The sequence below is a fragment of the Triturus cristatus genome, chromosome 4_1 (assembly GCF_964204655.1).
Source record: "Triturus cristatus chromosome 4_1, aTriCri1.1, whole genome shotgun sequence".
Taxonomy (NCBI): Eukaryota; Metazoa; Chordata; class Amphibia; order Caudata; family Salamandridae; genus Triturus; species Triturus cristatus.
The window spans coordinates 1,193,804,445-1,194,957,877 of record NC_140585.1 but is presented as its reverse complement, the minus strand read 5'-3'; the positions used below and the strand labels follow the sequence as shown (position 1 = coordinate 1,194,957,877).

At 46.0% G+C, this 1,153,433-nt stretch overlaps 2 protein-coding genes and 1 pseudogene across 3 annotated transcripts; 2 read left to right on the top strand and 1 right to left on the bottom strand.

The window, feature by feature from the left end:
* Window positions 1-215,085: 215,085 nt before the first annotated feature.
* On the bottom strand, window positions 215,086-707,756 carry MAST1 (microtubule associated serine/threonine kinase 1). 2 transcript variants are annotated; one of them, XM_085654477.1, is made up of 27 exons: window positions 707,689-707,756; window positions 679,413-679,444; window positions 499,440-499,528; window positions 490,878-490,953; window positions 486,187-486,265; window positions 485,078-485,238; window positions 482,986-483,061; window positions 451,494-451,703; window positions 448,726-448,827; window positions 447,900-448,032; window positions 433,113-433,180; window positions 426,090-426,175; window positions 410,320-410,528; window positions 407,788-407,926; window positions 373,139-373,271; window positions 372,449-372,614; window positions 359,473-359,574; window positions 286,811-286,933; window positions 282,325-282,434; window positions 280,640-280,803; window positions 268,990-269,258; window positions 258,885-259,085; window positions 248,986-249,215; window positions 235,605-235,727; window positions 233,825-233,961; window positions 230,510-230,700; window positions 215,086-219,439 (listed from the first exon to the last, which is right to left on the bottom strand). In XM_085654477.1, the coding sequence occupies exons 1-27, from the start codon at window positions 707,725-707,727 to the stop codon at window positions 217,542-217,544; spliced, it is 5,346 nt and encodes a 1,781-aa protein (XP_085510603.1). In that variant the 5' UTR covers window positions 707,728-707,756; the 3' UTR covers window positions 215,086-217,541. The 2 variants fall into 2 exon arrangements, with proteins under 2 accessions (XP_085510603.1, XP_085510604.1); XM_085654478.1 differs by lacking the exons at window positions 679,413-679,444; window positions 707,689-707,756 and adding an exon at window positions 599,676-599,895.
* A 232,418-nt stretch (window positions 707,757-940,174) lies between these two features.
* LOC146856362 (uncharacterized) lies at window positions 940,175-941,335 on the top strand (annotated as a pseudogene).
* Window positions 941,336-942,605: 1,270 nt separating this feature from the next.
* On the top strand, window positions 942,606-1,076,566 carry RTBDN (retbindin). Its single transcript, XM_085654476.1, has 6 exons — window positions 942,606-943,369; window positions 1,004,964-1,005,123; window positions 1,026,849-1,026,948; window positions 1,034,063-1,034,191; window positions 1,048,785-1,048,893; window positions 1,074,225-1,076,566. The coding sequence occupies exons 2-6, from the start codon at window positions 1,004,970-1,004,972 to the stop codon at window positions 1,074,513-1,074,515; spliced, it is 783 nt and encodes a 260-aa protein (XP_085510602.1). The 5' UTR covers window positions 942,606-943,369; window positions 1,004,964-1,004,969; the 3' UTR covers window positions 1,074,516-1,076,566.
* The last annotated feature ends 76,867 nt before the right edge of the window (window positions 1,076,567-1,153,433 follow it).

Below are 1,153,433 nucleotides of genomic sequence, written 5' to 3'. Positions count from 1 at the left end.
ACAAATGTTCTGTATAGGAATATCAATGAAAGCAGAAGCTATTAATACTGCCCTGCTCATACCCTGGTAGAATGTACAATAATCATTCAATTCTAAGGATTACCTGTTATATCTAAAGTTCTTTTATACAAGTGCAATCTAACAGGATACTGTGTGTTTGTATATAAGCACCCATTTAGAATGTTACCTGTACCTATGTGGCAATATCTATATGTAGTAAATAAGTGTCTCTGTCTTTTCATTCAGTGTAAATATGTTCATACAATACAATGACTTAGTTCACTAATAGGGTATAGTGTATGAAACCCTTGAGTAAAGTGGTAGAAAAATAGTAGAAACTGAATCATTTGATTTAAGTGAAATGCTGAAATCACTTTAGGCAAAACATTTAACTTTAATCTAACCTTAATTTACCTTAAACAAAAACAGTACTAGGCAAAACTGATGATGAAGCTTTTATTGTACTTCTCCTCCTAGCTGAAGTGACTGCTACAAAAGGACTACTCGAAGTAAATAATGTGCAAGAACACCGGCTCGAATGGTGGGCTCCTCAGATGAGGCCTAGGCATGTTCATCTGGCAGTCAAGGCACATGAGCATATATAATCTATAAATCCTTACGTAACTGAGAGTTCCTCGAAACCTCTGTAAAAATGGAAAAGCCACCAAATAGTCACAAAGTTTTGAAACTGGAACCCATCCTTTAGAATAAAGAATAAATACAGTCACACAAGCAACTTAGGTTCTGACACTTACCTCCCACCACAATATCTAGAACTTCATTTGACAGGCCATGTCTCTGAAATCACACATGCTCAGGAATCAAGACTGCAACGGAAGAGGGTTGGGTCTCTCTGAGATTCTTAGACCCTTCACATGATAAAGAACTGCAAATATCAGAATTTGCCATGAACTCTGCTGACGGAAAATTTCTGAATTCCACACTCGCCATTGGTCAACCAGGGGTAATCAGAACCACGAGGACTTGAATTTCAAGAACCTGATTAACAATCTCTGATTAACTAAATAACCCCAGGAGAGCCTTTGGATGACCCTGGTGATGCTGTTAGTTGAACAAAGCAAAAACCATCTGTAGGAGAGTAGGGTCTGCTTTCTATGTTCACCCCCACTTTTTGCTTTTGCTTTACTGGTTTTTGACTTAGATGTGGCTGTGGGCCTGCTAATCAGACCCACAGCCCTGCTGTTCTCTCTCTAAATTAATACTATGTACTTTAGGTGCATAACCCATTTGGATAGGATCACCTTATTGGCCCCTGTACAGTGTACCCTAGGTACCCAGGGCATAGGTGTACCCTAGGCCTACCAGGGGCTGCAGCATGTATTATGCCACCCCTGGCCTGGCCTTCCATTTTGACACAACTGGCTGATCACTCAGCTGGGGCAAGGTCGTGTAATCACCCCTTGCTTAGGTGTAGTATACCTATACCTAACTTACATATAGACACATGTGTACCTATCAGTCACTCCTATGGCAGGCCTTAACAATCCTGGAGGCAGAGTGCTTGGTAACATGTGAGATGGTGCTCTAGCATGAGCTGAGCCTGTCTGCAGCTTTCGGAACCAAGTCCTTATAGCTGTTCTATGATATAGCCTACCATATACTCTTAAAGTGCCTTATAATCTTAGACGGTTATGGTAACTATGGTTTGGCTTTATCGAAACATGTCGTGTAAGGTGTCTAACACTGTGGAATAATACCCCCATGCCATTTCTGGACATGAGGATATTATTCCCCCCTTCTAGAGGGAAAGACATGTTAAAATCATACTTCACTGTTAGCCTCTGACCAAAGCCTCAGCATCACAAAATGGATGCTGCTGCCACGACACAAGTCTGACCTCCTGCAGCTGGGAGTGATCCCAGCCAGGGAGGCCTGGACAATAGGTTTCCTGCTTGGGGAGGTGCTAGCACCTCCCCAGACAGCCTTTAGTGTATTGGGGCAGGGTGGGCTGAAAGGAATGAGACATGCCTGGGGCACACAAGGTGTTCCTTGCATAGTCCAGTTCAAACTGGCGCTGGGGCACTCCAGCCCCAGCTCTGGCGCGAAACTGGACAAAGGGAAGTGGGTGTAACCACCCCCTCCCAGGTCCCACCCATAAGGCGTGACCTAGCAGGTATCCCAGCCCCCCAGATTAGTATAAGAGTGGGAGTTGGGCCTCAAGAGATTAGATTATCCTGAACCTGCAACTTGAACAGAAACTCTGGACCTTCGACATTCGACGAAAGAAGAAGACTGAAGAATCTCCCTTGTGGCCAAGGAGTGGCTACCCTGTGCAAACAGGCACCATCAAGAGACTACCCTTTGCTTTGCCCACGTTCTACGAGGAACCGACTGCAGAGCCCGACCAGAGCCTTGACTTCCAGACTTCTCCGACCCTGATCCACATCCACAGCAGAGCTGAGATCCGTGGAGGCGACGAGCGACGTGGGACCGGCTACCTGGGAAAAGTGGCTAGTAACTTCAAGCGCAGCTTCTGAGGCACCCTTGAAGTTGTGCACCGGGGATTGAGAAGCCCCAACCCCAAGCACCATCTGCACCGAAGATCAGCCCCCCACACTCCACGAGTCCTGCGTGGGGCCCTTCTGCATTTTCCTGCTTGCCGCGTCTGTCCGGTTGCTTGCCCGCTGGCTAGTGGCCTTTGTGACGACGCACCCTGAAATCTTCTGTGCTGGTTTGGCTCCTCCAGACTGGCTCCCGCTTCTCTGCAAAGAAGAAGCACCCCAGACCTTCCTGGTCTGCACCAGAAGCAAGTCCTCCGTTCTTCGTGGGTTCCGCTTGCCAAGGCTTGGTGAGTCCTAGTCCAACTTCGACGCCGCCGACAGCAAGAGCCTTTGTGGGACAGCTCGCCTCCTGGTCCTGGTTGTCCTCGACGCTTCCTGGTCCTCCTGGTTGCAGCGACAAGCTTCACCTTCACCTGCAATCTTCACGACATCGCCTGGTTCCTTCCTGGTTCCACGTGGTCACTGGCTAGTGACCTTGACTCTGTCCCTTCTGCTTGCAGGTCTCCTCTCTTCTTGATCCCAGCCTTGGGATCCACCGGACACTCTTCACTGACTGCCTGTCAGCATCTTTCTTCAGGCATCCATAGGAGTCGACGACGAAAACCGACGCATCTTCACCCCTATGCACCCACAGCCTGTGGGCTAGGTAACTTGGGTACTCCGGTGCTCATCAGGATAGTGACTATCCTAGTGTCTAGTTTTCCAGTCTCGACTTCCTAGCTACTCCGGAAGTGTCCTAAATCTATCGTTTTCTAAACTGTACTATTGCTAGTGACTTTTACGCATTACGCATGAGTGTTTCCACTCTGCACACGAATCCCGTGGGCCTCCCACTTCCTAACTAACGCTAGTGTAGTGTAGCCCCAGCGATTCCCTAGGCCTAGGCCTATTCTATTTCCGTGACAGTGGTCCTTATACCACTTACTTAGTATATGGTTTGCGTGGCCCCTAGGGCCTAACTGTATTACTTACCTGTGTGACTTAATGTATGCTTAAATAAGACTGTGTTGTACTTACCTCTAATCTCATAAAGAGTGCTGAGGGTTTGACTAGAATAAATACACTTTATTTTATATATATATCTGTTGTGGTGTCCTTTCATTTGGTATTCAAGGGATTATATATGGTATCACAGCTGGCTTCACATGCCATTCAGAGTTTAGCCTAAGACTGCTCTTGTCCATGCTACCACTAGAATAGCTGGTCTATAAGGTTGACTTTACAACCAATCACCATAAGGGTATTTGGACTGATATAAGGTGTACACTAGAACTAGTGACATCATACATCAGGCCAACTTCTCACACCATCTACCTGGAGACAAACACAAAGATCTCAGTTTGCTCTGGAATGCCAGGCAAAGTGCCACAGAACTTGAGCTCCTCATTGTTCTTTAACTCCAAAGTGGAAGATGCCCAACTGAAGCCATCTCTGGCGGCTCAGCCAAACCACTTGCAAGTCTTAAATTGTTTATCCAATTTTCTTTTTTTGTTGTTGCTGGATTGTGTTTAACTTGATATTGTTTTTTTTATTAGATTTCACACCCCTAACCACAGTAACAGTCTATTCTGAGAGACCCTCAACTGAGGTGAATACAATTAGATCCAAAGGATACGTGTGGTAGGACCGTTTCTTGTCACCCTTTGCTTTGTGTCATGCGCAGTACCTTCCTCTGTTTTACCCACCAATGGCACTAAACTCAACCTCCTTGAGATCGCTGTCGACCTTCAGGGCTTCAAAATGAGCATCTGGAGTCCACATGCGCGTAACACCATTTATGTGTAAAGAAGGCTTTGCTGTGGAATAGCTGCTGTACTATTCACATACAGCTTGGCCAGCATAGTGTTAAAGTACATATCAGAAGACTTAGATATCAAACTGTGGGTGAACATGGTAGAATGCCTAGATGACGGCTCCAAGATGGCCGGTCCATGAAAACATCTGGTGAACCAGCTACTTTAGGGCAATACTTCTCATGACTGCAGAACTTAATGCAGAACTTAGTGGTCCACATTTGACATTTGCGTCATTCTTAAGCATGTACTGACGTGAAGTATAGGTGGGTACAGAATCAGCTACAAAACGGAGGAAACAGCCCTAATCCTACTGAGTCCCCCATTGAGAAGCTAATCACCTGAGTTTTGCTATACGGACAATGATGACATGGTATGCCAATACAGCCAACATGTCTAGCCCATCAGGCAGTTGACCTCGTAAAGAACATCAATCAAACGCCTCTCAGCGGCAGGGACAGGAGATATCGTCAGCACTGCTGATGGCACCCATGATTTCCATCTCCGCCGCAACCTGCAGATGACGCTAGTGTCAGGTGAAAGAGCACACCGACGCATCTGCACAACACAGGCCAAGTCCCCAGAAAACAGGCACCACAGTACCTGTACTTACTCTCAATCACAGAAATGATAATACCCCTCTCCACCACTGCATGGTTTCTTACCCGTCTCTCCAATGCCTCACTCATTCGCCATAATTGGCTTCATTCACTTCAGAGAAGTCTCATTCTTTCAGTTAAGTGTATCTTTCCCTGTTGTTGGCCTCACTTGCTTCAGTTGAGTATCACTCATTCCTATTAGTGGGACCAGAGGAGTGTTGGAAGTTGAATTACAGCTCAATAGGGTTGACTGGGACAGAAAATAGGCCAAAATAAAAGCGGCCTCCAATTAGCAAATCAGAAAGCTAATAAAGTGGTCCACGTTTGAAATTTGGGGCATTCTTAAGCATGTAAAGACGTGAAGTATAGGTATTTTGCAATATATGGTACTCTGCATGCTTTAGTGCTTGCTGCTGTTTGTGGTAATATCAAGAAAATCAACTGTATAACCCGGTCAACCAGATCATAAAACAGTCAAAAAACAATCCCACACACTGACCTCTCAGATCAGCCATTCTGGAAATGCCAAATTGCCCTATAGGCCCGTCCAACCCTCTGGCTGAAGCTTTGCTATGCACACAAGACAGCTGTCAGAACAATGGATTCTGACGTTCTTGTGGCGGTACAAAGTACTTGCTGGTGCAAGCCTCCAGTCTGCAAAAATCAGTTTTGAGTGATTGTTGCTGCCTTAAAATGTCCTTCAGTGTTGTCAGTGGCCTAGTAAGGGAGGGTTGGGGGGCTTTGGTCCGCCCTGGACGGCACGAGGATTGGGGGCTGCACCCACTCCCCCCCCCCAGCACTTACATTTAGCCACAGTGGGCGTCAAATGCAGGGGCCACCACAGGCGTCATAAGGCCTAGCTACACCACTGAAAGTTGTAAATGGTGTAGCTCAGGCACAATATCATTAAGTAATGTATTTAGCATGTAAAAATCATACAATGTGTCACTGAAGGCCAGGCAGACTGCGGTGGCATGTGGATGGAGGAAGAGCATGGAAGATGAGTTCAGGGACTGACACATTGTCCCCCGGTGCAGTCACAAAATCCCCATTGAATTATAAGGTGGTAGTACTAGGTTAGCCTACCTCCTATATAGCACACACTACATCACATACCTGCCAACTTGAAGAACAATCTCACTGTGTGAGGAGGGGGCGGGGATTTGAAGGGGTGGGGCCTTGTCCCGAGGTGTACCTATAAGACACTTTTTAAAAAAAACAAGCCCCTTACCCCCATCCCTCCAAGAAATAACTTGCAGAGGCTGGTGCCAATGTCCTGGATTATTTTCACACCGCTTAATGGACGTCGGCAGTTCAAAGCCTCAGGAAACTACCTGAAAAAAAGACTATTTACAGTGGTTTTTAGCTGCCACTGTGTGATATCGGCTCCTCACTGGGAGACCGTGTGATGGGAGCCAATATTGTGTGTCACACGGTGGCACCGTGTGAGTTGACAGGTATACATAACCACATCTCTATGCGCTGTTCACTATGTGGCCTGCAATCAGTATAAACAATGATGATGATGAAACAGATTTATAAAGCACAGAGATACTCCTAGGAGTGTCCCGGTGCTAATCCTGGAGGAAGCCAGATTACATAGTGAATAACTAACTGGCACATGCATCAACGTAGGCTTTTGCGATTCCTTAATTGCGATTATTAAGGAATCGCATTTAAGGAATTGCAAAAGCCTATGCATGAAGGAATCGCTATAAAAATAACGATTCCTACACATTCCTTAATTGCGACTCGCAAATTGCGAGTCGCAATTACCACTCATTCCTATGGGCCTCCAGGCCCATAGGAATGAATTGGAGATTGCATGAGCAATTTGCGAGTACCAGTAGGTACTCGTAAATTGCTCATGCAATTTCAAGGGTGCAAGGGTGTCAAAATGACACCCTATTGCACCCCTGAAATTGATCTGTGCACATATGTTGCACACACACATGCCCTAAGGGCATGTGTGTGCGCAACATGAAAGTTTGAAAAATGCACAAAAGTGCATTTTTCAAAATTTTTGCAAATTACCATGAAGTTCAACTTCATGGTAATTTGCTCCCCCTATTAGCAAAATCGCAATTTTTTTTATTTTAATGCATTGCATTTAAGGAATCTCAATTTGGGATTCCTTAAATGCAATTGCAATTTAAGTAATCGCAATTTAGAGATTCCTTAAATTGCGAATTTTGCATTTGGGATGATGCATCCCAAATGCAAAAATACCGGTCGCAAAGGGGCAGATTCTGAGAATCTGCCCGTTTGCGACCGGTTTTTCCTTTGCTGCATGTGCCTGTATGTTTTTAATCTATTCCTAAAGCAAGTTCTGCAGTTTCCTGTCTCAGATGCATCGGGTGAGAGTTCCATGCAGAAGGCCCTAGCATGGAAAAGGAGCGACCTCCGATCCTTGACAGTCTCACTATCGGCACTTTGACCAAGACCAGATGAAAAGACTGTAGGCTTCTCGCAAGATTATAAAACAGAATACGGGAAGCCAGATATCCCAGGTCAATGTGACAGAGAGCGCGAAAAATCTGTATCACGGCTTTAAACATGGATTCTCTTCTTTACTGGGAGCCAGTGCAAAGTGGAGAGATGAGTTGAGATCCTCGCTCTCTTCGATAGATTCAGTAGGAGGCGCGCCGCAGTGTTTTATGCCACCTGTAATCTATGGATGGCATATTCTGGCAGGTAAGATATAAGGCATTAGCATAATCAAGGCTAGGTGAAATGAGAGCCTGGATAACTGTTTTTCTGTCAGAGGAGGACAGAAGAGGCGGACATGTTTTCAACGCCCTTAATGTACCAAAGCACATGCCAGTCACTGCACTGATCTGGGGTAAGGCAGACAGGCACCTGTCGAACTTAACTCCCAGGTTCCTGGCTGTGTCTGTATGAGACGCAGGTGAGATGGAGCACTTGGGCCAGCAAACAGGCAAACAGACCAGTCGGAGGGCGCTGAGGTGCCAAAAAAATAATTTCAGTATTCATCAGTATTGCACATCAGCTGATTCTGATGTAGCCAGGCAAAAACTGCCGTAAGGCAAGACTTGATAGAGTCAAGAGCCAGGTCCTCCTCCTCCTTAAAGGAGAAGAGAATCTGTGTGTTTGTCAGCATAAGGCACAATCTTAGCACCAAATAACTCAACAATTAAAGCAAGTGGGGTAAGATACACATAAAACCATGTAGGGCTAAGGGACGAGCCCTGCGGAACCCCGACTGAAATAGACCTGTTGCCAGAGGCAAATGGAGGCAGCCAAACCTCCTGTTCTCTATTCTCTAGAAAAGGAGGAAAGCCAGCTAAGGGCAAGATTCTTCACTCCAATCCTTGCGAGACGGTCTAGGAGGAAAGAATGGGTGACCGTATCAAAGGCGGCAGACAGATCCAGCAATATCAGCACCGCCCTGCCCTTGACATCCACTGTACCTTTAAGTTCCTCAGTCACCTTCTCTAATAAGGCCATCTCAGTGCTTAAGTTCCCACTTAGTGACAAGTACATTTAAGGTAGATTGCTGGACCTCAGCATCAATATTAAAAACCAGATACATATGATTCCCAAATAACACCAACACCTGATTTAATTTTCCACATAAGGCCCCAAACAACCATTCTTAATTTTAACAGCCTCAATAACAGACAAGACATGCCAAATACAACAAATAAAGAGACCACAAGAAGATAGGGGAGAAGAACATATCCCATTTGGCCATAGTTCGTACACAAACATTTCTAACTTTAAACCATTTTGAAAAGTAAAAATCCTTAACTGTTTCCCACAATGAATCAACACATTTCACTTGTGCTGATCCCTTGCGGTCATTTCAAGATTTTACCTAAATTCCATGGTGTTTATTTGGCATAGTAAACACATTTTATTTGAGGTTTTTTGTGTGCGTTTCGTGTAGATTATTTGGGCACTATTATGGGAATTACCTTTGCAGTTTATTGCAATTACTTGGAGTGATTCTGGACTTTCATAGCGGCTGTTTGGACGTCATGCTGATAATATGTGGCACTTCAAACTGATTATCTTGGGCACATGATACTGATTATTTTGAGGCATATCAGTTCTGTTTGGGGCCATCCAGACTAATTTTTTGGATTCATATCTTTATTGTATGAGCGGTTCTTGCTTCTGATAGGTGATTTTATTTTGTTATTATGTGGTGTTTCGTGCTAATTTTTATCGTGTACTTCACACCAATTATAGGTATTTCATGAGAATTATTTTGCATTCATTACCTGATGATTACTTTCAGTGTATTACACTGATTGGGACATTTCTCTCTGATTGTCTGGATTACTTCGTGCTGATTGTAGAAACCACAAGCTGACTAGGCCGAGGTATTCCATGCTGATTAATGTGTGCCTCGATGGATGGAATTTAGGGGCATATTAGCAAGGCGAGGCGATAAAATTATCGCCGCTTTTGCGGCCGTTTTCGGCCGAAAAGCGGCTATAATTTTATCGCCTAATTAGCAAGCTCACTCTATCGCGTGAAAACTTGCGTTAGCGTAGGAATTCCTAAGGCCCAGCTTTGCATCTCTAATGAGATGCAAAGTGGGCGTTCCTGACCTGACATGACAGGAGAAATGTCGCTAAGCGACATTTCTCCTATCATCAAGCCCCACGCTATGAAGCATAGCGGCAAGAAAAGTAGCGATAAACCCTGTTATCGCTACTTTCCTTACGCCTGCTTCAGGACTGATTTAGCCATGATATCCTATGGAAGGAGGATATCATGGCTAAGTTTGTGAGTCCCTATCATCAAGCTAACGCCACATTGCGTGAGATTATCGCTGGGTTTCCAGCGATAATCTCACGTTAGGCAGTTAGCGTGAGGATTTTTATCGCTTTTGAGATAAGCGTTGCTAATAGCATGCTATCTCAGCGATAAAAATCCATGCTAGCGTGCGATAATTATCCTAGTGCTAAATGCACTTAGCGATAATTATCGCCGGTTGTTGCTGATATGCCCCTTACTTGGGTCAAATCATACTGATTATTTTGACCAGTTACGGTTGAATATTAAGGGAGAGATTCTGGCAGGTATTTGAGATTGCATGATGACTATATAGGAAAAGTTAATGCTATTAATACATTGGAAGCATTCGCACTGATTATTTGGGGACATTCCCTTCGGATTATCTGAGGGCATTTTGTAAGGATAATCTAGGAGCATTTACTGATACTTTACTTGAGGGCATTTCTTGCTGGATATGTTCTTGAATGTTATCAATATATTATCAAGGATGCTTTGCACTGATTATTTGGGACTCAGGATGCCTGTTTGTATCATTATGTGTTGGTTGTTGGAGGTATATCCCGTCAATACATTTCATACTGCTTATATGGGATATTTCATGCTCATTATTTTGGGTCTCATTTGCTGATTATCTCAGTCACTTTATTATTTAGGGTGTTACATTTTGATTTTGCGGTAATTCCTGCAGATGCTCTTCATGCTGGGTTTCTGAGGCCGTTTATACAGATTAGTTTTTGGGAATTTCATCGTCATCGATTGGCACTTTCGCATTTTCGGTTGCACTTGTGGAGTTACATGAAAGCAAATCCATGCTGCATTGTTGTAATTTCATGGCTGGCATGTGGTATCTCATGTGAGTATCAAGGACCCCCTGTGGAATGGTCTGATTCCTGGGACAGGGTATAGACACAATGGAAAATATAGTTCCCAGGCAAACATACACAATAATGGTACAAATTGATGAGCACAGAAGTAGTAAGACAAACAAATGATGTTGTTCACAAATTTAATTAAAAAAGGGGATAAAAAATCACAAAAAGTGAATAGACAATATACAATAAGATTAAAAAATTACAATAGTACAATTCAATAATATCAATTACGGGTAGTGGCAGAACATGAAATATCTTCACGACGCGCGTTCCGACACAGAGTGCCTTCGTCAGGAGTAGCCACAATAGATTTGTGTGTTTAAATGACGGAGGATAAATTACATATGTTTATGGGGGCAAAATCGACCAGAATAATGGATTCTTCCTGTTCCTTATGTGGTTCTTTTTGTTTTTCTTTGTGCGATGATTCTTTAATAAGGAAGGGGATGATATTATTCGATTTCAATCCCGTAGAGTGGACAAGTGATGTTCTAAAGTCACATCATAATGTTTCTTCCAGCAATGTAATCAAGGAGTGGAAAATAAAACCTGTAATACTTAAATTACTGATTGTTGCAGCGGATATTCTGACAACTACTCGAATACGGCAAAACGTATAGGTAGTGGATATACAATTAGGATAGCGGCGGAAAATAGAGACACACATATAATGATGCGGGATACGTCTCATTAATCGGATAGTTAAGTTTCTCGATTTTAAAGTTGATTCCGCTTGTCAAAATGTTGTGGATAAGATCACATCTTATCCACAACATTTTGACAAGTAGTTGTCAGAATATCCGCTGCAACAATCAGTAATTTAAGTATTACAGGTTTTATTTTCCACTCCTTGATTACATTGCTGGAAGAAACATTATGATGTGACTTTAGAACATCACTTGTCCACTCTACAGGATTGAAATCGAATAATATCATCCCCTTCCTTATTAAAGAATCATCGCACAAAGAAAAACAAAAAGAACCACATAAGGAACAGGAAGAATCCATTATTCTGGTCGATTTTGCCCCCATAAACATATGTAATTTATCCTCCGTCATTTAAACACACAAATCTATTGTGGCTACTCCTGACGAAGGCACTCTGTGTCGAAACGCGCGTCGTGAAGATATTTCATGTTCTGCCACTACCCGTAATTGATATTATTGAATTGTACTATTGTAATTTTTTAATCTTATTGTATATTGTCTATTCACTTTTTGTGATTTTTTATCCCCTTTTTTAATTAAATTTGTGAACAACATCATTTGTTTGTCTTACTACTTCTGTGCTCATCAATTTGTACCATTATTGTGTATGTTTGCCTGGGAACTATATTTTCCATTGTGGCATGTGGTATCTACCTTTCCACTGGCACTTGTCATGGCCCTATTCTAATAAATTGTCTCCCCCAAAAGTGTACTGAATGCCCTCTTTTACGCCCCTGAGCAGACCTGCGTCCACATAAGAAAGGAAACAAACGGTGCATCCTATGTTGATTGAATGTAAGCTCTTTTCCGTAGGTCACTTTTCCCATGTTAAAAATGACACAAAAGTGGCGCAAGTGGCTTGTAAATAAGCCCCTAAGGGGCTAAGCCCCTTGCGCAGCCGGTAGGTCACTTTTTCCCACATTAAAAGTGCCGTACCGCGGCGCAAAGCCCCTAAATCTTTTAAAATAAATAATCCCATGAATTATGTTATGTTATGTGGCCTCTTGTGAACTGTTAACTCGATTTCTTGCAGTCTCGCGTTTGCCCTGCTGTTTCCGCGAGCGAGGCGAGGTGCCTGCGAGGTGAAGGTGAGGTGAGGTCGGGCGGAAGTGTTTTGCCAAGCACTCATCGGCGTGCGTTGCCCAACCCATAACGTCATGTTGTGCTCCAACAGCCCGGAGTTTTAGTTTTCTTTCCGGGCTTGCTCGCAAGATCTGAGCCGAGGCCATCTCTCCCAGCAGGTGAGGAGGAAGTCACGTGAGGAAGGCCTACCGGCTTGGAACACTGCTAGTGCCACTCGCTGGGACATGACCTGAGACCTGCTAAACGTTCACGTGCCCCAGGGCACATACCTCAACCATGACCAGGCCGTAACACCGAGTGCATGATACATAATCCGTTTTTGTGTTCATTTAAGAGGCATTTCATTATTGATCAAGAACCCAGTGAAGTGAACATCAACGCTGTGCAATGTAATATCTGATTTTTCATGATGCAGCGCAGGTGGGCTAGGGCAGGTGCTGAGGGGCTGGCTGAAAACCTCCAGCGAGAGGGTGGTTTTGAATTGTAGTACAGAAATGGATCAGGGACTTGCAGTAGTGCAGATATGGAGGCTAGTAAATTCCAGGTCAGTTGCCATTGAGTAACCACGTCAGTGTCCATTTTGTCAGACAGCCTTGTAGGTGAGGCAAAGGGGCTATAACCTTATCCTCTCTTTGATCCGCAGAGGCCAAAGAAGATTTTATCCACAATGTTTATAGTGCCTGAGCACATGTTTGTGATGGAAACCAGGGTGAAACGAATTCCAATGGGCGAGCTTGGCGAGGCATTGGGTAACAACCTCTGGGACTCTCAGAAGTGAAGGTGAGGTGTCGGCCAGAGCTGTGCCCCAGTCGCAGACCTCTGGGGGTAGAAGGTTCTTCTAGCTGGGCCGCACTGTCTACAGAGGGCCAGGCCCTGCTTCTCAATCCATTTTAGTTCCTTGGCATAGCTAAATCTGATTCATATAATATATAGTTGCACATTTTTGAGCAATGGATAATTGTATACCTGAGCTCTATTTAGGGTGAAATAGATTTGGCTATCATCATGTCAAATGTGCCCAGAAGTTGATGCAGCCATGGCGATAGGGGCACTACCCTTTAGAGAGGTTGGTATAGCCACGAGGAGCCGATGCCAGCTCATCTGCTCCTCGTATGGAAAAAGGAGATGATCCAAGTGGCTTGTCAACGCCTGCTATATTGAGTCATGTTGACCTTGTCAAAGGCTGGTAATATGCCCAGATGGCTCGCGCCCTAGTGGTCTTTTCCAGATCCCTTTATTGGCGATCTGATGTAGATATTCTCCCATGTTTCTCAGGGCAGAGCCTGGGTGAAAACCTGACTGAAGCCGGTGTAACGGGATGTGTGTCTCCAAGTTTTTCCAAATCTGACTGGTCTTCACTCTTCAAGCATTTTGGCAATGGAAGAGATGCTGGTTATGGCAACGAAATGTATGTTCTTAAAATAGGTTTTCTTCCGCTGACACTAGCACCTTTAAGGGGTCACGTCCTGTTTCTGTAGCATATAGACCGCCGGAATGATGGCAGAAATCTACTAGAAGCCCACATTGCTGATGATATTATTGCAACTAGGTGTTATGTGCTTCCTTACATTCAATAGTGCACAAGAGAATGTTAGTGAATCATCCTGAAAGAGCGTTGAGGCAGTAGTGGATCCCAGGATGATTACCGAGAGCTGAGGGGCAGGTATGAGGCGGACTGCTCCTTCTGTAATTTCAGCGACCTTACTAGAGTCTGACTTCTACATGACAAATTAGCAACAAGTTTCGCTAGAGGAGGAACAGATCATGCTTTGTGTTTTTTAACTGTACCACTTTCCCAGAAACCATGCTGAATGCCAGGAACAACAACCATTGGATCTTTGTTTGAGATTTTGCAGGAGAAATAGCCTCTCGTTTTAGACAACAGACCGACTCAATATGTGGGTAGTAAAATACATGACAATGTATATGTAGGACGTGCCGAGCTAGATGAAAATGGTGCGAAAGCATTGACCTTTATACATACCATTGTATGGTGCTGATGTTTAAATGTGCTCGGCATTCAGAAACTCGGCATGGCCTTCTTGCAGTGAACACATGCAGGTACTGAGAGTGTACGTATAGCGTTGGCTGCCGGAAGATATCTTTGGAGGTGACGGCACAAAGACAGGCAGCATAAGCGAATAGGCCACGTTACAATGTATGCGATACATCGCATGCTTTTACAACGCGGTCATTACAACGACCGCAGCGTTACATCGCATATCATTACAACACAATTCGTTACAACGACTTGCTGCAAGGGAAGTGCTGGATTTTGGAATAGTATAATTTACTATTCCAACTCCAGACTGTGCAACAGTAGGGAAGGTGTTGGATTTTAAATCCAACACCTTCTGCCCCCTACAGCAAGGCATTGTACTGACTTGCGTTGTAATGGCATGAGATGTATGGCATGCGTTGTAAACGATGTTTCCCGCATAAGCTTAAACTATGTGACTTTTAGTGGCGGCCATTTTGAATTAATCTATTTTAACTGTCTGTGTATGCAGCAGATCCGTATTTGAATGTCAACACCCACAGAGGTTATGTAGGAAGTTAATGAAATAATTTACACTCTTGCTTGTGTGTCCTCCGGATATTCCAGTCATCGTGGATATTGGGAGGTATTTCTTTTCAAATTCATTTTTAATTCTTCACTTATTATTGTGATAGTCATGGAGCACTATTAGTACTTGTGGCATCATTTGTATAAAAATGCTTTATTCAAAGTATAAGCAGCAGATGAATTAAATAATTATTTGAGCACTTTATGTTGTGGGAAGTTCCTCTACACTACTTTATTTCTGAGAATTAGGAGCTTTTGGATCTACAGAACAGTGCAGTGTTCCTGGTATGGTGAAGTGTGGACTGCGACCTATTCCAGTAGTCTGCTGGTGAAGTGTGAACATTCGACAGTTCCGCCCAATTTATCATGAGTCGACTAACCTCTTCTCCTAGTCCTACTCAAGTGTTTTGGCCGTCAGTATCAGAACATTCTCTACAGTGGTGTGAATGGAAGGAATATTTCTTAAACTATATCGCGACCATTGATATTGATGGCAAAATGACTCCGAACCAAAAGAAAAGAATAGTTTTGCATTCTTTAGGTGTATAGGGTTAAAGAATTGTGGGTCGAATGCATAAAGCAGTTCATGAGGGTGGTGATGTAAATGTTTGTAGTGCATCCATTGCAAATTTACACTTATTTTGCCTCGAAGGTTTGCATTGGAATTACATGGTATACATTCCTTCAGAGGAAACAGTATAAAAGTGACTATATTGACGAGTATGTTCGCGAATTGAAAAAATATTAAAACTTGCAACAGATTGTACATTTGGCACAATGCAGGTGGATTTGAAATCAGAGTATAAATGCACACATTTAATGTGCTAATTCTAGAATGGTTGTGGGTGAATGGAGATGCAGCTCTTGAAGGGGTCTTCAGCATTGTACGGATGGCAGAAACCTCCAGCAGATGCGCTAGTAACTTGAAGTGTGATGAGAATTAAGCAGACATTGTTTCCAAGATATAAAACAGTCTTAAGAGCAAAGGTTAATTAAGCTACTCAGGTAGTAAGAGTAAAGTGAAAGAAATGCCTAAGGGTTAGAGGTGTGGTATTTTTAAGCATTTAGCTTTTGCTGAAACATGCTCTCCAAAGAAAATTAAATGTAGCAATTGAGCCATAATAGGACACTATTCTAAAGTTTGTTAAAACGACACAAAAAAGTTCAATGTGTGGGTGTTGCTGACATTGATATTAATAAGACTTTATAGTGAGGATGGATTAAGAGAGAGCATTATGAAACTGAAAGAGAATCTCATTTTGAGTATTAACCCTTTCACTCCTAGGCCTTTTCTTTCTAGAATGCCCTTTTTTGTCTATTTGGGAGAATTTGTGCTTCATATTTTCTTTCCACAGAACAAATTTGTGTCCTTTTTTCAACATCGTGGGCGATTCAAAGGTACCCAGGGTTTGTGGATTCCCCTTGAGGGGACTGAGAAAATAGGCAAAGTATAGCTACATTTTGAGTTGAGAAATAGGAAAAAAGTGTTCTGCAAAAAAGCATCTGTTTTTTCCTTAAAAATGGCATCAACAAAAGTTTTCTGTGCTAAAGTCACAATTTTCCAGCTGTCAGTAGCATGTAGAGCAGAATAAAAAATTCAATGATTTTTGCCACAGTTATGGCATTTTTCAAAGAGGTAGCCCATTTTTCCTAATTTTTGTGCTTTCAACCTACTTTCAGTTTGTGGTGAAAACTACCGTGGAACCCATGGGTGATCCTGGAGAGCTATAGATTTCTGAAAAGTAGACAATATTCCAAAGTCAGCAAGGGGTCATTTGTGTAGATGCCTCGAGGTTTTCTCAAAGAAACTAACTTTTGAAAAAAATAGAAAATTAATAGAAACAAAACATCAATTTGTGGCAATTGTTTAATTTGTAACTTCTCATCACGATGGGCGAATTATAAAAGCAATATACCATGACATCAGCTAGACCCTTCTGGTTGTGGGAATATCTAGAGTTTGCGAGTTTTCTAAGAACTCAAGGTACCCAGAGCCGTTAACTGAGCTGCACCTTGCAATGGTTTTTCATTGTGTACCAGGTATAGAGCAATTCATATAGTAAAATACAAAGAGTGGAAAATAGGTATCAAGGAAGCCTGTGTATTTCCAAAATGGACACAAGATTCGGAGTTTAGAAGTTGTGGTTATTTGCACATCTCCGAATTTGTGGGTACCCATACTTGCATGTGAATTAGAGGCCATTTCTCAAAATGTCTTCTGTCTTACACACTGGCTTACATTTAGAAGGCACAAAATGCAAAGCAATACAATTGGTAATAAGACTTGTTCTACTATTCTGTGTTCCCCTAAGTCTCTTGATAAAAATGGTATGACACTTGTGTGGGTAGGCTTAGTGCCCACAGCAAGAAAGGGCCCAAAACACAACAGGGGCACATTACATTTTCCAATTGAAAACAACCTTTTTTTGCAATGTGCCTAGCTGTGGATTTTGGGCCCTAGGTCAGCCAGCACCGAGGGAAACCTAGCAATCCTGCACATTTTTTAAAACTAGACACCAAGGAGAATACAAGGCGGGATGACTTGTGTGGCTTCCACCAGATTTTCCTACCCGGGAGCCCTTGCAAATCTCAAAATTTGACTAACAAAACACATTTTTCTCACATTTCTGTGGTGGAAAGTTCTGGAATCTGCATGGAGCAACTGATTTCCTACCAGCTGCCTTTCCCCAAGTCTCTCAATAAAAATGGTACCTCACTTGTGTGGGTAGGGCAAGTGCCCGTGACAGGGAAGACTACAAAACTCAACATGGACACATCCCATTTTTCCACTGAAAAACGGACCCTTTTTATTTACAATGTGCGCAGCTGTGGATTTTGGGTCCTAGCTCTGCCAGCACCTAGGTAAACCTAACAAACCTGCCTATTTTTGAAAACTAGACACCAGGGGGAATGCAGGGTGGGATAACTTGTGCGGTTCTCACCAGGTTTTCTTACGCAGAAGCCCTTGCAGACCCCAAACTTTGTCTAGAAAAACACATTTTCCTCACATTCCTGTAATGGAAAGTTCTGGAACCTCAAGGGAGCCACACATTTCCTACCACCCAGCATGTCCCCAAGTCTCCCGATTTAAATTATACCTCACTTGTGTGGGTGTGCATAGTGCCTGTATCACGAAAGTGCCTAAACACAATGTGGAGACCTCAACAACTCCTCACCTGATTTAGCCATTGGGGTAGCTGCAGTATTTGGGCCCGGGCTCGGCAGCCACCCAGGGAAACTTACCAGACCCAGACATTTGTGAAAACTAGACACAAAGGGGAGTTCAGTGTGGCATGCCGTGCATGGATTATACAAGGTTTTCTAACCTACAATGCCCCACAGACCTCAAACCTTAACTAGAATCATCGTACAATTTTGTTGCATTTCTGTGATGCAAATATCCGTAAACCACTGGGATCCACAAAATTCCAGCCTAGCGTTGTCCTGATAAACATGCTACTCCACTTGTGTGGCTGAGTCTAGTGCCCATGAGAGGCATGCATCAAACCAAAGTCAGTGGGAATCGCGATGACCCTGACTCTCTTTGACCCTGGTTTGATATGTGCCTGTTGGGGGCACCAGGCACAGACACACAAACGGGGTAGCATTTTTTGGGGGCAAATGGGGAAATGCTGGGTGGTAGCAATCTGTGGTTTCCGGAAGTTTACATCACAGAATGGAAGGAAAATGTGCAAATTTTGTCAAAGATTGAGATTTTCAGGGCATTGTGTGAAATAAAATGCAATGGGATCCACACAAGACTCACCATCTTGGAGTGCCCCAGGTGCCTAGTTTTCAGAAATGCCTTGATATGGTAAGTTTCCCCTAGGTGGCAGTTGATCGGAGCCCAAATAGTGCAGCCATTCAGCATAGAAGTAGAACAATATTGGGACTTTGTCAGGTCACCTTAGCGTTTTGTTTGTTTTGATGCCATATAGAAATTGCTGGTATCTTATGGCTTTCTGTCCCCTGGAGGCAGATTTTAGGTAAACACCCTCAATCCACCCAGATGGGGCAGAAAGTCTAATGCACCTATTCTGGGGACTCAACATGGTGTAATGCCTAGGTGAGTCATGCCCACACCCTTTTTGTTGTTCCAAATAAAAGGGTGCGGGAGGCAGCCCCCCAAGGCATCACACGGTGCTCCCACCCCACAATAGGTGCATCAGTCTATCTGCTCCACTGGGGGTGGATTGAGAGTGCTTAGCCCCAATCTGCCCCGGGGGGGACAGGAAGGCCGTAAGACACCAGGGAAAAGAAGTCCTCCCCCACCAAAAAGGGGTTGGTGGTTTACCCAGGTATTACGTCATACGTCTCTAGTCCAGAATGGGCCCAACAGTTTTCTGACCCCGCTAGGGGCAGATTGTGGCTAAACACCCTCAACCAACTTTTTATGTCGCAGATTAAAACTCCCTGATGTCTAGTGGGCTTTCTGCCCCATCAGGGGGACAGATTGGAGGTAAAGATCCTTCTGCCCCTGGAAGGGGGAGAAATATTGTTGTGCATTTTGGAGTTAGGATGGGGGCTCTGCCCCATGCCGGGGCAGGCTGCCCCACCACTGACAGGAATTTAAAAAAACACAACTCCCTGGTGTCTAGTGGGCTTTCCGCTCCCCTAGGGGGCAAACTAGAGGTGAAGACCTTCTATCTGCCTCCAAGGAGGTGCAGACAGGCTGTTGCATCTGATCTGGGTAACAGTCATGATGACAGGATGACAGGACAGGCCTTTTCCCCCGTTTCTGTACACAAAGACATCCCTGGTGTCTAGTGGAATTTCTGCCCCTCCATAGGGGCAGATTGGAGGTAATTACTTGCAATCTACCTCCAGGGAGGGGCAGCTAGACTTTAGTAGATGGAGGGGAGTACTAGCCCATTGTCAAGGGGACCGCTCCTCCCTCCAAAACTACTCCCTGTGATCCAGTGGGCTTTCTGCCCCCTACCAGGGCAGATTGGAGGAAAATGCCTTTTATCTGACCCTGGGTGGGTGGTGCAGAAAGACTGCTTATTTGGGGGGTGGGGTCTCAAACCTACGGCTGAGGTGACCACCCCCCACCCGCTTTTGCCCCCTAAACCAATCCCTGATGTCTAGTGGGCTTTCTGCCCTTCCCTGGGGGCATATTGTAGGTAATTACTTCTTGTCTGCCCCTGAGGGGGCAGAAATACTGCTGATGGTAATCTGGAGGTGTGGTTGAAGGCCCTATACCTGAGTGGGCGGTCCTCCACCCATTCCCTAGTGTCTAGTGGGCTTTCTGTCCCTCTCTAGGGGCAGATTAGAGGTAATAGCTCCAATCTGATTCCATGGAGGGGCAGACAGACTTTGCTGGTTGAGGGGACGGGGGAGTAATATCCCATTGGGAAGGGGTTGCTACCCCCTCAAAAATAATCCCTGGTGGCTAGTGGATGGATCCCTGCTTGGTGTTTTCCATCTAGCGGCAATCTCCTAGCAGGAATCCACTGGGGAAGGATTCCATTGGAAAGGGGAGATTCTCCCCTTTCCAATGATACGTCCCCCATCTGGATTGGTGCCTGGGGTGATGAGATATGCCCCTGAGCATTGATGCTGTGAAAATGAAATGAGCTGATTGACTCATTTCACTTCAATGTAATCACGTCAGCGCGCCATGCTCGCCGATTGTCATTACATACTGAAAATAAAATGCTCTTCCCCCAGCTGTTGAGGCTGAAATGAAATAAGAAAATCCCTCTGGTTTTCACACCAGAGGGATTCCTTCCCTCATGTGCTAGGACCGCCGAGATCCGTCCTCAGCACACACAGCACACGAGCACTGGTGCCGAGGATGGCTCTAGGCCATCCTCAACACCAAAGAGGTAAAAGATGGTTGATTTCTTGTGAGTGACAACAAACTAGAGTGATTAATGAAAATTGGTGGTGTAATGTGATTTTTTTTTGCAGATTCAGAGTTCTCACATACTATTATTAAAGAAGAGTTATGGAAAGATAAATTTGTTGGGAAGGTTGGAGAGAAATAATTTTTGTATGGATATTCAATCTACGAGGCAGAGTGGATGGTGGAAGGTGACCTTGGACACATCCATTCTGCTGGACATGGTGTGTGTTCTGTGGGAGTGCTGTTCCTGTGGATGCAGTGGGCAATACCTTCTGAACCAGGTATTGAATGAGTCACAAACATAGACTGATTATACTAATGACTGCTGCAATGTGTTTATCTATTGCAGGGGTCTCCAACCTTTTCTGGAATGAGAGAAACTTCTGATCAGTGAAAATCATCATGAACCACTGAAGGCCAAGTAACTCACACATTGTTACCAGACGCCCCCTCACCCAACTTCATTAACTTTAAACCTAATGTCCATGAGCCCGATACTATGGTTTGAACAAAATACTGTGAGTAAAGATACTATGATAGGACTGCCATGTGCATCAGTGAGTGCATGGTCTGTGGGGGATGTATGAACAAGTGTGTGAATGAATGGAATATATGGGTATGGGTGACTGTGAGCCTGTGTTGTATGTGCTTGTGGTACAGGACATACCTTTCTCCATATGTGGCACCGTTACATGTACAACACAAACATACAACCATTTTATTTTTAAATGGGAGAAATTTAAAGTACAGAACAATGTTCATAATAAGGAAAACACTTCTGCATTTGATGGAAAAGTTTTCAGTAAATAAAAGAAGACTGTGTCTATCATCCACTAGGAGCTGCCTGCTGTTTGTAAATGCAACACTTTGAAAAAGAAGAAAATTAAAAAGAAGAGTTAACTTAATCATTAAGTTTACTATTTAATTTTTTCCAAGATGCTATATTGATTTTTTTTTTTTTAACGAATGCTAATTTAGTTCCCGTTATGGACAACAAAAGGAAAAGTAGTAATGGACACCTGTAATGGGGCCAACCACACCAGCCAGTCAGCGCTGTAATTACTGACGCATATCGAAACTGTTTAAATAATTTTTTTTAAAACTGAAACCAAACATGTACTGCTGGAGCAAACCTAGATAACTATGTTTAGCTACTGAGCTAATAATGAGGGCATGGGGGTCCTGGTATAGCAGTAAGCTTAAGTTAACACAAGGGGGGCAACCACATCATGCAAAAGGTGGCTCATTCAGTCCTCGCTCTCCTTGGAGGAGCTAATCCTGACCAAATTCTCCAATTTGTGGGCAATCCTGCAGTATGGTGCGCCACGCCTGTGAATGTTCAGGGCTCGAAAGCTCCAATGCCCCTTACTCACCAGGGCTGCCTTCCAAGCAGTCAGCCCATTTTAATAAGTCGGAGCGCCAGCGCTTGACATTAAGGCTGTGGGGGTCTTTCTATGTGATCGCTATCTGACGGCATGGCAGCCCCAGCGCTAAGTCAATAAACCCAAGATGAGATAGCTCTCTCTCTGGGGCTATGCAAAAGTCCCAGTAGACAATACGGAGATGTTTTCAGCATGTGTCAGTCTGTGACCATTATAATGTATTTGGTAACCAGTTCCCAATACTGGGATAGGGAGGGGCAAGCCCAGAAAATGTGCTGAAAGTCAGTCACCACCTCCGTGCATTTAGGGCATGCTGTTTTCGCAGTAGGGAGCATTAGGTTTATGCGCTTTGAGGTGATATATGATCTTTGCAAGAAATAGTATTTTTTTTTGTCCTCATATCATGCAAAGGTGAGATATTGTAAGACCAGGATCCCATTCAGGCAAATTTACCAACCCGGATCATTCTCCCCTCTCCTGGAACTGTGAAGACCTTCTTGGTCTGAGGTGGAATACTGTCTTGAATCTTCAAATTCTTTGAGAAAGTCACTAGTGGTACCACCACTGTGCCAGATCCAGAATTCATTATTGCAGAGTGAGTAATCATTGGACTTCCCTTCCTGCCTTATCCGATTCTCTTTACCTACTCTAAGAGTCATTCTTATCCCATACCTCCCAGAACTTCATCCGCTTTCTTCCCTCTCTGCTCAGATCCAACCTCTTAATCTTGCACACTGATGTCAACCAATCATTTACTGTAGAAATAGTATTGTATGAGTTTAAATCTGGCTACCTCGAGGTGCATGAAAAGCGTTCTAAGACAGAGCTCCAATCAGAGATTGGGATCCCATGTCTGCAGCCCAGTGGTCCAGGAGGTCTCCCAAATCCCGAGCGTATGAGTGCATTATATAGTTGGGTGATGGCTTTGACCCTGCTTGTTGTGGTACAAATTATCTGAAGTGCATCATGAACCAATATTTCCATCTTCCCTGTGCACCAATGCGCTAGAATCATGGCTTTTGCTGCCCCCTTCAAGAGGAAATGATGGGGGGAATCCACAGGTATGAATATGGTCTTGGGGTGATCCTAAAGTCGCGTTTTCAAATAAGTTACCTATTGTTTCCAGTCCAGCCTCTTCCCAGTCTCTCAACCTTCTCTAGTCGCCCCCTGGGTGAAGGATAGTCAAGGCTGTCGGAGGAAGGCCACAAGCGTAAGGCCGTCCCAGCCACATTCTCTGTAGTGCTTTGGACTAGTCATATTAAAGTGTGTCACCTAGTAGGGGAGCACTGGTAGCTCAGATCTTTTGGGGAGGACGAAGCATCAAGCATAGCCACTCCACACGAGTAGGGACACTCCCATGTAATGCCTTTTGATGGCCCAAGCAAGAATTTCCGAATGGGTACGGACACTCCCATTTAATGCCTGTTGTTGGCCTCAGCAAACATTTCCCCACTTGGTTGCTCAGGTCAGTTGTGTGGTCAAATAATATATTTCAAAATCGGGGACCGCACTCACTCGCAGTCAGGCGGAGTTTGGCCAGGGAGATCCTGCACCGTTGTGAGTCTCATAGTAAAGTCAAAACTAAATTGTCTATTTCCCAGAATATGGCACAGGGTACTTGTCCAGGGAGTGTGGACAAGAAGTACAGCAGACACAGCAATATCACCATGTTCACCAGGGTTGCACGACCCATAGCAGACAGAGGTAGTGTATGCCAAAAAGCTATTGTTAGGCGTAGTGAAGCCAAAGTTAGCTCATATGTTTCCCTCATTCAATTGAGGGATAGATTGATAGATCCTCACTCCCAAGTAACAGAAAGTATGTGATTCTCATGCAGTTGCACCCTTACGTCTGGAGGCCCTGTATTGGTCTCTGGACAGAGTACCCAATGGATTTGTTCCTGTTCATGGTTACCCCGGAAACCCTGCTAAATTCACTGAGCACCACAACTGTGCCCTCCACATCCATGCGCTCCCTGCAGAGATAGCACAGTAAATCATCTGTGTACAGGGAAATGTAAAGTGTGGAAGTATCTAATGGTAAACCCTGGTGCGCCTGGGTTGCCGAAGCGTATGTGCCAGGGGTTCAACCACCATGGCAAATAACCCTGGGGATGGTGGGAACCCTGCCAGCTGCCCCTTTCAATGTGACATGGTGCTGAGAGGTGGCCCCCGGTCTTGACATTGGCTTTTGGATCTGTATATAGGAGTTTGGTCCATGTGAGGTATCCCCTGCCCAGACCCATAACAGACATTACCAGGTACCCATCAGGGAGAGTCAAAAGCTTTCTCCATGTCCACCGTCATTACTATCACCTTAGGGCAAGTTGTTGGTGGGGAGTGTAAGACATGCTCCAATTGTCTGATGTTGGGACAGTGGTGCGAGTCGGGACAAACCTAGACCGGTTTGGATGCACCAGTTCTTGTAGATGAGGTAAAGGTCTGGTGACCAGGATTTTACTAAGGATTTTATAATCCACACTTAGAATGGAAAGGGATCTATTAGATGATATTTCCATAGTTACAAGGAGAGGCACCAACAAGGTCTTTCACATAGTAGGGGGTGGTATACCCTTGTCCCTTGCAGTGTTGTTAAGCAAGTCAGCTTAGGGGCTAGGTTATTTCTAAAGGTTGGGTAGAACTTGATGGGTAGTCCATCCATTCCCAGGACTTGCCACGTGCCAGGTACCGAATGGCCCCCGAACTTCCTGAATCTTGATATCCCCTCCCAGCACCAGTTTGCGCCTACTCTAGAGGTACAGTCTTTCAACATGTGCCTATGCATAGCCTGTGGTCCAGGGTCAAGAGAAGCTCTGTAAAGCTTAGCGTAGAACTATCGGAAGTCAGAGTTAATATCAGCTTGGGTTTACACCCTCTCACCGGAAGTTGTGGCGATGGATAGTATTTGCTTGTGGTCTGCGGAGGGCTGGGGAAGCGAAGCTAGTAAGTGGCCGGTTTTGTCTAATTCGCTATGTGCTTTGTTGAGGAATAGGCAGCAGTCATAACATTTCAGCCTTTACAACATCCCCAATAGTTTCTCCCTTGCCTCCGTAACTTTCCATCGAGCAGCTGTGTCATGGAGACTCTCTTTGTCCACTGCATCAAGTAACCACTCCCACTGGGAGACCTCTTTGAGCAATTATGTGCTTACTCCCACCACTGTCCACTCACCACCTTGAAGGCCTCCTATTTGGGCAGTTCCAAAGCTGTAGTCCCCTTATTGTCTGAGAAATAATCCCGTATGGCCATTGACAGGGAGTCCTGAAACTCTGGGTCCTCAAAGGTGTCTGAGTTTAATTTTCAAGTTGGAATTGGTGGTCGAAGAGATTCAACGCATCAACGCCAATGCACACAACAGCAAATAACTCTTGGATGGGGTCAAAGAATTCACCAAATCTAGCACAGAGGGAAAAGACATCCCTCTGTCCCAAGATCTCTGTGACAACCTCACCACTTTCTTCCACCGCAAGATCAAGAAGATCTACAACCCAAGACTCACCTCCCACTCCCGCCACCAATGGCTCCAGCCTCCCGCAGACCTTGATCAACTGGACTATCCTCACCGCTGACAACACCTTCAGGATCATGAAGAGCATCCACTCCGGAGCCCCCTCGGATCCCTGCCCTCACCACTTTAACAGAGCTAGCACCTCCATCGCACCCGAACTCTGCCACACCATCAGCTGCTCCATCGAATTTGCAACCCTCCCGGAAGACTGGAAGCACGCATAGATCAACCCCCTGCTGAAGAACCCTTCTGCCGACCCAACGGATCTCGAGAACTACAGACCCATCTCTCTTCTCCCCTTCTCAGCCAACTCTCCAAGTTCATCGAAACAAACATCATCCTGGACCTCTCCCAATCAGGCTTCAGAAGCAACCACAGCACAAGACTGCTCTCCTTGCTGCTACAGATGACATTCGCACCCTCCTCGACCAAGGGGAGACTGCAACCCTCATCCTCCTGGACCTCTCAGCTGCCTTTGACACCATCTCCCCCCACATCCTCTGCGCAAAATTCCATGACGCCGGTGTACGCAACAAAGTCCAAGAATGTATTCCTCGCCGGCCGAACATAGAGAGTCAGACTTTCCCTGTGCAACTCAGAACCCCCACAGAGATCAGCTGCAGAGTGCCTCAGGGATCCTACCTGAGCCCCACCCTCTTCAACAGCTACATGGCCCCGCTTGAAGCCATAGTCAGAAGCCACAAACTCAACATCGTCTCCTATGCCGCCAACACCCAGCTGATTCTCTCCCTCACAGATGAACCCACAGCTGCCAAGAGCAACTTCCACGACTGGATGAAGGCAGTCTCCACCTGGATGAAGGACAACTGCCTCAAGCTTAACTCAGACAAGACCGAAGTCCTCATTCTTGGCTCCTCCCCCTCCACCTGGGATGACTCTTGGTGGCCCGCAGCACTTTGAATCCCCCCAAACCCACGGACCAGGCACAATCTTGGACTGCTCGCTCTCAATGAACTGCCAAATCAACGCCGTCTCGTCCTTGCTGCTTCCACACACTCCGCCTCCTTTGTATGATCTTCAATTGGATCCCCACTGAGTCCAGGAAAACGGTCACTCATGCGCTCGTCAGCAGCAGACTCAACTGCGGCAATCCACTCTAAACCGGCAGCACCCAGAAACTCCCCCAAAAAACTGCAGACCATCTAGAATGGCTCTGCCAGACTCATTCTGAACATCCCACACCATAACCACATCACCGGCCATGAGAGAGACCTCCACTGGCTTCCTGTCAACAAGAGAATCACCTTCAAGCTTCTCATGCACGCCTACAAAGACCTCCACAAAGCTGGACCTACATACCTTAATCACCGCCTCTCCTTCTACACTCCCACCAGACATCTCCTCTCCTCCCAACTGGCCATGGCCACCATCCCACGGATCTGCAAGAACACGGTTGGTGGAAGATCCTTCTCCGAAGACCTGGAACTCCTTGTCTCTGCACCTAAGGCAATCATCATCCCTGCTGCAATTCAGTAAGGGCCTCAAGACCTGGCTCCACGACTGAACCACAGACCCCTCCCCCCATCCAGTGCATTTGAGACCTTTATAAGAAGATTGATTGATTGAGATTCCTAGCTAGGAGTCAGTAGGAATGGATTGTGGTCTGAGTGCGTTTTAGCCAGATACTCTGTGCTCATCACCTTGTGACTTTGTCACAGCAAAGCAGTGTATCTATTGTGCACCAGATCATGCATGCCTGAGTAATATGAATATTCCCTATGCTGGGGGTGGTGTGCTATCCACACATCGATGAGACTGCACTCGCGCTGCCATAACTGAAATGTCCTGGATATAGCATGTATTGTGAGTATGGTGGGGGGTGAGACCTATCTAGGTCTTAAACAGTTGTACAATTAAAGTCATCACCAACTATCAACAAGTAATGCAGGAGCGCTGGGAGGTGAGGGGACAGCGGTTACAGGAAAGCCAGTTGTTCAGTTTTGGGAGCATAAAGGTTCACTAACATCGCATCTTTCCTATTTAGTTTGCCCACTATCACTATGAACCAGCCCTCTGTGTAAATCACCTTGAATTTTGGCACTCTAGATAGAACTCATATGAGTACCTGTCAGGCAAGGCATAGTAGGTTGTAAAATAGACTCAGCCACGCCATATTTTTTGTAAGGCTATACCCACTGCCTAAATGAGGTGTGTTTCTTTTAGTATGGCAGCCTGAACCATATGTCTTCTAATGTAGGTCTGGATTATCTATCTCTTGTTGGGAAAATTGAGACCCCATACTAACTGTGGGCGTTCAACTCCGCTCAGCGGATGGAGTTTGCGGATTTTAAGGGACTCCGCACTCCGCTCAGAGTGCGGTGTTCAGCAAAACACCCAGGCTCCGTGGCGTAGCGGAGTTTGCCCTGCCTCAGTGCCAACCTCCCAAGGGCCACCGCAGGATTACCTGGTCATGGCGCTTCTCCGCTTCCATGCCCTGTCCCAGCTGTCCTCCTCTTCTCTCCACTCCAGGCTCGCTCCCAGGCAAAACGAAACCCCTACGTCACTCTCAGGACGACTGCGCATGCACAAAACAAAATCCCTACGTCACTCTTGGGACGACTGCACATGTACAGTTCTCCCAAGACGTAGAACATAGGAGTTTCGTTTTGCCTTGGAGTGAGCCTGGAGTGGAAACGGAGACAGCCAGGAGGAGGAGGACAGTCGGGGCAGGGCAAGGAAGCGGAGAAGCACAGTGACCAGGTAAGCCTGCGGCAGCCTCCGGGTCAGGTGGCAGGGGCGGGGGCGGGGCGGAGTTTTTAGCCAACTCCATGGAATTCCGCTAAGTGGCACTCCGCCAACTCCACCCATCCTTACCCCATACATTCCAGGTGAGGATTTTTATGGTAGAGCGTGTCGTAGCTATTATCCTGTATTACATTCCCCTAGTGTCTGATCCAGTGGCGGCCGCTTCTTTAGAGCGGAGGAGCAACGCCCCGCCACCACCAGCAAATGAAACGATAATAAACAAACTGGTTTTAAACCTAGATACGCCCTCAGGACTCTGACAAGTCTTAGGGGCGGGTCGAGGGTTTGACACTGCTGGTGGGGGAGTGGTGGGCACTCCCTTCACTGCGCATGAGGTGTTTGGCCGGCCGTCTCAGGCTGGCCAAACCCCTCATGCGCAGTAAAGCTCTCTCCAGCCCCAGCTGCGATGCTGGGGCTGGATAGATCAGGCACAGGCTCCCAGTCTGCCTGGGAGCACAATTTGCCGGCGCTCAGGCCAATCCTGATGCTGCTTTCATGCAACATCAGGACTGGCCGCAGTGCATTCTGGGAGCATGTGCCCAGAATCAGGAAGAGCACAATCCTATGGGAGACGTTGACAGCGTTAATCTGAGTTTTTTTTAAATTTCTATATTTTTGTGTCCCACAACTCGCCCCGGCCCTCCCCACCCCCCTCCCCCAGCCCGCCACTATGGCAGGGGATGGGCTGCTACTGGTCTCACCCCATAACCAAAATTTCTATCTAAGATCCAGCAACACCCATGCATCCAACATTACAGCAGGTGGTAAAGATAATGAAAAAAATAAAACAAACCATATATAAACAAACCCCAACTGTACTTGCCCAGGATGATTGAGCCATAGCACCTTGTCCAAACTGTATAATTCTTGATACAATGCGGTGATCCTTTAGTAGTTGGCTCCCCATCGATCTCCTCACTGATGTCCGGAGGCACCATTAGGTAGGGCGAACAGAAATATAGCAAAGCCAATTTATGGTCTGGTGCAGCATTATCATGAGAGAGGGAGGAAGCACACACTATAGCGAGAGCGCAGACAGGCCATTTGGCACCCATGACCTGTGCAGTCTAATAAGCTCATCTGCTGTGTGTGGTGTGACTATGGGCAACAGGACACTGCCATTGGATGCCGAGGGCTGCCCACGCTGAATTGAGTATCATCTGAGCTTGGTTGCCCGCCAGATCCACCATTTGCATACGACTGCCACAGCTCCTCACCTTACCTCCTGGGCCTGTTGCTGTGCAAGTCGTCCCCTGCCTCTTTTCACTCAGCGGGACTCTCAATGTCTATGCTCTCCATCTGCCCAGGCGACCACGGTCCCTCGAGTCATATGTGTCCAGCCATTGTCACATCTCCTCCGGTGTGGTGAAGAATTTAGAAGCCCCATCCAGATGAATTTGTAGCTTGGCAGGAAATAGCAAGACATAGCTGATCCCAAGCTCTTACGGTCTCTTTTTTGCCACCAGGAAGGAGGCCCACTGGCGCTGCACTGTTTTTGTAAAATCTGGAAAAATGGAGAACCGTTTGTTGCCTAATGTGAAGTGGTCCTTAGATTGTGCCTGTCGAAGTACATAATCCTGGTCCTGAAAGTGTAATAGTCGAGCAATTACAGGCCGAGGTCGTGCCCCAGGTGTGAGAGGTTTGGAGGGCACCCTATGTGCCCACTCCAGGTTGTAGTGGGTTGAGAGACCCTCAGGCACGACACCTCCTGCAACCAATACTCAAGTTAAGTAAGCATGGAAGACCCCTCTATACGAAGACCTATGAGCCTTATATTGTTTCGCCAGGCTTGACCTTCCTGGTCTTCGATTCATGTCTTTAATATTTTGAGCTTACTCCTTAGGGACTCCTTAGGGACTCTAGTTTAGTTGAGTGGGCCGGGACCCAAGGCTCCCATGTCTGCTTCCACCACCCGGAGCGGTCAGCCATCTTGCGGTGATCATCTTGCAAAAGGCTCATATCTACCACTAGTAGCCAGCGTGTTCTCTTTCTGGCGCTGAGATTTCCCCATGCTGAAGCCAATGTGAAGACCATGGGGCACAAGGAGATGCTCAATCGCGCCCTCTACAAGTATGTGGAGTGAGAGCCTCCTTTGCCTGCACCCAGATGCCCCCTCTGTTGTGATTGTGATGTTGATCTAAGAGCGGCCCATTCCCTGCCAACGTGGGGGTGTAGACCAGTCCCTGCAGCCTCAGGCAGCCCCTGGTTCAGTCCGTACAATCAAGACACCAGCTGATAAGTCTTTGCTCAACCCTGAAACATTTGCGGCAACTCTAGCCATGTGCACCTTGGTTAGCCAGCACTGCTCTAGACCTCCCCTCCCTCGGCCATATCCCACAACACCACTCACCCGATGCAGGGGAGCCCCAGGGGAGACATCAAGGAGAACAGGTAGTCTCCTCCTGACTTGGATGGGCTGTGTTACTCCAAGAACACTGTTCAATAAGGAAGCTAGTCCCCCCCAACCTAAACAATCCTTAGTTTACGCCATTCAAAATGCACCAGCTCCTAGTTGCAAGGACGAGGTTAGATCGTTCATTGGTCAAGCAGAATTTTGTAAAAATTATATACCTAATTTTGCAGCAAAAACATTCCGTATTAGATAAGTAAGAGTAAGTTTAATTGGACAAGGGTCTGTGATGTGGATTTTCATAGTATAATAAACTCTATTGTCAATGCTGCAGCTCTTAAAGGATTAGATCCCATTGCTTGTAGCAGATTTACTACAGATGCCAGTAACAAAGAATTAGGAGTTGCTCTCACACAAATTGAAGAGAATGGAAATGAATGTGTGATTGCTTGTGCCTCAAGATCTTTATCCCCCACAGAATAAAGGTTTTCTGTAATTTAAAGAGAAACCTTGGCTTGTGCATGGGCTACTGGCCATTTTAGGTTTTTTTTGTTGGGTGAACCTTTCACTTTGACATGTGATCAACAACCATTTGTAAAGATTCTTACTACCGAATAGACTGTAAATGCTTCAGCAAGAGTGGCTACATTGGCTATACATTTGCAAGATTATAATAACAAAATCTTGTATGTATGAACAAGTTATTTACCTTCAGTAAAGCTTTATGTCGTAGAGATCCTATCTGACTGCAGATTACTTACCTTAGAATATTCCACAGGTGTCAGCCTGGATCCAGACGTTTTGGAGCAGTATCCATGTGTGCTGGTAGGTGGCGTCGTGAGGCTCCGCATCAGCGTCATTGTCCATGCCGGAAATGACGTACCAGTACCTATATAGGCGCCACCCAGGCATGCTGATGTCACTTACTTTTGCAACTTTCCACAATGAGAACTGACTACTGGTGTGAAATACCTGAGATAGTTGTTCCTTACCATGTAATCGGTTTGCAGAGCAGGGAGGATGGGAGGATCAGTAAGGAATCTGCGGCTAAATAGAGTGTCTACCAATAAGGCGTTACCAAAGGTAAGTAACTTGTTCATCTGACAGAGACTTCTAGCTGCAGATTTCTTAACTTATAATAGATACCCAAGCAATGCCTACCTGGAGGTGGGCCGGCAAGGCCAATTTAAATGAGAACATCCTGCAGACTCGAAAAGGCGAAGTGCCTGTCGCATCGGACCTGATTGTCTACACGGTATCGTTTGATACACGTGTGTAAAGATGCCCATGTTGCTGCCTGACAGATGTCCAGGAAAGGGACTCTGTGGGGTAACACAGTGGTCGCAGCCTTAGCTCTGGTGGAATGAGCAGGCAGATCCACAGGGGGCTGCTTCTAGGCCAGTGCATAGTAGATATTGATGCAGAGCACTAATCACCTTGATATGCTCCATTTCAGCACAGCCTTCCCTTTAATGGCTCCTACGTACATACCTCACGAAGAGTTGATTGTCCACCCAGAACTCTTTTGTGCGATCAAGGTAGACCGGCAATGCTCTTTTTGGGTCCAGACAGGGCGGTCTCTCCTTTTCTTTAGAGTGATAAGGCTACCTCCACCAAGGAATGAAGGCTGTCACCGACTGGATGGAGGACAGCCGCCTCAAACTGAACACAGACAAGACGGAAATCCTCATCCTCGGATCCAACCCCTCCGCATGGGACGACTCTTGGTGGCCCACTTCACTGGGGTCCCCCCCGGCCCCCACCGACCACGCACGCAACCTGGGAGTCATCCTCGACTCGAAACTCTCCATGACCAAACAAGTCAACGCAGTCTCCTCCACCTGCTTCAACATCCTCCGCATGCTCTGCAAGATCTACAGATGGATTCCGACCAGCACGAGGAAAACAGTCACCCAGGCCCTAGTCAGCAGCAGACTCGACTACGGAAACGCCCTCTACACCAGAGCCCCGTCCAAGCTCATCAGCAGACTACAGAGAATCCAGAATGCCTCCGCACGCCTGATCCTCAACGTCCCACGCCGCAACCACATCACTCCCCACCTGAGGAACCTGCACTGGCTCCCCGTCGACAAAAGAATCTCCTTCAAACTCCTGATCCACGCTCACAAAGCACTCCACAAAACCGGCCCAGCCTATCTCAACAGTCGACTCTCCTTCTACGTACCCAACAGGAACCTCCGCTCCGCTGACCACGCCCTGTCCACGGTCCCACGCATCCGGAGAACCACCTCCGGAGGCAGGTCCTTCTCCCATCACGCCGCCAAGACCTGGAACCCCCTCCCCCTCGACCTGCGACAAACCGAAGACCTGCTGTCTTTCAGGAGACAACTCAAGACCTGGCTCTTCGACCAGTAACAGCACCACCCCCCACCCCCTCCCAGCGCCTTGAAACCCTACCGGGTATGTAGTGCGCTCTACAAATTATGTGATTGATTGATTGATTGATTGATGAGGCAGAGCAAAGAAGGCAGGAAAGGTGATGTTCTAGCCTACATGGAAAGGAGTCACTACCTTCGGAAGGAAGGAAGCACGTGTCCGGAGTATCAGCTTCTCCCAACAGGTGGGGTAGGGAGGGTGCGCCCAGAGGGCCTGCAATTCGCTGACATGCCTGGCTGATGTAATAACCACTGAAAGGCAGATTGGATGGTCAATAGCTGAAGAGGGAAATTGTACAGAGGTTCAAAAGGTGCACATCTTAGGAAGGTCAGAACAAGGTTTACAACCCACTGGGCCCTGTTGAATGTCCTGGGGGGAACATGTGCTCCAAACCTTTGAGAAACCTAGCCACAACTGGTGACTTGAATAAAAAAAAAACGCTGAAATGGCCGATAAATAACCTTTAACAGTGCCCAGAGCACAATCCTGCAGTGCCATAGGTAGAGCAAACAGAAGAATTCTAGAAAGAGGTGCAAAAAGAGGTTGATGTCTTTGGAATCACACCATGCCAAAAATATATCCCAGTGACAGGCACATACCAACTTGGTGGTGGGTTGCCTGGATGCCAGAATAACATCACAGACTTTGGGAGAAAAGTCGACAGCTGTCAACTGTTGCCACTCAATCTCCATGCATGAGGGTGAAGGGTGCGCAGGTTTGGGTGCCAAACCGTCCCCTGTTGCTGTGACAGCTCTGGATACCAGACTCTCTGTGCCCAATCTGGAGCCAGAATAACTTGGACCCAGTCATTCCTGATCTTCTTGAGAACTCTGGGCAGCAGTGGTATAGGCGAGAGGCATACAGGAGGCCGGAGCTCCACTCAGGATGAAAAGCATCTCAGAGCAAAAGCAGCCTTGTAAACTCCAGCTCACAAAACTGCTGACATTGCACATTCTCGGCAGTGGTGAACAAATCTAACCAAGGCTGTCACCACTGCTGAAAGATGTTGGGATTTGCCATTCATGATCTGCTAGGAATCTTTGGCTGATTTTGTCCGCCCTGATGTTTCTTAGAGCCTGCCAGGTGTTGAACCACCAGGGAAATTCCCTGGCGTTCCAGCCATGTCTAGATAACCGAAGTCTCTTAACAAAGGGTCCACGACTCCACCCGAACTGTTTGTTGCAGTATCACATGGCAATGGTATTGCACATGAACACCTGCAAAACCTTGACTGAAGGAAGAAATGCTTTTAATGCCAAGCAAATCGCCCGAAACTCCAACAGGTCAATGTGGAGCTTGGACTCTACCGTAGACCAGAGTCCTCTGATGTTCACCTCACAGAGATGGCGCCCCATTCCAGAAGTGATACATCTATCACTACAGTCAGATCTGGTTGGCGAAGGGAGAGCTGTCTGCCACTGACCCAATTGCGGTTCGTCATCCACCACTGCAGATCTTTTGCAGTTCCCCTGATGTTGCATCCACTGGGACTTCAGGTTTCACTGCAGAGCCTGCATATGTCAAAGGGCATGGGTTACAAGCAGGATGCAGAAGGCCATGAGACCCAACAACCTTAGGGTCATTCCCATCAAAAGCCAGGAGAGAGGCTGAAACATCTGTAACAGAGGCTGAATATTCTGGACTCACCGCTTGACTGTGTCCAGTACAGCTCATATGAAAGGGAGCATCTGAGAAGGAGTCAGGTGTGACTTTTTGGCACGTAGATAGTGAACCCAGCAAGTGTAGAAGGTTTGGCGTAGCTTGGTGGTGTGAGATGACTGCCTGTGGCTAGCCTGCCTTCAACAGCCAATCGTCGAGGGAGGGAAAGACTTGAACTCCTGGCTTCTGCAGATGAATTACAATTGCCGCTATCACTTTTTCATTAACACCTGAAGGGTGCTGGAACATGGCAAACTGAAAGTGCTCTTGGCCCACCGTGAACGGCGGGTAATGTCTGTGGGCATGCAGGATGGGGATGTGGAAACATGCATCCTGCAAGTCCAACGCTACCATCCAGTCTTCCAGATCCAGGGCAGACAGAACTTGCATGAGCATTAGCATTTTGAATTTCTCCTTTTTCAGGAATTGAGATTTTGAAGGCGCAGATCTAGTACAGGACAAAGGCCTCCATCCTTCTTGGGCACCCGAAAGTAGGGGGAATAGCAACCACAACCTATTTTTTATGACAGCACCACCTCAATGGCTCCCTTGGCCAAGAGACCCAGCACTCCCTGACAGAGCACGGAGAGTCGGTTCTGCGTCAGCCAGTCGTAAGTTGGTGGCATGTGTGGAGGGGTGGTCACAAAAGAGAGGGATTAGCCCCTTTGAATGATTTGCAACACCCAACGGTCCAATGTTTCTGACCGCCAGTACTGCAGGTGATGGCGTGTCCTGCCTCCCACTGTATGCCCATGAAGGTCAGAGGGCCAACTAAAGGAGTTTGGATAGGAGGCTGCCGGAGGGTTGATACTGGTTTGACCTCTTCATACCTGTCCAACGTGGTCGATGGGACCTGTGTCCTCGGCCAACAAAAGGCTGGGAAGACTCTTGGCCGTAGTGGCTGGGAGGATGTGAACACAATTGGAACCCCCATCCGTAGCAATGAAAGGGGCAGAAGAAAGACTGGGGTTGACAAGGGGCCATAGACCAGGCCAAGGACTTGGCCATAGCTCTACTGTCCTTAAAGCGCCCCAGCGCTGAATCCACCTTCTCTCCAAAAAGACGAGAGCCATCGAAGGGCATTTCAATACGCAAGGCATTGACATCCCCTGAAAAGCCAGTGGTTCTCAGCCAGGCGTGGCGTTGCAGGGCAACCAACGATAAAATTGCTCTACCCAGTGAGTTGCGTCGTATTTAGTCCACATCGTATGGTGAACTTTGCTGCGTCTCTCCCGCCAATGATAGCTTGGGAGAGTATGGCTCAGGCCCTTTTCTGAGACCATGGGCACAACCAAATCCCAGATCATATGGGAATATTGGCCCAAAAGTCACATGGTGTTCACTGACTGCAGTGCAAAGATGGTGGAAGAGAACATTCTCTTGCCAAAGGTATCCAACCTCTTGGTTTCCCTATCGAGTGGAGTGGTATGTAATGCTCCAGGGTTGCTTCTAAAGGTGGAGGCTTGGGCCACCAAGCTCTCAAGGGTAGGAGGTCTGGGTAAGGAAACTAGGGTCCCCGGGAGCAGGGTGAATCTGGGCCGGGCAATTGTCCTCCTATGCACAGGAGCCCCTGAGCAGGGCTTGGACCAGGCCCGAAGTAGGATGTCTGTGAGGGCTTCATTAAAAGGGAGGAAAGGTTCTGATGGGGCGACTCCCGGCTGAAGCACCTCTGTTAAGACATTGATCTTGACTGTCACTGAGGGTAGCTGAAGGTCCAAGTCCACAGCCGCTCTACTTTCCACCATAGCGAAAAGTATCCCGCCTCCGTAGCCATGGTAGGAGGGGAGACCAATCCAGTGTCAAGTGAGGCAGCTAACCCACTGGCTTCTGCCAGTTCTTCATACCAGTTATCCTCACTGTCATCAATGGGATGCTGGTGTCCATGAGCATCCTCAAACCCCTCTCATGTGTCTCCCTTTTCAGGCCTGTCAAAGGCAAAAGTTGCTGGCTTTGATCCAGACAACATGATTCCGGTGGACGCCGGAAGCAGTGTCGGATGACACCCGTTCGAATTTGTGTCGGAGTTGAGACTTAAGGTGGCCCCGCTCTGGTTCAGCACGGGAGGGTCCAGTCGGGCCCTCATGAGCTAGTGGGGCCTGAAGAAACTCCAGAGAGGCCGAGCCACTCAAGTATGAAGTTCATGGCCTCATAAAATTCTTTAAGCTGGGCAGGGTTCGCTCCAGGAAAGTCAGTCAGTGGACCCTGACTCAAGCTAGGCCTAAGCGTGATGCCTGCAATGCTGATGCTTCCGCACCTCATCAGAAGACTTCAATGTGTGGAGCAAAGTCGAAGACTTCTTGAACCTCTTACCCAACAGCTTTGTATGTAACGATGAATGCCGAGTGCAGCTCCCCATACGGTCCTGGGACCTTCCCCACCCAGGCCCCTACCTAAAAGATAGTGAGGGTTAAAGAAAAATACCTAGTAGGTTCTGGTGAGATTCAGCAAGCAATTAACATTTTAAAGTGTGTAAATCCATCCCAATTGCACCAGCCTTTACCTTGATGCAGTATGTGCCACTCTTAATGTGCAGTTAAGATTGATATTGTGTGCTCCCTCTGTGAATGCATCATCTTTTTGGAGCTATTGCCAGACAGATGCGATCACAGCTTGTAACCACCGGACTCTGAATACCAGTCCCTCACAGTAGAGGCATTGCAGTTAACAAAAGCACTCATCAACACTGTAATCCGGAATGGTGCTGACAAACTACACCACACATTGTGGGTATAAAGCTTGGAAGGACCACTAGCCTTTCTCCTTTTCTGGTGCAGTCCAGCTACACACTGCTTTCATTTAGGTAGGGCCCATGGGTAGGCCACAAGTGTAGGCCCCATGTCCATGTCAATGTAGAGCAACATTATGTGCTGCTGCTTGGCCGGTGCAATCACAGCATAGTGCCAGTGCCAACACTGTTCCACACTCAGCAGGGACTGGAGTGCATTGATTAAAAATGGCCAACCCCCCCCCCCATAGGTACAGGCTAAATAAATGAGACACTCACCCACTGCTCCATATGCAGCAGGCTTGTTCACACCACTAGTCTTTCTACTTCACTGGTGCTGGACAGCCAGAGAGAAACTGTTTGTTTCAGGGTTGTGCCCAGATGTTGGCTGGCCAATGAAGAGTGTTGTCAGTGATTGCACAGTAGTTGTCAGTTCACTGAGAAAAAATCGACACCCAAAACATCCCCATACCACAATATCGAGTCATAAACATTGATGTCCAAAATATTGACATCCTATATTTATAAAGGTAAGTACAAAAAATATTGACAAAATATCTATATAATTCTGGTTCAGGGCTAGTGTGAAACATTGGTCTGTAGATGAAGTGCATGACAAAATTGTGTCTACTGAGTACAAAAACAAGTTACAGTAGGATAAGAAACATGGCACTAAGAATTGTGAAATCAATGTAGGACAATGATTTCCTTCTAAGTAGGGCTGGACATAACTCGAGGAATTCCCTGTAGCACAATCATGCAGAATTACCTAAGAACTTCGTAAAATTATGCAGACCTACGCTAGAACAGCAATTTTGTGTTTTTTGTTTCCCAAACTTACTCCTGGCATTTAGCGGTATTTTATTAGTGCAAAATGCATCCTCACATCCATAATGTATGCAAGGATACATTTTGTGCTAAAAAGTAGAACTAAATACAGCAGAACACTATTAGCGACCGGCTGCTCACGTTAGCTATATGTGATAGGATTCCCCCTCACCCAAATTACATAAGCAGGACCGTGACCCCGGTCACAGGCCTGCACTCTCCCCGGCAGCTCCTAGGCTCCCAACGTCGCCGCTGAGCCCCTAGCCTGGGGTTCTAGGCTGCTGTCGGCCCTCCATGCCACATCGCGGTAATCGTTACCTCCTTGGTGTATTTTTTTTTGTACTTGCTCTTCTTTGCTTTTGTGCATTTCACTGTGTTATTATTTTCTGTCAAAAAGGAACAAAGTGGGGAGTAGAGAGGTACCACTCGCACGAGTGGTGGAGGTGGATACTTCCTCCCAGTCATACGCTCATAAACATAGGGATCCACCCGTGAGTACAGTATGTCAAGAAACTCCCGCAGAAAGAATATGTATCCCACAGTCGTGGAGAATACATATCAGTTGTTTAAATAGCCCTCACACACCAAAAGGGCCCTTGGTGTCATGCTTCATCATAGGGGTCTTCCCGCCCCTCTACGGGACGGGGCGTGCTACGACCTACGTCTGCGTGGGAGCACTGTTATTACTGAGACGACTATGTGTGATGCGAGGGTGTGAGAGGAAGGGTCAGGAGTGGATGGAAACGTGAATTAAAAAATACCTGGCTGTAGGAGAGTAGGGTCTGCTATCCTATGGTCACCCCAAATGTTTGCTTTTTGCTTCACTGGTTTTTGACATATTGAGGCTGTGGGCCTGCCAATCAGACCCCCAGCCTGCTGTTCTCTCTACTAAATTAAAACTATGCACCCTAGGTGCATAACCAATTGGAAGCGGATCACCCTGTCAGCCCCTGTACCAGTGTACACTAGGTACCCAGGGCATTGGTGTACCCAAGGCCTGCCAAGGGCTGCAGCATGTATTATGCCACCCCAAGCTTGGCCTAACAATTTGACACAACTGGCTGATCACTCAGCTGGGGTAAGTTGGTGTAATCACCTCTTACTTAGGTGTAGTATACCTATACCTAACCTTAAATGGGACACCTGGTAACCTATAAGTCACTCCTATGGCAGGCCTTAACAATCCTGAAGGCAGAGTGCTGGGTTCCATGTGAGATGGTGCTCTGGCATGAGCTGAGCCTGTCTGCAGTGGTCGGAACAACTTCCTTCTACTGTTTCCAGATATCGTCATACCATATACTCTTAAGTGCATTATGAACCTCGCGGTTAAATGCTATCTTTGGTTTGGCTTTATCAAAACATGTCGAGTAAGGTGTCATACGAATTGGAATACTAACCCCTCGCCAATTCTGGCGACGGGGTTAGCATTCCACCCTTCTAGAGGGACACGACATGTACAGTACTTATCAGACGCCCTAGTACTTGTGTTTTTGGTATTTAACTATACGATCTGTGTCCCGTTGCTCTAACACTTTGACCCGACCGGCCCACTTCCGGTTCCGGGTCTTCGTACGCAGAGCTAGCGGGTCAACGTGCAGCGGTGTAATCACCGACTTTCACGCGCTTACCTTGATTGAAGTGGGTATTTAAACCCACTCCCTCCCGCTCAGTTTCATCGATGGAGCCGACCGGGGTGGTTCATTTGGCAGGACATTGTTCCAGGGAGATGTAAGTACGGCACAGCCGGCACCTGTAGGGATTGCCTACCTCGGACCATTTCAACGTCACTCTCGTGACCGATTGGCAATATTCTTTCTCCCGTTTTTTCCTACCATATAGATAGCCGATTTGGCACTTCCACCACTCGGTCCACGAGCTCATGAGGTTATTTTCTCTCTTTACAGCAAGTATGTTGTTTTTTTGACATGTTGCTATTGGCATGGATAACCTTTGTTTTTGGGTATTTTAGGATCATAGGAACTCAGTTCCTTTCTGAATAGAGCGTGTGTTTTATGTTACATGTATGTTCTGTCTAATGTTGATGTCCATTTGTCACACAGTATCTTCACCACAGACCACGTGATAACGTTATGGTTAGCGTTAAGAGGAGATTATTATATCACTTCCTTTTCAGATCACTATTTACACACGATGGATTGTTCATCTACCTACGTGAAATATGTCTTTTTATCTCCCCTTTTATGTTTGTTCCTCTAGGTCAATGGACCATGTAAGACCTATCTAGGCATTACTAACCTGAGGAGGTTATTTGCTTCCTTTGTCATTTATTCATTCATTATTCTTTATCTTTACACATCACAGTGAGTTTTAGGAAGGGATCCTTAAGGTCCTGAAGAAGAAGCATGGGGAAGCTTCGAAACATGTCGGCACCACTAGGAGGCACAGCTCATTGAGGCACACTCCCTCCTCCCCCTCACCTTTTTACTAATACCAGCTCAAACGGTATAATAAATTTCTTTTGACCAAAGAGCCAGGTATTTTTTAATTCACGTTTCCATCCACTCCTGACCCTTCCTCTCACACCCTCGCATCACACATAGTCGTCTTAGTAATAACAGTGCTCCCACGCAGACGTAGGTCGTAGCACGCCCCGTCCCGTAGAGGGGCGGGAAGACCCCTATGATGAAGCATGACACCAAGGGCCCTTTTGGTGTGTGAGGGGTATTTAAACAACTGATGTGTATTCTCCACGACTGTGGGATACATATTCTTTCTGCGGGAGTTTCTTGACATACTGTACCCACGGGTGGATCCCTATGTTTATGAGCGTATGACTGGGAGGAAGTATCCACCTCCACCACTCGTGCGAGTGGTACCTCTCTACTCCCCACTTTGTTCCTTTTTGTATGATAGACAGCGTGCAGCTGTGGGAGTTTTCTTTCTCTCTTATTTCCAGTATTTCTGGCGCCAGTACTTTATTTGATAGTACTGATGATTCCCTTACCAGAGGCTATTTACCCCTGAGACACAAACAGATTTTCCTTTAGACACTGTTTCACCGACATTAGGCACGTAACGTTTGTGAGCTGACACACCATCTCTATTCAGTCACACTACCATTTCATCTCACAAGCTATCGAAATGGCAGACAACATGGGATTGACCTTCGCAGAAGACGAAGTGGAAAGGATTTTGGCTGCAATCAACCCTTTCGAAGGGTTAAGTAATACCGACCCGGGTCCTAACAATGCGGATTGGGATGAACTAGCAAATCTGAGGAGAAACCAGATCAGAACTGCTCTACATGGGTTATTGATGACTGAGTACCTACAGGCCAATGCGGCCCCCCAGGGCTTGATAGTCCGTAACGAACCCTATATTTTTCAACAGGATAAAACTTTCAAACGCGACTGATCATTGATTTCATGGCATTGCACTCGGGACTGGTTAGTCCTGATTATAAAAACAGCCACCAGACTAACACAAGAAATAAAGATCGATATTCTGAACCTAGAAGTTCGTCTTAAGGCCTATATATCCCCGAGTGTCCTCAAAAAACGCCTGGAGGAATTCAACCAGGAAATAACTGAGTTTGAAATGACATTAAATCAAAGCAAGTATAACAAACTTAAGAAGGACACGGCACGATTCAGTCATGAACGAGTGTACCCCTACACACGAGACGACTATGTCCCCAAGAATCAAGATCAGAACTATGATAGAAACTCCTCCGATACTGGCTCGGATTACTCCAATTCTAGCAGAGGCAGTGGCAAACGGTACAATAGAGGGAGGGACAATCACAATCAGCGTCCTTTTTACCCAAGGGGTGGTAGATGGAATGGCTACCAAGGACCTCCCGTGTATCCCCCCTATGCATATGGTCCACCCATGATGGGGGGACATTTTCCACAGTGGATACCACCTCCACAAGAATTTGATTACAACTACCAAACCCCACCACCTTTTTTAGGGGCACGCCAGGGACCACGAAGGGGTCGGAACAGAGGTGGATACAACGTCCATTGGTCCGCACCAGAGACCGAGACCCCTCGAGTGTCAACCAGGAGCATGACCAACAACATGCCCCCCCCAACCATCAACGAGTCGGAAGTAAACCTAGTGGTTAATCTTACCGACCTGACTCTTACACCGATACAGAGCAAGGTCCTTGAGAGAGGACTAGGCTTTGTACCTACAAATCGGTTTGACAAATTTAAGATTCTCACTGAAATTACTGAGTTCATTCGCAAACTGAAATTGAAAGTGTTCTTCAGTAACCAACCCACCACAGAGGTGAATAGAAGGGACACAGGACTTCGCAATAAATCCACCTTTGTACCCCCTGACTCCACACTTCCTGTGGAAATCCTTGCTTTTGAGAAATCTGTGATGGGAGAAATACAGGATATCTCGACAGTGAACGACAACATCTTTCAGAATACGTCAAGGGAGGAGAAGGAGGCAATACGCCAATTATCTATGAATCAGGGTATCACAATCAAACCCGCAGACAAGGGGGGAGCTATTGTGTTACAAAAAACAGACAATTATGACAACGAATGTAGGAAACTCCTAGATGATCGTAGAAACTATGGTATCCTACAGGAAGATCCAACTGAATCAATCAGGATCAGAATCGTCACTATGGTGGAAGAAGCACTAGCTAATGATTGGATCTCTAAGAAAGAGGCTGAATTTCTGGTCAATACTAGCCCCAGGATCCCTTATTTTTATACTATACCTAAGATCCATAAGAACCTGGCCTCCCCCCCTGGTAGACCCATTGTTTCCGGGGTCAATTCCATTTTGGAACCACTGTCCAGGTTCGCGGATGCCTTTCTTCTCCCCTTGGTTCAAGGCACCAGCACCTATTTACGAGACACGAAGAATGTCTTGCAAGTGCTGCAGGATACTGATTTTGACCCTACCAAGAATCTCCTCATGGGACTTCATGTGGAGAGTCTTTATACTAGCCTCCCACATGACGAGACGCTGCTCATTATAGAGGAGATATTGTTTTCCGCACCTTGGGAATATCAGACACCACGCAATCTAGTGATGGAATGTGTATCTTTGGCACTCACCCGAAACTTTTTCATGTATGCAAAAGACATATATGAACAACGACACGGTACCAGCATGGGGAGTACCTTCGCTCCGAGCCTGGCAGGCCTCTATGTACACCATCTATTGACCAACAGAATTTTGCACACCACGAACCCCTTCCTCTCACACATCAAAGTCTGGAAAAGATACATAGACGATGTTCTGGTCATATGGGAAGGTGACGCAGACTCAACTGAGGCCTTTATGCTGTGGCTCAACCAACAAAATGCATTTCTGAAATTCACCATACAGTTTCAGTTCACAATTTGGTTTCCCTGGACCTTAATATCTATCCGAAACAGGGCAGACTGAAAACCACCACACACTTCAAAGCAACGGCAAAAAACTGCTTACTCCTGTTCGATAGCTTCCAACCCCGTCACTTGAGGGAGAACCTACCGTATGGACAATTCCTCCGTTTACGGAGAAATTGTACTGAAACAAATGAGTTCAAGAAACAAGCATCTGAACTACGCCAAAAACTGATTAGGCGGAATTACCCCGAAAAAATCATTGATAAAGCCCTCAAGAGAGCAAGGAATAACAACAGAGAAGCCCTTTTGGAAGACAAAGTGGTCACTCAGGCTGAAGAGAGACCTATCTGTGTAACCACTTATAACACACATTCCAACAAAATCACGAAGATAGTGAATAGACACTGGCGACTTCTCAATAGTTGCGGTTTGAATATCACTAAACCGATGTTTGCACACAAAAGAGGTAGGAACCTCAGAGACATGCTTGTCCATACCAGACCCAAGAGCACACCCCGGCCTAGAATTGAAGGTTTATTACCACCATTACCACCATTACAGGGACATCACCCATGTGGTAACTGTAGCACATGCTACCTCACGAAAAAAAGCAAACACATTAAATTCCGGAATGGTGATGAGTGGGACCAGAGAAGCTTTACTAATTGTAATAGCGAAAATGTGGTCTATCTAATCACCTGCCCATGTGGTCTTGAATATGTGGGGATGACCACTAGACCAATCAAGATACGTGTAGGTGAACATCGCAGCAATGTCAGATGTGGGAGAAGTACTACTAAGATGTCCAGCCACTACATATCCAGTGGACATGGCATTGATGATTTGCAGTGGACAGTGATTGAGCACTTGGGCGGAGAACATGGCCTCCTTGAAAAAGAACAGCGCTGGGTTTTCCGTCTTGGGACCCACATCTGTGGACTAAATGACGAAATACCATGGAATCAATTCCATTTATGATTTTTGACTACCAACTCTGCACGTATCAGCAATGAATTCCTGATCTATGCAGTCTTCTCCTTTCTCTCCCCTGTCCTGGAGAGTTGTGCCTGTGTCATGATCCGCTCCCTTGTTGTTTGTACCAGTACTCAACTCTAGGTGTCACTGTGCCCAATACCTGGTTCCCTATTAACTGAGGCTGATGTTGAGCGTGTATTATTTTCTTTGCAGCTTCAGATCATGCGTATTGCCAGTTGATTTGAACATGCGTTTATGCATTTCGAATTTCCTTCGGCGTTATATTATTATTTGTCTCGCCGTAGCGGAATCCGTCTTTTTAGATACCACCTTCTGGGTATTTGTCCTGCTGACGATTGCGCGCAGGCTTTTGTATCAGACGCCCTAGTACTTGTGTTTTTGGTATTTAACTATACGATCTGTGTCCCGTTGCTCTAACACTTTGACCCGACCGGCCCACTTCCGGTTCCGGGTCTTCGTACGCAGAGCTAGCGGGTCAATGTGCAGCGGTGTAATCACCGACTTTCGCGCGCTTACCTTGATTGAAGTCGGTATTTAAACCCGCTCCCTCCCGCTCAGTTTCATCGATGGAGCCGACCGGGGTGGTTCATTTGGCAGGACATTGTTCCAGGGAGTTGTAAGTACGGCACAGCCGGGACCTGTAGGGATTGCCTACCTCGGACCATTTCAACGTCACTCTCGTGACCGATTGGCAATATTCTTTCTCCCGTTTTTTCCTACCATATAGATAGCCGATTTGGCACTTCCACCACTCGGTCCACGAGCTCATGAGGTTATTTTCTCTCTTTACAGCAAGTATGTTGTTTTTTTGACATGTTCCTACTGGCATGGATAACCTTTGTTTTTGGGTATTTTAGGATCATAGGAACTCAGTTCCTTTCTGAATAAAGCGTGTGTTTTATGTTACATGTATGTTCTGTCTAATGTGGATGTCCATTTGTCACACAGTATCTTCACCATAGACCACGTGATAACGTTATGGTTAGCGTTAAGAGGAGATTATTATATCACTTCCTTTTCAGATCACTATTTACACACGATGGATTGTTCATCTACCTACGTGAAATATGTCTTTTTATCTCCCCTTTTATGTTTGTTCCTCTAGGTCAATGGACCATGTAAGACCTATCTAGGCATTACTAACCTGAGGAGGTTATTTGCTTCCTTTTTCATTTATTCATTCATTATTCTTTATCTTTACACATCACAATGAGTTTTAGGAAGGGATCCTTAAGGTCCTGAAGAAGAAGCATGGGGAAGCTTCGAAACATGTCGGCACCACTAGGAGGCACAGCTCATTGAGGCACACTCCCTCCTCCCCCTCACCTTTTTACTAATACCAGCTCAAACGGTATAATAAATTTCTTTTGACCAAAGAGCCAGGTATTTTTTAATTCACGTTACCATCCACTTCTGACCCTTCCTCTCACACCCTCGCATCACACATAGTCGTCTCAGTAATAACAGTGCTCCCACGCAGACGTAGGTCGTAGCACACCCCGTCCCGTAGAGGGGCGGGAAGACCCCTATGATGAAGCATGACACCAAGGGCCCTTTTGGTGTGTGAGGGGTATTTAAACAACTGATGTGTATTCTCCACGACTGTGGGATACATATTCTTTCTGCAGGAGTTTTTTGACATACTGTACCCACGGTTATTATTGTCTGTGCCATTCACTGTGTTTTTTAATTCTGTATTCACTGTTCACAGCCCCTCGCCGTTCCCTTCTCCCTGTCCCGCCGCTGCTGACCTGCAGCCTGCCCCCCTGCCCTCACCCGTTTCCTGCCTCCCAGCTCAGCGTCCCTCCCCTCCCCTACATATGCCGACCACTGCGGGGAGTGCTAGCCAGACCTTGACCCCGGTCACATGCCTGCACTCTCCCCGGCAGCTCCTCCGCTCCCGACATCCCCGCTGAGGCCCTAACCTGGGGTTCTAGGCTGCTGTCGGCCCTCCGTGCTGCATCGCGATAATCGTTACCTCCTTGGTGTATTTTTTTTGTGCTTGCTCTTCTTTGCTACTGTGCATTTCACTGTATTATTATTTTCTGTGCCATTCACTGTGTTTTTTAATTCTGTATTCACTGTTCATGGCCCCTCGCCGTTCCCTTCTCCCTGTCCTGCCGCTACTGACCCACGGCCCCACCCCCCTGCCCTCGCCCGTTTCCTGCCTCCCAGCTTAGCGTCCCTTCCCTCCCCTACATATGCCGACCGCTGCGGGGGAGCGCTAGCAAGACCTTGACCCCGGTCACAGGCCTGCACTCTCCCTGGCAGCTCCTCCGCTCCCGACATCGCCGCTGAGCCCCTAGCCTGGGGTTCTAGGCTGCTGTCGGCCCTCCGTGCCACATCGTGGTAATCGTTACCTCCTTGGTGTATTTTTTTTTTTTGTACTTGCTCTTCTTTGCTATTGTGCATTTCACTGTGTTATTATTTTCTGTGCCATTCACTGTGTTTTTTAATGCTGTATTCACTGTTCACGGCCCCTCGCCGTTCCCTTCTCCCTGTCCCGCCGCTGCTGGCCCGCGGACTCGGCCCCTGCCCTCGCCCGTTTCCCGCCTCCCAGCTCAGTGTCTTCCCCTCCCTTTCAGATGCCGCCCGCTGCACTGTCGAGCAGCGGGCGCGCCAAAGGCACGCCTAAGGCAAGCCCGTCTGGACCAGCGCCAGGAACCCTAGCTCTCCAGGACCCTGCCGATATGACGCCACCACCCTCCACGCTCTCAACTCCGGAAGACACCCAGACTGCCAGAGCTCCTCACCGAACACCACCCATATATCTTTCTCCTGCAGACTCTGCCAATATTCCTTCACCATCTACAGCACCCCCACATCCGCCGCAGGCTCAGGGGATGCCCAGGACACCAAAGGCCTGACGTGCATCCTCCTCAACATGCGCTCCCTCCACAGACACGCCATACAGATCTGGGACCTGATCAACACCCTCACGCCCGACGTCACTTTCTTCACGTAAACCTGGACCAACGCCACCTCCGGTCCCGACATCGCCACCGTAATCCCTGACGGTTACAAGATCCAGAGGAAGGACCGCCCACACCACCAAGGAGGAGGACTCACCATCGCACACAAGACCTCCCTCCGACTCTCCACCTCCAGCACGAGTGACCCCCACTCCAGCACAGAACACCTCCACTTCCAGATCCAGACCTCCCCGAGGACCACGCTCCATGGCACCATCGCCTACAGACCCCCGGGACCCCGCTCAGCAGCCACAACAGCAATCACCAACCTCGTTGAACCCCATGCCATCCCCTCCATGGACTATATCCTACTCGGAGACCTAAATTTCCACCTCGCCAACCACAGCAACCCTGACTCCACCGCCGTCTTCGACAACCTCTCCAACCTTGGACTGAAGCAGCTCGTCAACACCTCCACACACAGATCAGGACACACCCGTGACCCCATCTTCGCAGGAGGATCAAACATCCACTTCAGCCACACCACGCAGCCCCCCTGGACCGACCACCACTGTGTGCACTTCACCTTCAACACCACCACCACACCCAAACCGGCCCCCCGCCTGCCATGAAGGAACTGCAGCAAAATCACAGAGGAACACCTCAATTCCACCCTCCTCCTAGACCCCGCCACAACCACGACCAACGCCAACTCCGCAGCCAAAGAACTCCATCGATGGATCTCCAGATGTGCCCACAAGATCGCCCCCCTCCGCCACCCTGCCAAACAATGCCCCCTGAAGGCCACCTGATTCACCACTGAACTCCAAGTCACCAGACGTACCCACAGACGCTTCGAGAAAATATGGCATAGCCGGAAAACCACAGAAGACCTAAACAACCATAGGAGCGCCCTGAAGGACTACCACCAGCTCATAAGGGACACCAAACTGACCTTCATCAAGAACAAAATTGACACCAATGCAACGAACGTCAAAGAACTCTTCAACATCATACAGCAATTCACCAAACCCCCCAGGGAGGCCACGGACGTCACACCATCCCAGGAACTCTGCAACAAGCTCAGCGCCTACTTCCATCAGAAGATCAAGACCCTCTACAACCACTTCAGTGATCAGATGCCGTTCACCACCCCTTCCCCCTCCGCTGGCCACCAGCCGACCAGCACCAGCTGAACCCCCGCCATGGTGGAACTCATCACCACGACCATGATGAAAACAGGTCTGGAGCCCCTACGGACCCCTGCTCACCACACATCTACCAGAAGGCCGTCACCGCCATCGCCCCCGAACTAGGACGGACCAACAATGCCTCCCTCCAATCTGGCACCTTCCCTGATGACTGGAACCAGGCAGAAGTCAAGCCCCTCCTGAAGAAGCCCACAGCCGACCCTACGGACCTGAAGAACTACCCGCCCATCTCTCTGCTCCCGTTCACTGCCAAAATTGCCGAAAGAGTCATAAATGCCCAGCTGACCGCATTCATCAAAGAGCACTCCATCCTAGACGCCTCCCAGTCTGGATTCCGCAGCAACCACAGCACCGAGACTGCCCTCCTCGCCGCCACTGACGACATCCGCATGCTACTTGACCAGGGACACACCACAGCCCTCATCCTATTAGACCTCTCTGCGGCTTTCGACACCGTCTCTCACCACACCCTCGCAGCCAGACTGCACGACGCCGGGATACAAGGAACTGCCCTCAACTGGATCCGTTCCTTTCTCTTCGGCAGAACACAGAGGATCAGACTCCCCCCCTTCATCTCCCCACCCACAGAGATCAACTGCGGAGTACCTCAGGGATCATCGCTCAGCCTCACGCTCTTCAACATCTACATGGCCCCCCCTCGCCGTCATCGCCAGACAGCATGGCTCAACATAGTATCTTACGCCGACGACACACAACTCAGCCTCTCCCTCACGAAGGATCCCGAAGACACCAGGCTCAGCTTCCAGGAACGAATGAGGGATGTCGCGGCCTGGATGAAAGACAGCTGCCTGAAGCTCAACACTGAGAAAACAGATGTCCTCATCCTGGGTCCCTCGGCCTCCGCCTGGAATGACACATGGTGGCCCTCTGCCCTCTGGAGTCATCCCACCCCGACAGACCACGCTCAGAACCTCGGCATCATCCTGGACTCCTCTCTCACCATGACCCGCCAGATCAACACAGTCGCCTCCACCAGCTTCAACTGCCTCTGCATACTCCGAAAGACCTTCAAATGGATCTCCCTTGAACACAGAAAAACAGTCACCCACGCACTCATAACCAGCAGACTGGACTATGGAAATGCCCTCTACGCCGGCATCAACAAGACCCTTCTACACAAGCTCCAAACCATCCAAAACGCAGCGGCCAGACTCGTCCTCTGGACCCCACGGCATGAACGTATGACGCAACACCTTCGAGACCTACACTGGCTCCCGGTCAAGAAGAGAATAACCTACAAGCTTCTCACCCACACCTACAAATCCCTCCACAACATCAGACCCAAATACCTCAACGATAGAGTCTGTTTTCACGCACCCAATAGACCTCTCCGATACGCCGACCTCGCCCTAGCGGAGACTCCCCGCATCCGCAGAAGCAGAGCAGGAGGAAGGGCCTTCTCCTACATCGCAGCCAAAACCTGGAACGATCTCCCGGTCAGCATCAGACGGTCCCCTAACCTGCACATCTTCAGGAAGGACCTCAAGACCTTGCTCTTCGACTGAGTCGGAGCTGCCTACCACCCCCCCCCCCCCCCGAGCCTTGTGACCCTCACGGGTGAGTAGCGCTTTATAAACCCCTGATTGATTGATTGATTGATTGATTGATTGATTGATTGATTGGAGTAATCATGTAATTATCTGTAATTCTGCGTTAAAGAGTAGCCAGGAATTATCAAAATTACTCCGGCATAATTGAAATTCTGCCCCTGCCTATTGTTAAGAAACCAGGTTAAGTCTCAAAAGTCAATTTTGTGAACCTGAGGAAGTGATGGAAGTGTTAAGGAATGCCGTACTTCTATCGGATGGTAACGTTTAGAATCGCAAGAGAATTACCATATGTCGAACACCTTGTATATATCATTTTAGTTCCTCTGGTTGTTGATTATTAAATGCATTGGAGGACCTGGATGGGATGAATCGAAGAACTATTGATGACAACATGATTTCGCCACAGAGTGAACCAGCAAGTTATGGTTACGTGTTCTGTTGTTATGTTGCTACCGTTTAGTTATTTCAAGAGGAGAGCTATGTTATGTGCTCATTCATTTGCTTTTTTACATTTAATTTTACAGGGGAATGTTGGTGTATCATCCTGGGAGAGCATTGTTAACGTGATGGAATCACAGGAGGATTACCGAGAGAGCTGACCTGAGGACACACATGACGCGTACTGCTCCTGCTAGTTTGAGAATAAATCCTTTTCAGCAAACTTACTAGCGTACTTACACCCTTACGGGTGAGTAGTAGCGCTTAACAAACACCTGATTGATTGCGTCCGACTGTTCAGTGACATCTGTAAAGACGATGTAGGAGATATAATTTCTATAAGTTTTGTAATATGTATTAAAAAAATACGATGGGTAAACCTGACATGTACGTTACCTTTAGCATGAGGACACATTGTGATGCATACATCAATTATATTATGACTATGACCTTTGCTACTCACATTGCCAGTACGGTGCCTGCGCTGAATGCACAGATGATACCATGGATTATACGCCTGCTGATGTAAACAAGAATGATGTCATGGCTCCGTCAGCTAATGTGTACATCGAAAAGATGATGTTTGCAAATTGTGCTTAGCTGTTCGGATGGTTATAGTCTTTGGATGTGAACATCCGCGGATCTGGTATGAAGTCCAAGTCCTCCTTGTGCACTGATGATATGGTAACTGAAGCTGCACTTTGATTGGTCAGCCTCCTAAGGTACACATACATCGACAGTATGATGTCAAAGGCTCCTGACGCGTACATGCACGGTATGTTATCTAAGTCTTCCTATGTTATGATGGCTAAGCCTTCTGATGAACATTCGTGGTATGATGTCTGAGCTTTCTGACGTGGACAGCCCCAAGATGATGATGTCTACACCTTCTGAGGTACATCCACGGTACCAGGTCTACTCCTTCTGACATTTATAGTCAGAACATAATGTGCAAGGGTTCTGACATGTATGTATATTCATGGTATGATGTTTATGTTTCTCAAGTTTAGATTCACAGTATGATGTTTTTGACGAGTATATCCACTGTATATCTATGTCAAATGACATGTATATTCAAAGCATTATGTCTAAGCCTTCTGTATTTTTTTCTTCAACAATTCTTTATAGAAAGAGGCACACAGCGCATGCAGTATATATCAGTAAGGTGTACAATAGGACGAAGAGAAGCCGCAACTAAGCAGTGTAATACCAAATGGGCAATAGCAAACAATTCTACCCAACAATTTGTCTTGTATAGGACTACATGATAGGCATAACAATTTGGGACACAGGGATGTGACATAGACATAAAACAAATGCCAAACAGTTAGGCAAGATGTCAGCAAGTGGAGTTTAGGAGAAGTATTGGGGCATGGGTTGTGCGGACCAGATCTGAAGTGCGGCACATTCCTGTTAGACGCAACCGTGTACAACGCACTAAAAGCAAGACATGGCTGCTTTCAAAGCAGTAGTTTATCGCTGACAGGTCATGAAGTATACTTTTGTATTGTCCTGTAGAAGAAGTTGTCCACTGAAGTGTACAATGTCACTGATGGGGAATCAGCCAAACATTTCTCAAGTGTCTGAGGCCAGGGATGGGATGGATCCTATTACTCAATCAATCAATCAATCAATCATGACATTTGTAAAGCGCGCTACATACCCGTGAGGGTCTCAAGGCGCTGGGGGAAGGGTGGGGCTGCTACTGTTCGAAGAGCCAGGTCTTGAGAAGTCTTCTGAAGGCAATCAGGTCCTGCGTCTGTCGTAGGTTGGTGGGGAGAGTGTTCCAGGTCTTGGCGGCGAGGTGGGAGAAGGATCTGCTGCCGCCGGTGGATTTCCGGATGCGCGGGACTGTGGCGAGGGCGAGGTTGGCAGAGCGGAGGCTGCGGGTGGGAGTGTAGAAGTTGAGTCGGTCGTTGAGGTATTCTGGTCCGGCGTTGTGTAGGGCTTTGTGCGTGTGGATGAGGAGTTTGAAGGTGATCCTCTTATTGACGGGGAGCCAGTGCAGGTCTCTCAGGTGGGGTGTGATGTGGCTGCGTCAGGGGATGTCAAGGATCAGTCGTGCTGAGGCGTTCTGGATGCGTTGCAGCCGTCTCACGAGCTTGGTTGTTGTTCCTGCGTAGAGGGCGTTTACGTAGTCCAGTCTGCTGGTGACGAGGGCCTGGGTGACAGTTCTTCTCGTGTCCGAGGGGATCCATTTGTAGATCCTGCGGAGCATTCGGAGGGTGTTGAAGCAGGATGCGGAGACCGCGTTGACTTGCTTGGCCATGCTTGCTGGTATTCTTCATTTATCCGAGTGGCCGTACTCCTCGCCCTAGTGCTCGCTCTTGAGGTGGCCCTACACAGCGCCTTCCTCAAGCTTTAGACATGGATTGCATAGATAGCCTAGAATAAGCCCCTCCTCCCTCTCAGAGGCTTCATGTAAGTAACAAGGAACTGGTATTGGAGGTGCCTGATCCAAACTTGGAGGGAGGGATGAGGACTGAGACGAGGAGCACAATGACTCGAGTAATAAAGATTGCCGGCAAGTAATAGGATCATTTCTTCCTTGTCTGTGCGCTGCATCATTAACCTAACTCATGAGATTATACCCAAATGGTAGGACACTGACAGTACCAGTACAACACACACCATCACTGTTTAGAAAGAAGTATGTGAATTCTGTCAGGACCGGAGGCGAGGATTATGCTTACGCTTTCTTCATTTTTATTTCAGCAGCCATTTAATTGTATCGCCAACAAAGCACATTTCCAAAGAAATACCGGAAACTGGTAAAACAAACAATAGACACTGCAGTCCAACAGTTCACAACTGGCCAATACCGAGGCAGCATCCCCATCATGATCCTTCGTCTCTGTCCTTCGTGCCTCTTTCTTCACTGCTCACAGCCTAATACGCTGCATTGTTTTTTGCTCCTGTTACTCTGCATAGTGTTGTACTATTTACTCTATGTGAGTGTTTTTGTGCCAAGGTTGCGGGTCTGCGTTTGACATCAATATGGTGATCAATCTTTTGCTGTCATGGAAACCCAATAGGTTCCTGTCGAGAAAGGAGCTCTCGGCGAAGCTAACAATGCTGCTCTGCATGGTATCATGCAGGAAGGTCCCAGACGTCTGGCTTTGGACATTACTGGAAGAAACTTCTCCCCTTCTGGAATATCTTTAGGCAAACAAAAATTAATACTAGGGTCATAGAATACCCAGCTGTTCCGGACTCCCCCAAGTTGTGTGTAGTTCAAAGCCAGAAAGCCCATGAGGAGATGTGTGCAGAATTGAGGCCTCCGGGTGAGAGGCAACTTTTAATTGCCCTCAGGAAGTCGCGTAAGGCAGTTATCCCTGTCCATAGCCCGCTCTGTGTGGTGGGTCATGCAGGGGGCTGGAGTGGATCTCAAAAGCTTTGGTGCACTTTCCACTCGAGGAGCAATGACCTCTAAGACATTCAGTTTAGGTGCCCACTTGGAGGATATTATGAATGGGACTGACTGGTCCTCGGATTCTATCTTCAGGAGATTTTATTTTAAGCCAGAGTTAGGTATGGCTCATTTGGCGGTAAGTAAGGCTTAAACTACCATAATCCTTGCCTTCGGTCATGACACAGAATAAAACATTTCTTAGGTATCGTAAAGAAAAGTTTCAATTCTATTAAGGACTCGGAGGAGAGGATTATCTAACCAGCACATTGCTCGTCTGGGAGACCCTCCCCATAAGTAGTAAGTAGCTAAGTTATGCTTTTACTGGCATGATGATTGTGAATTGTTACTGATTCAGAAAATGTATATGATATCTTCTGCTTTGTATAGCATTCTCTGTGGGTTTCTATTGGTAATTCTATTTATTTTTCCAGGAATGGAGACTGTGAAACAGGTCCCATGAGAAAAGGGCATGGCGTCACTCGCACAACGGAAGAAGCCCTAAGGACAGAGACTAAGGAATATGACGGGGATGCCGCCTCTGGATTGGTCAGTTGTGAACTATAGGACTGCAATGTCTTTGTTTTTACTGATTCCCAGTGCTTCATGGGGAATGTGGTTTGTTGGAGATACAATTAAATGGCTGCTGAAATAAAAGTGAAGTCAGCATAATGCTCGCCTCCGAGTCCTTAATAGGATCGAAACTTCTATGGAATTCCAAAATCTGAAGAGGTTCACAGTCTCTTGGAAGTAGCCTTTTCTCTTTAAACCAACTCTCAAAATTCCTCCAATGTTTGTTATATGACACTAACGTTGTGTGTTTTCTGGATGTCTGTATAAGCGAGCCCACTGCCAGTAGCGGTCCGTGGAAGGAGTTCGGTGGGGCAGTGAGGCGGGGCGGGGGAGGGGCAGAGTGGGGAAATGTAAACACCGGAATATGGATGAACCGAGGTAAGTATACATTTAAATAAATAAAACAAATTCCTTTGCGCGAGCCGCATTGCAAAATGCGATGCAGCGCGCGCAACGAAATTGGTTTTATTTATTTATGTACTTACCTCGGTTCATCCAAATTCCGGTGTTTACATTTCCCCACCCTGCCCTTCCCCCGCCCCACCTCACTCCTCACCGAACTCCCTTCCACGGACCGCTACTGCCCACTGCTAAGGAACAACTTATTCTTTGGCGAGCAAGGCTCTCAACTTTCAATCCTTCAGTTGTAACATCAGTAGTTGATCCTTCGAGAGTTTAGAGGAGATGGACTGCATGGGAGATGAAATGTTTGTGTAAGTGCTCATTGCGTCAGAAGTGATAAAATGGGGTGCCGTGGTCAAAAGGCTGCCACCAGAACATCAATTGCCTTCTCTTTCTGCCCTGGCTCCTGACAGCTCTTTTCCAAGCAAAGACTGTGGTGAAGAACATTGTGCAAGGATGCAAAAAGATTCAACCCTGCCATCTCATACCTCAAGATTATTTCCTGAAATTCTTCTTGCTTCAAAAGGAAGCTGATGGATGAGGAAAGAATGTGGCTGAGTCTGTCTGCTAGAACATTCTCTCTCCCTGGAATTTACATCGCTCTCGGAGACAGCACATTTTCCTCCACCTTGTTAGAAATAGAAATAGTCATTTTGTCGTGCTCCCACCATTCTGTCCACACAGTTAGGATTTTTGTGACTGTTGAGCATTGCTTGACTGGGTCAGAATTTATCAGACAGTGTAGCCCCCTGACACGGGGCACTACCTCAAAATGGATGACGCATTCCCTGGGATGACTAGTTCTACTGGGTGCAAGAAAGGAGATACTGGGGAGATGGGGAAGCCTGTTGCACATGATGGTTCTTTTTACCCCATGTGTGCTGCTCAGCAGTGCCTTGATCCAACCTACAAAGTTTACACATAGCACTGGGCTCTGAAGGGATGTTGACGAATTCTGAGTTAGCCAGATGACCTCATTCATGTTCCCAACCCAGCCGCAGCCTTGTTTCACCTCTGTGGGTATCAGCAAGCGGCAGGTGAGTGCTTCCTCACGTGGGAAATTGTCTTGGCAGGTTACCGTACCTGCTCACCTGGAGTGCCCCGGAGGTTACATCAGGAGACGGCTGAGGAAGCAGTTAAACTGCAGGTTTCACTGAAATGAATTTCCTGCCCATTGGAGCTCTGAATAGTTGGAGCATTTTCCTTTCCTCTGCCAACTTCTGAACTAAGTCATTCTGCTCTGAGCTGAATAATCTGGGCCCTAGAAAGGGAAGATGATGAACAAGGGATCTTTGTGAAGGATCCAATTTTCACAATTTCAGCCATAGAAGTCTTCTCCCAGTTATCGTTCACCCTTCCACTGTAGTGGAAGACAACAGAGAATCAAATGTAGTGTTTGAGAGAAACTGTGCCAATAACTCATTCAGGAATGCATCTGCCCCACTCACAGCATATTTGCCAGCCCTAAAGGGAACGTTTGAGGAACATATTGGAATGCATTGTATTGCAGCATTTTTTTATAGCGCTTACTACCCCTAGGTGGGGCACTGCAGCGCTTGCCTGCATGAGAAGCACGCTACATCACATAGGGTTTGTGGTTAAAAGGATGTTATTTTTGTTTTGATGCTATGTGGGAAGTGTTTCCATGCCGTGCGTGATGACCACCGAGAAACGGTTATCACGTTATGGGATGCAGTGCATAGCATTGGGTTGGATAATAAATTGTAAGAGACAGATGTGCAATTGTATGGTTTTCAGCATGCTGGTAGCTTTGAAAAGCTCTGCAAATCTCTCTACAGTAATTTATGTGATATAGTCTGTGTCAGAACCCCTTTCGCAGGGCCTCTGGGCCACCTTTTTACTCCTACTCCTGGAATTCCTCCACCATCTGTCCTTACATAATCCTTCATCTGATCTATCGACATGGTGCTGAGGTCCTGTCTTGGGTCCTTTATCTGGATGATGGTTTGCAGGTGCACGTTTGGCATCCTCACTTCTCCAGCAGGTGCAGAACAGGTCACAGTCCTTAGTGCTTCAGGTGACCCCTTCTGACATACAGGTTCACCACAACTCACAGATCATGAGCTCCTGACCGATTGGCACCATGAAATTCTTCACGGCTGTCCATCTTGGCAATTCGAGGTTACCACCCGCTATCGCACAAGGCAACAGTCCTTAAAGTACTGTAGTCTTTTCCACAGTGGCCCCTCCTGGCATACGGGGTTGCCATCCACTACAGCACAAGATTACAGCTCTTACCGCATGACATGCAGTCTTCTTCGCGGCGGCCCCTCCAGACAAACGGAGTCACCGCCTCGGTACTAGGCAGGGTTTCAGCACAATTGGGGCAGCACTGTATATGGCTATATTAACGGCGACCCTCTCCTGACATACAGAGGTCACCAACTTTGTCCTGCACATGGACAACGATCTAATCAGTGCAGAAGCCACACCCTCACATCTCGCACAGGGGGTCAACTCGAAAGGGCTTTCCACTGGCCCTTGCTCCCTTCAGTGCTTTCCTCTTCCTTACAGGGCGCACTGGTCTTGGCAAGCAGGCAGGCACTGGTGCTCCAGGGCGGGTGGTCTTGGATTCCCTGAGGGATGTCCCTTACCCAGCATGGAGATTAACAGGCTTTGGCCCCCAATCCTGGTCCTCCTTACACCCGCCTTGCTCCATGGCAGATGACAATTTTGGGGGTCTCAAACTCCACTTCTTATAGTGCACTTCAAGACATCCAATTTGATTTAGGGTTTGAGTCTTTGAAGTTTTATTTTGGGATTCTGCTTCTTTTGATGTGCCCTCTTCTCTGCTCCCTCTTGCTCTTGACAAGCAGTCTGTCACAGCAGGAGTGTATCTAAAGCTATTTGCTGATCTGTGCATAAAAAAGGTCAGCTCAGGGCCCCCAGCCCTACTCTTTATGATTCTCTTACCAGCCCCATCTCCTTTCTGAGGTGTGCCCAGGTCCCTTCCATGTGACCCCACACTAATCGAAAGAGCACCCTTTGAAGTGTACAGGGGAAGGATCACTCTCCACTCCCCACTGTGTGTTCCACCCAGCTTACTAGAATGCAGTAATATACAAATCTTTCTGGAGGAATTTCTCTACCTCCTCTCCATGTTTCACCATGCAGGCCTGGGTCTACCAAAATGGAACCCAGGGTACTTTATGTAATGTACCATCCACAGGCGCACATACACCCAGTGCATATATTCGGCATACACTCACTGCACAGTACTGTATCCTTCCTGTTCTGTACCACTCATAAGCACACATACATCCATCACTTGCATTTAACATGCATGAGCTGTCCAACACCGTATCCTTCATGTACTGTATCACTCATGGGCACACATACATCCATCACTTGCATTTAACATGCACGCACTGCATCCTTCATTTATTTGTAGCACTCACAGGTATACACACACCCAGCACATGCATTTATCATGCATGCACTGCTGAGCACTGCATTATGCCTGTTTTGTACCCTTCCCAGGCCCACATACACAGAGCGCAATTACACCATCTCTGTGCTGTGCCGCACTTTACACCAAACCGATGTATGCCAAGGATGAGTTAAGCACAAATGAGCCTGAATGGCTCACTCTTGTGACACAGGTTAGGGGGCACCTGTTCTCTCTTATTGATGACTACACGGTATACTGCCACCACCGCTTTCATGCTGCTTAACTCACCTTCCACCACTCTGAGGGTATCACTGTGGCACCCTTCCCGGTTCAACAAGACTTCAATCTGTGAGACAGGGCTATGTCAAGTCATACAAGCATGGTCTCTGTTTGAATATGACAAACATCAGTATTAGGGATCATGAGTCAATAAATTTGGGCACTGGGCAAGTGTGCAAACATATTACCATGTATAGGACTTTTCCTTCGCAACAGTCTGCTTAGGAGGTTACTGCACTGGATTGTCCAGTCTGAGATTTTGTGTATAATTGTGGTCCTGAGCTGGCATGGTTGGAGGGATAGAGTAGTGAAGAGACGTGTTTGGATGGACATTTTTATTGTCATCTGATATCTGAGTGTCTATCTAAGATGTGAAGAAGCGGTCAAATTGTATAGATATTTGTGACCTGCAGTGAATGGACTATACTAAAGTCCTTCAAAATTCTCTAGTAATATGTGACAGATGTCTCATTTATTCCATGCCTATTCATTCGGTGGTTTTTTTTGGTGTGGGGGGCTGTACAGTGCTGGTGATGGACAACTCTCTTAGAAGACATGACTTGTAAAATTGGTATGAGTTACAATTTGTTGCTGACCGCTGTGTATTATTTTGGTATTCTTGTGAGCCATGTCTATTATATATGGAAGTACATAACTATATAATGCCACTGGCGAACCGTAGGGCATCCATATTTGCTTAAAACCTGCATAATGAAAGCAGTTTGCCGGCTGAGTTGTTTGCAAGTCGTGGGTCGTAAGCTGAGGATTGTTCTTGAGGATTCAACTGTTTTGTGTGCTCTGTAGCCTGTATGTAGGTGTTGCAGTTAGCTAAAATATAGTCATGTTTACAACTGTCTTCAGGAGTTTAGATGCTCCTGGGTGCTTCTAATGCTGGCTGGTAGTGATTTCAGAGCTTGGCGGCTTGTACTGAGAAAGTAGTGCTTCCTACGCATTTCTTATCATAACGTGGCATGATGATAGGTGGTGCAAGCCTGGAGTGCAATGCTCTGTTTAGTTTGTATTGCTTGATTTTAACTTGGAAAACGTCTCCGAGAAAAAATAGGGTTCCTCACAAACAACATGCATGTCCACTTTGTGAAAGGTGGCCGCTTATTGGATCACCTTGTCATAGGCTGTGGTATAGTTGGGGACAATGCCCTTACAGGATAATGATCCAAGTCTATATCCTTGATAGGGGTGGAGAAAGGGTGGAGGGTCGATCCCACTGGTCACATATGGGCCCTAGTTTAAACGGTGCCTGATAAGGGTCTGTAGGGCTGAAAGGGTTGCCTTACCCATAAGGGAGTCCGGGGAAGCCTCTGCTGAGTGTAGAGGCAATGGGGGTTGTGATGCAGGATGTGGTGGTGGCGGCAGAGGAAGCAAATGCGGTGGAGGACAAATAGGAGGAAGTGGAGCAAAAGGGAGAAGGTTTGTGCCCCTGTCCTTGGGCTTTTTAAGAATTATGAGCTGGAGGGGGATCCAAGGCCAACTGTTCCTCAAAGGTTAGCTTCCTCTTCCGAGACAAAGTCTCTGAAGGTGTTGGAGAAAACTTTGAGAGTTTCCACTTTGGGGATGGATCAAGTGCCATTTTTGCCTTGCACCCAACTCCTCCCGCAGTCTCTGTAGGACAGAGTGCTCCTACATCGAGTCGTCGCAACCTAGCTTCGATGGTGGCTTTGGAGATCGATAGAGGCCTCAGGATGAAGGGTGCATCAGTGCAAGCATCCAAGATATCTTTGACTTTGAGGATCCTCCAGTTTTTTGGAAGATTTTAGGGTCGACTGCTGAACACAATAAATGGACTGAGTCAGCAGCAGCATCGGCTTTAAAGCATTTGCATGGTGCCCAAATGCGGTGGAGTCCTCGAGGGCTGTGCAGTAGTCAGGTGGCTTGATGCCCGACTCCCCCAGGGGCCTCTACGTGAGGCATCCTAGGGTGGGACTTGTCTACATTGTGGTCCTCAATATACTTTCAGTCCTTGGGGAAGTATTTGTCCGAGGGGTGAAGGTGGCCGAGTTTAGGAGAAACTGTTTTTGCTTTTTGTCCTCCTGGTCTGATTTGGAGGAAATAACTTCCTCTAGACTGGGTAATAGTTGGTTGGGATGGCATCCTCACCTTCCTCAACATAGAGTGGGGTCTGCTCACCAAAGAGGCACTAACTGTTTCCTTCTGTGGCAGCTGCTCGTTTAAAAAATGCTCCTATTTTCCCATCTGCTGCATTGGATAAGGAGGCCTCTACAGACGCCAATGAAGATGAAGATGCCATGAGTGTCAGCAAGGAATTCATTTTTGGGGTCTGTGGGAACTCATCTCTAAAGCCCTCCACGAGGTACCTCTGGGATAAAAGAAGGAAAACTTGTTGATATCCTTCCATATTTTTTGTGATTATATTCATTATCCCATCATGGAGAGGCAAATTATCAAACTATGTAAAGGTATAATGTGAATTAAAAAAAATCTCTTCTTGTTGAGGCTAGCATTGGAAAACAAGAATTTCCTGGTATGCTTTAGGAGCCCTTGGAACTGTTAGGTATGAATATATTTTCCCTTTACATGTCTGAGAGTGATGAGGGATTTATGCTAAAAGGGTAGAGAGGGAAGAGAGACTATTTTCTTCAAGTCTAAAGATTGAGGAAGAGGCTGCCTGAGGGTGGTAGGGCCACGTCATGAGTTAGGATGGGAGGAGGAGAACAGTGGAGGGTATGAGGAGCCAATGGATTAAAAGTCGTGATAACTACTGAGGAAGATGGACGATTGTTGAGAGTCTCTAAGTACCTTTCTCATGGTCGCCCACCTTCATTTAATGTCACAAACGCACGATCTGCTGAGACAGGGCGAGTGCCGATGCCATACAAGCCAACATTTTGAAAGTACAAAGAGTGAGATTTCGAACACCTTCATTTTTCCTATGGACATAAAAATGAAAAAAGCAATTTAAGCAGGAGACCGCTTATATAAAATGCTCAAGGGCACTGAATTACGTCTCCACTGAAGGAAAGATTTCCAGGCCAATGAAGCAGATTCCAGGTGAGAGAGGGAAACGCCAGTCAAGGGAAAGACGCTGGTGGTACAAGAGGGATGAGTGAGGGAGATTCATGGTAGACTCGGAGTGAGGGAGGCTCCCTGTTACACGTGATGGTTCTCTTCACCCCACTCGGCAGTGCCCTGACCCGGGCCACGAAGTATACACACTGACACAGGGCTCTGTAGGGAAGTTGACGCATCCTTGGTTACCCAGGTGACCTCATCCTTGTTCCCAGCCTCGTTTCACCTCAGCCTGCGTCAGCGCGCGGCAGGTGAGCGCTTCCTCACGTGCCGGGGAAACGGTCTTGGCAGGTTACGGTAACACCTCACCTGGAGTGCCCTGGAGGTTACATCAGGAGACGGCCGAGGAGCCAGTCAAGCTGCAGGCTCCATGGCCACGTCTAGGCCTGAGCAGCGGGGCAGTGGCCCCTACTCTAGGGTCAGAGGCAGCACTAGCAGCAGAGCCGCGGCCTTTACTCTGGCTGTAGGCTCCAGCACTGCTGTATGAACCAGCTGTCAAATAGGGCGCCATGACCTATGCATGGATCACGGCAGGGCGCCCTGCTGTAGTTGTATCTGCTCTCGAGTTTCCCTTGGCCTATGCTCGCATATGTCATCTGGTCCAGTGATGTGCTCCCCTTTGTGCAACCCGTAGTCCTTTTATCTCCTTATAAAATCAAGATTCCAGGTCGCAGAATAAACTGGCTGTTGAACTGCTCACATAGAGCCCGATTCACCCAAGTAATCTAAGACAAAATCCTAACTTTACGACTTTTGGTATTCACGAAGCGCATTTAGGAGTAGTAAAGTTAGGATTCCTAACTTTACTACGCCTAAATGCCCTTTGTGAATACCGAAAGTCGTAAAGTTAGTATTTTGTCTCAGATCACTTTTGTGAACAGGGGTTCATAAAGACCCGGGACTCTTGGAAAACTCATTGAGGGCGCTAGTCTGAAGCTAGGGTGGTTGTCCCTACCCAATCTGCTGACGTCAGTGCCCATACCTACTGCTCAAAAGCTAAGCTGTGGATCTACTGTAGATTTAGGGGCATTACTCAGCCTCGGCTGTCCTCAGATCCCCTCTCTGGAACAGCGCCCTGAGAGGTTGTACCAGATCCGGTTCTTGTGAAAGCTGTACAGGTTTGTCGAGTGATGAGGTGAACATCAACATAAAATCAAAATAAACACTTCAAGAGACTACAAGCCCGCACTCCATCCCGGCACGAGACTGGCCGCTCACGTGTGTCCCACAAAGGGGAAGTGATAACGAATTTAGAAAGTATCTCCTCCTAAGGTCTTGAAAGCACCCGTTACCATGTGTGGGAGTCTGACACAGGTTACGTCACCGCGACGATTACATCTCAGATCACACAGTAATCTGGGAGAGTTACGAGATTAACAAATACACTGTGTTAAAAATAAAAATGACGCAGTTCCAGCGTATTGTATGTAGCCATCAAAAGGAAGGTGCAAGAATGCTTGGCGTTCCAGGTAAAATGTTAATTTGCTGCCGGAGCACAGCCCATTTATTAAAAAAGTACTTTGGAGGCGGGTAATGGTTGTGCCCTAAGGGTGCTTGCGGACCATGCTTTGTTTAATGAAAGCGCGGGGCCCGGCCATCACGGGTAAATACATCAAAGCCAAAAAGTTCAAAAAACAAGATCATGCTTTGTTCTTAAAGTTTCTATGAGCGGAAGAAGTACAGCTTGTCTCAAAAATGCTCAGCAGAAAAAAAACACGGGGCCCTTCATAATACATTTTGTGGAAATGTCAGGGGCTAACGCAGGCCCCTGCAGCACAAGGTGGGAGAGGGGGGCCCTCTCCGGGGCACAGGACCTTCAAGGGGGGCCACATTCAGCCCAAGGCAAATGACTATCTGTGAGATATGGAAGACTCAGGAGTAGCCCTCTCATCAGATTCTACATGGGGGCCCCTGGGGGATGCACAACTTTTATACCTTGTAAGTGACCTCTGCTAAGTTTGCTAACTAGTCCACTAAATATTCCATCCAGCCCCTCTAACCTTGCTCTGGGCTCAGGCCAGAACTGATTCAAATTCACTTTATTTCCGTTACAAAAGTAGCCATAAAAGCACATAAAATCACATCAGACGTGTACACACAACAGTCCATTGCATTAAAATTAGAACAAACATCAGCCTGTACACATCACTGTTAAAGACAGACAGCAAACAGTGCCACAAAGTGCTATGGTCATAACTGTCAGGATTGATTCAGTCCTCAATGAGTCCTTCCTTCTTCAATACGAGGTACAAGCCAATGAAGTACAGGTATCCTTCCATCTTCCATATCAGGTAGTGGCAAATAAGGTGCAGAGATCAAATTAGATACAATCTCGCAAGGCCTAAAGTGCTTTGGCAATGACTATAAAAAATTAAAAGAGAGATAAAAACCATATGGTTGGTCCAACATCTTTTCACAAATAATCAAAAGTCACAGCAAGTCACTAAAAGAGTTAGATATTACGACCCATCCAAAAGGTACCAACCCATTAAAAAACCAATGATTTCCTTCTACCAATCGCACATTTAAAACAGGAGCAAATGTTAATGCAGTGAGATGGGGAATCGAGTTGCTGCAACAAACCACAGCTAAACCAGAGTTTCAGATTCCCAGCTCATCTGAAAATTGGGATTAGAAACCTTTTGGCATGATCAAGTAAACTGGACTATAGAAGGTGAAATGCAGCAGGCTCTGTGGGAAGGATTCATCGCATGGACATATCAAAACTTTAGATGAGTCAAGTTGGCTGAGGAGGAAGCCAAGGTGCCATCTCATGTACCCTACCCTAAACATAGTTTATAATCTTTTCCAGGAACTATCAATCCATGCAAAATATGGATCCAGGGTTAGTGAGCTGTGCAGCTCCACATACTCCCTATTGGACGGTTTAGTGAGTTCATGTGCCTCCCTGAGGGCTCTCATCCTTAACTTAAATGAAGATTTCACCCAAGCCATGTCAGATTTTGGTACAAAAGTTGGGTTAGAAAAGAGAGTCGGCCTTCCCAACTTCATCAATTCTGACTTAGGGGCTGATTTAGAGTTTGGTGGATGGGTTACTCCGTCATAAACATGACGTATGTCCCGTTCGCCATATTACAAGTGCCATAGGCTATAATGGAATATCCGTCACATTTATGATGGAGTAACCTGATTGATCAAACTCTAAATAAAGCCGTTAATGTAATTGAACCGGGGAGAGATTGATAGCCATCATTTGGGAAGCCGCAGTACTGGCTTCAAGTGAATCATAAATGGGCACCAGCTGAACCGAACACCATGGTGTCTGTTCAGCTCCGACGGAGTGGCAAAGGTGTGGCCACTCTTTGGGAAGTCCTCAAATTGTTTGATAAAGTAAATCCACCTTCCCTTAATTCGTTTTCTAAAAATGGGATGGCCTTGTCGATGGCCTCACTACTTGGTCATGATAGACACACTAGGGTACCATGGGACCATCTGACTTTGAAATTACACTTACAGACCCATCGTAATTTATACTTATGGCTCCCAACCTCTCCCCTGCCTCGCTCCATGTGGGACATAGATATTGCATCATATGTTCCCTTTCCACACCTGCCCTCCCTCCACACTCCATCCAGCCAGAAGGTTCTATAAATGTTTGCACTTTTTTTTGTTGTTAACACATTGGTGATTATTCTTTGGTCGAACTGTACGCGAAACTATATGGGACATTGTGACCTGACTTTTCAGTTGGGTTATGTTGTCCTATATGATGAGCCTCCTATCTCACTTCTCCAAATCGATTATCAACAATACAGTTATAATTGTTATTTCTGGTATTGTTTTGATATGGAACCTGGGGATATATGTACATTTAACTGTCCAATTTCTTTGCTATGTTTATGTTTAAAAATGCCAATAAAGATATTAAAAAATAAAATGTAATTGAACCAGGAGATTTTCAGGCCTCACTCACACACGAAACAGTCATTAATGATCTCCTTATTTGGCGAGGCATGTGGGTTTGCCCAAATTGAAAACCACAAGAGCAAGGGGTCAGCTTAATAATATCATCGCATAATCCACCCCAAGCTCCTGGTGCATTATAAAAGTAAAGCATGCAGGTGGAACACTCAGGAGTCACCTGTACACCCTATTTTGTTCGCCCTGGAGGGGACTAGTATTGGAATAACCCCAGATTCCCAAGCCATATGTTAAGGTTGGGAGGCATTTACTTCTATAAACCTCCAGGAGAGGGGCTACGTGTTTTTTCCCTGTGTGGCTGGCCAAATTAAAAATATGCCCCACAGAGCTTACAAATTTCTGGTGCACTTCTGCAATACATGGTCCCCTTTTATCCCTTGAAACCATAAGTACGCCCAAATATGAAAAGTTCTGGGTATGGGCCACAGGATGACCTTGTAAAATTGCCCCTCATCTTATTGTTGTCTAGGATTGCAAACCACGCTGAAGATGTTCGTTTGATTAGTGACTAAAACTAGTGTCTCCGTAAGGGAAACAAATCCTGGGAATAAAATATTAAGGCCATTAGGAGTTCTAAAGAGTAAAACTGCATCATTTGCATATGATACAACTGGGACCTTTTTCCTGCCAATTGAGGGGGCATCTGAGACTTTGTTTGACAGGGCTATGCCTTGGCCATTCATATTTCAAAGAAATGATATAGGAGCCAGGACACAACCCTGACGCACCCCTCTTCCTAGCTTAAACCTATCTGACCACTCACCTGAAGGGCCAAACCTAACTAAAGCTGGCAGACCATAGTGAAATGCTCTCAGGAACTGTACCAAGTCATCCTCAACCCCTTGATTGGTTAGAAAATCCCAGAATTTGGACCTAACCACCCTGTTGATGGCACAGGAGAAAGGTCCATGAAGGCCAGGAAGATGAAGCCCTGCATTGCAACAGTATACTTGCTGATGAACAGACACAAGTTTAGGCACTGCTCTATTGTACAGAGCCCCTCACGAAAGCCATACCGCACCCTGAAAGCGTGTCTGTCTCCCTAACCCAGGTCAGAAGATGTTCCAGGACAACTCTCCCCATCAACTTCACAGCTAAGTCCACACTCTGGTGAATGACAGTTACCCTTCTTAGAAATCGGAACAATAACAGCAGTGTGTCACGACTGACAAAGTCCTGTCTTACAAATGGCATTAAAACAATTACACAGAAATGGGGCCCACAATTCTGCAGATAGTTTATACAAGTAAATGGGCAAAATCATCTGAACCCTGGGCCTTATTTGAGGGTCTCTTCCATAACCTAATCAAAAGTAATGTCCAGGGCTAATGGAAAGGCCACCTCCTCCTCAACCTAGCCATTAAAAACACTAGACCCATAGACTTTTTTAAAGTGGTTAACCCAGGCTTCTGGACTAATAGTGGTAATAACAGTGTTAGACTTAACACTCACAGGGGTATATTCTCAAGAAAATGTGATAACCATCGCAAAAGTTACTTAACGCAACCCTCATCATCGCAGTCTATCGAGGGAAAATTACACCGCGTTAACTAAGCATTCTCCAACACGGCGGTACCATGCGATAGTCTCCAGATAATGCGACAAATGTCCACGTTAAAATCAACGCCACGCCGCAAAAATGCGAAACGCGAATGCAAAAATTCATGCGATGAGGCCAAGTGCTGTACAAAAAGCAGCGAAAACCAGCCAAAGGCCTGCAAATCCAACGCGTCTGGTGGGAAAAAGTACCATAAAAACCACAGAAACAACACACCAGAAACAATCCAAAGCACGTAGCAACATGGGTGCACCCTGACGGAGCGGAGAGGCCAATGCGAACCCCACAACCCCCACAGACCACCAGCAAGGAACAACGGGGACGGCCGAGGAGAAGAGGGAGAGGAAGACGGGGTGCAGTCCGCAGCAAAACCAGATCAGCGTCACGGGGGTGACAGAACACTCGCATCAACTGACCCGCAAGTAGACCACCTGGAATGCAGTCAGAGTGCCGAGGAGGCCAAGAGGTGCTGGCATGATGCGACAACCTAAATCAGGCACAAACCCGCTGCCAACAGGAAGGCTGCAACGGCAACAGGAGGTGGCAGTCCTGCACCACAGGAGGAGCTGGAGGAAGCCTAGGCCACAGTCATCAGTGTGGAGATGGTGCAAGGAGTAGGGAGTACGGACACAGCTCGAGAGGACCTGACACAACATCAACACAGTGAATAATGACCAGGGACTGAGGGGACGGGGGGAGATGGGCACAATGGCACAATGCACAACAAGGTGTAGCACACTTCACACCCACAATTACCCTGGATCATGTCCCTGATCCCCTTGGCACACTGCAGCACACACACATAGCAAGAACAGCACACCCACATTGACGACAACGTGGTACAATGCGCAAAGCCGACACTGCAGAACAGAGGAAACATCTGGCTCCACACACGCACAGAAACATGCCCACTACATCTGACAGAGCAGGAAACTGTGAAATGGAAATGTACGCGTACAACCTCACATCCGTCATGAAGTCAAAATGTACACTGTCCCGCATAAGTATTCAGCACCTCCAAACAGTCACAATGTACATTGTCATACAGTCTGCATGTAAACCAGAACAATGCGCCAACATACATGTCAACACAATGTCAACATGCATCTCCCCTTCACATTGCAGAGGGGCACACAACACCTCCGGCAGAGCACAGAAGACAACACATATGTGATGCCAGAGAGGACCACCACACCTTCGACACCGACACCCTACAATAGCCCATGGACATCCCACGCAACCCACCACCAAGACCCGGGCAGCCAAGCTACTTAGAGGAGAACACAGAGCCTGCAACAGACCACACAGCAGGAAGCACCCGCAAGCACAGCTGGATCACGACACTTCACCCACCCACGGCACCCCAATGCCATGTGTCAGCATACCAAAACGAGGTGGCCAAACATGTGTGGGTGGGGTCCGAACCCATGGAATGCGAACTAGATCACATACGTTTGTGTCTATTACCCTTCAGGGACCAATTACACCCCACAAAGGAGACCCACACTGCCATAGACACATGCAGATGCCAATTCACAGTACAGAACCATGCCTAGGGGCACGCAAATAGCAGTCACACACCCACGTTGGCTCTGCGTACGATGGCCCAGGCCACTCCCCTTATGAATTGAGTGGGTGACGACAAAGCTACATGTCCAAGCTCTAACCCGCTGCCTGCGGTGACATGTCTGCATCCACTGTACACAGCACAATGTAATGTTGTAGGGCCCAGGGCCCTCATGCATACAACAAGTCCACAGGGACACACGCAGATATTATGTTGAACTGGTTACGGGCTTGTGCGCCCGGCCCCTTTATTGGCAAGGCCACATGTACAGTGACGCCTGTGCTGGATGTGTGTGGGGTGAGTGTAAGCCAGCCCGCACGGAATGCTTGGTGCTGGCAACCACTTGAACAGTGGACACCAGCGCAACGGAAACTGAAAACACCTGCATAACAGAGTCAACTGCTGAGCAACATGGAGGGAGCCGGAGAAAGTCCAGAGGACACCCAATATGCAAACAGTGTCCGTGAGTTGCAGTGCACTGAGGTTGGGGAACTAGAGATGAGCACGCTCATGTGAAGAAAAAGTCTCGGATTGTGTCCCTTCGAGATATTCCTGATGCAGATGCAGTGGGGTGTGTTAGACCTGCATCATCTTCCTCATCAATGTCCTAGGTCTCCAACACTGCTTGAGGTGACATTGCTGCGCAACCTCTCCACAGCACAAAACTCAATCAGTAACGAACGATGGCTTGCGGTGCACTGAGTTAGTGGCACGTGGAGTGCTGAGCAGGGTATCAGGCCGACGATGGCATCCACGACAGGTGTGAGCAACTCCGTAAGTCTGTCAGGACTACTGTTTCAAATCTGGCAGATGGCGGTTGGAGGTGGTCCTTGCGGTGGTGGCGTGTGCCTCCTGCGGTGATGCGACGACCGGCCCGGTCAGGACTCGATTTGATGTGTGAGCCCTAGTGGGCCACAGTTGAGGCCGGAGGCAGCGGACAGCGCAGGGCCACAGACACATGGCGTTGATGACCCCAAGGCCATCGCCTTAGAGGCCATCCAGTATCTCAGAAGAAGGGGTCCTGGACCAGCACAGAGTTAGTGGCCTTGGATGCACAGCGGCCGGCACAGGCACCCTGCCATGGGACGGTGACTTGCGGTGCACTGAGGTAGGGCCAGGCGCAGTGAGCGGGTCCTCATCGATGTCGAAGGTGAATGTGGTGGGAGGCTTGCGGGGGACAGAGGAAGGTGTCCTCCAGGGCATGATGCGGAAGGTCTGATGTTACCCGGAAGTGGAGTGGAAAGCGACAGCCTCGTTTTCACCACCAATTCGGTATCTGCTACATGAGGATGAAAACTACCCCCTAATCCATAGATGCCACCAATGTACCACCAGTGAGTGTCCATGAATGTCGGGGAACAGACTTAGTGGCACCGGGGCTGAGAGGGGATGCAGTCTGCGATGAGGCCGGTACACTGATATGAAGTCCGCCATCGCTAAATCATGACTCTGTGACCTACTGGACCGCAGTGTAGGCCGGAGGCAGCAGTCAGCAGTGGCCCACAGCCACGAGTCGTTGGCTCGCGATGCACAGAGTTAGTGACACCAGGGCAGTTGTCGGTAGTGTTCGATCACCTCCGTAACGATGATCCTATTCCCTCCGGACCGCAACGCATCATCCTCTCACGCCTCTCCTTGCGTGCGATGATATGTATTCTGCCTTTGAATAATCGATGTTCAGTTCCAATTCCATGACCTACTCTTGCGCAGCGTAGGCCGAGGGCAGTAGTCCGCGTAGGCCCACATACATGTGTGGTTGTAATGTTATGCACAGACATGGTGGCACCACATCGAAGTGAAAATAGTGACATAAACTCTGCCTTAAATAATGTTCACTGCCATGGTGTAATCAAGACTCAGTTCCAAATGTGTGACCTACTTGTCCGTAGTGTAGGCCGAAGGCGGTAGTCAGCAGGGGACAATAGATATGTGTCGTAATAATACCATGCACAGAGCTGGTGGCACCACATCGAAGGAAGTACACTGATATAAAATCTGCAATGAACATATGTACTCTGCCATCATGTAATCAAGACTCTGTTCCAAATGTGTGACCGTAGTGTAGGCCGGACGCAGCAGTAGAGTACGTCAACGAGAAAGTAGTAAAGCGGGCCTGTGTCGTGGAGGCCGTGATGGTCTGAGGAGGCTGCCAGTGTCGCGGGCATCGGGCTTGGAGTTTGCGCCGGCACGTGGTGGGCCCTCCGTGACACAAGCCGGTGTCGGCAGGTGATCAGTGTGGCCTGGCTGCGCTGGGGCGGGCCTGATGGGTTCTGGTCCCAGCGGGTTGGGGTAGGGCAGGCGCACAGGATCGCAAGCAATTCAGCTCCGGAGGACGGCGTCGGCCTCTTGGCAGGGTGAGAGGTGCCGCCCTGGCAGAGACGTTGGGCATTTCAGAAGAGGACCATGCCCAGGGCTACGTGCTTTTTATTCACACCCCTACGCTGGCCTGGCTTACGCCGGGCCATCCCACTCCGCTCACGCACATGGGGGACATAACAGGCAACATTTCCGCGAACTCCCCCACTAGCTGGGGTGACATGGTTGCGTCCACTGTCCAGTACACTCCATACACCAGCGGTGTATGACGACATGGATATGGGTGTGTTATGCATACTGCGGTCTGTCCCGCACATCACCGCCACTCTTGGCATTGTGTACTTTACCAATCATGGTTCTCCTGCCTCCTTCACACATGCCTGGTTCCCACCTCTCCCCACATTCCGCTTTTGTGTGGCTGAGATGCCATGCCGTTGATGGCTCATGTTCACGGCTTGCCCAGGTTACCATTGTAAGTTGTTCTGTCGTGTCTGGTGGGTGGGCATGTTGTTTTGAACGTTGTATGTGATTTTGTGATGTGTGCATTGCCAGAGTTGTGAGTTGCATGGTTGTGGAGTTGAGGTGTGTAGGGTGTTCATTTGGTACTTGACAACGGGCAGTGCATTCCCTTTGGTGCCATCCTGGAAGCGCTGATTGATGATGGACTGTCGGAGGATGATGGAATCATGCACACTGGCTGGGTATTTGGCGACGACGTTGGTGGAGATTCCATGGTGTTCGGATGTTGCCTGCACATTGATGTGAGACGTGTGCTTTCTGTTGCAGTGATTGTGTGCTGTGTCACCAGGGGGCACAAGTAGGACATGTGTGCTGTGGATTGCCCCCAACACGTGCGTGCATCCAGCTATGGTGTATGGTCCTTGCTTGGTCTCCAGCGGATCCTGCACATTGTGGTGGATGTATAGATACCGGGATACCAGGCTGATGATGGCATCCAGGACAGGTGTGAGGGACTTGGATGCGGCTGGCGATGAGATTCCTCCGACTCTGGCGGGTGTTGGTTGGGGGTACCAGAGGCCAACAGGTGCAGCACAGCCAGCAGCTTGGTGTGGGGTGGGATGCTGGTTGTCCGCTGTGTTGGTGCCGTCGGCCAGTTGGGCGATGATGGTCAGGATGCGTAGGATGGTTGCCCTTTGGAGCCTGTAGTGGGCAATGGCATCCTCTGGTGTTAAGTCTGTGAGGCTGGTGCGTTTCCTGTGGGTCCGCTGTCTTAGTCCGTGCTGCCTCTGTGGTGGTCCGGGGGGGTTTATGGGGGGGGGGTTGTGGTCCTGGGTGTGGTGGCGGTGGGTGTTGTTTCCCTATTGGGGCCCCGGGCTGCATGTTCAGTTGCTAGGGGGCATCTGTTGTACTTCATGTTTGGCTGTGGGCTGTGCTCCCTTGGCTGGTGCTGGTTGTCATCCGACTTTACACCAGGTCAGAACAGGTGTTAATTTCCTGCTGTTAACGCGCATTATCGCATGTTTCGTGGTCTTTTCGCTGATGTGGCTGGTAGTTGAGAATGTTGAGGAGTGGTGTTGTCGCGGCTTTTTGCACGGGAACGCATACTCTGCATCTCATTGGCGATAGTTGCCGGGGCCATCTGTGGCGATGTTTTTTGCGGGTGCTATTGCCAATAAACTGGTGTTATGGGCTGTTGACACCAGCTTGTGAATGGGGTGATAAATTTATCGCAACTTTGGCTGCGCTAAAGTGCCGTTACCTCGGCGATATCTCCTTGAGAATATGGCCCACAGTTTTGGTATTTTTAGCCTCCAGCCAAAAGGCCCATGTTTCTTTCAGCCTACATGCCATTTTATAAATCATTCCACATCAGCTGTATACTCCTTTCTACATTGTTGGATTTTACATGAGTCCCTGGGTGTCTCCTTCAATGCCTTATGTAATAACACAAGGCCTTCCTACAGTGCTGATCAAACCGTTTAGTCTCATGGACCCCTGATCTACTTGGTTTCATAAGCAAGCCACTCACGGCTGAATTCAGTTGAACAAATATTGCCCACAACTTGGTGATCATCAGAAAGAGCAAGACAATTAGACACTAAGGGAAGATGAAGTTAAGACATGAGAATATTCAGGTCAGTGTTTCTACAAGCCAAGCACAAACCTTGGGTCTTTTCTCTCATATCTGTCTGATTATTTCAGCAAACCTTGGGTCTTAACTGTTAATGACTTGATGGCCACACATTTTGCACACCCTCCTCCCTGTTAGACATAAATCAAGGCTTAGGGGGTAATGATCATTGTAGGCACTGTTACCTGTTGCTACCCTAGAAACCCTAGCTAGCAGATCACGGGTTGAAAAAATGTAATCAATGAGGAGTACTGTCCTCTTTCAAAAGTGGCCTTAACAGAGTAGCTCAGATCAGTTTGGTCACACTGTTGAGATCATATGATTTAAAAATTGAAAAAAAGTGCATACCCTCTTTGATACCTGGGGTGATAATCATGACCTATACCATTGTTATCAAACACGATCCAATCATTTTCCATCTGTGTTGACCTGAAATTAGCATTACATTTTCCCCCTAAAATAATTTGGTAAACTTTGTGCAAATAGGCAAATTGGGATTCCAGGCCAAAAAATAAATCGTATAAATTGTTAATATTGGAGGTGTTATCAATCTCAAAATATCCATTATTAAAATTAATAAAGACAACATTTAAACCATTGGTTTACGTGGATAAAAATGCTTGAAATAAAGTACAACCATAGGGGACCAACCTGATTTTGCAACCCAGAGTGGCTTTAAACCATGCCGTTAATCCTGCCCTGGCTGTACCCGACAAGGATGGTACCGCAGAGACTGGGAACAATAGCCATGCAAGTGAATGGATTTAATGGCGGAAGTCTCTTGAAATAAAGATATTATGATTACATGTAAAATTAACCAACTCCTCACAGTCCACTTTGCTTGCCAGACCGGCAATATTCCAAAATAGGATCTTGATCTCTGGGGCATGATTTTCTGGAATAACTAGATTTCCTTTACTAGTCATCAAGGGACATTCTGTGGCATTGGCACCTGACAGACCTCTAGAATTAGACACATCTTGAAATGGGCTAGGCCATACCCGAGAAGGGCCATCTCCACTGTGAGCTCCCTCAATATAGGTTTTCTTAATTTCATTATGAGTACTCAGACAGTCATTTTCTGACAAATCTCCCAGGGAGCTATAGTGATTTTGAGTGGGGATGTTATAGGGAATTGACTGGGCAGGCATAGATCGAGAAGAACTCTCCCTTACCTCGAGGTTTTTAAGGAAGATTCTATTGAAGTAACCTAAGGGCAAGATCTTTATGTTACCAAGTTTATTGTGCCTTGGTTTGGAGGCCCAAATGAGTTCCCCTGCGACCTTGGTACTTCTAATGGTAACAATAACAGAGTCTCCAATAAATTCTTTATGCATCCTCCCAATCCAACCAACTCTTCTTGCCATAAGTACCTCTGAGAAAATGTTATCCTTTCACCTGATGTTCCTGTAAATCCAATGGTTAGTCTTGTTAATTACCTCCATAGCAAACTCATTTGCTTCTGGGCGCAACATCAGAACAATAATACAAGGTCATGCAGCAATCCCAATGAGAGACATTTTTCAGCACCAAATCCGCTTGAATGGGAGATAAACGAGCGAAAATCAAGGTATTAGGGCCCCCAAAAGGTAAACCGGCCATCGTAGGTTCCATCAGGTGGCTATCATCAGCTGTATGGTGGGCAGGAGCTCTGATTGTCACACTGGTGTGCCACTGCCGCCTCCTCTCAGCCAGCTTCTGGAACCGTGGGTCCATACCAGAACCTGCACGACCATTAACAAACCACCCCCTCCCACATGGCCTTTAGCCAGCTTAAGATCCAATTCGCAAGTTTCACTAAAATGTGCCCCAAGCAATCATACAACCCTGATAGCTTAGAGTCAAGGATTTGGAAACCTCTTTGCTAACCTGAGCAAAGATAACATATCCTTCTGTACCTTCTTTGTGTAGCTGGTTTGAGCAGGAAATTTCCAGTTTGGGGGTGTCATCATTGGTTTTGAACTGTACAAAATGTATCTCCATGCTCACTGAAGTCAGTCCTTCTGCAGCAATCCCAGGAGTCTGGTCAGACTGGACTCCGCTCGAGTGTATCTGAAATAAATATACTTGGTTTGTATTCTCTACTGTCTGACCGACTTTTCATTTGTTTGGAAGTCTGAGAGGTGGTTGCGAGTGACCCGGGTAGCCTTAATCGGGTCGCTTCCTTCAGTTGGCGCCCGAACAGGGACTCCGTTGGGTGACCCATCCTTGCCCGTGGACGGGTGGGGAGGTCGGGGCCATCATCGGGTCGGACGGGCGGATTAGGAATCCCGTTTGACCTGTGTGCACCAAGTGAGTTTGCTTTGGTTCTTTGTGATTATGGTACCATTTTGGTTTGTATTTGGTGTGGTTTGAGGACCGCCTTTGGATTTGGTGTGGTTTTTAGGACCACCTTGGGATTTGGCGTGGTTTTGAGGACGGCTTTTGGCACAAAGGGTCTGTGAACACTTTGCCGGGCAACCTTACGTATTTGGTATATTTTTGAAAATGCCCAGGTGTAGTTCATTTTGTATTTCTTATTGTTGTACTGCTGATGCTCGATTGGAAGAAAGTCAGCCTGTGCCTCCGGAAGGCACCCCAAACTTTGATATGTATGTGAAGCATGACCTTGACCCTATTATGTTTAGTACGCTATGGCACAAATATACGAGGAACAATGCCGAGTTGCAGTAACCTTTGATGGGAACTTTTGATGAACAAAAAAAATTGCTTTCTTACAGGAGAAGTAGACAGTCTATGTTTGATTCCCTCAGAACATGGCAAAAGGAAGTTAAACAGAAAAAAATGAAAGCAGAGAAAGAGGCCCGGAAGGGGAGAATGCAAGCATTGGCTCAGAAGGCTGTAGCGACTGATGCGAAGAAGAAAGAGATAGGAATTGAACCTGAGGACAGGAGATTCCGCTTGCAGATTGATAAGTCTTATGTATCCCAAGAAGAGAAAGATACATTTGTGGAATAATTGTTAGATACTCGACCCCCACCCCCTTATACCCAGCAGAGGGAGCAGCATTTCAAGGGCGCTGTGCCGCATACCATATATGATATTAGGGATCATGTGTATGTTACCGATATGGAGCCCGCTCATGTTTTTGGTAATGTTGCGGCATTAATTGCTTATCAGGAAAGGCTGTTTGAGAAGAGCCCCACTCAGGTAACTCAGTTTCCGATGCGGGAAGTTCATCCTATCTATCATCCTGAAATACTGGGGCTCAGGGATCTGCATGATGTTGTTGTTAGACAAGGGGAAGTGGCCCATTTCCAAGAACAATGGGTCTATACTCCTTAGAAGAGGAGTGAGGTTTTGTCTCTTAAAAACACAGACACAGTACATCTGGAAAGGGCAAAGTCAAGAGGGGGGCCCAGCCAGCTTCCTCTGCGCACACTTCAGCACATCCCACGCCGTGGGAAGAACAGAGTGCTTTTAACCGCTTAAAACAGTATTCTGCAGGCAGCGTGCCCCTCCTCGTCTGAGGGTGACTGCTGTGGAACTAAGTACCACCACAGCAGAGGAATACCTTAGTGTTCTGTGACCTGCGCTGCAGGAAGAACAGATCACTTTTAAGTACTTGAAACAGCGTCCCATCTTCTCTGAGGTAAGGCAACTGCTTGAGGACGAAGTCCCACCCCAATAGAGAAATACCACAATGGTCAGGCTCCTTCAAGAACTAGCTTCAATACCGTGAATTTGTCTACCCTTTTCTACTGTCAGTGTTTTGGCCCATTCTTTTACTGTACTTAGCCAATTATGCAGTACTGGTTTTGGATCCAATGTCCCTCTGGCCCAATGTGCTCTCTACCTTCATTTTGTTATTTTTAACTCAATGTGTGTTTTTCCTGCTAAGGCCACTCACATGATGAGCCACCTGAATAATCTAGGCTGCTAGAGGCAGGGTGCGTCCAATCCACATTATGGGGTGAGTACTGTAACCCTCAAACTGAACTATGAGGGAGACTGGTGGTTGGTGGCCATGATTAAACAATTTAAGACTACTGACTTTTCAAACAATGCTCTACTCAGGACCCCTCTCTTCCCCTTCAGTAGTATTGGATATTGGAAGGTGCTCAAAGTAGCCATGACAGACCTAGGAGGGGTTCACTTAAAGGAGACCAAAATGGTGAGTCTCATTGCGAGAGAACCTGTAAGAACTCAGTCTCCTTTTTCTGTGTCCCTGCTTTGCACAGTCTTTATCCTATGCTTTAAGGACTTTCTTTCCTAATCATGCTTATCCCTTTTAGTCTGGACTCTTGCAGAATTACACAGTGAGTGACTCTGCAGGGGAGCACCCTTTCTAACAAGAAGAAAGAACTGGTTAAGATGGACTTTAGCAAGATAGCCAACCCCGTGCCTCAGTTATATCTTGTGCTGAAGCAACCCTCGCCATTCCATCCACTTCCCTGTGGTTTGATTGGACGGATACAGTTTCTGCCCAGCAAGTTGACCAGTAGACTAAAGTACATTCAGGTAAAACCCAAATTTGACCAGTTGCTGCTGCCGTCAACTTTCGTTGTATCTTACTTGTGAGGAAAGGCCTGGAAAAAAGATGCCATTCGAAATGACCGGAGGGCTAAAATGCCCCTGGTTGTGCTGCCCTTTGAGTCAGGTACTCTAGGAGGGTCATAAAGTGGAACACTATTGCTACTTCAGAAGATGTAATTGGAAACATTTATGATATCCTATTTTCTACATTAAATCCAGCAGTTGACAAGCTAGATAATAGTGAACTTCTTTCAGCTAGTCATAATGATTGCTTTACAAAGCGTAAGAAGGTTTTTGAGAAGGATTTCAAGACTTCAAGGAAATCAGTTAAAACCAATTCTTGGTTTAATATTGCTTGTAGGAAAGCGAAGCGTGCCCTGCTGAACGCTATCAAAGAAGGGACTAGAAGTGCGATCCTATTAGTCGCAGCGCAATATAAAACTGCACTCTGGGAAGCCCAAGTAAACTGGAACTGTGAATTATGGGCCGACCTTTAAAGTGCGACAACTAGTAAAGATGTTAATACATTTTGGCACATCGTCAAACATGGCACTTTCCATGTGACAGTGAATCCAGAATTCATATTCAGAGTGAAATCTGGGAGAATCGTTTTAAACTTTTTACGTAAATAGTGCTCCTCTGACCTACGAGCCATGTGTAGATGCAGCTTCCCCCTAGTCCAGTGGTTCCCAAACTGTGCGCCGTGGCTCCCATGGGAGCCGTCAAACCTAGCCAGGGGAGCCGCGCATCAAGCACTTTAATGCATTTATTGTTGAAGGGTCTGTTGGCTTCAGTTAAACGAATTAGACTCAAACGCATGATGTTAATAATTTCAAAGTGACATACCTAAAGCTGGGAACGTAGTGCTTAATTTATGGCATGTCGAGGGAGATGACCTCCATATTTCACTGGATCTCCACATTCCACCACTCCCAAAGTAAGTGGAAGATGCCTTATTTATTTTGTTACACTCATTAATAGTTTTGTTTTTGTCAAATGCATTTTACACCAATGCAAGTTATCAGGAAAGTATAGTTGTCCTGTCTATTAAACACACAAAGTATTATTAAGTATTGACATTTGTACTTGAATCATAGGTACTTCCAGTACACATTTCTTTCAGTACACACACATTTCCAGACAAGCCTGCGCTCTCCTTGAGAACAGGGAAGTAAAACACCATATACGGCTCAATGCCAACATTTGGAAGCAAGAAATAGGGACGTTTAAAAAAAAATCAGAGCAATTTGTTTTACTTGCATTGATTTGGATGCAATTTTAGGGAGGAGACAGCAAAAATAAAGCTGTAGGTGGTTTAAAAAATCGTGAGTCACCCTGAGGCAGGTGTGTTGGCACGTATGGCATGGGTAGAAATTAAAGTGCATGCAAATATTCTTCACGCGCAGAAACACTTTGGCAATGGAGCCTACATGCATAGGGGTGCTATCTAGCACTGTAAGTGGGATAAAAGTGTTTGAGAGGGTACTCTAAAGAAGGCATGGGCAAAGAAGTGTAACTAGGAATATATTTTATTAGAGGTGCCACCTTAGTAATACGAAACACCCTGCGTAAGTGATCAGAATACCATCATCAGCTTCATCCAAATTATTTTCAGGAAGAAAAATGCAAGTACTCCCGAGGCCAAGCTTACATCCCACCCCACCCTCCCTAAAAAGTAACAGTGGAGAGCCGCAGGCAATGGCCAATAGGTCAAGGGAGCCGCAGGTTGAAAACGTTTGGGAACCACTGCCCTAGTCCTTTGGTAGAGTTTGGCGCTTACCACCCTGAATAGCTCCTACATTTTTCTTTAATAGATACTGAGAGGGCTGTGACTGCGCAAAAGAAGGGAAAGGCTGTCTGCCTAGATAAGATCCCCGTGGATCTCTTCTGATCATATTTGGATATCTGGGTCCCATATATCAATACAATCTTGAAAGCCATTCTTGCAGGTACTCCTATACCTCAATCCTAGAAAGGTGTGGAGATTGTTCCCAAAAATAAAAAGGGTTCCAGGGATATGCCCCAGAACTATCACCCTATTAGTTTCATAGACTCCCCTCAAAAAATGTTTTGGATACAAATCCTCAATAAACTCAGTGGGTGGTTAGCCGACGGGCAAGTGATAACCCATTTTCAAGCTGACTTCCAAGATAATGTGGGCACTTTTGACCAAACCTTTAGATTTTTGGCAACCAAGTGGAAGACAGTGGATATCAGTGGTGGCCACTTGTGTGTTGCTTTTGTTGACCTCTGTTCTAATTTCGACCTGGTTCTGAGGGATAATTTGTGGGAAACACTGAGTGAGCAGGAGATGATCCATGAACTTTTAGAAATTCTAATTCGACCGCATGAGGGCACTTTCACCCAAGTTAGATGGGGCCCTAATGGGCCACTGAAGAGGCGTATTCTTATAGAAAGGGCTGTGTCCTGGTCCCCACCATGTTTTTGTATTTGTTAATAGGTGTGTGGATTTCCTAACTGATTGCTAGAATGACTTCCCTACATTAGCAGGAATCAAAGTCCTTGGCTTGTTGCTCCCTGATAGCACCCTCTTGCTGTCAAAGACCGCTAGGGGATATCAGTTTTGTTGCAGTGATTCTCTCTCTTTTGTGACCAGCTTGGCTTTGACCTGAATACACTCAAGACCAAGTATATGTTCTTTAACCCACATAAAAACTACCGGGGGAGATTATTGTTGCAAGGTGTCATACCTTGATAGAGTGAAGGACTTTGATTATCTTGATATTAGGATATCAGATTCCAGTTCATGGGAGGCCCAGATGCAAAAGAGTGTTGCTACATTAAAACACAAGGTGAGGGCCTTACTTAAATATGTGAAAACAGCCATGTCCCACCCTTCAAATATATAGTGCACAGGTTTTAACTGTGGTGCTATATGAAAGTGAATCATGGGCCCATTCAGAATTGATTCATCTGGGTTTCAAGGAAAACAAATTTGTGAGGTCATTATTAATACTCCGCCAGAGTTGCCTGTTGCTACATGTACGATTTGATCTTGGACTGAGGCCTTTGGTACTGGTGGCCAAATTGTGCCCATTAGTTTACTGGGTGTGTATCTGAAAGTCAGACTTGCTGTAGCCATCTAGGGATTGATTTGCAGACATTCTTGAAAGGTCAGGAGCTTCGAGGAAGATTCCTTGCTTAAGATCGATCAAGGCAAACTTTATAGAGCTTGACCTGAAGTTTTTTAAAATTCTGCTGAACTCATTGGCCAGGGCTCCTTGGAAATGTTAAAGCGAGGTTCTGGGAAAGGCACTATGCTAAATTAACCACCTCAGACGCTGCGGGCATGTTAACTCATTTTTTGTTTACTTTTAATGTGCTCCGTTTTTTAATAATTTTTTTAAAGATATCATTTTCCCTGCCTCTGCGAGATCTGTTTACTTAAAATTACGCTACGGCATTCTTCCCCTTGCAGCATTTTCAAGCACCTGGGGGCATATCAGCAACACCCGGCGATAATTATCGCTCAGCGCTCTTAGCGTGAGGATAATTATCGCCGGCTAGCATGGATTTTTATCACTGAGATAGCGTGCTATTAGCAACGCTTATCTCCTCAGCGATAAAAATCCTCACGCTAACTGCCTAACGTGAGATTAGCGCTGGAAACCCAGCGATAATCTCACGCAATGTGGCGTTAGCTAGTTGATAGGGACTCACAAACTTAGCCATGATATCCACCTTCCATAGGATATCATGGCTAAGTCAGTCCTGAAGCAGGCATAAGGAAAGTAGCGATAACAGGGGTTATCGCTACTTTTTCTGACGCTATGCTTCATAGCGTGGGGCTTGATGATAGGAGAAATGTCGCTTAGCGACATTTCTCCTGTCATGTTAGGTCAGGAACGCCCACTTTGCATCTCATTAGAGATGCAAAGCTGGGCGTTAGGAATTCCCACGCTAAAGCAAGGTTTCACGCGTTAGCGTGGCCTTGCTAATTATGCGATAAAATTATCGACGCTTTTCGGCCGAAAACGGCCGCAAAAGCGGCGATAATTTATTATCGCCAGCTTGAAAATTTGCCCCTTGGTTAGCTAATGCCAGGAGTTCTACGGCACGCCATGTCTTTTCCTATTACAATACCAAGGAACATTTCCTTTACTTTTTCCAGGATATTCAGCAAGTCGCTCTAAATTGATAATCCCAGTATGTTGCTTGTTGGGTTTACTCGATCGGACATCTGCCCTGTTGGATTTTAAGAAAGGACAAGACCCACTTACTGTCTGTGCTGTAGTGAAGTACTTGCAGGGTGCATGGTATAGGCATACAAGTCTCCTAGTGTAACCTTTAAATGCATCTTGGTTGCACTTTCCTGTTCTTTTGCACATGTATTTGTATTTTTGCTCCCATGCATAGTTGCACAGCTGTTAGTCTTATGTGGTACCTGAGTATCATGCGGATTCATTATTTTGGTTTTCTGATGTTTTAGCTTTGTACTGTATTTTTAATATGTTTTAAAATTGGATCTTCAAGTCGAGAAGGGCTTCTTCGTGTTGGATGCCATCCTGGTGGACAAGAAGAGGTTTTGCAATGACCTCCACGCATGACTGGACTATAGTTTGCCCATCTCCCTTGGTTGAGTGGTCCATTTAAGATGTGTCTTTTGTTTTCTACTTCTGTTTTTGTTGAATTGTGCTTGTTATGTTATACTGTTTTATCATGTTTTATGCACTTTGATGGTTTGTAATAACAAATAAAGTTATGATGGTGATGACTGGAGAGATGATCTGACCTATAGACTGTAGCCCTCCTGACTGGGCAGTGGAATTCCCATAACCCTTCCAAAATCTCGGTTAGCAGTTGGCCTGTTTTTGAGTCATTTTATCTTCAACAAGCAGCTCTCAGCACCCGCTGCAGGAAGGAGTTAGTTCGTCTTTAGGACCAATAGATAGGAGGAGTTTCACAAAAGTAGGAATCGGCTGGGACTGTGAAGAAGGCCCCTAGAGCATGCAACTGATGGAGGGCACTAGGGTGACCACCTAGCATTGAGGCAAATTTGGGACAGTTAGTGTAGAAATTCTAATGTTACTATAGTTGGACCGCAGCACAGCCTTTTGTTTTTGTGCAGCACACACCCTGATCTGATGTATTTAAATGTGCTCTCATGCGATGGAGAAGAAAGAGGAGGCACTGTGAAAAAAATAATATCCTAGGATCATACAATGTGGACAATTGGAAGCCAGGACTGATGCATGCTTTCCTAGTCCCACGTTGTGCAATCTGACCACTATATGTTTATTGTGAGAAAATATGTTGTATTATAAGGTGTGGTTGGGCAATCTCACCATGTAATTCACTTACCAACCCCTTCAGAACCTTTAGGTTTTGTCTGTCAAACCCTCAGCTCAACCCTGGGTAGCTGTGGCACTGATCAGCAAGGCTTACACAGAGGAACAAGTGTAAACTATTAATACAGCACTGAAACAATTGAAGAAGAAATCGACATGACACTCAAAAAATCTGACACCAATTTATAAAAATAAAAATAGACTGTACTTTTTACAAGATTTTAGACATTAGTATGAAAAAGATCCACCAGAGGTTCCGGAGATATGGATTTTACAAGTAACAATACATCAAATCATTTTCACTCTACTGCGAACAAGCTTTGGCAAATCCAACCAATTTGACCCTAAGAAACCATTTCAAAGAAAACTTGAGTAAGTGTCAATGCCGTTAGGTAGAAATACTTGGAGCGATCAACTCCAGGAGGGAGTTAGTCAGGTGAACCGGTCAAGTCCTCAGAAATAGTTACATCCACAGAAGAGCAGTCCTCAAACAGTTCCAGGCACTATATCCATGTTGCAATGGATGCCTATGGAGTGGTCCTGATGCAAGGGACGAAGAATGCTGAAGATGATCAAAGGATGCAGAGGGTGCAATGCAGTCAGTGGGGGTCTTCCTGCAGGTGCTCCTCAGTCCACGAAGATGATGTGCGGCTCCTGGTTGCAGGGTTGAAGTCCCTCGAGGTCCTCTTTAGTCTGACTGAAGTCCAGTCGATAGTGGACTACCAGTCGCCCAATGCCCCGTCACAGGCCAATCCTTCCTAGGTCGATAAACTCATCTTCTGAGGGTCCCAGCAGCCCTTTGACAGCACTCCTGGGCTCAGCAAACTTAAGTGCATCTCTGTGCATTGGGTCTTGGTCCCTGGTGCTGCAGGGCGGTGGTGGTAGCACTTGAAGTCTTTGGGTTACCAACTTGTCCCAGAAGGCTTCTTCAGCTGTTGTGTCCCTGTGCTGCAAACAGCAGGTCAGCCAGCTGGCCCTTGGAATCTCATGGCTTTGCTGGGCCCTGGAGACAGCTTCTCCTTGAGCAGCACATGGCAGACACAGTCCCTTTCCTTCACTAGCCACCAAGTGGCCTTGGTGCAGCAGGGCAGTCTTCCTTTGGTCCTTCTTCCAGTCGGTAGAGATCTTAGGTCTGGGTGCCAGGGGTGCCTCTCTTATGCTCAGAAAATGCTGATGGGGCAGGATGCGGTTGCCAATGAGCTACCTAGGTCCCCATCCACATGGTGAGCACTTCCTGTGGAGTGTGGCATCTGGCTATCCCAGGATGCATCTTCCGCCCACTCCCAAGATGGTGAGACCCCATTCTTGGCGTTCAGACCTTCCTAGCCCACCCCTGGGTTGTGGCTACCTCAGGGCTACAGGTCCCTGGGGAACACCATTTGGCAACTGGTTTCCCTTCTCTGTTCCCCCTGCCACCCTGCCTAAACAACAGGGCAGCCCTCCTCCCTAGTGTGACATATCTGCCCTTCAAAGGCGGATTCTCCTTTAAAGACTGCCTTTTGGGGCTAACACTTAAGTGGCTTCCTGCAGGAGGGAGGTGACACCTCCCTGACCAGCAGTACCTCATTGTTCTTCTTCCTGAGAGTCATTGGCATTTCTCTCCAGGAAGGCAGAGAGCTATATGGTGGAACAGCCTTCATTTGTGCCCGGGAAGGCACAGGAGTTTTAAAGGCAACAATGTAGCCGCTTTGTAAAAGCTGCACAGTGCAATATGTGACATTAATTTTGACTTGAGAAACAAGTCAAGCTTAATGTAACAAGGTGTTTGATAGCTTGGAGTGCCAACTTCGGTCACACCGTTCAGGAGTTAGCACAGCTGAGGGGTCAGCGTGTAATTGTGCACTCGCCAACTGTGCGACCAAGTCTTTGCACAGTGAAAACTGTGGTTTGCATGCTTACTGTCAGGACATGTGAAATACATGTCCTGCTCATGGCATATGTTGCACACTGCCTTAGGACTCGTTAGGGCTACCAGAAAGAGGACTGACACAGATGGGCATTGGGAGTAGTAGTGCTTTGCTATTGCTTTCAATGGCAAAGTCCGGATAGCCGTGTACAACCACTCTACCAGTCTGCTATGGGGATTGGGGCACTTGTTTTACATGAGGGACCTCCAGCGTGGCACAACCAGTGCTGCAAGTCCTGGGGTATTCCTCTAACTTACATACCCTGGCTACAGGGACTTACAGGTGTGTTAGCCCTTTCCAATTGGATTCAGACAATTCAACTTACATTTTAGGATCATGGCACTGGCACTGAGGTCTGGTTAGCAGGCCCCAGTGCACTCTCAGAGACAAAAAACAAGCAGCATCTGTCAAAAATCTTGGGGGTGATCATACACAAATGACACAGTTCTCTTTTTCTCTCTCCCATTTTTGAATAAAGCTTAATGCTTTGTGTTTAATTCTTTAAGGCACTAAATCAGTGCACTGTGTTAAATACATCCAGGCTATGCATGTTTCATAAGGGAAGGTGGTGGTAGTGTTTGGCGATGGTGAGTTTTCAATATAGCTGCTGAAGTGAAAACCAGAGCACCCATCCTTAGTCAGTGTATTGAGACCAGTTTATCTATGTAAATGAAAGTCTTTATCAACTGTCATCCAGTCTTGAATTAATTTCAACCATCCAGTCCTCATTCATTCTTCCATCTATTCATTCATTCATTTAGTTCTGCATCTATGTCTCCAAGCTCTACATATCCATTCAACGATTGGACGAGGTTCTATAATGAAAAATGTGTTGCACCATATTTGCAATGTGTTATTTTTTTAAAAAGAATTCTCAGACCCTGTTACAGGGGTCAGTCTCGCTTACTGTGCTCGCTGTCTATGTGCAGCATGAGGACTAGTCTGATAACATGTGCCAAGGCTGCTTTTGGTTCCCAGTCCAGCTCTTCTCTGACATGAAGGATGCACTATACAAAGATGCAAAATAATTCATTTTTAGTGAAAATTAGCGTTTAAGCACATACCCTTGCCTCTCCTTAACCTTTTCTCATTTCAGAATTTCCAATTACACTGCTCTCTTTTTGTTCTTTAAATGAGTTGAACCCAAAATATTGATTGTGGCCAGTCTAGCACTGACTAAACACAATTTCATCCTAGCAGCAGGTAAGAAAGCTTAAAGAAAACAAACAAAGGACACATTGCGGAAGTGCTACTTGATATGCATTTGGTTTCTTTGTTAATGAGACTGTGTCTTAATATAGGACCATCACAGTACAGGTAAATCAGTGGTGGGGAAAGATACAGTCAATTTATGCAATAGGAAGTTAACAGCAATTGTTCATGATAGAGTATACAAGTTTGAAAGGGTCTGGCTCCCATTTGTCGCTTACATGAAAATTTCTCGGACACTGATGGGGAACCAGTCTGAACGAACAATTTGCTTGCCTTTGGTAATGCCATTTCTGGTGGAGACTCTATCAAGCCACAGATTCCTTACCTTAGTATAATCCCCTGGTGTCAGACTGGATCCAAAAACCTTTTGAGCAATACCTCTGCGTGACGGTAGGTGGTACTGTTTAGCTCTGCGTCGGTGTCATCCGGAGCGGAACTAGCTACTTACCTTTGGTAGTGCTTTATCTGGCAGAGACTCTATCTAGATGTGGATTTCTTACCTTAGAATATTGTCCAAGCATCAGACTGCATACGGAGCAGTGCCTCTGTACAACAGTTGTGACGTGCGCAATGCCTATATAGGCTCCACTGCAGCGTGCTGACATCGGTTTCTTTTTGTGATCTTTCTGCCCAAGAAAATCAGAGCCCCAAATAATGCTGATGTAGTGGTGTGCAAGCACAAAGGGCCTCAGAAGGGTTGCATTACACAGAAAAATCAATTTGCAGAGAGGATGGGAGGGTTGGTAAGGAATCTGCTGCTAGATAGAGTCTCTACCAGATAAGGCATTACTGAAGGTAAGTATCTTGTTCATCTGATAGAGACTTCTAGCGCAGATTCCTTACCTTACAATAGACACCCAAGCAATGCCTCCCTTAAAGTGGGTGTGGAGTAGACTAGACCAAGTATTCCTGCAGGACCGAGTGGGCAAAAAGGCCCATCACAACTGATCCGACTGTCCAAGCAGCAGTGCATAGTAAACGTACGTAGAGAGGCCCATGTTGTAGCCTGGTTGATGTACGGGACCAGAATGCTAATGTAAGTATGGGGGTTCTCCTGTTATTGGATGAGTTCCTAAGTCAGGGATATAGCAACAATTGTATGAAAAAACACTTAGGCAATAGCATGGAATGGGGGCATTAAAGTATAAATACAAAAACCCAGATCATGAATAACAACAGAATCTTTGGATTCCCACATTCCATCCAGCTATCGTCCTATCTCTTTGCTTCCGGGCGTGGCCAAAGTTTGTGAGAAACTGGTGAATAAACAACTGACCTCCTACATTGAACAGCAGGGTTTGCTGCACCCAGCTCAATCTGGTTTCCGTGCTTCTTATAGCACTGATTCTGCCTTGGTTGAAATTTCGGAGGCCATCCGGGAGACGTTAGATGCTGGGGGCAGGGCAGTTCTGGTCCTATTGGACCTACCTGCCGCCTTTGATACTGTTCCCCATGCTCTCCTCCTGGCTCAATTACAGACACTTGGTATCACTGGTGCCGCATGGGAATGGTTAAAGTCCTTCCTTGGCGGCAGAACCCAGCAAGTTTGGATCCCCCCTTTTGCATCGCCTATCCAAGCTGTGCAAACAGGGGTCCCTCAGGGATCCATACTGAACCCTTTGTTATTTAACCTGTATATGACCCCTCTAATCCAGCTAGGCGAGGATCTTGGCGCTAAAGTAGTAGCATATGCGGATGATACCCAGCTTTTATTCACCTGGAAAAAGCACGAATCTGCTACGGCCCACGTCAGAACCTGTCTATCTGCTGTGTTCAACTGGTTCACTTCGGCCCAGTTGAAATGCAATGAAGATAAAACAGAGATACGGTTTTTTGGTGAATTTCCTTTGTTGTTTTGGCATGACTGCTGGCCTGCTGATGCCCCTCGACCATCCCATTCGGGTCTACCAGTGACAAATCTGGGGATCTGGTTTGACGAAAAACGTAGCTTTGTCAATCAGATCAGTAAATTGACAGGCACATGTTTCGGCATTTTGAAGATGCTTAGAAAATTTCTGCCCCTGTTGCCTCTCTCCGCCAAAGAAACTGTAGTCCGGGCCTTAGTCACCTCCTGTCTTGACTATGCCAATGCATTGTATGTGGGTCTCCCCGGCTACCTAATGGATAAGTTGCAGGTGGTGCAGAACGCCGCTGCGCGGATGCTGCTGGACCTACCCAAACACATTAGCGTGAGGCAACATCTCTGCAATTTGCACTGGCTGCCGTTAAAAGCTAGGGTCTTGTTCAAGGCTTTAGTTACGGCCCAGGCAGCAGTCTATGATTACAGCCCAGCGTATCTGAGGAAGCGTTTTTCATTTTTTGTTTTTCGTTCCGGGGAGACTCCTACGCTCTTCTAACACGTGCCTGGCCTCTGTACCCAAAATTCATCTGAAAAGAAAGGGGGGCCGCTCCTTGACCTATTTGGCAGCTAAGTAATGGAACTCTTTTTCCTTGGAGCTCCGTAGCCTTCAAAACCCTACTCAGTTTAGGAAAAAACTCAAAACTTTCCTATTCAATTAAGCCTGCTTTCCCATCTGCCTCTATCTCAGTTCACTGTTCTCGTTTGCAGGGCTCGCGCCGGGACACTCTTCTGAGTAGCCGTGCGCTTTACAAATCATCACTAACATAACATAACATTTTTATTTATATCAAAAAGGGAGTAAAAACTCATCGTAAATATGCATTTCAATCATTGTATCAAACAAATTCATTAAAGAGTGACTTTCATGTTGAATATGGCGTAACAAACCTGTCATTCAGTCATACTTGTTCATTCAACCTTCGATATTGTTAAACTGTCCATAGGATTCAGTATTCCATGCACATAACAATGAAGTATCAGGTCTATTAAATGTTCTCATTTATATCTCATCTGGAGGATATTTTCATCTATATATTTATATATTAGTGACCACAATGTTTTCGTATAGGATAGCAGGTATTCTTATGAACGTATTTGCAATGAAAAAATCTTGGTTGTTTTGTCAATTGTCAAAATTGTGGACAGCTAAGTTTTCATCTTCATAATGGCTTATTTGTTCCCATCACTCTACGCGCATTTCGGCTTAGCAGCCTTCATCAGGGAGCCATGTATACTGGGGACCTATAAAAATGTATATATTAAAAAAAGATCTGGGTTAGGCTCTGTGAGCCCTCCTAAATGTTTATCTTTTAGTCTAGTGAGTGTGTCACAAATCAATTGTGCCACCTAATTGTCCCATCATTGTGAACAGATGATCAGTAATATGATCAGATAAAACTTCTACTATATATATGTCACCTTATATCCCAAATATGCAGTGGAACTTCTTCATAGTTATGGATAGATCCAACCCCATGTAGGAAAGCAGTGAAGGTAAAAAACTAGATACCAGATAGATAGTTATGACATTTCTAAACACGAAATTAGAACTATGAAAAAATAAGGCCCTCAGCATGAAAAGAAATGAAGCCATATGTGTAAAGAGCTGCCCAGCTCATGTAGCAGCCATGGATTGCAGCTAGTGAAAGGTATTTTTCCATTTTATATAATGACAAGGCTTAAAGGGGGTGAGCTAACAAATGACAGAGCCTTATGTGTATCATATTATAGACTTCAGCTGCAACTTGGGACTTTAGAAGTTAGATTTACCTGGCAATTCGCAGTGTTTCCAGGTGAGGGATAATCTTAAATGGAGCGTCTGTGGCACACGGCCAATATTCTGATGGAAACAGAAAAAGAATCCATTAAATGATTCCTTCACTAAAAATGTAGAAACATATAAAGAGGGAGAAGAGAATATCCCCTTTGTGTGAGTACCATCATGTGCCCACTATGGTATATACTTACCCTATGTTGTGTCAAGCAGGGTCTGTTAGGAGTGGAGCTCACTGTATTATGCTCCTGATTACTGAAAAGGACAAAAAAGACATAATATACTTGGGATCTCATTTGATGAAAAAGAAGGCAAAGTTTGTTTCAGTCACTTCCTAATAAATTGGAAGTGTATGGGACTCTTACCTACAAGTCATTAGATGATTCTGCGGGGAGCTCGTACTGAGCCTCTCAAAAGGCAGGATTCTTAGATATTTCAACAAGGAAGCGTGCACAACGTATCGGGATACCGAGCCGATTTGCGGGTATCGTTGCGCAACCGGTAAAGTCTCCCTATTGGTACCGCCACTTCGAAATCCAACCAAATTACAAGGCACCTAGCTGCAGTGCATGTTAGCGTATCGGCAACATGTTGTCCTAAGGTGGCTGAAATCTGCGGGGCTTAAATAAGCGAGAGAACATGTTTGCGCGGTCTTAATTAGAAATAAGGATTTAAAGTGTCAGTGTTGGCTAGATGTTATTGTACTGTGCATACGATCAGGTGGAACCCATATTCCTCAAGATAGTAAATGGTAAACGAATGCATACACACTCCAGATATATAGGTATGGATCTACTGGGGTTAAAGTTTAAGTTTATATTTGGGGCTTTTTAATAGCAATATATAACAATGCTATCATGCTATGTAATAAGCAACGTTTTCTTAGGGATCCCCCTAGATCAGTGAGTCAAGTCAAATAAGCTTTAATTTGGTTTGTATGAATACAACCATATAAGCTGAACAAAGTAATATACAATAAAACATCATGACACATAATTCAACAAAATCAAAGACAGATAATTATTCCTATACCAGCCCTAACTTGCACTGAACGGTGAGACATAAATAAAAATACATCCATATATATACATGTTAGTGATATATTAAGTGATATATTAATGTCCCATAACTAGAGAATACCTACAGGTGGAAAAACAGATCTTCAAAATAAGTTTATAAGTAGAGTGAAGTATTGTGGGATCATTTAATGTTGTACCTGATTGCCTCTTCCCACGGGATTTCGCTGTTCAAGCCTCTTTTGTAGGTATCCAATGAAAAGATCCATTAAACTGCTCTTCGTTTTCTGATCTCTGTGCTTAGACATCCAGTATTCGCATGGATTTTTTCCAGGATTAACCATTGTATATCATTGGGGGGGTGTTGTGCCTCTATGTAATGTTTAACCAGTGGTGCCACAGATTTTTTGGTACGTATGGCTGACCGATGTTCCGTCAACCTCGTAGCCATAGTACGTGAGGTTTCCCCCACGTACCCTAATTTGCAAGGGCACAGTAACAAATATACTATGTTATTAGTTTTGCAATTTGTTAGACTTTTCAATGAGACATTCACATCATTGATGTTCCATGTGGTTGTTTCAATGGCAATATTTGCATGCTTTGCTTGACGTACATTTGAATTTTCCTATAAGGACTGTGCTATTATCTATGGTGGTGTGGATAGCAGGCTTTCTTTGTGTCATGCGTGATCTAACAACATAGTCCTTGAGATTTTTATTCCGCCTATGGGCAAACAGATGTCTAGGTATATGGTACTCTGTCTCTCTTTCCGCATTTAAGGTATGCCAATGGGATTTGATCATTTGGCGTACCTTCTCATTCATGGTGGAATGGCGTTTGACAAAGACCAAATTGGACAGCTGTTTGGGGTCCCATTACTAAGCAGGTGCTGTCTGTCATAATACCGTGCTCTTTTAAAAGAATTACGTATTAACCGCTTCGGGTACCCTCTTGTAATGAATTTCTCTTTCATCTCTATCGCCCACTGATCAAAGTCTGCTAAATTGATACAATTCCTGAGTGGACGCAGGAATTGGCCAAAAGGGATGCTATTTTTTTGTGATTTAGGGTGAAAACTCTCAAAGTGTAGTAGAGTATTTCTAGATGTAGGTTTGGCGTATAAGTCAACCTCTAGGTGTTGATTAGGTTTAATACTTATATCGAGGAATTCTACTTGGTTATTATTGACGGATTCAGTGAAATGCATATTAATATCACATAAATTGAGCCACATCACAAATTCTTATAGATCTTCTTGGTTTCCTGTCCATATAAAGAAAATATTGTCTATGTACTTAGACCAGTTGGTGATAGACTCATAGAAGGGGGCAATTTCACTGTAGATGTATTTAAACTCAAATTTGCCCATATATATATTTGCTACTGTGGGGGCACAAGATGCCCCCATACTTACACCCCTTGGTTTGTTTATATAATGAGCCATTGAATTTGAATGTATTTTCCTGTAGGATGATACGTAGAAAGTCTATGATGAATGCCTTGGGGCAGTCTAACTGGAATTCCTGAATAAACCATTCCACTGCATCTATGGCATCTTCTTGGGGTCCACCAATAGATCAGGGCTGAATCCCACCTCTATCTTTTTGCCCACTCTGGATCAAGTGGGCCCTGAGGTTGCAATCTTTGAGCATTTTTTATATAAAAAATGAAGGCAGCAATGAAGTTCATCCCAACCGCGACTTACAACTTAAACCGGTCGGAACAAACAGTGTTAAAAGAGTTAAGACATAATACATTTCTTACGATAAAAAACTGTGCTAAAGGTCGAGAGATAGTAATATTGGACCCTCCCCAATATGTTACAAAAATGCATGAAATGTTACATAATTTAGATCATTATGTACCAATGGACATTGATCCTGCCGCACACATTAAGAAAACCATTTCAGACATTACCACTAGAGCATTGAGACTAAACCACATATGTTATAAGGAATGGGAATTCCTGAATGTCACCAAGCCCAGAATGGCGGCTATTTATGGGGATCCTAAAATCCACAAGAATAGTGCAGATCCACCCTACAGACCCATAGTTACTACTATAGGGTCTGTCACGGAACATCTATCTAAATATGTGGAGTCAATACTCCATCCACATGTCTCAAAGACCAAGTCCTATGTTAAAGACACAAAGGACATCATAAATAAAGTAGAACATTTGACATTCAATGCCGTGAGAGACACTATGCTTACCACGGACATAGAGGCTTTATATAGCAACATCCCTCAAGAGGATGCCATAGATGCAGTGGAATGGTTCATTCAGGAATTCCAGATAGAATGCCCCACTGCATTCCTCATAGACTGCCTATGGATCATCCTACAGGAAAATACATTCAAATGCAATGGCTCATTAAATAAACAAACCAAGGGTGTAAGTATAGGGGCATCTTGTGCCCCCATAGTAGCCAAACTATAAATGGACAAATTTGAGTTTAATTACATCTACAATGACATTGCCCCCTTCTGGGCTTTTGTATTTATACTTTAATGCCCCCATTACATGCAGTTGCCTAAGTATTTTATCAGGACCAGAATGCTGTAAGCTAACACAGTGGTCATAACCTGGCTCTGGTGGAATGAGCATGCAAGCCCACAGGGGGTTGCTTCTTGGCCAATGCATAGCAGGCTTTCAAGCGCAGCACAATCCACTGTAAGATGATTGGTTTCTGCATGGCTTTTCCTTTTCATGCCCCAGGTACCCAATGAAGTGCTGATCGTCTACCCAGAACTCTCTGGTACTATCAATGTAAAACTACTATGCTCTCTAGACACTGGAGTCTCTCCTCTTCTCTGGAAGGGTGAAGTGGGGCAAAGGAGGCAGGGAAGGTTATGTTCTGGCCCACATGAAAAGGTGTTACAACTTTTGGAAGAAAGGAAGCACTTGTTCCCAGTGCCAGTTTGTCTGGTTAGTATATCTTGTAGGGAGGGTGCACAGAAAGTACTTGAAGCTCACTGACCCTCCTGTTGAATGTTATAGCTACTGGAAAAGTAATTTTGATGTTGAGTAAATAAAGGAACAGTTGTGTAGGGGCTGGAAGGACGCACACATCAGATAGGTCAGGACCAGACTGAAGTCCATTGGGCCATGATGAACGGCCATGGGTGGAACAAGTGTTGAAATCCCTTTAAAAATGAGTCAAAACGGGTGACTTGAACAGAGAAGGTTGGTCTGGCAACCAGAAGAAAGCCAAAATGGCTGAAAGGTAATCTTTTATAGTGCCCAAAGCAAAGCCTTGCTGGACCAGGGAAAGAACAAGCAACAACACCTGGGATAAGGGTGCAGAAAGGGGGGTCAATATCTTTGGAAGCACACCAAGCCACAAATTTCTCACAATAGCATGCATGTACTGTCAAGTTCTCTAGGACATTATGTTACTCTGCCTCCAGCATATGTATTACAGAGCTAGTGTTCTTTCTGCACTCAGACTTGTCCCACTTGACAATGACATAATTTTGGAAGACCTTCTTCCATTTTGCCCACCATAAAAGAGGGTCATCAGGATGTACCAGGAAATATGGGGAGGTGTACAAATTTGCATACTGACCACCTAAGTACCCAGCATACTTAGATGATGATAAAGATTGGAGCAGTGGGCACGGAGAGTCACATCAAGATTAACGAAAAACAAGATTACTCCATAACACAGGTGGCCCACCACAGTGATGAAAGTCCTGCAGATGCTTCAAATTGATCAAAGATAGATCTACTCCTAGTGCCCAGGCCTTGCAGACCGAGAAGAATTGTAGCACCTGTAATGTTTAGGAACACGTTTCTTTGCCAAGGATACACAGACCTCAATGTGACCAAGAATGTCTTTAACCTCCAATGGTGTGTCTCTCAAATATGGTCAGTGAGTAATGATGCCCACAAAACAGGAATGGTAAATAGCTTACGCTTATACCATAGTGTGATTCCAAACTAACCACTTCCTTTCTAGATTCTGTGTAAGGGTTTTTCCCTTACTGTCATTGCGGTGTGCTCGAGGCGTGCTTGCCAGCGGCCTTTGACCCCTCTGCGGATCACATTCTCGCCTCTCTTCTTCCACTCACTGAGACGCAGCAGAGTCCTTAAAGCTATTTTCCTTGCCTTTATGCATCTTGACTGAGACGTTCTAGGCATTCTGGAGTGACGTCAGCCCTGTATGCTGGCCTCTCAGGAATGCAGCATGCTGGGGGTCTCTGTATATTCTGAGTGATTAGTACACCATTAAACATTTTAAAATGTATTTCCTAGATCTATGTACTCCTGGAAGTTTATATGTGCAAAATTAGGAACATTACAGAGCAAGTTTCTTACATTTGGTAATGCCTTATCTGGTAGAGACTATCTAGCTGCAGATTAATTACCTTAGAATATTCCTCAGGCATCAGACTGGACCCGGAAACCCTTTGGTGAGCAGTACCCCTGCCACCTGTAGGTCACATTGTTCGGCTCCATGTGCCGTCATCCGTGCCGGAAGTGAGGTGCGCTGTGTTATGTATAGGCACCACCCCAGCACTGACATCAGTTTCTTTTCACGGTTTTCCACGCCAGAAGCACGAAACCACAAGGAGCACTGACAACTGGTGCGCCAAGCTAGGGCCCTTAAAAAAGGGGACAACCCTTTATTCTAAAATCCAGAGCGGGGAGGTTGGGAGGGTCGGTAAGGAATCTGCAGCTAGATAGAGTATCCACCAGATATGGGGTTACAGATGATAAGCAGCTTGATCATTTGATAGAGACTTCTAGCTGCAGATTCCTTACCTTAGAATAGATACCCAAACAACTCCCCCTAGAGGTGGGCCTGCAAATACAGATTAGACTAAAAAGTCCTATAAGACTGAACAGGCAAAGTGACCATCCTGCCGGGCCTGACTGTCCGGCTAGTAGTGCTTCGTAAATGTGTGCAAGGAAGCCCACTTTGCTATCTGACAGATATCCAGGGCAGGGACTCTGCAATCTAACGCAGTTGCAGCCTTGGCTCTGATAGAATGAGCTTGCAAGCCTTCAGTAGGTTGCTTTTCGGCCAGTGCTTAACACATCTTGATGCCAGGCAGTGTCTATCTAAGAATGGTCAGTTTCTGCACCTCCTTCCCTTGCTTTGCTTCGACGTACCCTACGAAGAGCTGATCGCCCTCCCAGAACTTTATTGTGTGGTCAAGGTAGAATGACAATGCCGTTTTTGCGTACAGCCGATGGAGTTTCTCCTCTTCTTTAGAGAGGGTGAGGTGGTATAGAAGGTAGGCAGAGTGATGTATTGGCCTATATATATGTATTGGCCAAACCTATATAGAATCTGCATGTTTATATAACCTATACTGTAGGATTGGAGTCAGACTGATTCTGGACAACCCTACCGGATATGTCAGCCTGTATACCAGCCAGCTCACAGTGCCACTAGAAACCCTGCTTACCAAGGAGAGAATAGTTCTTGGCAACTATTGAACGGGACAAATCTGTCCCATAAGGGATCGTGGAAACAGTGTACTACTTTTCGCTCAGTTATTTGTACTCACTTTGTCTCCGAGACATACATAGAATAAACGGTGGGGACGTTTTCAATAAGCATTTATTGAACCAGCGTCTATCTAGTGTAAAATAGGTGTGCTGAAACAACCATCAGAAAGTAACAGATATAAATGATAATAACCACTAACAGAGTAAAAGGATGGTAGATTTCTACCATTGTGCTAAAACAATGAATACAGGCAAGTATATAAAATACATGACAGTAATAAATGCGCACTCCTATGATGCGTCCCTAACTAGATGTACCTAAATGTACGTAGCATGTATGTGGGTGTAAAGCCAAGAATCCCTCTAGGATAAAGTCAACCCCATTACCTGAAGTGAGAGACTGTGGGACTCCGTATTGGTCTCGAGGTGGACACCCCGCAAGCGATGTCAGACCACTGCGAGCTGGAGTGTCTGCTTGCAGGAGCCTCAGCGTCTCGCGTCAGTGCGTTGGCATGGAAGTCCTTTTCTCCTCTGACTATCTCAGCAAGAGATGATGCAGGGCTCGAAAAATCTGAAAAATGGTACTAGTCCTGCAGGTCTAGTGCCTTGGAAAATCCCCTCGACCTCACTTCAACCTACTTGACCTCCGTTTCCGAAAACAGAGCAAAAGTGACAAGATAACAAGATTTAAAGGCATCTTTATTGTTCATTCCCTTTGTGAGCAATAAAAATGCCTTTAAATCTTGTTATCTTGTCACTTTTGCTTCGTTTTCACAGACAGAGGACAAAAGTTAGTTTTTCTTACTACTCGCCAGAAAGGGCGAGTAGTACCTAAAAATAGCTCGTCCTCATCAATTCTCCCTCGCAAATGCGAGCAGGCGAGTGGATTTGTCGAGCCCTGTGATGTATATATACCCAAAGTGGTACCCCCTAGGGATATACCTTGCTGTGTCATGTTGGACTGGGACGACGGAAGGAATTACCCTTATACATAGTTATTATGCAGGAGATGATAGACCTGCTGTCCTGCTGTGATTCCAAGAATCCTCATGCATAATGAATGAGGCTTAAGCTTTTCGGAGAAAACCCCATGTCATCTCTGTACCGTACTAGGTAACTAGGTAAAAGGTGAGTACTAAGAACCATTATGTAGTGTAATGGTAGGGAGAATATAGGTGAAGGGTTAGGTACACATATAGAACATAACAGGCTTGGACATCCCCTAAAAGCTGGTGGTGCTCAGCCATGCTTGATGCCTAAGGGCCACTGATGATGAAATTGCTCTGGTCAGCAAGTTGATTGTATCCAGTCCATATCAGGTGGTGAACTTGGCTGTGTCCCTCCATCAGAAATTACTTGAGAGAGTATAGCTCTGGCCTCCTCCAAGACTATAGGCAGCACTTGCGCAACTGAGTCCCAGATGGTAGGGGAGTATTGGCAAAAGAGGCACACAGTGTTCACCAAATGCAGTACCAGGCTGGTGGAAGAGAACATCCTCTTCACAAAGGTATCCAGCCTTTTGGATTCCCTGTCCGGTGAAGTGGTAGGACATGTAGCAGGGTTATTATTGGAGGAGAAGGTCTGGACCACCAAGCTCTCTGGGGTGAGGTGCTGAGTGAGGATATTGGGGTCTCCTGAGGCAGGGTGATGGCAGTGGGAAATTGTCCGTCAAAAAGACTGGGGGTAGCTCTTTCCAGATCTACATTGACTGGTGTGGAAAGAAAAGAACTGATGTCAGCACGTGGGAGTGGATCCTATATAGGCACCGCACACGCCACTCCCAGTGCAGACGGCTCCAACAACGCCCCGCAGAGCTGAACAATGTGACCTATTGGTGCACAGGGGTGCTGCTCAAGAAAAAGTTTCCAAGTTTACCAAAACAAAAAAAATGCAACCTCATTTGGGTTTGCCTGCTTTAGCTGCAAAATAAAAAACATTTCTCATGGTTCCTAAAATGAGTTTCCATAAATTCTATATTTTGAATGAAGTGGGCTGAATGTCTGTAAATCGCATGCACTGCGTTATCTAAATAATAGTAAAAAAATTCTTACTGTAAGGTGGATACATATAAATAATCTGTCTTTCCAAATGAGGCAGAATCCGGAAAATAAAGGCATTGAGCGAGACCTGGAGAGTGTGTTTGTCTTTAAAATTTGCTGGTTAAATTAAGAAAATTGAATCTACATTTTTAACGCCCATACCACTTTCTCTGGAAATTCCCTGCAGATGGATGGCAGCAGACAGGAGAGAAAATGTCATAGGTGTCACCTTGAGAGGGTTTTGGCCTTCCAGTAAGTAAGCACTTTGCCTGTTGCAATTTTTAAGCCAATACTTGCAATGTTAAAATCAAAACTAGAAGTCCCAACATGTTCCGGGGTGGTTTACAGCATCACACGTGGCCACTTACCAGCTACATGTCTGGAAATAGTGTTGGCCATGATTTCCCCAGCAGACTTCTGAAATCAGCTACCCCCGCCTCATAACAATATCCCTCCGACCTGTTCTGCTTGGGTCTTCGGATCAGATGGAACCCGCTCAGCAGAGCCTCTCTAACCCAAACCAGAACGTTACCCCCCTCCCTAGGGCCTATTTACACCTATCTAACCACATATATGTACCACCTAAGGACAGGGAATTCCTACTATATATACCAAGACCTACAAGTCACAGCCTCGCGGTCCCAAACGGACCCAGGACTTCCTGCCCAGACGGCAGCCACAGACTTCCTGCCCAGACGGCAGTCACAGCCTCGCGGTCCCAAATGGACCCAGGACTTCCTGCCCAGACGGCAGCCACAGCCTCGCGGTCCCAAACGGACCCAGGACTTCCTGCCCAGACGGCAGCCACAGCCTCGCGGTCCCAAACGGACCCAGGACTTCCTGCCCAGACGGCAGCCACAGCCTCGCGGTCCCAAACGGACCCAGGACTTCCTGCCCAGACGGCAGCCTTAGCACAGCCTCGCGGTCCCAAACGGACCCAGGACTTCCTGCCCAGACGGCAGCCACAGACTTCCTGCCCAGACGGCAGTCACAGCCTCGCGGTCCCAAACGGACCCAGGACTTCCTGCCCAGACGGCAGCCTTAGCACGAGTTCATCCTATAATTACCACGACATCAGTGTTACTATATATCAGATCACACAGAGACAGCTAGTTGAGCACAACTGATTCCCTAGTTCGAAGGGCTCCTTTCTCCCTTACTCAGTTACCACCTACCTGATCAGGATTAACATCTGTTCATGTCAAGTCACAGCTGACTAGAAGAATAGGTTACCCTCTTACACAAGAACACGTAGCACATATTGCTTTACTACAAACTGAATACTTTATTTAGTTATTACATGCACACTCACGGAACATAATACATATCACATAACCTGCAAAGAAAAGTGAAAGATTAAGTTGTACACTCTAATAGTAAGGGGTTGACATCACCTTGGTCGTATGTAGCCTGCACTCAATGGTCATCTAGGTTCCCTTCTCGTCTGCGCCTCGGCTTCGCCTGGAAGTCACACCTCCGCAATCACGGGTTTACTCCCGTCTCCCTCTCCGAGTCACTGGGACCTCTTCCTCATCGGCTACTCTCTTCTCTTTGGAATATCTATTTCTCGGTTTTTCTCCACCTCCAAGTTTGTCATCTGTCTTCCCTGGAATAAGTAGCAGCTTTACTACTAACGGCCAGGTGCCGCCTATGGACTAGAAGCAAGTGCCAGTATCTGCCTCAAACTTTCACTAATATAGACGTGTATTTCCTCATGGAAAATTCCAGCCCGTAACCTGCCGCCCACCAAATTCTTGTACCTCCCCGTGCCAAGGACACGTTCCCAGCCGGCCGGCCTGATGTAGTGTCTTCGGCATGAAGAAAAATACAATCCTTCGATAAGGGCCGGCCTGAACCGGTTCTCTCCAAGCGAATAACACCTCCTAACTAAAACACTGCCTATGACCTAGAAACATTCCAAGCTGCCAGAGCAGGAGGAAAGATGGAGTCTCTCCCGTTTAAGGCCTACCAGGCCTGAATTCAGCACGGCTCCATGAAATACCCTCACTACAGAACAGATTACCCCTAATGCTAACGAATCTATCCCCTAGGATATGTATGCAAACCCTGATCTATGGGGAAGAACACAGGATCATGTCGAAGTGCCTAATAGATAGGCTCTATACACTACTCTATCCCTTAGACTTGAATGGAAAGAGACTGAAGTCACCTAAATCACCCTTCAACACAATAAGACCGGAAAAATCGAGCAGTACATTTCACCCTTGACTTCAGTCTATTATACATTCATTAAATGGAGCTAACATCTGTGGAAGAATAATATGAAACAAAGCTAACTGATCTATGTCTAGTACCAAGTGTGCAGAATTGAAGTAATGAAGGAATACACTGAATAAAGCAACAGATAGAAATCAAAACAGCAACAGCAATCAAAATACCACCTAATATTTGGCGTAGCAAGTGTATATCAGGTAACCAATTAAAGAGCCAGTCAAACCAGCCCTGGTCAATGTGTTTTCTAACTTCTTCTGTTAAGTCACGCAACTTGTCGATGTGAGCACGAATGGATTGTGTATGGTCAGACAAGTTAAAACAACAGAGACCTTCAAAGTCCGAGCAATCATGTCCATGTTTAAGCAAAAGATAATCAATGGCTGCTCTATTTTGCAAAATGGCCCTACGTTCACCCTGGGCGTCTAATAGCATGTCAGACAAAATTGTAGAAGTATGATTAATAGATTTCACCATCCAGCAGGCCATTTTCCCAATAGATTTGGCATTATAAACCGCCAAAGCAGGAACACCAATAATTGAAACAGCTAAGCTAAGGTATTCAGACTTGGAATATAAATGCAAAGATGGGTCACAATCCTCCTATAACATTACAGTATCTCGAAGCACACGAGAGTTGGCATTCGGATGCGAACATCAACAAACTGAGTCTCGTAATGGCACAAGGGCCTCCGGAAATGTTTGCAGGGACAAATGGCCAGGAAGTATTACCACATGAGAAAAGCCATCCGGCAGGTAGTAACATCGTGCGATAGTGACTGGGGGTAACTACCAAACTATTACAAGTCATATTGTTCTGAACTGAAACACATGTGGTCGGTGTCCTTTGAAAGCACAAAGTCCGTTCGTGGGTTGTAAACGAAGTGGCGCCTTTTAGTTTTAGGCGCAGACATTCAGAGATCGCACTAGGATTACACGTAAGAAAGAAGCACAAATCCCCTTGTGTGATATTATAAGTAAGTATTTGGGACTGGATGGGGGTTTGCTCGTCCGGCAATTCAATACATAGGGGGCAATATACATGGGTAGCAAAATCACCCAGGAGAATATTGGGACGGGCCTTCGAGACATTAAAAATATGAGTTAAAGTTTCCAATGAGGCGGGGACAGCAACCAGGCAGGTCGCCAGAATGTCATGAACAGATCTCATCGGTGTCAAACAGAAGTGAGGGGCGTCAGTCACCCTCTTAGCCAGTGCGGTCCAAAAGTTCGATGATGAATCCCATGCAGCGAAGGAACGCAACACTCGGGTTCCCAGTTCATCCCGGGTTGATAGGATCCCTCCTTTCTCGTCGTACCAGTCCGAAAACAGTCCGGCTCCGACACATCCTGCAGCAACAATCCAAAGAATGATCTGAAAGAAAACCAAATACAGGCATTAATCATTCTCGTAAATAACATTTATCAGCCGGGACCGCTTCCCAGCTATCTTTCCCTGGTCTCATAACCAAAATGGTATTATCCTGACCGGTGGCAATGACCTCTGCTTGTTCAGGGGGATTCTTAGGCGACTGCACCCAAACTCTGGCCCCAGGATTATCCGTGGAGCCAAAACCTTTCTGGCCACGTACAGTTAGCAACGTTGGAGCAGTGCCTTTCATTAATACACCACTGAAAACAGGCATTATGAGTAATTGAGCCACTCGGTCAGTGCGATGTATCAGTAAGTCAACCTCACTGCTATTCAGCAGGAGCACCTTAATCTCTCCCTGATAATCACTGTCGATGATTCCTCCAAGCACCTGAATGCCTTTTACAGCCAGCCCCGATCTAGGGGCGATCAATCCGAAATTTCCAGGTGGTATCTGAACACCAACACCTGTCTCTATGATGACTCGATCTCTACTTTTTATAACAATGTCATCCATAGCATGCAAGTCTAAACCTGCCGACCCTGGGGTCGCTCTACATGGAGCCAAAGCTCCGGGAGTAATTTCCCAATACATCACAGTTTCTCTGATTTCATTAGGCATAGCCTCAGCATTCGGGGGAAACAAACGCATAAGTGGAGATTCAGCATTTAAAAAAGGACGATTATTCAAAATCAATAGTGCTTGGGGCAAAAAGTCTCGCCAATTTTTATACTTGTCATCCGTTAACTTACGCAGCTGGTCCTTTAGCAGGCCATTCAATCTCTCCACCAGGCCCGAGGCCTGTGGGTAGTAGGGGATATGGAATATCCATTCAATATTGTTTTCCGCACAGAATTCCTGTACCAATCTTCCACGAAAATGGGATGCATTGTCAGATTGAATTTGGAATGGCACACCATAGTACATCATAATTAATTCTAATGTTTTAATGGTATTCAATTGGGTAGCTTGCTTACAGGGAAGGGCTACCAGCAGGCCACTGTATGTATCAACAATAGTGCAAACATATTGACAATTCCTACTCATGGGAAGTGGACCAATGTAATCGATCTGCCAAATTTGAGCGGGCAGTTTGCCGCGATGTAAATGACCTTTAACAATTTGGGGCACCTTACGTCGTCTGATATGCTGACAAACGGGGCAGTGTAAAATAACATTTTTGATTAAATCTAAGGGAATATAAATTCCTCGATCAGCAGCCCACCTGCTAGTGGCCTTCTCTCCAAAATGTCCTGCCTTCTGGTGTGCCCATTTCGCCAATCCCGCAATATCAGAATCTTGCCTGTCCACCACTGCCTCAGCAATTTTAGACTTCTCATCTGCAATGTTATGAAAAAATTTGTCAAGAGAATCTATCGGGGTGTGAGCGTCCACATGGAAGATTGTAACAGTACTCTGTGGGAGCATCTCCCAAATTTCTTGCCATAACTCTTTTCCCCATAATTCTTTGGAATGTAACTTCCAATTATGGGAATGCCAAGTTGGCAACCAAACAGCCAGCCCATTGGCAGTAGACCAAGAATCAGTGAAAATATGACATGTACCAGGTAACTCTTGTTTCAAAACTTGGTAAACAGCGTAAAGCTCGGCAAATTGGCTGCTTTTACCTTCACCAGTTGTGCTCAACAATTTCTGTGTGACCGGATTATAGGACACCGCCTTCCAGTGCCGTGTCATCCCTATAAACCTCGCTGAACCTTCAGTGAACCAAACATGGTTTCTTTCCGCTGCAGACAAATCATCAAAAGGCTTACCCCACTTGACAGGAGACTCCTGTGCTAAAGGTACGGAACATTCACTCTTAGTCTCAGTCGATGGCGCTCGCGCCACCTGCTCATGTAAAGAAGCAACTCCTTTCGGGCCCACACGTGCCCTGTCTTGTATGTACCATTTCCATTTAATCACACTCGCCTCTTGAGCGTGTCCAATTCGGTGAGTTTTCGGCGAACTCAGGACCCACTGCATGATAGGAATTTCCGGACGCAGAACTATATCATGTTTCAAAGTCAATTGCTCGGTATCCACCAGAGCCCAATAACAAGCAAGTAACTGTTTCTCAAAGGGTGTGTAACGCTCACCAGCATCAGGTAACTTTTTGGTCCAAAAACCTAACGGTACTTTACTCCTGCCTTGTTTCTGCCACAAACTCCAATTTGCATAAAGGCCCTGTACAGACACATTCAAATCCACGTCACCATCACGTACAGGCCATAAATCCAGAGCATGTTGAATTGCCTCTTTTGCCAGACTAAACGCATCTTGCTGTGGTTTATCCCATTCAAATGCATTCTTTTTACGCGTGACCCGGTACAAGGGGGCCAATATTTGACTCAAATGAGGAATATGCTGGCGCCAAAAGCCAAACAGACCAATGAAGCTCTGGGCTTCTTTCCTATTTCTAGGAACTGCAAAATCAAGAATCTTCTGTTTAACCTGAGGGATCACTTCACGGTGCCCTTCATGCCAATTAATACCCAAAAATTTTACAGCCTGGGACGGACCTTTCAATTTATCTGGGTTGATTTCCCAACCTTTCTCACGCAGGCACTCAATGATTCTGTCTAATTGGGTCTGAACTTCCTCTTGTGTTTCGCCTTGGATCAAAACATCATCAATATAATGACATATCTGAATTTGGGGATGAACCGGTACCTCAGCCAAATGCTCTGCCACCAGCCGGTGACATATCGTAGGACTATGCACATAGCCCTGGGGAAGACTTCTAAACGTCATCTGACGCCCGTTCCACGTAAAACTGAATTGTTCCTGACACTCTGGGGCAATCGGAATTGAAAAGAAAGCATTAGCAATATCAATGGACGCGTACCATGTACCTGGATGCTTTTGGATTCTCTCAATTAGTGTAATAACATCCGGTACTGCAACAGTCAAAGAGGGTGTGTGCTTGTTCAATTCTCGATAATCAACGGTCATGCGCCAAGAGTTATCACTCTTACGCACCGGCCAAACAGGATTATTCCAAGCAGAAGTAACTGGGGTTATGACTTCTGCATCCACTAACTCCTGAATAGTGGTACTAATCTCCTCATGACCACCTGGAATACGATACTGCTTCTGACAGACCACTTTTGTCGCATGGGGAACTTGTATGGGGGGCATTCTTAAACGACCAACCCGTATAGGTCTGGACGATATATAATGCGTTGTTCCAAATTGGTAACATCCGTCATCTAGATGCAAAGTCATTCCTCTCAAAATATCAATCCCAATTATGAATTCTAGAAGTGGCACTACTAGTACAGAATACTCTTTTCTAGGAATTCTACCTATTCTCATTTCAAGCAAAGTTTGAACTGCAGGGGTTTCTTTTCCACCTAATCCGGTAATAGTAAAAGGCTGACCTGTAAACTTCTTCGGTTTTCCATGAATAAGAGTGGCCTCCGCTCCTGTATCTACCAATGCTCGGGCCCTTTGGATATTACGATGTCTCCAATAAATGTCAATATCTACATAGGGTCTATTATCTCTGTGAGCCCATCTGTGTACCGGAGCTTGACCTCTTTCCTAATCATTCTTACTGCATTCTGTATACCAGGATAAATCAGGATAAAGACTCTCACGCTTCTTAGGTATCGGTACCTCCTGTTCATATCCATTCCCAGTACGGAACGGATTCGTATCTTCTGCATTGTACTGCGGGTTACGATCGACCAAACTGTGACGATCCTCTCTCCTCCTCAACTCAGGGGATTGATCCCTATCATCTCTACGTCTGCTGTAAACATAGTCAGTTCTCCCCCTTTCTCTTTCCCCCTCTCTCTCCCCGTCTCTCTCTCGACGGGGGGACACATCACGTGCAGAACGTCGATCATCACGACGAACAGAGCGCCCACGGCGGTCGTCATCACCGCTACCGTCAGAACCACCACGATCACACTCAGTGGTCCGAACACGCCGGGCACCCTCCTTTCGATCCAAGCCACGTTTGCGAAACAACTCCCACAAACGAGCGGTAGTCTCACCATCAATGTCCTCCCTCCGCACACCATCAGCCAGAAGACCAGAAAAAATATCACGTCTAGTAAGTTTATTTTCACCAGGAGTACGAGTGTCAGGCCGGGACTGACGTTCAGGTTTAAACCACTCACCCAACTCACCGAGTTGGCGCACCGATTCCAAAACCGTAGATAACACGTTACCAGTCTGATTAATCAATAAAGTCATCATGACCTGCTTATAGGCAACAGGGGAAGATCGAATGATACGGTTCCGCACAGAAGATGTCAACGAACCATCAAGCAACCTGTCAGCAGTACCCAGAAAAATTGCCGTTTTCATCACCTCCTCTTTGAGACGTTGAGCAGCATCACGCAAAGTATACCACGGCTTGTCATTCACAGGTCAGTCAGATTCAGTAGGATATTTTACATTACAACCCTCAGTCGCCAATTGGAGTAAAGAAATCTGACCAACACCATTATAGTTACGAAAATGATCCTGCACAGTAGAATCCAAACTCAAGGAACAGAACTTTAAACAATCGCCAGTATCCAACATAATACCAGCAGCGCCCAGTTCATAAAGGCGCACCATCCATGTGAGCAAGGACTCACCAGCTCGCTGCCGAAATCGCTGCAAAATGTCACTAATTTCCTGCTGAGTAAAGTCTTCTAAACAGTCCAAAGAAATACCCTGCGGAGCATTGGGAGACTGCTGCAACTTCCGACGGAAAACTGGATGCGCAGAAACCGCGGGACGAGCATCACAAGGAGCCCGATCAGTACTCGTAGAGGGACAATCAGTGTAAGAAGCATTGATCCCACTCGAAGAACGAGCGTAATCACGGGGTGCACCATCAAAGGTGGGAGAAGCAGACTTACAATCATGGCGGGAGCGAGAAGACTCGCGCTTGGCAGACTCCTCACCCGAGGAACAAGAATCAGTCGAGTTCCAGATATTACCATCCCATTCATCAGGATTCCAATCCAGCCCGGCTGTCGCCATGACCAGACGCACCTTTCGCGTCGAAACCCGACCGCGCCTGTTCTTGTATTTATAACGAGCAATTCGCACAGCCGCCCGTTCGGCAATAGTTTGGTAAGTCTCAAGTTTATCAGCAAGCAACTTATTTTGACACCGCAACAAAGTATGAGAATTCTGAATCTCAACAAAGTGCGCTTCCACATCTTTAAGAGATATCTGTAACTTCAACAATCTCTCATGCAGAATCCTGTATGCAGACAAAAGAATCCAACCTCTGCGCCCCAAAATGGGAATCTCCTCACCCTTCGATACGGGTGCCTTCTGCAAACAAGCAATCACATTAGCCGGCTCTGCCAGCTCCAAAGAAGAATTCCAATTCTCACTCAAACCAGTAGAATCAGCCCACTCACGGGCCAAGGCTTCATAAGGCGTTGAATCCCATCCGGGAATATCAACGGGCAACTTAAAAGTAGATTTAGACCTTCTAGAAAACATCGTGAAAAAGAGAAAGAAAAAAAAAGAAGAAAAGAAGAAAAAGAAAAGAAGGAAGAAAAATAAAAACTATACACAGAAATATACAAAAAATAAAATGCAAACAAAACCACGCACGCGCCGAAAGCAAACACAAGACAACGGTTCGTGACGCCAAATGTTCTGCTTGGGTCTTCGGATCAGATGGAACCCGCTCAGCAGAGCCTCTCTAACCCAAACCAGAACGTTACCCCCCTCCCTAGGGCCTATTTACACCTATCTAACCACATATATGTACCACCTAAGGACAGGGAATTCCTACTATATATACCAAGACCTACAAGTCACAGCCTCGCGGTCCCAAACGGACCCAGGACTTCCTGCCCAGACGGCAGCCACAGACTTCCTGCCCAGACGGCAGCCACAGCCTCGCGGTCCCAAACGGACCCAGGACTTCCTGCCCAGACGGCAGCCACAGCCTCGCGGTCCCAAACGGACCCAGGACTTCCTGCCCAGACGGCAGCCTTAGCACAGCCTCGCGGTCCCAAACGGACCCAGGACTTCCTGCCCAGACGGCAGCCACAGACTTCCTGCCCAGACGGCAGTCACAGCCTCGCGGTCCCAAACGGACCCAGGACTTCCTGCCCAGACGGCAGCCTTAGCACGAGTTCATCCTATAATTACCACGACATCAGTGTTACTATATATCAGATCACACAGAGACAGCTAGTTGAGCACAACTGATTCCCTAGTTCGAAGGGCTCCTTTCTCCCTTACTCAGTTACCACCTACCTGATCAGGATTAACATCTGTTCATGTCAAGTCACAGCTGACTAGAAGAATAGGTTACCCTCTTACACAAGAACACGTAGCACATATTGCTTTACTACAAACTGAATACTTTATTTAGTTATTACATGCACACTCACGGAACATAATACATATCACATAACCTGCATAGAAAAGTGAAAGATTAAGTTGTACACTCTAATAGTAAGGGGTTGACATCACCTTGGTCGTATGTAGCCTGCACTCAATGGTCATCTAGGTTCCCTTCTCGTCTGCGCCTCGGCTTCGCCTGGAAGTCACACCTCCGCAATCACGGGTTTACTCCCGTCTCCCTCTCCGAGTCACTGGGACCTCTTCCTCATCGGCTACTCTCTTCTCTTTGGAATATCTATTTCTCGGTTTTTCTCCACCTCCAAGTTTGTCATCTGTCTTCCCTGGAATAAGTAGCAGCTTTACTACTAACGGGCAGGTGCCGCCTATGGACTAGAAGCAAGTGCCAGTATCTGCCTCAAACTTTCACTAATATAGACGTGTATTTCCTCATGGAAAATTCCAGCCCGTAACCTGCCGCCCACCAAATTCTTGTACCTCCCCGTGCCAAGGACACGTTCCCAGCCGGCCGGCCTGATGTAGTGTCTTCGGCATGAAGAAAAATACAATCCTTCGATAAGGGCCGGCCTGAACCGGTTCTCTCCAAGCGAATAACACCTCCTAACTAAAACACTGCCTATGACCTAGAAACATTCCAAGCTGCCAGAGCAGGAGGAAAGATGGAGTCTCTCCCGTTTAAGGCCTACCAGGCCTGAATTCAGCACGGCTCCATGAAATACCCTCACTACAGAACAGATTACCCCTAATGCTAACGAATCTATCCCCTAGGATATGTATGCAAACCCTGATCTATGGGGAAGAACACAGGATCATGTCGAAGTGCCTAATAGATAGGCTCTATACACTACTCTATCCCTTAGACTTGAATGGAAAGAGACTGAAGTCACCTAAATCACCCTTCAACACAATAAGACCGGAAAAATCGAGCAGTACACGACCACATGTTGAAAAAGAGACCCTTGGCCATCCAAGAATCCAAACTCTGGAACAACCATTCTACTCATCGGAATCACGGGTGTGCAAACTTTTATTATGCAAAGAAGTCCTGCAGTTCCCAATCAGCAGCCTACTCTGGAGCAACCATTCTACTTATCAGAACCACAGGTGTGCAAACTTTTTTATGCAAAGAAGTCCTGCAGTTCCCAATCAGCAGCCTACTCTGGAACAACCATTCTACTCATCAGAATGACAAGTGTGCAAGCTTTTATTATGCAAAGAAGTCCTGCAGTTCCCAATCAGCAGCCTACTCTGGAGCAACCATTCTACTCATCAGAATCACAGGTGTGCAAACTTGTATTATGCAAAGAAGTCCCGCAGTTCCCAATCAGCAGCCTACTCTGGAACAACCATTCTACTCATCAGAATCACAGGTGTGCAAACTTTTATTATGCAAAGAAGTCCCACAGTTCCCAATCAGCAGCCTACTCTGGAGCAACCATTCTACTAATCAGAATCACAGGTGTGCAAACTTTTATTATGCAAAGAAGTCCTGCAGTTCACAATCAGCAGCCTACTCTGGAGCAACCATTCTACTCATCAGAATCACAGGTGTGCAAACTTTTATTATGCAAAGAAGTCCTGCAGTTCCTAATCAGCAGCCTACTCTGGAACAACCATTCTACTCATCAGAATCACAGGTGTGCAAACTTTTATTATGCAAAGAAGTCCTGCAGTTCCCAATCAGCAGCCTACTCTGGAGCAACCATTCTACTCATCAGAATCACAGGTGTGCAAACTTTTATTATGCAAAGAAGTCCTGCAGTTCCCAATCAGCAGCCTACTCTGGAACAACCATTCTACTCATCAGAATCACAGGTGTGCAAACTTTTATCATGCAAAGAAGTCCTGCAGTTCTCAATCAGCAGCCTACTCTGGAGCAACCATTCTACTCATCAGAATCACAGGTGTGCAAACTTTTATTATGCAAAGAAGTCCTGCAGGTCTCAATCAGCAGCCTACACTGGAGCAACCATTCTAATAATCAACATCACAGGTGGGCAAACTTTTATTATGCAAAGAAGTCCTGCAGTTCCCAATCAGCAGCCTACTCTGGAGCAACCATTCTACTAATCAGAATCACAGGTGTGCAAACTTTTATTATGCAAAGAAGTCCTGCAGTTCCCAATCAGCAGCCTACTCTGGAACAACCATTCTACTCATCAGAATCACAGGTGTGCAAACTTTTATTATGCAAAGAAGTCCTGCAGTTCCCAATCAGCAGCCTACTCTGGAGCAACCATTCTACTAATCAGAATCACAGGTGTGCAAACTTTTATTATGCAAAGAAGTCCTGCAGTTCCCAATCAGCAGCCTACTCTGGAGCAACCATTCTACTAATCAGAATCACAGGTGGGCAAACTTTTATTATGCAAAAACCAAAGGAAATGATGGACGGAGTGTTGAACATTGCAAGCACTCACCCCCAGTCAACTGATCTGGGTTTAATCCATCACCGTTCTTTAGCCCACTCTGCCACCCCAGTTCAGATATGGCCATATGCAAATCAGTCTGACCCTGTGCCTCATGGGAACAGTCCAGCCCGAACTGCCAAGCCATGTCTTCCCTGGACCGGAAACAAGCTTCCTAGGACCGGTTTCTGGCATTTCAGCCGTCTTCAGCCAGGCTTGCTTGAATCCAGTGGCAAAGTGAGCAAGGGACTCACGTCTGAGCATACCCTGCCAACTTATGGCGAACAAAGCAAAAACCAAAGGAAATGATGGACGGAGTGTTGAACATTGCAAGCACTCACCCCCAGTCAACTGATCTGGGTTCAATCCATCACCGTTCTTTAGCCCACTCTGCCACCCCAGTTCAGACATGGCCATATGCAAATCAGTCTGACCCTGTGCCTCATGGGAACAGTCCAGCCCGAACTGCCAAGCCATGTCTTTTGTACCGCTTTGTTCGCCATAAGTTGGCAGGGTATGCTCAGACGTGAGTCCCTTGCTCACTTTGCCACTGGATTCAAGCAAGCCTGGCTGAAGACGGCTGAAATGCCAGAAACCGGTCCTAGGAAGCTTGTTTCCGGTCCAGGGAAGGCATGGCTTAGCAGTTCGGGCTGGACTGTTCCCATGAGGCACAGGGTCAGACTGATTTGCATATGGCCATGTCTGAACTGGGGTGGCAGAGTGGGCTAAAGAACGGTGATGGATCAAACCCAGATCTGTTGACTGGGTGTGAGTGTTTGATTTGTTCTGATGCTCCGTCCATCACCACCCCCTTTTGTACCGCTTTGTTCGCCATAAGTTGGCAGGGTATGCTCAGACGTGAGTCCCTTGCTCACTTTGCCACTGGATTCAAGCAAGCCTGGCTGAAGACGGCTGAAATGCCAGAAACCGGTCCTAGGAAGCTTGTTTCCGGTCCAGGGAAGGCATGGCTTAGCAGTTCGGGCTGGACTGTTCCCATGAGGCACAGGGTCAGACTGATTTGCATATGGCCATGTCTGAACTGGGGTGGCAGAGTGGGCTAAAGAACGGTGATGGATCAAACCCAGATCTGTTGACTGGGTGTGAGTGTTTGATTTGTTCTGATGCTCCGTCCATCACCACCCCCTTTTGTACCGCTTTGTTCGCCATAAGTTGGCAGGGTATGCTCAGACGTGAGTCCCTTGCTCACTTTGCCACTGGATTCAAGCAAGCCTGGCTGAAGACGGCTGAAATGCCAGAAACCGGTCCTAGGAAGCTTGTTTCCGGTCCAGGGAAGGCATGGCTTAGCAGTTCGGGCTGGACTGTTCCCATGAGGCACAGGGTCAGACTGATTTGCATATGGCCATGTCTGAACTGGGGTGGCAGAGTGGGCTAAAGAACGGTGATGGATCAAACCCAGATCTGTTGACTGGGTGTGAGTGTTTGATTTGTTCTGATGCTCCGTCCATCACCACCCCCTTTTGTACCGCTTTGTTCGCCATAAGTTGGCAGGGTATGCTCAGACGTGAGTCCCTTGCTCACTTTGCCACTGGATTCAAGCAAGCCTGGCTGAAGACGGCTGAAATGCCAGAAACCGGTCCTAGGAAGCTTGTTTCCGGTCCAGGGAAGGCATGGCTTAGCAGTTCGGGCTGGACTGTTCCCATAAGGCACAGGGTCAGACTGATTTGCATATGGCCATGTCTGAACTGGGGTGGCAGAGTGGGCTAAAGAACGGTGATGGATCAAACCCAGATCTGTTGACTGGGTGTGAGTGTTTGATTTGTTCTGATGCTCCGTCCATCACCACCCCCTTTTGTACCGCTTCAAACTTTTATTATGCACAGAAGTCCTGCAGTTCCTAATCAGCAGCCTACTCTGGAACAACCATTCTACTCATCAGAATCACATGTGTGCAAACTTTTATTATGCAAAGAAGTCCTGCAGTTCTCAATCAGCAGCCTACTCTGGAGCAACCATTCTACTCATCAGAATCACAGGTGTGCAAACTTTTATTATGCAAAGAAGTCCTGCAGTTCCCAATCAGCAGCCTACTAGTTTGCTAATGTTCCTGCTTATCCTATATTAACATCCAGGAGTAAATTTCCCACATGCAATATTTCCTTGGGAGTGCTGGTTGGTGCCGAATATAAAAGTGTCGTTCCTTTAAGAGATTGGGAGATTTACTTTGGAGCATAGTGTCCGGAGACGTAGCACTATGATCCGAGTAGGTATACTCCCTCTAAAGTACTACACAAGAACATTGAATGACCTAGAAGATTATAGTCGTGTTTGTGACAAATGTAATAATGGAATTCAGGATTTAATACATATTTTATATTCATGTTCTAATAATGAGATAGTAGAGGCTAGAAATCGTTTAGGTCAACTGCATATATCAAGGAAGAAACCTGCTAGTCAGCATTAATCTGTGAAATCAAATTCCCAAAGAGAGAAAAATTCTCTTGTTGAAAGGACTCGCACCCGCACATGTCTTGTTCTTGGTAATAGAGACCCCAGTTATGCTGTTTTTAACCTGCTTAGGGTAACCAAAGATTATAAAAAAATAAATAAAAAGAAGGGAATTACCTGCAGACATTTTAACCTTTACAAAGATCCCCACAAGTCTATGCTTTAAACGTCATAAAAGTGCTCTCTCCAAAAGAGGGGTTGAGCCTCCCTCCCTCCCGGCCCCCTTGGGATAATATATCTACTAGGCGAGGACTATATGGAGCCTGTCACACAGAACTGTGTGGGCGAGAGTCCTTTAAAACAAGCATTGGCATAGCCAATAGGTCTCGCCTTTGGGACCTTATAAGTGTTTAGCCATGCAACAGTTGCATAACTAAATACTTATAAGGTCCCAAAAGCGAGACCTATTGGCAATGCAAGCGGCCCTGCGGCCGCGAAAGTGATCGCGATCGTGATCAAACATCAAAGTGGCCGCGAAAGTGAAAGTAATCGCGGCGCGCGCGCCCGCGCACATGCACTGTAGCTCTAGGCTGGCCTGGTAGCACTTTTTGGAGCCCTCTCAATACGTCTCGCCAGACCAGCGCATGCGCTGGGTCAGGCGAGACCTAAAAAGGGATAATTGTTCTCTCTTTGGGAATAAGATTTCACCTATTAGAGCTGGCTGGTAGATTTCATCCTTGACATATGTAATCTTTTTGTCTGCAAAACTACTTAAAGGACGAGTACCATTTCCAATTTTGAAGTGAAAACTCACATGCAGAAAACTGTGCAAAGAATAGCTATTATTAATTGTATTTACAAACATTCTAAGAAGTTTGCAAGAGAAAATGTTTGCAGCTTCACACACCTCTAACGAGAACCCAAGCCACTTTTTAAAGATTCACATATTTCTAGAAAATTGTCTTGTACTTCAAACCTGGTTTCCTGCCAGTGACTTCCGGAACAAATTTACTCCATGTCACAGGAACACCTCGTTTCCAAGCCTGGCTGTTGATTTAACAAATCTGTGCATGCTGGGGTTTGCAGTCTTGGTTCAGTTGAATTGATTTATTTCATTTAACCCGCCTACAAACAAAGATTTGTGAAACAAAGTCCCAGAAGGTAAATGTTGGCATCCCAGTGGCATGGAGTCAATGCACAGCAGGCACGTAACGCCCATAGATCTCAAAGAGTGCCGAAACTTGAAACCTGTTCACCAACTCTAAGCCAGCAGCTCTGGCAGTTATGACACATCCTTTCCAACATCAAGTCATATCAGTATATCACTCAATAGTCTGAAAGTTTGTTGCAGGACCCACCAAAAATGTATTTCCTCCACCCTCCATCCTTGATCGATGCCATAATAGAAATGATATCTGAGCCCCATTGGCTACCATGGATAACAAACATGTTGAGTGTCTGGCCTGCATTCAGATAACTAACCCATCACTTTCAATGCACACCTTCCACTCACAGAGATAACACTGCATTTATAACGATCAACATGCATTCACGCCATTCACCCTCCGCTTACCCTGAACCTACAGGAGCACACCGCTCAGCCTGCACTGACATAACATTCCACTCACCTGTCACTCTCACCCTGCAGTCTCACCACTCACCCTGCACTCACAGTGATCACATTGTACATCCACCGCTTACCATGCATGCACTCCGTTACCCTGCTCACATGTCCTTTACCCTACACTCACATGACACTACACTGACCTGTCCCTCTTACTGCTCATTGGGCAGTCTCACCACTAACCCGGGGTCAGTCTAAAAAAAAGCATATCAGTCACCATGCCTTCATTCTTTTCCCTCTGCACTTTCACCCGTACCCAAACTCATGGGCACACCCCTCACCCTGCACTCACATCACTCACCCTACTTTCACACGGGTGCATCACTCATCCTGCACTTATATAGCGACTCCGGTCACTCACACAGCTCACCCTTCACTCACATGGGCACACCACTCACCCTGCACTCACACCACACAAACAGACACAGCACTCAGCTTGGGCTCACACCACTAACCCTGCACTCCCTTCTCTCATCCTGCACTCACACAGGCACAATGCTCAGCCTGCACTCACAGGCACTGCATTCACCCATCACTTATGCAGCTCACGCTTCTTGCACACAGGCACAATAGTATGCCAGAACTCACAAGGACACACCACTCACCCTGCATTAACTTCTCTCAACATGCAATTATTAGTCACTGCCACAGCTTATCCTTCACTCTTGCCATTCACCCTTCACTCACCCAGCACGCACACAGGCACATCACTCACTCTGCATTTACAACGCTCACACCACCCACTCTGCACTCATTCCTCTCACTCTGTGTGTGTGTGCACTCCTCACCTGGCATTCACATGGGTCCTTCTCTCACCTTGCACTCATGTAGCTTGCCCTGCACTCACATCGGCATACCTTTTACCCTACACTCTCAAAACTCACGCTGCATTCACTCCCTCTATTCACAATCACCCAGCACTTACATGAGTACATCTCTTAAGCTGCACAGATAGCAAGCATTGGCAAAGCCTCTTGTTCTTTAAAATATGTCTTGCAAGCGAGCATGCTCTGTCACAGGTGAGACCCAAAAATCACCCGACTGTCATGAATATACATATTTCTACAAAGGCACCTGCAGAATACCTGTTGTTTCCGCAGAACTAGATACCTAGTCAGTTCCATCTGTAATTACGTGGCCGGTGCAGGAGAGGAGAGTGATGGCAAAAGGATGGAGACCAGGGCTGAGGCTTTGGGGAATGGTGAGGGACTGAGGAGAAGTCTGAGGCTGTGGAGATAAGCTGGGAGCAAGTGTTTATTTGGTACACAAGGAGAAAGCAGGCAAAGGCTGCAGAAGGGGGAAGCAGGCACAAGAGGTTGAGGATGAAGCACTACGACAGCGGCTGTGAGCTGGTGATGGCATAGAGTGGGGACTTATGCCAATGGTTCCTTGCAGGTGGAGAAGTAGCATTGGCTCCAGATTTCCTTTTTAATCCTTCAATCTTGGCCTGCATAGGGGGCTAGTGTTTTTGCTGCTGCTGCATCCACGACGTAGATCAGTGTTTGGACCCGTTGGCCTGCAGGATGGCAGTGCTCTGTGGAGGGAGGTGCTGCAGTGGAGAACTGTGTGAGGCTGTGAGCACCGGCAACAGCATCTGTACGACACTTGGGCTAAAGCCCCAACACTATTTCAGCTGAGAGGCTGGGGCTCATGAAAGCACACCAAAGCTTCGGCTCTGCATGGGAACGCAGGCGCCAGCATTGAGGTTTTTTGTTCCTCTTCTCATTTGAGACACATTCCGTTGCTGCTACTACACAGCGGGACCAAGGGGTTGTAGGTGATGCTATATCATTGGTCTTATAGCCCTGTGTACCTGTCGCTGTGGTAGGCAGTCCATAATTAGCAAGCTTCAGTGTTTTAGAGGAGTCTGAATATTTAACAGTTATCACTTGAATTCTAACATCTGCACATGACATGGAAAAGTAGGTGTCTTGCTAGCGCCTATCAGATAATACAGCTCCCACACTATGGCTCAATAACCGGCAAAGCAAAGACTTTAACACAGCACCTTTAGAAAAGGGTTTTATTTAACAAAGTGCAAGGACTCACTCTCTTTTAGAATAAGGCTTGGGGTTTTATTTTACACAATGCTCTCTACCAGAAACAGCTGCTTATCGCCTTCGCAGAATTTTCAATCAGCAAAGCAGACACAGACCCGTAATTGTGTGCTTAAGTTCGCATTTTAATGACGGCCATTACGCGTTTCAGTCCCGAACAGACCTTGATCACATGACAACGCTGTGAATGTCAGCAGACCATTTAAAGTGCTGCATTTTACCACGTGATGGGTGAGATACAATAGAATAAGAAAAAATACTCCTCAGCCCAAAAAGCATACGTCATAGTCTCACTTGGTCACATTAGAAGAAATTCTTTTTTGTTTAGTAAACGGTAAGACATTGAATACCATCTCTCTTAATTAAAAAAACAATCTAAAATCCTTAAATAATTCATTCATAATAGATAATTTTGGTTAAAAAAAATAGCCTGTAGAAACATTTCTAATTAAATAAATAATTAATATATTCAATCTTGATAAGAAAAGTGAAAATACTCACCAAATTTTTAAAGGTTTCCTAAAAAAAGGCATATTTTCCTGAGAGACTTAATGTAAAGGTGTTAACATGTAAACAATTCTGGGATCAATCCCCAACTTGACATAATGCAGTGTTAGCATAAATGCATTATATATATGTCTTGGACTGAATTAGAATAGTGCAAAATTTTGTTCTATTGAGAAAAGTGCTGTGTGCTACCTGAAATGTATTAAAATACCCCCATCTTTCTACTCATCGTAGATGAATAAAAACAAGTGTTGATTAATAAAGTGCAATAAGTGTAGCTTGTTAAAAAACAGAAAATTGACTGGTTAAAGTGGTTTGGCAGCCTTCAATAAAGTCATAAGAATTTTTCCCAAATATTGCCATTCTATTTTTAAGTGCATATCTGTTAACTTAGAAAGCAATTAGTTTAAAAATAGATATGGGATGACTAGAGAAAGTAAAATGACATGGTACTGATCTAAAAAATCATAAAGATAATAGCTTTATGTAATTGCGAGAAAAAAGGTTGCGCGATGTCTGGGGATGGGCAGGACATGTTTACAAACAGGTGTACAAATCTTCTGTATTGTTTAATCCTCCTGGTGATTTACTATCTAAGGTGAGAATGTAACGAGTCTCAAGTTTTCTAAGCTGATCGTCCCTCTCGCCCCCACTTTTGGTTTTAGGTATGGCATCGATTACAAAATACGAAAAATCTTTTAAATCGTTTTTGTGAACTTCTCGAAAATGCCTGGCGACTGGGTAGGTAGGGTCACAGTTATTTATAGCCCTAATATGTTGCAAAATTATTTTGCTAACCGGCAGCTTCGTGCTTCCTATGTACCTTAGTTGGCATGTACATTCTAGCACGTGTACTGCATATTCGGTTGTGCAATGGAGGGGTTTGTTGATTTTGATCTCCTTGTTGCAAAATGCAGTGTAATAGCTATTTCTGTTTGTGCCATATTGACATGCCTTACGTGTCTTACATTTAGTAAAACCATCTGGAACGGTCAACCAATTACTAGTATTGGATGATTCTGGTCTGCTGGAGACTAGACTGTTATACATAGAGGGCGCTCTTTTGTAAGTAATGCTGGGTTTGGTTGGAAGCTCGTGTCCTATCACGGGGTCATTTTTAACAGTGACCCATTTTCTATGTATGATCTTTTTTTATACCTTTCTCTTGAGCATTGTAGGTGATAATAAGTCTCAACTCATCAAGGTTTTCATTTTTTGTTTGCGGCACTGTTTTGGCTTTTTTGGGAATTAATAGATCATTTCTTTCCAGATTTTGTGTTTTATTGATGGCCCCTTGTATGATATTAATAGGGTACCCCCTTTATAAGAATCTCATCTTGCTTTTGTGTTGAGCTATAGCTAGGTCCTCTGGGTTGCTGCAAATTCTTTTGAGACGCAGCATTTACCCATAAGGGATGCTGCGTACTAGGTGTCGAGGGTGAAAACTGGAAAAATGTAGTACAGCATTACCTGCAGTCTCCTTTCTGTATAGCCTAGTTTCAAGATTGTTTCCCTTGGCGTATACTTCCACATCTAAAAAGTTGATGCTGCTATTACTAATAGTAGATGTGAAGCCAAGGTTGACATCATTCTTATTGATCTCAGACACAGAGTTTAAGGCTTGCTCCTTGGTTCCCTCCCACACAATGAATAAATCATCAATGTATCGATAATACAGTTTGACATGATCATCCATATTTATGTTGAACTTGTTCATGAGATATATATATGTATATATACATCAGATGATTACTTTGGATGTGCACCTAAACTCACTCCTACATCACAAAGAAAACACCTCAAATGATCAAAGCCACTGGCCAAACATCACAATGGCAATAACCAAAACTCAATACATCACCTGGTGCAAACACTGCATCTCAGACTGGGAAAGTCAAACAGCCGTGATTGAGAGCCTCAGTAACCAGAGTTCCACTCTCTGAGGTAGATGCATCCGCCCCCACTCAGATTCCAATCACCCGGTTTCTGAGTCAGCAACCCTCAGCTTTAAACACACTAGAAGGTTCGGGAAAGACCTCCCCCCGGGCCAGAGGAATCTTACCAGAACTGGCCAGGTTCCAAGCAAGCATTCCCATGGCAGGAAGGAGTTCTCACGTCCCCTTCTCCAAATCTCGCATGTTCCAGCCTTTATCTTGACGAAGCTCACAAAGCCTTTCGGGCACGAAAACAATCCCTCACAAAAAAAAAGACCTTGAACGTGAATAACCCAAGCAACTTGCAAACACTGCTGTGCACGCAGAAAAGCTGAAGCAAGGCAAAGTCAGGAAAAAGGATGACATGAGGCCATGTCAAAGCCAATAGTAAGAACTTCATAATTCTCATCAATGTACAATACAATGCATAATTGTGCACAGCTGCTTATAGATTCACAAAGGAAAAGGTGTGGTGCCGCGGCAAGGGCGACTGACTCCGGAATCTGTGGATCTTGGTTCGATCCCCGGCGCCGGTGGCAGATTAGCCCAGCACCATGTGACTCTGGGCAATAGCTTGCTTAATCTTCCCGACGGCCCCCAGCACCTAGAGACCCTTACGGGTGATTGTTCGCACTTTACAAATGTGGATTATTATTATTATTACTTCATCTCTCAATGTACAACACCGAGCACATGTGTGCAACACTGCCCACAACACTGCACTTCGAGACCAAAAAGTACATTCCGCAACTCTCTCTCCCTTTCACGCTTTCAAATGCACATACCACACGTTTCATTCTTGGCAAGGCTGTCCTACTCCGTGACAGCTCTCACTGAAAGACTGCAAGATTACAAGAAAGAAACTTGTAAGAGAAGCAAGGCATATGCAGGACATCGTACATCCAGGCTAGGATAAAATAACACACTAAAGTTAGTTAAAGTAATGGTAGTCAAAGGTCATTACAGGGTGTCAAACCACAAGAGTGCCTCTAGCACTACAGTAGGCTGAAAATCACAAAGAGAAACGTGTTTTTAAACTTTTTACAAAGTTGCCCATTGTACTGTGTGACACCTTCAGCCATTACTGGGTTTCCATTCACCACAATGGCTCATTATGGACCGTGTGTTTTTTTTGTTTGTTTATTATTTTATGTTGCGTCTGAAAATTCCAACATGCAAAGTGTTACTTGATAAACAACCTGTTCACCCATGGAGTCAAGCAGTTCATAAGATCAACTGGATGCTGTAATATTACTTTTTTTTAAAAAGTGGATTCATTTGTTTCCAATAGTGTTACTACGTATATAATGGTGGGATGGTGCTTTAAAAAAAAGCACAACACAGCACTATACAAGTATCTTAACTTCTCTAGACTATTGCATGGAGTTATGTCATGGGTTGCCATGACATAACTCATTATCCAGAAGCAGTGCAGTGGTTTTTTAACCCTTTCAGTTTTACTCAAAATCGTAGTTTCCATTTCTTTCCTTTCATGCAATTTTTGCTAATAATCTTACACAGTTCCTATATGCACCCATTGTGCCTTGGACTCTCATCGAAATCTTAGTAAGTGAATGACACTGACTCTATAGAGCTAGGTAGTGCACAGTGCACAGATGTCCTGTCGGAATATGTATTCGAATAACGAGTAGATAGCAGGGAAAGCTGACTGGAGCCAAGATACATGATTCCTGCTTTGATTCAGAGGAACCTGCCTTATGTCCTGTAGAGATGACCTATGGCCTGAAGAGTAGACCGTGGTCATGAGACCTAAACATGAGACAGGAGATTTGACCAGGAAGAAGTGACGATTGCCCTCTAGATGACAGACCCACTGGAAGAGTTCACAGGTAAAAGGGCCCTCTAACCACAGTAACTGAAGTAGCAGTACCGTGGGATAGCCTGATGCCTTGGCAGCACAACCAAAGACCTCTGGACTGTCCCTTGCTATATGCCGGGCACACCTGTATAACTTCAAACACCCAAATGATGTTAGACCCCCTCTTTCCCTCTCCGATGATCAATCACAATTCCAGCAGTGCTGCACAGTTCACTAGAAAACAAATTGTGAAAACAGCCACCAGTTACTCACCTTTAACCTCCTGACCACACAAGACTCGATTAAGGCTGCAAAAGCTTGTAGACCGGCGCAATCACTGGTAGACCCATGTCCTGCTCATATATACAAGAATATCCTCATTAATAGCTATTTAACTAATCTAGCAAGAACTATCAACAACTCCTTGGATAAAGGTCTCTTCTCAAAAGAACTCCCTAAAACAAAGAGGGCTTCAAACAAGGTCTCCTTCTAAGTTTCAGACAATAACAAACTGTTTTTAGGCAAAAAGATCGAAAGCTCAGCGCCAAGACAAATAGCTATGTTCATCGAAGAAAGTAACCTTCTCTTAGATTACCAAAACCGATTCTGGTATGGCTGTGGAACACAAGCAGCACTGACTTCCACACTGGTTGATTTAAACACTGGAATCAATTCAAATAGAGTACTGGCATGCCTAATACTTGACCGCTCCCTTGCCTTTGATTCTGTCCATCCCTACAGGGACTTGGAATTAGACAAATCTTCTTAAAAAATTACTTTGTATCTGTAGTTAGCTAGGCCTCTGCCATTGAGAAGGGCACATCTACCCGTTATACTCCCTACAAGTCAACTTGTTTGCTAGCTCATCAATAGTAGCCTGGTGCATTCACGTTGAATGTAGCTCAATATGCTTACATATATGGGAACTGCTTAATGTGGCATGCTAACAATAACCATTGGATTTTTTTTAAGGTAGCACATGTGTGTGGCAGTGCATTTACATGCTGTAATATTACCAACTCATTGGCACATAATTAACTGCGGAAGAAGGAATGGTATTTGAGGAATTAAACTGTGATTTACCAACCAGCTACCTACCCCAACTTCACGTGTGGTAACCCACAAAGCAGTCCTAAATTCATAAAATATTAAAGGCTGGCCTGAAAGTCAGGATCCTGTGCCAGGCAATTTTTAAATGTTGGGAGAGCTGAATAGCAAGACTGCCTAGACGTGATTCTAGTGTGTGCCACTTTCATCCACCACCATCCTGCCCGCTTATCTCACTCCTGCAGGTTCTCTTTCATTTTTGCTTACTCGCTTTGTCATAACTTTTCCATCTTTCTCTTTCACCTTTCCCCCTTTTGCATATTTCACTCTCTTGTTCTGGAACAAAGTCTGATGAGGAAAAATGAGTGCAGCACCCCACAAATGAGTGCACGTGGGCTCCACCTGCAACCACCAGCTCAAATTAGGCACTGCCACTAAGCATAATATTTTGAGACCTGTTGTAACAAACAGCAGCCTCGCCCATGAATATTTTGCAACATCCAATTGGGTAAACTAAATTGTGCCTGCAGTCATTAATGGGGCAGGAGCATATTTCTGGACTTGCAATTAATAAATATTTCACAAGCAAATTAACCTGCACAGAAGGAATCAGGGATGTGGCAAAAAGGGTGTTGCCTTGAAATAACTTTGTGAAAACAGGTCTTATCTGCTTTGGATTCAAATTTATAGACGCTGTTTTTTTAGTTGTCAGTGCACTCAATCTGTTTTTCAAAGATCACCGTGAGCAGCCTAGGAACAGTGTAAAATCTGCAAACACATGCTCGTTCGTTATAATATCAAGTTTGTGCAATATGTTTAAATTGCACAATTTTTTATCTTGTTTTTCTCATATTGGCTTTGAGGATGGCTGCGACCTCACTTCTGGAAATGCGACTCCTGCCCCTCTGCTGGAAATGATTTGGTTATCAATGCTAGCAGTGCACTGAGCACAGACACCGGCGTCTGACTTAATCGAACTATTTTTAAATAGCCAACAGGGCGAACTTTCTTCAGTCTCTTCTCCCCCATGCAACGAGTGCTTTAAAAACGAAGACAGGCGGGTTGTAAGACGTTGCTGGAGTCGGACACGGTGAAATCTGACCCTACATCTTCCTTGCTGGGGACACCTGTCTGATCACCTCCATGTATTCGGCAGCTCCATGGAGACATCGCGACCTCTAGTGGCAGCTATAGGTCCTACGTCGGCAGGAAAGAATTCTAGGAGGCTGGACTCCTTTGCACGGAAGTTGAGACAGGGGCATGACTGCTTAAGTGCAGTTACTCTGCCCATCTCACTGCCCGCACGACCCTGACCACTGCTTAAACTTCAGATGGGCCTTAGCGCCTTTACCATGATAATTACTTCCCTGAGCCTGCCCCAAATCTGTTTGAATTCTGGGAAGGATTTTTCCTCCCAGGGCAGTTCTATGCGTTATCTACACAACAGCAAACCTTAGCTCATCATTTCATGATGCGGAGCCACAGCGCGGCTGCAATATGCTACCCTTGTCCACGGTAGTCACACCTCTAGGGTATGCTAATATGTGATCGAGGCGGCCTCGTCCTTCCTCGGTTTCAGTTTAATGACACACCTTCAACTATGCATGTGTGAGCTGGGCCCAGGACCAGGGCGCCAGTTCTCTGAGTGGTGCACAGAACTCTCTCCATTAGGGTTCTGCAAACAGCAGCGCCGCTCCCCACTGGCTCCAGGGATTTGGTACAAATGGTTTTAATCCGTAATCTTTGAGTCGTCAACCCCTAGAAGCGAGACTGCCGGTGCGATGAAATAATGCAATCTGGGTTGTGTTGCGCATTTATGAATAATAGGTGTATTTTTTATCTTGAGGGTGCATGCCTCGCCAGACATCACTCAGAACCATTCGCTGTGCTCATTTCCCGAGTGCCAACCCCTGGCATAAGCGGAGGAGCCAGTGGACCACATGTCACATTCAAAATCCTACCCCACCACAGTATCAGTTGTCTTGTTGAACCTCCCCCAATAATTTAGACAGTCTTTGCAATGTTTCCTCTATTAATGTGGGCGGGGCGTACAGACTATCAGTAGAGCAGGACCTACCCTCTAGAGATTCGGAAATGATTGCCCGCCTGGCAGAGCTCATTTCCAAGGGGGGGGGGGGGGGCACTTATGAAGCTGAATAACAGCTCCTTTGGGACCCATAGTAAACCCAGAGTGGAACACCCTGAATGCCCATGACTTTCCAAGAACTGATAGTACGAACCCAGTAGATGTATTTTCTGCAATGGAAGGATCACTGGAGCCTATTTAATGGCCCGCTGTGAGTTTGTCCCTTTTTTGCATTCATTTAATTGAGCCCATTCACATTCTAGGCTAACTTCAAGTGGTTCAGGTGTATGCATACTCTGACAAAAGACACTATGAGTAGAGATGGAGTGAGCTGCAGATTAACAGAAAAACAAAACACAACAACACACCTAACTGCCCCCACTCCACACTTTGATCAATGAAGTATATGTCACCCATAAAACAAAACTGATACACCTACTTAGAGGACTTGCTTTCCCTAACTCAGTGCCACTATATAGAAGTGTTGAGTGCCAGGTATTATATCAATGGTACTGAGTTTGGAGCATTTCCTTGGGGTGTCAACTGATGGAGCTTTGGCCCCAACAATTTTCACAGCCGCAAATGCTATCAAAAATAAAGTTTCCAAGTCAGATCACCAACAACAAGTTGTAGGTCTGATCACGTCAGCATCACACTAGGGCTTGGAGAATACTTGGCCCATCTGTTGTTTGCTTCTTTGCATTCATGCGGCATCGCCTCCCTCGCTTTCAGCTGGTACCAACTGACTGGGAACAAGCCCCTCTTGTCTTTCGCCCTCCTCCACTTGTTGTGCCTATAAGGTCTTTCTTTCTTTCACCCATTCCCTAGCTTACTCTGGCATCTCGAAGAAGAATGATTTCCCCCTAACATTTTCAACTTAGTCAGGAATACCAGAATGCATTGAGTTCAGCTTTTGCTTTACACCTACAAAAGACGCACGCTGCTGTTGTACTCTGGCAGTGTGGCCAGGGAAGATAAAAACTTTGGCTGAGTCACATAACATATGCTGTTTTTGTCAGGCCAAAGGGAGAATAGTCACTCTGTCACCATAGTCTCATGATAACAGGACACAAAGGAGTCCCGGGTGGATGCCTGGGTGCTAGTGATCCGTGGGTGCAGATCACAAAGAATTGTTTGGATTTATTTCCTTCCATTCCTTCTGAAACCCCAACCAGACAGAGATTGTTCCACCTGAAACGGTCCTCCACATCTTCTGCTCTTTGCTCCAGTGCATCTGCTATGTCTTGCATCGCCCATCGTGGAGACCTAGGTCTCAACTTCCATGGTAAGCTCTGCCAGCATTCAAAGGTTCTGGCGCAGCAGTGATGCCCCTAGACCAACTCTGTAGTCCCTCTGGCTGCTACGCTGCTGGTAGGTTCAGCCTCATTTCATGAGCTCTCAAGGTTCTGTGTACCAAATCTAAGCAGTAATTCATGCTGGAGGATTACATTGTGTGATGTCCGTACCGCCAGGTCACTCCACGAAATCTATCCGTTAACTGTTATAACTTTGCGCTATGCAGAACTTACAATTTCAGGCCACAGACAGCTTTAATTATTGTAATGAGTACGTCTAAAGTGCTATGCGAATAACCCAAAATGTTGGAAGTCACTGCTGAATTAAAAGTTGTGCTGCATTGCTTCGTGCAGGGTCTGCTTCCATTTGATTTTTACTTCCTTTGGTACGATCAAAAGAGTGAAGGGCTCTGTTTTCTTATATCCATGGTTATGCCATATTAGTGGGCCACTCAATGGTCTGCTTTGAGACAAGCTTTGTGAACTGGACAGAGGCAGCGCTGACAAAACTACCCACTGTTACTGCAGATGAATGGATTAGTGATTCATCATGGTTCACAAAAGGGTGTGCAGATTACAAAAAATGGGAAAAGGCTTGTCCTCACGGGCACTTATTCCAAAGTCAAGAGAGGGAGGTTGTGGGAAAACAGCCTGGTGAGTAGAAGGGGGTGAAATCTAACATGCAACATAAATAGGCATCTCGACTGGAAGGCAGGTTCCTGGTCCACTTCTGTTTTGTTGACGCCCTCTGGACACAATGGGTTCGGCCTCTTTTTGGAAGTGAGAAAAAATGGTCCAATGGAATGCTTGTTTTTATCTCAGCTACTGATAATTAACGATGAGAACATACAGTCCATCGTATTTTTTCTCACTCTTCCACTAAAGCCATTACAAACCCATTTGTAAATTAGCAATGGCTATGTCCGGAAACTATCACTTCAGCCCAAGCCGCGAGGACACATTGCCTCAGTGCAGGGCCACAAGAAACCCCAGGCCGCTTTCAGCTTCGTGAGGCCTCACCAGTGAGGTGCATGTTGAGCCCTGTGGCAGAACCTGGACTGAGAAAAATGGATCCACCCTCAACAAGCAGCTGGGACAAGGGGAACTGAAGGTGGAGCAAAACTGTACTTTAACACAGTGACTTTTCTACCCAGATTCTTAGCAGGGTGGGGGCTTTGTGAGTCCACTTCAGCTCTCACCTAATAGATTCTTGGCAAATCCCATAATCTTCCCGTAAATGAATGTGTCCTAAACTACTGTTGATAAAAAGCGCCGGTGTTGATGATTAAGTGCCAGTGCCAAGCACCCAAAACCACTGGCTCAAATTAAGCACTCACAGGACATCTTTTGCATGCATTTGAAACAATCATTTAGTGCAAGTTACTAGAGATGTGCTCATGTCCTATCCGAACTACTGCATCAGTATCAACAATACCAGCTCACATCTGAGAATCATTAACACGGCCCTCCTGCTCCTCCAATCGATCTCCAAGTTGAAGTCACTAAAACACTGGTTTCTTCCTGGTGGGTATAAAGCAAATACCTGTACACAGGCAGCCCAAAAAAAGAAGCTCAGAAACTGCAGGTGATTAAAAACCATCCAGTCAGGATCAGAACCCAAACAGCATTGTTTAGGAGGATGTTTTCCCCTTTTTACGAATGGGGGCCTCCACTGAACGTCCTACCAGGGTCAACCCACCCCGCATGAGGGATCGGACTCATTTTTCTAGGCATTACTACTCTGCCACCAGAAACAGGCGGATCAAGCTCTGCAAAATGTTAGTAAGGTAAACAATATTGTGCAGTTCTTGATCATCATTTATAAAGTATTACAGACCCAAAGTAGCCAAGCAGCAAACAAAGATTCAAAGTGGAAAAAAGAATATTCTAGTAGAAAACATTACTTACCTGTGGTAACAATCTTTCTGGTGGATACTCTATGTACCTGCAGATTCCTAACTCATAGAACAATCCCAGACGTCAGACTGGATTCAGAAAACTTCAAAGCTCTCAAGTTGCTGGTAGAGGGTGCCAGTCTCGGTTGAAGCCAGAAGTGATGTCAGGCAGTGTCGCCAAGACCATAAAGCGCCCACACTGGCGCAATGACATGAGTTTCCATCCATTTTTCCAATCTTTGTGGCGAGAGGTCAGAATGACATCAATCTAGTAGTGCAGTACCAAAAGTTATCATCAGGGATCTTTTTGACTTTCCCTATTACCCATACATCAAACGTGGTTTTAGTAGGGTCAGTGAGGAATCTGCAGGTAGATAGAATATCCACCAGAAAAATCATTAAAGCAGGCAAGTATTTATTTCTCCTGATGAATACTTCTATCTGCAGATTCCTCACCTGTAGAATAGGTATCGTAGGAATACCCTACCCAGGAGGAGGATTGATGGATGGTTGGATGAGGAAATCTTGAAGAACAGACCTGGCAATGTGTCCATTCCTGCGCACCTCAGAGTTCAGGCTATAGTGCTCGGCGAAAATGTGCAAGGATGCTCAAGTCACTGCCTTACTGATTTCTCCAATACAAACCCCGCCTAGGAAAGGCAGAAGTGGTAGACCTAGCCGTGGTGGAATGGGCCCTTATCCCTTCTTGGGGTTCTTTCTTGGCTAAGGCATAGCAGGTCTTGATACTGTGAAAGATCCGTTGGGGAAGAGTCCTCTTTTGCACCACATTACATATTTTGGCACCACAATACCTGACAAAGAGCTGGTAATCCAGTCGAAAGTCCGTGGTGCAGTTCAGGTAGTAATTCATCGCTCGTCTTGAACCCATTCATCCGATGCAACCGTTCCTCCTCTTTGGGGTGGAGGGTAAAAGATTGAAAGGGTTATGGATCGACTGAGATGGAAAGGGGTCAATTCCTTTGAAAGGAAAGCAGCCCGACTTGTCAGGATAGAACAAGGTTGAGGGAAGCTGGGTTTTTATGTGGTAGTACCAATGTAAGGGCAAACCATGCAAAAAAGTACAGACGACCCTTATTGGTTTACAGGGTTTAAATTAATAATCCCAAGTACTCTATTTTTGTTACTGTTGTTGAGCACCTTAGGCTTATCAGAGGGTAGTGTTAAGCATTTGTTGTGCACACAGGGTCAATAAATGAGATACACACTCAAGAAGAAACTTGAGACCAATTTGGAAAAATAGCACACATTTAAATGTAATTTTAGACATTAAGGTCATCGGAATCAGGTAAGTAATTTCGGAGTTATAGATTTTTGTAGTGTTAGAAAAAATACAGTCAAATAACAGTTTTGAGGTATGAGCCTCGAACGTGGTAATGTTATCCTATAGGAGAGAAATTCACTGCATCGAAACATTTGCAAATGGTTTTAGAGGATACCTTTAGGGTCTTGGTCCAAGAAACCACTAGCAGTTTGGTTTTACCTGCCCTGGTGAGTCCGGGTGAAGAGGTGCTGGTTCTGTTGGTAGTCTTGAGCACAATGTAGTCAAGTCAATGGCAAAGGTACCTGCAAAAGAAAGGCTGAAAGTGGGGACTTGGGGACAAGTCTGGTAGAACCCAAAGGGGGGCTCAGCTCTAGAGGCTCTCTGGAGCACAGCAGGCTTACGTGAACCTGGGCTGGGGAGCTCGGGTGTAGAGGTGTTTTTTCTGGAGGGTCACGGAAGTTAGAGGCTCTCACTTGGCTTTTGTGACCTGCAGAGGGAAGAAAAATAAGACTGCAGGGACACTCTCAGTGCTGACCTTGGAGATCCTGATGTCCCTCTTCTGCAGCTCGGTGTTAGTATCTGGGGTGTCTGGGCTGGACACACAACAACACTTGGTGCTTTCAAGGGCCCCGGTATGCAGGACACCGGTGCAGTGACGTTTCAGGAGGGCTCAGTGACTCGAGACGTGGTGAAGCGACAGGGCTGACCTTGGGGACTCTCAATGACCTTCTCCTGGTGGGTTGCTCCTGCGCCAGACCTAATAGTAAAAAAAACGGTGAACAGATCAGATGCAATTGTTCCCTGCATGATGCAGGAAGATGGCTCTTCCACCTCAAGGGACATGCTGCTTGGTTGGCGAAGTACTGGATAGTCCTCCAAGGGTTTAGGGAGGCTGTTCAGTGGCAGGACGAGTCGTTTCATGCAATTGTCGGGAGAGCAGCAACCAGGCAGGGTTTGGCACTAATTTCGGTGCTGGTCCGCGTTGTTGGCTCTTCTTTATCTTTCTTCTGTTCCCAGGCAGACAAATCTGAGTTCCTGGTGTCAGGGGGCCCCCACATACTGACCCAGAGTTCCTAGTTTTGCCAATAACAAGATGATGAAACACTTCTTCAATTGTCCACTACGGTTGACCGAATTTAGGGGTGTGCCTAGCCTGATAGTGAAACAAGCCTACTGACTAGCTAATTTTTCTGCCTGCTCTGATGCTAAATGGGCCCCAGGGCAAGGGGTGGCATTTTCCAGGTCTGGAGGAAGCCAGGATCGTATATCAAAGGTAGTGGAGGCTTTGAAGCATCTGGCCTTGATATGCTAAATCCCTAGCCATCTTGCTGGAGGAGGTGTAAACACCTCTTGCCAGAGCAGGCGTTGTTCCTGACCTCTGAGAGAATTAGCTCTCCCAAGCAGGGGTCAGAAACTGGTCTGTGGTGGCAAGCTGAAAGAGTCCAGTTAGTCAGCACACTTAATGACTGGTAGATTTCCGGGGGTACCTGTAAGGTGCCCTCTAGGTGCATGTCATAATAAAACCGCCAGAGTCAGATAGGCGGACCCGGTCGGATATTTAGAAACCGACAGAGGTGAGTGACTCTGTCGACGGTTGAGTGGGAACACGAATATTGACGTTTAGAGCCTTCTGACCAACAACCAACGATGACTTATACTATTGGTCAAGTATAGAGGCTTTAGTAATTGAAATGATCCACTTATTATTATTTTTGCACCTTTATTAGCAGAGTGACATAGGTCTACAGGTCCTGACGAATGCCCAGAACTTAATTCTCCCTATGGCAGAAACATGTTGACCTAATTTGAACGAGGGTATATATATTTAACTCTTCTTCACTTGCTTTTTAATCACTACCACTTTCTGGGAGAAATAATAAAGTTGTTGCCCCTAAGTAGGTAGTTTTTATTCACCTTTCACTATTGCACTCTGCACTCCTTACCATTTTGAGTTGGTAGATCCAACACGTGCTTTGCACTCCTGCCCCTTCCCCCTGGGGTTAAGTCGTAGCCAACATGGGGTACCTTGCGATCCCCATGTGTTGGAGGAACCCAAAGATGAAGCATGTCACCCTCGGGTGAGTGAGGTTTTTCGTCCACAACCTTGTTGTGCCCATATTTTCTTTAACACTTTGCTACCCTATACATAGTGTGAGTTGTGATTATACGGTAGTGGTATAGGATCTTGTAGCAATATTCTACCCTTGACCCTCTTGTGTGTGATAAATAATAAAGCTGGTATCAGTGTGAATTTATTAAGACAAGGTGTTTGATACTAAACACCATTATTTTCAGTGAAGCCATTACGTAGCTGGGTAACTTGTAATTACGAGTTTCCAGTGCATATGCTTAACATGGCTTCCTGATCACTTGCAATTGTTGTATTCCGCTTTAGGTGTCCGTATATAGGTTTTCCTGATACATGTCCTTATATAGGCACAATTCGCATTCCCCTTATATAAGCATAAGATCCCAGTCCTTATTTAGGCATTAGCCATGCTATCCAAATACAGGCATGGTCACCTACATCTGTCCACCCCAACGTCACAACGAGTTCTTAGAAACCAGACCCTTAAGCTGTTGGGAGTTCCCCTAGCACAGGATTATTGATTTCTCCAAGAACTCATTTATTATGCATGATCCGCTATTCCTTAAGGGTTCATTCCTGACGTCTTCCTCTGCCCGACTTTACATCAATGCTAACATTCCAAGGCACCTACCAGGTATAAATATACCTTCCCTTGGCCAAGCAAGTAGGAGGAGACCTCGACTTTAGAGGAGCTCGTGTCCCGGCCTGACGCACTGACAAGAGATGCTGTCATCCCTGCTCGCAGAGAATCCAGCTTCCAGTGTTCTGACTCCCTTCGCGGGGTGTTAGAGTTCGAGACCCAGAAAGAGATTCCCACCTCTCTCATTCTAAAGGTATGGAGCTAACTAGAACCTAGAGGGACTCTTGGCATACTAGACTATAGAATACATCACCTACTTCTTACCTTGTATTACACTTAGGTTAGGTACACTGGGGTAGAACTAGCTAGAGAACCATCTCATGAGTACTCTCATTTTTAGCCTATGTTATCCATGTATATGAATATATGTGTCATAGCTAAAAGATAATGCTAGCGCAGTATTATTTCTTTCTACTGCTTACGCTGTACATAATATATCTCGCATACTGTCTGATTGTAACAGCTCATATCTCTTACACGAGAAACAAGACTGTTCAATAAATCCTTTGATTGAAACGCCCGTCTATTCTTTCTGTTTAACTCTGAAGAAACTAAGCATGCACGATTAGCGGAGTGCGACTGTTATCTGTTGTTTACACGATTCTGCGAGTGCTCTGATTCTAAAGGGAAACAAAGTTGTTATGTTTATGCAGTTGCCAGAAATTGATCCCTTCTTGTTTACAAGGAGTTTCTAGTGGCCTCTGAGTTAGCTGGTATAAATTGATTAAGTTTAATATACTTGATAGGGGCATACTGACCTCAGTCCTAAAGCCAAATCTATAGGGTATATTATTCCAATGCGCAGAGCCTATTAGGGAAATAGGAACTACAATGTCACGCCATTGGAATCCGACGTCACAGGGACATATATGCTCATGGAGATTTGTCCTCACATATAACATAATACACCCTGCCTTAGGGCTCGAAGGCCTGCTGTATGGGTGACTTACATTTAGTATATGCAGTGGGCATGGCACACAGGTAGTGCGCCATGTCATGTTTTCGAAATGGTTTGCTCTATTTCACACAGCCTGCAATGGCAGTCTGCATGCAATTTGTGTGGGGTCCCTTCGGATGGCATAATATATGCTGCAATCTATAGGGATCCTCTTTGGTACCCATAACCTGGGTACCTGAGGTACTATTTACTAGGGGCCTACAGGGGTCACTTGGGTTACAATTAGACATTTACCTGTTTTAAACAAGGACCCAGTGCACGTTTAGTCAAAAAGCGTCAGAACTAGTGGAAAAAAAGTGGGGGTGACAATGTAAAAAGAGGAACTTTCCTACAAAGGTGCAGGGCAGCTAAGGGCTTGCAGAGCTGTGTATTTAGAACAACAAAAAACGTCATAATACAGAGACTAGGTCTTCTTGTATAATCAGTAAATGTTGGTCTATTCGGCTAGCTCACAGTACAGCATCTAAACTCCTAAGCCTACAGAGTTGCAGATGTTGTCAGTAACCTAGAACATGACTCTTAGAGTCCCAAGGAAATCATGAAAACAGATATAATCCTTTTGTTTGTCACTTTTGCATGCCCAAAGTGCTCACAAAGAAAAGATACAATATTGCATTTCCAAATGTTTATTGAAAGCCTCCAAACTTTGTAATAAAACATGAACTGCATCTGTAAGAAAGATGAGACACATTATTGTAATAAGCATTATGAAAAACACAAACAATTAAATCGTGGTATTTATCCATAGCGTTGCTAAAGTTACTCCTATCTGTTGCTAGCCTTTACCCTAAAGAGAGCATATCGGGAGTACCCATCTGCCAGGCATGTTGGAATGACTAACCCCATACCGTGGTACTGTATGTCAGGAAGCCAAGTTTACTGCACCCATGGATGCACCCCGAGTGTACAGCTATCTTCCTTCTCAGGGTTAAGGTCGGGATCAGCAGGACTGCACCTAACAGCTGCGTTCTGTGATGACTATGGCAGAAGTGCACCTCTCACTGACTTCATCACGGACTTGGTTTAAATAACAAAACAACAAGCTAATCAAACTGTGTCAAAGATGCAGGACAGCGTTTTAATTACACTGAAGCACAAGAGTTGTCTCCTTGTCAACACAGAAAAGAAAACAGGGCCTCATGTTTTGATTATGTTGGACCCTGGAACTAACTTTGCAGACTATAGAGCTACGATGCCTATCAAGAATAAATGTGTGCACAGGCCATTCTATCAATAGGAAAGCCCATGCAAAGCACCATTAGAAAATTAGGCTAAGTTAAAATGAGTACTAAAATATAAACTAAATGCATGCCGCATAGCAGTACCGACCTTATGAACTGGAGTCTTTGGGAGGGCCCAGGTGCATTTTGGTCTCGTTGAGAGAAAAACCCAGTTTGTACAAGAGAGATGCTGTTGTCTGCAGATGGTGCACTACCACCTCAGGCGAGCTGCTTTGATAAACCAGTCGTCCTGGTATGGGAGAATAGGGATGCCTGAGCTTGTGAGATGGTCTGCAGCAACTGCCATCACCTTCGTGAAGACTTTAGGTGCCAATGTTAAGCCAAAAAGAAGTACTGCATCACAAATCTCAAGTACTTCTGGTGTGACCACAGGATAGGGATGTGGAAATACGCATCCTGCAGGTCAGGAGACCCAAAATCCAATGCCATTAGAACTTGAGCTAGGATCAGCATTTTGTACTTTTCCTTTTTGAGGAAGAAATTCAGGTCCCTGAGGTCTAGGATAGATGTAGACAAATACCCTTTTGCAAACAAACATTGGCACTAACAGCAGTTAGCGGTTACTTTAGAAATGTTTGAAAACTCATATAAAGTTGTATTCGGGTACTCCAGCCCCAATTTGGGCGCCCAACTCTGGCATGGAGCAAGTCATATCTTCAGTAAGAAGTATGCTGTCGTTCAATGAACCAGTTTGTCAGGGTAAAATGTGAGGTATGGAGGATGAAACGAGAGTGCCTGTATCTCACTGATCCTCCGCCAGATGTTATCGCCACTAGGAAGGCCGTTTTAATGGTCAGAAGCTTGAGTGGACAGTTGTGGAATGGAACAAAGGCACTTCACATCAAGAACGTGAGAACCAGGTTGAGGTCCCGCTGGGGCATAATTAAAGGCGCTGGTGGGAATATGTGCTGGAGACCTTTCAAGAAGATATGTACAAAAGGGCCTTTCAAAAGGAGTCGGTGCTCCTCTTCTCTTCTGATGTTGTCACAGCAGTCCCTGGGGCACTAGCACAGGCTTCCCACCCAATCCCGGCACTGCTATTAACAGCATGAGAGCAGCACCAGGAATGGTCTGAGTGGCTTGGCTTGTTGCTCAGACAGTGCCTGGTAGTCTGGGCTGTTTCTCCAACCCGGCTGTGCAACACAGCTGGGTTGGTGAAACCTAAGGGCGCATGACGGTTTGGGCAGATTGAGACTGCTGGCCAAACCATCATGCGCACTTTACAGTGCACACTACCACTCCTCCTCCCTACCATGCCCAGCCCGGCCCCGCCCAAGACTCCCTGGCACAGTCAGTCAGCAGAAACAAATGCTAATATTGTTATATTATCATTTTATTTTTTGCTGACTGAGTCAGAGGGGCGACACTCCTCAGCCATCGTCGTCTCATTACAATTTGCCGCTGGACAAGTACAGGAATATGACCCCTCAGCTATGCTAAACCCCAAACGGTGTAACCGAAGTGGGCATTTCCAAGGTATCAACTCATTACATTAAGCTCAACTTGGATCTCAAGTCAAAATGGATGTAACTTGTTGCAGTGTGCAGCTTTCACCAAGCTGCCTCTTTGTTGCTCTTGAAACTCCTTTGACTTCCCCGGCACACATGGAGCCTGTTCCACGAGGCGACATTCTGCCCTCCTGGGGAGACCTGCCACCGACTCTCAGGAAGGAGATCAATGAGTGGTTTCGGGCCAGGGAGGGATTACCTCCCTTCTGCAGGAAGTCACTTAGGTGTTAGCTCCAAAAGGGAAAGCCACCAACCCAGGCACACATAGAGCCTGTTCCACGAGGCAGCTTCCTGCCCTCCTGGGGAGACCTGGCAAAGCAAGGGACTGTGACCCTCAGACGGTGAGTTACTGCTCAGGTAGGATTGGTCTGTGACCGCTACACCAAGCAACTGGTAGTCCAGTCTGCGTGACCAAAGAGGATCTAGTAGGATGCCAACCCTGCAACCAGGACCCCTTCATCATCTTTGTGGACCAAGGGATCCCTGCAGGATGCTTGGAACAACTTCGGCAGCCATCATCCGTCGTATCGGGATCACTCCATAGGAATCTATTGCAACACAGATAAAGTGCCTGGAACTGCTGCAGGACTACTTCTGTGAAGCTAACTGTTCTTGAGGACCTTGCTGGTCCCCCTGACTACTCCCTGGTAGAGTTGATAGCCCCAAGTACTTCTAACTGAGCACATTGACACTTACCCAAGTGTCTTTGAAAAGGTTTTTTAGTGTCAAATTTGTTGACTTTGCCAAGGCTTGTTCACGGTTGAGTGAAATTGATTTGATGTATTATTGCTTGTAAAATAATTATCTCCATAACCCTCCAGTGGATCTTTTTCATTCCAGTGTCTAAGATATAAAAATTGTCTATTGTTATAAATTGGTGTCAGATTTCTTGAGTGGCGTGTTGATTTATTCTTCAATTGTTTTGGTGCTGTCTAAACAGTGGCGGCCGGCATGGCTGGTGAGTGGCGGGGTGGATGGCTCGATTGTGGGGGGGTTTGCACATATTAAAAAAATACATATATTAACTTACCTTCCTGCCGGGACCCGCGTCTCCGCTCCTGCTCTTCTCCGGAAGCACAGCCAGGCCCACTAACCAATCACAACGCTGCAATGCAGTGTTGTGATTGGTGCCCACCCAGGCTCCCCTGAGCAATCATAATGCAGCATTGTGATTGGTTTTCAGCGCCCTGGTTGGACACTCAACCAGGGAATAGGAGCCTGGGCTTGTTCTCCATGCAGGCTGTAATGCAGCCTGCATGGAGAAGGGGAAACTGCAAATGACTGGTTTGGGTGGCCCGAGAGGGCCGACCAAACAGTCATTGCGCACTTGAGTGGGTAAACCACTCAGCCCCTGCCCTGCGCCGTGAGTAGAGCAGCCCCGCCCTCCCACAAAGAAATAATAATATGATAATAGGAGAAAGTTATTATCATGTTATGTTTCGTCTTCTCAAACTGCTTGAAAGCAGTGGGGGCTATGCTCCTCCGACATAGCGGAGGAGCCGCCACTGTGTCTAAATGCTTTATACTTGTTTATCTCTGTAAGCTTTTCTGCATAGTACCACAGCTACCCCGGATGGAGCTGAGGGTTTGACAGATGAAACCTACCAGTCCTAAAGGGTTTGGTAAATGTATTACGCAGTGAGGTTGCACAACCACACCATGTAATACTCCCCATTTCCTCACACCTACCATCAGCAATTAGTTGAGAGAAGATGGCTCAGGCCTCCTCGGAGACCATGGACAGCACCTGCACAACGAGTCCCAGATTGTGTGAGAGTATCGGCCCAAGAGGCACACCGTGTTCCCTGACTGAAGTCCAAGGCTGGAAGAAGAGAATATCCTCTTCCCAAATGGATACAGCCTTTTAGATTCCCTATCTGCTGGAGTGGTAGGGAATGCGCTGGAGTTAATTTTGGAAGTGAAGGCCTGGGCCACCAAGGTTTCCAGGGTAGGGTGCTCATTGAGGAAACCGGGGTTCCCTGGGGATGGGTGCTGGCTGCAGGCAATTTTCCTATGCACAAGGGCCCCTGTGTAGGGCTTGGACTAGACCCTGAGTAGGACGTTGGTAGGGGCTTCATTATATGGGAGAAATGCTTTGGTGGTGGCTACTCTCAGCTGAAGTTCCCCTATCAAGACCTTTGTCTTGACAGCCACTGAGTGTAGTGTAAGGTCCAGGACTTAAGCCACCCTTTGCACCGCCACTGCAAATGAGGCACCCGCCTCCTTAGGCATGGTGGGGGAGAGACCAGGCAATTGTCTGCTGAGGTGTCCAGTCCACTGGCATACACCAGATACTCATACCAGGTGTCCTCTGGATCGTCTAATGTTTGAAAACCATAAGGGTCTGCACACCCCTCCTATTCATCGCCCAGTCCAGGCCTATCATAATCATAAGGCCCTGGCTCCGATATGGGGAGCTGGTGTCAGTCGATGCCCATCTGGTTCTGTATTTGAATCGGGATCAATGATGTGGACAGTGCCATCACTGGGCGTCATTAGAGTCTGGGGCGTCAGCACAGGAGCAGGTGCATGGGAAGATCGAGGTTGCTCGACCTGCACTGCTCTGGATCTGTCAATGGATCCCTGGGGCCCGACTGGTGCAGAGGGCGAGCCTGCCAGCCGAAGTCCAGTAGGGGCCCCTCCCAGACCCGTGGGGACCAAGGGTGCTTCATAAGGGTCCATCCACCCAAAGATGAGGTGCATTAGCTAGTAGAACTCATTAAGTTGGTCAGGGGTTTCTCGACTACCCGAAATTTAGGGAGGTGTGGAGATGGCCCAGGCACAGGTTCCACAAACAGAGCTAGGCCTCGACTGCTGTTGGCCCCGTGACTCATTGGAAGACTTGTGTGGTGAAGTTGAAGACCTCTTCGAAGACTTCTTTTTGTGGGACTTACCGGACTTCCCTACGACTTGGAATGGGATAACGATCACCAGGTGTGACTTTGCAAGCGATCTTGGGACCTTCGTCTAACATCATCTAAGTTAGTGAGGAAATTGTCTGGACCTTGATCATTGGTTCGCAGCTATATTTAAGTTCCTTGTAGTACTCAGCATAAGGGCTTCATTGACTGGGAGGAGGGGTACTGAAGGGTGAATTCCGGCTGAATCACTTCTGTCAAGATGTTAGTCTTGACTGCCATTGTGGGTAGGTTAAAGTTCAGGACCTAAGCCGCCCTGCGCGCCACAATTGCAAAAGAGGCTGCCTCCTCCTGGCCACAGGTGAGGGGGGGATACCAGGACAGTGTCAGATGAGGTATCCAACCCACTGGCCTAACCCAGCTCCTCATACCAGCTATCCTCTTCTGGTGATCTCAGAAGGGTCCATAAGTTCCTTCCAAAAGTCTCCCTCACCTGGTCTATCCATCAAATAAGGCACTGGTTGTGCTCTGGGAAGGATTTCCTCATGCGGTGTCAGACAATGCTCAATGCTAATCTGTCTGCCAAGATAATGGAGTATCCCCTCTCCCAAGTGTTGCCCAATTGCCCTTCAAAGGTGGCTTCTCCTTTGAAGCTCGCCTTTTTTGGCCATTACCTGTGGCTTCCTGCAGGAAGGAGGGTTCTATTGTCTCCTTTCCTGGGAGTCATTAGTCATTCATGCCATGTCTCCCCAGGAGGGCAGTATGCTGCCTCAGAGACAGGGTCCTTGTGCAACTGTTAAGGGCAGAGGAGATTTTAACTCGAAAATGAAGTCGGGCATAATTTAATGGGCTGTTTGATACCTTGGAGTATCAACTTGGGTCGCACCATACAGGAGTTATCACAGGTGAGGGCTCAGCATGTAACCCTGTACTCACCAAAGGGGCGACAAAGTCCTTCCACAGTAAAAACAATAGTTTCAGGTTTCTACGGTCAGAACATGTAAAATACATGTTCAGCCCGTGGAATTTGCTGCAGCCTGTCTTAGGCTCGCTAGGCATGCCATAAGGGTGTCTCACACATGCTGCAGGGGAAGTCTTTACTATGTCACTGCTTTAAATGGAAAAGTCAGGCTAGCAGTTCAAAACTGCTCCTCCAGTCTGTAATGGAGGACTGGAGAGCTTGTTTTGCCTATGGAACAGCCAGGGTTTCACAACCAGTGCAGCTGTCCCTGGGGTAACCGTCTAACTTACATGTCCTGGGTACCATTGGCACCATATATTAGAGACTTATAGGTAAGTTAGCTTATTACAGTTGGGTATAAGTCAATTCAACAAGCATGCAAGGTGTTCTTAAACCTGATTTAGAGATTCAAAAAAGTATATTTGAAATCTTTCAAGAGTATCAACTGATGGGAAGATATAAGATAAATACATTGAAAACAGAGATTCTGTAGTGTAATACTGCACTGGACACTTTAACAATAGAACTCGGTCTGCAACTAATACCAGACCCAAGAGCTATCTAAGAATATATGTATCACAAGGAAAAGAAAATGGAACAGCATACAGTGTAACGATGTAAATGTATGGAATGTGCTTGTTGACTAATATGCTGCTAGGTTTGTTAATTTAATAAACAGATTTAAAAAAAGAAAAGAATATACATATTGGAAAATATTGACAATTTATACATTTTAAATGTTGTTCCTCTATTGGATAACATTAAAAGCCTGTTCCTAAAATGAAATAATTTCCACTGTCAGTAATTGGCTGAGCTGCATTGATTCACATGACAATTTTGCCACTATGCAATTTTTTATTTGCAGCTATTCCAAATACACTTACAATACAAATCCTCCTCCATCGCCCTAGCCCACACCCCCGACATCTGCTGGAGCCACTGCATAGGCTGTTCCTTCTCCTACCTCGCTGCCATGTCCTGGAACAACCTCCCCCTTTACCTGCACACCAGCCCCTTCACTTCAGGAATTCAGGAAAAAGCTCAGGACATGGCTCTTCAATCAAGGACATTAGGACCTAGCACCTGCAACCCCCCCCCCCCCCCCCTTCAGGGTGACAAGTTGCGCTTTACAAGAACCCTCTGATTGATTGATTGATTTACATTCCATCCCCTCCTACGTTTTTCAGGTAAAAGCAAGATCATGCCCTCCATTATCTTGTTGAACCTGGCAACTGAACCATTATCTTGGGGGTGGTAGGGAGTGGTTAACTAGTAAGCCACACCACACTCATCCCACATAGCCTTCAGATAAGCAGACATAACATTTGAATTGCTATCTGAGATCATCTCCTTAGGGAACCCAGCCCTGATGAAGATTTCAAGCAGTGCTCTAGTCACTGCAGGGGCAGTAACGGTCCCAAGGGGAATGGACTCTGCGTACTTGGTGGCCTGGCACACTACCACCAGGATAAATCTATTCCCTGAGGCTGTTGGGGGTCTAGAGGACCAACAATGTCAATCCCCACCCTCTAAAATGGAAACACCACCCCTGTCTTGCCATTGTCCTGGCAGGTGACACAGGAGCAACAAAACTTGTTGACCTTCTTAGACATCTGGGGCCAGTAGAAGTGAGTGAGCAGCCTCTTCCAGGTCTTGGTCCACCCCAGGTGTCCAGGTAAGGCGATATCACGGGCCAGGTTAAGGAGGGATGGGACATGTCCTTTGTCCTTTACTGAGGACCTCCCTAGAGGGACCTCTTACTGTCTCAAGCTCTGCCAAGCCTGGCAACTCTTAGGGCAGCAGCGTACTCTTCAGGACTTCCCCCTAAGGGTTGGGCTCTTTCTGGCCCTGTGGACCTTTGGAAGGTTGAATCCCAGCATTCCTGCCCTTTCTCTTTGCTCTAGGGGCCTGGGCCATTGTTTCAGACTCCAGGGCCCCTTGACTCTCCCTGTGGGCCCTCTGTGCTCTGGTAGTGACACAAACCCACTCGGAAAGACCCAGCATTGCTGCATGGCTCTTCTTTCCACTTCTGCCCAAGCAGATTATTGTCCAACAGACACTGTACTGGGATGGCAGGGGACACAGCTACTTTCTTTGGGCCCAAACTCCTCCCCACTCAAAGTCAACCACAGCAGATGGTATGACTTTGTGGCATTGTCAGCATTGACAATATTATGCACTTCTTCTGGTAGGATTTGTTCTGGGGGAATTAGTTTGCCCTTTACCATGGTTCTACTGGCCCCTGTGTCCTTCAATCCTTCAGATCCTTCATTTCCAGCCCATTAATTATCGGCCACTGTTGGTATTCCTCTATTCAAGAAGGCCAGTGAACTTAAGGTTCAATACTCTCCCCACTCATGAACACTACGGTGGACTCTGTGCTCCATTTGGGATCTCTAGAGCCAATCATCTCCCACCCTATCCCCACACTGGCCAACACCTTGGACTGGTCACTGGAGGGTGCCTTCTTTGTGCACACTGAATCTCCTCTCTGTGCTCTGGCAAACTGCAGTAAAAACACAGCCCAGCCTTTAAGGGGTTAAACTTCTTTCAAAAGTACCCCCTCCCCTTGGAATGGGAGGTGGCTCTGGGCTACCCCCATTTGGCCTATTTTAGAGACTCTTTGGAGCTATCCTTCTTTTTATCTTTGCCCCGTCTTTCCCCTGAAGGGGGGGTCTGACAACTTTTCTTTTGGCACCTCCCAGGCAGCTGTGGCCACTGCAGGTAAGCAGAGAAATTGGGACCCCCTCAAATAATAAATTAAGGTCAAGGAGGATAGGGGCAAAGAAAAACAATCATACTATAGAAACTTCCTCGTGACCTAAATTTCTTTTTTTGTTTGATTCAATTGAATGCAAAAAAGGGCCATATGAAATTATAATGTACTACAAATACATCATTATTTTTAATATAATATTTTTATTTATTCCTTCTTTTTAAGTATAAACACTTTTCTTTAAATATCAAAATTAATTATCAATTTATAATTTCTATTTCATAGACATACAATAAATATACTCAACACATTTATCTATAACATTTCACATATTGCCATGATGCGATCCCTATGTAAAGCTAAACACAAACAGAAAGTTCACACACTCTCTCATACACTCATACTGATTCAATCAACATTCATGCTGGGGAGGATTTCGAGAGATGACCTCAAGGTTACATTAATTGTTTATTTAATTTTCCCTCGTGGTCGTCTCTCGAAATCCCCCCCCCCCCAGCAGGCCCCACCGCTCTTACCTACAGCGGCCGCTGCTGCTCCCAGGGACTTCTTGGGGACTCTGCTACAAACTCATTCATCAGCTGTCTTGCCCAGCTCCCTGGGGCTGTACAGCTTAAGAGTCCACCAGTTGCTGGTGCAACTTATCTGAGTAACAATTTGTTAAGATGTGCTCCTTGACAATTAATTTGTAGAGTCATTCAAATGTGTCTACTTTGTTGACTTTAATTCAACCATCTAGCTCCTTAACTGGAGTGTCAACAAAGTCAACCCATGTCTGCGAAGCTCCCTTCTGTGTTGTCCTAACCTTCTGCTTATACTCTTCGGGGTTAACCCAAAGTGCTCAATCATTGCTGCCCTCATATGTGAGTAGGAATCTGCTATCTCATACTCTAGTGTGAGTAGTATGCCCCTACCAGGTACTGGTACTAACTCCTGTAGTAGTGTTCCCTAGTGTTGTGAACCCACCTTACTCATTTTGAGAGCTCTCTCATATGAGGCCAGCCACATATCTATCATCCCCCTGGACATAACTAGGGACAAACCCCGTGGGTAATCTGACACCAGGGCCGCCCCTGTTAAGACCTCCAGTTACAACTCGTGCCCCCAGCTTCGTATGTTCCACTCTAAAGATCGAGTTGCTGGCTGGGGATTCTTTTAGTGACTTTATGCGTAAAGTAAAGCCAGGCTCCCCTGATGATTTGATGAAGCCACATCTGGCACTAAAAGCTGATGAGATTTTATTCCTATTTTTGTAAGTTTAGCCAACCTTTTGATCTCCACTGAAGTGGTTCCTATTGCATAAAAACATGCAAAAGCCATCTCACGTCTAAAAACAATATACCCTAGACCCTGCCATGTCCGAAAATTATCGACCCATATCTCTTTTACCTTTCTTGGCTTAAGTGGTGGAGAAACATGTGAATAATCTCTTGGTGGACTTTTTAGACACAGTGTCCCATGATGTGCTCCTGAGACAGATGTATGAGATTGGGATCCAGGCCAATGTGTGGACCTGATTCACCTCTTTTCTAAATGATCGGTCCTTCCAGGCTATATCTGCACCCTTTGCATCTACCAAGTGGACCCTAGAATATAGTGTCTCACAAGGTTCGGTCCGAAGTCTAACCCTCTTTAGTATTTACTTAAGGCTAGTGGCAGAAGTGGCGAAATCATTTGGGATATCATTCGTATCATATGCAGATGATACCCAGCTTGTTATATCATAGTCTGTGGGGAATAAAAAGGGCTCTGTCGATTTCAAGAACTATATGACGGCTGTTGCTGACTGGATGTGTTCTAACTGTCTGAAGTTGAATACTAACAAAACTTAAATTCTTCTGCTTGGAAAACACTCCCATGAGTGGGCTGATCATTGGTGACCTAGTTTGCTGGGGTCACCCCCTAAGCGCAGCTCTACTGTCAAAAACTTGGGCATATGTTTGGACTATTTCTTATCAGTCGAGAAACAAGTTCAAGCATTGACTTCTGGCTGTTTTGGCACCCTAAGAAGCCTTAGAAGCCACAGTGCGGAAGATAACCATTCAGTCTCTAATGTTCTCTTGCCTTGATGAAGAAGTCACTTACCCTCGGTAATGCCTTATCTGGTAGAGACTCTATGTAGCTCCAGATTCCTTACTTTACAATTATCCCCAGGGATAAGATAGGATCTGGCAAAATTTTGTGAGCAGTACCCCTGTGCACCAGCAGGTGGTGTCGTTCGGCTCTGGTGGCATCGCATGCAGGGTTTACGCTGGATGTGACATGCACCATGCATTTATATGCACCACCCTAGCATACTGATGCAAATTTCTTTTCGCGACTTTCCACACCAGGAGCACGTTGCCACGAAGGAGTATGGAAAACTAGGGCCCTGAAAGGGGGAAAACCCGGTCCCTAAAAATCTGTTCAGAGAGCGGGAAGGATGGGTGGGTCACTAAGGAATCTGCAGCTAGATAGAATCTCTATCAGATAAGGCATTCCCGTTCATCTGATAGAGGCTTCTTGCCACAGATTCTTTACCTTAAAATAGATACCTAAGAAATACCTCCCCAGAGGTGGGTCTGTGAAACAATTTCACACTAAAAAGTCCTGCAGGACTGAGCGGGTAGCTTATGCAGAGAGGCCCACATTGCTGCCTGGCAGATATGCAGGACCAGGACTCCACATGCTAAGGCAGTGGCTGCAGCCTTGGATTTGGAAGAATGAGCAAGGAAGCTGTCATGGGGTTGCTTCTTGGCCAATTCGTAGCAGATGTTAATGCAGAGCACGATGCATTGGGAGATGGTCCACTTCTGCACAGCCTTTCCCTTCTTTGTTCTGACATACCCCACGAAGAGTTGGTCATCCCTGTGGAACTTTCCTGTGCAGTCCAGGTAGAATCACAATCTTCTTTTTACTTCCAGTAGGTGGAGTCGATCTTCTTTAGGGGGATGGACTGGTCTACATGAAAAGGAGTATCCACTTTCAGCCGAAAGGAAACTCTAGTGTGAAGAATCATCTTGTCTGGGTAGATGTTCAGGTGTGGAGGCCTGGATGACAAAGCCTGAAGTTCACTGACCCTCCAGGCATATCTTATTATCACCAGGAAGGCGGTTTGGATAGTAAGGAGCCTGAGAGGACAGTTGTGCAAGGGCTTAAAAGGAGAGCACATCAAGAATGTCACAACTAGATTAAGGTCCCACTGAGGCAGGATGAAGGAAGAAGGAGGAAACAAATGTTGCAGACTGTTCGAGAACCTATGTACCATAGGGGATTTAAAGAGTGATGGCTGGTCAAGCAACTGCAGAATGGCTGCGATAGCAGAAAGTTAGCCCTTTAAGATGCCCAGAGCAGAGCCCTGCTGGGCAAGCAAAAGGATAAAGAGAAGGACCTGAGAGAGGAGAGCAGAAAGAGGGTCAACCTGTTTCTCTACACACCATGCCACAAACTTGCCTCAACAGAAGGTGTACACCGTCTTGGTAGATGGAAGCCTGGCTGCCAATATAACATTGCAGACTTTGGGCGGAAGGCTGAAAGCTATCAACTGCCGCCACTCATATCCATGCAAGAAGTCAGAGCATTGACAGGTTCGGGTGGCGAACCCTCCACTACTGCTGTGACAGAAGATCCTCCCAAAGGGGCAGTCTGATTGTAGGGCAGATGGCCATGCTCAACAGCTCAGGATGCAAAACTATCTGAGCCAGCCCAGAGCCACAAGGATGACTTGGGCATAGTGATTCCTGATCTTTTAGAGATCTCTGGGCAGGAGTGGTGTGGGCGGAAAGGTGTACAGGAGGCTTGGTGAACACCCTAGGCGTGGTGATAAAGCCAAAGGGGAGCACGGCAAACTGAAAGTGCTCATGGCCCACTGGAACCACAGGTACGCCTGTTGACAGGCAGGACAGAAATGTAGAATTATGCATTCTGCAAGTCCTCTGCTACCATCCAGTCTTCCGGGTCCAGGGCAAAAATGTCTTGGGCGAGTATGAGCAGTTTGAACTACTCCTTCTTGAGGAAGAAATTGAGAGGGTGCAGGTCTAGGATAAGACAAAGGCCTCTCTCTTTGTTGGCACCAGAAAGTAGCGGGAACAGTAACCATTACGTACTTCTGGCGTCAATGCCTGCTCTTTGAGGTGACTTGAGTAGAAGTGTAGTCAGAAAGGGGAGGGAGTAGACACCTTCTGACAATTTGAAGAACCCATTTGTCTGATGTTATAGACCTGCAGTGAGGCAGGTAATGGCATATCCTGCCTCCTACTGGCTGCCCATGATGGTAAAGAGCAAACTATAAGGGATTGGAGGCTGCAGCTGCCACAAGGGTAGTGGACTAGCCTGACCTCTGGCTACCTGACCCACGAGGCCTGACGGTGCTCTTTCCTTGGCCACGCAGAGGTTGGGAAGCCTGTGTGCCTTGTTGGCTGGGAGGGTATAAAAGCGGCTAGAAGCCCTTTCCAGTGTCACAAAGGGAGCTGGAGGCACTGAGTCTGCCTTCTCTCCAAAGGGACAGGAGCCATCAAAGGGCATGTCTATTAGCAATGCTTGGACATCCCTTGAAAACTCAGTCGCTCTCAGCTAGGCATGGCACCATAAGGCCACAGTCGAGAAAAGCACTCTGCCCAGCGAGTTGGTGCTATCCAGTCCACATCTGATCATGAACTTAGCTGCATCTCTCTCATCAGGAACAGCTTGGGAAAGTATGGTCAAGGCCTCATCCGGAACCATGGGCAGAGCCTGCGCAACCAAATCCTATAGATCATGGGAGTAATGGCCCAAAAGCCATGCGATGTTCACAGATGGCTGTGCCAGGCTGGTAGAAGAAAGCATCTTCTAGCCTAAGGTATCCAGCCTCTTGAATTCCCTATCTGGTGGGGCAGTAGGGGATTTAAGCAGTACAAAAGGGGGTGGTGATGGACGGAGCATCAGAACCAATCAAACACTCACACCCAGTCAACAGATCTGGGTTTGATCCATCACCGTTCTTTAGCCCACTCTGCCACCCCAGTTCAGACATGGCCATATGCAAATCAGTCTGACCCTGTTCCTCATGGGAACAGTCCAGCCCGAACTGCCAAGCCATGCCTTCCCTGGACCGGAAACAAGCTTCCTAGGACCGGTTTCTGGCATCCCCCACAGTAGGGGATGTGCCAGGATTTACACAGGAAGTGAAGGCTTGGCAACCAAACTCTCCAGGGTAGGGTGTTGCGTAAGAAAATTGGGGTCCCCGGGGTGGGGCGGTGATGGCCGGCAATCGTCCTGATCACATGTACTGAAGTTGGACCAAGTCCCAAGCAGAATGTCTGTAAGGAATTCATTAAATGGGAGAAGTGGTTCTGAGGGGACATTCCTGGCTGAAGCACCTATTTTAAGACGTTTGTCTTGACTGTCACTAAGGGAATGCTAAAGTCCAGGAGCTCGGCTGCCCTTCTCACCACCAATGCAAACGACACTCCCTCCTCCGTAGCCATGGTAGGGAGAGAAATCATGAAAGTATCTGGAGAAGTATCCAGTACACTTGCTTCCACCAAGTCCTCACACCAGTTGTAGGAAAATGAAGTTCTGTTGCAGTACCCCCCACCACTTTTTGCCTGACTCTGAATGCAACTTTGACTGAGTGCCTGTTTTTTTCTCAAAAATATACCTTTGTTTTCCCAATTGGCCCACATATAAGTCCATTGTAAAAGGTACCAGTGGTACCAAGGGCATTGTGACCAGAGATGGTCTCTAAAGGCTGCAGCATATATTATGTCACCCTAAGAGACCACTTATCAAAACATGCACACTGGCACTGCAGCCTGCGTGTTTTGGTGCAGCTAAAAGTGATGAGTCGATGTGTGCCAGGCCTGCCAGCAATCTAGGAAGTCACCCCTATAGCAGGCCTACAGCCCTAGGGCAGGGTGCACTAAACCTCTTCTGAGAGCATAATTGTATGAGCAGATATGGCCCTATAGTGTCTAAGTCCATTCTTAGACCTTATAAGTGTGTAGTGAAGCCATACTGAGTACATGTGCTGGGAGCTAGTCAATACAAGTTCAACAGCTTCATGATGGTTTCACCGAATCCCAAGATGTTTAGTACCAAACATCTCAGACTATTGAGCCCACACTGATGCCAGTATTGGATTCATTAATAAATGCACTCAGAGGGCACCTCAGAGGTGCCCCCATAAAACCTACCAAACCACTAGTGTTTGTTTGACTGGTCTGCACCAGCCTGCCACCTATAGACCTGTAGCTGACCCCCTGAGGTGTGAGCCTTTTGCTTTGGTGTGCCAAAACAAAGCCTGGGTGGAGGGGCTTCACAGCTACCACAAAGCAGGAACAGCATTGAAGGACAGTGAGCCTCAAAGGCTTCCTACCCTGTGTAATGCTAGCCAGGGCTTCTTCATCCAGTGGAGATGTTCGTCCCCCTGACCAAGACACACAGGAAAATTAGTAAGCAGGAGAGGTGTGTCCCCTCTCAGGCAGGAACATCGCTAAGGTGTCCTGAGCTGAAGTGACTCCCTCCTTTGAAAATACTCCATATTGCTTTGGAGGATTTTTGCCAATAGGGATTGGGGTATGATCCCTCCCCAGAGGGAGTGCACATACAAAGGGTGCAGTCACTCTAAAGGTAGGTAGCCCATTGGCTACTACCTTCCAGTCCTTTGAAAGCCCCTAAATGAAGTATTTAGGGGCACTCCTGAACCTTGATCCTCAGATTCCTGGCTACCTAAAGAAGAAGGACCGAAGAGCTGTACCAGCAGTGAAGACTAAGCCTGGGAGGAGCTTGAGGTGTGCCTGAAAAACTCCGCCGAATTCCACGGAGTTCCGTGAGGGGGCGGAGTATTGCATGTGGTTGGTATAATGACGTTATGTATATTGTACAGAAATAAATGTAAGTGGTTTTACGGTAAAATTATTTAATCCTGTTCCAGTAGGTGGCGTCAGAGCCTGCGACATACTCTCTGTGTGGCTAGTGTGGTCCTCCTCATCTGTTTGTATGTTTTTTAATTTTAAAGCAGAAGCGTCAGTGCAGAGTCAGACTCCAACTACCCCTTGCAGAGACAGACACGTCCCCTTTTCCTACGTAAGTGGAGGAGGGCAGGGGTGCACCTCTGCGCTGACAAGGAGCAGAGAAGTTCTTTTTAGTCCACAGCTGTTTAAGTCTTGAAAATCAGCTAGGACCCATAATTTTTAACACCTGCTTTCCCCGCCCACAAGAATCCCAAGCCTAATCTTGGTGATGTTATCGACCTTGAAAGGATGAAGGTGAAGTCAGGGCCGGCTTTAGCGCTGGTGGCGCCCTGTGCGACAATGTCTGTTGGTGCCCCCCCAATGACCACCTCTACCACGGATTCCCTCTCTACCACCCTTTAACAGTGCCATTTAGTTTTATAGCACCACTAATACCAGTGTAAGGTGTCAGAGCACTTTACACCACACACACATTGCACAGAGACAATCATATGTGTATAAATCAGTGTATAGGAAATGTTACATCAGATAGGACTACAAGGTGTAGTGTAGGATTAACTTGTCAAAACGTAACATCATTGTTAGGGATTCTCTTTTGTAATAAGAATTGTTTTCTACCCAAATGAACCCTTTTCACAAGATTAGGATGATGAAAGACTGGGCAAAAAACCTATAGCTCTAACATACTTTGCAGTTTGCATGCAGCTCTAGGATGACAGTTAATAGCTCAATGTTCTATATTCCGATTTTGACTTAGAAACGACAAGTAACAAAAGAAGCTCTTTTACAGAAGTAGTAACCTACTGACCTCTTTACATTATATGCACCTCGTTATCTGCATGATATACTTTCTTAGCAGCAGGTATCTTAACCCTCTGCACTACCTTAGGATGAGTCAAAACTTCCACTAGACAAACCTCTCTTTCCAGGAAGATGATTAATCACCGGAGTTATCTTGACGTTTTAATTGATGTCTGAAAATTGCTGGAGGCCAGGAATGCGGCAACGGGTGCTTTTAAAATGATAGTATACATTTTCAAAAATTACGCCCCCACCACAAGTCTACGCCCGGTGCGGTCGCACTGTTCGCACCGCCCTAGAGCCGGCCCTGGGTGAAGTTGCATGTTCCACTGTATTTACAACATGTAGGAGGCTAGTAGAGACAAAGATCTTCAAAGCAGGTGCTCACGACCAGACTGTTGTTGTGACTCGGTCGTGACACATCTCGGCGCCCAGTTCCATGTGCTGCTCTCCAGTCCCATTATGAATGGGCACAGTGCCACTGTAAAGTGGTGATAATCGCCCACATATCCCGGCCAGCACCCCGTTACTAGTGGATTTCTTTCCTGCCTACACTGCGCTTAAAAAGACCATCTTTCAAGATAATAGACATTCCTCTCTTTAAACTGAAAGCCACCTTTCGGAGGGTTCTGAGGGACTAATTAATTGTTTACGAGCCCCACCGCCTCTGTCCGTGATCAAGGAGTCTGGTGTCCTACGAGCAAACTAACACCACGGACTCATGCATTTTTAACCGGATAACCGAGTCAACCATGAAAATAAAATGTAACTATTTCAAGTGCTTTTAACTTAATTACACTTTGCACCCTAACAGAAGGCATCTCTCTCGCAAGAGCAGAAATGAAAAGTATTGTGTTCGCGAAAGTGAAAATCACATGTAAGGTAGGGTGTCGCTAAACACCATAATAATTATATTCATGACCTTTGAGGTCAGGACACTCGCCTTGTTGCATCCAGCCGGACGCATTCTAGTGTTCCACTGCTGATGTAAGACACTGTACACCCACCCACCACAGGCGTCACCAGTCAGGTGACCTTGTTAATAAAAGGGGCCGGGCGCACGTGCCCTGGGCCAGTTCCAGTATCACATATCCGGAGTCCGTGTGGTCATTCATACAGCATGTGGGCCTAGGGCCCGGAACGCAACAATGGCGACGAGGCGGGTCTGACCCCGCATGCCTGCCGTTTGCGCAACATCGTCCCTCAGGGGGGAGGCATGAGCCCGACCGGCGACAGCGACGCCTTATAGCCCCTGAAGAGTCAGTGCAGCCCGCCGGAAGGTCTCTCCAAACATACTGCTGGCTTGACGGCTGAGGCCGTGCTGGAGCAGACAAGAGTCCCCGCAGCCGCACTGCCATCGCTGCAGCCCTATCACCAGCCAGCCCTGGTGTGAGAGGTCAGTGAGGGATACAAAGCAGGCGCGAGAGGAAGCGCCTCTGCTAGCGTCGCGCCGAAGCAGCCGTGCTTCTGGCCCGCGAAGCACGCAGCCCTGAAGCCTCCATGGGCCGCCCCGCCGGCCTGCTCTGCACCGCAAAAGGAAAGGAAGCATCCTGGTGCCCCCTCGAAGGGAGGAGGAAAAGAGCCGCCACCCGTGACCGCTGGGAAGTTTGGGCTCCTCATCGCCACGCGTCCCCCCTGCCTGTGAAAAGAGACACGGAGACTGGCTGTTTTCTACCCACATCGGTTCCGGCAAGAAAGGGCAGTGGAGGGGCACCCCGTAGTAGCCTTGGGAACGCCAGAGAAAGTGTGAGTCCCCTCACCATACTGGCGATGGAGGCGCCGCCACACTCAGGCAATCGCTGCCGCAATAGAAGGCACCTGCGACCCTCACCGCGCAGCGCCCAAGAGTGCCCACGCCACCCGTGAGCGAAGCGCTGCTCCCCGGACCGCACTCCCTGCGGCTGCAGAAGTACAGAGAGGCGCCGCGACAACACCGCCCCATTAATACTGCCGAAGGAGTTAGGATGATGTCCGGCGCTGTCAGTGCGGTAAGGCCCAAAGCGAGAGCACGGTGTTACCGTTACAGTAGCCTAACCACATCTCGCTGACCTCGAAGCTGCCTGCCGCAACCACCGCCAACCCGCAGAGGGTCGTGGAAGAAGGTCAGCAAGACGACGCTGACTGCGCCAGAGCCGACAAAGAAACTACCGGCGGAGCGACCCCTGTCTCGGAAGAACGAATTACAGGCCGGCCCCGTTCCCCGCATCAAGAGACAGCCGCAGTGGCCTCAAAGGGAGCGAGGATAAGCAGAAAGAACCCCTGCCGCCTCAGTAGGCAGCTCCACATTACTCGGGAGCAGTAGTCATGCCCCTGCAACCTCTCCACAATGCCAGCCCTGTCTGGAGCAGCACGCATATTACAGCAACGGGACTCTAAAGAGTAAAACAAACACTCACCAAGGCCAACCCGTCAGACCGCCCAGACAAGGGCTGAAGGGACCAGCCGTCCAGCACCGCATGCCCCCACCTGCATCGACAGTTCGCATCGAGCGTGACACCAGCAAAGAGAGCCCCGGCCTGTGAGGTGCCTGCAGCGCCACCTGGCTGACACGAGCGGCGTCACATCTGCCGCGTAAGGCAGAAACAAGCAACTACCGGAGTGAAATCTGCCACAGCCTAGAAAGCAGCAGCAGCGCCACCTGGTGGTCAAGGTGCCACACCGCATAGGCTGCACACAAGCAAGAAAGCCAACAGGACACTGAATGCACCCCGTGACCCCAGAAAAGAACCCTGATCCTAATCAAAGCCCAATGCTGCCAGAGCGGACCTAGGACAGGAGAGTCAAGACAGTTACGAAACATGCCCTGAGACACATAACGGCCGCCTGCTAACACAGCAACACCCAATAAGCAGTAAGGCATACTGCAGAAGCCGTCACGTCTCCAGGAACCCTCGGCACCCAGACTCTGTTTAAGCCTGCAAGAATGCACTACAAGCGGGGCCAAACCCAGGTTTGCCTGCTCAGTGCCAGAAGTAGCAGCGTGTCTGCACCAAGGAGGAGCACGGAACGCGACCGCTAGGGAAGAGGTCGCATCACCTTCCCCTTTCTGGTGAACAGGTACAACCGCCAACCACACCACAGGCACCCCAGTGCCGGAAGAGAGCGCCCAAGGCGAAGGCGGAGCAAACGTGGTCCGAAGCACGTAGAAGACCACGCCAGTGAATCCGACTGCACGGGCAGGCGCCCGGGAGAAAGAGACATCTCTACAAAGAAACACAGCTGAACGCAGCACAGAGAGCGACCACGTCCCCACTGCACCAGCGAAGCCCCGCAGTGGGCTGAAAGCAACACAGGGTCCTCCTCAACACTGCCTCAAGATGGAGTCGGCGGTGACCCACGACAGGCAAGGAAGGAGTCGCACCCGCAGCAGCCCGAAAGCGACACAGTGTCCTCCTCAACACAGCCCCAGGATGGAGTCGGCGGTGACCCATGACAGGCAAGAGAGGAGTCGCACACCACACGTGGCAGGCCGCCACGGCAACGGACACTCCTACAGCACAGCGACACGTGACCGGACGTCACAGCGCACAGCAAGTAAGGAGCCCTTCACGCAGAGTGAACAGTCCGGACGAGCACACCGGAAAACCGGAAGGAGCAGCCGCCAAGACGGCACCAGCACGAAGCTTCAAGAGAAGGAGAAGAGAGGTGCACGACGCCACTCCGCAAAGGAGGCAGAATATTGTCATGACACCACAGGGCAGACAACCACCACAGGCACGCAAGATGGAACAGAGAAGGGCAACAAGACCAAGGACTCGCACCAGCACTGAGGAAGGTTCTCATCCACACAAGCCAGCCACCGGGGTGCAGAGACGTCACTGGAGACAGCTTCGCGGGAGGACCCAACGTAAGCCGCTAGCAAGCGCGATCTGCGTCCTGGCCCCACGCTTCGCAGTTCGACCGTCCTCTCACCTGTCACCGACTGCTTGGTATCGATAGCACCACACCTCGCAATGCACCTGCCTGAAGTGAACGGAGAGGTGCCACGAAGTCCATCAAGTCCTTCTCACTCCCTAAGGTCACCCCGACGGAAAACCACCGCCTGTCTGCCCACTGAAGAAAACTAACATCCTGTTACCACCTCCCAGGTGCATCATCAACAAGGAGCATCGCACCACCCGTGTGAATCCACACACGCCCCGAACAACCGGAGCGCAACAAGGCGAATCATCCAGGAACAGTCTGTGCACCCCAGTCAACCTACAGCCGGCCGAAGTCGAGCACACCCGGCCATTGGAAGATCCGCCCTTGTGGACTACACAAGACCTGGCCGTGGCCCTGTTGGGAGTTCTGCAGCGACCCCTAAGTGTGGCCTACGCAACGGCCCACACAGCCCACGCGGTCAAGTGGCAGTCCAGGGGACAAGGGCCTCGACGGAGTTCCCGTGCGAAGGGAGTCCGAGTAGGAGAGATGTGTCGGCCATAGCTCCACGTCACGTGCAGGAAACACGAATGTCACGGCTGAAGACTGGTCACCCACAAGATCGCCAGAGGAGGGCGCAGAACCCTAGTCCAGACTGCGAGGATGCCCAGACAACGACACCAACCTCGGAGGCTACATGAGCGACTTGGCTGTGAATCCGTCGGCAGTTCCTCAGCGACGCCTTTGCGCGGCTCACACGAAGCCCCGCACGGTCCACACGGTCCCGTGACAGCCAGCAAGAAAAGCCATCCAAAAGGCTCCAGTGGCAGAGGAGTCCAGGCGAGGGAGGCAAGTCGAGCGTCGCTCAGCAGTCAGGAGTAAGGAGGGTCACCGAGCACGTAATCCCCACAGGAAGGCCTCACTCACAGAGATCTTCTCCGACTCCAAAGTGGTTTTCACCACAGCTCCAGATGCATCAACACTGAACTTTTATATATAGACTTCAACACCGCGAGTTGGGAAAAAGGGGGTGGTGATGGACAGAGTTTCTGAATGATGCAGAGTACTCTTACCAAGTCAAGAGATCATGGTTTTAATCCATCACCGTTTTTTAGCTCACTGCACCATCCCAGCTGAGAACCTGGCTACATGCAAATTAGTCTGTACCTGTCCCAGTGCATGATGGGAACAGGGCAAACCAAACTACCAAGCCAATTCTTATACTGGGAAGGAAACAAGCTTCCGGGGACCGGTTTCTGGCATCACAGCCTTCGTCGGCCCGGCTTGCCTGAATCCTGATGGTGCAATGAGCAAGGGACTCACGTCTGAGCATACCCTCCCACACTGAGTGTGGATAAAATCGATTTGGGAAAAAGGGGGTGGTGATGGACAGAGTTTCTGAATGATGCAGAGTACTCTTACCAAGTCAAGAGATCATGGTTTTAATCCATCACCGTTTTTTAGCTCACTGCACCATCCCAGCTGAGAACCTGGCTACATGCAAATTAGTCTGTACCTGTCCCAGTGCATGATGGGAACAGGGCAAACCAAACTACCAAGCCAATTCTTATACTGGGAAGGAAACAAGCTTCCGGGGACCGGTTTCTGGCATCACAGCCTTCGTCGGCCCGGCTTGCCTGAATCCTGATGGTGCAATGAGCAAGGGACTCACGTCTGAGCATACCCTCCCACACTGAGTGTGGATAAAATCGATTTGGGAAAAAGGGGGTGGTGATGGACAGAGTTTCTGAATGATGCAGAGTACTCTTACCAAGTCAAGAGATCATGGTTTTAATCCATCACCGTTTTTTAGCTCACTGCACCATCCCAGCTGAGAACCTGGCTACATGCAAATTAGTCTGTACCTGTCCCAGTGCATGATGGGAACAGGGCAAACCAAACTACCAAGCCAATTCTTATACTGGGAAGGAAACAAGCTTCCGGGGACCGGTTTCTGGCATCACAGCCTTCGTCGGCCCGGCTTGCCTGAATCCTGATGGTGCAATGAGCAAGGGACTCATGTCTGAGCATACCCTCCCACACTGAGTGTGGATAAAATCGATTTGGGAAAAAGGGGGTGGTGATGGACAGAGTTTCTGAATGATGCAGAGTACTCTTACCAAGTCAAGAGATCATGGTTTTAATCCATCACCGTTTTTTAGCTCACTGCACCATCCCAGCTGAGAACCTGGCTACATGCAAATTAGTCTGTACCTGTCCCAGTGCATGATGGGAACAGGGCAAACCAAACTACCAAGCCAATTCTTATACTGGGAAGGAAACAAGCTTCCGGGGACCGGTTTCTGGCATCACAGCCTTCGTCGGCCCGGCTTGCCTGAATCCTGATGGTGCAATGAGCAAGGGACTCACGTCTGAGCATACCCTCCCACACTGAGTGTGGATACAATCGATTTGGGAAAAAGGGGGTGGTGATGGACAGAGTTTCTGAATGATGCAGAGTACTCTTACCAAGTCAAGAGATCATGGTTTTAACCCATCACCGTTTTTTAGCTCACTGCACCATCCCAGCTGAGAACCTGGCTACATGCAAATTAGTCTGTACCTGTCCCAGTGCATGATGGGAACAGGGCAAACCAAACTACCAAGCCAATTCTTATACTGGGAAGGAAACAAGCTTCCGGGGACCGGTTTCTGGCATCACAGCCTTCGTCGGCCCGGCTTGCCTGAATCCTGATGGTGCAATGAGCAAGGGACTCACGTCTGAGCATACCCTCCCACACTGAGTGTGGATAAAATCGATTTGGGAAAAAGGGGGTGGTGATGGACAGAGTTTCTGAATGATGCAGAGTACTCTTACCAAGTCAAGAGATCATGGTTTTAATCCATCACCGTTTTTTAGCTCACTGCACCATCCCAGCTGAGAACCTGGCTACATGCAAATTAGTCTGTACCTGTCCCAGTGCATGATGGGAACAGGGCAAACCAAACTACCAAGCCAATTCTTATACTGGGAAGTAAACAAGCTTCCGGGGACCGGTTTCTGGCATCACAGCCTTCGTCGGCCCGGCTTGCCTGAATCCTGATGGTGCAATGAGCAAGGGACTCACGTCTGAGCATACCCTCCCACACTGAGTGTGGATAAAATCGATTTGGGAAAAAGGGGGTGGTGATGGACAGAGTTTCTGAATGATGCAGAGTACTCTTACCAAGTCAAGAGATCATGGTTTTAATCCATCACCGTTTTTTAGCTCACTGCACCATCCCAGCTGAGAACCTGGCTACATGCAAATTAGTCTGTACCTGTCCCAGTGCATGATGGGAACAGGGCAAACCAAACTACCAAGCCAATTCTTATACTGGGAAGGAAACAAGCTTCCGGGGACCGGTTTCTGGCATCACAGCCTTCGTCGGCCCGGCTTGCCTGAATCCTGATGGTGCAATGAGCAAGGGACTCACGTCTGAGCATACCCTCCCACACTGAGACGTGGGACCCGTGCTCACTAAGCCACTGGAGTCAAGCTATCCTGGCTGATGACGGCTGATAGCCAGAAACCGGTCCTAGGATGCTTGATTCCGGTCCAGGGAAGACATGGCTTGGCAGTTCGGGCTGGACTGTTCCCATGAGGCACAGGGTCAAGACTGATTTGCATATGGCCATGTCTAAACTGGGGTGGTGTAGTGGGCAAAAGAACGATGGATTTAACCCAGATCTCTTTACTGGGGGAGAATGTCTGCATTGTCAGCATTCCGTCCATCAATTGTTTGTTGTAACGCTTTTCGCCCTAAATGGGATGGGTATTCCCAGACGTGGGACCCGTGCTCACTAAGCCACTGGAGTCAAGCTATCCTGGCTGATGACGGCTGATAGCCAGAAACCGGTCCTAGGATGCTTGATTCCGGTCCAGGGAAGACATGGCTTGGCAGTTCGGGCTGGACTGTTCCCATGAGGCACAGGGTCAAGACTGATTTGCATATGGCCATGTCTAAACTGGGGTGGTGTAGTGGGCAAAAGAACGATGGATTTAACCCAGATCTCTTTACTGGGGGAGAATGTCTGCATTGTCAGCATTCCGTCCATCAATTGTTTGTTGTAACGTTCAACACCGCGAGACCAGGCCGGTCTACAGAACATCGCCAAAGCGACGAAAGGCATCCCGACCGTGCGGTCTGAGGCTCAAGCGCTGACTGGCTGACGGCCTGTATAGACTCACTTGGTGCGTTTGTGTTATTTCTGTGTTTTATTACAGGTTGGACTCCTGTTTGTTTTTTCATTAAAGTTTGGGAGGGATGTTGCATCCAGCCGGACGCATTCTAGTGTTCCACTGCTGATGTAAGACACTGTACACCCACCCACCACAGGCGTCACCAGTAAGGTGACCCTGTTAATAAAAGGGGCCGTGCGCACGTGCCTTGGGCCAGTTCCAGTATCACATATCCGGAGTCCGTGTGGTCATTCATACAGCATGTGGGCCTTGGGCCCGGAACGCAACACGCCTGTGAAAAGAAAAATCTTTTAACCTCCACATTGCTTACAGTATCCGACAACAGCATTCTGCATATGTCAGGCCGGAACTACCGGCACAAAACTGAGCTCCCTACCGGTATCCACACTGGGCTTCAGTTTCAGGCAATCTCGTAACTAGTGACTAATTTACAGCGTAATGCAAGAAATCAAACAAAACACTGGTCTTCGAGACATGCCCAAAGGTGCTGCCTCTTCACGCATGCGTAGAGAAAATGCAGGCCTGCCCCGGCCCACGCAGGGGGCCCTCCTAAGAGGTCGGCCCCCCCTTAGTGCCACAGGATGGCACAAGACAAGTCAGCCTCCTAGCGTCTGGGACCCTCGAGGGTCCCCCATGCCCACGTCACTTCCGGGCAGGAGGGGGTGGGGGGAGAGTGAAGTAAGGCGCAAGATGGTTGTAGTTCAAAGAAGAGATTTATTGAGACTCACAGAGAGCCGTCCCAAGCACCGCGAAAGCACTGAAGGCAACTGTCGCTCTCACATTCAAAGTCAGCCAAAGATAACATTCTTAATGACATCATAAGATATAGACATTCTATTAATTAGAACACATCACCACACCTCCCCCCTTTAACAAGATAAAGGAAACAAAGAAGAAGAGGTGAAAAGAGTAAAAGAGAGAAAAAGAACAAAAAGAACATAAGATTCAATATAAACGCAAGTTGAATGAATTTACACATAAACTTGCAACTTTCGTGGTTTTGCACAAATCCTAGAACTTTTCCTAACACTATCTTCCCCCACAGTTTTAGGTTTGATTTTAATGACCTCATGGAGAATACAAGGATCTCTTGCAACACGCGAAGTGCTCCACCAATTCCCATTGGACAATTTCACTGCATTCTTTCGCATGTCAACAATCTGTAGCGAATCAAGGAATTTTGATTCTAACCCAGTCTCCTACATTGAGCTTGTGTGTGCTACTTGTGGAGGGGATTTTACAAAATTTTGAAGAAACTTAATTCGAGGTTTTCCTCGCAGAGTCCCACATACACCTCATGTCGCAACCAAGATGAAATGATTTAACCATCCAAAAGGGGTAAACTTGAGAAGAGGCTTTTCTACCTCTCATCATTTCAAAGGGTGAAAAGTTGGTAGCGACATGGGGTGAAGTGCGATAAGACCATACCAGATCCTTAACAGCTTGAAAGACACAGGACCTTGATCTAAAAGCTGCTTGTACACATTCCACTACTATGTTGAACCTTTCAGTCTTCCCATTACTCTGAGGATGGTAAAGTGGGGTCCTTGTGTGTTTGATGTTACAAGAATGCAAAAATGACGTCATTTCGTGAGAGACAAATTGAACACCGTTATCGGTGAGGATTTCCTCTGGGTAACCTTCCTTACGAAAAATATTATCTAAACAGTTGATGACACTTTTTGAATCCGGCACTGAAATAGGTTCAACCTCTACCCACCTTGATAAATGGTCAAGAAGTACTAAAAAATATTTCGAGTTTGAAGGAAGAATATGAAAAGGCCCAAGAAAGTCCATGCCCAGTTTTTGCCAGGCTCTGCTAGGAGAAGGTACATGAAAATCAACGGTACCCTCAAGTACCAGAACTTTGTCACTGGAGTTGAATCGTGAACACTGCTTCACAAATTCATCAATTTGTGTGTCCATTCTGGGCCACCAGAAATCATTCCTGACTTTCCTCTTAGTAATGGTTGCACCAAGATGACCTGAATGCGCAGCAAGAATGATCTTCTCTCGATAACAACAGGGAGGAATGAGTTTATCCCCTCTGACAACTTTTCCATCTTCCACTGAGAGTTCATCATTAACCTTCCAGTACATCTGAAGATCATATGAAAGACACTTCTCCCTCGGCCAACCTTTCTCGATCAAAAGAATGACTTCCTTGAGAATGGGATCTTTGTTGATCTGTGCGATCCAGTTAACCTCTGCAAACGACAACTTGTCCTGATTAATTACGGCAATGAAGCATTCTTCTACCTCAGTTTCCCATTCCTGCCTATCTGTGTCTTGAACAGGAAGTCTCGACAGGCATTCTGCCCTGCAGTTCTTTCCTCCAGGGATATACTCTACAGTGAAGCTAAACTCCAATAGCTTTGTAGACAAGCGTGCCAGACGAGCTGTGGTGCGTTTGATTTTCTTCCCTGAAAGAATGTCAACCAAACGGCGATGATCCGTTCTGAGGATGAAAGATCTGCCCCACACATATTGCTTACATTTTTCAATACTCCATACGCAAGCCAGAAGTTCTTTTTCAATTACCGAATATTTCCTTTCAACAGGACGGAGCGTTCTGGATGCAAATCCAGCAGTATCCTCTTTTCCGTTGAAGCGTTGTGAAAGGACGGCACCCAAACCATACTCAGAAGCATCCACCGTGACAATCGTTGGTTTCCCTTCAACAAAAGCTTGTAGAGCAGGAGCTTGCACTATATGGTTCTTGATGGTTTGAAAACCTTTTTCACACTCGTCAGACCATACAAAAGACAACCCTTTCTTTAGCAACGCCCTACAACACTCTGTTGTCTTGGCAAAATCCTTCATAAATTTAGAATAAAATTTGCATAGTCCAAGAAAGGACAGAAGTTGTTCTTTATTTTGAGGAGGAGGCGCATCAATTATACTTTTTATGAGACCCGGTCTGGGTCTGATACCATGTTCTGAAATAATATGTCCAAGATACTCAATTTCTTTGACTTTTAAAGTACATTTGTTTTTTTGTAGGATAACTCCTCTATTTGCTAGAACACTAAACACTTGGTCAAGAACAGAATCGTGTTCTGCTTCGCTTTTACTGAAAATTAGTATGTCATCCTGAAAAACAACAACGTTAGGGTTATTTTGAAACATTTTAGTCATCAACCTTTGGAATATGGCGGCAGCCGAAGCAAGCCCAAAGGGAAGACGACAAAATTGAAACACCCCGTCTGGAGTGACAAAAGCTGTGAAGTGTCGGGACTGAGGATGTAGTTCGACTTGATGATAGGCTGCCTTAAGATCAAGTTTGGTGTACCATGAAGATGAACCCACTTTACAGATAAGATCTTCAATACGTGGTAGGGGAAACCCGTCAACCCAAATGGCTTCATTGAGGCTCCTCAAGTCCACACACATCCTCAAATCCCCAGACCTCTTCTTGGCTAAAACAATGGGCGAAAGCCAAAGGGTAGATTCAACTTTTTCAATTATGCCCTGGTTGCACAATGATTCTAGATGTTTTGATAGATCACCTCTAATTGACAAAGGGACGTTCCTGAGTTTATGTTTGATGGGAGTAACATTCTCTTTTATTTTAATAAAATGTTGGAAATCCGTAATTTTCCCTAGACGATCTTCAAAAATTTTACTATATTTTTGTTCCCAGTGCGTGACAGATCGTGAGACAGATAGAGCATTGACACCCTTATCAGAATCAGACTGATTATTGTAAACTTGAGGGTCAATGAAAACTGGATTAGCTAACCCTGGTTTAATGATGAGACCAAACTCGGCTTGGTGAATAAGACTGAGAACATTTATCCCACGCCTGGCTACATATACTTTTCCATTGACTACTTTTCCAAAAATACTTAAATCTGCCCAAAAGTACCCAATTAAATCTATTTTACTTCCTTCAAAGGCTACCGTAAGAATGTCAGGAGGAAGTAGACCCTTAGTGGACCTCAATTTCAAGTACTTCTCATGAGAAATGATCGTTATACGTGCTCCAGTGTCTACCAGAAGTTGTATGTGGTTACCATCAATTGTTACATCAACATCAGGGTCAGGAACATGTTGTGTGGTGCCTTTCTCCGAGCAACTTCTGACAACGACAACATACTCTTTATTAGTAATGTCATCAGAACATTCTTCTACTGTTTGTTCACCTGAATCATTAAGAACACAACCCACACCTCTTCTGTTTCCACTCATACAAACTTTCGCAAAAGTGGCCCATTTTACCACATTGCCCACATTGTTGATTCACGGCGGGACAATTTCTAAAGGATGAAATATGCGTATTAGACCCACATCTATAACAATTTACTCTGTAGTTGTACTGCCTATTGGGCATAAAAGTTCTCCCGCCTCTAAACGGTCTAAAATTTCTCCCCCCCTAGATGTAGTAAACCCTCTAGAAGAGCTAGAAGAAAAAGGGGTAGCAGGAGAAGGTTTAGCAGAAAAAGGGGTAGCAGGAGAAGGTTTAGCAGACACAGCACCAGAAACAGTGACATTAGATAGAGCAGATTCAAGTTGTTTGGCATCATCCATTGATCTTCGATGCTCTTTGCAATGTCAACAGCTTCATCCAAAGTTGGATCTTTACAGGTAAGTAATCTTTGTTGTATTTTTTTGCAATGACATCGTGCAACCAGTTGATCTCGGACAAGTTGAGGTGTGAAATTTTCGAATTCACACTTTGCAGCTAAAACTTGTAACGCAGTAATGAAAGTGTTTATACTTTCATTGGGCTTTTGTGTTCTTGTGAAGAAATTGTATCTGTGTACCACAACGTTTTTAGTTTTTGTAAAATACTTGTCTAACTGTAGAACCGCTGTTTCAAATTCATCTGGATCTTGATCTTCCGGTGGTTCATAAGGAGGAAGATGATCAAAAACGTTCTGTCCTTCAACACCCAAATGATAGTACATTAGATTTTTTTTCCTTTCTGGTCTGTATCTTTGAGCATCGATAGCACCCAAATATGCTTTGAATGACCTAATCCACAACTTCCATTCAAGTTGTGGTTCCCCAGGGTCTTGCAAGAAAGGTGCTGGCGGTGTGACACTTTGCATTTCTGCAACTAAAGATGAATTACGTTGAAGAAATGAAAAAGAGTATGAAAGAGAAAAGAAAAATAAATAAGTAAGCAAGAAGAAAAAAAAACTTAATGAAAATGAATATAGGAACTAGAATCAACTAAGCCACCAGATGGCAGTGTTGGTTTAATTCGCATCAACTCTGCATGAAATACGAAGCAATGCTGTGCATATCAGCGAAGAAAACTGAACAAAACTGACGTGCAACCTTGTAAATGTCACAAGAATGATCATTGAAAATTTGTGCCTTCACCACCTGTAAGTGTAACCTACAACTTATTCTTCTTTAAGTTCCTAAATATGTATATTTTTTTTTACGTCTGCGGCAACTGTGTGTGCCAGTGCAGAAGTTGCCAGATTTCGCTTTCAAATTGAGTGACACACAACAGCTGTGCGTGTCAGCGCAAAACGAGTTCTCAAACAAATTTCCAAACGATTAGCAGTGCGTTTCTGCTCCGTCGTATCCTGTTGCTATGGAAACTTTAGAAATGCTGCCTGCGTGTGACGTACGAAAACTATGCATGTCAGCGCCGCGTTCCAGCTGACTTCACGTAGCTTGAAGAATGATTTCCACTTGCGCCTCGAGATAAGGTAAATCTTTCGCTAGAGCGCGTGCTGAAATATCTGTTTAAAATGACGCCTGTGACCCCCAAATCTGTCAGCTTTGATTAACGGAGTCTTTTCTTAGTTCAAGGTGGCTCGGGGTAAATAAAGAAAACACGGGCACGGCTCTCTGTCTCTGCGAAGTCTCGCTAATAAAAATATGCCCCAGAACGAGAAAAAAAATACTCACAGTTGGCTGAAGGGCAGGGACTCAAAGACACTTCTATTTCGCTAAAGAAGCAAGAAACAAAACGATACTGGAACCTTTGAAATCTTGCAAGGGATTCAGCTCATGTCTTAAAGCTTCGCGGTAGAGTCCAATATAAAACGTGTAGTCACGCATCCCATCTCCTGTCGCCAAATGAAGTAAGGCGCAAGCTGGTTGTAGTTCAAAGAAGAGATTTATTGAGACTTACAGAGAGCCGTCCCAAGCACCGCGAAAGCACTGAAGGCAACTGTCGCTCTCACATTCAAAGTCAGCCAAAGATAACATTCTTAATGACATCATAAGATATAGACATTCTATTAACTAGAACACATCACCACAGAGAGGTAATTATACCTCTCCCGCCCACTGATCGCCCTCTTTCTTCTTCTGCCTGGACGCTGTTTTGTTCGTCCTGGTGACTCCGTCGTATCTTGGTCTGGCGTTGGTTTTGTCTGTGAGTGATTGGGCGGCGTGGTAATGCTCCGGAGATAAGTCGCAAATAGCAAAGGAGGCAGCCGGACGAGCACTTCGTGAGGTGTGGCTGGGTATCGACTGGGCCACAGGTTTGTCCCTTACAGACCGAACTGCCTGGACACGCTGTCCAGCCTCAAGGGGGTCGTCATCGCGAGGGCGTCGAATGTTGGTATGGGCCGGGAGGGGCCTTTGCCCAGGCAGACAAGCCTCCTTGTAGTTGGATGACTGGGGGCAGAGGGATCTCTTATACAATTATGTATAAGAGTTGAGGCCGGTCCGGCGGCTGCTGCTGCCTGATTGAGGCAGGTTTCCTGGCTTGCGAGGGGGTTAGAGAGCTACTTTGTGGGGGCCCGCGGCATGGTCAGGCCAGGGTCTGACGTGTTTGTTGGACACCTGGGCGGCCTGCCGAGGGTCAACTGGGGCTGAAGGTAGTCTGTGAGGCCCCTAGTCGGCCTGCCCTTATGCTTTTCACTGGCCCTCCCTGACACACAAAGGCATTCTACACAGGTGGCCTCTCTGCCTGGCAGTCCCACGCGCCCAAGGTAGCTCATCTAACTTTATAAAGAAGTGTCACATCTTCATAGATGAAGAGGTGTCTGTGTGGCGTCACCATGCGTCATCTTAGGCGGCCCTTACCTGTTCTTGTAAACCGGATTCTTGTGTATGAAACTGTTCGGTCTTCGCAACGGAAGCTTTTGTCAATGAAACGTGTCAGTAGTGAATAAAAGGGCTTATTGGAGCAAACAATCTTTCAAAATCATATCTAACCATATACATCTTCAATTCCTTCAGAACGCTCGATGTAGGGATAGACGCTATGTTCGTTGGGCCTACTTTTTTGCATAATATGATTTTTATGATGTTCACCGATTTCAGATCTGACGTGGGTGCATAGATTGTCGAGGTGCAGAATGGCTCATCACTGGTGTCGGGCGTCTGTGCTTGTGGTGTTCAGGACGCGGTGGTGCCCGTTGCTCCCAGTGTTTTATATGTAGGGTGTTGTTGTCCTAGCAGATGGTGGAATGAGGTGGTGCAGCGGGAATCTCCTTGCTGCTACTCTCTGGGTTGGATTTCCCACGCAGAGGTTTTCTCGAGGCTCACGAGGCCGAGAGGGACGGGCGCATGCTGGGCCATGTGCAGCCTCCCGCTCCATGTATCGGAGTGTTTACTGTTTGGTTTGAAGTGGAAGGCAGTGCAGATGCGTGGTTTAAATACCAGCTGTCGGTGAATTTTGCTGGGTTCCGGACGGGACATTGAAGTGCCGGTGGCACCCGTTTTTCTTCCATTTTCGGTTCTGGCTGGGGTGCTGCTCGGGGAATTGTAGTAGTGAAAGAGAGCAGAGATGGCTGGACATCGTTGTAGTTGCTTGGCTCCTTGGCGGCACAGCGGATTCGGAGTCAGTTAAGGTTGTGTGCTTTTCCCGGTGAACATTTCTCGGGTAGCTGGGCTGTGCGCTGTAGTCCCTACAGTGAAGTCGCAGTCTAGGACGGGTCCTTGAAAGGGAATTCAGAGGTGGCCATAGAGCTTGTCTCGCAATGATGCAGTGTCTTCTTTACCTACCATTTGTTCACCCTAGTCTCCAGTCCAAGGTATGAGAGAGTAAGTACATGAGGACTCCACGTGACCGGTAATGTGTTGTCTCGCCCACGCGACTGCCTCCTAGAATAGGTGGTTTTTGAGGAAACCGGATGCCCCCACGAGCGGTTGGTTGTCTCAGTTGGCGGGACTAGCTCAAATGCTCAGTTAAGTCCCGCTGATTGCCGAGTGAGGGGCCTTGCTTGACTGTCCTGGTCAGTCTTTCTGTTCAGTTTTTGAGCGCATTAATAACTTTTGGTATTTCTTGCCCTGCGCAAATGATTTCATTTGTCTTCAGTTCCCTGGGAAAGATTTGGGGGGGCCATGGTGAGCTATGATGAGTCTGTACTCATTACGGTTTATGGTACGCGTTTGAGAAACATATGGCTAACCAGGGCTGCAGGCAGACAGCATTCCTTCGTCCCTAGAACATTTCCAATGTGCATCTCCTGTGCAATTCTTCCTTATGGGGTGGGCAGGAATATTCAGACAATGTGGTGGGGCTCTCGCATAATTAAATGGTGCCTGGTGGCCGATTTCTAACCTCTGCTGCTGCAAACTAGGCATGACAAGCATTGGGAAACACTATGGGTCTAGTTTTTAATAGGTTTAGCTATTGGCCAGTGGTAGTTTTCGTTAGCCAGATTCGGAATAGCTGCTATTGCAGGACAATATAGGCGGTTGTGTGTATGTCCAAGTTGGGAAGGGTTTTTTTGTGATACAGGCAAGGTTGCATTGTGGTGCACCAGTGCCATTTTGCCTTTGTTAATTCTCTGTAACTAACCGAGGAAACAAAGCTGCATGTTAGCAGTTTACATTTAAATATTATATTTATATAAAATAGAAAATCGGGCTAGTTTCTCAGGGCCCTAGCAGTGACTTGTGGGCTGGCTGCCCCTGCCTCTGTGTGCCCGGGGCATGCATGGCTGGGCGAGATGCAGCGGGGGAACAAACGAAGTGGCATACTTTTTGGACATGAGCGGCAAGTGTGAGGCATCATTTGTTTTGCAGTATCAAAGGGGTATCACACTGTTCGGCACAGTGTTTACAGGGGCTAGCTCAATGTCCTCTGGTGACTCTTTGGTTATATTGGGAGCATCGGTGGTGCACAGCGAGGGGCGGGTTGAGTCCCTCTACCTCGGGGGGCGCCATTTGTGCCCCTTTGTCCTCTGCTGGATACGCGGTTGTGTCCTTGGTTTTGCGTCGGTCTTGTCTGGAGTGCAGGGGCATATCTCTCACCCCTACCCCCAATAGTCCCCCCTCCTTCAGTCTGGCGGTGTGGGGAGTGGCGGGGGTTTTGAGTGGGAGGTACAATTGAGCAACGGGGTGGGTGGCCCAATGCACCGCCGGCAGTTGTATTACAGCGGACCGCTCGATCGGCTCGTTGATTTTTGGTTTGGTCTGAGGGTCCTGGTGTCTGGCTTCTGGCGACACTGGCTTGACAAACCTACGGTAGAGAGGGCATTTTGTTTAACAGATATGTCTTGGGCTCAGACCGACTCTGGGCATCTCAGCGTTACGCTGCCGGAGCTCTATTGGTCAATCCGGGGCCTTTCGCAGCACCCTTCAGGAGTCTTCTGATGGCATAAGCTTTGGACTCCCTCCTCCTCAGAGGGATTTGGCAGTGGGTTTTGTGGTCCCAGTCACCCTGGGTGAGGTAAAGGCACGTAGCCAATGGGAGTGTCTCCGCATCCTACCATTGCTCGGAGCACACTGGGCAAGATTGCTGGTGACGCATGTGGGAATTTTGAGAGTGTGTTCCCCTGATGCCGGTATGTGTGCCGGTGAGCATGCAGTCGATGTGCTTACTTTGCCGCGATGCAGCAGTGGGTGGGGGAGAAGGGAGCGAGGCAGGTTGGCCCCGCTGACATCATGTCATCTTGTTGTATTCTGATCAGGAAATTAATATGAGTTTTAGGAAGGCACGACATAAAACAATGACCTGCAATATGCATACAGGCTAGTGGGCCACATTTATTTTCACTGTTGGAGCACCAATAAGGATGCTAGGAACACTCCAATATCCTTGAATATAACTCATGCGGTCCCTGCGTAACCCCAACTTAGAATGCTCTAGTGTGCAGACACAATAGAATTCTTGATTATGTCTACACCACATAGGTCATTTAGTGATAGATGGTTGGTTAACTTGTGGGGCTGTCAGAAATCCAGACCTTCTCACTCAGGGGGATGTCCGTACTAGGTATGTGGGGAAGAAAAACACGAAGGAAAGCCCCAACAATCCATAGGTAGGTAAAGGGATAAATGCAACCTTGATCTCCTGCACCTGATTTGATTTACATGGGAAGGTACAAGGAGATACAAGGATGACTATTTCATTCATTTAGCTAAAGTTCAGTATAAGTAATATACTATTGGTTGGGGGAGGGACTCAATCATTTTAACCCCTGTCAATATAAAGCATAGTGATACTCACTTTCCAGATTTGGCATTCTGTCATAACCCTAGGCAGCTCTTTGGCCTAGGCATGCATAGTGTGAGATATAGGGTCACAGCAAAGCTGACGCAGAGCTTTCAACTTAACCCAGTAAAGGAATCCAGCAACTTGGGATGCTGCAAGAGTTCCCCGTTGACCAGGGAAATGACGCTATTTTCCCGTACATCGCTTACCTCATCTCCTTTACATACAGAAAGAACATCCATCATTGCCACGCCAAGTCTGGTAATAAGACACAGTGACAGCATGGAGGTGTTTATAGGCTGGGGCATACCCACACCTCCCAAAAGACTACATGGCAAAGGAAATTTATCTTTTATTTCCATTACAGGGAGCCAAAATTTACCTTAAAATTCAGGACTGTTGGGCATGGTAGGGTGTGAATTGGAAAGATGCGAGGAGTGTGTTTGAAGTGCAACAAGCATATAAAACAGAGCAGTTTTACTAAGCATTGATGTGGCTTTCACGCAGTAGAAGGGGTTCGCTTCCCTTAAAACAGGATGCATATAGTTCTCCGCACACACAATCTACTTACTACTCAATCAAGGCATTATATCTTTGCGACACGAATGCAGTCATAGCCATGCTCCCATCTCAGACATTTTGAAGCCCATCACAGCCAGTAGCACAGTCTTTCAATAGTAATCCTTTTGGCAGTAAACCACAAGGGTTGCAACGCTGGGCAGATGCATCCGATGGCTCTGGTAATTTTACCAGATGGCATAGGGGCATCCATACTTTAGGCCTTTCCATCGGAATGGTGCGCCATGCACATTTGTGGGATCAGGCACCTAGAAACATCGGCCTTGGGGGGGTCATGTTGGGATGTTACTATGACCGACAGGAGCAGGGTGTGGTGCAAACTGGAGAGGCCGCCTGACGCCGCCTGGCATCCAGTTCACCACAAGCTATGCACTTGTTGTTTGCTATGGGTGGGCAGGTACTGGGCAGAGCTCCCTGCTGGCTAGCCACGGATACCACTAGGGAACATGACAGACTTAGGTATAGGCACAGGTACTCTGACCATAGGTTTACCCCAGGTCCTCCAATCCACAGCGGCATGATACAGGTTGCTTCTGTTAAGCAATATTTCCTGGGAGTGGTCAGCCAACTAGGGGACTAATGTCCCAATTTTGGCTTAGGAGGACGGGCGGGTGTAGTGCCCCCCTTACAAGGAGTAAGGAGAAGGGCACATGCAAACCAGGTTTGGCTGAAGGGAATTCTGCTACACCCGGCTGGAAGATAGCTATATGGCCCAGTGGGTCGGGTCGCCGCTTACCTGGCCCTTCGGGAGAGGGGTACTCTCTGGTTCATGTGGACAGCATGCCCCCTACTAGTTTCAGGCTGAACGGGTATTCCTGGCATGATTTTAGGGCAGGCAATGCGGGCCCTGACAGGTGCTTTTGCAGTCTTTTCTTTAGCAGGGGCAGCAGACACAGTATTCTGGGCGGGCTTGGCAGCAGAGAGCACCACGCAGGTGGGATGTAGGGGATCCCAAGGTTTTATAAGAACAGCTGTCAGTGGCCACCCAGGGGAGTGGCCGGAGTGACAGTTCAAAGGAATGAGGTGATGGGGTGCAGTGTTTTTGTGCAGCTAGGTGCAAGCTGGATTAGTTGTACAATATGGTGTGCAGTGCTCATTATAGAATGCTAGCAACTAAGCATTTCTTTATTTTGCCAGGATCTATGGTCTGGGCTAGGGCCGGCCATGCGTCCAGTGTGTGACGCAACAGGCGGAATCCAATAAATGGAGGCATGGGTTTTTCCACAACTTACTTACCTGGGTTGGGGGGCCCAGGCATGCGCGAGCACAGCTGGGGGTAGAAGCTGCAACACACTGTTGAGATAACTTGGCGGGGGCCCCAGGCATGCGCTGGAACATCTTGCTGTAGAAGCTGCGACAGTCTGGGGGGGGGTGATCTCCCCTCCCATCAGTTGGTCATACAATAGGGGAGGCATGAGTTGACTTTCCTGGGTAGGTAGGCAGTGCTCCAAGATGTAAGTCCTCCATGCGTAAGATGAGCAGCTAATTGGGGAGCGTATGAGTTTTAGGGGTCAGGGATAAACCCTCGTTTAGTATGGCAAGGAGCCCAGCCAGGGGAGGCCAGGAATCCTTGTGCATGTAGTTAACAGTGCTGTGCGTAAAATGCACTGAACAGAGGTGTGTTAGCTTTATCAGGCATGGATTTTAGCAGGCCAGGTACACAGGGCATTTTGATTATGAGGGGTTCACCTGTCCAGGGACCTTGTACCGGGAAGAGGCCTGGGAATCAGGAGGATAGAGGTAATAGATGCCTACCTTGGTGGGGGACCCAGAGGTGACGGTGGCCACACCCAGTGCTGTGGCAGAGTTACAGGGTGATCCAGAGGCTGTAAGGTACAGAAGCGTACCCTCTGCAGGAGCACAGTAAGGGTGCTAAAGCCAAATATCCCCAGGGAGGTCCTCGTGTTGGACCCTGGAGGACAGACGGCGCCCCGTTAGTCCTACGGGCGGTTGTGGACCTGAGCAACCGGGGTTGCCTGCAATGCTCCGTCCCTCTTAGCTGGGTTGGCGTGAGTAAGGGGGTGGACTGGTTGTCCACCGGTGGGAGGGGCTATCCCCTCCCCCAAATCTAACAAACACCGGTTGGCTAGGGCCACGGTGTATTTTGGCTCATCAGGTGAGCAGGCAGCGAGGGGCTGCCTGCCCTGGGATCGCCCGTAAGATAACCCACCATGTTGGCATATCTGTTATGCAAATAATCCTGCAGCAATTTTCTCCACTAAAAATGTGTCTTGTCTGATTATTTCTCTAAGTGATTGCTGTGGGAGGGATGGAGAGTGTTGCCGATATTGGCACTAAGGGACTGGTGCAAGCCGAAAACAGGCCACAAGCAACAGGGGCAAAGTCAGAAATTGGACGCAATTCAAAACGAGCAGCCACAGTGAGTAGTGCCTTTCCCCTGAGCATCATCACCCATAATAATTTACAACCTACCAACAACAATATGCCAGGTTTGAATGAATCGGTGGGTGGTAAACTCCACGGAGCGCGTAGTGGGTCAAACTCCGCAAATTCTGCCCGTGGAGCGGAGTTCACTGCCCACACTTAGTGAAGACTCCTGACGACAACTGACAGATTGTATCTCCTGAGGCGGAAAGCCGGGAGCGTGATTCGTGCTATTTTAAAAATTTGAGTGTCACTATTCTCTGTGTTTTTACTACTCACTCTGCTCCCTCCCAGCTCCTCTTCTGTAACTTAATCTCCCGATCACGCCGCGCAGCGGATCCATCGCTGCTGCTGTAGTCGACCCGGGATACTCTTGGCGCCATCACCGGCGCTCGCAGAGGCCACGCCCCTCAGTGAGGCCACGCCCCCTTCGAGCCCTTTAAAGGCGTTGATTACAAACGCCGGGCAGACAGATTGTATCTCGTGAGGCGGAAAGCCGGGAGCGTGATTCGTGCTATTTTAAAAATTTGAGTGTCACTATTCTCTGTGTTTTTACTACTCACTCTGCTCCCTCCCGGCTCCTCTTCGGTAACTTAATCTCCCGATCACGCCACGCAGCGAATCCAGCGTTGCTGCGGTAGTCGACCCGGGATACTCTTGGCGCCATCACCGGCGCTCGCCGAGGCCACGCACCTCAGTGAGGCCACGCCCCCTTCGAGCCCTTTAAAGGCGTTGATTACAAACGCCGGGCAGACAGATTGTATCTCCTGAGGTGGAAAGCCGGGAGCGTGATTCGTGCTATTTTAAAAATTTGAGTGTCACTATTCTCTGTGTTTTTACTACTCACTCTGCTCCCTCCCAGCTCCTCTTCGGGAACTTAATCTCCCGATCACGCCGCGCAGCGGATCCAGCGCTGCTGCGGTAGTCGACCCAGGATACTCTTGGCGCCATCACCGGCGCTCGCCGAGGCCACGCCCCTCAGTGAGGCCACGCCCTCTTCTTTCCCCGCCCTCCCTTCTATAAATCATGTGCTGTTTCAGGACGCGCAGCGGACGAGCGCAGCGGGAGCGCCTAAGGCAAGCCCGTCTGCGCCCGTCTGCGCCCGTCTGCGCCAGGACGGGCCCTAGGGCACGCCACGCTGACCATCTTATCACATATTCACCCCAATTACTCAGAGATCTACAACATACTACACCATGCCATCCCCAACGGCCATTCGCCGCATAGTCACTGTTGGCCTTATGCGCCCTGACCAACTCCATTTATGCGGACGCACACCTTCAGCTATGCCGATTAGGAATACCACGTCCATCAGGGTGTTATATTTGAACACTCGTTCGTTAGTGAAACACTCCGAGGACATTTTCATCTTGTTATCCAACACCAATCCTAACATGCTCCTGCTTACGGAAACTTGGTTAACATCAGAGTCCCTCCCAGATATCCTGGCTGCCCTCCCCCCTGATTATTACATCCTCCACGCCGATCGCCCCGGTGATCGGCCCGGGGGTGAGGTGGCAGCCATCATATCTAAACGCCTGAACTCTATCTCCTCTCACTCTCTTCCCCTCCCGGAGGTGGAGAACTTACTCATCAGTGTGCAAACGGACATCGGCACCCTTACTTTTCTCCTCTTATACCGGCCTCCTCATTCCATGCCATCCTTCTCCTCCATTATGAGTGAACAACTGGCCACACTCTTAACGCTGCACTCCAGTTTCGCCATCTTTGGTGACCTAAACTATTGGTTTAACGACACCAATGCCGGCCCCCATGCCACAGAGCTCTTTGAGACTCTTAAAAGTCTGAATCTCACTCAACAGGTCACCCAACCCACCCATATCAAGGGACACATCCTGGACCAGATCTGGACTTGCAATCTGGCCCTGTCCCCACCAGACATACTCCCCTGCATCTGGTCCGACCATTACCTAGTTGACACCACCATCACAGTCGCCGGTCAGATTTCTGCCCTTCTGATGGCTGGTGGCCTCTCACGGAAATGGAGCACATACGACTCTCAGGGTTTCCTCACTGCCCTGGCCGACACCCGCCCAGCCTCTCCCCCTTCTAACGACATCGATGAACTAGAACAAGACATCGGCTCCTGGTTAGAATCGGCCAGCGACCTGTTTGCTCCCCTAGTTAAATTCCCCCGCACCAGGCATCGGAACTCCCATAGGTGGTTCTCTGACGACCTCAAGGCTCAGAAATTAAAAACGCGCCAGTTAGAACGCACCTGGAGACGCGATTATTCCGATTCAGCCAGACAGTCCTATCTGGTCGTGCGTAAAGATTATAAAGCAGCCATCAGTTTAGCTAAGATGGAACACTTTTCCAACAGGATCTCTTCGGCGGCCGACAAATCTAAGGAGGTGTTCAGAGTCTTGAATGAGCTAACTACAGATGAAAGAACCCTCCCAGCCCAGACCCCCACTCAGAAGGCTTGCGACACCCTCAACTCTTTCTTCTTGGAAAAGATCACAAAAATCAAAAAATCTATTCCCCCCCTTCCCCAGTCACATTCACTGGATATCTCCTCTAATAACTCCTCGACTTTTACCACTTTCCCCGCTTTAGACCCTACTTCCCTGGCGGAACTTGCCACCCGCGTGAAATCTGCCTCCCCGAACTACTGCTGTCCACCGTCCGTTCTGCGGAGTATATGCCTCAACTTGCCAGATTGTATCCTACATTTACTTAACAGGTCTCTTAGTAGTGACATCTTTCCTACTTCATTCAAGGAGGCCATCCTAGTGCCTCTCCTCAAAAAACCCGGGGCCGACCCTGCGGAGCCGTCGAATTATCGTCCCATCTCCCTCCTCCCATACTTCTCTAAACTAATGGAGGCCCACGTAATCCGGTGCCTGTCAAACTTTATTGAATCTTCCTGTCATCTCGAGCCTAATCAGGCTGGCTTCAGACCTGCCCACTCTACAGAGGCCGTCATCCTGGCAGTCCTTGACACACTCAGGAGCAAAGCGGACGCGGGGCTCCCCCAAGCCTTCTTTCTTCTGGACTTGTCGGCCGCATTCGACGCGGTGGATCATAACATCCTTCTCCACCGTGTCGAGCAGGCAGGCATCCAGGGTACTGCTCTTGAGTGGGTCAGGTCCTTCCTCACTGGAAGAACACAGGCGGTCCGCCTGGGTCCCTCCACTGCCAAAAAAAACCCCACGTCTTGCGGAGTCCCCCAAGGCTCCTCCCTTTCCCCGCTTCTATTCAATCTATATCTCCGGCCACTGATTCAATCTCTTTTGAAATGGGACATTATCGTCTATAATTACGCCGACGATCTACAAATCATCCTATCACTCAACTCACCACATGCCATCAATACGTTCCACGCAGCCATGATTCACATCCAACTCTGGATGAACTAGAACCAATTGAAGTTGAACCCCGGTAAAACTGAGCTCCTTCTCCCTGGACTCAGTCACGCCCACTGGGGCCCGCAGTTCTGGCCTCCGGAGCTTGGCTCTCCCCCTGTCCCGGCAAAAACAGTAAAGAGCTTGGGTGTAATCATTGACGCTGAACTCTCCCTTAGAGCCCAAGTTGGAGCTGTAGTCTCATCCTGCATGTACCAACTTCGGAGGATCCGCAAAGTCCGCCACCTTCTTCCCCCTGCGGCACTTACCCAAACTGTCATCTCACTTGTGCTCTCCCGTCTGGACTTCTCCAATTCCATTTACCATGGTCTCCCACAATTCTTGCTACATCGCCTCCAAGTTGTCCAGAATCAAGCGGCCCGCTTAATTCATGGAACCCCCAGATGGCAATCAGCCAAGCCTTTGCTCCATAGCCTTCATTGGCTCCCAATAGACCAAAGGGCAGCCTTCAAGGTGGCTTGCCTCACTTTCAAAGCCCTTCACTGCTCTGGCCCCGCGTTCCTCAAATCTCTCATTCGTCCTCATTGTCCAATACGCAACCTCCGGACAGCTCACCGTCATCTGCTAGTCACTCCTAAAAATAAAACCAAGAAATTCGGCGGTCGCCGTTTCTCCCACCTGGCTCCCGTGCTTTGGAATCTCCTTCCTCTCTCAATCAAATCCTTCTCTTCCCTTCTGAACTTCAGGAAATTGCTAAAAACTCACCTCTTCCCTCCCCCTAGCTAGAGTCCCGCCATTCATGCTCCCTCCTCTCTCATTCTGTCTATCAGCGCCAGGAAGCTTCGGCGTCAGTGCGCTTTACAAATTGCACCTAAGATAAGATAAGATAAGACTTGGCCCCAGCCCTTCCGGCCTGTCTGCAGCCCTAGAAGACACCTGCTTCAAAGAGCAATTCGTCCTGCGGGCCCAGCGACCTCCAAAACCTTGGGAGGGTGGTCTGCCTTCCGCAAAGACCAAGTACTCCCCAGGACAACGGGAAACAAAGAAACCAGCAACAAGAGCTCCAGTGCCCTGCTGAACCACACAACCAGACCCTTCGGACCCACCTCTGCACCCATTGCATATGGCCTGAGTCGAAGTGGTCCACCAGTCCCAAGAAGGTTCCCGAGCATTCCTGAGCTCAAGTCCACCCCAAAGTGACCTCTCCTGGACTCCACAACAACGCCTGCAGCCTCAATAGGAAGGGTGCTCCAACCGCGACTGGCTCCAGTAAGGTTTTTCCAACGTCCAAAGACACCCCTGCACACACAGACCCCAGGCCTTGGGGAGCTCAACCGATGGTGTCCCTGAGTTTTTCAGCATCTTAACTTAACCCCAGAGCCATCGGTTCCCTTTGTCCAGCTTCCTAGTCCAAGCCTGCAGCCTTTATTTAAAACAGTTGTTCTCCATTGATTTGTGTTGGGGCCTGACACTGTGTTGGCACTCTGCACCTGGCCGCCTCCGTGCCGCTGCGGGTGTGTGTTTGGGGCTGCCTCATGGCCCTCCCAGTGCTGGTCTAACCCCCCCAAAGATTGACCCCCAACTCTGATTTTACCTACCTTGAACCTGCACCTCTCTGAGAGCTCCCAGTCTCAATTGACTAACATTGGGCCCCAGTGACCCAATTTGACCTCTGCACCCAGCTGCTCCACTGCCGCTGGTGGTGCAGTCTCTATACTTACCTGACCCTTGCCCAATGTTGATCCTAAAACCCGAAGACTGGAATTGTAAGTCATGTACTTACCTGTAAAATTGTGTTATTGATTTCTTCCATGGGTTAACATTGAACTGCTTGAAAAATGCAGTGTCCACTTTTTATACTGAAAACTGTGATATTGCAAAACGTATTTTACTGCAACAAAGTATCTTTGATTCTAAGAAATAAACATACAAAAAGTAATATTTTTACAAACAATTGGTCTCGGATTTAGTAATTGAGTGTGTGTAACATTTCTTGCCTGTGTATGCACAACAAATGCTTAACACAGCCCTCTGATAAGTCTACCAGCTGGCCCACACTACCACAAAAGAGAGCATTAGCATCATCCACTTGAGCCTCCGTAAAGCCACTGAGGATCCACTGGACTCTGTGCACACTATACCTTACTGTGGTATAGTATATACAGATAAACACACAAACGGAAGGTGGGAAAGGCAAATTCCCTCTACTCCGGCCTCCCCAATCACACAATTGTAACACAAACGGAGGAGTAGCAAGTGGTATAAATAGGGTGGCATGTGCTCAGTGTGAAAATACTGTCCTCACTCTCAAAATTGTGACATGCTTCGTCATTGGACTTGCTTCAATACACCCCGCGCAGACCAACGCCTGGGGTGGAGCAAAAGGGAGGGGGAGACAATGCAAAAAAAAATTCGCACACAAATATTGTACAGATATATTTGGGATCACCGAAAGAAAAGTGCAGTGAAGGTTAAAACTAGTACGGTGGTGTCTCTGCTCAACAATTTATTCCAGGACCCGCCAGCTAGATCTAAAAACGTGAAGGATGGTGGTGATAGGAAATTATTACGAGTTCCTTCACCCCTCCTTACTGCCAAAGCATCAACATGTTTCTGCTGTGTTGCAAGTGCCCACAGTGTTGGGTCACACCAGCATTCCTCAGGACTTTCCTGACCCCAATAGCGTATTACCCTCTGTACCTGGAATATGTTATCCTTGGAACCAGTGGTTTCCAGAATGAGAGTACCCCAAAGTAACTTACATCAGTTAATCTGTGGGGGAAGACACAAGGAGAGTGAAATTAATAAGCCACGTGTCGGTGCCTGCCATAAGTACAATATCAGAATACTTGCAGTACCCATTCATACCTCTCAACACCTTTCGGTATGTATGAACCACCTCTATATGTATCTAGACCCAATTGGTCTATCATCTTAGGCAAGGGATAATTTTCCTCTAAATATTGGCAGGAAACTGCTGGAACAGGAAGAAGACAGCCGCCCTCCCCTCCCCAAAGCAATGGCAGCGTTGTGATTGGTGTGGACGGCGCCCAGTCGGGTGCCTGTAGGGAGGCCATTTTCTCTATGTAGGCTGCATGCAGCCTACATAGAAAAAATCCAGAGTGCGCATTACTGGTTTGGTGGGCCCCAGAGGGCCGACCAAACAGTCAAGGCACTCAGATTGGGCAAGCCACTCCTCCCCGACCCCCCCGCCCCCAACCAGGCATACCAATCTGCTTTCTCGCAGCGCGAGAAGCAGAAACATAAAATGATATTTAAAATACCATTTTATGTTTCTGCTTCTCGCACTGCGAGAAAGCAGTGGTGCGATGCTCCTCTGCCCTAATGGAGGAGCTGTCCCTGTCTGGAACCCAAAGAGGATTAGTGGTGAATTAGTATAGGGTGATATGAAATTAATTTGAACAGTGTATATGTGAGTTTGTTATTTGGATTGAAAAAGGGTAGCTGAGGGATAGAAGAGGGAAGGGTTTGTATTTATATAGCGCTTGCTACCCATTATGAGGTGTTGGAGCGCTTTTTGGCAGGTAGCACGCTACTCTGGAACCCAAACAGGTTTTTTTTGTTTAAATTTGTTTATTGGGATTTAGCATTTCATTTTACAAACTGACATAATATCATTATAATATATTAACATGCATCCGTAGGTAGTTGAGAGATAGCTGTGGAGAACAGAATGCACAACCTTATTGCATACCCAACACATTAGACAAGATACAGTAAAATATTCTGGGAGGAACCCTCTTGCTTAACTTTGGTTCTTTGGTAGTGTTCTTGCTAAAACCTGGCGGGGTGAGTTTCCCATGATCGTGGAGTGATGTGTTGCCCCCACATTTACCTTTAGGTGTCATCTCATAGAATATTTAGTGAATGCGTTCCCATTTACTAGACATCGGTTTCGGAACAGCCGATGTAGATGTAGAACTACTAACCTTGGGGGTGAACTGGGGAGGCTTTTGGGGAGCAGCTGGAATGTGTAAATGCAACAAACAATTGTGTGGTAGGTTATATGTCCAGTACATGGTGCGGAGTTGTGTGCGTGGAAGGGACCGCGACGGACCGTCCCAATGTGGTGGGTGGGATCATCTGGTGTGGCCCCAACACATCGCCAGTCCTAGGCATCAGGAATCGGCCCTGTACCGTCTACTCCCTATCCAGTGGGGGATAGGGGTGGAGTTTGAGATTGAGAGGCCACCGGCGATTCCCCTTGCATTGGTTCGGGTGTGAATTGGTATAGTAATTGTGCCCACTCCAGAGATATGGGATGTTTACGTATTCCTTTCACTTCCTCCTCCCTCAGTACCTCTTCTTCCGCTGCACACCACTTTTTCATGGCGCCTATCCAGGCTGCTTCAGGGGTCCCGCCGGGGCCCGCCACTGCATGGCTATACATCTTTTTGCTAAGAGAAGGGCTAGGGAGGCAAAGCGGCATTGCACCTTTTCAGTCTTCCACCTGCGGAAGATTCTGAGGGCACAGGCTTCCCATGTGGATATGGTCATAATGTTAGTCGTCACTCTTTGTGTCCGGTGTATGCTGTCCCAGTACTGTTGGATAGTGGGGCAGTCCCAAAACATGTGCTTGAAGTCTGCCTCAGGGGTCTGGCAGTGGGGGCAGGCGAAGTTTGTGTCAGGATAAAAATGATGGAGGCGATGTAGGGTTAGGTATGCCCTGTGTAGAATATTGAATAGGATGTTCCTGAAACGCGCATTCCTGGAGACCTTTTTGGGATATTCTAGGGCCGCCTCCCACTCTTTATCATTAAAAACCCATCCTACTTCGTTTTCCCATGTCTGCCGTAACGAGTGTAGAGGGCGGAGGATCAGCTCCCGGACAGCTTTGTATAGCCAGGTAACTAAATGTCTACCCGCTCCCATATGCATAATTGTGTGTAGCACCGGGTGTGTTGGTGGTTCCCCCTCATTTAGATTCTAGTAGGGACGACTGCTGTCTAATAGCTGCCTATGCAGCAGGAACTGGCCCGGCAGAAGGTCAAAGTGATCAGCTAGTTGGGCATACGTCCAAAGCTGACCATCTTTGAACAGTGATTCTACCTCCGTGACTGAGTGTTCGGTACATACCTGAAGGGCGCCGGTGGTATAGTATTTATCCTTTCGGGGGAACCCTACTAGTGGGAGCAGAGGCGAGTATAGAGGTCTCCCTCTGGACATGCGATACATTTTCACCATGCACGTGCGGGCTATGGATACCTGAAGGGGGTAGGTGCGCAGTGGTTTAGTACCTGGCACGAGTATTCTCCGGATTGCTGGGAGGGGTACGCGACCCTCAGCAGTAATTGTTTCTCATATATGACGCTACGCCGTCCAGTCTGATAACCACTGGAGTTGAGCAGCCAGGAAGTATGCTTCGAAGGATGGCGCTCCCAGCCCTCCCTGATTCGTGGGCAAGTACAGTGTGGTTAAGGCTACCCTGTGTCGACCTCCCTATATCAGCGCGGTTAGCAGCGCATCCAGCTCCCGGACGAAGGGTCGCGGTGGTATTAATGGGAGATTGGTGAAGTGGTAAAGTAGTCTGGGAACCATGATCATTTTGGCGAGAGCTACTCATCCAATGGGGGCTAGGGGCAGTGTTTTCCAGAAGCCCACCGCCGCTCGTATCCCCGCCAGAGCCTTGCGGTGGTTCCCTTCATACAGGTCCTGGGGAGAGTGAAATAGCCTCACCCCCAGATACCTAGACGCCACAGCACTCCAGGTGAGTGTATGAGCTCCGACAGGTATATCAAACGGGGCTAAATGAGGGCTCAATGGATAAATCGTGTATTTGTCCCAAATGACTTTAAGGCCAGAGGCCTCCGCAAAGTCCCATAGGGTCGTCCAGATTGGGGTGAGGTCACTTTTGATGTCTCAGACATATATCAGGAGATCGTCTGCGTAGAGTGATACGCAATGCACCGTGTCTGCTATCGGAATACCCCATGTCTCGCCCTCTCGGCATAATCGTACTGCTAGGGGCTCTACCGCTAGGGCAAACAGGGGGGGGGGACAAGGGGCACCCCTGCCTAGTTCCTCGTTCTATCGGGAATGGAGCGGAAATGTATTTACCTATTCTCACCCGTGAGGTAAGGCCTTTATAGAGGAGTTGTGTATACGCCATCAGCGTAGGTCCTATGTTAATTCTGCGGAGGACTGCAAATAAATATGCTATAGCAAAGTATCAAAGGCCTTTTCAAGGTCCAGAATCAGACACGCCGCTTTAGGGAATTACATTTTCGCCCTGCCTTGGATATGGAACAACCTGCGCAGGTTCTGCAATGTGTTTCGCCTCGGGACAAATCCACATTGGTCTGGGTGGACCAAAGGTGCGAGAATCAGTGTATAACGGTCCGCTAGTATCTTACCTAATATTTTACAGTCTGCATTTAGTAGTGTTATTGGTCTGTATGAGGCGGGGAGTGTTGGGTCTCTGTGTGGTTTTGGGAAGGTAACTAAAATAGATTCCCTGAGCAAGCCTGGGAGTTCACCCCTTTCCAGCATGTCCTCGTACATGGCCACCACCCGGGGGATCAGTGGGCTGAGAAGGTGCTATAATATTCAAGCGGGAAACCGTCCATTCCCAGAGCTTTGTTATGCGCCAATGCTCTAATTTCATGGGTGACGTCCGGGGATTTGATCTTTGTCTCTAATGCTTTTTTGTCTGCGGATGGGATGCGGGGTATAGGCAGTGGGCTGAGGAACTGGGTAATCACGTGTTGGTCTCTCTGTGCTGAGGCCCGATAGACACCCGAGCAAAAGTCGTGAAAAGTGTGTAAGATACTTATCTGTGAATGTCGAGGGGTCCCAGTATTTTTTTAATTTTTTTTAATTTTTTTATTATAGACCTTCAAGAAGTGTACATCTCTGCATCCTGCCTACAACCCCAACCGGGCCGGCAATGCGACATTGCAAGTGTGCAGATAACGTATTAGGAGGGGGTAGGGGAATACACAGCAAGCCGCCTACAACCCTATCAGGCCGGCCGCGTTAGAAGGGGGCATTTAGCTGTACAGGCAGGATTAGCATTGTACGCATGTAGTATCAACCACTAACAAACAACAAAAGCATGGACAGTAATCGGCTCCACTGATGCACCGTATTGTAGCAAAGTGTGACTATTCTGTTGGAATATTGTGACCTATAAAACTTGCGACAGTGTCCCGTAGTGACCCTTGCCTTCCAATGTGCGATGTGTACGGGCCCGGATAAAAGGCTTCGTCTGGGAACGTTCGCTACTCGTCATGGGGCAACCGTGGCAATGTCCGTGTCAGTGGCATGTTCTAGTAAATAAGCCTGCAGAGGGCCCCATATGTCTTTGAGACGGGATGAGGGGGGCTGAAGATCTGCATATATGTGTGATTGTTCTTGACAATAAGTAAGGTCCCGGATCCAGTCCTTAAATTTCGGCACTCTCCCGCTACCCCATTTACAATTTATTCTTCTTTTAGCGAGCAGTAACGTCAAGGATGTGTATTTGCGCATTTTGGCAGCAAGGGGTTCTGTGTACCCTAGCAGGGCAGTAAGGGGTCTGCAGGGATATGTAGACCTGTCATGAGGTCTAGCGCAGCAAGTTCCTCTGCCCAATAATGCTGTATAGAAGGGCAATCCCAGGCCAAGTGCCTAAAGTCGGCCCCTTCCCCTCTGCATCGGGCACAGTGACCGTTGTCGCGAATCTTCAGTCTGTACATCCGCGCTGGCGTATAATATACGCGATGGATATATTTGTAGTGTATAATTCTAAGCCTGCTGCTGGCGGAGATCTCTCCTGTCTGTTTGCAGCAGTACATCCACTGTTTTTCAGTTATAGGGTGACCCAGTTCATCTTCCCATCTGCTTCGGGCCAATGGTGGGTCATATTATCTGTTGGCTTGTACAGTGCGGTATAAGAGTGAGAGCACATGTGCGGGGGCATCCTGTTGCAGTAAGGCATGTAGCGCAGGCATCACAGGTGGTTCGTGGGGGAAGGCGGGTGTGGCAGCCCTCACATTCTGTCGGAGTCTAATATAATAGAAGCGGTCTAAGGGGGTGGGGCTCACATCTTTGAAGAATCCGTCACTAGTGCAGAACTTCCCGTTGGTATACAGGTGCCCCCAGGCATGAAGAGAGAGTTTCCTGAAAAGCCGCCGGCAGCTGCCCTCCTGTGTAACCGGGAGATCCTGCCGGGGAGGGGCAGGAGCGGGGAGTACAGTACAGTGCATTGGGTTGCCTTGGCCAGATCGTGCCATGCACTTACAGTGCACTGGACGATGGTAGCTGCGAGATGTCTGGGAACCCCAGGGGCACTAAGATAAGAGGTACTGGGGGTGGGAGTCATGTATCCGTCGTCTATCGTGAGGCATGAAGCGGGGGGGGGGGGTTTCATCCAGTATGCAGCGTAATGTGCCTGAGCGCAACTATAATATAACTCAACATCCGGTACAGAGAATCCTCCCGCCCAGAAGGGGCGCATGAGTATTTCCCATTTTATCCTGACCTGTTTCCCTCCCCACAAGAGACGTATAAGTTGGGTCTTAATAGCCGAGAAAAAGTGACGACTGGGGGCATAGGGGATATTGACAAATAAATAAAGGAGTTTAGGTAGTATGACCATCTTGATTATTGTTGTTCTGCCAGCCATGGACAGGGGCATCGCAATCCAGCCCGTAATTTTATCGGTGATGGAGTCTAACACCCGCCCATAGTTTGCTCTCATGAGCTCCTCGCAATTGCGAGAGACAGTGACTCCAAGATATGTGAGAGTGTCATCACACCATTTGAGGGGATAATCTGGTGCAAAACGCTTAGTAGAATCAGTGAGGGGAAATATATGCAACTTATTTCAGTTTAAGTTGACCCCTGATAGTTGCCCATACAGATTGAATAATCGTAAAATGGGGTTTAAGCTGATGCCCAGATGACGCAGATAGAGCATGAGGTCATCAGCATATAATGAGATGAGTATCTGCCTCTCCGGATAGATGACGGCGTGTTCTCGATAATGTTGTCTTATTTTCGCAGCGAGGGGTTCTACGGCCAGAGCGAATAGCAGGGGGGAAAGGAGACAGCCCTGTCTGGTGCCCCTTGCCAGTGGGAAGGAGGAAGAGCGTAGGCCATTGATCATCACAGAACGGAGGCTCGGAGTCCTGTGTATAACAAATTAATCCAGGTCAGAAAGGGGGGGGGGAATTCCCATACGCACCAAGACAAAGGACAGGTAATACCACTCCAGGCAGTCAAATGCCTTGGTGGCATCCAGGAATATGTCAGCCGCGTCTTCTTCGGGATCTATGTCTTGAAGCAGCGTGAAAAAAGTTCGCAAGTTATGAGCAGTACTCCTGTTTGGGATAAACCCAGATTGCTCGGGAAGAACCAGCACTGGCATAAGGGGGCTGATACGATTTGCAACTAATTTGGCAAGGATTTTCGCATCCACATTTATAAGGGAAAGGGGCCTGTATGAATCTACGTGCGTGGGTTCTTGCCAGGCTTAGGTAAGATAATAATGAGTGCCTCGCGCATTGTACGGGGTAGAATGCCAGTTTCTCTGGCTTCTTCGAACACGTGCCTCAGTATGAGGATGATTAAGTGTCGATATAATTTATAAAATCTGCCGGTAGGCTGTCTGGCCCCGGAGCTTTGCCAGAATGTAATTGCATAATGGCGGAGATGATCTCCTCGTCCTCGTGGTATGCTAGGAGGAACTCTATTTGGCCATTACCCAGCCAGGCTATGGTGGTGTCCTCGAAAAATGATTCAATGTCTACCGGGGTCTGGTGGTGGGTAGTGTATAATGTTTTGTAAAATCGCTTAAATGCGGCAAGTATTGCCGATGAGCTCCTGTGCGTTAGGCCGTCCTCATCTTCTATTTCTAAGACAGTGTTGGTGAAGCGTGGAGGTCGAATAGAGGAGGCCAATGCCCGCCCCCGTCTCTCTCCCTCTCCGTACTGGCGAGCTTTATGATATTTCCCCCTGAATTTGCATTCACGCTCAGCAGTTTCTTGATAATCTGTGAGCAGTGTGCGTAAATGCGCCTGTAATGTCGGAGAGGGTGTGGTTTGGATCTCTGACTCAGTTCGTTTTATATCTAACTCTAACTTGTGGAGCGTGTTGCGAATATCTTTTAACACCCCCCTGCTCTTCGCTATGCAAATGCCACGTATGGTAACTTTGAAAGCTTCCCAGATTGTAGAGTACTGAGGGACAGAGCCATTGTTGCGGAGGAAGAAGTCCGATCTCTCTTGCTCAATCTCATCTTTAAAAACCGGGTCTAGTAGTGACTGTGGATTGAGACGCCATGATAGGTATGTGGACCCCTCTTGTGGCAAGAGACAACAACACAGGAGAGTGGTCAGAGTATGTGCGGGGTAGATAAGATATATGCGATGTCCAAGTTGCAAGACCCCTGTCCACCAACCAATAGTCTATGCGCGACCAGGAAGCATGAGCAGAAGAGTAGCAAGAGCCCTGACGTGTCAATGGGTGGCGAGTACTCCAAGGGTCCGTGAGGTCGCCCTCTTCAACCATATTTTTAAGGACCAGTTGCGCAGCTGTGTAATGGTGTGGTTGCGGATGCGATCTGTCCAGGTTAGGGTTAATTGCAACGTTACAATCGCCTCCTCATAGCAAGTGTGTGGTGCCCACATCCTGTATCCTCCCCCGCAGTACCCGAAAAAACTCCGGGTCATCCGAGTTGGGACCATAGCACAACACCATAGTAATGGACTGCGCAGATAACCTCCCCCACATTATATTGTATCTGCCTTGTGGATCTGCATAAAATCCAATGGGGGTGTATGGGAGTGTACGTTTCACCAAAATGGAGGTGCCTCGTGCATAAGAGGAGTAGCATGAGAATCCTCTATGATTGGCCCAGCATGCGGCAAACGCGGGAGGTACACTAGGAGACAGGTGTGTTTCCTGCAGCATTGCACAATGGACATTATGACGATCTAAGTATGCAAGGATATGTCGCCGTTTTCGGGGGTTGCCTAAGACTCGCACATTCCACGTTAAAAAGTTATATTGGAGGGTTTTGGGGCAGGACTCTGTCATACAGATAATAGAGGGTCATGTTGTAGGTCATAGTGAGTGTGGCTGTGTAGTAATGTAACAACGAGTGGAGCTGTGACAGTGCTGTAACAATAAAGGACATAATTCCACAACCCCGGTCCCTCCCCCCACCCACAACAGCAATCCCAACCTGCTGTGCTCCTTCCCTCCCCCCTCCCTAACTGTCCCGCAATTCCCGGTCCCAACGGGGGACGATGGGATAACATTACTATCATGTTACTCAAGTTCAAGCAATAGGTGTTCGGGCGTAGTATCTTAGGTCCATTTTGGCATTTTGATTGATGCATCTCGTAGGCCTGGTCATGTCAGTTCAATAGGGGAGGTCAATGTGCAAGAGGCAATGCAGGCACGCAGGGCCAGGCCCAGGGCACCAGACGTCTGCGCTGAGTAGAGGATATCAAGTCTGAAACCTGCATATCGTGCTCTTACGGGAGTTTGCTGAGTTCTTTTTTTTTGGTTTTGAGGGGGTGTCCCGCCAGGACGGGAGACATAAGTGCTGCCTTCATAAGAAATGTGGTCTCGGCGGGCTCAGCGAGGAATCCGGAAATCTGTCAGATGGATACGGCTCTCCGCTCTAAAGGTCTAGTAGCACAGGACTGTGAGGCCCGTTCTTCAATGTCTGACGCGCCCCTGCTGTTCTCTTCCCGCCACGCTGGGGATCGGCGGCCTTCGGGTAGCTTGGGCAGAGCCTTGATGAAGTCCTGAGCATGCTGTGGGTTAGTGAAAAAGTGCTGTTTCCCCTGGGAGCTCATTTTCAGGCGGGCCGGGAATAGCATGGCGTAGGGGATGTTAAGCTGTTGAAGCTTCTTCTTAACCTGGAAAAACTTGCGTCTCTGTTCTTGTACAGCCATGGTGAAGTCCGGATATATGGAGATCACTGTTCCCTCATGCGTGAGGCGCCCTTTCTCCCTGAATAGTCGGAGTGCAGTGTCCCGATCGTGGTAGTTCAGTACTTTGGCTATGGTGGGACGCGTGGGAGCTCCAGGGGGAGGGCGGCTCACCAGTGACCGGTGCGCCCTCTTGACCACAAAAACCGCCGAGAACTCCTCTCTGCCAAAGAGCGCAATGAGCAAGCGCTCCACATACCCCTCCATCCTTCCAGTATCCGTGGATTCCGGTACGCCCAGAATGCGGAGGTTATTCCTCCTGGAACGCGATTCCAACTCGTCGTTTTTAGCGGCTATCACCTTCAACACTTTGTCCATTTCGAGAGTGTGGGCGGAGGTTGCATTGGAAGTATCCTCCAAGTTAGATATTCGCCTCTCTGCCTCGGCCAGGCGGTCATCATGCTTATCCACCCTGCACTTCAAGCCGTCCATCCTGGCCGACATGGAGTCAATTTTAGATACGATCGACGTCAGACTCGCTTGCATGCCGATTAGCAGTTCCTTTAATTCCGCCGTGGACGGGGCTGGGGTTTCAGGATGGTCCTCGTCCGTGCCCGTCTGGGAGCGAGGAGTCTTTCGGGTATCGAAAGTGAGTTTCGGCTGTTTGCTGTCCGGTTTCCCCATTGTAACCCGACGGAGGGAGCTACTATTCAGCAAGGCACTGGGGGGACCGTGTCTTCCACCCGACTAGCACAGTCCTGCAGGCCTCTCAAGGGGAGAGCGGGGGGCCGCTCATGGCTTAGCGATCCTTTTCACATGCAACTGCAACCAGCCCGTGAGCGAAGCGCACCTCAATGCGTCAGCCAAGCGATGGTGAGCAATGTATTGGATGCGTCCCGCGCCCCTAAGACCGCCACATGAAAGTCTGTGCAGTTGCGAGATCCCACCGTGTGCCGCCAACGGGCCCTGGTTTCCCCATCCACGTTTGGGTATCCCAACCCTGTCAGGGATTTCTCAGTATATAGCTGGGATGAAAATGGACACAGGTCTCTGTCTACAGTTGGGCACGAGATTATGATCTGCTCTACTTATAGGGCGGTAGTGTGGGCTACATGCGCTAATGTATCTGAAGGTGAATGCCATTATTCAGACCAAGCTGGGTGCGGGCCCGTAGCCGCGTCAGGAGGCACGGTTACAGTCCGAGCCCAGCGTCGGGGTGTTGGATGAACTAGGCCTGAGATCCGTTAATAATGGGGCATGGAGTGGCGGCGGCACGGTTGCCACTGGATTCAAGCAAGCCTGGTTGAAGACGGCTGAAATGCCAGAAACCGGTCCTAGGAAGCTTGTTTCCGGTCCAGGGAAGGCATGGCTTGGCAGTTCGGGCTGGACTGTTCCCATGAGGCACAGGGTCAGACTGATTTGCATATGGCCATGTCTGAACTGGGGTGGCAGAGTGGGCTAAAGAACATTGATGGATCAAACACAGATCTGTTGACTGGGTGTGAGTGTTTGATTGGTTCTGATGCTCCGTCCATCACCACCCCCCTTTTGTACCGCTTTGTTAGCCATAAGTTGGCAGGGTATGCTCAGACGTGAGTCCCTTGCTCACTTTGCCACTGGATTCAAGCAATCCTGGCTGAAGACGGCTGAAATGCCAGAAACGGGTCCTAGGAAGCTTGTTTCCGGTCCAGGGAAGGAATGGCTTGGCAGTTCGGGCTGGACTGTTCCCATGAGGCACAGGGTCAGACTGATTTGCATATGGCCATGTCTGAACTGGGGTGGCAGAGTGGGCTAAAGAACGGTGATGGGTCAAACCCAGATCTGTTGACTGGGTGTGAGTGTTTGATTTGTTCTGATGCGCCGTCCATCACCACCCCCTTTTGTACCGCTTTGTTCACCATAAGTTGGCAGGGTATGCTCAGACGTGAGTCCCTTGCTCACTTTGCCACTGGATTCAAGCAAGCCTGGCTGAAGACGGCTGAAACGCCAGAAACTGGTCCTAGGAAGCTTGTTTCCGGTCCAGTGAAGGCATGGCTTGGCAGTTCGGGCTGGACTGTTCCCATGAGGCACAGGGTCAGACTGATTTGCATATGGCCATGTCTGAACTGGGGTGGCAGAGTGGGCTAAAGAACGGTGATGGATCAAACCCAGATCTGTTGACTGGGTGTGAGTGTTTGATTGGTTCTGATGCTCCGTCCATCACCACCCCCTTTTGTACCGCTTTGTTAGCCATAAGTTGGCAGGGTATGCTCAGACAGGAGTCCCTTGCTCACTTTGCCACTGGATTCAAGCAATCCTGGCTGAAGACGGCTGAAATGCCAGAAACCGGTCCTAGGAAGCTTGTTTCCGGTCCAGGGAAGGTATGGCTTGGCAGTTCGGGCTGGACTGTTCCCATGAGGCACAGGGTCAGACTGATTTGCATATGGCCATGTCTGAACTGGGGTGGCAGAGTGGGCTAAAGAACGGTGATGGCTCAAACCCAGATCTGTTGACTGGGTGTGAGTGTTTGATTTGTTCTGATGCTCCGTCCATCACCACCCCCTTTTGTACCGCTTTGTTAGCCATAAGTTGGCAGGGTATGCTCAGACGTGAGTCCCTTGCTCACTTTTCCACTGGATTCAAGCAAGCCTGGCTGAAGACGGCTGAAATGCCAGAAACCAGTCCTAGGAAGCTTGTTTCCGGTCCAGGGAAGGCATGGCTTGGCAGTTCGGGCTGGACTGTTCCCATGAGGCACAGGGTCAGACTGATTTGCATATGGCCATGTCTGAACTGGGGTGGCAGAGTGGGCTAAAGAACGGTGATGGATCAAACCCAGATCTGTTGACTGGGTGTGAGTGTTTGATTGGTTCTGATGCTCCGTCCATCACCACACCCTTTTGTACCGCTTTGTTAGCCATAAGTTGGCAGGGTATGCTCAGACGTGAGTCCCTTGTTCACTTTGCCACTGGATTCAAGCAAGCCTGGTTGAAGACGGCTGAAATGCCAGAAACCGGTCCTAGGAAGCTTGTTTCCGGTCCAGGGAAGGCATGGCTTGGCAGTTCGGGGTGGGCTGTTCCCATGAGGCACAGGGTCAGACTGATTTGCAAATGGCCATATCTGAACTGGGGTGGCAGAGTGGGCTAAAGAACGGTGATGGATCAAACCCAGATCTGTTGACTGGGTGTGAGTGTTTGATTGGTTCTGATGCTCCGTCCATCACCACCCCCTTTTGTAAGGCCTTAGTCTTGGGCCATGTGCTAGGTTCCCCACTCCGGCCCGGCGGCCGACCGCAACCTTCACCGCTCACCTCTCCGGTCAGCCCGGTCGCGGCGCAGGCACTGATGCGAAGGACTCCCAAGGCCCCAGCGAGGAGCGGCAGCCAGACAGGACGGCGGGCAGCAGGGCCGGGGCGCCGCACACCAGCCTACGCCGTCAGCGTCCGCCCGCCCAGCACGGCTTCAGCAGCGACGGACCCACCCGGACAGCGCTTTTACCCTAGGTCCAGCGGCAGCGTTTTCTTCTCCGCAGATCTCGCACGACCGACGCGCTCCAGCGTGCGCTCTCCACAGCCGCCAGCCGCTACCGCATCCAGTGGTCCGTGGGAGCACCGCGCGGCAGACCAGGGCCCCGCAGATTCAGCTCCAGGGCAGCAAGGGGGGCGACTCTCCACTGTATTCCTCCAGAGTCCGGCATGCCCACCGTCACGGTACCTCCACCGGTGACTCCGCAGCGGGCAGCCGAGTCACCCGCTCTGCCGAGTTTGAGTCAGGCAGTCTGCCCAGCCACGATTTTGACAAGCGCAGTCACGGGAGTCAGCCGCTTCAGAAATAGCATTTACAGGTAGGAGAACCCCTTGTGTCTGTCCACAGTTCGTCGCCAATCACCTCCTACGCAGGAATGGCCACTTTTGATGTATCAGGGTGCCAGGATGGAAAGGATTATAGCAGGATTCCTGCCCGAACTGCAAGAGCCTCACGCGGGTGCGGCCATCTTGCTTGGCGCCCTCTAGCGCCCCCTGAGGGGTCCCAGTCTTATCAATTATTTCCGTGATCGGTTTCACATCTGTGTCTTGCTTGGCTAGCCAGGCAGGAGTGTCCTAACTCTATTACCTTCTTTATGCACCCTGGAAGCAAACACTCTAAAATTATATTTGCATAAGTCCCTCATTGCCTATGCGTGGGATGTCTTAGCGGCTGCTACCTGGGGCTTCACCAGTAGCAGTTTGTTTCGTGAAAGCCGCTAGTGCTATCTCCGCACTTTGCAGTGATCTTTCAAGTGTTCAACAGATATCGCACCCCATCAGCGTCCTGCAACTGAAAGAGCTTTATATCAGCGTGCCTGCCATTTGAGGACTCACTATAGGAGGTGTGAGGGAGCTGTCCCGGGAGGTATTTGCCTCGCTGACTTCCTCCTCTGAGGTGAATAGATGTGGACCCTTCTCCCCATCCGAGCTGTCCCCCGTCGATCTCATCATCGCTGCCGCTTGCAGCGTCTTTCTGCACTCCGCTATAATTTGCTCGAGGTCAGGGGAGCAATTCATGAAGGAATCAGAGCGCGGGCTCAATTCTGTGAGGGTGATTCTTTTGTGTTACAGCCATTGGCGGCCAGAGGGCTGATGACTTTGCGTTTTCTTGTGACCGTCCAGGCCCGCTAATTGCTGCTCCACCCAGTCACTTGCCTCCGCTGGGTCCGTAAAAAAATGTGCAGTTCCTTCATGCAAGATTTTGAGACGGGCAGGAAATAGAAGAGCATATTGTACGTTCTTTTGATGCAGGGTATGTTTGACTGCCATAAAGGTGGCTCTTTGTTGCTGGACCGCGCAGGAGTAATCCGGGAATAGCATGACTTTTTTATCTTCCACTCAAAGTGGCCCCTGCTGCCTAGCAGCCAGGAGAATAGCATCTCTGTCTTGGTAATGAAGCAGTTTCAGTAAGAACGGTCGGGGCGGTGATTCTGGAGGTGGTCTGCGGGCCGGGACCCTTTGTCCAATTTGTCAGACATGGACTCAGTATGGGAGGGGTCTCCATCCGACTGGGTGGCCTTGGGGTCTGGGGAGGCCTGTCTCAGGTTCGCCGGTGCCTCCGCTGCTCCTGTGATACGTTGACATCCCATTGTGTAATCTTGGTACCCTGTGGCTGCCTGCAGGGCGGCCCCTGAGCTGCACCTAGTTGCTTCGCGGCTGAATGGCGGTGTACCCTTATATTCCGCCCCTCCGAGGCTTGTTGTCGTCTGGACTTATCTATTGAGGCTCACTTGTCGTGGGCGCTGGTATTGGCGAAGGGTGCCCACTTGGAGTAGTTGCCGCCCCACGGGTGCTATGGGCATAGGTTATGCTGGCGGTGGTATAAGGCCCACTGTTGTGGCGCAGTCACCAGGGGACGGGGAGGGGACGTCGGGGACTGCCATGTATCCCTTTCAGCATAACCGGTCGAGGTCCCACAACCCCGATGTCAATGCGATATCTGTCGTGTTGCTCCGTCACCTTTATTCCCAACTCTGCATCACTTGACGGGACAATGCGGGCCACTACTGTCACCTGAGTCGCCGTCTACTGGTAGGCCTGCTCAATTGTGGAGTACCTGCCTCAGCCCACCCACTGCGCGCCTCGCGTTCTGGCGCTGTGCAGTCCGGGCCGGTCGAGGGGTTCCAGGGTATCCGGGAGGGTCTCCTCCGATCTGCGATGATGCACCCGGGAGATGTGTAGCCACTACCTCTTCTATAGCTGCCAAACCAGGCCGGGACCGATCAGAGCGCCCCGGCACCCCAGGGTAGCCCTCCACCGCCCGGGCACACTCTGGTCCCTCTAGCCTTCCGCCACGCGCCTTGAGTCCCGGTGCCGTGTGGAGGCCGCTGTGTGGCAGAGTAAAAGGTGTGTCCCAACAGGGGGCCTCCCGCCTCGGCCCACCCGTCGCACACCTCGCGGCCTGGTGCCGTGCAGACGGGGCCCAGGGGTCTACGGAGAGGAGATGGGGCTGCCAGGCTCAGATGGGGCAGGAGACGGTGTCTGGGAGGGCTCTCATTAGCCCCAAACCGTCCAGCCATAGTGCATGCATCCGCAAAGTGCCCCGCAGTTCTGGAGATGTGCCAGGCCTAGGCCGGAGTTTTCAGTGGGCTAATGCGGCTTATCGCATCCAGAACACCGCTAGTCCGTCCCAACCTCCCGCCGCACGCCTCGAGTCCCAGCGCCGTGCGGGGGGAGGTCACTGCAGTCAAGTGTGATGGGGCGCAGGGTGAAGCGCTGTGCACTGGAGGCAAGCGAGGGACCCTCGGGCCGAGCCCACAGCACGGCCTCCGCTCAGGTTCCGCAAGCGATCGCTGCCGTCTCCCTGCGCACTGTCATCTGCAAGCCACGCTCTCACCTGCTGCGCCAAGAACCACTGGGGCGTCCGGAGAAGCCGTGTCCGTATTCCTCCCCGCCGCGACACTGGGGGACAGGAGACCTCCCGACTGGCCTCGGGATCCACCCATATCCACCACAAGCAGTTAGTGTTGGATAGGCGACGCCATATTGGCCTCGTTGTTGGGCCTGCTTGCGGACCTCCCCCGGCGCCGGGACCGCCGCCCGATCCTCAATTCAGGTGTCTGCGTGAACTCATGCGGCTGTCGCTGGCCCTGGTGTTGGCTGCAGCAGGTCTTGAGGGAATTATGGCATTGATTTCAGCCGATTGCACGGGCCATCGGACAGAGCCCTAGAGAGGTACGTCCGCCCTCTTAGCCGGCGCGGCCACGCCCCCTGGAACCCAGCAGGATTAGTGGGGAATTAGTATAGGAAAATATTAAACTAATTATATCAGTCTAGAAAGTGTTTTTTGTTTTGGGAATCATAGCAGTAGGAGGAGGTATGGGGTGAATAAAGGGGAGGTGCAGGGGAAGAGTCAGAGGGAAGGGTTTAAAAAGGCCTGTTTGGGAGATCTGAATAGTAAAGGCGGTCTGAGATGATGAAAGGAGGGGTAGAGGAGGGATGAGTCTAGAAAGGGTTTATTTTGGGGGTCATAGTAGTAGAATTGGGTTTGGAATCAGTCAGAGAGTGGAGGTAGAGGATATATTGAGAGAGGTATAGGTTGAGAAATAGGGTAGTGCATTGGAGAGGGTAGTAGAATGAGGTTTGGGATGAGTCAGAGAGTGGAGCTAGAAGATAGATTTGGAGAGGTATGGGGTAGTGCATTGGAGATCCTGAATTAGAAACAAAGTGATAAATATAAAGATACATATGTACATGGAAGGTATATATATATATAAGGAAGGTAATATATGTAGATTTAAGTTGTATTTAATAAACTGACTTTCAAGTGTTGCTGTACTTCAAACCAATTTGTTTTTATATAATATTTTTTTTTTATAATTCAATAATGTAGCAATTGTAAATAAAAAAAGTTATGATAAAAATGTACTTATTTATGCAGCGACCTATATACATGTTAAACATAGAATAATATAAAAATAAGTAATATGTACAGCAAGCAGACCCAACGAATATCTATATATTTACAAACCCAACTATTATACATGTTTATAGAAAGGAATACACATAGGTAGGTACACACATATAGTCCAAAGAGATGCTCAAATACACAGGGACCCGCTGCACATCTATGTTTGAGCATGGTGGTTATGTGGGGAAAATCCAACTCTCGAGTAGTCTTCTGAAGATAAGGTAGTTATCCGTGGATCTAATGTTTGGGGGTAAAGAGTTCCATAGTTTGGCTGCTTGAAAAGAGAATGTTGTGCCATTTTTTTCTTGTATGGTGGGATTTTGAGGTGAGGTTCCAATCTAGAGCGGAGGTTTCTTTGTTGAATGTAGTTGGTTATTTTATTCCGGAAGGCGGATAGGAATGGAAGATAGACTATGTAGAATTGACTGAATTGAATATCTCGAAAATGCGATGGTGAAAATAAAAGTGTCCATTAATGAATCTAATATACAAAAATGCCACCAAAGGTAAAATTGAACAAGGGGAAGAAATTATGAAAGTGTACACCGACTCATAAGTGGTACAAAAGGAACCTTAACGCCATCACTCCATGCTGCTGCTGCCTGCCGTGATAGGGGACTACAGCCCCTAACTAGCAACGCAGCTGACGCCACCAACGTGACACGCCACCAGGCGCAAGGGCTACTTAGACGCTGCCGGTCTCCCGCAGCGCGGGACCCTTAACGCCATCACTCCCTGCTGCTGGTGCCTGCAGTGACCGGGGACTAGAGCTCCCAGCTAGCAACGCAGCTGACGGCCGCTAACGTGATGCTACTTAGACGCTGCCAGTCCCCCGCAGCGCAGGACCCTTAACGCCATCACTCCCTGCTGCTGCTGCCTGTCGTGACCGGGAACTACAGCCCCCAGCTAGCAACTCGGCTAACACGCCAACATGACATGCCAGGAGGCGCGAGGGCTACTTAGACGCTGCCGGTCTCCCGCAGTGGAACGCGCACTGGCGTGCCCAGGCCACGCCTGGGCTAAGCCCAGGCCTATTTCGGGCCCGTCTGCGCCCGTCAGTGCCAGGAAGGGGCTGGGCCACCCCCCTTTCTATTTGCTAACAGTTAATAATTAAGCGACTGAGGTGAGTTTTTCTCTACTTCGAAACGGTCTCTTAGTATTAATCATGAGAAAGTGCACAGGGATACTGACACTGCGCCCTGCTACCACCAGTATAGATAGCATGTTGGAAAAGGTTGTTAGTATTGTTGCTAGTGAAATTGAACTCACCGAACGACGCTTATCCCTGGGAAGTGAGACATTATTGAATGGCCCAACAGCAGGAGTGTTGCCAGTAGATTCAGCTACCTATCAGCTGCCAGTTTTATGCCTATAACTGCACCCGGCTCCACGATATACCCCAGGGAACTAGTGCTAACAATACAACCCTCCCTAGTGGCAGCTCTAAGGGTGCTGATATCCCTGAACTACAGTCAAACATGGACACATTAGCCTCTGCCGCAGTCCCAGTGGCCAAGCGCAAAAGGAAGCCTGGAAAACCCACCTGTTCTAAAAGAAAGCAATCTATTCGCTCAAGCTCATCGTGCACTGCCTTAAGCTCATGGACACAGCCTCTATCAATTGTTCACAATCCCGAGGTGGCACAAAGTAGTTCTATTAGTACACAGACTGATGCTGCATCTTCTACATCAACACATAATGTCCTTGGGGATGTACTTTTTGATACTGTTGTTGAAACTGTCTTTGCACGAATTAAAGAGTTGATAGACAAGAACTTCACTTCGCTCTGGGCACGATTAGACCATTTGGACACCATATTGAATAAAATGAGTGGACAACTAGAGATTACTCAGACTGTTGCTACTGCAGGGGAGGGTTTGCCTTCATTAATTAATGCTGGGTCGAGACCTGATCCATTGATCTCAGTCCCAACTTTGCCTAAAGACCCTTCGCCTGACAATCCATGTGTAACATGTAGTAAAGTTAAGGAATTTTATCTACCCAAGCCTAATGATGAGCATGAAAATCGACCTTTTTTAAAAAAATACACAGAACACATCTAAGATTGCTCAAAACCTGCCCTCTACTAGCCAGTCTGAACCAGCTATAGCCCATCTTGGGAGAGCTCAAACTCAGGCAGTCTGAATAGTAGCTTATTAAACATCAAGAGAAAGGGATCCTACGAGTCTAATATGGAGGATCCTGGACTGCTGCCAGAATCATGCCCCTATGTTTTAGTGCTGGCAGGGGTGCCAACCCTTAAGAAAGAACAGGGGGAGACTTGGCTTCAACTACGCAACAAATGTGTGGACTGGCTATCCAAAAATAGGAGGTTTATGGTGTCAGATATGAATAACATCATTATGGTAAGAAGATAGGATGGGTGGGGGTGTCACTGATCGACATCGAAGGGGCGTGCATAGTGATTAACTTTCGCAGGCCGTCCATGGTTAGATCATTATTGAGGGCACATGAAGATCTCACTACCAACCCCACGCATATTTACTCATTAACGTTGGGCTATTTTGATAAGCCGCTGCCTGGGCCATTGATAAATGATGCCCCCCACCCATCTACACACAATAGGTATCTACCATTGTCTGATCTGGATAGCCAGGATTGACTAATGTCATCTCATGCAACCAATGAACCCAGTTCCACATCGAATATAGATGTGCATCCCCTAGAGCCGTCGACGATGCGGTCCTCATGGGCATAACACCTAATGCCTTACGCATTTTAGTGCGGGGCTTTGTGGATTTTATGGGTAACTTAGATCTTTGTACCAATTTTTTAAAAATCTTTTATTATGTCTTGTGGGGCCAAAAAGTATCTTTCAAATACCATTACTGTAGACAATCAAAAATTACAATGCACCAGCACTTTTCCCTATTTGGGGCTAGTTTTTTCTCCAGTAGTTCCTGGGTTGATCATGTGGTATATAGCAGGAATAAGCTCTCTAAAGCTATTAACTCAATTCTTGGTCTAATGCAGCCTAAAAGGATAGGGATATTGTTAGCCCTCTTGAAAATGTATAAAACACAGTGCATTCCACAGCGACATATGGCACAGATGTATGGGGCTACACAAAGAGTAATAGCATCCAGCTAGAAGAAAATAGATTCTGTCGAAAGATTTTGGGAACACCAATCGCCACTTCACAATATATCTGCCATGCTGAATTAAAACTGTACTATGTTGAAGATTACATAAAGGCCTGCCCTGCCCTTTTTTGGCTTGCTATCTGGAAAAATCCTGCAGCATCCCTGACTAGAGATATAATAAGTGATTGCCTCAAGTGTGATAAGGGAAAAGAAATACCATGGCTTGCCGCAGTGAGGGAGAGCTTAAGTAGCATTAACCATGTATCGTTTTTTTACAAATCCCACCGAAATGGACAGTATGAATAAAAAAGTCCTCCCCGGTGCCCTTTATGATCATTACAGAACTTTAAAACACGAAAGGGTGGCCCTGAAAACATCTGTAGCAATCTATATGCCCATTGCGGATGTATAAAATATACCATCTAGCTATGTTTTAAAACCAATGGTTCGTTGGGAGAGAGGACTCATCTTTCGTTTAAGGGCTGGTACAGTAAAGTTTTTATTGTTTCCCTCTCGGGTACACTGCTTAGTTAGACCAATTACCATGCCCATTTGATGATAGGAGTAGGCAAACAACACTCCATTTCCTATTTTTCTGTAAGTTCTACAAAGATTATACAAAACAGTTCCTGCTCCCATTTTTTTAAACAACCTCACCTATCCATTTAGATGCAGCCTATATGGAAATTCACAGGTTCAAAGATGATGAATTAACTGTTCGTGTAGGCACTTTTCTAAAAATTGCATTTTGTGCCCGAAACGCAATGTGCAGTTTATGGAGCTGGTTTTATTTAATTAATTTGATATATTGCAGTCATGTCTTACATGAATTTAATGAATATTGTCTATGGTTTCGTTTTTAACCACCTCACAGTATTTCAAATGATTTATGGGGCTTTTATTGTTAATAATTTGTATCTGTCTTAACATGTTTTGGTATGTACGATTTTATCCTATTGTTTTTATGGCTATTGGATTTGCGTACCCCCTTCTGTTATCATGCATTGTGCTTTTATGGATATACCTATATCCGAATAAAGATTTATTGATTGATTGATTTATTCCTGATGAGGAGTGGTCCTGTTCCATGTATTGCTTTGTAGGTGATACAAAGCAACTTGAATGTGGATCTCTGGCGACCAGTAACCAATGAAGGGCCTTCAAGGCAGGGGAGATGTGGGCTTGAGGTTTTATATGTAAGAGCAGTCTGGCATCAAAGTTCTGAATCCGTTGTAGTCTTTTCATAGTTGTTAAAGACAATCCGTGGTAGAGACTATTGGGGTAATCGAGTTGAGACAGAACACATGAGATGGTAGCCTTGCCCTTGTGTGGAAATCCCAAATGGGGGAAGATTCGCCACAGAGTTTTTATAGTAACGAAGTTTGATCTTGCTAGTTTGTCCACTTGAGAATTCATTGATAGCTTAGAGTACATGGAAATTCCAAGGTTTCCTACTTCCTTAAATACTTTAGGTGGCGTTCCCAGATTGTCAGGCCAGATTGTGAGTGGGTCATAATTTTTCCAATTGCCACAAGCATTTCCATTTTGGAAGCATTCAATTTGAGATGGCTACATGCCAACAGCTCTGAGACAACAGAAAATTTGTGATTTTCCAATGTCTTTGGGGCATTCCAGTTTAAGGAATAATTTGTGTGTCTCATGCATGTGAGGGGAGATTCATTGATCAGTGCCGGTAATTACTTCATGTAGATGTTGAAATGCATGGGTGACATGATAGAGCCTTGAGTGACCCCTGCTTTTTCGAAGTTCAATTTGGACGAGAAAAGGGGGTATGGATGACATTAGTTCTGTTTTTAAGGTAGGATGTGATCCAGTCAAGAACAGCTCCCTCTATGCCCACTTCGTGGAGTCTTTGTATTAGAGCGTCATGGTCAACTGTGTCAAACGCAGCTGAGAGGTCCAAGAGAAGTAGTGCAGCATACCCGTTCCAGTCAGCTGTGTTCTTAAGGTCATCCCAGATGGCAACAAGGACGGAATCCTGTTTGGAAGTCTGAACGGAGGGAATTATCTTCAATGAACTGTGATATCTTGGCGAATGCTGCTGTTTCTATCAGTTTGCCCAGGAAAGGTCCATTTGTAATCAGTCTGTAGTTGTCGGGATTAGGCGGGTCCAGGTTTGTTTTCTTTAGCAGTGGGCGTATGGGTCACTTTTTGAGATGTTCTGGAACTATTCCCGTATTTAAGCAATTGATGATGATTTTCTTACTATTGTAGTAGCAGAGGTAGTTAAAAGAATTTCTTGCAGGTTTGTAGTGGACATGGGTAAGAAGGGCTGCCGGCAGGCCTGCCTGCTTTAACCAGGTCCATAAATTAATTGTGTGATATTTGTTAAAAGGAATGCAGAGGGTGGGTTAGCCTGCTCTCTCCGGATCTGCGCTGACTGGCGTGGAAAGAAAACCAACGGATGTCAACGCACTGGGGTGGCGCTTATATAGGCACCGCTCACATCACTTCCAGCGTAAATGATGCCATGAGGAGCCAAACACCGCCACCTACTGGCATGTAGAGGTACTGCGCATGAATATTTTCCGGATCCAGTCTGACGCCTGGGGATAATTCTAAGGTGAGGAATCTGCAGCTAAAAGTATCTATCAGATTACTGCAATATCTTGAACTTAGGTACTATCAGACACATGGTAAACAGACTGCAGATCATTCAGAATGCGGCAGCAAGATTATTATATCATCTGCCAAAATTCTGTCACATTTCCTACCAATTTAACACTCTGCACTGGCTTCCAGTGTAGAAGCACATCCACTTCAAAGCAGTGTTCATGGATCATTGGATCATGTATGTAGGAAGCTGGCTCTCTATATAGTGCACTAAAAAGAAGTACACTGTGTAGAGAGTCCAGTGGGTCCCCAATTGGCTTACAGAGGCTAAAGTAAACAATACTAGCGCTCTCTTTTGTGGTAGTGTGGGCAAGCAGTTAGGCTTATCAGAGGGTAGTGCTAAGCATTTGTTGAACTCACAGAGGCAATAAATGAGACAAACACTCAAAGAATAAATCTGAGACCATATCCCAAAAAATAGCACTCCTTTTTATATATTTTATGAAACCAAGTACTTCGTCCAAAAGTAAGTACTGTTTTTGTAAGCAATTTTTACAGGTAAGTAAATCTTTCAAACCTGTGCGCTTTTATACACAATGCAATCCTACGGAAGGAAAAGTCATAAATGCATAACGGTAAGTTTCAGGGACTCATGCTGTGGTGAGCCAAGGTGCAAAGTACTACCAGCATTATGGGAACTGCCCGGGTTTCGCCGGGAGCAGAGTGCTGGTTACGTTGGTGGCTATGTGCACAACGGAGAAGGGAGGGCCACAAAAACAAGCTGCGCAGGGGGACAAATTTGAGAACTCTGAAACGGGGGCTTGGGTCGCAAGGGGCCTTGGAGCAGGAGGGGACCACCAGTTCTTTGGTACCCGGGCTGGGCGACTCAGGTGCAGAGTGGTTAAGTTGACTGGGCTGGATGCGCAAAGGTGCTGCACGCAGTTAGGTACAAAAAGCTGTCAGGGGCAAAATCAGGTAGCTGGGCCACTCACAAAGTGGGTCTCAGTGATGCTGATGTCCCTCGATGGCTTCTCGGTCGTGGTGCAGTGAGATTCTGGATCGGACTCTCGCTATTGGTGTTTTGTGCAGGGTGTCCGATACCCTGGGGATTGGTGCTGCACGGTTTCGGTTGGTTCTGGTGTCTTCACACTCAGCGAGGAGACAGATCTGACCCTCCAGAGAATGGGAACCTCTTCCTTATCGTCTATGTCATCGTTCCAGCTGGGGAGCTGCAAGGCTGTGGACTGGACTCTGCTTTTGGGTGCCTGCAGCTGCAAGGGAGTGGCTCCTCTACTCCAAGGGAGACTGAAGGCATTTTTCGAAGTGCTGGCAGGCTACCTAAGGCTGTGGTTGGTATCCAGCTTGCAGGACAACTCACTCTGTCACGACTGCCTTGAGAGTTGCGAGCAGGCAGGGCTTTGCACCAAAAGATCACAGTTCTTCTGCAGTTCTCCCCAGGTAGTCACTCTTCTTTGTCCTTCTTCTCTTGATCCATCGAATCTGAGTTCTTGTGTTCAGGAATGCCACCTAAATACTCAATTTAGGGGTGTTGCAGGGAGTGAAAGGTAGTAGCCAATGGGCTATCTACCTTTAGGGTGTCTACACCCTCTATATGACCACTTCCTGTGAGAAGTGGGCATAACCCTGACCCTAGAAGGCTAATTCAGTCCAAAACAAGATGGTAGAATTTAAAACAGTGTTGTCCATATCAGCTAGTCCACCTTAGGGTTGGTGCTGGCTTGGTGTGAGCACACCTCCTGATCTTACAAATGTTCCCGCCTGTCTTGGCATCAAAAAGTGGGCCCTGGACAGGGGGGTTGGCATCTTCACAATCTGGAAAGTCCTGGGTTGCATAACAAAGGTGGCAGGCCTACCCTGGAATGCAGTTCCTGCCTGAAGGAGGTGGAAATACCTCCCCCAGATCAGGCTTTGTTCCCGTTCTCGGAGAGCGATGACTCTCTCAGGAGGCCAGAAACATATCTAGAGTGGCTAGCAGGTCGAGGCTAGTCAGTCAACACACTAATGGTCGGTAGGTTTTCGGTGCCCATCTGGGGGCATTTCTTGATAAATTCAACACTGGTATCAGTGTGGGTTTATTAGGACAAGATATTTGGTAACAAACATCTGAGGAAACAGTGAAGTCATCATGTAGCTGGGGGACTCGTGATCATGAATGTCCAGCCCATGTATTCAGTATGGCTCCCCTGTGCACTTCTGGTATCTAAGAGTGCACGTAGATAACTCAGGGACACATATTTATTTATTTATTTATTTTTCACATTTATAAAGCGCACTGTTACCCAAAGGTGTCCTGGCGCTGATTGACAGTGAGTGTATGAAACAAGTGATTAGTGTGAGAAGAGCCACGTCTTTAAGGCCCTCCTGAAGGACAAGAGGTCCGGCAGTTGTCTAAGGTGCAGTGGCAGGGAATTCCATGCCTTAGCTGCACCTAGGGAGAAACTCCTCCCACCCCAGCGAGCTTTCCTGACTCTGGGGATGACTACCAGACCCTGCTCTGCTGACCTCAGCAGTCTTTTAGGTCTGTGCCATTGAAAAAGTTGAGAAATGCAGTGGGGTCCCAGGCCATGCAGGGCCTTGAATGCTATGCAAAGAGATTTGAAGATAATTCTCTTGCGAACTGGTAGCCAGTGTAGTTTTACCAGATCCTGTGACACTGAGGCAAATTTAGGTGTGCCTGTGATCAGTCGGGCTGCCGCATTCTGCAAAGTTTGGAGTTTGTTGAGAAGCCCCTGTTGGGCATTCAACAGTAAGCTGTTGCAGTAGTCTAGTCGTGACATCACTAGACCTATGACCACCGTCTTCTTGTATTCGTCAGCAAGAAAAGGCAAAACTTTCCGAATAGTTTTTAGGACGAAGTGAGTAGCTGAGGAGAGTGCATTGATTTGAGGTCTGAAGGACAGCAAATCGTCCATCAGAACGCCCAGATTTTTAACCTTCCAGACCGGGGCTGGGGGGGTGCCCATTTCCTCCGGCCACCAGCACGGGGACCAGAAGTTGTCTCTGGACCCAAAAAGCAACACTTCGGTTTTAGCTGAATTAAGTTTAAGGCAGTTTTGCGTCATCCAATTACTGACTTCCCGCATACAGCCTCTGAACCTTTCCGCGGTGCTGTCTGTTTCCCCCGGTAGTACTGAAACTACTATCTGAGTGTCATCCGCGTATGATGTTAACTTGAAGCCAAAAGATCTGATGACCGGTGCCAGGGTGGAGACGTATACATTAAAAAGGGTAGGGCTCAAGGAGGACCCCTGAGGGACTCCGCAGGGAAGCACGAAAGGGGTAGATTCATAGTCCCCCAGCGCCACCTTTTGAGTCCTGCTGGACAAAAAGGCATTCAAGATTTTGAGCGCATATCCTTGAATGCCACTAGCCCTGAGCCGGTCCACAAGTATCTTGTGGTGGACCGTATCAAAGGCTGCGGACAGGTCCAGCAGGATCAGGGCGGCTCTGCCTCCTGCATCCATCACTGTTCTTACGTCCTCTGCTGATTTGATCAATGCAGATTCGGTGCTATGGCCCGCCCGAAATCCATGTTGAGATGGATCCAGGCTCTGACCTGTCTTCAAGAAGGCGCTCAGCTGCGAGTTTAGGATACCCTCTAGGATTTTTGCTGGAAGTGGCAACCTGGCAATAGGCCGGTAGTTGTTCAAATCGGTCAGCTCCAGATTCGGTTTCTTCAACAAGGGAAGGATGGAAGCTTGTTTCCAACGTGAAGGGAACTCCCCCGTGTCCAGCATAGCATTGAACAGTGGAGTGAGGGCTGCTGCCACCGTCGATGAGGCAAGTTTGGCCACACTGGCTGGGCAGGGGTCATTAGGGGAGCCAGATTTTATCCGTTGAAGACGGTTTTTCACCTCCTCCTCCCTAATGGGGGAGAAGTTCAATAGCCTAGGTGAATTGCTATCTGCCTCTAAGTTGGTTTCTGGAGCGGCCATCTTGGCACGAGTGTCTAATGGAAGGAAGATGTTTTCTACCTTATTCTGAAAGAATTTCGCCAAGTCTTCACATAGTTTGCGACTGGGAGGTATCTCCACTGGTTTGGGGGCCGCCAGGGACGATACTGTGCGGAACAGTTCCCTGGAGGAATTACCGGCCTCCCTAATGCGTTTTGAAAAAAACTCATGTTTAGCTTCTTGTATCGCGAGTTTATACCTTTTCAACTCTGCGTTGAGAAGCTTCCTATCCTCCTCTTTATAATTCTTCCGCCAGAGTCTTTCCTGTTTTTTGCAAAGCATTTTATGGTCCCTGATATGTTCAGAGTACCACGGTGCCGAGGGGTTAGAGCGTGTGGAGTGATACGTTTTAGGAGGGGCTAGGTTAAGGCAGGCAGCCTCCAACCAGCTCGTATAGGCAGTGGCAGCATCTTCCAGGTTGACTGGGAGGGGCTCCATGGAGATTTTAAGCAAGTTTTCTAAGGCCTCTCCATCTATGGTTTTCCACCTCCTGATCACTCTGGGGGGGTTCAGGACTTTACTACATCTGGGAGGCGTGGCTAAGGTAATTTCAAATTGCACCACCGAATGATCAGACCAGGAAACCGGTTGAACTGCAATGAGTTCTAGGTTGGGAAGATTAGAAAAGATCCCATCTAAGGTGTGTCCTGCCCTGTGGGTCGAGCCGGTGACCCTTTGGTTCAGCTCCATACCGTGCATCAGTTCTATTAGGTCTCTTGTGTCCGAGTCAGAATCACACTCCAGATGAAAGTTAAAGTCTCCTAGCAGAGTAAAAGTCTTAGCGCACAGCGCTTCTTCTAACAGACCACTGAGTGCAGGGAGGAACGGGGCTTTGGGTCCTGGGGGCCTGTAGATCAAGCCACCCTTGAGAGTTTGATGGTTGGACAGAGTAAAGTTGTAAATAAGTGATTCGAATAAATCCGTAGTGGCCGACTGGAAGGATCCTCTGATCGAGTTGTGATAAATAATAACAAGACCTCCTCCCCTTTTACTTTCTCTGTTTTGGACAAAGCACTGGTACTCAGGGGGGGTGGCCTTAACAACATCTGGGCCTGAGGCAGCGTCAGTCCAGGACTCAGTGATAAATGCTATCAGAGATTTGGTTTCGATAATAAGCTCCGCTAACTCTAAACTATGTTTCACCAGGGATCTGGCATTCAATAGCATGCATGTAATTGCTGCGTGTTCTTTCCTCATCCTAGGAATAGGTAGGGCAGTGAGAGAGTTACTAAGTTGCCAACCTAACAAGGGAAGAGCCTGTCCACAGCTGATGCAGCACAGAGGGTGAAGTATCTCCTCCTGCATTTCCAGGATCACGCAACCCGGGCTTCTGCATTTGCGCCGCAGAGCCAGGAGAGTGTCACGACTGTAAATGTGACCGCTCGAGTTGTTCCTTGACCCAGGCCCGGGGGTTCCGGCACTAGGCACGGGACCGGCGCGGACGGGCGCAGACGGGCTTGCCTTTGGCGAGCCGCCGGCGCGCCCGCTGCGCTCGTCCGCTGCGCTTCCTGAACCAGGTGGCCATTTAATCCTGAACAGGTGGGGAGGGGCGGAGCACTGGTCTGAACGCCCAGCTCGTCTGGAGGAGGGCGGGACGAGGGCTACAGGACAGGGGTTCGAGCGCCAAAAGTGCAAATAGTGCAGTTAATACGATAATTTTAAAACAAAGCAATCAGCAATCAGCAATGTAAAAAGCATGATAACAAACAGGCAATTTACGGAGCATAGAGTCCCGGCTTCCGCCTCAGGACCATAACATACCCACACTGACAATATACTCATGCAGATATGCTCACACATATGTACATTGCACCCTGCCTTAGGGCAGTAAGGCCTGCTGTAGGGGTGACTTACCCATACCATATGCAGTACTTTGCAGGCATGACACACAGGGAGTTGTGCCATATTGACTCTTCACTTTTTCTCTGCACCGAGATATGCAGGCTGCAATGGCAGTTTGCATGAGCCAGGTGAGAGGTCCCTTAAGGTGGCACAATTTGTGCTGCAGCCCTTAGGGGCCCTCTTTAGGCCCAAAGCCCTAGGTACCAGGGGTACCGTTTACTAGGAACATACATGGAGGCTTAAGTGGTGCCAATTGTAGAACGATCGTACAGTTTCGGGAAATAAAACTGATAATGGGGACCTGGTTAGCAGGAACCCAGTACACTGTCAGTCAAAGTTGTATCAGATACCAGGCAAAAAGTGGGGGTAACCATGTCAAAAAGGGACAAGATCCGACAATTAATAAGCTGAGTGCACACAGTTTGCTGTCTTTGCTCCAGTCCTCTTACTCCACTAGGACGTTAAGATCAGCTGACAATAATCTGGCCATGGAACCCCACTTTAAGTTGGCTACAAAAGGAGGACTCACCTTTTGAGCTATAGCTCCGGTGCTATGGAATAATCGCCCTATACACTTAAGAAAAGTATTGATCACCTCAGCACTAGAAAACAGTTGAAGACTTGGCTATTCTCAGGCTAGGTTTTGATTTGGTTGTGTGAAGTTACAGTTCTAGCAGGTAAGAACTGGGAAGTCATGCATGGTATACATCTTCGTAACATAACACCTCTGCTGCCACCATATTCACTGGGCTCGCAGGCTCTTTCTTCAAGGGTCAATCTTCTCCCAGCCAGAGCTATGGCCCTCTTCCCCATGTCCAAAGCTTACATGTCCACCTGAAGAGACCTCTGGCTAGTGCTAGAGAGGGGAGAGGTGTGGGGCATGACAGTGAGGTGAGAGGTGTGGTGCAACAGCCAGTGCGGCTGACTCTGGAGCGTGGGGCTCACGTTTTGATCCCTGGCGCCGGCGGCAGCTCAGCTCAGCATCATGTGACCCTGGGAAATAGCTCACTTAATCTCCCCCATGACCCCCAGTGCCAGGATACCCTTAGGTGGAATTATTGAGCCTGTACAATAGAAAGCTATGCAGTTCCTAAGAAAGGAGGGAGAGGACAAGCTAGGTCAGGTAAACTGAGCCAACAGATCAGGGGATCTGATTGCTCAGAAGCAAGAGCCCTCACACACCCGAGTGGGTGTCATGCTTCATCTTCGGGCAGCTGATCATTGGGCCGGTGCTGCAATGCCCAATGGGCCCCTTGAGGGAGCTCTTTGCTGGAGGTCTTTTTGAGCACGCCATGGCAATGTGAAGTGTAGGGTGGAGGTGGTGTAGATTGGTGTAATGTGAATTTGTGATTTAAAAATAGCTAAGAGATGCCCAATTAATTTTAATATGTGGGTTCTCTTGTTATGATTAAAAAGCAATGGTTGGCTGAGGGGAACAACCTTTACAACGCAACTTTTACAACGCACTACCTTTACAACACATTTTTTACAACACATAATCCATTACAACGCATGACATTACAACGCATGACACTACAACGCATTTTTAAAAACTACCTTTACAACGCATTCCATTACAACGCATACTACCATTACAACGCATACCATTACAACGCATAATATTACACTACACTATCCAACACTTACCCTACTGTTGCACCCCCTGGAGTTAGAATAGTAATTTTTACCCCTATACTATCCAACACTTACCCTACTGATGCACCCCCTGGAGTTAGAATAGTAATTTTTACCCCTATACTATCCAACACTTACCCTACTGATGCACCCCCTGGAGTTAGAATAGTAATTTTTACCCCTATACTATCCAACACTTACCCTACTGTTGCACCCCCTGGAGTTAGAATAGTAATTTTTACCCCTATACTATCCAACACTTACCCTACTGTTGCACCCCCTGGAGTTAGAATAGTAATTTTTACCCCTATACTATCTAATACTTACCTTAAATGTAATTTAATATTATGCGTTGTATTGGTATGCGTTGTAAAGGTAGTATGCGTTGTAATGGAAATGCGTTGTAAAGGTATTTTTTAAAAATGCGTTGTAGTGTCATGCGTTGTAATGTCATGCGTTGTAATGGATTATGCGTTGTAAAAATGCGTTGTAAGTGCATGCGTTGTAAAAGTGTGCGTTGTAACGTCATACATCCGTTGGCTGAATGTGGAAGTAATGGTCCTATTCAGCTCATAAAATAGTGAGTGCCTAGGTCGACATGTTTCTTGCCTTAAATGTTGCTATTGATCTGGGCAATTCTTCATGACCAAAAAAAGTAAACCTAATCTACTTGCAATGGGGGAGATTATGTGTAGCCTTAGCAAAAAAGTGCCTCAATCACATAACCAAATCCTCACAGTAAAATACCTGGGGATGTCTAAAATCCGACCTAGGTTTCCGTAAGCTACTGACTACATAGGTGATGGCAGAGAACACGCTAGCTGTGGAACAAACCTACTCCTCCTCTCAGCCAGAGCTATGGCCCTCTCCTCCAGGTCCAAAGCTTACATGTCCTCCTGAACAGACATCTGGCTAGTGATAGAGCCTGCTCTGGAAGCCACACTTGGCCTTGTGTAGTGTGGTAGGATTCCATCTACTCAATTGGCTCCACCAATGTCACTGTTGTTGTCTTCCTCCACAACATGTGTTTTCCCACTGCCTTGGGGTAGTTCCTTTTTCAGGTGTTGAGGTACTCAGTGTGCCTCTTCCCAAGCTTTGATGTCCCAAGTCAACAAATGTTTCCTGGCCTTGGCCCCCATGTTATACTTCCTGTCTCTGTAAAGTGCCCTCAGCTTATCACTCTTGGGGGAGAACAGGTTTTCCAGGTCGAGCTCCATGCTTCCTTGCTGAAAAAGTGGCTCCTGAAACCTTCTCAAACTTTTTGAAAACTTTTCCAAACTTTTTGAATTTTAAGGAAACATTGCCTCAATGTTTTCGAACGTTTCTTAGCTCCTTAAAACGTTTTAAACAAACCTTTGGGAAACTATCCTTTGAAATCAATACAATATCGAGAAATGCTTGGGAGGCACACTTTGGTGGATTCTTAATGGTCCCAAGACAATAATTGTATGGTACTGCTAAACACAAGCTCTGGGTCCTTTACTAGGCACTAATGTGATAAACTGGGGTGTATTATATGGTGTGGTTGTGCAACCTCACCGGGTAATACCCTTAGTAACCCCTTTAGGACCAGTAGTACAACCCTGGGTAGCTGTGGTTCTGAGCAGCAAGGCTTACACAAAGGAATAACCGTAAAGCATTTAAACAGCACCAAAACAATTGTTGAAATATCTGAGATATATGAGACACTCAAGAAATAAGACATCAATTTATAAAAAAGAGACTGTATTTTGATGTCTTTTTAGGCACCACAAAGAAAAAGATCTACTGGAGGGTTCCGGGGGTCACAGATTTTAGAGGTTACAGTAAATATGCACTTTTTACTCAACTGTGAACAAGCAATGGCAAATACAATGAACCTGACACAAAGAAACATTTTGAGCAACATTGTTTGGCTATTTGTATTGTGGTCAGTGAGAATTACTTTGGACAACCAACTCCGACAGGGAGCCACTCAGGGGGACCAGTAAGGTCCTCAGAAACAGTTACCTCTGCAAGTGAAGCAGTCTTCAGGCACTTTTATCCTTTGCTGTAGATTTCTATGCAAGTGGTCCTGATGCAAGAAATTCAAGAGGCTGAAGATGCTCAACTATGCTGTAGATGCAAGGCAGTCAATGGGGATCTTCCTGTGGCTACTCCTCAGTCCACGGAGAGGGTGAAGTGGTCCTGGCCATGGGGTCGACGTTCCTCAAAGTCTTCACAGTCCTGGCAGAAGTGCAGTTGCCACTGGACAATCAGTCACCTTGTATCACAGTCAAAGCCAAATCCATCTCTAGGCGATAGCTTGTCTCCTGGATGACAAGCTGCACTACGATGACACTCCTGGGTCCAGTGTACTCAGGTGTAAATTCAAGCATCGGGTCCTAGTCTCTGGTGCTCCCCAGTAGTGGCTGGTGGGATGCGGAGATTCTGGGCTACCAACTAGCCCCCCTAGGCTTCTTCAGCTGTTGTGGCCCTGTGCTACGAACAGAAGGTTAGCCAACTTAACCTTGGAGTCTCTTGCTTTGGCTGGGCTCTAGAGACAACCTCTACACAAGCAGGACACAGAAGGCACAGCTCCTTCTCCTTTGCTAGGCACCAGGATCAGCAGGTGCAGCCTACACAGGTGTAGCCTCTCTTTTCCGGTTTCTCAGTGCATCAGGTCAGTCCTTCTTTGGTCCTTCTCCCACTCCAGTAGAGATCTGTGTACCAGAGGTACAATATTTATGCCCAGAAAATGCCCTCAGGGTAGGATGTGGTTGGTAGCCAGTGGGGTACCAAGTTCCATCCCTCCTGAGGAGCACTTCCTGTGAAGTGTGGTCCCAGCATCCTTCTGCTTCTGCAATTTGCCCTGGCTGCTCCTTTGCAGCCAAAACCATTAGTCATATATTCTTTGCCTGCCCTAGGTACCACCAAATGAGATCTAGGTGGATAGCCCCTATCTTTAAACAGTTAGGCACCCGCTGTCAGAGCGTGGCGTTACGTATCTTAAAATCAGACTCCAGTACACCAATCGTCTGTGCAGTTGCAAAATGTTTAGGCAAAATGTGGATTAAGCAGAAAGCATGCACTGAACATGCTACCTACCCAACTCTTTTGTATTTTATTACTTCTTAACTGATCTTATTTCCAACGATTAAGAATTGCACCAAACATGGAACTGCAGCGCATGACTGGTTATGCCGTTAATTTTAACGGAATAGACGTTTGCTGATACACCTCCCGGTTTGGATTTTAAATATTTTTTATGCTCATTTAATCCATTTTAATGTATTAGTTAGTCAGATTGAACTTCTGAATTTTTGTAATAAGTTTTCTGTCCTATTTGCACTCTAGGCACTGGCACTTTTGCGGTCTCCATCTATTAACGGGGGGTAGGGTAGTCTCTACCATTCTGTAATATGGCTATGATTTTATCATATTTCTCTCACATGCACTTTTGAGGATTTTTATACCTTGGCGCTTCAGGTAAGTCATGTCTTCAAAATGAAAAAGCCTAGTCATTAAGGAGTGTCTTTTTAAAATTGATTGCTTAGTATGTCTGTATTGTATTGTATGAATGTGATACTTTTATGGCCATAAAGGCCGAAATAAAGTTATTGACTGGACTGGTGTGGTATCAGGCTATCCCCAAATGCACCGTTCTGCCCATTTCAACATGACATAACTCCTCTATAAGCATCCAAAGCTACCTAGCCCAACCCAGATGTGTGGCTACCAAAGGGGCTACACGCCCCTGAAAAATTTGTTTGAAAACTGGTTTCCCCTTCCTTGTGCCTAGTGCGTACCTGTTACCTAGAAAATGGGCAGCCCCTCTCCCAAGTCTTACCCATTTGCCATTCAAACACAGCTTCTCCTTTGAAGCTCACCTTTTGAGCCATCACCTGTATGGCTTCCTGCAGGAGGCAGGTAACGCGTCTCTCCAGTGTTGGCTTCTATTGTCTTCTTTCCTGAGAGTCATTAACAGGTCTCCCCAGCAGGACAGAAAGCTGTCTAAGGGACAGGTTCCTTGTACAACAGTTAAGGGCAACAAAGTTGCTCAGTGCCACAATACATTAATTTAGACTTGAAAATCAAATCAGGCATAATGTAACGAGTTGTTTTGCACCTTGGAGGTTCAACTTTGGTTGCACCATTCAAAAGTTAGCACAGCTAAGGGGTCAGCGGGTAGCCCTGTACTCACCAATAGGACGGCCATGCCCTTCCATGCTAAAAACAACAGAATTGGGTTTTTACTGTCAGAACATGTGAAATATATATTCTGCCGGTGAAATATGCTGCACCCTGCATTAGGCCCTGTAGTCTGTAATAGGGGTGAACTACGCATATTGCAGGAGGAGGCTTGGCTTTGCCAAAGCTCTAAATAGCAAAGTAGGGCTAGCAGTTCAATACTGCTCTTCAAGTCTGCAATGGCAGACTGGGAGGCTTGTTTTAGCTGTGTCACACCTAGCATGGCACAACCAGTGCTGCAATCCTTGGGGTCGACCTTCTAAATTACATGCCTTGGGTAGCCTTAGTATCATATACTAAGTGCTTATAGGTAAGTGAGCTCATGCCAATTGGGTGTAAGCCGATTCAACAAGCAAGTTTAGGGTCAGAGCACTGCTCTGAGGTAGGTTAGCAGGCCGAACTGCACTCTCAAGAGTAAAACAGCAGTATCTGTCTAAAACCTTGGAGGTGACCATACAACAAAATAGAGGCATTTCCTTACAGGGGGTGACAAGTAGAAGCAGGACACATCTGAAGAAAGACTGTCTGAGTAAAGCAATGAAAACAACTCCCTTCCACTTGACGTGCAGTTAAAAATCTGAGGCCTCTGTTCAAGTGGAGATCAATATGCTTGCACCTCTCTGGCTTGAGTGTGGGTACATGAGGTAAAAAGAGTATAGCAAATGTTTTTTGTTGTGTTTCAATGGTGATTTGAAATTACTGCTATTGTAATGTTATTGTGCGACTCCCAGCATAATCACGGGGAATGAATCAAGCATGTGAATCTATGAAGGGTTCAATGGCAGAGAATAGTACATTTAGGCGTTTGTCCTGCACTGTTGGGGCAATAACGCCACTATCCCGAAAACATAGAATGTGACAGACACCACCCTCCAGAGCCCATCCCCCATCTAGCCAAAGGCCTTCTAACCAGCACCCCAATCTTGCCTACTTGTGACCTTCAGTCTCCTCCCACAGACCATCTACGGACCACATGAGTGTATCGACTCACCCAAGGATCACTCACATGAGGGCTCTGGCTCCTCCAAAGATCAGGCCAGCTGAAGGTACCGGCTCTTTCGTGGACTGGGTGAGGGGTTTGACCACCACATCAGTCCCCCCTTCATCAGGTTAATGAGCACCCATGCAGTACAGACACACAGGAGCAGCCCGGCTCGAAGTCTTGGTGCAGTCTTTTATTGTTTATATTTGATAATATTTTCCACCCAATCTCTCTCACACCCATGAGACTGTCGGACATAGCACAGAACAACACACACAAACTGACATCTTCACCATTTCGCTGCCCTTCCCCAGCCAAGGCATATTATACTCACACTCCCACCAAAACAGCGATATCCCACTGTTTCTTCGCAGAAGAGACTTGTCAAGGTGTTCAATTGACCCTGCCAGGGATGGGTGAAGGGCGCCTCTGTACAGGACGGCAAAGGCTAGGCAGGTCTGAAAGATCTTGGTAGTGTAGTGCCAATCTCACTCTGCGATATAAGAGCAATAACTCACCCCAAAAGCAAGTGGCGCTCATTGGCATGTCATGCTGCAAAGGGTTGAGAAAGGGTTGCTGGTATTTTAGAGGCTTGACTTCAAATGTATTTGTACGTGCCAGTGATAAAGTTGGATAATGCAGTGAAATCCAGCCATTTTTTGCCTTTTGAAATATAACCCTACCTCAAGGAACACAAGAAGTATTTAGAAAGTATTTGAGAGCTGTCTAAATTATTTCCAAATGACTATTAAAACAAATAGAGGGGTAACTGCCATGTTGCAAGAGAATACTGAGAATTTAACACTCTTTGTTTTTTACCAACCAGTTTTTGGTTACTTGAGAACAGCAAAAATTAAACAAATGGCCGATATATGTGTCTGAGAAAGGTGGCAACAATAGGCTGAAATTAAACATGTGACCTATTTTGGGGAGTGGAGGGAAGAGATTGCTGTCAACTTGTGGGCTAATCTGGCATCAGAGTTCAATGTTATGTGACCCTGTACAGTCCAGACGTCAACTATCAAGTGATCTGCTCATGTGACCTTCCTGGACCAGTGGGAGGAAGCACTTACTGTCACATGATACTGCAAGCATGACATCACGCCCTATTTAGGCAGAAGTACTTTTTTTTAGCCATATCACCTTTAAACTACTTCACTTCATTGCAAATGAATGTGATTAATTGGTTCCTCCATGATCTGTTTCTAAATGATGGCATGTATGAAACTATAAGTGATGGGCGGGAGAGGACAGAATTCACTATCATGTGATGCTGTGAGGGGCTTGGCTTAGAGACATATGAACCTGCTGCTTTTCCTTTTTATTCACAAATATGTCAGGTGATCTATTCCAGAAGGGGTGCTCAATGTCATTTGATACTGTAATAGATGGATCTTAGTCAAGTGATCCTGTCTGGGGGATCTCACTGCCTCATGACCCTGTTAAGTGCAGAGCTTTCTGTAATGTTATCATGACAGAGCAGGGCTCACTGTACTGTACTCCATCCCAGTGCAAAGCTTACTTTCATGTGATTGGGGTAGAGTTCCTTTCCATGAGACCCTGTTAGAGGTAGAGCTCATCGTCATGTGACCCTAACATGGCGGCTCTTGCTGTAATGTGATTTTGTATAAGGCAGAGCTTCCTGTCATGAAATACTGTCAAGGCCACAGCGCACTGTTGTGTGATCCAGTGAGACAGAGCTCACTGTTGATCATGTGGTTAGTCAGGAAATGTTCATTTCTAAAGTGCTTCATAACTCAAGTTAGTTTTATGAACCTGCCTGGGGAGGCAGATCTCATTTAGGGTCATCCTTTTGACTGGTTCAAGACAGCGCTAAGAGACAGAACTCAAAACTATAGGAAACTGACCGGGGGCGAAGCTCGGTAAACATGCTTGGGTGATTCAATCAGAACTGTGCTTTGTGTGTTGGGTGGATCTCGCCGTTATAGGGTGCTGCCGGGGCAGAGAGCTGTCATGATGCGCATGCGATCTGCGTGGACGGCTCTCAGTGGCGGATTTGCTGTCACAGAAAGGCTGCGGGGGGTACATTTTATTAATCATGCTGCTGCGATTCACCCAAGACTGTATACGCAATCAGCAGGGATGGAGTTTGCTGTTAGAACAAGTTGCCAATGGGTGGAGCTCATTAATGGCCAAGAGCCCATCGCCATTTGCAGGTGAGCGTCATTAGTCACCTTGGAGGGGTGGGGGGCCAAGGAAGTAGGTTATGAGCGGAAGTGGTCATGAGTTATGGAACAGAGGGGGTGGGACAGAGTATTCCCCTTTAAGAGTGGGCTACCTCCTGGTGACAGCCTCCTTGTCTACTGATGTGCTGTGGGAGTTGCAGACTGAATGTGTGTTTGCTGTCCAGGTTACTGAACAGCAGAGGGGGCGTGGATTGGCAATGGGATTGTGCTGTTATGAAGAGTTTCACAAGTGTGGTTGGTCAGGTCTTGGATATTAGCTCTCCTCTTTGCCCAGCAGTACTGTTGAGCTGCTTGAGGGCACTAAGTTGCCCAGTTGGCCGCCTCCTTCGGGAGAAGCCTTTCAGGGGTGAGGCTGGTTGGAAGGAGGGCTGGCCTGCTGGTGGCCCTTCACTTCTAGCCCTACCTCAGCTACTCCAGAGTTTATGTGGGGCATGACCAAGAGTCATGGGATGCTCCGGCAGGGACCAATGCCCTATGCGGTCTCTGGAGCTCTCAGAAATGTTTAAAATGACAAAAGATTACACAGCCGACTAATGGTGCGCACCTCAGTATCAAAGTCCCATATTCGTATAAATCCTGTGCCAATCAACTCCGAGACCTGCTGTGCTTCGATCTCACTGGAAAACCAGAGACGACAATTGAAGAAAAATGGAGGTGGCACCAGGTATGAATTCACAACTTCGTGAGAACGAATTAGTTCACAGTAATATTTTATTCTTTTTTTATACGAAATGTAAAAGCAACAGCCAACGCGTTTCGTTCCCTTTAAAGGAACTTCCTCAGGGCAAGAAGTGTTCAGAAAAAGAGCTTCTTCCCTGGACCGTGGGTGTGGAATCTCTTCTTGAGAAGCGTCAATTGTAACGCTGCCAGCATATATACCTCACTACATTTTGATGATTGTCTTTTTGGATACCTACAGAGAAAATTCTCATAAAACGCTCTTTTTCTGAACACTTCTTGCCCTGATGAAGTTCCTTTAAAGGGAATGAAATGCGTTTGCTGTTGCTTTTACATTTCGTATAAAGAAGAATAAAATATTACTGTGAACTAATTCGTTCTCACGAAGTTGTGACTTCATACCTGGTGCCACCTCCATTTTTGTTCAGCTCTCAGAAATGTTTGATGTGTCAGTTTATCTCACCTGGTCTTTCTATACTATTTTGCCCCCAAATGGGGATGTAAATAGGATATGTGCACTGCTGTGTTCGGGTTTGCTGTGTATTTTGCGATATTTTCTATTGTGTAATGTTATTGGTTTGCAGTGTTTACTATACAACACATTGTTTCATGTGAAGTAAATTTGCTGCACCTTAATCTAAGAAGTTGAGTCCGGTGCCTTTGTGGGGAAGAGGGAACCGCGTAGTTCGTAAGGGTGGTTGACCCCATCTCCATTGCACTCCTATGATCATGTGATTTGGTGTGCAGTGTTAAGTTGTTTCGGAGCTTGCTGTTAGAGAAGGCTGCCAGTAGGCAATGATAATTTATGATTATAGAGTAATCAAGTTGGGAGAGAGCTCCTGGTGGCAGGTACCATCATTATATTGAGGATGAGTTTGCAGGACGTCATGCCTAATAAACTGCTATTACTTATTTGGACTAGCAAGACAGAGAAGAGAGCATGTTTATTTCAAAGACGTTGTATACTGCAGAACTATGTCCCCAAGGCTCCCGTGTAAACCTGTAAGGGGTGGGGCTTCCTCTGTGAGCCTATCATCTGCAGAGATTACCATCATATGACTCCAACTCCTACAACTGTGTTAAATGCGGTCTATTCAGCGACTGCACAAGGAAGATCCTAAGCCTGGGCCTCCAGCATCCAGTTGTAAGAGGATAAAAACTTCATCAACCATTGACACAATGACAAGTCTCTATCAGGAAGAGGAAATACAGCCATTTCTCTACAAAATCAAATTAACCGCGGCAAGAAATCAAAGTCAAACATTGCATAGAAAGAGCTGCACTATACAGATGTGGGTCTAGCTCTATATCCTGGAGATATATTTATACATACATATATATACACACACACATATATATATATACATATATATATATATATATATTAGGCATACGTTAAGACATCATAGACATTTGAACCAAATGATCATAAAAAATAACAGCATGACTGCTCCCCATTGCCTTCTAGTAGTAGAAGAAGACAGGCCTGGGACCTGAGCTCTGGTGGACCAACAAGCACAGCTTTCGAGCCACTTTCCGGATTGTTGGTAATTGACCAAAACATATTTTCAGTGATAACAGCTTCAGTTTGGGGTCAAAAAGTGACGTTGCACCTACTCCCCTATTACCTCACTTCCAAACTCCCTACATTGTTTGCACCCTAGTGTCCATTTAGGTCATCGTTCATGTACCTAAAAAAACAGCTTCTAGGTGGGACCTACTATCACGATTACACTTCAGCCTCCATTAAGCTTAAAGCTCTGTCATATTATCTTAAATAATTTTTTTGTTCATACTGATTATTACAGTTTTACGAATCCTACCAACGCAGTGTTTGCCAACTGGAATAGCAACCTACAAAAAGGATTTGTAGCCCTAGAATATGTATCCCACAAGGACTAGGAAAGCAGGTCTCACCCCCACAACAATAATGATAAGTGCATTCGCGGTGTGCCAGTGGGTCGTCGGTCTCCTGGTGCGATGGCTGCTCTCTTTGTATTGTGGGAATTGCACGGGGTTCCATTGTGCGAGAGTCATAATCTGTGTCTCTGGTACATATTGTCTTGGAGAAAAAGCAGGTGTGATCACCACTGAGGTCTCGGCTGGCAGCTGAGGCATTTGGAGGGTCACTGGGGATCACACATTAAATCACACTTGCACACACAGACATACCCCTCTCTAGGGGTGGCGATCACAACCTTCATTTTGATGCTCTGGGCCATCACAGGCTTCCTGAGGCGGTCATCATGTGATCCAGAAAATGAACCGGACTTGCCCCAACACCAAATGACTTGGATGGGACAAGACCAAGCGCATGGTTAGCACGGACTTACGGAGTAGTTCTCTGGCAAGACTTTGCTTAAACATATGTTTACAGACACAGAGGAGGTGGTATGCACAGAAAAAGGTTTGCACAGAAATAGGGCATGCGCTGCCACAGAAACAGGAAGGGACGTGTGCAGGTAGGGCCAGCCAGAGCAGCAGGGAGTTGTTCAATTAGAGGTGGGACCATCAGAAGTCCCTCAGTACTCTACAGTTTGGAGGGCTCAACAAGTGCACCGCAGCAGGTCAAGTACTAAAGGCTGGCAATGGGAGGTGGGAACAGACGCTCTTAATGAAAAATCAAAATGGCGGTGTTTTTATGTTACACTCGCCTTCAGAGCTGTAAACTGACTATTGTAGCCCCACACCTCCCCCTCCCCCAACAATCCGCTCTACTAATTGTGCCATGAACAATGTGTTCAAACCGTCCTCTACAAGGCACGTCTGCCAATACCACTTTCACTCACACTGTTCTGTTGGGGGCAGGGCCTCTTTCGAAGCCATCATATTTTTTCGTTAGTGCGTTGTGCCCTTTTTCTCCCCAATTGCCCCCTGGGCCAAGTCTGTCAGAACCCCGGTTGCAGGGGTTCTTGCAGCGGGCTCCACTTCTAACCTGGTCTGGCCAGTAGTGGACCCCAGTGCCGTTTTGTCTACGGACTTGCGATCTTCTTTGTTTTTCTGCTCCGGGGCTCTTATGAGTTTTTCTTCGATGATGCCCTTTCTCACTGCCGTCACCAGCCCCCCTTTTGTGGTAGTGCCTAGGCACAAGGAATCAAACTGTTCTATGCCAGAGGGTGATAGCTTTGGGGAGGCAGATTTGCATTTGGCAGGAGCTGATGTCACCGTGGTGTGTTCTTCAACCACTTCCAAGAACCACCGTTCCTTATGACAGCCATTATGAACCTTCATAACATCACTGGCAGAGCCATCTTGGTCCACAGTGTTGGATCGATTTGGCATGAGACCAGGTGGCACATCTCGAGTCACGTCTGGACCGGCAGACTGAGGATTCTCCTTTGAAGGCAAAGTTTCTTTCTCAACTTTTTTTATGGTCTCTGGCCAGGCAAGAGGTTTCTCGGGGCAATCTTTGGCCAACAGAGGGACCTGGACAGGGTCTGCTGTCCAGCACCCCCTAGTTTTCATATTAGTGCAAAATTCAGCCAAAGAAGATACTTCATCTGTGGCTTCTTTAATTCCGAGGGGACTTCGCTTGATGACCTCATACTCCTGGACTGGGCTTAAGGCCTTCTGTTGACAGCGAGAGGCCAAATAGGTGTCTTCAGTCTGTACCCCTTGGTGTTTCTTGCACAGCAGATCTCCCAAGCCCACCTTCCGATCGTCAGAGTGGCCTCTCTCAAGAGTTTTGACTCCCCCACTACTACAGATCAAATCCACTTTGGATGAACTCGCTGTGGATGGACTTGAAGGCAGGGAACTGGTCAATGTGTGCATGTCATTGGTCTTGGTGCCATCCTTTGCTAGCACTGCCCGCCCATTTCCTGAACTCATGGAGCTATTACATAGCGCTTGCCCCCTACTCAGCTCCTCGTTCTGACTACTTGGATGTGTTTCGTTTGCTGCACTGATTCTTGGGGGCTCCACTGAAGACAGATTTATTTCCAGAGTTTTAGAGTCACCCTTCATGTGAGTTGGATACCTGTGTCTCTCCCATTCTTTCTCACCATGTCGATTGGATTCCCCCTTCATGGTCGAAGTCGGCCTTCTCATCTTGACTTCATCTGTCTTTACTTCTGTGGATTTGCCCTTCAAGTCTAGGGGGATGCTTATCTCTGGCTCCGTAAGCTCTTTGCTCTTTTCTGCCCGGTTAGCAATTAACGCCTCACCACTGAGGCTTAGTGGGGACTCTTGGCGCCCTAGTCTGCGCATGGCCACTTGTTTCACCGCTCCTGCCTCTCCGAGGGCCAATGTTTCACCGTCCGTCTCCACCAGGCTCTGCAGGCCCAGTTCCCCGTGGAATTCTTTCCTGTAGTCGGAGTGTGAAGCCTCCAGGCTGTGCTTGCGCATCACCACCTTCTTTTCTGAAGTAAGTGGGGAGCCCAGTTTCTCCGCTGACTGGACCCGCTTCAGCAAGGGTGATCGTGGTGGTTCAGCACTCTTCGGTCTCGGCCGTACCACAGGTGGTGAGGAGTGCAGCTTGACTGGAAAGCTCTGTGTTGTGTTGGAGCTGCCTACGGTGTGTCCGGGCAGTGGAGGCGGGGAGGACTGGGTGGGTGAAGGCGTGTGGGCCAGCGGTGAAAGTGGTATGTTGCCAGCAGACTTGCAGCGAGCTGAACGGTACTGGCGGTGCAGTTTTGGAGACAGACCATGAAGAGTACTGGGACGGATGTGGTGTGAGGAACTGGCTGGGGAGTTGGGTGTGCTGGAGGCTGGAGAACTGCTCTGGGAAGAAGTCCCTGTGAGAAAAAGAGACAAGTGGATCACTTTAGAAGCATGCGTATACAAGGATGAAACCAAGAAGTAGCCCATGATCTCCCAAAAACTGTAACTCTCGTTGTCCAGTATTGGTATCTTTCATAGATTTACATGCTTAAATCTTCCCCGTTGTCAAGGTGAGAATCCCACTGTACATTCTAAAGCAGCAGGAATAGTATAGATAGCTTTCAACAGTAAAAAGGCATTGACCTTTGTAGATTATTGGTATCATTTAAGAAAAACAACCAAACTCCAGGCAATAGCACCTTTAGAACAATCCCAGCAGATGCATCTTCCCACAGATTTTCAAGCACTAGTGGAAATAGTCACCACTTACAAAGAAGGAGAGCCTCCAAGGGGAGGAGGGTGGGTCGCATGTGAATCTATGAAATATACCAATACTGGATAGTAAGGGTTACAGGTAAATAACAATTTATTTCCCCAGTACTGGATCTTTAATAGATTCAAATGCTTGAATCAGAATAGTTAGCAGTCAAATAACATATACTGTAAAATCATGTTATGTAACCCAATAGCGGATGGTGGGTAGAAATATACACGTTATGATAGAAGGCTCACCTTATTGGAAAAGATGCCAAAGCATTCCTTGCCCCACAGATGAATCTCGAGTGCCGAGTCCAGGCAATAGCGTTGGGTGAACGTATGCCTATTTTTCCTTTAGACAGGCACTCCAGGACCGCAGTTGTACAGACTGCCCTGGTCAAGTGTGTCTTAGCCTTTCCTCTTAAAGGCCGACTGGCCTTAGAATGACAGAATTGAATGGCTGCTGAAATCCATCTTGTTATGATGGCCTTATAAACCAGACCTGCCTTGTTATGGTTTCAGTATGCCAGGAACATTTGATCTGTAGTACGTAGATGCTCTGTGCAATGCAGATAGAACTTAAAGCATCTTTTTACATCAAGGGTATGCAAAATTCGTTCAGCAGGTGTGTATGGATCTGGAAAGAAAGTCTTGAGCACAACAGGTTCATTGAGATGGAAATCTGTTGGAACTTTAGTTATGAACTTGGGATTAGAGAATCACAGTATTATTTTTAAATTGTAAAAAAACGTTCCTTTATTGCGAAAGCCTGAAGATCGGATACTTTCCTTGCTGAAGTAGGAGCTAAAAGCAAAGCAATCTTCCAAGTTAGAAATTTGAGTTCCGCTCTGAGAATAGGTTTGAAAGGGCATTTCATCAGTTTTGACAATATTATGTGTTAGTTGCCAATTTGGTGGAGGCTTTTTTATTGGAGGGAAAACTCTGAATAAACCTTTAAGGAACTGTGCGATTTGTCTGTTTAACCACAGAGAAGGAGAACCTAATGTTTGTTGGTGCCTAGAGATGGCTGCTCAATGCACTTTAATGGAATAATGCACCAGGCCTTTTTCTGGCCAGAGAGAGTAGCTATGGCAAAACCTGTTCTGGAGGTGATGAAATTGGGAGGACATTGGATTGCTAGCAAATGTATGTTGGGTATGCAGTTCCTGAAGAAGGATGAGTGTCTATATGGTTCAACGACTATTCTGTATGGTACACAGTTGTATGGTACACAGTGGACGGAACCCTGCAAGAATCAAATGCCCTCACACACCTGGATAGGTGTCATGCTTCATCCTAGGGCGTTTGCTCCTCGTAGAGCCGGCACTGCAATGCCCAACAGGCACCCTCAATGGGGGCTCTTTGCCAGAGATCTTCCTCAGTAGGAAGACTTGAAGGGCAAGGGAAATTGCCTTGAGTTCCAGTAAGTTAATATGCATCTTGGACTGCAAGATATTCCGTTTGCTACTTATTTGGAGATCCTGCAGATTAGCTCCCCAGCCCTTATAGAGGCAACTGTTGTGAGTATGTACTTGGGATCTGGCGATAGAAACATTAGGTCTGATGAGAGATTAGTTACTAAGAGAATGGCAGATCTCATCATGCCAGGAAGAGATTTGAGAAGACGAACAGAAACAAACGTCGTTTTTTAGAGGATATGAGCCAGTGTAATGAGTTTTGTTTGCTTTTTGTGGACAAGAATGCTTTGTCCTGTAATGTATCTAGATTTTCTCCTAGGAAATGTAACCTTATTGAGAGAGAGAGGATAGACTTTGGCAAATTTACTGTGAGCCTCAAGGATTGAAACATTCGTAGACACATTGCTGTGGCCTTCGGTGCTTATTGGGCAGATGGAGCTTTTATGAGCTAGTCATTTAGGTATGGAAATACCTGAAGGCCTTTCTGCCTCAGATAGGCTGCCACTGGGGCAAGACATTTTGTGAATATCCAAGGGCCGACTTTAGACCAAAGGGGAGGACTTTGAACTGGTAGTGAGTGTTGGCTACTGTGAATCTGAGAAACTTGCGATGCTTGGGATGGATAGGGATATGGAAATAAGAAACTTGGAAAGCCAGACACACCATGAAATCTCAGTGATTGAGGAGATGTAGGATCTCTTAGAGAGTGACCATCCAAAAGGATTTCTTTTTGAGGTACTTGAGGAGCTTTCTGAGATCGAGAATGGGACGCCGTTCTCTCGATTTCTTCTTTACCAGGAAAAAGCAGGAATAGAATCCCATTCCTTTGTGAGAATGTGGGACCTTCTCAATTAGACCCTTGTTCAGCATCACTAACACCTCTTTGCTGAGAAGATGGAGGTGTGGAGTAGGTACTCGTTTTGGTTGAGTGATGGGTGGAATTTGTGTGAACTCTAGGGTATGGCCATATGTGTTAAGATTCAGGATCCATTTGTCTATTTTAATCTTTTGCCATTGATGGTGGCATTGGGAACTTCGTTCAATGACAGAATAGCATGTTGAAGGAGATGTAACTGGTACTAGGATATCATCAGTGTTTCCTGTCAGTGTCTCTTCCTGGTATTGTTTTTTTTCTCAGTGGCTGTTGCTTGGAAAGGCGGCTGCAGGCGGTGCACGGTATGGCTGATGCTGCTAAGCAGGCCAAAAGGGACTGCTGATAGGGTTGGTACAGCTGGTATCGCTGATATCCCCGTGGTAGGAATATGAACCTCTTCCACGGGCACCTCTGAAAGGTTTTTTTCAGAACTGTAAGGTAACCAATAATCTTGCAGTGTCTTTCTCCACCTTTATTGTCAGTAAGGGGCTGTCAATTTACTAGCCAAACAAGGCGTCACCATCAAATGGCATGGCTAGTATTTTTGTTTGGACTTCAGGAAGATATGTTGTAGCCTTTAGTCAACCTTGGCGTCTAATGACCGCTGACCTGGCGAGCTGCTGGAAACCTAGGAAAGCTATGTTATTAGCACAATCTATAAATTGCGACACAGATCTTTCTCCCTCCAGCAGAATCTTTTGCTTCCGCTTTTTTATCTTCTGGCAGAAAATCCAGATATGTGGCGATGTCCGACCACATCTGGCGGTCATTACTGCCCAGAATATCCAGAGCTGCACATACAGTTGTGCCTGAGATGGTGGAGAACTGCTTCTCTATATTATCAAGGCGTCTGCCTTCCTTGTCAGGCGGTGTTGAGATTGGTGCAGAGGGTTCTTCAAACAATGCTGAGCAGCCTGTGTAATAACGGAGTCTGGTTTTGAATATCCTACAAGACATGTCAGAGAGTCCTTAGGGGCCTTATACTTTTTGTCTATTCTCAGAACAACCACTGTCACTGTGGCTCTAATTTTCATTATTTTAATCCCTTCCCCCCAAATGTAATCTACTGTAGGGGTTGCTTCAACAGTTTTTCTGGACTGCTTTATAAAATCATACAGGAAGCAATTGGATTGCTTCACTGTCATTGGGAGCTGAAAACATGTAGCAGAACGTTCCATTATAGTATGAAAACCACCAATATCACCTGGTGGAGAATCTATTTGTTGAGGCACCAGAGGAGAAGGCTTGGGGATGAGATAGGCATCCTACTCATTGGCCACTGACTGGGTGTCCTGAATTTCACCTTCCTCAATATTATTAACCAAAGAGGATGGATCATCTGTAGGAGGCATGGCAATGTTTGACTTTGGTGTCATTTTAGGTGTCACAGGTGGCAGTAAAGGAACTGACAATCTAGGTGCTGGAGGCAGTAGACACATATGAGATTGTCCCTACAGGTGTAGGGAAATGTTTGTAGTAGTCTTTCAACATGCCCTCTAGGTCTGGCGCCAAGGCTATGGGGACTTGGACCATCCCTTCAGGTGGAGCAAAATGATGGGACTGCTCCATATATTGATATTGCTGGTCAACATATTATTGCCTTTGATATACTGGCGGACAGTATTAATACGTTTTATCATCATCCTCCTCCTGATACATAACATGGAGCTATGATGGGCTATATTCCGCTCCAAAAGGGTTGGCATTGTTGTCATCAGACTCCGTTAAGTGCAACAAGTGGCTTGGTGGTAAGGGAGACACTTTTCTAAGGAAGGTATACTCTGGGCGCAGATCATCTTGAGCAGATTGCTGTGCCATCGACAAGGTCATATCCGGTGACAGAACCAGCATTGGAGGCTTCTTTTTCACTGCGAACAATGGAGAAATCTTCTCTCCTGCGTGCGTCGTCGACGGTGTTCTCGTTGATGGTGGTGACACGGCCGCCAACGGTGTCGGCTTCGTCTTTGTCAATCAGGTGGTGGTCGTCGACGTGGATGTCATCGCCGGGGTAGTAGAAATCGATGAGGTAGTCGTCGTAGATGGGGCAGTAGTAGACGACAGGTTGTAGATGTCTTGACTTTATCACCATCAACGATGATGAGTTTGATGGCATTACTGTCGTCAATGAGGTATTCATAGTCAGTTTATACTTGACTAAAACTGGGTCTGAGGAGGGTTTTGCGAGCTTCAAAGCCAAGGCCGTATATGGAGTAGATGGTTCAGATTTTGTCTCAGAGGAAGTAGTTTCTCGCCTTTCTCTATGTGAAGAGCCTTTTAAAGACCCATGATGTACCTTTTTTAAGGCTTTCTTGTGTCCCTCTGGTGACCCTTGTGACCTTTCTCTTTTCTTAGGCTTTGCATATGAGGTGACAGAATCCTCATTGTTTTCTTCCTCAGAAACAACAGCAGTTTTGTCTTTATTTTCTGAAGCCACAAAAAAAGCTTCCTCTCTCTCTCTCCTTGAAAGTTTTTGAGGAAAACATTCTACAATATTTGCAGTCTTTTACCTAGGTAGGATGAAGGCAATATATACATTCCTTATGGGGATCTTCTGAATGCAGCCTTTTCTTTCCACAGGTCCCACAAGGTCTTAAGAGGTCTTTCTTGAAATATTCTGACATCCTGATGCAGTATTTAGTAGTTTGGAAATACCATATCTGAGTTAAGCTGAAGAAAACGGAGGAGAGCTCAGGGAGACTCCCTGTCACACAGCGTGCGGTAGAAAATTTGAGTGAAGATGCTTCTGCTGGGAGTGCTCTAAGGGTGCTATTGCTGGAGCGAGGTTTTCCCTATGAACCGTATACCTCCTCCATTTCATCATTTTGAACTAACATGAATAATTGATTAACATTAATAGTAATAATTGTTTGCTGTGTTTAATTAATCAACATTACTAATTAGAAAATACACGTGGGAAACGCATTTGCATGGCTCGATTGATACGTAAACTAATTTTGTACGCATACTAATGTCAGATATTTAGAATCGGCATGTTATATGTTGCTTTTGTGATGTGATTTGTGAATCGTGCTTTAAATTGTGAGGATAAACTGCAATGCGTGTTGCTTTTGCTAGATAAATACACACACATAGAGGGGTTAGTGAGGGAATAACATTTTAATAGTCATTTCCATGTATTAATTACGTTTTATGTTTCTTTGCTTAAGTTGACCTATCTGGAGTGGCCACAAAATGGCTGCCATCCCTATTCTGACGCCCCGACAAGACAGAGAAGTCACTGAGTGAAGTGCGCCTGCACTAAAAGATGAGCAACAATAACCTCGTCCTGACCCCAGGCAGACTGTATCCGTGAAGGACATCCTGGGAGAAGTGCCAAGCATCAAACAATGGACTTTCTTAAACTATGAACTGTTATAATTGATGACACTAAGGACACAACCCCGCATGGGAATCAACTTGCCCTGAATGGACTAGAAACTGTTGCTAATTTACTCACAAATTGAGAAGCTGCATCTAATGCAACATTTAATGCATGAGAATCAGGAAGAATGATCCTGGTTTAACCAATTAAATTTGTTCTGAAACATGTATTGAAACATTTGTTGATAAAATGTACTATAAAAGTAGACTAGAGAGGGTAGGGCATTATTCCTTTTGCACACCATCTCTTTACCAGATTGCCCGACGTTATGCTGACGGAGAGGACGGTGACACTGCTGGACAGCTGCTTACCAGAGACTCTGATGGACTGATCAAATGCCCTATTAACTTACGAATTGATTCTTTGATTTATGGGCATAGAGACGAAAGATCTGAATTTGACATACAGGACGCCATTTAGCCAGATTAGGTAAATATGCAAACCAAATATTGAATGCTATATGATTTCCTTATGCTTTAATTAGATAAACATATTATTCATTTAAAGAACTGTGTCGGGTTCTTATTTGAAGTATTTCAATGTATATTGTTTAGAAGAATTAAGGGTTGCTATTCCCAGCAACTAGCTGATCCATGGCCAATAATATGGGAGGAACTGCTAGGTTATAACGTATTGAGATCCTGGTGAGGTAGGGAGGTATAGGTAAACTTGTCGTTACTCATCAGGTGATTGGTGCACTCTTCCTCCCATTTCCAGCGCATGGAATAAAGAAAGAAACTCCCCTCTCTCTCTCTCTCTCTCTCTCTCGAGGACCATTAATACTGAAAGTAGAATGAATGATTGGTGTTATGGGCCCCATCAGTGAATGAGTGAATGAAATGTGGTCCAGTCTGTAGCGAGGGGATTTGTGGTATTCAGCGCTGGAGCACTATCACCTGATTGGCTGGAGTTTGGTTCTTTTTCTTAAATGATATACATAAGCTACAAAAGTTGATGTCTTTTTACGGTTGCAAGCTATCGATACTACTTCTACTGCTTTAGAATGTACCGTGGGACTCACACCATGATGATGGGGAAGATTCACGCATGTGAATCTATGAAAGATTCAATACTAAAGAATGATAACTTATAACAAGGAGAGAGGTCATCACCTCCTTTCAACACTACCCCTCACCCAAGTATACTTTTGAAAAGTGCTCTGGGGGCTGGTTTCCTGAATACACAAAGTAGAGTCAGTAGTCCTTGCTGCCTTTGCAGGTGGGGGAATCGTGCCCATGTAACAGATCATGAAGACAGGCCATTTGAGTAGAAAGAAAAAGTTACTTACCTTCTGTAACAATCTTTCTGTCTACCTGCAGATTTCTCACTGGTAGAACGAAGGCCAGGTGTCAGCTAAGTAACTATTTCTTATGAGGGATACCTCTTTCTGCAGATTCCTCTTTTGGAGAACAAAGCCCAGGCATCAGAGTGGATCTGGAAACTTCAATGCAATGGGGTTGCCGGTAGAGGGTGCTGGACTTAGTCATCACCACCGAGTCCATAAAACGCCTGCCCCAGCTCATCAACACCAGTTTCCTTCCAAATTTCTTCCCCAGCCTATGAGGTGAAATTTGGATAGATTGATGTTGATGAAGGATTGCAGTACCAAAATATTATAAGATGGAATCTTAACAACTTTACCTATAACTCATACATCGAACGGGGAGGCAGACGGGACAGTGAGGAATCTACAGGCAGAAAGAGTATCCACCAGAAAGATTGTTAGTGAAGGTAAGTAATTATTTCTTCCGATGGATACTTCTACCTGCAGATTCCTCACCTGTAGAACAGATTTCACAGGAATAGCCTGCCCAGGAGGAGAGTTAATAGGTGAGTAAACAAGCAAACCCTGCATGATAGACCTGGTAAAGTGTCCATCCCTATGCACCTTCACATCCAGGCAGTAATGATTGGCAAAAGTGTGCAAAGAAGCCCATGTTGCTACCTTAAAGACTGAGCAAGTGCAGAAGTGGTTGACCTAGCCCTGGTTCAATGAGCTTGAATCCCTTAAGAAGGTTACTTCTTGGCCAAGCCATAACAGATCTTGATGCAGAGGATGATCCAATGAGACAGAGTCCTCTTCTGTACTGCTTGCTTGCAGAGTTTTATATAGCGTGGACTTGACCCGAATCCAATCAGATATCAGAGCGCTTTACCTAGCACCAGTTACGTTACATGAGGATACACTTAAATTTTTTTTTTGTTAGGCACGGGGAGATTAAGTGATTTGCCCAGAATCACAGTATGTTCAGCGTCATTACCAAGACTCAAACCTAGTTCCCCAGGTCCCAGGTCGAGTGCCCTAGCCGTTAGGCCAACTCCTCTCCCCAACTGCCTTAACCTTCTTGGCGTTGCAGTAGTCGACAAAGAGATGGTCATCCAACCTGAAGTCCTTGGTGCGGTCCAGGTAGTAGTTAACCGCCAGCTGAAGATCCAGCCGATGTAACTGTTCCTCCTCTTTTGTTGGATGAGGTGGAGGTTAGACGGTCAAATGAGTGACTGGGCAAGACGGACCAACTTAGGAAGGAAATCAGCCCTGGTTCGCAACACCAACCTGTCTGGAAAGAAGGCAGTGTAAGGAGGACGGCAGCTAAGAGATTAAGAGGCCGGAGGCCTAAGATATACCTTAGACAATCATCCTTTTTTGGCACACAGAAGTATCAGGAATAACAAGATCTGCTTTTCTTCGAATCTGGAGTTCTCTCAGTGGCACAATTAATGAGCAGCAGGCATACCTCCGGTAGCAGAATGGACAGATGCTTTTCTGACATTTGTTCTGGTGTGGGAAGGATGCTGGGTGGAGAGGAAGGAAAATGTAGGACATAGCCTTTTTCAACATTTTACAAGACCCCTATGTCAGATGTGATGGATCACCAATCCGTGAGTAAGTGTTGGATCTTGTCCCTAACTGTTTGGGCATGTGCGGCTGAGAGGAAATTAAAGCAGTTTGTTGGATGCAGCAGTAGGGGTAGAGGAGTTAGTGGACTGATGCCACTGATGACCGCTGGTTTCGAGTCTGCAGCACCGAAAGGACTGGGCTGTCTACTGTCTGGGAATGTCTCTGTCTGTATGCTAGGCCTCTGGAATATCCCTTGAAGTTTCAGAACTGAACAGGAAACACCTTTGCAGGGGTAAACAGACCCATGGAATGAGCTGTAGCTCTGCTATCTTTAAAGTGTTACACCTTCTCCCAAAAGAGGCGAGACCCATCAATGGGCATATCCATGAGTGACGCCTGGACATATCTGGGAAATCAAATTGATCCTATCCAGGCATATCTTCCATGCCAATGCAGCCCGTGATATCCAGGCCTGCGAAGATGATGTACTTTGTTGCATCCTGCCCATCATGGATTGTCTTGGGCCAAAAAGGTCTCAGGATCACAGGGAAAATCTCACCGGTCAGGTCCCAAAGAGCATGTGTATAGAGCACAACAGACAGACTGCATTTACAGACCTCAATGCCAGGCTGGCAGAATAAAACATGATTGCTAAGAGCTTACTCTTTTGGACTCTCTATCGAAGAGGTTGTTTGGAAATAAATTTGGATTACTTTACTGGTTGAGGCCTTCACAATAATCTGCCCTCTGTACCACCACTGCAAATGTGTAAATTTCTTCCTTTGGTGGTCCCATGTGGCAAGTCAAGCTCAGTCTCAGGGGAGGTACCAAACCAATTGGTGTTTAGGAAATCAAGGAATGAGGCAGCATCAGTATATTGAGGGGGGAGTAAGCTATCTGCCTCATCATCATCAGTATTCTGAGGAGCACCCCATTCTGGCAGAACCAGAGTCAGAACCCCCCAAAAAATGGAGCCTCTGATGATAGCTGTGATGTGAAAGAGGCATTTGGTTAGAGTTAGGCTGTAAGACAACTGCTTGTGCTTCTAAATTTTCTTAGTGTGACAAATGTCGAAATCGAGCTGACGTTGATTTGGGGTCCGCAATAAGCATTCACCAGGTCATCAACCAGCAGCTGTGTCAGTGATGGGATGGCATGGACCTCAGCGCCAGAGTAGAAGTCTGTACTGGTGTGAGTATGGACCTAGTCACAGGTCCCAAGGGAACAGGAGGCATCAGGGCAGGACCAACCAGCGGTAATTTGACTGGAGGCACCTGTGTTACTGTGGGGACCAAAGGCGCATAAGAGGGAGCCAGAAGCACATTTAAAATTTGCATCAGGGCCTTTATGAGGGCTTTGATCTGCTGAGGAGTCGACAATGGTTCAGGAAACTTGAGATGCATTGGGACCAACCAAGGAATTGGTTCCATGGCCTGTGACCTCGAGGTAATGTGTCTTAAATCTTGATACCCTCCTGATTTCTCTTTGGAGTCAGAGTAGCGGGATGGGGTCAAATCACACTTCGCTTTCTTATGTTTGTGCAAAGGTTGTGACCTACCTGAGGATTTCAAGCAGGAAGTGGAGCGATTCTGGGGACAGCCTGAGACCGGGACTGGGACCAAGCCCATGACTTGGAATGGTAGCAGGAAGTGCACGAAAACCACAGCTTCTTTTTGTGTTCAGAAACATGACATTTCTCTTCTCGACATTAAATCACCTTCGGGTTCATTTGATCATACTTAGCACACAACTTCGAGTTGTGCCCGGAGCTAAGGCACCAGAGTAAGATGGCACAGTCACTTAAAGCTCCCAGGGGAATAGCAAAATTGGAAGAGCAGGACCAGTAGAAAGGAAAAGAGGGAGGCACAATTGAGAGAATGAGGAAGGTGCAATGTGGGTGCTATTATCTCATTGAAGATAAGATTGACAGACCACAAGCACTTTGTGAGTTGAAGAGCAGGGATGTGTCGATGTGCTTATCTTTTTGATAGGGAAGAAACATGACACATTTTGCCACAAACATTTCCTGTAGCAAATGTGTGTTGTCCTCCACCCTTCACAAACCACCTAGGCAATATGTATTAAAAAGTTCAGTTACTCAGTTGACAAAGGTGAGCCAGTTTTTTACTCTCCAAATTTACTAATGGGGGACTATTATTTTGGTGTCCGTGCTTTTTTTTTGTCCCAGTTACACCATGGTCCCACCCTGCTTACCAAGGTAGGTGGACTCCGGTGTGGAGCGGTAGCTCTGCGTGGGCGAGCGGGCTGTGAGGTTGTGGGTCGGGGAGCCAGGCAGGCTGTCGCTGGAAGACAGGGATCGGTTCAGGGAGGAGAGGCTGCGACTCGTGTGCAGAAGGTTAGACTGCTTGGTGATCTTCCGGAATAAGGAGCTCCTCTTTTTACTGCTGTGAAAGAAATTGGAATGTGGTGAAAATCCATGTCTCACTCGCTTCTACATGACTCGCGTAAGAACTTCAATCGACTCATTCGGTATCACTGATCTACACACTTGAAGGGACTCTCACTCAGTCCCCATCACTCACATTAAACACTTCAAAGGAATGGCACTCATTCACTGTTACTGACCTCATACCCTTGAGTGCCACCATAATTATTCCCATCAATGGCATCACACTACAGTTGACTATCACTCATTCACTATCATTGGCTTCATGTATGTCAGGTGAGTCTTTTCTCCATCACTGGCCTCAAACAGGTCAATGGAGTGTCACTCATTCCGCATCACTGCCATTAAACAGTGAGCAGGTTTTATGTACAGAAACACCAGGCAGCGGAAATTCCATTATGGGGCAGAATCACCACATACAATTCCTTGTATTACCAGAAACACCACAGAGAACAAGGAATTATTGTGGACATCCAGATTTACTAGGTAGGATTTGCCCGTGAATACCCAATTCCATGGGGTTTAACGCAGACAGAGCAGATGGTAAATGTCTGTGAGGTGCCAGTGCAGGAGAGCGGGAAGATTGGAGGTTTACAGAAGGGACTTGGGTTCATTAAACAGAGAAAGCTTCCCCTGTGTCATGATGGATGGTCGAGAGGAAGATGTGGACCAGAGCCGGGACAGCCCTTTCCCAGAGCAATTTCATAGCTTGAATTTCCAGCCAGGTGTATTTTCTGTCAGAGTCCATACCCGGTCCCTGCCCACCTACCTAAGTAGGTGGAATCTGAAGTGGAGCAGTAGCTTGGTGTGTGAGAGGGCTGTGAGGTTGTGGGTGGGGGTGCCCGGCGTGGTGTTTCGGCACCTGGAAGATCCAGGGATAGAAACAACTTCCCACTTATAGTTGTGTGGAGCAGATTTCTGTATGAGAATTCCACACCGCACAACTAATAATCGGGGCTGAGAGCGTAGGGATACATTAAGCTTCTGTCCTTTTTAAGGCACCTACGGCAGACAGATCGGCCCTCCTGAGCTCCACTTAAGCTAGGGGTGGCCTACTATTAAACAAAAAAAAATAACAGAGGGGTCACTATTCTCCAAAGAGCTCACACTAAGCTGCTTTGACATTGCCTCTGGGTGCAAGCCATGCTGGCCACCCTTGGGATATCTTTATTACTATAAGACAACCCATGTGGGCCACAGACCAGCCCTTCAGACAAGTGGTAAAGCTCTTCAATCGAAAAATAGGACTAAGAAACTATCTTATTCTGCTATTGCAAATCTCAGTCATGAGTACAGGAAGAGAAGGCAAGGATCCACATAGACTGCTTTTCGGCAGCATATTAATCCTTTTACAAAGAGAGGCAATGTGTCTAGCCTTAATATTGCATGGACGAGGTGTCAGTGCCAGAATTTCAAGGTTCACACATAAGATAAATATACGATAAACCTAAACAGTTTTCAGTTAGACGAAATAAGTTATTCTGAAAATGTGGCATTAAGACTATCTCCTTGCGAGACCCTGCAGCTCTAGAACTGTGCTACTGGCGTGATGCGGATCACAGAAACCGTCTGTAGCTTTGTTTTTAATTTAATCACTGTTTCCGGTCGAAAGGTGAACTGCCCTGCTGTAGCACACTAGAAATGTGGGCAAAATTATTACTTTAGCACAGAAAGTGAGCATTTGTTCTTCACCTGTTGGCTTGGTGAGGTGACAGAGTCTCACACATCTGGGGCAAACGTTTGCCATTGAGTCCAAACCATTATCACTTTTCTGTCCCTGGAGCATTTGGCCTTTGAGGTCCTCCCCAGACTGGCATAACAAGTTTGGCTGCCATACCAACTTTTAAACATCAAATTCAGGGGTTCTGAAAGCCCATTTGGGGACATTACCTTATTGAAACAGAGCAAATCACCCCCCGCCCCACACATTCAGTTATTTTTGTCATATTCAGAGCAGTAAATAAAAAGTATGACAAAATAATTTTAAACTTGCATTACCATTCAAAACATCTCTCAGCTCTGATGCAAGTTTTAAACTCCCAAAACCTGTGGCTCAGAAAACGGATGGTAGAAAAACAGGCATAGCAGCACCATTTTTGTTTGTCATTTAATGGTGGCAAATATTTAGAATGTATCCTTATGGATTTATATAAATAGCACAGATCAAGTCAGACAGCCAAACAGTGTTGTGTGTGTTTACAATAAAGAGCAGCATCACAGTAAGCCAGTCTCAATAGCCCAGATGGCAGAAAGATCAGAATCTGTGCAGCCACAGACAGGGAGGAATGTGGGTCCCATGGGAGAGGTGCTGCTCTCTGCAGCTCTACAGAAGTGCTATAGAAATGCAATTCCACAGTGACACAACTGCATGTGGGTTTACAAACATCACATATGCAATACACCATTCTCTATAATTCAGTTGTTGCTTAATCACCCCTCAATAAACAACCGTTATACGCCCTGATTGCAAGTTCAGGGCTGAATTCCGATCCCTGTGCAAACTTATCAAAATAACCAGTTTCGTGATACATTGACCTGCCGAAATTTATCAGAGAAAAGGGCCCGGGAAAATACTAAACAACTAGGGGGCATATTATCAAGGACGGCGTTATAAATTATCACCAGTTTAGTGGCAGAAAACTGCTGCTAAAGCGGCAATAATGGGCTTGATAATATGCCGCAGAGAATTCCAATAGAAGTCCATGTTCTGGTATGAACATGGGCTTCTATTGGAATTCTCCAGGGCATTATATCAAGCCCAATATCGCCGTTTTAGCTGCAGTTTTCTGCCGCTAAACCGGCGATAATTTTAACGCCGTCCTTGATAATATGCCCCTAAATGTGGCTTGTTGAATGCATGATTCTGCATGTTATGCTTCATTTCCAAGATGAAACTCGGAACATGAGGTATTACCCGGTTCAGTAAATACCTGACCCTAGGGTATTTACCAGGTCTGGTAGATACCCTACCCTGTTCTACACAACTTTAAGTTCATAGAGTGATGGGACAATTACACAGTACCCAGGCTCTCTATCTACACACACTTACCCATGTCCTTTTCTAAGGCTCTGAGATCCTACCTCCACCCACGCCCCTGAGCACCCTCCCTCCTGAGTCTTACCTCTCCTGACCCTCCTTTGTAATGGTTCGTTTATTCCTTCGGGCCATTTTGGACTTGTAGCTGGATTTGCGCGCAGGTCCAATTTTGATGGAAGTATTTTCAAACGGCGTGGTGGTCACCATGACTTTGTTTCCACTCTGGGCACGGATGCCAAGCACAGTAGAAGAGGTATATGGGTTAATGAGTAAAAATAAATGCACAAGCCACAGAACACAGAAAGCAGACACTCTCTAAATTCAGCACCAAGAAATAGGATGGGGTGTAAAAAAGGGATCCAATGTGAGTTGGGCAACAACCACCAATGATGCCCACTTCTCACTGCTTTATAATGTGAGTGAATGTAGCACTGGAGCAGGACAAGCACCAGGGTTGCAGTGTGCACCTCAGGGTTGTGGTATAATTCGAGAGGGGACGAGGGATTATTGAGGGAGTATGAGGATCCTCAATGCTGTGTGCTCCTCAATGCATCACCATCAAAGAAGCAGGGATTAAGAGGAACAAGGAGAACCATCTATGCTGGGTGCCCATTTGGCCTGTAGTGTGAGAGAATGGATTACCGTGGCATGAAGAGGACCAATGATACTATGTGATAAGGTAGGAGTGAATATTATTAGCTAGAGGATCACTGAGGCTGTGGTTGTCCATTGGTGAGCAAGAACTTTGACCCTCCTTTCTTCGGCACACCGGACAGAGATGCGCCCACATTTTATGTGGACATTTTTCCCGAAAGAAGCTTTTTGCTCTATGGCTTCAGGGACAACAATAAAAGCAGGTCTGCCATCTCCTTCATGCATGGTGAACCTGCCAGCACTTAAGTTTTTACCCAAAGAGCCCCACGCTATCTTTGGGGAAAACATTACTAATGTGTCACACAAGATTGGAGTTTCCTTTCATCCCATGGGGTATATTTGTTGACCTTTTCTGACCTGGACTTCCATGGTTGAAATGAGGATCCTTGTCAGAAGTGCCACCACTGGGAATGACGTCGGAGGGGATACCCTTTTATAGGGCAGTTCCAATAGTACTATTTATTCCATTGCTGCGTCTGCCACAAGTTTTCCCAGCAGAGCCAGCTACAGCTCTGCCATCAGGGCCAGATTGTCCTTTTATCTCGTCAGGCATTTCCCCGGTGTATACATGCCAATAACCCAATTCAGGTGGGAGACTCTTGAGTTTTGAAGCCAAAATGGCTTTATTTTGGCTGTTTCCCAACTGAACTTGCCTCTCAGTCAATAGAAGTCAATGGAGGAAATATAGTCTCACGATACATTTTTTTAAAACTCCCACTTTCTCCATATAAAATTTTGCAATGTATGCCATGGGGGTTGGAGGCAGTTTTCTAAGTATTCCCAGGACTGCTGGTGGCCCTGTGTCACTTCATTGCTGCTTGCCCAGTGGGAGGCATAAGCAAAAAGAAAGAGACGAAGGACAGTGAGTGGATGTGGAGAGTAATAGAAGAAGGGAGACAGAATATGGATAGATGGAAGAGAGAGAGTGGGGAATACTTGAGGGGGCCAGTTTGAACATTTTTGAGGGCTACTTTTTGTTCCTACTGGGGCCCTGCCTGCCTGCCTTTGGGAAAACACATTTGCCCGCCCTGTAAATGATGTGAGAGAACCGATGGGGTAGGGGTGGTAGCGGTTGGGAGATTCAGCAATATTTGGCGGATGTCCCATTTCTGCCCTCCTTGATGAATAGGAGTGCTGATGATTATTGATGCTGGTTGTTTCCCTCCGCTGGCGCGTTACATTGTAGGGGGGTACTTGCAGCTCTAACTCACCTTCAGAATGAGCTCTACCACTTCAGTGTGCACAAGACCATGGACTGGCTCCCCATTCACATGAGTGATAAGGTCCCCGGCACAGAGCCCTGCTTCGTGGGCAGGGCCACCCTCTTCCACGTGCTGCAAAGACAGGACAGAACAAGAGAATCATAAGCAGCATATTATGGTCCAACTCAGAATCTAATTATGCCCGGCCTCCAAGCTTCTTGAATTATTCCAGACTCTGGGAAGAGACGTTACATACACATTTATACTGGTAATGATGCAAGAACCAAAGCTTGACCCAAGCAAGATGAAGAGAAAGGTGGAGTGACATGGGGAAGATGAAGTTGTGGCACAGTAGACTAACAAGATAACTCATTTCTCACAGTGGTTGCAAATGAAGTTGGGCACTGGCAAAATAATCAACAATGTAGGAAAATGCAAATGATTGGATTCAATCACTGAAAACACTGGAATGTAAAGGGTATACTTTGGGAAGTCATGGAAGAAATGCTGACTTACTTGTAACTGCATTTTCTCCACTATTGATATATTTCATAGATTCACAGGTTTCAATATTCGCTGCTGTCAGGCTAGGATCTCAGGTTGACAGCATGAAACAATTAAAGCATGTGAACCTTTGGAAAATTCGGTACTGAACGAAAGAAAAAGTTGTTTGCCTGTAACTACAATTCTCAAAGGCTACTATCTTTCATGGGTCCCATGAACCAATTATTCCCCATTGTAATGCTGGGATCCCGACACGATGATGGGAATATTAAAAAATAAATGAATATGTGGGGTTTATATTTTCCTTCCTCTACAGCCCTTATGTAATCTTCCCCTATTGTTGATTAAGTATTCCATAGGACTTAAAATACAAATGAAATCTAAATCCACTTTTCCGATTCCCTTGGTTTTTCGTCTCCCTGGAAAATACTGCTAGATGGAATTTCTGTAGAGCAATCTTAGAAGGTCTCTAAAGACTTACATAACCTTGAAGAAGACTGCTATGGTCAAATTCTAGCATTTCTTAATGATGCACAAAGTTTTTTTCTAAGCCCAGGTCCCATTTGTTTTTTAAATCTATGTGTTAGGGCCTGATTTATAGTTCGACGGATGGGTTACTCAGTCACACGCATGATGGATCTCGCTACCACGGTATTTCAAGTGCACTGTATCCTATGGCACTTGTAATACAGCAGATGGAATATCTGTCACATTTGTGATGGAGTAAACCATCCGCCGAACTCTAACTCAGCCCCTTAGTGTCCACTGTCAATAATATTTGATGTTTCAGTGACCACTATACTAAACTTAAGGCTTCCAATGGAAGTATCTGTGTCTGCAGATGTCTCACTTTACAAAAGTAAAACATCCCTTAAATGCTCTCCTGCATTTCAGTCCAAACAACTTCAGAGATAACTCTACCAAGTTGAAGAGTAGAGCTTCCTCCTGATCTAGTCGGTGTTTTGTATACTCATATTCTCTAGCTGTGCTTCACAGACAGAAATGGAAGCATCTGTCACAACTGTGGCCCGATATCCCACTCGTCAATAACAGAACCTGCCTCAGTTTAGCTCAGACAGTCAGAAAAGCCTAGGATCTATTTAGATAGTGAGTACCAAAATGTACTGGCTCATGCTGCTCCGTGAATTGCCAAGGTGCTCATCAGAAGCTGAAAAGAAGTACTTTGAATTGGTAATTTTGGGCCTAGTCTAAAGTATGGAGTACCAGTCGCGGACAGTGCAGGTAGAAGCGGTAGAGCGGTGGGAAGGGGCATGGGGTAAGTCGATAGATAACGACGAGGGAAAATAAAATAAAAGAAAACCACTTACCTTGCGTTCGCCGCATCGCCTACTCTGCAATGCTGCGAGCGCAAGGTAAGTGGCTTTCTGTTTTTTTAAATTTTATTTTCCCTCGTTGTAGTCTGTCGATGCCCCACCGCTCTTACCTGCATCAGCCATGACTAAGGAGTACACTATATACTCTGCCAGTGAATTGGAGTGGAATACTCCATCGCCCTGATGGAGCACCAGTATTACGCATTTAGAGATGCCTGCCAGCACTACGGACATCTCTTAACATTGACAGGAACCGCTGCACAGCAGATCCTGTCAATGTGTTAAGAATGTGACAGCTGGCTCGGTCAAACACTATGGCCATCTGTCAAACCTTTAACAAGTTTTTGCTTTTCTAAAAACAAAATCCTAAAGGAGGATTTTGGTTTTAAAAAAGCAAAAACTAATGACTCCAACACCATAGCAGTTGCCTCCTATGGTGTGAGGGTCATTTAATTTTTACTGTCCCTTACCGCCATGTTTTTCTTGGCGGTAACGAACAGGAAAAAAAAATATATAACACCATCTGCTATAAATCGGCGAATGGTGTTATATGAGAACCTCCGAAAGTCCATACTCTGTCTGGTCATTGGACAAATATGTTGACGACGGAGCTGGAGTAGACTTCGACGATGACATACTTAAGGTCTGACCACTTATAAATCAAGTGGGCGGACCAAGGGTTTGATAGAGAGGGTACTCCTTAGCAGCTGCAACAGAGTACCTCCTCTGCCAAACTCTAAACCAGACCCTTTTTCTCTATCAAATAAATCTGAAAAACATTCTGCAATTGACACAAACCTGTGTATAAAAGTTTGCACACTGCAGTTTGAAATGTGCACACAATTTAGCAGCTGTGATATTTGTATCTGTTTTGATGAATGTAAGGCCTTGCCCAAACATTGCCTTATCAAAGTGAATGCCCATAATTTCTGCCTGCAGTTCAAGACGCCGTTAGTCACTTTAGTTACTTCTTCTCAGGCGATGATGTTAACCTAGTGTGCACAGAAGCAGGCCAGCAAGTCTATGTACCCTGCCCCCCCACATTCTTTTAAGATATTTTTTGACAACTTGTGCCCGGTAAGTAGCTAGATGGCTTGCTAAGTAAAATATTCCTACAAGGATTGTTTCCATACGAGTTGAAAACCTCCTAAATAAGATCACTTCTCAAAAAAAGAAGAATCTTGACCCACCCAACCAAGCAAATTATGAACCAATTTTCAATGATCCATTCCTGGGTTAATTAACTGAAAGAGAGGTGTTTACCCAACTCTCCATCTTCACTAAGAAAAGCCACCTATTTTCCTCAACCTGCCTGTATTGAGACATAGATTCCGCCCTCACATTCATATGAGAAAACCTAAAACTTACTGCTGACGAGAACAGGATAGCTACACAGCTACCACTGGACTTATCAGTAGCATTCGATATAATTAACCACTACACACTTCCAGTCAAACTACAATATCTTGGCATATACTTGATAATGCTCTAAAATGCATCGCCTCCTACCTCAAAGACAGACAAAACCTGACATTCTTGCCACCTTTTACATCAGCACCTAACATCCTGCACTGTTTTCTCTTATAAGTGTCCACCACTTCTCCTCTTCTATTCAATATCCACCTAAACCCCTTCCCGGATTTGACTAAATGCTTCTAAGTGAAATGCTACAATCATGCAGACAGCACACAAGTCATTCTGAAAATGGACAATCAGTAGATCTATATGCATTGAGGTCTGATGAGTGCCTGCGTGCCACAGATGTATCGATGACAAATAGTCACTTAAAACTCAACACCTTAAAAGAAATTTGTTACGTACCTGTAACTCCAGTTTTTCAACATTGGCATCTTTTATATATTCACATGCTTGAATCATTTACCTTCGTCATGCTGGGAACCCCCAGTACATTAAAAATAGCAGTATACATAATGTAAAATGACCATAGACCTAAAACAACATAGTATATTTTGTAACACATCTACCTCATATGAAAGAAGCCAAATTTCGGCCAATGGGGTTACACGCGTATGCACTCCTGCTCACCCTAGAGGCCACCATAGCTCAGATTTCAAACCATAAGTGTGAGAATAGAATAAAATGAGCCTCTGACTGAGGACGAGGGAGGGTCTCATGTGAATATATAAAAGATACCAATTTTGGAGAACTGGTTTTACAGGTAAGTAACTAAATCCTTCTCCAACATTGGATCTTTTATATATTCACATGTTTGAATCAGAACAGCAAGCAGTGCACATTATAGAGAAGAACAAAGCGGTAAGAAGGCTCACCTTCACTGACACAGTTGTCTCAGGACTGCCTGTCCCACTGCTGCATCACTTTCTGTGTCCACGCCTAGGCAGTAATGCTTTGTGAACGTATTCCTACTTCTCCAGGTGGCTGCACAGCAGATGTCTTTCAAGGGCACAGAGTGCTGCAGTTGAAGCCATGCTCCTGGAGGAATGCATCCTCATGCTTTCCTGAAGAGAACGCTTGGCTTTGGCATGACAGAAAGCAAAACAGGCAGAGATTCAATGACCTATCCTCTGTTTGGATAGGGCTTGACCTTTTTGTGGTTGAGCAAATGATACCAATGTCTGGTCTGATTTGATATGTCTTTTGTCTTGTCTATATAGAATTCGAGACATCTAGGCAGGTCTGAAAAATGTAATGATCTTTCTTCTGGTGAGAATGGATTGGGAAGAAGGATCTAAGAATGACAGGCTCATTCAAATGGAAGTCAGTAGGCACCTTAGGAACGCATTTAGGGCTGGTTTTGAGTGACACTTTGTCCTTAGTGAACTAGAGAAAGGGTTCTCTGATGGTGAATGCCTGTATCTCTCCCACTCTCCTAGAGGATGTCAGAGCCAAGAGTAGTGCTGTCTTCCATTAAACAAATTTTAAGTCCGCTCTATGTATCGGCTCAAAAGGAGAGAACATCAGGTGTCTGAGGACTGTATTAGGCTCCCATGGAACCAGAGGATGTCGAAGAGGTGGAAAAGTTCTGAAGAGACCTTTCATAAACTATTAAATGATCCTTTGAGAAAATAGAGAAGACATCGAACTGTCACTCCTTCTAAGTCTGGAGATTGCAGCCAGGCAAAGCCTGCCTAAAGACTACTTTTGGCCAAACATAACAAATATGACAGGATCTGCAACGGCTTTATTTGAAGCAGATGATGACTATAATTACTATACCAGACACTGAAACACCTTCACTTAGATGTTTAAGTCTTATCGCTCGCAGGAGAACAAGCCTGCGCCAGGAATTGTTTTCACTCTCGTGGGAGATCCAGCTGGCCAAATTCTAAATGGTAAGGTACCATGCTGTCAAATTCAGGGACTTGGGATTATGGTGAAGAATCTCTCCTTCATATCTGGAAAATATCCTCGGATGCACCTTCAAAGGAATGGAGCAGCAGCTCCCTGTACCAGTATTGGGAAGGCCATGCCAAGCAATGAGGATCAAAGCGCGATGATCTACCTTAACCTTCTTCAACACCCTGGGGATCAGGGGAAAAGGAGGAAAGGCATAGGCAAATAACTTGGACCAACTGATTGAATGAGCATTGCCCATTGTCCCTTGGTGCCAAAATCTGCTTGCAAAGCACCAGCTTTTTTTGTTTTTCAAAGTGGCAAACAGATCGATTGTGGGATTCCCCAACTGATTGAAAATGCAATCCACCTGTTTCTGTTCTAATTAGCTTCTCATGACAATACATCATTTGCCAGCTGAGTGCATTCGCCTGATCATTCTGGCAGCCTGGCAGATGTTCCACAGCAATGTCTAACCTATAAGAAATGTCCCAGTTCTACAGCAGCTGAGATTCTTCTGAAATCTTCTTGGACCATGCCCCTCGCTGCTTGGCTATGTAGAATAGGGATATATGTGCTGTCTGTTGTGATTAGAACCTGCTGACCTGTCAATCTGGGGAGGAACGCTTGTAAGCCTAGTCTTATGGCACAGAGTTCCAACACATTGATATGGAGCTTTATTTCTGTGTCTGACCAAAGGTATCTGGTAGAAATATCTTTCAGGTGGGCCCCCCCATCCATTCATAGACGCATCCGGGATAAGTAATAAACTTTCCGTTATTGGTAGAAAAGAAAGATCTGCATTTAGGTTTTCTATCATTTTACAACACATCAGAACTTGTTTCAAGCACCTTATGACACGGACCATATCTTCCCATGAGCCTTCCACCTGTTTCCATTGTAAATCCAGCTCTTGCTGAGCAGGTCTCATACGGAGCCTGCAAAGGGGAAACATTCCAGTACATGATGCCATCATACCTATGAGAGGTTTGTATTGCCTTACTTTGTTTGACTGCTTTCCAGCAACAATCTTTGACATTGCTTGTAACTTTTTCACTCTTTTTGTCGATGGAGTGTTGATTATTGCTACCAGAAATTGGATCTTTGTTTGCGGTACCAACGATGATTTCTCCCTGTTCAAAGTGAGACCTAATCTACAGAAGAGATTGATACAAGCATTCGTGGAAGCTCTTGCTTTTTTTCCGGATGGAGTTTTGACTAACTAGTCGCCCAGGTATGGGAAAACCTGATGACCTTCTCTCCTGAGAAAGGCGGCAACTGAAGTGAGACATCTGGTGGGAGTGCCTTGAACTAGTATTGCTGACCAGCTACTGAGAATCAAAAGTACTTCCTGTATTCTCAATGAATGGGTATTTGGAAGCAGTGCTTAATTTGAGCTGGTGGTTTCCAGTGCTCGGCCCTAGCACTTAATTGTCAACACCAGCGCTTATGATAGTCTGCCATAAGGTGGTGCTGGCTGGCTAATTTAGAGATGACCACAACAACAGTTAATTATTAATTCAACATTCATTAACAATGACTATTACCTGTCACCCAAGCCATTCGTATAGTTTTGGAAGCCTAAACAAGTCCAAATTGTCACACGTGTAGGATTGTGATGGTTAGTAGTCGTGTTGTTACTATCATTGGCAGCATAGCAGGGGTAATGTGTAGTGCAAGCTACAGTGGGCTCCTGATGAGAGCCCGTGCACTTATTATTTATTACAAATTAAGCACTGTGTGGAAGTCAGCATCCTGAAGGACCAGGGAGGTTATCTTGCAGATTAAGCATCTGAAATGGCTATTTCTTGAGAAACTTGTTCAGCTCTAGGAGATCCAATATTGACCTCCACTGACCGCCCTTCTTTTTATTAGGAAGAACCTAGAAAAGAAACCTTGATTCCTTTTTAGATTTGGGGACAACTTCTATGGCTCCTTTGGAAAGAAGCATGAGAATTTCCATTTGCAGCTCCTTTAAATGTAGATGATGCTTCTATTTTGATGGGCAAACTGGGGGTCTCTGAATGGACTCCATCATATGGCCTGACTGGACAAGTTGTAACACCCACTTGTCTGACGTTATTTTCTTCCATGATGGAGTTATAAGGGAAATCCACCCCCCCTTCCCAAATTCTGAGGACCAGAAGAAAAAAGGGGAAACAAACTGGGTGTTAGTCTCTCTTCTGATTATAATTGGTTCATGCTTGTGATAGAGCGTCACGTTATTCTGAAATTTGTAGGGGTGCATCATATTCACCGTTAGTCAGCACCCACATATTAATCGATGTAGGTTAAGTGTGCCATAGAAATGTATTACTAGAATTGTTTAACATAGGAGTGATTAGAAATGTAACCATGCTTTTCATGATAAGTAATGCTGCAGACTATTGTGAATGTGTTTTAGTAAACGCATAATGTTTGATTTTTACGTAATGCAATGTGTTAGTTAAACGTTCGCCATGTTAAAGTTGCACGTGTAAGTTGCTTATTTACGTATAAAGAGAATGAACTAATGCTTAGAGTGTGATTTAGTAATGTGTTTAACAGTGTAAAGACCTGATCGCATATACGTTTAAAGAGAAGGCCTGTTCATTTCTTATGTTAGCTAAACGTTGTAGGACAAAAATGATTTCCCTTGGTAAAGACTTTGGGTTACAGGATGATGGAAAATCTTAGAGAAGAGAAAAGCTTTTCGTTCCCATGTTTCTGTTGCAGGTGCAAGGACATTTAGCTCGTTAGAGAGACTAGGTCTTTGTTTTAGGAGTTAGGATGGTACGAGAAGACAACAGGAGAGTACATTGGAATGTGCGGATGATACTTTCAGCGGAGAAGGTGCCTGGGACCCAAGGTCAAGCTAACCGTCGTTGGATGGAGTACAAGTTTCACTGGAAAAGTACTGGAAGAAGACCTGGCTGAAGAGGTGTGCAGAAGGGCGTGTTCTACGTTTTTGGGATTTTGTATTAGGGACAATGCCCGTGGGTTGAGCAGTTGAGGTTTAGATGGGACGCTAGAAGGAGCATCTTAGAACGAGCTCTGGCTAAGTGAATGTACTTCCAAGGAAGTCTTCACTTCTGACACCTTTTCATTCTCTTGCCTGGGAAGGGAAATGCTAAGTAGGGATGTCACCTTAGAGTAGGGAAAGGTTAACTGTTTTTCTTTTAGGCTAATGGTTTCAGATATAGAGATTGGACTAACCATTGTTTTATTAATGCTTTTAGAATTGATTATCCTTTTTATTCTGAGTCGTATGAGACTCTTGCGTGGAATTTCCTTTGTATTAGTGACCATTTATTTCCTTCACCTTGTATTGAGGTGTTTGTATGTGCATTTATTCCTGGTTGTAATAAAATCATAAAAATTTAGATTCGGAGTCAGTGATCCTTTGGGATGGAAATTTGATTTGGTTAATTATGTATTGAGATTTGAATTTTCTCCCCTCTACACTATTTAGCAGATAAAAAGATCCTGGCGACCTGAAAGAATTCTTGGAGATAACCAGGTAGGCAAGAATCCGGTCCTATCACTTGTGAGGAACCTCTCTTACTTCATGCAGACCTCCCATAAGTATAGCTTTGATTTTGATTAAAGGAGTATCCTTGGACATATCCAGATTGTCTTTGAGGATACTAAGGGCGCCCTTGACCTTCATACTGATTGAATTCTGCTATGACATTTTGCGATCTTTGTGAGCCACAAAAAGTAGATGTCTCAAATCTGAGATACTGCAACATCCCTTACGCCTTTGCTGTATCAGAGCAGGTTTTAAGGCTTTGCAAAGCTTTATCAACAAGTTTACCAAAAGAGTTATGAAAATTAAAGTTGTGCTGTTCCTGAATGATCTAAAATTCAGCAATATACAAAGGACAGTAGGCTACAGAGTCAAAGAGATGGGAATCCATTTATTTGGAATGTAATGCCCTCACACAACCAGTTGGGCAGCAGTGGGTAGGTCCTTGGACACATAGCGTACTACGCAAACTATATGGGGAAGTTCCTCATATCTTGACCTGCCGGGGATTGATGAAGCAGTAGTATATCCCAATTTGGGTAGAACCAGTACTACCAGCCATTAGACACAGTAAGTCATGGTGGCTTAAATCCTAAACATTAATTCATTATTGTTTTCCATTCCACCTTAGTGTAGATAGTTTTTTAACTTTAGGTCCTGACGAATCGCCTCTAGACTTGTAGTAATGCGAAGAAACATGTTGACCAACCACACGGAAGAGCGCCATACCGAAGACATTACTTAGCATTGCGCCTTTCCTATTTATTTTAATCAGGGTAGGAGACCCCACAATTAAAGTTATTTTTGCTGGTACTCCCAACCCTGTTTTAACTCACATAAACATCACACACCACTTATTCATCTACACTCACTAAATCTCTCACCCCCACGGCACCAAACGGCTATCTCCGCCAAAGTGCCCCTCATCAGGAGCCCGTCAGGCATTGCAGCCCGATGATGAAGCATTACACCCAACTGGGTGTGTGAGGGCATTACATTCCAAAGAAATGGATTCCCATCTCGTGACTCTGTAGCCTACTGTCCTTTGTATATTGCTGAATTCTAGATCATTCAGGAACAGCACAACTTTAATTTTCATATTGCATTTGGGCGACTGTGCTGGACCTCATGTATAAAAGCCCTTCGTCCCTCTATTTGTGAATACCAAAAGAGTTATCCCGTCAAAAGGCATCCACTCTAGGTTTTGTGGTTTAGTAGGAGTGCATGCTAATCGCCAGTGGTGCAGGAGGGAGACATACCACAAAACGCCTCTTAAAATGCAAAACACCTTTCCTCTCCATCTCGAGAAAATCCACACTCAAATCATAGGGTTAATTAATTTATTCACAAGCAGTACTTCGTAGAAAACTGGAACGCGTTTTGGCTGTAAAACAGCCTTTGTTAACCATACAATTCAATATTTGTTTTCCCCATTAAACCCTCTCTACAGGTGTTGCCACTTAAATGAACATAGACGAGTTACTCTTGTATTCATAGATCGTTCGTGTCTAGATATTCCAATAATATTGTCTAGGTAGTCACTTGTAGAAAAGTAAAGTAAAAAATAAATCATGTCTTTCACAGTTCTAGCAATGTAGAAGTTTTGTGACATAAAGAGCATTCATTTCAGCTCATTGCTAAGTTTGTGTGTGCGCTGTGTTTTATTTCCTGGAATCCTTACAAGCATTAATGTTCTTGTTTGAACTGTCAGTTTCCAAGTGTTTGGCAGTCTTTTATAACAAGTTTTCAATTTTGCCGGTAAGTAAAAAAGTTCCCGTTCATTCAATTGCTGCCAACCCAAAAAATAAATCACACTCAAGCGGAGTAAAGGGCATGTCCTGGTTTCCACAATTTAAATGTCACACAGCAGTCCTCACCTTATTTTGTTTATGCTTGTAGAACTTGCATTGACTGTTACGAGCACTGGAAGTCAATGTTGAGGTCCCCATGATTCACTGCATCAAAAGGCATTTCTAATATTTTAGATTGAACATCCGTACGGAAGGCGGTGGATTTTAACCAGCCTTGTTCCTTAGCACCGTCCCTCCTGCCACATAGCAAAAACCTGTATTTGAAGCATTCATTGATGCGTCAATAATATATGCAGAGGTTACTTCTTCTTCCTTTAGGATAGCTCTCGCCATGTCCCTCTTTTCCTCAGGAATAAGATCCAGTAATGGAGCTATGTCATGACATATCTGGCAACCATAACGACTTAGAATTGCGAGGGCATTGGCAGTCTTAATTGATGTTGCTGCCATAGAGGAAATTATCTGGGCCAGATTGTCAACACATTTGGTATTCTTGTCTGGTGTACTATATGACAGCATTATTGTGGTCATGATTCTTCTTTGAGCCACTGAAGTAATTACTGAACCTGGTCTAGTATGACCAGTAAGGCAAGCTGAAGCTGAATCCGGGGCTTCGTATGGTTTTTAACCACATCTGTCTCTCTATAATGTCTAGATGATTTCTGCCTTAAATCCATTTCAGTACTTTCAGGCTTGTACTCCTGTTGACACACATATTCAGTGTGGGACTCCTCATCGTCCATTGCATCCTCTTCAAAATCTGGGAGGTATAATCACTAGTCTCTTCTTCTTGGTCTTACTGCAATAATTGCACTGGAGGCACATCCGTGACCCTCAAAGATGAAAAAACATTTCCTTCCATGCTTTCTGTTGGCTTTGTGATTCCAAGCAGTGATGCTGTAGATGGCATGGTCATCGTTGTAGACGGTATGGTCAACGCCGTCGAGCTTGCCATCGACAACGGGGTCATTATCGATGACGGTATCTTCGTCATCGACAATGGAGTTAAAATCTTTAACATCGACGGTCTCGTCGGTGCTTAAATAAGCTACTGGCAGCGATTGAGGCCACTGGAGTTTGGCTGGAGGGTGAGTTTGACTCTACTGTGGTCGAACTGGGCCTCATCCGAGAGAACTCTAAGAAAATGCCTTACGGAACTGGAGGCACACACCTGGAAACTAGCTGTCAGGCTGATCAGGAAGGGAGGACCCACTGTAATAACATTAGGGTTGTTGGGCAACCGGAAAGAGTGGAGGGCATCTCCAGGCTTGGTTTTCTAGAGGACTGACTTTAGGAGGTTGGGGCCTCAGAAGGCCTGTCAAAGTTTTATGCCCTGAAACGGGTGCATAGTGTTCCTGCCCACCCGCCTATGCCAGGGGCCCTTCCACACCAAGCAGTGGCCAGCCTCCTGCATTTCGCAGCAGGGATTTCCTGCTCTAGCAGGACCACAACAACTGCCCCTTCGTGGTGAAGAATGCTAAGGTCTATCTTTATCCTAGCTTTACCCTCCAGGTTCAAACTCAGAAGGCCTCGTTCAGTGCTGTCAAGAAGAGGCTTTGCAAGCTGGGGCTGCTTTATTCCTTGCTTTTCCCGACTCATCTGAGAATACAGGCAGAGGACAAGTTAAATTTTTCATGGATCCTGCTGCAGCATGGGATTGGCTGAAATTCTACGATAAAGGAAAGGTGTGGGTGGAGCATGGGGCCCAGGCACCAGCACTCTTGACGAAGAGGAATGAACCAGCCTACTAAACAGCAGGCAGCTGAGGAGTGGACAAGGGTGGTAGAGACGGCAGCCTACCTAAGATCTGGGCAGAGCTCACCTCATCCTGAGGCACTTTCAAGCAGGGGGTCCGGTTCAGGCTCAGCGGGTTCAATGGTGCGGGGACTGGAGGACCCCCACCTGGAGGGTGGGGGGGTCATCCCAGTCTCTGCAGAAGTCATTATCTGAGCCCTGTCTGCATGGCAGCTATGACTGGACAGGCAAACGTTTCGTTTGTGGTGCTGCGGTGTGGTGGCTGCATTACCTCCTCGTGTGTTTCATTGTGCTTATTTCTTTTGGCTTGGCAGGAGCTCGGCAAGTACGGGGACCTGTGCTACGTGTGACCTTTTCACTGTTTTGTACTCTGTTTGATTATTAGGCTGACTGATCTCTTTCCCCCACTGAGCTTTACGATACGGATCTATTTGGCACTGGTTGACGGACCCTAGTTTTTAGGCAGCTTGCCTTATTTTGTTTGGACAAGATGCATCCATATTATAGTATGGGGGCAGGGGGTTTAGGGAGTATTACTGTTCCTTGTTTCTTTTGTTCTTGTCATCGGTAGTGGGTGTGCGGCAAATGTGACTGCATTGTGTGACTGGCAGTTGGCGCTTTGACTGTGTGGCTGGCGTAGAGTGCTGTGGCACACTGTTTGCCCTCCCACTGAAGCTTTTCTAAAGCCTACCGGCTCCTTGCACTTTGCATTAAGGCTGTGCATTTTATTTGTTCTTACCTTATTCTTCTCGTATGTTCACTTTCCTTATGCCCAACACTCAGTTGCTAAAAAACAGATACACACAATCACTGGCCCACCTCCCCATCCTCACTCTGTGTTTCTCATTACAGTTTCTAGCATATAGGACACTAGAGTAAGAAAAATGACTATAACCAAACCCTGAGTGTCTCACCTGAGCTATCTCCACATGAAGACTTTAAAGTTAGGCTTAATGACCATCTGGCTATTTTTTTTAAACATAAGATTTTTTGTTTCGAGTTAGCATTGGTAAAATATTACAAAATGATGTGCGTTTTGTCACCAAGAAATCAAAGAGGCGAGCACCCTTTTACGTCACACAGCATCTGCAGCTCATGTCATGTCCATGGGACAAATGGCTCAAGTCTTCCTGGTCAGCGTCCAACAGTGATGTCCTCCTTACCCAGACGATGTGGTGGACGCTGTAGACATCACTGTCCCCCATGTACACCCGGATGGCTCTCAGCGTGAAGCCGTATTTTTTCCCTGAGCGAAGGATGGTGATGGGAGAGCGCAGGCTGGTGACCGCAGGGGAGTAGTCCCGACTAGGCGAGGAATCCCGTGATGAGGGATTAGAGGAGAGAGATCTCGGGGACATTGGGCTGGCCAAAGGAGAGCTGCCATGTTGCTCCACTGCAAAGGGAAAAGAGAGAACCATGCGGGCAGAGAAAAGAGTAACAGATAGATATGGGGTGAAAAGAAGAAATAAGGCACACAGGGATAGGTAGGAGAGGTAATAGACAAGTAAAGGAAAAGACGTCACAAGACACGCGGAGTTGAAAAGCGGCGTAAAAAGCAAGAAAATAGGTCCGGGCAACAGAAAAAGATAACATGAAACAGAAATGATCAGCGCAGAAAGAGGAAAAAGTGGATGCAGACGGAAAAAGTTAGTGCAAAGACATTTATGTATAAGAAGAGAAAGGTAAGTGATAAATGGAAAAACAGATTGGAGGATGAGAGAGAAAAAAGGTGAAAAGAGGCAGAGAGGCAAGATGAAGTGTAAGGGAACACCAAAATGAGACATGATGAGACAAAGTGCAGGAAAAAGAAAGGCAATGACAGGAGTATTAGAAAGTGGAAGAGGAGAACGGTCACACACGTATACAGAGTGAAGGGAGAGATAGGAAGACACAACAAAGATATCAAGTTTGCGGGGAGGAAGAGGGACAAGAAATGGAAGAAAGCATCATGCAAGAGGAGGACACAAGGAAAAATAGGGAAGAAAATATTTTTTAGTAAAGCTGAAAGCAGTGAGCTGTTAGCACATACAGAAATTTAACAACACAAGGTAACAGTTAGGAAAGCAAGGTTTATTGCCAAATAGGCTTTAAGACGGGATCTGAGAGAGACACTACTGACTAAGTTACATCAATTGGCTGAGAGACAGAGGGCAACCCGGGGAAAATAACAAAAGAAAACATACTTTCCCACTGAGGGTCTTGAGGGAGATTATAGTGTGTGTATACTTCGAAAGTACAGGGTAGAAAAACTGAATTATAAATATAGAGCGCCTAAGGTACAAAAAAATCAGAAATTAACAATACTTAACATCACTTTGACTAAATGAATAATTATATATTAAATTAGCATGATAGAAATATTCAAAAACATAAGGTTCAAGTTGCAGGTATCTCCCTGTATACCCGAGGCAGAAAATGTCAAAACAAATGGGAACATAATTTTGTGTCCTACAGTATGTAAGAGTCTAAAAGTAAAGGCTGAAAAGGCAATCATAGTTGTATGGGATTCAACAGTAATGCATGAATTATATAGAAGCTCATTCAGAAAACAAATATTATGAACTTAATAGTAGGGAAAAGTTATGTAAAGCAAAACTTATGTAATTTCTAGTTCTGTCCTATAGTAATAAACTTAATTGAAATCATAAATACCTGAACGTTATTGTCTTTGTGCAGGACCCCAGAACACTTTTACAATATACAAACACTGCATTTAAATGACAACATTTAGTAGGCTCCTCACATTTGACTGTTGTGGACTAAGGCAAGGGCTGAGGGGTGTTGACCTAGCTAGCTGGAATTGTTCTAACTCTTTTTGGGGTGATCACTCTCAGGTTCTTCTGTGTCTCATGTTTAGATTAGACAAGACTACAGGGATGTGGTGTGCCAGAGAACTTTGTCCCTATCACCTATTCTATTCAACATTTATGTTTGCCCACTGCATGGTCTCCTAGGATCTGTTGGATGTAGAGTTGTATCCGGTGCTAATAGGACACGTTACAATGCAAACTTTTACAACGCATGCCTTTACAACGGGGTTTTTACATCGCAACATCCATTACAACGCATGATTTTACAACACATGTCATCATAACGCATTTTTATAAACCACACTTACAACGCATTCCATTACAACGCTTACCATTACAATGCATACCATTACAACGCATAATACTTTTAGGACAACAGTAGTGAAGGTGTTGGCTAGTGTAGGGGTAAAAATTACTATTCCCACTCCCGTAAGTGCAAAGTAGGGTCGGTGTTGGATAGTGTAGTGGTAAAAAATGCTATTCCCACTCCACTGAGTGCATCAGTTGGGTAAGTGTTGGATAGTGTAGGGGTAAAAATTACTATTCCCACTCCAGTGAGTGCAACAGTAGGGTAAGTGTTGGATAGTGAAGGGGTAAAAATGACTGTTTCCCATTACTTACCTTATAATGCGTTGTAATGGCATGCGTTGTAGTGGCATGCGTTGTAATGACTGCGTGGTAAAGGCAGTGCATTGTAAAGGCAGTGCATTGTAATGACTGCGTTGTAATGGTTGTTTCCCATCCTGTGCCAGTGACATGATCCAGCTGATCATTAAGCTGGATCAGCATGCCTCATGATCTAGGCTGAAGCACAGCTGCCTAGCGCTGTCCATGGCTTAACAAGCCACAACTATTAGCAACTCATGACCAGCAAAACAGAGCTCTAGCTCCTTGCAAATGAAACCTCTCACCGCGATGGCATACTATGGCCTGGTTCCATGGGTCCACCACCTAAACCAATAGGGGATGCCAAGTCCCTGATAGTGATTCTGGATGCCATATTAACTGCTCAGGTCATGACAGTGGGCAACGCCTGTGTTTACGCTCACTAGCTCCTAACAAACGTTCTTCCATTCCACAGGAAGAAAATATGCACACGTGATAGGTGCTTCTCTTCTACCCAAACTTGAGTATTGCAATTGTCTATATATGGGTGGGCCCACTCATTCTCTAGCCATACTTCAACATACTTAGAATTTAACTGTGTGAGTAGTGCCCACTCCAAAAGTTCGATCATGTCTCCGAGCCATGAATACCACTACATTGGCTACAGGTCATCACAGAATTAATTTCAAAGGCTTACGTATTGGCTACTGGTTATGCTATAGTCTGAAAAATTCAGAGTTGACATTGCTACTACGAAAGTAACCTCCCAGCTATCTGATGCACTCGCGGAATCATCTTATGTTTGCATACCTCACATAAAGAAGGAACGCACAGATGGACGGTCCTCTCCGTATCTGGTTCCAAAACTGTGAAACAATCTTCTACTTAGTCTCTGAGAAACCAGTGATTGACTGGGGTTCCACAAGGTCTTTAAATCCGTTTGGCTTTCAATATAGGCTGAAGAGAATGCCTACTTCTTTCTTAGGGTCTCTCTTTTTTAGCCTTTCAAGAAACTTTATGTTTTATAAAGAATAATAATAATGATACAAACACTGCAGCCCATCTTAGGCAACATTTCCCAACATTTCTTATGGTTTTCTTTTAAATAATATGCCCAAATAAACATTGAAATAATACTGAAAAAAAGATGGCAGTAGAAAACTCTCTACGCTTCCTGCTAAGTGAAAGGACAAATATATAGGGAATGAAGTGAATACAGTCAGATAGACAAAAGCTAAGGAAAGCTGTAATTAGACACTGCTGCTTTAACCCCTTCCCCGCTCATGACGGAACCGCTCCGTCATGAGCCACGGTTGCCGTGTGCTCATGACGGAGCGGTTCCGTCATGCCACGACCGTTGGCGGCCGCTCCACCCACGCGGCGCTGTTTCCCCGCCTGTGAGGGGGGACAACGCAACTGGGCGGAGTCATGACGGAACCGCTCCGTCATGAGCACAGCTCAACCGTGGCTCATGACGGAGTGGCTCCGTCATGAGCACAGCGCCACCGCGCTGCCCCCCCGCACCCCCCAGCGCTGCGGCGGAATTCCCGCCGCAGCGAAGGGGTTAAGGAGCCAGCAGCTCCACTATCCCATCGTGCCTGGTCCTGGCAGGACTCCAGAGGGGAAGCGGCGTTTACTTCGCATGCGTTTCTTCGCATGCCGTTTCTACGCGGTCGTTAGTACGACCGCGTTGTTAGTTAGCATACCTTTACTACGCAATTCGGAAATAGGAATTGCAGTAAGGGGGAGAAGGTGTTGGATTTAAAATCCAACACCTTCCCTAGTGTCCGCATAGACTGGAGTTGGAATAGTAGATTATACTATTCCAACATCCAGCACCCCCTTACTGCAATTCGTAGTTCCGAATTGCGAAGTAAAGGTATGCTAAATAACAACGCGGTCGCACTAACGACCGCGTAGAAACGGCATGCGAAGTAAACACATGCGAAGAAAAGTTATATATTCCTCCAGAGCCTCCGTTCATTTTGATGGAACTCCATGGATCACGACAATTTGTTGTTTTACCACACCAAGATCAAAGCCGGGGACGGTTGTTTATGCTGTCAATGAGTGAAGATCACAAGTGACTTTTCCTTCTACATTGTAGGATCTTCACTGATAACCATAAGCACCAGATGAAAATAGCAAGCATATCCTATGACCATGAGGCACAGAGTCCACTGACTGGTATAAAGTAATTGAAATAACAGCAGGAAGGATTTAACCAAATAAATGGGGTCATTTAGAGTTTTGCAGATGGAAAGGACCAATGTAAATCCACAGTGATTCCACCACAGCAAACTTGTGGTTCCCTTGCTCTTCCTAGGGTTGGAGGGAGCGCTTTCTTCCCAGCAGTGAAGCCCCAGCTGGACCCATATCAGAAAGGCAACCCGTCATACAAAGGGCCACTAGATCACAGTGACCATCGTCACTCCCTATTTAGGGTGGGCTGACGTCACTCATTTTATCTGCCCCTTTGCACCAAGAGATGAATGTTGGATACAGGTAGGGAAAATGCACACTTAAAAGTGCATCAACCACTCCTCCCCCCTCCAATGGCCCAACCCCTGCCTACACACACTGGCTCAGAGCCAGCAGCTGAAAAATAAAATTACATTAAAATATTGTTTTATTTTTCGGCTGCTGGCTCTGAGCCAGTGGGGAGGAGCTCCTCCGTCTTTGTGGAGGAGCCGCCGCTGGTTGTGGTCCTGTTCCAGACACCACAGGCACACTAAGTAGGGGTCTGTCACAGACATTTGCCTGTGACAAGCACTTCAAAGCTTGAAACTGGTCGGTTTCTCTGGAACATAGTCCAAAAACAGAGGGAAAAAGGCACAATGGTCGAATTTGAGAAAACTGTTTAAATGCTCAGTCAAACATTGACGAGAGGAGCTTATCAGGAACCGTGCTGATGGCACAGAAAATAACTAATTGAGGCCAGCACACTGGAATGGCGCCTATATAGGCACCGCACATGTCACTTCCGGCACAGATGACACACAGATGACGCCACATTTAAAAAAAATGTTGCTCCTTTAAAATAATTAATCTTCAACTCTCTAACCATAAGTGCTCTCCTTAGGATCACTTTATTATTGGACCTTTTGGCCACACCCGAACCATTGTTTTTTTACCGCATATTTCACCCCAGGTTCACGTATTGGGGTACCCTTGTTTTTCTTAAAACATGTAGCCGAACGACACCACCTAATGGCGTTCAACGAGAGTACTCAGAATATTTCCGGATCCAGCCTGATGCCTGGGGAATATTCTATGGTACGGAATCTGCAGCTAGAAGTCTCTATCAGATAAATCCCTTGCATGGTGATGGACGTGCACCCCTTACCTGAGTGCCCCAGCTGCAGCGATGTCTGAAGTCTCAGTGCTGATTTTTGCTGTGATGGTCAAACATGCATCATGCATGTGCACCATGACATAGGCCTGTCTCGCACATTGCAGTCTTGTCGCACTGGGAGGGGCATCCAAATCACTCCTTCAGAGTTTTGAAAGGCTACTGTGTTTGCTAGAGGTTAAGTAGCCCAAGCGCTGTGGTGGCAGCATAACGTATAGTGATCAGTAGAAGTGAACAGGCCTTTTTACCTTTTCATCAGGCTCACTCATGTAAAGTTCTGCAGCTGTGTGCTTAACTCACCCTTGGCCTACATCAAGTTAGTATGTAGCACTGGGCAGCACTTGTGTGGTTGCATGTGTGTGCAGTGTGTGTGCGTGCCTGCGAGTGGTACAATACCTGGAAGACTCTGGGTGCCATTTGGGAGACCCAGGACTGACTGGAGGAGAATGAGGAGGTCGAGGAACCCCCTTAGGCAGATTTGTGGATTGCTGCATTCCTGTTAGCTGGTGGGACACACACACTGGAGGAAGGAGAGCCAGACTCTTCAGTACACTTCAAAGGGGGCTCTTTGATTCAGGGACAGGACAATGTAAAGTGGCCTGGGCATGTCTCAGAAACGATGGGCTGGTAAGAGAATCATATAGATTATGACTGGGGTCCTGGAGAAACCTTTTGGTGCACATATCACTGTGGCTGACATGCCGGTGTGAACCTCTAGTCACTTCTATGGCCTGTGTTGGAATTGCTCCTGCTGTGATAGACTGCTTTCTGGAGGAAGGGTAGGACAGAGCAGTGGGCACTTCTAAAGAAAGCAGACCCCTGACACAAACTTTGAAGACTCGGACCCTAAATCACATTTGGTGTCTGGAAATGTAATATAAGAAGGGGAGATCAAGGCGTCCAAAATTGTCACCTGTCAAGTTGCTAGTCAGACTGTGCGAGGAGGAGAAGCTCTGCAAGACTTCTGCCTGTAACCAGGGCTGGGGGCTAAGGTTTGCCACTCTCACAGCTGGCTGAGGAGATATCACTCAGGGAAATCCTGCCCCTGGAGTCTGGAGCACCACTGCCTGCCTGCTTGCCAAGACCAATATGCCTCTGAGGAATAGGAGAGTGCTTTGATGGAGCAAGGTCCACTGGAGGATCCTGGTGAATGGATCCCTGTATCGAGGAGTGAGGAGACGGCTGTGGAACTGATCTGACTGTCACCAGTGTGCAGACTACAATCCATGACCCTGTATGACAGAGGGGGCTGTTGTGAAGTAAGCTATGTTTGCACTGATCTGGCCATAGCACTTGTGCTGAGTGAATTTGGTGACCTTGTAGGCCAGAGGCGGGCCACTGTGATGATTACTACAATGCCCATCGGGCTGTAGCTGATGTGTGGAGTGAAGTTGGTAGCCCCATATGCCCATATGCCAGAGGGGACATCGTGAACAGAAGATTAATCCTGAGCCGATCGGGCCGTTGCCTTGTGCCGAGTAGGGTGGTTAACCCTGTATGTCAGATGAGGTCACTGTAAAGAACAATGGACATTGCCTGGTTCAGCCGTTGTTGTGAGGAGAGGATGTTGTGGTGAGCTCTGTGTGCCCAAGACCCAACTGAGGATCTGAACCCAAGCGATTGTCCCCCCACCTGTGAGAGGGATCATAGGAATTTATCAACTTACAGGAGGAAGTGTGGTGTACGCACAGCCACTGCCCTGGCAGAGCCACAAGTGCATTCACCATCAGCAGCCACTGCAGCCCTCAACGGCGTCTGAGAGTAAAAAGATCCCAGGGATTCTGATAGCGCAATCCCCTGTAGAAGTGGGTAAGACTCATCACAGGGTCAGAAAGTGCTGAGGGATCTTGTTCTGCCACATAGCTCTTCAGGCGCTGGAACACTTTTGACTAGTGGAAGACTTGGAGTGGGACTCGTGAGACTCGGACTACTAGTGGAATGTCACCTAAGGTGAATGGGGAATAATCACTACAGTTAGTGAGAGGTAAGTGGGACTCCGAGACCTGGTTATTTAACACTAGAGCCCCCACCTCGGGGGACCATGTGTATTGTTTGCATATTCGGTGTTTTACTTTGTGTTTGTATATAAATACTCCTTTTTTAATAAAAACAGTCATTTGACTTGACAATTGTTTATTGCTGCTATTGAATATATTTTGAGTTGTGAGCCTTGATTCACCCCTCCAGCATCTACCTCCCTTCAAGAAGCCTTGGGCTGCTCAACCCACGCTACTTTTGAGAGTCAAGGCCTGAAGGGGTACTTGGCCCAGTTGCTCAGGAAGTCGGGCCCTGAGACATTATGATTAAAATGCCTAACCCACCACAGTTGAGCACAGTAGCTCCGCTTGTCCCGTGGCCCTCTGAAAGGGGTTCTGACATACCCGTATGGAAAAAACACCAACAATCCTATCCCTCCTCAATATACCAAGTATCTAGCTCACATTTTTCTCCACAATAGTGGAGTGTCAAGTTTTCAACTGACGTCTGGCAACATACTCAACCCCCTCCAATCGTCTTCTGTGCCCTTCAGACAATTGCCTCTCCCATGTAGCCAACTTTCTCTCCTCAGCTCATCAAAATCGCCTGTCAACTATCTTCGGACACCTGGATCTGATCTGCAGCTTTTGACAATGTAGGTCATTCACTTTACTTTGGTGTATCAACACCCTTGGCATCACCAGCCCTGCCCTAAATTGGTTCTCATCTTACCTCTCAGGCTACGCTTTCTCTGTTGAGCAAATTTCTGAATTATCTCTACTTCGACAATCTACCACTTGGTGTCCCTCGAGGATCAGTCTAAGTCCACCCCTTTTTTTGCTCTACATCACCTTTTTGGTGACATCACCTCCTCTTCTAGTGTCTCAACTTCTCCCCCTTCTAAAATCAGTTATCTTTGGCTGCCTTTCTTCCATATGTCATGGCTTTATGGTATGTTATGTTAACCTTTTCTAAAACTGAGTTCCTGTACTTTCCTTTTTATTTGCCCCCATCCATCCACCTAAACTAATTGAATTCTCGACCCGCATCTTGTCTTTATCCTCCTTGTCTAGAAATCTAGAAACTCTATGCAGCACATCGAAGCAGAAGGAATCGTTTATTGCTTTGGTTTCCACTGCTGCACGGTACAGTGAGACTAAAACATAGTGAGTGAGTGAGAGAGAGCTACATAGAAACAAAGTGATTTAGACACAGAATGACTGAAAGTCTGAGCACCTAAAGTGACAAAGTACAAGTGAGAGATAACAACAGACAAAAAAAGCATTGGCGACAAAGGTAAACATAGAGGCAGAGTGTATGAGGGAGTGATTCATCAACTGGAAATGAATGCTTATTGACAGCAATTGAGCGATATAGAGGCACACTGAGACCAAGAGGAATGGAACAAAGAGTTACAAACTCAGTGTTAGAGATAAGCTAATGTCATATGTGGGGCACAGAAGAGCGCAGAATAAATAGGCAGGCGGACACCAGCCTCAAAGATAGGTAATGAACAGTGATGCAGTAGTTTCAGCCACTCCATTGGCTCTGCCATTCTCTGCAGGCACTACCTTGCTTGTCTCTGCCACATGTACTCCCTCTTCCCCTTCTCACTGAAACACTGCAAAAAACATACCCAAAAAGACAGCGGCACACACCCAGTGTAGGAAGTCCATGTTGGGATACTTGAAGCATTGCAGAGATAGCACATGCCAAACTATTTGAACCAGAAGACAGGCAGTGCCCAATGGGATAATGGCACGTTGGTAGAAAGAGGATGCCATACCGTGATGCCAACCTGTATCATGACTGGGGCAAAAGGTGCAGTGATACCTGTGCCATGCTAGAGACAGTAAATGTTGACATATCTGGCAGACAGGACGTTCCAAGCTAATATACCTATACTGAAGTACACTGGGCAGTTTGGGATTGGGGCTGATGGCTCTGTGGTGATCTGTTGATACTGTGATGGACACTGCAGCGATACACCTAGCTGCAGGTATAATCAAACATAGAATGGTGTTCTCTAGGTTATAATGAAGTACTGAACTGGAGTATCATATGGGTGCCATGACAGAGAAAGAAGAGAAACAGGGGCAATGTCAATGGCCACAGCATTACTGGAGCAACCTGTATCAATGCTGGCATTGAAACCTGAGGTGACCTTCAAAGGCAAGATGGTGAAAGAGTTACCACTAGATACTATGATGGGCTGGCAGTCATAATGTTACCTGAGGGTGTCATGACAGAAATAGCAGTGATGAAGTTGGCACTGAGTATTATGTTATTCTGTACGGCAACAAGGCAGTAGAGTTACCTGCAGGTATCATAACAGACAGGGCGGTGGTTGATGCAGACTTGATGACTTTGCCACTGGGCCGCGACGTGCGTTTCTCTGGTGAGTCTCCAGAAATCTGCTGGTGCCTTGCTCGACGCAGAACCAGGTCATTGGTTGCTTTGGGAGCTGATGGGTCGGACTCTTTCACAGAAGGAGTATCTGTAGCCGTGGTTTTGTCAACTGCCAAAAACACATTGGGATACAGAGGATTGGCAAAGAGGAGGATAAGCAAGAAAACGTGAGAAAGGGAAAATGTGTAAGGAAAGGTCATTACCAAAGTGAACTAAACAGTCCTTATCAAAATGTGAATGTATGTGATTGAGAAAGAGCATACAATATTGAGAACATGTTTCAGAGTGTGTGTATGTGTGAGAGAGAGAGAGTGAAGGTGGGAGGACCAGAGGGAGAGAAATAGAGCTAGAGAGAGAGAGAGAGAGAGAGAGAGCGAGAGAGAGAGAGAGAGAGTGTGAGCGAGACTGCCTAGATTATAATAAATTTTTATTTTAAATAAAATTGACTCTTCATGAAGGGAAGTACCCTCTAGGTGTATATTCAGATGTACTGGAGAAAACATAGAATCATGGAAGCAGAGGACTCTGGCAGGAAGTGACAAATCAATATTGTGTATAAATGGGATGCAAAGTTATTTACTAGAGATCCTGGGTCTCCTTCATGAGTAACTTCTTTCAATTCATAAACACTGGATCTTCCCCTAAATGTGGGATCCAGGATCACACTTCCATATTAAGTACCGTTTTGAAATGTGTGACATTTAGGATCTGCTAATTACAATTGATTGTGGCCTTGTAAGATACATTTGGCTGGAAAGCCACGTTATTCAACCCCCTGTCGTTCCCCCAAAAAACAAAGCAATGCATGAAATGGTGCACATCAGAATCCAAGTTTACATTTTGACCCTGCACCTTAAAGAACCCCAAAAGTTCAGGGGTTAGAAATGCACAGCAGTGTCAGTAAGGTAGCTCATTTTGATAGGAATGTCCGAATAAAGAGGTACACATGATGAAGGAGTACAAGTAAGTAACCTTGCATTCTCCATCTTTTGAATCTCAGAAACAGAATAGATAAACACGTTATCTGCTGTTTGGGATCCACAGGAGATTAAATTCTAAGTATCGTAGAGGATGAAAGTGATAATACTGCCATGTAAACAATTTTGCAGAGAGACTGTAAGTAAATGCCTCTTTTTGTATGGTCACCCCCAACTTTTTGGACTGAGGCTGCTGGTTTTACCACTGTAAGAGTGCACAGGGGCTAGCTAACTAGACCCCAGTGCCTTTGCCATTACCCTTAAACTGGTATGACAAATTGGCTTTTACCCATTTGGCCAAGCTAACTTACATGTAGGACCCTAGTGAATGGTACCCACTGCATGTAAGTTAGAGAGTCCTCCCAGGGACTGCAGCACTGGTTCTATTACCCTGGGTGGGACATGAGTAAAATGAGACTCTTAGCCCGTCATTTACAGTCTGGAAGAGCAGTTTTAACTGCTGGCCCGTCTTTACCATTTAAAGCAATGGCATAGCCAGACTGTGTATGTGCAAGTCACCCCTATTGCAGACCTACTAGGTACTAAGGCAGGGAGCAACATATCCCACGGATAGAACATGTAATTTTGCATGTTCTGATAGTAAAAATGCAAAACTGTCATTTTTACTGTGGAAGAGCTAGGGCCCACTTGGCAAGTGCAAAGTTACACGCTGATCCCCCTTAGCTGTGCTAACTCTGAATGGTGCGAGCAAAGATACCTTTATCAAACAACTTGTTACGTTAAGCCTGATTTGCTTCTCGGGTCGAATTTAATGTAACAAGTTGCAGTGTGCAACTTTAGCAAAGTTGCCACTTTTAGTCCCCTGTACCCAAACTGGTTGCACACGGGGTCCTGTGGTCGAGACAGCTTTATGCCCTCCTGGGGAGACGTGCTAACGACTTACAGGAAAAGAGACAACAGGGGCCTGTTCTGGAAGGAGGTGTAACCTCCCTCCTGCAAGAAGCCACACAGGTGTTTGCCCAAAAGGTGAACTTCAAAGGAGAAGATGACTTTGAGGGGCTAAATGGTTAACCCTTGGGAGAGGGACTGCTCCATTGTTCATGCAGACAGGCTGGCACTTGGGACAGGAGTGGGGAAAGAAGTCGCCAAACTATTTTCCACGGTTGTGTAGCCCCCTTGGCAGCCACACCTCTAGGTTGGGCCAGGGAGTTCCACATGCCAAGAGAGGGGTTCTGCCATATTGGAAGTGAGCAGAAAGGTGCATCCTGGAATGCACAGATGCCACACTTTACGGGAAGAGGTTACCAGGTGGGAAGGAACATGGTAGTCTATTGGCTACCAACCGAATCCTGCCCTGAGGGCATTTTCTGAGCATAAGTAGGGTACCCCTAGCACCCTGAACTCAGATCTCAACAGGACTGGAGGAAGGACCAAAGAATGACTGCCCTGCTACACCATGGAACTGGAAAAGAGAGGCTGCAACGGCGTGGACTGCACCTGCTGATCCTGGTGGCTAGCAAAGGAGTGGGACTATGCCTGCTGTGTCCTGTTCAAGGAGAAGTTGTCTCCAGAGCCCAGTCAAAACCAAGAGGCTTCAAGCATCAGTGAGCTGGCTGACTATTCAGAGCACAAGCACGAAACATCTGCGAAGTCTGCTGCAGCAATTTGGTAACCCAGAATCTTTAAACTGTCGCCAGCTGCCACGGTGCAGCACTAGGGACCAGGACCAGATGCACAAAGTTGCACCTGAGTTCGCTGAGCCCAGGAGTGTCATTAGAGAGCAGCTGGGTCCCCCAGAGGATGAGTTCTAGATCCAGGAAAGATTGGCCTGTGAGGGGGATTCTGGTCGACTGGTAATCCAGTGGCACTTGACCTTCTGCCAGTACCGAGCAATCTTCGAGGGATGTCGACCCTGTGACCAAGACCACCTCAACCCCCTTGTGGACCAAGGAGTAGGAGCAGCCATATCCCCATCGACCACATCGCATCTGCGGCATCCTTTGAGCAGCTTCCGCATCCTTCATCCCATGCATCAAGACTCCTTCTATAAGAAAGCCCAGCACAGGACAAAAGTGCCTTGAACGAATTGACGAAAGCTTCAGCTGCAGAAGTAACTGTTTCTGAGGAACTTGCTGGTCCCCATGACCGGCTCCCTATAATAGTTGGTCACCGAAAGTGACTCTAAGTGACCACATTACAACTTTTTGTGAAAAAGTTTCCAAGTGTCAAATTTGTGGAAATTGGCAATGCTTGTTTGTGGTTGAGTACAATGCTTTGATTAACTATACTTTGCAAATTCTGGTGGAATTCATAATTCTGGTGGAACTTTATTGTTGTGGTGTCTAAAAATTCCTAACAAAGATAGCCTTTTTTTATAAGTTGTGCCGAATTTCTTCGGTGTGCTGTCCGTGAACGCCTCCACTAGCCTTGCCCTGATGGAGGGTAGAAAGGTTTTCAATGTCAGTCGGATCGCACGGATGTTCAGCACGGTTGATCTGGAGTCCGGATTCAGCCAGATACCAGAGTCCTCTGATTTCCACCTCTCCCAAATGGCGACCCCACCCAGGAGTGACACATCTGTCACCATTGTGAGTTCTGGGTGGGGAAGAGAGAGTGGTCTGCCATTGACCCAATCGTGGTCCATGAGACCACATTTGCCAATGGGCATATTTTGCCAACAGGATGGAAAAGGCATTGAGACAAAGCAGCCTCAGAGTGAGTCTCACCAAAATCCAAAATAGAGGCTGAAACATCATAGCCTGAATATCCTGGACTCCCTGTTCCAGAGGACAAGCCCAAAACTGCAATGTATCCAGAATAGCTACGATGAAAGGGAGCATCTGGTGTCAGTCAGGTGTGACTTTGGCATGTTGATAGTGAACATCAGGAGATGCAGGAGGCCCCCCATAGTCTGGAGTTGGGAGACGACTTCCTGGGGTGAGCTAGCCTTCAACAGGCAATCGTCAAGGGAGGAAAAGACTGGAACCCTAGACCTCGCAGATGTGCTGTAACCATCGCGATCATCTCGGTGAACACCTGAGAGACACTGGTAAGGCCAAAGTGGAGCACACCAAACTGAAGAGGCTCCATGCCACTGTGAACAGCAGGTAGCATCTGTAAGCAGGCAGGACAGGAATGTGGAAATAGGCGTCCTGCAAGTCCAAAGCTACTTTCCAGGGTCCAGGCTAGATAAGACCTGAGCCAGGGTGAGCATATTAAGCTTTTACTTTTTCCAGAAGTAATTGAGAGGGCGCAGATCTAAGAAAGGACAGACGTCTCCATCCTTCTTTGGCACTAGAAAGTAACAGGAATAGCAACCATAACCTACTTCTGGTGCTGGCACTTCCTTGATGTCTTCTCTGGCCAGAAGGGCTAGTACTTCCTGTTGCAACAGCACAAGGTGGTCCTGTATCAGCTAATCTGGGGATGGAGGGAGTGGCAGTACGGATTGTTGGAACGGGAGTACATAACCCTGTTGTACAATTTGGAGCACCTATTTGTCTACTGTAATCTCCCTTCATTGGGGTAGATGGTATTGTATTCTACCCCCAACTGGATGCCCATGCTGTATTGAGGGCAAACGAAAGAGGCTTTAACTGTGCAGCTGCCAGGGGGTGGAATTGGGCAAACCTCTGGCACTGGGCCCTACAAGGCTTCTGGGACCCACGACTGTGGCCACGAAAGGACTGAGCCTGCTGGCCAGGATGGCCAGGGGGAAAGGATGTGGCTAATAGCCTCTAACAGCCATGGAGCATAAGGCGGAATACAGCTGTCGTGGGGACACAGAGAGCCCTAATGTCCTAGCAGTGGCCCTACTGTCCTTGAATCTCTCCAAGGCTGAATCTGACCTGTCTCCAGAAAGAGAGGCTCCATTGAAGGGCATGTCCATGAGTGAGGCTTTGACATCCCCAAAAAGCCAGTATTCCTCAACCAGATGTGATGTTGAAGTGCCACTGAAGAAGCAATGGCTTTGCCCAGAGAGTCGGCCGTATCCAATACGGGGTGACACGGAGAAGTAGAAGAGCACTTGGACTTATAGGACTTCTTCTCGTGAGACTTATTAGAAGAAGTCCTGGAGTGGGACGAGGACCAATGCGAGTGACTTAGAGATCGGTCCCAAGACTTCCCATGCAAATGGGACCTGCAGCGGCGCAGAGTCACATGATGAGCGCCCAAGAGCTTCATGGCCCACTTCATGGCCCACTGGCAGATGGCCTTGGGGTTCATAGACGTGCACTCTGCACATGACACAAAGTAGTGGTCACTCTCCAGACACCACAAACGTACCAAGTGGGAGTCCGTCACTGGCATCTGTCGATGACAGGTGCCAAAAGGTTAAAACCCGGTGGGTTTCTTTGGTGACATGTCCAGAAAAAGTTGAAAAAAGAGACGGCAGACTAGACTTTGACAGAAGGTCAAAACAAGTCAGTCAAAAAATGACTGAGGGGAGTTCAGTCCAGAATCACGCTGATAGCGCGGAAGGAAAAGAAGGAACTGAGGTCAGCATACTGGGATGGTGCCTACATGCCCTGACCATGTCATTTCTGGCATGGACAACAACAACTGTGCGATACCGAGCCGAATGACACCACCTACTGGCGCCCAAGGTGGAATGCTCAAAAATGTATGGATCCAGTGTGATGTATGGGAATATTCTAAGGTAAGGAATTTGTGGCTAGGAGTCTCTATCAGATAGCCTATCTGGATGTTGCCACCATAGAACTAATCGTAGTGCACAAATTATCTAACCTTGGTCTGTCTCTGTCCAGAGGCGCAGAGGATGGCATGATCGTGTTCTTTGATCTGCGCTGGGCCGCTGATGTTCTGATAGAGTGCCCGATTTATATTACGGCAGGTGGCCCGCTGTTCTGCCATGAGAATGGAGTAAATTACTCTGTTCCCATGACTGACAGACCACCTGCCAAATTTATAAATGAGTGCCAAGAAGGAGGTCATTTATATAGGTATTGGCAGAAAATACAGTCATGGCAGTTACTGTCAATGCATTTTAGTCTTTGCTACAAGTCTGCGTCGGAAGCCATGTAGCAAACAGTATTTTTTTATTTTCAAAAATAAAATTCCAAAACGAGATTTTCTTTTTAAAAATAAAAAATATAATGCTCTTGCCACCATGGGTAGAGCTTCTTTCTTTGCGGGGCGCATTATAACGATTTTACTGTTTCGTACTGCCATGTTTTACCTGGCGCTATGGATGAGTAAAAAAAAGACTAACAGTCTGCCTATTTAAATTGGGCGGGTGGACATGTTGCCATTTCTCCGATGGCCCTTACTCCCCAGAGTAGTTGGAGAAGTTTGGCCACTGCCAATCTAAACTGGTCTGCCTATCTAAATTGGACAGGTGGACATGTGGCCATTTCTCTGATGGCCCTTACTCCCCAGAGTAGTTGGAGAAGTTTGGCCACTGCCAATCTAAACTGGTCTGCCTATCTAAATTGGACAGGTGGACATGTGGCCATTTCTCTGATGGCCCTTACTCCCCAGGGCATTTGGAGAAGTTTGGCCATGGTGGCGAAAGAGCAGTATCTGCCGTGGCCAGTGCCTAATGTGAGCCGGTGGTTTCCGGTGCTCAGCACCAGCGCTTAATAGGTTTCTGGTGCTCGGTTGTGACTCTTAATTGTCAACATCGCACTTATGACAGTCTGCCACATTATTGCGCAACTCATCAAATTTAGAGATAGGCTGAATGAAGGTTGTTTATGAATACAATTTACATTCAAAATTACCACTACCTGCCTCCCCAGCCATTCCTTTGCCAGCTTTGGGGACATGGAATAATCTGAACTGTCGCACTTGATATGGTTAGTAGTTGTTTTGGTACAGCCATTGGCAGCGATGACAGAGGCAATTGGGGATGCAAGCTGCAGTGGCCTCCTGTTCAGGGCCCTGGCACATATTATTTTACAAATTAAGCACTGGTCATGACCAAACTTAACTTCCAACCGCATTTAAATTTGGCTGGTGGACCAGTATATCAATGGGGAGGGAGTGCCGTCACCGTTGCGATGGAGTACCCATTCTGCCAATATATAAATAAGGCCCAGAGTCTGGTTTTGGGTGTCCAGTACGAAAGGCAGGGGCTGATTTCAGGACTCTTCACTTTTTCTTCAGGTGTGCCACCATCGCTGGAGCCATAGGTGTTGTTTTAATTAATTTTAGGACTTCTGACCAGATGAAGTATAGTAATGAATTAGTTTAGATGTTCTTGCATGGTTGTTCTTTAAAGTCATAAAGGAAGCATTGCTGCTCCACTGAAATCAATGTAAAATTGACCTTCTTTGCCGGCTGGCTCTCTCCATTAGAGTATGAGACCGGGCTATGTAATCTGGGGCGAATGTGGTTGGCTGGATTATCTCCGTCCTTGGCTATGAAGTAGTCAACCCATTCCTCATTACCTTCGTTATCTCCCTGTGGAAGTTCTCCTTTCTGTTCCTCCAAATCTGAATACACAGAATCAAATGAGATTTCCACTTCGTGTCCTCGGGCCTGAGCAGAACAAGGGACACGTTAACAACTCTGGGAGGTGTATCTTTTGGTGGTGAAGGTGGTAGTGGGAGGTGTATATGGTAGAGGGGGGAGTGAAGGTGTAGGTACAGTAGGCACAGCAGGTGCCAGAGGTGGTGGAGTTGTAGGTTGTCCCATAGGTTGCTTGGGATTACTCTTTGGAGGAAGTTGTCCATCTTCTGCTGCAGATCCTACCTGTTATGGAGCATTTGTTAATACTATAAAAATGCAACAGGCACCTGTAAGACCTCTGACTCTCTACTATAAGGAGGAGAACCATAAGAGCGAGGACTGTCAGCCATATAGGTCTGTGGCTGATACTCCTGGTAACTGTTCTTTTCATATAAGGGCTCTTTAAAGTCAGAGACGTAATGACAGCCAGTTGGGTAGGACTGTAGGCAAATGCCAAGGCATCTTGATCGCCAAATTCAGCCTCTAGTTCTGAATCCAGAATCTGGGTGGGCAAAGTAGTCCTCAGTTTGATGGGTGAAAAGGTAGTTGTAGGAAAGCCCATTGTCAATGGTGTCATAGTTGATGATTTCGGAGTTCACAATGCTGAAGGTGTTGATGTTGGTGGTGTCGTCGATTGTTGGCGGTGGGAGGAATCATCATCGATGGCATCACCATCGACAGCCCTGTTGTCATCGATTATGTCATTGTCATCAATGATCTCCTCACAGCTGTCATCGAAGCTTGGGACACTGAGAATTCCATTGATGATGAAGGTGTTTTTTTCTTCATTGATGAGGATAATAGAAGAGCCAACAGTTAGGATCCAGACAAGGCATCACAAGAATTAGACTTTCTGGAATTTTTTACAGAGGAAATCCAAGTATTTCTCTGTGAGGAGGTGGCTGCAGATGCTTTAGATAACATGTCTCCTTTTATGCACTGCCTTTGTGGAAGTGCTTGGTGGGGTACTTTTCACTGAATCATTCCTAGATGGGGGAGCACCCCCTTAGGAGGTTAGACCAGAACGTGTAATAACATAAGATCACTGAGAGGTTAGAGCAGAGTTCTCCTTGTTGACTCTCTCACACACAATCTGTAGTAGAAATCTGAGCTAAGGTACGGGGAGTAGCAGAGCTAGCACTTCAACCTCACTGTTTGTCATTCAGATTGTTTCAAATAAAGTGAATGTGTAACTAAACAAACACTGTTTTTGAAGCCTAGAGCCATTTGTAGCACTATTTAAGGCTATCTAAGGATACCAGGAATTCCCAGCCTGATGATGGGGAATGATTTAAGCATGCGAGGATACGAAAGATCCAGTGCTGGAGAATATGTGGATTTAGAGTCTGCTGTTCAAGCTAATTGTTCTCTATAAGAGCCATACACAATAAATTTATTTTCTCATAAATAGAGGGTGCACAAACCTTCCATGGCAAGTCTCAATTGCGTTGCCTAGGAGTGGACAGCAATGACTGGTCATGTATTTGTGTTGCCAAATTTTCCATAACAGTTAGGATATGATGTGGCATGGAGTTTGAGAATTGTTCCCCTAATTTGTTATTAGTCAAGTTGTGGTTTCAATAAAGGCTTGATTTCAGCTGACTACCCTGCTTTCATTCCAGCATGAGCCCACCTCACCATTTGTCTTCCATTTTCCTTCTTCCCTACCAACCTTTTCTGCCCCCCTCTCCTATTCTTTCCTTTGGATGTATTGGGATGTAGTGGAACTGCTTTACAGTTAGAAAGTTATAGGTGTGAGTACAGAATGAGTGAGTAATGGGTGGCAAATGCTTAGCACACAAAACAGCATGGACTTATCTTTGTGTGGCTTGTTATGGAGCCTTGATGTCAAGAACAGGGGAAAAAACTCACAGGCAAGGGTAGCAGAGGCGGAACTGAAAAGAATTACTTTAGGGGCAACTGGTTTGCAGCACTGACAAGACTGTTGAGGAACCCCTCACAAAAAAGGACCCTGCAACCCATAAGACAATGCCTATCAACATCTTCCCATCATGAGCCAAAGCTTTGCTGAGCAAAAAAAAAATCCTTGAAGAGAAAACAGTCAGTGGAGAAAACATAAAAATCGACCACTGAGATACACTCTGAGTGAATACATAACAAAGAAAGTCTTCTGGTGGTGTACGAAGATAAAGATGGGATATAACCTAATTTAAAATATTACCTTTGTACTTGTTTAATAGTACCCTTTTACATATTTTTTTTTAAAAGGACAATAAAAAAAAGGGTGTGAGTGGAATGCCGCTTTTTGTGGTTTTAAACCCATTTTAACTTCTTTTCAAATTTATATGATGTATGCATTTTTATTTTAAAAAAATGTAATTGAAAATGAAAATGTTACCCTCAGATTGATATTACTTCAAGGTTAGAAAGTGTTGTTCTCTCTTTAAAAACTGTCCACAGACCCCACACATACGAGGAAATATCCAGTACGTGTATATTAATGAAGGTCCCATGATGACAGCCTGAATATTTCTGTGCTAGGCACATATACTGACTCACTCATTTTATATTCTTTGATGTTGTTCTATGTTGATGTTAATTATTAATAAAAGGGCAGTTAATGTAGTTCACATTCTTTACCTGGTTCATGGTCTACTCCCACGAGTCCTGCTGGGCTAGGAGCTGGCTGCTGCTCTGAGGAAGATTTGGATGCAGAATCTTGCGGTTGGGGGCCCATCTCATCAGGCAGGGTCTTGTCCTGCTTCTGGGACTGGCGTTCAGGCTCGTCCTGTAGAGGTGTAGTGAAGCGGCTGGTGTCCATCAATGCTGAGAACCTGCGACGAGCACCCAGTGGTGGGCTGGAATCACTCTCCGTGGTGAAGGAAGACTCGGAGGCTGAGAATCTCTTCCTACATCATATATCACAAAAGAGGAGGGCCTAAAGCAAAAGTATCACAGGAGGTGCTTCCCCATGGCAAATCAACCCAGGCAGTTCCATAAGAACAAAGGACACTTGCGGAGGCACATCTACCCAAGCAGCTCAGTGTAAGCAGACATCTCTCTCAGAACTACTGCCGCCCACAAAAAGGAAATACCCATGATACATGCCCTTCTAAGTTAAATTTACCTAGGGATTAGTAAGGAAGTGTTGGAAACAGCCCACTCCCACTCCGCAGGGTGGTGGTGGACTCCCCGAACACACTGTGGTAGCTTGGCTCGAGTGGTCAGGAAACAGGCGCAGTGCTAAGCATACAATATACCCATACAATAACCATGCGTGCATCCGTTCCAAAAACGACTCTACACCGTAAAAATTATGAAAATATTCTTTCTTTATCTTTTTCTCTTAGTTGTTGATTGGAAAAATAAATAAGACAATCACAATATACAAGTTTCAATTAGTGCAGGTCAAATAAATACTGGCTGTTTGATGAAATAAATAGGGGTGATCATAAATAACAGGGCATAAATACAAGTGCAATATATACAGACAATTAAATACTTTGAGGCAATAAATACTGTACCAATAAATATTGTACACCATCAAGTCCTGTGGACCTATAAATATAGTGCAGCAATAAATAGGTAAAAATCCAATAAATACAGTACCCCCAATAAATAATTAAAAGTATACCGCAACCCTCATATAATCAGATGACACTTCAATTCTTAAGGGCTGATATGGCCCAGGCACAGCTTGTAGGGTTGTGGAAGGCTTGAGGGGGGCTACTCCCTGGCTGGGACAAGGCTGAGGCCTAATCTGAGGTAGATCAAAGGGGGGAATACCAGTGCCCTGGCTTTCTCTCTCCACACAACCTCTCTAGGTTAGTCCCAGTTCACCCCAGGCACAGTCAGGTTGGTTTCAGCACCTCCCTAGCCCCTTAGAGCAGTCTCTCAGGTCTCCACAGGGCCTTAGGCGCCCTCTACTCCACTTACTGCCCTTTTTCTGATGTTCCGACGCCGCTGGAGTCGTGTCGACGCCGTGAGGCGGTTCCGGTTCGGTCTCGGCGGCCTCGGCACAATGTCAGTTCTTTGACGACGCCGGTAGGCGGTTCCGGTCCGATGTCGGCAGCCTCGGTTCGATCTCTACCTCCGATTCGACGGCGTCGGGCAGTCTCTTCACGATGTCGACTTCGGGCGGCTCCGGTCCGATGGCGCTCTCGGCTCCGATGACGTCGGCCGGCCTGGCCTCGATGTCGACTTCCGGCGACTCCGGGGTGCGATCCTCACCCCCGACCTCCGGTGCTCCTCCTCTCAGGTTCCGGGCGACTCCGGAGTGCGATCCTCACTCCCGACCTCCGGTGCTCCTCTACCTCGGTCTCCGACGACTCCGGAGGGCGGACTTCACTCCTCCGATGACGCCGCTCACTCGACCTCGGTTCACTTCCTCCTCGACCTCTGGTATTCCTCACGACCTCCGTCGGCGCCCTCTCACGACCTCGGGCGGCTCCGGGTACGACGTCTGCTACTTCAGTCAGCGCCGCTTCTCCACCTCGGGCTCCAGGTCTCAGGCTACTCGACGCCGGACTCCAGGGAAACCAGTTTCCAGGTCAGGATCTTGCTGCTTTCTGCTTCTAAGGCCTGTTCCTGCTGTTCAGGTCCTTAGGATGAGTTTTTCTGTCTTCTTCCCACACAGGGCTATAGGCTGGGATCCATCAGTAGGGACAAGTATCAAGGGTGGGTTTATGGACCCCACTCCAGGCACAAGTTTCCACCCCTGCTGCTTCACTCCTTCCTCCTTCACTGTTGTGCTCCTCTCTCTTCACCAGTCAGGTGCCAACTGCCAGCTCCAACTGCCAACTGCCTCTCTTATCCTCCCAACATTCTAAACGGTCTCCAACTGTCACAGAGTCCTGGAATCTCCTGGAATGTTCTGGAAGGTGCTGGTAGGTTCCAGTGGATGCTGGTGATGTCACAGGTGGCCACCATTTTGTGCTCCAGGCCCTCAGACAGAAGTTTCAGGGGTAGCTAAAATGGCTCCCTGAATCTGCAGCAACACGAAAAAGTCTGGTGGTTCCCAAAAAGGAAAAATTCAAACAGGGTTTGAGGCAAAAGTGGGACAAAATAAATAATGATGAGGAGGGACCACCCAAAGGGCTGACAGGTCTAACACGCGTCCCCCCCAGCTGAAAGTGGGGAGAGCTACCCAACCCCTTGGGAGTTCTCATCACTAAGGCGGAAATACCTTGAGAGACCGTCTGCATTGGCGTGGTCCACTCCAGGCCGATGTTCCACCTGAAAGTCCATCCCCTGTAGGGAAATAGACCACCTCAACAACTTGGGATTCTCCCCCTTCATTTGCATCAGCCAACGAAGGGGTCTGTGGTCGGTCTGAACTAGGAAGTGCGAGCCAAACAGGTATGGCCGCAACTTCTTCAGAGCCCATACCACTGCAAAGGCTTCACGCTCTATTGCACTCCACTTCTGTTCCCTGGGAAGTAGTCTCCGGGATAGGAAGACCACGGGTTGATCCAGACCCTCTTCGTTGAGTTGCGATAACACTGCCCCAATGCCATGTTCTGATGCATCTGTCTGGACAATGAACTTCTTGGAAAAGTCTGGGGCCCTTAAGACCGGGGCCTCGCACATGGCTTTCTTCAATTTCTCAAAGGCTTGCTGACAAGCCTCCGTCCAGACTACCCGTCGAGGTTGTTTCTTGGACGTGAGCTCCGTGAGAGGGGCTACGATGGTACCGTACCCCTTCACGAAGCGGCGATAGTATCCCGTGAGGCCCAAAAATGCTCGGACCTCAGTCTGTGTCTTGGGGGGTTCCCAGGCCATGATGGCCTCGATCTTCGCCTGGAGGGGTTGCACCGTTCCCCTACCCACCAAGTGTCCAAGGTACACTACCGACCCCTGCCCGATCTGGCACTTGCTGGCCTTGATCGTCAATCCAGCTTGTCTCAGGGCCTGGAGAACAGCTTGCAGGTGACGCAAGTGATCCTCCCAGCTGTTACTGAAGACGGCTATGTCATCCAGATAAGCAGCAGAGAAACTCTCCATTCCGGTGAGGATCTGGTTTACCAGGCGCTGAAACGTGGCAGGTGCGTTCTTGAGCCCAAAGGGCATCACACAGAACTGGTAGTGGCCATTGGGCGTGGAGAAGGCTGACCTTTCCCTTGCTCCATCAGTCAAAGAGATCTGCCAGTACCCAGAAGTAAGGTCAAAGGTACTTAGATATTGGGCAGCTCCCAGCCGGTCAATCAATTCATCCGCCCTAGGGATCGGATGAGCATCAGTTTTTGTCACTGAATTCAGTCCCCGGTAGTCCACACAGAACCTCAGTTCTGGTTGGGCACCCGGTGGTGCAGCTTTCGGTACTAACACCACCGGACTAGACCAGGGGCTGCTAGAAGGTTCAATCACTCCTAGCTCCAGCATCTTAGTGACTTCACTATGAATGCTGGCCTTCACCTTGTCTGACATCCGGTAGATCTTGGACTTCACAGGGGGGCTGTCTCCTGTGTCCACGTCATGGACGCACAGGTGAGTCCTACCCGGGACAAGGGAGAACAACGAAGAGTACTGCCCCAGGACCTGGCGACAGTCCTCCTGCTGTTCAGGAGTTAGAGATGGGGAGAGAATCACTCCCTCCACCGACCCATCCTTCTCTTGAGACGCAAACAGATCAGGGAGAGGCTCGCTTTCCACGTCCTCTCCTCCGTCAGTCACCATCATCAAGATGACTTCGGGCCTCTCGTGGTGGGGTTTGAGGCGGTTGGCATGCAGCACCCGCAGGGGCTGACGAGGGGTCTTCAGGTCCACCAAGTAGGTAGCCTTACCCTTCTTCTCCAACACCTCAAAGGGTCCTGACCAGCGATCCTGGAGGGCACTAAGCTCTCCGGGTTCGATCACCCACACCTTCTGGCCAGGCTCCAACTCCACCGGGTGAGCGTTGTGGTCATACCACGCCTTCATCACTGCTTGGCTGGCTTCCAGGTTGTCAGAAGCTTGCTTCCACAACTTAGCCATTTGGCTCCGGAAGGCCAGCATGTAGCTCACCACATCCTGGGGGAGCTTTCTGGGAGTTCTTTCCCATCCGTCTCTCACCAGGTTAAGAGGTCCACGTACAGGGTGCCCATACAGAAGCTCGAAGGGGCTGAAGCCCACTCCCTTCTGTGGCACTTCCCTGTAGGAGAAAAGTAAACAGGGTAGGAGGACGTCCCATTTCCTCCGCAGGCTTTCAGGCAGACTTCTGATCATGCCTTTTAAGGTTTTGTTAAACCTTTCCACCAGACCATTGGTCTGGGGGTGGTAAGGAGTTGTGAACCGGTAGGTCACTCCACACTCCTTCCACATTGCCCGCATATATGCTGACATGAAGTTGGTCCCCCTGTCGGACACAACTTCCTTGGGAAAACCCACTCGGGTAAAGATTCCCATCAGGGCCCTAGCCACAACAGGTGCTGTTATGGTCCTCAGAGGTATTGCCTCTGGGTACCGTGTGGCATGATCCACCAGGACCAGGATAAACCTGTGACCAGCTGATGTTGGTGGATCTAACGGACCCACAATGTCGATGCCCACCCTTTCAAAGGGGGTGCTAACGACAGGAAGTGGTTCCAGGGGAGCTTTCAGCTTCACCCCTGTTTTCCCACTGGCTTGGCAAGACACACATGTCCGGCAGTAGGTATCGGACGACACTTTCATCTGAGGCCAATAAAAGTGTGGGACAAGACGGGCGAAGGTCTTGTCTTGCCCCAGGTGTCCTGCCAAGGGGATCTCGTGAGCCAACTCTAAAAGGAAGGCTCGATAACGTTGAGGAACTACCAAGGCTCGTGACGATCCATGTAGGGGTGCCTTGGGTTCACTGTAGAGGAGGCCATCCTCCCAGTAAACACTGTAGTTCCCTTCAACGTTCCCTGCTGCCTGGGCTTCGGCCTGTCGCCTCAGCCCCTCAAGGGTAGGGCACTCCCTCTGGCCCTGGCAGAATTCCTCCCTGGACGGGCCTCCCTCCACGTGCCACTCGGCCGGGATGGGTAGGTCCTCCAGGTTGGTAACGTCCCCCTCCGCAGACTCCTGGTCCACCACCTCCGGTGGCCTATCCGTCCTACGGGGTGGAGACGCCGAGGCAGGCTCCTCCTGTCCTCGGTTCTTCCCTTGACTGGCAGCTGGCTGGGCCTTTGTTCCAGGCTCCAGCCGGAATGAACTCCCTCTTCGGGTAGTCTCGGACCTTGTGCTAACACAGGCCCAGTCAGGTGTACCCAGCATCTCGGTGTGAGTCCGGTATTCCACCTCCTTCCAAGCGTTGTGCTCCATGTCATTGCCCAGCAGACAATCGACTGGCACGGCAGGGCTTACGGCAACTCGAAGTGAACCTGCAACCCCCCCCCATTCAAAGGGAACCTCGGCCACTGGATAGTGACCTGTTCTGCCGTCAGCCATCGCGGCTGGGTGGAGTACATCGGGAATTACCTGCTCTGGAGACACCAGTTGACTACGCACCATAGTCATACTGGCTCCTGTGTCTCTCAGAGCCTCCCCTCTTTGGCCGTTGATGGTGATCCACTGCCCATACTTTGCGGTATTTGCGGGCACCTGGATCTTAGGAACCATCTCCCGTTCTCCCAGGGACACTAAAGTGACACCCGCCCACTCCCTTCCCTTAGTTAAGGGCATCTCCTCCCCGAGCACTACACTAGCTACTCCGGGGGTCTTTCCTCCAGTGGGAGGGGGTGATCGTTTCTGACACTTCGGATCTCCTTTATAGTGTCCAACGCCACCGCACTCGTAGTAATGGACAACCCTTGGCTGCTGACTCTGGCCAGGATTAGGGTTTCTGGGTGGGTTAGCCTTAGAGGTGAATCCTGTTCCCTTCCCTTGGAAGTTATTTTGGGGGCCTTTGGAGAACTCCTTTTTCTTTTCCCCTCCCTCTTTCTTCTGGGGGGCGCCCTGTCCGGTCTTTTGAGTATCCCCTCCAGTCCCCCTTGTGGACACCCGGGTACTAGCCCAAATGTCCGCCTCCTCAGCAAGCTTCCGGGGGCTGGTCAGCTTGCTATCCACCAGGTGTTGCCGCAGTTCAGGGAAACATTTCTCGAGTAGGTGTTCCTTCAGTACTAGGTCAAACAGCTCCTCGTAGTTCCTTACTTCACTGCCCTGAATCCAACCTTCCAGTGCCTTCTTTGCATAGTCCAGGAAGTCCACCCAATTCTGTGTGCCCAGCTTGTGACTACCCCTGAACTTCTGTCTGTACTTTTCAGGTGTTAGTCCAAACTTTCTGATGAGCGCCAGTTTCATGGTGGGGTAGTGGGTCTGCTCATCCTCTTCGAGGGCCAATAAAGCATCCCTACCAGCTGGAGGCATGTACTTATACAATCCCCCTCCCCAGTACTTCACTGGAACCCCATGGGCCCTCAACGAGACCTCATAGGCTGCTAGCCACTTGGCGATGTCGTCACCCGCCCCATAGCTAGCTACTATGTCCTTTGGCAGGTAAGGTTTGGGTTCCCTGGTGGACTCTTGGATTTGGCTGCCACCATTAGGAACAGTTGGTGCTCCAATTCTTAGGATCTGAAGCTCTATCTCTTTCAGTCTTATCTCATGAGCCATCCTCTCTTTCTCCGTCTCATGAGCCAACCTCTGTTCCTCCTTCTCCTTCTCCAGCTTTGCTAAATCCCATGTGAGCTGTCTTTTCTCTCTCCGATCTGCTAACTCCACGCTGGATAAGCCCCCGCTAGAGACAGTGCTGCCCTTCCTAGAAAGTGTCCTGGGCCCTGCTGACAGGTTCCCCACCTCAGGTTGGTACATCTCAGCCCCCTCGGGGTCAGGCTCTCCATCCCTGTCTTCCTCCTCAGCCTTGCTTTCTCGGCGTGCCTCCCCCCAAGCCCTTAAGCTGGTTTGGAGTGCACCCTTCTTTGCTCCTGGGGGACAGTACACCCCCTCCCGCTGGCAAAACTCCCTGAGTTGGGCCACAGTGTACGTTTCTAGATTCTCTAGTACAAACTCCATCTTGCCCACTCAGGTTAGAGGACAGGTTTTGTGCAGTAACAATGTAGGGTGGTACCTTTAGTAATACCTCCTCCCACCACCAGAGTAAATTTGGAAAAAACAAAAACCCACAATTAGGAAGGCCGCTGTGAGAAAACTCCCGGTGTAGGCCTATGGACTACCCACAGTTATTGTTGAGTATATGTAGGCACAGCTCTATCCCACCGCTGAACACCAATTTATGTTGGAAACAGCCCACTCCCACTCCGCAGGGTGGTGGTGGACTCCCCGAACACACTGTGGTAGCTTGGCTCGAGTGGTCAGGAAACAGGCGCAGTGCTAAGCATACAATATACCCATACAATAACCATGCGTGCATCCGTTCCAAAAACGACTCTACACCGTAAAAATTATGAAAATATTCTTTCTTTATCTTTTTCTCTTAGTTGTTGATTGGAAAAATAAATAAGACAATCACAATATACAAGTTTCAATTAGTGCAGGTCAAATAAATACTGGCTGTTTGATGAAATAAATAGGGGTGATCATAAATAACAGGGCATAAATACAAGTGCAATATATACAGACAATTAAATACTTTGAGGCAATAAATACTGTACCAATAAATATTGTACACCATCAAGTCCTGTGGACCTATAAATATAGTGCAGCAATAAATAGGTAAAAATCCAATAAATACAGTACCCCCAATAAATAATTAAAAGTATACCGCAACCCTCATATAATCAGATGACACTTCAATTCTTAAGGGCTGATATGGCCCAGGCACAGCTTGTAGGGTTGTGGAAGGCTTGAGGGGGGCTACTCCCTGGCTGGGACAAGGCTGAGGCCTAATCTGAGGTAGATCAAAGGGGGGAATACCAGTGCCCTGGCTTTCTCTCTCCACACAACCTCTCTAGGTTAGTCCCAGTTCACCCCAGGCACAGTCAGGTTGGTTTCAGCACCTCCCTAGCCCCTTAGAGCAGTCTCTCAGGTCTCCACAGGGCCTTAGGCGCCCTCTACTCCACTTACTGCCCTTTTTCTGATGTTCCGACGCCGCTGGAGTCGTGACGACGCCGTGAGGCGGTTCCGGTTCGGTCTCGGCGGCCTCGGCACAATGTCAGTTCTTTGACGACGCCGGTAGGCGGTTCCGGTCCGATGTCGGCGGCCTCGGTTCGATCTCTACCTCCGATTCGACGGCGTCGGGCAGTCTCTTCACGATGTCGACTTCGGGCGGCTCCGGTCCGATGGCGCTCTCGGCTCCGATGACGTCGGCCGGCCTGGCCTCGATGTCGACTTCCGGCGACTCCGGGGTGCGATCCTCACCCCCGACCTCCGGTGCTCCTCCTCTCAGGTTCCGGGCGACTCCGGAGTGCGATCCTCACTCCCGACCTCCGGTGCTCCTCTACCTCGGTCTCCGACGACTCCGGAGGGCGGACTTCACTCCTCCGATGACGCCGCTCACTCGACCTCGGTTCACTTCCTCCTCGACCTCTGGTATTCCTCACGACCTCCGTCGGCGCCCTCTCACGACCTCGGGCGGCTCCGGGTACGACGTCTGCTACTTCAGTCAGCGCCGCTTCTCCACCTCGGGCTCCAGGTCTCAGGCTACTCGACGCCGGACTCCAGGGAAACCAGTTTCCAGGTCAGGATCTTGCTGCTTTCTGCTTCTAAGGCCTGTTCCTGCTGTTCAGGTCCTTAGGATGAGTTTTTCTGTCTTCTTCCCACACAGGGCTATAGGCTGGGATCCATCAGTAGGGACAAGTATCAAGGGTGGGTTTATGGACCCCACTCCAGGCACAAGTTTCCACCCCTGCTGCTTCACTCCTTCCTCCTTCACTGTTGTGCTCCTCTCTCTTCACCAGTCAGGTGCCAACTGCCAGCTCCAACTGCCAACTGCCTCTCTTATCCTCCCAACATTCTAAACGGTCTCCAACTGTCACAGAGTCCTGGAATCTCCTGGAATGTTCTGGAAGGTGCTGGTAGGTTCCAGTGGATGCTGGTGATGTCACAGGTGGCCACCATTTTGTGCTCCAGGCCCTCAGACAGAAGTTTCAGGGGTAGCTAAAATGGCTCCCTGAATCTGCAGCAACACGAAAAAGTCTGGTGGTTCCCAAAAAGGAAAAATTCAAACAGGGTTTGAGGCAAAAGTGGGACAAAATAAATAATGATGAGGAGGGACCACCCAAAGGGCTGACAGGTCTAACAGGAAGGGTCTGTCTACAAGGGCCACAATAAACAAAGTCATCTAAGTGGTTCTCCTCAAATCCCATAAAAAAAACTCTCACTTCAAAAAAAACAAAAAGAATTTGAGAGAAATGTAAATCTCTGATCTTCATTAAACACCTAAAAGTTTAAAAGGAAAATGTAAGGCTACCATTCTAAACACCGGTCTGGCTCAACATGGAAATGAACTGCAACACAACCTGAATTCAAAAGCTACTTAATTGATCAACAAAATATTCACTGTCCTTCTCCAGGGTCTAATGATTCCTGGTATAATGAATCTGCTTTTTTCTTCTTGTGCAAAATAAACAAGATCAGAGATTAACTTACTGACTCCTTTATTCCTGAAACAATACTTCAGTACCTCAGTAACTGAGCATAGAACATTTTTCCCATCTTCAAGGAAGAAAAAAACGCTGCTGCTTCCAATACCAAATTTTTGTCCTGTTATAAAAATCACCTAACCCATTAACGGGATGAGGACTTCTGACAAGCCTACCCGCAAATTCCTACCCTCAGAACGGTAAAGTATCACAACACCTCAAAGATGAACATGCTAAGCCTACTTTGAGAAATATATATCATATTATCCTCGATTGCGGATAATTATTGCCTCATCTTGGTTGCCCCCTATATAAGATTATTAAAAAAATGTGTGGCCTTAAAATTAAAAAACTCAGCCAGGTTAACAACCTACTTGGTACACGCCAATCTGGTTTCAGACCATGCCTCTGCACGAAATCTACTACACCAATTGATGACATTCTCTATACTTTTAATGACAGTCACATCTAACTTACTCATTTTAACATCAGCTTTTGATACTGCAGCTTACAAAAAGCTCCCAAACACATTAACAAACAGAATGTACAGGACTGACTGTTCTGAAATGGTTGTTCTCCAAATGGTCCCCGTCTAAGTAAAATATGAACAGGCTTTATTAAGGTAAGGAATGCTATTAAAGTCAACTTTATCCAGGCATCTATGAGGAAGGATCACCCTCAAAATGTAAGCTACTCAGACATCAGTGAATAGGTCACTATTAAAATCTAATCAACCAAGAGTCATTAGTGGGTAAGCATCTTCCCACACAGCAAATTTACCCAGGAAGCTTTGACGGAAGGTCACTGTCAAAATCAAATCTACTCAGGCAACAGTGAGGAAGAGTCATTGTCCATGTCAAACCTACCCAGGCAGCAGAGGAAAAGTTGCTCTCCAAGTAAAATCTACCAAGGCAGCAGTAAGGAACGGAGTCCTCCATATTAAATCTATGCATTCAGCTGTGTGGAAGGATTGCCCGCCCTATAAGTTAAATCTACCTAGGCAGCAGGGAACAGGGATCACTTTCTAAGTACAAACGACCATGGTAGCTTTCAGCACAGGCTTTCTTGCAGGATAAATCTACCCATCGGCTCTTGGGGGGCAGTAGAGCACAACAACAGGTATGCAAATGTTAGGATCAAGCATAGTCATTCTACACATAAGAATGTTTAGATTTTTTGGTAGGACCATCTTCCCTGGATTTACAATGTTTCACAATGACTTAACATACTACATGAGCAGGTGCTGTGCCGTGGTAGCCCTTTCAGAGCTATGGAGGCACCCTACAGCAGAGATCACATCCTGGATAGTTTTATGGTTGAGGAATACAATGGATGATCAGGTCTATACCAAGACACTATGCCCAGTTATTTGGCAAAAAATGTGCCCATTTTATGTCTTGCTTTTGCAAGATACTAGTATTCATGTCACTGCAAAATAGATTGGTGGTAAAATGGGCAGAACAGCCTTTCTTTCGGCTCCTATACATTATGTTGACAGAGGCCAAAATCCCCATTTGAATTGGGCACCCTAACAGGCCAGTACTCACCATTGCTATCAAGAAATATAGATTGTGACCCAAAAGTGAGATAACTTGTAAATTCACCACATGACTATTTAAGCGCTAACAGGCCTGGTCAATTACATGTCTGAAGGGCATGACGATTCTGTGTCCACCTCTTGTAGCCACCTCTCATGGAGGGTAACGAAGTCTGGTAATGGAAGAATGAGAACTATGGGGTCTGAAGCGAAGGATAAGACAAGAAAATGGTGCTACACAAGCTACCCCAGTTAAAGCCATCAGCTATGTACTTACATCTCAGGGGAGCCAGTTCTCCAGGTTTTGTCTCTCATGGTGAAGCTCCCCAGACTGTCTCTCTTGCTGACACGATCATCTTTGTGCTTGCTACTGTGGTCTCTCTTAACTACTGTAGGTGGCTTCTGCTCCATTTGACAGAGGTGTTCCATGCTACTGTACACCTGAGCAAAGAAATAAAACAGAGGTAACGTACAGCACAGAAAGCTGTGTACACACTGGAATACAATCAAGAGAAAGACAGATATGGAAGCAGACAGGGTGCGGTCAGGAGTTTCTCAATCTTGACAGAGTTCAGCCAGAGTAGAAGGCTCAATTGACAGTAGTAGCCTGTTCAATGGGGAATGGGAGAATCGTAAAGATGTGAAGTGCCTTTTGGAAGTTCTGAAGAGAAGGTGATTTGGGAGGTTTACAAGGGTTAGGGTGGGAGACCGAGTAGCCCACAATGAGTTCTCATTAGAGATATATGAATAAACACGTTAGGCAGCTATTGTTACTTTGTGTAAATTGCAATCTGGCTGGATGTGGTTGACTCACGAAGAGCGATGCAAGTACACCATAATCCAGGCCTGCAGCACCTGCTGTTATTTAACACTAGAAGGCACAGGCAGCTATGCAGACTCTGTTAAATCCTACCCCACTTCTATTTCAAAACTGGAATCCACACACATCTCAACCTATGCATCTTGTGCATTGACCTGCAACACCCCTGTTATTCAGAACTGGGACTCAGATGACCCTATCCCTGAACATGACTCCTCAGCAGCAACTACACTTACTATTCCAGTGCTTGTACTCGCACAAAGCTCTGTGGATGCATCTCAGTTGTAAACTCTAGTCCACCCCGCCATACTGTTCTGGAACCCATACACAGCTCTGCCAGAGCATCTCAATTCTGAAATAATTCATCCCCTGACAATCCACAACTGGGAGCCCTGCTATTCAGGAACGATGCTACACAGAGCTCTATAAATGCTTCCCATCTTAAACTGCAGCGCCTTATGGGTTCAAAATCCTGTAGGATAACAACATAAGGCTTCAGAGGATTCTGTGAGTGAATTACAGTATTCAAAGTGAGGGACCTATAAACAATGAGCACTTGCTCCCATGAAATCAGCTGTAGGAGCAGGCTCTAGGCAGCGAGAAGCACATTCATGGAAGCCGGAAGCATGTTAGTTCAGTCAGAAACCTGCTCAAATGGATAACTGGAGTAAGGGAAGTATGCACAGGGCAAAAGAGGTCAGGGTCATGCCAACAGGCAGTATTGAAATGGCAGGTAGGAGCATACTCAGCACCAGGGAGCATACCTAAAGCAATATGGGCAGGTGTCCAGCAGACAAAAGCATGGTTTTGTCAGAAGGAGTCAGATTTCAGCAGAGGAGACAGATGGTGGCAGCAGGAGCATGGTCATATCAGCAGAGAAGATGGTTTCAGCAGGCCAGAGCATGCGTATGACAACAGAAAGCATGATCATGGAAGAAAGAGTGATACTCCTGCAGAAGAGAGGATGTCCATGACAGCAGAGAGCATGCTGTTGGCAGGTGGGAGAACAGTCATGGATGGCACCAAGGGGCATGCAAATGTCAGAATAAATCATACTCCGATCCCATGAGGCAAGCATTTGACAACAGAGAGTCTGCTTATGGTAGCATGGAGCAAGTTTGCTGAGAGAGGAACCAGCCTACCTTGCTAAACCTTGGAGAGCAAGAAGAGAATTGCCTTATCTCCACTGGTTCATCATCATTGGTGTCATCTTCGTCGTAGGAATTGACGTGGTGGTACCGGTCGGACCGAGCTGAAAAGAGAGAAGGGTAATGCTCAGATAAACACACAATGCAAAATGTTTCAACAGCAACCTCACAGCTGGTTCAAATGACGGTCTCAAGAGGGTCTTCCTTGAACACAAGAAGTCCTGTACCTCAGGGATACATTCTGAATGACTAATAATCTGCCGTATTTCAAAACCACATCTTTCAGATATACAAAATGATACCGTGAATACACATGGTAATGAGACTATGTTATTGCCAGGTGACCTTTCAATGTTTTATAGAAGGTACAGCCCTCCGTCTATCAGGATCGCCCTGAATTCAGTTTCTCAAGTTGGGTGGACCTGCAGACTTGTGTGTAAAAACATGAATATTAAGAGAGAAACCCATTTTGGAATTGGAGGTTTAAACTATTTAAATTATTCATGGACACTACTTGCTTTGACTACATATACCCTTGTATGGTAGTATCATCTCGTAAGTGAGCCCCTGTCTCCAAATTCACTGAAAAAACAGTCCTGTCCAGTGTCCCTCAATAATATAGCAGTCATTCCCATTGATTCGATTTGGACTACTTCTGTGAGAATAACTAGGCTAAAATAATTTAGAATTTCTTTTGTTTTTTTCTTAGGGCACACAGCTGGCACTGCTGAATGCTGGAGGTACTGAATACCAAGAAAGCATAGTGCTGTTTCTACCTCAATGTTTTTTCCCCGCACCATATAATTTCTGTCTCATTATCTCACTCTTACATGTTCTTTCTCATATCTCCTTTCTCCTTATGTCAATGTTTTCCTGTATGATCTTCCTTCTTTCTACCTTTTCTGCCTGTCCTTAGCTTTCTCTTCCTCTAATCATGTAATATAAGCTATAGTCCCTAACAATGAGTGCCGGTGTCTAGAACCTTTAAAATTAGTCACACATGGCTTACATGGTATATAAAAATTAGCCAATATTGTTAAATGGCAAGCCGAAACCTCCTCCCCTGCACCCTAGCCAGTATTTCACACAAACGCCAAAGCATAAAGGTACGTCCAACTCCAACTCTTTAAAATGTACAACCCAACCCGCAATCCTAAACAAACTTCCAACCCCAAACACTACGACTAAATCAAAACCGAGAGGATTAACTTCAACTTCTAAGAAAACATTTCAAATAGTAAATACCTAGATTTAATATTATACTTGAGCATAAATGCTTAAACTACTTTCAACTCATCAAACTCTTAGCCTAAACCTGTGTCTTAAACCACTAAACTTAAACTTCTCAAATTAAGCCTACACACTAGGCCCAAACCTAGTCTAAACACCGCATTCTTGGCCTATATCCTCAACCCCAACATATTAATGTCAGAATTCTCAAGCCTAATCTAAAACCATCAACCCCCTTAATAAAATCCTATGGTTAAGTCTAAATACTGAGGTATGATATTAGGGCCAAACTTAGAGTTTGGTGGACTGGGTATTCCATCACAACCCTTGCAGAGTATCCTGCCTGCAAAACTCAAGGTTCACCCACTCTATTTAGAGTCAAACAGGCCACTGTCTTTCAGACAGTGGTTCCCCTAGTGGTAAAGCTTACTCCAAGAGGCCGACAGAGTAAGGCCTCTTGTAGTAAGAATATCAGACAAGCCGCATTATTTAGAGCGGACAATCTTTTTTTTTTTACTGTCCATCACTGCCATGGCAGTATCGGACAGAAAGGAAGAAAATAACCCCCAACATCCCAAACTCTTAGTCACCCTGCCCGATTTTTAGTCATGTAGACTTCCAGGTTTACGGCGGCATTGAAAAATATACTACATTGGGGTAAACTGTCATCATACAGCCCACTGGAGATTGCAGCCGTCAAAGGAAGCACAAAATACTATCCACCCAGTTTAGGATGGACGGTGTTATGTGTTTTTTTTCTGTATGTCACTGCCAGGCATCTGGCGTTGAGGGACAGCAAAAAAAAGAAATGATCCCTAAACCATAGAAGAAAACTTCCATAGTCTGGGCCATTTGTTTTATATTTTTCTTGAACAAACTCTCCCTTTTGGAGTTTATTTTTGGAAAAAAAACCTCTGGAAAGGTTTGATGGCCAGTTGTCATGTCTGACTGTGCCATGGATCAAACGTTCCCAACTTTGAAGGAAACCGATATGACAGTGTTTCCAGACAATGTATAGAGATGTCTGGAAGGCCTCCAGACATTTCTCAATTTGTTGTGTGGAGTAAAGGCAGTGTGGCGGACGTAAAGTACCCTGCCAGCCTGTATGCCTTCATTCCATCTGCCAAACCCTAAATAATTCCAACAGGATCCTATTTAGAGTTGGGTGGATGCGGGACATCTGCCACCAAGTGCCACTGATGTCAATGGCATTCTGAACACACCAGATGTGACACCCAAAGCTTTTTAGTTAATGACTAACCAAGGTTCTTAGCTCCTAAGCTTAAGTAATTAAGCATAATGTCTACAGCCAAAGAACAGAAGTAAACTCCTCAACCTAATGATCCATTCGCATAAAGCTCCTAGGCAAAATCTAAGCCACTCTCAGCTATGGAAGATTTTGATGCTGAGCCCAACGAATGCACTGAGGATGAACCTGACAATGAAGGTTTAAGTGAAAGAGTCAAAGACCTGCTAAAGTGTGACATCACAATGCCTGAGTCAAAATGGTGTACTCTATAGACAAGGGTGTAGCCATTGCTACGTTTCTGCATAATCAACTTCGGGACATTTGTGCCTGGTGGCAGATGCCTATTCTTTGGAGTCAACATCTTTGCAGGCCTGTAGGGCTAGATGAATATCTTTACCTCCGTATCCTCAAGTAGAGCTGGACCATAGGATTTCCATTTTTAGGGTAATGATAAAATGTCGCTTTCTTTCAGAGTGGTCTAACCTTCGGTGTAACTAAAGCATGACAATGCACAGCAAGGCTCTCTAAACTATACTGCTTGCTCTGGTAGAAAATATATGAAAAATATCTTGAGACATCATGCAGATAGAAGCAATAGATATTCCTGAATAATAGTTTTCTGTTTTCATTTCTTGCATCCTCTGAAGAAAGTCTTCTATTTCCTTTAGATGGTTTGTACATATTTGAAAAAAATGAGTGAGAATGTTCTGAGAAGCCAACCCTACTATAAACTGAAATAGAGAACTGTAATCTTGTTTCAAATCAACACATAACAAATGTTGATGTGTGGGTCTTGGGAATTTGTTTTAATTTGATCAACAGTATGCCTGAAATAGATTTAAATAGAAAATATGAAGCAAGTGTTCTATCAACAAAAGGCTTCAGCACGGGTGGAAAAAAATCTAAAACGGCCTCTTGATGCATACCGAAGGCCAACATACTCTGAGAGGCTCACACACTAATTACATGAATGAGGTAGAGGGGCTGCATAATAAAGATCAGAATAGATGCCCGTAGGCTGCTTGTTGTCACTACTAAACTAATAAAAATCATAGATCCCTGAGATTCCCAAGACGGTTGCAGAGATTTTTAAGTAGAGCATTTTAATCTATTAAAGATTCCAAGCCAGAGAATACGTTAACTTTGTTATTTCTTTTTCTATTCACCATTTGTCTTATTTACAAAATAACTTCATTGTTATTTTTAATAAACAAAAATAAATTAGCCTCATTGTTGTTCTCAGAGAATAAAGATTTTGTTCGGGACATAAATTGTCTTAATTCACCTAAGTAAGTCACATTGAGGAGAGCTGTTTTACGGTAATGTAGTTTTTTTTGAGTTTTTGACTTTTACCGACAGTTTTTGATATTTAATTTCAAATTACTAATTTCTAATCTCACATTTTCTAATTTAATCTTATTATTTTATACTTAATCTCAAGGCCTTAACATTTACCTGCAGGCTTTTTGATTTTAAATCTCAGTTTTTTTATGTTTGATTTCAGATCTTTCGCCTTTCAGCCTCAGGAATTTTCACTCTCAACTCCTATATTTATTATTTGGCAATCTCTGCTATTATACTGTTAGCATTTGAAGGGTTGTTCATCTTTATTGCCATTGTTTTTGTTTTTACTTAAAAACTGTATCTGGGCTTTTATTCTAACAGGGTATGCCTATTGAGGCCAGTGGATAGTTGCTTGCTTTTAATCTGAGTTAAAGCTTCAATTTCAGGATTTTTACTTTTCAACTCTGGCATTTTTAACTTTCAGCACAGGTAAGCATTAGTACAATGCACAAAGTATGTTGTTAGGTAAGTTTGCATGAACAAAGGGTTGGCTTTACACACTCTGTCTAAACTGACCCCCAAGACAAACTGTTTGTCTCTGGGAGCTCAGTTAAAGTTCCTAGCACAAACAGCAAAGGAAAAAGGTCAGATTTACCAGAAACAATTATGCTACTAGCTGAATATACTATAATAGATAATAAAATAAATGATACTTGCTGTCAAAGTAACTTGTGTCCTCCTCTGACTCCAGGTGAGGAATGAACTCTGCCTTCTGCCGCAGCAGGCTGTTCCAGTCCAACTCCTTGAAAAAACTGTGAGTCTTCACCTCATATGCACCACCTGAATGATTAAAAAGCAAATTGTAAGAGAGTTTTGAGGGGGAAACATTTGGAAAAGTAAGAGAGATGAGTGATATGGTATGGGGGACTCAAAAGGGCAGTGATTGGAGGAAAAACAATAAAACACAGTTTGTGGTGAAGAGATACAGGGTGAGACTACTGAGAGGTGTGAAACAAGGTGAGAAAAGTGAGGGAGAGAAAAGATTAGATAAACACATACAGTACGTGTTAAAGGGGCAGGAGAGCTGAGAGACAAAAGGTGCAGCAAAGAGAACTTGAAGGGCTGGACAGAGAAGGGTGACTATTAAAAAGCCCCTTGTGGACGTCAATTGCAACATCTTGACTCATTTTGATGCATTCTAGTCTGTCTCAGTTTATTTCTGATCTCTAGCTTTGACTTTGGAGCAAGCTGTGACTGAACAGAATATCTAAAAACCAGAGGTTCAAGTATGTGTGTGCAGTAGCAGTTCAAGAATTACAAACTATCCTTTGTGTAAGCCCATGTATCCCTATTTCCAGACTATCAAGCTGATCATCCTATTGCAGCCCCATTCCTGTATGACTCATAATCAGGGCCACTAGGAAAACAAAATTGTGAGTTTGCTGCATTTGGCCTGTAAATATGATCTTGCTGCACCCACCACATAAGAAAAAAGGATTTACCTGTAACTAGGGTTCTCCAGCATTGGCATCTTTCAGAGATTCAAATGCTTGAATTATTCTGTTGCCCTCTTATGCACGGTTGGTTGTGGCTTCCCCATGAGGTAGGAGTTGTTCAAGGTTTGAACCAGAGCCGAGTTGTCTAGTGATCTTAAGTCTTGTTCCTTTGAGGATTCCCTCATTTGCCGGTGTATTACTTTTTCCAAGTTGTATATGATACATCCTCCATCCGTAGAGCTGATTCCTCTGTTTGGAGTGTTGCAATAGCGTCCTTTAAGTTGTTAGACCACGGATTATCTGGAGTCTCGAAGATAAATTTCAAGTGTGCCTTTAGTGAGTTAGTGGGGGCCTTTGCTGTACGGATGTAATATTTTAATAGGGAGGCTTTACAGCCTAGAGTTTGATTCACAAGAACAAATTCCAGTCTTAGTCTTGACCGGTGAGTGAATCGAGGCTGCTGGAATATTTTCCTATAGACGGTGCAGTGGATTTGCTCCAAGACAGAATCTAAGACTCCTGGATAGGCATGATGACCACACCACACTGCAAGGCTGGAAGAAGAGATGCATTTATAACACTAAGTATGTGGGGTGCCAAAGGAACTGAGGAGTATCAAATTGAATGGATTGATACAGTGAATAACTGCAACTCCTTTCGTTTTCATAGACTTCACATGTGCCGTGGGTTTGGTATTTTCACCAACCCAAACTCCCAGATAGTTGTATTTCCTGGCTGTGTTAATGGCTGTGCTACCCAGGTGCCAGGTTAGGTGCTTTTTATTTCGGTGCCTTCCAAAGAAACACATAAGGGGTAGGCCTGATGTCAGATGCCGCAGATGCGCTGCTGCTGCTCCACACTGCAGGGTAGAGTGAAGGGCTGTAGAAACAGGGTGCCGCATCCATCTCTTTTGAGACCGCTCCTGTCGGCAGCAAGGTGGCTGTTCTCACCCGCAGCAGAGGGGCTGCGTCCTTGCGGAATCTTGGCAAAACCAGGCTGATCCAGTATGACACCTAGACTATACACCAGAAGACAGTGGTGGTAAGAGCGGCAAGCATGGCAGTGTATAGGCACTATGTGGTGCCAGTTGAGGGGAATTGGCCATCCTTTCAATGGAAGGCACCCTCACACCACTCTACATCCCCCCATGCACCCTGCCAAGTCATGCTCATTTACAGTTGCTCTGCTGTCTATGACCTGCCTGCCCTCTAGCATTCCTAGTTTGGGAGGGCAGTGCTTATTTCAGCAGTGCCATTCAGTGCGCCTATACCATTTGGTCCAGGGGGCCGGCCTCCACAAAACAAAAGCGCAGAGGATCTCAGCATGCTCGTGCCCCTTCCCTGACAGCCCCAGACTGCTACAAGAAGCAGGGAAGGTGAGGTGGCGCTCATACAAAGTCTAATAGAGTTGTCTGGGTATTTTCATTTTATCGATCACCTGGCTGTTTACGGACCGTAGCCTATTACCGTCCAAGGAATACCAACATCACCAGACCCGCGCTGAAAGCCAAGTCACAGGGTGGCTCTGATTTGACCAGGCTGCCCTTTTATAGCTGCAAGTCAAAAGACAAGACAAGTCAACAGCGACAATGCCTCGGAGGAAGCAGGTGACCGAGAAAACATAATTGGTTGAGGAATCATCTCTTCTCTTTTCAATTTCCACACGCCCCACATCCCTACTTCTGAGTCTGATCAACTGGAGGTTAAAAGGAGGACCTTAAGTAGCTCCATAGTGATGAAAATATATCTTCAAAGGGCACAATAAGGCAGTTTTTTTACAAAGCCATTGACATTGCTCCATTTGCACAGCTAACAATAAATCAATGATCAATGAGTTCCATCAGTCCGCACTTTAGCCCTTACACTAGTCCTTTTAATTCTAAATGCGAAGCACCACTAACAATTGGCCTAAAAGTCCACAGTCCACAAGCATGTCAGAGAATCAGTGTAGAGCAGTGGATAATTGAGCAACTGTCCCAGTCATATACTTCACCAACAGCAGATGCAAATCATAGGAGTGAAAGCGTATTGGATAAGCAATCTCAAGCAGGCTCGGCAAAGATCGAAGTACCAAGGGGTGCACCCACAAACCAGGAAGTAATCTCTAATACTTTTGAGTCACCTACCCCATTTAAGAGTACACCTAGCCCCGTTGGGGCAACAGCATCTACTGACCACCCCGCAGTGAAAGAGTCTTCACAAAACCAGGGCACCTCAGCATTGTTAGGAAATACAGAACAACAGGAGGCTTCGGTACACATGCACGTTACCCGTCCCCAGGACAGTCACTGCCCTATCAAGGAGAGCGAAAAAAAGACTGAAGAAGTAGACAAAGAAACAACACTTATTAATACGGAAATCATGGTTGCTCATGACATCCAAAAACACCACAGCACAGGTGGGACTCATCCAACAAACTTTTCCCCAATATTTGTCAACTGCCAAAGATAACCAATTTCCCTCTAGCGAGACTGGCCCAAAAGGTAAATGAAGGATCGCCCAACCCAATACAACATAACGGGTCCACAGAGAAGCGTTCCATCGTAGAGGGTCCACAGTCTGACGCATTAAGGGCCAAGGACTAAAAGGGGCAAGAAGCAGCAGGCCGTGGTCTGACCCAGCTATTCCAGGAGTGCTGGTGGCAAGCCTAATGCCGCCTACAGGAGCTGGGAGATGCATTGTTGACACAGGCACTCAATCAGACAGCAATTGTCTAGCCGTAACATCCAGGCTTTAACATGGGGGAGAGAATAGGAGACCTACATCAAACCCAAATACTGTTGCTTCTCCATTTAACGGGAGAGGGCAAGCACCAGCACATTTTAGACACCAAGTGCCTTCTAACAGACCAGAGCAAGAGTCAACACTGACTCCATCAGGCAGAACCATCAAGGAGGAATGTTGAGATGGCTCTGAGTTGGGCTTCATCCTCTGCTATTGCGCTAAAGGCCCCAATGATATTCTCAATAAAGGACATTTTCTGTGGTTGTCTGGACACATTTACTCACTGAAGCACCTCACCTTGGAAGACCTAGTATGGGTAAGGTTTGATCCCCCAACCTCAGGCACAAACAGAGAAATCACGACTACAGTCCAAAAGAGGGAGGGCCACAGAGACGCCGTTTTGGCTGAAAAAAACACATTCGCCGAATAGAGGATTGAACTTCAAAAGCCTCTGCCATTTAAACACCCATACGTTCTACTAGAGCAGCCCCCAAGACAAACAGCTACAATTATACTGAGGGGCACGACAGAAGGAATATGCGGTATGGGTACTGCAGTAGACAAGGAAGCATCCTCCCTAACATTATTATGTACACACAACCAGAGGTAGGTGCACTACGACAAAACAACCAGTGTACACTGCGTGTGGGGGTGCAAGGGAATCTCATAAATGCGAGACCGGGGTATCATCCCTAGCTCCAAGACAGACCATCGACACCAACCCCTAAGAACAAACGTTACATCAAGCATTACAATAGCATCATGGAATGTGGCCGGCCTCAAAAGCATCAGAGCAAGCAACAGCCTATCTGGAGAATAATATCTTGTGCCTTGAAGAGACCCAGGCCCTCTCCTTGTCGGTATTGTCCGGTTTCTATGAAATCTTTAAGCCAGCGCTTCCACTCAGCCTCTTTGGACATCCTTCAGGAGGCCTATCTATGTTTATCAAACACACAAGTACGTTGGAGGCTACTTCAAACAATTCCATCTCACCAGGGGTACAGGCAGTCTCCATCAAAGGTATGAAAATTAACCAAAAAACAATTGGCTTGATACTCGTCAGTTGCTACCTCAACGTTCCGAAAAAAACCAAGGCGACTATGGTAGAAAACCTGGGGAATACAACTGAAACTTTCTCTCAGTCTAAAGAGGGGGGATACTATGCAAGACTTCTTCGCAACATGCAAATTTACTTCGGCTCAACAGCAGATAAAGGCACAAAGAATTCATCGTCCATTTCCACCAACTTGTAAAAGGAATCTTAACAATTGATTATATTTTTATCAGAGTGTTTAGAAGGCCAGCTCACATATTTTGGGATCGATAATAGAGCTGAAAGCAACCATAACCCACTAAGGTTCACATTAGGCTTAACATCTCACATGATGGACAGAAGAAATCATGTGGGTTCCTCAACTGGGAAGGAACTTTCAAACCTTGTGAGGAGAATTTAATGGAGGACAGAATAGACTCCAATTGTCACTGCCTGGCTAGCAACGCAGGATTCCAAGGTAATCTCAAAACACTCAGAACCCGTGCATCAGGAGTGGGACTCCCTCATAGAAGACCTCAGAGCTCATCAGACAGGCCACTGGAGCCAGTTGATCTGCCCAAGGAGTGGCAGGCATTAGAAGCCGCAAATTCACTATAGTAAAGCTATTGATCTACCCAAGGAGTGGCAGGCATTAGAGGCCACAAATTCACTATAATAAAGCTATTGTCTCCACAATAAGAGCTTTGCGCAAAGACCACCGAGCACAAAAAACAAAAGCCTAATGTAAGGTCAGCCACGGCAGTAAAAAACGAAATTAACAAAAAAAAATGGTTGATCATCTTTCAGATGCTTAAAGATCAAAACCAGGCATGCTTCTGGGATCACATTCACAAACTAAAAAACAGCAAAGCAACAAGAGAGAATAGAGTGCCGGAGGTGGCATGGGTAAGGCAATTGATGTAGACTCGGGCCAGTCCTCTGCTCCCCCATCACACTGAAACCCCTGCAGCACCAGATTCGATTCAAAACCCTACTCAGAAATTAACAAACATTGACACAGTCATGATCAGGCACATGAAAAAGGCCGGAGCACCTGGTCCAAATGGCCTCCCAGCCAGTTTATTTATGTGCGCTCCAGAAAAATAGACCAGGCTGCTAACAACACTCTTCAATTCTGCCTTATTTTTTCCAGAACACATTTTATTGGGTTTTAGCACAACATCAAGGCTGATGTGGCTCACATATTTAGGAGATTGTAATAAGAACCCCAATGAACAGTGATAAAATAGAAACTTGCACAGTCGGTCCTAACTAACCCGCCCCAGTACCACATGACACTTTGAATGCCCTTAAACGGATTAAGCATTAGACATGTATATCAGTCCCCTGCTACCTGATGCCATATCTCCGTATTTTCTCATCTATCTAGCAGAGAGTTGGTAGAGTGGACTGGGGCCAGTAATATGCCCCTATAGTCGGCCCACCTCTGCCAAATTGTGGGTTGTTTTGGGGGAATCCTCTTGCCCGATACATAGCCACCTCAACAGCCATACAATAGTCCATCCCCTTTTTCCACACCCCAAGGGATGGAGGTGTGTCCACCTTCCACATTCTGGTAATATCCTTTTACACCAAGGTTAGCCCCAGGAACCGCAGCAGTCATTTATATCTGTTCCCCTCCAATGCCCTCCGTGCTATGAAGAAGACTCAATTTTGGATCCCACGAAATAACTCAGGAGAGGACTTCCCTTAGGCAGGATGTGACTCCCTGCCAGAAACGAGTCAACACAACGCAGCTCCACACTGTCTGGAGAAATGTACCATCATCTGCTCTGCAGCAAAGGCATATGTTGGAGTCGATCAAACCCATGCGCCATGTACTAAGCTCTGTGCAGATATTTTAATTGTATCAATTGGAGGCGGGCTGAGATCACAGCCGCTCGGGGAGCCCCCAGAGCCTCTGACCAATCATCATCATCAAGTGTGTCAAGGTCTGCTTCCCACACCGCCCTAACTGCAGGTAATGTGTTTGAAATATTCGTGACTAGGGACTGGTATATTTTTGTGATTTTGTGAGCACCCAGGACTTCCAAGAGAAGTTTACCCCCCAATGAACTAAACTCTGGAAGGCCGGTGAGGTCTCGAAGATATGGGGATAGAGTGTGGCGAACTGTAAGTATTAATAGAATTAGCTGCAGTGTAATTGATATTTGCTGTGCATCTCCTGAAATGATTTCAACACAGTGCCCCGCATTACATCTCCAAGAGTGGAGATTCAAATGATATTCCATTTCTGAAAGCCTTCCAGTCTAGCCACCTGTTTCAGTACACTGCCCTGCCACAATGGAGCTCACTCAGTCAATTTCCCCCACCACCCAATCCTCTGGAGGGAGCGTCTCCATACATCTATGATCACTTGTGTTGCCGGTGGAAGAAACCCTACATTCCTCCCACTATAAAGGTAATCCAGCAAGGAGGCAGTACCCATCACCAATTTCTCAACTGCATATGCCAGGTCTACCTGTGGGGCATACCACCAATCATTTATAATTAGGAGAGGAGAGGCGGATTAGTAGGAGAATGTGTCTGCAGTGGCAATGCCTCCACAATACATGGACTGGATGTATGTTCGAAGGGTGATGCATGTAGCCCCCCCACATACAAGCACCCACAGAGGACAGCATTGATCTGTCGAAACTACTACTGGGGATAGCATATGGATAGTTATCTAACTGGTTCAGCAATGGTGGTAGGAAGACCATTTTGAAGATTACTGATTCTCTTGCGCGAAAAAACAAAGACTAGGTTTAAGGTCCATGACAATGACACGTCTGGGAAGACATATACCCCCAAATATTTAAACACCCCCCCCGTTCTGCTAGTGTCAGCCCCAACGCCCACTACATGGCGCCTGCACGGACACAAATGGGGAACACTATGGATTTTGTGGCGTCCATCTGAATGCCAGATCGGTGAAGAAGAATAGCACATTGTCCGCATAAAGGGCAATCCTGAAGGATAGCTCCACCTTCCACTCTAAGCATCTTACTCGGGCATCTATCCTGACCAATGTGCCAATGGCTCCATGGCCAGTGCAAATATTAGTGTGGATACTGGACACCCCAGCCTTGTACCTTAGTGGATGGAGAATGGATCTGAGACAGCACCTGCAACTCTAACTGCCGTGGGAATAGGAAAAGAATCTTGGACCTAAGTTTAATCTCTTAAGAAGGACAAACAGGTACTCCCAGCTGACTGAGTCTAACGCTTTATCTATGTTCGCTAGAACCACTGCTGCAGGCCTCCCCAATCATTCTGCCAAGGACAGGGCATTAAAAACTCGTCTGATATTCTGGCGCTTAGTCCAATTGGGCATGAAGTCTGCCTGGTTGGGATGGACCAGGTCTAGCATGTGTTTCATCAGCCTACTGGCCAACGTTTTGGCAAGGAGTTTCACATCCATGTTTAGTAGGGAAATTGGGTGATACGAGGAATGTTCCTCCGGCGGGTGACCCAGCTGAAGAAAGACTACAATTTTGGCATGTCTCCAGTCCGGCATGAGCAATGATCCCTCGAGTGCGGTGTGGATCATCTCCAGAAGGTGTCTCCCCAACTGCGACATGAACGCTTTGAAGAATTCACTAGGGAATTCCTTAGGCCCCAGAGCATTCCCTGTCTGCAGCCCAGCTAGCTCAGCACCAACGGTGCACCCGACCCGCCAGGTCCCCTATAGGTAAGGGGCGGCACGAGCAGTCGGCGGTGGGTGGCCTGCTTCGTAATCCACCGCAAAAGAGAAGGGAGACAGTCTGAAGTGTGGGGGGGCGCAAGGGGTGCACCTCCCAGACTCAGCTGGCACCCTGCAGCAAGCCTCACCAAGACCTAGCCTGACCACTTCTGCAACAGGGGTGTCGGCTCCGAGCGAGGCCCTCCCATGCCGGGTGCTAATGACACAGGCTACACTTCTGGGCTCTGGGAGGATGAGCAGACAGAAGGAGTCACTAAGGGCAGACGATGCCATCTCAGTAGGTTAGTCCGGCAGTTTGTATCTCTCTGGGCCCTAGCTGCACTCCTCCATATATCTTCCTTCAATTCCGGGTGGCACCATGTGGGCAGCAGAAGAAGCCTCTTGCCTCCCCCCATGGCAAGGCCCTGCGTCAAGCCACTGCAGCCAGACAGGACCGCAGGGGTATCACATCCACCCCTCCGCAATTTGAGCATGGCCCCCAAAAATCTATATGCGGCCACCCCAGCAAAGGCTAGGTCCTCAGTCTCCGGTCGGCACCCCAATGTCGTTCAGCACATTAGATCTAACATGCCCTCCTCAACTTGTTTGTGTGCGGGCGGGGGAGGGGCCAGCTTCGCAAGTCCTCGTGCTGTCCACTACACCCCACACTGCTTGTGGAGGGTCTAACGAGGGCGAGGCCCAGAGAATGTTCGCCACAGGGGCGGTCGGGACCAAACAATAACAAACAGTAACCAATAACACTGAACTAACCTTTAACCTTGGGTTCCAAAGCAGCGTGCTCTCCGGCGTAAAGCACTTCACTGTCTCGTCAGGGGTAACAAGCGCTATATAAATACAATTACAATACAATACCATGTGGCTGCCAGCAGTGGCACTTCCTCTGGGAGTGGGCCCAAACATGCATTGGTCCACCCCGCAGTCCACTGTACCCCAGAGCACCGCAGCTGCACTTGGCCCAAGTCCCGGGCGAGATCCTCAGCTTCAGGCCCGCCAACCCCTGCAGTCCGCTGACTCACTTGCTGGACCTCACAGGAGCACAGCGTCTTTCCCTTGATGCACCCAGGGCAGGTCAACGGCAACCAGGCCCGCAGCCCTCGCCGCACCTATGTGGGGGTGTCCCACATTCTGCGGTGCCAGAGCCCGGAGCCCAGGGCCCGGACACAGGAAGTGACCATTCCCGATCCCAACAGTAGGCTTCACAGCGAATCTCGCCTTGCACTGCGGGTCTCCTTGTCCCATCTGGGGCATCACTGTACGCACCACATGGCCTCCCAATGGCGTCTCCGGCCACTACCGTCCGTTACATGTGATAACAGAAATTCTAGTCTCTCCTGGGTACTTCCCCATTCGGTGACAGTCACTGATGCGACTGGCTGTAGTATTATGATTTCAACTGGGCAGGATTATGGCAGATGATGGGTCGACTGCTGGGAGCTCACTGACAGTGTGGCCACAATGTTCACCCTTCAGGCCATGTCTCTCTCAATTCTTCCTTTTTAACAGCAACAGCCTCTGACGCATGAAAGGGGTCTATTCTGTGCTGTATATAAGAAAGTGGACCAAACCAAAGTCTCAAACTACCTCCTAATAGTGCTCTTGGATTTGGAGGCCAACCTTTTATGTTACCCTGGAACAACTGGAGGCTTGTGTGCTAGATAATGAAGTCTTGCCATTTTGCAATCAGGCTTCTGGGCTGCAGCATCCACAGTGGATAACATTACAGCACTATCCTTCTTGAGACACCATGCCGCACTAAGAAATCAGCTACCGCTCTTCTTCTGTTTCATAGACTATAGCACAACATTTGATAAGGTCGAACAGATAACCTTATGGAGGAAACTCGAAACTTGGGGTGTATGCCCAAAACTGTTATGAGCAATTACCTCACTATATACAGGAACATGGCTCTGCGTAAAAACTGGAGTAAGCACTGTCACACCCAAAATTTACACCAACCGCGACCTAAAGCAGGGTTACGTTCTGGCTTCCCTTCTCTTTAATTTATATACTATTGATTTGGGGAAGTTCATGTAGGCCAGCTGCCTATTAGCCCTCAAGCTAGGGATTACCAAACTGAATGTTATCCAATATGCGGATTACATCGTGATAATGGATCACACCAAAGAAGGTATCCACCGGGCACTGAACACCCTGAACACCTATAGTGCGGATAATCATCTCCTGCTAAATCAAGACAAAGGTTCTTATCTTTGGAAGACACAGAAATAAAAAGCACCTAACCTGGCACCTGGGTAGCACGACCATTCACACTGCCAGGAAATACAACTATCTGGGAGTTTGCTTGGTGACAATACCAAACCCACAGCACGTGTGAAGTCCATAAAAAAGAAAGGAGTTGCAAATATTCATGGTATCAATCAATTGAATTTGGTACTCAGAAGTTGATCTGCTGCCCCCATACTCAGGGTTATGAATCCAACTCTTCTTTCAGCCTTGCAGTATGGTCATCATGCCTATCCAGGAGCCTTAGCTTCTGTCTTGGAGCAAATCCACTGCACCCCCGACAGGAAAATAATCTAACAGTCGTGATACGTTCGCTGGTCAAGACTAAGGGCCTGACTACAATGGCGATGAAATGGTAGCATTATCCCCACCACTTTCAACAAATTCACCGCCCGCCACATTTGGATGGTGGACAGCTGTGTGGAGGTCAGAAAGACCAACCGCTACTGATCCGACGGGCTTAAGGAGCCCATCTCTCTATCGGAGGCAAAGTAACGCCTACAATGGTGGCAGTGCCTACAAGGCACTGCCGTAGGCATTACGATGTGCCTTTCCGCCGGACCTTTCATAGCGGTGACCCTGCCCTGAAAAGGCTGGCAGAAAGGGACATTGGGGGCCCCTAGTGGGCCCCCCTTGCCCCCTGGCCCACAGATACAGGACCTGGAGGGCAACTATGGTGCCCCTTTGCATATCCCTGCACCATGTGGCAGGCACAGCATGGCTGCTGCCACGTAGGGCAGGGATATGTGTGGGGTGTCTGTTTTGTATTGCGAAGGGTGCTGCAGAGCGCAGCTCCGGATGCAATACAAAACATGGGCAAAGCGACCCATCATAATTAGCCCTGTGGGACCACTGCCTTGTAGGCAGGTGGTCCCAAATGCGAAACAATGGTGGACAGACTGAAGTCTATCCCCCATCGTAATCAGGCCCTAAGACTGGAATTTGGTCTTGTGACTTAATTTCTAGACTATAAAGCCTTCCTATTGAAATATTTCACCAGTACAATGAAGGCCCCCACTAACTCAGTAAAGGCACACTTGAAATATATCTTTGAGACTCCAGATAATCTGCGGTCTAACAACTTAAAGGGCGCTGTCGCATCGCTCCAAATATAGGAATCAGCTCTGTGGATGGAGGATGTATCATATACAACTTGGAAAAAAGTGATAAACGGGCAACTGAGAGGATCCTCAAGGGAGCAAGACCTAAACCACGAATCAATTCAGCTCTGGTTCAGACCTTGAATAACTCCTACCTGGTAAAGAAGCCTCAACAATACCTCATGGAACTTATAAACATGCATAGGAAGATCCTGGCCATGCGACTTTTAGTGCTACCAGTAAGAGACTTCAACCCAGCTTGGGCTGGCCAAGGTGGAAAGGGGGACTGTAGGTTGTGCAGTTACAGACACAAATTGTGGCTTCACCTGCTATGTTGATGCCCCAAACTAGACACTCAACTGAGATCTCTGATAACGCCAATTTTCCGTGCACAAGGAGTATGCACATGCCAGGAAGCATCTTTGTTATGTTTCAGGCACTCTGCACTATGGGCCCTGGTGAGATGTGCGAAATTCGTTAATGAATTTATGTCCCAGTTGGACCTGCCAACTGTAGCTGCACCCTGCCACACAAAGTCCAAACACTGAAAACGTAGTATTTCACCTGTGCCGGATTGACCTACAGCCCCGGGGATGACAAAGCGATCTAAGCAGGGAATGGGACCAGTATTTTTAATCCAGGTCTGGGGGAGCAAAGGCGGGTTGCACATATTAAATCAATTTAGGGATCTAATCCGTTGATAAGGATACTTGTAGTGTGGACTACTAATCTAACATTTTAAGCTTGGTTTTTAATATCTCCTTGAATGTTATTAAAGTTTTTGATATTAAGTCTTGCTAGAGCATACAGAGGGAAATGTACCTGCCTTTCAAACAAACAAAGCTTCCCTTTTATTGAACAATAAACATACGCACTTTAATGTTGTGGAGACATATATCAGTAAAATGAGGCTGCCTCACACGAAAGGAAAATGGGACTACTGCAATTTTATTTTTATTCATTTTATATTTAATTGTTTCTTGTACACAGTTGTTATGATTTTTGTTGACCAAACAATAAAATCTACCACTACTACTACCGCTATTCTGTCTCCTGGCTGTTAACCCACAGTAAAAATGTTAACACAGCAATATGCCATTACACTCAGTAACACTGAACTTGTGAAAGGCTCGTTGCCTTCTATTCACATCGTTATACTTGACCCAAACTCCAGCCAAATATAGACCAGCACCCTCAGCAATTTCACTGATAGAGGCTTCCAATGGGCAGACTTTCTAGTTTGTTAAGGGTAATGCTCAATAAATGGAGCCTCATGAAAGGAGAGGTGGTTGAGTTGCATATGAATCTAGGAAAGACTCCAATGCAGGAGAAGAACAAGTTACTTACCTTAGAATATTCCCCAGATGTCAAACTGGATCTGGAAATTCTTGATCAGTACATGCCGGTAGATATCGTTGATTGGTGAGTGTTGAGTATGGTGCCTATATAGGCGCCACACCAGCGCACTGACAACAGTTTCTTTCATGACATTTCTGCGCCAGAAGCATGAAGCCACATCAGAAAACTGATGGTCCAGGGTGCAGATACTAAGGACCTACAGGGACCTTCTAGGTAGGAGAAACCCATTCCCAGAAACGGGGAGGTTGGGTAGGTGGTAAGGAATCTAGATAGATAGATCGATAGATTCTGCACCAGATAAGGCATAATCAAAGGTAAGTAACTTGTTCATCTTATAGAGACTTCTACCCACAGATTTCTTGCCTTAGAATCGATAACAAAGCAATACCTCTATGTAACTGGTTCAGACTAGGCCTGGGTGGTGAACTCTACTCCGTTCGTGGAGTTTGCAAAGTTTTCTGCACCTTCTTTGCATTGTGCATGGTGCATTTTGTGTTGATTTTCCAGCGTGAGAACAAACACCCGGCGTTAAACATCAACAGGAACCCATGCAACCTAACAAACGCCACGTCTTGCGAAACTGCACATAGTGCGGTGGAGATTTTAGGTCACTACAGGGAACTCCGTGAACTTCACTCAGGCCTGGCTCAAACCAAAAGGTTCTGGAGGACTGAAAGGGCAAAATGTCCATAACAAGAGACTTGACTGTCAAGGCAGAAGCGTTTTGTAAATGTGTGCAGAGAAGCCCATGTAGCAGCCCGACAGATGTCCAGAACAGGGGCTCAGTGATCTAAAGCAGTGGTTGCAGCTTTGGCTCTGGTGAATGAGCCCACAAGCTTTCATGCGGTTGCTTCTTGGCCAGTGTGTAGCTGATCTTAATGCAGAGCACAGTCTAGTCTATCTGGAGATGGTCCATTTTTGCACTGTTTTTTCTTTTTCGTTCTGGTGAATCCAACAAAGAGTTGCTCTTCCGCCCGGTGGTCTCTGGTGTGATCAATGTAGAATTGCTTAGCTCTTTTTAAGTCCAGGTCTTAGAGGCTCTCGCCCTCTTTAGAGGGGTGAGACAGAGCAATGAAGGTTGGCAGCATGATGCTTTGGCTGACGTGAAAAGGTGTCAACATCTTTGGCAAAAAAGAGTCACGAGTGTAGAGAACCAGTATGACTGGAATGAAGCTGGTATAGGGAGGGTGTACAGAAAGCGCCTGTAGCTTTCTAACCCTTCTGGCCACCAAGAAGTCTGTTTTGATCATCAAGAGGCACAAAGGGCAGATATGCATGGGGTTGAAGGGGGAGCCCATCAAAAAGGTTAAGACCAAGTTAAGGTCCCATTAGGGCATAATAAAGAGTTTAGGTGGAAACCTGTGTTCGAGTCCTTTTAGGAAACGAGCCACAACAAATGACTTGAAGAGGGAGGACTGTTCTGGAAACCGTAATAAAGCCAAAATTACCAAAAGATACCCTTTAACTGTGCCCTAAGCAAAGCCTTGCCAGGCTAAAGATAAAACAAACAACAAAACTCGGACAAAGGTGCAGAAAGCAAATCCACATACTTTTCAGCACACCAAGCAACAAACGTCTCCTAACAGTAAGCGTATACAGTCTTTGTTGATGGACACCTGGCTGCCAATATAAATTCACAGACTTACGAGGGAAAATCAAAAACTGTCAACTGCTGCCACCCAATCTCCCGGGATGAAGGCGGAGAGCGCGCAGGTTCGGTTGCAGAACCCTACCCTGTTGTTGCGACAGGAGAACATCCTGCAGCCTGACTGAAGGACCGATGCTCATGCTCAAGAGTTCGGGATACCATACTCTCCATTCCAAATCTGGAGTGACAAGGACTACCTGGGTCCGGTCCATCCTGATCTTTTTTAGAACTTGAGACAGGAGTGGCATTGGCAGGAAGGCGCACAGGAGTCCTGAGCCCCACTCAAGACAAAATGCTTCTTAGAGCGAGAGCTGCCTTGGAAACTCCAACACACAGAAGTGCAGTGGTGAATAGATCTAACCAAGGTTCTTCCCAGTCACAGAAGAGACCTTGCACCACCTCCAGATGGAAAAGCCATTGATGATCCGGTAGGCATCAGTGACTGAATTCATCCACCCTGGCATTCAAAGAACCAACTAGGTGGCAAAACTAGTTAAATGTCCTGACCTTCCAGACATGTCCAGAGATGCAGGGCCTCTTGACACAGGGTCCACAACCCCATCCCACAATGTTTGTTGCTATACCACATGGGGTGGTATTGTCTACGAACACCTGCACCAACCTTCCCTTGATGGAGGGTAGGAAGGCTTTCAGTGCCAGGTGGATTACTCTCAGCTCCAACAAGTTGATGTATAGGTGTACCCGCCGCTGTCACTACATTCTCCAGAATCCTATGGGGCTATTTGCTAGTATGACGAGCGGTGTGCGACCCACTTCGCATTTTGTATTTAAAGCTCCCTGAGCTATTGGGTTGACGAGCCCGGATCCCGCACCCGCGCGCCTTGAGAGGTACTATACCTGATTTTATTTTTTGGCAGTCTACTTGGCACCCCGCATACGGTCCTGCTCCCTGCTGACGAGAGGCAATTACCTCGAAACACGTGTCCAGGGATGGCATTTTAAACTTTACACTCGTGGCATAGGTGTACCCGCCGCTGTCACTACATTCTCCAGAATCCTATGGGGCTATTTGCTAGTATGACGAGCGGTGTGCGACCCACTTCGCATTTTGTATTTAAAGCTCCCTGAGCTATTGGGTTGACGAGCCCGGATCCCGCACCCGCGCGCCTTGAGAGGTACTATACCTGATTTTATTTTTTGGCAGTCTACTTGGCACCCCGCATACGGTCCTGCTCCCTGCTGACGAGAGGCAATTACCTCGAAACACGTGTCCAGGGATGGCATTTTAAACTTTACACTCGTGGCATAGGTGTACCCGCCGCTGTCACTACATTCTCCAGAATCCTATGGGGCTATTTGCTAGTATGACGAGCGGTGTGCGACCCACTTCGCATTTTGTATTTAAAGCTCCCTGAGCTATTGGGTTGACGAGCCCGGATCCCGCACCCGCGCGCCTTGAGAGGTACTATACCTGATTTTATTTTTTGGCAGTCTACTTGGCACCCCGCATACGGTCCTGCTCCCTGCTGACGAGAGGCAATTACCTCGAAACACGTGTCCAGGGATGGCATTTTAAACTTTACACTCGTGGCATAGGTGTACCCGCCGCTGTCACTACATTCTCCAGAATCCTATGGGGCTATTTGCTAGTATGACGAGCGGTGTGCGACCCACTTCGCATTGTGTAGTCGAGACTCCGCTAGAGACCAGAGTCCTCTGATCTTCACCTCTCCCAGATGGCTGGCCAAGTTCAGAAATTACACTGTGACATCTGGATGGGGAAGGGAGAGGGGTCTTCCTGTGACCCAATCATGGTTCATCTGCCACCACTGCAAGTCTTTTGCAGTTCTTTCTGAAATCTGAACCAGGTCGGGGAGATTCCACTGCTGTTGCACCCACTGGGATGGCAGGTCCCACCAAAGAGCCTGCACATGCCAGTGACCACGCTTTACCAGCAAGAGTCCATGAGACCCAGCAGCCTCAGAGTGAGTCTCACCAAATGAAGGACAGAGACTGGAACATTGCATGAATAACCTGGACTCGTTGCTCTGGAGGGTAGACGTTTAACTGCACTGTGTCCAGAATGGCTCTGATGAAAGGGAGCGTCTGAGAGGGAATCAGGTGTGACTTTGCCATGTTCATAGTAAACTTCAGCGAGTCTGCAGGTGGGCGACGACAGCCTTCTGTAAACAGGCAGTCGTTGAGGAAGGGTAAGACTGGAATCCCTGACCTCCACATATGAGCTTAAACCACTGCCTACGTGAACACTCAAGGGGTACTGGTAAGGCCAAAAGCAAGCACAGCGGAATGAAAGTGCTCTTGCCCCACCGAGAACCGCAGGTAGCGCCTGTGGGCCGGCAAGACAGATATATGGAAATATGCATCCTGCACTCCAGCACTACAATCCAGTCTCCAGGTTCCAGGACAGAGCATTTTGAATTTACCCTTTTTCAGGTAGTTGAGAGGGACCAGTTCTAGATTAGGGCCGAGACCGCTGTCCTTCTTTAGCATTAAAAAGAAGTCGGAATAGCAACCACGACCTACCTCTGTTGTCGGATCCCTCTCAATAGCTACTATGGCTAGAAGAGTTTGTACTTTCCCTTCAGATCCTGCTTCAGCTGATCTGAAGATGGTGACAATGTCAGCAGAGTTCTGTGACTGGAAGGGCGTAAGCAGAGTGGAACAATTTGAATCACCCAGTTGTCTGAGGTCACAGATTACCTTTGGGGCACGTAGTGCTGGATCCTGCTGCCGACCAGCTGTCCTTGGTAGAGAGATGGCATATTAAAGGGTTTTGGAGTCTGCCAGGGATGGCAGAATGGGCAGATCTCTGGTCTTGTGTCCCACGAGGATTGTGAGAACCACGAAAGGCAGAGTGGGTCAAGCGTGGGACTGTGGAGAGTCCCAACAACCTGAAAGTGGCCCTGCTTTCCTTAAAGCACTCATGCATAACATTTGCCTTATTGTCACATAATCAGGATTAAGTTTGGAGATGGAGGCCTGGACGACCAGGCTCTTGGGTATGGGGTGCTGGGTGAGGAAAGCTGGTTCACAGGAGTGGGGCGATAGCAGCAGGCAATGGTCATGTGTACAGGAGCGCCTTTGCAGGGCTTGGCCCAGCCCCCAAGCAGGACATCAGTGAAGGGTCCATTAAAGGGAAGAAGAGGTTCTGTGGGAGCAACCCTGGGTTGAAGCACCATTGTCAAGATGTTAGTCTTGACTGCCACTGAGGGCAGCATAAGGTCCAGAACTTGAGCCGCCCTCCTCACTACCATGGCAAATGAAGTCACTTCCTCTGTAGCCACACAAGAAGATATTAGGTAGGGTCAGAGAAGGTGACCAGACCACTGGCATCCACCAGTTTCTCATACCATTTATCCTCAGCAATGGCTCTTTCAGGGGGTCAGAATAACCATAGGGATCCTGACATCCACCCCAACTGTATTCCCAAAAGGGCTTCTCAGAAAAGGGAGGAGTTGTCTCTGACCCCAATAGATTTGGTCTGGTCGGCGGAGGAGTCGACGTCGGATGGTGCATGTCTGGCTCCACATCAGAATCGGGTATAACAATGGGGTCAGGGGTGCTGGGAATGGCGCCACTGGAACGGACTCTGGGGAAGGCCTCAGTCTCGTGGCCAGAGATGATACAGATCCAGGACGGATCCAGAGGGTTCAACTAGCGCTGTCATTGAACCTGCCAGCAGAAATCCAGTTGGAGCACCTGCTGAACCCGTGGGACCTGAAGGCACTCCAGAGGGATCGGTCCATCCTAATATACGGTGCATGGCCTCATAAAATTTCATTTAGCTGGGTGGAGGTCGCTCAGGCTGTGGGAAACTCTCTGAGGCACAAAGCAGCCTCAGACTCCAGCTCCGTGGCTGATGTGTGGTGGCAGAGCCTAGATTTGTAGCATTGTTCCTGAGCCTTATCTGATGACTTGGAGTGACAAAATCAAAGAGCGCATTGACTTCTTACACTTCTTTTTCATGTGGAACTTACATGACGGTGATTTGGAGCATGATGATGACTGCAGGAAGGACTCTGAGAGCGGACCTGTGACTTTCCTCGTGACACGATCCTGAAGCGGTGCGGAGTCATCTGGAGTGGGGGGACCAGGAGCTTCAGAGCATGCTCCCGGACCACCTTTGGATTCATCGCTCAAAAGCCTGGGCAGTCCTTCGAGTCATGGGATCAGGTATCACAAGCAAACTGGGTGGAGGTCTGTCACAGACCTCTACCTGTGACAGGATCCACATGGTTTAAATCCCACAAGTTTTTTAGGGGACAAAATAAATTTCGACAAAAAGTCAAAAAAGGTAGTCCAAAAAAAGGACCGAGGAAGCTATCTTCAAGATCTGTACTGATGACTCGCAAAGAAAAGAACTGATGTCAGTGCACTGAAGTAGCGCCGATACAAGCACTGTGCATGTGACTTCCAACACGGACGACGACGCTGGAGCTGATCAATGCCATCTACTGGCACATAGAGGGACTGCTCAACATTTTCTGAATCCTGTCTGATGCCTGAGGAATATTGTAAGGTAAGGAATCTGCCACTAGAAGTCTATCAGATAATAAAGCTAATGAACCTTGATAATGATCTTTATGGTGGATACTCTTTCTTCCTGCAGATTACTCACCTTTTGAATATCAAAGGCACCAGTCTGGATCCAGAAGCTCTTCCACACCAGTAGAAGGACTTGGTTCATTGTTACGTAACCAAGCCATAAAGTGGCCACTCAGGCGAGCCAATGTCAGTTCCCCATTCATTTATGTCATGAAAGTGAGGCAGAAGGATGAGAATCATGTATGTAGAGTGGCAGTGCAACAACCTATTTGGAATCTTATTCAAATATCTCATGACTATCCTTCAAGACGGGGAGAAGGGCATGATTGTTGAGGAATCTGCAGGTAGAGTATCCACTGAGAGATACTTCCTGTCAAGCAGTACACCACTTGAAGGAATTGTCAGACAAGGAAGTCCTAGAGGTCAAAATTGACAAAATGGCTATCCTGTCATTCTTCCGCATTTAAGAAGTAGTGCTTAGCAAAAGGGTGCACGGACGTCCAAGCTGTCACTGTATATATAGCCGACTATTCGTTCCACGCCGACCATACTGGGGGCAGTACTACAATAAACCCTAATAATAAAAAAGGGAAACACTACAGCGACATCTCTACAAAGAAGTTTAATTAAGTCCATGAGAAGAAGACAAAGAAGCATGTAGGTGGCGCGGCAACTACAGTGTGTACATTTTTAAGGTGGGTCAAGACATTCCATAAGGGACCCTACCATCCTATGGGTGAATGAATAGCGATCTCCAACAAACAAGGACGTTACCATAATAGAAAGAATAATTCAAAGACAACAGTCTAAATACTATAATGGAAGAATAAACTAAAGACTTGGCAGACCATCGACAGAATATTCTCATATTAGAAAATTGGAAACTACTGATCGAATGTATTGATGCTAGCCTGCCTTAATTAGAAGAGGTACAGATCAACTACTGTGCCAGTTCTAGATGTTTTTTTAAAATTACTACATGAGAGTCATGAATTTGGTCTTGATAAAGATGGAGATATAATCAAGCCATCGAAACGCGTCGACGCCTATTTTTTCTACACTAATCTGTTCACATGGGCGACTAATGACGAGTAATAAGTACGAAAGTACCAGGTTTTCGTCCCATATAATGCTACTATGGATGTGTAATATCTTTGATGACACATTGTTTTTGTCTATATTAGTGACTCTCATTTTTTATGGTTTTTAAGTTATTGGGATAAACTTAGGTCGCTCATTTTTTATTGTTAGCTATTATTGTTTGATGGTAAATTATCATCTCTATGTAATATTTCATTTGCCTTCAATATATGTTGAACAATTAATAAATGTATCTATTAAGTCTGATTTATAGCAGTGTATAGTCCTGTTTTATGCATTCTTGCTTGAATGTATTACAATCCTCCCTGGTTTTGGATGAATGAATTATATCACTGGGTTTGAATCAGGACACGTGTGTGATAATTTCTACATATACTTAATTATTTAGTCCAAAGGATATTTCTTTGATTCACTGTATATATCAGCCAAAAGAACTCCACTTGCCAAGGCCGAGGTATAAATCTTGGCTATGGTGGAATGGACTCTTATCCCGTCAGGTAGTTTTTTTTTATGCTAAAGCATAACACTTTTCGATGCATAAGATGATCCACTTCTATATGGTTCTCCTTTGGGACAGCTTTGCCTTTCCTGTCGCTTGTGTCTTATAAAGAGCTGGTCTTTGCTCTGGAAATCCTTGGTGTAGTCAAAATAGAAACTGACTGCAGTTTTTAGATCCAACCTGTTTAGCCTCTACTCCTAATAAGTGGGATGTGGAGGAGGATAGAAAGAAAAAAGGGTGTTGGATTGACAAAATGGGAACACAACCTTGGGAAGGAAAACAGCTTTGGTTAGAGCAACCAACTTATCATGGAAAAGGGTATTAAATAGCTGCAGTACGCTCAGTGCTTGCAAATCACTGGCACATCTCGACAAAGTGATAGTAATAAGGAAAAAATCAACAGCCATCACTGGCAACTATTAAGAGCTTGAAGGGAGACCCCATCTGGAATGTCAGACCCAAATTAAGGTCCCACTACAGCATAACAAATGGCGTAGGGGGACACATATTTGTCAAGCTCTTGAGGAAACTTAAAACGATGGGCGATTTGAAAAGGGATGCTTGGTCCGGAACACAGAGGAACGCCAACAAGGCTGATAGGTATCCCTTGATAGTCCACACAGCCCAACCATGCTGTGCAAGAGAAAGTGCATTCATCAGGATATCCAACAAATGGGCCTTCCAGGGATTCAGTCTGTTCTCTGCACACCAAGCAACAAACTTGTTCCACCTTCCTGAGAACACCATCTTGGTGGAATGACGGTGAGTAGACAGAATTACATCTACCTCCACCACTGGCAATTAGAATCTAGCTGAATTGCCCCGCTCAATCTCCAAGTACGAAAGTGAAGGTTCTGGAAGTTAAGGTGTAGAATGTGCCCTTCCACCCTCCAACAGGAGAGGTGATCTGCCTTGAAAGCAAGATGAAGGATAGGGCACAGGTGGAGGTGCAGGAGGTCTGCATACCACACTGTTCTTGGCCAATTCAGCCGATGAAGATAAGTTTGGCCCGGTCCTGGAGAATCTACTTCAGAACCCCAGGAATTAAGGGATTGGGAGAAAAAGCATAGTGAAGGAGAAAACTCCACTTCAACGAAAACATGTCACCCAAGGCTATTACCAATGGGTACTGGAGTGTACCAAACTTAGAGCAATACATGTTGCCATGAATGACAAACAAATCCATTTGAGAAGTGCTATCCTGGGTAAAGATATTCTGAACTACCTCCTGGTGGAGATGCCACTCGTTGTCGGTAAGATGACGCTGACTGAGGCTGTTGGATCTGGTATTAAGAGAACCTGGCAGATTGGTCGTTACTAGCCCAACTCCCAACTTTGTGCTGGTGAACAAAAGACCAGAGTCGGGGTTCACAACAGAGTAGCTGAGACCCCACACTTCCCTGTTTATTGATATACTACATCACAGTTGTGTTGTCTATCAAGATGTGGACTGATCATCTGTGAAGGGCAGGAAAGAAGGCCCTGAGAGGCAGCCTAATTACCCTCTGTTCACACAGACTAATATGCAGAAGCAGCTCTTCTGAAGACCAGAGGCCTTTGATCTCTAATTCCTCCAACTTAGGTGGAGGCATTCGTCAGCACTGTGGCCAAAGTTGGCGGAGCTAGAAAGACATCCCTGCTCCCAGGTTCTCCTCCACATTCCACCAGGGCTCATCCACTGCAGTTTCAGGGGAGATCGTAATGATGTATTAAAATTCTCCTCCATGCTGAAACCATTTCCTGCAGAGTCACCACTGGAGGATCCTCATGTGTCAGTATGTATTTGTGGCCAGGTTCATGCAAGAAACCAGCAGATCAGCAGGCGTAAAACCTTCTGCTCAGGAATCTGAGCCATTTCCTGAAAACACAATCTTGGATTAAATGTCTTGTATTCTCTTGAGTAGGTGAAAAGGCTTGAACCCATGTTGCATCCAGTGCTGTCCCTATACACAGGAGGTGTTTAGAGGGGCAAGCAACCAGCCATCCAGATATTGAAATACCAGTGCTCCTGATCTCCTCAGATGTGCTACTGCCATCACCTTTGTTAAGACTTGAGGTGCTGATGTTAGTTCAGAAGGAAGGACCACAAACTGGTAGCAAGTTGGCCCTATCACAAAACTCAAGTACTGTCTTTGTGACTGCAGGATAGTTATGTGGAAATATATTTCCTGCAAGTCTAAGGACTCCATTCAGTCCCCTGCTTCCAGTGCCAAAAGAATCTGTGCCACGGTCAGCATCATGAATTTTTCTTTGCAAGGAAAACGATTTAAGACCCTGATGTTTAGGATTGGACAAGCACTGCTGTGCTCCTTGGGGAGCTGGAAGTAAAGAGCGTAGCGCACCTGCCCATTCTCCTGCTGGGCACAAACTCCACTGCTCTGTGGGATGGAAGTTGGTGGTGAAATCAAGGGAGGCGAAGGAGCCTGTGGAAGTGAATCCCCTTTCTATAATTTGGAGGATCTACTGCTCCATAGTTATGGTGTTCCATGCCTGTAGAAAGGACACCTGATCCCCTACAGGTCTCAAATGGTCTAAGGGCAAATAAAGTTGCTTCTTGGGTGGGGACAGGGCAAAGGAGGAAAAAGAGGAGGCTAGTTGTCACGTGGCTCAGCCTCTGCCCCTTCCATGGCCCCTAGTCTGCCTAAGTAGCAGTGTCTGAGGCTTCTGTTGCTGAAGTTGCTGTGGCTGGCATTGGTGGAAATTAAATCAGTGAGCAAACCTTCTCCAAAGTTTACAAAACTGCCTGTAGTCTTGTTGAAGGGGTTGTAGGCCAAGTGAGCGTATATTTGCCCTGCTAGATTTGAACTACTCCAAAGCCAAATTGGCCTTTTCACCAAATAACTTGAAGTTGTCGAAAGGCAGTCCACAATGATGGATTGCACGTCTACTGAGAATCCAGAGGTTCTGAGCCAGGCACTATGTTGGAGGACCACCGAAGATCCCGTGGCCCATGCCACAGAGTCACCTAGTCCAAACCAGACTGCATAATATGTGGAGATGCCACCCAGCCATTCCTCCTCAGCTCAGATAAATGCCCCCTGCAGGTGTTTGAGCAAGTTTGGTGTTACCAGATGATGTTACAAGACAGCTGGTCATTCAAGCAATGATCATCTCGCGGTTGGATTATGCCAGTTCCCTCCTATTAGGAGTAAACCAAGCCGAGATTCTTCGTCTACAACGAGTTCAGAATGCGGCGGCTAGGGCGGTGGTTGGTCTGCCTCGATCCTGTCCTACTTCTAACACCCTGCGGTCCTTGCACTGGCTCCCGATAGGTAAGCGTATTCAATTTAAGGCTCTCTGCTTGGTTTTTAAAATTCTGAGAGAGTTGGCACCCGGAATACTCAATTCATTGATCTCTCCTTATGTGCCTACCCGTTCGTTACGATCCCTTGGACAGTCCTTGGTGGTCGTCCCCCGTTTCAGACTTAGTCGGATGGGGGGTCGCTCCTTCCGTGTGAAAGCCGCATCCCTCTGGAACGCTCTCCCCTTGGAAATCCGTCTTTCGAACGACCTAATGTCTTTTCGCAGAGCTTTGAAAACCTTCTTGTTTTAATTACTTCCAGTTTCTATTTTGTTTGCTTTTTGTCACCGGTTCCAGTGTTGTGTTGTGTTTTCCTTTCCCTGCGCCAGGACGCTCCTTCGCTGGAGCAGCTGTGCGCATTAAAATGTAACTAACATAACATAACATAACATGATCCATGAGACAATGGGTAGGGTGTATCATCTGAGGAACAATAAAACATTTAGGAACTTCAGAGCCAGATTGTCTCCTGAAAACACTTTCTTGCCCACATCCTCAAGCTTCTATGATTCTTTATCCATTGGGGCTGCAGGAAATGCCCAAGGGTTGAACTTAGGGCAGCAGGAGTCCTGAATAAATAGACTTTCCAGCAAAGAGTGCATGGATAGGAAGGCAGGATCCCCAAGTGCAGACTGGTATTTTCTGGCTGGAGAAGTAGTTGGTCTCTGTCAAGCAGCTACGACTGCCTCTAAAAGGGCATCATCGAATAGTAAAAGAGGTGCTGCTTTCTGGGCACATGGCAGGAGCACTTTGGTAAGAATGTTGGATCTAGCCTCCACAGAGGGAAAATGAAGTTCCAGTACATCTGCTGCCATTCTGACCACTGCATGGTAGGAAGCCACCTCAGGAGGTTGTGGCCCTGAAGGGCCCATTTCCAAATCGGGGGAAATTTCTATTCCTTTCGCATCACCCAGTTCTTGGTAAACATCTGTTCTCGCTGACAGTAATTGTGGTGGCACACCTCCATCATCTGTCCTTTGAGTATCAGAAGGATTGGAAGAACTATCAAAAGGTCATGTATGGTAACTCTGTAGGATGACTTTTGAACATATTCCTCCCTGTACTTCTGTTCTTTGTGGAGGCACTGAGCTTTTCCTGGATCTGTGAGGCATAGTTCGGCCACGAAGAAGGTGTTGCTCAGTGTCAAGCAGCAGCGGTTTTGTGGTCAGTGCCCCTAGTGGTGCTGCCAGTGCTGAGGGAGGGGCAGGCGCCAGCGCCAGTGGAGCCACAGGCAACACCCTGGACCGATCACAGTGCTGTCTTTTTCGAGGTCCCCATTAAAGGACTCCAAGACAGAACTGTAGGGTCAAAGAAAACAGGGTTTGAGTATGCCTGGAATCAAATAAATGGCCCAGTTCTTGAAGCTAGTTTGCTCTTACAGAAACCCAAAATGCTCTTTGGAACTGACACTGATATAGATAGAGAAGTAACTCTCTATCATACATGGATCAAACAAGCGATTCAAAACCTAGGCCTGGAAACTCGGACGCGGACTAATATTAAACAGATCTCAGCCCCCTGGTATAATCCTGATCTAAAAAATCTAAAGAGAATATGCCGAGCCAAAGAACGACTCTGGAGAAAGGAATACTCAGAAACAGATAAAACATATTATAGAGAAGCACTGACAACATACAAGGAGGCCGTATTCGAGGCTAAATCCAAATATTTTGCTGAGAAAATCATGGCTGCTAAAAATATCTCCGGTGAGCTGTTTAAGACAGTTACTAAATTGGCCACATTTGGAAATGCAAAGGTAGTAAAGACAACAAAGCAATTTTGCGACAAACTTGCTAATTTCTTTCACGAAAAAGTGACCAAAGTCTATGATGAATTCTCTATAGGTGGAGAGGATGTCAGGCAAGCCATGTTCATGATGGAGGAATCTGACAATAAAGTTTCTTTAAGAAACTTTTCCTCCTTTACACAGGATAGAGTTGAGAAAGCTATTCTTGAGATTAAATCAGGCTCTTCTCTGGATCCATGTCCCGTAAAGATTCTTCACATGGTCCCAAACATAGTAGCACAAATTTTAACACCTCTTTTGAATAATATTCTCATATCTGGGTATTTTCCAGTAGAGTGGAAAAACTCTCTGATTAGGCCCATTATCAAAAAACCCACCCTTGATCCTCTTGAAGTGGCCAACTATCGTCCCATTGCCAGCCTACAATTTCCTTCAAAAGTATTTGAAAAAGTGCTAAATGAGGAACTTCGGTCCTTTGTAGAAGATAATAATAAACTAGATATAGCTCAACACGGTTTCAGGCCACACCACAGCACTGAGTCTGCATTAATTGCTGCGACTGAAAGCTTACGACTACACCTAGATCAAGGTGGAAAGGCTATATTGGTAATGCTTGATTTATCCGCCGCGTTTGATACGGTGGATCACCATATTCTCCTTCAGCGTCTGGCGGAGATAGGGATAAAGGACAAAGCAGCAGATGTTCTTCATTCCTATCTGAAAAATAGAAAGCAAGCTGTGGTATTGGATGAGCACACATCCTCTCACTTTGTAATGCCATGTGGAGTACCTCAGGGATCGGCACTTTCACCTACCCTGTTCAACATATACGTTTCTCCTCTGGCTAAACTAATTCGCTCACATGGCTTTAAGGCCGTTTGATATGCTGATGACACACAGATTATTATCTCTTTAGCCACAAATCCAGAGACTGTGGCTGAGCGTTTTAAGTTCTGTATGAGCCAGATCATTTGCTGGATGCAAAATAACTGCCTGAAATTGAATACCGGGAAGACGGAGGTAGTTACGTTTGGAGGAGACATGTCTCTTTGGAATTCAAATTGGTGGCCGGAAGCAGCAGGACTCTGCCCCCAGCCAGTAAAGAAGGTAAAAAACCTTGGAATTCTCATTGACGACCAACTCTCCCTTATTGACCAGGTAAATAGTATAACCTCCTCCTGCTTTTACACAATTAAAATCCTTAGAAAAGTCCTTCCGTTTATTCCCATGCCATTGAGGAAAATGGTTGTAACAGCACTGATCCTGTCAAAAATTGACTATTGTAACTCACTCTACATTGGAGCCAAGAAAAATGTAATCCAAAAGCTCCAGACCCTGCAGAATGTTGCTGCCAGACTGTTACTGGATTTACCTAAATTCAGCCCTATTAGTCAAATTACGCGTGAACAGCTACATTGGCTGCCCATAACCGCGAGGATTCAGTTTAAATCAATGTGCATGATACATAAGAGCCTGCACAGGCTAGGACCGTCACAGATAGGTCAATACTGTAAACGGTATACCCCTTTGAGACGTTTACGCTCTGCGTCAGCCCACCGGCTTGTGGTGCCAAAAGTAAGGACTCTGAAGTGGGGGGGCAGAAGTTTTCGGCACCTGGCTCCTAAAGTTTGGAATACGATGCCGCTGCATCTTAGAATGCAAAACGATTTACTACAATTTAGAAAGGGACTAAAAACATGGCTTTTCACAGGTATCCCTACAAAATCGTAAGTTTATCTGATCCAGATGTAATGGCAGTAAGCGCTAAGACGCCACGGCAAACATGCGCTATATAAAAACCAATTTTCATTTCAATTTTCAGGAGTGAAGTCGGTGTCAGAGCTGCCCTATTATTCATGATGGTTGTATTGTCTGTTCGAATCCTGACATTGGTGTCTTATACTGCAAGAAAAAAAAGCTTTTGATTGTCAACCTGACAACCTTGAGGTCCAAAAGACTGACTTGTAACTTTGATTCTGTTAAAGATCCTAGGCCGTTGACATTCATACCCATTATTTGTGTTCCTACCCCGATAAGGTAGAATCTGTAGCCGGAAACACCTGAGGCTTGACTGGGACTAGGGATTGATCTTAAAGATTTTTTCTTTCCATATTCTCCATCCTAAGGCTTATTTAATTTGAAGGGTTATTTTTATAATGTCGTCCCAGTCTCCCCTGATTTTTTGCTATTTGATATTCAACTGTTCTTGGATTACTCTCATACGGAAAAGACATTGAGGCAGTGGTAGGATGGACATCGTCCCCGGCATTGCCTTGAGCAATCTTTCTTTGGTGATGTTCTTTGATATTTTAAATGGTGCTTGGAGTATTAACTTGCTCCCCCTCTCTTCTTATGTTATGTTAAGTGGATTTGTAAAGTGCAGCTTATATTCTGTGAGGGTATCCAGGCGCTGTAGCAGGCATGAAGGCGTGGGACTAAGGTGTGTGTCTGGCCCCACAGAGTTAGTCGAAGAGGCAGGTCTTCAGATTCTTGCGGATTTCAAGAAGTGGGGAGGAAGCTCTGATGTGTTGTGGAAGGTCGTTCCAGGTCTTGGGTGCAAAATAGGAGAAAGCCAAACCTACCATTCTGCTTTTGTGGATGAGTAGGGTGTGTGCGAGTAAGAGTGTGGTTGACGCAGGTGTTTGGTGGGCAGCTTGAAGTGCGGATGGTTGTTAAGTTAAGCAGGTCTAATGTTATGCAGTGCTTTTATGCATGCATGAGGAGTTTGAATTGGCATCGTTTGTGGATGGGAAGCCAGTGGAGCTCTCTTTGGTGCAGTAAGATGTGGGTGTGGAGATGGAGGTCAGTGATGAGTCTAACTGCGGAACTGGAATGGCTGGAGATGGAGTAGGAGGGGGTTGGAGATCCTGGCTTATAGTGTGTTGCTGTAGTACAGTCTGCTCGTGATGAGGGCTTCTGTGATAGTCCATCTTATGTTCTGGTGTAGCCATTTGAAAATCTTGTGGAGCATGTGAAACATGAGGAAGCAGGAGGAGCTAACTGCATTGACATGCACTGTCATGTTGACTTGTCTTCCAAGATGATTCCCAGATTCGTGGCGTGGTTGGTTGGAGTGGGTGTAGATCCGAGCTCAGAAGGCTACCAACTGGAGTCCCATGTGGAGTTCTTGTTTCCAAAGATCAGCACTTCTGACTTGTCGGAGTTCAGTTTCAGGCAATTACCTCTTGTCCATGCAGCTACGTTGACCATGCATTTGGAGAAGTTGGCTCTGGTGTTGGAGGATTAGTCAGTCAGGAAGGGGATGAGTTGGGTATCATTGGCATAGGAAATGAAGGTGATGCCATGGGATCTGATGATGCTGGCAAATGGGGTCATTTTGAACAGGGTTGAGCTTAGCGATGAACCCTGGGGAAGGCTTCAAATCAGGTTCTTGGGTTCCGATGTGTATGGTGGTATTCTGACTCGCTGTGTTCTTCTTGTGATAAGCATCCTATCCCGTTAAGGGATGATCCTTGGATTCCTATTTCGTACAGTCTTCTGACAAGGGTGTGGTGGGAGACTATATCGATAGCTGCAGAGATGTTGAGTAGAATGAGGGTTGCGGTCTCTTCAAGGTCCAATAAGATGCAAATGTTGTCTGTGGCTGGGATGAGTGCAGTTTCAGTGCTGTGACTGCTTCTGATTCCAGAATGGGTGTGGTCCAGTAGGTTGTGGTGTTCATGGTAACCAGATGAGTTGTCTGTAGATGACCTTCTTCACCACTTTGGCTGGGTAAAGAGGCAGGGAGATGGGCAATTCACTGGGGTCAGCCAAAGGCTTTTTAAGGAGGGGACCGACTGCTGTGTTTTTCCAGTCTTCTGGGACGGTGGCAGATTTGATGGAGGAGTTGCTGATGAGGATCAGGGCGCTCAGATTGGGGGTCCTCAAATGTTGTAGATGTGGTGGGGGCAAAGGTTCTTCGGTGCCCTGGAGTAAACTGTTTTCATGACTGTTGCAGTGTCTTCTTCTGTGAGTGTTTTCCATTCCATCAGGTGTTGGTCTTGGATGGTGTTGGTGATGGTCAGGTTGTTGATAATATCTTGGGGTCTGACTGTTGTTCGAAGTTGCTGTAGGTCTTCTATATTTTGCTGTGGAAGGAATGGGACAAGTTGTCACAGAGTTCCTGTGATGGGGTGATGGTGTTGGCTGTAGCTTTGGGGGTAGTGAATTATTTTATGATTGAGAAGATCTCCTTGCAGCTGTTGGAGCTTGCCTCAATTCTCTCGGTTAGCACTCTGCTTTTGGTGTATCTCAGAAGTTGGTAGTTGTTTCTCAGTGTGGCCTTGTTGGTGGTTCTGGTGTCATGGTTCGTTCTTCATTTCTTCTCTAGCTGCTTGAGGGGTTTGGATATTCTGAAGTCCTCTGTGTACCAGCTGGATTGTTTTGGGGTCCTCTTTGTTTGTTGTGATTGATGGGCGTGAGGTAGTCTGCGCACTTCTTAACCCAGTCAATTAAGTTTATGATGTCCTTGTCGTGGTTGTTGGTAGCATTAGGTTGGTTCTCTTTGAGGGCGTTGAGCGTGACTGCCTCTGTTACTTTGTTCTAGCTCCTGCTAGGTGGGTTTATAGCTGTGAGTGTGTTGGTTTGTGGTGCCGTGATTTGGAAGTTTATGCTGGAGTGGTCGGTCCATGTGAATGGTGATGTGGAGTAGTATTTGACCCTGTTGTTGGTGGCGAAGATTGGATCAAAGATGTGTCTAGCAATGTGCTTTCGATGGGGGCTGTGGAGTAGGGGTCTGTTGTGTCTTTGAAGTGAAAGTTGAGGCCGCCGAGCAGCATGAAGTCCTTGGAGTTGATGGTGAAGGGGGCAAGTTGGCTCATGGTCCTGGTGGTCAGTATGTGAGGGTGCCTTTGATGGTAAAGCTGCCATCTGTTTGGATTCTGATGTGCGTAAGTTCTATAAAGGAAGTATTCCTGTACATGGACGAAGGGCATTTAATGGTGTCCTTGTGGAATATTGCGAATCCTCCTCCTGGCTTGTGAAGGCGGACTTCTCATGTGATCTTGTAGCCGTTAGGGATGGTGACGGCGATGTTGGGAGCTGATGCGGGGTTCAACCAGGTTTTAGTGAGGAAGATAATGTCTGGTGTGCTGTTGCTGGGCAGATTTCCAGATCTCAGTGGCGTGTTTGCGGAGTGATTAAGTGTTGAGATGGTAATAGTATCCCCTCCTTCATGAAAATTCTGGTTTGTAGGAACAAAAAATGTGTGGTTGAGATTAGATTTGATGTCTTTGCTTTGATAGCCAAATCAAGGTTTGAGAGCACTTTCATTGTGTTTCTGGTCATAACCTGGGTGTCCCGCTGCAATTTGCGCTTATCAGTCAGTCTTCTAAATAAGGGTATACCACACAGCCTTCTCTTCTTATAAAGGCTGCTACTGGGGTCATAATTTTTGTAAAGATTCAAAGGGATGAATGGTAGTGCCCTGATTGGATAATATTGACCAGCAATAATGAATCAAAGGAACCTCCTATGTTTCACATGGATTGGGATGTTGAAATAGGCATCCTCTAAATCTAGAAATGTTAAGAAGTTAAGAAGTCTCCTTTTTTAAGAAAGTGTAAACATTATAGTAGTGTGATTATGCATAAACTCTGATTATTGATTAGCTTGCTCAGATTACTTTGGTCCAAAACTGGTTGCAATTCCTCTGATATTTTCAGTATATGAAAGAATCCCTAGTAAAAGCCTAGATTGTTCTCTGTTGCTGGTACTTATTTTATAGCTTCTTTGCGTAAGAACTTGGCCACCCCTAATGTAGCTCCTTTAGGCATTTGTGTTTCGCTTTTCTTGGCAGAAGCGATGTCGGCTTCTTCAGGATTGCCAAGGTATGACAGTGATCGACAATGTCTAACACCCATATGTCTGTAGTCATTTTCTGCCAGTTTCTTAGAAATTCACTCATCCTGCTTTGCACCGACAGATTTAGGAGGGAGCACAAGTCCATGGGGAAGTCAGGCACTAGTTCCCTTTTTACCATACCCTGATGATTAGTTGCCTCTTATGCGCTTGTTCTTGCTTGTTTGATTGGCCATGTTGTAGCCTTTGTTGTCTTGTCTGTTGTCCATAGGATCCATACAATTTCTATGGATGAAAAAAGGTATATGACTGAAAAGATCTTTGTTTTTTTCACTTATTCACCCTCCCCCTCCAATCAGAAGGTTTTCTGGTCTGCAACAATGATCTTGCTGTTTCAGAGGCCGTTTTTATGGACTACAATGCTTCATCCAAGTTTTTTCCAAAAGCATTCTGTCTTAAAATTGCATGCCTATGGCCCTTGATTATACTTTAGGCCTGTAGGAGGTTCTTTTTTAACTACCCATAACACCTCATAACTAGCATTTCCTATCTGACAAAATGTGCACAATGAGGCATCCATTGCTGCATCCATTATTGTTGCTGAAGCTTGCTCTCTGACTTCTAATATTAGCCTTATCTCAACTTTTCGAGCAGCAGAGGTATGTCACTCTAGCTGCCATTCGAACCGTGCAACTACTGCAGATGGATTTGCTATTTTGACAGCATCTGCTTCCAAAACATTCACTCTCTTTTGCATGTAATCCCACTCACATCCTTCCTTATACCTGAGTACTGTGCAAGCCGTTGATGGGTTTCTTGACCTGCGCTGTGCAGCTGCAGGGACAAAAGATGCTGTCTTTACGTGGTTAAAGAGAGATGTGGGGGCTGTATTCATTGTCTTTTGCCGTTTCTCAATTTGTGAGAGATTTATTGCTGCAGGGTTTAGCATCCTTTGAAAGCATTACTCCAATAAATGGTCTAAAATAGGAATAGGCTTTGCACGCCTATGCAATTTCTCTCAGAACTCAAATAAGAACCACATTTTTTTATCCGCAGTAGTCCAGAGGCTGAAACGCTGAGGGACCTTCTCATTGAAGGCATGAAATTTACCTATATCAACTGGCGGTTGATATAGGTAAATTTGTATTCTTCTTCATCATCCACATATTGGATGTTTAGGTCTCCCGGCTTTGTAGCCCTTTGTCATTCTTCGCTGTACTCATTATCACTGAAGAAGGCCTCTATCTGGTCTAGTTCTGGTTCATCTTTTTTCTCCTGCCATTGTCCTGAAGAAGCATACTATAAGAGTCTTTGGTGGCTCCAGAGGTTTTAGATGATACCATTAATTACTGATGAGGCTTAATTGTGGAAAATTGAGTAATAGCTGACACAGATGACACCATTGGACGCCCTGATTAACAAATTACCTACCTTTGGTAATGTTCTTTCTGGTGGATACTCTATTTAACTGCCGATTCCTCACCCTATGAATTTCCATAGCCACCAGACTAGATTTGGAAAACTCAAAAACAGTGCTCCTGCTGCCGGTAGGTGGAACTGTGTAACCCCGCGCCAACACTGTTCTGCTCTGGAAGTGACCAATGGAGCAGCATAAAAGCGCCACTCGTGTGTGCTGATATCTGTTTCTCGCTGTGTACTCAACAGCTCCCTCAGGTGCAGAGCTCCTCAGCGAATTGAACAAACCAATGTTTAGATTCCTAAACAGGGATATTTTTAGATGTAAATCCATACCACAGAATAGGAAGGTGAGGAATAGACAGGTTTTCACCAGAAAGAGCGTTTGTAACTTGTTCATTTGATATAGACTTATAACTGCAGATCCTCACCTTTTGAATTAATACCAGAGCGGTACTTATTCGAGTTTAGTCTGTGAATTGGACTAAACAAATAATTCTTGAAGGACCATGCAGGAGAAATGGCCCTCTCAGCGATCCTAGCTGTCCAAACAGTAGTGCTTCATGAATGCATGGAGCGATGCCCGCATACCCACCTGGCAGATGTCCAGGACAGGAACTTTGCATGCCAATGTAGTGGTAGTAGCTTTGACCCTGGTGGAATGAGCTTCTAGTACTTCTGAAGGCTGCATTTTGGCCAATGCATAGCAGATCTTGATGCAGAGTTCACTTTATGGGGGAACTGGAATTGAAGGTCAACAATTCAAAGTCCTACATCATGCAAGTGGGGGCTCGTAGTAGCAGACCTTACACCTTTAAGGTAGGGTCGTCACCGATCCTAAAGTTGAGTGTCTTTTCCTACCTGGGGGTTTTGATAGATGCTAAACTGAAATGGGGGCCCCAACTCATTTATAAGAAAAATGACCTGGCACGGGATACTGCAGCCACATTTAACTTTTCCTTTAGATTAGGGAAAAGACCAGTAGGGTGTAACGCCCTGAATGTCTCAGGATCGTTTAACAGACACGACAATGAGGACGCAACCACTAGTGAAGGGTTAGTTGTTTTAATGAAGGCAAATATAATACAAAGAATAAACAAAAGTTATAGTCACTGGAATCCTCCAGGCTAAGTACGTTACCAGCCCACAGCACGGATGGTCCTAACCGTCCTCTGCATATACGCCGGTCCCGGCGTATGCCAACAGAGGGCAGAAATGAAATGGCCGACAATGCCAATCGGTAGGCTGTGAGGGGCACGAAGAGTGTTGGGGAGAATCGAGGAGTCAGGGAAACACCCAGCCGGGGTCTCTTCCTGAAGGGAGCAGCCGCTCAACCTCTTCCTCAGACTGCACCGGGACGCGGAGTCATCTCCTGGTGATGCGTCACCGATACCCCAATCACAAGCAAGAAGACTGAACCGAGAGCAGCCGCTCGATCGATCCTGTGGACTTCCGAGTCTGTAACGCGGCAAACACCTCCTGGTGTGCGTTACAGCTGGCAGTCCCTGTGTCTCTGGTCGGGCTGGGAGTTACGACTCAAACCAGCAAAAGCGCCACTGCGCTTGGACTCAGCCGAGTCAAAAAGCGAAGCTCAATGGTTGACCGGTAGAGCTTCCGGGTCCTTCACAGGTGACGATGGGGCAAGACACGGCCCAGGGAGTAACGACTCGACCTACCTCCGTTCTTGCCTTACTGGAGCACCACTCCGGAACACTGCTCTTCACGAAGCAGGTACGTCGGTGTGAACACAATATCCGACAGCGTTGTACCTCCCGGTTCCTCCCTTTATAGGGCGTGTTTTCCTTGAGTTATGTAACAGCTCTCCTGTTTACATAAGGGCGTGTTTCCTTGAGTTATGTAACAGCTCTCCTGTTTACATAAGGGCGTGTTTCCCTTGAGTTATGTAACAGCTCTCCTGTTTACATAAGGGCGTGTTTCCCTTGAGTTATGTAACAGCTCTCCTGTTTACATAAGGGCGTGTTTTCCTTGAGTTATGTAACAGCTCTCCTGTTTACATAAGGGCGTGTTTCCCTTGTATGACAGGAATTCTTGACAGTACATCCTCCCTCTCAGCGGCTCCCCACGGGTCCAGCGCTGGCAGGAAAACGCCGATGGAACAAGGAGACCAAGCGCGGAGCATGAACCCCTTCAGCCGGTTCCCATGAATGCTCCTCCGGGCCATAGCCTTTCCACGCAACCAGGTACCACAGCTTCCCCCTGCGCCATTTGGACGCCCGTATGCCCGACACTTCATACTCCACCTCCGACTCCACGCATACCGGCCGAGGTGTCCCAGACGGCTTGGAGGGTGCTGGTTTGAGCAATGATACATGAAAGACAGGGTGTATCCGCAATGACTGGGGCAAGCACACCTTCACGTTCACGGGACCCATACACTTGGTAATTCGATAGGGGCCCATGTACTTGGGATGGAACACACTGTTCTTTCGAAACCTCATGTTTCTTGTGGATATCCAGACGTAGTCTCCAGTGCGGTACAGTGGCCCGGGCCTTCTCTTCCTATCTGCCGCAGCCTTGTATCTTCTCTTGGCCTCTATTAGGACAGCCCTTGAGCGCATCAATGTGTCTTTTATGTGTGCCACCCTGTCCGCTGTGGCGGGAATCCTGTCCTCTCTGAACGGATGTAGAAATGGCAAGAACCTGGGATGTTGGCCATAGTTGCTATAGAACGGAGATGACTGTGTGGAGCTGTGAGTGGCGTTGTTATAGGCTATCTCTGCAACCCATAGCAAGTCGACCCATTCTTCCCTGCCCTGGTCCACAAAACATCGCAGATACTGTTTGAGCGTTTGGTTCAGGCGCTCGGTTTGGCCGTCCGTTTGAGGGTGGTAGCTGGTGGACAGGGCGGTCTTAACATGCAGCGCAGTGCACCAAGTCTTCCAGAATTGCGCAGTAAACTGCGACCCCCGGTCCGACACGATCACCCCAGGTAATCCATGCAGTCGTACCACATTCTTTAGGAGTAGTGACGCCAATTCCCCGGCCGTAGGGACTCTCTTGCAGGGGATGAAGTGCCCCATTTTCGTCAAGTAATCCACCACCACCAGTATTGCCGTCATCCCCTGGTCTACCGGTAGGCCCACCACGAAGTCCAGTGATATGCTATCCCATGGTCTATCCGGGGTTGGAAGTGGATGTAAGAGCCCTTGGGTTCGGCCATGGTCGGCCTTCATGGTAGCACACGTAGGACACTCCTGTCCCCACCTCCTGACATCCACTCTCATGGTTGGCCACCAGAAATGCCGTCCCATGCTAGCCACCGTTTTTTCAAAGCCCAAATGACCTGCGCATGGAGAGTCATGGCACCAGATGAATGCTTGTTTCCTTAGCCTAGGCGTGGGTATCAATAGGCACCTGCCCTTCAGGGGTATCCCGTCCTTCAGCTGCCATTCTCTGTGACTGAGGAGCCACCTCCGCCATGCGAATGACCTGATCCCTCTCTTTATTCCCCTCAGGAAAGTATCCGGTTGGATAACCCCCAATACCATCCTCGGGGAAATGATGGAACGCTCGGTCGCAGGCAATGGTTCCTTAACTGCAGATTGACGGGACAGGGCGTCCGCCTTTCGGTTTTCCGTCCCCGGCCGATATGTGATGCGGAAGTTGAACCCCGCAAAGAAGATCATCCACCGCAGCTGCCTGGGAGAAAGGTGTCTAGTGGCCGTCATGAACTGTAGGTTCCGATGGTCCGTGTACACCGATACCACATGTCTTGCCCCCATCAACCAATGCCTCCATTCGGTGAAGGCGTCCTTGATTGCGAGAAGCTCCTTCTCCGCAATATGGTAGTTGCGTTCGGCGTCGTTGAGTTTGCGGGACATGTACGCAACGGGATGAAGCACCCCTGTGTCGTGGTTGCGTTGGGACAAGATAGCCCCCAGCGCCACATCCGACGCGTCCGCTTCCACCACGTAGGGGAGATCCGGATCGGGGTGAGCCAACACCGGCGCCTTACCAAAGGCGCTTTTCAGGGCCTCAAAGGCTTTGTTCGCTTCAGGCGACCAGACAAACTCCTTGGACTTCCTCAGTAGCTGTGTGATTGGGGCCACCACTCCTGAAAATCCATCTATGAACCGCCTGTAAAAGTTGGCGAAGCCAATGAAACTTTGGACGTCCTTCACGCTTTGGGGCACCGGCCATTCTTTCACCGCCTTGATCTTTCGTTCTGCCATCTCCTGTCCCTCTGGACTCAGCATCACTCCGAGGAATTCCACGGATGTGACGTGGAAGTCACACTTGCTGAGTTTACAAAACAGCATGTTTTCCCTCAGCTTTTGGAGCACAGCTTTGACGTGGTGTACGTGCTCCTCCACACTGGACGAATAGATGAGGATGTCGTCGATATATACGACCACGTAGATATCCAACTCCTCTCTGAATACCTCATTCAAAAAGTACTGAAAGGCTGCCGGGGCGTTGCACAGACCGAACGGCATGACGAGGTACTCAAAAAGGCCGAACCTGGTCTTAAAGGCGGTCTTCCACTCGTCTCCGTCCCTCATGCGCACCAGATGGTATGCCCCTTTCAAATCCAACTTGGTGTAGATACGAGCTTTCTTGACCTGTTCCAGAAGTACACTGATGAGAGGCAAGGGGTACCGATTTTTTATGGTTATCGCATTCAATGCCCTAAAGTCCACACAGGCTCTCAGCTCCCCATTAGCCTTCGGGATGAAGAAGAGTGGCGAGGCGGCCGGAGACTTGGACGGGCGGATGAATCCTAGCTTGAGGAGTTTATCCAGGTACCCCCGGAGATGCACGTTTTCAGGCTCCGTCAGGGCATACAGCCTGCCGCTGGGAACGCTGGCCCCTGGCACCAGGTCGATCTGGCAGTCAAACTGTCTATGTGGTGGTAGCACTTCCGCCTTCACCTCATCAAATACATCCTCAAAACTGTGATAAGCCTGGGGGAGAGCCACATCTTTTTCTGCCGCTGTAGCCACCGTCTGACTCCCGCTCTCATCTGCGTCAAGGGATTCCGTTCTTATTCCACAATGCAGGATGCAATACGGTGACGTCATTTCGATGCGATGTGTTGGCCAATCCACAAAGGGGTTGTGTTTCTGTAGCCACGGCAATCCCAATATGACGCCATATTGGGGCGCTCGGATGATGTTAAAATCGATTTGTTCCAAATGGTTCCACCCATATCTCATCGGAAGGACCCCCGTGTGCTGCCCGATGGGCCCCGTCACCAATCGCCTTCCGTCTACAGCATAGACGTCTTCGGGTACAGCTTTGGGAAGAAGCACTAGCCCTAGCCTGCATGCCTCGTTGTGGTCCATAAACATGCCAGTGGCCCCTGAATCCACCATGGCCACAACGGGTATCCACTGGTCATGCACTCCCACGTGCACCGTGATAAACAGGTGTCGTTGTCCCTTAGTGACCGAGTTGGAAAGTGAAGGGATGGATGAGTGACTCCGAGATGCCCCTTCTCTGGTCTTGGAGTCCTCCAGTTTTCCGCCGGTATGTCCACCACGGCTGTTACCGACCGGTTGGCCCGATAACGTGACGTCTTCGGTTTGGCAGGGCATTCACGTACGTAGTGGCCTTTTTTGCCACAATATAGGCACAATCCTTGTTTACGGCGTGACTCTTTCTCCGTGGCTGTGAGGCTCGCTCGTATTGCGCCGATGTCCATGGGTTCTCCCTTGGATGCGGTGGAAGTTTCAGGACTTCCCACCGTCACATAGGATGGAAGGGATTTTCCTTTTCTCCCATGATCCCCCTTTCTTTCACTTAGCCTATGTTCCAGCCGTAATACCAGGTTGATAAGGCCCTCACATGTCTTGGGTTGAGGGTCAATATGAGCCACGGCGTCCTTGAGCTCATCGCACAGCCCTTGATGGAAGAGCGCCGTCTGTTTAGCAACAGGCCACTTGGTTTCCGCAACCAGCCTTCGGAACGCGTTGAGATACTGCACCAGGTCGTTGGATCCCTGTCTCAACTCAAGCATTTCACGGTCCGCTGTGTACGAGTCAGCCCTTCTGTCGAATACCTTCAGGAATTCCTCGCGAAAAGCACCCCAATCACATAAGATGGGGTCGTCCCTGCTCACCAGAGGTACGGCCCATTGTGCCGCGTTTCCAGCCAAATAGGATATAAGGAAAGCCACACGAGCCTGACTCGTGGGGAACGCCTTTGGTTTGCACGATAAATGTAGCGCCACTTGTGTGAGGAATACCTGCACTGTGTTAGGATCCCCACTGTACCTCTCTGGTGTCGCCAAGGGGATGGCTACCGGCATTTCCACAACTACCGCAGGGGTCTGATTCGTGAGGGAGGTGCTGGGCGTGAGCGGGTCCAATTGGATAGCATCCAGTCTGGCTTTTACATCGGCTGTTTCTTGCCTAGAGGCAGCCACTTCACCTTGCATGGCCGCTAAAGCAGCCAGCACATCATCAAGTGTTGCCATGTCTGTTATCGACCGGGAGACAGTTAGTGTTATTAAGGTCGGATATTTTGTAACGCCCTGAACGTCTCAGGATCGTTTAACAGACACGACAATGAGGACGCAACCACTAGTGAAGGGTTAGTTGTTTTAATGAAGGCAAATATAATACAAAGAATAAACAAAAGTTATAGTCACTGGAATCCTCCAGGCTAAGTACGTTACCAGCCCACAGCACGGATGGTCCTAACCGTCCTCTGCATATACGCCGGTCCCGGCGTATGCCAACAGAGGGCAGAAATGAAATGGCCGACAATGTCAATCGGTAGGCTGTGAGGGGCACGAAGAGTGTTGGGGAGAATCGAGGAGTCAGGGAAACACCCAGCCGGGGTCTCTTCCTGAAGGGAGCAGCCGCTCAACCTCTTCCTCAGACTGCACCGGGACGCGGAGTCACCTCCTGGTGATGCGTCACCGATACCCCAATCACAAGCAAGAAGACTGAACCGAGAGCAGCCGCTCGATCGATCCTGTGGACTTCCGAGTCTGTAACGCGGCAAACACCTCCTGGTGTGCGTTACAGCTGGCAGTCCCTGTGTCTCTGGTCGGGCTGGGAGTTACGACTCAAACCAGCAAAAGCGCCACTGCGCTTGGACTCAGCCGAGTCAAAAAGCGAAGCTCAATGGTTGACCGGTAGAGCTTCCGGGTCCTTCACAGGTGACGATGGGGCAAGACACGGCCCAGGGAGTAACGACTCGACCTACCTCCGTTCTTGCCTTACTGGAGCACCACTCCGGAACACTGCTCTTCACGAAGCAGGTACGTCGGTGTGAACACAATATCCGACAGCGTTGTACCTCCCGGTTCCTCCCTTTATAGGGCGTGTTTTCCTTGAGTTATGTAACAGCTCTCCTGTTTACATAAGGGCGTGTTTCCTTGAGTTATGTAACAGCTCTCCTGTTTACATAAGGGCGTGTTTCCCTTGAGTTATGTAACAGCTCTCCTGTTTACATAAGGGCGTGTTTCCCTTGAGTTATGTAACAGCTCTCCTGTTTACATAAGGGCGTGTTTTCCTTGAGTTATGTAACAGCTCTCCTGTTTACATAAGGGCGTGTTTCCCTTGTATGACAGGAATTCTTGACATAGGGTCCCTTTATGGCAGTGAAATTTGGCGGTATACCAAGTGAGACGATCTCCAAACTGTGGAAAATAAGCTCTTGAGACGGCTTATATCTGTCCCCCAGGGTATTCCCTTCTTCACTGTGTACACGAAGAGCTTGGCATGACCTACATCTCTGATTTAATAGCATTTCGCCCGGTGGCCCTATGGTTAAAAATTTGGGCAGTAATGTATCAAAAGGCGGAGGGAAAAAGAAGCGGTGGTCCATTCAGCTTCCAGAGGTTAGTACAACAATATCAAGGTGGGGGGAATGGACCACTTGTCCTGTGTACCAGGGTCTTTCAGTTTACGTGGTTGGGCATCCTTAAAAAACCCTCATATACGTACACTGGCGTAAGGCGGTATATCTTGATTCTCCGCCGTAGTGTATCGTGATAGCATGATCATTGGGCTTTTTATTGTCCAAATGCTAACCTCCCCATGGAGGAAGACCAACTGGTTGTGCAGTAGTGGTCAGAAATAACAACAACACAAATGAGTAAACACTACATTGAAGCCAAACATACCGCAGAAGACCTACACTGGGTTATCATAGAGACCCAACTGTTTAAAGGCCACAATGTCGAGCGCGTACTTTTTGAAAAGGAACAACGCTGGGTCCATCGCCTTAAGACAGACAAAGAAGGTCTGAACGATACCATACCTTGGCACGCCCTTAACAAATGACCTATCCATCAAGAATACTCTTATGTGATCAGAATCATCGTATACAGAAGACCCAACGAAAAGGTCCTTGACATCCTCGAGACTCCTAATACAACGAAACACATGATATCATAATCTTTTTTGAAGAACCATAAGTATGGTAAACAAGATGTAGAAATGCCAGTTTCATCAACCGCACATACTGTTCGATGTATACCGTCGACGCGAAAACGGACTACTACCATACGAAATTGCCAACAATACTTTACCATCATTGCCACTAACCCTGACTGAGAAAAATCTATTTAGTTGGCGCCACTAAAGATGACAATAAGATAAAGTAAATGTAATTATTCGATTCTTCACACGCGCATATCACTCATATATTTAACCCCAACATACAACCATGCCAACCATGAGTGCCATCACGAAGGCCAACCAAGACCGACTAGTCCTACTTTGATCTCAATAGAACCGGTCTATGAAACGTGAGCCCAACCGGGAGCACGTCAACCCAGGGAAAGCGTCAGAGTCAGAACAAGCGATTCTGTCTGAGTAGCCGGTAAGCGACGCCGAGGCAAGTCTCCACGTCGCGGTAACCTGTGAGTAAAGTAACCTAATTATTTCCCCTTTCGTGCAGCAAATGGCTCTCACCTAACTGACAAACACCCTGAAGGAAGATGTCCAACTTGCGAAATAAGGTAAATGACTATCGCACTTTGTTTCTAAGTTCTGATTCTTAACGCTGAATTAACAAACGGTGACGCCGTAAGACCACATGGTTTTACGCCATCTCCTTCTCATTTCACTGAATCTTAAGTTTGTTATTATCACCCGAGGAGCTTTTATTGAGAGACAACACGCTAGATTAATCAGTTAACAACAACGACTCGCTTTATCATAAGACAACGAGCATTTATGAGAACAATAGCGATAGACTAACCGCACCATTATAGCATTATTATTTTTTAACACAAATAAGATCCACACCATGAAGAGAACCGAGATAGCGTTCACTAAACCCTTCCGTATTTAGCTTTTTTAATTTAAGCCTGCACCCTGTATTGAGTGAATAAAGGCGCGACTGTAGCGCAGACCATCGATTAATGATTCTGGTGTCAACAGGGTAAATAGCACTTGAATATCGTTTTAGCACTGTATAGTATTATGTTAGACTGTCATATAATTCATGATTGTCTTTACAGGAACAGATACAATCGGTCTGACCTCCTTAAATCGAAGGTGGTGAGTACGAATCTCCACCTCTAGAACACTTGTGGAGAGCCTACTAGAGCTCCCCATTTCCTCTTTTGGTCCTGACGAAAGCCTCTAGACCCTGCATGAGGCTGAAACATGTTGACCAGATAACATTAGACCCATACCAGTGCATTAAACTAATAATTAAGTTTATTCACATGCACGACCACCATTTTTTAATTTCCCTCTGTCAAGTATCCCAAGAATAAAGGACACGGGACTTGACATTAGGAATTTTAACACCACAGTTCACAGAGCACGAGCACGCCCTCGTTCCGTTATTTCTGACCACTACTGCACAACCAGTTGGTCTTCCTCCATGGGGAGGTTAGCATTTGGACAATAAAAAGCCCAATGATCATGCTATCACGATACACTACGGCGGAGAATCAAGATATACCGCCTTACGCCAGTGTACGTATATGAGGGTTTTTTAAGGATGCCCAACCACGTAAACTGAAAGACCCTGGTACACAGGACAAGTGGTCCATTCCCCCCACCTTGATATTGTTTTAAAAATTTGGGCAGACAAGGGGACTATGCTAAACAAAGCGATTTTAAAAGACTGCTTGGCCTTAGACCATGCCTCTCACGTACAGTGGTTTAAATACATTGAAGGAAGTCTAAGGAGTATGTGGAGAGGAGACCTTTTTATTTACCCGGACTGGGTCAACAAGACAGATTTAAACACCGTCAAGGAGGTATTCTTCGAGCACCAGGTGGTGACCAGGGAAGGGAAGGAACTTCTGAAGTCCAGTGTTCGTCATTTTATCATGTTAAAAACAACCCCGCTGGAGGAGCCGTATCTACTGGGTTTTATAAATTCATATGACAGATTTTTATTGACCAGGTTCAGGTTTGACCTTTTTTATCTCCTTTTAGCCCATCCTAGGGGACAAATACTTCGGTCTTGTGGTTGCTATGGAAAATCCCCATAGGAGATGGTATATTTTATGATGTTTTGCCAATTTTAGACCAGTGTGACTTGCTTTTATTTATTTTTTAAATCTGCTATAAGGCTCAGGTCCAGCTGTGATTAATTAGGTTGTGTTATACCTACCCCTCCCGGCACTATGCACTTTGTAATGTCTGGCTTTTATGTCTCACCCCCTTGAATTTCTAGAGTGGTGACTTATTCTGCCCTTGATCAATTCTTTATCATTGTGGTATTGTATGTAATCTATTTTTGGCTCCGGGCACTATTCACTTTGTAATGTCCAGCTTTTATGTTCAACCCCCCTTGAACTCCTAGAGTGGTAATATATTGTGCCCCTGATTAATTTTTTATATTGTGGTACTGTCTGCAATTTATTTATGGCTTCGCATTTGTGTGTTTGCTTATTATGTCCTTATATTTTGGTATGCTGTTTTTATTGTATGTCTCTTGTGCTTTTATGGCTTTAAAATATGAAACCGAATAAAGAAGATGATATAATGCTTGTGTCTGTAGAACCAGTTTGTCTGAGAAGATGGTATAGCCCAGATTGACACAGTTATGGCGGAAAAGAACATGGTCTTGAGGGCTAGAAACTGCAAAGGACAGCTGTGGAGCGACTCAAAGGGAGTACACATCAATACGGAAGGACCAAGTGAAGACCACACTGGGTATGACAAAAGGAGAAGGAGTAAGCAAGTTTTGGAAGACCTTTCAAAAAACACATCCCAACCGTTGATTTAAACAATGAGGACTGGTCTGGCACCCACAAAAAAGACAGAAAGAGCCAAAAGGTATCCTTTAACTGTGCCCAAAGTAATGCCTTGCCAGACGAGAGACAAAACAAACAACATAACATCAGATAGCTTGGCAATCCACAAATGTGTCTCTCCGACAGGCGTACAAAGCTTTTGGGAAGGGACACCTGTCTGTCAATATGACACTCACCACCTCCAGAGGAAGGCTGAAGGTGTTCAGCTGTCGTTGCTCAATCTCCAAGTATGAGATTACAAAGGCTTGCGTGCAGAACCCTGCCTCTTTGCTGGGACAACAGGTACTCCCGGGCGAACAGCCTGATCAGAGGACAGATGTGCAAGACCAGGAGCTCTGGATAACATACTCTCTGTACCCAAACCAGGGCCAATCGGGTAACTTGGGCCTGGGTGGTCCTGATCTTCTTCAAAATTTGAAGCAGAAGAGGTATCGGCTAGACGGCATAGTGGAGTCCTGAGTTCCACTAGGGTAAAGAAAGTGTATCCTAGCGGGAGACACCTTGGAAATTCCAATGCGCAGAACCGCTGATAATGAACGTTCTCAGCAGTGGAGAATAGATCCAGTCAAGGATCTCTCCATTCACAGAAGAGACCTTGCACCAACTCTGAGTGTAACTGCCACTCATGTTCCATCAGTGGATGACTGAGCTTGTCCATCCTGCTACTCAAAGATCCTGCTAGGTGGTTCCAGGACCCAGGAGCCCATACTGACTTGTTTTTTGGAATACCAGATAGGGGTGGTTGTCCGTAAGCACCAGCCTCCCTTTATTGGAAGGAAGGAAGGCTTCCAACACCAAGAGGATGGCCCACAACTCCAGGAGTTTGATGTGGAGCCGGGCATCCGCCAGATACCAAAGTCCTCTGATCTCCACCTCCAGTTGGCTGCCCCAACCCAGAAGGGATGCATCGATCACCTCTGTCAGTTCTGTGTGGGGTAGGGAGAGTGATCTGCCGCTTACCCAATCATGTTCCAGGAACCACCACTCCAGATCTTTTGCTGTCTCCTCAGAAGTCTGGATGTGGTTGCAGAGATCCCTTATACGCTGTTCCCAATAAACTACAGATCCCACTGTAGAGCCTGTACATGCCACCCGGTGTATTTGTCCAGCTGGATGCAGGAGGCTATCAGTTTCAGCAGCCTCAAAGTCAACCTCACTGAAATGCAGGAGAGGGGCTGAAAGATCGGGATTATAGTCTGAATGTCCAGGATCCCCTTTCTGGTGTCCAGAATGGCTCAGATGATGGGCAGCGTCTAGGAAGGAATCTAGTGTGATGTCGGCACATTGATAATGAATCGCAAAGATGACAGGAGGTTTGCTGTAGTCTGGAAGTGGGTGATGACTGTCTGGGGCGAGCCGGCCTTCAACAACCAATCATTGAGGTAGAAAAGACTGGGATTCCCCCACAATAACTTTTGTGAACACCCGAGGCACGCTAGTGAGACCGAAGGGGAGCACAGTAAACTGAAAATGCTCCTTTACCACCACCACCACCACCACGAACCACAAGTAGCGCCAATAGGACTTCAGGAAGGATACATAGAAATAGGTGCCCTGCAGGTCTAACACCACCATCCAGTCTCCAAGGTCGAGGGAAGCCAACACCTCGCCAGTGTGAGCCTCATTAATTTTTCCTTCTAGAGGAAGGCATTTAGAGGTGCAGGTCTAAAACAGAGTTATGGCCTCTGTCCTTCTTTGGTACAAGGAGTAGTGGGAATAAGAACCACGGCCTACTTCAGGTGCTACTACCCTCTTAATAGCCCCTTTGGCCAAAAAGGCTTGCATTTCCTGCTGTAAGACAGATAGATGGGCCTCCATGAGTCACTCTGGGGACAGTGGAAGGTGCAGCGGAGTGGAAATTACTGGCAATGTGTACCCCTTTTGGCCTATTTACAGGACCCACCTGCCCAATGTTATAGTCTTCCAACCCCGCAAGCAGAGAAGTTTTAAGGCATGGGCAAAGTGGGCTCTGGTCCAGGGCCCCAACCTTTCAGGGGGCTCCCTGGTAGAGCTATCTATGTTCTACAGAGAGTCTTGTCCTGATGACATTGAATACGTTTTTAACAGATTGCTGTAAATACCGTTTTTCTATAACCCAGCCCACCCCCCCATCCTGAGCAAGGAATGGGACCAGTCCCAAGACAGACAGGGACAACAAACTTCCAAGCTACCCCAACCTAGAGGGCAACCACCCACAAGGACAGGGCAAGACATGGCCAGAGGACCCTCAAACCAGAGGATAACAATGGAAGGAAGGGAGGGGAGGGAGGACAAGGATAGAAACAATCTCCCCCAAACCTGGAGCAGCCAGAGCAGCAGGGCACCGGCGCACCGGAACCCCATCCTCCAAAGAACCAAAGGAGGAATGAACCGCACCCAGACGGAGCCACCCTACAAGAACAAGTAAGGCACTTACAGGAGACACAGCCCCCCACCGGGAGGCAAGTACCGAAGACCAACCCAAGGGTCCTCGCAGAATAGAGGAGGAAGGGCGGGCCGTGAAGGAATCTGCGGCTAGAATCATCTCTGCCAGATACATCGTTACCGAAGGCGAGTAACTCGTACATCTGATAGAGACTACTAGCTGCAGATTCCTTCCCGTAGAATAGATACCCTAGCAATACGCACTGGTAAGGAGGGTCTGCAAAAGGACCCCACCAGCCAGGGCAGGAACAAGGCCCCACAGGGGACCAGATCTGTGGACCAGGTAGAACCTTGCCCCTGCCCGGCCAAGGGAATCCCCGCAAGCAGAACCCCCACCTACCCCAAGGGGACGTAGGAGGGAAAGAAGGCTGAAGAGGCTCGTACACTCACAGCAGAGGAACCAAGGGCAAGGACTGAGAGGCCGAAGCACCCCACTCCCCCACAAGGCAACATAGCTTCCGCCGAATGCCAGGACAGGAAGACAGAAGAAGAAGAAGCCTAGAGGGCCCAAGGAAACTAGGGAGAAGAAGGCGAGCCCATTCCAGATTGAGAGCAGCCTACCAGCCAGAACAATGCCAGCATTCAAGGCTAGAAGCAAGAAGAACAGCCCGCGGCCCCAGGAAGGCCGAGTAGGCGACGCCTGGCCAGGGAGAACATAGGGACATCCCAGACCGCAGAACGGGAGCAGGGAGAGGAGGAGAGGCCCGGGCCACCACCACGAGTGGCCGCTCACACGACCTCAGGAAGCAAAAGCAACCCACGTAAACACCACGGAGAACAGGTACCCGAAGGCAACCAGAACCCTCCAGCAGAGCGTAAACCATATGACAGCTACCATAACCCCACATAGGGCACGTGAAGTCCCAAGATAATGGAACCCTCTTTGGAAGAACTTCCGCAGCAGAGGAAGAAACTAAAGAACCACGGGGAAAAAAAGCACCCCCGCTACAGGCTTGACATCAGCCCAAGCAAAGCAGAAGGCCCAACCCAGGGCCAAGTCTGCACAACAACTCCTGCAGAACTCACTCACAACAACAAAAGGGCCGTCCAGCAGCCAACAATGCCGAAGTCCCAAGGAAGGACGTAAACACCCAAGTAAACATATTCCACAACCATAACAGCCGGCCTAAGAAGGCCCAGAAGCAACCCTAACTCAGAAGTCACTGAGGTGGGGACGGAGCAGGAGGAGGACAAGGCGGAGGAGGTGGACGGGGCCCTGCTAAGAGCCTCTGGATGGCGGAGTCGGCTGGGGCATGGAACAACAAACTGCCATCAAATGGGAGCTCAATGAGCCTCTCCCGAATATTCTCGAGGAAGACGCCGTCCCGAAGCCAAGCATGGAGACGGAGAGCGACTGATGAAGCCATGGCCCGGCCCAGTGCCTCAGAGACGTCCAGAGCGGAGCGGAGAATAAACGCCGCAAGCTCCCGGCCATCCAATACATGATGCTGTAAGTCCACCATGCCAGATTGCTGGGACGCTGCAGATCCCAGAGACTCAGCCGAGTCCCACAAACAGGAGGAGGCCCTAGCCAGCACGCACAAGGTGTTAAGGGCCCGCAGGACTGCGCTGGTCGAGGCGAAAATGTTGCGTTCCCAAGTATCCAGCCAGTGGGCCTCTCTGGACGGCGGAGCCAACAGGAGCGGCAGGGAGGGAAAAGCAGTCCGCAAAAGGGGGCTGGCTGCTGAGGGATGAATGGACAGGTACGCCGGGTCACGCGGCGTCGGAAGGTGCCGATGCAGAAGATGCGGAGGCACCGGGTCCCCGGAGGCAGGACGCCTCCAAGCCCCCGTCAAGACAGAAAGGAGCGCACCTTCAAAGGGAAGCAGGATTTCCCTTCCACCAGAGCCCTGGTGGAGGACCTCCAACAGATGATCCGCCGGAAAGTGAGCCACCGGGTCACCTATGCGTAGGATGCCCACAGCCGTGGACACCGCGTGAGTGAAGGCCGCACCCGCATCCGTAGTGCCCCACGGTGGAGAAAGCAGCTCATCCGTGGGCGATGGCTGCAAACTAAGTCGCCGTTCCCGAGGCCAAGCGGGGCAGACAAGGGCCAGACCTGGAAGTCAGGAGGAGCCGAAGAATGAGGGACCTGCCACTCTTCCGACGAACACCTCGACGCCGGTGAAAAGGACACCACGCAGCAACCAGTCTCCGGGGAGGACGACACCAAGATGCAGCCTGCCTCCGGAGAAGAAGGAGCGTCCGAAGACGATTCCGCGGTATGACCCTAATGCGGAGCCGTAGAGTTCGCTGCCTGACCGGCGCCATCCGGCGTCACCAGGCAAGGTACCTCCAAGTCACCCCGCACCGGAGACCGGAGCGGGGACCGGAGTAGAGCTGGAGCCCCAACCCCCGCTGAGGCAACCACCAGCATGGGGAACAGGATGGGCCCGGGGAAGAGCCCGAAGCCCTCTGCCGGCCGCGGCCCAGAAGAAGGCGAAGGTTGCCCGGCAACCCCTGTGGTGGTGCCAGGGACGATACAATCTCCGACTCGCCCGCCAACGAGGCAGCTGCCTGTGGGGAGGTACAACAGGGGCCTGGAGAGGGACGAGGGGTCCGCCCTCAGCCTCGACCTGGAGCGGGACGAGGAGAGTCCACCGACCCCTGTGGCTCTGCACGGGCCAGCTGCTGCCGGTGAGGTAGCGGCGTCACCTCGGCCTTAGACAGGACCACCCTGCTAAGGGACCGAGAGGGGCTCGGGGATGCGACCCGAGCCCCGGCAACCACATGCGACACCACAGGGACACCCGTAGGAGTTTGCAGCGAGGCAGAGACGACGTGGCATGAAGGAGGTGCCCCAGAGGAGCCGCACCCCAACAGCACCACATCCTCCAAGCCTGGATCCGACTCAGTCGCCGCCGGAGCCACCGGCGGCGCAGCGGAGGGCCCTGCGCAGGGCGAGGGATCTGCCGACGCCCCAGGAGGGGGAGACGCTAGCGAGGCCTGCAAAGCTGCTGCGTAAGTCTCCATCTGGACTCTCGATGCCCCAACACTGGGAAACGGTGAATAGGACGACACGCGGGGCCGCCTCACCCGCATCACCCGCGGAGAGTACACGCCCCCGGTAGGCCAGAAACCAGCCGCCGGGACGACCTGCGACACTCGGGGAGCGACGCTCACGTGACATCAGAGAAAGGCGAGGACGACGACCACAGCCGGACCGGAAGCCATCCGCCGAAGCAGACCGAGGGGAGGACGTCGACCTGGAGAGACACGCCGAGAGAAGTTTCATGCGGCGCTCCCACCGCGACTTTGGTTTCAACTTTTGGCACGCCGCACAATCTGTGGTGCCGTGATCCTCCCCCAAACACCACATACAAATGAGGTGAGGGTTCATAAGACGCCCACAAAACGGGCAAGTTTTAAAGCCCGAAGGTATTCGCACACTGTTCCCACCAAAAAAGAATGGAAGAAAGGGGGCCCTAAACAGACCCGTAGCAAGGAAAGGATCCGCGTGATGTCGCCCCGGCTCCGGTGCGCATGGATGCTGTGGCAAAAAGTTTCCGGATCCAGTCTCACGCCTGGGGATAATTCTACGTGAAGGAATCTGCAGCTAGTAGTCTCTATCAGATCTTGTAGATCATCTCCTATTCCCCCAAACAATGTAGAAAGCTTGATTGCTTCCAAGCTAGGTTTAAACTATATAAATACCATTACATACATACATGCTTACTTGAAGCTGTAAATCTTCTCAAAATCCTTCCAATGTTGATCAAATTCTTCCAATGGAAAGAGCTCTCCTTAAGGTTCATACATTGAATGTGCAGCAGAAAATATGACAGAAGAAGTCTCTGTCAGGGGATGGGCTGAGGATGCTGGTCTCTGATTGGCTGTAGTTTGGGTCAAATATATTGATGTGGATAGAATGCAAATAGTCTATAACAAGTTCAATGTTATTAAGTATAACTGTACACTGTTGGGCTAATATTGTTTACCGAGGTTCCCTGTCTGGCGCCAAGGAATAAATTAAGCATTTAAATTTCTGAAAAAATTATGTGCTGGAGAACACAATTTGCACGTCTAACAAAAAATGATTTTAGCTCAAACGGTTTAAAGGTTTCTACACAAGTGATGCAATACCTTAAATAGACAATAAAGGTTTACTGGCCACCTCCACCTGATAACTGAATTCAGCCATTTATATTAGTGTCAATGTTATCCAGATATCATGAACATTCCAGTTTGCGCAACTGGGGGTGGATAGAGGCTTTATGTGCAGCAGGAAACAAAAACCTTAAATACCTTAATGTCATTCAAACAGGGTGTATAGAAAATGCTACCGTGTAATCATTTCTTTGTAGCATGTAGTGCTGTGGCTTCACATGCTCTACATACACCTGCCATCTAGTGTTGGGCACGGATGTTTGAAACTTCTCTTTATTCAAAGATTTTTTACTTAAAAGACCTGTTATGACTCCATCTTTGGCCCACAATACACTTAAACAGAGGCTCCATGTGGGCAGAAGACTGGCAGCTCAATGGTCTGGTTCATGTGGAAAGGTGTAACAACTTTTGCCAGGAATTTGGGGTTGGTCCAAAGGACTACCCTATCCTTAGAAACCTTAATGAATGGATCTTTTATTGTAAAAGCTCACTAATACATCTGAAGGAGAGGATTACTGCTATAAAAGCTACTTTCCAAATTGTAGATCAGTAGTGTAGGGATTTGTAAGGGGGTAGGTGGTCCAGTAAGTGGTGTGAGAACCACATTAGGATTCCACACTGGACAGGGGGTGTTTTGACAGGTATTACCCTTTTCAGGCATTCCATAAAAGGCTTAATAAAAGAGATTTAGGAAATGATGAGTGTTGCCTGTTTTGCAAGTACATGGAATTGAGGAGTCCGTTGCCTTGTATGGTCATGTAACCCCATGAGAGACGTGTCAGTGGTAATGGTCATCTGCAGAAGAGGGCTAGATAAGACCTACCAAGCAATATATTGTTGCTGTCCCCCTGTAGTAGAGAGTGCTGAGCCCTGGGTGTCACAATATTAGATCTTCCGAGAAGTTTACAATACTAGATCTTCTCAGAAGCATCCACCTCTGACGGCTGCCTCGCAGGTCACTACTGTAGTCATCACATGTGCAACCTAGTGTGTGGCACTATTGCAACATAAGATCATCCCCAACAGTTTCATCACAGTCCTTACACTGAGAGGACGTTCTGTCTAAAAAAAGAGGCAGCAGCTGGTGGAATGGTATCACCCGGTGTTCTTTGTGCTATGCTTTCTCTGTAACAGCGTTCATTATCAAGCCCAAGGAGGGCTGGGCCTGCTGGAGTTGGAATTTTTGGATGTTGATATGTTAAGTATAGACACTGCTGTTTGAGTGTGTCCTAGGCACTGTTGTCATCTGCTGCTCTTGATCAGCCTATCATCCAGTTATGAAATTATATGTATGGTGTTTTTGTGCAGGTTCACTGCCACTACTGTAAGAATGCCATGACCACCTTCGGAGCCGTACTGCCTTTGAACAGTAACACCTTGAAGTGCTAGTGTTGTCCACTTACTGCGAGGCAAAAGTACCGTAGGTGTGCTGAGCAAATGGAGATGTGAATAAAATGCCTTGGTAGAGCAGCGGGATGCCATCCTGCAGGGTGACCATGTAAAATGTTTGGTGCCGACGAAATTGTGCAACGGCCGGGGATCTACAACTGGCTATGTGGATCGCTTTTTTCTGAGGATGGGGAAGTAGAGGGAGTATACCCTTTTGCCGTGTTGGTACAGTGACACCCTTGGCAAGGAGTGCTGGATCTGTTCCTCTAACACCTGAGGTTGGTCTGGGCTGAAGACGTGGTAGCCAGGTGGGAGGCTGGTTGGCATTGGGTGAAAATAGAGACAGTACCCTTCGTATACGACTGAGGGTATCCACTAATCTGGTCTTTTCAGTAAGGGAACAAGTAAATCAGCATTCACCGTTCTTCGATTGGTGTTGTATGATCAGCAGAAAGGTCGGATGGGAAATCAATGTTCGCTGGCTGAGATTTCTTAGCTGGAGCCACCTTTGCTTCTGCCACAGTCTTTATCCTTGTAGCCTTCCCATTGAAAATTCTTAGTCTGTTGGGGGTATTGAAAGGCCTGCTGCTGCTATTGGTAGGGTGGTCGTTGACCTGCATTTGGAGTTTTGCCACAGCCTGTGCTCTGCTACCTGCAAAAGGCAGACCTGAGACTAGGAGAATGAAGGTGAAACTTGGACTTTGTGCTATCAGTGTTCCTTCTGATTTTCTCGAACATCAGATCGATCCAGGGGCCGCACATAAGGTCGCCATCAAAAGGGACATTGAAAAGGTGCTATTGATGGAGCGGGTAAAATGTTTGTTTTTATATACCCAATTCGTTTAATATAAGTTTATATTAAAAAGACTAAAAAACTAAATCTAATGACTAACAGAGTGCTGTGATAATAATAATCAACCTTATTAACTAAAAGAATATACGTGGGAAAGCATTTGCATGGCTAAAATAATAAGTGAACTAAGTTGTACGCATATTAAAAGTAATAAGTGTTGTATAGCAGTGTTAATGTGATTTGCGCTTAAATAAACCTGCATTAATGGCTTTAAATGTTGCATATGGCTAGGTAAATGCATACACATAAGGGTATTAGCAAGGGAATAACATTGTTTAACTCATTTCCATGTATTAATTATGATTTTGTGTCTCTTTACTTAAAGTTGACCATTCTGGCCTACCTAAAGATGGCCGCCGACTGAATCCTAACTGAAGTACATGACCTCACCAATTGAATGATGGAGAAAGGCGCCTGCACTGACTTCGTATGTGGCCTTTCCATGAACCGACAGACCAGGCTCATGAAGACTACCCTGGGCGAGGTGCCAATGTCCCTGAACGTGGAGCAATTGTTGCCAATATGGATACATGAACTACCTATTTACAATAGACTGATACTTTCCTGACCTGGGAACAGCTTTTCCCATGCGCCTAGTTTATTCACCATCCATATGTGAAATTTGGAGAATGTTTCTTAATGTATTGGGACGTGGCGGAATTCAGCCAATCAGCGGCCTGAAAATAAAGAAAATGTAACTGTTATATGTAAATTTCAGTATAAATATTAGTAGTCCAGAGAAGGAAAATTAGCTGTTACCACCCCAAGAGCTTGAGACGCACCCTAGCTGATCGATGCTACTCTATGCGACACTTCATGCTGCTCTTCGCTAGAGATCCTTATGCTGACGGAAGAGGACGGGACTTTAGGACTCTGATGAACTTTCTGAGGACCAGTTCTGACTTAGAAAACGACAATTAGCCAGAATAGGTAAATATGACAAAAGATAATATTGCATTATTAGGATTTAACCTGCATTTTAATTAGATAAAGAAAATCATTATTTGAAGAACTGTGTTGGGTGATTATTTCTTTGAAATGTTTTATTGAGTGAATTAGGAGTTAAGCGCTTCATCAAATTCACTATCAACTAAATGATCCGATCGTCCTCCGGATAGAGGAACCGTTAGGGTAATTCAGTAGATGTGGTTTCCTCTATCCAAGTAAAGAACTGTAGTTCAGGATTTGATATCCCTCTGTAGGCACGGATAGTTTGAGGGAATGAATGTTGGTGTTATGGGCCCCACCAGCGTGTGATGTGTGTATGTGTGTGTGACTGAGAAATCATTCCGTCCGTGGAAGTAGGGGGAGATTTTGTGTTCAGAACTGCACCAGTATTTCTGGTAGCTAAAGATGGTTTTTATTGTTTTGGTTTGATGATTTTGGCATGTATATAGCTTATCGATTATTGATTGGTATTGATATATGTACTAACACTATATGTTGAAGTCGTATTGAGTTTTATGTTGTCTGTACGGCTTCCGGGAGGTAGGAAGTCGGGAATTGATGACAGTTCCGTAGTAGAGCAGAGGTAAGTGCTGCTCTCGGGAAAGACGGAATTGTGGTTGCCCGTAGGTAAACGGGAGAAACGTGTGACAATTGAAGTTGCACGACGCATTGTCTGGGTTCGATTCGGTAGCATTGCCGAGTGCTGCCATTAGTGAAATTCTCTGTGTGAGAAAGAGGTGAATGATAGCGAAGGGTTACCTGTGAAATTTTGGTCTTAGGTACCAGGAAACCAATTGGCATACCGATAACGCTTATCACTGAAAAGGTAGCAGGTGCTCTCTGAGCTTGTTAGAAGGACAAAGTAGAGGTAAGCGCTGCTTTGTTAACGTATGTTATAATTCTGTAGTAGGACAGACTGTTCGCTGTTTTCGGAAAAGGCAGGATTCTGTGTGAATGAACTATAATTTTCTTGCGTGAAAGTGCGTGAGTGAAATAGCATTCGGGTTAATTGCGGAACTCCGGTTTTATTTCTCAGGAGCATTGCGTTTCCAACTATGTGTCTTAATTCCGGAGAGAACAGTTAATTGATGCTTGATAGAAGGGTGAAGTAGAGGGATGCGCTACTTTGCCAACGGACGTAATAATTCTGTAGTAGGGCAGAGGTAAGCGCTGCTCTCGGAAAAACAGGATTCTCATGGGAAAGGTCTTTTGCTATTCTGTGATTAGCGGAGCAGACAATGGAGATGTTTGTACGTTGTAACTAACAAGTATTGTAGAATTGAAACAAAGTCTATCGCGTAGTTTTGTAAAGAGAAGGGAAATAGGGCAGAGAGTGAAAATTCTAGAGAACTAGCAAAAACCACATTAGAACTGACAGAGAAAATAAGAGAATTGACGAAAAATCTAGAAGCAGTTACAGTCCCTGTGACCATAGGTCCTGTTATGCCGATTTTTGAGAAGCAGAAAGACAGTAAGCACGGACTAACAGTCCCGTATGTGAACAAAAGACAGGCAGAACAGCCCCTCATGGAAACGAAAGAGAGTTCCTGGGGACATACTATGGGTAAAGGTGAATTACATGTGTCAAAGAACCCATTTTATTGTCCTGATACTGCCGAGAGAAGCAGAATGGTGGGAGGATCACTATTAGAACCACAGAGATTGACAGAACCAGGGAATGTAGAGAAGTCAGTGAGCATAACTACTGAAGAATTGAATGAACGGCTAAAAGGTTTGCAGGATAAAGAAAAAGAATCTCATACCATTGATGTGGCAAAGTTAAGGATGGTATTAGAAGAATTGATTGTAGGGATCATCCCCACAGAAAAGCTGAAAAATTACCAAGATGAGGAATTATTGTTCCTGTGCAAGAGTGTCACTTGGAGAGCAAAGAATTTACATGACAGATTAGCAGAAATAGCAAGTGAAATGGGAATTGACATGGACAAGGTAAAAGCTTTACAGAAGCCATACCGAGTGGATTTTACAGAAAAAGACATTGAGAATCTTAACGCTGCAGGGCGGATAGGGCAGATTAGGGACATAATCACGGTATTAAGGAAATGGGGAGATGTGGACAAATGGAGGAGCAGGTGGTATAGGAAGCGGGATGACACCTCAGACAGAACATTTCCAGCGTTCCCTGTGAGAGAAAAAGAGAAGGTGGTGATGGAGTTCCCTATGAGAGAGATTCCAGGAGGGGGACATGTGCATGTCCCATGGACCAGACAGGACATTTTGTCATTTACAAATGACTTCCCTCGATTACGGGAAAAGCCGGTCGAGTGGTACAGACAGGTAGACAGATTTGTTAAATTGTCAAAGGTGCTGTGGATTGATCTGAATAGTCTGTTTGACATAATAGTGCCAGCTGACTTGTGGGCGGAATGTAAAATAGTCATAGATTGGCTGACTAAAGAGTACCCGAGAGATCCCAATCCAGGAGCTCCAGACCCAGAGGTAATGAAGAAATATGAACAGGTCATGGTGTTCTTGAAAAACAAAGTGCCTCCAAAAGAAACAGATTGGGTTAAAATAGATCGAACACATCAAGAAGCCAAAGAGTCAGTCCACGCATACTACGAAAGGCCAATATTAGCTTTCAAACAGTTCAGTGGGGATGACAGTCTGGGAGAGAAAGACCTGAGTCATTTTGTGTACAGATTTGTGTGTGGTCTGCGTCCCGAAATTGGGGACATGATTAAGCAGCACACCGTGGACTGGCAGAGTAAGAAAATAGATGAGATCCTAAGACATGCTAAATACTTTAGTGATGAGATTGAGGCAAAGCAGCGAAAACTAAAAGAAAAAGCAATGTGGGCTCTAGTGAAAGTAGCAGAGAGACAGGAAGCTCAGTTGGTTGAACAGGCTAATAATCCAGGCATGAAACCAAGATTTGGCCCAGGAAAAGGAAAAGGTAATATAGAAGAAGCCAAGAAGAAGTTCCCCTGTCACAATTGCGGAAGATTAGGGCACTGGAAATCCGAGTGTAAATATCCACCAGGTACTAATGATGAAAATCCGTCATTAAATCCACAGGTGCAGAGTGAGGGGAGTGGCCCACCGCCGCAACAGCAGAAGGCTGTTAATCTACAGAATCAGGTGCCAAAACCGCCCTTACCACAGAGCCGGAGCACACAGAAGTATAGCAAAGAGGCAGGATTCTACAATGAAGAACAGGTAAACAAACCACAACGCGCGAGCGCTGTGTCACAATATTGGATGCAAAATGACGAACGTGAGCCAGAAGAGATTTATTGACGGTGCCGAAAAGAGAAAGCAGGGTGCGTACTTGGCGCATCTCTAGAAATAGATCAGACAGGACCATTTGTGGATGGGAAAGTTAATGATGAAAACATTACTTTTCTAGTAGACACTGGAGCTACACGATCCACTGTCAGATCAGCAGATGTTAAAAATCTTCCTCTTTCGGATGAAACAATCCAAGTAGTTGGTGTGTCTAACACCCAGATTAAAACGTACCTTACTGATCCTGTAAAGGTCAGAATAGGGAAATTTTCAGACATGCATCGATTTGTGGTGTGTGACACCAGTCCTGTGAATTTGCTAGGAAGGGATTTATTGTGCAAGATGAATTGCACCATATTCTGTACACCAGACGGAATAGCCTTTGAAACACCAGATGAGGATGTTCTGTATAAAATGACCATAGCTAACCGAGAGTGTGAGGTTGCTGGAACCTATGCAGTATTCAATCCAGATGAACTGCCTCCGGAATTGAAACAGACAGTGAAAGCAGCAGTTTGGGATTTCACTGGGGAAGATGTAGGTCTGATGAGAAATGTAGACCCAGTGAGAATTGCTATAAAGGAAGGAGCCATTTACCCAAACATTCCGCAATACAGACTGACACCCGAAATAATAGCAGGAGTAACCCCTTTGATTGAGAAAATGATCCAGCAAGGAGTGCTGCGGGAGATAATGAGCAGTCCATGTAATTCGCCTATCATGGGACTGAAAAAGCCAAGTGGGAAATTCAGGATTGTGCAAGATTTGAGAAAGATTAACAAGATTGTCGTCTCATGTTGTCCAATTGTCCCAAATCCCTCAGTAATTTTGTATCAGATCCCACATGATGCAGAATGGTACACAGTAATTGATTTGTGTCATGCTTTCTTTTCCATTCCATTGCATCATGGCAGCCAGCCGCTTTTTGCCTTTTGGTTTGGAAACCGTATTTTGGCATGGTGCCGAATCCCACAGGGGTACACAGAGAGCCCCTCCATTTTTAATCAGTTGTTAAAGAAATCCCTGGAAAGTCTTACTATGCCTGAGAGTTCAGTTTTAGTCCAGTACATTGACGACCTATTGGTAGCGTCAAAGACACGTGAGGCCTGTGAAACAGACACCATAGCTTTGTTAAATCATTTGGCAGATGGAGGACTGAAGGTATCTCCAACAAAATTGCAATACTGTAAGAAGGAAGTGACATACTTGGGTCATACTATCGAAAAAGGCCTGAGAAAAGTAACCATAGACAGGATCAGAATCATTAGAGGAATAAGAGCTCCAATGACCCAAAGAGAGGTGAGAATGTTCCTAGGAATGGTTGGTTACTGTCGTCAGTGGATAAGTAATTTTTCCCTGATTGCCAAACCATTGGTGAAATTGACAAAAATTGAGGTAAAAGACCCCCTTGAACTGAACAAAGAAGAATTGGCAGCATTTAAACAGTTGAAGAACAGTCTTTGTGAAGCCCCTGCGCTGGGTATGCCAGATTATGAAAAAGAGTTTGAGCTGTACTGTAGTGAGCGAAACGGATGCGCACTTTCAGTGTTAATACAGAAACATGGAAGGCAAAGGAGACCAGTGGCATATTTCTCGTCAATATTAGATCCCGTGGCAATAGGTCTGCCAGGATGTTTGAAAGCAGTAGCGGCTACATGCCGAAGCCTAGAACAGAGTGAGGGAATCGTGATGGGGTATCCAGTAAGAGTGTTTGTAGCCCATAGTGTGGCGATCCTTTTAACAAGGAGTCGAACACAGTTCATGTCACATAGTCGGCTGACTAAGTATGAAAAAGTCATTCTAGGTGCAAACAATGTGAGTCTGGAAAGATGTGTGAATGTGAATCCAGCTACACTTTTGCCTGATGCAGAGAGAGTGGAGATAAGAGAAGAGGTTGATCATGATTGTCTGGATGTGCTTGAGTACTGCACCAAACCTCGTCCTGATATAAGAGATCTACCACTGCCAGAAAGTGATTATGTGTTTTTTGTGGATGGATCCTGTTTGAGAACGGATGAAGGAGTGTTGAGCGAAGCCTATGCAGTATGCACAGTTTCAGCAGTTATAGAGGCATCGCCCTTGAAAGGAGTTAAATCCGCTCAAGTAGCAGAAATAGTGGCATTAACCAAGGCATGCAAGATTGGGAGGAATGCAAGAGTGACTGTGATGACTGATAGCCAGTATGGCTTCGGAGTTGTCCACGACTTCGGCCAACTATGGCTGCAAAGAGGTTTCCTGACCTCGAGTGGAACTCCCATAAGGAATGCAGAAGTGGTTGGGAAATTGCTTAAGGCAATACAAATGCCCAAAGAACTGGCTGTGGTAAAATGTGCTGCTCATGGACAAGGTAGTGATTACATCACTACCGGAAACCGTTTTGCAAACGACATGGCTCAGTATTGTGCCCGAAACAAATATTCTATCAATCGGTCAAAAGAAAAGGAAATGTCTTCTTGCTCCATAATGTTTACTAACGTTGTGGGAACATGGGATGAAGTAAGGCAGTTGCAGGATGAAGCAGTAGATGAGGAAATGAGACAGTGGGTAAAAGCAGGATGTGCACCCAGGGAAAAGGATCATGTGTGGGTCTATCGAGATGGAAGACCAGTAATGCCTGTTAGCATGATGTCAACCATGGCACGGATGTATCATGGCCAAGGACATCTGGGAAGGGATGCCATGATAAGGGCTTTTAAGCAGACCTGGTACAATCCGAAATTCAGGTTGATAGCAGAAAGTCTCTGTCAGAGATGCCTGACATGTCAGCAATACAACCCTGGAAGGAAAACGGTGGTGAGTCTAGGCACCATAGGCCGGGAGGGAGGACCTTTCACCAGAATGCAAGTAGATTTCATTGAAATGCCCCCTTATAACAAACTGAGGTATGTTTTGGTGGTAGTTTGTCTGTTTTCCAGGTGGGTGGAGGCATACCCAACCAGAAGAAATGATGGAATCACCGTGGCCAAGCTATTGTTGAGGGAATTCATCCCAAGGTACGGGTTACCAATAACCATAGAATCAGACAGAGGAGGGCACTTTTACAATGAGATCATGAAATTGATTTGTGAAGCATTGGGTGTACAACAAAAACTGCATTGTGCCTACCGACCAGAGGCTTCTGGTGTGGTCGAGCAAATGAATGGTACTATCAAAAACAGAATAGGGAAAATGTGTTTAGCCACAGGTTTGAAATGGCCTGATGTCTTGCCTCTGGTTTTGATGACCATTAGGTCTACTCCAGACAGAACTACAGGTTTGAGTCCACACGAGATCATCATGGGACGCGCCATGAGACACGTGTTTGTACCAGTCAACAAGCTGATGACTATCACTGATGACATGATTTTGGATTATTGTAAAGGCCTGGCTGACGCACTTCATTCTGTGTTTTACCAGGTTGGAGCGGATGCCACCACACTTGAAAAGAAACCAGCCCATGATTTGAGCCCAGGGGACTGGGTGAGGATAAAGGTCCACAGAAGAAGAAATTGCCTGGTTCCAAGGTGGGGAAGGCCAAGACAGGTCCTTTTGACCACAACAACTGCTGTAAAGTGTGCAGGACTGAAAAACTGGATACATGCAAGTCACACTTTGAGAGTTCCAAATCCAGCAGACGGCATTGGAAAAGAATACTTTGACGAATCAGAGTCAAGTGATGAGTCAAGCAATGAGAATATAAAGTCAAAAGAAAATCCTGAAAGGGGGGAAAAGGAGCCAAGTCTAGTTCAGACCCCCAGAGAAGAAATTCTGAGGAAAAGATTGCAGATTTCAGATAGTTCAGATTCTGGAGATGAGCAAAACGTCAATGGTGAACACGGAAAGAAGAAAAGAAAAGGAAAGAACGTCCAGTCAGAAGTAACATTCACACCAAATGAGAGAGTAGAAGAAGTTCCACCTGAGAAAATACTGGAAAAAGAAGAAGGGACAGTCACAGAAAGAGAGGGACAGATTGCGGAAGAACCCCGAGGAGGTGTAGGGAACTGCAACACCCAGCTAGGTGAAGGGACAAGTAGTCAGCAGGGAGATTGCGTGCAGGAGACCCGAGGAGGGACAGAAGTAGGGCCAACCCAAGAGGTGGAAAAGGAGATTACTGAAAAAGAAAAATCAAAAGAGACAGAATCTGAGGACAGTGAAACTGAAATACCAGAGGGTCGAGTTCTGAGAAAAAGAACTTGGATTGAGGAAAGAAACGCAAAGGGTGATCTGTGGCCAAATAAAATTAAAAAACTGAGATACCGATTGACACGAGTTAAACCCTCAGAGGCTGAACAAGTGAATGAAGTAACCAGTCAAAATCTAGAGAAAGAGGGAGAAACAGAAGTGTTAGAAGCAAACAAACGAGCAAGACAACCAAACCAGAAGTATAAGTCACCTGAATGGACGTACGTGGCACTGCCTGAACAAAGAGAAGAGGCAGATAGTCAAGGAAATCCAGAGGAGACTTTGCTGAAATTGATAAAAGAAGAAGAAACAGGGGAAATCCTGAGAGCTATCTTATCCGACATCGGAGAAGAAACGGAAGATCAGGAAATCCTGCTCGTGGATGATGGGAAGGAAGTGAAAAACGACGAAAGGCCGAGCTGAGTAATTTCATTTGATCCTTGTAGGAATACACAGGATTGAAAAAGAAATTGAAGTATTTGGATCACCTGATAAGGTCTTAGCTCTCGTAGGAAAGCTACAAGAGGCAGAGTAGAAGAGGCTAAGTCAAAAGACACGGTTAAATCTAACAAGATGGCTAACATAGATGATAACAAAAGTAGATGTACCTTCATGAGGAGATGGTGCAAGGCATGTTGTTGTTGTACAGGACTATTAATGCTTCTTTGGAGCGTACTCGCTCTTTTGATCTCTTTCAAAGTAACCTTAGATACACTAGCAGGACATACTGAGAATATGACTAACATAGTGAAAAGCTCGCAAAAGGTAATACCAGTTAGGACCAGCACTGAGCATATGCATCAAGATAGGTCTATAACTGATTTTTCTAGCAATGTGTTTTCAAAATTATTGTATGAATATGTTAAAACAATGGACGTAAGGGATTGCTACGTATGTATGCAATTACCTGCATCTGTTTCAGAAGGGGTGACTTATCATAACCTCCCAGCAACTTATGGAATAACATGCAGTGTCTTAACTAGTATATTTTATCAAGTAGGAAAATTAGAGTATAATCTGTCTAATATAGATAATATTCTTGGACGATTGCCCATGAATAAAGAATTAAATTCAGCTAAAGATGCTAATGTATTAGGGGAATTTTTATAGAAGCTAAAGGACTAACTCTAGAATATATTTTTAAGAACAATTTAACTTGCAGTCTGAAAACAGAGGAGAAAACCTTTTTGGATATGGTTGAAGAGAGAAGATTGAAAATACACAAGAATGCAGCGGGACATAAGGAGGAGGAAAACATTTGGGAAATAGATGGGAAAAGGAGACACCAGGTGAAGTTAAACCGACAATAGCTATAGACTCACCCCAGAAAGGCAAATTATGCATCATGAGAGAAAAATCCCAATATGATTATATATATATAGGGACAAGTGAGTGTCATGATACATATTTCATTGCATCCGGATGGGGATTTAGAGGTGGAGAAGATCCAGTTTTTCCTGGACTGTACTATATTTGTGGGAATAAGGCTTACTACCGGTTGCCAGACCATTGGTATGGCACATGTTATGTTGGCCTGGTCTTTCCAAAGATCTTTCACATGGATAGAGTAGAAAATAGTGGACCAAATAACATACTAATGCGTAGTAGAAGAGAAACCTGGTTAGAAATTGTAGGTGATATTTTTGGAGCCTTGATACCAGCAGTGGAAATATCTCTGAATGCAAATAATATTCGGAAGTTGTCCACCATAGTGGATCGCTTGTCAACAAGCGCAGCTGGAGGATTTCTTTTGGTAAACACTGAGCTAGTTGCCATGCGTGCTATGATTATGCAAATTCGACTTGCCCTTGATATCTTATTGGCAAAAGAGGGTGGAGTCTGTGGAATGCTGAAAGTTCAACATTGTTGCACTTACATTCCTGACGAAAGCAGAGATCTAAAAGTCTATATTAAGAATATTACAGAATTGCACGATGAAATAAAACCACTGGAGGTTGAAAGTATCTGGACTGGAATTAGTAATAAAATGGCTGCTATTAAAACTTTCTTAGGTAAATTAGGTAGTACTATAATGGGGAAAATATTATTTCCATTAACCTGTGTGATTTTCGCATTATTGATACTTAGATTAGGATATATGTGTTGTAGATATAGAAGAAATAAAAAGAAGGTTAAACGAGAAATTTGCAAAAAGAGGGAAAAGAAACCAGAAAAAGATCTCAATGAAATAGAATTGGAAGAGTGGAAGGAGAGTATGTATGACAAAACCAAAAGAGAAGATGAAAGGGAAACAGAATTTTAATTGAGCAAGAAAACATTTCAAATTTCTGTAAAAGGGGAAATAAACTGATTTTTTGTGGGTTTTTTGTGGTGATAAAATCACCAAAGGGGGGATTGATGGAGCGGGTAAAATGTTTGTTTTTATATACCCAATCCATTTAATATAAGTTTATATTAAAAAGACTAAAAAACTAAATCTAATGACTAACAGAGTGCTGTGATAATAATAATCAACCTTATTAACTAAAAGAATATACGTGGGAAAGCATTTGCATGGCTAAAATAATAAGTGATGTACGCATATTAAAAGTAATAAGTGTTGTATAGCAGTGTTAATGTGATTTGCGCTTAAATAAAACTGCATTAATGGCTTTAAATGTTGCATATGGCTAGGTAAATGCATACACATAAGGGTATTAGCAAGGGAATAACATTGTTTAACTCATTTCCATGTATTAATTATGATTTTGTGTCTCTTTACTTAAAGTTGACCATTCTGGCCTACCTAAAGATGGCCGCCGACTGAATCCTAACGAAAGTACATGACCTCACCAATTGAATGATGGAGAAAGGCGCCTGCACTGACTTTGTATGTGGCCTTTCCATGAACCGACAGACCAGGCTCATGAAGACTACCCTGGGCGAGGTGCCAATGTCCCTGAACGTGGAGCAATTGTTGCCAATATGGATACATGAACTACCTATTTACAATAGACTGATACTTTCCTGACCTGGGAACAGCTTTTCCCATGCGCCTAGTTTATTCACCATCCATATGTGAAATTTGGAGAATGTTTCTTAATGTATTGGGACGTGGCTGAATTCAGCCAATCAGCGGCCTGAAAATAAAGAAAATGTAACTGTTATATGTAAATTTCAGTATACATATTAGTAGTCCAGAGAGGGAAAATTAGCTGTTACCACCCCAAGAGCTTGAGACGCACCCTAGCTGATCGATGCTACTCTATGCGACACTTCATGCTGCTCTTCGCTAGAGATCCTTATGCTGACGGAAGAGGACGGGACTTTAGGACTCTGATGAACTTTCTGAGGACCAGTTCTGACTTAGAAAACGACAATTAGCCAGAATAGGTAAATATGACAAAAGATAATATTGCATTATTAGGATTTAACCTGCATTTTAATTAGATAAAGAAAATCATTATTTGAAGAACTGTGTCGGGTGATTATTTCTTTGAAATGTTTTATTGAGTAAATTAGGAGTTAAGCGCTTCATCAAATTCACTATCAACTAAATGATCCGATCGTCCTCCGGATGGAGGAACCGTTAGGGTAATTCAGTAGATGTGGTTTCCTCTATCCAAGTAAAGAACTGTAGTTCAGGATTTGATATCCCTCTGTAGGCACGGATAGTTTGAGGGAATGAATGTTGGTGTTATGGGCCCCACCAGGGTGTGATGTGTGTATGTGTGTGTGACTGAGAAATCATTCCGTCCGTGGAAGTAGGGGGAGATTTTGTGTTCTGAACTGCACCACTATTGCACCTCATGCCGGAATCCAGAGATTCTAAACCAGGCAGGCCAGAGAAGGGGAGTGCTGGTGTTAATTTCACTGATGGAGGTGTCAGCCACATCTAGGGCGAAATCTGATGTTTCCATTGCTAATAAATTTACCCTCAACAAGCAGACAGGCTGGCCTGTTCCTCTTCGGCACCAAGTAGGTCTTCAGGTTCAAAGATGTTGGGAGTCTCGTGAGAACCTTATTGCTGTATCCTGTGCGGAGCCCACTGCCATTCTCTCCAGTACCAGAGGGTATTCTTGCAGACGTAGGTTTAAAAAGCTTCACAAGAGGTTTTGTTGTGGGTTGGTAAAAGGCAAAGTACAGACACCATGCGTCGTAGGGGTGAAAAGGTGTACGTTCCATACCCGTGTCCTAGGTGCATTCTCCAAAATGCAACCCAAGATTGATTGAGGTTTTGTTGAAGTCTGGAGCGTTTAAAACACAGCACATGGTAGGGTAACAGCCAGTGTCTATTAGAGAAGAAATCTAGGGTGTCTCAGAAAAAAACTCTCTGCAGGCACAATGTTTTTTTCTCGTTGCAGTCATCGAAGTATGAGTGGTAGGCACTGAAGAATCCGGCCAAAAATGCTTTGGTCCCAAAGCTGAGTTCTCAAAGCCCAGTGGTGAAAGAAAGAAATCTGTGATGGAGCCGTGTCCTTGTGCACAGTAGACCAAGGTAGAGTCACAACAGGTCTTAGGACTCCAACTGCTTTGATGAAAAAATTGCAGCAGACATCCGGGTCCAACACTAAATTATAGGTGTATGCAGAGCTTGTGTATCTACAGCTACTTATGCTACAAATACAATGATCCCTTCTTAATCATTTTTTATTTCACTTTTAACACGTTTATGTTAACATCATAGGCACTGCTCTCAAAACGATAGCTATTACAACAGTGCAAAGTTTCAGCGTCTGGCAAAACACTGATATCAGGGAGCGAAGTGGTTATTATTTCTCCTGTCAAAATTTAAGCTATGCTTGTTGAATGTGCTCTCAGTTGTAAAGAAAATATTTAGGAAGAAAATATTACATTTAATGCATAGATAGGGTCATCCGTTGATGTAGTTGCCCTTCTAGGCACAGTAGTGGTTCACTTTAGGTCGACACCTGCACCATGGTACACTAAGGGCCTCATTACAATGTCGGTCGGAAAGCATTCCGTCCGAATCGGTCTCGGAATGGTTTCCGACCAAACTGGATTCAGGGAGTCCGACCAACCGATTACGATGTTTCCGAACACCGTTCTGTGGGACTGGGAGACGAATATGACCGACTACACTCATTGAAGAAAGGGATAGGTGGGGAAAATCGTGCACCCTGTGGCTGTCACCCCATGGTACCTGCCACATTGTCCATGGTATTGAAGAGGGGTCCCCTAAGTACCCCATAGGCCCCATTTGGAAGGCTCCAGGTGAAGGGGGGCAGGCTACGGGCCCCCAGAGTTGGATTCTGACAGCCGATCTGTGTCAGAACAACCGATTCAGAAAGGCTGTCCGAATCTGACATCATAATATGTCAGTTGGAAATGCGGTCCATAGACCTGTACGAGTCGACTCCGAACGACTCGGTTACTTCGAATGCCATTCAGAACCGAGTCAAAAAGTCCGACAGGTTTCTGACTATCGTAATCGGCCGGTTGGAAGGCTTTCCGATTCTGTCGGAAAGACGGATTCCGAATCGGTTTCGGACGAACCGAATGCTATTCGGAGCCTTTCCTATCTAGTAGATATTAAGGGTGACTTTAAAACATTGGAGAGAAGTGTTGCAAAAGTAATTCTCTAGATGAAAAAAATAAGTATAAGCAAGGAATTAAAAACTATAGAATACAACTGAAACAGGGTAGTTCAAACTGCTATGCAAATTGCATTTTGGCCAGCAAATTCCCCACTCTGGAATTCTTTAAAATAGTCAGGGAATTCTCCAACACTAATGAACAAATTACTTACCTTTGGTAACACCTTTTCTGGTACAGACTCTATCTAGCCGCAGATTTCTTACCTTAGTATTATCCCAAGGCATCAGACTGAATCCAGAAATTTTTCTTGAGCATTACCCCTGTGCGCCGGTAGGTGTCATTGTTTGGCTCCACGTGGCATCATTCACAATGGAAGTGATGTGCATGGTGCCTATATAGGTGCAACTCCAGTGCACTGACATCAGTTACTTTTTGCACCTTTCCATGACAGACACGGAGCCACGACCTCACTCATCACTGTTGTGCAATACTAGGACCTTGAAAGGGAAAAGCGCTGACCCTAGAAATTCATTTGCTGAGCAGGGAGGTTGGGTGGGTCAGTCAGGAATCTGCAACCTGATAGAGTCTCTACCAGATAAGACACTACCGTAAGTAAGTAACTTGTTTATCTGATAGAGTTTCTAGCCACAGATTTCTTACCTTAGAATAGATACCCAAGCAATACCTGCCCTGATCATTTGCTGAGCAGGGAGGTTGGGTGGGGCAGTCAGTCAGGAATCTGCAACCTGATAGAGTCTCTACCAGATAAGACATTACCGAAAGTAAGCAACTTGTTTATCTGATAGAGTTTCTAGCCACAGATTTCTTACCTTAGAATAGATACCCAAGCAATACCTGCCCCGATGTGGGTCTGCAGACCAATTTTGCATGAGGAAGTCCTGCAGAACAAGCAAAATGCCCATCCTTACGGACCTGACTGTCCAGTCAGTAGTATTCAGTAAACATGTGCAAGAAAGCCTATGTTGTCGTCTGGCAGATGTCCAGGACCAGAAGTTTGCATGCTAACACTGCGGTTCCGGGGGTTTCTTTTTAGCTAATGCGGAGATACATTGGGAGATAGTCTGCTTCTGCGCTTCCCGTCCTTTCTTCGTTCTGACATACCTCATGAAGAATTGGTCGTCCACTCTGAACTTTTATGTGTGGTTAAGGTAGAACAATAATGCTCTTTTTGGGTCCAGACAGTGAGGTCGTTTTTCTTCCTTAGAGGGATGAGGTGGAGCGAAAAAAGTAGGTAGGGTGATGGTTTGGTCTACGTGAAATGGAGTGACAACTTGCAGAAGAAAGGAAGCCCTAGTACAGAGCACCAGTTTGTCTAGGTAGATATTTAGATAAGGAGGCCTGAATGACAAGGCTTGAAGCTCACTGACCCTCTGGGCAGATGTTATTGCCACCAGGCCAGTGTCTTGGGAGGTGTCTAGTCCACTGGCATCCATCAGATCCTTGTACCAGTTGGCCACTGGATCTTCTTACTGGCATCCATAAGGCTCTGCAGAGCCCTTGCATTATCTACAATCCAGGCTTATCATAGGAATAAGGCACTGCCCCTGTCAGGGGGTCTACCTTTCGTTGGTGCCGGTGTCAAACGACGCCTGTCCGGTTCAGTGTCAGAGTCGAATATGATGATGGGGATTGCGCATTTGTCTCCCAATCCAGATCATTCATAGGAATAAAGCACTGACTCTGTCATGGGGAGTCTGCTCTCCGTCGACACATGAGCTAATGTCAAACAACGCCTGTCCTGCTCCGTGTCGGAGTTGAATATGGTGATGGGGATGCAGCTGCTATGGGGCAGCGCTGGAGGTGTCGGCACTCTAGCCGGTGCCAGGTAAGGTCGCAGGGAAGGTCGAGGTGGGCCGACCAGTGCCATTCCCAATCGATCCATGGATCGAAGGGGCTCGACAGGCGCCGGGGGCAAACTTGCTGGCAGAAGAGTAGTTGGGGTCCCTCCCAAGACAATGGGAATGAAGGCACTCCAGCGGGGACAGGACACCAAAATAAGAGGTGCATGGCCTCATAAAATTCATGTAATTGGTCTGGGGTCACTCCAACTCCCGGAAAGTCTGGGAGGTGCAGAGACGGACGAGGTGCAGGGTCCACCACAGAGCTAGACCACGAGGGCCTATGCCCATCAGATGTTGTGGTCATTCTCCAAGCATCATAAGAACACCAAATGTGGTTTAGTCACAAAAATCTGTAGGTGTCAGGCGCCACATGGCTTGAAACCAGCTTTCCTAACTGACATCCTCGACACACCAGGAAACATGTCTCGAAAAAATCTTGCTAAAAAGTCAGAAAAGGGTCCGTCAAAATAGTCTGGGAGGAGCTCTTCCCCAGATCTACGCTGACTGGCACCAAAAAAAAAGAACTGGTGTCAGAGCGCTGGGGTGGCACCTAATAAGGAACCGCACGTCAGTTGCGGAGCGGACGACGCCATGCAGAGTCCAACTACACCACCTACCGGCGCATGCAGGGGTACTGCTCACGAAAAATTTCTGGATTCTGTCTGACACCTGGGGATTACTGTAAGGTAGGGAATCTGCAGCAAAAAGCCTCTATCAGATTTAAAAAGTGATTTAAAAATTAAGTTTTAATAGTGATATAGTATTTTTTCTGTTGTTTTACATTAAAAATAAATTCATATGATTAATTTACATTAATATTAAATGTAAATGTATATTTTTAATAATTCATTATGAGGTTTAAAAACGTTTTTTAAATTTGCCCTATATTTTTGCACAGGATGATCTCACCCCGGCTGTGGACTGTCTCTATAGTAAAGTACAGGGAGAAACAAATCAGTTTATTTAACTGGTAAAAAAATTTGCATGAATGTTTTTATGTCAAATATTAATGTAAATTAATTGTATTTATTTATTTCAAATGTAAAACAAAATAAACAATGGTACAGCACCATTAACTTCACTGTGAATTAAAATTTTAATTTAAATATATGAAATTAAACACAATTATATTTTTGATGTTCAAATTAAAAACAACTTCCTCATAAAGTAAAATATTAATTTTATTATTATGCAATAAATATTGTCAAAAATGACATAGAATTAATGAAAAGCAACTTAATTATATTTTAATAAAAATTAATGTTATATTAATTTATACATTAAAAAGAGTTGTTACAATATTTTATAATTAAATAATAAGTATGTTTCATTTTAAGAATTTTTTTAACATTGTATCATTTTTATAATGTTTCAAATAACTTTATGTAATTTAAGATTATTTCCTATGGGGTTCAAGTCCTAACCTCCATTCTTTCTTAAGGGAGGATGTTGCAGTACCAGTGGTTAGCCACGTGTGGTGCTGACTTACCCCAGCTCTGAGATGGAGTAATTTCCTAATGTTTAGGTCCCTTTTTGGCTGCAGTTTGTGAATAGCAATGGGATTACTCTTGTGGGGAGGGGTGTCTGTCCCTTCCTAAGCGCTTCCTAAACCCTTCTTACTTCTCCTAACCCCCTCCCATTTAGTAGTAATTATGCCCCTTTTCCAGCCACTTCCCGTGGTCTCTCCCACATTTACTGCTAAGTAGTAAGGGCCTGATTCACAAAGATAAACGTAGACTAAAAGTCTAAGTTTAGACCTGAAGTCTAAGTTCAGACCTAAAGTCTAACTTTACTAGTAGTAAATTTAGACTTTTGGTCTAAGTTTAGACCAAAAGTCTAACTTAGACCAAAAGTCTAAATTTACTACTACTGTTAGATTTTTGGTCTAAACTTAGACCAAAAGTCTAACCTTACTACTAGTAAAGTTAGACTTTAGATCTAAACTTAGACCTCAGGTCTAAACTTAGACTTTTGGTATAAATGTACCTTTGTGAATCAGGCCCCAAATGCACATGAGTGTGGATCTTCCCTTGGAAAAGATAGGAGAGGTGGCAGTGGAGATTTACACATGCAGGTTTGTGAATAGTATCCTGTAGTACTTTAGGAGTACTATTCTAGTACTACTAAACACACTGCAAAATGCAGTTTGTGAATAGGCCCCTAGAAGTTTAAATTATGGCCTGGTCTTTAGCACCCATCATTTTTTTGCACGTGCAAATCGGAGTTCACCTTTGGGCTACAGGGCTTCAGGTCCTCAAGCACTGTTGGCATGTTTCCAGCTACCAGACGTCAAAGTTTGGGGGAGAGGAGTTAGCCAAACGGCTAGGGCGGTCGACTTCGAATCTGGGGAGCCGGGGTCATGTCTCGGCAACGACGCTGAACATCCTGTGATACTGGGCCAATCACTTAATCTCCCCGTGCCTAACAAAAATGAATGTATCCTCATGTAACGCAACTGGTGCTATGTAAAGCGCTCTGATACCCGATACCGGGTCAAGTTCGCACTATATAAAACTTCATTAAAAAAAAAGAAAACTAACTGAGGTGTCACCCTTGCAACAAAGCCACACAAAACACGAGCAGACATATTATAGCATCCCTAATACACAGTTTCAGGCACCTTTACTGTATTGACTAGGGATTGTAAACAATAATATACACACTAATTTAGAGCCTGGTAAGAGGCCCAGCTGCCTGACAGATCAGAAGAGACTAGAGCTTCCACTCCTCTGGTGAAGGACCTCCCAACATAGTTAGATATTTCTGTCTGGCTTGGGGGATTACTAAAGTATTCAGTGCAGCCATCAATGTGGTGATTACACTGCAGGCGATAACTTTGCTGAGCAGGACTAAGTTTGTTAGTCTCCTCTATATATAAACTTCCGAAGAAGAACTTTGTTTTTGCTTTAAAAAAACCAAAAATCAATGGCGCTGACATGCTAGAAGTTTTTTCGCAATATGTTGGGATCCTTTCTGTTCAAAATTGGAAGGCTTTCCCTTGTATATATAAATATATATTGGAAAGACTGCCTTAAATACGACATAACTTTTGACAAACATTGACTTATGTCAGAGTGCCAGAATGGGCGCCAGTCAAAGACCTCTGGAAATCTTGGATCGTTACCTCTATCTAACCTGGGCATGCGACAAAGAGTGTGCCAGAGGGGGCATCTGCCTCTTTTTGGCATATGCTCCTAATCCGCCAAAATCCAAATGATCCCTGCTGAAAGCGGACTAAGACCCAAAGAATTGTGATCATGGCCGAGAACTCCTGATCTTCTCGCTCATGATAAATCAATCCTCTGGGCTTATTTTGATCGATAATGTCTAACTTAGTAAGCCCAATTAAACTGTTTGGGTTTTTATCCTGGACTTTAAAGGGTCATTTTTGCTCCTGTGTTTGTACACTTTACTGTTGTACATGAAGATCTATAAAGAAGTGTACTCTTCTAAAGATGTAGCACTTACCGGCAAGTGATCTTTATTGATTATATTAGTTTGTGTCAAACAGTATTGGAGTTTTTAACCCTGGTAAACTCCTAGAGTAAACCATGACAGTTCGACCACTCAGGACCTGACAAAGAAGTGGAGCAAGAGTAAGAGTGAATAGGAGTGTGAAAGAATGAAAAAATAAGGGAATGTTACAGGAAAGGATGGAGGGAGACAAATGGATGATAGGGAAAAAGATGGTGGAAATGTGTGAGAAAAGGAGCAAAAAAAAAGCAAGGATGGCAAAAGATAGCCAAGATAAACAAGAGGAAAGGGAGCAAAGTAAACAGAGAGAAGCGGGGAGGGGTACAGAAAACGCCAGACAAAGTGAAGAGAATGTGGAGAGGAAAGTATAGGTAAAGGAGGGTAACAAGTCTCAAAGATAGGCAAATAGAAAAAGTGAAAAAGAGTCAGCAGGCCAGTAGGCACTAAGGGGAGAGGCCAGGATTTCATGTGGCATTTATATCAAAGATTGAAACATCACCCCTGTCTTGCTCACCTGCACCAAGTCTAAGTAGAGGGTCTGTCTGCAGCAGGCATGCAATGAGGTGCTGAGCATCTGAAGGAAGGGCCTCGTCTCCATCCGGCCAAAGAATCACATCTGTGGGTAGAGAAAAGAAAGAACCTCAGGGGGCACTAATACAGTTCTAAAGTCAGAGTGAGGCAATTATTAGCACAAACACATTAATACAGGCTTTGCACTTTAGTTGAGACTTTGCTTGTGTGGGCATTGTTTAAGCACTGATTTTTAGATTTCGTAAAGTAGTTTTCCGCAGTTCTAAGAGGAGTACATACATAGGTTCCACATGAGGTGCACACACTGACAGCAGTACTTGAGTTATCGGAGTCTGACAGTTTCCTGACATCTCATGATCTTTATGAGAGCTTAGGTGTCCGAAGAGTTTCCCAGACAAAGGAGGCCTGGGTCTCAAGTTTGATACTGGTTTGTACGATCAGTCAGTGAAGGGCCAGCAGCTTGGTACAAAACGTCTGTGGTAGGACCTGATGCGAGAGGGATAACAACTTGGAATAGTGCCCGCACAGCTCAGAGGGAGGATCTGAGGAGAACACTGCAGAAATTACCATCCTCGTGTAGATCGACTAGGAATGTATGAATCAATCATAAAAAGAATGGTGCCAAGAGGAATGGTGTGATATGCTACTTCATGAATAGAAAGCCTCAGGGTTAGCTGTCAAAGTCCCACCCATGTTTCAATCAAATGAGCACCAGATATGGCTAGGCACAACTCACAACACTGAAAAAAAGCTAGAAAAAGTGTGTGCAACTCTTTGAAAACTACTTTGGTTTTTCGTCATAGCTAAGAAAGCTAAGAAAATGTTTCTTTGGGATGTCTATGACCAATTCATCTGCTTGCACAAGCAGCATAACGCAGAGAAGTAATGAGCTTGAAGTGATAGTGGAAGCAGGGAATGAACATGAGGGATGATTGTCTTGATGCTGGGGTTTTCTACAGATCTCATCCTAAATATGAGGCAGAACATTCTAAAGTGGAAGCAATGTAAGTAAGGGGATACAGAGTAGATGCTTTTCTGAAAGGGGCTGCATGAAAAGGTTACTCACCTTTGTTAAGGCTCTTTTTGGAGTAAATGTATTATAACAGCAGATTCCTCACCTTGTGAATACCCCCAGGAGCCAGATTGGATCCTGAGATCTTTTCTTCAGCAATTCCCTTGTGCACAGGTAGGTGGCGTCATGCGGCTCTGCATCAGGTCCGTCCCACCCCAGAAGAGACATCAAGGCTAGAATATAACCAGCACCTCTTCGCATCCTCAGTCCCTTTCATTCCATGCCTTCCGACTCTGATCAGGAGCTTGTTTCCTCACTTCTGTCACCTGATAGAAAACATTTTCTATATTTTTCCAGTGTGCAAGGGATGTGTATCCCACAAAAACAACATGGTTTAAATCCTATGAGAACCTCCACAAACAGATGTCAAAAGGTATGCCTCTGGGCTCTTTACTTAACTCGAAGTCGTGGGGCGAGTCTGGTTGGATGAATGCGAAGTCCATCTGGGATTGCAAGGTCATACTTTATGTTGCCGAGCATCGTAGGAAAACTCGGAAGGCCGGATTCCCAGTCAAGGACACAGACATGTTCTCTCTTCTGAGGCTGTTTTGAGAGCGGTCATTGTCACATTCAAAGTCATCAGGTAAGTCCAAGAAAAAGAAGCATAAGAAGTACAAACATAGCTTCCCTTGGTCCCACCAGTCACAGCATGAGAAGTCACACAGAAATTAGGGTTCTTCTCGGTTTTGGTTTTAGGTTTCACAATCAGTCCTGATCCATCCCGAGTTCCCGGATCCATCAGTGACACCGAAATAGATCTAAGCCTTTAAAAAGGCCATGCAGTGGATTTTTGGTACTCCACAGGATCCCTCTGGCATGCCTTTGCGCCCCATAAATCCAAAGAAGTCTCCAGTCGGGTTACCACTGACAAATCTGTCCCCCGATGTATTGGGCCTCATGACCTCGTTTTGCAGTCTGCCCCAACTCCTGGGCTGATGACTGTGATAACACCGCACATGACCCCAAGACCGACACCAGTCCTGCACACGTTGATAAAGGAAGCAATGCCACCTATGCCGTAAGGGGAGCTGATAGTCCATTCGGACATGAACGCAAATCTACTGTGCACTTGTTTGAAGTTGCTTCCTCTCAGACCTACAGTCCAACACCAACTGGATTATGATACGCTTTCCTTACACGACAGATATAGATAGGGACCACAAAATGATAATGGCGATAACAGTTCCCAGGTATCTAATGTTGAGAATCTATTTCTAGATTGACAAGAGGCCAGCTGCCCAGATACATCATCAGACAATGGTCTGAACTCTCATCCGGGCCCGTTCACTAAAGCCTCTGCCTTCTTCGCAATGGATATCAAGAGAGCAGCAGAAGTACTGGACTAACAACTTCCATCAGTAAAAATCAAAACAAATGTCTTTACAAAGGATCTGCAACCAGCACGGACCTAACAGGAACCCCTCCTTCATTTTAGTGAGGCACTGATTGTAATTGTAAATTGTAATTATAATCAGTCTTATATAGCGCGTGGTTACCCTCGGGCATCCGAGACCGTTGGACTCCAGAAAGCTAGACAGTTGATGATTAACCAGCCTTTCTGCGATCTTACCAAGTCCCGGCAGCAGAGAGATGGGCCTGAAGTTTGCCAAGTCCGAAGGATCCAGACTAGGTTTTTTCAGGAGAGCCTTTACAACAGCTCTTTTCCAGCCCGATGGTACCACACCCTGAGTGAGGGATGTATTGATGAGATTCATGACCGGGGCCGCGATGACAGAAGCCACCTGTTTCAGAAACCTCATCGGTGCGGGGTCCCCTGGAGAGCCGCTCTTCATAGAACTAAGCTCCTTTATGACTTCCGACTCTGATATCGGGTCAAACGAATCCAGCAAAGCATGTACTCCTCTTCCTTGGCTCACTGAGTCAGTGTTCTGTGAAACCCGAGGTAACAGAGATAAAATATTCTCTATTTTCAGATGGAAGTAGTCCGCGAGTTCCCTGCACTTCTCAGCGGGATTGTCATGGGTGACAGGTGGCTCAGGGACTTTGAGGAGCTCCTTAACCACTTTAAAGGTCTCCCTAGAAGAGTTGGACACGTTCTTTATTTTTTCCTCAAAAAATTGGGCCTTAGCACCATGTAGGGCATTCTTATACATCCTAATAGCTGCGCGATATTCCTCCCGACTGGCCACCCCCCAGTCCCTTCTCCAGGTCCTCTCCAACTTCTTGCATGATGGACACACTGCTGGGCCTCTGGCGAAAGCCAAGAACTTGTCCTCCAGTAATTCTGCAAATAGCCAGAAGACACAAGTGAGCTCCAGGAGACCCATCTTTCGTGCCTCAGTACCCAACACCTGAGAGCCTGGTAGTTCAAGCCTCTACCAGACTAAATCCCAATGAATTTCCGACCACTGTGCCAAACGGGGAGCCAAAACGCATGGAAGACTTTGGCAAACCTACGTTTTCATCTGCCAGCCTTGCCCTCAGGTACGTAAACTCAAGTTGCTTCCTTTGGCATTATTTGCATGCGTTGTGGGACCTGGTGGCCGATATCTTGTCTACAGTGCCTGAAGATATTCAGGCCATCCTTAAGGACCTAATTCAGGAAGGCCAGGCACAGCTAATATGTGATCTGGGGCAGGCCAGGTGGCACCGGTGTACTGCTTCTGCAAAACCCCTGGATTTGTTCCACTGGATTTTCGTGCGATGCCTGACAATTGCTGATGGATAGGCCTTTCGAAGGCACCAGTCTTTTGCATTACAAGGAGGACTCGGCCCCAGACCAATTTAAGGAGACCATAGCAACAGCACGTTCCCTCGGCCTAGCACTGCCGACGTAGTAGTTTCCCCAACAATTTCGCCCCTTTCAAGACTTTGGAAGGGGATTTCAGCAGAGGCCATGGCAAAACCTGCTTTTTGAAGCAGAAGTCTGAAATCTGGCCCCCAATATCCCACCCCTCTCCATCACTGTTGAAAAATCACTTTAATATCCTCTAAGCTGCGCACTCTTATCCAGATGGAGGTTGGATAAACTTGTCCCTCCAAGTGTGACAGAGCATCACACTGGATAGAGGATGCTTCAAATCATCCAAGACAGTCACATCCTACCCATCATTTCTACCCCTCCAAGCATGCCACCTACAAAGCAACTGCTCGCTCATCCTGCCCTCTTCAGAGAAAGACCTACCATGTATCCCTTTGCTTACATTGCTCTCATTTCAGAATGTTCTGCCTCACATTTAGGCTGAGATCTGCAAAATACCCCACCATCAAGACAATCATCCTTCAAGTTCATTCCCTGACTCCACTATCACTACAAGTCCAGTGGGTATTCACAAGGTGAGGAAACAGCGGTTAGAAGTATTCATCAGAAAATTGCATTTTGCTGAATATTGGCGACAGGTTTCAAACTACTCAATTGGCAGGACATGTTCTCCTTGGATAATTGAATCTAAGGAAGCTTCTGGCCTTTGGGGAGCTCATTATGAGCTCTGTAACGCTTTTGTCTTTAATTGAGATCTGTCAGTACATGAGAGCTTATGTACGCATATAACAGTGTCTATGTCACTCAAGCGCCGCAAGAGGGAGGCCGGGGGATTAACCCTTGGTGAGATAGGGCACGATTGACAGCACAGTCTGGGTCTGGATATCAAGATAATAAGACATTATGAAAATGTTTTTTCCCTGTAACATGAGTTCTCTGTGGTGGGTTTATTCCACAGACAGCTCGAGCATGCACACAATTGGAAAACAATTCCTGTTGGGGACTACGTTCTGTGATTCATTCTTCTTCATGAGAATATAATTTTTAAATAGGGAGGGTTGAAAGAGTACTAATTACCAAATTAAATTGTGCTTTACATTTATAGAGATTCATATAAGCCTGTGATAATCAGATATGAAAGCCAGATGGTTTACCACCAAACTTCGAGAGTCCAGACGCACTTGCCGCCACTTCAAAAAGGTCTGGAGGAACACCAAATCCACAAAAGCACACAACAACTTCAGAGCCGCTGCCAACGCCCAACACCAACTCATCAGAAAAATGAGGAAAAAATCTCCACACACGCACACAACAGCAAATAACTCTTCAACATCATCAAGGAGTTCGCCCAACCCACCAGCGAGTCGACTGACATCCCTCCCTCACAAGACCTCTGTGACAAACTCAGCACCTTCTTTCACCACAAAATCAAGAGCATCTAAGACAACTTCGATGAAGGCAACCAACACACTGAACCCCCACCAACCACCCCGACACCCTGAAGCCAGCAATTGACAAGTGGACAGCCCTCACCACCGAAGACACACTGAAGACAATGAAGTCAATCCACTCCGGGGCCCCCACGGACCCCTGCCCCCACCACATTTCAACAGAGCCGCCGACACCATCGCACCCATACTTCGCCACACCATCAACCGCTCCCTGGCGACTGCCTCGTTCCCTGACGACTGGAAACACGCCGAGGTCAAACCCCCCCCTGAAGAAACCCTCTGCAGACCCCACCAACCTAAAAAACTACAGACCCATCTCCGTGCTCCCGTTCCCAGCAAAAGTAATTGAGAAAGCCATCAACAGACAACTCGCCACTTTCATCGAAGAGCACAACATACTCGACTCCCAATCCGGCTTCAGAAAATACCACAGTACGGAAACCTCCCTCCTCGCCACAACGGACGACATCCGCACCCTACTGGACAAAGGAGAAACAGTAGCCCTCATCCTCCTCATCCTCTCAGCGGCGTTCGACACAGTCTCTCACCGCACCCTAATACACAGACTCCACGATGCAGGGATCCAGGACAGGGTCCTCAACTGGACCCACTCCTTCCTCTACGGCAGAACGCAGTGGGTCAGACTCCCCCCTTTCCTCTCGGACCCTACACCAACCACCTGCAGAGTCCTCCAGGGGTCCTCCCTCAGCCCGACTCTTTTCAACGTCTACATGGCTCCGTGGCTACGCTCACGCCCATTGTCAGAACCTACGGACTCAACATTGTGTAATACACAGACGACACCCAACTCAGCCTCTCCCTTTCCAACAAACCCAACACCACCAGACACAACTTTAGAGATGGAATGGAAGCCGTCGCCAAATGGGTGAAAACCAGCTGCCTACAATTGAACACCAACAAGACAGAAGTACTCATCATGGGCCCAAACCCCAATGCCTGGAACAACACCTGGTGGACCCCCGCCCTCGGAAACCACCCCCATGGACCACACACGCAACCTGGGAATCATCCTGGACTCCGAGCTCAAAATGGACCGTCAGATCAACTCTGTCTCGTCCTCCTACTTCCACACCCTCTGCCTCCTATGTAAGACCTTCAAATGGATCCCCCTCGAACACAGAAAAACCGTCACTCATGCCCTGGTCACCAACAGACTCGACTACGGCAACGCACTCTACGCCAGAATAAATAAAAACCTCACCCACAAGCTACAGAACATCCAGAATGCCACCGCAAGACTGGTCCTCAATCTGCCAAGACACTGCCACATCTCCCAGCACCTGTGCACACTCCACTGGCTCTCCATTGAGGCTAGAGTCGCCTTCAAGATGCTCACCCACGCACACAAGGCCCTCCACGACACCGGACCAGCATACCTGAACAGCCGACTCAAATTCCACGCACCTCAAAGGACCCTACGATCAGCCCAGTCTCTTACGCCATGGTCCTCCACACCAGAAAGACCAGATCCGGAGGCCTCTCCTTCTCCATCCTCGCAGCCAGAGCCTTGAAGGCCCTTCCGCTCCACCTCAGACAGACAACATCGCTCCCCATCTTTGCAAGAAACCTCAAAACCTGGCTCTTCGACAGAACCCCTCCTTGATGGACTGGAACCTGCACCCCTCCCCCCCCCCTCCCAGCGTCTTGAGATCCTTACGGGTGAGTAGTCGTGCTTACCAAATGCCTGATTGTATGGATAATGTGCACAGATAAAGCAAATATGTCTGTGCATGACACTTAACACAGTTTCTTTGGGATATGACCTTTCCTCATTGCTTGGTTGAGCACTGACAGATTCCCTATTTGTGGAAAACGGTTAGAGATTTAGTGATCGAAAAGGAAGGAAAGGTGGTGACAACCGATGCTAATAGTAGGATGTCATCACTACGGCCATATTGAACTGGAAGAAGATATAAATGATTCCAGTATCCATCTGGAGTAGACCACGTGGCTAATCTACAGACCTCTGGAGTATGGGTATGCCTAAGGTATGCCAATGAAACTCACATGCTCTGTTGACTGTCCATGGACACTCTGAGGGGAAAATGTCTGGGATGTCAGAGCACTGGAAGATAAAAGTTGCAAGGAGATTATCTTCAACATGCAGTCCACCTCACCACTGGCCATCAGAAATTTAAGAAAAAAGTCAAAACCACTGTGTCCCCTCAACAAACTCTAACTGCTATTTTCTCCTGTTAATTAGTAGTTAGCTCAGTACCACATCATCGCGAGGCTACTTTAGAGACATGCTGGCATTCATCAAGTTTCTTGGTAAGAACTGGAGAGGAGTCCGGAGCAATATCTAAGTGTGAAAATTCCAGGTTGTTTAAGAGATACAAATGCAGGGAGGCCAAGTCGTAATGGAGAAATTGGATGCCATGTCCGGATAGTGAGATGTGTTGTGAAGTCCGGAGCAATATCTAAGTGTGAAAATTCCAGGTTGTTTAAGAGATACAAATGCAGGGAGGCCAAGTCGTAATGGAGAATTTGGATGCCATGTCTGGATAGTGAGATGTGTTGTGTTACAAGTGGTACTTGTTGAACCTCTGAGAGGTGGAAATAACTTGTGAGCTAATATTGCTGGTCCCACACAGGGGCTATGAGGATTAGCTTACAGGGTTGTTTTATTGGCCTTGCTGAGGGCTTTCAGAATGAGATAAAGTGATAGGAAGGCAAAAGCAAGAGTACTATATAATCAAAAATGCATTTCCTCTCAACCCTGGATGCCACTACCTGCTGCCAAAGAACTGACAATTTATTTTCAATGGTCCTCAATCCAGCATGTCATTGCCGGCTGGTGAAGAATGACCATTTTCTGTTTAATGGTGTTGCAAATAGATGTCAATGGCAAAAGAACATGCTTGTCAGGTCCTGATTCCCACTCATAAAACATTTTGGGCCATATGTAGGAAGCCTAATACCGGTCGGTAACGGCCGATTTTCGGTAAATATCCCGTTACCGACCGGTATTTAGGCTTTTGGTATGTAGGGGGCAGATTTCAGGATTCGGTAATTTACCGAATCGGTAAAATTACCGAATCGGTAATTTTACCGATTCGGTAAATACAGAATCCTGAAATGAGATGTAGGGGGAGTGTGTCGTTGGTGTGGGGATTCGTTATTTACCACCAACTAAAAGTTGGTGGTTAATGACGAATAGCTGTAAAAAAGCATTTTAGTGTACTTTGAAGTGTGCAATGTGGCAGACATACATGCCCTTAGGGCATGTATGTGCGCCACATGTGCACACATGCAGGAATCAGGGGTGCAACAGGGTGTCACTGTGACACCCTGCCACCCTTGATTGTGCTCCCCCATTACCGAATCGGTATTTACCGATTCGGTAATGGTAACTGGCTTCCCATTGATTCCTATGGGCCTCCTGGCCCATAGGAATCAATGGGAAGCCAGTTACCATTACCGAATCGGTAAATGCCGATTCTAAATTACCAACCCATTCCGAATCGGTAAATATTACCGATGGATTACCTACATATCATTTACCGCTTCATAAATACCGAATCGGTAAAATTCGGTATTTATGAAGTGGTAAATGTTGGGCTACCTACATATGGCCCATAGTCTTTTCTGATGAAGGCATCAGCCAACTTATTGGCGATTCCTGGAGGTGCTACCCCTTTGAGAGCTACTTCCTGTATAACACCCAATCCCTACGTTCTGTGCTTCTTCCTAAAGAGATCAAAGCCTGTGTAATTCCCTGCTTATTGATATAAAATGGTGTGGTATTGTCCATCGTCACCAGTACTGATTATTCTTTCAATCTTAGAAGGAATTATTGCAATTCTTTCCTTACTGCCCTGAGCTGTAACACATTTAAATTAAGGTCCCTCTATGTCATCCAATAACCTTTTGCATCCAACTCTTGAAGGTGAGTGTCCCACCCTTCCATTGAGGCATCTGTAGTCAAGAAGAAGTGAGGTAATTAATGCTGAAAGGCAGAACCTTCTTTGAGATTTATGCATTCCGACCACCATCTTAAAGCTTGTGGATCTTGGGAAGTACCTAGATATGGTCAACAAAGGTTCCACTTATGTGGAGTCACTGCAAATCCAGATCATCTTGCAATAGGTGCATCTGCAGTTTGTAGAATGGGATAAGTGGAATACACTATTACATCAAGTCCAGCAAGGATTCAAAAAGACAAACTGTCATTGAGTTGTGATTTTGAATCTGTTGCGAAAGGGACTGAAGAAGTAATATTCTATCCTTCAGTGGAAAAACCTTGTTCATTTCAGCAGTCAGGATGGACCTAAGACCGGAATAGATGTTGTTTTTTGCAAACGAGGTTTGATTGTGTTGTTCGACAGACCCAGGTTCCTGAACACGTTTTTGCATGCTTCTGTGGACTTTGTGACACACGGAAAGATTTCCCTTTGACTAACCAGTCGTCTAAATACAGGAAGATTTGAGGACCTTGACACTGAGGAATGCTGCCACTAAAGCCATGTACAATGTAAGTATCTTCGGGACTCACTTGAGATCAAAAGGCAGGACTTTAAATTGGTGTCCAACTAACATGAATTAGAGGTATTTGCGATGTTTGGGAGTCGATATGTGTATGGAAGTAACCACCTTGTATCGCCATAGAAATGCTGAACTCTTCATCTTCTAACAACAGCAAAACTTCCTTTAGGATCACCATTCTGAATAACTGCTTTAAGTATTTGTTGAGTTGCTGAAGGTCTAGGATGTGATGCCATTCGCTCAATTTGTTTCCTATTATGAGAAACCTCACGTAGAACCCCTTCATCACTACAATTTGGGAAGGGGTTCCATGGCCTTTATGTGGTGCATAGACAATCTCTTTGCCTGCAGAACAAAATGCCAGTTGTGACCATGAGGCTGGGGAGAAAAGGGTGTAAGCAAAACAGCCATTGTCTCAAGTGATGCTCATGACTGCTCTATATGAAACAAATGATGTCTTACCCAGAGAAAGATGAAGGGCCAGGTTTGATTGATCATGATTCAAGCACGATCCACCAGAGGGTCGAAAAGATAGTGTTGTGGCTGATTTAATGAAGGGGATGTCATAATATGACTTAGAAAAAAACACTGATGAGGGTCATAGAAACAGAGAATCGTCGATCAGATAAGAAACCAAAGGAAACATCAAAAACCAGTCTGTTACCTCCAAAATGCTTAAAGGGACTCACTGTTATCAGTGACTGAAAAACAGAAAACCAATTGTTTTAAAAGGGTTTTTAGACTACAGGAGACAAATTACTGAAACCGGTAAAGAGCACTGTGTCAAAACCAGACGTCCTGCTGATTCAATGGCCAAACGTGGAGGCACTGTTAGAAACAAAATATAGGAAAAACAGACACACATAATCACAAATACTTTGATGCCACTTTTCAGTAAAATAATCTGCCACAGAGGACCTTATGACAGGATGGAAGGTGATGGGTATGTTTTCCAGTGGTTGCCATTCCCATACACATAGCACCAACAGACTGTTCTCATAACATATCTGTTTTTGAGTGTATCTTCTCTTGCACAGTGTTGTTGATGCAGCTGTGGACTCTACAGCAGGCTGGCAATATTTCCCATAGACAAAGAACGCTGTAGCGCACTTGTGTCTGCTGCAGAGGATCTTTTCTCTGTCTACCACCTGCAATTAGTGGATGAAGTGTGACTCCCCTCATCCTAGCAGCAACCCAAGATGGCAGTGGTCATGCAGCTGAGACTCAGCGTGAGAGGGCAGGCCCCGGGCGGGTCATTTCAAAGACGGCTCTTTCAAAAAATTGATGATCACAAAGGCAGCTGCACTGCTCATCCAGAAAGCCTGATGGTGTACTGGAACTAATGAGGAGCTCCCCTGGAGGCTGTAGAGGACTGTGGCATGGGCTTGGATAAAGGGAGATGGCCCAGGGAGTCTGCAAAACATCTGCCCTTGGAGGGTAGTAGATGTCATCCTTGAGGAGGAGGTCCTTGAATTCACCCCCATTTGCCTACTTCTGTAATATTGGCAGCATATATGATTATGCCTCCTAAATAGGATAAAACAAAAAGCAAGAGAGAAATGTTCTCTTTGAGGCAATCTTGGCAGGGTGATAATGGCACACAGTTGGTGATCTCAGCTTAAGCAGGTGATGATGCCACATACCGGGGTGAACATACCACCACTGACATGAAAGGAAAAATAACCTCCATTAAAGCCATTAAGGCCTTGCCTGATCAGCAGCTGGTTGCCTGATAGAACGTCGAAGCTACAATATTGTGTGGATAGAATAGTGTGTCAAAAATATCAAGCACCAAAATATCGGGGAAGGTAAGTGCTAATAGGTAAATATAGATTTACTATTCTTAACTCCACATCTACGTACCTTGACGATATACATATTGTCACTGTGGATATATGTGGAGTTAAGTATAATAAAACTCTGCTTACCCCAAGAAATTTACCTTCACATTATTTGTGTCCTTGATAATCTTGACACCATTTTTTGTCCACAAGATACTTTTAACTCGATACTTTGTCCAAACACCTAGCAGCTATTCAAAACAGAGGATTCAGTACAGACTCAAGTGGTGAAGACTGTCTCCTTGGAGGGCTGTGCATCAAGCTGCAACAAGATAGAAAGATACAGCAGAATTGTAAAGGCTGAATGATTCCAGCTTTCATTCACATAGAAACTCAGATTTAATCCCTTGAAGATCAGCTATGTTCAGCCAGTATCCGCCTATCAAGGATAATGAAGTGAAGACATCCTAGGTAAAATGATCCAACACGTTTCAGATACAGTGATTCACACTTTTGGACTCTCCTAGAGTAATGTCACAGAAGGCATAATGGCTAAATACTATGAGGAGCAGCAACATGATCGAGTAGGCACTGTCAAGGAGGATTTAAACACAGCAAAAGAGAAAGAGAAGGAATGCTTACAGAAACATCTACCTGTCAGAAGAAGCTCATTCTATTCTTCCCATTATACAGTTGCTCTACACAGAATAGGAATCATACTTCTAAGGTCATTTCAAAGGAACCAATCATGCTGTGACTAGTTGTGCTTTTTCTGCCATCCGGCAAGTCGAAGGTGTCTCACAGGCACTATGTTTTTACTAAAGTAGAGACAAATGAGCAATTTCAGGGGGTGAGAAGGAAAGCACATGATTAGTTGTTCGCTTGTGCCTGCTGTTCTTCTTTAGGGACATGATTGATTGATTGATAGGAAATTTGTAATGCGCTACTTTGCCCAAGGGCGTCAAGGCGCAACTGATGGAACAATCAGCCAAATCGAGAGAAAAAAGAACATTAGGGATAAGCTTCAGAGAAGAGCAAAGTTTTAAGTGCTCGACGAAACAGAGTAAGAGACATACAGGAAGATGAGCTACCTTCTGATGTTGTGACCAAAGGGACTTGACTGCAGTTATGTACTACTATGTAGAGCTGATTACTCCTCTTTCCTATTGTACCCTTCCCCCATTCTCTCACCCCTCTATTTCAGTTTGGGATTAGTGCTGGGTTGGCATGTCTACATATATCTGATCCATAGTTTGAGCATATATTGTTTTTGACCTCTGTTTCTTGAACATGTTGGGAACCCTCAATAAAAATGATTTAAAAATAAGTAAAATATTAATTATTGAATGCATTTGATGATGCAGCCCCTCAGGCTGCAATAAGACCTCGGATGTCCCCTCTTACCCTCCTCCTGCCTTAATACGTACCACTGATGACCTGTCCAAAAAGCTCCTCCGGGGTGTCTCCGAAAAAGGGCACGCACCCCACCAGAAACTCATAGAGAATGATGCCCATCGCCCACCAGTCTACCGGCTTCCCATAACCCTGGCGCAGGATGACTTCAGGGGCAATGTACTCTGGAGTCCCGCACACCTGAAATGAGATGAGGACAGGCCCAGGGGTTGTGAAAACAGTGTATCCACTGTGAAATAAACAGTGAACTCACTGTATATTCAGTTTTCTCACACTCACTCCCCACTCTCAATCATGCCCTCTTAGGTGCATTTTGTGCACTGCAAACACCATGAACAACACCATAAGATACTTTTGTCTATTTAGGGGTGGGCCTGATGCTACTGAAAATAGCCACAAGGCACTGGAGCATGAGGTTTTCCACAGAATAGAGCTTTGCATACTGCCCATTAGGGTGAACCATTTTTAAAAAGAGGCCAAGAGATGAGAAGCTACACTCGATCCATCAAGGGAATGCCTGGAATGGGTGCAAACAACCCTTTCTTTCTTCATCCACTCTTCCCCTTCACACTTTCCAATTATTTCTCTGCTCTAGTTTGCCCAGGCATTACCCAACCACACTTCTTTACCTACCATCATATCCTTTAAACTAAATGCTCAGCAGTCTCCCTCCAACCAGGTTTTCACTTTTCCAAATGCCTCACCTGCTTGTCCAGAAATTCACGGGCATCTTTCTCAATGTGTCCCTCATAGAGATTGGTCGTCAAGCTCATCAGACCCATCTTGGAAAGGCCAAAGTCTGTCAGCTTAACATGCCCCATGGATGTGATCAGCAGGCTGTAACAGGAGACAAACACAACCCTTAAACACCTACAACCAGAAAGGAGCAGGGGCATGAAGGAACAAGAAAAAAAGGCTCCTCACTCAACAATACCCCACATCAAACTGCAGAATAGTAAACTCCTCAATCACTGGTGATGTCCAGGAGAAACCAGACAAAACTCTTTGCCAACGGCTCGAGCAAAATCATTAGACAATCATAAAGGGTTAGTACTTCTTTTGATATGTCCAAAATGAATACAATATGAACAAAAAGTGTAAACCTCCCCTGGGGTTTCCAAAACCATCAGAATTGATACACAAGTCTCTCTCAGTGGAAATACAATGACGATTTGCCTCATGAGATGGTCATCAGTTTGCATGACATAACCCTGGTGCTTGTAATCAAACATACTGATCACACATTCAAATCAGCTTAGTTTTTGCATTTGTCAGTTGCTACATTGTTTGTGTGCTAGATAGTTAGTGCAAAGGCATACCAACACTAGAGCAATTAAATGCAATCCAGCCACTGATCATTGAACTGTGTTCATTGTATTCCACTAACAAGCACTATCTATACACTATTAATGCCACTGAAAGTGACCAATATCGCACCAGATATGTATTCAATAGGATAGCAACAGCACTAATTTTGTGGAACAAGAATATCCTGCAAAAGGAAAAGTTACTTGCCTACGTCTCTATCATAAACACATTCATTAAATTAATAAAACTGAATATCTCTGCCCATGTACCAGATCCTGGAACTCTTTTGAAAGATAGAGAAAAAGCTCTCCAAATGAAACAAAAACACAGTGCCTTTCTAAAGGAAACATTATTTTTTACATACAAATGCACAACATAAACATTAGAAAATTAAAAATCGAAGTAAAACACATGCAGCAGCACTGCTCCCAAAACTGTTTTATATTTTTCCCTTTTAAAAAAGAAAAAATGAGGTCAATGTTCCTAAAGAAATGGAGCTTCCAAGAAGGAAGGAGAAATGTTACTTACCTTTGATTCTGACTCTCCAGCACTGGCATATTTCATCGATTCACATGCTTGAATTATCTCCCAGCATCAGAATGGGAACCCTCAGTAACAATATTAATATAGCAATGTACATTTACACTGAATAACACTGAACTGAAAAACAAACCATTTGCATCCTATCTACATCATTATTAATTATTCAAACTCCAACCAATAAGAGGTCTGCATCTTCAGCTGTTTCCCTACCAGAGGATTCCAACTACTGGACTTTTTAGCTTGTTACAAGTTGATATTATAAAAGGAAGTCTCAGTACAAGGGAGGAGGGTGGGTCTCATGTGAATCTATGAAAGATGCCAATGCAGAAGAACCAAGTTACAGTTAAGTAACCTTTTTTCCTTCATTAGCATTGGGTCTTTCATAGATTTACATGGTTGAATTCGGATCATACCATTATTATACGCAATAGAGAAATGTGAGAATGTCAGCCTTAAGAAAAACAGCTTCTGAGCACAGCCTATCCCACTGCAGTCTCTCTGCTGGTTTACACATCAATGCAGTGAAGCTTAGCAAAAGCACGCATAACTGGGGCAGTATCAGATACCTGGGCATAAAACTTCCCCACACAGGAAAAGATGCCCACACTGATGACATTGCACCTATGGTAGACATGGTCCATCAAGACACAGATATGGAGGACTCTACAATTGTCATTAGCGGGACAAATTTCACTGCTGAAAATGATCACCCTTCCCAAAATTATCTTTATATTACAGAGTTACCAATACAGCCCACCACACCAGTGCCTGCAAATGCTGGCCTCCCTATTGAGATCATTAATCTGGAACAATGGTCCCCCCAGAGTGGCATTCCTTGCATGCTATGATGGGGGAATAGCCAAGGTAGACCTGACGTCATACTACAGGGCATCACACCGACTAGTAGCAATTGACTGAATATATGCCTCTCAAGTGGGAACAAAAGTAGACACTTTGTGCACATCCGAAATGTGGACTTGAGGAGATAAGTCACCGTTTCATTTAATCTATGGTGGGAATCTTCCTAGTAGGGCCCCTTCAGCCACCAAGAAGGTCCTTACAGCATGGAAAGCAGCAAATAAACAGATTTGCTGGATTCATATTCTAACAAATAAAAACACTCAATGGTTGGGCACCGTCCTACCAGATGTGAATGCCTTACCTGGATTCAGGGGCTGTGACTGTCTGGGTATTTCCACCCGGTGTGATGTAGCACCAGAGGGCAGACTTAGGACCTTCATAAATTTGCGAGAGGAATTTGGGTTTACTGTATGTTATGTTAGATCAATTTATAACGCGCACAGATACTCGGCAGAGTGTCCCGGCACGAACTTGAGAAAAGGAACCGCAGACCAAAGTACTATTCAAAGAGAAGGGTTTTTAACTTTTTTTAAAAGATCACAGAATCATGAATACTGCGTAACGTCAAGGGTAAAGCATTCCATGCCAGTATAATCAATTCTACAGATATCTCCAAATGAGACAATTATAATTGGCCAGTTCTCATGAGATACAAGAACTCAGCTCACTGGAAGCCAAGTTGACTATGCCCCACCTTCTCTACCGGGGAAGTTGTCCAAGTACACATAAGACATTTACCATTAACTCCCCTGACAATGCGGCCAGGTTAAAATAGAATTGAAAAGTGGACATTGGGTACACAGAGGAGGAGGAGTGGACGTTTGTCCTCCTGGCCCTTAGGGCAGTGGCAATTATGAAATGGCTGCACTTGATCCAATTAAAATACTTGCACTATGTCTACTAAACACCTGCAAGGCTTTGGAAGTTTAATGGGGAACTGGGTCACAATGCTTGAGATGTCATACAACATTAGGGGATTTCATTACTACCATATGGCTATGCCCCAAACTGAAACCTTTCTGGGAAGGGATTTTCCAAATTTCAATTCCTATATTAAACAGATCACTTGATCTCAACCCACAGATTGCCCTCTTAAATACACTCGGTGATGAAGGATTCATGAGAGCTGAGAGAACCCCCTTACGCCTGGGACTCACATTAGGGAAGAGGTACATGGCACAAACATGGGGAGATGCTGTACCCCCAAGGGTTCTAAAATGGAGGCGAGGCATGGACTGATATTGTAATCTGGAAATACCCATATGAAAAGTTAGAGGATGTCCGAGAAAACACCCCCAGATATAGGGTGCCTAGGTTGAACATTTTGACAACTTAAATGATGAGCAATAAGATAAATCTAGTTGTGGAAACAGATTAGACTATATTTGCTAAGTTCTATTCATATGTATTAAAATTATTCTTACTGCCCAGTTGCTAATAATCAAACAATACCCTCATGTATAGTGTTTATGAAGGATTTTCTGAATATATATAATGATGACATTGTGTTATTGAATAAAATCAATACATTTATTTTAAAAAACAATGAAATACCACTTTCGGTTGACTGCCACCTATCTCCCAATTGCATGAGCTTGAGTACTGTCTACTCAGGCGAGCTGCTATATTATTATAGATCCCTGCAACATGCTCTGCAGAAAGATCCATCTTGTGGCAGCCCAACTCCATAACTTGTGTGCCTTTTGTGACAGCAGTAGCAATCTTGTAGCCCTTTCCTTGAGAATATAGAATATGGTGGTAGTGTTGTCAGTTTACACCACAACTTGAGAGTTTTGAACAATAGGGAGGAAAGCTTTCAATGCTAACCTGGCCACTCTCAGCTCATAGTAGATTTATGTGCAATTGAGATTCGTTCCTAGACCATATTCCATTGGCCTGCATACACTGCAAGTTGACTTCCCACCCTAACAGGATTGCGCCTATGTTCAAAAAGTGATGAGGCTTTACTGGTTCTCCTGGCTGGCATTTGAAAATGTCTTCTTTACTCTTTCATTACTGAAATTATTTCCATATTTGTATAATTATCTGAATCATGCCGTCCTAGTCTCCACAAATTTGTTGCCACTGCTCGTTTAACTACTCCTATTTTATTCTTGTATGGAGAGGACAATGAGTTATTAGTTGAATGCACAAAGTATTGTTCCTAGCATTGCCTTGAGCACTCTTACAGCAGTTTCCTTTCTTGACATTAGATATGGGGCCATTATTCAACCTATCTACAAAAGAGGCTCTAAATCTGACCCCAGCAAATATAGATTGATTGCTCTTCTGGACAACAAAGCAAAAGTTGATGGACCTCCAGCAATGGATGGAGTCGAGGGGGCTCATCCCAAAGAACCAAACTATATTCATCAAAACATCGGCACACTGACAAATTTGCTAGCCATATACATATTATCCGAGAAGGCAATCACCTTGCACACGTCGCTGGACTGCTGCTTCATTGACTTCAATGCAGTGTTTGATTGTGTCCCAAGGGGGCCTTTAGGTCAAAGCTAAAGAAATGGGGCATTCCACCAAACCTCCTGGAGGACAGCATTCAGCTGCATACCAACAGATGGCTCTGCATCAAATTGGGTGACGGATCCTGTGTTTCAAGAAAAATTGCAACCTCATGGGGCATAAAGCAGAGGTGCATGTTAGTCCCTATACTCCTTAACTTGTTCATTTCCGATTTGTCCAGCGCCTTGAACACAATCAATAGACATTTCCCAAAGTTAGGAGGTGAATACCTTAGCTATCTGCTTTATGCAGATGACTTAGACCAGTTTAGCTATACAAGAGTTGGGCTGCAGCATTTGTTAAACATGCTGCACTCCTACACCATCACCAAAAGCCTGGTGGGCAACTAAAAGAAAACCAAAACTGTAACATTGACCAGGAAATCTAACAAGTGGGACTGCTGGATCTAAAATGAATGCAAGATAATGAAGAAACAATCCTACAACTACCTGGGGGTCATCACTTGATGCAAGGGGCTCCTTTGTTCGGCAAAAGAAGGAAGTTAAAATTAAAGCTCTGGCCCGTCAGATGTCCCTGTCAAAAATGTCAAGTTTGCTATGGGGAGCAAGCCTCCTCCCTCTCCTGAATGTGATGAGGGCAAAAATGATTCAATCCCTGTCCTATGTCAGCAAAGTCCTATTGGGAAGGGATGGCAAACATTTCAACAGACTTGTCATTAACATCTATAAGATTGCTCTTCATTTGTCGAGATCCTCTTCCTCTTCCACTCCTCAGATATGGCTGTAACTGGGCCTTCATGAACAGCGGGTAGCCAGAGCTGGAACTTTCTTAAATCTCAGTTACAAACTTAAGCTTGCCAGTATAGTATGCTCAGAAGCCCCACTGTGGGATGAGTTTCAAACTGGCGGCTCTAGACTACCCCATTTTTTTTAGAGGACTATCCTAGCACCTTGAATGCGGGAGAGCTCTGGGCCTTCCACATGAGCCAAAATACTTTCAAGCAATGTATTAAAAAGTGCATGAGCCTTCTTTCGCATTAGGCGGATATGGACGTTCTAGTAGATCGAAAGCACGCATGGGCCATCATCAATTCCTAACAATCAGCCCCTCCCTTATCTACTTGTCCAGCATGTATTAAACACACAAAAAAGCAAGATTCATGGCCCTTATGCTTTGGGAATGGCCATCCGTAATGCACCTAGCTAGGTGGGGCTAGCCTTCAGACACAACAACATTCGGACACATCATTCAGTACACACCGCGGGGGATGTGGAATGTATGGTGAATCCTTTGAACATATTGTCTGCAGTTACCCAGTTTTACTTGATGAACAAAAACTCTGTTGAAGCAGGAATGGAACAAACTGGGCATTCGCTCATGCCGACAGGCCATAATGGCTTCCCTCGATGCCGACAACACTACCTTGAACATCCTGTCAGCTTTTGTCACTCTAGCAGGTAAGAAGCTCAGCCGCCTAAGGGCTCCACCGAGGGACCCCAGCCTAAGCACCCAAGTGAATACCCCACTGGGATTTAAATTATAAAGGCACACTCATTCTTTTGAATCATTGGATAGTTTAAGAAAGCACAGAGCATGCCCTTGAGCAGAGCGACATTTAACTACCACTGTGAATATTCATGAAATTTTATTCACTGGATGTGACTCGGCTTAACCTCTCATCTGATAAAATGTTTGTGCCCATCTAAGGAATCTTAATGTATCCTTGTTATCACTTTAGCCATTGCTCTTTGCACATAGCCCTTATTACCCTGCTTATCACTTTAGCCATTGCTCTTTGCACATAGCCCTCATTACCCTTCTTATCACTTTAGCCATTGCTCTTTGCACATAGCCCTTTTACCCTTCTTATCACTTTAGCCATTGCTCTTTGCACATAGCCCTTATTACCCTTCTTATCACTTTAGCCATTGCTCTTTGCACATAACCCTTATTACCCTTCTTATGACTTTAGCCATTGCTCTTTGCACATAGCCCTTATTACCCTTCTTATCACTTTAGCCATTGCTCTTTGCACATAGCCCTTTTACCCTTCTTATCACTTTAGCCATTGCTCTTTGCACATAGCCCTTATTACCCTTCTTATCACTTTAGCCAGTGCTCTTTGCACATAGCCCTTTTACCCTTCTTATCACTTTAGCCATTGCTCTTAGCACATAGCCCTTATTACCTACTGGTGGGCACCCCCTGTCGAGAAACGTTTTGTTATTCTAATGCCGCATCTGTGCTGTGTGAGTCATGTCTCTGCCAAGTTCTTTTGGTGCTATCAATGTTCCCATTTATCTGGCTTTTTGCACCTTATTGTGGACTTCTTCAGTTTGATTGACTGTGGCTCATCGGACTTAAGTGTGAATTCTAGGGTGTCCTCTAAGGGCTAATAGCTTACACACTCGATCTATGATTAGTTGCGGCTATTATTCTGATATTGTACTTAGCACCTTGATTGAACCAATAAGCTTTTTCAATTTTTTTTTTAACATGAGGCCTGTTGTATCATGCTTGCCAGTAGGAACTATGCCTTTGCTGCTAGGTGTGCACAATAGCTTTTTTGCGTCTTGTCGTTGTTGAGAAAAGTGGGAATTGTTTTGTGCACTCTGCATTTTGTTTGAATCAATGAGTTTTCTTATTTTCCTATCTTTGTGTTTGTTTTAACACATTTTGCAACTAGTAACAATGTTCTTCCCTCTAGGAGTGCATAATAGTATCTCAGTGCTTTTTAGCTGTTGGCAACAGAGGTAATATTTACTGCAAACTGCACTTTGCAACTAAGGATAGGCTTACAACTTAGCCTATTGTTATAAGACTACGAAATACATAGGTATACTATTGTACCTAATTATGTGTTTATTACACGCCTTGCCTTACTGTTACGCTGTAAAACGTGTGTTTCTTTCTCTGACTTGAAGTTTTTATTATGCTTGTGTCTTTGTCAAAATTGTAATGGTTTTTAATTAGCCACACAATAAATAAATATTTGTACCTCGACATTAGATATGCTGCTTGTTTTATCAATTCGTTGCCTCGTTCTTCAGATCGAAAGACTGTTCCACTATCGATGTATGTTTGTGCTCCTAAAAATATTAATTCCGTGCTTCATAACAGGTTTGATTTCTTCTGGTTGCTGCCCAGATCTACTCAAGTAGTTCATGTCCTGGGATCCCAGTCAACTTTTTGCCCTTACCAGCCATTCATCAAGGCATGGGCAAACAAAAAGCCTCGTCTTAGAAATGCAGCTATTTGGAGCCATGCATTTTGTAAAGACATGAGGCTCTGATTTTAGTTTGAGTGGAAGCACCTTGAACTGATAATCAGTGATCATTAATCGAAGGAAGCGTCTTTGTTTTGCATAAATTGGGATGTTAAGGAAGGTGTCCTCTAGGTGTAGAGATGTTCAAAATTTGCCTTTGTTAAGGAACTGGAGAATGTTATGTAACTGGTAAAATAAAAACATGTTTTCGTATCATGCGTGGCTTGAACGTTCGCAGCTTCGTTTAACTATGAAGAAGTGTTTCAAGTCACAAGGTTATCATGACTCCTCCCTTAAGGGGCAATGTGCACGGGCACTGGTTCCATTGTTAGATTGTCTTTTCCCACCATCGGGTTGGGACGTTTACCGATCAGGTTCTGTGTTCGATGCATGATAGCATAACTGCCTTTTTCGACTCTTTGACTCCCGTTGTCATGGAACAGTCCTATCTGACATGAGATCGAACTTCATTGTTGGTCAATGAAGTTCGACAACAACACTCATGTCGACACCTTTTGCCAGAAACTTTTGTCCCTTGTCTCCGTCGCCCTCTAGATGAGAATGCCAGGTCAGAGATGGAAAGAACACTCTTCCAATATTGCCCCAAGTGTCGCTCCAAGTTCCTCTGGTCTGGCCACCATCAAGTCTGCAATCTCTCCCTCTCTCCCAAGCACAAGGCCAGGCCTGCCTCAACTTCACTTCAAAGAAGACCCTTTGATACCCACGCAAGCGGAGGTGGGTCCATCGGAGAATGCAGAGAGGAGATGGAGCCAACACCCATGACATCTTCAGGGAAAAAGACATGGAGGTAGAGGAAGAAGCTGCCTCTGCCAAAGCCTAGCTGGTGCAGTCCATCTCAAAGGTGAGCCCTGCTTCTTGATCTGAAGGAGAGCTGCAACAAGAACCCAAGGTTCAACAACCCACGAAGACTTCATCTGTGAATATGGTCACTACCAGTCACAACCCATTGCCACACAGTGACCATGTGGACAGGCAGAGCACTGCCGGTCCTCCACTATCTTCAGGCCAAGGTTGGCACCAACAAAATCCAACACCTTTACCTTCTACGGCCTCTAACGCTGTGCATAAGCAGTGACCTTACAAGGAGCTGATGGACTCATCAACTCCAGCATCGAAAGTGACGCCAATACTGGTGCTGAAACCGCTCTCAAAACCGGCACTAAAGACATTGACATCAAAGACACCATTGATGCCAAAATCCTACTCAGTTCTGAAAGCACCATCAAGCGCTAGCTTCCCCCATGACACCTCCTCGCCCCACAAGGTTATACATAGGATGGATACTTTTCACAAAGAAGACATGATTGGTGTCAAGGAAGAAGGTGACTTCCTGGTCAAAACACAAGACACAACGCACCCTCCAGTTCCTCCCAAAGCTGAAAGAGATGCGTAAGATCATGGCTGAGATATTCAAAGAGCCAGTCAAGGCTTGAGTCTTCACATATAGGGTTGATAACTCCTCCAACATTCGCAACCACATTCCTCCAGACTCCCTCGTGGTCCACGCTGAGCAGAAACACAACAACACTCAGGAACTTTCAACCTCCTGACAAGGAGAGTTAAAAGATTGATGCAGCGGACAAGAGAGTCGCAGTACAATAAGCCACACACTGGAGGACTGACAACTCGGTTGGGCAGGTTGGGAAGAGATGGAGGAACTTCTCCAACACCTCCCTGAGCTGTATATGCAGTGTGGAAAACTACTGGTTACAGAGGGCAAGATCATCTCAAACGCCACCATTCGCTGCACTCTTGACACAACCAACACTGAGGCGAGGGGAGTTAATACCAGCATCCAGGTCAGGCATCACACCTGGCTCTGGGTCTCTGGCTTTAAATCAAAAGTACAGCAGCATCTGCTGAACCTGCCGTGTGATGGTGAGAATCGCTTCGGACAGATAACAGATCAGATGCTTCAAAAGCTCAAGAGAGACACAGATACAACCAATGGGACGGGTGCCCTACAGACAACCACTCTTCGGGATCCTTTCACAGGTCACAATATTGAAGTGGCAGTAAGACTATTTCCTCTAACTTTCCTGCCCCCTACCAGATGCAGCAACAAAAATATCACCAACAATCAACAGGGGCATATTCAAGATGAATCTACAGCAGAGGTCTTCAAACTTTTGGATACCGAGACCCCCCGTCAACATTTTGAGGCGTAAGGACCCCCTCTTGACAAAAAAGTCTAAACCTGTTGACTAAATTGCGTGGGATGAAAATGTAAATAAGGTTATGTGATGCCGCGTATTTTGGGATAGCATTGCTTCATTATTTTGATATTTGTTACACACAGTAACGCTGAGGAAAGATTTCACCCAATCAGTACCCATTTATAACCAAAATACAGCAATTATCATCAGAAAGATTTCAAGTCAACCTTTGTGAAGGGCCTTCCACTCTGCAGCAATACGTGCTGCCACATTAGAAGCTCACCTGGTCCTGACCGGAAGAAGCAGGGGTCCCTTAAAACCCTGGCGGTTTTGTGTAGAGTTAAGCCGTTTACCCATGCAGCTTTCCTCTCACCCCCTCCCTTCCATCCCTCTCTCCTCTCCTAACCCCGGATCCCTCTCTCACTTTGCAGGTGTTGGAAACGCCCACTCCCACTCCGCAGGGTGGTGGTGGACTCCCCGAACACACTGTGGTAGCTTGGCTCGAGTGGTCAGGAAACAGGCGCAGTGCTAAGCATACAATATACCCATACAAGAACCATGCGTGCATCCGTTCCAAAAACGACTCTACACCGTAAAAATTATGAAAATATTCTTTCTTTATCTTTTTCTCTTAGTTGCTGATTGGAAAAATAAATAGGTCAATCACAATATACAAGTTTCAATTAGTGCAGGTCAAATAAATATTGGCTGTTTGATGAAATAAATAGGGGTGATCATAAATAACAGGGCATAAATACAAGTGCAATATATACAGACAATTAAATACTTTGAGGCAATAAATACTGTACCAATAAATATTGTACACCAACAAGTCCTGTGGACCTATAAATATAGTGCAGCAATAAATAGGTAAAAACTCAATAAATACAGTATCCCCAATAAATAATTAAAAGTATACCGCAACCCTCATATAATCAGATGACACTTCAATTCTTAAGGGCTGATATGGCCCAGGCACAGCTGGTAGGGTTGTGGAAGGCTTGAGGGGGGCTACTCCCTGGCTGGGACAAGGCTGAGGCCTAAACTGAGGTAGATCAAAGGGGGGAATACCAGTGCCCTGGCTTTCTCTCTCCACACAACCTCTCTAGGTTAGTCCCAGTTCACCCCTTGCACAGTCAGGTTGGTTTCAGCACCTCCCTAGCCCCTTAGAGCAGTCTCTCAGGTCTCCACAGGGCCTTAGGCGCCCTCTACTCCACTTACTGCCCTTTTTCTGATGTTCCGACGCCGCTGGAGTCGTGTCGACGCCGTGAGGCGGTTCCGGTTCGGTCTCGGCGGCCTCGGCACAATGTCAGTTCTTTGACGACGCCGGCAGGCGGTTCCGGTCCGATGTCGGTGGCCTCGGTTCGATCTCGACCTCCGATTCGACGGCGTCGGGCAGTCTCTTCACGATGTCGACTTCGGGCGGCTCCGGTCCGATGGCGCTCTCGGCTCCGATGACGTCGGCCGGCCTGGCCTCGATGTCGACTTCCGGCGACTCCGGGGTGCGATCCTCACCCCCGACCTCCGGTGCTCCTCCTCACAGGCTCCGGGCGACTCCGGAGTGCGATCCTCACTCCCGACCTCCGGTGCTCCTCTACCTCGGTCTCCGACGACTCCGGAGGGCGGACTTCACTCCTCCGATGACGCCGCTCGCTCGACCTCGGTTCACTTCCTCCTCGACCTCTGGTATTCCTCACGACCTCCGTCGGCGCCCTCTCACGACCTCAGGCGGCTCCGGGTACGACGTCTGCTACTTCAGTCAGCGCCGCTTCTCCACCTCGGGCTCCAGGTCTTCAGGCTACTCGACGCCGGACTCCAGGGAAACCAGTTCTCAGGTCAGAATCTTGCTGTTTTCTTGGTTCTAAGGCCTGTTCCTGCTGTCCAGGTCCTTAGGATAAGTTTATTCTGTCTTCTTCCCACACAGGGCTATAGGCTGGGATCCATCAGTAGGGACAAGTATCAAGGGTGGGTTTATGGACCCCACTCCAGGCACAAGTTTCCACCCCTGCTGCTTCACTCCTTCCTCCTTCACTGTTGTGCTCCTCTCTCTTCACCAGTCAGGTGCCAACTGCCAGCTCCAACTGCCAACTGCCTCTCTTATCCTCCCAACATTCTAAACGGTCTCCAACTGTCACAGAGTTCTGGAATCTCCTGGAATGTTCTGGAAGGTGCTGGTAGGTTCCAGTGGATGCTGGTGATGTCACAGGTGGCCACCATTTTGTGCTTCAGGCCCTCAGACAGAAGTTTCAGGGGTAGCTAAAATGGCTCCCTGAATCTGTAGCAACACGAAAAAGTCTGGTGGTTCCCAAAAAGGAAGAATTCAAACAGGGTTTGAGGCAAAAGTGGGACAAAATAAATAATGATGAGGAGGGACCACCCAAAGGGCTGACAGGTCTAACACGCGTCCCCCCCAGCTGAAAGTGGGGAGAGCTACCCAACCCCTTGGGAGTTCTCATCACTAAGGCGGAAATACCTTGAGAGACCGTCTGCATTGGCGTGGTCCACTCCAGGCCGATGTTCCACCTGAAAGTCCATCCCCTGTAGGGAAATAGACCACCTCAACAACTTGGGATTCTCCCCCTTCATCTGCATCAGCCAACGAAGGGGTCTGTGGTCGGTCTGAACAAGGAAGTGCGAGCCAAACAGGTATGGCCGCAGCTTCTTCAGAGCCCATACCACTGCAAAGGCTTCACGCTCTATTGCACTCCACTTCTGTTCCCTGGGAAGTAGTCTCCTGGATAGGAAGACCACGGGTTGATCCAGACCCTCTTCGTTGAGTTGCGATAACACTGCCCCAATGCCATGTTCTGATGCATCTGTCTGGACAATGAACTTCTTGGAAAAGTCTGGGGCCCTTAAGACCGGGGCCTCGCACATGGCTTTCTTCAATTTCTCAAAGGCTTGCTGACAAGCCTCCGTCCAGACTACCCGTCGAGGTTGTTTCTTGGACGTGAGCTCCGTGAGGGGGGCTACGATGGTACCGTACCCCTTCACGAAGCGGCGGTAATATCCCGTGAGGCCCAAAAATGCGCGGACCTCAGTCTGTGTCTTGGGGGGTTCCCAGGCCATGATGGCCTCGATCTTCGCCTGGAGGGGTTGCACCGTTCCCCTACCCACCAAGTGTCCAAGGTACACTACCGACCCCTGCCCGATCTGGCACTTGCTGGCCTTGATCGTCAATCCAGCTTGTCTCAGGGCCTGGAGAACAGCTTGCAGGTGACGCAAGTGATCCTCCCAGCTGTTACTGAAGACGGCTATGTCATCCAGATAAGCAGCAGAGAAACTCTCCATTCCGGTGAGGATCTGGTTTACCAGGCGCTGAAACGTGGCAGGTGCGTTCTTGAGCCCAAAGGGCATCACACAGAACTGGTAGTGGCCATTGGGCGTGGAGAAGGCTGACCTTTCCCTTGCTCCATCAGTCAAAGAGATCTGCCAGTACCCCGAAGTAAGGTCAAAGGTACTTAGATATTGGGCAGCTCCCAGCCGGTCAATTAATTCATCCGCCCTAGGGATCGGATGTGCATCAGTCTTTGTCACTGAATTCAGTCCCCGGTAGTCCACACAGAACCTCAGTTCTGGTTGGGCACCCGGTGGTGCAGCTTTTGGTACTAACACCACCGGACTGGACCAGGGGCTGCTAGAAGGTTCAATCACTCCTAGCTCCAGCATCTTAGTGACTTCACTATGAATGCTGGCCTTCACCTTGTCTGACATCCGGTAGATCTTGGACTTCACAGGTGGGCTGTCTCCTGTGTCCACGTCATGGACGCACAGGTGAGTCCTACCCGGGACAAGGGAGAACAACGCAGAGTACTGCCCCAGGACCTGGCGACAGTCCTCCTGCTGTTCAGGAGTTAGAGATGGGGAGAGAATCACTCCCTCCACCGACCCATCCTTTTCTTGAGACGCAAACAGATCAGGGAGAGGCTCGCTTTCCACGTCCTCTCCTCCGTCAGTCACCATCATCAAGATGACTTCGGGCCTCTCGTGGTGGGGTTTGAGGCGGTTGGCATGCAGCACCCGCAGGGGCTGACGAGGGGTCTTCAGGTCCACCAAGTAGGTAGCCTTACCCTTCTTCTCCAACACCTCAAAGGGTCCTGACCAGCGATCCTGGAGGGCACTAAGCTCTCCTGGTTCGATCACCCACACCTTCTGGCCAGGCTCCAACTCCACCGGGTGAGCGTTGTGGTCATACCACGCCTTCATCACTGCTTGGCTGGCTTCCAAGTTGTCAGAAGCTTGCTTCCACAACTTAGCCATTTGGCTCCGGAAGGCCAGCATGTAGCTCACCACATCCTGGGGGAGCTTTCTGGGAGTTCTTTCCCATCCGTCTCTCACCAGGTTAAGAGGTCCACGTACAGGGTGCCCATACAGAAGCTCGAAGGGGCTGAAGCCCACTCCCTTCTGTGGCACTTCCCTGTAGGAAAAAAGTAAACAGGGTAGGAGGACGTCCCATTTCCTCCGCAGGCTTTCAGGCAGACTTCTGATCATGCCTTTCAAGGTTTTATTAAACCTCTCCACCAGACCATTGGTCTGGGGGTGGTAAGGAGTCGTGAACCGGTAGGTCACTCCACACTCCTTCCACATTGCCCGCATATATGCTGACATGAAGTTGGTCCCCCTGTCGGACACAACTTCCTTGGGAAAACCCACTCGGGTAAAGATTCCCATCAGGGCCCTAGCCACAACAGGTGCTGTTATGGTCCTCAGAGGTATTGCCTCTGGGTACCGTGTGGCATGATCCACCAGAACCAGGATAAACCTGTGACCAGCTGTAGTCGGTGGATCTAATGGACCCACAATGTCGATGCCCACCCTTTCAAAGGGGGTGCTAACGACAGGAAGTGGTTCCAGGGGAGCTTTCAGCTTCACCCCTGTTTTCCCACTGGCTTGGCAAGACACACATGTCCGGCAGTAGGTATCGGACGACACTTTCATCTGAGGCCAATAAAAGTGTGGGACAAGACGGGCGAAGGTCTTGTCTTGCCCCAGGTGTCCTGCCAATGGTATCTCGTGAGCCAACTCCAGAAGGAAGGCTCGATAACGTTGAGGAACTACCAAGGCTCGTGACGATCCATGTAGGGGTGCCTTGGGTTCACTGTAGAGGAGGCCATCCTCCCAGTAAACACTGTAGTTCCCTTCAACGTTCCCTGCTGCCTGGGCTTCGGCCTGTCGCCTCAGCCCCTCAAGGGTAGGGCACTCCCTCTGGCCCTGGCATAATTCTTCCCTGGACGGGCCTCCCTCCACGTGCCACTCGGCCGGGATGGGTAAGTCCTCCAGGTTGGTAACGTCCCCCTCCGCAGACTCCTGGCCCACCACCTCCGGTGGCCTATCCGTCCTACGGGGTGGAGACGCCGAGGCAGGCTCCTCCTGTCCTCGGTTCTTCCCTTGACTGGCAGCTGGCTGGGCCTTTGTTCCAGGCTCCAGCCGGAATGAACTCCCTCTTCGGGTAGTCTCGGACCTTGTGCTAACACAGGCCCAGTCAGGTGTACCCAGCATCTCGGTGTGAGTCCGGTATTCCACCTCCTTCCAAGCGTTGTGCTCCATGTCATTGCCCAGCAGACAATCGACTGCCACGGCAGGGCTTACGGCAACTCGAAGTGAACCTGCAACCCCCCCCCATTCAAAGGGAACCTCGGCCACTGGATAGTGACCTGTTCTGCCGTCAGCCATCGCGGCTGGGTGGAGTACATCGGGAATTACCTGCTCTGGAGACACCAGCTGGCTACGCACCATAGTCATACTGGCTCCTGTGTCTCTCAGAGCCTCCCCTCTTTGGCCGTTGATGGTGATCCACTGCCCATACTTTGCGGTATTTGCGGGCACCTGGATCTTAGGAACCATCTCCCGTTCTCCCAGGGACACTAGAGTGACACCCGCCCACTCCCTTCCCTTAGTTAAGGGCATCTCCTCCCCGAGCACTACACTAGCTACTCCGGGGGGCTTTCCTCCAGTGGGAGGGGGTGATCGTTTCTGACACTTCGGATCTCCTTTATAGTGTCCAACGCCACCGCACTCATAGCAATGGACAACCCTTGGCTGCTGACTCTGGCCAGGATTAGGGTTTCTGGGTGGGTTAGCCTTAGAGGTGAATCCTGTTCCCTTCCCTTGGAAGTTATTTTGGGGGCCTTTGGAGAACTCCTTTTTCTTTTCCCCTCCCTCTTTCTTCTGGGGGGCGCCCTGTCCGGCCTTTTGAGTATCCCCTCCAGTCCCCCTTGTGGACACCCGGGTACTGGCCCAAATGTCCGCCTCCTCAGCAAGCTTCCGGGGGCTGGTCAGCTTGCTATCCACCAGGTGTTGCCGCAGTTCAGGGAAACATTTCTCGAGTAGGTGTTCCTTCAGTACTAGGTCAAACAGCTCCTCGTAGTTCCTTACTTCACTGCCCTGAATCCAACCTTCCAGTGCCTTCTTTGCATAGTCCAGGAAGTCCACCCAATTCTGTGTGCCCAGTTTGTGACTACCCCTGAACTTCTGTCTGTACTTTTCAGGTGTTAGTCCAAACTTTCTGATGAGCGCCAGTTTCATGGTGGGGTAGTGGGTCTGCTCATCCTCTTCGAGGGCCAATAAAGCATCCCTACCAGCTGGAGGCATGTACCTATACAATCCTCCTCCCCAATACTTCACTGGAACCCCATGGGCCCTCAACGAGACCTCATAGGCTGCTAGCCACTTAGCGATGTCGTCACCCGCCCCATAGCTAGCTACTATGTCCTTTGGCAGGTAAGGTTTGGATTCCCTGGTGATTTCTTGGTCTTTGCTGCCACCATTAGGAACAGTTGGTGCCCCAATTCTTAGGATCTGAAGCTCTATCTCTTTCAGTCTTATCTCATGAGCCATCCTCTCTTTCTCCGTCTCATGAGCCAACCTCTGTTCCTCCTTCTCCTTCTCCAGCTTTGCTAAATCCCATGTGAGCTGTCTTTTCTCTCTCCGATCTGCTAACTCCACGCTGGATAAGCCCCCGCTAGAGACAGTGCTGCCCTTCCTAGAAAGTGTCCTGGGCCCTGCTGACAGGTTCCCCACCTCAGGTTGGTACATCTCAGCCCCCTCGGGGTCAGGCTCTCCATCCCTGTCTTCCTCCTCAGCCTTGCTTTCTCGGCGTGCCTCCCCCCAAGCCCTTAAGCTGGTTTGGAGTGCACCCTTCTTTGCTCCTGGGGGACAGTACACCCCCTCCCGCTGGCAAAACTCCCTGAGTTGGGCCACAGTGTACGTTTCTAGATTCTCTAGTACAAACTCCATCTTGCCCACTCAGGTTAGAGGACAGGTTTTGTGCAGTAACAATGTAGGGGGGTACCTTTAATAATACCTCCTCCCACCACCAGAGTAAATTTGGAAAAAAACAAAAACCCACAATTAGGAAGGCCGCTGTGAGAAAACTCCCGGTGTAGGCCTATGGACTACCCACAGTTATTGTTGAGTATATGTAGGCACAGCTCTATCCCACCACTGAACACCAATTTATGTTGGAAACGCCCACTCCCACTCCGCAGGGTGGTGGTGGACTCCCCGAACACACTGTGGTAGCTTGGCTCGAGTGGTCAGGAAACAGGCGCAGTGCTAAGCATACAATATACCCATACAAGAACCATGCGTGCATCCGTTCCAAAAACGACTCTACACCGTAAAAATTATGAAAATATTCTTTCTTTATCTTTTTCTCTTAGTTGCTGATTGGAAAAATAAATAGGTCAATCACAATATACAAGTTTCAATTAGTGCAGGTCAAATAAATATTGGCTGTTTGATGAAATAAATAGGGGTGATCATAAATAACAGGGCATAAATACAAGTGCAATATATACAGACAATTAAATACTTTGAGGCAATAAATACTGTACCAATAAATATTGTACACCAACAAGTCCTGTGGACCTATAAATATAGTGCAGCAATAAATAGGTAAAAACTCAATAAATACAGTATCCCCAATAAATAATTAAAAGTATACCGCAACCCTCATATAATCAGATGACACTTCAATTCTTAAGGGCTGATATGGCCCAGGCACAGCTTGTAGGGTTGTGGAAGGCTTGAGGGGGGCTACTCCCTGGCTGGGACAAGGCTGAGGCCTAAACTGAGGTAGATCAAAGGGGGGAATACCAGTGCCCTGGCTTTCTCTCTCCACACAACCTCTCTAGGTTAGTCCCAGTTCACCCCTTGCACAGTCAGGTTGGTTTCAGCACCTCCCTAGCCCCTTAGAGCAGTCTCTCAGGTCTCCACAGGGCCTTAGGCGCCCTCTACTCCACTTACTGCCCTTTTTCTGATGTTCCGACGCCGCTGGAGTCGTGTCGACGCCGTGAGGCGGTTCCGGTTCGGTCTCGGCGGCCTCGGCACAATGTCAGTTCTTTGACGACGCCGGCAGGCGGTTCCGGTCCGATGTCGGTGGCCTCGGTTCGATCTCGACCTCCGATTCGACGGCGTCGGGCAGTCTCTTCACGATGTCGACTTCGGGCGGCTCCGGTCCGATGGCGCTCTCGGCTCCGATGACGTCGGCCGGCCTGGCCTCGATGTCGACTTCCGGCGACTCCGGGGTGCGATCCTCACCCCCGACCTCCGGTGCTCCTCCTCACAGGCTCCGGGCGACTCCGGAGTGCGATCCTCACTCCCGACCTCCGGTGCTCCTCTACCTCGGTCTCCGACGACTCCGGAGGGCGGACTTCACTCCTCCGATGACGCCGCTCGCTCGACCTCGGTTCACTTCCTCCTCGACCTCTGGTATTCCTCACGACCTCCGTCGGCGCCCTCTCACGACCTCAGGCGGCTCCGGGTACGACGTCTGCTACTTCAGTCAGCGCCGCTTCTCCACCTCGGGCTCCAGGTCTTCAGGCTACTCGACGCCGGACTCCAGGGAAACCAGTTCTCAGGTCAGAATCTTGCTGTTTTCTTGGTTCTAAGGCCTGTTCCTGCTGTCCAGGTCCTTAGGATAAGTTTATTCTGTCTTCTTCCCACACAGGGCTATAGGCTGGGATCCATCAGTAGGGACAAGTATCAAGGGTGGGTTTATGGACCCCACTCCAGGCACAAGTTTCCACCCCTGCTGCTTCACTCCTTCCTCCTTCACTGTTGTGCTCCTCTCTCTTCACCAGTCAGGTGCCAACTGCCAGCTCCAACTGCCAACTGCCTCTCTTATCCTCCCAACATTCTAAACGGTCTCCAACTGTCACAGAGTTCTGGAATCTCCTGGAATGTTCTGGAAGGTGCTGGTAGGTTCCAGTGGATGCTGGTGATGTCACAGGTGGCCACCATTTTGTGCTTCAGGCCCTCAGACAGAAGTTTCAGGGGTAGCTAAAATGGCTCCCTGAATCTGTAGCAACACGAAAAAGTCTGGTGGTTCCCAAAAAGGAAGAATTCAAACAGGGTTTGAGGCAAAAGTGGGACAAAATAAATAATGATGAGGAGGGACCACCCAAAGGGCTGACAGGTCTAACAGCAGGTCATTTTCTTTCACCCCTTTTTACAACTTCTGAACTCTCCCCATTCAACCTCTCACTTCACCTTTAATCACCTCTTGCCATTCTGTCCTTTCACTGCCCTCATCTCTAACAGTCTCTCACATTTATCTCATGGCCTCTCTGGCCCTGTCACCTCCCGTGCCCCTCAGCACTTCTCATTCACCTCGTCTCTTCATTAAAATTTTTGTCCATTTGTATCTTACACCTCTCCAGTCCCCCCATTCCTCTTTCACATCTCCCCTTTGTTCTAGCAGAAGCCCTCACCTTTGGATCACACTCACTTCTTGCGTGTCCACACTTCTCTTCGGCAATTCACATTTCTCCTCATCCCTGACCTCTTCAATCAAATTCTCTCACTCCCTTGCTGTCCTCTCTCATTTTGGGTGCGGATGCAAGTTCAGAATGGGATGAATGAATGAATGATTACTGATGGGCTTGTTTGAGTGAGTTGCATATTGAGTAGTGAGGGGGACAGGTGAGTGAAGTGTCACATGAGTGCAGGATGAGTAGTGTACTCGTGTGACTGCAGGTTGAGGTATAGTGTGAGCAGGACAAGTGCATTTTGAGAGCAGAGTGATCACTGTGAGTGCAGGGTGAGCGGGTGAATGGTGCAAGTGCATGGTGATCAGTGTGAGGGCATTGTGATCGCTGTGAGTGCAAGGTGAGCGGGTGAATGGTGCAAGTGCATGGTGATCAGTGTGAGTGCATTGTGATCACTGTGAGTGCAAGGTGAGCGGGTGAATGGTGCAAGTGCATGGTGATCAGTGTGAGTGCATTGTGATCACTGTGAGTGCAAGGTGAGCGGGTGAATGGTGCAAGTGCATGGTGATCAGTGTGAGTGCATTGTGATCACTGAGTGCAAGGTGAGCGGGTGAATGGTGCAAGTGCATGGTGATCAGTGTGAGTGCATTGTGATCGCTGTGAGTGCAGGGTGAGCGGGTGAATGGTGCAAGTGCATGGTGATCAGTGTGAGTGCATTGTGATCGCTGTGAGTGCAGGGTGAGCGGGTGAATGGTGCAAGTGCATGGTGATCAGTGTGAGTGCATTGTGATCACTGTGAGTGCAAGGTGAGCGGGTGAATGGTGCAAGTGCATGGTGATCAGTGTGAGTGCATTGTGATCACTGTGAGTGCAAGGTGAGCGGGTGAATGGTGCAAGTGCATGGTGATCAGTGTGAGTGCATTGTGATCGCTGTGAGTGCAAGGTGAGCGGGTGAATGATACAGGGATAACAACACCAGAGGGAGGGGCAAATGAGGCTCGGCCACAGGAGCCGCTACCTCCTAGCAGTGAATCCCTTTCACCCTCCACCCGATCATACTATACCTGACAGGGGAAGACTAAAAGGGTTCTTCTGTGCTGGGAAAAGATTACCTCCGACCAACGAGTCCTCTCCATCTTAAAACATGACTCCTGCCTGCAGCTCACTGCGATCCCACCAAGCATTCCACCCTGCAGACAACTCTCTTTGCAGAACACCACTGCCTTTATCTGGAAGAGGACAGGCGCTCATTCTAAAAAGTCTGCATTTGAGAAGTAGCTGATGGTAAATTATGAGACATTTGTGGAGTTGATGGTTGTTCGTGCGGAGCTCGAGTAGGTACTGTAACCTGTCTAGATAAAGTCGCTTTTAAGGAAGTTGGGAATCTTTTATAATAATCCGTAAGTATTAGCCTTAGGTCTGTGACTAGTGCTTTTGGCACACAGAACATGTCCTCTTGGTATTGATATTGTGAATATGACTGATACTCGTACCTATATTGTAGTCCTTGTCCCTCTTGCTGGGAGGAGTGATATTCTTGTCCACTGAAATCATCTCCTTCTTCATCATCTTGCTGGCATTTAATGTGTAGCTCTGATGGACTATGTGCCACATCAAACGACCCATCATCATCAGAATCATCCTCATCTAGAAGATGACTCAAGGGTAATGGGGATACCTTACTTAGGGATGTATGTTCTGGTATTAAGCTAATCGAGACTTTCTCAATTTCTACCCCTCAATTTTTTCTTGCCGATGGCGATTTCCTTATAGGTTTAATTGACGAGAGAGTCGATTTGGTCATTGGTGATGTTTAGCTTAACACCGTAGTCACTACTTTTACTATCAACGGTATTGTCGCAGTCGACTGTGTCATTGTCGACGATGTGGCTGTAGTCGTTGGCGAATTGACAGTAATTACTGCTGTCACTGGTATCGTAGTAGATGTCGTTGACAGTGTCTTAGGCGATTCTCTACTGACTGTGCCGACAAAAGTCTTTTGAATTTCAACAGTAGTTAAGTAGATAGTGTGGTTAGCTCAGATTTTGACTTTTCTGAGATGTTTTTTATGCTTATGAGAGCATTTTTCAGATGGACTTCGCTCTTTTGAAGAATCATGGTGGGTCTTTTTCAAAGCTTTTTGGAGGTGCTTGAGCCAGCTGATCTTCTGACCTCTCTCTCTCTTATGAACGCGTTTAGCAGATGTAGAAGAATCTTATCACTGACATAATGTGAATCCAACAAATATCGAAACACACAAATATTGAATATTAAATATTGATAACAAAAATATTGACTCCGTATATTTAACTATAAAAACCACAAATATTGAGAACACAGTTATTGTAGCTAAAAATATTAATTTTTACATATATTGAAAAGAAAAATATTGGACGCAAAAATATCGTTGTCTTTAAATAAACATAGAATATGTCAAAATATCGATCCACACAACATTGAGCACAATATTATCGGCAAAATAATGAATCATTAATTAAACACTAAAAACATTTTTTCACATAAAACAATTGCCTTAAATAAATCCAAAACTTCTTCTGCACATATTTAATTTAAATAAACATATATTATATCAACAAAATATTTACCGTACACCCCACAAATTTAAAAATCCTAAATACATACAATAACACCCTTTAAAAAATTACCATTGACTGCAAACAAGTACACACTATCCTAAATTTGACTAAATATACATATATAATTAATTTTATAAATAAAAATATGGAACTATATAGTATACATAAATAGTAAAACACAAATTAGTGTTTGCCATTGAAGGATTCAACTGATGAAAAAATTCAACCTATAGTAAACTGACCAATCATGTTCTTAAGCAGGTGCTGTAGAATAGTAGCCCTTCTAGATATGCACCGTCCTTTGACTTTTTTATCCTTGCCCCATCTCCAATAGGATAAAAACATGTTGTTGAGAGATTGAGGTAATTTTAAATTCACTCTTGTTACCCTTTCACCATTTCTGATCACTACTGTAATCACCAGTAGGTCTACCTCTAGGAAGAGGAAAGCACATTAGAAAACCCAATGATGATGCTGTTCACGTAGGTACACAAGCGGAAAATCAAGATATATACCGTCAGGGTACCATTCACGTGAATGAGGGTTTTTTAAGACAGCTAATACCCTAGACCCTGGTAATAAATACAGGACAAGTGATCCATTCTCCTATGATTATACGACTATGTTGGGGGGACTACATGTGTCCCCAGGGCTACTTTGTAGTGGCCCACAGGGGATAGAGGCCCTGTTTAGGTCACCCAAAATCACTTTCGGTCTGCTTTTTCATGGAGGTTGGACCGCCATGAAAAGGCAGTCGGAAAGGGACTTTGTAATCCCTACGGTAGTGCCTGCGCAGGCATCGCTCCCATTGTAGGGATACGATTCTGGTCGCCTCCCCAACGGGATCTTGAATGCTGTCGGAGATGGTGGTCTTTCCCCCGACCTCTGTGGTCCAACCACCTGCATCATAATGCAGCAGTGGGATGGATGACCTGGATGTCGGGCAGACTGCCACTGACAGCCTGTAGATGGTGGTCCGCCTGACATCCTAATGAGGCCCTCACTTTTAAACTTCCCTCCTAAATTCCTCCTACCCTCAAAATCCTTAAGACATCCTTAAAAAGGATTTTCTTGTTCTGACGAACAGCAGCACCTTACTGTGTCCGTGTTCCAGGAAAGTAGACAAAACAATTACAAAATAAAAGGTAGCAGTATAAAAAAGAAATTCCCTGCAAATGAAACTCAAAAAGACCATATCGCCACATTGAATTGGAAATATTACAAAAAAGTTAAATATATGTTTTCATTCTTTTTTTTTATTACTACACATGTAAAACATATTAAACAATGTTATGCAAAATTATGAAAAATTGTAAAGTATAAATTAAATAATGGTGCAAAATATATACAATTATGTAATATACACAAATATAACATGTGAAAATATATATAAAAAAGTTAAGAAATGTTCAAAAATGTAAATAATTATTAAACTCATGAAACATCAATGTTGCAAAAAGTATACAAAATTGTAAAGTATAAATTAAATATTGGTATGCAATATATACAATTATTTAATACATACTTAAAAATGTGAAAATAACGTTGTAGATACATATGTGAAAAACATAAATAAATGTTAAAAAATTGTTAACAATAGCAAATAAAAGTTGACAATGTATATCATACACATGAATATGAATGTGATTTACCTGATTTTGTATGAAAAATACAGATTTGTTTTCATTTACTTAATTATATATTTTTTCTTTCTTTACTTGAAGTGTATATAATACAAATTGTAAAACTATACAGTAATAAAAACATTGGAAACAAAATCTGAAAAATTTGTAATATGTTTTCATTAAACAAAATTTGTGAAAGGTGTTGGACACTAAAGAGATCACATTTACTATTTACACTTCAATCTAACCATATTGGGGAAAGGTATAGTACAATAAACGGGTTACATTTACAATTCCCACTCCAGTCTAAACCCGTTTGGGGAAGGTGTTGGACACTAAAGGGGTTACATTTAACATTCCCACTCTAAACTAAACAAACAAAGGTGTTGGACACTAAAGGGGCAACATTTACTATTCCCACTCCAATCTAAACCATATGCAGCCATCGCACGCCAACACAACCTCAACATCATCTCCTACGCCGACGACACCCAGCTGATCCTCTCCCTCACCAACGACCCCGCCACCGCCAGAACCAACCTACACGAAGGGTTGAAAGACGTAGCCGAGTGGATGACGAACAGCCGCCTGAAACTGAACTCAGATAAGACGGAAGTCCTCATCCTGGGATCATCACCCTCCGCCTGGGACGACTCCTGGTGGCCCCCTGCCCTTGGCAGTGCACCCAAACCAACAGACCACGCACGCAACCTGGGCTTCGTCCTGGACTCCCCCCTCTCCATGACCAGACAAGTCAACGCCGTCTTCGCATCATGCTTCAACATCCTACGCATGCTACGTAAGATCTTCCGGTGGATCCCCACCGAAACCAGGAAGACGGTCACCCAGGCCCTCGTCACCAGCCGACTGGACTACGGCAACTCCCTCTACGCCGGAACCACAGCCAAACTCCAGAAACGACTCCAGCGCATCCAGAACGCCTCAGCACGCCTCATCCTAGACATTCCCCGACACAGCCACATCTCCGTACACCTGAGAAACCTGCACTGGCTCCCCGTCAGCAAGAGAATCACGTTCCGACTCCTCACCCACGCACACAAAGCTCTCCACAACCAAGGCCCAAGATACCTCAACGACCGCTTGACCTTCTACACTCCCACCCGCCAGCTTCGATCAACCAGCCACGCCCTCGCCGCCGTCCCCTGCATCCGAAGAGCCACAACAGGAGGAAGATCCATCTCCTACCTGGCTGCCAAGACGTGGAACTCCCTCCCCATCCACCTCCGCCTGACCCAAGACCACCTCTCCTTCAGGAAGCAACTCAAGACCTGGTTGTTCGAGCAGTAGCGGACCCCCCTCCCCCAAGCGCCTTGAGACCCTCCGGGTGAGTAGCGCGCTATACAAATGCTTGATTGATTGATATTGGGGAAGGTACTGGACACTAAAGGGGGACGCGCCTGTAGTGGGAGCCTGTCTGATGTGAGCCAGTACCAGTACCCGTACCAAGAACTTCAGAGGACGCCGTGAGGGGAACGGCTTGGGCGAGGGAGCAGAGCTAACCCAGCCAAATAACTTACCGGCACCGCCGCGAGGGGAACGGCCAGCGCTGCAGAACTACAGCCCCCAGAAGTCCTTGCGCCAGGCGCTCGCCGCTGCTGTCATCAGGCAGCGCCTGGCCCCTACTTCAGTGCCGCTGGTGCCCCGCAGCGCGGGACGCGCCTGTAGTGGGAGCCTGTCTGATGTGAGCCAGTACCAGTACCCGTACCAAGAACTTCAGAGGACGCCGTGAGGGGAACGGCTTGGGCGAGGGAGCAGAGCTAACCCAGCCAAATAACTTACCGGCACCGCCGCGAGGGGAACGGCCAGCGCTGCAGAACTACAGCCCCCAGAAGTCCTTGCGCCAGGCGCTCGCCGCTGCTGTCATCAGGCAGCGCCTGGCCCCTACTTCAGTGCCGCTGGTGCCCCGCAGCGCGGGACGCGCCTGTAGTGGGAGCCTGTCTGATGTGAGCCAGTACCAGTACCCGTACCAAGAACTTCAGAGGACGCCGTGAGGGGAACGGCTTGGGCGAGGGAGCAGAGCTAACCCAGCCAAATAACTTACCGGCACCGCCGCGAGGGGAACGGCCAGCGCTGCAGAACTACAGCCCCCAGAAGTCCTTGCGCCAGGCGCTCGCCGCTGCTGTCATCAGGCAGCGCCTGGCCCCTACTTCAGTGCCGCTGGTGCCCCGCAGCGCGGGACGCGCCTGTAGTGGGAGCCTGTCTGATGTGAGCCAGTACCAGTACCCATACCAAGAACTCCAGAGGACGCCGTGAGGGGAACGGCTTGGGCGAGGGAGCAGAGCTAACCCAGCCAAATAACTTACCGGCACCGCCGTGAGGGGAACGGCCAGCGCTGCAGAACTACAGCCCCTAGAAGTCCTTGCGCCAGGCGCTCGCCGCTGCTGTCATCAGGCAGCGCCTGGCCCCTACTTCAGTGCCGCTGGTGCCCCGCAGCGCGGGACGCGCCTGTAGTGGGAGCCTGTCTGATGTGAGCCAGTACCAGTACCCGTACCAAGAACTTCAGAGGACGCCGTGAGGGGAACGGCTTGGGCGAGGGAGCAGAGCTAACCCAGCCAAATAACTTACCGGCACCGCCGCGAGGGGAACGGCCAGCGCTGCAGAACTACAGCCCCCAGAAGTCCTTGCGCCAGGCGCTCGCCGCTGCTGTCATCAGGCAGCGCTTGGCCCCTACTTCAGTGCCGCTGGTGCCCCGCAGCGCGGGACGCGCGCGGGCGTGCCCGGGCGCTGTCCGGGCAAAGCCCGGGCCAAGGGCGGGCCCGTCCGCGCCCGTCAGTGCCCGAAGGAGGCCGGGACGGGCCACCCCCTTAACGCCACACAATGGGTAAGCGCAAACAAGCAGCATCCCTAGAAGGGAGTGGGAAGAAAGCGAAAGTGCCCCGCAAATCTGACTGTATTATCTCATATTTGTCGTCCGCTGTTGGGGTGCTATCTAAGGAAATTGCCAATGCCGAACTGGAACTTGGACTGGTACCTCCTATCTTGCCTTGTGACCCTAGTGTGGGAGTGGTCACACCAAGTATCCCCTTGGAGCCCCTTGTCGTAATTTCGAATCCGCCAATTATACATGAGCCTGTGTCTTGCACCCAGGGTCTGGTGGTTCAATCAGAGCCTCAGGCTTGTGCCACTTCGGGAGCTGTGAGAAACTCTAAGAAGTGTACGAAACGGCTTAAACCTGCACCAGTATTGACCTCTGAGGAGCATCTAGGGCCCCCCATGGCGGCCATCCTAGAAAAACTAATTGCATCTCGGGTGGAACCCTTACTGGTTGGCATTGCGAAAGACATTGTGGAAATACTTAATGCTTGTGTAGCAGATCTGCTTAAACATTTTTCTAGCTTGGTAGCGTCCATTAAGGAGCTTCATCAACAGCAGGTGGGGGTCAGGGTGGGGTTAGATCCCCAATCCAGGTTAGATAGAGGTATCCCCTCTGGGTCATCGTTACAATCATGCCCCCCAAAGGTTGGATTTCCCACTTGTAGAGAGTCGGCATTGGTTCCCTCCCCTCCTACCCCACATCCGTTACAAACCACCCATACAAATAGCCACTTGGTGGGCGGGGCTGGCATTGATGTTCCGCAGCCCGTAGTAAGGACCTTGATACAGGATAAGGGCAGTCAGGTTACACTTGATCTACCTCCGGAATCAGCCCCCCTGGTAGCCGTTTTTGTTGGGGTCCCCCCGCTCCAAACGGGCGTAATGGAATCTACGCATGACCTACTGAGGCTTACTAGATCATGGTGTACTAGGTGTAGTTGTGGTGGGCTGGACTTTTCTTCAAACATCATTATGGCCAGAAGGGTGGGGTGGGTGGGACGACGCCCAAAGCGATTGATGGGGGATTGTGTAATCGTTAACTTTAATAGACCAAATATTGCTGACAGTCTGTTTTGGGATGGGTCTGAGATCAGGCAGGGGGATATGAGAGCAGTCCCCCTGGGGTTTTTCTACCAACCTGCCCCTCTACCCCTCCCTGGGTTACACAATCATCGGGTTTTACCCCGCAACACCAAGTATATCCCACCCCCACCCTTGAAGCCTCACTCTTTCCCAAGAGTGCCTTACCTGGGAGGGACTCATAATTATGGAGCTCCGCATATGCCTGTAGTTTCCCTACCTCCTCAGAACGTTTTGCCACCACAGCCTCCCATTTTGACCCTGAACAATTACTATTCCCCACTGTCAGACTTGACAACTAATGATTGACTGCCAGACCTGGTTCAGACATCTGATCCCTGTTTGGACTACTCTCCTGGTGGGGCCAGTTGTAAATTGCTGAGTTGGAATGTGGCTGGGATAAGCTCTAAAAAAGCGGACCCATCCTGGCTGGACTTTTTAGGTAAACATGATATTATTGCCATCCAGGAAACGTGGGACCCCTCTAGCAATCTTTGTGTGGATGGCTACTCCAGCTTTGTCGTTCCGGCTGTTACAGGGGGGGCTGGTCGTCCCAAAGGGGGTTTATTGTTTCTTTTGTCACTACACTTGACGGGTACTTTCACCCGGCTGGCTACTGACTCTAACAATTTCCTTTGTGTTGAATGGCTGGTTTCCCACACTTTGAAACTTTTAATAATTAATTTTTATAATGCAAGAGAAGGTGCTGATCTTACACAGCATGTGGCAGCCTTGCAAACTTTTATGTTGGAATATAGTCAGAAACAAAACACCGGTTTCAAGTTCGTCCTTATGGGCGATTTTAATATTCATCCTTGCGCTGACGAGTGTTACCTAAAGGGCCTTGATGTCTATAAGGGGCCGGTAGACGCTGTGGCTCCACATTTCGAGCATACTAAGCAGGGGGAGGCCCTTGAGGTTCTTCTCGCCACAACTAACATCTTTGAATCCAATCTCATAGAGGCTGGAGGTAGGGCCTCTACTTTTAAAGGCTCGATCCTGGGCTCAGTAATCGACTACTTCTTTTTATCCTCTGGCGTCTTAGCTAGGGTTCTAGCTCATTCAGTTATTCCATCTGTACATAGTGATCACAATCCGGTATTTTTAGAGGTGGCCCTGCCGAAGAGCTTGGGCGTAATGCACCTTCCCTGTCCAAGAGATCTTTCCCTGATTGTGAAAGATCAGGGTCGCAGGGTAAAATGGGCTAAGGTGGCCCCTGCCTCCTTTTTACAGGAGTTGTGTGCTAAGATGGATGGGCCATGGACCACCTGTTTGAACCAACACTCGACAGCAGAGGAGGTGGTCGGGGCCTTTGAGGCCATCTGCGCACAGATTTCTAGGGATCTGACCTCCACTAATTCTCGTCGAAACAACAGTAATCCCCCTAGATGGTTTGATGGGAGTTGCTCTAGGGCGCATAGGATTTTGTATGATGCACTAAAAAAGAGCCCTAGGGATCGGGGAGAAATCTTACACGCGAGAAGGGCCTATAAAGCGGCCATTGCTAATAGGAAAAAGGCAATAAAATCAGAAGCCTGGAATAATCTTCTATCTATTGATGTCCTTCGGGACAGCGGTAAGTTCTGGGCCACAATAAATAACCCATTCTTCTCAGATGTTGAGGGTACCACCCAGGTCTGTGTCATCCAGGATGAGCTTTGGTATGACCATTTTAGTAAAATTTATGGGGCCTGTGGCGCTAGCACTAATAGTGGTCTTCTTCCCTCTGCAGCCTGCTCCATGTCTTCCCTAGTTTTTGAGCAGGGGGATGTGGAAATGGCGATTAAGGAGTCAGCTAGTAATAAGGCACCTGGCCCTGATGGTGTACCAGCCGACCTTTTCGCCTTTTCTCCTAATGTTTGGGCAAGGATCCTAGTTAATGTTTTTAACGCCGTCTCAAGCTATAGGTTTCCAGCCTCATGGGCAACTGCTCTTATTATACCCATTTTTAAAAAGGGCCAACGTGATGACCCCTCGTGCTACAGACCTATTTCCCTGCTAGACTCTGCGGTTAAGATCTTGGGCAGGGTCTTACTTGGTAAACTCAGGGATGCCTTAGATAGCCGAGGCATTTTATCTAATCTGCAATACGGTTTTAGACCAAAAAGGGGGACTTTGGACCAGTGTCTAAATCTTCAGCTTTTAATCAGCAAATATACGGTGGCGAAGGACGGGTCCCTTTTCATGGCTTTCATGGACCTGTCCTCCGCCTTTGATTTGGTCAACCGGTCCAAGCTCTGGCAAATCATAACTCGCGCGACCGCCACTCTATCACAAGGATGATGTCATGAGTGATGCCACTGACCATGTCATGAGTGATGTAATATGTGACGTCATGAGCAGTGGATTGCGGGTGCGCGAGTTATAGTTATCTGAACTAACTATAACGGGGGAATTTCATTGGTTTTTTACGAGTGAAATATCCACCTAACTATAACATGTGTGAAACCTATGGTTTTTTAAGTGAATTATATATATATATATATGTTCACTGAAAAAACCATAGGTTTCAGGCACGTTATAGTTAGGAATTAGCATTTAAAAAACCTTAGAAATGCACTGAAAAAACCATAGGTTTCAGGGGCGTTATAGTTAGCTAGACTTTTCACTCGTACAAAACCATTGAAATTCCCCCGTTATAGTTAGTTCAGCTAACTATAACTCGCGCGCCCGCAATGCACTGCTGATGACGTCACATATTACATCACTCATGACATGGTCAGTGACATCACTCATGACATGTGTGTTTTTCTGAAAATTCCATATGTTTTATATATGTATATCTCAAGGTCGATGGAAGAATAAATGGGTATATAAGTGTCTAAATGGATGATTTGCTTTTGAAAAATTGATTGTATAACTGACTGATTAAGTGTATCTTAGTGAATACATGGCTTAGTGACTAATGTTTAAATATGTAAATTTAGGCCTGGGCAAAAATTTCGTTCCGTTCGCGGAAATTGCGATAATTTGACATTATCGCGTTCCGCGGAGAGCGCGAAAATGTCAAAATTTCCGCTTTCCACAGCTTGGCGATAATTTGTTTCTTGCTTGCGCTGTAAAACAATAAATTCTCGCGCGCGCGCGATCGCCTTAACTGAATCCCTGCGTTCGCCGACAAGTTTTCTTGATCCGGTCGCGTTCTCCATGAGATGTTGGATTGTTTTTAGCCATTTGCGCTGTCTCGCGACAGTTCGCGCCCGCAGTGACGTCATGCGTCGCGCGATCACGTCTTTCTTCTCGCGATCATGCACCGCGAGACAACTCAAAACAAGATGGCCGCGCCCGCGAGCAACTACATGGGTAAGTTGGCGACCCGCAACCATGCAGAAAATCTCGCGAACATGCGGGAAAAAAAAATCTGCATCTTCGCGATATTTCCGCTTGTTTGCGATAATTTTAGACATTTTCGCGATAATTTGCGAAAGTGGATTTCGCAAATTCCGCCCACCCCAAGTAAATATCTGTATCAGTCTCTCACTTTGTTTATAAGTGGCTGCATGGGTTGATGAGTAGCTACATGAGTGTCTATATAGGTTATTAGTTGGTTTTTTGAGTATCAGTATGAGTGTCTGAGTGTCTGTATGGTTTGGTGGGGGGGTATTACGTAGTGCATAGGTGCATGAATGAGTGACTCACTGTTTGTATGTGTTGAAGACAGCATGTGTGCAGGACTGTATGGGTGGATGAGTGTGTGCATGGGTGTGTTAGTGAGTGAATGACTGTCTCAATAGTGTCTTTATGAGTAACTGCATATGTTTTAAACTAGTATATGTGACTATTGGTGTATATAAGTGAGTATATGTGAGAGTGAGATATTGAAAGAGTTCCTGTATGACTAAGTATGTGTTTCTATAAGTGATTGTTTAAAAGACTAAGTATGTGTAAGTTTCTGTAGAAGTAAGTGTGGTGGTGTGTGTATAACTGTATATGCAAGTAAATGGATGTTTGATTCTTTATTAGCATGAGTGACTATGTGTGTGAGTAACTCTATGGATGAGTGGCGTTGTGTAACAGGATGTATAGGTGTATGAGTACATATGATGAGTGAGTACATGTATGAGTGACTGTATAGGACTGTTGGTGAATGAGTGGATGTGTATCTGGATCTTAGAATTACTGAATAGGTTGTTGTAACTGGTATTGGTATGTCCATTGTTTTGAAAATTTTAGTTTCTATTTTTGAATGTGTGTATCAAAGGTTATATTAGGGGGAGAGGAGGTCTGCCACTCTATCACAAAGATGATGTCATCAGTGATGTCATTTGAGATGTCATCAGTGATGTCATGAGTGATGTCACTGACCATGTCATGAGTGATGCAATATGTGACGTCATCAGCAGTGCATTGCGGGCGCGCGAGTTATAGTTAGCTGAACTAACTATAACGGGGGAATTTCAATGGTTTTGTACGAGTGAAAAGTCCAGCTAACTATAACGCCCCTGAAACCTATGTTTTTTTCAGTGAATTTCTAAGGTTTTTTAAATGCTAATTCCTAACTATAACGTGCCTTGAAACCTATGGTTTTTTCAGTGAATATATATATATATATATATATTTTAAAACTACATATCATACCATTAACATTTATCTTAATTTACAAAAATGCTAAATTTATGGAAGTGTTATTATTATGAAATACATTTACAAACTCCAAATTGTTAATTTGCATATCATTAAATTATTTACCTTATATATTAAAATTTAAATCTAAATTCTTTAAAAATCTCCCCATCCTTATCCCTAAAATGCCCAAAATCCCTCTACTAAAATAAAACAACACTTAATTATATACATTATTACAACTAAAAACAAAAACTTCAACATTTCCATAAAAAAATGCACTACTAATTATTTTCAATATAAAAATACAAACACATTACTTTACATACTAATTAACACTTACAAATGATGTTACATACAATGATATTTTCAACATCGATATTTTTTACAATAATATTAATCACAACATTAAAAACTATGGGGTCGATTACGATGTCAGTCAGAAACTCTTCCGACCGAAACGGTTTCGTTTTCGACCGAAATGGGTTCTGCAAGTCCAACCATCCGATTACGATGCTTCCCATCGTTTGGTCGGACTCGCATTGACTTCAATGGGAGCCTTTGTTCCGAATGAGAACACAGGCTCCCAAGGAAAAAAGGGGTGGTTGGGGAAAACCTTGCACCCTGTGACGGGCACCCCATGGTGCCTGTCACACCACATTGTGCATGGTTGAAAAGAGGAGTCCATAGGGTACCCCCATGGGCCCCAACTGGAGGTCTCCGGGTGAAGGGGGGCCCACAATGGGTCCCCAAAGTCAGATTCCAACAGCTGTTTTGTGTCGGGCAGACTGAATCAGAGCGGCTGTCCGAAACGGTCATCGTAATCGCTCACTCGGAAACCGTGTCCATAGAGCTGTATGAGTCGGATCTGAAAGACTCGGGCTGTCCAAATGCCTTTCGGAACCGAGTCAGTTCATCCACTAAATCTGAGTGGCAACTTCATGGTTGTATTACAGGACTCTGAATGGTGCAAAACTATTCTGAAAAAGGTAGCAGCTGCTGGTGTTTCAGAAGGATCTGTTGAATTTGGGTACTTTTCTATCTCTTTGAAATATAGCAAAACTAAAAGTTATACATCAGTACATAACCTACCTTTTTTCCTGTTTTGAGGCAACCAACTAATTATTAAATGGTATTAAAGATGATTGTCTCAAGCGGTGAACACAGTTTTCTTGATTTTATAGACTTTGGTCATTTGTAGTGTACTCGCAGCTTAACCACATTCGTTGTCCCTCAATCTAGTTGACAATGACCCCACTTTACTGCTTTACTTGGTGTTTGCTCTCAATCAATCAATCAATCAATCATGGCATTTATAAAGCGCGCTACTCACCCGGGAGGGTCTCAAGGCGCTGGGGGAGGGGGTAAGTTACTGCTCGAACAGCCAGGTCTTGAGCTGCTTTCTGAAGGAGAGATGGTCCTGGATTCGCCGAAGGTGGGTGGGGAGGGAGTTCCAGGTCTTGGCTGCCAGGTAGGAGAAGGATCTTCCTCCGGCGGTGGCTCTGCGGATGCGTGGTACGGTGGCGAGGGCGTGGCTGGTCGATCGTAGCTGGCGGGTGGGCGTGTAGAAGGTCATGCGGTCGTTGAGGCACTTGGGGCCCAGGTCGTGGAGAGCCTTGTGTGCGTGGGTGAGGAGTCTGAACGTTATTCTCTTGCTGACGGCTCTAATGTGTTGGATTGTTGTTTCTATGTTGTCTCTTCCTCCTCCACTCCTATCCTTCTTCCTACCACTACACCATCCCAATTCTTTCCTGAAGTGATGAGTGTGGAGCACTACAAAACTACAAAAATTGGGGATGTGGTGGTATTTTCGCTTTCAGTTTTCAGCGTACGACCAATTAAATGTGGTATTTTCAAACCTCTGCTGCACTGACAGATTGCAACCCAATTGTCTGTGTAATGCTTGGCTTTTTATATTACACCTTGATTGGTATGCTTATGTCAAGATGGTAGTGGCAGTAATAACAAATTACATTGATGCTCTATGACACAAAAGGTGAAACCAAAACAATTCCCCAAATAACATAGTAAACTGCACGGCTGCACATTGGGTGAGCAAGTTTTACTGCAGAGAGCCTGGTGGTAATCATCAGCTCCAAGCAAAAGGGTTGCTGCAGTACAACATATGATGTAAGCAACAGAGAGCCACGTCTCCCAGTCCATCAGGCTGCTGAAACTATCCATCCCAACACCTGATTGTCATCCTTCCATTGAATGACTCAAAGTAGAAAGGGAAGCAATAAATAACCCTCCCGCCACACTAAAGACATTCTCTCTGGGAAATAGTATGGAAACTCAATGTGTACTTGTCTGGCTTTAGGTCCCGATGCACGATGCCATAATTGTGCAGGTACTCCAAGGCCAGGACAGTCTCTGCAAAGTAGAGTCGTGTCAGATCCACAGGTAGAGCCCCAATGTTTTTCAGTAGAGTGGCACAGTCCCCACCTAAGGGAGAAAAGCAAATGAAAATTAGGTTAATTTCCTATTTCTCTAGTGTCCTTCTACTCCTTTATTTGCCACACCCTACGTTTATTCTACCCTATGTATCTTTGCAGTGGTACTCCACCTGCCCCTGATAACTTCACAAATCAAGTACTACAACATCCTATATGCTAATCTATTGTTAACATGGGCTGAAGGGATTGTCTGTTCCCAGTGGTGTGTTATTTTTCAACTCCATCAAAGTGGACTACAGATGTCATTTGTCTGAATTTCGCAAGCTTAGAAGAGGTGACTTTAGGGCCTGATCATGAAATGGATGATATTTGAAATTACTCCATTTTCTTAAGGAATTGCTAAATCTGGAGGAGAATCTAGTGCTGGAAATTCCCTCCACCAGAGCCGTATTATCATAGAAGAAATTCCATTAGTGTATCCCAAATTTAGAACTTTCTTTAGAACCAGGAGAATTTTCCAATGACTGTCAAGATAGACATCACAAGCCCCTACTTAATTATGAAAATTCTGAATATCCATAATCACAACAGGTCTTCAAGAAAGCTGTGTCCCCGGTAGTCTGGAAGGAGGTATCACTAAGGTTCAACAGTGGAGCTATGTGCTGCTCTCAGAGCAACTCAGCAAGGATAGTGTTTCGGGCACCTGAACAGATGAATAGCAACTTGCCTTGCAGCAGGGGAGTAGCCAAGGCCCCCACAGTGTGGGACCCCCAGGCTTACCCATACTGGAGAGGGTCCCATCAACCCCTACTGATGTGAGTGTGAGGGGCCCCTTCAGCATATCTTTAAGGGGCCCCCCTCATGTTTTGTTACGCAACTGCCTGGACTGCACAAGTGAGGCATCCCATGTACTATGAAAGGGAGCATCTCATCGACATGAACTCTCCACAATGATCATGGCATCCAGTCCAGCGGTCCTTTGTAGAAGTTTGGGATTATTCTCCTGCACTTCCAGTATTTGTTCCGGTGCCTTCCTGCCTCTCCCCTCCTGTGTATCCCTCCTGTTTTCTTGTCCAGTCCTTCCAACAAAGGTAGCTTCCTTCTCCTCATTGCCAGGTCAGCCAGCATTCTCCTCCATCACAATACTAACGAGGCTCCAGCACTCATTTTCACCAAAATATTAATCAGTATCCAGAATCCATCTCCGTCAAGATACTTACCAGTCACCAGAACTCCCAGATCAGATCTAGCCTCATTCCCTTATGGACTCAGACATTCATGAGTTCAATCCGAGAACCTCTTAGCCCAGCAGTGAACCTTGCTGCTTTACTTGTCAATCTGTGACATTCATACCCACCTATCGTGCGTGAATAAGCTGCCCTTAATAGAGTATTATATTAGACAGTCAAACTTCCAATCTCAGCAGCTGCTGGCACATGGATGAGTGTATCTTTCTCAAGGTAAGATGATATGTATCTTTTTATGTATTCAAGAATAGGATGTACTTTGATGTAAACATATTTCAGAGCCATGTTTCCTATTTGGCATCTGGAAATATATCCAGGGGGCAGATTGGCTCCTTTCTGGCCCTATCTGTCCAGGTCACATGGTAAGGGCTAACCATTTGCCCCACAAACGCCCATGATTTTTGAGGGCATCAAAACAAATCAAAACCATGAAAAAATATTGAACAACCACCAAGTTCAGAAAACTCTGAAGATCTGATCTACAGTGCAAGAAAAAATGTGAATGCAATGATATATCTTTTCTCAGCAATGTCTCATGAATGCCACATTTGATTTATAAGTTAACTTTTGGTAGGGATTCCCCTATGAATGCAGGAGGATTGTTCTTTAGGAGGTTGGGATGTTAAACGTAGTTTATATTGTCTTTAAGTAAAACTTGTCCTACATGTAGAAGAGAACTCATGGCCACCAGTAACTTAACTGTTAATTGTCAGAAGTTCAGTGTTTACGGGAACTAAACATAATGACAGTTCAGATGCAAAAAGAATCTAAGGTTACAAACGTTCATTTTCTATGCTTCATGCCATTGCTACGTCAATTGATGTAAGGGCACTTTCATTATGAAGGCAACATAAGCAAGATACACATTTACAGTAAAAAAGAGATTTTGTTGGCCAACAGTCAGTATTCTGTGTTCCAGAACCTAGTGCCAAGAAGTGAGTGTTTCCTACCTGCAGACAATCATGTACACCAGATTTTGGGAGACTGACATGACTTGAGATGGGTATCTTACACTGCCCACAGCAGACAAGGAGGGAGCCTGTTGCCTGAAAGCATTTCTGAGAGAAAACTTCAAATGTACCTAGATAGGACATAGCTAAGCTCACTACGGGGTGGTAAAATGTACATTGACTGTACCTTTCATGCTTCTGCACACTCCCATCATGTGTGCCCCCACTTGAGGATATGGATATACCTTCTACATACTCCATAACCATGCAGAGGTGACGCTTTGTCTCAAAGGAGCAGAACATGCTGACGACAAAAGGGTTCTCTGCGAAGGTGAGGATGTCACGCTCTACAAAGGCCTGTTGGATCTGATTACGAAGGATGAGGTTCTGCTTGTTGATCTTCTTCATAGCAAAGCGTTGGCGGGTTTCTTTGTGCCTCACCAGGTACACTGCCCTGCAAGAGGAAGTAGAAGAAGGAGATCAGTGATGAGGAAGGTCAGGGAACCCTTGTACCATACCAGATAACTTTCTTCCTGGAGGAATTCTGAGATTCTACAGCCAGTGTCAATTTTGCATAGTAAGGATTTGATGGATCTGCCACAAACTCCATTGTCAGCTGTAGAATGAAAGAAGTTACTAACCTCTAATTATAGTTCTCCAGTATTGATATATTTCATAGATTAAGATACTTAAATTATTTCTAATCCTCAGGCTGGGAATCCCTGGTAGTTTAAAAGAGCAACATTAGTTAAAAGAAAAAAGGCAATAGGCCCAAGAACACTGTTTGTTTAGTAATGCATTCACATCAATGAAGGGCACGCAATCTTTAACCAACAAGGTGAATGCACCAGCACTCTCACTCTACAGTAGGCCCCCACAGCTCAGGTTTTCATAGCATACAAAATAAAGGAATAACCAGTGAGCCTCTGACTAGGGAGGAGAGTGGGTCACATGTAAATCTATGATAGATAAAAACGTGGGAGAACTAGTTACATGAAAGTTTCTGTTTCTTCTCTAGCATTAGATCGTCCATAAATGTACACGTTTGAAATAGGATAGTAAACAGTATGCCATACGTCAACAGAGAGAAGAAAGCTCACCTTATCAAAAGAGGCTTCATAGAACTGCTTATTGTATTGAAGAATCGGCTGCTTCATCTACTTTTACGCAGGAGTGCTTGGTGAATGTGTACCTGTTCTACTAACTTGCAGCATGACATAGGTCCTACAGAGGCTCACTGGCATAGAGGGCTGATGTTAAGGTGCTTTTGGTAGAGTGTGCTGTGACACTTCCTTGCAGAGGTAGATTACTTTTCTTGTGACAGAAGATGATCCATGCAGTCACGGTGACAGGCCTTGCTTGGAAAGAATGACCCCTTCCAGGATGTCCAAAAGCCGCAAAGATCTCGTAAGAACTTCCAATGCCTTTCATTTTCTCCAGATAAATCTTAAGGCACCTGAATAACTGCAAGGATATTTCAGCATTTATGGTGGGATTTGGAAAGAAGGAGCAGAGAACTACCGGCTTGTGGCAAGGTGGAAGTCTGATTTGGTCGAAGAACCACTTTTCTTTTGAAAATTGGAAAAATGGCAAGCTTTTCAACTCACTATTCTGGAAGAAGTCAATACAAGAAGCAACACTGTTTTCCAAGAAAGCAGAATAAATTCTACTTCGCGAATTGGTTCAAATGGAGGAGCCATGAGGTGGCTCAAGACATTGTTTATCTTCAAAGGAATAAATAGCTGTTTCACTTGGAGAAAGGTGTGGAACAGCCTTTTCATAAACCGTATGATAAATCGCTGTGAAAAGAATGACTGCTTTTGAGAGGGTTGCCTGGATCTTGAGATAGCAGCCAAATGCACCTTCACTGAAGAAAGTCTGAGGTTGAATTAGACTAGGTGTCTGTATGGTGGAATTTGATCAGTCTGCTCTGACAGTGGACGTAGGCTTTTACTCAAACATGTAATATACAGAATCACTTCGGTTTAGCGTCAAATATCTTGGAAGTAGAGGGTGCACATGCCTACTCCAAGACATCTCTGTAGTCTTTTAGGATATCTAGATTTCCAAATTGTAAGCAATTAGGAGCCACACTGAGAGGTTCTGGGAATGCAGACTGTGATGATGAATTTGCCTTTTATGCATGAACAGCCATTCAGTATGTACTTTGCGGGCAAATGATGGAGCCTTTGACAGCTTTAGTAGCCCGTGTTTTTGTTTGCTTTTTCGCCACCAGTGCCACCTGTACTGCCAGCCTGCAATCGCCATCAGGGGACTTAAATCTCCATAGATCTACATGCCGGGGAGTCGTCCACGTGTCACTCTCGCACCAGGAGGTGATTAAAAGGGGGCTTGGGCTCCCGCAGCGCGGCGGCCCATGTTTGTTTGCTTTTACGCCACAAGTGCTGCCTGTACTGCCAGCCTGCAATCGCCATCAGGGGACTTCAATCCCCATAGTTCTACGTGACAGGGAGGTGCCAACGAGTCACTCTCGCACCAGGAGGCGCTTAAAAGGGGGCTTGGGCTCCCGCAGCATGAGACACACACATGCGTGCCCAGGCAAAGCCTGGGCCAAGGGCTGGCCCATATGCGCCCGTCAGCGGACGGAAGAGGCTGGGCTGGGCCACGTCCCTAAGGCTTTACTATTAAACTCCCTGACTTACAGTAAGAGCGGCTGAAACCGTTCTAATAGAACCGCACATATATTATCTCACCCTCTTGTGTGCCTTCTGTCACTGGTGAACATAAGTATGGGAAAACGTAAGCTCACGGGTGTTGCTTCTGGGAGTAAAGATAAGAATGCAAGACTAAGTGCACCTATAACAAACTACCTAAATACTGTGATGGGACTAATTAATAACAAGATCGTTAATCTTGAGGAGCGCCTAGCAGCAACAAAGATTGCACTAAATAATGTGGTTGAAGATACACTTGTGGATACAACTGCTGTAGAAACAGCTATAAATAGGAATCCTCAAAACCATACTACAGCTTTTGTCCATAATGCAGCACCTTGTGTATCAACGTGATCATTGGAGAAATCAGTATTAACAGAAGGCTTAGATCCATCTATACCCCCTGTAATTGAAAGCAAACAGCCAGGGAAGGGCAAAACGAAACAACCCATGAAACATTCCCATATACAACAACATACATTGCCAGAAAAAAAGAGTGGTGGCACGAGGGCGACTCAATGTCATGATTATTCCCATAACTTGGATCTACTTAAAAAAAAATTACATGGGAAAATTGACTCAATTGAGAAAAATGTGTTATCCGAAATCTCAAAAATTAAGAACGATGTTGCCAGTATCTCTAAACTAATCAGGGAGTCGATAATACAGGGGAAGAGCCAAAATGGAAATATACAACCCGTCACAAACAACAAAACAGCAATGGTTAATAACCCCCGAACTACTACAAACGATTCCACATGTAGTCTTCGGGGCCCACCATTGCTGGACGAAGGAAAAAATACTGTTGGGCAAAGGGACAAGAAAGAAACTAATATTGGGTCACGTCTTATGACATTGGTTAATCAAGTGGCAAAAATGGCAAGACCAAATATTATAGAAGCGGACAAATATGGTTATAAATCTTTACTTATTAGGCCCAAAAGACCCTTCCATTTACCCCCCGAGGCTAAACCTTATACGATTATCCTGAAAAATGTGCCAGGACTAAAGGATGGTATAAATGAGGATTGGGAAGAACTGAAAAATAAGGCTGTATTCTGCTTTAATAATCATTATGAATATGACGTAAATACCTGGTCTCAAAGCATTAGTATGGTAAGAAGAGTACCCTGGGTAGGAAAAACAACAAAAAAACTGTGAAGGGGACTGTGTTGTAGTCTCCTTTCAACACCCAGAGATGGTTAAAACCCTGTTAGAAGATCTATGTAAAATTGGGAGACATCATTAAAACATCAGAATAAAACCATCACTGGGGTTCCACTAGGGTACTTCTACAAGCCGGATATGAGAATTTCTAGTCAATCAGGACATGGCCTTACAATAACAGAGAAGTCTAGACTACTTGCCTTGTTCAACAGATTCTTACCCCTCAGAAGATGTAGCGACGTAGACTGACTACAAGAGGATACGGTCCAAGATTCTGGCCCTATTGAAAGATACCACCAGAGATACTACCTGCAACTCAAAAATTGAAATCTAGAAAATTTACATTAGTAACTTTGAATATCGCGGGTATAAATAAGAAATTGAATGATGAGATATGGCCTGTTTTTTTTTTTAAATGATTGTGAAATTATTTGCATGCAAGATACTTTGCACACGGAACACTTCCATACTGATGGTTTTTCAACTATGGACACCAAAGCAACACCTTCACAGAATGGAAGAGCGAAGGGTGGTCTAGGAGTTTTACTTTCAGTCACATGCCCACTGTCTGTGAAGAAAGTTTATATTGACTCTCCCTTTTTCAATTCTTGTGGCTTTATTCTTCTGACCACCAATGTTATGAAGTAATTCGTTTCTACAATAATGTTTTTGAATGTTTTTGACAACACCAAAGATCAAGTGATACTGGTACTTGAGAGGGAGCTTGATCTATTTTTAAAAAACATAAAGGGTGATTATCTTTTGATCTGGGCCGGAGATTTTATTAGTATGAAAAGTATTTCAGATGGAAAGCTTTGTGGGTATGGAATGAGTGAGGGGATAGCTATTCCCATTTCCCCTATAATAACTATGGTGAATCCATTAATGAGGTAATGTCCAAATACAATTGATCACATTCAAATCTCGGCACATGGCCAAGAGCAAATAGAGAAAATGGAGGTGAAAATAGTTTGTGTTAGTGATCACCACCCACTTCTCCTAACAGTTAGAATAGATGATACCCATCAGACTGGACCTTGTTTAGCCCCCTTTATGTCTACTCAGGGGAAAATGGAATATCTATTAAATGGTCGGGAGTAAATCCAAAAGATTTTATGAAGGTTTTAACAAACAAATGTAAACAAGATATAAAAGTTTGTAATAGGGTGGATCTTACTGATAATCCGATTATGGGGTGCTTCTGTAATATTACTGCCGAAATCTCTAGAGGACTGAAAACTAGGAGCAAGAAAAAAACTAAAAAAATAGCTGGCTGGTTTGATTCACAATGGACAAAGGCAAACCAGTCATTAAAAAATGCTTTAAAAATCAAGCCCAGAGATAGGGAACTTATCAAAAAACAGAGACTTTTATATAAACAGTCCATAGCAAAAAGAAAGCGAGAAATCCAATACAATGCTTGGGAAAAACTTTCCCAGGCCGCAAATACTAAAGATTCATCCCTATTTTGGAAGACTATAAACCATCCGTTTTTTAAAGAAAATTGTGCTATTAAGATTGAGAGACTGGTGCAGCCCAAAGAGTTTGGTCAGGTTTTTAATGCAGAAAATAAAACCCCTAATTTAGAGGAAAAAAGTGGCCCTGATGATACCATAGAATTATCAAATAACCACATTTTGATAAACTTTTGAATCACCTAATTTGGTCCCCATCACACTGAATGAAGTGACATTGGCACTAGTGAGAAGTGCAAATGGCAAGGCACCCGGTGTTGATGGGGATTAATAGACATTTTTAAGTACGATATTGGATTCTGGGCACCTCTTTTACAAAAAGTGTTTAACAATATTGCAGGGGGCACAATACCAAAAACATGGACTGAAAGCACAATTGTGCCAATTTTTAAAAAGGGCAATAGAAGTGACGCCAAATGTTATCTCCCTATTTCCCTTCTTGACACAACCTCGAAACTGATGGGTAGGATACTGCTAGAGAGATTGGAAATATGGGTAGAGGAAAACAAAATCCTTATGAAATCACAATATGGGTTTAGATGGGAAATAGGGATGATAGAACAATGCATTAATTTACACCTGTTGATTAGTAAATACATAAATATAAAAAAAGGTCTATCTACACCTTTGTTTTATCGATTTAACTAGTGCCTTCGATCTAGTAAATAATGCGAAATTATGGCAAACCTTGACTTGAATCGGCGCCCACAATGAAATCATGATTTAACTTTCTCAGATATACAGGCGCCCAACCACTAGAGTCCGTTATGGGCTAGACGGGAAATGCACCGCTAGTTTTAGGGTATAATGTGGAATCAGGCAGGGGTGTGTGCTCGCCCCACTCCTGTTTCCTTATATATATATATAAGGTGTAGATGAGGAATTGCAAAAGTTAAACGCAGATCTTCTCAAAGTACCCAAACGCGCTGTCCCTACCCTACTTTACGCGGATGACGCAGTCTTATTATCAAGAACTGCGAATGGGCTGAGACCCTTATCGGAAAATTTGCACAATATATGCAGGAAAAGGATCTAGTAATTAATTTGAAAAAGACCTTTACGATGGTTTCTGGACAAGGAAAAATAAAAACTAAGAATCATCATATAAAAAGTGTCCCCATTGTGAAAACAAAATCATTTGTATATCTAGGGCTGGCATTCACAGACAAGGGGAATTGGGGAGCCCACATTGACCATTGTAAACTTAAATTCATGAGAATAACCAAGTCAATTTTGGGCAATAAGCCCATCAGGGAAATAATGACACTTTAAAAAAGCAAGTGTCTTACTGGGGTCTGTTATGGGGCAACACTATGGGGAGGGGCAAACTGTGCAATCCTTTATACCCAAGAAAATACATTTTTACGACAGCTTTTAGCTGTACCCAACTCCACCCCGGTGTTCAGTGTGCTTAAAGAATTAGATGCGCCTTATATACATGATTAAAAAAGTACAATAAGTTCAAATGTCTGGTATGGTATCTGGAGTAAAGAAGGTATAAAGTTTACACAGGACATCATCAAAGATTGTGTTGCCCATGATCAAGGAACAAAAATACGATGGCTAGTTTATATTAAAAATCTTTTAAATGAATGTACTATAAACACTGATTTTAAAAATCCCTTTCAAATACTTAATTATGGGAAAAAAGACTTGAAGAATAAATTAAGGGAATCACGGAATTGGCTAAGGGATGTAAATGCAAACCAGAAACTAATGACCAAGGCTTACTTGGACAGGACATCTGGGCCCGGGATACCTTTTTATTTATTGTAGATTACAAATACAAAACATAGATTTTATCTCACAAGATTGAGAATGCAATTAGTCCATTTTTTATAGCTTTTCCAATGATGGGCAAGTGGAATCATAATCTCCTAAAGTGCCCATGCGATGGAAGATCAGATCAGACAACATTGCATTTTATATTATTCTGTGGTTTTTATAGAGATGCTAGGAAGAGTCTCCTATAACCATAATTTTTGAAGGAGAGACTTTTCACATATAATATAGCTTTTGAATATGTTTGTAGTCTGGTAAATATTAGGGTCTGCAATGCAGATGTGACCTATATCCAGAATTCAATTAAAATATGACATAGCAATTCTCATCCCGAGGCCCTTGCATATCAAAACAATGATGTAAACTCAGATAAATGAACCCATATTTTTGCAACAGGTTCTGTAAAATTATCTCATGTACCGGGTATCCTTATTCTTTCTGCTTTCCCAGTTACAATTATGAAATTCCAGAGGGAATGTATTTTATTCTTACTCCATGATGTACTATGAAGCTATTGAAACCATAGCTTAGCTGTGAATCGGATAATTTTGCACTACTTGGTATATAGCACCTTTTGTTAACAATATCTATAGTTGTACATTATGTTTTTATCATTTTAAATACACATTGAGCACATTGTATTCTAGATACTAGGTCTTCCAGGCAGATTATCGAAGTGCTAAAACTGTAATGCATCTTACTGATATATTTGGTTGTATAATGAAGTTGTTAGAGCCATTATTATGCTATGAATTGGATATTTTGCACAAAGCACTTTAATGTATATGGCCATGCTTGGGGTTTCTTTTTAGCCTTGCACGATTCTTCCTTCTTTTTATGTATTTTATTGCATACTGTGAAATATGAAAATATGTATAATTTTTAGGTTGCTTTTATGGTTATGTCTCATTTAACCAAATAAAGCTTGTTTTGATTTGATTTGATTTGACAGCTTTAGTAGTTTAGTGTATCAATACTGTCTTGGTCATGAAGGGGTGACAAGTATCTGTTTCCATAGCTTTCTTTACTTTGGTTAGGACTTTTGGGACCAGTAAAAAGTGAGGAAAAGCATATGCAAAGATGGTAAACTTCTTCATTGAAAATGCTTCTCCCTGAGCCTCCTGTTGGTAACGCCTGCCGGCAAAGGGGTGGCATGTTTTTGGTTCTTCAGAGTTGAAGACTGATCCACCTGGGGCTGACCCCATTTGTGAAAGAGTTGTTGAATCTGGTCATCACAAGGCTTCCAGTCATGACATTCTTAAAGTGTACCAGTGAGGGAATATGTCTGATCATTGTAAAGTCCCAGCTGATGTGCAGGCATGGAAGGAAAGACTAAAGACCCAAGCTAATAGCAAGCGGATATGAAGACTCTTCTCTGGTTCTGATCAATTCTCTTTTGTCATCAAGTTCTGCATGTGAGCTGCCCGTCCTTCCATTTTATGTGTCTTTATGATTTGATTTTGCGGGCACTGAAACAGCTGTCCTTTAAAAAAAGTTTGTGGCATTCTCTACCACCACCACAATCCTTGTTTCAACCAGTGAATAAGTTACCCAGTCCTCCCATGAATCCTCTGCTACTTGCTGCGACTGGTGACATAGCGCCTGTCGGATGGGTTACCCTCCAATCGGGTATCAGAGGCCAGCATGAGGATATTAGTTCAAGCACCAACTTGTAGTATCTCACTGAAACATTACAGGGTTGAGAGAGGGTCCACAAATGTTGCACCAGCTCCAGGGAATGCTTTCCCTTGAGCAGTGTTTAAGAATGCTCCTAGGTCGGTTAGGATAGCGCTCTTCGATAGAGAGAATTTGGTCTTGTTCAGAGTGACCTTCAAGTGATGGAAGAGTGCCTGGTAGGCACTGAGTCTGTTTTAGCACTGGATGCCCTTTTATCAGCAAGTCCTCCAAGTATGTAAACACCTTGTAGACATTATTCTGCAGAAGTGTTGTTCATGATTCCAGACACTTGGTGAATGCTCTTGGTGCCTACTTACGACTGAACGGTAGTGCTCTGAGCTGATAATGCTGCCTGTCTATGGACCATCACAAATATTGCATGGGATTCTAATGAATGGGAATAGGAAGTAAGCAACCTTAAGGTCTTAGGACGTCGGTAATTCTCTTTCTTGAAACATTAAGAGGACTTCCTGGAGTGCTTTCGTATATTTAAAGCCAGTTGCCTGTGTCTGTCACATAGGGGTCGATTCCGATCCTGGAGTTTTTTTTTCCCGTACGACTCGTATCCGTATTTTTTTACGTACGAATCGTACAAATCCCGTACAAATGGCGAAGTACGATTTGTACGTGAAAAATACATACGAATCGCCTCGGGAAAAGTCTACGAGACGTCCCCGGACAGTTTTACATACAAATCGTAAAACTGAAGTCCGAGCGTGCAAGTACGATCCGTACCGCCCGTCCGAAAACACAAGCGCATGGAAAAGGCTCCGTACGGAGCGAACTTTGTACGAGCCCTACCCCGAGTACACTTGTGCCCGGGGTACGAGTCGTACGCCCCCCCCCAGCCTCCCACCCCTCCCGCGTACATCCGCACCGTACCCCCACCCCCGTATGTATGGACCGTACCCCCCACCCCTGTATGTACGGACTGTACCCCCACCCGCGTATGTCCGCACCGTACCCCAGGCGTACCCCCCACCCACGTATGTCTGCACCGTACCCCAGGCGTACCCCCACCCGCGTATGTCCACACCGTACCCCAGGCGTACCCCAATCCTCGCGTATGTATGGTCCGTACATATGCGAGGATTGGGGTACGCCTGGGGTATGGTCCATACATATGTGGGTGAGGGGTACGCATGGGGTACGGTGCGGACATATGCGGGTGGGGGGTATGCCTGGGGTACGGTGCGGACATACGCGGGTGGGGGGTACGCCTGGGGTACGGTGCAGACATACGCGGGTGGGGGGTACGCCTGGGGTACGGTGCGGACATACGCAGGTGGGGGATACAGTCCGTACATACGGGGGTGGGGGGTACGGTCCGTACATATGCAATGTTGGGGTACGCACCGTACATGATGACACATACGATGTGGGTGATGGCGTGTACGTCGCGTAGCGGGCCCCCTTTTCCTCGTGCATCGCAGCGTACTTAGTTTTTCCGGCACTTTTTGGCTCCCATAAAAATATAGCCGTGCGGAGTGCTGTAGGTACGAATCGTACTTGCTGGTCCGTAAAACGCTGCCTGACTCCGTGCGGACGTCGCGTACGCGCTGTCCAGGATCGGAATTGTATGTATTTTTTAGCCGTACAGTGTTTTTTACGATTCGTACGGAAATGGTATTTCTGTACGAATCGTACTTGCTGGTTTGTATGGTGGAATTCCCGGGTACGAGTCGTACGGAGAAAACGCTCCGTACGACCATTTGTACCCGAGATTTACAGGATCGGAATCGGCCCCATAATGTTTTGGACATCAAAGATTTAGAAATTAGTGGTGTGCCTAATTCCGATAATTTGATTTCAAGTAATTACGCGAAATTTCAGCAAAATGACATGAAAGGCAAATCTGTCAATTTGTGCTATATTTGAGCATAAAATGCATCCTCACATATATTTTTGACACAAGCATTCATTCAACCAAAGCACGGTGAACAACAGCCACTAGCGTGGTGCCGCTCACTGTAAATCTTTACAGAGAATGCTGTGTAATTACGAGAAGTAGAGGAATTTCGCATAAGAAGTGTAATGTAATTTACCGAGATTATACAAATTGCGCCATCATAATTAGATTTTCACCCAGACCTATTAGAAATCTCACATTTTAATGCCTTTTGCTTTGAAAAAAGGCAGTAAATGCACTTGAGGTGTTGATCCTCAGCAAAAACCTTTTTTTTAAGATGAAAGAGGTACCCGAATTAAAGAGTGATTTCTTCCCTCTCGGATGGAAATTGACATTCTGACTTAAATTCCCACCGGCTCTGTAGACCAATCAGACAGAAATAACACACTTTGAACCAGAGGCTGAAGGTAGCTTGGGGCATGTCACTCAGCATAGGTTAAAAGCTGAAATCCTTATTTTCTGATGTTGCAGACAGAACAGAGTTGTACATCTACTGGGGACTATACGAGGAATGCCTCACACTCGATGTGCAGTAGAAAATCTGAGTTATGGTTGCCGTTGGGGGGGTGAGAGTGCTGGTGCATTCACCCATTTGGTTAAAGCCTGGGTGGTGCTTTTCAATGATACAAATTTACTACTAAACTAGCCATGTTCATAGGCCTAAGGTTATTTTAACAATGTTTATTCCTCTTTTAAGCTACCATGTATGAATATTCCTAGCCTGATTATGGGAAATAATGTAAGCATGTGAATATATGAAAGATCCAATGCTGAAGAACTGCACACTTTAACAAAATAATAATTCTTTAGGTTAAAAGAAGTTTAAAATGAAAGCTCCGATTCCCCTTCAAAGGATAACAGTCACTTTGATGAAAGGGTGAGAATTTCTGCATGGTAGCATAAATATCTCAAATGTTCTCTTACTCCTTGTGGATTTATTGAAATAAATTAAAAGTTAATGAAGACATTGATTCATTATTTGTCATAACAAGAGTTTTAATAAATTATTTAACATGGTTTCAATGCTAAAATTTAATAAATAACAAAGTAGAACAATAAATGATAAAATGTCATCAATGTGTTGGAACTTTCTCACTGTTATTGTCTATCTAAAATATGTTCCTATGTTGAACGTCGATACCGACCCTCATCTACATCAGAATGTTCGCAGAGCAACTGTTTTTAAGAGGATATTCAGAATTCTGAAAATCATTTTTTAAGGTCTGGCTGTCTCCTTGAGTGTCAAAAATAGAAAGTTAGTCATGTGTAATACTAATTGTGTATCTTGGGCATTCTATGTTAGTTCCTCCTAAACATGGTGCATGATCCCAAAATACATTTCTATAAGTGGAATTTTCATTTCTGAAAATGATCTCATAAAAGAACATTCATATGAGGCAACAATATCTGTCTTATTTTTAAAAACCATTAGAATAGCAAAACAGAGCATAAATACATTGAGCTGATGAGTAAACTTATCCAAAAGTAAAAATCAAGATGATGCACATAGGCTTTAACTCTCAGGCAGAACACTTTTACAATGTTCCTTTAAGTGATCAAAGCGTTCCGATGTCCTGAATCCAGAGTTGTGCCAGTGTGATATTATAGAGGAATGGAAGAGCAATAATACAATCAAACTTATTTCCAACTATATTCTTGGTTTAGCAGGGATGAGGGTATGTTGTTTATTCACAAAGGTAAATTCACACATGTAGATTTACTCATGTGTAAATGTATTCTTGCACTTGGGAGTAACTTCACTACTTCTTGCTATTCACCATTTCCAAGTGTAAAGTTACTCCAAAGTGTAGACTTGCATGCCCCCACACACCGAAACCAGGGACTGGAGCCAAACGTATGAGTATAAGATTACAACTATTAAATTTGCACACACATGGGGAGGTCCAGTGTGAAATAGAGGTGAAAAGTAAGAGTTTATTACACTTTAAAATAATTAATTGAGATTATATTAATGTTACATATTAAAGTAAAATAAATGTATATTTTTTTAACTTAAAACAAACAAAAAATATGTTAAAGCACTATTATATTAAGTGTATTACATTAATTTAAATATCTTTAAATAAAGTATAATCATTTATATTTTTAAATTCCACCAACAGTTTTATTTGATATGGATTAAAATTACTTTACCCCATTATGCATAGAACTAATTTTCATTATTTTATTTTTTTTACAAAACATTAAAAGCTATGTTTATTTTAAACATTTTCAGCATTAAGTACAATTGATCTGTATTTATATATTTATATTACTGGATGTATATATACTTATTAACAGATTAAATATGTTAACTTATTTTACCATTGTTTCCTATGGGGTTTCATTTTCCCTGCCTCCATTATTTGCGATGGAAGAGTGTTGCAGTGCAAACGTTTGGCCATGTGTAGTTCCAGATGTACTCCAGGTCTGAAGTGGAGCACATTTGCAACTGTTTTGGGACTTTTTTGGCTGTGGTAACTTTGGGAATGTAGTTTGTGAATAGCAATGGTCTGTGGTTGGGTGTTATCTTTCCCTAATCCTTTCTTAACCCCTCCTTGACCTTCCCATATTATAGTACCTATTCCTTATTTTTCAGCCACTTGCCATGTCCATGATACATTTACCACGTAGGCATATGTGTGTGGAGATTTTGGGGCATAGATTTACACATAGAAATGATAGGAGAGGCAGAGGTCTCTGCATATAGGTTTGTGAATGGCATTTTGAAGTAAGTGAGTAGAACTATATAGAACCACTAAACAAGGAATGCGCCTGTCTGAATTTTCAGAGCCAGCCATCAAGGCTGCTCTCGGGGCCAACTGAGTTTTCATTGATGAGCGTGGCTGAGGTGCTGGACGACGCCTTCGATATTGAAGAGTGTTTGGATGCTTTGGTGCTGAGGTGTGTCTCAGGCTCGAAAGCCGGTTAGGGACAAGCATCTTGACTGGATCCCGTCCCTGCTCTGTCTTGGCGTGAGGTCATTTATGCTGTATGTGAGTTTGTGTGTCAGCAGTACTCACAATTTTCGGAGTCGTGTTGTTGTGTGTGCCGGTACTGAGGGAGGCGGATGGAGCTTCTTTATCCTCTTCCTTCATCTGGGTTCTGAGGAGATGGAGCCAATGACCTCTGGACTGGGCTGATGAGCAGGGAAGCTTGAAGAACCTGCGTCCTCTTATTTTTCAGTGCAAAGCGGGTCAGCTTCACCAAAAATGTCCAGTGTCTCCTCAAAGGATCAATGCATCTTGAGGTGAGAATAGTGTTTGACCTTCTGCTGCCAATGAGTCTTCTTTGTACCTGAAGGCGAGGCAGGAGGACCACTGCGTGTTGGTGTGCTCCGGGAAGAGAAAGATTACAAACCCTGAGAGGGTCGTATTTTGCGTGGCACAGAAGTTATTTCCTGAAGGGCATCTGTTCCATCACCTAATATGCCTATCAATTTCTCGTAGTCTGTACTGAAAGGAAGGAGTCCTGAGGAGTCCTGAGGGTCTTATGGGATGTGAGCCTGAGGATCGGGTACCCGTATGAAGCATGTCGAAGGTGAAGAAAGAAAAACTATCAAAAGTTTTCTTGGAGAGATCACAGTCCCACAATGGCAAACATCTAACTTTTTGAGTCTGGGAACTGCATCAAAAATTGTACAACCTCAATAGCATAGAAAAAAAATCGAACAATGGAGCCAGAGCCCATAAGCCTTGCCAACTAAGGGAGGAGTCACTATACCTAGTGACTCAAAAGACTTCTTTACAGAAAAACAAGTCGCAACCGTCCAAGCCCAGCGCTAGATGGCAGTAGAGTGCATACCATGTGTATCTACAGCCACACATGCTACAAACAAAAGTATGGTTCTGAAAAATGGCCTTGAGTTTGGATGGGTATTATATCAACATATTTTTTAATTGCCTTTTATTCAGTACTACTAGCTTGTTACAGTGTACGAGTAACTTGACATTTTATATTAAATAATCTCGCTGATGTCAAGCATCTTGTATATATTTTTTACAGTACACCTCCTTATATTTTTTGCAAGGGATATTTAATACATAATGCAGTGTGAAGAAAGGATAATGAACCTGTGTTGTCCCCATTATGGGCTTGAGCATGAGCAACAAACAAAATAGTGGTAGAACAGTCCCACTTTATTAACAGATGCAAAATAACATTAGGCTGTTATCTGGCACTCTTTCCGATCATGTACAGTATCTGCTGTGTTTTCTTCCTACTAGCCCCCATCTGCACTCCCCCAAAACAAAAACAGGGATGAAAGGTTATAGCATCATGTGGCCATCTGGGTAGATGAACCTATAGCGAATGTCCATTGTACTCAGTTTCGTCTTGACATTCTCAAATTATTTTCTTAGCTTTTGGGCACTTCTTGTCCAATCCAGGAACATCAGAATTTGTTGAGAGTCATATTCCACTGACCGCCTACTCTCTGGCAGCAATCAATATTTTGTGTCCTATCTGTATAGTTAAGAACACTGGCTCTTATGGCAAGCGCATTCAATGATGAAGCCCTGTGAATCATAGCTCTCCAAGGCCCATTCCTTAAATCACTGCTACAAGAGACGGACCAAGCTTCCGTTATCAATGCTTTCTAGGGATCTGAGGAAAAGAGGTTACTCCGCCTCGCTTGACCTGCTGCATCTTCCACTCGTAGCTCTAGAAATTAAAGGCCAGATGTATAAATATTAGGAATACCGATTTTCTAATGTATGAAACTCTTGAGTTTCTTAGGGATTCCTAGTGGGTCGCAAATAGAGATACCTCATGCATAATAGTGATGGCCCTCTGCGGTCAGCAGAGCACCATGTCTGTAATTGCTTTTTAATAAAGCAATCTTTTTTTTATGTTTATTTTTTAAATGAAGCACGTTTTCCTCAAAGGAAAAATGGATGCTTTCTAAAAGAAAAAATGAAACTTTGCAATTTCATTTTTTAAGAGTAGCCTGCTCTTAAAAAAATACTTTCTTTTATCATTCTCAAAGGGTATGTGGTCTCCAGGGGACCCCTTTCTCTTTGTGAATGAGTTACCACCTGTTTTAAGCTGGTGGTAAAGTAGTACAGTTTTGCGACCGGAATTTGGTCTCAAAACATTACTACATGCTATTCTGATTCAATATTTGCATGGGCGTCCCTTCCAAATACCGAATCGGTTTTGGTAGCAAACGCAAATTGCGATTCAGTAACAAGTTACTGAATCGCAATTTGGCTTTCGTACATTGTAGCATGCAGTCCATCCACTCGTGATCCCCTATTGGGCTCCTACTTGCCCAATCCACCTCAGGCCAGGATTTGGATTTATCCCTCCTATATCCATATCACACTCACCCATAGGCCCCATTGCTAATCAGTTTGATGGTTTCAAAGTCGTTCTCCCCAGGTGGTTTCTGGGTTTTTGTGGTGGTTTCTCTACCCTGAAAAGAAAGAAAGAGAGTGAGAGGGCAACAGTTAGGGAACTTGGAACGGACAATTAATTGGCACCATTATTTGTGGTCAGGATTTACTAGTATATTTCTGCTAGGGCACTGAATACCTTTGGCTTTGCTACACCTTTTTAACTCTTAGTTTTATTACTATTCCAGTTGCTGCAGGATAAGAGTGAAACTTATGCATAGGCAACTGAAGAAACCCAACCGACAATACAGTTTTGATTTAAAAGCCAAACCTCTATGACATAGCTATTATTACCCAAACCTCTCTGTCTATTAGAAATAACACCAAACCTCTTAAGCACATTATTTCAAATCTCCTTGAAATAGCCCATACTATCACATATCTTTCAAAACGAAAATGTATAAGTTGTCATAAAGAATAATGTGAGAAAGAAACACATGCACTACCATTGGAGAATGTTTCTATTAAACTGCACCTGTGCCTTCACCAAATTCCTGAAATGAGGTCTGGAGCAAGAGTTTTTGCCATCCTGGACAATTCAACAATTTGACCCCAGCAAAGGTGCACCCATGGCTTCCCATAAGAGCAATATGGTGTTACTTGACTGGATAGACACTTAAATTACTTTCCCATGCCCTACAACCATCCTTTAGGAAAATCATTCATAGCCTTCAAGAAAGGGGTAAATAACTGTAGTGTCAATGCCGCTAGTTCTCTAGCCGAGCTCTAATTTTGCACCCCATATAAACATCAGCTATCTTTCAGCTCAGTGAACTGATTGCACTATGGCCCACTCGCTGTCGACAAAGCAATTTTGAGAGTAAAGTGGGGGTCCCAACCACCAAAAGCCCTCCTCCCCTGCTTGTTTAGGGCCTGCATCGTAGGGCCAGAGACACAAGCCCTTCTCCCCTGCTTGTTTGGGGTCTGCATCGTTGGGCCTGAGAAACAAGCCCCCCTCCCCTGCCTGTTTGGGACCTGCAGCATTGGGCCTGTATTTTGTCACTATGGATGAATTTCTGGTCTTGATTCTTGGCCAGCACCTTGACTCTTGAGTCAGATGAGATTACTGCAGTGCATTGGGTCACCACAGGAATCAAGGGCCTGCAATACAATAATAACCCTGCTGTTGGGAGGAGGATTAGCGTGCAATAATTTATCTCTGCCTTCCTCAGCAACCTGGGCATCAGCAGAAATAAAGGAAATGTGTAAGCTAATATTTTGGACTAAAAGATCGAAAGGGCATTGCCCATAGTTTCTGGATGCCAAAAACAGCTTCTGAAGCACTGGTATTTGCTGTTCTTTGGAACAGCGAACAGATCGATCATGGGTTGACCCCATCAACTTAATATTTAATTCACTTGGTCTTGGCGCTGCTCCCACCCATGACATTCCTTAAGTTGCCAACTGTGGTCCGATTCACGAAGGTAAAGTTAGACAAAAGGTCTAACTTTAGACCTGAAGGGTGAGTTTAGCCCTAAAGTCTAACTTTACACCTGAAGTCTAAGTTTAGACCAAAAGTTTAGCTTAGACCAAAAGTCAAACTTTACGACTTTTCAGTATTCACAAAGGTAAGTTACTACAAGTAACTTTACTACTAGTAATTTTATTATTAGTAACTTTACCAATAGTAAGTTTACTAATAGTTTGGGCCGGGACGTGTTGGTAGAAATCCATCCCTCTGAGGAAAATCTCTGGGCAGCACCAACATTTGAGTGATTGTTTTTCATGAGTGGTCAGTGTCACTCTGTCTTCCCATCTTCCTGAGAGCTGAAACCATTGATCTTCCAGACATTGTTGGAGAGGCTGCATGAAGAGACGTGCATGTGGGATCAGAAAGATGCATGACACTATTGAACCCAAGATGGAGGAGACTTGTATTGCTGCTGGATGGGATGTTTTCTTCAAATTGTGATATTTCTGAAGGATAGCTAACTGTTTCTCCTCCAAAAGAAACCCTTGTGTTTGTACTGTTTCTAGAACTGCACCCAGGTAATGCAGGGATTGAACAGGTGTTGAGATAGAGTTGTTGTTATTCACTTGTAGACCTAGTCATGATGATTAGATGATAATGTTGGCTTGCTTGCTGATAGGAAGATGCCTTAATAAGCCTATTGTGCAGATATGGGTAGACAAAGATTTTTATTTTTCTGAGGTGGGCTGCTACAGCCGCTATACATTTGGAGAAAGTTTGCTGTCTAGACTTGCAGCCAAAAGGAAGGAATTTGTATTGATAGTGGTCTTTTACTACAATGCACCTCCGAAATGTTCAATATTTTTGGGCTAATGGAATGTGAAAATAGGCATCTTGCAGGTCTATCGAGCATAGCCAGTCCACTTGAGGGGGTTGAGGGTAGATCTGAGCAAAGATCCAACATCCTGAATTTTTCTTTGTGAACCCATTTGTTCACTTTCTTGAGGTTTAAAATGGGCCTGGACTTGTTTTTGGGTCCATTCTCCTTCACCAGAAAATTACGGGAATAAATTCCCATCCCTTTCTGGTGAAAGGGGACCTTTTCCACTGCATGTTTTGTCAAGAGGATGGATATTTTTTACGGCTGGTAAAGGGAAGGTTTCTTTGGTGGACTAGATGGTGGTGGACACTTGAATGTGAGACAGTATCCATGCCCTACAATATTCAGAATCCATTTGTTGGTGGGTATCCTTTGCTACTCTTGCAGGAAAGATGTTATGTGGCACAGGGGTGGCGGTGTGCAGAGTGCCAACACAGAGTTGGGCGCCCAATGCAAACCAATGGGGAATCTCTAAGTCAGAAAAAGACTGCAGGCTCAGGCCAGGAGGCCGGTCAACTGAGGTCTACAGCTGCACAGGTAAGTTGGGATGTGCTGGAGCTTTGGGACACCATCGGTTGATCTCCCCAAGGCCCAGGGGCTCCGGGTGCAGAGGTGTCCTTTGCATTGGAAAACAGCTTACTGGTGTAGTTCGCAGTTGGTGGGCTCATCGTGCAGAGGCAGCAGGCATCGATGTGAATTCCGGCAGAGGTCAGCCCACGGTGAACTCCAGCTCAGAGGCGATGGGGAACCTTCACAGGACTGGTGCGCCACTGGAACTAAGGCCGTAGGTGTCGGGTGCTGAGGAAGTCATTTTCGCAGTTCTGCAGGCCGAGCACTTTGTCTTTTAAGTTGTTTTTCTTCTGGACAGGTCCAATGTCCACAAGAGATTAGGAGCCTTTTAGAAGGCAGGCAGTCCTCCCAGGGTTCTGGAGGTCACTGGAATGCGAAACAAGTTGATCTTCTTTAGCAGGGTCTTGGAGGACTGCAGACAGGCCGGTAGGGATGGGGCTGAGTCAGGTGATGTCTTCAGTCTTCACTGCTGCATGGCTCCTCTTCTTCCTCTTCTTCGTAGGTTATGGGTAACCTGAGGATTAAGGTTAAGCGGTGCCCCTAAATACAAATTATAGGGGTGTCACAGTGGTCAGAAGGTGGTAGCCAATAGACTACTTACATTTAGGGTGATTACACCCTTGCTATGTCCATTCCCTCTGAGGAGGGGGCATATCCCTAATCCTAGTGGCTAGAGTCCTCCAAAACAATATGGACGATTCTCAAAGGAGGCGGGTCACTTCAGCTCAGGGCACCTATGGGGTGGTCCTTGCTGGGAGGGTGCACACCTCTCTTGGTTACTAATTTTCCCACCGATCTTGCTGCCCAAAATGGGGCTTGGTCAGGGGGGCGGGCATCTCCACTAGCTGAAGAGGACCTGGTCAGGGTGGGCATCTCCACTAGCTGGAGAGGACCTGGTCAGCATAACAAAGGATGGGAAGCTTTTGAGGCTCACCGCCTATCTATGCTGTTCCTTCGTGGGGATAGGTGTGAAGCACCTCCACCCAGAGCAGGCTTTGTTTTTGACCCACAAGAGCAAAAGGCTCCCACCTCAGGGGTCAAAAACATGTCTAGAGGTAGAAGGCTGGTGGGGACCACACAGGCACACATTAGCAATTTGGTAGGATTCCAGGGGGCCCCTCTGAAATGCCCTCTGAGTGCATTTCTTAATAAATCCAACACTGGCATCAGTGTGGGCTTATTAAGCTGAGATGTTTGGTACCAAACATCTTGGAAATCGGTGAAGCCATCATGGTGCTGTGGAACTCATAGTCACAAGCTCCCCGCCAATGTACTCAGTATGGCTACACTGTGCACTTATAATGTCAAAGAATGGACTTAGACACTATAGGGGCATATCTGCTCATACAGTTATACCCCCACATTAGGTAATGTGCTCCCTGTCTTAGGGCTGTAAGGCTTGCTGTAGTGGTGACTTACCTGTATCTTGCAGTGCTGGTAGGCCTGGCACACAGGGATGAGTGTCAGGTTGACTCTTCGCTTTTATCTGCACCAAAACATGCAGGCTGCAGTGGCAGTATGCTTGTGTTTGGTGAGGGTCTCTTAGGGTGGCATAATACAAGCTGCAGCCCTTAGAGACCCTCTCTGGTCACAAGGCCCTTGGTACCACTGGCACCATTTGCATGGGACTTACAGCTGAGCCAGATGTGTGCCAATTGTGGAAACAAAGGGACACTTTTGGAAAAGAGGACAGGCACTAGGAACCTGGTTAGCAGGAACCCAGTGCACACTGAGTCAAAGATGCATCAGAGTCAGGGAAAAAGTGGGGGTTAGCCATGCCAAAAGGGGCACTTTCCTACAACAACCATGCTTGTTTCACACTCCTTGTGACACGTACCGTATCGTCCCATGAGCCTTCGATCTGCTTCCATTGTAGTTCTAGTTCTTGCTGAACAGGTCTCATTCATAGCCTGCAAAATGGAATGAGGCCTATACATGATGCCATTATAACCAGCAGGGACTTTTATTTTCTTAGCGTGACCAATTGTTTTGCAGAAAGACTGCCACTGTTCGCAACTTCCTCACTCTTTCCACCGATGGAAAAGTCTTTCCCAAATGTGTGTTGAGTAACGCCCGAAGGAACTGGATTTTTGTCTGAGGTTCTAAGGATGATTTTTCTCTGTTCAAAGTGAGACCCAATCTCCGTAAAAGATTAATGCAGTTGTTGAAGCTTTTGCTTCATCCATGGGGGCTTTGAAGTGTTTCCAGGTAAGGAAACACTTGATGACCTTCTCGCCTGAGAAATGCAGCTACTTAAGTGAGGCATTTGGTGGCTATCCAATGCGCTGATTTGAGACCAAAAGGAAGTGCCTTGATCTGGTAGTGCTGTCCCTCTACCAAAAATCAAAGATACTTTCGGTGTTTATGGTGAATGGGTTTTGTGGAAGTATGCGTCTAGCTCTAGGGATGTCACAAAATCCCTTTCCTGCATCATCAAAAGGACTTCTTGCAGAGTTCTTGTCTAAAATTACTGTTTCTTTAAAAATGTGTCAACTGTCTGAGATCCGATTGGTCTCCATTGTGGTAGATTACGTTTTCTTGGTTGAAGACGTGGGTTTTGAAGGCTTTTTCTCCTTTTCCGCTGGTTGGTCCTTTTTGGATTGCTTACAGGAATATTTTCTGTTTTTAATATTTGAGGAGGTGGCTGCAAACGCTGTCCCAAATAATTCCAGTTCAGGAAACTGAATAATTCTCCTCTTTTACACTACCTTCGTGGAAGTTCTTGGAGGAGCACTTTTCACAGAATCTTCCCCTGAACAAGGGCAGCTCCCTTAGAAAGATAACATTTCTTTTTACCAATGAGAAATAATGCCAACCTCCTTTCCCTGTCCTTAAGAGTCTTATTTGTAAAAGGTCTTACATATATCACATGTTGATGCCTTATGAGTTGGATAAAGACAATATATCCACTGAGAATGAGGGGCATCAATGTAAATCGTCTTGTGTCCACAGGATGATCAAGGTTTGAAAAGAGTTTTTTTCTCTTAGTCAGCTGTGATGACAGTTGGTGACAGTTAATTGTCAGATAAAAAGATCTCCCTGGACCAGAAATGGCAGAATCTTACCTAAAAATAACTCACAGTACTTCAGTGCTTAAGATAGGGCTGGTTTAAATCCAGGGCAGATCAAAATAGTAACAGGTTCAGGTTCATTGATAGGTTAGAGCAGAGCTCTGCCAGTGGACTCCCTCACACACGAAGTGTGGTAGAAATCTGAGATATGGTTGGCTCTAGGGGGAGTAGGAGAGCTTAAGCTCCCATCTCATTGGCTGAAGTTTAGATTGTTTCAAATGAGGTGGATGAGCTACTAAACAGATGTTGTTTGAGGCCTATTGGCCAATTTAACACTGTATATGTGTATTTTAGTGTACTAGGGATTCCAAGCCTGATGACAAAGAATGATTCAAGTATGTGAATATATAAAAGATCAAATGTTGGAGAACTGGAACTAACCTCGTGGGAAAGGGCCCTTGGCAGCCATTGTGGATGCAATATCAAAAGCGCAGGCCAAGGATTGTGAGGACTCAATAGATCATTGTTTATTTCTGAACTATTGTCCTCTTCTATCCTTTCCTTTGGACCTCTTAGCTTCTCACTTTCTCAACTAAGGGAATCATTCTTCATACATGCATCCTTTCAATGCATGCTAGTGGCTAGCTGGTGTTAATTAGTAGCTGAACTGTGACCAGTGAAATTGCGACCCAGATGCAGTGACTCCTGGGCAGATGAGGTAGTCAATACAAATTATTACTGTAATTTCATTTTAGGATTTAGTGTGCCTGCTTTGGTCTGATAAACCACAGTTATGCCTTCATGAAGTTGCTCTAATTGAACGTTTGTCTCTTCACTGTTCCGTTCCTGCTCTCTGCAGGTTGGCATGTGAGTAATAGCCCTAATGGCCTGCCCGTTTTACCTCTCAGAGCTCGGCTACAACTTCTGCTATGATGGGGTGGAGACATTTGGGGAGAGAGGAAAAGAGGGAGGGAACTGGTCTTAATTATTTCCCTGGAGCCCTTCAGATTTGAGGAGGTTCCATGCAAGGAGACAGTATTGCACACTACAGTGATGCTCCTTGTCAGAAGAGAGATCCCACTGACCTCCGTGAAATCATCAGTCTCTGGTGTGTTCGATCCTCCACTGTCCAGCTCGTCGAGGTGTGTCATGTCTGTAAAAACAGAACAGGGGATTGCAGAAACAGTAAAACATGTTTTCCTTTGAACCTGCATTTTTGTATCTGCCATAGCTGTCAATATATTATCCATAAATGCAGTCGTATCCCTTAGCCCTTATAAAATAAATATTTAAAATGTAAATATATTTCAAAATTAAAAAAGAAGTGTTGAAAAAATATTCAAGTAAAAACAGACATAGAAGGAGGATCTGAACAGGGAATCAGGAGCTGCTGTTGTAAGACCAGCAACTGTACAGTACCCATACTGCTCTGCACCAGCCCAATTCATCAGTTCTGTTTGAATCTGTATGATACCATAGATTTCTCTGAAAAAGGCAAAGTGGAGCAGTCAGGCATCATTAAGATATCTATGATGGAGAAAGACAATCACAAGTATGAAATTTAACAATCCGCATCATGGGACCTTCATTTAAATCGGATGGCATTACGTAAGAGTCTAACTAATACCTCCTTACGGAAGAAGGGAGAAGATATGAATAACATGATTCACTAGATGAATAAAATTTCAAGGCATCCTTCAGAATGTGAGTCAGTGCAGTAATAAATGAGAAAGTGTAAATTAATGCCAACGTAGAATTACATCACATTTCTGAAATTGAAATCTTGCCAAACAGAGGTGCTACTGCCTCGTCTACCTGGTATTGTGAGTGCTAGTTATCACAGAAAGTAGAGGTAAAGCATTGCGATACCTAAAAGTATGTTAAAAACTCATGGAACCCTAAGTCGTTAAGAATCTGGGCTCGTTTGGAATTCCTTATAGCTTTAATTTTGTATAACTTAGGTCTACTTAGGGCACACTCTGTCTGTGGAGTATTCTATGGGGTCTCTAGGATTTGATAAGAAAGCAGGCAAACAAAAAGTTTAAATGTCTAGATCACACTGAAATCAAAGATTAGCTAAATGAGGAAAGAATGGAGGCTGAGAATAATAATCTTGTTTTCATGAAAAACATCATAATGTGCATAAATTGACAAAAAACTGGATTTAAATTCACTTCTAGCTGGTGCTATAACTAGTAAAAATACTAACCTCAGAGTCATATGTTTCTGGCTCAATCAGTGCACAGGTTCCAAATGTTAAATACCAATTTTATAATCACAACATCAACTTTGGGGTGGGTATTTTGGCTGGGGTGAAAGGGGAAGCAGGCTGGTATTCAGAAGGTTTACAATGTGGAATGCTATGATTGCCACAATCAAGTGTACTATTCTTTGTACACAGTGGGAAATAGACATTACCACTGAAGCAGGGATGAGCTTCTTTCTGTTGAGGAAAATATGGTTCCTAATAAGCTATTGACTAAAAAACTCTCACAAACCTTTTTAAAGTTAGGGTGAGAGAAAACAGGCACAATGTAGCTGAAGCCTGAAGGGCTGAAGAAACTGAAGCTGCAACTTTAAAGTGTTATATTTAGGCTTTCCTGTTTTCAGTTTCTATTTTTGGTAAATTCTGGTGGGGTTTTTCAGTGTTTTCAAGGGATTTTAATACCTTAAAAAAACGGTGGTTATCAGTGGTTACACATTTTCGCGCCATTAAAAACAACAGAAACAGTGTTTTTCCGGTGTTTATGGAACTTTTTGCTTTTATTATTGCTTGCTTTCTGCACTGATAGTTCGTGGTATATAGACAGTGTATGTACAGTATAAATGAGGTCCAAATACATTTTTAAAAATCAAACTTATCGTAGTACACCATACAATAGTTCTTCAGTGAGTTTTTGGTCATGCACGCTCGCTCTTTCCTTCCAATGTAAACTTTTATCTGTGAAAAGGCCCTCCCTACATTGGCACTTGAGACAGGCAACACCAAATTAGCCAGTATACAATTTGCTAACTCTGGCCACTGACATAGCTTTCCATACCAATACTGGTGCACCTGAAGATCGTGATTCTCTGCGACAGGTTCTGCAATATATGCGTTGAACTGGGCGCATATGCCCTCAGAGTTATTGAATCGGTCAAAAACGAGGCAGCACTTTTGACACCCTGAAGAAAATTTCCCTTTACAGAAGGGATCTATAACTTGTGCAGAGTACCACAGTGAGGCTTCATTGACTTCAAATGCCATGGTTGGTGAAGGGCTATTTCTCATATATTGTAAAATAAAAGTCCCTGAATTGCTCCTTAACATTTCTTTGCTTACCAGCTGGCAAGCACTCTAACATGGAATATGTTGCAGTGCCAAAGTCACTAAAAGTGTTGCCCAGCCGACTCTCAAGGAGATGTTTCCCATCTACACCAATTCTATGTCAGGACCGGAGGCTCAGATTCTGCCTTCTTCCTTCGCTTAATTTTCACAGCAGCATATTTTTTAAAACTTGATAACAACTACATTTCCCATGAACAATAGGGAAAGCAAAAGAGTTCAAACAGGAGTCCTTCCTCACTGTCCGCACTCCATCCAGCCATCATAGTCCCTTCACGCTGTTTCCTCTTCCTATTTCTCCGCTGCTCAGCAGCAAGATAAGTCGATATTTTTACTCTTCTCCGGTTTGAGGTTGGTAAAATTGTTGTTTTTGGTGGCGTTAGTTGAGCGCTTAATAATCTTCAATAATATTTGCTTTCGGCAGATTCCCTGTAAGTAGTGGGACACTCTGGGCGTACTTAACGCGACCGATATTTCCCTGAAGGTGCGGCGTGGTCCTCCCGCCGCCAGGGGGTGCTGTGCGCTCTCTATGGGCAGCGCGTGCCCGGCACTGACAGTAGAGTCCTGACGAGCGCTGCCCTGTGAGAGTTGCCTGCCTTCTGCCACCCGGTGTGACGCCCTTGTAGGGTCTGTACTGCCCTTGATTTTGTGAACGCCCCTGTTGGGGTCTGTATATCCCCGATTTTGACACCCTGCGGGGTCGTAATTTGCATCCGATTTGCGGGGTGCTGGTGGGACACTGTCCCGGGTGGTTGCCCTGTGAACAGGAGGGCTGTGTGTCCCACGGGCTCTGCCCGCTAACTGTGTGCAATCGGCCACCCACATCATCCAGTTCCTATAATTCTGCCTTTCTGGGCATTCAAATAGTGCTCTTGCACACAGCTGCCTGTTGCTCCGGTATATCCCCTGCAGAGTCCTACTTACCTCATTATGCAGGCGGAGCAGGATCAGTACCTCTTAGGAGGGGGACCCGTTAGCCTACCTCCCCTGGGATGATGATTTCTACCAGGCAGTGGACGACTCTATCTATAGGGCTGTTAATCAAGCCATGGAGCCCCTAGAGCAGTGCCTATCTGCGCAAATAGCTAAGAAGTGTGCTAAGTTGGCTGCTCCCGCACCGACTGTCCCTAAATCACCTCCCGGGCCTCAACCTACTTCCACCCTAACAAGAAACCGCGCACCAAAGGGGTTGATGTTGACGCGTTTGCGTGCCTGAAGCAGGTTTTCTTGGCGCAGGTTCCACCTCCACCTGACCCGGCGCCCCCCATGGATTGCACCCCAACGCCTCCGCACACCGCTTCCCCGGACACCTTTGACAATGGGGATTCGCCCGGGGACACCGATAAGGAAGCGGGTTCCTCCAGGTCCTGGCTCCCATCCTCTTCTCCTGCCCCTGCCCCTGCAGGGGCCTCGGACATGTTGGACCCGGACGACATTGTCCACCCTAGATCTACGGATTGTGTCCCCAGGGATAAGGTAGCCCAAAACGTGGTGAGCCGTCTGCGCAAGCCCATGGACAAGGACGCACGCAGCCACCTTCAGACAGAGTGCGCCCGCCCCAGTTTGGAGGGGAAGGTTGCCCTGACTCCTGAGATGGACCCTAAAATGGCAACCTTCCTGACGAAGTTCGTGAGGGATCCTAAAAAGGGCATCGATCGTTCTTGGTGCACATACAAAGACAAACTGCTGGAAGCAGTGGGGCCTGTCACAAAAATCCTCGACATGGCTGAGGAGCCCAAGGCATCCGGTGCACTTATCTCCCCGGGAGTTCTCTCGAACTCGGTGCAGCGTGCGATCGTGTTTATTGGGAAAGCAAATTGCGCGCTCTCCACTGAGAGAAGGTGGCCTCTCCTAATTAAGGTGGACCCCAAGTTGGGTGACCTGGCCCAAGGGGGCTTATTTGGCGACCCCTTCGTCAAGGAGTTGGGAAAGTTTGTGGCCACGTTCACTTCACTTGACTGGGCCCAGTCTAACATCAGGAATGTCTTTACCCCACGGGTTTTCCAAGGGGCCAGTCGTGGCATGGGCCGCAAGTCCAGTCGCTTCTCCACCCCTGACAGAGGGCAAGGCTCCCGGCGCGGGCAGTATCAGGACAATGCCCGCTTCAACAATTTCTATCCCACCAATGGACAGAAGTTCCGTGGCGGCCAACAATGCCAGCAACATGGTGCTTGAAAAGGTGAGTGTAATACCCTCAGTGAGCTTGCAGGTGCGGGGGCGCTCAGCGCTGTTTTTCCCGGCTTGGGCTGCCTTCACGAGCGATGCTTGGGTGCTGCCGATGGCCCAGGGCTTCCGGTTGGGGTTTCATGGCCGTCCACATCAGCTACAATGCCCCCGTCCCATTTCCTTCTCTCAACGAGATACCAAGCTAGTGCGCGAAGACGTCTCAGCCTGCCTCAAAAAAGGGCAATTTGCCACACAGCGGAGCACCCAGGAGGCTTTCTCAGCAACCTTTTCTTAGTCGACAAGGTCGACGGCGGCCGTCGACCAGTCATCAACTTGAAGAGCTTCAACGAGTGGGTGGTCTATCGTCACTTCAAAATGGAGGGCATACACCTCCTCAGGGATGTGCTGAGACCACTCGACTGGATGGTTCGGCTACACCTGAAGGACACGTATCTGACAGTCCCTATTTTTTCACCGCATCTGCGTTTTCTGCAATTCAGGTGGGAACGACAGGTCTCAGGGACATGCTGAGATCACTCGACTGGATGGTTTGTCTAGACCTGAAGGACACGTATCTGACAGTCCCTATTTTTCCCCCGCATCTGCGTTTTCTGCAATTCAGGTGGGAACGACAGGTCTTTGAATTCACCACACTCCCTTTCGGGCTATCCTCCGAGCCGTGGTGCTTCACGAAGTTCCTCAGGCCAGCAGTGGAATTCCTGCGCGTGCAGGGTATTCAGATGATTGTCTACATGCTCTTTCTGGATCAGTGCCCCAGGAGATTGTCCAACCAGTTGAGAACTGCGGTAGACCTCCTTCAGGGCCTGGGATTTGTCATCAATGAGCAGAAGTCTCTGTTGGTTCCCATCCAGTGTGCAACCTTTCTAGGCTTCAATGTAGACTCCGTGTCATCCACTCTGAGTCTTCCCACTAGGAAAATGGCAAAGATCAGGCACGAATTGCGACAGACCTTGGCAAAGACGCAAATTTCCTTGCACCAGCTGGCGCGGCTGGTAGGCTTCCTCTCCTCCTCAATACAGGCCATTTTCTCTGGACCTTTGCACTACCGAGCCATGCAACGCCTGAAAGCTCATCACCTCAGGAAGAGTTTGACATACTCCCAGTCGATACCTCTGATGGACGAGGTGAGGGACGAGATGGAATGGTGGCTCACCCACATGGAGGCGTGGAATGGCCGAGCGAATTTCTGTTCCGTTCCGGATATCGTCCTTGAGCCTGATGCCAGCCATTGAGGCTGGGGCGCCCTGTGCAGAGAGTTTTCCACGGGTGGAGCCAGGTCCAATCACAAACATCAACTGCCTGGAACTGCTGTCAGGATCGTTTGCAGTGCAGTGTTGGACAAAGGACAGGGTTCAATCCTGTATCCTTCTCAGGATGGACAACTTCTCTGCGGTCCGGTACATCACCCACCTAGGTGGCATCAGGTCCAGAATGTTGGCGAACTTGGCCAGGGACTTCTGGCACTTCTGCCTAGACAACCAGATTTTGGTGACGGCGGAATACCTTCCAGGACGGGAGAACGTGGTAGCCGACTGGCACTCCCGTCACGTCCTGGATGCCAGTGTGTGGAAGTTCGACCCTCAGGTCTTCACCCAGTTGTCAGAGAGATGGGGCCCCTTCTCAGTCAACCTCTTTGCATCGAGGCTAGATCATTAGTTACCGAGATACTTCAGTTGGCGGATAGATCCTCAGGCGGAGGCGACGGACGCGTTCCTCCAGGACTGGCTGCAGGAGAACGGCAATGCCTTTCCTCCATTCTCCATGTGTCGCGAGTGTCCGCGTTGCTTCACCGCCAGCAGGCGGAGGTGGTGCTGATCACACCCTGTTGGAGGTCTCAAGTTTGGTTTCCGGTTCTACTGGAACTTTCTTGGGATTCTCCAATCCGACTAGCCCACTTTCCTCACATTCTCCTGAATCCCGATTTCGTTCCCCATCGCCTGGTAGCGGAAGGAACGTTGAGGATGATGGCCTGGCGGATCTCCGGCGTCGCTGGCCGCTCCCAGTCCTTTCGGGAAAGGCTGCGATCTTGCTCACCAAGGCATGGGATGACAGCACGACCAAGAGATATTGGTCAGCCTGGCACAGATGGCGTCATTTGTGTGTGCGACTTAGTGTCGATCCCGTGGGGGCAGACGTAGTCCACGTCCTTAATTTCCTGGCGAGTCTAGTGGAGGATGGTCTGGCTTACAGGTCAATAAATACCTTCCATTCTGCGATTTCAGCCGGACACATGATGGTGCAGGGCTCTCCGGTGGGTAAACACCCTTTAGTTAGCCGGCTGCTCAGGGGGATTCGGCTCTCTCTTCCCACGGAACCTCGGTATTTCGCCCTTTGGGACGTGAACCAGGTGTTGAACCTTTTTATTTCTTGGCAACCGAACAGATTTCTGTCGCGTAAGGAGGTGACGGCCAATTTGGCGATGCTGTTATGTCTGGTCTCATGCAGACGCGTCTCAGACGTGAAGGCTTTAGACATCTCAGCCAGAGTGTTCTTCCCAGAAGGGGTGTCATTCACAGTAAGTAGACGGACCAAAAGCAATACCATGGTCATTTTGTATCCAGCGTTTCCAGACTCCCTGAAGCTGTGTGTGGTACAGTGCCTCCGTGCTTATGAAGAATTGACTGAGGAAACTCGCCCTCCGGGTGAGAGGCAGCTGCTCATTGCAGTACGTAAACCGTACAAAGCAGTCTCGTCCCCGACCATTGCAAGATGGGTGCATTGGGTTATGCAGGAGGCGGGAATTGATACTAAACAGTTTGGTGCTCACTGGGCGAGAGGAGCGATGGCCTCCAAGGCTTTTTCCCTAGGTGCGCGTTTGGAAGATATGTTGCGCACAGCCAATTGGTCCTCTGACTCCACCTTTAAGAGGTTTTATTTCAAACCAGTACTGGAGGTGGCAAGGCTAGTAGTCGACAAGCTTTGAACTGGCGTAATCTGAGCCTCTGGTCCTGACATAGAATGAAGATTTGCCCAGCTATAGTGCTGGTAAGTTTCAATTCTATTAAGGACATGGAGGCGAGGATTATCCCACCCAATGACCTCTGAAGCTGTGGACCCTCCCCGTTCTGATGTAAGTAAACCATTCATGGGTCTTTAGTACTGTGGTAATGAGTTGATGAAGTTACTCAGATGTTGTTGTTTGCTTATATATGCTGCACTTAGTTCCAGCCCAGTCCTCTGACACTACCTATTTTACAGGAAATGATGGTTCCAAACAAGCGTGAGATCTGACAAGATGATTTGCGCGAAGAAAGAGGAAGATGAAACAGCGTGAAGGGACTATGATGGCTGGATGGAGTGCGGACAGCGAGGAAGGACTCCTGTTGGAACTCCTTTGCTTTCCCCATTGTTCATGGGAAATGTAGTTGTTATCACATTAAAAAAAAATATGCTGCTGTGAAAATAAAGCGAGGGAAGAAGACATAATACTTGCCTCCGTGTCCTTAATAGAATTGAAACTTACCAGCACAAATAGCTAGGAAAATTTTCATTATGCTGAACACTTGGTAGACAAGGGTGTTTTCAGACTCTAGTTTTTTTTATTATGTCCACTACAACAGTCATTCTTTCCTGTAAAAATGTTTGCTTTTTACTACAAAATTCAATTTGGTGGTAACCCATTCACAAATGGGAAGTGGTTCCCAAGGGACCCGTTCCACTTTGTGAAAAATTGCAAAAATGTTTTTAAGAGCAGGGAGTGGACCCATGAACCACTGTCAACTCTTAAAAAATTAAAAGAAAACTTTTCATTTTTCTTTTTGAACCGCATCCTGGAAAATCGATTGAATTTAAAAAAAAAAAACACGTTGCTTTATTTAAAATCAAGCACAGACATGGTGGACTGCTACCCCCAGCAGGCCACCATTCCTGTCTTTTTAGCAATTTCCAATGGGTTGCAAATTGCAACCTATCTCATGAATATTAATGAGGTGGGCCAATTGTACATAGCTGTTTGCGATTTCCTAATAGCGAAATGCAAAAGTTCTCTATAAGGAACTCGCAAACGGAAATGTTAGTACATGTGGCTACAGATGAACCGTCCTTAGTTTCTACAAGAGTGAAAAGGTAAATCTTCTCTTTCTTTGACCATAGTCCTTGAACTTGCAGGCTATCGTGTGGGATCTCCTACCCAACAGAGAGGCATCTCTCTCGATAATTTGAGATGGAGTCTCAGGGTGCAAAGGAACACCTTGCAGTAGGATTGTAGATCAGCACCACCAAGGAAGCAAGTCCATTGCAGCTCATGCGAGTGTCAACTTTCCCTCCCGACTGTCTGACAGCAGCACCCACTAGTCTTCTAGGCACTATTTTAATGGTCTCATTTGCAAATGGGAATTTGGAACAAGAAAGAAGCAGGACGTCGCTGAGCCCAGAAGGGATGAAATGTAAAAGTCACTGACACTGACGCTTCGCTTAAATAGAACACTATCTCTCTTCCGAATTATACACTTTTGCTGATAAAGTGCCTATGGCTGCTCCTAAGTAATGGATGGCTTGACCTGGAGTTGCAGTCGCCTATGTAGCGATAGACTAAGATTTAAATGTTTCTGAGTTGGGATGCAACCACCACCATGCATGGTGAAAATTTTGTGGTGATGACTTGAGGCCGAACAGGATATATCTGTTTATTGGTGTTGGATATTTCCTACCAGAAATTCAGAAAACAGCAATGTTTTTCAATGGCAAGGAAGTGAAAATATAGAGATCAATGGCACAAATCAAATTCACTTGATAAACTCGGGGTAAATTTAGTGAAATGTCAACATTCCAAACTTCTCTCACTTAAGCAATTTATTTGTAGTCCTGAGATCTAGGAAATGGCCACACTCCACTCCTGGTACTTTCTTTCGAACTAGGAAGTAACAAGAGTAAACTCTGTTTCTGGTCTGTGATGTGAGGAGTGGTTCCACTGCTTCTTTGAATAGGAGGGCACAGACATCCAGATAAAGTAAGTCTACATGCTCTTGAGAAATGTTCTTGGGAGAAATGGATGGAGGAGATGATCGAACCTTAGAGAATAGCTATATGCACAATATTTGGCAGACAGTCTAATGTTATTTTTCTACACTCTGCCATACAGTTTCTGCTGCTTCCCCCAATCAGATTGGCTGGTTTCCCTGTAGAGGCTAATGTTGGTTTTGACCTTTTCATTTAATTGATTTGTGTGACTGAAATGAAGTCTGATGTTGATGAGACTGTTGATGGTAGTACAGCAGCCAAAGAGGAGATTGAACCCTCTGTTGTTGATAATGTCTTTAGTAGGCTTCTACTGTTGTTGCTTGTGCTCCTTATGCTTTTTCAAAGCCCACAGATTTAAGGCTCTCCAGCATGACCTTCATGCACTGCATATCACTGCATGCCACCCCAGACATCTTCCAGGAAATGGATTATTTCAGATCCTTTGCTGGGCTTCAGATTCCAAACGAGTAGGAAGAAGCTATGGTGAGTGATAAAGAGTTAGCCCACGGCAAAAGCCATGCTCAGCTAAGTCCGCTGAATCAGCAGGAGAGCTGATGATTTGATTCAAGGCTATCAGACCTTTCGACCATCATTCCTTCTAGCAGGAACTATGCAAAATACTCTCTGTCTTCTCAGGCAATTTCTCCTGTAAACGCTGGAGAGTATCCCACAAAGACCAGTCACAGAGCTGAAGCAGCGCAGTGGTGCTTGATGTTTTCATTGCAGTTGCTGAGATACTACAGAACTTTCAGCCTTCTGCATCTATCTTTTTACTTTCATCTTCAGGTGAGTCTGCAGAAGATGATGAGATCAGATGTCCTTTCGGCCAACAGATACCTTTACGAAGTCTGGAAGAGGGGCTGACCTCAGCAAAAAAAGATCCTGGTCAAGTGCAAGTTCTGTAAACGTGCTAGAGCAGATTTCACCGATGCTCGAGTGAGAAATAATTCCATTGTTGGTTCAAGCAGTCCAGGGACTATTAAGAGCAAAGGTTGACCCGCTGTCCAATGGTGCAAGGGTTTCAAAAATGACCAAAGTGTTTGGTTGAGTCATAGGAATGGGATAATCAGCTCAGTAGGCCCTCATTCAATGAAGATGTTGATGCCAGCAATAGATGAGACCCTTGCATGAGGAGATTAAGACAATATCAGAGAACATCAATGAATTGAAGAGGAAGAATTTGAGAAAGTATGGGAAACCCTTGAACGCCTAGAAGACCTAAATAACCTTGATGATCTAGAATGACGAGTAGATCTAGAATGGTGACCAGGTGATGGAGTGACATTGGGTGCGTTCTGTGAAGAGGACTCCTAGAACGCTTTCTGGGAGTTATCGATATACTTCTTGAAGACCTTGGACTTCTAACAGGTGTGAAAGGAGCATCAATAGGTAGATGGAGTATAGCTGATCAAGGTACCATAGGTGAAGGCAACAAAGGTTGTGTTGGCATGGTTAGAAGAGGAACTACAGGAGGTCCAAGTAGCACCTGAGATGGAAGAGGAGGAGGTAGGGTTGAGGCTTGATGTTCAGGTGTCTGAGCTGAGGAAGAAGAAAGACTGACCAGGAAGATACCTCCATTGGGACAGTGTGTCCTGGAGTATTCAGAGTCAAGCTTTTGTGAAATCTTACTATAGTTTATTTTGAGGACCCATTCAGCAGACCGAAATGTTCTTTTAGAAAAGGAATCTCTCAGTGTTGAATGCATCCTCAACATTGAGTCAATCTTCGACAGCAACGTCCTTCTCCTCAAAGTCAACTCATCATCAACCAAGTTATGTCTTTTTCTCTTCTTCTGGGATCTTTTCCTGGGCCTTCACTACAGGAAAAATGTTTTGCTTGTCTGTGAAAACGCAGGGCAAAGGTATTTTTGAAGGTTAGTGAAGATTATCAAAATGAAAATCCTTTCAAAAGTTCATGCACAATGCTCCAGGAGCCTGTAAGCAGCAGCCAGAAGAAAGAACTGGCTCCTCTACCACCTACATGATGAATGCTGGTACTATGTTATTCCTTGAAGGAGCAGGAACAATTTTATCAGCCTTTCAAGCTTCAGACATTTAGTCTACATTGTCCCTATTTATGCTCACCCTTCTTTTAAAAAAGGTTTGTAAAAGAGTTTTCTAGTCAATAGGATATTGTAGTGACTTTGTTGAGTTTGGTGGAAGGTCACCGTCAGTTTTGACAGCCGTTCACCAAACTTTTTTGTTTTCAAAAATAAACTCCCAAAGTGGAAATTTTGACTGAAATAGAAAAGGCTAATAACCCCTAAATGCACAGTTTTCCCCTAATTTTTGTAGGTCAATACATAATGCCGTTCCTCAAAATGGCCCAACTCCATTGAGCCATCAGAGGAAGCTATCCATCGACAGAGCTGACGGGGGCTTGGTTGAATGGAAGCTGGTGGTCCTTGTGACCTTAAATAGGACAGGTCACATGTCTTACAGAGTACTGTGTCCAACAAACTATAACTCCGCACCCAAAACACCTGAACTTGCAAAATTACTGGTGATTTTGTTTTTGTTTGCAGAGTACAGTCAGTCTGGTGCTCTGGTCGTAGTGTGGCTCTGTTTAAATTATGCCTGGGAGCTGTCACCATTCTCTCTGAAGAGGCAATTCCATGAAAAGGCAAATCCACCAAGTGCACCCGGGGACCTGTGGGGAAGCCAGTGGACCTCTTATGTGCATTGCATCCGACAACCACATCTGCAGCAATAGAATGACTAAAAACATCAGTAGAGTACCAACCAAAATACATCAGCTGCTTTGCAACCTACAGGCTGTCCTGAAGAACAGGGCAAAAGACGGAGTGCATGTTTTGGGAAACCACATCCCAAAGGGATTGCAGGATTGAGCCAAGAGGCAGTTGGCATTTGTGGCTCTAAGTGTCAAACTTCTCAAACTCCAAGAGGCAAAAACTTTCTTTCTTGATGTGTAGAGGGATCCCTAGAGCACCCCAGGTTAATGGATCACTGGAGTAATATTGGATTTTTTCAGAAGCTGGCTCATCAAGCCAGGAGCTCCTTCTTGGGCAAAGTATCAATCCTGCTGGCATTTTGTATATCTATCAGAAATGAAACATCTGTATGGAGTAGAGACATAAAGTTATCTGTCCTTCTTTTGTCTTCAGAATCCCTTTGGGGAATGTCATACAGTGCACTGGAATCAGACCCAAAAAAGTCAAGGAAACTGGCAAGGGTTGTATTTTTCAAAACAAACATGTGACACTTCACCTGATACCTGGCTGCACAGCTGGAGTTTAACTTCACTTATAATCCAAAGATATGCACAAACATGTAAAATTACAACTTGTATCATTCTCAATTAACATTCATTGATTTATTAAGTTGTATGATTATATCTTGAGTAGGATCGTATTCAACTTTTACATATGTTGATGAATCCATAAGATTTTCAGCAACCTTGTTTTCATAAAAGCCTGTGTTGCAGCACCAGGTGTTTTGGATGTCAAGTAATCACTTTCACTCTCTATTTCCCTGCATGTTGCACGGGATTTTGATCTAGACGTGTTTTTTTCCGTCATTCCCGCGGTTCTAGTCATGATCACTTTTTAATTTGCACTATTCACTTTTGTTTTCTGATCTCATTGCTTGCCATTCGTTCTTTCTTTCATACTGCTGTGTTTTGGTTCTCACCCTTGTATATAATGGAGCAATATTTACCGAACCATCTTTATATTTGATTGTATTTATAGAGGCCCCTGAAGAAGGGATCCATTGTCCCGAAATGCAGTGGGCATCATTTATATCAGAATGTTGAAGATTTTAAATATCACAATCAAGAAATGTTGTATACAGTCCTTTGAAATTAATTGGATAGTGTTACAGCTAATTCATCTGTATTGGTGTCAAAAGTGATACATTCATACAACTTAGTAAATCAATGAATGTTAATTGAGAATTATACAAGTTGTAACTTTGCATGTTTGTGGATATTTTTTGATTATAAGTGAAGTTAAACTCCCGCTGTGCAGCCAGGTACCAGGTGAAGTGTCACTTGTTTGTTTTGAGGCAGGCAACCTCTTCCTGGTTTGCACGCATAGTTGAAAAAGTTCAGATATTATTTGATTCCTTGCAAAATAGGTGTGCGCAACACAACATAATTTATTAGGGGTTGTATTTTTGCCATTTGTGGCATTTTAGTCTTGTGTAAATATTGAGCTGATCACTTCTGTGCCGTCTGGAAAATCAAGTCTGGCACAGTTGTGGAGACAAACCTAACTAGAACTGATGCTGGCATTGGTAGTAGCACCCCACAATTACCAGCTGCAAGAGCAGAAGTGATCTCAGGATAGCAACAGCAGAGCAGCTAGAGGTGGGGCTGCAGGTGCCAAGGCCGATGTTACTGAAACCACAGTGTAATGGACCGAGTCCAACAATGCCTGATATGTTGAAATCAGAGGGGGAGCCACAGAGAGCCTCTGAGACAAGACTGCCAATATAACTTTTGAAAAGTCTCTTTTTGATGTTGTGAGGTTGGAAAAAATAAATGGGCTCTGAAGAGTCAGACCTCTATCTGGGCCATGTGTGCCTCTTTGACATGTAAGATAAGGACAGCAAATGATTGTGTTTTTATGGGGGATAGTCTCTGAGTGAGAGTGTTCAATGTATTTAGTGTTCCAGATCTTCTCTTTAGTTGGAAGACCTTGTCTATGACACATGTTGAAGGACTTAAATCCCAAAGATGTCAGGGGTGAAATAAGTCACAATATTTGTCATTACAAATAGAATCCTCAAAACAAAACTGCGGAAAAGGCTCTTTCGAGATGCAAAAATACAGGAGTGAAAATCACCAGTCCCAATGTTGCCATATATAAAACTTCCAACATCACTTTCAGTCTCCTGAATCCACAACATACATTATCTAGTACCATCTGGCAGTGGTAAAGTGGCTCTGCTAAAAAATGCTATGGATCCAGTCTGCTTCTTACAATTAATTTACAGGCGCGAATATCCATTAGAAATGCATTACAAAAGTGTTCATAGAGCCCGCTGTCCAACTGGAATTGTAGGGAACATCCTAAAAGTGATTGTGATGAATAGCCCATGAAGGAGGAGCATGCCACCTTCACAAATAATCTGTAGCAAACTTGAACAACTAATGCCACAACTGAGGAGCATTAGCAAGAACCAAATCAAAGGAATGAGAGGGACTGACAACAGAGTGTAAAGGACCCAGGACTAGAACAGTAGGTATCCTTCAGATCTGGACTGAGATCCTCTGCTAGTTATTTTGGTGCTCTGAGAGTTCTGCTTGGTCAAAAGTGTGTACTAGCAGGGAATGCTGCAGTTCGGGGTTATGGTTAATTGGAAGGGGCCAACAGTGATGTCATTGACCATAGTCTTTGCCTTGTGATTCCTGACAGTTTTTCCCCAGGCCCCAATACCTGGGAAGGGGTCTCTCGTTAGCCCCAGCTGCTGGATGATGTACCGTGGGATGTCGGTTTTCATCAAGTGTCCCTCCTTGGCATGGTCTTCAGCTGCCTCCAGCAGATGGTAAAACTCTTCGGGGTTAAATTCCTGGAAGAAAAGACATGCACACCACAGTGTCAACAATTGGTGGTGAAACACAATTGCATAATCAATGGACAGGGTACCCCTTTAGCTCCCAGCATTAACAACTGAGTCAACTAAAAATAGAATAAAGGCCTGTGGTCCTGGCCTACAAGACGCAATCTCCACCCTCACTCTCACAGAACGTTTTAAAGCACTTAAAGAACGAGAGCGGTTTGTTTCACCACGGCCTCACTAAGCATTCCGACAGAATCTAGATAGCAATAGGCACAGACATACCCTCAGGCAGTAGATACTATGTTGCACTCTCCTCAGTGGATAACTAGAGGAAGCACAGGACTTTAGAGGCCATTGCCCCTGCCCTGTAAAGTGGGGCCAACCCTACACACTGCTTGAACACTCCAAGGATTTACATTAGAAAGTCTATTTATTTGTAATTCCAATTCGCAATCATCAGTATTTTCTGTGCACTCAAACATTAGAATATATGAGCTCATTTGTGGGTTTCAGGATTCTGCAATAGTGCAGATATTTTACTGTTAATGGATTAGAAGAATTCACCAGGAGCTTTCCCTAGGACACTGATTGCACTGCCAATCATGGTTTGTTCCCCTCTCAATCTGACTCACTGCACACTTAATAACTGACATTCAAGGAGCACTAACTCAAAGAGCCAGAACTCAAGGAGCCAGAACTCACCAAACACTCCAGTAACCGGGCGGGACGAGAGATGATGATGAGCAGTTTCTTCATCAGCTGAGTAACAAAAGCAACTTCATGGCTCTCTGATCGTTCAAAGGCCTGCAAAGAAGAAGAATAGCTCATAAAATGTTACCATATCACTCAACATCTAGAGTAAAAGAGTCCATCCTTTAATCTTTTGTGCTAGAGCATCAAATTATACACTCCAACTAAAACTAACCGCTAACAATCTTCAGCACAATTCACCTACATCGCAGCATTCAAATTCCACAACCCGAAATCTGCAAACTCAGTCAAGACTCTACCCCTGACCAATGCACTCAATATCTAAGCCCTGCAAAAACCTCCAAACTCAATCAAGACTGTACCCCTGACTCAAGTACTCAATATCAAATCCCTACAAAAAACTCCAAACTCAAGCAAGACTGTACTCCTACCCATGCACTCAATATCAAAGGCCTGCAAAAAACCTAAAAACTCAATCAAGGCTGTACCCCTGACCCATGCACTCAATATCTAAACCCTGCAAAAACCTCCAAACTTAATCAAGACTGTACCCCTGACCCATGCACTAAATATCTAAACCCTGCAAAAACCTCCAAACTCAATCAAGACTGAACTCCTGACCCATGCACTCAATATCTAAGCCCTGCAAAAACCTCCAAACTCAATCAAGACTGTACCTCTGACCCATGCACTCAATATCTAAACACTGCAAAAACCTCCAAACTCAATCAAGGCTGTACCCCTGACTCAAGCACTCAATATCTAAGCCCTGCAAAAACCTCCAAACTCAATCAAGACTGAACTCCTGACCCATGCACTCAATATCTAAGCCCTGCAAAAACCTCCAAACTCAATCAAGACTGTACCTCTGACCCATGCACTCAATATCTAAACACTGCAAAAACCTCCAAACTCAATCAAGGCTGTACCCCTGACCCATGCACTCAATATCTAAGCCCTGCAAAAACCTCCAAACTCAATAAAGACTGAACTCCTGACCCATGCACTCAATATCTAAGCCCTGCAAAAACCTCAAAACTCAATAAAGACTGTACCCCTGACCCATGCACTCTATATCTAAACCCTGCAAAAACCTCCAAACTCAATCAAGACTGTACCCCTGACCCATGCACTCAATATATAAACCCTGCAAAAACCTCCAAACTCAATAAAGACTATACCCCTGACCCATGCACTCAATATCTAAACCCTGCAAAAACCGCCAAACTCAATCAAGACTGAACTCCTGACCCATGCTCTCAATATCAAAGCCCTGCAAAAACCTCCAAACTCAATCAAGACTGAACTCCTGACCCATGCACTCAATATCAAAGCCCTGCAAAAACCTCCAAACTCAGTCAAGACTCTACCCCTGACCAATGCACTCAATATCTAAGCCCTGCAAAAACCTCCAAACTCAATCAAGACTGTACCCCTGACTCAAGTACTCAATATCAAATCCCTACAAAAAACTCCAAACTCAAGCAAGACTGTACTCCTACCCATGCACTCAATATCAAAGGCCTGCAAAAAACCTAAAAACTCAATCAAGGCTGTACCCCTGACCCATGCACTCAATATCTAAACCCTGCAAAAACCTCCAAACTTAATCAAGACTGTACCCCTGACCCATGCACTAAATATCTAAACCCTGCATAAACCTCCAAACTCAATCAAGACTGAACTCCTGACCCATGCACTCAATATCTAAGCCCTGCAAAAACCTCCAAACTCAATCAAGACTGTACCTCTGACCCATGCACTCAATATCTAAACACTGCAAAAACCTCCAAACTCAATCAAGGCTGTACCCCTGACTCAAGCACTCAATATCTAAGCCCTGCAAAAACCTCCAAACTCAATCAAGACTGAACTCCTGACCCATGCACTCAATATCTAAGCCCTGCAAAAACCTAAAAACTCAATCAAGACTGTACCCCTGACCCATGCACTCAATATCTAAACCCTGCAAAAACCTCCAAACTCAATCAAGACTGAACCCCTGACCCATGCACTCAATATCACCTCATCACTGGAGTCCCTGCTCTGATGGCGTAAGTCCATTATCCAACAACTAACAGTCTGTACTTTCAACCCTTGCCTTCAACAGTCTATAGCTTTGCACCCCTAAAAATAAATACTAAACAATGGTACTTCACTTACATGCATGCAATTTCAAAACACTAATGATCTGCATCACCAGTCTCCTGAACTACAACATTCACGTCTTCTCCCACAGAACTAAGCACCAAAAGGAAGTTCCCCAGTTATCTGCAAAAAATCAGCACGCATCTTCACTTCCACAAGTCAAAATAAGTTCAGTACTCACAATTGTGTTTCGTCAGCATTAGCAACTTCCATTAATAGACAAGCTTAGAATACATATTAATTGGCATTCCTAGTCTCACAGCTGGGACCATTTGCAGCATGTGCATTAAATGAAGGTAATCAAGAACGGAGAATCACCTGCTTCCCAGTCACAAAGGGGCCATACCCTAATTCTACCAGTCTGTACTCTTGACGTCCAACCCAATTTCAGATTACATTTTCTAACGAAGATTTCAACAACTATTTCCTAAACTACTTGCACAGCAAACCAATGCTAATTCTCATTCCCCATGAGGCCCAAAGTCCAGACTTGAAGGCACACCACCTTCGTGAGTGACTTTTTAAAATCCCCTCACAAGGAGGGTCTCACACAAATATTTACCAGAGAACTCCCTCTTGTGCTCTTCACCTTGTGTGCCAGAAATACTCACATCCTGTAACAGCTTCTCCAGGTTTTCCTGCAGCTCACAGAAGTAGACAGTGGTGATGAGGTCTTCGCGGGACTTGGCCAGGCAGTCACGAGCCAGCTCAGTGATCTGGTGGTGAATAAAGCTGAGCACGCCATCGGCCAAGGGAAGGACATTCTCTGGCGCAAATGTGATGATGAAATCACTCAGCCTCTCCTCCATCTGCGCCGTGGCCTGGTGAACCAAACCCATCTGTCATGACTATTCCACAGACAGCTTCATCGCTCTCAATAAAAGCATTGCAAAGACATAACAAACAAAAGATGTACAGCAAGGGATTACCCCAAAACAGGCCACATAACACCCAGAAAAAAGTGTTTAAAATATAGAGCAATTTCTCTGCCATGGCACTGTCCTGATTAAAAATAATAATACAATCTTTAAAGAGCCAAGATTATGTTGAGGTATATAGAGCCATTTCACCTCACCATAAACTTTCCATAGATCATCGATCAAAACATCAATTAAAACATTCCCCAGCAATGAAAACGAAAAGAATCTTGTAGAAAGCACATCTACCCAAGGGCTTTTTGAAACTAGGAACCCATCAACCAAGTCAGAGAGCTGAAATTAAAGTAAAGCAGCCAATTGATAGCGCGATAAGCTATGTCTTTAAAACAACTGCCCAAAGTTAGAGTGGCATTGTAAGGACTTAGTGGCAAGGAGTTCCAGAGTGTTATTTTCAAATAAAAGAATTTGTCCCCACAAGGTATCACTGTCTTTTTCATGTCAGCTGTTCTCAGATTATGCCTAGGAACATAACATTGGAACCTCAATGATAGGAATTCCAGACCTACATTGTAGAGAGCTTTATGTGCAAAGCATCTTTAACATAGCTCTCTTACATACAGGAATCAGATATTTAGAAACTGATGGTGTTTTGGTACATTCAAAGAAAGTCATGCCAATGCATTTTGCGTTACCTGCAATATGCTCTGAGACGCCTGGCTAATTCTGAGGTACAGGGCATTGCAGTAGCAAAGCAAGAGGAAATTAAGGCCAGAATCACTGTTTTACATGAAGAACCAGGAATAAAAGGGAAGACTTATTTAAGACTGCTAAGAATGTTAAGACAGAAGGCTGTAATTTGAGTTATCTCCTTCAAAATTGATAGGGAATGACCAAAGACCACTAGTACATTCCCCGCAGATTTAACTGGAGTAGGTAGGCTACCAAACTTGATGGGTCACCATGAGTTGAACCAAAAAGGCAAATATTAGGATCTCAGTCTTTTCCACGTCTAACTCCAGACAGTTGGATCTCATCCAGACACCGACTTCATGCATACATTTGTGAAAACTGATCACCGCTGACTGGAAATCATCGGTCATGGTGACGATTATCTTGGTATCATCTGCATATGAAAGGACCGAGAGCACAAATGATTCTATAAAGTATTCAAGGGGAAAGACATAAAGATTAAAAAGTCTAGGGACTAAAGACGAGCCCTGGGGAACCCCACAAGGCAGGGAAAAGGGTTTCAAAGTGAAATGATCACTGACAATCATTTGTGTTTTACCTGTCAAAAAGAAACATAGTAGTTGAAGAGCCTTGTCTTTGATCCCTAGTTGATCTAGACTGGTCACTTGCCTGCAGAGTGACATAGTATTAAATGTCGCTGAGAGAACAAGCAAGATTAGGATGCCAGAGCACCCCCGATCGACAATGCCTCTGATGTCATTGGCTACAGTGATAACTCAATCCCGTGACAACTCCTAAAACCTGATTGTAACTTATCCAGTAATTTAAGCTTTTCCACAACTGACGTCAATTCTTGTTTCGAAGTTTTCTCCAAACTTTTTGAGGGTGGAAACATCAAAGAAATGCAGCTGTAATTGTTAAGTTACTTTAAACTAACTGAAGGCTTTTTAATCAGGGGAATAACCCTGGCTTTTTTCCATGGTGATGAAAATACACAGTGGTCATCAGCTTCAATGCACAGCAGAGTAAGCAAGGTGGTTGCAGATAATATCCAGGTCAAGCTGTAGTATGTGCAGTGGTCATGGATCTGTCGAGGTCCATGATTTGGTGGTAAGAATTAGCTTTTGATGAGAATGGAACATTTCTGTAGAGCCATGGCATTAGACTTATTATCACTAGCCGTAAGACTGCCCTGGAGTCATGTAAACTCACTGATGAAAATTTGCGATAGATATCATGAATCTTTTTCTGACAGAAGATCACTAATTCCTCACAAAATCATTCAACATGATAGTATTGGCGGGATAACCATGATGTGGGAGATAATTTAGCACAAAGAACAGCTCCTTTACAGGTTTCAAGGGTAAAGTGCTGAGATTTTTCTTCAAAAAGCACCAGTTTGTATTTACGTATAGTATCACTATATATTTTTTTTTTCTTGTGGGTCATAAGCCTTACTCCATTTTTGCTTAAGCCTACGGCATTCTTGTGTTAGGGTTTTTAACGTCTCTGAATACCAAGGCATACACAGATTAACCTATCTCTGTTCCACCTCATGTAAAAGTGCTACTGTATCAAGTGAAGTAGCAAGCCACTTCGCATATTCGATAGCAGCTTTGTCAGCATTTTGTAGCCACGAAAGGGGGGACAGTAGGTGGGAGGGTTTTAGTAAGCACCAATTTAAGATTTTATTGTGTGATTTTCCTACAAGCACTTAAGCGGTGTATATTGCCCAGCACAGCAATTTATACAAAGATGAATGTACTTTGAGACTAAAGGCAACTGCCATATCATCTGGCCATGTGAGGGTGGTGTGGCGAGCACAGAAAACAATGGATTTAACCCAGATCTGAGGCTGGGGGTGAATGCTTGACAATGTTCAGCATTTCGTGCATCATCTTTTTGTGTGGCCATATGACGGGAAGGGCAGAAGCCAGGCAGAGGCCTTGGTGAGTACTAAAATTAGGTGTGTGCAAGAAAAGATCAAGTAGGGATCCAGAGCTTGTGTAAAGACAGTTCTGGGCCCATGCAGCTGATATAGAAGGCTTCAAGAAAACCTGTAGGAGGCATTGATCTCAAAACAGAAAACAGCCTCACAACAAGAAGAAAATGAGAGACGGTTAGAGAGATAACCCTCACATTTTTCTAGATATACTACAGCTACCTTTCTTCCCAGTTTATCAGGCTGATCCTGCCTGATTACAGAATATCCAGCAAGAACAGCCGAAGCAAGAGCCGGACCGGAGAAATCTCTAAGCTAGGTATCAGTTAAAAAGATAATATTAGGCTTACTGTTCCCATTGGGCGCAGGGTCAAGACGGATTTGCATATGGCTGGGTTCAAACTGGAATGGCATGGTGAGCACAAAAACGATGGATTTGGGCCCAGATCTCTGTACTGAGGTGAATGTATGACATGTTCTGCATTCTGTCCATCAATAGTTCTTTTTGCATTTATGAGGTTGAATGAACTGCCAAAATTCTTGTTTGTTTTTCACCAAAGATTTAGCATTAATTATAAAACAAGAAATAGTTGATTCTGTTGACTTAGATTTATTAGAGGACATTCCTCCTAAACCCTTTCTCAAAGAGTAAGGGATGTTATGCTTGCTTATTCTGGCATCTTTAATGGTATAAATTGTGAATAACCAACAATGGTTGCAGTTACAACTATGATCATTATCTAGGGATCTTAAGTTCAGTTGGCATGCAAGGCGGGATGTATATTACCGGAGCAGGTCAGTTTCCGAAATGAATCTCAAGAACATACTTGCCGGCAAGAGGGTTCTGGGGTGACTGATCCAGGGGTTCTGGTGCTGGGCAATGTCCGGGCATGGACGGGCTTACCTTTGACGCACCAGCGGGAGGATGCGCTGCACTTGAGTTTAAAAGGCCTGCCATAGTAAGGAGGTGTGACTAACCAGACCCTCCAGGATTTCGCGATTTGCAAAAAAACATTGAAATCAGCAGTTTTGTAAAAAGGCTGTGCTTTTTACAAAACCGCCCACAAATATTTGGAGTGCGATCTGATTTTTGTTGTTGTTGACGAGGCTGGCCTGGCCACACCAACTGGCTGCGCAGAGTCTGTATTTCAGCAGTAGCCTAGCGCAACAAGGCTTCTAGGCGCACTGAATCTCACCAGTGATCCAGGAGCGGCAAGTCGTTGCTGGGATACCAGAGGGTTGATATACTGGGAGCAAGGTACCAACACACGGCCCAGGAGCTTGAAACTCATTCTACTCCAGGAACGGACCTTAGCGAGCCCGTGGAGGGGGGAGAGGTCTCAAGCTGTTCCTGGTCAGGCTTAAGTGACTCATCCAGTCCAGGGTTTCTTTCCATTCTGCCGCTTGTAGTGATGCATTTATCCTGGGGATAACACAACTACAGGTACCAGAATCCAACAAGCCAAGACAGGTTGAGCTGTGCCCACCTGGCACTCGGCACCTTGGCTGCAGAGTCAGGGAGTGTTACTCGCATTAAGCAATTGTAACAATTCTCTGCCTGATACAAAATGCTGGCTGCTCAGCCTTTGTTGAAAGGGAGAGGAAGTGCTCGTCACCTATTGAAAGACATTTCTACTGAAAATCCTAGGCCAGGCAGACTAAAACGTGCTTCACCATAAAACATATTGCTGATCTCAGCCCATCACAAATTATAAACCTGTCAATAAACTATCAGAATTAATGTTGTATGTTGTCATCATACGCTAGTGCACTTCCATTATTGATGTGCGTGTTTTGGAAATATTTCTGCTGTGATGCATTTTTATTGGGATGTCAATCAAATACCCCATGTGAGCTGCTAATAATACAGTACCCATTGTGCCAGTCAGTGAAGCACTGATTACAGATGCTCAAGTGCACGGTCACAGGATGCTCATGATGCTCAGGATGCTCGGGATGCTCAGGATGCTCATGATGCTCAGGATGCTCGGGATGCTCGGGATGCTCATGATGCTCATGATGCTCATGATGCTCAGGATGCTCGGGATGCTCGGGATGCTCATGATGCTCATGATGCTCAGGATGCTCAGGATGCTCAGGATACTCGGGATGCTCGGGATGCTCATGATGCTCATGATGCTCGGGATGCTCAGGATGCTCAGGATGCTCGGGATGCTCATGATGCTCATGATGCTCAGGATGCTCAGGATGCTCAGGATGCTCATGATGCTCAGGATGCTCAGGATGCTGCCGCTGGGGTATACTACGTATCACGGTTACATTACTGATCTCTCAGATGAACGCTTTGTACTGTAGATTTATCCATCAATTTGCAGATTCCGCCGTGATGCCTCATTGTCTCGTTATGTAAAGAACCAATCCCAGGAGACTTTACTCATTGCCCTTCTCTTTTAATCTTTGAACCAGCACTCCCTTGTCAGTTTCCACATTGACTGAGTAGGTAAAGCTCTGTTTCCATGCCAGTGGCTGCATTCCCAAATGATGCCGATCACCACAGCCACCACTGTATACACGCTGCTATAATATCAACACTTTCCATTCTAGTTTGGACAATTCCTAGTGTGCAAAACACTAATGAAATTCCAGTTTCCACACTGTAATGCAGGCAGCATTGCCCTACAGTTCACATAATGCCTCAGTATGTACAATAACCGGGCAGTGCCAATATTCACGTTGCAAAGTTTACTAAACACCATAGCCACGACACTTTTCACACTATCCCAATATATAAAACACCACAATCGTCGGAAACCATAAGTCCCAAGGATGGTGAGCACCGCGAACATTATGTCACATTATGTACAGCACCGTAACCATGCCCTTGTTCACATTGCCTAATTGCATACAACATAAGCAGATCACATGTACACGATGCCCCAAGATTTAAATTACTATCTTCTCCTCCCAACTCATTGGGATCAACTTATTGGGAACATCTGGTTCTGCTTATCATCACCATTACTGCTAAATATAGACCACATGTCCATGCCTGCAGCAAATAAAGAAACAAATGTTGCTCAACTTTAGACGATCTTGACTTTACCCTCACCCCAAATGTTAACTTGCTTCATTCTGCTCACAGTGAAGATCAGCACACTGTGCTGTGGCTCGTCACCTTTCCCTGCTGTCACTCTTCTGCACATGTTTACACATGCTCCATAGGAGAAGAAACATGAAGCCACATGTAACTTGTTACAAGCTCCCCGTGACTTTGTATTGCTGTGATTTTCTTCTTCTGGAGCGGGTGATGAGTAGTTTGGTGTGTTACCAGTGCCGGCCTGAAGGTTTGTGCGTGCATCGGAATAGGGTAAAGGAAATCCCCATGACTGAAGGCTGCGATTGCACATGCTTGACTGGGCATTGTGGTGGGAGATGGGGTGGGCTTGGTCAGTCTGTGCTTTGGACTAGGATATGGGTTGGGCTATAGGAAGATGCTGAATTGGGTTGAGCTCTAGGCATACTGCGACCTGGATTTGGAGTTGTTGTTGGACTTGGCTCTGAATTAGGGTTGTCTAAGTTGGGCTGTGGTCTGAGCTTGGCTTTGGCCATTGCTAACCAATGGGCTGTGCTGAGTATGAGAACAAACTGGGGTTTGCTCCAGGCTAGACTGAATTCTGGGTTGGGATGGACTCTTGAGTTTGGCTGGTCTGGACTTTAGGTTGAACTGAGTTGTGTGGGCTACATTTGGCTCAGGTTGCACACACCAGCTTGAAATTCACTCAAGCTTAGAAGAGACCAGAGCATTATATTCTCATGGTGGAATTCAACATACATATTGTACTGAGAAAAAACAGAATTTCCAAGACCAATGTTGGAATTCACACTTTCTAAAGGGTCATCCCCAACCTTTTTGCCTTCACCCTCCTGTTTTCTGAACCAGTTTTTGTTGGCTTTTAGGACTCTGTGCACTTTACCAACGCTAACCAGTGCTAAAGTGCTTGTGCTTGATCCTTGATCCTTTAAACATGGTAAAATTGCAACATCCCAATTAGCACAATTAATTTACTTGTACGTCCCTAGTAAAGTGGTGCCACATATACACAGGGCCTGTAAATTAAATGCTACTAGTGGGCCTGCAGCACTTATTGTGCCACCCACTAAAGTAGCCCTTTTAAACATGTCTCACGCCTGCAATTGCAGCCGGTGTGTGCTGTTTTAAACTGCCATTTCAACCTAGCAAAATAAACTTCTGTTTTTAATGCATATAAGTTAGCCTTAGGTAGACCATCCAGGATTTTGCAATTTTCAAAAAAATCGCAAAAATCAACAGTTTTGTTAAAAGGCGCGCTTTTTACATAAGTGCCAGCCGAAATTCCTTTTATTGGCCCAGCGTTTACCACTGAGCCAAATAAAGGTAGGGGGGTCAGTGAGCAGGCGAGGTGTTTGTCTACTCACCTGCTGTATCACATCCCCCGGTCTGGAGGTGCCCGGAAAACACTGCTGCTGCTCGGAACCTGGACACCAAATAGCAAGCACGTTTTGTCCCAGCCTTGCAAGATATGCAGTTTCTCTCTTCCTCTTCCTCTGCCCTCAGCTCTCCCACCATCCACAGGCTGAAAATGGATGGCGTGATTGCAGGGGAACTATTTAAAAACAAAGAAAGAATTTGGATCCAAAGCCCATGTGCATGTGACGGGACCTGCAGGGGCAATATATATTTTTTTAAATAAAAGAATGTGGGCCAGATGCACATGGGCATGCGGCAAGACCCGCTGGGGTACCATTTTTTTTTCAAGAAAGAAAGAATTCGGGCCCGCCACCTGTAGACATGTGGCGGGACCAACTGGGTCACTATTTAAAAAAAAAATGACAAAATTCGGACATGCTGCTCATAAGCATGCGACGGGACATGCTGGGGGCAAAACTTTTAAAAAATAAGAAAGAATACGGGCCGCTCGCCTGTGGGCATGCGGCGGGACCCGTGAGGTCAATTTGTTTTTTAAAAAAAAGAAACTAAAATAATTTTCCACTAAAATGCTGTAAAATTTCAATTCAAAATTTGCGCTGCTAAATTCCCATCAATGTGCCGCTAAATTTACAAATTTATGGTGCAATATCCTTGGGGTTTGTCAGACCAATTAATTGAGATCCCTGTTAGGATGCTAAAATGTGTTAATATGTGCAGCCTGGGTGTTATATTCTGGGTCCGGGTTTTCAACATCAATGGTGATATTGTCAGCATATATGGAGACGACTAGTCTCCAGGCTATAAAGTCTTGGTCTCAGTCAGAGTGATGCTGATATAGGGCGCTTAGCAAACTGCTCCAGAGCTATGGTATACAGGATTGGAGAGAGCAGGCTTCCGTGTCGCGTACCCCTGTTTATCACTATAAGATATGACACCACTCCGTTGACACGCTATCTAGCTGTAGGGAGTTTATATAAGAGCATGATCAATTGGACGAATGTAGAGCTGAGGCCTAGACATTGCAGCAATGCAAATAAGGCAAACAGGGTGTAGAGATTTATGAAGTGGAGCGCACCAGTAAAAAGCCATACTGATTGGGGCGGACTATGGTGAGGAGTAATGGCAGTATTTTTACCGCAAGCATTCATGCCAGGATTTTATTATCCACATTTATCATGGATAAGGACCTATATGAATCGCAAAAGTTACGTGGCTTGCTAGGTTTCAAGATTGTAACAATCAGGGCCTCTCGAACAGGAGGCTGTAAATGGTCGGCCCTCCAGGCTTCCTCATACACTGCCAGTAAGTGTGGTGCCAGTACCCTAGTATTTTCCTTATAGAACTGGACTGTCAGGCCATCTATTTTGGGTGCTTTGTCACCTGCCATGCTGCGGATAGCTTAGATGACGTCCTCCATGGTAAACCTCACATCACGATATTGCCTGTGGCATCTTTCCAACCACAGCAATTGAGTGGAGTCAAAATAGGCAGTCAGCGTGTCCGACAGGATTAAGTCAGTGGAGATATATAAGGCCGACTAGAATCGCAGCAACGTTTGAGTGATGTCAACCAAGGAGTGGCAGAAAGCTGACTCTGCATTCAGTAGTGCCGCAATGTATTAACTACTAGAGTTATTTTTTAGAAAGGCGGCGAGAGTGTTGCCCACCCTATCCCCTCGCCAAAATGGTGAGCAGTTGCCTCCTTGTGGAGAAGGCGAGTTTCGCTTTCATCAATTTCTTCTTATTATGGCATAGTGTCACAAGTCTGCGCAAGGCAGCATGCATCTGCTGCTTTGAAGCAGTGAAGTTCTAAATCTTGGATTTCACGTTCCAGTGTCTGTAGCCACTGGCACAAATCTCGGAGCACGCTAGATTGCTACGATATACGCGATATATATAACTCAAACATAAACCCTTAAATGCTTCCCAGAGTAGTCCAGGGGAGTCTGCCATTCCAGAATTATGCGTAAACAATTTAACTATGGAGCTACACATCTCGCCATTAAATAGGGGGTCTTTGAGTGCATGTGTAGGAAGTCGTCAAGTAAAGGTGCTGTCAGGCTCACCCACCGAAGATAATAGTAAGGCTACCGGCACATGGTCAGAAAGTGTATGTGGTAAGTGCTCAATACTCTTCATTGTTCCGCAGATATCTCTGGTAACTAGCCCGTTGTCTATACGTGAACACACAACACAGGAGGTAGTCACACAGGTGTCGTCAACCTCAAGGGGGTGCAGGGCACGCCCGATGTCATGGTCATCCAAGAGGGACTGGAAGTAGGCAGCAGCTCAGGAGTGTGGTCTAACATTGGAAGGGGATTAATCAAAGCAAGGATCTTAGACTACATTAAAGTCACCTCAACAGATCAATGTAGAGTGATCCAAAGCTACAATTTGATCCCATATTGCGACTGAGAAAAAAGAGAAGTTTACATTAGGACTATAAGCACATGCATGTGTAACCCTCATGGCAAGCACCAGACCATGAACAAGGAGGACATTTCGCAAATTGGTGTCACATATAGTTTTGTGCGTCTGCCACTGGACACACCTTTGAATAAGAATTGCCACAGTGCACGCATAGGCCGAGTAGATAGATAAGTACGTTTCCCCTATCCATCCTGCTCGTGGGGGAGTAGACTACTAGCAGTGAGATGAAGTTCCTGCCGCATTAATATATCAACAGCATGCCTTCAGAGATATGCAAATGTTTACTTAACTTTTCAGTGGTCATTCACTCCATGCACATCCCAGGATATCAGAGTGAACTCTGTCACAGTGTTTGAGTATTAAACCCTGCTGGGCCATTCGGCCTGCAGGTGTGCCCCAAGGTATCCAGTCAAGAGCACACATAGGTAGTTGCCACATGCTACAGTTTGCAAACGTGTATGGGCCTACGTAAAGAACTGATGTCCAAACCTCCCCTCCCTGCCCCTCCCATCTGACTTCAACTACCCTATCCAGTTGAAGAATACATCCCCCCTCAACAAGCCAAAGCAAAATAGAACCGGGTGGGATCCATCCCTGGGACACCTTATGAAGAGGGCGGTCTCCTTATCCTCACAAGAGGTAGGTGGCCCAGGGCGAAAATGACGATGAAGGGCTGTAGTGTATGAGCGTCAGTCATTATCGTTGAGGTGACTGTTAGTGCCATTGATATATTGGGAATTTGTAGTCGCCCCTCGCGAATATCTTTGCGCCAGAGCCTCGTAGCCAATTTGGGATCAGTGAAATATTGAGCTTTGCCAATGTGAAGGACTCGGAGTCGAGTTGGATAAAGAAGGGCATAGGTGAGATTAATCTTCATTAACAGCCGTTTGGAAGAGAGAAACTCTCTGCAGGCAGTCTGCACCACCAGGGTGAAGTTGTGGTAAAAGGAGAGTTTGTTTCCTTGATATTGGATATCGCCCTTCTCCCAGGCGAGGCGTATGATCATGTGTTGGTGTAACAGTTGAGCAATGATGAGGCGGGCTGTGGTCCTCAGAGGAGGGCAAGGCCTTAGGAATCAACGTGTGTGCTTCATAGAAAATAGAGTTGTCAAGTGGTTCCCAAATAGGGCTCAGAGGAGGGTCTCCATATAGTCTTCGATAGTAGAGATAGCGGTATATTCATGAAGACCTAACACTCTAATATTATTCTTGCTAAAGAATACCTACAGATGCTCATTCTTGGCTTTTATGAGGGCAAGCACCTTCTCCATCTGCTCTACAGCAGCAGTTTGTTGTTTGCTGCGGCCCCATCCTCCGAGTGGGACAATTACTGCTCCAATTAGGACAATCTATCATTGTGTTTATAAAGGCGATTGTCCATGTAATCCAGCTGGTTAGTAAGCATATCAATTTTGGAGCGTATTGCCTTTACGCTTTCATGGACATCTGATAACAGATCTTTGGAGACCATGTCATTGTTGTTGTGGCCCAAGTGGCCAAATGTTCTCTGCTGGCGTCTGCGTCTGGAAGTTTAGAGGGCTGTTTCTTATCAAGCACCAACTTCGTTTGATGTCTGTCCGCTTTCCCCATTGTTAAGCAGTCTACGGAGAGTCAGGGTTTTAATCGTCAAGTAGCCGTCGCGGCAGGTCCCAGGAAGCTGAGTCGAGGAGATATGGCCCCCTCCTCTCACCAGACATGAGCAGGCCAAGATTCATATGCCAAGGAAGAGGCCACAAAGATGGGCTTGTCCCACAAGCAGCGATCACTGTGGCCACCCTGTAGGGAAAAAGCACAGAGCGGCACGGGTGTGCCTTGAGTTGCTATAGTCCCAGGCCCTAAAGCAGATTGGAGAATCTAAACAGAGGCAGCAGGAGCAGTAGTTTCAAAGAGGCAGGGTGTCCATCCTTAGGCCAGTGGCCTGACCCTCAGGGCCCCATGCGGGCCACAGCCACAAAGGCCCGGGTCAAGTTCCTCAGAGCCCTCATGGAAGAGCTTACCTCCTCGCTGGTGGCAGGAGTTAGGCTTGAGTAGCAGACCGGCACAGTGGTTTGTGTGTGTGTCCCAGGCACAGACCTACAAAGCAGTTTTGGTGCCCCAACACTGGGGCTAGAGCAGCAGGTATTGAGTGCAGGGATCCTCCCGGCCTCAAGGCATCCCCTCACAGGGCCATAGGTAAGCCGCTGTCAACTGAGTTTGGGCCGCAGTCTCTCGGGACAGTAGCTCTCCATGCCAGTAAAAGAGCTGCAGAAACGGCGGTCAGAGCAAGCCCAATCCCAGTCACTCCATGGGCTGTACCCCAGGGGCAGCTGCCGCTGTAGAGGGCCCTCGTTCACTTACACTCAGCCTCCTCAATCGAGGAATACCCAGGCAGGGCCGGCGCTAGGCATGGGCAGTGTGGGCAGATGCCCAGGGCCTCCCACTCAGCCTACCAGCATGGGGCCCGCACAATTGCAACACCCCACCCGTCCTCATGTACCCCTGTGGATCCAATTGAAAGAAAGGTGTCTCTTTGCAATAGGGCCCAAGGGAGGGGGCCCTCTCCATGGGCCTCTCAGGGATGGTGTGGAAAGACTAGGGGAGGGGGACACCTCCTGGGCTACCCATTCAGAGACACCGCAGGATGCCCATTGTCAGCACTTTAGTATCCCCACAGTTTTAACACCCAGCCCTCAAGCAATTCTCACACCATAAGTCCGGTCTGAGCTGTAAAAGAGGTGCTTGTAGGGGGCTGAGAGGAGGAGCTGCGGCCAGGAGGGGTCTCCACAAAGAAGCTTCCAGAGCCCAGAAGGTATCAATTAATATGTAAATTAGAGGGGCCTCACACCTTCCCTTTTGTCCTGGGCCCCGAGAATCCTAAAACCGGCCCTGGGCCCAGTGGAGTGCGCACCTCTCAAGCAGGCTGCGGTCAGGACACGAGTTGGGGGTACACGTGGGTGGACAGTGTCCACCCACTATTTTCACAGGGTGAACGCCGTCCACCCTGCTAAGAATTTGGGCCCCACTGAATAATGTGCTGAACTCATCCCGGTGTAATTTCCAAACACCGGGACACTTACAGCAGCCCCTGCACGTTGTCTACTTTCCATCTGCAACAAGCAACAACATGCAGGCGGCGGGGATGGAGTTTTCTTATTTAAGATTCCTGCTGGGCCCATAACAAACATAATATGAACAATGGTTCCATAGGGAAACAGTTAGTTTCAATCGCAATACATCAAAAAACACACAGCATTTATAGATCAATCAAATAATCAATATTAAACAATGAATTTACAGTTCAAAAAGCAACGATTTATTCTTTTTCTTTTCAATCAGGTTTCAACTCATTCAAATGTACACAAAAATCCTATACAAGGGAAGAAAAAGGCTGTATATACAATATTTTTGAAAAACGACGCAGTGACCAAGTGAATAAAGTGACTTAGTGCAATGGTGAAAGTGTAGATATTTACAGTATATGCACGTGTTTCATAAATAAAACCAAAATATACACAAAATGTATTATTCTGAAAATAGTCCTCGGCTTCCTTATGGGTATATAGTCAACCTTGTAAGGCACATGTCCTATCTTTTTTATAAACAAGGAATTCCAATTGGTTAAGGACTGTAGAACCGTCGACGTTTCGACCCTACATCAAACAATCTTTATAAGCAGTCATATCGGGTCTTCTTCAGGACACAGGGGGTGTGTATACCAGCCTAGACAAATTGAATAAGTATGTATAAATAATAGATCTCAATGCTGTGTTACAAACTTCGAACAGGGAGAGCGGGAATATTCCCATACACTCACCTAGGATATGGAACAGATGTCCACACAAATGTCGCAGTTGCCACTCGTTATCAGTCAAAGGGAACTGCCTGGTGACATATATGCAAAGTAGTAAGAATACAACAAAGGCACGAAATCATTTAAGCCATTACACAAAAAAAAAAAAAAAAAAAAATTAAATTATTCGAGTTTTACCGGAATCGTAAAGGGTTGGCTGCAACAGGATTCTTCTTAGTCTAACAGGTTAATTCCTTCTATGTTAAAACCGCTTCGATTAACGGGACTTTCTTTTGAATACTAAAAATGTGAACCCAAATGAGAATAGTCAAAAAACTATTCACGACATGCAATACAAAAATAATAAATAAGACCATTAATAGTTTGGAATAACCCAAGTGGTGGCTCACCTGGCTTCAAGATAAAAACTTAGCGTATAACACTTCAAAAGTAGACGCAGCCATCAGGACACGAATTCAACTAAAATGCACAAGCGAAACATATTTAGTTGTGCAAATTTTATATTCAACCGAGATCTAATCTGTTAGCAAGTGGATGGCCTCAACAATGGATCATAAATTAAAAAGAACTAAAGGTTGGCTCACTTCACTAAGCCAACCCACCATACATAGTTTCCCAGATTATGATACAATTTGCATTTCGGTCTAGTCTGTTAAGTAGTAAATAACCTCAACGATAAATCGCCAATTATAAGAGCTCGCGGTTGAGTCGATTCACTAAACCAAATCAACCAATATATGCGATATCACGCAAACTTTAGGAATGAATATGTTCAACCGGAATGCTGTAACTCGGTTAACGAAGCTTTTAATCACAAACGAGGCAACAGTCCAATTCATAGCGTACAATATACTGTATATGAATACAATTCATCGGGCAACCAATATCTATCGAGTGCATAAGAGCTGCTCGTTTAACAGTCTATTTACCAGCATTTGTATGATGATAACAACCCGTACAGAGACAACATCGATATGTGGAAAAGATATATCGATGACGTCTTTATGATTTGGACCGGTACAACTACGACTTTGACGTCATTTTTCGAATGGCTAAACGAAAGATCTAATGATATAAAATTCACAATGAGTGAGAACAGGGAGGTCATAAGTTTTTTGGACCTTAATGTGAAACCTATGGATGGTGTACTGTATACTGGGCTCTATAGAAAACCCATTGAGAGAAATGCTCTTCTTAGATACAATTCCAATCACCCCCGCAGTCTCCGCGACAATCTGCCTTACGGGCAGTTTCTTAGACTGCGGTGCAATTGCACCCAGAGAACAGACTATTTTGCTGAAGCAATAGCATTCCGGTTGAACATAGTCATTCCTAAAGTTTGCGTGATATCGCATATATTGGTTGATTTGGTTTAGTGAATCGAGTCAACCGCGAGCTCTTATAATTGGCGATTTATCGTTGAGGTTATTTACTACTTAACAGACTAGACCGAAATGCAAATTGTATCATAATCTGGGAAACTATATATGGTGGGTTGGCTTAGTGAAGTGAGCCAACCTTTAGTTCTTTTTAATTTATGATCCATTGTTGAGGCCATCCACTTGCTAACAGATTAGATCTCGGTTGAATATAAAATTTGCACAACTAAATATGTTTTGCTTGTGCATTTTAGTTGAATTCGTGTCCTGATGGCTGCGTCTACTTTTGAAGTGTTATACGCTAAGTTTCTATCCTGAAGCCAGGTGAGCCACCACTTGGGTTATTCCAAACTATTAATGGTCTTATTTATTATTTTTGTATTGCATGTCATGAATAGTTTTTTGACTATTCTCATTTGGGTTCACATTTTTAGTATTCAAAAGAAAGTCCCGTTAATCGAAGCGGTTTTAACATAGAAGGAATTAACCTGTTAGACTAAGAAGAATCCTGTTGCAGCCAACCCTTTACGATTCCGGTAAAACTCGAATAATTTATTTATTTATTTATTTATTTATTATTTTTTTGGTGTAATGGCTTAAATGATTTCGTGCCTTTGTTGTATTCTTACTACTTTGCATATATGTCACCAGGCAGTTCCCTTTGACTGATAACGAGTGGCAACTGCGACATTTGTGTGGACATCTGTTCCATATCCTAGGTGAGTGTATGGGAATATTCCCGCTCTCCCTGTTCGAAGTTTGTAACACAGCATTGAGATCTATTATTTATACATACTTATTCAATTTGTCTAGGCTGGTATACACACCCCCTGTGTCCTGAAGAAGACCCGATATGACTGCTTATAAAGATTGTTTGATGTAGGGTTGAAACGTTGACGGTTCTACAGTCCTTAACCAATTGGAATTCCTTGTTTATAAAAAAGATAGGACATGTGCCTTACAAGGTTGACTATATACCCATAAGGAAGCCGAGGACTATTTTCAGAATAATAAATTTTGTGTATATTTTGGTTTTATTTATGAAACACGTGCATATACTGTAAATATCTACACTTTCACCATTGCACTAAGTCACTTTATTCACTTGGTCACTGCGTCGTTTTTCAAAAATATTGTATATACAGCCTTTTTCTTCCCTTGTATAGGATTTTTGTGTACATTTGAATGAGTTGAAACCTAATTGAAAAGAAAAAGAATAAATCGTTGCTTTTTGAACTGTAAATTCATTGTTTAATATTGATTATTTGATTGATCTATAAATGCTGTGTGTTTTTTGATGTATTGCGATTGAAACTAACTGTTTCCCTATGGAACCATTGTTCATATTATGTTGATGAGGCCCAGGTTCCTTGGGTTATAGGGTTACCCCTGTTTTCTCTAATTCGGGCCCATAACAAAGGCCGAATTTGAGGGGTCATCAGGCCTCCTTTTGTTCGAGTCTCTTGGCTGGGAGCACTCAGGAGCCTCACACCTGATGCAAAAGAAGCGGAAGGGAAACAAAGGCCCAAACCTTGTTAGCACTTCACACATACTTAAGAGAGGCAGATTTTCACTTTGTTCAGTCTCTGTTTAGGAGATATGCATGCACTGTAAGAATGTCAAATGTGTTGGTTTTTCCCAGTATTATACAAAGCAAATTATATTTATATCGAGCTTACTTCCCCTCAGGAGGCGTTGAAATTATTTAAGTACCACTATTTTTTCTTGTACAGCCCTACTCATCCCAATGCAGAGTGTCAGAGCGTTTTACATCAACATGTTCATATTACATGTACAATAAATTATATACGTTTTTAAATGAATGTACATAATGTGTTACATAAAACTGGGGGATTGCAAGGTGTAGAAGTCACATATCATCTTCTATAGCTCACTGTGCTATTATCCTTGCAATGCGCTCAAACTTACTCATGATAGACCTGCTAAACGTATATGTGAGGGCTTTAGATCTGATGTCACTTCTTGTGAAGCCACTTCCTGTAAAGTCGTGGCTTGTTATGCCACTTTCTATGATGTCAATTCCTGTGATGCCATATGTGATGTCATGCGCTGTGATGTCGTGCGCCGTGAAGTCACGGTCGGTGATGTCGCGCGCCGTGATGTCGCGCGCTGTGATGTCACTTGCATACTGCCAAACTAGGTTAGTCCCCCCACTTCTTTTTATAGGACTTGTGCCCTGGCTGCGGTAGCTGCATCTTATTTATTTTTATTTATTTTAGAAGTTTTATATAGCGCTGGCCTGACCCGAGGGTATCGGAGCACTTTACAGAAAATACGGTGCAGAGATTCACAACAAACGAGACAAAAGAATGACACAATAACATTTCAGGAAGCTGGCTGATGGGTCTGCTTCGTAGTCATGGGACATCTGTTTCGTAGTCTCGAGGACATGGTGTTGGAGCAGTGCGGGGTGTCTGTTACCCCGCTCCGAATGCTCCTATCAACTCCCTAGGGAGCAGTTGAGGAACAGGATTTTGAGTTGGCTTTTGAATTTTACAAAAGAGGGAATGGTTCTGGTGTGAGGGGGAATGGAGTTCCAGATTTTGGGTGCGCTTCCGGCGAAGGATAGAGCCGCAGTTTTTAGTTTTAGAGTTTTTGGCGGGATGAGTAGGAGGGAGTTTGACCTTCTGAGGTTCCTGGCCTGACCAGCTTTTTTGAGTTTGGCCACCAGGTATTCGGGTTTGCCGGTATGTAGGGCTTTATGAGTGAGGCTGGCTGTTCTGAAGCTGATCCGCATTTCAACTGTGAGCCACTTAAGTTCTCTGAGTGCAGGGGAGATGTGGTCGAATTTCTTCATTCCGGTGACCATTCTGGCTGCCGCATTTAGAGTGGTTTTGATGGGAGCTAGGTGTGACTTTGCAATTCCTGAGAGGACGCGTTCCCATAGTCCAGTCTTGACAGCACCAGTGTTTGAGTGGCCTGTTTGAGATCACTGGGCGGAATGAAAGGTTTTATTTTGTTCAGTAGTTTAAGGTTGAGGAAGGCGCTCTTGGCCGAATTCTTGGTGTGTCTGGTCATGTTTAGTTTTGGGTCTAGAGTGATGCCTAGTGATTTGACACAGTCAGCTAGGGTGAGATTCCCGTTGAGCGCATCCACGGCCTTTAGCCATTCAACAATTTGAGGGTTCTCCTCCTTGTTCGAAATGAGAAGTATCTCAGTTTTGTCGGGGTTTAGTTTAAGGTGATTCGATGACAGCCAGTGTTGGACATCTCTCAGTATGTCATTGAGTCTTTGAATGTCACTGAGGGAGGTGGTTTCCAGATGTATCTGAGTATCGTCTGCGTAGAGATGGAAACGAATGTTGGCTGCTTTGAGTAGTTTGGTGAAAGGTTCCATGTAGATGTTAAAGAGTTGCGGGGACAGCACTGAGCCTTGAGGGACTCCCTTGTTGACAGGGTGAGAGCCAGAGGCAAAGTTTTTTTTTTTTTTTTTTGAGTGCGATTGTGCAGGAAGGAAGAAACCCTCACCAAGACCGGCTCTTTCTTGGAGAGCCCTAATGAGGAGTTTTTGGTCTACTGTGTCGAATGCTGCCGACAGGTCAAGGAGAATGAGGAGGCAGCATTGGTCAGAGTCTAGTGAATTGTGGCTATCATCAATGATGTTGAGGATCAGGGTTTCTGTGCTACAGCCTTTTCTGAAGCCAGATTGGTGGGAGTCAAGGAGGTTGATGTTATCCAGGTGTTGGGTTAGCTGTTGGAGTATGCACTTTTCTAGGATTTTGGACAGAAGGGGAAGGTTAGATAAAGGTCTAAAATTATTCAAATCCGTTGTGTCAAGGCCGGTTTTTTTCAGCATGGGTGTGACTTGTCCTACTTTAAGGCAGTCTGGAACAGCTCCATTTTTCATGGAGCTGTATATTATCATGCACCAAAGCGGTGCTAGGGAGTGCTTCAGCTTTTTGGTTAGAAGGGGCGGAATGGGGTCAAGGACATGAGAAGAGGGTTTGGAGGTGGAGATCAGCATGATTATCTCATGTTCTTGAATTGGGCGGAAGCTTAGCCAGGATTTGGAGGAGGGTCAGGGAGCGATAACGACCGCCCCGGGCGTGGTGCTCTTACTGGGTCGAGAGTTGACGGTGTCCAGTGAGTGTTCGATATTAGTAATCTGGTCGTTAAAGAAGTTGTCACAGAGTTCTTTGGACGCCTGTATTGAGGAGGTCGCGGGCTTGGAAGTTTGTTGCCTGATGATGCTATAGAGCTCTTTGGGTCTATTTTTTGCGCTGTCCAGCGCAGAGGGGGAAAACGCGGATTTCTTGTTTTTGATGTGATTGTTGTATTTCCTGCGAGCTGTTTTGAGTTGTTCGCAGAGGGAGGAGGTAGGGTTCTTCCTCCAGCTTCTTTCTTTGGCTCTTAGTTTTCTCCTTTCAGAATTAGTGTCAGTGTTGAACCAAGACCTGGACGGAATGGCTCGGCTTTTTTCAACTTTCGAGGAGGGAGTTGATCAAGCATAGTCACCAAGTTAGAGTTGTACTGCGCGGTGAGTTCGGTAGTGGAAAGGTGGTCGTTGGTGCAGGGAAGGAGCAAGCTTATCCTTTCTTCAAAGACTTCCATGGGAATCTGGAAGAGGTTTCTGACCCATTTGGGGGGGTCTTGCATAGGTGGTTGAGAGAGAATTTGTTGGTTGATATGAAATAGGATCATGTGGTGGTCCGACCAGTCCACTGGGAGTACGTGATCGATTGAAATTGCGTCTCGTTGGGCAATGATGGCATCTAAGGTAGCTCCTTTGTAGTGCGTCTCCTCTGTGCGATGTTGGGTTAAATTATTGTCACAGAGAAGATTGGATAGCGTTTGAATTAGCGTGTTATGTGTTTCATTCCATCGCAGGTTAAGATCACAAAGAATTAGGTTGTTGGAGTCTCCGAGAGCACAGTAAGCAATCAGGTCTGATAATTGTTCCCCAAATGCCGAGGTGTTGCCTGGTGGGTGATAGAGAAGGTGACAGAGTAGTGTTCCATTATCTTTGGTCTTTATGTTGGCGGTAAGACATTCAAAGGTGTTGTACTTGTATGAGTCTATTTCCATGATGGCGATGTTGTCTTTATGGATGATGGCTACCCCACCCCCTCGTTGGTCTTTTCTGTTGTTGTTAACAATGAAAAAACCTGGGGGCACAAGCATGTCTAAGCATGGTGAGGAGAGCTAATTGAGCCAGGTCTCTGTGATGAACGCAATGTTAATGTCCTGCGAGAGAATGGCTTCTGCTAGTTCGGTTGCATGCATGGATGTCGATCTGCAGTTGATGAGCATGCAGTTGGTGGAAAGCTCTTTTTTACTAGGGTTCTTTTCCTTGGGCGCCCTAGGAAGGGAGGTGAGGAAAGGCGGTCTAGGGAGTTTTGTGCACGGAGGGTCTCTTCCGAAACCCGTGATCACTTTGGATCTTGGATTTTGGGGAGTCAAAGGGGGGTGCGTCGTATGCAGAGGCTAGATCGCCCGCTTCTTTGTCAGACATCGCGGCTTCGGTCCTAGTAGGTCTTGAGGAGAAGGGCTCTATGTCGGTATTTGAGCGACTCTGAGCCCTAGTGACGCGGACTGTGTTTCTTAGGGTTTTTTGTGACAAGTCCTCCGTGTCCGCTCTTGAGGGTCTCTGTACCTGTGTCTCAGGGGTTGCTACGGGACCTAGCGGGGTGCTGGTGGTGGTTGGAGTTGAATGGAGAGGGTACTCTGGGAGGGGATTGTTGGGGCCTTCAGGCCTTGTCGAGGTTGGTGGGGATTTCGCTGAAGCCCCGGGAAATTGCTTCTAGCTGGTTTTCTAGTGAAGCGAGACGCTGCGCCATGGTGTTGTGGGCAGGGGTGAGGGCATCAAGGGGAGGGTCGACCTGTGTGGTGTAGGTCGTGTTTATGATTAGATGCCTATTACTACTGGTGTAGAACATGTTGTCCCCTTTTGGTACCCTGGGAGGGGGGTGCATTGGGTCATGGCGTGAAATTGACCTTCTGAGATCTGGGCAAGTACTAGTGTGATTAGGGGTCGATGGCGGCCGAGCGGGTTCAAGGGTTTGCGGAGGGTGGATCAAATTAGGAAGTTGAGATAGCAACACACTATCCGGGTCGCAGAATGCTTTCAGCACTGCCCAGTCACCACACTATGTGATTCAGACGGCTTAGAAGTCCAGATGGCAGCCCATTCACAGAGAAATTATCGGATAATATGCCGGGCTGGAAGAGCCTCATACAGTGACGAACCATCTTATGACCTGGCTCACATATCAACTGTCGCCCATGACCTACACATAAAGATGCAACACAGAGCCTGCATCTCAGCAGGGACCATAGTAATCAGCAGCCCTACCTACCCAGAGCATGGACAGGCATAAAAGGAGATGAAAAACAACCTAAGTGCAATACAAACCTCCCTCATAACGTACATGGAAAATTCGAGAGTAAGAAATAAAATTCAAGGGATACTGCATACCCTAGCATGCCTAAAGTGAGATATATTGGGAAGAAACTAATCCCATTGTATCCATCAGGATACCGGATGGAGCAAACATGAACATGGATAGATGAAGCAGAGAGAACTCCACATCACAATCACATTATACAAAAGAGACAATTAAGTGTATTTGAAAACTATGCACGATCCAAAGAGTAGTTTTATTACGTTCATCAAGAAATCCCTCTGAGACATAAACAATCACAACCACCCAGAGATGTCTTCCAGGCCTGTCCCATCACACCTACTGTGTGCATTGCATTGAACATACTCTTGAGTCACTTGTGTTAATCAAGCAGGCACCAGAAATCTCATAAAAGGTATGAATGCATGCTTTATAGCTACAATATCATACTGTCTGTGAGCGTGTACACATTAATTCCTTAGCTAAAAGCTGCTTGTTAGACCTGGCATCATTGGCATGAGTCTCTCCTCCATTTTTTTCTGTTTGCCTCCTCTGTTTACGATGTTTTTGCTGGATTATTGCTTTGGGCACTGTGCCACTGCTGATCAGTGCCACAGTGCAAGTGCTCCCTATGTTAAATTGTTACATTGATTGATGTTACCATGATTGGCTTGGTTGACTTACTGTTCAGACCCTAGTCTAGTGCACTGCGTGTGCCAAGGGCGTGTAAGTTAACTGCTGCTGGTGGGCTTGCAGCACTGGTTGTGCCACCCACAGAAGCAGCGTGTAAAATGTGTCTCAGGCCTGCCACCGCAGCGCCTGCGTGCAGTCCCTGACTGCCATGTCGACTTGGTAAGGAAACCTACTTACCAGTCTCTAAACCTTCACTTTGCCACATTTCAGACACCTCTATGGTAGGCCCTAGGGCAGGGTGCATTGTTGGTAAAAGGTAGGTCATGCCCTGACGTGTGTGGCATGACCTAATAGTGAATTACAGCCATTTTCGTTTTTCACTATTGAAGGGCTACCTGCCTCCAATAGGCCAGACTGGGCAGACTGATTATTAACTCCATTATAATCTATCTGACTCAGGGAGCATGGTAGCAAGTCGAGTTTAGTATCCCTGAACTCAGAATTTAATAACACACCCTTTAGGATGGATGGTTTTTAAATTCTATGTTTGAAAATAGCACTTTCAGAAAGTGGCTATTTTCTTGTCCAACTATCTACCGGTCTCTGCTGGTTTGGTGTGTGTGTCAGGGGCTGGGTGGCTCCAGAGGTCTGAGTGAGTCAGTGTGGGGTGAATGGGGCGTTTACACGTAGAGTGAGGGAAGAGTAGCCTGCCCTGCCTGACACAATACTGGCACCGCCTCCTGCTGGGCGACTGATAGCCCTGCTCCTACCAGTGACAATACTGGCTCCGCCTCCTGCTGGGCGGCTGAGGACTCTGCCCTGCCCAGTGAATAGGCCAGGTGCCTCTGCCTGGCAACACCCACAACAAACCTGAGATGGTGGGAATCGCCCTGCTTGGACAAAGGGAACAAAGGGAAAAAGGGGTATAAGAGAAGGACCCCTGAACCAAGAACTCAGATCACTTCTGACAAGGAAACCTGTACCAAGGACAAGAAGCCTGCTGATCTAAGGACTTGCCTCCCCTTTCTGCCAGAGTGCTGTTTTGCTGTGGAGGAACCTGAAAGCTGCTTCTTTATTTTTGCCAAGGAACAAGGAGAGAGGAACTTGGTGTGTACTCTCTGAACACTTGCTAGAAAATCTCCAAGGACTGGAAGAGTGCCAGTCTCCTGTTGAAGTCACAGGGCCAAAGGACTTCACCATCTACGGAATTGCTGAATTGCTGGAAAGTGTTGTTTCCAGTACACAAGGGAAAATCTGCAGTCTCGACGCCAGCAGCAACGCCAGTGAGCAGTGGGTATCGGCCCCGGCTCCAAGTGACCCCGTCTCGACGCCGGTATCGACGCCAGTGAGGAGTGAGTATCGGCTCTGCCTCCAAGCGACCCCGTCCCGACGCCGCTGCTGATCGCATCGACTCGACGCCCTTCTCGACGCCGTGAGCGCTGCTCCGGCCCGACATCCCTCGACGCCGCTGCGCCGTGGATCCTCGTTTTCTTCGTTTCTCAAGGTACTGTACTTGTGGGGTCTGTTGCGACTCCAGGCTCGACGTAGCGCTCCTCGCGGTCGACGCCGAACCTTGGGAATCTTGTAGACTCGACGTCGTGTGACTCCTGTGGGGGTTACATTGTTGCCAAAGAACTGTGCTCAGAAGAATACTTTGCTAAAGAACTATTTGCCAAGAAGAAACCTTACTTGAACTATTATTTTTCCTTCCAAAGAGTATTTATTAAGACTGTGGTCTATTTTTGTCGTTATTTGGTCTTGTGCTAAGCCTTATATAAAAATACTATTTTTATAATAACTTCTGTGTCGTGTCCATCTGTAGTGTATTCACTTTATTACTGTATGTGGTCATAAATGCTTAACACACTGCCTCTGAGATAAGCCTGTCTGCTCTGCCAAGCTACCAAGGGGGTAGCAGGGGTTATCTGAGTGTGTAATCCCCTTTCCCTGACTAGAGTTGGTTGGTCCCTATTTGTCAGAAGTGTATACCTCTGCCAACTAGAGACCGCCGGTTCTAACATTGGTGATCAGCGGTGAGGATTGAACTTTGCATTTATGACTCATGTGCAGTGATTAGTGTACGCTACATAGTGAAAGCAGACCATAACGCAGCCACAGTCTGTTTGGTAGGATTGCCTATTTTTGTTCTCCGCTTTCCTGGAGCTTATTTTCTTAAACACTGCCAGTTTTGACCATGGAGAATGCCGGAGCTGCTACACCTGTGGAGAATGTTGTGGGGGAATTCGATAAGGAGAAGATAGATTCCTACACGCTAAAAGATCTAAAAGGATTTTGCAAGCAGTTTAAAGTTCCTACCACAGGTGTCTCCAAGAAAGAGGGCTTCCTCAAAGCGCTGAAGGCCTGGTTAGAGGCCAGAAATCCCTCTGATCCGGTGGTGGTACCGGAAGAGGAAGAGGAAGAGGAAGAGCCCACAGGTGGGCCAGTGTCATCTCCAGGCAGTAGTGCGTCCTCTAGGAGCCTTTCCCCCGAAGAATTAGAAGACAGGGAGAAGGAGAGGGGGTACAAGTTGGAAATGGCGAAACTTAAATTAGGAGGGCAGTTGGAATTAGAGAATGCGAGAAGCAAGAGAGAAGCTGAAATGGAGAGCAAAAGATTAGATTTTGAGAGAGAGAAATTAGCGTTTGAACGTGAGAAGATGGTGAGGGAGATGGAGCTTAAAACTAAGAGTTTAGAGTTGAATCCCTCTGGTGGCAGCACTCCATCCGTGCCTGCAGAAAGTAGGTTTTATTTTCCTAAGGATGTGATCAAGGATTACAGTAAGAATGAAGATATTAGCCAATGGTTTAAAGCGTATGAGTTAGCATTGTTGGCCCACCGGGTCCCTGAGAAGGATTGGGGAACGGGGTTGTGGAGCCGCTTTACAAACGAGGGGAGAGATACCTTGTTGAGCCTTCCTGCTGAGGATAGGATGTCTTATACTCATATGAAAGATGCTTTAATGCTGAGATATGGCTTAACCCCAGAAAAGTACAGACAAACCTTTAGAGAATGTAAGAAGTTGCCTGGTACTACGTGGGTTGAATATGTGTCTTTTTTCTGCAGAACCATGGATGGTTGGATAAAGGGTAGCAAGGTCGATAGTTATGATGCTCTTTATGATTTGTTTGCTTGGGAGCACTTGTCTAATAACTGTTTTCCAGAGCTACGCCAGCACCTTGTTGACAGCAAGCTATCTAACCCTAGAAAACTTGCTGAGGAGGCGGACCGCTGGGTCAGTACCAGGGTCCACAAGGGTCCAGTGGGAGACTCAGCCAAAGGTGGGCAGGGTCCCCAGCAGAAGAGTGGGGGGGACAGGGGTAAACAGAGGGAGTTTCAGAAAGGGCCCCAAAGTAGTCCCCAAGGGAACCAAGGGAAGGGTTCCCAGCCTCCCCCTGTAAAGAAGCCAGAGGCCCCGACAGGTAAACCTGTTCACAGGGGCCCCATGACCTGCTATGCCTGTAAGCAGGTGGGACACCGTTATTATGATCCCCAGTGTCCCATGAAGGATTCGAATGCACCGCCGCGTGCACCCCCTCGTCAGGTAGCGAGTGTAGCCCTGGGAGGGGAGGAGATGGGTGCCCCCGGTGGGTGGGGTCCCGCAGAAATGTCCCTGGTCTCTTTAGGAGACGTGGAAATGGTCCCTCCAACCCCTCTGCCTAGTAACACTAAGAAATATAGGCAGTGGGTGACCATTAATGGCCATAGGGTGGAAGCTCTCAGAGACACCGGAGCGAGTGTGACAGCTGTCAAGTGTCACTTGGTGTCCAGAGAGCAGGTGGTCCCTCATGCATTCTACCCCGTTGTAGCTGCTGACAACTCACAGAGTAAGTGTGAGGTAGCTCAAGTTCCTTTTGAGTGGGGGGGGGTCTCAGGTACTCTTCAGGTTGCTGTGAGGCCCGCCATGCCTGTTGATTGTCTCTTGGGCAATGATTTGGAGGACTCCCCTTGGGCTAAGGTGGAGAGAAAAGCGCATCTGGAAATGTTGGGTCTGCCTGAGTGGGTGTGTGCGACCACCCGGTCCATGTCAGTCAGTAAGGGTGTTGATGGGGGCCCGGAGCCTGAAAGTATGGCCCAGGTCCCAACCGTGAAGAGAAGAGGCAGGGGGCGCGGGAAACCGTCCCCCATCGTTCCCGCGGTCCAGGAGGGAGCAGACCCTGAGGGGGATGCCCTGGAACCGACAGGAGAACAAGTGGCCGAACTGGGAGACCTGCCCGAGCTGACCCATTGGCAGCAGGATGGTGGTCCCTCCAGGGAGGAATTTTGTGCTGAACAGAAAGTGTGCCCTTCTCTTGTGGGTATGAGGCAGCAGGCCTCAGCCCAAACGACAGGTGATCAGTCAGGATCACATTGGGTCTACTGGGAGAACGACCTCCTGTATAGCGAGCCTAAGGCTGCTGAACCTGGGTCAGCCCGTGTGCTGGTGGTACCCCAGCGCTTCAGAGCCTTCCTACTGGGGTTGGCTCATGACGTTCCGTTAGCTGGACATCTGGGGCAGGACAAGACCTATGACAGGCTTGTCACCCATTTTTATTGGCCTCAGATGAGAAGGGATTCAGATATCCATTGTAGGACCTGTCAAACTTGCCAGGCAAGTGGGAAAAGTGGGCGGAAGCAGAAGGCTCCCCTCCAACCTTTTCCCGTCGTCAGTACCCCCTTTGAGCGAGTGGGAATTGACATTGTGGGGCCACTGGACCCCAAGACAGCCATGGGCAACAGGTTTATCCTGGTCTTGGTGGACCATGCCACCCGGTACCCGGAAGCCATCCCTCTCCGAACAGTGACGGCCCCCGTGGTGGGACGGGCACTGATGGGTGTTTTCTCCCGCATGGGGTTCCCCAGAGAGGTGGTGTCAGACCGGGGCACCAACTTCATTTCAAATTATATGAAGTCTCTGTGGAAGGAGTGTGGGGTAACCTACAAGTTTACCACTCCTTACCACCCTCAAGGTAATGGGCTGGTTGAGAGATTCAACCGGACCCTAAAAGGCATGATCATGGGTCTTGAAGAACCAATGAGGCGTAAATGGGACGTCCTCTTGCCATGCCTGCTGTTTGCTTACCGTGAGGTGCCACAGAAGTCTCTAGGGTTCAGCCCCTTTGAGCTTTTGTATGGTCACCCGGTAAGAGGACCTTTGAGTCTGGTCAAAGAAGGCTGGGAGCAATCTCCCAGGAAACCTCCCCAGGATGTATATAGTTACATGCTGGCCTTTAGGAACCAGACTCGGCGCTTCAGAGATCTTGCTCAGGCAAATCTGGAGGCCAGCCAGGAAGAGATGAAGCGGTGGTACGATCAGAATGCCACTCTGGTTGAGCTTCAACCTGGTCAGAAAGTTTGGGTCATGGCCCCTGTGGAACCTTGTGCGCTCAAGGACAGGTGGACTGGACCATTTGAGGTTGTGGAGAAAAAGAGCGATGTCACCTACTTGGTGGACTTGAAGTCTCCCAGGAACCCCTTAAGGGTCCTGCATGTCAACCGGTTAAAGCCCCACTTAGAAAGGTCCGAAGTGGGCATGCTCCTTGCCACAGATGCTGGGATGGAGGAGGAGAGTGAGCCTCTTCCTGACCTCCTGTGTGCAAAAGAAAAAGATGGGTCAGTGGATGGTGTTGTCCTCTCTGACACACTGACCCCTGAGCAGCAGCAAGATTGTCGCCATCTGTTGGTACAATTCCCTGATCTGTTCTCCTTAATCCCTGGTGTCACTCAGTGGTGTGTCCATGATGTGGACACTGGGGACAGCACTCCTGTGAGGCACAAGGCCTACAGGGTGACTGAAAAGGTCAGAGCATATATCAAGGAGGAGGTCTCCAAGATGTTTGCCTTAGGGGTGGTTGAGTCCTCTAGCAGTCCTTGGGCCAGCCCAGTGGTCTTGGTCCCAAAGGCTGCAGCGCCTGGTGCTTCACCAGAACTTCGGTTCTGTGTGGATTACCGAGGACTCAATTCGGTCACCAAGACTGACGCGCACCCCATCCCCAGAGCTGATGAGCTCATCGATCGGTTGGGGGCTGCCCGGTACCTTAGTACGTTTGATCTAACGTCTGGGTACTGGCAGATCGCCTTGACTGATGGGGCAAAAGAGAGGTCTGCATTCTCCACACCAGATGGGCACTACCAGTTCCGTGTGATGCCCTTTGGGATGAAGAATGCCCCTGCCACATTCCAGAGGTTGGTTAACCAGGTATTGGCCGGGCTGGAAGATTTCAGCGCCGCCTACCTGGACGATATAGCAGTGTTCAGCGCCAGCTGGGAGGAACACTTGCGCCACCTCCAGGAAGTGTTGTTGGCCCTGCGCAGAGCAGGCCTCACAATCAAGGCTAGTAAGTGCCAGATTGGGCAGGGTTCAGTGGTGTACTTGGGGCACCAAGTAGGGAGTGGCAAGGTGGCCCCCCTGCAACCCAAGATAGATACCATCCTGGCTTGGGAACCGCCCAAAACCCAGACTCAGGTGAGAGCCTTCTTGGGTCTCACGGGTTACTACAGGAGGTTTGTCAAGGGGTATGGCAACATTGTGCACCCCTTGACCTCGCTGACTTCCAGGAAGCAGCCGAGACTTGTGATCTGGACTGACGCCTGTCAGAACGCCTTTGACACCCTGAAAACTGCAATGTGTACAGCACCGGTCCTCCAGGCACCCGACTTTTCAAAAGAATTCATTGTCCAGACAGACGCTTCAGAGCATGGTGTGGGGGCTGTTCTAGCACAGATGAATGAGGAGGGCCGAGACTTACCTGTAGCCTTCATCAGCCGGAGGTTACTTCCCCGGGAACAAAGGTGGAGTGCGATAGAGCGTGAGGCATTTGCTGTGGTCTGGGCGCTGAAGAAGCTAAGACCCTACCTGTTTGGGACTCACTTCCGGGTTCAGACAGACCACAGGCCCCTCAGATGGTTAATGCAGATGAGGGGTGAGAACCCAAAGCTGTTGAGGTGGTCCATTTCCCTACAGGGGATGGACTTTACGGTGGAACACCGCCCTGGTACAGATCACGCCAATGCTGATGGTCTGTCCAGATTTTTCCGCCTTAGTGATGAGGACTCCCTGGGTGAAGGGTAGTTCTCCCCACATTTCAGCTGGAGGGGACACGTGTTAGACCTGGCATCATTGGCATGAGTCTCTCCTCCATTTTTTTCTGTTTGCCTCCTCTGTTTACGATGTTTTTGCTGGATTATTGCTTTGGGCACTGTGCCACTGCTGATCAGTGCCACAGTGCAAGTGCTCCCTATGTTAAATTGTTACATTGATTGATGTTACCATGATTGGCTTGGTTGACTTACTGTTCAGACCCTAGTCTAGTGCACTGCGTGTGCCAAGGGCGTGTAAGTTAACTGCTGCTGGTGGGCTTGCAGCACTGGTTGTGCCACCCACAGAAGCAGCGTGTAAAATGTGTCTCAGGCCTGCCACCGCAGCGCCTGCGTGCAGTCCCTGACTGCCATGTCGACTTGGTAAGGAAACCTACTTACCAGTCTCTAAACCTTCACTTTGCCACATTTCAGACACCTCTATGGTAGGCCCTAGGGCAGGGTGCATTGTTGGTAAAAGGTAGGTCATGCCCTGACGTGTGTGGCATGACCTAATAGTGAATTACAGCCATTTTCGTTTTTCACTATTGAAGGGCTACCTGCCTCCAATAGGCCAGACTGGGCAGACTGATTATTAACTCCATTATAATCTATCTGACTCAGGGAGCATGGTAGCAAGTCGAGTTTAGTATCCCTGAACTCAGAATTTAATAACACACCCTTTAGGATGGATGGTTTTTAAATTCTATGTTTGAAAATAGCACTTTCAGAAAGTGGCTATTTTCTTGTCCAACTATCTACCGGTCTCTGCTGGTTTGGTGTGTGTGTCAGGGGCTGGGTGGCTCCAGAGGTCTGAGTGAGTCAGTGTGGGGTGAATGGGGCGTTTACACGTAGAGTGAGGGAAGAGTAGCCTGCCCTGCCTGACACAATACTGGCACCGCCTCCTGCTGGGCGACTGATAGCCCTGCTCCTACCAGTGACAATACTGGCTCCGCCTCCTGCTGGGCGGCTGAGGACTCTGCCCTGCCCAGTGAATAGGCCAGGTGCCTCTGCCTGGCAACACCCACAACAAACCTGAGATGGTGGGAATCGCCCTGCTTGGACAAAGGGAACAAAGGGAAAAAGGGGTATAAGAGAAGGACCCCTGAACCAAGAACTCAGATCACTTCTGACAAGGAAACCTGTACCAAGGACAAGAAGCCTGCTGATCTAAGGACTTGCCTCCCCTTTCTGCCAGAGTGCTGTTTTGCTGTGGAGGAACCTGAAAGCTGCTTCTTTATTTTTGCCAAGGAACAAGGAGAGAGGAACTTGGTGTGTACTCTCTGAACACTTGCTAGAAAATCTCCAAGGACTGGAAGAGTGCCAGTCTCCTGTTGAAGTCACAGGGCCAAAGGACTTCACCATCTACGGAATTGCTGAATTGCTGGAAAGTGTTGTTTCCAGTACACAAGGGAAAATCTGCAGTCTCGACGCCAGCAGCAACGCCAGTGAGCAGTGGGTATCGGCCCCGGCTCCAAGTGACCCCGTCTCGACGCCGGTATCGACGCCAGTGAGGAGTGAGTATCGGCTCTGCCTCCAAGCGACCCCGTCCCGACGCCGCTGCTGATCGCATCGACTCGACGCCCTTCTCGACGCCGTGAGCGCTGCTCCGGCCCGACATCCCTCGACGCCGCTGCGGATTGACCCGACTCTGAGGCACGATCGACGCCGACCTCGACGCCGACATCTCGACGCCGTGGATCCTCGTTTTCTTCGTTTCTCAAGGTACTGTACTTGTGGGGTCTGTTGCGACTCCAGGCTCGACGTAGCGCTCCTCGCGGTCGACGCCGAACCTTGGGAATCTTGTAGACTCGACGTCGTGTGACTCCTGTGGGGGTTACATTGTTGCCAAAGAACTGTGCTCAGAAGAATACTTTGCTAAAGAACTATTTGCCAAGAAGAAACCTTACTTGAACTATTATTTTTCCTTCCAAAGAGTATTTATTAAGACTGTGGTCTATTTTTGTCGTTATTTGGTCTTGTGCTAAGCCTTATATAAAAATACTATTTTTATAATAACTTCTGTGTCGTGTCCATCTGTAGTGTATTCACTTTATTACTGTATGTGGTCATAAATGCTTAACACACTGCCTCTGAGATAAGCCTGTCTGCTCTGCCAAGCTACCAAGGGGGTAGCAGGGGTTATCTGAGTGTGTAATCCCCTTTCCCTGACTAGAGTTGGTTGGTCCCTATTTGTCAGAAGTGTATACCTCTGCCAACTAGAGACCGCCGGTTCTAACACTGCTGAATCCATTTCTGGAGACTAATTTAGAAAATTGTGTTTTCTGTGGTGTATTTTTAGAAGCAAATGTTGTACATGGGCTGGCAGATGGGTTGTTTGTCATTGGAAGAGAGTGGCGTGGGTGGGGGCGGCTAAGAGAGAAATACACTGACACCATTACACATGGAAAAATAAGACAGCTAGAGGAGGTGATAAATTCCCTGACGTACTCCTTGTTTACCTAGATACGCGTCCCTTGGAAATAAAAATTGTGATGTTAAATCAGAAGCTGAGCTCACCTTTGGGAAACGCTCTTTGTACACATGGTTCATCATCATGATCTCGTTATCGTGCGACGAAGGGGATCGGCCGGGACTGCAGGAGGAAAAAAAGAGATGGCGTTATGTCAACCCTACCTCATCCTGGTGCTCAGCTCCTCTCTGGCAGAGCTGTGATCTCACAATAGAGACAAGGACTGCAAAAGCTTTTAACAGCTCTGAAAAGAGAGAATAAAAATATCGCATTTAATGTTTCATTGTTTGCAACTACATGGACATAATGTTCTCCTGTGGTGTATCCAGTTGCAGTAACACGCGCATACCCGGAGACTAGAGGGCTTTAACTTCGCAAAGAACACAGAAACCTGTTCAGTTTGTCCACTGTGCCCTTCTGACACAAGAGAAGGTAGTTCATCCACTTTTCTTTTAAGATAGTAACTCATTCCACTATAGCCTTGAGTGATATCTACAGTCGACCTTATTTTGCAAGGGATTGCGTTTCCACTCCAGATAGACACAGAACACAGCCATGTTCTTCTTCATCAACACACAGTCCACTAGCTCATTTCAACTAAACGCAAACAAACTAATACCGGTCTTCTCCTCCCATGAGACCATCAACTGCCTCCATTCCTTAAGGTCACAAAACTCTCCATATGGTTTCGAACTCTCCTGCTTCGAGGGACTCTGTTGATTTTATTGCGTTGCTCTTCAGCTAGGCCACAACCCAGCTCAGGAATATCTTCAGAACCGCGGTCATCTAGTTTATCTCCTCTGCTCTCTGAACATTGTAAAGCATACCATTCCTCTCGGGTTATTACCTTGTTCTGTATTTTTCTCGAATATTATATTATTGTTATTATTGCTCTGCTCTCTGTAAACTTGTAAAGCGCTCTGATACCCGCAAGGGTCACATTCGCGCTATAAAAAACGATCTAAATCTTCCATTTTCAGGCTTCTGACAAAGCCAGAGGGAGCAATTCTTCTGTAGACTATTAGATAGAGACATGTTTCCCATGTGGGATAGGCATTCCTGTTTTACACAGAAATCCAGTGTTTGTACTTTTTTTTAATTAAAGGTGCACTCATCTGCTAAATAACTGGGCTGGAGAGTAAATCCGGGACCGATACACAAATCCACATCAATTTCATCTTCCTGTCTAGAAACACCAATTTTATCAGTAATCAGTTCAAGTACAATTAATACTTTGCTGGTCACTAAAGTGCACCAATTTAAGTTTACAGAAATCTAGTAAAGTATTGGCTTATATTATTGAGACTATACCGGAATACAGTTCTGCCGCCACCAAATATTCTACTGGACTGTATTATATACCAATTCCATCTGGCTATGTGCATCCAGTCCAGGCGTTACTTACTTTTGTGTTGAGCTCGAGTCCAAGAGGATTCGAAGCAGGCCAGATATTCAAAACAACCTTCATTGTGTAAATTTGTCCTATTCAGATTCATTTTATGATATTCCTTATCTGAATATCCTAATATTCTGCCATGGGTGCCCCCATCCTGACTAAACTTTGACACCCGTGCCATAGACTCATATCAGCTGGAATCAGAAATTCAGCTCAGGAATTACTTTTTCCTACTGGGAACATATACGGATGAGGGCTGTGGGACTTAGGCCTTGAAGCATCCAGTGCACGTCAAATGCTGAAGATAACCCATGACTATGCAGATGAGTTCTATTTAGATTAATTTTATATCAATGTAGCTTATCTGGATATCTTAAAAATCAGGCATGAATCCTTCCAGCCTTTATTTATGTTGGTCATACTTGCCACAGAACCAGTCCAGGTGGACACATGAGTAGAGAGGAAGTACCACTACTGATTTGAATGAACTTCATAGCACAGAGAACTCCAGCCAAGAGCTGAAATCCAGTTAGCTAGCACAACTTGTTTTTGACAGGCCATACAATCCAGCTGAACATTGCATTTTCTGGGGATCAGAAGAAAGATCCACTCCAGTTCACACAGATGTCCATCTATATTTCTTCTCTCTTATTTTCATTGGTGATTTAATTTCTGTAGTACTGGCTGATAGGGAAGTCATCCTAAATATCAGTGGGAGAATCAATGTCAACCGACTCTCTTACCTAAGGCTGCGGGACCGAGGACGCACGGCGGGTGAGCGTCGCCCTCCATCATCATCCGTGATGCTTTCCGAGCTGCCGAAGTGCTTGGACAGGAAGTGCAGTTCATCCATGGTGGGCTGATAAGGAAGCTGGTGGAGGCGCTCCTGTGAGGAACTAGAAGACTAAGAAAAACAAAAAGTGATAGATGTCGGCAAGAGATTCGGAAAAAGGGTTTCATTGAAGTCAAAATGGCATTATTAGAGCAAAACTCGCAGTTTTCTGATTATTTAACAAAACAGTACCTCACTAGTATCTACCACCCATTCAGTTTACAAAAATATGGTTTGCCGATGGAAAACTTCTGTCCCCCAAGTGCATATTTTTTTAAGGATATCTTATCAGAAAAGGGTGAGGAATTCAAAATTACACATTTTAAAGCATTTTGAAGATAAATTGTGAAACAGAACCTATAAATAATTGTTACTTTTCCATTTAAAAAAAAATGTATATTACTTATCAGATTATTTTAAAGCAACCTAAAACAGTGCACACTCATTACATGCTCAAATTATTGAAACTGGAGTTAAAATACTAAATCTCCCCGGTTCCTGTAAGGGAAGGTGAAGATAATGGATAGCAAAGGTCGGAGTAATTGTAGTTGAAATGGTAATATTTATTCTCTCAGACACGTATTAACTACAATCCGCTTATATGTAACTACTGCTGAGCCGAATGACTCAACACTCGAAGGGAACGCTCTTTCACAAAAGTGTCCAAGAAGTAATTTTATTTTGCTATTTTCATTTCTCGACAACATGTAATGAAGTTGCGACTAAAAAACATGCCAACACCTGACAGATCATACCAAAAATAAACCACCGTCCAGTTTGTGAAAGAGAGCAAGCCACTCATACCATAAATATATTGAAAAACACATTATAGCATCAATGTTTGTATCAGAGAACAACATATTGGTGGAATATTAACTACACACAAAAACATCTTCCGGCAAGAGTTTTTTTTTGTTTTTAAAGAAAATTGATTAGTTGTTAAAAACTGTATATGGCCAAATATTTATTCTATTTGTTCACAAACCCCTTTTCTTCGACCTCATCCTCGGGGGCACTTACTGAGACAGTAGAGCTTGGCGTATTGGTCCCATATCCAGACGATGGCAGCGAGGCCAATGACCAGCGGCGCCCGTCGGACCTGCAGGAGACATGAGATCAAGAGTCAATATAAAGTGCAGCCGCAACAAGGACTTAAGTGTTCGCTCTGGGCTAAGATTGCCTTAGACGGAACGTTCTAACTATTTTTATCTTTAAAATCTTATTACTAGTGCTGTTATTCAAATCCTGTAGGGGCTAGATTTTTATTTTTAGACCGCAACCATTTTATGGTCCAGACTGACTCTCATAACGCGCAGTCTATCTTCCCTGCTGGACTGAGCGAAGGTACCTGGCATGATGTGAAAGTCTGATTCTAAGTGTAAAGAAAGGGAGATAACTGTAATAGTTTTCTGAAGACAATGGGCTTGAGGTGATGGGGAGGAAGGAGCAAGAAGGAAACCAATGGGGCACTTTTATCAAAGCACGATCATCAATGTGGAAGCTGAGGTCCATGTGTGGCTTGATCTTTTAACTGATGCTTGCTTTCCCTATCTCAGTTCCCTTTCTCTAACTCTACCGTATACGTATCGCTGCAGAGATAGAGGGAGAGGGTGGATGGGCCATGTCTAGAAAGGAACGACAGGACTAGGAACACAAGTTTCCCTAAAGAGATTAACTGGACCATACCCCATTCCATCAACTTTCTTCTTTGTTAATGATGGGAAGACCGCGTTCCAGTGCTGTCCAAAGCATCAATGCACAGTGCTTACAAAATGCACAAAGAGAAGCCTGGGTGTTTGCGTTGCTTTTCGCATCTGATGAACAAGGTTGCTTTGTGGTACGGTGATGAGGATTGCAAAAGGGGAATGTTCTTGGAGGCGAGCTTTACTCAAGGATACAGGAGACGACCTAACAAGCAAAGAAAGCCTTGGAGAGTTGCTGGCCTAGGTTAGAGAGTTCTATCCTAACATCTTACTTCTTCAGAGTGGAACAGAAGAACTCGTTGGACTTCCAGATGGTGGATAGATTTGTAAAGAATGTAGAATGAAAAATGTTGATTCATGTGGCAGTCGGACTGGCATGATTTCAGAAACAAAGACCCATGAAAGATCTATGGCCTCATTGTGAGCGAGCCAGTAAATGACAAATCAGGCATCAGATGTGACATTCTGATTTCCACCCAATTTGTACCCGGGCCCAATGATTTTCACCTAAGCAAACCTTTTTAGGCATAAGCCTGGAAAACATGCAGAGAATTGGAAAAATATGGGGTGTTAATTGACAGGAAAACAAAAACTGCATGTTATCCCCATTTTAACAGGTAGAACTTGGAATTCGTAAGCAAAACCATGGAGGGATGAAACAGCAACGTGTGGTAACATGGTCTGTTTTACCTACCACAATTCCTCCGGAACTCAGAATGAACGTGTCAGAGGATAAGTCCTGGTAACGACATTGCAGCTGGTGAAACTTGCAAAAGTAGGACGTCTGATGAAGCATCGAGCAGATACTCGGCACTTTCCAAGAAAGGCTGCATACTTCCCAGAAGATGCTCCCAGAGAGTAATGGTTTCAACAGGTATGCAGCATGGCCAAAATCTCTGACCTACACATGTCTAAAAAGGGTACCTATCTTTAAACCACTGAACACCTCATCCATGATGCACCTGGTTTGGGGGACTGAGTGTTCCTGAGAGGCCTGAATTTCTTATATTTCATGAGAATCCAAATTCCAAGTGACTATGTAACTGGAAGGCAGTCACTATTGCTGCAGTGTTTCCTGGGGCAAGACTAATCGAGGTAATCAATCAATGGAGCCAGACTTAAAACAAGATCACTCTTTTCGAATGCAGTTGTATTGCTTGGGTTGTTTAATGTTTCGATGATGATCAAAACAACAGAAGAATTTATCCATAAAATAAGGGAAAAAATGGGAGAGAGTCACTCTAGAGAGGTAAAAGAACCCTCACTCACCAACCTGGTTGGTGACATGCTTCATCACAGGGTCCCCACCAGAGATGCCAAATGCATCTCTGGTGTGCTACATCGCTTAGATATAGCGGAGCGTATTATTTGAAAAGATCTTCAATCAAGTGTGATAAGTGCAGGGATAGTGAGATTAAAAAGATTTTTAATGACGGAAATAAAGACTCCAATTAATGTTTAATGTTTCGTCAGCCGGAGAAGCCTGTGTTCTAGACCGAAAAGATCAGAAACGAATTTCCTAATATGAATGAAATTCTGTAGCACTTTGGGAACAAAAGGAATGACTTTTTTAAGAACCACATATTCTCTGCGGAAGAAGGTATGAAGCTTGCTCAAAGATGAACTATGAGTATTTTGCCAGAGGTGATTGCTGCCAAAAAGTTTATCTTCCATGTAAAATCCACAATCAGTCTATGGCATCAATTTTGTATTAAAGGTCGGAGAAAACATTTTGTTTCCCAAAGCCACATGTGTTGGTGTTTGGGAGGTTGTCCCCTAGATTGTAAGGACTCTACTGACCGTAATACATACAACCCGTGTTCTAGATCCACATGCCAGCTACAGGATTCGAATGAACCGCCAATTAACTGCGAAAGCGGCGCTCTCTTGGACTGGTTGGCTTAAAAGCACAATGCAGTTTTTATCTCTCTCCGCAAAGGTATATTGCTTTTCCCTCACCCTTCCTTCCTATGAAAAAGAGAGCTAAAATGTGTCAGAGGGTGCAGCTTTTAAGTAAAATATGAAAGGTTAAATAGGCTACTCTGAAAAAGAAAAGAAGAGTGTGCGCGCGCACACAGGGGAATATTTTCTTGCACAGTGACCAGGGATCCTGCACTTGCGCAGCTCTTCAGATAGTTTCAGGTTAGGATCCTGTGTGCGGCGGCCCTGCCAGGATATAGAAGAGAGATGCGCATTTCTGAAGGATTCTTTACTTGTCCTGGACAAGATGCCAGAATATGGACCTTCCTCTTGCCTCTGCTCTTTGGTACATGCGCCCAAGGGTCTCAACTTCCGGCAAAGAGGAGCAGCGGAGGTCGATCCTGTGATGATGAAGCCACTCACGATTTCCGGATGTCGCTGGAGGCCGATGACAAAAGGGAATCAGGCAGGGGCGTGAGGGAGGCACCCGCAGTCCCCACGATATGTGGGGCCGCCACACTGCTCACCTCAAGGGGGGGCACACTGTTCATCTCAAAGGGGACACAGTGTTCACCTCAAGGGGGCCCCCTTGGGCTGGCCAGCTGCAAACAAATAAAACATTCAGATGACGAAAGACAGATAGGGAATGGGTAGTGGGGGGCCCTCAACTTACTTTGGGTGGGGGAGGCTGAGGTTTTGTTATGCCACTGGAATCAGGTCATTATTTGAGAGTGGTAGAGGGGCAGCCTCTATGCCCACACTGTTCACTAGGGTCTGGACAGGACAGTTAAACATTCATCCATGTTGTTGAAGCAGGAAGTATTTTTTTAGTCAACTTTTTCTTGCTTTTTGCAAAACCAAACATTGAAATACAGGGCAGATAGGATGTGCAATCTCCATTTAACAGCAATCCCCGTTGTTCACTACTGACAATAAGACAAGCCATAATATTCCCACCACCTACCCCCTATCTTCGCATGTTTGTGGGGACAACCCTCCACAACAATGGTGGGTTCCTCCACTTCTGCAGAGCAGTCAATTGCTTTTTTCCATTCGGTCACAGTCGGTGGGCTCCTTGAGGTCCAGTGTTTTGCTACATCCTGTTTCCCAAGGAGTTTTCCCATCCCTATCAATGCCTGTTCACCTCTGTCTCCCATGTCCTCCAGCAGGGCAATGCGGGGAGAGGGGTCTTTCAGGCACATTAGGACCCTGGACAATGCGTGAAAATTTCACGCCACTATTTGGCGATGAGGGGACACCCCCAGATCACATGAAAGAAAGTCCCTTCATCTTCTGGGCATTGGAAGCCTTCCGGTAGGATGGCGACCGGCATGCAACAGTCTTTTAGGTGTGATGAAGCAGGGAGTATTAACATGGGTGTTATAATTGCAGATAACCTACCTCTCATATGTCGCAGGGTGACTCTCAAAAAGGGAATACCTTTTTTTAGTTCAAAAACCTTTTTTATTGATTTTGTTAAAAGGAAAGCTACATGGTGGTAAAGAGTTTACAGTTTCAAACATTTGCCACATAAATGTTCAGATATGCGGATAGGTTGCATCGGTTAAGGAGTTTCCCAGCTCATGTTGTACATACTGGAAACTATGTTTATGTTGTACATAAACATAGTTGAAGTAGCTATGTTGTGTCTTAAGCATGTTTGTTGTTTCCCCTGCTTCATATGGCTCAGTAGTATACAGGGAAGACCCTGGACTGCAAACACTACTAGATAAACAGCATTGTGTATTTATTCATAACACTACAGGGAAGGAAGAGCCACATAACACCAATTTGAGATATTATTAATAGTTTATCCAACTGTAAATAGGTAAAAAGACCAAAGATCCATGTTTAACATTTATAGGAAAATCTTTTGAGAATTTTTTTTAACAAATTTAACTGAGGTCCAGCCTTACATGCTGAGGGACTCTAACTCCTGCTTCCTCCCACTAACAATCATCTTCTAAGTGAACAGTGCAGCTAGACCACATGAACAGACATGCCCGGCTGCTTCCCATGCCAATGGAAAAGATTATCTGAAGAAAGTATCATGGGAGCGCAGGAGAAAGATGCATTTCCAGATCTTACCTGCGGGACGAGGCGAAGGAGAAGTGGGCAGGAGTGCTAGGAGAGAAATTCCGAGGACTGTCAAGAGGACTGCCACCTGGAAAGAGAAACAGAGCGTCAGCGCCAGGAAGCCCCTGGCGACGTCAGCAGGCACTAGGAGGCAGTACAATTCATCCATAGGGCAGATCCTTGTTGTTAAATCTTCTTAAATTCAAATATTATTCTAGATAGCATAACCCAGTTAACAGTGCACACATGGATTACTGCAGGAGCTCCCTGGAAATCAGCTGCATATGTCTGCTGCAACATAACTGCATCACAGACTGAGGTTAGTGACGTACTAGCACTGTAATATTAGCACATCAGATCACTGGTACATACGACCAGAGTATGGTTGCTTCTTCTGCAAAAAGGATCTGATACACTATCATTCTCTGTTTTGGGCTCTGAAAACAACAGGAACTTGACTGGGGCAAGGAATCTTCAATAGATCACAAAGGTGAGCCAGGACCCCCTCGCATCTCAAGCAAGCGCTAATATTGTGCATTGTTTTCGTGTAGGACTTTTCACACCACAAGATTCAAGATTATTTTTTGAAGGTTTGGCAGTTAGCTTGATCCTCTGATAACAAGATGTTTATAAGGAGTGATTATCAGGTTCACACCTGCATCCTCCCGTCATATGTCAAGGATGCGCTGCGCCCCTTAAGGATGGTATTTCCAATATATGCCTCAAAGCTGATCTAATGATGATGCTGAGCATCTGTGCGTCACTGCGAGTGCATGCTACCCACCACTGCCTGCACACGCAGGCCCACAGTCTCATGTTTGCTGTGACTACTCTGAGCTGTACTTACTACTGAAGACAAGTAGATGGTGTAAGAAACTGGGTTAAAAGTTGAGGGTGCAGTGGGGTAAGAACCCATCTCAAGCAATAATCACAGTCCTTGTCAGGGTGAACTACTAAATTCACTAAAGTAAACGTGAGCTCAACCCGCTGGTAGCTATAATCTGAAAAATATTTATGCTGTACTAAAATAGTAATGAAGTCAAAACTTAAAATGATAAAAATCCCACAACAAATAAAAAAACAAAGTAAAATCTAATATGACTGTTTTAAGTTTTATGCGGAAATGGGGCCAAGAAGCACAAAGTGCCAATGACAGCCAATGGTCATGATAGACCGGGACCTAGGCTTAATATGATGCTAATCGCGATGGAACACGGGCCACATACACCAACCAGGTCTGTTCTGATCAAAGATTTTCCCTTCTGACTTTCGTCCTTTAAGTCCCAATCCACCACAGGAGTACACTGCTAACAGCCCCAGGACCTCAGGGGAGGCACAGAGACTCACAATGAGTCAGGCACTCCCCAGTCAGGGTCCAATTGCCACTGATCAGCTGGGCTGTTGCAGGAAAGGCCTCTGGTAACTTGTTGTGTCCCTGTAACTTTAACAGGAGGTCAGCCTTATGAATCTTGGAATCCACTTCTTTGTCCTGGGTGCAAGAGAGAGCGAGCAGGTCCAGTCCTCCAGTGCTCTTTTCAGGTTGCAGACAGCAGGTTCAGTCCTCTTCTGATCTTCCTTAGATCCAGGAGTGTTCTGACACGGGATCTAAGAGACAGCACTTTTATGCCTGCATGACCTAATGGGTGGGAATGACCCTTTTGGGATGCCCTAATCAATAGGTTCCTTTGGAACTAAAACATAACTGCCAATTGTTTATCCCGTCAGTTACCTGAGAAAGATTATGGGTCAAGAGAAAAGATCCTTCCATCCCAGGCTTTCATCGTAGCATTAACTGCGTCCTTCTTGGGTCAAGTTCGACAAGTTTATAAAGAACTCCAGCATTATTCATTTGATAAATGTTTTCCAGAATCATGATTTAGATCTCCAATGGATTCTTCTTTTTTCGAAGAAGATTATTTATTCCTAGTAAAAGACTCCAAGACTTAAATAACAATATATTTCCAGATTTCTTAATTTCTGGGCACAAAGGTCGGAGAGTCGCTGAAAACACTCTTAAAAGGAAGTTTTGACTGCCATCTTTGCACATCGATTCATAAAATATGTCAGTACTTGTGAAACCTGGACTTAAAATAAATGAGACTCAGAAACAATTAGGGATTCTTTTAATCTCTGAGATTCCAATAAGACTATGGGAAATATTTCCCATTGAATTCTTAGTCAATGTACCTTAATCTGAAGGGAATACAGTTACCATGGCGCCTGTAGATTCTTTTACCAAAATGGCCCATTTTCAGTCTTACTTAAATGAACTTCTGCTTCTGGAATGGTAATAGTTTTCTTAAAATATATCTTTAGACCGCATGTTTTACCATCCAAAATATTTTCTGATTGAGGGTCAAAATTTGTTTCCAGATTCTGGATATCTTTTTGCACAAAATTGGGAAAAGGAAAGAGCTGAAACCTCAGGATTTCATCCACATGCAAATAAACAAACAGGAAGACTCAACAAACTCTTGAAGAGTATCTAAGTTGTTATGTTTCAGCCTCTCATAACAATTGGAAAGCTCTGCATCTCACAGCAGAATTTGCTTACAATAACACTGTTCATTCATCCACAAGATAGTCTGCATTGTCTACACATTGTGAATATCATCCTCCAGCAATGCCTGAAATTCCTGATACCAAAGATCCAGTTTCAGCTGTTCAGGAAATCTTAACAATTTGAATCAATTTTTTTCCTCTAATCTTCATCTATTCATATTCCCATAAAGCAGACAGGCATAGACGCACTGCCCAATCCTCTCGGTTTGGGAATAAGGTGTTGTTGTCAGCATCAAATCTTCCTAGATCCATCCATTCTTCCAAACTGAAGCCTAAATTCTATGTAACTTTCACAATATCCAGGATTATAAATCCTGTCACTGTAAGGTTGAATATTCCTCCCTCTGGAAATATCCATCCGTCATTTCACGTCTCATTGCTTAGGTCCTATGTTACTTGTTCTGACAGAAGATCTTTGAAACAAATTCCACCACCTATTATTATCAATGGCCTAAAAAGCGCAACGAAACCCCATATCAATGGACTTGGCGATGATCCTCCATAACTTCATACAAACACAGGCCATCCACGGGGAGACCCCAAAGGCCACCCAAAAGGAACCAGGACCCAACGCACATCGACCTTCACAAAACCACCCTTGCACTAGCTCACCCCTCCAGCCACCCCCAGTAGACCATTCCACCAGCAATAACGGGAACCATTGCCCGTAGATAACGGACCAAAGAGGAGTGACGCCCCCTACCATCCCTATCCCCCTCTTCCCCCCACCCCACATCTTCCCGAGTTATATATTCCCAGTTCGGATATGACCATGGATTACCCGCTCTGCACTACCACATACAGACAATAAAGGTCTAGCAATTGTCATAAGGGAATGGGTGACACAGTAGCCCTCTCGATATCACCTACAGGCATGTTTCCAGCATACCATACATAAGCAGAGCAGCACAGCCCCCCCTCATCAACGGACACGCAGCTATCCCCTGTTGAAATGTTGTTACCAGATGTAATACATTGAAAAATGTACCCGATTGTTGTATAACATGTATGATAACTAAAAAATCCAATAAAAAGGTTTTCCCCAAAAAATCAATGGCGTAAAAAAGTGTAAGTGAAGGAAGTCTGTAAATCCCATTTGAAATGTTTATCAACTTTGTGACAGCTCTTGGGTTCCAGCGGAAGCAGTCCAAGCTCCATTCCTTGTTAAACCATTCTATGGAAACCATCCTGATAAATCTGGAGCCTCTGTGGGGAGGCTGAGTGTCAGGCATTCACCCGATGCCCATGGACCTCCGATGATTCAGAAAGTAGGATTCTGATCGGCAAGGACGTCTTCAATGATTCCCTATGGAGAGGGAAGGGAGCACTCTTGTGAAGCCCTTAAGTTGGTGCTTCCACCACCCTCAGGTCTTTCCGAGGTACCCGGCCGTGGCGCTGCTTTTCTCCTGAATGCTTGAACACTCCTTGGTGGTTCAGCTGGACCTCAGTGCATAATGGGGCACACTTGAATTGATTGTTTTTGTGCTGGTGATGCGTTTTGCAGTGCTGCAGGACTTATCCTGATTTAATTTTTGTATGTTTTTACACTCCTTGTTTTTCCCTCCTTGTTTTCCTCATTATTATTGTTTGTTACATTCTTTCCCAAACCAAAATAGAGGCATTCTGGGGAAGACTTCTGCTTTCTAGATAGGAGCTATTTAAAGAAGAACTGTACAGTTACCTGATGCGTCACAACGTTTCTACTGTGTTGAGTCGCCTACCAGGGGTTCTTGTGTTTGGACAGCTATTTATTTAACTCACAGATTTCTGAGCATTGGTATTTTCTACGTTAGCCTGGCCTGCAACTTTGGAGGGTACATTTTCTGTATTCAGCTTTTCACTTCCAAGTTCTGGTTGTGCTTGTTCAAAGTAGTTTCAGGCTTAAGTCAATCTGGTGTCTGATATTTCCTCAAGAAGCAGAAGGCCCTAACTCTCTATGTAAGCAAGTCTCTCAAGTCGTAGGCGAAAAGACCTATTGGAGATCATGGTTTTACAGAACCATCTTATCTCTGTGGGATTCCAAACAGGTTTACTAGAAGCTGTGGAATCAACCTCTAGTGAGCGATTTGTTCACAACAATGTTTCAGTCCATGACAACATGTAACATGTGACAAACTGCAGGACTGATGGTACGGTAGAAGTAGAGCTGATGGTACAGTGCAAGAAATTGCTTTCTTTTTGTGAGGGTTGTAATTTTTCCATCCAAGCCTTACAGTGGGTATATTGGAATTGTGCTGGGATGAAAGCAGGTGTATCTGATCTTTTACCCATCTTAAAAGCATCATGTCCACCACATTCCAGCGAAGAGACTGACCACTCAAGGTGGGTGTTCAGTAGCATATTACATTTGTCTACAACTATATTTGGAAGGAGATGTTGTACTGAGAAAGTGTGTGTGTGTGTGTGTGTATGTGTGTGTGTGTGTGTGTGTGTGTGTGTGGGTGGGTGTGGGTGGGTGTGTGTGTGTGTGTGTGTTTCTGCGTGCTGCAACTCTTTGTAGTGCAAAAAAATGAAAATGAAATGTTAATGCGGGGAGGGTCTCGCCGTTTGTGCAATAGGTTATTCCAATACATGCTTTAATATGGAGAAGCTTATCCTCTGTCACCAAAAATGAACTTCTAGTGCCCCCAACCAGATCCAAAAGAAACTGAGTTAACATGACCTCCAGATCTAGAGGCAGAAACCTGAGCAAAATGCATCTCAGAAGCAGACCCATACGGACAGCTTTACCAAGGGAGAGTTAAGAGCCCTCTCTTCATTCTACTGGCTGGAGAAGTGCTAGTTTACTTTTCTGCCAAGCAATTGGACTACTGAGACCTGGCCAGTGCGGAAATCCATCAAATCCAAGAGGTAGTCAAGTGGTAACCCTGATCAGAAACAACGGAGTCCTTTTAAACCACAATAGATTGCCCACTGAGTCATCCTGTGCTACCTCATTCAACACACAGCATACATCAGCTTGCCCTTCTATTCTTCAGATGTATCTGCCACTTGCTGAGGCTGGTATTCTTTACAGATGCGCCTATCACCTGTATCCCTGAGTGACACCTAGCAAAGGGAAACTGAACACTGGTCAGCGATGAAAAAAAGTACAATTCTTGCACACAGCCCTATTAAAAGCCACTTATCTTTTGCAACAAAAGATGAGCACATCAGAGCGTGCGCCCTTCCCATGGCTGTTGATAACATACAAACTGGTCATTGCGGGTGAGAGAAGAGACCCATCCAATATAAAGTCATCATCAGCAGCTACAGTCATTTTAAGTGAAGAGCCAGCCATCTCGGGCTATTAAAAAAAACTGCAATGCTGGATTGGGGTGAACAAGCACAGAACTGCTTAATTTGTTCAAGTGATGTAGGTAGTGGGCACTGGCACTCACTTTTGAAGAATAGAGACTTATTTCTCATCATCATACAAGAATGAGAGACATGCAGAAAAGGGAGAAAGAAGGAGGAAGATAAACAATGAGAATATTTGGCCAACGGGAAAACGAAGAGCAGAAAAATAACTTGCAAGAGGGAGAAAGTAACAGGAAGTGTGGAGTGATGGAAGAGGCAGAATGTAAATCTAGGTAGTCTTGGTTTTCCGCGAGAGACTCCTGAAGAAACTATTGCCTCTCGCACTCATGTTTGTTTTTTCAAAATCAGACAGCCTGTATAATATGAGCCAAATACACGCTCTTTCTTGCAACTCTACCCCCCACTCTTTTAATGCAAGACTTCTCATGGTCTTGCCAATGACCGGATAGTGGCCCAAGGAAGCAAATGTCCCACGGCTCCTGCTACAGAGCACTTGAGAGACTGAGATCTAACCCAAGAGGTGGAAACAAGGCTTTGACCGCTTGTCTTGATGATGCAACATTCCACAGCTTCATTATCGTGGGGCTTAGTTACTGTGAAGATCTTTGAAGGGTGGGTTCTACACTGGATTATTATGAATTGGACATTAATGCAGTGGTGTTATCAGCTAGTGCCTCTCACAAAATGCCCCAATGCCCTCTACTATGTCCTTCACCACTTCTTCTCCTGAACATGCATATCCTTCCCGGCTACCTCCAGACATGCGGCCTCGCCAATGTCACTGGAAGACTCCCTGGAAGGTTGGAATACTCCCATCATTTTAATGCCACTGTGTATATTTTTTTTTATCCATTATTACTGATGACATATTATGTTCTTCCATTGCTACTAACACTACTGACTTTGTCTCGTTCTTTGTACAGTGATCTGTTATGTATGCGCTATATAAAAAAATCAATCCACCAATAAATAAATACATATATATCATTATATCAGATACATGGGACCATGCAAATTAGATGGGTTTTTTTCAAATGCACTTTACGTTTTACTAAAATAGAAATATTTAATGCCCTTGGGTTAAGGAGGCCCAATCCTCCAGCAACCTTCCGACTGGAGTCTGTTTAGTATAAGACGTACGCTGGCACAGACACTGGGCAATTGGTGGCTAGTGGAAGGTTGGGTAGGATGAACCACCAGGAGACCCAAAGATGACCACATGGCTCCCAGGAATGAAACACTGCCTAGATAAAGGAGAACTGCCAGCAGACCCCTGAGGTAGTAGTAGTAGTAGTAGTAGTAGTAGTAGTAGATACTTTATTGTTCAGTTAATTAAAACTTACAATATGACACTCTTACATAATCAAATGACACATTATGACTAAATATCATTCTCAAAGAAGCGGTTTAAAATACAGTTAAAATCTTTCTAATATATTCAAAACTGCAAGGTAAAACTTAAATGTCATATTTACACCGTTGTGGATTAATCCACAATTCAATTTGTCCAAAGGAATCAACAAAGTTCAACGCACCTAACAGGGATCCTCTCTAGTCCTAATACTAAATGATCATCACAGATGAAACTCACATAATGAGTGCATGAGCAAATTTACAAAAATCATCATAAAAACACACATCTATGAGTTTTGCATATCATGAGACTGGTTGTCCATTGTAAGAACGTGAATAATTCATTAATAATTATATGTTCCGTTAATCATAAACTTATAATGTACCACATTTTGCATTCCAAGCTTAACATCGCCAAGTCACAAATGCTTAAAATGCACATTAAACTGATTCAAAGTTTAAAGAAGAAAACATAATTCCATTATAACCCCCTCCTGTAAAAAGCATCATAAATATGGTCCTAAATACCTACATTGATGATGCAGTGGTAGGTAATATTTTTGCAAGTTGATATTTCAACCATGAGATGGGGACCTTCAACACGAAATAATCAATTTCTTTTCTGCTATTTACAGTTACAAATAGGCAAGGGTGATAGCTACTTTAATCCTGGATGTAAACATGAACCCAACTCCTACTCCATAAGAATGTGAAGAAAGCATACTCGTGCTAGGGGGTCAGAACAGCACCTCCCCGTAGGCTTCTCCTCTGCCACTCCTGGTAGGACCCCATAGAGGCCTAGAGCACTTCAGACATGATATTCAACCCCTCTTGCCTACTCTGGTCTACAAACATGCACACTACCAACCAAGACAATATCAGGATAGCTTCTTACCCAGTTGGCTAAAATGTGGTCAAACTGTCAAGCAACTCTACCTTTCATAGCTCAGCGCTTCAGTTTGTGCTTAAGTATAGCGCCGGTTTGCTGCAACATGATGGGAGAACCTCTCTGAACCCCACACACAAGGCTTTTGTCACACAGGCCACGCTACAAATTCCTATTCTTTAAAAAACCATGCACTACTTGCAGAGTAGCATCTCATATGACCACCCAAAAGCACCTGGATGTCACATTCACACGTGAGAGGGACTTTGCAAATGCTACAAAGAAAAGAGTAAGTCTGTGGCTAATTTATGCATGGACACTATAGACTTCTACCGAGCCTACAAAAGTGTCGACACCACAACCTAACAATGGGTACACATGATGCAGACCACTGTATAACACACGGCAAACGCGACACATTGTAGTCTCACCACACTAACTCCCACATGGTACCTACTGGGGTCGAGTCTTACCTATATGTCCAGGGAGAGGGGAGTGCGGCCGTGGAAGCGTTGGGGAGGTGTTGGTGAGAATAAGACTCTTCCTGTTACTGGTTCGGCAGCTGAAGAGGGAGGGAAAACAAGAAAGAGAACATGAGTAAGTCTGGAGGTAAAAAGAACCACGTAAATAGAGAACAGGTAGAGCACATGAACCAGTCTGGTGACATCAGGACACACAGAGAAAGAGAACAGTGAGAACATGAAGCCAGGGAATCAGACGAAGAGAATAGGCAGAATGGATGAATGAGTGGGGAGTTATAAAGAACCACAGAAACAAGAACACGTTCAGCACATTACTAACTCTGGAGATCTAAAGAGTCACTGAAAAAGAGGAAAACAGAGAGACCATAGAACCCATCTAGACACAGAATAGCCTTTTTTGGTAAACAGCATTAAATAGAGTGAATAAGCCAGTGAGGGAGACAACAAATGGAAAAAGAGAGCACACATGTACCAGTTTAGGCACAGAATTGTTATGTTTGGCATGGCATTCCTGGCAATACATACGTTACATACAAGTCATGACTGATTGATTGTGTGCCAACCTGAATGTTGTCATTCCTTAGAGTGTGTGTGGCAGGCTTAGTGTCAAACTTACTGACTGAATGGTAATGTTGACAAATGTGTGCTTAAGCCCTATATTTTATTCAGAGTTGCAATTTGACAATAATGGCATTAATAGAACAGAGAGGAGTAACCTTTCTTCTCCATGAAAGCTGTAGAGTTATGTGCAGAAATTACAGCCACAAGGCTATCCAGCTTTGTTAGAACCTCACAGGGATGGACCTTCCATGCACTTCTGCAAAAAGAGACACAGTCAATGTTCCCAAGAGCCAACACTATGGCTGTGCTGTGCAAGAGTGCTCCCTCCTCTCTCCATAGGGAATCATTGAAGACAAAGGTATAAAAGAATGGTCGAACTAGGGAGCAAGGCCGGACTGGCCGTAGCGGGCATCGGGCATTTCCCACGGAAGCTGGAAGGGTGGGGGGCGGTTTTAAAGTGGGGGGCAGGGTTTGTTACTGGGGGCTGGCTTTGCAGCGGTGCTACAATATCGGCCCCTGTAACAAAAGCAGACCAATTGCTGAAGGGTCATGTTGAGAGATCGATTTCCGACTGTATGACTGTATGCCCAGTAGCGTTATAAGGTATGTGGGGATACGTACATTACTTTGCCATAACTAATCTTAGTTAAACAACTATATAATCTGTAGAATGCTTTTGCAAATTAGCTAGGTTTTAGACTGATAGAGTAGGGTTGTGTGATGAACTATGTCTGAAGCAATTTTGGGTGTACCCTAACTTTAATCACAACTGCTGAAACGTTTAATATAAGTATCTCTATTCCACTACATGTGATTTATAAACAAATGATGCATAGTAAATAAGAAATCCTCATAACATTCTTTTGTGTGAGTTCTCTGTTTCTGGGCGCCATGGTGAGGCTTCACCTATGATGGAGCCCTGCAGAAGAGAGATCCTCTGACAGGTTTATCTGACTCCTAATACCCCCTTATCTAATAAAACATAACTCATTAAAGAGAGCCGCGAGAGACCTGCCCATTCTTCTTTTCTCCTAGAATGGTACAACACGCATTATTTCCTTTTGGGGCTAAAGAGATCTACTAGATGTACAACCCTGAATAGAGGGGAAGAAGACAGAACCAAAGACAGGAGAGCAGTTCAACTACACCTTCAAAAGCTGCTGACTTGAATCAAGGCCACAATGGAACAATCACATCACTTCACCACAGTAACATGTTGTACCCAGTGGATTGTGTGAGCCCAGACCCTCATGTGTTCAATGGTAAGCATGAAACATATATACATATTCCCTATTTGAGCAGTAGCTACGGCAACAGATACAGGACTTCGCCATCCCTGATCACAGTAGCGATTGAAAATGAGTATCTCTGGTGCACTCACTACTGCCCACCTGACTTGGTACAGACACTGGTGACTGAAGAACCAGAAGTGACATAAGGCGTATTTCTATTTTCTGACACGGAAGGCCAATCAGCATGTCTAAGACACGGTGTACAGAAGCAGCAGTCATGAAACGTGTCTTTTTCTGATTTCTTTGAAAAGAATCAATTTTAGAATGAACAACCACTTAAGCAATTTTCCTTAACAGAAAATTCCTCATGCTGGTGGTTTCACCCTGATTTCTGTATGTGTGGCAGTGGTAAGTGTGACTCACTGATGCAGGACGACATCTGGGCACGTGCTGCGAATGCTTCAAAAATATAACCGGTCCTCCTGTGTATTCCATAGATTAATAGGTGTATCATATCTCGCAGCTTGTCATCACTAAACATATCAAATCCCACCTGTAAATCAAAATGTGTTTCTGTGATTTTCAGCTTTTTAAACACCTCTGCATTTGTGAAAGCATACACCATTCAGAATACCCAGCTTTACAATTTCAATTCAAAATTATTTAGCGAAACAAAATCCATAATATCACATGCTATTAATCTCTAGTCGCTGTTAATGAAAAACATGTTTAGATAGTCCCTCAAATCATATACTGTCAGTTCAAACTCGCCCTTAATAAAAAAATAAAAAACGGAAGAACTTTGTCACTTAAAAACTACAGGTGGTAAAATTTAAATTTAAAAAAAATCTTCACAGTATATGTTGAAGTGTGTACGTAACAAAACAAAAAATCCGTAATATAACTAACTTCGAATTCACTTTCAAACTAATGCTTTCTACAAAGCATAATTGAAAATTCACAATCAAACAAAAATTTCACCTTGATACAATTATATTCTAACACCGAAGAATAGAGCACCTTTTTTCTAGCATATTGCAAAAGGGGAAATTTGTGCAACTATATGAACACATATGAATAATAAATCTCTTCAAATTTAGATCAAAATATTTGTCTTCCTCGACATGCAAACTATAACATAACCAAGGAGCAGGTTTACACAGCAATCCCAAACTGGGTGCGGGAACAGCTCTTAAATTATGCTTTCACAATGTCTTCTTTTACTGCTTCTAAAAAGGTATAAGAAGTTGTTTCCTGGTTAACGTACATAAACAATGCTAGAGAGTAATAAGTATTTTCTTTTACGTGTTACACATACCAAGAGTGAGGTTATAATTTCTAAGATCCTTGTCCCATAAAGATGTTGCTGTCTACATAGAAAATTTTCCTTAGTCGGCTACCATGACTTCAATGCAATCCACCTTCGACTGTAGGGAGACTAGCTATGTATGTAAAGTAACTGTACACATAAGCGTCACAACTTCTAAAACAGCATGCCAGTCGATTTTGACATTCAGCTTGCTGCAGCAAACAACTCACAGGAAGGACCAGCCATAATCTTACCTGCATTTTTAGGTATTTCTGCAGGATAATCAAAGCACTCAAGTTTTCTATGTAAAAAAGCTTAAATACCATTAGCCTTCACAATCTCTTCATTGTGGAATTGCCCTATGCCCAAATGAGACCTCGCCCAACATTTCTAGGACCTTGTCTCCTTTGCGGGTACTAAATTTAAGCCAGATATAAACAAGTAATATATATTCGTGACGTTTTTCACAAATTACAGTGACAAGCTCAGGGGGGTTGGAGAGGAGGGAGAGGTTTAACCGATTTCAGGTTGGTGCTCCAGAAATCAATAAGCACAAACATTGTCATATAAAAGATACACTGCAGAAAACCTCAGCCAAAATTATTTAGAACAATATCTCTTAATATTGAATTCCACAACAAAAATGCAAAAACTGAGAACGGATTAAAATGAGTTTATCCCTTTCAATGAGAATTCATTAAAACCTATGAAAACTTAAAAAAGTGGTACTGCTGTACGCTAAAACTGCTAGTTTCGCAAATCAAGAAATATTCATACTGTGTTCAACCAACATACTTTTTGTCTCTATTGGGTTCTCATTTTTATTTCATTTGTTCAAACTAAACCTTTCAAACATTCAACCTAGATTCTGCAACGTAATGTAAATTTTTTCCCTGGAATTGGTTGGTCACAGATCCCAATGTGGAGGAGCTTATTGACAGTTCGTTAAAAGCTCGGACTCTGAAGCTTTCTGTAAAGGGCCGGACTGGCCGAGAAGCCATCGGGCATTTCCCCAGGAGGTTGGAAGGGTGGAGGCTGGTTTTGCCGCAGTGGGGTCCAGTTTTGTTACTGGGGCGGTTTTGCAGCAGTGCTGCAATATCGGCCCGCAGTAACAAGAGCAGCAGTGCTTCACTGGGTGGAGAGGTGAGGGGGGGTGGGCGAATCTGACAAAATTGCTGGGACTGCTTTGGGTTCCCAGTCCGTTCCTGTTTCTGTATGGCCATTCTTGGAGTGGTTTGGGATCGCATGGACGAGCTCCTGTGAAGCGGCTCTACTAAAAGGGAGAAGGTGTTCTTGATGTATTTTTTCTGAAGGGAGGACTTAATGGCAGCTGTCTCAGCAGACTGTGATCCTTGTCCATTGTCGAATGGCCTCCCCGGTGTTCCTCATAACGAATCTTTATTGAAGAGAACATTTGCTGCACCTATGCTGCTTCGACTATGCCTCGACATATGCATTGGTCAGCTACTATAGGACTGTCAGCAAGAGCTCAAATTCAACTAAGGAACTGCATCAGCTGCGCGGCATCAATGCTCATGAATCGTGATCACAGTGTTTCGATGATGCCGTCCATCTTTGTTTGGGAGGAAGAGGTCTAGTCCTGCATCAGTGATGAGTTGTTTGTAGCCTCGCATCTTTTGATGACTTGTACAGCTTCTTACATTGAACAATGGAACGCCTTTCACACTTATGTGGGAGGGGAATTACTTGGCATAGGTCCCTTGCCTCCTACCAACACCAGGTCAGAGATAGGGTTAAAAAAAGCGTGAAGATAAGTCAACAGCTAAACCGTACATTCTATATATGATTACAAAGATTTTTCTCAGTCAGCTGTCCCTTACTGTGAAATTGTTATCCAGTTCTATAGTAACCCACAACTGGCTTCATTGGGGGTGGTAGAATCCTCCTAGATCTGGGGTCTCCAACAATTTCTATAGTAAGAGCTACTTATGTTTAATGTAAATCATCCTGAGCTACTACTATTAAGTGTTGTAATAGTGACCATGTAAGACGATATTACTTCAGTGACTACCATACGCAAGACCACCAGCAGTGATCACCTTAGTGCATTAGGCACTGTTGCCAACAGTAAAGTAAAAAAATTTAAAAAAGGAAATAACATTAGTAATAATTATATACAGTGCTGCATTATTTACCACTCAGCTGTAAATACATTTCGAAAATGTATCCATTTTTCTCCAAATATCAGTTTATCATTTCTGAAAAAGCGCACATTTTCATAACCTCAAATACAAACTTTTCAATGTTTGAAGACATATATTAATTCAACTAATCAAAAGCTCCTAGTTTAGTAGGCTGGGCTGCCCACAAGAGAGGTACTTACAAGTAGCTGGAGAGCTAGTGGTAGCTCACAAGCTGCTCATTAGAGAAGCCTGTCCTAGATGTGTCCATGTATTGGAACCATACCTCAGCATCACTTTGGGAGCCTACGTGGAGGAAGGCTGAATATGGCCAGACAAGACTGGGGTCTGCAGATGGCAGCTGCACTGCCCCCTGCTGGTTTCTCACTGCGTACGAGAAGCAGCTTTCTCAACAGAAAACATTTCCCTTCTATTTATTTAAGAGAACAGAGCCAGTCAAGCTATTCAGACACCTTCCCTAACAATAATAATGCAAATTTGCAAAGGACTTTGAAGTGAATTCAATGTTATTTTTCATATACAGCAAATACAAGAAGTACATAAAATATTCTTCATTAAAAAGAGATTAAGCAGTGTAACTCCAATATATCAAATGAACTAAATATTTTACGCTCATAAAACTTAAAATACAGATCTAAAAACGTGGTTATATGGCACATGCTTTTGCCTGTCCCTAAAACAGAACAGAATGGCATCTGAAATTGTTCTGAATTTTTTCGCGCAAAATATTCTGCTCAGGCATTTTCTACGAATACGAACAAAACCTGTGTTCAATTGTCTTCAAGGTGGAATTACACAGGCAACAAGATGGTTTGCCTTGACTTGAGTTGGTGGATTCCAAAAGCCATCCAATTGTGTCAAAGGAAGCAGTAGCAGCTAGTGCTGTAGAAGAGTAGCAGGGTAGGGTGGTGGGTGGGTGGGAAGGTGCGGGGGGAGGGGAGGGGACAAAATAAAAAAAAGCACCTGCAGCCAGCCGCGTCATGCTCTTCTGCTCCTCATCTCACAGGCACAGGCTTCCAGACTCCACTGAGGCCAATCCCGACGCTGCTATCATGTCATGAGAGCAGCGCCAGCATTGGCCTGAGCGACGAGGATTGGGGTTCCCGGGGAGACTGGAAGGATGTGCCTGCAGTCTCCAACCCAGCAACGCAGCTCGGGTTGGAGACAGCTTCAGTGCACATGACAGTTTGGACGGCCTGAGACGGCCGTCCAAACAGTCATGCGCACTGATCACAGCGCACTACCACTCCTCCTGCCCCTGTTGTCCCCCATAGCCACGCCCCCTAAGACTCAGCAGGAAAGGAAATAAAACAATAATAAAACGTGTTTATTATCGTTTTATTTTTCGTTTCCTGACGTTTTGAGGCAGCTGGCGGGGGAGTGATGCTGAGGAGCCGCGGCTGCAAGGAAGGTAGAGCAATCTAAACCGCAAAAAGCTTTAGTAGTGATGTTAAATCCAAAGTATATTTGCGATTGCCTAGTGTAAGTCCCTGAGATACAGTTACTGTTTTTGTATGTTAGTGGTTTCTCATGATAAATTTAAAGAAATATGTTTTTATTTTTTGTTTTACAAGCAATTTATGAATAGTTCTATTCCTCTTTGCTAAATCCTTCAGAGGTGGAATATAAAGAATTGATAAGCAATTATTTACATTTTGTTTGGAGAGTTCCAATTTAGAATGCTGTCTAACCAATTTGTTCCTGATAATCGATGTTATGGTACTAGTGCCAGCTGAGTGTCAGTCCAAATAGTAGTTTAATCAACATCATTGCCTTCAGGGTGATAAGCCCAAGTTCTAATCGAAGGCAGCATTGATGGGTTGAGTTTTCTTAATGGAATAGTTTCTGAATCAAATGCAGATAGAGACATGTACGTTTTCTCATGATATTGCATTTCTATATTAGAAATCCATAAGTAAAGACTAAAATTAATTTAGCAAAGGACATTGGTTATGGAGCTATTCTGCCCAGGAAATGTAAATACCCACTGCCCCTTGCTACGCCACCCTCATATTTTGGGAGGCGGCTGTAGATGTACTTGCATTGCACATGCAACAATTAAGGTAACACTTTTGCATGGCTTCTCTCTACAGACAACTGGAGCTACTGCTCACATTATAAGGAACCATTATAGGGCAGCATTGGGCTTTGCATGCTTCTTGCCTTGTGCACTCTTGGATGCTTAAGAACTATAAGGCTATTCCACAGATCCCTTTTGCTACCTCGTTTAAAAGGAAAATTCAAACACTATCTACAAGTTAATGCAGACCCATGTGGTTGTGTAAGTTTAGGATCAAACAGTATTTGTGGCAGCATTTACACACGCAGCGATTTGCAGATGAGCAAAAATTGTGCTAACACCTGCTCTTGTATGGCTAAATACATGGGGGTACTCGTTTATGTACTTCAGAGTACTAGCACTAATAACACATTGTCCCCACCAAAAATAACAGGATTCAAGCCATGTTGCAAATGCAGAAAGCAGATATCAGTTATGGAACCGGACGAGGTGTGCCTTTGGTGCCTCGGCTGCGGACAATACTCAAATTTGTGTGCTAAATGTGGCTTAATTCACCAAAAGGCCAAGAAGGGAAGTTCATGCAGGGCCCTCTTCAAGTCACAGTCCCGGTCCATGTCATGGGATCGTTCCTATGACTGCTCTACTTCCCACACAAAACCTTCTGGTAAGTCCAAGTCCAAAAGCACATATAAAAAAGTCATCGGGCCACTCTGACTCCAAGAAGAATGTGAGAGGGCATGAAGGTTTAAGTTAAGGCCACCGGCCACAGTTGACCCCTACATGCCCGAGAGCCCCGGGCCATTGTTGACCCCGCAGTAGATCAAGGCCTTCAAAAGGCCATGTTGCAAATCTTCAGTGCTTCTGACTTGGCACATGAGCCACCTATGGTAGAAAGCATCTCATGTGAAATGGTGGTTGAGATGGAAGACAAAGTATTAAAATTACAGCTGCCCTCCACTGAGAGTAAAACAAATGTTTTGATAGAAATTCTGCATCTTGGACCTGCAACATCTAAGCCCTTGCTCCCATATAATGATGCCCTCACGGTTACACTGGTGGTTACCTGGTTGAAACCATGTTCTTGCCCACTCGTTAGATGGCAGGTGACCAGGCGACATATGTCAGTACCCTGTGGCATGGACTTTCTCACCAGGCACCCTGCTCCAGAGAGTTGTATTGTACAGGCCTATTCCAGTAAGCTGAATCCAACTTCATTCTGATCAACCATGTGGATGGGGAATCCAAAAGTACTGATGCCTTTGGGAAACATATGCTTTCTTCTGCCTGCCTGTCTGTAGGGCTGCTATACACATACCCTTTGGGATACGGCCAATTAGACTTGCCAGCGGTAGTAGAAGACCTTAGGGACTTTTTGGCTCAGACAATCCATGATAAGCAGGGCATGTCCAAGTGGGGCACCTGCACAGGCTTGGATACCACTGACTGCACTGGCAGGGCAGTAGGTATCAATGTTGTCCACCGGAGACATGCCAGAATGAGATCAACCAAATTTTCCAGCTGATGTGCAGGCATCATTAATGCATATGCCATTGGATGTCCATCACATTCTTCAGAGAGATGGAGGACTTTGAAACACGTTAAAAATAGCAGAGCCTTTCGAGCCAGTGTTGCAGAAGACAGCCCAGTCCTTTCGGGCCACATATGCAGAACCAGCAAACAAACACAGGCCAGCAGGGGTACCAGTCCTCCAAGTTCTCTTCCCCTGCTACAACAGTCAACAAACCGCTTTAGTTTGCCCTCGGCGGGGTATGGTCAACCAGTGCGGGGAAGGATCCAGCACTTCCTCCTGGGTTGTTGATCCTCATGTATGACAGATGGTCTTGCAAATTGTTCAAAATGGCTACGCCCTATCTTTTCTCTTCTCCCCACTTAATATCCTTTACTCACCAGAATACATTTCGGAAGAGCATCTGTTCATTCTGCTACCAGAGGTATTCCTGTTGTTCCTCAAGAGTCCCATAGAGAGGTTATCGGACACAGAGAAAGGCAGGGTTTATTCTTCCCAATGCTTCTTCATCCCAAAAAAGAACAGGGACCTCAGTCCTATCTTGGACATCTGACTCTTGAATGCCTTCCTGCGGAAGGACAAATTCTAAATGCCCACATTGACCCAAACTCTTTCTGCCCTGGACCTAGGGAGACTGGATGTGTCCTTAAGCTTGCAGGATGCATATTTTCTTATACCAGTCCTGCAGTCCCACAGGTGTTACTTGTAGTGCAAGGCGGGCAAGGAGCATTTTCAGTTTGCCATACTGCCTTTTGGCCTCACCAGTGTCCCTAGGGTGTCATGAAAGTAAGCGATGTGGTCTCTGTCCGTCTTTAGAGGTCAGGAGTTCCTGTATTCACGTACCATGATGACTGGCTGCTATGGATGGGTTTGCCACAGTCTGTCGTGGACCACCTCTGAACAACAGCCATTCGCTTGGAGTGGAAGGCTTCCTGCCCACCTTCAAAGAAAGCTTGGTGCAAGTGCTCAAGGACAACACCATCACCATGTGACACTGCAACAAGCAGGGAAGGTTGGGGTCCCGTGTCAGGAGGCACTGTACCACTAGAAGTGGCTGGTCCACACAGGGGTTTATCTGGTGGTAATCCACCTGGTGGGATCATTAAATGCCAGAGCAGACAAAATTAGTTGGATGCTCTTAGCGGATCACAAAAGTCAGTTGCACCAAATGGCAGCACAGGCTGTCTTTCAGCAATGGGGAGAACCATGCCTCAATTTTTACACCACCACAGAGAACATGCAGTGTCAAAGCTCCTGGCCTCTGGAGTTTCCAAGACAGCTCTCACTCTGAGACATCTTCCATCTAAAATGGAGCAAGCTGTATGCCTTCCCACCACTGTCTTTCCTGCCCTGAGTTCTGAAGAGGAATAGGAACACCGAGCTCAAGTCATCCTAGTTAAACTGGATTGTGCCAAGGGAGTGTGGTACCCGGAACTCCTTGGCATGAGCATCTGTCCTACAATTAAGCTCCCGTGTCGGGAGGAGTTTCTGTCACAGCAGCAGAGCGGGGTGTTGCACCTGAGCCTTCAGGCTTTGAAGCTTCATGTCTGGAGATTGAGCAGCAGCACTTTATCTCCTTCGACCTGCACCCTGAGGTCATTGATGTCGTCCTGGTGGCAAGGCATCCCTCCAAAAAATCAGTGTATGCAAGACGTTGGGACAAATTGTGGATTGGTGCGGCACCCAACAAATTGACTCTTTAAAGGCAAAGTTGGCTGAAGTTTTATTGTTCGTTCTGCTTTGGGCACTTTTAATGGCTGCTTGTCTGCTGTTTTTTCCTTTTTGCAGTGCCAGATAAGCCTTTGTTATTCAAATCACCTGCAGTAATGAGGTTTCTGAAAGTTTACAACATGTGTTCCCAAAACCCTTTGTGATACCCCAGTGGGTCTTGAACTTAGTCCTCACTTCTTGATATGTACCTCTTCTGGGCTGGTACACAGTTGTCCCTTGAGACTTCTGACCTCAAAGGCAGCCATTCTTATCACCATAATATTGGCTAGATGTGTGAGCGAACTTCAGGCTCTCTGTGTGAGTCCACCTTATACCACATTCGTTCCCGGTAGTTTGGTGCTTAGCACCCGAGCTTCATTTATACTCAGATAAGTCACTCCTTTTCTTTTCAGTAAGGCTATCAACCTTCCAGCCTTCTTTGTTCCATCTCCTTCCTCTAGGGAGGAAGAGAGATTCCATCATTTGGATCTAATAACAGCATTGAGTTCCATTATTGATCGTACCGAGGAACATTGAGTGGACCATCAGTTCTTTATAGGGTTTTCCGAAGCTAAAAAGGGTAAAAATTGACTATCTTCCGATGGATGGCTTTCTGCATAAAAATGTGATGTGCAGTAGCAAAGTAGCAGCACACAGAAGGCTTTGCAATCTTATTCTACCAAGGCCGAAGCTATTACCACCACGTTAGCACACGGAGTGCCTGTCCACTGACACTTTCTAAGGGGAACCCGGGGAAGGGACATACACCCTTCTGAGCCATGCAGGGGTTATTCATGTCCAGATTTGCATATCAGGTTACATGTTCTGCTTGACTTGTCCAGGTCCTTTTTAACTGATTGATAGAAACTATCTACCACCTTTGGATACTGTGACAACAATGTTGGCTACTTGAAACGCTCCTGTCCCATTAACCAGTAAAGTGGTTGAGCAGAACACGTGTCCCCTCTCCAACCCAAGACATTATGAAAACACAGTTGGCAGCATTAGAGAACAAGGATGAGTAAAGGAAACTAAAAATCCCAAATATAATACAGGATATATAAATTCCAACTGACATAACTACTGATAATGAACTTAATCGCCTTTCATTCCATGAACAGAAAAATTTCACAATTAATAATCTATACCATCAAGCAGTTAAAAATTATCTCATGAGCCCTCCTTGGAAGAACTCAAATCTGTGCAAGCATTAAAGCATGGCACCTTGGCCGAAATCTAAAAAGTCATCCAGAAAGACAGCACAATCATCATGAAGATTGACAACTATCAAAATAAGGCAAAGAAGTAACCTTGGGCTTAATGTGCTAGAGGCTTTTTTGGTCTCAAAGCCTGAAAACAGCATAGTTGGAAGGTTTTTGAACGAAAACCTTGCAGTATACAAAAGGTATATAACGAATACAAAAGGTATATAACGAATAGTAAATGTCTTAGCAACTCATTATGAATCATTAGGAAGAGGAGACTTAAAACGGAAAACGACCATTACAACGCAGTCATTACAAAGCACTACCTTTACAATGCAGTCATTACAACGTAACATCCTTTACATCGCATAACATTACAACGCAGCCATTACAACGCATGTCACTACAACGCATGCCATTACAGCGCATGCCACAACAACGCATGCCATTACAACGCATTATAAGGTAAGGAATGGGAAACAGTAATTTTTACCCCTACACTATCCAACACTTACCCTACTGTTGCACTCACTGGAGTAGGAATAGTAATTTGTACCCATACACTATACAACACTTACCCTACTGTTGCACTCACTGGAGTGGGAATAGTACATTTTACCCCTACACTATCCAACCCTTACCCTACGGTTGCACTCACTGGAGTAGGAATAGTAAGTTGTACCCATACACTATCCAACACTTACCCTACTGTTGCACTCACTGGAGTGGGAATAGTTATTTTTACTCCTACACTATCCAACACTTACACTACTGTTGCCCTAAAAGTATTATGAGTTGTAATGGTATGCGTTGTAATGGAATGCGTTGTAAGTGTGGATTCTAAGGCATGCGTTGTAAAATCATGCGTTGTCATGGATGTTGCGATGTAAAAACCGCGTTGTAAAGGCATGCATTGTAAAAGTTTGCGTTGTAACGTGTCCTATTCCTTAAAATGTCCATTCGCCGTTCCTAGCACTCAACAATGAAATGCATCAATGGGGTGTGACAGCTAAAGCCACAATCAGTGACTGGAAACTTACGGAACTCCACATTTGAGAAGTGGAACCAGTTCCCGAGATTGAGAATGGGTGCATTGGGAGATCACAGCAGTCCAGACGACCGGGACATGCTTACGAATATCGTTTACATCATGCCAGTTTTTTTTCAGATTGCAGCCCCTCCCGCTGCAGGGGACAGAGGCTTCAATGTTGGCATTTAACGCATTCCAACGTATTGATGGAAGTCTCCTGTCCCTCACAGGCCTCTGTCACCACATTCCCAGCACTTTCAAAACAATTTGCTAGGGGAATCCTGTCTCATGAATATGCATGAGGCGGCGTTGTTGCGAATCCTAGCGAGCGTCGATTTTGCACTGCAACAGATTTATGAAAATATAAGCCACTTAGTACATTAGGGCCTTAATAATGTAAATTATTACAAAAATCCTTTATTGGAACCAACAGGTAGGACAGGGTACCAGCCTGATACTTTGTACTACCTTGGCCTTATCAAACCAGAGGCATGTAGATACTTAGATATCCCAGATCACTGGTAACTGTTTCTCCTTTGGCTTCACAAAGTTGCCTGATATGCTCATTGCAACTGAAAATGTTACATTTTGATGGAAACAGGATTACATGCATCTGGTATTCCTGAGTGCTGTACACTTTTTTTTTAAACCAAGGAGGAATACTTCCATTTGTGCAGCAACACCTATTTCCACGTTGTGCCCCACTTCATTGGGGATTATGGGTGATCAACTTGTGATTCCACTCCAACAATGGGACATGCATCTACCGATGCTCCTGGATATTCGTGACATCTAATGTGGTATTACAACGACTAAACGCTGCCTCTTATAACGCGGGGCAAAGATGTTGCATCTGGAATTAACTTGGTAACTTACATAATTTTGGGATATCTACATCACTTCCTCAAACCCTATGTGGCAATTTTATGTTCCTTATTTGGAGACCACAGCAGTTTTTCAAAATGTGGCTTCTTAGCCCCACTGTGTGAAAAATACACCTTAGTACTGAATATCACATCCATCTCAGACATGAGTAGGTGCAGTCTTACCACAAACAAGGGCAGCATTGGCCCTGAGAAGCCAAGATCCAGAGCCTCAGTCCAAGCAGCTGCTCCGCCATGAGCCTGCTTCATCGCTGCCTCTCTCTAGCTCTTCAAAGGGAGTCAATATTTCCCAGCAGACCCTGATGCCTATCCTCCATCCAATCCACGGTCCATGATGAACTGTGACCGCCATTGTCGCTGAAAGGCAAGGTCTCCCTTCGCACTAGAAGGTGAGATCCAGAACTCAAGCAGTTTCTGTCACCTATATACTCAAAATACAAGCTTCCATTTTTAATAAAATCCTCCATTAGGCACAAAACAAATACTGCACAGGCTGCAGAAGACCAACATTCCCTCCCATGAAAAACAAGTATTACAAAGGCAGCAGCAGCAAAAACTTCTCTTACATGCAGAACAGGTACTACAAAGATCCTTACTCTTCACTCAATGTATTGTATTATTTTATCAAAACTAGCCATAAATCCTACTGTCATACCACATGTATTAATTCTCGCGCCCAATACGGTGAAGACTGACATGTTTAATATTTTCCTGGCATTTCAGCCAGGATTACATTAGGTTTGCACTACCCTTCGAGTCAGCGAGTGTGTTCGATCTCAGAAGTACCAGATCTTTCAACACCTCCACCAGCCCATGTCCACTGATCCGATATCTTGTATTCGGGTTTACTCCCAGTGTTCCCAGTGTACACAAATGGAATGTGCAAGTGATGTGTAGCCAATCGTCCTACCACGCCTCTCCCAATGCCAGGGTGCGGGAGGTCCAATGGCAAGTGATAAAACCATTCATTGAAACAAATCAGCCGCCCCAGGTCTCGAGCCCAAGACTAGACTAGAGACAAAACTCCTGTGGGCCCAATCACCCCAGCAACATATCCTAGAGCTATTTTCACAGGCCAGATGTTCTCTAGTAAGAAAACAAAACTGCAGCCAAAAATGCCGAGCATGGCCTCACAGCTATGCACTTGCCCTGTTAAGGTGATCACTCAAGGGGCTAGGAATAACTAAACAGAGGACAAAAGTCCAAGCCTAGTAGGCCCAATTGCTTTTCACAAAGCCTATCACAGATCATGCAGCAGACGGGCCAATGGTTTTCATGTTTTCCGTCTTGTCTTCCACCTTCCAGGGGGCTCTATCTGCCCCCAAGGAGTGCCTTATTTAACATCTCCTCCACTGACTGGCCTTAGTATCAGAATTCATGAAATTCTAACTGAGCAATAGGAGAAGAAGAAGGCTTGAAAGGGAGATGGAGGCCCAGAGAGAGGAGTGTGTTAAGTTAGAACTAGGCCCAGAGGGACTGGCAATTAAAGCATGAAGTCCCTCACTGTCCTGGAAAATGCACTCACACGTTCAGGCTCTCGCCACCACTTACAATTCTGCCCTCAATAATTCATCTTCATCAACAGGCATAAATGAGGAATGCCCAGGAGCTGGAACTATTATTAGGGAAGGACATTTGGGATAGAAAAATACCATGAGGTGCATAGAGATTTCTGCCTTCCTAAAATGCCAAAACGCACCCTGCCTAATGAGGCGCTCCGCTATAGCAACTGATCTACATGTTTTAAGTTACAAAGTAGGCCAGGTATCACTGAAGGACCAACAAGTGGGGGACCTGGCTGTGGAAGGGAGGAGTGTGATTATAAGGTTTCCTGTAGCACAGGTTAAAATTTCAACACTCCACTTAAATCCACAGTCCCCAGAAGTACTGCACATGGAACTGCTTACAACACTTGAATTCCAAAAATTAGAAATCTTTTACCTTAAGGAAGTGAAGTGTTAGACTGTGAAAGAATAATTTCTGCAAATGCGCCCAATTACAATAAGATTGTCCAGAAGGTCAAAAACTCACAGCAAGCACTAAGCCCATGGATCCATAGAAGTTAGATTAAACTCGGCAGAACTTGCTTTGAGCAAAACATAAATGCCCCCCACTGACCCCGAAATATTCACAAAGGTGCCCAAACCCACAGAAGGTCCACCAATCACTAATAGCCGAGTCAAAAAAAACATCGGGGTGAAGTCGGGGAAGGCTGGAATCTGTAGACCCAGTACCTAAACTCCATTCAATTGACATGGAGAAGAAAGGAAATCTAGCTGAGGAAGAGTTCTGTGGATTTGAATGAAATTGCTCATTCATAGAAGACTGGCTAGAGGTGCATAGAGACCCAAATTCAGCATGCCACCGACTAGAGATCATAAGATCTCGTGCCTGGTCAACGACTCCAGACTCCATTCTCACCAATGTACCCAGAGGGCGAATAGGGAGGCCCACGACGCTCAATGGTGTAAAAGCCTGCATTAGGTAGGAGAGAAAATAAATATATAACTATGTCTGTACCGCAGACTTAAAATATTTAATGAGAATTGATATCCCGGAATGGGATACAGCCAGTGATTTATAGTGATAGGCGGTGAAACAGAAACCTTCCAGACTTCTTGAGAAGATATTTGCTGCCTATGTCCCACGTTTCTCTAATGAAGCTCCTAGTCAGACAACATAGTCCAAAATCTTTAATTTAGTGGCTTGATTGAAATACGCAGTTAACGATTTAAAACCTCTTATACATAAATGGAGAATACGTGGAAAGTTGCTTCACAGGGAGTTGATGTTCGCAGAAGGATCCAAGGAGGAGAAGTATGAATTGACCAAGCAGACGAAAGTGCCATTTACAATAAAGAATTGGATGCCAGCCTTTTTAATATATGCTAGTGTATATTGCGAGAAGCACTCAGAGAGATGGTTGGTGCATTTCAAGGCCCAGATAAACTATGGCGGTGACACATGGGCCCAGTGTGATGATGAGTTCAGGGCGCGCATGGCGTGGGACCCTGAGGTGCAGTGGGGGGAGCTGGACTCCAACCTTAGGCAGATGATGATGGGGCCTGCTATATTCGAAAAGACCATTTTTATGGCTAGCCGGCTTCCAATGGTATACCGGTCCTTTAAAGGATTTCCCAGCCGAGGAGGGGGGGGGGGGGCGATGAAAAAAGGTCAAAAGGGCAGACGGGAGCTTGTTAGGATTTTATTAAGGGTATGTGTACAAGAGAGCACTGTAGGTACCAGCATAAATGTTCTGGCAGACATGCACTCGTCAATTGCTATGGGGCAGGGGGACAGACAGACATACAAACAGGAAACTGGCAACAGCAACAGGGATACACAGGAGGCAACAGCAGGGGCATACGTCAGGCTTTTGGTCTGGAAGGGGGTCACAAGGACCTGCTGGCAAGGGCTCATACGCTAATTAATTTGGAGACTTATGACTGCCACAGTAGGATCGGAGCAAGGGTGCCAGGCTACTAGGGGAGGGTTTTAGAAAGGAATACAAATAGGGGTATGAAGGGCCTAGGGAGCGTAGGTGTTTGAACAATTTGAACTAGTGGGATTTTTAGCTGCTAGGCATTCAATTCAAGGACCAATGCTATGTGGGCAAAGAACTTTGGGCTGTTCTATATCTTGTGCCTTATTTGAAAGGTTCAGTACCTGTTGCAGTGGCTATTCGTGGTGCACGGGACATGAGTATGCCAAATACTATCTTGATGATTTCTTTTGGTGGAACCCTGATTCCACGGACTGTCAGCAACTGCTTGTAAGCTTTCCCGAAACTCACGGGGGGACCTTGGAGGACCTGTGGTGCCATAGAAGACAGTGGGACCCAGAGCAGTACTGTGATTCTTTGGCATTGAAATCGATTCAGTGGCAATTGAAGCTCGCCTTACAGGTTACAAGAAAATCACAATGAGGTGGCTGTTGGACACAATGTTGACCAAATACAAGGTGACAGTAAAAGAGGGGCAGGTGTTACTGGGGCAATGGTATCAGAGAAGACAGTGGGTCCCAGTGCAGTACTGTAATCCCTCGGCATTCACATTGAGTCAGTGGCAATGGGAGCTCACCTTCCGGGAGACAAGAAAATCACAATGTAGTTGCTGTTGGATGCAATGTTGACCAAAAACAAGGTGACAGTAAAAGAGGTGCAGGTGTTATCGGGGCACTGACATTTCGCAGGTAAAGTACAGCGCACAGGTAGGGCATTCTACAGGTAAATGGGGCTAGCCCTTCAGGGGTACACTTGCTGCACCACCATATGTGTATGCCAGCTAGATAAAGGAGGATTGGCATATGTGGCGTTGCATTTTTTCTTGGACTACTTCAATGGTGTACAGTTGGCAGCACTCCAAGAGGTAGAATGGGATGCTCAAATCTTTTCTGATGCTGCGGGGGGGGTGTTTGGTCTGAACAGGCGGGGTTGGTGGTGCACAGAGGAATAGCCCATGAATGGAACAGGATAGAGCATGTGGTATAATTCATTTTGACATTATGTTAGAAAGGTTAGTATGGCATCGCTATCTTGGGAAAGATGGCAGGCATTGCATTCATGGGTACACTGTTCTGGGGATATCTTCCGTCGGCAGGAGAGCAGGGGAGGGGGATGTTAGAAGGTTGAGCCAGGGAGGCAGGCCGGGAAGGTCCAAAGACGAGGCCGCTGACGGGGGAATTTTATGTGAGGGTCACTCTAGCCTTTCTGTGGCATGCCACATGGGACCATGAAGAGGTATTGTTTTCAACATTGAAGGCGTGGATGTTTCAGGACTTGCCGAGGTGTCAGAAATGCTGGGGGGTAGAGGGGTTCAAGGGTTTCAAAGGGAGGAAGTTTAGCCGGGGTACATCCAGCCTATAATAATGGCAGTACAGGAACAAAATGGATTAGAATTGGCCAGGGCAGAGTAGTTTTTGCTGCGCAGCTATCAGATTTGTGAGTTCTGTCTCATACAGGGGGTACACTCTCCGTGTGAAATACAGGCAAGTGGAGTGGTAGGTTTTCTTCATGCAGATAGGAAGCTGGTGTCGGCCTCCCCAGCTGTTCTTTGCAAAGCCTTGGCATTTCCCTGGGCAGATGCTTCGCATGGGGATGGCAACAGGAGCGGGAAGGAGAGGTTGGAGTCGGGAGAGAGCAATATGAGCATGGGAATGTGGTAATCAGACTGCTTCTGGTGTTATGTACGGGGGAGAAAGGGTTTGCTAAGCCATGGCTGCCTTTTTCAATTGCTTTGAGGGTTTTCCAGGTTCTGTGCATGGCCCTGAGGCCCCGGGATTGGCGGTGTGGATTGTAGGACACTCTTTCATCAAATGAGCAGAGTGGCACATGAGATAGAGGAGTCACGGAGGGCCCCTGGGGTTTTGACTTCAGCCTGGAGCATTTTAGGTGGAACGGCATAGGAGGTATGAGGTGGAGAGAATTGTTGTCTTGTTTGAACTCCATGATGAGAAAGGGTCGGTGTCCGGATGGTTTGGTGCTACATGTAGGAGCAAATGATTTAGTGGTGAAAAAAGGTTTAGCGGTCAATGACAGAGTAGCTCTGAGAAATTCAGCAACAATTTGCCACATTTTGTGGACTAATTTTATTCCTAGGAGGATCCGGAGTGAGGTAGTGAAATTGGCCACAATAGGGAGGGCCAGGTGCAAAAGTAATAAGGAGATGCTTAATTCTGCAGGTAACATGGTATTGTCAGGATCCAACATTCAGATTTACAGTATGACTGTGTAGCGTTTTTAGAGGAGATGGTGTACATTTGTCTGAATATGGCATGAATTTGTATCGTCTCCAGTTGTGAGAGGTATTAGCGGCCAAATGGAACCTGAGGCACCGAAGGTAAGGGGGGCAGAAAAAGGAGTTTGTGGGACACCCACCCCTTTTTCTGGGTGGCAGTTGGCTGAAAAGTTGGCAGGGGTTAGCGAATGTTGTTGTTGACTGCGGCAATCTAGGCTGAAAGGGAACGGGTAGACAAGCTCACGCTTAGACGAGGAAGTTAAGTTAGTTAGAGGTTAATAAATGCAATAAGCCTGGGTGGGAGGTTAAAGATCTCAGGAGCAGAAGATCAGCATAGGAGAAAGCAGAGACTTGTAGATTTAAAGGTGTTGGGGGCAGGACATTAAGGGGTAGGGGGTAGTTTAACATAGGTGAGCTTTTGTGCATAATGAGGTTTTTGTTTTGTAAGGCCAAAGGCCTACTTTTGTTTATGTGATGTGCATCTGTTTCAATAAAGTGCCCTTTTCACACAATCTGGTATCAGCGGTCTTTGCTGTGCACCCTCAGTCCCAAACACACTCAGTCAGACAAACAAGACACGCTACGTAAGACTGGCTCGAGTCTTGTGGTAAATAAAATTCCTTTACCTGGACTTAATTTGATACAGAAACATAATAAAACAGCTCAGTAAAATGAGAGGCAGAATCCGTGGTATTAGAGATTCGGAATGGGCTTTATTCCAATGAACGATTATAATCGGTTGCTCCAAGTTCCATCACCACGGGGGTTCAGGAAGTGAAGTACATACTTTATTGACAAGAAATGACTTTTATAGATCATACATTACAATGAAGCGAATGCAATAGGCGTAACAATTGATAAGGAAAATGACGATTTATCTGCGTAACCAGAAATGGGTGTAATAAGGAGTAAAAAGGAACGTAATTGGTTATGATGTCACATATAGGTGGATCCATAAGATAATACTTGGCATAGATGCGCGCGCAGCAACATGACGTGTAATTGACGTGTAACTAGGGGGTGAAGGGGACTTGACATTTAGCTCTACATGTGGAGACAAGAAGTCTGGGGGGTCAAGTCAACCTAATCCCAAATCATATCTAACATCCTATGTTTAAAGAACTATGTTATCCACGAAAGAAGGACTCTCGGACAGAATCTATTCTATACTGACTGTGCGTGCGTGTACAAGCGTCTAAGTGTCTACACTAAATGCGAGGGGGTAGAAATATTCCATGGTAACAGGACTATGAATTACTTGCATGAGGACAGAGAAGCCGGGCCTTTTGCTTGGTAACTGGAAGAATGTTTACTTAAACTACTAGGCAGGAATGCATCGGCTGAGGGGGAAGCAGATAATTCAAAGGTGAAATACAGTTCTTGGCAGAGAATAGGCTGATGTCAGGCTTCGTGAGCCGCGCAGAGAATGAGACAAAGTTCATGGTCACAGATGCAGGCTCAGACTCGAGCTTTCAGAGGCAGAAGGCAAGAAGAGTTTGATGACAGAATCAGGGCCTACTTGCCTAGACTGTAAAATGGAGTAACTGAACCATATAAAGTCGGTGGCCTTTCATATTTAGGAATGGAATATCCGGCCTATTCATGGCGGATCTGACAGAGGACATGTTGACGGTGGACGCACATGTATTTGCGTCTTCATAACTGGAACTGGAGGAAACATACATGTACTTGTAACATGCACATAGAACCGTTGGGGTCCAAGATAGGGGACATAACTGACCAGAAAAATCCATATTTCCACATTCCCTCCTTGTCCCCTACTTGCCCGTTAAGAGATATCAATCTTCATTAATCCATTGATCTGTTCATATAGCATCATTTGTTCTTCTTTCTTCTTCCGTGACGAATGAAATCTTGGTGGTGGAATACACGATGTGGCACACAGACCACAGATCGCTGGTCCACATTGTAGACATAGACAGCAACTGAATAGTATGAGAAGGCCAATACCTAGGAAGGATAGAACTCTCCATCCCCAGGCTGATATCACACTCCAAAACCAACTGGACCAAGTCCAAGTGCCTGGGTTCTGGTGTATCTGGTTTACAATCTTATGAAGGCGAGTTATGGCTTTATATACTGATGGCGAATTTTCTGGTATGAATATGCAGCAGCTTGATCCGATGACCCTACAAGCTCCGCCCCTATCAGCCAGGATGACGTCAAGGACAAGACGATTTTGAAGCACAACAATCCGCATAGCAGACTGCTCTTCTGTTAAATTGCCTAGGGCGGAAATAGTTTCATTTACGACTGCTTCAAGGGTTCTAGTTAATCTACGTATCAGTTTACTATTTGTAACAGTACCTATATAAGGAAAGAGACCTTTATTGAAATCTGTGTATTTTTCCCATGTTGTTTCAGTGTAATCGACAATTGGGAGATCTCTCCGCTCTCTGTTGTGTACTAAATGAATATTTCTGTAATAATCAGGAGGAGCTAGGAAAACAGGTGGCAAAAGGAATGCAATGTAGCAGGTACCATCCCAATCTAGAGGTAGACGCATATATGCAGTCTGACCACATATAAAGTAGGAGTGGCGATAAGCTCTAAATGAAGATTTGCCTTGATCACTGAATTCTACTATAGTAGTGCATTTACTATGGCCCATATGTATGGAACCAACCTTTCTTACACACAATTCACCCTTCGCTGGGAATACTGACATGGTGGGTAAGACTAGTTCAACTTCGGATTCGACATTTAGAATCATGAGATTAGGTGTAAAATTACCTAATCCATATACTTCATTTTCTAGATCAGTTCCTGTTCTTTTGGGGCGACCCTCCTTGTCAGGGTAGCAGACCTTGAGTAAAACTAGGTTCAGGTTTCCCCATACCCACTGATCTTGGTAAACTGCTGTGTCTGAGTCTATGGAATTGATTAAACTAAACCATGCTCCACAGGAGCCATTATGTGTAAATGGGTGTGGAAAGAATGGCAGGACTCCTTCATAATTCTGATAGGGAGGGAGTCGACCACACACCCAACAATTGGTGGCATTACTAGTCTGATGGGAATGATGTAACATACTAATGAAAGTGTTATTGCGCAGCGCAAGTCTATAAGACAATTCATGCGGCGGTAGGTCACTAAAAGAATGTTCTGCGGTAACATTGTAAACGTTTCTGGCAATAGGGTAATATATGTGCAACAATATACTTGCAGTAATTATTAAAAGACTTAAGGAAAACAAGATTATTAATGTCACTATGCAATGGCTACGCAGTGATTTACAATACGCCTGTCGTTTCATCATTTTTCGCGACTGTCCATGATTCAGGTCTAGAGGATACATGTCAGAGACAAATTCAACCGCTTCACCTTGGAGAGGACTTAAACAATCAAATTGTCTGACGTTCTAGGCCTCAATTTTACTTTATAGAGTTCGGTTTCAGTCTTTTCAACCAAAGGAAGTTTTGAATCAGTCTGTGAGGGAGTGCAGGGCACAATGTCTATATCCGAGGATAGTCCATGAAATTTCTTGATATGACTTGAATGAATCCAGCCCTTGCGGCCCTCGATCTTCACGGCTGTCCTTGTGGTCAGCAGAACCAACTTGGGTGTCTTCCACCTGGGCTCCAGCTGAGTCTTTCGGTCGAAATTTCTCACAAATACGAGATCACCCGGAACTACGTCATGGGGTTTCACCTCAGTGTTGTCGGGAAAGGCTGCAGCTACCTGTGAACGACAAGATTGTAGTGCAGACATCAAGGAAGCCAAGTAATCTGTCAGCATATTACAGTCAACATCAGTTATTTTGCGTGGTACAGGCGTCCCCCACATATTTGGTGGTCTGCCGAAGATCACCTCATACGGGGATAGCCCTGTTCGAGAGTGTGCTACCATTCTCATGTAAAAGAGTGCAGCTGGTAACGCTACTATCCAGTCAACACCTTTCTCTCTGCATATTTTGGACAATCTGATTTTCAGTATCTGGTTATGTCTTTCTACGAGACCTGCTGCCTCGGGGTGTCGGACACAGTGGAATTTCCACTGATATCCTAACAGAAGTGAAACGTGTTTCATTAATTCGGATGAGAACGGCTGGCCGTTATCTGAGTAGACAACACGTGGTAAACCGTATCGTGGGAAGAATTCTCGAACCAACTGTTTGGCAGTAGTCGGGGCAGTGTAATCTGAAACCGGGTATGCCTCCGTCCAACGGGACAGAGCGCAGACAACTACGAGAACATATTTGAATCCTCGACATCGTTCCATCTGGATATAATCCATCTGGAGCACTTCAAAAGGGTGATTAGGAGGATGAAATCCACCCTGTTCTACGGGAACGCTTTTTCCTGGGTTGAACTGGCAACAGATCATACAGGTACGGACCTTTTGTTTGGCTGCTGCTCGTAAATGTTTATTGAACCAAATGTGTTGAATGCTGTCTAGCATAGCTTTTTCTCCTAGATGTGCTGGACTATGTGTAGTGTTAATTATAACTTGGACCATTGAATCAGGAAGGAACCATACAGACTTTTCCTTCATCATCCATCCTTGGTCCGTTTGGATCCCTCCTAATTCAGTCCATTTCTTTATTTCGTCTGGTGTAGCATGTGTCTGTATGTCAATTACGTCAAGGGTAGGATCTTTAACTGTCATACAATGTGTCGGCATCGAGACTATTGTCTTTGTCATGTCGGATGTTTGGGTTTGAGCAGTCTGTTTAGCTGTTCTGTCGGCTAGATCATTGCCTTGGGAAATGGTATCAGTAACTTTCGTATGAGCTTTACATTTCATAATTGATATTGCCGTGGGTAGATGTATTGCATCTAATAAGGCATGAATGAGGGGTCCGTGCTGAATGTGGGCACCGTGGGAAGTTAAATAACCTCTCTCTCGCCACAGCACGCCGAAGTCGTGTACAACTCCGAATGCATAACGTGAATCAGTATATATGTTGACTTTTTTATTTGTGGCTTGAATACAGGCTTGTGTCAGAGCGATGAGCTCTGCGGCTTGAGCTGACAAAGTATTTATACGATTAGTTTCAATGACTTCAGTATCTGTGGTGACTGCGTAAGCAGCCACTAACTCTCCTGTACTTGTTCTCATACATGAACCATCTACATACAATGTCAGGTCTGGATCTGACAATGGGACATCTGTCAAGTCCTGTCTGGGTTTCGTCGTGATTGTAATAACTTCAATACAGTCATGAGCTAGTGGGTCTGTTCCGATTACTGGCAAAAGTGTGGCAGGATTCAATGTGTTACAGCGTCTGATTTCTATATGTGGCTGAAACAATGTAAGTTCGTACCCTGTAAGTCGCGCTATAGTCAAGTGTTGTGTTTGCGTTCTATTTACAAGAACCTCTACTGCGTGTGGCACTTGAACTGTCAATGGATGTCCTAACACTATGGCATCGCTTTGTCTGATTGCTAAAGCTGTCGCTGCTACTGATTTCAGGCATGCAGGCAAAGCCTGAGCTACGGGATCTAATGTACTAGAAAAATAAGCACATGGTTTGTGTGCTCCTGCTTGTTCCTGTGTGAGTACTGACAAGGCAGTACCTTCGCGTTCTGTAACAAAGAGTGTAAACTGTTTTCTGTAACATGGCGTTGCTAAAACAGGTGCTTGACATAAAGCTTTCTTTAAGCTTTCAAAAGCTTGTGTATGTTCCTGAGTCCAAGGGAGAACAGTCGATGTGGCTGCCTCCTGTGTGGTTAACTGAATGAGTGGTTTTGCTAGAAATGCGTACTGAGGGATCCACTGCCTACAATATGAAGTGAGGCCTATGAAAGCCCGCACCTCCTTTTGCGTCTTGGGTGTTGGCATGTTAGCTATTAACTGAATGCGGTCGGGTGTAAGCTGCCTTCCCTCCTTGGACAGCGAGTGTCCAAGATAAATAACTCGCTGGACACAGAATTGCAGCTTAGAAGGGGACACCTTGTGCCCCTTTTCGGCTAGAAATTGTAAAACTGTCAGTGATGCTTTTTCACATTCCGGTTCGCTTCTCGCGGTGATCAGCAGATCATCGACGTATTGAAGCAGGGCAGTGTTAACTGGCATGTGGATACTATCGAGTTCTCGTTTCAGTGCTTGGCTATAGATGCTGGGGCTTTCTGTAAATCCTTGAGGTGCGCGTGAGAATTTAAAGCTACGTCCATTTAAACTAAATCCGAACAAATATTGGCTTTCCGGATCTATTGGGACACTGAAAAAAGCATTCTTGAGATCAATTACAGTAAAGAATGTTGCTTCGGAATCAATAGCTGTCAGTAATGACGAGATATCTGGGACCACAGGGAATTGTGGCACAATGCACTTGTTTAATTCGCGCAGATCAATAACCAATCGATAGACTGGCGGGGCCTTTGGATCTGTTCGTTTAAGAATCGGAATTATCGGTGAATTACATACATTGGAGTCTGTTTCCACAACTACTCCTTGGGCAATGAGCTCGTCGATGATTTGTAGTAAAGCCACTACAGCATCTGGTGGTAACTTGTATTGTCGCATTCGTGGTAGCACCACTCCTGCCTTTAATGTGACTCGATATGGTGTAATATTCATGCAACCAACATCAGTAGGGCCTTGTGCCCATAGATGTGTAGGTAAAGTCTGCAGTCGGGGATCCATGTCTCTAGACACATAGTGACCTTTAAAATCACGTAAAAACAACCTTACTCCTTCCGGAGAACAACATATTATGGCTCCTAGAGCTTTCAATGTTTTTATTCCTAGCAAGTTTTCTGGACATGATTTAGTAAGCAATAAATCTGTAGTTCGGGTCAGAGGTCCTATCGTAAGTGGGAGAGGCTGTGACACTTCATTAACAATAGGTTTTCCTGAAAAACCAAGGGAAATATTCTGTGAGCCTGAGAGGGGTGCCCCTGGAACTTCACTACGTTTTATAGTTGTTCGACTTGCCCCTGTATCGAGTAAAAATTTTCTGTCTTGACCTAATAATTCACTATGTACATAAGGTCCTTCTTGATCTACTGGAATCTCGATAAGGGGTAAGTCAACTTCCCTCTCTAGGCTAGTTCATGCGTAACGCTGATACTCAGGATATTCATACTGTGCGGTCTGATACATTTGTCGTGTTGTTGTCTGTGTGGCAGCAACAGGCAACGGTGGTGCAGCTGGCACAAACTGTATTGGCTGTTGTGCGGCTGGCATGGCCTGGGCATGCTGCGGAGCTCCTTGTTCATTCTGCTCTTGTCTAAATGGCCGTGATCTTTCTTGTGTTTTACCTATGGCGATATTATGTTTTAAAACTGGACAGTCGTGTACGTAATGACCTGGCTTTTTACAATAATTGCATGTCCCTTTTACAGGTCCTGCTGAATCGGAATGTGTCATACCCTTTTTATGTCCTTCAGCTGGAACTGTCTGGGAAACTAGCATTTTCATTTTCGTGTCTTTCATGCGTCTGTGTTCATGTTCTTGTTCCTCTCTAATTCTATTGTGATGGTACTGTAACATTTGTAACATTTGTGATGGAGTGTTACCTTGCCAGGTACTCTCGAATTTTAATACTCTATTCTTTACTTGGGGCAGGGCATTTTCTACTAATTTTGTTACAAACAGATGTGGGTATGATTCGCTACTTGCTTTTATGCCACTATTTATACCAAAACATTTTTCAAATAGCTAGTGTCTTCATCTTGCTTCTGTTTACAGGCTGAAATTGTACCCCAATCTTCCTTTTTCGTAGTTAATAAACGTGGCAGTACCTGTACTAATAAACCTGGCAGTGCTTTAGTTTTATCCCCAAGTCCTGCTCCTGCAGTTCGGGCCTTTTCTTCCGCTTCTAACACTGACCATTCTATCTTTTGGTCTCCTACCTCCCACTCTTTTTCCTTGAGTTTCTCATAAATACCAGCAGGCATCAATACCTTTAATATTGTCATAATGTCGGGATAGGTATACTCTCCCATGAGTAACATGTCTTTAATTTCTCGGTGAAAACCCGCTGGATCTTTGTCATGACTGGGTACCACTTTCTTCATTTGTAACAATTCTATTTTTGATATGGGCGTATATACAAATACGCGCTTAAACTCGTTGTCCTCGCCTTTTATTGGGTGCACTTCTCGTAAGGGATTCTGTCTATCCATGTGATACGTGGTTCTTTCCTTGACGGGCAATGAGACATGCTCTGCGCATACAAAAAGAATATACTGCTTTCTTGATTCTAGAATTTCTTTAATTAATTTAGTACCTGCACCTCTCCATTTATTCATAAGCAATTCAGTCAATATGTCAGGTAAGGGACCAGGGTCCGAATGCTGACTCCGATATAGTATAATGAGTTGTTGAATCATATAAATCCCAGCTAACCTCTGTTCATCTGGGGTGAGATTCAAAAATGTGCGTACTACTGTATCATCACTATATTTTCCGGGACTGTCCACCCAATGGACAGCTGCCCTGGCTAAATCTTGTTCATCCATAGAATCGAGAAAATGATAACCCCTTCGTTCTCGGAGTAGTTTGTCGGCGGTTTGGAACGAATGCTCGTTAGACCTTATATTAATTATAGGTATTTGGAAATTCCTGTTATTATCTGGACATATCGGACGTATCGCGTCAGTAAGACGTCTATTATTATTACAAGATCTTCCTCTACCTACATAGGCTATGGTGTCTGACTGTCCTGCGGGCAGTCCTGACCCTTCCTCCTCGCTTTGTTCGAACTCGTCTACCTCTAATCTCTCTTCGTGTAGGCGTTCTATTTCTTTACGGATCTTTCGGCACATGGCTATTATACAATTTTGCTTATCATGTCTCCCTTCTGATATATTCTGGCTCCATCTGGTAAGAATTTGCATTGCTTCCGGGTCTACCCCCGGCCGGTCTTGATTTCTGATCACAAAATTTATGAGGAAACGTAACAGTTCCCCCTGTATCTCTACTTTCTGGTATTCCATAGCTCTGTTAATACATTCTGGATCTCGCCCTGTTTGGACAAAATGATATATTTTATCTAGATGCGCAGTCATTCCTGGTAACTTCCCTAAATACACTGCGGCTCGTCTGATACGCAATGATGCCAGGGTCATTTCGTCCTCTTTACCGGGCACAGGGTCATATCTACAATCTATAAGAAGTTCCTTAAGCGTACGGGCACTTATGAGTTTGGGTGTACGTGAATGTGCTGACTCTTGAAAAGTAAGTTTATTCATTCTGGGTGGCGTAGAAAAAATATTGGTAGCACCTCCCGTGGCCCCCATCTGGGGTGTCGGGTGTGAAAGGATTCGTCGAACGTGACACAGCAACTACAGGTGTGGACACAGCTATAGAAGTAGCTGTAGGAACAGATGTAGAAACAGATGTGCTTGCCGGAACTTGTGACACGATCTGTTGCTGTAGGGATACGGGTACTGGATCTTGGCGTTGGACCTCCCTGGTATGCGGTCTATGTGGGGCGGAATTAGCATACTCGGGAGCTGCGTCATCTAAATATGAGGAAAGAAAAACATCTTCTGCGGTTCTAGGATGCCCCTTAGGATGTACCTTTATTGGGAATAATGGGGATGGCAAGTCTTTCGGTTTTTCTGGAGTAGCCTTAGGTAATCCTTCGGCCAGGAGGGGATACATACCATTCATAAGGGCATTTCTTTGTCTGTCTACTTGTTCTGATTTCACTCGGATACCGTCCTCAATTAATAGATTCTCTCGAACTTTATTTGAACTCTCTTTATTCTTTTCTTCCTGTCTACGTGCTTTTTCTGTGCGTCTATGAGATTCTTTACGCCATAACTCAACGGCGTCTTTCTGTGACTGTCTGACCTTCCTTTTCCATAACTCTTCCTCGACTTTCATGATGCACTCTGCATCCCAGGTTCCCGCTGCGGGCCACCTCTGACTTTCTGGTAATCCCTTGGTGTAGTCTACCCATAAATCAAGAAATAATATAGCGTCTAAGCCATGTTTATGATACATGAAGTACCCTGGAGTATCCCTAGGAGGAATAGGGACGGCTTCTTCGAGTACCCCTTTTCTTGTAGTGATCTGTCTTAGTTTCGAAAAGAACGGCATATTGAGAACTGACCTTATACTTGATTTTGACCAACTGACCTGATGCTTGATTTTGAACAGACTTAATACAATAAACACGATAAAGAACAGTCATTCATACCACAATATGCAGAACGCACTTAAAACATTTAACATTTAACATTAAACCTTTAACTGAAACAACAATGATGATCGTCTGCATAACTAATCACCAAGCTTAATTTTTGACAATAACTAGATACTTCGGAATACTTGATATACTGCTAAACAGTACAGATACACTGCTAAAACAGTGCAGACCGGATTTGTGTACCCAAACCCGTCTTGACCGGCACAACCTATGTGCACGTCAGAAATGCCTCCCCAGTAATGGTACTCACCGGGTAGCTTCGGAAACGGAAGGCCTCGGTAACTTGAACTTGAACCGGACTGGACTCGACTCGACTCGTCGGAAACTGGGCTTGACTTCGAACTGGTGGGCCTCTGTATACCTCGGATCTTGCTCTCTCAGCTAGGCTCTGGTCGGGATACTTCGCACTTCTCACCGCCTCGTCTGGGTGTTGATCGCAGCCTCAGTCGCCCCCGCTTGACCGGAGGGAGATACAGGAAATCCTGCTGGTACGCGTTATTGTCCGTCCAGCTGTGGCAGGAGACCGGGCCTGCAACTCACCGCCGGCGCGTGAGATGAGAAAGTGTCCCTATTCGGGCGCCATTCATGTGGTAAATAAAATTCCTTTACCTGGACTTAATTTGATACAGAAACATAATAAAACAGCTCAGTAAAATGAGAGGCAGAATCCGTGGTATTAGAGATTCGGAATGGGCTTTATTCCAATGAACGATTATAATCGGTTGCTCCAAGTTCCATCACCACGGGGGTTCAGGAAGTGAAGTACATACTTTATTGACAAGAAATGACTTTTATAGATCATACATTACAATGAAGCGAATGCAATAGGCGTAACAATTGATAAGGAAAATGACGATTTATCTGCGTAACCAGAAATGGGTGTAATAAGGAGTAAAAAGGAACGTAATTGGTTATGATGTCACATATAGGTGGATCCATAAGATAATACTTGGCATAGATGCGCGCGCAGCAACATGACGTGTAATTGACGTGTACCTAGGGGGTGAAGGGGACTTGACATTTAGCTCTACATGTGGAGACAAGAAGTCTGGGGGGTCAAGTCAACCTAATCCCAAATCATATCTAACATCCTATGTTTAAAGAACTATGTTATCCACGAAAGAAGGACTCTCGGACAGAATCTATTCTATACTGACTGTGCGTGCGTGTACAAGCGTCTAAGTGTCTACACTAAATGCGAGGGGGTAGAAATATTCCATGGTAACAGGACTATGAATTACTTGCATGAGGACAGAGAAGCCGGGCCTTTTGCTTGGTAACTGGAAGAATGTTTACTTAAACTACTAGGCAGGAATGCATCGGCTGAGGGGGAAGCAGATAATTCGAAGGTGAAATACAGTTCTTGGCAGAGAATAGGCTGATGTCAGGCTTCGTGAGCCGCGCAGAGAATGAGACAAAGTTCATGGTCACAGATGCAGGCTCAGACTCGAGCTTTCAGAGGCAGAAGGCAAGAAGAGTTTGATGACAGAATCAGGGCCTACTTGCCTAGACTGTAAAATGGAGTAACTGAACCATATAAAGTCGGTGGCCTTTCATATTTAGGAATGGAATATCCGGCCTATTCATGGCGGATCTGACAGAGGACATGTTGACGGTGGACGCACATGTATTTGCGTCTTCATAACTGGAACTGGAGGAAACATACATGTACTTGTAACATGCACATAGAACCGTTGGGGTCCAAGATAGGGGACATAACTGACCAGAAAAATCCATATTTCCACAGTCTCTCTAGACTGAGAACGGAAGCCATGTGTCCCCATGGGGCATGCGATGAAAGAGTAATTCTAATTTCTCTCCTCTGGCTGCAGACACCCCGCCGGCACTGAATCAGTCTGTCTGCCGCAGAACAGAGATATTGTCATAAGAAAATTACACTTTGTCTGGGAGGTAATAGCGAGCAAGGGAAGTGAGTGTCGCTGACACTGGCACATTTTACAAACCCAGCAATGTCTCCCAGGAGACCATAGAGTGTCAAATGAGGAGGAAACGGAAACTAGAAACAGAGCATGGGGGAGAAACAGAGATAGAACCAGTGCTTAAGTTAACAAAAATAAAATACCTGCAGGTCCTTGTCAGGAATCCAACGCTGCTTGCACAATCTACTGTCCCCGCCAACGGTGCCAATGTCATTACCAATGTAATTAACCATCACAGTCCTATGTTATGTTATGTTATACTTTATTTGTAAAGCACACGTACACCAGATTGGTTTCATGGCGCTACTCTAAGGGTGCCGGTCCTGAGATGTTAACTCGTATGCCTGTCTAAATAGCCATGTCTTTAGGAGCCTTCGAAAACTCATGAGGTCTGTGCAGGATCTGATTTCTAGAGGCAGGGAGTTCCAGTATCTGGGGCCTAGTATGGCGAACCTTCTTCCACCAAAGCGTTTCAGTTTGAAGGAAGGTATAGTCAGGAGATGCATATGGGCAGATCGCAGGTTGCGGGTCGGAGTGTATCTTTCAATAAGACTGTCAATGAATTTGGGGCTTCTACCATTCAGGGACTTAAAGATAATGCACCCCACCTTAAAGGTGCATCTCTGAGTTATGGGGAGCCAGTGCAGCTTCCTCAGACATGTTGACGCCTGTTTTCCTGAAGAGTCAGTCTAGCTGCCTGATTCTGTACCAGTTGAAGACGGTGGGTGAGATAAGCGGGAATGCCGAAGTATAGAGAATTGGCGTAATCTATATGGGATATCACCATAGCAAGGACTGCCTGTATTTTTGCCTCCTGTGTAAGGAACCTACTAATTTTCCTTATTTTTCTCAGCTGGAAAAAGCACGTTGAGATTACAGATCCTATTTGAGTTTTCATTGTGAGGTCATTATTAATTATGACCCCCAGTGTTTTGGCAGATATAGAGGGGGTAGGAGGCTGTCCCAGCTCTTTAGGCCAGAACCGGGGACTCCAAGGGTTTAAGGGACCTCCTGTTAGGATCACTTCCGTCTTATCTGGATGTAACTTAAGATGGTTGCTGTTCATCCAGTCGCACTCCTAGAATGCAACAATTCAGACTTTTATACATTAAAAATAACTAATACTTGCCGTCCAAGCTATTCTTGTAGCTTTGGGTGGCAGGTATTAGTCATGTGAATGTATATTGTATTATTAAACAACTGTTGTTGTGCTCATCACAAAATTAGACAAACAGCGCTACCATGTGACAGGCTTTCATACCAGTGGGTGTTGACAATAACGTGCTAGTGCTGGTGCTGGGCACTGGAAACCACTGGTTCAAATTAAGCACCGGGTAGAACAAGCTATGCCATTGCTCACAGGCAACAGCTTTCAGGATACCATGGAAACAGCAACCCTCTTTCCTTGAGCAATAATATTACAATGCCAGTCCATTTCTGTTATACTGCACCAGAAATTGCCACTACCATCCAGCAATAATCAAACCTCCTCCTTGGCATAAAGCACGAATGAGCTATGGCATAGAGGAGTCTTATCTGGGCTACAGTTGCCACCAGGTTGACTTTTGCCGGTTAAACAACAAGCATTGGCAAAGCAAATACATTTCATCTGTATGATATATGTGCTAAACTGCTGCCTTTGCCAATGCTTGTTGTAAAGTATTGTTAACGCACTGGCCGTTATAACTTTCCTCCTCCACCCCGTACTAGGCCCTTTTTTGGATGTTTGGGGTAGTTTACATTTATTCCTTCATAGCTTTTTTCCGCAAAAAGTATCCAAGCAACATTTACATCCTTTTTTCAAACATCCTTAAGGCTCCAAAGATAGCCAGTGTCTGTAGATTTCCCTGGAGAGACCCAAGAATATAGCCAAAATACAGCTACATTTTCGATTTTTTTCCAAACAAAATGGGGAAAAGTAAGTGCAAGAAAGTGGGTTTTTTCCTTTAAAATGACATCAACAAAAGGTTTGGTGTGCTAAGATCAGTATCTTTCCAACTTTCAAGAACAAGCAGAGTTGTATCGAAATTCATTTTTATCACAGTTTTCGCATTTTTCTAAGAGGTCGTTCTTTTTACTGATATTTGTGGTCCAACCTACTTGCAGGTTCTTGTGAAAGCAGGTGTAAAACACATGGGTGATGCCTGAAAGCTATACATTTTTGAAAAGTAGAGAAAATTCTGAATACAGCAAGGGGTCATTTGTATGTACCCTTAATGCTTTCCCAAAGAAGCAGATAGCTGAAATAAAAAATAATGAAAATGAGCATGACAAAAGGCCCATTGATGATGTTTTCATCCAGTCTTTTTGTCATGATGGCTGATTTACAAAAGCAATATACCATCTGATAGACCCTTCTTGTTAGAGAGAATACAGAGTTTGTAGGTTCTCCAAAAATATGTGAGCACAGAGCCAACAACTGAGCTTCAGCGTATAATTATTTTTCATTGTGTGAAAACATACAGCCATTCATACAGTAAAAAATAGTGAATGAAAATGGGTATGAAGGAAACCTATGCATTTTGCCCTATGCAACAAATTCTGAGTTTAGAAGAAACAGTGGTTATTTGTACACCTCTGAATTTGGGGTTACCCATACTATTGTGTTATTTAGAGGACATTTTTCCAAATCTCCTCTTTCTTCCCCATTGACTTATATTTAGAATCCAAAAATGCAGAGAAATCAAATTGATAATAACAAATGTTCTACTGCTCTGTATTACCACACAAATCCCAATAAAAAGGTGACCTATTTGTGTAGTTGGGCCTAGCAGCTGCGGCACAGAACACCCCAAAACGTGAGCTAGAGACATCACATTTCAACCATCAAAAGCAACACTTTTTTTTAACAGTGTGGGCAGGTGTACAATTTTGGCCCAACCTCAGCTGCTACCTGGGGAAACTTACCAAGCAAGCCCAGGCATTTCTGAAAACTACATAACCAGGTAGAGTTCTGAATGGTGTCACTCATGTGAATACCACAATATTTTAATTACCCCGAAGGCCGAGCCAGCCAAAAACTTTGTCTAAAATGAAGCATTTTCCTAACATTTCTGTGAGAGAAAGATCAGGGAGCTGCAGGGATCCCAACATTTCTACCACCCAGAGTTCCAACACTTCTACCAATAAAAATTGTACACCACTTGTGTGACTGGGCTCGTTCCCGCAACACAAAATGCACCAAAACAATATGTGGAGACATAAAAAATCTGAGGTAAAAATTACTTGGTTTGACAATGTGGTTCACTGTGGATTTTCGGCCACCACTCAAGTAAGCCTACCGAACCCAGACATTGTTGAAATCTTGACACTCAGGGTAGTCCAGGGTGGTATACCTTGAATGGGTCCTATTAAGTTTTCTTATTCACAATGGTTGCTGACTGACCCAGTGTCCAAAGAGTGCAGCATTCAGTATTGCAAGTGTAATAAATTGGTATTTACACCACCTCTGCTAGCTCAAATGGAAAATGATGCCTAAAAGAATCAAAGTTTCCTCCCCTTGGCCTTGGAGGACAGAAAGACTATTGCGCCTGTGGTAGGGTGGGGGCACGGCCCGATGCCTGTGAGGCCCACTCCACCCTTTCTTATTTGTGGACCTTTTTCCCCCTAGTGTCTATTGGGCTGTCTACTTCCCCAATCTGCCACAAGGGGGAGTCCTAAAGTCTGTTAAGCCCATTCTGGAGTTTATGAGAACAGACCAAAAAAGGATGTATGGGAAAAGATCACAATGATTTTTTGTAGGGAAAACAATGAATTAGTCCCTACATGTGGGAGCCCAGTCCACAGGCTTAATACTTAATTAATGTACCCCAAGTTGGCTTTCAAACTGAAACTTTATATTTTCTTAAACATACATATGACACATCAAACAAATAACAATAACACAATAATCATCAGTATTTTGTGATTCTTTCCTACCCATACAATCTAATGACGATTGCGAAAATAACAACAATTCATACGCAATCCGTGTGGAAGATAGTCCCGTACACACATAGGTAGATAACTTTCAACCTCCAACACAGTCTGAACGTGTGTATCCAAATGTCTTGCATATGACTTTTAATCAGTCGGACTTCTCCAATTCATGAAGTCGACGCGTTTCGGCCCACTAAGTCGGGCCTCATCAGGACATGGGCAAAAAGAACGCCTCCAAAATAATGTACTGAAGTGAATACTTCAAATATAGGGTGGGTTTACTGCACTGTAATGGTAAAATTGCTTGCAATCTTACCATGCCCCCAGTACAACACAATTCAGAATGAGGACTTAAGTATTGCTATTGTACACAATAGATCTTTGACAATAGACTTTCATCGGCAACCAAATGCTTGAAGTCAACTTCCAATGCCAAACACCTTTCTAAACAATATTGACGCTTTTTTGCAAAACTAAATGACTATCCATGCTCTAACTAAAACATGCCAGCCGAAACCTTCTGCACCCCAGTTCTTTTAAGGTCTTGCTGAAAATAAATGCTCCATGGTCTGACAGAAAAGAAAATTGATGAAAAACAGAACCGCTCATAACCTCAGGATACTGAAGTCCCCCATGCAACATGCAGAAAGCTCATCACTTCAGCCAACGCAAAGTACCATACCAACACCATCCATAAACCCACCAACAGAAGCAAAACCCTTATCAAGACAAGCACTGCATCAAACCCTGCCGGACATATATTCCACATAGGAGTGCAAAGCCATCAACCTCCTCTTCAGTGAAAAATGCAGAAGATCTGACAGCACATCGACAACACCAAGCCTGCTTGTCAATCAATCAATCAATCAATCAATCAATCAATCAATCAAGGTTTTTGTAAAGGGTGACTCATATATAACAGGATAACACGGTATACAGCCATATGCTTTAAAAAACTGCAAGAAAAGGTACTTGCTCTACAAATACCTGAATTGCATCCTATCACTGCCAAGGCCGGACTGCCAGTACCAGGCATCAGGCATTTCCCTGTGAGGCTTGAGGGGTGGGAGGCTGGTTTTGTTACTGCGGGCGGTTGTGCAGCAGTGCTGCAGTGTCGACCCCCAGTAACAAAATCAGCTGGACTGTCCAGCATAATGTCTCACTTCTCACTGCAGAGTTCCTTGTATACCCAGCAGTTTTCAGGCAACAATAAAAGGATCAACATTGATTTCGCTGGTGATTTATCTTCCTGCTGGAGAGAGATGGAGTTTTGTCTATTGGTAGTTTTGACTTATCTAATGTAGCGCAGAGGGTTAATATGCCTGCTGCAAAGAAGGTGTACCATAACGATCAAAGAACTGTATCTAATGTGCATAGCTCAGTGGGTTATAGTTTTTGTCACAGTGATCCTTTGGTTACTTGCAATTGTAATAAATCTAGCACAGTGAGCTATGAACTGCCATCAAAGAGCTGCATGCAAACTGCACGGTACAGGTTTGAAAGTTATGTTTTTTCCCTAGTCTTACATTGTTCTAATTTTGCTAAAATGGGTTTGTTTGTGTAGAAATACATTCTTATTAGTAAATCCAACCACTGTGTTACATTTTGGATCCTGAGTTTGTGCTTCTCCAGACCAAGCTCTCTTAAAAAATGCCTACCAGTGTGTATGACATGTAAATCCTACACCTTGTATTCTCTTTTGTCTTATGTAAAATTTTCTTAACACAGATTTACACATGTATGATTCATTGTGTCGGTATGTTTGCGTGATATAAAGTGCTCTGACTCCCTATACTGGTATGATAGGCATTATAAAAAAGCTAAAACACTTGTGAGAGGGGCTATGGAGAGATGAGGGGCGCTGTTGGAGTGCAATTGTGAGAGGATCATTGATGGGTCCAAGAAGATTGTCATATCCTGGTGCACTGTAAGGTCATCATTTACTGTGCTCTACAATCTAATACAATTGAATGTATAATGAAAATTTGTTGTAGAATTTACAATTTTTGTAATTTTTTCGCAATTTTTTCTTGGGGAGACCCCCCCCCCACCCCCACCAAACCCTCTTTGTAGTGGTCAGTCTCGCTTGCACCGTGCGGGGAGGGTGGTCTGACAAAATTTGCCAGGACTGCTATGGGTTCCCAGTCCAGCCCTGATCACAGCATCAGACCTGGTTATAATTGTGGCCATCCAATCTTTGACTGGATCCAAAATAGTCATTAGCTTTACCCTATGTAAACCATGTTGCAATAGCAGTGGTAGAAGTGCATTAAAAAAAGTATGGGAACTGTGATGCTGTGCGCAAAGAGTGGCGGGAGAAGGAGCGTAGGGGCGGAGTCTAAAGCGTGACTAAAAACAAAATCAAGTGTTTGATAGGAAACAAGGGTACCCCAATATACGGACCTGGGGTGGTACAATGTGAAGAGAGACACAATGGTTCTAAATGGCCTAAAAAGGTCCAGGATAGAAAAACCTTAAAAAGGGTAAACAACTTTTTAAGGTTTTTCTATCCTGGACCTTTTTAGGCCATTTAGAACCATTGTGTCTCTCTTCACATAAAAACAAAATCAGTCTCTCACCTTCAGATACTTCATATAAAATAAAGCAAATTTTAAATGAAGAACAAATGCAACTTAAGGTAATCAGTGGGAAATGCACTATCGTACAATTTGAGACCTATATTAGTTAATGCACTCCACAAAACTGAATCCTGGTTGGTGCAGTGGAAAATAGTGGCTTGCCTGTGTTAGTGCTACAAGGTCTCAGTCTGTGACAGAAAACACTGTGAATAAGTCATTATTTTAAACTTGTATTACACACAGTATAAGATAGGCCAGTACAAAATGCGTAAAATGGTTTGCTAAAAAAGTACTTCCAGAATATAGTTTTTAGTAATACCCGGACTGTACATAGTGCAATTATTTTTAGAACTGTCCTTCAAAAGCACACAGTACACGTCTCAGCTGGTAACTCCGTCGCGACACCACTCAAAAAGAATAAACCTGTGTCATCAGGTAGCTTCAAGTGATTCCATCAATTAAATCCACTACCGGCTTCCAATCAAACTCTACATTTGCAGATTAAATAGTTGCACATATTTACATTTCGTTCAGGGAATCAAGTACCCTGGCAAGAAGGCTTGTTTAGCTGTCTGCACCTCCCTCGGTTTCAAAGCACACAAGACTCCCTGCCTTACATTATAGCAGAACAGTTTCAGCTCTCTGAATTAACCGTTCTGGGACGGTTATCTTTTCACAAAAAGTAACTAAACTGTTTTATTTAAATTTAAAAAGTATAGGCGCGTTGTGCACCTCAGATCCCGTCCACTTCGACCATTGTCAGCAATATAGACATTTCTAGCCCTTCACAAAAATACTAATTCCGACCACCAGCCAGAAAGATGTGGGGTCTTCTTTATGAGCCAGTGTCGGGGTAGTCAAAAGATCAGCAACAGCAACTGCAAAGAGATAAATACCTGCCAACTTTGATGGTATTCTTGTGGAGTGCCCTATTAACATCAATTAGAAGTCCCACAATGTATTTATATTAGCAATACCATTAGGTATACTAAACACACATCCCAGTGCTTCCCAAACTTTTTAAAACCACGATCCTATTTTTAGAGAAACATTTGCGACCCACTTAGCTTTAATGGACATGACGCAGACGACTTTTTAATGTAACTAAAGCATCGTGTGGTGGCGCACATTTATTGACAGACATTTCTTTTCCATTGAAATGGCCGCTAAATTGGCTAGACATACAGATTTACTGATATAATTATATTGCGCACAAAAGATAATGTGTGGCAATCGTGTTTTATTATTTATTTGAGTAGTACAGTGTCTTCATTTGTTTCATCCTATTAAAATCTTTGTTTCCATCACACTTCAGAATTACAAAAAATGTGCTCCATTATTTTGTTTCCTAACTGCTGAATGTGCACAGTTTATTTACATGTATTTACTTTCGTTGTATGTTACAAAAAATAACACCCCACAGTCTTTCCTTTCACATACTCTGTACCCCAGGAAGATTTTAATATAATTCACTTTATTTTTATTTCTCTGACTGCCAAGTGAGAGGAGGGTGTAAACACCAATCCCAGTGTTAAAAAACATATGCAGCAATTTATCAGAACTCAGACAGGGTCTGAAATTTGACGTTTATATTTGAAATACAGCAAATGTGACAAGATAAATACAGAATTTAAATGCATCTTTATTTATTGCTTGGAATTTCCTTACCCACCCAGGGCCGGCTTTAGCGCTGGTGGATTCTAGTGCAACAGTGCTTGTTGGTGCCCCCCAGTGACCTTCTCCACAGATTTCCTCACTACCACCTTTAAACAGTGCCCCTTAAGTCTCCATAACCACTCTCTCTCACATGCATTTGTTTTGTTTTCTAGCACCCCTCATACCAATGTAGGGTGCCAGAGCACCTTACTTCACACACACACATTACACAGAGACAATGAATCATACATGTGTGAATCTGTGTATAGGAAATGTTACATAAGAAGGAGGACTACAAGGTGTAGGAGTCACATGGCATCCATACTGGTAGGCAGGATAGTTTAAGAGTGTTAGGTCTGAAGAAGCACAAACTCAGAACTGAAGACATAACACCATGGCTGGGGGGTTGGCTTTACTAATAAGAATTGGTTTCTACCCAAGGGAACCCTTTTTGCAACATTAGGATAAAGAAGGACTGGGGAAAAAAATCATGACTATCTATACCTTGCAGGTTGCATGTAGCTCTTGAGGATAGTTAATAACTCACTGTTCTATTCTGGGATTGAAACTTATAAACTGCAAGTAACAAAAGGGGCTCTCTAACAGAAGCACTGACCTATTTACATTGTATGCACTTTGTGATCTGTGTGGTACACCTGCCTTGCAGCAGGCATTTTAACCTTCTGAGCTACTTTATGATGAGTCAAAACTTCCACTAGACAACATTCCATCTCTCTGCAGCAGGCCCATCAATCACCAGACTTATCTTGCAATTTTTATGGTTGCCTGAAAATTACTGGAGGCAAGGAACATGGCAACAGGTGCTTTTAAAACCATATTGTACTTGAAAACACGGCCGCCCCAAATTCAGCACCCGGTGTGATAGCACCCATCGCACCGCCCTAGAGTCGGCCCTGGCCCTCCCATTATCAGCTTGCGACCCACTGACCACAGTATGGGAAACACTGCACTGTGCCAATAACACTTAACAGATAGACATGCAGCAAAAATATGCATAATATCGGCGCCACTGCTAAGACAACCAGAGGATTTTGAATCGGTTCGAATCCCCCTTTTGAACAGATGATCTGGAGAGTAGTACATATTATTCCAATATTTCAAATGATGGACCTTAATACTGGATACATTAAGATCCGTTTGAGTGAGCACATTGCTCAGTTTTATGTCCTCACTCATAACCGGACTAGTCAGTAACTGGCTCCATTTAAGACCAGGTGGCCAGATTTATACTTTTTCTTCTGAATGAATTATTTTATACACTATGCATATATACCCCTTACTGGGTGATTTCATAAAAACCTCAAAAAATCCACCAATCTGTGTAACCCCTAACTCATTTGGTTTTAAACTTTGAAGAAACATTTCTTAGTTGTGGATATCTGAAGGGGCATCATTCTTCGTCAGCAGTTCGTCAAATGATGAGAGAAGCCCCTCCCCTCACTGAACATCTGTCCAATGGTATACAGATTCAGCACCTACCAGCTGCAGGTGAAGCTTTCATGTAAAACTAGGAATATACCCCAAGAGTGAAAATTGGTTACAACTAGCTAGATCCTTCTAATGCCCAGCCAAAGTTTTGGATAAACGGATAGTGCTTTAAATCTAGTTTGCTTAAAATAAGAAACATCAAGAAGACCTTTCAAATGCTTAGTAACATGTTCCACTCCTTTGTAATCAAGAAAAGCATCGCAAAGTGGTCATTTGTCTCTTCCGATAACTGCAGCGAGCCTAGAGACAAAAGTGGTGTTGTAGTACAGCCACAGAGAGGGGAGTGACATTCCTTCCAGAAGACAAGGAGTTTGAAGATCCTGTATTGTACAGAGAGGTTTCTTATACCCTCCAGATAAACTTTTACCAGCTAGCTTCTACCTTCTTCCTTTGGACAGAGACAATGGTATGGAACTTAAAAAAAAGGGAGATAGCGTGGGAGTATAACCATTTTAATGACATTGCTTCTACCAATAAGACTCAGATGGAAGATATCTTATTTTTTGAAGAATGAGAGAGATTTTCAAAATAATGTGTCATAATTAAGCTCAATGATATCCTCCTTTTTCAAACATATTTGTATACCCAAATATGCCACAGATTTAGCCCCATAGGGATCTCATCTGAAAATAGATACATTGGTCACCATTTGTGTTTTATCCATGTTGTTTATATCCAGACATGCGCCCAAACTGTCCAGCATCCCCTTTGATAGAGGTTAGGGAGCCTCCAGGAGATGTCAGAATAGTGATGTTATCTGCGTATTCGATAAATTTTAGGTCAAGATTTTGTAGATGTAAAGAGGGAAAAGTAATCATATATTTTTCAGACTTGGATATATGGATCCAGATAATACGCCAAAGCTGTGGCGAGAAAGAACAACCTTGGCGTGTGCCTCTGCTGATCTGAACGGTATACAACAATCCCCCCTGCAAACAATCCAAGCGGACAGCATTGTATACAAAGCGGTGATGCAGCCCATAAACCCTGAGCCAAAGCCAATTGTCCCCAATACAGACCACAAAAACTTCCTGGAGACCCTGTGGAATGCCTTTATGGCATCCAACACAATCAACCCGCGGACTTGCCCTGTACTTCTGAGAAATCCCTGCAGTTATGGCTGTATTTATATTCAGGTCTCTGAAGTGGGAAAACTTTGTTTCATGGGGTCAACTAAGAAAAATTGCAATGCAAGTTTTGCCCCATGATAAGACAGGTTAACCCATTAAAAAATGCACACAATAGTGACGCCAAAACTGTACAGACAGTTTGATAAAAATCAATTTGAATGTTGTCTGGGCCAGAGGCCTAGCAGGACGTGAACTAGGAAAAAGCCATGGTTATTCCCCCCTTTTTAATTGGAGCTTCTTGCCTCTCCCTCTGCAGGGGGATAATATCTTATATTCATCAATCTGGCCCTGGAAAGCACCACAATCTTCCCAATATAACTTTGAATAGTACTGCCAAAAGACTTCTCGTATCTCTGTCTGATCTCTTACCAAGTCACCTGCATTGTTCTTTATTTTTAGAATTGGAATTTCTGCTTTCTCTATCTTTAATACCAAATGCTACCGGTTGGGCAATTTCCCCAATGTTTCCAAAAGAAGCAAGCTGATACGCGTGCATCTTTTTATTGACCCAGCCTCATATTTTTCTTTTGAGAACCATCTACAAAGCGACAAGCTGCTGCCATATTCTGAAGGATTTAAGCATAAACTGCATAGAAATGCAGGCAGAATACTCCACTTCCAGCTGTAAAAGCATGGACCTTGGCTCTGCCTCATGAATTTATCCCCCTTTTCTTTCTGAATAGAGAAGCTTAATGCCTGGCCCTGAACAAAAGCCTTCAGTGCATCCCACACCACCGAATGTTTTTCTTGATCCTAAGGTAAATGCTATGAACTCCCCTAGCTTGCATTCCTTATTCTCAGTATATTTATCCTCAAAGAGCAGCGCATGGTCAAATGTTCAATGAGGAGTGATGGGAGAAAGACTAAAGTTATCCTGCTTCATATCAAGGGAAAGAGCGTTATGACCCGAAACTATTCTAGGGTTAAAGTATGTTTAGTTAGTGTGTCATATTGTGGCTTGCAAAAAACATATCTACCTCACATGCTCATTCATGAGCAAATGAGTAATGTGTATATCTAGTTTCTAGAGATCTGCAAGTCCACACAATACATTAAGACATATGACTCTATAATTTGTTCGAGTGACCCCTTTGAATTTTTGATATGACAAAATATTGGGATCAATTGGCATATTGTCTAAACATGAATGTAAAACTAGATTGAAGTCCCCACAAAAATAACAAGATTGGCACACTGATGCAATTACCCCAGCAAGAAGCTGAAAGCATAAGGATCATCCAATTTTGGAGCATAAACAGGGCAGGTAATGAACTGGACATTACCTCTCTCCTTAAGTGAGCAGTGACCCAACCTCCAAAACTACCAGTCAATACATTGATGTTATGTTATGTTATGTTAAATGAACTTCTAGAGCGCACGTACACCAAAGGTTTCATGGCGCTATTGCAATATCGTACTAGATCGAGAGGTTACTGGTAGGCTTGAACGAATAAGAGAGTTTTGAGGAGAGATCTAAAGTGAGGATAGGATATTTCAAGTCTGAGTTCAGTAGGAAGGGAATTCCATGTGTGTGGTGCTAAGTAAGAGAAACTAAGCCCGCCGTGTTTTTTCCGGTTAAAGCGGGAGGAGGTGAGGAGGTTGGCCTGAGACGAGCGGAGAGCACGCGAGGGGAGGTAGCGAGTGATTAGAGAAGAAATGAAAACAGGCCCGCTACCAGTTAGGGCTTTAAAGATGGTACAGCCCAATTTGAACAAGCAGCGTTTGGCAACTGGGAGCCAATGAAGAAGTTTCAACAAGGGGCGGACGTGTTGAGTACGAGATTGGTGAGTAATAAGACGTGCAGCCTGATTCTGGACTAACTGAAGACGGTGAAGTTGATAGATAGGAATGCCAACATAAAGCGAGTTGGCATAGTCAATCCGAGAGATGACTAAGGCCATAAGTATCACAGTAAGGGCCTCGGTGGTAAAAAATCTAGCAATCTTCCGGATTCTACGCAGATGGAAAAAACAAGAGGAAGTAACTGCACCAATCTGGGGCTTCAAAGACAGATCATTACTGATCACTACCCCAAGGCTCTTAACCGATTTGGAGGGTGTAGGAGAGGTTCCTAACGAAGGGGGCCAAAAGTTGTCATTCCAGGGATTCGAGGGGCCGGTCAACACCAGCTCGGTCTTATCAGGGTTGAGTTTTAGTTGGCTGGTGTTCATCCAATCCCTGATAAAACACAAAGTGGCCTGGAAGCTGGAAACAGACGCAGTGGTGGGGTTGATGTTAAACACGAGTTGAAGGTCGTCTGCATAATTGAAGCAGACTACTTCAAAATTACGAAGTGAGTAGATTAAGGGAGCCATATATAGATTAAATAATAAAGGAGATAAAGAAGAGCCCTGTGGGACGCCACAGGTTAGAGTGGTTTTTTTGGCTGAGAAGGTAGCAAGGCGAACGGCCTGCGAGCGGTCCCCCAAAAATGAGGAGATCCATTTTAGAGCAGTGCCCTGAATGCCAGCATCTCTGACACGGTCGATCAAAAGTTTGTGATCGACCGTGTCAAAGGCTGCCGAGAGGTCCAAAAGGACGAGGGCCTGGGAGAGATTGTTATCAGCTCCCCTGCGAAGTTCATCCATCACAGCGAGGATGACCAACTCTGTAGAGTGCGCAGGCCTAAAACCGGCCTGGTGAGGGTCAAGAAAAGAGGAATGTTCAATAAAAGAACTGAGGCATTGTGTCACATGGGCTTCCAAGATTTTGCTCAGGTAGGGAAGGAGAGAGATGGGGCGGTAGTTAGTGAGATTGGTAGGATCAGCTTGGGGTTTCTTCAGGATGGGAATAATTTCAGCAGCTTTAAAGGAAGTGGGGACAACTCCTGTTTGTAATGAGTTATTAAGAAACGCAAGCGGGGGATCGGGATAAGAGAGAAAGGCATCTTGGAGGAAGGGGGGAGGGCAAGGGTCTGAAGGGGAGCCCGAGCTGACCTTTTTAAGAAGTGTAAAGAACTCTTCTTTGGAGATCAGGGGAATAGAATCAAGGAACTGAGTATTTTTGGGTGAGGTCCCCAAAACTGATTGGGGGATGGACGGAGGGATACTCTTCTTGATGGTAGAGATTTTCTGGATGAAAAAGTTATTAAGAGCATCACAGAAATCCTGGGTCGGTGCTGATTTAATAGTGACTCTATCAGGAAGAGATAATTCGTTAACAATGGAAAAAATATCTTTGGTCGTAGTAGATGAATTAGTGATTTTTTGTGAAAAGTACAAGGATTTGGCTGTTAGAATGGCTTTTTTGTAGGCAGTTAGCAGTTTAGTGAAGGTATCTTTTGTGTTAGTAGAGTAGCTACGTCTCCACCTACGCTCTGCTTGTCTGAGGAGAAGCTTTTTTTGTTTAAGATCCTCTGTAAACCACCTCTGGGCGTCGTGAGGCCGCCTAACGATGGAGAATTTGCAGGGGGCAACGGTATTACTGGCCGCACATAGCCAGTTATGGATAGCCGTTTCTTGAGTGTTAAGGCAACTAGTATCCATGGGCAAGGAGGCGGAGAGTAAGGAGCAAAACTCCTCTTTACTTGCTCGGCTCCAGTTTCTGGTTAACAGTTTTTCCAAGATTGGGAGTTTAACTGGTCGAGGTAGATCCAAGGAGAATTGGATAGAGTAGTGGTCAGACCAGGAGCAGGGGGAAATAGATAAAGAGGAGATGGACAGATTAGCTGTCCATAACTGATCAAGGATGTGTCCTTTAATATGAGTAGCAGTGCAAACATGTTGGGTGCAATTGAGACCCAAAAGAAGATCTGTAAATTCACGGGAGAGATGAGATTCATTGGGATCAGAAGGCCAGAAGTTAAAGTCGCCAATTATCATTAATCTAGGATTATTTATTATAAGTTGAGAGATAAGATCACCAGCTAACTGAGGAAAAGAGGGCATAGAGTATGGAGGCCGATAAAACAAAGCACAAGTAAAAGAGGTTAGAGAAGACTCAAGCTTGATAATAAGGGTCTCAACAGAGGGAATGGTAATGGCAGTAAGAACAGAAAACTGTAGCTGACAATGGATTATGGCTGCTACACCGCCTCCTACTTGCCCAGCGGGTCGATTGGTTTGTAAGATGTAATATCCTGTGGGAATGGCGGCCAGGATGTCTGGGAGGGAGTCATCCGTAAGCCAGGTTTCGGAGAGGAAAAGAACATCGGGTTTGAGGGTGTCGAGGAGGTAAAAAATTTCTAGTTGGTGTTTTGAGAGTGACCGTGTGTTCAAATAATAAAAATCCAGTGATTTTTTGGAGGGGTAAGGAAGATTGGAAGTATTTGGAGGGGGAACAGATAGGTCTTTCCTAATCAATGGAGTGGGAGGGACACAAGGAAGAGGATCGAGGGACAATCTACCACAAGGGGAAAGAATTCCACAAGAGGAAAGTTTCTGTTTAAGTCGGGGCATGATGGGCCAAGAGTAGCGGAGAGAGCGTAACTCGCTGGAGGAATATTTTAACTGTTGGGCTGCGCGACCTGCCCCTTGTCCCGGTCGGTCGCGGACGGGCGCAGACGGGCTTGCCTTTAGCGCGCCTTCGGCGCGCTGCCGGCGCGCCCGCTGCGCGCGTCCGCTGCGCGCTTGCGCAGGCATGCTCAATTTGTAGCCAGAAGGTCGCGGAGACTAGAGCGCCTCTTAACCCCTCACCCAAGATGGCGGCCCCGCTGGTGACTGTCAAGTCCTCCGGCCGCGAAAACGCGGCGATTAGAAGCACAGAAGACAGAAACGATAGCGAGGCGGGCCCTAGGATGCAGGTAAGGAGCTGGCAGAGCGGATGTATTTAAAATCAAGGCAAACAAAATTTAAACGAAACAAGATGCGTGGTCACAGAATATTTTTAAAATAATACACCTCCCGGCTTCCGCCTCAGGAAGTACGAATTATGCTGCGCGCTTGCGCAGGCATGCTCAATTTGTAGCCAGAAGGTCGCGGTGACTAGATTGATCGTTTGCCTCTCACCCCTCATGCCAAGCAGTGCCACTCTACACTGTGCAGTGCCAATACCTGATGCAAACAAGACCTCATCAGCAAAATCCCAATATTTCTTAGATTCCCTTAGAGAGAAATGTGTCTCCTGCAGCCACATCTGTGGTTTTAGAGGCAAGAGCTCTTCACTTATGAGCTTAGTTCTGCTTGGTGATTTCATGCCTGCATAGTTCCAAGACTTAACTTGTGAATCCTGATTACTTATGATCCATTTTCCATTCATCCATAATTGTCAAACTGATTCCTTGATCTGACGCCGCCTGTAAATAGTGCAAACATGACAAATGCGACCTTCATCTTTCATTTTTTTATTAACAATTTGCACCCCCTGTAACTCACACCCCCTACTCCCCACCCCTTGGACTACCCACTGAGGAGTCACCCCCTCCCTCCCTGCTGCTCCATTCCCCCACCCATCCCTATCAAAACTCCTACTCCTCTCTTATCAAACCCACTACCCTATTAATGTCCGTATTCACAATTATTATTGATATTAGGGTGCCATTATGGTGAACAATGGGACAGGATGCTCAGGAGATCCCCAGAGCACATCCTGTAAAGGATATCAGGCATTAACTTGACCCATTTAAACCCAGCTGGAACCAGACGTTTTTGCTTGTTTCCCTCCCTTTTGAAAACCCATACACCCCTCAACAGCAGAAAATGTGATATTGAACAAACCTACAATTTCCCAGCAAACCGAACATACAGAACAAAACACAAAGTGTGTGCAAGTCGCGAAGGACATTCCCATTCCACTGCCAGTTCCAATTCCACGGCAGGGGCAATGCGTGGTGCAAGCCGCAGTGGCCTCCTGATGAGAGCCCTCAAACCCCGCTCTATCAAAAACACCCAAGATCTTCCAACGGGAGAAGAGGTAGCAGTGCCCCCCCCACCCAGTGCGATATATAAAAGGTTTGGCTTGTAAGCGACGTGAGTATCATTCATACTGGTCATGAGTCAAACCATCAGCAGAATAGTCAGTCCAGAGTCTGATGCCCCTGAGTCCCCGGAGGGCACTCTGCACTCTTGGGCTCCCTCCAGCGCGCTTTGGTATTACAGAAGGGGCCACAGACACTTGCGCACCCGCATTCTGTATTATGGATTGCGCAGGCTTGGTCTCTGCCTACCATTGGTTTCAAAGAGCCTGTCCGTCATTCACAGTGCAAGCATGAGTTCATATCTGAATTCGTTACAGCACATTTGCTTTAAAGGGGCACACCGCCCTGGTATGCACCTACAGCACATTTGCTTTAATGGGGCACACCGCCCTGGTATGCACCTACTGCACCCAGTTAATGGTGTGTCATTGTGCAGAGTGGGTCAGTGTGCCTTGTGTGTAAGCCCCAGGTTGTTTTTCTTGCCTTCTTTGTGTGCCTGATTTAATAATTGGATAAACAGACCTACAAATCCCAGAATGTAAAGAAAACAAATTGATTCTATGAACTGCTCACGCATGGGAACTGGGAAGCTTGAGAGTTCTGATGCAACCCGTGTGTGTGTTTAACCTGATTGTAGGCGGTCGTTGTGTGTGTCATTTCTATGCACACACACCGCGGCCTTCGCAGGCAAAGCAGATACTGATCGCTGCGTCAGCGTCCCCTGGGCTCAGGTGAAGACACGGAACTGAGGCCTGCCATCTAACCTCGTGCCCAGGGGGGAGGAAGGCCCGGAGCGCTGATCCAACACTCCCTCCCGATGCGCAGGTGCTGCTACAGGGCTGCATTCTACAACGCCCCCCAGGAGTGGGGGGGGGGTCACCCCTCCAGGGCTCAGGTGAAGACACGGAAACGGAGGCCTGCCATCTAACCTCGTCCCCAGGGGGGAGGAAGGCCCGGAGCGCTGATCCAACACTCCCTTCCGATGCGCAGGCGCTGCTACAGGGCTGCATTCTACAACGACCCCAGGAGTGGGGAGGGGGAGGAGGGGGGCTCACCCCTCCAGGGCTCAGGTGAAGACAGGAAACCGAGGCCTGCAATCTGACCTCGTCCCCAGGGGGAAGGAAGGCCCGGAGCACTGATCCAACACTCCCTTCCGATGCGCAGGTGCTGCTACAGGGCAGCGTTCTACAACGCCCCCCAAGAGTGGGGGGGGGGGGGCTCACCCCTCCAGGGCTCAGATGTGCTCTGCTCCGTTTACGTCCCATGAGCAAGCAGCCTCAGGTGTGCCGGCCCTGTTCATGTGTAAGGACTCCATGCTTCACTGCAATGGCAGGCAGGGGCGGCAGCGGAGGAGGGGGGGGGGGCGACCTGGGGGGGATAGGGGAAGAGATCACGAAAGGAACTAGGGAAAAAGAGCACGAAGGGACTGCAAGGGAGAGAATAAAAAGATGGGAGTGGAGAGGAAGCATACGGTATACAGAGAAGAAAAGGGCTTGGATTACGAAGCGGAACTGAGATGGGCAGAGAAAGTAAAGATGTAAAGAGTAAACTGATAAAAGCAGAGATGATGACAAACCGGAGAAGGGTGGCTCTGGTCGTGAATGCACGTAGGCCGCATGAGATCGAAACCTCAAAGTACAGCACAGACCTGCATTCGCCGAACTCAGGGCAAGAGGGTGGGATCGCATCAGCACGCAGGATACATTTACATCTCAACAGTTACACAAGTCCATGACGTGTGCCTACCTGCCTGCATTGTTTCTATCTTACATACGAAAGAAATGCATCGAAGCAAGAACTGATGTTTCGGAACTGTGATCCTGTAGTCTGTTCACTGCCTCCCCCCCTCCCCCCACCACCTCTCTTCCACGGGCATCACTACTCACTCTTCCCACACAAACAGGATCCCAGGCACCCCACATCTCACAAGCCCACACATGACAAACCACTGAATAAGCCATTGCTGCAAGAACGTTACCTCCAACACATACATCAAGCATGACACTAGGACCCAAAAACCAAAAGAATTCATCACCGCCATCAGAGAGAAATACGAGTGGAGACTGCGAGACCCAGAAATAGAATATTAGATGTGAGAGGGACCTGCCACAAATAACCCAAATCAGGCAAAATCTGCAGGAGGTTGTGGGCGACAGACAACAAAGCCTTTGAAAAACAGAAGGAACACAGTACACGCCGGGGCATGAGGCAAAAAGAATACTGTTCAGATGCCAGGAATGGTTACAGTACTCTGACGGAACAAGGCAGCACGACTAATCCCATACTGAAACCAAAGAGCAGGCGATGAGCTGAAGGACAACTGCATAAGTAGTAGAAGACACTTACCAGCCCGCCCCTTCACAACCAGAACACTCACCCATTAACACATAAACAAAGGACTGGAGTAACAAACATTTTATTAATTTTCAGTTTTCATCCCGTTAGTTACAACGTATTACAATTATACACATTTATGCATCACATTGAAGTCGCGGTATAGATAACTGACCCATAATAGAAAGGAATTGTGTATCACAGAATGCAACTCTCCCATCCCTCCCTCCCTGCCCCAACTTCACCTGGCACCGTCCACTTAAAATTTATGTGTCGAGATGTTCTGCTAGCTACTCCCGGTTGCACTCAACTCTTCAAAATATATATATACTGTACGGTGCGAGGTCTACATAAAATGTAATCAATATTAGCCGGAACTGGTAGAGGGACTGGGTAGCAAAGCTGCCATTAGTTCCTAGTTACTGGGACTGGCGGCGGATCCGGGGCCTTGAACGCTTCCAGAATACTATCCCAGTCTAGAGAGATGATCTTTTTGCGCAATCCCCGGGCTTCCTCCCGGCAGATAGCAGCGCTCTCTGCCCCCCCATCTCACTACTTCCCCGTGCCAGCCATAAAGCTGTGGGGTGTGACCGATTTCCACCTCATCGTGATGGAGTATTTAGCCAGGAGTAAGGTTAAATCTATAAAACGAAGCTGTACTTTCTATGTTTTAGGGCGTCGTATCAGTTGGGACAGTAATCCCAACCGCGGATTCGAACAAAGTAATCACTTCCGACCAATAAGGTGCAAGTACTGGGCACTGCCACAGCATGTGTAATAAGTCAGCGTCCTCTAATTTACATCTGGGGCAGAAGTGTTATGTGGTCGGGAAGATGCGTTGCAGCCGGTGTGGGGTAAGATACGCCCTATGTAAGACCATATATTGAATGAATTTGAATTTGGCGTTACAGGGGATTTTCTTAGGGTACCCTAAGGTACTGCCCCAGTCATTATCCGTCAGGTCTGTACCAAGGTCCGTGGACCATTTGTTCAGCAAGTCCGTCAAGAGGATCCTAGTGTGGGTAGTAATGCCTTTGTATAGCCACTTGGTGAGATGACGGCCTTCTCCTATTAGGTAGGTCATGAAGACCATTTCATGCCGAGGGAGTTCTTCTCTATGGGGGGCCCAATGTTTCTTTACATATTGCAGGACTACAGCGTGTGTTAGATATAACGCATCAGTGACCCCATGTCGTCTGACAAAGTTACCATGGTCCATAAGTGTACCTTCATCTAATAAAGCACCCACTGTGGCCACACCACCCTCCATTCAGGGAAGCAGCCGCCTTTTGGTGAGGAGGCCAGTGGGGGTAGGGATGCCAATAAGTGGTGTGGTGTCAGAATAAGGAAGGCAGCTACGCGTGTAGTGTGTAGATTTTCTCCAGTACATGAGCACCGTGCGCAAGAGCGTCGGGGCGCCGGTCGTGATCTTAGCCATCGGTAGGAGCAGGTTATGCAACCACCCACGGTCTATGTCAGCGGAAGTATAATCAATTTCATGTAAGTTGTGCCCTGCCAACCAATACGAGAGCCATTGTAATTGGCTCGCGTAACAGTATGCACGAAAATCCGGGGCACCTAGTCCACCCTTGTCGGTGTCCAACTGTAGCTTTGCTAGCCCCACTCTACGGCAGCCATTACCCCAAATCAAGGCGGAGAGTGTAGTGTTCAGGGAGTTGAGAAGCGGGGTCGGGATCACAACCGGCAGGTTTGTAAAAAACATACAGTAAATGGGGTAGGACTACCATTTTTGAAATTGCCACTCGGCCCATCACTGAGAGTGGTAGGGAGGACCAGAAGGCGACCTGCGAACGGAGAGATCTTATAGCCTTACCCAGGTTACCCTCTACGAGATCCAGTGCAGAATTCGGCCGGGAGGCCGTCCAGACCAGGGGCCTTGTTCTGGGGCAGGCCCTTAATGGCCGCCTTGATTTCGGTCCATGTCATAGGGCCAGAGAGAGCGTCTTGCGCTGCTTTGGCCAGATGAGGGAACGGTACGTCAGTTAAAAAAACGTCAAGGGCCTCTTCTACCAGCAAGGGGGGGGAGGGGGGTGCTTGGTACAGAGCCTGATAGTATTCGCACAAGGCTGTGTTTATATCTTGTTGTGTGTCCACTGTGTCCCCATTCCCAGTAGTTATCTCGTGTATCGGGGTGTATCGGGGTCATCTCGGAGTATGCGCGCTAGCAGCGGGCCTGCCATGTCGGCGTAAGCATGTTTTGCGTGCATGTAGGCGGTGTAGTCAATGTGCCTAAGTGTTTCAAGTAGCTCAGCATGTCTTATTCGGGCGTCCTGCAAGAATTCTCCCTTAGTCGGGTCATTCGCTGTGTCTTGTTCGAGCCTATTCAGGGAGTTCTCTACTTCTTTAAGGTTGTTATGTATTTCCTGTCGCGCCCCCGCTGTGGTGCTAATGGCTATCCCCCTGATCACCATCTTAAATGCATCCCACTCCATCTGTGGTGTGAAGGCAGTTCCAGTGTTCTCTGCGAAGTAGTGATCAATGCCTACAGCCAGAGCCTCCCGGAAGACGGAATCCTCAAGCATTAAGGGCCATAGTTTCCAAGTAGGAACAGGGGTGGGGATTCTGCCCCAGGCGAGAGAGATCTCCAAGGGGTTATGGTCAGAGAGTGTTTTGCCCAAGTATGTTGCATGCGTCACCTGAGTTGTGATGTGGTTGGAACAGAGGATCCTGTCAATTCGAGTGTGGAGTTGATGTGGGTGCAAGAAGAATGAGTATTCTCTGCTGGTGGGGTACTTCAAGCGCCAGACATCCCCCAGGCCCCAACCCTCGGCTCAGATGCACAGTGCCTTCGCTTGACAGACAGTATTAGTTCCACCAAGGGGGGGTGTGATCTATCAATGGTAGGATCCATCACAGTGTTGCAGTCCCCACCCAGTATCCATGGACATGTCGCCCAGGGTGCCAGGCTCAAGAGGTAGTTATCTTTTTCGAAGATGGGTGCGTATATGTTACCTAGGACTATCTGTGTGCCATATAGTGTGCCCCTCACTAGGATGTATCTGCCCAGTGGGTCCGCCCGTTGTTCCAGTGCTTTGAAGGGGACCCCACACCTAACCCATATGGACGCGCCCCTGGCAAAGGCAGAATATGACGTGGAAAAAACCTGTCCCTCCACTTTTTGCGGAGTTTAGCCGCCTCAGCAGCAGTCAGGTGGGAATCCTGTCGAAATACTATGTGTGCACGCCGCCTATTTAATTGTGCGTGGACTCTGTGTCTTTTGTGGACTGACTTCAGGCCCCACACATTCCAGGTAATCACATTGTAGTTGTCCTGCATCAGTATCTGAGGTGTACTAATAGGGAACACGTGCAATGTTGGGGGAGCAGCGATACTTAAGGTAGCGCAAGTGGTGGGCCAGGTCATGGAAACTACAAAACTACCTTCAACAATACTCTGGCCAGTTGTTCAAACTGCGCTGGCCCAAACCATATGCACAATGGTGCTAACTAGTAACAGTGTGTGTGCTGCTTTAGCTAAAGGGGGGTGCATTTCTGTAGACTGCCTAGTGAGGTTAGAACGTCGCGAGCTCCATGCAGCCCGACCGCTTTTGCCAGCGTGTTTCGCAGTTTCGGAGCTAATGGTGCAGCCACATTTTGCTGATTTCAATTCTTACATAAACAAAGAGGTGGGATTGATATACGTCTTGCCCCAGCATTAACCACAACAAAGCATTGTCCCAAGACACCATCAGCAGTCTGGGGTGTAATGTTACTGAACAAATTTATACTGGTCTCCGAGTCCGAACGGTTCGAGACGTCTTCTGAGGAGTATGAAAGACTTGGATGGGCTTCGTCTCTGAACCTTGTGGCCGTCTCTAGTGCTTCCGCCTGATCTCGTAGGGCCTGCTCCGGCGTGGGTGTCCTGGATATGGCTGCAAGCCCCCGCCGGAGGCGTTTCGATTTGCGGACTCGTCTAGGCTTTGGAGAGGCAGTGGCTATTTGCGAAGAGGGGCCTGACCCACCGGGGGAGCAACATAATTTCGAGCTATTCGTCCACCTCGTCAGGTGTTTCAAAGAACTGTGTCTTGTGGTCGTGGATCACTTTTAGCTTAGCCGGGAACAGCAGTGTATATTTAATGTTCAGTGCTCTGAGTGTTTTCTTTGCATCTTGATATTGGGAGCGCTTGCGTTGGACCAGGGCAGTGTAGTCGGGGTACAGGGATACCTACTGGTTCTCGTATTGTATTTGGGACAGTTCTCTCGCCTTTTGCAACAGGGTGTCGCGGTCTCTGAAGTTCAGGACTTTGACAATCAGGGGCCGGGGGCGAGACCCCGCAGTTGGTCTGCCAGGTGTGATTCTGTGGGCCCTTTCTACACTGAAAATATCCAAGAGGCACTCCGGGGCCACATGGTCCCTGAACCACTGTTCCATGAATCTGGTAGCGTCCGTTCCCTCGCATCGTTCCGGCATGCCTATGACACGGATGTTGTTGAACCGGGCACGTCCCTCCACGTCGTCCGCCCTCTCCTGTAGCCCAGCAACCTGTTTAGGAGCTGCACGAGCTGTGCACTATGATTCTTGTGTTGTGGTACCAGTTCCGTCAGTGCGGGTTTGTTATCCTTGACAACCGCGGCAAGCTTGTCATGGTCGGCTTTAAGGAGGGTAAACCCTGTTGTTAGGGTTCCAAGTTGCTGCTCAATAGCCTTTCGTGAATCACGCTCCTCCTTCAGGATAAGGTCCAGCTTATTCAGGAGGGGTCTCCAAGTCCGTATGTGGGATACTGTTAGGCGTCTGTGTGGCGGGCGCAGTGTAGTCGATCTGCTGGGTGTCAGCAGCACCAGCGTCCGGCCCCTTGCCCCTGGGGTGGCCCATTGCGGTGAGGCCACGAGGCGCCAGTGGCAGGCCCCAAAGGAGCAGCTGGCCACCGCCGCAGGGGATGGCAGGGCTGCGCACAACTGTCAGTGGGCGCTCCCTTCGTCGTCTAGGCCGCGCTGGGTGTTGGCAAGGGGTTTGCCGTGCAGCGGCTGTGTGTGGGTTGGGGAGTTATCTTTGAGGCCCCGTCCCTGGGCCCACCACGATCCAACGCCAATCAGCAGTGCCTCTCCCCATTGGCGTTGCGGTCCAGGCGTTTTACAGGTGAGGGGGGTCCAAATAGAAGGTCGCAGCGATGCCACAGATGGCCCCCCCGAAAGTTCCACCGGGGAGGTGGTGCACCCTGCTTACCTGGGTCCAGGCTTACGTAGAACTGTCTCCACACCCAACCCTGCGATGGGGTCCCAACTGTGTATACCGTGACGTATGGGCGGAGAGGGACACGTGCAGGCAGGGTGATCACAGTGAGTCACGGTGGGTCCAAGAACATTTAGTCAGCCAGGGTGGGGCACCACAAAGCACTCGAATAGGTTCTCCCCCTTTCACAGGGGTGGCGCAGCAAGCCCGGGTCTGCACTCACCCATCTCCAGCAGACCGGTCCAGTCGCATGCCAGCCTCAGTTCAGCGCCGGAACCCACCAACATGCACAGTGTCCAGGGCAGCGACGGGGGGAGCAGCTCAGCGCGCAATCTGCAGCCGCCGATCACGGCCCACAACAACCACCCATTGTCGGCAGCACGGTGGGCGGTCAGCAGTCAACGATCCCATAGACGCTCCCTCTGCGTGGCTGCAGTGTGCAATTCGGGGACGGCAAGGGGGGCACCGCGGACAGTCTCTGGCTGTCCACACAGAATTCAGGCCGCAAGCGTCCGCAATCAAGCCGACCCCCCGCAGATGTTACCAGCCGGCATAAAGGGGAATCGGGCAATGAGTTTGTCAGTCGCAGCGGGGCCCACACACAGCGTTACCCTCTCCACGGCACGGCAGGGTCACAGGCAGGCAGGGGCTTCAATCGTGGCGTTGTCCCACTGGCACCGGCTCCGGCACTCCAGGGATGGCCGACGGATTTGACATGGCCAGCCGCACAGGCCCCTGGCGGCCCCCGCTGAGCCGCAGATCAGCAGGGAGGCAGGCAGGCTGCTCACAGGGCTGCACCCGCTCAAGGTCTCAGCGGCCGGCGGACCGGACCCGGTCGTCGCGCCGTCCACACCTTTTCAGCGCCCCCCCCTTTGGCCGCGGGGAGGCCCGGCAGTGGTCGAACATGGGATGCCTCCCCGGTCCCGGTCTCGGACTCCGCTATGATGCCGGCGCCTCCTCCGCTCTCTCTCGAGTGTAGGCCGCCGATCCTGCGGCCCACGCCCAGCAGCCAGGCCCTCTCCAGTGACCAGGAGAGACCAGCGGAGCACAGCAGCGAATTACCGGGTGAGTGCCCCCTGGCTCATGAGAGCACACTCGGCAGGAGATTTGATGGCAATTGGGAGCCGAAACTGCCAGGATTAGGCAGGATTTAGCAGGTTCGGGGGAGGAGCTCGCTCACTGTGCGGCCACCATGCTCGGCAGTTAGCCACGCCTCCCGGGAGTAACCAACATGTACAATATGTGATCTGATGAGGTGGGGTACACCTTTGTATCGGACTCGACTCAGGGTGGACAGACTGCCAGAAGACTCACATCCTGTAATGCTCCTTGCAGAGACAACCCAACATATACCATGGTTTTGGACAGCAGATTGCAAGAACCACCACCCAATACATATGTAGGCCAGTCCATGGGAATACCCTACATTCATAGAACCAGGGCAAGTCCATGGACCTCCCTCACAGGTCCCACTTCCATAGCCAGGCCTCACCAAGCTGCTGGACCTTAATCGGTGAAGGGGTGAATATGAGCAATGCCTGAGAGCTTTCTCCCTATTCCTCAAAAAGGACCTTCAGTTAAACAATGGGCAGAATGCACCACCATCACCAGCTCATAAAGAGAAAAAGAGAAAGATACAAAGTACACAAAAATTCAACATCAAAAACAGCTTCCCGCTCTATAAGCACTGATGCTGGTAATAAAACATGCCATGTGATGTCAGACAACCAGAAGAGCACATCTGCCCTGCTATTCTTGCACTGGCTTTCAACTGTCAAACAAGTCAAATTAAAGCCACTCTGCATCAAAAGGCTGCTAATTCCTACAAGGACAGGTGCCTAAATCCTGCATCACCCACTACTCAACTTGAGCCTCAATCTCACAAAACCAAAATATTTATCTGCGAACGAATCTGTAAACCCTATTAAACGTCCCCCTTGCCACATCTGTTTAATGCAGAACCACCTGGTCTTCAGGAAAGCTCCTAAAACATGATCCTTTTACGCAATTGACAAATTGTAACTCATTCCCCATCTCTGTTTGTTCACAAAACTGGAAACCCCCAACTTACCACCACCTATATTGTCCATACAGACAAACTCTCAAGCAGGTCTCCAGGCCCCACAAACTAAATAAGCACCACCAGTATCCAGATGTCAGAACCGAAACAGATCCTGCAATAAAGCCACCACCCCCACATACACAATCAAATGAAATGACACTGTGCACTGCCTGAGAGACCCACACTGGACACCGCGTGCAAAGACCTGATCAGATAAATGTCACATAGAATGTTCCAACCAACAAATAAACACCCATCACCACCACTATACTCAGATGACAGGCTCTACATTTAGGCTATCAACCAATTACAACAGGCACACTTACGTCTAGTAGGGAGAGCCCAACGCTCATACCTCTTAAATAAAAAAATTCAAGTTTCCCACAAGGAATCTAGCGAAGGCACACTAACAGCAGGCCCTCAAGAAGACCCTCAACATATCTTGTTGTCTTCAACAAAACAGAGAGGAAAGAGAAAGCTTGGTACATTTTGAAGTCCAGCAGATTGAAAAAAAAGAAACAGATGGAAGTTCAGCTTGGGAAGCCAGTAGGCAGGGAATCCACCGCGGGACAAACACCAGCAATAAGCATGTGTTGGTGGATACCTCTTGGAGAAAAGTCCTTTAACCCTTTTGGAGACAGTCTTAGAGGCGCTTCACATCCAGTCAAGGAGGCATGAAGAATGCGGAGAACTAAGGCTGTATTACTAATCCCATCATGATAATACAGACAAGGGAATATAAAACATAAGAGTTGCAGGTGGATCTTACTGCATGCTGCAAATCCCCCAACCCGTGAGAAAACCACTGTTCACACAGACTACCAGTAATCATGGTGCAAGCTGAACCCCATGAAGGTTTCATTAGAGATAGCCAAAAACCTGCTAGGGGATGGACAAGCAAAGAGCCAAAGAGCATCATGCGCGTTCACAAAAAGACTTGGAGAAAAGGGCAAGAAAACACATGGTCGACCTGGATAAGCAAAGGCAAGGGGTGATCTCACGAGAAAAGACTGGCCGCAATTGACCCTCATCAACCCACGGCCATTTAAACCCCCCCACTTCCCCTTGAGACTGTGGGTCTGTCTTTGGACATAGGGAGGAGAACCACCTATCAGTGCACACAGGGGATAGGGTTTGATGGCCTCGCTATTTGAGATTGAGAGTTCTACGACCAATGGGGCATAAAAACGCTGGCACCGCCAAGGAACCAGAGGACACTAACACAAACTCAAGGCTCATCTTGGCAAAACCTCACGAACCAGACCCCCAAGGAGACAACCATCGATCTAACAGACAACTGCGGACAACAAACAAAAGGCGCATGGAGAACACGGAGCTCAAGAGCAAAATCTTGGTTTTTGAGAAGACAGATATGAGATACAAAAAATACTGCAAGATGGCCATGGATATGATGCTGACTAAGGTTGCATCACAATAAAAATAAGAGTAAGAGCACATAGTCATGGAATGAAGCAGACGTTGGCGAGACCGGATCCTCCAGCAGCAGCACCCTCCTATGAACACCGACCAATAAGATCTCCCAAGACAGCAAATGGAGTATACGCCTTCTTTTAAAAATCGTGGGGCTACATTAAATGTCACATTTCTCAGTTTCTGGGAGTTCAAAATTAAATCTTGTCTTTTCTTCAACTTTTTAAGTGAATTATATATTTTTTAATCTCACTGATATACATAGTGAATGATAAACAGCACAATTCATCTCTAGCATTAAACTGTTTCAATGGAAGCATTTTACGTTACTCGTGAACCTTAATTTAGAAAGTCTAATTTTGCCAATACATTCCCTGAATTAAAGGTCATTAAACCAGCTTCAGGTTCCTAATTTAAATGTATATTTAGGATAACAAAATACTTAATTTGTAAAAGAATAAGTGCTGGTGCACAAAGTTTTGCTCAGAAGCCCACGGCCGGTGTTATTGGATGTCAGGGCGCCAACTACCGATGCTGCATAGTCTTAATTCCAACTCATGCCTGTTTAATGCATCACTAGACAATCCCTCTTTATCTCACTCTTGCAGGTTCCTGCTTTCTCCTTCTCTCATAGGGTTCCCTGTCTTTCTCTTCATCCTTCTTTCACCCTTTTGTGTTTTTCTCTATCTTGCTCGAGGTCAAAGTCTGATGAGGAAAAGTAAGTCCCCAAAAATGAGTGTCGGTGCGCCCCACCTGCAACCACCGGCTCAAATTAAGCACCTCCTCTATGTATGTAAAGCAGCAAGGCAGCATCCTTAGGCAAGGCAAGAACCTCAAGGGCAGATTACAGTGAACAGTGACTGCTTCCAGCTATTAACATATTAGTAATTGCGGCATAGTAATTGAGAAATGACAAAGACACCCGTGATACACTCTGCGGTTGACACATTAGCAAGTGTCATGGTAGGATAAAAGCCGTTTACCATTTTAATCTTCAAAAACATTCGTCTGAAGGAAAGGTTTGACAGCTGCTGATTCAGCTATGGAGTCAGAGGAAGTGATCAAGGATTTCCAGTTTCAAACAGCTGACTTCTGAGCATGTTAAAGAAGAAAATCAAAGGAGGGCGAAATGTGCTAGTAAAATATGCCGCGCCACTTTGAGGGCATTTTCAGTTTTTTGCTTTACGTTGCGATCAAACACATATAACATCAGGCCGAGCAAAACCACTGCAACCGCTCGTAAATGGAACCGACACCAAAGTTACTAAAGGAATTAATGTTAAGATCACATATTGTTGGTGGGAATACTAACAATTTCCCACAGTTACATACCTGCCAACTCACACAACATCGGCTCCCATCACGCGGTCTCCGGTGAGGAGCCGATATCACAAGATGGCGGGGAAAGGAACTGAAAACCACTGTAAATAGTGGGTTTCCAGCTCTTTTTCTAAGACTTTGAACTGCCGAAGTACATTAAGGGATGTGAAAACACCACAAGACATCAGCAGGCACCAGCCTCAGCAAGCTTTTTTTGGGGGGGAGGGGAAAAGGGGGGTTGTGGGGCGGGTGGGGTTCAAAAGTGCCTTGCAGGTACTTCTGAGCATGAGGCCCCATCCCCTTCAAAGCCCTGCCCCCTCCTCACACGGTGAGATTGTTCTTTAAGTTAGTAGGTATGCGGTTAGTTGCACGAATAAGATATATTTACAAAGTATTTGGAGATGAAAGTCCTGTGTTTTTCAGAGGACCAATGTGAGACTACTTGTGATGAGCTATGGTTTTAGCAGGTATCTGCTCCTGGGAAGCACCCATGTTATAACCTCCGGCACAGTCGAGAGGGGGTATTACCCCATGACCAGGCTACGGGTAGGGCGATGGTTGATGCCAGCTGATTATGGTCCAGCACACAGACCTTTCTGGCTGAGGCAAGGGGCGTAGCCTGGTTAGTAAGATTGGGGGGAACGAGCTCCAGATTTCTCAACAATCACGCTGGGACATCTTGTTAAAACACATTGTATGTGAAGCAGGACATGAGGGGGCTTTAGGGACAGTGGAAAGTGAGAGGAACGTGGATTGTAAGGGGTACTTAAAACACAAACTCTTTCTAACTAATCAACATTTTATTAAGTCCTTCAAAACATAGATGAGAGAGAGTGTGTGTGTGTGTGTTTTTTGTCAGGGTGGGCATGTAAAAAACCCATGTGAAGTCTGACACACTTCACATTGCCCATTTGAAAGCACGTGCACCCAGCTAATTACTACAGAATACATTTTTTAGGGGTGGGGTGTAACACCCCAAACATCCCCCTGGAGCTACGCCCCTGCTTGTGGCCCTGGACACAGGCAACCTACAGGGCTCTCCTGTAAGATTTGGGGTGTTTGTTTTGCCCCACTGCGAGGAGGGCACTGTATGCAACCATGTGGGCATGAATGGTGTCCCACTAAAGGCACAGTGAGTGTCGGCACAAAATGGAGGTTCAGGCCATCTGAGCAATTCCCTATAGGCCTGGGAACCTGACCCGTTAAAGGTATGGAGGGCAGTGAAATGTACATTTGTTTACTCACCAGCCTGCCAGAGCGTCTGACCTCCCCTTCCTCCTCTGTGTTGTGCTGAGTAACAAGTACCAAGGAAGAGAACTTGGCAAAATGAGTCTGATTTCAGCACAGGCAAGTTCACAAAACTTAACCGCAGGCGCAGCTCCTCGATTGGAGGGGAGGAGCATTGCCACACTTACGTGCCCCCCAAAGCCCCGGCCATAAAAAATAAAATGGTAATTGATTACCATTTTATGTTTTTTACATTACCGTCCTGAACCGAGCATCAGGATGGAGAGGGGCCTGCTGAGTGAGCAGAGAGGAGTGGTAGGCAGAGGGCTGCCTTTCCACTTGTTTAAAGTGCACATGTGTCTTTGGCGAGGTAGTATAGTAGCAGCCCTGCTACTGAATAGAGGGTTTGCGTATACGCCAGCAAAGACTTGGTTGCTGGCAAGAGGGACTCACTTAGCCCCCAAAGAGTGGTTTTACTATACATGGGTCCCTTGATCACTTTGCCACTGGATTCACGCTAACCTGGCTGATGAGGGGTGTTACCCCGAAACCAGTCCCAGGATGCTTGTTTCCGGTTCAGGGAAGACCAGGCTTGGCAGTTCGGGCTGGACTGTTCCTATGAGGCACAGGGCCAAGACTGATTTGCATATAGCTGAGTCTGAACTGAGGTGGCAAAGTGATCTAAAGAACAATGATGGATTCAACCCAGATCCATGAGTGGGGAGAAGTGTCTGAAAAGTTTCAGCGTTCCATCCATCATCTCTTTGTGATTGCAGTGGAAGACAACTACCTGGGGCGAGCCTGCCTTCAACAGCCAATCATCGAGGTACAGAAAGACTGGAATCCCTGACCTTCGCACACAAGCTGCAACCTCTGCCATAATGTTCGTGACCGCCCGAGGGGAACTGGTAAGGCCAAAGTGGAGCACGGCAAATTGAAAGTGCTCTTGGCCTACAGTGGACCTCAGTTAACGTCTATGGGCAGGCAGGACAGGGATGTGAAAATAAGCGTCCTGTCAGTTCAGCGATACCATCCAGTCTCCTAGGTCCAGGTTAAACAGGACTTGTGCAACCGTAACCATTTTGAATTTCTCCTTTCTCAGGAATAGATTGAGAAGGCGCAGATCCAAAGCAGGACAAAGTCCTCGGTCCTTTTTGGGCACCATAAAGTAGCAGAAATAGCAACCAAGACCAACTTATGATGCTGGCCCCTTCACTATAGGCCCCTTGACCTAGAGACCCAACACCTCCTGATGAAGCAAGGAGAGGTGGTCGTCTGTCAGCTTGTCGCAAGTAGGTGGTATGGATGGAGGGGTGGTCAAGAAGTGGAGAGCGTAGCCCCTTTGGGATAGCTGAAAAACCCAATGGTTGGACGTTGACAGTCAGTTGTGCAGGTGATGGCGTATCCTGCCCCCACTGGATGCCCATGATGATTGGAGGGCATACTACAGGGATTTGGAGGCTGTGGCTGCCGGAGGGGGGTGGGAGGGGGTGAAGTGGGCCTGGTTGACCACTGGCTGCTGGTCCCACGTGGTCAATGGGAACCAAGTCCTCAGCAACAAAAACATTGTGCGGGTTGTGGATCTAGGTGGCTGGGCATGCAGAGATGCTGTTAGAAGCCCCTCCTGTGGCCACAAATGGGGCAGAAGGCAGACTGGGGTTGGTGAGGGGCCATGGAAAGGCCCATGGACCTGGCTGTAATTCTGCTATTCTTGAGGCACTCGAGTGCAGAGACCGCCTCCTCTCTAGAGAGCCATCAAAGTGCTTGCCCATGAGTGAGGCTTGGACAGCCCCGAAAAGCCAATGGTTCCCAGTCAGGCATGGCGCCAAAGGGCTAACAACGATGAAATTGCTCTGCCTAGCGAGTCAATCATATCCAGTCCACATCATAAGGTGAGCTTGGCTGCGCCCCTCTAATCAGCAATTGCCTAAGTATGGCTCCAGCCTCCTCCAAGACCATGTTCAACACCTATGCAACGAGTTACAGATGTAAGCAGTGCTCATCGATCCCAGTGCCTGACTGGCAGAAGAGAACATCCGCTTCCCAAAGGAATTCAGGGCCAGATGTACGACCCTTTTTTGCGGCTGCTAACGGGAGATCCTCCTGTTTGTGGCAGCAAAAAAGGTTAATAGCATGTAGCATGTACAAAATTGCATTTGAAACTCTCGCTATTAGGAAGGGGCGTCCCTTCCTGATAGCGAGTGAACATGCTATGCCTTGATGTTTTGCGGCTGCATTTGCGGCCGAAAAACACTAGCAGTTTACCACCTACTTCAAGGAGGTGGTAAACCACTCACAAAGGTGAAGGGGTCCCCGGGGGATCCCTTCCCCTTTGTGAGTATGTGGAAAAATATTTTTTAAGAGACCACTGCCTGCCCTTAAAAAAATGAAACTCAAAAGTTTAATTTTTCTATTTTAAATGCACCCCGTTTTCCTTTAAGGAAAACGGACTGCCTTAAAAAAAACTGCTTTTTAAAAAAAGCAGTCACAGACATGGTGGTCTGCTGACCTCAGCAGGCCACCATCCCTGTGAATGCTAGCCATTCCTAAAGGGGTCGCAAATTGCGCCTGCCTCATTAATATTAACGAGGCATGCAATTTGCGACCCCATTAGGAATCGCAGACAGTGTCTGAGACACTGTTGTGCATTCCAATTAGCGAGTCGCAAATTGCGAGTCGCAAATGCAGCGCAATTTGCAACTCGCTAATTGGCGAGTCGTACATCTGGCCCTTAATCTTTTTTATTCCCAATCCAGTGGGGTGGTAGGGAATTCACCAGGGTTAATTTGAAGGTGGAGCCCTTGACAACCAAGGTCTCCAGGTTGGGGTGCTGTGTCAGGAAACTGGCGTACCCTGGGGCGGGGCGATGGCGGTGAGCAATCTTCTTGAGCACAGGAGCCCCTTTGCAGGACTTAGACCAGGCCACAGGAAGGACACCTGCAAGGGCTTCCTTAAATGGGAGTAATGGTTCTGTTGGGACAACTACTCGCTGAAGCAACTCCATCAAGACGATTGTCTTGACTGTCACTGAGGGCAATGTAAAGTCCAGGACTGCAGCTGCCCTCCGCATCACCATAGCAAACGAGGTGCCCTCCTCCATAGGAGTAGAGTCCAGGCCAGTGTCTGGGAAGGTGTCCAGGCCACTGGCATCCTCCAGATCCTCATACCTGGAGTCTTTAGGATCTTTCTGTTTCATAATCATAAGGACCCACAGACCCCTCCAACTCATCCCCCAATCCAGTCCTAACATGGTAATAAGGTGCTGGCTCTGATATGGAGCGTCTGCTCCCAGTCAGCGCTAGAGCCGGCATCAGAAGACGCTCATCCTGCTCTGTATCGGAGTCAGGAATGATGATGGGCCACCCCTGGGCATCAGTGGCATCGGCACTGGAGCGGGCACTGGGGAAGGTCGAGGTCTCCCAACTGGCACCGCTCTGGATCCATCAATGCCCTGCAGCGCGACTGGCGCTGAGGGCAAACCCGCCGGCAGGAGACCAGTAGGGGTCCCTCCTAAATCTGTGGGGTCAAAGATGCTCCAGAGGGGCCGGGCCGCCCGACCTGGAGGGCTCCAGAGGGGTCGCTATGGCACCTGGAAACTCAGGAATGAATGGAGACAACCCAGGGACAGGCTCCACCACAGAGCTAGGCATTGAGTGTTGATGGCCCAGTGACTCATCTGAAGACCTGTGCCGCAAAGTCGGAAACCTCTTAGACAAATTATTTGTTCCTGTGGCACTTACCCAACGACTTGGAATGGATTGACGATTGCCAGGTACAACTGCACAAATGATCTTGGGACCTTTCTCACAACCAAGATCTGGAGCATCGCGAGTTCGAGTTGTTTGACATCGGGCGGCGAACAGCTTGAGGGACTGCCCCTCAGCACCTTGGGATGCATGGCACAGCTATCCTTGCAAGTCTTGGTGTCCTGGTCTTGCTCAAGACAACAGAGGCAAAACAAGTGAGGGCCCTTCACTGACATCTGTCGGTCAGAGGCGACGCATGGTTTAAAACGTGCCTTTCTGGTGGACATCCCACACACCAGGAGACAAAGTCTCAAACAATTCTTCCAAAAAAGTCAAAAAGCTTGGATATTGACGAGGACTGTGGGTCTCCTAAGTTTTGCACTGCTTTGTCTCCCGAGCTTTGCATCGCTGTTGACCCCATATCCCGAGGGCATCTTCTGTCGTTGTTAAGCCTCTTGCAGTAGACAATATAGTTTTGTTTTGGAATTTCGCTGGCCTACGCAATAAATGTACTATGACTGAGCGGTCCGATTTTAAATCTAAGTTCCACATCCTATGCCTACAGGAAACCTAGTTAGTGGACCCAATACATCTACCTGGCTTCAAAATCTATAGGACTGCCCAGAGATTCAGTCCAATAGCGGGCGTCCTAAAGGGGGCTTGTGTATTTTTGTATCAAACTTGCTGACTCCTCTGAATACAACTGTGATTGTTACTATTGTGTTTTTATCAAATTGTCATTCTTCAAATTTCTGTACATTCCTCCTTGGCTATTGTAAATTTTTATAATAATGCCTGTACTCTGGAAATTATTTCAGTTCTTCATTCTTTAAATCATGATTTGGAGACAGCTTTCCCAATTGACTGTAAGAATCCAACTATCCTATGGGGTGGAGATTTCAACATACGTGCCTGCCCGCATCCATCTAATAAGGTCTGTGGCATGACGTCTCCCGACAACAGTGATATTACTTTGCCCACACAGAATATGGGGACACCTTAAATGATTTACTCTACTAGTACTCCAGTTACAGTGAGTTGCATCCACTATATTGCAATCAGCGATCACTTCCCCCAAAGCGTAGCTCTGAATACCAACCTTTTTACACAGCGGGGGATGCACATAGAGCCATTACCTTGGAGAATATTGATCTCTCCCGTTGTAACGGGTGCGCACTGAGAGGGTCCCTGGTGGATCCATCCAATGTTTTTGTAAAACTAATCAAAAAAGAGAGGGAGGCTTTGAACTGTGTTTAGATAAGGATACGGAGGCGCACAAGTTCATACAAGCATTTGATCTTATAAAAAAGGGTATTGGTAAAGGGTTCCATATTAACCGGAGCAAAGTTAGGGCAGGCCATTGTGGCGGGTTTGATTCGGCATGCACTAAAACCCACAGAAACCTAAAATTAGCCTTAGCCAAAAAACCGAGACAGGTCCAGGAGGTCCGGGAATGCAGACGTGCATATAAACTGGCCATTAACAAACACAAAAAAGCTTAAAGGAGGATACATGGAATCCACTACTTGAAGCCAGTCTGTCTAATGACAACATCCTGTTCTGGCGCATTATTAATTCTCCTTCTTATGACTCCACAGACTGCTCTCAGGCTGAGTTAGCTATCACTGAGGCCACTTGGATATCCCATTTTACAAACTTATATTCTTCTAAGAACGATATTGCAACTTCATTGCCTATTGCATTCTCCTCTCGTGTGCCTGCTACCACTTTATCACCAAACAAAAGGAACTATCCGGAATTTACTCTGGATGAAGTAGTTGTGGCACTGAAGACAAGCAAGGGTGGCAAAGCACCAGGCCCTGGTGAGATCCCTATTGACTTGTTCAAGTCTAACACTGACCTTTGGTGCCCCATCCTTACCTTGCTCTTCAGAGCCTGTCAGGACAAAGGTTTTTTGCAAACCTGGCCTGAGTCTCTTATTGTCCCTATATTTAAGAAGGACGACTGTAATAGCCCAGCACATTACAGGCCAATCTCTCTTTTATACTCTTTAGAGTCTAATAATATCCTCTTGGACCAGCAGTACAGTTTCAGGTCTGGGTTGGGGACTACAGAACAGGCCATTAACCTGGACATTCTCATTGGCAAATATATACGCATATCAAGGAAGGAAATCTGTTTTTAGTTTTTGTTGATTTATCTTCCGCTTTTTATTTTGTGGTTAACGAGAAATTGTAGTCTATTATGGCTAGCAAGGGAGTGGACTGCACCATTGTTTACTTCCTTAGACATCTGTATGCTCTCGGTCGGGTAGAGTACGTTATGGCCTTAACAGAAATTGTACACAGCCATTTAGTATAAAAAGAGGAGTACTCCAAGGCTGTGTACTTGCCCCCTTTTTGTTTAATCTCTATCTCAACAGCGTAGGCGTCACTTTGGCAAGCAAGTGCGTAGATTTACCTCAAGTGGGTCATCGTCCAATACCGGCACTTTTTTACGCCAATGATGCTGTTTTAATGGCTCGTACACCTCTTGGTCTTCAGTGCCTAAATGATAAATTTGCCAATTTTATGCAGAACCACGGCCTAGAAAATCAACATTAGCAGAACATTTGCAATGAAATACGGGAATGGGGCCTCCCGTGGTCATTATATTTTTATTGAGAGTGCACAAATTCAGTTTACAGCCTCATTTTCTTATCTGGGGATTGTATTTAGTTAAAATGTGTAAGTGTAAAATGTTAAGGGCCATTTCGCTAGTAAACAAGGAATCAAACACCCGAGGGAATTGATTACCATTTACAAGGCTAAATGCAGACCCACTGTCATGTATGGGTCTGAACTCTGGGGACATTGTCAGATCGATAGCCTTCAACTGGAAGAAAACGTATTCTTCAGGAATCTTCTTCCCGTTCCGAAAAGCAGTCCAACCTATGTCTGTCACATGGAATTGGGAGCTCCTTATATAGTAGATCTGATTAGGATTCAGCCAGAGTTACTTTGGCATAAAATCTGGTCATTGGAACACACTACACTTAACCGATCTATTATTGCTGATTGCCTTAGTTCTACATTGGCTCTTAAAATCCACTGGCTCAAATTTGTGCACAACTTTTTGGCAGATATTGGTCATCCCGAGTATTTTGATCATTCCGAGACCTTGGTATCTGTTCAAAGAAAAGTACTCAAAATGAAATGTCTATCACTATTAGAGGACACGAGACAAACATCCAAAATGATGAAACCCTCTGTCTTGAGGAATCAGATGATCTTGACTAGCTACCACATGCAATTTTATTTAGCCAACGTGTATAACATGCGCCACAGGTTTGTGCTGAGCAGGTTTCGCTTGGATATTTTTCATCACCTAGTTAGTTTCCCCACCATCAATAACTGGTCACCTGACCTGGGAAATGCACTTGTAATGATATCGCCTCGCAGATCACCACGCACACTGTTTTCTTCTGTAAACATTTCTCTGGATTGAGGAAGAAATATATGACACCATTGTTATTGCTGCTGGGTTTTGTACAATGCCGACCAGCGTTCATGTACCTGTAAATATTACCGAATATCTGCATATGTGCTGTAATGTCCTGATTTTTACTGCCCGTCATTGACTGCAGGAAGCAGCGGCAATTTAAAACTGATTGTGTAACTGATGATTGTACTTGTGCACTGCAGTCTTTTTTTAGCTTTTTAATCCTGTTTTAACTTTTATATTGGTTTTTAATAATTTTGTTATGGATGCATTGTGTAGCTTTTATGATTCACATTGTGAGTTCGAATAAAGCTTATTTTGATTGACTGAGGATAGCTCTCTCCTGATCTGACTGGTGTGGAAAGAAAAGAACTGACGTCAGCGCGCTGGGGTGGCACCTGTATAGGCACCACACACATCACTTCCAACATGGACGATGCTGACAACACCATGCGGAGCCAAACAATGCCACCTACCAGTACGCAGGGGTACTGCTCACCAAAAGTTTCCGGATCCAGTCTGATGTCTGAGGAATGTTCTAAAGTAAGGAATCTGTGGCTAGACATCTCTATCAGATATACTGCAACAATAATTGCATGTAAATTTATCTTTCCTGATATCCTACAAAAAAAGACTGTCATAAACTGGGCCCTCCTGCTTACTGGATCAAACTCTTGTTCCTTCTCTTCACATAACATTCAACAGCTTCACACTGAAAGAGTACGACAGACTAAAGCAGAATTTTTAATCCTGGAGAAGACGTGCCTAAAATGGAAAGACTAGCTACTAAATATGGCTGACTTTTAACTATGCAAGAAAAAGACAGATCAGAGTAAACAATGAAAACACTGTGCAAATTGCCAGTTAGATTTGTATTAATAACACTAAACAAACAATTGCCGATTGGATTTCTGGGAAAGAAATAAGGCTAGTAATCTGATGGGTTCCAGCCAGCTTGTGAGAACATCATGAACATGTTAAACAGTGCTGCCAGCTCACCATCAGCAGCAATCGACAAACACGGGAGTAAAGAATCCTTGAATTACCATCGACCTCCTGCCCTCACTTCCATAGCAAAGAGCCAGATAATCAATTTTCGCAAGTCTACAATAAGAACTAAAGCGCCAGCAAGAAAGAGCCAACTGTAAATGGGAAAACCCTGTCACACAACACTTCCTTGGAAGATATGGAGAACTGTGCATGCAACAAATGTGGTGGGCAGCACTTAAGGTTCAGATTTGAAAAACATATGCTCATTATTGCCATTTGTATAGAGCTTGGTCTGTCATTAGTATGGCCTCGTAGCGCCGTCTCACCATGATTCTGAGTTTTTCATAGCACACCGTGGTCTGAGCTGTTCTATGACATATAAAGGGTACAGTATTCTGCCCATCTAGGGAACAAATCGGGAGTACACATGGGTAGACAGCGCCCACCCACTATTTTCAAAGGGTGTGCACCGTCCAAAATTGAGGGAACCCCTACAGGCTATACTGGAGGGGCCCCCTCCGGACTCAATCTGGAGCTCTCCGGCCAAAGTGCGGTGCTGAGGGGGCCCCCTGGAGGTTGGGGCCACCCCGCACTGCGGGGGCTTGTGTTACGCCCCTGGCACCGCCAGCACATTGTCTGCTTTCGTTCAGAGCAGCAGTGCGGGTGGAGAGGGGGCTTTCTAATTTTAAATTCCTGCTGGCCCAAGACAAAGGCTGAAGGTAAGGGGCCATTTGGCCTCCTTTTGTTTGAGTATCCTGGCTGGGAGCTATCTAGAGCCTCACACCAAAATGCAATAGAGGGGAAATAAAGGCACACAGCTGAAAACCCTGCACGCAGCCTACTCCCAAACAATGCTACGCATAGATCTTTTGGTAGGATGGAAAACATTGGGCGCAGTTTATTAGACTTTGATTTACAGCATGTGGCCCTTCTGAGTTTTTTTATTAGGGGCTATAAATCATTCTTGACAGGCCTATAAATCACTTTGACATTTTTATGACCCATTTTGGGCTATATACCATTGCCATGAATCACATTTACATTTTTATGATGCACAATAAATCTGTAAGACCATACATCACTTTATGCATCCTTGTTTTTATCACCCTGTCAATCATAAATCAACTAGCCATAAATCAATTCAATGGTTTGGGAGGAAATTGAGTCTTTGTGCTGGTGTTTCCCCTTTTTTGTGTGTTGGGGTACTCCTTTTAACACTTGTAGGTTTAACTGGCTACCTTTGATCGTTTGATGCATCCCGCCCTCCGGCAGACCTGGGCTGCTAACACCTTGTTTCATGTACCCCCTCCACCTACTGTCTTCCCCTGCCATAAGACATCCCAATATAAGCAGTCCTGCCACCCCGCTGTGTTGGGCGTGGCCTCCCCATCATCCTTATGTTCCTTTCCGCACCTCTTCACTGCTGCCCAGCCTGCAACCTTTTGGGGATCGTTCTTTTAGGTATGGGTGGGTTTTCTTACGATTCGCTGCCTGGCCACTGCAGCTTCCTTTAAACCCCCCACAAACCCTCAGGTAGTGATTTTCCAACGTAAACTCTGCCACCCATTAGCTGCCTGTGTTTACGCCCTTTTTCTCCAGTTTGGCGCTTCTTGCACCCCTTGCCTCCCCTTTCGGCGAGGGGGGCGAGGGTCCAATTTCCTTTTTGCACCCTTTTTTCCACATTTTTTGCACCCTTTCTTCTCCTGGGCCCATTGTTTTCCCAGTCTTGGTGGGGTTTCATGGCTGGCCCCTCTAGCCCCCTTCTCCCCATCACTCTACAGATACTTAAGATTAAGAGAGGCATGCTTTTGAATTTGTCCAGTCCCTATATATAAGAGATATGAATGCACTGTAAGAATGTCAAATGTAATGGTCTGTCCCAGTATTTACAAAAAGAACAATTTAAATACCACTATTTTGTTTAATTTTTTATAGCGCTACTCATTCCAATGCAGGGTGTTAGAGCACTGTGTATCATATATAAACATTATGCATTAACAATAAATCATGTGTGTATGTTCATCAATGTACAGGATGTGTTACATAAAACAGTGAGAAATAAAACGTGTAGGAGTCACAGGACCTTCATATTAGAAGGTTTGCAATTTATGAACTGCATGTAACAAAAGGGTCTTTGTGTTAAATAAAGTAACCGGCTTACCTAGATAAATAACATATAAACCAGTCATCTGCATGTTACAAGATGTGCTTTGCAGAAGGCACACTATCCCTCTCTGCTAGTTTCATTCAAACTAGGACTGAACAAAACACAGATCTCTCCAGCAAATGCGTTAACCTCCAGAATGATCTTACCATTATTATTATTTCTGGAGATTTACTGGGCACATAAAGAGGTCTGCGGCAGGTTTCTTATAGGGGTGGGCGGAATTTGCGAAATCCACTTTCGCAAATTATCGCGAAAATGTTTAAAATTATCGCAAACAAGCAAAAATATAGCGAAGATGCGGAAGTTTTTTTCCCGCATGTTCGCAAGATTTTCTGCATGGTTGCGGGTCGCCAACTTACCCATGTGGTGCTCGCGGGCACGGCCATCTTGTTTTCAGTTGTCTCGCGGTGCATGATCGCGAGAAGAAAGACGTGATCGCGCGACGCATGATGTCACTGCGGGCGTGAACTGTCGCGAGACAGCGCAAATGGCTAAAAACAATACAACATCTCATGGAGAACGCGACCGGATCAAGAAAACTTGTCGCCGAACGTAGGGATTCAGGTAAGGTGATCGCGCGCATGAGAATGTATTATTTTACAGCGCGAGCAAGAAACAAATTATCGGCAATCTGCGGAATGCTGAAATTTTGACATTTTCGCGCTTTCTGCGGAACGCGAAAGTGTCAAATTATCGCAATTTCCGCGAACGGAACGAAATTTTCGCCCAGGCCTAGTTTCTTAACCGCATAAAATATTTTAAAATGCAGACTATCCAATCAATTAAGCAGAACAGATTTACTGCTGCATTTCTCCTTGAAGCCAATGTCTTTGTGGCAAAGTTTTAAAAAAGGATATCTCTAATGTTGCAGGGATTCTGCTTATACACAGAACTATGCGTAGAACCCCAGGACCTCAGTGAATTGTGGTGTACCAGAAACTCACCTCAGAACCCAGAACCCAGTATCCGGCTAGCATAAGTGTCCCATTCGTTATCCGAGATTTGGCTTGGCGATCCCAATGAAAAGACAACCCAGAACACGCGACTCAGTGTACTCTCAGGAATGGTGGGAATCGGAAATACCTGTTCGTATATTATTCTTACATCAGTCCACAACAAGAATAAAACAGAGACACGGTGAAAATAAAAAGAGTTTATTTTTATAGACCACGTGTCCTCATATGCAGTACTTTGGCTAATACAAGCAGACAAATGATTATAATTAAAACCATCAGCATCGTTACAATACCATAGAATATAAAAGGAGTGATCATGTTATAAATGACAGTGGATACTACCACCTTCCCTTTACTAAGAAGCTAATATTATTATTATGCTAATAGAAGGTCTCTTAGGCTTGAATAGGGGACCCCATACCTCAAAGATCAGCTTAGTGAAATCACATCACTGGAGCATCAGGAGTCTTCTCGCAGGAAGGCTCGTCTTCGGTCTGAATATTAAACATGATGTCTGCAATATTAAAAGCACCAGCTTTCAGGTATTCGCAGCTGCCTGTGTGTTATGGCTAAATAGTGGGTCGATCAACCTAGAGTAGAAAACATGCATTGTCTAACTACCCAGACTGTTTTGTCATACCATGTACAGACCAAGGTCGCTGCGCAGAGCTCGGGATGGTAACAACAGATTGCTCTCATGTGAGGCAAAGCTCGAGTCAGCAGTTTGTTTAAACCTTTCGCCGCGGCGGGAATGCCGCCACTGCGCTGGGGGGTGCGGGGGGGCAGCGCGGTGGCCCGGTGCTCATGACGGAGCCGCTCCGTCATGAGCCACAGTTGAGCTGTGCTCATGACGGAACGGTTCCGTCATGACTCCGCCCAGTTGCGTTGTCCCCCCGCACAGGCGGGGAAACAGCGCCGCGTGGGCGGAGCGGCCGCCAACGGTCGTGTCATGACGGAACCGTTCCGTCATGAGCACACGGCAACCGTGGCTCATGACGGAGCGGTTCCGTCATGAGCGGGGAAGGGGTTAAGCAATAACATGTAAACGCAGGGTCGTGCGGAAAAGCAGCAAGATGGCTTTCTAACATCTAACGCGGTTATGCTAACTTAACAATGCATGTACGTATTAAGGGAGTCCTTACTACATGCCCCCTTGATCGAAGCACTATCTAGTAGGCAAGAAATGAGAGAACGCAGAGTTCAATTTCGACAAAGCAGGACAAGGCGAAACCAAATTGAAATCAAGCAAAAATATAAAAAACCTCAAAAAGGGGAAAAAAATCAAAACAGATGCTGCTTAATCCAGCACTCAAAAGTCACAGGTAACTTAAGGTTCATGACTGGGCGGAAAAAGCATAGCAAAAGACGGTTCACTCAATCCACGAACGTGTATGCAGCATACGTAGCAACAGCTTCCAACAGAAAATCGTTGGCACTGCCACCAAAAGTTTCAGCCATCCAGTTAATCAAAGAAAAGGAACATACATGTTCTTCAATCAGCGGAGCCTCTAGCACGATCAGAGGGCAACCGACGTGTTCCTCCAGATAGCTCATATTCAAGAAGTCATAAGCAGCCCTTGCGATGTCCCAATTACCCAGGATGCCATGCGCCGCACCACAGGCCATAATCCGAACACCAGAACAGGCAAACTCGTGAGACACTAAGGGCCTCATCAGTCGATCATAATCCAGCACCGGAGACACCGTGTTGGTCAAGCACACATCCAGAGGCCATTCAAAGGGACAATCTACGGCAGTTGACCAGTCCCGTTTCTCCTTTGACACTAACTCATTGCCCTCCACCCCCCGTTCGAACATTGCTGTTTTTGCTAGATGGTTTAAAAGACATTTTTTGGTAACCCCTTGGACATACATCTGGCTGTTTCTTTTCAGTATTTTTTTGTTTATGTCCGTTGGATTTGTAATAGTGTTTTTCCGCCTGTTGGATGGACACTATCTCAAAGAGAGGTCAACGATTAGGCTCATCAATGGAACTGACCTTGAGTCGGGTTGCGCCACTTTTTTGTCACAACCCCAACGCAAAATCTCACGTTAAATTCTCGCAATGCACTCAAATGTGCTCGTCCAAGAACTGCTTAACATATGTATCAGGTGTTAGGATCTGATGCCACTTCTTGAGATGTCACTTCCTGTTAGTTCACTTCCTGTGATGCCACATGCGATGTCTCACGTCATGATGTCATGAGCCATGATGCCACTTGCATACAGCCTAACTTGGTTAGTCCCCCCGCATCTTTTTTAAGGACTTGTACCCTGTGTCCATCGCTAGGTTTCGTGGCAATATATTATCCAATGAGTTGAGGGTGTTACATTTTGGGGTTGGGGAAGAGTTATCAGTGAACTTTATTACTTGCCTGCAAATCTATTAAACCAGTAACATGCCCCCTGGCCAGCAGCTGTGGAAAGAGAGAGCGATAGAGATAGAGGGAGAGAGTGTGCACGCCTGCGGTATCTGGGTGGCAGGGACTGCTGGGAGAACCGAAATAGCCAATTATATTGTGCATCTGATCTGCGCTGGGTTGAATGTATGAGACAGTGTCATGTTGCTTTCAATTGGATGCTTGTGTGTGCGCCAATCTACAGGGGGTCGATGGCTTGAGCCTTGTCATGCATGCAGACCCGGTACTAGCAAGTGGGCCAGGCACACCCACCGACAACAGCAGCAAGGGTGTTCATTTGTGTTAGTGTCACCTATGCCTGCAGCCTTTGGTTTGTGCCTCCTCCAGGTATTTGCAGGACGATTAACAATGGACTTGGATGCTTCCTGTCGTGTGGGTTGACAGGCCAGTCACAGGGGGGGGGGGGGGGGGGTGCAGCAAGCCTATTATTCTAAGGCCTGTGGCTTCAAGGGGTTCCGAGACAATGAATACCTGGCCACAGCCAGGGTATAATATATATGTTCAGCCCCAGCAGTAGTTGAAAACAACAGTCGCCTCACTTTAAGTGCAAAAACAATGACCGATTTCTGTGTAGAAACCTTTTCAATGTCAGTGCAGTTTCCATCCACAAATCACGCTTTAATGTCATCGTTCCTTGTTTAAACCTATTTGCCTTCTCCAGATGGTTGAGCTTCTGTGTTTTTTTTCATGCAACATATGATGCTTGTGAAGCACATACTATGAAATGAGTGACTTTGTGAGTTAAAGGTGAGCATAAAAGTTCAGACTGTGCATATTGGAGAGCCCTGGAGTTGAGGCAGAAGGCAGTGCAATCTTCTGACAAAACCTGTTTCAGGGTCATAATGTTGTTCAGATCTAATGCCCATGCAATCTTTGGCCTCACCGCAGATCACACAGACGGATGGTCACATGTTCCACTAATTGTAATTGCCATTTTATGTGCAAGTATGTGTCAAGAGGTATACACAGTTGTGAAATACAGATAGCATCAATGGAAAAGAAAACACTGTTTTTAAAGGTGAGGAGCAAGAGAGAGAGAGAGGGCATGGTGAATAATAGGTTAAACTAGAAATTACATGCAGAAGTCGAGAGTGAAAAGGCAGCGATGAAGACGAAAGAGATGTGAGACATATGCAGATGATGGATTACAGTAAAGTGTTGTTAAGGGGACAAGAAGAGCAAGAGACACGCCGCAGAACACTACCCGATCCACAGACCTTAGTAATGTTTCACTCACAGACTCTTCTTTTCAGAACTTAAACATTTTTCATTCTAATTACTCACAGCATAATCATTTTTGTTACACATGTATTTGATACTGCTAACAAGCACAGGCAAAGCCAATGAGATTCACTCGTGTTGGCATATGATTGTTGTTGTGTGATATATCTGTATGCAGAGCTGGAAGGGTGATCCAGCCATATCTCATATTTGGTAGCTATAACTGACCTGTATATGGGCCAGCCTCAGTGAAATAGGCTGAATTTGTCGCGGTGTAAATTGCCCACAATAGAACATCCAGCAGCGCCTTCACATCGTCTGCCTGCAGTTTGGAGCAGAAACAGACAAGGGGTGAACAAGAGTTCTTATTTTCACTTACATCTGGGCCCATACAAAGGCCTCACTAAAGGTCCAACAACCCACCTTTTGTTGGAGTCTCATCCCAGCTAGGAGCTATCTAACTCAAAGAAGCCAATACAATGGAACAAAACAAAGGAAACTCAGCTTGTTATCACTTCCCAAGTGCTTAAGAGAAATGATGATTTGAAGAGAGTTTTTTGACTTTGTTCAGCTCCTGTATGTATGATATGCATGCACTGTAAGAATGTCAGATGTATTTGTTTGAATAACCACACTAATAAATATTTAAAGACCACTTACTCATGTAATGTTTATATTTCACTTCTTTTGTAGTGCTGCTTATCCCAATTTAGGGTGCAGGACACTTTACATCACACATATATGGGGGCAATTAGTCATACAAATGTGTAAATCAATGAACAGGAATTGTTACATAAGACAATGAGGGTTACTAGGGACTTGAGTCACATATTCACCCTGGTAGGCATTATATGTTAAGAGTGCTTAATGTGGAAAAAAGAAAGTAAGGATGTAATGCAGTATAGTTATGGGGTTGTCTAAACTAATAATACTGTATTACTCCCCAAAGAATTCCTTGTTAGCAACCTTAAATTTCAAAAGATTGAAAAGATCCTAAGCCTGTGCCTTATGGTGTGTTTGAAGCTCCTTGCTGCCGGTGCATAGCTTAGTGTGTTCTATTAGAAGGACTGTAACTTATGAACTGCAAGTAACACAATGATCTCTAGCACAAAGGTAGTAGTAACCCAGTAAGCTACCTCCAAAAAATAACAATCTGTGATCTGTATGTTGTGTTTTGCTGTGCAGCAGCCACTTTAACCCTCTATGCTACAACTGTGATTAGACAAAACACAGTAACCATCAGAGTTATCTTACCATTTTTATCCCCCACACCTGCTGGGACCACACAGATCTCTGTAGCAGTTGCCTTACACCATAAGATGTTCTAAAATGCAGCCTGTTTGTGACCAATGAAGTAAGCCAGAACAGATTTGCAGTCACATTTGTCCTTGTTGACATGAATTGCGCCACTTGCAAGTCACCCTCTTTGTGCTGCCGAACCCTGACCCTTCATTTATGGGATCTTGAAATACATGTTTTCAGTTTCCAGTGCTGTCTAGATGCAGTCATAGAGTGCACACCACTAGGCTGGATTTCACAACAAAGTATAGTAATTTTTTTACCCTGGCCTCAATGTGCCTCTAAGCTCTTGGGGCTTCTACTACTCCTTGAGGCATTATACAAAGAGGTCTACTATTGGAACATAAGGGCCTCCAGAAAGTGATTTACTGGTAGTCTAACAATACTGCAGGGGTTTGGCTTATTTTGTGCCAGGGCCGACTCCAACCCTTTCCCCTTTAGGAGGCATCTTCTCAAGTCCTGCCAGGCACATTTTGAATCTCGCCCCCATAAAGAATAATTGATGCCAAAGCCAATGGTATGTAGATCATGAACAAAGACTCAGGCTCTCCTAAAATGGACACAAGTGACACGCAGTGACACTCACATTCACTATTGTTTCAAGTTTAAATGCTGCTGTGAGAAATGTGAAGCACATTCTCACGACACTCACGCAAAACACGAAAACTCTACACTTTAAATGACACCACAACAAACCCATCCACGTCCATGCTCTATAAGATTGGGTCTTACTAGTAGGCTACTTGGAAAGTGCTTTGAAGCCTCAATAAGAGGTGCAGAAAACAATTTAGAAATGATAACATACGAATTGTTTATTAATGGTAAGGATTTTTTCAGGTGTGTCTCTGACAACCTAACAGAGCTGGGTGAAAGTCAATCACATGTCAGGAAATACTTTGTTTATATTGTCCCTCAACATGTGGCTGAATTAGTCTGCGCTCATCCTCATTTTCATTGGTACCAGGTAATCAGACTCTTTTCTAAGCAAATTTTAAAATCAATCTCTTTTGTGCCTTTTCCTCATTCCCTAACATGTGACGGTCACTGCCCAAAAAGCTTATAAATGCACCTTGCCTATCCTTTAAATAATTATTGGAGAGCAAATACAAGTCCCATGTAAAATTTTGTTTATATTCTATTGTATTTAAGCTCCTTACAGTGCACTGCCATATGTGAGTCTACCCTGCCAAGTGGTCCCACCCCAGTCCTGAACCCTGGGAAGTGGGCCTAAGGTGCTTGGCAGCCGAACAACACATCTTCTCTACTGAGCGAGGCATCCCAATGCAGAACAGATGCATTTCCTTGGCGGAGTGGCACATCCCTGAGCAGAATGAATGCATGGCTGCAGCTGCGTGGATTGGACCCGTCGCAAAGACCTGCATCATTCACCACAGACCTCGGAACCGATGCATTGCTAGACAGCGTGGCACATCCACAGCCCAGGTCCTCGCATCTCTCGTCGATGGCAGCTTCGGCAATATCGACGAACTCAGCATCGCAGTTCATCAGAACCAAAGCTTCGCCAGTTGGCCCTACAATGACGCAACAGGACCTCATACCGCAACCTTGCCGTATCTTGGACCCGATGCATAGCTTTGGCAGAGAGACGCCTATTTGAAAGGGGGATCCACGCAACGCTCCACAGCCAGGATTTAAGGAACTCTGTTCAGCAGGCCTAGCTGGGTTCCTGTAGCTGGCCCGCTATCCATAGCGGTCGGCCTGAACTTGTGACTTTGTCCCATTCTAATGTGACCAGATATCCCCATTTGGCGCTTTGTGCTTTTTGTAGCACTATGTTCACTAAAAACTCTAAAATTCAATATCTCTGATTCTACTATTTGGATTTTTATCATTTTGGTCTTGTAGGGCCTACACCTCAGTCAACCAACAACACAATTTCTTACACTGTCACTTCATAGACATGTCCATATTCAATAGATGTTGTCAGAGTCTAAACAGATCTCCAAAAATCCTGATTTTCACCCGCTTTCCCCATGCACCTTCATGGCCCACCCAGGCTTCTTCATAGCTCTACAAGATCTAGAATCCTGGATGCCTGTGTGGTGGTGTATGTAGTTGTCGTTTCTGTCTCATAATGTGTGCTATAATGGCCTGCTCGCTAAGCTACAGATGAGTAAAATCCCTTCTGGTTTTTGGGACATCTACAAAGAATACCTAGTGGGGACCAAGTTATCTACCATGGATTTCAGAGGAGACTAAGAGCCCGTGTGTTGGTTATTTTTCTGAAAACCCAACTGGATTTGACTCAGACAACATTCTCTGTTCAAAAATGTCCATACATTTCTGCGTGGCCGACCTGATTAAGAAAGCCAACCGGCAATACAGTGACACATTCACCCAAGGGAGCTAATTCCAAAGTTGGTACTAGTTTTCCTGCTGGAAGTAAATGAAAAACACCACAAATCGCTTATTTTAGAACAAACACCCCAGCCCGACAAAAAAACTCTCAGACACCCTTCTTGTTGCTAGAGCTAAAATGAATTGTTAGTGCTAAAATTACCTCCAGTAGTAAGTGCATTATCACTGCCTTCCCAATGCAGGCAATATTACTCTGAAAGCAAGTAGTATCAATGGCTGCTATGTGGAGCTGGTTTAACGTGCGCCAAAGTGTAGACCTTGGTAAGCTCACTACACCCTCAGGAAATGGCAGAGCCATAAAGTTTTCAAAAAGGGATTCTAAACCTGCACCCTCAATTCACACTTGTATTTCTGAACAACAGTATTTTTAATAGACATTGAAAACATTTAATGTCTGTAGGGGGGGGCATGCTTACGTTTCAGCTGTTGAAAATCAGAAAATTATGCAATGTGCCATTCACATTTTCAGCACTGGCAGTAACTGCCCTAAAATCAACAAAACTGTCTAACCCAATTCAAAATGGCTTCCCTCAAAGACGCAGCCTTTTGGCACAGGAACTAGAGTCTGAACACCTCATTGTACCAGCCTCTAAGCCATGCCACACCCACTTTGAAAGGCACGTGACATTTAGCTGCTACAGCACATACTCCCACAGCTGAATGCTGCCATCACGAGTTTTAGCTCTTACCCCAAGAGAAACCCCAATCCACGAATCTTCACCCTGAGAGGCATGTGTGCAACTATTTTTAAACAATGTATTTAGTACAACCTTGTCAAATGCCCATCGCTCAAAAACCGAATCACACAGAGGCTAGCAAAAGTTTCATGCAATCCACAGCTGAATGGACACTATGGGATGTCCAAATACATGAAACACTATTGATACCCATAGACCAGCGAGCGCTATAAGACACACAAAAGCCTAAACAAACGTCAAACACTCAGAACGCACTTTCTTTTCGCAAAGAAAGTGTGAGACACACAAACACTACATGACACCCAAAGCTCATTGAAGACAATCGGGCATCTAAAACACCAACATGCAAACTCCAGACAAAGAAATACTAACAAACATTATTAGCCATCATGTCACCATTAAATACAGTCAGGTCCCAGACCTCAGTGAACATCATCTGATGGCCAAACAACGACAAACATTACCAAACACAAAAAGACAATAATTTCTATCAGACAAAAGAAACAACAAAAATCATTATCAGGAACCCAAAGTAAAAAAAAACACTATCAGGTTCTAACAGATGGATGTACGCTAATAGACAATCAAGGACCAAGAAATATTCCCATCACCCAAATACCAACTAAAGCTATCAGACATTGAATGGCCAACCAACACCACCAGACATTAACAAAAAAACACAAATATGGTCAGACAACTGAATACCAAACATAATATCTGGTACCCAGGGACCAACTAACCCTAATGGTCACCCAGATATCAATTGTCCATGTGAGATACTAAATAAACTACAAATACTATCATACACTTACAGACTAACAAACATTATCTGACACCTGAAGGCCAAATAATGTCAGACATTTAAACACTACATACACTACCAGGTACCCAGAGAGCAATACACACAATCATACACCCAAAGATCATGAAACACTATCATCACCAAAATACCAACTAATGCTGTCAGACTCCCAAAGACAAACTAACACTTTCAACCAAACACATACCTAAAGTGTCATCACATATGTAAAGATCAACACACACTAGTGAACACTCAAATCTCGAAGACATCTTCCAGACACCTCAAGATCGTCAAATGTTACCAGACACCCAAATGATGATAAACACTATTGGTGGCCAAACAAAAATGAACACCGTTAGTCACGCAAGAAACAAGTATCATCAGATATCCATCGATAAGAATATTCTATTAGACATCCAAAGGCCAAGAAATAGTATTAGCAACCAAATACCCATCAAGACTGTCAGATCCTAAAACACATACCTAATGCCATCAGACACATGAAAGAATAACACAGTATGAAACCCAAAGATCAGTGGGAAGAGGTGTGGTGCAGCGGCCAGGGCGGCTGACTCTGGAACATGGGGCTCACGGTTCGATCACCGGCGGCAGGTCAGCCGAGCACCTTGTGACTCTGGGCAATAGCTCGCTTAATCTTCCCGACGGCCCCCAGCGCCGGGACACCTTGCCTGAGGTAGCTGCGGCTTTACAAATGCTGGTATTATTATTATTATTGGTGCTCAAATACCAGCCAACACCAAAACACATCCCAATATTGACTAAAAGGAAAAGACACCCATAAAACAACACAAACTAATAGATGTTCAAAGACCAATAAACCCCATTACCAATCAAACATTAGCTAGCACAAACAGACACTGGCACGGAATCTGGGTGAAATGGAACTAAAAATAAATGTGCAGTGCACCCTTAAGTTCTAGGAATCTGCCCCCACTTGTATCACTGAAATCACATGCGTTGAGAAGCACCTAGAAGCAATGGACTTGTGCACTATGCATTATACAGACAGAATAAACATCAACACCTCAGACTTTGAAAGACCAATAAAGACTATTGCATGCGCAAAGGACAAATTCTAATTTTTAGTATCCAAAGTCGAATGAACTCAGTAATCCATAGACCGTAAAACTGTCAGACACCAAAGAACTGCTTTAACTAATAAACACATACACATCAAACCTAGCGCCCAAATAACTACTGGGCACTAAGGGGCACCTGCATCAAGCATTTTTTCCTTCGTAAATGAGATCATTCGAAGAATCGGCCCATTGTCGAACGCGAAAAATGCTTTACAGATGCAGCAAACCCCAATTTGCGATTCGGTAACCTATTACCGAATCGCAAAATGGATTTCCGATTCAGTATTTGGAAGTGGCGTGTTTAGGGCGTCCCTTCCAAATACCGAATCCTAATGGTAAGCATGAATGTTTTGTGACCGTGAATGCGGACGCAAAACATTCGCATGTTACCACCTATTTCAAGTAGGGGGCAACCTATTTGCTAATGGGAAGGGGTCCACAAGGGTCCCCTTCCCCTTTGTGAATGGTTGTAAAGCATTTTTAAGAGCAGGAGGTGGTCCCACGGACCACTTCCTGGTCTTAAGAAATGAAAAGAACTCTTTCATTTTACTTTTTGTAAAGCATCTCTCTCTCCTTCAAGGAAAACGGGCTGCTTTACAAAAAAAAGATTCCTTTATTTAAAAGCAATCACGGACATGGTGGTCTGCTGACCTCAGCAGGCCACTATCCCCATCATTTTAGCAATTCCTAGGGGGTCGTAAATTGCGATCTACCTCTTTAATACTAATGATGTATAGCGATTTGCGACCCCCTAGGAATCGCTATCTGAAACTCTTTGAGTTTCATTCATTGTAAATTGCGATTACGTAATTGCGATTCTCAGGAATTCGCAATTAGGTATTCGCAATTTACAATTTAAATGCATGTAGCCCTAAGTGACAAAGAAACAATACCATGCATAAAAATATCCATACCATTTATTAAACACTCAATAATCAAGAAACTTTATCAGCCATCAAAAACCACCAAAGGCTATCAGATAGCCATGCATCGATAAACCCTCCCAGATACCATCCTGCCAACAAACACTATCAACATACTACTCATACTGGTGAGCTGCCATGCTATTTAAAAAAGAGGAATACAAGCACTAGTACAGAGAATGGATGCAGAAAGTACAGCATCTTAAATGAATGCAGCCATAATTAATGTATCTACTGTTCGCTGAGGGTCGCACCTCACATGACTTTTGTAAGGAAATGCCTCATTTTTTAATTGCCACCCCTAAAGTTTTGGACTAATGCTGCTGGTTTTTGGACCCTGAGAGTAAACTGAGGCCTGCTTACTGTACCTTAGTGCCAGTGCTCTGACCCTTAAAACATGTAAGACTGATTGGCTCACCCACATTTGGCAATAGCAGGAAATTGCATTCTGGGATCACTAGATGCCACACTATGCAGGAAGTCATCAGATGGGAGGCGACATGGTAGCCAATTAGCTAGCATCTGCAGAGGGTAAGTACTGGGCTTAAAAATGGCACCCAGACCTCAGGTCACATTTGCACTGGAGAGAGGCTCAAAGAAGGACTGCCCTTCTGCAGTGGCGTAACGAAACTTGAGGGGGCCTCCCTGCAAATTGGTTGACGGGGGCCCCTACTCTCGGACCCAGTCAGGAGCTCTCAGGCCCATCCGTGCCCCCTGGAGCTCGGTCCCCCCCCCGCACCGCGGGAACTGCGGGGGCAATTGTTATGCCACTGTGTGCAGGCCTCTAGAAGGGAAAGCAGTGTCGAGCGGTAGTGTCTGCTGTCACTGGGGGACTCCCAGTACTCCTCTGGAGGCCCGCACGTATACTCAAAGACTGCTCGCATTACCAGATCCTCCAGGACCCACTTGATCTACCCCGGCAGCATTGATATCCTTGGAAGTTCATTCTCTATCTTCCCCAGATGTAGCGCACAGGTGCCTTCAACAATAAGTGATAAGGTGCCTATCCTCTGTTGTTTTTCTCTGGCTCACTTACTGTCAGAATCCTGATGGTGATCCTTCTATTTGTCTAAATATCAAAACGTCATTGCCTACCTCTACGGAAACAACTTGATTGCAAATAAAAAGAACATTGGCCGTGTTGTTCTTGTTTGATACACACTGCCGATCATGTAATGTCACACGTGTGTATCACTTTTATGAGAGCACTGAGAATGTTTCTCACCACACACTCACTCCATCGTCACATTGTTTTATTACCATTTTATATACAATTAAATAAATTGATCATGTGATGTATTTGTATATTGATTGTGATATTTTGCTCGAGCGACCACTGTTTACTGCGCATTACTTACGCAGAGTCTTAGATGACACTTGACTCCCCTTGTTACCTATAACCTAGTCTGCGCTATTAGCCAAGCCCTTAAACCACTCCACTGCCAAGCACCCAAACCAGTTTGGAGAGCATGTGCACTTCTTTTTTTCGATTTAAAGAACTGGTCTATAGAGGTAGTGTCCATTTTCCAGCTCACTTATCTTTGCACATACGAGGGACAGGATACGTGCCTGGCACTAGAGCAAAACCGGAGCCCAAGTATATTACAGAAACATGTAAACGCGTCCACATCTGGCGGAAAGCAGTCCAAGTCTAGTGAAATCGCCAGGGGCCTGTTCCGTGTACTAGCGAGTCTGAGGGCAGCAGCATGGTCAAATATCCATAAATAAATCACCAATAGGACTTTCACAGAAGAACCAGAGGCCTGTCAACAGGGGCCATCTAGATGAGCCAAAAAGTAGACTGACATGTACAAGTATGTGAAGACCGCCAATCATTTCCTGGTACTGAAGGTAGTGAGAGGAAAACGCTGAAAACTACCTGTCAGGGCTAGTTACTTAGGATTCCATTGGATCAACGAAAGTAGCTGCCAATCATAATTAAACTGGTAGACATGGCCAAAGTAGGGGGGTGTCCGGATAGAAGGAGAGGGTGTGGCATCTCGGAAATGTCTGTAGATAGGCAGTGTTGAAATCAGCAAACCTCACAGAGGACTTCATTGGAGACATGAAGGGCTGTGCTTGACCTCATTAAATCTGTGCTTGGACACTGTAGTGAAATGTTGAAGAGGGTAGGAGAATGCTCTCCTGTGTGCTCCCAAAAAATGAACGGTGTCTCGTTGTAGCACAAGAAGACATCTATTGAACAAAGTCTTCATGCATCACAGAGAGGCGTCAGGTGAGGGTCAAGACATGGGGGCAGTGGGAAGCCACAAGAATCGAGTCTTATATGTAAAAAGAAGCGGCAACCAGCCACGGAGATCCCATTTTGGACATTCCAAGAGTCGAGTAGGGTTACAAACGAGTAAGGGGAACGTCTATATTCATTGATGAGTAACCATCCTGGTACACTTCCGGAAGTTTTGCTTGACACAAATAAGCATTTCAGGCGAATTTCTTACAAAGGGAAGACAGTTTTTTTTTTCCTTTACAAAAAGTCAGTTGGTTGTGTTATTGTTGTGACAATCTGAGTGTAATCATCAGGTCCATTGCTTTATTCATTTCCGGGAATACTCAGCTTTTAATCCTTCTGAAGTCAATATACATAGCAGCAGCCAGCTGGGATAGATTGGTATTACCGTTGTTACACAGCACCTGGGAGATAGAAATACTCATTTTTTTCACATCCTCAGTGGAGGCTCGTGTGGCACGTAATAACGCGAGGAAACACTCGACTCGCGTTTTCTGTTGCTTTGCCAGAGAAAGTCGCCCACGTTAGAGAAAACGGTATTGAGATAAAAAGCTGAAAATCAGGTTGTGTCCTTTTCTTTCTTTTATAGAACTTTCCTTGCGTGTCGTTAGTTACCGTAAATCTAATTGGCCGCGTTAGTCATTTGATATTTCATGCGTCGCAGGCTCAACGCTCGGCTTTCCTTTTGCTCTTTGTCTCATTTGTGCAGCTGCGAGATAATTGCCACACACCCCAAATTAGCGAGGGTGTCGCTTTCTTAGATGGCGGAAAGCTCTCAGCCAGTGGCGTCACGAAAGTTGAGGAGACCACCCTGCAAAGCACATTGAGGGGCCACCTCTGGGCTCACTCAGGATCTCGCAGGCCTGGAGACTGGGCTGATGGGGCCCCCTGGAGCTCGGGGGTCCTCCCGCACTGCGGGGGCTGCGGGGCCTTTTATTATGCCCCTGCCCTTCTGGCCTGGACTTGGCTAAGAGGCTGCACCACAGACTGGACTACAACTGCTGATCCTTGGGCTACCAAAGAGAGGCCTGTAGTCCCTGCTTGAGAAAAGAGCGCAGACAGAAGAACCGACTCCATGAGTCAGCTAGCTAACTTCCTGTTACAGCTACAGCGCCACACAAGCTGAAGAACCCGGCTTTGGTGAATTCGTTGTCACAATCGCTTGACCGCCACAGACTGTTGCATCGCAGTTGGAGACCGAGACTCAACACTCAAAAGTTGCCCCTGAGTCTGCTGGACACGGGAGGGTCATCGGAGTGCAGTGTGGTTGCCCAAGACAGACACTAGGCTCAGTTAAAGGTAACCGCTGCTTTCACTGTAACCAGAGAGTAGTGGCAACTGTTTTTTGGCTGTACTTCAACCAGAATTCGAGGGGCATCAACCCCTGTGACCAAAGTCAGCCCACCTTGTTCGTTAACAGAGGGGTGGGCCCAGAGAGATCCCTGTCACAGTATCCTGTATTCCTTGCATCAGGACCACTTCGTTGATGTCTATGACGGTTCACCTATAAAGCCTAGAACTGGACTGGAGACTGCTTTGACTGAAAGGCAACTGTCCTGTTAATCCTTATTGGCCCCTATTGCTGCTACCATAGTTGGTCACCCAAAGCAGGCCAGAATAACCGAACACAACTTTACAAACGTTTTCCAAGTATCCGCAAAAAAAGTGTCATACATCTGGCCCTTAATCCCCTACCGAATACCCGAAGGCTCCCCTCCTATTACGATCCTCTAATTCTGACATCTGTCTTTGTAGAAATATTGAGGTAGATTTCAAGGATGTGATGTCTTCAAGGGTTCTGACATTGTCTTCAGCCGCAGCGATTCTGTTGTTGATCGCTTTCATTAAGGATATTTAACTCTGCATCAAGTCAGTGCTGGGTTTGGTGGATTTGGCTGAGTCATGTATTGCTGCACTTTTTTTAGGCTCATTTCCATGGTTGCATTGATATGATATCTGTCCTCCCTTTGATGGGAGAGTTGGGATTGGGGAGGGGTTGGCTTTTGGCCTCTTGTAGTTTGATTTGGTCTCTTGGTCAATCATTATGCTCCGAGCTCGAGCACCAAAATGTGAAATATGAGCTGAGAGGTAAACAGGATGAGGCGAGTTCTGTTAAAAGTAGAAAACTCAAGAACTAAGGCTGATGACATTCACAGACAGACTGGGCTCCTGTTATCCACTCCTGCCGTCTACGACTGGTGCTGAGCACTAGTATGCTACGGTATGCGCTGGCTACTGCAGTGGGAGCCGAGCGAGGTTTTTGAACCCACTAAATGGTCAGGAGTCTCAGTAAGTGTGGGACGGCAAGCTCTCCAACACCTCTCAGACACTCCCACCCCCTCAGAATAGTAGAACACACTGTGGTCACCTATTTCTAATAAGTCTCAAAAGTCTGAGAGCGCCCCACAGGTATTGGGGTGCATGTAACACTGCCCCACTCCCTATGCTATAACTGAGAACAAGAGTCAACAGAACCAGACAGAAATCAAGGTGTTTCTTACATACATGTCACAGCAGGGGCTCACAGGTTCAGTTCACTGGCAAAGAGCAGGACGTGCGGGAAAGGGACCTTTTATGTGGACCGCCGTGAGAGTGGACAAGCAGAGTGGCTCAGCTGCGCCATCTTAGATGAGGTAAGGCAGGTGCTCAAGATATACACTTTCGAAAATATATCCCACGTCACAAAACCACTCATCACTGATGATAGAATAGATGAGGTGAGGTGAGGTGAGGTGAGGTGCACACAGCACTTCATTAGAGTGTCTCAACTAGCTAGAATACTACAACTCTTTTTTTATCCTCCAGTTGCCCAGCAACAGCAGTGAGCCTATTTAACTATGTTGCATAGCAAAAGCTGAGTCGGCTCACTCAATAGTCAAGAAATATGGGCTGGGAGACATTACGAGCCCGTGCCTGTCTGGAGCGGTCCTCGTCGTTAAACCTGCGTGCCTGTTTGCTGCTTCTTTTCTTGCCTTGCGCCCATGGGCCACCAGATAGGTATTATACAGGCCGCCTACCGAGGTCAAGTAAAGTGTGGGGCTGGAAGTGTGACCGGGGCCGCTTACTGCTTACCGCTTTTCCTGGTGCCTTCGTTTGCTCCAGTGGCCCCAGAGCTGTGTCAGAGAGGGTGGTGTGAATTTGTGAACAGGTCTGGGAGTTGTGGATTAGCGCTGCTGCTCCATGAGATTCATATTGGACTGGCCATCTACGGCCTGCAGCGCCATTTTCTCCACCAGGGAGCGCTGTCTGTTGCATCGGCAAAAATGCTCTCTGTTGCCTATCTGAGTGCCCCAGGTTCCCTTAGGGAGCAAATCGACGTTTATCTGTCTCATACAGCCAGTGTTAAGCGTTGCTTAAACTTGTGGGTGGAACATATGGCGAGGAGCCGATGAGCTACATCAACCTCTTCCCCATTGTCCAAGCCATGCCCCTCTTGTGTGCTATTTTTTTTAATGGTAAAATGCATTATTTTTTCCAAAATGGAAACTAGGACACATTAAGTGCTAAATTAGAACACCAAATGTCAGTTTGTTATTTGGAATAAATACGTATACTTGAAAAAAAGTGTTCCAATATTTCGTGTAATTACACAAAAGTAAATGATGTGAATTTTACACTCCCATAATTATGTCATGAGATCAGGGCTCGAGTCGGGGTACCCCCACTTATTTTACCGGGAGCTCGATAACTGGAGCAAATGAAGCCACACATTCGCTCTTTGTCCTCTCTGGGGCGAGGTCGGAGCTCATTCAGAACGGTGCTCATGCGCTAGCTTCTCTGATGCAATCACATCTAAGTGGTGAGCAAGGGGAGGCAATGAGTCTGATGGTACAAGCCACCTTTCGTGACGTCACTTCCTGTCGTGACGTCAGCGTCCCCCCACTTCTTTTTTTAGGACTTGTGCCCTGCATGAGATCATCATTATATCGAAAACCTGTGATGGCAAAGAAAATGACAAAGGTAGTGCACAGCCGTCAGTGTTTTGGCTATTAAATTGGGGGATGCAGTCCACGTGCATGAGATGGAACAGGAGCCTTGGGGGTCTCATTTAAACGTGACTATTTGACGGATCGTTTTCAATGGGATACTCCATCTCGAATTCTTCGGTACGCTTCTCAAAAACTGGTGAAGGTCCCCAACCCCGACTCCAAAGATGGGGAGGTAAAAGCTTTATAAACATCACAACCAGATTGTGGAACCATCTGCCAACAAAGCTTTAAAAAATCACCCGCCTGCTCTCCTTCACGAAAGGCCTATAGACTTCATTATATACCTTATACTCTCCAACTTAGACCTAGAGCCTTCAGTTAAACCATCAGTGTGTTCATGTGGTTAGTTGCCAAGCGCCTAGATGCCTTAGGGTATTAGTTGCGCTATATAAATAAAGAAATTCTGATAATAACGGGAAACGGACACTACAACGCAGCCGTTTCCACGCGTAACCATAACCACGCATGCATTACAACGCATGCGTGGTTACAACGAATAGCCTTTACCACGCATACCTTTACTACGAGATACGTAGTAAAGGCATGTGTGCTAAAGATTAAAAAAAAGGGCGGGGCCTTGAGGGGTCTCTCCCCCCAAAAAACAACAATGTGGGTTTAAAAAAGGGGGTTTGGGGGTCCCCCCCCCCCTAAAAAAAAAGAAGCGCACCAGATTCCGTCAATTTATGAATCTGAATTAAAAAAAGGGACAAAAGAACCTTAATGCTGGGGTCAAAAGAACAAATTGATCTCTTTACCGCACACCGAAGAGTACCACGTTCTAGTCGTGGCATCCTACAGTGTTGGGGCGGTTTCGACATTTTGGGCAGTGCAGAATTTGGTTTTCAGTTTGTATCTGATGTTGTATCGGGATCACACCTGGACTTCATGTAAACAAAGGGTACAAACATCCTACTATGATACCCCACTATAAAGGGTAGCTTCCACCACAGCAAGAATTTCAGTTCAAATTGCAGGCGTTATTGAATGAATGCAAAAACTCTAGGTCATCGTGATGGAATTCTTGTTACTTTACTTCAGACCCCTTTACACTACCCCAGGGATCCTCGCTAAGTACCACCCTTTTTAATGTGTATGTTACCCCTCTGATCTAATTCATTCAGTCATGTGGCTTTTCAGTCTTTTCTTACGCTGACGACACCTAGATAGTGGTGTCAGTCTCCTCTAATCCGGAAAAAGTAGCCAATGCATGGGTAACATTGTTGACGGGATGCAGAAACATTGTTTGAAATTAAATTCTGAAAAGACTGAAGTGATGCTTTTTGGCAGGGACACTTCTCTCTGGAATACTGTGGTGGCCCTCCACTTTCACCTCCGGTCCTAAAAGCAAAGAATCCAGGGCTGAACTGGCTGTAGCGGGCACCAGGCGTTTTCCTGGTGGGCCACCAGGGTTGGGCCGGTTTTCGGCCCCTGGGGGGCTGTTTTTGTTACCGGGGGTCGGCAATATCGGCCCCCTGTAACTAAATCGGCCGAAACCGGCCCTAGCAAACAGCTTGGTCACCCCCCCTCCCAGGGGGGCCGGCCGAGCAGTTTGCCAAGGCCAGTTTCTGTTCCCAGTCCAGCCCTGAAAGAATCTAGGGGTCATCTTTGATGTCAAATTAGCATTCGCAGATCATATTAATCAGGTACCATCTTCCTGTTTCCTCACTTTAAAAGTCCCTAAGAAATTCCTTCCTTTCCACCCAACAGAACTGCGTAAAACAGTTATATTAGCGCTGGTAATTTAAAAACTAGACTACTGCAGCGCTTTGTATGTAGGCGCCCAGCTGCGCCTACAAAACAAACTGCAGACTCTGCAAAATGCTGCAGCCCATATAATGACGGATCTCCCTAAATTCTGCTCAATTTCACAAATCATTAATGACGTGCGCTGGCTACTAGTCAGGGAGCGGATCAAGTTCAAAGCCTTGTGCCGGGCCCATAAGGCTCTACACAAGTTTGGCCCTCTCTTCTTCCAGAAGATTTTCAAATGGTATGTACCTACCCGTATTCTGCGCTCCAACCTGTCGAGAAAGATAGTTATCCCCAGATTAAACAAGCATTTGCAATACAATAGGTCTCATTTACGCGAGTTTGAGCTATTGACATTGCAAATGACAATGCCTTTTATTTTTGTTTTTGTTTTTAAAACATAAATAAAAGGTATTGTCATTTACAATGCCAATAGCTTAAACTCACGTTAATGCGAGACCTATTTGCATTGCAAATGCTTGTTTAAAAGGCAAGTAAGGCACCATTTTGTGGATGTGCGTCTGCGAGAGTGCTGCCTGCAGAGCCCCTTTCTGGTCTGGTACCATCATGATACTTGGTGCATTCCTGCTGTCACCGTTTACCAGCCATAGTACTGCCAGGTTTAAAACAAACATTGGCATAGCCAATAGGTCTCGCCTTTGGCACGTTATAAGTGTTTAGCCATGCAACAGTTGCATAACTAAATATTTATAAGGTCCCAAAAGCGAGACCTATTGGCTGTGCAAAGCGGCCCTGCGGCCGCGAAAGTGATCGTGATCACGATCAAACATCAAAGCGGCCGGGAAAATGAAAGTAATCGCGGTAAAGCGCGACGCGCGCGCCCGCACACAGGCACTGTAGCTCTAGGCTGGCCTGGTAGCACTTTTTGGAGCCCTCTCAATAAGTCTCGCCAGACCAGCGCAAGTGGTCTGTCGGCTTAAACTGCTGACTTTGGTGCTGGAAACCAGAGTTCGAGCCTCAAGGTCGCGTCCACATCCTGTGATTCTGGGCAAATCACTTAATCTCCCCATGCCTGAATGTGTAATGTAAATACGGTGCTATGTAAAGCACGCCAATATCTTTGGGTCGAGTTCGCGCTATATAAATATGCAACAATGTGCTGTTCTATATAGCGAGAACTCGGTCGAAGGGCTTCTGAGCGCTTTACATGAGGACCAAACTACTCACACGAGGTCAAATTCATATGTGTAGGCTCGGGGAGAATACGCGGTTTGCCCAGAATCACACAATGTGGAGCCGACGCAGGTCTTGAACCTGTTTACTCCGTTCCAAACTTGAGAGCTTTGGATGAGCACCAGTTACGTTTCACACAGACACATTCATTTTTGGTAGGCACGGGGAGATTCAGTTATTTGCCCAGAATGACAGGATGTTGAGCGTGTCTGCAGAGACCCGAACCCAATTCCCCAGGTTTGAGGTCGACCCACTGTAGCTGTTAGGCCACATCCTCTTCCCTTTGCAAGCTGTTATGCTTAACAAAGTTATTGGGAGGTGTTTGCGGGTGTTAAGAGTCCAAACTTTGGATGGTAGAGCGGGCCTCTAAAAATGGATCTCTGTGCCTAAGACTGCAGTTTTAACCAGTCACTTCCAACTCAAACCCTGAGAGTTCCATACTTTATTTGCCGCTGTTGCTAGCAGTTTTCAAGATCACACAATATATGTTTAAATTTCCGATTTCAAACCTTAGCCTGGGAATGTGTACCAGCACAATAACACAACAAGCTGAAGTATGTTCTTACAGAGGTGCTTGCCGCAGAAGTGCCCTGACCCGTGCACTCGTAAAAGTGGCACAAAGAGGAAGGCAAGAGAATCAAGGGGCTGTCACCGCGCTGTTTATGTGGGACGTGTCGCGATAAATTACGAAAGAATCTCGGTGTGTTTTTTAAATCTCATAGACCTGTGGCTTTGACCCGCGCGTTTCCTTCTTTCTTCGGCACAGAAATTATGACGTTAGCAGCACTCGTGGAAGAAAGCACAGCGCCTAGACTCCAGACCGGGGTCTTTTGACCAGTTCAGAGACGCACAAATGGGATTATTTCCCGCACCAAGTGCTGCTCTCGGCGCTTCGCCAGCTGTGAAAAAATCAGAACAACTGGATTTCGTTCCAGTGAAATCATTTACACACACATGCACACTTACTGCTAACACATCAACTACACACGTTACCACTACACACACACAATTGCATTCACGTCACACTCCCGAAGGTGTAAATACGCACAATATATATACAAACACATCACAACCATATACACACGCCACACGCGCATATATATGAAGTGCTATGCTTAGCGCTGCTTTTAGAAAGGCGCCCATCCAGACACTGCATGTAGAGCCAGGCGTGGCGGGTATTTGTAGGAATTAGTTTCAGGTAGGTTCAGTCGCACTTATTGCCACGATGGCCGTTTGATACCTGTGCAAGCAGGCTGTGTCTGGGCAGAGGCTGGTGGGAGGGAAGGGGTTGGGGCAGCTGGTCAGGAGGGGGATGAAAAGATGGGGGTGGAGGGCAGGTGAGTAGAGATATTTGAAATAGTACGCAGTAAGTCAAGGGGAGATGAGAAAGAGCACGGTGTGTAGGGGCATATAGATGCAAAGGGGAGTACAGAAAAAGTTGAATACATGGCGGTGAGGTGGGTGACAGACTTTGGAAAGCCGAGGATGTTCTCTTGTGCAGCGCTTCGAAGACACTAGCGGGGTTTAAACGAGGGCAGGAGAGGGGCTGCGGGTCTGAGCCAGACTGCTTTGGTAAATCTCTTCGGACTTCCATGCCCTTATCCAAGCACTCATTCGTCAGCATCATGCCTGTATATGGTCATTGAACTACGAGGTGACATGCTCTTCATAATGTGCAATTGGGCGCCCATTGTCCTATTATAATAGCATTATATTAACCGCTTGTGTATCTAGCTACACAAACTGCATTTCCGGCCATGCTTAAATAATGGGTAGGACACAACTCACCATGTTACCAGTTTAGCGCCAGGGGAAGTAACACAAGCTCCTGAAGCCCCTTCGGTGGGTGTGTGTGTGTGTGTGTGCGCACGTGTGTGTTGGGGGGGGGCGGCCTTTCAGCCCAAAGCCTATGACTATCTCTGAGCTATGGAAGCCTGAAGGGGCCAGCAGGGCTTTCGCATGGACGCACCATCATTGAGTTATGCCAACACTCAGCAGCAGCTGCTTTTTCTGTACACAAGCCCCTTGCAGTACAAATTGCTTTTTTTTTTGCTATATTCCATACTGTTCCACAGCTCTAATATTTCCCCAAAAATGAATCCCCAGATGTGCTCACTGTTTACAAATCTTGAATGATGTGTAAATTATACCATTCATTTCGGAATGTATGGGAGGAAAGTGAAACAGGTAAGAAACCCGATATCCAGGTCTGTCAAACAGGGAACGAGCTTTCCAGGAACCTGTGCAGAGACAGTCATCACAATGAATGTCTCAGACGACTAGAAAATATCCTGACAAAAATAAGTCTCCTGTAGACTATTATAAAAGACCAGCAGAGCCCATTGAATTAAGGGGCGACATGAAGGAACTTTACAGGGCATTCAAAACCTAAAACCAAATAAATCTTCCTAACCACATAAAATTCAAACTGAGATGTTCAAAAACAGTTTGTTACAAATGTAAAAAAACGTGTTAAATGTTCATCTTCGATACTACAATCGGAGCACTTCTCGAGAGCTTGTCCAAGGAGCACGCCTTCCCCGAAATAATGATTTTGGTGACTTCTCTTCAATCGAAATGGGAAATATGTTCCAATAGTAACATAAATAAACGTGTCTGCAATCTCATGAACCCAACAGCACAAAAAGTGTCTCACTGACAATAAATGTTGACACTGAAGCATAGCCAGTTGTTGGACAAAGTAATGTCGAGTGGCTTCTGTTAATGGCTTATAAGTTTGTTACAACAGACTGATATATTTTTCTTTGGAAAGGCATTTGTGTTATTGGGGACGCCAGATTGTTTCACAGGCAATAAATGTATCTTTGGTATCTGGGGGATAAAACCATGCCTTGTTCTTCGCTGCAAAATGTCTACCACTTGCGCTGTAGTGGGGCCAGGTTTGTTGCCTACTAAATAATTGAGCCACATTATATATATATATATATATATATATATATATATATATATATATATATATATATATATATATATATATTCACTTAAAAAACCATAGGTTTCACACATGTTATAGTTAGCTGTACATTTCACTCGTAAAAAACCAATGAAATTCCACGTTATAGTTAGATCAGGTAACTATAACTTGCGCGCCCACAATAAACTGCTGATGACGTCACATAGTACATCACTCATGACATGGTCAGTGACATCACTCATGACATCAATGATGACATCTGAAATTACACATTGTGGATTGCGGTCGCGCAAGTTATAGTTACCTGATCTAACTATAATGTGGAATTTCATTGGTTTTTTACGAGTGAAATGTACAGCTAACTATAACATGTGTGAAACCTATGGTTTTTTAAGTGAATTTGCAAGGTTTTGTAAATGATAATTCCTAACTATAACGTGTGTGAAACCTATGGTTTTTTCAGTGAATTTGTACGGTTTTTTAAATGCTAAGTTATGTATTTATTTTTATTTTTTTCTGGTTTTTCACTATGCGCACACCCTGCCAGTAGATAATATATATATATATATATATTTTTTTTTTTTATGTTAGATAGTACGATTAGCAAATAAATAAAGAACAAACATGGGGGTGGGGATATTTGATTTACTTATTGACTTCAGGAAAGCATTTGAATAAATATGGTTCCGGAGACTAAATATCAAATCAATGCAGTCTGACAGGGGATCACAAGGCAAAGTAACATTTATATAATAATAATAATAATTTATACATGCAAGCTGTAAGGGAAGCAACACAAGTCTGTAAACCAGGTATGCAGAAAGTACAACTAAGATCAACCTTCTTCACCCTTTATGTCAACACAATGACAGACCTGAAGGAAGGATCCCATGCTAATTGTGTCAAAAATTTAAAAAAAACATGATGAATGCAGTCTACTTGTTTCCCCAGCAATCACCAAAGAACGGCCCCAATGCACCCAAAACCAGGAACTTCACAACCCTGGTCCAGGATGTGCAGCTTAGCAAGCATTAACAATGCTGTATTGCAGTGGTGTGCCTTAGTGTTACATACTAAACCAGTGGACACCGGAAATGCACTCACATTGGGAATCCATATGCACATGTTGCTGTAGTGATGTAGTTTGTAGTTGCAGGAATAAGGTTGTAGTTGTAGTGTTGCTGCAGACCTCAAACTAAATTGCAGGTTTGCTGTCGTTTTGTGGTTATGGTGTTGTACGGGCAATGTTTTCGTTTGTTGAAATGGTTTTACAGTTGTAGTTCTGCAGTGCTCTAAATATACTGAAGATGTAGAAGTACTCTAGTGGCTTAGGTGCAGTGTTGTTCTGCTGCAGTATTGCAATTGGGGTGTTTATGTTCTAGTTTTGATTTTCTAGATGCACTTTTGCATTGGTGTTGTGCTATTAGTGTGGTTGCCTTTGCTGTGTAGTTTTGCAGTACTGCAGCTGTAAAACTGCAACAGTAGTGATTTAGGGTAGTAGGTGTAGTATTGTGTTGCTATATTGTTACAATGCAGTAATTGTCATGTTTTTGTTGTACTGCCAGTTTTGCCGTTGTTGTGCTGTATTTATGAGGATGTAGTGGCAGCATTGAGATTGACGTTCAGTAGTGTTGCATTTGCAGGGGTTTGTTGTGCTGGATTTGTGGTTAGAGTAGCATTGCTGCAGGTTGTCCAGTTAATGCTATAGTCTTTGCCTTACAGTTTTTCAATATTGTAGTTGTATAGCACCTTTAGTATTGTAGTGCTATGGTGCTGTGGTTGCTCTGTTTATGTTCTAGTTCTGGTTTGGCAATTTAAGTGTTGTAGTTATGACCAATTAGTGGCAGGGTTGTTGTGGAGTGATGTTGTGGTAGTGGGATGCTGTATGAGCAGTGTTTTTGTTGTAGAGCCGGTTTCACAAATGAAGGGTGTAGCTATGGTCTTGTAATGGGAGCATTGTGGGTTGCGGTGTTTATATGGCTGTAGTGTTGCAGTAGTCATGCTGTTTGGTAGCAGATGCTGTGTTGTCATGGTGGTGTTTGCTGCATTTAGAGCAGAATGTTGGGTTAATAGAGCCTGCAGGACAGTACATACCTCCAACAGTTCTACCACACCCCCTTAACACAACTGTAAATAAACTAGTCGCTGATAAATACCCTCCATGGAAAAGTTCTCAGTGTATTCTCCACTTTTACCCAGAGGTGTAACTTTAAACACTGCCGCCACATCATTGGTCCATGTCAGGCGGCCCAATGCGGACTGCTGCCAAGTGCTAAAAGACCAACTAGTCCACCCCTAACGGAGAATTCCTAGCATACTATCCGACAGTACCACTGGAGTATCACCGTGGGAAATCCTCTCACAAGAAATCACAAAAAGTTAGACTGCTTTCCCAGTAACCAAGACCATGTATTCATGAAGCACTACACAGCCTAGTTGAGGACACGCCTGGGGAAATACTACAGATGAGTGTTATGTCTCTGGAACACCTCAGTCGGCCAGATTTCCAAGAACAGTCAAGCACTCAGCAAACACAACAGAGACTGGCTGACGAGCGTCAAACCACAAACCCACGAGGATTTAATCTGCTCATAATGAGGCATGGAAGACATTAGAGAGGCTCTCGCACTCTCACCTGGCCCAGTTCCTTCCCCGCACACTGCAAGGGGGATAAAGACTTCCTGGAAAAAAACTAAAGAGGTAAAGTTATGCATCATTTAGAACAACACCTGCTTGAAAAAGCTAAACGAGCAGAGTGGCAAGGTATGTCCATGCATGCTCTGGAAGAGCAAGTACAGGGGACAAACACCTAAACTGCAAACTGTACTATTTCACGTAGCGCATGTTTACCTTGGCAACACTTGCCAGACGTGTCCTGTCAGCAAAATATCGTATTGTGTACTGTAGAAGCAGACGGGCTAACTCCAGGGGCTCACAGACAATGTCCTACTCGCAGCATCCTGTGCAGACCGGCAGAGCTCAAGCCCACTGTGAGATGGCATGAGTTGGGGAAAAGAGTGCCTGAGGTGCCCACCAGAGACTATCGGGGGGGGGGGGGGGCTCAGATGCATTTTTACCAGAATACTTTGCTTTAAATAACGCACCACAAAAATGAAGTAGCCAAAGTACCAACTTCCTCAGTATTTTATGGGTAAGTATAAGTAGCTATGTATAGATTTACTGTTCTTAACCCCACTTATATGTACATTGACTATATATATATATATATATATATATATATATATATATATATATATATATACGCTTATATAATTGTTTTCATCATATTGTGACAGTCGATAGTCTAGATGTGATATTTTTGTAGGGCGATATATTTTTGTACTCGACATTCTGACATAGATCTGTCTCAGACATTAAAGAGGTCCCCTTCTTTGCCAACGTATAATATCCAGAGGAACAAAGAGTGAACAGTAGAGAGTGTGAAGCAAGGATGTTAGAAAAGGAAGGAAGATGAAAAGAGAGATAGACAGAAAAACAATGAGAGAAAAGAATGAGCCACAATGTCAGACAACAAAAGAACGAAAGAAGAGATACAGAGATACAGGGAGATGGACAGTGTAAGGGGCAAAGAGAGGAAAAAAGACAGAGAGTAAACAACAATAATCAATAGAAGAAAGATATGAGAAAATGGAAATAAACAGATAATGAATAAAAGTAATGTGAAGGGATCCCTGGACATTGCAGACAGCGTGCAGAGAATGACACTGATTACTACAGATGAAAGGCAAGAGATGAGTCAAGAAAAAAAGAAGTAAACCGAGAAAGAAAACAGGGTACAGGAAACAAGAGGAAGACAAAAGAAATAGAATGGTAATACAGTGCTGTGGACACCAAGGTTAAATGAGGCAGTAGACATATGACTACTCTGCTACTCTAAAATAGAGGGGACGTGCAAGACACGGAGAGATGGACAAGATAAAAAGACAAGTAATGGGACATTTTCAAAGACTGACAAAGGTAGAGAAAACCGGAGAGGGAAAAAGGATGAGATAACTGGGAAAGATTAAAAGAAATCAGACAGAACACCAGACAGAAAGACAAATAACACATTCCTGCATCCCAGAATTTAAACAGTGAACAGTGACTGCACCCTAGCCTTCAATCGTGGGCCCACCCACCTGGCGCCCAGCACGGCCTCACCGTGTACCCTTCACACAGAACGGACAGGGCCGCCATGCCCTTGGAGGCACTGGGTACGACTACCCAGGGCCCATATAAACAGTTAGCGCCCTCCGCCGCCCATCCCCCAGCCAGCCGCTGTGCAGCGGGTCGGGCAGCCTGCCAGAGCCTTTCCTACCTCTTGGTGCGCCTGAACATACTGCCGTCGAGCAGGGAAGACATGGAGGAGCCGGGCAGATGTACGCAGCTCGTCAGGCCCTGCAGACATTGGCCGGTGACATTGTGATGGGCAGCGGCGGGTGGTGGCGCAGCGTCTGTCAGGGCCCAGGGCAAGGTGAGGTGGCCCAGAGTGATGCCGGCAGCTCGGCCCCCCAAGATTGCCACCGCAGGCTTCAATGCCTCAAAGACACAGCTGTCGGACGAGGAGGAGGGGCGGGGGGGGGGGGGGTAGACGGCGGCGGCGGCAGAGGCTACGCAGCAGAAGAAGCTGTAGATTTTGGAACAGCGGTGTGCCTGCAGCGGACACAAACCGCAAGGTGCCAGAGATTTGGGGGTCGAGTCTAGGTAGCTGCGGGTGCTGATGATGCGCGCGTGCCCCTGCGGCGCATCCCTCCTCCAGCCATCCCCTGCTTGCGATGCCAGCGACAATGTGTGCCCTGGCGCTCAGCTGCTGCTGTTTTGAAGAGGGAGGGGGCACAGTGCCCCCACCTCGGCGACGGCAGCCTCTGCTCTAAGTGTCTGCAGCTGAGACAGAGGAGGAGGAGCTTTGTGCACCAAGAAGAGGGGGCCGCTGCCAGGGAGAGGAGCCGGATACCCAGGAGAGGCCTGCCAAGGATGGAGGTCTGATTCCCGGGCGAGTCCTGCACAGGCAGCAGCCCGGGGAGCGGGAGAGACGCTGCCAGCGAGGACAGACTGGTGCCAGAACCAGCGCTGAAGAGAGAGCGGCCTGGTACCTCCGGAGAGGGGGCACCGCCCCCTTTGGACCGAAAGGGGCGGGGCGTGAGCTGAGCAGTGAAGCACACCTCGACCTCATCTGGCTGTTGGGATGTGTAACCATCACATTCGGTTGCACACACTTCCAGGTGTTTCTGAAGATGATTTTAACCACAAACCAGCCCCGTGCATCAACTTTTTAACATAGGAGTGATCGCTTTAGGCGATACCAAGTGTGCACAGAAGAGCCCGCTCGTTGCTGTTAGGGCCATAGAGGCAGGCATGGGCACTTAGTCACCTACAGCAATAAAGTGTGGCAATTTCTGGATGTCAGGTTATTGGTTGAGGGAGGTGTGTCGGTTGTCCTTAGATTCAAGAAAGAAAAAAAATACTAGCCCTATATAAAATGATGATCTTGCCCAAATTCTTAAATGCGTTACACAATTGTCCCTTCCATATTCCACAGTCATGGTTCGATTCTGTCCTAGTCATGGGTTGTAGATTTATTTGGACTGGAGGCAACCCCCCCCCTCCCCCGGGTGGTTTTTGAGAAGTGTACTCAGGCAATGTATGATGGTGGATTAGCCATGGCGGGCATACAACTATACTACTGGGCTGCCCATTTGCTCCCCATCAAAGACCAGATACATGGGGGATGGGACGAACCGACCTATAGGGGTGAGTTGGCCCTGTTGGGACTCAATAGCGTGCTTCACGTTCTGTACGGCAGTCCAATTAATTACCTTAGGCGCCCGGAGATCACTCAGGTGGCCTTTAAGGTGTGGAGGGCGCTCCTCAGCAGGCTTAATTGGGACCGCAGACTTACAGTGGAAAACCCGCTCTGGTGGGCAGGTGGTTGTCCCAGGTGTCCACTTTGGATGGGGTTCAAAGGGTGGGGCTCCATTGGGCTGTCGCGTCTCGGACAGTGGCATGGCAAGGGAGGGGTGGGGGCGGTCTGCTCCTCCATGCGTTTGCCGTGGGGCGGCAATTGCAGGAAAATCTCCAGCAACCCCCATCCCCCTCCCTCCCTCTTTCGGCCCCCGCGGTAAGCAAAGGTAGGGACCGCAACGGGGCAACAAAGTGGCTTGCTATGCCACTGGTCTCGGGGACGTTTGTGGGGAGGGGGTGCCAACACATGAAGTCCTTCCAGGAGCTCCCTATAGCATTTCAAATGCCATCCTCCCAGTTTTACCGCTATTCACAACTTCGTCACACCCTTCATACCCATAGCGACGAACTCTGGGACCTCCTCAAATATAGTCCCCTTGAAAACAAAATCCTCTTGGGTCCCCTGGGTAGGGGTGGGATATTCCAGATTTATGAATGCCTTGTGATACACTCACAAAACCTGTTTGCTTCCCTTGAAAGAACAGTGAGAGAGTTGGGTGAGGCCCTTGGACAAGGCGGACAGGCGTGTCGCTTGCATGGCTCACCGTAAATTAGCCATTTCCGCCAGACTCCGCTACAACCAATTTAAATATCTTCATCAGGGCTATATGACCCCTCTTTACCTGTGGAGGGTGGGGTTGACAGACTCCCCAACATGCCGTAGGTGTAACAACCCCTCAGGGGAATTCTTTCATGTGGTGTGGCAGTGCCCTGTGATACAGAGATTTAGGTCCACCGTCCTAAATGTGTTGTCTGCTGTGGTGGGCATGAACATTGATGCTGACGCGAAACTTGCCCTGCTCGTGATCTTGGATGAGTTGGGTGGCCTTAGAGGGTACAGGACCTTGGTGGGTCTGGGCACGCTCCTTCCTAAACACGACATTGCTCGCAACGGGACTTCCCCTGTGTCATCCTCCGCAGAAATGTGGACTAAAGGGATGGATTAGTATGAGAAAATGGAGGAAACTATTTATGAAGCTAGAGGATGCCCTCGTAAATACGATAAAGTATGGAAGGAATTGTGGGACTATCATGGATGGGAGATCTAGCCACCATCCGTACAAATGTTGGTCTAAATTGGGAGTTTTTTTTGTGCAAGTCTCTCCAACTGAATTTGCTGTTAATAATTCGATTGATATTGCTTTTTCCACTGTACAAGGCAAATGGTGTGTTGCTAACCTATAAAAGGTCAATAAACTGTTTCTATAAAAAAAAACGTACTAGCAGAAAACAAAACCATTACACTCAGAGGGGAGAAAATGACTCATGCTTTTATAACAATACAAATTATTTCTTTTTACAAAAAGAGCTCTGCATAAAACATTTCTTTAGAGCCATGTCAGCAGTCTAACTCCCAGCTCATGGTGTTGCACTGGAAAGGTGGGGATCATGGGATGTGAAAGGTGCTGTAATACACCCATGAAACTTGAAAGAGCTTAGATGAAAATGAACAGTAAAGGGAGTTGTCTTTCTAGCATCATTTTTGTATTTTTAACACTGTCAATGAAGCTTTACTGAAACATACCTGCAGGGTTTCAATTCTAAAATATAGTCAACACAAGGCATTACATGAGAGTATATGAGGCATCTAGAAATGTAGGAAAGAAGTCTTATCTAAGTAAAAAAAGAAATTAAATGGAATGCAAGAGTTGCAACTCATAATCAAATAACTTTGTGTGTTGCGTGCAAATCCCAAAAATGAAGGCCATCATTTTGCAGTGGATCAGAAGAGTGATGTTTGAAAGCTTCCCTCAGTTCATGACAAGAGTAAAAAATCAACACAACAGTGTTTAGTAAAAAATGTAAAGTGCATTACATTTGCAGGATTTAAAGGTGGAATCATTGGTAATCTAGTAAACCTCTATTCTGAATGCTGGATTACAATTGGCCTTTTTGTACGGATACAAACTACTCTGTTGCATTAAATATATTACCAACCAGCTATCCCTGTGTATTTGTGCAGCATTCCCATTGCATTTCCTAAATTGCAACACCCTTTCAGCATGAGCTACTAAATAACTGCTCACCCCTCGCAGGCCCTGCACAGACCATCATTGAAATGAGAAACACCACTGAAGGAGAAATCCTGATGACACCAAAAAAAAACTTTTGCTCATCAAAGGTGTTGTGAATAACCCCAGAGATCTGATCAGACCACTGACAGCTCCTCTATTCCCTCCTCGCCCCAATAGGCAGACCAGAGAAAAAGTGCAAAGGGATCCATTTTCAGTTTCCTGTCCAAAGATCTATTCTTCCCCTTGCGCCTCCAAGAATGGCTTTATTAGTCCATTCCCTGCTTTCTCCACCCATAATGTCAATTTTTTCCTAATCCCCCAGCAGTGTCTACCGTCCTAGGGGCTTGGCATGCCCATTCTTTCATTGCTTGGAAGAGAGCCCTAGTATATCTTGTCAAATTAATTGAATATTACTGTCAACAGCTGGGGGCGTGGTCACGGACGAGCACCAACCAAGATGGCCACACTGTAAGTGTCCAGGCCCAGAATTAAAACTCTTGCATTATTCAAACAGCCAAGTCTTAATTCTGCCTTTGGGGAGAAATGCAAGTACAGAGAAATGGCTTGACATCCTGGAATTTCAGAGCCTCTGGACCCAGCGCGTGCAGAGATGGCACCCGAGCACAGAACCACATGTGGCGTGGCCTCCCTACAACAACAACCCTCAAGTGGACATGGTATGGAGGCCAAGGAATGGTGGGTCCCCTAGGCAGAGCTTGGCATGGCTGTGAGGAGAGCGGCAGAGAGCCTCAGAAGAGGGGGGAGCAGCCCCGGTGGTAAGCCGCGCTTGAAACTACGCACGTGTCATCGACTGAGAGCAGCAACAATGGATGCCCTGGTGGAGGACATAGGAGAGGACCGGCAGAAGGGAGCAGATGGCCAAACTACGTCACCTGGAGTTGAGGTGCAGAGAGGACAGTGGATAATGTCTATTGTGGCCCGCGAGTCCTTGTGCATGTCCCCTTGAACGTGTGGTACTGAGTTGGAAGGAAGGCCTTGGGGAGGAGCAGAGAGGAGACCGCACCCAGGAGGCTGGGCGAGAAGATGGGCAGGAAGACCTCGCATTTGGCCCCTGGGGCTGAAGAAGAATTCCAAGTGAGTGGTACTTCCTGAGGTGGGAGCGAAACTACAGGGATGGAGCTAAGGTCTGACAGGCCGTGGGGCTCCCGTTAACGGAAGTGACGATCCCAGGGGAGTCACTGAGCGCTCTGGGGTAAGCAGCTCATTAGCAGGCAACAGGTCGAATGTCGCCTGAAAATTTACCACTAGGAAAAGATGGCTTTGAGGAAATGGGAGTGGGAATAAAAACACATGACCCTGCTGAGTAATGAAAAACTGACAATTTCAGCACTGATTTGCTTTCAAAGGGGGGTCTGTTGGGCGGGAGATGCTCCTTGCATGGACACTGACTTGCACCCCTGCCTTGAGGACCCCAGCTACATGGATATTTTGATCCCTGGTTCTGATATTTGGTTATGGGCAAATACAGATCATGCGTGTGCGCCATGACCTACGCCTGTCTCATGGTAATGAGTTCTTGGTGCACTGGAAGGAACACACAAAGCACTAACCTAGCAGCAGAGGTCTATTTCCCTTGTCAAGGGTTAAGTGACACAAGCGTGGTGATGGCAGCATACCCGTTTTATGTTTAGTAAGAATCAGTCGTGTGAACAGGCCTTTTTATTTGTGTCGCTGGAGTGAGGCTTACCAGCCCACTCATGTAAACTTCCACTGCTGTGTACTTAACTCACCCTTGGCCTACATGGTGACTGTGTGTAGTGCTGGCGGCACATGTGTAAGAAACTGGGTTATTTGGAAAGGAGGTGAGTCCTTCACAAGTAATACGTCCACAATTGTCTCTTTATTAGGAATCAAGTGACCCCTGGTAGCACTTGACTCTCTCAGGATAGCCAAATAGAGCCACACAAAGCAGTGGCAGCTGTTAGGGAACGGTGGCGAGGGCGAGGGATGCTGGGGGGTAGAAAAAAATAAGTAAGAAATAATAAAGAAAAAGTATCTGCTGGTAGCGTCGCCAGCCGCTGCCTCTCCTCGTCTCAGGAAGCACCCGGCCTCCCAGGCTCCCAAAGCCAATGACAACGCTGCAATACAGCATTGTGATTGGTTCCCCTAAGCCATTCACAATCCTCCATTGCAGTGTTGTGATTGGTCAGAGCGCGGTGGTTCAGCGCTCAGACGTGGGCAAGGAGCCAGTGCATGTTCCCACCAGGCTGTGTAATGCAGTCTGGTGGAGAACATGCAAAGTGCGCATGACTGTTTGGCCGGCCCAAGACAGCTGGTCAAACATTCATGCATACTTTGAGTGTGCTTACCACTCCTTCTGCTCTGGTCAGCCCCGCCCGCACCTTGGCACAGAAAAATCAAATGATTATAATGTCTCGTTATTATCATTTTATTTTTCCTCTGCACTCCTCTTAAAGCAGTGGGGTGATATTCATCCGCCTTAGCGGAGGAGCTGCACCTGCCTGCAAGGTCTACTCAGGAGCAGTGGCGAGCGCTAGCAATCCGAATTTTCTGGCATGCGACAACAACACACAGTACAACACAAAAAAATGATTGTCCCGCCTGAGCCTTTTCTTTTCAAAAGGAAAAATAACTTTATTACACACACATACTACAAAATACTAAACATTAAATGACAAATATGTACATTGGGTAGATGAAAATACCTTTGGTGACACCCTCATCATATATCACCTCCAGCGAGCCCTGAACCCCATAATCATAATACCCCACTCACTCCTATACCACATGCAACATCATAATATAAGGAGTTGTCATTGAACATAAGGCAGGCCTACTGGCTTTGTCAGTATATTGCCACATTAAACAATCAGACATGTAATATGTTACCAATAGAGTATCACTAGCATTAATGAAAACCATATGAGAATATAAAAGCATTAATGAAAATTGCCAACATTACATTATTCATCACTAATACTATTAATACAGCATTTTCGTTCAAAACAACCATAACATTGTGTCAGAGACTTTCTTTTCTTTCTGCAGGCCACATAGTACAGCCATAGGATCACCCACATACTATCCCCATGCTCTAGAGTCCAAGAGCAAAAGCTCCAGCTCTGGAAGTGCTTCAATAAATTGGACACCCTCTACCAGGGTCAGGGATTTAATTCTCTGGAAGAGGTAGGGTGAAATGTTCAAAAACCTTCTGAGGGGGCTGCACTCCCTGTAGCTGGTCACAACACTTGAAGAAGGCATTGGTGGTGTCCCTACCCCTCCATGGGTCACAATGAAGAAACAGTATGCAAATTTAGCACAGAGGCATTTTGGGGCGCTCCTTGCCTGAGCAGTGCACATCTAATGAACAGGAAGCAGTTCTTTTCCTTATGCCTAGCACCACAGTATTCTTCCTTTTTTTCTGGGTGTCCCAGTTCCACCTGGGAACCCACCAGTGGCAGGTGATTTTTTGGGGGATGCTGGTAGGAGCCCCAAGACCCCTGTGTCCTCCCCTACTCTCTATGCGTGCTGCCCTCTAATGTGTGGGAGCTGGCATCCAGTTCCCTGCTCCCACTGTGTCAGAAGCAACTCCTCTTGTGCTACTGTGAAGGGAGAGACAGGGGAGGTGCTTGGAGTCCCCATAACCCCAAACAAGGGCATGGGTGGTGGCAAAGAGCCAGTGGAGAGGTCCCAGACTCGGGTGATGCGGTCTCCGAGGAAGGCAACGACTTGCGCCGGCCCAAATAGGGCTTCTTCTTTATTTGTCCAGGGGAATGGGGTCTATGGGACATAAACACTGGCATCAGTTCCATGGATAGGGCCGCACACCTACCTCCTTCCCATAAATTACAAAGATAATATTGTGCCGACTCCCGGGGGTTGGCCCTCCTCAGTACAATTAAGAGGAGATCAGGTGGCATGCACATGCTCGGGCACTCATTGATCTTCTTTCTAAAAGGGCGAATCTTGTGTGTATCTCTGGTTCTTTGAGGACAATTCTCATCAATCATCTATGGTTGTTGTGCTCCTGGTACCCGGCCCCAGCCACCAGGAGCACTCTCTTCAGGGAGGTGTTGAAAGTAAATGTGACAGTGGAGGAAATACAACTGGCAACTGGGGCAATGTCAGGGGAAGATGGCCCCAGGACTGAATGACAAAATAAGGTTGCCCTCCTATAAGATAATCCGTTAAGACCTACTGCAACCCCTCCTTTGACGTGCGTAACTACATACAACGCAGTTTCCAATGCTGTCAGTAAATCTATCAAAAAACATTGGGCAATTTTGAAGAGTACTAACCATAGTTGGGAGTTACCTTTGTTCTCTTACAAAAGAGCGAGAAGTATCAAAGACACGCTCATGCATACACGCCCCAGGAAACTGGAGAAGAATAAAGACAGGACGATCCAAGATGTTTGGGGCCTACCACCAGTAATGGGACACTTCCCTTGTGGTTCATGTAGTGTCTGTCACTTAACCTCCATGACAAAAGAACTTCTTCTGGAATCTGGCAAACAATGGGTACAAAGGTCCCATACGAACTGCAATTCAACCAATGTGATTTATCTAATCACGTGTCCTTGCGGCCTCAGGTACTTGGGAATGACATCACGGAAGATCAAACAACGGATTTGTGAACATCGAAGCAACATTCGCTGCCGCAAGAACATCTCTAAACTGACAGAGCATTTCCTACTGGTCAATCACACCGTAAACGACCTCTCCTGGACGATCATCGAACAGCCTAATGTAGGTCCTAACAACCAACAAACGCTTTTTGAAAAAGAACAGCGGTGGATTTATCGCCTATCCACATACCGCATAGGATTAAACGACAATATCCCCTGGGGTACAGTGCTTAAACGCTAACTACTTAGTGCCCTCTGTTTTTCTTCCTGAACAAGTGACGTCTGTGCATCTGTTAAAATATTTTCTCTTGCCAAAAAAACGTTTGGGTTTTAAGATACCAATACACATACAACAAGGGTTCCACTGATTCACATTCTCTTTGTGATCTTGCCCCCTACCCCCCTTTTTTTGAGTGGCCAGTCCCCGTCTTTTTCACCACTAGTATTCCGTAAATGGAAAAGAGCTGGTTCAACATCAGCCATGTACCCACTTGTAATACACCTTAGTAACGCTGAGCGTAGCCCCAGATGACGCTGAACTTTTGAAATCACATTGGTACATAGCACACAGTACCACCTAACAATTTGCTTCTGTGAAACTACGAAGCTTCTGCCTTGAATGATAAAAACTTGGGTTTTGTTATTATTTTCTAACTTTTGACTAATAAAGTTTAGCGTGAACCTCTCTACCACGCAGTCTAGTGGTTCTGCGACGTTCGCCCAGAACGTAACGTGTCACACGTACCCTGTTCAGAGTCACGTGATCGCGAAACAAGCATTTCAACCCGGGAAAGCCACTTCACGGCAAGATCCGGGCCGAGGAGGACAGCTTTAGGTACATTGCGGGAGTATGTGAGCATAGAAGTAAGTGTACTGGGGGCGCTAAGGGTTACATTGTTCTCTTGTTCTTTTTTCCTATATTTTTACATCGTGGCTCCTTTCATCTCAGATTCTATCAGCATACTGATCCCCCCTCCCGGACCCATGACGCCAAGCAAGTCTCCTTTCTATGTAAGCTGCCTTTTTCCATGCTAGCGGTGTCCGTTTTAGGACGCACATATACAGTTGTGCGCTGTAATATACTTATTTCAGCGTTCTTTTAATCCGTGTATATGTTTTTTGAGGAGTATAAGTCACCGAGCACCAGGAGTAATGATTCTAAGTGCTATAAATGCACGTAATTGCCTTCATTCAGAGGGTTGTACGTACTACAGTGATATTGTTCTGTACTTTCAAGCCCTCCATTAATAATGGAATGAGGTTGTTTTTGTTGGAGTAACGATATTTAATGAATATGGTTTTTCGAGATTAAGACAAACAGAATTGTCAATATGCATAAATGTTCCTCGTAATTAGCACAAGTTTGCTATTTAGCACAGTTTTGTTTCCTGACAGCACTGAAAGTATTGATCATTGAATGTACAGCACAATGCCTTTTGTTATCATCTTTCTTTGTGTGTCTTGTTTATTTATCTTACAGAGTTTAGTGGCCTAGGAAATCCCAGGAAGTCCACTGTGGTAGAACCGTGAGTTTTACCATTCACTTAGTTCCATAGGTTAGGATGCGCCTTAGCGAGCGCATACCGACATGGAACTTTGATCGGTCCTGAAGAAAGCTTAGCGAACGTGCAAAAATAAGCTGAAACATGTCGACCATTTGTTTATATTCACTTTATCAAACCGGATGGTCCTGGTGAACCTAACCAGCCAGCTAACATCCGTCACTCTCTTTTAACGGTCACTGGTTTCTCCACCATTAAAATTCATTTTTGGATAGAACCCGTCATCTTTTAAACTGTACTTCACTCCCAAACACTCACATCCCTGTACCTGCCCCAAAAAGACCAGCTCCGCTGTAAACCAGGCGTCGTAGCACACCAGGGAGGCACTCGGCCTCCTTGGTGGGAAACCGATGGTGAAGCATGTCACCAACCAGGTTGGTGAGTGAGGTTTCTTTTAAAAGAAACACTTTTTTCCTCTGTGCTACCCTAACTTTTTAAGTTCTCATAGTTGCTCTTTTGTTGATTCTGAAAAAATAAGGTTGGCATCAGCTCACTCCCTCAATCTAGTAAAGCAACCCGGCCTCTGCACCAAACTGTACCATTGTAGGGACTTTTTAATTTGTCTCTGAGGTCCTTTAAAATGTTGCGGTTGGACAACTTTGATTCTTTTGGTACAGATTTTGAGTCTCTAAAAGTAACAGTACAACAATGTAGTGCTAGAGGCACTCTTGTGGTCTGACACCCTGTGATGACCTTTGACTACCATTATTTTAATTGACTTTAGTGTGTTAATTTATCCTAGCCTGAATGTACAACGTCCTGCATATGCCTGTTTCTCTTAAAAGTGTCTTTCTTGTAATCTTGCAGTCTTTCAGTGGGAGCTGTCACGGAGTAGGACAGCCTTGCCAAGAACAGAACGTGTGGGAAGTTCATTTGAAAAGCATGAGAGGGAGAGAGGGGTGTGAAATATACTTTTTGGTCTCAAAGTGCAGTGTTGTGAGCAGTGATGACATCAAGCGATAAAGTATGTTATGCTATAGGCTATTGAGAGATGAAGTATGTGAATCTATAAGCAGTTGTGCACAATTGTGCAATGTGTTGTATATTGATGAGAATTATGAAGTTCTTACTATTGACTTTAACATGGCCTCATGTCATCCTGAATTCTGACTTTGCCTTGCTTCAGCTTTTTCTGCGTGCACAGCAGCGCTTGCAAGTTGTTTGGGTTATTCAAGTTCAAGGATTGTTTTTGTGATGGATTGTGTAATGTACCCGGAAAGCTTTGTGAGCTTTGTCAAGATAAAGGCTGGAACATGCGAGATTGGAGAAGGCGACGTGGGAACCTCTTCCTGCCATGGGAATGCTTGCTTAGAAGCTGGCCAGTTCTGGCAAGATTCCTCTGGCGCGGGGGGAGGCTTCTCTCTCGAACCTTCTAGTGTGTTTTGAGATTATAAAGCTAAGGGTTGTTGACTTAGAAACCGGGAGTTTGAAATCCGAACGGGGTCGGACGAGTATACTTCGGAGCGTGGAACCCTGGTTGCTGAGGCTCTGAAACCAGGCTGTTTAATTCCCCCAGTCAGGAGTGGGCTAAGATGCAGTGTTTGCACCAGGTGAAGTATTGAGTTTTGACTAGTGCCATTGTGATGCGTGGTTCCAGTGGCTGTGGTCATTTGAGGTGCTTGAGCTTTGATTATTGCCATTGTGATGTTTGGCCAGTGGCTTTGATCATTTGAGGTGTTTTCTTTGTGATGTGTGAGTGAGTTGAGGTGCACATCCAAAGTAATCATTTGATATATATATATCTTTCTGTATATTTGCTTGAGTCTTATCTCATATTATTTGATGCTTGTTTATTCATGGTATTACTTAACTGCTACACTTACAAAGTGTGTTATTATTGCTTGCATATAAACATATATATATATCTCTTTATATATATTTGAATGTTCTGCATTTGGCATCTGGGAAAGCCTTTCTGTTAGAGAGCATTGTGTAAAATAAAACCCCAAGCCTTATTCTAAAAAAAGAGAGTCCTTGCATTTTGTAAAATAAAACCCTTTTCTAAAGGTGTTGTTTGTATTGTGTTATGTCTCCTGCTTCGCCGAGTGTTGAGCCACCGTGTGGGAGCTGTATTATCTGAGAGGCGAAAGCAAGACAAACGTCAATCTTGCCCTTTAATTTACAAAGCAATAATAATGCAAAGCCCCCACCTCCCCCAAGGTGTGAATCCACTTGTTTAAAGCACACATGATTCCACCTGATGATGGATCTATTCCGAGACATGGAGTCTTATTCTCATTCTAGGTCGATAACTCAGGACTATAATAAAGTTTGGTAGCCCTATAAATCTGCTCACACTCATCTTCAAATAGGATGAATGGATGAGCAGCAGGAAGAGACGAAGGGTAAAATGAGCAAGAGGTGACATGCTTCACAACTGAGGGCCTCCATCTAAGACCTTGGTCCACTCTCCACTCTGCACTGTTCCCTATCTTTATAAAGGAAAGATCTTATTTATGAATAGGCAGGAAGCCCATCATCGTGCCATTTTTAGTGATCTCTGCCTGCCTGGCGATCTCTATGCCTTCACAGGAGCGCCCCTCCCAATGCCTCCTCTGAAAACAGTGTTCTTTTGCTGAGTTGCCGTCATGTTTAATGTTATTGTGGTGCATGTTTTACCCCAACTTGACATCTTGCTCGAATGGGAAAGCCTAAGTGGAGCAAAACTACACTTTAAGGCAGATTTCACCTATATATATGATACAGTGAAAGCACTACAGAATTTCCAGTAAACCCTACTTGTCTATGCAAGAATGCCCACTACTATTATAAGGCCTAGCCCTGGACAGCACCTCCCTTCTGCATCAGCCTACCTGTGTGCAATTACTGGGCTGTGTGCAATGGCAGTCTCACATGCGCAGCACGCACAAGTGCACACGCATGTTCATTTGTAATCAGCCCTGTGCCCCTTACCCTAGCTAAGCCACAGCAGCCTTTTCTTAAAAGGTGTACACTGGTGGTAAACACGCTAAGAACAATTACCGGGAAATTACCATCAGGGAGACTCAGGTAGTGAGACTCACTCATAGTAAAGGCCCAAACACAAGGTAGCCAAAAGCAAAACGTTCTGGTGGATCAAATGGGCGGAGCCCTTTTGCGACAGCTCCTATTTAGTCTCAAAACAGCAATGCAATCAAGGCATATCACGCGCCACCTTACAACAGCCAACATTAGGAAAAATCTGAACAAAGTATGCAATTAACTGCCTATTAAGGCATCCAACAGCATTTTCTACCATCAGCTATCTACCACACATATAGATTTGCAAGGCAATTAGCAACCGTAAGAATCAAGGCAATACATATTAGGTGTTGTCTTCTGCTTTCAATCACCCAAAAATACATCCCAACCTCACATACTCAGCATTCTGGCTCCCCACTGACACAAAACCAATCCATTCTCCAGTTTGCGATGGATGTCTTTGGAAAGTCATAACACAGACTACTGAAAGGTGCTGAACTGTCACTGAAATGTCAGATTTTATGGTATAATAGTGGTATGGCTGGAACCAAATGGATTGCAGATGGACTTCCCTACCAATTTCGCCAATCCTAGTCACAGTTTTAATCGTCAAGCTCCTCCCAAGGTACCATGTAGTGGGGTATATGTACATGGAAAAATTGGTGCTTCAAGTTTTTTGATATTTTGGGGTACGTGTGCGAGGTTCCCAGCTGCTGCACATGTGCTCTCTCTAGCGTTCCTAGTGGACTGACTTTCTTAGCATCATGATGCATTACAGTATACCACTATCTGTCACGGACCTTTAATACTGGTATACGACAATACCATCACACAGCATCTTTTGATCACTTTTTAATTGAAGAGAGGTGTCCCCTTTTCAGGACTAATAAGCCTTAATCCCAACACAAATATGGACTAGGGAATCACTACACGTCCTTACTAATGTTTAGACTAGGACAACAGATTATACACAAATACGACACATTAGTATTTTGGGTCCACCTTTTAACCTTCTCCGTGAATACATTTTTGTCTCGTAGGTAAACCCCTAAGGACAGAAGATCAAGACAGGTGAGTGCCTTAGGGCCTCACATATGTGCATGGTATGCATGCATAGTAAGGCAGGTATACATCAAATAGCTGCGGACAAAGGCTCCAGACCCGAACAGGCTCCTAGCACGGGCTGAAACATTTTGGCATTCATACAGGAGGTTTAGTTGAATGATCATATTCAATATAAATCCCTACGAAACTTTTTGTCCATACCCCAGGTACCCTTTCAATAAAGGAATCCTTTCGGCATACTTGTAGGCATTCTTAACCCTTTATTTCTCTTCTGGATCCCTGCTTATCCAGTCAGATTTAATATAAGAACTCCCATTCCATCTTTGGTTGAGTCTGCCCTGGTTGTACTATCCTACCAGGGTGTGGATAGGCGCAGATGATGATGCAGGTCACGATAAAGTGAGTGAGGCGTCTACTCCAATATCTTTGGATACTCAAGAGGAACAAAGAAAGAGCTTTCATCCTAGAATCGGATTCATATTCTTCTCCTTGCTTTACCTATTCGAGTTGCTTTTGAATCTAACATATACTGTCTGGTATAAAAGGGTCTGCAGCATTCCAGGAGGCATCCTGGTAATAGCTAAAGGGAATATGATGAGATAGTCAAGCATGCACTCAAACATCTGCCAGAGGCACTAATCACCAACAATAGGGCTAAGTGTGAGTTTGACAACCGAAAACTAGAATATTTGCTAAACATTATATCAAAAAGGGAGTATGATCCGCAAACTGGATTTGCTGATGCAAGTGTGAAGTCCCCTACCCCAGGGTACAACAAATAGGTTGGATCCTCTATCTGGGTGTGCGAATTTCATATTAAATTAATTCCTAATCTTGTGTCAAAAACTGAGATTATGAGCAATATTTTAAAGCAGAGAAAGAATTTTGAGTTGAATATAGAGCATGAAAGAGAAGTCTGCCAATTAAAGAAAAAGATTTCCTCAGGGAAAATTTTGAAACCAATCAATCTGAGCAAAAAATGTATCTTGACAATATATGCATGCCTGTTTAGCCTTGATGTGAGGATAGTTAAACAAAATGAACAGGGTTTAAATATGATAGGCTTTGCCTCCAGCAAATTGCAACAGTCAAAAGACTCACATTTGGTTATTGAAAAACAACTTTTGGCATGGTATTGGTCTAATCCTAAATTTAAATGTTAATTATGGAGTAAAAAAATCATACTGATGACTCATCATAAACCACTGGTTTACATATTTTGTGGGAAGGTCAAAAGCAATGTCAGGTCTAGAATAGCAAGGTTATCCTTAACATGGTTGCAAAATAATTTTGAAATCCAACACATACCATAAGGAAAGAATGTTTTTCCTATTTTTTGTCGCGGTCCCTTTTGCCTGCAGGTGAAGAGAAACAGGTTGAGGATGATGAAGTGTGTTTAATTGCCACAGCTGATATGAGCCGATTGGGAGGAATGGTTGCCGGCTGTTGTGAACGAAGAGGAGTGGTTACGCGTGAAAATATATGTCATGGACCGCTGGCTTGGAGAGAGGTTGGTTACCCCCGCCCTTCAATCTTTTGTGACAGCAGCGGATGAATTATCATGCAAAGTGAACAAGATATTTATGCGTGGAGATAAGTTTGTGCCTGCATAGTTGCTGACATGCAGAATAACAGAATTGGGGCACAATGGACATGTTGGTCAAACAATGGCCAAATGTATGGTTCCTGCAGAGTTTTGGTGGTCAGGCGTGAACACTCAAATGAAGGCACAGGACAAAAGATGTGTGTTCAGATGTGATTAACACAGCAAATTGTCCACCATCAACCTTCATCATAGTGATATTGGGTACAGCTGTAATGTGCTTGAGCTGTGTGATCTTGTCACTCTTGTCTCTGAACCATTTGCCGGGAGCGGAGGCTACACCGTCAGGGTGAAACAAGAGAGAGACCTCTGGGGTCCCATGGAACAGCATGAACCTCATACTGCACCGTTGAGCAGTGGGCGTTAGGCAGACCGCTGGGGCCTAACACATCTGCCACAGCAGTGACAGAAGTGCATGGGGGCAAAGCAAGGGGCAGATAGTGCTGGGCACTGAGGACCAACCTTTGTGCAAAAGAAAAGCTATGTTCACCCAGCTGCAGACCCACAAATCCTAGTGTTCAACATCAGGACCATGCCAAGAAAGCAGCAGAAGAAGTCCACATAGGATAACGACTGCGACATGCAAAGGTTAATACAGAGGGCCAGAGACGCAGCAGGAGTGCATGACAAGGAATGGCCGCTGACTCAAGTACAGGGCAATACTGGGTAGGAGGAGGACACAGCACCATGAACCAGTAAGGGAGCTTGAGGGGGGGGGTGAGCAAAGGCAAGCAAGAAAGAGGCCAAGGACAGTAGGAGCTGGGACGAGGAGCAGAAGAGCCAACAAAGGGTAGCTTGGGGCCCCAGTCCAGTGTCTGAAGCCATCACAATAAAACCAGCAGAAACAAATAGTGAGCACTGAGAAGCAAATAGTGCACACATTAGCTCGTCATCAGATGCTAGGACCAGTGCAGGTAGTGGTGCAAGCCCACCCACACCAATGGGGTCAGGGTTTGCAGGTCACCAGAAGAATGGGTAGCCATGTTGAAATGGGATGTACTCGAGATGAGCCAATGGTAGCTGCACACACCCACAAATGCTAAGCAGACAAGGAACTATAGGGCTGGCAATGTAGTACAGTGCAGGCATGGCCCTGGCAGCATGCACTGGGCTACCAATCAGTGGGGCTGTCCACGTGGACCAAGGAATTAACCACTTGAGTTGAGAGTTCCTGGTGCCGTCTTAAGGACAAGACTCAGAGGCATGGGCAAGCACCCAGGCTGTTGGTAAACCAGGGATTGCAAGAAGCAATGGGCAGGAAGGTACAGGGAGTCTGGGCACAATGAAGACCTTGGCCAGGTCAGGTAAATGTGCCAATTCCATCATGCATGGGCACAAACATGGGTCCATGGGCAGGGCCCCACCCTCCATATGCCAACATAGCAACCAACATAAGACGTTAGTAGTGTATAGACATGTCGCACATCAATGGTTGTACATATAGACTGGGCTGGTAAGTACATACACTGGTTTAAACGTGTTGAAGAACAAAGAAATATATGACGGTACCAATCAGGGTAAATAGCACCACACTACTTTGGGTGCAAAAAACACAGGGACCTAGAAAAGTACCCGTGAACTGATATATAACAAGATACACCCCGGCACTCCTGAAGTTTAACAGCCAATTTTTGAGCAAACACAAAAACGGCTGTTTTCGTGTTTGCTCACAAGGACTGGTGCACGTCACTACTATCAAAGGAATGTTTTGCCATCTGTACTTGTTCTAAGATTGGAGTGCATTTAGTCATGTTATAAATTGATATAGAGATGCTTTTAGCTCACATGGTAAATTTGTGTATGGAATAAATTAATGAACTTTTGTATGAATACATCTCTGGTGTTTTCCTGTGATTGAGTGGACCTTTGCTATATTGGCTCTATCTCACCAAGGTCACACATTTTGTCCTTAAACTTCAGGAGTGCCGGGGTATATCTTGTTATATAGCAACCAACATGCAGGCCGTGGCAAGCATCACACGCTGGGGGAAGTAAGCTAGATGATTAGGCTTTAGCGCATCTCACGGTATGCACACAGTGTCATAAGCCGTCAACCCATTGGTAGTCTGGACAGGACAGGGTGCCCTGGCAGCAGACCGTATACCCAGTCAAGCGTTAACCAACTGCCCTATCAGAAAATGCATAATTGAGTCCCAGAACCACAAAATAGCACTTAAGCATCTATGTGCCACTTCCCGGCTTGTTTGGGATATAAAAGTTGTAATGTAACACAGGTTTTATTGCCTTAAGCAGGTGGCCTGGAAGTGGTAAATGGCATAACATTAAGTTGGCTTTGAGTTACAAAAGTTTATTTTCTCGTGTACTATTAATGAAAAGGTGGGCTGACACTTTGTTTTCGGCAACTAGGTTTATTGTTGTAGAATGAGTTGATATACTTTCCTTTAAGTATATGAAATTTTAACTATATGTCTTGTCAATTATTGGATGGGTTTTACGAATTACCACTGTATGTGATCTAGTTACAATATTCTAAGAACCATTCCTCCAGTCTTCTTGATTTTCAGCTAATTAAATCCAGTTTTCATTTGATTTAGCCATAAATACCTTTGTATGAGTATTGAGACTGCACTAAGTCGAGCTATATTTGCCTGATTGAGAGCAATGTTTCTCTAAAACGGTATGATGAAATGTAGTCATATGATGAAGATGAAATTGCTTTTATCATTGGTTATATTGTATCACTTTTAATTGTAGAAATGTTATGAAGTTCAATGTGGTTTTGTATATTGTAATATTAATTGTTATGGCCAGTTTGGCTGAAAACAATACATGAATTGAATTGTTAACCAACTGATTGAGACATTTGCCAGGTAAACCCTCAATTATCATAAGGGCAACAAGAACAGCATGGTCCCTCTTTCAGAGAAAAAAAAAGACTGCATAGAAATGCAGAGAAATGTTCACACTGTTTGGAATACAACAGACAGTCTTAGATCTACTGGTGCAGGATAAGAAGGATGAAAAGAAGGAGAATAAAATGCTAAGGAAAGAAAGAATCCTTGATCTTCCATCGCTCCACTATTCCTTTTCAATCCAAATTACAGACTTAATTAATTTCGTATTCTCCTGTACTAATTCACCACTAATCCTGTCTTGGGTTCCGGAGTAGCATGCTACCAACCAAAATGCGCTTCAACGCCTCATCAGGGGTAGCAAGCACTATATAAATGCAAACCCTCCCCTCTTCCATCCCTCCACTATCCTTTTCAATCCAAATAACAGACGAACATTACCACCACTGAAATTAATTTCATATTTCCCTATACTAATTCACCACTAATCCTTTATGGGTTCCGGAGTGGCGTGCTACTCGCCAAAAAACACTTTGATGCCTCATCAGGGCTAGTAAGCATTATATAAATGCAATTACAATACAATACAATAAGTAATATGGAGTACTTCGAATGCTAACTTGCTTTTTGAGGAAAAATTCCCTTTCAGTGTGTCAGCCCTCTGGCTTTACTAAGCCAAATCTCACGAGGTTTATGGGATGTTTGGGAGGATGCACAGTTAAGTTGAAGATGCAGACATGGCCAGTAATAGAGTGGGATCACAAGGAGTCAAAGTTCACACCCACAAAGCGGTATCCGCAAGAGAGACAGAGTCCTTCCAACAGGACCCAGCCAAAGGGAAATAAGCAAAGTACAGACCACCGACAAAATGTAAGCCTGTTACAGCAGCAGGGGGCAAGGGGGCTCACGCGCCATTTGCTGGAGGTTCGAAAACGGTGAATACACGTGGGGGCAGCCTTCACATTCAGACATGTGCTCAGCAGCTGAAGGGGGAGGGGGCGGGCACTGTGTGCAAGAGATCAGAAGGATCAGTGGAAAAGAAAGTGCAGCGTAAGAAGCATTAGGGCGGAAGCGCGACCCCTCCCTCCTGCAGGACGAGTCAGGAAAGAGGAGCGGACAAAGCGGGAGAGGACTCGGAGGGGGTGAAGAGGAAAGGGGCAGGCTGCAAAGTGAAACTGACCTTGTCACCTGCATCAGTAGCAAAGCTAAGGCAGTAGTTCTACCATTATCACAAAAGAGAAAAGGCAAAGCAGCTGATGGGGGTCTTCCAAGGGGGCTTTCAGATCCCTTGCTCAGGACCTATCATGGCCAGGTGGAGCAAGGATCTGAGATATGCATGAAGTAGCACAAACATGGTGAAAGTAAAGACAGACTTGGGGGCATATCAACAACAACCGGCGATAATTATCGCTAAGCGCACTTAGCACTAGGATAATTATCGCCGGCTAGCGTTGATTTTTATCGCTGAGATAGCGTGCTATTAGCAACGCTTATCTCAATAGCGATAAAAATCCTCACGCTAAGTGGGTAACGTGAGATTATCGCTGGAAACCCAGCGATAATCTCACGTTAGCTTGTTGATAGGGACAGGCAAACTTAGCCATGATATCCTCCTTCCATAGGATATCATGGCTAGGTGAGAAAAATACCAGACGTAAAAAAGCAGCGTTAACCGCGGTTAGCGCTGCTTTTTTTGCCTCTAACAGGGTTAGCGATATTCTTGATAATAGGAGAAATGTCGCTTAGCGACATTTCTCCTATTATTTTAGTCTGGAACGCCCCCTTTGCATCTCATTAGAGATGCAAGGGGAAGCGTAGAGTAAAAGGGTGCTAACAGGCGAATTTTCATGTTAGCACCCTGTTGTTGATAGGGTGCTAGTTTTATCTCTGCTTTTTTGGCTTTTAAAGCCAAAAAAGCAGAGATAAAGCCCTTGTTGATATGCCCCTAAGAGCGGAAGCGGAGAAGAGTGGCGGGTCCGTTCAGAGAATAAACATTTCCGGACTTCATAGTCTCCCCACTGAGGGTAGTACCAAAGAGAGAGCTCCAATAATTTAGACTGATCTAGTACTTGTCTTACTTGCAATCAGTGAATGATGGGATAAAGCCATTGAAGCGCTCAGCAGTCTACAAAAATATAGATAATGTAATACAGTTAAATAGAGTGTCAAGAAAAGGCTTGTTAATGGCACAAGCAGATAGGGAGTCAGCCTTTCATTTGCTACCAGGCCACCCTGATAGTTTCATATTGTTGGTCTTCCAGTTTGAGATCCAGAGCTTTTACAAAAAGTGTTAAACCTTGGCTTGCTACGTGACATGTTCCTAATTCAAAATGATTAACACATTTTTAGAGTGGGCGTTGCACACCCAGGGGAGAACATTGCAACACCAGCCCTGCCAAGTACACCACATCTGGCATTAGACTAACGCATTTCAGTGTGGTGATCCGCATCACCACATTGAAATGTAATGTCATGCATTATAGCTCCTCCTCAGCTGTCAAGCTGGGAGCCTGCTATAACAGAGCACAATATGAGAAGCAGTGACGGTGTGCAGTACGTGCTGCTCCCGGCAGGCTTCGGGCTCTCTGGCTCAGCTGGCAGAGCTCAGCTGCATAGAGAGTGGTGCCACAATGTAACATTTGAGTATGGACACAGTGCGGCGATATCACTGCGCCAGAAGGACAGGTTGGAGTCAGCGCGCCCAATGGCTACCCAGAGTTGGTTGCACATCATGTGACTTAGTAGGTGGATGCAGCTTCTGCCTCCTGCAGCGCAAAGAGTGGGCAGGCCACTGCGCAGTTTCTCATTGTGCGCTTGCTGGCTGACTGCGGCACACAATCATGATATTGCAGAGTTCACTGCTCACATGCCGGCGGTTGCCGAAGCACCGGCTCGTCACCTTTCTTGAAGTAAGTGAGCTGAAAGTCAGGCCAGTGAGAGACAGTATGCGGCTGCCCGTGGTCCCAGCAGGGGGCCACCCTAAAAGGGCTGCCCCTTTAGTGGCATTTGGGCATTTCCCCACCCCCCTTACTACTGGGAGACTCCAGGAGGAGTCCCCTTACCTGGCGCTCCAACCAGTCATTTCCGGCGCCCCATGGTATGGGGGGTATTTAGGCCTCCCCCCTCCATTTTGGGTCCTCTTTGGTGCCTGTCACGTCGGAAATGGCGAAAGCTAGAGGAGTCTCCTGGGCCAAAGGGATGCTTGACACCCGTGAACAAGCAGACTCTGGGGTAGTTGAGGATGCGCCTGCTGCGGCTACAGCAGTGCCATTTGAGGCAGCACTCGGGAGGTCGAAGCGTGCTCGCCGGCCGACGAACAAGGAGTTTCCAGCAGAGTCTCCAGTGCAGAAGGGGATGATTGAGAACATGTTGGGGAGCGAAATGTAGAAATGTAGTGAAATGTAGTCTGTAAGGGGTCAGCCACATATGAGGTTAGGCACCAGGCAATAAATGACAAAAGCAAGGCAGCTAGACGGGGTACAGGGAGGATCTTGAGTAGCCGGCCATTACAATACAGATGGTATCATACATATGTGTATATTTTATGTAATATTGACACGTGATGTGCTAACTTTCCGCTTCTTTATGCATTTTAGATATATGAATCCGCAGGTTGCGGTCAAGCAATCCAGAAGCATCTGAGGTAGCATAGACCCTTGAGTCCCGTGGGGTTAGGTATGCTGTAAGTGAGCAAACCTTACGGTAAATATGCCTGTTGGAAGTGAAGCAGGCACTAGGCCCACTGCCTGATTGATTGTGTGTCTACCCTGTAGGTGTGCATACGTGGTGTTTAGCTGAATCTGTATGTGTCTATTTTATGTTTCCCCTAGGTGCTGACAGATATCACACTGGTCAGCATAAGCAAAGCAGAGAGGCTAGTCGACCCTAGCCCTGAAGAAGTTGCCGCCAATCCATACAGGCAACGAAACATGTCGGTTTTTAAGGGGACAGCCACACAGCATTGAATAAAAAGTCTCATTTAGCTAGTGTGGGGCTGCCCGGTTTTAACTGGGAGTATTTTGGGTCCTGATCAGACTCATTCTCCCTAGTCTTAGGGTCGACACCCACTCCTTTCCTTCCTTTTCTTTTGCACATAGACACAGTTTAGATTATTAGTTTATTTCACAGTAGGTACTAGAGAAGACGCTAGACCTGTTGTGTCACTTTTCAGTTTTCACTGGGGATGGCAGTTACCGATGATGAGAAGGTGAGGTAACGGACGAGTACCTGTCTGCTTACACCTCGTGGGGGTTACGTCCGTGAGGTATTGCCGCCCTCATTTTTTCTGCACTTTTCCTTTGTGGCGGTGAAACGGACATCAATCTCTGATGGTGCGGTGGATTGCGAGACTGCTGTTTCCTTCTCTTTTCCGCCTTCACTCTTTTCTCTCCACACATGGTGGTGGGGGGACACATAGGTTTCCAGGGGAACTTTCTGTCAAATTCACCTAGTTCACAGGCATTTGTATAGCCCGAGACAATAGAACCCTGTAGTATCTGATTTTTAGTAAAAACGGCTAATAGGTAACAAACTGTACAATAGCCCATACGTTGAGTAAAAAATAAAAAATATTGATTGTTCTCCGGGCTTAAAAATTAAAAATTAAGATTGGTATACGAGGCAGGTCCTTTGTTGTGTATATGATATTGAGTGGGGGGCGACTTGCCTTTTAGACCCCCTTGGCTCCATTTTGTAAATGGTCTCCAGTGCAGAAGGTCAGGATGACTTCCCCTCCAGGATCAGCGGTGCCTGCAATCATCCCGGCTGGCCCGCCACCCCCTATCACAGTTAGCGACACAAACTCTTATAAATTTGGTAAGATGATGGACTCTATGTTGAGCATCATGGATGACTTTAAATCACGTTTTTGTAATACTGTACAAACACCCACGCCTGTGGCCGCTGCACCTAGGGGGAAGGGTCCACTATCCATTGTGCAAGTTTGGGGGGAACTGGCTGGCAGCGCGAGTGCACAGATACCCCCGGGCTCAGCAACCGTCGGGGCTATGGCAGGGGCACAGCAGGGACTACCAGCACAAACTGCAATAGAACTCGACACCAGAGGCGCCCCGGTCGAAAGCGGCCATACAACTGACAGCGGGCAATCGCTGGTTGCACCCATAACACAGGTAATTGTAGCCCCAGCCCAGTACCAGTACAGCAGACAAGGCTGCCCCCCCTGTCTGCGGCTCCCCAAATGCCCACAAGCCCGTCACACCAGCAGAGGCAGCCAAGGCGGGCTCAGCGGCAGCAACACCGCCGCCACTCATCACAGTAGCGCCGCTAGCATCGGGTCGCTGCTCTCTGGCTTGGGAAGTACCATTGGCGGCTAAGGAAGGGATCTGGAGATGGGAATTTGTGGACACCTTTACCTTGCTAATGCATGGGGCGGACGGACAGGACACTAGATAGATGGAGGGAAGGACGATGAGAAAAAGGTCAAATTCCAGGCCAGGCCAGAAAAGACCATTAAGAACTGGGGTGACGCGTTTGCGATATTAGCAGCGGTGGTGATGGAGAAATTCCCGGAACAGGGTCCCGTAATGTGGCAGTATTCTCGTTTAATCCATATTGAGGCTGAAAAGACAGGGGGCATTGGGTGGCATAACTATGACCGTGACTTCCGCAAGAAAATGGCAATGTGTCCAGACCTGGGTTGGGATCAAAAGGAAATCCAGCTCTGGGTAGAGCACATGGAGAAGTTTACTGCAGACACCAAAGGGACCACAAAAAGTCAGAAGGGGCAGGGCATTTCCAAATGACAAAAGCAATCAGGGAAGCGTCCTTTCAAGCAGTCCTTTCATGGAGGCCAGGGAGGCGGCAATCAGGGAAGAGGGGGCAAGCGATTTAACTCAGGCTCGTGCAGATTGTACAACGCAGGGTCCTGCACATGGGGAAAGGCTTGCAAGTTTGGGCACATTTGTAGCAAGTGTGGGGGTGGTCACCCGGCAGTGTCATGCAGCAACAAGCGGGAGAACCATTCCACAGCTGCCATCAGGCAAGACAGCTAACATGAGTAAGAGAACTGAACCCCTCCCTCCCACCTGCCCGCCTCCAGCCTCCCCACGCTCCAGTGGCCCAGTTCCCCTCCCCTCATCGGCCTCTACTCAAGTCACGATTTGCTCAGTAAAGGGACCCTCACCGATCATTATTGATAACCTCCTCCCCATGCTCAGGGATTACCCCAACACAAAGGACAGCAAGATTCTAGCAGAGTGTTTCATGGAGGGTTTCAAGATCCCATACCAAGGCCCATTAGTTAGCAGGGATGCAGACAACCTGAAGTCAGCGAGAGAGCTCCCGAACGTGGTGCAGAAAAAGCTGAGGAAGGAGACTGTGCTGGGGAGGGTAGCAGGGCCATTTGACCACCCCCCCCGGAAAATGTTCTGGTATCTCCCCTGGGTGTAGTCCCCAAAAAAGAACCTGGGTCCTTCCGCTTGATACACCAGAGGGCAATTCAGTCAACCACTGGCTGGAGGACAGAACGTGCTCTGTCTCGTACTGTTCATTCGATATGGCAGTGGATATGGTCATAGGAGTATGGAGAGGGGCATGGCTGGCCAAGGTGGACATCGAGTCAACCTTCTGCCTGCTTCCAGTCCACCCAGAGAGTCACCACCTGTTGGGTTTTAAGTGGCAAAGCAAATTTTCTTTGATAAATGCATGCCAATGGGTTGCGCGGTGTCCTGCGCTTACTTTGAGGCGTTCAGCATTTTTTTGCAGTGGGCACGCACCTGGTCATACAACACAGGGGGAGTAACGCATTACCTGGCCGATTTCCTCTTCATAGGGGAAGCAGGGACAAGGGACTGCAGCAGAGCACTGAGTCACTTCCAGGAGCTGGCAGGACACTTGGGGGTTCCGTTGGTGCCGGGGAAGGCTCAGGGTCCGGCGCAGGACCTCACTTTTCTGGGCAGTGAGATGGACACCATCAATGGGGTGTCCAGGCTCCCGGCCGAGAAGGTGCAGGTATTGAGGATGGATATCCAGGCCGTCCTGGGCAAGGACAAGGACCCCCTGGGTGTCATTCAGAGCCTCTTGGGGAAGCTGAATTTCGCTGCCAGGGTAATACCAGCGGGCAGAGTCTTCGCAAGGAGACCCACGAGGGCCACAGCCAATGTGCACAAAAAATATATCAAATGGTCAGAATAGTGAAGGGCTTGAACGAGGACCTCCTGATGTGGAATGAGTTTCTGCTGAGTTTTAATGGAACAGTCATTTGGAGATCCCCCTGGGCTGGTAGCCCAGAAATCTGTCTCTTCACAGATGTGTCAGGCAGGGAGGGCTTTGGCGCGATAATGGACTGCGAATGGTGCGCGCAAAAGTGGCCGAATGCTTGGCGTAAAAAGAACATAACAGCAAAAATAATGGTACTAGAGCTGTTCCCCATAGTGGTTGCCCTATATTTTTGGCCTGAGGCGTTGTCAGCCAGAAGGGTGGTATTCTGGTCTGACAATATGGTGGTGGTACAAGCCATCAATGGGCGGTCAGCAAAATGCCCCCTGGTGCTGTGTTTCTTGAGGGAGCTATCCAAAATCAACAAAGCCAGTGTACAGTAAATCAAAACAAAGGGCACTGTAGTCAAAACAGCACTGTAGTCAAAAGAGCACAGGTCCACAATTTCCATACAAACCGGTATGTTCACGGAAAGAAAGTAGACCTCTATGGAACAATACCCAGTTGGTATTAAAAGCCCTCACTCGCCAACCTGGTTGGTGACATGCTTCATCATCGGGCTTCCACTGGGACGACCGAATGTCATCCCAGTGTGCTGCAACGCCAGGTTACTGCGGAGCGGGGTTTTTTTGTGTGGGGATAGTGAATTTAAAATCTCCAATTGAGTCAAAAAATAAAACTTTAATAATTTTGCTTAATTGGAAAAGAATAAAAGGGAGTGAGGGTCAAAAAAATAAAAGACCTGGTTCACTCCGCGGCGGTCAACATGTTTCTGCCTCTATGAGTGTTAATCGGGCATTCTTCAGGACCAGAGTGGAGGTGCGGAGCCCCGGTGGTGTGAACACTCTAAGGTTCACCCTACCGTGGGCTACTTATGTGAAAATCAAAAACTTAATAGTGAAAACTCCGCCAGATAGTGTTAATTATTAAGGGGAGAGGAACGAGTTTACTCTGACATTACAAAGAGACAAACAAACAGAAAGACAAAACATAAAAAGAAATATCAATGTTTGTCGCAAAATCGTGCTCTACAACTCAGGAGTTAAGAACTGTTGTGCTCGGAGGACAAATGAGTGCCACTAGATCTACCTCAGGTGCCAAAAGGTGAAGAAATGTGCACCTAGGTATATTCAAGTATCGGTGTTAGATAACAGCTCGTTCTCATATCGATTGTGACTAATAGTCAAATCTCGGAACGCACGTGGAATGTATTGGCGTGCCACTCAAAATACGGAGAAAAGGGAGGGCTAGGGACTGTTTCAACTGCCCACGATGCTCAGTATGCACATATTAGGGTAAAATCTTACAGAGAGGCCAATCCGTTAATTGCCTCATGGATCCCGGGAGGGGGGTGGGAGCAAATTGGCACACCCTGCATCAGGGAAAGATAAAAAGAAAGGGGAGTCCGGGTCATTACCACGAACGGAGGAGAAAGCGAGAACCCGCTTACCTTCTCGGGCGAGGAGCGGTATGTGTTACTTACGCCCTTGCTGCTCAGCACCCGTGGAAAACCTACACAGCCTCTTGCTGCCGGGTCCGGATGGTAGTGATCCGGGGCCGGAGGTGCGTATAAAAAACACTCGAAGCGTCCCCGGTTGGGCTCGCTGAGAGAGCTTCTACCTGATTGGGTAGAATGCTCCAGCTCCGTTACTGATTGGATAAGGGAAATCCAATAGGAGCGAAGGGAAGAAAAAGGAGTCGTTCGTCGTGCTGGACAACGTGTAGAAAAAAAGGGAGGAAGGAAGGCACAAAACTTTAATGGCAGGTTCCATAGGGGAACACACAGCAAACTAACACAGGACACACGAGAAGTGTGCAACGGGGCCTGATGTTAAGACCCGGCCCCAAGTAGGTGAAGAGAGAGTGTTATGTATACGCTGGGACTAGTTCTGCTCGGAGGGACCAATCGGCAGACTCGCGTACTAGATAGTGACTAGATGTGCATAGGGGGTATAGGGCAGGTACTTCATCCCCTACTGTCTGAGATAAAACATGTATAAAAAACATGTATCGTAATGGCTGGGAAAGTAAATAACACCAAATGACATAATTGAGTCATAGCAGCTGAGGTCTCAGGAGTTCCTAATGAATAAAGATTAAGAAAATACTCTTCCTGTGGACTGAGAGTGTGTTACAGAATATTAGTCCAAGGAACATTATCATTTAACCCATGGAGGTTAGTCCCCAGGCGATAGACCCATCTCTGCTCCCTTTCAAAAAGTACTTTAGGGATGTTTCTGCCTTTTGAAATCTCTTCGATCACAGTCCATTTTAGGTCATTGGTGGTGTGGTTGACGGATAGAAAGTGTTCACTCATTTTTGTAGTAGCGCGTTTACACCTGACGTTGCTCCGGTGTTCGCATATCCGGAGTTTGACCTTCCTCGTCGTCATCCCCACATATCGTAGACCGCAGGGGCATGTAATGAGGTAAACCACATTAGGAGTATTACAGTTCGTATGGCCTCTTTGGGTCCAGACCTTGTTAGGTTCAAGGTTAAGGGTTTTAGTGTGTGAGGTCAGATGGCATACGCTACAGTCAGAGCAAGGAAAATGTCCAGTGATCTTGGGGAGGCCCCATGCTTCGGTTATGGTTCTTTGTGGGGTCTCAAGTAACATCAGAGGGCGTGTATGTACAAGATTATTGCGGAGGCTCTGAGCGCGTTTAAACGAAAAGAGCGGTTTCTCCCAGTTACGATTAATGCTGTTGATTATACCCCAATGTTTGTTGATAGTTTTTTTCAGTTGGTTGGAAAGGGTACAATAGGTGGTAACACATGTTAGTGGGATTGGAGCAGTATCTTTTGCATAGTCAGTTAGGAGTACATCCCTTGGTTGGTTTCTCGCACGTTTGTAGCTTCTGGAAAGGAGAGGGGAAGGGTACCCTCTAGCTCTCAATTTAGTTGTTAGATCGTGAGATTGGGCCTTGAAATCGCTCAGGGTGGTGCAATTTCGTCGTAGGCGGAGAAATTGTCCATAGGGTAAATTCTCCCTCAGGGTGCGTGGGTGGAAACTAGTAAACTCGAGGAGATTGTTCCTCGAAGTAGGCTTGTAATAGGTCCTGGTTTGAAAGGACCCTAGTGTCTTAGTGATCACTACATCAAGGAATACAACTTCAGACTCGTCATGTGTGTGTGTAAAATTCAGGTTCGGATTCAGAGTGTTGATCCATGTGAGGAAAGACTGGAGGGTGTTGTTATTACCTTGCCAGATCAAAAGCACATCGTCTATATATCGCTTCCATAAGACTATGGAAGAGCGATATGGGTTTGAAGTAGGGAGGATGAACTTTTGTTCAAAAGCATACACGTACAGTCCAGCTACACTGGGAGCGAAGGTGCTCCCCATGGAAGTACCTGTGGTTTGGAGATACAGTTGTCCCTGGTATTCAAAAAAATTTCTTCTTCAAGGCCAAGGAAGCACATTGAATTATAAACTCTTTTGTGGTTCTATATTCCCAGGGAGTGGAGTCAAGTGACTCTTCCAGGACCCTGATGGTTTCGTCCTGGGGAATGCTCGTATACAGGCTTTCTATGTCTAATGTCACCAGTATGGTGTGTTCGGAGCACGTGGTGTTATTGAGTAGTTTTAGAAGGTCCTTAGTATCCTTAAGGTAAGTGGTGGATTTTTGGACCAAGGGTTTCAGGAAGTGGTCACAGAACCGTGATAGGGGTTCCAAGAGAGAGCCGATCCCCGAGACTATGGGACGTCCAGGGGGAGGGACTCTCTCTTTATGGATTTTAGGAAGTGTGTAGAAATACGGGATATTCCCCGGGCCTTCAGTGAGGAAACGTGCTTCAGCCCTGGTGATGACACCTTGTGTCTGTGCATCTTCAACCACACTCAGGATCTCAACCTTAAGCTCATCAGATGGATCATTGAGGAGTGGTGTATAGTTCCGACAATCGTTTAACAATCGGAGACACTCTTGGTCGTAGTCGGTAGTATTCAGTAGTACGACTGCGCCCCCCTTATCTGCAGGTTTTATGGTGAGATTGGGGTCCGCACGGAGAGAGGTGATGGCTCTGTATTCATCTGCCCTCAAGTTCTTAAAAGTAGTGGGGATGACTGTATGCTCAATTTCGGCAAACACTGCTCGTTCAAAGGTTGTAATTTCCACAGGAATGGTATGTGGAGGGGGGTTAAAGGTCGATGGTGGGCGTAGGGGGGTGTCCCCTACGTCCATGTCAGCTTCATCTGTGATACGACCTTCAAAGAAAGCTTTTAGTTTCAACTTCCTGAAAAATGCTGCAAGTTCGCAGTGAAGGCGGAATTTGTCGGGGCGGGCTGATGGAACAAAACCCAGTCCCTTTTCCAAAACAGATCTCTCTTGGTCTGTCAGTGTTTTGTTCGACAGATTGACGATCAAGCTGTTGAAGTGCTCGGTCCCGAGGCCAACTGTTCCTGAGCTTGTTTGCTCCGGGTGTGGTTGCCCACTGTTGAGGGAGCTAATCAGGGCGTGCATGCGATACAATGACGAGTTTAAGGCGAGACACATTGAGAGGGTTAAGAATGTAGCTGCTGATGCTCTCTCTCGATTTCAGTGGCTCCGTTTCCAGGAGGCCTGGCCACGAGTAAGAGCGGCGATGACCCCTTTCCCAGCGCATCTATGGCGACTTCTGCAATGGAGCAGCAACTGAGAGCGATGGGGAAACGTTCTCTTGCACCGGGGACCAGAAAAAGATACAAAACTCAGCTCACCACATTTCAGAACATCTCAAGGATGCTGGGCCAAGCCTCACATCCCTTAGAGCAGAGGGTTTGAGGCTTTGTGTTATGGGCAGAAAAGCAGGGGAAGAGTCATTCCTGGGTGCGTGGAAATTTGGCGTCAGTAAGCCACGATGCCAAGCAGAGAGGAGAGCAAGATGCGACCAAGGCTTTCTTGATCAGGGCGGTGCTGAAAGGGTGGGCAAGGGAGGAAGTCAGACTTCCAGATAACAGGGCGCCCATTGAGTTTCACACACTCCAGGACATGCTAGAGGTAGTGGACCAGGTCACCCATTCACATTTTGAGGACCGACTCTTTGCGGCTGCATTCTGCCTCGTGTTTTTTCGGGCATTCCGGATTAGCGAACTGGTGGATAGGGCCAAAACCAACCAGTCAGGGGATGCCTTAAGCAGCCAAGATATAAGAGTGACGGATAGGTTGGTGATCCATCTCAGGAGGTCCAAAACGGACCAAGCAGGGCGGGGGACTGACATAGTACTGATGCCGCTGGGGGATCAGAGGTGCTGCCCAGTTTCTAGAGTCAAAGAGTACTTGGAGGTTCGCCCCAATGTCCCTGGGTACTTTCTGATACACACAGACCAGGTGCCACTCTCAAAATTCCAAAGAGATAAGGTCATGGGTGCCTGTCTCGAGCAGGCTGGCCTCGCCCGTCCTGACAGGAAGTATTCTAGCCACTCATTTCGGATCGGGCGGCCACTGCAGCATTTAAGGCAGGCATCGGCCAGGAAAGCATAAAGAAAGTGGGACGCTGGGAGTCCTGTTGCTTTGAACGCTACATTCGTCCTTGATAGGGAAGGTAAATGTAAGCGGAGCCCACATCCCCCCTGTCAAGTGAAAATGGGCAATTGTATTTATGTGTGCAGTGTATTTGAGTGGCATAACGATGTATCAATTGTATATATGTGTGCAGTAAATGTCAGTAGCATAACGTATAGTGCATTGTTTGAAAAACAAGAATATAAAAAAATAGTGCATAAAAATTGCATCCATTTATTTTGCCAGGATTCCAAGTGTGGGTGATCGTCCACTCATTCGTCTCCAGACTGTCTCAGTGAGCCGCACGCAACCCTTGCAAGTGGATGCAAGGGTTCTCACAAACTAAGTTTGTCTGGTGGGATTTCCCTGGCATGCGATGGAACAGCCTCCTGAACAGGCTGGAACAGGGCCTGGCTGGGCAAAAAGGTTTCCCTAACATCTTAATAATCCACTTGGGTGGCAACGATCTCACCACCATGGGCAGAGGTGCTCTCCTAGAAGCAATGAAGACCGACTTGGGGGAGATCAGCAAGTACATGGGGCAATGTGAGCTCTTCTGGTCTGAAATAGTGCCGCGCCTGGCTTGGCACGGGGCCAAGTCAAATGAAGCAGTTGAACATTCCCGCAAAAGGGTGAACAGTGCAATGCGCAAGTTCACAGACCAAAGAGGCTTTGGGTTTATCAGACATGAGCTGATCCAATTGAAGGTGAAAGGCTATTTTGATGCTGATGGGGTTCACTTGTCACAGGTTGGTATGGACCTGTTCCTCTTGGACATGCAAGACGCCCTGGAAATAGCAGGTTGCAGGTGAGAAATTGCTGTTTTGGTGGGGGGGCTCTTTAGGCGACGGGGCCGCCTACAGAGCTGTGGCAGAGTTTCAGAGCGATCTGGAAGCAGTATGGGTACAGAAGGGTACCTCTGCAAGAGCACAATAGGGGTGCCAGAGCCAAATCCCAGGAACCTCGTGGGAGGGTCCTGAGAAAATTACGTTGGCGCCCCGTTAGTCCTTCGGGCGGTTGTGGGCCTGAACAACCCGGGGCTTGCCTTGCTACGCTCCGTCCTGACAGGGGCGTGAGTAATAAAGGACCAATGTGTCACGTGATCCAGTAAGGGGATCACCCCCATAAGGGTAGCGCTGATTGGGTTCTCCACAGTGCTTGGCTCATCAGGCGGGCAGGGCAGCATAGGTTGGTACAGCTGCTTGCCCTTGGATTGCCCATAAGATAACCCACCATATTTGCATACTTTTGTATGGAATAAACCTGCAGCAATATTTTCTCCAAACAAAAGTTGTGTTGTGTATTTATTCAAGCATGCCTACTCTGTAGTGGTGGGGGTGGGGTGTTGTGCCTATAATGGGACTATGTAGAAGTGCTAACTTTGCAGCTTTCAGACTTCCTTCTGAGCTTCCCGCGCCCCTGTACTGTGAGTTACCCAGTCTGTTGCTGCTCAGTTTCTCAGCTGTGTTACTAGTACACTGACTAACTCAAGTTGTTTTGGGTGGTGCAGGGGGGCAACTACTAGCTACTGACTAGCCTGTTGCTGCGCAACTAGCCTGGTTAAAGCGTCACTGGAGGCGTGCCAGATGGACAACAACAAATAACTTACAGCTGCCTCGCTGTGACCGAGTGCCTCCCACTCTCAGCTTTACAATGCAGCCATGCTTACTGGTCATGTTGCTGGCGGCAGTCGAGTGTGTCTGCGAGTCACTCAGAGCTGATTGTAATTAAATTATTATTTATTTTCCACAGTGGCTACAGTCCAATTGAAAATGAGTCATTAGCACATTTTCTTGCAATACCCTGGCCAATCAAACTGCTGCGCGGCGGCTGTCCAACTGGGTTTCGTCAGGACTGATGGCAATTGTAACTAATTATGAACCTGTGCTGCTCCTTTCATTGCTTCGGCAAACAGAGGCTGGGTAGCCATGCTCACTGTCACACTGACTGTCTCATGATCTTACAGGCATATAGGAAGCTTGGAATCCATGTTGGGTCCTTTCTCACATCCTGTTGGAGACTCGGCTCCGGTGTATCATGTGGGATGTTCCTCTGCATTATTGATTGCAGGGAGGCACGAGGCCCAATCTGTGAAGGGCCCTACGTTACTGACCTTCCATTTCAGGTGCTTTGCAGTAGTTAACTTCTTAGAGTTTCTCATTGCTCAAATTGGTGTTATTCCTGATATTTATCTTTCCCACGCCTTTATTCCTTGATTTTGCTTGCGAGAAAGTGTCACTCATGTTTGTGGAAATGTCACTCGTAATTAAACCGAAATGATGAAAATGTCCCACACAGTAATATGAAACCGTGGCATGTATGCACTACACAGATAATTTCTTCTTCATGGGAGAACCAGGCTCAGGCCAATGCACCACACTGCTTCGGGCTGTGTAGCAATTGATAGGGGAACTAGAAGGCCCAATAGCACAAGACACAACAGTGGACCTGAGAGAACAGTAACAAAGGTAAGTAACGTGATCTTCTGATACAGACTTCTAGCCATAGATTCCTTACCTTTTGAATGGATACTAAAGCAGTGCCTATCCGGGGGAGAGTATGTGGAAGGACCCAAACCAGAAAGTCCTGTAGGAGTGAGTGGACAAAATGCCCCTTTCAACGAACCTGACTTTCCAGACAATAGTGCTTTGTAAACATATGGAGGGGCTCCCATGTAGCTGCCTGAAAAAGTGTCCAAGACAGAGAGTTTGAGTGCCAACTCAGTAGTAGCAGCTTCGTCCCGGGTAGAATGAGCACACAGTCCTTCAGGAGGGTGCCTTTTAGCCAATAAGTAGCAGATCCTAATTTAGAGCACAGTTCATTGAGAGATGGTTCTCTTCCACACAATCTTGCCTTTTTCACTCAAGAAAACCCCGCAAAGAGCTGATACTGCCTCCCACTGAGTGGTTGTGCTCCGCTAAGGGCAGACTAAAAAAAGTTAGTTGGTGGGGCTTTTGGGGGAATAGTGGACTGGGTGGCACATTGACCTTGACCATGGGGGAGGCAGGTATCACGGCCTGAACCGCAAAACTGGTAGACACCTTGTGGAGGTTGGATTGACTCCGAAAGACGTGGATCTGCAGGGCTGATGGGGCTGACAAGGAGGAGCAGATACACCTAGTGAGAGTAGCACGGCTCTCCTTGAACTGCTCAAGAGTGGAGCCTGCCTTGTCCCCAAACAGGTGAGTTCCGTCAAACGGCATATCCATGATGGATGATAGGACATCGCCTGAAAAACCAGTGGACCGCAGCCAAGCATGTCGGAGAATGGCAATACTGGTGGCAATGGTCCACCCGATTAAATTGGAGGGCTACAAGCCACAAAGAATTGTCAAATTGGCCACATCATGACTGTCCCGTATAGCCTGGGCAAAGACAAGTTGGAGCTCTTCAGGAACACCTGGGAGGACCTGAGCCACCGAATCCCAAAAGGCATGGGAATAGCATCCCAGCAGGCAGTTGGCATTTACAGATCGAAGTGCCAAACTGGGGGACAAAAAGACTCTCTTTACGAACGTCTCTACCTGCTATGATTCCCTGTTGGGGGGGGTAGTTGGGAACGTGTTGGGTTTAGTCTTGCTTGCAGATGCCCGCACCACCAAACTTTTAGGGGTGGAGTGCTGAGATAAAAAAGCAGGGCCACGTGGGACAGGGCGGTGGCATTGTTCAATGTGGTGTTTGGCCAAGGAGGCCAGAGCAGGCTTTGGCCCGTGCCTTCAACAAAGTATTAGTAAGGGCCTTGTTAAGAAGGGCTCAGCAGATGTTTGCTTTGGCTAAAAGGTTTCTGTAAGAACATTGATCTTCACCTCCAAGGTGGGGAGCTGGAGGTCCTGGACTTCAGTCACCCCATAGTGTAAGAATCACTCTCCTCAGTGGCAGGACAAGGGTTTGAGGCACGCCCTGAATCAGGAAAGGTATCAAGGCCACTAACCTCTTGAAACTCGTCATATCAGTTCTGTATCTGGTATAGATCTCCAATGTCATTTCCCACTTCCCAACCATTGTCCAAATCAGTGCCAAACCAGGAATACAGAGTATTTGTTTTCCCCTGGGAAGGCTCCGGTGAAGGTAGCAGCACCTTGACAACAGCCTGGCACACCTTGGCTGCAGCCGAACCGGCACTGACTTGAAGTCAGACAGTACAATGGATACCTCGGCTTCTGGTGTCAATGAACAAGTTACTTCCCTTCAGTAATGCCTTATCTGGCAAGCAGTACCCCTGCGCTCCCTAAGGTGGTGTCGTTTGGTTCCGGTGGCGTCATTCACACCAGAATTGATGTTTGCGGTGTTATATGGGCGCCAACTAGGCCTGCTGATGTCAGTTACTTTTCATAATTTTCTACGCCGGAAGCACAGAGCCATGAACTACACTGACCAATGAGGTGCAAAACTAGGGCCCTGAAAGGGGAAAGCTTTGTCCCTAGAAATCTGTACACAGAGCAGGGAGGATGGGTGGGTCTGTAAGGAATCTGCAGCTAAATATAGTCTCAACCAGTTAAGGCTTTACCGAAGGTAAGTAAAATTTTATCTGATATTGACTTTTAGCCGCAGATTGCTCATCTTAGAATAGATATCCAAGCAATACACCCCCGGAGGTGTGTCTACAGACCAAATTCACATGACGAAGCCCTGCAGGACCAAATGGGTAAAGTGCCCATCTCTACGGACCTGACTGTCCAGTTATGTTTGGTAAACGTGTGCAGGGAAGCCCACGCTGCTGCCTGGCAGATGTCCTGGACTGGAACTCCACGAGCTGATGCAGTTGTTGCAGCTTTAGCTCTGGTGGAATGAGCACACAAACCATCAGGGGGCTCCTATAGAGCATATCCATAGCAGATTTGGATGCAGAGTATGATCCATTGTGAGATGGTCCTTTTTTTATCGTCCTTCCCTTCTTCCCTCCGACATACCCCACAAAGAGTTGGTCATCCATCCGGAACTCTCGTGTGCGATCAAGGTAGAATGACAATGCTCTTTTTGGGGACAGACAGTGAAGTCATTCCTCTTCTTTGGAGTGATACGGCGAAGCGTAAAAAGAAGGCAGAGTGATAGATTGGCCTACGTGAAATAGAGTGACCACTTTCAGAAGAAAGGAAGCTCTCGTACGAAGCACCAGATTGTCTGGGTAGATGTTAAGATAAGGAGGCTTGGATGACAAGACCTGAAGATCACTGAACCTCCGGGCAGATGTTATTGCAACTAGGAAGGCCGCCTGGATGGTAAGGAGACTGAGTGGATAATTGTGCTCAAACGGAGCACACATAACAAAAGTGAGGACGAGATTGAGGCCCCATTTGAGCATGATAAAGGGAGAAGATGAAAACAAATGTAAACCTTTCAGAAACCTATTTACGGTAGGGGATTTCAAGAGGAATGGCTGATCAGGCAACCATAGAAAAGCTAAAATGGCGAAGAGATAGCCCTTCAGAATACCTACAGCAGAGCCCTGCTGGGCAAGGGAATGGATGAACAGGAGAACCTGTGAAAGGGGGGTAGAATTTAGATAAATTTGGCTTTCTGCACATCATGTCACAAATTTTGCCCAACAACAGGAGTAAACTGTCTTGGCGGAGGGACTCCTGGCTGCCAAGATAACATCACAGAGTTTGGGAGGAAGGCCAAAAGCTGTCAAATTTCACCCACGCAAGGAGGTGGAGCATTGACAGGTTCGTGTGGAGAACCCTCCCCTGCTGCTCTGCCAGAAGATCCTCCTTAAGGGGCTGCCTAATCAGAGGACCAGTGGCCATGCTCAATAGCTCATGACACCAGACTGTCCGTGCCAGTCAAGTTACACAAGGATGGCATAGGCCCCATCATTCTTGATCTTCTTGAGAACTCTGGGCAGGAGTGGTATGGGTTGAAAGGCATACAGGAGGATTGAGCTCCGCTTGATACACCACCTGTCTTACCCAGAGGGCAATTCAGTCAACCACTGGCTGGAGGACGAACCGTGCTCTGTCTCGTACTGTTCATTCGATATGGCGGTGCATATGGTCAGAAGAGAAGGGAGAGGGGCATGACTGGCCAAGGCGGACATCGAGTCAACCTTCTGCCTGCTTCCAGTCCACCCAGAGAGTCACCACCTGTTGGGTTTTAAGAGGCAGAGCAAATTTTTCTTTGATAAATGCATGCCGATGAGTTGCGCGGTGTCCTGCGCTTACTTTGAGGCGTTCAGCATTTTTTTGCAGTGGGCACACACCTGGTCATACAACACAGGGGGAGCAACGCATTACCTGGCCGATTTCCTCTTCATAGGGGAAGCAGGGATACGGGACTGCAGCAGAACACTGAGTCACTTCCAGGAGCTGGCAGGACACTTGGGGGTTCCGTTGGCGCCGGGGAAGACCGAGGGTCCGGCGCAGGACTTCACTTTTCTGGGCATCGAGATGGACACCATCAATGGGGTGTCCAGGCTCCTGGCCGAGAAGTTGCAGGTATTGCGGATGGATATCCAGGCCGTCCTGGGCAAGGACAAGGACCCCCCTGGGTGTCATTCAGAGCCTCTTGGGGAAGCTGAATTTCGCTGCCAGGGTAATACCAGTGGGCAGAGTCTTCGCAAGGAGACTAGCGAGGGCCACAGCCAATGTGCACAAAAAATATCAAATGATCCGACTAGGGAAGGGCTTGAACGAGGACCTCCTGATGTGGCATGAGTTTCTGCTGAGTTTTAATGGAACAGTCATTTGGAGATTCCCCTCGGCTGGTAGCCCAGAAATCTGTCTCTTCACAGATGCGTCAGGCAGGGAGGGATGCGCGCAAAAATGGCCGAATGCTTGGCGTAAAAAGAACATAACAGGAAAAATAATGGTACTAGAGCTGTTCCCCATAGTGGTTGCCCTACATTTGTGGCCTGAGGCGTTGTCAGCCAGAAGGGTGGTATTCTGGTCTGACAATATGGCGGTGGTACAAGCCGTCAATGGGCAGTCAGCAAAATGCCCCCTGGTGCTGTGTTTGTTGAGGGAGCTAATCAGGGCGTGCATGCGATACAATGTTGAGTTTAAGGCGAAACACATTGAGAGGGTCAAGAATGTAGCTGCTGGTGCTCTCTCTCACTTTCAGTGGCTCCATTTCCGGGAGGCCTGGCGACGAGTGAGAGCGGCGATAACCCCTTTCCCAGCGCATCTATGGCGACTTCTGCAATGGAGCAGCAACTGAGAGCGATGGGGAAACGTTCTCTTGCACCGGGGACCAGAAAAAGATACAAAACTCAGCTCACCACCTTTAAGAACATCTCAAGGATGCTGGGCCAAGCATCACATCCCTTAGAGCAGAGGGTTCGAGGCTTTGTGTTATGGGCAGAAAAGCAATGGAAGAGTCATTCCTGGGTGCGAGGGCCTTTGGCGTCAGTAAGCCACGATGCCAAGCAGATAGGAGAGCAAGATGCAACCAAGGCATTCTTGATCAGGGAGGTGCTGAAAGGGTGGGCAAGGGACGAAGTCAGACTTCCAGATAACAGGGCACCCATTGAGTTTCACACACTCCAGGACATGCTAGAGGTAGTGGACCAGGTCACCCATTCACATTTTGAGGCCCGACTCTTTGCGGCTGCATTCTGCCTCACGTTTTTTGGGGCATTCCGGATTAGTGAACTGGTGGATAGGGCCAAAACCGACCAGTCAGGGGATGCCTTAAGCAGCCAAGATATAAGAGTGATGGATAGGTTGGTGATCCATCTCAGGAGGTCCAAAACGAACCAAGCAGGGCGGGGGACTGACATAGTACTGATGCCACTGGGGGATCAGAGGTGCTGCCCAGTTTCTAGAGTCAAAGAGTACTTGGAGGTTCACCCCAATGTCCCTGGGTACTTTCTGATACACGCAGACCAGGTGCCACTCTCAAAATTCCAAAGAGATAAGGTCATGGGTGCCTGTCTCGAGCAGGCTGGCCTCGCCCGTCCTGACAGGAAGTATTCTAGCCACTCATTTCGGATCGGGCGGCCACTGCAGCATTTAAGGTAGTCATCGGACAGGAAAGCATAAAGAAAGTGGGACGCTGGGAGTCCTGTTGCTTTGAACGCTACATTCGTCCTTGATAGGGACAGGTAAATGTAAGCGGAGCCCACATCCCCCCTGTCAAGTGAAAATGGGCAATTGTATTTATGTGTGCAGTGTATTTGAGTGGCATAACGAGGTATCAATTGTATATATGTGTGCAGTAAATGTCAGTAGCATAACGTATAGTGCATTGTTTGAAAAACAAGAATATTAAAAAATAGTGCGTGAAAATTGCATCCATTTATTTTGCCAGGATTCCAAGTGTGGGTGATCGGCCACTCATTCGTCTCCAGACTGTCTCAGTGAGCCGCACGCAGGAAGTGGATGCAAGGGTTCTCACAAACTAAGTTTGTCTGGTGGGGTTTCCCTGGCATGAGATGGAACAGCCTCCTGAACAGGGCCTGGCTGGGCAAAAGGTTTCCCTAACATCTTAATAATCCACTTGGGGGGCAACGATCTCACCACCATGGGCAGAGGTGCTCTCCTACAAGCAATGAAGACCAACTTGGGGGAGATCAGCAAGTACATGGGGCAATGTGAGCTCTTCTGGTCTGAAATAATGCCGCGCCTGGCTTGGCATGGGGCCAAGTCAAATGAAGCAGTTGAACATTTCCGCAAAAGGGTGAACAGTGCAATGGGCAAGTTCACAGACCAAAGAGGCTTTGTGTTTATCAGACATGAGCTGATCCAATTGAAGGTGATAGGCTATTTAGATGCTGATGGGGTTCACTTGTCACAGGTTGGTATGGACCTGTTCCTCTTGGACATGCAAGAGGCCCTGGAAATAGCAGGTTTGAGAAGTTGGCCTGGCATATGCTGTCCTCTAGTTATAGGGGACACCTTGCACCAGTCCAATTCGACTCTTATGGTGATAGGTTAAAGACAACCTTTAAAGAAAGCTATCCTAGTGGTAGCTGTGGAGAGCAGCCTTCAGGCTAAGTCTTGAAGGAGTGTTAAGCTTATTGTTTTACCATAGATAACCTCTTGAATACCCAAATGAAAGAGTAGTCCACACAGGTATATATATAAAATATATGTATTTATTCGAGGAATAACCCCACTAATCTCTTTAAGAGGCTAGAGGTGAAGATACAATTCAAACAGGCATTGATAGTTACAATAAATAGCACTGGAATCACAGGGCCCCAGGGGGGGACCAAACCATATATCAAAAAAATGGTATAAGAACCACGACAATTCTACAGACAATGCGTAGGGCATTTAGGGTCGCTGGCACCTTGTGAAACCACCCAAGGTAGTGAGGAAGGGGACCCACGGGAGACGCGTGCAGTGGCTAAAGCTACTGTCGGGATCTCTATTAAAGCCTATGGAGAATGTCGCGGTTGAATTTTACAAGTTTAAAAACACTTCTAGCAGGAGTTCAAGTTCAATACTTTAGAGTTAAGCTTTTGAAGAGCCCACACCCACGAGAGTACCCAGGTACCACTGTTACCTGCCCCAGGGAAGCCGGGTGCATAGGCCGTTTTCGATGTCGGGTTGCGGGCTGATTTTCAATGGCAAAACGTGGAGAACTGCTGCTAGCAAGAAACGTCGTCGTTGTCGTGAAGAATGAAAATGTAGATCTTGTAGAGAAGGACCTGAAAGCAGAGGGGACAGAGTCTGGGTCACAGCACAGTGACCAGGGGGCTCAAGAGAAGGAGCCCTTCAATGTCGGGTGCTTTCAGGTGGAAGAGGTGTAGCTTGGATCGTCAGCCACGGGGTCCAGGAGGCATCAAGGAAGGCCAGCTTCTGGAGGCCGACTTTCCCACAAAGGATAAGGGTAACTGCGGTGTTAGTGTCTGGATTGGATCCACTAAGCCTTGGCAACCGCAACCCACACAAGAAACACAAAACTGCTACTGGTGCAGACCCACGAGGTCTGAGCGAGGTCTCCAGCGAAGAGACTGAAGAGCGGGCCTGGTGCAACCAGGGGAACTGTTGTAATTGAAGATTGACCTCCGCTAGGGCCCACAAGTTGAGAGACAAGGGACCGCGGGAGGCAGAAATTTGGCGTGCGTAAAGATGCGCCCACGGGTCGCCGGAGCGGGCTAGGGCATCTATCTTTGGCACAGATGATGCTGAGAGGTTGGCTCAATAATGGGCCAAAGCACAACTTCCCCACTTGTCGGGGTAGGGTGCTGTGCAAGAGGTGGTTGGTGTCCTGGGGTATTGAGGATCTCGGCACCCTCGGGGTCCACGGTGCTGAGCTTTGCTGTGCACACTCACTGGCCTCTGGGATGCTTGGAAACCCACATCAAGGTAGGAAAGAGTCGTCGATGTCCGAAGGAGCAGCGAGGTTCCAACTGGATCACTTGCAGTGTTTCAGGTGCCTGCCAAGCAGAGGGGTAACTCCTTTACCCCAAGGGAGATTTCTTCAGGTAGCTGTGCGGCAGCAAGTCGAAGATCAAGTCTGTGAAGTTCAAGAATAATCTGAGGCTCTGGGGACCCAGTATTCACCTTTATCCAAAGATTAGCGGAGTGTCCAGATCAGAGCCCACCAATGAGAGGTCAGGCGGGAAAAGGGTGGCTACACCCTCTCCCCTTGGTGTGTTTCCCACCAGGGCAGGGGACAGGATGCCCCTGAACCGGTTCCAGGCGGTGTATGCAGAATGTAGGCACTGGGGAAGCCTACGTGCAACTCTGAAAGGCATCCTATGGTGCACCCACCCAGTTCCAATCAACATAGTCCGTCTGGGGAGGTGGGAACCCCTCCCTGCAACAGGATCCCTATTGTCCAGCTGCTGTGGCTGGAGTTCTGCCCATCAACAGGCAGCCAGAGTCGTGTGGGTGGCGGGTAGCATCCATTTTGTACTACGTGTGCACTTTTAAATTGGTGTCTAAATTCTGCTGCTTTTCCCATATCGCCCCTCTAGCAGGGGGGAATCATGCCCTCAGTCCCATGGCTGGATTGGGGGTATGATTCCTACATGTTTGACACCAAACACAATATGGTTCTGTGTAGCCATTCTCAAGTTATCACGCTATACTTATAATGCGGTTAAGAGTATATGGTATGGCTACACTACAAACAACCCAGCAATGATTTTACGAAGGTTGCAGAGGGGCCCTACTCAGGTAGGGGTCCCCCCTCACACATATCTCAGCACCTTGCCTTGTAGGATTAGCAAGGCCTGCTTTAGGGGTGACCTATGAGGATATATGTGTTGTATTAAGTGGGATACAGGATACCTATATCCCTGTAAGGAGTGCAAGCACCACCTTACCCAGACTACAGTAGTGGTCTGGTGGTGTCATTTGGTATGGCTGTCCCAGGGGTGGCACAATAAGTGCTGCAGCCCCTGGTAGGCCTCTGAGGGACCCATGCCCTGGTTACCTAGGGCACCATCTACAAGGGGCTGACAGGGTGTCCTCAGTATCCAATTGGAAGGTACCTAGGGTACTCACATCAGTTTTAGGGAGGAAGCAGATAGGCTGGGGTCCTGGATGGCAGGATCCCAGCCAGACTAGTCAAAAACCATCCAAATACCAGGCACAAAGTTGGGGGCAACCATATAGTCAGATTCCACCTTCCTACAGCAGGTTGCATGTGAGAAATTGCTGTTTTGGTGGGGGGCTCTTTAGGCGACGGGGCCGCCTACAGAGCTGTGGCAGAGTTACAGAGCGATCTGGAAGCAGTATGGGTACAGAAGGGTACCTCTGCAAGAGCACAATAGGGGTGCCAGAGCCAAATCCCAGGAACCTCGTGGGAGGGTCCTGGAAAAATTACGTCGGCGCCCCGTTAGTCCTTCGGACCGTTGTGGGCCTGAACAACCGGGGGCTTGCCTTGCTACGCTCTACCCTGAAAGGGGCGTGAGTAATAAGGGACCAATGTGTCACGTGATCCAGTAAGGGGATCACCCCCATAAGGGTAGCGCTGATTGGGTTCTCCACAGTGCTTGGCTCATCTGGCGGGCAGGGCAGCATAGGTTGGTACAGCTGCTTGCCCTTGGATTGCCCATAAGATAACCCACCATATTTGCATACTTTTCTATGGAAAAAACCTGCAGCAATATTTTCTCCAAACAAAAGTTGTGTTGTGTATTTATTCAAGCATGCCTACTCTGTAGTGGTGTGGGTGGGGTGTTGTGCCTATAATGGGACTATGTAGAAGTGCTAACTTTGCAGCTTTCAGACTTCCTTCTGAGCTTCCCGCGCCCCTGTACTGTGAGTTACCCAGTCTGTTGCTGCTCAGTTTCTCAGCTGTGTTACTAGTACACTGACTAACTCGAGTTGTTTTGGGTGGTGCAGGGGGGCAACTACTAGCCACTGACTAGCCTGTGGCTGCGCAACTAGCCTGGTTGTAGCGTCACTGGAGGCGTGCCAGATGGACAACAACAAATAACTTACAGCTGCCTCGCTGTGACCGAGTGCCCCCCACTCTCAGCTGTACAATGTAGCCATGCTTACTGGTCATGTCGCTGGCGGCAGTCGAGTGTGTCTGCGAGTCACTCAGAGCTGATTGTAATTAAATTGTTATTTATTTTCCACAGTGGCTACAGTCCAATTGAAAATGAGTCATTAACACATTTTCTTGCAATACCCTGGCCAATCAAACTGCTGCGCGGCGGCTGTCCAACTGGGTTTCGTCAGGACTGACGGCAATTGTAACTCATTATGAACCTGTGCTGCTCCTTTCATTGCTTCGGCAAACAGAGGCTGGGTAGCCATGCTCATTGTCACACTGACTGTCTCATGATCTTACAGGCATATAGGAAGCTTGGAATCCATGTTGGGTCCTTTCTCACATCCTGTTGGAGACTCGGCTCCGGTGTATCATGTGGGATGTTCCTCTGCATTATTGATTGCAGGGAGGCACGAGGCCCAATCTGTGAGTGACCTTACGTTACTGCCCTTCCATTTCAGGTGCTTTGCAGTAGTTAACTTCTTAGAGTTTCTCATTGCTCAAATGGGTGTTATTCCTGATATTTATCTTTCCCTCGCCTTTATTCCTTGATTTTGCTTGCGAGAAAGTGTCACTCATGTTTGTGGAAATGTCACTCATAATTAAACCGAAATGATGAAAATGTCCCAAACAGTAATCTGAAACCGTGGCATGTATGCACTACACAGATAATTTCTTCTTCATGGGAGAACCAGGCTCAGGCCAATGCACCACACTGCTTCGGGCTGTGTAGCAATTGATAGGGGAACTAGAAGGCCCACTAGCACAAGACACAACAGTGGACCTGAGAGAACAGTAACAAAGTTAAGTAACGTGATCTTCTGATACAGACTTCTAGCCAAAGATTCCTTACCTTTTGAATGGATACTAAAGCAGTGCCTATCCGGGGGAGAATATGTGGAAGGACCCAAACCAGAAAGTCCTGTAGGAGTGAGTGGACAAAATGCCCCTCTCAACGAACCTGACTGTCCAGACAATAGTGCTTTGTAAACGTATGGAGGAGCTCCCATGTAGCTGCCTGAAAAAGTGTCCAGGACAGAGAGTTTGAGTGCCAACTCAGTAGTAGCAGCTTCGTCCCAGGTAGAATGAGCACACAGTCCTTCAGGAGGGTGCCTTTTAGCCAATGAGTAGAAGATCCTAATTTAGAGCACAATTCATTGAGAGATGGTTCTCTTCTGCACAATCTTGCCTTTTTCACTCAAGAAAACCCCACAAAGAGCTGATACTGCCTCCCACCGAGTGGTTGTGCTCCGCTAAGGGCAGACTAAAGAACGTTGGTTGGTGGGGCTTTTAGGGGAATAGTGGACTGGGTGGCACATTGACCTCGACCATGGGGGAGGCAGGTATCACGGCCTGAACCGAAAAACTGGTAGACACCTTGTGGAGGTTGGATTGACTCCAAAAGACGTGAAAGGATCTGCAGGGCTAATGGGGCTGACAAGGAGGAGCAGATAAACCCAGTGAGAGTAGCACGGCTCTCCTTGAACTGCTCAAGACTGGAGCCTGCCTTGTCCCCAAACATGTGAGCTCCGTCAAACGGCATATCCATGATGGATGATAGGACATCGCCTGAAAAACCAGTGGACTGCAGCCAAGCATGTCGGAGAATGGCAATACTGGTGGCAATGGTCCACCCGATTAAATTGGTGGACTACAAGCCACAAAGAATTGGCCACATCATGACTGTCCCGTATAGCCTGGGCAAAGACAAGTTGGAGCTCTTCAGGAACACCTGGGAGGACCTGAGCCACCGAATCCCAAAAGGCATGGGAATAGCATCCCAGCAGGCAGTTTGTATTTACAGATCAAAGTGCCAAACTGGTGGACAAAAAGACTCTCTTTACGAACGTCTCTTACTGCTATGATTCCCTGTTGGGGGGAGTAGTTGGGAACGTGTTGGGTTTAGTCTTGCTTGCAGATGCCCGCACCACGAAACTTTTAGGGGTGGAGTGCTGAGATAAAAAAGCAGGGCCACGTGGGACAGGGCGGTGGCATTGTTCAATGTGGTGTTTGGCCAAGGAGGCCAGAGCAGGCTTTGGCCCGTGCCTTCAACAAAGTATTAGTAAGGGCCTTGTTAAGAGGGGCTCAGCAGATGTTTGCTTTGGCTAAAAGGTTTCTGTAAGAACATTGATCTTCACCTCCAAGGTGGGGAGCTGGAGGTCCTGGACTTCAGTCACCCCATAGTGTAAGAAGCACTCTCCTCAGTGGCAGGACAAGGGTTTGAGGCACGCCCTGAATCAGGAAAGGTATCAAGGCCACTAACCTCTTGAAACTCGTCATATCAGTTCTGTATCTGGTATAGATCTCCAATGTCATTTCCCACATCCCAATCATTGTCCAAATCAGTGCCAAACCAGGAATACAGAGTATTTGTTTTCCCCTGGGAAGGCTCCGGTGAAGGTAGCAGCACCTTGACAACAGCCTGGCACACCTTGGCTGCAGCCGAACCGGCACTGACTTGAAGTTAGACAGTACAATGGATACCTCGGCTTCTGGTGTCAATGAACAAGTTACTTCCCTTCAGTAATGCCTTATCTGGCAAGCAGTACCCCTGCGCTCCCTAAGGTGGTGTCGTTTGGTTCCGGTGGCGTCATTCACACCAGAATTGATGTTTGCGGTGTTATATGGGCGCCAACTAGGCCTGCTGATGTCAGTTACTTTTCATAATTTTCTACGCCGGAAGCACAGAGCCATGAACTACACTGACCAATGAGGTGCAAAACTAGGGCCCTGAAAGGGGAAAGCTTTGTCCCTAGAAATCTGTACACAGAGCAGGGAGGATGGGTGGGTCTGTAAGGAATCTGCAGCTAAATATAGTCTCAACCAGTTAAGGCTTTACCGAAGGTAAGTAAAATTTTATCTGATATTGACTTTTAGCCGCAGATTGCTCATCTTAGAATAGATATCCAAGCAATACACCCCCGGAGGTGTGTCTACAGACCAAATTCACATGACGAAGCCCTGCAGGACCAAATGGGTAAAGTGCCCATCTCTACGGACCTGACTGTCCAGTTATGTTTGGTAAACGTGTGCAGGGAAGCCCACGCTGCTGCCTGGCAGATGTCCTGGACTGGAACTCCACGAGCTGATGCAGTTGTTGCAGCTTTAGCTCTGGTGGAATGAGCACACAAACCATCAGGGGGCTCATATAGAGCATATCCATAGCAGATTTGGATGCAGAGTATGATCCATTGTGAGATGGTCCTTTTTTTATCGTCCTTCCCTTCTTCCCTCCGACATACCCCACAAAGAGTTGGTCATCCATCCGGAACTCTCGTGTGCGATCAAGGTAGAATGACAATGCTCTTTTTGGGGACAGACAGTGAAGTCATTCCTCTTCTTTGGAGTGATACGGCGAAGCGTAAAAAGAAGGCAGAGTGATAGATTGGCCTACGTGAAATAGAGTGACCACTTTCAGAAGAAAGGAAGCTCTCGTACGAAGCACCAGATTGTCTGGGTAGATGTTAAGATAAGGAGGCTTGGATGACAAGACCTGAAGATCACTGAACCTCCGGGCAGATGTTATTGCAACTAGGAAGGCCGCCTGGATGGTAAGGAGACTGAGTGGATAATTGTGCTCAAACGGAGCACACATAACAAAAGTGAGGACGAGATTGAGGCCCCATTTGAGCATGATAAAGGGAGAAGATGAAAACAAATGTAAACCTTTCAGAAACCTATTTACGGTAGGGGATTTCAAGAGGAATGGCTGATCAGGCAACCATAGAAAAGCTAAAATGGCGAAGAGATAGCCCTTCAGAATACCTACAGCAGAGCCCTGCTGGGCAAGGGAATGGATGAACAGGAGAACCTGTGAAAGGGGGGTAGAATTTAGATAAATTTGGCTTTCTGCACATCATGTCACAAATTTTGCCCAACAACAGGAGTAAACTGTCTTGGCGGAGGGACTCCTGGCTGCCAAGATAACATCACAGAGTTTGGGAGGAAGGCCAAAAGCTGTCAAATTTCACCCACGCAAGGAGGTGGAGCATTGACAGGTTCGTGTGGAGAACCCTCCCCTGCTGCTCTGCCAGAAGATCCTCCTTAAGGGGCTGCCTAATCAGAGGACCAGTGGCCATGCTCAATAGCTCATGACACCAGACTATCCGTGCCAGTCAAGTTACACAAGGATGGCATAGGCCCCATCATTCTTGATCTTCTTGAGAACTCTGGGCAGGAGTGGTATGGGTTGAAAGGCATACAGGAGGATTGAGCTCCGCTTGATACACCACCTGTCTTACCCAGAGGGCAATTCAGTCAACCACTGGCTGGAGGACGAAACGTGCTCTGTCTCGTACTGTTCATTCGATATGGCGGTGGATATGGTCAGAAGAGAAGGGAGAGGGGCATGACTGGCCAAGGCGGACATCGAGTCAACCTTCTGCCTGCTTCCAGTCCACCCAGAGAGTCACCACCTGTTGGGTTTTAAGTGGCAGAGCAAATTTTTCTTTGATAAATGCATGCCGATGAGTTGCGCGGTGTCCTGCGCTTACTTTGAGGCGTTCAGCATTTTTTTGCAGTGGGCACGCACCTGGTCATACAACACAGGGGGAGCAACGCATTACCTGGCCGATTTCCTCTTCATAGGGGAAGCAGGGATACGGGACTGCAGCAGAACACTGAGTCACTTCCAGGAGCTGGCAGGACACTTGGGGGTTCCGTTGGCGCCGGGGAAGACCGAGGGTCCGGCGCAGGACTTCACTTTTCTGGGCATCGAGATGGACACCATCAATGGGGTGTCCAGGCTCCTGGCCGAGAAGTTGCAGGTATTGCGGATGGATATCCAGGCCGTCCTGGGCAAGGCCTCCCTGGGTGTCATTCAGAGCCTCTTGGGGAAGCTGAATTTCGCTGCCAGGGTAATACCAGTGGGCAGAGTCTTCGCAAGGAGACTAGCGAGGGCCACAGCCAATGTGCACAAAAAATATCAAATGATCCGACTAGGGAAGGGCTTGAACGAGGACCTCCTGATGTGGCATGAGTTTCTGCTGAGTTTTAATGGAACAGTCATTTGGAGATTCCCCTCGGCTGGTAGCCCAGAAATCTGTCTCTTCACAGATGCGTCAGGCAGGGAGGGATGCGCGCAAAAATGGCCGAATGCTTGGCGTAAAAAGAACATAACAGGAAAAATAATGGTACTAGAGCTGTTCCCCATAGTGGTTGCCCTACATTTGTGGCCTGAGGCGTTGTCAGCCAGAAGGGTGGTATTCTGGTCTGACAATATGGCGGTGGTACAAGCCGTCAATGGGCAGTCAGCAAAATGCCCCCTGGTGCTGTGTTTGTTGAGGGAGCTAATCAGGGCGTGCATGCGATACAATGTTGAGTTTAAGGCGAAACACATTGAGAGGGTCAAGAATGTAGCTGCTGGTGCTCTCTCTCACTTTCAGTGGCTCCATTTCCGGGAGGCCTGGCGACGAGTGAGAGCGGCGATAACCCCTTTCCCAGCGCATCTATGGCGACTTCTGCAATGGAGCAGCAACTGAGAGCGATGGGGAAACGTTCTCTTGCACCGGGGACCAGAAAAAGATACAAAACTCAGCTCACCACCTTTAAGAACATCTCAAGGATGCTGGGCCAAGCATCACATCCCTTAGAGCAGAGGGTTCGAGGCTTTGTGTTATGGGCAGAAAAGCAGTGGAAGAGTCATTCCTGGGTGCGAGGGCCTTTGGCGTCAGTAAGCCACGATGCCAAGCAGATAGGAGAGCAAGATGCAACCAAGGCATTCTTGATCAGGGAGGTGCTGAAAGGGTGGGCAAGGGACGAAGTCAGACTTCCAGATAACAGGGCACCCATTGAGTTTCACACACTCCAGGACATGCTAGAGGTAGTGGACCAGGTCACCCATTCACATTTTGAGGCCCGACTCTTTGCGGCTGCATTCTGCCTCACGTTTTTTGGGGCATTCCGGATTAGCGAACTGGTGGATAGGGCCAAAACCGACCAGTCAGGGGATGCCTTAAGCAGCCAAGATATAAGAGTGACGGATAGGTTGGTGATCCATCTCAGGAGGTCCAAAACGAACCAAGCAGGGCGGGGGACTGACATAGTACTGATGCCACTGGGGGATCAGAGGTGCTGCCCAGTTTCTAGAGTCAAAGAGTACTTGGAGGTTCACCCCAATGTCCCTGGGTACTTTCTGATACACGCAGACCAGGTGCCACTCTCAAAATTCCAAAGAGATAAGGTCATGGGTGCCTGTCTCGAGCAGGCTGGCCTCGCCCGTCCTGACAGGAAGTATTCTAGCCACTCATTTCGGATCGGGCGGCCACTGCAGCATTTAAGGTAGTCATCGGACAGGAAAGCATAAAGAAAGTGGGACGCTGGGAGTCCTGTTGCTTTGAACGCTACATTCGTCCTTGATAGGGACAGGTAAATGTAAGCGGAGCCCACATCCCCCCTGTCAAGTGAAAATGGGCAATTGTATTTATGTGTGCAGTGTATTTGAGTGGCATAACGAGGTATCAATTGTATATATGTGTGCAGTAAATGTCAGTAGCATAACGTATAGTGCATTGTTTGAAAAACAAGAATATTAAAAAATAGTGCGTGAAAATTGCATCCATTTATTTTGCCAGGATTCCAAGTGTGGGTGATCGGCCACTCATTCGTCTCCAGACTGTCTCAGTGAGCCGCACGCAGGAAGTGGATGCAAGGGTTCTCACAAACTAAGTTTGTCTGGTGGGGTTTCCCTGGCATGAGATGGAACAGCCTCCTGAACAGGGCCTGGCTGGGCAAAAGGTTTCCCTAACATCTTAATAATCCACTTGGGGGGCAACGATCTCACCACCATGGGCAGAGGTGCTCTCCTACAAGCAATGAAGACCAACTTGGGGGAGATCAGCAAGTACATGGGGCAATGTGAGCTCTTCTGGTCTGAAATAATGCCGCGCCTGGCTTGGCATGGGGCCAAGTCAAATGAAGCAGTTGAACATTTCCGCAAAAGGGTGAACAGTGCAATGGGCAAGTTCACAGACCAAAGAGGCTTTGTGTTTATCAGACATGAGCTGATCCAATTGAAGGTGATAGGCTATTTAGATGCTGATGGGGTTCACTTGTCACAGGTTGGTATGGACCTGTTCCTCTTGGACATGCAAGAGGCCCTGGAAATAGCAGGTGTGAGAAGTTGGCCTGGCATATGCTGTCCTCTAGTTATAGGGGACACCTTGTACCAGTCCAATTCGACTCTTATGGTGATAGGTTAAAGACAACCTTTAAAGAAAGCTATCCTAGTGGTAGCTGTGGAGAGCAGCCTTCAGGCTAAGTCTTGAAGGAGTGTTAAGCTTATTGTTTTACCATAGATAACCTCTTGAATACCCAAATGAAAGAGTAGTCCACACAGGTATATATATAAAATATATGTATTTATTCGAGGAATAACCCCACTAATCTCTTTAAGAGGCTAGAGGTGAAGATACAATTCAAACAGGCATTGATAGTTACAATAAATAGCACTGGAATCACAGGGCCCCAGGGGGGGACCAAACCATATATCAAAAAAATGGTATAAGAACCACGACAATTCTACAGACAATGCGTAGGGCATTTAGGGTCGCTGGCACCTTGTGAAACCACCCAAGGTAGTGAGGAAGGGGACCCACGGGAGACGCGTGCAGTGGCTAAAGCTACTGTCGGGATCTCTATTAAAGCCTATGGAGAATGTCGCGGTTGAATTTTACCAGTTTAAAAACACTTCTAGCAGGAGTTCAAGTTCGATACTTTAGAGTTAAGCTTTTGAAGAGCCCACACCCACGAGAGTACCCAGGTACCACTGTTACCTGCCCCAGGGAAGCCGGGTGCATAGGCCGTTTTCGATGTCAGGTTGCGGGCTGATTTTCAATGGCAAAACGTGGAGAACTGCTGCTAGCAAGAAACGTCGTCGTTGTCGTGAAGAATGAAAATGTAGATCTTGTAGAGAAGGACCTGAAAGCAGAGGGGACAGAGTCTGGGTCACAGCACAGTGACCAGGGGGCTCAAGAGAAGGAGCCCTTCAATGTCGGGTGCTTTCAGGTGGAAGAGGTGTAGCTTGGATCATCAGCCACGGGGTCCAGGAGGCATCAAGGAAGGCCAGCTTCTGGAGGCCGACTTTCCCACAATAGATAAGGGTAGCTGCGGTGTTAGTGTCTGGATTGGATCCACTAAGCCTTGGCAACCGCAACCCACACAAGAAACACAAAACTGCTACTGGTGCAGACCCACGAGGTCTGAGCGAGATCTCCAGCGAAGAGACTGAAGAGCGGGCCTGGTGCAACCAGGGGAACTGTTGTAATTGAAGATTGACCTCCGCTAGGGCCCACAAGTTGAGAGACAAGGGACCGCGGGGGGCAGAAATTTGGCGTGCGTAAAGATGCGCCCACGGGTCGCCGGAGCGGGCTAGGGCATCTATCTTTGGCACAGATGATGCTGAGACGTTGGCTCAATAATGGGCCAAAGCACAACTTCCCCACTTGTCGGGGTAGGGTGATGTGCAAGAGGTGGTTGGTGTCCTGGGGTATTGAGGATCTCGGCACCCTCGGGGTCCACGGTGCTGAGCTTTGCTGTCCACACTCACTGGCCTCTGGGATGCTTGGAAACCCACATCAAGGTAGGAAAGAGTCGTCGATGTCCGAAGGAGCAGCGAGGTTCCAACTGGATCACTTGCAGTGTTTCAGGTGCCTGCCAAGCAGAGGGGTAACTCCTTTACCCCAAGGGAGATTTCTTCAGGTAGCTGTGCGGCAGCAAGTCGAAGATCAAGTCTGTGAAGTTCAAGAATAATCTGAGGCTCTGGGGACCCAGTATTCACCTTTATCCAAAGATTAGCGGAGTGTCCAGATCAGAGCCCACCAATGAGAGGTCAGGCGGGAAAAGGGTGGCTACACCCTCTCCCCTTGGTGTGTTTCCCACCAGGGCAGGGGACAGGATGCCCCTGAACCGGTTCCAGGCGGTGTATGCAGAATGTAGGCACTGGGGAAGCCTACGTGCAACTCTGAAAGGCATCCTATGGCGCACCCACCCAGTTCCAATCAACATAGTCCGTCTGGGGAGGTGGGAACCCCTCCCTGCAACAGGATCCCTATTGTCCAGCTGCCGTGGCTGGAGTTCTGCCCATCAACAGGCAGCCAGAGTCGTGTGGGTGGCGGGTAGCATCCATTTTGTACTACGTGTGCACTTTTAAATTGGTGTCTAAATTCTGCTGCTTTTCCCATATCGCCCCTCTAGCAGGGGGGAATCATGCCCTCAGTCCCATGGCTGGATTGGGGGTATGATTCCTACATGTTTGACACCAAACACAATATGGTTCTGTGTAGCCATTCTCAAGTTATCACGCTATACTTATAATGCGGTTAAGAGTATATGGTATGGCTACACTACAAACAACCCAGCAATGATTTTACGAAGGTTGCAGAGGGGCCCTACTCAGGTAGGGGTCCCCCCTCACACATATCTCAGCACCTTGCCTTGTAGGATTAGCAAGGCCTGCTTTAGGGGTGACCTATGAGGATATATGTGTTGTATTAAGTGGGATACAGGATACCTATATCCCTGTAAGGAGTGCAAGCACCACCTTACCCAGACTACAGTAGTGGTCTGGTGGTGTCATTTGGTATGGCTGTCCCAGGGGTGGCACAATAAGTGCTGCAGCCCCTGGTAGGCCTCTGAGGGACCCATGCCCTGGTTACCTAGGGCACCATCTACAAGGGGCTGACAGGGTGTCCTCAGTATCCAATTGGAAGGTACCTAGGGTACTCACATCAGTTTTAGGGAGGAAGCAGATAGGCTGGGGTCCTGGATGGCAGGATCCCAGCCAGACTAGTCAAAAACCATCCAAATACCAGGCACAAAGTTGGGGGCAACCATATAGTCAGATTCCACCTTCCTACAGCAGGTTGCATGTGAGAAATTGCTGTTTTGGTGGGGGGCTCTTTAGGCGACGGGGCCGCCTACAGAGCTGTGGCAGAGTTACAGAGCGATCTGGAAGCAGTATGGGTACAGAAGGGTACCTCTGCAAGAGCACAATAGGGGTGCCAGAGCCAAATCCCAGGAACCTCGTGGGAGGGTCCTGGGAAAATTACGTCGGCGCCCCGTTAGTCCTTCGGACCGTTGTGGGCCTGAACAACCGGGGGCTTGCCTTGCTACGCTCTACCCTGAAAGGGGCGTGAGTAATAAGGGACCAATGTGTCACGTGATCCAGTAAGGGGATCACCCCCATAAGGGTAGCGCTGATTGGGTTCTCCACAGTGCTTGGCTCATCTGGCGGGCAGGGCAGCATAGGTTGGTACAGCTGCTTGCCCTTGGATTGCCCATAAGATAACCCACCATATTTGCATACTTTTCTATGGAAAAAACCTGCAGCAATATTTTCTCCAAACAAAAGTTGTGTTGTGTATTTATTCAAGCATGCCTACTCTGTAGTGGTGTGGGTGGGGTGTTGTGCCTATAATAGGACTATGTAGAAGTGCTAACTTTGCAGCTTTCAGACTTCCTTCTGAGCTTCCCGCGCCCCTGTACTGTGAGTTACCCAGTCTGTTGCTGCTCAGTTTCTCAGCTGTGTTACTAGTACACTGACTAACTTGAGTTGTTTTGGGTGGTGCAGGGGGGCAACTACTAGCCACTGACTAGCCTGTGGCTGCGCAACTAGCCTGGTTGTAGCGTCACTGGAGGCGTGCCAGATGGACAACAACAAATAACTTACAGCTGCCTCGCTGTGACCGAGTGCCTCCCACTCTCAGCTGTACAATGTAGCCATGCTTACTGGTCATGTCGCTGGCGGCAGTCGAGTGTGTCTGCGAGTCACTCAGAGCTGATTGTAATTAAATTATTATTTATTTTCCACAGTGGCTACAGTCCAATTGAAAATGAGTCATTAACACATTTTCTTGCAATACCCTGGCCAATCAAACTGCTGCGCGGCGGCTGTCCAACTGGGTTTCGTCAGGACTGACGGCAATTGTAACTCATTATGAACCTGTGCTGCTCCTTTCATTGCTTCGGCAAACAGAGGCTGGGTAGCCATGCTCACTGTCACACTGACTGTCTCATGATCTTACAGGCATATAGGAAGCTTGGAATCCATGTTGGGTCCTTTCTCACATCCTGTTGGAGACTCGGCTCCGGTGTATCATGTGGGATGTTCCTCTGCATTATTGATTGCAGGGAGGCACGAGGCCCAATCTGTGAAGGACCTTACGTTACTGCCCTTCCATTTCAGGTGCTTTGCAGTAGTTAACTTCTTAGAGTTTCTCATTGCTCAAATGGGTGTTATTCCTGATATTTATCTTTCCCTCGCCTTTATTCCTTGATTTTGCTTGCGAGAAAGTGTCACTCATGTTTGTGGAAATGTCACTCATAATTAAACCGAAATGATGAAAATGTCCCAAACAGTAATCTGAAACCGTGGCATGTATGCACTACACAGATAATTTCTTCTTCATGGGAGAACCAGGCTCAGGCCAATGCACCACACTGCTTCGGGCTGTGTAGCAATTGATAGGGGAACTAGAAGGCCCACTAGCACAAGACACAACAGTGGACCTGAGAGAACAGTAACAAAGTTAAGTAACGTGATCTTCTGATACAGACTTCTAGCCAAAGATTCCTTACCTTTTGAATGGATACTAAAGCAGTGCCTATCCGGGGGAGAGTATGTGGAAGGACCCAAACCAGAAAGTCCTGTAGGAGTGAGTGGACAAAATGCCCCTCTCAACGAACCTGACTGTCCAGACAATAGTGCTTTGTAAACGTATGGAGGAGCTCCCATGTAGCTGCCTGAAAAAGTGTCCAGGACAGAGAGTTTGAGTGCCAACTCAGTAGTAGCAGCTTCGTCCCAGGTAGAATGAGCACACAGTCCTTCAGGAGGGTGCCTTTTAGCCAATGAGTAGAAGATCCTAATTTAGAGCACAATTCATTGAGAGATGGTTCTCTTCTGCACAATCTTGCCTTTTTCACTCAAGAAAACCCCACAAAGAGCTGATACTGCCTCCCACCGAGTGGTTGTGCTCCGCTAAGGGCAGACTAAAGAACGTTGGTTGGTGGGGCTTTTAGGGGAATAGTGGACTGGGTGGCACATTGACCTCGACCATGGGGGAGGCAGGTATCACGGCCTGAACCGAAAAACTGGTAGACACCTTGTGGAGGTTGGATTGACTCCAAAAGACGTGAAAGGATCTGCAGGGCTAATGGGGCTGACAAGCAGGAGCAGATAAACCCAGTGAGAGTAGCACGGCTCTCCTTGAACTGCTCAAGACTGGAGCCTGCCTTGTCCCCAAACATGTGAGCTCCGTCAAACGGCATATCCATGATGGATGATAGGACATCGCCTGAAAAACCAGTGGACTGCAGCCAAGCATGTCGGAGAATGGCAATACTGGTGGCAATGGTCCACCCGATTAAATTGGTGGACTACAAGCCACAAAGAATTGGCCACATCATGACTGTCCCGTATAGCCTGGGCAAAGACAAGTTGGAGCTCTTCAGGAACACCTGGGAGGACCTGAGCCACCGAATCCCAAAAGGCATGGGAATAGCATCCCAGCAGGCAGTTTGTATTTACAGATCCAAGTGCCAAACAGGTGGACAAAAAGACTCTCTTTACGAACGTCTCTTACTGCTATGATTCCCTGTTGGGGGGAGTAGTTGGGAACGTGTTGGGTTTAGTCTTGCTTGCAGATGCCCGCACCACGAAACTTTTAGGGGTGGAGTGCTGAGATAAAAAAGCAGGGCCACGTGGGACAGGGCGGTGGCATTGTTCAATGTGGTGTTTGGCCAAGGAGGCCAGAGCAGGCTTTGGCCCGTGCCTTCAACAAAGTATTAGTAAGGGCCTTGTTAAGAGGGGCTCAGCAGATGTTTGCTTTGGCTAAAAGGTTTCTGTAAGAACATTGATCTTCACCTCCAAGGTGGGGAGCTGGAGGTCCTGAACTTCAGTCACCCCATAGTGTAAGAAGCACTCTCCTCAGTGGCAGGACAAGGGTTTGAGGCACGCCCTGAATCAGGAAAGGTATCAAGGCCACTAACCTCTTGAAACTCGTCATATCAGTTCTGTATCTGGTATAGATCTCCAATGTCATTTCCCACTTCCCAACCATTGTCCAAATCAGTGCCAAACCAGGAATACAGAGTATTTGTTTTCCCCTGGGAAGGCTCTGGTGAAGGTAGCAGCACCTTGACAACAGCCTGGCACACCTTGGCTGCAGCCAAACCGGCACTGACTTGAAGTCAGACAGTACAATGGATACCTCGGCTTCTGGTGTCAATGAACAAGTTACTTCCCTTCAGTAATGCCTTATCTGGCAAGCAGTACCCCTGCGCTCCTTAAGGTGGTGTTGTTTGGTTCCGGTGGCGTCATTCACACCAGAATTGATGTTTGTGGTGTTATATGGGCGCCAACTAGGCCTGCTGATGTCAGTTACTTTTCATAATTTTCTACGCCGGAAGCACAGAGCCATGAACTACACTGACCAATGAGGTGCAAAACTAGGGCCCTGAAAGGGGAAAGCTTTGTCCCTAGAAATCTGTACACAGAGCAGGGAGGATGGGTGGGTCTGTAAGGAATCTGCAGCTAAATATAGTCTCAACCAGATAAGGCTTTACCGAAGGTAAGTAAAATTTCATCTGATAGAGACTTTTAGCCGCAGATTGCTCATCTTAGAATAGATATCCAAGCAATACACCCCCGGAGGTGTGTCTACAGACCAAATTCACATGATGAAGTCCTGCAGGACCAAATGGGTAAAGTGCCCATCTCTACGGACCTGACTGTCCAGTTATGTTTGGTAAACGTGCGCAGGGAAGCCCACGCTGCTGCCTGGCAGATGTCCTGGACTGGAACTCCACGAGCTGATGCAGTTGTTGCAGCTTTAGCTCTGGTGGAATGAGCACACAAACCATCAGGGGGTTCCTTCTCAGCATATCCATAGCAGATTTGGATGCAGAGTATGATCCATTGTGAGATGGTCCTTTTTTTATCGTCCTTCCCTTCTTCCCTCCGACATACCCCACAAAGAGTTGGTCATCCATCCGGAACTCTCGTGTGCGATCAAGGTAGAATGACAATGCTCTTTTTGGGGACAGACAGTGAAGTCATTCCTCTTCTTTGGAGTGATACGGCGAAGCGTAAAAAGAAGGCGGAGTGATAGATTGGCCTACGTGAAATAGAGTGACCACTTTCAGAAGAAAGGAAGCTCTCGTACGAAGCACCAGATTGTCTGGGTAGATGTTAAGATAAGGAGGCTTGGATGACAAGACCTGAAGATCACTGAACCTCCGGGCAGATGTTATTGCAACTAGGAAGGCCGTCTGGATGGTAAGGAGACTGAGTGGATAATTGTGCCCAAACGGAGCACACATAACAAAAGTGAGGACGAGATTGAGGCCCCATTGGAGCATGATAAAGGGAGAAGATGAAAACAAATGTAAACCTTTCAGAAACCTATTTACGGTAGGGGATTTCAAGAGGAATGGCTGATCAGGCAATCATAGAAAAGCTAAAATGGCGAAGAGATAGCCCTTCAGAATACCTACAGCAGAGCCCTGCTGGGCAAGGGAATCGATGAACAGTAGAACCTGTGAAAGGGGGGTAGAAATTAGATACATTTGGCTTTCTGCACATCGTGTCACAAATTTTGCCCAACAACAGGAGTAAACTGTTTTGGAGGAGGAACTCCTGGCTGCCAAGATAACATCACAGACTTCGGGAGGGAGGCCAAAAGCTGTCAACTTTCACCACCCAATCTCCACGCAAGGAGGTGGAGCATTGACAGGTTCGTGTGGAGAACCCTCCCCTGCTGCTCTGTCAGAAGATCCTCCCGAAGGGGCAGCCTGATCAGAGGACCAGTGGCCATGCTCAATGGCTCGCAATACCAGACTGACTGTGCCAGTCCAGTTACACAAGGATGGCATAGGCCCCATCATTCTTGATCTTCTTGAGAACTCTGGGCAGGAGTGGTATGGGTTGAAAGGCATACAGGAGGCTTGACCACCACTCAAGAGGGAAATCATCTCCGAGTGAGAGCCACCTTGAAAATTACAGAGCACAGAACTGCTGACATTATGCGTTCTCATCTGTGGCGAACAGATTTAACCAAGGACCTCCCCACTGCTGAAAGAGACCTTGAACCACCTGCGGGTGGGAAGCATAGTTTACCCCGCATTTTTTACTCTGCATGGCTTTACCCCACATTTGTTACTCCGCAATAACAGGGCTTTACACCGCAAAACTGTTGCAACGCATTCCCCAAACTAACGAACCCCTGGAGTTAGAATAGAAATTGCGTTGGAATGGGGAATGCATTGTAACAAATTGCTTTGTAAAGCCCTGCATTGTAAAAGAGTTTTCGGAGTAAAAACTGCAGGGTAAAAGCATGCGGGGTAAATGCATGCAGGGTAAGATCACATAACCCCTCCGGATGGAGATGCCATTCTTGATCCGCGAGGCATCTTTGGCTGAGTTTCTTCCCTCTGGCGTTCAGAGTACCCGCCAGATGTTGAACCCCCAGAAATATGCTCTGCTGTTCCAGCCATGTCCAGAGATGCAGGGCCTCTTGACAAAGGGTCCTCAGCCCCACACCACCCTGTTTGTTGCAGTATTGCATGGCAGTGGTGTTGTCCGTGAACACCTGCACTAGAGTTTCCTGGATGGAGGATAGAAAGTCTTTCAGTGCCAATCGGATCACTCGGAGCTCCAACAGATTGATGTGGAGTCCTGATTCTGCCGGGGAGCAGAGTCCTCTGATCTACACCTCTCCCAGATGGCCGCCCCTCCTAGAAGTGACACATCTGTCACATCTGTGAGATTTGGTTGGGGAAGTGAGAGGGGTCTGCCATAGGCCCAAACGCTGTTCGTTAACCATCACTGCAGGTCTTTTGCAGTACCCTCTGGGATCGGTACCATGTCAGAGAAATTCCCCTGATGCTGCGCCCACTGAAACTTTAGGTCCCACTGCAGAGCCTGCATATGTCAATGGGTGTGTGTCACCAGCAGGATGCAGGAGGCCATGAGGTCAAGCAGCCTCAGAGTCTTTCTCACCTAAATCCAGTATAGAGGCTGGAACATTGGTATCATAACCTGAATATCCTGGGCTTGCCTTTTAGGAGGAAAGGCTCCTGTACTTCACTATGTCCAAAACAGCTCCGATGAAAGGGAGTCTCTGAGAGGGAGTCAGGTGTGGCACGTTAACCCCAGTGAATGAATGAGGTCTACCATAGAATGGAGGTGGGAGACGACAGCCTGGGATGAGCTTGCCTTTAACAGCCAGTCATCAAGATAGATAGGGGAAGAAAGGCACCCCTGATCTCCTCAGATGAGCTGCAACCAACGCTATCACCTTGCTGAACACCAGAGGGGATGCTGGTGAGTTCAAGGGGGAGCACAGCAAACTGAAAGTGTTGCAGCCCACCGTGAAATGTGGGTAATGCCTGTGGACAGGCAGGATGGGAATATGAAAATATTCATCCTGCACGTCCAATGCTACTATTCAGTCTCCTGGATCCAGGGAAGATATGACCTGAGCAAGAGTGAGCATTTTGAACTTCTCCTTCTTGAGGAAGAAGTTGAGGAAGTTCTGGTCTAGGATAGGACAAAGGCCTTCATCATTCTTGGGCACCAGAAAGCAGCGTGAATAACAACCACAGCCCACTTGTGGTGTCAACACTCTCCATGGCTCCTTTGGCCAAGGGGAGGGAGTAGCCCCTTTGGAAAATCTGCAAAACCCACCTGTCCGTGGGGCAGGTGATGGCGAATTGTGCCACCCACAGGGTGCCCATGATTGTAAATGGTCAGACTAGTTGGGTTTGGAGACTGTGGCTGCTTTCGGGTGGGGTGGTAGACTGACCTGACCACTGGTCACCCCACCCACTCGGCCGGTAGGTTCAGGGTCCACAGTCATGAAGAGGCTGGAAAGCTTGCGCGCTGTGGTGGCTGGGCGGGTATAGACATGGCTGTATGTCCCTTCCATGGCCACAAAAGGAGTAAAAGGTAGATTGAGGGTGAAGAGGGGCCATGAAGAGGCCCAAAGTCCTGGCCATAGCCCTGCTGTCCTTAAAGCCCTCCAGCACCCAATCCACCTTGTCTCCAAAGAGATGAGAGCCATCAAAGGGCATGTCAATGAGTGATGTCAGGACTTCCCCAGAAAAGCTAGTAGTCCTCAACAAGGCATAGCATCGCAGGGGCAGTGATGACAAAATTGTTCTACCTAGTGAATCGGTGGTGTGTAGTCCACATTTAATGGTGAACTTAGCTGCATCCCTTCCATCAGCAACAGCCTGTGAGAGCATGACCTGAGCATCCCCCGGGACCGCTGACAGCACCTGCACAATTGTATCCCACAGAACGTTGGAATAGTGGCCCAAAAGGGATGTGATGTTCACTGACCACAATGCAAGGCTGATGGAAGAAAAAATATTCTTGTCTAAATTGTCCAGCCTCTTGGATTCCCGATCCAGTGGGGCGGTTGGGAATGAGCCACGATTTACATGTGAAGTAAAGGCTTGGAGCACTAAACTCTCTGAGGTACCGTGTTCCATGAGGAATTTGGGCTCTCATGAAGTGAAGCGGTGGCAGTGGGCAATTTTCCTGTTCACAGGAGCCCCTGTGTTGGGCTTGGACCAGACCCCAAGCAGGACATCAGTAAGTCCTTGGTGGAATAGGAGAAGCAGTTTGGAAGGAGACATTCCCGGTTGAAGCACTTGCGTCAAGACATTAGTCTTGTCTGCCACCGAGGGCAAAGTAACCAGGACCTCAGCTGCCCTCTGCACTGCCATATTAAATGAAGTTCCCTCCTCCGTAGTCATAGTAGGAGAAGAAAGCATGAAAGTATCTGGAGAAGTGTCCAGTCCAATGGCTTCACTCAGATCCTCACACCAGTCCAGGGATTCATAAGGCTGGTATTCATCAGGGTTCAGCGTCCCCTCCCATTTTTCCCTGAGTCCTAACCCATAGGAATAGGGCTGCGGCTCCTGCCTAGAAGGCAAGGCCCCAGTCAGTGCTAGAGTCAGGCAATGCTCCTCCGGCTCCGTGTTGGAGTCCGAAAAGTAAATGGAGATGGCGCCGGCAATGGGTGCCGGGGGTTTTGGCCTGGGGACTGGCACTGGGGAAGGTCGACATGGCAAGACCGATGCCGATCCTGGTCCATATGTGGGTCTCTGGGGCCCTACAGGTGTGGAGCAGCTGGGGTGGATCTAGTATGGGCTATCCGGAACCCGGGGGGCTTGAAGGCATGGCAGAGGGAACAGGCTGCTCAAATATGAGGCACATAGCCTCATAAAACTGTTGAAGTTGAGCAGAGGTCGCTCCGGCTCCTGTAAACACTGTAAGGCACAAAGTTGGTCCAGGCTCTGGATCATCCGTATAGCCATGCCTCAAGTGCACTCCTTTGTCTCATCAGCCGATGGACGAGGTGAAGTTGAAGCATGCTTCGACTTCTTCTTTTTGTGGGCCGAGACTTACCCAAATGGCTCAATTACTTGGAGTGTGACTATGTCCTCGGACTCCACGATCACACCCGGGACCTTGCTCTCGAATGGGACCTCGTGTGTTGCAGCGTTGCATATCAGGTCGCCAGAAGCTTGAGGGATCCTTCCTTTAATGCCTTACAGATACATGGCATGGCAGTCAGGACAGGTTTTCAGGTCATGGTCTCGTTCAAAGCACCAGAGGCAAACAAGGTGCGGGTCTGTCACTAACATCCATCGGTAACAGGTACCACAGGGCTTGAAGCTGGTCTTCCTTGATGACATTTCTGCCACACCAGGCAGTAAGATCTCGAAAAAGACTTCAACAAAATGTTGAAAAACCTCAGTCATAAAGTAACTAAGATGTGGCTCTTCTCGGATGTGCAACATTATGTAGTGAGATGCACACCGGCGTACTCAAGAATTTAGAACATGTACTCTTTCAAACTGTCTTTGGCGTGCAAGCATGATTCGCGCTCCGTCCAGTTGCGCGTAACATCTTCTCGGATGTGCCCTGGTTGGTGCAGAAAGAAAAGAACTAACATCAGTGTACCTAGGAGGTGCCTATATAGGCACAGTGAACGTCACTTTGGATCAAAAGGTCCAACAGGCACAGAGGCTGAATTCACCAGTGGTATACCAGATGGAGGGCCTCTCGGCTCAATGGGGCCCGAGGGTGAACCAGAGGGAGTCAGCAAGGATCCGATGAGTCAAAACATGGCCTTGTAGAACTCTTTGTTCTGTTTTGGAGTGGCGGACAACACCAGAAACTTGATGTACTTTGGGAGCCGCAACCGCATTGTCTCAGGAGCGTGAGATTGGTAGGAAGGGGCTGAGTTCTGATTAACTTTCTTGTGTTTTTTTCTTTGACGTACCCAGCGAATTTGATTGAGACAAAGACCGAGCACTTCCTCAACTCTTGTGACTTCTGGATCTGGAACGGGACTGGGATCAACTTGGAACAGTGCTGTAGTGGAATTTTCCGGTGCTTGTCGATGTAGAGTTTTGCCTTGCAGTCTCGTGTGGCCCTCAGGTCCATTGATACTCAATCAATGCAGGCCTTAGAGTTCAGACTCAACCCCTAGCACCACAGGCAAACCAGATGAGGGTCTGTCATAGACATTTGTTGGCGATAGTCCCTACAACATTTAAAATCTTGTCATTGTGGAAGGAGAACTTTCCCTTGAAAACAGTAAATGGGGTCTCAAAGAGCTGAGAGGTAGCTTCGGATCCACGGCTGGTGGCTCATAAAGAAGATATTTAGCTCTACTAACTATGACAAGCGAATATCTGTGTTTCTTTTTGTTCAAAACATTAATGTTGTCACTGACAAATTAACCTAACTATAACGTTGCTTTAACCTTTGGGTTTTTCCGTTAATTTCTTGTTTTTTTTAACGTAAAGTAATAACAAATTACCATATGTAAATCCAGTCCCCTGCCTGCATGACCCGCAGTCAACCTCCTGTATGCAATCAACCCCATAAAGCAGTCAACTACACACTGAGCAGGGCTTTCGGTGGTGCACAGCGAGGAGTTAGCCAAAGGACTTTGGCTAACCCCTCACTGTGTACAGCGTGAAACAGCGTTTACAACGCTGTCGATACCACGCAGGTAGGTAACAACGCGGTTGTTACAACGACCGCGTTGTTACCACTCGTGGCATTACATCGCAAGATGTTTCAACGACTTGCGCTAGGTGGCGTGCAACACCAGGGAATGTGTTTGATTTTAAATCCAATACCTTCCCTGCTGTTGCGCTAACTGGAGTAGGAATAGTAATTAATACTATTCCTACGTCCAGCGCGCCACCTAGCGCAAGTCGTTGGAACGATTTCCGATGTAATGTCACGTGTGGTAACAACGGGGTCATTGTAACGACCCCATTGTTACCTACCACCTGGTAAAAGCATGCATTGTACAGCGTTTGGCCATGCATGGTGGGGTGTTGGCCACAGGGGCTGGCATGGTTAACCTCGTCCACCCCCAAAAGGCAGCCAAAACCACACTGCACACAGCTTTTGGCGATGCATGGTGCAGTTTATTTTAATTATAGGGGAGAGGGGCCATGTGGCCCCCCTACCTTGAGCCTTGTAAGGCCCTAGGGACCCCATTCCACAGGGTCATTTCTAAAAATGTATGTGAGGGGGCACGCAACTACCCTCCACTAACCTTGTTAGTCCCTGGGGACCCCATCCCTCAGGGTCTTTTTTTAATGAAAGGGGAGAGGGGACTGTGTGCCCCCCCTGCTTGAGCCTTATTAGGCCCTAGGGCCTTTTTAAAAAGAAACAAATTCGATAAGGGCTGCATGCTCCCCTTCCAGAGGCTTATTAGGCCGTGAGGACCCCATCCCCAAGGTCCATTTCTCAAAATTAAGGAAAGGGGACCACGCAGTCCCTCTCCTGTGCCGCAAGGCCCCACCTTCCCATATAAAGTAATTTTCACCCCAAGAGTGGGCTTCACAGGGACTCTGGTGGCTCGGGTAGGGGGGCCACACCGCCCCATCCATATAAACAAATTTTGGCCCCGGGAGTGGGCTCCCTTGGGCCTCTGGATGGACGAGTTTTATGAATACAGGTGGGCTCCCTGGGGCAAAAACGTAGTAAATGCGGCACGGCTGCTATATTATTTTCCTGATCCCACTGGATCGTAGCATTTTTTACAGATTTTCTTTTGTTTTTTAACCCAGGGGGAGTCCCTCTGGGTCCCTGCCTGGGGTCTAGTTGGTTAAAGAATCTCTACCAAGCCCCCTTATATATTTTTTTTTCTACAAGTTCAGGAAAGGAGACGTTATCCCTGAGTCGTGTAATGGCTGCCAACTTTTTTCTCATGTTGCTGGTAGCCAATCAGAGCACTCGCTCCTGTGGAAGTCTGACTCCTGCAGGAGTGAGAAGGCCCAAAGAAAATAAAGCTCCCTGGGCCAATCAGAGAGCTCTATTTTTAAATTGGCGCACCTGCTAGAGTCTCTTGAGACTTCATGGATGCAACCATCCAGATAAACAATTATTTTTGAACCATCATGTCTCAAAAACTACTGAACTGATTTACACCAAATCACAGAAAGCACAATCTATGGACGAAGATCTAGCTTCCTCTGTAAATTGGCGCAATTCAGTTCAGCAGTTTTCGCTGTATCGTTGTCTAAAGAAGTCTATGGAAAATGCTTGGGAACTTTGCATTTGGGGACATCACCATGAATCTTTTCATGCACAAACTAGTCGAAAAGTAATAGCACTTTTTTGGAAAGTATCGTGATGATGCGTCAAATGGTTCAAAAGTTATTAGCAACACAAAAAAAAGTTCCCTATGGAACAGCTCACCTAAATATAACTACCTAGTGTCGACACACCTACATGGGGAGTTCTATTACACGAATGTGTAGCACACTGACATTGCACATGGCTTAACAGGCACACGCATTGGCACGTACACAAGTGCATGTACCACAAATGCTAATTCCCTATACGCAACGACTGACACGCGTATGAACAGATCACACACCTCACTACAAGCAGGGATCTCTTTTACAATCAAGAGGTAACTGCTGGATATCTGAAACATTCATAGTTGAAAAACATGCACGCACAAGCTGCTTGCACACCTATGCACTTCACAAAGACTGGTGATTCTGGTGTTGGTGAAGATCAACCCTGGAAGTCTCATGAACCCTGATAGCACATGCTATGTGAAAACCCCTCACCATTGGCAAGAAATGTGCTATATGATATTCCCGGAGTTGGTGTTTGTAAATTCACAAGTAGCCGATAGTCTCTAAGCCACTTTCTACAACAATGTAGAGCATATGTTTTATTACTGTATGAACCCACTGCTTGTGCATTATTAATCCTATTACTGTGTCATTTTTACTTTATACGATCAGCCCCTTTATTGGTATCTTTTAATTGAGCCCACTGAATTGAATTGAATTGAATTAAAATAACATTTATATAGCGCATGGCTACCCGGAGGCATCCCAGCGCTGGTAGTAGCACTAAAGAGGAGTTTCACCATTTAGGGGAATAGCAGAGTTTTTAACAATTTGCGAAAGGCTAGGTGGTTGGTTTCTACAAGCAGGTGGGGAGGAAGGGAGTTCCAGAGTCTGGCCGCATTAAAAGAGAATTGCCGGCCCCCGCTTCTAGCTTTCCTGATCCTGGGGATGATGACAAGATTCATAGTCATGGAGCGAAGGCTTCTATTCGGACGGTAGGACTGGATGGTGCTATGAAGAATGGAGGGGCCTGTTCCTGCTAAAGACTTGTGGATAATACATAGGGCTTTGAAATTGACTCTCTCCCGGACTGGGAGCCAATGGAGTGATCTCAACATGTGTTTGGCTTAATGATGTTTGGGAATGTCTAATAAAAGTCTTGCTGCCCAGTTTTGAATTGTCTGAAGTTTGGAAAGGGTGGCGGCAGGGGCACCCAAATAGAGGGCGTTCGAGTAGTCCAGCCGGGACAGGATAAGGGCTTGGACCATAATTTTCCTTGCCTGGAAAGGAAGAAGGGGAAGAACCTTCCAAATCATTTTCAGGATACCATAGCACGTGGCTGACGTCTTCCGTGCTTGTATCTTGAATGTTAGGTCCTGGTCGATCCAGACACCCAGGCTTTTTAACTGGGTCTTGGGGGGGGGGGGCTAAACCGAGAGAGGTCGCCCAAATTGCATTTAGATCAAGGAGGAACAATTGCCCAGGATCATGACTTCACTTTTTTCCCCATTCAGTTTCAGGAAGGACTCGCTCATCCAGTTGGCAATTTCTTCCAAGCATGGACGCAGACTGGCGGGGGAGCTTTCGGCTCTGTTAAGCCCAGTCACAAGTTGCGTGTCGTGTGCATAAGTGACTATGTGTACTCCAAAAGGTGAGACCGCTAAATAAGGTGGGACTCAGGGAAGATCCCTGAGGTACTCCACAGCAGAGGGGCATCTGCTTAGAGTTCACCTCATTGTCAAAGACCTGGAAGGATCTGTTGCTCAGGAAGGACTGTAACCATGACAAAGCGATTCCGGTAACACCCAGTTTTCTGAGTCTGTGGATCAGGATGCGATGGTTTACAGTATCAAAGGCCGCGCTGAGGTCAAGGAGAATGACCACAGCGGTGCCTCCTGAGTCCACTATATTTCTTGACTGTTCTACTACTGAATTATTGAAGAACCTCAAAAACATCTGTGATGGACTTTCAGAGGTACCTGTGACGTTACTGGTGCATCCTTCCGCTCCCCACCTAGCAGCATCTCCACTGGTCACTAGCTAATGCCGGTCACCCCTTACCATCCAGTGCCTCCCCCGGCAACGTCATTGGGCAGTGCAGTCAGTCATATGACCTACACCTCTCTCTATAAGTGAGCAGCTCATGAGCCTTGCACTAAGCAGACACCTTAGGCTGGTTATTCTGGCGCAACGTGATAGGAGTACACTAGAATACGATCGCTACATGGTTCCCACCTTGCCACTTCTCGCAAGACGTCCAGTTCAGAGGTCCAGGTAATGGGTGGGCGGCTTAAGAGCGTCTCTCAGTAGCATATCCAGACAGATATGGGCTATGGCTAGGTCCAGATCTCCAGCTCCACTGCCCTGACTTCTGTCCTTTATCCTCCTCCTCCTTTCTCTCCGCTACTTTCTCTGCTGAACTTAACACCTTTCTCTTACAAGTTTCTTTTATTTTAGGTGCAAAGAGGGTGAGAAGTTAAGTCAGCCCATAGCTGGAAAGGCACCTGTCTGCGTACTTAAAGCTTCAATGATGGCTTAACAGTTCCTTCAGGGTTGGGAAATGTCTTCTTTCACTCCAAGGGGGAATCCACGTATTTCCTCCTGGTGGCCTAATAGTGCCTTCAGACACTGGGCTAAGGGGTCATGGAGAACACGTGTTCATATGTATTTAATCCAAAGGACCAGTAGGCTGAACCCCCCTGCAGCAGGCACAATGGATCTGTAAAAGAGGTTTGACAACCACTAAGGCAAGATTTGTGTCCTTGTGCATATGTTGTTCAAACATGCATATTTGATTCAGTAATGCAGAGTCGTTCACTATTAGGGCAAGTGATACAAGGAAATGCAGTGAGCTGTGTGATTCTAGTATAAAAATATGCACACATTTTCAAAATGTCACAATTTGAGGCTACTTATATTGTTTGCAGAAAACTCCCCTGTTACATGCAGTAGTGGGTGCTTTAAAAAAATATACACAAAAAATACAACTTGAAAAAAACGAATTCCTAAGCCATTCATTTAGTAAAATGTGTCTGAGGCACGCCAATGTTTAAAAAAAACATTAATAACGTTGAATCAGTATAAATCCATTACGGTAAAATGAATAGAAATTGGGGGCCCAATTCTTTAAAAATTCAAAAAAGTGCACCCATGGCGTATATGTTCTTGCAATCGTGTAGCTTTACAGCTTTCGGAAATCCACAAGAGTTTACAGAAGTAGGACGGGAAACTACTCCTAGCAAACCTTTGTGATTTCCATTTTCACATGAGCAAATATAAGGCATATACATCTGTGCATCGAAAAATCTGCAGAGAAATTGTAAATTCATTTTCTCTACACGCTCTTAATTCACACAGTGGAAAACGTTTTACTCGTGCCCTTGTCAGGAGTATATTTCTAAAGTTTTCCAGTGCGGGAAGGAAGAAAATGACTAACTTACCTGTAACTGTAGTTCTCCTGTATTGTATCTTTCATAGATTTGCATGCTTGAATCATTTCCTTTCCTGTCGAAGTGGGAGTCCCACGGTACCATAATAAAGCAGTACACAACATTATCATAGGCTATAATGGCAATGAACAATCACTTTAATAGCCTATCCATATCCTTTTAAAAAAAGAACCAAGCTCCTGTGGCAGCACCCTCTAGTCTAGAACAATATCAACAGAGGGCTGAGTCCCTCAAATTCCCAAGCACTATTTGAAATGTTAATCCCATAGCAATAAGGGGAGCCTCTAACGGAAGGAGGATGGGCCTCATGTGAATCTATGAAAGATACCAATACTGGTGCATCCTTATGAGTGTGTCCATATGCCACCAACAGTAGGTCTGTATTCCTGATCTATTCTATGCGATGTAAGTAGAATTTCAGACTTTTGACATCTGGTGTATGTAGGGATCTTTCCTGTGGTGACTGCGGATTTGGATAGATTTTCAGACTTTTGACACCTAGTGTATGTAGGGATCTTTCCTCTGGTGACTGTGGATTTGGATAGAAAGTTCACCGTATTACAGGTTCATTAAGGTGAAAATCCAAAGGGACCTTGGGGATACATTTCGGATTGGTCCTGAGAATTATAGAATCGTCTGTAAAGTGTAAGGAAGGTTCTTTCATTGTAAAAGTCTGTATTTCACTCACCCTTCTGGCTGATGTTAACGCCAGTAGTAGTGCGACCTTCCATGACAGGAACTTGAGGTCTGCTCTGTGCATGGGTTCAAATTGGCATTTCATGAGCTGTGATAGCACTACATTCAGCTGCCACTCAGGGGGAGGAGCCCTCACTGGAGGGAAAACCCTGAACAATCCTTTAATAAATTGTTTAATAATTCTGTATGAGCACAAAGACAGAGAATTTGACCAGCGCCTATATCTTGACACTGCAGCGAGATGTACCTTAATCGACGCATTACTAATCCTGACTGAGCTAGCGACAGGAGATAGGGTAGTATGTGCTCAGGTGATGCTGAATAGGATGTAAATTCCATTTCTGGCACCATAGAAAGAAATGTTTCCACTTCAGTCTACATGTTTTTATAGTGGCATCAGCCCTTTCCTTTGAATGTCCCTGCAGTCCTGGGAAATATTCAAATCTACAAATTCTTGGAATTCAGGAGCCATGCGCATTAGTGGAGAGAAGTTGGGCCTAGATGGACAACTTGGCCTTGGCTCATTGTCAAGAGCGTTCGGGATGGCTTCAGGTGAATGTGGTTGGATTCTGCTCTGTGAACTAATACTGTCCGGGATACCTGGGGGCAGTCAGGATGATGTGACACCGCTCAGCTTTTATATTGCTGAGAACCCTTGGTATAAGATGTATTGGAGGAGAAGCATATGCATAGATCCCTGAACATCTGATTGAAAAGGCATTGCCCCATGACCCTGGATGTGGATGCCAACTTGCATAGAACTGGCATTTGCAGTTCTCACTTGTTGCAAAAAGATCCAGTGGCGGCTTGTCCCAGAGGGAGACAATCCTGTTTAGCGCCGAATGATCCAGCTTCCATTAGTGACAGCTGTTCCGAGTTCTGCTTAGCGCGACTGCTCAGAGATTGCTTGTTTCCAGGAACATGCTCTGCCCAAAGTGTTATCCTGTGCGTCATTATCCAGCTCCAGATTTCCTGAGCTTCCCTGGAAAGGGCTAGCGATCTTGTGCCTCCTTGTTTGTTCACATGGTAGTCTTGTCTGTGACGACCCTGCTATCGTAGGTAAGAAAGCTTGGAGACTTCGATAGATGGCTTTAAGCTCCAGGCAATTAATGACATGCTCTTCTGGTTTGGAGACCACTTTCCTCAGATTTGTAGGTCTTACAGGTGACCACCCCAGTCCTTTAAGGAGGCATCCATGGCTATTACGAAATTGGGTATTTGAGGTAGGAACACGCGGCCCACTGAGAGATGGTAGGTTTGTGACCACCAGGTTAGCGCTGCCATAATAGCTGTTGTGACCTTCACCAGATTGTCTAAAGGCCCTTCTGTCTGAAGCCATTGTTTTTCTAGCTCCTCCTGTAGTGGTCTTATTTTCAGGCAGGCAAAAGTGACCAGATTGCTCGCCGAGGACATCATACCTAGGAGTGATTTGAACAGACGCACAGAAACAGATCTTTTCTCAACTAGTCCTGTGAGTCTTCGTTGTCTGTCCCAGGAGTATTATTCTCTTGGAAGGAAGAGTTGATGATGAGTGAGTCCTAATCTGTGGAACAATGTTAGGCAAGCCTCCATGGCCTTCGACCCTTGACCGGCCATAGGTGCTTTTATTAACCAGTTGTCAAGGTACAGGAATACTTGATCACCGTCTTTCCTCAGAGAAGCTGTCACAGGATCGAGGCATTTTGTAAAAATACAGGGAACTGACTAGAGGTCAAATGGGAGGGCATCGACTGGTGACGGCTATAGTGAAATGTAGACATTTGCGCTGTTTGGGGTGCATGGGGATGTGAAAGAGTATGCATCCTGTAAACACAGGGTCATCAGATGGTCTCCATGGCTGACGAGATGCAGGATGTCTCGAAGGGTTACCATGCGAAAAGATTGCATTAATAGATACTTGATTAATTTTTGGAGATCCATAATGGGTCACAAGTCCCCTGTTTTTTTTATGGGGGAAAAACAGGAGTAGAAACCCATTCCCTTTTGGGGATGGGTAACTTTTTCTATTGCTCCTTTGGCTAACCTGGTGAGGGCTTCCTTCCTCAGTAAGTGAAGGTGAAGTGGGTGCCCTCCACTTGGTGGAGTGGTTGGTGGCATCTTGATAAATTCCAGGGTATGACCTTAGGTGAGAAGGTCCAATATCCATCTGTCTGACGTTAGTTGTTGTCATTGCTTGGAGAATTTGGAAATCTTTGCACCCAGAGCTTGTGAAGTGCCAGGGGTAACCGGCACCTTAGGGAGGTCACTGTTTGTGACTGGTGTCTCGACCTTCGGTGGTCTGTTTTCTTCTGGGCCTTTGCTTATTATAGGTTGCTGCTAGTGGTGGTTGATAGGGACACTGATGGTAGGATGGCCTATACTCTTGCTGTTAGGGCTCATTGTGCTGAAAGGGCACTTTCCGAAACTGTAGAATGCCCAACTATTTTTCAGTGTTGGTGTCTGACTCGATGGCCTGTGAGCCTTCGTCCACATGATTACCAAAGAGGGCTTTCTGCTTTTTATACTGTACTTAAGGACAGAAAGATGTTGCTTTCAGTCAACCTTGCCACCTTAAAACTGCAGTCCCGGCCGACTGCCGAAATCCAGTTGAGGATATGACCATAGCGCAATAAATTATCTCAGAGCATGTCCTTTCCCCTTCTTGCAGGATCCTCTTTTCCTCCAATCTTTTGTCCTCTGGCACTAGGATTATAAGGGTACTGATGTGAACCACATTATGGCCAGTTTATTAGCTGCAAGAACTGTGATGGTGACATAGTCGAAAATCTTTTACCTATATTGTCCAGGTGCCTGCCCTTTTTTTCTGGTGGAGGCAAGATAGGCGTGGAGGGAATTTTAGAACAACGCTCAGCCGCTTGTGAGATGATTGAGTCTGGCATTGGCTGTCCAACTAAGCAGGCAGGTGAGTCTTCTGGTGCTTTGTATTTTTTATCTTTGTGCGTTGCGACAGCCATGACCGTCACAGGGTTCCTCATAATCTTTGTGCCTTCTTCCCATATGTAATCGACTAACAGATGGCTCGTACCAATTTCTTTGTAGGCTTCTTAAAATCATAAAGAAAGCAGTCAGACTGTTTGACTTATATTGGTAGCTGAATTCTCTTTGCCACTCTCTCCATCAGATTGTGAAAACCAACTATGTCATCTGGAGATGAATCTACAGGCTTTGGTGCAGAAGGAGATGGTGTGCGCCTCAAATAATCGTCCCATTCATTGTGGGTGAATTGATTGTCTGGAATTTCACCCTCTTCACTGTCATTGTCTGATGACGAGGGATCATCCCTAGGAAGCGCTGCAATGTTTGATGCAGGAGTCATCCTGGGTGTCAAGCATGGAGTTATAGGCCTTGGTGTTTTTGGGAGACAGAGGCAGAGGTGAACCACTGGGCTGTGCTGGTGAGGGTGACCTTGTGGGCTCCGGAAACCTCATATAGTAATCTTTCAACATCTCTTGTAAGTTTTGGAAGAGAGACGCAGTTACTTGCACCAAACCTTGATTTGAAGGTGAATGTCCATATTGCTGGAAATGTTCACCATATGCCTGGGTCTTTCCACATATTTTTTCTGCTGTGGGTTGTAATACTTCTCATAATAGTGCTCTTTCTCATCCTCTTCTTCTCAATACTTTACGTGAAGCTCAGATGGGCTGTAGGCTTTCCCGAAAGGGCCATCACTATCTGACTCCTCCATGTCCAGAAGATGACTTGGGCGGAGAGGAGACACCTTGCTTGGAGAGATGTGTTCACGTAAGAGGGATGTTTTGTTGCACAGTCGTCGTCGAGCCCGTAGTTGCAGTTTCCAACTGCTGCAACTGTTTTTTTCCTTCAACAATGCCAACGTTATCCTCATCGATGGGCCGTCGTTGACGGTACCGTTGTCGACGGTTGCAATGGTGTCAATACTATCTTCATTTACGAGATCGACGCTGAGGATGAGATGGGAGGCGTTGGTGATATTGCTGTCGTATACGTCAATGTGATTACTGTCATCGTCGTTGATAATGGTGTTCTTGATGGTGAGGCGGCAGTCGTTGAGATTTTAAGTGGCTTTAGGCTTTGTCATCGATGGAGGACTTTTAAGGATGAACTCCAGACTTCACAGATGGTGAGAGGGCTCAGACCTGGAAATTTCTGAGGAGATGTTCTCCTTCTTTGAACTGTCCTAGACAGACTAATTGTGAGTCATCTTTAGGGCCTTCCTGGACCCTTCGGAAGTCCCCTGATCTTTCCCTCTTATGTGACCTTCTCTGAGAGGTTGAAGAGGTGTCTCTGTTTTCCTCAGAACTAGGAGATCTTTTAGATTTAGCTTTTTGCAGCCACAGAAGAAGCCTCCCCTCTCTGTCCTTCAAGGTTTTAGTTGAAAGGGTGTGACATATTTTACTGCCTTGTACATTATGCTGACGGTAGAAGCAGTAAATGTAGTCCTTGTGAGGGTCTTCAACATGAAGTCTTTTCTTCCCACATACAGTACAGAGCCTGAAAAGCTCTTTCTTAATTGACTCAGTCATGATAGTAGCAGTAGATAAGTTTACCAATACTGGTTTGAAGAAAAAACTGAGCAGAGTTCAGGGAGACACTCGTCACACGACATGCGGTAGAAAATCTGAGAGACTCAGCCTCAGTTGGGAGTGTTCTAGAAGGTGCTGTCGCCTAATTGGCTGAAGTTTGGTTCTTGTTTTTTAAAGGATATGGATAAGCTATTAAAGAGATTGTTCATTGCCAATATAGCCTATGGTAATGTTGTGTACTGCTTTGCTATAGTACCATAGGACTCCCACTTCGACAACGGGCAATGATTCAAGAATGTGGATTTATGAAAGATTCAATACAGGAGAATTACTGAATATCCTTAAATATGTAAGTTTGCATGTGTGCATAAGCTTATAAAGCATTCCAAGCCTGGAACTACCACTTCCGTCTACTTTCAGCCCCTATATTCTGTTATAAAAAAGCTGGCAAAATTACAGGTTTTCTACAATACAGACCCTGATTAACAAAAGCCCTGGCATATTCCGAGATGCCATTGTTAAACCTCTGATATAATGAGGATGTTGACATGATCTGTCTTCTCACTGTATGGCATCAAAAGGGAGAAGTGAATATCTTTCTGCAGGGCTACAATATTTCTGAAGCCTCCTGCCCTAGGACAAGTAGATATTTTATCAAATTCCACAACCCTGCTTGTAATTCAACATTGTCTTCAGGGATTAGACTTCTGTTGCACATGGTAGGACTCCATATATTACTAAAAGGTGGTTAAAGTGTATGTTTGGCTTCTGTCACTGCTCTGCGGACTTCATTTAGTATTACTTTCACCACTACCATTTAATAGTAAGTAGAATAGGTGGCTTAACAGCCCCTCCAGAGAACAGGATTCTGTCATAACTATTTTCCCTGGCAAAGTGGGAAATTGCCAGGGTACCCATCTTCCAGGGAGGTGCCTACTAAACTGATGACAACCTGTATAACAAACGGATTATTATCCCAGCATGTCCAACCTGAATCCTTATGCTGTCATGCAATTGGTAGCAATTACATTATACAATGATGGTTTGCCTCTGTTCCCTTTCTTTACATTAACTCTTTTACCTCAATCCTCACTCTTTAACCCTCTCCCTAACTTCATTATACCTTTAAGGGGCTGATTTAGAGTTTGGTGGACAGGCTACTCCACTGTCAAGATGACGGTCTTGTTAGAGTGGAGTGGGTAGATAGGAGTGGAGTGGATAGATTGGAGTGGAGTGGGGTAGATTGGAATGGAATGGAGTGGGGTAGATTAGGATGCAGTAGAGTGAACTAAAAGTGCTATTAAAATATAGAGCAACACTATGTGCTTATCATGTACTATCTGTCTAAACCCCGTGGATTATAGGGGTCGATTTGAGTTGGGTGCATTTTGGCAGAACTCTCACTCCACTAAATTCGCAGTTCACCCGCTCTATTTTGAGTCGGTAGTGCTGGGTTTCTGATGATGGAACATCCACGGGATCTACTGCTGAAAGCCTGTGACCAGATGGACCGTCCACCAGACGGCGGCAAGCTCAATTTGACAGTCATCCCATCCTATTTAGAGTGGAGTGACCCCCATAATTTCCTTCCCCAAAATTGTCGTGTAATGCAAGAAAATTATTTAATGGGCCACAAGAACAGGAAGAAATCTTCCAGCATATCGGGGTCACCGTATTTTGGCTTTGCAAGAATAAACTCCTGCTTTGGGAATTTGTTCTTGAAGAACATCAAAAACAATTGATGAGTGGGTGCATCAAAAGTGGCAGCCGCTCTGCAAAGCAACACTGCCTTCAATGGATTCACTGCAGAAGCATCTCAACTGAAGGCCTGAATGAGCGGGATCACTAAACCGGGCAGACGGCCTTGGACGCCAGGAAGGCGGCGTCGATGGCCCCTGCTGACCTGGCAAACGCCCAGCGGTTCTGTCGACGACCACCTCTATTTCAATGAACCACACAAACCAATCAGCAATAAATATTCCTTTATAGGACCATTAGCTTTAGAACCTACTGAATCCAACCTATAAACTGATCAGACCTAAAGTGAAGCCATCCTGATCTAAAACCCAGGCAGGGGACATCGGTCCACAATTTAATGTCACCGACCCTAGCAACAACAACAGTGACAAGCCATTAAAGCTTAGCACATCGGTGGTGGTGCCTCATGTTTTCTAAGTGTAAAACTGTTTATTAAAAGTCAAATGTGACAGCACTGCGAAGCTTCAGAACCTTGCTCTCAACATCATCCTGAATCAAAAGAAGTCACATCCAAACACTCACAGAAAAAGAAGAGTAAGGACTGGAATCATTGCGAGAGGTGGGCCGAACACATGTGATTTGCTATAGCATAAATATGCACAATTACAGCAAAATGAAGAAGAATTGTGCCAGTAGCATAGCCCTGCATTTAACGCTATTTTCGCAGTGCAAAATGCATCCTTGCAACCAAAATTGTCCTGAGGATTCATTTTGCGCTAAGATAATAGAGCTAAATGTAGGAAAAAGCATCATATTTCTTCATGAGGTAAATAAATGACGAACAAGAGAGGTCAGGATTCGTAGGATGGTTTAATGCGTGTTTAACATCCAGGGGTCCATTACACCCACACTAACACGTAAGATCTATGTAACACTAAAGGCAACAGAACAGGAACAGCAGCCACCAGCAGTCGCCGCACTCTATTGCAGTGCTCCTGGGTAGGCATTTTTGCCCAAAAGTACTCAAAATTACATGAACAGACTTAATTGCGTCACTTTCGGTAACAAGAGTAACGCAAGAGCACTAAAATTACTCCGATTACTGCTGTGTAATCAAACTTTTGCCCAGCCTTAATCATTACCATCCAAACAAAATCCAAAGAATGACATGAATGTGTTACTCACCAAAAATAAACATTGGGACAAGAAGTCATGCTAGGACAGACAGAAAAAACATTAAAAAAACAATTCTTCTACCTCAAACTTAATGATTAACTGCACAATTTTAGGTGATGCTTCAATACGGAGACCACTACATTTCCTCCATTTAAAGAATATTCAGTTCCAATATCCGCGTAATACAGGACACAGTGCAAACATCTTTATACAATCAGCATCCTCAGCCACACAGCTGAGGTACGAAGATGTGATACACCAACTAGGCCTGGACAGAATTTCAATTACGCCAGAGAAGTTTCTGTAGTTCTGCATTACTCTTTGACGAGGAATTACCAATAATAACGCGATTGCACCCACTTGCATTGTAAAAGAGTAATTTCCGGGGGCCGGGGGGTAATCCTACTGCAAGAGCACATTTAGCGAGCATGAGCAGCTGTTCGCGCTGCTACTTATGTTCTGTCGCATTTAGCGCTATTTTCCTGACCCAAAATGCATCCTCGTGTCCATTTTGGATGCAACGGTGCATTCGCGCTAAAAGAATAGCAGTAAATTGGGGGAAAGTCCCACCCCAGGTGCACATTCAGTGAGCGCGAGTGACTGTTTGTGCTCGCAATTCATGTTCTGTTGCATTTACAGCTATTTCATAGCTCAAAATGCATTCTCATGGCCAAAATATTACTAAATGAGGAATAACTCTTCTCGGGTAGCTTTCCTGAATTTTTGGGTAATTTTGTCTGGTTACTCTACACGGAATTGCGCTTTACGTGCCCTCCTAACACCAACCCAACATACACAGTTTAACCAGAGCATAGTAAAGATAACCTTGTGGCTTCAATTTTGCAGTATTCAATAGGGTGTTTCTCATAATTATTGCCTCACTCATCATGTCCCACATGATCAATTTTTCCACTCTGTTCAACTATCAATCTACTCTAACTTGCACATCATCCACTCAAGATCCAACACAATAACTGCAACAGATGTCCTACAGCCTTGCATGTCAGGTGTTGAAACTTTATAAAGAGGTCATTCTGAAGTAGGAACATCCCTATCTATTTATTGTATGACAAAATGCCTAAATTCCACATGCATAATGAAGCTGTATTATGAAATTGAAATTTTTTTTTCAGATCTTCTAAAATGACCACAACAACAAAAAGCCTTATCAATGCCAGTTTTTGTCAAATTACACATCTTGATTCATGAATGATATCTGGAATCATTGAATTTCCCCCCAAAGGTGTATAAAGTCATTTTTGATATCACAAACATGTACAGTGTTTCAAAGCAGCCCACACACACCCCAAACGTTATTCCAATTGAAGCTGATAAAAATGCCTGCAATGAGCATGTCAACGTAGAAACAGTCATCATTGGTGGTCCAAAATGAAATCAAATGGAGAAATCCCTAAAGCACTCCCATTGAGCAACTGAACCATTCTTTCACTAGGGGAGCCCAAGAAACATAGACTAAAACCAACTACCCCATACTAGAGGCAGCTTTAACACGTGTAAAGCACTTTGGGCTTGCAATACCATACACAAAGCAGCATATGGCTGATTCTAGGCACCTAGAAAGCTCTGAAGAATGTAATAAAGGTAGGGAATAAAATAGATGCATAAAGAAATATGTAGCATATCTCACCTCTTCATAAAACGTAGGCATGTAGTTAAAAGAGGTTTATAGTTTAAATGGATCATTTTATCCATTTTGTCAGTGATATGACCACCCCACAAATTGTGCAGGAGGAACATCCCTCCACTAACTTCCCTCATTCATTAACCAAAGTGTATCTGAAACTCCCCAGCAATCATTAGAAACACAAGCAAAGCCGGATTATCATCAGAGGTACAAAAAACTGCAGCATCATCAGCCGGTGTTACAACAAACTGGGTAAATGTTCAGTTAGTGCAGGGTTCTCAAAAGTTGGTCCCGGAGGACTAGATCCATGCCACATTTTTAGCATATCCTCATTTAGATAAATGTAGTTAACTTAAAAATCTGGCACAGATCCGGCCCTCCGGGATAGACTTTGGAGAACCCTGATTGGATTACATGCCCAAGGAAGGGGTGCAAATAAAATGCAAAACTCAAAGCTGGATAAATGTACAATTACCTTGGGAGAATTTCATATATTCAGAAAAAATACCAATTACACACACCCAAGTGGTTATGGAGCAATCCAAGTACACCTATGATGGCAATCATCTTTATACCCAAAGCCTGACAGTAAGTGACCAAATATGCCCCCTTCGTGTCAAGAGGATCATCAATACCAGTGGAGATGTAGTACAAGGCGGCAGCCATCTTGAGATGGGTGGTGGTGTCCCAGCCATGCACAGCCCATTCTGCTGCCAGAGGGTAATGACCTTATTTCTGCCTGTTCCATCCTGTTTGCCAAAACCTTCTAATAGGTCTTTGCATCTGTGTTATGCCAAGATATTAGGTGATGTGATCTACACTACGAAGGAGACTGGTTTCGCAAACGAATTTAAATATGAATTACATTTCAAGATTGTGAAGTCAAAGAGTGATCAGCACAACTGGACAACATTTCTAGAATAACTGGAACCTGAATATCCACAAAGGGTCAAAGAGTGATCAGCACAACTGGGCAACATTTCTAGAATAACTGGAACCTGAATATCCACAAAGGCCTCATATAGCTCAATGGGAAGGACATTGTCATCAGCGGTCTTCCCATTCTGCAAAACCTTAGTATTTATTCAAACTAATTTCAGAGAAAAGGGGCCCTCCAGGGTGGCGTAAAAAGCTGTTCGCAAAATCATCAGGTTATTCCCCTAGCGTTGATGGTCTACATCTGGAAGCCCAATGTCATTAGACCTCCAATGAAATCACAGTATCTCATCAGTCGGGACGTCTGACTCCAGGAGTCGCCTGCCTGCGCCAATTACATTTACAGGCGGAATTCAGCAAATTAAGAGGTTGACACCATTAGAAAGCATTGCACCTGCTAATGGGGTGAGAACATCTACAAGATCACATACAAAGGGGGTAGGGAGGCAGCAAAGGATGCATGCATATCAACGCTAAGTGGGCGCATTACAATTTAGACAAAACGAAACAACAATGGTGTTTAGCAGCTGCGCCCTCACTCTTTTACACTTTGCAACAACCTTATATAGAAGTTCTCGCCCTTATAGCAAACTACATACTTCATGCTAATGGTGTCAGCCTCTTCACATGCTTATGAACCTTGTCATACAAACACCGACCACACACCCCAAATCCAGCTCACCTGCTGCTTTTCCGGGGCAAGGGTAGATCCTTCTGAAATAAAGAGAGAGATGTCTGAGGTTAGAAGGCCATAGTCATCGAAGAGGCAGATTATGACTGATCTTCAAAACCATAGATATAATATAGGGCGGCCAGAGAGATATCAAGAATAGGGCAATCTAGTGCATTAAATCCACAGCAGACCCCAGAACACTGCACTATTTGTGCCAAATCATTTTTTTCAATAGTTTTAATGTTATTTCACAACCCAACACCAACAAGGTAACTAAGCAAACATGCAAAGAGCAGAGGTATATTTTGCAAGATTACTTATTCCAATAGTAAAAGCTTATATTACAATAAAAGTAATAAACTACAGGGTGGAAGGAAAGATATGCATTGAGTATCCACAGACTATCTTCCAAACCCCATCAAACAGCGAAAAAAGCCTCAAAATGCCACCTTTAATATTATCACATTTTCCTACGAAGTCTTTGTTATTGTAAAATAAATTATCTGTCAAGACTATGGGGAAAATTCCATGCATCCAACAAACGATGATCAAGTCCTATATATAATGTGCCAAATCCATGTCAGCAGAGAAATATTTCACTATAATGCAGTTTAACCAAATTAATATTGACCTAAAACTTGCCAAATCTACAACATTTGACATATACTTGCGATAACACAATAACGAGCGGACGCACAAACTTTAAGATTTAGAAAAAAGAATCAATAGACGGCACTTTGCAGAGCTGAGCTTCTGCTGGTGTGTGATGATAGGGGAGTGTATCACAATGTTCCTGTCTCAACCTTGGCAGCTGCATCTCAAGGCTGAGTTCATGATGGGTAGAATGCTTAATACTACTATCTGCTCCATAGAGAGATGTCGCATTTTAATGACTGTACCTTGTGTTTCTTGCTAGAGAACCCAACAGGAGGTCATTTTCCTATGCTGAAAAAGGGTATATCAACCCTTGCTTATGCATCTTAGACATGCTCTAGCCACTCAATTGTAATGCTGTTCAGCTGAATAAACCTTCGCCCTTAAAGAACAATATTGCTAAAGAGTTATGTTTAAAAAAGAAATGCACAATATGAAGGACTTTGGTAAATGGCATGTGCATAAGCCTAGGAGTTCTTTGAGGGGGACAAGAGGCTTGGGGGTGGGAGGGGAGGAGTAAAGGTAACCAAGGGAGGATGTAATAGAGCGTCTGCAGTCAGGTCGGCTGTGATAGGTGAACGGCATGCCAGGTTTTTATTCCCTTTTTCCATCACCACGGAAGGGCAGACTGGTGAAGAAAAAGTGTATGAGTGAGACACTAAAAGGGGTAGGCCCTTCCCTTCAGGTGAGAAAGTTGATTAGAGTTTATAGGTAGGTGTGACTGAGAATTCTACCCTTCCCCAGGTAATCTTACAGGCAGAGAAGATACATTAACTGAGCCAGGTTTCTCCCTTAGAGGTTGTGAGTGCAGACATGTTTTAGTAGAGGCAGTTCCCCTCCAGGTGTATGAGCAGTAGGTGCCCCCACCAGAGGTCATGGCAATATGCTTACCCATGACCTCTCGTGGGGGCACCTTCTAGGAAAGGCAGGTTAGGTGAGGCACAACCGTAGTAGCCCTGACAAAAAGCCATGCTGATAACGGTTTCTATGCACACTTTTTTATGTTTGAAAGAATGGAATGAGCGCATCAAAAACACATCCGAAATTGTGATTCCCTGAGAATGGTTTGTTGGAAGTAGAATACTTGTAATATTTGAGATGTATAAAGGAACGAAAGAAGCCACCTCTGCAGAGGTGGAGGCGCTCAATGGGCGACAAATAAAGCATGTAAAAGGAGGGTAAAGGGTCACGTGTGCAAGGTGCTGAATGGTATGAGGGAGGCAGATTTGTGGAAGCAGAAGTAGTGCTGGTCAGAGGATGTTGTGCAAGAAACTGGACTGTGCCCCTGCGTGGTGAAGCAGACATTGTACATACAATGGAAGAGGGGAGGAATGCACAGGAAGGGGCAGAACAGGAGGAGAGGCACGGGTGGGTGAAAGGGGATTACAGATGCAATGGGGAAGGTGTGTGGGTGGAGTCAGGAGAAAGGGTGGCATTGTCGAACACTTTGCTGGGAGAGATAGCCAAACTGTTCGGTGGGTCCACTGACTCAGAAGGGAAGGCAATGACTGTTCATAATGTTTGGTGTGCCAGCAAAATAATGTAGGGTAAGGCACTGTGGCTATGAACATCCACTCCCCATTAGCCTATGGACTGTTTCTGAGACTGCAGACTGATTTCATTGAATTGCTTCCTACTGGGGGCGCCCAATATGCCCTTTTGTATGTTCTCGAAGTGGGTGGGGGTGTGATGTGACTGTGACAAAGCTGCTGCTCAGAGTCCTTATTCTGTGGTATGGAGTACCAATGTACCTAGAAAGTGATCAAGGAGGGTACTTTAAGAATGAGATCATGAAGCTAATTTGTGAGACTGTACGCATTACCCAAAGACTGCACTGTGCATATCACTCACAATCCTCATGCCTGGTGGAGAGACTGAATGATGTGATAAAAAATAAACGCAAAAATGTGAGCTTCTACCATGCTGAAGTGGTCCGATACCCTGTATTAAAAGAGAAATCATGAGTAACCAAGTATTCAGTGCCTAAAGATGTGCAATGTGGGTTATCTAAATATGAGTGGAAACTCTTAGCAGAATATTAAAATGACACTAGACACCACCCGCATATGCAAGAAGGGGTATTACGATAGCACAATAAATAGGTTTCCAGGGAAAATGCTTCATTACCGACGCCACCAGCCCTAAATCTTTGGCGTAAATAAACTGGAATGCTTTGCATAGCCCACAAGGGAATTATGACTGTAGAGGAGAGCAATTGCATGCATATCTTCAAGACAACTGGGAGTTTATGTGTCACAGTAGCATAGCAAACTATATGTATCATGTTTGTGGAAGAAAAAATCCCTTTTGTTGCCTAATGGATTGAGTGGTTCTTGCTATTTAACCCTGGTGTCTCTGAATGTATAACATATCAAACAATTGAGAAATATCCATTTCTAACATCAGAGAAGGAATGCAGAAAAGATACACTTGATATATTTTTAGCAATGATTCATCCAATGGTGGTCAAATTGAATATTGTAAAATGAAGGAAACAAGCCCAATTGATTGAGAGGTTGGCCAGTGATATAGCTGCTGCTCTTTCTAATTTCACCGAAGAGATGACTTAAGGTTTGACCATGGCTAAAGAAGGAGGGCTGTGCAAAGCCATAAATACTCAATGTTGCACATTAATTCTTGTTAATGCTAGAAATGTACAGTACCCCATACCTTAGGTTTTAAAGGTTTCATGAGAAGAGCACAAAATGTGTAGGCCGGGTTTCTGGGAGAAGCTGGCAGATATACTAGGTATTTGGGGCAAAGCCGATTTGGGGACTTTTAGGGGCCACAGTACTAGATTTTCTGTTTTTGTTGTTTTAACATGAGCAGGGCCTAGCTGGTGTTCTGTGTGCCTGAATGGGGGAAGCACTAGTAGAGTTTCCAAGAATTATAAGCAGGGGTTTGAGGAGCAAGAAGCAGAATTAGAAAAGGAGTATGAGTTCCAATGGGAGGCTAGACGCCTGAACGACATTGAATGGTAAGTGAATGTTGGCATTTAAGTGCCAAAAGGAGGGAATTGTAATTGTGTAGTCCAAAGATCATGAATCCGGACTGACGCCATTTTGCTTAGATCATGTGAAACTCAGCACATGCACAAACTTTAACATTTAACAAATACAATCAATAAATGGTATTTTGCTGAGCTCAGCTTCTGGAGGTGTGGGATGATAGGGGAAGGTATCACAGTATTTCTGTTCCAGCCTTGGCAGCTGCATCTCAAGACTGAATTCATGGTGGGTAAATGCTTTTTAATTATATCTCCTGTACCAGGAGATATTGCATTTTCAATGAATGTACACAGTCTTTCTTATTTGAGAACCCAACTGGTTTGTAATTTTTCAAAGCTGAAGAAGGGTACATTTACCTGTGCTTTGAGATAGATTATGTGTTACACATGCTGTAGCCACTCAGTTTGTGATGTTGTTCAACTAAATAAACCTTTGCTCTCAAAGACAAGTCCTGCTACAGAGTTTTGTTTAACATTTGCTCATTGACACTACAGTATCTTAAACATCCAGCTTTACTACATGAATACCACACTATAGTGTACAATGTTCACAGTATCAACATGCCATTATGATAATATATTGTACCCTGGAATCCCATTGATAAGTGTACACAGTGCCTGATGCTAACAGATGAAGATGCTGTTTGTGAATGGTTAACTGCTGAGACAGACATTCACTTCAAATCACCACTACCCTACCACTGTGGGGAGGAGAGCAACAAAGTAAGGATGCTATGCTGATCCAGAGGAAGGCATAGTCTGAACAAAGCTTCAGTTTCCATATATGGAGCCCGCAATTCCCCTCCATGTGTTCGAATCAGAAGCGGTGGGATTGCGATATCAATGCATCTCTAAACAGCACCTAAGTCCAGAAGAGATGTAAAGACGACCAGGAACAATGCCCCCAAATAAGAGAAATTGTACGAAAAAAGTTATTTTTGTGAACATTCAAGCCCTCGAAGTAACTCTTTCCTATCAATCTGTGGAAATGTTCGTCTATAGGCACGCATGGCCATGAGGACTCCCTGGGTACTTTCAGTCCACCTACCACCTATCTAGCCTTCTTGAAGCGGCTAGTTGGAGAGAGGGTCTAGAAGGTGAGAGATAGTAGCTGGCGGAAGCATAGGCAAGATAAGGCATCATATAGATTACCATATCACACCCACCACTGACTGCTACTACTTCAGACTCACAAGACTAGATTGGCAAGCAGCGTAGGTACAAGAAGGAAGGAAGACAGTTTGCAAAAGCCAGTATGGTCCTGCGAAATTTCAAATCAAGTTGTATTTCTTAAGGGATGACACACTCATAAAAAGATGCTTGCGTAAGATGCCTTCCGCAGCCCCTATGTCTGACCTTCAAAAGTCATTGTTACGTACATGTCAGAGAAATAGCACCAATGCCACATTACGTCTGACAGCTTGGACATAGATCTGATCTGGATCCGTGAGTGATATTTGAACTCATTTTTTACTTAAAGACAGGAAATCGAGGGTCGCCTTTTCAGCTGTGCTTTGTCTCAGCGATAAAACCACCTCAGGCTAGGAAGACAGTGAGACTGGAGCTCACTGGCTATCTTGGACACATGGGAGTCACACGTTGTGGGTGGGAATGATCACTGCTGGAGAGACAGATGAGGATGAAGAGCAGAAAGAAAGAGAGATGCAGGGCCTAGGCCGTGCTCATAAAACCAAAGCCAAAATATCTCCAAGTAGATAACAATAGACAAATACTCTGCATTGGCACAGGTTCCAAGACGCGTTGTCTAGTGGAAAGAATGGTAACTACGGTGAGTGAACAATGTTGAAGCTTTACGTCCAGAGCAAGGCACCTGCACATTATAAGACACACCACGTTGACGTTCAACAACTGAGGAAATACCTTCTGGTTCCTCTATGGAGTGGCACTATGTTCTACAAGATCAGGATTGTGTACATTATTAAAGAAATACACATCAGGATTTATCTGCCCAGACAAGTTGGGTTTCTTGTAAATAAAAGTATAGCGTGCCCACCCTCTTCGCATCCAGAACATTATTCCCGGCACTAATTTCTGCTTTTTGAATTTTTTCCATTTTATTAGGCTTTTCACTTTCTATTTTTTGACAAAGAAGCATATTACAAGTGCGCAAACACCACAAACCTAAAACAAATCATACATTCTCTCCCATTCATTCCTCACAAAAGCAATGTACACTGTATATGACTCTGTTTTAGGACCTGTGAAATTCTTGCAGAACACCTGGGAAGTAGAGGCGTTTTCTCACTATTTGTAAAGAAATATATTGATTCTCCAAATTTTTTCAAACACCAGTGGTTTCCTGTATCGCCCAACTAACTTTCAGAAATCAGAATACATAATATTAGGGACTCTGAGGCGTATTTAGCATTCCATGGTTCCCATTTTGTACGGAAGTGTAAGTTAGTGCTCCTTTCCCTCGTGAGGGTCCAGTCATACGTAAGAAAGCGTCACGCCTAGTTTCAGTACCGACGCACACGTGCGAGAAAATATTAAACACGTCTGAGATTCTTTGGGACAGAATGTTCAAATGGTAAAAAGAAACACTATGTGTGGGGGAAACTAATCCGGGGCATAAAGCAGTGAGATAACAAACCACATGATGATCAATTATTTAGACCTTTGCCAAACTACCTCACGTAAAAAAAAACTTTCACAAACCCGTTAGGTTCTCACTTTGAGTGGCCCGGTAGTTGGTGTGATAGTTGTCAACTATATTAAAACCTAACCCCGCTGAGTTGTAATTTATTGAATATGATAAATACCACCCAATAATGAGATTTTGAGGAACATGCAGATGTTGGTCCTTACCATACTAAAATCTGCATGTTCCGGTGAATATCGGGCATTATACCCCCATTAAATCTCACAGGTTTTACCTGTCAATATTTTTCACCAAAATCATAATTGTGATATGTGCTGTAAGAGCAGTTGTTTCCTACTCACTCGTCATTTTTCCCTGGCTACTGAAACCAGAGGTACCACTGACGTGCAGGCACGCGCCACCAAGTGTGGGCCACCAGCAGGGCAGTCAGGTAATCAGTGGCGCAGTTATTTAATTTGTCTTTCAGTACCATGGACAGCAAATTCTCTGTTTTTTCCATTGTCGGTTCTTCCTAATGTTATCCTAGCCATAAGTGGATTTGCCAGCAGGAAAAAACAACTGCCTCTTAGTTTTTGAGGCTGGAGACCCTCTGAGGGTCAACAGTTTAAGAAATTAGAAGACTATATGGTTGGAGAAATTAGGTAAAAGGGCCGGAAGCTGTGCCGGAGACCATCTTCTATCATGAGCGCCCGCCACACCCCCCCCCCCCCCCTCCCCGTGAGCAGCACTGGTCTTTATTCTTCAGGCCCTAGGGGGGAAAGGCTGGTACCTGAGTGGCAATGACCCTGCAGGGCAATGGGCCTCTTTTCAGTTGAGGGGATCGAAGCACAATGGAAGTGCAGAGCTTAACCTCATCATCTCAAAGGTTAGTTTTAGTACTGAGGGCGCAGCAGATGTGCGCAGACACAGAGCTACAGCCACATGCTCCCCCTCTGGGAGGATGTACCCTTGATGCTGGGTGAGGGTGGGAGGCAGCCCTTACAGGGGGGTGGCTGCAGTTGTCAGAAGATCCCTTAAGGAAATACTGGCGTGTGTGAGAGCGCGTCCACAATGTGCTTGTAAGTAAGGATCACCATCATTAAGGGCAGAGGTTTCTGGGCGGAGAAAAGCTCCTTCTGTGGTCTGGTGGGGGTCAGCCTTGTCTCTGACGGTAGGATGGAGGCTCGAAGGAATCCTGGCATGAAAGAATGCGCATTAGGCATTTTTCTTGTCTGGGTTTCGCTGCAGTGGACTTATTGAGCCATCGATCCGAGTTGCATCTCAGGGCGCTCCATTTCACGCTGTACCCTAAAAACATGAAACTGCAACAAACAAGGGGACGACAAGGCATATTGCTGTATCCCTGGGGGGCGAAAGAAAAGCCATACATACTTACATCTACGGTGCTTAGTTATCGATCTGCCCATTACCTGGCTGGCCAGCCGTTTTATTCGAGCATCGATGTCATGGATCAAACGATGAGCAGCATGGCAGAATAAAGGGAGGCGTGTCAGGATGGGAGTGTCCCTTGCATGCTTTATAGACGAGCACCCCTGCCCGGGGTATCTCAACTATAGTTGTGTCAACTACACACAGTAATCATGCATGCACGCTGAGATCTGAGCTATGGGAAAGGTTCTGGACCCAGAGCGTGGCTCTGTGGTCTGCAGGGACACACCTAGCATGCCTCTTAGGGCATGGGGTTTGTGTCACTGTCCTGGGACAGTCATTCAACGGGGGGGGGGGAGCACACCTTTCGTCTGACCTGTACAGGACAGGGCTTCTTCCTGTCCTTAAGGAGCGAAGCGCCTACCTGCTTCACTGGGGTAAATGTCACTGCCCTGATGAGTCCAGGCACTACACTGACATCTCCGAGTGGTGTGTGCAGGGGGGTATATAAGGTCATGGGTGAGCGCCTCCATGTTGAAAGCATGTACGTGGCTTTAGACTGGTTCCAGGACCCTGAGAGCGCAATCAGCATTCTTTGCTTGCAACAGGACTTTAAAATGGACCTGAAACTTGCCTGCGTGGATCTAGTGTTGCTGACCAAACAGGCAGCAGAGTGGGGAGGGATGTCTGAGATCCAGAGCTGGTGTGACTGGCTGCCAGTTCCGCAGCTGTGAGGGGCCGTCGCCTGGGATGTATGCGGAGGAGCTGCTGCGGAGCGCGGCACTGCTAGGCCGGGGATGCTGACATGCTGAGAGAAGGGAGCGAATATACCCCTGCAGGAGAGTGCCCAGAGGAGCCCAGCCGCTGTGCCCGAGCAGAAGCGACAGCCCAGCAGTGCAAAATAGCATGAGGCGACAGAGAACCTGACGTGGGCACTGGTATTAAACCACCATTGGTGTGCTGTGTCCAGAAGAGGGGGGCGGGGTGCAGGAGCGAACCAGTGGGCCGGAGTGAGCCTGCCCGCCTCTCGGGTGCGGTTCAAACCATAACTGACAGCTGCACCAACCAGGAGAAAGCGAGACAATGGCCACAGCCAGGGCCTCCGAAGACGGCGTCCAGCATCCGATGTCCTGTGCTGCTGAGAGCAGAGCCCCAGAGAAGGGCAGAGAATCCCTGGCACCGGAGGAAGGCTTTTCACTCGTTTGGGAGAGGAGCTTTGCTCTGGCCCTGCTCCCCTTTGGAGGCTACATCCACATCTGGCGAGCAGCTGCGGTCTGCACGGAGCTCCTCAGCCGCATTGGGGGGAGACAGGGGGCCACACGCGAGCTCCATGGCGGGCCCCTGCCCTGGACTCCTCTCTGCCACTATGCTCCCGTACCTCTCCTGCCACTATGCTTCCGTACCTCTCCTGCCACTATGCTCGGGTACCTCTCCTGCCACTATCCTCGGGTACCTCTCCTGCCACTATCCTCGGGTACCTCTCTGCCACTATGCTCGGGTACCTCTCCTGCCACTATGCTCGGGTACCTCTCCTGCCACTATGCTCCCGTACCTCTCCTGCCACTATGCTCCCGTACCTCTCCTGCCACTATGCTCCGGTACCTCTCCTGCCACTATGCTCCCGTACCTCTCCTGCCACTATGCTCCCGTACCTCTTCTGCCACTATGCTCGGGTACCTCTCCTGCCACTATGCTCGGGTACCTCTCCTGCCGCTATGCTCGGGTACCTCTCTGCCACTATGCTCGGGTACCTCTCCTGCCACTATGCTCGGGTACCTCTCCTGCCGCTATGCTCCGGTACCTCTCTGCCACTATGCTCCGGTACCTCTCCTGCCACTATGCTCCCGTACCTCTCCTGCCACTATGCTCGGGTACCTCTCCTGCCACTATGCTCGGGTACCTCTCCTGCCACTATGCTCCGGTACCTCTTGCACCGATTTGAACTCTTTGGATTTAGGAAACGATAGGAGTGTACTGCCAAGGACTGGTACATTGAAGGACTGGCCTATGGGCCACCGACAGAGAAGTCTGCTTCCCTCTTCGCCGGGAGCCTGCATGTGTAAAATGATTCTAAGCCTGGTACGCTTTTTTCTATTTCGCTCTAGAACCTGTTATTGAACGCTATCATCGCGGGCAAATTCCCGTTTCGCATTTCATTTTGGTAGGATGCATTATTTTCTCTCTTTTAAAAGATAAGCAGTGGGTTCACAATGATTACTGCACGGCATATGGTACTGTTGAGATCGGAGTCTTTGCCCCCAACACTACCTCCCTGAGAATGCGTGCACTGCTCCCCCCATGACTGGGGGTCACGTGCTGAAAGGATAGGTTTGGTGTCCAGTTTACAGTGTCACAGTAGATTTGGTTCCGAGGGCAGCAGGGATAAAAGGCCTTAAGCACCACGGTAAAGGGAAATGGCAGCGGTGTAGGAAAGTACTCACAGCTCTCCTCAGGTCCCACTGTCCAGCTTTGACTTACACCTTGTAGCTCACTCGGTTGCAAGCACTAGTCTTGATTCAAAGAAGTTTGTTATACAAGATCTTCAGATGAGATGGGATTGCCTGCAGGTCCTTCGAATCTGAATGCTGAAGCGCAGGACAGTCCGCAGCTCCTCACAAACTGAATGCCAAGGCCAGCCTACAGCTCCTCAAAAAGCAAGTTACATCTTCAATGAGGGCTCAGGACAGCCTACAGCTCCCCAAAAAATCAAGTTACTTCTAAAGTGAGTGCTCAGGGCCTACAGCTCCTCAAAATGCAAGTTACATCTTCAGTGAGTGCTCAGGGCCTACAGCTCCTCAAAACGCAAGTTACATCTTCAGTGAGTGCTCAGGGCCCACAGCTCCTCAAAACGCAAGTTACATTTTCAGTGAACGCCCAGGGCAGCCTACAGCTACTCACAACGCAAGTTACAACTTCAGTGAGGGCTTAGGGTGGCCTACAGCTCCTTAAAACGGAAGTGATATCTTCAGTGAGTGCTCAGACCAGCCCCCAGATCTTCAAAACGGAAGTTACATCTTCAGTGAGTGCCCAGGGTGGCCTACATCTCCTCAAAACGAAAGTTACATCATCAGTGAGTGCTCAGACCAGCCCCCAAATCCTCAAAATTTAAGTTACATCTTCAGTGAGTGCCCAGGGCAGCCTACAGCTCCTCAAAACGGAAGTTACATCTCCAGTGAGTGCTCAGGACCTACAGCTCCTCAAAACGCAAGTTACATCTTTAGTGAGTGCTCAGGGCCTACAGCTCCTCAAAATGCAAGTTACATATTCAGTGAGTGCCCAGGGCGACCTACAGCTCCTCAAAACGCAAGTTATATCTTCAGTGAGTGCTCAGGGCCTACAGCTCCTCAAAACGCAAGTTACATTTTCAGTGAGGGCTTAGGGTGGCCTACAGCTCCTTAAAACGGAAGTGATATCTTCAGTGAGTGCTCAGACCAGCCCCCAGATCTTCAAAACGGAAGTTACATCTTCAGTGAGTCTTCAAGGCAGCCTACAGCTCCTCAAAACGCAAGTTACATCTCCAGTGAGTGCCCAGGGCGGCCTACAGCTCCTCAAACGGAAGTTACATCTCCAGTGAGTGCTCAAGGCAGCCTACAGCTTCTCAAATCGCAAGTTACATCTTCAGTGAATGCTTAAGGCAGCCTGCAGCTCCTCATGACTCAAGTCATGTCTTCGGCGAGTGCTTAGAGCAGTCTGCAGCTCTTCTCGGCGCATGAAAGCATGCCACTCTTCAGACCCCGAATGCCCAGCTGCAGCTCCTCGGCTCCAGCCACGAGAGCCCGGGGCAGCCTGCAGCTCCTCCGCACACGGTCCCTCCCAGCTTCCACGCGTGACGGCCCCGGCGCGCGCTCTCTGCAGCCCCCGTGCAGCTGCGAGTGTCTCGAGCCCGCTGTCAAGCCGCAGATCTGCTCCCCGGGCTCATGTCGGGATTAGCGGAGCCCGTAGAGCCACTGCTGACACATTTTCTTTCAATCTTCTGCTGCAAAGTAAATCAAACCCCCCCGAGCGGAGTGGCGAGGGTCACGGGAGGGCGGCAGAGTTGCCGGATGCGCATCTGTGAGGCAATGTGGGTCATTCCGTTGGAAGGAGCGACGGACTGCAGCAGGTTAGGGCTGGAGGACGAGACCAACCGTCTGCGTGGCTGGATAAGGAGGGATGTTGTTGGTCAAAGCTGAGGTACACTGACGGAGCTGTTTGTAGGCCCAACACACGAATAGCAGGACATTTGCAGGCCAAGGTTCACACCGCTCGGGCAGACTAGGCCAGAATGTCACTATTGAACCTGGAGGGGGGGGGGGACAGCGGGTCAGAAGTGGGGTGCAATAGCAGAGCTGTGTGAGGGTCCCAGAATTGGACTAGCAGGGGCCCGCCAAGGTTAAAGGACACCCCTTAATTTTGAAATCCGCATTAACAAGCATTGGCAAAGCCAATAGGTCTCGACTATGCTTGAGCTGTTGGCTTTGTTAATATGTTTTAGCCATGTTGTAAACCGGCGTGGGTTCTGTTCAGCATGGCTAAAAGTTAGTGGTGTCAAGGAGAGTGGTATGGAGTGGAGTGTCGTAGAGTGGAGTGTTGAGAAATAGCATGCAGTGGCATGGAGTGGCATAGAATGGCATGGAGTTGAGTGGCGTATTGTTGTGGAGGGACGAGACTGTCGTAAAGCAGAAGGGTGTAGCATGAAGTAGAGTGTCGTAGAATTGAGTGGTGTAGAGTGGAGTAGAGTGTCGCAGAGTGGAGTGGCATAGAGTGGAGGTGCTGTGGTAGAATGGAACGGCGAAGAGTGGAGTAAAGTGTAGAGTGCCATAGATTGGAGTGTCGAAGAGTGGAGTACAGTGCCGTAGAGTGGCATAGAGTGGAGTAGTGGAGTGGAGTACTGTGTCGTAAAATAGAGTGGAATAAAGTAGCATGGAGTGGCACAGAGGTAGTTGCGTAGAATGTCAGAGTGGAGTAAAGTAATATAGTGGCACAGAGTGGAGTACAGTGTCATAGAGTGGAGTAGAGTTTAATGGAGTAGAGTGTAATAGAGTGGAGTATCATGGAGTGGAGTTGCGTACAGTGGAGTGTCTTAGAGTGGCCTAGAGTGAAGTGGGAAAAGTACAGAGTAGATTGGCATAGAGTGCAGTGGCATAGAGTGCGTTGGTTATGAGTAAAGTGGTGTAGAGAGCATTGGCATAGAGTGGTGTAGAGTAGAGTGGAGTCCGTCAGCATAGAGTGCAGTCGCATAGAGTGCAGTCTCACAGGGTGGAGTAGAGTAGCATAGGGTGCAGTGGCGTAGAGTAGATTGTTTCAGAGTAAAATGAAGTGGTGTAGAGCTGAGTGGTGTAGGGTAGAGAGCAGAGGTATGAAGTGCGGGACAGTGCAGTGGTGTAGAGGAGATTAGAGTGACGCAGAGTGCAGTGGCATAGAGTGGAATGAATCAGAGTAGAGTAGCGTAGTGTGCATTAAACGAAGAGTGCAGTAGAGTGGCGTATCTTTGGTGCAGAGCAGAGTGCAGCGGTGCACAGTAGAGAGGCGGAGAGTGCAGTCTTTCAGAGTAGTGTCATAGACTGCACTGGTGTGGTGTAGAGTGCATTGGCATAGATTGCAGTGGTGTAGAGAAGAGTGGTGCAGAGTAGAGTCGTGAAGAGAGCGATGGTGTAGAGTACAGTGGTGCAGGGTAGAACAGAGTGACGTAGAGTGCAGTGACATAGAGTGCAAGGGTGTAGAGTGGCATAGCATACAGTGGCGTAGAGTACAGAGTTGTAGAGTACAGTAGAGTGGCGTAGAGTGCAGTGGTGTAGGGTAGAACAGAGTGACGTAGAGTGCAGTGACATAGAGTGCAGGGTGTAGAGTGGCATAGCATGCAGTGGCGTAGAGTACAGAGTTGTAGAGTACAGTAGAGTGGGGTAGAGTGCAGTAGTGCTGAGTAATTGCATAGAGTGCAGTGGCATAGAGTTCATTGGTTTTGATTTAAGTGGTGTAGAGTGCAGAGGTTTAGACTACAGTGGTGTAGAGTAGAATGGTGCAAAGTGCAGTAGAGCAGCGTTGAGTGCAGTGGCTTACAGTGCAGTAATGCAGTGACGCAGAGTGCACTGGCACAGAGTAGATTGTTTCAGAGTACAGCGAAGTGGCGTGGAGTGGTGCAGGGTAGAGCGCAGTGGCATAGAGTAGTGGCGTAGAGTGCACTGGCATGGAGTGGTACAGAGCAGAGTGCATTGGCGTAGATGATAGTGGTACAGAGTGCAGTGTTGTCGAGTGGAGTTGCCTCGACTGGAGTGGTGTAGAGAGCAGTGGCAAAGAGTGCAGTGGTGCATAGTTGAGTAGATTGGCATAAAGAAGAGCGGTGCAGAGAAGAGAGACGTAGAGTGTAGTGGCATATAGCGCATTGGTGACGAGTGCAGTAGAGTAGCCCAGAGTACAGTGGCTCTGGCTTTCTCCGGCCATGCCCCTAAGTCTTAGATCTCTTTGCATCCATGAGGCTAGCTAACTTCTTCACCCAATGTTACTACTCCCAGAAAGTCTGCATATTTGCGGACTCTGAACCCTTCTTTTATATGTCGGAGAGTGCTGCTAACAGACATGGCACAAAGATAAACTCTGAAATTTGCGTTTGGGTTGAATCTCTGGTAAACCCGATCGATTATGTGTGACTTCACGATCCGTTGTTATTTCAAGTATCCCTGTTGGAGTTGCCTGCAAACGTTGTGAAGCCCTCTGGTGTCTCCTGGGGCCCTGTTTTCGTGAATTCACAACTTCTCAAATAAATAAATTAGACACCTCTGTCTCACAGGCGCGTCTACCCCTACAAGACTCGAGCGCCATGACTTTATTCATCGGGCTATCCAGTTGTGTAATGAGATCAGGGGTCGAAACGGGTGATAAAACCGAGAGGAGAAGGAATACGGGCGACTCCACAGAGGTTGGGGATAGACAGAGGTGTCGGCTGGGTTTATAGGTGAGTGCATGGAATGTCGGGGGCTGTGCAGGGAGGTGTGCAGAGGACTGCACGGAAGGGATGCAGATAGCTGAGCAGTGAGGTTAGTGGGGCCGGTGACTGTGCAGGTAGAGTACAGATGTTCGTGGTTCAGATGACTCCACGGAGGCTAAACGGGCGAGGTCACTCACAGGGAGGTGCACGGTGAGTGGGTAGGGAGAGCAGCCTCGCTACAGCCTCCCCCATACCTCTGCACTCCATCACCGACTCCCACCTCGGCTCCACCCCCTGCAATTTGTGGCCATCGCCGCTCGTGCCCTGATCAGGGGACCTTGGGGGATCCGGGCTGATTTCCCATCAGCTATCGATCCGTGCTTGCCTTAAAAGCTTCCACTCTGCAGACAGGAGGAAGAGTCGAGGGCGCGTCCCTGTGACGTCACGGCTCCCGCTCCCTATGTAATATCATGGCCACTCACGTGCCGGGAGGAGCACCCCTTCTCCAGACTCCTCTACTACCAAGGTGGAAACTAAGAGGTGTGTGAGGTCACCAGAAGCCCATTCCTGCAGCTCACCATAACCGCTTCCGGGTCAGAGGGGGGGTGAGGCGAGGACTCCGGTGGCACAGATGGCTCGGGGGCGCCACTCATATTAATACCGGATTTCCGGAAGCTCGGCCGTGTGTCGAGGCAGAGAATTAGAGTCACTTGCGACAAAAGCTTCCCCCGTCACTCTCTCTGGTGAGAGGGCGGGGAGGGACATGCAGGGGGCGTCAGCGCGGTCAGCGAACCGGGAGCCATCACTTTATTGTGCCCCTCACCATCACCCACACGCACCACAGGAAGGTGCTGGGTGACAGGCTACATGCCAGGGTTCAGCAGACGGCTGTTCAGTGGGGGTCAAGTTTTCTGTTAGGATTGTTTCCATTTCCCCCTTTGGTTCTTCCCTCTTGAACATGGCAAGCTGTTCCCAGAAGTTTGTATGTGCGATGAAACCACGGGAACTACTGTGGAAGGTCAATCTTTGACCTTGTAGAAGCCCCAGCGCTTCAGCCCAGGGGGCTCTCTCACCCTTAAGCTTTGTCCTCCTCGGTGAAGCTGTCATTGCCTTGATGTAGAAGCTTCTAGAACTGGAAGGTACACACCCCATCCGAGAGGGTGTCCCGGGACTCGCAGCCATCTTAGAGGATCCTGCGGCCATGATATTTCCAAAACTTATATCCCACGTGTTCCTGCATGGCAAGGCTGCCCTGTCCCATAGAGCAGAGACTCCACAGAGGTGGACGTAGAATTTAGATGAGCAACGGTGCCCAGTGACGGAGGGCGAAGCCCCCCTTGCATCCCCCTGCCCTCCAGCAGACATGCTTCACTGGGAGGTCTGACTTCAGATTGTGTACACATGCTGTGCTCATGGGGGCCCAACTGAAAGGAAAGCGTCGGCGCTCACAGCTCCAAGTTTTGGGAAGTGATTCGTGGGTAGTATTGCGCACTCCAGGACTGGACTGACCCTGACTGAATGTTACCTCTTCTGGACCCTTTCTCTTCTGTGCTAAGTATGTTTGTGATATTGTGTCAAATGCAGTCAGATAACGTGTAGACTCGAGGAATGCCGTTATATGCCCTCACTTTGCCACTGGATTCAAGCAAGCCTGGCTGAAGACGGCTGAAATGCCAGAAACCGGTCCTAGGAAGCTTGATTCCGGTCCAGGGAAGGCATGGCTTGGCAGTTCGGGCTGGACTGTTCCCATGAGGCACAGGGTCAGACTGAGTTGCATATGGCCATGTCTGAACTGGGGTGGCAGAGTGGGCTAAAGAACGGTGATGGATCAAACTCAGATTTGTTGACTGGGTGTGAGTGTTTGATTGGTTCTGATGCTCCGTCCATCACCACTCCCTTTTTGACCCACATTTTAGACAGGCTCCATAACTTCTCAGCCCTTAGGAGAAAAAAGTGACATTCACCAGCAACCCTTCCCATGTTCCAGATCCAGCAGTCCACGCAGGCGCGGTCTTCATTCACTACTAACAATGACTCACTTATTGAGAGATTGCTTTTCAGCTATTATCGTTTCCATTGTTTCCTTAAATACAATGAAACAAGGCCAGAAAGTCCTTAAACATTACTCATATCCTCTTATAGATGCCATTTAAAGTCCATACTATGTTTTTTTAAATTAATCTTTCAATTAGACAACTGTATTGTGCTAAACAACAATGCTCTAAAATAACACTGTAAGAGACACTTCACCATCATCTTTAGAAAAGTCTCAACATCTCCTTCCAGCTGCTGAGTGCCCGCAAGGCATCTCCTCTTGCCTTTCCTGAGCCAGCGCTCAAGGGCAGGCTTTATGCTTCTAACTGAGGGGACAGGCAGGATCAACACTACACTCCTACCAGGAGTGGCTCCTTTTAAGAGGAAAGGCTGTGGGCCATGGAAACTCAACTGCCCCAAGTATCAGCCTTTGACTGGTGATTCCAGGGTCCAAGAACACTGAGAGGCCCACTTTGCAATGAAAAAGGTGTATTGTGCTGCAATGTTTTCAGCTGCCATTGAAGCAGACTTTCAAGGCCCATATACAGAGGAATGTGACTCTGCAAGATATTGACACTACTCTGCTCCCCATATAACCATCTCCAAGCTGCCTTGCTAGTTATACACGTCGGATCTCTTTCAAAGAAGTACAGTAGCCCCGCGTACTCCGCCCAACATCAAGATATCTCATACCGCTGTAGAAGCAGTTCTAGATTCTAGCAGTTACTAACAGTGGCATGAGCCGTGAATCAAGAGTCGCCTATCAACGTTTAGAGACAGTATTAGTGACTGTGTAATGTAATATTCACATATTACTTGGTTCGAAACACAAGGCTTTGATGGTGGTACTCTTTTGTAGCACTAAGGCGGATTATCAACATGCATCTTCGAGTCAATTGTGGTGGGTTTTGAGGTCTCTTGCCCATATTGGAAATCAGGTGAAAATTGATTAAAGCTTGTTTTGCCTTAAATAATGTTAGGGGAAAGGTTTACTATAGAGCTGTGGTTGCCACCCCTGTCGCCTATTGGCATGAGAGACACAATTCCAACTAAATGGTATAGATGCAGACAGCCATCATATGATGCAAAAATAAAGGTTTTAATTGAAGTCTAAACTTCAAACAATCTTTTAGAGCCCTCATTTGATGAGGGAGTGACTTCCATAGGGAGGTGGCCACCGCCGAAAGGCATACTCGCAGTACCTAGGGATAACTAGAGTTTTTTCCACCAGCTGCCTCAGTCTGATGAGGAAGCAGTGAATTCGATTAGAAGAAAAGGCCTTAACAATGAAAAGCCGTTGAATCATGGCTGCCGCCTCAAAGTCTTTTCTAACTTTTATCCGCAGCGAGTGCATCCTACACAGGGCAGGAGACACAGGGTCTTTCCACCTCAAACACATACGTAGACCTGCTGATGCTATTTTGAGTCTTTGTAACTTGTCAAGTAGAAATTTAGGGCGGCCCAAAGAAATGTTAGAAAAATCTAGCCTTGACATTTTTATCGCCAGGATAGACTGAATTTGTTGAAGGAGGCTTTAAAAACTCAGATTTCCACTTGTGGTGAAAAAAATCAATGTCAGCACTTAAAATATTTGACTCTTGCTCGTCATGGGTCAGCGAAGCATAATTGTTGACTAGCAGGTTCTAATCTTTGTTTACATGAAAAAGAGAGGAATCCAAATCCTGGGACCACTGAGAAGCTGGACTTTAACCAGCAAGATATGTGCTAGGCAAGTATCCAAGATGAGTCCCGTATTACGATTAAACCTCTTTCAGGTCAGCATCACCGGACGGGTTCTCGCCGCAAAGATTAAGGTGTGGTTCCAGTACAGTCATAGTAGCACCAAGCTATATCAGCTGACTAGTGCAACATTTGCTGCCAACACATATCGGGAATCCCAAAGTTTTTTTCTGCCAAGTGTATTTTTGTATATTTTTGAAGTATTTATTCTCAATAAATAACCTAATACAATATTCTTCCAACTGACAAACCATCTCTGCAAGACTGCTAAGCAATCATAATTGTGCCTCCAATATATTTAAGCAGCTGGGCTGCAAACATGAATCAAATGTCCTTTTATGCTGCCTATCCTCAACGGTAGCTGGTATCAGGTTTACACAGCCTGGAAATCTACATACAAATTTAAAAAATCCTATTGCTTCATACTGTGGGGACCTTTGCGTTATACATGGGGGCAAAACCAGTTTCCAAAGTACTGAAGTCCTGAGATGGGCCTGATTTCCCAGGGGGTATTTTATTCTCCAGAATCAGGGAGATTAAGTCGTTCAACATACAGTAGAGAAAGTTTTTGTCTCTGCCATAATGTAGGAATGAATTTACACAATCCTGTGTTACCTCCTTGGTCCATTCTTATGCACCACCACCAGGAACTGGGAGTGTGCATTCACAGAATATAGCATGCTACAACGCATGCTTTTACATCGTATTCCATTACAACGCGGTCGTTACAACGACCGCGTTGTCATAACGCGATACCTTTACAATGCAAGTCAATAGATCGACTTGCACTAGATGGCGCTCCAACCTTAGGAATAGTATAATTTACTATTCCAACTCCACCCTGCACAAGAGTAGGGCAGGTGTTGGATAGTAAATCATACTATTACTTAGGTTGAAGCACCATCTAGAGCAAGTCCATCTAATGACTTGCGATGTAAAGGCATCGCGTTGTAACAACGCGGTCGTTGTAGCGACCGCGTTGTAAAGGTAAGGTAATGTAACACCCACGTTGTAAAGGTTGTTTCCCGCATTCACAACTGTTTCTGGCAAAATGGAATCAAGTGATGTGCAGTGTTAGGAATTTCACCACTTTTGGTGTGGTCCCCGGCTTGTTCCATCTGACTGGACTACTGTTTTTTTGACTCTGCACATTGAGAATTGACTGACCGGGCTCTCTCTGCCTTTAGAGCATAAAGAAAGATGAAAGATTCGTCATAGGAGTGCTTGTGGTTGCCCGTTAATGCAGTGTATTCCGTTTCTCAGCTGCAGGAGTGCAACTTGCCTATCTTTTGCACTGACAAAAACCAGGGCTCTGAAGGGTAGCCTATATATGGTCATGAACACGCCTGCAGAAGTTCTGGTTTGGGCATTAAGCACCATCTATCAAAGGTCCTGAACACCAAACCGGTCCCCAATGCCTGGGTAATATGATGGGAACTTGTGGGAGATCAGACGCTACCAAAATATATCCTGTTGCTTAGCAATATTGCATTGACATTGGCCCGTAGAAGAGTAGTCCAACAGTGGGGTAGCGCAACACCACCAGTGGTACAGCAATGGATGAGTAATATGGACTGGTGTATGTTGGCTGATAAAACAGTATACCAGGCTTATGGCTGCCGTCAGGAGCCTGAGAAGGCCTGGGGTCCATGGAGAGACTTCAGGGACAATGACTGACCTACCAGAGATGGTCAGTAAAGGCTTAGGCTATCTGTGTGCCTGAACCCCCTTCACCCCTACTCGGTTGAACATTTGCTTGGACAAATTCCATTATGGTCCAACTTCTGGCTATAGCTGGCCGAATATGCCTGCTTGAGCTTTACTACTGAAATCAAAGAACATGTTTGTCAATTGGAAATGTGAGCACTCCTGGGTCGCCAGGGTGGGGGGTTGCAGTTGAATGTTCTTATCCCAAACGGATAATAATAAAAATAAAAAAATGAACTTGGTCTATACTTAGCACAAAAAGCAATGGTTAATCCACAAAGTTCCTCTAGCTGGGCATATTCCAGAGTCTCAGGGATACTGCATGACTTCACTTTCTCAAGCTCAAACCAACTATAAGCATCAAATGTGGGTCTGATTATTGTCAAAATCCCAGACAACTATTATTTTAGAGCACATTTAGCCATGAAATAATTCTAGACAGATTGTTGTGTCTGAATTTGCACCATATCCTGCACTTCATTCTATAAACAAATGGCACGCAGGAAGACACACTAGTGGCGGATGAAAAGGAACCTGCATGAGTGAGACAGGCAGGAAGTGTACGGTTCTGGAAGAAAGATGCAGGATGTGGAATGAAGGCCAGGCAGCCTGAGATTCATCAACCCTGGCACTCTGGAGCGCTGGCAGCAGGCTCCTAAGAAGCACTTTGGGCCACCACTGTTAATGTTTTAACCAATTAAGCACTCTCTAGGCCTGTGGCTCAAGAACACATCCGACTAACATCTTCACCAGGTAGTCTGTGAAAACCCGGCCTCCAAAATAACTCCCATATAACAGACACAAGGAAGAGACCAAAGCCAGTGACATTCCTAAACCATGAAAAGAACAAGCATTAGCATAGCCAATAGGTCTCGCCTTTGGGACCTTATAAGTGTTTAGCCATGCAACAGTTCCATAACTAAATACTTATAAGGACCCAAAAGCGAGACCTATTGGCTATGCAAAGCGGACGTGCGGCCGCGAAGGTGAAAGTGAAAGTAATTGCGATCACGATCAAACATCAAAGCGGCCGTGCGGCCGTGAAAGTGAAAGTAATCGCGGTAAAGAGTGCGCACATGCACTGTAGCTCTAGGCAGGCCTGGTAGCACTTTTTGGAGTCCTCTCAATAAGTCTCGCCAGACCAGCGCATGCGCTGGGTCAGGCGAGACCTAAAAACTATTTTTTACACTCTCTTATTTTCACCAAGGGTCAATGTTCTGCCCTTCTCTAAAAAATTAGACATACCAGTCATGCGTTCATTCATCATTTGCTCCCAAATACACATCAACAGTCCGCGTCACTGCAACACTCACCAAAACCAGCTAAGCAGCCAGGCACTTCAATATGCAGCTAATGGGAGGTGGCAGTCTGTTTTCTGCATGAGTTTAATATGGCTCCATGACATGGGAGAGCATCCCCAGGCACTTTGTCAACCAGTGCATTCACAGAAGGGGCATGTGGCCCACTGTGTGTTGATGAGTTCAAACCCTTTTGGACCATTCGGCGTTCAATCTCCAGAGGTAGATATAATGAGCACCACTGAGCTGGGTAACAATAAGCATCTGCTAGCACCGCCAAGAAGCTGCGTTGTAACTGGACAAGCACTTTACAGAACACATTGCTAGGCAATAATGAAGGCGGATCATTGGGGTTGTAATGAGTTTAGTTATCACTGGGGTGACCAGGTGTCCTGGATTTGTCGGGACATTCCTAGTTTTTCACGAGCTGTCCCTGCAGATTTTGGCAATTTTCATTGAGGATCGACTGCAAACAGTGGAGGGATGTTTTTATGTGTTACACAGCAGAACTAGTTAGCAGCTCTTGTTAGAAAGCAATTTAAATAACATGTTTAAAAACAGACTGTGTCTTTATTCCCTTACTGCCTCGTCTGTGTTTCTATATTGATGAGCGCAGTCATTTTGTGCGTCTCGGATGATGTTGAATTGAGTGATTACTGTGTTTTATTGGATGAATTAATTTTGTTAAACATGTGGTTTTATTTGTACTTTTATGGCTGTTTTGTTTTAATAACCGAATAAAGTTACAATTGAATTGAATTGAGTCCTTTTTTTATTTTTGAGAAATGTCCCGGTTTTTGGCTTTCCAAATCTATTCACCCTAATTATCACCCTAGCTTAGGGCTCGGCTTCATACTGTTCAGAAGCCTGCGAGATTCTCAATGAACCCTACTATTTCCACTCAAGCTCGCCTTCAACGCCCCTTCATTTACTGGACAATACAAATGTTTTCTCTCACTTTGACCGTACAGTCATACTAGGTTCAGGCTTACCACACACATATCTGTTCCATTCTTTATCACCAGCTAAGCACTCATCCATCACATATCCAATCATCCATTTCCCTCTCATTTCACACTGTGTGCCTCTCAGCACACAACACACCTCTGACCTCTGAATGACCTTCACCACCACACATTATCTACAACTAGTACATACACCCCTATAAATAAATGCTGCCCACCCTTTTACACTTAAAACAGCAAGAATTCCCTAACGTCACCCGAATGCAAAATGGTTGCCAAGCTGCAGTTTGACTGCGGCATTTTGTATTTTTAGTGGTATCGTTAATAAATACATGCATTCCCCGCCATATAGGCATGGTCATTTTTAATGGGCCGGGCCAACTGAATTATTTTATTCTGCGGCTTCAGCATTTTCACCATAATTATGGATTTACGGCACTTGCCACTTAATCCGTCCGCTGCATAAAATACAGCTTACAAAAATATGTCATTTTATAGCGCTTTCAGAGGCCGCCTCTGATGTTGGTACTAGTGAGGAAGAGTTCTAAGCAATATTCATTTTTATTAAAGTGACAAAATAGTAAAATAATACTGCCACGAAATGCGACAAATTATTCTGCATAATTTGCCTTTCCGTATCTCATCATTTAGTCGACCCTGTCACATAATTTGGTCCTCCTTTGCCGCATAATTTCAGTGACCCTGGTAATGGGTAAAGTGCAGCAGGTTTTCTCTGGGAAGTAATCTTTTCAGCTGGGATACTAAAACCTTTGGTTGGTGGCAGCTGTTTGATGCATAGGATGTTAGTCTTACGTATTATGAACTGTAACGAAGGGACAGCAGTCTCCACAGCTCAATTTAAATGAAAATCCGAGGGGCCCTTCAACCCAGGTCAGGTATTCCTTTTGCAGGGAGAAGTAAAAAGGTCTGTGGCATGAAGGAGCAAGCAACCTGGTTAATTAAATGTGGAATCGTTAGAGAACTTGACTTTGAGCGAGGTGGGCCTGCTTGGATGAAGATTGTTTAGAAATAAGGTATCAATGACCATACCTATTGCCACCCCCTCTCTGATCAGAACCAGTTTTGCATTGCTAAACCCCACTGCAGTAAAAAGCGCACCCGCACAGTCATTACAACAGAGGGCCCGATTCCAATCTCGCTAGTTAAGCCCTCTGTACGGCTTGGATCCGTAGGGCTTTACGAGCGATGTGTGCAACTGGAGTCCGAACAAGCGAGTAAGATGCATTCTTATGCTTACAGACTCGGTTCGCTCAGACTCCCATCAAACTCTATGGAAGCCTGGATACTGGACGTGTGCACAGACTCCCATAGCAAAAAGGGGTGGGTGGGGAAAAGCGTACACCCTGTGGCGGGCACTCCATGGTGCCCACCACACTGTGCATGCATGGGAAGGGGAGACCAATGGGTACCCCCATGGGTCTGAATCGGAGGGCTCCAGGTGATGGTGGGCCTGCTACGGGCCCCAAAAGAATAATTCCGGCAGCCATTTCTCTCCGGACATACCAAACCGTGAAGGCTGTCCGTATCGTGCATCGTACTTGCTCGCTCAGAAACAGAGTCCATAGAGCTGTACAAAGTGTCTGTGTACGAGTCATATGGACTGGATCGGGTTGGGAGACAATTCGCTCGACGCGTATGCAAACTTCGCATCTTGGTAGTTCGGACCAGTGTACGAATTGGTTGGGAAAAACGGCTATGAATCGGATCCAATTCGTATGCCTTCCGAGCGAGATCGCAATCGACCTTAGAGTGTTGAAACCTGACAGGCATTGCTAACAAACTTTCCATAAGCTTCCCAGATTGAAGTCCTCTGATACCCATTCTCCCTCTCGCACTACCTCCTGTACAGCCTAGAGGCAAGATGGATCGTTTGCACCTAAATGTCTAGTTGCCTCCTCCTCTATCCCGACTCTTGGACTGCACATAAGCATCAGCAGTTTGTAAGCAGGGTGACAGAGTGACCATGAATTATAAGGAATAAAATACCTTCTTCTATAAGGTCACAGAAATTCTCAGTGACTTGCAATCTCCTTAGGATTTACAGCGCATGGTATTGTATCCGACATGTATTGTGCACAACCAGGTTCCATTGCTGTAAAAGGCGGGGTTTGTTCTGTGCATGAGCAGTCTTGATGTTTTGTATCCCAGGCTGGCACTGTTCAGTATTGGCTTGTGTACAACAAGCCCAGAGGCTGAAACTATCCTGTATTGTGCACACTGTGGTATAATGGCAATCTGAGGTTTGTAACATTCTGTATTACACACACACTGGTGTTATTATACACTAAGCTGGGATCATCCTGTAATGCAAACACACACTGGTATCGTAATACCTGACGCGGGTATCATGCTGAGTTACACACACACACTGGTATTATTATACCTGAGGCTGGTATCATCCTGTGCTGCACACACACTGGTGTTATTATACCTGAATTTGGTATCATCCTGTGTTGCACACACATTGGTATTGTTATACCTGAGGCTGGTATCATCCTGTATTGCACACACACTGGTATTATTATACCTGAGGCTGGTATCATCCTGTGCTGCACACACACTGGTGTTATTATACCTGAGGCTGGTATCATCCTGTGCTGCACACACACTGGTGTTATTATACCTGAATTTGGTATCATCCTGTGTTGCACACACATTGGTATTGTTATACCTGAGGCTGGTATCATCCTGTATTGCACACACACTGGTATTATTATACCTGAGGCTGGTATCATCCTGTGCTGCACACACACTGGTGTTATTATATCTGAGGCTGGTATCATCCTGTGCTGCACACACACTGGTGTTATTATACCCGAGGCTGATATTGTTCTGTATAGCCCACACGCTGCTATTATTATACCTGAGCCTGGTATCATGTTGTGTTGCACACATACTGGTATTATTATACCTGAGGCTGGAATCATGTTGTGTTGCACACACACATGTATTATTATACCTGAGGCTAGTATCATTCTGTGTTGCACACACACTTGTATTATTTTACCTGAGGCCAATATCATCCTGTGATGCACACACACTGGTGTTATTATACCTGAGGCTGATATTGTTCTGTATAGCCCACACACTGCTATTATTATGCCTGAGGCTAGTATCATGTTGTGTTGCACACATACTGGTATTATTATACCTGAGGCTGGAATCATGTTGTGTTGCACACACACTTGTATTATTATACCTGAGGCTGGAATCATGTTGTGTTGCACACACACTTGTATTATTATACCTGAGGCTGGAATCATGTTGTGTTGCACAAACACTTGTATTATTATACCTGAGGCTGGTATCATCCTGTGTTGCACACACACTTGTATTATTATACCTGAGACTGGTATCATCCTGTGTTGCACACACACTTGTATTATTTTACCTGAGGCTGGTATCATCCTGTGTTGCACACACACTGGTGTTGTTATACCTGAGGCTGATATTGTTCTGTATAGCCCACACACTGCTATTATTATGCCTGATGCTAGTATCATGTTGTGTTGCACACACACTTGTATTAATATACCTTAGGCTGGTATCATCCTGTGTTGCACACACACTGGTTTTATTATACCTGAGGCTTATATCGGTCTATATAGCCCACACACTGGTATTATTATACCTGAGGCTGGTATCATCCTGTATTGCACACACACTGGTATTATTATACCTGAGGCTGGTATCATCCTGCATTGCACACACACTGGTATTATTATACCTGAGGCTGGTATCATCCTGTTTTGCACACACACTGGTATTATTATACCTGAGGCTGATATCGGTCTATATAGCCCACACACTGGTATTATTATACCTGAGGCTGGTATCATCCTGTATTGCACACACACTGGTATTTTTATACCTGAGGCTGGTATCATCCTGTATTGCACACACACTGGTATTATTATACCTGAGGCTGGTATCATCCTGTTTTGCACACACACTGGTATTATTATACCTGAGGCTGATATCGGTCTATATAGCCCACACACTGGTATTATTATACCTGAGGCTGGTATCATCCTGTGTTGCACACACACGTGTATTATTATACCTGAGGCTGGTATCATCCTCTTTTGCACATACACTGGTATTATTATACCTGAGGCTGGTATCATCCTGTGTTTCACACACACTTGTATTATTATACCTGAGGCTGGCATTATGTTGTGATGCACACACACTGGTGTTATTATACCTGAGGCTGGTATCATCCTGTGCTGCACACACACTGGTGTTATTATACCTGAGGCTGATATTGTTCTGTATAGCCCACACACTGCTATTATTATGCCTGATGCTAGTATCATGTTGTGTTGCACACACACTTGTATCAATATACCTTAGGCTGGTATCATCCTGTGTTGCACACACACTGGTTTTATTATACCTGAGGCTTATATCGGTCTGTATAGCCCACACACTGGTATTATTATACCTGAGGCTGGTATCATCCTGTATTGCACACACACTGGTATTATTATACCTGAGGCTGGTATCATCCTGTTTTGCACACACACTGGTATTATTATACCTGAGGCTGATATCGGTCTATATAGCCCACACACTGGTATTATTATACCTGAGGCTGGTATCATCCTGTGTTGCACACACACGTGTATTATTATACCTGAGGCTGGTATCATCCTCTATTGCACACACACTGGTATTATTATACCTGAGGCTGGTATCATCCTGTAATGCACACACACTGGTATTATTATACCTGAGACTGGTATCATCCTGTGTTTCACACACACTTGTATTATTATACCTGAGGCTGGCATTATGTTGTGATGCACACACACTTGTATTATTATACCTGAGGCTGGTATCATCCTGTGTTGCACACACACGTGTATTATTATACCTGAGGCTGGTATCATCCTCTGTTGCACACACACTGGTATTATTATACCTGAGGCTGGTATCATCCTGTAATGCACACACACTGGTATTATTATACCTGAGACTGGTATCATCCTGTGTTTCACACACACTTGTATTATTATACCTGAGGCTGGCATTATGTTGTGATGCACATACACTGGTGTTATTATACCTGAGACTGATATCGTTATGTATAGCCCACATGCTGGTATTATTGTGCCACAGGCTGGTTTCATCTTGTATTGCCCACACCCTGGTGTTATTGAATTCTAATACCGGCCTTGTTCTATTTATGTACCCCCAGACAGTTCTGTGCCCTCGAGGTGGGTCACTTGTTACATCAGCATCAAGCTATACTGTGCATACCCTGCTGTCTACCGCCGGCATGGTGACCGCTGCGGATCGTGTACCCCTAGGCTGGGGTCAACTTGTAAGTGGTGCACACCCCACTATTATTGTACTCCAGGTCTAGGTTCATCGTATTCTGTACATAGTAAGGGCACCCCGAAGCTGTCTTTAGTATTGTGCACACCCTGGCATTATTGTACCCTAGGGAAGCCGTCTTCCTGTATTGTGCACAGCCAGCCAGGTTTCATTCCACCCCGAGGCCAGCACCATGCTCTATTTTGCGCACCCCGGTATTACTGCACCCCGAAGCTGGCATCACCTCGGACTGTGCACACCCCGCTGCTCGCCTTCCACGCCCGCTGCTTTGTGTATGGGCCACACCGGCAGTAACACACGCGCCCTCCCCTGTGGCACGCTTCCATCTGCGGTCTTTCTGTGAAGGGGAAGGATGGGTGGATTCCCAGGCAGACAGACCCTGCCGCTCCCGGGAGTCTTGTCCCCGCCCTGCGTCCGCCAGCCCCTGGCACTGGGGCGCAGGGCGGCCCCGGACATGGATGCTCGCGGTGAGATACAAAGACGCGGACCGCGAGAGCAGGGAGCGGCCAAGCCTTGTGATCCGGGGGTCGCGGAGGGGCTAGAAGCGGGTGCACACACACCTACAACAGTAGGGAGGGTGCGGGGCACGGGGTGGGGCAGGGAGGGGCGCTGCGTCCTTACCTGTAGCCGCCTGCGTCTGATGATACCCGAATCATCCATGGCACACGGCAGCGATGAGGTGAGGCGGAGAGAGCCCCCGGCGAGCGGCTCTGAGAGCAGGGAGGAGGGGGAGGGAGGGGCGGATGATACAGAGGGGAGGAGGAGAGGAAGATACAGACAGATGGAGGGATACAGAGAGGGAGCTAAAGCGAGGGCGCTTTAGCGAAAATAGAGGGAGATGCAGACAGATGGAGCGACACCGAGAGCGAGGAGAGGAGGAAAAGAAAGACAGATGAGTGATACAGAGAGGGAACTAAAGCGAGGGAGTTGTAGAGGTAAAAGAGAAAGATGTAAACAGACAGAGAGCTAGAAAGATGGAGCTAAAGATGGGAGAAAAGGAGATAGAGAGAGCCGGAGAAAAGCAGGTAGAGAAAGAAGGAAAGGGAGAAAATATACAGACAGATGAAGAGATACACAGAGGGAACTAAAAGGAGGGAGTTGTAGAAGTGAAAAGAAAGATGTAAACAGACGGAGAGCTAGAAAGATGGAGCTAAAGATGTGAGAAAAGGAGATAGAGAGGGAGCCTTGGAGAAGCAGGGCGAGAAAGAACGGGGGGAAGAAAGATACAGATGAAGAGATACTAAGGGAACTAATCACTGGAGCTTCAGAGCGCAGACAGGAAGGTACAGCTGAGCTGAGCGATTCTAAAAAGGAGCTAAAGAGAGACTTCAATGATGAGGAGATCAAGCTGCGTCGAGATAAAGAGATACAGAGAGAGGGAGAAGATAACATGAGATAGAGAAACAAAGAGTTTGAGGTACAACCGGTGTAAGTACATAGAACAACATGTAGAGAAAGGGGGGCGGGATATACTGGGACAAGGATACACAGAGTGGGAGATGGTCATGGATAAAGGAGAGGGAGATGGAGAAAAGAAGGCGCGAGAGATATGGGCAGTCGTAGATATGACGAGGGCCACACAGCAATAGAGACAAGCAGAGATGCGGGCAGATGTGAAGATACAAAAGAGCTGGGATAAAGAGACATAAAGAGAGATACAGTGATGCCGACACCGAAAGGGGCACACAGGGAGAGGGTGGCACAGAGAGGTGGACAACAGAACGGGAACGAGTAGGTGACACAGCAAGAGGCGGAGAGCAAGGACCGGACAGGCTTTCCCTAGATTTTTGAAGTTTATTCACCACTTGGCTACATCATATGAAAACCTGTTTTTCCTGCTCGAAAGAAGTCTGCGTACACGATCAGAAAGCTGGGCCTTTGAAGCCTGCTTGCCTCTCCTGGGCAGCTTGGTCGAGTAGTCAAGCCCGAACTCCTGGTACTTAATGTGACGTTTGAGCTACTTATAATAGAATCACATAGTTCACGAAGAACAATGTGCAGTCAAGTCCTCGCTTTAAAAAGATAATGATAATGCTATAAATCACAGGGTAAAGTACGGTAATATCAGGAAAACAGAGACAATTTGAAGTTTCTGCTCCTCAACGTTCTCGTGATATCAAAGGAACAGCTTCAAGGTCAGGGGCCTGTCCCACGAGCTGCTCCACGGTTCCCTCAGCCAAACCTCTCTCTTAGATGACAATAATGTGCCGATGTTAGCCTATGACAGTTCAGCACCCTGGTGAGCTCCGGAGCTGCCTTTGAGGCTAGCACAGTTTACAGCGGCTGTGTATGGGCAGCAGTGGGGGGCGCAGACGTCTGGCTCCACAAGAAGGCAGTTCTGATGGCCCAGTCCTCGGGACGGTTCTTCACAGCGCCCACACAGCTGTAGTTTAGTGCTTCTTGTCAGGGCTGCTGCTGAAAAGAGCAAACATCCCAACGTTGATATTACATCAGAATAAAGGTATTGGGTCCCTGATTGCGACAGTCAAATATTTTTCCCTCTGTCTTGCTCGCCACCCCAGGGACCTCGGTTCACTTAGTAACTTGTAGTTTGAGTCAAGGAGACTCACAAAGTACCAGGTGCAACGTCTGGGGATTTACTGTCGAAGACTAAAATTGCTCTCCCCCAGGGTACTGGGGCACTGAGCTAGGCCGCGAAAAGAGTTAGGGCAAGCAAGCAACCAAGATCAGAGCCCAGATCCCTGGCGTTTGCACACATATGAACCATAAATAAATGTGATCGCTGGGACTGGAGAGCATTGTTAATCTTACGGGGGGAGATTCATTTCGAACTCAGTGGTGACTTTATGACGTTACTTTTGAAAAATGTACAAGCCAGACAGACCTTGGTAATTGTATTTTCTCTTGCAAAAGGAGTGAATGCGTGAGTTAGTGGACTGTCCAATCAGAGGGTGTGAAAGCGCAGTCATGTGAAAACCGTCTTCAGAGACAGGGGCTCATCGTCCATGGCCCCTGAATTCCCAGTGCTTTGTTTCTAGTAAAGAACACTTCCATCCTCCTGCATCGAATGGCCCAACCAGTGCTTAATTTGTGATCATAGCTGCAAGTGGTGCAGTGCTTAATTTGTAAACAATTAAGTGCCAGGGCTGTAGTCAGGAGGCCACTGCAGCTTGCACCACACATTGCCCCTACCATGCTGCCAAGGATAGTAACAACACAACTACTAATCGTCACACTCCTACTTGTGTGATAGCCCCAAAGCTATAAGAAGGGCTTAAGTGGCAATAATTAACTGTTGTTGTGGTCATCTCTAAATTAGTCTGACAGCGCCACCTTGTGGCACACTGTCACAAGTACCAGTGTTGACAATTAAGTGCCGGTGGCGAGCACCAGAAACCATCGGCTTAAATTAAGCACTAAAGTGCTGGCCACCTGCACTTGTTTGGGACTCTGGCTTAATTTTAATCACCAGGTTGTGACCCGTGGCAAGAGTGAGCAGGGGAAAGAGAAAGGTGGATGAAGGTTAAAAGTGACCCTAGAGGCAGCCTGAAGAAGTGAACAGCCTTGCTGCAGACCCCCCCCCCTGCTTTGACTAAACACGTCATTGAGCTCACAAGTCTATGCTACCCCCTGTTGTGGAGTACAGACACTATGATGTTGCCGGACTCCAGCCCCCTTGTTGCAGAGGAGCGCGTCACGGACTCCTTGGCGCTGAATTTTCAGCTGCATTCGAAAGCACACCGATTTTCATAGCCTCCCATGTTTCTTGTGACCCATTTTTACCAGCTGTACCTTGCCTGTTCAGGATCATAACATAAAGACAGAGAAACTTGAGACTTATGTGCCTGGAAGCAGAGGTCAGCCCGGGACCAGGGTTCAATTCCCGGCTCGGCTGGGTCTTGAGTCCATAAATTGTCCATGGACTTGATAATTCTCGCTCCAGTGCATACTCGATTCATGGGTTCACACTCTGCGACTCTGGGCAATAGCTTGCTTAATCTCCACAATGGCCCCTCGCGGCGGGATGCTTGGCTTTCACCTTGTGGATGCCCTGCTGGGTTATCTCACAGGGGAATACCAGGACGGGTTCCCTAAGCAAGCGCTTAGAGACCGGTTGGTGATTTGCGCTATATAAATATCTGCTCATTTACATTTACATTTACAGTGTGAGCTGTTAATTAAAAAAAAAAAAATTTATTTATAGGATTTTAGAAAGAGAAGGGGGCCGTGTTCCCAGGGTGGTTGCAGCATGAGAGAAAAGAAAAGGGAGAACAAAGAGAAAGACAATCTCACATTGGCAACATGAGCAGCATACAATGTCTCCCGGTACAGTTACAAGAAAGGAACGTGGGAAGATCAAGTGGGCAGATCGTTGTTACTCAAAGTTATACAATCAGATACACATCTTAGTGACTCGTCTTCATCCCCCTCAGACACGCTGTCTGACAGCAGAAGCCCCCCTATTCAGGCTCATTGTAAGGTATCCGGCATGGTGGTAGTTGGGTTCACCCTGGCCCTGTCCCCATTGACGTAGGTCTTGAATGGCAGTCAAGTTCTCTCAAACGTACACATCCTGTCCATAATTATCATATATGGCATATATGTTCTACACCTTAGACCACCATAATGAAGGACTTGGTGGGAGACCGCTCTTCCAGGTGTGGGCTATGGTTAGTCTTGCCACTAAAAGGAAAAAGGTGAGCAGTTGGCCCCCAGGTGTGGTGTTTGGATAAACTGAGTCCTCACCAGCTTCTCCCAACAAGAGCACCAGAGGGTCCATTGGCGGGGCCACGGACAGGTCCGGTGGATCAAGAGAAGCACCTCCGACCAGAAGCGTTTGACATGCATACGGTGCCACCACACAAGTAACTAGGCTTCGTAGGCCCTCCAGCAGAGACCCGAAGTTCCAACCATGGTATGAAGTTGAACTGGGGTGAAACACAATCTTGGGAGGATTTTGTAGGAATTGGCCTTATGTTGTAAACAGATAGAAGTCCTGACCGAACACGACCAGAGCTACTATCAGATGTCATCAGCAATATTGATAGGTAAACCTTGTTCCAATCGGGACTGGGTAGGGTGATGCAGTGGCTCGGAAAGGCCACATAAGACTGAAAAAACGCGAGCGATGCCTTTCTTAGTAGAACATTGCAAGGTTGGGAGCTCCATTGAAGACAATGGAGTGCTCTGGGCTTCTAATGACTGGCAGACGCCCGTAACGACAACATTCTAATGTTTGTTCACAGCAACAGCTGTGAAGGATTTCAACTACCTCAGGATCTGTGAGGCCTTTGTCTTTCAAATGAGAACATTATGCCCTCTAAGAGCAGAATATTCTAACAGCCTTAGAGTTCTCCATAGCGGGCTCCACCAGCCATTAAAGGCCTGCTCCCTTGTTAAAGGTTTTAACGCTGGAGCGGACCTTTAATAGTCAGTGTAGCAGGGGTGGCTCCTCCAATAAGTCAGAGGAGAGTTGCCCCCCATGCCAGCGCCCTCAAATATGTGAAAACGAAAACAGGTTTCAAACCTGTTTTATTATCATTTTATTTTTCTTCTACATGACTATGTGCCGAGTCTTGGGTGCGGGACGGGGGGGTGACAGTACTGGAGGGGAAGTGGTGGGCACTGTTATCAGTGCACAAAACGGTTTGGCTGTCTGTCTCAGGACAGCCAAACCATCATGCACACTAAAGCTCTCTCCAACCTGACCTGCATTGCCGGGTTGGAGAGAGCAGTCACAGGCTCCCAGTTTGTCTGGGAGCACAAATTAATGGCGCTCAGACCAATACTAAAGCTGCTTTTATGCATGAGAGCAGCTTCAGGATTGGTCATAGGGCAGTCTGAGAGCCTGTGCCTGCCTGCAGTGGAGAGGTGAAGAGAGCAATGCTGGAAGGCGGCAGGTAAATTCTTTTTTTTATTCTTTTTCTTTCTCCGTCATCCACCCCCCTGAGCTTTCCCCGCCAGTCTCTTTCCCCTGACACGAGCCACTCCTGCGGTAGAGGCCACTACATCAGGCTGTACGGTTATAGTGGAACATTGGGCAAAGAGTTGTTTCAGAGACATTTTGGCTCTACTACCTTTATCCTTCACCATTTGGTGTGTTCGGCCACTGTAGGAGTTGATTGAGACAAAGTCATCTGCAGTGGTCAGATGGAAGAGTTGCCTACAAGTCTAGCTACCCAGCACGACCCCATCTTAGTAAATGTCCCTCAAAAGTAGGGGAACCCCCCCACCCTCAATCTGCTAAGCAAGTATCTAAGATGCCCAGTACAAACTCCAGGTTATGTACAATAGGAGAGAGTGTGGAAGGATATGTAGTGGCAGTCTGGTGATTTTTAATTCTTTTCCAATGTCTCAGGACAGTCGCAGTAGTGTACAGTGGGGTTTGTGAAGGTGAAAACAGTCTTGGGACCGCATCCACATAATATGGGGTAGAGGGATGGCTGAGTGCCACTATTCAAATAGCACCCAAGACTTGAAATAGTAGAGGTGATGCCAGTGGATAGCGGATTGCAATTGGGAGACGGGAATGTAGTGTTCTATATTAGGAACCCCCCAGCCCTCTGTCAGACATTCTCTTATACATTGTTGCTCATGGTATTCTTGGTATGGAAGTATGCCACACAAATTGAAACAACTGGTTTTGGGTATGCCGAATAGTGTTGTAGGAGATCCAGAGGGGCAAAGTGTGCGACACATAGAGTAGACAGGGTAGGTAGTTCATCCTCACGGCATTAATACGGCCCAGCCATGATATCTCTAGCCTACCACAGCAATAGCGATCTTTAAATAGGGCATCCAGCCCAGGCGGTATGTTGTGTTCATAGAGCACATGGATGGGTCTAGTCAAGGAGATCCCTAAGTAACACAGAGAGGTGGCCTTCCATGCCAGGCTAAAAATGGCGAGCAAGGACTGGGTTCTGTGAGTGTGATCTGCTACCCCAATGCCCGTAGACTTCGCGTAGTTGATGCTCAAGCCTGAGGCAGTTTTGAATTGTTTTCATTTGTCCAACAGCAGTGGGAGGGACGTATCTAGACAAGTGAGGAAGCACAACATGTCATCGGCAAAAAGAACTCGCTTGTACTATTCTCTGTCCACCTCAGACCCTCGGATCCTGGGTTTGTTTCGAGGTGGTGGACTAGCGGCTCCATCATGAGGGCAAAAATTAGTGGAGACGGGGCATTCCTGTCTGATGTGAGCTGTTGAATAAAAAAGATATTACCTGTACCAAGGAAATTCATCTAAACGAGTAATCCACGCATTGATATCAGTAAGCCCGTTGAAGCAGAACAACCATAGAAACATTTCAATAAAAGGGCCTACAGTCACAAAAGTCCGGCAAGTTAAAACAGCAAAAGACCGGAGGAAAACAGAAATGAGAAGAGGAAATTCAGGGAAGATGATATCCCCGATTGCCCTTTATTTGTATGTTTTGATCTACCAAGGACAGGCCATGAGTGGCAAGTAAGGGCTGTTCATAAATGTGCAACAGTTGTATCTTCTCCCTTAGCAAAAGTTGAGAGGAAGAGGTGTGGCGCTGCTGCCAGGGCGACTGACTCTGGAATCTGGGGATCATGGTTCGATCGCCGGCGGCAGATTAGCCCAGCACCATGTGACTCTGGGCAATAGCTTGCTTAATCTTCCCGACAGCCCCCAGCGCCTAGAGACCCTTACGGGTGATTGTTCGCGCTTTACAAATGTGGATTATTATTATTATTATGTGGTACCAACTAGAGTTTGGTGTAGAGAATCTCCCTCTTGGCTAAACCCTTGGTCGGCGTTCCTGATTTACAGGCAGGCAGACGGACCTTCAGTATCTCAATGATGAAGACTACTCCGGCTCTGTTGCCGACATAGTGCTCCAATGGCCCAATAGAGTACGGCCATCTGACTTTTGATGATTTGACCACCCGCCCAAATTTGAGTGGGCCGTCAAATGGCCAGTTTTCACTGTTCCTCACTACTTGGTAAAACTTGGCATTATGGGACAGTGAAAATGTTTAAATGATCCCCACACGATGGGAGACAGGCCTCATGGCCTGGTGGTCGTTAGTTTTTGACTTTTCGAACACAAACTCCTGTTTTGGGAGTTTTATTATTGAAAAACCAAAACCATGGTAAAGGTTTGAAGCATATCCTTTAATTTGATGGTACTGTCTGTCAGACTTACATTGACAGGAACCGCTGTAAAACTGGCTCATGCCACAACCCCCTTATTTCTCAATATGCGCCTGACAATATTTTCTCCTCGCTGAGTGCCTCGTCTCTCCACATCCGTCTGACACTTTCCTCTCATTGCATTTACTCCGTACTCACGTCCCTCTGGCCATCTCCAGTTACCTCTCAGACCTGCTGTCTCGCAACACGCACCTGTTCCACTTTAGACCTATTTCTCTCTGGCGCCACTGACCACTCCTTTACCCGTCTATCGTCGCTCTCCCGCTCAGATCCCCTGTAGCACTGCCCTTCTCTCCTCCTCTGCCCTCTCTCGCACCACTTTTCTTGGATAGTGTCTCTTTAACTACATCCTTCTTTGTTGCTCTCCCTCTTATCCTCTCTCCATCTAATCTTCTCCCACGCGTTTCTCTCTCCCCGTCCCAGGCAGTCACTCTCTCTGTGAACTCAGCTGACAGGAGTGTCACCTCGCGGCCGCCCTCTCACACCCCTTGGAGCCTCTCACACTCTGACTCAGAGCCCCGTCGTCGCGAGAAGCCCTGACGCACCGCGGCGGTGTCCTAAGGAGATCCCAACGTGCGCCTGGGACAGGCCTGCGTGATGACCTCACCGGTGATCGGACAGAATTACCTCACCACTGAAACTCTGCAAATCGCCAGGGCATCACTGAAGCTCATCAGAGCACATGAGCCCAGGCAGAAGTGCACCACCGCCACACAGCACAGCTTCTAAGTCACCGCGCTACTGCACCCTGACTAGGGGAAATAACTAGACTGCACCTCATCAGAGCACCTGAGGCCAGGGGGGGGGGGGTGGGGTAACCTCACTGCACCTCATCAGAGCACCTGAGGCCAGGGGGTAACCTCACTGCACCTCATCAGAGCACCTGAGGCCAGGGGGTAACCTCTGCACCTCATCAGAGCACCTGAGACCAGGGGGTAACCTCACTACACCTCATTAGAGCACCTGAGACCAGGGTGTAACCTCACGGCACCTCAGCAGAGCACCTGAGACCAGGGGTTAACCTCTGCACCTCATCAGAGCACCTGAGACCAGTGGGGTAACCTCTGCACCTCATCAGAGCACCTGAGACCAAGGGGGTAACCTCACTACACCTCATTAGAGCACCTGAGACCAGGGTGTAACCTCACGGCACCTCAGCAGAGCACCTGAGACCAGGGGTTAACCTCTGCACCTCATCAGAGCACCTGAGACCAGTGGGGTAACCTCACTGCACCTCATCAGAGCACCTGAGACCAGGGGTTAACCTCTGCACCTCATCAGAGCACCTGAGGCCAGGGGGGTAACCTCACTGCACCTCATCAGAGCACCTGCGACCAGGGGGTAACCTCTGCACCTCATCAGAGCACCTGAGGCCAGGGGGGTAACCTCACTGCACCTCATCAGAGCACCTGAGGCCAGGGGGTAACCTCTGCACCTCATCAGAGCACCTGAGACCAGGGGGTAACCTCACTACACCTCATTAGAGCACCTGAGACCAGGGTGTAACCTCACGGCACCTCAGCAGAGCACCTGAGACCAGGGGTTAACCTCTGCACCTCATCAGAGCACCTGAGACCAGTGGGGTAACCTCACTGCACCTCATCAGAGCACCTGAGATCAGGGGGTAACCTCTGCACCTCATCAGAGCACCTGAGACCAGGGTGTAACCTCACGGCACCTCAGCAGAGCACCTGAGACCAGGGGTTAACCTCTGCACCTCATCAGAGCACCTGAGACCAAGGGTTAACCTCTGCACCTCATCAGAGCACCGAAGACCAGTGGGGTAACCTCACAGCACCTCATCAGAGCACCTGAGACCAGGGGGATAAGCTCACTGCAGCTTATCAGAGCATCTGAGATCAGGGGTTAACCTCTGCACCTCATCAGAGCACCTGAGACCAGGGTGTAACCTCACTGCACCTCATCAGAGCACCTGAGACCAAGGGTTAACCTCTGCACCTCATCAGAGCACCTGAGACCAGTGGGGTAACCTCACTTCACCTCATCAGAGCACCTGAGACCAGGGGTTAACCTCTGCACCTCATCAGAGCACCTGAGACCAGGGGGTAACCTCACTGCACCTCATCAGAGCACCTGAGACCAGTGGGGTAACCTCACTGCACCTCATCAGAGTACCTGAGACCAAGGGGGATAAGCTCACTGCAGCTCATCAGAGCACCTGAGACCAGGGGGATAAGCTCACTGCAGCTTATCAGAGCACCTGAGACCAGGGGTTAACCTCTGCACCTCATCAGAGCACCTGAGACCAGGGTGTAACCTCCCTGCACCTCCTCAGAGCACCTGAGACCAGGGGTTAACCTCTGCACCTCATCAGAGCACCTGAGACCAGGGGGTAACCTCACTGCACCTCATCAGAGCACCTGAGACCAGGGGGATAAGCTCACTGCAGCTTATCAGAGCACCTGAGACCAGGGGTTAACCTCTGCACCTCATCAGAGCACCTGAGACCAGGGGGTAACCTCACGGCACCTCATCAGAGCACCTGAGACCAGGGGGGTAACCTCACTGCACCTCATCAGAGCACCTGAGACCAGGGTGTAACCTCACTGCACCTCCTCAGAGCACCTGAGACCAGGGTGTAACCTCACTGCACCTCATCAGAGCACCTGAGACCAGGGGGTAACCTCACTGCCCCTCATCAGAACACCTGAGACCAAGGGGGTAACCTCACTGCACCTCATCAGAGTACCTGAGACCAAGGGGGATAAGCTCACTGCAGCTCATCAGAGCACCTGAGACCAGGGGGATAAGCTCACTGCAGCTCATCAGAGCACCTGAGATCAGGGGTTAACCTCACTGCACCTCATCAGAGCACCTGAGACCAGGGGGATAAGCTCACTGCAGCTCATCAGAGCACCTGAGACCAGGGGGATAAGCTCACTGCAGCTCATCAGAGCACCTGAGATCAGGGGTTAACCTCACTGCACCTCATCAGAGCACCTGAGACCAGGGTGTAACCTCACTGCACCTCCTCAGAGCACCTGAGACCAGGGGTTAACCTCTGCACCTCATCAGAGCACCTGAGACCAGGGGGTAACCTCACTGCACCTCATCAGAGCACCTGAGACCAGGGGGATAAGCTCACTGCAGCTTATCAGAGCACCCGAGCACAGGCAAAATACTCTCATCATCGCACCACATTAGGGCGTCTGAGTATATGTAAACTAACCTCACCACACCACCGAAGCCCAGTTAGGAAACAACACCAAAGCATAGGGAGAAAACAACGCATAAGAACAGAGAGCGTTACTTCACCACAGCATTTGAGCGTGGACTGACTTGACGCACCTGAGCCCCGGCAGGGTTACCTCAATACTTCACCTCATCACAGCGCCTGAGCATAAACTGAGTTATATCACCACGGCACCATATCAGAACACCCGAGCCCCGGATTATATGACCTCACCACTCAACCTGCACAGAGCACCCGAGCAGCAACAGAATCACCGCATAACTGATCCTCTTCATAGCACCCGAGCTTGAACAGCATCACCTCATCAGTGCACCTCATAAGAGCGCCCGAGTCCAGGCAGAATGGCCCCAGCACTGCACCTAATTGTTTCGCCCCTGCACCAAGGCATTAAGGCAAAGAGGTACACAAAATATGCCTGTATGCTGACAATGTTCTTCTGATGATCACACACATCAAGTACACTCTGCCCCCCCCCCCCCTCCACCACCACTCTCGGCCATCCCCTTAGATGCTTTAGACACATTTTGTGAGGTGGCTGGTTTCAAGATAAATCTATGAAAGTCCCAGCTCCTGAACCTATCGATCCCGCATCATATGAGGGGGGACAATACGGACGGACACTGTACCAGCTGCTGTGGGCAGAGAAATCCATTGACTATTTGGGAGTTAAAATCTTCCTTTCATTCCAAGACACGGCCTGGTCGAAATACATGGAGCTGGTGCAAGCACTGTGAGCCGAACAACGCAAGTGCCAACACAGAGGCCTACCGTATAGCTGAGGTCAAAATGACGGCCCTCTCTAAATTTCTCTCTTTAGCCCAATGGCTTCCCCTAAGATCGCCAAACCAGATCCTGAGCGATCTCCAAATTACAATCAATACCTTCATCTGGGGGGGTAAACAAGCCAGATGTCCCAAGCGTACAATGGATGACCAACCGACAGAGGGGAGTACCCCGCATTGTTAATTACTACCACGCAGCCCAGCTCCGCTACATGGCGAAATGGCGGAGAGCCGCCTTTGAAAAGGCTGGGCTGCCCCCTGTCTCCTCTCCTGTTTGTGCTGTATATTGAGGCTCTGGCACAGGCGATAAGATCGCATCCACACATTAAGGGGATAATGTGTGGCAAAGAGGTCCACCAAATATGCCTGTATGCTGCTACTGGTGTGCTAGTGACCCTCACAGACCCAGTCCACGCCACCCCCCTTTAGATGCTTTAGTCAAATTTGGTTTCAAGAGAAATCTACAAAAGTCCCAGCTCCTAAACTACGCTCCCGGGTCATGTGGTGGAGACCATACAGACACAGCACCACCTGCTGTGGCCAGAGAAATCCAATGACTATTTGGGAGTTAAAATCTTCCCTTCAGTGGAAGATACGTCCTGCTCGAACTACATGGAGTTGTTGGAATTACTGCGAGCCGAACTACGTAAGTGGCAACATAGAGACCTATCAAGGCTGGGCGGTAAAGCTGCAGTAAAAATAACGGCCCTCCCTAAATGTGTTTATCCAGCCCAATTGTTTCCCCTAAGACCACGAAGCGAGACCCTGAGGGATCTACATAATACGATCAACGCCTTCATCTGGGGGGGTAAAAAAGCCAGATTACCCAAGCATACACTGTATGGCCACTCGTCAGGGAAGGGGGGAGGCTAGGAATACCACACATTTCTAATTACTACCACACTGCCTAGCTCTGCTACAAGGTGGAGTGGGGGAGAGAAGGCGCTGAAAAGGCATGGTATTTCATGGACCAAACAACAACAGGGGATCATATCTGGAAAACACCATAGCTATCCAGAGGATCGCGTACATGAAGGCTATATTCTTCCCGGGTCCCACAGGCTATGTTAGCCTTGTGGGACTCGTTATGACCATGAAAGTCCATTCCTCTAATCACTCACCCCTCACTCCCATTATGGAGAACCCGGATTTCAACCCAGGCGTTGACCACACCCAATTTGCTGAACGACAAACAGCTGGCTTCAAGCGAAAAGGTGACCTGTTCAAACTCCATGGAGCTAAAACATTTGAACAACTTGAACAGGATTAGGGCCTCCCGGTAACTGAGAGGTTGCGATAATTTGTAGTGAGACACTGGGCGACTCACAAAAGGGTGAAACTATGTGCCACGTGCCCCATGACCCCCTTCAGGAAAATAAGTCTCCTCAAAAGGCGTTTAATTTCCGATATCTATTAGGTCTTCAACGCAGACACCTCCTGTCCCGAATGGATGGCCAGCTCCAATGGGAAACCAAGATATGAAGAACAATCACAAACAAAGAATTGGCGGGCCACACACTAGACCCTATCTTCTCCACCAGCAACCATGTCTCCTTCAGCCACTCCACCGGACTACACTGGACCGACCACAGATGAATCCACTTCATCTTCAAAAAGAATACATCCCACCACCGCACGCAACAGATCCCCCGCAGATGCTGGAGCAAAATCACCACAGACCAGCTCCTCTCATCGCTGAGCCAGAACCCGCCAGCTGACACCGCTGACACCAACAAGGCAGCCCACAACCTCACACAGTGGATCACCCACTGCGCCGACGACCTCGCCCCCCTGAAGAACCCCCCAGGCAAGACCGGCAACAGGAAAACCTCATGGTTCACAGACGCCCTCAAAGAATCAAAGAAATCCTGCCGAACCCTTGAAAAAACCTGGCGCCACGAACGGACAACAGAAAACATGGCAGCCCTCAAGAACGCCACCCGCGAACCCCACCAGCTGATCCGCTCCACCAAAAGGTCATCATTCAAAGAGCGGCTAGACAACAACACCCACAACAGCAAGGAACTCTTCAGCATCGTCAAAGAGCTCTCCAACCCCAGCGCCAGCAACAACGACATCACACCGTCACAAAACCTCTGCAACTCCCTCGCCACGTACTTCCACCGCAAGATCGCAGACATACACGACAGCTTTGGGACCCAGACTACGCCTCCAGTCATCGAACCAACGACCCCGACCACCACCCTCAGCGCCTGGACCCCCATCAGCATTGAAGACACCACCAACGCCATGAACTCCATCCACTCCGGCTCCCCCTCTGACCCATGCCCCCATCACATCTTCAACAAAGCCGACACCATCATCGCACCCCATCTCCGGAACATCATAAACAACTCCTTCACGTCCGCCACCTTCCCTGAGAATTGGAAGCATGCAGAAATCAACGCCCTTCTGAAGAAACCCACAGCGGACCCCAAAGACCTCAAGAACTTCATCTCTCTTCTTCCCTTCCCGGCTAAAGTCATCGAGAAGACCGTCAACAAACAGCTGACCGCTTTTCTCGAGGCAAACAACTCGCTCGACCCATCCCAGTCCGGATTCCGAGCCAACCACAGCACCGAGACTGCCCTCATCGCAGCCACCGATGACATCAGGACCCTGATGGACAACGGGGAAACTACCGCTCTCATCCTCCTAGACCTCTCGGCAGCCTTCGATACCGTATGCCATCGAACCCTAACAACCCGCCTCTTCAACACTGGGATCCAAGGAAAGGCCCTGGACTGGATCTCCTTGTTCCTCTCCGACAGAACCCAGAGAGTCCGCCTCCCTCCCTTCCGCTCAGCGGCCACCTAGATCATCTGCGGCGTACCCCAAGGCTCCTCGCTCAGTCCAACCCTCTTCAATATCTACATGAGCCCCCTCGCCGCCATCGCACGCAAACACAACATCAACATCATCTCCTACGCCGACGACACCCAGCTGATACTCTCCCTCACCAAAGACCCAGCCACCGCCAAATCCAACCTCAAGGAAGGAATTAAGGACGTCGCAGAATGGATGAAACTCAGCCGCCTGAAGCTGAATTCAGACAAGACGGAGGTCCTCATCCTCGGACAATCCCCATCCGCCTGGGACGACTCCTGGTGGCCCACAGCGCTGGGCTCCATGCCAACACCATCGGACCACGCACGCAACCTGGGGTTCATCCTGGACTCCTCGCTCACGATGACCAAGCAAGTCCACGCCGTCTCGTCCTCTTGCTTCAACACCCTGCGCATGCTCCGAAAAATCTTCAGGTGGATCCCCACCGAAACCAGGAAGACCATCACCCAGGCCCTCATCGCCAGCCGACTGGACTACGGAAACGCCCTTTACGCAGGAACCACTGCCAAACTTCAAAAGCGACTCCAACGCATACAGAACGCCTCCGCACGACTCATCCTTGACATCCCTCGCCACAGCCACATATCCGCCCACCTGAGAAACCTGCACTGGCTCCCCGTCAGCAAGAGGATCATATTCAGGCTCCTCACCCACGCACACAAAGCACTCCACGACATGGGCCCCGAATACCTCAACAGCCGCCTCTCGTTCTACACCCCCACACGCCAGGTCCGCTTCGCCAGCCTCGCTCTCGCCACCGTCCCTCGGATCCGCAGAACCACCACCAGAGGAAGATCATTCTCCTACCTGGCAGCCAAAACTTGGAACTCCCTCCCCGCACACCTACGACTGACCCAGGACCATCTCACCTTCAGGAAACACCTCAAGACCTGGCTATTCGAGCAGTAGCGGCTCCCCCCCTCCCTTCAATGCCCTGATTGATTGATTGATCTGAGATTTTGTCGAGACTCCATTTAAGTATGACCCGAGCCTCAATGAGAGAGACTCTTAAAAAAATCATGCATTAGGGTTGGCCCCTAGAGAAAGTATCTTATGCTGGAGGAACTGCGGCAATGCCAGAATGCCACAGCACTTTCTCTGGCATTGCCCCAAACTTCAGAGATATTGGGACAAGCTTGACCGTAAGTTCGAAATTCAACAGTTGATGTTCCCGGCTTATGTCATACTAGGGGTAGCGGATCGACTCACGTGTCCATTGAAATCACACAGGGGACGCCAAATCACACTATTGCTAGGAGCAGCTAAACAAGCCATCTTGAGCCTCTGGGGCAAAGAAGAAACATCTACCCATAGATCCTGGCTATATCAGGTATCAGGTTTGGGACATGTTGGGGATGGAAAAGATTATTTTGGCCTGACGGGCAGGTGTGCTAGTTTTGATTCCATTTGGAAGGCGTGTCTCTCCACGCTATTATCTGAATTCCACAAAATAACTTGCCCTAAATACTTAGATTTTGACTGTTGTCTTGACACCAAATGGAAACCTGAATGGCAATGAATCGACCACACCCAACGATAGAGACGAAGGCACCGGAGTCGATGCTTTCAGCAAATATGGGTGTTCATTGACTTGTGGGGTGCTCAAGGACACTGTGGGGTGGAGGATCTTCAGTATGATCCATTGTTGCTTTGTTATCCTTTATACCGCGCCTGACTACCCAAGGCAACTGTGCTTCACTCGCGCTGTTCATTATGATCATCATGAAAACTGCTTTCAGTTGCCCAGCTGGCCTTGAGATGTAGCTGGCTGCTCATGTATTAAAACCAATAACCAAAGGTAACCCTATAAAACTGAGAATGTGCAGAATCACTGTGTCAACAGGAAATTACATCAAACAAGAAATTTGCCACATACAAGTGGCAACACTGTACTCTCTTTGTTTGGCCTGAATTTGGTAATATGAACTTGCTGCATCTGTTTCTGTCGGTCTAACAAAGAGCCAAAGGCAGCCATTTTGTGACATTAAAAACCACTTCAACCTGATAAAACAACATGCCATGCATCTCTCTTCTTTTTTTCAATAAATACTACAGCTTTTGATAGAGTAAGAAAATCCAAATTCAGCACGTCTGAATTACAAGATTTGGCATAAGAGATCGTCAAACGAGAGGCCCGGCTAATGGGACATTTGATAGACAAAACAAGTGCTAATACATACAGGAAGATCTGGAAGATGATTACAAAAAAGTTAATGCAGTCTCTTCCAATCCAAGGTCAGTGGTAGACTTCAAGAAACGTTTCCCAGATCTGAAGCTTTGGGTTTATTACTTGCTGGCAAAATACTAAAAAGAGAGACTGGCAGCAGGAGGAACACCACCCTTAGAACTCAAACTAAAACCTTGGGAGGAACGAGACTTGTCGATAATTAACACCGCCAGCATTGAAGGAAATGAGGATGGATCAGAAGCAGGAGGAGCAGAGCATCCTTACAAGTGCTTCATTAGGTCTAGCCTACCCGACAGCACAAGCTGTTTAGATGGGATACACCCGTTCTGGGCCTCGCAAGAACTTACAGTGGGCTTTTAGCCCACCCGCTGCTTCATGCTGGTTGACTTTATTGTCACTCTCATTTATGTGCTTCAAATTTGATGGCTTTCCTTGTCCATACTGTGTTTGTTCTGCCCCTGGAGCACAGCCTCTTTAGCATACTCTTGATTTGGCTGACTTGTGTCCTTCCACTGCTCACTTTTATGGAACTACTTTTTTATTTTTGATTAAGCAGTTCATCAGAGTGCATGTTTTCCAGTTCACTCCCTCTTTCTGTTTTTGATCCCAAAAGGCTTCCCCAGCGCTCTGTGTTTCTGACTTGTGTACTTCTCCCACTGCCATGCTCCATATTGTTCTCTCCCTCATGTGCTTCTCTCCCATTCGTTGTTTTGCTTTCACCCTTCTGTGCCGCTCACTCTCACGTGCTTCAACCCAGTGCTGTTTTCCACTCCATTGAGTGCTTCTCCAACCACTAAAATGTTGCTCCTTCCACATCCCCCATGTTGCTCTCTAACTTGTGCACTGCCTTTCCCGACCACCACCATGTATACCAGTATCGTATGTTTCTTGTAGGGCGACTACTAATACTACTACACCATCAATGGCAACACATTTATTTCTGAATCACAAAGTATTGTATAAATAGCCGAAGAGGAAAAAGAGTCATATAGTGTGAGCTTGGCACAGAAGGGGGGTGATATAGATTGTAGTCCTCCCTCAGAAGATTGCCAACAATAATAATAATTCCTATTTGTAAAGCACAAACATATCACCCTTTAAGATTTCAAGGCACTGGGGGCTGTCAGGGAAATTAAGTAAGCTATTGCCCAGAGTCACATGATGCTGAGCTGAGATGCCACCGGCTCCAGGGATTGAACCATGAGCCCCATGCTCTGAAGTGAGCCGCTTTGGCCGCTGCGCCACATCTCTCCTATCAATAACCAGTTCCAGATCAAGACATTCCTCTTATCCAAATCATCAGGAGTTTACTCATCAGTCACCAGTAGTCTACTCATTCAGACTCTAGGAAACATTTTGAAAATAATGGTGGTGATGGAATCAAGTCACATTACCCTGTAGGAACAATCACAAAACTCTATAACTGCACTTGAAAGCACCGAGTCCCACTTATACAAATCTCGTAATCCACAGGGTAGCTGGTCAGAGTTCAGCAGGAAGAACAGAGATCTTCTATTCGCAATTGCATATAGATGCAAAGAGTGATGCGGTCTGCGCAAAGACAGCATCAGATCAATCTGGCAAAACAAAGGGCGAATAGTATGATGGGCCACATTAAGCATTATACAAAAAATCAAGTAAAAAATATCACTATGCCATTAGAGAAGCAAAAGTAATGTTTTTAACACCAAAAAAGAACATGCACCAAACTCCTAAAAGGAACTTTTCAAGTTGGTCAACACTTTCATGAAGCCGGCCAAACCCAAAGAGGGCCTACACCGTCCGATGATCGGTGCAACATCCTAGCACATTTTCTCCTGGGGAAAGTGAACATCAATCTAACCCTTCCCACAAACTCCACTCAAAATATTTCTTGCACAGATATAGTAATACCAACGTCACATTGACTACATTTCCCCAATTGAATACTGATACTACAAAGGAGACCCTAAAATTGATCACATGAGGGTCACCCCCTGACCCAGGCCCCCGCAGATATTTTAAGGAAAAAAGGAAATATTATCGTACAAGAACTTACACACCTCCTCAACCAGTCATTAGACGCAGCAAAGTTCCTCGGACATGGAAACATGAGGTGGTGAAACCCCTTCTCTAAAACAAAAACCCGTTGACCCACTACTGGTGGAGAACTACCGCTCTATCTCACCCCTACCCGGAGTAAGCAAGTTCTTGGAAAAGCATGTGCACAAACATCTTTCCACTTTCTTGAAAACACATGGCATCCTGATTCCAACTCAACCAAGGTTCAGCCCCAGTAGCAGCACCAAGACTGCCCTCTTAGTAGCACCAGATGAATTGAGGCCCCTTCTGAATGAGGTGGTTCCAGCAGCAATGATCTTACTCAACCTAAGCGCAGCCTTCGACACAGTATCACATCCGGTCCTTATCCAAAGGTCAAAGAGGCTGAATAGTTGGAATCACCTTCCAATGGTTATCTCACTTCCTGAACCAGAGACGTTTCCTAGTCCAGGAAGAATCCTCAACCTCCTCAACTTATGCTTTATTGTGCGAACTACCCCACGGATCATTGCTAAGTTTGACCCTTTTTAACCTATATGTGCATCCCCTGGCAGAAATAGTGCGGAGCCACGGGTTCGCACTACTCTCCTATACAGATTACACACAATGTGTTATCTCACTGTCTACCGACATCAAGTACACCTACCATCAGATAAATGCATGTCTTAACCATGTCACCAACTGGATGTCAGGCAGGAAAACTGTGGTTCTGGTTGTAGGAAACAAGCCCTCCCTTTGGAGCAAACTCACCTGGCCCGGCCAACTTAGGGCCCCTCCCCGCTCCTACCCTGGCAGTAAAGAGACTCGGGTTTTGTGTAGACAAAAGGCTATCCATGGAAGTCCAGGCTAAGAAGGTAGCAGCGTGCTGCTTTGGAATGCTTCGCATTTTAAGAAAAATACTAAGTTGGCTCCCAGCACCTACACATAGAGTAGTAGTTCAGGGTTTAATGAATTCACGTTTTAATTATGGTAATTTCCTGTACCTAGGTAGTCCCAAATATGTAACCAAATGGCTACAAGTAGTACAGAATGCAGTGGCACGTATACTTTTCAATGTTCCCAAACAAACATCAACGGTCCCTGCTCTGGCAGCACTTCCCTGGCTACCAATCCAAAAGAGGATGCAATTCAAATCTCTCTGTCTGGTTCATCAGGCCATTCATTAAAAAGGCCCCCAGCTCATCCAAGGTCTCATGACTCCCTATGTGCTGATGCGTAACTTGCGTTCGGATGGTCAAAAACTACTCCTTGTCACTAAGGTCAAGAAAGCAAGAAGTGGGGGAAGTTCCTTCACATTTCTCGCCTCCAAACTATGGAATGCGCTTCCTGTCCACATCAGGCTAGACAGCTCTGAAGTTAGCTTCAGGAAGCAACTCAAAACCTATTTATTCTAGCATCTAGAAGGCAACCAACATCAAGGGCCAAGGTTTACCAGCATAGGGAGGCCTGTTGGGTAGCTACACAATATATACATCCCAGGAATAGAATAGAAATAAAAAAGTAGGACTATCCATTGGTTGACCAAACCTCGCAGAGATTTCACCACCATGTTTGGGGAAGAACACTCCTTGCTTGGGTCAATAGATGCACAACCACGTACATTTCAACACATATTATTGAGACCGTCTACAACTACACAAAGGGGCCCTCCTCATAGCTCTTCAAGAAGTCATTCACCTCCACCTACTAGTAGTTGTATTACATTCCAATAGGTTATTTGTTGATGGAAGAAAAGCCCTTGGAACATCCCACAGAGTCATCTTTGATGTCATCTAGATCCCAGCTGCTCAAGGGTGGGAGTTGGCCTGCCTCTCAAGTGAAACAGCAGTGCCTGCCAAATCCTGCTTTCTTCCTCCCCAGCAGGATAACTTTATACAGAATTTGTGTGGTGCTTGGTGAGAATGCCGCTCTCTCTTTTTGTTCATTTTCCACCTTTCATAAGGGTACATCCTTACTGCTGATTCTAAAGATCAAAACCTAAAGCTGCGACAGCCTTTATAAAACATTCAACAAGTGTAACCCAAAACAGAGAGAGTCTCAGGAATTCAGATTTGTGGCTGGCATCTAGGGATACATAAGGAGTAGAAATCCAGATCAGTGTCCCATGATTTCTTACTAACCAGTGTTCAGCCGACACACATCAGTGTGTTGGAAATTTCTGAGTTGTAGGATTAGCTACCTTGGAAATCTTGAACTTTGCTGGAAGTTCTGCTGATTCAGTCCTTGGTCGAAGCCAAGGACTGAATCAGCTGTAAAGGGGGTTGTAGGAGGTAAAGCTGTCCAGAAGAGAATATCACAGACTAGTTACCTGCTGAATGAGGAAGCAGTGCTGCGGGATTCCAGAACTAACTTTACGCCATCACTGAGAGTTCTGGGGAGGAGATCAGCCTTACAGGGAACAGTGGTGAGCTTCTTCCTTCCCTAAATCTGGCTCTGCCTTCTGCCTTGGGGCTGCTTGTCCTCCTCCAAGGTATGGGAGTTTTCAGTGGAGCTGTCAGTGAAATCTAAACACTGCAAATAGGGTACAAATCAATCCAGCATTTGTAGAGTCATGCTCTTTTAAAGAGCCTCTTTGTGGAGCCTTTGTTGTGCCAGGTGTGCCCCCCACCCCTTGGCTGTCTGGGTAGCCCTGGTGCAGGAAAACCTAAAAGCGATGGACACATTTTTAAATGGAGCCCCTGGAAGTGTGCAGTATCTCAAAAACATAACTATTACAGATTGGCTGCTTGAATCATCCTTACTGTGTTTTGCATTTTTGGGGTATTTACCTAGAAAAGGATTTGCTGCAGTTCATAGCTGACCCATGGGTCCTGCCTGGTGAGCACCAGGCAACATCTTTAGCTCTCCTTTGGACTCCTGCTCTGGGAACTCCACCATCCCCCCTAGAGCATCCATGAATTGCATTAGCGTTGATTTACATTTTTGTTTGGAGATAAGGGGTGAGATGGGGTCACAGAAGACCTAGAAGAAGACCAGGAAGCCAAAGGACAGGGGCTGATATCTGGCGACAGAGCTATGCCGGGGTGTTAATCAGCTCGCGTTAGAACTTCACTAGCTAAAAGCCTTTCAGCCTCTGACCACAACTATGGTTTTCCCAGTACCAGCCCTTTGGTGTGCAGGTGCATACTAAACACCAGCAAACATCCTTTTAAGTTCCCGGTGTTTGTAATTTTTAGAAGGAACATTGTCACTTCTCTAGGGCAGCCCTGAAGTTGGACTGGTTGCCCATTAGTTGGAAACTCTCCCTAACACTGGCAGACCTCAACATTTTAAACAGGTTCAGTAATGAGTGCATGATCACACCACGCCTGATGAATGCACCTTTTCAAAGAGATTGGCACCTATGTGCTTTTCAGAGCATAGTTACTCAGGCTGCCGCTGGGCTGCTCCAAAACACAATGACCTATGATTCAACGGCTACTTCCCAATATGTGGAAAACTTGGGACTTTCAGAGTATTGACGTTGAATATCACCCAATTAGGACTAGTGTCAGAACATGCAGTCACTCAGCTGTCCATGTATACATTAATTTCAACGACATAGGCACCCAGTCTGAAGATCTGCCTGTAACCCACATCATTCGTGCCTTACCTGTAAATGTTCTAAGAGCAAGAAAAGCTTGTACTAGTCTGTCCTGCTAGATCTGTGCTGTGGGGAATGGTGCATTGCACTTGCTGCCTTCAGTGAGAAAGAAAAGCTTGTACTAGTCTGTCCTGCTAGATCTGTGCCGTGGGGAATGGTGCATTGCACTTGCTGCCTTCAGTGAGAAAGAAAAGCTTGTACTAGTCTGTCCTGCTAGATCTGTGCTGTGGGGAATGGTGCATTGCACTTGCTGCCTTCAGTGAGAAAGAAAAGCTTGTACTAGTCTGTCCTGCTAGATCTGTGCTGTGGGGAATGATGCATTGCACTTGCTGCCTTCAGTGAGAAAGAAAAGCTTGTACTAGTCTGTCCTGCTAGATCTGTGCTGTGGGGAATGGTGCATTGCACTTGCTGCCTTCAGTGAGAAAGAAAAGCTTGTACTAGTCTGTCCTGCTAGATCTGTGCTGTGGGGAATGGTGCATTGCACTTGCTGCCTTCAGTGAGAAAGAAAAGCTTGTACTAGTCTGTCCTGCTAGATCTGAGCTGTGGGGAATGGTGCATTGCACTTGCTGCCTTCAGTGAGAAAGAAAAGCTTGTACTAGTCTGTCCTGCTAGATCTGTGCTGTGGGGAATGGTGCATTGCACTTGCTGCCTTCAGTGAGAAAGAAAAGCTTGTACTAGTCTGTCCTGCTAGATCTGAGCTGTGGGGAATGGTGCATTGCACTTGCTGCCTTCAGTGAGAAAGAAAAGCTTGCTTTGCTATTTTCATAATATCCCTTTAGCAGGTTCTCGCACCAGCTCTCCCTGTGACAGTTCTCCTGTCCAGCTTTCCCGTAGTCCACTACCCTCTGCTGCCTGTCTACCTGCTGCCCTCTGTTTATGCCTCTGCGCATTTCAAAACTCTGTTTTTCCTTTTCTGATTGTTTTTCTGCCCTCTGTTTTGCCTTTCTGCTCGTTTTTCTATCCTGTTTTGCCTTTCCTGCTCATTTGTTCCCTCTGTTTTGACTATTATGCTCGTTGTTTTGCCCCGTTTTGCCTTTTCTGCTCGTTTTGTTGCCCTCCGTTTTATTTTTTCTGCTTGTTTTTCTGCCCTCTTTTTTGCCTTTTCTGCCCTCTATTTTGCCTTTTTCTGCTCAGTTCTTCCCTCTTCCCACCGTTCCCCTCCTCCCGCCTTTTCCCTCGTCCCTCGTCCCACCAGCCAGCGCCCGGCCCTCCCCAGGACCTACTAAATAGAGGCTGCAGCGCGACCCCATTGAACAGGTCCTCATTCCAGCTCACCCGCGACAGTTCTCCTGTCCTGCTTGCCTGTAGTCCGCTACCCTCTGCTGCCTGTCTACCTGCTGCTCTCTGTTTGTGCCTCCTCTACTCGCTTCTCGCTCTGTTTTCCCTTTTCTGCTCGTTTTTGTGCCCTCTGTTTTGCCTTTTTCTACTCGTTTCTCCCCTCATCCCTACGTTTGCTGAAGACCTTGCTTTTCAACGGCGACCTCGCCCCCAGCACTCAAATACCTCCAGGGGTGACAGTGCCAAGCTCTACAAATGCTTATTGATTGATTGATTTCTGTGAAGAAGCAAAGATTGCAGGGCTGCTGCTCAACATGTACCTGTCCCGTGATGCGGAAAGCTTGTGCTGCTTCTGCCCTGTCTGAACCTGTCCGCTGAAGAAGGGCAGCTTGCAATGTTTCTGCCCAAGGTATACCTGCTCTGTGAAGAAGGGTTCTTTCCACTGCTGTTGCCCTGTCTTATGAAACAAGCATTGGCAATGCCAATAGGTCTAGCAATTGCGAGCGAGAGTTAGAGCTATTTGTGCTGTAAATAACAATGTCTTTGACCCATGTGTTTTGGTTTGGAGTTGAGTGGATGTATGTGGTGAGGAGTGGAATTATGTGGGTTAGATTGGAATTGTTAGTTGTGGAATTGTGTGGGGTGGAATTGTGTGGTTTGGAGTGGATTTGTGTAGTGGAATTATGTGGCATGGTGGATAGAAAGGGGTGAGAGCTGCAAAGAATAAATAGACAGGGAGACAGAGAGGGATGGGCAGTTTGTGCTCAAAGTGCTGAATGAACTCCAGACAGAGGAGCAGAAAGAGTGTTTGAGAAAGAGAAAAAGAAGGGGAGAGCAGGTTACAGACACATAAAGAGGGTAAGCAGAAGACACCCCAAGAAGAGGAGGAGAGCGTGGGATTGAGGGACGGAAATCTTGAAAAGGCACAGGAAAGAAACTGTGCTTTAAGACCTGAAGTCACCACATGATCGAGGCAGGAAGAGTGCATGATAGAGCGAGAGAGAGAGTACGAGACAGAGAGAGGGACTGGTTGCTCTTCCAAAAGAAACCTTATTAACCTCAAAGTAAGACAGGAGTTCAGAGAGCCAATGACCACTCATCAGCCTACGGCAGGGCACTGACCGAGAGAGGCATGTGAGCGGACAAAGAGAGAAAGGAAAGAGACGGGCTGTGCACATCTTCCAGTTTACTAGCATAAGTGAGAGCAGCACCGAGACAAGAAGGAGGGGCCCCCAGAGGGGGGTGAGCAGTGGATGAGTGCAAAGTATGAGGAGGTACAGGAGGCAGCATCTGTGAGAAGGCAGTACAGAGAGGAGACAGGGAGTGCCAGGGAAGGATGAGATGGGGCAGTGGGAGTGTGAGATGAGAGAGGGCAGTGGGAGTGGGAGGGAGAAATGACCAGGAGCGGTGGGGGTGTGGGAGAGAGATGACAAGGTGCGAGGGAGAGATGAGAGGGGGCAGTGATAATGTGATGGAACGGTGACAGTGTTGGTGGAAGTGGCATGTCCCCGCATCATTTGCCCAGCTGTACCCTTCCCCAGGGGCCTTACCACCACAGGTGTCGGATTAGTTAGGAGGAGACATACAAAAAAATACTGCTCTTTGCCACACACAATTAGTCCAACTACTTTTTACTGTTAAGCAGTGACTGATAGTTTGATGCAGTACATGTACCCATATTTGATAAAAAAATATTTAATTCGGACTCTGTGTGCCCGTGTATGTCTGTAAACTCTGTATATAGACGTGTACACACAGAGGTGCATTCAAAGTCAAATGTAATCATTTTAAGCAAACATAAACAAGCATTTACACATATATGTGCACATACTGTTTACAATTATTCTTTGTAAGTGCCCCCATCAGTTTTTTTCTGTACCCCCCCCCTAAATATCACTTTTAGTGATGCCACAGGGTATATAAGATTTGAGCAGAAAATGTCTTATAGCCCTCACAAAGAGTTTTATGGTTTTGGCAAGACATTTTCTACCGGAGCCAGTCTCGGGGGTCAAAACTTAGCAAAAAAGATTTAATACCTATAATATAAAGTTGTACTGAACCTAGCAGGCCCATGTTCCAACCAAAACTGGCATTGTGTGCAAGTAAACTTAAGTACGGCGATCATCAGAACTAGGAAGCTACTACACACTGGAGAGAAAAGAATGTTTTTGATGTAACTTTTCGTTTTTATATAGTGGGAACTCGACCAAAGGTATTGGAACAAATGAGCACCAGGTTCATTACACAAGGACATATTAATATTTTTTTGCATTCATGGGGAGATAAAGTGATTTGCCCAGAATCACACAATGTTGAGCTACGCTGTGACTCAAACCTGCCTCCCCAACTCAAAAGATGGCAGCTCCAGCGTTTTTAATGTCCTTAATGGATACATGTTCTTAGTGTATCTAAGCATGTTTTCTAGCCACACCTTATTTACTGATTACAATAGCCCAGGTAATGTTTTTTGTTCACTATATCTAGGCAGATATGCGGTCAGTCCGGAACAAGGTAGGTTTCGTAAAATGCAGAATGAATGGCCCGTGTCTGTCGTAGAACACATTCCAATTACTCCAGGAATCGTTAAACACCTATAGAAACAAGCACGGGCCTCCTTGAAAACAAGCAACCATGCACCCACTGTCCTGCCAACAAACTAGCGATGCCCAGAGATTTGTGAAATGCAAAGACTGAACATGCCCCTTCTTTGAATCGAAACACCCCCTTCATGTGGTGCAGCTGACTGAGCTGTAGCAAGACAAGTCACTGACTTTTCAACCTAGGTACATTTGCAAGTCATCAAGATTAGCAACAAGTTTCACTGCAATCAACATGGCAAGGCACTTGAGTAACTTGTTGTTTACTATTTGTTTTCTATTTACTTTGTATTTCTTATGATTTGTCAGCAATCTCATTTTCCTTTCTGGTTATCATCTCACCACTGTGTTTATCATTATTACTGTGTCACCATTATTATTTGTTAATTTCTTGAAAATGTAATGAAAATGATTTGAAATAAAAAAAAGATTAACAGCAACAGATCCGGGAAATTGACGAGTCATAAAGCTTTACTCCGGCAGCTCGATCGCTTCATGCGTAGGCAGCAGAACAGTTCGTCTAATCTTCAGCATTAAACAGGGGGAGTTAAGCATTCAGGCATCGTGTGGACTGATTCCCAGGAATCCCAACTACATGTTCCCTTGCTCTTAAGCCAGAAGCGTGCTCCACCTCCTACAGGAATGCCTGTGCGTACAGTGCACTATATCCCTCATACCAAGGGGCAGCTCGTCCTTAAGCAGCCATGAGTACCTGTTTCCTTCAACTTTGTTTTTGGGGAGGGATGGAAAATACAGATCACACATGTCTCACACAACAGGCTAGCTCTCAAAATGTGTCAACAGTTGCCTAGTGTAGTGTTGTTTTTTCTACCAAGACTGATGAAAACAATAAAAAAAAAGCCAGGTCTTCTCACTGGCTCTGTTGCGGGGAAATACAAACACGCCTTCTAAAATACTGGTCCAAGCTTAAAAACACAAAAGGAAAAAATTAAAGCGGGTGGGGCGGGTACGATGGAGATTCAACCAAGCAGTGAGAGATTTACGGCTGCACACCCTTGAGGGGAAAACCAAACCTCTGTACAAGCATTGCTGCAAGCACAATCTGTAAGAGTCCCAGCAAGGACTGTTGGAAATTAGTTTAAAAAAAAGCTTTGGCAAAGACAGTACGTTTTAGGAGGGTGGGTTAAGGAGGGTTTGGAGTGGGTTTTGAACAAAAAGAGAGTGGGGGATTTAAAAATAATGAAGATCGGTGGGCTGGGGGCTTAAAACAACTGATAGTGGGAGGAGAGCATGGATGAAGAAAACAAGGCTTTTAATATAACGGAGATGGTGCGCGGATGGGTTTAAAAACAACTGAGAGTGAAAGGAGGGTGAGGATGAAGAAAATGGCCCTAAAACTAGTAAACTATTGCCAGCTAAAGTGACCGCTGTAGCCAATGATCTCGCTGTGACACAAGACAAACAAGCGGAAAAGAAAGTGAAATACCTGCTGCACCATACAGCTGCTTCTCTCCTCCATGAACTTAGCAGATGCTCTAAGTCCACGGTCCCAAAGCATCTGCCAAAAAAAGGCATCAATTATGGATGAGGGTGTGTGCTTAACATGAAGCAGAACGGGAGGGTGGAGGGGAGACACTGCGGTACGATCGCTCTCTGTATTTACTCGCTCTTAAGCCCTCTGCCTGCCCGGCTCACAGCTTTGAGGTCGCAATTGTGAGAGTGGAGCATACATGAGCGACAGCACACAGGCGGAGTGCTTACAGTAAACTGTTCAAATGAGACAGGAGGAAAGTGAATGAACGTGTGTAAAGAAACAAGAATTCAGAGGATCATTATGTGAGGAGCAAGCGGAAAGAAAAAGCAGTGCGCCGAAACTAAACATTTGATCAATAGTGAAAGGTTTCATGTAGCAGGGGTAGACTCCAAGGCGATAACAAAATAGTCAAAAGGTGGGACAAATGTAAATTATTCACCAACGAAACCAAAGGAATTTCGAAAGGCAGACCAAATAACCAATGAAAAGCTCTGGGCGTGTTCAAAGCCCGCTGAGTGAATACAGCATGTCTTAAAGACAGTGCATGTGCGCTGCCCAGGCTCAACCTAAACAAGAATATTTTGAATGCACTTGCATAACATCCTAAGGACAGTCAGAAAGTTTGTGAAACCCGGGGCAAAAACCAGTGGTGGAGGCCTGACGTAGAGACCTTGGCTTTAAATCCTGGCTTCCCAGCATGACCAGACTGTTTGACCCTGGCCAATTACTTTTCTTCACTATGCCTCTCTTCCAAAATCATCACATTTTAGAGCTTCTAAGAATAATTCAGTTTAGGACTTGCACAGTACAAACATCTCTCTTGTATATAGTTTAATAAAACAAAATGTTGCTTTAGCTATAAAATCAAAGGCGTGTATAAGAGAAACAAGACAACTCACTTGCCTCTTGAGTCATTAATAACAATATCAGGGCAGAAAGGTTCTGGTTCACTAACTCTAATACAGGCCACTCAGTGCAGCAATGTTATCTAATATGGCAAAGTGGAAGATTCCAAAAACACTTTTATTTGATTTAAAAGTTTGTACTGCAGCTATAAATAAAGTAGCAGTCAGCTGCACACGCAGTAAGACAGGAGGTCAAGGCTGAGCTAAGAGCTGTTCTCCTCAGCCTTTGTTATGCTGCTTTTCTAGACAGGATGCAACACAGATGGGGCTGTGGTGAAATATAAGACCCGGCCATCACTACTACTGCTACACTGGCGCTGGCAGCTAGACCCGGAGATGGTTGAGTTCTTACGTGTGGCTCACTGTCTCAAGTCACATGCGTGCCCACTGCTTATTATGAGACAGTTGTGTGTGTGTGTGGCTTAGCAGTGTGGGCATAGCCTATTTCATAGAGCAGGCTACAATTACAGTGACTCGCATCCTGTGAAACATGCTATGCATGTCGAATGCCTCACCAATAGTGCATGTGGAGTCGCAGAATTTTGCGTCATCCGTCTCCCACCTTCTGACGCTGGTGAACATACCTTGTGAACCAAGGACTGTTTCCCAGTATTTGATGGGAGATACCTATAGTCATAGGAAGACCTCTTATCCCATCGGGATAATATTCGAGCACTTAAACATATCAACAGAAAAAAGAAGTACCCATTGATGAAGCATACGACAATAAGTAGATGAGGGTGCATCATTCCATCTGCGTACATACATGAACAGTAATTCCATAAGAGGTTTGGTTGTTTCTTCCTGGAGTTTTGTACTTTCTGTATAAGAAATTGAACAGTAGTCCTTTCTTTCCCTAGTGTGTCAGCTGCCTGTGTTGTACTTGTCATGTATGTGTGGGAGAACTGTGTGATGTCCCTTCAGCTTCCGTGACACTTCCTGTATTTATTATTCGTTACTGAAGGTTTTCTGCTGCTGCCCATATTGTATCTTTGTTGGAAAGTCTGGTATAAAATTTACACTACACAAAAAAATTATTTGCATTATTGATGCATGTTTTAATGCGTGAGTTAAGTGATAGAGTGAGTCCTCACAAAATATATGTACGGAGATTACTTTCAGTTTTTAAATGCTATAGATGACTTTGTGAACATTTTAAAAATAGTTGACAAGTGGCTCCATGCCATGTCTAACACCTTCATCCAATACTGGCATTTTAGTCAAAAGCACTTTGCATGCTGGGATTTTTAGGCCACAATAAAAGTCTTAAAAGCAAAACTACAAGCCCCACAATACAACATGCTGATGGCTGATAAGCAAGGAATGGCTGATGGTTTCATATGCCACTTGCAAGACTTGTGGAATGCAAAATAAAAATGTCCTCTTGATTTTCTGCCTTTCTTCTTATTGTCAATCATAGGTTTAATAGCCCAGTGGGTGAGAGGGCAGAGATAGGCTTGCAAATGCAAATAGGAGCATATTGCTGCTAATGGGTAACATCAATAATCCTTGGAAAGCAGTTCAGGCTAAAAAGATGTTCTTTCTCAGCACAATGTGAGCAGCAGACACAGGGAGGCTGAAAGAGAAAGGGAGATAGGGGAAGGTAAGGAGGGAGAAGAGAGAGAGAAGAGGAGAGAAAAAGATAATGGATGGATAGAAAGACAGAGAAAGAACAAAGGAGCTGGGCTGGTTTAAGCATTTTTGCCACGACTGCTTTTGTTTCCCAGTCCATCCCTGTACGTGAGGAAAGGTTTGTGGGATTTAGGTGGGGCCCACAGGTGCAGCACGTGCTGCATGTGTATCTCCGAAAGGGCTGCAGGTGCTCCCCGGAGACTTATTTGCATAGTCAAGACCTAGTTTGTTAAACCCTAATAGTTGTGGCCTGTTGGTTATTACATTGCCCTGTCAAAGCCTGTAGGCAGGAATTACTTGAATGTGTAGACTTTAAGCCACAAGCAGTAGGCAAGGTCTGATTATTATTAAAAGTTTGCAGTACATTGCTTGCTAGTTTTCCGTGTTCATTTATATTTTCATGTGTCGTTTTTAGCAATGTGTAGAAGGAGGTACTTTTTTTCTATTAAACACTAGGTCCTGGCTGGATACTGATTTCAGTGTTATTGTGTGTGCTGAGTTTGAGTCTAGCTCATGCTCCCTTCCTGGGTCAGCCTTGGGCTGCTCTGCTTTCTCAGCTCGAGGGTCAAGTGCAGGAGGAGGGCGCTCGATCCTCAGTATTGAATCCACCAGTGGCCCAACAATCTCAGAGATAAAACGCCCCAATTGTCACAACTGGAGCTCAGTATCCCCACAAATGCCCTCCTACACTCCTTCCAAAGGCAGTTTCCCTAAGCACTTTGGTGTTTTCAGTGGTGATTGGGACATTGATCAATGACTGAAACTGAAAAGAAGCTGTTATGCCCTTAGGAAAGTCTGTGTGTGTCTGTTGCAGATGAACAGCCCGGAGAGGCGGATCAGTGTCACAGACACTAGATGTAGCCTAACGGTTAGAGCGGTGGACCTCGAATCTGGGGAACCGGGTCCGAGTCTCGGCAACGACGCTCAACATCCTGTGATTCTGGGCAAATCACTTAATCTCCCCGTGCCTAACAAAAAAACTGAATAACGTGTCCATCTGTAATGAAACTTGTGCTCCCGTAAAGCGCTCTTATACCCAATGTCTCGGGTCTAGTTCGCGCTATATATAACTCGAAAAAAACACAGACCTGCAGCAAGCTGTGGAAAGAAAGTTAAAGATGGCAAGAGATACATTCTTCGTTTTAAAGCCACACTAAATGCTTTCTATGTGCAGGCGTTCTTTCGAAAAATAAAATCCAAAAGGAATACAATTAAACACAACCCATTTGAGCGATCTCTATTTCTTTCAAAAGAACCAACACTTTGGGGCAGATTTATGTTGCACTTGCGCCACTTTTGCGCCGCCGTTGCGTCACTTTTGTGACGCAGCAGCGGCGCAAATCCTGCGCCATGGTGCGGGGTATTTACAACGTGACGCATCTGGGAGATGCGTCACGTTTTAAAGCCCTGCGCCACATGTAGGCGTTCCAGGGCCGGTGGGGGCGTTCCGGCGCAGGAACGCCTCCTAAAAGTGGCTGAGTGAAATCTACAAGATTTCACTCAGTCACTTTTAGGCCCATGCTGCGTCAAAACCCTGCGCCTGCTTGGAGCAGGCGTAAGGATTGACGCAGAGTTGTACAGATAGGGCCCCCCAGAACATTGCTGGAGCTGCGTCGCGCTTGCGACGCAACTCCAGCAATGCGCCACTTTTATGGCACAGATGCGTCACGCATCTGTGCCGTTTTTGCCCCATGGTGAGCCGCATTATAAATGCGGCGCATCCATGGTGGCGCAGCTGTGGCGCATAATAATTGGCGCATCCCTGCTGATATGCAGGGATGCGCCAGTTAACATAAATCTGCCCCTTTGTACATAGTTTTCTTCCATTTGCAGAACATTCTCATAAAAATGCCTAAGGAGAAGTGGAGCCCACATGCTACTTGCTAATGGTATTTCTCACATGGGAATGCTGTACCGCCCAGAGATGGAGACAGAGGTGGCAGCGTTGTTGAATGTTAGGAGATCATGCTGGAATGCCGAATTTCCCTCACCCATATTCCTGAGATTCCTTCTGCCAGTCCTGAAGCACATTAGGTTACACCTATCCCCACTTGGAGGATTCAAGTGGGAAGCATGGATTGCCGTGCCTTGTTGGGTGCTTCTTCCATTGGATTCTGCTCCACTGGGGCATTGAGGTGATCAATTCTAGGCTGGTATCTTGGCGAGTAGCCACACAATATTTGTGGATAGAGGTAAATCTTTGATCTTCGATATAAATGAAACCCTGCGGCAATAAAAGGAAGTCTACACTGGTATAATCCACCGCCCCAGCAGCTCTCAATGTGTCCAAGTCTGACTGGATGACCACAACTTTATTATATGATACGCCCCATTAAAGCTGGGAGATGAACGTCAGGTCTCAATTTAATACCCTTTAACTAGTTGTTTTGCCGTCATCTGACCAATGCACGTGTGTGGTATGCAGGGATTAGCAAGATCTAGCAAGTCCTCTACCACATGCTGTGCCCTCTGGCAGAATAGTCTTTGACTCCTGCTGTTTATCTTCTGGGTGAAAGGTTAAGAATTTTATAAACTTCTTCCAGTGATCTTGATCATATCTTGTGAAGAACGCGGCAGAGTTTACAGCTCAAGCAGTATGGGGTAGGATTATTTCACCGCCCATCCCTCCCAGCTTCACTCTTTTTTGGTGGAACTGAGAACGACAGCACTGTGTTTAATGGGCGTCCCCTTGCTCCTGGTGTCATCTTTACAGAACCATATGTTTGCATCTTCATCTGGCAACAAGGACCACCAGCCTTCTTACTCTTAGCAGCATCCATATCAATTAGACTACTGAATTTGGCATCCTCCTCTAGGCTGGTAGGGAGGGCAATGTTAGATGCTGCTGGTGGGTCGGAATTCCATGGCAACATATGGGTTGATGTCAGGGAAACTATACATCAATATAGATATGGGAGGCAGCTTGCCTGGACGTGTCACCGATGTAAAAGATGGCACGCCGATGTCACTGAGGCAAGAAAATCTGGCAAAGATTGCATCGGGCAATGAAGCGGTACAGGAGTAAGTAGAAGGGGACACTGAAATAATACTTGCATTGTTCTAAATGACTCAGGAGGACTGCAAAACCCAAAATTATCATTTCACCATGAGAGCTTGGCATCTGAAGCTGAGGGGTCAGCGATGGAACGGGTTTTGTTTTAGGATTCTTACCTCTAGGGTCTTGAGACTTTGCCTTGGCCAGTCAGAAGACTCCTGCTCCAGTTCTAAGTACTCCACCTTCCTTGCAGTCAATCTTCTGTTATGAAGGATCAGATTCAACATGATCGGGGCACATGCATTATACAGACTGTTCCTGAGGGTCATCTTCTATAAAGTTCCACTGGGCGCACCGGCCATGAGGCTTAAGGAGGGGCGTAATCGCCTTCTTTAGAATTTGGCTGCAGAAAAACTCTGCATGCAAAACAACTTTTCTTAAAAGTTTGCAGGCCTACAAAAAATGTGCTGTACCAGATTATTGTGTTCCAGCTTTAACAAACACGCGGAATTGAGAGGTAGGTTGAAATCTGGGCTCTTAAGTTCTTTAAAGAATGGGTCTAGATTCCTATTAAACAATAATGAACCAGACTTTGATTGTGATAGTTTCTCTTCATCGGTTGGGTTTCTAGAGTATGCTTAGGGGAGATTTTATTGGCCACATTCTCTTTGAATTCGCACTGGTTTTGGAGTTGGATGGTGTCGCTATGACAGAGTAACTTTATGAAGAAGTTCTACATTCTGTTTCTCCAGGTGAACTGGTGTCGGTAGTGACCAAAGTGGTATATTGTTTTCAAAGTGGAATCTGGGTGGAGGGCGTCCCTCTATATGGATAGTTACATTTGTTATCACCGCATTATTCTCTGAGTCTATGAAACAGTCAGTGACGGGACAACAGACTGTTGTAATCTAAGTGGTAGAGGATGGTCAGTTGTAGAGGCCGCTCCTAAATGGCGGAGGTGAGTCGCCCCACCTGCTGCGAGCGCAGCAGGCAAACACACATAAATAAAATGGCATAATAATGCCATTTTATTTTACAACCAGTTCACGCCATGTCCAGCGCAAGCGTGAGGCAGGGGAGGCGGGCCTGAATCCTACTATTGTAGGATTACTGCTGCCTCTTTCAGTGCGCTTGTAGGGATGGCCAGCTGGCTAACTACGGCCAGCCCAACATGCGCACTGTAGACCCAGCAATCCCCGGACTGTGAAACAGCCGGGGGATTGCTGGCAGAGGCCCCCACCCTAAAATAAGTGCTGGGTTAGCCTGCTCCCACCAATCCTGGAGCTGCTCTCATGCTGAGAGCAGCTCCAGAATTGGTCAGGTGTCGTGTTCCACTGGGTAGGAAGAGAAGTCTTTCCCTTTCCTGCTCATGTACTTCATGTCACACCGCCGTAACTGGGAGTGCTGCATGGGCAGGTGAGTTGGGCTTATGGCGCCCCCCATATTTTTATATTGCCAGCCACCGCTGCTCAGTTAAAAGTTTGCACTTTTGTAAAGGTGTACTTAAGCGGAAGTAATAGAAGGGACAATATTAAAGAGGCGTTTGTAATTCCGCAACAACTCAGTATCTGCTAGCATTCTTCATTATAATGGGATCTCTTAATGAACAAATAGGAGTTGACTGTTTGGCATTCTCTCAATTGTCTCCTCAATTACTACCTTTTGTTATTGTGCTGTAATAATTCATGAATCAATGCAAAATGTGCCCATTGGACAGTCTGGGGAAATTATTCATCAACTCACTAGCGGTTGAAGTGAACACTGCTATGGTGTGAAATCCTTAGGGGGCAACCCTTTGATGAAAGGCCGTTTGATGGGGATTGGGTTGTGGTGGCTCATGAGCATAGTGTTGTATCCTTTTGATGGTAATTCTGTAAAAGGCAAAGTCTCTGTGGAAGAGGAAAAGCATGTACATTGAGAACAAGCAATTCTAAACCGGGGAACCATAAAAGTCCTTGAGGCATTGCACAAGACTATTTTTAGTTCATGACCACATAAAGAATATAATTTGTTAATGGGTCCTGTTTTAGTGGTTTTATTTCATATAACCTTTCAATGAAATCGAGAAATCGAATTTCTGACTGTTTCTGAATAAACTGGAGGTTGCATCCACTTGCCAGAGCGGGTTATTTCTTGCTGGACAACCATGCTTTGCCTCCGTCGACAGGGTGAGGTGTGGTAAATGCTTCCCTATGGAGTTGATGTACCTTTGGATGGGCCATTGTTTCAAGTCCTGGAAAAAACCCACCTATAGCCTGGTCCCAATGGTGCTTAGCTATGCTGCCAAGGATGCAGATGTGTCTTAGCTAGCTGGAGAAGCCTTCGTGGGCCTTCCGTCTGCTGCTAGGGAGTACCATGTAAGAAGGATCCTTTGCTCCGTGTAACGTTACGTGCACCTCCTCTGTACCACAGTCCCAGTGGTCCCACTCTTGAGGGCCTCGTGTAGAATTGGGCGGTTAACAGAGCTTCTGTCAGAAATAGGTATAAGCCTTGTCCACCCAACTCTCATTAGTCCCACCCCATTGAGAAGATCAGCAATCTTCTTGATACAGGGCCCACTGTAAACAGTGCTTGTTTATTGGATATCAATACCTTGGCCCTGTTATACAACACCCTCCGTGTGTATTGTTGGTACCACTCTCAGTCCCAAGGTTATGGGTTCAAAACCTGCTGCTATTATCATCATCGCGTGCCTACCTGAGCAAAACATGTAACCCAGGGGTTAAGGTTCCTGACTTTCAGTCTTCTTTTTCTTTTTTTTATAGTAGTATTTTATTGATTGTCCAAACAAAAAAAGCATATAAATGCAAACCAACAACCAAACCCCCCACCCTCTCACCCATTAAGGTCACAGTCTAAAGTACCCTACACATCGTTCATCCACTCTTTCCAGATCTTAACAAATTTCTTTGGGCGTCCCCTTCCCTTATAGGCTAATATTCATTTCCTTTTCCCAGTCTCATAGGAGCAACTGAGTAGCCCCACGTCCATGCAACTTCTCTCTTGGCACGGAGGAACCACAGGTTAAATACTATGTGCTGGTAGGAAGATGCATCAGATCCGCTCTATATCCCCAACAAAATCAATGGGGCCGCTGGGGTTATCTGAATATCAGTAGTGTCCTCCAGTCTGTGAGTCACTCCTTCCCAGAATGCACGTAAAATCGGATTGCCCCAAAGTGTATGAAGGAATGCCCCCCGCTGGCCACAGCCTCGCAAACAGTTCTCATCCGGCACTTTCCCCAATGTATGAAGTAGAACTCTAGTGTAATAGACCACATGCAGGATTTTTAATGGTATCAATCTGTAATGAGCCTTAATCACAATCTGTCTGGGGCATTGCAATGCCTCTCCCTAGTCCTCATCCTCTATGTCTCCAGAGTCACTCTGCCATCTCGCCCTCAAGGATTTGAAATCTCTTTGGGTATTCCTCATCAGGGTCAGGTAGGTGAGAGAGATCATTTTGGTGAGTATTGCCCCCTCTAGTGAATTAGTCTTCAGAGGTGATGCCTCCATAACTTCCTCATCTGGTGCATTTCTTGCCTGCGGACATGCTGCAGTTAAAGATATTTGAATATCTGAGAGGGCGGCATCTGGAATTCTGTTTGAAGATACGTGAAAGGCACTATTCCATTAGCGTCCCACACATCTACCAGTGTACTAAGCCCTACTGTGCCCCACTGGCAGAAGCCACTAAGGCTAGTCACGCCTGTCAATTGTGTGTCCATTCATTGTGGAGTCCCCGGGGTGAGACGACCCTGCCATCCTATCTCTCTATGTAGCTCACGCCACATTGGCATGATCACCTTAGTCGTGGTAGGGGTGGTCTCGTTCAACTTTCCACCGTGAAGAACATGCAAATAGCCCTTCCCTCCCATCATCTCTCTGTCAAATCTAAATGCTGGGTTCTTCATTGGTGCATATGCCCAATCATTGACTACACCTAGATAGTATCACTTAACATTAGGCAACGCTATACAGCCTTAATAAGTCGAGCACTGTAGAATGGAAAGTGCTATTCTTGGGGCACCCCCCGCCACAATAATTTCCTCAGTAACGCTTCTACATCTTTAAAAAAGCACTTGGGAATTCTATGGGGGCTATTCTGTAGTATATAAGTAAAACGAGGGAGTGCCACCATTTTGAACAATGCCGCCCTACCCACAAAGGAAAGAGGAAGTGCTTCCTAGTGTCTAACATCCATTTCCAGATTCCGCAGCAGCGGTATGAGATTGTCCTCATATTGGGCGGCTTCCCACTGGAAAGCCACATCCTCAAGCATTTAAATCTCTTTCTTTCAATATGGAGTGGCATTGGGAGGCCACTTCCCGCCATTCACGTACCCATCGAGAAAGTCAGGGATTTTCCACAGTTGATTCAAAGCCCAGAATATTTCCCGTAGAGTGTAAATATTTTGTCCACTCTTTCCAGGGTCCTATCGGGGTCAGCTCGATACAGCAGCACTTCATCCCCATAGAGTGAAATACGATCCTCCCAAGGGGGTCTCCATCTCAAACCCTCAAGCTACGCATCCACTCATATCCATTCTGCTAATGGTTCCAGCACCAATCCAGATAGCTTTGGCAAAAGGGGGAAGTCTTTCTGCATACCCTGTCCAATCGGTAATGCTGCTGAGATGATCCCATTTTCTTTCAGTCATGCTTGAGGCTTCATGTATAGCAAACAGACCCAGGCCATGAATGTCACCCCAAAACCCATGTCCTTCAAGACTGCAAACATTTAAGGTCATTCCACAGTGTTGAATGCTAAGTGGCCGTCAAGAGAGGCTACTATAAGTGGTACCTCCACACCTCTAGCTGCATTTATATTCTTCTGTAGCATCCTAAGATTAAGTTTAGTGGATCTTTGGGGCATAAGCTAATTTCGGTCTGGGTGTTTCAAATCTAGAATCACTCCTCTCAATCTGTTTGCTGGGACTTTCACCATAATTTTCACATCTACATCCAGGAGGGACATGAGTCTGTAGAAGTCCCATCTATCCAGCGGTTCCCCTGGTTTTAAAACAGGGATCACTGTTGCCATCCTAAAGTCTTGCGAGAGTTTACCCTTCTCATGGGCTTCAGTGTACATCTTGTGGAGTGGGGGCACCAGTTTAGCAAATAGTTGGCGCAGGAGATCCACTGGAAGGCCATTCGGCCCTGTCGCCTTCCCAGACTGTAATTGTGAGAGCTCCAAATACACCTCACCCTCTGTCATGTCCTCCTCCATCTCCAGTGCATTCCCCCTGTCTAATTTCTTCCAGGGGCATTTCCTGATAAATTCCCTCATCATCGATTCCTCCCCTATGGATCCTCCCACTTAGAAATCTCTGAAGTACCCCGCCATTACCCCAACGATATTATCACTGCCACACACTCTTTCTCCCGAGGGACCTATTAACTCAGTAATATGCAATTTATCCACTTCTTGCACTGCCAGCTATGCTAGGAGTTTACCGTTTTGTCCCCTACTTCATATATTCTCCTCTGTCGGGCCAGATAAATCAGTTTTAACTAATTAGTTGCTACTGTTCTATATTCTTCCCGATTTCATACCACTTGTTGATTTGCCTCCTCTGATGGGGTATGAGCCTGTCTATTCTCCAAGAGTAAGATTTCCCTTTCCAATTCCAAACCCTCGCTCTCTCTTTTCCATTTATCAATCAATAAATCAAGATTTGTTAAGCGCAGCAAATCACCTGTGAGGGTCTTAAGGCGCTGGGGATGCTAGTTGCTTTGAGGTGATATATTCATTTTAATAGCTAGGTCTTGAGTCCTTTCCTGAATTGCTGGAGCATTGGGGCGGTCCTGAAGTGCTGGGAAAGGTTGTTCCAGGCTTTGTCCGCCACGTGTGAGAAGGAGCGTCCTCCACTGTTTGCTTGGCGGACTTGGGGGGAGTCTGCGAGGAAGAAGGAGGTGGATTGTAGGTGTCTGGTTGGTTGGTGGAAGATCATGCATTAGTTGATGTATGCTGGTCCCTCATTGTGCGGGGTCTTGTATGAGTGGGTCAACATCCTCAAATGACAATTTTTCTGGACCGGGAGACAGTGTAGCTTCTTGGGGTGGGGTGGAGTGGGGTGTGATGTGGGTCTATCTGGGGAGATCGATGATGAGTTTATCCGTCACTTCTCCTGAAAGTATTTACCCCTTTAGTGTAGCTTTATAAGCCTCCCATATAATGACTGCACCATTAGCTGTTTCTGTGTTCTCTAGTCTAGGAAGTACAAATCTGTAAGCTTAAAAAGTCTCTCCACTTCTACTGGGGATGCCAATCGCCAGGCTGCCATGCGCCATTCACTCATCCCTCTTGCACATGTGGCCTGCAGTTTGACTGCCAATGGGGAATGATCCAAAATCCCCCTTATGCTGAATGTTGCCCCTGTAAATCTAGGGCGAGTCAGAGGGGGTGTTAAGACATAAGGTATCCCGGAGTGCATATTGTGGGCCCCTAAATATTAGGAGTAACCTGTATCCTGTTCATGGAGGGAGCGCCAAATATTCACCATCCCTAGTGCCCATATAAAGCTGCTTAATTTCCCTCCATGAACTGTCTGTATTGGTTAAACATATGTCTGATCCATTCTTGGGTCTATAATTGTATTAAAATCGTCCCAAAATAGTGTTGTAGCCTGTAGGTTCTCTGCTATTATCGACTCAACCCCTGAAGTGATTCCATCTGGAGTCCTGGTGGGATGTTTACATTATTCAGCGCTAGTGTCTGGCCCTCCCAGTCACCCAGAATCACAATATATCAGGCTAAAGTGTCCACCCACACCCTAGTCACCGCAAAGGAAGGAGACCTTTTGATCAATGTTGCCACCCCCTAAATCCTGCGTTGTACCCTGCATGTCCCACCACTTTATACTTCCCTCACTCCAATGGTGGTGCATGGTTCCCCCGCTATGAGTTTCATGCAGAAATACATCAGTGAAATAGTTTGAGAGCGCTTTTGCCACTAGTTCCCATTTAATTTAATGGCCCAATCCATTAACATTCCATGTTAATAAGGTAAGATCATTCGCTCCCATGGTGGTGTGTATTGTTCCCGTTATCCCCCCAGCTCTCCCTCAGTAAGCACGGTGACCTCCCCAGCATAACCCCTCCCCTCACAAAACACACCAACATGAAAACAGGCTCCCAACTCCCAACTCCCACCCCTCACTACCTTACCGTGCCACGGTCGTACAACTGTCCACCCTCCCAATTCACAGTACGTCGTCACCCCCCAACCTAATATCAGAGTTAAACCTCATTGGCTGCTGAAGATCCAAAGTCTGCGGCAGCCAGGCAGGGTCTGTGATGAATAAGAAATTCATCCCTGATCAGTTCCACACCCACTGGAATCCTAGCGAAATAGGGAGGAGGCAGTTCCCTGTGTCATGTGCTTCTCTGGTGGTCGGCATACTATTTCCCCTGAATTCATAGGTGTCACCACTGGCGGTGGCGTCTCACCATCCAAGGCTCCAGACTTCAACATCTCTTCTCCAGAGACCCTCCCATCATCTCGGAGGACGTCCCATCTGGTGTCGAATTGTGTAGTTTGTTGCTGGTGTTTTGCCTCCATAATTCTTGCTCTAGCAGTCTCTTTCTCATCTCTAGATGGCTTCTGGATCAATCTCCTCCATAGTTTGTGTCATCACTTTGCTTCACTCCATTATGATGCAGGGTGCTCTTCCTGTCCACTTGGGGGAGGTGGGTATCGTCGGCGCGCCAGCCACTTCCAGACCTCCAATTGGGTTGAGAAAAAGTATGCATCACTGTCCAGTGTGACACGGAGTCTGGCAGGGAAAACTGTGGATATCGCAGTTCCAAGGTCCATAGGTGTCTTTTGACTGCTATAAATGTCTCTCTTTGTCTTTGCACCATCATGTTGTAGTCCTGATAAAGAACCAACGAGGTCCCCTCTACCTCCCAGGGCCTCTGTGTTCGAGCCTTCTGCGGAATCGCATCTCTGTCCCTGTTGTTCAGGAGACTGGCACTGCTTCCTGGGGGGACCCCGGGCTGTAGTGGTCTACCCGGCACTTGATGCGCCCTCTCCAGCATAAACCATTTGGAGGGTTTCCCCCTCTAGAACCACTTTGGCAAACCAGGCTTCCAAGACCAGCTCCACTGCAGGCCTCTCCACTCTTTTTGGAAGATCCATCACTTTGACGTTGTTTCTCCACGATCGGCCTTCCACATCAATAGTGACCCTTGTTTTTTGAGCTCTGAGATACGATCACCATGAGTCAGGATTGTCGGTCGAGTTTGCGCCAAATTCAATTCTTTCTCCCCCACCCTGTCAACCTGTTTCTTATGGTCTTTCCTAAGGAGGTTTACATTTTGAGCTACAGTCTCAATGTTCCTCTCCAACCCCTCCTTACTGTCTTTAAGAGCTGCCAAGATTATCGCCGTGTGTGATTCCAGCCCCTTCTCTGCTGCCGGCGGGAAGTGTTCAGCTGCTGCTCCTACCCCCCAGTGTGTCTTCTCCCCGCAGCAGTTGTAAGGGTTTTATATACACCATCTTCTCTACCTTTTCCTCCTTTGAGGTTTGACTGCTTAACCCCTACACCGAACCCTGGGGGACAGGCAATAGCTCTATATCAATGGCCCTCAACACGGCAGTGGGACCTTCAGGGCCAATTTTGCTGTGCTGATGGCAATAGACGCAGCATGTCTTCCTGTAACCTCATGCTCTTGAGGGAGAGCATGGGGTAAAACATGAATCGGCCAGTAATCTCCTGGATGTCGGTATCTAGGATAGTAAAAGAGGCTGAAGGCTCTGTCCCATAATGAAAAAGGGATAAAGGGAGAGCCTTCACTTCCCCTGTGCTCCCACGTGATTCACTAACTGTGTAGTATTATGTCAATGGGGACCCCAAGGGCTCACGTCCTCACTGTATCGCCCGTAGCGCTGGTGCATTGGCAGGCCCCTATTTCCGGTGTTCATCTGTATAGAATCTGGTCTATTATATGTTACGACACCATGGGGAAGGAGAAAGGAGAGGTGCCCCACCCATCCGGCCACTCTGTTGTCATCAGGTAGCATTTCCCTGAACCTTTCCGCTTTTTCCACCTGGGTTTTGCTGGTCCTCTTATGTGGCCTCCGGGCACTTTACCACTGTAAATACAGTGCAAAAGTGTGTGCGCCCTTCCTACCCGTGTTGGGAAGCGGCGCTGATTCAATGTTCTGAAACATGGGCCAATCTGTCATTGCAGACCGGTGGGTGTACACTGACATCTATTCTGAGTAACCTTATGAGCAGCTGGCCATTTAAGGCTGCTGTAGGTGCGCATCCGCACCTATGTTGCCCGTGATTGCATGTACCGCCTGCCAACTCAGGCTTGTGCGTGCGCACAGACATGCGTATTAGTTAAACTCCTGTCCAGGCTGCTGCGCAGAATTGGGCGAGTGCACTTGCACCCCTGGTGCTAGGGACTATGTGTCCAACCTGCCATTGCAGGTCATGTGCACACTAGCGCACGTACACCCAGGTAGTTAGGAATACCTATGTGTGTTTTCACTACCTTTGAGGCCTGCTATTCCCGTAGGTTAACATGGGGAAGTGGTTGACATTACTTCGGGCTACAATAGTGGATTGTAGTGGAGCAGTCTCATGATGTTTCCTATCAATGGACTCACCATGCCAAACCCTGTCAATTGGTAAAGGGGGTTTTGGCATAACTTGCTTAGAAAGCCACTTATAGGATATGGACATTTTTATGCTCCAAAAGTCTTGTGGACCGTGGTGCCTGGCATCTGTTTATTCCCCAAGTAACAGCCATAAACCAAGTGTGTATTCCCCAAGTGACAGTCATAAACCATGCCCATCCCACGGGAATGGCAGACCTCTGCCATTTGAATGCCAATTGGGATAGATTGGAGAGAGAGGTTTTGACACTTAGCCTCTCGGTGCTGGATCATGGCCCCACTAAAGATTAAGATCTGCATTCCATGGCCCCATGGCAGACAGGCCTACGATTTAGGGGAGCCATCTGCGGTTCAAAGGGAAACCTCCTAAACCACTCCTAGCTTCAAAGACACACTACAGTATAACTACGGGTGCCATCCTTCAGCAAGGGGTGGGATACGCTTGTTGGAACAGGGGACCAGAGAACCTGGACTGCGTGGTGCACATTGCCAGAGGACTCTGTTGTGCACATGGAGAATAACTGTCCAAATAGTGGGTGCCCTGGGCCGAGGACCTGCTGAAGGGTCACGCCCTGAAGTGTGCACTCCAAGGGCTCGACCGCAGTTCTACAGTTCTCCTGAAGATATCAGTGACATCAAAGATCCCCCTTGAGGGACCTACTACATCTACCTGTGACATCTGTAGAGCGGTGTCCTCTCAAGTGCCCCCGCTTTGGCTACTGAATCCCAACTGGTAGTGTGATGTGAGCGTGAAACTAAGACTTGTGTCTGGAGACAGGATTGACTAGTGTGGAGCCCCAGAAATCTTGCCCGCATTTAAATCATGTGGTTCCTGTACAGCAGGAACCTTGACACTCATAAGCGCCTAATAGGTGGTGAGCAGATTCACCTTTTACGGGACCCTGCATGGTCCGTTTCGTTGATCGTGCCACATCTCTCTCGTGCAACACACCGACTGCATGTTCATTGCGTGTGGTGTTTGATTCACATGGTTCAACCCTCGGAGGTAGGGGTATGCCCATAGTAGTGCCTCATTCTACCTCGTGGCTCTGCTGAACTTGCGCTTGTATGTGTGTGTAAGACTGGAGTGGTCTCGTGCAACCTGTATCATCGTGCACCAGACTTTGTGCTTCATTTCCAGGGAGGTACAGAATTGCAACTTTTTGTGTGTGTGACCGGAATTCCCTGGTTCAACCCATCTTAACATTTACCAGTCATTGTGTCTCATAGCCAAGGAGGTGCAGAATTTGCAACTCATTGTGTTTGAAATCGATGGTGCCTGGTGCGACTCATACCAACACACACCAGACACTGTACCTGGATTGCCTGGGCACAACCCAGATCATCGTATCCAGATTGGGTCACCTGTTCCTATTGAAAGGCTCCCTGTGTTACTCCCCATTCATCAGCTGTTCCCTTTTGACCCTCATCGCGGTAGACCAACTGCCCTGTCCACTACTGGCCCCTCCCAAAGACATCTTGGTGCCAGGTTGTAGCAAGAGAGATTGACTGGGTTGAAGGAATGCTTCCGAGACAGTTCGTAAGCGGGTCAAGACACTGCTTGACTCCTTTGTGTTTTGAGACCTGTGGTTGAACTTCCTGAGTGGCTACTAAACTCCTCTTTACATCTACCTCCTAATTAAAAATGCTGTATATTCCCACCTGCTTTCTGCGGACCCAGACTAAGGGGCCAATTACAATGTCTTCTGGAAACTCTTCTGACCAAATCAGTTTCGGAATCGTTTCCGAACGAATCGGGTTCTACGAGTCCAACCAAATGATTACAATGCTTCCGGATATTGTTCAGTCGGACTCGCATTGACTTCAATGGAAGCCTGTGTTCCGATCGAGAGCACAGGCTCCCATTGACAAAAGCGGTGGTTGGGGAAAACTTTGCACCATGTGGCGGTCACCCTATGGTACCTGCCACACTGTGCATGCATGAGCAGGGGGGACTCATGGGTATTCCCACTGTCCTGATTCAGAGGGCCGAAGGTGAAGGGGGGGCCTGCTACGGGCCACCAAAGTCAGATTCCGACAGCCGATCCGAGTCGGCACAACCAATTCGGAAATGCTTTCCAAATCTGACATCCTAATTGCTTGGATGGAAACGCGGTCCATAGACCGCAACGATTCAGCCTCAACCAACTTGGTTACTCCGAATGCCTTTCGCAACTGAGTCGGAGAGTCAGAGTCGAGTCGGAGAGTCAGGACGGTTTCTGGACATCCTAATCAGTCGTCCGGAAATGTGTCTGAGTCAGTCAGAAACAAGGCTTCAGGATCAGATTCGAATGGAGCCTTTCCGGCCGACATCGTAATCGGCCCCTAAGTGTGAATTTGGCTGCGTGTGGCGACTGTCCGGGAGGGAGGGCTGGTTAACTTCCATCCGGGGTATAGGACAATTGAGGTAAACTAGGGGGTTGAGGATGGCTTGAGCCACTGTGTCTGCAGGGTGTGAACCATTGACCTGCTGGGTACCAGTGCCACCACATTAGGATGCTGAGTGTGTATGTGTGTAAGAGCATTCAGTACGGGCTAGCTGATATCTGTTGCACTGCGTAGGTGTGCAGTGAGTGTGTGTGGGTGCGAGTGATAATGTGTGGATCGCCTGTGATTCACGACACCGGCCGGCAGTGCCGCTTCATATGTCGATAGTATGTCAATAGCACAATAAATTTGACATTGGATTTACCGTGTGGCTTTGACCCGCAGTGCTGCTAAAGAGTGTTCTATTTTCGTGTATGTACATATTTTTGTGCACCGCATAAGGTTGCTCTCTCTCAATTGTGGGATTAGATCAGGAACTGTCCACAGTGTGCATACTATTTATATTATAACAATACGAGTGGGCTATTACTGCTAGTTATATTTCCAAATGTGTTTTATGTCCAAAAATTATATGATGTTCATGTTATAATGACTGAATATGTGTTTTGACTATAAACATTTTTACATACATCCTGTGTGAAGTCTCTTTTGTGATGCTCAGTGTATTTATCGCAAGTGACTCCTGTGCTTTGCTTTACATATTGCCTCTGCTATAGGCCTGACTGCTCAGTGCCAAGTTACCCAAGGGTGAGCACGGGTCGCACAGTGAGTGTAATCATCTGCCGTTGACGGGAGCAGTAGGTTCTGCCTGGCAGGGCTATCCCTTCAGCCAACCAGACATTGCCGGTTCCAACACGCTCCGAGCAGAAGCACCATAAATTCAAAGTTAAAAATCTCCCGGTCGCTAGGCCTTACTGCGTGTGATCCCTGGTAGATAACCGAGCTCTGGGCGGGGTTCCGGCCCGCTGCATGGCGTCGCTGTCAGCTGACTTTTGGCCCTCGCTTGTTTGGTGCAGCTTGTGATTTGTGTCGCCTCCGTGCATCCCACCTCCTGGCCATGTTTGGCTTCTCTATTGGCCTAGCACCATGCTGTCCCTCCAAGCTGCAGCGGTGGAGCACCGGCCGCCCTCAGTCTGTGTCGCGCCTAAGGCAGCTTTCCTTCGTCGGGGATGGAGGGCTTTTTCCGCTGCCCAAGGAATTAATTGCCGCCCCTCTGGGTGGGTTTTAGCATGATAAATAGCGTCACATCGGCCGCACCTTGCCAGAACCCAGGGGCTTACGCCGAAATCTCCATGGGGCATATTATCAAGGAAACGCGATAAATATCGCATTTCCTGCTGTGCGCGATTCTGTTTAACGCCGCGTATCGCCGGATTTAATTGTCGATGTATCGCATTATTATCAATGCATATCTCCATGGCGGTTAAATCCAGCGATAGCGGCCTGAAACTGAATTTTGCAAAGCGGGAAATGCAGTATTTATCGAGTTTCCTTGATAATATGCCCCGTTGCCTCAGCCGTACAATCCACCTGCCATTAAAAGTATGGCTAGGTCAGTTTCTGACCAGGCGTTACAAACCTGCGATAACCGCGGTTAGCACGGTTTATTTTATTGCATCGCGGGTTTGCACGAGGCTTGATAATCTTGCGCTGGAGTGTCAGTGTCGATTTCCATTGAGCAATAGAAAGGAACGCCTACTTTGCATGTCATTAGCGATATTCATCGCTGCCATGCAAAGTGGCGTTTAAAGGGCTGCTTAAACAAGGAAACACGCGTTAGCGTGCCCTTGTTGATACTGCGATAGAATTATCGCCGCTTTTCGGCCGAAAACGGCCGCTAAAGCGGCGATAATTCTCTTGATAATATGCCCCCATGTTCGGAAAGCCATGGCCCCTCCCCGGAAACTCAGTCTTCTTGGTACCAAACAAGAAACGTGCAAAAGGTTCAGCAGTCAGACTTCACTTAATCAAATCTTGCAGTACTGGAGAGTCTTAGGCGCTGAGAGGTACCTCTTTGGAAGTCAATGTTAGTATTGAACAGATAAACAACCTCGGGGACCCACAAGAGACTTATATTTGCAGAGGAAGCAAATTGCATACAATAACTATCCCTTCAACTTTTGTGATGGCCAAGAATAGCTATGTCCCTTGCCCATTGGGCTTATTAGAGCTGTGTCCTGGCAGTTTTTACACCCAGCAAAAGGTAGTCACAATATTCACCTAGCATGCCCATTCTTCACTGCCTTCTTATCGTTGTAGCTGACACCCCAGTTTAAAGGCAGGCTCGGGATGTTTCCAGTTACAGAGAAGATCAGTCCTCCTAAAGAAGGTAGATCTATTTGAAACAGGCAACAATGTCACAAAAAAGGGGTAGAGGCCTAGAAAAAGCAGCTAAAAACGAAAACAAACATTGTGAAAACCTCCAACGATGAAGTCCATTTGTTGCTTGTTTGGTATAAACCAGTGTAGACTCATAATTGTAAAACAAAGAACATTTAAACTTGGTGAAAGGCATGATTGTGAGTGCAAGATTAACATCTTTGTCCTTGGCTCTTTTAAGGTAAAACGGGAAGAGAAAATGAAAGAAAAATCATCGATGTTACAGCTAACATATAGGCGGTTTCATTCATGGGCGGTGAAGACATTAATACTATTAGCTTCCATGACACCGCCACATTGACAACAGCAGCACTTCTGGATCATTTAGACACAGTGACAATCTACAATAAGATGAAAAGAAGACTTGGAAGTGGAAAATGATGAAGAGCTGCAAAGAGACAAAGAAAAACAAGATGGATTTGTGCCTCAATTAGGCGACAGATACCCACAGAGAATGAACCAAAGTGGAATTTTGTGCTCATAATTTATCTTACATAGAACTAACAGACGAGGTGTATGCGATTTTGGACAAGAGTTTTCTTTTGTTTCGCCGCGGGTGCTGGCAATATCCAGTGGGGGGGACGGCTGGGTAGCGGCGCCGGAGGGTTGAATAAGCAAAATAAAAACGTACCTGATCCTGCGGCCGCCTCACGCATCGGGGCTCCTTCTCGCCTGCTGCTCCTGACAGTCCCTTGGACAGACTCCCCAGCCAATCCAGACTCTACTCTCATTCTATGGGAGCAGCGCCGGGATTGACCTGAGTGGGCTGCTTAGACACTCTACTCAGACACAGGGAGTCTGGCACGTTTCTCCACCCGGTTGTAGAGAAACCTAACTGTGCGTGTCTGTTTGGCCGGACAGAGATGGCCGGCCAAACATGCATGCTGACTTAGAAGTACAAAACCACTCCTCCCTGTGACCCCAACCCTGCCCCCCTACACATGCTGGCTTGAACAGAGACTGAACAATAAAACAATAATAGCATATTGTTTTATTTTTCAGCTGCTGGCTCTGAGCCAGTGGGGCGTCGCTCCTCCGCCATTGTGGAAGAGCCGCCGCTGCTTATATTTCGACCAATCTGATAAAGATAGTGTGTAGAAAAACTAAACTGTTCATAGTTTTGGGATGTTAAGCAGTTACATAGTTTAATCCAGCAGTTCAATACAGCTAAAAGTAAGGAATCTAGTCTTAAATACCTTAGATGCTTTAATAGACTATGTCAATGTTATGGACACGTAAATGAGATCTACAATGCCAGTGACTGACAATGATGGATTAAAATGTTACAGTGAGAAACGTAGCATGCATTAGAACCAGACAATCAAACGACTTAGGGCCACATCTAGAGATTGGTGGACGGTACTCCGTCCATATGGGTGGCTGAGGACATTGCTTCTACCAAATTCAGAGAGTGCCTTTGGACCTGCAGTGATATCAGTACCTTGGAAAGAACTGCCCTCCTGTCAAGGTACATAAAGTTTGCTGGACCGCCGCTATAGGTTTTGACAGTCGCCCACCAAACTTTAACACATTTTTTGCATTTCAAAGACAAACTTACAAAGTGAGATTTTGTTATTCAAAAACTAAGGAGTATATTCACAAGAACGTGTGATAACTACCGCAAGAGTAGCGTAACGCAACTTTCAATATCGCAGCCCATCGCGGGAAAATAACCCTGTGTCAACGTGGAATTCACAACACGGCGGTACCATGCGATAGTCTGCCAAAAACGCGGACAATGTCCACGATACAACCACCCCGACGGAGATAAAAACACAAACCACAACATCAGAAAACCTGCGATGAGCCCTTCCGCGATGAGGAAAGCAGGGATAAGCAGCGCGAGGGCAGCAAACTCACGCGCAATGCGGGAACAAGCACAAGAACAGCATACCGATAATGCCTCTGAACAAAATACAGCAACAGCGGAGTACCACGGATGCACCCTGGCCAACTGCAGAGGACAACATGCACACCACAACATCCAAGCACCGTAGAAGGACAGAGCCGACAGGCACACCACATGAAAGAGACCAGTGGCAGACAAATCAGAGCCGCAGGTTGGGGTCTCTCTGTTTTTAGGGGGGAGAGATAAGGAACGATCTAGGTGGCAGATGGATCGTCTCCTTCTGCAAAATGAAGATTGGATATTGGGATTTAGGGAGTGGATTGTTCAATATTTTGAGATCAATGATAACACCGCCACCCCCTATGCCATCTGGGGAGGTTTTAAGGCTGCGGCCCGGGCTCAAGTAATAGCTGTTATGGCCGGTCAGTCTAAAACTCGGAAGTCACAAATCGAGAACCTCCAAAATAAGGCGGATCAAGAATATGCCTTAATGTTACATCACTCCCCCAATTCCTTTATCAAAGCTAGTAGGGAATTAAGAGATTTTTTTATCTTGGAGGAAATATGTAACTCCAAAATATACCAACAACAAATATATGAAGAGAGCCAGCTAATGGGGAAGTTGTTAGCCAATTCCACCAGAAAAAAAATGGAATCCTCTCTAATCACCTCCATCAGGGACCCTGTTTCGGAATTAGTGGTATCAGATAGGGAGAGTGTGTCACGGGTCTTCCTCCACCATTATGGACAGCTTTATTCAACCGAGTACCCGGTTAATAATGAACTAATCTCAAAGTATTTGATGGACATTGATCTCCCTACACTCTCCGAGGAGAGAATTAAAAATTTAGATAATGAAATAATGGAAGAGGAAATCATAAATGCAATTAAATCTACATCAGGGGGAAAGGCATGTGGTCAGGATGGATTCCCGATCGAATTTTATAAGGTCTTTCTTAAAGAATTGTCATCTCCCTTAAAGAGACTTTTTAACGATATTAGAAAGGGAGCAACTATACCTACCGAGTTCAAGGAATCTGTAATAATATCTTTTGTGAAAAAAGATAAGAATCCTCTAGATGTGAACTCCTTCCGCCCAATCAGTTTACTTAATTCTGAGAATAAGATTTTAATGAAAGTATGGGCTCAGCGCTTCCTCCCTGCTGCCCAAGAAATAATACACAAGGATCAGACAGGTTTTATAGCAGGCTGATCTATGGCTACTAATACTCAATTTTTAATTCACGCCTTAGATTTTTTTAACATAAACGAAATCCCTGATGCAATAAATATGGTTGACGCTGAAAAAGCCTTCGATCTTGTGAATTGGCAAACATTGTTCTTAACGTTGAGGAGTTTTGGCTTTCCACAACAGGTTAATAATATGTTAAAAAATATTTATTATGGTGCAAGCGCTAAGGTGGTTATCAATCATGAACAATTAGGGGAAATTATAATAAAACGGGGGAACTAGGCAGGGTTGCCCGCTTTCCCCATTACTTTTCACCTTTTTTATTGAACCCTTGGTTTTAAGAATACGCAATAATGCTGCTATTTCTTCTCCTATTCCGGGGATGTCAAAAGTTAAGTTGTTCGCCGACTATATCATCTTGTATTTAACCCCCACCAAAGAAAATCTAGAGCTTGCCTTTAAAGAATTCTCTTTGTTTCAACAAATCGGTGGATATATAATAAATGAAAAAAAGACCGAGATACTGGCTCTCAATATTGATCATAATGTTCTACCCAATAATTTGAGATTTCAAGCGATGAAAACTGACCCAATTAGATATTTGGGTATCTATGTTACCAATCAGTATCACAAATTATTTGAATTGAACTATCTTAGAACTAAACATAAGATCAAGAGCCTTTTCGAACAATGGTCCATACTCCCCCTCACAATTATAGGAAGAATTTCTTTGACCAAGATGTCTATTCTTCCTTTACAGATTTTTTTGTTTTTAAACGTCCCTATTCGCCTTAATCAAACCTATTTCAACGAACTAGATACTTTGTTTAGGGAATTTATTTGGGCAAAAAAGTTTCCTAGAGTAAAATTAACCACAGTACAGCTGCCCATAAATCAAGGAGGTTTAGCACTTACGCAGATACGAACATATTATCAGGCTGCCCTTTTCAATTTAGTGGTTGATCTAATTTACTATAAGTGCATCTATGATAGTTTTTTTATTGACAAAATGATAATTGAAGGGGGAACGCAAACACCCGCCTTTTTGAAGACTGCTAAATTACCTAAGAGGACCCGTTACAAGTCCCTACGAGAAGTCCAGTTTAGGCTCCAAGCAATCTTTAAAAAAAATAGCTCCTCTGGCTTTCAATTTTTGGGTCTGGGAGAATGCAATAGTCTGGGCCTACATTTACAACCAAGATATATTGAGATTTGGAGTGATTGCGGGTTCTCACAACTTAAATACTTCATTGTTCATAACAAAATAATATCTTGGCAAGAAATAATGAGTAGGGCAGAAGGTTGTAGAAAGCCCACGTTTCTTGAATATATGCGGATAGTTCATTTTATTTCCAATACTGCGGGCATTTTGAATACTCCACACTATACCATGGTAGAACTTTATGACCTTAAGCTCTCGGGACTTGGGAAATGGTACTCTGCATTGCGGAAGGATGAACACGCAAAGGGGATAGTTTCCCATATCGAAAAAATAGCAAAGGATACGGGCTCCAGATTTAGTCTCAGGGAATGGGATAAAATATGCCTTCTAGGGCATAGGTCTCTACGTGCCGCTAATTTTAAAAGAATGTCCTTTCTATCAAGATGGCTCGCATATTGGACTCCATCAATGATTCAGAAACGATATCCCGATCATCCCAATAGGTGTTTTCGCTGTCACCAGGAGGAGGAAGGTGGATGGCTTCACATTTTTTTTTCTTGCCCGCAACTGATACAGTTCTGGGGGGGGATCTTCAATGATATGGGATCAGTTTTAGGCAGGAGTGTCTTTCCCCAGGTTGAAACCGCATTATTCGGATACTCAAGGGACGAGGCCAATTTATCTAGCTCCGATAGGGTTTTTATAGCCATATCTTGTATGGTGGCACGATCCTTGATACTTCAAAATTGGAAATCTAACGAGATTCCGAATCATTTGAATTGGTTTAATAAAATGAAAAGGATCTGGAAATTCGAAGAGGCATATGCCAAACGAGCAGGGGGTATAAGGAAATTTAAGAAAAATTGGGATAAATTTGAAGAATTACTCCTACTCAAGGATAGGCCCTAGAGATGGTGTGGATTCTCTAATTGGTTAAGAGGAATACAGTTTCAATCACTAATATACTATTGATCCCCAAATGGACCAGTATAAGTTTTACACTATTCAAAAAGTACAATTTTTGGGGGTCAATGTTGTTAATGTTACTCCCCTCCTTAGGTGATTTTTAGTAGCTTTTAAATGGCTGTCATCTGAAATTGCACTTTACCCCGTTCGCTGATATCTTGTATTCCACAACAAAACTTGCTGCTAGCACAATTGCACTTTAAACTGTAATAATGTTAATAATAATGTATTTTAATAGGCAGATTTTTGTTATTTTTGCATTTTCACTTTAATTTAGAATCCAATTAGGTCCTTAGAGCTCTAGGATGTGTGGAGCTATATTCGATTCTGCAGCTTTATTTTGCATTTGCACTTTATGCGTCTATATTTTTATTCGATGCCAAGTGTACTGTATTTCTTAAGGTTAACTTCGGTCGCTATTGCACTGGGCATATCATTCTGGATTTTTAATCTTGTCCTGTGTGATTCAAGACGAGTTTTTTTGCTGTGTTTTATGTTAACTTGTAGTCATATTCTGCATTCGCACTTTATTTGCCAACTTGTCTATGGACAATGGAACGATATTTGTCTGCCTACTAAATAAGAAAATGCATAGCATTTTGTAAGTAGCCTTTCAACAAACCAACATCAATGGTGGGTTTAATTTTGGTGTTTCAATTATTGCATTTGCACTTTATTCGTGATGCTAAGACTACTGTATTTACCTAGGTCGACTCCGGCTGCTATTTGCACTGGGCACTTTAATCGGGAACTTAATCTCTGCCTCGAGTTAATATTGTGTCTGTCTTGTGTTTCATCTGAGTTATAAGTCAACTTGTTGTTATATCTTTGCATCTGCACTTTTTTTTTTTTTTTTTCAAGCGACTGCCTAAAAAATATGAGTAACTTATTGCACTTTGCACCTTGTTTAGTAAGTAGCCCACCAACAAATCAACATCTATTAAGCAAAGGTTGGTCGCACACTGCTCGTCACACCAGCAAGTTGCCCCAAAGGACTGTGGTAGATGTAGTGGCGACGGCGGGTACGCCTATGCCACGATGTATAAAGAACAGTATGTGTTGCGTTAGCCATCCCTGGACACGTGTTTCGAGGTAGTTGCCTCTCGTCAGCAGGGAGCAGGTCAGTGTAAAGGGGTGCCGCGTGGACTGCCAAAATGTAATTAAAACAGGTCAAGTACCTCTCATGGCGCGCAGGTGCAGATCCAAGGCTCGTCAGCCCGTTGGCTCAAGGGAGCCGTAATAAATTAAGCAAAGGTTGGTCGCACACTGCTCGTCACACCAGCAAGTTGCCCCAAAGGACTGTGGTAGATGTAGTGGCGACGGCGGGTACGCCTATGCCACGATGTATAAAGAACAGTATGTGTTGCGTTAGCCATCCCTGGACACGTGTTTCGAGGTAGTTGCCTCTCGTCAGCAGGGAGCAGGTCAGTGTAAAGGGGTGCCGCGTGGACTGCCAAAATGTAATTAAAACAGGTCAAGTACCTCTCATGGCGCGCAGGTGCAGATCCAAGGCTCGTCAGCCCGTTGGCTCAAGGGAGCCGTAATAAATTAAGCAAAGGTTGGTCGCACACTGCTCGTCACACCAGCAAGTTGCCCCAAAGGACTGTGGTAGATGTAGTGGCGACGGCGGGTACGCCTATGCCACGATGTATAAAGAACAGTATGTGTTGCGTTAGCCATCCCTGGACACGTGTTTCGAGGTAGTTGCCTCTCGTCAGCAGGGAGCAGGTCAGTGTAAAGGGGTGCCGCGTGGACTGCCAAAATGTAATTAAAACAGGTCAAGTACCTCTCATGGCGCGCAGGTGCAGATCCAAGGCTCGTCAGCCCGTTGGCTCAAGGGAGCCGTAATAAATTAAGCAAAGGTTGGTCGCACACTGCTCGTCACACCAGCAAGTTGCCCCAAAGGACTGTGGTAGATGTAGTGGCGACGGCGGGTACGCCTATGCCACGATGTATAAAGAACAGTATGTGTTGCGTTAGCCATCCCTGGACACGTGTTTCGAGGTAGTTGCCTCTCGTCAGCAGGGAGCAGGTCAGTGTAAAGGGGTGCCGCGTGGACTGCCAAAATGTAATTAAAACAGGTCAAGTACCTCTCATGGCGCGCAGGTGCAGATCCAAGGCTCGTCAGCCCGTTGGCTCAAGGGAGCCGTAATAAATTAAGCAAAGGTTGGTCGCACACTGCTCGTCACACCAGCAAGTTGCCCCAAAGGACTGTGGTAGATGTAGTGGCGACGGCGGGTACGCCTATGCCACGATGTATAAAGAACAGTATGTGTTGCGTTAGCCATCCCTGGACACGTGTTTCGAGGTAGTTGCCTCTCGTCAGCAGGGAGCAGGTCAGTGTAAAGGGGTGCCGCGTGGACTGCCAAAATGTAATTAAAACAGGTCAAGTACCTCTCATGGCGCGCAGGTGCAGATCCAAGGCTCGTCAGCCCGTTGGCTCAAGGGAGCCGTAATAAATTAAGCAAAGGTTGGTCGCACACTGCTCGTCACACCAGCAAGTTGCCCCAAAGGACTGTGGTAGATGTAGTGGTGACGGCGGGTACGCCTATGCCACGATGTATAAAGAACAGTATGTGTTGCGTTAGCCATCCCTGGACACGTGTTTCGAGGTAGTTGCCTCTCGTCAGCAGGGAGCAGGTCAGTGTAAAGGGGTGCCGCGTGGACTGCCAAAATGTAATTAAAACAGGTCAAGTACCTCTCATGGCGCGCAGGTGCAGATCCAAGGCTCGTCAGCCCGTTGGCTCAAGGGAGCCGTAATAAATTAAGCAAAGGTTGGTCGCACACTGCTCGTCACACCAGCAAGTTGCCCCAAAGGACTGTGGTAGATGTAGTGGCGACGGCGGGTACGCCTATGCCACGATGTATAAAGAACAGTATGTGTTGCGTTAGCCATCCCTGGACACGTGTTTCGAGGTAGTTGCCTCTCGTCAGCAGGGAGCAGGTCAGTGTAAAGGGGTGCCGCGTGGACTGCCAAAATGTAATTAAAACAAGTCAAGTACCTCTCATGGCGCGCAGGTGCAGATCCAAGGCTCGTCAGCCCGTTGGCTCAAGGGAGCCGTAATAAATTAAGCAAAGGTTGGTCGCACACTGCTCGTCACACCAGCAAGTTGCCCCAAAGGACTGTGGTAGATGTAGTGGCGACGGCGGGTACGCCTATGCCACGATGTATAAAGAACAGTATGTGTTGCGTTAGCCATCCCTGGACACGTGTTTCGAGGTAGTTGCCTCTCGTCAGCAGGGAGCAGGTCAGTGTAAAGGGGTGCCGCGTGGACTGCCAAAATTTAATTAAAACAGGTCAAGTACCTCTCATGGCGCGCAGGTGCAGATCCAAGGCTCGTCAGCCCGTTGGCTCAAGGGAGCCGTAATAAATTAAGCAAAGGTTGGTCGCACACTGCTCGTCACACCAGCAAGTTGCCCCAAAGGACTGTGGTAGATGTAGTGGCGACGGCGGGTACGCCTATGCCACGATGTATAAAGAACAGTATGTGTTGCGTTAGCCATCCCTGGACACGTGTTTCGAGGTAGTTGCCTCTCGTCAGCAGGGAGCAGGTCAGTGTAAAGGGGTGCCGCGTGGACTGCCAAAATGTAATTAAAACAGGTCAAGTACCTCTCATGGCGCGCAGGTGCAGATCCAAGGCTCGTCAGCCCGTTGGCTCAAGGGAGCCGTAATAAATTAAGCAAAGGTTGGTCGCACACTGCTCGTCACACCAGCAAGTTGCCCCAAACGACTGTGGTAGATGTAGTGGCGACGGCGGGTACGCCTATGCCACGATGTATAAAGAACAGTATGTGTTGCGTTAGCCATCCCTGGACACGTGTTTCGAGGTAGTTGCCTCTCGTCAGCAGGGAGCAGGTCAGTGTAAAGGGGTGCCGCGTGGACTGCCAAAATGTAATTAAAACAGGTCAAGTACCTCTCATGGCGCGCAGGTGCAGATCCAAGGCTCGTCAGCCCGTTGGCTCAAGGGAGCCGTAATAAATTAAGCAAAGGTTGGTCGCACACTGCTCGTCACACCAGCAAGTTGCCCCAAAGGACTGTGGTAGATGTAGTGGCGACGGCGGGTACGCCTATGCCACGATGTATAAAGAACAGTATGTGTTGCGTTAGCCATCCCTGGACACGTGTTTCGAGGTAGTTGCCTCTCGTCAGCAGGGAGCAGGTCAGTGTAAAGGGGTGCCGCGTGGACTGCCAAAATGTAATTAAAACAGGTCAAGTACCTCTCATGGCGCGCAGGTGCAGATCCAAGGCTCGTCAGCCCGTTGGCTCAAGGGAGCCGTAATAAATTAAGCAAAGGTTGGTCGCACACTGCTCGTCACACCAGCAAGTTGCCCCAAAGGACTGTGGTAGATGTAGTGGCGACGGCGGGTACGCCTATGCCACGATGTATAAAGAACAGTATGTGTTGCGTTAGCCATCCCTGGACACGTGTTTCGAGGTAGTTGCCTCTCGTCAGCAGGGAGCAGGTCAGTGTAAAGGGGTGCCGCGTGGACTGCCAAAATGTAATTAAAACAGGTCAAGTACCTCTCATGGCGCGCAGGTGCAGATCCAAGGCTCGTCAGCCCGTTGGCTCAAGGGAGCCGTAATAAATTAAGCAAAGGTTGGTCGCACACTGCTCGTCACACCAGCAAGTTGCCCCAAAGGACTGTGGTAGATGTAGTGGCGACGGCGGGTACGCCTATGCCACGATGTATAAAGAACAGTATGTGTTGCGTTAGCCATCCCTGGACACGTGTTTCGAGGTAGTTGCCTCTCGTCAGCAGGGAGCAGGTCAGTGTAAAGGGGTGCCGCGTGGACTGCCAAAATGTAATTAAAACAGGTCAAGTACCTCTCATGGCGCGCAGGTGCAGATCCAAGGCTCGTCAGCCCGTTGGCTCAAGGGAGCCGTAATAAATTAAGCAAAGGTTGGTCGCACACTGCTCGTCACACCAGCAAGTTGCCCCAAAGGACTGTGGTAGATGTAGTGGCGACGGCGGGTACGCCTATGCCACGATGTATAAAGAACAGTATGTGTTGCGTTAGCCATCCCTGGACACGTGTTTCGAGGTAGTTGCCTCTCGTCAGCAGGGAGCAGGTCAGTGTAAAGGGGTGCCGCGTGGACTGCCAAAATGTAATTAAAACAGGTCAAGTACCTCTCATGGCGCGCAGGTGCAGATCCAAGGCTCGTCAGCCCGTTGGCTCAAGGGAGCCGTAATAAATTAAGCAAAGGTTGGTCGCTCACTGCTCGTCACACCAGCAAGTTGCCCCAAAGGACTGTGGTAGATGTAGTGGCGACGGCGGGTACGCCTATGCCACGATGTATAAAGAACAGTATGTGTTGCGTTAGCCATCCCTGGACACGTGTTTCGAGGTAGTTGCCTCTCGTCAGCAGGGAGCAGGTCAGTGTAAAGGGGTGCCGCGTGGACTGCCAAAATGTAATTAAAACAGGTCAAGTACCTCTCATGGCGCGCAGGTGCAGATCCAAGGCTCGTCAGCCCGTTGGCTCAAGGGAGCCGTAATAAATTAAGCAAAGGTTGGTCGCACACTGCTCGTCACACCAGCAAGTTGCCCCAAAGGACTGTGGTAGATGTAGTGGCGACGGCGGGTACGCCTATGCCACGATGTATAAAGAACAGTATGTGTTGCGTTAGCCATCCCTGGACACGTGTTTCGAGGTAGTTGCCTCTCGTCAGCAGGGAGCAGGTCAGTGTAAAGGGGTGCCGCGTGGACTGCCAAAATGTAATTAAAACAGGTCAAGTACCTCTCATGGCGCGCAGGTGCAGATCCAAGGCTCGTCAGCCCGTTGGCTCAAGGGAGCCGTAATAAATTAAGCAAAGGTTGGTCGCACACTGCTCGTCACACCAGCAAGTTGCCCCAAAGGACTGTGGTAGATGTAGTGGCGACGGCGGGTACGCCTATGCCACGATGTATAAAGAACAGTATGTGTTGCGTTAGCCATCCCTGGACACGTGTTTCGAGGTAGTTGCCTCTCGTCAGCAGGGAGCAGGTCAGTGTAAAGGGGTGCCGCGTGGACTGCCAAAATGTAATTAAAACAGGTCAAGTACCTCTCATGGCGCGCAGGTGCAGATCCAAGGCTCGTCAGCCCGTTGGCTCAAGGGAGCCGTAATAAATTAAGCAAAGGTTGGTCGCACACTGCCCGTCACACCAGCAAGTTGCCCCAAAGGACTGTGGTAGATGTAGTGGCGACGGCGGGTACGCCTATGCCACGATGTATAAAGAACAGTATGTGTTGCGTTAGCCATCCCTGGACACGTGTTTCGAGGTAGTTGCCTCTCGTCAGCAGGGAGCAGGTCAGTGTAAAGGGGTGCCGCGTGGACTGCCAAAATGTAATTAAAACAGGTCAAGTACCTCTCATGGCGCGCAGGTGCAGATCCAAGGCTCGTCAGCTCGTTGGCTCAAGGGAGCCGTAATAAATTAAGCAAAGGTTGGTCGCACACTGCTCGTCACACCAGCAAGTTGCCCCAAAGGACTGTGGTAGATGTAGTGGCGACGGCGGGTACGCCTATGCCACGATGTATAAAGAACAGTATGTGTTGCGTTAGCCATCCCTGGACACGTGTTTCGAGGTAGTTGCCTCTCGTCAGCAGGGAGCAGGTCAGTGTAAAGGGGTGCCGCGTGGACTGCCAAAATGTAATTAAAACAGGTCAAGTACCTCTCATGGCGCGCAGGTGCAGATCCAAGGCTCGTCAGCCCGTTGGCTCAAGGGAGCCGTAATAAATTAAGCAAAGGTTGGTCGCACACTGCTCGTCACACCAGCAAGTTGCCCCAAAGGACTGTGGTAGATGTAGTGGCGACGGCGGGTACGCCTATGCCACGATGTATAAAGAACAGTATGTGTTGCGTTAGCCATCCCTGGACACGTGTTTCGAGGTAGTTGCCTCTCATCAGCAGGGAGCAGGTCAGTGTAAAGGGGTGCCGCGTGGACTGCCAAAATGTAATTAGAACAGGTCAAGTACCTCTCATGGCGCGCAGGTGCAGATCCAAGGCTCGTCAGCCCGTTGGCTCAAGGGAGCCGTAATAAATTAAGCAAAGGTTGGTCGCACACTGCTCGTCACACCAGCAAGTTGCCCCAAAGGACTGGGGTAGATGTAGTGGCGACGGCGGGTACGCCTATGCCACGATGTATAAAGAACAGTATGTGTTGCGTTAGCCATCCCTGGACACGTGTTTCGAGGTAGTTGCCTCTCGTCAGCAGGGAGCAGGTCAGTGTAAAGGGGTGCCGCGTGGACTGCCAAAATGTAATTAAAACAGGTCAAGTACCTCTCATGGCGCGCAGGTGCAGATCCAAGGCTCGTCAGCCCGTTGGCTCAAGGGAGCCGTAATAAATTAAGCAAAGGTTGGTCGCACACTGCTCGTCACACCAGCAAGTTGCCCCAAAGGACTGTGGTAGATGTAGTGGCGACGGCGGGTACGCCTATGCCACGATGTATAAAGAACAGTATGTGTTGCGTTAGCCATCCCTGGACACGTGTTTCGAGGTAGTTGCCTCTCGTCAGCAGGGAGCAGGTCAGTGTAAAGGGGTGCCGCGTGGACTGCCAAAATGTAATTAAAACAGGTCAAGTACCTCTCATGGCGCGCAGGTGCAGATCCAAGGCTCGTCAGCCCGTTGGCTCAAGGGAGCCGTAATAAATTAAGCAAAGGTTGGTCGCACACTGCTCGTCACACCAGCAAGTTGCCCCAAAGGACTGTGGTAGATGTAGTGGCGACGGCGGGTACGCCTATGCCACGATGTATAAAGAACAGTATGTGTTGCGTTAGCCATCCCTGGACACGTGTTTCGAGGTAGTTGCCTCTCGTCAGCAGGGAGCAGGTCAGTGTAAAGGGGTGCCGCATGGACTGCCAAAATGTAATTAAAACAGGTCAAGTACCTCTCATGGCGCGCAGGTGCAGATCCAAGGCTCGTCAGCCCGTTGGCTCAAGGGAGCCGTAATAAATTAAGCAAAGGTTGGTCGCACACTGCTCGTCACACCAGCAAGTTGCCCCAAAGGACTGTGGTAGATGTAGTGGCGACGGCGGGTACGCCTATGCCACGATGTATAAAGAACAGTATGTGTTGCGTTAGCCATCCCTGGACACGTGTTTCGAGGTAGTTGCCTCTCGTCAGCAGGGAGCAGGTCAGTGTAAAGGGGTGCCGCGTGGACTGCCAAAATGTAATTAAAACAGGTCAAGTACCTCTCATGGCGCGCAGGTGCAGATCCAAGGCTCGTCAGCCCGTTGGCTCAAGGGAGCCGTAATAAATTAAGCAAAGGTTGGTCGCACACTGCTCGTCACACCAGCAAGTTGCCCCAAAGGACTGTGGTAGATGTAGTGGCGACGGCGGGTACGCCTATGCCACGATGTATAAAGAACAGTATGTGTTGCGTTAGCCATCCCTGGACACGTGTTTCGAGGTAGTTGCCTCTCGTCAGCAGGGAGCAGGTCAGTGTAAAGGGGTGCCGCGTGGACTGCCAAAATGTAATTAAAACAGGTCAAGTACCTCTCATGGCGCGCAGGTGCAGATCCAAGGCTCGTCAGCCCGTTGGCTCAAGGGAGCCGTAATAAATTAAGCAAAGGTTGGTCGCACACTGCTCGTCACACCAGCAAGTTGCCCCAAAGGACTGTGGTAGATGTAGTGGCGACGGCGGGTACGCCTATGCCACGATGTATAAAGAACAGTATGTGTTGCGTTAGCCATCCCTGGACACGTGTTTCGAGGTAGTTGCCTCTCGTCAGCAGGGAGCAGGTCAGTGTAAAGGGGTGCCGCGTGGACTGCCAAAATGTAATTAAAACAGGTCAAGTACCTCTCATGGCGCACAGGTGCAGATCCAAGGCTCGTCAGCCCGTTGGCTCAAGGGAGCCGTAATAAATTAAGCAAAGGTTGGTCGCACACTGCTCGTCACACCAGCAAGTTGCCCCAAAGGACTGTGGTAGATGTAGTGGCGACGGCGGGTACGCCTATGCCACGATGTATAAAGAACAGTATGTGTTGCGTTAGCCATCCCTGGACACGTGTTTCGAGGTAGTTGCCTCTCGTCAGCAGGGAGCAGGTCAGTGTAAAGGGGTGCCGCGTGGACTGCCAAAATGTAATTAAAACAGGTCAAGTACCTCTCATGGCGCGCAGGTGCAGATCCAAGGCTCGTCAGCCCGTTGGCTCAAGGGAGCCGTAATAAATTAAGCAAAGGTTGGTCGCACACTGCTCGTCACACCAGCAAGTTGCCCCAAAGGACTGTGGTAGATGTAGTGGCGACGGCGGGTACGCCTATGCCACGATGTATAAAGAACAGTATGTGTTGCGTTAGCCATCCCTGGACACGTGTTTCGAGGTAGTTGCCTCTCGTCAGCAGGGAGCAGGTCAGTGTAAAGGGGTGCCGCGTGGACTGCCAAAATGTAATTAAAACAGGTCAAGTACCTCTCATGGCGCGCAGGTGCAGATCCAAGGCTCGTCAGCCCGTTGGCTCAAGGGAGCCGTAATAAATTAAGCAAAGGTTGGTCGCACACTGCTCGTCACACCAGCAAGTTGCCCCAAAGGACTGTGGTAGATGTAGTGGCGACGGCGGGTACGCCTATGCCACGATGTATAAAGAACAGTATGTGTTGCGTTAGCCATCCCTGGACACGTGTTTCGAGGTAGTTGCCTCTCGTCAGCAGGGAGCAGGTCAGTGTAAAGGGGTGCCGCGTGGACTGCCAAAATGTAATTAAAACAGGTCAAGTACCTCTCATGGCGCGCAGGTGCAGATCCAAGGCTCGTCAGCCCGTTGGCTCAAGGGAGCCGTAATAAATTAAGCAAAGGTTGGTCGCACACTGCTCGTCACACCAGCAAGTTGCCCCAAAGGACTGTGGTAGATGTAGTGGCGACGGCGGGTACGCCTATGCCACGATGTATAAAGAACAGTATGTGTTGCGTTAGCCATCCCTGGACACGTGTTTCGAGGTAGTTGCCTCTCGTCAGCAGGGAGCAGGTCAGTGTAAAGGGGTGCCGCGTGGACTGCCAAAATGTAATTAAAACAGGTCAAGTACCTCTCATGGCGCGCAGGTGCAGATCCAAGGCTCGTCAGCCCGTTGGCTCAAGGGAGCCGTAATAAATTAAGCAAAGGTTGGTCGCACACTGCTCGTCACACCAGCAAGTTGCCCCAAAGGACTGTGGTAGATGTAGTGGCGACGGCGGGTACGCCTATGCCACGATGTATAAAGAACAGTATGTGTTGCGTTAGCCATCCCTGGACACGTGTTTCGAGGTAGTTGCCTCTCGTCAGCAGGGAGCAGGTCAGTGTAAAGGGGTGCCGCGTGGACTGCCAAAATGTAATTAAAACAGGTCAAGTACCTCTCATGGCGCGCAGGTGCAGATCCAAGGCTCGTCAGCCCGTTGGCTCAAGGGAGCCGTAATAAATTAAGCAAAGGTTGGTCGCACACTGCTCGTCACACCAGCAAGTTGCCCCAAAGGACTGTGGTAGATGTAGTGGCGACGGCGGGTACGCCTATGCCACGATGTATAAAGAACAGTATGTGTTGCGTTAGCCATCCCTGGACACGTGTTTCGAGGTAGTTGCCTCTCGTCAGCAGGGAGCAGGTCAGTGTAAAGGGGTGCCGCGTGGACTGCCAAAATGTAATTAAAACAGGTCAAGTACCTCTCATGGCGCGCAGGTGCAGATCCAAGGCTCGTCAGCCCGTTGGCTCAAGGGAGCCGTAATAAATTAAGCAAAGGTTGGTCGCACACTGCTCGTCACACCAGCAAGTTGCCCCAAAGGACTGTGGTAGATGTAGTGGCGACGGCGGGTACGCCTATGCCACGATGTATAAAGAACAGTATGTGTTGCGTTAGCCATCCCTGGACACGTGTTTCGAGGTAGTTGCCTCTCGTCAGCAGGGAGCAGGTCAGTGTAAAGGGGTGCCGCGTGGACTGCCAAAATGTAATTAAAACAGGTCAAGTACCTCTCATGGCGCGCAGGTGCAGATCCAAGGCTCGTCAGCCCGTTGGCTCAAGGGAGCCGTAATAAATTAAGCAAAGGTTGGTCGCACACTGCTCGTCACACCAGCAAGTTACCTCGAAACACGTGTCCAGGGATGGCTAACGCATACACATACTGTTCTATTGACTTTTTGTGGCATAGGCGTACCCGCCGTCGCCACTACATTTCCCACAGTCCTTTGGGGCAACTTGCTGGTGTGACGAGCGGTGTGCGACCTACTTATCCTCAATTTAAACGGCTTCCTTAAGCCAACGGGCTGACGAGCCTTGAGTCTGCACCTGCGTGCCAGGAGAGGTACTTGACCTGCTTTTAATTACATTTGGCAGTCCACGCGGCACCCCTTTACACTGACCTGCTCCCTGCTGACGAGAGGCAACTACCTCGAAACACGTGTCCAGGGATGGCTAACGCATACACATACTGTTCTATTGACTTTTTGTGGCATAGGCGTACCCGCCGTCGCCACTACATTTCCCACAGTCCTTTGGGGCAACTTGCTGGTGTGACGAGCGGTGTGCGACCTACTTATCCTCAATTTAAACGGCTTCCTTAAGCCAACGGGCTGACGAGCCTTGAGTCTGCACCTGCGCGCCAGGAGAGGTACTTGACCTGCTTTTAATTACATTTGGCAGTCCACGCGGCACCCCTTTACACTGACCTGCTCCCTGCTGACGAGAGGCAACTACCTCGAAACACGTGTCCAGGGATGGCTAACGCATACACATACTGTTCTATTGACTTTTTGTGGCATAGGCGTACCCGCCGTCGCCACTACATTTCCCACAGTCCTTTGGGGCAACTTGCTGGTGTGACGAGCGGTGTGCGACCTACTTATCCTCAATTTAAACGGCTTCCTTAAGCCAACGGGCTGACGAGCCTTGAGTCTGCACCTGCGCGCCAGGAGAGGTACTTGACCTGCTTTTAATTACATTTGGCAGTCCACGCGGCACCCCTTTACACTGACCTGCTCCCTGCTGACGAGAGGCAACTACCTCGAAACACGTGTCCAGGGATGGCTAACGCATGCACATACTGTTCTATTGACTTTTTGTGGCATAGGCGTACCCGCCGTCGCCACTACATTTCCCACAGTCCTTTGGGGCAACTTGCTGGTGTGACGAGCGGTGTGCGACCTACTTATCCTCAATTTAAACGGCTTCCTTAAGCCAACGGGCTGACGAGCCTTGAGTCTGCACCTGCGCGCCAGGAGAGGTACTTGACCTGCTTTTAATTACATTTGGCAGTCCACGCGGCACCCCTTTACACTGACCTGCTCCCTGCTGACGAGAGGCAACTACCTCGAAACACGTGTCCAGGGATGGCTAACGCATACACATACTGTTCTATTGACTTTTTGTGGCATAGGCGTACCCGCCGTCGCCACTACATTTCCCACAGTCCTTTGGGGCAACTTGCTGGTGTGACGAGCGGTGTGCGACCTACTTATCCTCAATTTAAACGGCTTCCTTAAGCCAACGGGCTGACGAGCCTTGAGTCTGCACCTGCGCGCCAGGAGAGGTACTTGACCTGCTTTTAATTACATTTGGCAGTCCACGCGGCACCCCTTTACACTGACCTGCTCCCTGCTGACGAGAGGCAACTACCTCGAAACACGTGTCCAGGGATGGCTAACGCATACACATACTGTTCTATTGACTTTTTGTGGCATAGGCGTACCCGCCGTCGCCACTACATTTCCCACAGTCCTTTGGGGCAACTTGCTGGTGTGACGAGCGGTGTGCGACCTACTTATCCTCAATTTAAACGGCTTCCTTAAGCCAACGGGCTGACGAGCCTTGAGTCTGCACCTGCGCGCCAGGAGAGGTACTTGACCTGCTTTTAATTACATTTGGCAGTCCACGCGGCACCCCTTTACACTGACCTGCTCCCTGCTGACGAGAGGCAACTACCTCGAAACACGTGTCCAGGGATGGCTAACGCATACACATACTGTTCTATTGACTTTTTGTGGCATAGGCGTACCCGCCGTCGCCACTACATTTCCCACAGTCCTTTGGGGCAACTTGCTGGTGTGACGAGCGGTGTGCGACCTACTTATCCTCAATTTAAACGGCTTCCTTAAGCCAACGGGCAGACGAGCCTTGAGTCTGCACCTGCGCGCCAGGAGAGGTACTTGACCTGCTTTTAATTACATTTGGCAGTCCACGCGGCACCCCTTTACACTGACCTGCTCCCTGCTGACGAGAGGCAACTACCTCGAAACACGTGTCCAGGGATGGCTAACGCATACACATACTGTTCTATTGACTTTTTGTGGCATAGGCGTACCCGCCGTCGCCACTACATTTCCCACAGTCCTTTGGGGCAACTTGCTGGTGTGACGAGCGGTGTGCGACCTACTTATCCTCAATTTAAATGGCTTCCTTAAGCCAACGGGCTGACGAGCCTTGAGTCTGCACCTGCGCGCCAGGAGAGGTACTTGACCTGCTTTTAATTACATTTGGCAGTCCACGCGGCACCCCTTTACACTGACCTGCTTCCTGCTGACGAGAGGCAACTACCTCGAAACACGTGTCCAGGGATGGCTAACGCATACACCTACTGTTCTATTGACTTTTTGTGGCATAGGCGTACCCGCCGTCGCCACTACATTTCCCACAGTCCTTTGGGGCAACTTGCTGGTGTGACGAGCGGTGTGCGACCTACTTATCCTCAATTTAAACGGCTTCCTTAAGCCAACGGGCTGACGAGCCTTGAGTCTGCACCTGCGCGCCAGGAGAGGTACTTGACCTGCTTTTAATTACATTTGGCAGTCCACGCGGCACCCCTTTACACTGACCTGCTCCCTGCTGACGAGAGGCAACTACCTCGAAACACGTGTCCAGGGATGGCTAACGCATACACATACTGTTCTATTGACTTTTTGTGGCATAGGCGTACCCGCCGTCGCCACTACATTTCCCACAGTCCTTTGGGGCAACTTGCTGGTGTGACGAGCGGTGTGCGACCTACTTATCCTCAATTTAAACGGCTTCCTTAAGCCAACGGGCTGACGAGCCTTGAGTCTGCACCTGCGCGCCAGGAGAGGTACTTGACCTGCTTTTAATTACATTTGGCAGTCCATGCGGCACCCCTTTACACTGACCTGCTCCCTGCTGACGAGAGGCAACTACCTCGAAACACGTGTCCAGGGATGGCTAACGCATACACATACTGTTCTATTGACTTTTTGTGGCATAGGCGTACCCGCCGTCGCCACTACATTTCCCACAGTCCTTTGGGGCAACTTGCTGGTGTGACGAGCGGTGTGCGACCTACTTATCCTCAATTTAAACGGCTTCCTTAAGCCAACGGGCTGACGAGCCTTGAGTCTGCACCTGCGCGCCAGGAGAGGTACTTGACCTGCTTTTAATTACATTTGGCAGTCCACGCGGCACCCCTTTACACTGACCTGCTCCCTGCTGACGAGAGGCAACTACCTCGAAACACGTGTCCAGGGATGGCTAACGCATACACATACTGTTCTATTGACTTTTTGTGGCATAGGCGTACCCGCCGTCGCCACTACATTTCCCACAGTCCTTTGGGGCAACTTGCTGGTGTGACGAGCGGTGTGCGACCTACTTATCCTCAATTTAAACGGCTTCCTTAAGCCAACGGGCTGACGAGCCTTGAGTCTGCACCTGCGCGCCAGGAGAGGTACTTGACCTGCTTTTAATTACATTTGGCAGTCCACGCGGCACCCCTTTACACTGACCTGCTCCCTGCTGACGAGAGGCAACTACCTCGAAACACGTGTCCAGGGATGGCTAACGCATACACATACTGTTCTATTGACTTTTTGTGGCATAGGCGTACCCGCCGTCGCCACTACATTTCCCACAGTCCTTTGGGGCAACTTGCTGGTGTGACGAGCGGTGTGCGACCTACTTATCCTCAATTTAAACGGCTTCCTTAAGCCAACGGGCTGACGAGCCTTGAGTCTGCACCTGCGCGCCAGGAGAGGTACTTGACCTGCTTTTAATTACATTTGGCAGTCCACGCGGCACCCCTTTACACTGACCTGCTCCCTGCTGACGAGAGGCAACTACCTCGAAACACGTGTCCAGGGATGGCTAACGCACACACATACTGTTCTATTGACTTTTTGTGGCATAGGCGTACCCGCCGTCGCCACTACATTTCCCACAGTCCTTTGGGGCAACTTGCTGGTGTGACGAGCGGTGTGCGACCTACTTATCCTCAAATCAACATCTATGGTTGGTTTAATTATGGTGTTTTTGAATGTTGCTCTTGAAAATTATGTATGTACCTTTTTTGCTCTGCTCAATAAAAAATAATTTAAAAAAATAAATAACATCAGAGCCGCAGGAGCGACACACCCACCGTGCAGCATAAGCACATAAGCAGAAGTGCACCTCGACATTGGCAACATCCCGGTACAAACAGCAACCCCTCCAAAACTGAACACAGGACACAACTGGATCGGCAAATGTGCACAACCAGGCAAATCACATCTGTAACCCCAGGGATACGTAACATGACAATGCACAATTCCAACCTGTAACCTGCAAATATGTTTTATTCACACATGCATTGCAATTGGACATCTACTACTGTTGCATGATTGCCACGGACGGACACAATGTGATGCGCTCATGAGAAGTAGGTGTTAATGATGTAGTTCCCTTCTGGCCATTCCTGCTGCAGCTGCAGTGGGATGTGGGCCACAAGCCCCATCACCATCATCGTCCAGTACCTCTAGAACTGGTATCCATGGGGCCCTTGCGCAAACACAGATGTTGTGCAACACACAACATGCAACGTTCATCTTGCACACGACGTCCGAGGTGTACAGAAGCTTCCCACCTGTGCAGTCCAGGCACCTGAAACGTGACTTCAACATGACAAATGTGTGTTTAACGATGCCCCTGGTGTGTATGTGGGCCGCATTGTACTGTCTCTGGGTGGGTGTGTTCGGGTCTCGGAGGTGTGTCATCATCCAAGGGCAGAGTGCATATCCTTGCTCACCTGTGACAGTGCAGGGAGAAAAGAGTCAATACTTGGTTCGGCAGGATTTGATGGCAGACCCACCAATTCACTGATGCCTGTGCTGGCTATGTGTGGGGTGAGTGTAAGCCAGCCCTCAGGGAGTAGCTGGTGCTGGCAACAACTCCAACAGTCATCAGGCACTCAGACATGCAATGTCAGAACCACAAGTGGGGATGACTCGAGTCGCACAGGGCCAGTGGCCCCGGATACACAGCGGCTGCCACGGGTCCACCGCTACGGGATGCTGACCTGCGGGAGAATGGGGCAGGGTCATGAGGGCAGAGCAGTGCCTCACTTGTGTCATGGCTGCATTCCGCATCTCCACACGTCCAGCCGTTGTGTGACTGTGGTGCGATGAAAATGTCTGGATTGGGTGCAGGGGTAGCCCAGGATGACCAGGGAGTGGTGTAGTCGTGTCTGGTAGGTGGTCATGTAGTCTGACATGTTGACTGTATCTTGGTCACATGTGCATCCCCACAGATGTGCTTTGTGCGTTGGCGGCTGTGGGATGTGTGGTGTGTTGATTTGGTACCTACCAACGGGCAGTCGTGTTCCATATGTGCCATTCTGGAAATGCTGGTTGATGATGGACTGTCAGAAGATGAAGGAATTGTGCACACTGCGTGGGTAGTTGGCGGCAACATTGGTGAAGAGTCCCCGGTGGTCCACTATTGCCTGCACAATGATGGAATATATGTGCTTTCTGTTGTGATAGTGGTGTGCAGTATCCGCAGGGCGCACAAGTGGAACATGTGTGCAGTCAATTGCCCCCAACACGGCCGGAAATCCAGCTATGGCGTAGAAGCCTTCCTTTGTCTCCAGCTGTTCCTGCGCAGTGTTGGTGAAGTGAAAGTACTGAGGTATGAAGCTGAGGATGGCATCCAGGACAGGCTGGATGAACTTTGGTAGGGCTGGCTGTGAGACTCCTCCGACTCTGGAGGTTGTTGGTTGGAATGTCCCAGAGGCCAACATGTGCACCACAGCCAGCAGCTTTGTCTGAGGTGGGATGTTGGTTCTCCGCTGTGTTGGGACCGTCAGCCTGTTGGCGATGTGGGTCATGATGCGGAGAATGGTTGTCCTTTTAAGCCAGTAGTGGGCAATGACTTCCGCGAGTGTTAGGTCCGAGAGAGTGGAGCGTTTTCGGTAGGTCCGCTGTCTTACTCTACGCTGCCTCTGTGGTGGTCCGGGGGAGGGCAGGTCCGGGTCCTGGGGGTGGTGGTGGTCCTGGGGGTGGTGGCAGTGGGTGTTGTGGCGCTGTTGAGGCTCCGAGCTGCATGATGAGTTGCTCCATGGCATTGTTTGTTCTTCGGGTATGGCTGTGCGCGGGGCTCCAATGCCTACTGCACGTAGGCGTCTGTCTTTACACCTGCTTGAGGCAGGTGTTAAATACCTGCGGCCACCGCAGGTTATCGCCTGTTTTTGGTTCGCTTTGCAGTTCTGTCAGTTCGTTGTGAAAGTGGTGTTGTTGTTTTTTTGTGTGTTTTTGCACTGGAACGCCTACTCTGCATCTCATTAGAGTTAGTTGGTGGTGTCCGCAGTGGTGTTAGATTTTGGGGCAGTTATCGCGGGAATACTGGCGATGTCTGCTGTTTGCACCTGCTTGTGAAGGGGGTCTTAAATCTATCTCCACTTTTGTTGCGTTAAGGTGCAGATAGATCGGGGATAAGTCCTTGTGAATATGCCCCTCAATTACTAATGCCCCCCCAAACCCAGGAAGATTTCTCCCCGGGTGCGGCAGCGTCATTATTTAGAGTTTTTTCTGGCCCTCTCTGTCAGGTCTTACTGGGTGTTGATGGGCAGAAAAAAATATCATACCTTCTGCCCGAATTAGCAGGGGTGGTGTAATACCCTTCCTTTGACAGGCATCGGAGGTCGTTTTCTGTTCACAGAGCCACCGTGGCCTCCATAGATGGAAAGCCGATGCTAAATAAGGCGGACAAACCGTTATTTTGGCAAACAAGTTACACCATCGCTTTATTGACAGAATACCCTGACCACCAATCTATGAATCACCCTCATGTGGACTTTCAGAAGCAAGTCTGCTGCACCTGTACAAAGATGAACTGATGAACAGCAGGCTTCTTTGTGTCTCAGTCTCCTGGAGACAAGTTTGCTGCTGTGAGTAGCCCTTGCAGAGGTGGAATCTGATTTGCAGAGTGTGGAGATGAGAAGATCGGAAGAACCCTACCAAGGAACAAAACAATATAGCAATGCCAAGCCTACTGAAGCCTGCATAAAGTTCATCTGAAAGGCCACCAAAGTGCCATCAGGAGAACCTATGCAAAGAACATCTGTACACCAGGAGGTTCAAGAATCTGCAAAGAACACTCCAGACCTGCAAGTGTGGTGAGCCTGCAGCATCCTCAACCCACCTGCATCACTCCTGACTTTGAGACAGCCTGCGTCCACCCATTCAGCGTCTTATTGATGACACACAGGTTTTACTACTTCACCTTTGAGTGGTTGTATTCCATTGGTTAATACCAGTTTTCCTGATTCTGGACTGTCCGACCAATTAAGGTTCCAAAGACACTGAAGTACCAGGATAAAGTTGGACCCTACTCTGAAGTCCACTTGCCATATTCCAACTAATATTCCAATAGGTGCATTAGGTAGAATTGTGTTACTTGTAATAGTGACCCAGATCCCACTGGATCTGTTTTTTCTATGGGCTGAGATAGACTTTGGTCCCCCTCAAGGGGACTTGGTTCTAATGCTAGCTCACCTGCAGAACCAGTACTCCCCTACATTAAAAGCAAACATCAGTTGACCCAGCAACGGTGTGTCTGAAAGATGAGCCCGGCCGCAGACACCACTCACTGCAGCTCTGGTGAACCTTGTACTTCAGGCCAGGAAGATTTTGGCAAATAATCCACTGACACCCTAATCCATGTTCTTGACTCAAGTGGGTTCTGGTAATCATGCGTTTCTGCTGAGGAAATAGGGAAGATAATGGTTAAAACATGATAAAGTTGCTGAAGAATTACATGATTGGTCTGAACAGATGGAAGTGAGGATGAGCGGGGAGAGGATTGCTCGGGGAGTCTTCAGAGTGCAGAAGATGGCACTGTTTGACTGGGGAGTTTTCCTCTATAGAGTTGGTTCTCTGTAAATTGTATACTGTTGCTATGGAATTCGATGACTGTCAAATATCACTTAATGTACATGGCCGCAGTTATGTATGTTTTTCCTATATGATAAACTTAATTTTCATAATAGACAAGGGAATCTGTAAAACAAAAAATATATAATCTGAGGTTTATCATTATTTATTGCATTCAAGCCTCAGCCCATGTATATTCACTCAATAAAAATTAACGCATACTAAAATGAACAAGGCTTGGGTGATTTGATGTGGAATAAGTTGGAATAAACTGAAGAAAGGGTCATGAACTAACATCTAGTGACTACATAGCAATGGCAAAGAAGCCTGGCTTGCTCCGAAGGTTTTTAAATGTCAAACATATAAAACAGATTCCTCAACATTTCTGAATGGGCTTCCCATAGCAGCAAGATGCAACTTAAGTTTCTAATCCTCACTCCCTAAGACTTGCACAGAAAACCTCCTAAACATCTTGCTGATGTGATCTCTCTGCAAAGGCTTCTTTGCTCCAAACCTGATCCAGGGACCTTGTATCGCAGGTTCAGTCTTCAGGGCTCAACTCCATACAACAACTTGTCGCAGTACGCGAGTGAGTCCCACGACAGACTCACATTCCGTAAGAAGGTAACAACTTGATATTTGAAGAAGCCTTTCGAAAGCTTCATCTAAGGTCTGTTATCATTCTTTCAGCCCCTTAAGACAAAGTGTATATGAGCACTCTACACTGACCCTTTCCGTTAGGTAATGGATGTTAGTACCTAATAACCCTTTTCACATAGAATGGTAAATACACGCTAGCAGCGTACTCTCCATGAGTATTCAATGCTGATGTGCATTTGATACCGAGAACTACTTACCGTTCCATATTAAGGAGCAATAGCATTTGTGAAAGACTAAAAGAAGCTATTTAGACTCTGAAACAGAAAGGAAAACAACATATTGGGCTGAATACACATTTGGCCACCGAAAATGTCTATTAGAACCTGCATCTTCCTTCATCACCGGTATCCAGATACTGGGAAGTTGTGACACAATTTCATGGCCTGTAGTCATGGCTCTTTCTGTACAATAATGTACCTAGTCTTCTTCTCTTGTAAGATTATTTTTGAATCCATTGAACTGCATTCACTTGTCATTGTCTGGTAATAACCTGCTCAAGAAATGTATCCATGGACTCTGTGGCAAAGTAGTGACACAAAGAATGTTGGAAGCTGATAAGGGTTCTTGTAGTTATTCTCTTTTAAGGCTTTGACAAGGTGCTTTCTGGGAACTGTAGTCCAGACTTCAAAAGACCATCTCAGAGCTTCTAGACCATTTGATTTGTGTTTTAGACACTTTGAACCCTCAAGAGGAACTTCAGGAAGCAGTCCTAGGAGTTTGGAGTAACGTATGGAAAAAGCTCCATAAGTGGACCGGCCCGATGTCTAGAGTCAAACCGAGTACCTTCAACCACTACCAGGCCTGGGTTTCACGTTTGTCCTGCTGAATGCTCCTGAATTCCAGACTTCCAAAATTTGGCCGGGCCTTATGGAAAAGCAATCTGACAACGTTGCACTGAAATCGACCTGCTGGAGGAGAGAGAAAATCTTCCAAGAAAGTTTCTACGTCTGAAGGTAAAATTTTGACAGGGGCCTACCGCTTAGTGTATCCGGCCAGGGCTCCATCATGGTCAGCCTAAAACTTTTAATTTGTCCCAGTCAAGTGCAACCAGATGTCCCAAGTTGGCGCTTTATGTTTTTAAGCACTATAAAGTGGTTAATCTTTAAAAAATCATATCTCCAGTTCCCTATTTTGGATTTTTATCATTTTGGTGTCATTTTAAAGATACAAATAGTAGCTATTATTTTATAAATTGGTGTATGATTTTTATTGTGTGCTGTGTCTTAGGTATTTAATGTATTGGTGTATTTAAATGCTTTACATACCTGTTTCCTGAGTTAACAACTGTCTGCTCATAGTCAGCTACCAAGGGTTGAGCCAGGGGCTAATGTATTGAGACCTTGTCTGGGCCTTAAATTGCGTGGGAGGCCTCATTACTAGTGGTAGGTGCATACTTACCCCTACCAATAATGCATCCTCCAACACCTGTGAAAATTATTATTTTTTTTTATTTAGGAGCATTTTCTTAGTTTTTTAGTAATCCATGTTAAAAGGGCCCTGCATGCCAGTGAGATGGAGATAAATAGGAAATGTGTGTCAATTCAATTTTTCAGTACTGATATTTGTCTTAAGATGCTCATAATGCTCACGGATAAATGTAATGTGTTATCTGCTCTGAAATATGTTGTCCTGAAATCTTCATCTTATTTAAACATAAGTGTCTGTGGCTCTAATTTCAGTGGTGGCATATAGAGGGTGAGACCAATACCACTGCAGGGATGAGCACACTATGGACTGAGTCCCCCTAAGTGGCTTGTGATCCAGTTTAGAGGACTTGCCTTGGCAGTTTGGGCTACACTGTTGCAACTGGAGCAGGGGCATGGCTTATTTGTATATGGCTTGGTCTAATCTGAGTTGACATAGTGGGCAAAAAAAAGATGGGTTGGAATGCTCCTATAAGCGACTGCCAGTGGTTTGACTATTTGCTAGCATTCATCCCATCACCTTTAGTGTGTTTGATGTCATGCCCAAAGTGGCAAAGGGTAGGCCCAGACATGGGTCCCATGCTTACTGTACCACTGATACCAAGTTGTACCCAACTGTAGACTAACAAGTCTCTGACAACTAACTTGGGTTGCTTGTCTTCTGGTTCAGGAAGAACCTGGCGAGGCAGTTCAGGCCGGACCGTGTCCAAAGGAGCAGGACCAAGGCTGTTTTGTCTATGGATAGGTCTAATCTGAAGTGGCATGGTGGGCAAATAAATGATGAGTAGTACTGCTACTACGAGCGCTTACCAGTGGTTAGTCAATTTGCAGGAATTCCTCGCATCACCTTTTGTTTGTTTGGTTCAGTCCTTCTAGCCTTACCTCAGATACCCATGATGTTTCTTGGACTAGGACCAAATTGTCAACAGGTGCCCGAGCAGAGTCTAAGGGGCATACGTAGAAGGGAATGGCGCAGCGGCAAATTTTGCAGCGTTTTGCGCTGCATCATTTCCAAAACGCAGGGATGCGCCGTATTTACAAGAATACTGCACACCTGTGTGTTTTACCTAGCTCTGGTGCTAAAAATAACTGCCTAGCTCCAACACAGACACCCTTGCGCCATAGTGCAAGGGTGCCTGCGTTGCAGGGATAATTGTTCATGTGCTAGAGGGTGTCCCCTCCTGGACATAAACAATCAACAATGGCGATTTGCTACTTCTATGTGTACTGCATTCTTCAGCACACATAGAACTAGCAAATCACCATTAGGTAATGAGTGTTTTTCTACAGGAAGGGAGACCTTCTTGCACAAAAACAATCCTTAATGGCATTTTCTCTTTCTATGTGTGCTGCAGAATGCAACACGCACACAGAAAAAGCAGAAGCAGGCATTATATTGGCGTAATGAAGAGAAATACTTTAATTTCTCCTCATTGCGCCAATATAATGCCTGCTTTTGCATGGCGTTAGTTCTTGGCGCTGCCTTAGATTTACACATCCTTGTAAATCTGGGGCAGCATCAAAAAGCAATGGGTGTTGCGATGGAACGCCCCCAGCAACACCTATGGCTCGCCCCTTTCACGCAGATACCTGCTTGAAAGGATACCATATTTACAAAGCGGTGTTAAGCCATGCAAAGTGGCGTAACAGACCTTTGTAAATATGACGCAGGGCATCGCGCCAGGAACGTAAAAAAATTGACGTTCCGGTGGCGCAAGCCCCTTGTAGATATGCTCCTATGTCTTATGCATGTTCCTGGCATTTGCCTTATAAAAATTGAGTGTTTCATTCTTGTGACTGCAGCCGTATTATTTGATAACTTTTCTCTAATTTATGTTGGAGGGACCCCCTGGCATTGCCTGCCCCAAGGGGATATATATATAGGAAACGCGAGTGCATTCAATTTTTCAACGCTGATATCTAAGATGTTTATAATGCCCGGGGATTAATATAATGTGTTAACCTGCTCTGCAATATCTTCTCCTTAAGTGACCTTTGCTACCTCCTACTCAAATGGTGTCCTCCGCCTTTGGCACCTCTCCTTCTACTGCTTGGACCAGCAACCATATCTCCATCCTCTTGCACATCTTGCGGCCTCCTGCGCCCTGCCCCTTCATCTTGCATTCCGCCCTACCGCATGCACCACCCCACAATGTGCGGCCATCCCTCCCCTTCCGCAGCCTTTCTCTGTCTCAAGCAGTCAATCCATAGGCGTAGCTTGGTCAGTAAGATGGAGGGGTGAGGTTCAGGTTTTCCAACAATTACACTGGCATATAATATTTGCATGCGACAAGCAGGGTGCATGAGAGGGGCTAAAGGGGCAGTGGAAAAAGAGACAAATGTGGATTGGTACGGGTACAAAGTGAGAGAAAACACAATCTTTTGTAAAATAACCAATAATTTTGAAGACTTTTAGACCAGAGAAGTAGAGGTTTGCGCCTATTTTGATCTGTGTGTGTGGAACAATTCCTGGTGAAATTAGATAGAGCCTCACCATACCCGAATGAAAGCGCCTGGACCCAACAATTTACCAGAAAATACATTTACTAGGGGGGTGTAACACCACAAACACCTCCCCTGAAGCTCAATCCCAGGGTAAATCCTTCCTCCTGTACCCGTACACCTTTACCGTCAGCCTTCTTTCTTGCACCATTCTTCCCCACCATCTGCAACTTTCCTTGCCCTCCTGCACTTTACCCGTCGCTTTCAGGATCCACACATCCTGCATGCGTTCCCCTCCTTCTGCACCCCTTCCCCACTTTCCATCTCCTCCGGCGCCCTTCCCATGACTCTTGCAGTCTCCCTTCCTGCTCCCCGGCATTTTTAAACCGTGACCACCTCATGCACCCGTCCCCCGCCTTCTGGGCCCTTTCCAGTCCTCCTGCGCCCTCCCAGTATCTCCTGCCTCTTGCATTTCGCCCCACCTCCACAAACTGCGCCCTTCCTTCCCTTCCTGCACACTCCCCGTGCCTCTTGCAGCCTGGCTACCTCCTGCGTCCTTCTGCGGCCTACCCATGATCCCTTGCGCCTCCCCCACCCCACTCTGCACTCCCGTTTTACGAGGCTGATGCATTATTGATCAGCCCTCGGCGGTGGTCTCCTCCAGCAGTGGGAAATCGCATCGCACTCCAAATTGAAAAGAAAGCTGGTGGGCGCGCCTTATTCTCCGAGGACAGTGGGGTACTTAGGAAAAGGTTCGTGTTAGGGCATGGAATAGAGGGGGAAGGGGGGCTTAATAAGCCGCCTCATTTCAGCAATGGATAGAAAAACAAACCACCTTAAGCTGCAATCAGTCTCGAAGGGACAGAGCGGGGAGGCCAGGCTGCACGAGTCTACCAAAACGAGTCTGTCTCCGGTAAGAGGATTCCTCCAGACAGAACGCGTCTCTAGTGAGTGCTGTGTCCTCTGTCTGTACTATAATTCAGTGAGGGACATCCCAGGTTTACTAGACTACTACGATTGGCGCCCTCAGGCTATATTAGTTTCCTAGCGTGAGAGGATTCCTCAGCATACACTAGCCGCCAGTGATTGTAATCCTTAATTTGTACCTGTATCGCTGTGGGAACGCAAACCAGCCCTGGAAATCCAGTCAGACCAGCCCCCGATGGGGGCGATGGTGGGAAACACTGCTGCTGCTTTTGGTACAGGGGGCTCTATGCATGGGGCGGTGCAGCACTTAAGTATGAAGCACAGTGGGAAGTGTGATAATAGACTAAGGAGCTGATAAAGATCGCAGAGTACAGTATTTACTCCACCTTGGTGGCAGAGTAAAATACTCCGTCACCTTGACGGACCAACCATAGTCCGATTTAGAGATGTTCGCCAGCCCAGCAGACATCTCTTACATTAGCAGGAACCACTGTCACGACAGTGTGTGTCAACCTGCAAGTGTGCTGGGCGGCTCTACCAACATGACAGTGCCCTACGGCACACTTTCAATTTCTTTTTTAAATTTTTAAAAACGAAATCCCAAAGCGGAATTTTCTATTTGAAAACAAAAAAAAGCAATGACTCCCCGCACCATGGGAGCTTTCTACTATAGCATGGGATCATTAAAATGTGCTAGTGGTGTAACTAAACTTGAGTGGGCCCCCCTTCAAGGTATGTAGAGGGGCCCACTCTGGACTCAATCAAGGGCTCTCTGGCCAGGGTACTGTGCTGAGGGGGGCACCTGCTTCTTGCGCCCCCCCCTATGTTACGCCACTGCAGAGTATCCTCTCGTGCAAACTCTAAGTCAGGCCCTAAGCCATGCAAGCAGATACCATTCTTATGGAGGTCAGAATCATTCAGTATGAGACACCAGTGAAGTGAATCTGTGAACCTCCTATAAAATACTAGATCGGTTCACGGTAGTGGCAGAAGTTGGAATCCTGGATGCATGGTTAAGCACCTGAAAAATTATATGATGTCCATCCAGGAGTCACAAGCCCAGTTTATGGGATGGTTAAGCCTATGAGAATGCTATATTGAGTTTACCAAGGAGTGACACAATCCCAAATCATAGTGTCACAACTTAAGCAACCAGAGAATACTCAGATCGACCAAATCATGGCAGCACATTTGAACAGCAGGGTGTACATTTATTATGTGGTGGCAAACAGTAAGAACAAAAGAAGGCAAACAATATTTATGTGAGAAGTTGGCCTGGCATATGCTGGTCACTAGTTATAGTGGCCACCTTGCACCAGTCTAATTCGACTCTTATGGTAGATAGGTTTAAGACAACCTTTTAAAGAAAGCTATCCTAGTGGTAGCTGTGAAGAGCAGCCTTCAGGCTAAGTCTCAGAGGAATGTAAAGCAGCTTGTTTTACCTTATAATCTCTTGAATTACCAAATGAAAGAACACCACACAGGTATATATATCAAATATATATGTATTTATTTCTAGACACACTCTACTAATCTCTTTATGAGATTAGAAGTCAGGAACACATTCAAATATCAACTTTCATAATAAGTTAAGCACAAATATGGCTGGGGCCCTAGGGACGTACCAGACCACATAGTAAAAAAAAGGTTTAGGAAAGTCGACTTGCAAGGGGACAAGGCCTAGGGCCTGTAGAATCACTGGGGCTTCACTAATCCACCCAAGGCAGGTAAGTTATAGACCCACGGGAGACGCATGCAGTGTGAGAACACAACCGCAGGTTCCCTATTGATTTCAATGGAGCAAGTCGCGGTTGGATTTTTAAAGTTTAAGGGTACTTCTAGGAAGTCTACAAGCAAGCCACTTACAAGGTAAGTAGTTCGAGGGCCAACACCCACAGGTGCACCGGAGTGCACGAGTTACCTCACCCAGGGAAGCCGGGTGCATAGGTGTCTTTTGGTGTCGGGTCGCGTCGTCGATTTCGATGGAAGCCGATGAAGTTTTGCTGCTTGCGAAGACTGGAGAAGTGTCCGGTGGAATCCAAGGCTGGATTCAAGATGAAGAAGACCTGAAAGCAGAAGGGACAGTGTTCACAGTCACTTGCCAGTGACCCCGGGCCAGGAAGATGGATTCCCACGGAAGTCGGGTGATTTCAGGTAATCAGGGGTGTTTTGACTCTTCACCCACGAGGTCCAGGAGGCGTCGACGACAACCAGGAGCTGGATTCGGAGTGTCCCACGAAGTCTGCAGCTTACTGAGGTGTCGGCAACCGGATTGGAGCTAACAAGCCTTGGCAACAGCAAGTCTCGTGGAAATCGAAGAAAGTCAGTGGTGCAGACCAGCAAGGTCTGAGAGACTCACCCAGCGAGGGTAAGTCAGGGCAGGCCTGGAGCAACCAGGGAAGCCCTTTGGTTCGAAGAAAAGTCTTCAGGGGACCCACAAGCCAGCCGGCATGGGATCGCGAAGATGCCTCGTGAGGATTCGCTTCACAGGAGCCCACGAGGTAGGCCTCTGATTTTCGAGGGAAATCCTGCTGGAAGCTTGGACCACATGTGGCCCAAAGCACAAGTTCGTAGAACATCGTGAAGGGGTTGCACTCGACAATAGTGCACAGTACCCAGGTATTGCGGTTCCTCGTCACTCGTGGGATCCTACTCTCCTACACAACCCCCCCCCAAACGCAGGGACATTAAACTAACCTTGACCAGTTGAGTCTTCATGTTCTAAGTGGAAATACCTTGAGAGTCCATCTGCATTGGCATGTTGGGTCCCAGGTCTATGTTCCACTGTATAGTCCATCCCCTGTAGGGAAATGGACCACCTTAGCAGTTTAGGATTTTCACCTTTCATCTGAGGATGCCTATTGTTGGGCCTCCTCCACTGCAAGTTTCAGTCAGCAGCAGGAGGGCAGCCCAGTGTCTGTGCTGGTGGCATCTATTTTGTGATGCCAGGGCTCTTTCAGATTTCTACCGTGTTTCCACAGTGGGTACATGTCGTCCCCTCTAGAAGGGTGGGATCATACTCCCACACCAGTTACTGGTGTGGGGGTATGATTCCAAGTTGTTTGACACCAAACACAACATGTTTTGATGCAGTCATTCCAAAGTTAGCATTTACCGGGAGGTTATTATGCACTTAAGAGTATATGGTTTAACCGCATCCACAAACAGCCACAGGGAATAGACCCTGCCAGCTGCAGAGGGGCCCTGCTCAGGCAGAGGCACCCCCTCACATTGTAAACCAAGCACCCTGCCCTCAGGATTGACAGGCCCTGCCTTACGGGTGACTGATAGGTTTATATGTGTGTGTATAGTGAGATATAGGAACCTATACCTCAGTGAGGAGTGCTAACACTACCTCACCCAGGCTGCAGTAGCGGGCCTGTGGTGTCAGATTTAGTCTGCTTCCCAGGGGTGGCATAATACATGATTCAGCCCCTGGTAGGCCTGTGAAGTACCTATGCCCTTGGTACCTAAGGTACCATATACTAGGGGCTCATAAGCACCACATCATCCAATCACTAGTGCATCTAATATGCACTCCAAGTTGTTTAGAGAGAACAGAGAGACTGGGGCCCTGATTAGCAGGGACCCAGCCAGACTATAGCCAGAAACCAGTGTTAACATCAGAAAAAAAGTGGGGGCAACATAAGTGCAGATCCTACTCTCCTACAATTTAGGATCTGAGAAGTCAACTGGGGAAAGATACTAGAGGAGCAGACATTATGCTTTCAAATTCTTAAATGAGCCTCTGAGGTAAGTACAGAGGCTGTGCTGGGCCAACCCCTCACTGTGCGTTGCACTAGGGTGTAGGGCCGATCAGAGTATCTGTGGAAGGAATGCATTAAGGTCATTGAAACAAAAGAGAGACCTGAAAGTCAGAATGGATGAAAGTGGAGGATGTCAAGTCCATCCAGGTGTGACTGGTGCTTAGACTTCTAGAGGCATGGTAGTAGCTTTATTGTACAGTTAATTAAAACTTTACAATGTTAAAAACGTCCGTCATAAAAAAAATCATTAAGCTTGTTTTACACATGTAAAAGGATGAAGGTGTTTTAAACCCTGTAAAATCAACAGTCTCTGTTACGTTATCTGTGTAGTCCTTCTCTGAATATAAAAGGTCGGTTTGACTCTGTGTACTGGTGCGTGATTTTGGCTTCAACAGATCCTTGACAGACGGATCCATTATTTGATTGACAAGCTGTTACGTGCTGTTTTTCGCTGTGAGATATGGCTAGCTCTTTAGTCTTCTGGCCACTATGTCAAAGTACTTTGTAAGTCTGCAGTTTAGCTGGACCTCTTCAGGATTAAAGCATATCTTCACAGCCTGCCTGCAGCTTGTTATGCCCTTTTGGTTCCATAATATTCGGAGTAGGGCGCGTTTTATGTCCATCAAGTTTGGGCAGATACAGATTATGTGTATTAAGTCCTCCTTCCCTGTTCTGCAAAGACGGCAAAGATGTTCTTCTGCTCCCTTTTCGAAGGTGCCAATTGAGGGAGGATTGGTAAGATGTCGAAGCGCAAATTTAGAAATTCATCTTTTGTCTTCCGCGTGAGACCCATTTTCAGATAATCCTGCAGTTTAAGAGCTGTGTAATCTTTCAGCACAGCCCATCCATGTGCCCTTTTGGCCAAAGTTTCTTTATTCTCTATGGATGATATCATTTTAGTTACTTTTGTTACCACCTTTTTGAAGCTTTTGTTGTCTAAGGATGACTCCTAGAAGTTAGTAAATTCCAAGTATTCCAGTGATTCTAGTAAGTACTTCTTGGCGAGAGAGTTCAGTCGAGTTGACAGTTCAGTCCAGAGGTGGGCATTTAGAGATCCTTGCTCCGCGTCTCTGATTTTGCGCCAACTTTTTATGTAGGCGCCTCTTCTCTCCACCGTTTGTCTCTGGAGACCAAATTCGAGGCGGATTTGGGCAGGGGACGCGTAGTTCGACAGATGGAAAATTGCCCTGTATGCCCTGCTGAATAATTTATCTAGAGTGGTCGCGTCTTTCCCTTGCATGGATTCACTGCTGTATGTGAGCATTGGCTGTAGACGTGCTCTGATCACCTGTAGAAGGGGATCCAGTGATCGATCGGGGAGAACTTTCTTCAGGGACTTCATTGAGATGTAGAATGTTGTGCCCTTCCGTCGGACGGCCTCTAGTTGGGGTTTAAACGAGCCTCTGCTGTCTAGTAGTACGCCAAGGTATTTATAGTTGGTAACTCGATCTAGCCTCTTTCCATCCAGGAACCATGCAAGTTTCTTTTTTTTTTTATAATTCACTGAGATAACTTTAGATTTATTTAAGTTAATCTTTAATGCGTTGTTTATTGAAAATTTGTTGGTGGTGTCCAGGAGATGTTGTAGTCCAATAGGGGACCGACATATTAAGACCAAGTCGTCTGCATATAGGAGGTTTGACAGCGAAATGTCTCCCAACCGTGGAGCGTTCGATTTGGTTTTATCCAGTTCTCCGGGTAGGTCTGCGAGAAAAAGGTTAAACAGCATGGGGGCTATGACGCATCCTTGTTTTAGACCTTTAGTGGTGTTGATTTGCCTTGAAAGGTGCGTTCCAGATCCCAGTTTAATCTTGACCCAAGTGTTGGTGTGCATAATATCATCTGTTTCAAGAGTGGCCCAGGTATCCCCCATTTGTCCAGTTTCTGCCAGAGTTTAGTACGGTCTACATGGTCAAACGCTGCGCTATATTCTATGAAGCATAGGAATAGCGAGCATTTGGCTGTCTTCACTGCATCTGTCAGTAGAGTTAGCGCCATGATGTTAGTAATTGTGCCTTGACCTCTGAAGAATCCGGTTTGGTTTGCTGGAATGATGTGTTTTGAGGTTGCCCAGGATGTTAGTTCCTCCAGGAGGAGTCCCGCATAATACTTTGCCTCTGTGTCGATTAGGGCGACGAGGCGGTGGTTACTAGGATTACTCCTTTCACCCTTTTTATAGATCAGACTTATTATTGATCCTCTCCAGGATGTTGGACATGTCGCTGTTTCCTTGATTTCCAGGAAGACTGGCGCCAGTGTATCGCTCCAGAAGTCAGCGTCTTGTTTGTACAGTATTGGCGGGATTCCATTGAGGCCAGGAGCTCCTTCCAGTTTCCCTTTTGATATTTGTAGCTTAATCCTGGCCGCAGATACTTCATCATTTTTTTCTTTCCTGCCCGAAGTTAGCTTAAGGCTTCTTGTTCCTTCCTCCTGCAGAGTTGCGGGTTTATGCAAGGTCTCCACCTGATTGGTGTAATTGTTTACTTCTTGGTTGTTTATACCTATTTTGTTAACCCTTGTATTTGTCATGGTTGTCTGATTTTTTCCTCTAAGTTGGTCCTCCTCTGGGTTTTTGTAATTGAAGTGGTTTGATAGATAGTGTGCCCATTCGGATTCAGATATATGAGAGTTTATTGAGAGTTTATTCCATTGTGGCCTGGCCGTTGAAGCTTATGGATTGTTTTCCAGAATCTGCCACTGTTCTTCTGTTTTGAGTCATATACGATTTTCACCCAGAGTTCCTCGTTCATTTGCCTTTTCTTTTCCCAGATCATCTTATTTTGCCCAGCTTTTAGGGATCGCAGCTCCTTTTGCAGGGCTTCGTTATTTGATTGTTTGCGGGTCTGATTTATTTTCCGTTTTAGGATTTTTATCTCTGGTGTGCTTACCTTTCCTAATATGTTGGAAGATGTATTCCCCTTATTATTTTTTTGCTCTGTGGCGTTTGTTGCTCTGAGTTCTATTACAAATTCTTCCCAAGCCTCTAATGAGTTTGTTGACAAGCTTGTTTTCCGGTGGATGATTGTTTTTGCATTAATTGTTAGTTTGTCGACTTTGTTGATATTGCACCTTATCCATCTGAAGTTGGTGGTATACTCCGTGCCAACTAATTCTCTTACTTCCGGGTTGCTCCCACTAGTGACGCATAGTTTTACTTCTTGTGGTAGGTGGTCACTTTGACCGTTTACTCCAACCTTGAACGAGCTTATAATGTCAAACAGTGGGAATGTTGCGAGCGTGAAGTCGAGGTGAGAAGAAGCAGTTGAGGTAAAATAAGTGCTGGTAGTGTGTCCTCTTTAAATCGACCATTTAGTACCCTTAGGTTTACCAGCTCCAGATCTTTTAGTAGTTGACATGAGCATTTTGTTTGCTTGTATGGGGTAGCTGGGGGATGATTTGGTATTCCCCATGCAATGTTAAGATCCTGTGCTATTTCGTCTTCTGATATTTTTTCGAAGAGTTGAAGATTAAAATCGCCTGCCAGGAGTAAGTTCTCCATTTCCCTTTCTATCATGAGTCTTACCAGTTCGCTGACCAGTTCTTTTGCCCATTTTGGTCTGTGTTTGGGGTATAATTATATGTTTATTATGTATAGTGGTTGGACCTCCTGGTTGTTTTTGATTGTTTTTGCTATTGACTGCATGGCACTTGGAGGAGTGATTTTTTACCTTTATCTCTTCCATTGTTCCTATTATGTTATGTTATGTTAATAGTATTTATAACGCGCACAGCTGCCCCAGCTAAGGGGCGTCCTGGCGCGCGACAAGATATAACACAACAGATACTAACACAAAACCAAGATAGAGGAAGCAGTTAAAACAAAAAAGTTTTTAATGATTTCCGAAACAGCAGAAGATCATCAATTGTGCGGAGCTCAAGCGGAAGCGAGTTCCAAAGCGCTGCAGCCTTTATCCGGAAAGAGCGCCCACCAACTCGGCAGAGCCTGAACCTCGGAACTACTGCAAGCGCTTGACCCGAAGATCTTAACGAACGGGTCGGTATATAACCGGACAAAAGATTCGAAAGAATCTGGGGGGCAGATCCTTTCAAAATTTTAAAAGCCAGACATAAAACTTTAAAATGAATTCTCGACTTAATCGGCAGCCAATGTAATGCTCGAACAGTGCTGGAAGCCGAGCATGACCTAGGCAAGCCGACAATGGCTCTGGCAGCGGCATTTTGAACGCGTTGGAGACGAACAATTTCTGCCTGATTACTCCCTATCAGAAGCGAACTGGCATAGTCCAGGCGAGATAAAACTGTTGCCTGGACCACCATCTGCCTGGTAGGGGGGTCAAAAAACTTAAGGACCGGCCTTAAGCCCCGAAGGACTCCAAAACAGCATGCTGCGGTTTTCTTGGTGTGCCCCACAAAGCTGAGAGTAGAGTCCAGCCACACTCCCAGATTTCTCAACTCCATAACCGGAGTTGGAGCCACACCAAGTTCCGGCAGCCACCATCTGTCACCCCAGAGATCCCTACCCCTTCCGACGATCATAACCTCGGTCTTCTTAGCGTTAAGCTGGAGGCAGTTGGCAGCCATCCAGCTAGCCACCTCCCTCAGCCCATTCTGGAACTTGGGGGCGTCCACATCGGCATCCCCACTGTAGTAACCGCCAGCTGAGTGTCGTCAGCATATGAGACCATATACATGCCCCATTGTTTGACGACATCAGCCAGCGGTCTCACGTAAAGATTAAATAACGTGGGACTCAGTGAGGATCCCTGCGGCACCCCCCGGTCCAGAGGACGGAACTTGGACTGATAAGGAGGTGTAGCAACGCAAAAAGACCGGTCGTCAAGAAAGGAGCGGAACCACTGAAGGGCCGACCCCATAACGCCAATCTCTTCCAGACGGTGCAGAAGGATACGGTGCGAGACCGTGTCAAAGGCGGCGCTCAGATCTAACAATACTAGCGCCGCCGTCTGTCCCTGATCCAGCACCGAACGGAGATGTTCAACCATGGCGAGAAGGGCAGTCTCCGTGCTTTGCCCAGCCCGGAACCCATTCTGGGTGTCGTCCAGAATGTTAGCTCGGGTGAGATGGTCGGTAAGAGCCTGATTAACATGAGCTTCCATCAGCTTGGCCGGCCAAGGGAGTAAAGAGATGGGCCGGTAGTTCTCCGGTCTCAAAGCGTCCAAGCTTGGCTTCTTCAAAATAGGAGAAACCACTGCACGCTTCCATTTGGTTGGGACCGTGCCCGTAGCCAGCGAAATGTTAATCAAGGAACAAACTGTAGGACGACCCATGAAAGACTGTTTCCTGAACAGAGCAGGACAAACCGGATCCAAAGGTGAGCCAGATTTGACCTTCTGAGCCAGAGTGTCAAAAGCCTCAGGTAGAAGCTGCGGAAGAGAATCCAGCAAGGGAAAGGCAGGGACAACCACCACGGCCTTCTGGGAGGGTCCCATACCAGGAAAAGCACGATAGATGCCCTGCACTTTTTCCAAAAAATAAGATGCTAGGGCTTCACAGTGCGAGGTAGAAGCTATAACTGGCGAGGTAGAGCGCTTAGACAGCAGATCCTTGAGAGCTTTGAAGATAGTTTTAGATGGATTTGGGCTATTACGAAATTCCAGAGAGTAGAACGTCGCACGAGCTCTACATATGGCACGATGATAGATCTTAATAGAGGCCAGATACAGCGATTTCTTCACCATATCATAAGATCTCCGCCATTCCCTCTCGGCGCGCCTACAGTTCCCTTTCAGTGCACGTAGTGCACTGTCATACCAGGGGTTAGACTTTCTAGGACTGATTTTACTAGTCAGTATGGGAATCAAGGAGTCAAGCGCCCTGGTAATCCAATTACAGAACTGGTCATAGCCCAATTCAACATTATCCGAAAGATCAAGCGGATCAGTAGTTAGAGCAAGATAAAAATCCTCTAACCTAAGCTTACTCCAGTGTCTTCTAGGGATAGATCGGGCTAAGGAAGTTGGAATAATTTCAGGTGACAAAACCCGAATATCCACTAGAAAGTGATCCGTCCATCCCAGGGGTGAAACGGAAAGAATTGAGGCTTCCGTTAAATTTGTAAAAAAAGGGTCCAATATATGCCCTCCTGTGTGGGTGGGTTGAGAAACTTTTTGGAACAACTGAAGGGCCTCAAGATCCGCAAGAAAGTTACAAACAGCCGGGGCACTCTGATTATCAAAATGGAGTTTCAAATCTCCCAATATAGAGAAGTTGGCACAACCAATTGCCAGAGTGCTAACAGCATCAGGGAAAGCCTCTCTAAACGCAACGTCATTACCTGGGGGGGCGATAAACCACCATCCCCGAGATCGAATACTGGGGGCTAATCCCGATCTTAAAAGAGGCACTCTCACACCCAGCAATATGTAAAACATTCCAAATGCAGGAAAAATTGGATTTCACCGCAAGTGCGATACCTCCCCCTCTAGTAGGGCGATTAAGGGTGAAAATAGAATATTCCGGAGGAAAAGCAAGATTAATAATCGCTGCATCCTCCTCCTGCAGCCAAGTTTCGGTAATGGCGAGAAGATCCGGGGTCTCATCATGCATAAGGTCAAGGATATCTTGATGGTGCGAAACCAATGACCTAGCATTCAGACTAAATATCTGCAGAGCGTTCGTCGACCTCGGGTAAGTGACAGCAACAGGCTTCTGGCGAATAGGAGCGGGAGGGGCCAAAGCCCAACCTTTACATGCGCAGCAATAAGGGCCGCTTAAAGGGTGGATAACCTGATTACATTTTGTGATGGTCAATCCAATGGACCGTAACGTCTCATTAGAATACGTGATCATCTTTCCACCCTAGCTACGGGCACACCCACCTGCAACGTCCCGCACGTCCCTAGCGCGGACGGGCGCAGACGGGCAGGACTCAGGCACGACTCCGGCTAAGCGACGGCGTCCCACTGCGCGGTACCGCTGCGCGGGGGGAAGCGGCTTTAAGTAGGCGTCCCGCGAGGCTAACCCGAGCGCTGTAGCGCTCAAGATGGCGCCCGCCAGAAAATACACTGCCCAAACCAAAATGGCGTCCACCCCGGGGAATCCCCGTGACCCGGACCCACCAAACGGCGGTGATAAAGACAATTTTACATGCGGTAAGAGGGGGGGAAAGTTACCAGCCTAATCCCAGCCTGAACAGAGTTAAAATCAGGGGAAATGAATAAAGCAAAAAATTAAATACAAAACGGGAATGGTTAAAATTCAGTCGCTAGCAGCAGCGCGAGCGTAGTAGAGCTGTAAAAATACCTTGTCAGTCAGCCCACGAAGAGAAATCCGCCTTAAGTAGGCGTCCCGCGAGGCTAACCCGAGCGCTGTAGCGCTCAAAATGGCGCCCGCCAGAAAATACACTGCCAAAACAAAAATCGCGTCCACCCCGGGGAATCCCCGTGACCCGGACCCACCAAACGGCGGTGATAAAGACAATTTTACATGCGGTAAGAGGGGGGGAAAGTTACCAGCCTAATCCCAGCCTGAACAGAGTTAAAATCAGGGGAAATTAATAAAGCAAAAAATTAAATACAAAACGGGAATGGTTAAAATGCAGTCGCTAGCAGCAGCGCGAGCGTAGTAGAGCTGTAAAAATACCTTGTCAGTCAGCCCACGAAGAGAAATCCGCCTTAAGTAGGCGTCCCGCGAGGCTAACCCGAGCGCTGTAGCGCTCAAAATGGCGCCCGCCAGAAAATACACTGCCCAAACCAAAATGGCGTCCACCCCGGGGAATCCCCGTGACCTGGACCCACCAAACGGCGGTGATAAAGACAATTTTACATGCGGTAAGAGGGGGGGAAAGTTACCAGCCTAATCCCAGCCTGAACAGAGTTAAAATCAGGGGAAATGAATAAAGCAAAAAATTAAATACAAAACGGGAATGGTTAAAATTCAGTCGCTAGCAGCAGCGCGAGCGTAGTAGAGCTGTAAAAATACCTTGTCAGTCAGCCCACGAAGAGAAATCCGCCTTAAGTAGGCGTCCCGCGAGGCTAACCCGAGCGCTGTAGCACTCAAAATGGCGCCCGCCAGAAAATACACTGCCCAAACCAAAATGGCGTCCACCCCGGGGAATCCCCGTGACCCGGACCCACCAAACGGCGGTGATAAAGACAATTTTACATGCGGTAAGAGGGGGGAAAGTTACCAGCCTAATCCCAGCCTGAACAGAGTTAAAATCAGGGGAAATGAATAAAGCAAAAAATTAAATACAAAACGGGAATGGTTAAAATTCAGTCGCTAGCAGCAGCGCGAGCGTAGTAGAGCTGTAAAAATACCTTGTCAGTTAGTATTGAGGCGAGTGATGCCAGACCTCTTGAGCAGCGACCATAGGATGAACTTCTAATGGCAGGGTGGATTTGAGTTGTGTATCCTTGTAAAGGTAGCTCTTTCTCTTCCCAGGTTTCTTGGAGTAAAATCAGATTGAATGTTTTTAAATAGTTTGTTGTTTCTGGGTCGTCAAAGTTTGCTAGTGAGACCATTTATATTCCATATGCATATTTTAATGTTTGAGGTGTCAGCTTTTGTAGGAGACTGGCCTAGTTCGCTATGTCACTCTGTGTCTCCTACAGTTATTGTCCTCCGTATGTTTGCCCGATTTGGGACGGGTTGTTGGGTTGTTAGGTATGATGAACTACTGTTAGGTCCTGGGGAGTGACTACGTGCTCCTTTTAGAATCGATTTGACTTTTTGGGAGTGTTTTTTTTTTGCATTCTTCTAAAAGCGGGGTGGGGTAAGCGTTTTTTTTTCTGGTTCCAGCTTTATTCCCCATTGGGAGGACTTGGCCTGCTAATTCATTTGCTTTCCATACAGTCTTTGTTATTTCATGGCCTTGTTGGTCTGATGGAAGGTGAAATTCAATTGCAAGTAGGTCAGTTGTTTTAATGTGATTTAGGTTTTCAATTGAGTTAATGAGTCTTAGTATGTTTCCCCTGTTTAGGGTGTCCACTCTTCCTCTGGATTTGAATTCGGGGATAAATAGAATAATGTCAGACTCGTTTATTCTGGGGGTCAGTGTGTGTTGATGTGCAGTTGGCACTTATTGTTTGAGGGCTGAGTGCTGTGTGATTTGTCATTATTTACTGTGCAGACTCCGTGATGATCCTTTTACTTGTTCGTCAGCCAGTTTGTTCATGCTATGTGTCCTTACCTTCATCTGTTGTTCCTGGATGGTAAATTCTTTGCGATAATTAACACTGTTTGTGGGTGAGTCGGTGTTCATTACTTCTGTGGTGATGTGGACCGACTCCATTAGGGCCTGCTCTGTGATCTGTGTACCAGTTTGTGTTTTTCCTGTTGGTAGATTTTCTGCCATACTCCTTCTTTTGATCCGTATGTCATGTGCTGCTTCAGTTGTGTTGCTAAGTTGCTTGTGTTTGGCTGGGCCGTTGTCTTTCTGCTCTTCCTGTTTGCTTGTTTTCTCTTTTGATTGTGTTGATTTTGAGGTCACTGCTGTTTCTAAGACCATTGTTTCTGTTGATTTGATACCTGGGGGAGATGATCTTTTTTTCCTCGTTATAGTTCGTAGTTTCTCCTATTTGCTCTTTGTCCCCAAGTGGTATTATTCGCTGGTTCTTGTTGGTGTAACCTGCTCCTGTTGTCTTTCTGTTCCTGCCCTTCCTTTTTTGTTTGCGGCGAGCTCGCGCATTCATAGATGTCTCTGCACCGTCCCTTTCATTTGTTGAGATTCTCAGGAGGGACTCATCTGGTGTGTGTTCGAATTTTAGAGATGTGTCCCCTCGTTTGATGGCAGTTTGATGGTCGTTACCGGCTACTGGTGATTTTTCATTGAGGCCTGTTCTTCCGGATTTGGTCTCTGTTGTTAGGTGCGTTGTTGTGTTTACTTTTAGATCCGCCAGGAGGTTCCCCAGCATTGCTGGTAGTGTTGATAGCTTGTCAATTATTGGGGAACAGATGCAGTCAGTTCTTACTATTTGAGATAGGTTTACTGCTTCTTGACCTCTTTTTATGAGGCCATTAAGATCCGCAAGTTTACTTTCTATCCCTGTGGTAGCTTCAGCTAGCGTTTGGAGGACGGTCAGCTGCATGTCTAGTTTGTCTGATTGGTACTGCAGTGCTTTTTGCCGACAGCTGGATTGTGTTTACTAAAGTTACCCAGAATGTATTAGTGGGACCTCTGCTCCCTTCGATGAGCGAGTTGGCGGGCTCTTCGGTGGAGCTATTGAGGGTAGGTTTAACATTATATGATGCCACTAGTTCTTCCCATTCTTGTGACGCCAAAAAGGTCATGTTGCTATCTGTGGTACACCAGTCTTCGTATGGCAAGTGTGGAGGGTAATTAGCTGGGTCAATACTCCTTTGCTGTTTCGCGGCTGTTGGGGTGTCGCCTTGTATGATTTGTTGCTTATTTGGGGAGCTGTTTTTAGCGTTAGATGTAGTGATCACTCCTTTGTGTGTGCACGGTAAGTTCTGGTGGGATGGAGAAATTTGGGTGGAGGGTAGCTGACTTATAGAGTCTTTGGGCCTCTGGAGCTCAGAAAGTTCTTCTAGTTCTACGGCCCGTTTGCTCTCATGCTCCTTCTCGATCTCGGGTGCGGGCCCCCTGGAGTTCTTTGCCTGGTCCCCTAGGTGTTTTGGGGAATTGTTTTGGTCGCTGTCCTCCTCGGTTGCTTCCCTGGTATTGCCGGCTCGCCCCTTTTGCACTCCATCCCCGTTCTAATTCTCGTTTTGTCAGTGTGTATTTCAACGGCTGTGGTTCCTGGTGTGTGGGGTAAAGGACAGTCCACTCCAGCAGGTCGCAGTGGGGAATGTAAGCCCTTTATGGTGTCATTGTTTGAGTAGATTGCATTGCCGGGATCTTTAAGAAAAGTACATTTCGTGTAGATCTTTGGCTGATAGAAAATGGTAGCCTTTATTGGGGTTTTCCTGTTTATGATTTCTTCCAGTTTTTTCTTTTGGCTCTTTTGGGTGTTGCATTCGTCTGATTTGCTCATTTTTGCTCTGTTTTGGATGATGGACTATTTTCTTTGTTGGCTATCAGACATTCGATGAGGCTAGTTTTTTTATCTTTGGTGTCCACCTTTGCTGGTGTTTTCACTATCTTTGATGTTGATTCCGCCGGGGTTGTCGTTTTCTAAGGCCATTTTGCTTCCATGGTTATCCCGTGCGACTACCTTTCTTTTCGGTTTGGGTGATGGCCTTGTTGTGGATCTTCTTACTCTTCCGGACCTCATGACGGTCAGAGGAAAGGGGGTTGAGGTTCCGAGGCGTTGGTGAGTTGGTGCGATGATTGTGGGGTGGCTAGTTGGTTGGTAGGTTGGTTTGGTGAAATTAGAGTTCCTGCTTGCTTCCACTCTCTGCCTGCCACTTGCCTCCTTGCTGCTTTGCCCTTTCTCTCTCCGAGGAGGACCGTGGCGGAGGGATTCTATCTCTTTGGCAGGGTAAGGAAAGGTGACCTAGTTGCCTCTGTGAGTTGGTTGCCTCTGTACCTCTGTGTGTCGGTGGATTCTCCTTGTCATCACTGACCGCCACCACCTGCACTTCTAATCCGTGGTGAGTCAACGTCTGCTCTCCTTTTGCATCCTTATTCCTCCTAATTGTGTCTCCCTTATGTCTCCCTTGATGGTTAAGTGCTGTGGTCTAGGAGTGAGGCACGGGAAAGCTAGAGCCTGCTCAGTGGTTCAGTGGCTCAATGGTCTGGAAGTGATTTTGGGGGGGGGACTGATTGAATGCAGCCTCTTGGGGGGGGGCCACGGAAGCACGGGGCCGGCCGGGCAGAGGGCAGAAGGCCAGCCTGTGCACGATCTGCGCACAATCTTACTGATTACTGGTTACTGCCTTCTCTTTTGGGCCAACTGCTAGCAACCCTCAACCCTCACCCCCCTCTCCCCTGCACCTGTGTTGAGGAGACGTGCGGGTGTACGGACCCCCTGCCGCGTTGAGCCCTCCGCCGCTCCAGGTGCTGGTGCAGGTGTCGGGTGCAGGCTGGTTCCCCGCTCACCGTTTTGCGGCTGGTGTGTGGCTGTGGTGATGGCGGCCACTTACGATGGCAGCTGTGGCTGTGGCCGTTTACCGCGGGTGCTGCGGCTCCGGTGGAGTTCCGCGGGTTTCAGCTGGTCTGCGGTTAGCCGTGGCGGTTTAGCAGCGGTTAGCAGCTCACCGCCGTAACAGCTCCACTCCTGCTTTCTCCTGTTGCTGCTGCAAGACGTACTGCAAAACATGGACTGGATTCGGATTCGAAGGAACCACTCCACTAGAGGCATGGGTAAACAGGCAGAGGAAGTATATGAAGATGACAGAAACAATAAAGCCCAACCCTCTGGAGCCATAGTTAATCAGAGAGAAAGACTATAGAGTACGCTCAGAACCGACAGAGGCTCAACCTCTAAAGGTACAGCTATTCAGCCAAAGAACACAAACAACAAACCCAGCCCTCTGGAGGCACAGCTAAGTAGCTCAAGAGATACTACAAAAGCTATACCTGGGAAGGCAAAGAAACAACCATTGTACTACCAGAGGAAAATATACCAAGGGGGGACTATTAAGGAGCAGAACAGGAGAAACTTAATGCAAATGCTATTAATCAATACGCGTTGTTATATGGCTGTGAAGTCCAGTCAGGTGTGACAAGCCCAATCCATCACTGTAGGGGGCATCATGGAAACTCAGGAGAGGGCGCCAGGAGTACTTCTGAGAAAGGAACACCCTTAGGTTAGCAAACAAGAGCGAGGCAGAGAGGTATGGTGCTGGACTTGGCCCTCTGCAGGGTCACCCCAAAAATTTTGCCTTTACCTCTCCTATTTTATGAACCCGTTTTTGTTAGCTTTTGGGACTCTGTGCACTTTATCACTGCTAACCAGTGCTAACGAGCTTGTGCTCTCCCGCTAAAACATGGTACAATTGACATACACCTGATTTTACATTTTCTTGTAAGTCCCTCATATAGGGGAGAGGAGTTGGCCTAACGGCTAGGGCGCTTGACCTCGAATCTGGGGAACTGGGTTTGAGTCTCGGCAATGACGCTGAACATCCTGTGATTATGGGCAAATCACTTAATCTCCCCGTGCCTAACAAAAATGAATGTGTCCTAATGTAACGCAACTGGTGCAATGTAAAGCGCTCTGATACCCGATTCGTGTCAAGTTTGCGCTATATAAAACTCTATTAAAAGAAAAATAAATATATGGTACCATGGGTACCCAGAGCCTGAAAATGAAATGCTACTAGTGGGAAACAGCACTCATTGTGCCACCCACTAAACATTGCTTTTAAAACATGTCTCAGGCCTGCCATTGCAGCCTGTAGTGTAGTTTTAAACTGACAATTTGACCTGGAAAAATATACCTTTTGACAGTTCGACCTGACCACATGCAGTGTTTTAGATTACAGGTTACATCACCTGCCTACAGTAGCCGAAGCCTTATCAGAGCTTTTTAACCCTGCCAAGAGAGCCACCATAATAAATCCTTTTTGGTATCTCTTAGCCAGTTTTAACCTCCCTTACGCACTGTACACAACCACCCCACCTCAAATACTCTTGATGCCCTCACATACGATCATCATACAGCTAACCAATGAAAGATCTCTGCTAAAATCAATATTTGCAACAATGCATGTATTGTTGTATATTTTATCACAGGTACATGAAGATATCCATGCGCAATGGATTAATGGTTGTTCCATGCAGAGCCTTGCCGACCTCATTTGATAATGACTGAAATGTTGTATGTCCGTCGCTGTGTAATGCCACTATAGCAATTTATTTATTTTATTAATTAGACTTCAATTTGATGTGCTCACTATGAACTCCTGTGTAACCTTTTGGAAATGGGAGCCCTATGCTGTACTGTATTAACTGCACAACTTGCTTTGGAGTCCAACACTCGAATGCTGAAAAGAGCCAATGTCCATATAATTAGCAGTTATTTGCACTTTAATATAAATGCTTTGAGCCAATATAAAGATCATTTGGCGGAAACCTTTTTTTAATTTTTTTTTTTTATTAATCTTTCTGTCCTCATTCGCCAATACCCATAGTATGCAGACTGCACATTCCCCTTTCCAATAGGCTAGGATGACATGGGCTCTTCCCTCGGATTCTCTCGATACCATCAGCCCAAAGCCTGTATTTCCAGACAAAAAAGCCACTTCCCATCGATTTGGGGAGGTTAGGTATCACTCCAGATAGATCAAGAGACCCTGTGGACCCTATCGATGCCCCATCAACCATGGGCATATCCAGTTTAGTCCAAGGAGTGTCTAGTTGGCATAATCATTGGACCACCACAAAATAAAAATAAAACGTCATCTCCACTGCAACAACAAGTCCCAGTATGCGATCTTTTTCCTGCTACATACTCTGGCCATATCCATTTTAGATGTTTCATACAAAGAAGTCAACCAGTCCGAGTGTTTAGGAGGGGCAGGATCTACCCAATGTCTACACATTTGCCTTCTTGCCAGTAAAATTGAATAGAATAGAAGGAGTCTGACTGGTCCTAGTACCTGGGTATGTAAGCCAAAGATTATTAGTTTTAAGTCAATTGCAATTGTCACTCCCAGTATACTCTCCAATGTTTTTTGTACATCTTCCCAGAATGCCTGGAGGGAAGGGCAGTCAATAAACATATGGAGGTCCGAGGCTTCTACCAATCCGCATTTTTTACATCTGACTTGTGAGCCTTTAACAATTCTTGATAACCTGAGAGGGGATAGGTATGCACGATGAGCCGTGAATAAGTGATTCCTCCTCAACCATGCTGGTTTCACTATGTTAAAGAGGATTTTGAAAGATTCCTGCCATAGATGATCACACTGTTTGTTAGGCAGCAATCCACCCCACAGCTCATCAGCCAACTTGAATTCCCCATCAACCTCCTGTTCTATGGCCCAATACCAATAGGAGACCTCCTTTTTACCTGCTGGCCTTTCCACAAGCTGTTGCTCCAAACTGGTTCCCTCACCAATGCTTTTTTCTTTTCTGAACTGGGATTGTATCCAACTGTGTAGCTGGATATATTTAAATCTTGAGAGGCCACTACTCACTCTCCTTTTTAGATCCTCCCATTAGATTAATGTTGCATTGCTGACTAAGTCTCCCCATACTTTAAATCCAGCGTCTCTAAGTGGGATTGCCAGCCTGTCATGAAGGCATTCTGGGGAGCCTGGGGAATCCCAGAATGGTGCCAGTTTGGAGAAGTAACTGAGACCTGTTGCCTTCCTTAGCGATACCCATATCCTGGCAAAACCCTGCAGGACCTTGAGTTTAATTGTTTTTTTTTAAAATTTTGATCACCAAATTTAAACATGAACCCTTCTGCCGGCAGCCCCGCCCCTTTCAACATGGCCAGAAACATAGCTCCACTCCCTTTATTTCTTGGCGTTTTCAGTAACATACGAGAGTGAGTGCGTTGAAATGCCCAAGCATAGAATTGTAAATCAGGTAAAACCGACCCCCCTTTCTCTCTCCTACGCCTTAGTTTCTTCCATGCTATTCTGGTAGATCTTTAATTTTGTTTTGTTCATTACGCAGCCCTTTGCAGATATCAGCCCTTTATTGTACTCTATTTACTTCAAACCTTGAAGCAGCACTGTACACATAATTAGCGCTGACGTACTCTACAATATGAATGTCACACATGTACAAGTTTCCATGATCAGAGCCAATGCTTGCTCTAATCCCTGTAGACATCAGATGCCAATCAGGCATAGATCACCTACATTCCTGACGTGGTTGTATGACAGAACCACACATGCCTAAACCCCACGTGCCCTAACAACTCAGTCTAAATGACTGTGTCGTTACCACGCGTTCCTTTAGCACGCAACAACTTGCATTAGGGAAATGATAGACTTTGGAATAGTATAATTTACTATTCCAACTCCAGTCTGTGTATCAGTAGGGAAGGTGTTGAATTTAAAATCCAACACCAATCCAACACTGCGTTCCCTAAAGCAAGTTGTTGTAACGGCTTGCGTGCTAAAGGAACGCGTGATAACATCGCAGTCATTGTAGTACCTGCCTTGTAAAGGCACTATATGGATTTGACTGTGTGGCAAATGGTTTCCTCTCCAGATATCCATCTTGGGAGTAGGCTCTGTGCGCGAGCGTGAACACTCACGTAGGGCAGGTGGATCTCCTTATATGCTGGCTGCCGGCTGGTGTCTGGTCGCTCGCAATTGAAGCGCCAGACCAGCCCAGGCAGCAGTAAGCATTCACACGGGTTTCCCTGCCCACTTCATTTTTATTTTAAATCTGCAATAGCTGCAATTTCATGCAGTCTTATCTGCCATTATTTGTTTTTGACAGATAGTTCCATAAAACGTTTTGGAAGGACTGATTTATCCTCCAGTAGGTAAATCACTCTTGGGTTAATAATACATCTTATTCATGAATGAGTGTTCATTTTGATTCCCTCCTGTAATACTCACCACTACCTTCCCATTATTGTCTCTACAGCTATTTCCCTTACATTCAGTGTTTTCAAGGGCTTATATCAAGGTCACAATATTGAATTGTTGTTTCTGGTGAGTTCCTATTCATTTGCTCACTTTTCTGTTAGGTCACCCTTGTGGGACCCTTATTGATTGGTGCAATTAATTTCATTTAGAACGCCCTAAATACGAGCTGGGTTGCCATCTTTACTCCCTCCATAAGCACTCCATGGAAGGCCTTTTTTCATATGAATCAAGGTGAGTTCCTGCATGAAACCCACACGGCTTAGAGAAAACCCATCAGCCATATTTTATTTGATGTATTTAAACACACCCTGCCCTTACCACACAGGATGCCCCTCCCCATGTCCCGATGAAGACCCTCTGGGATGGTTTCAAACTGCCACTAACATCTGGTTCGAAATGTCAACAATATCCATTGCCAGCACCAAAGCAATAATCCCCCTTGGATATCTAAGAAACTTCCAGAACTCCTCCTGGATGAGGATTTTTTTCATTTTGTTTTGGGCACTCAGCTTGTAGGTTGCTGTAGCACTGTGATGCATGTTTTATTGCATTTTACGTGTACAGTTACTTTATCCCTCAAATGTTCACTCCACAGGAGCACTTGTGTCACTTTGTTCCTAGTTTTTGGAGCAACCTTAAATCCATTGTGCAAAGAAATAAATACATTTCTGTGATGGCACTACACAGCGACGGACATACAACATTTCAGTCAATTACAAATGAGGTCTGCAAGGTTCTGCAAGGAGCAAACTTTTAATCCAATGTGCATAGATATCTTCATGTACCTGTGTTAAAATATACAAAAATACATGCATTGTTATGAATAATTGATATTCCTTGGTTGTGTTTTCTTTATTCTTGTGTGTTGTTGTTGATCAGTTCTTTGTTTGACCTTGAATTCTTCTTAGTTATTTATGCAATTGATTACTGACAGGATTTTTGTTTATACTAACCGTTACCCAGATCCTGAGGTTTACTTGGTTACCCCATTAGAAAGTAATGGTATTTAAGAAGTAGGACATGTGTTTTTACGTTTTACATGTCTTGGTGGTGAAAAACTCCTAAATTGTAAGCTATATTTCCAAGAGGATAGCATTGGGTTACCCTATTACTTTTGATAAGTGCTAATGTTTGATTGGGGTAGGTAGAAATATCATGTTTTGACTCAAATGAATTGCAATTTAAAATCCTCTTTAATCGTAAAGTAAGATTTTAGTTTACAATTTTGAAATTGCCACTATTAGAAAGTTGACATTTTCCTGCCCTAAACTTTCTGTGACCTTTTATGAGTTTCCAGCTGTTTGGGTCTGTTGACTGCAGCAATGTGCATTGGGCCCAGACAGGGGACAATAGGACCTGGATGTAGCTGGGCGACGGCCTGAGCTGTTCTCTCTCCCAATTACATTTCACAGGGCTGGCTCCAGCACACTCATAAAGGAACTTGACACCAGAGGAAAGAGAAAGAAAAAAGGGAGACACTTTCCAGACCAGATGTGGGGGTGGACTAGAAGTACCTCCAATACAAAGGATGACATCAGACAAAAATATTGGACCTCCTCAGTCACTCATCAGTACACTTAAGGCCCTGTGGACATTACAGAAGGCCTGCCTTGTTCTTCACAAGACTGCCCTTACTGACAGGATTTTTGTTTATACTAACCGTTACCCAAATCCTGAGGTTCACTTGGTTACCCCATTAGAAAGTAATGGTATTTAAGAAGTAGGACATGTGTTTTTACGTTTTACATGTCTTGGTGGTGAAAAACTCCTAAATTGTAAGCCTAGGCCTATATTTCCAAGAGGATAGCATTGGGTTACCCTATTACTTTTGATAAGTGCTAATGTTTGATTGGGGTAGGTAGAAATATCATGTTTTGACTCAAATGAATCGCAATTTAAAATCCTCTTTAATCGTAAAGTAAGATTTTAGTTTACAATTTTGAAATTGCCACTATTAGAAAGTTGATATTTTCCTGCCCTAAACTTTCTGTGACCTTTTATGAGTTTCCAGCTGTCTGGGTCTGTTGACTGCAGCAATGTGCATTGGGCCCAGACAGGGGACAATAGGACCTGGATGTAGCTGGGCGGCGGCCTGAGCTGTTCTCTGTCCCAATTACATTTCACAGGGCTGGCTCCAGCACACTCATAAAGAAACTTGACACCAGAGGAAAGAGAAAGAAAAAAGGGAGACACTTTCCAGACCAGATGTGGGGGTGGACTAGAAGTTCGCCCAATACAAAGGATGACATCAGGCAAAAATATTGGACTTCCTCAGTCACTCATCAGTACACTTAAGGCCCTGTGGACATTACAGAAGGCCTGCCTTGTTCTTCACAAGACTGCCCTTGCTGCTAACAGAGGACTGTCCTGCTGCTTGAAGCCTGCCTTGTTCCCCAGAGGACTGCCTTGCTGCTTGAGGATTGCTTTGAGCTACAGGCACACAACAAACTCCAGAGGTCTCCTTGTAATTGCCCAGCTGACCTGCTGCAACTGGTCCTGCTTGGCCTTGCAAATTAACCTGCCTGCACCCACCCAGTAATGTAGATGTCAGAAGCCAAAAGATTGCTGCAGACATACACAGTAGTAGTAGGTCTACTAGTCCACAGAGGAGCAGGATGGAACTCAAGAATAACCAGAGGTAGCCAATATTGTGGGTTTGTTGTAAATGAGTTCTCCAGACATGTAAATATAAGTGTTGTTTTATTCCTCATCACATTTCAGTCAGCTTGGAATCTTGGCACAATGACAGTTAAGGAGCTGGAAGATTCCTTATCTACAAGTGGGAAGGGGGGAAGGGATGAGAAGGAAGGAAGGTGCTAATATGGGAAAGGAAAATAGGTTACAACAGTGTATATGAGGTCAATATAAGGACACCCACAGATGACACTGAGAGGGCTGAGCAGTAAACATGCTAAGGGAAGATGCCCCTACCCACCCACCCTTCACCTGGACACCGACCTAGATGCTCTGAGAGATTAAGTGTGCTCAGATGAATGGCAGAGGAGAAAAGTGGAGGGAGCGAACAGTGGTACTGGAGAGACAACATGCAGACTGAACTGGATACTGCCAACTGGGGTCCAGAGTACTGCTGGGAATCGAAATACACACTCAAAGTAGTACTGCTTGCCCTAAACATGCACACTTGTATGTTTGTGTACTTTTATGGAGAACAGGTGTGGTTATAGGTGGCCGTAGAGAGAGTCAGAGAACTCTCTTTCTCCATACACAACTAAAGACGGCCTGCCCACCAGCAAAGGCCGACCAATGCTGATCAGTCGGTAACAGTAACACAGTGACCAAACATTGCTCATTCCTTACCAGAGGCACAGTGAGCAACACAGGCTGCTCAGACTGCACCTGTGGCACAGAGAGTCAAATGGGAAGGTTTCAGATGGGGCTGAGCTCCACTTCCGTCTGCTGCCTCTGTCCGATTTTAGCAGAGAGTTTTTTGGGTCTGTAAAATTGGAGCTGGTGTTCCTGCACCTGTAAATCCGAGGCAGGAACACCTGACTCTCACTTAAGGCTACTGCTACGCTTGACGCCTAATAGGGCTCTAAGCAATAAGAGCAAAATGTAGTAAACAGGACTAATGGCCTTATTTAGAGTTTGGTACACAGGGTTCTCCGCCACGAATGTGGCAGAGTATTCTGTTCACCAAACTGTTGGTCCTCACGCTCTGTTATGAGTCAGGCAAACTCCAACATTTCTGCCAGCGGAGCCTCCCCTGGCTCCTTCAGTCGAATCTATTCGCTGATGGTCTGCGGGATATTGCGCCCCCAGCCAATAGACGATAGACAATCCACCCTATTTAAGGTGAATGTTACAACTTCTTTATTTCCTGTTCAGAACTGCTAGGAAAAGCCTGATGGTCCTGACCAGGGAAAAATAAACGACCCCACAAGCCTTAGAAAAACTCCCAGGGTTCCTGGACTATAAGGTTTTTAACATTTCCTAAGCAAGCTTCTGCTTTGGAAGTTTGGTTTTGGAAAACACTCATGAAACGTGCAACCACTCAGCAAGACTACCAAGGAAGCAGCAGTGGGGCTTATCTGAAGTCACAGAGATCTCTAAATATAGTGGGTGGTCCTTCAGCAGGCTGGTGGAGACTATGACCTCCACCACCCTGGCTGGAAAACAGGCCGCCCACCAAACCCTAAATAAGCATTGGCAATGCCAACAGATCTGGCTTATGAATGCACAGTCTGGCAACCGCTGCACTGTCAAGCCAGATGATAAAAAGGCTAGAAGTTCTTGGCCTTGATTTAGATGAGTGACAATTTTTTAAATATTAAAACATCCATAGTGCATATAAAGGATTTTTTTTTTGCCGCACACTTAAACTAATGGTCAGAACCACAAAAAATCCTAGCCGACATATGGACCTGGTCAGTACTCAGCGGATCATGGAGACAAAAAAAGAAAAAGTGATTTAATGAGCATCAGGAAGAAGTATTCAATCACAAATAAAAATGGTCCATTATGATCTTTATCTGTTCAAAATGAATTCCCCAAGGAAGTGTAAAGGATGACCTACACAGTACATGGACAAGATCTTTGGAATTAGTGAAATGTACCTTGAAGCTGTAGGAGAGCCTGGAACAATTCACATAAATTTGCTGGGTCTCGTTAATCAGACTCACTGAGGAAAGTGCCAACAGCAGCATAACGTCACTGGTTCAGTGGAAGCCAAGAAAACACTGTTTATGCGGTGACTAGGGGCTGCTTAGTCTGAGACAGTCAGAGTGAATACAGTCTCCTCCAGTGCTGCTGGAACAATTTTCAGAGTGGAAGTGCTGCCATCAATGTTACACCTCTGAAGATAGGGATTATGAAAAATTCTAGCATCACACAAAGAAAAAGTGTAGCAAATGAGCCACGCCCATTCAGCAGCAGAGTGGTTTGGGTGTAATATGTTGCCGGTGGTGCATTTTGGAGCACACTGTGACAAATATACTACTAAAGCATAGTTTGGGTGCATCCAGTCGTTTACAGGCAGCGCATTCCCCATTGAAATGGGCATAAAAATACCAGACTTATAGTTTTATTGATAACACTATACAGCACACAAACGATTAGGTGTGGAAATCGGGTTTCAGTGAATATATATCATTTATTCATCACACAAGTAAAGTGTCTTGATTTGCTTTGATCCACTTAAGAATTACAAAATAAAGTGCTGTGTTTGTGCTTTGTTAACTGCTGATTTACTTTGAAATATTTGTACAGTTCACCTTTTGTTGCCTGTTAAAACGATAAATATCCTACAGCCTTTCCTTTCACACTCCGTCCGATTGTCACATGGTTCACGCTACCAAATCCTCTAATTTTGCAGTCAGGAAAAGAGAAGTAAACCCCAATCTCCCTGTTAAATCAATAAGCAGCAATTTGTCACAAGAAAGAGCCTGAAAATGTAAAAGCATCTTTATAGCTTATTGACAATCTGAACTCCATCATGGTTATTTGGGGGGTACTCCAGGCCCCTTTCTTCCAGCGCCTATGGGCCATTCAGTCTGTACCAGTGCCTAATTTGAGCCAGTGGTTTCCGGTGCTCGGCACCGGAACCTAATTATCAACACTGGCAGTTATGACAGCCTACACTGTTTATCTAAATTAAAGATTGACACAACAGCAGTTGTTTATTACTTCAGTTAACACTAAAATAGACTAATATCTGCTGCCCAAGCCATTAGTGTAGCTTTGGGGTCTGGAATAATCTAAAATGTTGATTGGTAGTTGTGTTGATTCTATCACTGGCAGCATGCAGGCGCACAACGCCCATTGGGCTCAAAGGGCTTCAGCCCCCCTCGTGTGTGGCAGCCCGGCCGAGACAGCTTCCAGGTCACCCACACAGCCGCACCCGAGTACTTCACAGCTCTTTAAAAGACCATTTGCTTGTTAATGAGGCTTTGTTGTGTTCTCACCCCTTCTTAGAGCCCCTGCATCTCCACTCTGCCCATTGTGGGAAGAATTAGCCCCCTGCCGAAATTTTTCTTAGCGCCCCCCGAAATTTGGCTCTAGTTGCGCCTCTGGCAGCATGTATAGGAGCAATCAGTGGCAGTGCGTCCATTGGGGGCGTTGGGGTGTTGCCCCACTAGACATCATGGCCACATTCTTCCTCACGACTTCACCGTCCACGTCCTGAGGCTGAGACCTGACTCGAAATCCTGAGTCTGTCAGTCAGGACGCGGAAGGGGGTGGGGCAGCACTGGAGCGGGTTGGGTTTGTGACGTGTTGTGTAACAAAACTGTTTGACTGACACAGCACTGACAGCAGGCAGGCAGGCCCAGTGCGCATGTTCGGGTTTGGGTGGTCATTTTTCTGACCAGTCCAAACATGCGCACTAGTACTGCCTGCAGTGCTGCTGCTGCACTTTAGGAGAGGTAGCGAGGGCTGCTACTGGCCAGTGGCCGCAGCACCCGGTCTCCTATGGGCGGGGACAGTCCCTACTCGAGCCAATCCTGGTGCTGCTGGAGACGCGTCTGGATTGGCTGTCTGAGAGGGGTTGCCACCAGCCACTAGCAGAACAGAAGACGAACACGCATTGAAGACAGCAGAGGCGGCACGGACCTGGTCACGGTGGTCAGTTACGTTTTATACTTTATTTTTACCCCCCCACCCTCGAGCGACCCCCGTGTGTATTGCGAGCCGCGACTGAGTAAAGCAGGAGCCAGGATTCCTGGAAGACTTGCCGCGGAGCCACAGGTTCGGGTGCAGAGGATCACACGTGCATGCGTTTCTCTTTGTGATGCACCCGGGGCGGATGCGCTGAAATCAGTAGCGTGTGTAACTTGTAATAACGGGACTTGTTTGATATGATCATAAATAACCCTGAGGGCCCGGCCCAGGGCCACGGGGGTCCAATCTCACGCTCTGATCTGACTTGGTTGTGGAACACGCCCTGCACCCTCTGAAAACGATGCTAGTGTGCATATCATGGCAAGAGCAGAGCTGCCGACTTTGGTGCTTCCACAGTCATCAGGTCTGCTCTGCACCTAACGCTGCCATTACTACAGTGCGCACGTTGCACACACGACACCCCCTCCAAAGTCGGCAGCTCCGCTGTGCTTGCTCTGGCCAGCATTACGGCCATGATTGATGACATGATCCGATGGCTCAAGTCACATTTTATCGTGCAGCAGAGTTCATGGGCCATGAACCCTGCTGCAGAATACATCGCACGATAAAATGTTGAGCCATCAATGCGGCAATCCTGAGACTCGAACAACCTGGTTCACCTGAAAGAAACCAGCCAGGTTTGAGTTAGTACCAGGCCCTACCGGCGTCATTGGCTCAACATCCTGTGATCCGGCCGTTGGGCACGGAGATTAAGATTTTAATTTTATTAAGTGATTAAAAAGTATTTTAGTACTTCGATGTTTGATCATGGACTTTGTCAAATCCACACGCCAGGATGTAAAGCAGCCAGCTGCTGCAGCTCTTAATATGTTCGGTTCGGGACGCGTTTCCGCTATATAAACATTAACAGTCTTTGAAGTGCCAAGTGACTCTGCACTTCCAAAAGTGTTAATGTTTATATAGCGGAAACGCAGACTAGCGCAGAGTTGCAGACATTCGTAAATGTTTCTGATGCTAGGCCTTGCCATCTCGAGTGCTAAAGAAATTACCTTTCCCTCAGCAATACATGCGCAGCTGCGCAGCATTTACAAGCATTTCAGTATTGTAGTGTGCCTTCTTGCTTTGTGGCTACATTTTTGGATGATCACAGAAAGGGGGACTTAATCGCTCTCATGCAAATGCTGTCACTCATCCCCCAAGCCCTTCTTCCCATTTGAGACCCCGCTTGGGCAACAGGACTGTTATGCAGTGCTGCAAGCTCATACCTTCCCACCTCTGTGTGTATGGACTGCTTTTACCAGAAGACAGAACATAAGGCTTGCAATGAGAACCCATTTGTCTGCTATAGTACTAAAGATTACCAACTGCACTTGCATTTCTAAAACAGCTTGTGTATAGACATCCAATCATACTATGGTAAGGCAGAGTGACTATGTCATCCCTCATCAAACCTCAGCTCCCCGCAATCTAAAAACCCATCAACATTTCGATTGCGATTTATGTCTTCTGTACTGGTACATCAGGGCCCATTTACAGAGGATTTGTTTTTTATTTTATTTTTTATTTTAAAGTTATACTATAGTGCTGCTAGACATGAAGATAGAAGATTGTTTCACAATAAGTGTCATAGAATGAGAAGTTGCACAACATCTGCATGTTGAAGAGAAATGCAAGTGCAAGATAAATGCTATATTAAATACATTAGTAAAGCAAGTGAGAGCTTAGACATTTGTGGTTTGGCATCAGTTTAACTCTAGGACATTTAGGGGTATATACATTTGCAGTCGTATGTGAATAAACAACTAACTGTGAAGAACAACAGTACAATACCGCAGTACATAAGATGTATAGATTTGAATAAGCAGCAGTTGGGAAAAAGCGGATGGGGTGAGGTGTGGTTAGCACATGGATGAGACATACACATCATCTCAACCTCTGTGTGGCGATAAAACAAATTGACAATGTGTCTAGTACTGGTGGAACTGGCAGGATTTATACATTACATCGCTTTCTCAAATTTGCTTGAAAATGCACCATTTGCCCACTATTTTCTCCAAATTTTCTCGGAGGGGGAACTCCCAAGCCTCTTTAGGTCGTTCGGGCTAGATGGATAGGTTTGTGCGCTGCTATTCGCTCCACCGCACATTTTACGCCCTACCGCCTTCAAATGTCACCAGCCGCCACTGGCAGCAATGAGTAGTGCTTCAGTGGCCTCTTGACGAGGGTCCCGGCACGTATTTTTTTTTACAAATTAAGCGCTGTACTCGGTACCAATGTCCATGTGCTGTTCACTCTATTCAAACGGCAGGCTCTGGTCTGCGGCTCCTCAAGCCGCACCAGTGACGCAGTGAGTGTCCCGGGGTCTCATGCTGTATGTGGTCACAGCGACAAGGAGCTGCTCTGCCTGCACCTAAGGCTCAGGGAGTGACCCTGCGAGCTCACCCTCCAGCGGCAGTACATTAAGAGTAAGACATGTCCCCTCTTCAGCACAGCTGACATTATCGACAAAGCCTGGGCCGAGATCTTCGCAGCCTGAGCGGGATCTCGCGGTAGGTCACGCGCGCGCAGGGGCGTCGATGGCCGCTGTGCTCTCTTCATCGCGAGGCGAGAGCGTTAGAGCGGTCTTCAGCAGGAGCGCGGCGGCCGCCCCGAGAGCGGGGTGCAAACCGCCCCCTAATGGAGAAGGAGCGCGGCCCGCTCCGGCTGGTCATATTAGCTCGCTTAAAATATTAATGTGAGCTCCTCATTTATTCAGGAGCGGGAATAACCGCCACGCCTAGCGAGGGCGCGCGGGCGCGCGCCAGGGGCATGTTCGGTGCAGGAGTGGGGCGCGAGGGAGAGGCTCCAGGCACTTCCTCTTCAGAGATGGTCCCTGCGCACCTAAAGTCCCCTCATAAGCGGCGAATAGCTTTAACCTTTGAAGTCATGGAGGCCATGTGATCGCACTCTGAGCCAAACGGCGGAGCTGAGACGAACCCGGAACTTGGCGTAAGCGCAGCACCTCCATCTGTCATCCCAATGTTCTGTTTCCTGACCGTTACTTTGGTCTGTCGACTCTGTCCCAGCGCTTCCGACCTCCAGCGATTCCTCCATATGCCATACGTGACTGGCTCTGGACCAACCGTGCTACGCTTCAAAGATACCAGCATAGCAGATGTGTGATCGACTGTCGCAACCCTGCCGACAGGGACATCTTAAGAATTTTGGGGGCCCTGGGCCCAACTAATTTTAGGGGCCCCTGTTCAGAACAGCTTTAAATTTATGATTCAATTTCAGCTCTTTCATACCCTCTTTAGCCAGGTTGCTGGTCGTGCTCAGGCCCTCTGTTCCAAATTCTAAATGTATTTACATCTAACTTTCAAGGATAGTGGATGTTGTAACAGAGCAGCATCTCACTAATTTTACTGCAGATAATTTCTGTGACATCCTCCCATTTCTCATATGTGAGGTCTTGTTTTGATCTAAAAGGAACTTTTTTATGGAAGTTGCATGAAACAAACACATTTTTCTGCAAAACGCCAGTAATAGACTTTCGCACATCAATCACATAAAACTTAAATTAAAGAAAACCGGTATTAAAAACAGTATGTTTAAGAATTATTCAAGGTCATCAGGGCAAGAACAGACTTGTCTCTATCAGGGGGGCCCTTGAAAGGCTGGGGCCCTGGGCCAGAGCCCACTTTGCCCATGCCTTAAAACGTCTCTGCCTGCCGACCATCCGCCATACATACCTGATATGTGAGGCTGACTTGGTTTCATGCCGACCAGGCTTCCGCGATGCCCACCGATCTGACATGGTCTAACTTTGCTCCACCATTTTGAGCTTCAAAGATACCAGCCAATCTGATATGCGACTGTCTCTGTCCCAGCCCTTCCTATATTCGGAAATACATTCCAATTTAAAGTGCTGATTCACCCTGCCACAGTCCTCTCGATCTTTAGACCTGCCTATCTCGTGTATGACCGATTTTGTCCAAGCCAGCCCTGCCACACTGGCTGTCTTAGAAACCAGCCTAGCTGATACATGATTTCCTCTAAAGCAGTCCTACCGACTGTCTCCGCCCTAACGACCTTCCAAAATATGGGCCTATCTGATATGTGACGAACTATATCCCTCACATATCGAACTTTAGAGATACCTGCCCACCTGTTGTGTGACTAGCGTTGTCCCAGGCCTACTGGCTCTGTCACTGTCTTACCGACCTTCATGGATACCTGATATGTGAATTTGTTCTCTCCCTGCCCAACCAGCTCTGCCACAGTTTTACGTATCTTCTTATATTTGTTTATCTGATATGTGACTATGTCTCTGCCCACCCTGCAGACCTATGTGGCGAGCTCGGTTTCAGTCCAAACTGACCTTAAGAGATGCCAGCCTATCAGACATGTGCCTGGCTCCACAGGCTAACCTGCCAATCTGATGAGGCTAACTCGGTGTCCGCCCAATCGATCTGCAGAAATACCTGTCATCATCATCTTCACTTTATTTCGCCAGTACAAACACAGCATAAAAAGTATTCTACATAAAATGAACATAAGATCTTACTAATCATAAAGTTTTTAAAAATACGTATATATGTACAATTCATTAAAAAGATTTCAATTAAAATTGTATAATATTATGCATCACATCTAAAAAGAGAGAACATTGATATATAAAAAAAATGCATGTATTTATTTCATTATATCCCATATTCCGATACTGTTTTCTCCTTTTTATAGCACACCAAAGAAACGAGGCCAAACAGTAGCCTGTAGAAGGTTCAGGTAACGATGTTAAATAGTGGAGAGCTGGACGAGATTTGTCTGAAATTGAGGCTGTGCATAAGCAGGAAAATATATCTTCTTTCCTCACTATACAGACTACAGAAGAAAAAGAGATGAAGTTCACATTGAGAGGATCGTGCATCACATGGGCAGACAAGGAGATCATCCATAGAATAAATATTGGAAGGAAAACCTAACATAAGCGGGGTCTACTTGAATCGAAACCTCAGCAATAAATATCACTGTTGTGAGTGCGTAACAAGGATACATTCCTAATACCAGTCTATCTATTCTAGGTGCTGAATGATATTGTTTCACCCTAGACTTAGTACAGTTGTACTGCCATCTCTCTCTCCTTAGCTTTTCTATTTATAACTCCTTCAGTTCAGATCTTGAGACATCCGTAAATGTAGTCAAATTATCAAATAATTTAGCTAAACCAATGGAGTATAAGCTACTCCTAATATATTAAAGCCACTTTATCTTAGCTATACCATCTAACTTTAGGCAATCTCTCAGAATGTCTTGGGTTAGCTTTAATGATTCTCTTCTCCAGACTGAATGCCACAAAAGGGATGGCGCAGTGCGAATCTGATCCGTAATATAGGGTGCATCCAGTTCGGAATGACAGTTATAGGTAAAGCAGGATTGCGCGACACCTGCTAATCTTTTCAAAAAGCCATCCTCGGTTCATTGTAAATTAGATATGTTAGTTGTTCCCCATACGTGGAAACAGATATCATAAATCTTTTTAATTAAATCTATTGGTTTGGATCCGAGCTTTTTTATAAATCTAAACAAAGCCCCTATTCTACTTTCCATTAAAACCCCTCTATTAGCCACCATATTGTGCCACTTATTTTTTTTATCAAATAGTACCCCCAGATAGGAAAAAGGTATCCACCACCTCCAGTTTTCTTCCTTCTATAGTCATTCTTGGCTGTTTTTTAAGTCTCGCTCTTGCCAGAAGCACATACAACTTAGATTCATTTACCCTAAGCTCTAGATTCTTCATGAATCTGGTATATGTCTCAATTAGGCTCTGCAGTGCAATGTCGGTCCGTGCCAACAACACTGCATCGTCTGCATAGAGGAGTAACGGCACTGGTGATGAGTTAATGAAAAGGACATCCATGGTAGACCCAACCAGAGCGGCTTCCAATGAAAATAAGAAAGGGGAGAGTACACACCCCTGTCTAACACCACCGGTGATTCCAAAATGTCTTGTACATTCCCCCTCTCTCCCATAACAGACACAAGCCGTGGCAGAAGAGTATATCTCTAGGATATAATTAATTATGGAATTCTCTATAGCCATACCTTCCATTATTGACCATAATTGTGCGTGGGCCACGCAATCAAAGGCGGCTGATAGATCCATACATGAAATATAGAGGTGGCTTTCCTTGATCACAGTGTATTTGGCAATTAGCAGATATAGATTGAGGAACTGGTCAATTGTCCCTTTCCCCTTTCTAAAACTGTACTAAGTACGAGTTAGTATGTTCCTGTCTTGTGCCCAAGCCTTTAACCTGTTCAAGAGTAAGCGACCCATACGTTTAGCTGTGCTATCTAGAAACAATATTGGTCTGTAGCCTTGTCCCCCTTTTTATAAATTGAAATGATAACCGTCTTTTTCCAAGAAGGGGGGACACGTGTTTGGGCTAAAACATTAAAAACATTAGTAAGGAATGGGGGCCATAATCCTGAATAGTTAAAAAGATATCAATTGGGACTCCATCGGGGCCAGGTGCCCTTAAAGTGCTGCACTGGTTCAGAGCGCATCGCATTTCATTCAGACTGAAGAATAGTATATCCTCCGGAATAGGCACATAGAAACCAGGTGACAAGTAGGATTCTTCTCCTCCTTTCCCAAAAACCTATTAACAAATTTGCCACCCATGCCTCCTCACTAACATGCAGATCTAAGGTGATTTCTGAGTCATCTTTAAAACATTGGGCATTGATTACACTCCAAAAGTCCCTTCTATTTTTTATTACTGCCGCCTGTTGTAGCCTATCCCAGGCTTCCTCCTTTAGGACCATCATCCTGTTCACTCTAGTTTCTTTATATGAGAGGCGTAACAATTTAACCAGAGCCACGTCTCTCAGTTTCGATCTCAAAGCAGAATGGAAAATCTTTAGTGCCTTCGTACAGGCATCATCAAACCAACCTACTTCGCCGGGCGCCTTACGAGCGCTCGGTCGGAGGACAATACTATGGATTTCGACTAAGATCCGTTCGAAGGCTAGTGGGATTTCCTTATTCGATGGATTTTGATCTAGGCATATTGAGATTCCCTGGAACATCTTCTCATAAATTTCGAGGTGTCAATCTTTTCACATTTTAAGACAATCCCATTTTTCCTTGCACTTGAGGGCTTGGGCAATCGATTTCTTGGGGAATTTCTACTTTGGCCCCAGACCATTTGATATGTAATAGCTGCATGATCGCTGAAAGCATAGTATTTGGTCTTGATATGAGAAAACTGTCCTCTTATAGGTTCAGAGACCAAAATGTAATCAATGCTTGTATTATAGGACCGGGAGGAAAACCTATGATCTAGTTGACCCGTTTTAGTGACCACTGAATTTATTATCTACAAGGTTGTTGATTACTAATTGTCTATTGAGTGAATTACCATAATCATTGTGCCTGAAATGGGGAATAGGATCCCCAAGGCCATCAGTCGGGCCGCACACTTAGGAAACATCCCTACTATAACTATGGGCGTTGAAATCGCCCATCCATAATATGTCCAGGAGATTGTGATGGGATTTCATAAGATGGCCAATATCCTTCTCAATTAATTCTAAAACTGTTGCCATATTGCCTTCAAAATAGTTATTGTAAAAATGTATCAAGATCCAATCCCTCCCCTTGTGGCCTTTGCATAGGAGAATATGGTAACAGGGCGGAATGTTTAAGAATGTAAGGATCTTAATCCTAGCTGTATTAGCTATTAGGGTAACCATTCTCCCACTCGAACGGCCAACTCTAGAGGGCACCGCATCTGTCTGAAAGGTACAGTACCCATCTGAGTGGATCTGTTCGATTTCCCATGAAACATAGGATATCGAAGTTTGTCACAAAGGATAGACAATCAAGGTTATTTTTTTCCAAATGTATCCCGCTATGTTCCACAAAATTATTTTTGGGGTTTCAGTTTCTGCTCTCAACATGACAGTTTTCTCCTGAGTAGGGGATAAACTATAGGATCCCTGGAACTTATTTGGAAATTCGGGTAGTCTATTGCATACTTCAAGATCACTCAAAGCTGCATATCTATTTCTGATAGGCATGAATGGACTCATTAGATCACAACAGGGATTGGAATGATGAGATGAACTAACCCTCGAGTGAGCGCTTGGAGCATTCCTTTTGGGTCCTAATGGGAGTGCAAAGATCTGTGTATCAAACCGTGGAGTGTTAGGCAGCATGCTCAGTAACTGCTCGACCAATCGTTGACTATTAAAGTTTACAACCATACAGTCCCCCCTATAGATTTTCCACCATAACCACCCTGTTTACTCGTCTGGCCATAATAATATGAATAAATAACTTAGTTCTGCCCATATGAAATTTAGACGGCCAATGTAGGGCCTTGTCCAACAATTGCTCTGTGGATTCCTGCTGATTTGATTCAGTTCGGGGGAATTGACTAGAATAATAACAAATGGGCATGCTGCGGTGGTAGTTCTAATCTTTCTCTTTGTACTGGTTTCTGTGTCCACTCAGAATTTGTGGGTTGATGACCAAAGTCAGCAGCAGTCCCACTGGCTTCACATCCATTAGAACCAGTAGTGTTGTTATCGGAGCACTCTCTCTCCCTTTGGCAACCCTCTGCAGATGGTGTAGAAAGAAAATGTGGGGCTTAATAGACAGTTGTTGAATTATTTTTAGTGCCCACAACAGCGGATTGCCTTCGGGTATCTGAGTGAACACTCAATCTCCCCTTTGATAGTGTTTTTGATGATTGTGTTTCATCCTGTGAATATGGTGTAGGAGCAGAAAAATTAACAAGACGCCCAGAGGGTGGCTGTGAATGGATTAAATTTCCCTCATGCGCTCCGCCCTGCTCCGTTCACTCAGAAGCCAATTTGGTATTAAGGAGGAGCGTTAATCTCTCCTCTATTTTGGATAGTCTGCTCTTAACAGTCTGAAAGAGTGAAATGAGAGTCTGCTCCAGTTTCTAGCATAAATCGTCTCCTGAGAGTAGTGAGTGTGACCTAAATGCAGCGTCTGAGTGTGCGCCCCGAAGTATATCGGAGGGAGTGCTATTGGGGGCTTTTGATATCTTTACTCTACCAGCTTTTTTGGCCCTCCCCCTTTTCCTCTTTCCCGGCAGCTCCTCTATAGGACTACCGTCCGCACCGGTGGTCTTAGAAATATCAATGGAGGTCGACATACTAGACGCTGTATTATAGATAATCAATCTTCTACGGTGCCCGGTCTAGTGAGGTCAGGGATTTCGGTAATAGATCTCACTTCTTCCAATGAGAGGCGGCGCTCTGTGAGCTCTATCTCCTTAGACAGCACATCCACTGCTCTTATCAGAAAGGAGTCCAGCGTATTGATAATTTCACCTCCTGGTTCAGAAGCTTTTGTTTTCCGCTTAACCATTCTTTGAGTGGGAGTGCACTAGAATTAATCTCCAAAAGTTAGAGAGGTGGCCCAGCCAAGCCTCTTCCGGACTCTGACGGGCGTGGACGGTCCCGCCCTTGGTAAGGGCTTTGTCCAGGCACGGCACGGGCACGTCCCGCGCCGCAGGCCGGCATCGCGCTTTTAAACGTTTTTTTCAGGTCGCAGGGTTTGGTAGGATTGGTAGTCCCCAGCGGAGCTCAGTGGATGAGGGCACGGCTTTCTCCCCCTCTGATTGGCTAAACGAACAGGAGCGTTGGGGGGCTGTCTGTCTGATGGGTTTACTTTTCTGTCCCAGCCCAACTGACCTTGGAAGATATTTGCCTCTAAAACTAACTGACTGTCCTAGCCCTATTAGATTTCAGACACACCCGTCCATCTGATGTATGACCGGCTGTCTCAGCTGAATCAACATTCAGAGGTACCTGCCTGTGTGATATGTGACTGAATATGTCCCAGAACTCCCGACATTCAGATATACATGTATCAATGTATATGATAAGTAATTGCATCTGTCCAAACCCTACCTATACTCAGGCTTACCTTTCTGCCTCATTGTCCAAGCGTGTTACAGCAAACAAATGATGGACGGAATGCTGACAATGCAAACATTCTCCCCCAATCAAAATATCTGGGTTAAATCCATTGTTCTTTTGCCCACTACGCCACCCCAGTTTGGACCCAGCCTTATGCAAATGCAAATCATGACCCTGTGCCTCATGGGTACAGTCCAGACCGAACTGCCAGGCCAGGCCCTTCCTGGACCGGAAACAAGCATCCTGGGACCGGTTTCAGGGTATGTCACCCTTCTTCTTGTTTTTTCAATTGTCACCCCGAGTGGGATCGGTATGCTCAGACGTGAGTCCCGTGCTCTCCATGCCACTGGAATCAAGCTATCCTGGCTGAAGAGGGGTGAAACCCCGAAACTGGTCCTAGGATGCTTGTTTCCAGTCCAGGGAGGACCTTGGCATGGCAGTTCAGGCTGGACTGTTCCCATGAGGCACAGGGTCAAGACTGATTTGTATATGGCTGGGTTCAAACTGGAATGGCATGGTGAGCAAAAAAAGATGGATTTAGGCCCAGATCTCTGTACTGGGGTGAATGTATGACATTGTTCTGCATTCTGTCCATCAACTGTTGTTTTTGCCATTGTCACCCCGAGTGGGACGGGTATGCTCAGACGTGAGTCCTGTGCTCTCCATGCCACTGGAATCAAGCTGTCCTGGCTGAAGAGGGGTGATACCCCGAAACCGGTCCTAGGATGCTTGTTTCCAGTCCAGGGAGGACCTGGCTTGGCAGTTCGGGCAGGACTGTTCCCATGAGGCACAGGGTCAAGACTGATTTGCATATGGCTGGGTCCAAACTGGAATGGCATGGTGAGCAAAAAAACGATGGATTTAGGCCCAGATCTCTGTACTGGGGTGAATGTACGACATTGTTCTGCATTCTGTCCATCAACTGTTGTTTTTGTCATTGTCCCAGCTGCACCGACTTTTAGACACACCTACCGATCCAATGTGTCATGCGACTCATACAAGTCTTACCAACATTCAGCTGTGCCAGCCTAGCTGATATGTGACTGGCTCTATCCCATCCCTACCGCATGACGTCACCACAAACTGAATATGTGACTAAGAAGAGGCGCAGCTGACGTCAGAGGCTCCTGCCTCCCTGGTGCATGATTACTTTGTCCATGTCTTAGAATCGGATTACTTCAGACTCCCACCAGGGTGTATGGGCATTCTCAAGGAGCCTCGCAGACCCATTGACAGATCTTGCTGTAGAGCAAATAAAAGAACAAGCAAGAGTGAGGTAAAGAGGTATGAAGTGTATCATGTGGAAGAAAGAGCCACGAGATGGGAAAAAGACTCGGCAGCCTTGGTGTTCGGCGACCCTGGCATGTGCTGCTGACAGGCGCTTAAATAAAACACAGAGCGTCCTTGCCCTTATTATTACTATGACGATATTTGCTCTAGGCTCATGGTGGCCCTGTGCGGGGAGCGTAGGTAGGGGGCCCCGGAAGATGTTAGTGGAAGCCGGAGGCCGCCAAATCCCTGCCAGGGGCCGCCACGAAAATGAATTGTATCTGATTCCTCGTGGCCAGGCGGCCCCTGGGGTTTGGCGGCCGTGTGCAGGTGCACAGCTTGCATATGCCTAAGGCCGCCCCTAGTGGGAGACTTTGCTTGGGAGTGAGAAATACATGATTTAAATAAAAAAAGAAGACATACCTTTTGCCGCCTCCAGCATCTCGTCTCCTCACGCCCCTTCTCCTCTTCCTGCCTGCTGGTTCCAGCAACCCCTGGGACAGGCTCCCTCTCCGGGATTGGTCTGAGCAGGAAGGAAAGACGCCCTGCTCAGACCAGGAAGACTGTGGAGTTTCTCCAGCCCATCTGCTCAATGCAGCTGGGCTGGAGAAAACCTAAGTGCGCATGTATGTTTTGGTTGGCCTGAGACGGCCGGCCAAAACACATATGCGCACTTAGAGAGTGAAGTGCACATGGCATTCTCCCCCCTCCCATGCCTAGGCCCGCCCCTTCCAACACCTCTGGCTCGGAGCCGGAAAATGCAAAATAAAATGATGCAAGAACATCATTTTATTTCACATTTGCTGGCCCTGGGCCAGGCAGTGAAGCGATGCTCCTACGCCATTGTGGAGGAGCCGCCACTGCCAATAAAAAGTTTTACATTTCTCTTAAGAAGTGCAGGTTCCCTCCCTCTTAAAATGAAAAAAGTACCGGTACTCAGTACTCAGTTTAAAGCACTGTCTATTGCAAATCCAGATCCTAACTACCTCCGAGAGCAAGCACTGACTGCTCGGCTGCAGCTACTACCATCCAGTCAAGGAAACACAGGGAGTCTTGGCCAAGCATTGACAGCTCTGGGGCTATGACAGTGTGGAGGAAATGACGGAACCACCCACTGACGCTGCCATGTAGTCCAGGGCGTGGACAAAAGGTCTGATGCAGAAGTTGGGAAGAACAAAAAGTGAGGCGTGGCAAGCGTTCAATTACCTCAACTACTGCAAGTAACCCTGGCTTCCATTTCAGTTTAGTGATTTTTTTCCTTGAAGTGGCATCATAGGCAGGGACTAACCATATGCAAATTAGTCTTGGCCCTACTCTGAAAGGCACAGCTCTACTCCCAACTTTATGGCCACATTCCATCTTCTAAAGAACACAATAAATCCCAGACAAGGCTGTTAAAAAAATATCAACACGGGGCAACTGTGGAAAGTGACGTTTATTTCATCTGACACCTCCAGGTCCACTTCACAACAATGGCAGCGTGCAGCCTGAACATTCTAAGGTGCACTCCTGGGCATTCCATATGGGACAAGGGCAGGGGGGAGGAGGAAGGTACCAAGAGGGTAACTGGAAGAATACCGTTATATCGGTGATCTTTACATTTATATAGCATTTTAAGAAATAACTTACATTACAACAAGGCTTTGTGGAGTCTCATCAGAAATACACTAATCTCCTGCCTTAGTAAACTGCCCCAACAGCCTGGATTTTTACGACATTCGACCAAAAAAGACATAAAAGAACAAGCAAGAGTGAGGTAAAGAGGTTTGAAGTGCATCATGTGGGAGAAAGAGCCACGAGATGGGAAAAAGACTCGGCAGCCTTGGTGTTCGGCGACCCTGGCATCTGCTGCTGACAGGCGCTTAAATAAAACACAGAGCGTCCATGCACTTATTACTATGACGATCTTTTTATTTTACTGATTAGGCGCTGAGGTAAACGCTGTCATGGGACAGTGTTAACAGCACACTGTCTAAGTAGCGCCCTGGGTACCAATCAGGTTTCATATCCGACACCCCATGGGGCGCTCATTCAAGCTGTCAAAAGCTGTCACTAGATACTGTTTTATTCAGCTTCGGTGGGGGAATTTATCGTCGCAAAGGAACTTGACAAGAAGCTGCGGTCATTCAACACCGACAGCCTCAACGGCCGTGCCACAGTAATGGTGCATTAGCACATATATGTGCGGTCATTTATTTATTTATTTTTAACATTTATAGAGCGCACTGTAACCCTTCGGGTATCCTGGCGCTATGACATTGGGAAAAGGAAGTTGATATGGAAGTTACAGAGCAGGGCCAGAGAATCATACTTTGGGGAAGAGCCACGTTCTTGACTTTCTTGCGGAACGTCATTAGGTCCTGTAATAGGGGTTCTGCACATTTATGCCCCAAATGGATGTACCGCACGTGGAAATGTCAGCATGTCTTCAGTCCACAACCGTCAGCCTTCTGCTGGTGGCAACGAAGAAGGAGAAAATTGCCAAAAATGCTTTACAAAATCGTTTTCACAATTGTTTGCCTACGTTGCTAAAGCCTTTTAAATCCAACAGCAACAGCCCCCATAGTGTCACTACTGCTCCACTTTCCCATAACCTGAACAAAGGCGGGGTTGTAGGGGGTGGGGCATTCATTCACAAGTGAAATGCTACCTACGGTGTGACAAGGGTGCCAAGCTGAAACCAGAAAGCCTCAAAGCAAAGGGGCACTACAACTGTGGAATTTTACCCCCATTTTTTTTTTCATCTGTTTTTATTGGTTTTTTAACACAGTTACAGAAATTCGGCTTACTTGCATATGAGTACCTTTGTCATAACAACTTTATAGATTACACATGATAGGGACATAGTTGGGTTGCAGAATGGTAACTCTACCCAGTGGCTCTGAACCTCTGATAAAGTGCAGATTTTAAGCTTTGCTGTGTACGACCCCCTATTCCTCTACATGAGCATGTCAGGATGTCTCAGCGAGTCCCTCAGCCTGATCCATATCTACTTCCAATAAACAGTGATGAAACAAAACATTTAGAACCTCAACCACCTCGGAAGTAGACCAGCTCCATTATCCATCTCCCTATCTCCGCCCCCCGTCCGCTCCCCTTCTCCCACAGTATTTTGCAGTGGCTAAGCTATGGCACGTAATCTTGTGTCTAGGTGCGTATTTTCACATCGCCCATTCTAGGTGTAAGTCATGTGTAGAACACTACGGGGTCAGTCCAACGGCTCTCGCTCGTCCCCCCCCCCCCCCTCCACCTCCTCTACATGTCTGAGCGCTCGGAGCAACTCCTCCCACTGCACGGCTATGGGCGTCTTCCTCAACCCTAATGTCTCCTCCCGTCTGATGGCAGGTGGAATTTTACCCCCATTGTGGCTTGGGTGTGTGTCACATTTGAATGTTGTGGTGCTTTGATCTCACCATAGCTTTACCATTGAGCTTTTGCAGGGCTGTTGCAGTGCTTGTAGTTTTGCAGAAGTTGTGTTGCACCTGGTGAGTTTAGCTTCTAATACTGTAGTTGAGTATAGTGCTTCTGCGTTGGTGGCAGTGGTAGTGTTGTAACTGTACAAAAGTGCCCCTAGTGTTCTGCATTGCATATAGCACAGCGCCTCATACCCCTGCCCAGGGCCAAAGTGCTTGGGGATGGACAAGAGATGACTTTATTCATTTTGCACTTTCATAGAGTGCTGATTCAGAGCATGGAATATATGAGAAGAGTTTGGATGTTGTATGTTAGGTTCTGGAGTGGAAACATGTTGCAATAAATTTGTGCCTATGCATGGAGTAAATGTAAAAGGTATAAGAGAGGAAACAGTCTCATTTTGGGCATGCTAACCTTTTTTGCGGAAGGAGCTTCTTCATTTGTTGTGCTTGGTTCTGAAAGATGGGGTTACAGAGGGCACTATCTGGAAAGCATTCAGTGCTTAATTTGAGCCGGTGGTTTACGGTGATTGGCACCGCCACTTTATGGTCAATGCAGGCACTTATGACCGTCTGCCACATAGTGGCACTGTCTGTCTAATCTATAGATGAGCACAACTAGTTATTTATTAATTCAGTAAACATAAAAAAAGACTCATACACTCCACCCAAGCCATTCTTATAGCTTTAGGGTTGTGGATAGGGTGACCAGGCGTCCCAGATTTGCCAGGACGGTCCCAGTTTTTCACCAGCTGTCCCGGCAGATTTCAGGAAATTTAGCTCATGTCCCGGTTTTTAGAGAGGGTCGACTGAAAATGGTGGGAGGTGCTTTTTTATGTTTTACAAAGCAGGGATAGTTAGCAGTTGTTTCAAGCAAGCAATCTAATTCACAGGCAAGCTACTGGGTTTAAAAATTGCATTTTATGTATGTTCTAACAACCTGTTCTGTAATTCTCTGCTGAAGTGCGCAGTCATTCTGTGCACTCACTTGAAGTCAATTTGTATTCCTTCTATTTTTGTGAAATGTCCCGGTTTCTGACTTTAGAATTCTGGTCACCCTAGGTGTGGAATAGTCTATATTGTCACACCTGCAGGAGTTTGATGGTTAGTAGCTGTGGTGGTGCGGTTATTGACAGCACGGCAGGGGGAATGGTGTGGTGGAGGCTGCCGTGGCCGCTTGACAAGAGCCCTGGCACTTATTTATTTTACAAATTAAGCCCTGGAAGCATTGGCTGTTGTGAGTGAGAGCTGGAGGATGTGCCACATCAAACTTGCTTAAGCAGAAGAACATGTTCCTGGTACCTTAATGAAATACCCTTTCACCACCCACTAGTACATGAAAATATGAAAAGAGGGACTTGAAAGGTAGTTTGAGGAAAATGATAATGAGGAGGGAAACACCTGCTACCTTGGGGGATGCAGTCAAAGTGGTGGTCTGCTGCAAATTAATCTCGTACGTGGCAACCTTTGAGCATCTTGCAAAACAAGCATTGGCAAACCAAGAGGTCTCACCTATTCAAGAGCTATTGGCTTTAGCAAGGTGTTTTAACCATGTTGCACACTATTGTGGCTGCCGTCAAGCATGGCTAAAAAAAGTTAGTGGAACAGGTTGGGGTAGATTGGGGTAGAGTGGAATGAGGTGGATTGGTGTGGAGTGGGGTAGATTGGCATAGAATGGAGTGGGACGAATTGGGGTGGATTGAGGTAGACTTGAGGGAGTGGATTGTGATAGACTGGAAGAAGGTAGATTAGAGTGGGGGAGTTTGGTAGATTAGCATGGTAGACTGGAGTGAGGCATACTGAGTTTGGGGTGGATGGGGGTAGATTTGGGTCGAGTGGGGTAGATTGGAGTGGAGTAGATTGGGGTAGGTTAGATCGGGGTAGATTGGGGTAGAGTGGAGTGGGATATATTCGAGTAGGTTTGAGGGGAGTGAAATACATTGAGGAAGAGTGGAGTTGTGGATTGGGGTAGATTGGGGTAGATTGGGGTGGAGTGGGGTAGACTGGAGTGGGGTGGAAATGTGAATAGGGTACTTTGGGATTGTGTGGGTGGAGTTGGGTGGAGTAGGGTGGATTGGGGTGGGCTGGGTTAATTGGACTGGAGTGGGGTAGATTTGAGTGGCCTGTGGTAGATTACACTGGAGTGGAGTGTGGTGGATTGGGTAGACTGAAATGGAGTTTGGTAGATTGGGTCAGCTAACAAAGCAGATAATGTTTCATAAAAGGATGCTGTAGAGCCATCCAGTACAGGGTCCTGGTTGCTAGGCATGGACTTAATTGCCTCCCTCACCTCCTCTGTTGTTACTGGTTCTTTGAGCTCTTTAAATTCTGATTGTAAGTCTGGGGAAGAGTAGTCGCATTGGGTAATCGTCCTACTGCTTAGAGTCCAGTTGCTCTGGGGTGAACATGGCTGAGACAGTAAATTATCCAGAATGTTCCTGCAAACCTCTTGCTAAGGTCACATGGCTGAGTTTTAGTCCATATTTGTCTTCCTGCTCTGCTATTATCAGGGCCATTGGATTTATGCAGCAGGGGCAGACCAAATTATGTGGCAGTGTTTACTAAATTATGTGGCAAGAAAAGGCAAATTATGAAGCATGAAGTAGCATATTCTCATAGTATTAACTCATTATTTTGTCATTTTTACATATGTTAATGCTATCTGGACAAAGATTTCACCTCATTACTACATTACATTAGGGGAGAGGATGTAGCCTTATGGCTACAGCAGTCGACTTTGAAGCTGGGGACCCGGGTTCAAGTCTCGGCAAAGACACTCGACATCCTGTGATTCTCGGCAAATCACTTAATCTCTCTGTGCCTAACAAAAATGATTGTGTCCTTCTGTAACGAAACTGGTGCTAATGTAAAGCGCTCTGATACCGATGTCTCGGGTCTAGTTTGTTTAATAAAACTCAAAAAAACAAAACAATTACCACCAGTCTGGCACCCGATAGCAGCAATAAGCAACAGAAAGATGGCCAGTCACCCCTTACCAAGAGCCTTCTACTTCGCAGCAACATGCGTTGCTGCATTTTTAGTAAGTTTGATCTGTTTTAGCTAGAAACATTTTTGTTAAAATTTGCAGGTTATGCAGGGTATGACTGATCATGTGGGAACAACGACAAATTCATAACTATTGGGGAACGCCACTGCCACAAAATCGCATAACTCCAGTAGCCCTGTCTATGGTCAGCAGATTTGCTTTTCAAATGTTATGTATCTGTCAACACACAATCCACAGGCATACTCCTCACTTCATTCAACCTTGCTTTGATGTTTATACTTGCTGAAAATTCCAATGATTCTCCCTTCCAGAGTTGGTAAAATACCATCGGTGCTGTGTTGACAAAAAGGAAATGTCCACAGTAGAAGGGCTGACAAAAAAGAGATTTCAATTTGTGTAACTCCAACACAATAGAGCTGTACCAGCACAATGGAGGCTGCATATGTGATCTGACAACTGTTGCTGTGCTGGCAAAAGGAGTTGTGTACTGAAGCAGCTTTTACCCTGGGACGGTATTCACAAGTGCTGTGCTAACAAAAGGCGGTGGTCCACTTGTGCAGTGCAGTCGTATAGTGTTGGCACGCGGTAACTGACTACTGGGCCGTGTATAACACAGAAGAGCTTTCCAGTGCGGTCCACTGGCGCTGGTGCAAGAGCGCTTCGAAGGAGTTGTGTGTTAGTACAGCGCTGACACAGTGGGTATTTAAGACCGAGAGTATCACACAGTACAGCGCTGGCACAATGCGCGTTGGCTCTATGGGGCATATTAACAAGGGCTTTATCTCCGCTTTTTTGGCTCAAAAAGCCGAAAAAGCAGAGATAAACCTCTAAGCACCATATTTACAAGAGGGTGCTAACATGCAAAATTGCATGTTAGCACCCTTTTTCCCGACGCCTCCCTTTGCATCTCTAATGAGATGCAAAGTGGGCATCACTGGGCGTCCCCCGGATGGACTATCTTGTAAAATATCGCTGATGTTCACATCGTGATATTTACAAGGCAGTCCACAGGATTTTAGCACACGTTAGATCTTGGCGAAAACGTCTGCTAAAATCCTGACTTACCTATGCCTAACATAGGGGGTGGATTATGCTGATACGACCACAGGGTCATATCAGCAAGGTTATCGCCGTTTTGCAGGGAACATCGCTGGAAAACCAGCGATGTTCCCTGCAAAACGGCGATTTCCTCGCTATCGCTGGATTTCTTATCGCCGTTGTGAGCAGCGTTGTTGATACAGCGCTATCACTGCGATGAAATCCAGCGATAGGATAAACATCGCTAAACGCGCTTAGCAATGTTTATCGCCAATCGTTATTGATATGCCCCCACATTAGTGCAAGGAAATCTCTGTTGATGCGATGTTGGCTAACTGGAGCTGTCAGCGACTGCATATGCGGCAGGCGAGAGTTGTCCAATAATAAATGTTGATAAAAGGAGCTGTCAAATGTTGTCTTGGGGGTGTGAGAAAACTGCTCACAATTGTCGTGCTGGCACAAACCTTGCGCATTCGGGTCAGGCTTCGTACAGTGGACTTGTTCAGTGATGGCTTACCGGAGCTTTTCCACAGTGCTCTGAAACACAAGGTGCCTGGGCGCTAGCAAGACGCTAGTGCAAGGGAGATGGAACCTGTCGCTCTTCTGACGCACGGAAATGACGCAGGCAGTGCTGCAACAAAGATGCTTCGGGGCTTATTTACAATAAATGTGGAAAAATACTAGCTGTAGCGTCGTCTTTTGCTTGTTGCAAAAATAAATGTGGACAAATACAGACAAAATGCCCAAAAAATAAAAAATATGGATAAATACTGACGGAAAAGGCAAAAAAAAAAATACCATAAAACCGAGAGCCCTATTTACAAGCCCCTTGCGCCGCCGGTGCGTCACTTTTTCCCATTTTAAAAGTGACCCACCGGCGGTGCAAGGGGCTTGTAAATAAGCCCCTTTGTATTTAGCACAAGGGGCTGTCGAAATACTGCAGTGCTCCAACACAGGAGCTTTTCACTTAAACGTGCACAAGAAATGTACTGACACAAAGGTGCTGTCCACCAGGGATGTGCTGGCACAAGGAGGTGTTCTATTCCCCAGGGGAGGTACACACGAACTATAATCCAGGTATAAGGGAGCTCCAAAGAAGCTGTCCGCTTCAGCAGCACGGTGGGTACTTCTAAGGAGCTTGAAGTGAGATGGAGCACTGTGCTGAGAGCTCTCGCTGGAGGTGCAGCAGCAGCACAAGGGAGCTGTCCACTAGGCGCAGTGCTGACACAAGGGAGCTGTCCACTAGGCACAGTGCTGGCACAAGGGAGCTGTCCACTAGGTGCAGTACTGATACAAGGGAGCTGTCCACCAGGCGCAGTAATGACAGAAGGGAGCTGTCCACTAGGCGCAGTGCTGGCCCAAGGGAGCTGTCCACTGCTGGACAGCTGTCAGAAGAGAGTCGTCCACTGGTGCTGTCCTGGCACACGGGAGCTGCCTAGTATTGTAGTTATGGTAACATATATGTTCCCTTGTGCAGCACAGGCAGAAAAGAGCAGTGTCCGCTACCTGCGCAGTGCAACCAAAAGCACGAAGTCAACTGCTGTAGCGCTGACCACAGGGGAGCTGCCCACTTGCAGATCTAAAAAAATAACTGTGGTCACTGGTGCAGCGCAAGCAGCAGGAAACCGTACACTGGTGACCTGCTGGCACATGGGCGCAGTTCAATAAAACAGGGCTGGCACAAGACAGCGGTTTGCTAATGCATTGCTGGCACACTCAGGTTCACCACTGGTGCAATGCATTGAGCATCTCCATTGGTCCTGTGCACAAGTGATGTGCAGCATTGGAGCACGTTATGCTAGTATGCTGAATAGATCTCCGAACCGGGTGGTGAGCCGAGCTGGTCTGCTGACGCTACCAGTTACGGACTTGGTGGAGGTCTGTTTAGACAGCAGTGTCTGTAAAACTAAGTTCAAACTTCTGTTCATGGTGGAGACGGAACTCAACCTGGGGCCGTATTATGGAAAGTGCCCTGAGGCGCAATGGGCATGTGCGCCTGCTTTGCTTGCCCCGGGGCAGTTTAGTATTATAAAAAGTGCTACAAACGCTTGTGCGGCCCTTTCTGTAATACAGATAGCACTGGCACACATATAGGGTGTTCCCTCATTTGCATGGGGCGTGGCCCCATGCAAATGAGGGAATCCCTTTGTCTCTGCATCCGTGCCTTATTAAAGACGCGGGCGCAGAGGCAAAGAAGCTGTCAGGAGGTGCACTGACAGTGCACCACCTTTTTCCACCTAAAAGGTGGTGCACAGTTAGTGCACCCCTGATGGCAGCCTTCTGGAGGGAGGAAGGGCTATGGACCCCCCAAACATCCCCTTACAGGCAGGTACAGTCAGTCACTGCACCCGCCTGCAAGGGAATCACTCTCCCCTCTGAAAAGTGCAAGCGGGCTGCGCGTGCACAGTGAAACCTGGAGCGGCTGCTTCAAACCTGCTCCATTTTTCACTTGAATGCGCAATACCTCCCCCCACCGGGGCAACACAACTTTACCGCTGCCCTGGGGCAGCACATTCAATGTAATAGGGCGCACTTTCCCTGTTTGCACCGGCACACCTGTTTTAAGGTGGGCCGTGATACAAACACGAAAAGGGCACCCTGTGTGCCTATATAAAGAGCTGTGCTTGCTCAGCACAAAATCGTCAACTGTGTTTTTTGTGTTTGAGGTGTCTAAAGTGCATACAAATGACTCGGACATTCTCCAAGTTAATGCATGAATTGTAGACAGTGCAAGTCGGACAGAGAGAGAGGCAATGGCTGCTCATAATTTCTTACGTTTGTTATCTGCATTTCATGCATGAATTCGGAAAAATTCAGTTATATGAATTAACTTCAGGCCATTCAATTATAAAACAAGCACTAGCAAAGCTAATAGGACTTGTCTTTCAGACCTATTGAATTTCACAAAGCTGTTTATCAATTTTGTGCAGCATTAGCAAAATGCATTTTGCTAAAGCTGCGCAGCATAGGCCAAAATTTAAACTAAAAGAAAAAAAGGTGAGATGATCTAGCACTGCTGGCGGCTGCGTCATTTCATAAGCTTGTACGTGTGTCACCAAGCATGTGTGCACCTACGAAATGAAGTGGCCACTATTTTTTTTATTTACTGATGTAAGGTGGACTGCTAAATCATTTTTTTTTATCTGAGTGGCATGAAAGAGATTTGTATACGAAGGAGCGGTTCAGCAGCAGTTGGATTCCAGGCCCTCAAAAAAAATTAAAAAAAGCACTGTGGGGAGGGGATGGACAGTGGGGTAAGTGCTGAGGAAGCAATGGGGAATGAGCAGAGGTTAGGAAGGAACAGAAGCATTTGAGCCTGGGCTCTGGGAGGCCTGAAAAGGTAATAGAAACGCCTGGGAGGGGCAGGCAAAGCAATGGAAGACCTTGGGGTGAAGGATGAGAGAGCAAAATGGAGAGCACGGGTGGGGTGGATATCTAATGGAGAGAAACAGCATATGAGTGAGAGAGCTAGAAGACACATGCACTCTCAGAAAGGGCTGAAAAAAGGAAGAAAAGTAGTTCCCTAAATGTGAGCAGTGGAAGGATACAAGCCATCCAGTCAAAAGGATGGTAAGGAGGATATGCTCCAGGGTAGAGGCCAACACCCAGTGTAGCCTTTTATGCAGCAATTTCACCCCAGAATAAAGGCATGAGAACACTTGTATGCCAATATCTGTTGTTGAAAATTAACTGTTTACAATAACGCCTTTTGAGGTACTTACAAAAAGTACAAGCTGTACGCCTGCCTCAATCCCTCCCGCTTGAAGTACAGTCACAATCAGTGGGGCAGTAGTGTAAGAAAGACTGCAGGTTATTTGTACTGAAAAAAAAGGTTAAAGTGACATTATACCTTTTAATATAAAGGAAGCTATTATTACAGTACCTTACTATAATATATCTTTAAGTTGTGGATGTTTCAGTGAAGTTCTAGAGTTTTTCTAACCTAAATTAAGATCTTATTACTATACCTAACCTCCCATAGGTGGCCAGTCCACCACCGCACATGACCTTTGGCCATGCATGGAGTGGAGTTGAGTGCAGGCGGTCAACGCCCCTGCAGATAACAGCCTTCGGCAGTGCATGGCAAGTGATTCAGTGCAGGGCTTCTGAACCCATGCCCCCTGCTCTGTAGGTGACCAGCATCCTTACTGTTTACAGCCTTTGGCTATGCATGGCAAGTGGTTAGGCACAAGGCCTGTGAACCCTTGCCCAACTCCTAGCAATAGGTCATGAGCGACGTGGGATGGGAGCAGGCACTACACTCAACACCCACCACCCATGGACACCAACCCCACATTTTCTTTGTGTAATTCATTTTCCTGATTTCTCTAGCCTCCCTAGTCACGTAGGATCAGGGGAACCCCATTTATTTTAATTTTGGGCTTAGGCAGGGTTCCTCTGGGACACCCCACAAAGCATAAGGGGTCAGGGTGCCCATACCCTGCCCCTATATGGTATTTTCTAGACAGGACTGAGTCCCCGTGTCCAGTTATGGTGACTGCAACATTTCTACTGATGCTCAAATTTCAGAGAGCTCGGTCCCGGTGACTGATCTCAGTCCTGCAGAATCAAAATGACCAGCAGGAGAAAAAGCCAGCTCGGCCAATCAAAGAACTTTATGTTTTAAATTCCTGGTACTGAGTGGCTCCTGAGTGACTAACTGTCAATAACGCTCTATTGTATCCAAAACTACTAAAAGGATTTACACCAAATCCCAAAAAGGACACTTTTTGGGTAAAGATTTAGCTTTCTGCTAAATTTGGCCTAATTCTGTTCAGTAATTTTTTCTGTATCATTGTCTAAATTTCTACTTAAGGAAATTGCATTATGGGATCCCCCTTTTTCTCGACCCCTGCTTGATAGATCAACCCGAAACTTTCCAGGAAGGAGCTGAGGCATATTAACTTTTTGTGGGAAAGATTTGTGAAGATTTGTTAAACGGCACCAAACGTATTAGTAAAACAAAAGGTTTTCCTCTTTTCCTATGGAAAGTCTCACCTATCTATAGGAGTGATGACCGCCTATGTGTGTGTGTAAGCAAAAGGTGCACCCAGCACTAACAAGGAGAGTGTGCTGTATTACATTGAATGTCCTGCCCCCAGGGCAGCCGCAAAGTCATGCTGCCCTGGGGGTAGCGCATTCAAGTGAAATACGGTGCATCTTAGAAGCAGTCGCTCCGTGTTTCACTGTGCAGGCTGCAACCCACCAGCACTTTTAAGGAGAATTAGAGATACCCTTGCTGGCAGGTGCAGTGAGTAGCTGCACCTGCCTGCAATGCAAGGGGATGTCTGGGGGGTCCATCGGACCACCTTCAAGAGGACTGCCTCAGAGAGGTCACTGACAGGGCACCACCCTTCAGGTGGTGCACTGTCAGTGCGCCTCCTGACAGCTTCTTTGCCTCTATGCCCGCATCTATAAAACGGCACAGGTGCAGAGGCAATGGTACTGGCACACAAATGAATAATAACTTCAGTATTTAAGGAACCATCATTGCGTGACTTCTGCACAGTTCCCACAGATGTAGGATTGCTGCACAACCCCAACAACAGCATTACTAGCACAAACTACTGACAAACGGAGGACTGCCATGCAGTAATAATACATACTGTCCACAGCTGTAGGGCTGCCACAGAATCCCCATGACTGTAGAACTGCCACATACTCTTCAAAACGACATTGCTGCTGCAAACTCTGTAAAGTCATGATGACTGCCAGACTCACCACAATGGCATGATTCCTGAAATTGTTCCACACGTTTATTGCAGTATCCAGCTCAAGGACTGTCAGATGGATCCCCACAGAATACAGAAAGGCGGTCACCCATGCACTCATCACCAGCAGACTCGACTACGGCAACGCACTCTACGCGGGTGTCACACAGAAACTCCTCAGGAAACTACAGAACGTTCAAAATGCCGCAACCAGACTGGTCCTCAACATCCACAGCCACATCACCGAACACTTTCGAGAACTCCACTGGATTCCAGTCAACAAAAGAATCACCTTCAACCTCCTCACACATGCCCACAAAGATCTCCAAGACGCAGGACCAGCATATTTGAACCACCACCTCTTATTTCACATACCCGCCAGACACCTTAACTCCATCCAACTGGTCCTGGCCACCATCCACAAGACCAAAACCGTAAGAAGATCCTTCTCCCCACCTCACCACCAAGACCAGGACCACCCTGCCTGTCCACTTCAGGCAAGCCCTGTTGCTGAACCAATTCAGGAAGAATCATAAGACCTGGCTCTTTGATTGAACCCCTGTGTCCCGACGGATCTGCAGCCCCCCAACTACCCTCAGCGCCTTGAGACTCTTATGGGTGAGTAGCCGCACTATATAAACTCCCCTGATTGATTGATTGACTGTCAATACTGACCACAAAACGACAAGAACACAACCAATTACCAAAAATATAGGACAAGTGACAACTGCAGGAACCGGGTCAAACCTTTGTGGCCAGTGCCACCATCTCATGACATCCCAAAAGGAGGCGTGTGTTTCATATTACTGAGGCTGTTTGTAGTGAGCCAATCGGCTATTATGAATGGCTCCTGTCAAAACCCCTTTCAGAGGGCCACGGGCACGCAGGGGCGACAGGTCTCAACCGTGGTGGTTGAGGCATTCTACTACTGATGTCCCAGGACCTGACCTACTATGGATTCTCAGAAACTGGGCTAAGTACCCCCTTCTGCACTGGACTCTCATTCGTAGCTGTGGATGAGCAGTCAAAGGCTCCTTGCGTGGGAGGGGTGTTTGGGGAGTGAGTGTAGATGCAGGCTAGTGAACACAACTCATAACTCATAGTGTATGCAGTAATGTCAATAAATCAATGTCCAGTCAAATACTTGTTTTATATTAAAAATAAGTCTTTTATTTCTAACTCCACGCATTCAAAGAAACATTTGTAAGCAATAACACAATCCTCTTGAGGTCGGGGCTCTAGTGTTTAACTGGAAAATCCCTGTCCAACCCTCTTCCTCATAATGTGGGTGGGGTTGTTTCCCATTCACTGTGGTTGTATCCAGAGAATGCTCACCACTGAAGAGCACCTTACTGAAGAGTCCACTCTGACTCTTAGGAAACAGTCAAAAGTGTCTATGATGATGCAGCACCTTTAGCAGTGCGTCCCACAGGGCCCAGCAGGAAGCGTTCAGTGTCTCAGCAGGTACCCCAACCACTGACACCTGCAATGCTCCAGTCCTGTTCAGTCGAGTTGGTCCGCATGCGAGGCAGCACCCGGTAGGTACAGGCTCTCCTAGAGCAGCGCAGCTGGTTCCAACAGCGAACAGAGGTGCTCCAGTCTTGGTATTTTGTCAGCAACAAATACTTCCGCAGTGACCCCTCTAGGCATACGGGTTCACCACAACAAGGCAATATGGGTTTCACGCTCCTCGCATGGCACACGATGGCTAGTTTCACGGTGACCCTCTCCTGCCCTACGGGGTCATCGATCGGATCCTGCACAGTGACAATGACTCGTGTGGTACACAGCTGTCTCCTCTCATTAGGGGTCCTCTTGGCAGGGCTTCCTGTTGGACCTCGCTCCCTCCAATGCTCTCCTCTTCCGCACAGGGCACACTGGTCTTGGCAAGCAGGTAGGCGATAGTGTGGCAGGCCCCACAACAGGTGGTCTTGGTTTCCCTAGGTTGTGTCCCCTCACCGAACAGGTAGACTAGCAGGCCTTGTTCTCTAGCCCTGGTCTTCTTCCTCCGAAAAGGCTGCTGTCACAGAAGGAGAGACTCCAAAGCTGGAAGTCTTGGGAGTGACTAGAGTCCGCACCTGGATGTCAGCTACAGTGCTATGTTTAAATGTTAATCCCGGTTTCCCAGCCCAACTGTATGATGCCCTTATCAGCCCCATCTCCTTCCTGAGATGTATCTAGACCCCGTCCCTGTGATCTCTGACTGAATCAAAGAGCACACTTTGAAGGGCACAGGGGGAGCCTCTCTCTGTCTTCTCCAGTGTGTCCCACCCAACCCACAGGAATGCTGCACTAAACAAATCTGTCTAGGGGATTCCTCTACTCCTAATTTCTTCACCAGGCAGGCCTGGACTTCCCAAAAGGGAACCCAGGGTGCTCCATGTAATGTACCATTGCAGGCACACTTGCACTGAGTGTGTGGACACTGCATACACTCTATTGAGTACTATTACATCCATGCATTGTGCCCACATGGACAAACATTCATTCAGCACACACATTTGCACTGAGCACTGTTCTTTAATGTAGCTTTTCTGTGTTGTGCCACTGTGTGCTTCTTGCAAACACACACACTGCCAGTACACAAATTAATCGTGTGCACACTGCACAACATTTAACCTTTCATGTATTGTACTTTTCGCAAGCACACATAGACCCAGCACATGCTTCCACTGCACACGACTGCACAGAACTACATCTCTCATGTAATGTATTCCTCACAGGTATACATACACTCAGCACATGCACTCACCATGCATGTACTACACAGCTCTGCTCTATCCCTGTACTATACCCATTACAGGCATACACAAAACAAGCCCAGAGTCACCACTTCTGAGCTGCACAGCACTTTACATCTAACTGATGTAGGCCAAGGGTGAGTTAAGCACACAGCAGCGGAACTTTTGAAAAGGTTAGAGAGCCAGTAGGCCTCGCACCAGAGACACAGGTTAAATAGGACCTGTTCTCTCCTACTGATCACTACATGGTATGCTGCTACCACCGCTCTTGTGCCGCGTAACTTCTGGTAAAGGCAGTTCCCTTCCACTACTATGAGGGTAGAGCTTTGGGTGTACCCACCAGGCCCAACAAAACTGCAGTCCGTGAGACATCCCTATGTCATGGCACACACTCATGATTCGTGTTTTCCTATGACAACAAAAATCAGCATTAGGGATCCAGACAATAGTACAGTTGGGCACTTAGGGTAGGGGTACACATCCTTGACCATGTAGAGGACTTTTCCGTCTTAAAAGCCCCCATGACATCGCACACACCTGGAGGGCTAGGCTCACCCAAAGGGACAATAAATGGATACAGGTCACTTGTGGTTGTTCCCACCCCACAAATCTGACTGAGTGTGGTCTGTGCTGAGGTGGCTGTGGGCCTACAACTAGGTTGCCACATTGGGGAAGGGGTAAGAGCACTGTACTGCATTTGGTCAAAATAAAGCTGTCAGGTGGAGCTGTGAATCCAAGAAGCGCTGTCATCATCTGCAAGAACAGAGAGATGCCCGGCCAGGGCCAGCTCTAGGGCGGTGCGATCGGTGCCACCACACTGGGCGCTGACTTGGGGTTGGGGCGTCATTTTTACAAGTATATTCTCATTTTAAAGGCACCTGCTGCTGCATTCCCGGCCTTTAGCAATTGTTAGGTATCAATTAAAATATCAAGATAACTCCCCTGATTAATCGTCTTCCTGGAAAGAGACCAGAGGTTTGTCTAGTGAAAGTTTTGACTCATCCTAAGGTAGTACAGAGGGTTAAAATGCCTGCTGCTAAGAACGTGTACCATGCAGATAAGAAAGTGCATATAATGGAAATAGGTCCGTGGGTTACTGCTTCTGTAAGAGAGCTCCTTTGTTACTTGTTTATAAGTCAAAATCCTAATATAGAACATTGAGCTAGTAACTGTCATCAAAGAGCTGCATGCAAACTGCAAGGTATATGTTAGCGCTATATGTTTTTGCTAAGTCTGTCATTATCCTAATCTTGCCAAAAGGGTTTATTTAGGTAGAGAAAAAATCTTATTGAAGAAAACCCCTAACAATGATGTTATGTTTTAAATTCTGACTTTGTGCTTTTCGAGAATAAGAACTCTTAAATATCACTCTTACACTACACCTTGTAGTCCTGTCTGTTGTAACATTTCCTATACACTGATTTACACACATATGATTGTGTGATGTAAAGTGCTGTGACACCTTACACTGGTATGAATGGTACTATAAAACTAAATGAGTCTGAGACACAGTGGTTATGGAGACTTGAGGGGCACTGTTAAAGGGTACTAGTGAGGGAATCCATATCAGAGGTCAGAGGTGGTCATGGGGGGGGGCGTCCACAAACATTTTTGCACAGGAAACCACCAGTGTTAAAGACGGCCGCTGACGGAAGCCACTGGCGGCTGGGCGAGGGTCCGATAGAAGGGCACAGCTGGACTGATGAGCTGGTGCATGCTGAGGAGAGGAGTGCATGGGCTGTAGCCCACCACCTGCACTGAGGCAGTGTGGAAGCTACGCGCTCCTTTTCAACACCCCCACCCGCCCAGGTGGCGGACTCCCATCACCGCAACCTCTTGGTTGAGTTTGCACATGAAGGTGAAGAGGAACATTCATTGCAGATGAAACAGACATTAAACTCAGTATGTAGGTGACTTCATATCACCTGTGATCACAACACCGGCTCATTGAGGGGACACACAGCGATACCAGACAAACTGGCCGGGTGACAGTCAGTGTAGGTCACAAGACAAGCTAAATCACATAGTAGAGAAAGCATGGCTGATGATCAACAACTTGGTGGTGGTAATGATCCACAAAGAATCTAATCCCCGACTCATTAACAGGGCCGGCTTTCAGGGCAGTGCAACCGGTGCCACTGCACCAGGCATTGAGGGTGGTGCCCAAAACGCTGCACTGTGAGCACTGTTGTCCCTCTTTTATTTCCACAACATTGATGCTCGAGGAAATGAAAGATGGACAAAAGTGTTCAAGTCATTGCGGATAATGTAGCCATGGTGCTGGCCCACGCGCAGCAACTGCTGTGCCCTTACAAAATCACAGAGCACCTGCGTACTGGGAGCCATCTGGGAGGTAAAGAAAAGCTGTGTTCCTTTCTGGGATAAGATTAGCAGTGGCACGCAAAGGCAGCTCTGCTCTCTGCAGTGCATTAAAGGTCAGTGTTGGCCCATAAAATGTCCCTACTCTCATCAGACTGTTTATGTGACATCCACCTCCTTTTTTTAAATGACATTTTAATAATTTCCAAATGGAAGCTCAAAAAAAGCTTTCTTGAAAGTAACATGTTAGTTACCGCAGCATTTCAGATGTTATGCATGCTGTAAAATGTTAAAGCTGTGTATCAAAGACAAAAAAAACAGTCAGATTTCAATTGCATAATTGTACAAAAAAGTTAACGTATTATGCTTTGATGGATGGCGTGTAAGGGTGATCAAGTGTTGGCCTTCCTTGATTTAGAAAACATTTTTTTAAATGTGACCTCCCAAACGCAGGTAAAATTTGCTTCCTTAAGTTCATTTTTACTACCCTCAAGCAGTTAAATACTAAAGAGCTCTCCTAAACATTGACAGAAACCACAGATATTACTAATGAATGTCAAATGCTCTTGTTACACTTTAAGTTTGAGCCAGCAGACTTATTATTTGCTGATGTTACTGTACATGCTGAAAAAAAATCTGAGTTTTGTGTAGTGACAGGTTTCGTTCACCATAAAGTAGCGCAGAGTGTTAATGTGCCTGCGTAAAAGAACAGGGGCAGATTTGCAAGCCCCTTGTGCCACTTTTGCATCATTTTTAACATGGGAAAAGTGACGAAAGGGTGGCGCAAGGCGATTGTAAATAAGCCCCTGGGTACATTGCAGATCACAGAACTGGATTTTTTTTTGCTAGCTCAGTGGGTTATCGCATGTGCCAGAGAGATCCTTTTGTTACTTGCTGTTCATAAGTTACAATCCTAGTGTAGCACAGAGACCTATGAGCTGTCAACAAAGAGCTCAGATACATGTAGACTGCATGGTATACGTTAGAACGTTATTTTTTTCCCTAGTCTTTCATTATACTAATGTTGCTAAAAAGGGTTTGTGTGGGTAGAAATGCATTCTTATTAGTAAAGCAAACCCCAGTCACTGTGGTACATTTTAAATCCTGAGTGTGTGCTTTTCCAGACCAAACACTTAAAATATACTGCCTGCCGGTACATATGACATGAATCCTACTCAATGTAATCCTCATTGCTTTTTCTAACATTTCCCATACGCTGATTCGCATTGTTTCTGTATAATGTGTGTGTGTGATGTAAAGTGCTCTGACACGTTCTACACTGGTGTGAGTAGCACTATAAATCAAATGAAATGAATGTGAGACAAATATATGGAGAGATAAGGGGCCCTGTTGGAGGGTGGTAGTGAGGAAATGGTGGAGGGAGTTTCTTGGGGGGGCATCAAAAGAGTCCGTTGCACCAGGCGTCACCAGCGCTAAAGCCGGCCCTGCTCATTAACAGAGAGACTTTCAGTGCTATAGTGAGACACTCGGCTCTTTCAAATGGTCTCTGTGATATCACACACACCACAAGGGCCAAGCTTAGCCAAGGGCATAAACATACATGCCAACTCACACGGTGTCACCGTGTGGCACACGATATCGGCTCCCACCACACGGTCTTCCAGTGAGGAGCCGATATCACAAGGTGGCAGGAAAAACGAGCTGAAAACCACTGTATATAGTGATTTTCCAGCTCGTTTTCCAAGGCTTTGGACTGCCGACGTCCATTAAGGGGTGTGAATACAACCCAGGACATCAGCATGTACCAGCCTCCGCAAGCTTTTTTTATTTTTGGGAGGCATTGGTTTGGGAGCGGGTTCAAAAGGGCCTTGTAGGGCCTGGCCTGGGAGTTCGGGCTGGACTGTTCGTATTGGGCACAGGGTCAAGACTGATTTGCATATGGCTGGGTCCAAACTGAAATGGCATGATGAGCAAAAAAACAATGGATTTAGGCCCAGATCTCTGTACTGGGGTGAATGTATGACATTGTTCTGCATTCTGTCCATCAATTGTTCTTTTTGCATTTGTCACCCCGAGTGAGACGGGTATGCCCAGACGTGGGTGCCATGCTCGCCATGCCACTGGAGTCAAGCTATCCTGGCTGATGAGGGGTGAAAACCCAAAACTGGTCATAGGATGCTTGTTTCCTGTACACGGAGGACCTGGCCTGGCAGTTTGGGCTCGACTGTTCCCATTGGGCACAGGGTCAAGACTGATTTGCATATGGCTGGGTTCAAACTGGAATGGCATGGTGAGCAAAAAAACATGTATTTAGGCCCAGATCTCCGTACTGGGGTGAATGTATGACATTGTGCTGCATTCTGTCCATCAATTGTTCTTTTTGCATTTGTAGGTAGTTCTCTGCACGAGGCCCGGCCCCCTCCTCACATGATGAGATTGTTCTCCAAGTTGGCAGGTATGCATAAATAAAGGGTTACTAGTCGCCCATGGTCTGTACTAGGCAGGGTTGTATTGGTAAGACGGGCACTCGAGCAATGGGCGAGGCGCCGGTATCTGAGTTGCAGCTGTGGGTCGCTTTTCTGGAGAGCCTGGTGGCCAATTTAGTGCTGTTCAGAAGCTCTCAGTGGGGGGGGGGCGAGCGGTCTCACTGGAGGCAGGTGGGCCTCTATTACCTCCCTTTTACCAACACGGCAGAGGTCTCACTCCCAGTCTCTCACTGGGCTGGCTCATTAATGTACGCAGATTGGGCAGGGGGTCTGAGGAGAAGTGGCCTCACTTATATTCAGGTGTGATCCACCATTGTGAACCAATCGTGCACAAAGAGCCCTGGCAGCATTTCCATTTTTGTTTTATGTCAGTGAAGTTAAGAAAACATGCCCCTTTTAGAGACACCTGTCCCCCCCCCCCTCCTCCCCCCTTCTTTTTTTTCATAATACTGACGCAGTGTTTTGCGGAAAGGTGCAATCCGCCAATGTGGGCCAATTTTTTTTTAGGGTGCCCGGGCCCATTTTGCATCCCAATCCAACCCTGGTACTGGGTGACTGTGGGCTTACGTGGAGGTTGCCAAGGCGGCTCCTGAGGTGTCCGCGAGGAGGCGGAAGTTCCGCGTGGAGGAATATGTACATTACCGGCTGCCCTGCGAAGTCGACAAAATGTGCGCTACGGGGTGGGCGGCACACGAAAATGTAATTTAATAAGTAACACGCGTTGATGCGTTGGATATAATTACAGGCCTTGATGTATAAAACATTACAAGCACGCCTGCCTGGCTGTGACTGATTCCTGCTCCGTGCAGAGCGATAATTACACCCACGGCAGAGCGGTGAGCTGACACCGACACCTGCCGAGGTGCCGCCGAGTGAGTGGTTCGTGTTTTTTAAAGACAGGCAGAAATGTATACAACGTATTCGATTGCCGATGCAGAGAGTGAAACCTTAAAGGTAAAGGCCTGAAGCATAGAAAGAAAGCGCCGTGCGTTAAACAATCAGCCATGCGCGTCCGTATTGGAAATCATAATGCCCGGGGAAAAAATTCAAACCGGCCAGCTAAACCCCGCCGCTCTCTCTCACTCCTTCGCACCCGCTGTGCAACACGGGAGCTGGGAGTCTTTCAAGGTCCAACCGCAGCCCTTAGACCTCAGACGCTGGCCTCCAATAGCTTCAAACGACGGGTGCCGCAGGACAGTGGGGTGGTCGCCGATACGGGCGTCAAGTCAGCTGGGCGAATTTGTCTGTCATTGTTGGTTTTTGATGCGTGTTCAATTTAAGGACATTGCTCTGCGTATCTGTCATGGTGTAGTTCTGGGCAACCAGAAAGGCTAGAGGAGCCAGAAAATCCAAACTGGCAGCTCACAGTTAGTTTTATTAGTTAACCTGGGGTCAGCTTAACTAATAAAAATAAGGTCACCTAATAAAATCAAGTAGGTGGGCCAGGTTATCAGGGTAACTTCAGGAGCCCATATTTCAGACCTGGGCAAACGCGGTCACTGTTTTTCTTTGTCTCTAGAGTTCTAAGGTTCCCGGAGTTTAAATGGTTGGTGGTTGGGGCAACTGGAGAAACCACAAAGACTATTACAATTTTTTTTTATATATATATATATATATATCCGCAGGAAAATGCTCAACATTTGAGGCGCCACACACATACGTGCTTTCTCCTTCTTTATTTAGCAGGTTGCAGGGAGACAAACATCGCTTTAGGCAGAAAAACGTTCTCCAAACATGTTTCTGGCTACCAAGCCCTTGATCACTGGAGTTTGTTTGGGAGCAGGCTGCATCAAAATTTCCCGCCGCACTCGCAGCTCAAATTATAGTCCCGCCCTGTGGGCGTGCCTCCCAGCTGCATTATGGAACTTGTGGTACAGTATATCTGTCCATAGTGGTGTGCAGCCCACTCTCACCTTTTCTTAAAATCCTATAGTAGGTTACCGCTTCAAGAGACACTCGGCTTCTTGCACACCACTATGGACAGATATACTGTACCACAAGTTCCATAATGCAGCTGGGAGGCACGCCCACTGGGCGGGACTATAATTTGAGCTGCGAGTGCGGCGGGAAATTTTGATGCAGCCTGCTCCTATACAAACTCCAGTGATCAAGGGCTTGGTAGCCAGAAACATGTTTGGAGAACGTTTTTCTGCCTAAAGCGATGTTTGTCTCCCTACAACCTGCTAAATAAAGAAGGAGAAAGCACGTATGTGTGTGGCGCCTCAAATGTTGAGCCTTTTCCTGCGGATTTATATAGCGGCCTTGCTTGGGGTCGCGAGGCGCCCTGCCACTGAAGAGCGGCTCCAGCGCTGTGTTGAAAACGGCAGCGCGAATTGGAACTACGTGTCCGTTTTTGGCAGGAGAGATATGTGCAAGGACCCGAGTGTCTCTTGAAGCGGTAACCTACTATAGGATTTTAAGAAAAGGTGAGAGTGGGCTGCACACCACTATGGACAGATATACTGTACCACAAGTTCCATAATGCAGCTGGGAGGCACGCCCACAGGGCGGAACTATAATTTGAGCTGCGAGTGCGGCGGGAAATTTTGATGCAGCCTGCTCCCATACAAACTCCAGTGATCAAGGGCTTGGTAGCCAGAAACATGTTTGGAGAACGTTTTTCTGCCTAAAGCGATGTTTGTCTCCCTGCAACCTGCTAAATAAAGAAGGAGAAAGCACGTATGTGTGTGGCACCTCAAATGTTGAGCATTATCCTGCGGATATATATATATATATATATATATATATATATATATATATTATTTTTTTTTTTCTTTCTTCAAAACCACTGATTCCTAAAGACAGCACGCTCAGTCATCCGGTGCTCATTTCCTTAATGGGCGGAATCCAGCCCCAACATTAACTGTTAGAACAAAAATGGATGTCGCACTCCAGTAATACCGATTCCGAGGGTTTTATTCACCACTACCACCAACGCGTTTCACCATCTTATACATACACATATATATATATATATATATATATATATATATATATATATATATATATATATATATATATATATATATATATATATATATATCCCCAGTGGCTACCAAAAGTAATTACCCCCCTTTTGGATTGGTTTTGCCACTACTGATGAGATTTCTAATGGATATTCTAACTATCTAACTTCCTGCATACTTGTCACCTCACAGATCGACCAAGGTGCCAGACTAGATCTAAAAGCAGAAACCGCTCCCACGCGACACTGGTGCCTCCCTGGACATGTTATCACAAAACCGTATAAAATACTCCCCCAGAGCTCTGATGTGAATTCTGGTCTTTTTTTTCCACACCCTTGGGGGCTGAGAACAAATTGACAAAACTAACATAACGCAGTGCAGAGAAACTAAGGACGTCATTAGCATTGCGGGCGGATCGCCGCCGCCGGCTCATCGTAATGGTGCCCTAAGATGGAACCTTCTCAGAAAGACTCCTCAGAATGGGGAATCCAGTGATGAATCTGCAGGAGGCTCAAGTACTCACCAGAAACATCATTACTGGAGGTAAGGAACTTATTCCTCGGATGGACACTCCACCTGCAGATTTTTCATTTTATGTAATAAATGATAAATCAATAAACCACAGAAGGGACTGAGGAGAAACCCAATCAAGAACTGTGGCATAGGTAGAGGAGCCAAGATGGCGACCGGGACGGCAGCGTAGGCTCCCGGCTCCGTGAACCTCCACATCCCGCACAGATATCCTGCATGTGATCCTCAGCCTGCGCTACATGCCCGTGTTGGTGATCGAGAGCGGCAACCGATCGTGTGATCCTGAAGCTTCCAGCGGCGGTACCGCCCGAGAAATGCTCATTTGATGTTTGCGGCCTGTGCAGCCCTGGAACCGGGACCTCGGGTGGACAACATGGCCGGGCGGCAGTTTAACAACAGCGGCCATTGGTGACCGGGTGGAGTCGGACTACCGAAGCGGCGCGAATATTGGCCTGAATCTCGCAGTGGTCGCTCCTATCACCGAGAGCAGCGTGACGGGTGCATACCCGGGGTGACGATTCCAGGGGTTTATCGGCGATCGCCTGGACCCTCGCCAGTGAACTGATCGGACGCGGCCTGTGGCTCGTCCCAATTTGCGCGGGCTGCTCCCGGTTTTCGCGGACACTGGCCCAGAGGGAGAACGACTGTTACCTGTGGCCGCACACTGTATACACATTTTGCCTGCCTCCGGACCTTTGTTTGCAGGGATATGGAACTTGCAGCGCCCGTGCCTGAGACCCGGTCCTCATCTGGGATGGCCCTGCCCTGCGGCCATCTTGATGGGATGGACTCTGTCATCCTGTACGCTGGGTCACAGCAAGATTGGGAGTGTGTGGCGCAAAGGAGCGTGGCGGAGCGAGCGCGGGGGACCGTGCTGGGGTACGGTGACCTTCTAGATGCTCTCGGAGCCCTTCACTCCACCCTGGTCCACGGCGCCCGGGTATTGGGGAGGAAGCTGGATGGTATTGCGTCAGCATCGGAAAAGTTGCGGTCTGTCTGTCCCCAGGTACATAAGGCTCTGTCTCACCTTCCACAGGAGGAAAGTACCGTGACCGCCTCTGTGAATAAGGGACGGATGGAAACTTTGGACACTGTGGCAGCGTGTGGTCGGCTGGCTGTGGGGTCGGTCTGTTCCGGAGGTTTTGGACTTGAGCAGACGGTGGTGACTTTGTCCCATACGCGGCCTCCGGCGACCCAGGCAATCTTCACGCAACGATCGCCTGCTCTGGCCGATTTCTCCTTCCTGGACCTTGTGTGCGGCGCGGGCCCTGGGGCAGTACTGGGAAAGGTGATCTTCCATGACGATGACTGTGCTGATGTTTCGAAACGTCCTCCCCACATGTGTGTGTCCCTTCCTAGTCTTCTCTGGACGCTCCTCTTCCTTGTAACTTCGGACATGATGGTGGGTCGATGGGTATGCACTGGTGGATTCGCGAAGAGTGGCCAAGGATAAGGTTGACCCTTCAGAGGTGCTCAATTAATAGGCGGGCGGGCTGGGGGGTGGTGTGCTTTCACGACGCAACTAATAGTGTAGCCAGTGCATAATGCTCCCCATTTCTCTTAGATACGGCCGAATTTTTGCTGTTTACTGTTTGCGCTGGGGAGGAATATATTGTGCGGGAGGGAGAAGCTGGGGGCATGGTTGAAGGCCCTCCTCCAGTTTATTATTACTCTCTCCCCTTTTCTGTTAGGGGGGGTTTTCTCTCTTTCCCCTTTTTCTCTGTTTCTTCTATATTTCGGGTCTGGTTCTGGGGCGACAGGCACGCTGCGGGGGGGGGGGCCGTAGTCATCTGCAGAGGTGCAGGGTGGGGGGGTGGGGGAGGGGCTTCCTTAGTCCTTTACTTTGTTTCTATGGCCTCCTTTTTCTTTTCTTATTCTTCTTTGTCTTTTTCTGGGGTCAGTGCGGTAGGTGTCCTTCGTGGCCAATCATTGTTTTTCATTCGTGCCTCATTTCAGTGGGGTTTTCTGGGTCCTAGGGCAGGAGACTGCAGGCGCAAATGGCTTGTGATATTCCTCCACATCCTGAACCTTCTGTTTCTGCGCCATTGACTTGATAGATTGCCATTTATTGTTGACGTTCATTATTCTGTCTGCCTTTTTTCGCTGCTGAGAACTTGATTGGCACCTGATCCTTCTATCCCTTATTGTAAAATGAAAACCTTTTATATCCTGGTTCCCCTCTTGGGCTATTCGGTGGACAAGAGAATACTAGCATAGAAAATCTGTTTCCCGAGGTGCTACATGTGATTAAAATCTGTTTGCTGTTATTTTCACTGCTTAGCGGCCGGCCCCGAGGGTTGTAGGCCCATACTTGTCTTTATTTGCAATGTCAATAAAGGTTTTCCAAAAAAAAAAAAAAAAAAAAAAAAAAAAAAGAACTGTGGCATATGGACCCCTGTAGGCGATTAGCTCTGCTTCCCAAGCTGGAAATAATACTGTGCTATGAGGAGTCGACTCAGATCCATGCAACAATGCAGAGCACACGCTGGCTGGCAGTACTTTTGAATGGCGGGATAGAACTAATCTTACACTGCCAAGCAACCCCGTGTCACCAAAACGTATAAGTGTTCAGTCTGCTTGAATTTTTATTAAACTATACCCTACTGATCAAATGTTTTTTTTTAATGGTGCAGTGGTAAAAAGGCCTGAAATAGGTCAGCCATCTGTGATAGGGACCAATGTATCCAACATTCATGTGCTAACTGAAACATGGCTAAAGGGGGCAATGCCACACTCAACACTCAATAGAGGCAGACAGAACAGAAGCCCCTACCCACTTCCTCTCGGCCAAAAATAGCAACCAAAAGCAAGGAAGATGTATGAAGATCCCTACATAGCAACAGTATCGCACTGGGCTTGAGAGCGAAAGACGGAACCCTGGCCAAACCCGCAGCCCAGAATTAAGCTGCATATAAACAGAACAGTCATAAGGCCACTAAACGTGGTTCGAATTGAGAACCCAACCCACAACTAGGGAGAAGCAGGACCATGACAGTAAGAGAAACACAACAACTCGAATAGGCACCGCAGCAGACATGAAGAAGGCAAAAGAAACATGGAGGATGTCTTATGCTAACGGATTGTGTTGTGCTAATGGATTGCATGCAAACAAACACAATCCATTAGCATTAGCTCTTAAGTAGATTAACCTGGCCCAGCAGGCAAGTCACGTAAACCAAATTATGGAATCGGGCATTCATGAGCAGATAAAAAGTGGCATGAACTGTCAATACTAAGCCATGCGGCAAAACTGCAAATTGAACCTAGAACAGAACATAATGCCATCCATGAGCCGAAAGGACCAGAGAATCAAGAATAAATGAGTTTGCAAGGCCAAAATGACCTAACACATAGCAAGACATGCACTCCAAAAAGGAAGGGCTCCCTTCTAAAGAAATGAAAGGTAGCTACATACTCCTGCTAAGAACTTTGAAGCACCAGCAAACAGACATGAAGGAAGAAGTTCACCAAAGAGGCCCTGAAAGATGGGACAAGTCTACCCTCACAGGCTAAAGGCCCACATAGGGTCAAAAAGGGAACCACCATCTTCTCAGGCATCAACTCTCCACACGAAGCCAGCTAAAATGCTCTGACAGGAGAAGCTGGGCTCATCAAAATAAAAAACGGTCTCTGTACCCATAGAAGCACCTATTTCTCCCCTCACAAGAGTCACAGGTGGTTAGAGTAAGCTGTTGATCAGGGTAGGGGTGTTAACGATGCTTGACAGGCAGCAGCCGAGATGGCTTCTTAGCCTCACACGCCACATATGGGACACAATCAAAGCAGGTTCCAAGCCCATCGGTCAGGTGTTTACTCATCTCCAAGTAATGTCACCTATGGTCAAGGAGGCCTGTTTGCCAAACAGCTGGAACTCATCGAAGACTGCATCCAGCACATTTGGTTATCCATCTTCACGGAGTCCAAGGAGCTTAACAATGTTTGAATAAAAAGGACTACAGGAGAGTCCATAGTCCTAGCCACCAAGCACACAGTGTGAAGATTGGAAAGTGAGTTATCAAAATGGCAAGGGTTAGCAGGGGTACTGAACAATGATATAGATTTAACGGTAAAATCTTTGAGAGGGCCTATTTAACAGCAAAACTAAAATTCTCTCCGGGATCTTAGCTGGCTGCACAAAATATGAAGGGAAAATCAAGTGTCTGAATTCCCTAAAGCCAGAAATTATATGTCAGCAAGAAACCTGGTACATTGGGCCATTTGAAGTTGATGACTATTGTGTTATTAGTTGTCCAGCCACTAAGTAGAGAAAGGTCATGCAAGTGGAAATCTAGCTACACTCTTGAGTACCAGCTACTCATGGTCATATCAGGTACTTTAACATCCTTCAAACTTAATGCAATGTATAGTTTTTCAAATCAGACATCTTGGCATTGCCCCATGATTCCCCTTATTTTGGCTGATATATACATACCCCCTGCCAAGAGAATAACTTCCAACAAAATTTACTTTTCCAATAGATACAGGCTATTGCCAAGCAGGAGAAAGTTGAGGATATTTTGTTTTTGGGAGATATCAATGCCACTATCCTTAATCATTCTATAGCAATTGTTTTCTGTCAGGGAATGGGAAGAGGCTCTGAACATCCCTACCGCAATCTTCCTGGCAGGTGCTAGGGTAAACAAAAGAGGGGATTTATTGTTGAAAACTTGTACGGAGCATGAGGTCCTCATAGTTAATGGTAGGCTAGACAGTGATATTCCTCCCCACTCTACTCATATTGCAGATTCCTAGACTACAATAATTGACTATGTGATAGGCTCATATATGGTCTTTCCTCATCTAAGGGAAATTAAAGTAATTGATAACATCTGGAGTGATCATAATAGTATAACGCTCACTATTAATGGTAAACCAGAGGATGAAGTTCATCTCAACACTGCTAATGGAGGGGTATCCTGGAATACGCAAAGCAGGGAGACCCTATAGGTCGAGTTATGAAATGCCCTAGAGGGTAATGCTGCCCACAAATTGATATCTGTAGATACATATGTAAAAGACATGGGAAAATTTGTTTTCATTTTTACTTTTTGCAAAGACAGCAATTTATATACTAAGAGAAAGAAATAAGTTATTGCATTTATTAAAAAGAAGGAGAACTAGGTCAAAGTTGGCACAGTCAAAAGATAAGGCAGACAGAACTTGGGTTAACATCACAGAAGCAGTGAAACAGTAGAACTGTAGACTCTTGGAAGATAATTGGGGAATGTAATGGCAGCACCACTAAACCCAAAGTGAAAAAAACCCTAATCAGAATGGTGTGTCTAAATTTCTACCCTTTATTCTCCAAATGTGGAAAATAATTCCATGGATACTGCTTCTCCTAATATTGGTCATGTGGATATAGAAAGTAAAACCAAATTACAGTTGAAAGATCTACTTAGTAGTACAAGGAGTACAGTTGCAAGAGGCCCTGACCAATTGGCGATTACAATCATAAAATTAGGGGAAACATCCGGAACAACGAGGCCAGAGCCACGAGTTCTGGAAGCCCGCAAGCCGAACGACAACTTGCCCAAACAACGAGTTTACATTAACCATGCATGTGCGTGGTTAAGGCAAAGTTGGTCTAGTGTTCAGAAGCTTATCATAAACCTACATACTTCTACATGCTGCCACGTCACACTTGGAGGCAAGCGTGACATTACATCAAAACTAGACACTAGGAATGGCTAAAAACAAGGATGCATTTTGGTTCTCTTCATCGTCTACATTTTTCTTTTTACTCTACTGAAACCCATTTTTAAAAGATTAATATAGGTAAACGTAAGATCATGAGGCTTCTTGCAAGAGGCTGTCATGTACCCATGAAATATAACTAGCATCTAGGTAGGAATATAGCATGTCACAACGCATGCTATTACATCGAATGACTTGCTGTAGGGGGCGCGCTGGACTTAGGAATAGTATTATTTACTATTCCTACTCCAGTTTGTGCACCAGTAGGGAAGGTGTTGGAATTAAATTCCAATACCTTAGCGCCCCCTACAGCAAGTCATTCTAATGACTTGCGATGTAAAGGTATTGCGTACTAACAACACAACCGCGTAGTAATAGCACTGCGATGTGATGACAGTGTACCCTCTAGGTAGTATTGCACAGGAAGTAGTTAAATCGTACCCCTACCTAGGGAAACTTTTTACTGACACCTAACTGATACTGAGCATATAGCACATTTGATAAATAAAGCGACGGCCCATGCTAATGTATTAAAAGCACTTAATGGCGCAATGGGTCGAAGACATTTTTACCATCTTTTAACTATCTATAAAATGAAGATTCCTCCGACCCTCTTAGACGCTAAAGAGATAGTAGAAATAGATCACTGGTATTTTATGCATAAGGTGGAGGGGAAGACTCTGCATTCTATTCGCCCCTTAAACACGATGGCACCAAATGAAGCAGTATGACTAGAAATGGGTTGAATTAACACCTTTATAAGGGGTTTGGGAGCTGTAATTCGTCGGTGGTATCATCTGATAGGCTTAAATGAAGACACTCTTAGGACGCTATTAGCTACAGAATGTTTTACTCCTTTAAGAGGGGATGCTACTGGGTGCCTCTAATGGTAAATGGGCAGATGAGGAGGGTTTGGATGCTGCAGCTCCTGTGGGGGGGGGGTGCTGACCTGACCACTGGCCACCAGAACCACGGCCTGGTAGGTACTGCATCCACAACTAGGCAGAGGCTGGAAAGCTTGCATGCCGCTCTGGCTGGGTGGGTAAGGACATGGCTGAACACCCCTTCCATCACCACAAAAGGAACGAAAGGCACATTGAGGGTGACGAGGGGCCATAGAAAGGCCCAAGCACCAGGCCATAACCCTGCTATCCTTTAAGCGCTCCAGCGCCTTATCAGCCTTGGCTCCGTAAATACGGGTGCCATCAATCGGCATGTCCATGAGTGATGTCTGGACATCCCAAGAAAAGCCAGTAGTTCTCAGCCAGGGGTGGCGTTGCAGGCCCACTGCTGATGAACCAACTCTGCCTAGTGAGTTGGTAGTGTCAAGTTCAATCTAAGGGTGAACTTAGCCGCATCTCTCCTATCGGCAACATTCTGGGAGAACACAGCTGGGGCTTCCTCCGGGACCATTGGCAGCACCTGAGCAACTGTATCACACAGGGCATGGGAATAGCGGCCCAGAAGGCATGCTGGTGGAAGAAAAAATGTTCTTGCCTAAATTGTCCCGCCTTGTGGATTTCCCATCCTGCAGGTGGTTGGGAATACACAAAGATTTATATGAAAAGTGGAGGCTTAGACCACAAAGCTCTCTAAGGTACGGTGGTCAGTGAGGAATTTAGGGTCCCCAGGGGTGGGGTGGTGGCGGCGGGCAATAGTTCTGTTCACTGGAGCCCTTGTGCTGTCTTTGGACCAGGTCCAAAGCAGGACATCAGTAAGTGCTACATTAAATGGAAGAAGTGTTTTGGAAGGGGACACTCCAGCTGAAGCTCTTCCGTGAAGACATTAGTTTTGCCTGCCACTGAGGTCAAGCTAAGGTCCAGCACCTTGGCCACCCTTTGTACCACCATTGCAAATGATGCTCCCTCTTCTTTAGCCATGGTAGGGAGAGAAAGCATGCTAGCATCTGTAAAAGTATCCAGTCCTCTACCTTCAGCATTCACCAGATCATCACACCAGTCCAAGGAGTCATAAGGCTGGTTTTCTTCCCCGAGTCCTAGCCCATAGGAATAGGACCCAGGCTCTGTCCTGGAAGACATGGCTCCAGTATGTGTAGGCTGCCCCATTTTAGGTTTAAACCTATAATAACTGATTCTACCCCACTGAAATAGAAATAGCCCTAACCAGTGTAAACATATAAACACTGAAAAACACCTGCACAACTACAAACTAAATGCCATTCAAAGAAAGGAAAAGGAGAGTGAAAGAGTCCTTTTTTTCTTCCTGAAGGGGCCAATACAATGAACTTTGTTATACTAGCTAGCAGCAAGAAAGAATGGGCTAACATTATTCTGCTTGGGTTTTGTTGTTTAGGGATGTCACTAAAACATGGTTTCTTCTTCCTTTTCCTTTTTTCAGTTTTATGGTCTTTGGTTTAAAGATACAGGGTTTAAAAGCATGTGTTAGGTCTTGTTTAAATATTTTATAAACTGTAGAGAATCAGGAAATGTCAAAATCATACTTGATATTTTGGCTGCGTTTGATTCTTTCAGTGATAGGTAAAATGGTTGGTTTCATAGGAATCTTTCCCAATATGGGCCATCACATTTAACCACAGAGAGTGGGTAAAAACCATTGATACATCAACACCCCAGTTTCTAGTGAGTCAGTATTGATAGTAGGTGGATTGCCAACACCTCAGGCTTTAAACAAGGTATAGTGACAAGTACATGTGAAAATAGTGTTATTGCCAAACATCTGGGATAGTGGTGAAAACATAACACCAGACTTTTGGAAAACATGTAATGCAGTGTCACTTGGAATGCTGCTGCAAAATGGTTCTTTCCAAGTTCAACAAAGATTGGAGTGATATTGTTTGTATTTGCAGTGATTCAGCTATGTATATGAAAAAGTTGTGTGATGACCTGTCAAAATTTATATCTAAGCTGAAATGCTTCCCTGTAAGAGATCTTTGCCACTTGTTAGATAGTATACTGAAAGCATCTTTACAATCTTCAGAGTTAATGAAGAATGATATTGACTTTTTAGTACATTCTGGTGCTGTAAATTTGTTATGCGCGGGAACTAAAATGCTAATATTTATCATTTTGTGCTTTGTGTGGTATCAAAGAAAGAGTCATCCCAACTGTGTCGCTTAGCTGATGATTCTCAGTCCAAGGGGCTGTGAATGCTATATTATCCATGTGGCAACCGTTTACAGAATTTTTACTGAGTGATGATGCCAAAGGAAATGTGAGGATCCTTGGTCGCGTATTGCTAGGGATGGGAAAAAAGTGCACTCAACTGCATTCTTAGATTTTTACATGAATACATAACTGCTGTAGTCGACATAATAAAAAAAACTAGAGTCTGAAAAAACCCTTGTCTGCCAAGTGTTCAGCATAATTGGTGTAGATGTGAAACATCTCCTTGGGCGTAGACTGGGCGACACCTTTAGTGACTTTGGAACTGCAACATGTTCCATGTTCGAGTGCTTGCCACTTAATAAGCTAAGCAGTATTCAAGAGCAATTCAGGAACTTTTATTTTACAATGTATGACAAATGGCTTGCAATGATGCATAGAAATGTTCCTTCACCAATCATGGCATTTGAAGTCAATGAAACGTCACTGTGGTACTCTGTACAAGTTCTAGATCCCTTCCCTAAATGGGAATTTTCTCTAGTTTCAAAAGTGCTGCTTCATTTTTGACAGCTTCAATAACTCTGAGGGCATAAGTGCCCAGTGCAACGCAAATATTGAAGAACCTGCCCAGAGAATCTCAATCTTCAAGTGCACCAGTATTGGCACGGAAAGCTGTCAGTGGCCAGAGTTAGCAAATTGTATACTGGCTGTTTTGGCATTGCCTGTCTCAAGTGCCAATGTTGAGAGGGCCTTTTCACAAAAGTTTACAAGGGAAGGAAAGAGTGAGCGCACATGACCAAAGACTCACTGAAGAAGTATTGTATGATGTACTACAATAAGTTTGATTTGAAATAATTTATTTGGACCTCATATACACTGTGCGTACACTGTCTATATACCATGCACTATCAGTGCAGAAAGCAAGCAATAATAAAAGCAGAACTTCCATAAACACCGGAAAAACACTGTTTCTGTTGTTTTGATTGGCACTAAAAGGAGTAACCACTGTTAACCACTGTTTTTTTAAGGTATTGAAATCACGTAAAAACACTGAAAAAATACCACCAGAATTCACCAAAAATAGAAACTGAAAACAGGAAAGCCTAAGTATGCGCAAGAGCCAGCGTCAGACGATGCCCCTCGGCTCCGTGGTGGAGTCGAGAATGAGGATGACGCCATTAGTGGGCACGGGAGAGTTGGCCTCGTGTCGGGCTCTGGGAAGGTCCACAATGGACAACCGGAGCCAATCAAGACCCATCTGTGGATCCTTGAGGCCCGAATGGTGCCTGAGGTGCAAGTGTGGATCCAGTAGGGGCCCTTTCCAAACCCGCCAGCACCAAAGGCGCACCAGAGGGAACAGGTTGCTCAAATATGAGGTGCATGGCCTATTAAAACTTTATAGCAGGGGTCACTCCGGCTCCCAGAAATGCGGAGAGGAGCGGAATTGGCCCAGGCGCTGGCTCAACCGCGGAGCCAGGCCTCCAGGAACGCTCTCTCATCTCATTGGCTGATGGAATAGGTGAATTCGAAGCATGCTTTGATTTCTTTTGCTTCTTGTGGGACCATCATTTACCCGAACGGCTCAACGACTTGGAGGGGGACTACGACCTCGGACACCAGTCCCAGGACATTCCTCTCGACCGGGACTTTCCTCTTGACCAGGACCTCGAGTGTTGTGGTGTCTCACATCGAGCTCCCAGGAGCTTGAGGGGACGCTCCCTCAAAGACTTCGGATGCATGGCGAAGCTGTCAGGGCAGGCCTCCAGGTTATGGTCTTTGTTAGACCTGTCAGCCCTTTGGGTGGTCCCTCCTCATCATTATTTATTTTGTCCCACTTCTGCCTCAAACCCTGTTATAATTTTTCCTTTTTGGGAACCACCAGACTTTTTAGTGTTGATGCAGGGTCAGGGAGCCATTTTCCCTACCCCTGGAACTTCTGTCTGAGGGCCTGAGACACAAAATGGTGGCCACCCATTGTCACCTGTGACATCACCAGAACCCACTGGAGGTTTCTAGAACCTTCTGTAACATTCTAGAACCCTGTGACAGTGGGAGGCAGTTTAGAATGTTGGGAGGCCATCTCAGAGTGGCAGTTGGCAACTGACTGGAGAAGAGAGAGGACAGAGATAGAAGGAGGTCGGAGTAAGGCAGCAGAGGTGGAAACCAGTGCTTGGAGTGGGGTCCAGAAACCCACCCTTGATGCTAGTCTCTACTGACCAAGCCCAACCTAAAGCCCTGTGTGGGACCAAGACCAGAAGAACCATCTTAAGGAACTGAACATTTGAAACAGGCCTTAAAAAGGAAGAACAGCAAGCTCCTGACCTGTTCAGTGGTGTCCTCCTGGAGTCCTGACGTCGAGAAGCCTGGAGACCTGGGGCCTGAGGTAGAGAAGCGGCGCTGACAGAGAGCAGACGTCGTACCCGGAGCCGCCAGAGGTTGAGTGAGGGCGCCGACGGAGGTCGTGGAGAGGCGCCGGAGGTCATGTGGAGATTCACCCGAGGTCGGGGTGAAGGCGCCGACGGAGGTCGTGGAGAGGCGCCGGAGGTCGTGTGGAGATTCACCCGAGGTCGGGGTGAGGGCGCCGACGGAGGTCATGGAGAGGCGCCGGAGGTCGAGTGAGGAATCACCTGAGGTCGAGGTGAGGCGTCGACGGGGGAGTGAAGTCCGCCCACCGGAGTCGCCGGAAACTGAGGTGAAGCGCGCCGGAGGTCGGGAGTGGAGATCGCACTCCGGAGACACCCGGAAGCAGGGAGGCCGTGTCCCTGCGACGCCGGATGGCGACATCGAGTCGAGATCGCCCAGCGACATCGAGTCGAGACCGCCCAGCGACATCGAGTCGAGACCGCCCAGCGACATCGAGACGAGGCCGCCCAGCGACATCGAGCCGGAGCCGCCTCACAACATCGACACGGCGCCGAGCAGAGCCGATCATCGTGAAAAGGGCAGTAAGTGGTAGAGGGGGCGTCTGAGGCCCCGTGGAGCCCTAAAAGACCATTCGAGGGGTGTTAGAACCAGCCTGGGAGTGCCAGGGGTGAACTGAGACTGGTGCAGTGACATCTGTGTGGGGCTGTGTAGTTTGGAGGGCCAGATCATTAGGTTATCCTCATTCTGCCTCAGCTTAAGCCCCAGCCTTGACCAATCTAGGTGGGACACCCCCAGGCCATCCAAATGACCATAAGATGTGTATGGGCAAAGTAAGACCAAGTGACCTCATGAAAATAATCTGATCTGTAATTGTAATTGATTGTTTTACCTTATTTATTGAGGGTGCTTTATTTATTGTCTTCCACTAATTTATTCCTGCACTGTATTTATTGTCTGACTGTATTTATTTGCCGTCTGTATTTATTGCACATCTACTTATTCTTTGCTTAAGGAGGACCTGAACCTATTTATTGAAATTCCAAAGTAGCATTGTTTATTTGACCTGTTTTTTTGAAGGAAAATCCTATTGTATTGTATTTATGTGATGAAACCTGCAACTAAGAGAAAATAAGATAAAGACATATATATTTTCTACGTGACTTGCATAGTTTTTACGGTGTAGGGTCGTTTTTGGAACGGATGAACGCATGGTTATTGTGAGGGTGTGACGTACGCTTAACACGGTGCCTGACCCCCAACCGCTCGAGCCAAGCTACCACTGTGCTGGGAACCTGGTGACTGCTAACCCGGTTGCCCGGTTTCCAACATAAAATTGGTGTTCAGCGGTGGGATAGAGCTGTGCTTGCGTCTACTCGACAATAACTTTGGGTAGTCCATAGGCCTACACTGGGAGTTTTCTCCAAGCGGACTTCCTAATTTCGAGTTTAGTTTTTTTCCAAATTTACTTCTGGTGGTGGGAGGAGGTATTACAAAAGGTACCCCCTGCATAGCTTCTGTAAGCAACTGTCTTCTATCCTGAGTGGGCAAAATGGAGTTTGTGTTGGAGGATGTGGAAACTTACACTGTGGCCCAACTCAGAGAGTTTTGTGAGCGAGAGGGGGTGTTTTGTCCCCAAGGTGCAAAGAAGGGTGAGCTCCAGACCAGCTTGAGGGCTTGGGGGGAGGCACGACGAGAAAGTAAGGTTGAGAAGGAGGACAGGGATGGAGAAACTGTCAGCGAGGGGGCTGGTTTGTACCAACCTGAGGTGGGGAACCTAGTAGAGGGGCCCAGAACACTTTCAAGGAAGGGCAGCAGTGTCTCTAGTGGCGGCTTATCAGAAGCAGTATTAACTGACCGGAGGGAGAAAAGACAGCTCACATGGGAGTTGGCGAAGCTGGAGAAAGAAAAGGAGGAACGGAGGATGGCTCACGAGTTGAGGCTCAGGGAGATAGATCTCCAGATCCTACGGGTCGGGGCACACACTGTTCCTAATGGTGGCAGCGAAGAAAGAGAAATCACCAGGGAACCCAAACCCTATTTGCCAAAAGACATAGTAGCCAACTATAGTGCGGGAGATGACATCGCCAAGTGGCTAGCGGCCTATGAGGTCTCTTTAAGAGTCCATGGGGTTCCAGAGAAATATTGGGGAGGGGGATTGTATAAGTACATGCCTCCCGCTGGCAGGGATACATTATTGGCCCTGGAGCAGGATGAGCAGACCCACTACCCCACCATGAAAGTGGCGCTCGTGAGGAAGTTTGGACTAACACCCGAGAAGTACAGACAGAAGTTCCGGGGTAGCCACAAACTGGGCACACAGAATTGGGTGGATTTCCTGGACTATGCAAAGAAGGCATTAGAGGGTTGGATACAGGGCAGCGAGGTGAGGGACTATGAGGGGTTGTTTGATTTGATGTTGAAGGAACACCTGCTCGAAAAATGTTTCCCTGAACTGCGTCAACACCTGGTGGATAGCAAGCTGACCAATCCCCGGAAGCTTGCTGAGGAGGCGGACATTTGGGCTAGTACCCGGGTGTCCACAAGGGGGACTGGAGGGGACTCTCAAAAGACCGGACAGGGCGCCCCCCAGAAGAAAGAGGGAGGGGAAAAGAAAACGGAGTTCTCTAAAGGCCCCCAAAATAGTTTCCAAGGGAAGGGAACGGGATTCACCCCTAGGGCTAACCCACCCAGAAACCCTAATCCTGGCCAGAGTCAGCAGCCAAGGGTTGTCCATTGCTTCGAGTGCGGTGGTGTCGGACACTATAAGGGAGATGTGAAGTGCCCGAAAAGACCACCCCCTCCCATCGGAGGAAAGGCCCCCGGAGTAGCTAGTGTAGTGCTCGGGGAGGAGATGCCTTTAGATAAGGGAAGGGAGTGGGCGGGTGTCACTTTAGTGTCCCTGGGAGAACGGGAGATGGTTCCTAAGATCCAGGTGCCTGCAAATACCACAAAGTATGGGCAGTGGGTCACCATCAACGGCCAAAGAGGGGGGGCTCTGAGAGACACAGGAGCCAGTATGACTATGGTACGTAGCCAACTGGTGTCTCCAGAGCAGGTGATTCCCAATGTACTCCACCCTGCCGCGATGGCTGACGGCAGAATGGGCCACTATCCGGTGGCCGAGGTTCCATTTGAATGGGAAGGGGTTGCAGGGTTGCTTTGAGTTGCCGTAAGCCCTGCCGTGCCAGTCGATTGTCTGCTGGGGAATGACATGGAGCATAATGCTTGGAAGGAGGTGGAATACCGGACTCATGCGGAGATGCTGGGTACACCTGACTGGGCCTGTGTCAGCACAGATTCTACGACTACCCGGAGAGGGAGTTCGTTTAGGCTGGAGCCTGGAACAAAGGCACAGCCGGCTGCCGACCAAGGGAAGAACCGAGGGCAGGAGGAGCCTGCCTCGGCATCCGGGCCCCGTGTGACGGATAGGCCACCGGAGGTGGTGGACCAGGAGTCCGCGGAGGGGGATGTTACCGAACTGGAGAACCTACCCATCCCGGCCGAGTGGCACGTGGAGGGAGGACCAACCAGGGAGGAATTCTGCAAGGGCCAGAAGGAGTGTCCTACCCTTGAGGGACTGCGGCGACAGGCCGAAGCCCAGGCAGCAGGGAACGTTGAGGGGAACTACAACATTTACTGGGAGGATGGCCTCCTCTACAGTGAACCCAAGGCACCCATGCACGGATCGTCACGAGCCTTGGTTGTCCCTCAACGTTATCGAGCCTTTCTCCTGGAATTGGCTCATGAGATCCCCTTGGCAGGACACCTAGGGCAAGACAAGACCTTTGCCCGGCTTGTCCCACACTTTTATTGGCCTCAAATGAAAGTGTCGTCCGACACCTATTGCCGGACGTGTGTGTCTTGTCAAGCCAGTGGGAAAACAGGGGTGAAGCTGAAAGCTCCCCTGGAACCACTTCCTGTCGTTAGCACCCCCTTTGAAAGGGTGGGCATCGACATTGTGGGTCCGTTAGATCCGCCTACTACAGCTGGTCACAGGTTTATCCTGGTTCTGGTGGATCATGCCACACGGTACCCAGAGGCTATACCTCTGAGGACCATTACTGCACCTGTTGTGGCTAGGGCCCTGATGGGAATCTTTACCCGAGTGGGTTTTCCCAAGGAAGTTGTGTCTGACAGGGGGACCAACTTCATGTCAGCATACATGCGGGCCATGTGGAAGGAGTGTGGAGTGACCTACCGGTTCACCACCCCTTACCATCCCCAGACCAATGGTCTGGTGGAGAGGTTCAACAAAACCTTGAAAGGCATGATCAGAAGTCTGCCTGAAAGCCTGCGGAGGAAATGGGACTTCCTCCTACCCTGTCTATTGTTTTCTTACAGGGAAGTGCCACAAAAGGGAGTGGGCTTCAGCCCCTTCGAGCTTTTGTATGGGCACCCTGTGCGTGGACCTCTCAGCCTGGTGAGAGACGGATGGGAAAGAACTCCCAGAAAGCTTCCCCAGGACGTGGTGAGCTACATGCTGGCCTTCCGGAGCCAAATGGCTAAGTTGTGGAAGCAAGCTTCTGACAACTTGGAAGCCAGCCAAGCAGTAATGAAGGCGTGGTATGACCACAATGCTCACCCGGTGGAGTTGGAGCCTGGCCAGAAGGTGTGGGTGATCGAACCAGGAGAGCTTAGCGCCCTCCAGGATCGCTGGTCAGGACCCTTTGAGGTGTTGGAGAAGAAGGGTAAGGCTACCTACTTGGTGGATCTGAAGACCCCTCGCCAGCCCCTACGGGTGCTGCATGCCAACCACCTCAAACCCCCCCATGAGAGGCCCGAAGTCATATTGCTGATGGTGACTGACGGAGCAGAGGACGTGGAAAGCGAGCCTCTCCCCGACTTATTTGCGTCTCAAGAGAAGGATGGGTTGGTGGAGGGAGTGATTCTCTCCCCGTCCCTAACTCCTGAACAGCAGGAGGACTGCTGCCAGGTCCTGGGGCAGTACTCTTCGTTGTTCTCCCTTGTTCCGGGTATGACTCACCTGTGCGTCCATGATGTGGACACAGGAGACAGCCCACCTGTGAAGTCAAAGATCTACCGGATGACAGACAAGGTGAAGGCCAGCATTCACAGTGAAGTCACTAAGATGCTGGAGCTAGGAGTGATTGAACCTTCCAGCAGCCCCTGGTCCAGTCCGGTGGTATTAGTACCAAAAGCTGTACCACCGGGTGCCCAACCGGAACTGAGGTTCTGTGTGGACTACCGGGGACTGAACTCAGTAACCAAGACTGATGCTCATCCGATTCCAAGGGCGGATGAACTGATTGACCGGCTGGGAGCTGCCCAATATCTGAGTACCTTTGACCTTACTTTCGGGTACTGGCAGATCTCTCTGACTGATGGAGCTAAGGAAAGGTCAGCCTTCTCCACGCCCAAGGGCCACTACCAGTTCTGCGTGATGCCCTTTGGGCTCAAGAACGCACCTGCCACGTTTCAGCGTCTGGTGAACCAGATCCTCGCCGGAATGGAGAGTTTCTCTGCTGCTTATCTGGACGACATTGCCGTCTTCAGTAACAGCTGGGAGGATCACTTGCGTCACCTGCAAACTGTTCTCCAGGCCCTGAAGCAAGCTGGTTTAACGATCAAGGCCAGTAAATGCCAGATCGGGCAGGGGTCGGTAGTGTACCTTGGACACTTGGGGGGTAGGGGAGCGGTGCAACCCCTCCAGGCGAAAATCGAGGCCATCATGGCCTGGGAACCCCCCAAGACTCAGACTGAGGTCCGAGCTTTTCTGGGCCTCACCGGATATTACCGCCGCTTCGTGAAGGGGTATGGTACCATTGTGGCCCCCCTCACGGAGCTTACGTCCAAGAAGAAACCTCGACGGGTAGTCTGGACGGAGGCTTGTCAGCAGGCCTTTGTGAAACTGAAGCAAGCCATGTGCGAGGCCCCGGTCTTAAGGGCCCCAGACTTTTCCAAGGAGTTCATTGTTATGTTATGTTATGTTATTTATTCATTTCTATAGCGCACGGCTACTCAAAAAGAGTGTCCCGGCGCTTTAATGGAGAAAGAGATAATACTGCAACATAAAAAACATAACACCAAATAGAACTAACAGAAGAATGGGCCAAAGATTCACGGAGAACAAGCTACTGAGAAAACAACCAGGTTTTAAGGCCTTTCCTAAAAGCTAATAGGCTGCTGGCTCCCCGCAGGGCCAGTGGTAAAGAGTTCCACAGCTGAGAAGCCAGCAATCCAAACGAGCGGCCTCCGAGGCGCGCTTTCTTGACCCGGGGGACGACAGCAAAATGCAGGGCTTCCGACCTCAGAGACCTGGTTGGATGGTAAAAAACCAGTCTCTTTTGGAGGTACTTGGCTCCCTCCTTGTGAAGAGCTTTATAGGCCAAGGTCAGCGCCTTAAAAGCGATCCTCTTACGAATAGGAAGCCAGTGTAGAATTGCCAGCAGGCCCGAGGCCCTGGATCGCCTGCTAAGGCCAAAGATTGCCCTTGCAGCGGCATTCTGTACCACTTGAAGCCGCTGCAACAAGTACTCTGGAAGGCCCAGGTAGAGAGCGTTGGAATAATCCAACCTGGACCCAATCAGAGCCTGGACAGTCAGCGTCCTGTGTTCCATGGATAACAGAGGAAGAAACCTCCGCAGCATCCTGAGGACGCCAAAGCAAATGCCCGACACCCCCAGGATCTGGGATTTCAAGATAAGCCTGTTATCCATCTTCACCCCCAGATTCTTAGCAACCTGAGAGGAACAGGACGGAGGGAACATATCCCGTGGCCACCAGGCCTGCCAGTCTGGTTCTGTATCACACCCAAAGAAAAGTACTTCGGACTTGTCGGAATTGCACTTAAGGCTGTTTAGATGGAACCAATGAAAAACAGCCCCAAGGCAATCCCGAATGCTCTCCCCATCAAAGTCGCCTCCTCTCTTACAAGAGAAGAGGAGCTGGGTGTCGTCCGCATAGGATACGATCTGGGCACCATGCGACTCCACCAACGCCGCCAATGGGGTCATAATGATGTTAAAGAGGGTCGGGCTTAAAATAGAGCCCTGAGGGACCCCGACTCCCAGAGGCGGCATCACGGCGGAATCCGGCGGGGCCCAGATCGACTGCCGGCGGCCGGCTAGAAAAGAAGAAAACCAGTCGAACACCGTCCCCCGCAGGCCTATCTCGAAAAGTCTAGCGAGAAGACCAACATGGGGAACGGTGTCGAATGCCGCCGACAGATCTAACATCACCAGCATGACTTTGCCCCCGGAGTCCAGAACCCCTTTAATGGTTTCCGAGACCTCCAGGAGCGCAGTCTCAGTACTGTGATGGGGACGAAAGCCCGATTGGGTGGCGTGCAGGATCCCATTAGATTCAACAAAGTTGGAAAGCACGCCATGGACGTGCTTTTCCAGCATCTTCGTAAGGGCCGGCAGCAAAGAGATGGGCCTATAATTAACCGGGGCCTTCGGATCCAAACCAGATTTTTTGAGCAATGGAATCACCATCGCCTGCTTCCAGGACTGCGGGACGACACCAAGCCTCAGTGAAAGATTTAAAAGCGGATTGGCCAACGGGTTGATCACCTCCGCCACTTTCGCCAAAAATTTAGCAGGGCATGGGTCAAGAGGAGAACCCGATTTTAAATTGCCCATAAGAGCCAGGGAGTCCGGAGCAGAGATGGAGGGAAACACACTCAACGTCGCCCCTGGCCCGGCCTGTGGCAGTATGGTGATGTCAAGTTCAGCCTGGCCGGCAGACACTGGTGCAAGGAATGACTCCTGAATGCGTAGGATCTTGCTCGTAAAAAAATCTGCAAGGTCCGTGGCCCAGGTACCAGATGGTTTTTGGTCCGAGGCGTTAGACCAAGAGGAGGTGAATTCTCTCACAATAGAGAAAATCTCTTTGCAAGAGTTTGAAGCCGCATCGATTCTCCTGGCTAAATAAGCTTTTTTTCCTAAACGGATGTCCCGGTGGTAAGCCTTAACCACCGTTTTGTATGCCAACTTGGCAACAGTGTCATAATGTGCCCGCCAGGCTCTTTCGGCTACCTTGCACTGCTGCCGCGTAGCCGACAGTGCAGCGGTAAACCAAGGCGCAGAGACCCGTTTTGGTGTCGAGCGTGATGTTACTTCCGGGGCAAGATCATTGAGCCTATCCAGTAGCCAATCATGCAAGGTCTGCGGATCCCTGTCTAGATCACCTGAAAGAAGACAGGGATGGGCCTCAGCTGCCTGGGCCAGCATCTCCAGGGTAACGCGATGGAGAGGCCTATAGACACGACCCTGATGATGTACCGGAATAGCCGCAGATTTAACTATGCCCTTGATCACAAATTTTGCAAGGAAGTGGTCAGACCATAAGACAGGAGTGATCTCAATACCCTCGAGAGGCACAGACGAGAAGACCTGATTGTCCAGACGGATGCATCGGAACATGGCATTGGGGCAGTGTTATCACAACTCAATGAAGAGGGTCTGGATCAACCTGTGGTCTTCCTATCCCGGAGACTACTTCCCAGGGAACAGAAGAGGAGTGCAATAGAGCGTGAAGCCTTTGCAGTGGTATGGGCTCTGAAGAAGTTGCAGCCATACCTGTTTGGCTCGCACTTCCTAGTTCAGACCGACCACAGACCCCTTCTGTGGCTGATGCAGATGAAGGGGGAGAATCCCAAGTTGCTAAGGTGGTCTATTTCCCTACAGGGAATGGACTTTCAGGTGGAACATCGGCCTGGAGTGGACCACGCCAATGCAGACGGTCTCTCAAGGTATTTCCGCCTTAGTGATGAGAACTCCCAAGGGGTTGGGTAGCTCTCCCCACTTTCAGCTGGGGGGGACGCGTGTTAGACCTGTCAGCCCTTTGGGTGGTCCCTCCTCATCATTATTTATTTTGTCCCACTTCTGCCTCAAACCCTGTTATAATTTTTCCTTTTTGGGAACCACCAGACTTTTTAGTGTTGATGCAGGGTCAGGGAGCCATTTTCCCTACCCCTGGAACTTCTGTCTGAGGGCCTGAGACACAAAATAGTGGCCACCCATTGTCACCTGTGACATCACCAGAACCCACTGGAGGTTTCTAGAACCTTCTGTAACATTCTAGAACCCTGTGACAGTGGGAGGCAGTTTAGAATGTTGGGAGGCCATCTCAGAGTGGCAGTTGGCAACTGACTGGAGAAGAGAGAGGACAGAGATAGAAGGAGGTCGGAGTAAGGCAGCAGAGGTGGAAACCAGTGCTTGGAGTGGGGTCCAGAAACCCACCCTTGATGCTAGTCTCTACTGACCAAGCCCAACCTAAAGCCCTGTGTGGGACCAAGACCAGAAGAACCATCTTAAGGAACTGAACATTTGAAACAGGCCTTAAAGAGGAAGAACAGCAAGCTCCTGACCTGTTCAGTGGTGTCCTCCTGGAGTCCTGACGTCGAGAAGCCTGGAGACCTGGGGCCTGAGGTAGAGAAGCGGCGCTGACAGAGAGCAGACGTCGTACCCGGAGCCGCCAGAGGTCGAGTGAGGGCGCCGACGGAGGTCGTGGAGAGGCGCCGGAGGTCATGTGGAGATTCACCCGAGGTCGGGGTGAAGGCGCCGACGGAGGTCGTGGAGAGGCGCCGGAGGTCGTGTGGAGATTCACCCGAGGTCGGGGTGAGGGCGCCGACGGAGGTCGTGGAGAGGCGCCGGAGGTCGAGTGAGGAATCACCTGAGGTCGAGGTGAGGCGTCGACGGGGGAGTGAAGTCCGCCCACCGGAGTCGCCGGAAACTGAGGTGAAGCGCGCCGGAGGTCGGGAGTGGAGATCGCACTCCGGAGACACCCGGAAGCGGGGAGGCCGTGTCCCTGCGACGCCGGAAGGCGACATCAAGTCGAGATCGCCCAGCGACATCGAGTCGAGACCGCCCAGCGACATCGAGTCGAGACCACCCAGCGACATCGAGACGAGGCCGCCCAGTGACATCGAGCCGGAGCCGCCTCACGACATCGACACGGCGCCGAGCGGAGCCGATCATCGTGAAAAGGGCAGTAAGTGGTAGAGGGGGCGTCTGAGGCCCCGTGGAGCCCTAAAAGACCATTCTAGGGGCTAGAGGGGTGTTAGAACCAGCCTGGGAGTGCCAGGGGTGAACTGAGACTGGTGCAGTGACATCTGTGTGGGGCTGCGTAGTTTGGAGGGCCAGATCATTAGGTTATCCTCATTCTGCCTCAGCTTAAGCCCCAGCCTTGACCAATCTAGGTGGGACACCCCCAGGCCATCCAAATGACCATAAGATGTGTATGGGCAAAGTAAGACCAAGTGACCTCATGAAAATAATCTGATCTGTAATTGTCATTGATTGTTTTACCTTATTTATTGAGGGTGCTTTATTTATTGTCTTCCACTAATTTATTCCTGCACTGTATTTATTGTCTGACTGTATTTATTTGCCGTCTGTATTTAATTGCACATCTATTTATTCTTTGCTTAAGGAGGACCTGAACCTATTTATTGAAATTCCAAAGTAGCATTGTTTATTTGACCTGCTCTTTTGAAGGAAAATCCTATTGTATTGTATTTATGTGATGAAACCTGCAACTAAGAGAAAATAAGATAAAGACATATATATTTTCAACGTGACTTGCATAGTTTTTACGGTGTAGGGTCGTTTTTGGAACGGATGAACGCATGGTTATTGTGAGGGTGTGACGTACGCTTAACACGGTGCCTGACCCCCAACCGCTCGAGCCAAGCTACCACTGTGCTGGGAACCTGGTGACTGCTAACCCGGTTGCCCGGTTTCCAACAGTCTTGTTCAAGGCACAATAGGCAAACAAGGTGCGAGTCCATCACCCACATCTGTCAGTGTCAAGCACCACAGGGCGTGAGCCTGACTTCTTTGAAGACATTCTTGCCACACAAGGAGGTAAGACCTCAAGAAAAACTTCAACAAAACATCAAAAAAGCTTGGTTAAACGTGACTAAGGGGTAGCTTTTCCCGGATCTGCGATGACTGTCGCAGAAAGGAAAGAACTGACGTCAGCACACCTAGGTGGAGCCTATTTAGCCACCGGGAAGATCACTTCCTGTGCAGACAACACCAACGATGCCACGCAGACCTAAATGATGTCACCTGCTGGCATGCAGGGGATACTGATCACAAAAAAATCCCGGATCCAGTCTGAAGCCTGGGGATAATTCTAACGTAAGGAATCTGCGGCAAGAAGTCTCTATCACATATAGGATTTAAACAGGCAGTGCTTTAAGTCTGGGTGGTCCGGAGGGAAACAGGAAAGGTTGTGATATCAGGACAGACAGAAAGTTCAGCACAGAGATTCACTACTTCTGTCTTTCTAATTTTGCTAACATTCATTTGGTCTTATGTTGCTGCTGTTCTCCCAGTCTGTTGGTTTTACTCCTTTACATTTGATTTTTTATTTATTTATTTATTTCATTTATAGAGCGCATGAATCACCCCCCCGGTTGGGGTATCTCCACGCTGAGGACGTATAGAGTTAGTTACATAGGAGCTAGAAGAGTGATGTATAGAGTTAGTGACAAAGGAGCTAGAAGAGTGATGTTTTGAGTTTTTTCCTAAAGGTCAGGTAGTTAGTGCATTGGCGAATGTCCAAAGGTAGTTGGTTTCAGATTTGAGGGGCTAGGTAGGAGAACGCTTTGCCTCCTAGTCTGGTTTGTTTTATACGCGGAATGGTGAGAATACCCTTATTTTCTGATCGAAGGGAACGCAAGGGTGTGTATCTGACCAATTTGTCCGCTAGATATATCTGTCCCATTTTATATAGGCCTTTGAACACCAAACAGCAAATTTTGAATTCAATTATTTTGCGTATGAGCAACCAGTGTAGTTTATGGAGCAGGGGGAGTGAGGGTGTTCGGGGGGGTGCACTGGTTACTAGGTGGGCTGCCGTGTTCTGGAACACTTGTAGACTGCACAGGGAGGTTTCCTTGGCAGAGATCAGCAGGGCATTGCTGTAATCTAGTCAACTAAGAACCAAAGCATGTACCAGGGTTTTACATGTGGAAGAAGGGAGGAAGTGAAAGACTTTGCGGAGCAGGCTGAGTGCATGGAAGCATGCCTGTTTAGTTGTGACTATATGCTAATCCGGGTTGAGTTTGCTATCTATTAGGACCCTGAGGTTCTTAACCGCTGACTTTGGGGATGGTGCAGGACCCAGTTCCTCTGGTCACTAGCTAGGTGACCACCTGGTCACTTCATCTTTAAACAGCATTATTTCTGTTTTATCTGCGTTTAACTGCAGGAAGTTGTTGCTCATCCACGTTGTTATAGTTTTCATGCCCTCTGCGAAGATGCTCTTGATATTAGGGGTGTTTTTGTCGAAGGAAAGGAAGAGTTGAGTGTCGTCCGCGTAGGAAATGGGAGTGAACCTGATGTTTCTTAGGAGTGCCGCGAGTGGGGCAACATATACGTTAAACAATGAGGGGCTAAGGCAGGAGCCCTGTGGTACGCCCTTGGATACCATGGTGGTCTGAGATTTAAAGGAACCAAGGTTAACTGTTTGGGTTCTCCCCTTGAGAAAGTCCGTCAGCCAATTTAGTGCATTGTCCTGAATGCCTATGGTCCGTAATCTCTCCAGCAGGATCTGGTGTGAGATTGTGTCGAATGCTGCGGACAGGTCGAGCAGTATGAGGATTTCTGCTCGGCCAGCGTCCGCATGCATTCGAATGTCATCCATAACATTAACCAGGGCTGATTCCATGCTGTACCTGGGACGGAATCCTGACTGTGAATGGTCAAGGCAGTCATAGGATTCAATGAAAGTGGATAGGTGTGTATTAATATGTCTTTCCAGTATTTTGCTATGGAGAGGGAGTAGTGAGATGGGTCGGTAGTTGGAAATCACGTCAGGTGGCAGTTTGGTGTTTTTCCTAAGGGGCATTATCTGGGTGGCTTTCCACTCAGAGGGAAGCTTGCCTTCTTTGATTGAGCTATTTAAGATGGAGCAAAGAGGTGCAGCCAGTTCCGCTGCGAGACCTCTGGAGATTTTAGCTGGGATTAAATCTTTTGGGATCCAGATTTGGAAGATTTTAATAGGGATTCTGTGTCTTGAATGGTGAGCAGGGGGAATTATTTTAGAGTAAAAGAGTTATGTGGGACCGGGGGGGGGGGGGGTTGGTTCAGCATCAGATTTTGGCTTGTACTTGTGGCGGTGGAAGTAATTTTGTTGTAGATGTTGTCAATCTTTTGTGAAAAGTAACCAGCTATATTATCACAGAGTGACTGGGTTGGCGCATCTTCCGGGTTGCAAGCTTTGGGATTAATGAGGGTGTTGAGCACTTGAAAGAGGGCTTTAGGGGTGTTATCCATTTGTACAAGTTGGTTGGCTATGTATTTTGTCCGGGTGATTTTTATGTTTTTATGGTAGGAGTCTAAGGCAGTTTTATACTTTTCTTTGTCAAGCGATACATGGGTTCGGCGCCATTGAAGCTCTATCTTTTTACACTGACTTTTTTCTGTCCGAAGGTCTGCTGAGTGCCATGGGGTCTGGGGACGCTTGGGGGCCGCAGACGATCTTTTCAGTGGGATCAGTGCGTCTATGGTGGATCTTACTGCGTCCTGAAAGTCAGTTAGGCATTTCTCTACCCTGTCCGATGTTGAAAAGTGGGGGGGATGAAGGTGTCCCTAAAGAGTGTGAGTGTTCATTTGTGCCACTGACTGTAGGCTCGCATGATTGGTTTTCCCTCGGATTTGTGCTCAGAGGGGCCCACTAGACAAAATTCAATTATGGAGTGGTCCGACCAGGTCAGAGGGCTGGTAGATTTGTATAATGTGTGCAGGGAGTTGGAGAGAACTAGGTCCAGGGTGTGACCCGCAATGTGCGTCAGCGCATCATTGGTTTTTGTGAGCCCTAGTGTCGTTGACTCGTTCAGGAGGGTAGACGCCTCAGGGTTTTCGGGGTTCTCACTGTGGACGTTAAATTCTCCCAGTAGAAGGAATTTATTAGAAGATTTCACATGTGGGGCAATCATATTTAAGAGGTGAGTGATGGAATCGAAGAGAGGTCCGGTGGGCGGTATACGAGGGCTCCTTTCCAGCTCATCTGTGCATGGAGATCTATTCTGAACACTAGAAATTCTATTTTGTCGCTGCTGAGTTGGTTGGCGTTGTTGTTTTTCTCACGAACATTGCTTACATAAAACTGTCTTAACGGAACTACCGGTGTCGACCTTCAGATACTTTTTCATTGTGTATCAACTGTTTATCTGTTACGGGTGCCCAGTTTTGCTTTATATTTACAGTGTTTAGGGCCTCTGGCTCTTTACGTTTTCAGAGGTTTGGGGTCCACCTCTGTACTGGTGGCACCGTGAAGCATCAGTTCTTCATGTACTTTATACACTTATCTTGGTATCCTGCTTGAGCGCCACTGTCTTGTTCTCTCTGAAACCCTTCGCTGATTTATAATATTATCACAGAGTGACTGGGTTGGCGCATCTTGCGGGTTGCAAGCTTTGGGATTAATGAGGGTGTTGAGCACTTGAAAGAGGACTTTAGGGGTATTATCCATTTGTACAAGTTGGTTGGCTATGTATTTTGTCCGGGTGATTTTTATGTTTTTATGGTAGGAGTCTAAGGCAGTTTTATACTTTTCTTTGTCAAGCGATACATGGGTTCGGCGCCATTGAAGCTCTATCTTTTTACACTGACTTTTTTCTGTCCGAAGGTCTGCTGAGTACCATGGGGTCTGGGGACGCTTGGGGGCCGCAGATTATCTTTTCAGTGGCATCAGTGCGTCTATGGTGGATCTTACTGCGTCCTGAAAGTCAGTTAGGCATTTCTCTACCCTGTCCGATGTTGAAAAGTGGGGGGCATGAAGGTGTCCCTAAAGAGTGTGAGTGTTAATTTGTGCCACTGACTGTAGGCTCGCATGATTGGTTTTCCCTCGGATTTGTGCTCAGAGGGGCCCACTAGACAAAATTCAATTATGTAGTGGTCCGACCAGGTCAGAGGGCTGGTAGATTTGTATAATGTGTGCAGGGAGTTGGAGAGAACTAGGTCCAGGGTGTGACCCGCAATGTGCGTCAGCGCATCATTGGTTTTTGTGAGCCCTAGTGTCGTTAACTCGGTCAGGAGGGTAGAGGCCTCAGGGTTTTCGGGGTTCTCACTGCGGACGTTAAATTCTCCCAGTAGAAGGAGTTTATTAGAAGATTTCACATGTGGGGCAATCATATTTAAGAGGTGAGTGATGGAATCGAAGAGAGGTCTGGGGGGCGGTATATGAGGGCTCCTTTCCAGCTCATTTGTGCATGGAGATCTATTCTGAACACTAGAAATTCTATTTTGTCGCTGCTGAGTTGATCGAATATTGTGACTTTTATTGGGTCTTTGTATATGATGGCTACCCCTCCCCCCACCTTGCGTGGTCTGTCTAGTTTCAAGATACAATATCCGTTTGGCAGTGCAATAGCAATTGCTGGGGTAGATGATGGTTTCATCCATGTCTCAGTTAGGAATCCAATATCTGGGAGAGAGGAAGAGAGTGCTGGAGCAGAATTTTCTGATGAAAATCTATTGGGTTTTTAAGCTCTGGTTTGTCTATTTGTCATAATTAAAATTACTAATTATTAATTACTAATTATTTGTTTTGTGTAAATGTTTAAACTTATCAACATGTACTAATGAGAAGAAAACCGACACGAGGGAATGCTTTCGTATTGCTATTTAATAAATGTGCATGTTTTATTAAATAAACGTTGCTGAGTGCTGTTTATTTTAAAGCACGAAACGCTTTTGAATTAATGCTTTTCTGTGTTGCAAAGGCTAGATAATTACATACACATAAGGGTATTAGTGGGGTTAACACTGTTTAATCACTATGCTGTGGTAACGTTGTTTTTGTCTCTTTTAATTAAGATGGTCTATTTTGGCCTAGAATAAAATGGCCGCCGTTTGCAGCCTGGCCTCGAGTGAGAGATTTGTGATGAGAGGGCCTTGCTGAATATGGTCGAAGTCATCTGACCACAGTCTTCGCCTGGTTAAAATTTTCCGTGAGGACAGTAGCAGTGCTGGGCAAGTCTCCAAGAACCAAGAAACATCTGAATAACCTTGGAGGACAAAGGAGCCATAAAGAATGAACTGAATGGACTCTGAAGTCATCATGTTAGTTCCGAGGAAATGTGGATGTTGAAAGATACATTTTTTAGTTCCTGTTCTGTCTTTTTATTTTTGTGATTTTTTCTGAGCGGAGATTTTCCAAATGTAGCGATGCTACATCCTTTCCTGCTCGCTCTGCTCAGCGGTTCGGCGGACGTGTAGAACATTTTATGTTTCTATAATATTGCAAGTTTCTTTATAAATATTGTTAGCCTAGAGAGGGTGGGAGGCCACTTTGCCACTTCTTCCCAAACCTGCGTTGGTGAGGATCGATGCTGTGAGGACGGTGACTCGGGAGACTTCTACTGAGAGACTTGTCCTGATGACCCATTCTGACATTTAGCTAGAATAGGTAATTATGAGAAAATGATTTACTCTGATTAATTTCTTTTGACTAATTTTAGATAAAGAATCATAATTTTAAATACGGTGTTGGTGATTATTTCTTGTCAATTATTGAGTACTCTATTTGATTATTGTTGTATAGATTGTTTAGATTATGACTCAGGACAATTACAATAACTAGGTCTTTTCGACCTCAGTGTAGATGTGGGGTGTTTAGGAGTTTTCTTTCCACAGGTTCAGTGCTGGTGGAGTATTTGAGTGTATGTTAGTGAAATGGGCCCTAGTGTATGGTGAGTGTATGTGCGTGTAACTGTGAAATTACTCTATCCGTGGAAGTAGGGAGATTTTGTACACCCCAATCTGCATCAATTTCCTGGTAGCAGAGTGAGGATGGTTATTGATGATTGTCTTGATCTGATTAGATTGCTTGTACATGAGCTTATTGATTATTGATTATTGATTGATGTTGGTATATGTACTAATACTATATGTTGGAGTCGTCATGTTGAGTTATATGTAGTGCTTCTGGAACTTGGGAGCTAGTAGCAGTTCCGTAGTAGGGCAGAGGGAAGTATATGCTGCTCTCGGGAAAGACAGGATTGTTGGTCCTGTATGTATGCAGGAAAAGAAAACGTGTGACAATTGAAGTTGCCCGTCACATTGTCTGGGTTCGGAATCAGTGACATTGTCGTATGTTACTATTAGAAATATTTCTGGTATATAAGGAGTGCGTATGGTAGTGAAGGTTATCTGTGAAACTCTGGTCTTAAGTCCCAGGGATCCGTAAGGTTCGCCGTTAAAGCTTATCGCGGGAGAAGTAATAGGTATTCTCTGAGCTTGTTTGAGAAACTGGGCAGAGGTAAGCTGCTTGGTTAACGTGTGATATAATTCTGTAGTAGAGCAGATTGTTCGCTGTTCTCGGGAAAAGCAGGATTCTGTGTGTATGTACTATATATTTCCTTGTATGAATGTGCATAAATGTTCATATTTAGTTGATTGTAAGACTCTTTGGACAAGTCCTAGAGGAAACAATTAATGAATGTATGTTAGAAGGGCAGAGTAGAGGGATGTGCTACTGTGTCAACGGGATTCTTGTGAAATAGATTTTCTTTACTATTCTGTGGTTAGCGAAGCAGACAATGGAGATGTTTATATGTTGTAACTAATAAATTTTGTAATAATTGACACGGAGTCTACTGAGAAATTTTGTAAAGGAGGGGTAGACGAGTGACAAGAGACAGGAGACAGAAGCGACTGCAGCGACTGCTGACGTCAAACAGACCGCGCTCTGATTGGATATTAGATCAGAATAGTGCTCGCGCTGAGATTGGTGCGTTGGTGTGAGTCGCGCAAGGATTGGTAGAGCTATTCTAGTGACGTAAACGTTCCAGGATTGGTGCGTTAGTGTGAGTCGCGCTGTTATTGGTTGAAAAATCATATTGTGCAGTTGTATTACGGAAGGGATTAGAAGGTTTTGGTAAACGTTAAAATGTATTACCAAGAAGAGAAAAAGAAAAAACATTGTTCCGAAAAATCAGAAAGTGGTTCGACAAGGATAAAGATGTTAAAACGAGAGAGGGTGAATTGTTACCTCCATCGAAAACGCCTGCATCCTTCATGGCTGCGAGATATGGGTATCATACCTGTATATGGTTGGAAAATTGGGTTAGGTATACCAAGGAAGATGGTGTTTTAGCATTTCCAGAACATGGTTCATTTAATCTGGCCGTGTTGAAAAATTTACGGGAAAAGATGTTATGTCTTGACCCAAGACCAAGGCCGACACAGTTCGAGGCTTTAGTGGAATGGCAAGAGGAAGTGCATGAGCGAGAGAAACAGAGGTCTGGAGGCAACTATAGGTACATGTTCGGGAGGAGACATGGTCGTGAAACTCATCATGATCGAATGACGAGATGGCGAGATGCTAGTATGTCAGAGGGATTATATCCTATGAGAACAGTTGAAGAGGGAACAGAAAGGGTTCCTGAGGCAGAAGTGAGAAGATATGGAGTTAATGAATATGAGGATGAGGTCTTGAATGACATGATTTACAAAAGACCACCTCCATATAGACCAGAACCAGAAGAGAGTACACCAGTTGTTTCTCCGATAAGAGATACAGTGCGTATCATTGAGACAGAAAATGTGACACCTGAGTTAAGAAGTGGTAATCCTTTCAGGGAAAGAGAGAATAGAAGTAGTGGCGAAAATACGAGAGAATTAGCCAGAACTACATCGGAATTGACTGAAAAGATCAAAGAGCTGACAAAGAATCTAGACGCTGTTACGGTGCCCGTAACTATAGGTCCGATTATGCCTGTTTTTGATAAGCAGAGGACAAGTGAGAATGGTTTGGTGATGCCATATGTTGGGAATAGATTGACAAGTTTGGCTGGTCCTTCAGGAGATTCAGGAAAAAGGGCAGGAAAATCCAGACATGACACATGTAGTGAAGGATTAGAGGTACAGTCTAATTCAGGACTGGATGCTGGTGAAGCTAGTTGTTCAGGGATGCCAATTTTAGAACCGCAGAAGAAAGTGGTTCCAGTGAGAAAATCTACTGAAATAACGGCTGAAGATTTGAATGAATGGATGAAAGTTCTTCAAAAGAGGGATAAAGATTCACAAGCAATTGATGTTGCTAGGTTACGTGTAGAATTAGAAGAGCTTGTTGCAGGGACAGTTCCAACAGAAATTCTAAAAAATCATCATGATGGTGAATTGTTATTTATGTGTAAAAATATCACCTGGAGAACTAAAAATACACATGACAGATTAAGAGCAATAGCAAATGACTATGGAGTTGACATTGATAAAGTGAAAGTTTTGCAGAAGTCTTACATGATGGATTTCACAGATAAAGATATTGAAAATTTGAATGGTACTGGAAGAACAGGACAGATTAAAGAGATGATTGCTTTATTGCGAAAATGGGGTGATGTTGAGAAGTGGAAGGATAGGTGGTACAAGAAGAGAGAAGAATCAGGGGATAGGACTTATTCAGCATTTCCTGTGAGAGAAAAAGAGAAACCAGTGGATACTTACCCTATGAGAGAAATACCTGGAGGAGGATATGTACATGTTCCATGGACCAGACAGGATATTTTATCATTTACGAATGATTTCCCTCGATTGAGAGAAAAGCCCATCGAGTGGTATAGGCAGGTAGACAGGTTTGTGAAATTGTCAAAAGTGCTGTGGATTGACCTGAATAGCCTGTTTGATATAATTGTTCCAGCAGACTTGTGGGCTGAGTGTAAAATAGTTGTGAGTTGGCCTACTGAGGAATATCCAAGAGATCAGAGAACAGGAGCACCAGATCCAGAAGTAATGAGAAAGTATGAGCAGGTGATCGTATACCTGAAAAATAAAGTACCTCCAAAAGAAACAGATTGGGTTAAAATAGATCGAACACATCAGGAAGCAAAAGAATCAGTTCATGCTTTTTACGAGAGGCTGATACTGGCGTTTAAACAATTCAGTGGAGATGAACACCTGGGTGACAAGGATTTGAGTCATTTTGTATACAGATTTGTATATGGCCTGAGACCTGAGATTAGTGAAAGAATTCGTGAGCATACTGTGGATTGGCAGAGTAAGAAAATAGATGAGATTCTGAGACATGCAAAATACTTCAGTGATGAGATTGAAGCAAAACAGAGAAAGCTGAAAGAGAAAGCAATGTGGGCACAAGTGAAAGTTGCGGAAAGACAGGAAGCACAGTTGGTGGAACAGGCGAATAATGCAGGAAATAATGCAGGGAATAGACCTAGGTATGCAGGAAAAGGAAAGGGGAATCTTGAGGAAGCTAAAAAAAAGTTCCCATGTTACAACTGTGGCCAACTGGGACATTGGAGATCTGAGTGTACCAATCCACCATTAGTGAATAATGAGGGAAAATCCTTAAATCAACAGGTGCAGAACGAGGGGAATAATCAACAGCAGCAACAACAGAAAGTTGTGAGACAGCAGAGTCAAGAGCCAAAACCGCCCTTGCCGCAGAATAGAGGATCACAAAAGTATAATCCGGATTCGGGATTCTACAATGATGAGCAGGTAAACAAACCAAGGCGTTCTAACCAGGTACAACAGTACTTGTTAAAGAATGAAGGGAGTGAGTCTGAGGGTGATTATTGACGGTGCCGAAGAGAGGAGGAAGAGTGCATACTTGGTGCAACTCTAGAAATAGACCAGGCAGGACCATTTGTGGATGGAAAAATAAATGAAGAAGGTGTTACTTTTTTGGTAGACACAGGTGCGGCAAGATCAACTGTCAGGTCAACAGATATTAGAAATCTTCCTCTCTCGGCTGAAGCAATCCAAGTAGTTGGTGTAGCCAATACACAAATCAGGACACGTCTTACTGAACCAGTAAGAGTACAAATAGGGAAATTTTCAGACATGCACAGATTTATCGTCTGTGACACAAGTCCAGTGAACCTGTTAGGTAGGGATTTGTTATGTAAAATGAATTGTAAAATTTTTTGTACACCGGATGGAATAGCTTTTGAAACACCAGATGAGGATGTTTTGTACCGAATGACTCTAGAAAATAGAGAGAGTGAGTTAATTGGTGCATATGCTGTGTTTAATCCGGAGGATTTGCCTCAAGAGCTGAGAGACACAGTGAAAAGGACAGTTTGGGATTTTACTGGAGAGGATGTGGGATTGATGAATAATGTAGATCCTGTGAAAATTTCAGTGAAAGAGGGAATTACTTATCCTAACATTCCTCAGTACAAAATGACACCAGAAATAATTGAGGGAATAACTCCTATAATTGAGAAAATTATTCAGCAGGGAGTTCTGAGAGAACTACTGAGTAGTCCGTGTAATTCACCGATAATGGGGCTAAAAAAGTCTAATGGGAAGTTCAGGATTGTACAAGATTTGAGAAAAGTTAACCAAATTGTGGTGGCATGTTGTCCTATTGTGCCAAATCCATCAGTGATTTTGTATCAGATTCCACATGATGCTTAGTGGTATACAGTGATTGATTTGTGTCATGCTTTCTTTTCAATTCCATTGCATCATGACAGCCAGCCGATTTTTGCATTTAGATTTGGCCAGCGTATTTTAGCATGGTGTCGTATCCCACAGGGGTATACAGAGAGTCCTTCGATATTCAATCAGTTATTGAAAAAGTCATTGGAGAGTTTGATCATGCCTGAAAACTCAGTACTAGTGCAGTATATTGATGACCTACTTGTGGCATCAAAGACACGTGAAGCTTGTGAAGTAGATACTATAGCTTTACTGAATCATCTGGCAGATGGAGGGTTAAAAGTATCTCCAGCCAAATTGCAATTCTGCAAGAAAGAGGTGCATTATCTTGGACATAATATTGAAAAAGGTCTGAGAAAAGTGACTGATGACAGGATCAAAATTATCAGGGAAATGAAGGCCCCAAAGACCCAGAGGGAAGTAAGAATGTTTCTGGGTATGGTGGGTTATTGTCGTCAGTGGATAATTAATTTCTCGCTGATAGCAAAGCCACTGATTAAGCTGACAAAAAGTGAGATGACAGACCCATTGGAACTAGATGGAGAACAAATGGCAGCATTTGAAGAGTTGAAAAGCAGAATGTGTGAAGCCCCTGCTTTGGGTATGCCAGACTATGAAAAGGAATTTGAATTGTACTGTAGTGAGAGAAATGGATGTGCACTTTCAGTGTTAATTCAGAAGCATGGATTACTGAGAAGGCCTATTGCGTACTTCTCATCGACACTTGACCCTGTAGCTGTAGGTTTACCAGGTTGTTTGAAATCTGTGGCTGCAACATGCAGAAGCCTGGAACAGAGTGAGGGGATCATAATGGGATATCCTGTAAGGGTATTTGTACCTCATAATGTGGCAATTCTTTTGACAAGAAGCAGAACTCAATACATGTCACATAGTCGGTTGACTAAATATGAGAAAGTCATTCTGGGAGCATCAAATGTGACTCTTGAGAGATGTGTGAATGTGAATCCAGCGACATTGTTGCCGGATATTGAAAATGTGGGTGTGAAAACAGAAGATGATAACAATTGTTTGGATGTGCTTGATTACTGTACAAAACCGAGACCAGACATAAGGGATCTTCCCTTGCATGAGAGTGATCATGTGTTGTTTGTGGATGGATCATGCCTGAGGAATGATGAGGGTGTGCTATGTGCAGCATATGCAGTGTGCAAGGTTTCAGAAGTAATGGAAGCATCATCATTGAAAGGAGTGAAATCTGCGCAAGTTGCTGAATTAGTGGCATTGACAAAAGCTTGTGAAATTGGGAAAGATTTGAGAACGACTGTGATGACTGATAGTCAGTATGGATTTGGAGTTGTGCATGACTTTGGCCAACTTTGGCTACAAAGAGGTTTCTTGACGTCGAGTGGGACTCCAATAAAGAATGCTGAAGTGATTGGGAAATTACTTGAGGCGATACAGCTGCCTAAAGAATTAGCAGTTGTGAAATGTGCTGCTCATGGACAAGGAGATGATTTTGTGACAGTTGGCAATAGATATGCAAATGACATTGCTCAATATTGCGCCAAGAATAACCAATCAATTAATCGGGAACGAGAAGGTGAAATGTCTTTTTGTTCTGTGATGTTTACTAATGTCTTAGAGACGTGGGATGAAGTGAAACAGTTGCAGGATGAGGCAGAGGAGGAAGAAAAGAAAGATTGGATCAAGGCAGGTTGTGCCCCAAGAGAGACAGACCATGTTTGGGTCTATAGAGATGGCAGACCAGTAATGCCGAACTCCATGCTGTCAGCAATGGCAAGGATGTATCATGGCCAGGGACATTTGGGAAGGGATGCGATGATCAGGTCTTTTAAACAAACCTGGTACAATGCAAAGTTCAGGACAACTGCAGAAAGTATCTGTCAAAGATGTTTGATTTGCCAGCAATTTAACACTGGGAAAAAGACAGTGGTGAGTTTGGGAACAATAGGCAGAGAAGGAGGTCCTTTTACAAGAATGCAGATTGATTTCATTGAAATGCCCCAAGTGAACAGACTGAGGTATGTACTAGTGGTAGTCTGTTTGTTTTCAAGATGGGTTGAGGCCTATCCGACTAGGAGAAATGATGGAGTAACAGTGGCAAAGTTACTGTTAAGAGAGTTGATTCCTAGGTACGGGTTTCCGGTAACGATTGAGTCTGATAGAGGTGGACACTTCTATAATGAACTCATGAGTTTGATTTGTGAAGCATTAAGCATACAGCAGAAGCTACATTGTGCTTACAGACCAGAGGCTTCTGGTGTTGTTGAGCAGATAAACGGCACAATCAAGAACAGGATTGGTAAGATGTGTTTAGCCACTGGTATGAAATGGCCAGATGTCTTGCCTCTAGTGCTAATGACTATTAGATCTACTCCAGATAGAACTACTGGTTTAAGTCCGCACGAAATCATAATGGGACGTGCAATGCAACATGCATATGTACCTGTCAATAAGTTAATGACAATAACTGATGACATGATTTTGGATTACTGTAAAGGCCTGGCTGACGCAGTTCATTTTGTGTTTCACCAGATTGGAGAAGAAGCTACCACACTTGAGAAGAAGCAAGCTCATGACCTGAGTCCAGGGGACTGGGTAAGGATTAAAGTTCACAGAAGAAGAAATTGCTCGGTTCCAAGGTGGGGAAGACCAAGACAAGTCATTCTAACTACGACAACTGCAGTGAAGTGTGCTGGTGTGAAAAACTGGGTACATGCGAGTCATACTCTGAGAGTTCCAAACCCAAAAGATGGGACTGGTAGAGAGTATTTTGAAGAGTCAGATTCCAGTGATGATGAAGACCCAGAACCAGTGAGAAAAAATCAAAGTTCAGGAAAAGAAGCAGAAAAGGCTTCAAGAGAACCATTGAGAATCTCAGAAAGGAGATCAGATTCTGTAAGAGAGCCTGAAGTTCCAAAAAGCAGTGGAGGAAAAAGAAAAGAAAAGAGCAGTTCCACAGAAATTACTCCTGAATCAGAGGAGGAGGAGATTGAAGAACCACTTGAGATTGTACCTGAAGAAGTAGGGTCAGAAGAAGATAGAGAGGGACAGATTGCGGAAGACTCCCGAGGAGGTGTAGGGAACATTCTTGACAAGCTAGGTGAAGGGACAAGTAGACAGCAAGAAGATTGCGTGTCGGAGACCCGAGGAGGGAAAGAAGTAGGGAAGTTTCAAATAGTGGTGAAAAAGACTGTGGAGCGAAAGAAAACTGCTGAAGAACAAGAGGCATTTGAAACAGAATCGGATGAAAGTGAGAATGGAAAATCAGAAGGTCGAGTTCTGAGAAAGAGAACTTGGATTGGAGAAAGAAATAATACAGAAACGAGACCGAAAAAGGTTGTAAGAGGAGATTTTTGGCCTAACAACAGAGTAAAGAGGCTGAGATACAGACTGATAAGAGGGAATACATCGAAAGCTGAACAAGTAAATGAAGTGTCGAGTCAAAACGAAGTAAAGAGGAAGGAGCAAAAGGAGTCAAGAGAACCTGAGGAGATAAAGAGAATTAGAAGACCCAACCAAAAGTACAGATCACCGGAATGGTCTTATGTGGCACTGTCTGAAGAAGGAGAAGAAGAAACAGTGAATCGAGACAATCCGGAGGGGATCTTGAGAAAAGTGGTTGAGGAAAAGGAAGAATCTGTTGGAATCTTAAAAGTTATCCTGACTGACATTGGAGAAGAGTCGGATGCACAGGATGTTGTTGATGATCTGATACAATTTGATGTTGCTGAAGAAGAAGGAGTGAAAAGTGATGAATATCCAAATTGAGTGAACTAAAGAAATCACTTGGAGAAAAGTGAAAAGGAGAAAGTTTGAAAATTCAGCTGTCTGAAATAATCCAAAGTTCGAGAAATTTCAGTAGTGGAGTAGTAGAGGCTAAGTCAAAAGACAAGGTCAAAGTAGTAAAATGGCTAACATAGAGAATAATCAAAGTAGCCGTGCCTTCTTAAGAAGATGGTGTAGAATGTGCTGCTGCTGTACTGGATTATTAATGCTACTATGGGGTGTTTTAGCTTTATTAGTTACATTTAGAGTTTCAATAGGTACATTTGAAATACATACTGAGAATGAGACAAATGTAGAGAAGAGTTCTCAAAAAGTAGTTCCAACTAGAATTAGTAATACTTACATGCATAAAGATAGGTCAATTAATGATTTCTCTAGTAATGTTTTTTCAAAGATGTTATACGAATATGTGAAAACAATGGAAGTTAGGGATTGCTATGTTTGTATGCAATTACCTGCATCCGTTTCAGAGGGTGTTACTTATCACCATTTACCAGCTACGTATGGAATTTCTTGTAGTGTATTAAGTAGTGTTTTTTATCTGTTAGGGAAAATAAATTATAAGATGTCTAACAAAGATAGGATTTTTGGGCACTTGCCAATGAACAAAGAGCTGAATCCAGCTAAAGAAGCTAACATTTTTGGTGAGATTTTTATTGAGAAAGAAGAATTAACATTAGATTACATTTTTAAGAATAATTTAACTTGTAGTTTGGAAGAAGAGGAGAAAGCTTTCCTAAACATGGTGGAGGAAAGGAGATTGAGCATGCATGAAAAGGTAGGGAAATATAAAGTGAGTGAGACAATTTGGGACATTGAGATGGGAAAAGAATTAAGAATTGGGGTTAGTCCAACTTTAGCTCTAGATGCACCACAGAAGGGTAAGCTGTGCATTACAAGAGGGAAATCCCAATATGATACATATTTTGTTGGGACTAGTGAATGTCATGATACATACTTCATTGCAACAGGATGGGGTTTCAGAGGTGGAGAAGATACAATTTTTCCAGGAGTGTATTATGTTTGTGGGAACAAGGCTTATTACAGGTTGCCTGACCATTGGTATGGCACGTGTTATGTGGGCCTGGTTTTTCCAAAGATCTTTCATATAGATAGAATAGAAGATGTAGAACATATTAATTTACTAATGCGCTTCAAGAGGGAAACTTGGTCTGAAATAGTGGGTGACATTTTTGGAGCTTTAATTCCAGCAGTGGGAATTTCTTTGAATGCTTATGGGATTCGGAAACTGTCAACAGTGGTGGATCGCTTATCGACAAATACCGCTGGAGGGTTTCTTTTGGTGAATACTGAACTAATTGCCGTACGTGCCATGTCTATGCAAAATAGACTTGCTCTTGATATTCTATTAGCTAAGGAGGGTGGAGTTTGTGGAATGCTGAAAGTTCAACATTGTTGCACTTACATTCCAGATGAAAGCAAAGACCTGAAGGTCTATATAAAAAATATTACTGATTTGCATGAAGAATTAGTACCACTTGAAGCTGAAAGTATTTGGACTAAAATAGCTAATAAAATAGTTGCTGTTAAGAGTTTTATTGCAAAAATAGGTAGTACTATTATAGGTAAGATATTGTTTCCTTTAACTTGTATAATTGTTGCTTTATTGATATTGAGATTGGTGTGTTTGTGTTGTAAAAACAGGGGAGGGAAAAAGAAATTAATTAAAAGAAACAATGAAAAGAGAAATAAAAGGTTGAAAAGAGAACCACAAGAAATTGAATTAGAAGAATTAAGGGAGAGTGTCTATTTAGAAACAAAGAGGGATGATGAAAGAGTGTCTGGTGTGTAGTGTTGTGTAAGGAGAAAAAGACATTTCCAATTTCTCCTAAAATGGGACTAAATTTTTTTTTTTTTTGGGTTATTTGGTGATAAAATCACCAAAGGGGGGATTGCTGGAGCAGAATTTTCGGATGAAAATCTATTGGGTTTTTAAGCTCTGGTTTGTCTATTTGTCATAATTAAAATTACTAATTATTAATTACTAATTATTTGTTTTGTGTATATGTTTAAACTTATCAACATGTACTAATGAGAAGAAAACCGACACGAGGGAATGCTTTCGTATTGCTATTTAATAAATGTGCATGTTTTATTAAATAAACGTTGCTGAGTGCTGTTTATTTTAAAGCACGAAACGCTTTTGAATTAATGCTTTTCTGTGTTGCAAAGGCTAGATAATTACATACACATAAGGGTATTAGTGGGGTTAACACTGTTTAATCACTATGCTGTGGTAACGTTGTTTTTGTCTCTTTTAATTAAGATGGTCTATTTTGGCCTAGAATAAAATGGCCGCCGTTTGCAGCCTGGCCTCGAGTGAGAGATTTGTGATGAGAGGGCCTTGCTGAATATGGTCGAAGTCATCTGACCACAGTCTTCGCCTGGTTAAAATTTTCCGTGAGGACAGTAGCAGTGCTGGGCAAGTCTCCAAGAACCAAGAAACATCTGAATAACCTTGGAGGACAAAGGAGCCATAAAGAATGAACTGAATGGACTCTGAAGTCATCATGTTAGTTCCGAGGAAATGTGGATGTTGAAAGATACATTTTTTAGTTCCTGTTCTGTCTTTTTATTTTTGTGATTTTTTCTGAGCGGAGATTTTCCAAATGTAGCGATGCTACATCCTTTCCTGCTCGCTCTGCTCAGCGGTTCGGCGGACGTGTAGAACATTTTATGTTTCTATAATATTGCAAGTTTCTTCATAAATATTGTTAGCCTAGAGAGGGTGGGAGGCCACTTTGCCACTTCTTCCCAAACCTGCGTTGGTGAGGATCGATGCTGTGAGGACGGTGACTCGGGAGACTTCTACTGAGAGACTTGTCCTGATGACCCATTCTGACATTTAGCTAGAATAGGTAATTATGAGAAAATGATTTACTCTGATTAATTTCTTTTGACTAATTTTAGATAAAGAATCATAATTTTAAATACGGTGTTGGTGATTATTTCTTGTCAATTATTGAGTACTCTATTTGATTATTGTTGTATAGATTGTTTAGATTATGACTCAGGACAATTACAATAACTAGGTCTTTTCGACCTCAGTGTAGATGTGGGGTGTTTAGGAGTTTTCTTTCAACAGGTTCTGTGCTGGTGGAGTATTTGAGTGTATGTTAGTGAAATGGGCCCTAGTGTATGGTGAGTGTATGTGCGTGTAACTGTGAAATTACTCTATCCGTGGAAGTAGGGAGATTTTGTACACCCCAATCTGCATCAAGAGCAGGTCCCAGATATTGTTAGCATGTTTGGGGAGTGAATGAACATTGGCCAGGAAACAATCCCAGCTTGCCCTATCCTCACCAAATTTGCGGGGGTGGGTTTGGGTTTGGGAGTCAATGGGTGGTAGGGGGAGATACTCTGAAGTTTGAACACGCGAGGGGGACATCCACTGTTATGGGAAATTTGTGGGTGCAGGAGTGCACTTTCTTATTCATAGCGGGAGTTCGTATGTGGTCCCTAATGAGCATTAACTCTTGGCTGGTATATATGGTGCGCGGATCGGGACTGATTACCTGACTTTGAGTGAAACTGGCACGGTTTCTAGCTCCTGGAGACGGCCAGGTACGGACGAGGGCAGACGGGCTTGCCTTAGGCGCACCAGCGGCGCGCCTGCTGCTGCGCGTCGGCCAGGGCATGTGAATTTGTAGTTCCAGGCAGCTGAACAGCTGACCTGGTAACTGCGCGTCACTTCCGGGTTGTGCAACACTCCCTACACTCAAGCTGAACAATCCGTGGTGGACCGCGGAGGCACCCCTCTGTGTGACCCTTGATGAGCACGATAACAGTGAGTACAGAAAATATGTGACTTTTCAAAAAGCATACATTTAAAAGGCTTGTTAAGCTGTTTTTAAAAATTAAAATTGTCCTTCATTCTTGAGGCAATGTCCATGTTCTCTAATGCAGAGTGGGCAGGTGATCTTGAACTGATAAATGACTCTCAATGCAACAGGTGCTTCTAGTCCTTGAGGAAATTTCTTCAAAAGACAGGTTGTCTATTCATGAATATTAATGAGGTAGTCTGCAAAATATGACTTACTATGATCAGAGTCCATCCCAGAGATGCTATCCTGCTGGGTCCTGTGGATCACCATGTCTGTGATTGCCTTTCAATAAAGCACATTTTCATTTTTAAATGCAGTCCATTTTCCTTAAAAGAAATGGAGCTTTATTTTAAAAGAATAGTTTACTTGTATTCTTTTGTTTGGCAGTGATCCCCTGGACAACTGCCTACTCTTCAACAATCTGCTGGTTTACATTAACAAATGGGAAGAGGCTCCAAGGGAACCCCTTCCCTTTTGCAAATTAATTACCACCACTTTTGAGGTGTTGGTAAAATATAAATGTCTTGCAACGTCATTTTGGAAGCAAAACATTGATACATAAGTTACAGATTCAGGATTTGAAAGAGACACCTGTAACACACCTAAAGCGGTATCTATTCACTCTCCAATTTGAAGAGTCAGCAAAACTTTTCAGACTCCTAAAATGGGATTAGTACATACAAAAAAGCATTTTAAAGGTCGCAAACACTAAAATGGAGCATTTGCGACTAGTGAAATGCTTAGTACATCTGGCCTCTGGACCCTAGTGCCCAACGGACAATGATCCTATTATTACCGGCAGTCTTCATTACTCCGAAATGCTTCTAACCAGTGAGGTGGACCTGCCCCCAGACAGCCCTTTAAGACGTCAGTTCGACAGTGGTTTAGTCCTACTACATCTTCTGGCTTCCCCATAAGACCCTTCCTTCCCACTGGCACATCTGCTTTCGCAAACTAAAAAGTATATATATATTTTCAACCGTGCCCCATATGGAAGGGAGGGTTGGGAAGTGGACTGGGACAAGGAGCACTTGAATCAGAGTAATGAAGATTACTGATAGGTAGTAGGCTAATTCCCTTTTCATCAGCACTTCTTGGCCCAGTCATAACCAGTGAGGATATACAAAACCCTCCAAGGCACCCATAACATTTTTCAAAATATATTTATTACCATATCTTTTAACAACAATCAATTAATTCATTGCAGCCTATAGCACAACAGCAGCAGAATGTATTGAGTCATGTTTATTGAACTCTGACCAGCAGTGTGACAAAAAGGTGTTTGTTGTCGGCCAAGTGGTCGCCCTACATATTTCCTGCAGGGTCACCCCAGCTGATTCGGCTCAGGAAATGAACACTGACAGCCCTAAATATTCTCTGGGACTACAGCCCCAGTTGAAATATAAGCCTGCTAGACAGCCTGCTAGACCCATCTACACAGTGTAGCGTTTTGACCGTCTTACCTTTATTTGCAGCACCACATACTACAAATAGAGCAATAGACATTAGGACATTCTTTTCAACAGCTCCATATCAGAGAATCATCCTCTCTTCTTGAATTCCGCAAGAAGCTGAAGATCTGGCTTTTCAATTAACCAACGTACCATAGGCAGGGCTAGGCACCCACATCTGCTCAGTGCCAGGATACCCTCGTGGGTGATAGTGCACTTTACAAACACACGTAACATAACATGCATGGAAGTCTGGGCCTAGCCACCAAATTTTAAAAGGTGATGGTGAAGGCTTGCATGTATTTCATCCACTAATTATTCTTTGTGCAGAATTCCAGGGCAATGTTTTCCTTAAGCTTGTTTGTGCCATGACACACAGGGATCAACTATACCCAGATAGCCAGTCTGTCCCTAGTTTTATAGATCTCTGTTCCACCAGGGCTTGAGAAGCATGTTCCTGGAGATATGCTCACCCACTGGATGTGGGAAGGTTGTCACTTGCATATATGCTAGCATTTTAGAAGAGAAAAGTGGGAAATTTAAAACAAAAAATATTCAGGATAATGTATTTCCCCATTGACTTTTATTGAAGTAGAGGCAATTTCAGGCGGCTGACAGCCAAAATAAAGCACTTTCTTGCTCCGAAAATCGGGAGTTTCCTGCCTGAATCATGTCTATAGGTGTGTATGCCCTTGTGCCATGGAAGTTCGTGCCACGCAGGATGGGGCAATTCTAATCCAGGAAGGCTGTTGTCCCCAGGCCTGGACTGGCCTGTCCCTAGTGTCATGGATCCCTGTGCAACCAGGAGTGGAGCCTGACCCTTGAGCTCTGCACCTCCACAGAAATCAGTCAGCCTGCTATTTGTGGCCTAGGACCCAGTCCTCTCTGGTTCTGGTCCATCCTGTTCCCAGAGGCCAAGAGTATCTTCTTGGCAGTGACCTGTTGTAATAATAAGGATCAGATCCATTCCTAAGGAGCAAACTGTTTTTCATGCTGTATAGAGCAGCTTTACCCACCTTGTACGCTAGAGGGCAGCAGAGCTCCACTAACGCACTCAGGTAATGCAGAAAACTACGGACAAAAAAAACAGGGCAGCTCTCACTGACTGATCAAAATGATCGCCTGCCAGGTTCAAGCCAGGTTGTGCCAACCGGTTCCAGAATGAGCCAGGTGAGCGAAATCCCCCAAGACCTGAAAGTCAGCAGGCAGGAGTCTGAAAGAGTAAATTAAATAGCTTGGCTCCAACTGTACCTCTTGAAGAAAGTGAAGCTGTTTCTTACGGAAGAAGACTTCAGACCAACTGTACAAGCCGTAATCCTCTCCCTCTGGAAGAAGACGATGCCCAGCTTAGCAGCCAGGGGCGGCTGGTGTTAATGGGCGAGATGGGCGCCGCCCTGCCACCCTTGGGGAATTAAAAAAATGCGAGCTGGAACACCGAGCAGCTAGCAATAAATTGTGCTGGCTGCCTGGCTGCTCAGTGAACAAACATGGGCAAATCTGTTTTTTTCCTTGAGGGGGTGGGGGTTGATGGCTCTTGGCTCTGCCTCTGTTGTGCATGCTTTTGGCTGGGCGAAGATTTCTTCGACCTGAAGCCAGAAAGCAGAGCAGTGACGACACACAGGTGGGCAGGATCTGTGTATCACTGCCGGAATACAACTTTTAAATTGGGCGAATTTCGTAGAGCCCAGGGAGGAGTCAGAAGCTCCCCATTAATTCCAATGGCTGGGGGCAGGCCAGTTCAGCTTCGGGGAAGTAGTGGGGGTGTGGCAGTGGCCTCTGCCTCTTCCTCGAGAGAGGCCCAGTAACAGTTGTTGTTTAGGAAGTGATTGGTGTGTTGGGGTCTGGGGGAGGAGTCAACCCAGAATTTTCCAGTTTGTTTGGGATCTGCGTTATTGCCACTCGGAGCCCAGCGCGAGAGAACATGAGCTCGACACTCGTGGTAGGATTCCTGGAGGAGGTAGAGGCGAGCCACTGACTAAGTAAGTACAGCCGAGTGAACTCTGACCCACTAATAATGATTGATGGCTGCAGCTTGCTTTAGAAGCTTGAATTAAAGCGTGCGTGAGTCGTGAACAAAATAGAAATAACACCGGCCGGGCATTTTACAGGCAGACTCTGCCAGTGAAAGGCCCGGCCGGTGTACTTCCTTCTAAATAATTAGTCTGAGTCCTGCACCGTGGACGTTTCATTGAGGCAGCCAGCAGGCAGAAGAAGCGACTCATGTACTTTTGATCTGCCTGTCGTTAAGTCACATTTTTGGTTGCTCGCCTCTCTTTACACAACATTTTTCTGTAGGCGCTCCCTTGGGGGCTTAGCAGTGCCTGGCTGTGAGTGCCTCCGTCGGGAGGGGTGGGAGGGGGTTGGAGGTGAAAGAAGGTCACCACATGGTCAGCCTGTAACTGAAACATATAGTTGTGCTCTTATTATTATCATGTCCCAAACACCATTCTTCCAGGCAGCAATGATTTATCAGTAGTTTTGTCCTTGGAGGGTCATTAGGTCTCGCCTTGCTATCGCGTAAGCGATCGCAAGGCGAGACTATAGAGAGCGGGTTTGAAAAGTGCTCCCAAAAAGCGGATTGCCTTGCTAGCACGAGCACAATCACGCGCATCATGCCGCCATGCAATCCGCCTTTTGGGAGCACTTCAAAGGGTTCGCTCCCCCGCCCCCAACCGCGCGCGCGCCACGCTCCGCCGGGCTTGTTTAGAATGACTTCATTAAATCTTCCTCACTTTTCCTCCTCACATCTCACAAGTGTTCCATTTGCCTGCACTTGACCCATTAGTTGGTGTACTTATAACTGCCTACCTACATGCTTAATAAACAAAAACATAACGTGCACCAGAAAAAGTCCAGCGCACTTAATTAGGGCATCGATTGCAGGTGTGAGCAGGAACTAGGGGGGAGAGCATTTCAACTTAAAATGACGACGCAATAGGTAAGCAGATCATTTTTCCTTCCAATTGAACTTTTGTGGTGAAAACTTTGAAGGGAATCCGAAAACTAAATTAATTGCAAATGTAGGTCCCACTCAGGGGTCTGTATGCACTCAAGCCTCGTCACCGGTGAGAGGCTTGTTTCCGGGCTGGGCACCCCCCTCGCATCGTCCGGCTGCAGGCACCACGCGAGCACGGTGCTGAGGGGGCGGCGTGGGCCCGGACACGTCAACGCAAGAGGCGTGAACCGAGCACGCGCCGGGGCCTCGCAGATGAGGGAGAGCCGGGGGTGGGGGACACTCACAGGCCCGTGGTGAACATGCCGACCGTGAAGATGATGCAGAGGCCCGAGAGCACCGCCATGAAGTCCGGCATCTTCGCGATAGGAGCGGGCACGGTCCTCGAGACTCCACCGCTGCTCCGGCGACAGGAAGCTCGAGAGCTGAGGAGGAGAACTGCCGCCTCCCGGGCCTGGCCCTCCCCGCCCCGCCTCCTGGGCCTCGACGTGCCGCTCCCGAGACGGTCTTGACCTGGAGACAGTGTAAGATACAGGGAACAAGCCAAAACTACAACAAGCATTTGCAATGCAATAGGTCTCGCAGTTACACGAGTTAAAGCTATTGGCATTGTAAATGACAATGCCAATAGGCATTGTTATTTGCAATGTCAATAACTCAAACTCGCGTAAATGCGAGACCTAATGCATTGCAAATGCTTGTTTTTTTAATGTATTTCCCTGATCCCAGTAATGATAACGAAGCTAAAAGTTTCGTAAAATTCTTAGCACAAGATAAACCCACCCCCATTCCACCTGATAACACATTTTAATACCACCCAATATTGATGAAAATATTATATAAAAGCTTGTGTGGATCAGCAAAACCTCCGCAAAAAGGTTGTTTGCAATGCTGTAAAGTGCTATAAAGTATTTCAGATTTCCGGAAAACGCACGTCTGCTTACCATAATGGAGTATGTTGACAATGTGTAATTAGTTAATTAATGCATGGAGTTCGGGAAATGAAAAATGCAAATGCCAAATAATCGACAGGTGCACAAATAGGCGTTATTGTGGTAGGCAGTATAGTTTAAGAGTGCTTGGTGTGGAGACGCACACACTCGAAAAAGAAACAGCATAGTTGGGAGTTTTCTTTAATAATAGGAATCGATTTCTAGTCAAATTAACCCTTTACGCAACATTAATCAATGTTCTAATGTATGCTTTGCAGTGTGTATGCAGTTCTGTGATGAAAGTTAATATCTCACTGTTGAATATTAGGACTTTAAGTTATAAATTGCAAGTAACAAAAGGATGTCTCTTTTAAAAGCAGTAACCTGCTGATGTGTTCACATTATATGCACTCTGAAATCAACTTGGGACACGTTCTTTGCAGCAGGCATATTAACCCTCTGCACTAACTTCACAGAGGTCAAAACCTCAACTATACAAAACACTGATCTCTCTCCAGGAAGATAATTAATCACACGAGTTATCTTTACATTTTTGAGAGGCCTGGCATTCCCTATGAGTGTTTGCTTTTACTTTTTTGTTTTTTAGGCAGCATATTACTCTTATCAAGTGCATAATTTGAATTGAGCCACATCCAAGTGTTTATAGCGGGCACAATTAGGTTGTAGCTGAAGGCAGTGCGAGTTTCTCTCAGTGGGGCAGTATGGTGTTCAGTGGGGGAGAGGATGTGGCACTATGGCCAGTGCTGTCGAATTTGGAACTGGGGAACTGAGTTCAGCCTTCATGACCAGTCCACCAGACCACTCTACTGAGGGAGCATATTCCCATGCTAGACCTTAGAAGGCCCCACTAGACCTTAGAAGGCTTGATGTCTTAGCACAAGCAGGTGTACCCTAGTGGTGTCAATTGTGAGTTAACCTTGAAGGCCTGTCCACCACAATCCATACTGAAGTTCATCTCCAGTCTTGCGGACAGGCCTATGAAGCAGCACACCCTAGAGCAACAGTGATCCAGTCACTGAGATTCTGTCACTGAAGTCACATGAACCTTGAGCAGGTTAGGGCGGTGCAAACTGGGTGACTGCACTGGGTACCTATTTCGGGTGGGTACGTTGTGTTTGCAAGTATATTATGCTTTAAAAAAACTTGCTGCCACCTTCCTGGCCTTCAGCAATTTTCAGAAACAATAAAAATGTCATGATAACTTTGGTGATTAATGTTCTTCCTAGAGAGAGATCCGAGTTTTGTCTAGTGGAAGGGTTGACTCCTGGAAAGGTAGCACAGAGGGTTAATGTGCCTCCTGCAAAGAACATGTACCATGCAGATCACAAAGTGCACTGCTTTAATGGGGGGACCATGATGAATGGTCATTTAATGTCAGCTGTAGATGATGGATCCCTGAACAGTGTCATGTATGTGCATGTTTGCATTGTGCTGAGGGGGTTATCAGGTAATTGTTCATGCAGCGCTCTGATGGATGTCACATGCGTTTTTTCTGAGTCCCCAGATAGATCATGCAGTCTGTGTATTCTCTTGTGTACTGCCAGTCACTGCCAATCACCGGTGTATTCAACTGTGTAGCCTTGGACCGTGTCATGTATGTGCATGTAACTTGCATGATCGAGATAACTATTAGCGGCGATAGTATGTGTCTCTCGGTCCTCTTTCAAGTGCTTGCCGTCCTTTTTCCCCAGCAACCCCCACCCCCCCCAGGGGCGGCAATCTGAGGGAAAGCCCCGGGCGCCATAAGCTCTAGCTATGCCTCTGATGGGGTCTATGCTGTTAACGATCAGGCAAGATTTCCATATTTGTGCACACTTTATTTGTGCGTGAGGTATGTTCTTAGGCATGGGTTGCAAGCAGCATTTTTCCAAGGGCTATAAAGTCTGGTCTTTGACCTCATACTAAAACATCTGTGCCGAACTTCTGAAGACTGTTTAAAATGAAAAACAACACTTAAACAGTTAAACTGTTTAAGTGTTGTTTTTCATTTTGTCACTGCTGCGATAATTTATTTTACTGACGCCTTTGGGGCCCGGCCGGCAGGGTGACTTTGATTCCATGATGGGTAGTTGCGGGGGTGGGGTGGTGGTGGGGGGGGTGGAGGGTGGCTTTGAGGCCTGCTGCCTTGCCCTGGTGGCGTACGTACATTGTGCAATTTGTTGGTAACTTTTGGTTTCGTTAGTTGGATAGCAGACATTTTGAGGCCCTGTGCGTCTTTGTGTGCCATTTTTAACAATTCCATTCATAAAAATACAAGGACGACTTATCAACTTAACAACTTCAAACGATGGCACTCTAATACCAACTCAAACCCTGCAATTGTGGCACTGTGATATGAAAAACGGGTAGCGATTGTAGGTTTGAATACAGCAAACCGTGTTAAGTTAAATAGTTAATATAAGGAGGTGGTGGTATACGGCTCGGAAATTACGAGTATAGCCCAATAAACGCAGATAAGCTGTCTCTTCTGTGTTCACACACTCCCAATGCCACTCCTCTGGTCTAATTCTTACAGAGTATGGAACACATCCTTTTTTATGAGAATGACTCACATCAGGCAGGCCATTCAAATCAAAACCATTTAGAACATAGTTGATACCCATATGGTAACAAATCCAACCAGATGGTCATTTGACTCCGTCAATTAATCAGTGTTAGAGCCCAGTTATGAGCAATGTGCAGCAGCAGCTGACTGTCCAAAATTCATGTAAATCTCCCCAAAAAATATTGCAATTGATCTGTAATAATAATTCCTAAGACAGAGGCCCAAAAGGCCCGTGACGTCTGCCCACTTCCTGTCCTGTGTCCGATGCCATATCTCAGAGTAGGTGAATGTGAGGAGGCCAGAAGTCGAATGCATTACATTTATTTTGCTCAAATGTGCAGCATCGCAGAGAAGGAGAGTGGGCTTGCACAGAGCTTTAAGTGGGCAGAGTCTGAACACCTGCAGTTTTTTAATGGGGGCCTCGAAACAGGTCTCTAATCGGGCTCTGTTTTGTGCCCTGGCACAGGCAGCCAGCCCGTTTAGTTTTTTACCAGACTGCAGTGACAACACATCATTCACGTAGGGTTCCTTTAAGTGATCAGACGGTTATACTCTGTAGTGCAGGGAGGGAGAAATTGGTAATCTGAAGCAGCAGCAAAAACTTACAGAGGTACAACGCGGAAAAATCTCTTTATTTTGCCTATTTTTTCTTTTTTCTATGCATAGTGCCTTCTGCAGCACACAGGGAAAGAGGAAAACGCCTCTGCAGGCACCAGTGCACCATGGTGCAACAGTGCCTGCATTGGCGCACAGCAGCTTATTGTGTGCCGGTGCATGGGGAAAGGACAGGAATGCGCTGTATCTGCTGATAGATACGGTATATTTGTGCCCTTTTCTTTTGCTGTAGGGCAGGGCAGCAGGAAGGCCTACTGTTCTGCCCTACAGCAAAACCTCATACATGAGGCCCTAAATGCAAACTTCTTCACTGATTTCTTTCTTCACTGATTTCAAATTTTTTTCTTGTAATGCTGTACATTTATATGTTTTATTATTTATGTTTCAATTTAAAAATTAAACTTATTGTGTTAACTCCTTTTTCTCTATTGTAAATTTTGAAACACTTTATAAACCATATCTGTCTTTTTCAGTATATCTTTGCTTTCCACCCAAAATCTTGTTGTCAGGTTTGTATGCTTTGCACCTCAATTTCTGTTATGTGGACTTTGTCAGTGTACATTTATAGTATATAAATGCTATATTTCGCAAAATAAACACAGTTTGCTGGAATATAATTTCTGTTTGTCTGGCTAATCTTAAAAAAATCAAGGATGAACTGCAATCCTTGGATGGATCTCTTTCGCCATCTGATTTTCAAAGTATTTGCAATGTACGGTCTTAGCCAATGGTGTGAGCCTTGATGACTTCATTAACCAATACAGTAAAGAGGAAGAGATGTGTTACAGGTAGAAAACACTTAGGGCCATATGTAGATAATTTCTATTTACCGATTCATAAATACCGAATTTTACCGATTCGGTATTTATGAATTGGAAAATAGAATGTAGGGAAACATTCGGTAATTATTACCGAATCGGTAATATTTGGTATTACTGATTCGGTATTTACCGAATCGGTAATAATGCATCCCTTCCAATTCATTCTTATGGGCCTGGAGGCCCATAGGAATGAATGGGAAGCCATTCACTATTACCGATTCGGTAAATACCGAATCGGTAATAGGGGGAGCATATTCATGGGTGGCAGGGTGTCACATTGACACCCTGTTGCACCCCTGAATCGTGCATGTATGTCTGCCACATGGCACTTTTCAAAAAGCACAAAATTGCTTTTTATAAGGTATTCGTTATTTACCATCAACTTGTTGGTGGTAAATGACGAATCCAGAAACCAAAAATGCACTCACTTGAGTGCCCCCTACATAGGATTTCAGGATTCGGTAATTTACCGAATTGGTATTTTACCGATTTCTTAAAATTCCGATTCGGTAAATTACTGAATCCTGGAATCCAGCCACCTACATCTCAATTGCCTAAATACCGGTCGGGATATTTACCGATTTTCGGCCGTTACCGACCGGTATTTAGGTACCTACATATGGCCCTTAGAGGGCCGCTTCCCATTGGCTGTGTGTGCTTGGCTTGGGGGTCGTTTTGCAAGCAGACCAGTTAGAGGATTGGGCACATTTTTGTAATATTTTCTTCACACTTGTGCTTTAAAATGCTATATTTGGATCCCGTTTTTGCAAAAATTTACAGTAAATATGTGGTGTAAAACCCACCATTTGAATACTTTTTCAGTTCGGGCTCGCTCGCTTGCGCATTGTACAAGGGTACACATTTCTCGCCCCACCAGTTTCAAAATCCACCAGCCGCCCCTGTTAGCAGCCTCCCCTTTACAACCCTAGCACCCCCCTAAAATGTATCCTACATACATTGGCAAGGCTCATCAAGTGCTGGAAGAAATTCAGCCACTTCAGCTCCCTCTTAAAAACCCTCACTGTCTCCCCCCCACCCCCAGATCATCTTCAAGACCAGCTGCCCCCAACAGCAAGACAAACAATATTACCTGGCAAATAGACTACCCACCTCAAGGGGTAAAGCCAGACAAGGAGCCTGGATATCACCAAACTTGGATACAACACATTGTGAGATGGAAAACAAGAGAAGGCAAGCCTTCTCCACTCAGTCTCCCAGGATCTGGAACAACATCCCTATCAACATCAGATCAGCACTGACTCTGATCAAATTTAGGAAACAGAACTGAAGACACACCTCTTCAAAGAGCACCACCCCGACCCAGCATGCTACCACTGACCTTCCCAGGTGGTTGGGTCTCCCCAGGGGCCAGGCACTCCTGCTCACCACTCCACCGCTCTTGAGCTAGGTTTGCCTTTACAATTACCAACACATACATAAAAAGCTTCATGGATATGTTCTTCCTCTAGTGTCCCCAAATTAGTTCATAAACATCAGCACAGAATACCTGCTATATATGCTATGCACCTCTTATCAGGTGAGGTAAAGATCTTTTGCAAGGCTAGTTCCCCGGAAGTAAACCGCTGAGGTGTGCTCTAGTAAATCATTGTATGAACCCACATGTAAAACAATACACTTAGAACACGACAATTCTAGGGAGCAGTACAGGAGGGGAGGAGAGCTCTCTAAAGAAAAGCTAGGGTGCACCATACAGACAAGATGTTAAGCCTGGAGGTCACCAGCGCAGTTGGTACATTTTAAAATGAACAAGTGAAAGCAATTTTAAAGATATGCTGCATGGAGAGTGTACTTTGAGATTTGGAAAAGAAGCCGTCTTGCCCATTACTTAGTACGACTGAGCAGTGTCTCAGTGTATATGCTTCTGTTTCTTACTGATAATGGCATTACTCCTAGTCCTTCTCCCTCGCCTTCATTCAGAACGATCAAGGATTCCTTGACTCAAATCAGACTCCACCTCCAAATATAAAAACGCCTCCCTCTCCTCCCAGTCCTCCTGTATGCAAACAAGCCTATTGAGAAAACCTCTGTTGTTCCGTATCGGGAGGGAGATGGACTAGGAGGAATGCCGTTACCAGTAATAGAAGCATTACCTCCACGTTCCTCCCTCGCCTTTCTTCAGAACAAGCGAGACACAGCAAGCACACAGAAGGACAACCGCTTTGCAAAAACACAGAAATACTATTTATTGCATCATAACAACACAAAACTGCTCCATTACTTCATAGAGGGCAGTAGTCTGTGGCCAAGGACATTATCAAGAAGTTCCAATTCAGCAGGCGGAAGGAGTAGCCCATGTAGCTGCCCTACAAATCTCATAAATTGCTGCCCCCTGCATTTCAGCAATCATTGTAGCCATGCTGTGTGAACCTTCCCTGAACTCCAGGAAGAGGAACTTCACCCTCTGCCTTATATGCCGGGAAACATAGAGAACAAATCCATCTGCTCAAAGTGGATGTAGTTGGTTTCTCCTTTCCTCGCAGGCCCAAAATTAAGAAACAAAGATTCACCCTTCTGAATGGATTCTGCTTTCTGCAAGTACACAGGAAGAGACCTCCTTACATCTAGCCAATGCAGGCTATGATCCTCATCCTAGGTTGGAGATGGACATGATGCTGGAAGAACAAACTCCTGCTGAGAATTAAAAGTGGAATTAATCTTGGGAGTGAAAGAAGAAACCGGGACCAAAACTACTCTATCCTGGAAATGTTTACAGAATGGATCCTTGCAAGGCAAAGCCCTCAGCTCACCTAGTCTTCTAGCAGTTGATATTTCCACCAACGAAACATGTCTTGAAGGTCAGCGTTTTCAAATTCACTAGATCAAGCAGCTCAAAAGGAGGACCAGCCAAGGCATCCAGCACCAACTGAAGATTCCAACTCAAAAAACGCTGTGAAGGCTTAGGAAAGAGATTAAATAAACCTTGGAAACATCTGGGCATCAGCCCCTCCTCATCCTTCAAATTCTGCCATGAACCTCTAAAGGCTCTAATAGCTGCCCTTTGAACTTCCAATGTTGCTACTGTCAAACCTAGACTAGACCATCCTGCAAGAATTGCTTAACCAGGAAAAGACTATCTGAGGTAGGATCAACCTCCCTCCACAAGAAAAAGCTCTCCAATGACTAGTGTATGAGTGGAGAGTAGAGGATTGTCGTGATACCTGTAAAGTAACAGCCAATTCCTCAAGCACTCCCAACACAGCTAAACCCCTCCTCTCAACCTCCAGACCATCAACTACAACCTAGTCAATGACACCCGGGTCGGGGACGGAAAGTTGAGAGGAGATAGGACTTCCGGCAATCTTCACTTTAGACCCTTCTTCATCAACTCCAGCAGCGGAAACCAATTCACTCTAGGCCAATGATGAGCAACCACCAGAAATGACCTGACTAGAGGGAAAGAAGGAACTGCATAAATCCGAGTGTGAGGCCAAGGACACGTCAATTCGTCTATTGCCCAAGCCTGTGGACGCCTCCTCCTTGTGCAGAAAGTCTGAACTTTGGTATTCCCTGGAGAAGCAAAAAGATCCAGCCCCAGTTGACCCAAACATTGAACAATGAGGTTGAACAGAGCAGGTTGTAGAGAGGAAATCATGGAGGAAGGAATTTCTCTGCTCAGGATATGTGCTCTCTCATTCTCCTCCCCCCAAATGTAGATCGCAGTCAGGGTCAACACAGATCTCTGAACCCATTCGAAAATGTCCTGGGTGACGAAGTTCAAAGACCTGGATCTGGTAGGCCCTTGCTTGCTGATGCAGACCTTCCTCACCATATTGTGGGTGCGGATCACTACTGTTCTTCCCAAGAGTAAGGGACAGAAGAGTAGGAGTGCTAAATGAACGACTTTCATTTCTCTCCAGTTTGAGGATTTCTGAGCATCGTCGAGAGACCAGAAGCTCTGAACCTGCTGAGTGTACAGCCAGCAGGGGCAGCTCCTCCATTGGAGCGGAGGAGCATCGCCCTACTTAAATGCCCCCAGAACAGCCCCGAGACGAAAAATAAAATGGTAATAATGTTAATTTATTACCATTTTATTTTTTGGGTAGCTCGTCATGACTCAGGAAAGTGTGGGACATGCTGAATGGCAGCAGTGGTAGGCTGCCTGTGCACTAGTTTATAGTTTGACTGTCCCTTTGGCTGGCCATCTAGCAACAGCCAGCCTGGCGTGCACACTATAAACCTCTCAACCCAGCTGTAGTACATAGCTGGATTGAGAGCCTGCACAGGCCTCTGCTGTCCTCACTAGTGCCAAGAGATGCCGCTCCCTCCAATCCTAGTGCTTCTTTCATGCTGAAAGCAGTACCAGGATTGGTTAAGTAGGTTACCTGGGACCCTGGACATGATATCGGAAAAGGAGAGGACCGTAGCGAGGAGGACTTGTCTGCACAAGCAGGTAAGGGTTTTTTAAAATGTATTCAATGCAGTTATTTTGTTGCGTGTATTTATGTTATGCCCCCACCCATTTGCCTGCCCTCCAATCGGCGTGCTTGACAGCCGCCAATGCCAACCAGACCTCCCCCCACCCTGAGAGACTGTTGTCTGTTGTCAGCATCACTGGAACAGGAGACGGGAACCCTCTTCAGGATATGATCCAGATCCAACCACCATAATAGATCCGTCTTAGTCTGTTCCGTCATTCTGATGTGATCTGATAGATTGTGGGATACCAGAGACCAATTGGAAAGAATCCACCTGAGAAGCTTGACAAGGTGATATCTGGCCAAGGGGACCAGAAAAACTGCTGAGGCCAAGTGGCCTTGAACCCTTAACCACTCTAAGGCCTTTGGTTATCAAGGTACTGAACCAAAGAAGAGTAGGTCAAATACATACTCGCTTTAAGAGCCAGGTTCTGCGCCAAGAACGCATTTTTTTAGGCTTGAATCCACCCCTCTTATCCAGCGCATCTATGGGTGTGCAGTCCTCTGGGTTGATGGCAGCTTTGCCAATCAAAGTGGCCAATATCTCATCCAGCTTTACTGTATGTGGGAGAACATCCTCAACTTCCAACAGATACAAATTTGCAAGAAAGGTAGAACTTGGACTTTATCAACCTCTTTCCATTCCCCCATCGCCATGCCTCTTACTGGACCATTAAAAGGCTTTCTTAACCTAGATGACTTAACATATTGTGGAAAGAGAGATTTGCCTTCCTCCCTTGACTGGAATGAAGGAAACCCCAGATTCTCATAAAGATGAGCAAGAATGTCCCACATTTCTTCATGCGACACATATTTACCTGAAAATGTAGATGGAGCATCCAGATCTGAGGCTGCAGACTCATTGTCCGGCACCACAGCCATAGATTTGCCAGGCTTCACAGGTCTTGAGTAATGCAATTTCATTGCCCTGGACATAGCAGCCTAAATCATGTCTTGAATCTCCTCTTTAGACATAAGAGGCGGAACTCCAGGCCTGGGGCTCCTGCCACTAGCAGATTTTTTAGCTGAAATCAAACTCTCCTCCTCAGATAAAGAGGAAGTCGATAAAACATGCCTCCGCTTTGTAGACCTCTTCCCCTACATCCTTGCAAACAGAATAAGGGAGCATCAGAACCCTTCTGTAATAACATGAGCCAGGTTCTTGAAATACACCAATAGAATCAAGCCAATGAGATTCTCAAACTTATTAATCAGAAAAGCAGCCAGAAATGGCCCTTAAAATGCATAAATATTAGCCTACATAAGCTCTTACCATCTGCTGCATGGTGATCTCAAGGCTATATTTTCCCCCAAGCTGAGCTCTGCTTCCCCGAGCCTCCGACTAGGAAGTACAACCCCAGCAACACAGGATCGCCAGGTTCTGTTGTGCCATCCACAGCTGGCTTCCCCCCTCCGCCGTGCGTTATCATTCCGTTACCTGCTGGAAGAATCTGTTCCACTCCCGGCTGATTACAAGAAACAAATTCATTGTGTCGGTCCCTCTGGCCAAGAGGGACATGAAATGTATCTGGCCAGCAGACATAAAAGAACAGGGGGAATGGGGGGAGGGGGATTTTTTAAATTGGGACGTAGTGTCTGATTGGAGGCAGGGAAGCCTCGATCGTTCTAAAGGAAGTAGAGGGAGGGATGTGGAGGTAATGTACCTTTGAATCTAATAGCAGTGGAGGCTCCTCCACTAAGGGAAAGTAACGTCACTCCACTGTTTTTTAGCAGTGAAATAAAGGAAAAATAAAATGATAATATCTTGTGTTATTACCATTTTATCCAGTCCCACTTTCAGTAGCTTTGCGTGAGGGGGCGGAGACAGGGAAGGAGTGGTAACACCCTCCAAAGTGCGCAATGACTGCTTAATCGGCCCTCTCAGGCCAGCCAAACAGTCTTTCACACTTAACATGTTCTCCATGCAGGCTGCATTACATCCTGCGTGAAGAACATGCCCAGGCTCCCAGTCAGTGTCTCAGTGCTGAAACACAGTGCTCAGACCAATCACAACGCTGCTAAGGCAGCATTCTGATTGGCTGACTGGGAGCTTGGGTGTGCTTCCTGTTCAGGCCAGCAAGGGAGGTCTACCGAGGAAAGACGCAGCGAGGAAGAGACAAGAAAGTAAGCTTTGTATTTTAATTTTATTTTTTAATACCCGCTTCCCCCGCATCCTCCCCCCACCCGCTCCTGTCCCTGCCCCCCTCCGATCCACGCTGGCCACCGCTGCCTAGTAGCTCAACTTGCCATTTACTAATGACTATGGTTGGTCTTTTTTTTATTCGTAATTATTGGCTTTCTAGTTTGCCTTGTCAACTCAAGGACATTTACAACTGTTCTTGTAATCCTGATGGATTCGTGTCACATGTTAATGACCAGCTACAAACTTTGTAAAGGTAAAACTTAGTTTATGTGTCTTTTGTTTACAAAATATGCAGTCAAACTTTGTGCACAACAACATACTCAGCTTTGCTGGACAATTTCTATTGGTTGTTTGTAAAAGCCTGCCGTATTAGGTGTATTGTGATTATATGTTTTTAATTTGTAACATTGTTTTTAATACTGAACACTGTGATTTATTGTTGAAAGGAAATATATTTGTCTGAAGAACTACTTTAATAAAAATAAAAAAGAGAAAGACTTCAGTGAGGTTATTATTGATTTAGATGGCCAAGGGGGCAGATTAGTGACAAGTGGAAAGTAAGAGTGTTAGCAACAAAGGGAGGTTCATGCTGCCAAGTGTTAAATAATGTGTCAAGTTTTGGAAACCTTATTTGGTGTATGTTATGTCCACCGATGGAGTCCACATCTAAAGAGCAAGGCCCATTTCTGAATGCTAGAAAATTATGTGAATTTCTGGAAGTGTCATTTGTTGCTGTATCCTGTTCTAAAGGCCTCATCTGTAGGGTTATATCCACCTTTGGATGCCTCATAAGACATTTTGTGTTCAGTTCTGGAGACCACATCAGAAGTATTGTGTTCCGTTCTGGAGGCCCCATCTAGACTGTTCTGTACACTCCTTCAGGCCACATCCTCAGAGTTATGTTAATTCTAGAGGTGTACTGTAGGAAAGTGCTCTTTTTGTGTGGTCAGCCCTCCACTTTTTGCTCCAAATGCTGATGGGTATGACTCTAATAGTGCACTGGAGTCTACTGCCCAGACCCCAGTACCTGTGCACTCTGCCAAAACTGTTATGTTCAATTTGGTAATCCCAAATTGGTAAAGACTTTACCCATTTATAAGTCCCTAGTATATGGTACCAGGGGTACCCAGGGAATAGGAGGTAAAGGGGTCCCCCAGGCTGTTGCATGATTTTGTGCCTCCCTGAGTGACCTAAGTAAATTACTGACAGTGGGCCTGCCATTGCAGGCTGCAGGAACAGTGCATCCTGCTTGAACTCAACTGTGCCCTCAGTGTGGCACAGTCAATACTCTATTTTTAATATATGCCAGTCACCCCTAAGTAAGGTCTCCTGAGCCCAGGAGGCAGGGTGAAGCATATTAAAGGTGAGGACATATAAGTGCAAGCCTATATGTACTTATAATGGTGTTCCCCATTGGAAACTAATATAAGTGTTCGCGGTCCATATGATAACACGGGCTGCCACCCAGGCATTCTTGAGGTTTGCAGCTCCATTGTGGTACCACCAACATATCTCATGTTTGATATCAAACAAAGTTGCGTCTCACCCCAGACATCAATCTCATGCCCTGGCTGATGTGGCATGCACTCAAGTGGCTACCTTAGAGGTTTCCTACTTGGTTGCCACAGCTTCTCTGTGCTCTGGTTGGCCAGTCTGCACTTCCTGTGTTTGCTGATGCCAAGACATGATTCTGACCTCCTGTCAGGCAGTGTGATCACTCCCAAGAGTCAGGAGCAAAGACTTGGGTAGGAAGGAGGTCACACCTCCCTCCTCCCAATCAGGCTAGTGAAATGACACATCAAGGTAGTGAGCTTCAAAGGCAACACCGCCTCTGATATTCATCAAGGATGACTACCAGTGGAGGAAACAGCCCTCCCCATACCCCGGGATCATTTGCACCCTAGCAAATGGAAATTAGTTATGCAAGGAGGTGTACACCGCCAGGAGCCTAGCCAGACCTCCAGGGTGAGCAGCCTGGTCTATACGCTAAAATTTGATTTCTGCCATCTTTAGGAGTGGCAGGATAGAGGGTTCTGGGTAGAAAAAGTGACCCACACCCCTGGATGTGGTCACCGCAGGAGGGACTAGCTGCAGGGACTAGCTGCCCATTGGCTACTAGCTCCCACACCTCTAACTTCCGCTAAATATAGGATTTAAGGGACACCCCCGATACCAGAACTTCAGTTCTGAACAACCTGCATCAAATATGACAGAAGAAGAGACCTGCACCAGTGACAACAAGACTTGCCCAAAGCAAAAGAGGGATACCCAGCATCTGCGGCAACGCTCTTGGAACTGCTTGATTGACTTATCCTAAGCTATCTCTCTGTTCCCCCAGACAGAGGGACCCCGGTGGAACCCAGAAGCACTCTCTGACCCATCTAGACTAGTGGCACTAGTCCCCTGCAAACTGTGGGCAAAACAACGCTCTGGATCTGAAATATCGCTGACCATCGGGCCCTCCGAGGGATCGCCCAAATCCTGATGGTCTAGTGCATTGTGGTAACTGTAGTCCTGTCTTCCACAAAGTTACAGGCAGCTACTGCCTTCCTCTGGGCCACTGGACGTCAAAGTTACTTTCTGCACTGCTTACCGTTGATAAGGCTTGTTGGTCACCAGTTTGGCAACCGAGCCCTTTACTCAACGCTGCATTAAGAGGGCAATTCATCCGACCTTCGACTGACATCATTAACTACACCATTGTTGTCTCTTTGTATCTTTGTCCCCTGCAGCACAATTTCAGTCGTAAAAGCAGCTCTCCCACAGCTCCCGTTCAGCACCAAGGACAGCCAGGACAACTTTGCACCCGGGCTCCACGGGCCAGGTAAAATGAACAGACTGCCGTGCCTTGGTCCTGGGGCCCATATCACCTTTACACTGCAAGGGTACAATGCAACTCCACCGGCAAGTGACAGATTGTCACTTGTGGTTTTCCCCACTGACCACAATGTTAAATTTTCACTATATTATTTTGCACTGATTTTCTATTACTTCAAAATCTATAACTATCGTTATATGTTTGCTATTTCATTCATTTTTGTGTCTAAATTAGGATAAAAATACACTCTATTTTTATATTTTTATATATTGGTGTCGGATTTCTCTTTGGTCGTGTCCATTACTTATCGCCCATCTTGGTACTCTGAAATGCTTAACACATGTTCCTCTAGCAACGCCTGGCTGCTCTTTGCCACACTGCCACGACTGAGCTAAGAATTTATTAGTGTGAATCCAAAAACCAACTTTGGGTTATTGTGAAAGTATAAAAGGATGAGGTCTAACACCCCACACCAGAAAATACTCTATTTTCCTACAGGTACTGTGGAAGGATAAAGACAGTTTGAAGACAGCACTACGGGAGGCAACTAAAATCGTGATTTATTCTAATCACAAGAAGACAAGGATGGGTAGAGGGTGTGAGATACAGAGTCACATTCATAATGAGATGCTCTGCAAAAGTAGGGGTCATGATATGACATTGGATGCAAACAGGGGTCTTGGGAGTATCATCAGAAAATATGTTTTCATGACAACGGTAATGAATGCATGATTATCCTCGCATTAATATTTTATATATAATATATTACGGCAGATATGGATCAGCTCATCATGCTGTGCACCCATTTCATAGCACTATGCCGTCCACCATCACACGTTCACTGGCTTGTCCACACTGCCATCACCCCTGACCTATACCCATACCGGCCTCATACATCCTCCACAGACCAACGTCAAGAGAAGCCAGCAATAAATACCCAGAATGGCACCCCACCTATACATCCCTGGCAGCCACACCCGGCACCAGCAGTGAGGTGGATGTCCACATACCACTCACGCAACTGATCAATGAAAACCAAGCCCTCCACACCTTAGTAAAGCCATGAGTTTGTTGACAACTAATGCGCTATTAAACAAGAGACAACGTGAGAACGGGGAAACATAAAAGCACACAGGCCTGCAAGGTTTCTACTCCACACACAATCAGCTCATCATTGAGGCCAAACCACCTCCGGCAAACCTGCCCTCATCAAAACCACAAAGTGAGTCGCTCTTAAGGGTAATAAAGCACTCTGTACCCCTGCCAGATCAGACATTCATCCAGTGGACAGGAGAAGTGGACAAAACTGGAAAAAAAACACCAACAAGTCACACAAACCCAACACAACCAAGATACTCCCATCCTACATCACACTCAAATGGATTACCGCTAAAACTTTCTCCGGTGATATCTGGCTGAACGGCATGTCAGTAGGCTGGCATCCACAAGACATACTTTACACAAGCGAGGTGCATGTACAAGGGAGCAGTCCCGTCTAATCAGCGTTCTTTACGACAGTTTACCCACTGGCTCCGGCTCTTTTGCCTCCATCTGTTTTTCATGCAGTTATAGAGCAGCTCTACCCGCTTTTTGCGCTAGAGGTCAGTAGAGTTCTATGAGTTCGCCCACAGACCGCAGTAAACCTCAGAATCAGAAAAATCACCGCTCTCACTAACTATTAACTGCTATTAAGTGAAACAGACCTGTCAGGAATCGGGAATTTAAAGTATGAGAGTTCGAGGCCACTGCTGGTGAGAGGACCTTCACACACTTCAGCTGCAAGTATTTCGTCTACCAAAGAGAGTGTGCTGACTCCAGCTCACATCTTGTGAGAGAGATACCCTCACAGAACTGAAAACCGGGGTTCAGAAAGACAGAAGGGCTTATTTATGAGCCATTGCATCACTTTTGCGCCGCCGGTGCGTCACTTTTTGTGACGCACCAGTGGCATAAAAAATAAAAAATCATATTTACAAAGTGACGCATCTAGGCAGATGTGTCACTTTGTAAACCCATGCGCCACATTATGCCTGCGCCAGGTAAAATGTATGCAGGGTGGGCGTTCCGACGCAAGTAAGCCTCTTAGAACTGACGCAGTGAAATCTATGAGGTTTCACTGCACCATTTCTAGGACGCAAATGCGTCAATATCTTACGCCTGCCTCATAGCAGGCATAAGACTGATACAAGCACATTTGAAATGGGACTTGCCCATGTGAAATAACCCATTGCTGGAGTTGCGTCACTTTTGTGACACACTCCAGCAATGCGTCATTGTTGCGCCTACAGATACGTCAGAAATACTGGCATATCTGTAACTCCTTGCGACATGATGCGTCATACTGTAAATATGACGGATCCAGCATGTCGCAATGGAAAGTGATGCATCACTGTTTTCACGCAGCGATGCGTCACTTTTAATAAATGAGGCCTAGAGGCCTGTGGGTCACTGCAGTTGAGAGAGAAGCCACAGATTTATAAGGTCGGATGTACAAATCTGATCCTTTCAGGTTACTTCTATCGGGCGAGACTAATGACTTGCAGAGCCAGGGATGAGCCACTGTGAGCTTAAACTCCCCAGGCCATGCTGTGGTGAGAGACCTCCACAGACCTATGAGAGAGGAATAAGCAGAGGAGAAGCGGAGCCCTCTTTCTTCCAGCCAAAGAGCGAGACCCCCCACAAAGCGGCGAGATAGGAGTAAGCAGGACAGAGTCGTCAACCCCTCACCAATTTAACAGCTACAGAGGGGTGGGGTTTTCGATGGGCCTCTTCTGTCTGCAGACAAGGCTCATAACTAACGCGAGAAAGTGAGTGAGTGAAAGGATGGATGTGTGAGTAAAATGTTGGAAGGGTGGGGGAGTGAAGAGTCGAGGATAGATGCATGGAGGAATGAGTGAATGAGTGAAAGGCTGGACGAGCGAAAGGAAGGAAGAATGAATGTATGAGAATGTGTGATGAGAGAAAGGATGGATGGATGAGCGTGAAAGGATGGATGTTGCTCCAGCACTTGGCTTTGAAAAATATGTTTTTAAAATCACTTGCTCATTCAAATGGAAATCAGATTGAAGTTTAGGTGTAAAATGCAGATTTGTTCATAGTGTTACTCAACCATCTCTGACCTGGAGGAATGGTTTCTTGATTGTAACATGTTTTATTTCACTGACTCTGCTAGCTGATGTTAGGACTAAAAGAAAAGCTATCTTCTAGTAGACATACTTTAGTTCTTCCCCATGTATTGGCTCGAAAGGACTATTCATCAACTGGGATAATACCATATTCAGCTGCTGTGAGGGTAGAGGATGTCTTATCGGCAGAAAAACTACAAAAAAACTATAAGAGACTCTTTAATGAGTCAACTTAGACCAAAGGAATGGTTCAATGTTCTTTTGAAACAAGACATATCAGCCAAATAAACCCTGACTGATGTATGATCTTGCCAAATGTAGAAGGCGCAGTAATATCTTTTGAGGAAGCGAAGATATCCTGTGCAAGAGTTCGCAAGCATACCAGATGCAAACACGTTTCCATTTTTCTGAATACATCTTAATGATAGATACTGCTCTGGACAGAATCTCCTTGCAGTTGTCTGAGATGGTATTCAAGAGCTAGGCCGACACATTTAGAGAGTGTAGATGCAGGTAAAGAATCTACTCATTGATTTGAGAGAGCAGGTTCTGAATTGTCTTCAACTCAATTTAGGGGTTTTTACAAGAAGAGAACAGTTCAGTGAACCAGTACTGTCTGGGCCACCATGGCCCTATTATAATGAGATGGCACGGTTCCTTCTTCATCTCTGTTAATACGTTTTGAATCCAAGGAAGTGGAGGAAATGCTTAGGTATGACTGATTTATTGATTAAGGGATTTGTAAAGGGCAGCAGTTACCCTTAAAAAGAGTGCCCTGGCACTAAAAAGAAAACTGCAGAGGGAGTGCCTTACAAGGTAGACCTTGTTTCAGCAATTCACTGAATTTTAACAGATTGGCTTCGGCTAAAATGGCCCTGGAAGAGTATTCCAGATCTTAGCAGTAGTGACCAAAAATGAGCCACCTCCTATGCAAGCTTCCTTGAACTTGAGAATATTTACCAAGTGAAGGAAGCTGGAGCAAAGGAACCTAGTAGGCTGGAAGAACAAAAACATGGTGGCTCTATAACTATTTCATACAGGGTTGTAAAGAATCGTGTGGCAGAGCATGCAGAGAGCCTTGAAGCCTGAGTTTCTCTTGATATCTAGCCAGCGGGGCTTGGTGAAATAGCAATGCCTGCATAAGTCCCTGACCAAGTTATCAAAAACGCATTGGCCCCGTAACCCCGGAAGGAAGTGCCTGCTGACAAAGTTCTTCCCTTTTTTGTTCTCGCTGGCAGCAAACAGATCCAGTTTTCATTGGAACTGGCGTGGAAATATGTTCTCCGGTTAGGTCTGTGTAGCTCCCACCAGTGGCATTCCCTTGTTGTTCTGCTGAGATTGTCTGCGGTCCGTCCATTGGGGGCATTGGGGCATTGCCCCCCCGCCCGCGCCCCGCGCCCGCAGCTTCCTCGGCGTCTCTGAACTTAAGTAAACTCTCAGTTTATTTAAGTTCAGAGACGCTGAGGGAGAACTGTCAGTCAGTATGACGTTGGACCGCCCACCCCCTTCAGAGTCTGAAGGGGGTGGGCGGTCTGGCGTCATGTTGACTGACAGGCAGCTAGCAGCACACAAGTGCGCATGAGTGGGGACGGAGGGCGATTTTTGCACCGTGCCCAGTCATGCGCACTAGTGTTTCTGAAGGCTGGCGCATGCCCATTAGGAGAGCGAGGGTTGAGCCAAGGCTCAAACCTCGGTCTCCTAATGGGTAGGCGGGCGGAGCGTAAGCCTGCTCTAAGCCAATCCTGGTGCTGCTCCAGCACCAAGATTGGCTGAGAGGGGTCAGATGGGCTGCGCCTGTTCCAGTGAGTGAGTGTGTAGGCGGCGGCGCCAGAAGTAACGGACCTGAGGCGAGGCGGCGCGGACCCGGACCTGCTCAGGACAGGTAGGATTTTATTTTTAAAAACCCACCCCCGCGCGACACCCCCCCCCACACGACACGAGCCGCGACTGTCTCTAGATGGAATCATGATTCAGATTTAGGGACACAGACGCTCGTTGATCAAGAGCGCGTTAGCAGTCACGCCAGCGATTTTGTTTTCAATATTCACATGAGGCAAGGTTGGATCAGGGTGTCAGCATATTTCCTCGCAGTCGCAGCATAAAGAGTTGATTTTTTGTGTGTTTTATGCTGAATATTTGTAGAAGTCGTGGACTAAGTAGAATATTTGTAGAAGACGTGGGCTACTTCAGAGGACACCATTTGGTTGCGACTTGCGATGCATTACTGTGTTTGTTCAATACGTGTTGGGTTATGCAACACCATCAGGGTACAGTGTTAGTGCGGGGGAAGGAGGTTATGTTTGTCTGTAAGCTGTGAGACAGTTGGCGGAATTCTCAAAACATGGTGGATGTATGCACAATAAACATTGGCAGATTCCGGATATTTTGAGACTCTAAAATGTCTTAAAAAAGAGTATGTTCAAATAACTTAACAAGGCTCAGGATTGTAATACTAAGTGACTGACTGTTCGTGATGTGAGCCTACTCCTGGCAGTAGTAACTACCTCCAGCGCGCCCTTGCGCCTGCAGCGTGCTCTTGCACAGGAATGTTGTGTGTTGGCAAACTCCCTCAGTGCTGTTATTACTTAGCACATTAATATAAAAGAGCATCACTGCTGCAGGTTTATTAGTGGAAAAACACAGACTGTATCGGGCAAACTGTACATAAATATATATTTTTAGATGAGAATCTAAGCCAAAAATACCATGTACGTTGAAGCTGGCAGATTACTGGATCACAGACCCGGTACGATGGACCAAAAGCATGGACCCGGGGCATTGGAGCTTTTGGCGGTAAAAACGGTGTACTATATTTGAATTTATTTAGTTTAGACTGCAACAACTTGTACTGAAACTCTTCCGACCTCCCTCTTCCTAATGTTAGCACCAGAAGCACATTCTTATTATCCTGCCATGTGTGCGCTAGTCTACACAGTCCTGCGAGAGACTCGATTTCAAAAGTGCAGTTCTCATAAGGCATATATGGATTATGGAATGGAGGGATCTGATGCAAAGAGAGCACTTGCTCCTTTTCTGCTGTTAGCAAAATGATTGTAAGGATGTTTACAATGATGGACCCGCTGTGAAATCCAAGGTCACAGCTTTTGACCCGTAGGTTGGGCACAGATTTGCGAAGTAGGCGCACTAATCATTTGAGTACCTTTGTTAGCAGGAAAGACGATATGAATCACGGGACTGAGAATGTCATTTGTAAGAACAAATGTGAGTTGTACAATTTCTGGCAAAGAAATAGGCAGTTAAAAGCGAGAGAGTGTACATTAACTTCCTAGAACGTTTTAGCCACAGAGTGTGTGTTTTAAATCCATGAAAATGCAAATAATACCATCAGACCTCTTACAGATGGTGCTTACCAAGAGGCTTTACTTTACATAGTGAAACAAAATGACTAAGTAATAGATGCACAGAAACATGACCGTCGATGACATAACTCACTTGGTTGCTTGAGCACTGCAGAGTCTTGGGCCTGAATTGAACGACCCAGATTTAAATGATGATGGGTTGACTCAGACTTTCATCCGTATCAAATTGATGAAATGGATAGGTACTTTTGAGCTACAGAAGGGGCCGAGGGATAGCATCACCGAGAGAAGCGAGGCAGAGCAGAATAGAGAGATGTAGAGGACCAAGACAGAGAAGGATCTTTGTAGATCAAAGGGCAAGCAGAATTTGGAGACAGAAATCAAGACGATGGAAAGGAGTGTGGGGTAGCTGTGTTCAGAGAGAGAAATCACAAGCAGGTGTGAAGAGAACACACCTGGACTCTGAGGAGGTGAAAAAAGGACTAGTATGCTTGTGAGGGATCAAGCTTGTGGTACTGGGAAGAGAGTGCCATAAATCCATAGTGCGCTTTCCCTGCCAAATCGTTTTCACCTACCCTATATGTAAGGGCAGGCCTCAAGGATGCGTACTAAAAAGCATTTCTGTGCATCCTACCAAATTATTGCACTCCAGGGCTTACATGAAGATAATTGTGATTTGACTCTAGTTTATCCAGCATTAAGCTGCCCGTGGGGATAATGAGCAAAGTTATCTTAGCACGGTTAATGTCAGATGTACATTTTGTTATTCCCTTCAACCATGAGCAGGGCAAGTCCGGCTCACTTTCTACCCTCGCTCGCCATAGTTCACTCAGCCACAACGTGTACGCCCACACCACTTTCAAATGTCACCAGCCGCCACTGGTTTGTTATGCCTAGAACATGCTCTGCCTTCCTCTGAATATGATGGTGTATCGCCCAATCACATATGTTCTGATCTTCTACGGATAGTAAGCTCTTCTTTGTATAGTGTTTCTCCTTGTGTGTTGATCTAATACATACTTATTGTGCTGTCTGTACGTATAAACCCTTGGAATTGCTTATTCTTTGAAGAAAGAGGGCAATCCTACAGTGACTGCTCTCAGTTGGAGGACATTGATGTGAGGGTGAGCTTCCTTTAAAGGCCACTTGCTGTTGACTTGTAACTCTTGCAAGTGTGCACCCCAATCTTCCAGTGCGACATCTGTTTTCATTAAGAAACGGGCTTAGGTGTTCTTGTGTTGAACCCACCAGGTTAAAGCCTGTTTCAACCGACATATTACTTGTATCAGGTCATCAAATGAGCCCACCTTCTGCAGCCACTGCCTGTCTAATGCCTCTTGAAATGGCCTTATGTGATGACAGCAATATGAGATCAAAGTGATGCAGGATGACAACACCCATAAAAAGGACTTGAAAAGCAGAATAGTGGCTGAACTTTATTGCAGCAGTTGTCTGACTAAAGCAGTGAGACATGTTACGCTCCTCCTGGATGGGAATGTTTTGTTTCCATCTGTATCCAAAATGGCACCCAGAAACTGGATCTTCCTGTGTGGACCTACAGAGGTTTGTCACCGTGTAGTGTAAGCCCTAACTTGATGAAGAGCTAAAGATACTCCCTGGTGGAGTCTAAGGCTTGAAAGATTGTACTACTGAAAATTGATACCAACAATATTATGTCATACTGATATGGAAAACAGAATATCTCGGGACAAAATAACGAAAGTTAAATTCATATATTTACTATTTCAAAATCCACATCTACGTACCTTGAAGATATATGTAGCACGTAGCTACATATTTGTGGACAGGTACAGAAAATCTAGACTTAATTACCTGTCAACGTTTTATTTACAATATTCTGCCCTCAATATTCAGTTTCATTGATACTGTTGGTTCGATATTCAGGGGGCACACCACTTGAAAGAATTTTCCTTAATCAGCTTATCTGTTAGATAGGGAAAAGCCTCTTGACCTTGTTTTTAGAGATAGGTAGATGCTGGTGCCATCCATTTTGCAGATATCCATTGGGCATATATAAGGCCAAAGGGAAGGACTTTCGGCTGATAATGGTGATCATCCACTTGGAATCTTAAGTAGCTTTGATGAGCGGGGTTAGTAGGGATATGAAAGTTCACGTCTTGTATGCCTAAAGATGTCACACATATAATCTACACTTTGGAAAAGTTGTAGAAGCTCCTGTATGGTAACCTTACTGAATTTTAGTTTTTCCAGATAGTCACTTAGATTCTGAAGATCTAACATTGGTCTCCACTTGCTTGATTTTTTCCTTGATAAGAAGATATGAGAATCAAAGACTAAATGTTGCTGAGCTTTCGGGACCATCTCTATCACCCCATTTTGTAACATGGTGATGACTTCCTTCCACAATGGATGAAGAGGGTGAAGATGTCAACTTGGGTATTTTGAGTAGTGGTGGTGGTGGCATTGGAGGCTTATAGATAAACTCCAGAGTGTGACCATATTTTACAAGATCCACCACCTAATGGTCCAATATTCTGCTGGCCCCTTAATTGTAATGAAGTGAGATCTTACCTTCTACAGGTGTAGTCAGATGTTCTTTGACTATCACTAATATGCTGTCACGGCCTTCGTGACCCTTCAATGCCATGAGGGTGGTTTGTTATCTTTTTACTGGCAGTCTGCTTATGGTAGAGCATAGATGGTGGAGCCCTATTTTGCTGTTGGTAGGTCTTGAAATAGGGTTGAATACAGACATTATATTGTTGATATATATAACAGAGCTATCCCCCTTTATATGAGTAAAAGCCTCTACCGTGTGCTCCTCAAAAGGACAGTCTATGTGTTTGTTGGACTAACCCAATTAATCTTAAGTGTCTAATTTGATGGACTAGAGAGCCTCATCCACATGACGCCAATATAAAAGCTCTTTATCGTACGGCATGTCCAGAATTTTACTATGCACTTTGAGCCTGAAAGAAGCATAACAAACCATGCCTTTGCCACACATCTGTTCCAGCAAGGTGCCTTTAACCAGTGGAAGCCATATCTGTTGCAGTGTCTGTGATTGCTTAAGACACCCTCCCAACTTCCTGTAGAATAGTTTTCACTTCAGCTTTGTTGTCCTCGGGTATGTGTTCTAGATTTGATCAAAATGCCCATCCACATTGGATGGTTGTATGAGGCAAGAATTGCCAAGGCATTGGAGGCTCTGATGGAAGTAGCTGCTGTAGCAGGAAAACGTATGCCAGTGTTGTCCAGTTTCCTGCCTTCTCGGTCAGGTGGTGCTGTACAAGGCAAAGTCATGTTTCTGGAGCGTCTTTGGGCAGGTTGCATGACCACGGAGATGGTACGGGGGAGACCAATTACACATGCAGATGTATTTTCCGGTGGTTCATATTTCTTTTTGAGTGCTGGAATTACTGCCACCACTGTGGCTGGTGTTTTCATCTCTTTTAATCTTTCTGACAAAATATGGTTGATGATTGGTATGGCCGTAATGGTTTTCATTGTAGGTTCTTTAAAGTCATAAAGGAAGCAGTCATTCTCCTTCTCAGGCACTGACAAATCCTCTGTGGTGCTCCTTCAATTAAATTCTGAAAATCATCATTGCCATCTGGCAGGAAATCTGCTATGGGAAGAATGGCATCACCTGGAGTAGCTGTGACATAATCGTCCTATTCCGGACGAGATTACTGAAGGGTATTTACCAATAGTCCTTCTTCTCGATCATCATCTGAATTTAGACCCTGTGGTGGAATAGACTGGAGCGCCAAAGGTGAGCGCTATGATGAAGTGGTTATTGGACTTTGTCTGAGTGGTAAATGCACTGGCCTGAAAGATGTTGTGGGCCTCGTAAGTGGTCTGGAACTTCATGGTATTGTCGGTTTTGAAGGCTGTTTCTCAGGCTCAAAAGGAGTTGGCTCCAGTAATCATTTATAGTAGTAAGTAAGCATCAAATGTAGGTCGTTGACCAAGGTTATAGGCACCTGTATCCTCTCTTCATGTAATGCTTGCACCATTTGTTTGTAAGTGTTCAATCTGTATTCCCACCCTTTATCGTCATAATGCTCTTCAAAATATTAGTAAGAACCTCAAGTGTCTGAGTTGTATGTATGATCATGGTCCATTAAAAACAAGTTCTCCACCTCCTCACACTGTTTTTCTTCCTGGTCTTGGTACTACTACACCCGGCAAATAGATCAAAAAGATCTCTGGCAAAGAACCCTTATATGGGATCTGCAGGGTATTGCAGCACCAACCAGCGAGGAGCACAGACTGATGATGAAGCATGCCACGGATGTTGGAGAGGACTTGTGCATCTTAAAGGAGATGCTCCCAATGACCTTACAATTCTCACTCTCTCTAATTAAAATGGAGTGGCCCTGCAGAACAGCACACTAATTCAATTTGTGTGATTCCAATACATCTGGGGAGGACACGTGCTGGACCAAATGAAATTCCTCTCCTTCCCCCCATTTGTTTGGAGACTTGGTACTTCGCCTTCAACTGTGTAGGACTGTTTGCCCGTCCAAAGGGTCCTTCTTCATCTGAGTCCCCCATATCCAGTACACAGTGTGGCAGATAAGGTGAAACCTACTTGTTGAAGTGTGCTCTGGTATTAATGTCATTGGTATACTCTTTTCGAAATTCGGGTTATTTTTGTAGTTTTTGGTGTAGTTAATATCTGTTCTTGTTAATTATGCTGTAGTTGTCAATGGTGTCATCAGTGCAGTGGTAAATGACAGGGCCTTGGATAATTTCATTGATGGCACTGTACCTAACGCTGTTGTCAACAGTGTTCTCATCAATGCAGATTCCCATTGACTGTGTCGTCTATGTTGCCAGTGATGTTGGTATGTTCGTCGACGATGTTGTTGACGTGTGTGTTTTCTTTGGCTGTTCTGTCTTTGATTTAGGCATTTAAGAGACATATGCTAGTACAGTATAGACATTTGAATGAGCATGTGAGCTAACATGGATCCACTGTTGATATACGTGCATCTCGTTACTGCTGCATAGATAGCCATATTCAGTCAATAGTCCTTCAGGAGATGCATTGACGAAAAAGCTCACGTCTCACGTCGACAAGTAATGCAATGAGAAATCTAACCCCCCACCCTCCGCCAAGTGGCAACCCCATCCTCTCTGCCCTCCCCCTCCCCCTCCCCCAGGTGTGTTGTGGAGTCCTGTGCTCAGGTAATCTTCCTAGGGCTACTCGCTAGCAATTGCCACCCCGTCATCGTGGGATCCGTGGGCTCCTGAGGATTGCTGGTAAAGGAGCACCCCGCAGTGTCCTCTCTCCCCTCCATGCAGTCATTCAATGTATTTTAAAAAACGTCAACCTGTGGGGCTTCCCTATTACCCTCATCAGCGATGTCATTGAGCTGCTTAAAGTGCAGCGTCAGAGCTTCACAAGCTCTGGCTGCGTCCAACGTCTTCTCACTCCTATTATGCCTAGCGTCTCTTAGCCGAGCTGTTCTCTCACAGCCTGCCCAGCGCTCAAACTTTCTTCTCCATCTGCCTATGCTGGGACCCTCCCTTGCCTTCCAATGACTCGTAATATCCCACTTCGCTAGCATCAATCCCAGGTCCTGAAATTTACTGGTGACCTTGTTCTTGGAAGTGTGTGGAAATCTGTGGGGTGAGCAGTATCCTTTTCAGTATTTTCGGCTAATAGTTCAGTCACCTCTCTCCAGAAATGTCCTATCGCCGGGCAACCCCAGAACATATGAAGGAACACTGAACCTATCTCTCTACATCTGGAACAAGCCGCCGTTACCATATTGAAATACATATTGAGGCGCCCTGGGTTAAGGTATGCCCTATGAAAGACATAAAAGTTTACCAGCTGGAACCTAGCATTCCTAGAGATCTTCCTGATTCTCTCCCTGAGCTCTTCTCATGCTTTTCCCTCTATAGGCTCCCCTAAGTCCTCCTCCCACTTCTGTTGCAGCCCCTGAATAGGCAGGAGCGTCGCCCTGCTCAGCCTCCTATAAACAGGTAACGGCCTTAAATGTCCCCGCTGTCGACACCACATATTGAAATCCTTCATTAAAAGGAGGTTCAGTGAGTCTGCTCCCCCAATGTTTACGGATTTCAGCAGTCAGGGCTGCATGAAGTAAGAAGTCACCCCCAGGTATCTCATTCTTCTCACTAAATGTTTCAAACGGTAGTTGCATGCCATCCTCGTACAACTGCCCCATAGTGAGCACTCCAGCCTCCTCCCACGCCTCTAGCCTCCTCCAATCTGCCCTGTGTGGTAGTACCATGCCGTACTTTAGATGTACCTCCAGGTCATGAGCGGCACCTCATTTTAGCCCTCTGCAAGCTGTGGGCCCAGCACTTATAAGCCACCCGCAGTTCCGCCGACATATCATTTTCTGGTACAGGTAATCTCAGCACTATTCAAGATAGGAGGTCTGGTGCTGGACATCCATCCTCCCACTGCACTGTTCCCTGGAGCTGGCTAGCCACCCATTTTGTCAGCCATTGCAGCTGAGCTGCAATATAATAATATTCATAATCCGGCACCGCCAGCCCTCCTTCCGCTTTGGGCCGCATCAAGGTCTTTAGAGCCACTCGCCTCCTTCCAGCCCCCCATAGTTGAAACCTCTCTGCTGGGATCAACACCAGCAGCACCCCAAATACATACAGGAGCCTCAGGAGAATTACCATCTTTAGTAGGGAGGCCCTGCCCGCTAGTGACAAGGGGAGGGTGTAGTTATCACACTTAATACATAAGTTCCATAAATGCTTTATTTAAGTTTAGTGGTAAATAGTGCATGCAGCTCAGCAAGGGATCAGCTCAGGAATGACACATAACATTCTAGTACAACAGTTTATACACAGACATTCTTATGACATCCCTTAGCTTCCAATTCCAACCAACCTTAAAGGTATACACAAGTTACTACACATCTCCTTTCTTCATGAAAGAGAAAAATAAAACAAATAAAAAAACAGGATAAACAATTTTTTTTAACAACGATCAAAGTCCTCAAATTTCTTTGGGGTAACTATACATCTTCCACACTTGCTGGATTTATTTTTTCCATTACTTTCTTCCACCAAAGCTCCATTTGAACAGCCTGATTCCCTTGCTCTCACCTGATCACCAGATTCAATCCCTGCAGAATCGATCACCGGCTCACCGCTTCTACTCTCCGTCTCCTGAGAAACTTCAACACACCTGTAACATCAACATCCTTTGTCACATCCATTCCCTTTTCAATAGAAGGCAAAACCTCCATCCACCAATAATCTTTCTTCTTTTCCAAATTACCACTTTTCTTTCTAACATGAGCATCATCTGAAATGGAAATGCGACTCACATGATGGACACTCCCATCATCCAGTTCAACTGTGTTATGCATGACTTAAGTCACAACCCTAGGATTTGAAAACCTAGAGTGCAACTTGCCCACCTTTTTTCCACATTTCACTCTGACACACTGTCCAACCTTAATACAATCTTCCTTGGTACCATGTTTGGCATCAAAATAAAGTTTATTTTTACACTGCGAATTGATGATGGACTCCTTCACTTGTTCAGAATCCCAATCGTATTTTTTGCTTTTACCCATCCATCCAGGATTAATCCTGCAATGGGGAAACCTTCCACGCATTAATCCAAAAGGGCTTTCCCTAGCAGTATCATGGACGGTTATTCTGTACGACCATGTCAACTTGTTAAGTTCATCATACCAATTTCTGTTGCCTTTTTTAGCTAACTGTAAAACACCTTTCAAAACTCTATTGACTCTCTCAACAACCGAGTTACCTCTAGGATGATATAAAGCAGTACATTTCTGTTCAATACCAGTATGCTCCATGAACTTTTTCATTAAATCTGATTTAAATTGAACTCCATTGTCGGTTAATATGGATACTGGAAAACCTTCTCTCTAAAAACATCTCTCTAAGAAACTAATAACCGTTCCCGTATCTACTTTCATGACGATATCCACCTCAATCCATCTTGAAAAAAGGTCAACTAATGCTAAAATGTACTTGGAAATACCATCTTGCCAAACAATGGGTCCCATGATATCTAATATATCTGAGAAAAGGTTTTCCCCAAAAAAAGATTTTTAGGCTCAAGAGGGGGGAAAAAACAAGAATTAAAGTGAAGTGACCTCTTTGACGGCCTATATTTCTTTCATTTACCGGCAAATGCTCTCATTAAGTTTTAACAAACATGCGCACCTACAGAATTTACTTCGATGTCTGCCTATCTCATTTTTTAGACCTACGCAGGCTCAACCACTTTTTATTTAAAATGATTCTCTTCAATTTATTTCTAGATATAATATTGTTACGAACAGATTCGGACCTGTTAAATATCACGTACAAAGGCCGTAACAACAGTCTATATTGAAGATTATTAATAACTTCTGTCAATATATCTTCTTATGAAGGTAAGAAAAATTTATTAAATAAACTAGTTGTCCATGCTTGAGTCCCCGGAATTAATATATATACAAACCTCTATGACTTCAGGTATTCCCAAATGCCACACAATTCTATGTGGATAGAAGATATACAGACCTGGCCATACCTACATTTCGTGGCAAACTGACAGTCTGCATGGTAAGAGTTTTAGGGCTTGTCAATAGTATTGACTCTAGAGGCCCAATTAGCGCTATACCACCAATTTCTCTGTACGAAGTCCTATAGCTGCTTTATTTGTCTCTTTAATGTATAGATTAATCTAACAAAAGATCCACCCGACCAACTAGAATAGTTGCTGAGGATAGCAACAGAATTACAAAAGCTTGAAAACACTACTCACCTCTAGCAGGTAGTTTTTCATCATATCTATCCTTCTTTTGAATCTTGGCACTGTTTTGTGCCTGCATTGATTACACACACTTAATGTATTGTGTAAATCTTGGCACTACCATGTGCCGGCATTAAGTAGGCAACCGCACATTTAATGTATCTTTATCACAACTCTGTAACTCTCGCCTTTTCACCTTAAAGTGGGCAAGCTAACCCTCAGTCTTTTGCTCTTTTTCTTTCTTTCTTCCTTTCTTTTTCTTTCTTTCTTTTCTTTTCTTCTTCTCTTTTGCCTCTCTCTTTGCTCTGAGACTTGCATGTACAGGCCAACCTTAGATAAATTGACATAATTAATTCCTTAAAGTAAAGACGCACATCAGTGAAAACCATACCTTACATACAATGTATTTACCATTTCAGAGATCTGTCCCCTCGTTTGTGCACAGAAAGGTTTTCAATCTTTATTGGTCCTGATGAAGGTGAATTTAAACTATTGCTCACCGAAACGTGCGTAGACCAGCATCGCTACAACTGGACAAGAAAGTTTATCTGGACATACTCAGAATAAAGAATAAGAGTATAGTAAATTTATTGCTATAAAATGTACAGACAAATATGAAAACTCTCTGATTGTTTTTAGACAAATTGAATCATCCAGTTGTACATTTTCTTATTGTTGTTTTCTTTTGTTAGTGTGTTGTATGTGGCATGAGTGTTTGTATGCAAGATTAGTATGCAAGATATGAATGTAGGGATTCAATTAGCCTTTCGAGGGGCTAAATATTCTGTGTCTTTGTCATTTTAATAATGTCCAATTGTAATAATTTGTTTTTCAGTATATTTGGAAATTATTGGAAATTATAACACTGTAAATGAAATGTTCACAATCACCTTTTTGATACAAAAAAATGCTTTTGCTTATTAAATGAAAAATAAACAAAGATAAAAAGTAAATATTTTTGTGTGTGTATACATTGTATCTTGGAGGTCATCACTGTAGGTGCGCATGTTTGTTAAAACTTAATGAGAGCATTTGCCGGTAAAAGAAAGAAATATAGGCCGTCAAAGAGGTCACTTCACTTTAATTCCCATGATATCTAATGCCACGATCTCCCATGGCAAATTAGGACAAGCAAGTGAGGACATGGGAGGATTGAGTGTCTTTTGTGCCTTGTCTGAACACTCACAACTAACACGAGCACGTACAAATCTTTCGATGTCCAAATCAATTCTCGGCCACCAATATAACGCTTTAATATTTCTTTTTGTGCGAGATACACCAGGATGTTCCTTTATGGCCAATAGAAACAATCCTTGACCGCATACCTTTGGGTGGCACAATTTTTTTCCCTCTACAAATAAACTCACCCTCCACACTCAATTCATCACGTACCTCCCAAAATGCTCTTAACCCCAAATTGAGTTTGCAATCGTTAGACCACCCGTTAGTGAGCCTGCTTTTTACATCTAACAAAATATCATCCTTCTTATATTCTTCTTCCCAGTCATCCTAACGTAAAGCAGTAGTGTCCGTAAACACTCCGGCGACACAAAAGTCGCCCCATGGATCAGGATAAATTTCTTTAAGGGGTAAGGAAAGTCTACTGAGAAAATCAGCAATAATATTTTTTGCTCCAGGGACATATTGCACTTCGTAGACAAAATCTTGAAGTCTCATTGACATTCTAGCTATTCTTGCCAAAGCTCTCGACAGACCCTCCGTAGTAAGCAATTTAGTTAAAGGTTTATGATCAGAACATAAAACAAACTTTTCCCCCCAAATATATTTCCTAAAATGCTCCATGGCCCATACGCAAGCCAACGTTTCTCGTTCTATCACTGAATACTTCTCTTCAGTAGGAGGAAGAGAACTTGATGCAAAGGCTATAATAACCTCTTTACCCTGCTCATATATTTGGGACAGAACACCCCCAAACCAGTGCCACTGGCATCCGTAGTGACAAACGTGTTTGCGAGAGGATCGAATCCTTGTAGTGTAGGAGCACTAGCATTGGCTCCATGCCAATCCAAAAGACATCCGTTTAAATCTGTAACAGGCAAAAGGTGTACAAAAAGTGGTAAAATGTCTTCTCCCTTTGTCTAACACTACTTGGTGATATGCAGCAGAAAGATCCAGCGTGGAAAACCACTTAACTATAAAGGGAATATTTCTTGCTTCATGTATTTTCGAAACAGCTCCCTCTTTTAAATGTATCTGATTAGTAAAAACCCTTGAGCTTTCCCATACTGTTAGCAAAAACCTCCGGGAACTCTTGTAACACCCACTTCCTGGTGTCCTCACCCTCACATGAGACTAAAACCTGCTCCTTACTGTTCGGATCAAGTATGATGTTTAACAACTTTTGGTCTTTCCAACCCAAAACAGATGGCCCTTCCTTGGCTATATATAGTTTCCCAACTGAATGTCTCTCCTTGAAACTAAATATTAAGGTTCGGAAACACCACATGTCAATTTTCTCTCGTGTGAAACTTTCTGCGGCGATGTCGTTCGGTTCTAACCATGTATCGATGTTGTTAAAGAACTGACTTTCCCATACATCTTGGGACACAATGGTGAAAGGGGAACCTGAGTCCGCAGCTAATTGGACGGTAATGCCTCCTAGGGAGACTAAGCACAAAGGTTTTGAAGAAGAATTACTTGTGATATTTAGTACCACTTTTTTCTTCTGTATACAGTTAACCTGTACGTCATCATCACTAAAGCTTGAGTGGCTCTCATCATCCCCTTCTTGAATACAGGCAACTTTTCCTTTAGACTTTTTTTTAGGTTTACGTCTGCAAACCCTAGAGAAATGCCCAATTAAACCACATTCTAAGCACTTTGCAGATTTGGCAGGACATTTCTCGTACGCTGCAGAATGGGAGTAACTACCACATCTGTAACAAATTAAATTACTATATTTCTTTTGGTCAGTACTATTTCCCTTTTTCTTTTCATTTTTCGTACCTCCGTAATTTTTGTACCTTGATTTTTTTTCTACAACCTTTCCTACAACTTCTTCCGATTCTTTTTTATCCTTAGAAAGTGTAGCTTTTGCACAACGTTCCGAGAGTTCAGCTTTTTTTACCATTGCAATATTATCCTTCAAGCACCCTTCGCCCTCTATCCATAACTTATCCTGTAAGCTTTTGTTTTTTGTATACATGACAACCTGGTCACGAATAAATTGGTCGTGTAGTTGCGCAAATCTACACTTACTTGCTATTTTTTTGCTGATACATATTCTTCTATAGTTTCATGTTTCTCCTGCTTCCTGTGAAAGAAAGGGTGCCTAGGGACAGCAATACATACAGAAGGAGAAAAGTGGTCATCTAAATCTAAAATGGCCATTTTAAAAACATCCATATCGCCCTCACTTCTCTCATGTTTATGCAATTCATTAAAAACACGTAAGCCTTCCGGACCTAAGGAATATAATAACATCCTTTTTTCCTCTCCGGTGAGAAAGGTCCACTGATATCTTCCAAATTCGCAATATAGTTGATTAAATACTCTTTCCAGTCTAACCATGCTTATTTAGTGCATATAAAGAAGGGCCCCCTGTAAATGTTAGGTGCTCCCAGATCAGGGAAATGACTCATGAAAAAACAACATTCCTAGGTAGCAATGAATTTAAATTTATAGGTCTAAATTAACATAGGAACCTAATCGAATTGAATCAGTGTACTCTCACAGAGATGAAAATATCTAAATCATTTTATTAAGTTTAGATAAAAATCTGGCTATGTGTACATAAATGTACTGCAGACAGGTCACATGTAACATAAACAAGGCAATATAAATCAATCATAATGACAGACAGTGGTACACGAAATCAATACTTAACAATATATACAGTACAACAAACTATGGCTTGAAAAACAGTTAAAGATGATTTTTTCAGTACAGCGATGTAATTTTCATACCAGTGTTTCGGCATATAAAACGCCTTCTTCAGGAAAAGCCAAAGAAATTCCTAAACAAGGAAACAAAAGATAATGTATGTGGACATATGGAAACACACTTATTAACATAAACTCTATTTTGTAAAAATAACATAAATGCCTGTGCAGTGGACATAATAGACCAATGTATGTACATCTGTATAGTATAGTAGAGTACACTGTATCAATTTGTTTATATATATATATATATATATATTTATTACAATGGGCTGTCACACAAAATTAAAATTAAAATAAAAAGAGCCTATAGCGCAAAGGAGTGTCTGTGACTTCTTGTAGAGAGATGTAAGAAGACAAATAAGAGATTAGTGGTACTGTGAGAATGTGAATGAATAACTCAGAAAGAGAGAACACCGTGCTTAGAAAAGGAAATGGGACAAGACATTGTGAATCCTAATTAAATGATATCATTTATAGCCCAAATCACCAATGAAGGGTTATTAAGACATAATGTAGTACATAAGTCTGACACCTACTAAGTCCCGGACGGGCGTCGATACGAGGGATTATCAATGAACGGCAACCGGTGGCAATTACAGTAAGTTATACCTGATATAGAGGGACCTCGAGTAAGTGAAATTTGAAAAACAGTCAACTTAGAATAGAGGCCTCTGTCGCGTTCAATGTGTCGCAGCCTTTGCTCTGCTTGTAGTGTGTCCTGTAAAAGAGTTCTCCTCACCCCTACCGCTGCGTAGATGCATCTACCCCTAAGGACCACTTTAAATGCTTTCCACTCCGTCGTGAGTGTTGAGGCCGTTCCTGCTTTCTCCACTAGGTAATGTTCAATGATCTCGGCCTGGTACACCTGATCCTCCAAATTCTCTGGCCTAAGACGCCAGGTGGGAATACTCGTTCTAACCCTGGACCAGCTAAGACAGACCAGCAAAGGGTTGTGGTCCGAAACCGTACGTGCCAAGTACTCACTAGTCTTTACATACCCATGGACATCGGGAGTGCACAAAATGGCGTCCAATCGGACTTGTAGTTCATGCATGGGAGAGAAGAAAGAGTAGTCTCATTCCCCGGGGTGCTGGGCCCTCCAAGATCCCACCAATCCCCATTGTTGTTGCCATTCTCTGCGTGCCCGTGCCGCTCTGTGAGTCATGGAGTGGGGGATGTGACTGGTCAAACCCCACATCTTCAACACTATTGTAAGCCCCTCCCAGGAGTACCGACCCCGTCAGTGCATGCGCCAATGATCGTGAGAGGACCACTAAGAATAAAACTTGGTCTACATTCGGGGCATATCTGCTCCCGATCGTGATATCCCTCCCATCTAGTTTACCCAGCACCACTGCATACCTCCCTTCTATAAATTCTCTGGTGCGCTAACACTCCCATGGCAAAGCCAAATAACTTGTGTAAAATAGTTGCCCTTGCCAGCGGCACTTCAGAGCAGCCCCCTCACTTACATTGATGTGGGCCTCCTGCAATAATGCAATTTGCACCCCTCTACACACCAGGAATGCATGCACCTTATGCCTCTTTGTCATGGGGTGTATCCCAAGGACATTCCAACAGATACACTTGTAATCTATGTTGGATCCCATGGAAAATGGATTGAGCTAGACTTATCCAAACGTTTTCGCCAGACACGCTTGGTCACCAGTGAACATTCCCAAAACAATTTAACTACCCAACTCCCTTTCCCCAGGACAGGCAGAAGTGACCCCCCCCCCCAATGAAACTCCTCAACAATAATGTGTATATGGGTGTAGTGGCTGTCGCCCCACCTCGGAATCCCCTCCTCCCGACACCCTCCCAAACAAAAACTATTGGTCCCCCCAGCCCCTCAGCTCTTGTGTTCGCAACACTGCTTACAGTAACCCCCCCTCCATACAGACCCTTGTATATATTCCTCGAAAAGGATATAGTTCGCCATCAGTTGCAGCCCCTGACCTCTGGATCAACAAAGTCAGCCCAACTCATCTGCGGTGTAAGGTGTGAGGGATCACAACAGGCAACTCTGTTTCTGAATCCTCCGCAGCACTCAGTATTGGAGAACTCGCCGACCGACCATCGTCCGGATCACTCCTCGCTGACCTAGAACTGGACCCTGCTTGACTGAGCTCCGCCTCCGCCCTAATGACTCGGGCTTCTGTCGAAGTCGGCGCTCTCAGTGGGCCACGACTCGTTCTGCCATCTACTGCCGTTGATCTCGGTGAGCTGCAGTACAGTATCCAGCAAATCCCAAGCCTCCTGCAGCGTCTTTAAAGAACAGTGTGCCTTTGGGCCCCACAACCCACAACCTGGCCGGAAACAGCATGGCATAGGGGAGCTGCAGTTATTTCCTGTTCACTGCTAGGAACGTAGACCTTTGCTGCTGTACTTCCGTTGTAAAATCCGGAAATACCATCACCTTGCTGTTTCCGATTTGTAGGCCCGTCAGCTGTCGACTCTGCTTAAGTATATGGTCTCTGAAATGGAGCAAGCGAGCTATAATCGGTCAAAGTGGCACCCCAGCCTTGGGAGGCCTGGCCAGCACCCTATGCGCCCTTGCAATTGCGTAAAATTGAGACAGTCCTTCAGCTTTTCTGGATCCAATCCTCCAAGTACTGAACTATGTCATCCCCTTCCTCCTTTTCGGGCACTCCGATTATGCGCAGGTTATTGAGGCGAGACCTCCCGTTCCTATCTTCAGCGCGGACTTCCAGGATTTTGACTTTCGCCGCCACCTCCATGAGAGATTTCTTTAGTTCCATAACCTCCGAGGGGATATCTGCAAATGTTTTCTCTGTGCCAGTGACCCTCTCTACTAGTCGGCAATGGTTGTCCTTCAAGAGGCTGAGGTCGGTACCAATGGAGTCTATTTTAGTTTCAAGCGCTTCTCGGGACGCCGTGATGACTTCCATTATATCTGTTAATGCGGGATCGGGGCAGACACATCCTTACCAGGGTCTATGGTGTCATCCTCTTCATCTGTTTAGGTGCTCCCACTGCCTGAAGTCGCAGTGCTTTGGTCTCTTCGTTTGAGGACTTTCCCCATGGCCTTTATACGCCCGGGGCCTCTATGCGTGGGCTGTCGCAACCTATGTGCAGGTCACCTCTGGAGAATCACCCCCTGATGCCAATCTCCCAGTGGTCTTGGCTAGGTGGCGCAGTAATGGCCGCTCCACATGTGCAAGATGGGAGCCTGCGCAGCTGGGTTCTCTTCGTTCGCCCGTGCACAGTGGGCAATTTATGCCTCAGTTAGTTCCCCTCACCATCCTGCGCCACCCAACAACTCCTCCATTCCCCCCCCCAGGGGTCTTACTGCTCCCTCCTGCTTCTTGCACAGGGCTCCAAGACTCCTAGGGCCCGGGCGAGGTCTCGCCGGCGTCGAACTTCATCACAACCCGTTCCACACAAAGGGCTTATGCTCTCTCTCACCGCTCAGCGCGGTCGTGTTCCAAGGCTCGTCGCCCCCGCGATGAAACACCTCTCACCGGAACCCAGTGGGCACTTCCACACGCCTAGTTGTAGACCTGGCATTCTGTAGACTTGCGCTCCCCTCAGGGCTTACACCTCGTACGCCGAAGGGGGCTGCCGGGCGGGCTCACACTTCACTCCCAGCTCCCTCCAGCACGACGGCTGCATACGACCGCGCCCTGCATCTGTCCTGCATCTGTCCTGCATGGCCGCTCGCCCGCTCTTCACCACCCACGGCACCCGGTTCACCTTTTCTGCCTCACGGTGGTGGTGCGGCCCCTCTCCGATGCTCACTCGCTACCACAGAGTCAGTGCTCTCCACAAGCCGCTCCTCACTGCACTTCTTCAGGGATGTCAGATTCAGGCTTAGGCCGCAGACGCCACCTTGAGTGCCGTCCAGGCGCGGTGCGTCCATTGGGGCGTTGGGGCGTTGCCCCCCAGCCCCCGCACCCGCCCGCGCCCGCAGCTCCCTCCTCGGTGTCTCTGAACTTAGTTTACTTAAGTTCAGAGACGCCAAGGGTGGGGAGACCTGACAATGCATGTCAGTCAGTATGACGTCGGACCGTGGGCGGTCCGGCGTCATGTTGACTGACATGCATTGTCAGACAAGCCAGGTAAAGGCAGCACAAGTGCGCATGAGTGGGCATGGAGAGTAATTCTTAGCCCGCGCCCAGTCATGCGTACTTGTGTTTTCACTGCCTTGCGCATGCCCATTAGGAGCCCCTCGGTCTCCTAATGGGCAGGCGGCGGGCGTAGCGTAAGCTGTGCCCTCAGCCAATCCTGGCACTGCAGCAGCGCCAGGATTGGCTGAGGGGTTGTCACTCCAGTGTGCTGATGTGGTGTCCCGGTTTGAAGGGGGCGGCAGAGGCGCCAACGCGGACCAGGTGCAGAGGCAGTAGGGTCAGGTAAGTTTTTGTTTTAATTTTAATTTTAATTTTATTCTCCTCTCCCTCGGCCCCCCACCCCGCGCGACCTGCTTTCGTTTTGCAATTTATGCAGAATCCCAACACAGTTCTGAAGTCCCCGCTCCGTTCTACTGAGCATTCGCTTCTGACAGCCTGTTCAGAATGTGACAGCTTGTAAATATATGTATGTAGTCGAAGTCGATCACAACACGATCCAGAGCTCCCTTTCCGGGCAGTGGGGGAAATGTGCTGGGGCCACAGGAGCAGGCATCTTGTGCACTGGCCAGACCCCCCACCTCCCCAGGGATGGCCGTACAGGTGGCCTGGGACACCAGCCCCTCTCGCCTTTGGGCCTGGGCATTCCCCCAGAGCTGAAGCCAAGCCGGGGACCAGAGGAGTTGGGCGAGGTGGCTGCAGACAGTGGGCCGATTAACAGCCCCAACGAGGAAAAGGCCAGAAATCAACAGTCTCACCAGCCCCTCCCGCCCCGATCCCATGACGTACCAGCTAGGTGGTTATGATATAGCCTACAGCATGCCTGCCTAATCTTACTACCCGCCCTACCTAGGCATGGCCTACACTGAAGTCAAGTCCTACCCTGGATTCCCCTCAGTTCTTCCTGGGGGGCTCTCTCACTGCCACCCCAACTCTGAACCAGTTTCTGACCACCGCTGCCCACGCTTATCACGGCTAGCCCCCCGAGGGTCCTGATGGATCTCCCGCCTCGCAATATGGAGGTGCATTGGGAGCGGGATGCTGGGGGGCCGCGTAGCAGAGAGGACACCATGGACCTGCCAGTCCCGGCAGCAGCGGGCATCCCTTGCCCAGGACTCCGCATGTAAGAGGAGTGAGAGTAGTGGGCAAAACTATAAAGAAATGTTTTTATAGAGCCGTGCTCCTCCAAGTGAAGGTATGGCTGGCAAGGAGACCAGGGATAGGAGGGGATATGGAACAATGGGGCGAGGAGCCACCGGTGTTGGGTGAGGTTTGGGGTTTGTTATCAGTCTGCATTTTAACTTCGGCAAACCCGGGGCTCTTCTGCGGTGCCCTGGATTTCTGGGCACTGGTATAAATGATGCCACTTCGGGTGGAAGGTTAAGACACAGCAATGATTGAGAGGTGATTGTGTGTTTTATGGGACAAACAGTAAGAACGAGATCCTAGTTAACTATGCACAACATTTCTCTGCCTTGTACATCGAATCTCAGATGGCCATAACCCCCTCCAAAGTCTCAGACGTCATTATTATATGAAATCTCTTTATTGATGTCATGACTCATAACTACACTTTAACAAGTGCTTTATTAACATGCTAGCTCTCCCAAATATGCTTGAAATTGCACCATTTGGCCACTCTTTTTTCAAAATTTTCTCGGGGAGCACCCCCCTTATGCCGTTCAGGCTCGCTCGCTGCGTTGTCTCGCCAGTCGCCACCGAGCACCCATCCTGAACTTTTACGCCCTACCACTTTCAAATGTCACCAGCCGCCCCTGGTGCCGCCCCTCGAGACCTCCGCATCTCCAGGCTCTGAGTTTCTCTGCGTTTCATTGCTGGTCGCCTCACCCCCTCACGCATGCTGGTTTCCGCGAGGGGTTGGGGGGGCAGCTACCGATGCCTCCGTTTTTCGAAACACTGGGTGCTCAGGATGTTGTCGGACAGGGAAGCCCAGGGCCGGAGCCCTGAGGTCCGCTTCCGCCTACATTGGCGTCAAGCCACCCGGCGGTTCTGTCTTTGATTTCTTAGAATAGTTACTAGTGTTGTCACCTGTGCCTTCTTTGTCAATGATGGTGTGACTTGTGCTGATGCTCACAATGGCTTTGTTAACAGTAAGGATGTCAACATGTGTGATTTGCTGATAGCTCTACAAACAATTTCTTCTAAGTTGAAAATGGTTCAGAAGAAGACTTGTGGGTCACTTTAGATAGCATCATTCCTGTCAGAAGCACTACATCCAAGGCCGGACTGTCTTCTCTTGTGGACTTTTAAAATCCTTGTAGGTGGTTCTTTAGAGGTTGAACATTTTGTCCTCAGGTATTATTTTTGAAGAGCATACAGGGTGCACATGTGTCCTGTTTGCACTTTACCTGATTTTTTGGAGAAAACCTCACTTTTTTTCCCCAGAAGTATGGACTTCTCCAGACTTTGACTTTTGTAGCCTTAATAACAGTCTCTCCTTTCTGTCGTTAAGAACCATAGTAGAGAATATCCTGCAGATTGTGGAGTGCTTTACCCTGTGGACTGGATGAAGGCTATCTACACACTCCTCTCCTCGTGGGTATCTTCAGAGTGAAGCCTTTTCTTGCAGTGGTGGTCTGTAATGTGTCTGAGCAGTGGGGCGGGCACACATGTGCACACTCACTTCCACCAATCCACTTACAAGTGCACACACATACTCACCCCCACCCATCCACACTCACTCACTGCTATCCATCCACATGTGCGTGCACATGCACCCACCATTCACAAGAACATACAAAAGCACACACTCATCCATAGTACGCATGCCCACACACCCAACATTCAAGGAACACTTACCGGAAAGCAGTGGTGACATTGAGTGAAGAAGCAGAAAGGCCTTGGGGGTTCTTGGAGGCTTCTGGGAAAGTAGACACTGGCAGAAGATCCCACCCCTCCTCTCATTGGCTGACCATGTCATGGGTCTGCCAATGAGAGGAGGATCTTCCGTAGCCCATCACAAAGTGGGATGGGGTCAATGAGAGATGCTGGCCCCACTCCACTCTGTGATGAGGCGTGACTGGACTCGTAGACAGTCAGTCATGGGCACTTCAGGGCTTAAAACTGAAGTGCTCTGATCTGAGTCTATCAGTGACATCCCCTCATGATGAGGGGAATGCTCTCACAAGACTTTCCCAGGCTGAGAAGGGCACACTCTCAAGACTGTGAAATCTTCAAACCAGCAAAGCTTGGCTCAGGCTGCCAGGGGCCTGCGCATTAGCACACTGAAAGCATCTGGATGCCTGACCCAAACATGAAGAGTGTCAGGTTGACCTTTGCTCAGCCTGATAGACAATCATCCTGCTCGGAAAAAGGGGAGTGGGACAGGGCCTCGGCGCCTTTAATGATTGTACACGCCTGTTTTATTGCCACAAGCCCCATATAGTCTAAGAAAATCTTTTTGGGAGGATTCAGAGATGGTTGGACTTGTGTAAGCTTAGTAGCTCGAAGATGTGATGTCAAGTCTCTTGGAAATATAGATAAATATTATGGAAAAGTCAACTTATCTGACTCACTGAGTAGAGCTCAGGGCGATTCCCTTCACACATGACCTAAAATAGAAATCTGAGCTTAGGTGGCCTGTGTGGGGAAGGGTGAAACAGTGCTTTGCATTGATTGCCTGAGGTTCAAATCTTTTCAAATGATATGAGAAGGCCACTGTTGTGACTATGTTAAAGCCTTCCTGTCTATGTTCAACATTGTACTGCTCTCAAGGTCTACTGTGGGACTCACCGCACAACAACGGGGATGATTCAAGCTTGTGAATCTATGAAAGATTCAATTTGGGAGAAATATCTTCGGAGGGAACTGTCCAGAGGGCGCAATGATTTCAGAAGGTGATTCCTGCATTGAACACCATGGACTCTGTCTGGCGCTTAGTAAAGGGCAGCTATTTGAAGCTTTGTTTGTAGGGGCAAGGAGAGGTACATGACTCCTTCCACCACCCCCCACGCCACCCCACATGAATAGAACAGACCAGTGAGTTGCTCCCCCCTCGCTGCCTCCTCATACCCAGGGCAGGCAGGTGGGAGACCACCCCTTGCTGTGTCCACATACTGAGGAGAGGCAGTGGGAGTGCTGAGGCGCTCTCTCCACATAACTACCTGGGATGTCTGTACCTCGTCGCCTCCACAATCCCAGAACAGACCGGTGGGGTGATCTTTTGTTTTGTGCACATAATCAGCTCAGGCAGCTGGAGTGCATAGTCTTCGCTGCCTGCACATACGCAGGCAGGGCTTTAAGTGTGCCGGGTCCTGTGGGTGCTCAGCAACGACAGTTCTAAAAAGCAGGTGTAACGAAGGGTCCCTATCGGGCTCTCTATTTTTGCCCTCACGCTCAGGGGGGAAGAAAAAAATCCTAACTCTGCAGCTTCACTGCCCTTAATGTAACTTCAAATAGACTCGTTATAGTTCTTTCACAGTCCCATCATTTCAGAACTGAAGCATTTTCAATATTATATACAATAAAGCCATAGTTGGTGCTTATTACTCTTAAGCAACTAACAAGCATTGACAGAGCCAATATTCCTGCCTTGTTGTAGGTGTAATATTACCTGTTGTGTTGCATATCTGGATGCAATGGCAGAAGCAGCAAAATAGCAGTCGGGCAGGACACTATTCTAAGCAAAGATTTGTACCTCATGTATTCTTAAGTCACGCCCTTAATTACATCGGCCACGCCCCTTTGAGAGACCCTCCAGTTTTTTTATCCCACTTAAAACCCTGTATGCAGGACAGACAGCTGGGGTGGCTTCAAGTTCCCGCCACAAACCCATGACCGGCAACTGATTTACCTCGTCATTGTTGCCTCCACATACTTAAGACAAATAGGTGGGGTCCCTGCCTGTCATTTCCTGTGCACACCCTGCACAAGAAGGGCAGGTACCAGCAGGCCCTGCCTCTGTACGCCCAGTAGAGACAGGTTGAGAGGTCCCTAGACTCCCCGTGTACTGTGAACTAAGAGGAAGGCTGCCCGCAATGCCTTCACCCACACAGGACAGGAACGCAGAGTACCCCTCATCCCCACCCGGATGCCTTCTACCTGAACAGGACGTGTGTAATGACCCCACCTTCTATTGAATCCTTCCAGGACCCAGGACAGACATCCCTCGCTTCCTTCATACCCAGGACAGACAGACCCTCGCTTCCTTCATACCCAGGAGAGACAGGCTCTGGCTTCCTTCATACCCAGGAAAGACAGCCCCTCGCTACCTCCACATACCCAGCAAAGATAGGTGGGATGCCGTCAGCTCCCTCAACATGTTACTGCCACACCATACTCCGGCCAGGGGCGGCCTTAGCCATGTGCAAGCTGTGCACCTGCACAGGGCCGCCAAACCCCAGGGGCCGCCTGGCCACGAGGAATCGGATACAATACATATTCGTGGCGGCCCCTGGCAGGGATTTGGCGGCCTCCGGCTTCCACTAACTTGCATTGCATTGCAAACACCCTGACTGTCACCCCCCCTTCCCGCACCTGTGTTCCTCGTTCCTGATTGGCAGTAAGTGGCGCCGGGGTGTTTCAATCTCACCAAGGCGGGCGTTGCAGCTGGCAGACGTCGGAAGCTGAGGATAGAGTGATCTGCGCAGACTCAACCTCCTCAAACTGCTTCCCGCGTGCGACGTGGCGTGTGTCAGTCTGCATTCTTTCTGGTGGTCGGACTCGGAACGTTATGACGCGTGCCTGGTGTTTCAATCTCACCAAGGCGGGCGTTGCGGCTGGCAGACGTCGGAAGCTGAGGATAGAGTGATCTGCGCAGACTCAACCTCCTCAAACTGCTGCCCGCGTGCGGCGTGGCGTGTGTCAGTCTGCATTCTTTCTGGTGGTCGGACTCGGAAAGTTACGACGCGGACGCGTGCCATCTAGCTGTCACACATTGCCAAACTGTGGTAGGAAGGTGTGTCTTAGTGAGTCTTACAATTTTTTTAATACAAAGAAAAAAAACATTTTTGGTGAAAAAGGGAAGAAAGGGAAGCATGATAGGTTTTTGGTAAACATGAGTAGTGCGTCACGTGCTGAGGTTGCGGAAATTCGTTTCTTTTGCAGTTTTCCTGGTGTGCCTGGGGTGAAAACGAACCCTTACTTACTACATCGCTGCCCGCGTATCCAGAGGACACAGGTGATCAGAAGTTACGACCACTTAAGAAAAGGGGTGTAAAGGGACAGGTGTGTCATCCTTTGATTCAAGAGGGGCCACCTTACCTCAGTTTTGATTTGGTTCACAAAGTGAAGTCTAGTACTTCGCCACTACATGGTGGTTCATTTGATTTAGGATTCTTAGAGGCGTGTATGTTTCCATTCCAGCCATATATCTCAAATGTGTAGGTTTTTCAGATGTCACCCCCTGGCACACAATGCATTATCTGGTGCATAATTTCCAGAATTTTTCTTTGGTTGTTGTGTAAATACCTTATGTGTGTCGTCATCACTGCTGATGTCTGGTAGATTCTGCAATTGCCATGAGTCGTTGTTGTTTCTGCTTCCCTATACATGGTGCTTTGTTGTAATCATCTGCATTCCCGTGTAGAAGAGCGAATATCGAGGTATAGACGGTGGACCATAGTAAATGTCATCTTACATTTCTAGACTAAAAGGGCATCTGCATCGGAAGTACAGAGGTAAAAAAGGCTAAAACGTTCCCTTCATAGCAGGACATTATGACTTATGACTTTTCTCCGAACTCAGCAGGTTATTTGATTTTGTGACTTTTTTAAGAACATGTCATAAATATTGCATTTATTTTCCACCTCCCACGCTTGTTCTTTATTTTCTCAAATGTTTTTTTGGGTGAAACTATCTGAAAATTGTTGCCAGTGGCAGTCCAATTAAAAAACATAAATGTGCCATCGGTGCCTTTGTAAATAGCTACTGTAGGACAGCTCCGTTTTCATTTGAGGTTTCTAGCCAAAGCAGTAAAAGTAAATTGCATTCAGTGCTACCTTTATAAACGTGCAGAAGTTGTTTTTCACCTGGAATAAGTAAAAAATAATTAAATGCAATAATTTGTTTGCCTTTCAAAAAGCATTACTGAAGTTAGACATGTATATAGTTTTTCTCATCTGCTGAACGTAGAAAGTAGTTTAGCACTTAATTTTCCATTTTTACCACAGACGGACAAGGACAGACTGCAGAGTCGAGAGTCGAGCCCCGAGACAGCTTCTCAGGAGGAGTCTGCACAGTGCACTGCACAGTTCACCAGGCAGCCCAGGTTAGGCCCAGGCGGGCATTAATTCATCAAAGACATTTTCGAATCGATCCCTGGACCCCTGAAACAAAATGCAGTTTCTGGGCCAATATAGATGTAGGAACAGAGTGATAAAGAGACGGATATGGTCGCGAGAGAGATTCAGTCAATCATGGTATATTGAGAGATGTGAGGTACAGAGGTACAGAGGAAAAGTGGTGATGTTTATCAGAGGTAGCGCCTTGATAGTTGAAGAGATGGTGAAATAGATCAATAAAGAAAGATTGTGAGAGAGTTCAGGTGGAGGCGGGAGCTGAAATAGAGGAGGTCCAGAGAGAGAGAGAGATGTGTTTGTGGAAGAAATAGAGAAAAAAAGAGAAGGGTTGATAGAGTAAAAAAGAGCAGAGGTAGTGAAAAGGGAGTAAGATAGAGAGTTGAAGGAAAGGGAACAGATGTATAACAAGGGAAAGGTGAAGTGAAGAGGGTAGGTAGTGAACTAGTGGAGAGGCAAGTTAAGAGGTTAGGTAGTGAAAGAGTGCAGGTGAGAAAGCCGTGAAGTAGAGGGAGAAAACAAATAGAGTTGCGAGGAGTGGTGAGGTAGGGAAAGCTGAGAGACATAGGTAGGGTAGTAGAGACAGCGATGCAATAAAGATAAATAAAAGGTTGTGTGAGAAGAAAAGTAGATTGAGGAAAGATACAGGTAGGTCTTATGGAAAAAATAATGAGGTGTATAGAGGAATGAGGTAGAAAGAGTAGAGGTAGAGCAGAGGTCGAGAGTGATAATTATGGATGCAGGCACAGAAGCAAATAGAGACAGGTTAGGCCATGAAAAGGGTAGAAAAAGATGAAGTCGAGATATTGAGAGGTCAGGTAGACACATGTGAGATACATAGAGAGGGAGGTTCAAGGTACATGGAGAAGTAGAACTAGAGTCATGTTAAGAGAGAGGGTGAAGGTAGAAGTGAAGTAAGGAAATCCCATAGAAAGAGTATTTTTTTTTAAATAATTGCCACCAACTGCCTGAGAGTGCTAGGGTTAAGGCTAGATTGGGCAGGCCAGGCATGCACACCAAGGGGCAGATTTTCTTTATCGCAATGCAGCACAGCAACAAAAGTTACTGCACTGCACAAGGGTGAGAAAGCAGCACAGAGCCGTATATATTAGATATGGCCTGCTGCTGCTCACTACTCGCTCATCACATTACTTATCCTGAACTGCGTCCTCAGGGCAGCAGTGGGCGTGGCAAACACAGGGAGGTCAAAATTACTATTCTAACTCCACGTTTTTCATTTGCCTGCATATCCTACAGTCAGTTTTTGCATACGTGACCTATCAGAGTCCTAATTTCTTTAGGAAATATCCTTGGATTTGGTAATTTGTGGTTTTATGTTGGGAGGTTGAGTATTTTTTTGTGTGTTGAAAATTGTGTTTAAGTCAACCTTTAAATCTTTGTTTTATTGAAGTTGTTGTGTTGGGGGAAAATTTACAGCTTGGGTATGTGGTCCATCACAAGACATCTGCCACAGGAGAATCCTGTCAAGAAAATAAAAATCGATACAAAAGGGGATGATGGACGGAGCGTTTGAGCAAATCAAACACTCACCCCCAGTCAACTGATCTGGGTTTAATCCATCACCATTCTTTAGCTCACTCCGCCACCCCAGTTCAGACATGGCCATATGCAAATCAATCTGACCCTGTGCCTCATGGGAACAGTCCAGCCCGACCTGCCAAGCCATGTCTTCCCTGAACCGGAAACAAGCATCCTGGGACCGGTTTCCAGAAACCGGTCCTAGGACGCTTGATTCCGGTCCAGGGAAGACATGGCTTGGCAGTTCGGGCTGGACTGTTCCCATGAGGCACAGGGTCAAGGCTGATTTGCATATGGCCATGTCTGAACTGGGGTGGTGTGGTGAGCAAAAAAACGATGGATTTAGGCCCAGATCTCTGTACTGGGGTGAATGTATGACATTGTTCTGCATTCTGTCCATCAACTGTTGTTTTTGCATTTGTTACCCCGAGTGGAACGGGTATGCTCAGACGTGAGTCCCGTGCTCTCCACGCCACTGGAGTCAAGCTATCCTGGCTGATGGCGGCTGAAATGCCAGAAACCGGTCCTAGGAGGCTTGATTCCGGTCCAGGGATGACATGGCATGGCAGTTCGGGCTGGACTGTTCCCATGAGGCACAGGGTCCAGGCTGATTTGCATATGGCCATGTCTGAACTGGGGTGGTGTGGTGAGCAAAAAAACGATGGATTTAGGCCCAGATCCCTGTACTGGGGTGAATGAATGACATTGTTCTGCATTCTGTCCATCAACTGTTGTTTTTGCAAGAAAATAAAAATGACACATCAAAATCTTTCAGCAGCCGCCACTGCTGATTGTCTACTTTTTTTCCCTACCCACTGCTAGCCTCGTCCGCTGCATTGCAAGCAAAATGAAGAGAATTTGAGTACACAAATCTGGTTATTCGAAACGAAAGAGAAAGGTGGCTCAGCAGGCTTTCGTAGCGTCACAGGAAGGAGCAATCCTGAACTTTATCACCCAAGGGAAACCTAAAGATGGAGAATCCTCTGGTCAGAGTACTGCTGATGCACTAGGTAAAACAGGCGCTGACGACGATAAAGAAGAACTAAAAAATTATGATATCCATGAGCAGAATGATACTCATGAGCAGACCAATGAAAATGAACAAGGTGACTCTGAAATTGATACAAACATGCAGCAATTACCAACTCAGGATGAGGATTATTACAAAAGACCATCAGACAGAGAAACTGAAACATCATTCATAGGTCCATCAACATCTGGCATTCTAAAGGAGGTTCAGAGTTTACAGACGGATGAGGTGGTATTGAAAAGGAAGCCAAAGAGCAAGACCATGTTACAGACCCGTGTTCTGAATATGATTTATGTGATTGGAGGGATCCTGCTTTGTGGCCGAACTCTCTTACGGACGCGCAACGTGTTTTTCTTGTTGAAAGGGGTCCCTCCAGAGACCCAGATTGTAAAACAAAGTATCCAAGTGATGAGCACTCAAAAAGTAAACGTCGTTTTTCTGTTACCATGTTCTCACGGAAATTAAGGAATGGTGAAATTATAGATAGGCGCTGGCTTGTCTATTCAAAAAACAATAATGCAGTATTCTGTTTTTGCTGTAAATTGTTTTCTGACGCAGGGATAAAATGTACTAATGATGGAAATGACGACTGGGCACACATGCACAGTTGTCTGTCTGATCATGAATCCTCTTCAAAACACATGCGCGCCGTCAGTGCCTGGGTTGAATTAGAAAGAAGGTTAAAACAAGGACAGACAATAGGTAAAGAACAGCAGAAGTTACTGCAAGTGGAAAGTGATCGTTGGGGCAAGGTCTTGGAAAGGATCAGGTCCATTGTTCATTTTCTAGCAGAACGAAGTTTGGCTTTTCGTGGTAAAACTGATACTTTGTTCAAACACAACAATGGCAATTTTCTAGGTCTGGTTAAGCTGCTAGCCAAGTATGACCCATATATGCATGAGCATGTGCGTAGAATTAAATGCGCTGAAATCCATGACCATTACTTGGGCAAGAATATTCAAAATGAAATAATTAATCTTATGGGAGCTTCAGTTTTGGACAACATTATTGGAAAAATACAAAAGAGTAAATATTTTTCTGTCATTTTGGATGGCACACCTGATGCAAGTCATCAGGAGCAAATGACGATGGTCCTTCGAATTGTGAACGTGGAAACGATGCCAGTCGAAATAAGTGAATTTTTCGTTGGATACTTGCCTGTTGAAAGCAGCACAGGTGCTGGTCTCACAGAAGCATGTTTGCAAAAACTGCAGGCATTGCAATTGCCATTTCAAAATTGCAGAGGCCAAGGGTATGATAATGGGGCAAATATGAGAGGCTGCAAGAGTGGTGTTCAGAAACGTTTACTTGACATGAATCCAAGAGCGTTCTATGTTCCATGCGGTTGCCATAGCTTGAATTAGTACTTAGTGATATGGTGAAATCATCCACTCACGCTGTAACTCTTTTTGGAATCTTGCATCAAATTTCCATACTGTTTTCTGCCTCAACACAGAGATGGCAAATACTCATTGAGCACGTTAAAGATCTGACAGTAAAGCCCATATCCGAAACTCGATGGGAATGCCATATTGATAGCGTCAAGGCTGTCCGTTTCCAAGTGGCCGCTGTTTATGACGCCGTGGTTGAAGTATCAGAGGAAGCAAATGACCCAAAGGCCAGAACTGAGGCAGCCGGGTTGGCTAAGCAATTAAGGAGTTATGCATTTCTAGTATCGCTGGTGATTTGGTATGACCTTTTGAAGCAAATAAATCTCGTTAGCAAAATCATGTAAAGTAAGGATATGCAACTTGACATTGCATTGAAATGCCTTGAAAAGACTGTCCAGTTTCTGGAAACGTATAAGGAGAGTGGTTTCAAATCTGCACAAGTTTCAGCTAAGGGGTTGGCGGAAGAACTGGAGATGAGCTCAGATGAGATAAGTTTTCCTGCATCTACAAGTTTGCGAAGAAGAACGATTAGGAGACAATTTCAATACGAGAGTCGTGATGAGGGAATCTTAGAACCAAAAGAGAAATATCGCATTGAGTTCTTCAACGTCTTGATGGATCAAGCAATTATGTCCATGACTGAAAGGTTCACTCAGATGAAACATCACTATGATTTCTTTGGATTCCTTCCCGACTGGGGGAAAATTGCTAGCATGAACGATAATGAATTGATGAAAAGCTGTGCAGATTTAAGCATCGTGTTAACCGACAGTTCTGACTCAGATGTTGATCCCGGAGATTTACATACCGAGCTGCAAATGTTCTCCTCCTTGGTGCCAAATAATGCAACAGCTTTGGAAACATTACAATTCATTTATGAAAACAAACTGAACACTGCAGTTCCAAATCTTGCAGTGGCTTTACGCATTGCGTTGACAATCCCAGTTACAGTGGCTTCAGGGGAAAGAACTTTTTCAAAACTGAAATTGATTAAAAATTGTTTGAGGGCATCAATGACTCAAGAGAGACTGAATCATTTGGCCCTGTTATCAATTGAACATGACATTGCTAGATCTCTGGATTACGGACAGCTTATCAGGGAATTTGCAGCACAGAAGGCTCGCAAAGTTGACTTCCTCTCATAAAGAAGTACGCAAGATGTTTTCCATGGTTTTAATCAGACTCGCTATGTTGCTACTCACTAAGTATGCAGAAATGAAAAAAACAGGTGGTAAGATAACGAAAGAAGGAAAATGGAATAGTGGAAACAATATAGAAGAGATAGCAAACAGTAAAACACAAAAAGGTAAAAAAGTAAAAGAAAAAGTTAAAAAACAAACAAATAAAAAAAAAGCTGGGTATTGCTGCTACCTCCACGTGGTGCCTGGTGGAAACAGCAAAAGCTGGCAAAACGCAGCGGCAAATTTTGGCAAAAGTTAAACGCTTGTGTCACGAGGCGGCTATGCAGTGTCTGCAACAGACATGGCCATGCGTAAGACACCATATTCGATATGGTATCGATATTACTGTTTCCGGGCAAAGAGCCACAGATTCTTTCTCTGTGGGGGGGCTGTGGGTCCGGGGCCCCCTGTCATGGCCCTGCAGCCGTCTGTGCCAGTCCCTCACGTTGTGTGTCACAATGCCCTCCTCCTCCTAAATGTTATCGTTCTGAGACGAATTCGGAAGGGTAGGAGCAGCCGCAGGTACTGGTCATCTAACGCCTTTTCTGGACGTTTTATTAAAACACCTTCCTGAGCTCCGCCCCGCCCGGACCCCCTCTTCCGGGGCCCCCTACCTACGCTCCCTGCACAGGGCCACCATGAGCCTAGAGCCGCCCCTGCTCCGGCCTGGCCCTGGGGTGCCCCCTCGATGCCTCTACATACCCAGGGACAGAGGGACGGAGCTCCCCCCGCCGCCTTGACGAACCCAGGGCTAGCGGGCGCGGTGCTCATAGCTTTAGCCACACATCTGGAACAGACAGGGGAGGCGAGTGTCACTCACCCCGTACACATAACCCAGGGCAGGCAGCTGGTACCTGATCTAATTATAATAATAACTCCCTCCACTTGTCATAGAAAGAATGCCGAGTGCCCTATTTCCCCAGGAGAGTCACGCTGTTTGACCCCTTCACATGCCCAGACAAGCCTCAATGGGGTACCTCCTCGCTGCTACCCACCCCCATATACACGGGCCAGACAGGAGGGGTGCCAGCCTGCCACTGCCGCCAGGTATCCAGCCTGTTTCTACCCCCGCAGTAACGAGCACAGGCAGGTAGGCTGCCGCCTCACACCCCAGTCCAGGACAGGGATGATGGGTGCGCGCACCCCTCACGCAGCGCATCGGTCATGAGAACGCCTTTCTCAGCGGCTGACGCTGACGTTTCCCTTTTAAGAGTCAGCCGCTGTTGGATGCTGCAGAGTGTCAGGGAGAGGGTGGGGTGGAGTGATGCAGAAGGGGGCATTAGGTGGGGTGACAGCTCCTCCGTGATCCCTCGGCCCGCAGAGTGACACGAGCAGAGGAGGTGAAAGCATCCAGCCGCAGGTCTGTCTGTCCCCCAGCGCCGCGCCACAGACCGACCCAGCAGATTCAGCCATCATTGCGAAGGGGTCAAGCGGACCCGAAAAGGAGGGGTGTGCAACTCCAGCAGCCCCCGGAGCCCACCATCAATAGCATCGATCGGGAGCGTACCGGCAGCGGCATCTGCAGGCCAACAACCGGACCCGCTGCCCACCGACGCAGCATCCGTGGCCCATCGACTGCGGCACCCAGCACCGCCCCCATCGCTGTCTGCACCCGTCATCGGACTGCAAGAGTCCGCAGACCAGTTCGCGGTACCCCGTCTGCAGCTGCGGTCCAGCCCCAGCAGTGTCTGTGTTCGGTCACCAGAATTGGCGGTCGAACGACAGCAGTAGTGCCGTCTGCCCAAAAGCCTGCACGGTCCGACGACCGGAGTATCAGATTGATAACGCATCAGTGCCAGTGGTCCAGCGACAGTAATATCCACGCAGCCCCCACAGTCGACTACCATCCGTGTTTGACCATCGGACCACTAGCCACAGCGTTCACGGAACCGCATCGGCGCAGAATCTGCTGACCCATTCCAGCCGACAGAAAGGGTGACTGACCCACTGGGCCACCGCCAGCGCCCACCAACAGCACCCACAGACCACCACAAGCAGGTGAGTCCAGGCTGGGGCAAAGGGGCTTTCCAGAGGGGCAGGGGATGGAGAGAAAGGCGGGGCTACATCAGTGTCCCCTGCCCTGAGCCATGCAGTTTGTCTCACCTGATCCATTCAGTGACCTCAGACGTGACGAAGGCTCCTGGAGATTCCGTAGCCAATAATAAATCGTGCGCTTTCATAAAGTAGTGGGTGCAACCAAACACAAAGGTTAGAGAATGCAGGCATGGCTGCTCCAAAACCCCAGAATGAAGCTAGCACGCGTGTTTGTAAGGTTACAACCTCGGAGAGAGCAAGTGCCAGAAGGGCGTGTAGTATACTGTATGTAATGAGGTTTTACATAGCTCTCGTTCGCTTGTCTGATGGTGAGATGAAATGGACGGAGGGAGGTCATACAAGTAGATATTACCCCAGTGAAATTGAGGGTAGTACGGAGGGATGGTGCTGAGTAAGTGTAGAATGAGTTCTCACACTTGTATATCTGAACCTAATGACCTCTGACCACGTCAAACGTGCATTGGAAACCTTCCACTGGCTCTGACCAGTCTAAAATCAAATTGAATACAGAGCTTCAAATCCTCATCCTGGTTGCAGACCCAAATACATCTAAGCAGTATACGTACCCTGAATCACCTACAGTGATGCAGAGCTTTAAATGTCACTTCTGACTGCAGACCTCAAACAACCCAACCAAAGCACAGTCCCTGAAACAGCTATCCCAGGTGCAGCGCCAGAAACAGCGACACATATGGCGGCAGCATGACAGTCTCACCCCACCTGCTGAGCCTGGAAGTCCTACCTCTTGCCAGCGCCTGCAGCTGCCCACTCTGGTTGGAGACTGAGAAATCAATTTCCTGACTACCAGACTTGAACATCCCTACCCATGGTGAAAGAGCCTCACCTTCATGTATTGACTGCACAAAATCCAAAACTGGAACTCTTAAATTGCCACTTACAATGGTAGATTCCTACCTCAGCACCACATCTACCCTGGTTCCACAACCTGGAAGTAATACCCTGGCAGTCTATAAAAGTGCACCATGAGTGCGGATCCTTGAATACGAAACCCAGAAGTCTTTAAATCCCCTCTCTGACCGCCAGCACCTAAAATCCTTACCCTGCTCACCACCTCCTAATATCCTCTTGTTGTTCACGTTGCTCTTAAGTGGAATAAGGTTCTCTTAATACATTAAGCTTACGTTTAGAGGTCGTACTATCTACTTAAGGAATAATTAAAGCTACACATGATCCAGAGCCCACAGTACGTTTAATAGTCGTGTCAGCTTAACTGCTATTGTGCATCGACAAGGAAACTGAAAATTCTCAATTGTAAGTGGTCCGCCACTGAATTAAAAGCAGAAAAAAGGTCTTGAAGAAAGTTGAACAACATTTATTTAAGAAAAAAATTGTGGCTTAAGAACTATAATTTACAAGATAAAAAAAATTGAACTATCAAATGTGTAAATACAAATATTTATGTAGAGTTTCTAAAAAAAAAAAAGCTTACTAATCCAAGAAAATATATTTCCAGTGCAATTTTTTAAACGCTGGAATCCCTTTTTACTACCCTGGTCTCTTCCAATGTGGTTATTTGTACTCAGTCTTTGGTGAAACATAAGTTCCAGTTGTTTCACAACCATCACAAGACCGATTAGGGTTCAGGAGGAATTATTAAAGGTGCAACAAGGACCATTACAAATTCGAGTCTCCTGTCACAAATAAATATGGATGGTCTTATAATAACTAAAAGTAAACAATTCTAATTTTTCACTAGATATTGGCCCGGGAAGAATTCTCGATTCTGTTAAAAAATTAAGAAAGTATTGATTCTAATTAGGAGACTAAATTGACCTCTCAGTCCTGGCATTGTTCCAGCTAAATATAGAGCTGTGATAGCCCGGCCATTGTTTAAGAAACCCAAATTAGATGCAAACAAGTCACTACATTTTAGACTTGCATCACTGATTCCATGTGCTGACCAATTCTGGGGAAAAACTACAAAAGAACAAGGATGCTGGATGACATCAAGGCTGGTTGTGGTTAACAAGTGAGTGCAGACTCAATGGTAATGTCTGCCGCTGATGATCTAAGCACTTGAGGATGGTGGTGGTGTCACTACGGTGATCCCATAGGATCAGTCTCCTGCTTTTGACAATGTCTGTTCATTCAAGGCTTATTCTGCCATCCAAGGTACATCCTTACAGTGGACACTATTCGTTCTTTATTAGAGGACTCCAGCTGTTCACCTTGGATCGTGTTGCAGTGAGATTAAAACATCGTATGTGGGGTGCTAGAGGTACTTCGGTATGTCCCCGCTGTTTTTTTGCTATATGTGGTCTCTGGTTCCTCTTCTATTTGACACACAGATCCTGTTCAGCCTTCAACAAAATGAATCCGACTTCCTCAAGATTCACTTCCCAAGCACTTGAAGCAATTCAAGTTCAGTCATAGATGATAAAATACTTCAGAAAGTAGAACCCACACAAAAAAATAAATTACATTTACCCATAACCAACCTAACAGCTCGGTCTGCACACTTATAGCCTTTGGTCCTGCTCCAAGGCTAGCGAAAGAAGCGAGAAATAGGTGTTAGGACAAAATATTGATTTGAAAATATCGGAAGACAGAAATATCAGATATTAAATATCGTGACCCACAACAATTGTGATGCACAAATATTGTTGACAAGAATATCGTTTTTTGAGGTAAGCAATATCGTTGTAAATAAAATGATGTTATTAATATAGTTTTTGGTAATATAGTGGTAAAAAATATAGTTTTTCAAATTATTTAATGTGTTTTAGTTGATGTATTAATTGTATGTGTTATTATTGTTTATATAAATGTTATGAATTGTTTTAAGATATAGCTTGTAATTTTAAGTTATTTCAATTTTTTAAATTAATTTTTAATAGTAATTTATAGCATCATAGCGGGTTGTTGGGTTTGTAGGGGGAGAGGATGGAAAGCTAATTAGGTAATATTTAAGAATTATTTAATACATTTTATTTAATTTTATGATTGATATTTATTATGTAATTCATGTAATACTGATTTGGTTTTGTTATATGTTATTTGCGGACTGTTCCATTTATAGGGGTATAAGGTGGGAAGTTAATTAAGTAATAAATAATTAACTATTAAATCTTAATGGGTTTTTACTGTTATTCATGGAATGCTTATTTATTTTAGTTGTATGATGGTAAATATGAAGGGTGTAGGGAGGGATGTTAATTAAGTAATAATTAGCAATTCATTTTTAACTGTTAATGAATTATTTGATTTTTAATTATGTAAAATATGGAATACTCATTTATTTTACTTATTTTATGGAGGGGTGCTAGGTTTGTAGGGGTACAGGGTGGAATTTTAAGTAATAATAAACTATTAATTATTATTTGTAAGTCAATTACTTAATTACATTATAAATATGTAAATTGTGGAATAATAATTAAATTTCATTTTATTTTAGTTTCAGGATGCTTGGTTTGTAGGGATCTACGATGAGAAGTTAAGTAATAATGAACAATTAAATATTAATTGTTAATTCATTATTTAATTTATTTTAAATTTGTAAGTTAGGGAATAGTTATTTTTTTGTGGAATAATAATTTAATTTCATTTCATTTTAGTTTCAGGATGCTAGGTTTGTAGGGGTCTAAGATGAGAAGTTAAGTAATAATGAACAATTAAATATTAATTGTTAATTCATTATTTATTTTATTTTAAATTTGTAAGTTAGGGAATAGTTATTTTTTTGGTTATGTTTTAGGTGTTGTTGTTATGTTATGTTAATTGCACTTATAGAGCGCACGGTTACCCTGGGGTGTCCTGGTGCGAAGCACTGGCTACTGGGAAAAACTAGATTGTATGCTACTGGGAGAAGAGCCATGTCTTTAGCCCCTTTCTGAAGGAGAGGAGATCCGGGGCATTCCTGAGATAAAAAGGAAGCTTATTCCAATGCCCTAGAGGCACAAGTGATAAAACTCCTGCCTCCCCAGTTGACTCTTTTAAATACGGGAACTTGAACTTGTTTAGCTGCAGTAGATCGTAACATTCTTCCCGGGACATACCATTGGAATTTACGCCTAAGGAACTCTGGTCCTGCTCCATTAATGGCCTTGAAGACGGTACAAAGTGCCTTAAAGCGTGTTCTTTGTTTAACCGGGAGCCAGTGCAGTTGCCTGAGCTCCTCTTTTACGGAAACAAATTTCGGGTTTTGCTGACAACAATCTGTCCGCTGCATTTTGGGCTAGTTGGAGCCGATTGATGTGTTGCTTCTGGGCATTAAGATATAGGCCATTACAGTAATCCAAGCGCGACATTATGAGGGCCATTACCACTGTCTTGAGACTGCTTTCAGTCAGGAATAACTTAATTTTTCTTATTATTCTTAGGACCAGAAAGCAGGCCGAGATCACCATACTTACTTGGTCACCCATGGTGAGTTTATTGTCCACCAATACCCCAAGGTTTTTTGCTTTCCTTGTGGGTTTGGGGCAAGAACCAAGGTCTTCTGGCCACCATTCAGGTGTCCACACACGGGGATTGTTTCCAAACTTTATGACCTCGGTCTTGCTAGAGTTTAATTTTAGACAGTTGGAGGCCATCCAGTCCGAGATGGCACACATACAGTCATGGGAACGTGCCCTTGTTTACTTTTCGCCACCCTGAGTCAGTGACAACACTATTTGAGTGTCGTCAACATAAGAGGGAGTTGGAAGCCAAAGGATCTAATGACTCCTGCCACGGGTGCCACATAGATATTAAAGAGCGTTGGGCTAAGAGATGAGCCCTGTGGCACGCCACAAGGAAGGGAGAACGGTTTGGACATATAACCGTCCAGATCCACAGTTTGAGACCTATCAGATAGAAATGATTGCAGGAGTGTCCATGCTCGGCCTTCGACTCCAATATCAGACAACCGGTCCATCAACACTTTTTTGATGGACCGTGTTGAAGGCCGCAGACAGATCCAGCAGGATCAGTATGGCATTGCCTCCCTTGTCTACGGCTTCTCTGATTTCCTCTGTGGATTTCAGTAGCGCCAACTCCGTGCTATGGTCTGAACCCATATTGGGATGGGTCAAGCGAGTTGGTAGACTGAAGAAATGCACTGAGTTGGGTGTACATGGCCTTTTCCAGAATCTTGGCAGGGAATGGGAGCCGTGAGATCGGCCTGTAGTTATTAGAGTCTTTTGGGTCCAGATTCTGTTTCTTCAGCAAAGGAAGAACAGAGGCCTTCTTCCATATTTTGGGAAATATGCCCGAACTGAAGATGGCATTCAGCAGGGGCATAAGTGCAGTTCCGATCACTTCTGGCATTTGCTTAATAGCCCGCACAGGGCACGGATCGTTAGGGGCTCCTGAGCAGGTAGATTTCAGAAGTTTAATCGTTTCTGGTATCCCTAGGGGTTCAAATTGTTCTAATACCGGTGGAAGGCAAGAACTGTCCAGTCCGTTCATATGTGAGCGCACATGTGCCTTTTTGTTAGCTTGGGTAAATGAGATGAAAATCACTTCTACTTTTTGTTTTAAAAAGTCGGCTAGTTTATCACAAAATTCTGGATTGCCCTGGCTCTTAGGGGCATTTGGGGTGGCCAATTTTTTAATAGTTTAAAAAAGTTCCTTTGAGTTAGATTTAGCTAGTGCTATTTGCATTGTGAAATACTTTTTTTGGGCTTCTAGTAAAAGCTGTTTATAAGTGGTAATGCAGTGTTTATACCTTTCCTTGTCCGCCTCTGCGTACCTTCTATGCCATGCCCGCTCTAGTTGCTTACAGGCTAGTTTTTTAGCTCTCAGTTCTCTCAGTTCATCAGAATACCAGGGTGCTGAGGGTAGAGCCTGTTTAGGGGTCCACTTTTTTTCAGGGGCTAGATGGTTGCAAGTTGTGCCTAGCCATTGAGCGTAGGCTACTGTGGCCTTTTCCACTCCCAACGGAAGAGGGCGCATTGAACACCTCAAAGAATTTTCAAGTTTCTTAGTGTCCAGTCTTCCACAGTCCCTAGATGCAATATCCTGGGTTGGCTTTATACTGGCTAAGTGGCCCCCGTGACTATTCAATTCAAATTGAATAGCACAGTGATCAGATCACGAGAGCGGGAGAACTGAGGTGCAAACTAAGTCGCGGTTATTAGAGTATATCCCATCCAGGATATGCCCTTTTTCGTGGGTCGGGCCTTCACCAACTGCTTATGATCACCAGTCCCCATAATTTGCTCCAGTCGATTGGTATCAGGATCAAGGGGGATTTCCAGATGAAAGTTAAAGTCACCTAGTACCGTGTAAGAGTCTAGGCATAACCCTTCCTCCAGCATGGTGCCTATTATATCCAGAAATCCAATTCTAGGGCCAGGTGGGCGGTAAAGTAGTATACCTTTAAAGGTCTGATAGTATTCTGAGTGAATACTAAAGGCTAATGCCTCACAGGAAGCTTTGGTGGCAGTAAGAAAATTCGGTTCCACTGATTCGTGGTAGATGACTTCCAGCCCTCCGCCTTTTTTATGTGGCCTATCTAGTGTGCAACAGTGGAAACCTGGGGGAGTTGCCTTCACTAGATCTGGTCCAGAGGCACTGTCCGTCCATGACTCAGTGACGAAGGCCAACTTTATCTCAAGTTCCTCCAGTAATAACGCACATTCTGTGCTGTGTTTGATTAAAGATCTAGCGTTTAGTAAAATACATTTTAAGGGCCCTATATCGGTAACATTAGTCTTCTTGGCTGGTCAAACACCTGGGCCAGAAGCTGGCAGGTCAAGGATGCGGGGGAGATGTAACCGGCATCTGGGGCAAGTACTTTCCATGCCTTTATCAAAATGCCTTTAGGGGGATATAGTGGCAGCTACGCCTTCCCTTACCAGGATTAAGTCTGCATAGCTCTTCTCTGGTGTAACTCATGGAATCTAGGGATAAATGGTCAGGGGGACTGGCCCTGAGCCCGGTCCGAGTGCGGATGGGCGCAGACGGGCTTGCCTTAGGCGCCACTTTGGCGCGCCAGCGGCACGCCCGTTGCGCGTCCGCATCAGCGTGCTGGCTAAATAGCCTGGCGTCCGACCACTAGACCGGTAATGATCATAAATGGCGGCCCGCCGGTTCGATTCCCCTCCCTCCCTTCACCTTCCTTTGTGCAAAGTGGCAGTGCAAGCAGCAATTTAGCAGCAAAACAGTTTAAAATATTTAAAAGTTAGACTCAAGTCACAGTAAAAGTTTAGAAGCCTCAAATCACAATGATGGTCCTCTCCTGGCGAGCATTGAAAGCAGCTTCGCCCAGGTAACCAGCGCTGCACGTCCATGTCAGCATGCTGGCTAAATAGCCTGGCGTCCGACCACCAGACCGCCAACGATCAAAAATAGCGGCCCGCTGGTTCGATTCCCCTCCTCCCTTCACCTTCCTTTGTGCAAAGTGGCAATGCAAGCAGCAATTTAGCAGCAAAACAGTTTAAAATATTTAAAAGTTAGCTGCTGGCTGCTAGGTTTGTTGGAGAATAAGGTGTGAAGTTAATAAATTATTAATTGAATAGCAATTATTTCAGAATTGATCATTTTTTATAGACTACTAGCTATGTAATTTGTGTTTTCGTTTTTCAGTATACATATAGATGTTTTATGTCAATTACTTTTTTAAATTAAGAGTTTATTATTTTTTATACATATATGTCATGTGTTTGAAGTGAAGTATTTTCCCTACTCTTGCTTAGAATGCAGGTGGAAGAGTAAAATTAACCTCTTCGCAGGTAACACTTTCCCTATTGTTGCTCTTAGTGGGAATTGTACATTTCACCCCATCCGAAATTCAGCGAGTTTCCTACTGGTGCACAGACTGGAGTGGGAATAGTACGTTTTACCCCTCTATTTTCCCTGCTGTTGCGCTGTCTGGAGTGGAAATAGTAAATTTCACCTCTCCAAACTCCAACACTTTCCCTACTGTTACACAGACTGGAGTAGGAATAATACATTTTAGCCCTCTGAAATCCACTCCTTTTCCAACTCTGGACCTGTTTGAAGTGAGAATAGTACATTTAATGTTGGTTAAATAGAGTTTATAGCAATCATTGTTTTATTTTTGTATAGTTTATATTATTTATTTTTTAATCAATGTTAATGTTTATAGCATTTTTTGTAAATGTGTTTTTTTGATTTTTCATTTGCTAATGTTTTATTTATTGTGTATATTAATTAATATATTTTTTCTAATTCAATTGTTTACATTTTTTATGGGTTTATTGTGTGTTTATGTTACAATTATAACAATACATATGTGTGTGTGTGTATATATATATATTCACTGAAAAAACCATAGGTTTCAGGGGCGTTATAGTTAGCTGGACTTTTCACTCATACAAAACCATTGAAATTCCCCCGTTATAGTTAGTTCAGCTAACTATAACTCGCGCGCCCGCAATGCACTGCTGATGACGTCACATATTACATGGTCAGTGACATCACTCATGACATCACTGATCACATCTCAAATGACATCACTGATTACATCATCCAGTAAATGTGTGTTTTTCTGAAAATTACATATGTTTTATATATGTATATCTCAAGGTCGATGGAAGAATAAATGGGTATATAAGTGTCTAAATGGATGATTTGTTTTTGAAAAATTGATTGTATAACTGACTGATTAAGTGTATCTTAGTGAATACATGGCTTAGTGAGTAATGTTTAAATATGTAAATATCTGTATCAGTCTCTCACTTTGTGTATAAGTGGCTGCATGGGTTGGTGAGTAGCTACATGAGTGTCTATATAGGTTATTAGTTGGTTTTTTGAGTATCAGTATGAGTGTCTGAGTGTCTGTATGGTTCGGTGGGGGGTATTACGTAGTGCATAGGTGCATGAATGAGTGACTCACTGTTTGTATGTGTTGAAAACAGCATGTGTGCAGGACTGTATGGGTGGATGAGTGTGTGCATGGGTGTGTTAGTGAGTGAATGATTGTCTCAATAGTGTCTTTAAGAGTAACTACATATGTTTTAAACTAGTATATGTGACTATTGGTGTATATAAGTGAGTATATGTGAGAGTGAGAGATTGAAAGAGTTCCTGTATGAATAAGTATGTGTTTCTATAAGTGATTGTTTAAAAGACTAAGTATGTGTAAGTTTCTGTAGAAGTAAGTGTGGTGGTGTGTGTATAACTGTATATGCAAGTGAATGGATGTTTGATTCTTTATTAGCATGAGTGACTATGTGTGTGAGTAACTCTATGGATGAGTGGCATTGTGTAACAGGATGTATAGGTGTATGAGTAAATATGATGCGTGACTGTATAGGACTATTGGTGAATGAGTGGATGTGTATGCGGATCATAGAATTACTGAATAGGTTGTTGTAACTGATATTGGTATGTCCATTGTTTGGAAAATATTAGTTTCTATTTTTGAATGTGTGTATCAAAGGTTATATTAGGGGAGAGGAGGTCTGCCACTCTATCACAAGGATGATCTCATCAGTGATGTCATTTGAGATGTCATCAGTGATGTCATGAGTGATGTCACTGACCATGTCATGAGTGAAGTAATATGTGACGTCATCAGCAGTGCATTGCGGGTGCACGAGTTATAGTTAGCTGAACTAACTATAACAGGGGAATTTCAATGGTTTTGTACGAGTGAAAAGTCCAGCTAACTATAACGCCCCTGAAACCTATGGTTTTTTTCAGTGAATTTCTAAGGTTTTTTAAATGCTAATTCTTAACTATAACGTGCCTGAAACCTATGTTTATGTGACTATTGGTGTATATAAGTGAGTATATGTGAGAGTGAGAGATTGAAAGAGTTCCTGTATGAATAAGTATGTGTTTCTATAAGTGATTGTTTAAAAGACTAAGTATGTGTAAGTTTCTGTAGAAGTAAGTGTGGTGGTGTGTGTATAACTGTATATGCAAGTAAATGGATGTTTGATTCTTTATTAGCATGAGTGACTGTGTGTGAGTAACTCTATGGATGAGTGGCATTGTGTAACAGGATGTATAGGTGTATGAGTAAATATGATGAGTGAGTACATGTATGAGTGACTGTATAGGACTGTTGGTGAATGAGTGGATGTGTATGTGGATCTTAGAATTACTGAATAGGTTGTTGTAACTGATATTGGTATGTCCATTGTTTTGAAAATTTTTGTTTCTATTTTTGAATGTGTGTATCAAAGGTTATATTAGGGGGAGAGGAGGTCTGCCACTCTATCACAAGGATGATCTCATCAGTGATGTCATTTGAGATGTCATCAGTGATGTCATGAGTGATGTCACTGACCATGTCATGAGTGAAGTAATATGTGACGTCATCAGCAGTGCATTGCGGGTGCGCGAGTTATAGTTAGCTGAACTAACTATAACGGTGGAATTTCAATGGTTTTGTACGAGTGAAAAGTCCAGCTAACTATAACGCCCCTGAAACCTATGGTTTTTTCAGTAAATTTCTAAGGTTTTTTAAATGCTAATTCCTAACTATAACGTGCCTGAAACCTATGTTTTTTTCAGTGAATTTCAAAGGTTTTTTAAATGCTAATTTCTAACTATGCCTACAGAGATAGGACATGTGAAGAAAAAAGAAAAAAACGCACAGAAAGAAAAAAAAAGAAATGCTGAAAGAAGCAAAAGAAGTCCTCAAAGACGAAGAAAAGTGCAGGAAGAAGGATAACGTGCAGAAAGAACAAACAGAAGAGCAGAAAGAAGCCTTGTTGCAAAATCATCCTGTACCCTCAACTTTTTCAGACGGATACTGGTGGTAACTGAGTCTGACTAACCAGTCCTAGAGCCAGTGCTATGTTCAAAGACACTCAGAATACAGTGAAAACACCTACATACACTAGGGAACACTATGCGTTGGGGTCCCCCTGTGATTAGCATGACCTCCTCTGTAAGCCCCTAGTATATAATAGGGCAGGGGATTAAAACTACCTCTTAAAACGCGCCACAGGGCGTCTTTGCACATGTCACCTCAGGCCCCGTCCCCTCCCTTCCCCACTGTGTAAACACGCCCTGTGGCCATTTTAAGTTGGGAGATTAAGTCCCCTTGAATCCTGAGGATCCCTAGGGTCCAACTAGCCCACTAGGTACCTCCAGTAAGCGCCACAGAGCTGCGTTGCAGAGAGGTGTAAAAAGTGGCACGGCCTGGACCACCTCTCTGCAACGCAGCTCAGTGGCGCTTACTGGAAGCACCTGGTGGGCTAGTTGGCCCCCAGGGTCCCTCAGGATTGAAGGGGGATTATTTCCCCAACTTAAAACGCGCCACAGGGCGTGTTTGCACACGTTAACTCAGGCCCCGTCTCCTCCCTTCACCACTTTGTAAACACGCCCTGTGGCCGTTTTTAGTTGGGAGATTAAGTTCATTTGAATCCTGAGGGTCCCTAGGGTCCAACTAGTCCACTAAGTACCTCCAGTAAGCGCCACAGAGCTGCATTGCAGAGAGGTGTAAAAAGTGGCACGGCCTGGACCACCGCTCTGCAACGCAGCTCAGTGGCGCTTACTGGAAGCACAGGTGGGCTAGTTAGCCCCCAGGGGCCCTCAGGATTGAAGGGGAATTATTTCCCCAACTTAAAACGCGCCATAGGGCGTGTTTGCACACGTCACCTCAGGCCCCGTCCCCTCCCTTCCCCACTGTGTAAGCACACCCTGTGGCCGTTTTTTAAGTTGGGAGATTAAGTCCCCTTGAATCCTGAAGATCCCTAGGGGCAAAATAGCCCACTAGGTACGTCCAGTAAGCGCCATTACAGAGAGGTGTAAAAAGGGGCACGGCCTGCACCACCTCTCTGCAACGCAGAGCAGTGGCGCTTACTGGAAGCACCTGGTGGGCTAGTTGGCACCCAGGGTCCCTCAGGATTGAAAGGGAATTATTTCCCCAATTGAAAACGCGCCACAGTGCGTGTTTGCACACGTCACCTCAGGCCCCGTCCCCTCCCTTCACCGCTGTGTAAACGCGCCCTGTGGCCGTTCTAAGTTGAGAGATTAAGTCCCCTTGAATCCTAAGGGTCCCTAGGGTCAAACTAGCCCACTAGGTACCTCCAGTAAGCACCACAGAGCTGCGTTGCATAGAGGTGTAAAAAGGGGCGTGGCCTCAGAACACCTATCTGCAACGCAGCTCCCTGGCGCATACTGGAGATACCTGTTGGGCTTGTTGGCCCTCAGGGACCCTAAGTATTGAAGAGGAATTAATTCCCCAACTTACAACTGGCCAGGGGGCGCGTTTGCAGAGTGCTGCAAGGAGGGGGCGTGGCCTCCGGCGCGATGCCGGTCTTTTATTTATTTTATTTTTTTAAGACGGAGGGCTGTGTGGCCACCCTTCTTTTTCTAATTTACTGGCCCTGGGGGCCCCATCCCCCCGGGCCTGCACTGCACCCTAATGTTTTTTTGTTGAAAAAAATTAATTTGGCCCTCCCAAGGCCTTAATCGGCCCCGGGGACCCCAACCCCCAGGTCATGGCATTTTTTTTTTTTATTCTTTAGGAGGGGGCTGCGTTGCCCCCCTCCTCAGGCCACTTATGGCCCCGGGGACCCCATCCCCCGGGGCCGGCCTTTGTTTTTTATTATTTTTAAAAAATATATATTTATAGAAACATCTAGGACATGCTGGACAAACCGTATGTACCTATCACCATGACGATTTGCGTGATATTCATTAAGAGACGACTATGCATAGAATGAATCCACATGGAATGTATTTACAATGCTAGTAAAGCTCCGACGTGTCTGACGCCCTACCGTGTCTAATTCCGGTGCCCCCGCCGGTGGGAACTCTCCAAGTAGACACCCTTGTCGTTTATTTATACAAACATGGGTAGCTATTGATGGACACATTTAATATACACGCACACCAAGCCATTCAAAGGGGATTCGACAAAAATTCGACCAAACTATGCAAGAAACCCCCCTCACGGTTAATAAAACACACATCCACCGCCGGATGTGTAATACTTTTTATTTTACTCTCTGGAAAGGAGACGAACCTCACCTTAGAGTCACAATGTATTGCATATTATATTTCACACCCCGGTTCATCTTATATCACACTTTTTGGTGCATAGTTTATACCATATACTATATCTAGTTTTCATTTTCAATCGTGCTCTCAGGACTATGTTCTATATAACACTGCATCCACCTACCCTTTTCACGGGCAAGACATTTTGTGATGGGGGTGGAGGGTCAGGGGGTGTTTCTGCCAAGTGGGCCCGGAGTCACAGTCACAAACGTCCTCTTCTTCCTGAATAAAACTGAGATTATGCTGCATACTTGTTCATATTTTAAGTAGTTCGCACAGACACACATTTTAAAAACAATAAAGTTCCTAATACCCACCTTCTCTGAACAGTTAGCTTGCTGCCCCATCCACCTCCTCCCTATCCTCTGTTGTCTGAATCCATGGACTAGCCTCCTCCTTCCTGCCATGCATGGTCTGATGTGCTGCCACTGCCCTCCATTTAGCATGATGCACCAGTCCACTCCTCCTGCCCTCCATTGCCCAATTCTATGGCCCATCATTGACCTCCTGCTTAGCCTCTGTGCTTAGCTTGCTGCCCCTATTCTCCTTCCCCCTTTCCCTCCGATGTATTTGTGCATGCCCCTGCTCCATCCTTTTTGCCCACCATGTTCCATGGACCTGCCCCTCCTATCTACTCTGAGTGTTCTGTTGAGCTGCCACTCCCCTCCCACCTGCATAGCATTGTCAGATGCCTGTAACCTGTCCCTGCCACCTCCACCCTGCCTGTCCACATGCCATGCCCCTATCCCCTTCATCTTGTCCTCCATGGTCCATTTTACTGCCACAACCTTCTGCCCTCCCTGGTCTGTTGTGCTGCAACTGCTCTTCCTGCATGCCCGCGTGGTCTGTTGTGAGGCCCCTTCCCCTGAACTCTCTTGTCTGTGCCCAGGTCCTGACCCTCACGTCTATCCTCCATGGTCCTTTGTGCATGCCCCTGCACCCTCCTTCTTGCCCATCATAGCCATTGTGCTGCCACTAACCCTCCTGCTTGCCATGCATGGTCTTCTGTGCTGCCATGGCCCCTCCCACCTTCCCTGTGTGGTCAGCTAGCTGCCCCTGACCCCTCCCACCTTCCCTCCATGGTCTGTGTGTACGCCATCATAGTCTCATTGTTGCTATCCATGGTGTGTCTTGTTTCTAGTGCCCATCCTGCCTGACCTCCATGGTCATCTTGCTGCTCCTGCCCTGCCCCCTTGCCCCCAGCCCTCTGATTCCATGTGTAGACCCCTATTCCCTCCCTCCTGGCTTGTCTGTTCCATTGTAATGCCCCTGATCCGTCCCTCCTGCCCTTTATGGTCTGTTATGCTGCAGCTTTTTCTCCTGTCTGTCCATTATGGTCAGCTAGCTACCATTGCCTCTTTCCCCTCTGTTCTCTGTTGTCCATGTGCATGGTCCTGTCCCCTCCCTATTGCTTTCTATGGACTGTTGTGCTGCACTCCCGTCACGCATACGCTGTGTGGTGTATTGTGCTGCTGCAAACCCTGATGCCTGCCCTGTAGGGTCAGTTTGGTGCACCTCTCCATGTCCATCCTGTCCTCTGTTATCCGAGTCTATGTCCCTACCCAAATTCCTCCTGCCTACCATGATCCAATGTACCATACTTGCGAACATTTTGAACTTGGTAAGAGGGAGATTTTTTTAAAAAACGGTGGTATTGATTTTCCCCTTTGAGTTACATTGAAAAAGAGATTGTAGACAGGAGACAGATCAAAGAAAGCTCATTTGAGCTTAAAAACATTGGACATTTCCTGGCTGAAACGGGTCTGTTGGCATGTATGGTTGTACTACCACTGCCTCTTCCTTCTGCCCACAATGGTCTATTATATTGCCATAGCCTCTCTTGCCAGTCCTGTATTGTTGGTTTGTTGCCCCCGCCCCCCTTTCCACTGCCCTCCATAGTCTGTTGTGCTGACACTGCCCTTCCTGCCTGCCCAGTGTGGTCAAATTGTTGCCTCTGCACTCTCCTACCTGCCTTCAATTTTCAGAGTCCGTGCCCCTTACATTATTTACAAAAGTGTGGAACGCCTGACGTCATCTTGATGTAATCAAAACTGTAATACCTAGAGTATTTCCTTTAGAAATTACATATATGAGAGGGTCTTATTTGCATCAAAATTATGGTTAGTGCTCTAAAAAACTAAAATGAGGACATATTTTCTGAGTTTCCAAATAGTGACAAAGAACTTTTAAATTATTTGTAATCTTTATGTTTTTTTTATCCAGTTGACCACTTGATTAAATGTTGCACCTAGGGGAGAGGATGTGGTGTTACTTCCAGAGCTGCAGACTTTGCAACTGGGGAATCAGGTTGGAGTTTCTGCTTCAGCTCAACATTCTGTGATTCTGGTCAAATCACTTAATCTCCCCATGTCTACAACCAAAATGAATTTGATCTTGTGTGATGTAACCAATGTGCATGTAAAGCACTCCAATACCTGACAAATACACAAAAAATAAGTGTTTTGCACACTTCTGTCATTGGGCTACATCTGGGTGATATTTGTGCTGCATTTGGGCTCTATTGTCTCTGGTGGCCATCTTGGGAGATTTATTTGTTATGAAGTTTCCTAATTTCCTCATTTACTGCAGTCTCCTCAGTAGGAAATACTTTCAGTTTTTTACTTTGGTTCCATCAAGAAGGCATTCAGATGTGTCACACATTTGCCATAAATTCTGAATGTTAGCACTCTAGTTGCTCATTAGATCACTGTAGTAAAGCTACTGCTCACCAGGGAAGTCTGCTGCTGGTATTCAAAGTGCATGTTTCAGTCTGCATGTCAGAATTTTTTTATGAAATTGAAGAGGATTTGAGAAGTCAAAATGTGCCCTAATTTTTCTTTCTGCAGAACTAATCATAATTTCTATGGCAAAATGAACCCCCTCATTTTGTTCCTTTGTAAATTAAATGTTTTAAGTGTTACCACTTTATTCCAATCAAGATGGCTTCAGGTGTGCCATACTTTTGTCATAAGTAAGATCGTTAGCGCTCTAGTTGTTCGTTAGAACACTCTGGGACATTCTGTAATTGGGCTATACTTGGGCTACATCTGGGTGATATTTGGGCTACATTTGGGCTCTTTTGTCTCTGGTGGCCATCTTGGGAGATTTATTTGTTATGAAGTTTCCTAATTTCCTCATTTACTGCAGTCTCCTCAGTAGGAAATACTTTCAGTTTTTCACTTTGGTTCCATCAAGAAGGCATTCAGATGTGTCACACATTTGCCATAAATTCTGAATGTTAGCACTCTAGTTGCTCATTAGATCACTGTAGTAAAGCTACTGCTCACCAGGGAAGTCTGCTGCTGGTATTCAAAGTGCATGTTTCAGTCTGCATGTCAGAATTTTTTTATGAAATAGAAGAGGATTTGAAAAGTTAAAATGTGCCCTAATTTTTCTTTCTGCAGCACTAATCATATTTTCTATGGCAAAATGAACCCCCTCATTTTGTTCCTTTGTAAATTAAATGTTTTAAGTGTTACCACTTTATGCCAATCAAGATGGCTTCAGGTGTGCCATACTTTTGTCATAAGTAAGACTGTTAGCGCTCTAGTTGTTCGTTAGAACACTCTGGGACATTCTGTCATTGGGCTATACTTGGGCTACATCTGGGTGATATTTGGGCTTCATTTGGGCGCTTTTGTCTCTGGTGGCCATTTTGGGAGACTTTTTTGTTATGATGTTTCCTAATTTCCTCATTTACTACAGTCTCCTCAGTAGGAAATACTTTCAGATTTTAACTTTAATTCCATCAAGAAGGCATTCAGATGTGTCACACATTTGCCATACATTCAGAATTTTAGCACTCTAGTTGCTTATTAGATCACTGTAGTAAAGCTACTGCTCACCAGGGAAGTCTGCTGCTGGTATTGAAAGTGCATGTTTCAGTCTGCATGTCAGAATGTTTTCATGAAATAGAAGAGGATTTGAGAAGTCACTCAAAATGTGCCCTAATTTTTCTTTCTGCAGCACTAATCATACTTTCTATGGCAAAATGAACCCCCCCCCCCCCCCCATTGTGTTCCTTTTTAAATTAAATGTTTTAAGAGTTACCACTTTATTCCAACCAAGATGGCTTCAGGTGTGCCATACGTTTGTCATAAGTCGGACTGTTAGCGCTCTAGTTGTTCTTTAGAACACTCTGGGAAGCTGCAGTAGAACACAAAGGAATCAACTGACAGTCTCTGCCCTTGTTGGATGTACATGTTTTACTGAGAATGTCAGACTTCATTCTCACATGACTGAGAAAGATAATGTGAATTTACAGAAAATATGCTCTCAGTTTAGCTTATAGATCACCTTCCAAACCTCTGTGGGAAAAGCATGAGAAAATAGTTTTCTCTCAAACATGATTCATGATATCATAGCAGAAGGCTTTTTCACATGGTAAAATCACCTTAGAACACACCACAATTCCTAAAATGAGTATGGTACCATCAACAAATGATTTATAATGTAACTAAAGTCTTAAAACCTTCTATTAACTGCAATGCTTTTTAATGAGGTGCTATCATGTATTTTGGTCTCAAGATGGCTGCCAACACTTCTTGGATGAAGTGCTGACAGCCAATCAGATCTCAGGATGAGATGTGTGGTTAGGCTCCGCCCAGATATATATGTGATTTTACTTTTGATTTTCTCAGGAACTACTGAACGGATTTACACCATTGAAGCAAAAGGCACGAGTCTGAACTGAGGACTACCTCTTTGCCAAATTTGGTGTAATTCCGTTCAGCACTTCGGGCTGTAGCTGCGTCAACAGGTCCTATGGGAAAATGCATGGGGAAAAGGCATTTTGGGACCCCCCCTTTTTCTCGGCCCTCGCTTGACGAATCACCGTTAAATTTTCAGGATAGGAGCGGACCGGAGCTGGCCAAAAGTTTGGAAAATTTCGCGAAGATTCATCAATCGACGCCAACGTTATTCCAAATAGAATGTTGCGGGTTTCCTATGGAAAATAGCTCCTAACTATAACTACCTACTGGCGACTGCCAGTAGGTAATATATATGCATTTATATATATATACATATATATACTGAAACGTAAAGTAATAAAATATGTATTTTACACATTAATTTTAACAATAATATACAGTTATTAATACAAATATGTATACTTATATATTTCATGTTAATAAATGTCAAATATAAAAATTATATCATGTAAAATAAATATTGTTATGAAATATATTATATAGATATTTTCATAGTAATACATTGAAAATATATACAAATGAAATGTAAACGAAATATATTTATTAATTATGTTACTATATATATATATTTATATAAATGCAAACATATATATGTCTTTGTGTGTTAATTTAAATATATATTTATATATAATATGAATTATTAGTGGAATATATGTAATGTACATTAGTTTACAAATATAGATTAAAACATTTAACAGTTACTACTTTACACTCTATATATATATATATATATATTTTTTTTTTTTTTAAATAAATCAATACATTTGTCTATTTTTGGACGATATTAGGGTAAATTATAGTTTTTTCTTATCCTATTGCACTAACCATTACAAGTATAGGTGCACCATATTATGGTGCACAATATTTTTGACATGATATTTTTGTCAACGGTATTGTTTACCACAATATTGTGTCAGTGATCCCATGAAATATTGAAATATTGACAACTCGCTGAACTCTGGAGTATCTTTCTTGCAGCAGGTGGCAACTATTTTCAAGGGCTGTTTGTGTCAGCTTTAAATGTCAGGAACATTTTAATTTCTTAGTTTTCCACAAAGAACACTGGAAATAAACATTTGTTCAGATTGAAAGTGACGTAGAAACCGTATATTTAGGCTTCACTCCCAAAAATGTTTCACGCCTTCAGCTCATTGAAAACACCAGTCTCAGTGCTTTTGGGCCTAAAGATGAAGTTACTCACCTGCGGTAACAGTCTTTGTGGTGGACACTATCTGCATGAAGATTCCTCACATGTAAATAACACCAGACATCAGACTGGATCCGGAAACTTCAAAGCTCTCATGTCACTGGTAGGGGTTGCTGGCTTTCTATCGATGGCGTACGTGGCGACAGATGGCATCACTAAAGCCATACAGCTCCTACCGCATCGCAACATCAGTTTATATCCATTTTTCCTAGCTTTCTATGCAATCTGGCAGATGGCACCGACACTGAGTAGTGCAGTATGAAATATTTGGACATCTTATTGACTTTCCCTAAACACATACACCAAAGGGGGAGGAGTTGGGTCAGTGAGGAATCTGCAGGTAACAGAGTATCCACCGAGAGGTTGTTACCACAGGCAACTTTTTCTTCTGCTGGATATTTCTACCTGCTGATTCCTCACCTGTAGAATAGATTAGAGAGCAATAGCCTACCTTGGAGGAGGTTGATGAATGATTAGAAAAGGAAGTCCTGCAGGACAGATCTGCAGAAGTGACCATTTCTGCGCACGTGGGAATCCAGGCAGTAATGCTTGGCAAAAGAGAGTAAAGATGCCTACATTGCTGCCTTGAGGTTCTCTGTAATAGAAACTCCTCTTGCAAGGGCAGGAGTGATGGATTTAGCCCTAGTGGAGTGGGCTCTGATCCTTTCAGAGGATCTTTTTTTCAGCCACAGCGTAGCAGGGTTTGTTGCAGAGAATGATCCACCTGGCTACAGTTCTTTTCTGCACAGCTTTTCCTTTCTTGGCACTGCAGTACCCCACAAAGAACTGATCATCCAGACGTGTGTACCTGGTGTGATCGAAGTAGTAGTTAACCACCTGCCTCAGATCCAATCTGTGCATCCACTCCACTTCCTTTGTGGGACGGTGCAAGGCGGGACGGTGAGGGGAGGTGGTTGAAAGAGTGATGGACTGGCCCAGATGGAAAGGAGCCACCACCTTTTGCAGACAAGCCGTCCTGCTTCGCAACATCAACTTATCGGGGTAAAAGGAAGTGTAGGGAGGATGGTAATTAAGTGCTTGCAACTCGCTCACATATCTGGCCGAAACAATAGCCACTAAAATACTGTTTTGAAAGTGAAGACCCTTAAGGGAAAAGTGTGCAGGGGCTCAGAAGGAAAATACACAAAGCGGTCCAAAGAGCATTTTAACAACAGCGAGTATGAATGGCTAATGCATACTCACAACACACAAAATACCCAGGTCTCTTCACTTGTGCAGCAATTTAAGCCAGCTGGATGAGAGAACTGTCTATAAGTTTCATGAGGTTGTGTCCTTTTAGGACAAAAACCATCACCCACCCTCACGTAGCATGCATCATCATAGGGTTCCTCCACATACCACAAATGGATGGGTGGTGAGGGCTTCAAATCCTTGGTCAGGAGGAGCTTTTTCAGATGGATGATCCCTAGGTGAGTAGCGGGTGTGGGTGATGGCGCAGAGTGCAGCGGGGAGGTAATGTGAATTAAAACTATCTCTTAGTTTAACTCCACTATTTTATTGCATCCCCAACAGATAGGATTGAGAACTCAAAAGAGTGCGGAAGGACTTCAACCCCAAAGTACGTCAGTGGTTAACATGTTTATGCCCAGCTAATACCCTATATCAGGTGTTGGGGAATTCGTCTGCACCATGAAGTAGTCACTCTGCTAACATAATGTAGTGTCAAAAAAGTGAAAGACCATTAGAGTATAAACAATGGTCCAGGAGAGTAGGGTAAGGATTCACCGTTGTCTGTACCTGCAGGTGTGAAAAAATTGCAACATAGAGACAAGTAAAAAATACAATGATATAATGCATACAATACCCCTCTGTGTGTGGGTTTCAAATGTGAGACACATTTACCTACATGAAGTGAGCGGAGAATTATGCTTCCTCTGACACTACAATGCAAGCAAAGTGTGTGCTCCTCTTATCAAAATATAAACCGATACAAGACTGTTACTGCTTACCCACAACCTGAGAAAAATAGAAAAACCATGGACCACAACTCTTTATTGCCCTAGAACAGCTTCCATCCCAAGGCCCTGAGGGACAATCTTCCAGTGGAACAATATCTCAGTATCAGGTATAAGTGCTTCAAATTGTCCTAAATTCAAGGAACATGCTCAGGATTTGAATGCATAACTTCTAGAAAGACACTATCCAAGAAACCTGGTACATCGAGCAACTAAACGAGCGAGGAATATTAATTAGATGAAGATCCGGACTGACTGACCTTGGATACAGGGGAGGAAGGCCTTTAGCATCAGCTGAATCGCCTGCAGTTCAATCAGGTTGATATGAAACGGTGCAGTTCTGGAGACCAGGGGCCACTGATTTCCAGATCAGTCAGGTGAGGTCTCCACCCTAAGGTGGAAGCATCCCTCTCTACTGTAGCCACTGTCATCCTGCAACTCGGGTTTGCCACGATTCCCAACCAAACCGCTTCCGCTACAGCGCTGGAGTGAGATCACGATGGAGGCTGCCAAATTCCACCCATACTGTTGCCACAGCCTCCAGAAGCACCACTGAAGGACCCTCATGTGCCCACATTCGTACCTGACTTGGGGAATGCAGGAAGCCAGAAGATGTAGGAACTGTAAGATCCACAGGACTGGAACGTGCGCGCCTTCTTGAAAGAGCAGAACCATCTCTTGTATGTATCCAATCCTCTGAGGCAGAGGGGAGGTTCAGAAAAGGGTGGAACCCAGCACTGACCCTTTAAACTGCAGTCATTAGGAGAACCACAGGTAAGATTAGGGCTCATTGATCGAAAAGCCCAGGCCGAACAGTGAAGACACTGTTTACTGCAGATGGCACAACATCACTCTGGCAACCTGGCTTTGATCAGCAAGTCTTCCTGGTAGGAGAAAATCTGGTTGCCCTACCATCTGAGATGGCCCGCAACCACTGCCATGACTTTAGCGGAGACTTGAGGTGCCAAGGTTAACCCAAAGGGGGGCACTGCAGCTGATGCATAGAACCCACTACAAAGCACAGAAATTCACCATGTGGGTTTTTAGGATTCCGATATGGAAGTATACACGTTGCAGATCCAGTGACACTATCGAGTCCCCACCTTCCGACCCCGCAACATTAGGGATTAATTTTGAACATTTCCTTTTTGAGGAAAATGTTCAACTTGCTGAGGTGCAGGACCAATGTACTTTTTGGGCACAAGGAAATGCCCCTTTTCCTGCTCTGGCACTAACTCCACAGCTCCTATCCAAATAAGAGTGGCAGACTTCTGTGGTAGAATAGCAAGGTGTTCCAGAGAAGGGGAGGAAGACGGGAGCGGAATGGGAGGGGTGAAACCTGAAGAAAGGGAAGGTGGTAATCTCTTTCTACTATTTGAAGGACCCACAGTTCAATGTAATGGCCTTCCTGACTGGCAGAAAGAAGGACAATCACCCTCCCACAGACTCCAAGTGGTCTTGGGGAAGGGAACTAAGACTGATTTTCTGAGGCGGCAAGGAAAGAATAGGTGGAAGAAGAGGAGGGTTGCTGGAAGGTTCCATGGTCTTTGCCTCTTGATTTACTGCTGTTCTGGTGGACCACAGGGTTCTGGGACTGCTGTGCCTGCGGCTGGCATGTCTGTTGATGACAGAAGGAGAAGCCGCTGGAGGATCCTCGAAAGCACCGAAACTGACAGTAGTCTCTCTGGACTTGAGGTTTCTGAAGATCCAGAGATTATGCTGTTGCCTTACTGGCCTTGAAGCACTCCAGGGTGGAATCATCCATGTGCCCAAATAAACAGACACCATCGAATGCAGGAAACATTAAGGTGGCCTGCACATTATTAGAATAATCCAAAATTCTTTATCCAGGAACGAATAGAGATTGAGGTACTGATAGCTCTCACCTTTGAGTCGGCAGTATCCAGGCACGACAATGATATGCCTAGAAGCATTTTGTCCATCACATAACACTATTTGAAAGTACTGGAGTAAGTCCTCCAGCACATGCAGTGCAACCTGCAGGGCAATGTCTCATAGATCATGTGTATAGCATGCTAAAAAGCAATTAGCATTCAAGGATTTCCTTGTCTTATTGCCAGCTAAGAAAATGTTCTTCCTTCCAGGCTCACAATCTTTTAGATTCATTGTCCGCGGGAGTTGTAGGAAATGTGTCTACCACCTGGTCCATGGAGAGGAGAAGGAGTCTTGTATGACCAAACTCTCAGAAGAAGGGTGCACGTAGAGGAACGTCAGATGCCCCGGAGCAGAGCAATAGCATTTGGCTACCAGCTTATTTGCAAAACAAAGGAACTCTAGCGGGACAGATGCACCTGGAATACTTTGACAACAATAATACATATGTTAAATATTGAACTAAACTCTTCTTTTATATGCACTGGTTATATTACGTAACCACAGATACTCCTTTCAAATCCCAATATGTAAGAGTCAAGCCTAAAAAACATTTATATGCATTATATCTAATGAACATTAATCTGCATGATGTTCAGTTCACAAATTCAAAACCATCAATATGATGCCACGCTGTCTTTGTTATTATCACAATTTGAACAATAAGGCTTTCAGTCTTACAACATGAATGAGCGTGGTCCGCCTGTAGATAGTCCACTACATAACAGATCGCCAGGTTGTATGCGAGTGATTAATCCTCCTAGTGTTTAATGACATTCAAATAATGAATTCCTTCTTTAACCTTCCAAGGTGGACTCCTCCTTGCACCAGACGTGCTTCAGCCTCATTACTTACAGCCTCCTCAGGACAAAACAGTGTGTGAATACAAATACTTCAGACTAAAGTCAAGCAATCAATATATCAGCCAGTCAAACATTACCATCCTTGGAAATCCGACCCTAGAAAAGATTCCCTGGTGAGCTCTTGCTATTACCCGTGCAGTCATGCTCCGTAGAGGTACAGCTTCCGGCAGAACCAAGATATATTTGCTGCTTGACTGTACCTTCGGGGGGGGATCAAATGGACCGATTACGTATATATATCCCCCTGCTCATACAGAACACCTACAACTGGTAGAGGCACTAACTATGCTCCAGTCATGCCCCTCACCTGGCAAGTGGAAAGGTTCTACAGAACCTGTCTGTGTCTCTGCACATCTCTGGCCAGTAGAACAGAGGGTTCAACCCATCATGGGAATTTCTAACCCCTCAGTCCACTGTTAAGGGCACTTCATGATCATGGAACACCGACAACAGGAAGTTCTTGTACACTAATGGAACTAATAGCTTCTTTCTAGTACCTGCCTCAATATTTCCTGGCTCACTATATAGTCCATCCTCCCAGCCAACACAGTGTTTCACAGCCACTCCTCTGGTGACCTGTTCTTGGGCTTCCTTCCGAAGTCCCACAAGCATAGGTCACTCCTCCTGTACCATGCAGAACTTTTCACCAGTATGCTCTTAAGCAGATAGCAAACATTGAAGGGTTCAAACATGGGGAATCCAAATGTCGCCCCAGCCCAGATTGGTTCAAAACCCTAGCAAAGATTCCGAACATGGTGTTAAGAAATGTCTCAGGATCCATACCCGGCATCGGGAATTCTGGTAAGGGCATAGACAACATCGGAAAGATAGACATTGGTAAATCCAGCACCAATATATCCAGGGGCATCACTGCTGGAGGAGCTGGCACTAGGAATTCCGGCTCCGGGATAGGTCCCACTGTGGAACAGGTACTGAATCACCTGGAGGGTAGTCAGATGGCTCTACCAGGACCAACACTGACTCCAGGGTTGAAGGTCCTGTGGGAGACTGGGTTGGTCTGGGAGACTTACCTCGTTTCTTATGTTTCCTTTGCTTCTTCATCTTCCTTGTAGAGTGAGAAAAGGGAGATCTGGAACATTACCTCGACCAGTGATTGCTTCTCCCATCATCCCAGGCCTTGCACTCCTTGACGGCCCTAGGATGATGTCATGACAACAGTTGCATGAGCGGGAATCGTGGTACGACCCCAAGCACCACAAACAGATTGCATTTGGATCAATAATGGAAATCTGTCCCTCATAATCCCTAGAGGGCTTGAGGCCCAAACAATTAGGTGGAGACATAATACTGCACTGGAAGCCACCTCGGGGTCCACGTTGATGGCGTGGAAGAAAAGGAACTGACTTTGTTAGGTTGGGCTGGGTGCTATTTGGCTTTGGTGACATCATAGTTTGCCATTTCCGATGTCAATACAAAGCCAGTGCCTCCTACCGGTGACATGAGAGCATTCAAGTTTCTGGATCCAGTCTGATGCCTGGGATTATCCTACATGTGAGGAACCACAGTTAGAAGTATCCATCAGAAAAAATCTATCACCTTTCTGCCAATCTTGGCCAGTTGCAATAGCACTCTATATAGAAGAGATTTTCTTAAAGCTGGCATGCATGATGTACCACATTTTCTACTATCAGGGTTTTAGGTTTTAAGAAAGATATTCTCTAAATATAGGCTCAGGGATACCTTTTGATCTTGCAACCTTTCACAGCCTTCAGTACATAGGTTCAACTCCTGGTGGCAGAGCCTTCCATGTTAAATGTGCACAATGGTGGAATGAATCCCCACGTTTCAATCAGATATTTGCATGACTGCCAGTAGTCTGTGGAATAAACCCTGAAAATTGTTTTGTTCAGAGGCTCGCAATGAGTGCGTCATAATGAAGAAATTATCATTAAAAACTGTAATGCTTGGAGTGGCGGGTGGTTTTAAATCCGCTAAGCAGGGATGCAGGGTGGGGGAGGGGGAATCGGGGAAAGTTGATGGGGTTATTGTTCGAATCGGTGCACAAAAATGTCGAGTTAAGATACACTGTACAGACAGGCAGTACAATGGACAACAGACGGAGCACAGCATACACTTACAAACTGGATGGCACAACAAAAGTTCCTTGAGGCGTCAACAGTTGACCCTACTACCGGGGATACAGCACACCAAACGACACACCCTCCCTTTACGATACTCTCATGGAATGTGAATGGTCTTGGAGACAAAATAAAACGGGGGTTAGTCTTGCATATATTAAACGCAAGGGCCGTGCTGTCGCTCTAATACAGGAGTCTCACCTGGTGAGCTCAACAGGTAAAGCCATGGACACATGGGGCTATAAAATGTCGACGCACTCTGACTTCACCTCAGGCTCCCAGGAAGTAGGGATATTAATCAATAAACGGTTTCCACTTATAATACAGGGGTCCTGGACAGATGATCAGGGGCGCTTTGTGGCAATAGCCTGCCAATGGGAGGGTCGCCCTTATAACTTGGTGTCAGTGTATATCCCCCTTGCATTGCATCAGACAACCTTCTCAGCCCTGAGCAAATTTCTTTTAGCACTCCCGCCAGGAGAACTCATAATTGGGGGCGACTTCAACACCACAATGGATGCATCGGTAGATAGACAACCCCCCAGAGACCCCAATGGACTGAATCGACAGTTACACGAATTCACAGAGGCAATCGGCCTGGTAGATGTATGGCGTCTTAGACACCAGCAAGAGCGGGGTTACACGTTCCTTTCAGGGATACACGGCAGCCTCTCTAGAACCGACTATATATTTACACTAGCAACGGGATTAGAAAAGACACAAAAGATCACACACCTACCCCGAGGAATTTCAGATCACTCCCCAGTGTTGCTTACCTATAGTTCACACACTATGGGAACGCGTCGCACATTCCCGCTGTACGCTGGGTTCCTAAAAAAACAAGAAAATTGGGAAAGGACTGGTCAAGACCACTAAACAATATTTCATTGAAAACGAACATACAGTCTCATCCCCAACGAGACTATGGAAAGCCTATTAAACGGTGATCAGGGGGCAGGCCATATCCCTAGTGACAGAACACAAACAGGACAAGAGAAAACAAACCGAGATCTTAGAACAGGAAGTAGCCCAGGCAGAAACTAACTACACAGCTGACACTAGCGACTCAGTGGCGCAGAGGCTGCACTTAGCCCAGCGGGTATACTGGGCATATGTATGGGAAGAGGTGAAATCCAAGATTTCGAGCACCCAAACTATAGTCTATGAGATTGGAGATAAAGCCGGAAAACTTTTAGCATGGCTCGATAAAAAAAGGAGAAGGCTAGCAGGTGGGTTTCACAACTCCGATTGGAGACGGGCACAATCACAGCAGACCCGCAACAAATAGTCGATGCTTTTGCAGTACACTTCCAGCGGATATACACGTCCCAGGCCACGACTACAGTAGCTGAAAACGTAGCTTTACTCAAAGATATACAAATACCAACACTGCGGCCTGAAGAGGCGCAGAACCTGGAGCATGATCTGACGAGTGATGAATTGCTGATAGCATTGGGGGCATTACACACGGGGAAGACTCTAGGACCCAACGGGTTGCCAGTAGAGTTCTACAAAAGGGCAGCAACTCACCTTAAGCCCCACATGCTCAATATGTTTACAGAAGGTCTAGATAAAAAGGAATTACCCATGGATCAACTTCTAGCGACGATAGTAACGATACACAAACCAGGCAAACCACCAGATGAATGCATGTCGTATAGACCGATCTCGCTAATAAACGCTGAGGGAAAAATACTCGCCAAAGCGCTGGCCCTGCAGCTCCAGCCACACCTTACGACATTAATTCAGCCGGATCAATCCGGATTTATGCCGAACCGTAACACAGCGCTTAATCTACACAGAGTGAATAGTGTCGTGGCACGAAAAGACACGATCGAGGAAGACGCAATCATCCTGTCCTTGGATGCCCAAATGGCATTTGCCCTGGTGGAGTGGCCCTTCCTCTTCGCGGTACTTGCTCGTATGGGGTTTGGTCCAAAATTTTGCGCCTGGGTGGAGCTCCTCTACGCAAAACCACTGGCACACGTGGTAGTGAATGGCCGCATCTCTGCAGACTTTCCTCTGGGCAGAGCAACAAGACAGGGATGCCCTCTGTCTCCGCTACTCTTTGCGCTGGTGGTAGAACCTTTGGCGGCATGGTTCCGACAGGATCTGGCTATCCGTGGACTGAAATGGACAATGGCCTGGGAGGACCGCATCTTGCTTTATGCGGATGATATACTTCTCTACCTGGCGTCCCCCGCAAGCTCCATAAATGTGCTACTGGATATATGTGTGGCATACGGGCGGGTTTCCGGCTACACGATAAATTGGGAAAAGTCACACATTTACGTACTCAAAGGCCCACCGCCCAGGCTCCCGCGACACTGCAATATACGAATAACAAGTGAAGGATTCAAATATCTGGGCATATATATTACACATAGCCGCACCCCCTTCATCGCAGAAAACCTCACACAGCCCCTAACACGACTACACAATGATGTCAAACACTGGCGCACCCTGCCACTGACACTGCTTGGGAGCGCAGCCCTCTTTAAGATGTTATGTTTTTTTTGTAAATAGTATAAATTGGAAGTGTTGCTCCTTGTCTTTTCATTGTAATATTTTTTGTGAATTAAACAAGAAAAAGTTTTTTTTTTAAATGGAATGATTAAATAATTGGATCAAAGTATTAATTGTTTTGGTTCTAGTCTGTCAGAGTAGGGACAGCATCCAAATGGCCAGCTTGTTCTTCTGTGTATGCATTGTTATTGACCCATTCTGGCTGTGCGACATAGGGTCTACCCCGTGTGGTATATTCTCTTCAAGATGATGGGGCTCCCCAGATTTCTCTATGCCCTACAAAACACGCCCTTCCCGGTAGCCCTCGCATACTTCACGGCAATACACGCGGAAGTAACAAACCTATTATGGGACGGTAAGGCAGGTCGGATTGCCCTGCACAAACTCATGCGAGAATGGTATGATGGTGGAGTCGCCCTCTCCAATATACAACAGTATTATTGGACGTCACAACTTATGGTCATAAACCAATGGCTTCATGTGCCGCAGGATGAGCCTGCATTCCGCATGGACAGACACCTCCTTGATAGAGAAGGGATCATGGGGACACTATACAACAAAACACGACGATCGACACTCACGGGCCTAACGGCACATACGGTTAGAATATGGGTTGCTGCACAGCGTAAGATGGGCTGGGAGGGAGTGATAACACAGGCTACACGATTATGGGACACCCGACGCATAGGCACACTGAAAAATACAAAGGGGTTCAGAGAGTGGGACCTGATAGGCATTACCAAAGTCGGAGATCTTTGGAAAAAAGGAGCGGTTGTACCACTAGCCCAGCTGCAGACAACGTACGGATTAGCACCGACAGAGACCTTTAGATACATACAAATTAGACATGCGCTCATGGCTGTACTCCCACAAGGCACACAGCTACCGGAAGCTTCGCCTCTAGAAGACAAACTCCCCACAGACCATTTAAGTAAAAAACCTATCTCCCTGATATACCAAACAAATCATAAACAAATTGCCGGATCCTATGATAGCCCTTAAGGAACGATGGGAACACGGCCTTGGTACATTGGATGAGACGGACTGGCAGGAAGCGCTGTCATACCCTAGAGAGATAGCGATCCCCTCTAAACTACGATTAATACAACTGAAAGTCTTACACCGAACATACTATACACGGACGCTACTACATTAAACTGGGACTAGCTGACACACCGCTCTGCCTTCAACATTGCGGCCTGGCTGGAACATCACACCATCTGGTAATGCCCTAAAATCGTATCATATTGGGAGGCGGTCATGAACACAATCTCGCAGGTCACAAGGGTAGAAGTTCCACCCGAACCAAAAAGATGCCTAATCAATGTCTGAGAACCAACAGATCTTAATCATGTGACGCAAGATTGGGTAACTCTGAGCATGGCACTGGTGAAGCGAAATATTGCTCGGCACTGGGGATCGGGACAAAATCCTACACTACAAAATTAGTGTTGTGATATGGACAATGTTATGGTAACGGAAAAGGCAGTGTATGTACATAGGGGTTGCCCCCAAAAATGGACCCGGGTGTGGGGTGGTTGGAACACCTTTCATGGAAATATATGCTAACCACCGCAAGAGGAAACACTAACAGACGATAGTGACTAATGGAGACAACAGTTACAGAGCTCCGAACACTAAGACAATGGCTTGGACTTGTGTGCCTGAGAAGTACGTGTATGAACACTAATGAGATATATATGCGGAACCGAGACATTATATATCTGAATACAATGATTGTATACACTGCCTATTGAGAAACTATCTTGTAGTGATCGAAGTTTTCTTTTGCAAAATTTTTTAAAAACAATAAATAATTTCATGCACAATTTACTCTATTGCACCGCATCATTGCACACACAATTTCCTCTTCCTAGTTTTGGCAATGGTTTCTTTCTAAATCCTTTGTAGCCAACTTATGTGATTCAGTCATCTGAATAATTAGGAACTGTTTGGCTTTTCATGAGTTCCCGGTAGCACACTGTTCTCTACCTGTCCTGATGATGATCTATTGGCTTGCTTGTCCATAACTTCTAAACGGCGCTGCCAATTCCAAATGGACTACTGCAACTCACAAATACGTCCATGCAATTATATTATACACAGATGGCACAGCATTAAACCATCATGAGGAACTTAAAATTCCAGTTCACAGCCCTTAGCATCTTGTAAAATTGAGTAATTTGAAACAATAAGGTTGTAAGGGGCTTTTTTAAGGTTGAATCACTTCTAAAGCGTACACAATCTCCGGTGCTTCACAGAGATTATAATAGACATCAGTCCCACGTTCTTATGTAGGGAATTGAGGAACTGTCTTTGACCATTACAAAAGTCATTCCTTGTTCCACTTTGCAGAGCTGACAGGAAGGAATTCTAGGATAACATCTTGTCTACTGACTGAAATACTTTAGTTATCCACCTAACCAGTCATTCAGCAAGGTTTTATTTATGAAATTGGAAGCAGGGTTAAGCTGTTCAACTGAAAGAACCCCACATTAGTGGATTGGGGGGTTGTTGTGTTCCAGTCCTGAAATGAACACCTGAGATGCAAAGCCTGAAATACCTGCCCTAGCAATTGGCCCACTATTTCTGCATAGGCAACCAGAGCTTGAAACAGGCTCAGTTGCTAAGAAATCCTGAAATTTCAGCCCTGGATTCCGCAGAGTGCAAATGCCTTCTGTGGTTAGCAATGTCTGAAATCCTCTCATTGGCCGCCTGGTAAAGACCAAGAGCATGCTGTCCCGGCCCCGGCTGCATGTGCATCAAAATCATACCATGGCTGTGGAGTCTTAAACACCTTTCGATTTGGCCTGAATGCCCTACTGTGGTAGGAAGATCTTGATGCATGTTTCCTGGCTTCCCTACAGAGGCCATCAGAGCTTGAAATCCCATAGCTGGATCATGACCCTGGATTTCCACACCTGGCTGTTAGACCATACAATCACTAATTGGACTGCAGCTTTACCTAGTGTAGATCTGGAAGGTTAGAATTGCAAATCTGTACTCGAGTCTAGAGACACCCCTGAGGATGGATCCACTCCTTCCTCGGGCACCAGTGAAGGGCTCTCATTCGCTATCTGGCATGTGGCTCCAACAGGGTGCATGAGGCGAAGGACTTATAGAACTGGGATCGGGGTCTGAGCCAGAGACACTGGAATCATATCCTGAATGTCAAAATATTTCTAACGTGCAGAAAAAGCTTTCATGTAAGGTTGTGTCCAGCACAGTCTTTATGTGGGGGGGGTGAGATGGGACTTTTGGGCACCGATAGTGAAACCCAAGTCATAGAGAAGGTTAATGGGGCACTGAAGATATTCCGTGACCCGTGCAGGAGATCCCACCTTCATCAGCCAGGCATCCAACGATGGAACCACATGGCTCGTGACCTTTGCAGTGACACCATCTCTATGGCCATCACCTTTGTAAAACCCCATGGTGCAGTGCTCAACCTGAATAGCAGAACCCATGAACCGACAGATCTGAGATTCCGTGGTGAAACTCAGGGAACGTCTATGAGCGGGTATGACTGGCAGATGAAAGTAGATGTGCTGGAGGTCAAGGAACGCCAGCTGATCACTCTCGTTGAGGGCTTCTGAAACCTGGCTCAAAGCCTGTCTAAGGAGCAGTATTTGAACTTGCCCTACCAAATAAACAGATTGAAGAGGCTAAGAGCCCAACAAGGTTTTCTCCCAGGCAGCCAGCATAGGGTCCAATAGTGCCTTGTTTAAACTTATCAGTGGCTCTTAAACTTCATTGACAGGTTGAAAGAAAATGTAGTAAAAAATGTTTGGCTTGTTGGCGTAAGGGATGGGGTGAGGGAGAAATGTATGTATAGATTTAGGTCACGTTTAGGGGTTAGGATTACTGGTTAGAGTAAGGTATGATGGGAGGGTGAGACACTCGAATAAGGGCATGGAGTAAGAGTTAGTATTAGGGTAAGGCTTAGGGATGGATCGAGTGACAGGGTTAGGATTAGTTTAAATTTAGTTGAAGGTTAAAGAATTATTTAAGTGAAGGCATGAAGGGAAATTGGCATGGTCAGCCTGGATCAAGGGTTAATGTTAGGGTTGGTAGGAGGATTGTTGCAGTAAGGAATGGTGTGATGTCAGGTTTAGGAGTTATTTATCTTCAATTTAGAGTAAATAAAGGTGTAAGTGATTAGGTAAAGGATGCTGTAAGATGACTGTGTGGGACAAAGTCCTCTCTGTTCCACGTGCAATACAACAACCACATGAGACGGTGCCTGCGGGAAGAAATGTCCCATATCTCCATCACACCATCCAAAGTACACATATGTTCAGACAGGCGTGGTTCTGTTCTCCTACTGAGCTTCATGTGTACTGGTTATTAATATTCTGACATATGGTCTGATATAGCTAAAACCGCGAGCAGTTGGTGCATAAAGAATTCCTAAGCACATGCAATTGGAACTCTGAATGTTTTTTTTTTTTTTAAGTGACAGAATGAAAGTTGAAATTTTTCAGATTTGCAAATGTTTCTATAACCGCTCTTGGTTTTATGGCATGGTACCAGATTTTGTGTCGAACTCTTCGCTCAGTTGTATGACTCCACTGCACTTTCATAGTCTAGGTACGATTAACGGTTTGGGGATTCTCATTGACCAGAGCCAAGATGGTTTGTGGTCATTGTGTTTAGTCAGCAAATATCTGGCTTTCCAGAGAATGAGGTGGTATTGGTTCATATTGGGCAGTGGACCATACAGGATGTGTCTGATCCTTTCAGTGATTTTGTTATGCCTAATCTAGATGGATGGGTGCATCAAGGGACTTTACAGTTTATTTCAGTTCAGTTGATGCACCCTGTCTATTGCCCGGCTTCAGTCTGGTGGTCAACATGTTCCAAAAGGTCTGTGAGCATATGAGTGCGCAGCTGATTTGGCAATGCCGAGTCATCGATATATCTTTGGTGCAGTAGTGTGCATGTAGTAGTGCCAGGATATGCATCCTGTCCGCTCTAATGGTGTAAGGCGCGGTATGCATATGTCTGGACCGAAGTTACTGTGGGGCAATGTTGGATGGTGAATGCTGTTGGGAATATGTGTGACATGCTGCATGATGTGTTCTGTAGGAATTGTGTATATTATTTCATGGTGTTGGGTGTTGCAGGGAGAACTGCAAAACCCTACGATGAATTTATCTGAGCAGTGTTGGGTCCAGTGAGCAGTGTTGGATACAGTGAGCAGTGTTGGATCCAGGTGAGGACTTCTCTCCCAGATGTTCTACTGCAAGATTGGTTACCCTGTGGCAAAAAAGCAAACAGAGAAAACTAAGCAGGTTTTGCATTCATGGACCGATAAATCACAGTCAATTAGTTGAGAAAAACAATGAATAAGTAAGATGAGGATAAGGAAACAGAGGAGTAGGTGATTCTCTAGCATAAGTGTCCCATGATATTCTAGGCTGTGCCTGTATCAGATCATAGTTCAGCTTAGGTCCTGATGCGAGCTTCAAATGTTTGACATAGGTAGCACAGTCGTGGGCTGCAGAAGAGCCGCTGATGGGCCTGTCTTATCCCAAGCGAGGAGAAGGCTGCCGCTGGACCACATGGACTAGAGGTGATGAGTTGGACAGATGGGAAATGGGGACTGTTAGGATTTCTCAATATAAAGGAGGGTATGAAGAGGTTGTGAGGGGCTAAGCAGGCTGTAGAAGAAAAGCAATGGAGGAAAGTAAAGCATACAGTGGTAACATAGTCCTGACGAGTACAACTAACCAGTTACAACGGGAGAGCACTAATAGAAACGGGGTAAAGACTGGTCCAGATATGATGTTAGCGCATCAGATAAGTGCCTAGGTGAGTGTATAGATACGTGCGGTGTTAAATAAGAACGCAAGTTCTGACTGATGGTAGTGATCGCATCAGTAGACTATTTACAATGTATCGTAACCTAGATGTAGCGCAGTTCTAACACCAGCGAGTAGAGCAGCTGTATAAGAATCACTCAAATGCAACACGAGGTTAGCATCTGAACATTTACACTATAATAAGCACCCACATTGAACATTAGTGAAAGGAGCACAGCTGTCCTAGTAATAGGTACAACTGGGGTAAGTTTATGCGAACACACTGACAAACTCAACAACATATGCATGATAAATTAAAATAATACAAGTAGCAAAATTAAAACATGCTGCTGTCTAAACTTGGTAGGCTTATGCGTACAATATCAAAAATACCCACAGATGTGGGCGTCCACATTTGCAGAGGTAACGAAAATAGTCTATTGTTGTTTCAATGTTCCAGCATGGCTGCCACACTAAGGGGCATATCAGCAACAACCGGCGATAATTATCGCTAAGCATACTTAGCGCTAGTATAATTATCGCCGGCTAGCGTGGATTTTTATCGCTGAGATAGCGTGCTATTAGCAACGCTTATCTCAAAAGCGATAACAATCCTCATGCTAACTGCCTAACGTGAGATTATCGCTGGAAACCCAGCGATAATCTCACGCAATGTGGCGTTAGCTTGTTGATAGGGACTCACAAACTTAGCCATGATATCAACCTTCCATAGGATATCATGGCTAAGTCAGTCCTGAAGCAGGCGTAAGGAAAGTAGCGATAACAGAGGTTATCGCTACTTTTCTTGCCGCTATGCTTCATAGCGTGGGGCTTGATGATAGGAGAAATGTCGCTTAGCGACATTTCTCCTGTCATGTCAGGTCAGGAACGCCCACTTTGCATCTCATTAGAGATGCAAAGCTGGGTGTTAGGAATTCCTACGCTAACGCAAGTTTTCATCCGTTAGCGTGAGCTTGCTAATCAGGCGATAAAATTATCGCCGCTTTTCGGCCAAAAATGACCGCAAAGGCGGCGATAATTCTATCGCCTCGCCTTGCTGATATGCCCCTTGGAAACGTGTTGACCATCTTGAGCCTTCAAAAACAGTCTCCTGGTTTAGATAAAGTGGCCACGTGGGATGAGCCACAATGCAGATGAAAGAACCGCACAACAGCGTGACGAATAATGCACCAGCTCAGATCCAGTAACATCAAATCCTTTTTATGTCTTGGCTAGACAGCACAAGCACGGTTTCAAAGAGACATGTTGTTTTCAATCTGGGGGCTTCAGCCCACCCATAGGCTTACCAATTGCCCACTCCATCGTCGCTCTGAAATCCTTTGTACCCATTTGTCCATGGCATGCATGCTTCATGCCTCTTCTTGTGTTTGGCCATCCCCCAAACGCAATTTTTCATGAATCTCCTTTTTTTATTTTTTATTCCCTCAATTAGGTGTATGGGTGAGTTGTTGCTAAAAGCTCACTGCAAATAGCCATGCACTTTTTTTTAATACAAGTATAGCTCTCGGCTAGATAGCGACATTAAAAATACTGCTAGAAAACTAGGGTCTAAGGGAAACATTTTTATAGACCTGCCCAAATTCCAATCCCCACTCCTGACTACATTATACACACAAACAAGAACTGGGGGTCTAATAACAGACAGCACAGAAGAGAAGAGAGAAGGAAGTTGGTGCATAGAATCAATCCCGAACAGTCCTAGAGCAGAGCATGGATTACCATCAATCTCACTCATAGGATGGAGCATGAAATTAGAACATACTAGCTCTCTCGATCGTTTATATCATTTGGTCATACAACTTATGACGGAGGTATGTCTCTTGATCATAGAGACTGCCTCGCTAGTTAGAAGCTCTGTTGCTCATTCGGGCTGATGGATGTTGACCATGAAAGCAAGTGAAAAAGCTATTGTGTCCAGGATGAATAATCCTATAAAGTGCAGTGCGAAGAAACCAGTGAAAACTAAAAAAGGTTGTGTAGAAAAAAAAATCCTAAATATTCCATTCACTCCGCACACCTTGACTAAAAAGGTGTAACAAAATTATAGCAGTGCTTCCTAGTGACTGCTATATGTAGGTCGACATGTTTCAGCCATCCTGGTATACTACCCACGGCTTTCTTCAGGACCTGTATTTCTCTAAGACATGCTACTGCAATCAATTCTCACACTGCCAATAGTGAAGCGTGACCACACACATCCAAGATATGTAAAAGTAAACAAGGTTGGAATTGATACAACCTCAGTGGATCCTAATCCTCTGGATCACAGGGTGCAAACGTCACCTAGCGAAATAGGACAATTAACACACAAATTCCAACATCAAGCATCAACTATGCTGTCTTAAAACAGGCCCATCAAATAAGTATACCTGTTCATTCCATAAAAGCATCTACAAATTGATGACTCCCACGTTAGTGTGCCCCGGTGAGATTGATGGTGTACTGTGTTTTGACACCATGAGGTATAAGTACTAGGACGTACTATTTGACTATTCCGATGAATTTCTCGGTTTGATGGAAATTTTTTCTTCTGTCACCCACGATTTAGAGCGGGCCTCCTTCACCTGAGCCAGGTTCCAGGGTAGGTGAGGTACAATCCCAGATCACGTTGGGTAAGCAATTTGTAGATGCTTTTATGGAATGAACAGGTATACTTATTTGATGGGCCTGTTTTAAGACAGCATAGTTGATGCTTGATGTTGGAATTTGTGTGTTAATTGTCCTATTTCTCTAGGTGACGTTTGCACCCTGTGATCCAGAGGATTAGGATCCACTGAGGTTGCATCAATTCCAACCTTGTTTATTTTTACATATCTTGGATGTGTGTGGTCACGCTTCACTATTGGCAGTGTGAGAATTGATTGCAGTAGCATGTCTTAGAGAAATACAGGTCCTGAAGAAAGCCGTGGGTAGTATACCCGGATAGCTGAAACATGTCGACCTACATATAGCAGTCACTAGGAAGCACTGCTATAATTTTGTTACACCTTTTTAGTCAAGGTGTGCGGAGTGAATGGAATATTTAGGATTTTTCTCTCTACACAACCTTTTTTAGTTTTCACTGGTTTCTTTGCACTGCACTTTATAGGATTATTCATCCTGGACACAATAGCTTTTTCACTTGCTTTCATGGTCAACATCCATCAGCCCGAATGAGCAACAGAGCTTCTAACTAGCGAGGCAGTCTCTATGATCAAGAGACATACCTCCGTCATAAGTTGTATGACCAAATGATATAAACGATCGAGAGAGCAGTATGTTCTAATTTCATGCTCCATCCTATGAGTGAGATTGATGGTAATCCATGCTCTGCTCTAGGACTGTTCGGGATTGATTCTATGCACCAACTTCCTTCTCTCTTCTCTTCTGTGCTGTCTGTTATTAGACCCCCAGTTCTTGTTTGTGTGTATAATATAGATAGCGACATTGACAACACCAATAACTCTCAGATTGCCGAGATCTACTGGCTTTGCCAATGCTTGTTAAGTATTGATCAGCTCGTCTAACTTCTTGGATTCTAGTAGCTTACCAGCACAACCACATCAGTGAGACACACCTCTCCTGAAACTCCTGCAGCTCTGTCAAGAAGTACCTCGCCCTTGTTAGCTTGGAACTACTGTCTTTCCTCTAATCAACCACCGCACTTGCATACAAACATATAGTACCATAGGGTCAAATAAGCATGAAATGCCTTAGCCACCAACAGCAACTAGAAGTAGCAGCAACTCACGGCTATCAGTGGCTGCCAACACTGGCTTGCCCCTTTCAAAGCTGGGGTTCATAAGTGGACTATTTTTAGGCAGAAATTCAGGAAAGGCTTTGCGGGACGAGGGAAGGGAAGGCTAGCTACTGTGTTTCACAATAAAACTCTGTGGATCTGAGAAATACCTTTTTCAACGCCCTGGGCTTTGTGAATTTACAGTCCCTTGGATACAACGCACAACAGATTAGAGCTGGCACAGAGCCAATCACTTGAACTGTGTCGGGCTAATCTCCGGTACAGCCGGTCCTGATATGCTTAATGACAGCGCAGCATCCTTCAAAGCTTGTTTACTTCTACCAGGATCCTACGTCACCAGCCTGGCTGGTGTAACTGTCCTTGGTCACCTTCAACCTTGGTTTACATTCCTGTCATTACCTGTAGCCACAAAGGACCATCTGTTCCGTCTCAGCTCAGTCTCAGCTCATAGTACACTGCTGAGGGCATCCAGGGACCTGGCCTGAGCAGCCCCACTCCAGTGAGTCTGGTAGACAACAGACCCCCTTTTGGCTTTGTCAATTTCTTTTACATTGTTGCACAGCAGCACCAGCTGCTGTGCAACATAGCTTAAACAAAATTAAAAAAGCAGTATGAAATGGCCTGCAATGACCACGCCAAAGCGCTGTTATCTGCTTTAAGCCATGTTGCACAGCAGCCCGCGCTGCTGTGCAACATTTAGAAAACACAGCGCAGGAGGCTGGGGAGGGAAGTGGGGGTTCAAACAACACAAGTGTGGAGGGTGAGAAACACAATGGAAAGCAGGAGGAGGTTGGGGGCAGGGTGTTTTTTTTTTAAACAACTTCTGCGGGAGGTGACACGGAGAGAGTGACACCATGGAGAGAGGGAGGAGGGTGGGGTGAAGGAGAGGGACTGCAGACACATGCACTCTCTAAAAGTGCATAACAGTAAGTAAAACAAGCATTGGCATAGCCAATAGGTCTCGCCTTTGGGACCTTGTAAGTGTTTAGCCATGCAACAATTGCATAACTAAATACTTATAAGGTCCCAAAAGCGAGACCTATTGGCTATGCAAAGCGGCCGCGAAAGTGAAAGTGATCGCGATCATGATCAAACATCAAAGCGGCCGCGAAAGTGAAAGTTATCACGGTAAAGCGCGGCGCGCGCGCACATGCACTGTAGCACTAGGCTGGCCTGGTAGTACTTTTTGGAGCCCTCTCAATAAGTCTCGCCAGACCAGCGCATGCGCTGGGTCAGGCAAGACCTAAAAAAGAGTACCTGTGGGAGCCTGCTGGCCAGTGGAAAGACACTGGCCACAGAAAGCAGGACTTGTTTCACGCTCCACAGCATTGGATGAGTATTCCCAAGCACAGGAGGAAGTCGGAGGCCAGGAGGAGCCGCTGACAAATAGGAAGCAGAGAAACAGGAGTGACGTGGGAGTCATCAAATGGCAAGTAAAGGTAATTAATGGGTGGACTCCAAGCCCCTTTAAGATATTTTTTTATTTACAAGAGATTTCGCAAGTGCTGTGCATGGAGAAACCTAATCATGTTTCTTCACCTGGAGAGCTCCAGTTATAATCAGTGTAAATGTCCAAAAGTCAGAAAGAAGGGCTTCCAAAGTAACTAATAAATTACCATAATATAGCAGCAAGATATTCTCACAAAACATCTATTTAAAATCTTCCATGATCCTCATGAAATAACCCTAAAATACCAGTGGGAAACCAAAGTTAAAAAATGGGCTCTATTATCACCACCAAACATTTTCAAAAGTAGCAGCATATACGAAAAGACAATCAGTATGTAATAAATATCCCCCAAAAAATTAACAAAAATTCTTCAAAAATGCATTAAATAAATGTCCACAAATTACTTTAAAAAAGTTTTTTTTTAAATACTCCAAAATATCAACTTGAAATATTCGCACTATGGCGCTCCATCCTTCCATGAGAGTGCCACAGCCAGGGCACTCCCTTTATCCACTTGGAATCATCCTTTAGATAATCAGATCACAGTCAGCTTCCTCTCATTCTGGACATGGACAAGAAGGGTGGGGTTAGGAGTCAAGCCCCCTAGCCCCACACCAATCTTGAATAGAGATCTGCACTCAGGGAGCATCTTAAGTCCAATGTGGCTGTCGTGACTGCTGGTGAGCTGACCAACAGCAACTCAACAAGCACTTATACAAAGATTCTGCCTACAGAGTCCTTGACATCACCATACAAATTAATGGTTTTCAGATTATTTAGAGGAAATATCATACTTTTGCACGGTAGTCCAACCCAATTTCGTATTCAAAAGTTAAGTTAACAATGATTCTCTGATCTTTGGAACACATCAGCAAGGCCATGAATCATTTTCTTTTCAGTGAGGACCAAGTCAACATCACCAAAGCAAGGCATCTTTCCTGGCAAAGAGGGGGGCGTGGCTAGCCGCTCAAGATAGCGTCTCCAGCCACGAGGAGACTTGGGCCAGCAACATTCATTCTTTAGCCCCAAATGCCAACATATGGACACCCATGAAGAATGACGGAGCAAAGAGGGCGGCGCCAGCAGTCTGGGGCCCTGGTAGAGCACCTTGGCTCGTTTGGAGCAGCGGGCTGTGCAACACCATGTCTGAGCCTGGAGCGGCAAAGGAGGAGTTTCCATCAGCGAGTGCCACAGCAGCCACGGTTGCTTGCTCTCCGGCCTCCGGCAACTTCCCTTCTGCACAATCCAGGGGTACCCTGAGTGACCGCTCGGGAGAGAAGAGGCACCTCTGACTTTGCCACCTGGAGTAAAGGTGCCCAGCCATGGAGGGGTGCGTTCCACCCCAAATTACTGCCGCAGGAGCATTGCAAAACATGCTCCGCAGCCTTACTGGACCAGGAGGTGCAACAGAGTCGGTGCCTGGGGACCTGGGAGATGGTTCCCCAACATTGGGGTGCCTGACTGGGGTGGGTATGAGAGCCCCCTAACTCTTACTAGGAGGGGCTCTCACACAACTCCACTCACAGTATCACACACAAATCCACTGCCTTTTGCCCTCCCCCTCACTTCAAGAATCTTACAAGTCCACAAGAGGTGCTTACTCGCGTTGAGGGAATGGAGAAAGGCTGCGACCCCTAGAAAACACCTGACTTCACATGCTCCATTAATACCTGAGAGGGCACCTTTGGGACTGCAGTAGGTCTATGCCGAGAATGGGGCTGGTCGTTCCACTGTAATGGCTCTGTTAAAAGACGGTAACCTCCGGGACACTTCAACACCAACTACTCTGCTGCGGCAACACTAATCTGCTTTGCAGCCTATCTGGGACTGGAAAACAGGACCTCCCATATTTGGTATCCTCCTGCCAGAATGAGCCCTGTGGGCTGACTAGATTCTCCATGATGAGTAGGATGAGGACTGCCAGCTCGGTCGCCTCGCATCAAGATGCACTTGAGGAGATAATGGCACTGGAGGGCTCATCCAGGGACTCAAATGCCTCCTCCCAACCAGCTAGTACCAATGCGGACACCTCCGTTAAACTGGACTTAACCTGGCGAAGACATAGGATTCGCAAACCACCCTTGAACTCAAAATAGAGATTGTTGTGGCTCTTGATCTAGGGTAGGGATACTCATAGTACGGCCCGCAGGCCGGCAGCGGCCCGGCAAGCCTTTCTTGGCGGCCCGCGGACCTTGCAGACCCATTCAGGCGGGAGACTACCGATTTCATGGCTAGTCTCCCGCCTCCCGATCCCTGCAAGCAAAAACCCGATTCCTCCGGTTTCAGCAGACAGGGCGTGGTATTGTGTAATGTGCTGATTCTTCCAGCAATAGCCAGAATTGCGATGCAGGAGGTCTACAAGAGGTGAAAACCCAACAAAGCCTCATTAACAAGGGAATGGTCTGTGAAGTACTGTGGGGGGGGGGCGGGGGTGCGGCGGCTGTGTGTGTGCCCGAAGCTGTTTCAGCCCGGGCTGACGGGGGAGGGGTGTATGCAATGTAATATTCAAATATGGGTTCAAATTCACCCAGTGCTGACATGGACAAAGTGACCAACTTTGTGCCCAAAACGCGTTAGTCTTTCTATTGCAAACGTGTTTCTTGCTGTGGCAAGTGTTGCTTCTGCTAAAGTATTTTACTTATGCACATCATTGCTTGGAAAAGGCCTCCTCTGCTGATCTGTAGAGTTTCACCGTATACTGGCATGTTTGTTTAAGAGGACTTTAGTCATTCTGTGGCTAACCTGTTTCTTTCAGTAGTTAAAAGTATTGTTATGCCTAAAAGCATTTCCTTTAAGTGTTTTGCAGTTGAAGAAATAGCCACTTCAATAGCCAGGCCAGTGCAAACTCTTGCATCCCCCTCTTTCTCTGCCTGCCATTGCGCTCCATGCTTCTGAAAGGTGATAAAAAACACGTGAATTTGCTTTCTAATGTCGGATCCTGCAGCAGCACACTTCCAAAGTCCATACATGACAGAAACCCGATTCAAGGCCCCATTCTCCCCGATTTTTTTTCAGGGAGGGAGACGGAGGAGAGAGAGAGACGGAGGAGGGAGGGAGACGGAGGACAGAGGGAGAGGGAGGGAGACGGAGAACGGAGGGAGATGGAGAGAGATGGAGAGGGAAGGAGAGGGAGAGAGGGAGGGAGAGAGAGAGGGAGGGAGAGGGAGGAGGGAGGGAGGGAGGGTGAGAGAGGGAGAGAGAGGGAGAGAGAGAGGGGGAGAGAGAGGGAGGGAGACAGGGAGGGAGGGAGACAGAGAGGGAGGGGACAGAGAGGGAGGGGGACAGAGAGGGAGGGAGATAGAGAGCGAGGGAGACAGAGAGGGAGGGAGACGGAGGACAGAGGGAGAGGGAGGGAGACGGAGGACGTAGGGAGAGGGAGGGAGACGGAGGACGAAGGGAGACGGAGGGGGACGGAGGGGGAAGGAGAGGGAGGGAGGGAGAGAGAGAGGGAGGGAGAGGGAGGAGGAAGGGAGATGGAGGAGGGAGGGAGACGGATGAGGGAGGGTGACGGAGGAGGGAGAGAGAGGGAGAGAGAGGGAGGGAGACAGGGAGGGAGGGAGACCAATGTTTTGAAAGGTTTTTTTTTACTCTAGCTCCGCCCCCCACTGATCGCGCCCCCACTGACTCCACCCCTACCAGTGCGGCCCTCGGCCACTAACCACACTGTAATTTTGGCCCCCGACAGAAAGTTTGTGAGTACCCCTGATCTAGGGGAACTCAGAGAGGACCAACGCAAATTGCCTGAGAAGGTGCAACAAAACATCTTGTCTCTGAGGGATAGTGCCCCAATAATGGAGAACCATACGACCTACCTAGCAGACCTCACAGATCGCGTCCAATTACTGATGCGCCAAGTCGCGCCAAGGATGCTGAGGGAAGGGCCAGACGGAACAACATATGCATATAGGGCCTACCAGAGGGCCTGGAGGGAGATGGCACAATAGCCTTCATGGAGTCCTAGCAGCGAACAGAAATTGCTCCAGATGGGCTCGCTCTATGTAAATGGAGGAGCATGCCCACCATTTCCCGAACAGGAGAACTCCTCCCGGATCACCACCTCGGCCGATAGTTGCCAGGCTCCTGAATTTCCATGACAGGGACTACATGCTATGGAAGGCCAGATTTAGACACCCAATCACAGTGGACTCTTCTCGTGTTACGCTTTTCACAGACTTCACCCTGGCTGTCCAGCGTCGCAGGGACGCCTTTCTTAGTCTGAAGAGGGAACCTCAAATATGTTATACTTTTCCCTGTGAAGTGGAGGGTGGTGGCTGACAGTCAAACATACTTCTTGGAGGACCACAAAGACGTGATGTTCTGGCTCGAGCAACATCATGGCTGTATGTGTTCGAAGGAAGGGGGCAGGATCCTCTTGGTACCCCCTCTGCCCCCACGTGGGTCCCACCTGGACCGTGGGTACCGAGAATGCAGGCGGCGACTGAGGCCCCTGCTATGTACCAGGCTTCGGAGGGCTGAAATGGGCACTAAGATTGTCAGCCTCTCTGAGATCCATACCAGCCTTGCCCTCCAGTGGGGGGCCTTGTGTGGTGTCTTCAGACTCTAACTCAACACTGTTGCCCTCAGGGGACCCGCGGGTGATCCCTCAGATGGCTGATGATTTTCTGTGACATACTGTCAGGACCTCCCGGGTTTGCTTTCACACTACACCTATATCAGCGAGCAAAAGTCTTAGAACTATAATGCCTACACATCCTGTCTGTTAAAGTACTTTGCTGACTTTCATATGCCAGATGGCCTAAGTTGCCCTTTATATTTGCTTGGCCGGCTGGCTCACTGCACTGACAGCCCTGCTTGGTAAATGTGTCCCCCCTGGCAACTGCCATACAGTTGTTTGGATTATGGAATTTCCTTTGGTTGTACTGTAATTATGTTTGGTCACATGCCCTGTTGGCCTCTGTCCCTCAAGTTTTGGGGAATTGTTCATTTCCTTACAGGAGACTTCCACCTCCTACTGTTTTCTAGTATCCCCTTCAGGCTGTGGGAACTGCTTAGAGCCACTCGTTGTGCAATGTTCGGTAACCCTACTTTATCTGTGTAATGACACACGCAACAAACTGAAAGAGGCTTACAAATACTTAACAAGGAAGGTCAGGGGCATGGGGTCTGCAATTTAATGCTACAAGATCAACTCAAGGCTGAAGACAGGAGCCCACATCATTTTCCTCTAACAAACTCACCTTGACAGAAGCAAAAGCAACCGCCTTCATTGAGGATGGCAGGGCCAGCCCTTTCATACTTCATACTAATTCTCCAAGGGTGCACCAATCTGGATCTGCTCTGGTGTGCCCTTTGTCAACAAGAACTCCTTGATTGACCAGGAAGGTCGATACGTCTGTTGCAAGGACTACTTGAAGGTCTGGCCGTATTCTTGGGGAGCCACAATGCACCTAACTTTAACCAGCCACAGTTCTTGGATACACTCTCTGCCAAACATGCTCACTGGGTCGACATTCTATGGCTGCTGAGAGGTGACTAACTGTGTACTGGATTTATCCTAGACAGATCCCAGCCCCATCCTACCAGGTTTACCGGTTACCCAGAATGCCAGAGTTTTATCCAAATAGCTGCAACATTGGTCCTCGGTAGATGTGAAGCGAGCTAGGCACCCCAGCTCAAGGAATACGCTTCTATGCCTCACAAACTATATGCACAATTAGACTCTAAAGTAAGCTCGACCAACCTCCTCATCCTGGTCCTGCATAAGTCCTGCCAGGGAAAGACCTTTTCCGACCATAACCCATTGCAAGTCAATACACAATAGGGGGAAAGTACCGACCCCCGGTCCCGACGCGGCCTTTAAATCTACTATCCAGGACACAATCACTAATTACTTTTCAGATAGTGCAAACACATCATCCTCCCTCCTAATGGAATGTGAAAACTTTAAAGCTGTAATGGTGGAGATTGCACTAAAACAGTCACAGGGCCAGTTAGCTCCTGGACTCACAGCTCTAAGATATTGAGATATCCCTGGGAACGCTTGAGGTGAGAGCATGCACCGACAATACTCTTAGGGAAGACTTAGATGGGGCGCGAGACCGTCACGCAGCACTAAAGGAACGCCTCCATTGTTTAGACTGGACAGCACATGTGGCTCAGACTCATGCAGAGGCTGACAGACCAGGGAGAATGCTAGCTCGACTTGTTATACCACACCCAGGGAGGTGCAGCACCTTCTACAGAGGAAGAGATTAAGTCTGCTTTAAGTCTTCTTTATGCTTCTTGTACACTACACTGTGTCGGGACGGAAAGCTTTTTTAGGTCTCGCCTGACCCAGCGCAAGCGCTGGTCCGGCGAGACTTTTTGATAGGGCTCCAAAAAGTGCCACCAGGCCAGCCTAGAGCTACAGTGCTTGTGCGCGGGCGCGCACGCCGCGCTTTTCCGCGATTACTTTCACTTTCGGCCGCTTTGATGTTTGATCGCGATCACTTTCGCAGCCGCACGGCTGCTTGGCATAGCCAATAGGTCTCGCTTTTGGGACCTTATAAGTATTTAGTTATGCAACTGTTGCATGGCTAAACACTTATAAGGTCCCAAAGGCGAGACTTATTGGCTATGCCAATGCTTGTTTATTATTGACACACACTGCTCATTCTTAGGGGATGTTACTCTGCTTCGAGTACCAGTGGGGCATAGGGCCGCCCAGGAAGCCTCCATTTCAGACAAGACATTAGGGGGGGTGATCCATTCCCTCCTGAGGGAGCTGCTCCACCAGGTGTGACGGACTACCACTTGAATTCTATGCAGCATATGAGCCCTCTGTGATGCTGAGACTCCTACAATTGTTTCACAATGCCAGCGAACTAGGATTGCTCCGGCATATGCTGTGTGAGAACCTGGTGGTGCCAATACTGAAACCCAGCTGAAACCGTACCTTCCCTTCATCATATAGACCGATTTCCTTTCTCTCCACGGACTACAAGATCCTTGGTAACATCGTAGCAAACCGAATCCTACCCCTCTTGCCAGAAAGGATCCATTCAGACCAGAATTAATTTGTACTGCAATGGAATACCTCCCTGAACATGAGACGTCTCTATTTGGTCATGGAGGAACCTTCCCAGAATTGGCCCAATGCGGTCTGCCTCTCACTTGACCTAGAACAAGCCTTTGATTAATAAAATTGGGAGTATATATTGGCCCTTTTCGACATTGGTCCCCAGATATTAAACTGAATTTGTCTCCTTTACACTAACCCCATGGCTAGGATCAAGACTAGCCTCCAAGTCTTGGATACTCACTATGTATCTTCAGTCACCCATCAGGAATACCTCTTTTTTATTATTCATCCAGGCATTGGAACCACTCATGGCACATCTATGAGCACGGGGCTGGGTGTGGGGGATCGAGTTGGGCAACCAGACACATTATCTCTCTATACACCAATAGCATGATCCTCTAAATCCGGGACGTCTATGGAGACCTGAACCCGCTAACATGAATAAAAACAATACTGGATTTGTTACACAGTCTATCTGGCCTCAAGGTTAATTACGCTAAGTTCCTCGCCTTCCCTTTTAGTGAACACCATCCCAAAAGACATACAGTTGGATGATGCACTAACCTGGGCCCCAAACATGTTTAAATATTTGGGAATTCAAATCTACCACAGGGGTGGTGGACATCCTTGAGGGCAACCTTGGTAAGGCCATAACATCTCTGCACTCCCACGTCTCTTTTTGGACTACACTTCCATTGGCCATAGCAGGCCGGGTCGCCCTGTCTAAAATGGTGATGCTTCTGTGCCTCCTTTACATTTTTACTTTCCTTCACCTGAGCATTCAGCCTCAGCCATACACTATCTCTCCCAGTCATGTCCTAAACATTGGTGCCCAGAACATACCGCAGGCATTTCCCCAAAAATCAGTACTAACTGTCTTCGGATGCAGTTTCCCCAGTTGAATGGCCGCTAGACTGAGTTTCTCTTTCGTGCTCAACCTCGGTGGAACGGAGCAGGGCCGGCGCTAGGCATGGGCAGTGTGGGCAGCTGCCCAGGGCCTCACACTCAGCCCACCAGCATGGGGCCCCGCACCAGTGCAACACACCATCGGTCCTCTTGTATCCCTCCGGATCCAACTGAAAGAAAGAAATATGTCTCCGTGCAATTAGGGTCCATGGGAAGGCACCCCCTCCCCGGGCCTCTCAGGGATGGTGTCGGGAGGCCTAGGGGAGGGAGACATTTCCTCTTGTCCCAATTGCATGGAGACCATTCAGAGACATTGCGGGACACGAGTTGTTCAGCATTTTAGCGCCCCCACAGTTTTAACTTTTAGCCCACAAGCAATTCTCACATCTTCAGCCCAATAGGAGCTGTAAAAGAGGTGCTTGTAGGAGGCTGGGAGGAGGAGCTGTGGCCCAGGAGGTGTCTGCACAAAGCAGCTTCCGGAGCCCTGAATGTGTCACTTATGTAAATGAGAGGGGCCGCGCACATTCCCTTTTGGCCCGGGGCCCAGTAATCCCAGAACCGGCCCTGGAACGGAGTCCATACATTTGATGTTTACACTACCTATGTTATAGTATTTACGCATCTTGAAATAACGTTTTCCCTATCACTTGCCTGCATCTTCATTCATCTGATGTCCTGTGCTCGCATACCGCAAAGGAGGCCGCCGAACATTTGTGGCAGTCAGGCCCATCTCGGTTTGTTAATCTGTGACGTGCCTTCAATTTCCTATGCGTCAAACTCCTTGCTGCCTACCAGCATGCGGTTACTGCACTATGGGTGTTTAGCAATGTATTTTAAAAACATTAATTTAAACATATAAAAAAAAAACATCCCCGGCTAAGAGTACTGAGTCTGCTTCTAAAACTAGCTTTAAAAAAACTGTGAAAAAGGGGTAAACAAAGACCCGAAAACATACATACTTTGATGCTGAAGATAGATTTGAGGCAGAGGGAACACTGCCATCATAGGCTATTTTTCTATGTGGTAAGAAGGCTGCACAGCAGGTTTAAAGGGTGGGTTTACTTAATACACAGTTGGCTGAATGTGAGAAAAAGAGACATTTAAGCTTTGTTCCAGTCCCAAATTGAAAGTGTGCCTGCTTCTGGAATCGACAGAAAGACTGCGTGAGGATGACTGTGTAGCTCAATGAGCCTGCTGTGGTGCTAGGTTTACACTGGAGATAATTTGTTTACTGTCTGGTATTTAAAATAATAAAAATATGAACAATAAAATAATTAAGAACAGTGTGTAATTATTGAAACGCGGTTTCAACAGAAGAACACCGAAAAAAGCTTGCAGTCAGAGTAAATTTTTATAATAAAACATTTAGCTGGCGTAGCATCAACTACTGAAACACTTTACATTTCAGCATTTGATTTAACTCATGCTTTTTATGTGCTCTGTGTTTATAAATCATATAATGTAAAAAAGAGCCCAAATGTCGATAATCAGCTTACCAACTCAAAGAAGGCCGTAAGGATAACTACCAGCTAATAAATTAAGAAAATATATCAGAATTCATCAAGTTAGTCAATACATTTCACAAAACAACCGACCACCCTTAAATTATTACCAGGGAAAGCAGCACCACAGGGCGCAGGCACCACAAAAGGTACAAATGACCATTACGAGAAATTAACGATGAAGCCAATTTCTGTGTTTTGTTCAAGAAGCTTTATTAGTCTTTTTAATAATGAAAAGTGATACAGAAGAAATGAGCAGGGCGAAGAGAAAAAAATGGAATAATACACGACAGTTGTCTGATGTGTACATAAATGTGATACATGCAATTGTTGATGTTAAGTACATGAAATAACAAGGGACATACAGATCACATGGGTAACCGACTCAAAACCTTGATGGCAGAGGGAGTCAACTTTGCTTTGCGTTATCGGCCTTTGCTGACGTCCTAAAAAGGTTTCCACTCAAAAATATTGAGTGAAAGAAATTTAAACCTCAAAATCGTTTCCCTTGCCCTATGAGTTAAATAATCTGGCATTGGGCCCAATGAGGAATTATATGTAATCTAACTGCCATTCCAGCCGTCATAAAAACTGTCCAGTCTCAAGTTATCTAGCCAGGCCTTAATGTCAGCCTGAAATTGGGATGTTGAGCCCGAAGGCTCGCATTACTGGCTCACAAGTTTGTTCCACTAAGAAGGTCTGCAAAGGGTTCTACGGCCAACCCTTCTTTTCTACCTGCAGCCAAATTACAGGCTCCAGGAAATCTTCAATCACCAATCAAACCCTGAGACATAGCGTCAAAAAGTGCTTTCTCAGAGTTACTAATCTGAACTCCAGGCTAATGCGACACTGTTTGCTAGCTGCAGAATGGAAAAACAGCTGAAACGCGTTACATTGGGCCTATCAGACCAGGAAGATATTTTATCTGGAAAAGCTCTGAAGCCACAGATGAGGGAGGGCATGGATTTAGACTTCAGAAGGTCTAATAAATGTGTCTTATGGCTTCTGCTTTTTTCCATCTATATGGCCAAGCAATTATACTTGCTGGATCTTTCTATGGTAAACTCGTAGAGGTCAACCAAGCTCAAAGCACACACAGCAGATCTTCCTACCTCTTTCTTTAGGAACAGCTACCCTCTCAATATAAATAAACTCGTAGAGGTACCATTTATCAAATCTGCAGATGCTGCAACAAAAATCTAAAATTTCTGATATTTAGAATTAATTAGCTAATTAAAACTGGTATTAATGAGAAAAAATATTTGGGCAGACAGTGTTAACATGTGCAAAATGATACAATAATGAAGTTAAAAAATCACAAAATGTGCAGCATAACGCAGCATAATTCGCTTTTTCTTGACACCTAATTTAGTCAAACATGTCGCATAATTTGGTCCTCCCTGCCACATAATTCCAGTGATCCAGGTTATAATCCAAAACCCTAAAGCCACCGAAATTAACCAGAACAGAAACACCCTCACCCACCCCCCAGAGCACTGATCATGGCTGCACACCTAATACCACAGGCATGCTTTACATGGTCTGCACCACTGCTCAGTGGTAAAGCCTTTTCAGCTGGCCTCAGTGGAAATGAAATGTTGCCAGGGCCTGGGACTTGCTTGCCAGCTCTACGCAAACTCCTCTGGAGTTTTGCATGAGCTTCCTGCCAACTATCCTAAAAACAATATCTAATCTTGAGGTCAAAAATGGTTCAAATCCAAAACATTAAAATTTGTAGATGCGTTTGCGGAGAGTATAATAGGTTGGCTAACTTGGTGCGCGTAGTGACCATCTTGAAATGACCGAAAACATTGCAAGTTGGCAGCAATTTTTGGCCCTCTTTAAATAGCAGGATGGATCTTGAGTTACACAATCCTTACTGACACATGCTGTGATATGCAAGTCACAAGTTTGAACTGCAGTGAAATCAAAGCAGCTGTTTATTCCCGGAGGTCGGTAAATTGAGACCAAAACATTTGTTAATAGGAATCTGTTAACAACAACAATAATCTTAAAAAATAAAATGTCAGCTGAAACGCTCTATGAAAACAAATTGTTCTGTATGGCTGTCATAGAGACCCTCTATCATTTATTTCAGTTTCTAAATGTCATAACCCACTGCTGTGACATAGCAAGGCAGGGAAGGTGGTAGGGATTGGATAAGGAAGGCAGGTCATGTTTTTTTTCACTTTTGGGACAAGGATACATTACAGAGACCATGTCATGTCTTGCTCCCCTTTTCTCCTCTGCCACTGAATAGCAGTTCAAAGCAGAGGGAGATCATTTTGGGGACCATCCATAACACTATATAAGGGTAAAAAGTAAATTACGGGGATGATTTTAACCTCAAGGTACTGAGTGACATCATAGACAACTAAAGCTTTGCCCTCATTGTCTATTTGATGTCACTCAAAAGCCCTTGGTGAAACACATGTCCGTAATTCGCTGCCACCCATGTTTTCTCTACATATTATTTTCAGTGAAGCATTCTCAATTTCCGGTGATTTCCAATTATTCTAAAATGGTGGCTCAGTTTGTAATCCCAGTATATGCCTGTGAGGAACTGAGAGACGCGGATTATTTAACCCAATAAATATATAATTCAGAGTATATCCAAAGCATTTGGAACATTGCCCGGCTCTTGTACGGTAGGTGGAAGCCTAGGGTTTGTTTCAATCCAGACTCTCAAAAGGGAGCAGGGTTTGTTGTGAATATTTTTTATTTTTAAAAACATTAGGTTTCACACAGGATCCCATAAATGATGGCTCTATTTTCCTCACACCTGAACCCTGCAACTAGTCGTGTGTTTTTTGCTGCAGAGGCGGTAGAGAATTTAAAACGTTGCTACAATTCTGACACTGAGATCTAACAAGCGGGGACATATTTCTCTGATTTTGGCTTGTTGCCTTTTGTCTGAAAAGCTCCCTGGTTTTGGTAACTACACTTTCCATTACATTCTAGCACGGCCATTGGACTTGCCTGAGCAGAAACTCTCTGTAATCTCATATTCCTCAAACTATGCATGGGCTGTCAGTTCGGTTCACTGAATCTCCTGCACCAATCTGGGATTCAATTCGTAATTACAAAATAAGTTATCAAGCCTGAAACACTTGGGGCATCAGTGGCTCTCTTGGGACACCAATGATTATACGACAAAACATGAGTCTAGCAATATGTGTAACTTCCTTCACTCACTCCTCTGCAGCACTCTAAAGAAGGAGAAATGTAAATGATGCCGACATAGTTTCAGAATTCTCAAATTACACCTGGTATGCAAAACTCCTGAAATTATGCCATTTGGGCCACTTTGTGTAATTACGGAAACAAATGACCGTAAATGTGTCATTTGCTGTAAAAAAAAAAATACAGCAGACACACAGCAACAAAAGGAAGTGAGCAACTGCGGTTTGGGGTGCTTTTGGCGTTTTGCACTTTTTTTGCACAAAATGTGTCCCTATGTCAAAAATTGCTGCAAGGATGCTTTTCGTGCCAAAATATATAGTGGTATGACGGAGTTGCATTTTGTGTAATTACACAAAACTTTGGGTAATTTTACCAAACTTTTGCATATTATGCAAAAGCAAATTACGCAAATTTCGCACATCCCTACTTTAAAGGACTCTTAGAATGTTAGAGCCTTGAATGAACTCACCATAGCACACTCCAGTCCTTTATCCTCCTCTTTTTAGGTCTCGGCTAGCGAAGGCTGTGCTTGCGCAGTCTCGCTCGCGAGATTTAATGCTTTTAGGTATGGGGCTTGAACCCGCCCCTCTTCTCCATTGGCTGGCTTCCTAAACGGAGGCCAGCCATTGGAGGAGAGGGGCGTCTGTCCATTTAAGCCCCGTCTTTTTCGGATTCGGGGGCGTGTTTTTTCGCGTCTTTCTCTTTTATTAAACCATGCCCCTTTTACACGTGGTGGGCGTGTTTTTTGGTTTTTTTTAAAGATCGGAAGGTTCGGCCATTTTGTGCGCGGTCGGAACGGAACGGGACGTGGGGTCGCCTCTTCCTTGCTGCAAAGCTGATCTCTTAAAGCTCGGCGTTTCCTGGCGCTCACTTGGAATTGGAGAAGAAGCAATTGTTACAGGATGATGGCAAATATGTATTATTTAATTGGTTGTGGGACACTGCACCATGTACCGTGTTCTGGGATTGGCTGAGGCGTTCATGTCGGTTGTGTATTGGTGGTTGTAGGACGGAAGTATTCCAAGTTTACCTGAAACTGTTGTGTTGCTGCTGCACGCACCGCCCGTACAAGTATGACTGAACGTCAAGCTCCTGCAGAGATACAGCCTCTAGGGAATAACTACGTAGTGTTTTAAGTGCACTCGTTTCTCCTGAGACTGCTTTTGCGATAGATAGTAGAACGCTCACCAAGACAGGCTTACGTTTGAATGGTATTAGGTGTGCATGTAGTACCTTTAGTGCTGTAGACTTTGGAATGTTTTGTACTTATATTATGAGTGACTTCCTTACCCTTAAGTCGACTCGTCCTGGCCTATGCCCGCTCATCCGCTGTGGAGCGTGCTAAAATCTGCTATGTTTTCGATGGTGCCAAATTCTGTCGAATTAGGCACACGCCCAAGAAACAAATTTGAACCAATCAACAATAAGTAGGAGAAGACGGAAGTAAGGTCGCAAAGGCGATTGAACGGTGACTTGGAGGAAGCGCAGCTGTGATTGGTTCGGTCTGCGGAATGGCGGAGCTTTGAGTTTATGTGGACATTGTCCTGCCGGTATGACACGCACACCCAGATTTGGCATTTTCCTCAGCAGCAGCAGGTAGTGAATGAAGCTGGTAAGGTGAGTCACACTCTGCAACGGTGGTAGCTCCCTCCCGACGCTATTTGTTTTGGCTCATGTAAACCTTTTTAAGGCACAGGGCATTCGATGGTATTTTGGGGACCTTGGACAGTGGAAGGGTTTGAGGGTCAAGGAAGAAGGGTGGTCCTTCGCTCCTTTGGACGTGTTTTGAAACGATCGATATTTTACAGATAGGGCTATCAGTTTGAACTGCGTTATATAGAATGATTATAACTTAGGTCCAATCTGCAATTTTTCATTGTATTTTATTGTGAATTTATATAGTGTAAGCCGGTGGGAAATACAATAGGCTACGTAGTTCTGCTCTTTTCTGTCTCAAAATGTCCCTCTTTCCTCTCGACACATATGAGTGAGAAGGTCCAGAGCGGAAAGGCAATGCTCTTTGAGAACAACAGATTCTTCAACGATGGGAGTGATGGCTTCCTATAGTGCGAGGTGTTGTCATTTAGGAGTGGTAGTTTCCTGAGAGGTAGAAGGTGCCTCCCCCATGGACATTGGTTTGCTCCTGGGTAGCCAGACGTATATACCCCCTGGGGCGTGGAAGGATCATCTAGAACAGTAGGTGGCTACTGTCCTGTGGACAGTGGTAGGATTTTCAATAGTGGAAGGTGCCTCCTTTAATCTTACGTTTTTGGGTAGTGGAGGGTGCATGCTCCCTGACCAACGGCAGAGTTGTGGACAGTGGAAAGTCCTTGTCTCCTATACAGTTGTTAGGTCCTAGATAATGTGATGGTTTGTCTTGAGGGTGGTGCTTTCCCCTAGACAGGGAGAACTCTGGGCAGTCGGAGGGTCTAATTCCTGTGGCCAATGAGACTGTTTCAGACATTGGACAATTGGTGTGACCTGCCTCTGGAGACAGGTAGGGTCATTATACAGTGTACATGTTTTGGCACCACCAAACAGTGGAAGAGTTACTGAACTAACAGGCAGGGCTTAAACTCAGTGGTTCGCAGTGACAGAGAAAGGTCAAATTTTTTTTCTGGAAAGTGACAGGGTCTAATGGACTGGATCCTTTAACCCGTTCATTGATTTCAGAAGTTCGTGTGTCAGAGCAGTGTGGCCTGCTGTAGGGTTATTTATATATATTCCAAAGCATACCAAAGACGGAGGCTGAAAATCCTGTACTGACGAGGTTGTAGGAGAATGATTACCACGCAATTTTGGGTGTGAATTTGCTCAGCCGAGTTTATGGGGGCAGCTTCTATGCCTTTGAAGGGAACCGAAGTCAAATCGGGAACCAGTGTCAGGCGTTGCTTGGTAAGGAGGCATTATTCATTTTTTCAGTATTGCTTATTTTGAGGACTTGAGATGTGTTTTACATCTCCTTTAGCCATGGATGCTAATTAGAGGTAGGTAGGTAGGTAGGTAGCTTTCAGGCAAAAGCACTCACTGATCTCTGAATAGTGACTGTAAAAGCGTTAAGGTAACAATGTTGTTCCTGCTTGCATTTCACATGGTTTGCTAAATTTTGCATTCCCCTATGAGTGTTTGCTTTTTCCAGGATGATGCTACTTTTTTTTGTAGTCCGCATATTGCTCGTCTATTGCGTCATTTCAATTGAGCCTCATCCAGGTGTTTATAGCCGGCAGCAATTGGGTTGTAGTTGAAGGCAGTGTGAGTTTTTCTCAGTGGGACAGTATGGTGTTCAGTGGGGGAGACGATGTGGCACTATGGCCAGAGCTGCTGAATTTGGAACTGGGGAACCAGGTTCAGCCTTAATAACCAGTCCACCAGACGACTCTCCTGAGAGAGCACAATCCCATGCTAGACCTTAGAAGGCTTCGCAAGACCCTAGAAGCGCTGGTGTCTTAGCACCAGCAGGTGGACCCTAGCGCTGGCAAGTCTGGGTTAACCTTCAAGGCTTGTCCACCACAATCCATACTGAAGTTCACCTCCAGTGTTGCTAGCAGGCCTATGAAGCAGCACAGCCAAGAACAACAGTGACTCTGTCACTGAGGTCACAGGACCCTTGAGAAGGGCCAGCTCTAGGACAGTGCAACCGGTGTGACCGGGTGCTGACTTTGCGTGGAGACATTATGTTTGCAAGTAAATTAAGGTTTTAAAAGCGCTTGCTGCCTCCTTCCTGGCCTCCAGCAATTTTCGGCAACAATAAAAATGTCATGATGACTCTGGTGTTTAATGTTCTTCCTAGAGAGAGATCGGAGTTTTGTCTAGTGGAAGTTTTGCCTCCTGGAAAGGTAGCACATAGGGTTAATGTGCCTGCAGCAAAGAACATGTACCATGCAGATCACAAAGTGCACCTAATGTAAATAGGTCAGTGGGCTACTGCGTGTGTGTGTGTGTAGGTGGCTCTGTGGGTGGCTCTATTTGTGTGTGGGTTGCTGTATGTGAGTGGCTCTGTGTGGGTGGCTCTGTGTGTGTGTGGGTGGCTTTGTGTGTGTGGCTCGGTGTGTGGGTGCAAATGCAATAGGTCTCGCATTTGAGAGTGATTAAGCTATTGACATTGTAAATAACAATGCCGTTTCTTTAAATGTTTTAAAAACAAAAACATAAACAAAAATAATGTCATGAGCAATGCCAATAACTCTAACTTTAACAATGCCGAAACCATTGCATTGTAAATGCTTGTTTCTGCTGCTCTACAGGAGACAGATATCTTTCTAATAATTTTTCTGAGTGATTTTTAGAAGGTTAGATTATCTGTTTATGGGTATGTAGTTACATTGGTACGTTGGATGGACTTGCGGTTTAAGAAAGCATTTCATTTACAGTTATTTTGGTTGTAAGAGCCTTAACTGTTAATGTGTTCACATAATGTTAGTTTTAAAGTAGATTGAAAAGTGGACGTGACACGTATTAGGCGAGTATCCATACTTCCCAATTCCCTTATTGCTGTATTGAATAAGACCATTGAACAAGGAGGAGACTGGGCTGATGAGAACAGAGTGTTCTTGTTCAGTGGTTGAAGATAGAGAGAGCATGGCACCACATTTAGGTATAGGGCTCTTAACATATTTGAACTTGGCAGAGATCAAAGGAAATGTTTGGAGTGGTCACTCAAGCCGTGCTAAGATAAATTCCTTGATGTCCTGAGACCTCTTACATATATATATATTCGTCAATCGGTGCCAACGTTATTCCAAATTCAATGAAAAAACCATAGGTTTCACACATGTTATAGTTAGCTGGAAATTTTACTGATAAAAAACCAATGAAATTCCCCCGTTATAGTTACTGTAGGCAACTATAACTCACGCGACCGCAATCCTCTGCTGATGCTAATACTGTATTTAGACACTTATTTGCCCATGTCTTCTTCCATTAAATTTTAGCTATACATATATTACAAATATTTTTTTTTCATAAAGACACATATGTCATCAGCAGAGGATTGCGGTCGCGTGAGTTATAGTTGCCTACAGTAACTATAACGGGGGAATTTCATTGGTTTTTTATCAGTAAAATTTCCAGCTAACTATAACATGTGTGAAACCTATGGTTTTTTCATTGAATTAGCAAGGTTTTTTAAATGCTAATTCCTAACTATAACGTGTGTGAAACCTATGGTTTTTTCAGTGAATTTGTACGGTTTTTTAAATGCTAAGTTACTTTACGCCATTCGTGGCGTGCACGCCCACTTAACGCAGTTCGTTCCGTGCGCGCACGGTGCGCTTCGCGCACTGCGCGCCCACTTTACGCAGTTAGTGCCGTACACGCAAGGTGGGCACGCAGTGCGCTACGCGCACCGCGTGCCCACGTTACGCACCGTGCGCACATGGAGGACATATTATGCGCTTCCTTGTGATAGGTAATCTGTTAAATTTAATTTGTAAGTGATGACAATAATATGCCATGCACAGAGAGTGGTTTTTTTTTTTTATTAAAATTTTTAGCGTAAGCGCACCGTACGCGTACGGTAAGCGTAATCGGCGAAATTTTCAAAAAATAAAAATTTACCGTTTTTGGCCTTGGGGGATCTTTGAGGACTCAACTAACATGGCTATGTGCATGGGCGCTGTCTAAACAGCCCCTTTATATGTTTTTTGCCTTTGTTTACAGCCCCCCCCTCAGAGTGCGAGAGAGAAAATGGCGGCCGCCGCTTCCTGGTTTCGACCGATTCGAATGTTTACTTAGATGTAACAGCCAATCAGAATCGCGCTCGCGCACGCCACCGTACGCGTACGGTAAGCGTACCGTAAGCTGGCTCAGATATATATATTGATTTAAAGGCTATTTTCTCAGAATCTACTGAACTGATTTACACCAAACCTACAAAAGGCACTTCCTTGACCTGAGGACTACCTCTCTGCCAAATTTCTAGTAATTCTGTTCAGCCGTTCGGGCTGTAGCCCTGTCTAAAGGTCCTATGGAAAAATGCATGGGAAAAACGCGTTTTGGGACCCCCCTTTTATCTCAGCCCCCGCTTGACGAATCCCCCCGAGACTTTCAGGGTAGGAGCGGAGCGTAGCGCCCCACCTATTTTGAGAAATTCGCGAGGATTCGTCGACCGGCGCCAAAGTTATTCAAAATAGAATGTTGCGGATTTCCTATGGAAACAGGGTCCTAACTATAACTACCTACTGGCGACCGCCAGTAGGTAATAGAATGTTGCGGATTTCCTATGGAAAATAGGTCCTAACTATAACTACCTACTGGCGACCGCCAGTAGGTAATATATATATTTGATACAGGGGGAAATGCGTATTTCAAAGGCAAGAAGATCAATATGGCCCTTTTAAGCAAGCGATCCAAAAGACAATATGCTTTTCAGGAAAAGCATATGCTGGCATGATTTCAAAGTGGTATACGGTGGTTCTCATGAAAATTGATGGCACGTTACGGGATTTGGTAAGGAAAGAAGCGAGTGAGAAGCCGAGAGGTCATGTTTCGATGGAATGGGTAAACGTTGAAGGATATGTGCGGCAACTCTAACCACTGTGGAGAGGCACAGAGCTCTAGGAGCATGGTCTTCAGAGGAGGTCATTTATATTGCACAGGTAGGAGGAGATAGCAAACTCTCAGCCATGGCTTCTGTAAGTCGCAGTATTCTGAGGGAAGAACAGCATATTGTGGCTCCCAGTGCCCATCAGGATTCTTTCCCTTGAAGGGCAGTGGTGGAACGAATACAGCCTCCAGAGATAGAGGCCAGCAAACTGGTGCTGCACAAGGTGAGTGCCAGTGGCGTAACGAAACTTGAGGGGGGCCCTCCCTGCAAGGTACTTGGAGGGGCCCCCGCTCCGTATTTTATCAGGCGCTCTCGGGCCAGAGTACTGTGCTGAGAGGGCCCCCTACAGCTCGGGCCCCCCACACTGTGGAGGCGTGTGTTACACCACTGGTGAGTCCTGATGTCTCTATTGGTTCTTCCCATGGAAAAGTGGGAGACAGGCTGAAGGGCTTTCTGGTGAATTGGCTTCAATTCACAGGAGCTCCTTAGTTGCTGGAGACAGTTCAAGATGACAGACAGGAATTCGAGAGGGAACCTGCACAAATAAAGGCGCTTGCAGAGTTAATATTCCAGAAGGATTTGAGACTCTTAGAGGACGAGATAGCTCATATTTGAGAGAAGGGTTATTGGTGAAAGTGCAGTACAGGTGTAAAGGGTTTCTAAGCATATTGCTCTTAGTGAAAGAGGCCAACATGTAGCATTGCATAATACATTTGAGGCAGATGAACAAATGTGTTGTTTCTAGGCATTTTGAAATGAAGAGTATTCACCAGGGGTGTGTGAAATTCGTGTATTTGCATAACATTTCATGACAATTATATAAAAATGTGTGTAGAATGGGGAGTTGCAAAACCAGCATTTGGCACTATATTTTAGCATGAAAAGCTAAATTAACCCCACGCAAGAACAAATTTCAAGCTAAATAAATCTTCAAAAAGCCGGAAAAATGTGTGGGGGGGGGCTGCATAGCTGGCTTACAGTTTGAGCTGGGAACAAGCTTACCCTTACTTGAAATGCCGGAAGACATTTAAGTGGCTATAAAATAAGAAAATGATGAGCAATATGGATTGGAACCTTGCAAGGAGGGATATCGCTAAAAACTGGGGTAATGCACTGTCAGAACTCCTTTCAGAGGGCCACACCGCATGCATGGATGACTGGGTCCAACCATAGTGCCTGGGGCCTTTTACTCCTGATGTCCCGGGGCTCGACCTACTATAGATCAGCTCAGCTGGGCCAAGTTCCCCTTCTGCACTTGACTCTCGCTGGTAGATGAGGTTGAGCAGTCACGGCTCCTCCGGGGTCGCTTTGCACTCTTTAGTAGTTTCAGGCATGTCCCTGTCCCACCCATCGCTGAGTAACGTAGTCAGGTTTACTCCCCATTCATTGGCTGGTGGCCACATCAGGAACGCACACTATTAGGCCGTACTCTAGTACCATGATTTATTGTTCCCACTGGTGAGTATCGTAGAGGAGTTGTATACAAGTGGACTACTGGGTGCGCGGGTTTTAAATACTTGTGTACATTTATCATCCATCTGGGGGACACGTTGTGTTTTCTAGACTACAGGTAAGCAAAAAAATAAAAACGTTTTTATACAGTTGCTGAGATCTTGTCTTCAGATGGCTTAGCTCCAGTTTACGTCATAATAATTACTATTAAACATGGATGCAAAGAGGGCCGGACAAAATATCTGTCCCTGTTTACAAAGTTGCTTCTAAGGTCAACAGTGTTTTCCAGTCTTCGCTATGAGTGTGGATAAGCCGACTCCTAGATCTAAGAATGGCCTTGTCGTGGGGCATAACCAATAGACAAAACCGTTCTTGATCTAGGCCTACCCGCTCGCCTTTAGTTTTAATTTGATCTAACACTTGTTGGTATGCGATTCACAATTAGATCAACGCATTGAGATTGTTATTGGTTGAAAGCACTACACAAGTGTAGTCAATCTGTCCACCAGCTCCTCATCCTCCAGTATGGTAGAATATGGGGTATTCACATCTGCCTCACAGCCACTAATGGTGTTAATCACAAAACTAGCAACATTGTCATCCCTGGGTGGGGTAACAGCATAACTACAGACCAATACATCCAGGAAACTAAAGAACTAAAACCCATATACTCAAAGCAAATACAGAAAGTTAGACTTATACGTCTACTCTATGAAAACATGGATTTAAAAAAGTATCACAGAGATGAATTCCAGGGTACTGAAAGACTAAGAAAACGGGGTTGTGTTCAGCAATGCAAGCTTCACACACAGCACATGCAACAGTACAACCTCGTCTCAGCCAGAACAGCCATACCACAGGGAGGACCAGTGCATGCAAGCTTCAATCATGCATAAGCACCCACAAACCAGGTACTGGACAGGGGCACAGGGCACGGTACTACAGGCAACCATCACACAAACATATGCAAAACGTGTAAGGAAGTGGCAGCGTCAAGTGTCTCTCACTTCTCAGACACACAACACGGGAAAGGTGCAGCACAGGGGGCTGAACTACTGGCATCCACCTCACACACACACACACACACACGTACAGAAAAGGTACATTAGAGGAAACAGCAACGCGCGCCTCCCTTGCACACGGGCAGAGAAGGTAAGGAAGGGGAAGCTTCGCTACAAGATTCGCTCACTCGCAATGTCTCACACACAGAAAAGATACAGCACAAGAAACAGCAGTGCATACAAACCGTACAGCACCAACAGTGGTAGGGTAAGGAGGTCCTCAGACAAAGGAGGTACGCTAAAACTGTCGTGTGGCATCTGAAAAATGCAACGCTATCACAAATTAATTGGACCTCGGTGAACAGGCAGTCATTGATAACTTCTTAAGTATTCTGGACTTGGCCACTTGGCGGAGTCGCCAGAAGTGTGTGGGTAAACATGTATGAATGCATTTTGGCTTGTGTAATGTGCATCGCTCGCCTAGGGTACACCCTAGTATTAAAGATAGAATTGTATGCGCTCAGAGCCGGCACTTGGGCAATGTTTTCAGCGGATTCCAGGGGCTCGTGTGCCTGCAGGTGCAATTTAACGGCAAAACTCTCAGGTGGTCCGAGCGGGCGGCAGTAGACAGCGCGAGGAGAAGCGTTGGCAGGTGGATGAGGTGTTCCAGCATCCAGACCTCACCGTCTCCATCTTTCTTTCCTGCAGGTCGCCATGAGCCCCCTCCACGCAGCTCTGGCCGCCGCCTGGGTCTCCACCCTGCTCTGCGGGACCCTACGAGCCGAGGACAGCTGCCTGACTGGCGGGAAGCACAAGGTGTCCCCCGGGCCGGAGCCCCAGCTCTGGGAGTGCCAGCTCTACTCCGACAGTAAGTCAACTCGGTCTGCTGGGGCGGGGGGGGGGGGAGGGGGGGGCACCTGGGCGCATCAAGCCCTGCGCGAAGGAGACGGGAAATGGCGAGCTTGGATTACTGAGCAAAGTATGGCCATCTGTCCTATATATGCCAAGTCCGATTAAGCCCCCCCCCCACACACATATGCTGAGGGCTACTAATCGTGGCCTCGCGCGCTGCCCTCCAGACCTTAACCCCTTTGATACCAGAGTTGCGTTGGTGCAACAAGTCAACACAGACATTCAGTCTTCTTGGGCGGAGGGGCGGTCCATCTGGGCAATGAGTCCTTACAGTAGGCTCACAGTATTTGATGTAGATGATTTGAGCTTTAGGAAATGCTACTTAAGCATAATCTAAGTGATCTGTCGTGAGTATTCTCTAAGAATTCATATACAGTAGACTATCTCTGAACAATTGCAATATCGGCTGATCATTCAAAAATATATTTTTCACATGAAGAAAAAACAAGATCTGCCTAACAGTGGCCAGATGTTGTCATGCGCAGGCCAAGGTGGTGTCTGGGTGTCAGTGCACAGCACTGATGCGCCTTACCAACTGGGGAGTCAGTCTGGTTGTTGAGTGTTGGGGTGCCTTCTCCTTACCCAGCATTATTTGAGGCTCCTGTGGCGCTCCCGCTTTGCCAGTGGAAAACTGGAGGTGGAGGGTGAAGTATGGCTGCGACGTGTTGCCTTAATTCCTGATCCTTGATGCATGGGAGCTTGAGAGGAAGTAAATGTTCTCGTTGGCTCTAGAAGGGTGCAAAGGAGGCCACACTGTGCTCCCATTAACCCTTTCGCTGCTGGGCCTTTCCCCCGTTTGCTAAGCCTTTTTTGGGCTATTTGGGGTAGTTTGCGCTTAGGCCCCCTGTAACAAATTTGCGCCCTTTTCTTCCAACATCATAGGGATTTTAAAGATATCCAGGGTTTGTGGATTGCCCTGGAGGAAACCCAGAAATTAGCCAAAATACAGCAAATTTGTTTTTTGGGGGGAATGGGGAAAAAGTGCTAAAGAAGAAAGCGTTTGGTTTTTCCCCTGGAAAGGGTATAAAAAAAGGGTTTGTGGTGCTGAAATCATCATCCTCCCAGATTTCAGGGACAAGCAGACTTTTTACAGAAAACCAACATTTTTTACACAGTTTTGGCATTTTACTGGGACATAGCCTATTTTTGCTTCTTTTTGTGCTTTCAACCTCCTTCCAGTTAGTGGTAGAAATGGGTGTGAAAGCAATAATGGATCCCGGAAAACTATACATTTCTGAAAAGTAGATACAATTCTGAATTTAGCAAGGGGTCATTTGTGTAGATCCTTCAAGGTTTTTTTTATAGAAACTAACAGTTGAAAATAAAACAAATTGAAAATGAGTTGAAAAAAACAGCCATTTGTGCCAACATTTTCACCTGTAGCTTCTTCTAAGTATGACAGATGATTGAAAGCAATATACCATTACATCCGCCGGACCCTTCTGGTTATGGGGATATATAGGACTTGTAGGTTCACCAAGAACCCGAGGAACCCAGAGCCAATAACTGAGCAGCGTATTGCAGTGGTTTTTCATTGTTTACTGGGTATATAGCAATTAAGTTGGTAAAATATAAAGAGTGAAAAATAGGTATCAAAGACACCTATGTATTTCCAAAATGGGAACAAAATAGAGTTTAGAAACAGTAGCTATTTGCACATCTCTGAAGTTCTGGTTACCCATACTAGCCTGTGAATTGTAGGACATTTTTCAAAGTGACTTCTTTTTTACACAGTCTTACATTAGGAAGGCAGAAATGCTTAGAAAGTCGATAGGTAATAAAAGTTGCTCTACAATTCTGGGTTCCCCTAAGTCTCTCGATAAAAATGGTACCTCACTTGTGTGGGTAGGCCTGGTGCCCGTGACAGGAAACAGCCCAAAACATAACGTGGACACATCACATTTTTACAGGGAAAATTGACCCTTTTTTTGCACAGTGCCTAGCTGTGGATTTTGAACCCTCGCTCTGCCGGCACCTAGGGAAACCTAGCAAACCTATACATTTTTTAAAACTAGACACCCAGAAGAATCCAGGATGGGGTGACTTGAGTGGCTCTCACCGGGTTCTGCTACCCAGAATCCCTTGTAAACCTCAAACTTTGTAAAAAAAAAAACACATTTTCCTCACATTTCTGTGATGGAAAGTGCTAGAATTTGTGTGGATCCACAAAATTCCACGCACATCATTCCCCAAAGTCTTCCGATAAAAATGGTACCTCACTTGTGTGGGTAGGCCTAGTGCACATGACAGGAAACGGCCCAAAATGCAACGTAGACACACCACATTTTTACAGTGAAAACTGACCCTTTTTTGCACAGTGCCTAGCTGTGGATTTTGAACCCTAGCTCTGCAGGCACCTAGGAAAACCTAGCAAACCTATACATTGTTTAAAACTAGACACCCAGGGCAATCCAGGAGGGGGTGACTTGTGTTGCTTTCACCAGGTCCTGTTACCAAGAATCCCCTGCAAACCTCAAACTTTGTAAAAACAAAAAACACCTTTCCTCACATTCCTGTGATGGAAAGTTCTAGAATCTGTGTGGATCCACAAAATTCTACTCACCCCGCGGTCCCCAAAGTCTTCTAATAAAAATGGTACCTCACTTGTGTGGGTAGGCCTAGTGCCGCGGCAGGAAACGGCCCAAAACACAACATGGACACACTACATTTTTACAGTGAAAACTGACCCTTTTTTAGCAAAGTGCCTAGCTGTAGATTTAGAACCCTAGTGCTGCCGGCACATATGGAAACTTAGCAAACCTATAATTTTTTGAAAACTGGACACCGAGGGGAATCCATGAGGGGTGGCTTGTGTTGCTCTCACCACGTTCTGTTACCCAAAATCATCTGCAAACCTCAAACTTTGTCCCAAAAAACACATTTTCCTCACATTTCTGTGATGGAAAGTTCTGGAATCTGCGTGGATCCACAAAATTAGACCCTCCCCACATTCCCCCAGGTCTTCCGATAAAAATGGTACCTCACTCGCATGGGTGGGTCAAGTACCCGTGACAGGCAAGGGCCCAAACCGCATTGAGGAGACATCAAAATGACCTAACATAAAAACTACCTGGTTTTGCAAGGGGGGTCACTTGGGTTTTTGGCCCTGGGCTTGGTGGCCATCTAGGGAAACCTACCAAACCCACACATTTCTGAAAACTAGACATCCGGGGGAGTCCAGAAAGATATGGCTTGCATGGACCCTCAATGTTTTCCTACCCAGAATCCCCTGCAAACCTCAAATTTAGCTGAAAAAATCACTTTTTTCTCAAATTTCTGTGTGGGAAAGTTGTGGGATCAGCGGGCTGACAAAAATTTCCTACCACCCAGCGTTCCCCCAGGTTCCAGATAAAAATGATACCTCACTCGTGTTCGTGGCCCAAGTACCCGTGACAGGCAAGGGCCCAAAACATATTGAGGAGACATCAAAATTACCTATCACAAAGTGATCTGGTATTGCAAGGGGGGTCCCGTGGATTTTTGGCTCGGGGCTCGGCGGCCATCTAGGGAAACCTACCAAACCCACACATTTTAAAAACTAGACACCTGGGGGAGTTCAGCGAGTTATGGCTTGCGTGGACCCCCAAACGGGTTCCTACCCAGAATCCCCTGCAAATCTCACATTTAGCTGAAAAAACAAATTTTCCACATATTTGTGTGTGGAATCACCGTGCCGGCTCAAATGTCCTACCCCACAGCGTTCCCCGCAGTCTCCTGGGGAAAATGATACCTCACTTGTGTGGGTGGGGCAAGGGCCTGTGACTGGGAAGAGCCAAAAACATAGGGATTAATGGTATAGCAACGCAAATTCTAAGTGCTACTTTTTTAAAAAAATACTTTTTTAGCCAATTCTGCATTGGACTTACAATGAGGCTAATCCCCACACTTGCCAGAAAGTGTGGGTATTCATGCTTTCACACGACTTTGTGTCACCTGTCTGAGGCAAAGCGACTTCAAAAGGAAGGTCCAAATGGTAGCGCCTAAAAAGTGCAAGCACCATCCCCTGTACCACTTGTATTTAGTTGGCAGCATCAGTAGGTTGTCTGGAAAGCCAGCCACAGGCAGCTGGTAGAAAGGTATAGGTGCACTAGTTTGGAAGGGGTTAGCAGTGTGCATGGCCGTATGGACCAAGCATGTGTACATTCTCTCAGCTTCAATTTCAATTTCATCCTGGAGCACTGTTACACATTACTGTCATTTTAGACTCTGGACGACACTGGTCAATACTCAGGTTTAAGAACATGGTGAAACTCTTATAATCACAACCCCATTGATGGAAAACATCTAAATTGCCGTATGGCTTAAAGAGTCCCATATGGTGGTGTTTCCATGATATTAGCAGTTTAAATGGTCAGTATATGATGCATTGCTTAATCTGTCCCATTCCAAAATCACCCGATCCCATCAAATGATATTTGGCAAATGGTATCTAGAACATCCTGGCAAAAGCTAAAGTCCCATATCTAGGAATGGTTTGTAAAATTAAATATTGCAGTGCCATTCTAGGAGGCCTTAACTGTTTCTTTGAGCTATACAAAAGGAACGATTTGATACATGCTCTCTCTCTTCAAACAGCAAGGACATGTGTGAGTTTATAGTCCATGAATTCCATGAATTCCAAGATATCTAGTTTACACTGGACCACAATGGTCACCCTCAGTATATCCTTTTCTCCCCTCGTTATTCAATGATCCGTTGACTCCAGGAGCACGGTGTGCAAGAATGGAGGGCTCATGAACCTATTCCTGACAGTAAAAACCTTCACAGGGTTGTGTTGGCTGACAAAGAAGGGGTTATTAGACCAGACTTCCTACTTCTTTTCCAAAAACTTGTATGTATGTGATATTTGTATTGTGTGCGCCTAGCCAAAAGGCAGCGGAGCGCCATGCAAGGTCAACGGCAAACATACAGTCAACAAGTGATAGGAACGGTAGCTGGTTATTGGGTTGTTGCAGCATTGTGATGGAGTGTTTTTGAACAGTTTATATCTTCAACTTGTCCATAGTTTGGGTAAGTTGTTTTTTTCTTGCCAGGATTAAAACAATTTAACTGAGAAAGTGTTAAAGCAAGAGACAATCTTCATCTCTTCTTGCTCTCTGCGTCTCGCCAGAAAAGACACTGACGTCAGCAGGCGGTACAGGCCTAGTGCTAGAAGCTCCAAAGAGGAAAGATCCTGCAATCTGTGCAGGTTTTGATTGGCCAACAACTTCAAATTTCTTTACACATAGAATGTCGCCTTCGCAATCAATTAATAATCAATGCACCAGTTCATTCAAGAATCCAATGATGTTTCAGTGCTGAGCACAATGGAGACATATCTCAGTGGGGGTCTCAACATACATCATTGTCAGTAATTGTTGGAATGGAAGTGGAGGAAGGGTTGAGCTTGCCCTCGAAGAAAAACGTGAAAGTTATGCACGGATACTAGTTTCAAGAGTGACAAAGAAGATTGTGGGGTGTTTCATTCTGAACCACCAGACCTCGTAGGGATGAAGAGAGGGTATTCACCCTCTGGTACAATCTGAAAGATTTTTATTTTCCAGAAGCCAGCACAGAGAAAACTGCCTTTGGAGCTGAATGGTGTAAAGACAAGGATATCTCTATATGAGGCCTGGTCGACTTTGACTTTTTAGGGGGTGAAGATTCAATTATGGATTGGAGTTTTGGCAGCGGGCGGACATATTTCAAATTAGGGGTTTCCTTAGCCTTGAAAGCCACTTCTGAAAAAGAAAAAAAAGTGGGGCAATCTCTCTTAGATCTATACACTTTTCCAACAGTATTTCTCATACCCTCTGCATGCTGCTCTTGGATTTTTTTAATGATTCGCTGTTGTATTGCTTGTGAATGCAATTTGGTTCCCTGGTACTTACCAGAGACAGTCATTTGCGCGGACTAGATGCCACTGAACTGCGTGTTTTGAGAACAAAGAATTCCGCATTTACCTCTCAAGCAAGAAGGAACCACCAAATATTCACCATGGTCAGAGAAGATAATCTTAAAGAAAAATAATAAGGGTGCGCAACATAGGTCTAAGAGGCCCAAATGCATGCCAGATTTTCAGGATAATGTTGTAAAACTATTTTACATAAAGAAAACGCACACAAAAATTGTTTTATATAAGAATAACTCATTTGTAAGAGAGTGCAAAATATTAGATTTGTTCTACAATTTCTAAATGTGGAATAAACAGATGTTACTAACGGCAAATGTAAAGTATACAGTTCACCCACCATGGAAGGATAGAAGGCTTAGTCTGGGAAAGCCTGGACTCGAACTCAAATATATGGCCCATAGAACATCGCATTTTGGAGGCCGGAGTCATCCTATTAGCATAAATCAGTGGTTAATCTGAACATCTGGTGTGGCGCCCGCACCCCTGGACACAGACCGGGCGCCGATATGCTCTCAACACAGAAAACGAATGCAGTGAAAAAGTATCTAACAATATGAATACATCCGACTGTCATGGAGATAAAAAGGAATCTATGGCCCTGATTATCAGTGGGCCGGAGGTTTCCGACCCCTGCACAAGCTCTTGATGCGTAGTGAGCGTGCAGAGTTTACCACACCTGGTAAGTACCAGGTACAATGAAGTCCGGGCCCTTTCTTAAATGCTTGAAGGTTACTTTAACACGCGATACGAGTACGGTATTTACTGTGAAAGCACCAAAATACATGGTATTCCTCAAAAACGAATACCAGTAACTCAAAATAGGATAGGGAGAAATAGTGGAGCGGGGGGGGGGGTGTTTAGGGCGATGGAGCAATAGAGCAGGTTGAGAAGCTTACATTAAGAAAAATGTAAACTTTTTTTATTTTATTTAAAAAGAAAAAAAGACTTAACCAAAAAGCCGAACAGGGTAGGGATGGGAAGAAAGCAATGGACAAGAATCAACAGGGAGAACGCAAGGTGAGACGGAGATGTGAGGAGAAAGCACAGTAAGAAAACAAAAGCACTGTTGTGGAGTGCTAAAGGCAAAATAAACAAGCATTGGTACAGGCAATAGGCCTTCCATTTGCAACCTAGTGCATTTGGCAATACCTTAGATTATACTGTACCACATCAACAAAATGCTGTTCAGCATGACCCAAAAAAAAAAAGGTGCAATAGCACAGCTGTAGCAGATGCTTCATTTTGTAGGCTACAAAATGCACGCCTACAAAATGATGTGAGTACCATTTTATTTGCTTTAACAATCCATGTTCGATTGGTTAATAAAACTAAATGAAAAAAGAAGCAGCACAAAAACACCTAACTTTAAGGCAGAGGGGCTGGCAGCAGTTTGCTGCCTGGTCCTCCCACCAGCCCCCAAAAATAATTAAAAAAAGACTGTGGGCGTGGGGGCAATGGATTTTCAAATGGGGATGAATCGGTACAGGTGAGAGAGCAACACGATACTGGTGGAAAAGCACATGAGTGAGATAGCTACAGTGTAGGGTAGAAAGGGAGTTTGATTGGGGAGAAGCACAAGAGAGCGAAAGCTGGTAATACGAGGGATATTGCAAAACGGACATGGGGGCGAAGCACACGAGGGAGAGAGCTGGGAAACACATGCACTCTCAAGGAGTGGTTAGTCACAAAGAAAAAAGTAGTTCCCTCAAAGTGAGCAATGGAAGATTAGAAGCCAGCCAGTCAGAGAGAAGGTAAAGAGGCAATGGTCCAGGTCAGGGACAGACACAAAATGGACAAGCTGGGACAAGGAAAGCCACTGAATAAGAAGAAAGAAAATTAGAGGCACAATAAAACCCACAAATTGTAGGTAAGGTGGGGAGATGGCTATACGCACGCCTCCGTCCTTGTTTGGTAAGCCCATAATAGTTTTTTTTTTACCAACTCAACAGACTACACTGTCTGGTAGACTTGACCTAAAAAAATAGTTCACTGAACGTGAGCAGTAGATGGATTCAAGTCAACCAACCAAAAGGATGGTAAAGAACCGGTGCTTCAAAGATAAGGAAAGAAAGCTCCTGAATGACACGCAAGTAAAGAGCGACAAGTAACCCAAGCAATAGTAAGCCATGCACTCACCCAAAGTTCACCATAACTATCCGGATTTCCACAATAATTATTTGTCAACACAGAAATCACTGATGTACATTTATTCTTAAATTGAATTTTGAAAGTGCTTCCTCTCAGCTCCTTGCGTTCATTTTGTCGCTAGAATTACCATGCTGGCATCAAGCCTGTTAAGCACACAGACTTCCGCTTTTCACAGAAGCTTATCTTTTAATTTCTTCACATCTCCCCGGCCCGGTGCACAGAGAAGCTTATCTCCCCCACCTCATCCTCTAAGAGTTGAGGCAACCTCACAAAACCTGACTTACAAATCACAGCTGGGCTTTTGGAAAACGACCCTCTTGCTTGAAAAACAGATGAGAATGCAGGGTAAAATGAAATAAATAAAGTGATGGAAAAGGGCAGCGCCTCTGTGAGATCTACGCTGTCCTAATGCAATTTTGAGTATGAAGAAACCGCTGGGATTAAAGAAGCCCTTCAGATACACTGTAGAATGTATTATGTGACTTTATGATGCAAGACAATCTGTTTTTCTAGTTGGCAATAAAAAGGCCACCCTGGCAAACCCAGCCCTGGCCCAGTACGTGAATTATTGCAGAAGCGCACCTTGGCAGGGACTTAGTGACAAGCTTTCTGTTCCCTTGATCAATATAGACTCACTCTCTGTGTATTGGGGGTGGGTTGATTGTGCATGGATACAACAACTCAGATAGCAATAGCATGGCAAGAAAAATCAAGCATTGGCAAAGCCAATACATCTCGCCTATGTCTTAAAAAACATAGACAAAGCCAAACAGTGGAGCTATTTGGTTTTGTGAATGTTAATTTTCACATGGTTGAAAGTACAAAAAGCACTATGACGCAGCCAGCATTGACTGCATCTTAGAGCTTTGTTTTTTACTTTCAGCCATGCACAGCAGCCACGCTACTGTACAACATGGCTAAAAAACATTGAAAAAGACCATTGATTTCAAATAGGCGGGACCTAGTGACTTTGCCAATGCTTGTTAGAAAGAGCTGGTATTGCACACAGGGGACATTTGTGTTATCAAAGTGTTGAATCATCAGCTTTGCTGACATTTAATCTATTTGAGTTCCGCTGACTAAATTCACACTGGCTCTGAAGGAGCGTGCAGGGTTGCACGCCATTTCCTGAAAGCATTTCCTTAAATTAAGTTCTAGATGATTTCATAGTTAAAGATGTCAGCGGAAGTGGCCGATCATTGGCCTATATTTCCCGCTCGCCACTTTCCTGTAATCACATCTTGCATCGAAGTACATTTTCATAACTGTCACGGACCCGTGCCGGGAGGCCTCGTCGTTATCTCGGTCGAGCACAGACCCGGGGGCTGTGAGCGGTCGCGTTTCTCTGAGGCCTCGGAGTCATAATTTAATCTTTGTGCTCAGGGCACCTCTTGCATCGTGTAATGGCAGCAAAGCACATGTTGCCCAAGATCATACCGATTACCGAATTTGCCACAGATCATGGCCAAGTTCTTACAGTGTCCTCGAGAAGCTGGTGGGCCTAAGGCCATACCAAGCGTTAGAGGGAAGCTGGTGGGTGTTGGGTAATTTGCCCAAGCTCATGCCAGCTCCAAGTCGTCAGTGGGACAATGAGGGACTGTAGTACAATATTGCCCCGCTTGCAAGAGAGGCGCTGGGAGTCCCACAGAGAGATGGGGGTGATGGGTTTTGCCTTAGATGGCTTAGTGTGCCACAGAGTCAGTGGGACTCCTGCAGAGAGCTGAGGCAAAGAGCATTGCCTTATATCGCGCCATCTACCAGGGAGGTGCCAGGTTTCGGTCTTGTTGCTGTCCTAGAGTCTGTGGTGGGGGAATGGTCCAGAGGGATGGGGGAAGCAACGACGGGGAGGAAGGGCGGAGGGAACAGCCTGAAGCAACAACACTGGAGGTGGGGGGGGGAAGAGATGGGACAACAAACGACACTAGGGTAGCAACGCGGAGGGGGGCCAAGCCAGTAATGGCGGAATGGCGGGAGAGGGAGGAAGTAGAATGGTCAAACAACAAGGGGACAGGGCAAGCAGCGACAATAGGGCAACCATACGGGGTGGAATGGACAAGCAGCAAGGTGAAGTACTGCAGAACATGTAGGGGAAGGGAGATGACCTGCAAACACATGCACTCTTATGGAGTGCTACAATGTAATAAACAAATGCGTGGAACCAGTGGAAGGCAACTGACCATGGACAGGAAACTGTACTTGGCCAATGCTCCATGGAAGGGACAAACATGAAGAGAAAGTGAAACCGGCACTCACTGACCAATGAGACGCAAGGAAACGATAGTGATGATGAAGCCAACCAATGGTAAGTAATGAGTCAGGACTATAAGCCCGTTGTAGGCAAACAAAATGTCTCACAAGAGACCGTGCATGCACTCTCTCAAATGAGACCTAAACAATGTAATATTGAATTTGAGTCAAATAAACAAAAAGGAAAATACATTAGCTATTAAGCAAGCACTGGCAAAAGCAATATTGCTGGTCTTGGCAAACCTGTTCTTTAATTGATCTCAATGTATTAATTTATTTTTTGCAAGTATAAGAATTACGCATTAAAAATGGTAGGCCCTTTAAAGGTGGTGCGCACATGTTTCTACAAAAACAAAAAGGAAAAACAAACAAATGACACCACAGAAGCACATTAAAAAAAATGAAGAGCAAGCAGAATGAAAGCGGCATTGGCCCTTCAGCTCTGGCTCTGAAGTGGAGCTCTTTTTTAGGCAGGCATGCACATATGCACAAATGCCATCAACTCAGCGAAGAGAGTCAATGGCAGGGGAGGGGGAGTGGATGATCCACTGGCCCAGGCTGTATGCGTTAGTCGGTGAAAGCAAAATGTTAACGATATCTGAAGAGACAAATTGATAAAGAGGATATGCATTATTATTATTATTTTTGTTTTTTGCAAAACCATGAGGGTGGCAACACAGCTAAAGCTGTCTCTAGACCAAACCTAAAAAATACAATAAAGGGAACTGTTTTAACCTTTCCAATCAAAGCCAATGGTAAAACTGCTAACATTGTTTCCAATGAAACCAATACAAGTCGATCATTAAATGGTAAAATGCATTTCTACTTTTCAGTGGCACCGTGGAAGCAAGCCAGCGCGTGATTCCATGCTATCATATGGGGTTGGTTAGCCAAGTTGGAGTTACAATTAGCCCTCGACCCTTTTTTTTAGAAGCCAAAACTTCATCAGTTGGCGTCCACGTGTTTTTTCACGAAGGCTCCTTGAAGTAGGATAGGCTGCTAAGGTATAAAAGTAAACCCTATGAAAGGAGAACGAAAGGCTCCAAGTGCTGTACGCTGTACATGTTGTCGGGTGCTCAGTGTCGCTGCCCTCACTCCATCCTTCTTTAGCAGCAGCTGTGAAGCTTTTCTCCCTCCAGGAGGCAAGTCCAACAAGCTGGAAAGCATCAGGGTCCCTGAGAGAGCTGGACAGAGCTCACAGTGGTGAAGCTTCAATTATAATCTGCCCCTGCACTCCAGTCTTCCAGCTGGTCTTAGCATTGTTATAGGTATCTAAGAAGTGCTAACATCCACTTGTGGCTTTGATTCCCGCAAATCATACATGAACTTTCAGGCGCCTTTTACTCCCTCTGAGCAGAGCTGAGCACAGAGATGAGAGGGACACTGCAGGATCTGGCTCCGCGTGTTCTTCTAGAGACTAGCGTTTACACAGACTACCAGGAACTTGGGACTCCAGATGCTGACAGCAGGCCAACCCCCCTTGGTCAAAGGGATGTGCTGGGAGTTGCATCCCACAATCTTTGTTTTTAGACATAGTCGTTTTAGGGAGTACTCGTTATCTTGTCACTTTAGACGGTAGGGCGCTTTTTAAGAAACATCCTCGTCCCACTGACAGGAGCTACAGAGGGGTGATGTGTTTATATTTGTCCACTGTAAAGCTTAAATTGAACCAATCATACTGTGTCTCTAACCTGACCTCTCTATATTGGACAACACAGTCACCTCAGTAAACGCAGTGGTAGGTAGTATCAGCCATATCAAATCTTGCAGGCTACTTTCCCCGCATTTGAAGATGGAAAGAGACTATGGCTGTCGACAAAAGCGCCTGTCTTTTGTTCTGCTCAATCTTGCACCTCAAATGGAAATTCATTGATCAGGAACTGGTGAGTGAGGGCCAGTGTGCAGGCCTCTGATCTAAAAAAAAAATGCTGTTCCCAGTGAGAGCAGACAAACACTTGGGCTCATTAGAACCTGATCATTCCTCATATACTTGGGAAAAGATGGTACATTTCCGGTAGGCTTTTTATGAGAATTTCATTAGCATAACAATGGATGTTTTGATATACCATTTCACAACCTCCTACAAAATAAAGATATTAGGGCTGTTTTAATCCTTGAGGGATGGAGTAAATATTGTCGCCATGGGGGAGTACTTTACTCCTGCCATGGCGAGGGTACTCCACATGCCGTATTTAGAGAGGTCGGCTGTCCTTGTGGACTTCTCTTGCATTTCCAGGAACCGCTGTCACGGTGATCCTTCAGAATGCAATGCAAGTTTAATTCGTCAACATGATTGAGCCGTACGTCAAAATTACAACTTTTTGTTTTATTTTCAAGAATAAAACCTCAAAGCGAGATTTTCTTTATGAAAAGAAAAAACAAATGACTCCCTTGCCATGGGAGCATTTTCCCATGGTGTGGCTGTCATTTAAAAGTTTTCAATGTCCCTTACCAGCTGGCAGTGACAGGCAGTAAAGGCTGGCCATGTGTGTGCCCAATCTAGACAGGGTAGGTTGCCACATGGCCACACTGCCGACAGCCTGTACTTCGCCAGGCCGTCGAAGCTGTACGTAGGCAGCGGAGACAGAGTAGTCTGTGCCATCTACACACTGAAGGTCTGCCAGACTCTAGGCGGATCTTCGGGTTGGCAAAGGGTAGCCTTTCTGCCAAAATCTAAGTCAGGCCCGTGGGAACAACATTTCACCAGATGATTTGCAGATGCCATATATGTACCCATAATGAGATATGCTTTTCAAGTTTCATACAGATATGGCTACCACCTGTGAGATATCAATTTATATTTTACCTGCCAGTCAGTGTCACTGACTAACCATGTGGGCATGTGTGAAGCCTCCTGCTGACAGTAAACAATACAATGGCAGAAACTGGGTGGACATAGTAAAACAAACCAATCTCAACAGCACAACATTAAACGTTACACATTTTTGAAGAGTGACCTTTTAATAAAAAGAAACAACTTTATTGACATACCAGTTAGTTTGACACAACTGAGGTAAAAAAAAACACAAGAGGACTGAGGGCTTACACACAGGACAGCAGGAATCCTCACACAGAATCTTCCTTGTAGGTTAGCGTAGGAGACAGAGCCCCTCAAATACCATATGTTTTTACCGGTTTGCAAATTGCCAGCCATTTGCCAGGGTAAATGGATATTTAATGGTTCCCTGTCTTTGGAATCACCTATTTGGTTATAGAAAGCAATAGAGACATTAATAAGTTAGGAACGGGCCAAGGGTCTTTATTTAGCACAGCTTTGAAAAATTAATCCAATCACAGGGCTGGGATTCTTGACCCAGAATAAACATAGTATAGTACATATATGTTTTACAGAACACCACATAATTAAAGAAAAAAAAATTATGAAACATTTCACCTTCTCAAAATGTTTCCCACTGTCATTAAGCTGCTGTTTCTCCAGATTTTGAGCATTAATCACCAGAAAGGTGGGACCAAGGAGGAGATTTGGGAGGTGGAAACATCACATTGGAAGAGTGAGTTCTAGTAAATTCCTAGAGACACAATGTTGGTCTTTGGTCTCAATAAGTTCGTATCTCTGCACACACCGTATGGGCAGAGTCCCGCCGCTCGTGAATCCGGGCAGACCTTGCTGTCACCATCGCCTCGACAGCCGCCTTCTCCAAGTCTCTGCTAGAAGCGGACTCGTTGAGCCTCACACAAACTCAGCCTCTGCCCTAGAAACACTAGCTAGGAGTTGTGGTGAAGCACTTTTTCTTTAAGACCCATCTGTCACCAGGCCAAACAGGCAAATCCCTGCAAGGGATCGGAGGGGGCTGGGTCCATCCGATGGGCAGCCGGCCAGGAGGCCAAGGGTCAGCACCTGTCCGTCTGTAGCCAAACGCCTTGTAATCTCAATCCTATTCCCAATTTCTAAGCCCTCCTCTACCCGGGCCTCAGAAGCCAATCACTGACAAGAATGACAATGTATACAAACTGAACCCTCTCGATCCAACAGGCACCTCACACCGATGCACACATCCTTTGATTCTACCCCACCCTAATACCCAATCCTAGTCCCCAGCAGCCTCTGCTACTGCATCAGCTCTGTCCAATGTGTCTCACTCAAGACTTCCATCACCCTCTGCTATGCTAGTGTTGGAGCACATACACCCCTCTATCAGTGCACCCCGATCCTATTCACATCCGCCATACCGCACCCCGCAACTAATGGGGCATCCTACACGCAGCAAGAGCTGGAAACGACCCACTCCTTCTTGAACCAACAGGCATCACCAATCCTGCCCTACAGCACCCATCGCTGTAAATGGTACATATAAAAGCGCAGTTACTATTTAGCGTACCTCTTTTGCTTCTGCCGGTACCCTCCCATTAAATGTACTGCAGCAGTACTGAGAAGTGCAGGTACTCTACCTTTCAAATTAAAGAAGTGCAGGTAGTCAGTACCAGACAGCACCTGCCCATTTAAAGCACTGACCGCACCCTCTGCTATTCTATTGCTTGGACCACACTCAGCTCTGTCGGCTCACCACAAACATTCCCCGGGTTTTCTTGTGCTGCACCAATACTGGGACCCTCACAGAGAGCTGCTGGAGCACCCAATGCCCCCGCCCCCCAGTATCGCCTACTAATTCAGTAATAGAAAAGCACCGGCGCCCCAGTTCCGACATTCAACACCCCTGCAATTCTGCTACTCCTACCCAGAGACGTTTTAAGGCATGGGCAAAGTGGGCTCTGGCCCAGGGGCCCCCTGAAAGAGCCAGCTCTGTTCTGCAGAGAGTCTTGCCCTCATGGCCTCGAACAGATTGTTGTTAATAGCATTTTTCTATCATTCATTTTAATGTATGAGAGTCTATTACAGACATTTTGCAGACAAAATGTGTTTGTTTCATGAAACATTCATATAACAAGTTTATTTTAGATCAATACAGGACCTCACAAATGGGAGAGTGTCAGAAAGTATCTACAGTAATATCAGTGAACTACTGCTGTGTTACATACTGAAAACACACATCACTATCCCTGAATATCAGATGTACACACATTTAGAATTTTACCAAAGAGGGCATGAAAGAGCTGAGACTGGATCATAAAATCAAAGCTGGACCCAACAGGGGCCCCCAAAATACATTTGCCCAGGGCCCCCAAAGTCCTTAAAACGTGTCCTACCCCCTCCCGGCTCTGCCAATGCACCTGTTTTCGACCTCCAGCACTGGCCCTCCTAGGACCTCTGCCTTGCCCAGGAGCGCCCTCTGCGACTCCTGCTGAGACCCACACACTGGCTCTGGCCTTCTGGGCTGAGCTCCAGCTGGCACCGATGCCAGCTAGGTTAAGATGTGAGAGCATACGCTCAGGGGCCATGGGGAGGGTGCAGTAATGGCTCCTAAACTCGTCTAAGCTGCTTTAGTTTCTAGTTCTCCTGATTAAGCGATTCAAATGAAGCAAATCGGATGGAAATAGACTCAGAACAGTTAACTTCCATCTGTGTGTGGCGAGAAGGGACGGAATGTCAGGGACCCGGGGCATCCTGGGGCTTGACAACCCTGCAATGTCCAAGGTGAATAGCTGCTTAATATTTGTTTATTCAAGAAGTTTGTAGAGTGACAAAATGTCGAAGCGAGTACGGAAGGCTGGATTCCACATCAGATTTCGTGTGAGCGTGGGTGCTAGGTTGCCACCAAGGCAGTTGGCCTCAGGATTTAAATGTATCAATAAGGCGCGGTAACGCTATAGCTCATCCATAGCAAAAGGACTTGTCATTTTTATAAGTCGGCCATGAATACCTAGCCTTTCTTGGCTTACTTACCTCTGGTAAACGCCTTATCTGGTGGAGACTATCTAACTGCAGATTCATCATCTTAGATATTCCCCAGGCGTAAGATGGATCCAGAAAATCTTGAGCAGTATATCTGCGCTCCGGTAGGTGGTGTCAGTCGGCTCTGCGTCAGAAGTCACGTTCCAGTGCCTTCATAAGCGCCATCCCGGCACGCTGACACCAGTTTCTTTCGTGACTGTTTCCATGCCAAATACGTTACGCCACATTAAAACCAATGTATCAGCTGTCACCAGTGTGCAGAATCTAGCAGGGTCTTTTGGGGGAAGAGCCCAGTTCGCAGAGCAGGGTGGGTAAGAGGGACAGTGGAATCTGCAGTTAGATATCGTCTCTTCCATATAAGGCATGATTAAAGGCAAGTAACGTGTTCATCTGATAGAGACTTCTAAATGCAGAATGCTTACCTTAGAATATGTACCCCAGCAATATGTCCCCTGAGGGGGTACTGCAAACCGGCTAGACCAAAAAGTCCTGGAGGACTGAATTGGCAAAATGTCCATCACGCTGGACCTGGCTGTCAAGGTCAAGGCAGTAGTGTATGATAAACATGTGCGGAGACGACTACATGGCTGCCTGTCAGATGTCCAAGACAAGGACCCTGTAAGCTAATGTAGTAGTGGCAGCCTTTGCCTTGGTGGAATGGGTACACAGCTCTTCTGGCAGTTGTTTCTTTGCCAGAGCGTAGCAGATTTTCAAACATACAATAATCCACTGGGAAACGATGCGTTTTGAACAGCCTTGCTCTTCTTTGCCCCAGCAAACTCAATAAAGAGCTGTTTGCCTATCCTGTGAGGTTTTGTATGATCAATGTAAACGGAGACAGCTCGTTTACAGTCTAGGTGATGGAGTCTCTCCTCTTCCTTGGAAGGGTGCGGCGGGGCGTAGAAAGCAGGCAGAGTGACACTCTGGCCAACATGGAAAGAGGTGACCACTTTCGGGAGGAAAAGGAAAGAGACAAGTTTTCTGAGGACCAACTTGATTGGAAATAATATGGTTCATGGAGGGTTCGCAGAAAGAGCCTGAAGCTCAGTGACTCTCCTGGACGATGTAATGGCCACCAGAAAAACAGTCTTGATGGTATGGAGCTGTAAAAGAAAAGAATGTATCATCCCGAAAGCAGTACACATCAGAATCGTCATCACAAGGTTAAGGTCCCATTGGGGCATGAGCAAATATATATATTGTAAACCTTTAAGGAAACGAGTCAAGCCCAGTGACTCAAAGAGAGTAGGTTGATCGGGCAGCCACAGAAAAGCTGAGATGGCACACAAATAGCCTTTTTCAGTGCCCAAAGTAAGGGCTTGCTAGGCAAAGAAAAGAACACATAGCAAAACCTCTGACAGAAATGCAGAAAGGAGATCCACAAGGCTTGTGGAACACAATGCCACAAACTTCTCCCAACAGCAGGTGTAGATGGGCTTAGTGGACGCATCCTGACTGGCAAGATGACATCACAGACTTCAGGAGGAAAGTCAAACACTCAACTGTTGCTGCTCAATCTCCACACGTAAAGTGCACAGGTTGACGTTGCGATTCGAGGTCCTCCCAAAGAGGCAGCGTGATTTGCCTCCCTGTCCCCTCTACTGCCTTCCCTCTATGTGTCCTTTCACCTCCCCCCTTTCTCTTCTTCCCCCCTGCCCCTGCCTCTCCCCCTTCCTCCCCCCCCTCTCTTTTTCCCTTCCTCCTCCTCCTCGGTACAGACCCCCCCCCCCCAGTTGGGGGTATCGGAGCTTGGTGAGCACCTGCCGCAGCTACATCGGCGGGGGTGGTTCACCCGTGCAGCGGCACCAATGTTCTTAGTTAGTTTGGGATTGGGGGGAGGGGGGTGGTTGTGGGGTAGGGCTTAATGGAGTATTATACTGATCTGCTCTCTGTAAGTGCAGTACATACCACTCGGGGCACAGGTTGATTGTCTTGGTCGCTTATAATCATTGACAAGGTTGGAAATGTTGTAACGTATTGATGGAGAGGCGGATCTTTGTAAGTTGGACACCAGATCTTAGACTATTTTCTGAAAAATGCACAGATGACACATGGATGCAGGATGTAAATGTAATTTGTTTTGTCTGTTGCTCAATAAATATATTTTCAACAAAAAAAAATCAAAGCCTGAATAACTTGGACTCCCCGCTCCAGTGTATTCCATCCATCACTGCTTTGTATACTTATTGTGTTGCCCTAAGTGTGACGGGTATGCCCGGAAGTGGGTCCAGTGCACACTGCGTAACTGGAATCAAGCTGTATCCAGCTGATAAGCCCAAAATTAGTGTGAAACTGTTCCAGAGTTGCTTGTTTTCCACTTCAGGGAGGACCTGGCTTGTCAGTAGGGCTGGACTGTTCCTACTGGAGCAGGGTCAAGAGTGATTCGCATATAGCTGGGTCCAAACTGAGGTGGCACGGTGTGTCAAATACCAATGGATTGGGATGCGGCCCTAGAGATTACCAGTGGCTAAGACTATTTCAAGTATTCCATCCTTCACTGGTTTTTATGCCCTTTCTTTATACTGGTCAGATGGTTTTCAATGAATCTCAAAAACCAGGGGAGAGAGGTCCACCACCAATGGGCTAAAAACACAAAAGACTCCCACCTCTCCAGGTCTGTCAGGCAAAGAAATATACAGAGGGTCCTGCTAAGTGGATCACAAGGGTCCTGATCAGAGGTGTGGGGCACGCTTATTCATAACATAAGGGGGTCACGGCCTTTGAAGGGTAGATTTGTTGGTGCTGGGTATGCTTTGCACCATAAAGGCAATTCAAATCCCAGAAGTCGTATGTATTGGCTAGGTGTCCAAGGCAGCACCGTGGTCGGGATGATAAAACATCAACAGTAGTCCTTTGAGCATCTTGAGGTAGGCGAGGGGAGATATTTTGAGGTCTTTTTAACTGCTGAAAACTGGCACTTAATTCAACAGTCAAGTCTTTTTACAGGTGAACAGAGCTGATTGAAGGGCATGCAGTACTTAGTGGTTGGCTGGGCTACTATCCGCATGAAGCCTAAGAATTTATGTCAAAATGGTGGCTTATTTGCTAGGAGAGAAGGTAGCACAATGTCAACACAGCCAGCACAAACTCCTGTCAATTTGAAAACTGGAGTTAGGTTCAGGGGGATTTCAGTCAACTCAATTGCAATCAAGCAGATCTTGGAGTTGAGTAAAGAAAGTGACCTGCACAGTATCAATTCACATGGACCGGTGGTGAACTGATGCTAGAATGCGACTGGCGAGCAGTCTGTAGGGAGACTGGCAAAATGAAACCAGCTGCCGCGAACCAATGAAAGGAAATAAATAAGGGTGCAGTGAAGCCAACCATTGCTGAGTAATGGGTGATCTTAAAGCTTTTTACCTGTTACAAAAAAAATCTTGCATGCAACAGTGCATGTGTTGTCTCAGGTGATACCTAAAAATAGAAAAATACATAATTAAGTAACAAAACGTTTCTTGGCTCCTCGGGTTCCAAAATAAAGCTCCCACGAAACTGGCCTTCGGAAATGACGAACCTTCTACAATAGGAATGCTGGATCTGTTTATCTTTAAAGTACACAGTTATGGGCACCTCGGGTAGCACCCCTGCTTGTACTGCATACCTAAGTACACCTGTTCGTACTTTCATATGGGATGCCAAGCCTTGTGCCTGCTCACCTGAGGAGACAAGCCCATCTGACCACTCTGAGCCTCATTTTCTTGTCTCAGAAGCCTGGGGAGAGGGCGCCATCTTTTAAATCGTGCGAGGCTTTGATTGAACATGCTGAGTTTATTTCGAATTCAAAGGGAGACATTACATTGCTTTCTTCATATTCAGTGGCTTCCTGTCGTTCGCCCCATTGAAAATAGCTTTTTACCATCCTTTTTATTGGATGACTTTCGCCGCTTACATTTAGGGAACTACTTTTCGGGTCTCGCATGAGACAGCGCATGCACTGTCACTTGTGAGACATTTTGTTAGCTTACAGTGGACTTAATGCCCACCCATTGCTTACCATTGGTTTGCCTCATGATCTCTTATTTGCACACCACATTTATGAGTGAGTGTGGCCTTCATTACCACTTGGTGTGTTTATCTTCCTTTGGAACATGTACTCTTCACTTGTGTTCTTACACTGCTTTCTTTCCGGGCACTACTTTTTTCGTTTTTGTTTGAGCAGTTGACTAGTATAAATGTCTTTTCCAGCAGCCTCCTTCATGTGCTCTTTCTCCTCTGCCGCACTCATGTTGTTATTGCCCTACTTGTGTGCTTCTCCCATGCCCTTGCTTGTGCTAAAACTCCTCCAGCAGTACTTTTTTGCTGATGTGGTTCTTCCCATCCCCATTTCCACATTGCGCACACACATCCATTTGTTTCCCGACCCACTCGTTTCCTCCATCTTTCTCCCCCCAGCAGGCTCTGTGTTGCTTCTCCCCACCCGTGCCCTCACTGCTGATTTCCCCACCTGCACCTCCTGTGTTGCTTGACCTCCTACCCCCCACCCAACATCTTGCTTGCCCCCCACCCTCGGTTTTGCTCCCCCTCCCATCTGTGTTGCTTCCACCACCCAGCCACCTTTCTTTTTTCTTTCGATACAACTCAGATCAGCAAGCAAAATGAGAAAATAGCCCTTGTGTCATTTCGTCATAGACGCGTGCGAACACCTAGAAAATGACGACTAGTCGTATCGTAGGCTTATTTATTTATTTATTTTTCAAGCCATGCTGCACTGCATCCCCGAAAAAAGTCAATAGGTCCCAAAGGCAAGCCCTATTGGCTTTGCCAATGCGTGTAAGTATGGTATGCTTTAAAGTGGAGGGGAACTAGTCAGTGCCTAGAGCTGCTTGAAACACTTCAACACTTCGACATAAGAGAAAGAATGGTCGATGAGAAGTATCAATCTTTATTCTAAATCAAAAATGGGAAAGTAGACACAAGGAGCAAAACAACGAACCATCAAGAGACGCAGAAATGATTTAATTTAGAGGAAATTGGACCACTTAATGCTTTCAGTGATATAACAGAACACTTTGTCCGTTCCTGTCTTTTTTCCATTGTTTACCGATTAAAGAAAAGTACTGTTGTTTTGTGATGTTTTAAGATTGATATTTTTTAATTCTTTTTATAAACCGAAATTAAAAAATGAAGTTTTAATTGAAATACTACCGTGGCTTCCTGTAGTAGCCTTGTGTGTGTGCAGGTACAACTGAGAAGACATCCGATTTGAAACAAACTTCTTTAAAAACGCCTTTTCTGGCTGTTCAGTTCACATTCCAATATGGCAAGGACATCTGTGGTTTTGAAGCTCATGCACAAGTGTCATTAATGCCGAGTGCACAGTCATTTTCGTGTATTTTGTTTAGCTAAAACTAATAAAAATGGGGCCTTTCTGCCCAAGTAACTCACTGTTAATTCGAAATCAAAACTGAGATGAGCAGAAAAGCAGCATAGAAAGGTGGCAATGTCACCCTGTGTCCAAACCCCCACAGCAGCAGCTAGTTTAATCTGGTTTACATGGTACACAGGGGTCTTCTAAAACACTGCTGACTCTTTGGCTTGGTGTGTTTGTGTCTCACCTCCCGCCTCTTTCTGTCCTCGGTAGACGCCTGCTGCTCAGCGGACGTGGCTCGAGAGCTGTCCAGCCTCCCCGTGTCCAGCGTCAACGACATACATTGGAACCGCTGCCGGAGCCTCAGCGCCACGTAAGTAGCCAGACCGGGGGCGGGGGTCAGTGGGCTCGCGACCTCTTGCGTCAGGTGGGAGTCTGGAAATGATGCGAATGCAGTAACTAGCGGGACATGAGAACTAGCGCACTGCAGACTGCGCATGCGCACTTCACCAAGTAGCAAAGAAGCACGTGGCGGAAGGGAGAACGTAAGAAAAGAACGAAGCAGAGCTAAAGTATCAATGCAAAAATGTTAGCTGCACATCTGCGACAGCTTTGGCCCTTGTCGTGGTGTCAAAGCCGTCAGGGGGCGTGGTACAGAGTTAGGTTTAGGTGGGTCTCTGTTGGCATATGGAAAGCGTTATTCACAATGTGTGGGCTTAAATTGGCATGGTGTATCTCTGGGACGGCTAAAGGGTGTCTCGTGTGTCAGTCTTCTGCATGTCTTCGTGGGCAGGGTGTATGCACATTAAGACACTTTAGATCGGCTTTAGCATGATGTGCGCAATCTTCAATGTGCGTTGGGTCTACGTTAGCACAGTGTGGGTAGTGTCAGGTTTTCTCTGAGTCTGCACCGGTATGATGTGTGTGCACACTGACGGATTTCTGTTGGTCGATGTTGGTAAGCTGCATGCCTGGCGTTTGTTGGTATGGCGCATTTGATTTCAGGTTACTTTAACTCTGTGTTGCCATGGCCTGGGCAATGTCAGGTTTGTGTGGGTCTACGCCAGTATGTTATTGGCAGTATCAGGTTGTTGTGGGCCTATGTTGACATGGGTACTAGGTTTCTGGTGGTCTAAGTTAGCATGATGAATTCAGTGCGAGGCTTCTGAGGATTTCCAAAGGAATGATGTATGCAGTCTAAGGTTTCCGTGTGTCTACGTTGACATGGCGTGTTCAGTGTTAAATTAAGGGCATTTAGTATAGCGCAATGACTCACACCCAAAGGAGTATCTTGGCGCTTAACAGGGTCAAGACAGAACAGCCAGTCAGAACAACCAGGTTTTCAGATGTTTCTTTAAACTTACGAAGTCAGCACAGGAGCGAATGTATAAGGGAAGCCTGTTTCAGTGTAAGGGACAAGGTATGAAATGGATCGACCACTGTATCTGGACGTACAGATACGACAGGGACACAATAGCAGTTCGTCTTTTGATCTCAGGTTCCTACTAGAGCAGTAGTAAGTAAGTTACTCTTTAGACGGAACCCTCACCGGCCAGAGAATTATGAGTCAGACAAAGAAGTTTGATTGTGGTTTTTTTCCTGTCTCGGAGCCAAGGGAGAGAAATAAGCAAGGGGGGCGATGGCGAGCCTGGAGGAAGTTTGCTAAGCAGGCAGGCAGCTGTATTCTGAACGGCCCGCAGTTTAGAGAGAAGGGACTCATTGGCTTCTAACACTAAGTCATTCCCATAGACAAGACGACTGATTATTAAAGCTTGAGTAAGAGGTCTACTGGATCTTAACGGGAACCACAGAAATACTTTCCTAAATAAGCACATGGTACCAAAACAGGTGTCAGAAACAGACATGACCTGATCCTTCATGGACAGGTTCTCGTCAAGGACACCCACATTGTTAGCCGTCCTCCTGGGAGGAGGCGCTGATACTAACTCAGAGGGCCACCAATCATCCGACCAATATGTTAGAGCTTTTCCAAACAACAAGATCTCAGTCTTGTCTCCATTTTAGCTGTTGACATTAATGGGTCATCCATGTGCAATTTTTCTCATGCAGAGAGGTTTTTGCCCAAAAGAGATGATTAATTGGGTAACATTTGCCTATTAGAGTATTTCAAAACAACAGGACTCAACTATCTGGGCAAGGGGTGCCACATAGATGTTAAAAAGAGTGGGCCTCAAGGAAGATCTTTGGGAGACCTCCTTACCCAGAAGTAGGATAATTGAATGAAAGGCATCAAATGAGACCATTTGGGTCCTGTGGTTCGGAAAGTCTTTAAGCTAGTCTAGGGCTCTCCCCTGGATATTTATCTTAAAGTTGTTGCCTAAAGATGGAATGCGAGATGGTATCAAACCCCGTTGACCGGTCCAGAAGGACCAACATAGCCGGTGTAGGAAGGTTGAGTATTATGTGGTTATTCTGGTTATGCTTCACCATGCAAAACTCTCACAATACCCAAAAGATGGTCCTTCGATGCACAATAAAAAATCCTTAGCTCAGTCCTGGTAGAGTGGCAAAGAGCAGTCAGGCTTTATTAGAGGAACACGTGTTAAGCATTTCAAAGTACAAATATGGACAATAAGTAATTGACATGGCTTGAAAGAAATTCAACAATTTACAAAAAAATAAGGCAGATTTTTATATAAATTTAGACACCAAAACAAAGTCAATCGGATACGAATAACAAGAGCTATGGATTTTAGAAGCAAAATTAAATCAGTGGAAAACTTTATCATTGCAGTCAATGGGAAAAAGTACTAGTACTTGCAGGTCGAGTTGCGTGGAACCCAAGGAGGGTAAAGGTGATGCATGTCTCAGAACCAAGCCACAACAGTCAGTTCGATTTTATCTGGCTTGAGGAGCCCAGGTGCAGTGTTGTCCTGGCTGGCCTTGGAGCTGAAGTGGGAGCCGTTGTGGGGAGCTTGTTTTACTGCTTACATAGTGCTGGAGGGGAATCGGGTGCAAAGAGTCGACAACGAATCCGCTACTGATGTCAGATGAAGGTTTTGCGGGGTTCCCTCGAGGTGCAGCGTCGAGTAAAGGGTGTGATTGCCAAACTGGCATTTAACAAACCTTGGCAGTGGTGGTAAGATCAACAGACTTCCAGAGGAGAATGCTAGCTGCCAGAAACTTACTGGAGGTCAGGACTACGTTTCCCACAATGAGCTAGACTGTCTACTTTTGGGCGATCCCTCGGGAGGCCCGATGGCCAGCGACTCTTTGGTTCAGGTACGTTGTTTTTACCTGTGGAGTGCAAGGGACTAATGCTACTAGTCCAAGGTAGTCTGGAGTTGCCTTTGGCTCTCAAAGGGGTCCCTCTGTCTGGGGGAACCAAGCTTTGGTCCAGGATGAATCGCAGTCATGCAGTTCCAGGAAGGTTGCCACAGGTGCATAGTATCACACCTTTGGTTTGTGCAAATCCTGTTGTTGCAGACCCAGGTCTCTTCTTGTGTCCTTTGTTGGAAGTCAGATAAGAACTGAGGATCTTGTCAGGGGTAGCCCTTCAATCCTAGATTTATGGGTGTTAGGGGTGTGGTTGCAAGTGCCTAATGGACTACTAGACCCTGCTGCTAATCCGCCCCTCAGGTGGCCACATCTGGAGTTGTGGGTCACCTTTTCTTCCCGAAATCCTCTATTCTGCTATTTTTAAAAATGGCAGAATCATTTCTTAGCTGTACAGACCAGGTAGCCCTCCCTAGAGGTGCCTGGGTGCAAATGTGTCTGGGGAAGGCTGTTTCCTCCTTTGGGAGGCAGCCTGGTTGCATATCACAGGTGTCGAAGGCGTTGAAGCTCACCGCCTTGATGTTCCACTTCACTAGCCATCCTGTCAGGGAGGGAGGTTTGACCTCCTTCCCGTCCAGGCTATTGTTTCCGACTCTTGTCAGGGGGACAGATTCCTGCCTTGGGGGCGGCAGCAGCAGCTGTGGGCTGGCAGCTAGAGCACAGGAAAGGCTTGGGCAACCAGGTGGGCAACCTCTAAGGTAGCCACCTGGGTAAAATAAACATCATCTTCGACACAAGATTCATGTTAGGAATGATGAGACACACTGTTACCATATATGACATATTCCGGCTGGACCATATTCGAGCTGGCGACCTCGAGTTTGCCCAGGTGCCAGCCCGTGTTATTCTATGGACTGATTATCACTTATAGTAGCCTTAAATGGTAAAGACCACTATAGGGATATATAAGCTTGCACTGATATGTCCTTGCCTTTAATATAATACACCCTACCTCCTGGGCTCAGGAGGCCTCCCTCAGGGGTGACTGACATATATTAAAAATAGTGCATTGACTTTGCCACACATGGTGGGGGGAAAGTCGAGTTCTAGCAGTTTGCACTGCTCCTGCAGTCTGCAATGGCAGGCCTGCTGTCATCAGTTTACTGGGGTCACACAAACAATGCTGTGACTCACACCCTTGCCATGGGAACCACTGGGACTTCTGAGAACATTATAGACCTTGGCAACTGGCGTTGCCAATTCACATGCATCAGGTTTAGGGAAAGAGCACTGGCACTGGGGCCTGGGAAGCAGGATCAAGTGCACTTTCAGAGTCATAACCATCACTATTAGAGCAAAAAGTGGGAGGGTGACCATACAAAAGGGTCCTTTCCTACCGATGGCATTCCAGCATCTAGAGATAGACTGGTAGAGACGACTACTGTCACCATTGCTGTTTCAGTGCTATGAAAAGCTCTAAAGGCAGGCTGTGAGGGGTTCAGAAGATGGTGGTCCTCCAAGTAGGATGAAAGTTGTTTATTCACATAGGATTCAAGAACCTTGCCCAAGATAGGAAGGAGTGAAAAAGGCCGATAATTTTCAGGCTCTTTTGAGTCAGCGTCAGGATTCTTTAGAATGGGTGTGACTTGCGCAGATTTCCACTCCAGTGGCACACAGCTGAGGTTAACGATACATTAAATAAGGACGTGATGGTAGGGGTGAGTAAAGTAGACAGAGCAGTCATTTTATAAGGAGGAAAGAGATCAGCAGGTGGACCTGATTTAACTTTGATCAATAGTTCTGACACCTGCACGTGAGCGATAGGCTCAAAACTTTTAAGCACTGCTAAAGAATCCCTGGGTGGAGGATTTTTTAATGCACAGATCAGTAAAGGGTAAGGAGGTGGTAAAAAAATTCTGATGTATTTTCGCCTCAAAATGATTCACCCGGGTATCACATAGAATTTGAGAAGCTGGAGCAAATAAGGTGCAGGCAAGAGGCTTGGCAAATTAATTTAGTACCATCAACAGTTCTTTAGCAGAATTTTCACTTTGTTCAATCCTGCTGATGGTGTATAATCTCAGTTTATGCACTCCCTGATGTTACTATGGTGAACCCCTAAGGCTAATTTATATCTCTTTTTATCAGCGGTGGATTTCGAGGCACAACATCCTCGTTCTAATCTTCTACAGCTCGTCTTTTCATGCCTCAATTCAACTGAGTACCATGTGGCATTATGTCTGATGGTCTTAGGAGAGCTCGGTTTAAAAGGGACATCTATATCTAGCAGAGAAATAGTCTTGAAACATGGTTAAAGCAGAATTTATATCTGGAGTGTTTTCTAGATTTGGAGCACAAAAGACTGGTTCAAAAGACTCTGGAATGAACTGCTTCCGGGGTCTCCTCATACAACAGCCAGTCTTTTTGGCTTTAGGTGAATACCCTTAACCAGAACCTGAAAACTGATTGGTCCATATGAAGAGTTCTGGGGAGTCAATGTGGAGGTGCTGGACGTTAGCAAAGACGAGGCCCGATGTATGGCCAGCCATGGGGTATGACCAACAACTTTCTGATGTAAAGCTAACATTTCGAGATTAGTCAATAGGAGGGACATTTCAGTGTCAGAGACAATTTCTGTGTGATAATTAAAGGCTCTCACCAAGAGGAACTTGTCCATGGCAAGTACATGAGGTGCTAAATGTTTTGCTAGTTTGTGGCTGAAGTCCTTCTTAGAGCCAGAAGGGCAGCCCACTAGAGCACCCTTCCAGAGAACACCGTGACTAGTTTCTAACTTGAAAACACATCGCTCCATCCAATCATAAAGAACAGAATCGATAATCACCTTCAAGGAGTCCAGGAAAGCTATAGCAGTGGCGTAACAAAACGCGAGGGGGCTCCCCTGCAAGATATGCTGGGGGGCCCCTCACACCCCCTCAGTATGGGTAAGCCTGGGGTCCCCCCACACACTGCGGGGGCCTTCGTTATGCCCCCTGAGTTATAGCGACTCCACCTCCCATCTTGGTTTCTCTATCAAGTCTAACCAACTTATATTTGTCTGGAAACGCAACAGGAATACAAGTAAGAGCCAATCGGTGCAGCCATGTTTCAGTGATAAAACAAATGTCAGGTTGTAAAGACGTGAACAAATACCACATCTCTGTTGCATGCTTATGGATGGACCATGCGTTACAGTAAAGTCCTTTTAGTGTAAGAGAAGGGAGTTCGACATCTAATTCTTTTAGGAAATCTTGAGTCCTGGGAAGAGAGGTCTTTACTTCATATGACCGCACAGATTCTAGGTTAGGGCCTTCCCTATCACTAGATGCCCAGGTCCCAAAGTTGGTAATGCAAGAGAATCCACATTCATGACATGAAACTGGGGAGCACATTGAAGATAGTCTGCCAGATCCTTAAGGTTTTAAGCTCATTATTGGTATAGCAGATCATAGGGACATACCTCAATGGTAAAAGGTGCAGGGCACCTGCCGGCTGGCGACTTTCGGGTGCAGACAGTCTTGCCTTGGCACACCTTTAGCTCGTGTCCATGCCAGGCTGACGTTATATAGGGAGCAGACACTGAACAGAGAACCACTGGACTTCTGACCGACCTAAAATGGAAGCCGCTGCAGTAATATAGAATAAAGTAAAGCCTTTAGCTCCCTCTCCGCAAACGGTGACAACCAGGGCAGACCAGGAGCTAAAGGAAAGGTAAATGCAACAAAGTCTGTGAGCACGTAGTAATCCTATGTCCTATAAAAAAAGTTCTCCCATCTACCTAGCCTTACTCAAGATGAGTGTACGGTATCTGTTGGTCTAAGTTGCCAAGGTGTATGCAGCTTCACGTTTCTGTTGGTCTACCCTTTCATGGTGTACATAATGTCAAGTTTCTGGGAGTCTAAGCTGGCGTGGTGTGTGATGTGCAGTGTACATTTTCTCAAGGTTTAAGTTGCCAAGGTGTGTGCAGTGTCAGCTTTTAGTGGGTCTAAGTAGGCAAAGTGTATAGAGTGTCAGGTTTCTTCAGGTCAAAGTTGGCATGGCGCAGGTGGTGTCAGATTTCTGTAAGACTATTGTAGCTTAGTGTGTGCAATTCAGGTTTCTTGGGTATATGCTATGGGACTACAATGGCTTGGTGTATGCATTGTTAGAGGCTTCAAGGTGGCTACCAATTCTTTATCTCCCAATTATATACTCATTTGAATTACTGAAGCTGTGTACTATTTACACAACAAAATCTTCTCTCCACCACACAGGTGCGAAGGTTTCCTAAGGCGTGTCGAATGCTTCTATCGTTGCTCACCTCAGGTGGCCCGCTGGCCACACCCTCAACGCCCGACAGCCATCATGGGTGTACCACTGTGCCTGCACTTCTGTGATGAATGGTGAGTACCATCCAAAGAGGGAGCTTCAAGGGGGGTTTCTAAGATCGCCCAGGACCTAAGGTCAAAGTCTTTAACCTCTGGTGCCTGATACTAAACCACAGACAGCTCCAGCCATTGTTGGGTCAACTGAACATGAAGCTAACCTCATTACAATACAAAATATATAGAGAGTCCGGCACGCCATTGTGCCAAATAAATATGCAGCTCACATTTTTTACCAACTGCATATGCAGCTCATAGCATCACTGTGCCACAGATGTAAACACTTTCATACTGCAGTCCTATATACCTGGCTCCTTCCCAAGCAATCTACAGCAGGTTGCCTGCCTCATCTTTTTTACTGACATTCCTGCATCTTTTGGGTGGCAGCTGTGGAGGAAGGACTGACTTCAAGATGCATGGTGCAAATGTAAACCTTCCTTAGTGTTGCATATGGAAGCTCTCCTTGGGAATCATGGGATAATTTGTGGTCTCAGTCCAATGGCTAAAGGTTCCGATAACAATCCTCTGTCTGATATAACATGGATATGTACTACATTATTGTTTGATAACACTCTACAAAAAGTAAAAAGGCTCTATGGAGGAGATGCAACAATTACTCTGAAATTTAAGATACTTAATGTCATAAAGGTGCACTTTCAATCTCCTATCCTAGACACAATACAGATGGCTCATGGAAGCTGTGAGGTGAAAGTCTTTACCCATCAGTTACTTGTCCTCCATTCCACCTCATAAATCAGGCCTCGTTCGTGTGCACCTAAAGTACTAACACTGAGCAAAATATGGCAACGGAGCACACAGAATGATAATATTGCAATGAAGTTCAGTAGACAAACGTAGTTAGGCTTATTACAAAGCTATATTTTGGTGCACAGAGAAACCAAAAGAAGAGTATGTTGTTTCTACAGCTAACACGTTTCGTCCTACCACACTTTTTCAAGGTCTATGTCGCACATGTCTGAATGCACATCTAAAAGTTTCAAAAATAAATTTGCATCCAAAAGTACAGTGCCTTGGAAAAATATGGGTAGTGGATACCATCAGACAAATGGTCCTTAATATTCAGGTAAAAACAAATGTGTCAAAAAAAAGCCCACACACCGCTTGTGTGTAAGTGAAGGAATTCATCATGGACCACGAATGGAAAGAGCAGCATCGTGCACACTCAGATGATATAGGCCTATTATACCCGTTATCCTCCTGGTACTTACTACTTGCCTTGAAGCAGCAGATGCAGGGACACTTGTTGCATTTTTTTAGGCTATTGCATTGGCCTGAACAACATGGTAAAATGAACTCCTTCACTTTGTTCAGGTAGATGGGCTGGCGACTGGAACAGAGAGGGAAAACCAGTTGTGAAACTGTGTTTTTCCATTGCTGTGTAGATCCCAGGTAGTCACACCTCTAGGATCGGCTGCCAAACTCTTCAGTGCTAAGGAATGGTTCAGAAATAGTGGGCAGAATTGACCACTGTGGGATTGCTAGATGCCACACATAGCTGGAAGTCGTCATAAGGCTATAGGGATCCTGATAGCCCATTGGCTAGTGACCGCATCATTCCTCAAGGCACTTTCTGGGCATAAATATGGCACCCTGAACCTCAGATCCTAGACTTGAGACTACTTGAGTGACCAGGTAACTGTCCTAATACTCCTCTTTGGCACCCCTGACCATCTCCTTGCCGAAATTGGTCATCCACTCCAGGCCAGAGTAGTTAAACACAACTCTTTAAAACTTTTCAAAAGTTTCCAAACTTTACAGTTACGTGTTTGTTTGCACTTTGGACTAAGGCTGAGATTTGTGTGTTACTTGAAAACCTATATCTCCGGAAACCTCCAGAGGATTTTGATAATCTTGGTGTTTCAAAATTTATAAAAATATACTCTATTTTTTATAAATTAGTGTAAGATTTTGCATGACTTTCTTGTTCTGTTGTTTGGTCTAAATGCTTTACACTAGTTCCTTTGTTTAAGCCTTGTTGTTCTAAGACACAGCTACACAGGTTTGAGCAACAGTTTTACAAATGAGCCTGACTGGACCAGAGACAGTTTTGTGAGTGTATTACACAGTGAGGTCTCACAACTAGAACATATAAAACGCCTCAATCCACACAGGAAACAAGAGAAGGAACATCGCTTTGTGCCGACATACCCTCCAATCAGACTGAAGCCTTTCTATAGTAAGAGAACAGGAAAAGGAAATGACATCAAACATCGCACCACAGGAATAAGAAAACCAGAAAGGAATCAAGAAAGAAACAGCCAAAATGGAAAAGGGAAAAACGGGAACAAAAACCTGAACCGAAATAGCAGCTTTAAAAGACAGTTGCAAATCCTCAGGCAGATGATTTGTATTTTGGAGCTAGAAGAGTAAGAAGCAACAGCACGAAGCCCAGGTGCACGAGTAAAGGTAGCCGCAGGTGGGTAAAACTCACAGACCGCAGCTGAGTGCTTTATGAGGTGTTTCCTGGGACCCAGTAACAGAGGAACCGCGCATGGTACTGCGATTCTTGGGACACCCAGGTGGCTGAGACACCCCATTTGCAACAGAATACACCCCCTAGGGCCCCAGGCGTAGCAGGAAAGGCCAGAACAACTGACAAATCAACCTAGAGGCATGGACTGAAAAAGCAGGACCCGAAGACACTGACTAGCAGGATAGTCCTTCCGGTGAATAAAGAAATATAAGCAGCATCTGAAAATATAGGAAACACAGATCTCATTAACTTTGTACTCTAGTTTTTCATCTACTAATACAGGAGAGGGGAGGAGAACGCAGATGAACAGTATAAGGCACAAAAGGCTTCATATGAGTGATGTGAAAAGGAGGGTGAATCTTCCAAGAGTTAGGAAGAAGAAGCCAAAAGGCAACAGGAATGATTTGTTTGGTTATTACAAAGGGACCAAAAAAAGAAATCAAGGGCAAACACGGACTGGTAATTTTTTAGTGGGCATGTCTCTGGAATACAGCCAAACTTTCTCTCCCACCTTAAGGTTTAGGATGGTCTTCTTAATCTATCAGTTCTAGCCTTCATAGCAGTTTTAGAATCTTGCAAATTCCAGGCAATCGCTTTTCTTTCAGAGTCAAGGCTCTATAAGCAGTAGCGGCTGGCATGGATCGGGGGTGGCGAGGCGGGCGGGAAAGAGGAGGGGGAGATAAAAAAATGTTTTAACTTCTCGCGCCGCTCCGCGTCATCCCTCATCATCGTCCCTCCCCTCCAGCCGGAAGAGGAAGCAGCCAGGCTCCCCTGACCAATCACAACGCTGCAATGCAGCGTTGTGTTATTGGTCTGAGCGCTGTGGTTCGATGCTCAGATGGGGAATGGGGGCCTGGGCATGTTCTCCATGCAGGCTGTAATGCAGCCTGCATGGGGAACATGCAAAGTGCGCATGACTGTTTGGCCGGCCCAAAAGGGCCGGTCAAACAGTCATGCGCACTTTACAGAGTGCCACCACTCCTTTCCCTGCTCTGAGAGCAGAGCAGCCCCGCCTGTCAAAGATGCAGGAACAAATAAAATTATAATAATGTCCAGTTATTATCATTTTATTTTTCCTACATTTCTACTGCTAAAAGCAGTGGGGCGACACTCCTCCGCCTCAGCCACTGTTGATAGGAAATCAGCAGCAGCAGTTTCAGGAGGAGTGGACAATAGAGAAGATGGAAAGGAAAGAGGACGGGAACCCAGAATGGAGAGGTTTTGTAGCAGTCTAAACAGAGTTGTTATGCGAAAACTCTGCTACGGTTCAAAATGTTGACCAGTTGTTTTGAGTGGCATTGCAGAAACACCTCAGATACTGTTGAAGACTCTGGTTGACCCTCCCAGTCAGTCCATTAGATTGTAGATGGTAACCTAAGAACAGAACTTGATGGGTACCACAGATAGAGCAAATTGAGTGCCAAAACCTAGAAATGTATTGCAAGCTTTGTCTGAAATTAGTGTTGAGGATCCCATGCAGGTGGAATATATTCGAAAATTCCCCTGCCATCATGCTGGCAGACAGAAGCCTTTTAAACAAAGAAAAGTGAGTCATTTTTTAAAAGAGGCCTACATTGATCATGATCACTTTGTATTCTGCCGATGGGGGTAAGTCCACAATAGAGTCAGTGGAAATCATGTGAAACAGGCAAAGGCTGGGGAAAGCCAAAAGGCTCATTGTTGACTGCCTTGGATTGGTCACAAATTTGACAGGACTTAACATTAAGCTATACATCATTGTCAACAGTAGGCCACTAGGAGGAATGTAGGACTAGTTCCAAGGCTGACTTAACCCTGTGATGACCTGCTACTGCAATGTTGAGACCCAATCCCAGAACATCAGTTTGAAGGACCTTAGCAGGGATCAACAAGACCTGATGAAAAAAAAATTAGATTTTGGTGCTAGGGCAAAGGTACTTGACTCTGCAGAGCATCATTGTCTTCCAGAGAGATCTCAGCATGAGCATCTCTCACATACTGTAAAATGGACCTTACCAGACAGACAACTTTGTCAGGAAGCAAAAGGATAGGAGTCTCAGAATCCTTAACCAAATTGTTCCTTCTAGACGAGACATCAGCAAGAACGTTCTCTTTGTCAGGGAGGAGAGTAACATAGATTTCATACTGAGAAAGCAAATAGGCTCAGTGAGCTTGTCTGCTGTTTCTGAATTGCATGTTCTGCATAAACTAGAGGTTTTGATGGTCTGACCAAATCTCAAAAGGTTCAACTGTTCCCATTAAAAGATGCTGCCCCTCTATAAACATACATGAGGGCCAAGAGCTCATGCTCCAGAACTGAAAACTGTTGCTCACATGAATTCAGGACATGGGAGAAATAAAAAAAACACTGGCTGCCTTCCTCCTGAAGCTGAAGTAGCACCACTGTAAATCAAAATTTAAAGCATCAGTAACCACAATAAAGATTCTAGATGTATCTGTGGGACTGAAAATAGAAGCTTAGATAAAAGCCTTCTTGAGACTGACAAAGACCCCCTGGGCTTTAAGAGCCCAAGAAAAATGTTTAGTTAGTTCTCCTTTCTTAAAGTGGCAGGTACGTGGCTACTTATGTCAGCAAAGCTTTTTATGAACTCTCTATAAAAGTTAGCCAGTCCTAAGAAACTCTAGGTCTCTTTGATGGACTTGAGCGTCTGCGAGTCCAAGATGGCAGAGATCTTAAGCGGGTCCATGAAGTATCGCCTCTCAGAGAGGTGATGCTCCAAATACGCTACTTTTGTCCTCCTAAACTTGCACTTCTGTGCTGTACAAGATAGATGATTTTCCCAAGGACGTAGAAGGACGTAATAAACATGGATTTGATGTTCAGGAAGGAAAGCAGAGAAGATCAGGATGAAGTATTGATACAACACAAGAAACTGATTCAGGACATCAGAGAATATGCTATTAATGAATCGCTTGAAAACTGCTTGAGCATTAGTAAACTCAAAGGGCATGAATCAATAGCTATGTCCAAAAGGCAGACTTCCACTTTTCACCCTTCTTTATCTAAGGCAGATGGTAAGCTACATAGAGGGCTAACTTTATGAAATGTTTATCACTCTGAACAGACTCAAGGATGTCCATGAGGAATTGAAGCAGGTAACAGTCCTCAATGGTGACCTTATTCAATCCGTGGTACTGAATGCAAGTTATTAGGTCTTAAGACTTCTCTGGGACAAAGAACAGACGAGTTCCAGGAGGGGATGTCGACGGGTCAATTAGGCCATTCCAAAGGTTTTCGACCAAATGTTATGTTATGTTAACCAGCATTTATAGCGGGCACGGCTACTCGGAAGATCCCGGTGCGAAAGCCTAGGCAGGGGAGATCAGAAATGAAAGATGCGACATAAGTGCTAAAAAAGCCATGTTTTTAACTGATTTTTGAACACCCTAAGATCGTGGATGTTCCTGAGCTCAACAGGCAGGCTGTTGCAATATTTTCTCAGAACGTGCTTCTCATGATGGAAAAAGAGAATAGACTCTGCCATAGGGAATTATGGCTCCTGGTACTGTAGCAATGGCACAATTCATATCTCTATGTGGAGGCAGTGACACAGAAGTAGGCTTCTGAAACACATCAAGAAATCTTGATAAGCCATAGGAATGGACAAGGTATGGGCTAGGGTGGAATGAGATTGTTTTTCAGAAAGTGCTTGTACCAGTGGAGCCTAATAGCTCTCATCTCAAAAACTGGGAGAAAAGAGAGACGATGTTGTACAGCCAGTTTATTTGAAGCCCAATGGAATAGTTTGGTGACGGGATTATATCAAAGGCAACCATCTCTTTATGATTGACCAAAGACACTAAAAGGAGAACAGTGATGGAGGTCACCAGATCCAACATCAACGGAGATCCATTCGTTGTTAGTACATTATCCGGAGAGGACTTCTTCCTGACTGGACTTACGGATCTCTGGGCGCAGCATAAGTCCCAAGTCCATGTACATTCAGGCGGCTCCAAAATCTAAAAAGCCTGAAACAGAGATGGACTGGCCGAGATTGGCTTGAAGAATGTAATCCAACACGAACAAGGGTGAGCTGGACCCACTGGAGGAGTTATAACTTTAAGGAGAGTAGATTTCTTGTCCCTTTTCCTTTACAAATAACAGAATCTGCCATTCTCCCTGTGGCCTGAAAGTTGAACAGTAGTCACGCAGAAGGTGATTTGGGCTTGCACATCAGACATTACATGCTTCACTTATGTCTTTGATCTCTTTTGGTGTAAGAGCAATGGTCTTCTAGTAGACCCAAGCTGCACTGGTTCGTCAGACGTCAGATGAAGGATTAGTAGGCTAAATTTGCCTATGATCTGGGGGAAGAGGAGTAGAAGTGAAACTCTCTTTTTTCCATTCTCCTTTCTTTAAGTATGCGGTCAATCAGAGCTTGATCAAGGAGTTCAGCAAATGAAGAAGCCTTGGGAACTCTTGCCAACGCATCCTTTAACTCCTCTTCAACCCTCTCCAGAATAAGGCCATCTGAGTGCGTTCCATCCAGGTTTTTTCAGCAGCAAACTCATGACACAATATGACAGTACCTCAGAATTTCTCCTGGGATAGCCCACATAATGTGTTCACTGCAGAAGCTTCAAGGTTGGTCTCTCGAACATCATCTTGAAGTTTGCCAAAAAATTGCGACAATTGTTTAAACAAGGGTCTTCTGTGACAACTAAAGGAATTGTCAAAACCAGAACTGCAACGGGCAAGTAACAAAACAGACACCCCACTTTGACTGTGTCAGAGGAAAATTGTCCAAGACAAAAGGCAAATTAAACCACCAGGCCATCCAAAACTCCTTATCTCAATGGATCTCTAGAATACTTAGAAGTTGAAGCACTGATGGCAGGAAGGTCATAAAACCTGGAACAGAATGCTTGGTTACGTACTCCATTTTCAGTCCTTAACTTGTCCAATTCCAGAGTTTGTAGCTAAAAGACACCAGCCAGGTCTATGCCAGGATTCATGCCGGAAACAGTCAAATTTGTTAGGCGTCCTAACCTGTTCAAGTCTGCACGCTTACCTGTATTCCCGCCCGGGTCTTCTGCTGTTTGTTGTACAGATGACTGTTTCCGGAAGCCCCCATGTCACCACACATATGTGGTAGGCAAGTGCCCTCGAGAAGCTGCCACCTTCTCAGATGGAAAAAGCCAACTTCACCAGCCATGATAGAAAAGGGAAAGAAACAGGATCACAAACCTGTATCGGCCAAATTGTTAAGCAGATTTAGGAGGTAGCTCAGGCAGGTTTTTGCCATTTTGGAGCTGGAGCCCAGGAGCACAAAGGAAAGTAGCCTCAGGTGAGTGAAGCTCACTGTCCACCCATGCAGGCTTCAAGTGGTGTTTCTGGAGACCCAGGAACCGTGAAACCACGCAAGGTACCACGATTCTCGGACGTCTAGGCGATTGAGATACCACAGTTCCAACAAAGGCAGATTTTCCTATATGGCTCTAGAATGTTAGCTACTAAATCTGAGTAAAGAATTCGGAATTGTTGGTTAATTATAATACACACACTGAAGCACCCATTCTTTGCTGTAATTCACAGATCCATAAAAGACAAACTCAGCTAATGGTAACAGTAGAGTGGAGATGCTGATATATGGTATTCAGCCACTTGATTACGTTCTGGACATCTGCACATTACCTCTCCAAATTACCATCAATTTAACACCACCACAAATATATGTCTTTTCTGAAGGGACCTTAGCCTGATTAGACAGTGTTTTGTCACAAAACAATGGAAAAAGATTAGGTAGACTATGTGCCCACAAACTGTCGATGGTTCTGCCCTTGTTCTAGTAATACTCATTCTTAAACCAAGTTATTTGTAAGTTCATGGCAAAGCTAATTTTCGTAATGTGTCTTTAATCAGTTGACCTTACTAATTCTTCAATCAGTGTGGCCTCGGGAGGCTGTTACTGCGGATTGTTTCTACAGCTAGGATTATCAGGATTTCCTTAGTTGAATTAAAAGCTAAATCCTTAATTAGATTCAGCACCATCTTGGTATCCTTTAGGTATGATGGCATTCGTTCTACAACCGGATATAAAAAAGAATGCAAAATTGTGAGAGGTTCCAAATTGAGCCTATACTTAAGACAGCTAGGCGTCCAAGTGGTGATTGCGGTACAAAAGGGGGTGGTGATGGACGGAGCGTCAGAACCAATCAAACACTCACACCCAGTCAACAGATCTGGGTTTGATCCATCACCGTTCTTGTGGTGATTGCCTATTATTTTGTATGTTTGTTAGTGTGTAGAAATATTGCATAACCAGATTACCCGATCTCAAAAAGCCAACATCAACTGGAGAAACATGTTACAATTCCCTAAAGATGTGGCTATTAAGGCAATTTTCGCCTCAGCCAGCTTAAAATGTACTACATAGAATTTAATACACCATTGCAATGTTGTTCAAAATATGTAGAGTACGGAAGGACACATGTTTAAGAAACTTTGGACAAAAGGGAACCTTTCTTTATACACTATGGGACTGTCCTAAATTCCAAACATTCGAGGAGGGGGTGGTACAAAAATTGGAGGATGCCACATGAGTGACTACTGAAGCACATGCTCAATTAGTACTATTGTCAATATGGAGTGAAACCAAGGTGACATCCTATAAAAGATTGCAGATTAACCTAGGGTGTTTGCTGGCAAAAAGGAAAATTGACCAAAACTGGGGTAGTATGAAATGCTGCAGAATCCGAGACTGGACATTGGGCATGGACATATGCAGAACAAGGGAGAAGGTACTGGATGAAGTAAGAGGATGCCCCCAAAAATTCAAAAAAATGTGGGGTGGATGGCCAACAGTGGATTAGAGATGTAGAAATTAGGAAATGATGCAATGGAAGCGGAAGGAGGTGTGACACTGCCATGGTAAAGAGGTGAAAACAGACACGAAGGAGGCCTCATCTGGATGCAGAGACGGTAACGGAAAGTTTAATCATAGATAATATGTCTGTATCATCTCAGATGGGTGGGAAGAGGAAGTGCGTGGGTGATGTGGAAAATATTGCTTTTTTTGTTGCTTTTTTATATGTTTAAAAAAAAGATCAGCTTTGTATTTAATGATTCAACACACTGTTTCTGCTTCCTGTACCAAAGAGTTAATCTGTAACCCTATATGCTACAGGCTACTATCCCTGGCACTAAAAGTAAAACATACAGGAAATCTACCTTCTGTGATTTAAAAACGATTCCATCTTGCAAGAAAGCATTAGATTTATATACATCCACCAGTTCAGATGACAATAAACAATGCTTCATCCAAAATGCTACCAAGCCTCCACCAGCCAGAAGGCCTCCTGTGAGGTATTTGTTGTTGTTGGGGAGGAGAATGCATGAATGGCAACAAAACAAATGATGGGGTGATTCGATTTGAACTCTGAATCTAGTCTTGGGATGAACAAGACCCATAGCTGTACATGTATATCAGGCTGTGAATGAAAAAGGCATCCTGAGGAAGGTAGTCAAAGGCTGTAGAAGGCCACCGAAACACATTGTAGATGTGCTGTGTACCGGTGACAATGATGCAGTTCTTTTGTCCTAGATAATGAGGATGTCAAACCATGGCCCAGAATATGCTTTTGGGGCAAATGATTTTAATGAATAGTTATGATTGTTGAAATAACAAAAAGCATGAGTAGAGATGGAATGTTAAGATTTATAAACGTTCAAATTATTTTTGTGATATTATGAACTGATAAATATGCACTATTTGAGGCCTGCTATAATATGAATTGGACATATTTTTATGAAAAGTAAATAAATAAAGAACAATAAAATAGTCATGGTGGATAAAGTGATGGACTGACCCTAACAATTACTAGTAAATGGTTGTAACTTTAGCTATTTGAATAAAAGCAGGAGTTAAAAGGAAAAATCAGTATCATATCATGAAAATAAAAAGTGGGAGAAAGGTGTACATTTATTTACTGTAACGTGTGACTCACCTAGCTTACTTTAGATATCTTTGACGTAAAGAACTATCTAAAGAGGACTGCAGAGGTGCTCGAGGTCATGAGGAATGGTTACACACTATACATCGTTGCGACCTCTGCCCAGGGGCACAGCATGTGAATCTGTAGCAGGCATCTATCATTTATTTCCAGGACTTGTTAACCATTCGGTTCAACACAATTTTTCTGTAGCCAGAAACCGCAAAAGAAACCGGGCGTGATGAAAGGATGCAGTATTTTGAAGTCAGGTTTCAGGACGGCTATAAAAAAACAAAACAAACGCCGGTGTCACAATTGTAACAAAAGTAAAAAAATATTTTTTAAAAGCGTGTGGACGCATTTTCTTCTTCTATTTATTGACTAGTGAAGCAATCACGGTATCCGTGTTTTAGCTTAAGGTGTTTAAAGCTAAAGCGCGGGTGCCGCCATTGCTACAAAAGTAAACAAATGGAAAAGAAATGGCTGCCACACTTTTTTTCTTCTATTTATTTACCTTTGTTAAATTACAGAATGCCACACTTTAGCTTCAAACATCATAAGCTAACGCCCAGGTGCAATGATTGCGTCAAAAGTAATTAAATAGAAAACAAGCGTTTGCAATGCAACAGACTCGCCTTTAGGATCTTAAAAGTATTTAGCCATGCAGCACATTATCCTGGGTGTTATATTAACTCTTCTCATTTAGCCTTACACAACTGCTATAACCGGATGAAAAGAGCATTTGTTCTCAGTGGGGCACCATGGAAAGGGGTTAAGGTAACTGTTAGTCCCAAACAAAAAAGTTTTACAAAAAACAATATGCATTGACAAATCTAATGCATTGACAAAGTCAAAAGGCTAGCAGCATAAGTCGGACCAGCTAGCTTTGCAAATGCTTGTGTTGCTTTGTCTTTGACGTGGAGCAGCAAAGGAATGTGGAGGTAAAGAACAGTGTGGTATGAAACTGAAACTGATCATGAGCAATAGCTAGACTGAAACAGAAGCGTGTTCTGTACTCGAGAAAGACACAAGCCGAACTTGAAATATGATCTGCGAACAAATATGATCTGCGAAACTTGTTATGGTTTGAGATCTGGCTAACCTTTGCTTGAATGTCAAGGTTGAACAAGCACTGGCAACGACATTAAGTCTGGCTTTAACACCTCCAGAGTTTTCCGTTTGTATAGATTTAAGTCATCTATATGCATGAGCGGCTTGAACTCCAAGCCATACGACAAATTGTGCAGTTTAAATAATGTTCAAACCTGCAAACACTCTTACATTTTGCACGGTGGGTTCATGGAACCCATTCTACAAACTTCAGAATTAAAACTTGCACTGGTAGCTCTGTACAGTACAGCACCCCAAGCATTCTGAAATCCAAGCAGCTTGTTATGAGTGACGCGGTAATTGCGAGCTTATACCGCTAAATATCGCACGTGGAGGTCTTTGCTGAGTGTGTTATTAAGTCACAGAATAAGTACTAACTCAAATATGCGCGTAAATCTTCTGCCGTCAATTCTGTGTTGGGTGACACCACAGAGGAATAATGTGCGATGAACACAGCATGCATGATGTTCCAAGTTACACCAATGCATCAGTGTGGTAACAACATCTTAGCCTCCATCCTTCCCCCTATGGACTGTAAGGGGGCCCTCTACAATCATCTGGCCTCGCGCTGTTTTCAAACACCTTGCTCTTGCAAGGAAGTCAACGTGTTCTGTAGGCAGGGAGACATCACCGCATATGAAAAAACATTTCAGATGTTGTTGATTCACAAAATTGGGGTTCCAGAAGTAAAAATGATTGGTGATATGGAGAGATCCCAGGGCACGGACATAGCATCATAAGCATATCAAAGATAACAGTGAGCAAAAATGCTGCCGATGTGCTATTGAAAAGTCAATTCGCAGCGCACCAATGGATGTTGTTACTGGTATTTTATCTTTCATATTTCTCAATTCCATCATATTCCTAGTCTATGTTTCAATCAATCAATCAACTTTACTCTGAGGCATAATATGCGGAGCAACATTGCGTCCAAGTGAATCCACCACTCTAACCTCTCCCGCAGGCAATCCTCGAGTTACTAAACATGTGAGGATTTTCGGAGCAGGCGTTTTGGGTCACGGCTGCCTCAGCGGACCGGCGGCACTGGCTGATTGTTCGGAGGTCGACTCTTTTGCCTCCGGTCTCTCAGCAGGGGTGTCCTTTAACTGCAATGGCAGGGCGCGGTGGCAAAGGTGCTAAACAATGGGCTGCCCTCCCGGCTCCTTCTTTATCGATGATAAATGTCCAGCCTCCCCGGCACGCTAAACGTAAACAAAGCAGGTTGTGATTTACACGAGTCCTATTGTACTGAAGACACAAAAAGACACGAACGGGAGTGAGGGGGCAGAGGGAGCGAGAAGTCACAGACTGAGGGAGGGGGCTGGGAGGGGGCTGGGGGAAGACAGCGAAGAAAATAGTGTTAGGAGTAAAGGGGACAGTAGCCGTGGAGGGATACAAATGATGACTGAGGAGGAACTAACAAGCCTCAAACCAGTCAGAAGGCAGATTTAAGACAAAAACCCAATGGGCAGAGAGAGGGTGGAGCTTCCACGAAGCTTCCACACTACAGTGTATACTACTTGCCTCGCAAAGCGATGGCAGCGCATTCGTGCTGCATCGCTAGGCGAGACCTAAAAGTAAATAGTGTTAGGAGTAAAGGGGCCAGTAGCCGTGGAAGGATACAAATGATGACTGAGGAGGGACTAACAAGCCTCAAACCAATCGGAAGGCAGCATTTAAGATAAATGACAATAGGCAGTGAGTGGGCGGAGCTTCCACGAAGCTTCCACGCTACAGTGTATAGTGCATGCCTCGCAAAGCGATGGCAGTACATTCGTGCTGCATCGCTAGGCGAGACCTAAAAAGTCTGCTTTTTTTTCCCCTATTTATTTACTTTTGCAGCAATCTCGGCACCCGCGCTTTGGCTTAAGATATTTAGAGCTAAAACAGGGCATGCCGCAATTGTACTAAAAGTAAAGAAATAGAAAAAAAGGCATGTAGCCGAGTTCAGCGAGCCGCAAATAAGAAAAGAAAGGCGCAGACACCATTATTGCAGCTAGGGCATGTGGCACTGGTTAAAAAAATAAAAAAGCATTGGAGGACTGCGTGTCCTGCAGCAGGCAGGAGAAAGTGCTTTAAGAAAATAGTGCTCACAGGCTGTAATTTAAACATATAGATTAACAACACATGTAACAGGGGCAGTCCTCATGGGAGGTTACAACAGGAGAAAAGGAGGTACTAAGGAGGAACTAGTAAACCTATTGACAAATCAAAAGCTACCATTTACACAGGACAGTACCAGGACCCAAGTGAAAAGATGGGCGGAAAATGGGCGGAGCTCAAAGTACATACCTTAATACAGCATGTCTCGAATCGCTGTCCAAACGAGACCTAAATAACAGTATGAACAATCTGCAAATTCCAGAGGACAGACAATTGAATATCAGGTTTCTGATGACTATACAGAAAAAAGTCAGTGGAGGCAGGACTTGTTTCTAATGACAATGGCTACATAATTTGCGAGTTGTGTCTTTTAAATTCTGCCTGCTATATAGTTGGTAGTTGGAAGAATGGCTTTGCAGAGGAAATTTACAGATCACATTTGTATTGGGCAACAAGTAACACTCTGCCAAAGAAACAGTTATAGGGGAGGAACAGATAGCAAAAGTAATATCACCAAAAATAGGGAGTCAATGGAAAGAACTGAAAAAAATTGATCTTAGTATCTTGTTTTCCTCAGACAGCTACGAAGAAGCAGCACATGTTAAAAGCAGGTTTGTTGGTATCCAGGGCTTCGTGCTATAAAAATTAGGTTACAGTTAAGTAACATCCTTAGAACTACGTAGCTCATTTAATTGATTTATTGATGATGAAAGACTGAGTCGGTCTTTTGGATTAGGAGTCTGGTCTGTGGGTTAGACACACACACACGTAGAGCAGGAGCAGAACATGCTGGGCTATAAAATGAAATAAAATGAAATAAAAATAACCGATGATGTAGGCGGTAGCAACTATTGTCCAATACAACATTCTGGGCTCTTTTGAAGTCAATACGTGTCTGGACCTTCTTTCTAGAGAAGGTTGTAATCCACATTGTTGCATGTGTACGGTAAATCTTGCTCTTTCAAATTGCAGGTATGACGCGTGCAAGGATGATCTGACCTGTGCGCGCAACTGGGTCTCTGACTGGCAGTGGGGACCAGATGGAAACAATTGTACTGGGGACTGCATCAGCTATGGACAGGTGAGGTGCAAAGACCAACCATTAAGAAGGAAGTGGATGAGAATGCCTGGACTCCTTATTATAATGTACTGTACTGATATCAATATAGCGTTGTCCATGAACCTTGTGAGGCCTCGAGCACTTTCTTGATTGTTGAAACGTAGGTACTTATATGCACAGTTTGTAGAATGCTTTATGGCTCTAACCAGGCCACAGGAGCGCCCTGAAGGTTTTCAGTTTCCTGGCTATCCTACCAGTGTATAATTGAAAGCATGTGGGTCGCAGACTGGCTTTTGTGTGAAACAAAATAGTGCGAAGAGTAAGGATTAGAGACAAAACAGAGATGCTGTGTAGGGACTCAACAGCAGAAAAGCATTTACGTTGCGGAGTGTAAGAGATGGGTGCATATATGCACTTGCCGTCAAGACGTTGTTGTCATGTTGAACCATTGAAGGGTCTGTATAGTCTACCATCAGGCATCACTTGATTGGGCTCCGACACTGTGGTGGGATGAACTGGGAGCCATCCCATTGTTTTCTACTTCATCCACGGTGTTGTTGACTTAACTCTCTAGCACTTTGATATAAACATTGGTGGCTGCTCCCGATAGGACATAATAGGGTGGCGGGGCATAAAAACATAAAAACGATATATAAAAAATTAAAGAAATTTTGACTTACCTGACACTGAGTCCAGTCAGTCTTGTCTCTCTCCCAGTCCTCGAGACCGGTGCACACTGTGCAGGCTCCCAGATGCCAATCCCAGAGCTTCTGTATTTCCAGCATGAGAGAAGCGCTGGGATGGCACTGGGAGGCCTGGTTGGCCACTCAGACAGTGCCTGGGAGCCTGTGGCTTTTCTCCACCGGCTGTACAACACAGCCGGGCGGAGAAATTCTAAGTTTACATGTCGGTTTGGCTGAACAGTCATGCGCAGTTAGTAGTGCCTACAACTCCTCCTCCTGAAGTTCAGGATGGCCCGGCCACGCCCTGTGACAAGGCTACTAAGCAGACGCAACAGTGAATAAGAAAATTATAATAACATTATTTTATTATCATTTTATTTTTCACTGTTGCCTCTGCTGGGTAGCAGCAGTGGGGCGACGCTCCCCCACCATAGCCGAAGAACTGCCCCTGGATATAAACGATCTTGAAGTATGTTAAAGCATTTAACGGAGATCATGCACAGTCTGCTAGAGGTTTAGTCATGAAAGCCATGCTTTTATTTAGTTTCTAGATGGTTACTCATTGTCCTTCCATTGCTGGGCAGGGTGTTCCACTGTTTGCAAGTTTGTACCTAGGACGATCTTCTACACATGCTGTTTCTTCTGCAAGGAGGGATGGCCATTCTGGTTCTATGGTTTCTCATTTGTGTGCAGCACTTAAATCTGAATTAGAGAAAAACTGGCCCAATGCTGTGGTGTGCCCTATGGGTGATGCAGTAAGCACAAAGCAAGAATTCTTTCTGCTATGTACACCGCCCTAGTTGCCAGCTCCTTCAATTTTTAACTGAAAACTAGTAGCCCTTCTCCCAGAGCTGAGGGACTATTAACACTGTTTCATCTGCCCAATCATCCCCATGGGCCTTTCCTATGGACAGGTTTTCAAATACATTGCATCCATTTTACGGCGTGGTGTATGCCAAGGTGCATTTTAGTTTTCAGTAAGTATCTCCTGCATGAGAGCAGATGTGAGGGACCAGGTACAATTAAGATTTGGGTCAGGGAGAAAAGGACTTCAAACTTTCAACTTACCATTGTGTGATTATTCCTGTTCAGAACAGGTGATTCCACGGTTCCGTCAGGAAGACCTTTTCAGTAAGGATTCTTTCGTACAGCAGATAAGCACAGGTTATCTTCCTTCTAGGTATAGTGGGGTACTAAGATGGGTGGCCGTAAATTGCAAAATCAAGCAAACTCCTGCAGCAATGTCTTAGCAGGCACCGATGGACAACCACAATGCAGCAGCTATCATAGGAAGGGCGTAAACTCTAAACACAGCGATCCATGGAAGGCTACAGCGGCAGTGTGTAACCACACTGATGTAGTGCAATGTGCTGCAGTTCTATACAGATGCAAGGTTTTTGTGAACCAATGGAACATGCCCAAAAGCATCTCAATGAAAAACAACATAGTGAGTACCCTAAATCCAAACAGAAAAAGTAATTGTTTACCTCCGTCCAGTAAAATTTCAATAACATCACACAGGAAACCCCTATGAGGCTGTAGCTAAAATCGGTTTTGCTAATACTGTCTAGTTGGAAGCTCAGATGAAAATGCTTATGATATTTAAGGCACAAAGAGTGAAAAGATATAAAAATGATGGAAATGATATTCATAATTCCTAAATCTCTGCCTGACCCTTCTTGCTTTCCTGGATGTAACCTGAATACCACCAACAAACTAATGTGAGCCTGGATTAGGCAGTGATTGCTGTCACACACATTTTAACAAGGACCACTGGAGCAGAGGGCACTGATAGAATGATGTTTGAAGGGGTGGCTTATTGCTTTCCTTAATTATCTCCATCAGAAATCCACATCCAAGGCATGGACAGTTCTGGGCCAGGCCGTGCAATGCCTTCCTGTCCTCTTAAACCTTCTGTTCATTTGTGCAAGAGGTGTAGGGTCTCTGTCTTGGTGTACAACCAAAAGCCCTGATTTGATGCCACCAGCCATCTAGAGCAGTGGACAGCATCCTTGTGTTTTTTATGTGATTTCCTACTCTCGGAGGAAGTGATTAATCAGGAAGGACAACAGATGTCCAGTAGTATGTGCAGCCACCACTGTAGGTCTGAGCCCACTCAGCCTTCAGATTCCACTGCAGATCCCGCATATGCCCTGTGCCGTGTTCCACAGGCAGGACGCACAAGGCAAGAAGGTGAAGAAGCCTCAGAACCTCTGTCACTGAGACCCAGGCTGCAGGTGGAGACATCCAGATCGTAGCCAAAATGCCATGGCCTTGCTGAGCAGGTAGAAAAGCTTGAAAGTGCACCATAACCAAGACAGTTCGGATGAGGGGGCATGGCTTGCAGCCAAGAGTAATGGCCGCAACCTAACTGAGCTCCGGCCAGCACAAGATCATCCCCTATTAATCTGGACACTTATCCGCGACAAAACTATCACCCAAGACCTTTTCTAGGCATCGGAACACTGGAGGCTCATTCCGATTAAGTTTAGAGTGGAACTGGCTCTGTACTGCTGATCCGCGGGCGCGAGGCGAGGAGTGGCCTACAGCTGCGCACGGAGCCACGGGCTCGCGTGATCAGACGACCTGCGGCCCGTCCGGCCCAACGAGATGGCTGTGCAGTGGTGAGAAGTGGGGGGCGCCGCATTGCTGAGGGGACTGCGCCTGGGCGGCTGCTTGGTGCGACACCTTTGGGCGCCTGGGGAGCGCCTGGGGAGCCCCCGCGGGGCCAGCCAGCGTCGCGACAAACTCCAGGCATTGGGAGAGGCCCAGTTTCGATCCATAATCCCCGCCCGGCAGGCCCTCACGGCTTCACACGGGAAAGAGCCGGCGGAGCCCAGATACCGGTGGTGCCCCCTTCATCAGCCAGAGCCAGGATACTGAACATCTGTGGCCCCCAGGTAAAACACAAGATATGGGGGCAGTGAGGCACGGCACACCGGAGGCCCCCGGGGGACCATCTTTGCCGCACAACTAGTGGCCCACTCTACTGGAAGGAGAGCGGCGCAGACTACAGCGCTGGGACTCCCAGGTGGGGGGTCCGCGCCCTGGTGGAGACATCCTGCACAATTCCTGGGACACTGCCTGGCTGCACTGAGCGACTCCACTCTGAGGCTCTAGAATACCTGGCACCCCAGCGCCATTGTCAACTGCAGAGTTCCCGCACAACATAAAAGGACACACAGGCACGGGTGAGAGAGACCGGAATCCCCCGGCGCAACTCTAAGCTGTCAGCTGCAACATACCGATACCACGCCGATACAAGCGGAGAGGCCTCGCGACCCACGTATTTCAAGGAACCCCTTGCTCGGGGCCGTGAATTAAGCACTCGACGAAACGCTGCTGGCCACAGACTCTGACTCCACTGTGCTGGGAATAACTCGGCCCACACCGCAACCAGAGGCCCCACACAATTTAGCAGGAAACCCGACAGGCCGCAAGGTGACAAGCAGTCCCGAGGCAGGCGGCGGTGAGTACTGCGCAATACCAGCAATCCCGCGGAGAGAGCCCAATGGGGGTCCGGGGTCCACGAGCGACCCAGCAAGCCAAATTAGACAAATATGCTTTTTCCAAAGACGTGACGGACGCGACCACCCAACGGATACCCACGGAGGTCGGTGCCGCGCCAGAAGGCCAGCCAGAAGTCACATTGCTAGGCATAATGTCCGCCCTGACGAACGTCCAAATGACAGTGGGGTCCATTTCCTCGGATGTATCGTTCCTCCCAGCAGACTTCCAGAAAATTACCTCCAGAATGACTGAAGTGGAAACCAAGATGGCGTCTCTCACGAAGGACACAGCCAGCCTCCAGCGACAGGTCCAACAATTGGAAGCTAAGAACCGCCAGATGGCAGCCAAACTAGACGACCAGGAAGGCAGATCGAGACGCAACAACGTCCGTATTACAGGAGTCCCGGAGTCAAAGAGGATGCCAGCCATGGACCTCTACGTAGAAGACCTCATCAAGAATCAACTCCAACTAAGGGGTCCATCCAGCTTCTTTTCGGTGAACGGGCGCACAGAATACCCGGGGGTAAGCCAAAGCCTGGAGCAGCCCATCGACTGATCCTGGCCAGGATCTTCAATTTCAGAGATCGGGACGCCATCTTCCAAACATCCTCTGCATATAAAAAACTCTGTCATCTCCTTCTTCCCAGACTACACGGCGGCAGTCACCAAGCAAAGAAGGTCTTTTCTTGAGGTCAAGAAGGAACTCCAACGTAGAGAACTCGCATGCACCAAGACCTGGTTCTTCAAGACGCCGGAGGACACCCATGACTGGCTGGAGGGTTGGCGACAGGTCAGCAGATCTAAAAACGGCAATGGGCGACAAAAACGCCACTCCACGGAAGTAGCATCCCAGGGCCAGAGACACAGGGAAGGAGAAGAAGACCAACGCCAAAAGGACACAGAGGACTGACCTCCTAAGGATGGTGATCGCCAACTTGACAGTGATGGGACCTGGTAGATGGAATCTCCACCTATCCCATGCCAAGATGCTTAGCCGCGGCTCAGATCGCCCGCGGCGGTCCAGAATTGAACAACTAAAGACCTACTACTGCGATTGCACCTTTAATTTAGATGCCATACTTAGAGTAAATATCCTGACCTCTTCAACGTCTTGGAGTGAAGGGATGTTCGGAGTGCTCTGGATGTCCTCTCCCCACACACCCAAGTACTGTTCATGGGACTAAAGCGCCCTGCACAGTTGGGGTGGCGGATAGTTGGAAATCCGTCTAGCAGTGAGGCAGGGAGGGGGGGTGAAAGGGGGGGGGGTTTGATCACGGTATTGTTAGAGTTTGAGCTCTTTTTCCTTTTGGAAATGTTTATTTGTTTTATGATCGTACCATACACTTTAAGGTTAAGCACAGGGAACCCATCAGCTCACACACATGACTTCACAGAAGCTATGGGACTCGTGGACGTTTGGCGGGCACGACACCCCATGACGCGCCAATACACATATCACTCTGGAGCCCACAAAAGTTTGTCAAGGATAGATTATATCCTCTCATCACCGACAAGCCTTGCAGCAATCACAGAGATCACACACCTCCCGAGAGGAATATCTGATCACTCTCCCTTGTCAGTGACTTACACATCGCAGCACACGGGACGTAAACGCATCTATCCAATTTACCCGGGGTACTTGAAAGTCCCGACTATCAGGAAACAACTGCGTAAAACCATGAAACAATATTTCCAAGAAAACACACACTCAGTTGCTTCCCCTGGTACTCTATGGGAGGCATACAAGATGGTGTTGCGAGGGCAGGCGATATCCGTAATAACCTCACACAAGCATGACAGGGCCCTACAAGTGCAGGAACTTGAGAGCGCAGTTAGCCTAGCCGAAGAAGAACACACAAGAGCGCAGACCGATGAGACAACGCACACTCTAAACTTGGCCAAACAAGCATACAGGGACTACACATGGGAGGACGCTAAGACGAAAGCCCAAAAAACGCAACACACGATATATGAGGCAGGGGACAAGGCCGATAAGTTGCTAGCCTGGCTCGACAAGAAAGAACGCGCTAGTCGCTGGGTGGCTTACCTACACTTACCCTCTGGGGAGGACATAACGGACCAACAGGACATAGTAACAACCTTTGCACGACATTATGAGGCAGCTTACACACCCACCACAAACGCCACGGTAGAAGAGAATTTGGCCTTTCTCAAAGAAATCCGTTTGCCAACTCTGACATCCCAAGACGCCGACACATTAGACGAGCCACTCACGGTGGACGAAATTACTGCTGCACTTAGGGGGCTACAATCAGGCAAAGCACTAAGTCCCAACGGCATTCCGGTAGAACTCTACAAAACAGAAGTGGAAAGGGTGGGGCCTCACTTATTAACAATGTACGAAGACAGTCTAGATAAGGGAATACTTCCCAGGGATCAGAGGATAGCGATTTTAGTGACGATCCCAAAACTTGGCAAGCCCCCTCAGGACTGCACCTCTTACCATCCAATCTCACTTCTCAATGCGGGGGAGAAAATCTTAGCAAAAGTACTAGCCTCCAGGCTCCAACCACACCTCACGTCCCTTATACACCCGGATCAATCTGGTTTTATGCCAGGCCGCAACACAGCAATGAACTTACGACGGCTACACAGAGTGATGGCCCGAATGTCCACCATCCAAGAAGAGGCAATTATTCTATCATTTGACGCCAGTATGGCCTTTGATCGGGTAGAGTGGCCATTTATGTTCGCAGTGCTACAACACTTTGGCTTTGGGCCCAACTTTCGTGCATGGGTCCGGTTGCTATATACACAACCCATGGCACACGTAGTAGTCAATGGACGCATATCTGAGGACTTTTCTTTAGGGCGCGGGACCAGACAGGGATGTCCATTGTCCCCACTCCTATTTGCCCTGGTGCTTGAGCCCCTCGCGACTTGGATACGATACGACCCAGTGATACAGGGACTGAAATGGACGGAAGGGTGGGAAGACCGTATATCACTGTACGCAGATGATATATTATTATACATGACTTCCCCTAGCCGCTCAATTAATTGTTTATTAGATATCTGTACATCATATGGCAGATACTCGGGTTACATGATTAACTGGGCGAAATCGGTTTTGTTTGTCCTCCGCGGTTTCCCTCCGCGCCTACCCAGGGGAGTAACGATACAGCTTGGGAAAGACGGTTTTAAATATCTAGGCATTCATATTACCCCATACCATCCTCGATTCTACGAGCGAAATCTCGTGCCTCCCCTCCTGAGACTTAAAAACAGCGTAAAACACTGGCATGCACTACCTCTGACCCTCCTGGGCCACGCAGCCTTGTTTAAGATGATGGGCCTCACAACTTATCATAGTTAACCAATGGCTCCACGCCCCGCAGGAGGAACCAGCTCTCCGGCTTGACAGGCACACTCTTGGGGCCTCAGGACCCCTAGTGGCGCTTTACCACAAAAGCACAAAAGGCGCATGGTTCGGTCCCACTGCACATACAATATACATATGGTTCACAGCGCAGCGTGCGCTCGGTTGGGAAGGAGTCCTCACCCAACTCACACCACTGTGGGATGCGCCAAAATTAGGTATGCTCCGCTACAGTAAAGGATTTTCACAATGGGACCTTATTGGTATCTCGAAAATTGGGGACCTCTGGAAAAAGGGAGAAGTAGTGACATTCGCCCAACTACGAACAACATATCAAATGGCTGACTCAGAACAGTTTCGCTATACACAAATTAAGCACACACTTACAAGGGCCATACCCAGAGGCACCGATCTCCCCGAATCATCACCGATCGAGGACCATCTCCTTACAGATCATCTAACTAAAAAAGCCATTTCTCTCACCTATCGCAAACTAATTAATAATCAGAAAGATCCCACACAAGCCTTACGAGACAAATGGCGGGCTGACCTGGGAGACATAGACGACCAGGATTGGCAGGAAGCATTGGCGTCCCCAAGGGAGGTGGCAATCTCGTCTTGATTACAGTTGGTGCAACTGAAGATCCTACATAGAACGTATTACACTAGAACCATGCTCCACAAAATTGGCCGGACTGAGACACCTCTCTGTCTGCAGGGATGTGGGACACGGGGCACATTTTACCACACGCTATGGGACTGTCCTCACATAACACACTACTGGGAGGCGGTCATGGAGACAATTACTCGGGTGTGTGGCCTCGAAGATCCCCCGAGCCAAAAAGGTGCCTCCTCAATATCTGGGAACCAACAGACCTTAATCGCGCAGCACAGGACTGGGCGACCCTTGGGATCACGTTGGCTAAACGCAATATTGCACAACATTGGGGCACGCCCACTGCCCCCCTACAACAACACTGGTGTCAAGACATCGATAGAGCAATGGTGGCCGAAAAAGCAGTCTTCATACACAGAGGGTGTCCCAAAAAGTGGGAGGGGGTGTGGGGCAAGTGGAATTCGTTCTGTGGCAATATTTGTGCCCCTCCGACAATAGAATCAGACCCAGACTTAAGTGACTAGCCCACAAGGACTGTTAGAGAGCCGGCTACACGCCCAAGATCAGGGGTCCGGGCACTTTGATAATTTGAGATGAGTATTAAGGCAACTATAAAGAATGCATTACCTGTGTAAATAACCTGTAATGAATGTGTCATGATACTGGACATTGCTAAGTGTAACCAGCACTTTTTGTTTTATTTCTTGAACAAATGACAATAAAAAAAGATTTAAAAAAAAAACAAAAAAGACAGTTCGAATGAACGAGAGCTCCTTAAAAGGATGCAGTTGGGGCATTGGAATGTTGATGGGGAACCCCAAAGAAGTAAGGAGGTTCTCCGTTATCTGGAGGTGATCTACGACCGATTATGGCAATCCCGCCTTCAGTGGCCAGTCATTGAGGTATGGAAAGAATGGTATTCCCAACCTCCGAAGATGTGCTGCAGCCACTGACATCACTTTTATGAACACACAAGTGGCACTAGTAGGGCTGCAAAGGAAGCACAGAAAACTGAAAATGCTCATGGCCCATCCTGAACTGCAGATAACACTTGTGGGGCTGCAGGTCAAGATATGGAAATAGGTGACCTGCAAATCCAGCGCTACTCTCCAGTCGCCTGGTTCCAGAGCATCTTGAATTTGTTCTTCTTGAGAAAGAAGATGAGGGCGAAGGACTAAAATATGGCAAAGGCCTCCATCCTTCAGCACCAGGAAATAGCGAGATTAACATCCTGTTCATATTTCTGGAACCAGGACCCTCTTGATGGCTCCTCTGTCCAAAACAGCCTGGATTTCTTTCTGCAAGATGACAGACATTGTGTTGTAGGTGATATGTGTGGTGGAGTGGAAAAGTACAACAGTGCATCCCTTTGTTGACTGATCTTAAGCACCCATGTGGCAGATGTGATGCTCTGCCACCCAAGCAGGTAATACTTCATTGTGCCACCAACAGGATGGCAATGTACCACTGAGGACAAGCTGATGTGGTTTGGTGGTGGTGCCGGAAGGGTGGGTTGACTGAGCACTACATTGCCCCTAAGGGCCTTAACCTTGTTGGCTGGATCACTAACCCCGACCTCAAAAGGTTTTGGAAAGGGGGGGGGGGCTGAAGAAGTCTGTTGACCCCACTAAGGGCACTTTCAATAACCAAGAGAACATGGATGTTTGAAAAATTACTCTTAGTAGACATCCTAGACTATTTTTTTTAACCATGTCAGGGGTACCCAGAAAATAAAAAGATTTTGTTAGGATATACCCCAAGGCATTTTTAACTGATCTGGATCCTTGTTTCTATTCAGTTGGTAATATCTTTGCATTCCCTAGTACAATTGAGTCCATCCAGGCGGAATTTACCTGCCTGGCTGAGGAGTGGAGACCGAAGATAAAGCATGCCACGATCATTAGTGGGTGAGGTGTCCACATCCAATCTCTTATGACATCTGCAATGCCTTAGGTGGCAATGAAATTATTGTCCTTTGAAAATACCTATGGGCCCTGTATGTTTGGCTATGGAACAATACCTCAACTGGTCCAGATGCGACAGAGTTCCCCCGGCCATCTTCGACCCCTCAGCAGATAGAAGCCTCCAGGAAAGTGGTGCTGCATTTTTTGGGTGCTTTTTCTGCTCTTTTTTACATGCCTCTGAGCCTCAGGGAACCACAACAGCCTCTTGTCGGGTTCCCTCAAGCGCACCCCCTATGCCACCTGACAGAGTCTACTGTCCTGGCACCTGTTACTGGGCACATACTAACACCAGTACAAGTTTCCACTACAGTACCATGGTCCACGTGGGTTTCTACTACACGGACGTCATTGCCAGCGCCACCAGTGCCAATTGATGATCTGGTGCCAACACCCATGTCAGACTCAGACCCAGCATCGCCTAATGTTGCGCTGCAAAACAACTAAAGTGCAACTGGTTGTCATGTTACCTATTTCCACCCCACGCTTGTACCAAAACACCACTAATACAGAGGCTCCATTCTCTTTTTAGATCTGGCTTTCATTCCATACCAGAACAGAAAGCATGAGAGGATACTGATAATGATGGAGAGGGTAATGGCTTGCTCACTACACTGATAAAGCTTATACCTTGACTTACAAAATACCGGTGGGCTTGACACCTCCCCTGAAAGACAGCTTGACTTGCCACATTTACAGTGGTGGTGCATAGGGCAGCTGAGGTACTAGAATTGCAGTTGCACTCCATTGATCGTAAAACCAGTGGAGGCTGGTGAACTTTGCTATAGGTGAGGCGTAAAAAGATGGTGAAATTCAGACTATCGAGCAAAGCTCCTCTGACCACCTCTAAAAGGCAGTGTATTGGGGAGCAGTGGTAAAGTCATTCTCCCTTAATTTTTCTTAGATCGTTCTCTCTACATCTCGGTGTTTCTCTTTTACTGTTTGTTCACCATAGTTTATGTTGCAAACCTTTTAGCACTGAATTGTCTCAAGCTTTCACTCTTGGTGTTAGCCTTTGCATTATTTTAAGTGTGACACATAAAACACAGGACAAACAGATGATGGATGGAATGCAGAGCAGGGAGTGTCTTCCTGCTCACAGAATAGTGCAAAAATGTCAAGAGAAATGGTGGGGGTCATATGTGTCCACTACAAATTATATATTATTTTTAATAAGAATTATTTTTGATTTGGATATTTCTATACACTTGTGTGTTTTCATTTTGATGGTTATTCTTTTATTTTATTTTTTCTTATTTCTTATTTCAAACTATTTTAATAGAAAAAGTTAGCCAAGAACCAATAACCTATCCACATCCTACCATTCTATGAAGCACTTCATGCACAAAGCATGCACATATGTATTTAATTATTTAGCAGTTTTATAAGGCGCTATTATTTAGCAGTTTTATACGGCACTATTGTGCTTCATTTTGGTTATGTCAGAGTGTTTTACAGAGTGGTGAAACAATAAAGTTGTATTGTAGGGTGGAGAGTTTAGAGCCCAGATGAACAGATTAACGACTAGATGCGTCTGAAGTCTTTTTATTGCAATCTCTGTTCTGTGTTGACTTTATTAATTTATTTATAGTTATATAAGGCATGAACTAGACCTGGAGATAACAGAAGGTTTCAACTAAAATAAGATAAAATACTCCAATAGAATAATCGGGGCCACTGGAATTCTGTGGTTTTGGGGCTGCAGCCTTTTCTGCATAATTATGGATGTATCCCATTTGCCACATAATCCATTATCTGCTGCATATGTTGCAGATTTTAACAACAACAAAAAATGCTCCTAGCTGAAACGAATCAAAAGTTGCCTAAAAACACACCAACACGTGTTCCTGTGCAGTGAAAGGCCCATTGCAAAGGTGGACTGGTCATCTTTCAATAGCTTACCGCTGTATTCGCTGTAATACAATTCCCCCATATAAAATAATTGGATAGATTTTCACAGTTAACACAGCATCAAACCCATGGCAGAACACCTTTTCCCCCAGCATAGATGTGCAAAACGTACAGTGCCTCTAGCAGTGAATGTCAATTTATTCTTGATCTGTTTCATATGAGTTCCTGAGAGTTTTGGCTTGTAAATCACTCTAGATACGTACACACACACTCCGTGACCTGTTCGATCTCCTTATCTAGTTGCCAGGTGGATCTCTGCTTTATTTTACCAAATTAAATGTTTTATTTTAGTGTAATTGATAAGTAAACCGTTAATAGAGCTATATTTTTCCAGTCGTTGTAGCTGTTTTTGGAGAACCTCCTGGGTCGTCGAGATTAAAACTAAATCTTCAGTGTAAATTAAGTGTGTAATCTTGTTGCCAAATTCTGAAGGATAATGTATTAGTAACCAGGGGCTCCCATGACCCAGCTCAACTGCTGGGGTAAATCTACACCCCTTTTCACGCACTTGCCGAGGCACACACAAAAAGTACTAAACCAGAGAAGCTGGCTTCCACTATTAATTTGTATGTATCATTTTGAAGTCCACAAATTGCTTCAGGATTTTCTTTCCATATCTCTTTATTATTTCTTCTTTTGAAACCAAGTATGTGTACAAAACAGCCGACACGTGTTTCGTCCAAAAGGACTTTTTCAAGGCTGTAAACAATACATAAACAAACAATCACGATCCATAAAAAATATACCCACAATGTTTGACAATTATAAAAAACCTGTAATTGCTCATTTTCATCACAGTCATCATCTAAAACTGGCATCAAAACAATTGAAATATTATATCCTTTATTCAAAAAGCCTCTTGTTTGACATTTAATAAAAATCACATACAATGTCACCAATGCACTATCTTATAACAAAAAAATTTCATGTTTGCTCCACCTTGCAAAATTATAACCACCACCAAGGACCAAAGTGTCTGTTATGATATATCAAACAGAAACCGCCACCAGAAACCACATGCAAAAAGAAAAAAGTAACCTATTATTAATTCTATCTCACCTAATGAGTACTGGAGAGTCCAATGATTTGATCCATAGTTAATCTAACATATAGAAAACGGAAAAGCCAACCGGGTGGTATATATCCCTTGATTTATACTGGTATTAGAGCTCCACGGATCATGTGCCTTCCACTTCTGTGATCACCTTATTCAGGTCATGATAAACCTATTGTGTAATGAACATATATATTATTGGCCTTTGTCCCAATAATACTAGTATTGGGTAAAGACAGCTATATTTTATTAAAAAAACACACAGGCATATAGTGTCTCCAAACACTGGTTGCACTTATTTAGCATATGACAAAGCCCCGCTTGCCCCTCTGCCTTCACCCGAGCAGCTGCACGAGCTGCAGGGCCAGTCTGCCTTTCAGAGGGCTAGGAGCGTCGTGCAAGTAGGCAGCTTCCTTTAGTACAATACTAGCCTGTATATCTGAGGAAGAAGAGGCGGGAACTTTAATAGTGACATTGGCTCTCACTGAGCCCCGTTCACGTTTCTTCCCCTGGGGTGGCACTGCGAAGTTCGCGCCAGAGCTGTCCTGGCATCTGAGCAGTGTCAGTCACGTGGAGCACAGCACGTGGTGGTTTCCATTTTATTCTCTGTGTGTCTGGCACCCTAGTCTACAGCAACTCTACAGCCTGCAGCCCAACACACAGTCTGTCGCTCACTGGAATCCAAAAACCCATGGCATGCATGTACTCGCTCAACAGAGAGCTGCGAGGCCACACTAACGGCAGTACAGCGCTATACAATCCGTTAACATGACAAAAGTGGTCGAATGTCTTACATTTTACTGACGCGCTTTACATCATTCGATAAAGACTCTGGTTTCAATCACCTTGCAACCCCTTGCTTTGTGACGCAGCAATAATGTTTTATTATATCACCCGGAGAGACAACTCAGTGGATCAAGGCTCCCGCTGCAGAGATGTAAGTTGTAGGTCACTAGTTTGAGTCCCGAGTGGACTGATTCGACCACTGTTCAAGGGCGATTAAGTCGGCAAATTAAGTTTGGTACTAGTAGTACCTGTCATGTCTTCTTGAACTACCTCGGAGTCTAGGCGCTATATTAACAAGCGCTCGCCATTACGTATTGCTCAGCTTTTTCTTGCCTGCTAAAAGGTTTCTTGTCTTTATGGGGCCATGTGTTTGGCCCCATAAAGATAAGAAACCTTTTGCGACAAACGTAATTCAGGCGAGCCCGTCCAAGTGGGACGGCTCAAAAAGCCGAGCAAATACGTCATGCACAACTCTGTTCCAATGGCTGGCCACCGTTTACAATAAACGGTGACACCAGCCAATGGAAAAGAGGGGCGGGGCTTAAAGCCCCTTACAGAAAATACCCGTAAACATTAAATCTCGCCAGCAAGACTGCGCATGCGCGCAGCATACGCCAGGCGAGACCTAAAAAGGGATAGTCGGCGGTCCAGCTCGAGGGCGGGGGAGTGGCTTACCCACTGTTGTGGGTACTGACTGTTTGGTCAGCTCCAGGGCCGACCAAACTGTCAGTACCCACAACTGTGGGCAAGCCACACCCCCCCTACCCTCGAGCAGGACCGACCACCCTCCCGCCCCCAACCAGGCACTTCTGCTTTCTCGCAGTGCGAGAAGCAGAAACATAAAATGGTAGTTTTTACCATTTCATGTTTCTGCTTCTCGCACTGCGAGAAAGCAGTGGGCGGCGCCCAAACGCCCCTATAGAGGAGCCGCCACTAAAACAAATGGTCTGATGAGGATTCTCTAACTTGAGCTGGCGTTATTGGAGCCCGTGCTATAATTCAATGAGTCCCTCATGGATACTTTGATGGCTATGTGGTCGAAATCATGTTCTTTTATGCCTGTTTGTACAGATACCCAGATGACGACCAATCCCTCGGATAGAGAATCCAAATAGAATGAGGCCTTTGGCACCACAGACTGCACTTGGCAGAGCCATTGGCACCAATGTCGTGCTTCGAAGACACACCTGGTGGAGGTTGACTGGATATGCTATTTTCTCCTACTTAGCACTAACCTAACAGAAGAACTTAGAATGTGCCCTGGCCAACCAGCCTTCCTGAAAGGACCTAATAATCAAGCTTTCCAGACTGCACTTAAATGCTTAGTAAAGCCTCGCCACTTCTCTCATCATAACCACATTTCATTCTTCATATATTAATGATTCGAGCTATTCTCTTACCTGTTACTTGTACATTGCTCTTCCGTCCGTTTCACTAGGTCAGAGTTGTAAACATATCACACATGAATAAATAATACAGAAATATAAACATATATGTCCTTTGTGAAACAAAGGGAATTACCCTGCAATAGATGATGCACCTTTTTATGATAAAAGTGTTGCAAAAGGCCAGCGCAGTTATTGGCTGAACAAAGACTGATGCCTAAGAGGGGAATGCGAGGTTTTATTTGAGCTAACAACAGCCATCAACAGGCACACAATTTAGCAGGGGTGTTGGAGCTTACTTTATAATATAATCAAATACTTGCTACCCTCACCAGCAGGACTACTCAAGGCCCAACAGTAGACTATGTTCTAGCACGAGGAGTGAAGTAATGTCTACCTCCTCATGCAGAGCATTTAGCAGGCTTCAGCCTTTAGCGCTTTCTGATTTACATGATTTAAAATGAAGCACTGGCCTCATTGTAGTCCATGATCCAATTTACGAATGAAAAGTGTGAAAGGGTTCAGGAAGAAAGTAGCAGATTGATTCAACAAGCACTTATAAATGTGTTGTATATTAAAATGCATCATCCCTGTTTCAGTGCTTTGACGTGACCCATCCTGTAATGCGATGTGTGTGTACCCCTAACCGGACAGAGATGCTAGGATGCAAGATAAAAGGAAGTGTCAATCAGTACTGAAGTACTCTCAAGATGCTTGCTTTCTAAAGCAAAAGAAACAGCAGAAATGTCTGATGACATCTCAAGAAGGGCCATGATCCAGTGCACAGCCATTAACAGCCAGGATCTATCTGCATTGGTGGAGACTTCCAATTATTTAAAACAAGTATTGGCAAAGCCCACTGGTCTAACTTGCATTCTGAGCCCTCAATAAAACACTCCAAAAAACCAATTGTAGTGAAAAAACCCTCAAAGAAATACTAATGTTGTCTGTGCATAACGTGTCAATGAGATAAGCAATTTAAAGTGTGGTGAGTTAGAGTACTTTTCGGATGTAAAATAGTTAATTATACGTTGCAATGCAAGTACTCCGTAGGAGGATGAATGTTAACCAAATAGCCAATAGCACGGGGTGAGACAGAAATATACCGCTGTATGGGGCCAAATATTGTAAATATTTGGTAACAACAAACACTATCCCAGAACTATCTATAATGTTCGAGCGGCTTACTATGCTAATGAAATTAAGCTTAGCCCTAACCCGGCCAAATGTATTTTTAAGATCCTTAAAGACCTTAGGGCTAGGAAAAATTCGACATCCGTCATTTCATCTGAACAGCAGTGCGAGGATCTGGTCACTTTCTTTGTTGAGAAAGTCTGTACCATCTATCGGTCCTTCCCACAAGTGACCACTCCTTCTTCTATTGCTCCTCCTAGACCCTTGCCACTGCCGTCTCTAACAGCTATCACTAGTATTTCTCAGGATGAGTTCCTTCGGCTGAGCAGGAAAGTTAAATCTGGCTCTCCTGCCGACCCTTTAAAGCCGGCTCAGTTTAGGGAGTCACTCTCTCTTTTTCTGGCCCCGCTATGCCAGATAGTTAACTCTTCCTTTTCCACAGCTATTGTCCCGGTGCCGTGGAAACAGGCATGGGTATCCCCCATTCTCAAAAAACCATTGCTTGACCCGGCCAAACTCGAAAACTTAAGGCCTATATCTCTCCTCTCTTGGGTGGCTAAGATAGCAGAGGCGCATGTTAATGATACACTAACACATTTTTTGAACTCCAACAACATTTTGGATCCTTCTCAAAATGGTTTCCGCCTGGGCCATAGTACGGAGACTGCTCTCCTGGCCATGACTGAACATCTGCGGACCATTCTCGATTTCGGTCAGACGGCGGCACTGATCCTGCTGGATCTAAGTGCCGCCTTTGACACAGTCTCGCATGGCATTCTGCTACAGCGGCTGGAGGAGGCGGGTGTGGCTGGCCTGGCTCTGGAATGGTTCAGATCATTTCTGACCGAAAGATCTTTACCAGTGTCAGCCCCCCCCCCCCGTTTCTTTCTCAGGCCCATTCCATCGACCAGGGGGTGCCACAGGGCTTGTCGCTGAGTCCCTCTCTGTTTAATCTGTACGTCTAGCCTCTGGCAGCGGTCGCCAGGCAGTGGGACCTCACCATGGTCTCCTATGCGGATGATACGCAGCTAGTGGTGGCCCAGGCTGAAGGTTCCACTCTGAATGCCTCAAGGTTTAGAGGTGGCCTGGCGGCCGTTGCAGAATGGATGACCACTAATTGCTTACAGCTGAACGCTAGCAAAACCAAGGTTTTGCTAGTAGGGAAGAACTCGAGCATGTGGAGTGAGCGATGGTAGCCGAGTGTCCTGGGGAGTACTCCTAATTCGAAGGCAGTGGTTAAAAACCTGGGGGTATGGATGGATTCCTCTCTCAGCTTTCAAGACCATACCAAAAGAGTTGCCGGCACTTGCTTTGGCCTCTTACGGGGTCTTAAGCCTCTTCTGAAGTTTTTTGACCCACCAACGCGCCAGCTGATTGTTCAGTCAGCTATTCTATCCCGATTGGACTATGCCAGTTCGCTCCTATTAGGGGCCAATCAGGCTGAAATAACTCGGATGCATCGTGTTCAAAGCGCCGCAGCCAGAGCCTTGTTGGGGTTCCATGCGGTCCTGCCCCTCTGCTGGCGCCATCCGGAGACTTCACTGGCTTCCCATGGTGGAGCGCATCAAATTTAAGATGCTGTGTCTTTCTTTTAAGATTTTGAAGCTTGCCACGCCTAGCCTGCTTGGTAACTTGCTTACCCCTTATGTCCCCCCCCCCCCGCCAGCTGCGCTCCTTGGGGCAGCACTTGGTTACTGTTCCCCGTGTGAAACGTTGTTGTGCGGGGGGCCGGTCCTTTCGTTGTTTGGCAGCCAAGCTATGGAACTCCCTGCCTGTTCAGATTCGTAGAATGGAGTGTCTGCTTGACTTCAGAAAAGCTATCAAAACCTTCCTCTTTCCTTCAATTTATTCTTCTCGGTCTCTTTTTCTATTCTTCGGGTTTTTTCAGGTCTGGTGTTTAGGCCCGTTTTCTGATGCTGGTTCGCCCCGGGACGCCCCTTTGCGGGGGCAGCTGTGCGCTATATAAGCCCGAATAACATAACATAACATTGAAAACACCTGCTGCAGTGAAAAAAAGACATACAAGATATTGATGTCTGTATTAAATGCATTTAGGAGATAAATGTAATGTTTGCCTCCAAGTTAAGCCTGACTGCTCTGTGCCAAGTGAAGTGATGACAAACGAAGGAAGGTAAGTAGAAAGTCCTTTATTTGAAAGAAGTAGAACACTACACCTTCAGCTTTGCCAATCCTAGGTGCAATCCCTCACAGCATCAATCATGAACATTCCAATGCAGCCTTCACCTGAAGGTTCTAAGATGGAACCAAAGGGACAGAGTGGGAGGGGGAGGACTGTACCAAGTAGGTAGATTATAACACATCTCCCTCCCTAAAAGGAGGAAGAAGGGGAAAGAAGGGAAAGGGAAAGAAAGAGCAAGGGAGAAGCAGGCTGAAAAGGGAAGAGGGTGGAGAAGAAAAAGGAAGAACAAGAAATAAAGGGTAAACAGGTGAGAGAACAATGACTGTGGTCTTTCGCAGCAGACCCAAAAATGATCGACACTTCGGACAGGAAGAGGAGCACATCACTCCATTTTGTAATCTTTGTGCCATCCAGGAGAGCACTTGGATCTTTCCCCTCTTCTCCCTTGAACCACCACCGAAAGGGCAGCCTGAGTGGGGGAATCCTTAGTCTCACCTTGACATGGCCTGTCAGGGCATATGGCCACTCGATCCATACTACACATTTTACCATTTTCAAGAATAACAACGTTATTCTTAACCTCTCCGATTTTTTCTGGAGCATAGCATTTGTCCTCTTTACTGCCAACACCATAAGGTTTTCTGATATAAACCCATTGCCCTTGTTTAAGTGACTTGTTTTTGGTACCCCACTTCTTATCATACCTCTCTTTGTATTTCTTTTGTTTATTTACCAACCTCTTCCTGAAATCTTCCTGGTTGACCCTAATCTCTTTGTTCTGGGACAACCAGTTTGGAGACAACTTAGAGCCAACCTTCCTTCCCCTCAGTAATTCAAAAGGGGAATGACCCGTGGTAAAATTGGGTGTGGTATGGTACGACCATAGCATGTCTCTAACAGCTGCTTGAATAGGTTTACCTGAAGTAGCTGCTAATTGAATACACTCTTTTAACATACGATTAGCTCTCTCCAACTTCCCATTTGCCTTGGGACAATATAAAGGTGTGCGTATGTGAGTAATAGACAAGTCCTTGAGAAACTCCTTCATTTCATCAGATACCAATTGTACGCCATTATCAGTGACTATGGTGGAAGGAATACCCTCCTTTGAAAACACCTCACTTAGAAAACCAATGAGAGCCTTGGTATTGATCCTATTCACAAACTTATATGTGATCCAGTTTGAATAATAGTCAATAAGAACCAACAGGTACCACTCCTGAGGTCCCATGGTATGTAAGGGACCGGCAATATCAAGACCAAGCTTGCCCCAAGGAACTCTGGGGACTTCAACCGGTATAAGGGGAATGTGACTTGTGCTTTTAGATTTATCGCTCAGGCTGCAAGCCCTACACTCACGCACCTTCTCTTCCATCAACTGATCCATATAAGGAAACCAATACTCTGATCTTAACCTTGCCTTACTGAGACTTCTCCCCAAATGCCCTTCATGAGTGAGATCAATTATGTGATTCCTTAACCCTCTTGGGGGAACTAACTTGCCTGATTTGAGAAGAAAATTCTCCACTACAGACAAATCATTCCTTACATCCCAAAAGGGCTGAACTTCTTCAGGTAGGACATTGCATTTGTTGGGCCACCCTTTGATTACATAATTTTTTACCATCTTAATGAGATCATCTTGCTCCATGTAAAATTCCCATTTCTCTTGTGCTATCGCAGGTAGGGCAATTTCCAGAATATTATCTTTGGGCATGGATGTAACCTCTTCATACTTCACAGGGGCCCTAGATAAACAGTCAGCTACCCTGTTCTTTAGTCCGGGAATGTACATCATTTTGAAATTGAAACCTTGGAGGCCCAAAACCCACTTAGCAATACGAGGGGTCATGTTCTCCATATCTTTTTTTGTGAACAAAGACAACAATGGTTAGTGATCTGTACATATTTCAAATGGCAAACCCCAAACATAAAACTTGAAATGTTTTATTGCCCAAAAAACGGCCAATGCCTCCTTTCCTACTGTAGAATAATTTGACTCAGCCGCTGTAAGGGTTCTGGAAGCAAAGGCTACCACCTTGACCTTATTGTCAAATCTTTGTGAAAGAGTGGCCCCTATACCTCTAATGCTTGCATCCGTGGATATTATAGTGTCTCTTTCTGCATTGAAATTGCCAATGAATGGGGCAGAAATAATCGCTTCTTTTATACATTCAAACGCTTCAACATGTTCTTTACCCCAAACAAATGTGGCATTTTTCTTTAGCAGATCCCTAAGAGGTTGAGACAAAACAGAAAAATTCCTGATGTATTTGGCCATATATTCTGCCAACCCTAAAAATGAAAAAACTTCTTCTTTGCATGTGGGAGTGGGAGCTCTTCTCACTGCTTCAACCAAGTCAATCTTAGGTTTAATCACTTCCTCCGAGATTGTGTGCCCCAAATAGTCAACAGATGTCACCCCCAATTTACACTTGTTTTCTTTAGTAGTAAAACCAACCTCTCTAAGTTTGCTTAGCACAGAACTAACATTCGCATTGTGTTCAATCTCATTAGAACCATATATTAGAATGTCATCTTGGAAACACATTGTTTTACAGCAATCCTTTAGAATATGTTGCATTATCCTTTGAAAAGCTGAGGCGGCTGACACCAAACCAAAAGGCATTCTCAAGAATTTGTAGTTACCAAATGGAGTAGTGAAAGCCGTCAGCAACTGAGATTCTGGGTGGAGACTGACCTGATGATAGGCCAAGGATAGATCAAGCCCGCTAAAAAATCTTGTCCCTTGAATCGTGCTCAGCATTTCATTTATCCTCGGTAAGGGATGTCTATCCACCAAGATGTTTGCATTTAAGTCTCTCAAGTCCACACATAATCGAATGTTCTTCCCATTATCCTTGGTCGTGAGGACAATGGGTGCCAACCACTCTGAACTATCAATTTCTTGAATGACACCTTGGTTAACCAGTTTTTGAAGTTCCAATCTTAAGGGTTCCCTCATGAGTTGAGGAATTGAACGAGTTTTGTGCAACACAGGGACAGCTCCTTCTTTTAAAACAATTTTATGCATATAATTTTGTAACATTCCCAATTTATCTGTAAACACTTCCGGAAATTCTTTAGTGAGGTTACCTCCTACCACTGGTGGTTCAACAAGCAAGACCCGGTCAACCTTGTTGGGGTCCAGGGTGATACCCAATTCTTTCTGATGTTTCCACCCCAACAAACTTGAACCTTTCTTAGTGACATATACCTTGCCAACTGTATGTCTGTCTTTAAACGAGATTCTCATTCTTGTCATCCCCTCTAACGGGATAGGTTCTCTATTGTACCCAGATGGACAAATATCAGGACTTTCTTATCTGATCCTGTGTTTGGCAAACTTTTCTTCAAATACTATCTTCTCAATGAGACTGAACGGCGAACATGAGTCCGCATACACTTGAATTTTTTCCCCATCCAGATAAATATCACAAGTTGGATATTGTATGCTTTCGTCCAAATCCCCTTGTTCTATCTGAAATACAAATGTTTTTTTATCATCTGTCACTAGCTCAGGATTTTCAATGACATGTACTTTGGGACTGAATACATTGCATACCTTCGAGAAATGCCCCTTCTTATTACACTTCCTGCAAACTACATTCCTTGCTGGGCATTTCCAGTTGTTTGCCAAATGGTTGGGACTGCCACATCTAAAACATTGCAAACCATCAGATTTATTACGGGAAACCTCTTTTTTCGTTTCGCCTACTTTACACACAGCCTCCTCACTGGTAGAGACCTTAGATTCCCCTTTCTCTTTATTCAAATCTGGATGAGACTTCTTCTCCTTCATACACAATGCTGTGTGTTCTAAACCCTTAGCTATGCTAATTGCTTCTTCAAGGTCAGGATTTCTAGTGATGAGTTCCTCCTGTATCTTAATGTCATTTGTGTATCTAACTAATTGATCCCTGATAAGTGAATCCGTTAGGACACCAAATTCACAAGCGGCTGACATGCCTCTTAAAACCGCCACATATGAGGAGGCTTTCTCATCCTTTCTCTGACATCTATTGAAGAATTTGTGCCTCTCTAATACTACATTTATTTTTACTCTGAAGTGTGATTCCAATTTCCTCAAAGTGTACTTGTAAACATCCACACCTGCTTCCTCCTCTGTGGGTTCAATTAACCTTCCTGTAATGTCCTCAAAAACTTTCCTCACCTGAATACCAAGATTGTGCAGAAGGATATTTTGCTTTCTTAAGCTAGAAAAATTACCCCCTCCTATTGCAATGAGGTATGATTTAAAGATACCTTCCCACCTATGCCAAGGTATGTCAGGCTCACCTACTTCATTTAAAAATGGGGGTGGTTGACTCATTCCTGCACCTGCCATGGCTGTCCACAACATTTTTTTTTTAAAAGAGGAGAGTACACTACTAATTAATATATATATTTTTTTAAGTTTGGAAAAATTTCAAAAATAGGCTAGAAATTTTAACAATGTAGTCCAGAATCTGTGAAACCTATATGACAATGTATCTTTAAACTCTACATAAGATTGTTTCTAACACCTACCAAATGATTAAACAGAAAAATATACTACCATCATCAAAATGAAAGTCTTTGTCCTCTTTTTATGGCCGTGAAATGTTTCATAACCCTGTGACCGGGAAGTAATGTTTATAAGGTGGGAACTTCCTGTGAGGAAATCAGAGACAGGTGTCCCGCTTAGAACGCGTCTTGTATGCCACTCAAAATAACACAGCCTTGAAGAAATACACAGCCTTGTGAAATGCTGCTGAATATTAGAAGTAAGTCCGCACCATTACGTGAGCTCACCCCCGCTGTGACTGTGTGCCGCTGCAAGACGACTCCCTCGTGAGGCTGACAAGAGAAAACAGTGCCACATGCAAGATGAAAACACTCGCTGGGATCGCAGAGAAAACAGTGCCACATGCAAGATGAAAACACTCGCTGGGATCGCACACCGCTGAGACGAAACACCTCACCAGCAGCTCACTTTCAAAACCGGCACAATGAACGATAATTCAGCTCCGCTGGGATATTACATCGACGTGAGGCAATCTCCGCACAGGCAGCTGACTTGCAAAGACGTCCGTTCATAACATGGAAACAGAGGCAGAGGAAGCGCTTTTCAAAATCCTGGGAAAGCACACTTATCCAGAAAAAAAAAAGAATAATAATTAAGCGGAAGCAAACAATCCTCCAGCATGGGCGTTGAAAATCAAACCCCTAGCAAAGACACAGGCTCCGGGCACTTTCCTCAAGTTAGATAAAGGCACAGGCTAGGAATACACGCAACACTGGCTGCCTGAATACACAGCGAGTGAGCAAACAGAAAAGCCAGGCACAACTCTTAAATGAAGAATGTAACGTGAAGGGATTGTATCAGGCACTTAGTGAAAAATATACGCCTTTATCAGATTAAAGTCTCTGGCACATCCAAGCTAAGCGAAAGACTCACCGGAGGAAAGGATGAGGACAAACTTGAACCATACTTTTGACATCCTTTGAAACAACCGGAGAAAAGTCTTCAAGAATGTGCTTTGAGGCGACTGGCAAGGCGAAAATCCACAGGGGAAGGTGTAGCGCTGTCCCTGTCACAGCATCCCAAACTCGTCGCCAAAATGAAGTGATGACAAACGAAGGAAGGTAAGTAGAAAGTCCTTTGTTTGAAAGAAGTAGAACACTACACCTTCAGCTTTGCCAATCCTAGGCGCAATCCCTCACAGCATCAATCATGAACATTCCAATGCAGCCTTCACCTGAAGGTTCTAAGATGGAACCAAAGGGACAGAGTGGGAAGGGGAGGGGGAGGACTGTACCAAGTAGGTAGATTATAACACCAAGCTACTAGGGGGGTGAGCACCAGTTAATTTGGGGTTTACATGGGCCTTACTCTGACAAGGACTTTGGTTTCTGCTTGACCAGGGCTCACGTCCCACTCAACCAACAACCCAATGTCTCACAGTAACCAAGACTGCCAAACCAGACCTAAAAACGATTGGAGCTCTTATAGGCAAATGTTGGTTTTTCTTCTTAACCTGTGCGTTTTATAATTGTTAAAAGTGATGGATTTTGGAGGGATGTAAAATTGTTTTAGAAGCGAGGAAGCTACAAATCCAAAGAGAATAAAATCTGTCGACAACATAAAACCTGTCTTATCTCATACCATCTTGGCCCAACCAATTTGCTGTATCTTGTGGTATTCCACTTTTCATGTTAATGCTTATCATATGGTGTTTCCCTTTAATGCTGTAAATATTGTAGTGCTCTAGAATAGTGGTCACCTAGCCACTGCGTGATTCTAGGCCATTCCTGTTGGAGCTGCTGGTAGAGTTGGTCCTACTGACTCTGCTGTCCATGTAGCCAAATAAAAAATCAGCTTTAGACCCTCTCTGTCTACCTGGTTACTACACAATTATATCTTTGTTTGCCAATAAAACAAGCAAATTAAGAATGACCTTGCAGGAGTACTCACTAAAGCATGTGAACTCAATGAGCTGGAAATGAAAATAAAGAAAGCTGCACAGTGTTGCGCTACCACTACTTGGAAACTCTTTCTAGAGAAGTAGTAAGTGCTGGTATCTCCCGAGCAAGCCGCTTCACATATGCTGATGTAGGATCTGGCCTCTTGTAGCGATTAGTGGTTTGTTAATGATCAGAGTCAAGAACACTGGATTCCAATATTAAAATGATGCGGTTATACATTTGTGAAATAGTACAGATTTGGTGAAGATGTGGAGTAATTTATTTTTTCATGTGCGACAGCATAGTGCAGCATCTCCTTCGTATTTGTTATTCAATCCATTATTTTATGCTTAAATTAACCCTTGCATGTTCGTCTCTCTTACAGATGTATGCCAACGGGCGGGAACTGTGCGAGACCATCTGGGGAGACTCCTTCACAGCTGTGCAAGAGCCCTGCCAATGCTTGACGCTGACCAAGTCTGACCTGGTCCCCCGCGAGGCTACCACAGAAGAAGGGGAGAGTGCGGAAGAGCCAGATGTCACCAAGGAGGGCACGTCAGGAGACCACGGGCCCTGCCAGAGTACCAGCTCCCCGTTCCTTCAGAAGCTCGTCGGCTCCAGGCACAAGCGCTCTGTGTTCATAGAAGACGTCGAGGGCAGCGGGAGTGGGTTCTAACTTAATGTCCACATGCCGGCAGACACCCTTTAGCTCCTTTTCTTACCTGCTTTCCCCCCATGAAGGGGAATACTCCCCAGCTCGTATAAACTGCTTCTGAACTATGCAATCCCCCATGCCCATTACCCAGCAGCCTTGCTCTGCAGCTCCCCTGCAGTCAGCGCCAGTCCTGTAGCGAGTTAGTGTGATACCACACCATGGAAGGTAACTGCGTCCATCTGACACTAGATGTGGCCCCAGAAGTACACAATTTCACTCACATCTCCACCAAAAACCCACCGTCAATGAAAGGCACATCTACCTCATGTAACTGCATGCATGGCACAAGGTCACCGAGTGATAGAGCCACATCCGCTTCCGGTACCTGTCAGCCTCCAAGATGGCCGACGCCAGTGCACCACAGGTCTTCACCTCCCTCCCAAATGCCGACAGGAAGAGGTTACCTGGAAAAGAACTCAAAGATTGAAATATGTCTGCTAGTCCCTCATCGGCGGCGTCCCTTTCTCTGCCACTGATGGGTGGCTAACATCCATGTGCCTCTAAGGCAAAGCTTACGATAAAAACACAGATGCTGACAATGGACGAGGCAGGCCAGACCCTTCTAGTCTACCGTTTTATTCGCCTTCTAATGGATCACAAAGTCATTTCGTTTTCAGTTTTGTTCTGGCCCGAGAGTGTGGTTTCCCCATGTGGCATGAAAGGTCTATTTGAACTTATTGTTGTCTTTTGCGTCCATCACTCCTGCCTGGTGGCAGTAATCTTTTTCTCGACCCGTGGATAAACATTCACAAGTTCTACCTCTAAGCTTTCCCACTTCTGTGCCTCATCCTGTGACCCTCTTTCTTCTCCAGAGATCATCTTCTGTATTGAATATCTTCCCCAAACCCGTGCCTCTTTGGACTGTGTTACTCTTCGGATGTTCACTGTTGCCATCTCACCTCCTCATTCCAGCCTGAGCTGCTTATCTTAGCCTGACAGTGTTGGGGTGGGAGCCTCTGATCCATTCATACAAAAAAGAAGCAAGCTGTGGAAAAGCGTTAGGCATAAGCAAAGGGGGACTTGGAATGCCGGATTTCATCCTAAGGGCAATACTGTGAAAATAACGTATTTGAAGAAAGGGGAAACATGCTGGTGAGATCTGTCATATTTTCCAAACACCACCACCTGGTCATAAAGGGGTTGGGGTTGAGTGAAATCCTTGCAGTTTACAGCTTCTTTAAGATTCTCAGAGCACGCTTGCCGAGTTTCTGATAGGCCAGATGGTAAAAAAATTCCTAGAGGATAAGGTTAGTCCATATACTCATGGGTGGGGCGTGTGCGCCATCGGAGACCCTCCAAGGAGCGGGCGAACGGGTATCACAGAGTGCAAGGAAGCTGAGCAGGCGTTAGTTAGAGTGGAGTCAAGGTATCCAAGGTACTTTAGAAAGAGTGAGGTGAAGGGAGGGGGTGAGAAAAGTGTTGAGGAAGGGAAACTGAGCAAATGGCTGGCGGTGACTGAAGACGTTCAAGAAGGATGGACTGAAGCAGTGGGATTCCAATAAGGGATTGACTGGCACAAATGGGGGAAGTAAATCGGTTCTGTCAGTCCCTTCTTACTCCACTAAAAGTTATTCCTTCAGGACGAAAATAGCCCAAATACTTTATTGTGCCCACTCTATCCACAATACTATATAATCCTCTGTTAGTCACAACACGTGTCGCCCTTGAACCACCCTGCCCAGTCACTGACTTGGTGCTCTATGTCGTTACCCACACACCTGCCTCAGGTTCCTTATCTGCCAATTCACATGGCAACATTCTTGTCTATTTTATCCAATGTTCTTTGTGCCCAATTCTCTATGCCTTTCAGTCAACATAAAGATGTCCATTGAGATGCCAGTTAACTGAGGGTCTGCAGATACATATGGCTTGGTGCCCATAGCTCATTCTTTGTCACCCTCTCCCCAACCCACCCTTTTGTCGCTTTTGGTGTCTACGCTGATGTAAGAAGGCAAACAGCGGCAAACGTCTCATTTCAGATTGTGTTGGAGAAAATAAACTTTTAAAAAACATAACGGCTGTGATTTGTGTGTCTTTTATCGACAAACAGGGTAATTTTCAAAGTAGATTTTCCCTTCTTCATTGAGGCCCGAAGAGCACATGTCCAAGTGTGAAATAATGTGGCTGAAGAACATATACTTGATATATCACACAGCTCTGCCTTTGGCCCGCATTCACCAAGACAAGTGCAGCACTGGGCTGTGAAAATCTTGCCCTAGTCAAGAGCAGAAGCTTAAGTATTTCTCATCAAGTTGGAGCCTTCGCATTCATCAGACGCTTGTGGCTGAATGAAGCCAAGTGGTTGATGAGAGAAAACAGAAACTCTGAAAATGCCAATAGTTTTGCTTTTGTATGGTATAAAGGTTGGCAAGCTCCACTAAAAGCAACAATTGGTTCTATTGAAAAAGAAAAAAATTAAACAAAAATACGAAATCACATCTATTGTTTAAATCAGAGAGAGAAGGAAAATGAATCCACTACTCAAAGAAACATGAAATCAATTCAGTTGATATACTTTTTCATCAATGGTGCATACTTTTAATAAATATTATTGGGTCGCTCCACAAGGTGCACGAAAAAGTGCTCGTAAAGGTGTTCAAGTGTTAAGAGCCGTGACAGGAGAAAGAATACCAACAAGCATGGGTAATACATCAGTTTCACCTATGTAATCAAAAAAGAGCTATTTTCATCAATTATCGTCTAAGAGAAGGCAAGAACGCACTGAAAGAAAATGCGGGAGTGGAGAGGATGTGGCGTAGTGGCCAGAGGTGCTGACTCAAGAGCTGGGGATCCCAGTTCGGCCACACAACATTCTGTGATTCTATGTAAATTATTTAATGTCTCTGGGTGATAAATCGTTTTATAAATATGCTGCAATAGTAAAAGGCAAAACCTTATGAAAATATAGTTCCACCAAAGCGCATGTTAACAGTATTTCGGCAGCGGGAAACTGATAAAGAGTAGCAGAAGAGGGCGAGCAATAGTAAATGCAGAAAAATATGCTACAGCCAAAAGAAATGGAATAAAGTTAAGAAGCATGCACAGGAAACAATGAGAAGCCCGGAAAGAAAGGGGCGGGATTTAGTTCCCTTTTAAGTTTATATCAAAAACAATAGATTTCTCAAGCACAGCACAAGCAAAACCTAAAAATCAAGGTTCATACTAAGCCACATATAACTTGCAATTGGCTTGCCTATTCCTGAACACATATAACAAGACCATGTACCCTACAATAGGAATTTCTTCCCAGTGTACGTCACCCGATCAATCAATCAGTTATTTATAAAGCACTGCTCTTTACCCCAGAGGGTATCCAGGCACTGAGGTTACGCTGGTCTCAGTAAAAAAATCAGGTCTTGAGTCCCCTTCTGAATTTTGCCATGAAGGGTGATATTCGTAGGTAGAGGGGTAGGTCGCTCCAGGCCTTGGCAGCAAGGTAGGAGCAGGAACAACCTCCGTAGTTGCTTTGGAGAATACGGGAGGTGTGTGAGGGCTAGGGAGGCGACGCGCAGGTGTCTGGCGTGTTGGTGGAAGTTAAGGCAGTGGTTGATGTATGCTGGTCCCTGATTGTGTAGGGCCTTGTAGACAGACGGGTGTCAGAATCTTGAACTGGCATCTCTTCTGGACGGGGTGCCAATGGGATGCCTGCAGGTTGGGGGTGGGAGCAGGTCCGCTTGCGGAGGTTCAGGATGAGTCTGACTGCTGCATTATGTATGGTCTGGAGTCTCTTTAGGAGTTGGGCGGTAATACAGGTGTAGTGCGCGTTACTGTGGTCTAGCCTGCTGGTGACGAGGGCCAGGGTGACAGTCTTTCTGGTGTTGACGCGGACCCATCTAAAGATTTTTCAGCGAATGTGGAGGGTGTGGAAGCTGAAGGAGGCAACTGTGTTGATTTGGCGCTTCATCGTGAGTTTTCTGTCAAGGATGATGCTGAGGTTTCAGGCATGGTCTGTAGGTGTTGGTGTGGGTCCGAGCTCAGGAGACCATCAGGTGTTTTTACCAAAGATCAGCACTTCCGTCTCGCCCGTGTTGAACTTCAGGCAGTTGGTCCTCATCCAGTCGGCGGCACAGGTCATGGCGTTGCAGAGGTTTGTTCTAGTGGTGGAGGGGTCTTCAGTGAGAGAGAGGATGAGTTGGGTGTCATCTGCGTAAGATAGGATGTTGAGTCCGTGTGTTCTGATGATGTTGGCACAGGTTGTTATGTAGGTGTTGAACCGGGTGAGATGAGGAAAGATCCTTAGTTGTACGCAACAGATGATGCTCCTGGGTTTCGAGGTGAAGGGCGGATTCTCTGAGTTAGTCCTGTGAGGAAGGATGCGATCCATTTGAGGGCATCCCCCTGGACGCCAATGATGTTGACTCTGTTGATGAGGGTGCGGTGGGCTATGGTGTTGATTGCAGCTGAGAGGTCAAGGAGGATGAGAGCTGCTGTTTCACCCTGGCTGAGGATGGATCTTATGTCATCGTGACAGCTATTATGACGGTCTCAGTGATGTGGCAGTGCGGAAGCCAGATTTGGAGGCACCGAGCAGGTTGTTTTTTTCTAAGTGTTTGGTGAGCTGGAGGTTGATGGTCTTCTTGAGGACTTTGGAATGGAACGGAAGCAGCAACGGAAGCAGCGAGATGGGCCGGTCATATTTTAGTTTGTTAGGGTCATCTGAGGGTTTCTTCAGGAGTGGTCTGACCTCAGTGTGTTTCCAATTGTCGGGGAAGGCCGCTGTGGTGATGGGGGTGTTGAGGATGTTGGCAAGTTTTGCGCGATTTCTTTGGTTCTGACGTTGAAGAAATGGTGGAGGAAAGAGCCCGTGGGTGCTCCGGAGTGGATGGAACACTTGATGGCTGTGGGGAGCTTCGTGGTGAGAGGATTCCGTGTAGCGATTGAGTGGCTGGAGTCCGTGGGTGAGAGGAGGTTGTTGAAGTCAAAGTTGGTGGGTTGGAGGATCAAAGTTTTTGTAGATGGTGGCCATCTTGCTGTGGAAGTAGTCCGTCAGGGTGTCGCAGAGTTGTATAAATACGTGGTTTTATGCTTAACACTTGTTCTGTCAAAATACTCCTTAGCCTTGTTAGATAGAAATTGGATGTCATTATCACTCATAATAATGGAAGGATTACCTTTACACAAATGCACAATCTAAAAATTTCAACACGTGGTCAGTATCCATTTTATTTACTGCCTCAATCACAGGCCAGAGAGATAACAAATAAATAAATGCAATTAAGTACTTTTGGGAATCCCCCTGGACTCGATGTCGACTGCAATAGAATCCCACAGACACTTAGGAATGGACTCAAGCATAGGTGGTATACATTTTCTTTGAGTTTTATCAGGCTTGTACAAGGTAAGCAAGATCTTACAAACCATTCAATGTCCATACCTGGCCACCAATGCAGCTTTTTGACAACTTGTTTTGTCTTTAAAATACCACAAAGGCCTTCACGGCACAAACAAACAATGTCATAGCATACAGAGTTCGGAGATACTACCCTTTCCCCTCTCAAAATATCATCCAGAATGGATACTTCTGAATTCACTTCCCAAAAAGGCTTAACTAAAGAATCCAATGTACCTTTGTTGGGCCAACCGTTATGTATGTAATCCAAAACTGCCTGTAAAATGTCATTTTTATACTCACAAGGGCACTTTTCCTTATCAATTGCAGCATACCAGAATCATTAACATGAGCTACTTGTAATTCTTTACAAACATCATCTTCACGCTCCTCCAATTAATTTGGCATCCTTGATAATAATAATAAAAATAAAAAAATCAGCATTAACGTTTACCTTCCCAGGGATATAAATCTTGTTAATATAATCATGCAACTTGACAGATAACCTTGCCAATCTGGAAGATACTTTCACAGTACCTTCTGTGTGAAGTATCTTAACTAAAGGTTTGTGGTCACACCCAATTGTAAAAGATTTACCCCAAATAAAAGCTCTGAAATGGTTAGATGCCCATGGATACGCTAAGGTTTCCTTCTCAATGCCGATTATAAAAGGTTTACCCCAAAGGAAAGCTCGGAAATGGTTAGATGCCCATGCATACGCTAAGGTTTCTTTCTCAATTCCAATTGTAAAAGGTTTACCCCAAATGAAAGCTCTGAAAAGGTTAGATGCCCATGCATATGCTAAAGTTTTCCTTCTCAATGATCAATAATATTGGTATTCAGTAGGAGAAACAGATATTAAAGCATAAGCTATAACACACTCCTTGGGGTCAAATCCTTTTAAAGAGGCAATGTTCTGATTAGATTGTTTGTTTCACAATCAGTGAACACCACAAATATACTTTTATTCTTAAGAAGCTGTCTAATGTGATATGTTTTTTCAGCAAAATTAGGGATGCATTTTGAACAAAACTCAGCTAAACCAATGAAAGGTCTAATGCGGTCTTTGTTACAAGGTACAGCAACACAATGAATGGCATCAATTAAGGCTTGTTTAAGATAGTTATACCATCTGCTTTTATGACACAGCCTAAATATATTACACTGTCTTCAGCGAAGAGCATTTCGAAAAATTCGACCGTCGCCCCCTTAGATTCCAACGTGCTCAAAACGTCCTTTAGTCCTGAATCATGTTCATATCAAATCAACCTGATATAAAAATGAAATTTGGGAAACATTTGATTCCTTCAATCTTACCAAATAGTTGAAACATTAGCCTTTGAAAAACGTCGGCAGCTGAAGCCAGGCCAAGGGGTATGAGTTTAAATTGAAAATAGCTAATAGGCGTTCCAAAAACCAGTCAAACAATTAGATATAACCGTCAAAGGAATTTGATAATATGCTGATGACAAATCACCCTTGGAAAGCTACTTAGTACCATTAAGCAACATTAGCATCTTGTTGCTTCTTGGCAATGGAAACTGGCCAACCACTATATTGTTAAGATGATGTAGGTCTATGCAATGTCTTAATTTGTCATTGCTGCAATGCACGACCACCAATGGAGAAATCCAAAAGGACGCCTCCAAATGGTTCAATAACGTCCGCATCTACTAACTTCTCTAATTCCTACATAACCTCATCCATTCGCTAAAACAAATGGAATGTTTCTGACCTTATGTATTTTAGGACAAGCCCCAGCCTTTAAAATGATTTTATGTTCAAATGCTTGCAAACAATCAATTCTCCTATAAAAAACTATGGGAAACTTGTTCAACGTTATCTCGCCAGTTTTAACACATTCATCAACTACTACAACTTTTTCTTTGCTGTTGGGGTCAAGAATAATGTGTCGTTTTTTTGGGTCGCACCACCCCAAAACAGAAGGGTCCTCCTTAGATACATGCAATTTTCCAAACGCAGTTCTATTCATAAATTCAAATTTAAATTGTCTTAAACTCAAACGTTGATCCTTTCTCCACTACACTGTTCTGGGTGAATGTCAGCATGAAAGAAAGTATTCCCAAGTCTATTAACAAATTTGTCCCTCCACACCACCTCATTAACAATCATAAAAAGAGATACAGAATCCGCACACATTCTCAATTGTACTCCACCAATGGACATTTGGTATTCTGGTTTATAGGTACCAACTAACAAACACCCATCTTTAATGTTTTACTAAGCTATTCATGTCATCCTCTCTATCCACATTTTTCTCTTCTGAATCGGGCACTTCTACACATTTCACACTTTTGGTTCATGGACGGCGCACTTTGGTATAGTGTCTCAACACACCACAAGCACTACATCTGACTTTTTTTAGCGGCACATCCTTTAAAGAAAGTCAAATATTCCAAACTACCACACCAGTGACATCTATGTTGATCCTAAGGTTTTCTTTTTATTTGGTTACCCATACAAATTTTTCTACCCAGTGCAGATCTATTCATACTGGCCATATCTAATTCTTCTTGTCAACTTTTAATGCACTAACACACTGACTAGAAATGTCCACCTTCCTTACAATGGTTAACATGGTATCCAGATCAGTGCCACCTTTCACCAATAGTCGTTACTAGATTGCTGGCATGCATGACTACCTGATCTCCGATTAGATCCAAAAGCAATCCCCCACAATCAGTGGATAATTTCTTTAATTCATTAAAATACTCATCAATATGCTCATTTTTGTTTTGTTTCCTTTGAAAAAATGTTCAGCGTGTGATACCAATACATACTTTGGGTGCATAATGATTATCCATATCAATAATAGCACCATTAAACACATCTACATCCCCCTCCCCTCTCCCCCCCCCCCAAAGCAGGTATTATTTAACACATTTGTAAACAGTTCTTAAGACCCAACTGGCCCAAAGAATGTACTAGAATTCATTTCTTATGTTCTAGAGACATCCTCCCATGTTCATCAATTGTAGCGATATAATTCAGAAAGTACTCCAACGCATGCCAGGTTCTTTACCAACAGACCAGAAAGCCTGTGGAGGACTAAGTGTAAAACTCTGTTGACTCATAACTAAGGCTCCCTGTTTTCAGTTTTCACTGATTTTTACAGATAAATACACACAGAAAACATCTATTTTCTTGTCTGTATTTATTTTTAAATGAGGATAAAAACGGAAATTGGGTTGCTCTTTGAGTAATTCTAAATACTGTCTGCAGTGACTGCCAGGTCAATAGCGGTGTAGATTGATAAGTAAGGGGGCTAAAAAAGAAACGAATTTGAGCAAAGAGGCTTTGACAGCAGTAGATATGCACAAGAGTGATACTGACATTTGCATATTTTCTTTTATGTGCATTGATTTATCTTCTGCTGGTGTTTACAGCATTGAAACTTGGCAGGCATTCAAGCATGAGTGCATATCAGGTAAATAAATGTGGAAATATCATAATTTCAGCTTCATTTTTCCACAAATCCCAAAATAAATATGGATAAATACAGACGGAAAGGTCCAAAAACAAAATACCATAAAACAAGAACCCTACTCATAACTGAGGTGGTGTGTAATTGTTCTGTTGCTCGAATGTGAATGCATCTTGAAAAAATATAAGACAGGAGATGTTATGCAAAACAGGAGCAGTTGGTTTAATTAAACGCAGCAGCTGGGAGAGCAGGCAACAGAGTTGGGGTTTGAAGGGGCGCTAGGTGGTGCACGACCAAGATGGCCGCACGCCTGTGAGGCTCTGGACACTTGGCTAATCGACTTGTCTTTTATCCTGATCAAATGACTGCAACTTTCCACCACGGAATGGAAATGGCTTATTGATGCTGCCTACTATCTGTCGCTCTAAGCCTAGCTCCTGAAGGCATCCCCTGGCGCTGCCATCGGCTGGGGAAGTTCGCCCGAGACAGAGGTGGGGACCTGCGGTGACCTGAGTGCGGCTGTGCTGGCTACGGGAGAGTCGGAGCTTTACACGCGGCGCCTGGGCCGCAAGATCAGCGGCGCTACTGCCCCCTTCGCCACAGACGTCCATCAGAACTGCCGGTGACCTACCTGACACCGCAGAGTCCGCTGCTGGGACATCCAGCTTCCTGACTACCGGACGAGACGGCACATGCGGTGAGGCAGATTGGGCTCGCACGCTGTCCCAGGCGCGACACTCATCTCCTGACAGGCTTGGCGCCCGCCATAACTACTTTCTGGATCCTCAGCTCCCCCGTGGTGCGCCGCAGCTCCCAACATCCCACACCCCCGTCCACCCCGTGTAATTGCATTGCTGCCTCTGCGGGAGACTGCGCAGGGGGATGAATGCGGGTCATTTCTACACACGCTACAGGGGGACTCATCTGCAGCCATTGACTCCTGCTGCGCCGATCGGCGCCACTGCTTGAAATTGGCACCAGGCGAGCATTATTGCCTTACATGGGACCGTCTTGACTCCAGCTAAATATGCCATCGCGCTAACACAAGTTCTAAAAATACTCCTGCCTGAGCCTAAGCCCTCTGCCAACTTGTGACCTGTACCTCGGTGGGGGGGACCTGGCCCGGCCTGGCGTGCGATTCTGCACACGAGTGGGCCGCGCTATCCCCTCCTATACACTCCTTTCTGCAGAGTGCTGCACGCCTGATCTACTGAAGTTGCTAATTGTGCTCAGCTCTAGCTGCGCTGCTCCTGAAATTCGCACCAGAGACGGAGTTCCTGGCCCCTTGCTGCTGGATTTTCTTGCCCCCTTCCACCTGCAGCTGCCATTATAACAGAGGCTCCGCCTCCGCCGCCTTGCTGACCCTCTGCACGGATCTACCCCTATTGTTGAGCAGCACGTCTGCCGTTGGCTTTGCATCCCATCTGTGCCAGATCACTCTGTCCGTTGCACAGATACCATGGGGAAACCTGAGGGCCGACAAACCAATCTTTGATGCCAAGAGATCCGTCACGCGATCCTGCACTGAAGAGTCGGATCCATCAACTACCGCGTCCTCCTCGGTCCCTCCCCCAACTCCGGAAGACGAGGTCAAATCCCTACTACTGGACATGCGACGCAGCCTGACCGACCTCTCCACCAAAATGGATTCAATGGAAATGCGTATGGACTACATAGTCCAAAAAGTGGAGAAGCATGATGAGCGGATCAAGGCGGCAGAGAAGCGTATTTCGGATACGGAGGACACTACCTCGCAGATGTCCCTCCAAATGATCCAAATGGACAAGCTCTTAAAGGTGATTGCTGCCAAGAACGAGGACTTGGAAGCTAGAAGCCGGTGCAATAACATCCGCGTTACCGGAATTCCTGAGAGCACAAATACCGGCAGGATGGAAGATTTCCTCGAACGCCTACTACGCACCACCTTCGGAGCAGAGGCCTTCTCATCTCAGTTCATAGTGGAGCGGGCGCATCGATCCCTCGGTCCACGCCTGGCCCCGGGGGTTAACCCGAGACCGATAATTGCACGCCTCTTAAATTACAGAGACCGGGATGTTGCTCTGAAATTGGCCAGAGATCACCAGAACTTACAATTTGAGGGCACCAACTTCTCAATATATCCCGATTTCACGATGGCGGTGCAGGAGGCCCGCTGTAAACTTCTTCCGGCCAAGCAAAAACTCCACAAACTCCAGATTGAATATGTTCTGCTCTATCCAGCACGTCTGAGAGTCACCTACCGGGATAAGCACCACTTCTCCATTATTCAATCTTTCATAGATTCACATGCTTGTATCTTCCCCGTTCTCATGGTGGGAGTCTCACGGTAACAGAATGACCACAGCAGTACCTGAAAAAACTGCATAGCAAAATCCCATAGGGAATAATATTATTTGGTAACCAAACATTATTATTTGGTCCAAAACTCAGCCAATCAGCTGCCAGCCCTGACATCACACTCCCCAGCAGAGCCATCCTACCTCAGATTTCCAACCGCCTTCGTGTGAGGAGGAGTCTTCCTGAGCCTTGCTCAGTTTTGTTCCTGAGTGAACTTTTGACCTTTTTTCAACTGAAAGTTCTTTCTACTGGATTTGAGGTACTGTGTTTCATCTTGGCTGAAAGCTCTAAAAAGAGGCTCTTCAGGCCCTGTAGATCCTGTGGGAAACCTAGACTGTTTTCTGAAGATCCCCACAAGGACTGCTTGTACTGTCTTCATCGTAAACATGTGCCTAAGGACTGCAAGCATTGCAGAACTTTTTCTGCAAAAACCCTGCGTGATAGGGAGGCACGGCTTCTGCTGTGGCTTCAAAAAAAGAAGGTCACTTCAGATTCTGACTCTGAAGAGGAAACTGAATCCCAATCATCTAAAAAAAGGCAATCTTCTGCTTCTGAGGAGAAGGTAGAGCTTAAAAAGCAGAAAACGAAAGACAAAGAGGCTTCTTCATATTCTCTTCCTCATACTCCTCTTAAAAAATCGTCAGGATCTAGAGAAGTATCTTCAGCTCCGTCGACGAAGACTGGTGCGTCGCCGGCATTGATTTCAATGAAAACGTCGACAGCTCCGTCGACAAAGACTCCGTCGACGACTACCATATCGACGACGACAGCTGCGTCGATGTCGACGACTAAGACATCGTCGTCGAAGAAAGGGGAGGCCGGTTACGACCTCGTCGACGACTTCATCATCAGCGACCCTGACGACGACTCTGTCGACAATGACTGCGTCGACGACTACCTCGTCGACGATAATTCATATTTCCTTGTCGACGAGAACTCCGTCGACGGGAGCTCCGTCTACGGCATCTTTTAAATCTCCCAAAGCAAAGACGACAATTTCATTAAAGTCTATTCCATCGTCGACGGGCTCGTCGACAAAGAAGAAATCTTCAGATTTTACCGGCTGGACAAAGATTTCTCCGCTTCCTCCATCTAATCTTCTGGAATTGCAGTCAGTAGATGAAGAGTCATCAGGAGTGGCATATAGTCCTTCTCAACTTCAGATAAAGAGCCAGGAAACTGATGATGAAGAATATCAGGAGGTTCAGGAAGTATTCTCTTTCCAGGATCGTCCAGTGCAAGAGTCAAAAAGATACGAGTCTTTTCAGAAGTCATATGACTACGAGGAGGAGGAAGAAGCTCAATCTGATATGAGAGAGGAAACTATATCAATGCCAATTTCTCTAGTAATGGACTTACGTCTCATGATTAACGATTATTATCGACGTTTTCCTGAGGCTAACACACAAACCTCGAAAACTTCATCTACTCCTACTCAAATTCAACAACCTCAACCACCTCCCAACATTTCAACTCAAAAGATTCAATCTCCTCCTATTGTTACAATTAGGGATGATTTAGAGGACAGTGATGCAGATCAACCAGAAGAAGGGGAACTTCTTCCGGATAATCAGGTTGGGGAAGAATGGGATCAGTACATTCTACCTACTACGCCGTCTCCATCACCGTCGCCGGCGAACTCTCCGCCACAAGATATTGGAGGTTTCCATGACATTATGGAAAAAGCATCGAGAAGATTTGAGCTTCCGCTTCCGGTACAAGAAGCTGAGTGTTTTCTCTATGATTTCAAAGAGGATTCACGGAAATCCATTAGATCGATTGCAATTATTGTTCATATTTAGGACGAGGGGTTAAAAATAATGAGGAATCCGGCTTCGGTTTCTGCCTCGGTACCCCGGATAGAGAAAAAATAGAGAGACCCAGAATCTTCTCCTGCTTGTTTAATTGGACATCCGCGGCCGGAATCTGTAGTGATGCAAGCTGCTCAGAGACACTCCAAAAATCCGGTTTCCACTTCTGCAGCTCCCCCGGATAAAGAAGGAAGGCGAATGGATGGTGCGGGGAAGCGTTTTGCTGTGATGGCAGCATCCTCCATTAAAGCTGCAAATGCATTAGCTCTTATTAGTAGATATAATAGACAGATGTGGTCAGATATAGCACCTTTGCTGGCTCATCTACCAGAGGATAAAAAGGAGGAAGCAGCCGCCATTTTACAAGATGGAGCTAGGGCGGCTTCGGAACCCATAGATATTACAATGGATTTGTCTTCGGTGGCATTCAGGCAAATGGCAGGTGCGGTGGCCCGCCGAAGGCAAGGATGGCTTAAAGCCACATCTTTTAGAACAGAAGTCCAAGCAAAAATAGTGGACATGCCGTATGACGGAGAGAACCTCTTTGGAAAATATATAGATGATGCCCTCCAAGTATCAAAACTGACACAGACACTGCACGTGCATTGGTCCTTTCGGAGAAGAGGATCTAGAGGACAATATAATCAAAGATCTTAATGAAGCACTAGAAATTGGATGCCTGGCCCCCCTCCATGAGACTAGCACTAATTTCGTCCCTTCTCAAGCCTGGCAAAGCGGCAGACTGCTGCAACTCGTATCGACCCTTATCCTTAATTAATACGGACACTAAAATCCTTGCAAAACTTCTAGCTAACCGCCTCAGCCTTCTGATGGATAAGCTGGTGCTGCCAGACCAGGCTGGCTTAGTTCCTGGGCGAGCGACCTCGCATAATATACACACGCTCTTCTCCACTCTGCATACGATAGACCCAAAGATACCCATCACCGCGGTATTCCTCGACCCCACAAAAGCGTTCGACTCGGTGGAATGGGACTACCTCTTTGTGATTTTACAAAACATGGGCTTCCTGTGGGGATTTATACCCTGGGTTCGCCTTCTCTACACTGAGCCCGTAGCCAAGGTCCTTATTAACGGTCACTCCTCATCTTCCATCCCAATATCTCGAGGGACCCGACAGGGGTGCCCGCTGTCGCCACTCCTATTCGCCTTAGCAATTGAGCCCCTTGCAGCTAAAGTCAGACAATACCATCAAGATAAAGCCCTCCGCTGCCCCCTCCGACATATCCTGATCTCTCTGTATGCGGATATCACGCGATACGTCAGGGAGCCCCAGATGAACCTCAATCCGCTACTTCGAGAATTTGTGCGATTTGGGGGTCTATCTGGGATCCACATAAATTGGCCAAATCTCAACTCTTGCCCCTCACCCCCCAGTCACGGAGCTTACCCCGGACTTTCCAATTCAGTGGTGCCCTAACAGGGTTAAGTATCTCGGTATTTGGATACCTGCAAATCACGATGAATTGATGCGCCTTAACTATGGCCGTACTCTAGATGGGCTAAGAGACAACGTTACCCGCTGGATCGCCCTCCAGCTATCCATGGCAGGCCACATATCCTTAATTAAAATGATTATCCTTCCTAAACTCCTTTATCTCTTTACAAACGTGCCCTATGATCCAGGTAGGGTTTTTTTCTCGATGCTCTGGACGGAGCTTATTCGCCTCACTTGGGGAGGTAAACAGCCCAGATTGCAGGACATCCTCACTCGCCTCTACGCACAAGGGGGGTTCGATATCCCCAATTTTGAACTCTATTATATATGCGCACAAGCCCATTATGCACACTTCTGGTTTCAGCCCCCCAGGTACATGCCTCAAGTGGCGGCCGAACACTGGCTATCAGATTCCATCCCATTAGACGGCGCTATCTTTGCTGATAGTGCTAACCGTGCGGAGACCCAGACCCAGATCACTACCACTGTTAGGGCGTTGCAACATATTGCTATAAGAAACCGAGCCCCTATGCTATACTCGCCTTTGCTTCCCTTGTCATACCATCCGAAGATGCCGGTCCTTCTGGAGGGAATGTTTAAGAAAACCCTAGCTAAATATGGGATTAAAACCTGAGGGGACCTCTACTTCCAGGGCAAGTTCCGTACCTCGCAGCAGCTCTTCGTCGCCGCGATACCCCCCTCCTCCATGGACCTTTTTTTATATATCCGGATGCGGCAGAGATTCAAGGAACACTTCCTTCCCAAGTGAGCCACCAGAGGTCGCTGCACTTCGCCTTATATTGGCTGAAGATGCAACATCTCATCTAGTTTCTTCCCTCTATCATTCTTTGTACACCACTCAGACCGCTTCACAAACCACCTCCAAGGATAAATGGTCCGCAGAATTGCAGCTCACTATAACTGAGGAGCAGTGGACCTATTGCTGTGGGCAAATGGAACATAGCACATCCAGTAGCGGCCTCCGGATACTCCACTATAAATACATACATCGTACATATTATACACCTGTTAAACTCTATCGCTTTCGGTTGCGTGATGATGATAGATGCAGTCGATGTGCGGCTACAGGGGCTGACTTTCTCCATCTGGCATGGGACTGCGCTGCTGTGCAGGGGTACTGGCTTCAGGTCTTGGAAGCCTTGGAACAAATGACATCGCTACACCTCCCACCTACTTCCCTTTTCGCCCTTCTTGGCTATACCGCAACCATAGCAACGAAACACAGAAAATTTGTCGCCTTCAGCCTTCACCTCACCAAACGTCGTATTGCATGCCGTTGGGGCCGAGGCCGGGCACCTAAGTTTAAGGAATGGATCCGAGATATGGTATTCTGGCAGGACCAAATGTATGCATTTGCTGAACTGCTCCCACTTTCCTCCCGGCCCTGAGACAATTGGGGATCCCTCACAACATATTTGCTTACATACCCTGTTTCTGATGTTGATGACACACAGCCCGACACTGTGGCAACTACCTGTGCCCCCCAGATCCTTGACGGATTGACACGCGTCCCCCCTAGCCCCCACCCCTCACAACATATTTGCTTACATACCCTGTTTCTGATGTTGATGACACACAGCCCGACACTGTGGCAACTACCTGTGCCCCCCAGATCTTTGACAGGTTGACACACGTCCCCCCTAGCCCCCCCCCCCGTCAATCCACCCCTCCTCTGAAATCACCCTATGATTGAATGCTGCTATTGTGTGTTCTCTCTCATTATGTTGTCTCTAGTGCCCCATTGTATGGATTATTCGCTCATCGTGTTTTATTGGCCCTCAGATCACTTTTATTGGTCTACTGTATCCGTTTCATTTGTACACCTGCACTGATAGTTTGTCTGTACTCTATAGTCTGCCTGCTTTGTATTTTTGAAAAAGTATGAATAAATTTCATAACAAAAATGTTTTTTTAAAAAGAGTTGGGGATTGAAGACTGTCTCAAAGGACATTGGTTTCGGCTGTCATTTCAAATATTACATGATGTGTCAAAGTAGTTTGTACATTCCTTTGGAGACAGAAATTTGGGCCTAGTCACAGGGCTAAAACTCATCATTTGATAAGAAGCGAAGGTTGGTCTTGGCCTTGCGTGGAAATAATGTGAGGCCAGTGGGTATGTGTCCAGATGTCCAACATGAGGAGCACGTGATCACTGCATGTAGTGTGCATGCTGTGTTCGGATTGGTTGAGAGTTCCTTAGAGTGGCTTCTGAATTTATGGTATTTTGGGAACGCATGCCCCACCGGCTAAACGTGTTTTATTGGGGCCAATCTTTTAAGACTACTGTGGTGTCGCTGCCTATCGGTGGGATAGATCTGGGTTTTCCTGTTTGCACGTTTGTCTATGGGTTATGTGTCATGCCACTTATGATCTTTACATCAGTTGCTTCAGGCCTAGGTCGCAGGGCCTGCCTGACCATGTACTTTTGACCCACGGTAGAGGGGGGAGGTCATATCAGGTGACTTCAACAACGGTGATGAGAACTTATTATTATATGTAGATATATCGTGACATGCACTGATATCGGTTCAAGGTGCACTCTTCACCAGGGATGCCGGATTAGTTCAAAGTCTTTACCATACCACAATTCACTTAAAATGTTGGTGGATAATAACAGAATAAATGCACATCTGTTAAAAATAATGTTGTAGGGTAAACAAAATGGAAACATGTATACATCTCCAAATAGTAAAGAACAATTCCTCCTCCAGGGTAATGCACAGAAAAATCAGTAATAACTCAAGGTAGAATGTAGGAAGTGAAATTGCCAACACCCCAACAAATTAAAAAAAACAGTACCTCTTTAAAATGTTACAGAGGAGACCGGCAGCCCTAAGCAATGATATTTCCTGAACAGAACTTGAAGAGGAAATTAAAATGGCTGCTACGCTCTGTAAACTTCAGAGTGAGGTTTGAAACGCATAAAAAAAGAGTCCTCCAAACGTTCTGTGAGAAGCAGAAACTGTTCACAAACTTGTACAGATCCACAGCATCTGCTACCACCAACGGTTCTTTCCAGAGTTAGGAGGAAAATCATTAAAGCGTAGAAAAGCACTACGAACTTGCCTGAGCTGGTACTACAGCACTAAGCGGACCTTGTAAATATTCAATTGTAGACTTGCACCATATTCCATGAACACCACAAACCTCCAATTCACAAATTCAGCTTCTCTGTAAATAGACCATCCAAATGTCACCAATCTTCATATTGAAAGATGCGGTCAGATACCATTTCGTAGGAAACGTATAGTTTATTTCCACAAATAAAGAGCAGCTGGGAAACACATTCGTGCTTTGCTCTGTCAGCTTCCGATCAGCCGTTTGCATTACATTAGAAAAGTATGGAATTCCAGCGTCATTAGCAACAACAGATTCCATTAAAATAAGAACCGTCATAACTGCCCCGCATTTCATCCTCCTATTACCTCATGCAGAACTCTGAACAAGGACAACTATGCCACAAGTAGCAGTAGGAGATACCCTCAGGTACACAGAAAAGGTATAGCAGAGACCGTAGCAATGCAACTTTGCCACAGACTCCAAGGGCCTTCCATGAGGTCCTGTTTTTTTTTTTTAAATGTACTCCTCTGATGGATAGGGACTTAAAGGACTAAAGTCAGAATGTAAAATCTATATATCTAATTTATGCTCCTTCGCGGTTCACCTCAAATTGCACCTTGGTCCCGGTCACAGTGACCCATTCATGCATACAGCTAAGGAAGGCCCCACCTCTACCCCAGGTGTATCACTACCCTGGGCAGTGGCCACGAGGTCGCGTGGAAAGTTCCGGGTTAGAAAATATTGATTGACTCCCTGGTGTATATGCGCAAGGGCTGTGTAGTGATAGTACAAAGGGCCGAGCTGAAAGTAGTGACACTGCCAGTTTTATTCCTGAAATAAGATATCCGTCCAGTGATAGTGTAAAGGACCGAGCTGGTATTAGTGATACTTCCAGTTATATTTCTGAAATGAGATATCCGCAAGGGCCAGGTATTTGTATGGTTGATGGTTTGGCTGCTCGTATAGGTAGCGCTCAGTTAGATAATACTGATATTGATAGTGGTTATATTGAGGGGAGACCTCTCAACACAATTCCACCCATCGATGCCTCCAGCCTTGGATCACAGAGAAAGGTTATGGTTAAATTTCCAAGGCAAGCTAACGAACCATTGTATACAGGCTATGTCCCCAATAGGGGCTCATTCATGTCATGGAATATAGCAGGTTTGGGTCCAAAAGTATCAATACCGGATTGGCTCACATTTGTTAGTGAGTTTGATATCTGTACTTTTCCAAAAGACTTGGCTCCTTGAACCACAATTTTGTCCAGGTTATCTAAATTTTTTCATTTCCGCAATCAAAGGTGCCAAAGGCCGCCCAATGGGTGGCCTCACCATATGGGTTCGTCAAGCATTGGCATTGAATATCAAAGAATTGTCTTCCGAGAGTAGTGATATTCAGGCGATAAGGCTAGACCTGGGCCCCTTAGGCCTTCTGGACATCTATAATGTCTATATGAGGGGAGTCCGGGGGGGAAAGTCTCAAGTTAAAGCCGCTCTGGACAGCCTCCTCGAGCTCTACTCAATGGACAGTAGTGTGATTGTTGCGGGTGATTTAAATTCAACTTTCGAGCCACTTGCTACTCCCGATTGGTACCTCACTGATGATGAGGATATCCTATGGGGAGTACCAAAATTGGAACTCGATCCCGTAAAAAAATGGACAGAGGTCGTCATCCAGATTAATACTATCTGTTACGAAAGGGGACTTAGGGCCCTTAATGGCAGGACACCACACAATAGGTCTGGGGCTTACACGTTTAATAATGGGTACAGCAAAAGTAGGATTAATTACATCCTCTGCAGTCTGAAAATCTGGCCCACAATAATTGATATGGTTGTTGAGGATCGCCTGGAAAGCGACCATAACCCCCTGTGTGTTATTCATGGTTGGTGGATGCTGGAGCAACCACAGGCAGGGGAGGCTGAACTTTGTGCCCCGGACGCTGTCCTTACCAATGACATGCACCGACTTAACTGGCCACACGTAATTTAAAAAAACTGAGGTTTTGGCAAATATTATTGAAGACGTTGATAGAACTGTGATAGAGATTGAGCAAGTCCTGGGTACTGGTGGGGACCTGGGGCACGTAACACAGATACATGATAGCTTTTTCATGCGTATAAGTACCCATTTTATTAAGTCCACTAGAATTAAGAAACTAGCTGATTCTAAACCCCTGCGGTGGTATAATAATGAATGTAGGTGTGCCAGAATTGTCCTTGGTAATGCTATCAGAAAGGGGGAATTGGATACTGTCCGTGCAGCAAGATATGAATATAAAAAAGCTATCCATAAAGCCAAGTGCCTATGGGATGAGCTTAGATGGCAGGATCTTAAAGAAGCTAGCTTGCAGAATAATACTAAATTATTTTGGAGCATTATAAAGTGGGGCAGAGGGGGTCAATCAGATCAGCCCCAAAATCATGTCTCCCAAGAAGGATGGGTTAATTATTTTAGACCCCAATATGCCCGTAACCCCTTAGAGAAAGAAATGGAAGATCCTAGTTATGTTTTTTATACTGATGAGGTTTTTAACCATAATGATGTTTTAATAGCTCTTAGTGCAGTTGCTGGAGGCAGAGCACGATGGGGTAGATATATTCTTTTGATGGCAAATGCAACGGCCCAGGGTGCCCCCGATCCCAGTTTCCGGGAAAGGGGCCGAGATAATTCCAGTATGAAAAAAAGGAGACAAAACTCAGCCGGGGAACTATAGACCTATCAGTTTGATAGATACGATTCAAAAGGCAGTTGGGAGGATGATCCTAAATAAAATTTTAGATTGTATACTGTCCCCCTTCCATAAATATACTAGCACCATTGACCAAGTCTTTCATTTTATCCTTTTGTATTGGAAGACTGTGACATTGGGCAAAGGCAGCCTTTATGCTGCCTTTGTCGACCTACGTGCAGCTTTTGACCTTGTCCCCCGTTCCCGTTTATGGATGACGTTAAGGGAACTAGGTCTTTCTGATGAGATTTTAACTTTGGTAATGAGGCTGCACGAGTCAAATTATGCTAGAATCCAATGGGGGTTGGGGGGGGGGGGGCAGGGTAGGGTCACCACCCAGTTATTTTCTTTGTATACTAATGGAATAGTGGATCGTTTGCTGCCAGTGAATACAGATGCCCCTTCTCTAGCTGGTGTAAAAATTCCGATTTTAATGTTTGCGGATGACACATTAATTATTTCCAAGACCCCTAGTGGCCTCCAGCGCGCCCTATTAATCTTTGAAGATTCTTGTGCTACTAGAGGCCTGGAAGTTAATGTGGCAAAAACGAAATGTATGGCTTTTAATCCGCACCGAAGTTTTAAAGGGAAAGTTTTTATGAATAATCAACCACTTGAACTGGTCAGTGTTTTTACCTATTTGGGTATTCATCTAGAGAAGAACCGTAAGTGGGACTGTCATATAGATATAGCTGCTCTAAAACATCGACAATTTACGGGAGCTTTAAGTTGAGAGCACAAAAGGTCATTAACAAAACCGATTAGACCAGTTCTCCAAGTTTACGAGTCAAAAGCTGTTAGCTCCGCGCTGTATGGCGCGGAATTATGGGGGTTTGAGAAAGCAGCTTCCTTAACTCTCTCTGAAAATAAGTTCCTCCGCAGCATTACTGATCTCCCGCAAAGTACTCCCCTAAAACCACTCAGATATGATTTGGGTAGAAAAGCCATTATAAATATCGCCAAACAGCGCCCGATTTTATATTGGCGCTGGTTGTGGACGACACCTGAACTTTCATCATATGCCGCTGGTTTTCTTGATGTAATAAAATCTGATGGCTTTCACAAAATTGGTTGGTTAAGGGGCGTTAGAAATAGCCTGGTAGGCTTGGGTATGAAAATGTTATGGGAGAACCAACAGAAGCCTCCTTTCCATCTAAAAATATTTTAAAAGAGAAGTATTGGGAACGGGCTGTTTATAATACTTGGAGTAACACTGATCCATCTACCATGGCGGGAATTTTTTTAGAAATAAAATTTACCCCCAGACTCGAATCTTACTGGGATATTATTTCCAGGCCGAGAGATAGTAAGCTGCATTTCCAACTTAGGGCAGGTTCATTACCTTTAAAGTCCCTCACCTCCAGATGGACCCCTACAAGTGATAACATCTGCCCTGCTTGTGGGAGCCACAACGAAACAGTCGCCCACCTGTTCTTTGTCTGTCCTGCCTATGCAATCCCCAGGCGAGTTTGGCTGACCCCAATGTGCAAACTACTTGGTACAAATAGGAGCGCTGAATCCGAAAGGCTTATGCGCACTAGTACTCTGCCATTTATTATAATAGCGGTAGCCAAATTCCTAGAATGGGCTTGGGTAATAAGGCTGAATCAAAAAACTGGGTAATTTTTGGCGAGCAATAATTTTAGCTTCCTCAGCCTGGCCATAGTATGTGACTGATTAATTAATACATTGTTTTTATTTTGTTGTTTTAATGAACCTTTTAATGTAATAAAAATTGTTGACATGAAATTTGTATTTCTTCCATTTGCTTAGATTTTAGTTTTTAAATCAAGTCTTTTTAATAATCCAACCAAGATTTTTTTTAATTGTGTATATTTAAATGTTGTTTGTTTTGTGCTTTTATGAGTATACCTCGAATAAAGCTATTTTGGATTGGACACTTTGTGCTTTTTGGTGCCATTTCTATTTAAAAGTTTAAAAACTCATATCTCCAGTTCTTCTTAAATGATGTTTGTTATTTGTTTGCTACATTTTACTCTATTTTACTCATTTGGTTTGTGTTTTTTATTGTTTTTTGTTTTAGTACTGCATAAAAACTTTACACATTGGCTCTAAGTTAAGCGGGTCTACTCTCCCTTTTAGTGGTTCACCCTGACAAGGGCTGTAATTATTTATTTAGGTGAGTAGTCGCCCAACACACATAATAAACCAATTTCTTACATAACCGATTTAAGGAACCATTTCTAAAAATCTGCAAGCGTGAGTCATATATATCTCAAAGTTTTAGGCCCTAAGAGCATAGATTGATTTTATGTTTGAGTAGTCTAATCTTAAGGATTATACCCTTACTGTCCAGCATCATCGTCATCACCTTTATGGTCTTCAAAGTGCTGACGGGAACATCTGCTATTAGGATCCTCTAAGTACTCAGGATCACTGATAAAAAGACTTCCATTTCCCTATATTCCTCTCCACTTGAGTGTTGGCCATTTCTTTACAATTGTGTTGGACTTTATGCGGGTCCCAAAAGTATCATTATCAGACTATTCCGTATCTAGGAGCCATTGCAGTGGACATTGATGTAACTTGCTTAGCAATGTATTTTCAAACATAAGTGGCATTGGGATGCCCTTTTCAAATATTAAGGAAATTATGGAAGATGTGTGTATTTTGTAAAATTGGTTTCATCAATGGAGCCATTATCAACAGTGTTGTCATGGTTTATAAGTTTGACAGAATTGCCTTTTTACAGTGTCGTAGATGGCACAGTTGTCAAATCAGTCTTTCCAAAGGTTTCGAAGAGTTTAGAATCCCAATCCATAGGGGTGGTAGGGAAGATACTTGGGTTCACTTTGGCCGTGGAGGCATGCATCACCAAACTCTCGAGGGTGTGTTGTTGCGTGAGGAATGTTGGGTCCCCTGAGGTGGGACAGTGACGGTGAGCAAATTGCAATTCACTGGGACCCCAGAACATTTCTGGACTCAAGTCCCCAGGAGAGTATCTGTGAGGGCGATATTAAATGGGAGCAGAGGCTCTGTGCTGGAATACCGCGGCTTGAGAACCTCAGGTAAGACATTTGGGAGCTAGAGATACAGGACCTCTGCTACCCTCCTCATAACCATTCAGAAGGACACACTTTCTTCAGTGGCTGGGCCAGGTGGGGAGACTAAACAGGAATCTGGCGACATGTCTAGCCTTCTGGCCTCCTCCAACTCCTCATACCAATTTTCTTCAGGAAAAGAATGGGCTATGTCATCCAATGGGTCAAAAGTCCCATAGTCTGCATCCTCTTTGAACTGGCCATAAAGTAGAGGCTCTGTATCGGACTCTAGGGGGTGCCTCACGTGAATCACTGCCAGCCACAACCGCAGATGGGGTCAGCGCTGCAACATCTCGGAATCAGAAAAGACGATAAGTTCCCCCTGAATCCGGTGTTGGCGGGGACATTGGCAATAGCATCATGGGGCCCAACGACCAGCGTGGGTATCAGGGATAGGATGGGGCTCAGGACCGGAGTCGATCCAGGAAGAGATCCAGAAGGTCCCATGGCCACTGGGGAAGGGTACAACAACGGTATCCCAGCTTTTGGCTCTTTGGGGCCAGAAGGCGCGCCATAGGGAGTTGGTTGGTTAAAGAACAGGCTATAGCGTCCTAGAACTCCTGAAGCTGGGTAGGAGTTGCTTTAGCTGTGGAGAACCCTGGGAAATGCTGAGAGGGGATAGGTACTGGCTCCACAGGTGGAATGCTGGAGTAGGGCCTAATGGAATGGGGCCGTCCCGCGCTCCCTCCAGAGACTTGGAAAAGCATGGAGATGTCCAAAAGCTCTTCAAGAACTTTTTTTTTTTACTTACCCGGCAAGAACTTTGATTTGGACGACTAGTGGCAGCGGGTCCGGGACCGTTCCAGAAAGTGGGAACAATGCAGGGTATGTGGTGGCTGCGCCACGAGGAGCTTCAGCCACCTCTCCTGAATTGCCTTCAAGTGTACAGACCAAGTGGAGATCAGTCACAGATATCGGTCTATGGCATTCCCCGCAAGGTTTACAATCTGTAGGTTTTGGAGGGAATGTGTCCCTAGCACACTGGAAACTATTTGAAAAAAGATAGCTCGACAAAAATCGAGAAAAAAAATGACAAAAAATGACCGAGATAGCTCATCGGATTCACAGTTGTTAGCATGGAAAGGAATGGACGATACGGCACTGCGGTGGCGCCTATTTAGGCACTGCACACTTCACATCTGGCATTGACGCAGAGCCATCGGCACAATCTGCTGGTGCGATATTGCTCAAGATTTTCTCCAGGCTGATGCCTAAGGAGTATTCTATGGTAAGTAATATGCAGTTAGAAGTCTCTTCCAGAATATAACAGGCAGTTTTTGTGAACTCAAATGAAAGCCTTTTTCTGGCAGAAGTTCCACATTGTCTAAAAATGGTTTAGATGATTTAGCAAGTTCAAGTCTTGTCAAGTTAAAGTCTTAGAGATGGTGGATATTCTCTCTGAAATGAATAAATAGGTCAAAATAGCCAACTTAGCTGTGACGGACTGGTAAGAGCTCAGGGGACTCCATTACACATGTACAGTAGAAATCTGAAATATTGTGTGCTGTATGCTGACTGGCCGAAGTTTGGACCTCTCAAAATTATATGGATAGATTACAATTGTGACTATGTTAAAGCTTTTGTGCCTATGTTTAACATTGCATTGCTCACTCGGATTACTGTGAGACCCACAGCATGATGACATGGATAATTTAAGCATGTGAATCTATGAATCTATGAAAGATACAGTATTGGACAATATCCACCTTGGCAGCAGCCTGTTATTTGTACACACACTGCAAGCTCAAATGGAAGTGCATTATCCGGCTGACATTACTGATGTCACTATGGAAGAATGCTCCAATCTGTGAATGCAAGGGAAAATTGCCATTCTAAGTTTTTTTTAACCTACTGGGAAGACCAAAAACATGAAACCACTAAACAGGAAAACCAGACAGTAAAAGGTGAAGAGTGAATACAGGAGCACCTATTCTGACTAGGCAAAGCCTGGGGCCACTCATCTGTACTCACCCAGTAGATTGAAGGCCTTCTGAAACCACAGAATTAATGAACGCACAATGAGAAGCTAATCAATATATCATCACTGGGACAAATGAAAAATTGAGGAAAAGGTTACAGGAATGGTTAATGTGGTTTTATAAATAAGATGAAACCCATACAAATTAGAGGAAAGCCATTTGGAATCATAAGGCTACCACTAAAAGATGGCTCAAGACATACTGACACTATGGACCAGACAATCCATGGTGTAAACAATGGGTTCCAGCTCTATAAATAATAAAAGTGATTCTCAGTGAGCAGAGGAGTAGAAGCAGCCTCACCAACCTCGATCCCGACGTTGGAGAGAGAACAGATCATACAACGTTTTAAGTAACCCATGAAGAGACAAAAAGAAAATTGACCAGGGAAGTGGAATCCAAATTCATAGTGCTATTTATAAGGTGAGTCAGCACCTTTCCCAGTCATTGGGCTGCATAAATTGTGGATAAAGAGTCCGTACATTTTGTTGTGGAGTACAACTGTGTACTCCTAGAGGGTCTAGCAAGAGAGTACCAGTTTTTAGTTTTTCTTGAAGACTGCCAAGCTTGGAAGGATTTGGATGTCATGGCAAAGTCTTCCAGAGTCAAGCCCCTAGTACTTGGACCAAAGTCTTTGTTGTTCCTAGTTAGGCTTGGGTGGAGGAATAGAGATCAAGTTATTTTGCCAGATCTCACTTTTCGCCAGGGTGTGTAGGGTGTGGAAAAATTCCTCAAAATATTTGGGGCAACACTGCTCCACAGCTTTGAAGGTGGCGCACAGAAGTTTGTGCCCCTGAAGAAATTAGTTACCTGCTACTCTAGTTCTCCAACATTGGAATATTTTATATATTTACATGCTTGAATGATTCCCCTTCATAAGACTAGCAATTCCAGGTACATTAAAAAAGCAGTTAACATAGATAGGCATGATACATCAGTGTTTGCTTAGTAGCACATCCACCTCATTTGAAGCGGGGGGGGGGGGGTCCCTTGTAAATATAAAAAGACTCCAATACTAGAATTACTGATAAGTAACTAATTTAGTCTTCAACGCCAGATGTTTTATGTAGACACAAGCTTGAAATAGACTAGTAAGTCTCCTCTTCATGGAAACAAGTTTCTGAGCATCGCTTGTCCCACTGTTATGACAGCTTCAGCGTTCACATCTAGGGAGTAGTGCTCCATGAACATGTGTCTGCTCTTCCACGTGAATGAATAACAGATGTTCCGCACAGCACACCTGCATAGAGTGCCACAGTTGATGCCAGGCTCCTGGTGGAACACACTCTCACTCTTCCTTAGAGTGGACAGTTGGCCTTGGTGTGACAGAAGGCAATGCAGGCTGGGAGCCAACGTACTATCCCGTTTGGAGAGAGATTTACCTCTTCCTGGATGCCCAAAAGGCACGAACAGCTGATCCGATGAGCATTATGTCTTTTGTCCTATCAGCGTAGAATCTGAGGCATCTAAAAATGAAGATTCGATTTGTGCAACCATCTGGAGTAGGAGGAGTTTATGCGTTGAGAAGAAATGAAAATGCACTAAACTCTAATTTCTACAATGAAGTGCTATATAAAAAACTTTCTTTAAAAAACACTAGATTACTGTAGAGAAATATCTACAATTATTGTACATAATCAAGTCATATGCTTTCCATAAAATCATACATATTAAAAACACATTTCCCTCTTTCCCAATTTTGAATATATCTTTTTGGATCCCAAGATTCACACAAAAAATTATATATATCTCAAACAAACTCCTTTCATCAAGGAATAGGGTCGCACACCGTAATTACAGCAATCCGTGTTTAATTCTCAATTATTCAGCTCATTATTCTTGAAAGCTACAGATCAACGTGTTTCGGTCTTGACACAAGACCTTGCCCACGATCATGCTTTGCACCCAAACCACCACAGTTTAAATACTTTTTTCAAACAGCGATATGTCATTTCCTGTCAAATCTGTTAGGTGAGCATTCTGGTATTTGTAGTCCATCTAAAACAATGCAACTAAATAGTAACATGTTAGTGCTCAAATTGTGCATAAACTTAAACTATTTACAAGTGAAAAATAGTGATTAAGGAAAACAAATCATAATGGTTCTAAAAACCTATTCAAATGCAGTGCAATCAACATAATATCATAATTATTTGTTTATAACATTTCTAAAACCCAAAAGGATTTTAGAAAGAGATTGGGTGTACCCTATTTCATATAATTATTCATTAGAGAAGGGATTCCCTCTAGTGGGATGTTGCAATTACAATCCTGTATCTATCATGCCCTCTCAAAATTATTATTTTGTACATTGATTGCACTTATAAACATTCGGTTGAAGAAGTCATGAGGAATGATTTAAGTCTCCGTATGATATTTTCTGGTTTCCTCTTTTTGCCATTTTTAAAACATTTTTTTTAGCGGTGACTGTACAGTTCCTCACTTTGATTAAGGCCATACGGTGTAAGTGTCCTTAGGTTAATGATGTGGCGTGATTCATTCTGTCGTAGAATTTTTACTCTGTTTCCACCTCTGTCATTCAGTGGAACGGTTTCTATGCCGTAGAATTTCAACAGTTTCCAGTTACTCATGTGGGATTGTTCCATATGTCTTGCCACAGCATTTGTTTTGTCCTTGTTCGTTGTTGCTCAGACATGTTCTAGTATTCGCCTTTTCAGTTCACAAATTGTGCTACCCACATATTTTAGTTGGCACGAACATTCTATTACGTATACCATAAATTGGCCTCTGCACGATACAAGTTCTTTGATTTGCCACTTTTTGTTGTTTGCTAGTTTAATTTCAGTTGTAGGTTTGGCAATATGGCATACCTTACAATTGTGGCATTTGATGAAGCCTTTTGTATTAAGCCATTGTGTTAATTTTTTTTTCCCTTTGTAATGGCTATGTATTAATCGGTCTTTCAAGTTTCTGGCTCTTCGGTATGTTATCGTTGGATGTTTTCCTATGATTTTGCCCACAGTTTAGTCCATTTGTAGAATGTTCCAGAAAAGAGCGAATGAAAGATCAAGAGAAGATTGTCTAAATTCAAAACAGAAAAAGGAATCTGGCAAACCAGAACCCATAAGGATGATTATGGATTACTCAAATAATTCCAAAGAGATAAATAAAATCATAAGAAAAAACTGGAAAATTCTACAAATGGAGGAAACTGTGGGCAAAATCATAGGAAAACATCCAACGATAACATACCAAAGAGGCAGAAATTTGAAAGACCTATTAATAGATAGCCATTACAAAGGGGAAAAAAAAAGAATACACAATGGCTTAATACAAAACGCTTCATCAAATACCACAATTGTAAGGTATGCAAAATTGCCAAACCTACAACTGAAATTAAACTAGCAAACAACAAAAAGTGGCAAATCAAAGAACTTATCTCGTGCAGAAGTCAATTTACGGTATACGTAATAGAATGTCCATGCGAACTAAAATTTGTGGGTAGCACAATTTGTGAACTGAAAAACTAGAACATGTCTGAGCAACAACGAACAAGGACAAAACAAATGCTGTGGCAAGACATATGGAACAATCCAACATGAGTAACTGGAAACTGTTGAAATTCTACGGCATAGAAACAGTTCCACTGAATGACAGAGGTGGAAACAGAGAAAAATTTCTACGACAAAAGGAATCACGCCACATCATCAACCTAAGGACACTTACACCGAATGGCCTTAATCAAAGTGAGGAATTGTACAGTCACCTCTAAAAAATTGGCAAAAAGAGGAAACCAGAAATGATCATACAGAGACTAAAATCATTCCTCATGACTTCCTAAGCTGAATGTTTATAAGTGCAATCAATGTACAAAATTATAATTTTGAGAGGGCATGATAGATACAGGATTGTAATTACAACATCTCACTAGAGGGAATCACTTCTCTAATGAATAATTATACGAAATAGGGTACACCCAATCTTTCTAAAATCCTTTTGGGTTTTAGAAATGTTATAAACAAATAATTATATTTTGTTGATTGTACTGCATTTAAATAGGTTTTTAGAACCATTATGATTTGTTTTCCTTAATCACTATTTTTCACTTGTAAATAGTTTAAGTTTATGCACAATTTGAGCACTAAAATGTTACTATTTAGGTGCATTGTTTTAGATGGACTACAAATCCCAGAATGCTTAGAGTCACCCAACAGATTTGACAGGAAATGACATATTGCTGTTTGAAAAAAGTATTTAAACTGTGGTGGTTTGGGAGCAAAGCATGATCATGAGCAAGGTCTTGTGTCAAGACAGGAACGCGCTGATCTGTAGCTTTCAAGAATAATGAGCTGAATAATTGAGAATTAAACACGGATTGCTGTAATTGTGGTGTGCGACCCTATTCCTTGAAGAAAGGAGTTGGTTTGATATTTAACGGTCTGGCCCGACCGTGAGGATCCCGTACTGGTAGCTGAACGCCGAACCTCCGACGAAAATGAGCCTTCTGTGGTGAATATATAACACCAGTTTATCACACAATTTAAAAACCATACATAAAAACAAATTAAGAGAAAACTGATCTGATTGAGACGCAGCATCTCAGTGGGGCATGGAATGGCACACCCCCACCTTCTTCAGGACCCAATAATACAAGACATGCACAATGTCTTTTCCACCTTGTGGGGCACAATGACTTATTCCATGCGGTTGTGGCTAAATCATTCACTTTGTTAAAATTTTTAGGGAGCTGGGATCCTTCTGCTATGGTGTGGGGATGTGTTAATTCCCGTCTTCTGCAACAAATTCCGGGTCCCAGTTTACTGCAATATGGAGATGTACTAATAAATTTGTTCTGCTATCTCATCAGGTAACAACTCGCGCTCATTGTGTTGCGTTCACACTTGTAGTTCAGTCATGAATACCTTGACCTTTCCAATCTCCAACTCCTGCAGGATCAGAATGAATCTGGAGCTATTAACATGCACCCGATTGTATAAATTGGTGTTTAGTGCATTTTCAGTTATTCTCGACAAACTCATGCTACTCAAGATGGTTTCACCAAAGGGAATCTTGTTAGAATTCTTTATTTGTTTTTTACAACCATAAAAACGCTTAAAATTATAAAAAATGTAAAGGTAAAATAAGTTTAGGATTAAGTGCATCATTATGTCAGAATATGTAAAAAAACCTTTTTCAAACTCATTAAAAACCATGTTCGCTGGTTCACAATAAAGTACATAATTATATCCGGATGTGTGCAGGATTTTCCAACTCTTTAATAGCCAAATTCACAGGTTCAAAATCCGCTTTTCTTAAGAGTGTGTCAATCAAGGTTAAAAACTTTACCCCTCGACAATTTAGAATATTTGATGATACCCCCACCAGTGAGTAATAGTCTGCCTACAAGTACGAATGTTAAGGACTTTTAAGATTGGTTTTAGAAGCGCTCTTCTTGCTTCGCTGACAGTAGGACAGACACACATCACGTGGCATAGGGATTCATTATGATATCCACATAGTCTATAAGTTGTATTATGATATTTCCCTTTCCAACTTGGTTGCAAATCCTTGGTTTCATGAACCCCAAACCGATACAGCATATACTTCTTCTTTAGAAACAGTCTGAAGTGCGCTGCTAGATAATCATGAGGTTTTAGTTTTACTTAAGAATTTATTACTGTCCAAGAATGTCGTCTTTTCACCACTGTGTTTTTATCATCTAAGAAAGATAATTTTTTTGCGGCGCCGTTGCGCCCTCTATTAAATGCCATCCTCTCCATCTTACTGTCCCATGCCTCTTGAATGTCCAACCAATTTCTGGTTTGGAACCCAGGTTTCGCTATGGAGGGCTATTATGGAGTTAATTTGGTCTTGTGGTACACCCCATCCTTTCAATTTTGTCCATAATCGTTCACGTGGGACTCTATCAAAAGCCGATTTTAAATCGATATAACATACAAATAGACTTGATTTCTTTAAAATTGCTTTTTCTGTAAGGAGTGCTATTGCTGCCAGATTTGTGCTAGTACCCATACCTTGTCTAAAACCGGTTTGATATTTGGGAATTATACCTCTCTCTTCCATCCATTCCTGTAGGTGTAATAATAAACAGGAAGCATATAGCTTTGCAACAACATCCGTCAGGGCTATAAGCCTGTAATTTCCGGGCTCCTTGCGATTACCATTTTAATATATTGGATGAAATATGCTTCCTCTCCAAGAATTAATGATCTTGTTTTGAGAATACAAGTAATTAAAGAGTGGTGTAAGTAAATTTGCCCCAAATTCTGCATCATGTTTAAAGATTGCGTTCAGAAGCCCATTAGGCACTGCCGCTCCCTCCGTTTTCAATTTTTTTATTAATTCTTTTAGTTTGTTGTTGTTAATTAAGATGTTTGAGCCATTATGATCTAGTTCCTGTGACTTGTCTTCGATTTGAACTTTATCGTGATGAACTATGATTGCTTCAGGTTGCGCTATTTTCCAGGAAATGGGGCTAATGTCACATTTTGTATGCTTGTCCTCCTCCAGAATATCCAGACCAGGTTCCCAATTCATTATTTCGTGGTTCGTATTATTGTATACATTTTGAATATGCAGTTCCCAAATCTTCTCACTTATTCCTGCTTTTTGAGACATTCCTGTTCCCTTAGTTAACTTATTTATTATGCCCCAAAATTCACAACTATTAGGCAATTTGCTGGCCCAGAGTAATTTTTCCCAGAGTTTTTCCATACGTTCCTTTTTTGCCACTTTACACCTCTCCCTATAATTCTTCCTCATGTCTCTAATATTGTTGTCTGTTACTGGATTTCCAGATCTTATGGCGGAAACTGCTTTTCTCGATTCCCTGGTGATTTGCCTTTTTAGGTTACGCAGCTGTATATTGAACCATGGTTCATATGTTGTACTTTGTGAACCATGACGTCCCGGGAGAACCGGAAATTTATTTAGAAGAAACTTTCCCAATTATTCCCAACTATCTGCTGGTCATTTGGTACACTGTGACCCGCCATCGATAATGTATTTATGCACAGCAGCCATTATTTGTGAGACATTCGTACCGCGCAATTTTAATTTCTTCAGATTGTTTATTACCGGGATTTCTGTCAATAGTTATTTTCTCTTTCTGGGACAGTTTTGCGTTGATGGTCAAAACTTGCGGCAAATGGTCACTTTCCGGACGGGATTCTATATAGAACGAGTCAACTGTAACGTATAGTTCATTACCGACCATGGTATAGTCAATGGTTGATTGTTTCTTCCCACTTAGAAAGGTGATCCTTGCTGGTTGATCTCCCTTTATTTTTCCGTTTAGAATGTGCAATCCCAAAGTGACCAGATCTTTTTCAGTTCGTTAGCCGCCAGCTCCTTTTGACACATTCTCTTATTTATCTTGCTCCCTATTAAGTTGGAATTAAAATCACCTGCGATTATCATCTCACAGTTTTGATGGCTTTTCTGCAAAACCTTGATTAGGTTAATCAGGCATACCAGTTTTTACTTTTTCAACTTTTTGTTGGGGTGGATATATATGTTTAAAATCAGAAGTTGCCAGGGCATTTTATATACTAAGTTGTTGCTTTCCAATTTCATAACCTGTATCCAGTTTTCACAGGTGTCAAGTTCTTCCGTATGCAAGACTAATTTTTCTGTTACATAGGTAGACAACCAACTCCTCGGATGCCCATATTTATAAAATTGTTCTGCTGAAACATAAAATTCCACATATCCACTAATGGGTTTAGAAGTCAGATTCCAGGTTTCCTCTAACAATATAATGTCAAAGCTTTGTAGAAAAGCTTGCGTCTCAGGGTCTTTACCCATTTCCTTGAACCCGTGGATGTTCCATGAACAGATTCTTATTTTATCATCCTTAGGCGTGCCTGGGTGTATCACTGATTGTTAGATATATATCCACCCTGCCCCTTTTGGCAGTTTAGGGTGCCCCTCTCTGATTTGTGGAATCTGAGGCAATTTTGCAAGTCCAATGAATGTAAAGATCTTTCAGCTGACGTAGATAGATTTGGAAATAAGGATCAAAATGACCAGTGAGACCTGCCCACATCCGGCGGAAAGCACGCCCGGAGGCGCTACTTCAATCGAGGCTCCCCCGGTGGAGCGGGGGGACCGCACTTTGAACTACAGCCCTAAAGGCCATGCAGCGCCACGCAGCAGTCCTTACCAGGCTCCTGGGCTCAGGGGTAGAACCCCTGTTACTTCCTGCACTGTCGCTGGTAGTCTCCCTCGCCGCCTCTTGCTCAACCAAGGCCGCTGTTGAGGAGGACTACAGCTCCCAGCATCCAATTTGAGACCCGCCCACATCCGGCGGAAAGCGCGCCCGGAGGCGCTACTTCAATCGAGGCTCCCCCGGTGGAGCGGGGGGACCGCACTTTGAACTACAGCCCTAAAGGCCACGCAGTGCCACGCAGCAGTCCTTACCAGGCTCCTGGGCTCAGGGGTAGAACCCCTGTTACTTCCTGCACTGTCGCTGGTAGTCTCCCTCGACGCCTCTTGCTCAACCGAGGCCGCTGTTGAGGAGGACTACAGCCCCCAGCATCCAATTTGAGACCCGCCCACATCCGGCGGAAAGCGCGCCCGGAGGCGCTACTTCAATCGAGGCTCCCCCGGTGGAGCGGGGGGACCGCACTTTGAACTACAGCCCTAAAGGCCACGCAGCGCCACGCAGCAGTCCTTACCAGGCTCCTGGGCTCAGGGGTAGAACCCCTGTTACTTCCTGCACTGTCGCTGGTAGTCTCCCTCGCCGCCTCTTGCTCAACCGAGGCCGCTGTTGAGGAGGACTACAGCCCCCAGCATCCAATTTGAGACCCGCCCACATCCGGCGGAAAGCGCGCCCGGAGGCGCTACTTCAATCGAGGCTCCCCCGGTGGAGCGGGGGGACCGCACTTTGAACTACAGCCCTAAAGGCCACGCAGCGCCACGCAGCAGTCCTTACCAGGCTCCTGGGCTCAGGGGTAGAACCCCTGTTACTTCCTGCACTGTCGCTGGTAGTCTCCCTCGCCGCCTCTTGCTCAACCGAGGCCGCTGTTGAGGAGGACTACAGCCCCCAGCATCCAATTTGAGACCCGCCCACATCCGGCGGAAAGGGCGCCCGGAGGCGCTACTTCAATCGAGGCTCCCCCGGTGGAGCGGGGGGACCGCACTTTGAACTACAGCCCTAAAGGCCACGCAGCGGTCCTTACCAGGCTCCTGGGCTCAGGGGTAGAACCCCTGTTACTTCCTGCACTGTCGCTGGTAGTCTCCCTCGCCGCCTCTTGCTCAACCGAGGCCGCTGTTGAGAAGGACTACAGCCCCCAGCATCCAATTTGAGACCCGCCCACATCCGGCGGAAAGCGCCCCCGGAGGCGCTACTTCAATCGAAGCTCCCCCGGTGGAGCGGGGGGACCGCACTTTGAACTAAAGCCCTAAAGGCCACGCAGCGCCACGCAGCAGTCCTTACCAGGCTCCTGGGCTCAGGGGTAGAACCCCTGTTACTTCCTGCACTGTCGCTGGTAGTCTCCCTCGCCGCCTCTTGCTCAACCGAGGCCGCTGTTGAGGAGGACTACAGCCCCCAGCATCCAATTTGAGACCCGCCCACATCCGGCGGAAAGCGCGCCCGGAGGCTCTACTTCAATCGAGGCTCCCCCGGTGGAGCGGGGGGACCGCACTTTGAACTACAGCCCTAAAGGCCACGCAGCGCCACGCAGCAGTCCTTACCAGGCTCCTGGGCTCAGGGGTAGAACCCCTGTTACTTCCTGCACTGTCGCTGGTAGTCTCCCTCGCCGCCTCTTGCTCAACCGAAGCCGCTGTTGAGGAGGACTACAGCCCCCAGCATCCAATTTGAGACCCGCCCACATCCGGCGGAAAGCGCGCCCAGAGGCGCTACTTCAATCGAGGCTCCCCCGGTGGAGCGGGGGGACCGCACTTTGAACTACAGCCCTAAAGGCCACGCAGCGCCACGCAGCAGTCCTTACCAGGCTCCTGGGCTCAGGGGTAGAACCCCTGTTACTTCCTGCACTGTCGCTGATAGTCTCCCTCGCCGCCTCTTGCTCAACCGAGGCCGCTGTTGAGGAGGACTACAGCCCCCAGCATCCAATTTGAGACCCGCCCACATCCGGCGGAAAGCGCGCCCGGAGGCGCTACTTCAATCGAGGCTCCCCCCGCGTCGCGGGACGCGCGCGGGCGTCGCCGGGCTGAGCCCGGGCAGAGGGCGGGCCGTCTGTGGCCGTCCGGGGTCGACCAGGGTCGGGTCGGCCAAGTCTCTGATATCTTGTACCCGGGACTCTAAGGTACTGCCTATTGTGTCTATGTTTTGAGCCATGGGTAAGAGGAAAACTCCGGAGGGGGGTCCGAGTCATCTAGTTCTCTGCCCGCTAAATCTAAGTTGAGGAGGACTAAATCAAAGAAAACTCATCAGCATGCGGGGAGTAATTGTGTGATGGACCGCATTGATGTCATCATTGATGAATGCGGGGATCTACTTAATCCCACCCCTCCAACTGCCACAGGTGGGAGGAGGGAGATTGTCAGAGGTGTTGTTACGGTTCCGGACATGTTTCTCTCGAAAAAGGGTGGGGAGGATATATCAAATGAGGAAATAGTCAAAGTATTGGTTCCTATTACTCCTACTGCGTCATTGACTGTGGGGCAAGCTTATTCTCCAAAGCCTCCTCTTGCCTCCAATCAATTATCTGGCATTGTTTGTTGCAATAGGTTTTCTGTATTGAGTGAAATTGACATCGATACTTGTAGCCCTGTCTTGCCTTCCACTGAACCCCTGGTCTCTAACCCGGGTGCTTCTGCATCTGGGGATAGTTTTACCACTAATTTATCAGAGGTTCTTCTGGGGACTGAACCTAGTAATCAGGATGTGAAATCTTTAGTGGTGATAGTGAAAAATCTTTGCTCTTTGATTGAAACCATGCAAAATAAGATTGAGTTATTAACAGTTGCTGTCAAAAAATTAGAAGATTCTAACTTGGGCTCTGGCACCCATCCTAAACTTGATTCTACCACAGCTGGAGGGGTTCTGACTATGGCCCCTCCAGAAGTGGTAGATAGCTTACATCAGCCATTTAATATACGTAGTAAGACTCTGTCTCATGTCTCTTGCCCTCCGAGCAATCAGTCCCGTTCCCTAGCTCAATCTAGGGCTGGTTACCACCCTGTTTGTACTCCATCTCTTGCTAGACATCCTGTTAGAGTCCCCCCTGGTCCCCCTGGTATGTGTCAGAATACCATGTATGTTGGAGGACCTTCACTTGTTGACGAAAGATCTGGTATCAACCCTAGGGGTAACTTCCATCATCAAATACAAAATCTTGGGCCACACACTTGTGTTCCGCACCCTCGGAAAATCTATATGGTGAATGTCCCTAGTTTGTCCTCTGGGTTTGATTATGAAACCAGTGAATCCCTGACCAACAAGGTTATCCATTGGATTAGACACGTAAGGGGTTGCTGCTCTGTAATTAGAGCTGACATAGCCAGAGTAAGCAGGATCTCCCAGGCTGGTAGAGGGATGGATTATATTGAGGTTACTTTTACCGATCCTATTATAGCAGACAACTTAATTAACCTCGAGTTTAGAAGCTGTTCTCCGGATTACTCTGCAATCCAAATGAGGTCTACTCCTACTTGTTCTCCTCGCCTAGATGGTGCCTCTAGATTGCCCCTGGGAGAGTCATACCTAGAACAAAATGACTGACTGTCTAAAGAGTGTAGCCCAGCAGCTTTTCCGGTTTGCTCTTTGCTGTCCAATAAAGCCCCAAATGTTGAGCCAGGTACTTTGGCTAGTGGGGGAATGGAAGGCCTCTCCATAGACCCGGTAAGGGTAAATCAATTGAGTAATATTCCGGAGACCCAAAAGGTGGACAGTGCATCCCACGCAGAGTTTGGGATGCTTTTGTCCTGGAATATTGCAGGGCTAAAATCTAAATTGGAAGATCCAAATTGGGTATCATTTATTAATTCTTATGATATCTGCTTATTCCAGGAGACCTGGATACTTGAGGCCCAGTTTTTGTTGGGTTTCCTGAACTTCAATGTTTTGGCGGTCAAGGGTAAAAAGGGTTGCCCCTCCGGTGGTCTCACCATCTGGATTAGACAGGATCTTGGTGTCGTTGTTAAGGAGCTTCCTACCTCACACCCAGATATCCAGTTGCTTAACCTCAAGTTTAAAGATGGAAAGTTCCTGGATATCTATAATGGTAACATTAGAAGCACAGGTGGAAGGAAGTCTGATACCATAGGCCGATTGGATGAACTTATGCTTTCTTATTCCCAGCACTCCCATGTTATTTTAGCTGGTGATTTTAATACAACCTTCGAACCCCTTCTTGGTGTTGATCGGAGCATTTCAGAAGTAGAGGATGACTTATGGGGTGTCCCAAGTCTAGACCTTGAACCTGCTATTCGTTGGACTGAATTAGCAATCCAGATTAATGCCCTCTGTTTGAATATGGGGCTTCGTGCAACAAATGGCAGGTCTGAACAAGACAAGTTAGGGACTATTACCTTCAAGAGTGGTTGCCGTATTAGCAGGATTGATTATATTCTGCTATCACTAGATCTCTGGGAGACCCTGAGGGGCATGGTGGTCATAGACAGACTGGAGAGTGACCACAACCCCCTCTCTCTGTCTATCTTGTATTGGGTGACCCCCATCGCCCATAGTGATTTTCCTCCGCAGTACCAACAAGATGTAGTTATCACTAACGATCTGCGCCATGTTAAGTGGACTAAGATTGTTCAAAGTCAAGAATGTTTAACACGTATTTTAAATAGCTTAGAGCTTGCCACCCAGGATTTAGGGGTCGCATATAACCAGTGTCTCTTGGAATCACATTGTATACCTGAAATGTCGATCCATGATTCTTTTTTCCTAGAACTTAAAAAATATTTTCGTAAGGCCTTGCAAATTACCTAAGCCCAAACAAGATTTTTCATCACGATGGTATTCTACTGAATGTAGAGATGCTCGTGTGAACTTGGGCATTGCTCTGAAATCTGGCGATAGTCTCAAAGTTCGCACTGCCAGATATGCCTATAAGCAAGCTATTTTTAAATCTAAGAGAGTGTGGGACTTCCAAAGATGGCAGGAACTTAGGGAAGCTGGTGCTCAAAAGGATATGAGACGTTTCTGGTCTGTTTTCAGATGGGGTACTGGGGGTAACCCTGATAAACCCCAAAATTGGGTTTCGCAAGATGCTTTGGTCAAGCACTTTGAGGTCCTTTATGCTGCTGAAGAAGATATGTGCCCCCTTTCTAATTACCAAATTATCTTTTACAAGGAAGACGCCTTTTCCCTAGGTGATGTTGCTATTGCCCTTAAGTCACTGGTTCCTGGAAAAGCCCCTGGGATGGATGGAGTCCCTGCTGATATTTTTTTTAATAATAGCAAATCTTGGGGAAACTATATTTTAATTTTAGCCAACTTGATTGCCAGAGGTGCCCCGATCCCCACCTCCTGGAAAGGTGCTGAAATCATCCCGGTGTTCAAGAAAGGAGACAAGTCCCTCCCTGCTAACTATCGTCCAATCAGTTTGATTGATACCACGCAAAAGATTTTAGGCAGGTTGATCCTGAACAAAGTGTTGGACTGGGCTTTAGAGAATACAATCCTCTCCCACTTACAAGCTGGTTTTAGAGCTAGAATAAGCACCATTGACCAGGTGCTGCATTTTGCTATGCTCTACTGGAAAGTGGTCTATTTGGGGGGGGGGCAGCTTATATGCTGCCTTCATAGATCTTAGGGCAGCCTTTGATCTTGTCCCCCGGGCATCCCTATGGGCTGCTTTAGATAAGATGGGAATGCCTGCTGTCCTAATCTCCCTAATCGCCAGACTCCATGCAGATAATTTTGCACAGATTAGATGGGGTGGTGTCGGCCAAGTGACTAAACAGTTTCCTATCCAGAAGGGGGTCAGACAGGGATGCGTACACGCACCAACTCTATTTTCCTTGTATATTAATGATGTGGCCACATTATTAATAGATGCAAATGTCGATGCCCCCTCTCTGGCAGGTGGAAAAATTCCTATTTTAATGTTTGCTGACGATTGTCTTATAATTTCTAAAACACCGAGCGGCTTACAGAAGTCATTAGGCATTTGAGGACTTCTGCTCAGCCCGCGGCCTTGAAATTAATGTTTTAAAATCTACATTTATGTCTTTTAATCAGTCGAAATCTTTTAAAAGTAAAATATATATGAACAATATGCCATTGGACCAGGTCCAAGATTTTACTTATCTAGGTATTTGCATTCAACATGATCTGGGATGGAAAAAGCAAGTAGATTTGGCATCCCTTAAACACTCCCAGCTCTCTGGCGCGTTAAGTAAAGAACACGCCAAATCCCTGACTAAACCCATTAACCCTGCACTTCGGGTGTACGATGGTAAAGTGGTTGGTGCTGCGCTCTACGGAGTAGAGTTGTGGGGATTTGATAATGTATATAAACTATCTACCTCTGAAAATAGATTCCTAAGGAATCTTACTAAACTACCTCAGAGTACTCCCCTTTGCCCCTTGTCCTATGACTTAGGTATAAGGCCAATAGCACTAATTGCCCTGTTTCGCCCAGTATTATATTGGAGGCGCCTATGGGTGACTCCTGAACTTAGGCTCTTTGCTCTTGGCCTTATGGATATTATTAAATTGGACTCCTTTCATAAGGTCAAGTGGCTCCGTAGACTGCGTGACTCGTTCCAGGACCTGGGCTTGAAAATATTGTGGGAGGATCCACTAAACATTAGCTTCCCGTCTAAGCAAGTACTGAAGGCTTTATATTGGGAAAAGGTAGCAACCCGAGTTTTTAGATCCACAGCCCCGCTCTCATTGTCTGGTATCTTTCTTGATTTTAAGGATACTATTTCTTTGGCACCTTTTTGGGATGACATTACAAATCCTTTGGACAGGAAGCTATATTTTCAATTTAGGGTTGGCAGTCTCCCAGTAAGAGAGTTTACATCTAGATGGGCCGTGTCTAACGTGCTTAATTGTCCTGGCTGTACTGCACCTATTGAATCGGTCAATCATTTCCTGTTTCAATGTCCATCCTATGTAATTCCCCGCCAGTTCTGGTTAAAATCAATGTGCCGACAGCTGGGTACCAGAAATGCTAAGGTGGCAGTGCGTATCTTGCGTTCTGCTGAAATCCCATTTGTCTACATATCTGTTGCCAAGTTTCTTGGAAGGGCATGGGTGATCAGGAACAAAATGTTGGCGGGGTAACCACCCCTATACCCTGTAATGTTAATCTTTTTGCAAATGCCTTTATTTATTGTCAAACTATTTTTATATGTCGTCTGTAATTGTGTATATATATAAATTTTGTATGCTTTTATGACTATCGTCGAATAAAGCTTTCTTGACTTGACTTGACCAGTTCTTTCAAATGATTCAGTAGGAACTTTGGGTATGAATCTGGGATTAGTTCTCAGGATGATTCTGGCCTTTGTCATTCAGAGGAAAAGTTCCTTGATGGTGAATGCTTGTCTGTCCTTTTCAGAGTTCCTTTTGTATTGGTTCAAAAGGATGATGCATTCACTGGCTAAGAACACTGGAGGGCGTCATACAGGTGAAAATGCTCTGAAAAGCCATTTCATAAACCTTGTTATGATTTGCTGGGAAAACAGAGTAGATGACCATATTGCTGTTCTTCTACATCTTGAAAATGCAGCCAGATGAAATCCGATTGAAGAAAATTAAAGTCAACTCTTGGCCAGCTCCAACAAGTACATTAGTATTTGATGAGGTCTTATTTGAAGAGGATGGAAGTCTTTACCACTGCACCACATAGAGAAATACTTCCACTTGGCAAATAGGTTTTTGTAGTTGCCAGAGCACGAGCCTATGCTAGATTATATCTACAGGTCACCAGTAGATTCAAATGGCCGAACTCTGAGTGGTCATGTACCATGCGGTCAGGCTAATCAACTTGGGATGATGGTGAAGAACTGCTATATGGAGTCTGGAGAGGATGGATATCAATAAGAACTAGCTCACACTTTTAGAAGCTAGATGTTCATGTGTGGGAAAACCATTTGTTTTTTATGAAAACCCTTACCCACCAACCTAGTTGGTGGCAAGCTTCATCATCAGGTCCCACCCAAGGTGCGGAGTGCACCTCGGGTGTGCTTCAACGCCTGGTTTACAGCAGAGCTGGTTTTGTGTGTGATGAGTGCAGAGTGGTGCTGTACTGGTGAAGTTTAAAAACTGTCTATTGGGTCCCTTTTGACTAAAGGTGAGTATTTTAATGGTGGGCCCTTTGGCAGTATTAAAAAAGGAGGCGGATATGGGTAGAGATTAAATTATGTCTCTCATATCCTGTAATAGAAGGTCAGGTCTAAATGTTTCAGCCAGGCTGCTACGTTGGCTGGCTTTCTTCAGGACCTATGTGTATGTGTTTTAAGTGAAAGGACGTGATGGTCAGGTGTGATTTACTTGACCAGTGGTGATGCCGCACACACTAAGGTGCGGTGATGAGGGAGGATATGTCCTCCTAGAGTTGCTTAAAGCCTGTGGAGAGAAAGAAACAGACAAAACAAAGATACATGAACATATAGTACATTTTGCTTCCGGTGTTCACACAACTATGCTGTGACACAATGGACGCCGTGTCTGGTCACTATGCAGAGTAATGCGGAAGTGAAGCGGAAGGTAGAGCTTGTGCATGACCACTTTTTAGTACCAAATAGTATGCGCTACTGTGAGTATATCCGTAGTTAAAGTGGTCCTATTTAGATTATAAAGCGGAATGCTTACGATGAAATTGTCATCCCCAGCAACATGAATCCCGCGAGGGGGGAGGACCTATAGTCACACACAGAGTATGATAGGAAAGAGAGAAGAAAGACCCATTACTGAAGGAGTTCCCAGTCCCAATGGGATGCTCCACGTTTGGATCAGGATTCCGAACCCATGAGCCCTACTTACTTCTTCAAGGTCGCCTGCCCGCTTCCCATACCTGCTTCAGCCTGCTGTTCGGGATTACATCGATGCGGACGAGCTCGGGAGAGCCAGCTTTTATGTCCGTATTCTCCCGCCAAACGACCTCCATAATTGGCAGGGTGCGCGTCACAGCTCTGGGTGGTGTGACGTCATCTGTGGAAGTGGTTGTCTGTCATGATATAGGCAGGGAAGGCAGACTATGCAGTTCCAGTCTGGTAATGAGACTGGGGATCCCTGAGTGTACATGGCAAGTGGGTTGTGTACCCTTTTATCGTAAAAGTTGAAAAATAGAATAAAAATAGAGAGACATGCGGAAATCATGTGTGTTAATTAAAAAGTGGTTTAGTATTGTGGCCTGTTGTGATGTTAGGGCCTGGCTAATACCCATTCTCGCATGGGAGGGCCAGGAATGTTAATTCTGTGAGAGCCCTATTTTAATAGACATACTCGTGGTGAAGGCTTTTTAGAGGGCTCGTGTGAGAGCAAGATAAATATACAGGCGCGTAATGTCCGAATGTTCGTCCATACACTGGTTTGTTCCCAAGTCATATGGCCACCTACTGCGTGTATTTGGGTGAGTTTGTTTAGGGATTAGTCATATTAATGGTATAGGTTCAGTATGGGAGTAAGGGACAGCCATGGGATTTGTTCTGGAATAGTAGGGGTATAACGTATGACCCTTTCTTGGTAGGGATTACGGGTGTGTCCCTAAACCTTGCGCTACATGCTGAGTTAGCGGTTGTTCAGCGTATTCCAAGGGATGTTGTCATTTTACCCGGTTTTATGGGTTGATGGGCGGTAAATCCAACGCTGCTCTTTTTGCAATTGAAGATTATCATCTGTCGTGATGGTGGTTTCGATTTGTTCTATCACGACCCATCTCAGGTCGTTGGTTGTGTGTCCATTCTGGATGTAGTGTTCCGTCCTCCTCGTGTTGGTCCTTTTGCAGCGTATGTTGCTCTGGTGCTCTCCGATCCTGGTCTCAATATTTCTGCTGGTCATGCCAATATAGCAGAGGCCACATGGGCACTCAATCAGGTAAACAAAGTGTGTAGAGTTGCAGTTAGTATGCTTTCTGAGGTGCCATGTTGTACCTTCCTCTAACTCAAGAGTCTTTGTGGTTAGGGTGAGGTGGCAGACGCAACAGTTCCCACATGGGTAATTGCCCACTACGTTGGGAAGACCCCATGCGTTGAGGACAGTGTTGTCCCTCGGGGTCTATGGCTGTTTTGGCAGTGTTGAAACCAATCGGTCCTTTAGACTGTCTGCTCTTTTGTAAGAGATAAGGGGTTGCTCCCATTTGAGTCTTCCTGTGTTAAGGATCCGCCAGTTCTTTTGGATGATTTTAGTTACTATGTTAGAGACCGAATTGTATGTGGTGACACATGTAAGGGGAATGGTGTTATCCACTCTATGGGTATCCTCTAGTGGGGCCTCCCTATTCTGGTTCCGTGCTCTCTTCTTGGTGGAGCATATGATTTTGTCCGAGTAACCTCTTTAGTTGAGTTTTGCAGCCAGATCAGTTGATTGTTTCTGGAAGTCTTCAATCCTGCTGCAATTCCTCCTGATACAGAGGAATTAGCCGTAGGGTAGATTCTCTCTAAGTGGGCACGGGTGGAAGCTGTCGAACTTGAGTAAGGAGTTTCTGGCCGTTGGTTTGTAGAAGGTGGTGGTCTGTAGAGATCCCCCCTTGGCTTCGATAGTCAGATCCAGAGAATGCCAGTTTCATGTCATCTGCTGTGCTGGTGAACCTCAGATATGGGTCACGGTTATTCGACCAGGTCATGAAGGTTGCTAGGGAATCCTCCTTCCCTGTCCAGATCATGAGGATATCGTCGATATAACAACGCCAAAGTTTTATGTTGGCAATGAAGGGATTTTGAGGGGGCAGTATATGTGTGGTCTCAAAATGGTACACATACATGCCTGCCATGCTAGGGGCAAAGTGCTGGCATTGATGTGCCGTTTATTTGATGGAAGAAGTCACCCTCAAATTCAAAATAATTCCACCTGAGGGCAAGGGCGGCGCACTGTAGGATGAATTCCCTTGGTGTGTTGATCTCCCACGACATTCCTTCCAATATGCGTTCTATAACCCGCAGAGTCACATCCTGGGGGAGGCTGGTATAGAGGCTCTATGTCGAGGCACACCAAGAGCTGTGTGTGTGTGTGTGTGGGGGGGGGGGATCATATTGTATGTCTTTGATGAGATTGAGGAGGTGTTTGGTGTCTTTAAGGTAGGTTGTGGGTTTCTGTACTAGTGGATTGAGGTAAAAATCACAGAATCGTGACAGGGGCTAAAAGAAGGGAGTTGAAACCCGATACTATTGGACGTCCCGGTGGTGGTCTGGTCCCCTTATGAGTTTTGGGTACTGTGTAAAAGTATGGGATTTTGGCTTAGTGCACATGTAATCGGCCTCTTGTTTGGAGATGTAGTTTCTGGCTTCTGCTGTTTCCACTACTGTGATTATGGTGTTCCTTAGTGTTTCCGTTGGGTCCTCTCTGAGTTATTTGTAGTTTCGGTTGTCACTTAGGAGGAGTCTACATTCATTTGTATAGTCAGATTTATCTTGTATGACTATGCCGCCCCCCATATCTACCGGCCAGTTTGATGATGATGATGTTGATGTTTTGGAGGCTGTGCAGGGCTTCCCATTCTATTGTGGTCAAGTTGTTGAAGGTTTCGTTCTCTGTGGCCTCCTCTACCTCCTTGTAGACTGCCTGTTTGAAGGTGGCGATCTCCACTGGTAGAGTGGATGGGGGAAGGCAAAAGGTTGATTTTAGTTTCAAACCAGTTCCATTGGTGTTGAGGATCTGCTCTCTTGGCGTTTGGTTTTCAAAGAAAGCCTTAAGTTTCAGTTACCGGAAAAATTCTGCCAATTCACAGTGAAGTTGGAATTTGTTGAGGCGAGCGGTAGGGATGAAAGTGAGTCCTTTGTTCAGGACTCGTTCCTCCGTGGCCGTTAGTACAGTGGAAGACAGGTTGAATACCAGATTCGGTTCCTGAGGTGCGCTTCCTATTATTTTTGTCCGCTTGGTCCTGGTTTAGGTTCCTTGCACTTGCTTCTGGTGTGTGCGTCCACTGGACCGCTTCTTCTGCCCAGTGTACCAGTTGTTCTCTTCTCCTTCCTCTTGCCCTCCCGCCACTCCCTAAAAAAAGGTGGTCTTTGGTTTTGTGTAAAGAACTTTTGGGGTCCTGGGTCGTAAGGAGGGGGTGCCATCCAAAGACGGGATTTTGGTTATACGTAGTTAGAAAGTAGTTTTGACCCTGTTGGGGATATGTATCCCATCGTTGTTGCCATCTACGGGGTTTCCCTCTACCTCTTGTTCTTTGGTTGCTCCCTGAGCTGGATCCACTTGATACAGACGTGTCGTCTCCCGAGATATCTGATGTGTCCTGTTTGTTTGGGGAGACGTGGTTGTCGTCTGCATAAGGGTACACCTTAGAGTAGGCAAAACTCTTGAGGTCCTTCTGGAATTTAGTAATCTTTGACTGCGTTAAGGTATTCCTTATACTCGGTCACCTCCTTATTTGTCTCCTCTAGCTTCTTTCTGAAGGAGGTTATGGTTGTTTTGAAGTGATTTTCCGTTGTTTGGATTACAATGAGCGTTGCCTCGGAAAGTCTTTTAGCTGTTTTGATAATCAAAACTATCCAATCCCTTGTGCAATGCCACACTATTTGTGCCCAGTCCTTCCTGAATAATGGATCTTCCTGGAAGATCCTGGGCGCGTTGGTCACCAGCAAACCTTTGGGTGCTGTATTGCTGTGCAAGTATTCGGTCAAGATCACCCCATGCAAAATGGTGCAGATCCTGTTCCTGTGTGGTGTTTCTGTAAGAACTCTCACAGCTGTGCGCTGCATATTATATAAATCAAATGAGAGAGGAAAAGAGGAATTGGTGTGCGGGCTAGTTCATTTCCCCTGAATACAATGGATAGCAATAATAACTAGCTCACACTTTTAGAAGCTAGATGTTCATGTGTGGGAAAACCATTAGTTTTTTATAAAAACCCTCACCCACCAACCTAGTTGGTGGCATGCTTCATCATCGGGTCCCACTGAAGCTGCTGAGTGCACCTCGGGTGTCCTTCAACACCTGGTTTACAGCGGAGCTGGTTTCGTGTGTGATGAGTGCAGAGTGGTGCTGTACTGGTGAAGTTTAAAAACTGTCCATTGGGTCCCTTTTGACTAAAGGTGAGTATTTTAATGGTGAGCCCTTTGGCAGTATTAAAAAAGGAGGAGGATATGGGTAGAGATTAAAATAGGTCTCTCATATCCTGTAATAGAAAGTCTACATGTTTCAGCCAGGCATCTACGTTGGCTGGCTTTCTTCAGGACCTATGTGTATGTGTTTTAAGTGAAAGGACGCGATAGTCCGGTCTGATTTACGTGACCAGTGGTGATGCCGCACACGCTAAGGTGCAGTGATGAGGGAGGATATGCCCTCCTAGAGTTGCTTAAAGCCTGTGGAGAGAAAGACAGACAATACAAACATACATGAACATATAGTATATTTTGCTTCCAGTGTTCACACAACTATGCTGTGACACAATGGGCGCCGTGTACGATCACTATGCGGAGTAATGCGGAAGTGATGGGAAGGTGGCGCTTGTGCATGACCGCTTTTTTAGTACCGAATAGTATGCGCTACTGTGAGTATATCCGTAGTTTATAAGTTCAATTTAGATTATAAATCGGAATGCTTATGATGAAATTGTCATCACGAGCAACATGAATCCCGCGAGGGGGCAGGACCGGTAGTCACACACTGAGTGTGTAATGGGAAAGAGAGAAGAAAGACCCGTTACTGAAGGAGTTCCATGTCCCAATGGGATCCTCCACGTTTAGATCGGGATTCCGAACCCATGAGCCCTACTTACTTCTTCAAAGAGTCTGGAGAAGAGACTGAAGTGCAATTTCAAATAGATGGCAGAACGTGGCGATAGCTGTAGGAGATCGCTGTATGAGTATTGATGTTGCTACACCAGAGCAATGAGGATCAGACTGCAACGATCCATCTATGTTTTCTTCGGTACCGTGGGGATCAGGGGAAATGGAGGAAAGATGGAAGCAAAGATTTTGGAGACCAACTGATCAAAAAGGATTTGCCAACTGGCATTTCTTGTTGCCCTGAGTGGTAATATAATCAATCATGGGTTGACCCCTTTGTCTGAAGATGCAATCCACCTGGTCCTGTAATCGATCCCAAGCATGGCAGTCTGAAAGTTGATGGCTTATCCACCTGATTATTTTTGCATCCTGTCGGGAGTTCCACAACAATGCCAATCTCATGAGAAATGATCCAGTCTCATAGCAGTTGAGCTTTTACTAGAAGAGGGTGGGGCTTCATTTCCCCTTGTTTGGCTATGTAGAACATCGATGCTGGAACGTCCATTCTGAATAGGACTGTTTGATCTGCTTATCTTGGGAGGAACACTTATAAGCCTACAAGTATGGCCTGGACTCTAGCACATTGATAAAAAAGTATCATTTCGGCATCTGATCTGAGGCCTCTGTTTGAGAGCTCTTGGAGATGAGCTCCCCATCTGTCCAAGGACACGTCCGTTGTCAGTACAATTCTCTCTGTTAGAGGTTGAAAATTCAGACCTGCCTTTAGGCTTGTGGAGAACCTCCACCACCATAGTGCCTGTTTTAGTAGTCTAAGACTGTCATCCCATGAGTCTTCAACTTGCTTCCATTGAATGTCCAGCTTGCAAAAGGGTATGAGGCCTCTACTCGAGGACATTAGGCCCAAAAAGGATTTGTGCTGTCTCACTGTAATTGATTGTTTTGTTGTTCAACACTTTCCATCTGTAGAGTAAGCTCTGAGCCATGGCAAATACCTTATTCAGCTGAGTATAGAGTACCAGGGACTTGAATTTCATCTGGGGTTGTAGAGATGAAATCTCCCTGTACATCACGAGAACCAGGTTGCGGAAGAGATGGATGCAGGCTGTTGTAGAAGACTTGCCTCTTTGTTTGATGGTGCTTGACAAGCCAAACTCCCAAGCATGGAGACACTTAGTGACTCAGTCACCCGAAAAACGGCGACTGGAGCAAGGCACTTGGTAAAAAATCAGAGGCAGAGATTTTAGTCCATTAGCAAGCGCCTTGAACTGGTAGTGTTGTCCTGCTACTGAAAAGTGAAGATATTTTCTGTGCTTCTGGTGCGGAAGTACACACCCTGGGGATCCTAGGACATCAAGAAGTCTTCCTAAATCATCAGAATGACTTTCTGGAGTGTAATCGGCCGGATTGCTTCTTGAAAAACCTGTTCAGCCATCTTGGGCCCAGAATTGGTCTCAACTGGCCTGTCATTTTTACTTATCAAAAAGAATCTGGAGTAAACTCCCTGGATTCTTTGGGATTTGGGAACAATTTCTATTGCTTTCTTGAGAAGAAGAATTCCTAAATGGAGATGTTCTTTCTTGGGAGGCATCTGGGTGTTCTTTGAACAAACTCTAAAGTGTGACCTGTGTGAACTATTTGCCTCACCCTTTTGACCGATGTCATGGACTCACAAGCAGGCGCAAAACGGGAAATTCTCTTCCCCAATTTCAAGGGCAAAGTGTCGGGTTGTCGTTGAACCATTATTGGGAGGTGCTTCTCCTTCTTCCTGAAATCTTCCATTACTTTGTCTTTGGTTAAAGGTGTAGGTATATGGCTGGTCATATTCAAATTGTCTTTGTGAGTCATGAAAATTTGATGATCCACACCTCTACTGTCCTGCAAAAGATCTAGGCCCAGATTTTTAAGGTTTTGCATCACCCTTGTGCCACGTAAGGGGACGCAAAACATAGAATGAGATTTTTCCAAAACATGCAAGGCCACCTTGCAAGGCTTGGTAATTCTAGAGCAACGCAAGACATCGGAAGTTGCTGCCTTCCGTTATGCTGTGTTGTGGGGCGTTAAATGGGTGGAGCGTGGGTGTTCCCACGCATACACATACGTGTTCTGAAGCATTCCCAGATTTACTAACACTGCTAGACCTGGGAATTCATCAATTATACACCTTCCCCCCCCAGGGAGGTAACGAGGAGATATATCTTAATTTTTCTTTGCTGGTTCCTCTTTGATATGTCCATGATATTTGATTGTGTTGTGTTTCGATTTAGATGTCCGTATATAGGTTTTCCTGAATCATGTCCTTATATAGACACAATTCGCATTGCCCTTATTTAGGCATAGAATCCCAGTCCTTATTTAGGCATTAGCCATGCTATCCAAATACAGGCATGGTCACCTACATCCGTCCATCCCATGTCACAACGGGTTCTTAGAAACCAGACCCTAAAGCCATTGGGACTTTCCCTAGCTCGGATTATTGATTTCTCCAAGAACTCATCTATTATGCATGAACTACTATTCCTTAGGGGTTCATTCATGACGTCTTCCTCTGCCTGACTTTCCGTCAATGGTAACATTCCTAAGGACCTTCCAGGTATAAATATACCTTCCCTTACCATGGCAAACCACAGCTCGGCTGCACAGCTCGATACGGCTCGCCACGGCAAGTTCGGAAGAATTTGAGTCCCCGCCTGGCACACTGACCAGACGCTGTCATCCCTGCTCGCAGAGAATCCAGCTTCCAGTGTTCAGACTTCTTTCGCGGGGTGTTAGAGTTTGAGACCCGGAAACAGATTCCCACCTCTCTCATTCTAAGGTATGGAGCTGACAAGAACCTAGAGGGACTCTTGGCATACAAACTTAACATATGCAAAACTATAGCATACCATACTATACTATAGAATACAGCACCTACTTCTTACCTTGTACTACACTTAGGTTAGGTACACTGGGGTAGAACGATTTAGAAAGTATAAATCGAGTATCCACTTTTTAGCCTATGTTATTTATGTATGTGTATATGAATATATGTCATAGCTAGAAGACAATGCTGTTGCAGTATTATTTCTTCTTACTGCTTACTCTGTACGTATTATATCTCGCATACTGTCTTGCGATTGTAACAGCTCATATCTCTTACACGAAAAAAAAAGACTGTTCAATAAATCCTTTTATTGAAACGTCAGTATATCTATTTCTGTGCAACTCTGAAGAAACTTAGCATGCACGATTGACTGAGTGAAACTGTAATCTGTTGTTTCCACGATTCTGAGACACGTTTCGATTCTAAGGGAAACAAAGTTGTCATGTTTATGAGGTTGCCGGGAACTACTCCCTTCTTGTTTATTCAAGGAGTTTCTAGTGGACTCTGAGTTAGCTGGCACACAAAGAAATTAAGTTTAATGTACTCGATAGAGGTATACTGACCTCAGTCCTATGCCACAACTATAGTGTATATTATTCCAATGCGCAGAGCCTATAAGGGAAATAGAAACATGGCGCCCAACGTGTTTGGTAAGGCACTAATTTAACGCTAGATACTGAAGTAACTCAGTCATGCTTTTCTCAGAGACCCCTACTCATAATACTCTATAAGACGTCTGGAGTGGTTAAGGTTAATATCCGCCATAGCTGATCAGGACGAAAATCCTAAGTATTAGCTGTTTGGTTTGTTCAACGTTGAAGGATACAGTGTTCCAAAATATTGTGCACCTTATCTTTGTTTCCTTGAAACTTGTTCTACATTTTTCAAAAACAAAGTCCCAAAATGGGGATAACAATACCATGACCGGTAGAGCTGCGGCTGACCAAGTCAAAACAACTATTAATATTACAGGTTTAAATGAAACCGATGAGGGCGTTATAAACATCCATCCAAATTTAAGTAGAGCCCTCACTCTAAAACTTATAAAACATGGCCTAACACCAAGAGGTGGTAAAGCAGTTTTTGTGATAGAGGAACATGAATCCTTTCAGACAGAGGTATTCTATTAATGGATAGTATTTCCAGAATCAAATCCAGTAACAAAAGTATTTCACTTCTATAAAGAAGATGAACCACCTGAGGAATATATTCCCTTCGAGGATGTTGAAATTTCACTCACATACCAGGAACATAATCTCTGGTTTAAAGGCGCCCTAAAACATTACAATCACATTACCACGCTCGGTCCACTAGGTAGACCAGGAGCAACATGGCCGATTTTAGCCGGCTACACACCTCATCCTGACATTGAAGAGATGTCAGACGATTAATTACTCACTCAACTTAAAGAGTTAATAAAAATGTACAGACCGTCCAATATGTCATGCAGACTTTCACAGTCCAACCACCATTAACCCCTTCACTACCAGGCCTTTTCCCCCTCCTGTGCCACGCCCTTTTTTGGCTATTTGGGGTAGTGCGTGCTGAGGCCCCTGTAACTTTTTGACCACATAAGGTATCCACGCCAAATTTGCGTCCTTTTCTTCCAACATCATGGGGCTTCTGAAGGTACTCAGGGTTTGTGGATTCCCCTGGAGGGGTCACAGAAATGAGCCAAAATACAGCAAAATTTCGTTTTTTGGGGGGAAAATGGGAAAAACGGGCTGCAAATGAAAGCTTCTGGGTTTTTCCCTGCAAGTGTTATCAAAAAAGGGTTTGTGGGGCTGAAATCACCATTTTCCCAGTTTTTAGGGGATACCAGACTTTTGTCAAAACCCCAACATTTTTTACACAGTTTTGGCATTTTTCTGGGACATAGCCTATTTTTGCTATTTTTTGTGCTTTCGAACTCCTTCCAGTTAATGGTAGAAATGGGTACAAAAGCAATAATGGATCCTGGAAAGCTATACATTTTAGAGAAGTAGACAAAATTCTGAATTCAACAAGGGGTCATTTGTGTAGATCCATCAAGGTTTTTTTATAGAAAAAAACAGTTAAATATAGGATAAATTGAAAATTTGTTGAATAAAAAAGCCTTTTGTGTCAACGTTTTCACCTGTAACTTCTTCTAATTATGACAGCTCTTTGAAAGCAATATAATGTTACATCCGCTGGACATAACTGGTTGTGGGGATATATAGGACTTGTAGGTTCACCAAGAACCCGACGAACCCAGAGCCAAAAACTGAGCAGCAACTTGCAATGGTTTTTATTATGTACCGGGTATATAGTAATTATTCTGTAAAAATGTGTACATGGAAAAAAATCGGTATGAAAGACACCTATGTATTTCTGAAATGGGAACAAAATATAGAGTTTAGAAACAGTAGATATTTGCACATTTCCGAAATTGGGAATACTCATACTAGCATGAGAATTATCAGTCATTTTTTAGAATTACTTTTTTTTTTACACAATGTCTTTCATTTGGAAGGCAGAAATGCATCGAAAGTTAATAGGTAATAACAGTTCCTTTACAAATCTGAATTACCCCAAGTCTCCTGATAAAAATGGTACCTCACTTGTAGGGGTAGGCATAGTGCCCACGACAGGAAATGGCTCAAAACCCAACGTGAACACACCACATTTTCACAATGCAAAATTACCCTTTTTTAGCAAAGTGCCTAGCTGTAGTTTTTTAACCCTAGCTCTGCCGGCACCTAGGGAAACCTAAAAAACCTACACATTTTTGAAAACTAGACACCCAGGGGAATCCAGGATGGGATGACTTGACTGCCTCCCACCAGGTTCTGTTACCCAGAATCCCTTGCTAACCTAAAAAATTGCCCACAAAACACTTTTTCCCCACATTTATCTGTTGGAAAGTTCTAGAATCTGCGTGGATCCACAAATTTCCACCCACCCCGCGTTCCCCAAAGTCTTCCGTGAAAAATGGTACCTCACTTGTGTGGGTCAGCCTAGTGCCCGCGACAGGAAACGGCGCAAAACGTAACATGGACACACCTCAATTTCGTAGCGAAAAATGACCCTTTTTTGGCAAAGTGCCTAGCTGTAGTTTTTGAACCATAGCTCTGCCGGCACCTAGGGAAACCTAGCAAATCTATACATTTTTGAAAACTAGACACCCAGGGGAATCCAGGATGGGGTGACTTGATTGCCACCCACCAGGTTCTGTTACCCAGAATCCCTTGCACACCCAAGAAATTGCCAGATAAAACGCATTTTCCCTACATTTCTCTGGTGGAAAGTTCTGGAATCTGCGTGAACCACAAATTTCCACCCACCCCGCGTTCCCCAAAGTCTTCCGAGAAAAATGGGACCTCACTTGTGTGGGTCGGCCTAGTGCCCGCGACAGGAAACGGCGCAAAACGCAACGTGGACACACCTCAATTTCGCTGTGAAAAATGACCCTTTTTTGGCAAAGTGCCTAGCTGTAGTTTTTGAACCATGGCTCTGCCGGCACCTAGGGAAACCTAGCAAGCCTATACATTTTTGAAAACTAGACACCCAGGGGAATCTAAGATGGGGTGACTTGACTGCCTCCCACCAGGTTCTGTTACCCAGAATCCCTTGCAAACCTAAAAAATTGCCAAAAAATACACATTTTCCCCACATTTCTGTGGTGGAAAGTTCTGGAATCTGCGTGGATCCACAAATTTCCACCCACCCTGTGTTCCCCAAAGTCTTCCGAGAAAAATGGTACCTCACTTGTGTGGGTCGGCCTAGTGCACGCGACAGGTAACGGCGCAAAACGCATCGTGGACACACCTCAATTTCGCAGTGAAAAATGAACCTTTTTTGGCAAAGTGCCTAGCTGTAGTTTTTTAACCCTAGCTCTGCCGGCACCTAGGGAAACCTACTAAATCCACACATTTCTGAAAACTAGACACCCGGGGGATTCCAGGGAGGTATGGCTTGCGTGGATCCCCCAACGTTTCCTTAACCAGAATGCCCTGCAGACCTCAAATTTAGCTGAAAAAATTACCTTTTTCACACATTTTTGTGTGGGAAAGTTGTGGCATCACCGGGTTGACACAAATTTCCGACCACACAGCGTTCCCCCGGGTCTCCCGATAAAAACGGTGCCTCACTCGTGTGGGAGGCCCAAGTACCCGCGACAGGCAAGGGTCCAAAACGTAGTGAGGCGACATGAAAATTGCCTATCTCAAAACGACCTGGTTTTGCAAGGGGGGTCACTTGGGTTTTTGGCCCGGTGCTCGGCGGCCACCTGGGGAAACCTACCAAACCCACACATTTCTGAAAACTAGACACCCGGGGGATTCCAGGGAGGTTTGGCTTGCGTGGATCCCCCAACGTTTCCTTACCCAGAATGCCCTGCAAACCTTGGGGGATCCACGCAAGCCATACCTCCCTGGAATCCCCCGGGTGTCTAGTTTTCAGAAATGTGTGGGTTTGGTAGGTTTAGACTACATTGCGCCAAAATAACCAGGGGGAGCAAAGGCCCTTGCCCAAGGGGCCGCTCCCCCCTCCCTGGTGTCTAGTGGGTGGATCCCTGCTTGGGGATCGCCCTCCTGTGGCGATCCCCAAGCAGGGATCCACTGGGGAGGGGTACCATTGGAAAGGGAAGATTCTCCCCTTTCCAACGATACCTCTCCCGTCTTTCTACGTGCTCAGGGGGCTGAGATAGCCCCCTGAGCACGTAGAAAGTGAAAGTGAAATGAGCCTCTTGGCTCATTTCAGTTTCACTTTCACTGTAATGATGTCGGCACGACGTGCGCGCCGATCGTTATTACAGTGAAAGGGGCGGGGGGCCTCGGGAGCTGGGGAAGCTCTTCCCCAGCTCCCGAGGCTATTTTTAATTAAAGGGAATCCCTCATGACGAGCTGGACTCGTCATGGGCACAGCGCGACTGTGCTCAATGACGAGTCCAGCTCGTCATGGGCACTGGAGGGGTTAGCCATTCTAAATCAAACCCCTCACCAGGGGAATACACTAAAAATTACTCCACAGACTTTACACGCAGTCATGGGTGAAATGCCCACAAAACGTGAACAAATTCCATTCTGGATAGCTCAAAAAATTACTCAAATCGAAGCAGTATTTCCTAATACTAGCCCTTATGAGAAACACAGAATCCTAACAATCTGTTTGCCAATTGGGATCAAACCACATCTGGAAGACTGCACCACTTGGTTAACAGGCTTTGCTGCCATCTATACTAAAACACATCGAGTTCCGTCTATTGCGGTAATACCGGATGTCCTGAAACAAATTCAAAATGAATACGGGGCAGAGCCTGCTCTGAATTTAGGTATGAAATTACAAAAAAACTTCGACCAGGCCTCAACAATAATATTTTCTAATATTAAAGGGGAGGCAGCATCAGTGGCGATCCGCCAACGCTTAAGGGAATTTGATGTAACAGAACATCAACAAGAACTACCCAGAATAATAGAAAAATTCCATGAAGAATTAGGCAGAGATAGTTTGGGTGGACAACCAGTTAAACCACAACTGTCTGAAGGTCTTGAGAAGGACTCTATTAAACACAATCCTACATCTTCTAAAAAGAAGTGGGGAAAAAACAACATTCAAAAGAGAAACGTTCTCAATCCCAAGGTAGGTCTCCTCAAAAGGAGCCCTCTGAAAGGAGGTATAACCTCAGGAATAGGGATAATTTGTGAAAACCTGACAGATATCAAGATACTGATACACGTTCCTCTCGTACCTTTCAGATATTGTCACAGACATCCGAAAGAAGAGGACGGTCAGATCACAAAGAAGAACGCGTAAAGTCCAAAGACGATCAACACGTTCAGAAAAACAAACCAAAACCTCAATTCACTAAGAAGAAGGTAGCAGGTCTGAAGAGCAGACATGCCGAGAATTCTGAGAACACAACTCAAGAATGGAGAATGAGCTCAGACAATGCTGGACAGTGCAGCAGAAGCAAAAATAGCTCGCCAGAACCTGAAGGAACTTCTGGAGATAGATAGTGGACTTGAATGAGTACAACACAGTTGAGACTGTAGACACCAGGGTTAGTACTCCACAAAGGTTATATGAAATAACACTCCAGATGGAAGGAGACATACCAAGAAAAGTGAGAACACTTTTTTGGGAAAAACTTTCAAGGGGTTATGATACACTTCTAGCAGAACAGGACTGGCCACCAGAATTGGTCAGGGAGTGCCCACATGGCGAAGACATCATTATGCCAGCCTTCTCCAACCATGTTCCAATACACCTAAAATATACATATCTCAGGAAATGGGCAGTTGTCCAGGCCCCAGCATTATACAAAAATCATATAGGATGGGATGAGGACTCACCTCACCACAAAATACAATTAAGAAATCAACCTACTGCACAAAGGCAGTACCCAATTAAGCAAGAAGCTTAAAAACAGGTAAGGGAGATCTTCGATCAACTTGAATACCAAGGGGTGATTGAAACATGTACCTCATCAATGAACAATCCTTTATTTCCTGTATCCAAACCAGACAATACCTAGCGTCTAGTTTTGGATTACAGACACCTGAACACTTGTTCTAAAACATTTGCAATGCAAAATGCACACAGTACAGCATTAATGAATAACATTGTGCGTAAAAAATATAAAACCACATTAGACATTTCAAATGGTTTATTTTGTCAAAACATAGCACCTGAAAGTAGGTACTTGACAGCTTTCTCAATATTGGGGATTCGGCGTCACTTTTGTCGACTCCCTCAAGGGTTCAAGAACAGCCTGGGGTTATTCTCAGCAAGAGTAACAGTGTTACTACAAATTTATGATGACAGGCATTGTCATATGTCGATGATATATATCTGACAGACGAAGACCTGGATAGGCACTTGAACAGGGTGAATACCATTATACTGGGCTTCGCCTCCGAGGGCTACAAATTCAACTTTAAAAAATCCAGAATTGCCCATCTCAATGTCCTTTTCCTAGGATATGAGCTTTCAAGTGAAGGCAAAACACTGGCAGCTCACTTATTAGAAAAATGAGCGCTGCTCCAACCTCCAAAACCGCTGAAAAACTTAGTCAATTCTAGGTTTCCTGAATTTTGGAAGAACTTACATCCTAATTACCCAGAAAGGGTTAAACCTCTATGAATTAATCAAATCTGATTTCAAAATCAAAAATTGGACACAGGAACACAGAGCTATCATGCGTTCACTTCAAGCTGATATGTTAGCAACAAATCACTTACAAACGCGCATAAATACAAGCAATTTAGTGATCCGAATAATTTCGGGTCAATGAGGATTCACCTACATAACTTTTAATGAAGGTGAAAAAATACCAATTGCATACAAATCACGTTTGTATACACAAGTGGAAATGCGCTTCACTTTGACAGAAAAAATTCTGACAGCAGTTCAAACAGTTGTAGCAAAAGAAAGAGCTCTAGCTCAGGAGAAAATGCATTATTGTCGTGACTCCGGTACCAGCCTTAGAGGCCGTTACAAAAGCAAGCATTCCAAATGCAAAAGCTTTACATCCAAGATGGATACAGTGGGTTAATTCTCTTGCTGCAACAGATGTTGAATATATTTTTGATCCTTATTTAAAAACACAAGCATTCCTGCAATATGAACATGAATGTCCTCCGCCTATTGAGATTCTCCCTCTTGATCAGTATGAATTTATAATTTATACGGACGGATCAGCACAACCCGCTACGGAAAGTAAGCAAGCTTACAGTGCAGCGTGCGCAATCGTTAAAGGTCGCATGCACGATGGTAAACTCCGACCAATGGTCTCTAAAACACAATCTCTAGGAGATTGTACAGCTCAGCGAGCTGAAATACAAGCATTCAAATTGGCACTTGAAAATACGGATGGCGAATTCCCCACACTTATAGTGTGCGATTCTTTTTACTGTGTTCAATCCTACAATGACTATTTACAGAATTGGCTTCAAAAGGGTTTCAAAGATGCAAAAGGTGGCACAATCAAGCATAAAACTTTTTGGGAACAAGTAGTTCAGTCGCGAAACGGCCTAGAAAACACTCATGTGATACACACGCTGAATCATCAACGTGATGGCGTTCACGTTGCAGGGAATTTATTGGCTGATGAAGCCACGAAGGGGGCTGTGCAAACGGCTTCCGTAGCTGCGATCACTTGTTCAAAAACGATAACAGACAGTGAGATATTATTGGCTGTCAATGCTTCAAGCAAAGGCAGTGGTGCAGCGTTACCTAAAAAATTTCCACTCGTATATAATTGATGCGAACGTTCCGTTTGCTCGAATCCCTGGAGTGGAGGATAGGGTAATTCCAAACATGGAACGTAGATTAGGACTAATCCTAGCAGCACATGAAGGGCTAGCCTCTGCCCATGCAGGTGTTTCTGCCACAGTATCGTTATTAAAACAGAGATATTGGTGGCCCGGCATTAGAAAACAAACCAAGAACTATGTTTTGGAATGTGAAATATGCCAACAGATGAAAGACTCTACAGTGAAACGTCTTGCGCAGACACCCCTGTTAATTTCAGATAAACCATTAGCTTGTGTTTACCTGGATCACTGCGGTCCCTTGCAGAGGGATGGTAACTATAAATATATCATGGTCGCGGTGGATTTGTGTTCAAGGTTCCTATGGATGTGGTCTCAGCGCTCGGCTGACGCTCGAACTGTTATAAAGATTTGCGAGTCTTTATAGGCACATACGCAATTGGCACACTACATTCTGACCAGGGCCCTGCGTTTAGCTCTCAAGCTTACAAAGAAGCCATGGCCAGTTTGGGCGTTGCATTGCGGTACTCCTCTCCATTCCATCCCAAGGGAAATTCCGTTGTGGAAAGGAAAAACCGGGACATAAAGCAGTCTATAACAGCTAGGGTATTAGGTTCGGGTGATGGGTGGGTCAAACATCTTTATGGGGTCCAACGCTCATTAAACAATTTGCCATTGAAGTTCTCTGGAGGGGGGGGAGGGGGGAGTCACTCCATATGAGGTCCTATTTGGGACAAGAATGTGGGTTTCAGATCTCGAACGTAAAGGCACAGTGGTGGAAAATAAACCATTTGATATCAAAGATCGTTTGGCTGTTTTACAGGACTTAAATGAACTAAGATCGAAACAAAGCAACGTGTTCCTGAAGCCAACCACCACTGGGGAAAATCCAGCTGTCCCAGCAAGGCCTGTCTGGATCTCAAAGCTTGGGGATCTAGTCAGAGAGAAGATCGTGGACAAGAAGGAATTTGGGCCTTCTCACAGACAACCAGTACCTGTCCTAGCCATCCAAGAACAGTACTTCTGCCGCCCCTTGCTGGCAAAAAGGAAAGAAGATGTGTGTCAATCGACCTCATCTAACGACACAATGTGGCCAATACTAAGCAGTAGGCCTTGTGGACTCTGACCAAGTAGCAGACGCACTCCTCTAGCTACCATTTAAGAGATTCAAACTGAAAGACTCATCACCATCGAGGAGTCAGCAGTAAGAAATTAAGGACTAAGCAACAATGCTATGGCACTCATTCTTCTTGAAACCCAAATAACAGTTTGTCGTGATACACCTGTCTACACCAACGTAACACGTGATCAGCTGGTGCCAGCGATTTCAACGAATCCTGATGCAATTTCAACCATTGACAGAACTGCCTCTGGCTATTTCATTAACTTTGATACGTTTTCTGAGGATCCAAGCGAACCGGAGACTATGCCAGCAAAAAGAATTTTCAAAGCAAAAGACTTTTTTAATCTCCTGAAAAAGACTTATCTGGTTTTATCATGGATTGAACTATGGATTATTTCTGGAATACTTTCCTTTCTGCTTTGACAAGCTTTAGTAATGACTGAGCATGCTGATAAATGGAAGATATATTCACTTGGACAAAGAAAGTAAAAATGTGAACTTACTTTTGAAGCCACACCAGTCATCCCATCGTGAAGCGAGAGACTTGTCAGCAGTGAACATTCCAGCCGTTCCTATACAAGATGGTATAGTTTGGGACAAAACGGATTATGATATATTCGGCCCGTCGGAACTTTCGAAGATTCCACATTTATTTAAGATTTCATTACGTGACTTTATTACCTCCAGTACCTATTCTGATGATTGGGACTTTGAGACTCTTAATAACAGGATGTCTGATCTAGAAAGGTCTGCTGCATTCTCTAACCATGAATACTTAGAGGGTTCAACAGACTATGAACAGCTTTATTGTTACAACCACTATGGCCGTCATTTCTTGCATAGATCTGCAACATCTAGAAATTTATTTATGTATAACCAATGGGAACACTGTCCTACACCACCAAGGGGTAGCTCAAAAACGTTTGCAATGAAGTTTCCATATTTTTCAGGGTATAATACATCCAATCCGGAAACATTTTACTGTAAAAGGTGAACAAAAACGAAAAATATGTTAACCAATACAAAACAGATTTATTCTGCAGCCTTTATTGCCCAACTGTCTAGACATGGTTTCGCCTTTGGAAAGACAATAAACACAAAATCTGTCTGGGGTACAAAAGATTGGCAAGTGCAGGGGACAGAAGCTTTGTTTAGATCCTGCATCATCCCACAGCAAATAATGTTTTTTGAATGACACTGTCCAACAAACATCTTGCCTTGGGTTAGCCAAGATCAAAGACATGCACACACCGTTCATAACTACACCTGCAAGTCATAGCACTACACGAGGGGGGGCAAGGAGTTTCTAGTGGCCTCTGAGTTAGCTGGCACACAAAGTAATTAAGTTAAATGTACTCGATAGAGGCATACGGACCTCAGTCCTATGCCACAACTATAGTGTATATTATTCCAATGCGCAGAGCCTATAAGGGAAATAGGAACTTCACTACAATTGGACCTCAGGGCAAAAGGCTGTAGATCTTAAACAGCCTTGTCTTCCCAAGACAGCTCATCCTGCAAGCTGATGGAAACCTGCATTTGAGGCTTACATTGCTGCATCAATAAGTACAGTTTATCTCCCGGCATAAGGTCAAGTTTAATGGTGCAATGGCATACCACATTTGATGATCGCAGTGTCCTAAAGATTGCCAGAGTATTGGCTGTGTTAAATTATGTTGCTGCCATACAACTAATTCTTCGGATCCAATTGTTTATGTGCCTACTATGCCTGTCAGAAGACGAAAGGATGGAGTGATGGAATTTTTAGATCTACTCCGAGCAGCAGCAATTATAACATTCTGGTTTGGGATGACCAGTTAGACAGGCAGGGAATGAATCTGGAGCTCTGTATTTTTTTCCAGACAGGTCATCACCGCTGGAACAGTAGCCAGTGTTTATTTATTTTAGACCTTCAGACAGAATCAAGGATTGGACTTATGTGGCTGTTCCTTAACGTCCTTAAGGAAACATTGTCATTCCACTGATGTCATTGTTAAGTTGAACCTCTTGCCAGCTCTTTCCATTAATGAAGGAAAATGGGGTACACGATGACTTCTGCAGATTGGATAGGTTATCTTCCTTTGGAACATTAAAATCCTCTCCATCGTTATCTCCATCTCCTGTGGAAACACTCCATTCTTCTAGTCTATATCAGGATATTTAGAGACAGCTGAATCATCATTATCCATGTCCTAATGAGTTGGTGGGACAAGAGGCTTATAGACTGGTCTGGGGGACAGCTCTCACGTTAGTGGGAGTAGAGGAGGCAGTGATGGCTGGTGCCTAAATGTAGATGGCAAAGGGGCAGGTGGTTGTATGGGTACAGTAAGCAACTGCTGGTTGAGGAGGCTGGACCACCGGGTGTTGTATTAACTTTTGGAAAGTGTCTATCATTTGCTGCAATGTAGACAAAAAAGCCACAGGGACTTGGGACAACTTCTAGCCATCTACTGTTTCTAAGAGGTATATAAGAATGTGTTTTATGGAACCATAGCATTGCTGGTAATCATATTCCTGCTGCAAGACTCCTCCTCCTCCAGTCCATCATCAAAATCAATAACATAGCACATATCCAAATGAGTTGGACTATATGGAGTCTGCGATGCAAGGGTGCTAAGATCCTTTTCCTGTTCACACCACAGTATTTGGGACGTAACATCTGTCGACACTTTTAAAGGAGAAAGCATAGATACCATAAATACTGGCGTCTAGGCTGTAGTCGTAGGTGGTATCGTCAGACAATGCTGTTGTCAACAGGCTCAATGTTAAGGGTATGGTCAAAGCCATCAGTGTAGGCGACACCTACAGAAGAGAGATTAAGTGCGGCTGTCGACTAGGTCTTGTTTGAGGTAGCCAAAGAGGAGATTTGAGGCTTTTCCCCCCTTTTTTTAGCTGGTTGTTCATCACTAGATTACCATTTTTGGGCCATCTTTGCACCACTGGATTGATTGCGGGATTGATTTCCTGTTCCCTGCATAGTATGTAAGGAGGTGGCTGCAAGAGCTGTACCAAATAAATCAAGTTTAGGAAACTATAGGAGTCTCCTTTTTTGTGCTGCCTTCACAGAAGTGCGTGGTGGGGTACATTACACAAACCACCCCTGAAGAGGGCATCCTCAATCGGATGAGGGAATTTTTCTTATTCCATTAGGCAGGCCAACCTCCTCAGTCTGTCCTTGAGAGCTTTTGTAGCAAATGTCACAATTTGACCCCATATAAACAGAGTAATAGCAATACACTGGAAATGTGGAGCATCCCTGCACATCTTATGACCACAATATGTTATGTATACTCTGTAGTTCTGAAAATAAAATTTGAAAGGTTTAATGTAAGCAATGTTGCAGTAGTCAAACCTCAACAGCACTATAACCCTAGTCAGTTTCAATGTGGTCTGGGATCTGAAGCAGTGAAGGGACACTTCTCAGAAGGAGGAGCTAAAGACTGCATTATTTTAACCATCACTGAAATTTGTCTTCATCAAACCAGACCCTGTGCTCGTTATTAACCAAGTAAGGTTTAAAAGGGTGACTAGTTTGCTAGCCCTAATGAGCAGGATGTTGTTAGTTATAGGATTGCCTACTCGCAGCTCAATTTTTTTTTTTTTATTGTTCAGGATTCTGTTCAGATAATGCTTAAAGTTTGAAGCCTTATTACAATTCAGAGAAAATAACAGCAAAAAATAGATAACTGTTCAAGAAGAGAAGCCTGCCGCCGCAAGGACCTTAAAATGCGGGTGCAAACAAATTTACAAAAACACAGCTATCATTCATTGCACTTAATCAATACGGAACCATTTCCTTAATCCTGCAATACCTACATTCTGCAATCTTACATATACAGCTCGTTATTCCATTAACAAACTATAATACCAATTAAGAGACAGAGCAAACATGCTAATTCGCTCAATATCAAACAGAGATCAGAAATTGCCTAGAGATAACCTAATAGCGAACACCGTAAAATGACGGCGCAATACAGTACTCATTTAACCAACCTATTTACCCACTGGCTAACTCAGAAAAGTGCTAACTTCCCTCTATCAGAAAGGAAATCGAAAGATGCATGATTTTAACCTAAAAGCGAACGCTGTAAAGTGGCAATGCAAACACAGTGCTTATATAGGTAGCATTATAATTGATCACTAACTCAAACTGACAAAAGTAAAGTGCAAGCTTCCCTTCTCTATCAAAAATGATTCGGAAAGTGCATGTGTAGTGCGGATAAAGTGCAGAACAGCTCATTTCTCCTATGAGTTTCTTCTACTGAGAGGGCCTCCCAGATCTCCTTATATGGCTGCATTTTATTCACCCGGGCATGGTACCAATATTCCCTCGTGCCGACTTTCCTCATCTTGCTTAACCACTTCCCAAATGAGGGCTACACTGATGATTGCCAATAGCGAGTAATAGTAGATCATGACACCAATGTAGAGATACAAATAACTGTGTGCATCTTTTCCCAAACGGTGTCGGAACAGCGAGGCCTAACAAAGCGTTTCCAGATGAGGGCTTAACAATGGGTTCTATGGTTCGTGAGATATACTCAAAACACTGTATTCAATATTCAGAGAGTGCCTTACACAACCAAAACATCCTTACACAACCAAAACATGTGTCCCCAGTCTCCTACTTTTTACATCTAGGACATTTTGTACCAGTGGTTCTAAACATTTTGTTAAGCTTCTCAGGGGTATAATAAAGCATCAAGCCATTAAAAAAACAATTCTATGAAAGTTTGCCCCTTTCAACAGCGAAAACTCATCTTAAAAATATCTCGATCAGGTGTCTGTCGATCTCTCTCTCTGTACGCGACAGCCATTTCGTCCATATATTTACGATAACATGAGAGTTGTCTTGCCGAAGTTCTTTATGCCAATATCTCAGGGAGTTATTCACCTTTTCAAACCTAAATAATTTTCTGACCAACCCCAGCTGCATGGTGAACTTCCGGTGAGGGGAGACTTAAGAACAAAGACCATCATTCTGTAAGAAAAACTAAAGGAAACATTGTAGAAAACATTGCTGGGAAGGTTATCTGCTTCATACTTAATTCTATTCTTGTTTAAAATCTTTTACAAACGTTGCTCTTTTTCCACTTCTTAATGGGAGCTGATGAGAGATGGGGAGAAAGAAGCGTGCAGCATGCCAGGGTTGGCACAGCGTGGACCACTATTTTACATTTACGAAAGAATTTTCGTCTGTCAACCCAAATATTTTGCATAGTATTATACTTCACTTTTTACTGTATTTTAGGTTTGTTAATGAATCTCACTAAAATAACTATGCTATATCTATGCAGCATATTTAAATGATAAAATTATCGAACTAGGAACCATGCATAGAAAAATGATGATTCTTCCTTTGCAACTCAGAGATGGAAATCATAAACCCCTAAATTGTGGCCTTGAACACCTCCCAAACTATAGCTCTTTCTGTCGTATCATTAATAGAAAAAAAGTATTCGACCTCTTGAGAGGGACTGACCGCGAGATTCCTGGTCCAACAAGAAGTTATACATGACCCATGTTTTAGTTACTCTTAAATGAGATGGAGGGAATTTTAAAAACAATCTCAAAATGATCTAAAAAGACCCCTACAAGATATTCAGAGGACATTTTAGCAATAGTTAAGGGGGCCAAGAATAAACCTATCCGCGGAGCGTAACAAGACAAGAATCCACCTTGGCTGTTGGATTTAATTAGCACCGTTCATCTTGTACCCCCAGCCGAACACAAATATCCGCAAAGACTCGTTCTGTATTGCCCTTGTGTTGCTTTTGGTTTGTATTGGACAAACCCAACCCTGGTGAAGGGAGATAATTAAAATCACCCCCCAATATTGGTAGCTCAGGAAGATTCCGCAAGTCCCATAATAATGACTGAAGTGGTTTGATGCTGTTCTGAATGGTGCCATAGAAAGAAGCAATATTATATCTCACATAAAAACTATGATGGGAGCTATAACCCATCTGTTACTGGAGGGAGACCGCTAACCTGCGTTTTTTTTTAAAACAATTCCCCACCACAGTCAGTCTATGTGAAAAGTTTGCAGATAAAAAAAAACTGTTTAACCAAGGAAAAATACATTTTGTTACCTTCCTTTCCCCAAATAAAGTGCGTTTCTTGTAAAAGAATGATAGGGGGGTCATATTGCAACAATCTAAAAAATACAGCATCCCTCTTGTGTCTGTTGTTTAGCCCATTTGAAACTCCTTAGGGCTGCCAACACAAACATCAGAGCCTTTGAATCTGATCTCTTGCACTTAATGCCACTATTTCCATTAGACATATCCAAGCAATTTTTCCATACTGTTCCTAAGCAAAGTTTCCCCAATGCAGTGATCCCCCTCAATCACCAACCTCTCCACACATTCTCCTGCCCTGTGCATTCCCAGCTCCTCATCCCTGGCTCCTAAACCCCCAAACATTAAGAGCTGCAGAATCTCCTTGCATATGGTGCATTCTATCTGAAACAATGGCGGCTTGAAGCCCACTCCATCTGATTAAATAAACGCTCAGCGCCAGTTGGATTAATGAACATATATTACCTCCCTCCTCACAAAACCTTCAACTTAACTGAATGCAACAATTGTGTTTGGGCACCCTTGGCTCTTAAAATCTCAGATAAACGCTTCAGTTCCCAAAGTATCTTGAGTTTTCATAAGCCATATCCGGAAAAACCTTAAATAAGAAATCATTCCCCATTTTTATGGATTGCAACTGGATAACTAAAAAAAAAAATCTCACGAATTTTGAAATCTTGGAAACAGACCAAGATAGTCCAAGATTTGGTGCCTTCCTTAGGGGAGATTGGGAAGACTATGGGCCATTGGGAAGACTATGGGCCCTTGGGATTGAGAGATCCATGCGTGAATCGGACAGGAAATATTTGTATAATAGCAAGGTACATTCTTCACATAAGTCTACTTTGGCCGAAAATTTCAGGGATCCATCCGAGCCTTAAATTTGATCGCCTGAAACGGTTTTCCAAGTCCTCTACCTTAGCCTTCACTTTCTGCATGTCCTTAAAGAGTCGGGTTGCAGTTTCTGAGTGGAGCTGTTGCGCATCCTCCACATTTAAAATCCTTTGTTCAGCTTCGTGCATCTGGTGCTCATATTTTGCAAGCCTTTATCAAACTCGGCTTCCTCTCTATTTTCTCTGCCATATCCTTGTATGCCACTTTCATTTCTTGAACCTGGAACAGCAGCTGTTTAAGGAGGGGACAGATTGGAGAATGGATTCCTACGTTTTGCTCTGTCGCTCTTCTAGATGCTTCTATCTCAGGGAAATTCATCTGTGGCAGCTCAGGGCTAACCTCTATGCACAAAACTGGTTGCAGACCAGTAGTGAGAAGTGTCTGATGGTGATAGCCATTCAGATTTTGGCTCAGCTGAATTGAGGGGGATGCCTGTCTGAATGGCAATTGCTTACTATGGTCAGCCGTTTTATTAATCTTTGAGAGGAAAAAGTACTAACCAATATCCATCACGTGAATCTCAGAGAAGGTCTCACTAAAGATAGGATATTGTGGCAAACTAGTCATGTGACACGTAGAGCTGCAGTATGAAGGCTGCCATTGTGACTGATGTGTTCAATTTTGACCTAGTGGCTCCTGTACCCCCTTCCAGTCTACTCATCTTGGTAACCTTGATTTGTGGGGATGCAGATCCATGGGCACTTTGAGAGTGTAAAGCCTGCCCAACCTGAACCCCTCCAATGACTCCAGTCTCAGACATCTCCCCCCCCCCCCACACACAGAATGGCCATTGCTTCCTATAATAGTAATCAGGGGTTCTCCTCCTGGGGCTCCTGCAGCAATGACTGCCATCTCAGTCGATATTTGATAGCTCTCTACATCTTCTGCGTCTACCACACATACCTGTGTTTTCTGCGATTTCATGGATGCAATAGAAGAGGGGGGAATAGCCAAACAGCTCAGCCTCCTGGAGTTGGCTCCTCTTACTATCACTCACATCCATTTTGCTTTCGCTAAGGGAAGCCTTTATCTCTTAATGCATTGGTTTATAATGCTGGTATGTATAAGAGTTCAGGCTACGTATCCCCCCCGACTTTCCTCCTGGCAAGGCTTAATATCTATTATAAAAAAATACAAATTACCCTCCGAGGTGGGCTATTATATGGTAATGCTCCAGTTTCCAATGTTCTAGTCCATAGAAGCTCTCTCGCATCATTACTGTGTCTGAATGGCCACCATTGAAATTAAATTGAAGGGGGGAATAACAATGAAAGTCAAAATCTTTCACGCAGCTAAGGCTCAAGTCAAAGTTATTTATCAGCAGTGAAATCCTATCATGCAACTCTATATCAGGCGGGTCAGCAAGATAGGGGCAGAGGGCTTGAAATGCAGAAGAAAAAAAACAGTTACGTTCAGGGAATACACCCACCCCAGACAGAATCACAGCCATATTCTCAACTCCTGCACTGCTCCACATTCCACAAACCCCTTACGTACATTGGCATTGTTGTCAGGGGGCCAATCATCTAGACTCGGAGTAGTTGACCCAAGAGTACATCTTTTCAGCCACTGGCAGCAGTAAAATAGACTTCAAGCGCCCCTCTTCCTCGCCTCACACAGCTTGTCTGCAGACCCCCTTGCAGACTGCTCCATGGGCCCCTAGACTCTAAAGCCTTCCTCAAAATTCACTGCTCATGACTTCCGGTAGCAAAGGAACAGTGAGCAACAACGGGGTAACCAACTCCTCAACATCCTCACTAGTGAGGCTTTAAGCTGCCATGACAGGATCAGGCAATGTGCCTGCCAGGAAACCCTCCTGTCATCCTCCAGCTCACTGATCCATCTATGAGCAATTTAGGGGTGTATCGTTCTTCATCCAAGAGAACATCGCTGCATTTTTAATGTGTTCAATTGACGAAAAAAGACCTAATGAAGGTGTCGAGTGTGTACAGCAACAACCTGAGGGCAGAAGGTAATAGATTACAATAGACAATTGGGGCATACATGTTGTCTCAGACTGCGAAATGCACTCCGGACCCCTGTTTACTAGAATGCCCAAATACCTGAGGTGGGAGTTCTTCCACTAGAATGGGTAACCGACGACGGAAGCGCAGGTGGTGATCTGTGAAAGCAGCAAGGCCCGCTCTTTTCCCAGTTCACCTTGTAGCCAGATACTGCCGCAATAGCATCAATGGTCTCCAACACCATGGGGATGGAGGAGAGTAAGGACGTCAAGGTGAGTCAAATGTAATCTTTGTGTAGATGGTATCGACTGGGCGTTGGAATAACTTATCTAGTCCAAGTAGCGCATGGATGCCGCTCAAGGCTCCATAGTAAGGAGAAATAATGGGGGGGGGGGGGGGGGTGGAGAGTGGGCAACCTTGACAGGTTCCCCTGCAGACTGGGAAGGGTCAGAAAGAAAGCCCCCACCTGTGGGAATGATAGAGCCATCTCACTCTGGAGATGAAATCCTCACCAAGACCAAATTTCTAAAGCACGGCAAACAGATAGTCCTATTCTATTCATTCAAAGGCCTTTTCGGCATCCAACGACTGTCCCAAAGCCTCATCCGGAAGGACCAGTGCTAGCCAGACCACATGAGCTAACGTGCAAAGATGATTACGTGATGAGCAGCTTGGGACAAATCCTACTTGCAAATGGTGACTAAGAGGGAAGGACTTGCTTAAGGTGGCCTGCTAGAATGCTTGCCAGTATCTTGACATCCCCATTGAGCAGGGATCTGGGGCGATAACTGTCACAAAGGAGAGTATTCTTTCCTGGTTTGGGGAGGAGCACAATCAGCGCCCCATTAGACAATAAACCCAAGGAGTCCAAGCCATCAGCCTCGGCGAAGGCCTCATGGAGAAGATCCACCACCTCAGATTTGGTCCATTTATATAATTCTGCCAGGAAACCATTCTCATCTGGGGCTTTGTGATTGAACAGAATTGAGATGGCCTGCTCCATCTCCTCCTTGGTGATCTTCCCCTGAAGCAGCTGCCTGCTGTGCTCTGAGAGGCACAATAAGCGAATAGCATCCATAAAGGCATTTATCTGCTCTGTTCCCTGGACAATTTCCGGGGAGTAGACGGCCCAATAATAGGATGCAAATACATCTGCAATTTCCTGTGGCTTGGTGGCTAGTGGCCCTGAATCAGTGATGATAGCAGGAATGGCCATTCCCACCTACGTCTGAGTTGTGCGGCTAGTAGTTGTCCCATCTTTTCTCCCGGTTCATGCTGCCTGTATTTCAACCTGTCTAACGCATACTCCACATTGGCGGTAAAGAGGATACTGAGGTCTATGCTGGTCTTCTCAAGGCTGCGCCTGGTTATATCAGAATGATAGACTGTGTAAGCATGTTTGAGGCAGGCTACATCCGCCTCTAGTGCCTACTGAAGCCCCTCCCTCCGCCTCTTGGAAAGGGCTGCATCTCTCATCAACTGCCCACCAGATGGTCACCTTCCCCGCTCACACTGTCAGGGCAGAGTCAACCGAACCATCATTGTTCTTCAGATAAGTATGCACATGGGCTTTAAGCTGGGACTTGCCCACTGAATGGTTGTATCGCGATATGTTGAGACACCAGGGCTTGCAAATTGGCCGCGACAGACCCAGATAAACCTCCAGGGCAATAGGGAAATGGTCCGAAAGTGCACCCTCTAATATTGAAGGCTTGCAGAGAATGGGAAGTAAAGGATGGGCCAGAAGGAAAAAAGTTCCAACTGTGATTGCATACCATGAACCGGGGACAAATCTTTTTAATCTCGGTCAGTGTGATGCAATAGGTGCCATACGTCGCAAAGGCCATGATCAACCCAAGATCTCCTAGGAGGGCTCTATCCGCATTAATGGCTAAATTAATTCGACCAGCGTGGTTTAAGACCGCATCCCGGGTCAGGTTCCAATCCCCACCTACCAGGATGTTGACGGTTTCTATCTCTGTCAATACTCGGGTGAGTTGAAGGAAGGCACGCTGCAAACCCGCGGGCACATACACTGAACCTATGCATAGTACCTTTCTGTTAATCTTTAATTTGGTGAACACAAAAACCCTCCAGATCTACCAAAGTCTTAAGCAGTACATGGGTGTTAAGACTTGGCATCTTTGGCGTGGTTTCCGCTGACTTTTTGCCTCTACCTCCTGTGTTTTTGATGCTGTGCTGGATTTCCTTTTTGCTGGTTTAGATGCTTTGGGCACTGTGCCACTGCTGATCAGTGTCAAAGTGCAAGTGCTTCCTGTGTAAATTATTATGATTGGTTCTCCCAGATTGGCATATTTGATTTACTGGTCAGTCCCTAGTAGAGTGTACTGAGTGTGCTACGGCTGGCAAATCAAATACTACTAGTGGGCCTGCAGCACTGATTGTGCCACCCACACAAGTAGTCCTGAAACGGTAACTCAGACTTGCCACCGCAGTGTCTGTGCGCAGTTAACTGCCATGTCAACCTGGCAAGTGCACCCACTTGCCAAGCCCTAATCTTCCCTTTTCTTACATGTCAGTCAACCCTAAGGTAGGCCCAAGGTACCCCTGTGGGCAGGGTGCGGTGTATGTGGAAGGTAGGTAGGACATGCCCTGATGTGTGTAGCATGTCCCGATGGTGAAATACTGCCAATTTCGTTTTTCACTATTGTAAGGCTATCTGTCCACATAGGAAAGCATGGGAGTTAATTTATAACATCTTACAAATATTACTTACCATTGGGACCATATAGGAAAATAAAGTTTAGTATGCCTGAACTCAGAATCTAGAGATTGCACCAGCGGAATCGGCGTGGCCAGCGCGATAGGGAGACCTGCCACGGGAGGCAGTGCTGGCTTTCACATCTCTGGCCCGTCTTTCGCGTCCCTGGTGCCGAGCCAAGAACAACCCGGAGGGCACAGTTTAGGGATCACCTGGAGGCCGGTGAGTTCGGCGGCAGGAGCTGGACTTGGAGCTGGAGCTAGGTCATGACCTGCCGCCGTAGGCTTGTGCTCGCTCGCCTGTGTGTAGTTCGAAGTTGCTCTGTCTGCTCGGCTGCGCATCTGTTCCACCATGCTTCCTCTCGGCCCCCGACTGCCCGCTTCAGCAGCGCAAGCTGCCTGCTCGGGTGTTTGTTCATGAACTGAGTTCTGACTAGTGGCAGACTTGTGCTAGTGCTTGTGAGGACCCGTGAAAAATGAAAAGCAACAAGAAAGTGAAAAGAAAGAGAAAGCGAGTGTGGTCACCTTAAGGGCTCTGTGAGGGTCTGGCACGGCAAGCAGCTGCGAATTCCATCCCTACCTCATTCCTCCTGCTCTCCTGCGAGCTTGGTCCACCTGCAATTTCCACGCAGCTCACACGGTCATCTTGAACGGCCAAGACAGGTCACCTAGCTCTTTCTTTTCTACGGCCAAAGTAAAGGTTGCGATCAGGCAAGCAGAGGTATGCAGCCCCACAAAAGAAAAAAACGGAGAGAAAAGCTAGAGACATCAACTGCGGACACAGATCAGATATTAAACTTGTCGCCAAGTGCATCTGGAAGCACCACAGTCAGCACGTCCCATCTGCATACGAAGGAAGCAGGCTTGGTGGGCCATAAGCCATTCAGCATCCTACCAAAAATAACTACAAAATTTGCCTTTCTGAAAGACGCAGGGTCAGCCGTCTTTTCGAGCAATATAAAAATCATGGGACTACCCATTCCTCTGAGCCCCACAGTGACCATTTGCAAGGGCAGCTCAGGCGGCAACATCGAGATAGGTAAATCTCAAACTAATCAAGCGTCAGACACCAGCAATTTTGATGAGCTCACACCACCACAGGAGGGAGGAGACTAACACACCCAAGCTGAGCAGCTTGGGGGTCTTCACAGTCACGACTTTGGAAAATATCAAAACTATGACCATACCAACTCATCCAGTGTCCAGGAGCGACTCTGCAGCCACTACTGCTGTCAGACCAAATCTTATCTCAAAAAACACCGATCCCTCAATAAAATCCGGCAGAGAGACAACCAGCGATTATGCAGCCATCACGTCAGCTCAAACCCTATATGCAAATACACTGATCCACTGACAAATCCTGGCACAAAGGACAGTTCAACTGACCCGACGGAGGGGGGAGCGGTCACATCTCCTCTCATACCATCTGTACTACAAGAGCACTCCCCATCTTGGGGGGGACGGAGGAAGAGAACCTGCCCAGCGCTCACAACATGAATCAAGTTGGTCCATGCCTTTGTCAAACACGGAGGAAGTTCGCACTGTGCAGAGAGATCTCTCCTTTTTAGAATCAAAAGAATGGGAAAAAATGCTGTCTTCATACGGAAAAGATGCCCCCGGCCATCATCGTCCCCAAATGAGGGGAAGAAGGAGGATTTCAAACAGGAGAAGGAATGGGCCACAGCTCTGGACATCCTACAAAGGTCAGCCGACGCAATGACTTACCAAGCCAACAAAATGGATATACAAATCAGCCTCTTGAACACACTGGCTGTGTACGTAGCCAATATAGACGATAAAATTACAAATCTAAATAACTTTATCAGACAGGCTCAAGTGGATGCAGACCTCCCGCAACAAGGATGCGATTGTTCACCAATAATTGGGAAATTGAGCACGCTCCCAGTGATGGAAACATTGTTAGTAGACCTAAAAGAAGTTACAAACACAAAGCCATTCTCAAGTAAAAGTGACGGTGGCTCATGTCTTACAAAGTTAGGGCGGCAGCAAATTCAGGGGTGAGAGGGGCAGTAGTTAGGGCCTCGTCTTCACCCCTGGACACATCAGCCATTGCCAGTTCAATGATCGACCAACAAAAATCCCCACTTGTGGGCAAAGCTAAGTCCATCTCACCACCTCTAACTGATCAGGACATGGAAGACCACACCGGCAAGGGGAAAAGACAAAGGAAGCGAAAAGGCTGTAATAAGACCCGCAGGACCAAGCAAGATCTGAGCCTCTACCCACTGTTTAACACCTAAAGACGAGCTGCCGCTACAGGGCATAATGATCCAATAAGAATAAATGAGCCAAAAAAACAACCAGAGGTCCAAACAACTCCATTTGATAGCGACAAACAAAATCAGATTGACACCTCGCCACTTGCGAAGGAGAAGGATGCAGCCGGGGCAGATCAGGCACACCGGAGATATAGGGGGAAACCGGAGCCAACCACAACCATCCAAATGACACTTCAGGACCAAACGCCACCGCCAACGGCACAGGGTCAAAGACCCACCAGGCCCACAGAGTTGTTTGGCAGCATCAATTTATCAAATCAGGCCCAAATCAGCAGCTCACATCAAAATCATTCGAGCAATTTTACTACACCGGCTAAGGGCAAGGGAGGCGAAGTACTAACTGGCCATGGCGCAACTCAAAAGAGCCCTAGAGTATGGAACAGGTCATCTCCTACACCGGTTCACAAAGCAATGAATGTGCAAACATCTGGACCCCCGACAGGAAAAGACCTAATGCACGGTGTTCAATGATCAGAGCCACAAACCGGGCCACCTGTGGTCTCTTCCCATGGAGATACAACTTTCACGCTTCTTTATCCGGAGTACAAGTCCAAAGGTAGATGTGATATATTAAACCGCGAGTACATCATCAAATTGATAGAAGCGATAGGCCTGTCAAATGTTGTAACCTCACAAGAAATCACATCGATAAAATTTATCGCACCAGGCCAGGGTCAAACAAATGAAACCACAAAGGTTACCTGGAGCTCGACAGAGGCAATGAACAAGATCTTACGGCACACAGAAACCTTCAAGCAGTGGGGCATTATCATACTACCTGGCAGAGAACCAGGCTATCCACATGTTCTGGAGAAAACCCGCGGCATTGACCGTCCACGCGCAGAAAAAAAGAGCAGTCTTTTCAGTCTTGAGGAGCGCCCGCGACAAAACTCCTACCTCTGCCTCGAAAGTAACAATAGCAAGAGAGGACCAGATCACTCTTAATAGGGGTCTGGGACAGGCAGGAACATGGTCATGGCTGGCGGGATCCTTAAACTCAACCCAGCTCCTACGCTGACAATATAACAGCCAAAAGGGTCACGAAACCTTTCCACTAAGAATTTGCTCTTGGAACATTAATGGGCTATCAAATAAACTGGGGGACACAGCAATTATCTCCTACTTACGATCATTTGAGAGCATACTGCTACAAGAGACATGGCTCGTGGAGCCGCAGCAATTAGAAGGGTTCAAAACTCACCACATTCCAGCTCTGAAATCGAAATCTTCGGGATAAGGCAGCGGCGGCCTAGCAATTTACATATCAATAAAAGATGCAATCTCCTCATGGGACCTCACGAGCCCTTCCCATTCTCTTCAGTCTGTGGGAATCTCTTTTAGCACCAACAAAGGCCAGCCCAGGTCCATAACTTTGATGAATGCCTATGTTCGCCCAAACTCAGTGTCCAGGCAAACCTTCTCAGATGAAACGACAGTGCCAAGAACGAAATCTGGATTTTCGAATGCAGACAGAATACTATCTGGTGATTTCAACATGTGGCTAATGTCAGACCTACAGAAAATTAGGTAACCAAATCACATGAAAGTGTTTGCGTCATACCACCGCAGGACCACCCCGGATGGCGCCAAGAAGACACAAAGGGACGCTCCTTACAAGGTAACCTGGAACACCTTGGTCTTAGAGCCCTCAATGAGCGCTTTCTCCTGGACAAGCCACCCGACCTCTCATACTTATCGAAAAATGGCACATCCTTAATTGATTACACCTTTGTCAACCTTTCCCTCTTGCATCAAATATTAGGCTTCTGTTTTGGCAGAAGAACAGAAAGTGACCACAGCCCTCAAGAAACATCGCTTAGCACCAGACTGGAGCAACACGCTGAGGCAAGGGCTCAAGCCTTTGATAGCTATACTATCAATCTAAAACGAATCAAGTGTTCGGTCAATAAACTACAGCAGGTAGCAACAGAAGCAAAACACATCTTTGAGAGTACCAGTAGGACAACCGATGATCAAATTGCAAACTGGACAACCTTTGCATAGTAGCTGAGAGCCAGACACGCAAAACCAATAATGCATGCAAAACCAAATGGGACGCAACAGTTGACCTTTTCGCTGATCGTATCACAGGATTCGAAAAGAACCATGAACTGGCTATGGCGGGAACTAAAAACAAAGCCAATGGACCCACCAACAATAATCAAACTGAGAGGAGCCCGCAACCACCTGAACACAGTAAAAAAGAGAACATTGTAGAGCTCACTGGAACTCTTTCTGGGCCAAATTATATCAAGACATAAGGTCAAACAACTCCGCGAGGTTCTGGCGCACCATTAACAGTCTTGGAGGGAATGTCCTGAAAGTTGCTTCGTCAAATATACTGGAGTCCGAGTGGTATTCCTTTTTGTACAGCCACTTTAACGATCGACAAGATAACACTCCTGATCAGGCTACTGGCGAAGAGTGCAGTAAAGCTCCAAAAGTGGCGAACTTGTCTCCAGAGCGACTCATCAAAATGCTAACCATGAAAGAGCTTCCCCTCAAAGGTCCAACAATTGAAAAGCAAACAGACACCAAATCATTTTAGTAGCATCGAATATAGCACATTCCCGGAAGACCAAATTGAAAAGCAGATTCAAAAGGGTCGGAAAGATGGAGCTCCAGGTTCAGGAGGCATTCCTCCGGCTTTGTTCAAAGAGGATCCGGCTTTCTGGGCTTCCAAGTTATCGCCACTCTTCACTTTCATCTTACAAAAGAACACCATTCCACCCTCTTGGCAAGGATCGATTCTTGCGCCAATTTTCAAAGGAGGGGACAAAAAATCTCCATGGAATTATCGATTAGTCGCCCTTATAGATAATGAAGCGAAGTACTTTGCTGGGGTACTGTTCAAATCACTTCGGGCATGGGCCAACGAACGTTCAGTAAATCCTCCGAACCAAACTGGTTTTACAAGTGACACTGGTACTTCGGTCAATCTTATGACTCTCTCCAGTTTGATAGAACAGGCAGAGACTAGCACTAGTCCATTCTATATGGGATTCATAGACTACAAAGCCACGTTTGACAAGGTCAACAGGGCCAAGCTTTGGCAGAAGCTCTCCAGATTGATTATCCCAAATGGTCTACTAAGAGCCGTACAGATACTGCACCAGGATACATGGGTCAGGATCAAGATTGGGGATGGCTCCAGACTGTCACAACCAATTTTAACAACGAAAGGACTAAAACAAGGATGAGTCCTGGCCCCTAAACTTTTTAACTTATTTTTATCGGACTTCCCGGAAGACCTAAACAAAGTCAACTCTCATGCTCCCAAACTAGGCAGTTTCCAGCTGTCAAATCTCCTATACGCGGATGACGTGGTTCTCCTAAGCAACACAAAGATAGGTCTACAAAGGCTTATGGACGCTACTGCCGAATACTCAAAAACAAGAACAAGCTCCAGATAAACAATAAGAAAACTAAAATCTTGGCGGTCCGTCTGGGAAGACTCAAGAAGCTGGCATGGCTCTTAAATTCCGACAGCATTGTAGAATCCAATTGCCATAAGTACTTAAGAGTCCTCTTCAACAACAACGAAAAATACAAAACCCACTTAGAAGAGCAAAAAAGGAAGGGAGCAGCGTTAGCTTTCGCACTCAGCTCTATCCATAAGAAGCTATTCGGCCTAACATTCGCCCCAACATTGCAGGCAGCACAGGCAAAAGTCATTCCAACACTAACTTACGGAAGCGAGGTGCTCAAAGGATTGGATAGTGGCCAATTAGACAAAATCATTGCAAAAATCTTTAGAACAGAGTTCCAGTTATCATACACGTCACCAGCCCAAATTAGGCTGGAAATGGGCATCTGCAACCCATCACTGGCCAGACTGATGAGCTTCTTAACGTGCTGCCACAAACGGAGGTCGTCAAAAGAAGGCAGCCTAGCGCAATATTTATGGTCCAGCCTGAATACAAAACGATGGCGAGCAGGGCATGATTATTGGGCGAGAGTGGGCCTGAACGAAGTTTGGGACCTACATGTTTGCCAAAACGAATTTAAAAGGCTAGCAAAGATAAGCGCAAAAAACCTCTCCTCTATAGAAGACAAGGCATGTCTCGCAAGAAGAAGCCACGGCTGGATGACCCTCATATCTTACGACCAGCTGACGCCTCAGAGATATTTAACCCTGCTGTTTACCCCACGCACTAAACTCTGTTTCTAAAAACTAAAAATGGGAGTGATCAACTTGTCCTGCCATCTTCCCAAATGGAAAAGAGACCATGCCCAGGAACATTGTCGGCTTTGTGGCAACCATAGGGAAGACATAATACACATCCTATGCATGTGTCCAAGCCTGCTGAAGGAAAGAAGGTCCCTTCTACAGAGAGACTGGAACATCAATGAGGTCAGATCGTGCAGAGCCGCAGTATTGGCCTGTTTTGACCCACGGAACACGAATGTAAACTTTGCCCTGGTAAGGTTTATGGATCACGCTGCAAAAAAACTAGGGGAGGGGATCCATCGACAGCAACCTCCACCAGAGGCGCAGCTTCCTGGATCTCCAAAATAACTGGAAGATCCTCTTCGCAGGCATCCAGATAAAGGAAATATTGTCAGAGCCACCAACCTAAGGATCTAAAGGGGTTTGGCGCACAGGCTGGTTTACTCTGGGACTAAAATTTTAATCTTAGACACGATCATAAACGCCCCTAAGGGACCATTATCAAAGTATTGGTGGTAGGGTTACCACAACAGAACTCTGACAAGTGGGGGGCCGGGCGTCTTTTACCAAAAGAACTGGGGTTCTATTTTATGAATGGGTATACTTTTATCTTTTGTAACTTGCAAAGGTTTTTTTAAATCATGCAATAAAGTTTTTCATGTCACAACTCAGAATCTAAAAATGCATCTTTTAGGAAAGGTGATTTTTACATTCTGGAGTTTGAAAATACATCTTTTAGAAAGTGGCTATTTTCTTTTTCAACCACCCTGTGTGCCTCTGCCTGTTTGTGGATTGACTGTCTGGCTTTGGAGTGACAGGGGCTGGGGAGGTGCAGTGGCTCCAGGAGTCTGGATGAGTCAGCACTAGGTTGAATAGGCCTGATCTGCATTTGGAGTGGTGGGAGAAGCACCTGTACCTGAATAGGTCTGTGCCTGCCTTCCACAGTGCTGGCTCCGCCACCTGTGGTGTGTCTGGAGCAAAGGCTGACACTGCCAATGGATGTTGTGCACTTGCAGAGTGCCCCACATAACTGGTTTGAACTGGGCTCAGAGCCCCTTGCACAGAGAGAACAAATACATTTTGGGGTATAAGTATCATACCCAAAACCCCAGACGTTTAGACTACTTCTGGAATCAAGAGGAACCTTTGCTGAGTAGAAGAGCTGGAGAAACTGAGAAGTACTGCCCTTGATGTGTGTCTGGGGCTGGCCTGCAGTTGCTGTTTCTGCCAAAGAAAGGAGAAAGACTTTGCTGTGTGCTGTGTCCCCTGCTTGAGGAAAGTCCCCAAGGGCTTGAGTAGAGATTGCTTACTGTTTTGAAGTCCCAGGAACACAAAGACTTCACCTTCAGCTCCCCTGAACTTCCTTGCTGGGAGTCCTGACCTGCCAGGAGTGCCTATGACTGTGTGGGGACTCTGGAGGTTGTTTCTGCTGCTGGGAGCTGGCAAGCAACGCAACAAACAAGTCGACGCATTGCTCTTCTGGCGACAGTTATTCCGCTGCAACGCCATGGTGCGAGAAGAATCTCGCCG

Coding starts and splice junctions, on each gene's coding strand:
- MAST1 (XM_085654477.1), bottom strand. CDS start 707,727: ATGGATGATTCGGGTATCATCAGACGCAGGCGGCTACAG. Junction 372,615..373,138: donor GTGAATTTCTGGACAAGCAG/GTGAGGCATTTG, acceptor ATCTCATTTCAG/GTGTGCGGGACTCCAGAGTA. Junction 249,216..258,884: donor GTCTGTTATGATACCTGCAG/GTAACTCTACTG, acceptor TTCCCTTTGCAG/TGGAGCAACATGGCAGCTCT.
- RTBDN (XM_085654476.1), top strand. CDS start 1,004,970: ATGAGCCCCCTCCACGCAGCTCTGGCCGCCGCCTGGGTCTCCACCCTG. Junction 1,026,949..1,034,062: donor TGCCGGAGCCTCAGCGCCAC/GTAAGTAGCCAG, acceptor TCCACCACACAG/GTGCGAAGGTTTCCTAAGGC. Junction 1,034,192..1,048,784: donor CTGCACTTCTGTGATGAATG/GTGAGTACCATC, acceptor TTCAAATTGCAG/GTATGACGCGTGCAAGGATG.